The sequence below is a fragment of the Pantherophis guttatus genome, chromosome 2, assembly GCF_059756535.1.
Source record: "Pantherophis guttatus breed Tessera chromosome 2, ASM5975653v1, whole genome shotgun sequence".
Classification (NCBI taxonomy): Eukaryota; Metazoa; Chordata; class Lepidosauria; order Squamata; family Colubridae; genus Pantherophis; species Pantherophis guttatus.
In genome coordinates, this window is record NC_142064.1 from 230,395,158 (window position 1) to 231,548,590 (window position 1,153,433).

Sequence of the window (1,153,433 nt, forward strand, 5' to 3'; positions counted from 1 at the left end):
GAGGAAGAACAAGGCTACATGTACGCATTCATTACAACTGTTGCAGACTTCTACTGTGTCCGGCTCAGCTGGATTGTCATGGAATGGAGTGAAGAGATTGAGGCATGCTGACAGATGTAAGCTTTGGGGACTGAGCTGATTGATTGAGACAGGCCATAGAGAAAATAAATGGCACAGAAAAAGTGACATTTGCTGCTTTAGTCCACAGCCTTAAAACTAGTAAATGTTTATTGTGACAATTCACTCAGTGCTGACAAATGGAAATCTGTGCAGACAGGTTTGACGCAAGACTGCATAATGATCAGCTTTTAGCCTACATTCAGAATACGGAAGGCTGACCTAAACTGCTATTTACTGTATCTTAGTCTGACCAAACAAAAATTGAAGCTAAGTCTAGTGACAAAAAGACAAGCAGAGAGGGGTGAGTTGTTTAAAGCCTTCACACACCAGTGTTACGTTTGCTATCTCCGAATAGTAGACTTGCTTTTTAAATATTTACTAGACGACCATCATCATTGGGTTATTCTTTGAGATACATTCATGAGGACTGAGACACTGCCAGAAATTGCTCAGGTATGGGAGACTTACCTGAGCAACGTGTGACGTTCTCTGCAAAGTTCTCCCTTGCAGGACTTTCTCCCTGTATGCTTCCCAGGAAAGAAGTTGAAAATCCAAATCTGCTGTTTCTGAAGTAGGAGGTGAACTCAGAGAGGATAGAGTGCTGAGATACCCCTTTTCTGCAAAAACATTTTCTGTATGAAAACAGAAGCACATCTCTCTCTCTCTCTCTCTCTCTCTCTCTCTCTCTCTCTCTCTCTCTCTCTCTCTCTCTCACACACACACACACACACACACACACACACACACCAGTCTATCATCTATCATCAATCATCATCAATCATCATCATTATCTATAATCTATCATCTATCATCATTTTTTATTTATTTATTTATTTATTTACTTATTTATTTACAAATATTTATATGCCGCCCTTCTCCCAAAGGACTCAGGGCGGCAAACAAAAGTTAAAAACATACAATAATGGAGAAAAATCCTAATTAAAACCAATTAAAACAAGGAACAAATAAAATAAAACCCAATCATCATTGTCTGTCTGTCTGTCTGTCTATCTATCTATCTATCTATCTATCTATCTATCTATCTATCTACCTACCTACCTACCTACCTACCTACCTACCTACCTACCTATCATCATCTATCTATCTATCTATCTATCTATCTATCTATCTATCTATCTATCATCTATCTATCATCATCATAAATCATCATAAATCATCATCATCATAAATCATCATTATCTATCATAATTATCTATCTATCTATCTATCTATCTATCTATCTATCTATCTATCTATCTATCCATCTATCTATCATCTATCATCATGTATCTATCTATCTATCTATCTATCTATCTATCTATCTATCTATCATCATCATAAATCATCATAAATCATCATCATAAATCATCATCATTATCTATCATCATTATCTATCTATCATCTATCAATCATCTCATCAACCATTATCTATCTATCTATCATCTATCTATCATCTATCATCATCATCATCAATCATCATTATCTATGATCATTATCCATCTATCATCTCTATCTCTCTATCATCAATCATCATCATTATCTATCTATTATCTATCATCTATCTATCTATCTATCTATCTATCTATCTATCTATCTATCTATCATCTATCTATCATTTATCTATCATCAAATTTAGAGACTGCCTCTCTCACAGAGCAATTATCCTCCCCCAAGCATTCTGGTAGACTGGGTTTTGGGAGGCTTATTAAACATATATTTGTATCAACTTTTTCCCCCAAAACTGAAAAGTCCATCACACTACTCGGTCCTTCACTCAGCTTGGTCCATACATGGAAGCAGAGTTGCAAATTTTCTCATGAGTCTGACAAAGCCAGAAATACAAGAAATGTCCACTGAATTGCAAGGACGTCAAAAGTCTCTTTGTGAATTCATTGGATGATTTAATTTGATGGAGTGTTTTGAAGTAACTGAAGTTCTTGAATTATTTCCAAAGAAAGCTTCAAGTAGAGTGCATCAATTGTAGATTATTCTAAATTAACCTGTAGGTTCATTGATCACTGAAAATGGAATATCTCTATACACATAAAATTATAGCTGATGCATGATTTTAAGTTCATAAAAACAACTGTGCTATGGAATTAATCTATTTGTATAACAAGAACAAAGATGAATAAAATGAACATAGACAAAATATGAATATATTAATTTAGAAAGAATGCAAAATATTTTTTCCTTTACTTTTTGACAACAAAGCATTCTTACCCAGTATCTTATGAGATGAACATCATTTTATTGACCTTTGTTCAGTCCATTTTCACTGGTAGACAATAATTTAGGACTTGCATGCATTCAACTCAGTTTGATTAAAAAAAAGTAGAAATTGATGTCATTCACAAACTGATAACATTTCATTTCAAGACACTGATTTACTTTAATCAGCCCTTTCTCTGGCTGTTGAAAAACATTAGAGATACAGCTAAACTCTGAAGTTGTGCAATATATGTGTAATTAACATAATGCACTAAGTGCTACCTTCTGGAATAAAGTGTCCACATTGGAATGGAGCATGTGTTTCCACTTTCCAACCTTTGATAGCATCTCCAGAAGAAGGCTGGCCCCCAGTGCAGTGCAGTGCAGTCTCAATGGCAAAACCAAACTTGAATCTCCATTGAAATTAATATAGATGCTCATATTAAAAATGTCTTTATTAGTTTATCATACAGCTTTTCAATAAAGCTTCTAGAAGTCAATAATCAAGGTTTCTGGATCCATGGTAGGTTTCTTGATGAGCTGCTTCCCAAATACTTCTTCCAAATAGTTGGATCCGTTCCTTCTCTCAAGTTTGCATTTCCAACTTCCTGAACCCATTAAGTTAATATCATCCTGCTTACTGTAATGAAGCAAGAAGATTAATAAAGACTAAATCTTCCAAGCCAAAATGAAACAACTTTTGTCAGCTCAGAGAGGAGGAGTTCTAGCCATGGTGTGCAGTGAGGGAGTATTTCAATAGGTACTGCAATTCCTATATATCTAGAGCAGGGATGGGAAAATATGGCCCCTTTATGACCTGTGGACTTCAACTCCAGAATTCCTGAGCCAGCTTGGCTGTCTCAGGAATTCTGGGAGTTGAAGTCCACAGGTTGTAAAAGGGCCACAGTTGCCCACCCTTGATCTAGAGGGCACCAGGTTCCAGAAAGTTGTTGTGGTATTTTCATCGTTTTTTTTCCCTTCAATTAAACATTCTGAGACATGACCAGTGGTGGTGATGGTGGGGGGTTTAAATATGTCAATGTCACTCCAGGCAAAGAGGAATTCACTTTATATATCACTCTGTTCTATCTACGGGACCGCCTACTACCACCAATAGCCTCCCACCGGCCAGTACGCTCTCATAGAGAGGGACTCCTCCGGGTGCTGTCAGCCAAACAGTGTCAGCTGGTGACCCCTAGGGGGAAAGCCTTCTCTGTGAGGGCATCTACCATCTGGAATGAGCTCCCCCCAGAGATACGGAGGATCCCGGATCTGCGCACCTTCTGCCACGCTGTGAAGACCTTTTTATTCCATCAAGCGGGCTTGGCCTAATCTCCTCCCTCTTTTAATATGTAAATTTTAATCTGTTTTTAAATTATTGGGGTGTTTTAATTTGTCCGAGCCAAAATGATTTAATTTGATTTTATCTGGTTTTTAAATTTTTTGTATTGTTTGGCTGTTCACCACCCTGAGTCCTTCGGGAGTAGGGCGGTATACAAATCAAATAAATTAAACTAAACTAAACTTTCTATTATATTCTTAGTGACATGAACTCCTTGATGGTTAAGATGCTTAGGCTGAGTGATCACATTTTTGACCAAGGTAATGATAAAATAAAATATACCAGTGCAAAAGATTACAGCTGTAATTACCCCAGTAGAACAATCACATCCAGAACCACCATGCTGTGATTATTTTCTGTTTTCTCTTTCTTGTAAGATTGCCTTTACTAATGGAAACCATTTCCTTAGAGCCAGTACCAAAAAAAAAAAAAAAAGGAAAAATAAAATACAGTACCCATGCCTCATTTCCACAACGTATTACATGTCAGCTCGTGATGGCAAAAATTGAGACACTGTCTGTCTTGTAGGGCTCCGAAAAAAGGATTTTAGTCAGAGGTTCAGCAAAGTAATTGCAGGAAAATGTATCTCAAGACACTGAAAAGAAAACACAACAAAATAAGTTTTGCTTGAAGAAAACGACCCAAGAAAATGATATGTTATCAGACCTGTATTAAACCAGGAAACAGAATGACATGGTAGGAGAGATAGTAGAATAGGACAAAAAAATACACATTTTTGTTATCATGTTCATTTTCATTCCTAACTCAATACTATGTTTTTCCCTCCTTAATCTATGCATTTTTAAAAGCAGTAAAAAGGTATATATCATTATGAATTTGTATCATCATGAATCATCATGAATAAGTATCATGTCTCAAGAAAGCCATTTAAAGCCTATTTTTCACACACACACACACACACACACACACACACACACACACAGACACACACACACACACACACACACACACACAATCTATTCCTATAAAATGTTAGGACTTTTGTGTGTTCCATCCCCAATTCTGAGCTCCTTCCAAAGCTGGTTCTTTATTATTACTTTTAATATACAAACTAGTCATATGAATTGCATTTAATAAGAATGCCTTATGGACAGAAAATTTCAGCTTTACATTGAAAGTATAAATATAGATAAAATAAAGGACAAGCAAGTTTTTTATTCTCACCACACTCAATTTTTGAGGGAAGGTACATACCTTCTCTGCCCAACATAATCCTGAGAGCTCAATTGTTGTCCTTAACATTTAAGGACAACATTTAATGTTGAAATCATACAACATTTTCCCTTCACTCAATATAGACAATGAGATTTCTTTTGCTTTCTTCCATAAACATGAACATTTGTTTTTTTTTTATTGGGGGGTAACTTAAAAATGTCAAGTTGGGGACTACCAACTTGAGGGTTTTTTTACCCTATTTGTCAGCCTTACCAGGTAGACTAGACAGGAAACATGACCAGATAAGCCAATTCTACTTTATTGTGTAGTTACATTAGCAGAAACAGAAGTACAATTATCCAACCATTATCTTTTCAGCACAAGATACTATGAAGGAGCACTTCTGAACCTCTTGCACTGCCCACTATCAAGCTATGGACTATGCTGTCTCTTATCTGACCACTCCCTAGGCCAGAGGTCTGCAACCTTAAGCACTCAAAGAGCCATTTGGACCCATTTCCCACAGAAAAGAAAACACTGGGAGCCACAAAACCTGTGTCTATGTCTCTCTCTCCCCCTCCCCTTTCTCTGTATTTCTCTTTCTCTGCCCTGGCTGCTTCTCCATCCCCTGCCGTCACCTTTACCTTCTCAGGCCAGGCAAGGAATGACTGGGAGGGGAAGGTGAGGGGTGGGGCCAGTCAGTGGTGGGATCACCCGACAGGGAGCCACAGCAGAGGTCCTAAAGAGCCGCATGTGGCTCCGGAGCTGCAGGTTGCTGACCCCTGCCCTAGGCAGAATCTGAATGCTAATATTAATATTCTGATATTTAAGGAAACCTGAAAAGACCAGCAGCTATTTCTGTTTGTAGAAACACTCGTATCCTTAGAAGCAAATGTAAATAGGTACTAATATTATAATGGAACATTAGACAAATGTTTGTCTGTTTAATAAGAGAAATGGGAGGAAAAGCACAACTTCCAGTATATTGATCTAGACCATGTGTCAGTTTTGGAAGACAATTTTCTTTTTGCTTCTAAACTGCCACATATTTTAGCTGGGGAAGTTGGGAGGGGGTTGTTATTGGAGCGGTAGAAAGTCACAACAACATTCCGTACTCAAGGACTTTTTCTCACATCTGATGCAGGCTGCATGAAGATTGTATCCGGTGGAGTGTGAAGAGTTGATTGGACAATATGATGAACTTGTGGGTGAGGGGCAGGGCTGTGAACTCTTAGCTGGGTGGGGAAAACCTGGAAGCTTTCAGATTCAGGTTTTCCCAGATGTGCCAACATGACATCTCTAATAAATTGGAACTTTGAGGAACCTCAGGACTCAGAACTTTATGTTGTTGGGGGTGTTCCTTGGAACGCTGACATTCACGGGTGTCAAATTCAATCACGTCACCTGATGTCACATTACGTATTGTGACTTTTGCCTTTGCGGAGCCGGGGTGGGTGTGGCCTGCATGTGATGCATCCAGCCCGTGAGCTGCCAGTTTGACACCCCTGATCTAGACAGATAAGGTTATAGCCTGAGTCAATAGTTTATTAAAAGTTGAACACTGTAAGTTAATAAAGGAAAGTAAAACTAAGCAGCTGTCAAACATTAAACTGATTTCTCAATCTGGCTCTGTGGCAGTCAGCTCCAAATGTACAAAATATACATAGTTTATCTGGGATTCACAACTTTTGAAACAAGTTTTTATGAACTTCAGTACAGGTAGTAATTACTTACTTTGCCATGAATAATATTCAGCGAAACAAATCAAAACTTTTAAGAGTTGCTAGCCTGCTCTAGTAGATTTTAATTATTTAAATTTCAGCTATGAATACATAGAATTTCTGAAGCAGAAGGGGGGTGATTTATTTCTCCCAAAGGCTCAATATTTCCCATAAGCAAAATGTGTCCATTTTGATTGTGGCTTTTAAAAATAGCATTCAATTACTTTTCATTATTACAAATGTTTTATCTGCTTTTGTCAATATTTTGTCTCCATCTTGCTATGGCTGCTTATCTCCAGAGTACAGAGATAAGCCTATGGATTCTAATCATAAGCAAACTTATTCATTTATCAGAAAGCCACAAATGACTTACAAATGGAACATCATGTGCCTTAATAAGATTTCAGATCTAAAATATAGAGAATCAGTGGGAGCTTCCTAGTTCAAGTGTTTTATTAGAAGTTGATTGCTTAGAGGCTAAAATATGTAGATGTATTACAAGTTGATGTAAACATGAAATATCACTATGTTTCATCATACCAGATCTGTTGTTATCAAATGTATCATTTAAAAAAAAAAGATAACTGGCAGCTACCATTTTAAGATTGGTAATTCTTATTCTGCTTTGCAGTATCTCCTTAGCCAGGAGAAACATGCATGGAATTTATGATTTTTTCCCCCTAAGTTTTAATGCTGTACAAAGTGCCAAAGGGGTATTTAGTTTCAATAATACTTCAAATGCAGCCCCTCTTTGAAAATGCTTTGAGAAGCTTCTAAAGAACAAAATCTATCTTGCTATGGCTGCTTATCTCTAGGGTACAGATATAAGATTATGGATCCCATGGCTCTATGTTCTAAGTGAGGTCTTTGCTTCCTCTAGCATGGCCACTGGGCAGAAGAGATTCTAGGGCAGGGTCAGATGTTTTTATCATTACTTCCAAGAACTGTTGCATGTAACAGAAGAGATAGTGAATGCAATGCAAAGTTCTCTGTCAAGGCAAATATCAAAAACAAAGAGCACCATTCTTATCAAGGTGGGAGCAAATGGGAAGGCTACTTCATTGCCATTAGGCAATGAAGCTTCTTGTATGTTCTGGGTAGCAGAGTGCAGACTCTGTTTACCATCTAAGATAGGTACACATACAATGATTTAACTCCACTGCTGAACATTTTTTCCTCATTTGGGAAATCTTTCTGGTTGTAAGGAGGAGCGTTTATAGTCAGGGAAGTTGACCCATGTTGCCAATCTATATTGTGAAGACTTATCCAGTTGTTCAGGGTTCTAGCTAAATGTGAGCAGTGTTGAAGAATTGTCTCTCTATGATTGATTTATATTGGATGTATAACACAGTCAACTGGTTTCGTTTGATTTAACCTAAATCAGAACCAAGCGTCTTTGGGACTCAAACTATCCTTCACAAGCACTAACTTTGACTGTACTTACACTCCTCATTAATCCTCTCATCTCCTACTCAAATATGCCAGGTGAACACAGCCATTAACTAAAATATTCCGAGTTTGCAATGCTGCAAGTTTGAAACAGGCATTCTGAGTGGCTCACCTTGGTACATACACACTATTGTCCTGGGATGACATGATTTTATAGTTTTGTCAAGAACTTTGCAAGCAATTGGTTGTATTAATCCATGTTGTTTCAAATGTATTGATATCTCAGATTAGTTCTGTAGTCCTCTAATCTAATGATTCTTGAGCTGTATTGATGCCAGTTGATAATAGGTGTTAAGACAAATGTTTACACTACATCCGTCTGGTGGGCTCTACTCAGTTGATAGCAAATAAACTTTTTTAAATGATATAATAATAGAAAATTGATTGATTGATGATGTGCCATCTGGTGGGTAACAGCTCATAGCAACCACATGAACTATTTTAAGAATGATCAACCTGAACTTTTAGATCTTCCAGTGGTACTACAATGATCACCTGAGTATCTCCCCTTTGCTGGTGGCTGTCATATTTTTCTCTTTTCAATAAAAAGAAGAATGCCATTTATCATGAATAAATAAAATTAGAATGATTTAAATACACACTAAAAGAAAAAAATGGACTGATTGAAGTGTTACCAAAAAGGGTTCAAATCCAGTATGTACCCTGTTTCCCCGAAAATAAAACACCCCCTGATAATAAGCCCAATTAGGCATATAAGCGCATGAACTAAAATAAGCCCCCCCCAAAAAATAAGGCCTCCCTGAAAATATTTAAACACATGCACAGCCGGTCCCCGCCATTTCCTCTGGTTAGGGTGACAAAGCGGGAAATCAGGTAAGATGGCAAGAGGAGTCCCGTCTTGCTCCACACGCCCCAAAATAATAAGACCTCCCCAAAAATAAGGCCAAGTGCTTATTTTGGGGTTCAAAAATATATAAGACAGGGTCTTATTTTCAGGGAAACACGGTAGATTCAATCATGAATATTGATTCTCCTACAGGATCACTGCTTTTGGTGACAAGAGTTCAGCTCCATTTGAAAGCTTTCTCATAATCAGTTTCATATGAAGGCTACCTCCTTGTAAATGTCACTGGTAAAAGAGTTGGTGCCTTTAAAATTTTATTTTCACCCATGTAACTTAGGAAAAACAGTTTTTATTGTGAAATTTTAACCCTTTCTCTAGATCTTAATAAGGCCCTTATACAACCCAACAGGATTTTAACCCTGGTTGCTAGGAAACACTTTACATTTAATAATTTAAACTTTACTTGTGGATAGGTCATTGCTCTTTTAAAAAATTGTATGCATAGGCTATCTTGTTAACCACTATATTTTGAAATTTCAAGAGGATGGAAGAATCTAAGCTACATGAAACATGGCTGTATTTTTGTGAACAAATTAGGTATTTACATGAAGTCAAGCTGGTAGTGTAATGGCCTGGGTCCCCAAACTATTCCCTACCATCCTAGGTTTTTGTTTTCTTTTGTTTTGAGGACACAAGCAGATTTCCAAGCAAAACAGTTGGCAATAGCCAACCACCATTTTTTTGCTTCCTAAGAATGCTTATTAAGCCTGTTCTAGGCAAAAAAAAAAAAATATCCTTAAGATTTTGTTGTAATTCACCACTTTCAGTGCTGAGTTGTTTCTTTTTAAAAAGGTAATATTAAACAAAAAAGAAGTGGGGTGGATTTCATAGAAAATGAAATTTCTAGGAAGTACCATATTTTTCAGAGTATAAGATGCACTGGAGTATAAGATGCAGCTTAGTTTTTGGGGAGGAAAATAGGGGGAAAAAATCTGCTTACCAGGTATTCATCTGGCTAGTGTCCTTAGCAAACATTAGTTTGCTGGTTTTTATCCCCTGCTTGGGGATAAAAAACAGCTTCTAAAGCACAATTGATCTTTGGAGAGAGAAGCAATGAGAAAAGCAGGCAAACCACAGAGATTTCTTCACTCGCTAGCACCTTGTTAGGGCTGAAAAAATGCTTCGAAAAAGCTACATTTGGAGTATAAGACACATCCAAATTTTCAGCCTCTTTTAGGAGGGAAAAAGTATGTCTTATACTCCAAAAAATATGGTATGTATGCCCATATTAGTAACCATAATATCATATTTTGCTCATTAGGCCTGACCTCTTTTACAGTTAGAAAAACTGTAAAAGGGGTCAGGCCTAATGAGCAAAATATGATATTATGGTTAATATCATATTTTGATATTAACTTTCTGAATTCTTGTTAACCCTTGGAAATATATGCTTTTTGTCCATCAAACACCCATTTTTGTAACAACTTATAGACTGACATAGTTGGGTTGCAAGTGTGGGAAGTTTGTCATGATGTTCCGTAAAAAAAAAGAAGAAGAAGAAGAAGAAGAACAATGAAGCAAGTTGAACAGTGTAGGATTCTCATGGATATTGCATGGTTTCAGAAGGCAGTTCATGAAAAAATGGTCACGATACTCTACTATCTATTGTAGTGATGGTGGATCTATGACACATATATCAAAAGTTATGTATTGCTGTTTTGACACAGCAAAGTTCACCAACATCTAGCAATAATTATTTTTGAAATCATGATTTCTGGAGGCCACGTGAGAATGGAGTGTACTCTTGTGTGGCCTCCAAATCCTCTGGAAGTTGTGCAAGAGGGTTGTGCTCTTGCACAGTCTCTGAAAACTGCACGAGCAATGGGGCATGCTTTTATGCAGTTTTCGGAAGCTGTGGAAGCTTTATGAGGAGGGTATATGCTCTCATGCAGCCCTTGAAGCCTCTGAATAAAGTCCAAGAATGGGACATGCTTTTGTGCAGTTTTTGGAGGCTGCAGAAACCATGGAAGAACATTCTGAAAGCCACTTCAAGAATGAAGGGCTCATGTGACCCTCCGCTCCCTTGGTTGGCTACAGGGCCCTATCAACAGAAAAAGGACATTGCTTGAAGGTAAGGAGGGCACAGCAGATACTGAGGATCACAAATATGATTAAGCTGTACTTTTTTAAAAAAATAAATGAATATCTAAAGAATATCTCTTTTGTTCAAGGTGTGTGTGTGTGAGAGAGAGAGAGGGAGAGAGAAAAGAGAGAGAGAGAGAGAGAGAGAGAGGGAGGGAGGGAGTGGGAGTGGAAGAGGGAGAAGGAGAGGGAGAGGGAGATATGAAAGAACAGTAGAGTGAAGTTAGGCATTTTCCAAATTTTTGAAACATTGAGCCCAAATAGTTTGCCATCACTAATCTATCAGGTGGAATGTTTTTCACCATTTCATTTTTTTCCCCACTTTTAAAAAAATGTTCAATAGAATTAAACTTGACAAATATGCAATAATGGATAGATACTTTTGCTGTAGGCGGCATATCAGCAGATTGAGGCAGGATAATTTTATGCATGTAAAGAAAGAATTACTCCCACTTTAAAAATGGAAATGAAGGGTCGTATCAGAGAATCTTATTATTGTACAAGTAAAGAAAATGACTTTGTTAGTCACAGATGCACCAATTACTTTAAATATGATCTATATTTGCACATGCAAACATACCTACTGAAAAGTTCTTGTAATATTTCAGGTGTATAAACTTTCCATATTAATAATTCTGTATAGAGCCATGCAGAATGGGGGGAAGGGTTGTATTGTTAATAATGTTAGTAAGCCTTTGACAGCACAAACATACTTACACTGCATAGACTGCCACACTAACTATGCTCACAAAATCATATTAACAGTTTGAAAGGACTGATGTATCAGGGAGATAATTACCAGAATGTGACAGGTGTCCTAGAATGAAAATGTTCTCTGTCGCATAAACACACAGACACAAATATATAAAAATGTTCAGAAATAACATATGCATCAAAATGTAAGAACATTCACCTAAACTAGAATTTTAATTAGTTTAAAATTAGTTTTAGATCAAATTCTCTATTTTATCAAGAAATAGATTAATCTCTATAATCTTGGGAGATATGGGCTTATGTGTATTAGATTTATAGCCAGAACACTGAGAATGTCTCCTACCAACAGACACGTTTATTTCCCTGTTTAGAACCATAAATCCATGTTCCTGTTTTCAGCAGCTGATTACATGCCACATCTTGGGGGGGGAAATATTGAATGAGCAGAGTACCTAAACAAGGGACATTTTATGGATCTGCTCTTTACTATGCAGTTTTCCAGCCCACCCCATAATTCTCTACCCCCTCCTAATACTTCACAACTTGGCAATTGAACTGTCTTTGATTCCTAGAGATAATTGCTGAGTCCTTGAGGTCTGGCAGGGCCAATAGGAGCCATGGAAGATGTTAAAATTCCGAACCTTTAGACCAGAGGTGTCAAAGGTAATTTCATTGAGGGCCGGATCAGGGTTTTGTTTGATCTCGGGGGGGGGGGGGCAGGAGGGCATGGTCTGGGTGGGCACGACCAGCTTGATGTCACTCATGTTGGGGGTGCCTGTGGTGGCCCGAGCATTCTGCCAGTGAGAATGGGCTCCCAAGCTCTGTTTTCAGTCATGACAGCCTTCTGCCACCCTCTGCCAGCAAAAATGGGCGGGGCAAAAACCTCCATTTTTGCTGGCAGAGGGTGGCAGGAGGCATGTACGGCCTTCCCAAGCTCTATTTTTGCTGGCAGAGGCACCATGGGCTGGTCCTTTGCTGTTTCTATGGCAGCCCCACCGGCTAGATCTAAGCATCCTGTGGGCCAGATCTGGCCCCCGGGCCTTGAGTTTGACACCCCTGCTTTAGAACCTCTTTCCTTCTACGATCATCTATTCTTGTTTCTTCAGTCTTTTTTCCTAGAAAGTGGAGATTTTGTTGTGCAAGAGCATTGATACAGTTTTGATCAATAGCACCTGTGATGGGAAGATTTTCCTAAACTGGGTATTTGATTGTTCGGTTATGACAGAAGTCATAAAACAAATAGACTTGTTGGCTCTGTCATTTTTGCCATCGTTCACATGGCCATGCAGTGGTATTGCAACCCAGACTAAGAGTCCAATCAATATTTTCAATAAATTCAGGAAAGTAGTATAGACTGTTACCACTGTTCTTTACAAACCTCTTTTATAATGCTGCCCCTCTGACACTGAATAAGCAAGTATTTGTTTTCGGTGATGCCTTAGAAAAATCTCTTGGGGTATAATAAAAATAATGACTCCTTTGGTTTTTTTATTTTCTTTTTAAGACATCCAAGAAAAAAACAGAAACAATATGGGATGTGTATTTAAATGAACATATTATTATTCTACATATTTTCTAGGAAAGACAGTTTGATGTTAGGCACAAGACTTGAAACCAGGAGACCCCGTGTTCTAGCCCGCCTTAGATAAAGCCAGCAGGATGATCTTGAGCTGGCTTTATCATCCTCCCTGAACCCTAGGAAAGAGGCAAGAGCAAACCACTCCTGAATTTCTTACCAGGCAATGAAGTAAGTTGTTTACCATTCAGCTGTAGCTGACTCTTGGCGACTTTATAGGCAAGTACTCTCCTTGCTACCCTGTCAAGAACAATTTCTTTCAGTTGTTGGATGTTCATCTTTGTATCAAGCCAATGTGTTCTCTGTTTAACCCCTTTTCTTGTTCCTTTAACCATTCCTAGCATCATTGACTTCTCCAATGAATTTGCATGCATGACATGGCCAAAGTAAATCAGTATATATTAAGAGCACCCTGATTTTAAGGTGATGTTGAAATGCAATTTATTGGACAAGTAAGGCATAAAGGGAGGAACTAAATATCTGCAGCTGCTTTGTTTTTAGTCAGAAGAGGATGAGACTATCAGGTAAGGTATGCTTTCTAGAGGCTATGAACCTGGCCTAATTTCAGCCGTGTAGCTTCAACAGCGTTACACTTCCATAAAGGATATCTTGCAATATGTTTTTAAAACATAATTACTTTTTTGGGGGGGTGATGGATTTGAGGTGGGATTCACTTACCTTCCCTACCGGTTCACAAATATGAGCGTGCATCAGTGGTGGGTTGCCCCTGGTTTGGACGGGTTCACAAGAAAACCAGCAGGAAGCTCTGTCATCAGGAAGCTTCTGTGCATGTGCGCGCGGTCCCATTGCGAACCGGTAGTAAAGGTAAGTAGAACCCACCCCTGGCATGCATGCCACCTTCCACGCATGCTCAGTAGTGGTAGGTTTCACTTACCTTTACTACCGGTTTGCTCGTGCTGAATACAATAGGCTAACTGACATGAGGACCCTATTTCATACCTACTTATCCAATGATCAGGGCTATTACATTCAATATCAGAGTCGCAGGTAAGTAACAAAGAAAATAGAGTTTCATTTTATTTGGAAAAATGAATGTAAATGAAATAGGAGAGTGAAAGAATTAAACAGCTAAAGATAGATTGGACATAGACATTAACAGGAATTATACTATCAGATAAATAGAAAATTTTGAAAAGGATAAGAATAAAAGAATACAACTTGGAGAAGGCCATATCGATCAAAAACAAGCATCAAAATAAATCGAAATCTCTCCCTTTCCCACCAACCAAACTGTTCTAAATTAATTATAACATAAGAATGAGACATGAACAGCAAAAAAAAAAAAGATAAAACTCATTATCCAACTACTTGTATCAATATCCAATAGCCCATCACTTCAGTGCTCTCTCAGTTTTGTAGATACGGGGAAGGAAAGATTCAACAACATTTAGGTCTCTGGAGTACAAAGATCGTATATATATTTTGGAATCATCACTGAATCTTTCCAAAGCAGTTCAGATCAAAGCCTGATTTGATTTGATGCCTCAAATCAATTTGAAGATTCAAAGATTTGATTAAAAATGAATGATTCCCTTTAATCTTCTTTGAATGAAATGACTGCTTTGAAGGTTCACATCATCCTAATGTATTTGGATTTTTTATCCCTATCTACAATTCTATGAAAAATATTTGTTTCCCCACTTTAGATTTTCTGAATTTTCCTGTATCTTTTCTACTGAATGATGTCAGATGTTGAACTTAATGATATACAAGCCTGAGATTTGTGTCTGCTTCATTTGTGTCATAGAGAAATCATTCAATGTGCAATGTACCTATGTGAAAAAGAAAATAACCCCTTAGTTCAAATTCAATTCAGTGAAAGGGGTAACTAAGGCTAGTTCTGTAATACTTTCTTAAAACATTGGTTTTCCCTTCCTTTCCGTCTCCTTCCTGCCCCACCTTTCCCTGTCCTGCCCTTCCCTTCCCCTTCCTCTCTGAAACACACACAAACACAACCGATTTTAAAGTTCCAACCTGAGTTTTCCCCAAAACACAGAAATTCAGACATCCATTCCCTCTATATCTGTGATGGCAAACCTATGGCATGCATGCCACCTGTGGCACGTGTAGCCATATTGAAGGGCACGCGAACTCAACTCCGGTACACATGTGCACAATGACCAACTGATTTTCGGGCTTTCTGGGCCCACCGGAAGTAGGGAAACAAGTTGTTTCCTGCCTCAGGAGGGACTCGGTGGTGGTGGTGGTGGGAAGGTTCATTTTTCTCTCTCCCCAGGCTCCAGAGTCTTTCTAGGAGCCTGGGGACGGCGAAAAGGGCCTTCCCCACCCCACCCCCGAGGCCCTCCGGAGGTTGGAAACGGCCTGTTTACCAAGTTCCAGTGGGACTGGAAGGCCCGTTTTTTGCTCTCCCCAGGCTCCAGAGCCCTTCCAGGGACTTCTATCTGTATAAGCTGTATCATTGTGGGTCTGGAAGATAGCAAACGGGGCATTTTTGGCCTCCGGAGGACCTCCCAGGGGGGTGGGAAAGGCCGCTTTTGCCCTCCCCAGGCTCCTAGAAAGGCTCTGAAGCTGAGAAGAGAGAAAAATGGGTCTACCAGGCCCACCATGCCATCGCATCCCAGGAGCATGTGAGCATGGGGGTGGGGCGCATAGAATTATGGATCTGGGCATGACGTGGGTGACCTCCCCACACTCCCCCACTTTTGGCATGCGATGGCAAAAAGGTTACCCATCACTGCTCTATACTATTATCAGCACTTGCCAGATAGCATTCGTTCATCAGTCCATGTATCTCATCCTTCTGAAACAATAGCTTTTTAATTGGTCCATTCATCTTTTTAAAAAAAATTATCTACACTCCATCCTATAAATACAGCAACCTCTTGGATGCCACACATTTTTTCCCTAATGAAGATGGGAGGAGAGGCAACCTGTGAAAATGTATTGCCTTCAGATCTTCTGCCATGTTTTGATGTCAGCAAATTGTAGAGTCTTAACATTTGCAAGGACCTCCTCTGTTAGCATTGGTCCTTGTTGCCATTTTTCCTGCTTTTTTTTTTTAGGACCCTGTTATTCCTGGAGTTGGAGTGACTGAATGGGGTTAAGAGTTTATTGTCCAGATGCCCTTCCTGATGCCCATGCGGAGTTTGCAGCAGATATTTTCTCTTTTGTGTGCTGATAGAGAAACATCTGATGCTGTCTAGGATTGAACTCTCAACCTTCCGAATGGGAGACAAGGGTCTTCACCTTTAGGCCACTGTGCCACTTCTGCATTTTCCTCCCCTGCTTTTATTTAATGGGATCTTAAAGCATAAATGTGTTGTTTAGTGGTTGGGTCAATGTTTAAAATTAACAAAGAAACCACGAAAAGAGGATATTTCTCATTTTCTGTATTCTTTGTAGTTTGGATATCTGCAGTTTGTCAAAAGAGCTGAGTACCAAATCTTTATACAATGAAGAACCACAAGGGCAAAAACAACACAGCTATTAACCACAGCCTACATCCATTGCTACCAATGATGTAATTTTTCAGGACAGATTTTGAAAGATTGGTAGCATACACTATAATACTCTCTGGGTTGCAAGGTGGTTTCTTCCACTTAGGGATACAAGATAACAAAATAAAAAAGAATGACATAGACAATTGGAAAGGAAGACAAAGGAGGGAAAGAAGGATATATTATTTTACTTCTTCTAGCATCAGAAGACTGGTTTTTCAATCACAGGTTGTTCAAAAGCCTTCAACCCATAACTGATTAAGGTCTTGTCAGTTTCACATAGCAGGTAGAGGATACTAATCCACTAATGAAGGTCACAGAGCTGCGTTTATTAACTTGTGCTTTGCATTTGTTAGGGTAATAATGTACCACAGAAAAATATGCTCAGGAAGAGATCATTTAAGATACTCAAAAAGACAATGTTTGATTTTAAGGCCTGCCAGATGGGGGACATGTCCTCCTTTCCCTGGACATCTGGTAACTCTATTTCCACATCAATCTGTTATCTTCCTCACACTTTACAAGGGAATCTATCTGACAACTGATCCCTGAGAGATCCCTGAATATATTCTTCATCTTAAATCAAAATTGATTTCCCATCTTTTCATTATTTCCTTTCTTCAGGATATTCCCACTCGAACTAAACCAATTTGCCTTGATTTACACATGTCAAAGAGTGATCAAGTAGAACTGACTGTACAATTTCAGACAGCAAGTTAAAAGGGCAGCAACATCCATAGAAGGAATAAAAACAGGCAAGATGGCAGTCACAGTGTCACAACTGAAACTTTGCACTTTTTGTGTCCATGTCGTTATATAAGCAGGCAGCATTTTTACTGTGAGGTTGTGACCACCTATTTTGATCACTCCCCCTTATAACATTGCTGAAAGAAGGCTCCTGTGCCAGCCCCACTTTTTCCCCCTTTATTTGTAGTTACCAGAACTGGAATAATGAGGCCAGCTGATTTAATTAATTAATTAAAATAATTAATTAATATATAAATCTAATTTTAAAAGGGACAACCCTGGGAAATGAGGCCAATAATATGCCTGCCTACAAATACTAAAGATTAGTCAAGTAGAATATAAAGTATTGGATAAGATCACAAAGTATCAAGATCTGAAAATTGAAATTGAAAAATTATGGCCAACTGTGATAGCTGAACTGGTTACCAGAACACTGGATGCTGGAGCAAAAAATCTTGGATAGCACTTTAGAAAATATGTACTTTGACAAAAATTTCCACTTATCAATTACAAAAGGATAGACACACTGCTCGAATCTGCATATATACTAAGCTAATTATGACATCCTAAAACTTGATATGAACAATGAGCCAACACCAGCTAATGAATTAGCAGCCATATCTTCACATTATTGTGAACAGATAATAATATAACAATTCTCTTTAGTCTAGCAGTTGTTAGTGACTATCTTTATAGCACCTGAAAGAGCTTTCTGATGGCTGTGCCTCCTGCAGGAACATCAGCTAAGAACAAAATCTACCATATTTGTATTCAGCTGAAAATTGTGATTAAGAAATGTGAAACTGTAGTCACGAAAGTTCACTAAACAATGAAGTAAATAATTCAATCAATGCCCAACCAGAATTCAAGATCCATTGAGGGATGGAAAATCCAGGATAATAGCTAGGCTTGCTGTCAGCAAAGTGAGGACCAAATCCAAACCTTGTTTCAGTTTTAACTACTGCTATCGGAGTTATTAAGGCAGAATCTTTGGGACTACACTGAGGTTTCAGCTACGTGCCATCCAAACCATCTGGACAGAAATCTTTCTTAGAAGTAACTTTCTTCCCTACTTTACTCACCAGTACTGTCATGAAAAGGCTTGTTTCTTCTAGCAGAAATTGAGCTGGTGCCATCCTCTGGAGCCGAGAAGAGTTTTCATCTTGTTCTCCAAATCAGGTGCAGAAGAGTTCACCCTAAACCCTCTGCCTCCTGTTTGAGGCTTCTTTTTGAAATATTCAGCATAGAGATTTTGATGAATCTTCTGATAATATTTCCGCATTGAAGCATTTCAGATTGGTGCTTCCAGAGAGCTACTGCTTAAGAGAGGTCAAAGCCATCAATGTGAAATGAATGGTTTGGGGTAGAAGGCTCATTCACTTGGGTTCGTGGGACTGTGAATAGTGTTAATACACGAAAGCCATTCTGCCGGCATAAAAAGCTATCAGGCTACCCAGCCACTTCATCCAAGTGGGTCTTGGAGCCTGAGTTACAAGAGGCAGCATTGCTAGAATAGCTTTCCCGAACCCAATATTATTTCCACTTTAAGAAGAAAAAAAAAGCTTTGAAAGCAAATGTTTCAGTAAAATAAGCGATGACACAAAGAATCATCATTCTCACAACAAAAATATATTGTAACATGTATAGTGCAGTGTATAGTGTATCTATATCCTGCAGCGTCTAGAGTTTCTTTCCAGATACTCTACCTATAGGCTGAAGTGGCACAAACTCTTATTATTATTAAAAAGCAAAAAAAAAAAAAAAAAAAAGGTCATCCAGGTTCCTGTTAGATATTTATAAAAAAGCTATCTCTGCCTTACATCTCTCTAACTGTATTTTTCCTGCTATAGAAAGACAGCCTGACACATATAAATTTGTTGGCAGCCCTGGCTGACATGCTTTTATAAGAGCCAAACATTTTGCTTTCAAGCTTCCTGAGCAATCTGCTGCTTTCAGATCCAAATTGAGCAAAATGATTCCATGTATTTGTTGCTCCCTTTGAGACCCGTCTAACTTTAAAGGCAAGCAACATGGCAGGGAAAAGAGAGGAGGGAAAAGGGGAGAGAAGCCCTGCTCATCTATCTATGTTCATTCTTTAAAAAATCATTAGTTTCATATCTATAGCAGAATCATTATTCTTCCATACGATTTACAGCACTATACTCTTCTGTGGCTTCCAATGATCTTCCTTCTTTATTGTCTCTATCCATCCAAGACCTCCTGTGACTGCATGGTTTCTCCCACTGCCATTAGTGGTTCCACTTTCTTCCTTGGCTGTGCTCCAACAAGAAAAAAAAAAACATTATTGTAACTATGTTTTGGAATTGGCACAGCATTTCTATTTAGGGCTGGGTTAGCCTTTGGAAAATAGAATTTTTATTTTCCAAAACTTTTTGATTTAAGTCTTCAGCAGGCCATGGAATGAAGAAACATCTCTCTTGACCATTTGAACAGAAGGAATTAGTAACCAAAGAAGTAGGAGTGTTGTCTGAATCTGTATGTAGACATAACAGAAGGACACCTTCAATTGTGTCCTTTCTCTCTAGTGGACTATCTTTGGAGTTTTGCTTAATTCATGATTGTGGAACTGTTTGAGAACCACACGTTCCTTGGAATTTATTACAGACACATACAAGGGAAAAGGTGCATGTGTCAAGCAGAGTGTCAGATTCCAAGTAATAAATCCATAGCAAGCAAGACTCCGAAGCAGGTCAATTCCTCAAAGAATACTTTTATTGGAATTACAACATTGGCACATATCTGGTGAAAACCTACTTTGAAGTCTCCCATGGTTTTCACCTAATTAAAAGTAAAAGTTTTTCTACTTTCTCAAAACAATCAGTCACATGATCCAATCACAGTGCAGGCTGGCAGCCAGGTGGCATCAATCTGCCTTCCTTCGACCAGGTGTGAGAATGTCCTTGGTTCCCAAGAAAAAAATATGTTGCTTTGGCTGCAGACACTCCTGTATCTCAGTTCCTCCCTCCCTATCTTTCAGCTCCAGTGTGGCAACACTGAAGCAGTCAAAATGGCTTCAGTCAGGTCAGCTTCAGGGTTGACACACACACACACACACAGAGGGAATTCAGACTAAAATATGGATTCTTAAGAAAATATTTTTCTTAAACCCAACCTATTCATTTCAGAAATTTATTTCACCCAGATAAGTTTCCTAACTTTATCAAATCTGAACAATTCTAAGTAGTTCCTTAATTGCTGAAAAAAAAATGGCAGCTAAGGAGTACAGTATATTCAGGCCGGACAGAAAACATAGGTCAATGAACACATGATTGATATCAGTTTAGCGCTATGGTGTAAGCAATAAATGGCCATAAGCAAACTTATAAATATCATTCAGATGCTTTCCAAGGTACACAACCAGGAAATATAGACCAGTTTTACACCCACTCATTGGTATGGGATATATGATAAAAGAGTTGCTGGGAGTCTATCATCATCATCATCATCATCATCATCATCATCATCATCATCAAACCTTAGGAGAAAAATAGGAATTAACAAGCCATTCAGGAGGACTGTCAGACAAAATTACACAATCCCAAAAAGGAGATTATAAAAAAGAAACTCAAAATAATCCTGCCTTGATTTTGTTTAATATAAAATGAGACAGAGAAAACTTCAGACAAGGTTTCAAGATTCTCTTATCTTACCTTACAAAAATAAAGAGCACAATTTGAACTCCTGCCATGCCTCTTTCTTGGTCTGGCCCACCTGGAAGGGCTGCTAGCCCTGAAAAACCAAGGATAATTGTAAATCAGAGGTCTTCAAACTTGGCAACTTTAAGACTTGTGGACTTCAACTCCCAGAATTCTCCAGGCAGCATAGCATAGAGTTGAAGTCCACAAGTCTTAAAGCTGCCAAGTTTGAAGACCTCTGTTGTAAATGCGGTAAGTCTAAATTATACCATAGCCTTACCCATCATGATGCATGTCCACCAAGGTATCACCTTTAGTTTTTAATTTTCTGCTTTGGGGAGCTTGGTTCAATACTCAGTAGCTCTCCTGATAGCTCAATATTCCTAATTTCCAAGAAAGCAAATACAGTGCAGTACATTGCAAGAGTATTAAGTTCAGCCATGGCTTCAGTCATCATTTAAAAGAAATATATTATTTGCTTTACGGGGTGAAAATGAAGTGGTAAATATGCTAATGATCCATCAGACACTGTGTGCTGCACTTACGGCAATTTTTACTGTCTTGATCTGAAATCTGGCTCATTGTAAAGTGGGTAAAGATTCTTTAACGGATGCTTTGAAGTCCTCCAATAAACTAGAACTCACTACTTCATGTGTTCAACGAGTGTTGCTTTGATAAGCAAAAGAATTTGAGGTTTTTAACAATGCACTTTTTGGGGGTGGGGGGTGGGGGGTTGCATTAAATAAAGTGGCTGTCCTGTGCCTCTATTATAACTGCAGGGTTTCTTCTCAAATTTCTATTCTTAATTTTCTTTGTTTTTCTGCTTTGTGGGTTTTTTTAAATATTTTTTTTTATAGTTACTACCCAAATCAATTTTAACAGAGATGCTTAGACATAAACTCTAATGCTAGGCTATAAAATAAGATACTTTCCACTAACGGCAGCATTTGTCTTCTTAGCAGCTCAGGTAAGTTGTCAGCCTGCTCTGCCTGCTTGATTAAGCTGGCCAACTCAGCTCTCCTGACTTTTTTTTTTTTTCCTCCTGACCCTATGGTAATGAGGTGGGGAAATGCACTCCAAATGCACTCTCTATTGTCTGCACTTTATATATCTCTCACAAGATTACTATATGTTTTCATAAAGATGCCACCAGGTCGTTCAAAAGGATTTCATGAATACATGATGGTTTGAAGCAGGACACATTCTCCTTGCTTGTACTATTGACTCACTAGTTATGTCAGGAGGTGTGTGACTCAGTGGCTTAATGATGCTGGAGATGGTCTCAGCTTTGGTGGTTTGAGCCCTAGCAGTGCATGGCAGGGTGAGCTCCTGTCATTTGCCTCAGTTTCTGTCCACGTAACAGTTCAAAAACATGTTCTGTGCAAATACAGTAGTGGCCAAAATTGTGGAAACCTTTTGGGAAAAGTGTATTTTTGAGGTTTGGTGGCTAATAACACCATTTTGTTGTTGTTGTTGTTGTTGTTGTTGTTAGCCAACAAGACATTCCACTGCTGGAATGGCCTGGGAATAGCACAGACCTTACCCCAATTGAAAATCTATGGAGCCAACTAAAGAAACTTGTTAGTCAGAAGTGATCCAGCAATAAAACCCAGTTAATAGAAACAATCATTCAATCTTGGTTTCACATTATAACAGCAGCAGAACTTAAAGACTTGGTTCACTCCATGGGAAGACTTTGTAGGGCCATAATTCATGCTAAAGATTACCCAACTGACGTGATAATTTTTGTATATCTTGTTTTTTCTATGGTGATAATTTTTGTATATCTCATTTTTTTCTATGAGTTTCACTTTTCTTCTTTATACTGTAACTGCTATTCTAATAGCAAATCCTTCATAAAAGTTATTGCATTACATTCTTGATTAAATTATCTTTCCATTGATATATAATTTTATGATACTACTCCAAAAAAAATGGTGTTATTAGCTAGTTTTAGAAAATATACTTTTCTCAAAAGGTTTCCACAATTTTGGCCACTACTGTAGTAAGATACCACTGTGGTGGGAATACGAGCTGGTGTTCTGTGCAGTCAGTTTCCTGATGGTTCTGAAGCTTCCTGTTTGCAGAGTCCATTTGTGAGCTCCTGGAAGGAAGGGGGCCTTGGATGACACTGCATATTTCTGTCTGGTCCAAAGCCAGCTTACTCTCCTGTGGCGTTCCTTTGGGAAGTGCGCAAGTGTTTTCTATAACAGGGCTGTTACCGTGGCAAGCCAAACTATTACACTGTGATAATATTGTAGTCTCCTGGCTACTGTAACAAAGCCATATGCTAATAATAAAATAATAATAACAATAAACAACAACAACTATCTATGTCTTCTCCTGGGATTGCATAGGAAAGTGCCTGGCTATTTTAAAGAGTCACAGAGAGGTGCTATTCACCCTGTCTTATGTCCTGAAGAATCTTTGCTGAAATATTTTCCAAATACAGATACCACTTCAATAAGATGGTAACAGCGCTCTGTGATATCCTGCTGTCCACATCACAGAAATGTCTTTGGACAGCTCTGGTTCAATGGCCTTGAAACTGAGATGAGCAGCGCCCTCTATGGTCAGCAATAGCATTTAGACTTATATACCGCTTTACAGTGTTTTACAGCCCTCTCTAAATGGTTTTACAGAGTCAGCATATTGCCCCCAACAACCTGGGTCCTCATTTTACCCACCTTGGAAGGATAGAAGGCTGAGTCAACCTTGAGCCTGGTGAGATTTGAACTGCCAAATTGCAGGCAGCCAGCACTCACAGAAGTAGCCTGCTGTAACCACTGCACTCTAACCACTGCACCACCACGTCTCAACTAGTGGAGTAAAATCCACTCCTTTACCTTTTTAAAAATAAATAAATAAATAAAAGCTTTACTTTAATCATGAGCTGTAATATCAATTTTGTAGAATGAATTCTCTCATTTTAAAAAAAAGAAAGAAACAGTGGGCAGGCTGTTTAAAAAGGGTAGTGCTTCTGCCATTCCTGAGCTTTCTTTAAAAAGTGCTACAAGAATATCCTCTCTCATTCCTTCTATGCGTCGGATCAGAGGAGAGTGTCAGTTCACATACTGGAACCTTTGTGTGCTATCGTTTTACAAGACATAGGTCATGCTTGTCATCTTACTATTTTTGCACTGTTTTCAAACAAACTTTTACAGTGACATGTCTGAGTGATTCCTTGTATGCTAGAGCCAAGGGCAATGCCCCAGGCTTACAGAGTCCATGTAGGTTTTTTTTTCCATTTTAAAACATCTATATCAAGTTGAAAGTATACCTGAATGAGGATCTTGAAAATGTGTATTTTTTATTGGACTAAATATAATACCTGAGATTAAAGGAAGCATTCAAAACTTAGATGCAAATTTAAAACAAAACAAAGAGGAATCTTTGGTTTCTTAATCTACTGCACTGGTCTTTCCTAACTTGAAACTAACCTTCAGGTGTGTGGATCTACAAATTCCCTAATTCCCAGTCAAATTGGCTCTGTTACAAACCCACTTCTCAAGAGCATTAGTTCAGAGGAGGTTATACCTACTGCATATGTGTGCTTTTTATTTGCTCAAAATATTTACTGTTGCTGACATTTTCTCCCCTCTGATTATATGCTATGTTTTATTCATATGGTTGTTTTAATTTTCTGTTTGCTGCCCAGAATTGTCTTGCAGTGAAGGGTGATTGTATAAATTGAAATAAACAAAACAAACAAACATGTGACCAGACATATGGGGTGGCCTGATGAATGATAGAGAGATGAAGATGATAGATAGATAGATAGATAGATAGATAGATAGATAGATAGATAGATAGATAGATAGAGACACAGAGAGAGAGAGGGCGAGCTCAATAGCACTTAGACTTATATACCACTTTACAGTGCTTTTACAGCCCTCTTTAAGCAGTTTAGAGAGTCAGCATATTGCCTCCAACAATTTGAGTCTTCATTTTACCCAACTCGGAAGGATGGAAGGCTCAGTCAATAGATAGAGAGATGATAGATGGATGGATGGATGGATGGATGGATGGATGGATGGATGGATGGATGGATGATAGATGATAGACAGACAGAGAGACAGATATGGATGGATGAATGGATGGATGGATGGACAGATAAAAAAATGAGAGGCCCTGTTGTCCTGTAGAGCCTGCCACCGCTTGTGGGGACTGGTGAGGAGAACAGTGAGACTCAGGGAGTAAATCAGGTAGAAGTGGCTGACTGTAGAGGGGGAGATCATGCTGCTTAGAAGCCGCCCCCGTCACTGCCTCCCCCCCACACACACAGAGAGAGAGAGGTTGGAGAGCTGGGAGGGGCAAGGCAAGGCACCCCTCAACGTGAGTGATGTCGAGTTGGCCATGCCCACTCAATCACATGCCCACCCAGTCACATGCCCACACAGCCATGCCTACCCAGTCACATGACCACCAAGCCACGCCCACAGAACCGATTGTTTAAAAATTTGAATTGCACCACTGATTTAGGGATAGTGTTGTAGCTTTGTCCACACTGCAGATCTCTTGTTGATGAAATCATATTGATTAATTCAAATGAAAACTGTTGTTTTTCTGAAGTTTGGTTTGTTGTCTATGTGAAAAAAATGGTGTAGGATGCCATTCAAGAAGAAAATAATACTTCTTTGGAGAATTACCTAGACATTGAAAACTGAGGCATATTGATTTATGTGATCCCAAGGAAATATATTAAAAGTTAGTAATATATGATATAGTGGAGAATAAAGGCCTTTCTACTTAAAGGCCTTTCTACCTCTATTTTTAATTTTTTTTTAAAAAATATTTTTCTTACTATGATGTAAAAAAAGCAGAAAAAACAATGAAATAAACAAACAGTAAAATACAAAAAATAAGAAAAAAGTCCCCGTGTAAAACTATATCTCAGTTTTTAAACACATTATTAAATTCTGATGGCATACAATAATATTGCTTACAAAAAGGAAGATAAGAAAACGGAAATAAATAAGTGTAGAGTGAATACATACCTTTAATCGAAGATGTTAAACTAGGTATTGCAAAGTATTTCCATCAAAGGAGAACAATTTGAGCCTATAGTCCATGGATAATAAAACTGATGTTCTTCATACACTAATAAGTTCTGAATGTTTAATACATAATTTGATATCACATTAGCATCTTTAAATCTTTTTCTTCCAGGCAACATATCAATCAACCCTTTAAATGTTAAACTAAATTAGGACAAGGATGAGACATCTTGTAACTCTAACAAATCAAAGTGGTCATCCAACTTCTACTGAACATCCTTTGTGGCATTGAAAAATAATTGGTTAAATGACATATGCCTTAAAGTCAAAGAATATGTATTTAACCCATATTGAATGCTCAGTAAATCCATAACTTCTTCATATGTTTTAATCAGTTTTAAATTTCTGATATATAATTCAAAATGAAATTCATATATTAGAAGCAGAATACTCTTTTCAATACAATATTTATAATTTTTGGATATTAAAGTGAACCATAGATACTTTGGTAAGGTATATAGTTGTTTATTCCTTCACTGTATAATTCATATTGTGAAGCCAATCACCAAATCTTTTGTATAATATCTGAGGTATCCAATAAACTTGGGAAAATATTTTTCTCTACTTTCTCATCATAAGAACATAAAGAACAACATAACATCCTTTAAAATCTTTAACTATTGATTTGTTGAAATAAAATATTCCAGCTCTTCATTCTGAACCATCTCCCCGCCTGTATGTTTGGCTATGATTTTTACACATAATATTCAATATTTGACAACTGTAGTCTTAGTTAATAAAAAAACATTACTGCTGATCCTGGAAGTTAGCATAGATGGAAACATTAAATATAAACCACACAGGAGTGTTCTCATTTTTGTAAAGACTTCAAGAAGGAAAATGCATAAAAGATACAACACCAAAAAGATCTTTTCCCCTTCCAATTCGTTCTTCAGTTTTTTATGGGAGTAGAAGGGAGGATCAAATAAATTCACCAGAAGTGTTTCAGATATGGATCGGTTTCATTGATTAACTCTCTTCAAGAAATGCCTTCACATGTAGTTTTCATATGTGAGGAACAGTGAACAAGCCTTCCCTTTCTAATTTGCATTGCAACATCATTGATCAAAAGATCCAGGATGATAGCAGTGAGAGTCTTGGGATGCATTCAAACATTTTATGTATTAGTATCCTTAGAATGACCATACCTGGAATAAATCCTTAGTAAGACCACATCTGGAATACTTTATCCAGTTTTGGTCACTACATTACAAAAAGAATGTTGAGGCTTTGGAAAAAGTGGAAAGAAGAGCAATTAAGATGATTAAGGGCCTCAAGACAACAACATATGAGTAACAGTTGCAGGAAATGAGTATTGCCAGTCTGAGAAACGAAGGACTAGAGGTGACATCATAGCAGTATTCTGGTATTTGAGGGGCTTCCACAAAGAAGAGGGGGTCAACTTATTCTCCAAAGCACCATAGGGCAGGACAAAAAACAATGGATGGAAACTAATCAAAAAGAAAAGCAACCTGGAATTAAGGAGAAACTTCCTAACAGTGAGAACAATTAACCAATGGAACAGTTTGCCTTTAGAAGTTGTTGGTGCTTCATCACTGGAGGTTTTTAAGAAAAAACTGGATAACCACGGGTCTGAAATGGTATAGGGTCTTCTGCTTGAGCACGAGGAAGACCTTCAGGGTCTCTTCCAGCTCTACTCTGATTGATTGATCAATTTCCATGTGTACCAGAACTCTAACTAAAGCTTTGAACCAAGTTTTCCTTCTATATTCAGACTATATTTTTGGACTTCAGCAATGTCTCCAGTGTAACTTGGAACAGCGAGAGGCTACTGATAATTCCTTACTCACTGAATCTTATATAGGAATGTATTGCCAGAATATGGTGGTTGAATACGACACCCACGTTCTAATGTTTAAAATATTATCTCATTGTAATAGAATAGATTTTCTTTAAAATATGTGAGAAACATATTAGTTTTCTTTAAATGTCACTCCAGTTATAGGCATAAAGGCATCTAAGTTACTTCTAGAATGAGTTTTCTAGAGTTTCAGATTGGGTTCAGCTAATCGATTGAGGTGTATAATTTTGTAGGGTTTATATTTCTTGTGCTGTAAAATACAGTCTAAACCCTTGATCTATATCTTTGTAGATATGATTATATACAGAAAGTTTATGAATGATATCCAATCGCCACCTTCGTTGCTAATAATACTCTGAAGAAAGCACAGGGGACACCCATTTTTCCTGAATAAAATAGGTTTAGGGAAATCAAAACAACCTCTACAAAAGAATCAATTGACTTTGTCATTCAATTCTTTCCTGAAGTGCTATTTGCAAGCTACTCGGGATTTTCAGGCATTATATATGCCTCCTCTGTGCTTTTAAAGTACATACAATTCTTGTATAGACACTATGCAATGCTGACTGAAACATATTTACCTGAAGTCTTGCTTTCTATTTTTTTTTATTATTTATCTAGTTATATTTGTAAATATGGTAGCTTCTACCATATAACATTTCTAGCTGATTAAAAACACATCCATTCTTTTAGATGAGCTGATATTAGGCATTCAGAAATCTCTAAGTGATTGAAGGTCTTGAAGCATCTAGGAGTCATTGTGGCACAGTGGTTAGAATGCAATATTGCAGGCTGACTCTGCTTACAACCAGGAGTTTGATCAAGACAACTTGAGGTTTCCATCCTTCCGAGATCAGTAAAATGAGGACCCAGACTGTTGGGGCCAATATACTGACTCTGTAAACCACTTTGAAAATGCAGTAAAGCATTATAAAGCAGAATATAGGTCTATTACTATTGCTATATAACTATCTTCCAAAATTCTGCAAGGACATGACTAGCATAATCACTGCTATTTCTTATACAATGTTTCCCTTTAATATATTGGCTTTCCCTCACATCTGAGTTTAACATTTGATTTATATGGGGCTCATTTCAATGTGTTGCGTCTGGGTGGCTAATAACATCTAAAACAGTGGTGAAATCCAAAATTCTTTACTACCAGTTCTGTGGGCATGGCTTGGTGGGCATGACATGGCTTTGTGGGCATGGCAGGGGAAGGATATTGCAAAATCTCCATTCCCACCCAACTCCAGGGGAAGGATACTGCAAAATCCCCATTCCCACCCCACTCCTGGGGGAAGGAGATTGCAAAATCACCATTCCCACCCCACTCTAGGGTGGGAACTTGCTGGATTTCACCCCTGATCTAAAATCATAATACAAATAACTTAAAAGCACAACATGTATAATTACAGCCAAGAAACTGACCTTTTTCAAATCAAGCAATAAACTCAGGGGAAAAGGCTTAATAGATTTTACAGACTTTGACACAGCTCTTGGAAGGTATTGGCTGATGGAGGAAAATGCAGTCCAATTTATGAGATCACAATTGTGAGATCACAACACACTAAAAAAATGTAACTTGTCTTTTCCTTTGGTTTGTTCTATGGTTAGGGGCAAGAAAGGGAAATTCTGTAGATACCCATTCCACAGAAATCTGCTGCCATTAAGCAGACTTCCTGAAAATTTTTTAGACCAGCCTTTTTTGCTCTCAGCCACTTAAAATAATGTCTTAAAATTCAGTCAAATTTGTCACCGTATACAGAAGCCTTCATTTTTAGCCTTTTTCTATGTTCACATATTTTGTTTTGATGTTGATTACCATTCATCACTGTAATTTACCGTGTTGTTTAGATAAAATGGAATGATAAATATTTTAGAATATAATCTTCAAATGAAAAATCAAATATAGCTGCCTTGCCTGAAGTTAGTATGCAAGTTCAGTTTCTCATCTAGAGGCAGAATGAATTACGTTGGTTTCCCTGTAGTGGTTGTCCCATTTTTCCCTTTCATTATATATCGATGACATATCTAGCTTTTTAAGGTCTTTTTGCTTCATGCTGTATTGAATTAAAATTTCCTTTCCTGAAATCATACTGTAGCTATTCAGCATGTTAAGAATGTGATTCACAGCTGACCTGCACATCCTCATAATACTTAGTTGTCATATAGAAAATAAAATCTAATCTCTCTCTCTCTCTCAAAAACACACACACACACACACACACACACACACACTCCTGGATCATTTCCAGAAATTCGCCAAAGGAAAGAGGCAGCCTTTTCATATTGTGATTGGTAACTTATATACTACTAAAACTCTCGTGTCTGATTGTTTGTAACATTAAATTGGATGAAATGAGGCATTACATGACTTTTCTGGGATTTAAATTTGGAAGTTGTTGCCACGTCAGTGCTGCCATGCTAGAGTCAGCCAGTCACATGATTGTTATTTCCAATGTTTTCTGCCAGTCTCTTACAAGGAAAGTCATTGGGGAAGCTGGCAGGCAATCATTCCTGCTCCCGCTGTTTTGTTTTGTTTTTTGTCCATTTGTCCAAACTGATTCTCTGTTTAGAGAAGCAATTTATCTCTGAAATAATGAATCACAAGTTGTCTAGTAGGGTATCATGTCTCTTTACAGGACATTCTATAACATTTGCTACTTAGAAAAAAGCATTGGGCATCAGTAAAATGTACAAAAAATATTATGTAACTCCTGCTGAGTGAGTTTCCTCATTTTCTTACCTATCAAACATTTATTACTACTATTTGAGCCAATTCCCATGGATTCTGATTAGGACTGATTTGAAGATTGAATCATGAATCTACTGTGTTTTGAAGTTATGAAGTTTTGAAGTCAGAATATTATAAATGTTCATCATGATCAGTGTCTATAATCAAGTAGTTCTAAATGATTGCTGACTTTTACCATTGGATGCATAGAAATTTGAAAGTTTCCCAAAACCAGAATAATTTATCTATAGAATTTCCTTTGGGTAAATGATAACTTCCGATTTCATGTTCCATTCTTCCTTTGTGCAGGAAGCTGACCTGCTAGAAAGGCTGAAATTCATGCATCCTTGTGTCTTTCTCATCTTGATAACTCTCAAAATACAGATGTGATGCCAATAAAATAGGCATTGTTACAATACATAAAGAAAATTTAACCAAAATGTTTTATTGATACATTCTTGGACAATATCACAGGATTGAGAATATGGAAAGGGGGGAGTTTTGCAGCAAAGATTTGTTCTCACTAAATTGGCACATAAGCAGCAAGATCAACGAAATTACTTATTACAAACAGTATAAAACATACATGCTTTTTCCTTAAAATTCTTTTTTTTTAATCACACGGGTCAGTCAATTGGGCATCAACAAAGAAGGGAAAAGAAATTCAAGACATGTAAAAGCCATTTTCTTTCTCCCAAACAGCATAAGAATTATTGAAATTATTGCAAAATTATATACTTAATGAAAAACAAAAATAAAAAAAAAATCAGAAAAGTAGAAATACAAATACTTAACATAAAATATGAACAAATTACACTACTGGCATGCATTCCAAATACTGAGACGACCTCTATCAAAGCTCAGCAAACCGTTCTGCTTTTTCTGTTGCCATCAGAATTGTGAAAGGCAGAGGACGAAGGTGGAGGTGAGGAACAAGGAAGGGGCTCGCTTAATCAGCACAGTTTTTGGTCTGAGACTTTTTTCTCCCTTTTTTAAAATAATAATAAAAAAATAATGTATATGAATTGTAAGTATTCCATAGTGATCATCCATGTCACAAATATAAATGCTTCCCAATCTTTGGGGGCTGGGGGTGTCCTTTATTTATTTTTTTTCTCCCTACTTAATGTGCTGTGAAACGAAGAGAGCTTGCATGAGGCTGTGCATTCCAAACCATTGTTAATCCTCCGAAACAACGTAAATGGCAATATGTGAAAAGAACAAAGAGAAAAAAAAATTTAAAAAAAAGAAGAAAAGAAGAAAATCCTCACAAACTGTACAGAAAGTTGAAAAACTTGCAGTTTGGAAGTACATATAAAGACAAAAAAAAAATAGCCCCTTGAAAGTCACTTTTGCCAATTGCAATCCACCGAGGAGATGCTGGGCCAATGTTGCAGGTTGGAGCTCAAAGATAATATCTCCCAAACAAAGAAAAAAGGTCCAACATCACAGCCTAATGGCAGTGCCAGTGACTTATTAAGCCAAGAATATCGTAAGAATATTTTCATTGAGCAGCTGTTCGGAATACTTGGATCCTCCATGATAATATAAGTGCCTGGCCTTTCAACTCTTCCAGCAGTACATACTCAGCAGCTTCAGGAACAGGCCTACATAAGGTTTGGTGACTGAATGGATGAAAATCTCCATCCTCCCATGATTCCGTCTGATGCAGCGGATTAGATTACCAGGTTGTTATAACTGACATACTTCTTTTTTGCGGCAGGGCCTAAGAGGGAAGAACAGAAGAAAACAGTCACAAATAGAAAAAAAAAAACATGAGAAAAATTCTGTGATGGTATATAGTATACATATTGCCGTTTGGAAAGTTTTATTGCATTGCAACAAAGGTACATTTTTCACAGTGGTATCTAAAAAGGCAGTGAATATAACTTCATTAAAAAATGAGCTATTTTAGAAAATAAAATGATAGATCCTCCTTTGGCGTCCCTAAACATTTTTTTTCCTGATACAGTATGCTTGCAAGATATAATATAATAAGAATGTTAATCTTCTTATATATTTATAATTCATCAAATTCATTTAAATGGTTTTCGATATCACAGTCGTGACTCTGAATGACTAAGAAGTTAAACATTTTTTTAAAAAAAATAGCAAAATGGTCATTAAAGATAAAACCAACAAAACAACTGACAAGAGACCTTTGAATGGGCCATCTCACCTCTCAACCTACAAAACCTGGAAGTCCATGCTCATATTTACATTGTTTTTTTAAAAAAAAAAATTAAAAAGTTTTATTTCAGTGATCAATACATCCTGGACAGTGGTGGGATTCAAATAATTTAACAACCGGTTCTCTGCCCTAATGACCAGCTGGGTAGGCGTGGCTCAGTGGTCATGTGACCGTGTGGGTGTGGCCAACTCAACATCACTCACGTCAATGGGCGCTTTACCTTAGCTGTTACAATGTAATAAGGGTTAACCACAGAGGCAGTTTCTGTAAGCAGGGCAATAAAGATTAGGCTAGAAACAACACCAGAATGTTTCCTTCCTGTCTTCCTTACAGGATTAGCCCTGTAAAGTGGAAAAAAACAAAATAAGGCAACAACTGGTTCTCCGAACTGCTTAGAAAGTTAACAACCGGTTCTCCCGAATAGGTGCGAACTGGCTGAATCCCACCCCTGATCCTGGATGAGCCCTGATACAACATGAAGACCTTCATATGAATTAAGAGTGTTCTTGTCAAAAATGGCCTTTTTCAACTGAAAACTCCTATTCCAATTGTGTAACTGTTTATTTATTCACGATTAGTAGTATCAATAAATTAAGCAATAAGAGAAACAAAGGAAATATAAATATTATTTTAAGAACCCTTGCCCTTCCTCCCCTGAAAGATGGCTGCAACTGCAAAGGGATGACTTCAAGACAACTTTCAAACTAGGGCACAGGATGGAAACTATATTGATCATTCTTATCAATGACATATTGAAGATGGGTAGCACAACTATATCTGTCTTGTTGGATCTCTTGGTGACTTTTGAATCTATTAGCTTTATTATCCTTCTGGACTGTGAAAATTGGGTGGGGTGAGGGTTGAGGGACCACTTTATGGTGAGTCCATTACTTCTTGAGTTGATAGTTTCAGTCTCTATGTAATGGGGAAGAGAGGATAAAACTTGCTGGCCAGGAATGCACAAACCATGACACAGGGGCTCAATATGACCACCATCCAAAATTATCCATCTCTGGTCCCAAAAACAAATATATTCACCCAACTATGAGTGAACTGAAGATAATCCTTACCACCTCCACAAGCTGCCATTTGGTGATGACTTCACCAGTCGCCTCATCATGAGCAACAAGCCCCACACCTGGGACTGGTAAGAATGAGCTATCAGATGGAGAAAAAGTGGCAGGGGCCTCTGGCCCCCATACAGAAGAAAGTTGCTAGCTCCTGCTTTGGGCATCGGGCCCTCCAAGGGTCAACCCTCTCCACCATTTTATTTAGATGAAGTTGTTTAAAGTTATTGATTGGTTTGAAATAAAGTATCATTAATATGCCAATGATACTTAGTTGTACATCTCTACCTCAGAAGCTGAAGAAGCTTCTTGGATGAGAAGTGAAACATCTTCAAAGAAAAACAAGAAAATCCATTTTCCTCTTGAAAAAGCACTTTTGCTTTTTCAGAATGACTATCTCAGAATGAATGGGAGGTACAGAAGAACTCTGGATTCAACGTCTGGAAACTGTCAATATCTGGGTTAGAAGAAACAGTTGGAGATGAAATAAAGATGCTCAGAAAGGAACCTACTAAGTGACCTAAGCAGGAACCCCAATGTGTCCCTACAATCCAACTTCAGATTCTGGTGCTCACTTTCTGAGTCACCATTCAAATCTTGGGGAATCATTACACTCTCTCCTCCCCCACAGACTTTGCAGCTGTGCTGATGAAGATCCAAAGCTTGGAAGAGAACATCTTTGTCCTCCATTGTTATATATGTCCATAAACCCACAAGCATTCACTCATTTTCCCTATCACCATTATCTTTTCCCATCTCTTCCTTCCTATCAAATTTAATTACCATTGTGTGCCTTCCTGCTCTGTATTTTCCAAATGAAAATTGTTGGAGGCATCTGAACTAATGCAGTCTCATTGTTCTCCAGCTCCAATAATTGCTGAAATGCATGCCAATAGATGAACTCTGATGCTTTCTCCATTGTCAATCAACTACCGGTACATAGCAAAAAAGAAAGGTCAAAACTACAGAGACTTAGTAAAGGGTTCACAGGTTACAGGGAAGTCAGCCAAGGACTATATGTGGCATGTGACCTACAATTTGCAGTTATACAGTCTGCCCATATGCCTGGAAATAAAGCCACTGATGTCAATAAAATTTACTTCTGAATATGCTGCATCGTGCTGCTAGTAACTAAGCAGCATGACAAATTCAAGCAAGGTTCATCCAGTGTACTAAACCAAGAACAATGAATCCCTAATTGTCAGTTTGGAGAAGAGATTTTTGTGTCATTGATAAAAGATTACTTTCTATTCTGTTTAGGAAAAAAAAAGTCCTATTGAAAGAGTTTATGTAGATTTTACATTTTGAAGATACTTAATATACCAGCCACATTCACTTCTTTTTATCACTACAGTATATCTCTTGTTTCTATCTCCCCATCATGGCCACCAATAAATTGTATTTGAAACTGTCAATATTCACTCTCTGGCAGACAATAAGATGAAACTCAGATACAAAATTATCACATTTCCACGATTTAGAACATTTTACCCCATTGTGCTATATGCACATATAAATATTCTACAATATTTATTCAGACAAGCTTGAATTCCATCATACACACACAAAAAATGGAATTATATGATCCACTTGGGGGCATCATTTAGGAGTCCCAGTGAAATGAATGGTGATTATATTAAAGGAAAGCTGCCTGGCTGGGCACCAGTTTAATTCCTCTTCTGAATCTGTGTTGGAGCAGCTGCAGGCTGATTATTTCTGTGGCTGGGGTGGGAGGAACGAAATCAGCTGTAACATTTTGGGCATCTGTTGCTGCAAAATGCCATAAATCTAATCTGATACGAACACCTGGTAAACAAGATCCTGAAAGTAATAATAGCAATTGCATTAGATGTCATAAAAGGTATATACAAAATGGTCAGAATGGATTACACACCAAGTTCAGGTTTTGAAGCTTTGCAGTAAGTGATATGAAATGAAAGGTTCAGAATCACAGTTCAGACTCTGCAGTACACATGTTTTGTTGTGATGGTGTCAAGTCACAACAGCCTCACAGTAAATGTCTCTGAAATGGAATGAAAGCTATTAAAATAAAAATTGGGTGTCAAGTATTCCAAGATAAATGGTAAAGCAAAACCAAAAACATAGGTAATAAACAAATTTTTTGTAAGTCACCCAAAGTCTTTGGGAGTGGGCACCATACAAATTTTCTTAAATAAACAGGAATAAAAACTGTTACCATATGTATGATATTAGTATTCTAAATACAATGAGTTTATCATAACAGAGTAAGTAAGGAATCTCTAGTTAAAACTACAGTGAAACAAGATTTCAGAATTTGCAATCTATAAGAACTATTCTTCCAGTTACATTTTATTGGCTGGTATTGCTTTACAGGCAGGTTTTTTTGCTACTTCACATAAATAGCAGGGAATTTTTTTAGTAATTTCACAAATATGACTCAGTGCAACATTGATTTTCTGCAGTTTGATTTGGTGAGTCATAAAATGAGTGTATTTAAGGGTATCCTCTGTTACAATTTGCTCACTCACAACATGTCACACTGTCATAATCTAGAACCTACAATTTGTTCCTGAATTTAGATTTGTTTAGGGGGGAAAAAAGATTTCTCTAGGTCTTCTGGAGAATAGCACAGTATACAGTTCCTAATGAGGAAAGTGTTTATTCAATTGAATATACTTCTTTCTTTGGCTAAAAGCTCATTTCAATCCTAAAGCAAACATAAAAAAGCCTGCTTCCTTTGAAATGTAATTAAATAACATCGTAAGCATGATAATTTGCAGACGTCTAGTGGCTTGGTCTCTTGACTTCAAACTCATTTTCTACTTCCCATCAATTTTGTTTGCTGTGCTTTTAAGAGCATTTCTGTCTTTCCCTATGCGCTTATTGGATTGTGCTTGGGTTGTTTCCTTTTTATATGCAGCTAATTGCAAGATTTGGTAAGGAGGTGTTAGATGATTTTTTTTTTATCTCATTTATCCATGTGAAGAAACGTCTGAACTGCAAGAACATTGGTGACCTATACCATAGCTGACTCTAGTACGTACTCATGGCAGACAATTTCCCTCTCCTAGCAGGTAGATGTTTTTGGAACAGAGTAATAATGGCATTCTTATTAACATCTACAGCAGGAAATAGCCAGTTATCATCAGTTGAATATTGGTCATTCTCATGAAAATGCAGGCTAGTGTTGAATAATAGATAAACAACCCTGCAACATGACCAAATCATCTTCAAACAGAACATCAGTGCTATAATTTTCTTTATTTATTTTTTTCATTTTACATAAGATATATGTTTAATATAATTTAATACAAATTAAGCCTGGAATGTTTAATTTTAATGCAATCCTTTAAGTGCATTTAGTGCAATTTAGTTGCAGCATTTAATAGTTCTGTTTCTCACACAAAGATAAGTGTATGAACCAAAATAGGACTGAAATTGGGAGAGAAATATTTGCTTTTATTTCTACACACTGAACACTGCCCCCAGTTCAAGGAAAACCTAATTTCTACCACAAGATTTAATATTTCACACAGTTGTTCATATAATTTTGAAAAGATTCATTTGTGGTGTGTGTAGAATTGAAGTAAACAGAGAAACAAGAGGTCTTGCTAGGGAACAACAAGAAAATGATTTGTGAGGCTGACAGTTAAAGTAATTTCATTTCTGCAGTATTTGTTTGTTTGCTTGTTCCATTGTATCTATTCAGAAAAATTTAAATAATTTACAACATGAACCTTGCTTAATGCATACTTATTAATTTTCCTGACATGATTGTAAGACTTCTCTTATGAGATTGCTTCTAGCTATACATTAAAGTTCATCTAAGGAATTTCAGGCCAAAAAAGTCATCATAGCAAGATGATATACATTTTGTTTTCTGGTTAAATGACAATCAGAATAGAATTATAATAATGATGTTTTGTAAAGGACAGAAATGAGGCACTAAAGATTAAGAGAATGCACGCTGCAATACAAATAAGTATTCATGAGGAAGTTACTTTCTAGAAAAAATGCAAATGGAAACCAAGTAGTTTTAACAAAGAAAGTACCTGTACTATCCTTGAAAGTACTATCCTTGAAATAAACGTAAGCCAGCATTAAAAACCATTTCTCACAAATGGCTACAATTTGTATGATACTGAAGTTTATTATATATTTGTTGATTTAGAGAAAGGTTACTATAAAATGAATTATGGGATCTTTAGCATGGTTATGGAGCTGAGGTGTGGTACAGTTAAGAGCATGGGTAGAAGAGGTCATGGAATTTTGGAAGAAAAGAAGGCAGGAATGTACATGGAATGCCTACCACTGAGGAGAAAGAAGACAAGAATCTGGGATGTCACTTTGATGCAAGACAAGATACAACAGACACTTCTGGTAGGAATATCTGGTGGGAGTATTGTACATAAATGATGCATTTTGTTGATTGAGAAAGCAATGATTCTCACATAATATAGGTAGCTTGTATGAAACAATATGGATATGAACACTGAGGTATCAAAGAGCAAGATATTTTATTCCAAAGGGAAAATGAAGAGCATGATTGCAAGTTATGCATAAATGACAAAAAGAAAGTGGATGATTTGTGTACTTTAGTAGAAAAGTTATTGAAGATAGGGAAACATAAAATAAGAACACAGCTGAGAGTGAATTGGCAATGATTGATTGTGAATTGTATAACACTGGTAATGGCTGAGTGGGGAGCATATACAAGTAGCACACTCTGATAAGAAATGTTCAAATCAGTCTGTTGGGCTTTTTGCAAGGAGAAGCTACATCCCCCCCCCAATAGTCTTCTCTTGGGACCCTTAACTTCTGCCTTGAGGTCATTTTCAATTAGCAATAATTGCACCTTAGATAAATCTTGTTGGCTACCATGCTAAACTGGTGGGCGTCTTTCCTCACATCGTTACTAACATTTATCAGTTAAACTGGTAATATTCCAAAAGACTTGAGGCTTAGAATAGCCATATCTATTTATTTAAAAGAAGAAGAAGACCACAACAACAACCTTGGTTAATTATAGTTTTATTAGCCTTCTGAGTATGCTTAGGAAATAATATACTAGACACTTACATCACAAACTACAAGACTGGATAGAATCAGAAGTCTAATTGGGAATGTGTAGGCAGTATTTATAAAAGTGAGGTCAACAATGGATCATAATTTCATCCTTCGTCAACACTCAGAAATGTAAACCTCCCTGCATGTGGCTTGTTTAAATGTTAAAGCTGTCTTGATTTAAAATCTAGAGCAGACCTTTGGAGGAAAAATGTAATGATACATCTATTGATAGGCTCCTCCCTTTTCTGCTGCAGAATTTATATTCAGACACTTTTCTAAGACTTCGATTAAAACATGTCAAGGCAAAATCTTGGGCACAAATTCTATATAGCACGAAAGTGGGAATTTATGCCAACATAAATGAATGGGAGCTGGTGCAGATGAAATTCTTGATAGCCATCTTTGCTTCCCTAATGGGACAGCCAGTGCCCATCTTAGACTGGAGATAGGAATACCTAAAATTCAGCTTGGAGTTTGACGGTTAATCCTCAAAAGTACAATTTTTTCATAAGACCTGCCACCTTCAATTGTTGCTTGAACAGGAAATTGGTGAGAGAGCAGAAGGTTGCATAGAAGATTTTTTGGGGCACCATTTTTAATGCCGTAGGAATATGTTCCAACTAAGAAAATGCTAATCCAAGGAATAAAAGATATGAAGCATCAAGTTAAGTAAATAGATTACAAACTTTGGGTTGTTAATGTCCATGAGAATCATCAAATTATTTATATACTATCACTTTTCCCAAGCTGAGAAGAATACTTTTTTAAGTTAGAGAAAATGTTAGGATATTGAATTTAGTAGCTGGAACAGTAAAGTGTACAAAAGGCTAGCACAAAAAAATTGTAGTTGATTAGTTAGAGAGTGCTGACTCATGCATGATGCAATCTACACTATGATTGGTTGCTGTAGGTATAAAAGGGGTGTTTCCCTTTTCCCCCTCCTTTTTCTTCTCTGTGTTCTGTATAGTGTTCAATTTACCGCATGGTGTTATTGTGTTCCTGACTATCTTTTTGTGTGTTCTTTTTTTAATGGATGATGACAATAAAGACTATAAGTTTGTGTTTGTGTCTCCGACTTCATCTGGACAGCTGCTGCGCAATTCCATGACAGAAAGCATAATTCCTTCTATCTTACTGCAATACAGATATGCTAATGTCCCATTAATTGAACATACCTGCCCATGTATGCTAATGAGAAACTATTACAGTGTATATTTTACAGGATCATTTGGACCAATCTCCTGGTGCCCCTATTGCACAAAGTAGCTAGAAGATTGGTCAAGCACTTCAAAAGAAAGCTGTGTAATTCCTTTTAGAAGAGTTGAAGCCTCCTAGCACTTGCTTAGTAACTTCAGCAAGTTTTATGTTGCTGCAATGGAAATAATGCAAAAGTTGGTACAGGGATGATTTTATTGCCTTTTTGTCCAGTTCCACAATGTTGCAATTTTATAAATTATAGATGAACTATTAAAATACTTTCTAGTTTTAGGAAGTATTTTGAAATGGCTGTTGTTTTATTATTCTAGTTATAGATTTAAGTTATAGGTTTAAAGTTTAAGATCGTTTTAAAGTGTCACATTTTTGAGAATTACTATAATCTCTGCTATTTCTCTTTTTTCCTTGAAAGGATCTTGCACCTGAATTGTTGCTTTGTATTTTCTATTTGCCTGTCTCACTTTCATTTTGTGCTGTTCCTTGACTGAATACAGATGACCTGAAATGCTGAGGTTCTGCTAGATCTGTGATGGTGAGCCTATGGCAGGCACATGAGCTGTTGCCGCAGGTCAGCTCTGCCACACATGCATGCACGCCTCCCACAGGCCAGCTAGTTTTCGGGTCCCTGCTGCGCATGCCACGCATGACGGGGTGCATGTAGGAGATGTGTGTGCATGCGTGGGGGTGGGGTGTGTGCCAAGGGCACACAAGCATGTGGGGAGGGCACAAAGGGGGTGTGCATGCGTGGGGGTGGGGTATGTGTGGGTCACACATATGCATTCACGGGGTGAACCACATGCGGGTGAGTCACATGCACATGTGCGAGGGTGGTAGCGCGGAGGGGTTGCATGCACATTGCATTATGGGTGAGTGTGCATGCGTCTGCGTTTTTGCTTACGCATGTGCTTTCAGCACAGTGCCGAAAAGGTTAGCCATCACTGTGCTAGATGGAGTGCTTAGAAAACATGGCAAGTGCCACATGTGTTACAATTGGTCCATGGAAATAATGGCAGGAAATAAGATGAGGAATATGGCCTATCATTAGAAAATAAATACATTGCATCAGAGGACTATCTTGGAGATGTATATTCACTAAAGAAAGCTTCTGGAAGATGTTTCATAATGTGAAAATACAATTTTATTTTAACAGATTTTATAACAAGAAGCAAGACTCATATAGGTAAACTAAGCTTGATCCACTTTGTAGTCAGAATAAGAAGTCAGTCTACATAGAGAACAATCAGTTTATTGAAATGGAATTACTTTTGCAGGAGCAACACTCTAATATTATTTCTATGTATATCAACAAAAATCCTTTAACTCTTGCTATCATAAATTGGGAAAATTAAGAGAAAAGCGTGGACATACAAAATATTTCCTGCATGAAATTACACGCTGAAGCAAATAAATAAGTAAATAAAAATAGTTACCACTTCCAATGCAATTAAAAAGAAGAGAACAGAACACAATAACAGAGTTGGAAGGGACCTTGGAGGTCTTCTAGTCCAATCCCCTGCTCAGGCAGGCGACTCTGTACCATTTCAGACAAAGGATTGTCCAATTTCTTCTTAAAAAACTTCCAGTGTTGGAGAATTCCTGAGGTCCTGAGAGGTTCTGAGGTTTTGATATTTTGACAAGCTATAGTTAGTAAGAATTTACAAACAATTGAATGCTATTTTTTAAAACAATCAACATGCCTATTCTTTGCTTATATGCTGTCTGTTCTCAACAGACAGCATATAATTTGTAGAAAATAGATTATATTTTACATTGTGCCATCTGAACTATGGAAATACCTATCGTGTGTATGTGTGTGTGTGTGTATGTTTATATCTATATCTACAAACAATGCAAAATAGGAAAAAAATAGGAAGTCTTAAACAATTTACAATTGGCTAAGAGCATGAAAAGCCACTAATTTGCAGAAGAAATTACTGAGAACATATCAGTCCATTACTATTGACCTACATATGCTTACAATCATGTAAAAAGGGATGGCTATTAATATAAGGCAAATGCATCTGCAGGCATATCACATCCTTTAGTAAATCTTTTTAAGTAAATCAATGCAGGTATAAGCCTCATTAATGGACAAAGACATTAAACTTTTCTGAGGAAATGAAACTCAGAGGCATAAACTCTCCCTGGGCAATGACCAGAAAAATAAAGCCAACTTCATTTTACCGAAAATGATGCTAAAAATAAATTGCAAATATACTCAAGAAGAGATGAAAAACAAATGAGACAGGAAAGTAATTGCATCAGTGCATTTAATCCTCTGTTTGGGTCATCAAAGCAAAAGTAAAGAAATGCCTGACTAATCTAAAGATTATAGGCTATGGTCTATAGTGGGTATTTTCCTCTCTCCCCATCAGTCTCATCAAAAATTCCTTCTTCAAATGTGTTATTTAAATTCCAAGAGAAGATCCTATTGGTGCCAAGGGATTGGAAGACTTTTAAAAAAAAAAAAACAAACAAACATGAGTTTAACTCAGTAATGCTTCCACAGTTTTGAGAAGCAAACATCTCAGAACCTCAACCAATGATTATTAGGGATGATTCTAATTTTTTTTTTAAAAAAAGAGGGGATTAGGTTTAATTCAGCCAAATTTTACTTATTCTTTATTCTGAAGCAAGAATGTTAAGAGGAAGTGCCATTGAAAGAAAATTGTATATCCTCATACTTTGAGCTAGGAAATGATTGGATTAGATGATTTTGTTATTTTTGAAGATGGTCTGCTCATCCTCATTTTCTACTAATCATTCTACACCCCCCCCCAAAAAAAGCTGTTTTATAGTAGTACATACTAAACTAAAAACTCTGAGTAGCTGTAAAAAACAGTTCTGCAACAAAGCCAGGTCCCTGATTAAAAAGAAAAGCATAAATATCGATTCAATGCATGGATCTCTCGTTCTAGTGTCAACCGTCTTGAAATTCCTAAATGTGTCTAAACTCAATTTTGAGAGCATGTTGTGGATCTGTCACAAATAGGCAACTAAGGCAACTATGAGATTTTCTACTTCAAGGAAGATCAATTAACTAGAAGGTAAATGGATGGGAATGTTCCCCGCTACTCTTCCTGAACCTCTACCATTCCTTAGCTGCCTTCTGTCTTTTTTTGAGGTTCAAGTAGCTCCATTTTCAAAGTATATAGCTATAGAAGCATTTCTCAACTCTGGTGGCTTTGAAGATATGTGGACCTCAACTCCCAGAATTCCCCAGGTAGCATGCTGAGCTATAGTGTCAGCCCTACTAGTAGACCAGATCAAGAAATCAATTCCACTGAAAAGCTAAAGCTACTTTTGTTAAGATTGACTGAGGTAACAGAAACTTGCAAGTCTTCTCCCCCATTCTCTGCTTTGGTAATGGTCTATTCCAGTGATGGCTAACCTTTTTGCCATCGCGTGCCAGGAGAGGGGGCAGGGGGGGTCACACGCACACTTGCCCACACCCATAATTCTATGCGCCCCACCCCCACACATGCACACATGATCCGCCCCGCCCCCCCTGCTCCTGGCACGTGATGGCCTGGTAGGCCCGTTTTTCTCTCTTACCTGGCTCCAGAGCCTCTCTATAAGTCTGGAGAGGGTGAAAACGACCTTCCCCAGCTCCCCGGTGGCTCTCCGGAGCCAGACTCCTAGAGAGGCTCTGGAGGCTGGGCACAGCAAAAAAGTCACTTCCTGTCCAACCGGAATCATTTCTGATCTCCGGAGACCCTCGGGTGGGGAAGGCCATTTTCGCCCTCCCCAGACTCATACAGAGGCTCTGGAACCAGGTGAGAGAGAAAAATGGGCTTTCCCCACCACCCTCCAGGTCCTCCGGAGGCAGGAAACAGCCTGTTTCCCTACTTCTGGTGGGCCCAGAAGGCCCGAAAATCAGCTGGCCGGCACGCACCAGAGCTGAGCTCACATGCCCACTGATATAGCTATGCGTGCCACCTGTTGCACATGTGCCATATGTTCACCAACATGGGTCTATTCTTTCAAAGTTATCTTCCTTTCTCTTTTTTCACAGCCACCTACAGCTTTTATTTTCCAATCATGCCTATGAATCTCAAGGCTTGCTCAATTTTGTTTGAAACAGGTAACACTTCTAATTTTCCCCCTCGTACAGGAACACTTTAAAATTAAAAGAACCAGGTTGAAAAGAAATAAGGAAGGATGCCAAATCAGGTACCTTCAATAACACTCATGCCCATAGGCGGTAAGATAAGCATCAACGTAGTACACAACTGATCTGAAATTTAAATTCCTGATTAGCTATTGACTGCACGTAAAATTATCTCCAAAGCTAACTTGCTCAAGATTCATGTGAGGAAAAAATGGGATAATTTACAACAATATCTGAGCAACTTGGCTTACACTATGTAAATTAAAAAAAAAATAGTCTTTGGTCTAACTATGCAATCTTTCAGTTTCTATAGATAATTCAGAAGATTCCACCTTGTTCTTTTCTGCAGATCATAACCTTATCATCCAAAGATTAGAAGACCAGCATATAAACCTGCCTTGAGTTCCATTCCACCACTAGGCAACCTGGCATGGATGGTACCCCTGAAATTAAACCTTAAAATAAAATACAGTTTTATGGAAAATCAAAGCAAAAATCTTATAAGAAGACTGCCAAATCTTGCAAATCTTGATCTGGGTCCTGTCCATTAAAAAGTATCATCTGATGGTATTTAGAAAGAGAGGCTTTTCAGTCATGTTGCCCACCCTCTGGAAAATCATCCTGTGATGGAATTACAGGTTGAAGAAGAGGGGGCCCATCCAGGAGGAATAAAGGGACATTCCTGTTGGAGTCAGTTTGGGGGAAGAAATGTCTGAAGCTTTTATCTGTAACCCTTAGGTTATAGGAAAGGAAGATAGTCTGGCGAGATTCTTACTATATAGGTGGTCAGCAATAAAGTATCTATTTGGGCCTATTGATTCTGGTTCTGGAATGGTTCTGGTTTCCTGCATCTGACCTATCCCTCCTGAGATTAAACTTGCTCAATCCTTTTGGTCTTTCACAAGGTATTAAGATCTTGGCTTTTCCATCTAGCCTGGGGCCCTGGGACCATGGATGACCTGTTTCATGGTTAATTGAAATGAAATTGAAATTATTAATTCTCTTAGCACCTATTTTATGCTATTTATGTTTTATTGTTTTTAATTTTGGTTGTTTTATTTTCATGGTGTTTTTAATTGTTAGGCACCAATTGTTGGAGTCAAGTATATGAGATAAGCAGCTATATAAATTAAATGAATGTATTAAATGTATTAAATGAATAAATAAATGAACAAATAAATTCTTGTGGACACTGTATGCATACACTGTATGAAATTCAGTGGTATGAATCAGAAACTACCATAATATATTTATAGACCATCAGTCATTAATATGAGACTCCAGATTGGTAACCATTGCTCTAAAATGTTGCACGCTATCCATTGTTATGGAATGGATTTGCCTCCTTCTACTCTTGATGATATTTCCTTCCAATATATTCTATACCTTTCTGTATTTTCCCCCTGATATGAATAAATATGTTTTTCTACTGCATCCTTCCCATTACTTTCAGTAAATTCTTTTAAAGGAGTTTGTTTTCGATAATGCCATTATTCCTTATCTAACTGCAATATTATTCCTGGGCTTTAAATTCAGTAAATATAGCTATTGCAATCCTAGGTCATTTTGTCTATTTAGCTTATTTCTCTTTTAAATGCATTTCAGCTACTTAAAAATAAGAAGACAGAGAAACTGACTGATGTTTCCATCTAAAATCTTAAACTAAAATTTTCTTCTTATACTTTGTTCATGAAATATTGTATCTCACAATGGAGATTTTACATGCTCACCAAGCCATCCCATGCTAACTGCTAACTGAATACTCCATCTCTATGATGGAAGCACATATCTCTGTCTCTATAACCCTACCTGGCATATGGTCTGATTATTTAAGGGATTGCTTGACTCCCAAAGCATCTGCTTGGCTGATTCAATCCTGTAGGGTTGGTACATTCTAGATTCCCTTGATTAAACAATATCATCTATCAGGTCCTCAGAAATCAGAGGTGGGTTTCAGCAGGTTCTGACCAGTTCTGGAGAACCGATAGCGGAAATTTTTAGTAGTTCAGAGAACTGGTAAATACCACCTCTGACTGGCCCTGCCCTCATCTATCCTCTGCCTCCCAAGTCCCAGCTGATCGGGAGAGAATGGAGATTTTACATGCTCACCAAGCCATCCCATGCCTACCAAGTCACGCCCACAGAACCGGTAGTAAAAAATTTTGAAACCCACCACTATCAGAAATACACCAGGTATAAAAAGGTTACCCTGAGGTCTGAATGGCACCCATTCAGTTGTTGTTTAGAAGAGCCATGAAGAACTGGATCTGCATCCAGGCCTTCAGTGAGGGAGAGTGAGGCCCCTTGCTTCATTCCATCTGGTCTATCATGCTTGCCATCTTTTTTTTTAATTGGTTTTATCATAATTTCAATGTTTAATGGCTGTGAGCACCCTAGAATCTTTGAAAGTTGGCAGCATAGAAGTTTAATAAATTGTTGTTATTGTTACTTCTGATTTTCAAACCCAGAGTATCAATCCTTATAAAAATAAAGACTGGAATGCAGTAGTTGTTAAGGTCATGTCAGTGAATATTCTCAGTCATCCAGCTAGAGTTATCTGGAAGTTGAGTCATAGCAACTGTACTTCTTTTCTTTTCTTTTCTTTTCTTTTCTTTTCTTTTCTTTTCTTTTCTTTTCTTTTCTTCTCTTCTCTTCTCTTCTCTTCTCTTCTCTTTTTTCTTTTCTTTCCTTTCCTTTCTTTCTTTTTTTTTTTTTGAAATATTTTCCTGCTTATCTAGGTAGCTTCATTAGTCCCTTACTGTCCCAGACTGAAGAAGCTGCTTAGATAAGCAGCAAAAAGAAAAGAAATCCAGTTGCCATGACTCAGTTTCCAGATAGTTGTTATGGAGCGCTCAAAGCAGTGTGCCTTGGACTCCATGACTGTGCCTGTTCATTAATTAAAAAGTAGAATGTACCCAATTCTAAAGGGATACAAAGAACATTTGCTCCAATCTAGCTAGTCTAGCACAGAAAAATCCGTAGTTTTAAGTGCTAGTTCTATCCACTCTCTTAAATTGAAAAAAACATATGCTAAAGAGATGTTGGAACAATCCTACTGAAGACTGTTTCCAGCTTTCATTTAATGGCCTGCAAATGTTCTTCATAGCAATGTAACAGAACAAGCAGTTTTAGGCCTCACATATGATACATATAATATCAACTAGCAGTAACTATGGCAACAATTCATCTATCTCCTTATTCAAAAGCAAGTGAAAATAGTATATGAACTACTTTCATGTATGATTACACTATGTGCTGAATTTAAATGAGTTTTGGGGGATAATCAAAAGCAAATCTGATCCTTATAACTAGTTTGTATTCCTATGGCAATTATTTCCATACAAGCAACATTTACTAAGATTTGGGCTGTGCAAAATTCAGTCACATTTCTCACCCTCTTACATTTTATTATATTTTCAGACATACTCTTCCTAACACAGCCATAAATTAACTTAGTCTGCTGTGCTTTATCAATCCAACAGACCTGTAGTATATGCATATGGTTCTGCACCTATTTATGTGTGTATGTAGATGCGTATAAATGTTCTTAAAAATCTTAAATATTCAGGGTACTGCATTCTTTTGAGTAGCTAAGTTGTGCTAAATCCACTATTCTGTTTGATCTGCTGATGCAGTTTAAGTTACTTAGCTTAGCAGTGTATAATAGACCTGGTTTATTATTTACTAGCTGGAACTCCGTGCTTCGCTCCGTGCTTCGCTATGATCAAGCTGTGATCGGGCTTGATAAATTGACATTTACAACTTGAAAATTAATGAGTAGTTACACTTGGCCTTCCTCTCCCCTTCTGTCCCTCAGCCTTGCCCCACAGAATCTTCCTCTATCCTATTCCCTTCTGTCCCTCAGCCTTGCCCCACAGAATCCTCCCCTATCCTATCCCCTTCTCTCAGCGTTGCCCCACAGAAATGTCTCCTATCCTATCCCCTTCTCTTCCTCATGATTTCTAGCCCCTTCTCTCCATGAGGCTTGCCCCACAGAAGCCTGTCCTATGCTATCCCATTCTTTCCAGAGTTATTTTCAAGTTGTGAGGGGGAGTATAATGTATAACTAATTACTGGTTACTGGTTCACATCTCTCAAATCCCTTGCTATTGGACCTGAGTCTGAAAGTATCTAAAGTGCCCAAATACCTGTAAAGCATCAGGTTCAGTGGTGGGTTGCTACTGGTTCACCCCGGGTTAGATGAACCGGTAGCAGTGGCAGCGGGAGGCTCCGCCCACCCGCCTGGTCGCAGAAGTGTTGCATGCGGGCCTACAGGCACACGAGCGAACCAGTAGCAAACTAAATTGAAACCCACTGCTGATCAGGTTGTTTACAGATAATGTATGGAATACTTTATAGAATGTATAGCGTGATAAACAAAGAAAATGGTAATTGGATCCTTTCATACAAGTCCCAGCTTTGATTTGGGTTTGGGTTTGAAAAGACCTTCACCCATTGGTTCTCCCCCCAGATCTATGACAAATTCTCAAGTAATCATCTTACTATGATTATATTTATTATATCTTATCAAGGCATATGGATTTAACATGATGCCTTGAATGGTCAAAATTCTGATTTAAGCCCAGGACCATCTCTCAACGATTACAAAATCCATCTCCAGGAGCTTTCAAGGCCTAAAGCCTAACAAGTTTTCCATTAGGCTCTTTGGTATACTTACTTTGGCTTTCAGAAGGTAAAACAAATAGTCTAATGAATGGAAATAAAGATTCTACATCCAGAAGGTTGAAATGTTAATTGACAACTAATTTAATATACTCTCTAATGTGAACTTGATAACAAAGTTGGCCTTTAGGAAACACTTTACAGATGGCAAGGGCTGATGTTGTAATCAATAATTATGTGAATTACTAATGCAGGCAATGAACAGTTTCCTAGCTGTCCAGATGGAGAGGCATTTTGCAGCAATGTATCAGGAAATGAAACAGTTGATCCTGAAAATTCCAGCTGGAACAAAGCTCTAGTCACTCTGATGTAGCTGAATAGTTGGAGGGTCATGCTACTCACTTCCATCTCTCCAAAGACATATGCACCAGTTTAGCTTTCTGAACTGTTATCAGTCTCATTTAAATGCAGTGACTCATGTAATGCGCCCCAGATCAAATCTCCATGTAAGTCTTATATCTTAGCTGGATTCAGAGAGCTGGACTTCATCAAATGAATGAGCTATATGGAAAACAAGATTACTAAGGCGAATGGCCAGAAATAGCCGAAATCAGATAGTAGCCAATTTGGAGACTCCAATTATAAGGAAATGTGTATTTTTATTTCCCCATGTAACATTTTCTGTGTAGTATAGTAGCTTGTAACTGTATCTGGCAGAAATGGATATATGTGGAAAAACTGCTGCTTGCATCCTCTAAGGTATTTTGGATCAAGAGAGGATGATTGGCAGTGATAACCAGGAATGTACAGGGTCTCAGGAACAGTGCTTCACCTCCATATAGTGTTAACAGCTCTTAAAACAAGGGTGATATATAGTGACAGGAAATAAGATGCATGACTGCCCAATATAGCACGAAGCGTGGTTAACCAGTGCAGGAACACAGAGGCATGTTGCTTCAAAGAGCTGTGGACTGTATTTGGGATCCATTTTCTGTCTCAGCAACAAAGCTGGATGGATAGGGATTTAGGTTGGGCCAAGGAGGGGGGGTTCCCCTCGTTGAAATGTGCCCGCCAGGTTTCCAAGCATTCCATCAGCCGAGGTCACAGGGGAGGGGAGGGAGGGGTAGCGGTTATTATTAAAGAAGGTCTGAGACCGAGGGAGGCCACTGTTCCTCAGACAGCCGGCTGTGAATCCCTCCTTGTGAAATGGGGTCATGGGGTTCAGATGGGTTTGCTGATCATGTACCTGGCTCCCTGCCCGAGCTACTCAACGTCATTGCCACGGTGGCGGTTGATACCCCTAGACTTATGGTCATGGGGGATTTCAACCTGCCATCGGTGGGTGAGATGTCTGAGGTAGCTTGGGAGTTCATGGCTTCCATGACAGCTATGGACCTGACCCAGTTAATTCATGGCCCTACCCACACGGGGGGAAACACGCTGGATCTGGTTTTTGTCTCTGGACAGTTGTCGAGTGATCTTGAGATAGGGGATATCCTGACCGAGCCCTTGTCATGGTCAGATCACTCTCTCCTTCATCTCGACCTTCGAACCGCTGCACCCTGCCGCAGAGGCAGAGCCGGTAAGATGGTTCCGCCCCAGGTGCCTGATGGAACCTGACAGGTTCCAGATGGAGCTTGGGCCATTTCCTGAGGCTCTGGCACACGCCTCGACTGGAGACCTAGTGGCTGCCTAGGATAGGGCAGCTGCTGGAGCTCTGGATCAGGTCGTGCCTTTGTGGCCTCTGACCCGGCGCCTATCTCAATTGGCTCCTTGGTTCACCAAGGAGCTGAGGGAGCGGAAGCTCTGGAAAAGACGCCTAGAGAGTAGTTGGAGGGCCAGTCTTTCGGAATCCAACCAGACACTAGTAAGATCCCATATTAGGAATTACCTAGTGCCGATAAAAGCAGCGAAATGTAGTTATTTTGCTGCTCTTATTGCATTATCAGATAACCGCCTGGCCACCCTCTTTAGGGTGACCTGCTCCCTGCTCCACCAGGAAGCGCGGGAGGACCCCTTGGAGGGTAGAGCCGAGGATTTTGCTCAGTATCTGTATGACAAAATCACTCAGATTCGGGAAGATCTGGACTCCGACTGGGTAGTCTCAGGGGGAGGGACTGGGGCAGGTCTTGAGAATATTATCTGGGATGAGTTTGATCCTGTGACCCCTGAGGACATGGACAGGATTCTGGGCAGACTGAACGCGACCACTTGTTTATTGGACCCGTGTCCTTCCTGGTTAGTGCTGGCTTCCCGGGAAGTGGCATGAGGCTGGCTCCAGGGGATTATAAATGCTTTGTTTATAAGGGTGAGGGTGACTTTCCCACTGCCTTGAAAGAGGTGGTGGTGAGGCCTCTCCTCAAAAAGCCTTCCCTGGACCTGGCAATGTTGGTAAACTATCGTCCGGTCTCCAACCTTTACTTTGTGGCGAAGGTTGTTGAGACCGTGGTTGCGCAACAGTTCCCCCAGCACCTGGATGAAATGACGTATCTGGATCCGTTCCAGTTGGGCTTCAGGCCCGGGCACAGCACGGAAACGGCATTGGTTGTGTTGGTAGATGATCTCTGGAGGGCTCGGGACAGGGGGTGCTCCTCTGTCCTGGTCCTGTTAGATCTCTCAGCAGCTTTTGATACCATCGACCATGGTATCATGCTGCACCGGTTGGAAGAGTTAGGGGTGGGAGGCACTGTGTTGCAGTGGTTCTCCTCCTTTCTCTCTGACCGGTCACAGTCTGTGTTGACAGGGGGGCAGAGGTTGACCCCGAGGCCCCTCATATGTGGGGTGCCACAAGGGTCGGTCCTCTTGCCCCTCCTGTTCAACATTTATGTGAAGCCACTGGGCAAGATCATCTGTGGTTTTGGGGTGAAGTACCACCAGTACGCTGATGAAACCCAGCTGTACATCTCCACCCCAGACCACCGCAACGATGCCCTTGAAGTGATGTCCCGGTGCCTGGAGGCCGTGTGGATCTGGATGGGGAGGAATAAGCTCAGGCTCAACCCATCCAAGACTGAGTGGCTGTGGTTTCCGACGTCCCGATATAGTCAGTTGGTGCCATCACTGACTATTGGGGGCAAATCACTGGCGCACAACTTGGGCATTCTCCTGGATTCACAGTTGTCTTTAGAAGAGCACTTGATGGCCGTGACCTGGAGGATTTTTCATCAGCTTCACCTGATCCGCCAGTTGCGTCCCTTTCTGGATCGGGACTTCTTATGCACGGTCACTCATGCCCTCGTCACCTCCCGCCTGGACTATTGTAACACTCTCTACATGGGGCTCCCCTTGAGGAGCATCCGAAGGCTCCAACTGGCGCAGAGTGCGGCCGTGCAGATGGTAATGGGAGCAACATGGCGTTCCCATGTAACACCCCTCCTGCGCGAGCTGCACTGGCTCCCGGTGGTCTTCCGAGTGCGCTTCAAGGTTCTGGTCACCACCTTTAAAGCGCTCCATGGCTTAGGACCTGGGTACTTGCGGGACCGCCTACTACCCCCAATAGCCTCCCACCGGCCAGTACGGTCTCATAGAGAGAGGCTCCTCCGGGTGCCATCGGCCAAACAATGTCGACTGGCGGCCCCCAGGGGGAGTGCCTTCTCTGTGGGGGCACCTATTATCTGGAATGAGCTCCCCCCGGAGATACAGAGGATCCCGGATCTGCGCACCTTCCGCCATGCTCTTAAGACCTTTTTATTCCATCAGGCGAGCCTGGCCTAACTTTCTCCCTCTTTTTAAATAATTTTTAATATTTTTAACATTTTTAATATTCAAAGTTTAATTCTTTTAAATTGATTGGGGTTTTTAATCTGTCTGGGCCAAACTATTTAATTTGATTTTATTTCTGCTTTTTAAATTCTGTATGTATGTATTTTATTGTTGGCTGTTCACCGCCCTGAGTCCTTCGGGAATAGGGCGGTATATAAATCAAATAAAAGTAAAGTAAAAGTAAAAGTAGTGTACCATGAGAACTTAGAATAAATGAAAGTCCAGGTGAGGTGCCCATTGGAACATCCAACAATTTTCTGGAGTCCCACCCACAGCCTTGGGGGAGAAGGAGTGAGTTCTTTTTTCCTATAGGAATACAGCCTGCAGAACCATGATAACTGGGAAAATTGGCTTGATGGCATCTTCAAGCTCTGCATTGCCGGTCATAATGAAGGAAGGAAAAAGGGAAGAATGACATGCTAAAGAGCTTTCATGCAAGAATTAGGGCAGAAGCATTGTGGTTCAGAAACTGTGATAAGGAAACTCCAGCCTTTATTCATTAAAGTAGAGTTTCTTGGACATTTTGAATTTCTTCCCCCCCCCCCCCCGGTTTTCAGCAATCAAGGCTGAACTGCGGTTTATGAGATAAACTATTAGCAGATACCTCTCCCATCTGTTAGCAGTTTAGGTCTAATGTCCTTCCTGTTGCTTCCACAAATTCTCCTCCCAATCTCTCTCACAAATCTAAAGGACTGCAACCAAAGAGCCAATTCTCATTTAAAAAGTTATCTGCAGCTTTTGCACTGAAATGCCAAAGCAATGAGGAAAGCTTATCCAGAGGGAAAAACCTCTATGGTACGGGAATGGGACAACTTGCCACAGCCAACTTGCTGTGGCCAACTCATCATAGCCAATTCACTGCAGCCAACTCATCATGGCCAACTCGCTGCAGCCAACTCATCATGGCCAACTTTCTGCAGAACAACTCATCATGGCCAATTCACTGCAGGCAACTCATCATGGCCAACTCACTGCAGGCAACTCATCATGGCCAACTCGCTGCAGCCAACTCATCATGGCCAACTCGCTGCAGCCAACTCATCATGGCCAACTCACTGCAGCCAACTCACCATGGCCAACTCTCTGCAGCCAACTCATCATGGCCAACTCACTGCAGCCAACTCACTGCAGCCAACTCATCATGGCCAACTCACTGCAGCCAACTCATCATGGCCAATTCACTGCAGCCAACTCATCATGGCCAACTCACTGCAGCCAACTCACTGCAGCCAACTCATCATGGCCAACTCGCTGCAGCCAACTCATCATGGCCAACTCGCTGCAGCCAACTCATCATGGCCAACTCATTGCAGCCAACTCATCATGGCCAACTCACTGCAGCCAACTCATCATGGCCAACTCACTGTGCCAAGTTATCATGGCCAACTCACTGCAGCCAACTCACTGCAGCCAACTCATCATGGCCAACTCACTGCAGCCAACTCATCATGGCCAACTCACTGCAGCCAACTCATCATGGCCAACTCGCTGCAGGACAACTCACCATGGCCAACTTACCATGGGACAACTTGCTGTGGGACAATTTAACAATTTAATTGTTTAAAATAAATAAAAAAATATTTTAATTTTTGCCATTCACATGTCATTTTGTTCCTCCTGTTCATCTTTCTTTAATGATTCTATTCCACCATTTCTTTGGTATTAGTGTAACTCTTGTCTGGCAGTGAACTATCCTGTGGCAAGATGGCCATGGCAAGTTGTCCTACAGTGAGTTGGCCATGGCAAGTTGGCTGTGGTGAGTTAGCCATGGTGAGTTGGCTGTGGCAAGTTGGCCATGGCAAATTGTCATAGACCTCTACAGTACAGTTCCCAACTGATGTGAACATTTAGCAGCCCAATGCCCTTCTGTGGGTTTGACTACACAGTTTTGAGAGGAGAGTTTCATTTGAAGTATATGTCCAGCATTTTACCGAGGGCTATTGGGATATCAACACAACACATGGATAGAGATGAAATTCCACTGGCTACATATTTAAAATTCAACCTTCCCACCCTATCACTTAACCTAGGTTAAGTGTACCTTTGCTGTAGGGACACGGTGGCTCAGTGGCTAAGATGCTGAGCTTGTTGATCGAAAGGTTGGCAGTTCAGCAGCTCAAATCCCTAGTGCCATGTAATGGGGTGAGCTCCCATTATTTGTCCCAGTTTCTGCCATAGCAGTTCGAAAGCACGTAAAAAATGCAAGTAGAAAAATAGGGACTACCTTTGGTTGGAAGGTAACAGTGTTCTGTGTGCCTCTGGCATTTAGTCATGCTGGTCACATGCTGGAGACGTCTTTGGACAGCACTGGCTCTTTGGCCTTGAAATGGAGATGAGCACTGCTCCCTAGAGTCTGCACATATGTGCTAGTCATAATGACTAGCACATATGTGCGAGGGGAACCTTTACCTTTACCTTGCTGTAGGGAAAGGGAGGAATTATTTTTCCAGGTGGCAAGATAGAAAAATTTTCATGGGGACTAGATTTTTGGGGTGCCAGAAGAAGAAGCACCCAAAATACCTATTATCTCTATTATCTCTGTCACTTATGGATAGCAGGACAAGATAACAGGAGAAAAGCATGAGGGAATGGCATCCCACAGGATAAAGAAGCTGATAGCACAAGATTTGTTTCTCATCCCTTCTTCCTTCCTTGAGGAAAATGGGGATGTGTGGTGTCTTGAAAGCTGGCAGCCTTGTATCCTGCATCCTTTTATTCTCTAGCCAATATTCTTGGCAAGAAAAGTGGAAGGGATGAGTTTTTGGCACAGAGGGAGAACCCTGCTTTTCCAGCTGCCAAAAGGGAAATGGTCCTGGAAGTCAGTTATCAGGGGTCAGGCCATAGGTCAATTAAGTGCACAAAGTATATAGAGATTATATAGTGTATAAATGGTAATGAATATAAAAGCATGCATCGTGCTAGAAGAAAACTGCTTAGAAGCATCATACTCTTAGAAAAATATGTTCAAAAATGTAGACATTAGGCAAAATGTGGAACCAAACAAAACTTGCAATTAGAAAAAAAATGAAAACCTGAACAAAATCAGACAGGGAGATTAACATACTCTGGTTTGCCAATTGAGGAATTGAAACACCCATTGATCTCAGTAGTAGGAGCAAAGTCAGATAACTGTGGACAGAACTATTCAAGAACTACCTATGTTTTGAGTAAATAAATAACTACAACTTGGATTACTTGGGTGGGAATATTAGCAAATATTTTTGCTGATGGACTATTGGGCCATAACACCATAATGAAACTCTGTTTCAAATATTTGCCATGGTTTAAAAACAGGACAAGCTGTGTACATGGAGAGTACAAATACTGCTAGCTTGAATTTTGATAAACTGAAATCTTTGTGGTGTAACACTTTAAAAAGAGCCAAAGATATATATATTTTTGACAACAGTCTGAGGTATTCTCTGGTTTTGCTTTTGTTCAAGCCATTTAATAATCTATGTTTGGTGTTTGGAAATCCCTCACCAGGTGAAGTTCTTGCACAAAGATACTGATGTACAGTACATCTTGTGCCAGCAGTTATTGCTAATAGAACACTTCATTTATTTAATGATCTGATTTTCACACTCTTTGTCTTCTTTAGAAATAAAAGTGATAGGAATGCATTCTTTGGGTGCTTTTAGACAAGATTTTTATTGTGCTATTACCTATCATGTTCACAGACTTGTAAGAGAGATCAGGATCTACATATTACTGAGTTCCCTTGCTAATCCTACAATCTTTTCCTGCTGTTTCTTCTGTTTGTTTTTCTCATCACAAAAGATCCATTAAGGAAACATTAATTTGATTCTAAGTACCAGGAGCTGTTTCCACTGGGAGCACCCTCTAAGGCTTCAGAAAAAAAAAAGTTAAAAACTGAAATGAAAATATCTGATTAGATTACTTAGACCCTTATGGGGGTGGGAACCACACATTCTAAGCAAGGATAAGAGCAAATGTCTTTTGGTTTAGTTGAGGCAGATACTTCCAACAATCTTTCTAAGGATAAAAATGGCTGTTTATCAATAACCAATCAAAGCAGGGGTGAAATGCTACCGGTTCAGACCGATTCGGCTGAACTGGTAGGGATGGCAGCGGGTAGTTTGGAGAACCGGTAGCGACAGCAGCGCAAGGCTCCGCCCATCTGCCCAGTCATAGTTACTTCCTTGTTTTAATCAGAAAGTAATCTGTTTTTTACCCTCTGTACATGCACTTCCAAACTGGTAGGGAAGGTAAGTAGATTTCATCCCTGAATCAAAGCCAAAGCCTTTAATTAATATTTTAATAAGGAAGCAATTTTAAATTAACATTTTCATAATATCATAAATACATCAGTTTACTAGAAAAAAAATAATCATCTCAGCCATCAACCAAACAGCAAATAAGAGCTCAGATAACAGTAAATAAGATCTCAGATAAGAGATCTTCACACAACCCCTTTTTCCTTGTGTTCAATGAAAGAATGAGAGAAACAGGATGAATCCTAAATAGCTAAAAAGTTCAGCCTGATGCTCATAACCTAGAAGACTGGTCCACTATCCCAACAAAGACCTGTATTTATCTAGGACCATAAACAGCGAATTGTAACTATTGAGTACAATGATAAAACCTCTGAGGATATGACCAGAGGGTGTGATCTTACTGTTAGGAAATGGTTATTTGTCTAAGTAGTTGGTCAGGCAATATATAAACCAACAATGTATGTTTGCAGTCAGAAAGGTATTATATTGCTTTAAGACTGTATTGCATCATCCTGTACCCTGATTGGCTAAGCTCTGTAGCCAATGTACTTAAGGGAAGTCAGGATTATGGCTTGTGTGGATACTACACCATTTTACCTGCTTATTTGCTGTAACTCTCTACCTGATCTCACTGCATGATCACTGTTTGATCATAGCTACATGTTGCTTTCTACTATTTATTGAATGTTTTAATACTGAACTTGTTCCTGTTTTGAAACTCAAGAACAACTGTTTTATTGTGTAATGACAACAACTGGTAAGAAGACTTTGTACTTGGAATATGAATTGATATTTTAACTATTGTCTTATCTGTGCATGACTTGAATTGTTTTTGGACTTTGCTTTACTTTTCCTAAAAGTAAAAGACTACAACAACTCAGTGTGTTTGTATGTTAACTGTGACTATTCACAACCACTCCCAGTCGCTTTTCATGTGTTTACTTAAAGGGTACTCTGCTCAATAACCCACAACATTGGTTATGAGCCAAGAATATCCTTAACACTTACCATCATTGAATACCAAGAATGGATGTATGAAGACCCCATAGCTTCTCATCATTCAAACTTTTATCAGACATACCATCTTATAGTTCCCAAAACGTGTCTCGTTTAGTCACAGGTGGCATAAACTGGAGGTTGAAGTTGATTTCTTCATTAAGAGAAGGAACTTTTCCTTTCCTTTTCCTTTCCTCCCCCCACCATCAGTTATAAAGTTAACTTTTATCTCATTTAAAGGACAGAACAAAATATTATCTTTATGGGGAGATCAACCATCATACATTCCTCAAAAGCACGCTCTCAACCTAGCCCATATCCAGTCCTCTAGAGGAAGTCAATCTTTGAGATTAGAAATGAAATACTGTATCAGCAATTCATGTACTTTGTGGGGCCAAAAAAAACCCAACAGATCATGGACTGTGGCTTTCCATTAACTGGAAAACATTCTCACAAGCTTTGTATTGACTTTATAATTCATTATTTCAATGAATACAATGCAAACAACTTCAGGTTTCATTAGCAACTTACTTCAGTAAAGTCAATGCATTTTTAACATTTAATGATGCATTTTTTAAAAAACAAAGCAGTAAAAGTGAGATCTTTATCTTACCTTCTAAAAAAGCAGGCAAGAGCTATACTGTAGGTGGAATAGTGTACCAAGTAACAGATTTTTGAACACTTTTTCTTACAGGTGGTATGCAGTCTATAGGAAAAGTAAATATATTTGTATATATAATCCATGGGTTTAAATATATCATATCATTTATTTTTTTATGAGCTAGTGTCACTCATAATATCAAGCTTATAACCTTGTCAAGGTGCAGTATATAGTTTATACCGGCAAGAAACCAAGCAATTCACAAAAAGGTTTGGGTATTTCCAAACACAAAAGAAAGCCTCCTTATATCGGGAACATGATTTGGGACAGTTTATACAAATTAATGATTGTGTCCAGAATCCAATCCCTTTCACCATGCTATCAGTCTTCATTGCTCTTCAAAATTTGAGGTTGGGTTGATTTTCTTATCTCTCCTGTCCCTCAAAAGATGAAGTAGGCAACAACATGCCAAAGATGTCAGAAACTAATACAGATGAACAAGCAAAAGAGATAGCCCAGCATAGCAGCATTTGTACAGCAGACTGTGCGACACATTCACCATTCACGCCTCTTTAAACAGGTGTACACAACCAATGGACACTTTTAAGCCCTGCCTTTTTTTCTTTTCATCTGATTGCATTCTTACACCCTTCTAGTCTGAAAGAGATAGAAAATCACAGGAGAGTTCAACCTTATGTATGTATGCTACACTACTCTAGCTGAATTGTTATTTTGGCAACTCACTTTGGAGTAGCATGGAGAGGAAGGAGAAGAACTCTTAGCTGAATTGAAGTGAGCCTCTCTTAATGCATATTAAACAGGCATCCATTTCATTTTACTACTGAGATATAACTTGTGGTGATCAGAAGGTGACTCCTCCAGTTGATGATAAGAGTCAAGCAATGTGTTATATTTCACACTGCATCTTCTCCCAAATATTTTTTTACCAAGAACATCAATCATACATCACATTGCATGTATATGTGTGAGAGAGGGGGGGAAGGAAGAAAGGAAGGAAGGAAGGAAGGGGAAGGAAGGAAGGAAGGAAGGAAGGAAGGAAGGAAGGAAGGAAGGAAGGAAGGAAGGAAGAAGGAAAGAAAGGAAAGCTCATGATCCTTAGTTGATGAGCAGGTATCAAATCCTGTGTGAACAAAGAAACTTGTCTTCAGATACACTACAGCCTACCTATATTTAAACCAACATCCACTGCTTTATTATTGGCGCTATTCATCTGACTGTAACCTCAACATTTAATTAAGTTATCCTTGGCAGGAGAGAATAGACTGAGTCTAAACTTATTGTTTTTCCTCACTGTGAGAGAAAAAGAAGGAAAAAGTGCAGGGGAAGTCTGGTTGCCTGTCTTCCTCTCTTCTCCAAGCCACTATGCTTCTTTCTGACTATAGAGGCAGCTTACTACTAGTCTTCTTCGTTCACTCCATGTAGCTCATTGAGGTTAAAGAAATCCTGAAAGCTGCTTGTATTTCTGAATTTCTGTCCCTTCTTCAGTTCTAATCTCTGACATCAGCAGCATGTCAGAAGTTCCTCGATCAACAGTTCACTTTATTCCATTCAAAATATGACGACTAGCATGACTAGCTTTTTAAAAGGCCGAGCTGAGGTATGGTTACCAGTAACTTCGTATCTTCCATTTTCCATTACTGAAAAATATGAGTTAGATATCAACAGCACGTCTGCATGTCTTGACCATTAAATGAATACAGAAGGCTGAGACATTTATTTATTCATGATAGCCTTAGAATGTATCAAACTAGCTAGATAGCTATCTGTCATTTTATCTTCTAAATAGGGTTATTAGGAGCATGATTTCTATCATCTGTAAACCAGATCAGTTTCTTAATCTGGCTCCTATAGTATACATATGGCTGGATATAGAGAGTGATTAATGTCTGTTTGAGAGAGAGAGGGAGTGAGAGACTATATTCAGTTGCCTTGGACAATTTTGGTTCAGTTTTTGGCATATAGCCATGCTGGCCACATGACCATGAAAATAGTCTTCAGATAACTCTGGTTCCCTCAGCCAAGAAATTGAGATGAGCACTGTGCCCTATTGTCAGACACAACTGACAGGGAAACCTTTACCTTTTTAAATATTAAGTATTTAATTTAATAAATACATATAACAGAAAATATGATATGGAAGATAGTACTAACATCCCATTGCTTACAGGCCACAAGACACTTTGAAGCTTTTTTTAAAAAAAATTGGTAGATCCTGGAAGCCCAAATAGCTGAAACACAAATATGTAGGTTTTTTGCAGATCTATTCAGGAAATGAAAGGAAAAAAAAAAAGAGGGGAATGTAATGGGCTTTACAGATTCATTAAAGTACAGTAACTTCATTAAATAAACTGGGGGGAAAGTCTCAAACTTTCTGAATCCGATGTCATCAAACTATTCTCACAGCTATCTAAAAATGAATTTTTGAAAGTAATTATCCCTGACAACTACAAATCTTTCACCTTTATACATAACAAACACAGATCACTAAGTTAAAATAATAACAATTTGGCTGAGATGCTTCTATTGGTGCCAGTGTTGTCATAACTAGAAGAACAAACATTCCATTTATTCAAATAAAAGCACAATCAGAGATTTTGTTAAATCCTGTGAGATTTAGCCTGTGAAACTATGAGAAGAATAAATTACTTTGGGGGAAAGCAGCTATATGTACAAGTTTCGCCTTCATTGTAAGATGCTGAAGATACTGAAAAAGGAAGCAATTAAAATACAACAAAAGCAGACAGACTTACAGTCAAACATATAACAGCAAAGCAAAGCTTTTCAATGAAAAAAGCATGCATGCATCAGATGCAAGTTGTGATTATGATTAGTAGGTTGGCAGGCATTGGACAGCTGACTTTTAAGGCTTTTCAAAGATCCTTCAAAATCCCATACTGGGATCCCCATTTTTGTGGGGAGGAGGATAAAAGTCCAATTGGAAGTCAAAGATCATTTCACGGAGGTCTCACACATTGGCTTTTTACCTACTCACAAAATACCCTCAACAGCACCCATGTCACCTTCTTTTTTTCTAACCAGGTAAGAAAAGTAGACTGCAGACCCATTTTATTTTGCAAGATCACTTATTCCTTATGTGTAAAATGTAAGGACCGTCTTGGAAATAAAGATGATTCTGCAGCCTAACATTTTGCTTTGTGGTATACTGGCTTCCTGTTTAAAATATTTAAAAATTCCATTTAAAAATTCAGGCAAACATTTGTTTGATAGGTACGACTAGGGGGTGAGGTGTCCACAGGGAAATGAGTGTTTGTGAATACCACACTAGGAACTCCAGACCTAGTGTGGACATTTTTGTGTAGAAAAACAAAACAAAAGTTCAATTCATACCTGATAATCAAAACAGAGAAACCTATAGTCCATGAAACAATGTTAGCGTATAAGTTGCACCCTCCTTGGCTACCAATCATGGTTATATAAGATGGTAGGATAATGCCAAGATCCAGCAACAACTAAACGGCTGAAAGTATCCCACTTCTGCCACACAGGAAAACTTTCATAGTATAAAGCGAAGATAACAATCATTCTCCATTGTAATTTATTATCCATTATAAAACATTCAGCACAATATTTTATTTAGTTTACCACTGCTGTAAATGTTTAGGAGAGTGGCTAATCTTCACCAATATCTCCATAAGCATCAACCTGGGTGCATCACAGAAAACAAACTAACTCAAAGTTCAGAAGAGATACTTTAAAGATTGGAGCATTTACAAGATGGACTGAAATATTGGGTCTTTTCTCTGCTACCAACCAATTTAAAAGTGAACCCATTGGCCCTTTCTGGCAATACCAATGCTGTACATTTCAGAAAATGGAACCAATAATGCCCTGGAAGATCATAGACTCCATGATGACGTACATCATTATTAGGACATTGTATGGATGAGAAAAAGATGGCTGGTACTATACCACCTTCCTAGGACCATTCCTTTTCAAAGCACAGAATAAATGGCCTGTAAGCACTCCAATGAGCCACAGTCTCACTTTTAAACTGAACAAAGGAGAACGGAGAAAGCCCTTTGACTGTCTGATAATCCAGTTTGTAACTACAAATACCACGAGAAAATAATTTCTCTTTCTCCACTCAATGAAAGTTCCTGAATTTGCCTCTCCTACCATATGTATATTTATCTTCTCCTTCTATTTATTGCCAGTTTAATGGAGAATAACTGAGATAACAATATTGTAGTTTAAAGAACAATGACTGCTAGAATAAACAAGTGCTGAGACCATGAACAGAAAAAATGTCTGAAGACCGAGTAATAAAAAAACTGATGATTTTGCATATATTTGATTGAAATGTCAGATGCCCTATTAATGATGCTTCATCTGCAGCCTATGATTCATTAACGCATGCTATGATAGCCTTTTTCTGAATGCAATGGGGCAATAATCTGCATACAACAGCAATGACTTTTTTTCCCCCAAAGCCTTTCATTAAGGAAAAAGGAGAGAAAGTCAATAGCTAACATTTTTTTAAATTTTTGGAACAAGAAATATCTTGGTGTTTGGAGGTACACAAATCTGTAGCATTCATTTAGGGAAAATAATATGATTGTATAATTTAAAAAAGAAGAAGGAACACATTATTAACCACTATCATCCCACAGAACATCTGACAGCAAATCTTATACTGAATATCAAACATGGCTCTTGCAGAACAGTTAGTATCTAAAATAAGGATAAGAGTACTCAGTCACTGCTTGGGAGGTGTTGAAATGACTTGGGGTTATGCCAGAAACTGTCCTTGGTACTCTTCATCTCAGGACATTTTCAGAAGCTGCAACAAGCTGATGTTGTTGACTCAAATTTCTCAACACTCAAAACAGTTTTCTGATTTAACCATTAGATTAGAACATCCACCCAGCTTTCTCCAACCTGATACTCTTTAGCAACTTCCATGATCCACAACCTATGAGGTGGATGAGTGGCAATTCTGGAAATGCTATTTCCAACTCATACAGAGTATCATGGGTTACGATAGTCTAGATTAGATCTTGTTTCACAAAGAATCTTCGCAAAAGTGAAAAGATCATACATGGGACATTGCAAGTCTTCTGATCGTACCCCAATCTAATCTAATTGGTTTAATAGCCAATTTTAATTTTACTTTTCCTCCTCATTAAATATCAGTTTCACAGAGTTGCAGAGGTGTTTTGACTCAACAACAATATTTAGAAAGTCAAAAATTAAAGCCTTTAAGTAACTGGTAGCAATTGTATCTAAGCATGAGATCATACTGCTGTCTGATGTTTGATCATTTCTTTTAAAATGATTGTTACAATGGCTTTTTGAACTTCTTAGGCAGGAAGACAGCTCAGGGGGAGGCTCAACTAACCACCTTTCAAAGGCATAATATCCACACAGCATTTAAAGTTGTTCTGTTAAGGAGTCCTAGTGGTACAGTGATTAAGTGCAATATCGCAGGCAAATTCTGCCCAAAGTCTAGAGTTCGATCCTGACAGGGCCCAAGGTTGATTCAGCCTTCCATCCTTCCAAGGTTAGTAAAATGAGGACCCAGATTGGTGGGACAGTATGCAAATAATGCTTACATTTGCAAACTGCTCAGAGAGTGCAATGGGGTGGTATATAACTCTAAATGCTATTGCTATTCTGAGACCTGGAAGCTACTTTTTGCCAGTTGTTGATAAATATGAGAAAGCCACTCAGAGAACTTTTCAAATGAGGACAATCATGTATTAAAATTCCTTTGTTCTTTACATAATTTGCATCTAATTTCCCTTTATATATTGTGTTCAAGTTAACCAGAATCCTCTGCCTGTGATTAGGGCTGTCAATTAAAATGGTTAATCTATCACCTGTCTTTTAATTGAACTATTTAAATAAATATTCATATTACCAAATATTCTCTCTAACTATAATAGTCCTTTAATGTTATGGAGATGAATTGGCAAACAATATTTTGTTGGTATTAAAATAATAGGGTTTTTTTGGGGGGGGGAGGGAGGGTTGTTGGAAAACCATGACACTCATTATTTGAGCAAAATGTCTTTTTGGGGGTGGAGATAAAAAATAAATTGCAACCATAATCTTGGGAACTATTTAGAAACCAGCAAAACCCTGAAGTGCTGCTCCGGATGAATGTTCATCAAATAATAATACTCATAAAGGAGGATGGAGCTTAACAAGGAAATTTGCATGGTAAATGCTTCAAATTCCTAAACATCTGAACAGTGTTCACACTGAATCTAAACACCATCATCAAAGTAAACACCACAACCACTACCATCCTATTTTAACTAGGCACGGTTGTTTTATGTTCACTGCGGTTGAAGGAAACCTACCACCGTTTCATATTGGAACATGAAACAGCAACTGACTTAGGATATAAATTAACACAAGAGTTTTTTAAAGTTGAGTTTTTCCTTCACATTTAAAGCAGATAACTCCAAGATTTTTATTTATTTATTTATTTATTTTGGGTTGTTATTGGAAGCATTTTAAGACATTTCCTTTAAAGCTGTAGTGAAAACCTCAGACCAGAAGGCATCCTCTGTATTGTTGGACTTCAATTCTGGTCACCCTCAAAAGAATATGGCGGTGGTCGTAACGATGCCATGAGGAGTGAAGGCATATATTGCATATACTTTTTGGTATGAGTAAGCTACATAAAATAGGCAAAAAAAGACACCCCAACCTATTTCTTGCTTCTCTATTTAACAGCATCAGAAATAGGTGACCTGAATGAGTATTCAGTCTGAGATCAATTATCAAAGAAAACCGTCATGCTCAAAAGGCTACCCCCTAAAAGGAAAGGGGAGATATCTAGAAGAATTGCCTGTGGTACATTCTAAAGCAACTCAGAGAGTTATTCTCAGCATGGAGAATCAAAAAGCTCTGGGCAAAAGATTAACATTATAAAAGCAGCATCTCATGGGAATAGAACAGCTTCAGGTAGACTTCTGTATAATCTTCGGGATAAGAACAAAGTAGGGATGAGTTCTCAAAGATAAGGCTCCTCTCAACACAGTCTCTACAACACTCTGGCAAAAAAAAAAGTTTCAAACTACTTACTGTTTGGATCTACATTTTCACAAAGTTCTGTTTTTGCTTCCCCATTGGGCCTGTCGCTAGTTTTGTGTGATAGTCGTGATGACATGGTGGCTGCTGTCACTACTGCTTTGAAGCTGCGTTTCCGCTTTTGGACGTTTAGTTCAGGATGAAAGATGATGATATAAACTTTCGGCATGTAAAGCATCCCCAGGGCCACTGAAGCACTTAAGTTCATAGATATTGTAAGGGTGGTGGTTTGTACATAGACCTAGAAGACAGAATAGGAAAAGACACACCATTGAAAAACAAGGAGTGGGTGAGTGCAATAAGTTCAACAACGGAGGTGCCTTTTATGCGATTCCAAACAGATCTTCGGTATTCCAAATTCCTCATCAATAACCATTTGTCAGACGCTCATGTTATTTAGGTTATGTGTGGACTTTTGGTCTACACAATCTATCTGAGGCCATAGTGACAGGGGGAAAAAATGACAGAAATACTTCTTAAGCTTGGTACAAAATTAACTTGATATTGTAAGTGAATTTACTCAGTAAGTTTTCATAGGTGAAAAAATGTTGTTGTTTTTTTGTTGCTGTCAATTATAAAATTAACACATTTGTTTCCATTTTGGCTTAGACACTGTCCAAATATACCTGTGTTTTTCTAATGAATATGTTTTCAACTGAGATTGAAACATTTAAATAGTTGGTATCGAGAATTTTTTTTAAAAAGAGAAGTATAAAAAACTTAACCAACAGAATTTGATTGGAGTGATTGACAAGGCTCTAATGGACTGAAATGGAGAGTTCCCTTCTTCCCTAAAAGCTTTTTCCCAATCAATGCCCGTAGTTAAACCCAGCCCTCATTATAAAACAATATGGATTCCATTAATGATTATTTGAGGAATATTTCCCATATATCCTCTTAGAGGGCATTTGCAAATGACAAGAACGTGTGCATGTGTGTGAGAGAGAGAGAGATTGAAAACCTAAATTCTGGGGGAAAAGATCTTATGGACATTTTCAAAACATAGCTGCTATTGTATGCAAAAACCACGAGTTTCTAAGAACCATATAATTCAAGAAAAGGGCCATTTAAGTCATTGAGTTCAAACCCCTTCTCAGTGAAGATATACAAATAAAGGCATTCTTTTTTTTTTTTTACATTATAGCTTAGCAATTGGTTCCACTGTAGAACTAAAGTTTTCTCTAACATTTAATTGAGTTCTTCTTCTTCTTTTTTTTTTGTAATTTAAGAATACTATTCTGTTTCTTATACTCTGAGACAAAAAAGAATAATTTGGCTGTACATAGCATCCCTTCACATTTTAAAAGCACTAACATATTCCCTTCAGAAATCTATTGCCAAGTTTAAATTTTCTCAATTTTCTATTTCTCACTATAAAATTTAGTTTCTTGTCCTCTGGTCATCCTCACTGCCCTTCTCTCAACTTATTCTAGTCTCTCTGATTTTTTCTTAAAACGTAATGCCCCAAATGAACACTGTTCCTATAGTGAGTGCTGCAGAATTAACTTTTCATAATTTGGAAATTATGCTATGATTGATGCAATCTAAAATTGTTTTTCCATTTTTAGCAGCTATGTCACACTAACTTCTTTTGCTAAACCATATATGTATATTGTGCGCCAATGTATTTGATTTCTTTAACTTAAATGAATAATTTTATGTTTGTTTCATCCTTTTATTTTCAGTTCAAATTTGCTAAAGCAATTTTTAGATTTGTTTTTATCTTTCACTATCCCACTCGATTTTGAGCCATCTACAATCTCATCAGCATTTTTCATCTTTTTGTCCAAGTTATTACAGTAAATATTTCAGATTTGCAGCTTTAGGACCAAATCTGATGGAATTAAGTCAATACTTCCCCCAATTTGATGAGAAAACATTGATCAATAACTTTTTAAGTACAGTTTCCAAGCTAACTGGATTTACTTAATGGTATCCACCTATTTTAGTTTCTAAGTGGTTTCTAAGCATACAATTTGCCTTTTTACAACAGTTAATCTCTGGTTTGACATTTGTTTGCAGTGTTTGCTTGTCTGTTTTTAATTTAATATATACATGGATATATATTACACAGGATACAGGATATCATGTTAAGCAATGTAAGCAATTTGAGAGAAATCAATATTAAACAACATGAAACCAAGTATCCAAAGACTCTAATCAACCAGTCATCACACAAAGAATTCAATGTGTCATTTCATACAGGCTTGGAGAAAGACCCAGGACTCATTTAAATAAGGCTATTGTGTGTGTATGGGGTGGAGCTGTACAAATCTCTGGGTGGGCAGTTCCCAGAGAATGCCAAATCTGCCCAATCATATGAGATGTTTAATTATAGGAGACAGATACCCACCCACCCACCCCAATAATTGACCTATGCCATGTGGGCCTTTATAGGTGATAACCAGCATCCTGAATTATATCCGAAAGTCTATTTGTAAGTAATAGACTCAAAAAGAAGCAACATTATGACATGGCCATAGGTGCCTGTTAAAGCTGCTTTTTAGGACAGCTGCAGCTTCTAAATTGTTTTCAAGGCCAGCATATTGCAGTAATTTGCACTGTGGTTGTCTTAGGGTCTCATAGTCTAGCTATGGACTCTACTGCTGCAAAAAATAAATTTGTGTGAAGGCCTACCTGCTCCTTGACCAAGACCTATACATCTAAGGAAACCCACACGTTGTGTACCAGTCCCAAAGACCTAATCATGCTTGAAAATGAAACATCCTCACACTCATGTGATCCATAGGATCACAACCACTCCATTTTAGGGGTCAGCTTGAGTCCATTCCTCGCCATCTAGCTTTTTAGTACCTTCTTAGTTCAAATTCATGTATTGTACTTTTTGTCAAGATTTTGTTGTTCCAAAAGGATGTTCCAGAATTTCAGAACTCTAACCACCTACTCCTCTCAATAACATCTCTTCTGCACATTGAGTCTGTCCAATGCATTATTTTGACTGCAGCCAAAATAATGAGTCTTAATTTTTGAAAAATCAAGGAAAGCAAGGTGGACATCCTACAATTCTTTGCCAGACACTTTTTAAGCCCTCTTGTTATCCTCTTGGATCTCCTTCTAACCATACTTCCAAATTTCAGTGTCATAAAGGAAGAAAATTAGAAGCCTGAGTCACCCTATGTAGAGATGATAAACCCATATTAGAATAAGCACTAAACTAAATTATCCCAGATAATATTTTTAAATTGATTCTCCAATCTCTCTCACTCCTCAAAATGAAAGACCAAATAACAACGATCATCCTAGCCTTATCTATAGGCATGAAGTATTAGATACATTTCTCACCACCATATCTTAAGAAGGAATTATTGAATTGGAAAGGGTTCAAACAAGAGTAATCAGGAGCATTTAGGGGTGGGGGTTATCAAAACAGTCAAGATGGCGGCCAGAAGCCCACAATTTAAACTGCCTTCCTTTTTGACATGATTAAAGTGCAAAAGCAGCTGTCCTAAATGAAAGATTACAGCAAGTAGCTCCTCAGTTTGCAGTGACATCAGGCTAGCAAACTTCTCAAATGCATTTAGTTGGTCATTGCATAACTCAAGGGATAGACTAAATGGGACTCTTGTTATATCCATCAAGGTTAATTTTATTCTTATTTTATGCATAGCTGAAGGACAATAGGAACTCATTCTATCAATGTGACAATGGTCATAGTGTAGGTCAGTGGCTGCTATTAGATGGCTTCAAAATTTCCTTCCTACAGTGTTCTGCATTTGGAGAGCTTGTGATAGAATAGTGCTTTACAAAATGGCTATGGGAAGATTGAAGCAGCACATGGAAAAAACAGTATTTTTTTTAAAAAAAATGTCAAAACCACACACGTTATAATTCTTTCCTGGTACAGAAATGTGAGTCAAGAATAAATTCCAGCTCATTCATTCTTTTCCTTTCATTTCTAAAAGAGAATGAACATTCTAAGGGACCAAACCAACGAAGCACTAAAACATGATTTTAACTTCCATCAAGTTGAATAAATCCTATTCTAAATCTTCTTATAGGCTAAGAATTAAGTGCCTGAATGGGTCACCAACCTGTACAAGCATATAGGACTAAGGATGAAAAATTAGTAAATCATGTTGCAGATCACAGAGGCTTTATGATATTTTGCAAGCTTCATCAACTTATTTAATAGTTTAATCAATTAATGCTTTAATTGCAGATTAAAATTTGTCCCTCATTTATTATTTCATCTGGTTTATAGAAGTATGTTAATTCATTCTTGCATGTTCCAAATATAAATGAACACGAAACTCAGACATAACTGTCCTTGAAATTTGAAGAGCAGGCTAGCAACTATTTTGCATTTGAGGACAGCTTTGTTCAAATATTACCTCAAATTATACATTAACATAAAAAGAATAAATTCCTATGAGTTGTAAGCTTGTAATTTTACTTTTTCCCCCTTCTCTGGAACAGCTACACTGAGATGAGAATAGCCTCCATACTCATTTTAAGATGATTTCAGTGCCTGAAATGGAAATTAATATCAAAGAAGAGTCAGTAGCCAAAGTGCTACATGCCAAGAAAATGATAAGGATATGACTGTAATTTTTAGACTTTGGGATGACGGATGATAAAATCCCTCAATCCAGGAGTATGATTGTAGTTAGTGGAGAAGAACCTTGAAATTCATGAATTGATTTGGAAATGATAACATAATGAGGCCAAAGCCTCAAGGGAATTACTAATAGCACCAGATTTTTAAAAAGGATCCTTTGTTTGACTAAGACACCCACTGTTGGAACAGGAACTATGGGAAGTCCCTGTTTGGTATGAACCAAAGAAAACTTGAAATGGTCACTGTTACGTATTGAATACATATAGTTTTGCTAAAGTAAAACTAACCTTTAGATGACCCTAACTGTTAACTTCGACTGTTTTGGAGGGAAACTTAGAACATTCATATTTGGGCGGGCTTTTTCAAGTATTATGATTGGTTGAGGCCCTGTGGACCCGGAGTATAAATTACAGGGATTTGCTTGTTGTTGAGAGTTCCAGTTGAGTCAATAAATGCTGTTGTATCTATGCTATCTGTTCTTGCCTACCACATCCCACAACATAATAGTCACTCCCGAGACGAAGTGCATTAAATTCTTCAGGCTGCTTCAGGAATTTGTGAATGTAGGTAGATTGGAATGGGCTACTTTATATCAGATAATTATATGATATTCAAGACATGAGATCATAGGAAGGAATGGACTGGCAATGATACTCAAAGAGACATTGTTACAAATGTGCTAATTTGTAACTAAATAAATGACAGGACTGTATCAGAATTGATGGTTGTCTAATGAACATCAAATGTTACACAAGGGTATGGTTCTGCAACAGACAAAATCCTGCAAAAGCAGCGAGGAATTCAATGGCTAATTGCAAAACCTGGGAAATGAAATGGCTAGCAAAAACATAATCTTTTTGGACCCAATCTGAGGACCCAGATTGTTGGGGGAAATATGCTATTTAGTATACTGTCTTTGGTGTAAGACGCCCAGAGTCCTCGGAGAGTAGGCATCATAGAAATATTATTATTATTATTATTATTATTATTATTATTATTATTATTATTATTATTATTATTATTAATAATAATAATAATAATAATAATAATAATAATAATAATAATCTTTCTAATTAGCATTGCAGTGCAAAATATTCTGTAAGCTGCATTGAGTCGCCATGGGCGAATAAGGTGGCAATATAAATTCAATAAATAAAAAAATAAAAGTTTAAGAAATGGAGCAACCTAACATTAAAGAAAGATTTGGATTAAATAAAAACAATAATGCCAATTACATATTGATAGGCTTTTAAGAGACCTCTTTGTTCATTGCCAGTATGTGGTTTAAATAACAAACCATCTACTCAGAAACTCAGCATCTTTAGAAGAGCAACACTGCAATAAAATCATAGGACACAAAATGAAAAAGTTCATTTGGTGTAATCAGCCAGGAGACTTCCATATGCAGCTTGTTGTCAAATGTACAAAATAGGTATGTCAGCAAGATTTGGTCTGGTTTACAATTGGCCTTGTGAAAAGGTTAGTTTTGTTTTTACCTTTGGTTTTATTGATTCGTTTGAGCTGGCTAGGATTATTATCTGAGATAAGTGGTCATATAACTTCTATTAATCAATAAATAAATCACATGCAGTCAAAATATATCGGTTCTATAAGAAATGGAGTTGATATGCTTATCTTAGGTAATAAAATACCCCAGGATTTATGGAAAGCAATAGGGAACTCTCTTAAAGCTGAACTGGAGAGCAACGCAAGTAGGTTTCAAGTGCAAGGAAAAATGGATAATGAAAGTTTGGGTCTACTAAGATATTATAAGAAAGACATGACTGGAAAGTATGGAATCAAATGAGAGTGCCAAAAGTTTGAGATACGTGGATGGCACCCTTTTGTTATTCAAAATAAAAGATGGAAAAGACCCTATTATAAAAATAAAACTGAAACACTTCTACATACATACCAAGGGTGGGTTCTAATTTTTTTTTACTATTGGTTCTGTGGGCGTGGCTTATTTTGTGGGTGTGGCTTGGTGGTCAGTGACAGTGGGTGTGGCTTGATGGTCAGGTGACTGAGTGGGTGTGGCCAACTCAATGTCACTCATGTCAAGGAGTGCCTCACCTGGCCCCTCCCCTCCCAGCCATTCCTTGTCACACTCAGCCTCAACGTATCTATAGTTCTGTAAACGTATGTATAGTTCTGTTCATCTTTTTTTCAGCTTTATTATCTATATACTATAGATGCGCTTTCATGGACCACTGAAAGGAGGAAATGGCTCACATGCTTTGCCCAAGAGTGTGATAGGCAACAGGCTTTTAAGGGGCTGCCAGAAAGAAGGGGGGGGCAATGTATTTTCTAAAGCACCAGAAGGCAAAACAAGAAGCAATGGATAGAAATTGAACAAGGAGAGAAGCAACCTAAAACTAAGGAGAAACTTCCTGACAGTGTGAATTAATAAAGGTACAGAAATATTTCAGTCATAATTTCACATATAAAATATCCATTCGTGTAATACAACCTGCATATTGTTCAAAACACTCATTAGTATTATGGCTGATGTTTGACAGCAAGCCTAAAAGTCAAAGATTACAAGAGTGCTCCTTTCCCTGTATGTACACAAAACACCACATACCAGGAATAGCATATTAAGATGGACTTACATACCAATTATACTGTTCCCTTTCAGGATAAACAACATTATACAGAATGCAGAAGCTGGGGAAAATACCCATGTTTGGAAAAATTGAGCTGTGTAGAAGATGGGAAAGATCATGTATAGATTGGATTTTTGAGAACAAGGTCATTTTCAGAATATTATAGAAATTGCTACAGTATAGATTAGCAATTGAGGGCAGGTCAAAATTGAAGGTATTTTTCCTACAACATTAGGGGCTCAGCTTTACTCAGAGATCATTCTAATCCTAACAAACTCTGAGTCAATGAAGAACAAAAAAATATAATTGTTGAAGATCATCTAGTCAGCTTAATAGTAGAATAGCTATTTAATGTGGATCTCCTTACCTCTAATTCAATGTTCTTCCCCTACTATACAATGTCTTAGAATCAGAAAGATTTGCCTTCACATACCCAGGGCTCAAGTCATACAGGATATAATTAAAGAAAGAAAGTTTCTCTAACTTTAGAGAACTTTAACAGTACCCAAAATAAGCAATTAATTGCTATAGAGCACAGTCCCCAACCTTTCCAGTTTGGCAACCCAGTGGTGTGTGTGTGTATGTGTGTGTATCAGGCATGTGCATGTGCCCATGTGTGCACAGCTCCATTTGTGCAAGTGGTAGTACATGTACCCATTGCGCCCATGAATGGAGCATCATGAGTGAGCACAAGTGCTATCCACTCACGTGAATGGAGCTTCACACATGCACTCATGCAGCCCAGTTTCTAAAAGGCCGTGGGCTGGTAGTGGCCTGGGGGTTGTAGAGGAATGCTTTCTAGAGAATGTGGCAGCTTCTTAGCTTAAACCTCCAGAAACAGGGGAGAGACTATTAGAATCTGCCCCAGGAGCATATTCTCATTCCTGCCACTTCCATTGGACTGAACATTTGAGTTTTTACTGATTTTTTTTTCTTCACACATACAAACACCAGGGATGTCTCCAGTATGTCATATCCTATTCAGATGCTGGCACTATTTCAGCATAAACATTTCTATGCAGAAGGGATTTTAAAGCTGTAAATACTATTCCAAGGTCACATTTTACTATTGTCTCCATCAAAGAACAACTGACTTTTTGTACTAACACTTTTTTAAAAAAAATTTTATTATATTTTATTAATATAATAAAAGAATAAAGATTTTTTTTTCCTTTTTGTACTAACACTTTGAAAAGAAATATAAAGGAATGCTTACTTTTTGTTCTTAATGATTTCCATCAGTTAAGGTCTTTTGATAGAAATTAATAGCAGAAACAGCTGCCTATTCATGGGCTCTACGAAAACATTGGATTTTTGTATTTGTTTATTATTTAAAGACTCAGGTATCCTGCTTTTAAAAACCTAATTCTTACCTAATTCCTTTATGGCAAATTTATTGCCATAAAGGAATACTGATAAAGCAGTAATAAAATACAGTGGTTTTACTAAGGATTTATAAAACGGTACTAATATTTTACTTGATTTTGATTCTATGCCTCTGTTTATACAACTAAGGATTGTATTAGCTTTTTTGTCTGCTACTGCACACTGCTGGCTCATGTTTAAGAGATTGTCCACTAGGATTCCAAGGTCCCTCTGATAATTACCATTTTTGAGCCAGGTTTTGCCTAATCTGTACTTGTACCTTTGATTTTTCCTGCCTACGTATAAAACCTTACAATTCATGTTGTTGGATAGGGCCCATTGTTCAAATCTGTCAAGACCTTTTTGGATCCTGAGCTTGTCTTCTGGGGTGATGGCTATTCCTATCATCTTAGTGTCATCTGCAAATTTGATGAGTTCCCCTTCTATTCCCACATCTAAGATGAAGATATTGAATAGTACTGGACCTATGACAGAACCTTGTGGTACCCACTGCTTACTTCCCTCCATGTAGATGTAGTACTATTAAGGACTACTCATTGAGTATGGTTTGTGAGCCAGTTACAAATCCATCTGGTGGTGATGCTGTCTGTCCCACATTTTACCAAGAAGTAGGTTGTGATCTACTTTGCTGAATGCCTTGCTGATGTCTAAGTATACTATGTCCACAGCATTTTGTTTATCTACTAATTTAGCCACTTTTGAAAGAATGAAATAAGATTGGTTTAGCATGATCTAGAACTCATGCTGGCTTCTAGTTATAATTTTATTTGTTTCTAGATGTTCACAGGTCTATTGTTGTTGTTGTTGTTGTTGTTGTTGTTGTTGTTGTTGTTATTATTATTATTATTATTATTATTATTATTATTATTATTATTATTTTTCTCCAGTATCTTCCCAGGTATTGATGTTAGACTAATTGCTCTGTAGTTTCGTGGGTCTCAGGTTTTTGTTTTTGTTTTTGTTTTGAAGATGGGAACCACATCAGCTTTTTTCCAATCCTCTGGTAGTTCCCTGGTGCTCCAGAATTTTTTAAAGATATGGTACAATGGTTCTGAGATAACATCTGCCAGCTCTTTCAGAACTCTGGGATGTAATTCATCAGATCCTGGTGGTTTATATTCCTCAAGTTCATATTTGCATTATTTTTATCTTTCTAACTCTGGTTTGTTTGTTGCATTGTTAACTCTTAGACTGCATAGCTCCTTAAATATAGAGCTTTCAATATAGGACTGCCTCTGAATAAGAGGCGCATAGAGAATTCTATATTCAATAGAGGGATTTCAGAATTAATGAAATTATTTCCATTTTTCAGGCTCCATTTTTCATCTATGCTGTCATATTATCTTTAGTAAGTAGGGACATTTTATCTTTAGTAAGTGGGGATATTTTATCTATACTTCCATCTTTATAAATTACTTTTGGAAACATATATTAAATATAGATAAAATAAACTGTAGGAATATATAAATAATATCTCTCTTGTGCCCCTTTTCTCTCCCTCTCTCCCTCTGCCTCTCTTTTTCTTTGTGGATGTTTTAATTTTTTCCTTAATTACACTATATTTAAGGCTTTTGTTTTGCTTTTGTTCTGGAATTCCTTGGCTTATATTTTCAAAAGTGCAGTGCAGCTTTTAAAACAGAAGTGGTAAATGAGCACTCTTAACTACCTGCACTGTTGCATTCTGCAGCAATTCTGCAGCAATTACAGCTTCTGAATACCTTCAAGGGCATTGCAAAGAGGAAACTTTGCAGTAATCCAAATAAAGAAGACCAAGGTACAATTGTGCTGCCCCACTCACTCACACATACATGTCAGTGTGGTTTATGGAGAGTCTGGTATTCCCCAGCAGTTCTCTTCTCCCGACTTTTGAATTGTTCCAAACAAAGCCAGTCACAAGCAAGCCCAGATTAATCCCCCAGGCAATGGACAATTAGTCCATAAAACAAAACTGCTCAAACAAGTAAGTCCAATAAATAAACATAAAGCCCCCAGGCAAAACCTGAAAGCACATCCACATTAGCTCACTGGTTATCGAAGTTCAGACTCTCAAAATTCAAGTAGAAAACACAAACAAACACACAGCCACGACCTGCACATGATGTTCCCAGCAACATCTCTGTCTGCCATGCTAAATAGCTTCTTGGTACAGTCCATAAAGAGGAGCAGGGCCTTCTCCCAAGCAATCTGGCAGACCTCCATTTCTCTGCCCTGCATGCTCTGAGATCCACCATGGCAGGCAGCTCCTCCCCCTCCTCTTCACTGTCCTGCAAGCCTGTAATTCTCTTTCTGCTGGCCATTCAGGGTCAACAATTAACTCCATTCCTGATGTGCCAGGAATGAGCTCGTTCTCCCTCAAGCTGGCCTCCAAGGAAGAGTTGGAGGAGTTGTCCAAGGGAGACGACAAGTGACTGAGCAGGACCTCATGATCCATTAATAGGTTTGATTTATAGGCCTTCAGAGATTTCTTTCAATTTGCAAGTCTTTTATGGTTTTCAACCACTTTTACATTTCTTAACATAATGGGGGATAGGGGAAGAAAACCGATTCACAAATAAACATTAGAATAGCTTCCTATGCTGTTTGGCTGCCGCTATTTTATTTTATTTTATTTTTTTGATTCAGAGGCAATAAGCAGTCCAGTATGGATAATCAAGGCTTTACTCCAAGACAGTATGAGAAACAAAGAAGAAACAATAAAATATAGCTTACAAAAATACAACACTATGCCTAAAGAAGCAATGACATCTTACTAACATCTCCCATTCAAAACAAAAACCCAACCAATGATGGACCCCTTTTCCAAGCCAGTAGGTGTGCAGGTTAGTTCGGCTCTGATATTTGTTTTATAGGGATTTGTGATTGGTTTATATAGAACACAGTCAATAATGAATCCACCTGTACATGACTGATCATTTTTGCCAAGGACAAGGAGGCTGGGTATATCCCATAAACATGTCCATCTACTCATCCCATCCCATCTCATCTCATCTCATCTCATCTCATCTCATCTCATCTCATCTCATCATCTCATCTCATTCTTGACAGTGTTCATCTACCTATGCCAAGAGAAAGGCTACGCCAAGAGCAAAAAGTATCTAGTTTATATAAAAGGTACTTTTTCAAAAGGCAACTGGACTTCCTTTGTTTTTCCTTGAAGATGTTTTGCTTCTCATCCAAGAAGTTTCTTCAGTTCTGACATTCTTGGATGAGAAGCAAAACATCTTCAAGTAAAAACAAAAAAAGTCCAATTGCCACTTGTAAAAGCATCTTTGGGACAATCATGACTTGGATGACTGAGAATCTCTATCAACATTTTTATATCGGAGAGTTATAGCCAAGAACGGAGAAGATCATACCACCCTATCAAGATGTTTTATGCCAAGACTGAACAGGTCAGATCAATAAAGTAGCTGCTTGAGGTTAACTGATATAGTGTGCTAAATACTCAAATATATTTCACTGTATAGTTATTATATAGAAGTATAGAATTATATCAATGTAAGGGGAAGAGTGCACACCACTGTCCATTTCCTCTTTGCCAGTTTTCCAGAAATTCCACCATTACTACACTTCCCAATATATTTTGTTTGAGTACCACTAGGAGCCATATATCTGGAAGCAGTAGGTAGATCATCTACCCACATGATCTTGCATTAAAAACACTGAACTACAGGAAGAAAAGTTGTGTTTTGTTTTTTAGGATATTTCTTTTTCAAAATAAATACATAAATCCTAACTAAATAATAAAAACATTTTGTGCATATTTTTTTTTTAATGAGATATCTGAAGGTACAAGAGGTAGAATGTAGGGGAAATAATACTCTGCTTAAGTATAAGCTAATAGAGAGTGCAACAACACCATTTTATGAACATTGTTTGTCTTTTTAAATGCACATCTGTAACACTTAATTCTGAAAAGTTAAAACCCCTTTTGCCATATTTATCACCACAATTATGACTTTTTCCATTTTATTTATGCATTTAATTCTACATTTCTCTCTCTCTCTCTCTCTCTCTCTCTCTCTCTCTCTCTCTCTCTCTCTCTCTCTCTCTCTGAAATAACCATTCTTTGGATAATCAAGAATACAAAGAAAATCAGTTATAGTAGGAAGGTAGAACTATGTAAACTAAAGGCAATATAGACCACTAGGTCCCAAAAGTAGATTTCAGAAACATTCCCAAACTGAGATTGCCACCTGAAAGATCTTACTCTAGCCCTCAACATCTGATGAAGACAAGCAGAAAGTGCCTTTCTTGAAATGTTCTGAAGGTCCAAGTATATCAATAGTTTAGGTAACCAAGGCTCAAGTAATATTCTTGCATTCCAAACGTTATTGTATTCACATCTATGTGCAAAGGGGTTAGTGATTAATAATCCTGATATTTGAATAATATATTTCAAATAATATATTATTCATGATTTCCATGTATGACTTTTTAAAAATTTTACAGTCACGTGACATCAATACTAGCCTACTGAGATTTGTAGTTGCTATAGTTTAAAGTGGCAATTGAGTTACAGAGTTATGCTAAGTTGATTGCTAGCCTGCAATGAAGTTCAGTGAGTTTTACCAATGACTAATGATGGTTCCCCAGGGGACATTTGATAAACAAATGACAGTAGTTATGATGATTGAAGCTATTACTATACAGAATAACAAGGCATGCAAATAGCCTCTATAGGTTTCCATGGGAATGTCAAGGAAGCATGTTGCACCACCTGATTTTCAATTCAATACTGTGTAATTAAAGAAAAAGCAATCTTCTTTTTTAGGTAAAAGAAAATGACAGCAAGCTATTTTCCCCACACTTACTTCTTTAATACTTGGTAAGGCTGTGGGTCCATGCTGAATGTACTAATTTACTATTAAGCTAAAGAAGCCTTGTACTGAAACTGTATTAACAAGCTGTTTCGTGATGAAGAAAAGATTTGGCCAAACACAGACTAAAGAAGTGTAGACCATAAAAATATTTCAAACTCTGATCCTATATATGAATATTGTATATGAAGCTCCATTAATAATGGAATTCATAATAGCTGGTCTTACTTCTCAGCTCCATTGGTGTCAGCTTTACCCACCTTTATTCTTCACTCTTGAAAGAATGACTTGAAAGCTTTGTATTAACTAAAATGGGATTAGAGTTCCCACTGATTATCTTTTAGTTTAAAAAGATGGAGTCTGCAGCCTTGAGAGATTAAAGATTTTGAAAAACAATAAACAAAAACATGCAGTCTCATAATTCAGCTCTTTATGTCTCATATTCAGCTCTTTAAGTCTATGTAGATACTCAGTCATTCAGGTCATGGTTGTCCCAAAGGTGCCTTTTCAAGAGGCAACTGGACTTTCTGGTTTTTCTTTGAAGACATTTCGCTTCTCATCCAAGAAGCTTCTTCAGCTCTGACTGGATGGTAGGGAATGGAAGGATTTATACTCTTTGCAGACAGATGGTCATTTGCATTTTTTTAGTGGGTCGTTAAGGTCACTTGGAGGTTTATCTGTGTCATCAGGGTCACCTGAGTGGTGCAAATAGGTGTGGAGCCTTCTTGGAACTGTTGAAATGACTATGTTATAGATTGGAGATAGATGATGCTGTATCCCTTCCCCCTCTGTTGAGAGAGAGCTGTTCAATTTTGACATAGATGGCCTCTTTAACCCCTCTTCCAAACCAGAGGTCTTCTCTGTCCAAAATGTGGACTTTGCTGTCTTCAAAAGAGTGGCCTGTATCTTTTAAATGCAGATGTACTGCTGAATATAGTCCTGATGTGTTTGTTCTTCTATGTTGTGCCATGCGCTGGATTGAAAGAGGGGTTAAAGAGGCCATCTATGGCAAAATTGAACAGCCCTCTCTCAACAGAGGGGGAAGGATACATCATCATCTATCTCCAGTCTACAACACAGTCCTTTCAACAGTTCCAAGAAGGCTCCATACCCATTTGCACCACTCAGGTGACCCTGATGAAACATAAACCTCCAGGTGACCTTAATGACCCACTAAAAGAATGCAAATGACCAGCTGTCTGCAAGGAATATAAATCCTTCCATTCCCCACCATGCAGTCAGAGCTGAAGAAGCTTCTTGGATGAGAAGTGAAATGTCTTCAAAGAAAAACCAGAAAGTCCAGTTGCCTCTTGAAAAAGCACCTTTGGGACATTCAGCTCTTTACTTTACATTACTTTCTTTTCTTTTTTTCTTTTCCAGAAACTACTGCAACTATTTCAAGAGCAGATGTACCCAACCGTAGGTGTCATATAGACATCATTTTTCTCCTATGGCAGAGCTAACCCATTTTGATGCAAAAATAGAGCAGAAGTACATTGTGAAAACAGGAGGATTGAAGGATGTAGTTGGAGAAATTCTGCTGAGCTAAGCTGCATAACAGTAACTCAAAGATGAAATGAATATTAAATCTGACTGCATAGAACCCAGAATCTAATTTGATGCAAAATAAGCAAAGAGTTTGCGACATCTCTGAAATGTACTACCTTTTTATAGCTCAATGTAAGTTACCTGCCAAGGTAACGTGGGAAAAATTAATCAACCTGGAAAGATACCAGCTTCTTGGAAACAGTAGCAGTGACCTGTTCTGCCTTACAGAACAGTGAAGAATGGGGATAGCTTAATACATAATTAGTACACAGAGCTGAGCTGCATTTGGTGAATTGAATTAAGAAAGGAAAGGCAGGGAATTAGGAAGGCAATATGAGTAATTATCTTCATCTCAAGCACTTATCTGAAGACTGCAGATAATTATTCCATAGAAATCCACACAGAGGGTTCCTCATTCAAATCTGTGCTTTTATCTTTCACGTGACATACACCACCATCACCACATCTCTAAAATGTTATTTTTAATAGTGTAAGCCATTATTACTCTTGATTGAATTTCTTTATACTTTCCTGGAATAGGGAAAAGAAGATCTGATCTTTATCTGAAAAGAAGCCTTGTGGAAGGTTCCTTTGTGCTTATATGAAAACTGCCTGAAGTAATAATTCGTAAGATCAGAGGATACCCTCCTCTTCCTGGGCTAGTCTTACCAAGAAGAGAGCTTGTAATCTGTAGACTCTTGTGACATGGAATTTACTTTTATCAATTACAGGCTTCATCTTGCAACGTATTAATTGTCATGTTGAATAAATTTCATTGAGCAATGCGGAAATCTTGGATACATTTATGGCAGAGGAAAATTAATTAGCTGTCAAATAGACCTAAGCAGGTGATGAATGCAGGCAACATTCAAAAACAAAACAGTAAAACTGAAAATCCCTTTTTCATGAATATGTATAATTTCTCATTCCGGCAAAGTATCTGTCATAAGACTCTTCATAAAGTATTTTAACAGGGAGTCGTTTGCCTAGGGCAAATGTGGTAAACACCTGTTTTTCTACTTCTGACAGTCTGAAAAGGGACAGATGAGCTTTATAAATGAATTAGTATTTTATTACTTCCATTAACTAATTATATTGTTATCTGTGATGGGAAATCTTTGCCATGCCAGCAATCCAACAGAAAGGTAAAAAGGTAAAGATAAAGATTTCCCCTGTCTGGTTGTGTCTGACTCTAGGGCGCAAAACGTGCATGTGATTCTGTGACCCCACATTCTATCAATCTAGGCCATGCTTGATAAAAGCTTGTAGAATTGTTATGACATGTACAAACATCAGTTTGTACATGTCACAACTGATGTTGGGCTGGTTTTTTTTTTTTTTTTTGTCGGACACTTTTTTTAAAAAAAATGACTCTTAGGTGAGAATGGAAACAAGGCAAAAGGCAATCTGCAGATTGCTTTAATAATCTAATGTGAAGGTTGAGTGGCCACAGATGACCAATATGTAAGCAGAAAACAATCATTTAGGTGCCACAAATTTAAACCTTTGAGAGTATACAAATATTTTGTGTCTTCTGATTCATAATTGTCAGCAACTGTTGTATGTAGCTTCATTCATGCCTGCAGTAAAGATGCTATCAAGTTGTGGTCAAAAAGCTTGATAAACCTTCTTTTTTCCTCTGATTTTAATGTTTTTATATTAAATCTATACAAATTTTATATTAAATATAAAATCTCCATGCTTGTCTATTTATTTCTCCATCCATCAACTTCTGCAACCATTGATCCATCCCTTCCTATTTAGACTATGCTTGCTTACTCCTGCCCCCACTATATTTTGGGGTTTTCTCTGCCTCATTTCTTCCTGACTCTGATGCTCATGCAGTCATGACCTCTGAGTGAGCTAAGCTCAAATTGGTTTGAGACAATTATAGCTCCTCTCCAGATCTCTTTACTGAGCACAAAGAGTCTGGGAAAAGTAAGAGGTTGATGGGCATAGGGATGTAGTCATTATATGTTCCTTCAGCCTTTACTCTATGTCTAGCATTCATATTTCAATAGATTTCTGATTTACATTATTAATGAAATATTGTCATGTAGCTAAGAGAAAAAATGCCCTATATTTTTTCTTAAAACAGCAACATGCCTCCAAGCAGGAATGTAAAAGCTTTTCAGAAGACATTGGACATACTTTTTAAAACTATGTGAAGGTAAGCATCTTACTGGTCTCTCAGAGGAATATAACAATGTCAAAATTAACATCAATATTTGCCTTTGAAACCGCATGGTTCTTCTCTCCTATAAGAAATGTCATGGTCTCTGTTAAATATTAGTATGCTTTTTAAGATTGGAGCTAATAAAGACTGGCCCAATGTAATTTGCGGTGGGATTTTCAACAGTGGAATTTAAGGGAACATAACTAATAGGACAATCATGAGATACCATTTGGTGCAAATATGGCTCTTCATTTCAGCAAAAAAACAAACAAAAAAACACTTACACTAGGCATACTATATAAGCCTGGCGGGCAACAGTAATAAACTGAAGATGCAAAGAACACCAAGAAGTACAATAATTCTGATCAGTGCCTAAAGTTGCTTGGCACAAATGCTTCTCAAATTAAAGCTCTTGCTTGTAAGTCTTGAGCAATAGCAAACTTGCATGTTATACAGTAGTTGTGCAGGTTATGGGCTTCATGAAATTTCAGTATGTCCAGTTGCAGCAGGAAACACTGGGTCCCAAAAGAGAACATTGGGGTCACAATAGGAAAAATTACTACTTGCAGAAGACAAACTCAAGGGGAGATAAGGCCACCATAAACAGGTCCTCTAGGACTAATTTTCAATATCCCTTAAGTGTGAAAATATTTATCAATCCTAAAAGCATAATACGGGAACATGACCTTGACAGAGAAGTTTTCATGTTAAAAGTCTTTAAAAAATCTTAAGAGGACAAAATGACAAATAGGAGTGTTTGTAAAAACTATCTGAAATTAAATATTTATAGCATCAATAATCAGAGAAGCCTTTTTATTCCTCCATACTGGTTCACCTCCCCATTAGTCAAACAACCCCCCGTCCCATCACTACCACCACCACATGCAACCACACACAAAGAATTTTTTTTCCTTTTATGTTACATAATGATACTTGGATCTCTGAAGCACAGAGCAAAGCAGTGCTCTCTTTTTTTCTAACTAATATTCCAACAACAGTCCCTAGTTTTAGCCAAATCACTTCACATAATATTTTGTCCTTTAATGTAGTATATTGCATTAATGTTTTTTTAACTAAAATAACAGAATATAAAAAGTTAACAGACCAGTTAAAACTAATGTTGCATTTTCAGGGTATGAGGCTTTGAGAGTAGCTATAGTTATTTGTTAGTTATGCAGGACTGCATAGCAACATCCAACTGACCTGAGATAGACAGAGTAACAGACAGATCGCAGAAGAAGCAAACGACACCTATATTGTCCACTTGAAAACTGAATGGTCCTGTCTGTGACATCAGTAGAAGTGCACAAAATGATCTGCTTTGAAAAATGTCATTTTGACCGTTCTGACCTTCCTTAAAAAGTATACAGCACAAACTTATTTCCGGCAAATCTCTTTAATTCAGATGTCTGTGAATTATTGTCATTCCCAGTCCAAAGGCTTATCAAACAGTCTTGCAGGGGAGTGTTTACAAACACCCACCTTATCTCCCTTGGAATGCTGCCAGAGAACTAATTGCCACATGCAGGGCAAGGCCAAACTTAGCACAGAGTGAAACAGAACTTTTCCACAGCTTTTACGGACCAGATGAACTAATTGCTTCCTGCAAAAGCTCATGTCCCATTCACTTCTCTTTTATGTCTTATGGGAGGGCCAATCATATCCAAGCCTTACTCTCAAGTCGACCCTGTTTTCTTAATTGTTCCTGTCTTCTGGCAGCTCTGTGCATGCGCACACTGGGGACAGGCTCACGCTGTTCTTCTGCCTTGCTGATGTCAGATTCCGGAGACTCCGGAGGCAGCAAAGAATTACCAGATGGCCTTGGCCCCCTCTCTGTCTCCAACTGAGAGCCATCGTTCAAGCCTTCCCCAGACTCCAGGACTGGCCGACGTTCCTCCCCAACCTCCTCACAGTCGAAATCTGCTGCCAGCTCTGCTGGCCACTGGCAGGCCACAACATTGACTCAATGTTGAGTCCGATCTGAAGTGACCATTTGAAGTTACAACAGCAATGAAAAATGTGACTTATGACTGTTTTTCACACTTATGACCATTGTAGCATCCCCAGGGTCATGTGATCAAAATTCAACCCCTTGACATCTGGCTCATATTTGTGACAGTTGCAGTGTCCTGAAATTTTTTTGATCATCTTTTGCGACCCTCTGACATACAAAATCAATAGAGAAGCCAGATTCATTTAACAATTGTATTACCAACTTAATAACTGTCTGATTCACTTAGCAACTTTGGTAAGAAAGGTTGTTAAATGGGGCAAAACTCACTTAACACATGTCTCATTTAGCAACAGAAATTTAGATCTCAATTGTGGTCATAAGTTGAGGACTATTTGTAGTGCTTTAGTCCAATAAGGCAAGTAGCTTTGCTTCAGTCTGTCAAATTGAAGTGTGTCAGTTTTCTCCTCTTTGCCATTTCAGTGCAGGGGGAAAAAAGGATTTTTTAATGGAAAAACAGATCAAAATCAAGGTGGTATCGCTGATCTGATTTGCGCCATCAATTCAGGGTATGTTTTGACTCAGCTTGTTCAGATGTAATATGGAAAAGCAGAGAAGCATATGAAGCTTCATGAACCCCGGGATCACTAGCATGCTTCCCGTTCTTGCTTTCCTGTAAATTAAAAGACTTCAAACCATACTCATATAAGTCATAATAAATTGGTTTGCCTTTCAGTTCCTACAAGACTCTGGTTACTCATTATTGTAAAAGGGAGATACATGTTTCTCTAAGAACATTTAATAATTGATTAAGTTGCACACATAGATTTTATTCCTGTCTTTATTATGTTAGGATGGAAATGTATAGTCTGGGATTCCAAGAAAAGCAGCAGTTTTCCAATGGTGTGGTACTTTGGCACAAATACATCCCAAAGATCTCACTCAGCTGTAAAACTTCATGTGATATAAGGAAAAGGCAAGGGGGAAGTTATCAAAGAAACTGTAATTAATTAACGGGATGAAATACTGACAGAATTATTCTTAAATTAAATCTAAACATTCAAAGGCCTCCTAGCGTCACTTGTATTTTAGAAATTTAGCTCCCAACATGACATTCAAAGGCTAAGTGTAGCTCAAAGAAGAAGGAAAAATGTTTTGAAGCCCTGTGGGAAGACTGGGTGATTCCAGTTTCGGTAGGAGGTTTAATTGGAGGAATGCTCCTGATGGACATATGAGATGTGCTTTTACAGAAGAGGTTCAAAGGTCAGTTTCACCAAGGAGACAACAACAAGGGAAAGCTATTAATTATGTTGAACAAGCAGGAGATCAGCTGAATCTGTGGGGAAGGATTCAAAATGAACAAGACGTGGCCGACAGTGTTGCAGTGTAAATCTTTAAATGTGTGTTTGGTGCTGGATTAGATTGTGATATTCCATTTGCCCTACTTTTGGAGAGGGGGAATGGAACAATTTATGAACTACAGGACAGCTGCTTGTGTTTCCTGCACATAATTGAAGGATAGCAATAGCACTTAGACATATATACTGCTTCATGGTGCTTTACAGCCCTCTCTAAGCAGTTCACAGAATCAGCCTATTGCCCCCAACAATCTGGGTCCTCATTTTACCCGACCTTGGAAGGATGGCAGGCTGAGTCAAACTTGAGCCAGTGAGAATCGAACTGATGAACTGCTGGCAGCCAGCAGTCAGCAGAAGTAGCCTGCAGTACTACATTCTAACCACTGCACCACCACGGTTCCTATGTATGAAGATGTATGAGGGTGAATACCAAACTATATATTTTGGAGTCTTTGAATGTTAAGCCTATTAGGATTTTGTGTGTTTCTTCAAGCAAATGAATAGGGAACCCTTTGTTTCATTTTTCATGCCTGCAAATATGCCATTAAAGTGACTGACACATAATCTTGGCATTTTGTGGTATTCAATATCAAATTTGAATTACTGCTATAAATCGTATTTCTTTGCTACTTGCACTTCATTCATGCTAGCCGTGGTAAGAGATTAGAGTTCAAATGAAAGAGATTTTTCTTCTTCAAGTGCACATATAAACGTGCACAAAGCACAGATGCACACACAAACTTCTGTGTACAGCAATCTTCAAAGGTAACTTTGATTCATGAGACTTAGAAAAGAATTATTTAAATGTATATAAAAAGGGGATGGGGTGGCTCAGTGGTTAAGATGCTGAGCTTGTCGATCGAAAGGTCGGCAGTTCAGCGGTTTAAATCCCTAGTGCTGTGTAACGGGGTGACCTCCCGTTACTTGTCCCAGCTTCTGCCAACCTAGCAGTTCGAAAGCACCTAAAAAATGCAAGTAGAAAAATAGGGACCACTTTTGGTGGGAAGGTAACAGCATTCCGTGTGCCTTTGGTGTTTAGTCATGCCGGCCACATGACCACAGAACCGTCTTTGGACAGCACTGGCTCTTCGGCTTTGAAATGGAGAAGAGCACCGCCCCCTAGAGTTGGGAACGACTAGCAGATATAGGTAAAGGAGAACCTTTACCTTTACTTATATACAACTATAAGTTGTTTAATTCTGGCTTGGCAAAACCAGCATGAAACTCTAGATAAATCCTTGAATAACTAAAAATCATCTGATCTAAGAGAATAAGCAGGATCAGATCTGATTAGTACTTAGAGTAGAGCCTGGTCCAATATATCTGGTAGGGGGAAAAAAGAAAAAAAAATGGAGCTTCAATCTCTCGATCAACTATCAATTCCATTCCCTGCAGGGGTGGGATCTACTTATCTTTACTACTGGTTTGGAATGGGGCCGTGCGCACACGCTCGCTTTGCTCGCTCACATGCTCTTCTGCGCAAGCACAAAAGTGTTTTGATGATGTCAGGGTCAGTGGGCGGAGTCTCCCTCCAGTTTTACTGCCAGTTCTATAGAACCGGTGAGAACCGGGGGCAACCCAGCACTGGTAATATATGGTAAGGTAAGGTAAACTAATTCTATCTGTACAATAATAAGTGGATTTCTGCTTAAATTATTGGATTATTTCTGCCCTGCATCATTGAAACCCGTCCCTCCAAAGAAGATTTGGGGAGCTCATTCCAACCTGAAAGGCCAATGTTATTTATAGGCATTACCCATACTAAGTATCAACTCTTTCATAAAATCTTCTTCATACCACATGAACGTATTATATTTTGAATGCAGCATCTGGCAGGCATCAACTGGACACTAACTACTGTATACCAGTATACATAACCTTGAGATATCATCTTGCCACACTGGACTAACAAATGTCAAATGTGCATAAATTATCTTTATGAACTTTAGAGGGAGGCAAGCAAATGTGTCTCAGTTGATAATTGTATTTAAAATGTAATATCTCTTCAGAATTATCCCTGCTCTCCATCAACTGGATCTGGAAGAACATAATCATGCTCTTTGGAAACCTTGATCTATGCTTGCAATTCAATCTATATGTTCTTTTGGAGGTACAGCTCTGACTTGCTAGGCTCCCTCAGTTGCAAGAAGGCTGCAATGTCTGTGTGAAAGCACTGGACAAGGAAGGAATTAGAAATGTTATCCAAATCCATGACAGATATGGAGATAAGTTTGCTTCTGGGATTCCCTGTCTCACTTGCTCTTTCTTTCCCCTCATTACATTTCATCAGTATAGACAAATACGATAACAGCTCACAACAGGGCATGTGTAGTGCAGGTGTATTTGGTCAAATGGCAAGTTACAACTGACAGCTTAGCTTGACAATCGACAGCAACTCAGAAATTCACAAACACTGTTGGCATGGCAATGAAAAGTCTGGGAATAAAGCAAATACCTGCAGCTATTTCAAGCTGTCAGAAATGAGTAATATTGCCTACATTGTTTCATACCCTGACAAAATACAGTGCGGGCCAGGAAGTTCTCTCTCTCTCTCTCTCTCTGTGACAGAGCACACTGGTTAATCCCTCTGGAAACTTTTTATGATTTTGATAAGAATGCGGGGGGGGGGAGATGATGAAGAATGTGTTGAAAAAAATATAGTGTTGTAGTGAAGCACAGAAGATACAACCAAGAATAAGACACTGAATTATGGAGAGGTAGAGTAAAATGAAATAATCAAAATGATGCTATAGAGCACTGCACATCAGAACAACTAAACACAAGAACAGTTTTTCCCCAAATGCCATCACTCTGCTAAACAAATAATTCCCTCAACATTGTCAAACTATTTACTAAGTCTGCACTACTATTATTATTCTCATCGTTCCCACCACTCATCTCCTTCCACTTATGACTGTATGGCTGTAATTTTCTTGCTTGTATCCTTACAATTTATATTGATATTGTTTCCTGATTGTTTATTTGTACCCCATGACTATCATTAAGTGTTGTATCTTATGATTGTCGATGAACGTATCTTTTCTTTTATGTACACTGAGAGCATATGCACCAAGACAAATTCCTTGTGGGTCCAATCACACTTGGCCAATAAAAAATTCTATTCTATTCTATTCTATTCTATTCTATTCTATTCTATTCTATTCTATTCTATTCTATTCTATTCTATTCTATTCTATTCTATCCTATCCTATCCTATCCTATCCTATCCTATCCTATCTGAGTGGAAGTTTTGTTCACATGATTGATCTTTGCCTTCCTCTCTCCTGTCCTCTCCTCGCAATGGTGCTCCTTCTCCAAAATCTGGAGCGCAATTTGAGGAGATTTGGAAAGTTGGGCAAGAAAATAGAATAAAGCCCAATCCTTAACATGGAAGGTCCCACAACAAAACAAGTTTTTTATTTTTTTTTCTTTGTCGCAGTAGTTGGCAGCACCTGACTGTCTTTGAGTTTGGAAGCTAGAGTTGGGCCTAGTTGGCAGTTGGCTGGAGAATAAGGGAACTGAAAGTTCAAGTGGGGAATTCAAGAAATGCTAGAAGGTGGCAATGGCAAATCACTTCCATATTATGTCTCAAAAACTGCTTGGATGTGTCCATAGAAGTCACTAGAAATCTCCTTAATTTGAAGAAGGCCTTTCTTACATTTTATTTAATTTTATAAGGAAATCCATCCCAACATATGTTTTTCACATGGAGACTGACTTTTATATTCTGTGCATTTTGTACCAGTCTACATTCATTCAAAAACAATTCATCCTGACCCTTTCTCTTCATGTTTTAACACACAAACACTTAAGTACTGCATTCCCACTGCATTCAATTTAATTTTATGTTTCTCCTCACATGCTGAACTCATTTCCATATAACAAAGTGGATAGAAACATGCTCTTATACCCAACCAGTTTTCCTTTGTTTTCAATAAACATTTATTCCTTACAACAAACTACATACCACCTATTATCTTTTGACTGGCATTTGTAAATCTTAAAAAAATTTCCATCCCTTTTCCTACCCTTGGCAAATTTTCTACTGTGGTATACACATTCATCTACTTGCTCTGATTTTTTTTTTTTACTTTTACTGTATAACTTATAGTTTATAATTTTATTTTCCCTGTCAACACAGCTATCCTGGTCCTGAGCACATTAATTTCAGACTCATATAAACTATCTAACATTCATTAAAAATAATTTGTGTTCTTAGCCAACAGCGAATACCATCTGCATAAAAATATACACATATTTATATTCCACATTAACACATCTGTAACATCAACAAAATTTCTTATATAGTTTTTCCATAAATATATTACACCATGAAGAGGATACTGCACATTCTTGCCTTAATCTCTATCGCACAATACTAACCCAATACTAATTTTTAAATGTTTTTTATAATGATTTTAAATGCATTGTGAGCTGCCCTGAGTCTTCGGAGAGGGGCGGCATACAAATTGAATTAATAAAATAAATAATAATAATAAAAATAATAAACCCATTCCCAAGATTTTCACTTAGTCTCCTATAAGCATTATTTCCACCATATATTATTCTTATTTCATTCCGCACCCATTCTCTAACTCTAGTAAATTATGCTTTTTTAAATTTACATTTGTTTCTTTGCCACATATACATGAAAACAAACTCAAACTACCTATTTTCAAAAGAAATAGTCCTTTTTCTTAGCAGGTACTCATTTATTTTTTGGATCTCTGAATTGCCCCTTTCTTCTTCAATACTTTCTTAGCTTGTTTAAATCCATCTATTCATTTCATCAAACAGAACATTTTTCTCCTGGATTGCATTTATTCAAAATGTTGCACACTTTCCCCCCATTATACACAGTTCTTCCATTATCACAATTCATTTGAGCGTAATATTTATCACCAACATACAGATTTCTGATTTTCCTGTGCACCAAGACAACCCAGATGGCAATAATTCACATTTTCTTATATACATTTTAATCCTTTTGGTCATAATTAATTGCTTACTGGTATGTATTCATTAACTAGTCTAAAAGACAGCCTGATTTAAATGTGATTAGAATTAATATCTCTCTCTCTCTCTCTCTCTCTTTCTCTCTCTCTCTCTCTCTCTCTCTCTCTCTCTCCCTCTCTTTCTCCCCTCCCCCACTCCCACATCTCTTCCCCCTTTCAATCAGTGTTGATTCCTGGTGACTTCCCAGTACTTTTCTTGGCAAGATTTCAGATGTGACTTACCACTTCCTTCTTCCTAGGACTGACAGAGGGTCACTGGTCCAACATCACTTCAACTGGTCTCCTGGTTTGGGGTGGTTAAGCTTGGTGCCTTAATCATTACATCAAAGTGCCACTCTTCACAAACATACAACATACATCTTTAATTCATTGTATATATTAATTCGTGTTGTTTTCAATTTACTCCTCTTGAATTACCAGTTGCAATTTTTCATGTGATATGGTCCTCAGCAAATGATGGGCCCATAGATATTGATCTTTAGGGCCCATCATGACTTTAGTGAACTAGAGCTTGAACATTATAAAGTCAGATAAAGTGTGGACCAGGTGACAACCTGAGTTATCCTATTGCTATAAGCTTTGCTTATTGTAAGGAAAGTACCAGTGAGTTTTGGTACACTTTGCCCAATGAGCCAGAAGCCTAACCACAGCCAATCTAATTCTAAGTACATGAATTCTATTCTATACAAATTTGGGTCTATAATCTGGAACCAATTTAGCAGGCAACATATTATGGTCAGATGTAATAGGAAGAAGGAATAACCTTAAGGAACTGGAGAAAGAGCTACTTTCAAGACAATTATAAAAGACTGAGATAAAAGAAATCTCAGTCCAGGACAGAACTGTAACCTGAGAAAATATCTCAGCGAAGAGAATAGAGAATAGACCTTTATTTCTCACAAAGATAAGGGAGGGAGTAGGAAGCATATTCAGAACTTCAAAATTCTGTTACTATAATGGAATAAAAAAAATATTATTAGCTTGTCTGACTTTGATTTCTTATCTATCTTGAAGGGCTGATCCCAGTTTGGAAATATTTGCACTGTCCTGAAACACACAGGATATATTTTACTAGTTAAATAAACTAAATGATTGCAACCAATTGGGTAATCTTATATTTAAAAAGTTATAAATAATAAATAGGAAATCATAATAGCTTCAGTTGACTTTTCAGCCTGATCTTAGTCAAATTTTCTTAGAAGGGAGTTCTACTGATTTAACTGAACTTGACTTTCTCACCTTAAGTGAGATTGAAATGAAAAACCATTTCTACAGTTATTGACTTGTCCATACCACTGTGACGTGTCTATTTTGTTTTGCATCCTATGTGTTTATATCCCACAGTATTTTAGAGTTATTGCTTTACGCATGCATCAAACTACATGATTTTATTAAATAATGTCGATTCTATATGTATTTTTACTTGCAGAGTGGGTACTACATCAGTTATGGTAATCTGGCCTAGAAGCAAGAGGGTTTATTGCTAGGTGGATGACTTTTAAAAGAATTAGAGCTGAAAGTTCTGAAATCACCTATCAGATTCCATATGTGGAAGAAAATTGCTTTGCATATTTTCACAGCACAAACCCTCAGATGGGTTTCATGATGTGCCTTAACAGGTCCGATTTAATGTAATGACTTCTCAGTATTTCAGATACTGAAATTCTGCTCACCAGGTTTACCCTTCTGGAAAATGGTAAAACGGTAAAAAAAAGAAAAAAGTTTTGGTTCTAGCCTACTCTTATTTAACTCACAAGGATCCTCAAAGGGATCCTTAAAAGATCCCTCTGATGTGTGCTGGTATACTGAAGCAGTCCTCATTCTATAATACTAGACCTGTGAGTAGAAAGCAGCCACAATTTTTTAAGGAATGGCAGATAATGCCCAGTCAGTGCCCACATGTTGTTGTTAGTTGTGAAGTCATGTCTGACCCATCGTGACCCCATGGACAATGTTCCTCTAGGCCTTCCTGTCCTCTACCATCCTCTGGAGTCCATTTAAGCTCACGCCGACTGCTTCAGTGACTCCATCCAGCCACCTCGTTCTCTGTCGTCCCGTTCTTCTTTTGCCCTCAGTCTTTCCCAGCATTAGGCTCTTCTCCAGTGAGTCCAGTGAAAACACTTTTTGTTTTCCAAATCCATTGTCTTCATAGCCTGCTTTTGTTTGCTTTTAAATTCTGAGTCCTTCTTCAAAATTGTCTAATGACTTTGCTTGGCTTGTGGTGTATCTTATTCTATCTTGCCCAGTGTCTGCTAGTGAAGCCAGTGGAAATATATTGCTGTCAAATCTTCTATTGATAGGTCAAAAACAATATTGATTACAAGGTTAGGAAATTTAGTGTACAATGACCTTTCTGCTTTAAAGCATAATCCCATAGATCCTGTAACTGCTACTTGTGATCCTCAAAGAACACATTGCTTTGCAGACTTAAAACTATTGTACATCTAGGGAGGAATTTTATCTCTTGCAATCATATTACTTCTAAGCATCCTTAAGGTAATTTCATGTTGTCTTGGGCCTAAGTTCAAACTACTGTGAAATGTATAGGTTGAGAAAAGATGAAAAGCATGTCAAGAAAAGCAAAAGTGAGGTCATGCACTCTTTCAATCCATTTGCTGGCTCCAGCCCCACAGATCATGAACCCTGAAAGTATGTGCTGCTGAACAGAAAGAAAAAAAAAAAAGCTTTCAGCAAAAATAAAGAATAAGGATGTGGCAAAGCAAAACATTGAAAATAATGAAATTATTCCCAAGGTCACGTGTGCACACAATTGGGTTGATTTTTAGAGAGACATGAAAATATTATAATCATATTTTGTGGTAACAAGTTTTTCTGACCAAGTTTCAGAGATGGGTTATTTTTACTGACATCAACAAGATGAGGACGCTTTGCATAATAACTTTTTACTCTTACTGTATAAACAAAAATTTGCAAATAGACCTAAATTCGAATAACTGAAGGCATCAATATCTTTTTTAATAGAAGAGCAAGTAATGAACAGCTAGCTATTTTAAAAATAAACTTTGGGCAATAGAAAGCTATTAAACTTTTATTAAGTAATTGCTTGTTTCATAGGAGGGCTTGGAAGTCTCCTACAGTGAGCTGGGACACTAAGGCATTAGAAGATTTAAACTTACCTGAAATAAATCTAATTAAATCAAAAGGTTTCACTTCTGTGGAGGATTACATGGCATGAATGTATAATAGTAGATTTATTACCTGGAATAATGACTGTAGGCTCCATCTCTTTCTAAAGAAGTCTAGCATATTTCATTGGTTTAAGACAGTGGTCCCTAACCTTTCCAGCTCTGAGGAGCAGCAGCAGTGATGATGGGTAGAGGCAGTGATGGAGGGGGAAGGGAATGGTTTTGTGCACACAACCTAAATTAGTCCATGCACAAATGGAGCTTTGTGCACTTGTCTGCCGCTTGCGCGGTCCGGTTTCCAATGGATCACGGTCCCATAGCGGTCCATGGACCGGGAATTGGGGACCCCTGGTTTAAGAAATGTGTTCATTTTGAGTGGAATTTTTTCCTACTATCAGTATCATATTTCAAACATATTTAATATATTAAAAAAAAATAGACCTGGAGGTTATAGATCCATATTTGATTTCATTACGGTTACAGTCTTGTGAGATATACTCATAAATACTTCTCTAGATTGATGCTTGGAGGAAACACAATGAGTCTTAGCTTTTGGAGCCTGACATGCCCCTTTAATCTCTATATTAAACTTCTATTGGCCAAAATAACTGAATTAGAATATTTTTAGAAATTAGCCTGTAGGCATATTGCAATTCCTACTTTATGGAAATGATCTATTAGTCTCAACTCCAGATATTACATTTAGCCTTTTAAGAGTATGCTTTATTTTTCTACATTATGGATCTCAAGATGGATTGTTTACAGCTGCAGTGTCCTATGATAGTTATAGCCTGCATTGATTGTTATAGGATAGTCATACAATTATTGTAAACTTATTGAAAACTATTTTAAGTTTATTATTTCATCTCTGTCTCTCTGTGTCTCTGTCTCTGTCTCTGTCTCTGTCTCTGGTCTCCCCCCATTTGTCTCATGAATGCTGTACTGAGTGGAAAAAAAATACCTGTAACTTCCAAACCCGAAGAGCAAGCACCCAATAGGGAGCTACAAATTTCAGTCTTTATTTGTAGGGATAAAACATTTGGTGATGTTTTTATTAGGTTATTTAATGCAAATGCTGTCTGTGAATAATTGCAAATTCTGCTAAGTTTGATTTTTAAAGAAGAACACTTTACAAAATTCTAACATTATCTATTTTAGCCAACCTTTAAGAAAACAGGTAGATGGAACAGGGTAGTATGACTGAGCAATATTTGCTCACCTACTTTTTATCTTGAGTAACTGTACATCAATATTATCCCCCTTTGATTTGACATGCAGCCTAGGCTCTTGTTTTCTTCCAAATGAATCTTCCTTGCTCACTTTTGAATCAGATTAAATGTGTTCCTTAAAACTCCACATGCTAGTTTGCACATTCTCTTCTACCCAGCCTCTATTGACAATGTGGTTCATTTGCCGAAGGAGTTGAGGCTGATGCATCATTGATTGCAAAGAATGAATTTTTAAAGGGCCAGGCCTCCTCATCCTTATCCCTAGTCATTATCAGTTTTCATTTTCCATGAGTGAAGGGAACTAATGAATCATATTGATTTAACAAGTACGTGTGTAGCAAAACATTTGATCCATTCACGTCAATCTGCCACAGTCCTATCAGGTTGGCTAATGCTAGCAATATATTATTTAAAAGCCTCCGTTCTTGGGATTGTGCACAAACTCTCTCTCTCTCAGTGCATGCATGTGCACGTCTGAGCACAGTTGCCTCTGGATCTGCATTTTTATTTCAAGGTACAGTATTTCATTTTTTAGCTAAAAGCAAAATATTGTATGCGTTTGTTGGGGGAGCTTAACTTTCCCCCCCTCACAATTCATTCTGAGCAACGTCATTGCCTTATTTTTGAATGAGACCCATTCTAAACTTCAGATTTTGCTTCTGGGGTAAAATATGCCATTTTATTATTATTCCTTCTTTTAAAAAAGACAAAATAAAATGGTGGGGAACTTTGATGCTTTCTATATTTCACTGAGAAAAACAATAGTTTGGACAGGAAGTATACTTAGATGATTTAAGTCATTGCAATCTAGAATGTCATATCCATGGACATATAATGTGACTCATGTCAGGAATAGTGCTTTTACATTGGTCCATGTCCTCTGTCCAAATCTCTTGCTTCCTAAGACTCCATGGGAGTTCCTTGAAATTCTGTTCCCATGACAGTAATCCATAGTTATTTCAAGGAATCATTTTTTCTGGATCTGAATCAGGGGTGGGCTTCAAAAATTTTAGCAAGGAGTTCTCTGCCTGGTTGCTGGGTGGGCGTGGCCATGGTGGGTATGGTCTAGTCAGCCTCTTCCACCATTGCAGGGAGGGTGTTTTTACCATCCCTGGGCTCTGGAGGCTTTCTTTGAATCTCCAGGAGAGCAAAAATGGCTTCCACAGGTTCCTGAGGCCCTCTGAAGGCTGGAAACGGGCCCGAACTTCCAGTAGACCCATTTTTCGCCCTCCCTGAGCATTCAGCGTGTGCCCTGCAGTTACCTGCATCCAAAACGGGCCGCATGGGGACACCTGGGAGGGGAAGGGCAGGGTGGGAGGGGCCAGCCAGGAGTGGGATTTGGGGGTTCTCCGAACTGCACAAAATCTTAGCTAGAGGTTCTCCCAAACCCCTGCAAACCCCCAGCAGCCCACCCCTGATATGAAATACATACTGCATAATGAACAAACTCCACATATACTATTTGAACAGTGCATGATGCTACATTATGATATGTTTTGTGATTCAATTGTTTATGCAAGCAAAGCCTTAATAAGGAACACCTTTCCAAGAAAACTCCCTAGGATCCACTATAGATAGTGAGGGCTATCTATAAAAACAGGTCTATACTTTTCATAATCTTTGCTGCTATTCCTCAAGATTTATATTCTAGTAAAAACTGTAAGAGTAAGAAAGTATGAAAAACCCTGAAAAGCATAGATTTGGTTTCCTAGCCATTTGGAACTTTAAAGCTGAGTAAACCAAAGTACATATTGAATTGTGAAAATGGATTTGTTTTAGGGTTGACTTAATTAACTCATTACTACATGGTATATAATAGTCATTCTTTTCTTCTGTTTATAAGATCAATAGAGAAATAAATCTTTCTAATTATAAAATAAGATAAGATGTCTCAGGCCTATTAAAAGTTCATACACATTAAGCTCTAGGCCTCCTACATAAATATACAAAACCTGGCCAATTAATCTTTGCCAAACTATAGCACTTTTAGCATGTGGGGATTAATCCATTATTGTCAGCAACTGAAAACAAATGCATTTTATTGTTATTGTTATTATATTATTGTAATCCATATCCACTTCTTGAAGTTAGTTCAGAAACTTGAGTTAATATTGGGTAAGCCAGGACTGACTGGAGTTGTGTGATATGAGGCAGGAAAAAAAGTTATGATCTTTTCTGACTCTATTCATTTCTGGATTTATTTCAGGCTACTACTTTGATTTATAAGGTGCTTAAATCACTGTATCTGATAGAAGATATCTTCCTATTTAAACACAGAGCTGATCCTAAGATTCTCTTTGAGAAACTGTTCTGAGTATTATACAAAACTGTGATACAGTGGATGATTATGCAGATAGAAGCCTTTTTAGTTTACTTTATTTTGTTTGACCCCAAATTGTAATGCTTTCTTTAGTAAAGTAAAATATGACTGGAATTTACAAACATCTTTGTGGCACAAGGATATTTTCCCTATACCTAATAAAAATAATAAATAGGAACTTTGTATATAATCCCAAAACAACTGTCAGCATTGGCAAAATCACCAGCAGTCAATTACAAAAGGCAGCTTTACTTGGAACAGCTTACATCCTGCAACGATACCTTAACACCATCAAACAATATCTGCTTAGCTCAAGTCCTTCAGAAGAATTCAATAGATAGATAAAAATGTCAAATCCAGTTCAAATATCTGGCCTACTGGATGACCAAACAACAATTGTATTAACCAACCATGGAAAAGCAGGCTGCGTAGAGAAATTGCAAGCCTTCCTCCCCTCTTATTTCGGCCTTCTGCCTAGCAATCGTTTGGCAATGTGAGCCAATAAAAACAGCAACTTTGAAATGGGTATGAAAGGAGATGGGAGAAGATGTATGTTTTAGAAGTTTTGCAGCCATCTGCAAAGTTAAGCTGCCAGACAAAAGTAGGTGTTTTTCCTTCAGAAGGAATGAACAGTCCAAAAGAAGTACCGATGCCCAGCAAGACAAAACACAATATAAAAAGTTCAAGAGCTTTATATGCTGGTCATTAATAGAAAAAGAAGAAATCTCAGAGGGGACTTAAGATCGAACAGGTTTAAGAAACATTGATGCATCTTAGTAATAGTATAGAACAAAGGATATTGATAATTGTAATTAAATAGTAATCATGAAATCTCCAGAACGGTACAGCCTACAAACTTGAAATTTGGCATGTATGTTCCTCTTGGCTTCTAGGTGCTTGCTAAGAAAGGATTTTTCAAAACGACCATCAGATCATTAGTATTTTATATACAGTATTATATTCACACACTCTGATGCTAAGGAGTTAGATATTCTACTCCCTCTCCCCACCTGAAAAGAACTCTGTCCCAAATGCCAGTTGCCTTATATTAACACACTCTTATGCTAAGGAGCTAGACATTCTACTCCCACTCCCCACCTGAAAAGAACTCTGTTCTAAATGCCAGTTGCCTTATATTAATAAGCTCTGATGCACCCCCTTCACAAAAATGGGTGTGGGGGTGGCGCGTGACTGATCCGGCCTGCGGGTTGGGACATTCTACTCCCCCTCCCCTCTGTTCCAACTGCCAGTTGCCTTATATTAACACGCTCTGATGCTGCGGAGTTACACATTCTATATTAAGTTTCAGGCTTTAAGTGTCAATTTATCAAGTCCGAGCACATAGTTTCATAGCAAAGCATGGGCGTCCAGCTAGTAGTATATAATAATCAACATAGTAATAGTAATTATCATCATAATAGTATATAGATAGCAATGGAACAGAATATAGGAAACACATATCACTTTTATACATTTGTTTTATAACATAAAACACCTCCACAAATCTATACAGAGATAAAAAGAAACCACCTTTCCAGAGTCCAGGACTTTTGAGTTTTAGCTAGTTCAGTTGGGTTGGGTTTTAAAAAAAAGAACCCATGAAAAAACTATTGCTGATTTTATTAAGTTACTGTTTTGTTGGACTTTTAAAATATATCTTAATGTAGAGTTTTATTCTCATCTGACCTAAGCATAGTACATAAAATTATCTGCCACAATGCCCTTCCTGTCAATGACTACTTCAGCTTCAACCACAACAATACATGAGCAAATAATAGATACAAACTCAAGGTAAACCACTCCAAACTCGATTGCAGAAAATATGACTTCAGTAACAAAGTGGTCAATGCCTGGAATGCACTACCTGACTCTGTAGTTTCTTCCCCAAACCCCCAAAACTTTAACCTTAAACTGTCTACTGTTTACCTCATCCCATTCCTAAGAAGTCTGTAAGGGATGTGCATAAGTGCACCAGCGTGCCTATCATCCCTGTCCTAATATCCCTTTTTACTTATTCTTTTCATGTATTCAAATTATGTTTATACTTTTACCGGTTATCTTATATATGCTTGACAAATAAACTTATGATTATGATTAATTGGTTTTTTGGCACACTAATTTGTGATTCTTCTAAAACTGGGACACCACACACAAATATTCTGAATAAATAGATACAGGGGAAAAGCAAAACAAAAACATCTGTTTGGATGAATCTGTTGTTGACTTCTTAACATTAAGATGGTTTCTTAGATTCAATTGTGTCCTTATGTGAAGATAATCAATTTAATTATTTTTCTGAGTAGTTCTCTCTATTTCTGACAAGTCAGAGATCAGTATGATTATTCAGTAAAGTTTTTATACTTGTTCTTTGCTGTATGATGTTATAAGATATATCAAAGGGAAGCTTGGTGAAGCCTGGGACATTCATTCTTTGCTTAACATTAAATCAAAACAATATTACTAACTTGACATTTTATGCTCTTATGTATTTCCCGAGGACTGTTTAATCTAAAAGACAGCTTATGTATTTTTAAACAAAATCTTTCATACCAAACATTTCAATATTTTTTTAAATGGTATCTTACTATTAAAAAAACAAAAGCAAAATAATCCTTAAAGTCAACATCTTAGAGAAATGTACAAAAACTCGAGGCAAAAAAGGTAGCTCAATCACTTCCAACAGAAAACTCAAGTATTAAATATAGATGCTTATATTTTAAAGCATAATAAAGGCAAAGAAGATAAGAATTTTGCCTGGCAAAGAGGAGACCTCAGTATCATGATGAAGTGAGCTTTTCTGGGAAAGAAAAGCTTTTCTGTGAAGAAATACTGTGAGGTTATTGACTGGATCACCTTTACGTCTTAAATCAAATGAACAGAAATGTAATCTTAAAATTAGGTAGATAAACTTTATTAAAGTCCTTGAACAGTTAGTTAAAATTAAAAGTGATAGCCATGAATTACAATATGTTCCAATATCTGAAAAAAAAGTGTAAATAGAGCCATACCACAAATATTGTGTTTTATTTTTCTGCACTGAAAAACCTTTTATTGAGGTTTATTTCAAAGAGGAGTCTCTAGTCCAGTGGTTCTCAACCTGTGGGTCGCGACCCCTTTGGGGGTCGAATGACCCTTTCACAGGGGTCGCCTAAGACCATCAGAAAACACATATTTTCAATGGTTTTAGGAATAATTTTATGGTTGGGGGTCACCACAACATGAGGAACTGTATTAAAGGGTCGCGGCATTAGGAAGGTTGAGAACCACTGGTCTAGTCCTTCCAAGGGGCCATCTACATCATTTTATCTGATGTATGGATTTAATGAATCCATAACCTGGTAATCAACCCCAATCTTTCTATAGTATCCATAGATGTCCCCAGAAAAGAGGACAATAGACTTATAGTTATCAAAGATGGGCTTATAGAAGAAACAGAAATAAAAGATGTTCTTCCCCTATATATAGCAAGGAGGTAAGCATAATTATCTTTGCAGAGATAATTTCTGGTTTCAAAATGGTGGTTGAAATTCAGTGATCAAAGCTCTGACCTTTTTTACCTGTGGAAATCGCATGTAAAACTCCATTAAACTAGAGACTTTCACTATTGTTACACCCACCATTTTGAAGTTAATACACAAGCAAACACTGCAATTAAAGATGAGAAGAGCAGGAGCAAAATGGGAGGTAAGTGGGATCTGTTATTAATTGATCAACCACCTCCACTGTGATGCTTCCCCATTGTAGCCCAAGCCAACTGGCAGACCCAGGCCTTGAGGCTCTTATGGAAGCTTGGGAGTGTTGGAGCCAATCTTATTCCATAAGGCAAGATATTCCAGAGGGCAGCTGCAACGGCTGAGAAGGCCCTTCTCTTGGAACTGGAATACTTGCACAGACTTGCAACATGCCTCATATATAGTTATGTTTGAACCTTGCAAACAGAAACCCCTAGCCCTTCAATTAAAAAGTCTGGTTTATTTCTAGAGTTTAAATCAAGTACAAACTCCTATATCAGGGAGGCAATTAACAATTGTATAGATTGTTCCACTTTTCAAAAATCTAGAAAACTGGCAACAAATCTCTGTAGAGATTCTCAGTCATGCAGGTCACGGTTGTCTCAAAGGTGCTTTGTCAGAGCTGAAGAAGCTTCTTGGATGAGAAGCGAAACATTTTCAAAAGAAAAACAAGAAAGTCCAGTTGCCTCCTGAAAAAGCACCTTTGGGACAACCATGATTTGGATGGCTGAGAATCTCTACAGACTTTTAGCAATACAATTTGGGATGAACATCCTTTGAAAGGTGTGGAAGTAGGAATGGATTTCCAGAGGAAAAATTGCAGACTACAGGAACCAGGAGCACTATTCAGGTGACCCTGAGGACACAGATAAAGCTCCAAGTGAGGTTGCTGAGCACATTGTAAGCCGCCCTGAGTCTCCGGAGAAGGGCGGCATATAAATCAAATTAAAAAAAAAAAAAGTGCTTCAACGGCCCTCTAAAAGAGTGCAAATGATCAACTGTCTGCAAGGAATATAAATCCTTCCATTCTCCACTATCCTGTCAGAGCTGAAGAAGCTTCTTGGATGAGAAGCAAAACGTTTTCAAAAGAAAAACAAGAAAGTCCAGTTGCCTCCTGGAAAAGCACCTTTGTGGCAACAAATAATTTCATCAATATCCATGGGAAAAAACAATCCAGGTTTGCATTTCTGGTATCAATCAGATTTTTAAACAAAGTCAGAGTTTATCAAAATCTCATGTTTTTTTTTCCTGAATTTTTGCTGTTTGCCACTGCTACTTTTACCTTTTTTATGTGATTTCTCTGTTAAAGAATCCCATCTTAATTATCTAAAGCTGAGAAGTAAATCATATTTCTTTTATTAATCACCGTAACAACAATGGTTTGAACAATCAAATTTTTTTAGTATTACATTACATTACATCTTCTGTAATGATGTATTTTCTTCTGTAAACTGTTTTTTACTCTGTCTCTCCCTCTCTCTGTGACACATCAGAGGAAAAGATATGAAATACAAAGCAGCGGGGCTGATCATTCCAAGCATAAAATGGCTTCAGAGTTAAGAAGTAATCCCTCCATCCTGGTTGTTACAAAATTACATTCACACCTAGCTCACTAATTTACCGTATTTTTCGGAGGATAAGACGCACCGGAGTATAAGATGTAGCTTAGTTTTTGGGGAGGAAAATATTGGGGGGGGGAATCTGCCTACCAGGTATTCATCTGGCTAGCGTCCTTAGTCTGGTCAGCTTCAGCACATTAGTTTGCTGGTTTTTTATCTCCTCTTGGGGATAAAAACAGCTTCTAAGGCATAGCTGAGAGGAAGCAGCAATGAGAAAAGCAGGCAAAGCAGGGGGGGAGATCGCTGCACTTGGCTATCACCTAGTTAGGGCTGAAAAAAAGCTTCTAAAAAACAGCTGAGAGTCAGAGCAAAGCATGGAGATCACTTCACTCTTTAGCGCTTCATTAAAGCACAGCGGAGAGTCAAGAGAGCAGGCAAAGCTGGAAAGATCACTCGCTAGTGCCTTGTTAGCACCACGTTAGGTCTGAAAAAAAGCTTCGAAAAAGCTACATTTGGAGTATAAGACGCACCCAAATTTTCAGCCTCTTTTAGGGGGAAAAAGGTGTGTCTTATACTCTGAAAAATACGGTAAACTTTTTTTTTTTAAAGGAGCCAAAATACTTTCATGTATCACATCTTTCTTTAGTATCAATAGCTCAATTATCCTCACAGGGGCTGAGAAAGATAATGCATCTACATGCCTTGACTAGTGATCAAAATACTACAAATACATTTTCTCTAGAATGGGCAAAAAAAAAAAAAGAAAAAAGAAAAGAGAAACATCATTCGTGGGTTGATATTTAACCAAGTGTGAATCAGACCTTCAAAGGAAAAGAAGCAGGAGATGCAAACAGTACATTATGCATCAGCCCTATTGATAAATGATCAAATTATAAAAAGTCTCTTCAGAGAAAGGTTCATTGAGAAAAAAAAAAAAATAAAATCCACCTTCTCTAGCATGGAATGTTAGTTTTCTTTTTGGGGTTTCCAGGCAAATCCACCAGATATCTGATATATACTGAGCTGAGGTGGCACAGTGGTTAGAGTGCAGTACTGCAGCTACTTCAGCTGACTGCTAGTTCAGCAGGTCAATAGATCAAATCTCACCGGCTCAAGGTTGACTCAGCCTTCCATCCTTCCGAGGTGGGTAAAATGAGCACCCAGATTGTTGGGGGCAATATGCTAATGCAATATGCTAATATGCAATATGCTATATGCTAACTTTGTAAAGTTTGTAAACCGCTTAGAGAGGGCTGTAAAGCACTATGAAGCGGTATAGAAGTCTAAACAATAATAATATTATTATTGTCTCCATTTAGGAGGAAAACTAAAGACCTTATAATTACCTCCTTCCCTTTCACTTGCAGAGAATCCAAAAGTCTTTTCGGCACCCAGGTTTTTATTTTTCATTTACCACTCTCTCCATTCTCAGATTCCAAAAATCTTAAAAAAAATCTGAAATCCAAATCTCACTTCATCTTCCAAAGCTCTATGTTTCTCCTTGATTATCACTGAAAATTAACATACCATGTTTTCCCGAAAATAAGACAGGGTCATATTTTTTTCTGACCCCTGAAATATGGCTTTGGCCTTATTATCGGCTTGGGGGGTCATATCCCTAAACCTTGGCCCCGGAGTGCTGACTGGCTGCTTCGCCAGTGCCGCTCAGGCCACTGCTTCCAGCAATTATGGCAGCTTTTTTGTTACTGCCCGTGCAAACAGCACAAATCCAAAGGCAGAGTGAAGCCTCCTCCCTATCTCTTGGGTTCGGTTCACTCTGCTGTTGTGTTCGGGACTGGGGGGGGGCAGCGCTTTAAGGTCATTTGTGCAGCTGAAGCAAGAAATGCCTCATTCCACACCCTCCCCTCCCGGTTAAGGAATGAAGTTGGTGGTGGGGAGAGAAAAGTGAGGGAAAAAAATAGTTACCTCCCAAATCTCCAAAGGATGTGGAGTTGAGATCTGGATAAATAAATAATTACCAAATAAAAACAGACAGGAGGATATTCACTCCTGTTGCTTCTCTCCCTGTCTGTCTCTCTGCCTGTCTTCTCTGCCATGTCTTACCTGACTTCTAGCTCCTGCCATGCTGGGTGAGGGGACGGCAGATTCAGGAAGCTGAATGCACTACCGCCGCCCGGGAAGAGAAGAACATCAGAAATGGACTCTCTCGCAGTGCCTACTTTCTCTCTTCTTCTCCTGAGTGGCAGCAGTGCATCTGGCTCGCTATTAAGAGAAAGGGCGCATGAGCTAGGGTTTGCGGGAGCGGCCTCCATGAGGCTGTTCTGCGTGGATAGCGCCCAATTGGGCTTATTATCGGGACATGTCTTAGTTTCAGGAAAACATGGTATAAGCATGGCTGTTGCCTCCATTGGATTTATTTTAAAGTCTTCCATAGCTGCTCATTTTGTAACTACTGTAGCACCCACCCCTCTCCTAGAAGAATGAAATATTCTAGGAAATATTAAAAAGGCAGAATATTATACCTCCCTGGATGAGAAATGGAGAAACATGTTTTTAAGGCAGGAAGCAGACTCACTCTTAATAGCCCCCACACTCTCAATAGCCCACAGCATATGTCAGCACTTAAGAGATAAATAGATAGTTAGGTCTATTCATAAGCAAATGCCCTCATCCAAGATCCATCAAAGATAGGATTAGGCCTCTACCCATCTAGCAACAGAACTCACCACATGGCACCTGGGGAGATTACATCACCCAGCAAGATTCAACCAAGGTTGGGACTCAAAAGACAACCTACAAAATTACCCTGCATGGCCCCATGGGAGTCAGAATACAGAAACAGAAAGCTTCAAGGCGGGGCCCAAGAGAGGATATAAATCTCTCTCTCTCTCTCTCTCTCTCTCTCTCTCTCTCTCTCTCTCTCTCTCTCTCTCTCTCTCTCTCTCTCTCCCTCCCTGTGCTTTTTTGCCCAGGACCTCAAAACCATATGGTCCTTTCAAGCATGTCTCCATGTTTCCAGTGTCTTTCTCCCCACTTGGAACTGAACCCAGGTGGACAACAAAAACAAAAAGTCACAATTAAAAAAAAAAAAACACCTCATGGCACCCTTGAGAAACTCTCCTACACATCAGTGTTCCAGCCTCATCCTGCCCCAGTGTTTGTGAGGAGAACCAGCTCTTCAAGGCCTTCCAGAAGCAAGGAGGACGGGGCCTGTCAGATTATTGGGGAAGGATATTCCAGAGAGTAGAAAGCTACAAAGAAGGTAGCTGAATATCCTGCAAATTTCAACTGATAGTATTAAATAAACACAGAAAATGAAACATGCTAAATTTCTGAGAAAGAGATCCATGAGTGATAGATTAAGAACTTTTAGCAAAACTGGAGGAAGTCTGCAATGCTTGTTCTCCCTTCAGATGAGATCAAACCTACCTGGTTTGATATCATCTGAAGGGATGAGAAAATCTAGTTTTTTTTTTTTTTAATATAATAGAATAGAATTTTATTGGCCAAGTGTGATTGGATGCACAAGGAATTTGTCTTGGTGCATATGCACCAAGTGTACATAAAAGAAAAGATACGTTTGTCAAGAATCATAAGGTACAACAAAGTTATAGTCATACAGTCATAAGTGGGAGGAGATGAGTGATAGGAACAAGGAGAAAATTAATAGTAATGCAGACTTAGTAATTAGTTTGACAGTGTTGAGTGAATTATTTGTTTAGCAGAGTGATGGCATTTGGGAAAAAAACTGTTCTTGTGTCTAGTTGTTCTGGTGTGCAGTGCTCTATAGCATCATTTTGAGGGTAGGAGTTGAAACAGTTTATGTCCAGGATGTGAGGGGTCTGTAAATATTTCACAGCCCTGTTTTTGACTCGTGCAGTATACAGGTCCTCAATGGAAGGCAGGTTGGTAGTAATTGTTTTTTCTGCAGTTCTAATTATCCTCTGAAGTCTGTGTCTGTCTTGTTGGGTTGCAGAGCCAAACCAGACTGTTATAGAGGTGCAGATGACAGACTCAATAATTCCTGTGTAGAACTAAAAATAGAGATTCTTACCAAATACTCTGTATTCTATTCTCTTTTTGTTTCGGCAGTTATGAAAATGATAGACTCCACACAGATTGTTCTGAACATTTCAGGAAAAAAAAAAAGCAATATGTTTGTAAAATGAAAATTTCTCCCGCCCTTTTTTTCTTCTTTTTTTGCAGAATAAATTATTATTATTATTCTCCCTTCCCTCTCCCAACCCATTCGTTATGAAATGGAAATTGGAAACATATCTACTTGTCCTTAGATATGGAAACATTTCAGAAAAGTAGCATATAAATAAGGAAAGCCAGTACTGAAGTACTGGTCTCGTATTTTCTAACCTGAGCTCTCATCAGTGCAGGTGTAAAAATAACATTCCCTTAAACTGATCTTAATTCCAGTGACTTTATGAATATATTCATATTGTTTTCTTGGCCACAGTACTGAAGTGGTTTGCCATTGTTTTTCTCTCAGTTGTTTTCAATTTTCCTGACTAGCTTTGAGATGTGGCATTATGGTGACCTATCCTGGGGTGAAATTCAACCGGTTCTATCCAGTTCGGGCAAACTGGTAGCAGTGGCTGCAGGAGGCTCCGCCCACCCACGCGGACATCATGATGTCACTTTTTGTGACAATTTTAAGCCTCTGCGCGTGCACAGAAGGCTTTGCACATGCATGGATGCTGCCATGCATGAGCAAAATGATCATGCGCATGGCGCACACAGTAGGGAAGGTAAGTGAATTTCACCCGTGGCATCGATCCAAGTTCTAAGCAGGCTGGCCTACCTTATTTCTAAGCTCACTCAGGGTAAAACCGGTGCTTCCACCAGATGAGGTTACAGGGGAAAGGTGAGATAAGCATTAAAAATCAAAGACTTTTTTAAAAAATGTACAGAAACATTTCAGAAAATGTAGAGATGATAGCACGTTTAGCACTAGCACTAGCACTTAGACTTATATACCGCTTCATAGTGCTTTGCAGACGTCCCTAAGTGGTTTACAGAGTCAGCATATTGCCCCCAACAATCTGGGTCCTCATTTTACCCACCTCGGAAGGATGGAAGGCTGAGTCAACCTTGAGCCTGGTGAGATTCAATCTGCCAAACTGCTGTCAGTCGGTGATCAGTAGAAGTAGCCTTCTAGTACTGCATTCTAACCACCTGCCCACCTTGGCTCATTTAGCTTCCAATCAAGCCTAATAGATCCCAGAGATTCCACAAACCTCATCTCATCCTTGTTCCTAAATTTTTTTGCTGAACCTTGTGTTAATTGCTTCAAGATCTTTGTCTCAAATAGTTAAAACATGGCTCTGCAAGCTCTCATGAGGAGCCCAAAGGAGCAAGCAGCATGTGGGGCTCCTTGGTGCCCAGAGAGCTTTCGTCTTTTCAACTGATTTTTTAAACAGGGTTTAATTATTCTTGCCTCCCTCTAAAAGAATATTTTTTGAAATTTTAATTCTAACATTTTAATTTTTATATACTGTTTTTATATTTTGACATTTTATGGTACATCACCCCGAGTCCCTCTTTCAGTGAGATGGGTGGTTCAGAAATACAAAAAGAAAATAAAGCATATATGTATGTCTGTATGTGTGTGTGTGCATACACACACACACACACATGTACATATACAATACAGTACATACAGGTAGTTCTCATGTAATAAATGCCTCATACAGTGACAGTTCACAATGACGAAAAATAACCAATCCTTACATTAGCAATTTTTGCAAGTCTATAAAGCAAAAGAAAGCTGAAGTAAAATCATAAACTATGTTGAAGATTCATTTAGCAATTGCTTCTCTTAACAACTGACTTGATGGTCCCAATTGTGGTCACTGAATGAGGACTGCCTGTTTGTGTGTGTCTTCTCTGTGTGTGTGAGAGAATGTGCTTTGTTGCTGATTTTCTTTTTTATTATTATTATGGGGAGATTTTGATTAACAGCATAATAAATCAAGCTAACAGGGATAAACATTAAAAATGTGCAAATGCAGTTCTGAAGCACTTCACTTTGATGAATATTCATAGAAGACACTTTTCAATCTGGCCTTCCTTCCCCTAAAAAGGAAGTAGTGGTTTTGCTTTGCAGTGCCTCATTTGTGAGGACTAAGCACATGCTTTTAGCTACTGGAACTAAATACTGCCAGATGAAGCCCCAGAAGCACAGTGAAATTCCTCATTGTGGCAAATCACCTCACCTCCATGCCTGATTGAGGCAAAACATGGCTGCCTCACATGGGCCTAATATCTCTATATATTAAATATAACATTTTGCATGAGAGTGAGTGGAAAATATTTCCTTTGAATTATTTATAATCACGTTTTGAAAATAAAAAAGAAACATCAAAGAAGAAACAGGGTTGTTTTCCTGTTGCTCAAAACACAGAAAATGGAATGGCAATTGTTTTCGAGTAAGCTGTGGTTATTTTAGCTAGCAGTTGTATGACTATGCAATGTCACATAAGGGATATTCAAACTGTGCTCGCAGGCTTTATGATTTCTAAATTTAAGGGAGAGAAAGAGAGGGAGGGAGGGAGAAGCTGAGTGTGAGCCTGGTGCATTTAATGCCTTACAAAATAATTTAGCTAGAGCCTGATAAATATGCATCACAAAAACCTGGTGCCAATAGATACAAATCCCAAGATTCCATTCCATTCTAGTATTGTCATGAAAAAAAGAACCAAAAATAGATGAAGGCAGAATGACTGTAGCTTCTAGCTACTGCAGTATTGAAGATCCTATACTTAAAGCAAAATAAAGAAGCAGAATTTTAAGCTGACCAAAATAAATAAATAAATATAGGTTCCAATAGAAGAAAATATATGTAAGTCAGGGTTGAACTGTGGAATTTTTTTATGCTCTCTGAGCTTGGTTGTTTGCTTCCAGATATTTCATTACCCAGCTAGATAACATCATTAACTGCCAGTTGAGTGTGGGGTTTGTTTTCTGTTTATATACAGTAGCTTGCCCTGTCAGTGTTAGGGGTGGGTGGGTTGTTTTTTCCTTGGTAGTTGATTAGGGTATTATTTTCTGTTTGATTGTTTGTCTGATGTTAATTCCTGCTTATCTGGGTGTTAATTGCTGAAGAGGACATGCTCTGGTCTTTTTCTTTTCATCTAGCTTTTTGTTGACTCTTTTATAAATATGGTTTATTTCTATGGCTGTTGGTGGCTGATTTGTCTGAATGCCAAGCTTCCAGGAATTCCCTGGTGTTTTTGGATTTAGTTTGGTCCAGGATGTTCACAGTTGAAACTACAGTTGAATATGCCATGTGAATCTGACCATGAAGAAATTTTCATAACGTCTTCTGACTGTGTTCATGATTGTACCCTGCTAGTCTTCTGCCTGTCTGTCCTACATAGTGGCCCTTATAGTCCTTACATTGTATATTGTACACTCCTATTTCTTGGACTACTACATCTCTTGGTTTACTTAAGATCTTTTGGATGACTTTAATTGGTTTGTATGCTATGGTGATTCTGTACGCTTGTAATAGTCTGTTGGTTGTTTCTTAGATGCTTTTGATGTATAGTAGTGTTACCCTTTTCATAGTTTGTATTGGTTATCCTGCAGTGGATCGAATGATCAAGCACTTTTTGATAAAGTTACACGGGTATACAATTTGTTGGAAGATGTTGTATAGGCATCTATACAAACGTTTCCTTTTTTTGGAAAGTTTTTTCTGAAGAACTATCAAGGAGAAAATTCCCACAATCCACAATCACTGCCAGGACAAACTACTGCATATAATCAGGAAGCAAACCTCACACTCATTAGCTCTGATAATGTTATTTAGTTGGGTAATGAAACATCTGCAAGCAAACAAGCAAGTTCAGATAGCACCAAGGACTCCACAGTAAACATATGTCCTATGTGTCTTCCATATCTGTAGCAAGAAATTGGTTAGAGGCTTTATCAAGCCACAGTTAACCTTACTATTGAACTGCATATAGTAAAACAGTGATCTCTGTTTATAATTAAGATATTTACACAATGATGCAATAGCTATTTTCCCCCTAGAATTAACAATTAATAACAAGTACTCTTTTTCAGTTTCAAGGAATAACTAATATCTCTTCCCCTCAGATCTCCCCACCAGTGGTGGGTTCCTCCCGGTTCGGCCCATTTGGCCGAGCCGGTAGCGGTGACAATATGATGTCACCAAACCGGTTCTCTTTGTTCGGGAGCTGGACCCTCCCGCCTGCCCCCGTGTTATTCTTATCTTTTATTTCTTCTTTTTTAGCCCAGCTGATAGTGGATTGCCGCACCTCAGCTGGGCAGATTTGTAACATGCTTGCATGAAGCGCATGCACGAAGAGGTGATTGCGTGCAAAGCGCGTGCACAAAGAGAACCGGTAGTAAAGCCGGTTAGAACCCACCACTGCTCCACACCCTTCTGTAATTTCCAGCAGCTCCAATATTTCTTGTATATTGGGGATCTGTGATTTGAAAACTGCATATGAACTTTTGTACTTTAAAATTAGTTAAATCATAGCACTATCTACTCTGCAAAAATAGAAATAGAGCTTACTTTGGCCATATTCTTTTATTGCTCAAAAAGATGATATGTGAACAGAATAAAATAAGCATCTGTAATATTGTGTATATCTAGCTGGCTGCATCATGTTTTTAAAGCAAGAAGAAATAATGACAGAGACTGCAATTTTGATCTGTTTGCTAGTCATTCAGATGCCCCAATCAGGCTTATTGCTATTCCCCAAATGTAGTGCCTTAGAGTTTGGCTCTGAGATTCAGTCTTAATTATCCCATTGGTTCTTCTTTTATTTACTAAACCCCCAAATTTAAGTGCAGTTTGGTAATGTTGGGGCTGAAGTTGGCAGAATCATAAATATGGGACAGAGTCTCCAACTCCCAACATTGAACAAAGAGCAACCAAATATTTATTGACTAGAAATGGGAGATGTAAAGGCCAGAAACCATGTAGCACATACACATATATACATTCTTGTGTTCTAGGGTAACTAGATCTTCATGGACATGATCTAGTCATGCCAAATCTAAGAAGCTTCTTTTTTTTATGAACATGCAATTAAGTATTCTGGAGCAGCATTCTCCAACCTTTTCAGATTGGCAGCCTGGTGCGGGGGGTGGGGTGGGAGAGGCAATGGTTTTGTCCAAGGAGCAAGTGGGGCTGTGTACACTGGTTCCTGCAGCTCACTGTGAGTGAGGCTGTGAGAACCGACACCAGCAGTTCATATGAGTCAGGCTGTGTACGCAATGGCCTGGTTGCAAATAGACCATGGCCCAGTAGTGGGCTGTGGCCCACAGGTTGGGCACCCTTGTTCTGAAGAGTCCAGAATGATTGTTGTGCCTGAGGTGTGGTCTGATAGACCTTTAGAAGCAATATTTTTATTTATATATTTAATTTAAACTCACTATCCAAATCTTAAACAAATAGGCAAATTGGGCCATGAAGAATGAATAAAGAGTACCATGGGTCTTTTATCCATTAAATGTTCCACAAATAATGTGATATTTATGCTTTGTGTCATTCCATTCCACTTTTCTTCTTCTTCATTTGGGTCAATAACACAAATAAAATATGATATTATATGTATTACATGCACGGAACATCTTTCTCTGCCTCTCTACCAAATTCAAGTTCATTATTTTTTCATTTGCCTTCCTGCTAAACCAAGGGATTTGTAAATTTAACTTCATGTTTAATGTACATTATTTACTTGAGTTTTCATTTCTTCATATTCAGAAAGAAATCAGAATAATTCCACCAAAGTGAAGGCAAAGAAAAAAAATCTTTACTTTCTACATGAAATAACAAAGTGACAAAACTTTCTGGTTTCAAAGAATTCCTCACTGACTGCAGACCTATCTCTGGAGGTGCCATTTTTTTAAAAAAAAAAAGAATTTTCAACTAAATGAATATATCAGCATTATTAAGTAGTTTTATATAGAATTAACTTTTAATATTATTGTTTCATTGTGAAGATACTAATCATTTCACAAAGGGATTATTATTAGTAATACCTTGGCATTCATCTGTATATTCCTATTAGAAATACAGAATGTTACAGCATCATGCATATACTTTTTATGCCATCCAAATGGCTGGTGGCATGTTTGTCATTGAAAATTAATATCCAGCTCTCTAAATTATTTATAAAGAGCAGGATTATGGCCTTGAGCTCTTCCTGTTCAAGATTTCAAAGTAGATGCACAATTCTCAACTGACAACAAATCCTATGAGTATTTTTATATTTTATGGAAATTTGCAGTGCAACAAGTGTGATAGGAAAAATTAACACCAAACTTTCAAGGAACAGAATCTATTGATTTATGACCTCCTAAGCAAGAGTTAATTATTAGGATTAGCCTTAAATTTCAACCACAGATTCTGAGACATTTGAATATTCAATATATCATTTATGTACCTTTCAGTTTCACTGCTATGTTTTAACATCCTACATAATCATTTGTAAGCTAAACCTAGAGGAAGAAAAAAGAATGAGGATATGTTTGGGAAACAAATACTTACATAGACAAGGGTTTGTTTGTTTGTTTTTAGTGGTTTTGAGTCAGTTGATTCTTGGTGATTGGCTGGACAAATTTTCTAAGAAACATTTTCAGAAGTGATGTGTCCTATCCTGTTTACTCTAAAATAAGACATCCCCTGATAATAAGCCCAATTGGGCTTTTGAGCACATGGCAATAAAGCCAACCACTTATTTCAGGGTTCAAAATAATGTGAGACAGGGTCTTATTTTCAGGAAAACATGGTAGTCACCTTCTTCCTAGTGCTGAGAAAGAATGACTGGCCCAAAGTCACTGGGTTTGTGCTTAAGGTGGTGTACAACTCATGGTCTTCCAGTATTTAGCCTAACGCCTTAACCACTACATCAGACTGGCTCATTTATCCATGATTTTGTTTGTTATTAACTCAAGGGAAATTCTTACCATGGGGAAGAAATGTATTTACCACAAAGAGACAGCCATCCAAAATCATTAAAAATGTTATTGCAGCAATCTAATCATTTAAAAGCTTAAAATACAGGGTCTTTATCAGGAACTATGACACTTTTGAAAAGTAATCCTTCAAGTTGAGGTTGATCCAGGGAACCTAGAAAGACATATCCATGTGGTTTTCTTGGAATTACTGTTTGTTTATTTCATTTATTATTTAAATTTGTAAAGTCACCTCAGAGTACCGGATACTGAGTACCATCCAAAGTGGATTGTCATTGTAGAAATGGTTTGTCCTTGCTATCTGTGAAGATGCTTTGAGAACTTCCCAGTTTACCTCTCATTCCTGAAATTCTCCAGTCATCTCTGGTCTACATACTAAATTTTGCTTAGCTACCAAGCACAAACAAGCCAAGTGCTTAGGTATTTTATACAATATGATTAAAAAAACAAAGAACTGTATAGCCTATAATAGTTACAAAAAGTTTTTTTTAAAAAATAAAGGTTATTAAGATCTAGTCCTGAAATGCTGGCAAACACATGATTAAATAAAATTGCATTTATGGTAAGCATTTTTATTTAAATACAATATAAAAAGAATTATCGTACTCTGTTACCCCAAATAAATGTGCCACATCTGCGATGTGCTCCTTCAACCTTCTGCAGATGCCAATTATGTGCTACATAGATATATTGTCAATTTATTTCCAATATTTACCCATTTTGATGGCTTAAGAGTAAATAAAAAGGGACCTGAATTTCTAAATCATAGGGCTTACTCAAATATGCTACCCAATGTAGTAAAAGAAAAACCCTTTAATGCTTAATATCCCAGGAATAAGGGGACTGAAGAGTTGTGCCTTGCATAAAGAATGAAGTTAATACCTTTCATTATATAGTTGTTTGAGATAAAGAATTTTTAGGGAGAAAGAAATAGTAATTGTAATTCAGCATGAAAAACATTTATGCAAATATAAAATTCAGGTGTAGAATTTTAAGCTTTCAGTAGTTTGCCTGAATGATGAATTAATCAATCTTTCTTTCTTTGGTACCAGATTTTTTTAAAAAATCTTGTCACATCTTTTTCCTTCTTTCTGTGAACTTGTGGATCACATCCATATTTAAAGCATCTATTCCTATATCATTCCTTGATAAGATAGCAAAAATTAATCTGCAACATGAATAATAAATGGTTATTATTTAAAAAAACTGAAAATTCTTCCATTGAATTTGTTCATACATTAAATTATTAACTAAAAATTTCCTGTACATCAATGTTGAGATTGCATATTCATTAGTAAATAGACGCATATACTTAACTACTATAAAAATTGTCCCAAAATACCATAGTCTCTTCCTTAAATTGTTCTACCTGTATTTAAAAAGCTGATAAAATTGCTGATTTCCATTATGAAGATATGTTTCCAATACCATTTAAATATTTTCTGTTGTATTTGCTGATCTTCTATCAGGGTTCTTGCATGTTCTTTTAAATAAATGCTTATTCTGTTGTTTCTGTAAGGCACAGAATGCTTTATGATTTCAGAGTTTCAGGGCATGTTAAATAAATATCATTCAAAGCATTACTCACTCTGGAATGAAAAAGAAAAGCAAACTACATTTTTACCTCTATTTTCTTAGAATAAGTCTACAACAGTATTGATTTCTTCAAGAAAATTGCTCTGAAAACATTGTTTTGTTTGTTCATTGGAAGAAGCAAAGCTCTTTTATGTAGCAAAGCTACTTTGCATGGTTTCAAGGTTTAGTTTCTATATTTGCTCCAACAAATATTTGCTTCAACATTCCCTTTTATTTTGGAATAGATCCCTTAAGGTAGCTTTCTGGTTTTAAGTTTCTTTAAAAAAAAACAAAAAAAAAACCTGGAAATAATTATTTGAAGGATTTTTTTTTCATTTGTACATATAAATATATCATATTTGTTTATCTCACAATAAACATCAATGTGAATATAGAGCTAAGAATTATTTAAATAAATATTAATATATTTACTAAGATGTATTTCTATTAAAAAAATCATCACAGAATTCAAGAATTCACTCATACACATATAGATAGATATGTAGATATAGAAATAGATGATAAAGATTATATAGATAGATATAGATATAGATAGATCCACATTCACTATTAGACTCTTTTCTAAGATAGTTTTAAAATTAATAGTTGGAAATTTTCTGTTGTTGAATTAAAACTAAATATTGGGCATATGAATTGTTGAATCAAGAGAATTTCATGAATGTCTCAGAACTTCACTATGGATGACAGGCTCAACTATGATAAAAATAAATATTATATTGTCATCTCTAAATCTCAATGATCAAAGCATGAAAAATGTTGAAATTATCTTCCTTGCTTGACTTCAGCAGATTAATGTTGCTGTGAAGCTGAAGATCACATAAGGGACATGTGTTGATGCCAACACAGAATTCCCCCCCCACCCCGCCATACAATAGGTAACTGAAATCATTTTGTCAAACTAACCTCTTAATTTAAAGTGGTTTTTTTTTTTAAGATAGGTTAACAAAGTTTTAATGTTTTTCATTTTAAAGAATTAAGAATGCCATTTCATTCTAACAAATTGTAGAGAAAATCTACAGTAAGGGAAACAATAATGCCATCTGTTTAATTTATTGACATAATATATGGAAGGGAAAATAATTATTTATGCTGGCCATATCACTGATTTTGAACTAAAGAAGACAGTGATAGCCACAAGCAGCCAGGCAGCCATTTCATTGTCAGCCTAATATAGATATCCAAAAAAAGAGGACAGGACAGGAAATAGAAAATTAAAACAAATAACCAAATAGAGTTAAGGCATCAATTTAGAAAAAGGAGTTCTGCCTTAGCCACAAAGCCAGGTGGTACAAGCCTTGGACCAGTCACTCATTCTTAACCCTAGGAAGGAAACATTGTCAAACCACTTCTGAAGTCTTGGTGAGAAAACTGCAGGGACTTGTCCAGGCAGTCACTAGAAGTCATCGCTAACTTGATAAGATGACGACAAGAAGAAAAAAGATTAAAAATTACAGTTGATTTACATGTTTCCTTTTATCATAGTTATGGGAATGATGAGTTGCATAACTCAAGGTTCGGTAGAATGGAGTATCATAAGTAGGAGTGCTAAGAGCTATGTTTTTAGTTCCACAATGTATACATTGACAAATGGTTTCATGGTACCCTTTTGACAGGCACATTCTTGAATTTATTGTTGCTATAGCAACTGCTACTTTATGCAGTTTCTCAGAGGTGTACAGCACTTTCCTGGTGAAATACACATTAGCCTTGTTAATCAAGCAATGCTATACATGGCAGGAAAAGGAAGATAATCCTTTTGTTTTAAGAAACACTCAGTAGGCAGAGTGCTCACTTGCTAATGTGGCTTTATTTAAATGGTACTTTATGCAACAAGAAACTACCCCATTTATATTTCCTCTCAGTGCCTTAAAATGGAATGTGTACATACATGCAATGACACAAAATGGATATAGCAACAAATGGACTTAAACATTTTCCATTTCCCAAAGGAAAAGGTGGCAGAGTCAAAGATCCATAATACGTTCATAAAAACAAAGTTTTGTTTAGGGACAAATGTTTTACATTTACATTTTTCCATAAAACTATATTTCCATAAAATTATACCAAAAAATGATGATGTGCCTCGGTGGCACAGTGGTTAGAGTGCAGTATTGCAGGCTACTTCTGCTGACTGTCAGCAGTTCAAATCCCACCAGGCTCAGGATTGACTCAGCCTTCCATTCTTCCGAGTTGGGTAAAATGAGGACCCAAATTATTGGGGGCAATATGCTGACTCTGTAAACCGCTTAGAGATGGCTGTAAAGCACTGTAAAATGGTATATAAGTCTAAGTGCTATTGCTATTGCTATACTTATTTATAATGTAAATGATAAGATATGAATAATACTGTTCATGTGACAATGAGAGTTTAATAGTCTATAAACCAGAAGATGCTTAATAGACTTCACAGTTAGCTATATTGACAGCTTCTTCAATTAGTTATTAAGGAGTTGAACAATCCGACAATGATCCATGAAAGTTTATGAATTTATTTAAGGTGCCAAAGAAGAATTTGAATGCACATGGCAGAATCATAGTCTGCTCTAATAATTTCTCATTGATTGCATACAAAGAAAGCCTAGAGGGGAAATAAGACTCAGTAGCCATACATTAGTCAATGCTCAGTTCTTAAATCTTGCTACTCTTTGTAGCACATAGACAGCAAACTATGATCTTGCAGATATAGAATAGCAGGCAGAACTGGGGATATGCATCTTTAGCTTAGAGTTGTTATGTTTCCACAAATGGTCCAACTTCTGCTGAATTCTGTCGATCCTTATCTGGCACCAATTTAATGTTGAACTTTAATTGACTAGATTCTTTCTATAAGCTTCAATAAATCTTCTGTGCTGCAATTTAACAGATGAGCCTGTTCCTTTGCACCTGACAGTATGGATTATTTCTACTCAAACTATTTCTTTCAAGATGCCCACTTTTTAAATTACAAAATCTTTTTATTTTTATTTTTTGCTTGCAGATGTATTTGCTTCCTTGTCTATATATTTACATATTCTGATATTATTTTTCACAATTAAAAATAAATATAAATAGCACTATAAAATAAACACTAAGTAAGATTTCAGCAAATATTTTTCAGTGCTTTTTATAAATTAATTACCACTAATATGGCATTCCCCCCCCCCAAAAAAAAACCCTATGAAAAGGGATAACTTGAATGTATCTGCCCCCTCCCTAGGGAATATGTGATGATAATATTACTTCTCCCACTCCCTTAATTATGAATTCCTGCTTTAATTGAAAATACAAAGAATCATAAAAATAGTATGCTTCATAAGGCAGACAAAATTTTCTTATTATCCCATAGGTTGACATTGCACTTAATAAACATTTATTTCAGTTTTGGTTTTTCCTACATAATAGGAGGTATATATGGTCCAATCATGATAAAGGTCATGATTACAGCAGTTCTTTAAACAGGAGAAATCTACCAAAAAAACACCACCTTTTTACAGAGTATTGAAGCATGCACCTTGGTGTGATTTCATCCTAAAACTGAGTTCTTTTTCATTGTTGACATTCAGAAAACATCTTCAGAAATAACTTGCAAAGATACATTTGTCAAAGAGCTGCAGAAGATTAAAAAGAAAATCCTAGGAAACCCATTCCAATGGTTTTCTAAGTAATTCTCAATCTCTCCAGGCTTTCTCTCTGGCTATTGTGAAATGACAATATGGTCTAGAAGCACATTCTGTGTTCTGGTCTGTTTCCACCAGGGTATCATATATTAAGACTTAAGTCCCATGGTATTCGATAAGAGATTTAAGGTCACACTTAAGGTAATTCCCAGACAGTGTTAAAAGGATACGGATAGGAAGATTGATCTGAAAGAGTACCAGCCTCTTTTCAGATTCTGAACCAGATTTTCAGTGAATTAACCTTCCCTAAAAAAAAATAAAAATAAAAAAAAAAATAAAAAAAAAATCAGTAGAACAAAACATTATTGGCAGAAGTTTAGAAGCAGTTTCCATGATACCTTGGAGCCAGGGTGGCACAGTGGTTAGAGTGCAGTACTGCAGGCTGCTTCTGCTGACTGCTGGCTGCCTGCAATTTGGCAGTTCAAATCTCACCAGGCTCAAGGTTGACTCAGCCTTCCCTCCTTCCGAGGTGGGTAAATATAATAATAATTATTTATTATTAATAAATAATAAAATAAATAATAATAATAAATAAATGAGGACCCAAATTGTTGGGGACAATATGCTGACTCTGTAAACCACTTAGACAGGGCCATAAAGCACTGTAAGTACTATTGCTATACCTTGTGTTTATCTGAATATATTTTGACACATGCTATTTTATATACTGGAAATTTAAAAATAATAAAATCTGTCTTGAAAAGACTAATGTTTCAATGTAGATTGGTCAGATGTTAAGGCCACTATAAGGAGTTTAGATTTAGTACTAGACAATCTCAGAAAAGTATGAAGAAAAAAAAAGAAAAGAAAAAAAGAAATAGGCACCTTTCATTGCAAACCGCATCCCCAAATATTTCACTGTATAATTAATATATCCATTTTGTAGTATATTATTAATTTTCATGCTGTAACTGAGACCTGTTTCAGATTTATTCATTTGACTTATCAAGATAGCTAACTATTAATCTATGCCTCTACAGAAATGTGTTTGTGTCTTTGTGTCTTTTTGTATATACATGTACGTATACATGATATTCATTGAGAAATATAGCCCATCTACCTAGGGTTGTAGTTAGTACCTGCCTGTAGAATATATAAAATGTGTGCATGACAAGATATATATTTTCTGCATAAAAGTATTCTAGGTAAAATTGCTTTCAGTCTTCTACTACTTTTCATATTTCATGACAAATATACATATTCCAGAAGCCTCCAAAGAACAGAAATAAATAAAAATGAAAAGAAATTTCCAAGAAAAGATGATTCCAGAAAATAATTTCAATAATTTTGTGCTAATTGCTTAAATAATTTGCTGCAGGGCTTGAGGGCTTGGTGAATTCACTTACCTACTCCCTTTCTCATTTTACAATTCTAATATTTTGTTTCAATTTGGTTTATTGATTTCATTCTGCTCTGTTTGACCTTACAGGGGCCATTTGTGCTCTTTTCAAGTGCCACTTGGTATTGATTCTGCATCAGCCTATAGTTTCTATAATTGGTCTAACACTTGTTGGGAGTTGACTTTGTTTCTGAACGAGACATTCACAAATATGGGGAGAATTTAAAATAGGTTTGTAGTCGAGACCAATTATATTGGTAACATTATTATGAGCATTTTGTTTGTATAACATTTTTCTAGACAGGTGAGTTAACAAGCTGTGATACACTATGGTGCTTAGCTGGGAAGCAAATGGCACACAAGGAATGTCAGTTGTCCTGACAACAGAACATATTATAATATCTCTGAATAGTTGAGATTGTTATTAAAATATTGTGATGCACTCATTACAGAACAGCTAGCATTATACTTAGATCTATGAGATATGATTAATCTTTAATTCTCCTTAAATCATTGGCTGGTGCTTTTTAATGAATGAATGTTATTAATGAATAACAATGGACCATAATTGAAATTTTCCCATTATCCTTATGAACCACTTCATAAGTAGACACTGAACAAACACCATCTAGCCATGATAGCATTGTCTTTTCATCCAGAGTATCATTTTTCATTTGTGTCTCTCCTCCTCCTCCTCCTCCTCCTCTTGCTTCAATGAATCCTTAGTTGTTCATGTGATGATAAAATATGTAATTCATACTCACATTTTTAAACCATATTATTCTTGAAATCATATCTACTACCTTGATATACAATTCATATCATATGCTTAAAACTACATAATTGCTTTTCATTTTTCAGCTTAAATGTGATGAAACTGATAGCCAATTCTTCTACAACATTCTTTGTAGTATACAACAAATATGAGAAATAATCTCATCTTAAAATTCTTTACATTTTTTAACTATTATAATGTTAATAAGTGACATTAGACTTTTTTTACTCCAGGTTCCATCCTAAAAATACTGATTAATTATCTACAAAAATATTGCAGATTTGGATTTGTCCAAAACTAATTTCATTGCTGGCAGAAATTGAGAAATTTCATCTTGGCCAAAAAAATGAAATCAAATATTTTACTTCATTATACTGCCATTGTGACTGGCATATAGCTGATCTAAAGCATTAGAATCATGCTTTATCATGACTTTTATGAATTCAAAACTGGACACCAGAGGATGGATGGATGGATGGATGGATGGATGGATGGATGGATGGATGGATAAATAAATAAATAAATAAATAAATAAATAAATAAATAAATAAGCAAGCAAGCAAGCAAGCAAGCAAGCAAGCAAGCAAGCAAGACCTTTGTTTTTGGTTAGTATTAGAATTTACAAAGTAAAATAAAATGTTATAACATTTGAAATGCTCCAGAAATTTTTTTGAATAATGGGATCAGATATTAGTTGCTACAATGTCAACAATGATATCTGTTTCTATGGCTAGACTATGTCCAAAAGATGTTAATGAAGGAATGATAGATGTGAATGAATATTCTGAAAGATTTACAACATAAAGAACTGAAACAAAATTAAATGACATAGAAATATTAGAATCAGAAATAGTGGAAAATAAAAAAAGCATGGAATATAATATAATTAAATTAGAAACAAGCAAAAGAATCATTTGGATAAGCATTATCCAATGGACATACAAAAGAAGCTAGTTAAAGCCTTGAAAGTTAAATGGGAAATACAAATGATAAATTAAGGGAATGACCCAGATAATGACTCTTTATTAGATTTACAAAGGTGGTTTACTAAATCATTGAAAAAAGCATTTGGGATGGGAAAAATTGAAGTGAGATCAGAGCCTGCAAGAACATTTGAGTGAATTAAGTTCAAGATTATTAGAAGTAAAAGGAAGGAATATAAAGTTGGTTGGTTTGACCAAAGTTTAAAAAAAAAGATGTGTTTTTATAAAGCTCTGGTAACCTTTTACGAACTTTTTGCTGATACCAAATCTTTATTATTTCTTTCTATTTCTCTTAGTTTAGTTTGTACTTGTTTTTATTATTATAATCAACATTGTAAATTATTTTAAAAATAAATTATATTAAATTAAAACTAAGCTGCTATACTATATTTAAGTGTAGTTATAGAACAATCATCATTGCCAATGAGACATAATATACCACCACAAAGGATTTGTGTTCAACTGCTTTATGCCCCAAGGGTCCTACAGTTTTCTGATAAGGGATGTCAGTGGTTTCAAGCTCAAATTAAATATAACAGAACATAAAGGACAATCCTAGCAAGTTCCACAAAATGTCTTGAAAGTGAGGGAATAATTCCAGTTACAATCATGTTGTCTGAGAGTTTCCACATATCTGCTGTCTTCAATGAATAGGTAACTCTCTACGGATTCATACACACACACAAACATACAAGCAAACAAATACAGAGAGTATGTATTTACTTATGCCTGTATTAATGGTGTGTTGTATTTTTAAAATTCTGTGACTTGGTCTTGGATCATAAATAAACAAACAGTTAAGTTCAACAAATTCAACAAAACCACCCTGCCAAATCCAGTAATAATTTAATATTGTCTGAAGCTTGTTGCACTTTTATTAAACTAAATAGCCCAGAATGGACAATTAAAAGGCCATTTTGGCTGTGGTCCACATACTGAGGTTGCTATCAAAATTTTGGAATCAAATATTAACAAGAAAATTGGCCAAAAGGAATCCACAACCTCCAAAACCATTGTTTTAGAAGCCTCATTAAAGTTACAAAAATGTGACTCAAAAATGAACCGTTATAAACTTCCAATAGTATAGAATTCAAAAATTCTTGTATGTTTCATGCCAATTAATAGGGTAATGATCATACTAGCAGCTTTTTCTCTTTTCATAAATAGTATCTATTCTAACCCAAAGTGACAAAGATGCAGTTAAATAAAAGGCTTAGCCTTGTATAATCTTCAAAAGAGCTACTTTGTTAAAAAAATATCAATTTCTTCCCGAGTAACCTTTGATTCAACATTAAATAGTTATACTTGACAGAAAAATAGTCTGTATTTGGAATTATTTTATACTTTGTTCTAACTATCGTTAAGATTAAAAATATTCTTCATTGTTACCGTTTCAGTTTAGGGGCAAATAATTTATCATTCTTTACCCCTGTTCCCAATATCTTTGTTCTATGCAATTCAATGAATATTCAGTATATCATACACATAGAAGAGATTAAGTTCTAATTTAGGAGACAGAAAAGATTTATGTAGATCTGGTGTAGGTTTCATTGCATACATAATTGCTTAATTTTATTTTCCAAATATCCTTGTTTAGTTTTTTTTTCCCATGAAGCATATGAAAAAAATACAACCTTTAATAATAATGCATTAAAAGCAGCCCAGACTGTTATTTTTTTTTAAAAAAAAAAACTATTTGAATATTGCTTTTACCTACTCTATCAAAAAAAAAAAGGAAGAAAAAGAAAAAAGGAAGAAAGGAAAAGAAAAGAAGAAAGGAAGGGAAGAGAAGAGAAGAGAAAAGAAAAAAGAGAAGAAAAGAGAAGAAAAGAAAAGAAAAAAAAAAGAAAAAAAAGAAAAGAACCACAATTCTTTTTAAGCAACATCTTAGGGAAAAAGAACATTTTTTTCTTTATAATAATTGATAGTGTTATTGAAGCGTGACCAGAAAATGCATTTTGAAGTCAAAAAGATATGCACTCAAGTAAACTGCAGAAGTGCAGATTAAGAGAGATAATTATATTGCTTTTGAAGCAGGAAAGATCAGTGCATTTAAGAAGAGGGTCATTTGTGTTCCCGTGACATGGGTTAATTTGAACAACATATGCTTTGCTTCTGTTGGTACCTTTCTGCAAGATGCTCAGCACACAATCCATGGAATTAGAGCTGCTGGGATAAGAGAATATTCAATGAACTGACTGCAAAATAGATTTTGGTTAGCTATCCAAAGATACTTTATAATTCTGTGCACAAAATGAACAATATCAATGTTGTGCAAGGCAGTTGCTGAGTTTTTCTTGCTGAGATAGAACAAACTCATTGCATAGTAGATACCCTCCCCAACATTTCTAATTGGATCTGGAGGCTGACAGAGAAACAAAATTAGCAAGTTAATCTTATATAAAAGAAGAGAAGAAGAAGATTAACATTAACTAGGGACATTAAGCAAGGTAGTAATTATCTAAATGCACAGTAACAGACATGGAGTTGTATTTAATGCTGCTTGTCAAGAGTGGAAATCATTAGGAGAATAGCTTTTTCTTTTAAAACGTGCTCCAGAGTATTGGAATGACCTCCAGAAGTAATTTGGAAGACCTCTAGGAAATATAAGGCACAATAGATTAAGTGATATTGGATGAGGTTCACTGTACTTTTTTAAAGGAGGCTATCTCATTTCCTAATTTTGGCCCCAATAGATATTGGTGGGATCTTGAATTGTTTCATGGTCCTCACTGAACAGACTCCAATTCTATTTAATTTAAATTAGGAAATGTAGGAAACAGTATGATTTTCATTACCTGCATTTTGTTATTTAATATTAGTAGTGAATCAGTGAGAGACTCAGATAGATAGATAGATAGATAGATAGATAGATAGATAGATAGATAGATAGATAGATAGATAGATAAAGATAGCTAGATAGCTAGACGATAGATAGATAGATAGATAGATAGATAGATAGATAGATAGACAGACAGATAGACGGATGGATGGTAGATAGATGGATGGATGATAGGTAGGTAGGTAGATAAATAGATATAGATATGCATGCATGCATACATACATACATACATACATACATACATACATATACATACACATATATATGTGTCTATATGTATATGTGTGTATACTGCATATATTCTGTATATATACATACATATGTATATGTGTATACACACACACCCCTCTGAATGTAAAGCACAGGGAGAAAGCCTTCACATATATGTGTATGGTATAAGGTGAATGGTACCCTTCATATTTATAGCTGTACTTAGAAGATGGCATTTTCCTTGTACATGTTAGTGTTGTACTTGTAGATATACTCATAGAAGGTATTACAACGAACATATAACATCTAATGGGAGCTACATCATGCCCAATTCTTAGTTTCAGATTTGGGGATATAAACTACCTTAATACAATCCTTGGTTTTATTGCTTGAATTGCATCACAAAATAAGGGGTGAGAAGAATAACAGAAACCCATATTCAGATATATCATGTGCAGATTTTGCAGAGAAAAACTGTTAGACAATTGAATTCAACAATGACATATGGTTGGTAATGGTTCTATTTGGTCTCTGCCTATCTGGTTTTCCATATCTTTTGATTACCTGGACATTTATTTATTGTTAACCATTTATTAATTCATTTAATACCGTTCTAATGAAAACATTTGTTTGAAATTGCCATACTATGCTTGGCTATACTTTTTCACTGGATCCAAGTATTATTACTGTTTTTATCTGAGTAAAATCCCAAGAATATCTAAATAGCCTTGGAATACCATTGGCATAACCTGAAATTATCGTAAATGGACCTTCTTCTTTTTATTAAATGCAACACAATATTTTTTGCAACGAAGAGATGGCTGGATGTTGATAGTTATTGTTAGGTATACTTGGTACATATTAATACGTTTGATTCAGTATGTACGATTTCAGGAATGGCCGTTAATATTTACTTCATATTTGAGGAATTGATACCATAGCAATAAACAATCTTTTGCTCTCACTTTGTCTGAACTGAAAAACATGGGCCCAAGCAAAATATTTTTTGACAGACTTTAAGAATAAAAAAGCTGATTAAGCTATACACTGCATTTCATACTGAAACAATTACTACTTTCCAGTTGTGGCTGAAACAGTTACAGCCATGGAATTAATGGATTAAGTGATTCTTGTGCTTTATTTACCACTTTATCAATCACTACCATCATCATAATCTTCACCTAACTACAGGAAAAACAACATCAGCAACTTTATGTATAGCTGAAGCACTTACCAATCATTTTTGTCCAAACATTTTTCCCCCATATCCAGAAGGTGGTTTCAACACTCCTTTGTATTTTAAAATGTAATGGTTTTATAAATTACTTGATTTTCACCTACCTTTTCAGCTGCTTGGGAAGTGCAAAAAAATATTGGAATGAAGGCAAGCCATACTATACATGTAGTGTACATAGTGAATCCAATGGGTTTGGCTTCATTAAAATTCTCTGGGACACCCCGAGTCTTGATGGCATAAACAGTGCATGTAACCATTAGGAGAATGCTATACCCCAAAGAGCATATTATTTGTAGATCCGTAATGTCACATTTGAGAACGCCTCTGGCTTGATCTGGTTCCATAGATTTATGTTCATCATAATCTATAATACTGTTTGGTGGATCAACAGCAAACCAAATGAAAACTCCAAGAAGTTGTACTGATATCAAACTTGATGTGATTGCTAATTGTGATGTTGGGCTAATAAGCCTGGGTGCTGTCACTGATTTTTTGCCCTGTTCAAATATGCGATAGATACGGTTTGTTTTAGTCAACAGAGCAGCATAACTTATGCACATTCCCAATCCCAGGAAGATACGCCGGAAAGAACACACGGCAACATCTGGCTTGGCAATCATCAAGAAAGTGATGATATAACACAGAAATATTCCTGTCAATAAAACATAGCTAAGTTCCCTTCCAGAAGCCCTCACAATGGGAGTATCATTGTACCGAATGAAGGTTGCCATGACGAATATGGTGGCAATAATTCCAAGCATGGCCAGAAAGACTGGGATGACCGCCCAGGGTGAATGCCACTCCAACTTTACAATAGGGATAGGGCTACATCCGGTGCGATTCTCATTTGGTCGTTGATTGTAGGAGCACAGCTTGCAGCTCACTTCGTCAAACTGGTATTGGTAACCATCACACAGTTCACACTGCCAGCAGCAGCTCATCCCTTTCATAATCCTTTTTCGTTCTCCTGGTTTACAGGGAAGACTGCAGACTGAAGAAGGGGTTTTCTTCACTCCTTTGCCCCACTGCATTTCATCCATCTAAGAGTAAAAGAACATAGAATAAATGAGACTGCTTATCCGGAAGTGACTATCAAGTAGGCCTAGTGCCATGATGGTGAACCTATGGCACGCGTGCCAGAGGGGACACACAGAGCCCTCTCTGCTTGCACGTGTGCCGTCGCCCCAGGTCAGACCACCATGGCGTTTCTTTCATGAGTTTCTGTTTCCCTGCAAATGACGAAACAGAAGCTCACGAAAGAAAAAGATCTTACCTCTTGCCGCGCTGCCAATGTTGGGATGTCCCGCCTCCCACCAGACAGCTGGTCTTCGGATCTTTCCTGAGCATGCACGCATGTCTGCACATGTGCATGTTCGTGCATGTCTGTGCATGTGTGTGTTCATGCATGTCCACACATGCCCACATCTGTACGTGCATACACCTTTCAGTTTGGACATGCGCACACACACACAGTTTGAGCACTCGGTGTCTAAAAGGTTCCGCCATCATTGGCTTAGTGGATTGATGAGTTGATTAACAAAGACATGAATATATTGGAGTAAAAAAGAGATGGTAGCAGCGAGGAAGAAAATGAGAACTGTTGCTGAGGGAATAAGAAATAGAAATAAAAACTCAATGAAGAAGCAAATACTAAAGGAAATAAAGGTTATTACCGTAGGGAAATAGCATGAAAATAGTTTCGATGGAAACCCACATAATTGGAACAATGCATTTTCTCCTATTAGCATAGCATTCTTTGCATTATTATAGTATTCTTCCCTTGTGACCACGGAGCAAACACTCAAATAGCCGGCATAATCTTTTAGAACAGGAAAAGTTCATTTTGTAGAATTTGCTTGAAGTGTGGCTATAGTTTAATGAACAGTGAAGCCTGAATAACCATGGCTCTTAAAGCTTTCTTGAAAAAGGCCTTTATCATTTCTTTCCAAATCCTGAATTAATTCTTTTCTGACACTGATGTGTCTACTCCCCATCCCTTTTCTAAGCAGCCTCAAGTCACCTACGTGTGAGGTGGATCATTTGTTTAATAAATAATTAAAATTGGAAGCATGTTTTGATGTATGCATGTACAGTGATCTAAGTTCACATTGACTTTCAGGAATCCTGACCCACGTTGTGTCCCCCCTACCACCACACACACACACACACACACACACTGGAAAGATGTGAATGATAGAAACATGGCTGAATCTCCCTATCCCTTATCTATATTAAACATACTATTTCAACATGGCTATTTCAAGCAAGCCTGTCAAGGATTTTGATTTTATTTTTAAACAAAGATCTCCAATTAGAATAGCTGCTACCTGTACTAGTCCCAGGCAGAGTGGAAACTGATCCAAATCTTTAATCTTTTTTTTTTCCTGAAGTGCCCTACTATATGTTAAATAATGAGTTCCACTGAGTTCCATTTACCAATGCTACAAATTTACATTGAGTGACATTGAAAAGATGATTGATAGACATCCAAATTTCCTTGGAACTCACAATGGACTGAACATTCTGTTTCAGAATAAGGATTTATTTGTCTTTGTACGTGCAGACTTTTTTTTCTAAGTCACATTATAATACAGTCTGGCTGTACTAACAGAGACAATGACTAGAACAAAAATTGCTTTGTTCTTTTCTACATAAATTGGCCGTGTATAAGTTTCAAAAGAACAAGATATTATTCACTGTGGGCAAAATGAAACCTAGTGAATTGAAGTTGTATGTCACATTCCAAGGCAATAGTGGAAAAATACTCAGAGGGATACCTCTAAAAGTTATTTTTAAAGATTCTTGCACTATATGCTACGTACTGTGAATAGACTAGAGTGGAAGGGACCTTGGAGGTCTTCTAGTCCAACCACCTGCTCAAGCAGGAGATTCTATACCATTTCAGAAAAGTGGATGTCCAGTCTCTTCTTAAAACCTCCAGTGATGAAGCACCCACAACTTCTGAAGGCAAGTTGTTTCACTGGTTAATTGTTCTCACTGTTAGGAAGTTTCTCCTTGGTTCTAGGTTGCTTCTCTCCTTAATTACTTTCAATCCATCATTTCTTGTCTTGCCTTCTGGTGCTTTGTAAAATAAGTTGACTCTCTCTTCTTCATGGAAGCTCCTCCAATACTGGATTGCTGCTATTTTATTAATTGTGTCTGCCTTATTAATACTGCTATTTATTAGGTCTGGCACAAGAGGCATACTCTGGGTTCCATGTACTAAAGAATGTGACTTCACATTTCTGTCACAGGTGAATATTGTATTGTGACCTACTGATACCTGTTTCATAATTCTTCAAATTTTGGAGTTCTAAATAAATAGATGAGTGAGATCTCTCAAACATATCTTGTCACTAGAAGATACATTCTAGAATTAATTTTGTTACTATATATTCATAGTTGAAGAATTTGGGTTTACCTTTGCTACCAATAGGCCCTGGTGCTCTATTCAATCAGATTATGTGAAGCAGCAACAAGGAGATGGATGGATGGATGACTGGATAGATAGCCTCACTACTACATACATTACAGTCTATATAGGTTGCAAATCAGTGGTGGGTTGCTACCGGTTCTCCCCGGTTCGGGCAAGCCAGTAGTAGCGATGGTGAGCTGAGAGCCAACCGGTTCACTCCAACTCTCAACTGGGCCCCTCCCACCAGCCCCTGCGCTAATCCTACCTATATTGGTTCGTTTTTAGCCCAGCTGATAGACGCAGCAGAGCAAATTGCCGTGCCTCAGCTGTTCTGAAATGGAATGTGTTTGTGCAAGGCGCAAATTCAGCGTGTAAGTGAGCAAAGCAAGCATGCGCGCACAACTAGCGTGCAAAGTGTGTGCACAAAGTGAACCAGTGGTAACACAGGTTGAAACCCACCACTGTTGCAAATAAAGAAATCTGGCTTTCAGTATAGACAGATTTAATATTTAGTACTTTTTCTTCCAATATTTTCTGAGTAAAATCTTTGTGGAACATATCATTTCTGGCAGGCCCATCCCCACCCCCCTATTTTTAATGCGGTATATCTTCAAAAGATGAACTATTGAGTATGGAGAAGAGAAAGAACCTGACATGTGAGTGGCACAATTTTATTTACAATCTCATGTAATATTAGATGACTGCACAATCTCGAAAAAGTTGGCAACAGTCATGTCATTTTATTTTTCTTGGATACATGTGAGCAGGAGGTTAGAATAAATTAGCATGTAAATTCGCTAAAAAGAAAACTAGCAGATTCTTCCAATTCTTTAGCTGTTTAATACGTGAAAATAAAAGCCATTTCTTTTGTACTGAACATAGTCAAGGTGGCTTGTTGTTTTGACACTGACAATGGTCATTCCAATCATGAGGTCTGTTATGTGAGATTGGCAGCATTACCTGCCAATAAGCAGGCTGCTGCAATCTGCATCATTTGCAGTGTCTGTATGGTCTTCCAAGGCAGCCCCATGTAAAGATAATTGCAGCATACAAGCGTTTCTTAAAGTGTGCTCCTAGGAACTCAAGACCCACTCAAGGGGCCTGGTGGCTCAGCAGACTAAAAGCATTGTGATTAACACCAGCTGTCTGCAATTACTATAAGTTTGAATCTCACCAGGCTCAAGGTTGACTCAGCCTTCCATCCTTTCTAAGGTAGATAAAATGAGGACCCGGATTGTGGGGGCAATAAGCTGACTTTGTATAAATATACAAAAGTATGAAGGCTATTGCTTAACGCATTGTAAGCTGCCCTTCTCTCCGGAGAAGGGCGGCATATAAATCAAATTTTAAAAAAAAAGGGTCCTCAAAATAAAAATTACTTGCCAACCTGTTGAAAAGTAATACAATATTAATAATCTCATCAAATAATCATGAGAAGTGGGAGCAGCGAATGCATCAATTTTAATTTTTAATATAGTAACTATCGATAAATATAACCCATACAAATAATAACTCTTTTGGGAACATTTAAATGTGGGAAGGGGTTCTAAGAGAAAAAAAAGTTTGAGAAAGGCTGCAATCAGCACTTGCAACCATCAGTCAGAATAGAACAGAACAGAACCACAGAATGGGAAAGGACCTTAGAGGTCTTCTAGTCGAACCCCCTGACTCAGGCAGGAAATCCTATAACATTTCAGACAAATGGTTGTCCAATCTCTCCTTAGGTCCAGTCCAGGATACATTTTCTTCTGACAGTCTAGAATTTTCTTTTTAAAATAAGGTAATGAAAATCCATGTCATCTCTATAATACGAATGTGTGATATTTTCCTTAGGTAAAAGCTCTAAGGAACATCATATACAGGTGGTCCTCGACTTACAACTGTAATTGACCCCTAAATTTCTGCTGTTAAGTGAGCCATTTGTTAATGCACCATTTTATGACCTTTTTTGCCACAGTTGTTAAGTGAATCACTGCAGCTGATAAGTTAGTAACCTGGTTGTTAAGTGAATCTGGCTTCCTCCGCTGACCTTGCTTGTCAGAAGGTTGCAAAAGGGTCATCATATGACCTTGGGACATAGCAACGGTCATAACTATGGACCAGTTGCCAAGCATCAGAATTTTGATCACATGATTCTGGGGATGCTTCAAAGGTCATAACTGTGAAAAATGGTCATAAGTCATTTCTTTCAGTGCTGTTGTAACTTTGAACCGTCTCTAAATGACCTGTTGTAAGTCGAGGATTAGTTGTAGTATATCTCATCTTATACAAAGTCATTCCTGCAAAGCTTCGTTAAGATAACATTAAGATAAAAATCAGTAAAACGTTTATTATATATTAATTAACACACTATGGCCGAAACATTTCTCCTCATGCAGCTCCAGTTGTTCTCTTTAGTTATTTAGTTATTTATTAGCAACTAATCTGAGTTTAACACAGTGGTGAAATTAAATTTTTTTACTACTGGTTCTGTGGGTGTGGCTTGGTGGGCAAGGCAAGGGAAGGCTATTGCAAAATCTCCATTCCCACCCCAGTCCAGGGGAAGGATATTGCAAAATCTCCATTCCCTCCCCATTTCTGCGGGAAGGATATTGCAAAATCTCCATTCCCACCCCACTCTGGGGCCAGCCAGAGGTGGTATTTGCCAGTTCTCCAAACTGATCAAAATTTCCACTACCGGTTCTCCAGAATCTGTCAGAACCTGCTGGATTTCACCCCTGGTTCAACAGAAATAATAGGAATGTCCATTGAGGATTGTCCTCATATTTATTGTTACTTTGGCATTTTTTTCCAGTTACAAAGACAGTAGGCCTGAGACCTTTGATATATTGACTTTGATAGACAAGAATATTTTCATGACTTTGATCCCTAAGCTTATGCATTAAATAATGTAATTATTTTAAAAATAGGCTTCAAATTGATAATGAAATTAAGAATATGTCAATGAGGTTTTGTGAATGCAAACCACATCACTATATCAAAAATTGCTATGATGAATAAAAAAGATTAGATCTTTTCTCCCAAACTTAAATTCTTGTCTGCAGGGAATAAAAATACAGTAAACCAGTGTGTGGAGTGTCTTCTCCCAGGCAAGACTCCTTCTATTGCTTTTCATGCTTTGTCTGGAATGAAGTTCATAAGAAAGAGCTATGTAGTTGAACTTGGCAATCAAGAAAGCATGACAGAAGACCAGCTCTTCCTCCCTAGAACAGTTTTCCTGCCTGAAAGGAAGGTTGAAGAAGTTGACAATCCGGGAACCACTGATTACAGTAAAAAATCAACTCCATCCCTACCTAAATATTTTGGCAGCTCAGAGCTGCAGGACAATTCTAACCTTTCTGAAAATGCATATAACAGATCATTTGCCATCCCACAATCATCCATTATCATAAGAAGTGGTACCCTTCTTGGCCATGTCTTGCAAATAGCAATGGAGGGAAATTATATTGCAATGCAGTTTTCCCCCCGCATCTTTATACCTTGCTACAGATTCTGTGAGAGATTGTGATTGAAAACAAAAACAAAACCACAACGTTTTTTGAACATCATGCACAGCACAATGCTAGCACTGGCCGTGGTGGGATTTTTGATGAGCCATGATTCGGGCTGTTTGCTGTTGTTGTACATTATATGGTGCACATGAGTCTCTGGACTCAAATAGTCCTTGAAAATCTTAAAATTCATCTGCTGAGAGACCAGTGGGCTTTCTTATGCAGCTACTTGGCCGCTATTGGACTACATGGACCAGGGTCTGATCCAGTAGTTGTATATGTTCTTATGTTTTTATATATTTTTCATGGTTGGTTTATCTAGCCAGAAGATTGTTGGGCAAAGAAATAGCAATTATGTGAGGCAGCAACTTGAGAAGTCGTTTTAAGCAATCATATTTTTCTTAGTGTGTTTTAAAAGTCAATGTATTTCATGCTGTTCTCTTGCATGACTTTGTTTGAAATCATAAATATAAATCTGATTCTCATCGGAACTGCAGCATTTAAAGGAGTAGAATACTAGAACTTTTTAAACAAATTGTCCATGAATCAAAGAAATTAGGCACCATATTTGAACTATTCCTGTTGTTTTCTGTCAGAATGTTTCTATATTGAGAAGAAACGGCTTTTAAAACTCCTCTGAGACCACAATTACATTGCAAAATATTGATTATATTACAAAAACCTGACCATGAATTCTGCAGTAGTCTTCTGTCACAACAGTTTTATCTATTTTGAATATGATTCTGAAGAACATTTTATCTCCCTTATTTTTTCAAATCATTTTAATGCAGCTGCTACTTCTTAAGCCTGCACATCACTCCCTCAGTACAGAACTACAAAGGTTTTATCCTCTTTCCTTCATGCTACTTCATGCTATTTGATTATTATTTCTCATATTATTGCTTGCTACTGACTGGGTGAACATAAAAAATTAAAAATTAATGTGAATCTTATTTACAAAACATAAGGGCCACAGAAATACATAAACCACAACAATTCTAATTTGATTGCTGATTCAACCAGTAACTTAGCCCAAAATGTATTGGCTTATTTAAATAATGGAAAATAATGCTCAAATGTTTCTGTACTGATTGGTTTCAATGTAAACAAAATTTATAATGACAAAAAGTAGCTTCAGTGCATCTAGCTCAGAATTATCTAGATAATATGTTCAGAGTAGAAACCACTTTATTTCCTAAGACCTACCATAAATGGCTTCATTTCTACTATCACATCTTCAGGATACCAAACACTACAATTTTATTTTCATTTTGCATCAAAGGAGAAGCAAATGTTCCCCTGGCTCCAGATCTTGCATCCATGGTTGATTCCAAAAGAGCAGCAGGTCTTCATTCTTTTGTACTCTTTTGTTGAATAGAATCATGGACTTTCAGCATGCAAAGCACTTGCTCTATCATTTTACTACATTTGTAGACCAATGCTGTGATCTTTTGGTGGCTCAGCTTCTTTTCTTCTTGTTGGAAGAAAGATATGCCTTAAAAAAAGCCATTTTCATCTGTGCTTTGGATCTCTCTCTCTTTTTCAGAAGACTGCTTGCCAAACAACCAAAATAATGGAATTTATTTCCGTATTATGTACATTTGCCTGGCATAGAATAATTATTTCCTCCTCCTTCCTGTTCTCCTTCTCCTCCTCCCCCTCCTCTTCCTCTTCCTTCTCCTTCTCCTCAGCCTCCTGTTCCAAGTAACTGCATATCTGTATTTTTGTCATCCAATGTCCCTTATTTCAAGGGACCATCCATAGTCATTGGATGACTATGAATATTCATGCACTGGAATAGATCAGCCAATGAATAGGCATGGTAATAGGTCAGCCAATGGGGCTTGTTTTGGAAACAGAAACTTAAGCTAGAAGTCTGGGCGTGGCTAAACTCTGTGCTCAGATCTAAAATGAAACTAGTCTGCTGCTGGAAGTGAAAGCAATCTCTTCTCTACCATGTTGGAAGAACTCTGCTATTGGTATTGTAAAATTTACTTCATCTGTCATTATGTATATAAAGAGAAGTTAATGAATCCAGCTGAATCGGTTATCTGTGTGTGCTTCTGGGTTTGATTTTTGTAAGAAATTCTTGACACCTTGTGCTATAATTATTTTGATTCTGAATAGGACAACTGTGACATATTTCACTGAGAAACGATTCTACATGAACATCAGTCAGAAAACTAGTCACCAGCTTTGAACATGAACCCAAGAGTCAGAATTTTATGAATGAACAATACACTCTGTTTAGACCAGAAAGCCATCTTTGAAGTTATTACTAGATTATTCAGCTATCCCTTTGACAGGTCAAAATTGTTGGGTTTTCAATTCAATAGACGAGCAGGCATGTTGCCTTCACAGAATCAGAACCAGCACAGGTCCATCCAAAAGCCTGAGAACTTCATCTTGCCCATGCCCATGTCAGCCAGACCAAAACCCACTATTTCTCTTAATTATAAAAAACTTAATTAATTAGCAAATAGAGATTCCAAAGCAAACTTAATTTTCCAAGAGCAGATCTCTACTTACTGTTTAAACTGCTTGTATCCTGCGTGTTTATGCATGACTCTAAATGAGTTTAAGAAAATTCTGCTCAGATTAAGACTCTTTGACAAGAGTTAGGATACTCAGATTGAACAACAGGCTACCACCTCTCTCACTGGCCAATATCCTTGCTTCTGTGCCTTCCCAATTTTCTGTTCAATAAAGCAATGACTAATCACTTTTCTTTCCATAGATGAGCTTTTATGGACAAACATATGAGTTTCAGAATCACCTCAAACCATAAAATGGGTAATGTAAAAAATTAATAAATAAATACACTTATATGTATAAGTATGTATTTATAACTATATCATTTGTAGGTCTTTGGTTATTCGGGTCTTCTCCCACGTAAAATTGGAAGTGTCTTGGCGACGTTTCGACGAAGTCTCATTCGTCATCTTCAGGCTGGTGTTCTCGGCTTCGTGCTTCCAGGAGCAATGTGAGATCGCAGCTGTCTCTTCCTTTTAACTGCTAGTGGGGGTGTGAGCTGATTGGATGGAAACTTGGCTGTGTTCTGATTGGGTGGAGGTGTGTTCTGATTGGTAGGGGCTTGGCTGTGCTCTGATTGGATGGGGGGTTGGTTGTGCTCTGATTGGCTGGGGGTGTGTTCTGTTTGGGTGGGGGCTTGGTTGTGCTCAGCTTAGTCTGAGTTGCAGGGGGATTTGAGCTGGTGAGCTGCATTGTTGTTGTTTGGCTTCGTGTTTGTGGCCGTGCGAGCTCTTCATGGTGGGTGTCAGTCTGCTTCATGTATGGATTGAAGGGGTTTAAAGTGGCTAATAGAAGCCGAGGACACCAGCCTGAAGATGACGAATGAGACTTCATCGAAACGTCGCCAAGACACTTCCAATTTTACGTGGGAGAAGACCCAAATAACCAAAGACCTACATACAAACACCCGCGAAAACCTGAGAAAACAACTATATCATTTATATCTACATATAAATCTAGTAAACAATCAAGTCATTGTTGACACTTAGTAATCATACGGATATACAAATATATGTTGTTAAATTAAAAATTTATAAATGTATAAATTTATACAAGTTGAAATGTCCATATAAGCAGGCATAAAGATATAACAAAAAGGGCCTTACTTTTTGCTGCCCTATTGTTTTCTCATGACTCTCTGAATTATAAGAGCACAATAGGTATAAGTGTTGCCCAGTGGTGAAATTTAAAAAATTCCCCTACCGGTTCTGTGGGCATGACTTGTTGGGGGGAAGATCATGTGACTGGGTGGGTGTGACCAACTTGACATCACTCAAATTGAGGGATTCCTCACCGGCCCCTCCCCTTGCAGCCACTTCTTGTCACAAATGGCAGGAAAATGGGGAGGGGAATATTCCTGCCTACCATCCTTCCCTCAGTCTGTACTGAGATTGAGGAATGGATAACAGGCAGGAAAATCCCCTTCCATTTTCCTGCCTTTCATGAAAACAGCTCCATTCCAGCTCCTCCCCCATCCCCCTCCCTCCTCAGGACTACTTTAAAAGGGACAGGCTGCAGCAGCTCCGTTGTGAATGGAGGGAGAAAAGTTAGCATTCTCTGTGCTGCATTTCACTTTGAATTCTGTGGCAGAGAGAATGCTAACTTTTCTCCCTCCATTCACAATGGAGCTGCTGCTCCCTTTATAGTTCCCCCCTGGCCCCCTCCCTCCTGGGGACTACCTTAAAGGGACAGGCTGCAGCAGCTCCGTTCTGAATGGAGGGAGAAAAGTTAGCATTCTCTCTGCTGCATTTAACATTGAATTCTGTGGAATATCGAGAGATGAGCGGCGACCGGCCAGGCGTGGGTGGGGTCAAGGAGAGGTAATTATTACCGGTTTGGCAAACTGATGCCCATAATCCCTAGCGGTTCACCCGAACTGGTCTGAACCGGTCGGATTTCACCCGATATTGCCTTGTAAAAGAAAAGGTTGATACTTCAGAAAATAATGTTTTGGTGTTTTTTTTTTAAAAAAAGCCCTTTTCCCAAGCTTCCAAATTTCCTTATCTTTCCTTTAAATATACAAATTCAGTAGTGCAATGTTTTACTCTTTTCCCAGGAACTGAAGATAATACAATTTCATCCTCAGATTCCAAATAACCTATAGGCTATTCAGAAACTAACCCTTCTGCAACCAACCAGCAAACATTTATTTACCAGGTGTGATAAACCTTGTACAGCAGTCATGGTAAAATGCACTGTAGAAGGCATAAGTGAACATGGTAAGTATTGGTTTAGTTGAAAGAGTGCCCCTTGTTCTGTAAAATAGCCAAAGAACTGCTGAGGTCTGCAACAAACTGAAGCTTTCTATCTGAAACAGGCAGGTGACATAACATAAAAAAGCATACTTTAGAGGTAGAGCAGAAAAAATATAGCCTGAGATTGCTTTGATGGTGAATGGAAGATTAATAACAGATACAGTTATCTAGTTTTATTCTCCAGAAATGGCTGCAGAACTGATCAGGGCTCATAAACATATTAAATGGTAACCAGATAAAAGAGAAACACTTTCAACACTCTTCCAATATAAGTCTTTCTCTCCCTTTCTGTGCCCAGAAATATACAAATCACATTGTGTTGCTTTGTGAAATGTCACAAAGCAACACACATATCCAACAATATAAGTACACATAATCTAATATCTATTTTTATCAGAACTACCTGCCAAAATAATGATGTCCTGATCATTACATTGGACTTTCAACACAGGCTCACTAGCCACAGCTCAGTGAATGACACCACCTTTTTGTTTTCAGCCCATCTCCTCGAGATATAGTGACTATACCAGTGATGGCTAACCTTTTTGCCATTGTGTGCCAAAAGTTGGGGGAGGGTCACTCACATGCATGCCCACACCCATTACTATTATTATTATTATTATTATTATTATTATTATTATTATTATTATTATTATTAAATGTATTTATTTTGTATACCACCCTTCTCCCGAAGGACTCGGGGCAGTGAACAGCCAGCAGATAAAATACAGAAAATACAAAAATTAAAACAATATTAAAAACCAATTAAATTAATTTGGCCCACAGTTAAAACACCCCCCATATTAAAAAATCCCATAATTTAGCAATTTAAAATTAAAGCAACTTAAAAAATATGGTCAGGTCAAAAACGTCTTTAAGGCACGGCGGAAAGTGCGCAGATACGGGATCCGCCGTATCTCCGGGGGCAACTCGTTCCAGAGGGTCGGTGCCCCCACAGAGAAGGCTCTCCCCCTGGGGGCCACCAGCTGACATTGTTTGGCCAACGGAACCCTGAGGAGCCCCTCTCTGTGGGAGCGTACTGGTCGGTGGGTGGCTACTGGCGACAGAAGGCAGTCTCGTAAATACCCGGGCCCTAAGCCAATTCTATGCACCCCGTCTCCCGCACATGTATATGTGACCCCCCCGCTCCACTTTTGGCATGCGATGGCAAGGTAGGCCTGTTTTTCACTCTCCCCAAGCTCCAGAGCCTTTCTAGGAGGCTGGGGAGGATAAAACTGGCCTTCCCCACTCCCCAGGAGGCCCTCTGGAGGCCAGAAACAGCCTTTCCACTTCTGGTGGGCCCAAAAATCAGCTGGCCAGCATGTGCATGCATCCTGGAGCCGAGCTCGCGTGCCCACTGATACGGCTCTGTGTGCGACCTGTGGTACACGTGCCATTGGGTTCACCATCACGGGACTATACACTACCTTTCATTCAGTGCTGGAGGAGTGAGATCAAGCTACAAATATCTTAAAGCACAATGTGAAGCACATTTGACCTTTCCATATGCAGATGAAACATTAAATATAATTTTAGTATAGGCATCTCATCAAATGAAGCCAGCCACAAGGAAGGCATGCCAAAAAGCCTGACTGAATTTTCCACTCATTCTGCCTTTAGAAAATGAGGCAGTTGAATAAATCTACAGTTTCATTGTGTACCATCAATGCAAATTTCAAATAATAAGCATTTTCGGAGAAAAAGCCGGCTAAGCAATTTCCTGACAGCATGGTACATGAAAATATACTGGACTTGAATGAAGAATGAAAGTTCTCCAAGCTCATCTGAGGTTTTAAAGGAAGACTTTATGATAGCTGGGTCAGATCTTAGTCCATGGAAAAGTAGGGTGCATTTGAAATAAATGTATAAATATCAGATCAGCAAAAAACAAAGAAATTATAAAAAAGTTATTTAACAGATTTCCTTTAAACATGTATTTGTTTGTATGTTTGCTTGCTTGCTTGTTTACAGTATTGGTGAGTCATCAAAGTGACTGCCTGCTCATTTGCTTTCAGGTCAGTTTTTATTTAAGAATATGTGGCATAGATAGTAAAAACTATCCCAGAAACAAATCTATGATTAATCAATTATACAAGTGCCCAACCCAAGGTGGAAACAAACCCTGGAAATAGCCATGATGAATATTGGATAGTGGATGGCCAGCATATAAATGTAATAAATAAATATAATAAATAAAAAAATCTAGACCTCAGCAAAAATTCTAATTACATATAGATACAACTTTTTTTCCATAAATTATGATACATCACGAGTGTCAATCTCAAGGCCCAGAGGCCAGACCTGGCCCATGGGGTGCTTAGATCTGGCCCATGGGGCCACCCTGGAAACAGCAAAACAAACAGCCAGGGGTGCCTTTGCCAGCAAAAATGGAACTTGGGAGGGTTGCAGGAGGACGTCGCAGCCAGAAACGGAGCTCGCAAGGGCCACGTGCAATCCTCCCAAACTCCGTTTTCGCTGACAGAGGGTTGCAGGAGGCTGTCACAGCCGGAAACAGAGCTCAGGAACCTGTTTTCATTGGCAGTGCGCTTGGGCCACCACAAGTGCCCCTGACACGAGTGGCATTGAGCTGGCCACATCCACCCTGGCCATGCCCACGCCAGCCCCCTGAAGTCAAACACAACCCTGATGCAGCCTTCAATGAAGGCTGCGGTACATCATCCAACTGTTTATGAGAAGCTGCAGACTAACAGCATACCTGCCAATATAGAAGGATCAGAAAAGCTGTATGATTATGACAATGAACTACATGTAACAGCATAGGTTAATTAATTGATTAATGTATTCCTCTGCTCCTCCAGCATTCTCTTTCTCTTGCCCTAAAGAGATAAATCCAACAAAAAGACATTAATAAGTGGTGCTGAAATATGTAGTGTTCACCATTGCAGGCAATCTTTTTAAAACACAAACCAAAAAATATTATTGACCAAGAAGAGACAAGCATCTGTGCACACTCTTTTGTGTGACATTTGAATCACACTAGCAGAGAAGATGCTTGCCCACATGATGGAAAAGCCATGTCCCCTTCTTTTTAATAGAAATATGAGATTTAATCCAACTTGTCTCGTGAAACTAAGCAAAAAAACACAAAAAAAACACCAGATACCTATCAGTCCTAGGAAATATGGATTTATAACTTATTACACCTTTTGACACTCCCGTGCTTAAGATGATTGCCAAGTGCTCCTTTGAAATGATGAATTCAGCAAGTCCAGATTATTTAAGATAAATCATACTTGAAAAAGGGCTGTCCTAAATTAATGTCGTTTCGGTGCCTACGCTTCATTCCTAAAACCCCTGTTCTTGTACAGTAATTAAAAGGCAGTGGGGGAGAGGAAACCAGAACAAGACAAAGAACCCCCATAGTTCTATAAAAAAGTAAGGAAAAGTATTCACTTCAATCTCAGGCTGCTGCAGTATTGCACATTCAAGAGCCTGCTATTTTACATCATTATTGTTCAAGAAGAACTACTGCAGAAAACCTGATGTGCTCAAGCAACTTGCCTAGGACTTACCTTCTTATTAATTCTAGGAGGGCAGCTATAGCCTAGAAATGAGAAAAACAGGGGAGTAAATTTTCTCTGGTGACTAGGTTTTATGAGTTTAGAGTTTCTTCATGGATTCTCTTTTCTCTTCTCTTTGTAGCTATCTAGGACTGATTAGTTGCTAAAAATTTTAAGAATTGCATTTTAATTTTTAAAAACCAAGGGAAGCTTTGTAAGGAGAATTGTGAAAGCAAGGATGATTTAAGAATGACATAATGAAGGAAAGTGCAATGTATTTAATATATGGTAGACTCTTATTTCATGTAGTTCAAACAAATTTAAAAAAAAAACCAAGGTGAAATCCAGATATACAATTAATCCCCACCCAATTATCCCTTCTGAAAATAGAAAAAAAATTAAAATTTCTCAACAGATATTAAAAATAAAAAATGCATATATTAAATTTCTATTTGATCATCATATCATTGCTCTTAAAATGTGCCTTAAAGGAGGCTTTTTTTTCTTTTGATGAATGAAATGGAATCAAAGTAGTAAGTCCAGAATTATCATAATTTATGGGGCATAATACATGGTTTGAACTACTCCTTAATGTTTCTGACATGGCAAATCTTGTTCTTGTGAAATACAGCTGGTCAAATGGAAGCTGGCATCTTTGATGGATGGGTACATTCTTCCCACATAAAAATTCATTCCATCATCAAGACATATGGGTCACCATGCCTGGCATTTACTGACCACTATATTACAATTAAGAATGTGGGAGTTTTTTTATTTACACAACAGATATTAGTTGTTACTAAAGAAGAACAAGAAAAGAATAGGTTTTGTCAAAAAACAAACAAACAAACAAAAAACCCTGCCATGTGCATCAGAAACAAAAGAGAGAACTTTGGGATTAATCCCAAGAAATATACAGTATGCAGTTTTGAAAATAAGGAGAACAATTCTGTTGGAAATAGCTATTTATGACTGCTGCTTTACAATATTCAACAGTCAAACATTTTCACTACAATTTTAAATGTTTTTCAACATTTTTACTATCCTCTACTCCTACATGTTTGGTAAAATTGCCTAGCTTAATGGGAATGTATAAATGAGACTTATATTGCCATCAACTCGTTGAGACAGATTTGCACATCCCTCACTTCTCATTCAATTATTTTATTAGCTACATATACACTTCTTTTATGCTTTCTTAATCTTTGCTAATATTTTGTTCTATTCTTAAATTTAATTTTGTTGACATTCACCAAGACTGAGGATCAGGGGTGAAATCCAGCAGTTCTGATAGGTTCTAGAGAACCGGTAGTGGAAATTTGAACTGTTCAGAGAATCGGTGGCAGAAATTTTGATTAGTTCAGAGAACCGGCAAATACCACCTCTGGCTGGCCCCAGAGTGGGGTGGGAATGGAGATTTTGCAATATCCTTGCCCCAGGAGTGGGGAGGGAATGGGCATTTTGCAATATCCTACCCCTGGAGTTGGGTGGGAATGGAGATTTTGCAGTATCCTTCCCCTGCCATGCCCACCAAACCAAGCTCACCAAGCCACACCACACCCATCAAGCCACACACACAGAACCGGTAGTAAAAAAAAATTGGATTTTACCACTGCTGAGGATAGACACTTTTAAGGTCGGAATTTACTAAGCTGCTAGTAAATTCAAATTTCTCTATGTCTGCTGAAAAGTTCTTAGAGACATTCTATTCAAATCTCTGCCTTCCCCTTGGAACAATTTTCTTCTTTTCCAGTTGGACTCATGCTTCAATTTCCCTGTCCATTTCCTTTCCAGAGCCATTTCATTTACAGAATCATATAATTAGCTAATAACTAGTTGCCGTTAATACATGTTTTTCCAGTAATTTCATTTATATTTCATAAGATTCTTAGTATCTACATTGATTTTTCAGCTCTGATTATTAACACATGTTTCTGTTTCACATTCCTTAATTATACAATATGAAAAGATTACAGTTATTTTTGGAAACACATATCTCTGGATATTTTATTCTTCTAAAATGAGAGTATATAACTGTAGCTGGAACTGGGCAAACATTAGAATCAATAAAAACGAGTCCCAAACTTTTGACCACTACAGTATTGAAGTTTTGCCCCCAGATATTATCCAGCAGACTCTGATTTTAGAGTGCAGAAGCTCAAATAATGCAGGGGCCAAAAATGTAATGTTTTACATTTGGTTTTACACAGTGGTGGGATTCAAATAATTTAACAACTGGTTCTCTGCCCTAATGATTTCTTCTAACAACCAGCTCACCAAACTGCTCAGAAAGTTAACAACCGGTTCTTCCGAAGTGGTGCGAACTGGCTGAATCCCACCACTGGTTTTACACCATCTGTGATCATTTATATACTGTATAGAATTTTCTTCTTTAATGAAGAAATAGCAATAGCGATAGGACTTAGCCTTATATACCGCTTCATGGAGCCCACTCTAAGCAGTTTACCGTCAGCCTATTGCCCCCAATGATATGGGTCCTCATTTTACTGACCTCAGAAGGATGGAAGGCTGAGTCAACCTTGAGCCAGTGAGAATCGAGTCCCTACCAGTCAGCAGAATTAGCCTGCAATGCAATATGCATTCTAACCACTGCACCACCACAACTCATAAAATAGGAAATGTAAGCTGATTTTTTTTTTTTAAATTATGCATCGGAATCAGGGATCATGGCAGGAATCATTCAACCCCATTTCCATGCATTCAAAAGTAGCATATCTGCAATGAGGAACGAAGGCACATCATTTAGTTCCACAGTTAAACTGCTTATTTCCAAACGGTCAGCTCGAGCATTAACTTGAGAACTAGAACATATTTAATATGTTTCCTATATGCCTTCTCATTTCTCTTATATTTAAATTCTACAGATGTGTTAAAAAAGCGTGTCACATTTTATTTTTACAATAGTTTCTAGCATGGGGGCTTTATCCATACTGATTCCTCCCTAAAATATGTAAATGTAAATACCTCAAGAGATGTTTCATATGGATATTATCTTGCTTTTAGCATTTGAAAAAGAAAAAAAAACCTCAGGGAAAGTTGTTTATTTAATTGTAGCTGAAGAAGCTTCTCGGATAAGAAGTGAAATGTCTTCAAAGAAAAACCAGAAAGTCAAATTGCCCCTTGAAAAGGCACTTTGGGACAACCATGACCTGGATGACTGAGAATCTCCATAGACATTTATTTAACTGTAGTTTCACCACTATCTCTTTCACCAGTGTGTCTTCACTGGGAATATAGATTATTATTGATTTCTTGAGTCATCCTTAATCCTCCACTGACTCCATAAACTGATACATGGAAAAATTAGGTTTTGTTTATTGAACATTAATTATATTTCACATTGCCACATTAAGAGTCACTGTAGTCATGCCTGGCTGATCAAGCACCAATAAAGGGTTGGGGTGGGAAGAAACTGACAGCAGATCATTACACACAATAACTGGAACTTGTCATGAGATGTAAAATGCTTACATCTGGGTCTGGCAAGAGAGAAGGGCCATTGTAAAAAAATAATAATAACCCATTCACTTATCTGTGAAATGTACTAATATAAGAGAGAGAGAGGAATTTGTTTTAAAACTTCACACAGTTTTCTAACTTTAATTTAAATTAATTTCTATGACTCTAACATTTTGAAGGATTTCAGTACAGTTATGTCTAAGTATACTGTATTTACTTATATCTAAATATATTTACTTATATCTAAGTAACATTACTTATACATTATTTATTTATTTATTTATTTATTTATTTATTTATTTATTTATTTATTTATTTATTTAATTTATATACCGCCCTACTCCCAAAGGACTCAGGGCGGTGCACAGCCGTGAGATAAAACACATAGATATACAAAATTTAAAATCGAATAAAATGAATTAAATAAATTTGGCTGAATTAATACCAATAATTTAAGATACCCATATTTTAAAATACATTAAAAATTTAGAATTTACACTTAAAAGGGAGAAGATTTAGGCGAGGCCAGCTTGATGAAATAAAAGCGTCTTCAACTCGCGGCGGAAGGTGCGCAGATCCGGAATCCTCCGTATCTCTGGGGGGAGCTCATTCCAGATCGTCGGTGCCCCCACAGAGAAGGCTCTCCCCCTAGGGGCCGACAGCCGACATTGTTTGGCCGACGGCACCTGGAGGAGCCCCTCTCTGTGGGAGCGTACTGGTCGGTGGGAGGCTGTTGATGGTAGTAGGCGGTCCCGTAAGTAACCAGGTCCCAAGCCATGGAGCGCTTTAAAGGTGGTAACCAGAACCTTGAAGCGCACCCGGAAGACCACCGGGAGCCAGTGCAGCTCGCGCAGGAGAGGTGTTACATGGGAGCTCCATGTTGCTCCCATAACCACCCGCGCGGCCACACTCTGCGCCAGTTGGAGCCTCCGGGTGCACCTCAAGGGGAGCCCCATGTAGAGAGCATTACAATAGTCCAGACGAGAGGTGACGAGGGCATGAGTGACTGTGCGTAACGAGTCCCGATCTAGAAAGGGACGCAACTGGCGAATCAGGCGAACCTGATGAAAAATCCTCCCGGTCACGGCCGTCAAGTGCTCTTCTAAAGACAGCCGTGAGTCCAGGAGGACGCCCAAGTTACGAGCCCTTTCCGTGGGGGCCAATGCTTCGCCCCCAATAGCCAGCGATGGCACCAGCTGACTATATCGGGACGTTGGAAACCACAGCCACTCAGTCTTGGATGGGTTGAGCCTGAGCCCGTTTCTCCCCATCCAGATCCGTACGGCCTCCAGGCACTGGGACATCACTTCAAGGGCATCGTTGGGGTGGTCCAGGGTGGAGATGTACAGCTGGGTGTCGTCAGCGTACAGATGGTACTTCACCCCGAAACCACGGATGATCTCGCCCAGCGGCTTTACATAAATGTTGAACAGAAGGGGCAAGAGAACCGATCCCTGCGGCACCCCACATATAAGGGGCCTCGGGGTCGATCTCTGCCCCCCTGTCAACACAGACTGCGACCGGTCAGAGAGAAAGGAGGAGAACCACCTCCCACCCCCAACCCTTCCAGCCGGTGCAGCATGATACCATGGTCGATGGTATCAAAAGCCGCTGAGAGGTCTAACAGGACCAGGACAGAGGAACAACCCCTGTCCCGAGCCCTCCAGAGATCATCAACCAACGTGACCAATGCCGTTTCCGTGCTGTACCCAGGCCTGAAGCCCGACTGGAACGGATCTAGATACGACGCTTCCTCCAGGTACTGGGGTAGCTGTCGCGCAACCACACTCTCAACAACCTTCGCAACGAAGCAAAGGTTGGAGACTGGACGATAATTAGCCAATACTGCCGGGTCCAGGGAAGGCTTCTTGAGGAGAGGCCTTACCACCGCCTCTTTCAAGGCGGCGGGAAAGACACCCTCACCCAACGAAGCATTTATAATCCCCTGGAGCCAGCCTCGCGTCACCTCCCGGGAAGCCAGCACTAACCAGGAGGGACACAGGTCCAACAAACATGTGGTTGCGTTCAATCTACCCAGAATCCTGTCCACGTCATCTGGGGTCACAGGATCAAACACATCCCAGATAACAGTCTCAAGACCTGTCTCCGTCACCCTCGCTGGATCTATCCCGTCAGAGTCCAGACCTGCCCGAATCTGAGTGATTTTGTCATACAGATACTGAACAAAATCCTCGGCTCTTCCCTCCAAGGGGTCCTCCCGCACTTCCTGGTGGAGCAGGGAGCGGGTCACCCTAAACAGGGTGGCCGGGCGATTATCTGATGACACAATAAGAGCAGTAAAATGAGTACATTTTGCTGCTTTTATCGCCACTAGGTAACTCCTAATATGAGATCTTACCAGTGTTCGGTCAGATTCAGAAAGACTAGCCCTCCAACAGCTCTCTAGGCATCTTTTCCGGCGCTTCATCTCCCTCAGCTCCTTGGTGAACCAAGGAGCCAGGCGAGATCGGCGCCGGGTCAGAGGCTGCGAAGGCACGACTCGATCCAGGGCTCCAGCAGCCGCCCTATCCCAGGCGGCCACTAGGTCCCCAGATGAGGCGTGAGCCAGAACCTCCGGGATTGGCCCAAGCTCCATCTGGAACCTATCAGGTTCCATCAGGCGCCTGGGGCAGTACCATCTTACCGGTTCCGCCTCCCTGCGGCGGGGTGCTGCGGTTCAAAGGTCAAGGCGAAGGAGCGAGTGATCTGACCATGACAAGGGCTCGATGACTATATCCCCTATCTCGAGATCCCTCAACCACTGTCCAGAGACAAAAACTAAGTCCAGTGTGTTTCCCCCAGTGTGCGTAGGGCCATGAATTAGTTGGGTCAGGTCCATGGCCATCATGGAAGCCATGAACTCCCGAGCCACCTCAGACGCCTCACCCACGGATGGCAGGTTGAAATCCCCCATGACCATAAGTCTGGTGGTATCAACCGCCACCGCGGCAATAACGTTGAGTAGCTCGGGCAGGGCTGCCGCCACGTGGCAGGGAGCCAGGTACGTGATCAGCAAACCCATCTGAACCCCGTGGCCCCACTTCACAAGGAGGGACTCACAACCAGCTGTCTGAGGTACAGTGGTCTCCCTCGGCTTAAGGCCTTCTCTAATAATAACCGCTACTCCCCCGCCCCTCCCCTGTGACCTTGGCTGATGGAATGCGTGGAAACCTGGTGGGCACATTTCTACCAGAGGGACCCCTCCCTCTGGGCCCAACCAGGTCTCCGTAATACCCGCCAGGTCCGCTCCCCCCTCGTAAACAAGATCACAGATGAGGGGGGCTTTATTTACTACAGACCTGGCGTTGCACAACATCAGATGAAGGCCCGGGCCCTGAAGGTCTGTACTACCTGGAGAACGGGTGGAGCCTTGGGGGCCGGAGCACTCTACCGCTTGAAGACAGCGGGTGCGTGCTCCCTTAACATGATATGGCCCCCTGCTCCCGCCATATCTACCCCTCCCACACACAGTACCGATGGTAAAAGCATAGTCTGGACCAGCTCGACCCCCTCCGGATCCACCACCCCCGCCGAACGTCCTGGCCAAGCCCGACTCTCCCCCTAGTGGGTTATCCCCCAAACCCACAATCCTAATTCCAACCCCACCCCCCTCCCCCCTCCCAGAACCCCTTAAAAGTTTAAACAAGGACAATTTTAAAAAACCCCGCAGCCCCCTCTTTGCGGCATGCCACCTCTCGGGACTCCAGAGCCCGTCATCGAGGTAGGCCCTCGATAGAATGGAGGGCCAAGCCTGCGAGAGGGGGGAGTCTCGCAGACCAAGAAGCTCCGCTGCTGAGTACATTAATCATAATGGGTAACACGACCATATCCTGAGGGTGTATGTAAAGGACCGAGGAGAAGACAAAGGAATGGGGGATTTCAGAGACATATTTGCAGGACCGAGTCCCCTGTCCCCTCACAACAGAGGACATAGTCCAAAGCCAGGATGACCACAGTTCCAAGGGGGAAATAGATCTAACCACCCTCTCACGGTGGTTAGGTCAGCTGGACAGCCCCCTCTTGTGGTGGGGTGGCAGCAATGAACCGATGCATATAGACAGTGTCCGGGGGTCAGGTCCAAAAATCGCCCTCTCACGGCGTTTTGTCCGGTGGTAAAGACCGATGGTAAAGTCCCCTCGCTGGTAAAGTCCCCTCGCTGGTAAAGTGCATATGTGTAGAAAGCGTTCCGGTTCAGCCCCCAGGGGTCTGACACCTGGCCACCCTCTCACGGTGGTCAGGCAAATGTCTAGCTCCCTCAGCCGACGGGATGCAGCCATGTACCGGTCTCCCGTTCAGATGGAAATAGCCCTCTCCAGAGTCAGGGGGATTCAGAATAGTAATAATAATAGGGCATAGCGCCCATGAGTCCCGCAGGCTGACAGTTGGTCCAGGTGGGCCCAGTTCTAAAAGGGAACGCTGGAGGAGAGTGAAATGGGGCAGAAATTGGGCGGCTTCCTCAAGCCCCCCCGCCCCCTGCACAACCACAAATTGAGGCCTCCCGAGGCCCAGAAAATCACTCCGGGTCTTTTCCGCCCAACCGTGGTTGCAGGTCTCCCAGACCTGTTGGTTTGTTGCCCCCCCAGCTCCTACTTCAAAGGGGGGGTCCCCAGCGCCATCTGACCACCAGCTAGCCTCCACAGCAACCGCCATCGCCGCCACCACCGCGCCATCGTTGCCAGCCCCCAAAGAGCCTGGCGACGTCCCAGAGGTCTTCAGGGGGTGCCCGACACATCATGTAGCACTTCGGGCAACCCCCCTGGGCTTCGAAACTTGCCGCGCGGCGGGCACCCCCCGGCACAGCACCGCTCCAACTAATTGATGGCTCCGGCTGTGAAAAAACGCTGCCGACGCTGCCGACACCCAGCTGATCAGCCTGGCGTTCCACGCTTCGCCCCTTCCCCTCGGCTCAGTCACGGAGGGAAAGAAAACCCTCTCCGTGCTGGCCGGGAGCTCCCCTGACAGGTCCTGGGGTCGAGGATCTTCAAAACGACCCCCAAAGGACCCAAAGGGTAGGTCGGCGCCCCATCCTCAGATCGTGATCCCAGCGGGCGCCGCCATCTTGGACATGCGCAAATTGACCTCTGCCCCCCTCTGCCCCCGTCAACTGCGACCGATCAGAGAGAAAGGAGGAGAACCACCGCAACACGGTGCCCCCCACCCCTAACTCTAACCCCTAACTACCACTGCTGGGTCCAGGGAAGGCTTCTTGAGGAGAGGCTTTACCACAGCCTCTTTCAGGGTGTATATATCCTAAGTATATTCAATACTTAGATATATATTCAAGGTGTATATATCTAAGTATATCCCTTGGATGGCAAGGCAATCAAATCAGTCAATCCTAGAGGAGATCAACCCTGACTGCTCTTTAGAAGGCCAGATTCTGAAGATGAAACTCAAATATTTTGGCCACCTAATGAGAAGGAAGGACTCATTGGAGAAGAACCTAATGCTGGGAACGATTGATAATGAAAATGAGGGCAAAAGAAGAAGGGGACGACAGAGATTGAGGTGGCTGGATGGAGTCACTGAAGCAGTAGGCGTGAGCTTAAATGGACTCCAGAGGATGGTGGAGGATAGGAAGGCCTGAAGGAAAGTTGTCCATGGAGTTGTGATGGGTCAGACACGACTTCACAACTAACAACAACAACAACAACAAGTATATTTACCCATGTAGTATGCTTGTATTATCATTATCCTTCTCATCTTCTCTACAATCACCTTTTATTGGTATCATTGTTACAATTATTATTACTCTGTTGTTTTGCATGTATACCAAGAGCTTCTGCACTGGAGACAAATTCCTTGTGTGTCTAATCACACTTGGCCAAATAAAGTATTCCAATTCAGAATAATAGAATAACAGAATTAGAAGGGACTTTGGAGGTCTTCTAGTTCTAACTGCTTCTGATTCCTGCTTCCCTGCCTCTAGCTACAGTCTCTTTTCTTTCCTCCTTAACTGGTATAAGTCTATTCCAATCCCTGGGACACAGCCCAATACCAGGCCTTGAGCCCTTCAGAACCAGGCTGCGGAAGTGGCGGGCAAGTGCATGCATTCATGCACACTCCATTTGTGTGAGAGTTAGGTGAGCATGCATAGAACAGCTGATTCTATGCAATCAGCTTGCCCGATGATTGCATAGAACCATCGCCTCTCTTCCCCCACCTCCCGGCCAGTCTTCAAAGCCAGAAAGGTTCCATGAGACCTAATAGCACTCACATTTTTTTCAGGCAACTATTCAGTTGATTTTTGTCTTCTTCTATACTTTGGCAGACCCCAAATCCCCATGAATAAACAGAAGCCGCAAGTTGTTAATGAAGATTCTCAGTCACCCAGGTAGAGTCTGAGCAAGTTGTCTAGTTGCCGTGACTATTTCTATACAGAAGCTACAAGTCCATTTCACTGCAGAATGATAGGCACTCAACCATCTACTGGTAGTTTTATGATTAAATAATATTAAAAGCTGGTAATTTAGTCAACTAACTTTATCCCAAAGATGTTTTTTTCAAGAGGCAACTTTCAACCAGAAAGTCCTGTTGCCTCTTGAAAAAAGCACCTTTGGAACAACCATGACCTGAATGACTGAGAATCTCCATAGATATTAAAGTGACTTTTGATTGCAACTTAAGATGCTGAAATGGATTTATATTTGGATAATCATGCATACACTTTCATTTTTTATTTTTATTTTTATATATATATTTATTTTTAATATATTATATATATATATAATTTATAAGTATAAACTAAACAGAACAATGAAATGTATAAAACATAAAAACATATAAACATTCATTTCAATACATGTCCAGTTTGTCGCAACTATAATATACATTTCTCTTTGTATTTTGACTCTTCCTTATTTGGTCATTCCCTTTTGTCTATCTAATATTGATCTTTGTTGACCTATGTCTGTTCTTTGTTTCCATCATATTATATTTGGTCATTTTATTTACTTCCTATTGCTTCATCTCTTTCCTATCTTTCAACCAACTATACCACTTTTCCCATACTAAGTAAAAGTCATGTTCTTCCTTATTTTGTAATTCCTTTGTGAGTCTATCTAATTCCGCACATTCCATAATTTTATTGATTACTTTATCTGGTGTTGGTATATCACTACTCTTCCAGTGTTGCGTGTATAGTATTCGTGCTGCTGTTATCATATGTATAATTAAATAGGTTATTTCTTTTTCATAGTATCCATTCACTATGCCTAATAAGAAGCTTTCTGGTCTTAGTTCTATCTTTTGGTGTGTTATTTCCTCTATTTGTATTTTGATCCTTTGCCAATATTGTTTTGCCATTGGGCAGGTCCACCACATAGGGTAATAGGTGCCTTTGTGGTGGTTGCATTTCCAACATGTTGATGGCATGCCGGGGAACATTCTTGCCAATCCAAGTGATAATCCAAACTTTACATGAAGAATACATTAAAAATAAAGACTCCTGAATATTGGGAGTTGTTCATAAATTAAAAAAAAAATGGACTGCTTGGACTAATTCATCTATATTGTTTAGGAAAAAACAAAATAATTATCATATTTTACCTTAATACAGTTAAATCCAAAGCTATAATCCAAGGCATAGTTATTGAGATCAATCCTTATTAATGGATATATGATTGTGCATTGTCTACTCCTTGCTCTAATCATTTTCTTAAACAAGAAAGCAGTCAAGACCTTATTTCTTAAAAGACGTTACTACTTGTTTCCTTTTGAAACAATCTAGAAAACATGCTATTAAACCAATATATTTATCAGCAAGCTAAATTACTCTGATAACCATTCCCCTAAACAAGGCCATGTCCTGTTTTGAATAACTGGTCTCCAGAATGCACATGTTATTAAATCATCCTTATTGCTTGGAATTAATTTGGCTTGTTTAATTAAATCCCATATATTATTGTTGGACTATGTTATTACAATGCCAGCTCACCCTTGTGAGTAATTTGCATACTGGGCAGGTGGAAATTGACATAGGGCCTTGGATATTCTGTGCCTTTGCATCGCTGCTATACAGATACATTTTCTGTTCTCCATTTATGACACATAAATGGACTACATTAAATCTTATTTAGTCTTCTGGGAGAATTCCATTAAACTAGGCAAGAAACCCACACCGAACAATAAATAGCTATTCTTCCAAGTGTGAAATCTTTAGCTCTTGAAAGCTGGAAAACATTTTTCAACAATAACCCGTTGTCTTTTTAAACAGATGTATATTTCCTAAATTAGTGGGATTCTCTGAATAAGTTACGTCCACTGCAGCTTCTTATTTTTATCTTTGTACCTTTGCTTCAAAAAATTTATTTGCTCAAGGCAACTTTTTTACTTGTTTGGTGATGCTGTTTAAGAGGCATTGGGTTGGAAGATTTGGAATGCAAGATGGACTTAAAAGCTCTCAAATGAAAATCATTGATGTTGGTCGCTTAGACAAACTTAAGAGCTGCTGATGTGATGGAAAATCTCAAACATGTTGGCATATTGTATTGAGCTTCAGAAGCACAAGGGTGCTGAAGGGCAACCTGGGATTAATTGGATTAGTTCAGTTGAAATATTGTTTTCATAGGTTCATTTCCCTGATTGTTAGCTGTTCAGAGTTATCACAGAGTTGTGGAAGCAGGAAATCTCTAAATGATGCACAAATGAATTGTATTGAGTGTTAATTGGTCCACAAGCAAAAAAAAAAAAAAAAAAAGCTTCAGGTAGCATAGTGCAGGTCGGATACTAATTTTGCACTCAACATTGTTTTTGTTTGCTTCTTTTTTAAAGAAACAATGACAATCCAAAGGAGAGAAAAAGGAGGAAAAGTGTTTTTTTTAAATATTTCATTTCAAATCCCAACATGTACCTGACACAGATATTAATAACATAACTGACTATGAAGGAGTGAGGACAATTAACCAGTGGAACAGCTTGCCTTTAGAAATTGTGAGCGCTCCACTACTGGAGTTTTTAAGAAGACACTAGACAGTCACTTGTCTGAAAGGTTCTCCTGCTTGAGCAGGGGGCTGGACTAGAAGACCTCTAAGGTCCCTTTCAGCTCTATTCTATTCTTCTTATAATATTCTTGCATCTGGAAAGTTTCAGCATAGTTTTAGTGGCTCAGTTGGAATCATTTTTAGAGTACAGTCACCTCTGTCAAATTCATTAACTCTGCCTCTTGATTATGATAATTAGAGACAAGGACTTCTCTCTGCAGTTATTTCATACATGTGGTCTAATATTTCCTGTTCCCATATCTGCATTGTTCATCCTCAAATTATTTTACAGTACGAACACAGCTCTCATTCTGACAAAGGTATTCAAGGGACTGCAAATTGTATTGGATCTCTCTGTGTCTATTCCTTTATGCTTATCAAGTGGAATTTCCATGTGGCTAGTACATTTTATGATTGAAAAATGTATTTCAACTATTAAGAAAAGTGACCAAAGAAGATCCTCTGAACATTTCCAATAAAGACAAAAGGGGGACTTTTCCAGAAAATGAAAGAAAATAAACAGGACTGAAGCAATATTGAGTTCATGCCAGTAGAAATTTTTAGCACTTATTCCTTCTCACTCTCCCAAGAATGGCATTAAGGGCCCTCGAAATCCAGAATGGCTTGATCTGGCTTTGGATGAAGAATATGAGACCCTTTGAATGACCCTTCTGCTCTTTGACTCATGGCATTTATTTTTCCTGCTTGGAGGCTCAGATTTTGAAACAGTCAATGCTATGCTAGAGAAAAGTGTGGAAAGCTTAGACAGAGATAGAGAGATGGAGCTATGAATAACAAGAGCAAACCTCCACCTCTTAGTCTGAGGTAAGTTTGAATCCATCACCAAAAGAAAATTGGCAACATCTTGAGCATCATAGATCAGATTTCTCCAAACCCTGGGCTGTGACCTGTTCAGAACTAGACTATACAAGCAGGAGTGAACATGTATGTGCACCTCCACTTGTGCAAATGGAGCTGCATGTGTTTATGTGCATGCCTACCACTCACACAGAACCTTCCCCTCTCCCCCTTCACTGGGCATCAAGCTGGAAAGATTGGGGGCTGCTGCATATATGATAGTACAACAGTGAAATTCTTTGCCTACATTCTTTTTTTTTTTTATTGAAAAAGTTTTACAATTACATTTTCCCCCAATTTCCCCCCCCCAACCCTCCCTGACCTCCCTAACCCTCTCTAACCCCCCTAACCCTCCCCTCCCCCCCAGACTTCCTCAGAATATAATCCAAATCAAAATCCCCTTTTTATAAAACTTGAACCCGTCCACCCCCTGTATATTTTTCACATCTTCACAAAATTCTATTATTCTATCCCTATATAATACTTTCAGTTAAAAGCTATCTGATATTTCCTAGTTTGATATTTATTCTGCACATAATCTATCCACTTTTTTCCACTCCCATACATAAGTCTCTTGTGAGCGATCTTTTAAATATGCTGAAATCTTTGCCATCTCTGCAAAACTGGCCCTCTTCAATATCCATTCTTCAATAGTAGGCATAGCTTCATTTTTCCAATATTGACCTATCAGTAATCTCGCTGCTGTTATCATGTACAATATCAACTTTGTTTCACCCAATGTAAAACCCTTAACTATACCCAATAAAAACAATTGTGGAGAAAACTGAATTTTTTTCTTCAAAACATTCTGCATAACCCACCAGATTTTTATCCAAAAAGCCTTCATTTTCTTAAAGTCCACCACACATGATAATATGTGGCATCTAGGCAGTCATATCTCTAGCATTTTGGTTGAACATTAGGGTACATGCACGACAATTTCTTAGGATCTAAGTGCCATCTATAAAACATTTTATAAAAATTTTCCCTCAAATTCTGCGACTGTGTAAATTTAACATTCTGAACCCATATTTTTTCCCATGTTTCCAACATCACTGGTTCTGCATAATTTTGTGCCCACTTTATCATGCAATCTTTAACCAATTCAGTTTCTGAATCCCTTTCTAACAAAACATTATAAACCCTTTTAATATGCATTGGACCTTTCTCTTTTATATGTCTAACCAATTCTTCCTCATGCATCATTATACCAGTTTTTTGGTCCTCTTTCCATCTCAATTGAAGTTGATTATACTGTAATCAAGTTAAATTAATCCCTTCTTCCAACAGCGTTTCTAAAGTCTTCAGTTGCCATCCGCCCGCATCTGCAAAAAGAACTTCTTTATATAACCCCCCCCAAGTGACATTATATTTGTATTCCACATGATATGACCAAGATCCAGCCATAACGGTATTTTATAATCCCATTTGAGTCGGTGCTTCTTCCAAACTCTCATCAAAGAGTCTCTAAGTATGTGGCTTTTAAATACTTTATCCAGTTTGTTCTCATAAAATAAGTAAGCATGCCAACCAAATTCAAGATCAAAACTTTCTATATTCAATATTCCAGTCTTTTTCCTTCCAAACCAATCACTTGCTTGCGTCAAAGCTGCTGCTTCATAATATAATTGTAGGTTTGGAAGTTTAAGGCCCCCCCTTTCTGGAACATCTTGCATAATTTTCAGTTTAATTCTCAGCTTTTTCTCATTCCAGACAAACTTATTCAGTCCTCTTTGCCATTCTCTCAGTTGTTTATCACTTTTAAGCACCGGAATCATTTGAAACAAAAAAAGAAATATTGGCAAAATGTTCATCTTAACTGCTGCTATTCTTCCAAGTAGAGACAGCTGCAGTTTTTTCCAGGTCTCCATATCTTTCTGTACCTCTCGCCACAACACCTCATAATTATTTTGAAACAGTTTCATATTTGATTCTGCAACCTGAACTCCTAGATATTTAACCTTTGGTACTATCTCGAAACCTGCCTTGCATTCAAGTTCCTGTTTTCGATCTTGTGTCATATTTTTAGCTATCATCTTAGTTTTTTTCTGGTTCAATCTAAATCCTGATACTATACCATATTGTTCTATAATATCTTTCATCTGGATTATAGATTCCATCGGCTGTGTTAGGGTAACAACCAGATCATCTGCAAATGCCCTTATTCTGTAATCCTCTTGCCTTATCACTATTCCTTTCAAAGTGCTCGAGTCCCGTATTGAATTCAACAAGACTTCTAATGTTAAAATAAATAACAATGGGGATAGCGGACAACCTTGTCTTGTTCCTTTTTCAATATTAAAGTCTGTTGTCAAACTTCCATTAATAATAATCTGTGCCTTTTGTTCTTGATAAATTGCTGAAACCGCCTGTATAAATTGATCCCCAAAGTCCATCTTTTTTAAAGTCTTTAATAGAAAGTTCCAATCCACTCTATCAAAGGTGTTCTCCGCATCCAAAAAGACCAGCACTGCAGGGATCTGTTTATTCTTCTCGAGATATTCCAATAAATCTATAACTTGCCTTACATTGTCCTTCGTGTATCTGCCTTCTATAAATCCCGCTTGATCACAATGAATCACCTCTTGAATAACTGGTATCAACCTGTTGGCTAATACTTTTGCAAATATTTTATAGTCATTATTCAGAAGAGATATTGGTCTAAAATTCTCAGGTTTTTTAGGACCTATTTGCTCTTTCGGTATCAATTAAATATAAACTGTTTTCCATGATGGGGGTATTTTACCCCCTTGTTGTATACTACAAAATAGATCTTTAAAATGTTCAATCATTTCTACTGTAAGGTTTTATAGTACACCGCAGTTAAACCATCCGTCCCAGGAGCTTTAGCTGTTTTCAATTGTTTAATTGCAGCAATAATCTCCTCAGCTGTTATAAGATGGTTCATTCTCTCCTTTTGTTGACTAGTAATTTTTGTGACTCTTTTATTTTTAGATATTTCTCTATAAGTCCATTCTGTGTATCATCTTTGGCATATAATTTGGTATAATAATAATACAAAATCTTCTTTAATTAATTTTTGTTGAGAAATTTCCTTCCCTCCAGTATCAATGCTATCAATGATCCGTGTACTCTGCTTCTTCCTTAGTGTATAAGCCAACCATCTGCCCGGTTTATTAGCGTTGCAAAATGTGTTATGTTTCGCAAATTGTAAATTTGTTGCTGTTTGTTCCGCAATAAGCATTTGAAATTGATCTTTCAGAAGTTTTATAGCTCCTCGTATTCTTTCATCTGTTGGGTTTTTTATAAGTAACTGTTCTTTGTTCTTTATTTCTGCTTCCATTTCAGATCTTTTCTTTTGTCGATTCAATTTGCGTTTAGAGTTCATATGAATGAGTACCCCTCTCATATACGCTTTACTTGCATCCCACACAATTTCAATAGGGGTACCCTTATTCAAATTCATTTCAAAAAATTCTTTCATCTGCTTTTTAAGTTCTGTTATATTCTTTTCATATCTAAACAGATTTTCATTTAATCTCCAAGATCTTCTCTCACTCTTTCCCATCTCAATTTCTATCCATACCGGACTATGGTCAGTTAAAGTCCTTGGAAAAATCTTTGTTCTTTTAGTTTTTACAAGTAGATCAGCTGATAGTAAAATAAAATCAATCCTAGAAAAGGGTCTGTGTCTATCTGAAAAAAAAGTAAAGTCCAATTCTTTTGGGTTATGTATTCTCCAAATATCTTTTAATTCCAAATCTTCTTTCATATCAAAAAAAGTCTGTGGTAGTCTAATCCTTGACTTCGCCGAACTCTTTTTATCTATTTTAGAATCAATTACTCCATTCCAATCTCCCATAATTAAAATAGATCTATAGTCCCATTGCAGTATTTTAGAATGCAAAGTTTTGTAAAAATTGTCCTGTTGTTGGTTAGGAGCATAAATTCCAATCACTAGAATTGGGCCACTTGCTGTGTACAGTTCAATTGCTATAAACGTACCACATTCATCTGCTTCTATAATTTTAGCTGACAGTCTTTTATTTATGTAAATAACCACACCATTCTTTTTTTCCAAATTTGAAGCTATAAAATGTGTTCCTAATCTTGAATTTATCAGATATTTTTGGTCTTGTATTCTAACATGAGTTTCTTGTAAACAAATTATATCATTGTTAAATTGTCTCAAGTATGTAAATAATTTCTTCCTTTTCTGTGGTGAATTTAATCCATTCACATTCCAAGATAAAAGCTTAATCGTCATGTACACTTTTTTGAAGCGACAAGCACATTTGCCGAAGATTTTCCGAGTCGGTAGTCTTCGGCTTTGCTCCCCCCATGGCTTCACATTCTTGTATATTACCCTTGACTCCTTTCTTATATTGCTGTGGCTTGGGCCTTTCCTGTTGTTGTTTTTCTTTGAGTTGCTTAGAAATTGCTCGAGTTATACGCTGATCTTTAGCTTCACACATCCTAGCTAGGTCCAAAGCCACTTCTCTTGTGGTTCAGTCACAATTTAGGAAGATCTAGCAGGGGCTCATCCAGAAAACCTCCTGTAGCTCCCTGCATTTCCATTGCCTCTAATTCCAGCTGCTTAGGCTGCTCTTCCATCTCTCTCTGGGATTGCTTCTCCTTATCACTCTCCTTTATCTCCAACACAGAAGATGTACGTGGGAATGGTGAGCTCTCTTTAAAAACATTAGAATAAAATTCTTCCGCCTTCTCAACAGTATTTAATCGGTATCTTTCTCCCTTATACCTCAAGATTATACCGGTTGGAGCATCCCACCTAAATGGGATTTATTGTTTTTTTAATTCATTCACTAGAAATCCAAAATCCTTTCTATCTTTTAACATTTTAGGTGGTAGCTCTTTATAAACTCCAATCTCCTTCCCCTCCACTTGCACAGCAGAGAGAAAAGACTTTTGCAAAATATCATTTCTCATTTTTCTATCTGTAAAATATATCACCACATCTCTGGGCAATTGTCTTTGTCTGGCCACCCACGAATTCACTCTGTACACTTTATCCATTTTGCAAAAAATCTCTTCAGGGCTAATCTTTAACAGCACAGCTAGGGCATCAGCACAAGTCTGTCTCAGGTCTTGTCTATCATTCTCTTTTAAGCCTCTCAGCCTTATGGCAAATTCCATTGACCTGAACTGCATCATTGTAATCTCATTTTCAAGTCTCTGCATTTTATTGTCAGCATCAAAGATTTTATAATCAGTCTCCTTCATTTTAACATCCATTTCTGATCTAAATTCTTCCACCTTAGCATCAGTTTTAATAATTGCTTCTGACAATCCAGTCACCACTGTCATTAATTTTTGGGTCACCTTGTCATATTTTTCTTGCACCACCTCTTTGATTTCTTTAATCTCCTGCTTAATTTCCTGTTGTGACTTTTTAAATTTCTCATCCAAATTTTCATCTTGCCTCATCAAAGCCTGAGCAATAAAATCCTTTAAACTTTCAAGATCAATCTCTTTTTTCTGGCTTTGCTGGCTGGGAGGCTACTGTTCAAGTTTGTGTGTGGGGGATCCCCCCCTGCCGCCTTCACATCCTGTTTAGTCTGCTTAGAAGCCATCCTGCCACGTAGCCTAGCTTTTCCAAAAAAGGAAATCCTTTTTCCCTTTCCTCCACCACAAAGTCCTCTGAAAAAATCCCCCAGGTTTAGTCAAATTAAAGGTGAAATAGGAGCAAAATCAGGCTTGTTTTAAAAAGGATTTTCTTTTCCTCCACTTGTTGCAGTCAGTGCTTCTTTGTAACTTGTTAAAATAACTTTGCTAATCCACTCTCGCTTTCAGCTCATTAACACTGAAGCCGGGCGCCAGCTTTAAGAGACTTTCACTCGTTCACTCTTCTGTTTTAAAATTAATCACAGGGCTAGTAATACTTGCAGTTTCGTGGTTCAAGTTGTTGTTCCACCCTGTTTATTTGAATTTGCTTTGTTTTCAGTAGGCAGGTTGCTCCTGCCACCTTGTTCTACGCTGGGTAGACTCGTCCCACGCTGTCCGGAGTCTCGGCGAGCTAAAAGGGAGCCACGCCTGTTTCCTCCCCAGAAGCGAAGAATAGCTATCTGGGGGCTCACAGGGGCTCAACCTGCTTCTCACCTACTCTATTCCACTAATCCTTAAGGATTCGGGAACTTCCAAGCCGCTTCTCTTGATCGAAGCGGCTCTGACAGGCAGCAGGGCTGGCGGTCCAAAAATGGGACTGTCTTTCGGGAGCAGGAAGCAAACCGGAAGTCCTTGCCTGCATTCGTATTTGGCAAATAAGACAAGGAAAGGGTCAGTCAACTTGATCCCAACCTCAGCAGCCATTCCAACATCTTGCCTTGCAACCTGAGGACATGTTTGGGGTCGCTGTTCGATCTTCTAGTCTTTTAGTCTTTGACAGAGATACCTACTTAAATTGAGTTGCTTTCTATGAATTTAACTAAATTGTCTTTTCCTATTAGTAGTTTATCTTATCAAACTGAGCCATAATTTATCAGAAAATATTTTTAAACTCTTTTGTTGCTGTTTAAAGTTCTGTTGTAAAAGATCCAGCACATAATTATTCCAAAGTCAGCTCAAATCTTTCTAACTAACAGTCAGTGTGCACACATTCCTGTGATGAATCTTCAAAGAGTCTTACTAAATATTTACAAAAGGCTACAAATCCAGCCTATAGGTGTTGTAGGGCTGTGGAGTAATTTGATGAAGCTTTAACTGGACCAGCTGATCAAAGCAGAATCACTAATGGAAGGAGGAACCAGCTCTAAAGCAATGAATCAAACTGGATGATTTTGAAGCATTTTATAGCCAAGCATTTGACTGATGCAATGGCTTTTTTTATGGCTTCTAGGATTGTTACAGATGAGTTACTATGCAGCAACTTCAACTTTATGGAGAAGGGAAGGGGCTGAGTGATTGACGGACCCTCTGACAGTTACATGAGCAGCTGATCAACAAGATTTATCTCCTCCTTAAACTCTCTGCCAATCAGAGCACCTTTGGTGAGGTAAGACCCAAATCCAAAAGTGCTTTAATCACTTTTTCAGCTCTTAGCTTCTTTGAACTGGATAATCACAAACTAACTTGGATCTCTCATATGCTAATAATGTGTTATATTTCTGTTAGTTCTACTAATGGAAGGATTAAGGGCACTGACTCAGCTCTCAGCATCCTGAATGTGGGTTCAATTTGTACCTGCTTCTGCTCAACTAACTCAATGAGCCACAATTCTGACTTGCAGTGAGCAGATGCTCACCATGAGGGGCTTTGCTTGCTAACCAGACACAACAATTAAATTCAGCTTCTTGTCACTTCCAAAATCCCAAGGTCAAAGATACAAACCTATGCAGGGGTGAAATCTACTTACCTTCCTTACCAGTTCGAAAGCACACGTGCGTAATGTAAAAAACACATTACTTCCTGGTTAAAACCAGGAAGTAATGACACCCGGGCGGGTGAGCGGAGCCTTTCTCTGCCATTGCTACCGGATTGCCAAACCACTAGCCAAGATCGCTACAGGACAAGGTGATCCGGTCCAATCCAGGAACATTTCACCCCTGAATTTATGCCATCTCACTGAGGTGAGTCAGTGAATCATATTTCGGAATCCAAAACCACATTGGCTTATTTAAAAAATAAAAATAAACTCTTGTATTTTAAAATTGGAACAGAATATTTTATGCATTGGTATGGCAACATCTTATAGGCATTTTACTGGACAATATCTTGTATCCTCATCTAATGCTATCACAAGAGTGATGTGTGTGTGTGTGTGTGTGTGTTTGTGTGTGGAGAGAGAGAGAGAGAGAGACAGAGAGAAAGAAAGAGAAAGAGGAAGGGAAGGCTTGGACGTCAGGAGACAATTGACCTGGTGAGATATGTGTATGACTTTATGATGGGTTTAGACACAGTTACATTATTTTTTACTCTTCTGTTTTTATGTTCTTTATTATTTTTGTTATTTATGAATACTTTTTTTACTGTGTGAAATTGTGGAGGAGGTGTTGATGTTCTGCAAAATGTTTATCATCTTTCTTTTCATCTCATTCTAGGAAAACAAAGCCATTTCATTTTGGTTGGAATTTCACCATTACAACTTAAAAGACATACATGCACCACACCCCAAATTTATTCTTGAATTGGTTTTAATGAAATCAGGGCCCCTCTGAATTACAAACATCCAGTTTAGATTTAATCAATGTTGATTCACAAAGGCCTGGTATATATTTTACAATATAATATAATATAATATAATATAGTATAGTATAGTATAGTATAGTATAGTATAGTATAGTATAGTATAGTATAGTTTGGTATAGTATAATTAATATAATATAATATAATATAATATAATTAATATAATTAATATAATATATAAAGAATGGTTGCTGAAATTAGTTACGTCTACTTTAATGAAAAGAAGGACTAGGGGTGACATGATAGTGTTCCAGTATCTCAGGGGCTGCCACAAAGAAGGAGTCAAGCTATTGTCCAAAGCACCTGAGGGTAGGGCAAGAAGCAATGGGTGGAAACTAATCAAGGAGAGAAGCAACTTAGAACTAAGGAGAAATTTCCAGACAAAACAATTAATCAGTTGAACAACTTGCCTCCAGAAATTGTGAATGCTCCAACACTGGAAGTTTTTAAGAAGAGATTGGACAACCATTTGTCTTGAAATGATATAGGGCTTCCTGCCTGAGCAGGGGCTTGGCCTAGAAGACCTCCAAAGTCCCTTCCAACTCTGTTATTCTGTTATTTATTTGTGGTATGCAATAATTTGCGGGTATGTATTTTATACTATATATAGTTTGTATCTGTGTGTGCATGTGAATACAGGTGAAACTAGAAAAATTAGAATATCGTGCAAAAGTTCATTTATTTCAGTAATGCAATTTAAAAGGTGAAACTAATATATGAGATAGACTCATTACATGCAAAGCGAGATAGTTCAAGCTTTGATTTGTCATACTTTTGATGATTATGGCTTACAGCTCATGAAAACCCCAAATTCACAATCTCAGAAAATTACAATATTGTGAAAAGGTTCAATATTCTAGGCTCTAATCAGCTAATTAAGCCATAACACCTGCAAAGGGTTCCTGAGCCTTTAAATGGTCTCTCAGTCTGGTTCAGTAGGAATCACAATCATGGGAAAGACTGCTGACCTGACAGTTGTGCAGAAAACCATCATTGACACGCTCCATAAGGAGGGAAAGCCTCAAAAGGTAATTGCAAAAGAAAGTTGGATGTTCCCAAAGTGCTGTATCAAAGCACATTAATAGAAAGTTATGTGGAAGGGAAAAGTGTGGAAGAAAAAGGTGCACAAGCAGCAGGGATGACTGCAGCCTGGAGAGGATTGTCAGGAAAAGGCCATTCAAAAGTGTTGGGGACTTTCACAAGGAGTGGACTGAGGCTGGAGTCAGTGAATCAAGAGCCACCATACACAGACGGATCCTGGATATGGACTTCAAATGTCATATTCCTCTTGTCAAGCCGCTCCTGAACAACAAACAACATCAGAAGCGTCTTACCTGGGCTAAAGACAAAAAGAACTGGTCTGTTGCTCAGTGGTCCAAAGTCCTCTTTTCTGATGAGAGCAACTTTTGCATCTCATTTGGAAACCAAGGACCCAGAGTCTGGAGGAAGAATGGAGAGGCACACACTGCAAGATGCCTGAAGTCCAGTGTGAAGTTTCCACAGTCTGTGTTGATTTGGGGAGCCATGTCATCTGCTGGTGTTGGTCTACTGTGCTTCATTAAGTCCAGGGTCAATGCAGCCGTCTACTAGGAGATTTTGGAACACTTCATGCTTCCTTACACAGACAAGCTTTATGGGGATGCTGACTTCATTTTCCAGCAGGACTTGGCACTGCCCACACTGCCAAAAGTACCAAAACCTGGTTCAATGACCATGGGATTACTGTGCTTAATTGGCCAGCAAACTAACCTGACCTGAACCCCATACAGAATCTATGGGGCTTTGCCAAGAGAAAGATGAGAAACATGAGACCGAACAATGCAGAAGAACTAAAGGCCGCTATTGAAGCATCCTGGTCTTCCATAACACCTCAGCAGTGCCACAGGCTGATAGCATCCATGCCACGCCACATTGAGGCAGTAATTCATGCAATATGGGCCCAGACCAAGTACTGAGTACATATGCATGCTTATACTTTTCAGAGGTCCGATATTGTTCTCTGTACAATCCTTGTTTTATTGATTTCATGTAATCTAATTCTCTGAGATTGTGAATTTGGGGTTTTCATGAGCTACAAGCCATAATCATCAAAAGTATGACAAATCAAGGTTTGAACTATCTCGCTTTGCATGTAATGAGTCTATCTCATATATTAGTTTCACCTTTTAAGTTGCATTACTGAAATAAATGAACTTTTGCATGATATTCTAATTTTTCGAGTTTCACCTGTACTCAAATTTTCAATATATTTTTTTTAAATTTGATTTATATGCCGCCCTTCTCCGGAGACTCAGGGCGGCTTACAATGCATTAAGCAATAGCCTTCATCCTTTTGTATATTTATACAAAGTCAGCTTATTGCCCCCACAAACTGGGTCCTCAATTTACCTACCTTAGAAAGGATGGAAGCCTGAGTCAACCCTTGAGCCTGGTGAGATTCGAACTTACAGTAATTGCAGACAGCTGGTGTTAATCACAATGCTATCAGTCTGCTGAGCCACGAGGCCCAGCAAAGAATACAACAAAATATACTTTTGTTGTATTCTGAGTGGGAGTCACCTTAATTCTGCTTTTGTAAACTTTTCATTTCCCCGTTTCTGAAAACCCTAGGAATAATTGGGATTTACCATATTAACATAGTTCAGCCTCATAGAAAGCAAACTATGTAATCATCTTACATTTATTGTATAGGTTTTGATTTTCCTCTTGCTGGAATGATCGACAGCCATCTAGCACTGTTAGCACTGAACTGTTCAGTGTTCAACACAACAGTGTTTTTGAATAAGGGTACGAAATGCTCTGGAAAAAGGGCCTATCAGTGTTCATGTTGTTGCAATAAGTTCAATTGCAGTAAACAGTGAAAAGTTAATTACATTATTAGCATTATTGCAAAGGGGAAGCTAAATATGAACATTTTTTATATTTTGGAATAGCATTGCAATGTGACTTCTGAATATGTATTTATTTTCATAAAACATACTTCTAATGCAACTTCTAACTGTAGCACAAGCTATAATTTTTCTTCCATTATTTCATATTAGGAATCAGCAGTTTCTCTTCCTTCTCCTCCCCCTTGTTTCTCTTCTGAGATGCTTCCTCTTCTTCCTGAAGGCTAAGCTAACTACAATAATTACTAGCATTTATTCTAGACTACAGAGGGAAGATTCAAGTCATTAAATTCCATGAAGCTGTGGAATTTATCTAAAGAGAAAATTTGTGGCAGTATGTGGAATATACAACAGCGAATATGAGCCTAAGGAGTATTCAGATAAAGTGGTGGCTTTAATAGCTAGCAAATAACAACAGCAAACCATGATATGTCATTAAACAGGGTTTCAACATAACATCATTACCTCCAGGTTATGCATTTTGATTATGCAATTCATATTATCACATAACAAGTCACAGTATAAGAGAGATGATCGTACTCAGGTATTCATATTTCACTATCATACTTTATGGAAAGCATTTAAACCAGTCTTTAAGCCAATCATGAATTCATGTGTCCAAGGTTTGATCAACATTGCCTTTTTTTCATTCTTTAAAAAAATTCCTAGTTAGAACATGACTAAAAGCTTGCCTTCGTTTTAAAAAAAGAAAAATCAATTCCCATACAATCCACAGTTAGAGACCATGTCATCGGTGTAATCAGCTAAAAGCAGATTAGACTGAGTATAAATATAGAAGAGAAAGTTAAAATATGCCTAAAATATATATATATATTGCTTTTATTAATGGTTTTTCAGTTAGTTTTTCATTTGTTTTGGCCCTAGGCCATAGGACTATATCGTAACAAAGAATATTCAAAAAGAGATTTTAAAAAACCAAGGGTTTAAGATTAAAATGAACATAAAGCTGAGTAACAAAATTTACAAGGTTTAGTATATAGTTTCTCAAAAATTGCTGATGGTTTTTAGCAGCTGCCATGATAAGAGGAACTACTTTCACTTAGCTTGTTGTATTGAAGCTGTTTCTTTAGTACATATTTTGAATCCTCATAATTAATTCTTTAAATTATTTGAGGAGGAAAAATCTTCAAAAACAGGACAGCCCTTTTAAAAATTTGAGTGAAAGTGATGCCCTATGGACTGCATCCAAGGGTATGTTCATGTTAGGAAAGACATATCCTCTCATACAAGAAATATCTATAAGAGGATTTTTTAAAAAGAAGGTTCAGAGTCTGCAGTAGGAAAATAAAGGACGGTATTTCCACTTACTGAACTACTGTTTGATCAAGATTGCAAATCAATGCAAAGTTAGGTATATAGAGACTCCCTTAAAGTCAGTATAAAAAAGTTAGTAATAAAGACTAATTGAAATCTCTTTCATGTCAGTGACTGACATGAAACTCACATAATGTCTGTGCATTATCCAACATATTAGTATTTTATAATAAATGCAACAGAACCTTTAAAACATAGAGTTGCTTCATTGCTTCATTACTCTCCCCTTCTCTCCCTCAGGCTCACCCCATAGATCCTCTCCTCTCCCTTTCTGTTCCTCAGGCTAGCCCCGCAGAAGCCTCTCCTGTCCTCTCCTATCCCCTTCTCTCCCTCAGGCTGGCCCCACAGAAACATCTCCTATCCTACCCGCTTCTCTTCCTCAGGCTTTCTAGCCCCTTCTCTCCATGAGGCTTGCCTCACAGAAGCCTGTCCTATGCTATCCCGTTCTCTCCAGAGTTATTTTCAAGTTGGGAGGGGGAGTAGAATATCTAACTAATTAACATCAGAGTGTGTTATAATAATATAGGAAATACTAATGCTCTGATGGTCATTTCAAAAAATCCTTTCTTAGTGATCACCTAGAAGCCAAGAGGAACATATGTGGCAAATATCAGTTCTGGAGAATTTGTGATTAATGTGTGAGTGGTTTTCACTTATATATATATATAGATTATAGTAGTTGTTATACTTTAGAATAGACTGCTGCTTTAACATTTCAGCTGTGCTGTTTCATTAGAAAGAATTGCCTTATGAAGATGATAAATTCAAAAATATTGGGAATGCAATAAGGTTTCCATTTCTTTGAACATGCATGACACTCTCATCCATTTCAGCTACCTGCCTTGCATCCTCGCTTTACCTGGGAAACTACTGCTATAGCTGGGGTAACAAATATGTCAGAAAAAGAAAAAAAATATTGGGCTTTGGGTTTTGGTATCAAGAAGCAGGCCTCAACATAATGCTCAGCTCTGTATTTCAATCTGATACCTAAAGCAACTTATTGGCTGGAATAATTCTGCACAGCTCTGCCAAGACATTTTTTTTTTTACTGCATTCACAGACAAAGAAATTATTACAGAAGGCAGATTTTCTTTTACATTTCACCATCATTATTTCTTTCTCCCAAATTACCTTAACTCATATCCAAATACTTTTTTTTTTCAGAATTATCTCTGTAAATTTGGACAATAACATTACTGCTTTAAAAAGCTTTCCCCCTTAAATTAATGCAATTTAGATCATTTGGCATTTTTGTAAAGCATGACATGGCCTGCATGAGCAGCTGGACAGGTTTTAGGCATTGAAATCCAGTGTTTGGAAGGGAGAGAGAATGACAGAAGTATTCTTACCCTGATAAATGGGATACTAGGCAAGGCTGTTAAGTGATCATCACAAATTCAAAAGCAGATACGTGTTCTTTCGGCAGATCATGAAAAAGTTTTCTCCATATCATTCTAAAGGAGTAATATTTAATCCCAACATATTGTCAGCTGAATAGCAGCCAATATATATCAAATCAGGCATCTGTTCGTTTATGATATTCAGAGAATACAGCCACATTTTTTATTTAACCAAATGTAAATCCATGGGAGCTCAGACTTCAGTGCCAAGCCAGTCATGAAAAGGTTTATAGAGCAGCCTACATCAATGATTTTTTTTTCAAAGTTTGTCTTATTGCCTTCATAGGGTTTCCCTATGTTCATATTTCTGCAGATTCTGCTTACAAAAATATCACGTCTTCATATTTTGGAATAGTAGCAACATGTGGTTATATAGTCTTTTACACACACACACACACACACACACACACACACACACACACACCCCTTTTTATTTATCTTTATTTTCAAGGCTTTTGGGCAAACATCAGATTGTCTTAGGCGATCCTTTTTCTCTTTGATACTTCCTTTCTATTTTTTGAAATATGAGTAGGATCTGAAGTACTAATGATTTACTAAGTCAATCCTTTTTTCACTTGACTCAACTTACTTTCATACGTTTAGCATATTATGTCTAGGATAAGATAATATTGAGGAAATTATGGCAATTGAGATGTCTATGTTAATAGAAGATTTCAGATATTTTTCAGCTAATGCAGTTGCCACCAAATTTCACTATCAACTCTGGGCATTAGGTCTATTTCATGAAGAGATTTATGTGTGTATGTGTGTGTCCCCAAGCAAAGTTTCCTATCATGCCATGCAATTAATGGGCCTTCCAAAATGAGATATCAACCATATTGTTTCAAATACACTTGGAAAAATAATAAACCCATTGTAATATTACTATTACATATTACTAGCCTGACAGACTGTTCTGCCCCAGCTTCAGATTCCCAGAGAATGTGACACACACCAAGCTTCGCAAACACTGTTTAATTCCAAACAAACCCCTTTCAACAATGCAGGCTTCCCAGGCAAAGGGTTGTTATCAAAGTTATTAAGAACAAAGTCCGACAAAGGTTGGCAACCAGCCCAGAAAACCAGATATGAGAAGTCGCTCGATCTCCAAGATGCTCTGTAGTAATGAGACATTGTTTCTAGCAAGAAAGCACTAGCTGCGTGCAATTTAAATAGGCTAAGGGAGTGGCCAATTATCCTCAAGCCCTACTCTCAAGTAGACCTCCTCCTCCTGAGTAGCCACTCCTCCCTTTTGGCAGCCCTGCATACCCAAGCATTGAGGAGAGGCTCCTTCACTTCGCTCTCTCCACTGGAAGGAGCCTCTGGAAGTTCTGAAGGCCCTGGCTGAGTCTCTGCCTCTGGCATCACATTCTCTTTGGCCTCCTCACTGTCCGACGTGAGCGCCAGCTGCGCAGGCTGCTGGCATGACATGACACCAGCCTCCTCATTGTTGGGATCAGCCACGATCCGCGCAGGCCGCTGGTGGGCTACAACACAGACAGACTTGGGAGTTACCAGCAAGGGAATCCTTTGTAGGGGGAAATTATATAATGGAATCTATAGTACAGACTGCATTTTGACTGAATGGAACATTCTGATTTAATTCTATAGAAAAATGAAAATCCAGACAATTATATTGTTTACTTAGTCCCCTAGTATGATTTATGTTGACTGCTTATTTGGTATCCATGACTATCACTCAGTGTTGTATCTAATGTTTTATAATGAATGTATTTTTACAATGACTATGATAATGATCTATCACTATTGTTGTATGTACACTGAGAGCTTATGCACCAGAGACAAATTCCTTGTGTCTAATCACACTCAGCCAATAAAAAATTCTATTCTATAAAGAATTCTATTGGTAAACTTATACTATGTAAATCTACTTGCTGGAACCATTTTGGATTCTTCCCAATCCCAAAATTGCAGCACTTCACAAGACATTTAGACATTTAGAATCATCATAAGTTCGAAGCATATAATGGGAACAAGGAACATACAAGGCTTTCATTCATGTGAGATTCCTCTCATTATCCAAAGAGAAACTTATATAAAATAATAGAGACATACTCAACATGTGTTTGGCAAAAAATAGCATACTTCTTACTGCAACATCCATGAAAGAAAAAAATAAAGGGGACATACATTGAGCTGTAGGTCATCTGTCCACTGGCCTATCAGATGGTAGCCTGGTGTGGAGGTATTTGTGGTTTGATATTGAAAGATGTCATAACGTCCTGGTGCATCACCATTCTTATTAAACATCACTGGAGTGCCAGCACTACCTAAGAAAAGATGTGAAGCAGAAGAAAAGAGAAACCAGGCAAAACTTTTTTTATATAAAAAACAAAACCTTGCTTTGTTTTATTTGCATGAGCATGACTGACAAGCATTAATTAATTTCCTCATTTGTTTCAATTTCAAGCTATCCAATAACAAGATTCTCTTGACAATAGATAGAGAAATTAAACATAAAAGACTAAATGAAGCAATAATGAAAAAAAGGACATTAAAAGAACATATTTAAGAAAAAAAATAATAAAAATGGGAGACATAATTTTAACCTGGTAAAAAGAAATATCAACATAAACCAATCCAAACACTGGAAAAATGATCAATCGTGCCAGTTTAAAGTTTTTGAAAGCTGAAATTAAACTTTCCCAGCAATTCCTATCAGCAGTATTATATGGTCATTTTTAAAATGCTCTTCCTCTATATCCCTTTTTGATTAATAACCATAGCCATGTGCTTTTTGCTGAATAAAGAAATTAAAAAATATCAGTAACTGTCCTGTTTCTGTTTTAAGTTATATGTAGGACAGGTTATGTGACATTTCTCCCTTCTATTACAGAAAAGGATTTTTTTAAAGTAAAAATCAGAACTTCAGATTTTTGGGGTTTCCTATCAAAAATATATATATATTTGCTTCACAGAGATACAGCCAGCAGAAGATAGCCTTGGTGTGACAAATCTTGACCAGAATCCAGAAATAGCTTAATTTTCCAAAATTTGTTCTTATTCTATCAACCCCCACACTTATGGAAGAAAAAATGCCCACATAGAAAATAATCCATGTGTTTGGCTTATTTTAAACTCACAAATTTATTATTTTGGCAGACAGTTTCTAAAACATTGCTAATTATTCATAGATACTGTTGGAATATAATAATTCGATTAAGAAATGTAATTACAACAATAGAAAGCAGTACAAATTTAAAAAGTATAAAAAGAAAAAGAAAAATGTGCAGAATAGAAAGAAAATGATAAAGAAAGAAAGAAAATAAGAAGATACAGTCGCAAAGAAAAAGAAATATATAAAGAAATTATATTCCACATTCATCACAAGTATAAACAATTTTAGTAAGTTACAACTTTATCTTAAGTTACAACAAATTATCTCCTCCTCCCATACCTCAACTCTTATCTATAATCAAATCCTTGAAACTTAGCTATTTCACTTCTGATGTCAGCAAAAAAAATCAGCAAAAATTGGTTAAACTTAACCAATATAATAACAACTATTTTAGCCTCGATCAAATTCTATGTTGCTCCCTTTACTCCTAACAATCCTAATCCTTAGATCCTTCAAGTAATGTCATTGAACATGATTTCTTTCGTTTTTTTATTTGTTCCACCTCACAATATTCATCAAAACTTTAACAAGCCTCTTTTGGAAATCTAGTATAGGAAAATTATCCAAGTCAACTTCTTAGTTTGTTGTTTTTTTAAATTATAAAGGTATCAAGAGTCCTCCACTCCTCTGATCGCAATAGAATGCCTTATGCCACCAGGCTTTAAATTTTGGACCTGGACAACCTAGAACTACGCCCCCTATGGTCTGACCTAAGTTTAGTACACAAAATTGTCTACTGCAACGTCCTACCTGTCAATGACTACTTCAGCTTCAACCACAATAATACATGGGCAAACAATAGATACAAACTCAAAGTAAACCGCTCCAAACTCGATTGCAGAAAATACAACTTCAGCAACAGAGTGGTCAATGCCTGAAATGCACTACCTGACTCTGTTGTTACATCATCAAACTCCCATAACTTTAACCTTAGACTGTCTACTGTTGACGTCACCCCATTCCTTAGAGGTGCATAAGCACACCAGCGTGCCTACCGTCCCTGACCTACTGTTCCCACTTATTTGTACTCATTAAATATGTATATACTTATACCTGTTTATACTTATATGTTTATATGTTATGTTCATACTTATACTTGTTTTCTCATGCATGCTTGACAAACTAAAAAAATAAAAAAATAAAAAAATAAAAAAATAAATAAATAAATAAATAAATAAATAAATAAATAAATAAAATCAACCAGTTTCTTTTGAATGTCCAGTGTCGCATCTTTTTCCATGTCATTCTTGCAGTCCATCATTTTTAAATCCACTTTCAAATCATTCCAATTCTTGTCAAATATTGGTCCTCTTTCATAAAATCTTTCAGATTTTACGAAAGATTGGTCTGTTTATAGAGGCAGACACTATTAAAATTAACTTCTGGGTGCATTCTTCAAAAATATTCTTCAATATATCCAATATTAAAACATTTTTTAATTCTGTAATTATAAATTGAGCTTGAGTATTCTTCTCCTTTAACTGAAAATTTTAATTCCTTTTAGCTCCTTTTAGTATCCAATGTTTTATGTTTAGTCTTATCTTATGTTTTTATTTTAAAAAATAGAAACAAAAGCATTTTCCACAGGAAGGCTTCTTTATAACTAATTCCAAAATCTTATTTCAAATTTATCTGGAGTCTTAGTCCATTTGTAACATTTTAAAATCAAAATTTTAATCATCCCTTTTTTGTTTATTCCAAATTACTCACCTGGTGCTGTGAAACCTGTCAATGTAAATGTTCCTAATAAATGAAAAACATTTAACAAACAATTTCGGAAATTCATTAGAAAGGAAGTATGCAAACTTATTGTCTGTTCAGAGGTGTCACCCACAGTTTGAGCAAGATTCCTATTTTCTCATTTCTGAGAGCTTTAAATCTACCATTGCTTTTCAGTCACCTCACAAGGAGCAGCTGTCTGGAGCACTTATGCACTATCTCAGATCCTCTTCTTGTCTAGAGAGGAAATTATTATTCCACCATAGTATTTAGCTCCACATTTGAGGAGCCATCTTCAGTTCACCATTTCTTCCCTGGATAACTCTTTCTCCAAGAATATTATATATATATAATAATATATAATATATAATACACACACACACACACACACATATAAGACCCTGTCTTATATTTTTTTGAATCCTGAAATAAGCGCTTGACCTTATTGCCATGTGCTCAAAAGCCCAATTCAGCTTATTATTAGGGGATGTCTTATTTTGGGGAAAAGAGGATATACAGTGTGTATGTGTGTGTGTGTGTGTGTGTGTGTGTGTGTATATATATATATATATATATATATATATATATATATATATATATATATATATGATGATAAAAGTTTGTAAAGGCAGTAGTAATGTCATTTTATAAAAGGAAAAAACTGACACCTGCCATTATAAATAAATGAGTGCATCCTGTAGCAAAATCTATGCAAACGAAGACATAATATGTTATTTATTAGAAGACCAATGTTTAGATAACATAAAATTCTTATTTATATAGACATTGTGGTGAACTAAAACAATGACACATTTTTAACAGAATATGAAAGGAAGAAAGGAAAGATTGCACAGGAGATAGATGTTCATGCTGAGAGCAGGAACTATTGTAGTAAGCTAACACATCCCATTCTATTGTTAGAGCTTGACTAAATCTTTAAACTAAACCTCTGTCAGAAGGGAGCCAGAGGAGCAGTCCATCACAACAGCTACTCAATGTTACTTGACAAATTTGGGTTGAATAAATATATTTTATTTGACCTCCACTGATCATCTAGAGTGCTATATTCCTGAGTTGGGTATAAACTGTGGGAAAAGAAGGTGCAGATGCAGCTTTTGAAATTCATACTAAAAGTGACTTCTATTACTCTTTGACCTTAATTTACTTCTAGAATTTAATAAATTATGTTACACTTAAATAAATTCAAAAAGCCAACAATTCTGGCCTTAATTCCTCCCTTTTACATAATTAACAAATGTTGACATTAAAAACTTCCTTCCTTAGGTTTGTCCATACAACCTCCCGGCTCTGAAGTCAAGATGACTATTAATAATTTGCTGAGGATGTGTCTTCATAGCAGAGACACCATCAATCATTATCACAATCATCATCATCATCATCTCTAAGCAGAAATGTTAAGAACCTCCAAAGTATAGTGCAAAAATATTCAAACAGCAATTAGCAGGTATTGGGGGGGAGGGAAGGAGGAGAATGGAGGAGCTCTCAAAATGCTTTTTAAAAATAATGTTTTGTTATTTATTGTTGTTTCTTCTACTTTTTAAATAGTTGTTTCCATTTTATAACCTTCAAGCCTTTGTATATTGACATATATTATTTTTCTTTGTTTTCTTTGTTTGTAAATTTTACTTAAGTAATAGAAAAAGATGTTAAAAATTCAAAAACTTCAATAGCAATAGCACTCAGATGAATTTTTTATATAATTGTATTGGCTTCTGAAATATTTCCATTTTATTTTATTCATATGTTTAATTATTTATAGATTCATATACAGTATACTGCTGCACAGCCCTCTCTAAGAGGTTTACAGAGCCAATATATTGCCCCCAACAATTGGGGTCCTCATTTTACCAACCTTGGAAGGATGGAAGGCTGAGTCAACCTTGAGCCGGTGAGAATTGAACCCCTGGCAGTCAGCAGGATTAGCTTGCAATACTGCATTCCAACCACTGCGCCACCACGGCTCCTTAATACGTTTTAGATTACATCATTTTCAATAAGAAATAATTTTTCAGAAATGACTTCATTTAATTTATGTAGAATAAATGGTGAGATTGCTGGGATGAAGTAGAATTAATGCTTCATTTAAATACATGTTTTTATAACACCCAATAATTGTTCCATTTGGGAAAGAAGTTATTGCATACATTAACTTAATTTTGAGATTCAGTATTTTTAGATGTTTGTATTCTTTTGAAGTGTATTCCTATCACATGGGAATTGACTTCTGAATAAGAAAGAAGATTTTCTGTACCTTACTTATAACTAATTGATGTATTGTTCAGCATTGGAAAGAGAAATATATGGCTCCAACTATTCAATGGTCTGCAGAATTCATCAGCATACGTAGATTATCTATGAATGACTACTATGAATTATAGCCTCCATTTATTGAAATATTTATTGTACAACTTTACATACATAGGTTTGTCTGTGCATATAAACCCTATATGTTTGGTATTTTTTTCTTTCTCTTCCCTCTCCCCTTCTTTTATAATTACATGTATACATCCATGCCTGTTTCTGCCTTAGCTGGCAGAAAGAATGGAACCTTTCTGGCAATCAGTTTCTTTCCTTTTTTGATCTCAAGTACAAATAATGACTCATGCAAGCTAATCCACAACGGTGTTATTCCTGCCATTTCCCATCACTTGTCTTCCAACCTTTTTTTTCTTAACGTGATGATCGTTCACCCTTTTTTCCCCTCCAACCTTCTCTTATCAAAACCAAGAAATCAATTCTACAAAAAGATTAAACAATTTATTCATTATTTATATTAGCTATAGTAATAGAATCCTGCAAGTCTCCCACAATGCTTTATTCCCTCAATCCTCGGTAACTACTCATATGATTTAGGGTAGTGTCTGTCTGAGTCTCTTGTGTATACCCACTTCTTCTTTTGGACTTAAATCACATCTTTCCCATTGCTGCTTTTCCAAAGGATCTGGCCTATTCCTGCAAGTCCTTTTCCTTACTCTCTGAAACAGACTAACTGCATCCATTTTATACATATAGGATTGTAAATGTATATATTATGACAATAAAAATACCACAACAGTGAAGACGAACAACAAGCAACATGGTTTTGAAAGTACAATCATTACCAACAGGTTGTAAATACATAATAATATTCATTCACAAATCTAATAAAATAGTGTTGAGTCCCATTTCTTTTGGTGTTTTAAAACTGAGGATGCATAATATAATTAATAATAAAAGAATGGTATAGAATAGAATGGAGTGGAGTGGAGTAGGGTGGGGTTGGGTGGGGTGGAGGAGAGTGGAGTGGAGTAGAGTAGAGTAGAACGGAACAGGAGAATAGAGTAGAGTAGAGTAGAGTAGAGTAGAGTAGAGTAGAGTAGAGTAGAATAGAATAGAATAGAATAGAATAGAATAGAATAGAATAGAATAGAATAGAATAAATATAAATAATTTTTATCCCATCTTACTTTATTCTCTTCTTCAACCTAATGTCCCCACAACAACTCTCTTATGAGGTGGATTGGGCTGAGAGAGATTGACAGGTCCAAAGTCATCCAGCCCACTTTCACACCTAAGGTGGGACTAGAACTCATAGTCTTCTGGTTTCTGGCATGGTGCCTTAATCACTAGACAAAATTGGCTATCTATCTCCTATTACATTTTTAATTAGCCATATGATAATAAGAAAGTTGTTAGACAAAAATAAATTCCAGAAAGTTACAAAATAATAATAATAATAATAATAATAATAATAATAATAATAATAATAATAATAATAATAATAATAATAATAATAATAATTTTATTTCTATACCGCCCTTCTCCCGAAGGACTCAGGGCGGTGTACAGCCTATTTAAAAACAGAATCAACATCAATTTAAAATAATTTAAAAATATTAAATAAATTCCCATGGTAAACCTGAACAAAATAACTCTTCAGCAAGCAACACATTTTGCACTACATCCCATCATTATTATTAGGTTAATAAAGTATTGGTTAACCAGTTATTTAGGATTATTAAGGTGAAATAAGAGGGCAATATAAGAACACAGACTCACCATTGAAGTTAACAGTGCGTATATATCTCAGTAGCTTCTTGCCCCCTGCATGTTCCATCTCTGGGCAGATCCCAGAATAATCGCTGCACAGATCCTTGTTCATCTGATGCAGGGCATGAGCCATGGCATAAACAGCATCGATCACAAACTGCACTCTACCCTCCTGTTCATAGTGGGAATCTTTTCCGATCCTTTCCTGTCCTACACATTTAAGGATACAGACAGAGATAGGGGAGATTTTGATGAACATCAGATAAAAGCATTAAGTCTATATCAAAAATAATGGATGTGAATGAGAAAAAATAGTAGTTATTTGAAAAGGACAGTCTTTAAAAAATTCTAAAATGAAATCCATAATGAGACATATCATTTCAGGAAATACTGAAGAAATGATTTTGAAGCCAAATAAGCAATACTTGGGGGATCTCTCTCTCTCTCTCTCTCTCTCTCTCTCTCTCTCTCTCTCTCTCTCTCTCTCTCTCTCTTTCTCTCTCTCTCTCTCTCTCATCTAGTACAAAGCTTTATCAGAAAGATGAGCAGCATATTAATTTAATAAATAAAAATAAATAAAAATAAACAAAGGAATCCATCTGCCCATGGAGGCTATCAGTCACATGGAGTTAGTGCTTATGAAGAGTTTATGAACATTTGCGTCTGATATTCAAAAACTAAATTTAGTTTTTCTAATCTAAAGGTAAAAATCCATAATAACACCCAAACTGATAGTTCTTTGTGGGATCATTGTTAAACAAATAAAATAATAAAATAAAATAAAATGTATACCTCCTCCCTGTGCACTTTGCTTTTCTCACCATCCTGCTTAGTTTTACTTTAGTTGAATGTTTAAATTTAAGATCTTTATTTATTGTTTTAATGTTTTACACTGTATTTTATTCATTGTCTGCAAGCTGCCTAGAGTTGCCTTTGGCAAGATGGGTGGATAGGTAGATAGGTAGGTAGGTAGGTAGGTAGGTAAGTAGGTAGACAGACAGACAGACAGACAGACACCTAATCATAACAGAAAGTATTTGTCTGAAAAGAAAGATTTTTTTCATTCATTCATTTAGCAAAGTACACATTATTCCAAAATTGTACACTTTGCATGCTCTTCAATCAAAGCCACTAAATGAAGATCTTGCCAAAATGCAAAATTATTTCTGTGTCTATGTCTTTCCTTTCTTAATCCAGAATAAATAAAATAGCTTTGGGATATACAGAATGCCAATGAAATATTCATTTGCAAGGCAGTCCATGTTTCTCCATTTTTTTGCAGAGGAAATTGTAACAATCATTTCTTGGATACCACAAGTGCTGATTCTAAAACTAATTATATTTTTTAAAAAAAATACAAAAATGGAGAAAACACTGTAACCTTTCCATGTTCACAGATTCTTCTGTTAAATGGCTTTTCAGGACAGACAACGGTCTTGTCTGCTTTGGTGGACAATTCACACTGAACTTTCTTTTTCTAGGCTGCACTCCTTAAATAGAGAATCTCATGAGGAAAATCAAACGCCATTTGTTACGGCGAAATAATTTGCAGAAGATCGAAATCGGGATCCCTCTGTGGCTAGAAATATTCACTTCATCAACTTTTCTTTACAAAAGTCACTCATTCTCCATTCATCTGTAAAATATACTATCCATCATCATGGACAATGAGCTAAATATAGTACATGTTCTCCAAAAGCATTGCTGCATGGTTAATAATTAAATCACATTCTAACATAGAATAATAAACTTGGGGGGAGAGGGGAGAAAGAATATTATACCGTATTTTCCGGCGTATAAGACGACTTTTTAACACATGAAAATCTTCTCAAAAGTCGGGTGTCATCTTATACGCCGAGTGTCGTTCTCCTGTAACCAGGCAGACCAGCCCGAAAGGCTCTGACGAGCCTTAAATGGCTCTGGTGATCCCAGCTCTGACAATCCCAGCTGAGTTCCCTGCAACTCAGCTGGGATCGCCAGAAACCATGTAAAAGGAAAAAAGTTTTTTCCCTTTTACTATGAGGATCCAAGCTCTGACGATCCCAGCTGAGTTCCCTGCAACTCAGCTGGGATCGCCAGAAACCATGTAAAAGGAAAAAAGTTTTCCCCCTCTAGCTTGCTTACCTCAGCTGCTAATCGCAATGCTTGCCTTGCTTCGCTTGCCTGAATCTATTCCATCAGCAAGCAACTCCGTGCCTGCAATCAAGCAAGCAGGGAGTTGTAGACTTCAACTCCCAGAATTCCTCAGCCAGCAAAGCAAAGCTGGCTGAGGAATTCTGGGAGTTGAAGTCTACAAGTCTTAAAGTTGCCAAGGTTGGAGACCCCTGTTCTATTGGGTAAGTTTTTTCCCCCTTTGGGAGCTTTAAAAAAAATAGCCAATTGGGGTTTTTTTAGTTGTTCTTTTTTAGACCTAGCCATTTAAAGTTCAGGAAGTTTTAAATTTAGCTTTCATATAAAAATAAAAATAAAATAAAATAAAATAATATTTGTGCAGCTTTCTGAGATTTAGTGTGTTTCTGTAGTGTTTCACTCTAACTACACAAACACACAAAATCTCCCAAAGCTGTATGTGGAATTTTGTGTGTGTAAAGTGTGAAAGTTGGTTTTTTGGACTTTTTGTGGCTGTGTGAGGTTCTTGCTTGTTGCAGGGGCCATTTTGGGTCTAGCACAGCTGCTTTTACATTGTGGGTGAGCCAGTTGTGTTGTGTGTGTGTAGAGTGTGAAAGTTTTTTGGGGGGCTTTTTGTGGCTGTGTGAGGTTCTTGCTTGTTGCAGGGGCCATTTTGGGACTAGCACAGCTGCTTTTACATTGTAGGTAAGCCAGTTGATGTTTTTTAATTTTTATTTGGTGTGCATTGGAAGAGGGGTAGTCTTATATGGCGAGTATAGCCCAAACCCTATATTTTAACAGGAAAAGTTGGGGGTCGTCTTATACGCCCAGTCGTCTTATACGCCGGAAAATACGGTATTCTTAAACTGTTTTGGGGAGCTTCTTTTTCTGAAATACATGTTCTACACATTAAAACATTTTGCCAGCAGACTGAATAGAGAACCAGCTCTGACCCCAGGACTGGGATGATAGAATGGCTATTCTTGTTTTTCAAGACTTTCAGTGGCCATCTGAGGTATTGCTTTAGAGAAAGCTCCACTCTGTCTGTGAGGCTGGACTTAGGAGATCAGATAACAATGTAGTTTCAGAGAACCAAGCGGGGAAAAAAAGAACTTTAGGGATTTTAAAAATAATTTCTACATTAAAATACTTTCTACACTGCGGTTTTCTCATGATTGTCAATGAATCTTATTTTGAACATGAGCTCCGAGTAGAGCCAGGTGGCTTCAAAAACTAATCCCAATTGAATCAGATACTTTAAAAATCATACGATTACATCTGACAACTTACAACCACAATTGGGACCAGAAATTTGGTCATTAATTGAGTCAGAACTGATTATGACCTTTTTTTGCTGTGATTATTAAGCAAATCATGTAGCTATTAAATGAATTTGGCTTTCCCATTGACTTTGCTTGATGGAAGCCAGCTGGGAAGCTTGTAAATAGTGATCATGTGATCTATCATGCTGTAATCCCCGGAATGCTGTAATCATTGTAAATATACGCCAGTTGCCAAGTCCCAAATTTTGATCACATGACCATGAGGATACTGAGACATTGTAAGTTCAAGGACTGCAATAAGTATGATGACTAGACTTTTTTCAGAACCATCTTAATTTTGGCCATTAAATGAAAGGTTGTAGGTTGAGGACTACTTATATGCATTTTTAAAATATAGTTCTTTTTGCAGATATCATATCTCTATTTCTTTATTCCTTTGAATCTTTGTATCAACATTGGAATAGTTCCTATTTAAAGTAGGTCATATTAAAGGCTAATGACTCTCCTATTTTGCTTGTTCTTTCCAAATGATGATGGGGAGCACTCCTCTTTGTCCTCTCCAGAATATGTCAAATTAGACATAGACATAGGGTTGGAAGGGACCTTGGAGGTCTTCTAGTCCAACCCCCTGCTTGAGCAGGTGACCCAATACCATTTCAGATAACTGGTTGTCCAGAATCTTTTTGAAAGCCATCCAAAAATGGAGCACAGACAACCTTTGAAGTCAGGCGATTCCATTGGTTGATTTAGGAAATTTCTCCTTAGTTCTAGGTTGCTTGTCTCCCTGGTTAGTTTCCAATCATTGTTTCTTGTCTCACCTTTGGGTGTTTTGGAAATTAGTTTGACCCCCCTCATCTTTGTAGGAGCCTCTCAAATATTGGAACAGTTCTATCATGTCACCCCAGTCTTTTCATTAGATTAGATATATCCAATTCCTGTAACCGTTCTTCATATGTTTTAGACTCCAGCCTCCTAATCATTCTTTTTGCTCTTCTCTGCACTTTTTCCAGAGTCTCAACATCTTTTTTATACTGTGGTAACCAGAACTGGATACAGTATTGCAAGTGCAACTAAGATTTTGTAAAGCAGTACTAGAACTTCACATGATCTTGATTCTAACCCTCTATTAATGCAGCCTAGAATTGCATTGGCTGTTTTTGGCTGTTGCCACTAGGAGTCTAAGATCCCACTCATGTATTATTATTTGTACTTAACATGTTTAATAAAACTAAAGGTTTATGTTTGTCTTGTTATCAGAGGTAAATCATGTTGCCTGAATCAATCTCTTCAGTATAAACCTCTTGCTACACTTATTGTGGTGAATCCAAATTATCTCGCACAGAGCAAGATTAGGCCATCAGCAAGTTTCTTCAGTACTTTGAATGTAAGTGAACTAGTTTTAAGGTTGCCTGGTGGATACATAATCCATTTTCTCTGGATAACATCTAGTTTGTCAAAGTCCTTTGAATACAAAATGTTTTGTTGTGATCTCACTAGTATAGTGTTAAATAGAATTATTACCTCTCATAAATGAAACTCCCTTAAGTTTTTCTTCCAGCAGATGCATGGTATTATTTTCTTATGTTCAGTTTAGAATGATTTAAGACATATGTATTGCTAGCAAGCTAAAATTCTGCATCATTTAATGTTGATACCTAGATGTCCTTTCATATTTTTCTTGGGTTTGGTTCAATGTATCAAACTATCAAAATCACACTGGAGATCCAAGAATCAAGATTCCATCTAAAAAAGGATCTTCTCAATTCTATCCAGTCTTAACAGTCCAATTCTGTTACATCAACAATCCATCCGTTTCTTTGTCACTAAAATGCTGATTGAGTTCAGGGATATTCTTAGAAATCTTTTTTTAATGAAGGCCTGGGTGGGTAAGGCTTAGATATCTCATGCAGAATTGTCATATATTTTGTCAACAGTTCTCTAAATGTTAGTCACAAAGGCCATCAGCAATTTACCTTGCATTAATCAAACCATTAACATCGCTCAAAGCAAGTCTGAATATAAACCTACAAAGGACAAAATATTATTTGTGAGGTTAGTTTCAAGTTCCTCAGGGAATTAGATGATTGAAATTGCCAACTTTTCTTCTTCCAGTAATGTTTTTCATATCAAGAAAAAATATGTTTTGATCTTTTTACTTGACCTTCATTTACATGATTTTCTTTTTAATTCATGGAAATTATATTTCCCCTCCTAATAATTTTTGCTTTCAATCTACTATATTGTACATTAAAGGGATATTTTTGTACAGTTCCAACTTCTAATACCACCTGGGGTATCTATGATAAATTTGTGATATCTTGGAGACTACAAAGGCTAATTGCTCATCAAGAAGCTCTTTCTGCAATCAGGAAGATAGTGCCTATTCTGAAACCAGCACATACCACATTCCATTTCTTTTTTTAAAAAAACACATTATCAGTAAAGTAAAAACACATCTGAGTTCACGGTATCAAATTGGTGGCCCACAGACTGGATTTGTCATGCACTGGCCACACCCACCCCAGCTCCACAAAGGGAAAAAATGTCACGATATGTCACATGGCGGCAATGTGATGCCGCGAGTTTGACACCTGTGTGCTAGACAATAAGTAAAATGTAAATAAGATTATTGTAGCCACAGACATAACATACATAATATACAATAAAATAATAGTAGCATAGTAAGAGTGCAAAATGAAATAATTAAAAAAAATGATATTAGAATGTAAAAACTAGATAAAGCTGTAGGTACAACTAAGAACTCCTGTGTTTATTTTTAAGTTTGAATGACAACAGAGCATCAGAGACAACCTGGTTGCTAACACTTGGAAGCATGTTTGCAAGAAGATAGATCAATTGTTTGAGGTCCATCAATAAGAAAAGTCTGCATGGATCTGAACCATAGTATTTGCTTTCAAATTATAAAGACAAATTCTAACTCAATTTGACCAAGAACTTTGGTATTTCCCAAAATTAAGGGAATTTAATAAAGAATTTGTCTTTATAATAAGTTTTACACTATCTGATACAAAGGCTGTAGAAAAGTTTATTTATTTATTTGTATCTTGCCTTTATCATTTTTATAAATAACTCAAGACAATGAGCATATCCAACACAACTTTCTGCTCCTATTTTCTCGTGCAACAACAACCCTGTGAGAGATGAGTTTAGCTGAGAGAGAATGAATCACCCAGCTGGCTTTCACAGCTAAAGCAGAACTTGAACTCACAGCCTCCTGCATTCCATCCTGATGCCTTAACCACTAGACCAAACTGTCTCTCTGTGTAGATGGATGGGAAAATGTGCATCAGCATGTTTGCCCTTAAAGAAAATGTAGTTATTTTGAATAATATGAGGATTTAGATCTCAGCTCAGATGTTTGCATACTGGAGAAAATTTTTTAGGAGTTAGGAACTATCTGCAAATTAGGATGTACATGTCAATTTCCAAACATTAGGGGTGCTCAAAACTTGTGACGTGTCTTGGGGATTGTAAAAATATTTTGGTTACTTTAATATAGCTTAGATGTGCTTAATAAGTAACTACATAACTATCATAACTTTTTAACATTTTGTTTGTTTCATTCTGCATTGCTCAGATAATGTGTCATAGCCAGCAACAATTTTTGGAGGGCAGGAATTCTGCCCCCACCCATCCTATGCAGAGGTGAGTTTCAGCTGGTTCTGATCAGTTCTGGAGAACCGGTAGCAGAAAGTTTGAGTAGTTCGGCGAACCGGTAGTAAAAATTCTGACTGGCCCCACCCCCATCTTTTCTCTGCTTCCCGAGTCCCAGCTGATCGGGAGGAAATGGGGATTTTACAGTAACCTTCCCCTGCCAGGCCCACCAAGCCACGTCCACCAAACCACGCCCACAGAACCGGTAGTAAAAAAATTTGAAACCCACCACTGATCCTATGTACTCTCTCACCACTATCCAAAGTTGAAAAGTGATATCTGGGGTCTGGGTGGATTTTCCTACTGCAGTTTTAAATTAATCTTTCCTTCCTTATGTCATTTTAAATATTCTTGTCCATTTTGACTGGTGTATTTTATTTGACTAATCCTAGCATTTCTTCTATTTCACAGAGGCAAGAATGACCTCTCAAATGAGTCAATGGCTACCATCGTCTCTTAGAGCAGTTTTTCTTAATCTTTGCAAGTTTAAGATGTGTGGACTTCAATTCCCTGAATCCCCCAACCAGAATGTCAGGAATTCTATTATAGAGACAGGCTCTAACAATAATTTTCTAAAGAGTTTGGTTTAAAACTTGGCAGCATTTTGTATTATTATTATTATTATCATTATTTACTTCAAGACCTCAGTGCCTTCTGCCGTGCCCTTAAAACCCAATTTTTCCAGCAAGCTGGGCTGGCTTAAGAAGAAATTTTTAAATGTTTTAATTGGTTTATGATTTTTAATTTTTGGGCCAAATTTATATATATTTTAATTGTTTTTTAATATTTGTATTTCATGTTCTTAATTCTGGCTGTGAGTCCTCAGGGACAAGGGCGGTATATAAATTGGAAATAAAATAAATAAAATAAATAAATAAATTTATTAATGGCATGAATATGGGACAGAATCATCTTAAGGATACAGCAAGGATATGTCCATAGATTAAGCAATTACATTAAGCAATGCTTACTTTATATACTTAAGAAATGACAATGTATTTAGATGTTTTACTGCTACAAAGGAGATCAGATAGCAATAGCAATAGCACTTAGACTTATATACCGCTTCATAGTGTGCTTTATAGCCTCCTCTAAGCAGTTAAGAGAGTCAGCATATTGCCCCCAACAGTCTGGGTCCTCATTTGACGAACCTCGAAAAGATAGAAGGCTGAGTCAACCTTGAGTCCTTCATAATCAAACTCCTGAAGTGAGCAGTGAGTCAGCCTGCAATACTGCATTCTAACCACTGCAGCACCATGGCTGAGATGCCTGCATACTCATTACTTAATTGATTTAATCAAGCATATAGAACTCATGACGCATATGTGCAAAGGCCCATTCTTTCTGAATCCTCCCAGCCTCTCGCACTTAATTAAATGTCAAGAGAAGGTATCATGAGGAATCAGTTCCTATGAAGCATTTTAGATAGGAATAGCTGAGAGTGATGAATAAAATAAGAAACAAATAAGCATTTTAAACCAAAATAAAATGTGCAAGCCCCCCACATAAGTATTTCATTGCTTGAGATATACTAAAAGAGGACAGATATTTACTTTGAGCCTTCATGTGGGTAAGATGTATTCTGATGGGCAAGCTTAGAGTGCAAATAAGCTCAAAAGTCTGCATCTGAAATATTTCCTTTAAGGTCAGTAGAAAAGTTCAGTCATGACATGACCACAAGCGCTGCCTTTAAAGTTATCACTCACAGTGTACATAATGAGGCAAAACTTGCCCTCAAGCATGAAAGCACAACTCGTGTTATGTTTAAGAGGACATCAACATATTTGTCAAATGAGACAAGCCACAGGGTTGCATAAGAGAACTCTGAGGTTCATTTTTATTTGCTTCAGGGATTTGGCATTGCTGTTTCTTTTTGGACATATTTTTTCATTAATAAGTCTAATAAACATAAATACTTGTTGTATTTAGCATGCAGATTTTTTTTTTAAAAAAAGAAGAATGAAGGGAAAATATGATAGCATTCTATAAAATCTGCCCTGTGAAAGAAAATAAGAATGAGAAAAGGACAAGGACCAATGCAATGAAAGTAAAGTAAAGAGATTGAGGCTGAATTTCTGGAAGAATTCATGATAGTAAGAATTGCTAAATAGAGGAAGACTCTGTCTAGTACAGGGTTTGGCTTCACCCTGCTGAGGTTAAATTGAGCAGGACTACATAACTAAGAATATTCCTTCCAAGTCATATTATCTTATGATTCCCTGGGTAGATTAATAACTCATTCAGCCTCTGTCTGCATCACAGAATTTGTAAAATAGAGAAGAATTATAGCTTTACTTGCCTATAGTTCTTCAATCTATTGCTCCATAGCTGTCTAATATAGTTGAAAGAGGAATACAGAGGCTTAATGTTATGTGTCTGCAACAACTGGCCCATTCTGAATGAAGAAGTTAGTTTCTCAGTTTGCTCCTTGCTCAGAATGGTGGCAATAAAATTTGTGCAAAGTAGCCTAGAGAAAGTAATCAAGGGGAAGAAAAAGAGGAAAATGAAGATTCAGATGATCCCAAGGGACGGTGTTTCAATATTAGCCATACATTAAAATAACTGATTTGAAAAGGTGTAAATGAATGGGAAAATGTGCATTAGCATATTTGTCCTTAAAAAAATGTCACTGAATTGAATAATATGAGAATTTAGATTTCACCTAAGATGTTAGCCCGCTGGAGAAAGTTTATAGGAAGATTTTTAAAATAATTTATTTCCTTTAGCTATCTATATATTGACCATAGTAAGATCTTTCTACTTGACCCAAAGAAAGAAAAAAAAAAGCTTCTGACTTAAGAGGTAGGATTAATATATTTACTTATTTTGGGGAAAAACGTATCTCAACAATAGCTAAAAGTCTTTGGAGATTCTCAGTCACCCAGGTCATGGTTGTCCCAAAGGTGCTTTTTCAGGAGGCAACTGAACTTTCTTGTTTGTTTGTTTGTTTTTTGGTTGAAGATGTTTCACTTCTCATCCAAGAAGTTTCTTCATCTCAGACTGGATGGTGGGAAATGGAAGGATTTATATTCCTTGACTGAATGGTGGGGAATGACCAACTATCTGCAAGGAATATAAATCCTTCCGTTCCCCACCATCCAGTCAGAGCTGAAGAAGCTTCTTGGATAAGAAGTGTAACATCTTCAAAGAAAAAAAGGAAAAGGGAAAGGAAAAAATCAAGGAAGTCCAGTTGCCTCCTGAAAAAGCACCTTTGGGTTCCTCAGCAAATCCACTTTCAAACTAAATCATTCAAAATAGCATGCATGCAGAAACTGACTTAACCCCATTCCCTCAATAAATAATAAAAGTCAACACTTTAAGATAAATATCAATAAGCAAAGACTAAGATTAACAAAAAAACATCTCTAAAAGTAAACAGTAATGTCAGAATCCTGAGGCACATAGAAATGAACCTCTTAGAATAGTCAGATCCATATTTTTAGGACTACAATAGAGATTTATCTCATGCATCCCTGTGGTTTGCTAAAGGTAAAGACATAATATTGTCAGGTTATAATTGTAACTATAATTCATTATGTTGCATCTTTTAAAGAATTATTTTGAAGTCTCTATGTATGGGGATATGGAAGTTATTCAGAGTCCTTTGGGACTGGAGTAGCACACACACACAAAAAAATCCAGTCAGTCAGTCAACTGTGAAGCCTTTCAAAAATTCAGAATTTATTTTACATTTTTTAAACTGATATTTCCCTACAGATCAAACAATGTTAGATAAATTAAGTAGGAATTCTCATTTATTGGTAAAATGGGGGAGGGAAACTGTGAAGGAATAAGTTATTTAGTATAACATATCTATAAAATAAATTAGAAGAGCTAGTTTGGTTTAGTCAATTAAGGCTAGCCAGAAACTGAGAAACCGTAAGTTCTCGTCCCATCTTAGGCCCAAGCCAACTGAATGACTTTGAGTCAATTATTCTCTATCAGCCCTAAGAAGAGGACAATCTAAACTTCTAAAGTTCTAAAAACTTGCCAAGAAACCTGCAGGGACTTGTCCAGTCCCTTGCCAGACACTGAGTCAAAGGCACTAAAATAGACAAATGAATAAAGATGCATGAGATGAATACATACTGTACAGTTAAAAACAATGGTCATTTTCACTTAACAAACAAAAGTAAAAATGTATTTGGGTCACAGAGAACTTAGAACACATCTGCACACTTTTATATTGCATCTGTTTGTAGAAGCAGTGAAATCCGCTTACCTTCACTACTGGTTCAGGAACGAGAGTGTGAGCCTCTTCTGCACATGCACAGAGCCTGTGCATGTGCAGAGGGTAAAAAATGGAATGTAATGACGTCCTGGCGGGTGCGCAGAGTCTCCTGCTGCCGGCACTACCGGTTCGCGCAAGCCGGATAGGTCCGGCTGGATTTCACCACTGGTATGTAGGTATTTATAAGTAAAAGAATGCAATAAGTTCCCCTTTTAAGTGTGGTGGAGCTGCTTTGGAGGAAAAAAGTTCATAGATAAAAGAAGATTGCTGGTGTAGGAGATTGGATCTTTTGTGACTAGAATGGACAAGGGTGGTTTTTTTTGCGGTGGGGGGGAGAGTGACAGCAAAAAGAGAAGAAATGAGGGAAGACAGTTTAGAGACATGGAAGTAAAGATCTGTCAGCTTGAAATGAAGGGTGATGATGTGGAAACTGCAATGCATGCAAATTGTTCTATATTCTATTTTCTCACTAATCAGTCCTTAAAGTAGGAGAGCTCTGTCTTCAGGGACTGCTAATTGCAAGTAAAAAAATAAGTTTATTCATAAAAAAAATATCCCTCGTGATCTTTAGTTACAACTTCTGTTGACAAACTACATCAAAGGGAAGTATTACAAAGAGGTGTTGAGAAGCTTAGGAGAAAATTGGCAGAAGAAGCATATTGTTATAGTAAATCTTCTAGGGATGGCAACAGGAATCAATGGATATGGCAAAAATGAGCCTACACCAATTGTTCTACATCAACTGAGAGGAGGCAGGTAGTGTGAGGTGTGCCTCTGGCTGTTTTCTTTAGAACAAACAAACAAAAATAAACAAATAGGGCCTTGCTTGCATATGCATTTGTTCCCATCCCTGTATCAACATAACAAACTCATTTGAAGTGTTAAGATTGACTTCTACATTTTAAAAAGTTAAAAAGCTACAATATTGACTCTAAAGCATTATTTTTTTTGTCAGGTACAAGGATCTGTTCAGTTTACAATGAAGCGCAGGTGGCATTCATCATTCATACGATATATTACCTAGTTAGTTAATAGGTTACTGTTATATAATACCAAATACTAAAAATGAACTGATGTCTAAAGAAGATCAAAAATGGATTATTTGTATAATGGTATATTAAGAGTATTTTGTTTCCCTGACAAATTTTTTTTTCCATTTCAGGCTGGGGGATGGAAGATGAGTCGATATGCATTGCTTATCCTCCTGCCAAATAGCTACCTTTGACAATTTCTGCCCAAACATGAGCTCATTGTCTGCCCCTTTGACCGAGTTATACCTCCAAGTCAACTGCACATTTCAGATAATTGGAAAAGCTCTAGGAATCGTCTTTCATTTCCACATGCTGACACTTAGGATGATGTTATCCTGACCTCACTTCATTCTGTCCTACTATACACAAGGCAGACAACGTTTAAGATAGAGAGTAAGCTATCCCTCTTGGGACTTCCTTTATATCCATGCCAGATCAAAGGGGGTACAGTTCATTGAACATAATTTATCTACCGGCATTGTAAAATAAATAGATTCACTCAAAGCATCAAGAACATTTGTCTGTAATAAAATAGAAACAACCAATGGATTCTATAAAATAACTCTTTATTGGCTCATTTATACACAGGAGAGGCAGTGAATTAATTTATCATTGTTTCAATTTATATCTGCCTGCTCTTCTTGTATGGTAGTAAAAGGCTGAAGAATACTGTATTTTTGTAACATTCTTCTTGTTTGCACAGAACTTCAAAAACTGCAAAATTTCAACGTCAGGGAGTTTTGGAATTTCTTTCAAATTCCTTTCTGGTACCATTTTTGAGCCTTATTTTCTGTTGTATACCAGAGGTTTATTTTTGGTTTTCCGTTACACTTATTGCTGTCACTTTGTAGTTTTTCTGCTTATCCATGTGTTCCTGAATTAAAGGAAAACTTCTCTAAATGTGAAGAGAATTCTTTCATGATATCTTTCTTTGGATTAACTGAACTGTAGGAAGCTAGAGAAGCTGAAGGCATCCATAAGGGGTATCCATGGGGGTGGGAAAGCAATGGTCAAGAAGACAAATGATAAACCATATAACTGGTACACCACATGATGCAAATACAAAAAATTAATACCGTATAGCTTTGATGGCATGTTTTAACATTGTGACAGCATTGTATACCCATAAGAGAGGCTCCATTGAATCCATACAAATTAACTGATATCCTATCTTCTAAGAACAAGAATTCCTTCAGCCCCAGTTACTATGTTCTGTTTTATGGCATGCGTCTTTCCAGGAATTGACAGAAGGTATATTAAGCTGGAGAAAAGAACTTAGTTAAATAAGACTGCTATTTTTCACAAATATCCCCTGTTTTGATGAGGAAGAACTTTTATAATTGGAAACAGTACAGGCATGTCAGTGTTTTTAATGATGTTTCATAGTCGACTTTTAAAAAAAGTGTTTTTTTGGTTTGATTTTACTAATTGCTAGAAACCTTTGGATTATTTATTAGCAGACAGAGAAGCTCTTAAATGGTCAGCTACCTGTCCATGACAATGGAAGAATAAACATAAAAATAGTAAAACAACAACAACAATAATGATAATAGTAGAATATCTCTATACTAGATTGCACTGAAGAGAAAAGCATATCAAATGTGCCTTGAAGTGTTAAGCCATTACAGATAGGGCTATCTCTGAATGCTATTGAAGTTCTCCAGAATAGGTTGATCAGATAGGGTTCCTATAATACTGTCCCCATATTTCTAGAAAGAGTTCAGAGAAGAGTGCAGAGAAGAGCAACAAAGATGATTAGGGGATTGGAGGCTAAAACATATGAAGAACGGTTGCAAGAACTGGGTATGTCTAGTTTGGTGAAGAGAAGGACTAGGGGAGACATGATAGCAGTGTTCCAGTATCTCAGGGGTTCCCACAAAGAAGAGGGAGTCAAACTATTCTTCAAAGCACCTGAGGGTAGAACAAGAAGTAATGGGTGGAAACTAATCAAGGAGAGAAGCAATTTATGTTTACTTGCGACTTTCCTCGGCTAGACTATATTGCTGACGAGCAATGATTGGCGCAGCCACTAGCAACCAGAAGTAGCGGGAATTGCTGGCCCCGGATTGGTTGTGCTATCTGACAGCTCGTTATTTAAGCGACTGTCAGAGGGGTTTTTGTTCGTTCTCTGTTCTGCCTCACTCTTGTTTGTTATATGTTTCGGTTCCATTGTGTTGCATTAAAAACAGATGTTATTAGCCTCCTGCCTCAGTGTGCTCCCTCTTAATACACAACTAAGAACTAAGGAGAAATTTCCTGACAGTTAGAACAATTAATAAGTGGAACAACTTGCCTGCAGAAGTTGGGAATGTGCCAACACTGGAAATTTTTAAGAAGATGTTGGATAACTATTTGTCTGAAGTGGTGTAGGGTTTCCTGCCTGGGCTAGAAAACCTCCAAGGTCCCTTCCAACTCTGCTATTCTATTCTATTCTATTCTATTCTATTCTATTCTATTCTATTCTATTCTATTCTATTCTATTCTATTCTATTCTATTCTTTTCTTTTCTTTTCTTTTCGAGTAACCTACCAGGAATTCAAGAATGCATGAATAGGAAAGACTCATTCCAACTGTTGTTGAGTGTAAAACATACAGTATCTGTCTGGCAGTGGCCATTCACCCTCTGTTTGAAAATTTCCAATGGTTGCTATATGCAGCCTATTCCACTACTAAATAGTTTTTCTGCTTAGGAAATTTCTCTTAACATTATCTTGAAGCTTTCTTTCAACCAACTGGTCGTTAGCCTGCACTTGGGGTTTCAACTGAGAAGAGTTTGGCTTCTCTTGCAGCTTATTGCAGTCTTCAGGATATTTGTATATTTTTTTTCTCCTTAGTTTTCTCATTTGGAAATAAAACAGTCCCAGCACCTTCACACGTTTCCCATTGTTCTTGGTTTCCATACCACTCATGCTCATAGTTGTTCATCTCCCCAAAGCCTACTCTATTTTCTCCATATTCCTTTTAAAGTTTGGTGCTCAGAACTGAACACAGTTTTCTAAATACAATCTAGCCAATCCTGATATAAGAGGACTATGATATGTTCCTAACACAATGCCTCTGCAATGGAAACCAAGACTGTACTGATCATTTTAACAATTGAACATCACCTTGTGGTGGGTTTGGCCACATTTTCAAAACTTTTCTTACTCAGAATTTTCCTTCTGCTAATTTATATGAGCTTAACAATAGGACGATCTGATTCATTATTTCAGCTGAGATACCTATTTGAATTTGTTTATAATACTGGAAGAATGGTGGTTCATAGTTTGTAGGGTCTAGACTTTACTCTTATAGGGCATATAAACAACATCTAGCAATGTAATGTAGCTTATGAATTCTTACTATAACATTCCTAAGATTTTATGCCATTAATTTAAAATGAACATTCAGACTAATAAAACTAAATCCATAATAATATCCATATCTTTTGGATATTATCTTTTTATCTAGGGAGTTTACTTGTCATAATTGTATATGTATAGATTTCATTTGCCAGTAATGCCAAGTTGCATATAACTTGTTTATTTTCTGTTTATCTAGAAATAAATTCAACAGTCCCCTGAAGCTGCACTTAAACTCATTTGAATAGACTTTTTAGGGTGATTTACTTATTTGACCTATAAATATAGTACAGCTTCATTTTGAGCTCCAAAGCAATAAGATTGTTGTTGTTGTGTTGTTGTTGCTGGAGAATCTCATAGAAATGTATCTTAAAGTGGATGTCAGGATAATATGGATGAAGCTATAAGTGCAACACACTATGCAGCAAAACTCCATTAAATTTTTACTGATAACCTTTTCAAAAGAGAAAAAGATAGAAGCTCATAAAGCTAGAAATATCCACCTTAAGTAATATAGACAATCACCATCAGAGAAAGGAGTGGTCTAAGGGAAAAAGAAAGGTCTGAGTAAATACATTTTAGGCATCTTCAGTACATAACTTCTCAAATGAGCTTGCCACAAACAGAATACCTTTGGAGTTGATGTTTTAGTCTGGTAAAATGCAATGCAGTCATACTAGGGGTGAATGGATTTTAAAAAATTCAATTCAAACCCATGGCCTGTTTTTCCTTTCTTACAGAATATTTATCATTCACTTTAAAATCAGCACAACCATTTGTTCTTTTGCTTTTTAATCCAGTTCTTTGCCAATGATCTTTTTTTTTTAACCAGTGGGGAAAATGGTGTTTAGCGTTCTTCCCAAAGGCTTACATAAAATGAAGCTCTGCTTTGTTTGATCAATGTTTAGGGGGAAATACAACTGGTTGGATTTATACAACACTGATACATTATATGCCATCAATTTGTGTCAACCATTCGCAACCACATATTTTTTTTTTGTAGGATGATCTGTCCCCAAGGCTTCCACTTGATATCTCCCAACCATGCAGCCATTATCAATGAAACTACCATATTTTCAGTGTATAAGACACACCTTTCTCCCTCCCCCCTAAAAGAGGGTGAAAATTTGGGTGCGTCTTATACACTGAATGTAGCCCTGCCCAGCCTCTGAAACAGAAGTTTCAGAAGCTGAAAAAAGCCTCTTAAAGGGAGGTTTCAGAAGCTGAAAAAAGCCTCTTAAAGGGAGGTTTCAGAAGCTGAAAAAAAAGCAAGGCGCAGAGCTCACAACCAACAAACCTGCTGCTAAAGTTCACCTCTGAGAACAGCTGATTGGGGGTATTCCAGGAGGCTGATCTACCTGCCAATCAGCTTTTTTCTTATTTTCCTCCCCAAAAACTAAGGTGCGTCTTATACTCAGGTGCATCTTATAGTCTGAAAAATATGGTAAGTTCATCTGTCTTTCTGCTGTTTGTCCTTTTCTTCTCTTAACTGCCATCATTCCTATCATTATATAATTATCGAGGGATCCTGATAATTTATGCCTCAAGTAACAACTCTGGATTGATTTGAATCCATTTGTTTCCTATATGGTGGTGCAGTATTAGAATGCAGTATTGCAGGCTACTTCTGCTGACTACCAACTGCCTGCAATTTCGCAGTTCGAATCTCACTCGACTCAAAGTTGAGTCAGCCTTCCATCCTTCCGAGGTCGGTAAAATGAGGACCTAGATTGTTGGGGGCAATATGCAGACTCTGTAAACCACTTAGAGAGGGCTATAAAGCACCATGAAGTAGTATATAAGTCTAAATGCTATTGCTATATCTTAGCAAGGTGGAAATCTAAAAAGTTCTTCTCCATCTGGAACAGAGTTTCATTAAAAAAAAATAACAATAAGAAGATGATTTAAGCCAGAAGCACACAAAATATAAGCATTTGGTAATATTTTTCATGTTTCTTCATTGCTCTTTTTTATTTCCTTTTAATTTGTCATTTTAAGTTGCAGAGTAAAGTTTGTAATTAAATGTGGGCATGAATCACATTTTCTGTCAAAACAATAATTTAAATTGCAGTTTACAATCAGAAGCATTTCAACATCTATCAAAGGGTCAAAATAGAGGAAAGCCTTAAGGAAGATGAAACATATATAAGACCATTTGCACCTGGTACAGAGTTTTAAGTTATCTGATTAAAATAACAAACAAACAAACAAACAAACGAACAAACAAACAATACTGCACTGTCTCATTCAATTGGTCAAAAACCAACTCCATGAAAATTTCCTTAAAATAGAATTCCATGAAAATTTAAATTCTGTGAATTTTTTCTGAATGGAAGATAATATTCTTAGACATACTTAATTTTTTTTGAAACCCAAAGATAAACTCCCAAGAAAATGTATTCTGTTATATTTCCTAGTCATGATCCTCCTATCACTCTTAAGGCTCGTGAGAAATGGTTGGAGGATTTTGAAAAACCTGTGTTTTTATCCATCAGTCCAATGTGACTGGTGGTTAATTGTTATAACTGATTTCAAACCCACTAGTAGAACTCTCAGTGGCTTGCCAGATCCACACAGAATAGTATATAGTATATATACTATTAATAGTATATAGTAGTATTCAAGTGTTTGAAATCCTTATTATTTTTGGCTTTATACTTTGGCTTGTTGTGAAAGAAACTCTCCAAAATTTCTGCTTCATGACAAATACCTGATAGGAAAGTTGCTTGGTTTACTGCTTGAGACACAAGGAGAGCAGGACTGATCAGAGTGATTAATGATAGGTAAATTGGAATTCTTCAAAACCTTTTATCGTTTTATCATTCAGTATGAAAGGATCCTATGTCTATGCCATGAAATAGCAAATTAATGATTAGTGACAACAAATAAATGTCCTGAAATACATCAGGATTAATCCTGGATAGTTTTTTTTTTTTTTTTTTTGTCATAGCTCAAAAATTAACCAGTATTCCTGTAATCTATCTTCTAAAAGCAAAGTTCATATTCGAAAGCTTCCAAAATACAAGTACAGTTCCAAAACTCTGTTTGTACTCTGTGACTGTCTCCTATTTTCCACTGGATTAATCTTTAATGTGGCATAAAGGGAAAATGATTGAACACATGTGGAGTAATTATAGCATTATCCATAATTAATTTAATAAAATAATTTATTTTAATTGTTGTCCTCACTCTATCCATCTTTTGGAGAGTGGCTCTTCCATGCCATGCAAAAAAGAAACCTTTTTATTTCTTCTTTTCACCACTTGCCTCAAAATGTCAACTTCTAATATTTATGAATTCTCCAAAATCAAGTATAATGGAATGTGGGAGTGGCCTTGGGGAAAGTGGGGAAGAGATGCTGCCTAGGAAATAATCAGACAAGTGAGGCAGAAGCCCCCAGTGGCTTCACAGTCGGAACAAAAAAAAATGGTAAGAACCTTCCAGCAGGAAGTTTTGTATTTTCAGGCTTTCAAGATTCTGTTAATGTAGTTTTATAATAATGTAGATTTACCTCATCTAATCATGTTTCCCATCTGGTTTGTCCGCAAGTGCTGACATCAATCTTGCCTCCTACTTTCTTCTAAAAAGAAGAATTTCAAGAACAGCCTTCCCATCCTCAAGGAACCCCACTAACCACTGAGCATCTGGCAGCTGTACTGTTACAGAACCAACAGCAAGTAGATGGGCAGATGACCAATTTACAGAATGCCATGATACAACTAACACAGCAATTGGGGCAGAATTTGTCTTACCCCATGGCCTCAGAACAGATAGCAGCTCAACCAATGCACTTATCTTCCCATGGAAGCTTTTTAGAGAAATTTGGAGGGAGTCAAGATCAATTCCATCAATTTCATTTGTCACTTGGTATGGAATGTTTATGGCTGGAAGACTGGTGGAATTTGCCACTGATTGTACCAAAATGACCTTTGTACCGAGCCTCTGGAAGGAAGTAGCTGCTAAGCAGGCAATACTATTCATTGAGGGGAATTTGAATGCAGGAATCCAAATCGCAGCAAAGAAACAGTACCCCATGTCTATATGGGAGTTAGCAATCCTTGAAGAATGTCTAGATACCAATCTTACAAAGAGATTTGTTATCTCTTTCAGTTCACTAGCATTGTGCAAACTAATGCATCAGGTGAGGTGATAGAAGTAGTCCTACTCCATGCAGAGAAAAAGGGAGAGGGGTATTTATTTCATATATCACATAAATGGGAATCCTGATCACATGACTACTGTTCACCACTGTGGTAACTTTGAACAATTGCTGAATAAGTGGTCATAACCCCAAGACTACTGGTATATTTTGGGCATTTTTTTTTATAAAAAAATAGTAGTAGTAGTTGTTTACTAAATAATAATATAAATATTGTTGATGTCACTGTCAGCTAGATATCTAGACTATATTATTATTATTCAGCAATCATGATGACATCTAAAAAGAATCTAGCTGTATTTTTATTTTTTTTATTTTTTTTTTGCTTTCCTTAATTTCATGCAACTACTTTTATTCTGTTTTTCCAGTTTGAGTAATCACAAGCCATTCCACTAATTATTTTATAAAAATACAGCAATTACCTTAACTTTACAGGATTATCACCCTTTTTGATATCTTGCCGGATTGTGTGATCCTTAAGTCTTCCAGATTTCTGAACAATTAATTTTTTGTTTGTTTTTTACATTGAAATGATCATGCCCTTGGCAGAATAATCTTGCAGAAAAAAATCTGCATATTTAGACTACATTTTTTTTTTTACCTCCTGGAAGTGCTGCTGAATTAAACATTATAGTAATTGAGTACTCATACACTTTAAGTACCCATCTGGCATTTTTAGTATAGAGTAAAGTCTTAAAGCTCTCATTCCCTTTATGCAATGAAGATGAATCTGATCTCTCCTTTCCCATCTCATTCTTTGACTGTGTCATTTTTACTCTCCCTTTCATTTTGCCTGATCTTTAAACAATTTTTAAGGAAGCAAAAATTACAACCCAGTATTACCTGGCTGATCTCAACAGGCTAAGAAGAATTGCATTAATTATGTTGCTATTAATTAGGTTGGTATCTAAGATTAATACTTGACATGGTAGATCCCAGTTCCATAAATTAGACTAATGGGAGAAGATATTGGTCCTGTTGTGAAGAAAGCCATGTGGCCAGCAAAAGAAATTTAAATATTATCAAATAATTGATAACCCTTTCCAACCTGATATCCACCAAGAATGGCGTATTCTGAGCTAGGATAAAGGTTCCCCTCACACATATGTGCTCTAGGGGGAGCTCTTCCGGCTCTAGGGGGCGGTGCTCATCTCCATTACAAAGCCAAAAAGCCAGCGCTGTCCAAAGATGTCTCTGTGATCATGTGGCCGGCATGACTCAACGCCAAAGGCACACAGAACGCTGTTACCTTCCCATCAAAGGTGGTCCCTATTTTTCTACTTGCATTTTTTACATGCTTTCGAACTGCTAGGTTAGCAAAAGCTGGGACAAGGAACAGGAGCTCACCCTGTTATATGGCACTAGGAATTCGAACCGCTGAACTGCCGAACTTTCGATCGACAAGCTCAGTGTCTTAGCCACTGAGCCACCGTGTCCCTAAAAATGAGCTCAGAAAGGTTCAGTTGTGATATTGCTTTCTGTAAAGAAACAAGTCATGGCCACCAGCCAAGATACTTACAAACAGAAGATCAGACAAATGCATAGAAGAAAAGGTTACTCATAACTATTCATTGAACACCTTTACCCCATCCTCACTATGGAAAACAAAAAGTGTAGATTTGCTGACACAGGAGAATATTTGTAGCTCAGAGTTGAAATGATGAGTGCTTGATGCTCTCTAAGCTTGGTTGTTTTGTTGTAGACATTTCATTACCCAAACTAGGTAATATCATCAGTGCTGGTAGGGAGGGGTTTGCTCTTATTTTAATTTGCTCTCAACTTACCTATCCTGGCATTCATTTATTGTATAGACCTATGTCTTTGAAACACTTTCTGTTAAAAAAGAGGACAATCTAAGGCAGTAAGTTTCTTAGATCACAACTCCCAGACACCCTCTGAAGCTTGGCAGAAATTCTTGATGTGGTTGAAAATATTCAAATAGATGCTTGGAGAATAGGCCTATTCAACTCAATTAAAGATGCACCTTTAATGAACTGAAATCTCAGTGAATTGAAACAAATTTAATGTATGAGGTCTTGGTTTCATCCACCCTCGTATATCATTGAAAGATCAGAAATGGCCTTTAATCAAGAGAAGTTGCACACCTGTTTTGTAGGATCATTATCACAATTACAATAAGAAGCATAAAGGATGCTTCAGTTTTAGGATAAGAAGATGAATCCAACAAGACAGACTTCAGAGGATAATTAGCAGAAAAACTGCAGAACTGCAGAAAAAACAATTACTACCAACTTGCCTTCCATTGAGGACCTGTATACTGCACGAATCAAAAAGAGGGTTGAGAAAATATTTACAGACCCCTCGCATCCCGGACATAAATTGTTTCAACTCCTGCCCTCAAAATGACACTATAGAGCACTACACACCAAAACAACTAGACACAAGAACAGTTTTTTCCCAAATGTCATCATTCTGCTAAACAAATAATTCCCTCAACACTGTCAAACTATTCACTAAGTCTGCATTACTATTACTATTAGTCTTCTCATCATTCCTATCACCCATCTCCTCCCACTTATGACTGCATGACTGTAACTTTGTTGCTTCTACCCTTATGATTTATATTTATATTGATTGTTTCCTAGTATTTATTTATTTATTTATTTATTTATTATTTAATTTGTATACCACCCTTCTCCAACAGGACTCCGGGCGGTGAACAGCCATGGTAAAAACACAACATATAAAATTTAAAAACAATTTAAAAAACATTAAATAATTTTGGCCATCAATTTAAAATAACCCAATTAAAGCCAATTATGGTTTGATTGCTTATTTGTACCCTATGACTATCATTAAGTGTTGTACCTATGATTCTTGATGAATATATCTTGTCTTTTTATGTCCAATCACACTTGGCCAATAAAGGATTCTGTTCTGTTCTGTTCTGTTCATAAAGAATACACCATCCATAAGATAACTGTATAAATAAATCTTTCAAAATATACCCCCTTTTCTTGATAAAAAACCCCTTTGAAAAATATCAATTATCACAAGATAAAGAGAACAAATATATTTTAGTTAATTCTTCTTCCTGTTCTTGCACGTTATATCCTTGCTTCATTTTTATTTTTTAAATTAATTTTTCACTTTTTAATTCTTTTTTCCACTTTCTATTCTCACTTTTCAGTCTAAATGAGTTTCCTTGTAACAGACACACAGAAATTCCCATAAAAGTCAAGTAATTTTTTTTAAAAAAGCATACTGAGAATGAAATTACCAGTGCATTTACGATCTGTGTCTTCCTTTTTTGACCCACTAATTGTTAACTTGCAGTTGAAGTTTTCTTCCCAATATTCTGCAAACCATACATTTCTTCTGTTGTTTTCCAATGTGCGGGATGTAAAATAGGTATCAAATCCTAAAATGACAGAGAACAAAAGTTGCTTTTTAATAAAAAAAAGTAGAATACAAGAAGAATATTTTAAGTCTGCAAGTAGGAATAAGGCACAAATAGAAACTGAGCATTAGTAATTAGCAAGGAAGACAGAGAGGGAGGCTTCCGCCAAATGAACTCTTTAATACCTCACATTATCTATATAGTAATGTTGAGATTAATAGGAACATCCCGGGTTTTACTTTGATGGGAGAAAAAGGAGAAATTTTCTGTACTACCTGAGTTTTCCCAAAAATGAGACCCTGTCTTATATTTTTTGTCACCAAAAAGGGCACCAGGTTTTATTTTTGGGGAGGGGGAGATGTTGTCCACTGACTCACCTCACTTGTGCGCATCGCCCCTGGCCTCCTTTTTGATATCAGAGGCCTTCAAGAACTTCTTCTGCAGCTGGCAAGGCTTTCCTGAAGGCCTCTGCAGCCGATAACAGAGCTCCGGATTGATTCTGTTATCGGCTGCAGAGGCCTTCAGGAAAGCCTTGCCAGCTGCAGAGAAATGGGCCAGCAAGACAGGTGTTGGGGTGAGTGAGGCATCGCTGTAACTGTCCAAAGGTAAGTAGTACTGCAGTTACACAGACACACCCCATCCCCATCCTAGCTTAATTTTTACCTGTGCACCTGGTGTGGGAGGGCGTCTTAATTAGGCCTTATTTTGGAGGGTAGGGCTTATATTGTAAAATTTTTACACATGTAAAAATAAAAAAAACCTACCTACTTTCAAGGTAGGTCATATTTTTGGGGAAACACCGTATAGCCATACAGTAATTCTATGTACAGTACTTCCGACATGTGCCTTTCCTTAAAACAACAAGGCTGAATGTTATAATAAAATAGTTATGTGTGCTGAGGGTACTGAGCTGGCTCACTCTAATTAATAAAATTTGTAGATCTATATTAGTCGATTCATAAATTCAGCTATATTTGACCCCTTGTGTGTTGCTTCAATTCTTCCCACTAAAACATAACACAAATGTTGTAATGTTGCTTCTGTATATAGCTCAATTTATGCTTCTGTATATAGCTCAATTGAGCTATATATATAGCTCAATTTATGCATATGGGACAAAACTATATTAATGAAAAACGTATGAGTCATTACACTGAAAGCCATTTTTTCCCCGTAATGTTAAGGCATAAACAGAATGAAATAACTTTAAAAAAAAAAATCACAATTTTAGAAAATTACCTTCAACTGCCAATTCACAAATCAGCATTACAGATTTTAAAAGTCTAAGACTGTATCACCCAAATTACTGATTTTCACCAGTTTTTATTCTACAGGATCCAATTTGGGTCATTCCTGACCCAACCAGAGGTTTAGTCTTTTAAGCTTTTGGACTCATGCTGGAGCCCATTCTGAGGGAATTTCTCTCTACTGGAATGTGTCCAGTTTTTATTCTCTTGGCATTGCCTTATGAGTAGATGATATGTATGTTGACCTGATAAATCATATCATTTGTATCCCTTTAGCTTCTGCTGTTTGGTTTACAGAACAGGAGCAGAAGAAGCTTCAGAGCAATGCAGAGAACCATTGTAATAAATCAATGGACACAGCAGCTAAATTCCAGCCTTACAATCTGAATGCTGACCTTTGTACCCGAGGCATATAAAATTCACAGGAGAAGAAGGATCGGGGGGAGGAGGGAGTGGCACAGGGATGGGAGTGTCAAATTGCAACTTTCAGTTTGGGCAATGAGGCGCTGACAGCTATTAATGGGACTTCATGCAGCATGAAAGAGCAATGACTAGCTGTGATAACTGAGCTGTCAGCACAACTCATGCATTACAGGATTATAAATCTTTTGCAAAGCTCGGCGGTATCAGGTATCTGTATGACTGAGCTCTAAATGGAATTCTGCTTTTGTTTTATCTCACTCTGTCTCTGAGTGTGTGCAGCACCCACACATGTGTGTGTGTTCCTTACTTCTCACATTAACAAAATAACGTATGCACCTGCTTGATTATGCCGCTTGGAGAAGTGCACTTGGATCACAGAGCACTGACTACATAAGTTCATCAACGTTTTGGGAAGTCATTGGTACAAAAAAACAAATCCTAAATAACGAACAGAAAAAAATGATTGGGATAGGTAAAAAAAAAAAAGATGATCAGGGGACTGGAGGCTAAAACATATAAAGAACGGTTGCAGGAACTGGGTATGTCTAGTTTAATGAAAAGAAGGACTAGGGGAGACATGATAGCAGTGTTCCAATATCTCAGAGGCTGCCACAGAGAGGAGGGAATCAAGCTATTCTCCAAAGCATCTGAGGGTGGGACAAGAAGCAATGGGTGGAAACTAATCAAGGAGAGAAGCAACTTAGAACTAAGGAGAAATTTCCTGACAGTTAGAACAATTAATCAGTGGAACAACTTGCCTCCAGAAGTTGTGAATGCTCCAACACTGGAGCATTCCAGTGGAGCAATTTTTAAGAAGATGTTGGATAATCACTTGCCTAAAGTGGTGTAGGGTTTCCTGCCTAAGCAGAGGTTGGACTCGAAGACCTCCAAGGTCCGTTTCAACTCTCCTATTCTATTCTAAATGAGGACCCAGATTTTTGGGGACAATATGCTGACTCTTGTAAACAGCTTAGAAAATGCTGTAAGACGCTATTGAAGCTGTATATAAGTCCAAGTGCCATTGCTATTATGTGACCACAGTTTTTATTTTCTTTAGGAAATATAGTACTGTTCAGGTAGAAATAGAAAAAGGAAACTACCTTTTTAATTACAAGAGGTAGTCTTGACCTGGAATATAAACTATTTTAGGCTTCATTGTGTATTTTGATGATTCAATCCTAAATACAGTATTTACAAAAAGGCAAATTAATTGGTAAAAAGGAAATGTGGTCAGGTCCACTAAAACTGTACATTGGGTGACAGCAATGCATATTTCGATGTCCAGAACTCATTATGCCAGTCTTACTAGAAATCAGGCACACATAAGGAAGCAATGGTTAAATTCTGTGTAATTTTCCTCTCTTGTTCCTCTACAACTTCCCAGACAGAGAAGTAAGAAACCATGTCAAGGAATAAAAAGAGAGAAGGAGAACACAGAATGGGAGGAATAGAAGAACACAGCTATACAAATGAAAATGTACTCCTTTTTGGATTCAGCCAAATAGTAACATTTTCTTCTACATGGAAAACCAAAAAAAAAAAAAACCCAAACCAAAAAAAAAAAAAAAAAAACCCATGATATTAGTTGTAACAGCCAAAAGGTTTATCCTGTCTACCTCCAAAGGGAAATTAAATACATTTTTTTAAAGGTTCTTGTCTCTCTAGTCTTTAAACTGATTTGATGATTCAATAACTTTGAGATCATTTGCTAAATGCCTCCTTGTTGTTCCAAAAATATTGAAATTAAGCAAGAGGGTTTTCAACAACAATGCACTTGGATTAGAATGACTATTTAGAACCATGATAAATGTTTACTTCAGTTTCTGTCACTGTTACATAAAAAGCATTGTAATCAGCTTAATATTTGCTTAATCAGCCAAACCAGCAATAATGTTAACAGTCAAAAGCTTCTTTTATTGACAATATAAATACCCTACTTATTCTCATTCATGAAATAGTGGCTTCGTTTCGCATAGCACGTTTAATATTTTCTTCTTTAGCCACAAATGAAATAGCTTTTGAATTAAAGTCGTGCAAGCCATTTTATGTTCATTGTTATAAAAGAAAAGAAAAAGAAAGGTTTCTTTCAGGTCATGAAAACTGAGATTTAGATTGGTTATTCCATACAGGTACTCCTTAATTTAGAAGAATTCATTTAATGACTGTTCAAAGTTACGACACTGGACAAAAAGTGATTTATGACCTTTTTTCACAGTTACAACCTTTGACCTTTGAAGCATCCCCATGATCATGTGATCAAAATTCACTTGCTTGGCAATATTTATGATGGTTACTGTGTCCCAAGATCATGTGATCCCCTTTTGCGACCTTCTGACAAGAAAAGTCAATGAGAAAGCCCGATTCACTTAACAACCGGGTTACTCACTTATCAACTGCAGTGATTCACTTAACAACTGAGGCAAAGAAGGTCATAAAATGGGGAAAAACTCATTTTAAAATGTCTCACTTAAAAACAGAAATTTTGGTCTCAATTTTGGTCGTAAAATGAGGAATACCTGTATTCCAAAAGGTTTTCTTAATTTTGGGCCACAAACATATAATATATGTCATGTAAAAAGCCACCAATGAGTATATAAAATGAATTCATAGTGATATGTTTCTGGTTTGTTTTATTTCAAGTGTAGGTATACTAGTGTTAATATGATTGTCTGATTACATATGGATAACTTTCTGTCTACCATAATCTTTCTGTTTCAACATGTATGTTTAAAGGGAGTATTTGAAGAATCTGATCCTTTCAAGTACAAGCTGTTTTGAAACACATCTCTTCAACCAAAGCATAAATCAGAATGGATTTTGTAATTCTAAAAATGTTTTTCTGCCCAAAACCATACTAAAATGCATTTGATTTCAATATGAATTTTAATATGGATTATATAATTCTCATATTATATGCAAGCAGCGTTTATTCCTCTAAAACTATTATAAACTGCCTGCCGGGAATCTTAAACTTTTAGTCATAAAATAGTTATATTAAAACAAACATTTTACTTCAAATGTTATGAAAGAGGGTGAAGACAAATTATTATTTTTAGTCAGTGTTACCTTAGAGAATAGATATGTAACACACCGATGATATAATGATCTATCTTTCTGGACCTTTCATGACTCAACTTTCTTATATTGACAATATTGCAAAATATAATTTATGGTATTTGCAGTATGTATCACTATATGGAAAGACATTAACTATGATATTTCTTTCCAAAGTGTATTGCCATGTATTGTAAATGCAGTTGTCAAAATTGTCTTGAAACCAAAATTAAACTTTAGATGGACAAGATAAGATCTTACAGTATGTCTTAAAGAACCTGTAAATTCCTACTGTAAATCTAATGTCCAAATCATTTTAAACATCATTGGAAGTGTCCAATAAACACATTTAATATTTACAGATGTGTTTTAAAATCATAAGAAGTTATATGTTACATTTTTGTAACATCTAGAGCCACAGATTCTCAAAATTGGATATTCCAGTTCTTGATTCCACTATTCAGATATATAACTAATTTTTATTTTATGTTTAATTCCTTATAAAATTTGATTGTTGATTTTTTTTCAAACAATGCATCTTAAAATTAGATGTACCTCAAGAGCTACCCTGTTTCCCCCAAAATAAGACATCCCCTGATAATAAGCCCAATGGGCTTTCGAGTGCATGGAAAGCACTTATTTCAGGGTTCAAAAAAAATATAAGACAGGGTCTTATTTTCGTGGAAACACGGTATTTAAAATAAGGAAGAAAACATTGACAGAAATAGGCCAGATATGCTATCAAAGAGAGAAATTAAAAATATTGCTTAAGTCCAAAACAAAAAGGCCACATGTATGAAAAAATTAGAGAGACACCTTCAAATTCATATTAATATAAGTGGGGTGGAGAGAAGAAAACAGAGTCAGGCTTGCAGTATTCTGTTACTATTGCTAACATTAATAAGCATAACTTGAGCCTTTGCATGAAGATGATTTCTTGATTTGGCCTACATAGAGGGATTCATGACAGCTTCTGTATATATATTTATTTATTGTTAAATGAATTCTCCAAGTATCCCAATTTTTTTAAAAAAAATAAACTTTGCTCATTATTTTCAGTTTCAGTTATTCTACACTAACAATTATTCATGTGATTTGGGAAAAAACATAACATCTTCTCTATTAATGACAAACTATTCCTAGCATTTTCTAAGGCTGAAAGTGAAAAATCCTGTTCAATATACCTGACTCCAAAACCTCCTAACATTTCACAAGAGTTATATACACTACTTTCCAAGTAGTAAGAACAAAATGTTAATTAAGTCTTGCTGCAAAATAATACCTATGTTAAATCAAAGGCCAGTGGTACAACTGAAAATCTATATCATGAAGTAATCTCAATTTGGCCAAGAACAGTTGAGGGTTTTTAGTCTGCTGTAATTCACTTCAATATATTTGTCTGTTAAAGTATCTAATAGGGATTAAGATTGGAATCCCTTTTACAATACACATTAATCTTGATGTAATATTCATTTCAATAGCATTAATCTTGCCCCAGAGACTTAATGGAAATGTTAACCATTGAGCTATGTTTATTGAAATTGCATCTACTTATTTAGACACTTAATACAACTTATTATGATATATTTTGAGAAAGATTTGAGCAAGACCTAAGTATTTTATATAGTCTGTACATTGTTTTTGAGTTTTAAACATTTTATTAGGTTATAAGATACTGTAAGATCCAAAATTCAAAAGAAAATAGGAAAGCAGTGGGGGAAAAGGAGGAAAAGTGAGCAAAGGTTGGGAAAAAGAAAAAAACAACATTGATTTCTGACTCCCTCTGTTGCAGTAAAATAAGGCATTAACATCAAGAGTCTGTACAAATTTTAATCCTGTAATTAAGCAGCAATCTACAGATATAGTGGATCTCAGAAGCAACAAGTTAAACTTCTTCAAATTAATAGCATAACTAGAGCATAAACCACAATATGTTTTGGTGTGATATTGTATCACTCACGTGAAAAAATATAGAGATAACCTTGAAGAAGAAATGCAATAATTTTCTAAGGAAATGTTAGTTTACCCCAGGAATAAAAAAGGGGTGAGAAAGAAACTAAGTATAATCCAACCTTGATTCTGTTTGGTTAACAGGGGACAGACGAAAACTCTCACAGATTTCAAGATTCTATTATCCAATAACAATAATAGTAGTACGGTTATTAAAGAAGAACATCAGGAATTGCTATGAAACAGTGAACTTCATAGCAGCACCAAAATAAAAAAAGTTGATATGGATGAATATTAAATTAGTATGCTCAAACTTCAAGAAACAGGAACTATCAAACTATATGTCAGAACAAATGAAAAAAAGGGAAGAAAAAAAACAAGAAAGATAAAGAACTCAGGAAGGAAATTAACAAAGAATTAAAAGAAGGAAATTAACAAAGAAGGAAATTAACAAAGCACTGTTGGAAGAGAAAAAAGCTTTACTGTGGTATGATAAAGCTGTTAAAGATGGAAATAGACATGGAAAAAGAAAGAAAAGTTTTCCTGAAGAGCACCAAATTCTGAAAAAGTCTCCAACTTCAAATTGGTAGGTGAATGGATGCCAATGGACAAATAATAATTGATTCAAAGAAACTCAAACCAAGCTGAAAGGAGCATACTGAAATTCTCTACAGCAAGTATATCAGCATCCAAAATACCTTTGAAGATATTGCCTATATACAAGAGCCTCTAGTACTAGGTGAAGTTAGAGTAACACTCCAGTCATTACCAATTCAGAAGGCACTGAAAAATGTCTACAGAAAAATGCAACCAACAGAAGAATAATCAGTAAAGGTATTAACATAGCTTTGCCAGCCAAGCTGAAGAACAACATAGTGGTCATTTTAGGAGAGCCCTGAATGTTGGTCTTGAGGGAATTAAGCTGTTAACAAAACAGAGCAGGACCTTGGACAAGAAAGCAATATTAGAAGTCTGGCTTCTCCTTGACTCATTGGAGTATAAGAAATGAAAACAGATCAGACTTGCAAGATTCTGCTAAGGTATCTCAATAAAGTATAATTCTAGTCTTCTTGTGAAGTCTTGTTTCCTGATTTAGACAACTTCAAAGGGCTGATATCAACTGACTGGAAGATGTTGGTCTACATACCAATACAAAAGAAAGTGTGTACAATATAACACAATATCCAAACAATATTTTTTATTGTTGCTTTGATTGTTTTTAAATAATGAGCTGTTAACTTTCCAGCTTTCTCTCTTGATTTTCAGCTCTACCATAATATATTTCAAGGTATGGTATATTCAACTTAACCTTTGCTGCTATCATTTGTTGTTAGGTTTCTAGGATATAGCAGATATTAATCTCTAGCCACCTATTGGAGCTGCAGAACTAGCTCTGAGGTTTATTTTTCCTGTGTTGAGGGCAATAAAAGAATAGATCTCCAAACTTATTAATTTAATTGCATTCCAAAGAATTAAAGTACTGGTAGTTCCCTAATCTATTTCTTAAAATTACACTATTTATGCTAATATAGTGCCCAAAAGAGAATTGTTTGTTTTGGATTTTAAAAATGCCAAATAACTATTACTTATTTGCTTATATATGCTTGGAACACTTTTTAATTTAGAAAAAAAATGATGTATTAATATTCTTCTTTGTAACTGGAAAACTAATTAAGTTAATGAAAAGTTAATGAAAATCTCTGTGTGTGTCTGTCTGTCAGTCTGTCTCTCTTTCTCTCTCTCTCAAACACACACAGATTTTTATATAGTTCTGCAAACTTTCTCACACACACATATAGAGAGAAAAAGAGAGGGGGGAGGAAGGAAGGAAGGAAGGAAGGAAGGAAGGAAGGAAGGAAGGAAGGAAGGGAATTTGCAGAACTTTATATGTTGTAGTGGAATGTGTGGATAACATTGTGAACTAGGGGAAGAGATACTGCAATCAGAGAAAGGAGGCAGGAATCCCCAGAGGTTTAATAGGGAGAGAAATGTAGGATTGACCTTAATTAATCAAGCAGTTAAAAGTGATGGGGGAAAGTTGGTACAGTACTTCCAAATTTGCAAGATTCTGTTAATACAAAGCCTTCTAATAAAGTAATAATTCGTTCATTTAGTCCTATTTCCTGCCAGGGAAGACTGACAGCTGCCTATTTCATAAGAAGTGGCTCTGGGCAGCATATGCAAAAAAAAAAAAGTATAAAATAATAGATAGTCATGTATAAAACATACACACATAAACACACAAGATTTTATTACTAACAGAATCACCTCAGGCTCTCACTAATTCCCTGAGACTCCCAGACCTGTTGATAAAGCTGGGTCTTGAAGGAATACAACAGCAACAATCCCAGTTTATATATTAAAGCTAAGGAGCTCACATCTGGTCACTTATGGATTGGCACCCCTAAAAAGCCTAAGAGATTCATAAAGGATACATGCCTGCTGGTATCTCAGTGGGCCCAACTCCAAAAGGGCCACCATCCCTCCTTCTGGGCCCAGCCAGATCAGGTTGTAAAGGAGGGAACACTTTTTACAGACTGATCATTCTTTTAAAAGCAGCAGCCAGAAACTGGAGCCTCTGAAGTTCTACTGACTGGGTACAGAAACATCTGTGAAATATTTCAGAAGTGTTCTTAATAGGGTGATAAAAATTAATCAGAGCAATAATCAAAGTAACTATCTTTACTATTAAAATAAAATAAAATACCTTTCACTATTGCAATGTTCATACTTTAAATCAACTTTAAGATGGTTGTTAGACATATTAGCTACCTCACATATTTTATGGAGTATCCACTAATATTTAATATTAATATTTAATATTTGTTTCCATTTATATACCGCCCTTCTCCAATAGGACTCAGGGCGGTGAACAGCCGAAATAAAATATAAGTTTACCCATCCAATTCCTACCCCTTAAAAAGAGCTGCTTATTAAGTAAATTGTATGTTTCTTGTAACCTATAAATACCTGTTTTTCCAGTTACAAATTTGTCCTTTCAAAAAAAAAAAAATCTGAGCCCATTTATGTTTCAACTGGCTACTTTATCATGTCACTTTGTAGATGAAGGTAGGTTTCACCTTGTTCTCAAGGTAGGTTTCCCAGCATCAGACTCATATAACAATATAATCAGGTTACTTAATGACAAATGGATAAAGAGAAAACACTAATTTTAATATAGGTTGAAATAAATTACATGTAATGCAAAAAACAAAAATAAAAGTACCCATTCCAACTACACGAGGGAGGGAGAAAGGGAGGAAGGACTCCTCTTTCGGTCCCACTCTCCCATTCATCCCCTCCTGATCCCATGACTAAAAACATAGAAAGTCTATGTAAATTAAAACATACAGTAAAAACATCAATTAAAGAACATAATAATGGATATTATTTTAAAAAAGTATATGCTAAAAACAAAGTTGTTACTCATCAGGTTATAAAAATTTCACAGTGGCAGAAGGACTTTGTAATTTTTAAAATCTTATTTCCAATAGAAAGGCAAAAGCTTGTTGGATAGAAGATAAAGATGTTTAATTTTCTTGCTAGGGTACATTCTGAACTGAAGTTTTTCCTTTGGTAAAGGAACTTGAACAGAAAGATGTGGATAACTCACTATTTTATGTGCGCTATTTTATTTAATATTTCAATTCAGTAGCTTCTTTTGAAGGTTATAAAGAGTTGCCTCTGGTACTCAGTTTCGGAAAGTTAACTATTAAAGAACATATTTTCATGAATGATTAATTCTTGGTATTAATCACTAAGCATCTATTATCTCAAGTTTAAAATCAGCTAGCAATGTGAAAAGTACATGAATATTGTATATTATTTTAAGTAATGTGACAAAGACTTCTGCTGTTCAGGATCCAACTGTAGACTACCCTATTTCCCCCAAAATAAGACATCCCCTGATAATAAGCCCAGTCAGGTTTTTGAGCACATGGCAATAAGGTCAAGCACTTATTTCAGGGTTCAAAAAATATAAGACAGGGTCTTATTTTTGGGGAAACATGGCAATTATTTTAAAAATATTTTTGCAGAATTGTCCATGTATTTTAAGTAGTTTAGCTTGTAGATTTGTATTGAACTGGTAATGAGATTAATTTTCTTCTAAGGTCTTTATTCTGGTTTCTTGAAAAATAATAATTATCTCCAATATTTCCAAAACCTTGGTTAAACTGAAGAGCTTGAGCTTCCATAATTTTAAAGAATATCAAAAAAAGGCAACTTTGTTGATTATAGAAAGTCCTTTGAAACAAATCCAGCTGTGAAATGTGATTAGTAAAATTAATAAAATCTCAGAACATCTAATTGTTCTTATGTGAAGCCTATATATGATTCATAACAATTTTTCATTTTATAAGGCACATTGTTAAAATTAATATCATATTAAGTAAGTTAAGGCAAACTGAAAGAGTTACAGCATACTCACCATTCAGTTGTCTTATTTATAATATATAATTTATATTATGTACTTATAATTATTTCCCATTTTGTCTTAACTAGGCACCCAACACCTGCTGGACATAGGTTGGTTGGTTATCACCTTTAAAGCGCTCCATGGCATAGGGCCTAGCTATCTTTGAGACCGCCTGCTGCCACCGACGATCACCCATCGACCCGTGCGCTCCCACAGAGAGGGCCTCCTCGGGGTGCCATCAGCCAAACAGTGCAGGCTGGTGACCCCCAGGGGGAGGGCCTTCTCTGTGGGGGCACCTACCCTCTGGAATCAATTGCCTCCAGAGATAAGGAGAATCCAAGACCTCGGTGTCTTCCGCCGTGCCCTTAAAACCTTCCTTTTCCAGCAAGCCGGGCTGGCCTAATTTTTAAAGTGTTTTTAAGTGTTTTGTTTATTGTTTTTAATTAATGGGGCCAAATTTATATATGTATATTTTAACTGTATTTTAATATTTGTATTTGATGTTTTTACTTGGCTGTTCACCGCCCTGAGTCCTCAGGGAGAAGGGCGGTATACAAATTCAAAAATAAAATAAAATAAAATAAATATAATAATATTCTGTAACTAATATACAAATAGTCCTCGATTTACAACAGTTCGCTGCTTGAATGACTGTTCAAAGTCACTGAAAAAAGTGACATTTTCACACTTACGACCCATGGTATCCCCATGGTCATGTTATTTACATTCAGATGCTTGCAACTGGTTCATATTTATGACGGTTGCAGTGTTCCAAGGTCATGTGATCATCTTTAGCAATCTTCTGACAAGCCAAGCCCATGGGGGAAGACAGATTCATTTAACAACCATGTTACTAACTTAACTACTGCAGTGATCTACTTAACAAATGTGGCAAGAAAAGTCATTTGATGGGGCAAAACTGACTTAACAAATTTATCACTTAGCAACATAAATTTGGGACTTAATTGTGGTCGTACATTGAGGACTACCTGTATAACTCCTTTTTTTGTTAACTAAAGTACACAACTTCATAATTATGGGGGAGAGGATCTTGAAAAACTATAAAACTTGCCATTTTTTAAAAAAAAAAACTTTATTAGTCAATACCACAAAATTCCTTTCTCACCACTACCTGGGATTATCACAGCTGATTAGAGTATGATCTCTCTGACAGTATGCTTGAGACTGTATTAATACATTTTTAAGTAATTGTAATCAATCTGACACTTTGTATTCATTTTCTTTGGTATCCAACTCCAAAATATTAAAATCAGTAACAAAAGCCAGTATTGTTATAGATAGTCCTTTTTAGTGAATGGTTTTCCCAGTTGCAGTGTATGGTTGGGAAAGCTGGACCATAAGGAAGGCTGAGCATCAAAGAATTGAGGCCTTTGAACTATGGTGCTGGAGAAGACTCCTGCGAGTCCCTTGGACTGCAAGGTGATCAAACCAGTCAGTCCTAGAGGAGATCAACCCTGATTGCTCTTTAGAAGGCCAGATCCTGAAGATGAAACTCAAATACTTTGGCCACCTAATGAGAAGGAAGGAGTCACTGGAGAAGAGCCTAATGCTGGGAATGATTGAGGGCAAAAGAAAAAAGGGACGACAGAGAATGAGGTGGCTGGATGGAGTCACTGAAGCAGTAGGCATGAGCTTAAATGATCTCTGGAGGATGGTAGAGGACAGGACGGCCCGGAGGAAAGTTCTCCATGGAGTCGCAATGGGTTGGACACGACTTCACAACTAACAACAATAACATTTAGTGAATGCCTCTTACAGTGACCATTCATAGTTACAACAAGGATTTAGCAACCAATTCTCATATTTACACCTTTACAGGATTGTAAAGCAAAGGAGATCTGAAATAAGATCATAATCACAATCAGTTTCACTTAGAGCCCCCCCTCTGCTTAATGACAATTTTTTTGTTCCAGTTATGATTGCTTATATGAGGACTATCTATATGACAATATATTGGAAGGAAGGGGGTGATCCATTGCTTTCATATAGTAGGCATTCTGGATTCATAATGGACGGGGTTATAATATAATGGGATACTCTAGACCCATGATGGCGAACCTATGGCATGAGTGCCACAGGTGGTACGCTTAGCCATATCAGTGGGCACGCGAGCTCAACTCCGGCGTGCATATGCTTGCCGGCCAGCTAATTTTCGGGCCTTCTGGGCCCACCAGAAGTAGGAAAACAGGTTGTTTCCTGCCTCCGGAGGGCCTTGGAAGGTGGTGAGGAAGATCTGTTTTTCTCTCTGACCTGGCTCCAGAGCCTTTTTAGGAGTCTGGGGAGGGTGAAAATGGCCTTCCCCACAACCCCGGAGGCCCTCCAGAGGCCAGAAATGGCCCATTTGCCAACTTACGGTGGGACTGGAGAGCCGTTTTTTGCTGTCCCCAGCCTCCATAGCCTCTCTAGGAGTCTGGTGAAAATGGCCTTCCCCACCCTCCCAGAGGTCCTCCAGAGGCCGAACAAGCGGTTTCTGGCCTCTGGAGGGTCTCCGGGCAGATGGGGAAGGCCGTTTTTGCCCTCCCCAGACTCCTAGAGAGGCTCTGGAGCCACGTGAGAGAGAAAAACTCACTTGGCTCCATGTGTGGGGGTGGGGTGCATAGAATTATCGGTGTGCGCACGCATGCACGTGTGGCCCCACCTCCCCACCTCCTGGCACACGATGGCGAAAAGCTTAGCCATCACTGCTCTAGACATTTTGATAGCCATGAATGCTGATTTCAGCAAAACTGAAGTAAAAAAAAAGATATAAATACGTTCCTTCTGGTTTTGGGGCAGAATAAGCCTGAACATTGACAGTATCTTGAATTCTAATTTAGATAAAAATCTGAAATGACTCTCTGCTAACTTATTGCAGGAATAGACAAGATTTTGTTTTATCTACTTTTCAAACCTATATAGAAAGCAATTTTAGTTATAAATTTATACGTGCAGCGTTCTGAAGTTTAAAATAAAATCACTTGCAATAATGCATACATTACAAAAATGAATATAAAAATATGTATGGTAGGAGAAGTGCATATAAAATTTAAATATTGAGGAAAATATACCATGCATATACACAGAGAAACACACCACACAAATCTTTGTGCAAACTTGAAGGAAACTGGCACAGGGATGCCCTAATTGAATAGAATTCATTTAATGTTGGAAAGATTAGACTTGGGCGACATCAAATTTGATGAATGGGCTATTTCAATTAGCCATCACACAATAACACTCATTTCCACCATTTTATTGCAACATTTAATGAGCTGCAGGATGGGAGAGAGCAGACAATAAAAAGACGCAGTTTGTATGGATGTATGGCAGAAAAGAAGAAAAATAGGCAGGGATATGCTGTCCAGCTTGAATTCCAGTAACTTCAGACTCAAGTCATCTACTCTGAGTAGTTTGTGGATGAAATGAAACCCAGCTTGGATGTTTTCATTTCAGTATCAAACCAAATGATTCCATATTGTGTGGAGCATTAACACTGGAATTCTCCTAGCTGAGTTTGCTCATATCCCTGATGCTTTTGGGCTTAATCTGGGTGAGAGATGATCTGGGGTGGACATTTAAAGTAGGTTTTTAAGGCATGCAAGATGTAGAGGAGACATTCTGGATCTAATTGTGGTTAGGAAAAAAGCAGGAGAATGTGCTATAGAAGGAAACCCTGCCCTGTTGGCCTGCCTGATGGATTTGTGCCTTGACTACTACAATAGCTGGTGGTATTTATAAATATACCTGTCTGCCTGGCTCTAAGATGAGCTCCACAGCCCAGTCTATGCTCACTTTAGTTTAATTTCAGTTAAGATTGCCAACTAGCAGAAAAAGCATTCTTTGAAGCAGAGTAAGATACCTATAGAGTGGTAGAAGCAGAGTGGAAGGAAGTTATTGTGTGTGCTAGTGCATAGATGAAGACATTAGATGACCAGCCATTCAATACAGTGGACAACATTTCAAATTCTCACTGGAAATTGATCAACTGCTAACCTCTGTAGCTGGTTGCCATTGTCTACTTGGTCACATTCTGGAAGAAGATAGTGCTCCCCAGCCAAACTAAATCAAACTAACAGTCTTCATATTTTTGGTTTTTTAAAAAAGTAACTGGAATATCTGTGCAAGCTTTTGGTTGAGTTTCAGAATGGTTTTCTATATGCATCCTCAAAGGTACTCTGAAAACTGAAACCAACAGGACAAAATAAAGCTGACCCAGAGTGCACCCACACAACTAAGCTCAGCAACTCATCAATACAATTATTCCGACCACCCACTCATCCATCCCCCTAAAGCCACATTCCCCAACCTTTCCAGCTCAATGGATAGAGGTGGAAGAGGTGGCAACAGCAACAGGGTGGGGAAGAAGTGATGGTCTTATGTGTGTGCACATAAGCTTCATTTTGAAGCTTCATTTTGCATGTGCAACTCACCCACTTCTGTGGCTTGTTTCTGAATGGGCCACAGCCTGCCACCAGGCTGCGGACCAGGGGTCCCCAACCTCTGCCCTAAAGAACCAAGCGATGGCTTGCTTTGGTTTGGTTGGGCTGTTTTTGGAGTGTTTGAGCATATTTATAAAGCAAAGAATTGTTGCAGTTAGTCAGCCTGCTTCCTGTTGCGGCGTTCATTCTTCATTCCCCTCTGCATTATGTTAGTCCCTGTTGTTTATGAGAGGCTTGGATGTGGCGTGAAAAATACAAAGAACTCTGGTTGGTTGGTGAAGTTCAGGAATGCATATATTTTCTGCAGGTGCACAATTTCTGCAGAAGTCATCGACAATACTTTCTGGTACAAAAGACATGTTGAAATTGTTGGTTTGGCCTCTTTTCTGCAGCTCTTCTATTTTTACCCCCCCTTCAGCACTTCAAGTTTTAAAAGATGAATTGTTTTGCTGAGTAAGGACAGGTACATGACTCATGATTACTATTTTGTTTTGCTAAATATACTTTACACTGAAAATGTAAATGCTGGCAACCACGCAGGGAAGGATTTATTTGTTTCCCAGGGTCGGGATTCTCTCCTGGGAAGCAGCAGTGATTTTCTTTCATTGTTCCTTTCCTTTTCTTTTCCTCTAATCTTCTCATTCCACCAGGCAGAAAGTGCAATACTTTATTTTTGTTTCTTTTTGGCAGGCAGGTAGATAATAAAAACATGATAAATGGCAGCTAAACCTTTAAATACTGGAGAGGGGAGAGGAAAGACATGTTTCTAACTATCTGCAAGGTTGAATTTAGGAGCAGACAAAATATACATGTAGAAGATGTTTACTTTGAAACATTTCTTAGTGCAATGATTGGAATTTATTTGCTCTCAATTCAATACGATGTGTTTTATTTGAGACTTGAGAAGCACAGAGTGAAATACCAATAATCTTCTCGTGTATTCCTTCCAATTAGCCTATCCCCATGGCAAAAAAGAATATAGAACATAGAATAATAGAGTTCATTGGTCTTCTAGTCCAACTCCCTGCTCAAGCTGGTACAGTAGTAGTGCAAATTGTGACAGGTGTGGTGGTGCCAGGCGACAGGCCTGTCCATAGCAGCAGGTAGGCAATGGTCAAAAAAATGGTTGTAAATGCAGGTGGACCCAAGTGGGCCTAAATTCTGTTCGTGTCCACTTAGGGCACTGCAATGGCCAGAACCTTGAGAACCAGTCTTAAGTCCTAACTTCAAACAGTCACTGAATGAATGGACTTTAAGCAAAAAAACAAAAAAGCAACAACACCCAACTGTACAATTCTCTATGTGCCTTTGTGTGTTTGTGTATATGTTCAGACAGGTAGACATAGCACAGAAGAGAAGAAAATAAACTTCGTCCAATATATATTTTATGGTTGCAGTGGGGCAATATTATTGGGCTTTATCTATATTCTACAGCACGCTGTGCTATATTTGCTTCATTGCCAAAACTCCAACAAAACAAATGACTCTCCTATAATTAAAAGGTATTAATAATATAGCCATAGATTAAATTAAACCATTGGATGGTATCCTGGTATAAAAATAGTCAGGTAATGAATGCATCCAGGGCTAACATAAATATTTGTTTTTATTAGTGGGAGGTTATATTTATTTATTTATTTATTTATTTATTTATTTATTTATTTATTTATTTATTTATTTATTTATTTATTTGTTCGATTTATATGCCGCCCTTCTCCAGAGACTCAGGGCGGCTTACAATGTGTTAAGCAATAGCCTTTGTATATACCTGCTTAGTAGGGCTTTCGGCCCCCCCAAGCGATGTTCTTTTTTATACAAAGTCAGCTTATTGCCCCCACAATCCGGGTCCTCAATTTACCTCCCTCGAAAGGATGGAAGGCTGAGTCAACCTTGAGCCTGATGAGATTTGAACTTGCAGTAATTGCAGGCAGCTGGTGCTACTTTAACAGCACTTGGTCTGCTGCGCCACCAAGGCTCTTTATAAACTTTATAAGTTTATAAACCCAGTTTATATTTTTAAACTTAGGAGAAAGAGGTATATTATTGTGCTTCTCTACAACCAAAACAAACTTGAGTTGCTGCTAGTCCAGTGATGGCAAACCTTTTAGACACCAAGTGGTCAAACTGTGCGCACGCGCATGCCCAAACTGAAAGGTGTGTGCGCGCGGACATGCACATGTGCGGACATGCATGAATTTGCACATGCACAGACATGTGCAAACATGCACATGCACAGACATGCACACATTTGCAGCAGAGACCCAAAGACCATCTGGCCAGCGGGAGGCAGGGCATCCCAACACAGGCAGCACAGCAAGAGATAAGATCTTTTTCTTTTGTGAGCTTCTGTTTTGTCATTTGCAGGGAAACAGAAGCTCATGAAAGAAACGCCATGGAAATCTGACCTTGAGCAACGACATGTGTGCCAGCAGAGAGGGCTCTGCGTGCCATAGGTTTGCCATCATGGAGCTAGGACTTTCTTTCACACCACCTTCTTTTGCACTGGTGCACTCAGGGTTTTTCTTGCACCCCAACCAGGGCATCCTTTCATGGACCAGCCAGCTCTGGGAAAATTATATTTCCAATGTTGCTAGTCCCAGAAATTGCCCTTTTGGAGTATGGCACATTTAAGGAAGGAGAAGAAAAAGAATAGGAATTCTGCAAAACAGGAAGTGGGAGTGAGACCTGTTTTTTATATTCCTTGGGGAGGTTTATAGTAGGAAAAGAGAATTATATCTTCTATTCCACAATCATATTTTTAAATATATATATTTTAATTTTCAATGTAGTAAAATACACAGAACAGTAATAGCAAAGACAGAAAATAAGAAATGGACAAAAAAAAGAATTTTTTTTAAAAAAAATATACAATTATGCATTCTTCTGTCCTTCTTTCTGCCAAGCAATTATTATTTTAAACTTTTCCCTAGCCTCTTCGTCCCTTTTAATCCCCAAATCGTTCACTTTTTTCTTCTTTCAACAAAAAGTCTATGTTAAGTCTTCCAGTCTTTCAAAAAACAGTCCAATCTTAACAGCAGACTTAAAGACCACACATAAAGTACTGTATTAAGAACAGGTTTTTTTTTAAAGAATAGAAGCCTACTTAAAGGATTGAAGCAACTCATTAAAATATTTTTATCAGACGAATGGGCTCTTTGTTGCTTTAAAAAGGCAATATAAAAACTTAAGAAATGATGCAAAAAAGAGAAAAGAATTAATAAAGGAAAGGAAGAAATAAAAAAGAAAAAGAACACATTGCTATTGTGTATAAATATGGATGATCATAAAAATACAGAACTAAATAGAGCTTTAATTGCACTATCACAACTACTATTACTTTTTTACCAAGCCCTACAGACACCCCTATGTTCTTCAACTGAAATGAAATTATGTTGTCTTAGGTTTTGAGATGGTCAATATCAGCTAGTTGCTTTCATACTGTGTCCTCATATGTGCTACCTGGTCACATCTGCCCAGGTACGAGTGCTTTTGTTGTAGTTGCAACATCACATATTCTGTCATTGTTTTTACATTTACATTTTTACATGGTTTTCTGGATCTAAGTACAGGTACTTAGCAAATGCCTCATTTAGCAACTGTTCACAGTTACAGTGGTGATGAATACCAATTCTTGCATTTAGGACTCTTGCAGATTTGTAAAGCAAAGTAAAACTGAAGTAAGCTCATAAACATAGTTTCCATTTCCTTTAATGGCTGCTTAACGACTGAGTTGCTGGTCCCAATTGTGGTTACTAAATGAGGACTACTTGTATATGAGCATGACCAGTCTGGAACAAGCAGTCTCAGCCCATCCGAAGTACAACTGGCTAAGAAAGGCTGAGTTCAATATTTGAAAAATTGTGTGGAATCCTTTCCCATCCATCCATCCCTCCCTCCCTCCCCAAGGCTTTGTTTTCTTCTGGGCTAAGAGTGTTACGCAAAGGCATTATAAATAGTAAGCCAAGACAGGAACAAAGAAAAAGGAAAATAATATGTAGCTAACACTAGTGTTCATGAATATCATCTACTATCCTTTCATTAATTCCACCACATCCATGCATTGTTTCGTCTTTAAATTTCTCAATTTTCTGTTTTTGAAGGCTTTATGATCCAATCATGACTATCAATTTTTCCCTTTTCCTTTAAGCAATTCATTCTTCCTCCACATATTTGTTGTGCAATTCCATCCTCATTCATTCTCTTTACATAACAGAACCATTTCAGGGTATTTCTTTCCCACTGGTCATATTCGTATATTAAGTTCCCATTCGTTCAGCTCCCATAATTCATAGCTCCATCTCTTGTTTTACAGCACACACTTTGTAAGTGTTCCATTCCCACTTCATTCAACTTATTTTTATGTTTCTTCCAATATATCAAATCTCACTCCCATATTTCAAAATAAACAGAAGCATGTTCTTATATGTAGCAATTTTTATTTGTTTAGACAAATATGCATTTTTTGCAGTAGACCTCAACCTGCCCACTAGCTTTTTACTAACAATTGAAACAGTAAATTATTTGTTCTATTTTCCCACATTTGATAATAGTTGTTTACTGTTTTCCAAAATAAATAAATTTATCTACCTGGTCTAATTATAACAGATTAACAGAGTTGGAAGGGACCTTGAAGTTCTTCTAGTCCAACTCCCTACTCAAGCAGGAAACTCTATACCATTTCAGATAAATGGTTGTCCAATCTCTTATTATTTATACATAAGTTGCCAACTCAATTTACTTGATCTTTGATATAAATATATTGATTTTCAACTCTGTACTCCTTATTGCACCATCCAATCTAACATTTTTAAAAAATAATTTTTATTTTTTTTTAAAAAAAGAAACTCAGAAAGAAAGTGGAAAAAAAGAGGAAAAATGGAGAAAAATTAAAAAGTTACTTTTAATCTTCATCACAAATAAAAACAAATCTAATGATTCTTGGCCCCCCTCTATAAGGTAATATGCAAATATCTCTTCTTTCCATAACCTATCTAGTATCCATAAAAAAAAATCCATAAATCAATAACATTTCAGCCTTGTGTCACCAAAAAGTCCACTAAGAGTTTATAGAAGCATGTCTTAATCTTAATCTTAATCTTAATCTTAATCTTAATCTTAATCTTAATCTTAATCTTAATCTTCTAGTCTCTATTCAGGTCATTCATTTAGTTTATTATTTGTATTTCCATTTTAACTGTCATCTCTGTTTTATAATCCACATTTTTTTGTTGAAATTGTAGCTGCTAGTTTCTTGTCCCATTCTTCAATAATCTTCAGGTTTTAGAAAAGACCTGTCCTAATGATCAAGAAGTTAAAAGTGGCAAATGGAAGTTTTGTACCTTAATACATATCTGGAATGTGTGTACTTAGATGGGTACTACTGATTTTTTAAAAAACCCGTTTCTCAAAGACATTAAATGAGTTAGTTCTTCAATGATCACAATTAGAGTATGTTTTCTGGAAGTTTTCAATATATAATGATTTAATCTTGCTAGAAACACAGACTGATGCTACTGAATCATACAATTATTTCTGAAATGTAAGACTACCAGTTCAAAGTGTATATAACTACATTGTGAACTAAATATGTAGAGTCTGCAAGGAGCTGTCTGTTCCTGCTATAGTATAATGCCTATTCTTAGACTAAGCCACAAGGGGTTTTGACAGGAAAATCTTTTAAGAACATGTTGAACATTACCGCTCATCAGGCATTCTGTGTCCAAGTCTATAGAACAGAGAGGAATGTATGATTTGGCCCTTCAGATGTCATACAGTATTTGACCTTTTGTAAATGTGGAAGACCTGAAACAAAACTACTATTTGTGTTTTGTAAGCAAGACAGGTATTGCTACATGTGTTTATCATAGGGTTGGTGATTATTTTATTTATTTATTTATTTATTTATTTACTTGTTTATTTATTTATTTATTTATTTATTTATTTATTTATTTATTTATTTATTTATTTATTTATTTATTTATTTCCAATTTCTATACCGCCCTTTTCCATGAGGACTCAGGGCGGTATACAGCCATAATTAAAAATATGCAATACAAATATTAAAAAACAATTAAAATATATATAAATTTGGCCCAAAATTAAAAATCACTACCAATTAAAACATTTAAAAAATTTCTTCTTAAGCCATCCCGGCTTGCTGGAAAAAATGGGTTTTAAGGGCACGGCGGAAGGCACTGAGGTCTTGGATTCTCCTTATCTCTGGGGGCAACTGATTCCAGAGGGTAGGTGCCCCCACAGAGAAGGCCCTCCCCCTGGGGGTCACCAGCCTGCACTGTTTGGCTGATGGCACCCCGAGGAGGCCCTCTCTGTGGGAGCGCACAGGTTGATGGGAGGTCGTCGGTAGCAGCAGGCGGTCTCGAAGATAGCTAGGCCCTATGCCATGGAGTGCTTTAAAGGTGATGACCAACACCTTTAATCATAGCTGTGTTGATGTTACTGAAACAACCTTCAGCCAAGGTTGAAACAGCCTCCCAGAATTCTGGGAGTTGAAATCCACAAGTCATAAAGGGGCCATCGTTCCCCATCTCTGCTCTAGAGCATGATTGTCAAACCTTTTGGCTAGCCTGGACCATTTTGAGTGAAGGGGGATTGTCTTGGACCATTTTAAAAATATATAATATAGTTAATGCATATAAATCCCAAAATAATGTTAAAAGTTTATGATTTTATGGGGCCACAATACTAGCTGTTCAGGGCCAAATACAGCCTATGGGATGTGGGTTGGACATGCTTGCTCTAGAGTTTCCTTATCAACACAAAGAGATCTGAGCAAAAGGGATAGGTATGGGGGGAAATCCATCTTTTTTCTACATATTTTGAAAAGAAAATCTGAAGCTGTAAAAAGCAATTGACAATAAACATTGTAGCTGTCAATTAAAATGTTGAAATGTTCCCCAGGTACTGTAAAACAATCTTTTGGGGCCCAGATACGGTTGATAAACTGACTTCACAGTGAACTGAAAGGTTCTAAGGAGACGCTAATATGTTTTATTTGAAAGTTCAGGATAATTGGACAAGCTATCAGAATTAAGAAGAAATTTCCTGGCAGTTAGAACAATTAATCAGTGGTACAACTTGGCTCCAGAAGTTGTGTATGCTCAATCACTGGAGGTTTTTAAGAAGAGATTGGACAATGATTTGTCTGAAAAGGGTCAGGGTTTACTGCCTGAGAGGGGGTTGGATTAGAAGACCTCCAAGGTCCCTTCCAACTTCTATTCTATTCTATTCTATTCTATTCTATTCTATTCTATTCTATTCTATTCTATTCTATTCTATTCTATTCCTATTCCTATTCCTATTCCTATTCCTATACCTATACCTATACCTATTCCTATTCCTATTTGTACATTCATACACTGCAGAATGAAGGCCTCCTCAGCTTTTTCCCAAATGCTTTCACATAATACATAGATGCACACAACTGAACTATAAAATATATGTACTGACCTATTACCTCACACTTGCATGTATTTATTTCAGGCAAGGTGGTTTGTGACTGTTGTGTGCTGGCCTACTTCATTTAGAGCTTTTGCTACCAATTATTTTGTTTCACCTCTGCTCTTAGAATGAAAGACGGCATTAAAGCAATGGACAATAATCAAAGTACAAGCTTTTCTTCTGTGGCTAAGATTATCGATGTCATAAGCAACCATGACTGACCTCTGATTAATGTAACTGAAGGTTCTTTGATAGTTTTTCTCCATTTATTTGTTCAGCACTCAAACCAAAGTAGATGTATTGTTTGATCTCAGGTCTGAAAGGAAAACATTAATAGGAGGATAACTAAAAAAAAAATCCATTTTTAGTATTTTAACCCAGAACATCCTGCCTGTTTTTATTACCTTATTTAAACAATAGACTCCACACTTTTTATGGAATTGTTAAGGTATTTTACAGAAGCCCTCTAGACCTCCATGGCTAATAAAGAAAACAAAAAAAGAAAAATACTGTTACTGAATATTTTAATACCGTAACTAATTGCCATGTCATAATTAGAGATTACCATAGTTAGAAATGGGCATAAAAGGTACTTTATGGGGCATGTATATGTGAGACATACACACAGTGCCATAACACTTTGTATTACTCTGACTACTAGCTTTTATATTAATGCTCTGTGGTTAGGTTACTGTGTTTAAGAAGTTTTATGTCAAGGGTGTTCCATATTTTTTTCTCTGCAGGATCGCTTTTTTTTTTTTTTAGATTCATTGGTACAATGGACTGCATATGAATTGATGGGAGCAACTAAAGTCAAAAGTGATGAATCCATTTTTTTTAAAAAATCATTTATAAAAATTCCTTTCCCTTTCAAACATCCTTTTTTCTTTCTTTCTCTCCCCTGCTCATGCAAGCTTCTGTTAGGTAGGAATCCAAGGGTGCTTGTCAGAAAAATGAATTGAACACTTGCAACGGGCTTTTGAAATTAAAGGTCAGATGCAGTTCATATAAGACAGCCCATACTTTGTGCAAGCACAAATATGCACAGTCATACATTTAGAATACATGCATATCAGACATTTTTTTCCCTTTGTCTCAGAGATAGTCCAAAATAAATTATTAAATTCATGAAAAGAAGGACAGAGCAACCTTATGTAATGCAGATGTTGACAGCAGTAGGGCGTGCAAGAGATTTAATGAATAAACAATAATAATACTGTTATTGTTATTAAATTGTACTTTTTAACACAAAACCATTACCTATCATGTGTTTCCAACATACCGAAAACAAACAAAAGAGCACTGCACTGTAGAATGCAGAATATATTATTAAAATCCTTTTTTTAAAAAAGCCTAATGAATAGCTGCAAAGCTATTCTTTAGCCCCCCTATATAAATTGAATAAAATAAGATAAAAATGCTTCACTCTAGAAATAGATCACAGTCATATAATATATCATTCATTTGGAATTGTTCTAGGAATAAGAAACCTAAACATTCAGGGATTTATATTATCACTTTTCAGAGGCTAGATAATATGAAGGGATTGTTTATTTCTATTGATTCTGACACATGAGCACAGTATATGATTATTCTGTCAAATGCCCCAATTGGGGGGAGGGAGATCCAATTTTTACCCTATTTCCCAAGTATTTTAAAATTCCCTGTACTTGTATTTTGATCTTTTGAATAAAGACAAATTAAGCAAAAATAACAAAAAGGAAAATGAGAAAACAACAGAAGCATATTTTATTGCATATCATGAAAATTGCTTAGCCCAGTTTCATTAAATCCCATATCGTTAAACCATGACCATTCCAAACAATATTGGTCATTCTTTCCATTTTACCAGTTAGGAGGTAGTTCATCTACAGAAGGTATCAGAGGGACCTTTGTGAAGTATGGAGTTGGAAGGTGTAGAACAATGAAAGTAGTGTTTCAATGCAAGTTCCCTTTACTTGTGAATGTGCCTAATGACATCTATCACACCAGAGGTGGGTTTCAGCAGGTTCTGACCAGTTGTGGAGAACCGGTAGCAGAAATTTTGAGTAGTTCGGAGAATCGGTAGTAAAAATTCTGACTGCCCCATCTCCATCTATTATCTGCCTCCCAAGTCCCAGCTGATCTGGAGGAAATGGGGATTTTGCCGTATTCTTCCCCTGCCATGCCCACCCAGCCACACCCACCAAACCATGCCATGCCCACCAAGCCACACCCACAGAACTGGTAGTAAAAAATTTTGAAACCTACCATTGTATCACACATAGAAAAACACACACAAAAGAGGTTGATTTTGTGTTGTGATGGTGCAATGCTGCTTTTTCATTTTTATGTTCTGGTCAACTACTGTATTTTTCAGAGTATAAGATGCATCTTTCCTCCCCCCTAAAAGAGGCTAAAAATTTGGATGTGTCTTATATTCCAAATGTAGCTTTTTTGAAGCTTTTTTTCAGCCCTCACGAGGCGCTAATGAGGCTCTAGCAAGTGAAATGATCTTCCCAGTTTTGCCTGCTCTGACTCTCTGCTGTGCTTTAACAAGGCGCTAGTGAGCGAAGCAATCTCCATGCTTTGCTCTGACTTTCAGCTGTTATTTTTTTCAGCCCTAACTAGGCGATAGCTGAGTGAAGCAATCTCCTCCGTGCTTTGCCTGCTTTTCTCATTGCTGCTTCCTCTCAGCTGTGCCTTAGAAGCTGTTTTTTATCCCCAAGCAGGGGATAAAAAACCAGCAAACTAATGTGCTGAAGCTGATCAGACTAAGGACCCTAGCCAGATGAATACCTGGTAGGCAGATTTTCTCCCCACTATTTTCCTCCCTAAAACTAAGCTGGATCTTATACTCCGGTGCGTCTTATACTTTGAAAAATATGGTATACACCCAATTTTTTAATGTATAACTGTATAAAGAATAATAGATTTACCAAGCATGAGTGGCTCTGCAAAAAACACTGTTCTGCAAGGATTCATAAGACTACAGTTAAGTTTAATTAAGATAGACTATCAACAATCTTGCAAGTTTCTTTTGCTTTGCTCCCCCAATAATATTAACAATATCTACAATGGGACCAGCCCATATTGTATTCTTTGTGATGACTTTCTTAATCTCATGTTAAAATAATAATAGATTCTTGCTGTTCTTTAAATTTCAGCCATTAATTTCTTAATATTGTAACATTGATTTATTCCAGGTAAAGACAAGTCTTCTACCAGAGTCTTCTCCCAAGAAACTGAACTATGAAAGTGGCATGGCCCCATCAGAGCTTGAGTCTGAGGAGGAGGATGAGACAGAGCCAGGTCCGATGGAAGAAGATGGTGTGGCCTCTCTAGCTCCAGAGGAACGACCCAAGGAGCAGGTCCCTCAGGCCTTGGAAGGATTTCCAGTGATGGAGAGTGAGGGGGGTGAGAGAGAAAGAGTAGGCAGTGGTACAGAGGAACAACAGAGCTCAAAAGAACAATTGAGGAGGTGGGATCAGCACAGGGTGAACTGGAGAACTCAGGAGGAGGGCGCCCCACCCCTCGTCCCAAGGCTTATCTGGGGAATAAGATTTAAAGAGACGCTGTGGGAAAGGGTGCTTGTCAAGAACAAGCATTGGTTTTTTCCAGCCACGCTTGCGGTTGCTGGCGTCTTGGCACTTTGCCTAGCCTTGTTTTGCCTGGGTTCGACTTGCCTTGCTTTATCTAGCCTGGTTGTGGGCAAGTACTCAGCTCTTCTGCGGGTTGTGCTGCAACCCCGGTGACTCCTTCGTGCGACAAAGACTCCCTGGAACCAAGTTTCCTGAACTCTGTCTGCTCTTGGAGCTGTTCCTCTGGATTCACAGCAGGCAGGAACTAGTGGAGGTGCGTGAGTGTGTTTGGTGCATTGCTCTTGGACTTACAGGGAACTGTGGGAACTTGGGGGCGGGGAAGTTGGAGCAAATAAAGGGAGTTAAACCTTCACTCCGGCTGTGTTGCTTTCGTGCCCAGCCCCGAGTCATCACAGAAAATGAAGATATGCTTTAACATATTTTATAACTTATACAATTTAACAATTTGGGGCAGTCTGAACAATCCAAAATATTAATACCTCTGCCTGCCCATGATTTATTTCCCCACAAATATTTATCTGCAGTTTTCAAACTCTGGTGGAAGCTTATCATGGGCCAAAGTTATTGTTTGCAAACAAACATCGTCCAAAAATGTCTTTCAGCCTTTAATGCAAAAAGACAACAAAATGCTACTTAACAATGGAGTCAATCCCAGACTTCTTTTCATGGTGTTATAAGCCTTAGCATCTCACTGAATTAGAACAGTTGGGAAAATAAATGTGAAATAAAGTTTGGGCTCAGTATGGCTCTTGCCTACCATACTGATTTCAATTGTTTCCAGAGGAAACTAGGAAGCCACAGGCACATTCTTCTCTTTATTCACTCTGTATTGAGTAACAAGGTTATTTGTGTTAAGCAAGCTGCACACGCAATGTACACACAATACAGTGTGCCTGTGAAAATGAAACACCTTTCATTTGACACAGGAACATTTAAGCTAAATTAAAGAAAGAAAATAACAACTTGAAGGAAAATCATTACTTTAATACAGTGTTTCTCCCCCTCCCTTTTTTTTTCTGTTGGAATGCCAATTAAATAGTAGTTGCTGAAGATCTTGTGCCAGTAGGTATTATGAACTGCATCCATGTACAGCTAATGCATAAGCAGGAACAATGAAGGCCACTTGTGCAGTAACTGTACTGGATTTGATTTAATTGGTTGTGGCTGTACAGACAAGTATTTTCTGCCTCTTCTTTAGAGGCAGCCACATCTCTTTTCAATCTTATTTTCCTCCTCTCAGCAGATAATATCCAACAGCTTTTCCTAAGCTCTTTTGCTTATGTTGTATATTTAAAAAATAAAAAAAACATTTTTTTTCAAGAACACTACGGTATATAATACAGCTATTCTCTTCATGATTATATGCATGCATTTGGTTTTCTACTAATGTAGATAGAATAAAATAGAATTCTTTATTGGCCAAGTGTGACTGGACACACAAGGAATTTGTCTTGGTGCATATGCTCTCAGTGTACATAAAAGAAAAGATACATTCATCAAAAATCATAAGGTACAATACTTAATGATAGACATAGGGAACAAATAAGCAATCAAATCATATTAGGAAACAGTCAATATAAATCTTAAGGATGCCAGCAACAAGGTTACAGTCATACAGTCATAAGTTAGCCTTGTTAAAGTCTCTAAAGCAGGGATGTCAAACTCACGGCATCACATTGCTGTCACGTGATGTTTTGTGACTTTTTTCCCATTTATGGAGCTGGGGTGGGTGTGGCCTGCACGTGACACATCCAGCCCAAGGGCCGCCAGTTTGACACCCGTGCTCTAAAGCAACTGAAAGCTATCAGAAAGGACAGTACATCATCATACATCATGGGTGGGGTCTCTACTTCTTGCTGCCCTATTTACCAACACCATGTTAGACAGATATTTTGAACCCTTGAATATCAATTTTTATGCTAAGGTTTCTAGATTAATGATAGATGGGCAACCTCTTAAAAGCCTTGGTGGCGCAGCGGACTAAAGTGCTGTTAAGTAGCACTTAGCTGCCAGCTGCCTGCAATTACTGCAAGTTCAAACCTCACCAGGCTCAAGGTTGACTCAGCCTTCCATCTTTCCGAGGTAGGTAAAATGAGGACCCAGATTGTGGGGGCAATAAGCTGACTTTGTATAAAAAGAACACCGCTTAGGTGGGGTCGAAAGCCCTAAGCAGGTATATACAAAAGTATAAAGGCTATTGCTTAACGCTTGTAAGCCACCCTGAGTCTCCAGAGAAGGGCGGCATATAAATTGAACCAATAAATAAATAAATAAATAAATAAATAAATAAATAAATAAATAAATAAATAAATAAATATCAGATTATCTACCACCTGTTTATGTGACTCTCAATGGAATACAAAGTTAAAATTTACAAAATTCAAAAAAAAGGTTATAAAATTCTATGCAATTCACTTAACAACTGTGTTGCTTAGGAAAAGAAGTTCTGGTCCCAACTGCAGTCAAAAGTTGAGGACTATCTGCACTCAGTACCACCTTCCAGTTATTGGGAAAGATTGGTAGAATAAAACAGATTAGGCTCTATCCTAGTTGATTGAGAGATCTGCCACATTAGGTGATGATAGAGCTAGCCAACCATATGTTGTACATCTGCAGTATGTCTATATGGTTACCATATTTACATTCTGAGAGTTCACTCACTACTCTTGATAAGAAACCTGGTTTAATGTCATTCAAAAAAAAACATCCATGGTCAAGTTAGCTTTGCATGTTGGGGTGAACATCCTTTGAATGGTGCAGGAGTATAAATTGATTTCCAGAAAAATTGCAAACTCCAGGAACCATTTGCACTTTGGTTTGAGATGCAGATGACACAGACTCATCCCCAACAACCTGTGTCTGTGTCCAACAGTGAAGAGACGCAGGGCATAAAATATCCTGCAGAAAGCACAGTCCAACTTCTCAATGAAAGAATAAAACAGATTAATTTTCCATTTGAGATTTTGAAACATCCTTCCATTCCCCACCATTCAGTCAGAGCTGAATAAACTTCTTGGATGAGAAGCAAAATGTCTTCAAAGAAAAACAAGAAAGTCCAGTTGCCTCTGGAAAAAGCAGCTGTGGGACAATCATGACCTGGATGACTGAGAATCTCCACAGATATCTACCATCCGATTTCAGTATAGGTATTCAACACTACAATGTCTATACCATACTGGCATCTGAAATAGATGCCACACCAAGGATAGATTTAAGTTAAAGGTAGCCAGAACAGTCCTGTAATTCATTCAAAGGTTGTTTCAAGATGCTTTAAATGAATGAGCTTTTTGCTTTAAATGAATGAGCATTCAAGAATTCCAGAGGCACATAGTCTAAAGATAAATAAAAACAAAGCTCAAATACCTTAATCAAGTAAAAATATTGCCTCTGAATTATGTTATTATTTGAACTCTCTTTTGAAATTGGAAGGATTCTTACTGTAGATTGATGTCACCTTGTTAACACCTTTCCAAAATTTTCAGCCCAATTATCAATAGGAGAAGAGTAGTGTTATTGGTACTGGAGTAATGAAGGGAAAGTGCACTGATTGCAATGTTCCTTCCAGCTCTTTTTATCAAATTAATTGATGGCAGGTGTGTTTTTCCATGGGAAATGTGAGTTATTGTCCCGTGTTATTTGTATGAGTCTGTGAATTGATTCATAAATAAAGATTCAGGTCATTTAAGAATGATTGTGTCTGTGGAACACATCAGTGAGAGGAAGGCTTAGAATCTAGCCATTTCAGGATGAGCAAACTTCCTTTATTCAGAGACATTTTAGAATGATGACATTTGCAAACATTCATAGATCCTGAGTCACAGAAGTCACAGTCACCAGAGGATACTGCCAAACGTTCTCTACAAATATTTAAATTGGTTCCTCAGCTTTGATCCTATGAATTGTAATAAAAAAAATTGCTTGTCCTTAGGCCCTGAAGTCATATTTGAACAAAAAGTGGTGGAACTCTTTTTAGAAATGCATTTTCAAGCTAACATGACAACAAGGGGAAGAAAAAAACAGATTCTGCACAAATCTCAAAAAGAACAATGTCAATTTTCTGTTTAATCAATACAGAGAACAATATCAGCTAAAGCTAAAGTCTTCTTTTTCTCCCCTTCAAAGTATAGAGTAAATAGGAAGCCCTGCTGGTTATTTGTATCTTTCTACAAGTACAAAGGGAGTTTAAACAAGACTTGTGATTCTAAAAAAAACATAATGGTAAGAAAAAAAAAAGGATTGAATAAATGCAAAACACAGCATGATGATTCTTACAGAAACAAACTGAACTCCAGGGACTTTCAGATACACAATAACACCATTTTCCTTATGGTTGAACATTACTAGGGTTGTTAAGTGATGATTCGGTCTAAAAAATACGGTCTGTTTCCCACTATAATGAAATTAGATTAGATGGTATTTACATCAAATGTAGGTGATATGCATTTATTTGATTTAGTGAAAGCCAAGGATCTACTCATTGAGCCCTCTGAATTTTAATTAATTTACTTTTTATATGAGAACCCCTTTATGGAAATGCTAATGGAAATCTGTCCCTTCCCTTCGTTGCTTGTTTTATTGATTTCTTTAAAAAAAGAAATCAATGTCTTAGTATAAGTTGCTTTTGTTTGTTGTTGGAAATATTTATGAAGAACAGGCTACAAATGGGAAAAAAATCCAGTATTAAATAAATACAGTGGCTCAATGGGAGCAATGTTACATTACAACAAAGTAAAACTCCTACTGGGCTGTTCTAATAGATAGAATAACAATGAGCAACACCACAGAAAGCTCTCAGCATAATTTAGCATAACTGCAAAACCTTTACTCCTCTGCAGTAAATAAAATTTATCTTTTTCCTTTTCAAATATGTGTGCAAATGTTACCGTTTGGGATTTTAGACAAATGGGAGTGGGTTTCAACTTCAACACCTCTCAACTTCACTTTTGCTACTGTCTTTTTTTTTTCCTGGTCAATATTGGAAAACACATCTCTCTTCCTCAACTTTCTTGAGACCCAACTGTAGATCTGCTATTGTTGTGGCCCACCAGCGGCCTGCGCGGATTGTGGCTGATCCCGACGACGAGGAGGCTGATGTGGTGTCGCGTCAGCAGCCTGTGCAGCCGGCGCTCGAGTTGGACAGCGAGGAGGCTGAAGAGGATGTGGTGCCAGAGGCAGAGACTCAGCCAGGGCCTTCAGAACCTCCAGAGGCTCCTTCAAGTGAAGAGAGTGAAGTGGAGGAGCCTCTTCTCAATGCTCGAGCACGCAGGGCTGCCAAAAGGCAGGAGTGGCTACTCAGAAGGAGGTCTCCTTGAGTGTAAAGCTTGGGGTTAATTGGCCACTCCCTTAGCCTATTTAAGTTTGCACACAGATAGCAAACATTGCTGGAAACAACATTTGGTCCTACGCAGAGCATTTTGAGAATGAGTTTTTTGTTACAACTTGGTTTCTGGGCTGATTGCCAACCCTTGTCTGACTTTGTTTAATCTCTGTAATTCATGGCTGATAAGAACATTTGTGGTTAAAGCCTGCATTTTGAAAGGGGTCTGTTTGTATTAAACAGAGTTTTTGGAGCTGTGTGTGTGTGCTACACTTCTTGGGGCCAGTAGCTGGTGCAGAACAGCTATAGGTTACCTTGAATAGGAAGAAAAATGTGGATCTAGTTCAGTGGTGGGTTGCTCCTGGTTCGCACCGGTTCGCAAGAACCGATAGTAAAAATTTGTAGTAGTTCGGAGAACTGGTAATAACATTGGTTGGCCATGCCCCTGAACCGGTCCCTGGCCCGGTCGCCACTCGCTTACTCCACCCACCTCATCAGAGGCTTTTTTTTTCTTACTTTTAAAAGTATTTTTTCTACAACCTCTTTGGCCGAAAAAATGTTTTTAAAAGTTAAAAAAGAAAGCCTCTGATGATCGCGCGGCTTAGCTGGGATCGTCAGAGCCTTTTAAAAGCATTTTTTTTCTACAACCTCTTCAGCCGAAGAGGTTGTAGAAAAAAAAATGCCTTTAAAGACCTCTGGCGATCTCAGCTGAGTTGCCTGATCGTCAGAGGCTTCTAAAAGCATTTTTTTCTGCAACCTCTTTGGCCAAAGAGGTTGTAGGAAAAAAAAATGCCTTTAAAAGCCTCTGGCGATCCCAGCTGAGTTGTCTGATCCTTAGAGGCTTCTAAAAGTATTTTTTTTCTGCAAGCTCTTAAGGTTGTAGAAAAAATGCTTTTAAAAGTAAAAAAAAAATAAAAAGAAAGTTGGCCATGCCCACCCAGTCACATTACCCCCCACCAAGCCATGCCCACAAAATAAGCCACACCCACAGAACTGGTAATTAAAAAAAAAAATTAGAACCCACCCCTGATCTAGCTCATCTTTACCTGATACTTTCAGAACTATTACTATACAATGGAATGCTGCCCTTTAACCAATTTATTATGTTGGTGGAAGATACACTAAATGGGTTCAGTTAATGGACATACCACTGGAAATCCTGAAAGGCCAGATAAGCAATAAGACTTAGCAATAGCACTTAGACTTATATACCACTTCACAGTGCTTTACACCCCTCTCTAAACAGCATATTTCCCCCCAACAATCTGGCTCCTCATTTTACCAACCTCAGAAGGCTGGAAGGCTGAATCAACCTTGAGCTGATCAGAATTGAACTCAAGTGAGCAGTGAGTTAGCCCTGCAGTACTGCATTCTCACCACTGCACCAGCACGGGCAGATCTTCATGGAGGAAATGTATTTATGTGATCACTAAGAATCAACACTGACTTGAAAACACACAATCAAGTATGTCGATAATATTTCCAAGGTCAAAGATCATCTTTCAGTAAATATCTTTTTACTTATTGAGCAAAATAAGAGCTCTCTCAAAAGTACTGGAAGTGATTATTACAGCTCAAAATAAATATTTGAAATAAGTCACTTGGTTGAGTTTAGAAACTATAGAAATTGAATTAATTAATTAATTAAATTCATTTCCATTGAAAACAACTTTCCACCCTTATAACTGCCCCCTGAGATACGAAATATCCCTGATCTCCGTGCTTTCCACCGTGCCCTCAAAACCCTGATGTTCCAACAGGCGGGGCTAAACATATGAACATGTGAATGTTTTTAAAATGTTATCTAATTTTAGGTTCTATTTAATTGGGCCAAACTATGTTATAATAATAATTTTAATTAGCAATTTTATGATGTTTGTGTATCTATATTTTTCTTGACTGTACACCGAGAAAGGCGGTATAGAAATATAATAAATAAATAAATAAATAAATAAATAAATAAATAAATAAATAAATAAATAAATAAATAAATAAATAAATAAGTCCATGAGATGCTGAAAGTAAAATTACCCATCCTCATTTATCTCATAGGTCCTGCCTTTCATCCATCTACTGTATATAGGTGAGCACCAGATGGACCTGATTCTGTTTCAAAACTGTGCATTATTATTCTATTTGAATCCAACTTTTTTCTTTAATCATCAAGAATTAGCCTGTCTGTGTGAAAGTCCCAAATACCATCATATGATAAGCATGCTTGTTATGAAATAACAGTAAATATAGTACTGACAATTTGCAACTTGTCTATAACTGTCTCCTTTTTACAGATGCACATTTTTGTCAACCTGGAAATTAAATGATTATGCAAATAAAATAAATGGGTGGGTTTTTTTGCCTGATTTTATCAGCCTATTCAGCCTGACATCTGTTGTTGTTGTTTTTTATCAGATATATACAGTACATACCAGTAGTTTATTAGTTTAAAAACTGCTGAGGCAAATTTGCAAAGTAAATTCTCATTCCCTTTGGTTGCTAACGTGTTTGGGAGTGAGTGGGTAGAGGGGATATTGAAAAGGAAATAAACCCCTTTATTTTGAGTTTGGATTTTTAACATTAATTTTACCCTTTGTAACACATACTGATGTGCTTCTCTTAATACAATTCCCAAGCTATTGTAACCAATTAACTACCAGAAGATACACCCCTGGCTCCTACTAGAAAGTAAGATGAATTCTGTGGTCTGGGATCTTCACCAGATTTGATTGGTATGAGGGCTGCAGTGTTAACTGAAGTAAAAAATCTTAGTAAGGACAGTGACTAAAGCTCTCTATGTACTCTCATGAGGCTATCTTTCAAGGTAGTCCTTGACTTACAACCGTTCATTTAATGACCATTTGAAGCTACGTCGCTGAAAAAAGTGACTTATGATCATTTTTCACACTTACAGCCTTTGCAGTATCTCCATGTCATGTGATCAAAATTCACATAACATGGTAACTGACTTATATTTATGACTGTTGCAGTGTCCCAGGATCACATGATTGTACCTTCTGACAAGCAAAGTCAATGGAGGAAGCCAGATTCACTTAACAACCAAGTTACTAACTTAACAAGTACAGTGGTTCGCTTAAGAACTGTGGCAAGAAAGGTGGTAAAGTGGGCCAAAATTCACTTAACAAATGTCTCGCTTAGCAACAAAAAAAATTGGGCTCTATTGCGGTCGTAAGTTGAGGACTATCTATACACAGAAGCTGCAACTGGGGCAGAAGTATGAGCCATTCAAATTCCATGGAGGACCTGTATACTGCACGAGTCAAAAAGAGGGCTGTAAAAATATCTACAGACCCCTCACATCCTGGACATAAATTGTTTCAACTTCTATCCTCAAAACGACATTATAAGGCATTGCACACCAGAACAACTAGACACAAGGACATTTTTTCCCAAATGCCATCACTCTGCTAAACAACTAATTCCCACAACACTGTCAAACTATTTACTAAGACTCTATTGCTATTCTTCTTCTCATTCTTCCTATTACCTATCTCCTCCCACTTATGACTCTAACCATGTTGCTTGTATCTTTATGATTTATATTGTTTTATTTGTTTCCTAGTATGATTTGATTGCTTATTAGTAACCTATGACTATCACTAAGTTGATAGTCAACTGATTCTTGATGAATCTTTTTTTCTTTTTTTCTTTTTCTTTTTGTTTGTATGTACACTGAGAGCATATGCACCAAAGACAAATTCCTTGTGTGTCCAATCACACTTGACCAATAAAGAATTCTATCTACCTCTCTTCTCTCCCTCTCCCTCCCTCCCTCCCTCCCTCCCTCTCTCTCCCCCCCTCTCTCTATTGATAAAATAACAATCTTGAAACCTTATCAGAGTTAATTTATCTCACCCTCTTACACTGAAGAGAATCAAGGTGGGATAATCTTGAGTTTCTTTTTCACCCCTCCTCTTTTTTCATAAATTGATATTAATGTAGCTGCGTTCACTTTCCTTCTTAGGGTTATGTCTGTACTCTTTACAAGAAGGCAATTGCTTGCATGTTGGGAGTTAAGAGCATTTACAGCTATAACTTGTGGTCATTGCACCAGCTTCCAGGGGTTTCCAAGTACATTTCAAAGTATTGATTTTTATGTTTATAGCCTTAAATGCCCTGGCTCCTAGCTACTTGCAGAACCCACCTCCTGCAGATATAATTTACCTCTTCAGCTCACTCATTTTGGTTGGGAAGGTTGAAGATACTTGAGCTGTGAAAAATCAGCGGAGAGAAAGGGAAAGGCTTTATTCTGTGGTGGCAACTTTTCTACAAAATAATGTCCTATTGGAGGATAGAGAAGCCATACAGTACGTCTTGCATCCTCTTCAAATATCCTCCAAGACAGAGTAATTCCACAGGGCCCAATATCAGTTTGGTGCCATCAGATGTGTGTTAGGATTGTTGTTTTTTTGCTTTTAGATTAAGCAGATGTTTTTAAAATTTGTTTTAATGAATGTAAATAAAGTAGCATGAGTAGTTTGATTTGGAAAATACTGTATATAAATGAAATACAGACATATGCACAATTTTGATCCATTTCCTGCACTTAGGACTATTTCTTTAAACACACAGGGGATGATCTGAATCAGTGGCTTTAATGTGCCTGGTGCTTTATAGTATACAAGAAGCCACTTCAATATGACAGCATGGAAAAACAAAGAAGCTGAGAAAATGAAGACAAAGGAGCTAATAAACAAGGAGCTAATATGTAAATGTTTTAACTGTGTATGGGGACTTCCACAGAAGGAGGCATGCCAGCTCCAGAATTATGGAGCTTGGGATCTGATGGTATCAGCACTGTTTGACAGCTGGGCCAGTTTATTTCTGGCTCAGCTGCAGTGTACTTAAAACTGCAGTAAAACCAGCATTTTCTTCAGAACACTGCAGTCCAGTTGCAGAAGTTCCTGCCTCATGCTACCTTCTGGGTTTCAGTTGTCCTTGTAGGTGTTTTGAATCAAAAAATGGGTTAATCTCTCTGCCCCCCCCTCTCTCTCTCATAAAACTTACTCAGATATTTTTTAAAAAAAGACATGGATGTATATATGACCAGACAAATGTGCATAATGGGAAGTAAGGTTATAAGAAAGAATTGGAAGTCAAGCAATCTTACTTCTCTTTTATATGAAATAGAGACAGGAGAATACACACACACACACACACACACACACACACACACACACACACACATCTTTAAATAGCTTGTGAGGAGCTGTGAAGTAGAAATAGTGGCCTCTGTAAATTAAACGCTATGACTTCCCCCGGAAGAAAGCCCACTGAAAACATGAATTTAATTGAATACATTCCATCAAAATCTACATGTTAGAATACCCTCTTTATCCAGATAAATAATTGACAGCAGAAAATCCAAGGGAACAACGTGATCCTCATTCAACGTGATCCTACATAATCTAACAAGTTTTAGCGTTCTCCAATTTAATAGTGCTAAAAGATACAAGGTTGGAACATTATTTCATTGCTGACAGATGAAAGAAGGACTCTTTGAAAATAACCCCATGCTATTTAAGAACAGAGAATGGCCATTTGTGTTTGTTCATATTTTTGCAGATCAAACATTGTAGTGATTTTTGGGTTGCAAAGCTGGCGGAAGTCTCTTTACCTCAGTTAACTAGGTGAATGTACTGCTTTTCTTTGTATAATCTTCACACTAGCAATTTCCCCTTCCCACATTTCAATCTCAAGAGAACAGATTAAATGTGGGGGGGGTTCTTCCCATGTTATTTTCTCCCCAGCCAGGAATGGGAGAGAGTTGGGAAGCTATGGAATGACAGAGAGATGGCTAAGCGAAAACAAGAGAAGAGCATCCTCTGATGCTCTACAATAGTACAGTATGAACCAGTTCAACCAGATATCTGAAATAATATAAAAATATACCAACTCAGAGTGGGTAAAATAAAATCCTTTTTCCAAGGGAAGAAAAATTTTGGAAAATCAGTACAATAGATTTAGAATAGAAAAATAACATGGAAACATTCTAGCTATTTCCTTGAGATTGGGGGCAAGGAGGGTCTTGAAATGAAAAAAAAAAAAGAACCAGAATGAGAACCAAGGATACTCATAAAGAAGACTGAATCACAAGGTAAAAAAAAAAAAAGGTTTTAGAAGAGGTCAACTATAGAGTTCATTCATAAGCATCTGAGTTATTCTTAATAGGTTTAATGTTTCTCTCTTGCAGGATAAACTCATTTGCCTAGTAGAAGCTTGGCACAGATGTTTTCCATCAATTCCCCTAATAAAAAAAAAATAGAGATGCCACCCACAGTGTCATTTTTGCCTCCAATCATTGTGATGTAAGAAATCTAGCAATGTGGTGGGTAATTGCCCAAGGCAACAATACATACATTAATTAAGAGACCACGTGAGTCCATCTTATCAGCTCCACTCAAGCAATTCAAAAGCATGCTTTTTCTTCTTAGTAAAGTGGTTCCTTAGACTGTTCAGTCTACATTTCAAGGATAGACCTAAAAATGTGGAAAGAACAATTGTAAGTGTATGTGATTATTGTGCTAATTAGTTTATTATGCTATGCCACAGCTCCAAAGGGCTTCAGCCTTAGGGCAGTACACGCCTTTGAGGGAAAACAGAGGTAACAATAAAATCAATTACCCTGTTCTCCCCAAAATAAGACATCCCCTGATAATAAGCCCAATCGGGCTTTTGAGCGCATGGCAATAAGGCCAAGTGCTTATTTCAGGTTTCAAAAAATATATATAAGACAGGCTCTTATTTTTGGGGAACCACGGGTATCTATCCAAATAGTGGTAGAAAGCAAGTAAAAATAAGACGGCCACATTCATTCATAGTGCCTGCAGACTATTTAAATTATAATGGCTATTTCACCAATATTTGATGCTCCACAATGTAAAGAACAATCAGTCAAATCAGAAAGAGGACAGAATGCATTTATGGCAGGGCCCAGTAGAAGAATGAAGGGGTTTTTTTCTCCATGAAAGAGAATGGGCAAAGAAGTCTTTTTCATGAAATTAATGGGCAAAGCAAAGACTCTTTGTAGGAAAAAAAAAATTAAGTAAATAAAATAGGATGGAATGGAATGGATGAGACAAAGTAGAAATAAGGAAGATGAATTTCAGGCATATATAACAATAAATAAATAATACAGATTGGGCAGCTAATGAAAAAGAAGCAAAGGGGATTCTCAAGAAAGATATGGGATTGCAGACAAAATGAATGAATTAGCTGCATCTGTCTTTAGTACAAGAAATATTGGATAGATAATCAGAGCCTGCATTGACTTTTTCAGGGAAGAAATCAAATAAGAAAATCAGGTTGAAGTAGCAAGAGAAGTTATTCTAGGGCATCTCAAGAGACAGAACTATAACAAATCAGCGGTTCCTAATGACATTCAACCAAGAGTTCTTTAAAAACTCAGATGTGAGATTGTTAAACCCCAAATATAAATATGTACACTTTCCTTTGTCTCTGGCTCACTGCCAGAGGATGGGAGGATAACTTATGTAAGCACATGTTTTAAAAGGGGATCCAGAAGAGATCTGGGAAATTATAGGTAATCAGTTTAACATCTGTTTTAAACCAACTGGAGGAAACCATCTATAGACTACTTAACCTGTTTGTTCTTATAACTTTTAAATGGGAAAAACAGTGCATCATAGGGCAACATTTTTTCAACCAATTAAACCTCAAATGGGCTAATTTACAAAATGTGTCCAAAATCTGTGACCAATGACTTGCATGGAATTGAAATTGAGCAAATTTTGTAAAACAATTTATGATATAAACAGTTTATGACATAATACAAAGTGCCATAAAACATTTCCTGTGCTGATGTTTGACTGTACTATGCAGTTCAACATGGGCTATTTTCAAGGCAGATACATCTCTAAGTGTAACTCAACTTTTTCTAGTGAAGGCAGTACAATAGGTCTGTCGTTGTTTTTTTTTAATCACATTTTATTGGCTTTCCCCCCCAACACACACCCACATATTTTATGAAACAGAGTATTGACCATATCATATTATATCATACACAACTTGTCATATCCAAATATATTTTACTTAGTTACAATTTCTGCCAAAATGTTCTTTTTCCATATTTTTTAATCAAACCTTAATATTTCTATTTTTGTTTCTATAAACAGTATCTTCTTTCGCCCTCAAATTCTATTTTCTCCATTTTTAATCAGATATATTCTCTTTTAATTTTTAATAATTCATTCTTTATCCTAATATATTTAAACATATTTCGGGATGCCTTTCTTCCACTTCATCTTTTTTATTTTACAGCAATCTTGTTTCTCTTTCTCTTCCTCTACCTCCCTTCTTTTATCCTTCCTATCTTCTTCTTCCCTCCTCTCCTACTCCTTCTCTACTTCCCCTTCCTTTCTCCCTCTCCTCCTTTCTTCAGTCTAATCTTCTCTCCTACTCTTATTTCCCCTTCCTTTCTTCCTCTCCTCTTCCCTTTCTTCTATTCCTCTCTTTCCTTCTCCCTTCCTTCGATCTCCCTACTCCTTCTTCCATCTCTCTCTATTGCTGTATTTATTTTCAGTTCAGTGTTGTTGTTTTTTCCTTTGGTATCCAGGCATCCTTGATTTTCTCTCCATTTATTCAATATATTCTTTAATAGGTCTGTCATTGTTGAAGACATTGAGGAATTTGATAAGGAAATGTCTGGTAAGGAAATGATGACCCAATGGACCCAAAGGTTGTCTAGTAGTCAAATACAAATAGCTAGATACCAGTGGCATGATATTAAATGATGACACACAATGCAGCCATTAGATTCATCTCAGACAATGTCTGAGGCAAATGCATAAATCATTACACTTCAATGATGATAATCTCATACTTGTGACCTTTGTTCCCCATGTTCTGCAGAAGAGATGTCTGTGCAAAGCAGCATCAGAAGAGGGAAGAGTGTCAAAAAACAAAAACAAAAAACAACTAATTGGCAGTTGCAACAGCATAATCAAAACTGTAGCCTTTTCCAAATAGGCCACCATTTCATGCATGCATTAAGGGGGCAGCGGTTCTGTTGTGCTCTCAATTTGAGTTTTTTGATACGCCTCAATTAGGTATGTTTTCATTTCATAGGAACTCAGTGCTATACACTATGGAAGAATGGTTGGCGAAGCTGGCAGATTTTAAATTGACTTATTTGATTAAGGGAAAGGAATTATCTACCATTATTGATGACTGGAAGCCTCTTCTGATGCTTTCATTTTGTGTAAAAATGAAAGAAAATGAACTTGGGAATTATGGTTTTGGGAAAAGAAGAATAACATGATATAACTTTAGAGAGAGAGGTTAAAATTGTATTTAGAAGTGCTCTGAAGAAAACACTATCTTTTTTCTTTTTATTTTCTTCAACTTTTTTATTTTCTTGCACTTCTTTCTTTTCCTTTTTTCTTCCTGACTTTATATTACTTTGTATTAGTTTTCATCATCCTTGTTCGCAAGTTTTAATTAAATATATATATATATACAAGAAAAAAAAAGGTTTTAAAGTTGTACAGAAATTTTAGAGTACAATAACACACAGTTGTAATTTAAAGAAGCCAGTTTCCTCACGATTCATCAGTAAACACCTGCTAATGGTCTCCCAGCCCCCACCCCGCCCTCAGCAAGCAAGAACTAGGTAGAATGTAATCCATGAGTGTGAGGAAGAATATTAACATTTGGCTGATCCACTTCAGTTTAAACTACTTAGGATTTCTACCTTCAGATTTCTTCTGGTAATAATTGCTTTATAGGTGAAAGGGACAGCATGTAAATGAACAAAATAAAAATAGATTTCTATATGAGCTTGCATTTTTAACTTACTAGAACATACCAAAGGGGAAACATGTTAATATTGTTTCCATTTGTAAAAAGGTGAGGGAGAATGTATAGCGGAGTAGCAATGGCACAATGCTAGTTTAAGATTGCATTCCTCAATCTGTAAACTCCATAAGTGTTGAACTCAAATGCCAATATCTCTAACGTTCCACATTTCTGGAAGGCACCAGCTAGGAAAGTTTGATATAAAATTAAAAGATCGATAGATTAGTTGGTATTATTTTATCTCCAGCAGGAGGTAAAATAATATTATACCCCCAGTATAGATAGTATTTTTATCTATACTTTTACATGCCATTGTGTTGCTGCTATGAATTTGTATCTAACAGAAGAGTAATACTGTGATACACATTGCAGTCCAATTAACTTATCACTTAAGCAGCACATGGTGCTGTTTCCCAGATGCAGCCAAGCCACTAGTAGAAAGGTACATGTTAATATTTTCCTAATTTTATTGTTAACACCCTGTTCAGCCTCCTTTGAGTTTCCTGCACAGATTGAACAGTTCTAATTTAGAATCTCTAGAGACATTCAATTAATTACCTACCACTGTGAAATGCTGCAGGATGCCCCGGTATGGCGAAGACAGTTTTTCACTATCTTTATCCTACTAAAATGTGTAACCTGAAAGCTTCAATTAACCAAGGAATGATGGGTAGCAGATGTCAATATTGAAAACCTGGTGATGACCATGACATATGGAATGTTCTGACTGGGAATGTAAGAGGAATAAATGGTAGGAGTATGAATCAAATGAACAAAAGGAAAATAGATATAATATGTGTCTTAAAATTACCAACCAAAGAAGACAAAATTATAAGAATGGAACATAAATAAATGAAGATGGGTTGATTGGCTGGAATGGAAATGAATAATACATGCAAGGAAGTGCATGTGGAGTGCAGGAAAAGTATAGGTTTAATAATGAAGGAAAGTGTTAAAATATATCTCAAAAGCATGAGTTAGTCTAATTTAAGCAATTGTAGATGAATAACAAAGTAGTAATCCATAGCATGGTGATAGTTGTATTCTACACTAAACTGGATAATAGAAAAATATGATGTTGAATGTCTATGGAGATTCTCAGTCATCCAAGTCATGGTTGTTCCAAAGGTGTTTTTTTCAACAGGCAATTGGACTTGCCAGACGTCTTCAAAGAAAAACAAGGAAGTCCAGTTGCCTCTTGAAAAAGCACCTTTGGGACATCTGATGTGAATGAATTTGGACTCAAATAAAAGTTGGTGACCAAAATGAGAGAAATGTGTTTTTAAAAGTATAGTTATATAGAGACAACAATGAGGATCATATTGCAAAGTAAATATATAAAGGAAGAACGAGTCAGTCAAAAGGAAAGGAAGATCAAAAAAAAGCTATAGCTGGATGAAGTTGAGGAGATGCTAAAGAAAAAGAGTAAGAACAGAATATAAGGTGATAGGTGAAGGGTCATTGACAATTTGCCATGGCCAACTCACCACAGCAAAATTGCCATGGCCAACTCACTGCAGGACAACTTTCCATGGCCATTGCCTCACAGGACAACTCACTGTGGGACAAGAGTTACACTAATATCAAAGAAATAGTGGAACAGAATCATTAAAGAAAGGATGCAAAAGGAGAGACAGAATGAAATGTGAATGGCAAAAATTAAAATATTTTTTATTTATTTAAAATAATTAAATAGAATTGTTAAATTATCCCACCGCGAGTTGTCCCATGGCAAGTTGGCCATGACGAGTTGTCCCGCAGTGAGTTGGCCATGATGAGTTGGCTGTGGTAAGTTGGCCATGGTTAGTAGGCTGTGGCAAGTTGACCCATTCCTCTCTGTGGATTATGAATTGGGCAGAAGTAAGGATGATATGCTAAGACAGAAATCTATGGAAATATATATTGAATAGCATTTGTGTAAAATGAAATTAGCTACTTTCTCTTCCTTTCTGATTTCCTTTAATTCTTTAATTTGTTATTTCTTTCTAACTTTCCAGGCTTTGTGCAATGTTGTATAGCTTGAAAAAGAATCATATGATGGCTGTGGACAGTTTGCATGGAGGTTGCACATATTTACACATAGAGTTTGAGTAGCCTGCACTTCTGAGGCTCAGCAGATAGAGAATGCATTTTTTTTCATGAAAATATAGTCTGAAAGCTAAATTATTCTTTTGGTACCTGCCTACATTCCACTGTTTTCTTATAATGATATATCTATCAGCTCAGATGGTTAACATCTGAGCTGGAAGAAAAGAATCCCAAATAAACAAAACAAAACTGCTATTGTTTAGCTTGAGTCACCATGGTATGACTTAAGATCAGAAAAAGTTATTTTCCTTTATTTTCTGAGCGTCATTGTGGTGGCCTTTTTATTGAAATCAGAGATTATTCAGTACCAAATAAGATACACTCAACCCTTCTGTCAATTCTACCAAAGTCTTTTGTATCACAAGAAAAGCTCCAAAAATATATACACAGGGTAGGAATTTATTTAAAGGATGGTAATCTTCCCTCTAGGCTCATTGTGGGAGTTTTGCACTGTATGAAACTCTTGTTATATGATTAACAAAACCCATAGTAATCTCTGCTGATATTGTTGCATCTAAATATTTCACTGCTTTAGGCTGTCCCATGAATATTTGTTTTTTAACAACCAATTTCAGGGAATGTAAAAGGGCATGAATGTTGATTTATTCAAGCAAATATCTTCAGCCCATGTTCCTGGAAGCTTTATATGAACATTCAGGTTTCACTCTTAATACCTGCATCCTTCACTAAAGAATGATCTCGCCAATCATATTAAAGAGAAGATAAGAACAGAAAGTTTGCAGTTTATTTGTCAGTTTAGGTGGGGTCAAATATAAGACCATTTGCTAGGGACAACATTTTATCATTATTATCACTGCTACCACCACACTGTTTCTCCTGAAGAAGCCCAGAGTAACAGAGAGAGAGACAGAGCAGAGACAGAGAGACAGAGAGAAACAGAGAGAAAGCGAAAGATACAGAGACACAGAGAGAGACAGAGACAGAGAACAGGATAAGATTAGATAGATAGATAGATAGATAGATAGATAGATAGATAGATAGATAGATATAGAGATATAGGTATATTAAAGCAATTATTTAATTACACAATGGACAACAAAGCACTATCACTCCCCCATAAAAAAGAAACCCTTCCTATCAAATATAGAAAAGAAATTAAAGTACAGCAATTAATAGTTGAAGGTAGTCTGGTCCTAAAACAGTTCTTATCCTGCAAATATATGACTGAAGAAGCAAAACTTTAGCTGCTATTTAAAACCAGATTGGTCAAGTCTCTTTCCTTCTCCTAGAAGAGGCTTTATAATCATCATCTGCAATATTTTCAGAGGAGAAGCATCTGTCAGGGCTGATAGATCTGCACCTCCCGATGTATTTCTGAGAACATGTGAAGTGTGGAAGTGGTCAGTTTAAAGTGAAATAATGTATGGTCTGAGGAAGGCAGAATAAGGATCTTTCTCATCTCTGCCTGTTGGTAAGTAGGAAATACATCTCCTTTTGCTTCCTGTGTCAAAACATTAGATTTGAAATATTTAGGAACAGAAAAGCCCAGAACAAGGGAGATATTACAATATTTATCAATGTATGCTTGACAGTTGTAAGATTCCAAGTGATTAGTGAATAGACCAGTGTTTTTCAACCTTGGCAAATTTAAGATGAGTGGACTCAAACCAAGACTTCCGGAGGGTAAGAAACACTAGGTAATTGTTGACTACCCAAGTGGACCAAAACGTTCCTTCCAGTCAGTTATCAAGGACTGGAAGGAGAAGAAGCTGATACAGAGGTTCCAAGAAAATGGGGGTTGGTTGTAAGAGTAATATTTGAAGCAAGTAGTAGAGAATGGTGCATAAGAAAGCAGAATTCCTCTGGGTGATGAACAAGTTCTGATCTGTAAATATCACATGGGCAAAGCCCAAAAGCAATTGGGATGAACCTTGATTACAATCATGTACCACTGTGCAGTTGAGTGGTTCGTTTAAAAAACCTACAACTTCACTAGTTGCTATGTAAATATGTACCATTCCAGCCCAGAAAACACCTGCATATATGTTTGGCTTTCTGCCAGATGTGCCATGGAAACAGAGTGCTAGAGGCAAAGCAGCCTTACAATACTTCAGAAACTAAAATTAATTCAAGAAATGGATCTTTTTTTATCCATTTGGGTGAGGAATCACAAATAAAGCACTCTTGAACCGCCTGCTGCAAATATAATTCTAGGAACCTGTAAAGTCAAAGCATAATTCAAAAATATAATTTTCACCGTAATCATGTATAATGAGAAACACCTTTATAATTATTGTTTTGTGAACATTGTAATAAGATAACATTACATTCTTGCAGAACTTAGCTCCTGGTGACCATATGAAGACATTCATGTAGTTTTCTTGACAATAATAAGGAAATAATTCTAGCATCTTCTTCCAATATTTTTTCTAAAACTTCCAGGTCTAGCGTACAATCCTGGCATTTACTGATGCTATTTCATCCCTATTATAACATTTCAAAATCAACCAAAGTTGAGCAGTTGCTCCCACAATACATGGACAATTAGTAAAAAACTTCAGTTCAGTCATTGCCCAAGTGACTGAGGGAGAACCAGGGGTGAAATGCTCCTGGTTCGGATCGGATCGCCCGATCCGGTAGCGATGGAGGCGGGTGGTTCAGAGAACCGGTAGCAAAAATCCCTGCCCCCCCTTCACATGCCCAGCTGAGCCGCACAATCATCAGAGGCGTTTTTTTTTTACTTTTAAAAGCATTTTTTCTACAATCTCTTCGGCCAAAAAAATGCTTTTAAAAGTAAAAAAAAAAGCCTCTGATGATCACGCGGCTCAGCTGGGATCATCAAAGGCTTTTAAAAGAAAAAAACCCTTTTTTTCTTTTAAATGCCTCTGACGATCAGGCAATTCAGCTTGGATTGTCAGAGGCATTTAAAAGAAAAAAAGGGTTTTTTTTTCTTTTAAATTCCATTTTTAAAAAAGCCTCTGCTGATCAGGCAACTCAGCTTAGATCGTCAGAGGCAGTTAAAAGAAAAATAGTCTCTGCCAATTAGGCAACTCAGCTGGGATCGTCAGAGCCTTTTGAAAGCATTTTTTTACAACCTCTTCACTGAAGAGGTTGTAGAAAAAATGGTTTTAAAAGTAAAAAAAAAAATTGGCCACACCCACCCAGTCACATTACTCCCACCACCACCAAGCCATGCCCACAGAACCGGTAGTAACAAATTCTCCTCACTGGGAAGAACATTCTGCTTTCCCCCCCATCAGCATATAGCAAACCAAAAATAAAGTCACGCATTGCATTTTTGTGATTTTAAAAGATTATATTGGAACAGGCTGTGGTTAGAAAAGCTAGAATGGTCCCATAACGAATTAAAATGAAGAAAGGAACTACTTTAATTTGGTAACATGAACTTGCTGCAATAAAATTACATTTCTTAGTCTCCCAAGATCTGCATATTAAGCAGTAATGCTTCCTGTGTTTATAGAAATTCTCCCAAAATTTTGCTTTCAGTTTATAAATTAAGCACTGAGTCACTCTGAGCAGGAAATTTAAGAATGCTATCCAGGTTGTCAGAGGTTTGCCATGCTTATGTAGTTGTCCAAAGGCAGTTGGATGGGACCTAATCCAATACTGGACTATTCTCTTTTACAAATACAGTATACCGTAACAAATAGCAAAATGTTAAAAAGCAATAAAAATGGCATACTGCCTGGATGGAAATACTACCTTGTTTCTTTAAAAGAAGTTCAAGTTTTTCTAACATTTAGATTCAGTTTCCATCTGGGGTTTTTTTTTTTTTTTTTGCTAACACAGACACAGACAAATAAATGACATTTAGAGGCTTGCAGACAACATCAGCGCAATAATAATCATTTCCAGGGCCAGCAAGTGAATATAAGGGCCTGTGTTAAGGGAAAAGGTGCTGAAAGAGATCGTCACTCCTCACAGTCAATTTGCAAGACAGTAAATTCTCCCATCATTGGAAGGACTTTTAAGTCTCTCCAATGCTTAGATATCTGCAGAATAATTAAAAATCAATTAACATGCCACAGCATGAAAAAATATTTACTCCAATTGCCTTTGCAAGCCCAGCCATATTAAACAGCATGATTATTGAAATCTGCAAGTAGCTTGTTAATATTCAACATGTACCTGCTTGTACTGAACATTTTTGCAGACAAAGAGCCATATGGTATTAAAAATATGACCTCAGCATTTGACATGTTCAGAAATTTTAAATTAGAGAAATTAGTTATCAATTCTATGAAAAACTAGCTTAGATCAGCAGCCATGTAAGTTGTATAAATAAATAAGAAAGATTAATATAGGATAAAGGACTCTGCAAAGACTTTATTTTATATACTGATTTACCTTTTCTCTCCATCAGTTAACTATTATTAATGTACTGTATTTTATCCAGTTCACTTTATTTTATTGCTGATTGATCATCATCATCACCATCATCATCATGAATCAAACCACTGCAAGATAAATATCTCTTCTTTAAATATTGTGCACCAAGAACCACGATGATCCCGCAAGGGATGGTAAATACATTTTTTTGCTTAATATTATAAATAATTGATTTCCACTGAAGAAGAGTATATATAGACATCCTAACAAATATGTTTTAATTGCTTCTATTAAACATTTTAAGTATTTCAAAGCTCCCATACTGTATTTCTTGGACAACTCAATCAGGCAAGTTCTGTTGAAAATCTGAGAATAATCCTTAAGAAAGAAAAAGCTGGTCTAAAATATACAATAGCAAGAGCACTTAGGCTTATATACTGCTTCATAGTGCTTTACAGCCCACTCTAAGCAATTTACAGAATTAGCGTTTTGCCCGTAACAATCTGGCTCCTCATTTTACCAACCTTGGAAGGATGGAAGGCTGAGTCAACCTTGAGCTGGTGAGAATCAAACTGCTGGCAGTTGGCAGAATTAGCCTGCAACATCGCATTCTAACCACAGCACCACCAACACTGCATCATAACTTTGAGCTGAGTATACACTTAGGACATGGTAGTAAAATATATATAAAATATATACATACTAGCCAAATTTGGTATAAAGTGACTCTATCTGCTGGACACAACTGCATTTTTCCAAACTAATATCCTGACTGATTTCAGAGCATGCTAAGGTAGTCAAAGACATCATGTTCAAATCAAAACAGAAGTGCCAAATCCTTTCTCTTTAAGATAGGTTTGGGTACTACATACGAAACCACTCTGGCTGTTGTTAATGTAAGTGTGTATAGTATGTCTTTCCGTCACCCTCTCCCAGGTGCTGCTGAACTCAGTGGGACTTATGTCTGAGTAAATCTGAATCATACTGTATAATGCTCTATTAGCTTGTGATTTCCTCACCTTTAATTCTGCAATGAAAATCAGTTGAGGAGCTGAAACTTTTTCCCTATTGTTTGACAGAAGAATAATTTCTAATTATAGTTATTATCCTGCTTTGTGGCTGTATTTGCCTTTTTTTGTCAGAGGACAAGCTGAGAAAAAGGTGTTCATGAGAGAAAGAGAGAGAGATGAGACGAGATGCACACTGCATTGCTGAAAGAGAAAACGACAATGAGATTACCACACTCATATGCCTGTGTAATTAACATTTGAATGCTCTTAGCTAAGGCATAAAAGTAGTCGTTAAAAAATATAATCAACTTCAAGCAGCAATGACATCTGTGCAAAAAAGCTGGTGGGATCCATTTATCAACTGCCACATCAGGAAGCAAATAGTTCAGCTCCTGGAGCTGTGCATTTCTTGTCTTCATCTGGTTTTTAACTCACAAATATCTTTTAGAAGCACAATGTAGAAAAGAGAGAGAAGTATGATCAGAACATTAGGAAAGATGGGGTGAACCTCAATGCTCCTGTTATATGGTCTCCAAGGATAAAGAAAGACTTGAAGAAAATTGTACCATGAAGGCTTGTAGAAAAGTAATAATTCACATTTAGATCTACCTAAAGTTAGGGCAATAGTGAAATTGTGTCCCTTTGGAAGCTTGCTAAGCCAAAGAATAAATACAACACAACCAATAAACGTTGTTATCTGGCCAAATGTGATGGCATATTATACCTTTACCTCTTTTAAAAATATAATAATATCTTATATTTAGTGATGGAGATATAATGCATCAATCTTTTTACATGCTTTTCATTTTGTTATAGAATACAACCCTAGTACAATAGCCAAGTATAATAGAAACTGGAAGCTATTTACACCAGAATGTTATATTATTTTATGTTATGAAAAAGTTTGGCTCTTTGGGCTTAATGCTTAATATTATTTGTTGTCATTTATGAAAAGTAAAATTTTCATTTTTTAAAAAAACTTTCCACTTCTCTGTACTCTGTTCAATATGACACATTTATGTTGAATAAATCTGATTTCAGTGGTTAAGATGTAAGAAAATTTCTCAGGGGGATAGGGATAAGTATTCTTTAAGGAGATATTTGTTTGTTCTTTCAGTTTACACAACTAACCCAATTTAAAGTTCACACTGGGTGGCATACAATTAAACCTAAGTAAAACAACAACAAAGGACTAGAAATATTACTGCATAACCCAACTAGTAAAATGCCTGAATAGGCACATGATCAATCTATTTTAGATCTTAGTGGAAAAGTCATAGAAAGAAAGAAAGAAAGAAGGAAGGAAGGAAGGAAGGAAGGAAGGAAGGAAGGAAGGAAGGAAGGAAGGAAGGAAGGAAGGAAGGAAGGTCCAAACATTAAGTGTTGTACCTTATGATTCTTGATGAGTGTATCTTTTCTTTTATGTACACTGAGAGCGTATGCACCAAGACAAATTCCTTGTGTATCCTATCACACTTGGCCAATAAAGAATTCTATTCTATTCTATTCTATTCTATTCTATTCTATTCTATTCTATTCTATTCTATTCTATTCTATTCTATTCTATAGGGTGTTACTATTTCAGAGGACAGTTGCTACAATAGAGAAAGTGTACTTCCTTTCAAATGACATTGCTTAATTAATGAGACATAAAGCATATTCACTCTGTCAGATTTTACAAGATGTAATGTCAGTCCCTCATATAGCCAGGTTTTATAGTTAGGGTTGAGTAGTAGCCAGTCTGTGTTAGCCAGCACCTTGAATCCACCAGAAATTGATTAGTAAAATACTATTGGCAAGTAATGCTGCTTACATAGCGGTGGTGTCACAGGACTGTAGCGTAACTGCTCATAATGCTGCATTTCGATACAGCTATAGATTCCCAATGCCATTAACGACTGTCCTATGTAGAATATGCTGCAGTAGTGTAGATGGGAGGTAACTAAGATGTGAATAACAACAAATAAATCACTGGATAGGCAGAAACTGATAAAATGTTCTTCTGCTTTATTTTATTTTTTATTTATTAAACAAATTTGCATAGCCACTACCATCCACCACCTTATGTGTGGTTTTATAAATTGGATAAAAACCACTCATATAAAACATTTATTTTTGTTTCTCAGACCATATGGTCTAGAAAACTGCATTTTTTCCCCTTAATATTTACAACTTTTGGTATTCGTCCCCAAACACAAGCAGTGCATCCTTCTTTCATGTTATGTCAATTTCATATTGAATTTGACCCAAAATATGTCAACCTTCTCTCCTTTTGGGTCAGTGTTTGGAGCATAAGCTTGGATAAAGGTTTTCACAAAGGCTAATCAATATTATTCAGTCACTGAATGAACATACAGAAGTATTTTCTTTACTATAACCTTTTTGTCTATGAAAGCCATGCTGTTCCTTCGTTTTTCATGTCCTGAATAGTAAATATTATGATCCTCAGGTCTATTTCCAATCTTTCTTGGTGACCTCAATCTACCTCGTATTAATTGGATCCTTAATGAATGTACAATAGAACCAATACATATAACCATGTACAATGCCGTTACTAATCTGGGATTGGATCAATTTGTAACAAACAACACTAAACAACTGCCTTGACCTCATCTTCTGCAATAATTTAAACTCAATCTATGGTCTACAAATAAACAAACCTTTTTCAAACAGCGACTACAGCCCAATTGACTTTTGCCTCAATTTATGTCCTTACAAAGATGATCATAATGACAGTGTCCCAAAGTATAACTTTAGAAAAGCCAATTATGATCTCGTAACTGACAACCTCTCATCTCTTGACCGGCAAACTCTGCTCACTGGCTGCATCACTGCCGATGACATCTTTTTACACAAAGTCAAAAGAATCATCAAACTACATGTACCACTAATAATCCCCAAGTTACCCATAACAATAAGAAAGCTTCAGTCCAAAAAAAATCCCTTTTTGGCTCAAAAACAAAAGTGGCTAAATAGCTAACTTCAAAAGTTGCTACAAATACTTATGCCAACAGATAAAGGCAGAATGCATCAATTATCATAGCACACAAGAGGAAAACCTACTATGCATAAAATCCACCCGGGCCTTCTATAATTTTGTAAACAACAAACTTAAAGACTCAAGATCCATCCCACCACTAAAAGGGCCAAACGGGAAAGACTGTAATGATGAAACCGTTAAAGCCAACCTCTTCAACACATTCTTCGGTTCAGTCTTTGTAAACAGCAATGGATCATGCCCCACATTTCCCAATTGTACCACAACTAATCACAATGATTTACTACATGTCAATTTCACAGAAGAAATGGCCCTGATGAATTATATGCCTACTTCTTTAAAAAGCTTTCACCCACCATAGCAGAAACTCTTAGCATAATCTATGAAATATCTTTCAGAACCAGCTCCTTGCCTAGCTTATGGTCACTAGCCATGGTAATCCCTATCTTCAAAAAGGGTAACCCCAGCCTAGTTGAAAATTACAGACCAATCTCATTATGTTGCATCACATGCAAAGTCATGGAATCAATCATAAACCAATCCATTACCCTCTACTTAGAGACAAACAACCTACTCTCTAACAAGCAGTTTGGCTTCAGAAAAAAATTGTCCTGCAATCTGCCACTCCTACCCTGCAAAAACATACTTCTAAAACTAAAATCTTATGGCATTTCCGGATCCCTGCATAAGTGGATAGCTGTGTTCCTATCAAACAGGCAACAAGTATTCAAAATAGGGAACACCCTATCAAACCCTGCACCTGTTAACAGTGGTGTCCCCCAAGGAAGCATTTTAGGACCCACACTCTTTATACTTTACAGAAACGACCTTTGCGATCATATTATAAGCAACAGCGTTCTCTTTACTGATGATGTAAAACTATTCAACACCACTGACAATACTGCTACCCTACAAAAAGACCTTGACTATCTGTTAGAATGATCAAACAATTGGCAACTCCAAATCTCAGCCAACAAATGCTTTGTCTTACACATTGGCAAAAAAAAAAAAAAAATTGAAACTCAAAATACAAGCTGGGGAGATACAACCTTGTAGACAACCCTCCCTCTGCCAAGGACCTTGGGGTATTCATCTCAAATGATCTAAGTGCCAGAGCTCACTGTAACAACATTGCCAAAAAGGCATTAAAAGTTGTTAATCTTGCGTAGCTTCTTCTCTGGTAATATTGTACTACTAACTAGAGCATACAAAACATTTACTAGATCAATTCTCTAATACAGCTCATCTGTCTGGAACCTGCACTGCATATTGGACATTAATACAATTGAGAGTGTCCAGAGATATTTCACGAAGAGTCCTCCACTCCTCTACCCACAATAGAATATCTTATGCCACCAGACTTGAAATTTTGGGCTTAGACAATTTAGAACTATGCTGCCTTCGTTCTGACCTAAATATAGTACATAAAATTATCTGCTACAATGTCCTACCTGTCAATAACTACTTCAGTTTCAACCACAACAATACACAAGCACACAATAGATACAAACTTGTGGTAAACCGTGCTAAACTTGATTGTAGAAAATACAACTTCAGTAACAGTCATTAATGCCTGGAATGCACTACCTGACTGTGGTTTCTCCCCCAAATCCCCAAAACTTTAACCTTAGACTGTCTACTGTCGACCTCACCCCATTCCTAAGAGGTCTTTAAGGGGCGTGCAGAAGCGCACCAGCTGTCCTAATATTCCCTTTTATTTGTATCCATCTCATGTATTCATAATTATGTCTATACTTATATCTGTTATTTAATACATGCTTGATGAAATAAATAAGTAAATAAATAAATAAATAAATAAATAAATAAATAAATAAAGTGTAATCAGTTCATTTCATCTTTCACTGGGTTGAGCTTTCTCGTGTGCATGCTTGCTACATTCCATGTTTCCAATGTAATTTTGCTTTTACATCTTCTGATTTTCTTTCCTTGCATGCCAACATTGGCGATTAGATGCCTCCAAATTTTAATGTCACCACATCATAAGCACTATGTCTAGTTTCTAAGGGGACTTCAAGGGACTTCCTTAATATTTTTCTAGAAGACAAATAAAGAGAGTATTCTTCCAGAAGGTATTGGCTAGTTAATCTTAATAATTAGTTATTATTACAATGTTGTTTTTGGATTGAATAATAGTATTTTTGAGGGATCATGCTTATTTTTTGCTTTTGCTTTTTTAAAAAGAAAATGGCAAGATGTTTTCATTATTCTTTTTGTAGCATAAATGTTTTAATTTTAAATTTTAAACTACTAAGAACGCTTGGCAGATTTAGCAGTATATAAATAAAATATTTCGGAATCAATATTTTATAGAGATGTATTCCTTCATCAGGTTGAGTTAAAGTGAGAGGCTGAGATTGCTCTTAAATTATTTAGTAAATGTCATGGTTGAGGGTAGACTTGAACTTGGATCTCTTAAGTCATAATCCTCCATGTTCTTAGCAACTACTCAGGCTATCAGAGATGCCACTTTGACTGCTTTCTTCACAGCGTTTCTCCCTCCCTCACTCCCCCCCCTCTCTCTCCCTCCCTCCCTCCCACTCCCTTTCTTTCTCTCCTATAACACAGTATCTCTTTATCATGGCTCTGTTTCATTTTCAAAGCTTCAGTTTAAATTTATTATCTACATCTAAGTAAAAACCACACATGTGCAAATATGTACCTCTGTTACATTTCATCAGTTTCTATCTGCACATATTCTCCTTTATTCCTCTGTTGAGACATTTCATAACTAGATAATACAATTTTCTTGTGTGTACAGCATTTGAGTTCAGTGAGGTTTGCTATTAGTTATCACTGATATATTCCCTATCCTAGGGTGTAATTCTTCTTGGTTTTAAGCGGTTTGACCTTTTAGCTTTTTTTTTCCCCTCAAAAAGCATTGGAGCTCAAGTGTCACTCTCTGAATGTGACATAAAGACCAATAATCCTATAGCAGTTGGTAAAAGAAAAGGAAGATTTTGCTTCTCTTACATTTTTGCTCACAATAACAATCAGCTAAGAGCTGGGCATTCAGTTTGGTTAATTGATGGTGCTGTATCTCATGGGACCAGCCAAAGGGAAGAACATAGTTGGTTTTTCAATCCTCTCTCTCCCTCTCTCTCTCCCTCTCTTTCTCTCTCTCTCCTTCCCTCCCTCTCTCTCCCCCTCTCCCCCTCCCCCTCTCCCTCTCCCTCCCCACTCTGTGTATGTCTGTATTTGTCTTCTAGAAGAATATTAAGAAAGTTCCTTAAAGTCCCCTTAGAAACTAGACTCCTTTGTTAATATTTTTTTCCAAATAATGATAACATTCCAAAGAAACAGAAACAGAATTGGAAAAAAAAATCTCCTGTCCTTGGCCTCCCTCATATCACAAAAGTATCCCCTGTTGTATAACTTATTCATAAAATGATTTTTACAATTTTGTTCTTGTCCCTAAATAAGGTTTGGTAAAGCCATCTGGAGAAAATGCAGACAGTTTTATTGATTTTTGCTGGTTAAATATGGGTACAGTTTATTGCTTATCAATACTAAGTAGCTCTGATTAAACAGAGCTTTTAAACAGAATGCCATATAAACTGATTATTATATAAGAGCAGTCTCCTTCTTTCTTACAAATAATTACATCAGACAAGACCAGGCTATGTTAAGACTCAAATAAAGTCATAGGAGGCCTATACTGATAATCAGTCTTTTGGACAATGACAAATACGTTTCACCAGCATGTCACTTGGCATATGCTAATGGAATTCTTTCAAAATAACTAATACAACATTATTGGACCACAACATTTCTTTACTATTATTTGAATGCATGGGAACTATGGATACTTCAATAATGTGAGATTTTAATTGCCCAAAATGTTAACTTTTAAATCTACTCTAGGTCAGCCACTGGGATCAGAGGTTTAGTCTTCTGCGCTTTCAGTCTCATGTTGAAGCCCATCATCAGGGAATTTCTCTGATTATGTCTGAGGGTGGGTTCCAGCATAAGTCCAAAAGCTCTGAAGACTAAACTTCTGGTCCCGGTGACTGATCCAGATTGGATCCTGCAACATTATCTGGGATAGATCTATTTGCCTTCATTCATAATGTTACTTTCCATCAAAATTTTGAAGTATCAGTCTCAGCTGGATGATTTATTTATTTCTATAGCCACCTAACTCAACCAAGTGATTCTGGGTGGCTTACAGTGATACAACCTAATCCGATTTAACTCATCTCAAAAAACTAAGCAGTGCAAGATGATTACCACTTAGATGAGAAAACTCTAAAAGAGGCTAGGATTGTAAACTAGACTGGATAGGTCAAGGGAAAAAATGGAAGAAAGCAATGACATGCCACTTCCATATTCTTGGAAAGATGACTATCTGGACTATCCATAAAGTTACCAAGATTTGAGCCTAATTTGTAGGAAACATAATCTTTCATATCCATCAGTCTCAAGACAATTTCATTCCCACCTTGGTGGCTTTTAAGATGTATTATGCTTTTAAGTTCTCAAGTATAATAGTCATTCTATATAGCAGATTGAAGAAATTTCAGTAGAAACCAGAATAACCAGTGGTGGGCTGCTGCCGGTTCGGATCAGTTCAGGCAAATCGGTAGTTCCGATGATCAGATGGCCCCGCCCACCTGCCCCCACCCTATCCTGTCCTATATTTCCTTTTTTCTGGCTCAGCTGATTCATGTGGCACAGCTGATTTCCACGCCTCCACTGTTCTACTTACCAGGGATGCCTTAGAAGGTAAGCAGCTGAGCTTCAAATTGCTGTATTTTGAATGCTGCGCACATGCGCAAAGGGCACATGCACGCGCAAAGGGCACACTCACCAAACCGGTTGCAGCCCATCACTGAGAATAACTTTAAAACTCTTTGGAGATATCACTTTTAATGCAAGTGAGATACTAAGACTTCTCAACTCTCAGATTTTTCTCTTTTCAAGTATGAACAGAAGAGGCTTGGAAAAAATCCCACATTTAACAATAAGGCATGCTGATCTTACATTTTAAATAATAAACACCTTGAAAAATTATATTTATTTTCATTGGAAATCATTATTTTTTGTTCTAACTGCTTATTTATTTTTTATTTACTGATACTAAATAGTTTTTTTTTTGAGGGGAAAAAGGATCAATCTCTATGGTATGCATGCCACTTATTTTTTTTTAGTCACTTATTATAGCACTCTTTGTCTTGTAAAACCACTGGAAAGCTCATTATCAAGAAAAATGATGAAATAAACCTTAAAGTATAAAACAAGTTGTCATATAAACACAAAAGCCATAATAGTTTTTTAAAATATTCAATATGCAGCATTGCAATAAGAATAAAAAAAGATTTTCATCATTTGGTTTAACACTCATCATTTGACTAAAACACATGGAGACTCACTGTTATTAACTACTGGTTTATCTGCCTTTCAATATAGATATACACTGTCTTGGGAATAGCTGGATATACAAATATGGTATTAAAAAGTCCCTTCCCATTTCAATTTGATGTACAGTTTAATAATAAAACAGAAACTATGGCAGCTTCATTCATGATTCTGGAAACCTTCCTTCAATAAGGTTGAGATAGGTAAAAAGAGCAGTATGACTTAATAAACACTTCTACAGAAATGTGACTGAAACCTTCTAAATAACATTAACATATGAATCCTGAGGTTCTTATGACAAGTATCAAATAACTATCAATAACTATCACTATATGAGCTGTGGTGGCGCAGTGGTTAGAATGTAGTACTGCAGGCTACTTCTGCTGCCTGCCAGCTGCCTGCAATTTGGCAGATCGAATCTCACCAGGCTCAAGGTCGACTCAGCTTTCCATTCTTCCAAGGTCAGTAAAATGAGGACCCAGATTGTTGGGGGCAATATGCTGACTCTGTAAACCACTTAGAGAGGTCTGTAAAGCACTGTGAAGCGGTATATAAGTCTAAGTGCTATTCCTATTGCTATTGCACTGATACTGGATATATGATATCCAAACAGTTATAAAAGAGGTAGGCACCAAGAAATGAGCAGTGATCATTCATGAAACATAAAGATCCCCATGGTCCACATTTGGAACCTATAGCTTCCCTCCACATTTAAGCAAATCCTGCTTCCTGAACTCTGTCTGTAGATAAAACAAGGAAAAGTCATTATCAAGAAAATGTATCTGATCTTGTTTCAGATGGTTGGCTGGCTGGTTGGCTGGCTGGCTGGCTGGCTAGATGGATGGATGGATGTACAGACACTATAGGTTTTAATGGATGCAATAGACAGACCAAAAAGTTGAGCTACAAGAAAAACTGAATTAATTGACTAATTACATTTCTAAAGTTTTCTAAAAACAAAAATCTTCTCATATCCTTTGAGATTCACAAGTCAGCCCAAGCCCATTAAAGCAGATTCCATACCATCATATTTGGATCTGAAAAGAACCATTCTTCACCCATCATTTTCCCTAAATGCTTAGGAGTGGAATGATGTATGTTAGTTAACAACAATAACAAAACTGAGAACTTGTTGAGAATAGTTGCTGGAAACTTTAACACATGCTAATGCCGACTAACACAAGAAAACCAAGCCATCAAAGAATGAGTATGATAGCCTGTTTCTCTAGTTTTGAAAGGAGGAGAGGATGGGAGTGTAGCAATATTTTGAAGGAAAACATGGAAAGGATGTTACATGATAATTTAGCATCAGATTACTCCTAGCCTATTATACTTCAATTAGAGATAGAAAACAAGGGAAAGAAAATAACGGGAAACAGCCTAATTGCCAGGGACAAAACTTAATATTAATATTCTTTGGGTAAGAATTTAGAGTCCTTCAATTGTACCCACATTGTTGTGTCATAATGTGGATTCATTTTCTTTATTGTCCAGCTCTGTCTGCAGTTGATTTTAATTGTTCTGTGCTTTCTTTAGATATTATGGTAATTATTTATTCCCTTCTTATCACCAAGTATATTTGAGGGTGAGCGATATTTGCATTTCTAACCAGCTGTGAGGTTGTCGTAGAGCACTAGAGCTCTTTAGGGACCTGGCTTTTACATAAAGGATTATCCACTGACTGTATAACAAGTCAGAAGAAAATTTCATGTAAACAACTACATTTTAACAAACATTTTCTGGAAAAGCTCTTAATTATCTGGTAATCCTAATAATATTGAGAAGAACATACCTCGGTTCCTTCCGCCGTGCCCTTAAAACCTTCTTTTTCCAGCAAGCCGGGCTGGCCTAACACTTTTTAAAATGTTTTTTATTGTTTGTTATTGTTTTTAATCATGGGGCCAAATTTATATATATCCTTTTAATTGTATTTTAATGTTTGTAGTTTATGTTTTTCTTTGGCTGTTCACCGCCCTGAGTCCTCAGGGAGAAGGGCGGTATACAAATTTAAAAATAAATAAATAAATATCAATTTCTAATAAACTATAGCATCTTTAAATACTTTGTCCTTAGTCCTTTAAATACTTTGTCCTTAGTCCTTTAAATACTTTGCCCTTAGTCCTATCTTCTTTACAAGACCCCAAATGTTACTAGTAGTTTACCTGGGAATGAAGATCTTGCAAATATAGAGATTATAATGAATGGGGAAAGTTCACCTCTATTAAAACCTTGTAGTAGCAATGAACCTCTGGAATTAAGATGCTGTGAGATTAACAATCCTTATGTTCAAACAAGTCTTAAAAAGTAATTATTAGGGAAAAGAAGAACTAGTTGATTTCATGATTTATGCCATTCTGAACATATGGAGGAGGAAATGGAATAATGATTTTGTAGTTTGGCACACCTGAGCCTTTCTATTATAGAGCCTCTAATGATTAAATAATAAAACCTCAATGACTTATTTCCAGAAGGCGATGATTCTCTTATATACTACTTCCTGTTCTGACAGGGCTAGAAATACAGAATGGTTTTCTTTCATGCAATTGTTTTTGAGTTCCAACAGAATGTTTAAAAAGATGACAAGCTACATTTCCTATACTGCTTGTTCCAATAAGTGAACAAGGAGTTTGGTGAAGCCATGTGAGTGGGAAACTGTTCAAATGTGTTCAAATATGCATCAGATCAATTGCAAAGGCAACAATAGTAATTGATTGATTATTTGCCATCAAGTTTCTTAGCAATTTATTCTTTAATTTAGTTTGGTTTTATACTTTTTGATGTATTTATTATTTGTTTTTAGCTCCCATGTATGCTGCTCAGAGTCACTTGCTTATGAGACAGATGTTTATGTAAATAAATAAGCCACGTAGACATTTTCCAGGATGATCTTTTCACAAGCTAGCCCTTCAGATGTACTCCACACTACTGCAATCAAGTCCATTCATCTTCCTGTTGATCATTTGCTTCTTCTACTGCCTTCCATCTTTTCAGAGTCTACAGACTTCTCAAGTGAGCTAGGAGTTTATACAATGATCTATTTGTTTGCTGTCCTAGCTGTCTATTGGTATTCTCAGGAATCTTCTCCAACACCAGAGTTCAAAAGTATCAATACTCTTTCCATCCTGCTACAGACGTCCAATTTTTCTTTCCATAGTGAATCAAAGGCACAATAATTTCCTGCGTTCTAATTCTTGTAGGTGTAATCACATCAAGTTACCCAAAATACACTTTCTAAAGACTTCATAACTATCCTACCAAGTGCATCTTTTCTGCTTATTTCTTGTCAACTCTAAAGATGATTGATGCACTGGTTATCATTAGCATGGTCTTTTTAATATTTAATCTTAGCCTCATTTTTTTCCACCATGCTCCTTCAGTTTCATTACTGAAGCTAGCGGATCATCTGCATTTTCATCTGACAGAATAGTGGCATCAGGATAATACAGGTTTCTGATGTTTCTTATCCAGTTTTAAAACTGTCACCTTCTTCCAATCCATCCTTCTTCGATATATATTCAGCATATAGATTGGATAAATATGGAATATAGCTTTATCTCAATCCTTTGCTGACTTGCAACTGACTGTGACTTCTCCTTTCTTGTGTAGAGGTTTCTCATGAGTACATTTTTCTAAGGGCATTGCTGTGGCCAAAACCTGTCCACCTAAAACAATCAAATCACTGTGAAGGTACAAAATAATGTTATTAAAACTGCAAACAACAACGTTGTACACCAAGCTCCCAGCAAAGCATTGGTAGCTTGCTAAAGTCCCCTAAGCAAAAGCAGAACCAAAGTTTATATGTGTTTGACCTATTAGACAAAGACCATTACAGCATGGAGGATTGTGGATAAAGCCATCTGGGTGACCTTATTATTAACACCTTCCTTCTAGTTTAGTATGCTAGCTATGCCATTTTTAACATCATGATAAGTGAATATAAAAAATTGGTTTACTGGGCCACTGGCTACAGGAACTATGTATATTTAGCCTAATGAAGAGAAGGCTTAGGAGAGACATAATAGCAGTCTCCTGATATTTGACGGACAGTCACAGGGAAGAGGGTGTCAATTTAATAGCTGAATGCTGAATAAGAAGCGATCGGTGGAAGCATGTCAGAGGGAAACCCAACCTGAAAATAAGGAGGAATTACCTGACAGTGACAACAATTAAGCAATGGAACAACTTGTCTCCCAGAGTTGTGGCTGCACCATCACTGGAGGTTTTCAAGAAAAGATTGGACAATCATTTGTTTGGAATGGTATAAGGACTCCTGCCTTGGGCAGAGGGTTGAACTAGAATAGGGGTCTCCAACTTTGGCAACTTTAAGCCTGGTGGACTTGGGGGCTTCCGGTTGATGTCATGGCGAGACAGTCGGGGAAATAGCGGGCTCTGATGAGTCCCGCGAAAACCCCGACTGCCGAACTGCCGCCGATGGATCTGCGGACTGAACCTGTCCTGCAGGGACAGGGGAAGAAGAGGGGCACCTCGGAAGACTGAGAGGAACAGGCAAGTTCCTCAGAGATCAGAGGGAAGCCTCTGTGAGTTGGCGGCGGGGGGCGGCAGCCATGGCGGCTGCCATGAAGCTGTGACAACCAGGCAAGAAAAGTGCTGGAGGAAAGTGAAGTAAAATGGAGCCTTTTGAAGCCGGGTGAGTGACAACAGCCCAGGCTTGTAACAACGTTTGGAGTTATATTAGTAACTAGAAGACCCCTAGCCTAAAACAGCGGCTAAGTAACAAAGGGGCTTTGGAAATTTTTTAAACTGTAACTTTAAAGAAAAAAGACCCAAGAAACAACTAATTTTGGAACAGAACTAAGAGATTTAATTTAGAGATATGGTAAAAGGACTAAACACTTTAAAAATTTGAATTGGACCAAGGTGTGGGGGGAAAGAAGATTTGATACTTTTTTTAACTAAAAGAAGAAAATAAAGTTGATGGTTATATAATAAGAAATAAAATGGCATCTGGCATGACTAATGGGAAACGTGGATTATATAGAGACATCATCTGGCATAAAGAGGAACTTTGTAACCTCCCTTTGTTATGAGAACTTTGAGCTCTACAGAAAAAAAAAATTTCTGAACTGTGGAGGAGGATTTTTCTTTCCTGACTGCAAGCAGCTGGACTTTGGTGAAAAGAAAAGGAATCTACAATGGAACTCCTACAGTTGAACAAATAATAATTTGAATGTTGGCGCAGGAATAGAAGAAGGATTAAGCGCGGCCTTAAAAGAAAGAGATTTGATACATTATATTTATTTATTTATTTATTTATTTATTTATTTATTTATTTATTAAATTTCTATACTGCCCTTCTCCCTGAGGACTCAGGGCGGTGTACAGCCAAAATTAAAAAACATGCAGTACAAATATTTAAAAAAAACTATTAAAAGATATATAAAACTAGTAAAAGATATATATCCAGAATAAAAATATGAAAAGAGATTTAATTGGACTTATGGAGAATAAAATTAAAAATTTGGAAAATGGAAGGAAATTTATGTTTGCAGATGAGGAAATGAAGATAATGTGATTAAAAATAAAATAAAGTAAAGATGATTGTAATAAATTAAAGGGAAGCTTTTATAGAAATTAAGAATGTTAAATGAAACTAATTAATTTATGTAAAAATATGTTTAATGCAAGAACTATGTTTTAATGGTAAAATGTTAAGGTACTGTAGATAGATTTGAGGGAAATATTTGTTTAAAATATTGAGTTGTATTAATTGAAAATAAGATTTGTTAATGATTTGTTTTAATTTGTGATTGGAGCAAAAGCTTCATTTTGAAAAGATGTTTTATGTTTGTTTTAAAAAAATTAAAAATTAATAATAATTTTTAAAAAAGCCTGGCGGACTTCAACTCCCAGAAGGGCCTCTTTGAGCAATTTGCATGTATCGTGCAGAGGAGGGGGCATCTCATATGTTTGCAGGGAATACAGCTCACATGTGAATGGGGAGATACCTTTTACCATTGCATCCCCCATTTCTTTTCCATGTCTTTTTCATGGGCACGATGATGGAAGGGTTGCCCCAAAGGGATAATGAGTATTGTTACAGCATTTATATTGAGTAGAACAGAAAAAAACCCAATACATTTTGCACCAGCATTATACTTACTGTAAACCTAAACAGAAGCGCAAGAAAAATTAAATACATGGCGACAACAATTTATGTTCTAAATTAACTTTTATACTTTATGCAACAACAACTTGAGGATCAGCTTTTGATTGTGTGTGTACAATAGCAATAGCAATTTGTATGGGAGGGATACCTTTTACCACCATAACATTCCATAGCTTTACATGGTTAACACAATCAAATGCATTTCTTTAATAAATGAAGTATTTGACTTCTGTTTTTGTATTCTCTGGCTTTTTCAATTACCTATAATGCATCATGATTAATGACCCTGATTCCTTGGCCTTTTCTAAAATCAGTTTGAACATCTGGCATTTTTCTTTCTATGCAGGGCTCTAATCCCTCATGGATGATCCTAAGTATTATTTTTCTAGCATGTGAAATTAAGGATTTTGCACAATAGTCTGCATACTTTTAAGTCTTCTTTCTTTGATATTGGAATGTAGATTGACCTCTTCCAATCTGTTGAATATTGTGTCATTCTCCATATTTGCTGGAATTATTAGAATCTTTACTGAGTACTCTTCTGTTTCTTCCCTTACATATTATTCTGTAAATAATACATTAGTTCCTGTAACTTTCTGACCGGGTAATGACTAGGCTGATATTCTACTCATCTTCTAGAAGTACATGTTCTTTATAAGAACATGTTCTTCCAAATAACTTGAGTATTGACATACCTATTGTACAGAATCCCAATACAGTCCTTCCATCTTTGACCTTCTTTGAATCTAATATTATGTATCCTTTAGCATATCAATTTGAGGCTGGAACAGCCTTCTTAGTTCAGAGACTTTTGGAAAACCATATTTTTCCATGTCTGTTTCCAGGTATAATGTATTTACAGCTATCATTGCAACATAGTGCTTCTTGTCTGATCTATCAGCTTTGTGAAATTCTTTATGAAATTCCTTCTTGAGATCTTTGTCTTTTCTGGTTTGGGCTTGTTCTTCTCTGCAATTTCCATCATCTGTTCTTACATCCAGTTTGCTCTCTTCTGTTCTTTGTTCTCTGGCAGTATCTTTTCGCATTCATCTTTAAGAACATTTTGATATCACTCTACAATTCCTCTGGGTCTCTATTCAATGGTGTTCAGGACTTCAAAGTGATTTGTTATGTTCTACTTAAAAATGACGGATATACACTCATCATGGAAACAGGTTATACTTTTTTTTAACCTTCCATTTTAGCCTAACTTGGAATTTGCATATGAACAATCCATGATCTGTTCCACAATTATCCTTGGATATGTTAACATTTTAATTGAGCGCTTCTATCGCTTTGTATCAGTAATGTAGACAACTACACTTCTGTGTTATTTTTATAGTGATGTCCATGTGTGTAGGCATTGCTTCAGTTGCTTGAAGACTGTATTAGTTAGAAAGAAGTTTTGGATGAGCAGAAACTGGTAAGTCATCATATTTCATTTCTCTTTCTTGGGCCTCAGAATCCAACTTCATTTTCAGAATTACTATTTTGAACTTTGGCATTTCAGTTTTCATACACAAAGAACATATCTTGCTTGCACATTCTGTACCTTTCAAATTGGACTTGAGCACAAAACTCATCAAGCTGCTGTTCTTCTGGATCAGTGGTTGGAGCATAAGCTTGGATAACCATCATATTAAAGGGTTGTATGCAAAGGCTAATTGATATTATTCGGTCATTGACTACATTGTACTCTAATGCCATCTTTGCTATATCTTCCCTATGAAAGCAAAGCCATCCTTCTTTTTCGTTTGGTTTTTTATATCCTCAGTAGTGAATAGTATGATCTTCTGACTGAAAGGGTCCAACTTCACTCTATTTCAATTCGCTGATGCCTAAAATGTCAATGTGTAGCCAGTTCATTTCATCTTTCATTTTATTGACCTTTCCCATGCACGTGCTTCCTGTGTTACATGTTCCCCCTGTATTTTTGTTTTTGTATCTTCTCATCCCGCATGGCAATAGCAGCAACTAGATTTTCCAAAGTCTTTAATCTAGCTCTAATAATACTAATAAACACCATTAGTACTGTGAAAGTTCCACAGTTGTTCTTTAGTAACATATTGAGTATCTTTTGACCTCAGGGGTTCATCATCAAGCATTAAGTCATTAATCACTTTAGATTATCTATCCTTGTCATTTTTGGTAAAGTACAGAAATGATTTACCACTGTCTTCTCCTAACCAATATGAGTTCACTGCTACTGTCATTACCTCCAACATCTTCCCATATTACTGCTGCCTAACAGAGATGCCTGTTTGCTTTAGTTAGGCAATTGAAGTGATCCCCATGCTGGAAGCATATACTGTTGGTGTACAATTTCATAAGCATCCTTTGCTCATTGTCCTTACCCACATCTACCACCATCAATGAAGCAGCAAAGGTGGTGTTGAGGTAGGAGCTGTGGTCCTAAAAGTAATAGAATCATCTACTTGGAAACAAACAGAGTCACCTTATAGGAGAGATGGGTGGCAGAAAAATTCAACAAACAAACAGAGAACAGGCTACAAAATACAAGAGGAGTTGAAGTCCAACTACTCTAGATGACTAAGACTTATTTCATACCAGACTTGGGAGGCACCCAAGAACAAAAAGGAAAACTTCCAACAAACAGGCAGACATCTGCATACAGAATCCTGGATACTGCTAGAGAATCTGCTGTGAGTTGCTATATATATGACTCTGCATTCATCAAGAGTCTACATCAGCACTCCAGACTTTACTAGTGTCTTAGGTGAAATATAACTATAGCATTGCCAGCAAAGCATCTATGCTTCAAATATCTACTGTGCTGTCTATTTCTTACCATCAGAAATGATTCAAAGCATCAACTGCAAACCTCTCAAGTCTTTTTTTTTTTAAAAAAAACAATGCTATTTCTATTACTTGTAGAAATAGCAGAATTTGGAAGGGAGGCAGATTATCAGCAGCCTAATGGCTCCTCTTCAACTAGGTTGCATTGATGTTCATTTTCTGAAGATTGTTATGTATGAAAAATAACTTTGTACAGATTCAGTTTGCACAGATTGCCTTTATGTAAAGCATCAGTAAGAAAAATAAATAAATTATACAGGGAGGCCAACAGAATAGGTAGGGCTTACCTTCAATGGTTGCCCGCTTAGGCAGGATGGTGATTGCTCCCTCTGCAACATCTTCTTGTTGAATTACTGGAGTCATTTTGGAACCCCAGGTGTCTGAAGCCACCCACAGAAAATGACCAACTTGATCAGCCCTTTTTGCTGCTGCAAGGATTTGTCTGTAAAGAGGAAACAGTTATCATTCTCAGGGGGGATAAAGAAAAAGAGTATATTCATATGGTGGAACATTCACCAGCAGAAAATAATTACCTAACGAGCCAAAACAATGAATCCTCCAGACTGGAAAATCAGAAATGTAAAAAAAAAAAAAAAAACCTATCATTGAAGAACTGCTTGTCATTGTCTTGTGGCTTGTACCATCAGCTAAGAAATTTAATATAGTTGAAAATGCAGAAATGTAATTTAGAAATTAAGCATTATTTCTTAAATAACGCCATATTCCATAAATCAAGTCATATTGCAGATGCACATAATGTTCATTAGTGCTACTGATGCTTGCTAAAAACATATAATATATATTTCCATCCTCATCTCTGGGTCTCGTGGAAAAGTACCAGTTTTGATGGAAGGATTTCTAGCATAAGAAGAGATAGAAATGTCCTTAGCTGACACTTTAGTTGAAACCTAACTAATTCATACTCTGTAAAATTTCAATACATTTGTTCATGCCATGCTTTTGCAAACTCTGCAACTCAATAGCATACTATAAGTAGCATTTTCTAAAAAAAAAAAAAAGACTATTAAGAGGAAGTGTGCATAGTAAAATATTATATTAGGAAAATACATACAAAAAGCACACTTTTTTTCATTGTATAGCCCAGTTTGAATTTTGTTCTGAGATTCTACTGAAGAAATTTGTGGAAAATAATACTATTAATGGTTATTGGTCTTGAAAACTAGTCATCTTTCTTGTAAGTTACAATGTCAATTGCAAAGAAGACAAGTAGATGCTCAGTTGTGAGCAGTTTAATTAAAGGTGTGTGTCTCTGTGTGTGTGTGTCTGATTGCATATCCCAAAGGATCAGAGTCTTATTTTAAGAGATGATGGTGACAGATCTTATGCTATGGTGAAGGTACCAGGAGAACTTGGGGCATGAACAATTTTTTTTCTAGATAGCTGTGAGTCCATATGAACTTGTGACATAATCCTAGGCAAGACATGGTCAACCTGAGGGAGTTATTGAAAGCTCCTCATATTTCTGTAGGATTCTTTCTTTTTGAGTTATTATATGGTTAAAAAGTCATAGGAACCTTTCAGATGGTTAGGGAAAAAATTCTTTCAAGCAATATTAATTATATTCTGCAAGTGAGAGACAAGCTAGATGAGATCGGGGAATGGGCTTCAGAGAATCTTCAGCAATCTCAAATGTACCAAAAATCACCCTATGACCATCATGTAATGTTGCCAAAATTTTAACCAGGACAGAAAGGATTACTATCTCCTCCTTCCATTGCAAGCAAATTACTAGCTTAGTGACAAGGAGCTTTTTCAGTGCAACAATATCTATGACCATGGGAAGAAAATGCTGGACAAGATGGACTTTTGAGATGACCAAGAATGAAATTAGGATAGATCAGAACCTACCAGAGAAATTTACCAGGATAGATCAGGACCTACTAGAAAAAGTAATTTGCAATAAATTACCAAGTATTTTTAATGCACAAATAATGATAACTTTTAATAAGCATCAAATGAGCTTTCTCAACTAATTCAGGTTGCATATATGAAGAAATCTTGTGATTTGTGTGAAACAACTCGAGTTGTGCAAACAACTCAAGGTCTGCATTTAATATAATAAAACAAATTCTGCAAATTTGTTGTCTGTTGAGCTTGGATAGCTCAACAGACAGAAGCACTGTAATTTAACACCAGCTGTCTACAATTAAAGTAAGATCAAATCTCGCCAGGCTCAAGGTTGACTCAGCCTTCCATCCTCTCTAAGGTAGGTAAATTGAGGATCCAGTTTGTGGGGGCAATAAGCTGACTTTGTATAAATATACAAAAGTATGAAGGCTATTGCTTAACGCACTGTAAGCCGCCCTGAGTTTCCGGAGAAGGGCGGCATATAAATCAAATTAAAAAAAAAATTCAAAGCAGCTTGAATGTAATTTTGGATTTCTAGCTATTAGTAAAATTACATTCACTCTCATAGACTCAGCTGAAGAAATAAGAACCAATTATAATTTTGAGTTGTAAAATGGCTGCCATGAAAGAAGATCATTCATAAAATGGCTGCTTGATTGGGTATCATCACAATATATGTACAGGTAGCCCTCAACTTGCAACTTTTCATTTTGTGACTGTTCAAAGTTATAAAAGCACTGAAAAAAGTTGTCTTATGACTGTTTTTCACACTTACGATTATTGCAGTATCCCTATGATCACATGTTCAAAATTTGGATGCTTGGCAACTGGCTTGTATTTATAACGGTTGCAGTGTCTTGGGGTCATGTGACCATTTTTTACGACTTTATGACAAGCAAAGTTAATACAGAAGCCAGATTCACTTAACAACCCTGTTACTAACTTAACAACTGCAGTGATCGACTTAACAAGTTTGGCAAGAAAAGTCATAAAATGGAGAAAACTTATTTAACAACTGTTTGACCTAGCAACAGAAATGTTGAGTTCAATTATGGTCGAAAGTCAAGGACTACTTCTACCTATTTTTGTGAAGGCAGACTGGTGAAGACCCTTATTGATCACTGTTACCTCAAGCTTTACACAAAACCACTAATTTTATTTTCTAAAGATGCTTATATATTCTGTGTTGGACCCAGAAGTACTCCGAAAATAAAGAGAGAAATGTTTGCTTCATAGCAAGTCACCTTTTTATATGTTTTAAATTAAATGATTCTTTTAAAATACAGTGAAGTAACCATGTAGCTAAGGATAACAGTTATGTCTCTGAGTTAGAATATGAGTCACTAGGTATATCATCCGTTAATTTAATCAAGTTAGAGACACCTGAGGTAGATTGATCACATTGGATTTTGTTCAGGATAATGGAGATAGAAATCATTGTTCCACTTGGGAAAAATAAATGTGTAACACTGAATGCAATTATTTATAGCCACAACCAGACAAAAAAATGGACAGAGTATTCTCAGTCAGAAATTTGTTCAAAGATCTACTTTTAGATACAACTAATTGATGACATTAATATGAAGTTGAAATCTATTATGTGTAATCCAGAGCCACATAAATGCTTGTTTTCATATCTTGCTACTCTTGAACAAGCTCACCAGCAGTTTACTTCAACTGAAAGCTCTCCAAATGTAACCTTAGCTATCTCCATTTGTTTTTGTAATGCTTTATAATAATTAATCAAACAGGAACACAGACCCTGTTTGAAAAGATGGTATAGCTGTTATCTGTTAATGAGATAGCTCAAAATAAGGTCAGTTTCCATTTCATAAAGCAAAGACAAAATATTTGCTGTTTCAGATAAGTATCTAGCTGTGGCAGCAACTTTTCAAATACTTGTCACTGATCAGCAAGAGGAAAACAAAAATTGAAACAGAAATGGTGTCATTATACCGTATGTTGTAGATTCAAACTCATTTCCTAAGACAGGAAGCCCTGACCTATGTAGTTTTAAGCCTCAAAGAAATAAAAATCATGATCAGCAATAGACTGCTTAATGTCAAATTAGTTTTTTTAAAAAAAAGAAACCCATAAAATGTTTTTAAGGGAACAATCTGAATATTTTTTATTTATTTACTATATATAAAGGATCTTAGTTTCTCTGTCTTGAATGGAAAATGAATGTCAGATTGAAATAGTACATGAACTAAAAATACAGAAGTCTCTTCGCTCACAAAAATTATATGCTCACTTTTTGTAAATAAGTCACTTATTTCTATTCTATTCTGTTACAAAAGATTTTTTTTAAATGATGTGAATTATTTAACTCCCAAATACAGTTGCATTCATTCTCGTTCTTAAAACACTTAAATTTTTAAAACTTTTGCCTGAGAACTGAAATGTAGAGATTTTCACTGTCCAAGAAAGAAAAATATGGTTTAATTTGTTTTGGAAAAAATAAAATAATGCAGCAAGAAGATGCCATTCAACCAAGTTATTGCAAAAGTCTAATGAAGTTCCTCACCCATACAAAATTACACTTGAATAATTCTCACTTGTTCATCACAAACTGCCTGGAAGATTACTCAATCAACCCAAACATTGGTTCTAAACCTGGAAGAATACCATTTTCCTCCATACTACTTTCTTATGAAATTACTGTTCATTGATCCAGCTAAAATTATTTTGAGGAGTACTATTGATTCTTTCAAAGAGAATCAAGCATAATAGCAAGCCTTGTTTCATGTCTGAGTTGCAATTCAGAAATGAGAACACAAGAAGCATTGCTTGAGCATATAGGAAGAATATACTGAATGAGTAAATTTGGGAATAACTTCCAGGCGTTCGTGCTATTTGAAGCAATATACCATTCAGTTCTACCCCGGCGTTAACAAAGAGGCAATGAATGAAAATATTTGAATGCATTATATTTCCTTCCTCCCCACCCCCTGATACTATGCAGAAATGTCAGGTGAATGATACCACATAATTCATCAAAACAAAATCATCAGTAGTTTGTGGTATAGTCTAACAGACTGGGGTACTTGTGGATTCAATGGAGAAAAGATCATGTTCCCTAACTCCCTGCCTATTTTCCTGTATGCTACTCTGAAACAAAGCAGTGAAAATTCATTGGTTACAAAGAAAACAGAATATAAATGAGTGTACCAAGAAAAAGCTATCCACCAGTTCAATATTTTCATTGTTAGTTTTAAAACTGTTGTCATTATCTGTGGTAATTAACCTGATATTCTTCATATTTAATTTTAGTCCTATTTTTTCACTGTGTTCCTTCACTTTCTTACTAGAGCTTTCAGTTCTTTGCAGGATCTGGGTAATGACATCAGCGTAATACGGCTTACTGATGTTTCTTTCTCCAATTTTAATACCACACTCATTTTTTTCCAAACCACATAATATTGTTTCTGTGATCCAAAAAACAGTTTTTTTAAAAAAAAAATAGTCCAGGACCTGAAGATTTACACACAAAAACGCACCAATATGGTATGGTTGTAGACCAAATATTCTTTATGGCAATACTTATTTTTGTTGTTATTGTTTTTGGAAATATTTTTGATTTTCCCTTTATAGAATAGAATAGAATAGAATAGAATAGAATAGAATAGAATAGAATAGAATAGAATAGAATAGAACAGAACAGAACAGAACAGAACAGAACAGAATAGAATTCTTTATTGGCCAAGTGTGATTGGACACACAAGGAATTTGTCTTTGGTGCATATGCTCTCATTATCCCAGTATATCAAGACGACATACAAATGGAATCCATACAATAAAATAACAACATATCACAATAGCAACAGGTCCAAGCTATACACAACAAAACCAACATTATGAAACTCTTCTTTTATGTGAGGGCAACATGTGACCGTGCAATACATTAGAGATGAAACCATGAAAAAAAAAAAAAAAAAAACCAACCCTGAAATTTTGCATTAAACAGGGAATTTATTTCCCAGTGATAACCAACATAAAAATTCTCTCTTAACCTGGTTGAATCAAGGGACCGGGGGGGGGGGGGGGAGTAACTTTATAAGGCCTGCCTAGCATGTATTCTTAGAATCATGGAATTTGGGGAAGAGAAAACAGGGACAAGTATCTTAGGGCATATCTCATTTATAAGAGAGCCAAGAAAAGGTATTGTAATAGTCCTGGCTGTGCTATCACTCTATATCAGGGGTGTCAAACTCGATTTCTCTGAGGGCCGCATCAGGGTTGTATTTGACTTTGGGGGCCATGGTGGGCATGCCAAGGGAAGCGTGGCCAACTTGGTGTCACTCATGCTGGGGGCATCTGTGGTGGCCCAAGTGCTCTGCCAGAGAAAACAGGCTCCAGAGCTCCATTTTCAGTTGCAATGGCCTCCTGCCACCCTGTGCCAGCTTGGGGGAACTGCACACAGCCTCCCTGAGCTCTGTTTTCACTGGCAGAGGGCAGCAGGAGGCCATCACAGCTGAAAATGGAGCCTGGGATGACTGCACATGGCCCTCCCAAGCTCTGTTTTCATTGGCAGAGGGCAGCAGGAGGCCGTCACAGCTGAAAACAGCTCTGTTTTTGCTGGCAGAGGCACCGTGGGACAGTCCTTTGCTGTTTCTAGGGTGGCTCTGTGGGCCAGATGTAAGCACCCAGTGAGCTGGATCTGGCCCCTGGGCCTTGAGTTTGACACCCCTGCTCTATATCTCTCTTTTGCCTTTTGGGTTACCTGCTTTTCCAACTCAGCTGCTTTTTATCGAAGAATAACAAACTAAAGAAATCTTGGAAATCACCTACTCTAAGTCTCTGTCCAGGCAGGCATCTACTACTAAAGCATCTCTGACAGATTACCATCTAGCTTCAGAATAATTCCCCTGCCAGTACATAAGGCAATCCATTATAGTACAATTGTTGTTGTTAGGATTTTTTTAAAAAGATATAGTATCCTATCAAATCTACCTCCTTGTAATGTAAAACACTTCTTGTCTTGTTTTTTGAAAAAAAAAAAACTGTGGAATTCTTGATAGTATTTCAGTTGCTTGACTATATACATTGGGGGAAAATAGTTATGCCTTGCTATAAGAGTCACTCTGTGAGGAAGATGGGTGATTTCTAAACATATCATATGAATGAATGATCTTTTCCAGAGTTCTTCCAACCATTCCTTGCAAGTTTTTTAATTATTATTTTAGCCCCCTTATCATTTTAACTGTTCTTTTCTAGATATGTTCCTGTGTGCTTATCTTCTTCCCTAAAATGCAGAGCCCTGAATCCAACTGAAGATTTTAAGTTCTCTCTGAGCAATGCAAAATAGAATGAAATCATAATTTATCTTTACAGTATCTTGACATTGTACTTCTCTGATGCAGCCAAGCATTTGCCTGTTCCTTGCAACTATATGGTATAGTAGGCTCACATTCAGCTGCTGATCAATCAAGGTTACTAGTTTTTATTTGTGTTACTGCTGTCTGATAACATTTCTGTCTCCATTTCCTACTCACAACTTTGATTCCTCCCAAACAAATGTAGGACTTTGCATACATGTCCTTGTTGAAATTCTTCCTGCTGGTTTCGGCCCATTTTTCCAGTCTATCAAGATCCTTTAGAATTTTAATTCTCTCTTCCAAGTGCTTGCAATCCCTATTTCATTTGCAAATTTGATAGTCATATTTTCTGATTTATCATCCAAGTCATCTATAAATATTTAAATAACACAAGGCTGAGAATTGATATCTGTAATATTAAATGGTAATTATGTATCTGTCTACTGGTATAATTGACCAGCTCAGATATTGCAATCTTCTTTACTAGACTACTTTTACTGAATATGCACTTTTAATCCTTAGAATTCTCATCAATATCCATGCTGGCTGGGGAAGGATACCTGGTTTGGGAAAGGATGGAGCAAATTTTAGTCATAAGCTGTAAGTCTTGTACATAAATATTCTTTCTTCCCTTTTTCCTCCAAGTCCCCTTATTTCAAATAAACCTTATTATATTGGAACAGAGATCTGTAGTTGTCCTTCCAGTCAAAACTGGAAATTGAATTCCAGTATTCTAACTCAATGGTTAACACTTTGAGGAAATAATGTCAAAACTGGATTTTGCCTGAGGAAAGAACTCAGGGGGGAAAAAAAAACATAAAAGAAAATTCAGATCATGGACAATCTTTGTTTTGGCATGATATGAAAACTACATGCAGCGGATTAAACCCAAATATTAATATTCAACTTCAAGTTGAACTTGTTGCTTTAGCTGTTTTCCTTTTTTAGATTTATGGAAAATCAATAGTTAGGGTTATGGAAGCAAAACCTAATTTATTGTGTGATAACTAACATATCCATCCCAGACTATAAAAGCAGGATTGGCTGCTGTGAACCTTGTAAGGTCAGCAGGTTTTTTTTTTATAGCCAGCATACTTTAATAGCCTTTCTAATCAATAGGCTTCAGTAGCTCTGATGGTTTCAAATCTTCCAACTGCTTGTCTTTTTTTTTCCGCTGCATCGAAAAGCAAAATCTAAAAGAGGATAACCAAAACTTATTAGGGGAATCACAGCACTTTAATTCAATCCTTTATATTGGCCAGTGTCATGGAAAAAAAGAGTCAGTGGTTTTTAATCAGATTTCCCGATTAAAATGGCTATATTGACAAGTATTTCATTTTTATTAGCATGGACATCTCTTTTACTGTTTCTTCCCCTTTCATGAATTCATTTTGTATCTGGGAAGTTTTGAAAGTTAACAATTCTTTGATGCTTCTGGTATTTCGGATTCCTGTCTCTGAAGCCAATGGAAAATACATAGACATAATTCTAAGCCTGTTGGGCTTAGAGCTGCAACTAGAATCGTGAAAGGAACCCCATAGAGTAAACAAGCTGAAAGACAGAACTGAGGTGACTGTCTATCAACTGCAGAGCGTTCTGCTATCTCTTTGACTCAGAAGAGGAACGGAAACCATAGAGAAAATATGTTACGAGTTTCTGCTTAGTTTATGAAAGAATAATAGGAAGATTGCTTTGGAAACTACTACTTGCTAATTCTCTTCTAAGCTTAGTCTCACCGGCTGATCCCTCCAGACCATAATTTATACTTCAGAAATAAAGGTGATGACTAAAAGAAAATGACTAAAAAGAAACTAACTAAAACATTAGTTTCTCATGAGAACCAAAGTAGCTACGTATCAACCTCTTGAGGTAGCCCAGGTCAGAAAACAACGTCCACAGGAACACTAGATCTATATTTTTATTGAGAGAGTTTGTAATAGCAGAAGCTTGCAAATGTGACTGTGTTTCTTCTCCCTTCCCTTTTCTACCTGGTGAGTCAGGGATGAGTCAGCCTGAGTGTCTTCTTTATAGTATCTCTCTTCACAGGACTTAAGAAACACTCCTCTCAGTGGATCTCTACACGGTGTCAGTTCATGGGTGATTTAGATCAGGGTTGTCAAATTCGCGGCCCACAGGCCAGATGCATCACGTACTGACCACGCCCATGCCCGGTTTAGTAAAGGGGGAGGAAAGTCCCCATATGTCACATAATGCGGTGACCCCGTGAGTTTGACAGCCCTGATTTAGATAAAAGAAGTACAAATTCTTACTGGGTTTGATATTTTTTTCCTCATTAGTCACATAGAAAGCAACACTTCTCTGTGTCCCAAGCACTGCACTCTTGCAGGCTCTTCTAGACCGCTGTCATCAATATGTGATTCAACTTTCTTCAACTGAGCACCCTCCAGATGTGCAACCAATATAACTGAAGGATAATAGATATAATCCACTCTGTCTGGAGATACATGGTGGTAATAAATTATATAGTTCCCAATTTCTCTCTTTCTCTCCTTTAAATTACCAAGCATGCCACTTTAGAAATGGGTAATAATTTGAAGCAGGGTTGCTTGATTATGCATACACTTCTGCTTCAGAGTTATATAAATTATTGCAAGTTAATATTAAGGCACACACAGCCACCTCATGCAATTTCCCTCACATATTTTGCTCATGCTCTGAGCATGAGACCAGAGGCAGTCTATTAAACTGAAAATCCTATGGATGCTGAGGCAACATGGTCAGCAGTCCCATAATTGGCTATTTTTATGAGGTCAGTTGTCGCTTAACAGGTGCTACTAGTCTAATTTGTTATACTATTAGATGACCAATACTATTCAATTTCTTCCCTTTAGTCAAAGGTACCACTTTTGTCACCTTCACTATAGCATGCTGGCAGCTGCAGTAACTCCCTCCTCCCATTTACTGAGTTTTCAGCTATCCACTCTGAACAAGAAGGTGTGGCTCAGTGGTGGGTTTCAAAATATTTTACTACCGGTTCTGTGGGTGTGGCTTGGTGGGCGTGGATTGGTGGACGTGACAGGGGAAGGATACTGCAAAATCCCCATTCCCTCCCCACCCCACTAACCTGCTCTGGGAAGGAATCAAACTCCCCCCCCCTTCATTTCCCCAAATAAAATATTACTCATAAGAAAAGGCTCCCAGAAAAGCAAGGAAAAATCAAGCTGCTAACAAAGGAACCTGCCTGAGGCCCATTCCACATTCTTGCCAGCTGCATAAAGGAAACTTTGTAAGAAGAAAACAGGTACCGGTGCTTAGAGATAATAGAAAGTGGAAACCAGAAGTTTGGCTCCATTTTCAAGAAGGCAGAAAACTTACTCAAGACAGGATATTTCACAATGGAAATCACCCAAAACCTTTTTAGAAACACAAAGCCCATTGTTGCACAAACCCCAAAACTTCAAAAACATAGAACCATATAAGAATCCCTCCTCTTATCCAGTTTGTTGTTCAGCTGACCCAGAAATGAACTGCTGAATGTCACTTCACTTCTGCAAGTAAAAACCTCCTTCCAGCAGCTGCTTCTTGGTGTGTCAATTTAAAGTGAGGGTGTCTTGGTTTTTTTTTTTTTCCTTCTTCTTCTTCTTCTTTGCCAAGCGATCTCCTGGCTGAAAAGCGAGCCCTGATTTTTTCTTCTAGCCGATCAGCTGGGAGACTGGGAGGCAGAATAGATTGGGGGTGGGGCCAGGCAGAGGTGGTATTTACCGGTTCTCTGAATTACTCAAAATTTCCACTGAAAGATCTCCCGGCTGAAACCCACCTCTGGTGTGGCTGGAATTTACAGTTATTTCTAAATGTGTACTGAAAACGAAACTGCTAAAGTTCTTCATATCATAATACTTTACAACAGAATGATAGATTACATATTTCCTTTCTATTATGTGCAGTTTTAGTTCCATATCTCTTCCAAAGTCTGCTACATTATTACACCAGTTTAGTGTATAAACTTTAGTTTATAAAGTCTCTATTTATGAATCTGCTTAGGTGAACTTTCAGAGAATTCTTTAAATGCTTTGCCTGTTCGGTCCTTCAAAACTTAAATGTCCATTAATTAGCATACCTAATCAAAACATTTTGCCTTGTAGCTTAGCCTTGTTGCAAATTTATCTTCTCCCAAACTGATGGTTCCTGAGGCTTGCTCTAGTGCTATGGTGGAGGAGACAGAATCACAAGGCCAGTGACCTCATCATCCATCTACCCAATTTAGCTTTCCAAGCTTCTGATTGTCCTTCTTGATTTAATAGACGAGAGGAGGCAGACTTCAAAGTGCAGACTAATGAGCTTAAGAAAAGTCAGTGTCAGACTGTCTAGAATGTAAGCAATTGATTGGAGGTATAGGTTGTGTTTGTTTTTTTTTTACACTGGCATTTGAGGCATGCAAAACATATTGTAACCAAGCTCACATAGAAGATGTTCGGAAACGGTTTCTAGATTTTACTACTACTACAGCAGCTGAGGTTTTATGTAACCAAACATATTGTGCTTGCTGTCATGAGAAAGTTTTTTCCTGATATTCTCTGCCAGCTTGCTAAAATGTTATTCAGGGAGTTTTTCTTGTACAGGGGGAAAAAAATCCACTCATAAATCCTTCTCCTTTAATCTGAAATTATACTACCCAAGAACATGCTTATAACCTCATTTATTGCTCAGATGATGACTTAAACCTAAGAATGTGGATACCATAAAATATGTATTCAGGCAACGCAAGCCACAAATCGTGTTATAGCTATTTCAGTTCAGGCTCCCTGCCCTATGTAAACAGGTTAACATGTAAACAAGTTAATTTCTCCAGGCATCCTTACTTTATATCCTCATCGTAGGCAAAGACAATGATAGCCCTGGCTCTGGGTGTATCTAGAAGCAGCTTGATAATTTTATCAAATTCGTAGGTCTTGTTTTTGCGATCCTGTGGGATTTTCAATGACTGGGCAATGCAGAGATCACCTGTTAACAGAAAAAAAAGAAGACAATATGCTAAAATCTGTAAATCAGAAAAAAAGAAAAGAAAGAAAATTGGAAGAGAAAAGTAGTTAGAGGGAAGATAGACTTAAAAAGAAAAGAATGAAAAGTGGATTTTGGCCTAGTTTGGTACATTGGATGTGGCTCTAAACTTTCTACGTGCTCTACATTAAGATTTCTGGACTTCCATAATTCAATCAATTGAGTGTGTCTGATTATCCCTCAGCTTAGAATTCATCAAAAACAAAAATAAAACACAGGAAATGAACAAAAAAAATAATCAGTACAAATAATTGGACCCAGAATTAAGTTTTTATTATATTTCTCATATTTTATCCCATCTGAGTCCTCACAAAATCTGAAAAAAAACCTTCTAAGTATCTGACTGGATTTTATGTCTTCTATCTTTGGTTTTTTACCTACTGCTTGGATGCTCTCCTGGAAAGTCCACAATATGGATTTGGTCCATTACATCCACTGCCACAAAATAATAGAGGGGAGTCCAGGATCCCTCAACCAAACCTGATCTCTTCCATGTCATCTAGAGGCTCAGATCTCAAATCTAGGTGGTTTGTTTTCAAGTCCCCTCTTGTGACAGATTGTATATAGGCTACTTTCCATCACACAGAAAGCAGTTGTCTACTCTACCTGGGAGGGAGCTCCATGCTGAATGATAATGCTTGAACTATATCTCTTTACAAACTTTTCCTGACATGAAATTGCAAAATGAGAAAGTACTGTGCTTTCAAAGAAGAAAACATGAATTTTCATGAAAATCAAACTGATGGACAGTGCAAAGGAAACACTCTCAATATAAAATTCTGCTCCATGATGACTGCCTCCAGGAAATTTAACTCTTTGCATGCAATAGATAACATCCTTTGGAATGATATATCTATACCATACTTCCATATGACAATTCTACATCTTCCCAGCAAAGAGAGTGAGAGGGAATAAATTTTAAAAAGAAAGGATATAGATTTTCATACATCCATAGATGTAGATATAGAAAAGATTACACATATTTTCTTAGAATGTAACATGCTTTAACTGAGTGAAAAATATTGTATTCTGTCAGTATGCTCAACAAAAAAATGTGGAACTTTAGCTCCTTGTTCTGCTTTGCTTCTGTTTCATCTAGATTTAGATTGAGAAGTCTTTGAAACAGCTGGCTATTCCCTGAATACCCTGCAAATAAAGAAGCCAGTCTCTTGATAAGAAATATACCTACTGTATTCCCCACCTTTGAAAATTGTTTTGAAGAAAAAATAGCATGCTAGTGGAATACTGCAATTGTAAAAAAAAACAAAAAAACAAAAAAAAACATAGAATCTAACTACAGTACTTTATTTAGTACAAGGGAGACGTGCTCAGAAAATCATACCACATAGTATTTATAATCTTAGGGCTATTACTTTAAACCACACACTAGTATGCATTCTTATTAATTTCATGTGTTCAACTAGTACAATCCAGCTTCCAGACCCAACTCATTGGTCTGTATTGGGGCAATCACAATCCTCAGGCTAACTAACTCAAGACATTTCAACAGAAGAACACTTTCCTCTGAAAAAGAGCCTTCATCAGGTTGTCCACAGGCAGTCCAGTTGATTTTCTTCTGAGCTAGAAACCCACAATCTCAAATCACAAACTTTCCTTTTTTTTTTTTTTACTTGGAGACACTTGAAGAGTCCCAATGAAGGTTCAGGGTCAATTGCCTTTCCACTGATGGGCCCTAACTACAATGCTTAATTCCAGAGGTGGGCTTCACATAATTTAACAACTGGTTCGCCTAGTGCAGAACCAAAAATGTGAGCGTGCGCGCCTTCTGCGCTTCCGCGTGGCTTCAAACACTGCAATTTCATGTGTGCGGCTTCCAGCACACTTTCTCAGGCAGTCCCGACAAGTAGTGTGGGCCAGGTACAGAAATCAGCTGTGCTGCGTGGGTGGGGTGAGCGAGCCAGAGAGTAAGATATATAGGATGGGATAGCACCAGGGTGCCTGGGTGAGCCCAGCCGGTGGTTAGAACTACCGGTATGGGCGAACTGGTCCGAACCAGCAACAGCCCACCTCTGCTTACTTCCCATTTCCAAGAGTTTCCCTACTTCAGTTGTTTGTACTGTTTCTAGCTTTTTAAATTAAGATTGCTTTCTTTGTTTTTCTTGCTACAAACATAGGCAGAAACAGAGATTATGAGAGTGCAGACTGGAGGATGATTTCTGTGCTGATTTATGACTTAGGTGGTGGAAAGCAGGTTAACTCAGGCTGTCTGCATAGTGGCTATAATATACTGCTCAAAAAAATAAAGGGAACACAAGCAGAAGACATCCAAGATCTGAATGAATGAAATAGCCTTCTTAAATACTTTGTTCTTTACATACAGTAGTTTATACACTGCTCAAACAACTAAAGGGAACACAAAACTACTGTATGTAACAAACAAAGTATCTAATAAGGCTATTTCATTCATTCAGATCTCATATGTCTTCTGCTTGTGTTCCCTTTATTTTTTTGAGTAGTGTATATTAAATTGGGGGCTATTCTGAGAATGCCTCTAGGAGTATATCACAGAGGGATAGCAATAGGAATAGCACTTAGACTTATATACTTATATACAGCCCTTTCTAAGTGGTTTACAGAGTCAGGATATTGCCCCCAACAATTTGGGACCTCATTTTACCCACCTCAGAAGGATGGAAGGCTGAGTCAACCTTGAGCCTGGTGAGATTCGAACTGCCAAATTGCAGGCAGCTGGCATTCAGCAGAAGTAGCCTGCAGAACTGCACTCTAACCACTGTGCCACTGTGGCTCATTTATAGAGAATATAGAGAGATATAGAGAAGCTCTAAAAAATGGGTGGGACAAAATCATAATCACCCCTGCACCTACTTTTACAAAACTTCAACATATTAATCTAATATTGGATGGGTACTTGAACTGTCTGTGTACACTGTACAGACAACATTCTGCAAGTTACATATTTTTCTTTCACGATCCTGTAATTCATTCTGAGAGAAGTCACCGTTTGATGAATTTTGCAAATGTTTTCATTTTTACCTAGAAATACACTGGATTTTATTCTAATGACTTGACCGTCGCAACCAGGAAATATTTGGATTGTAACATAAGGCATATTAATAACACAGCAAAGATCAAAGATGACTGTGACACTTTCCTGTTGAGACTCTGCTCAACGGGTACGGTGTTAAAGCATCAGAGTGATCCATAAAAAAAGGGGAGGGAGTATAAGAAAAATCCATTTCCCCAAACAATATTGTGAAAATTGCCTGACTTTATAGTTACTACTTTCCCCTGTGGCTCAAGTCTCTTTGGCAGATAGATCCAATTGCTTCTGAATTGGTCTAGTCATTTATATTCCCAGCACTCTCTCTCCCTGGCTATATTTACAGGTAGCAGTGACACAAAAACATTTAACCTGAAATGTCCCAGAACAGGCAACCAAAGCATAAAAATGCAGCAAGACTTTCTTCACATGGTTATGCTGGAAAGACAAAGTTGTATTCTTGAGGGCTTTACAGGAGGATAATGCCATTATCAAGCAGTAACTATACAACACCATCACTGTGGAGCAGACAACACAAAATGTCAGATAGCTTATAAAAAGTAGTGATACAAGAAAAGAATGGGAAGAACAAGAGGTGGAAGACAAGGAGGGTGGGGAAGAAGAAAACATGTATCAGCTGGTGATTGCATTTTATTCAAATAAATTAGATACAGGGTCAAAAAGGGGACAGAACTCTATTGAATAGGGGAAAATGCAAAGGGAGAAACAGAAAACCATAGTCTTATGCAGGGGTGAAATCTAAAATTTATTACTACTGGTTCTGTGGGCATGACTTGGTGGTGGGGTAATGTGACTGGGTGGGCATGGCCAACTTTTTTTTTTTTTAACTTTCAAAAGCATTTTTTCTACAACCTCTTCGGCTGAGGAGGTTGTAGAAAAAATGCTTTTAAAAGCCTCTGACGACCCCAGCTGAGCCGCACGATCATCAGAGGCTTTTTTTTTTTTTACTTTTAAAAGCATTTTTTCAGCCAAAGAGGTTGTAGAAAAAATGCTTTTAAAAGTAAAAAAAAAAAAGCCTCTGATGATCGTGCGGCTCAGCTGGGCATGGGGTGTGTGTGTGCAAGGATTTTTGCTACCGGTTCTCCAAACCACCCGCCGCCATCGCTACTGGTTCGGGCGATCTGGTCCGAACTGGGAGCATTTCACCCCTGGTCTTATGCCTGGGCATGAAATATCTGGCTAAGGAAGAGTACATGTGAAAATAATTTTGGATGTTTATTTAAAAATGAACCCACAGAATCGTACAACTACTCCTCCCCCCCAAAAAAAGCAAATGTGATATTTGGTTGCCTGAAAAAGCAGAGTTTCTCATTTAAAGAAAGTAATAAATTCAGATGTAATCTGCATTGGTCAGAATTCACCTGAAGAACACAGCCACAGTTTGGGGCACTGCATTTTTAAAAGATTCAGAGAAACTAGAACAGGTATAAAGCAAGCTGATGAGAATAACGAGGAGATTAGGAATTGAGTGGGAATGTTTGAGGAAATTGGTGTGTTCCACCTTGAGATTAACTGACTGTGGGATGGAGATATTAGAGCTCCTCGGGAAGGAGTCACTGAATAAATCCTCTAACATAAGAGTACATGACATGGACTAAGGGGAGTCAAATTCCAATTAAATGTTACAGGAGCACTTCCAATAGTAGAAGCAGTTTGGCAGGGTACCAATCACCAAGTGAGATGATAAATTCTCCTTCAAGCTTAGGCTGGACAACCATTTGTCAAGGAAGCTTTAATCTGGATTCCTACAATAAATCTCCACAGAAACTACTGAATTTTTCCTTCCATTTTTATATTTTTCATGCCCACACCATCACACAAAATTGTGCCCATTGTCTGACTCTAATTTACACTATAATGAAACTGTCAAGTTAGTTACTATATGGTCAAGAGTACCTGACTTAAGCTATATAGACCAAAGAAATAACATAGGATGGAGACATGTTTACCATGACTTTCTTTTCTAGGCATTTTTAAGTGCATTGCTGATGCACAATTAATTTATCCTCCTCAAATCTTTTGTCATCCGCTGAAGTAAACTTAATGTGCTATAGCATTCTAAGAGGTCCACTATGTATTTTCTATGTTCTGTATTAAGTTAGTAACATAGGCAGTTGTATTCACTGGTATATGATTGATAGAAGAAGGGGGGGAAAAACTGCCTTCTTTTCTCATAAAATGATGAACTCAATTTATAGTATTTGTTTTGAGAAAATTGCTTCTTTTAAATTAGGAATCAAAAAGATTGGAGATTAAGGCAACCAAGTATATTTTGCTGAAATGCACAGAGGACAGTGAACACTGGGGTATATCCACCAAACAACTGTAGAAAAGCCCCAAGGTTACAGATTATATATGGTTTGTTACATTACATAGGAAAGATTTTAAAAATTGTAAATCATAGTATGACCTCTACATGGAAACATCTTTAATATATATATATAAAAATGGGATGACCTTACAATGACAACCCTGCATTCCTTCATACTATCAAGATTCTATACTGCTAGATATTATAATTTAATTCAATAAATATTAGAGTTTATTGTATCCATATACTGCCTCCTTTCATACAATTCTTTTCACACTCTAAAAAAAAGACAGCAATCTGGTTTCTCTTATCTGTATCCATTAAGGATCACATCTCTTGCCTTTTCCTTCTATATATGATTTTATTACAGTTAAATGGTATAACTGGTTTGATTCATATACAAACTTCTTCTAAGTAATGAATAACATTTTACTGCAGTCAATAAAGTACACACAAATGAAACCTCCACATATTGTATACCATCCAGAATCATATAGTTTAAGTTGGGCAGTCATATAAATATGCACATACAATGATTTTCTAACTACCATCCAAGATTTTTTTAATATGGCACCTAGTGCGCCAACTATCATTGGGGCACTGAATTACCTAGAGACAGCAGAATAAAAAAGAAAGGGCTGGAGAAAAATCACAAAATATAAAGACCTGCAAAGAGAAGTAGAATGACAGGGCAGGGGGGTGGGGGGAAAGCAAAGATGACATCAATAATAATTCCGAAACTTCTGCAGCATCACTTGAACACCAATGGCATTGAAAACCATCTTCAGTCAATTGTAAAAGCAGCTTTACTTGGGATGGCTTACATCTGATACTGTTTAAAGCATCAGACAACATAATCTGCCTATCCCAAGTCCTTATGAAAGACTCAGCAGGTAGACAAATATACCAAATCCAATCTAAGCATCTGATTGATTCTGTGATCAACCTAAGAAAATTTTATATGCTTCCGATCTCTCAGCAACTTTTTCATTTTCCATACTCAAAACCTTTGAGCCAATTTCTGTGGTCCCAGACATTCTTAGGAACTGAAAATCTTGCCCCTCTCCTTCCATTGACCTATTTTTCTTCTGTATCAGAACCTTCTATTAATGGAAGATACAACCTATAAAATATACCTGATATATATTATTCCATCCTCCCATGCAATCCTTTCTCCTAAACAAGGCAATTTGCTTTCTATGTCAAGTTAAATATTATGTAGGATCAAACATCATCACTTTTTAATCCTTACTTAGAATGAAGGCGCATTTGCTTTATTTGGAAACTTTTTCTTGCAAGGCTACATTTGACTGTAAATGGAACCCTAGCCCATTCATGTATAGGGATACCTGAAAGGGGTCATTTAGATTATTGAGTCCAACTCCTCTACACAGTGCAAGGAAGAGTTTTGTAGCTATTTTTCTGGCTAGCGAATTTTATGTTTTTTAATTTAAAAAAAATGCTACTTGTAAAAATTCCATGTAGCACTTTATGTGAGTGAAAGTTGGACTTTGAAGAAGCAAAATAGAAAGAATACTGATATTTTAGAACTTTGGTGTTGAAGAAAATGCCTAAGAATACCATAGACATCCAAGAGGACAAAAAAAATGGATCATCAAAAAAATCAACCAAAAGTTCTCACTCAAAGCACAAATGATCAGGCTTAAATTATCCTACTTTGAACACATTATGTGAAAATGTAGCTCTCTGGAGAATATCTAATGCAGGGAAAGATGTAAGGAAAAAGAAGAGGATGACTAGATGGATGGACTCAGTTACAGTGGCAACAAGTGCATTATTAGAAGATCTGAAGGATTAAGATTGTCATAAACAATACCTATGTAGTTGTTAGGAGTTGACACCAACTTGATTGTATATAATCACTCAATCAATCAGAAAAGATGCTATCAGACACCTTTTTGATACGGTATATATTTTTTGCTACCATGGACTAACTTGGCTCTTCTCCAACATTGTCTACTCGGCATAAGAAACCAAATTAAAGAATCTACAACTGAAAGCCTTTCAGACTTTGTTCCAATTTATCCAATGAGGTGCTCGCCTCTCTGGGGAATTGATTTTATGGTTGAACTACCTTTTAGGCTTTCTGAAACTTAATCTATTATTCCATGCCCTGAACAAAAGATAAATGGCCTTGACTTCTCTGTGGTGTGCTTTTAAGTATTTAAAAAGGGCTACCATATCCTTTCTCAGTTGTTTTTCTCAAAGGCAAATATACCCATTGTTCTTTAGAGAACCCAGATTCTAATTCTCTAATGAACTTTTGATGTTCTTTTCTGCATCTATTCCAGTTTCTACTAATTCTTCCCAAAGTCTGATTTAGTCAAAGTGAAGTCTGACCAAAACAAAATAAAGTGAAAATGATTATTTTCCAGCATTTAGAAATTAAGACTTCTCTTGATGCAAATTAATTTCTAGTTGCCTTTTTTTGCATCTACATTCCCTTCAGATTAATATTCAGTTCATATCAACTACTATTCTATATACTGTAAAAAAAAAAAAAAAGCAAGTATTATTACTACATCAGGTAGCTTCACTTATTATCTCCCAAATCATTTAGGCTAATTACTCCTAATTGAAGAATTTAGAAAGATTGAAACATAGGACAGGGGAGAAAAAACCATATTGAACAATGAAATGAAAGAGGGAGAGAAAAAACTGTTTATTCTTAATTTGCCATAACAGTGCTATATTTCTAGCATGGGAAGATGTATGAGATAAAATTGCATTGCAATGACTGTAGCAAAATATGGGTTTTTATTACAGTTTCATAATAAATATGAGCATAATGTGTATTTCAAGCATAATTTATTTTCATATAAAATTTCTATGCATAATGAGAATTAAGATTCCTTTGGAATTTGTTCATATGGGTTACTTTATTTTAAATGTGCCTCTGTCTATTGATTGTCTGGTTTGTCTGTGTTTATTCCCCCAGCTCTAAAACAAAATTAAACAGAAGCATAGTGTGTAAATTGGCAGAGAAACTAAAAATGTCTAGCACAGATGAGTTAATTAAGAACTTTATTCTATTAAAGTTGTCACTGTAATTCTGGTGCATTTTTAATGTGGTTCCCTAGTGCATTTTATCACCTCAAAGACTTGCTTTTATTATGACAGTTAAATCAAGCTTCCTTAATATACCAAAATCAAGGCAGCCACTGGAAGACTAAATTGAATGCTAAGAATGGTGTAAATGATAATTATCGAAGTGATGAAAAAGACAGAATAGCTTTTCTTGATGTGTTGATTCTGATCTAAAAATAGACTTTACCAAACCTCTTAACTTGTCAACTATGATCATGAATGTTCCATCTTGTTGCAGAATGTCTCCTACAGAGGAAAGGAGTTCTAAAGGACTGGCATAAACATAGTAAGGTAAAGGTACACATGTGTGCTAGTCGTTCCCGACTCTAGAGGACAGTGCTCGTCTCCATTTCAAAGCTGAAGAGCCAGCACTGTCCAAAGACATCTCCGTGGTCATATGGCCAGCATGACTAAATGCCAAATGTGCACCGAACGCTGTTACCTTCCCACCAAAGGTGGTCCCTATTTTTTTACTTGCCTTTTTAATGTGCTTTCGAACTGCTAGGTTGGCAGAAGCTGGGACAAGTAACGGGAGCTCACCCCATTACGCGGCACTAGGGAGTCGAACCGCTGTACTGCCGACTTTTCGATTGACAAGCTCAGTGTCTTAGCCACTGAGCCACCATGTCCCTTTAATAAGCATAGTAAGACTCTCTAAAAAGCTATGAAACTGAGATTTTGGTTGCATTAGGATTCCTTTGTAGTAAAGGACTATCTGAACTTCCTAGTGATTACTTTGGAGCAAGTTCTACAGTAGAAACAGTGGAAATTAATTAAATGTTATTTGCTTTCCTCTCTTGCTCCCTGGTGTATTACAGCTCTGTTTTTTCCTGCCTGAGTAGGCTCATAAGGTGGGCACATCCCCTGGTAGTTTGGCACCATTTGTGCATGTTTTCCCTGAACTCCACTGGAGCTTTGTCCTGTCCAATCCATTTTCCCAGTCTATAATATTATCCTTATGCATAGCACCCAGGAAAACATCTGATTCTTTATGTTTGTGCAGTTTCCCTTTCCCTTCAAAGAACTGCATGTCTTCACATTCTAGTGTAAGTTAGAAGATAACATTGAGACGAAGATAACCTTAGAAACTACAGTAAGTAGTTGAAAGCTTATGTATACTCTAATACAATGATTCTCAACCTGTGGTCAGCAGAACGGGGGGAGGGGGAACGGGGGGACAATGTCATTACAGGGGGTCTATAAAGGATTTATATGATTTAAATATTGAATTACATCTCTGGGGTCGATGGCCATGGTCTGTGGCCACAGAAGGTATTTAAAGAAGTCCATGGTGAAGAAAAGGTTGTGGACCACTGTTCTAATGCATTATTGTGTTGTTGTTGTTGTTGTTGTTGTTGTTGTTGTTGTTGTTGTTGTTATTATTATTATTATTATTATTATTATTATTATTATTATTATTATTAATTCAATTTATATACCGCCCTTCTCCTATTGGACTCAGGGCGGTGCACAGCCAAGGATAAAAACATACCAATACAAAATTTAAAATCAATTAAAAGAATTATACAGCTTTGGCCCACAATTTAAAACAATCCAATTAAAACCCAATTTACACTTAAAAAGCTAAAAAGAGCTAAAGAGGGGGGGGTTCACGCCAGCCCTGCTTGATGGAAAAGAAAAGTTTTTAGGGCACGGCGAAAGGCCTGGAGATCTAGTATCCTTCGTATCTCCGGGGGCAAATCGTTCCAGAGGGCAGGTGCTGCCACAGAGAAGGCCCTCCCCCTGGGGGTCGTCAGCCAACACTGCCTGGCCGATGGCACCCTGAGGAGTCACCTCCACCACCGGTCGGTGGGAGGCACCACCGACCGGTGGGAAGTAATAGGGATGTAGCACCATCCCTATTACTTCCCAATCATCACTTCACTAAACATGAATTATGTTGCTGTATCCAATGAAATTAGGTGACTGGAGGCTAAAACATATAAAAAAGGGTTGCAGTAATTGGATATGTCTAGCTAAATGAAAAGAAGGACTAGAGGTGGGATGATAGCTGTGTTCCAATAACTAAGGGGCTGCCACAAAGAAGAAGGGGTCAACTTATTCTCCAAAGTACCTGAAGGCAGAACAAGAAGCAATGGATGGAACCTAATCAAGGAGAGAAGCAACTTAGAACTAAGGAAGAATTTCCTGACAGTTAGCACAATTAATCAGTGGAATGACTTGCCTCCAGAAGTTGTGAATGTCCAACACTGGGTTTTTAAAGAAGAGATCATAGACAGCCATTTGTCTGAAATGGCATAGGGTTTTCTGCTTGAGCAGGGAATGGACTAGAAGACTCCAAGGTCCCTTCCATCTATGTTATTTTGTTATTCTGAAATGTTTGTTCACATATTCAATCATATACTTATTCTAATTTGCCCAACTCTATATAGAGGATTGTCATTTTTACTGTAGATTTGCCTTTGCTGTTCTATTTCTATGATAAACCATCTGTACTTCAGCAGAAGAATGTGTCTGATTCCCATTACTAAAGGGCTCTGTGGGGAAAAGCCACAGATGGGAATGTGATTATTTTGCAAATAGCTAATCAGGAAGTGACTCCCATGGGTGGAGAATGAACACTTACAGGTATAGGGCATGGGTTATATGATTAAAAGGGTGTGATTAAACCATAGCAAGCAAAATAAAGCAGTATATAGTCGTAAAAGATTTATTACGGAAAACATTAAAAAAGAGAATAAGAAGAAAGAATCAGTTGCCTTTAAGACCAATTCACTGTTTAATCAAGGGAGTAGGCAGAGGTCACCTCATTCTTCCTATGTTTGATTAGCAATCATTACTTGGAATTATTGGTTGCGACTGACTCCTGAACAATACCTTCCCATGCTGATTTGGTCTGTTGCCCAAAGCAATTTCTGGTGATCTCTGCATGCTAGGAGAATGTTATACTCCGTGACATTATTTTATTTTTCCGAACTGTTTCTTGGAATGCCACACTGTAATTATGGGATTGTTCAGAGCTTTCCCTTTCAGTCAAATATTTTTCCTCAGTCCTAATGCTAGCCTTTTTCAAGTTGGATCAATCGATCGATAGATCGATCCATCCATCCATCCATCCATCCATCCATCCATCCATCCATCCATCCAATCTTTATTATGGTCATAAAGCAGCATAAAGAGAGTGGAATACAGTTAATTACAAAGTAGCAAAGTATATAAAAGTATATATCAAAAATTATAAAATGCTAGAAGATGTATTAAATAGAATATATGCCAAAGTGTCTAAAAGAATCTCAAAGGGGGGATAGGAGCATTAGATCAATGCAGGAGGAACATGAAGGTTATTATGTGGAAGGCTTTTATCTATCAAATCACAGAACATTTTAATTTGGCAAACTAGATGCTTATTAAGTCTATTTTATAGCACAGGTCATCATCTGATGAATTTTAAGTGCTGCAGCACAGGACCTGACAACACTGTATGTTGTATCAGGGTTGATATCTGAAAGCAGCAGGGAGGTGTAGAATTGCTCTGTGCGCCCTAGGTATTTGTGCAGTAATAGTGAAATGAGACTAGAACAGATGTTTCTGTAATACAGGCACTGGAGAAGCACATGCTCTGTTGTTTCTATGTGTCCAGAGTTGCAGGGGCATTGTCTCCCTGGGTAATTTTTGCTCTGTGTTGGCCTTCAAGGATTGCTGAAGGGAGGGCATGCCATCATGTCAGAATAAAGACCCTCTGGTGTTTAGGTACTTCAAATTTAATTAAGTATGCCATGTGGGAGGCAGAGTATCAGTTGGATTAACTAGCATGAAGGTTGGGGTCCTGGCTAGATCCAAATGGCTCTCTGTGCCTGCTACACACTATTTAATAAGTGATTTGGTCTCATCTACTCTATGCCCAGTAGAAGACCTAGACTCCAGTGGTAGGATTCAGCCGGTTTGGGCCAGTTCGGGCGAACTGGTAGTTAAATTGCTAGCTGGCCTCTCCCCACCCCACCCCTTCCAGGACTCCCCACGTGCTCCATTTTGGCTCCCAGGTAAGTGCAGGGAGGCCTACTAGGCCCAAAACAGGGTTCAGGGACAGTGCATCCCCCCATGGCCCGTTTTTGCTCCCAGGAGGCCGAGTGCTGCCTGTCACACCATGGCCATGCCCACTTAGCCGGTCATTAGGGCAGAGAACCAATTGTTAAATTATTTGAATCCCACCACCTCTAGACTCCTAGAGTCCAAGAATGAGATTTTGGTTGCCACCACCTTTTTCCATGTGGATTATAAATCATTGCTCAAAATTGATTAGGCATGACCAAGGGGGGGAAAATGATAGTCTGAACCAGTAATTGGAGATAGTCACCCACGCTCTAGCCGCTACTTTCATAAGACCTGTTTCTATTCTCAGGGAAGCATTGGAAATATATTTTGGGGCTTAAAGGGGTGATCTTAGATCAGTGGTTCTCAACCTTCCTAATGCCGCAACCCTTTAATACAGTTCCTCATGTTGTGGTGACCCCCAACCAGGGGTGGGTTCTAAATTTTTTTACTACCGGTTCTGTGGGCATGGCTTATTTTGTGGGCGTGGCTTGGAGGTTATGTGACCGGGTGGGCATGGCTAGCTGGTCATGTGACCAGGTGGCCATGGCTATGTGTATAGGGACTACTCAGAGGGCTGAAAAAAGTCATTTCTGACAGGTCCTCACACTTTTGACTGGTCCTCACACTTATGACCATCCTCACATTTATGCCTGTGCAGCATTCTTAACAACCATGTCACTCATTTCACAACTGCTTCTCTTCAACATGGTATAAGATAGGGCAAAAAACGTAAAATGTGAGGACAGTCGTAAATTCGAGGACTGGTCAAAAGTGCGAGGACCAGTCAAAAATAACTTTTTCAGCCCTCTGAGTAGTCCATATGCATAAAAGGATACAGCAATAGAGAGGGATGAAGGAAGGGAGGGGAAATTAGAGTAGGAGTGAAGGTAAGAGAGGGAGGAAGAGAGGAGGAGAAAGAGAAAGAAAGAGGAATTAGGGAGAAGAAGAAGAGGGGGGAAGAGAAAGTAAGTAAGAAAGAAAAGACAGAGGTGGTAGGTTTGAGGAGAAAGATTGCTGTACAATAAAAAAGATGAAAGGGAAGAAAGCCAACCCCAAACAAATATTAAGATATTAAGATAAAGAATGAATTGTTAAACTTTAAAGAATAAAAGAGAACAAATAGCAATAAATAGCAATAATTAGAAACACACATACAAACATACAACGTATTTTCTTTGAACAGAGTATTTGTCTGGTTCACAAATTTAAACAGTTGTAGGAGGTTAGCACCCACCCCTTTCCTAGAAGAATGAAATATTTTGGGAAATATTAAAAAGGCAGAATATTATATTTCCCTACCTGGATGAGAAATGGAGAAGCATATTTTACAGACAAAGCAGCTCCCACCTTCCTGCCCCCCACCCTTTGTTAATGGGCCAGAGGCAGAAAGTCCATCCTTTGTCAAAGGACATTTGCAACACAATAGCAACAGAAACTAACACAATGGGCCCCATCAAGCCATGTGATCCTGTCCACCATTAAACCATCTTTCCAAGCAGTCTCCATGTTTCCAGTGTCTTTTTCCCCACTTGAAGCAGAACCCAGAAGGATATTTCTTCCAACACAGTATTTAGTCATTTCAATTAAATTTACAATTTCTATATTTCCTTTTTACCATATTTATTCCTCATCTATTTTTAAAAAAAAAACAATGTTACCCTTTATCCTCATCTCTAATCTTAATCAAATTCAATTTTTCCCTTCTATTCTATATTATACCCCTTCGCATTGTCATCTATTTTTATATCCATCCTCACATTGGTTAATTATGTAATACAGTTGTTTAATACAAATTCAACATTTTAATATAAATCAATTAGTTATATAACTATCTTTTTTGTATATTAATCAATATGAACATGAATATTCCAATTATTTCCATGCAATCCAATTTCTTACAAAGCAATTAATTATATTTACCAATAATAATAAACTAAATAATTTCCCCCATATATTCCTCCTAACCACAACTTAACCATTTCTGCTTTCAACACAATATACAATTAATAGTATCTCAATTATTACAATTCCCTAGTTAAATAGAGTTTTTTTTCTTTTGTGTTTTAAAATCTTGAACTCTCCTCTTTTTCCCTAAATTTCCCATTGTTTGTAGTTTTGCACCTACCTTTTTTGGTGTGGAAAAAGAAAAAGAAATCTCTCTGCCTCATTTTGTCACGTTGCAGCCTGCTTACTTTCAATTTCGCTTTTTCAGCATAGCTAGGGGGAAAAAAATCTGCTCCAGGAATTTACCTCTTTGCAGCTAGCTCTTTGAAGCCCCGCGGCAAGTTTTTTTCCCCTCTAGCCATCAGCTGGGACTCCGGAGGCAGCAATAGATTGGGAATGGGCGGGGTAAGCGAACGGCGACTGGGCGATCCAACAGAGGCAGAGGGTGAGGGTGAGTGAAGGCGTGGGGGGGGGGGCGAGAGAGGGCTTTGGCGACCCCTGTGAAATGGCCGTTCGACCCCCAAAGGGGTCGCGACCCCCAGGTTGAGAACCGCTGTCTTAGATAATTTAGAAAGTGCTGCAGGTATATAGTGGCCACTTCTTATCTTAAAGGTTTAAGGATGACAGGTGAGCTCCTTTGGGCATTTTCAGCAATGTAGTCCCCATGGGTTTTCCTATTGTTGCAGAATGGAGGGCAACCTCCAGGTATTTGAGACAAGAGGCAAGCTTATTCTTGTGGCCATCTATCCTCCAGGTGTGGTTCTTGGGCATCTTGTCAAATGCTGTGATTTTTTTAAAAAAAATAATAATAATTGAATTTTATCTGTTCTTCCTTGCAGTACTGTATTAGTGCTTTTCAAGTTGAAAGCACATTTATTGTTAATGGCGAGGTTTGATTTTTTTTATTGATTATTTGCAATAATCATATGCAATAAAAATAAATAAAGTTTTTATCTTTTATCTTAAGAGTTTGCACTCAACAATGAACTAAAGGGCCACAATCAGTGAGCTGTTGGACAGCATTACTTGGTCTGCTATGTGGATGCTTGGGTGGTTTAGGGGTGGGAAATTTTTGGTGGGTGGGTGGGGGGTGTTTGGGGATTGTCATGTGTGTTGGGCTTGGTCTCTGGATGTTATGTGAATTTCATTGTATGGGTATACTGTGTATATACATACAATGACAATAATCTTTATATTTAAAAAATGACAAATAATAAATACTGTAAGTAGCCAATGAGTTTGCATCCCTTAAAGCAAGCAAAATTCAATCAGCCAAAAAAAAAGAGGGAGGGGGTGAGAAGAGGAGAGAGAAGGGAGACAGAGAGAGGGGGAAAAAGGGAGAGGGAGGGAAGGAGAGAACATAATGACAAAGCAGTAGGCTGCCTCTCTACATTGTACAGAAAACCAGCTGCAATGTTTTCTAAAGACTTTAGAGCACAGCATGGATTTGAATGTATAAAACAGCAGATAGAACCAGGGAAGGAAAGGATTTTATTGCCTAGGAAGGTTGTTGACCCCTAATTTACACTGTAATGAAAGTGTCAAAGTAGTTATGTTCAAGAGTGCCTGACTTAACCAAAGTCCTTCAGCGTGAATTGTTCCTGTTGAGAATTTGGTATAATACCTCTTAGCTACATGTTTTATTCTAATTTCTGTAATTGCAGGTATTTATTGATCATTATTACTATTCTATCTATGTTGATGGATGTTATTTGCATTGATTATTCCTATTAAATGCATAGAAGATTCTTGAGCATGAATGAAGATTTATTGGAAAATAATAGGAGGGAAAAAAGAAAAAATGGATGTCAATAAAGTTTCATACAAAGCAGCTGTAGAGAAATGAGGTCAACCAGAAACACAAAACTCAAACAGCTAGAAAGGCTGGCAGTAAAGAGTAAAGAGAAAAATCTACAATGTAAATAAGCCATGATGTAAAAAAGATGTTGAGATTCTAAAAAGAATGCAGAGAAGAGCAAGAAAGATGATTAGGAGACTGGAGGCTAAAACATATGAAGAACAGTTGCAGGAACTGGGTATGTCTAGTTTAATGAAAAGAAAGACTAGGGGAGACATGATAGCAGTGTTCCAGTATCTCAGGGGCTGCCACTAAGAAGAAGGAGTCAAGCTATTCTCCAAAGCACCTGAGGGTAGAACAAGAAGCAATGGGTGGAAACTGATCAAGGAGAGAAGCAACTTAGAACTAAGGAGAAATTTCCTGACAGTTAGAACAATTAATCAGTGGAACAACTTGCCTCCAAAAGTTGTGAATGCTCCAATACTGGAAATTTTTAAGATGTTGGATAGCCATTTGTCTGAAGTGGTGTAGGGTTTCCTGCCTGGGCAGGGGGTTGGACTAGAAGACCTCCAAGGTCCCTTCCAACTCTGTTATTCTATTCTATTCTATTCTATTCTATTCTATTCTATTCTATTCTATTCTATTCTATTCTATCCAAAAGAATGGAGATTAGAAGCTAAAGAATTTGCTGAAAACCATAACAGGTTAACAGTATAAGTAGCAGCCGGATGAGTCCTAGGAAGGATTTATGCTGACCAAGATGCGAAACAGTTTTGACTTATATAGAAATCCACCAGGCTCAAAGGGAAAGGCTTTATCTATTCAAGTAGGAAACTTTTTAAACATATTAATATTTTTAATAATAAAACTGAATTACGCTGAAGTTAGATGCATACTTCATTCTTTGTTCATTCAATATCTCCAATTAACAATTCTGAAGGACAGGACAGATCACTTTGCCTGATACAAGGAATAAATTCAAATAAACAGATTTCGGCCTTAATGTTGTGCATATTAATTGTGAATAGATTATGCTTTCCAAAATATCCCATTCTCTACTCCACCTTTCTTCTATTATCCCCTTTTTACCTTTCTCCTACCAACTTAGCCTCATACTTAGTTCCTACAATATTTTGTGGCTTTAGATTTTTTTAATAGATCCCCAATAACTGATATTATCAATGCATTGCTTTTACTGTTCATGGTTGCTGCCAAAGGTTTGCTACAGGTAATCCTCAAATTATAACTATAATGGAGCCTGCTCATTACGGTTGTAAGTCACAATGGTCATAAATTGGGTCACCCATGTGATCGCCTGATTTTATGACCTTTATTGTGCTAGTGGTTAAGTGAATACTATGGTCATTAAACCAACAATGGTTCTCTAAGGGCCAGCTTTGCCGAAAACTGGACATAAATGCTGGTTTTCAGCGAAACCATTACAAAAGCTGGTCACATGACTGGGGTCATGTGACTCACTGAAAACCAGCATTTACCTCCAGTTTTCAGCAAATCGGCCCATAGCTGCAAAAGGCTATAATGGCAAGCCAGTTATAGAGTACCTGAAGAACAATCACATGACTGTTGGGGAGGCAGATCTCTGAACATCAAATATGGATCAAGAACACCTCCCAGGGAAGTTCATTGTAGCTTTGAATGGTTGCTAAGCTCCAGTCATAAGTCGAGACTTATGTCTTATATTTTTTTGAACCCTGAAATAAGCGCTTGGCCTTATTTTCGGGGAGGTCTTATTATTTTGGGTGCGTGGAGGAAACCAGAAGAAATGGTGCAGACCGGCTGCACATGCGTTTAAATATTTTTGGGGACGGCTTATTTTCAAGGGGGGCTTATTTCAGTGCATGCGCTCAAAAGCCCGATTGGGCTTATTATCAGGGGATGTCTTATTTTTGGGGAAACAAGGTAGTTACTCACAGAGATTCTTGCAGCAAGCAGAAGTTCCATCAAAATGATATTTGTGGAGTTACTATAATTCAAACTTCATCGTTCATAGGTAGTTATGTCCTGATATCTGACACAAGTCTGTTAGTTATGGCTTTTGCATCATAACAGCATCAAAAATCCATGGTCACTTGTCTCCGTCCTCTAAAGCCAACAGCAATTCAGAGAAATCAGCTCAGTGGTGGGTTGCTACCAGTTTGCATCAGATCGGGTTAACCGGTAGCTGCGGGAGGTTCCGCCCACCCACCTGGACACACACATGCCCGAGTGCGTGCAGGCCTACAAGCGAACTGGTAGTGATGGGTTTTGAAACCCGCCCCTGAATCAGCTGGTTTACAAAAAGTGTGAATTAAATAGAGCGTGAATAGTACTTTATCCATCTTCATCCTGATCAATCAAAGAAATCAGAGCAAAAGAGGGAAGAGACAATGAAACAACAACTTTTCATACTACCTAAAAAGACACATGTACATGAAAGAGTTTTTGTCTGGATAAGCCATTAAGAGAAATACAGGTGTGTTTATTTTTAACATACTGTCTCCCAGCACATTTTCCAGTCCTGTTCAAACTATCAAACAGGAGAATGAAATAAATACCAGGTAGCAGCTGATCATGAGTCATTCGTCACTTTTCCAGATTTAAAAGGTAATATGCAAATAAGATTATATTAAGTTCAGGAAGCAGAAGATTTTAACACACATAAATAAATAAATAAATAAATAAATAAATAAATAAATAAATAATGGTACTCATAGCCCATATTTTTTCCAGATGCAGATGCATCTGACCCAGATGCAGCATCAGAATGATACTAAACTTTTCTGTGTGTTCTGAATGCATGGCGGCTTCTGCTGAATATGGCAGCACTCACATATACAGACAGCCATTTATTGCTAATATTTCCCCATAAAAATGGAAAGAAAGAATAAGATACCCATTTAAGATGAATTAACTATGAATATGCATTGTCTGTGGTCCTTCTAGAATAGGGGTGTCAAACTGGATTTCTTCGAGGGCTGGATCAGCATTGTAGTTCTCCTCCATGGGCCATCTGGGGGGGAGGAAGAGATGGGACGGACACCCCCCACACCCTGTTTTGGCTGACAAAGTGCTGTAGGAGGCTCTCCAGGCTGAAAATGGGGTGTGGGAGGGGCCACACGAGTCCCCCCCCACTCCATGCCCTGTTTTGGTTGGCAGAGGCCACGCAGGCCAGTCCTTTGCTATTTCCAGGCCGAGTCCCATGGGACAGATTAAGCACCCTGCTGGCCGGATCTGGCACGCAAGCCTTGAGTTTGACATCCCTGCTCTAAAACATTTACAAAGGCAGCTTTCTTCTTTCAGTGTTGAGAAGTCTGATTTAAAGCACACAAAAACTAAATGGTACAATGTAGCAAACTAATATACCTAGAAAAATAGCAGTCATGTAACAGCAGAAATGTTAACATTTATTTATTTTTATTTATTTAGTTTGTCAAACATGTACAAGATAACAGGTACAAGTATAAACATGGACATGAACATGGGAAAGTTTAAAGTCAACAGAAAGAAGCAGAAGGTGGCTTGAAGGTCTCATAGAATATAGTGACAACTATAAAAGAGCAGTCCAGTAGGGTTGTAGTAGCATGGGTCAGGTAATTTTAATACATGCTTGATTATTAGAACATATGATAATAGGGATGGAAGGGACCTTGGACGTCTTCTAGTCCAACCCCTGTTCAATCAAGAAACCCTATATCATATAATTCAGGACAAATGGCTGTCCAGTCTCTTCTTGAAAACCTCCAGAGATGGAGCACCCACACCTTCAGAAGGCAAGTTATACCATTGATTAATTGTTCTCACTGTCAAGAAATTTCTTGGTTGAGCATGGTTCTAGATCAGTGATGGCTAACTTTTTTGCCGTCGCGTGCCAAAAGCAGGGGGGAGTGTGGGGGGTCGCGGGTGCCCACATCCATAATTCAATGTGCCCCACCCTCCCACGCACATGCACGTGACCCCCCCACACTTCCCCCTGCTTTTGCCACGCGATGGCACAGTGGGCCCGGTAGGCTTATTCTTCCACCTCCCCAGGCTCCAGAGGCTTTCTGGGAGCCTGGAGAGGGCAAAAACAGCCTTCCCCATCCCTCCGGAGGCCTTCCGGAGGCCGGAAACAGCTAGTTTCCTGACTTCCGGTGGGATCAGAAGGCCTGAAAATCAGTTGGCCAGTGCATGCATTCGCATTGGAGCTGAGCTAGGGCAACACTCGCATGCTCACAATATGGGTCCATATGCCACCTGTGGCACCCATTCCATAGGTTCGCCATCATGGTTCTAGGTTGAATCTCTCTTTAATAACCTTCCAGCCATTACTTCTTGACCTGCCTTCAGGTGCTTTGGGGAATAGGTAGATGCCCCCCTTCTGTGTGACAGCCCCTCAAATAATGTAAAAAGTAAAGTAAAATGTACATTTTACATTTCCAACTGTTCCCCAAAGAATCTGGCACTATATAACTGAAACAACAATGGATCAGTATGAATGGTTTGGAGACCATTCTGATTAAAATAACAGGGTGTACTGACTGTGCAGATTAATCAGGAAAGTTGTATTTCTACCAAGACAAATTGATGATATTAAAGCAATAGAACAGAAATAAGATTTTTCCCCCTCCTGAGAATTATGTGCTGCATTAAATCTCCTCCATTTCTTGCTTCTTTTATCATTATGATGTGATATTTTTTTCTCTTAGAAGAGGAAATAAAAAGAATGGCCAATGGATTTTATTTGTATCATAATGCTATGAAGGTTATTAAAAAACCATGCAATGACCAGTTCATATTGGTCATATAAATTCTAAATTCATTTGTTGTGCTAAATTCTGCACTATTATTCCAAAAATTATGTACCCCAAAATGTTTTTTTCCTTGTCATTTTACCTAGCGATGGATTATCTGTCAGGACTGCCAGAGTTAAATTTACAGCATACAGTACCTCCTTCAAAAGAAGTTTAAAGTAGTTTTTTTATACTTTAACAGCACTACAGGAGTAGCCTTTGGTGTAGTGATAAAGCTGTTCTTTTACAGTGGCTCAGATTAATGGAAAACTACTTTAGTTTTTAAAATCTCTGCTTTAAACTCGTGTGTGGAAGATGAAGGGAATTGCTGACAATCACAGAGCAGTAACCAGAGTAACAACAAAATAGCATTTTCTTTAAAATTAAATAATCAGACATGACATATTGCATGTTAGACCTTGACTTCCACAAATGAAACTTGGAATTTAATCCGCTGTCTGCTTTCATGACCATCACAGTGTTACTCACTGTGTACCACTAAATGTGAAGCCTTCATGGTGGAGGTTGCAACTAGCCAGCTTCCAGCTCAGGGTTTGTCATTTGCATGGATCAAATCATATAAGTTCCCCCATTATCAGTGTTACTTGGTTGGCAGAAGTAATAAATTAGCTTCACCTTCATCTTCAATGTCACAGAAAAGTAATGCCCTCTAAAACATGGCTTGGCAGATTACATATTCATTTGCCATTTTTTTCAGCCTTGCATAATCTAATGAAGTTAACTGTTTATAAAACTTCAAACAACTTGCAGATAAAGATATGCATTATTTTACAACATAGAGAGGAATTATGTCTTGCTTTTATAACAGGGCAATGTAAATCCTGCATACTAGCAAGATGAATTTTAATCCAATTTGGGGATTGCTTTTGAATAAAATAAATATAATATGTATATAAGATTTCAGTTATACTAAATTTCCGTGAATTTCTGTGCTAGTATTCTATCTCCCTTTTCTCATTCCAATTCCTTCCTGGCAATATTGTTCCAAGAAGTAAAAGCAAACATTTGACAGGACTTCTACATTTCAACTGAAGGAAATTCATAGTGAGATGCAAGTCAAAATGTTTACAAATATGAAAAATCTACCAGGAACCAAAGACTAACCATGAAGTATGCTCAGGAGCCAAAGCCTACACATAGCAAATACGAAAATAATTAATCAATAATGTATGAATTATTTCCAACCACATTATTGGCCTATTCAACCTGAGATAATATTTTTGCTACTTTTGCCAGATTATGTAGAGAGCAGAGGAAACGGCCTTGAATGACAAGAGAAAGTGATTGTATTGTTTGTGTCTGTGGCACTCTGTTTATCAGGATTTTCAAGCAGAGTAAGCCTTGCTTCAGATAAATAGATTACTATGGGGTTGGTACTTTGCAATGTCCAAATCTAATGTATCAAATCTCCGATTAATCTCTTTGAAGTTCCATTTCACATCATACAAAGAGGAAGAGTTGCTACCAAGACAATGGACAGAGAAGAGAGTCTGAGCCAGGTATGTTATATGAGTAAAGGTCTCAGATACAGATTAACGGAGTTGGAAGGGACCTTGTTGGTCATCTATTCCAACCCCCCGCCCAAGCAGACCCTACACCATTTTTGACAGATGGCAGTCCAGTCTTTTCTTGAAAGCTTCCAGTGATGAAGCTCCCACAACTTCTGAAGGCAACCTCTGTTCCACTGGTTGATTGCTCTCACTGTCAGAAAATTTCTTATTTTCAGGTTGAATCTCTCCTTGTTCAGTTTTCATCCATTATTCCTTGCCTGGCCTTTAGATGCTTTGGGAAATACCCTGACCCCTTCCTTTCTGTGGTAGGCCCTCAAATATTGGAACACTGCTATCATGTCTCCCCTGATCCTTCTCTTCACCAGACTAGCCCTGCCCTGTTCCTGCAACTGTGTATCATATGTTTTAGCCTCCAGTCCAGGCGTAGGTTCTACTTATCTTTACTACCGGTTCACAATGGGAGCACGTGTGCGCACACTTCTGCGCATGTACAGATTACCATTGATGATGTTGGGGTGGATGGGCGGAGCCTCCCACTGGTTTTACCAACAGTTCTATAGAACCAGACAGACCTGGGAACAACCCACCACTGCTCCAGTCCCCTAATCATCTTGGTTGCTCTTCTCTGCACTCTTTCTAGAGTCTTAACATCTTTTTTATAGTGTGATGATCAAAACTGGATGCAGTACTCTAGGTGTGGTCTTGCTAAGGCTTTATAGAGTGGTATTAGTGCCCCACTTGATCTTGGTCTCAGACAAGCTCTTCCCTAGTTTTTATGAAAATAAAGGTAGGGAAGCGACATGTGTCTTTTGCACAATTCTATTATTATAATTGTACAACAGAAATAGTACTAACTTATATGACATTGAATTCCTAGTCTCTAACCTAAAGCTCTGACAGGTTGTAAATATTGTTTTTTTTTTTTAAAAAAAAAGTATACTTGTATTGCTTTACTATGTAAGAAGAAAAAAATTAAGAAAAAATAAACAAAATGTAAACATAAAATTAGCTGTCTTCTAAAATGTTAAAATTTATACAGGAAAAAATAAGCCCTGCCTTGTATCATGTGAAACTGAACTTCAAAGAGATAAATCAGAGATTTCGTACAATAGATTAGAACATTACAGAGTACCAACACCATAGTAATCTAGTTATGTGAAGCAAAGCTTACTCTGCTTGAACATCCTGATAAACAGTGTGCTGCAGACACAAGCAACACAGGTATGGTTTTGAAAGTAAATAAAGACACTCAAGATGAAAGGACTTATCAATTGGGTCTACTTCATAGAAATTCTTTAATTCTTTTTAAAACATTCCTCATAACCCTGAACTAATTCACTCGCTCTTTAGTTTTGTATTTATTGATCTGTTTGCTCTCAGGGATATGCAGAAGCAGGTAAAACATAGTAAAGCCCAAAGGTTTATTAGTAAAGCCCAAAGGCCAACTTAGCTCATAGACACTTTTAAAATAATAAAAATATTGTGTCTATTATGTAAAACATAATTTTAAAATAATCCAATCTAAAATCAAAACAACATAGAGGAAAAAATTCACAAGTTGGCATCTACTTAGCTAAATTTCCAAAAACAAGAAAAGAAAAGAGAAAAGAGAAAAGAGAAAAGAGAAAAGAGAAAAGAGAAAAGAGAAAAGAGAAAAGAGAAAAGAAAAGAAAAGAAAAGAAATGAAAAGAAAAGAAAAGAAAAAACTTTCAGAAAAAAACAATTGTCCTTTTGGAAAGTTATGAGACCAGCCAAATTTTCAAAGAAGGTTGCTTTGTTAGGCAGGTTGAGAAGGTTTCACCCAGCCTTCCATCCTCCTGAGGTGGGTAAAATGAGGACCCAGATTGTTGGGGGCAATATGCTGACTTTGTAAATCACTTAGAGAGGGCTGTAAAGTACTGTAAAGCGGTATATAAGTCTAAGTGCTATTGCTGTTACTTAAATCTGTGACCGAGAAGTATCTGGGTCTTGAGTTCCTGAGAAGTTAGGATTTTCAAGCAACTTTTCCTGGAGTATACATATCAGATGAATTTGATTCTAGCTGAGGAAGAAATTTATAGGGAAATACATAGACTCCCCCTCCCCCCCGCATCCTGAATACCAATATGAGAGATATACTGTGTTTTAATTTCCATTAGTACAAAAGCCCATATCCTGTAATTACAGGTGAAACTTTTATTTATTTATGTGATATTTCAGGGTTTCTACTTGCTAAGATACAGGCGAAACTCGAAAAATTAGAATATTGTGCAAAAGCTCATTTATTTCAGTAATGCAACTTAAAAGGTGAAACTAATATATGAGATAGACTCATTACGTGCAAAGCGAGATAGTTCAAGCCTTGATTTGTCATAATTTTGATGATTATGGCTTACAGCTCATGAAAACCCCAAATTCACAATCTCAGAAAATTACAACATTGTGAAAAGGTTCAATATTCTAGGCTCAAAGTGTCCCACTCTAATCAGCTAATTAAGCCATAACACCTGCAAAGGGTTCCTGAGTCTTTAAATGGTCTCTCAGTCTGGTTCAGTAGGAATCACAATCATGGGAAAGACTGCTGACCTGACAGTTGTGCAGAAAACCATCATTGACACCCTCCATAAGGAGGGAAAGGCTCAAAAGGTAATTGCAAAAGAAGCTGGATGTTCCCAAAGTGCTGTATCAAAGCACATTAATAGAAAGTTATGTGGAAGGGGAAAGTGTGGAAGAAAAAGGTGCACAAGCAACAGGATAACTGCCGCCACACACAGACGGATCCTGGACATGGGCTTCAAATGTCGTATTCCTCTTGTCAAGCCGCTCCTGAATAACAAACAACGTCAGAAGCGTCTTACCTGGGCTAAAGACAAAAAGAACTGGTCTGTTGCTCAGTGGTCCAAAGTCCTCTTTTCTGATGAGAGCAACTTTTGCATCTCATTTGAAACCAAGGACCCAGAGTCTGGAGGAAGAATGGAGAGGCACACACTGCAAGATGCTTGAAGTCCAGTGTGAAGTTTCCACAGTCTGTGCTGATTTGGGGAGCCATGTCATCTGCTGGTGTTGGTCCACTGTGCTTCATTAAGTCCAGGATCAACACAGTTGTCTACCAGGAGATTTTGGAGCACTTCATGCTTCCTTCCGCAGATGAGCTTTATGGGGATGCTGACTTCATTTTCCAGCAGGACTTGGCACCTGCCCACACTGCCAAAAATACCAAAACCTGGTTCAATGACCATGGGATTACTGTGCTTGATTGGCCAGCAAACTAACCTGACCTGAACCCCATAGAGAATCTATGGGGCATTGCCAAGAGAAAGATGAGAGACATGAGACCGAACAATGCAGAAGAGCTGAAGGCCACTATTGAAGCATCCTGGTCTTCCATAACACCTCAGCAGTGCCACAGGCTGATAGCATCCATGCCACGCCGCATTGAGGCAGTAATTGATGCAAAAGGGAATTTGTGAATTTGGGGTTTTCATGAGCTGTAAGCCATAATCATCAAAATTATGACAAATCAAGGCTTGAAATATCTCTCTTTGCATGTAATGAGTCTATCTCATATATTAGTTTCACCTTTTAAGTTGCATTACTGAAATAAATGAACTTTTGCACAATATTCTAATTTTTCGAGTTTCGCCTGTATCTTAGCAAGTAGAAACTCTGAAATACCACATAAATATAATATTTTTTTTGCCAAATATGACTGCACAAATGGTGCAGAAACATAAGACATTAAATTAATAACATTAAAGAATAAAATGAAAAGGATGGCTTTTCTCTTTTTCAAGCATTTAAAAAAATCATATTTTTTCAACTTGAATGAGCTTTTTGTCAGACAATCATATCTTTCAACAAGAAAAAAGGTCTTCACAAAAGAAAGAGATGGATTGGACAAGTATATATTAATGTAAAATCAAAAGCTGCTAAGACATAGTAATGCTAATAAACAAGTCTTCAAAATGTATAATGGAACAAAAATAAGTAATTTACAGGATATTTTTTAATACTAGTGAGTAAACACTGTTCCATATATTACTTATTATGGCCATGCAAAGGATCATGCATGGATGTTTTTTATAAATGTTTTGAAAGGCACAGCATACAATGAACAGCACAACCAAGTACTTCCCCGAAAATAAGACCCTGTTTTATATTTTTTTGAACCCTGAAATAAGCGCTTGGCCTTATTGCCATGTGCTCAAAAGCCCGATTGGGCTTATTATCAAGGGATGTCTTCTTTTGGGGAAAACAGGTAGCTAACATTGTGTGATCCAGACAGACAAGCAGATAAGCGATAGAAGGCCTAGTGATAGTAGACAGATAGTAGACAAGGACTAGAAGACAACAGTGGTGATAGATGTAGTGGTGTCAAGTGACAGCAACATCAGGACAAAGGAATATGAGAAGCTGGAGATGTATGAGAGCCTGAAGGAGGAACTATAGAAGATGAAGAAAATAAAGGCCAAAGTGGTCTCACTGATGGTAGGAGCTGTGACTCCTAAAATGCAAGAATAGTTGCAATAAATCCCAGGAACAATATCAGAGTTCTCTGTCCAGAAGAGTGAAGTGCTAGGAACAGCTAAGATCCTACACAGAACTCTCAAACTCCTAGGCCTCTGGATGGATGGAAGACTGAATCAACCTTGAGCCAGTCAGGTTTGAACTAGCCTGCAGTACTGCATTCTAACCACTGTGCCACCACAGGTCTTTAACAGCATATCTAAAAGGTTCTTATAATGAGTAAGAATTAGATTTATTTATTTTTACAACCATATCTACAATACAATCCATAATTCCTTCACCAAGCTGGGTAGAACTTGTTCTATTTACCCATATTCAAAATGTTTCTTATCTGTTTTTTTTTTTTTTTTGGTAAAAAAAAAAAGGATAAGATACAGAAGTATGAAGAACAATATTGATAGGATGCTATAAGATATTCTCAAATTTTCAAAATGGACAAGACCCCTATTTTTCTTAGCAACAGAAGTGTCCTATTCTGGTGTGGCAATACTATCCTTAAAAATATTGTAATAGAATACAATTTCAACAATAAATAACCTGAACAGAAAATGCAACTAGTTTAGGAAGAAGAAAAAAAACAAAACAGACAAAACATAAAACCAACAGAACACACACAATCACCCCTGAAATATCTCTGTTCCTCTCCTTTTCCAGTTTTTCACTGATATAATCAGCTAGAAGAGTGAGATTAGGTGCTAAATGTTTTCAAGAGCTCACAACACAACAGAAGATAGCTTGCCATCATAGTAAGGGATGGTGATAGTAATGGCATTTTGATAGAGGAGGGGACTATGCCACATTTTTTTTTAAAGATTTTCCTGGTTGTCTTAAAGTAGTTTTAAATAATTAAATTAGCCCTTGCTTTGAAATAGGCTTTATTACCTATTAAGGGTTGCCAATTCCAATCAATTCACGAATACCTGACAAAGTCATTACACTACATTACAATTCAAAGTTCTTATTTGGCTACATTGAGGAATATACAGCATAATAATTGTGTGACTGGGAATCAACATAAAGAAATAGCACTTTCTTCTCTTTTTCCCTTTATAAAGGGAAAGCACCAAAATTGAAATATCCTTGTATAAAGAGCCGTGGTGGTGCAGTGATTAAAATGCCATTTTGTAGGCTGATTCTGTCACCTGCCAGCAGTTTGATCCTGACCGGCTCAAAGTGGACTCATCCTTCCATTGGTAAAATGAGGACCCAAATTGTAGAGGGAGAGGGAATATGCTGACTCTTTGACCACTTAGAGAGGGCTGCAAAACACTGTGAAGCAGTATAGAAGTCTGAGTGCTATTACTAAGTGCTATACCACCTTCTATGCATCCTGAATTTATTAAACTAGCACCTCTAGCAATTTCCAGCTGTTAGAAATCTCAAATATGTCAATTAGATGCCACTGATGAGAAGTTATTTTTAATTTGAGACATCAGGGCACAAATCTATTCATCTAGCACACCCTTTATTACCGATCCTGATCTATGAAAGTTTCTTTTATTGAACTTTATTATTGTGTTAATAGTAATGTTACTATTTATTATGTTAACTTATTGATTCATCAACTCTAGAAGATATGCCCCCGGAGATACGTAGGATATCAGATCTCCGGGCTTTTCGCCGTGCCCTAAAAACTTTTTTCTTCCATCAAGCAGGGCTGGCGTGACACCCCCCCCCCCCCCGTTTTTGAGATATTAGATTTTTTTAATTGTTTAATGGGTTTTAGTCGTAAGGTTCTTAATTTTCGGCCAAAGGGTATAATTCTTTTAAATTTTTAAATTTTGTATTGGATGTTTTTTACTTGGCTGTGCACCGCCCTGAGTCCACTAGGAGAAGGGCGATATACAAATTTAAATAAAATAAATAAATAAATAAATATTCTCGAGACATTAAAATGGTTTATAGAATTGCTACCAAAAAAAGTCAATATGCATACAATATGAATAGCAAGAATACACTCTGGTGTATATTTCTCCCAACTGTGGTAGGAAATAATGATACAAAATGAGAAATAAATGTGGGGCTTCATTACTAAGACAGGCCTAAATATATTTTCTACTATATTATGAAAGTATGTATGGTACATTATGCTTAATGGTAAGAGTTATTTGAAAACTTCGTTTATCCAAGTATGATTAGACACACAAGGAATTTGTTGCTGATTGTATAGAAAAAATAATGAAACAATATATTACAGCTTTTGGAGGCATCCAAATACCAAATGCAAGATCTAGTTAATCCTTAGGTTCTTATAAATGTGTTTTTTAACTTTGAGACTTGGACAATCATATCCAACTGAAAGAGCCTGACAAATTTTAATTGTCTCAATCCCAAAGATTTTGACTATAAAGTTGAACATTAAAATATATTTGGAATTTACCTAACATTATTAAAGAGATAAGTCAAGCAACAGAAGGAATAAATGTATAATTACTATAATCTTTTCTCTTTATTTAGTGATACATAAATTCAGCTCTTTATGAAGGTTATTTTCATGTTTTGTTTATGTAGATTTCTTTTATCCCAAAAACTCACAAGGACTGTAAAAGAAGAGACAGGAGCCACTGCATCATGAAATTTATTAAAGATAGGTAAGGAATAAATTATATATGATATTAATGATAAGCAATATGCATATAATTATAATTTTAATTATCTATTATGGAGACAGAAAATAAGATCAGTATCATAGTGTGTAGGACAGATTTCTCCATAGGATTAAGGAGTTAACTTCCCCCTCCCACCATCTCATTACTGAATTGATTAGATAGACTAATTTTTTATTTTATTTTTAAAAAATCCCCTCTTTATTATTTTTATAAATAACTAAAAGTGTCAAACATATCTAATACTCTTTCCTCCTCATATTTCCCTACATAAATTCTGTAAGGTAAAGTGGGCTGAGAGCTTTCATGTCTAAGGTAGGACTATAATTCACAGTCTCCTAGTTTTTATCCTGTGTTCAGTACTCATGTAGTTTATATGTTACATTTTTATTAACATCAACTTCACACTTTGGCTAAATAATCAGCTATGTTATACAAAGTTTGGCATGGCTGTCTACAAAGGAGTCAATTTCTCCTTATCTATGTGCTTCCTCCATTCCTTCCTCCAGCCTTTCCTAACTCTGCCCCTAAATCTCTGGAGGACTCGGGACAGGGGTTGTTCCTCTGTCCTGGTCCTATTAGATCTCTCAGCAGCTGTTGATACCATCGACCATGGTATCATGCTGCGCCGATTGGAGGGGCTGGAGGTAGGGGGCACCGTGCTGTGGTGGTTCTCCTCCTTCCTCTCTGACCGGTCGCAGTTCGTGTTGACGGAGGGACAGAGATCAACCTCGAGGTGCCTTGTGTGTGGGGTGCCGCAAGGGTCGGTTCTCTTGCCCCTTTTGTTCAATATTTACGTGAAGCCGTTGGGTGAAATCATCCGTGGTTTCGGGGTGAAGTGGCATCTGTACGCTGATGACACTCAGCTGTACATCTCCACCCCGGACCACCCCAATGATGCCCTGAATGTGATGTCCCTGTGCCTGGAGGGGTGCGGATCTGGATGGGGAGGAAGAAGCTCAGGCTCAACCCGTCCAAGACCGAGTGGCTGTGGCTTCTGGCATCCCGATATAGTCAGTTGGCGCCATCGCTGACTATTGGGGGCGAATCGTTGGCCCCCACAATGAGGCCTCGCAACTTGGGCGTCCTCCTGGATGCACGGCTGTCTTTAGAAGAGCATATGACAGCTGTGGCCAGGGGGGCTTTTTATCAGGTTCACCTGATCCGCCAGTTGCGTCCCTTTCTGGATCGGGATGCCTTACACATGGTCACTCATGCTCTCATCACATCCCGCCTGGACTACTGTAATGCTCTCTACATGGGGCTCCCCTTGAGGAGCACCCAGAGGCTCCAGCTGGTCCAGAATGCGGCCGCACGGGTGGTTATGGGTGCGACTCGGCGCTCCCATGTAACACCTCTCCTGCGTGAGCTGCACTGGCTCCCGGTGGTCTTCTGGGTGCGCTTCAAGGTATTGATTACCACCTTTAGAGCGCTCCATAGCTTAGGACCCGGGTATTTACAAGACCGCCTTCTGCCACCGATAGCCTCCCACCGACCAGTATGCTCCCACAGAGAGGGGCTCCTCAGGGTGCTGTCGGTCAAACAATGTCGACTGGCGGCCCCCAGGGGGAGAGCCTTCTCTGTGGGGGCACCTACCCTCTGGAATGAGCTGCCCCTGGAGATACGGCGGGTCCTGGATCTTCGCACCTTTCATCGTTCCCTAAAGACATTTTTATTCCAGCAAGCTGGGCTGGCCTAACTCTTTTAAATTGTTTTAATTCTTAAATTGTTAATTATCGGTTTTAATATAGGGATGTTTTAATTGTGGGCCAAATTAATTTAATTGGATTTTAATATTGTTTTTAAATTTTGTATTTCCTGTGTTTTATTTGTTGGCTGTTCACCACCCCGAGTCCTTTGGGAGGAGGGCGGTATATAAATATAAGCAAATTAATAAATAAATTCTGCATTTTCACAAATATCATTTTTTCACATAGGCATAGAGCTTCCTCAAGCTCTTGCTTTGTTTATTGACTGATCAATTGATTTATCAAATTTCTATGGCTGTTCATAACAACTCTGTTATCTCTATAGAGCCATATTTTGTTTAATATCACAAATCAACAACATTCCTCTTGCTATGCATCACTTCCAATGCTTCTAGCCAGCTTCTGGAGGAGGTTTCTGACATATGCGATGATAAGACAGAAATATTGCATCTATAGAACTGGACAAGAGCTGAAGGTAACCAAAATACATAATGTGCTACCCTACTCACTCACACATACCCATCAGTGTGGTTTATGGAGATTCTGGTATTCCCCAGCAGTTCTCTTTACCTGGCTTTAGAACTGTTCCAAATTAAGACAGCCATAAACAAGCCCAGATTAATCCCCCAGGCAATGGCCAATTAGTCCATAAAACAAATAGCAAGCTGTAAATCCAAACAAGTAAGTCCAATAAACAAACATAAGGCCCCCAGGCAAAAACTGAAAGTATATCCCAGAGGTGGGTTTCAGCAGGTTCTGACCAGTTCTGGAGAACCGGTAGCGGAAATTTTGAGTAGTTCAGAGACCCGGTAAATACCACCTCTGACTGGTCCAGCCCCCATCTATTCTCTGCCTCCCGAGTTCCAGCTGATTGGGAGGAAATGGGGATTTTGCAGTAACCTTCCCCTGGAGTGGGGAGGGAATGGAGATTTTACAGTATCCTTCCCCTGGAGTGGGGAGAGAATGGAGATTTTACAGTATCCTTCCCCTGCCACGCCCACCAAGCCACACCGATCAAGCCATGCCACGCCCACCAAGCCACACCCACAGAACCGGTAGTAAAAAAAATTGAAACCCACCACTGGTACATCCTCATTAGCTTACTGGTTATAGAATCTCAAAAGTCAAGCAGAAAATATGAACAAACACATGGCCATGACCCACACACATTGTTCCCAGCAGCACCTCCCTCTCCCTGCCATGCTAAATAGCTTCCCGGTGCAGCCCATCAAGATGGGTGGGGCCTTCTCCTGAGCAATTTGGCAGACCTCTGTTTCTCTGTTCCGCATGCTCTGAGATCCACCACGGCAGGCAGTTCCTCCCGCTCCTCTTCACTGGGCTGCAAGCTGTCCCCAGTCGAAGCCTGTAATTCTCTTTCTGCTGGCCATTCTGGGTCACTAATTAACTCCATTCCTGATGTGCCAGGAATGAACTCATTCTCCTTCAAGCCAGCCTCCAAGGAAGAGTAAGAGGAATCGTCCAAGGGAGACATTCAAGGACAATTCTTTCATCACTTTATTATAATGAGAATTACACTATTCTACCTGAACTGCTTTATCAAAGTAAGACTAAGCTGATCCTGCCACAATTAAAAAATACAAAAATTAATAAACAAAGGCCTATGGTAGTTTCAGTCCAGTTGAGGGTCTCTGCAAAGGTGATTTATATGTTAAAAAATACACTGATATTAACTGTTGTTCATATCATGGCTGATTTGGCCTCCTACCACCCAACTCAGTAATAATCTGAACAGCAGCAGCATTATCATCAACAACAACAACAACAACAAATCCTAGGTATCCCATCTTAACCTTATTCATGAAACAAAGTACTGGAAGTTATTGTGGATGTACCTGGTTCTGGGCATGTGTATTGAAAGTAAATATCTATTATTTATTTATCTATTAAATATCTATCATCACATAGTCAGCCAGATGTTCAGACTCGGTTTAGCAATTTTCTCTACCTATCGAGTCTTTACCAAGGACCTGAGATAGGTAAATCTGGATGTTGGACTGTGTTACAGATATCGCCGCAGGATGGAAGCTGTTCCAAGTGAAGACGCCTTCTGCAATTGACTCATGGCAAATTTGTCAATGCCTATGGTGTTCAAGTGGTGGTATTGTTGTTGTTGTTGTTGTTGTTGTTGTTGTATTTTTATAATAAAAATGAAGCATAATATGTAGGAAAATTAATCATGAGAAGTGAACCTGAAACTCCATTTTGTTTCATATATGAGAAAACGTTTTATACTGCTTCATGAACGTCATTGGAAATTATTCTGCAGTGGAAAAATGAACATTTCCAGTTTCCAAATGATATTCCATTGTTGTTATTAACAAAATTTTACTGGTTATAACCTGGCTGGTAAATTTATTACAACACTGTCAAAAATACAACAAAAATCACTGAAAAATGCAGGTCTCAATAAACAATCTTGATAAACTGTGTTATTGTCCCCATCATTAGAGGACTATAAAATTGGTGCATTAGTTGTCCCGTTCTTTAACTCATTCATAAGCATTGTAGCTATTGTCTACTGCTTGATAGTGGCAATAGGAAAGAAACTCTACATCATTGTTTGTGGCAGTATTTTCCCACAATCATACAATAGCCTGTTCAAGAAAAAGGTCTGCAAGGCATCTACATATTGTTGCTAATTCTTTCTTAGTTGTTCTTTTACATGTTTCATAAACAGGCCCTCTGAACTTGTGCATTTTCATGTTGCTGCCTTGTTTCCGTGCTTGTTCATTGAACAGTAACAAACATAAAGAAATAATTTAAAATGGTTATCTGAAAGAAAAGATGTTAAATGCATAAATATATGATGCATAAATATAGTATAAGGCCGTCATTACTATTAATGGGGCTTACTTTTGGAATTGATGTAGCAAATTAACTGGCACACAACATTAAAAAAACAACAACCCAGAAATTGATTAAGAAAGAGGTATTCTAGTTTAACATCCTATTTCCAAAAGCATGAGTGGAACTGAAAGCCAATCACTCCAAAATGCTTCAATCATTGGATTCACAGATTATATTTACCATGGTTCATAGCAGCTGATAGATCCTTCATTTCATCCAAACATTTTCTTAAATTCTGTAAGTTAGTAGACATTGATGCTTTCTTTTTGACAACCAGAGTCTTAGCAACTTCAAGAAAATGATTTATTTCTCAATTAGAAATTGAGAAAGACTTTTGAGAATATTCTCAATCCAGATTATATCTTCTAAATCCATTAACACAGCCCCCATGACCCTACCTGAAAAATGCTGCTTTTTTTAAAAAAAGAACCCCTCTCTGACATGATGGATAACAGTTTACATATTTCAATGATTGTCCAATATAAGCTTTTATAGGTAGTTTGCTCCGCATATGAATCCAAACTCTTGCCTACAGTTTAGAATCTAAAGATTCAAGATCCTGGATCAGTATTTAACCAGTGACATGTTTAAAAAAGACTGAACCAAAATTGAAAAAGGAACAAGACAGGGATGTCCGCTGTCCCCACTTTTATTTATTTTAACATTAGAAGTCTTGCTAAATACAATACGGGACTCTAATATCTTGAGAGGTATAAAGATTAGGCGAGAGGATTATAGAATAAAGGCATTTGCAGATGATCTGGTTGTTACCCTATCACAACCAATGGAATCAATAATCTTGATGAAGGACATTATACAAGACTATGGTAAAGTTTCAGGTTTTAGATTGAATCCAAAAAAGACTAAAATGATAGCTAAAAATATGACATAAGATCGTAAACATGAGCTTGAAAGGAGGGCAGGTTTTGAGACTGTACCTAAGGTAAAATATCTAGGAGTTCAGGTTGCAGAATCAAATATGAAATTGTTTCAAAATAACTATGAGGTGTTGTGGCAAGAGGTGCAGAAAGATATGGAGACTTGGAAAAAACTGCAGCTGTCTCTACTTGGAAGAATAGCAGCAGTTAAGATGAATATTTTGCCAAGATTTCTTTTTTTGTTTCAAATGATTCCGGTGCTTAAAAGTGATAAACAATTGAAAGTTTGGCAATCTGGAGTGAATAAGTTTGTCTGGAACGAGAAGAAGCCGAGAGTGAAATTGAAAATTATGCAAGATGTTCCAGAAAGAGGAGGTCTTAAACTTCCAAACCTACAGCTATATTATGATGCAGCAGCTTTAACCTTAACAAGTGATTGGTTTGGAAGGAAAAAGACTGGAATATTGAACGCAGAAAGTTTTGATCTTGAATTTGGATGGCATGCTTACTTATTTTACGACGACAAAGTAGATAAAGTATTTAAAAGTCATATACTTAGAGACTCTTTGATGAGAGTCTGGAAGAAGCACCGACTCAAATGGGATTATAAAATACCGCTATGGCTGGATCTTGGTCATACTTTGTGGAATACAAATATAATGTCACTCGGGGGGTTTTTATATAAAGAGGTTCTTTTTACAGATGCGGGCAGATGGCAGTTGAAGACATTGCAGACACTGTTGGACGAAGGGATTAATTTAACTTGGTTACAGTATAATCAATTACAATTGAGATGGAAAGTGGACCAAAAAACTGGTATTATGTTGCATGAGGAAGAATTGGTTAGACATATAAGAGAGAAAGGTCCAATGCATATCAAAAGGCTTTATAATGTTTTGCTAGAAAGAGATTCAGAAACTGAACTAGTTAAAGACTGTATGATTAAGTGGGCACAGAATTTTGAAGAACCAGTGATGCTGGAAACATGGGGAAAAATTTGGGTTCAGAATGTTAAATTTACACAGTTGCAGAATCTGAGGGAAAATTTCTACAAAATGTTTTATAGATGGCATTTAGATCCCAAAAAGTTGTCATGTATGTACCCTAATGTTCAGCCAAAATGTTGGAGATGTGAATGTTTGGATGCTACGTATTATCATGTTTGGTGGACCTGTAGGAAAGTTAAAGCTTTTTGGATAAAAATTTGGTGGGTCATGCAGAATGTTTTGAAGAAAAAAATTCAATTTTCTCCACAACTGTTTTTATTGGGTATAGTTAAGGGTTTTACATTGGGTGAAACAAAATTGATATTGTATATGATAACAGCAGCAAGATTGTTGATAGGTAAATATTGGAAGAATGAAGCTTTGCCCACTATTGAGGAATGGACTTTGAAGATGGCCAGTTTTGCAGAGATGGCGAAGATTTCAGCATATTTAAAAGACTGTTCACAAGAGACTTATGAGTGGGAATGGAAAAGGTGGATAGAATATGTTCAGAACAAATATCAAACTAGAAAGTATCAAATAGCTTTTATTTGAAAATAATGTAATGTAGTGGAAATATTTTAATGTAATGAGGTAAAGAGAAAAATTACACAGGGGAGGGAGGGGTTCAAGTTTACATATAAGTGTTATATTAAGGGTTTTTTATGAATATGAATATATTACAGGGAAGTCTGGGGGGAGGGGAGGGTTAGGGAGGGTTAGGGAGGTTGGGAAGTTTGGGGGGGAGGCGGGGGGGGAAGGGGTGAAAATGTAATTGTAAAACTTTTGCAATAAAAAAAAATAATAAAAATAAAAAAGACTGAACCAAGGGTGAAATCTAAAAAAATTCCCTACTGGTTCTGTGGGCGTGGTTTAATTGATGGGCGTGGCTTGGTGGTCAGGTGACTGGATGGGTGTGGCCAATAATAATAAATAATAAAAATAATAAACAAAGTACACAAAACAATAAGAGGCACCAAAAACCAACTTTCACACTTTACACACACACAACACAACACAACACAACTGACTCACACACAATGTAAAAGCAGCTGCACTTCACCCAAAATGGCCCCCGCAACAAGCAGGAACCTCACACAGCCACAAAAAGCTCAAAAACCAACTTTCACGCTTTACACACACACAACACAACACAACACAACTAACTCACACACAATGTAAAAGCAGCTGCACTTCACCCAAAATGGCCCCTGCAACAAGCAGGAACCTCACACAGCCACAAAAAGCTCAAAAACCAACTTTCACATTTTTTTCACACAAAATGCCACATACAACTTTGTGAGATTTTGTGTGTTTGTGTAGTTAGAGTGAAACACTACAGAAACACACTAAATCTCAGAAAGCTGCACAAATAATTTATTTTATTATTTTATTTTATTCATATTTTTAGATAAAAGCAGCTAAATTTAAAACTTCCTTAACTTTAAATTACTATGTCTAAAAAAAAATAAAACTCCTAAAAAAACCCCAATTAACTATTTTTTAAAAAAATTCCCTCCCCCCCCAAAAAAAACCCACCCCAGTTACTTACCAAATTGAAGGCACAAGGCAGGCAGATTGAGTTGCTAGCTGATGCAATTGATTGCAGTAGCCAAAGCAAGGCAGGAAAAGCGAGCTAGCCCAAAAGATGCAGCAAGCTGCCAAGTGGGCAAGTGAGGACCAGGCAATTGGGTGGGCCTGGGCAGGGGGGGGGCAGGGATTTTTGCTACCAGTCCTCCGAACCACCTGCCGCCATTGCTAACGGATCGGCCGATCTGGTCCAAACCTGGAGCATTTCACCCCTGAACTGAACTAGCACATAGTCCTCCATTTTACTTTTCCTTATAGCTTTGAATATCATTTAAGGTCAGAATCTTGACTATTACCATAAATTACTGCCACAGATTTCATAAAAGCTAAACGTTGATTAAGACCAAAGCTATTAGGACTGGACCAGCCACAAAACAGACAAAGTCAGAACTTATGTTTCAATACCATAAGATTGTTTGAAGTATTCACCCAGCAGGGAGAGAATTTTATTTGGATTCTGTTTCAGGAAGCAAAAATGTTTTTGTTTTTTTTTAAATTTAACTCTGCGTGTGACTTGTTGCAAAACCACAGTAATGAAACAATGTCATTAAGAAACCCATTTTCAAAGCAACCAAACTAAACACCAAATTATGATTTTATTTTTGTCTGTTTTCTTTTCATATAAGCTGCTACAGGGAGACAAAAATGAAATTTCAGTATTTTTTTCCTTCCTCTAAAGAACTAGTCAAGGAAAATGCTTAGTTAAAAATTATTATTCTTTTTTTTTCCCTTCTAAAGACTTTTTTCTAAAAAAGAGCTTGCCTTTAAAAATGCTACTCTCTTTTCATAAGGTCAACATGGCACTGGTTAGATAAGTCCCAGTAGAAAAAAAATATGATCATAAAAGCTAAATTTTTAGATTACTGTATGGGAGAAAATAAGATCTTAGCAGTTTATGCTTTCCAAAATGAACAGTCAAATTCATTTTTCCTCCTTTTTCTTTCTTTAAGAAGCTTTTTTTTTCCTTTCAGCATAATTTTTCAAAGCAGTGAACTCTTTTTATATATGAAAAATAAAAGTATCTGAATACAAACCTGAAGATGGCCTGCTGATGCCTGTGGAACATTTCAAAATTGTGCACTGATCCAGAACCTATTGATACATTCCAACTACGTCCCTGCAGTTATGTTCCACATGACTGAAAGTATATTATGTGTAAGCAAAGAAATCCTGCAGCATTTTCCTGGTGTATTTGCAATTCGGTATATAAAATGATCAGAGGGGCACTAAAACGCCTTATGGAGCTTTGCGTTGGTACAGCTTTGGAAATGATTAAGAGATTTTCCAAACTAAAAATTATCTTTGAATGAGTTATAGAAAATTGACTTCCACCCTAGAGAAGGAAGATCACCTGGAGCTTAAATCTTATGGTTACACACTACCTGTGAGCTCAAGTTCAATATCTGGTATTGCAATCATTTTAACTGCTTGCATGGATATAGCTTCATGTAATGAAATACATAGCGGGGGGTGGGGGAGGATTGAGCTAGGAGATCTCCAATGTCCCTTCCAAACACTGATCAATGAAAAAACAAGAACAACCAAATATAAGATTTAGTGTCATAATACAGATGCGCAGAATATTTTGCTAGGCTGCTTTAAATGCCAGACCAGTTGTGAGATCAAATCAAGGAAGCTTCAAACATGAAGTTATTTAGTAGTCACCTGAAGAAAACAGGGATATCCCAAAAGGAAATTACTTGTTTGAAGGCCAGTACCAAAAAGACCTTATTTCTTGTGCTGAAGACTTCAGAAACATATTCTGAGATAGAGATCTGATAGACAACTTAATGTAAAGGAAGCACTATAGCCATGATGGCGAACCTATGGCACATGTGCCACAGGTGGCACATGGAGCCATATCTGAGTGCACGTGAGCGTTGCCCTAACACAGCTCTGGCGCGCATGCACGTGCCGGCCAGCTGATTTTCGGGCCTTCCGGGCTCACCAGAAGTCAGGAAACAGGCTATTTCCGGCCTCCAGAAGGACTCCAGCGGGGTGGGGAAGCCCGTTTTTCACCCTCCCCAGGCTCCAAGAAAGCCTCTGAAGCTTGGGGACGGTGAAAAACAGACCTACCGGGCCCAAATGTGCCACCGCATGCCAAAAACGTGGGGAGCATGGGGGGGTCGCATGCATGGGGCCGGGGCACATTGAATTATGGATGTGGGCACACACACGCACAACCCCGCCATTCTCCCCATGCTTTTGGCACAGAACGGCAAAAAGGTTAGCCATCATTGCACTATAGCAATAGCAATAGTACTTAGACTTATGTACCACTCCATAGTGCTTTACAGCACTCTCTGAGTGTCTTACAAAGTCAGCATATTGCCCCCAATAATCTGAGTCCTCATTTACTGACCTCGGAAGGATAGAAGGCTGAGCTGATCCTTGAGCAGGTCAGGATTGAACTCCTGCCTGTGGGCAGTGTTAGCCTGCAATACTGCATTCTAACCACTGTGCCACTATAGCTCTTTACCTATAAAGGTAAAATGCCTTAATCCTAAAAGTTTTAAAGCTTTGTAGGTTAAGAGTGGGATTTTGAATGTAGACCAGATCTTTAATTTTGAGTGCTGAGTAGAACTGTTAAGAATAATCTTTCTAAATATGATAATTAACATATTATAGTAATTATAATTACTATAGTAAAGAGGACATCCCTTTCATGCTTTTCTATTCTAAATATCTGTTCCCATTTCACTATATTGTATTAGTTCCTTTCTTCTTCTTCTTTTTTTTGTATACCTCTCCGCAAGAAAACCAAAGAACTGTAGTATTGGTCTTTGAGCCTCTTTAAATTACATTTTTCTTTTGTGTCTGGAAAAAACATCTGGTTACTCAATGAAGACTATACTTGAAATGTCAATAATGAAGCTGTTTATATAGTAAACCAGGATATTCAAAACTAAGTTAATACTGTATCCAGGTGAAAGTATACAGTACATCCCTATAATCAAGCTAAACAATTCATAACATAAAAATCTCTGCTTGAAACAATTGACTCCATAATTCAATGGGGAGGATGAGAAATTATACAAAATGCCAAACAAGATGATTTCCAAGTGATTCTTTGAAAATTCAGTTAAAAATTCATACATTTATGTATTCAGAAGCCGTTTTGGAGGGTACAATAACACTGCAGAAAACATTGTGGCTAATTTAATCTGTATAGAAAGTTTTGTAGCAAAACATAGACTCCGTTCATTAGGTTTCTTGACCTTGTTAACATTGAAAAATAGTAACAAATGGAATGGACATAGTTTATATTAGCAATAACTATACATAACAGAATCAAATTCTATTCAGATCCATACAACTTTTAAAAAGCTTCCTGTAATAAATCTTAAATCTAATAAATAAACAAATGTTCACTATACAATGAAGAAAGATTTGGATATTATTTATTTTAAAGCACTTTTCAAAGGATATGGCTAATATGTGTGTGTGAGTGTGTGTGTGTGTGTGTTAACCAAGATAACAGTTGAGAGATGATGGTTGATAACCTGGCATTTACTTAAAGAGATTTCCAAGGGAAATTAATACGTACTGTTGTTTCTCTAGATAATGGAACTATTCTAAAATTCTTAAACCTAGGGAACTGTCCTAATCACTGGGCTGTTGAAATGGTGCTGTAATGCCAAGGGACATTGACACTGAATTCATAGTTTCATATGCTATTCTAGCTACATACCATTCATCTGATAAATTCAGAAATATGGAGATGTTTATTTTATTTTATTTATTTATTTGATTTGATTTCTATACCGCCCTACTCCCAAAGGACTCAGGATGGTGCACAGCCAAACGATAAAAACACATGTTTGGACTGGATAAGTTATCCTAGGAAGCTGATTCTCAGTCATAGCTTTTAAAAGTTGGTGATTTATAGCAACGACAATTTTTCATCCGCAACTATGGATGAAAGGACTAAAGACAATAATCTGTCGTATTATTGTACTAATGGTATCAGGGCTGAATTGATCCCCTTGATCATATAGGCTTTTCCCAAGAGAAAGACATGCTAGAGAAAATGCTAGGAGAATATGGGAACAAATACAAATTACAACATATAAATGCCATCAGAGCACCTCACAACTTCCTGCAGAATTGTGCTATGCCACTCTACAACAATGAGAGATCAGTGAATGCTTCTGCTGCTCTTCACATCCATCTCTGAGAGTGGATTATTTTTCTGCTTCTGCATCTTTGACCATTTCCTTTCAATTTCAGAGAAAAGAAATGGCTTTGAGTTGCTTTTCTTTACTCCTTTTTTGAAGGAAAAGAAAGGGTAGGTGAAATTATTGTACATTACATAAGGACCAAGGAATTATGTCTTCTCTTTTTCTATAATAATTTTATTCATTTTATTACAATTTAGGACAATAAACACTAATAGAAACTAAAAGACAAAATAAAAACATTAAAAAAATAGAAAGTGCTGAAAAAAAGAAAAAAGAAAGAAAAAGAGAAAAGGAACAAAGAGTTAAAAAAAATAAATTTGCAAAGAAGTAACTCTCATCTTCATTACAAGTTGTAACAATTTTAGTAACTTACTATTTTCTCTTAGAAAGTCTTCTTCCCATATCCCATTTTCCATGTATAAGCAAATACATAAAACTTCATCATTTCAATCCTGATATCAGAAAAAGTCCATTAAGGGTTACAAGAGATAACAACACTTCTATTTTAACCTTGATAAAATAAACTTTCTATTCCTTCATTTTACTTTTAATAATCCTCTTCATATCATGTCCTAGAACTTGCCTTTTTTTTTCATTGTTTCTTTCTCTCTACTCACAAAATTCTTTAAAGTTTTAACAAGCTTATTTTCTATATCCAATATAGGAAAATCATCCAAGTCACTCTCTTGGTTTGTTATTGTATATCCCTTTTCATTATTAAGACATCCACCAGTTTCTTTTGTACTGTATGACCAGCGTAACATCTTTTTCCATATAATTCTTGTAGCCCACCATTGTTAAATCCACTTTCAGATCAGCCTCAGTCACATCAAGTAATATTTGTTCCTTTGCATCTTTTATACACAATCTTTCTAAATAGGTAGACCCTCTTAAAATTATCTTCAGAGTCCATCATTCAAAAACATCCTTTAATATGTTCAGTGTTAAGATAGTTTTCTTCACTCTATATTTAGTAAATGAAGTTGAACTTTCCATTTCCCTCTAGTGTCCAAACTTCAACATCTCATCCTACCATATTTTTTTTCCCTTTTGAAAAGAAATCAAAACAAAAGTATTTTCCCAGGGGAAGCATTCTTATTATTAATTGAAAAATATTGTTTCGAATTCAGTTGGACTTTTGATCCATTTGTAAGTGTTAAGCAACAGAGAAATCAGAAGATCCAGGCAGTTCAAATGGGTATAAATAGTTATTGAAGCTTAGAATCTCAACTACTAACAGTCAAATCAATCTGGCAGCAGATAAGAATCAGAGGAATTCAAGGTGGGCTGGATTTAGATCTCTTGTGGGCACGAACGGACTCATGACTGATGATGTTTTTGACCCCTCCTTTGGATTCATCTTGGTCATCTCCTACAATAAGTTCTCTGTTCACTAGCTCTTCATTCTGCTTCTTTTTGTGGAGCTGTTTTCAGTTCACCACTTCTTCCCCAGAAATGGAAATGTGCCTTTTCAGTAGTGGCACCTGAGAATGACATTTCCCCCCACCCCCAGAAATCTGTATTTCTCCCAACTTAATGACTTTCTGAAAATTATCAACATCTTGTTTTTTTTCCCCCCAAACAGGGGATAGGGTGGTTGAGGAGCCGCTATAATTTTTGTTTTTCTGTGATATTAGTTAGCTTCTGATCAGCTGTTTATCTTTATGTATGTGTTTTGTTTTGTTTTTAATTGCAAGCCACCAAGAGTCATTGAGGAGTTGGGCAGCCTTGAAACTGAACGGATGATTGAACAAACAAACTGCTAAAGATAACAGAATTTAATAGGAATCATCCCATTTTTTAATTTATTTTTTTCAAGGCAGCTGGGAAGGCTACAGATTTCGGGGGGGGGAGGAGAGATGAATTTCCGTAACAAATTGTTATAAAGTAAAACAAACAGGTCTTTCACAGATAAGACTGCTCTTGGCAAAGAAATTTGGGGACAATATTAATTCCACATACAGACTTAATTCATGCATTCAGAGATGGTTTCCAAGAAAATGAACATGACATAACTGCAGCTGATAATGAGCTGAGAAGTAATTCCAGGAGGTTTTGTTTGTTTACTCAGCTGGAAAGGGGCACACAATGGCACATACCAGCAGCATTGTCGATATTGTTTGGCTTGATATGAAGAGCAGATTGTCGTAACACCTGTAACGCGGTATTTTTCTACAGCATTTTTTTTCTGCTGTTGATCAATGATAAACGCGGTAATTTAGCATGATTGATATCACGAATGCAAAATGAATTCCTAAGAAAAATAAGTCATCTTGTGAGTTGCTATATAATCCTAATTTGGACAAAATAGGCCCAAATTCAATTAAAATAAATCACATTTAAAAACCACATATTGTGATTATTTTAAATGAAGCAGAGGGAGGGGACCAATTGGCAAAAGAAAGCTCAGGACCGTATTGGCTGGAAACATGTGGAAGAGGCTGCAGGGGATAGACAATGGCTAAAATGATGATGATGATGATGATGATGATGATGATGATGATGATGATGATGATGATGATGACGATGATGATGATGATGATAGGGAAGGGAGAGTGAATGTAGGGCTTATATAGAACTCTAATATGGTTTCAGTTTGTCTTATTATTACTAGAATTTGATCTAATTGTTAACTTGATTTTAGACTAATTGTTCTATGTCTTCGGCCGAAGAGGTTGTAGGGAAAAAAATGCCTTTAAAAGCCTCTGACGATCCCAGCTAAGTTGCCTGATTGTCAGAGGCTTTTAAAAGCATTTTTTTCAGCAATCTCTTAAGATTGTAGAAAAAATGCTTTTAAAAGAAAAAAAATAAGTTGGCCACACCCACTCAGTCACATTACCACCACCGCCACCAAGCCACGCCCATAGAACTGGTAGTAACAAATTTTACATTTCACCACTGGTCTATGGGATGCCGCAAATGGCCATAATTGGGGACTGGTTGCTTAATGCTCAATATGCAGTCATGTGACTGTAAGAGGGCAGCCATCAGACCCTTGGAACTGGGTTATATCTACAGGGAGGTCCATTGTAACTTTGAATGCTTACTAAACAGTCAATTGTAAGTCAAGGATTATCTGTAGCCAAGAAACCCAATCTATAACTCAGATGTAACTATTATTTAGCAGAGGTTCACCACCAGTTGGAATACTGATCTGATTCAAAGGAGGTCCATGATGCTTTGAAAGAAAAACTATGTCTGTGGTACTTTGGTGAAAACCCCATGTAGCTATAATTGCAATGATATCAGTCCTGCTTGCTACTGGTCCTTGCTCAGAGTGCAAACCAGAGAATAGGAGCTAAATGTCAGGGTAATATATGTGCTGATATTCTTCTCCTTTTTATCTTAACTTGGCCTTATCTGTCATCTCTCTTTCCTACCCCTAGAATGAATCATTTCTCTATCATTAACTCTGCTAAAACCTGGGGAGAAAAAAGTTAACATAAATACTTTCTCCACCAAACTTGACAAAAAGTCATAACATAGTTCTACTTTCTCTACTTAGCTTCAGGGACATATTTTATGGTCAGTATCGTACTAATAAAATAATCCTCACTATCATTACCAACATCACAGCTGGCCAAATCTCTAACTTTATAACAGAAGGATTCCAAAATCAAAATCAAGATTAAGCAAAGCTACATACTGTAATATTTTCCTTTAGTGTAAACAGAATAAACCTTAATAATGTGTTTCAAATAGTGAATCTAGTGCAACCATCTGCATTTGTGCATGGACAGCATTAGTGAAATACATGTGTCCCTGTATTTAGTATTTGTCATGATTTTGTTCCAATGTTCAACTTTTTATTTCCTGCTTTCTTTGAAGGAAGTAAACTTTAATTATAGGTAGATGGTGAATTAAAAGCTTGCTGTTGTTTTGATGCAAAATATAACTGTGCATATTTTCTTCATTTCTAGTTTCAGTAGTCTATATACTGTAGGATATTGTGATGAAAATCCAAGCACACAAAATATTTCCATTGCATAATAACTGTTCTCTTTTTCCTGCTAAAATCATGTACCATATTTCAGCAAACACCTGTTCACTTAAAATATAAACATGGGCCTTCAAAAATGCAGGGGAGAGACAATACAAATGGTTAAGGGCACTTTTTGTATGAGTAAATAGTAGCATTCCTGCAATCCACCATATTTTAAGGACTTTAAAAAAAAAACCCAAATGTGTGCTTTTTCCCCCAAACCATCCCCCTGACACCATAAGAAAAAAAAAACACTACAAAAAAATAAAGTATTAACTTAATCTCAGATCTACAATCTTTATCCATCAACCTAAGAACTTCAGTCTCTCTCTGTGATGAGCATGAGAACCTGAATATAATTCAGATTTGGGTTTTCTTTTCTTTACCGAAATAATATATGGCTTACTACAGCAGAGTACTGGAGAAAGTAATCTTGCAACACTTCAGATTCAAATCCTTAATGCTATGTGACAACATCCATTTTTAATGCTCCATCAAATCCATCAAATTTTCAAAAGTCTCTTAAATGCCACATTTCTAAAATTATGAAGATTGCACATTCATGTTTTAGAGCAAGCACAAGCTGCTCAGGCTTCCTCCTTACTGCTACATGAGTGCTTGCAAATTTAGTTCAAGAACATGGACTATTTTGTTCGTTCACAATCCACAAAGCTGTCATTCCTATTTGTCTTGCTTCAGGCAGAATTAAGTCAAACACTTCATGTGGCTCTCTTAGTACTCTTATGGCTGACTGCACAGTCCACCATATGTTTAGACTGGATTTGGCACTTTTAGCTACCTTCTGGGACCTTCCCAAGGACCTATAGGACAGGCAGATGTTATTGTTTGGTGGTGTTAAAGGAATACTGCAAGATGTAAGCTATTCTGAATAAAGCTGCCTTTTGCAACTGACTGCTGGCAATTTTGTCAATGCTGACGGTGTTTAAGTGGTGCTTCAGATGTCTTGGGATTGTACTCAACACACTTATTACTATTGGTTTTCAGGTATCCACTTCTTGATGACTTCATTTGTAATAACAGATCATTATTTCTTTGCTTTCTATCTATGTATATTTGGTACGGGTAAACAGCATCTCTCCCAATAGTCCTGTAACTGCTGGCCCTTGTTACTCTGCTAACAGTTCTGAGTCCCCTAGGCTATTTCTCACCAAATGCCTTAGAACTCTAACACCTAGTATGGTCCTTGTTGACTTGGGTGATGACCAATCCTGTAGGGGTTTCTGTAAATTATGTCTCACCACATTGTTTATGGGAGAGACTCTGTTTGGCTGGCTCTCTAAGGAGACCATCATGATTGAACCTCAGGCACAACTCTCATCTTTGTCAGAGCACACAAGCAACACAATCATGTCATGAGGTTACCCATTATTGTATTAATTATAATCCATTTTCTGGCCTGAAAATAATTACTTTTTCGTTTGTTTGCTGCAGTATTGCTGCTTTTGCCTGAGCTTAGAGGACAAAAATAGGCTCCATATTAAATGTTCACAATGAGTGCTTTTGTTTCCTAAGCATGATAAAAATCCTTCTTCTCCTGAGATTGGACTTTGGGATATGGAATTATCTCTGCACTTTACACAGTGCAGTCCAAACCTACTAAACGTGCTTCCAGTGAATTTCTTGGAGTGAATCTGAATTGGATTTGTCTAGTCTAGTGAAAAGAAGGACTAGGGATGACATGATAGCAGTGTTCCAATATTTGGATGACTGCTGCAAAGAAGAGGGGTTCAACCTACTCTCCAAAGCATCAGCAGAACAAGAAGCAATGGATAGAAACTAAGAGGAGCCCTGGTAGCGCAGCAGACTAAAGCACTGTTATTAACATCAGCTGCCTGCAATTACTGCAAGTTCAAATCTCACCAGGCTCAAGGTTGACTCAGCCTTCCATCCTTTCTAAGGTAGGTAAAATGAGGACCCAGATTGTGGGGACAATAAGATGACTTTGTATAAATATACAAAAGTATGAAGGCTATTGCTTAACGCATTGTAAGCCACCCTGAGTCTTCGGAGAAGGGTGGCATATAAATCAAATTAAGAAAAAAAAAAAAAGGAAAGAACCAACCTAGAAATATGAAGAATTTTCCTAACAGTGAGAACAATTAACCAATGGAATGGCTTGCCTTCAGAAGTCCATCTCTGCAGTCTTTTAAGAAGAAACCAGACAGCTACTTGTTTGGAATGTTGTAGGGCAGGGGTGAAATCCAGCAGGTTCTTACAGGTTCTGGAGAACCGGTAGTGGAAATTTTGAGTAGTTCAGAGAACTGGCAAATACCACCTCTGGATGGCCCCAGAGTGGAGTGGGAATGGAGATTTTGCAATATCCTTCCTCCAGGAGTGGGGTAGGAATGGAGATTTTGCAGTATCCTTCCCCTCCCATGCCCACCAAGCCACGACCACCAAGCCACGCCCACAGAACCGGTAGTAAAAAAAAAACTGGATTTCACCACTGGTGTAGGGTCTCCTACTCAAGCAGGAGGTTGGACTAGAAGACTTCCAAGGTCCCTTCCATTTCTGTTTTTCTCTTCTGTTCTGAGCTGTGCAACCCCATTTCAACCTCAGTAGCTAGACTTTGAATTGGGAGTAAGGACAAGAGAGAGGAAGCAGAGAAACATTGAGGAGGTCTCCTAAAAAAGGCAAGAAAAGCAAATATTTTAATGGAAGCAGACAACATTCTGGAAAAATGACACTGAAGAACTCTCTAATGAGAGAAGCCATGTGAGGAAGTTGGTATTTACTAACAGCCACAACAACCAAATCATGAAAAGTAACGGTGTATTCATCACTTGCTCCTTTTTTGACTGGCACTTGTCCAAAGGGGATTTTTCAGCCATGGACACAGTGAATTGGCGTAATATCCTTGCTGTAACTGAACAACCCAGTCTGGGCTCATATAAGACATTTACTGGTTCCGGTAAATTGGGCATAGAAGCTCCATGAGCTGCTTACATAAATCCTCTCAGGATAGAATCCCTTTTTAAGACAAGCTGCAGATGAAAACTTTGCTCTGCTGGGCAAGTGTAGAAGAATTATGAGGGTTAAACAGCTAATGAGATAATTCAAGCAGATTATAAAAAGTATATATAGCTGCGTTCTAAGCAGAAGGGGAATCAGGTCTCTGAGTTTAAGCTTCAAACTCGAATTTACCAGCTGTCATTATCTTGTTATATTCAACCCCAAGAGCTAGTTAATCATATGGTTGAAAACAAAATCTTTGGACAAAGGATGCTTTAAATTTGAACTAGGTCAATTAATTTAGATTATACATATTTAATTTCATGTTTGGTAACTTGCTACAGTATGTGGCTTTAAATAAAAATGTTTTGAAAATCAAATATTGTAAGATTATAGTCTGGTCCTAGGGGACCGACACTAGGCAGACACTGCATAGAAACTAAGGCCACTGAATTAGTTCCTTCAATTAACCACTGGTTAAATATTCTATGAATATACTGTAGGACTTCACTTGAAACAGGAAACAAAAGCAAAAGAGAGAACCCTCTTGCAAGTTATCCAGAGTGCTCAAACTCTGCCAAACACCAAGGCCTAAAGCTAACTCGAATCCAGTTGTGAAATCCAATTTTTTTTACTACTGGTTCTGTAGGTGTGGCTTGGTGGGCGTGGCTTGGTGGGCATGGCAGGGGAAGGATACTGCAAAATCTCCATTCCCACCCCGCTCTGGGGCCAGCCAGAGGTGGTATTTGCTGGTTCTCCGAACTACTCAAAATTTCAGCTACCAGTTCTCCAGAACCTGTCAGAACCTGCTGGATTTCACCCCTGGTCGAATCCCAGAAATGTTCAACTAGAGACAAGTTTGCAAAATTAACCTACCAAAGGATCTCCTGATCCAATTCTACACCCAGATCTTCAGCGAGAGAGTGAGATCATTTGCTTCATCATGCTTGCCATATTTTATCTTTATGTTTTATTGAATTTATTGTAATTTATTGTGAGTTGTCCAGAGTCATTGAGAGTCAGATGGCATACAGTTTAATAAATTATGGTTCATCCACAGTCAGCCAGATGATGAGGTTTGATTTTTATCCATCTATTGAATCCTTCCGAAGGCCTGGAATAAAGAGATGTTGTTGTCTGATGATATTTAAGGTGTTGTCACAAAATATAAGCTGTTCCAAGTAAAGCTGCCTTTCGCAATTGACTGATGGTGATTTTGTCAATGCCAATGGTGTCAAGTAGTACTCCAAATGTTTTGGGATTGCACTCACAGTGCCTATCTATCTATTTGTACTGTATGTGTTTTCTTTTGCCAGAGTCATTGTACTTCTATTTGCAGGTCCTTATATTTTGTGATTTTTTCCCCCTCCAGTTCTTTCTCTTCTATTCTGCTGTCTCTAGGTATTGCCACATCCACTATTTGACTTTTTGTCTTTCTTATCAACAACTGCTAAGTCTGGGGTGTTTTGTGGCAGAGCATTTTAGCTACTTCATTTTCCACGACTTTGTCCATTTGTGGTCCCACCAGTTTTTGCTTGCAGGAAAATGGTATTTCTTGCAGATATCCCAATGCATTGTTGTCATATTGTTGTTTGCAGTCATCTTACAGTAGCTAACTGGATATTAGTAACTAACTGTTTCTTCAGCTTCTTTTCAGAGGCAACATTTGCTGACAGTGTTACTATTCTTTGGTGTAATTTAAGTGGTCACTTATCCTTAGAAGTTTAAAATATAGCAGAGGTTGTTTAGTTTAAGCTGCTCTGCATAGCTATTGCCTAGCAACCAGATGGAATTAAAGAAATAAATCTTCCCTGATTTTTACTTAAGACTTGTTTCTTGTTGTTACTGTTGAGTTCCATCATTTATATTGTTTTACTATTTTTGAACAGATTGGATTTAATCTCAATCTCTCTTCTTTTTTAAATTGCTTATACATCTGAATGTTCCTCTAATTTTTCCTATTTCTATTAAATGTATCTTAGTCCATGCTATTTATAGTTGTATATATTGCTGCATGGAATAAGCACAATGAAAGGAACAAGATGATTATTTGTGTGTTGCGACTATGCATTCAGTCAAAAACAAGGCTTTGTTTATGAGCCAAGTGAGTTGAGAAGGACAGCAACAAAGTTATGAGAAAGGATGCATCAGGCAGAATGTGACAAAGAGACTAAAGCGATAATTAAAAAGATATAAGAAATGTATCACACTTAGTCAAAAATTTGCTAAAGTCAGCATAAGAAACTCTTGACTTTTGATTGGTTACTTTTGGATTCTGTACGACAGGGATGTCAAACTCAAGGCCCATAGGCCGGATCTGACCTGTGGAGTGCTTAAATCTGGCCTGCTGGGCAGTCTGGAAATAGCAAAGGATTAGCCTGTGGTGCCTCTGGCAGCCAAAATGTGCATCCCCCTAACCCTAACCCTGCCTTGCGTACCCACCCACACACTGTTTTGGCCGGCAAAGTGCTGCAGGAGGCCATCGAGGCTGAAAATGAGGCCTGGGGGAATCATGTGCACTCCCCCTCACACAGTGGTGGGTTTCTCCTGGTTCGGTCCGGTTCAGCCGAGCCAGTAGCGGTGACGATATGACGTCACCGAACTGGTTCTCCCCCCCGCGCCCCTGCCCCCCTAGCCCCCCCAATGTTATTCTTACCTTTTATTTGGTCCAACCCCAATCTATTGCTGCCTCCTGAGTCCCAGCTGATGACTAGAGGGAAAAAAACTGTTTAAACTTTTGCCGCGGGGCTTCAAAGGGCCGTCCTACAGCTGATCAGTGTTAAAAGCAAACAAATGAGTCGGGTCATAAATGCGAGGACTGGTCGTAAGTGTGAGGACCTTCCAGAAATGACTCTGACCAGCTAGCCACGCCCACCTAGTCACATGACCTCCAAGCCACACCCACAAAATAAGCCATGCCCACAGACTCAGTAGTAAAAAAAATTAGAACCCACCCCTGCCCTCACATGCCCTGTTTTGGCCGGCAGAGTGCTGCAGGAGGGGTCTATCCCCTCTCCCCACCAGCCGCCCTGATCTGACCCTCAAAGAAATCCAGTTGGCATGTACGACATACATGCAATATATGTTCCTTTTTTCTCTATCTTCCTTTTTCTTTTACATAATCAAGAATAAACTTTGTTGTACCCATTTTGTTTTGCTTTATTGACTATCTAGGTCAAGTGATCCCAACTGACAGACCCAAACTAATGCAAGGGGTATAATCGTCTTTCATTTTGCATTTGCCCTCAACACTGCTCATGACTACCTACCACCTCCTTCTGAGCACTGACACTTTGTCTCTCTCATAAACTCCTGCTCCCAACATCCTGGATTTCGTTTTTCTTTTCTTTTCTTTTCTTTTCTTTTCTTTTCTTTGTCTTTGGTTTTTTTTCCTTTTTCCTTTTGTCTTTAAGAGGCCAATCCAATCACTCTTCTTCTAGGAAGAAGGCAAGGACAAACCACTTCTGATATCTTGCTAAAAACACTGCAAGGGCTTACTCAGCCAGTTACTACTAGTGAGTACTATAACAAAAATTATAAGAAAAAACACACGCATACATCCACCCCAAAAAATCCCACCCTATCTCTAACCCTATATCCAGATCTGTCTTGATCCTAATTAGCTATTGGTCTTTCTGGTATTCTTATATTTTCCAGAGGTCTCTTTTTGGTATTCAGTATTGCTTAGATATTTGGCTCAGGCCCTAAGAAAAGTCCTGCAGCAGTAATTTTGCACAGGATTCATATTTTCTGAATGGATAGACATCTCATAAAAGAGATGTCTATCCATTGCCAAATGTAGATGGATAGTACTGACTCAATAATTTGACTCAAGTTTAAATAATATTATGTAAGCTGAATTAATGAAGCCACCATAAATTATTTTGATAATAATAAAAAAAATTTCATAGCTCAGCAGGAATATTGGTAAGACTCTGCAATATATGACCATAATGTATATATGGTCTGCAATATATGACCATAATGTATATATGCACATATGCATATATGTTTGTGTATGTGCATTTATATAAGTATGTATGTTTGTGTGTGTGTATACAAAAAAAAACCACACACACACAAACGCACCTTATCCCACTTTAGAAAGAAAAAGTCCTTGTAGTGTTATTGTTTTAGATATTTATTTAAATATATCCAAGTCATTTCAGCAAAAATGTTTCTCTATTCCCCATTAATACTACAGGATATCCTATATCATAATTTTGTTGTTTGTGATAGTTATACAAGTAACATTTCAAAGCACAGACACAGGAAATCACACAGGGTCAAATCTAGTCACTGTTCCTTTGTTGCTATTATTTAGATAGTATTAACAGCTAAGAACAGAGGAAATATTTTCCTAAAACAAGATTGCTTCCTATTCACTTTTTGATCTTGCTTTGGCACCACACTCTCCCCAGAAACACTTCCATTTATGAAAACATTTTTTTTTCTACATTGTGCTATTGAAATCTAACATTGTTTTACTGAGAACACTGATAAACCATTTACGTACAGTATAGCATTGGGGAAAGAAATCATCTGGAGATAAGGAAAGGTATATATAGTATGCTTAAGAGTCAGGAATCAAACAAATAATTACATGTAATAGTAGAAGAAACTTGATTTTGCTGTAGAGAACAACAAAAATCTAGAATGAAGAGCTGAAAATAAACGAAAGCATTTGGCTTACATTGAAAATTTCTGAAAATTGGAAGCCCCCTAAAATATTTTAATTTTGCTTTAGTTTATGCTGCTGTCCTCAGCTATATCATGCTAATTTTATCAAGCAGAAAATGTGTCAGTCTGCTTCATACACGTTCGTGGCATACAGTGTCCATTTTATGCCCAATTTCTTAAAAACTTCATATAATTTAGTATTACTACCTGAATAGAAGACTAGTTCTCTTCCTACACCAATAATCTACTCTGAAGAAATTGGAGAATCATCTTCAATTCGCTGAAAGGCTACTAATAATGAGATGTTGTTTTTGTCTTCAGTCTAAGATTTCTTTCAATGCAGGCTCAACTTCTTTTCTAGTAAATACAACAGTAAATATCAAATTGTGTCCTTGCATCTCTGACACCTCTTATTTTTCCGAGGTTACTATGAACAAAAGCAGAAAAGCAGTATTCATTTCCTCTTTTTCCTGCAAGTCCCAAGCACATCTCATATTGTTCTAATCTAAAGTAACATTCTGAAGATCAATTACAAAGAAATAATATGGTATGTGCTTGAGAGGGGGAACAACCTTTCTTATTACATTTATGAACTTATGTGAATGTCCCATAACTAGAAAGATAATGTTGTGCTATAACTCAAACAACAACAATAAATATTTAATATCATCATCATCATCATCATCATCAATTATTTGTAATAATTGATTACAAAGCTAGACATGACCGAGTTGCTAAATTAATCCACTGGTCATTATGTAAAAAATACGGCTTTCCTGTATCCAAAAAGTCATGGGAACATAAAGTGGAAAAAGTTATAGAAAATGAGAAGGTGAAGATCTTGTGGGACTTTCAAATACAGATGGATCGTCACTTGGAACACAACACACCAGATATCACAGTTGTTGAAAACCGAAACGTACAATTTATTGACGTTGAGGTACCAGGAGATGCCAGAGTCGAAGAAAAAGAACTGGAAAAAATCATGAAATATCGCGACCTAGCCATCGAAACTACATGGCTATGGATGAAACATGTAACAGTGATACCCATTGTCATAGGGGCACTTGGTACCATGTCCAAGAATTTTATAAGATACATCAACAAATTGCAGCTTCCTGAAATAACACCAGTGGAACTGCAAAAAACTGTGCTACTTGGAACATGTACATCTTAAGAAGGTACTTGGTTGATACCTAGGACAGCAACCCGTATCAACTGTTAGCACCAGTCAGTGGTATTTATGATTCATTTTTGAATGTTCAGTTGACTGAGTTTCATGTATAATGAATAAAATAAATAATAATAATAATAAAAATAAAAAATATTTAATGTTTAATGAATTTAATGTTTAATGAACAAAAGAAATAAATATTTAAAGAGAGTGGAAATAGGAAAATAAACAATAAAATATCCCTAGTTCCTATGATACCATAGTAAAGACCACTATACAATTAGTGGTCTTTAATTAGTAATTAGTTTGTGAGCCAGTTTTCCATTACTGCGTAAAACAAAATGAGAAAATCTTTCTCCCACACCACCTAATTCAGCAATATAGCATAACAAAGTTGGAAGGAACCTTGGAGGTCTTCTAGTACAACCCCCTGACCAAGCAGGACACCTTATACTGTTCTGACCAAACGGCTGGCCAAACTTTTCTTGAAAAGCTCCAGTGATGGAGCAACCACAACTTCTGAAGGTAAATGTTCCAGTAATTAATTGTTCTCACTGTCAGGAAATTTCTCCTTATTTCTAGGTTGGATCTCTCCTTGATAAGTTTTCATCAATTACTTCCTTCTTTATGAAGGCAAAATCAGAAAAAAATCATTGGATTGCATCACTGAATGATAAGGGCAGTAATGGACCTAAATAATTTCATACCACAAGCGGCCTTGACTACAACTTCAGTGATGAAGTAGATAACATCTATGTTCCCTCATTCCACACCATCTTCCCTTCCATTATAATAAACTCTGTGCTCTTAATATGGGAAAAACATCTTAGTTTTTTTAAAAAATAGGCATGTAAACTTTCATATTTCAGACACCCAAAGCTCAGAATGATAAATCCAATTACTTCCACTGACCTGTTTCTAAATATACTTACATAAAAATGTTATAAAGGTGCAGGATCTAATCCTAGTCAGTCACCACAACCAAAGGTTTATTCTTCCAAGCTTTCAAGCTTCTGTTAGGGCCTATCCTAAGGGAACCATCCTCGGGGAACTTCTCTCCCTCCATAATGTGTGCAGTACACTGTTCCACATGTTGTATTTATGTGGTTCCTGGTTGCATTTAGCTATGGTAAGTCAGCACTCTTATTGACAGCCAATGTTATAAAAGTTTGTATTTTTCAAGTCGAAATAAAACATGACCACCTGCTTAGACCAGATGGACCTATAGTCTATACAAATGATTCTGGGATGAATCATGTCAGCCTGGTGTGTCCATGCATGCCAGATGCCAATAGTGCTCCTGGTTGCTTTCTATGAGTCACCTGGGAGTCTCTAGGTTTTAGACTTCTGGATTTCTTCCCTGAGTGCCATTCTGAACTGCGTCACACTGCATAAAGGCAACTAGCAAGCCTGGAGAGATGTAAAACATGCAGTCAACATGGGAGTGACACAAGCAACAGAAATGCTTGATTGCCTATGGTAAGTTCCCTGTAGTCCCTGTGGACCACCAGAAGCCAAATCCTCTTCTCAAGCAGCCACCTCAGTGTTAATGCTCACACCACCTAGTGAGGTGCCAACTGGCATGAACAATTGTTTACTGGCATCCTCATCAGGAAATCCATTGCAAGGCAAACAAGTGAAACAAAAGAGCTGAAAATGTCAGGGCAAGCTATTATGAAAATACATAACAAGGCTGATTAATATCCTGTATTTAATTAATTTATTTCATGAGGAAAAAGTTCAGCTGAAAGCCAAATCAGGTGCCTTGGCAGTTTTCTTATATGCCCAGCTGTATATTGAGCAAGACTGGTTATTTCTCAGACAATTTTTTTTGAGGGATCCTTGGTGCTTTCAACCCTGAGCTACAAATGTTCTCCTTTATGGGTACAACTTTTTTTGTGAACTGTGTCACCAAAGAGATGTCTTCTTTCTTTCTTTCTTTCTTTCTTTCTTTCTTTCTTTCTTTCTTTCTTTCTTTCTTTCTTTCTTTCTTTCTTTCTTTCTTTCTCTTTCTCTCTCTCTCTCTCTCTCTCTCTCTTTCTTTCTTTCTTTCTTTCTTTCTTTCTTTCTTTCTTTCTTTCTTTCTTTCTTTCTTTCTTTCTATTTAGAAATCACCCAGCTCATACATCTGGATGCAACACACTTGACATACTTAGAAATGTATTGTGGGTTAATAAGCCCAAGTCAAATTTGCCACTTTTAATGGGTGGCTGACCAACCAGTTCTTAGGTGGATTATTGGGAAAATAAATCCCAGAATAAGATTGTTCTAATGTGCCTGAATATATAGACTCTTTAAAAAAAATTCTAAAGAAATGAAAATTATATTAAATACTTTGATTAAACTAAGCTGGTACTGCCTAGTGACAGATATTCTCCAAATCAATTAGAAAACGGAAACTGAAACAAAAGAACCATAATGGAGACATAAGGTCAGGTTGTTCCTGATGAAATGCCTCAAACTTTCTATGCAAACTTTCTATGAAGACAAAAACACACCTTTGTGTGTGTGTGGAGTGATTGTGATTGTGTTTAAGAGTCTGACAGCCGATGGGTAGAAGCTGTTTTTAAACCCGTTTGTCTGGCTGGCTATATTTTGGTGTCTTCTGCTCGATGGTAAAAGTGAAAAGAGACTGGCCAGGGTGTGACTCATCCCTAAATATCTTCCTTACTCTGCTGAAACAGCGAGACCTGGCAATGTCATCCAGTGGTGTTAGAGGGCAACCAATGGTTTCTTGTGCCAAATTGATCACTCTCTGTAGCGCCTTCCTGTCTGCAGCTGTTAAACCAGCGTACCATACTGTTATACAGTATGTGAGGACACTTTCTATTGTGGACTGATAGACAGTTTCTATTGCAAGCAGACTGGGAGGAACTGTAATTTATTTCTTCAAGAAGAAGAAATACAGTAAGAGCCTTCAATTTTTCAGGCCCTTATTCTATTTTTACTAACCCTCAGATCACGTTCAGACTTCTGTACAGGAGTCTGCCCAGATGTTGTTGTTTTTTTATTTCAGGCAATTAAAAAACAAAACATCATCACATGATGCAGTGGTGCGTGCTTTTAACTCCAATTGAGTCAACATAAGAGAATTATAAGCATCTTCTTAAATTGAAATCAAGGAGACTTCTTGAAGCAGAAACTCAGACAACTATGCTTTTCAAGAGGATTTCAAAGAATTCCTAAATTACTTTGTCCACCAAACAATTCAAAGCTTTACTGGCAGAAATTCTAAAATAAAATAGTTTTAACTTTTTTTTTAGGATTAACTAGTGACTGTGGTTAATGGACAACATGTAAACATTAATGGCATGCCACAGATGATAATCATTTCCAAAGGCTACATGGCATAGATATTGAAGCTTGGCATGGAAGCCCAATGCTTTAGTCATAGAACAGATATTTCCCATATTGACTGCAGGTGGTGACCAATTTTTTTTTAATGTTCTCATATATGAATTTCTTAATCCCCAAAACTGGTACAGAAGAGAGAGGACCAGGTTTAAGGTTATCTTATCAACAATACTTGTTGGGGGTATATATCACCTATTGTATTCTAAGCAGCATAGTTCAGATAATGTTCTTACAGTGAAGAATTACTACAAGTAATGGATTGTGATATATTATTCATAACTGAAAATGTTGGATTTAATGCACTGTTAACGATATCAACTTATTATATTGGAACAAGAAAGGAAAAGAATACCACATCAAAGAGATTCTCAATGCAACTGCATTATAGGAAAGAACCAACCTCAAGAGCTTCAGAACTAATAAAAAATTTGCAAAGTACTCAGAAGTGTTAATTGCTTTTTAGTACATCTTACAGAACACTGGTACAATAGACTATCCAATTGTAAGGAACAATAATTAGTCTCTTTTAAAAGGTTATTGCCGAGATCTTGCCAGCTCCCCAAAAGTTGTATTTAAAATGCTTCCATGATTACTATTCATATATTACCTACCCTGAAACATTTCAACATTAAGGATCAATCTCTGCAGGTTTGCAGCTCTATACACACATATCTGGGAGAAAGAATCACTCAGAACAGTGGTACTTACTTCTGATGAATTATGCTATAAAGGTTTTAAAAAGCAATAACCTATCTGATTACAAGTAAAGAGGATTTGATGAACATAATCTCTATCATTACCAGGACTATAAACAAAATGAGACAGGTTACCAACTGTTCAGATTTTTGACAAATCTCATTGATTGAAGCCTAACTATCCAAGTGCAAATACGAAGGTTATTCTTCAACTTAATTTCACGATTCTGCTGAACAATATCAACACAGAAATTCAAGCCCTTAATTTGTGGCTTCAACTACATATCCATTCACCAAATATAAAATATTCTTTATTTTAACTATGGGGACCTAGTGTACCATGTTTATATTGTTTAGAATTGTATTTTACTATGAATTTTGTAGTTCTAAAGCTTCACAATTCCCATATGATTATATATAGGGATAAGGAAACCATTTGTTCAATTTGTATTTTAATGCAAATGTGGTTAATATTGAGTTTTCAAACTCGGAAGAAAAATAAAATTATTCTTCAGCTTTCTGGAAGCCACAAAAAAGCATACATGACCTCATTTTATGTTTTGTTCTAACAGAACATTTCAGAGGTTTTTGTTTAAAACAACATTTTGACTAATGTTGATGTGCTTTCTGATAATATCCTACTGCTCGTGCCCTAGAGGAGCAATTGGGTTTTAATTTTATAATTAAACATAATTAAATCTATACATTTTGTATAGATTTGCACATACACCAGTTTGGGAGGGAATAACTGTGGAGCGTAGAGAGAATGGCCTTGCCAGAGAAAAGGAAGTTCTAATACCAAAGCTACAAATACATAAATATGGCTTAAACCCATATGAAGATATTATGAAAACACGTAAGACAAGTCTCTCTCTAAGGTAAGAGGAGAAACACATGCAGGCTTGGAAAATTCTATTAATGAAGTTTTAATATATTCAGCATCTTTTTCTTGAAATGGTCTACCTTGTAGGATTGACAATGATGATAATATTATTACAAAACAATGTTCCAATGAATCACTGTTATAATAATTTATTCAAACTGAATCAATAAAATAAGTACCTTCCATGGTGAATCAGAATTACCAGCCATATCCTGCATCCTGGCTGAACTTTTTACTCAGCAACTACAACTTCCTCATCCTGTTAATTAGTGCATTTGCTACAGAGGTGGTATTCAGCAGGTTCTGACCAGTTCTGGAGAACTGGTAGTGGAAATTTAGAATAGTTCGGAGAACCAGTAAATACCACTCTGACTGGCCCCACCCCCATCTATTCTCTGCCTCCCGAGTCCCAGCTGATCAAGAGGAAATGGGGATTTTGCAGTAACCTTTCCCTGGAGTGGGGTGGGAATGAAGATTTTACAGTATCCTTCCCCTGCCATGCCCACCAAGCTGCGCCCATCAAACCATGCCATGTTACACCCACCAAGCCACGCCCACAGAACTGGTGGTAAAAAAAAATTGAATCCCACCACTGACTTGCTACTATTACAGACATACTTCAGTGGAGCTTCCATTAAACTAATCAGGTGCTGCTGCTTTCATTTCCCAAACCAGTAGTCTGCAGGCATTCTGTGGCCTACAGTGATACTGGACATACCTCTCAGCTGCTAAGGATTTTCTGAAAAGAAAGCAATATTGTTCCATATTCCTGTCACTAGACACAATAAGTAAAGTATGAGAAAACTAAAATGACAGACTGATGGAAACTAGGAGGAAGGGAAAAAGAGGATGGCAGTTTGTAGCACCCCACAGCAATAAACATACTTCACTTACTATGCACCCAGCAGGAGAATGCCTAGTAAAATTAGGAAAGTAGTTTACTGATCTTGCCAGGATCTACGGAGCCTAGGCTGAAAAGAAATGTGTCGAAGGGTAGCTGCACTTTTGTCAGTCCTCTAAAGTAGGCCAGGTCAGGAATAGACACCATATGGATTTCAGGAATGGTACTTTATTGTAGGTTATAGCAACAGAACAGTGGTGGGTTTCAAAAATTTTTACTACCAGTTTTGTGGATGTGGCATGACTTGGTGGGCCTGGCTTGGTGGGCATGGCAGGGGAAGGATACTGTAAAATCTCCATTCCCACCCCACTCCAGGGGAAAAATACTGTAAAATCTCCATTCCCTCTCCAATCCAGGGGAAGGTTAGTACAAAATCACCATTTCCTCCCGATCAGCTGGGATTTGGGAGGCAGAGAATAGATGGGGGCGGGGCCAGTCAGAATTTTTACTACCGGTTCTCCGAACTTCTCAAAATTTCCACTACCGGTTGTCCAGAACTGGTCAGAACCTGCTGAAACCCACCTCTGCAACAGAAGCCGAAATTTCTCTTTATCCCATCTTACACCAAACAGAATCAAGGCAGGATTGTTTTGATGTTTTTTTGTTCTCTCTCACAATTTCAATTTTCCCAGGATTGAGTTGTGATTTTTCCTTTCTTAACAGTTCATCCATTCCTTCATCATGTAAAGAATCTCCACATTTGTTTATATCTCCCATCCCTACTTTATAATGCTGCCACAATCAGGACCAAAAGCAAGGACAATGGCACTTCAACGCAAAGGACTGAACCAAATTTTGGTGTTAATAAGGAACGCTGCCAGATATGGCTAAAGTAAAATAGGGAAAAAGTACTCTTGCTTGATAGTAAATATATTTATATTCGGTGCTATAAAATGACATTATTCCTTTCCTTTCAATTTTGACCAAATCAAACATTTTGTATCAATATTTAAAAGATGCAGTTTCAGACTAATGAACTAACTCTCATATGACAACTGCATAAAATTGAGTTTATAAAGGCAACACAACAAATACAACAATAGGATTCTTTGAAATAATGGAAAATGTGTTGTCTCATAGGTGCTTTTTTCAAAAGGCTGGATTAAGTTGGGGGGTTTTTTGTTTTTGTTTTTTGCTTGGGGAAGAAGATATTTCACTTCTCATCCAAGAAGCTTCATCAAGTGTGTTGTATTTAATAGCCTGTGTATAGATTTAAATTGAAAATATTCAAGACTAACCTTCAGGTTAACCTGTTTTTCACACTATCCTAAACATGGATGGATCTCACTGCATGAGTTCTGTACACAAATACATCTAAAGGCTGGATCTTGGCCATGGGTTGCTTAGACCTGGCCCATGGGGGCTGCCCTGGAAACAGTGAAGGACTGGCCTCTGCCAGCAAAAAGGAAGCTCGGGAGGGCTGTGTGCAGCCCTCCTGAGCTCCATTTTCACTGGCAGAGGGTTACAGGAGGCCATCCCAGCTGAAAATGGAGATTGAGAGCCCTTTTTCACTGGCACAGCACTGAGGCCCTCAATGAAATCAAGCTTGACACCCCTGATCTAAAAGTAATAACACCATAATACTAAGAAATTAAATACAGCTCCTTCTCTACTCGAAAATTGACTGAACTCATGGGTAGTCTGCCTGAAGAGAACATGTCTAATGTAAGCAAGATGGAATGAAGTGGAGGAGTTCATTTTGAAGTGAGGCACCACTTGCTCCATTGTTTAAGTGCAACATTCATTAATTGCCTAAGTAAAACCTGCAGCAGCAAAACCTAAGGCTTAATTTATTCATAAAGGTAGACTAAGAGTAGCAGAATAGAAACATTACTGCCAACATTAAGATCCACAAGCAAAGAAGAAAAATGGGGATATATTATAAAAGTAATGAATTGGAAATGCTATGAGGATTGTCGAGGTTATGGGGACAAACAAAACTTACTTAAGGAATTAAACATGAAACTGATGCTAAGTTACACTGCTAGGAAATCCTTTTTTGTAGGTGTGAAAGTGCAGTTTCTGGTTGGAGAGCAGATAATCATAGATTGCAGTTCAGTAAATGCAAAACTTAAACTTTTGCTTAGCTTTTATAAATGTACCCTTTTAAATAGGTATTTCTACTAAATTAAATCTCATCATCACAAGAAGAAGCCTCCCGGGGGATCTGTCTCTTTATTAGCATCTAGCGTAAAATCCAGTTAAAGTTTTCTTCTTGATTTTAATCTGAATACTCTGTGGTAGTGGCTGAGCCCCATCAAAATAAGCCACTTTAGATGGAGCGTCAGAGTCCAACTTTCTCCACTGCCTTTTCTATTTAGTCTTCACAGCATGATTTGTATGATTACCATAATAAAAAACTCTTGCAATGTGCCTCAAACATTGTGTTGCTTTTCTGTTTACTGTACACAATAGTAGAAAAATGAAAGGCAATATTGCTTCTTGAATCTGTCAACAAGTATTCATCTATTCCAAGAGTCAGATTTGGAAATCTTCTACCATGTCTTGAAATTCTTATTCGAGTTGTATGTATTATCTGGCATAAAACAGGGGTGTCAAACTCAAGGCCCACAGGCCGGATCCAGCCCATGGGGTACTTAAATCCAGCCCGTGGGGCCGGCCTGGAAATATCAAAGGACCAGTCCATGGTCCTTTGATATTTCCAGGCCAGCCTCACGGGCCTCAGGAGACCCCTGCACAGCTCATTTTTGGCCGACAATCTGCTGCAGGAGGCCATGGACAGTGAAAACAAGGTGTGCCCCCCCCCACACAGTCCCATGTGCCCTGTTTTGACTGGCAGGGTGCCATAGGAGGTCTCTGTCCCGTCGTCATCATCCCCCAATTCCCCTGCAGGCCCACAGAGAAAAACTACAATGTTTATCTGGCCCTTGAAGAAATCCAGTTTGACACCCCTGGCATACAGGATTGGTTGGTTGGTCCTTTTATTCTAGGACCAGGGAAGGTAACTTGGCATTTTGCAGGCTTCCTAAAATCTGTTCCAGAAAATGGTATAAAGCCATTGAGTTGACTGAAGCTGAAGTCGAAAATAACTGGAGGCATTAGACTGCTTGCTCATTTTAGAATAAAGAGATTATATCATAACACAATGCCTTTTTTGGTCAAAGCATTCAAATTTTGCTTTCCCCTTTGATTGTATCCTTTTTTTAAATGCAAACCATCTTCATCATCATCATCATGAAAAGTTGGTTTTGGATAAAATAATGTTGCTTTCAGGAGCTTTAATTCATAAATTGATTTTGTTTCCTTTCAATAATAATTTGAATTACTTCAATACTGTTCAAAAATGCACCCGAATATAATCTTGTACAACATTTTATGTTAGAAAAAAAAAAAGATTACTTGATAAAAGTTCTTTTGAGCTAAGACAAAACTCAGACAAAATATTGAGTTAATATAAAAGCAGACTGGTAATTAAACTCCAATTTACACATTAGTCCAGGAAGTGAAAGTCAGGTCAGATACAAGTCACTGTTATATCAAAATTCACAATGACCAAATATCCCAAGAATCTTTATGTGAGATACCTCTTCTTCTCCCTTAAGGTGCATTAAATTCAAAATGAAGTTTACACTCCTGTGGCCTATACTTCAAGTTGTCTTCTGAGACCTGCTTCTCTTCTCATGCCAACAAAAGTGCCTAAAAATTCTTCTTCTTCTTTTAGCTATAATTGCCACAAACATTGTAAATGTCTATAGAGAGTCTCAGTCATCCAGGTCATGGTTGTCCCAAAGGTGCTTTTTCAAGAGGCATCTGACTTTTCTGGTTTTTGTTTCAATTCTCATCCAAGAAGTGATTGGATGGTGGAGGATGGAAGGATTTATACTCCTTATAGCCAGTTGGTCATTTGCATTCTTTTATAGAGTCATTGAGGCCGCTTGGAGGTTTATATGTGTCCTCAGAGTTACCTAAGTAGTGCAAATGGGTGTGGAGCCTTCTTGGACCTGCTGAAAGAACTGTAGACTGGAGATAGATGAAATTGTACCCCGCTCCCTTTGTTGAAAGAGGGCTGTTCCATTTTGACATAGATGGCCTCTTTGACCCCTTTTTCAAACTAGCGGTCCTCTCTCTCCAAAATGTGGGCTTTGCCATCTTCAAAAGAGTGGCCTTGATCTTTTAAATGCAGATGGACTGCTGAATCTTGTCCCAATGGGTTTGTTCTACTATGTTTTGACATGCGTTTATGAAGTGGTTGTTTTGTTTCTACAATGTACAGAACTGCCCTCACTGCATTGTACTGCATTCTGAGCAATGTGGTATATGCGGTACAATGCAGTGAGACATGAGATATAGGAACAGTGTCTCATCATAATATCATGGGTAAACAATATGATGATTTGTAATTAAGTTCCTGCTTAACTGTGGATCAAAAAAAAAAAGTATACTACACGGGAAAGAATAAAACAGCTCATTATACAGTAAGAAAGGGAGTCTGTGTACCAATTATGTTTTTGTTTATTCTATCCAATGTAGTACAGGGCTATTCTATTATTTTATTGCCAATAAATTTTTATTTTATTGTTAATAAATTATTTTACCCTTTCTATTCTGCTGTTGAGAATAAATCAACTGAATTTCAAAATTGAGGTTGTAATTTGCAATAGATTCGTAGTCACATCACTCATTATCTTTCTCCCCTATGACTTACCAACATGCACAAGTATATAAAGGCATATTAATTCAGATACACAATTGCATCATTTTTTTAAAACTTTGATTTAATCAACATAGGTATGTATAATTATATTGCCCAAATCGTAGTACAAACTAAAATGCAAATAGAATGGAATCGGGACATGGCTTTGTGCTAATTTCCTAAAAAATTAATTCCTAAAATAAGGAATTAATATTCCTTATTAATAAATAACAGGAAGGAGAATGTTAATCAAAATTCAGGATACAGCAGTGAAAACAAAGATTTTTATTCTTGGTTTTCAGCATTTCTGAATCTGCAGATGTCAAAACCATCTGTCTTTATCTATGTGGATGTGCCTATGTGTGTAACTAGAAACAGATCAATTCAAATACTATCCCATTTAATATCCAGTGCCAAACCTGAAAGGCAATTCAGAAACTGAAGGTTGTTTACATTGTGTAATGCAGAAAATAGTACTATTCTGTACAATTTTTCTGTACTACACAATTCAGCTATAAAGTTTTGATCTGTTAGCAGAATTGGGTGGATTTACAACTATACAACAGATGAACTGATAATGTTACCTAGTCAGGTAATGAATAAAAGAATAACAGATTTGGAAAGGACTTTGTATGTCTTTTAGTCCAAACCCCTGCTCAAGCAGGAGTCCCCATACTATTTCAGACAAAATGTCAGCAGTGGTGGGTTCCTCCCTGTTCGGTCCGGTTCTGCCGAGCCGGTAGTGGTGACGATATGATGTCACCGAACCAGTTCTGCCCCACCATCCCCCGCCCCCATCCCCCCACCTCCCATGTTATTCTTACCTTTTATTTGGCCCCACCCACAATGTATTGCTGCCTCCTGAGTCCCAGCTGATGGCTAGAGGGAAAAAAACTGTTTAACTCACTTGAACAATTGACTTTAGTCACATATACTGTATCTACCACCTTCTATAAATGGTTGAGTGAAATTCAAATCTTCATCTCTTATTAGAAAGTAATTTAAAATACCCATAATAAAAACCAATACAGGCTTCTGGTTTGGCATCATGGTGAGACAGTCAGGGAATTAGCGGGCTCTGATGAGTTCCGTGAAAACCCCAGCTGACGAACCACCGCCGATGGGTCTGCGGACCAGGGACAGGGAAGAAAGAGAGGCACCTCGGATGACCAAGAAGAACAGGCAAGTTCCTTGAAGGTCGGAGGGAACTCTCTGTGACTCGGCGGCAGGGGATGGCAGCCATGGCGGCTGCCACAAAGCTGGGACAACCGGACTAAGTATAGAGCTGGAGAGAAGAAAGGAACGGAACGGAGTCTTTTTGAAACCATGTGAGTGACAGCCAACCCAGGCTTGAAATAACAACAGGGAAACATCTTTCAATTATAAGACCCCTAATGAGGTAATAGCGGCTAAGGAGCACGGGGGCAAAGAAGATTTTGAAATGTAACTTTAAAGAGATAAAAACCCGATAGAAAAGTGAAATACTTTTTTTCCCCTTTCCTTTTTAAATTTCAAAAAAAACAAAGAGAATGGACAATAAGCTTTAAAAAAAGAAGTGGTTTATAAATAAAGAAAAAAAGGGGAAAAGAAGTGAGAAGAGCTATTTAAATTTGGACAGGACTTTAAATATGATTTGATACTTTTAAAACTAAAAAGAAAAAGAAAAGCTAAGTAAGAACGTTATGTATTTGAAATGTATTGTTAAACAATTGGAAATTGTGGATTACAGAGAGACACCTTCTGGAGTAAAAAGGAATATTGCAACTTAGTTTTTCTTTTGGAAAATTGTGAACGTCACAGATAACAAAAGTGAGAATTTGTGGGGGATGATTTTCTTGTCTGCAAGCGGTTCGAGTTTTGGAGGAAAAAGAAGAAAAAGAAAAAATTAGAAAGGAGGGAACACAATGGAACTCTTATAATTGGAATAATATTAACTTAAAAAGAAAAATGGTGCAGGCATTAGAGAAGGAACAAATTGACTTATTTGACTTGGAAAACAGAAATAAGAGAAATAATTATAAATATTGCACAGAGGGCAAACATTTGAGGATACAGAAGTTAAAATGGAGTATATGCAAGCGGACAAGAAAATGAAGATGGAGAAACAAGACACAGAGATGGAAAATAAAGAAAATAAAAACAATGTGATTAAAATATGAATAAGTAACTGAATATGTGAATAGTAATAATAAGAAGGGGTTTTTTAGAGATTCTATTGAGATTAACAATAATATAATGATGATTAAACTGGGATTAACATTGAATGTTAAAAGAATAAAGGTTGGAAAATATTAAGGAAAATAAAAAAGTCCAGGACTTAGATTTATAAAATGACTATATTGAGATTAACAATGGTAACAGAAATGTGAGAAGAAATATGTTACAGATACTTAGAAATGAAATATGGAGTGAAGCTAATAACATATGAGAAATAGACTAGGTTAAATGAAAATATATCAATGGACATCATGAATCAATTTTTATTAAGATGTTAGATGGTATCATTTAGGAAAATTAATGGTTATAATAACTGGGATATTGTTTAAATACTAACAATTGTAATAATTTGAACATTTTCTACTTAAGCAAAAAAGAAAAGAAAATTGAAATAATATATGATTATGATCTAGAAATAAGAATTATTTAATTGGTGTTTATATAAATGGTATGATTAAATAGATAAAATTTAGGGAAATAATTGGCAAATTGTATTATGTAGCATTATTTGAATTAAGAACTATGTTTAAATGATAAATTGCTATATTTTTTAAGATTAGAGATAAGATTTAAATTTGATAAAGTAATAATGGAATAAAGATTGAATGAGCATTATATAAAGTAATAAATAAGTGTAAGGAATTTTTTAGAAATGGAAATAATTTTGAAATATAAACATGTTTGAACTGTATTGTTAATAATGAGGATTTAGGGTAAGAATTGTGAAATGTATTATGAGGTATTAACTGAATTAAGATTTAAGGTGGGTTAATAGAAGGGTAATCGTTTTGATTAGGTAAATATGAGTAAACTTTTTCTAAAATGGTATTAGTTGAGATATGTGATTTAAGATTAATAAATAAGTGTTATGGCAAAATAGAATGTATAAAATTTTGTTAAAGATGACAAAAAATTGAACGAATTGATGACCGGATCAAAGCTCTGTTCTGAAAAAATGTATTTGTGTGTTTGAAGAAAAAAAAAAAACTTTTTGCAAAAAAAATAAATCAATACAGGTAATCTTCAATTTATGACCACAATTGGGGCTGGGGCTTCCATAATTAATCTATTTGAATCATTTGATTAAGAGAATCCAGGTTCCCTCACTGACTTTGCTTGTCAGAAGACCTCTGGAAAGGTCACAAATGGTGATCATATGACCACAAGGTAGCCATAAATAATACATACCAATTGCCAACTGACTGAATTTTGATCAATTGACCATGGGGACACTGTTTTGATCGTAAGTGCAAGGACTAATCATAAGTCACTTTTTTTAGTGCCATCATAACTTTAAACAGTTTTTAAAACAATAGTCATAAATTGAGAGTTTCGTATATGAAGAATAGCAAGAAAAGTTAAGTCTGGAAGTGTGTTTAAAAAGCTAACAAATAATAATACTCTTAATATTTTGGCAAATATTTCCCTCTGGGAAATAAGTCAGAATTTAAATAATTTGGCACAGTTATCAGAATGATGATATAAACATTTTATATAATCTGTGAGAATTCTGTGTATTTGTCAAGAAAAGTGTAGCTTTGAAAAAGAAGACAGGACAGTCAGATACTACAATATGCCTTCACATTCTAGAAAATACTTCAAATAGTATCAGTTCTGATAAAATATCAGAATAACATAAGTCATTGCTTAAAAATCATTATAAGACATACACAGATATGCAGTGGCTCTTGAGACATCTCATGTGTTGGACTTCTACATATATGTTCAGTATACATATAAAGGTTCCATATGTCGTGCTCAAAAATTATATGACCAGTTTGCTTCATGATCACTATCTTCATCAACATGGATGAAACTTTTTAAAGTTTAAAAGCTAAGATATTCCTATACCACTGTCACTATGAAGCCTATATAGTTACCAGCAGGAGTGATATATTCCCGGTTCGAACCGGATCGCCCAATCTGGTAGTGATGGTGGCGGGTGGTTTGGAGAACCGGTAGCAAAAATCCCTGTGCGCCCCCCTCCCCATGCCTAGCTGAGTAGCACAATCATCAGAGGCTTTTTTTTTACTTTTAAAAGCATTTTTTCTACAACCTCTTCAGCCGAAAAAATGCTTTTAAAAATAATTTTTAAAAAGCCTCTGATGATCGCGCGGCTCAAAAGGGATCATCTGAGGCTTTTAACAGCATGTTTTCTACAACCTCTTCGCTGAAGAGGTTGTAGAAAAAAAAATGTCTTTAAAGGCCTCTGGCGATCCCAGCTGAGTTGCCTGATCGTCAGAGGCTTTTAAAAGCATTTTTTTCTGCAGCCTCTTCAGCTGAAGAGGTTGTAGAAAAAATGCTTTTAAAAGAAAAGAAAAAAAAAGTTGGCTATGCCCACCCAGTCACATTACCCCCTCCCCATCAAGCCATGCCCACAGAACCAGTAGTATCAAATTTTTGATTTCACCCCGGTTCCCAGAGCCAGAATGCTATATTAATTGTAATTTTTAATGGCCCATAACAGGTTATATATTCACAAATAAATAAATGAAAACAGCGGTTCTTTCTCAAATATTCCATTTTGAGTAATTTTAGGAAAGCAAAATCAACCAGGAAAAATAGTCATAATGCAAAATATATATCTAGCATTCATTCTTTACACTATTTTATAACTGTATCTGCTTTTTAAAAAATCTATATTCAAATATGAAGATGCATGCTTCATCCCCACAACATCTCTTCTTTCTCTTTCTCTGTCTCTTTCTCCTTGCCTTCACCTCCATTTCTATTATTCTTATGCATGAAGCAGGGGAAGTCAGAATGAAATTTGTTCTTGAGAAAATAGCCACTTTCAAGAGAATCTATAATTGGCCAATTGCAACCAAATTGCACTCCAGACATTGGAAAGAAAATAGAGACTGAATGACTGAATTTATGCAACTCTTTTCTAGGACTATATTTTCTAAAATTCGGCATTGGTGACTGCGAGAATGTTGTATAGTTTAGTCCTGGAGAAAGTATTTCACAGCATTTGATAAAATGTGAATAGCTGGATTTTCCATGTCAGTCTGCACATATAATGGCAGATTAAATAGTTGTATATGAAAATTACTACATAATTAGAGTTTGCCTGTAAGTGCACGCAGGAGCAGAAAATGTTGGCACATACAGTAAGAATTATAGCATCCAGGGGTGAAATGCTCTCAGTTTGGTCTCGTTTGGCTGAACCAGTAGCGATGGCGGCTGATGGTTCGGAGAACCAGTAGCAATGACGGCACGAGGCTCCGCCCACTCATCCTGTCATCATTACTTCCTGGTTTTAACCAGGAAGTAACCTGTTTTTTACCCTCTGCACATAGGAAGAAGGGTTTGCGCATACACAGTGGGTCTGCGCGCACATATGCCTTCTGAACCAGTTGGGAAGGTAAGTAGATTTCACCCCTGGCTATATCCATGCAGATGACACATTCAGAGAACAAAATGATGGTGTCATGGATCCTTTTCAGTTGCAAAAGTTGTATTAAAAATAAGTTTCAACTGCAATCATCATCTAATCTAATCCCTTTGCACATTTTGCAAAATGTGATCTAGATTCGCAACCACTTCAATTTTTTGAAGTTTGAAATCCACATCACTTGGCATTTCTAAATAGTTGAATTTGGCACACTTTTTATTTCTTTGCCCAAGTTTTAAATGGTATCTTCTTGATTGCTTGGGGAATCCTCCTATATTCATAGTTCCTGCTGGAAGAACAGGTGGCAGTTATTGCTCTGTACAAATCTTGTCTGCCGATTGCACCCATTTCTGAAATGTGGGGGGTGGGAGGATTTGCTCATGGTCACACATACATTAGTCTTTTCCTGACTTGATTACTGCAATACATTCTACAAAGGGCTCATCTTAAAGACTATCCAGAAGTTGCAGCTGGGCCAGAATGCAGTGACATACACGGTCCCTGAAGTTCACTAAAATTACACTACTGCTTTGTGAGTTGCACTGGTTTCCAATTGCTTTCTGAATACAATTCAGAAAGCAAGGTGATCACCTTGAAAGCCCTGCATGGCTCAAGAAATGTTATTTGCAGGGCCACTTCTCTCTGAGGCATATACCCATCCCACTAGGTCAGATAGAGTGGGAGTGCTCCTTTACATGCTGTCATCTGATGGAACCTTGAAAGTGTGCTTTCTCTGTAGCTGTCCCAGCCTTTTGGAATAATCTGCCAACTGAGATTCAAGTTGTCCTTACCTCTTTAACGTTCCAGAAGGCTGGAAAGATCTAGTTGTTCCTCTAAGTGTTGGGCTAGAATGAAGATTTAGTCAGAAGAATAATAGTATGGTTGGTTTGGTGTAGTAGCAAGGATATTGTGGTTGTTATTTACTGTTGTTTTTAAAATAATAATTGTGTGTGTGTGTATGAGAGAGAGAGAGAGATGGGTATGTAAATGATAGATGATAGATGATAGATGATAGCTAGATAGATAGATAGATAGATAGATAGATAGATAGATAGATAGATGATAGATAGATAGAAAGATAGATAGATAGATAGATAGATAGATAGATAGATAGATAGATAGATGATAATAACAGCAGCTATGTGATAAATTTGGCTGTGATTCAGCAGTATCACCTTGGAAAATTAGTGCACATTCAAGAAAGTTGTGTTTTAAAAATATGCCAGGTCTATCTTGCATCTAAAGAAAGGGGGATTTGCAAAGGAATAAGCATTTATCAGAATAATTATATAAGAAAAAGGATATCCTGGGCTAAAAAATAAAACTGCATTAGACTGGATTTTTAAAGTTTTTAACCATTTGCAATGGCTTTGCACATTGCTTGAGATGCGTGAAGATATCTGGCCTCTCTCAAGTCTGGATCAACTCTCAAAAAATAGAACAGTGTATCTTACATTGCTTTTGGGACAGTGCAATCAACTAAACTTTACAGCACAAATAATGGGAAAACTCATTTTATAAATACATAGTTACAAATGGCTGTAAATTGGATTTTTCTCTTATTAAGATGTAATGAAATTTGCAGAAAAGTTAGCATATTGTAAGTGGAGGAAGAATGCCATATTGCACTGAAAATTATGTTTTACACGTGACTGATTTAGATAGGTAAACAGGCAGATGATAGTTAAACAAAACAGTTTCCACCTGCTCAAAATCCTATTTTGAGATGTTTCTGTAGCTATTTTCAAACAAATAGATGGAGGAAGGGGGAGTACAAAAGGACAAAAAGAAAATGTTGTGGCAAGAAATAAATCTATAGATAAGGCCTCTGAGGAAAACATCTAAGACTGTGATGGTGAACCTATGGCACACGTGCCCAAAGTGGTACGCAGAGCCATGTCGGCTGGTATGCGCAGTGTTGCCCGTTCCACTTCCAGGTTTCTGGTGCACATGTACGCGTGATGATCAGCTGTTTTTTGTGTGTGCGGCAGTGCTGGAAACTGGAAGAACTGGTCTTCCGGTTTCCGTTGTGCACATGCGTACTGGCTAGCTAATCGTCGCATGCGCATGCATGCCAATAACCAGAAGACAAGCTGGCCAGTGCACATGTGCGCTCCAGAAACCAGAAGTTCATTTCCCAGTGCGCGCGTGCCCACTTGACAGCTTTTCTTCCGGGGCACGTCCCCGATGAGCATGCACACATGTGTGCGATCCCTTTTCGACACTCGATGCCGAAAAGGTTCGCCATCACTGATCTAAGAGAACAGACAATGCCAATCAAGCAGTGGTGGGGTTCAGCTAGTTTGCACCGGTATGGGCAAACCGCTTGTTAAATTACCTGCGCTGCAATGGAGAAATGGACAATGGAGCAGCCAGCACGAGGGAAGGAGAAGGCCGCTTTCCTTCTTTCTTCTCCCTACTCCTCCTCCTTCCCTCTGCCAGATGTTCCATTTCCCATTTCTTCAATGCAGCGCAGCACCCAGGATCCACTTTGATAGCCGGGGGGGGGGGTAATTTAACAACTGGTTCATCCAGGGTCAATTTGGCCATCACTGGAGGCTCATTATGCATGTGCGATGGAGCTGGAGGATGGGGATGGGCCACGCCTCCCACGACAGCCGACCTGGTCCTGTGCAAGCAGGTTGTTAAATTATTTTAATTTCACCACTGCAATCAAGTAGATAAATAAGCCAAATGTTTGCATACTTGTGCATTTACTCACATGCTTATTTTAAAAGACTTTGTATGGCTACCCGTCTTGTAAAACACACTTCTGGGTGTCTTGCAACAATATAACGCACAACAATATTAGAAAACCAATGGTAATAAAGCAATAAGTAATTGTCTAAATCTAAAAGAGTGAGGTGAGCAAAGCGTTAAGTTCTTTCAAGTTTTTGCCACTGCTGTCCCCAGGGTGCTATGATCAGAGCAGCTGATGGCAGTCTGATTGCAATGATCACTGAAATTTCAAAGCGGTCCTGTCAGATACTGAACCCAACACTCCCATAAAAGTGTCTCAGAAAACCAGGAAGCCAGAAAGCAAAACAAAATATAAACTGGTCCATTTATCTGGTTGGATGGGGATGCTTCCTTTTCATTCAGCATATTCCCAACTGCTATAAAATGGCAGGACAGTTTTGTGGAGGATCTTGAAGGAGTCATGAGGCAATTTAGAGACAGATTTCTATGTCAACTTCTATTTTCAAAAATCCCAAATTGCTCCACTCCGCTCTGAATTCTTGTTATCATCCACAGCATACTGAATACAACAATAAATAGGCCAGATTCAGACAGATAAAAGCATTCCCTGAGAAACATTCCTCCTAATCATTGAAATAGATGGAATTTCTCAGAAATTTCAGCAGAAGCTACTTCTTATTTTGTATCCATTCCTATCCGTTTCATTTTGCTTCCTAGTAGATCAGTTCCAGTTCCACTCCTAAAGCTCACATACAACATGCTTATCCATGGTTAATCTAATTTTTAAGTTTCCAAAAAGTAGGCTAAATTCTTGTTAAGGATATTGTACAAAAGCACTGTCTCAACATTTGTAATCCAGCCCTGACCTCACATACTAAATACTATTTATTGCAATGTTAGATTAGAAAGAAAATTGCAATAGCTTATCCCTTTAAATAATTGGTTTTTCCTATAGCAGCTTGCTGTTACCATACAACATCACAATATTTCACAAGTAGATATTTTGGTGTTATGCCTTTGTGTGTGTGTTTGTGCACCATTACTTGCATGGGACTGTCAGAGGAAACTGATTCTATACTGCTTGGAACCATTTTTTTTTTCAAAATAGGCCTGAAGCCAGCATGGAGATCAGTTTAATTTTCCTCCCAATAAGTCCCTTGACAGAAAACAGAGGTTTTTTTTTATCCTATTCATGGCATAAGGACTCTTGATGTAGATTGCCTTTTAATTCACTAGAAAACAGAATGTGCAGATATTAGATTTCTACTGGTATCTATTATCTGATATATGAAGATAATATACTGTACACTGCTCAAAAAAATAAAGAGAACACAAGCATAAGACATCCAAGATCTGAATGAATGAAATAGCCTTATTTGTTCAATACTTTGTTCATTACATATAGTAGTTTTGTGTTCCCTTTAGGTGTTTGACCAGTGTATAAACTACTGTATGTAAAGAACAAAGTATTTATTAAGGCTATTTCATTCATTCAGATCTCAGATGTCTTCTGCTTTGTTCCCTTTATTTTTCTGAGCAATAGATAGATAGATAGATAGATAGATAGATAGATAGATAGATAGATAGATAGATAGACAATATATATCAAGATAATTTTTTATATATATATATATATATATATATATATATATATATATATATATATATAATGTATTATCTTGATATATATTGTCTATCTATCTATCTATCTATCTATCTATCTATCTATCTATCTATATATATATATATATATATATATATATAAAGATAATATATGTGCAAGAAATCTGTTAACTTTTGCGAATCCAAGTTTTCCCAATCCAAATGAGAATTTCTGAGCCAAGGATACCTTTCTGAAAATAATCCCCCAAGGAAATTTCAGAGGGGAAAAAACTTAGAAGAAGTAAATGTGACAAAGAAAACACCATCATAAAAGTCCTTCATCACCATGGAAGATGGCAGTATAGCTACAAATGATCTACAGATTCAGAGTTCACTGCTTAAGTATCAGCTTTTGCATTTTTCACATATGACCTTTTCAGTGGTGGGTTGCTACTGGTTTGCCCCGGTTCAGGTAAACCGGTAGCGGCAGTGGTGGGAGGCCCCGCCCACCCGCCCACCCACCTGGACGCTTCTGCAGAAGCACCATGAATGTGCACGCGCCCACAAGCAAACTGGTAGCAGAGGGGAACCCGACCATGGATATTTTCCTTTCTACTTTGTGTGATTCCCAAAGTATGCCATTCTATCCAACCCAGAGGAAACATTGGACAATACGAATCTGAACTGGAAGTAGTGCAAGATTGGAAGATGTGGAGAGAACTGCCCCATAGAATAGTCAAGAACTGGACACCACTGAATGGATAACATCGAGATATAATCAATCTAAACTGGATAAAGTCTCTAATTAGAAATAAATCTGGAATGAGCTTTCATAGCATGATGTACAACAATCGTATTTCTATATATCATAATTTTCATTGTAAAAACTATTGGAAGAGAAGGAATTGGTGGAATAACGTTTCATGGATGGGAAGCAAGATATCCATGTATAATAAATGAGGAGAAACTGTGCCCTATTCCCCCAATATATATCTAATCTCCAAGCCATTAAGTGTGGTAAAATAAATAGAAAAGAAGAACAGTACCCATTTTCGCATATCACACTAAACCAGCATATTTAATTGTGCTTTGTTGGACAAATTATAGGGGTCTGTTTTAAGCCACAATTGGAAAGATCACAAGTGGCATGAAACAAAAACAGATGACATAAGTGGTGTGTGTGAGCCCAGGCAATATAATGGAACAATGAATCCATCATGGAATGGATTTTTTTTTTAAAAAAAATCAAAGCTGGAACTTGGAATATTAATTAGAGGTCAATGGATGTCAGGAAATTGGAATATTAGTTAGAGGCCAGTAATATTTTTAAATATCATTTAGAAAAATTAAGATCCAAATATTCTACAACTCTGAAGCATTGTAAGTGTATGATTAATTATTTTAAGAAGGAAGATTATGTTTTTAAAACGGAATTGTTTTTTAACAATTATCAACTTTGTTTCAATCTAAATAAATTAATGTGCATCTTGACAATATGGCTGAGTCATTTCTATTAGCACCTATTGGATATGTTGATAATTTTACATAGATATCTTAATCAGTAGACAATTGCTACACATGTGCACAATTCAGCAATGCAAAAGCTATAATTTTAGCTTTAGAAATGAATAAACTTGTATTTCCATTATTAACCCACACGTGAGTTTCATCCATTCCTGTGACACTGAATCTCAGAAATTTTCCCTATATGATATTACATAAATATGCATCCAGACAAATGGGAAAATGCAAGCAAATACCAATATTTTCTTCAATACCAGCATGGAGAATCTTTCTCATAAAGAATTCTGTTTTAAACTGCAGCACTACCACTAAAGCAAATTCCTACATGAATGAAGAATAGAATACCTTTAATTACTCAGTGACAATTTATTGCATTAGTAATTATGGAGGTGCTCTTTAATATATGAATAATATAGGCAGACCAAACATCTAAATTCTGATGCTATCTGACTGATTATTTAATATAAATAATCAATCAGATAGAGTGATCTTGTATTCACATTCTTCACATGAACTGTTTTAGATTAAAAAATCTCATTGGATAGCAAATCTATCTGATAAATATTTAATAGGAATTTGTAATCTAATACTATGTATTTGCTTAATCTAGTTCATTTTAGCACAAAATCTTTAGCCAAAGAAATTAGTTAACATCATTTATTTCAAAGACTTTCAGTTAGGAATAGAAAACCTGTGGCCTTCTGAATGTTTCAGAACAACTAATCCAGTGATGAGCAATGCTGAATATTGCATTTTGGTGACATTAGGAAGGCTACAAGTTCCCTGTCTCTGGTCTGGAGAATAATGCATTTAATAAAGTAAGATATGTTTCAGTCACAAATCATATGTATAGCAATGGTTCTCAATCGTTCATATCTTAAGTTCCATCAATCATTTTCAAAGAACCTGGGTTTCACTAAATTGGGCATGCCTGATTTAGGCAGGTGAATGGCTTCCCACCTGCCCAGTTTAGGCAGATGAATGGCTTCCCACCTAGACTACTATTGAATAAATACCATAAATACCGTATTGTATTAAACACAATACTATATGATGTTTCTTGCACTTGATGTAATTCTGTTTGTTCTCCTTGTAATCAAGGAACAAGGAAAAAACCCTCAACAACACAATGAATGTGCTTTGTATATATTTCCCCATTATTATGATATTTTAGTGAACAATGTTAACTTCGGGTTATTTTCTGTGAATGTTCTCTTTTTATTTCAACTGTTATCATTATTATTGTTCCAATATGATTGGTACACAATGGATACAATGAATGCTTTAATCTAAATATATCATATTGTTTTCTCAAGGCAATAATAAACAACCACAGCAAATGCTTTTTATTTAATTAACTCTTTTTCATGTATTCTTATTTGTTAATCTATCAAATATTTTAGTTCAAAGAATTTGAACTAACAAAAGATTAGCTTTCCTGTACCTTGGGATGTTCCAGAATGGTGAGAAACCATTTCTTTCACAAACATTAAATAGCTGACATATTCTATTGTAGAGAAACAGACTGTATATTTTTATGTTAGTGGCTTTCAAACTATGTCCCCAAGTATTCTGGGATTGTTTGGAAATTTGTCAGGGACTTAGCAGTGAGATTCTTCACAACACCAGATAAACCTAGATAGAATAGAGTTTTCCCACAGTTACTGATTTGGATTATATTATGCATCAGCAAAAGCTTCTATTCTAATGCCAGAATGTGCTACAGAATCTTGTTTGAGCATTTTAATTAAATGTAGGAGAAGTTGCTTAGCATACTCCTTAAGGAGCAAAAGATGGCCAACACATAAACATTTAAAAATCATTGATTTATTTAAAATTGTTGGAGTAGTAGTGCATAAACCTCTATGCAGTCCTTGAATACAAATCTCATGGTTATTTCAATACTATTTCAGAAGTAATAACATTTGATCCCTCTATCAGAAAACAAGAGATTTCCTTCTTAAGGCAGCCCATACAATTTAAAAAGTGTGAAGCTACCTGAAAAAATTTACAAGAATTATCTGACACAGAGTGTGTATCTAAGAAATTATCAGCTTCAGAAGTACTCCTGACTTGAAGAGATAAAGACTCAATATTGTTGCTCCAAAATATAAGATTTCTAACAGTGGGGAATCAAAAATTCAATATAATTTCACTGTTTTTTCTTTTCCTAACAAAGTATTAATGCCATTTATTCCTCTGACCCCTAAATGCTTATATCTGAAAATTCCTACAAAAGTCAAGAATAGCTTGAAGGACCTTTGAAAGAAAATGATAAAATGCAGAACTGTTTTTTAAAAAAATATTCTGTAACACGCATACATACACATTCACATATACCACTTTGGTCCTGAGGTATTTATTTATTTATAAAATATTATAATTATAATTTACACAATATTATATTACATGCAGGGTGATTCCTCACCTACCTGACTCTCTGGAAATTTGTATAAAAGATTCCATGCCTTTTTCACCATAGCTGCCTTCAGAAGCCAAGGTGGAAACATAGTTCCATCCCAAAGCTCTCACAATGTCCACCATTGCCTGGGCTTGGAAGGAATCCGGAGGAACAACCCGTGAGAAGAAATCATAGCGCCGGTCATCACTTAACTCTGGTGCAGTTGAAGCATAACTGATTTGGGGTATCTATAGGGAAAAAGAACAGTTAATGGGACTTATGAATTGATAAACTCAACACATGTACAACACAATTAGTTTCAGCTGTAATACAATTAGCCTTCCAGATGCTCATCTGTTACTTTTTATCTTCATCAGCCCTTAAGTGAAAGTCAATGAAGCTATCTTTCAAATAATTTTCATCACAGGAATACTAATTGGTAGGTATTATTTCTATCAGCCTTGAACCCCAAACTTTCATTAACTTGCTTTTGATCAAGGATAGGTTTATGTATATGCCTAGATTTAATTGCAGATAAACTTGAAGTAAATGCAGCTGCTGAATCAGTTTGGTGCTGGGTGAATTGCCCCTAACGTTTAAACATCTGTAGTGATTTGATATTTCAACTTCCTCAGGTTACTATATGCTACCATCATTTTGCACTGGTTATCATCCATTTCATTAACAACCGTTGTCTACAAATAATAAATCCAGTTAATCAGATACTACCATCTCCAGCATGATGCCTCCCCAAACTCCAGTCATTTAGTGAGGTAGGACAACTTCAAGGAGCAGTTTGATTCTTAAATAAGAAAAATGGGTTTCTTACTGAATACATTTCTTTTGGCTCAAGAGGGAAAGTGACACCGAGAAGTATAAGCAAAATTCTGAGGTGTTTTAAATACAATAAATGGGGCTCTTTTCTCTGCCTGAAAAAAGGAGGCCTTCATCCAATAATATTTTTCCCCAAAATAACCCTTCTTCTTTCTAGCGTATTCCCACAGGTGCAGGTCTGCTTTTCGGATCACTGAACGCCACTTTGCACAGTCAGCTGCATCTCCAGGGTGCAGGCCCATGGCTTGCCTAACTTGTTCCCAACAATAATCCTATGCCACAAATTTCTGAAAGATTCCCTGAATAGTTGAGATATGAACAAAAAACCCTATGAAATGGAGTGGGAAGATCACTGCCATACTTCTACTATTAATGTATTTTTAGTTATTTAAAACATTTATATAGCTGCTGGTCTTCTAACCAACTCTGAGTGTCTCCCAATGTATGTATGTATATATGTATGTATGTATGTATGTATGTATGTATGTATGTATACATGCTAACTAATAAATCCCATTGGATTAATTGGTCCTGATTCCAAGTAACAAATACACTGTTTTTCAAATTTATCAAAAAAAACACCCCCATCTAGATTAACAGAATATTTTCACTGTTTACCAAGGGGCTAGATAAACATATTAAAAATGTACATGATTAAATTGTTACAGAATCACATTCAGAGCTTTAGATCTTTTCCTTTTTACTCTAGTTGGAAAAAAAGTGAATATAAGTACAGATAGCATCGAAGACTCTGCAAAAACATATTATTGTACTTTTAATTTTTTCTCTCCCTCTTCTCATTTTTTTTTTTTATTTCTCATAAACATGTCTTAAATGTACAGTCTCTTATCCATTGTTAACTATACATATTCTCTTTTAACTTTCTTATTAGTTCATTCTTCATCCTAAAAAAATTAAGTATACCTGGGGTTGCTCTTCTACCATTCTATCTCCCTTATTTTACAACAATCCTTCTTCTCCTTCTCCTCTCTTTCCCTTCCCTCCCTTCTTTTATCCTCTTTTTCTTTCTTCTTTCCTCCTCTCCTTCCCTCCTCTCCTTCCCCTTCCTTTCCCCCACTCCTCCCTTCTTCCTCCCTTTCTAACCTTCTCTCCTACTCTTATTTCCCCTCCCTTTCTTCCTCTCCTTTTCTCTTTCTTCTGTTTCTCTCTCTCCTTCCTCTCTTCTCCCCTCCTCACTCTTCTCATTTTTGTTCCAATACAACTTGCAGCTTTGTAGTCCATTTTTTATTATCTCTATTCCCTGAAGGAGCATTGCCATTCCTAGGTATATAGTCATCAACTTAGATATACAAAGCAAACAACATCTGCTCAAGTCAGTCTTTTTTAAAAACTATTTTTTACTATAAGTCTGGTTCATTCACTAAATTCAGTTCCTGAATAGTCAGGTCACTGATGAATTATAAGCTGCGAATTTGTTCCCAAGGGAATGCTACATACCTGTAAATAAGCAGGTATTTGTATAAATAAGCAGTATATTTGTAATAAATATAAATCTGAAAGAGAGTCTTAGGGAATCTGAAAATTTACATCTTGCTGGGATGTAAGTAATGGATTACTTAATTACCATGGACAGTGCATGGTCAGATCTCAAGGGCCTTTTGACATAGAAATGACACCCTTGTTGTGTATATAAACTTGCACATTTATTGAAATATCTATCCATCTTTCCAATGCTGAATTCAGATGATCTCTGTATCTCAGGCAAAAAATGCATACTCATGAAGGTAAACCAGAGATAACCCGAAGTGGTAAAAGAGGAGGAGATGGAGGAGGAGGAGGAGGAGGAAGAAGAAGAAGAGGAGGAGGAAAATACAGGTTTTGTCAAACTCTCAAGTAGGCACAAATTAGGGTTTGAACAATACAATTAGAAGTAATATTTGTTTTATTTCAGAAATGGTCAACATTGCAAACTGTTGAAAACCGTTGATTAATTTGATAGTTTGATGGTGAAACAGAACTTACATACATTTCTAGTTGACATCTAGCACTCTCTGTTTCCATGCCCACCTTTCCACACACGTGCATGTAATGTAATATTTATTTATTTAATTTATTTATTAGATTTGTTTGTTGCCCATCTTGCCATGGCAAATAAATTTAATAAATAAATTTGTATTTATTTGATAAATATTTGACATCCATTTCTCAAAATCATTCATTTTAATTCTCAATTTTTTTTCTCTCAATTATCCCTTCTTTATCTTAAATAATGTCAAAACCATCACACACAAAAAAAGAACCCAGAATCTGGTGTCTCTATAATGATGGCCCCAAACTGAATCCTTGACTTACAAACAAGCAATTACACATTGTTCATTACCTCCATTACCTGCCCAAACATCCCCACTTTAAAAGGCCCTGCATTAATGGCTTTTGCATGTTTCTGAATTCCTTGCCACTTAACGGAATCTGGACTGCAAAGAGGCAGAATTAGTTTGGTAAATGTGTATGTTGTAATATTGTGCTGACTTAAGGATGGATACGTAGAAGCAGGAAAAGGCCTAACCTGGATTTGTTGCCCTTGCAAAAAGAACAACATAAACATCTACTCTGTTTTCCATTTCAAGAAATTTCATCACTAAGTTTTTTTTTTCTTTAAGTGGCCTTTCTAAGGTCAGATTACCAAACAGGGGTGGGAAAAACTGAAACCTGAAGGAACCACAAAGTACAAGGTATTTGGGGAGGAAAGTCAGGTTGAGACAAAAGGGTTGCGGGGAGTCTGAAAAATTTAAAAAATTGAATGTAGCATACAAAACACTTATGGTCACTATCTTTATTCCACATGCATTGCTGCTGGCAAGTCCACTAACTATTGTTGCTATAATATTTCCCTAAACTTCCCTAAACTCTGGCTGAAGTTGTCAACTGTGAAGCCATATATTATCACATCAAATTTACATGGAACAAATTATGGATATCAAGTCTAGTACAGCACGTAGGACCACAATTGAGCCCAAAATATATGTTGCTAAGTGAGACATTTTTGTAAAGTGAGCTTTGCCCCATTTTACGACCTTTATTGCCACAGTTGTTAAGTGAATCATTGGAGGTGTTAAATTAGTAAGTTAAGTGAATCTGGGTTTCCCATTGATTTTGCTTGTCAGAAAGTCGCAAAAGGGGATCACATGGCCCCGGGACATTGCAACTGTCATAAACATGAATCAATTGCCCAATGTATGAATTCTGATCAGGGATGCCACAATGGTTATAAGTGTGAAAAATGGTCATAAGTCACTTTTTTTTCAGTGTCGTTATAACTTTGAACAGCCACTAAATTGAGGACTACCTATACAGATTTGCAACATATTCACCATGTTAAATGGAGAGAATCTCCATTGCGATCAATTATCGTGATCCTCACAAAGTTGGCTGGTAGGTTTAAAAAAAAACACCACCTTATCCTCAGTCGATTCTGGTTAGTAGAAGAATGCCTTATTAGTGAGATCAATCCATTCAACCTTTCCTTTTTCACATAGATGAGTAAAACAGAGCAGCTTTTAATCTGGGAGTGCTGAAATTCAGTTTAATTAAGGTGTGGTGCTTTTGAAACATACACATACCTTTTTGGCATTATATCTTATATCTTGGGTCTCCATTGAAAAACAAAATTTGGGTCAGGTGGGTGAAGGGTAGGGATGATAGAAAAATGATATAGACATGAGAAGAGGATGAGAAGGAACATTGTAAACCAAGATAAACTTGATAGGGGATTTAGCTTAACCAGGGGTGGGTTCTACTTACTTTTACTACCGGTTTGCAATGGGAGCACGCGTGCATGCGAGCACTTCTGCGCATGCACAGATCGTCAATTATGATGTCTGGGTGGGTGGGCGGAGCCTCCCGCCACTTTACTACCGGTTCTAAAGAACCGGACAGAACCAGGAGCAACCTACCACTGAGCTTAACATATAATAATTCAAAGAGAAAGACTTTGCTTCCAAATTGATATTATAACACAATCTGGCACCATCATATTTTACTGAAAATAAGGGAGAAGGCAGCTTACCTTTGAAAGTTATAGTTTTTACAAGAAGAGAAAGCCATATCAGTTTATTTGCTTAATGGAAAATAGGCAGCATCTCCATACAAACACAAAAGAAGTAGACTGAAGTGTCCTTACACCCACTGCTTCCCCTCCCCCCACCCCATGAGTGAGTTAGTCTGAATTCAATTTATTCTTCCTGGGTTCTGAGTTTGTCAATAGGTGTAAATCAAGAATTTTGGCTTTAAAACAAACTACTTTTTTCAAGAAAAATACAGTTCCATGGATGGCTTGTATAATAATTTTTTAAATCAATTCTCATGCCTGAGAAATCCATAATTTTTGATATCTTGAGAGAACCACAGAAAATTTGTAGCTGGCTGATTTATCACTTTCTTTTGAAATGCAGCTTCTAGCTTATATATAAAAGCTAGTTGGGTGTTTGTTAAAGTAGAAATGAATTTGTAGGGATGAGAGGAAATAAAATCTCAGCATTTGGGTGGGATTATTATTTATGCCTGCAGGTATTTAATTTTATTTTTTTTTATTGTCACATAACCGGCATGGATTCTTTTTAATCAGGAGGGAATAGGCTATATATGGTTTAACATTATAACAAACCAAGAAGCAAACATGGTGACATTCTAATGGAAAGCTTCAATAAAATGAATTTCATTTCCACTCTAAAAGTCTGCTAAATGCTCTGTCTTCTTTCTGAATGCTTCTGCTTCGTACACCTGCTTGTCTGTTCTATCTGTGAAGGAAAAAGGGTAAGGTGCATTTTCCTGCAAAAAAATGTTGTTTAAAATATTACAGAAATATATGAAAAGATTCAGAGGTGGCTTTCAGCAGGTTCTGACCAGTTCTGGAGAACTGGTATCAGAAATTTGGAGTAGTTCAGAGAACCGGTAGTAAAAATTCTGACTGGCCCCACCCCCATCTATTCTCTGCCTCCCAAGTCCCAGCTGATTGGGAGGAAATGGGGACTTTACAGTATCCTTCCCCCGGCGTGGGGTGGGAATGGAGATTTTACAGTATCCTTCACCTGCCACACCCATCAAGCCAGGCCTACCAAGCCATGCCACGCCCACCAAGCCACCCCCACAGAAACAGTAGTAAAAATTTTTGAAACCCACCACTGATAGGATTCCTTTTTTCTAAAAAAAAAAAAAAAAAAAAAAAGTGCAACGATTCAGGGGTTTCTTAGTTCTTAAATCTAAGAAAATTAATCTTTGTTTCAGCAAGTTCACAAATCATTTCCTTCTTTAAAAACATCATTTTTGATCATATTATAATACTTTTTCCAACTGTGCATGATGCTGCAGTTGTTTTGTAAGAGATGATTCCCTGCGGCCATGGAAATAAGGATGTCAACAGAACCATTTCCAAATTGAAGTTGAATAAAAAGAGATTGACGAGGAAATGGAATTTGCTGAAGCAGAGTAACAAAGGAGATCATGGGTAATTCACACATTTTCATAAAGAAAAATTTTCGTAAAGGAAAATTTAAGAAGCTATGAGCAGTAAATTTATTGGACAGTCTCTAGGATTGCCAGGAAATACTACCTCAATTTAAGTAATTAGAGCCACTTTGGACTAGTGCAGGGATATCAAACTCAAGACTTGCAGGCCAGATCCAGCTCACGGGTGCTTAGATCTGGCCTGCGGGGCTACCATGGAAACAGTGAAGGACCAGCCCGCGGTGCCACTGCCAGCAAAAATGGAGCTCGAGAGGGCCGTGTGCAGCCCTCCGTAGATTCATTTATGCTGGCAGAAGGCAGCTGGATGACTTATGGCCAGACACTCTCTCTCAGTCCAACCCATCTTACAGGTTTGTTGTTGTAGGGAAAATAGAAGGAGTAAGGTGTATTAGATGTGTTTGAGTTATTGTAAAAATAATAAATATCCTTAAAATGAGGGATGGAAGATAAGTAGCCAATTAAGCATGATGACTTGTTCATGAAGATGCTGCAGCATATGTGTCAGACCTTGAGATACAAGATCCAAGAGAAGCATTTGTTTGATGGCCTCACATCAGTGGTGGGTTGCCCCCGGTTTGGACCAGTTCACAAGAACCGGTAGTAAAACCGGCAGGAGGCTCCGCCCACCAACCCCGACATCATCAGGGAGCTTCTGCGCGCGTGCAGCCCTGTTGTGAACTGGTAGTAAAGGTAAGTACAACCCACTCCGCCTCACATCATCATGCAATCTCATCCCAAGCTCTGATTCTTTGGGACATTTATGTGAAATTATAATACAACACAAGGGGAGGAGCTTGCATCATGATAGCACAAGATAGCTTTTGTCAGACTGACTGTTTTGATATCCCACAAGGATTCCACTGGTTTAGGAAGAGGTTGTTTATAAATGAGGGATGGGATAATAGGATAGAATAGGACATGGTATGAATTTAAAAAATGTGAAAGGCATAGACTCAATTAGGGACAAATTATGTGGATCAGGATATAATCAAAGAAATTATAATTTCAAAAGCTGTGAAGTAGTGTCTAGCACTCTAATATATGCAAGCAATTAAATAGAAGTTAGAATATCTATTATTTGCATTTTGTTCTGGCTAAACTGACCCCATTAGAACTTGGAATCCAGGTATTAAATTCAGTCAATATTTTTTTCTGAACTTGCAGGAATGCTGTAGAGCATTTTTTCCCCTTTATTTCCCAAGCAAAAAAGAGAAGAGAACATTGACCATTGTGGAAGACATAATGCAGAAAACTGCTATACAGGGATGGCTATTTTGAAAGATGTGTGACTTTTTAAGAAATGCACCACTGCTTGTATTACTGTTACCATCCTTCATGCAACAACTTACTGGTTTGTGATGAAAATCTTGGCAACAACTGTGGAAATGGCACTCAATCATTTCTTTATGAGAAATGATTATTGCAAGGCTGTCATTAGTGGGACCCAAAAACAGTATAGTATGATGGTAAAGATGTCACATTTGAATCAAATTGAGTCACATTAGGACCAGTCATGACCATTGAGTCACATTAGGACTAATCATGATCTCTCTCGGCCTCAAAAAGTTGCAGAAATAAAATTAGGAGATACTTCTCCATTAAGCTACCTTAATTATTATCCAAGGATAGAGTTTAAATCCTGCAACAACATATAATAGAAGGCCGCACCAGGGCTGTGTTTGACCTCGGTGTGTGTGTGTGTGTGTGTGTGTGTGTGTGTGTGTGTGTGTGTGTGTAGCCAGCTCAACATCACTTGTCGTGGCCTGGGCAGGGCTGAGGGGAATGCAATGACCTTCTACAGCCTCTGCCAGTGAAAACGGAGCTCAGAAGGGGTGCGTGCGGCCGTCCCGAGTTTATTTTCTCTGGCAGAGGCACAGCGGACTGGTTCTTCACTGTTTCCAGGGCAACCCTGTGGGTCAGTTCTAAGCAACCCATGGGCTGGATCTGGCCCACAGGCCTTAAGTGTGACACCCCTGGCATATAATATCAATGATATCTGCCTATTCTAGGTCCTTGGAAACCTCAATAGGTAGATAAAATGTCAAATCCAATCCAAATATATGGCTGATTGTTTGACCAATAAAAAGCCTAAACATCTGGCTGGCTATACAACCAACCATAATAATAATAATAATAATAATAATAATAATAATAATAATAATAATAATAATAATAATAATAAATACACTTGAGACATTAGAAAGTCCATCTCCAGCCATATGACTCCAAAAGTCTCTTATTTAATTCCAGCCTGATGAAGCTGGAACATGCTATACATATGAAGAAGCCAGATAAGACATACCAATTAATTTTTAAAAATCCAACATATGGATTTTTAAGAACAGGACAAACAATGACATAATAAGAATCCTTATTTTGGAAGGCAAATTAAGGGATATACAACAATGTCACATCTCACTTCCAAACATATTCCAACGCCACCACTATATTCCTTATGTAAATAGGGAATGATTATTAGACTGAATAAGAGCTATAAAGGCAAACCTGTTTTGTCCCATATCTAGAGTTATTAGAGTCCACTAAAAGGGGGAAAGTCCTCCTGTTTTTTTTTTCTTCATATCCTCCACTTGCGAGACATCAAATATTGTCCAGCTTTTTGAGTCTCTCTCTTCCTCCCTCCCTCTCTCTCTCTCTCTCTCCCTCCCTCCCCCCCTCTCTCTCCCTCCCTCCCTCCCTCCCTCTCTCTCTCTCTCTCTTTTTGGACTCTTTTCAAAAACCAGTCATTCAAACTTCTGTGTATTGTGACCTTGTAAATTGTCTGCTTCTTTCTTTCCATCATCTATCAACAGACTTGACAGTCTAGATTTATGTTATTTATTTCATGATACCAGCAATCAGCTTCAATCTTGCCCCTTCAAATCTATGATCACTGTAGCCTGAACATCACGTGACTTGTTCTACATTTCTATGGTGAAATCTGAAATGAATGTCATTAATTCTATGTTATCAAGAGTATATTTTCTCAAAAAGATTCGTTGGGAAAATACTACAATTGCAAAAGAGTCTTTCTGATGCTGTAAAAAATACAGGTAGTCCCCAATTTACAACAATTCACTTGAAAATGTGACTTATGACCATATTTCACACCTATGACCCTTGCGGCATTCCCATGATCATGTGATCAAAATTCAGATGCTTGGCAATTGACTCATATTCATGACACATGCAGTGTCCCAGGGTCATGTGATTATCTTTTGCTACCTTCTGATAAGCAAAGTCAATGGGAAAGCCCAATTCCCTTAAGAACCATTTATTTATTAAAGACCTGCGGTGATTCACTTAACATCTGTGCCAAGGCAAGTTGTAAAATGGAACAAAGCTCACTTAACAAATGTCTCGCTTAGCAACAGAAATGTTGGGCTCAATTGTGGTTGTAGGTTGAGGACTACCTATAATTTCATGGACATGGAGGCTGAAATATATTTTCCCAGTAACTGTCTTTTCCTCTTCCTCTTCCCTCCAGCTCCTTTCCAATTGTCCATTTCCACCTTTGCTTGTTCAAGTGAACTGGTAGTTAAATTGCTGGCTGGCTCCGCCCCACCCCGCCCCTTCCAGGAATCCCCACACACTGCCCCATTTTGGCTCCCGGGTAAGTGCAGGGAGGCCTCTTAGGTCCAAAACGGGGCATGACAGGATGCGGCATGCCTCCCATGACCCATTTTTGCTCCCAGGGTGTGACAGGCTGAGTGCTACCTGTCACACTTCCTGGCCACGCCTACCAAAGCCACACCCACTCAGTTGGTCATTAGGGCATAGAACCAGTTGTTAAATTATTTGAATCCCACCACTGTCTGCTATCCATATCATGCTGAAGGTAAGAGACTAAGGCCTGGAAAAAAGTAGCAGAAATATCTTGTCTCAATGCTCTCTAGAAGAGAGGGCCTATGTTTTTTCCCCCCCCCTGATAGTACCTATTAGTTGAGAGCCAGCATAGGTTTTAGTCCTGTCTTAGGTATAAATCTAATTGGTTGACATTGGGTCAGTCACTTTCTCAGAGACTTGTCTGGCCCGTTACCAGGAGTCGAGACTGACCCAAAGGCACCAAAAAAACCCAAACAATTCCCTCGTTAGTTAGCAAATCAAACTCAAACAATCCCCAAAAACAAAGACAAAGATTTAAGACACAACATGAATGTTCTAAAAGAAAGTAGAAATTATTAGTGATGCTCTGTCTTCATATAAGTCCTATCCATGTAATGTACTTCCAAGTTTGCTTTTTAAAGGAATTTATTTTCAATATACATGCTTTCCAAAATCAAACAGCATAAAATATATAGTCGGTATTGCCAGAAATACAAAAAAATATGTTTGCAATAAGCAGGTGAGCTATGAGTAATCTTTTCATATATATTATTATTATTCATAAACATTTTGTTGTAATTTTTGTGCAATAATCTACAGAATTGATTGAGGTGGTCCCCTTGGTTTTCTTGGATTTTCTAAACAGTGTGAGCAACATAACAGATGCAGTGAAAAGTAACTTTGGCAGATGAATACAACTCGAACTCAAAATAAAAGAAATCAAAAGGTTTCGCATAGTTGACTCTGATATTTGTCCTAGTAATTACTGACGTGCTTTGCCCTGTTCTTGTTCTGATTCTTCATACCTTGCAAAGAACTATAGATATTCATGACAACATAAATGCAGCATCTCATATATCAGAAATTAGTAGTAAATTTTCCTATTCATCTTTTGTTTTTGTTACACAGGTGGAATTTAATAAATTGAGACCATCTTAAACTTAAAACAGAAGAGTTGTCAAAAACATATATATATAAAATAAAAAAGCAATTTCTTGAAGAATTACATTGGATTAAGATCATGCATATGTGTATTTGTTGACATATTAATGAGTTCCCACTGGGGTATTATTAAGTGCACTGTTTCTCTAATTTCACTTTCAGTTTTCTATTAAATTTTATTGACATAGTTTCCAGACAACGGGGAGAAATGTACAAAAACAAATTTCTAACTTTTTGATCTGTAACTTAGCATTAATTTCCTCAAATGAAAACAATGTCTGGTTTTTCAATAGCGCAAGTGGAGAAGTTTGAGTTGGGCACCAAAAGTACTAGAATACTGGACTTGATGGGTGATTAACACCATCCATTCTGAGTTAACTGGAATCTTTATTCACAGTGATGTAGAAATGTTCTTCTGACAGAGCTTAAATATCAGGTTTCAAAGATGCCATTTGTTTTCCAATTTCTTCATTCATCACATAATAATAAGCTTTGACATTTTATCTGCAATAAATACTTCTTTAAAAGAAACTTCTGAATTAAGATTATTTTAAAACTTCTATTTCTAGTACACTAATAGCTAGCAAAAATAAAAATGTATAACTTATGTTCCTAAATACCCACTAACATGATGTGGGTTGTAGGTTCCAGTGACATGCACTGCTTTATTACTGAAAGAGGACAATATTTGTAGCTTGAGGTTGTAATGAGGGATTTCACCAGGCACATAGACATAAGCAACATCTGCAAAACATTCAAAGCAAATCAACAAGCAAAAAAAAAAAAAAAGATGTTAGTAACTGCAAGTGTGGCTGGAAAAAGACAGCACCTGACAAGTGCACCTCCCCATGGCATCTCTTTAAATCTTATTCCCCAGGTGAGGCTTGTGATGAGGAATGGGGTGCCCTCCCCTGAGCCATCAGTTCATCATGCACTGATCCCGCCTCCTCTCCACCCTCTGTGTTTGAGAATCAGGTGGGGGTGGCAATTGCTCCTCTCCGGAGCTTCGGAGCTCCTCTGCTCCGCTGCCTATCTTTCCCTCTCCTCCTCTCTTGCTAAGGCATCCTTCACCCTCTCTCCATTGCCAGCCCCCTTCCAAGGCCCAAGGGACCCAGGACTGCCTCATCCTGCTGCCCTGGTCACTCCTCTCTGTTGGCCCCAGTTCCGTCTCATCCTCCTCCTTGTACCTATGCTCCAATGTGGCCATGACAAAAGGGAACAAAAAGACCAAAACACCACTTCACCAGTAATCAACACCCAGATGAGCAGGGATTAATGCCAGTGGTGGGTTTCAAGATTTTTTACTACCAGTTCTGTGGGTGTGGCTTGGTGGGTGTGGCGTGGCTTGGTGGGCATGGCATTGGAAGGTTACTGCAAAATCCCCATTTCCTCCTAATTAGCTGGGACTCGGGAGGCAGAGAATAGATCGGGGCGGGGCCAGTCAGAAATTTTACTACCGGTTCTCTGAACTACTCAAAATTTCTGCTACTGGTTCTCCAGAACTGGTCAGAATCTGCTGAAACCCATCTCTGATTAATGCCAAGATTAACATTTGACTAACAATCATGAAGCAAACAATGCTCCAATCAATTAACTGCCAAAGAAACTAACAGTAAACAGCCCAACCAAAAAACTACCAAAACCACTTCCAACAGTACTGACAGACAAACCACTAATATATAAAATGAGATATAAAATGAGAGCAAATTCCACTCCATAATAGTACTGATGATGTTACCTAGTTTGGGTAATGAAACATCTGCAAGAAAGCAACCAAGCTCAGAAAGCACCAAGGATCCCTCACTGCATTATTAGCACACCATTTTCCCTTTACATTGTTATATTTGAAAGTCTTAGTCAGAATTGAGAAATTCCAGAATGGTGGCATTCAAAGCATGTGCGTGATTCAACAGTATAAAAAGGTTTGTTGTCTAGTGTGATATTTAACCTGTGCATTTCGTTCTAGTCCCAAAGGAATTTTATTTCTCAGAGAAAAAAGGTGGAAAACAAATGCCTGACCAGCTCCTGAAATCAGCTTTATATAGTTGGGATATTCCCCAAGATCAGAAATCTTCTTTGGAGCATGTCATAAAAAGGGAGAAAGGGAAAGTCCCATTGATTCATGCATTGTTCAAAATTTCTTAAATTTGTCCACTAAAAAGAGATATTTTAAAAATATTAACTATTGTACATTATATCCCTTACCTGTACACCAGGGGTGAAATGCTCCCAGTTCGGACCAGATCTCCCAATTGGTAGCGATTGCGGCAGGTGGTTCGGAGAACAGTAGCAAAAATCTCTGCCCTCCCTCCATGCCCAGCTGAGCCACACAATCATCAGAGGCTTTCTTTTTTATTTTAACTTTTAAAAGCATTTTTTCTGCAACCTCTTTGGCCAAAGAGGTTGTAGAAAAAATGCTTTTAAAAGTTAAAAAAAAAAAGTTGGCCATGCCCACCCAGTCACTTTACCCCCCCCCCCCACCAAGCCACGCCCACAGAACTGGTAGTAACAAATTTTACATTTCACCACTGCTGCAACTGGTGGGCTGCAACTGGCTTAACAAGCAGTTCGGTGAGCACACCCTTTGCGTGTGCATGCTTTGTGCACATGTGCCTAACACGCTTGCATGCAAGCGTTCAAAATACAGCAATTTGAAGCTCAGTTGCTTACCTTCTAAGGCAACCCCGATAAGTAGAACAGCGGAGGCATGGAAATCAGCTGTGTCACGTGAATCACCTGAGCCAGAAAGAAGGAAATATAGGACAGGATAGCGCGGGGGTGGGTGGGTGGGACCAGCTGGTCGTCAGAACTACCAGTTCACCTGAACCAGTCCAAACCGGCAGCAGTTCACCACTGCCTGTACAATATCTGCACTGCAGAAGGCATATTGTCTATGCAGAATAAAAGCATTGTGTAGATATTAAAGTTATTGTTTCAAAAGAAATTCATGTCAGTCCTGTGATATCCTCTTTATAATCATTCTTCTAAATTCTTAACAATTCCCAGTTTACAAATTTTGTCTCCAGTATACCTGCCCTGGTGGAAACCTACTAACATTATTTATATTCAAGCAGAATTCTATGTGCTCACATCACAGGTTTCCGGCTTTGCTATCTCCGCTGTATATTATAACACAAAAAAAGTTCTTTATGATTGCCAGAGTAGGAAATTTAGAGTATTTTTTACAGAAGGAAACAACTAAATACAAATAACATCAAACTGGGAAATATGAGTTACCAAATGACAAAAACACAAACTGTTTTCAGCGGCAAAATATGTAAAAATTGTAAGGCAAACGGTTCATGCTAACGCTGAAATCCGATATCCTTTCTGTTCAAAATATGTTCACAAGAATTTTTGTGAGAAAGGCCAATAGGTGACAAAGCCATTTTTATTTGTGCCTTTGACCTTTTCAGTCCCCTATTTCTGTGATTCACATTCACATTCATTATGAATAAAGTCCATAGTTTTCACTGTTTTCATTCCACTCAATTAGAAACAAACACTCCTCTAACTAAGAGCCTTCTGGTATAAAATAATCAAATACTGTGGAGGGTAGAGCACTTAAATGTACTTTAAAACATGAAGGAGTCAGGTGATGTAGTTATAGTGCCTTTAAAACCCATTATTGCATAAACAGTTGAGATAATCTAACATAATTATCTACAATATACTACGCAACTGTTTTGCTCATCTGCAAAGCTATTAGGGAAAAACTCCTGCTCTTGAGAGTCAAATAATATGGGATGTTATATGTGAAAAATGCAGCTCCTGATGTGCAGGAGGGGGGTTAGTTTGAGGGGCCATCTTCCTTCCATTCAACCAAGGCCATGGTGCATTGATTATGATGTGCTTGCTAAATGTAATAATCTTTCATTGGTACTAATGGAATGTTTATCCAACTGGCATGCAAAAGGTCAGTTTTTGTGACATTGTAGTTGAAGATCACATACTACCATTGTGGCATAGACTGTGTGTGAGTCTCTTCTGGGAACATGCCCACAGAACTGAAGGTTATAGATTTAATGAAGCATGCAAACTGGCAATGCAAGGCCAGTTATTTTTTGTTTTTAACCTGGAGCTCCAAGAATACAAACTGATGACATTTTGACTTAACATTAAGGTCCAAAGTTGGAGAATGACATTTTTTTTAAAAAAAAAAAACCTTCCTTTAATTGAACTCTGGTTGGTTGATTGGTTGGTTGGTCTGCTTGGTCATCATTATAACTGTACAGATGATGACTTGAATCAGCAACTTAAATTGCCTCCTGTACACACATACACACACATCAAATTTATATTTCACTGATAAAGAAATAAAGGGAGACTAGTATAGATCTATTTCAAGCTATTTAGCTCTCATCATTTAGCTATTTAGCTCTCATAAGCCATTCTCTTACTTGGATTCAAACTTGGTCTGCCTGCCTGTAAGGCAGTTGTATTAACCTCTGAGCCACAAGTTCTCCTCCCTTCATATATTTGGTATTATATTTAGTATTATATATTATATTTGGTATAAAATGGTTTGTCGTGAATGCGACTGCTTGAGGGCTCCTAGATTGGAACTGAAAGGCAAAATATATATATATGAAATATATTAAAACATACAGTCAGGTCCAGAAATATTGGGACATCAACACAATTCTAGCATCTTTGGCTCTATACACCACCACAATGGAGTTGGAATGAAAAAAACACAATGTGCATTAACTGCAGACTGTCAGCTTTAATTTGAGGGTATGTACATCGAACTCAGGTGAACGGTGTAGGATTTACAGCAGTTTATATATGTGCCTCCCACTTGTTAAGGGACCAAAAGTAATGGGACAATTGGCTTCTCAGCTGTTCCATGGTCAGGTGTGTGATATTCCCTCATTACCCCAATTACAATGTGCAGATAAAAGGCCCAGAGTTCATTTCAAGTGTGCTATTTGCATTTGGAATCTGTTGCTGTCAACTCTCAAGATGAGATCCAAAGAGCTGTCACTATCAGTGAAGCAAGCCATCATTAGGCTGAAGAAACAAAACAAACCCATCAGAGAGATAGCAAGAACATTAGGCATGGCCAAAACAACTGTTTGAAACATTCTCAAAAAGAAGGAATGCACCGGTGAGCTCAGCAACACCAAAAGACCTGGGAGACCACGGAAAACAAGTGTGGTGGATGACCAAATAATTCTTTCCCTGGTGAAGAAAACACCCTTCACAACAGTTGGCCAGATCAAGAACACTCTCCAGGAGGTAGGTGTAAGTGTGTCAAAGTCAACAATCAAGAGAAGACTTCACCAGAATAAATACAGAGGATTTACACAAGATGGCTCATTGGTGAGCCTCAAAAACAGGAAGGCCAGATTAGAGTTTGCCAAACAACATCTAACAAAGCCTTCACAGTTCTGGAACAAGATCCTATGGACAGATGAGACCAAGATCAACTTGTACCAGAATGATGGGAAGAGAAGAGTATGGAGAAGGAAAGGAATTGCTCATGATCCTAAGCATACCACCTCATCAGTGAAGCATGGTGGTGGTAGTGTCATGGTGTGGGCATGTATGGCTGCCAATGGAACTGGTTCTCTTGTATTTATTGATGATGTGACTGCTGACAAAAGCAGCAGGATGAATTCTGAAGTGTTTCGGGCAATATTATCTGCTCACATTCAGCCAAATGCTGCAGAACTCATTGGACGGCGCTTCACAGTGCAGATGGACAATGACCCAAAGCATACTGCAAAAGCAACCAAAGAGTTTTTGAAGGGACAGAAGTGGAATGTTATGCAATGGCCAAGTCAATCACCTGACCTGAATCCCATTGAGCATGCATTTCACTTGCTGAAGACAAAACTGAAGGGAAAATGCCCCAAGAACAAGCAGGAACTGAAGACAGTTGCAGTAGAGGCCTGGCAGAGCATCACCAGGGATGAAACCCAGCGTTTGGTGATGTCTATGCGTTCCAGACTTCAGGCTGTGATTGACTGCAAAGGATTTGCAACCAAGTATTAAGAAGGGAAAGTTTGATTTATGATTATTATTCTGTCCCATTACTTTTGGTCCCTTAACAAGTGGGAGGCACATATGCAAACTGCTGTAAGTCCTACACAGTTCATCTGAGTTGGATGTACATACCCTCAAATTAAAGCTGACAGTCTGTAGTTAACTCACACTGTGTTTGTTTCATTCCAACTCCATTGTGGTGGTGTATAGAGCCAAAGATGTTAGAATTGTGTCGATGTCCCAATATTTCTGGACCTGACTGTGTGTGTATATATATATATATATATATATATATGTGTGTGTGTGTGTGTGTGTGTGTGTGTGTGTGTGTGTGTGTGTTTTCTGAGGTTTTCACGGTGTTTGTATGTAGGTCTTTGGTTATTCGGGTTTTCTCCCGTGTAAAATTGGAGGTGTCTTGGCAACGTTTCGACAAAGTCTCATTCGTCATTCTCCTAGAAGCACGAAGCCGAGAACACCAGCCTGAAGATGACGAATGAGACTTCGTCGAAACGTTGCCAAGACACCTCCAATTTTACGCGGGAGAAAACCCGAATAACCAAAGACATATATATATATATATATATATATATATATATATGTGTGTGTGTGTGTGTGTGTGTGTGTGTGTGTGTGTGTGTGTGTGTACAGTTAATATCTCAGGTTTCTTCCTGAGTAAATTTACAATTACACAGGAAGAAACCTGAGATATTAACTGTACACACATATATACCCGTGAAAACTTACATAGACAAATACATGTGTGTGTATATATTATTATTATTATTATTATTATTATTATTATTATTATTATTATTATTATTATTATTGTGTGTGTGTATATATATATATATATATATATATATATATATATATATATATATATATATACACATATATATATATAACTGTTACGATCACACAGTTTGCCCATAAGCACCAAACCGAGAACTTCAGCCAGAAGATGACGAATGCAATTTCGTCGAAACGTCGCTACTACCCTTTTAAGGATATGTTTACAGTTACACGGGAAGAAACCCGATATATATATATATTTGCACTGCTGGTATTTAAATTGACCTTATCATTCAACATGGCATTCCTGGAAACAAATTGATATATGCTGCAAGTGTAACTGTATATACTGCAAATGGCTATCAATATACTGTAAATGAAAAAATAAAAACCCATTTTGCATTCAATATACATTGAAATAAATAAATGCATATATATTTATGTAAAATGACATTCAGATATCACTGAGAGAAAATATAACTTAGAAAAAAAATCTCTAAGCACTCTCAAAGCCCATAGGAACTAGAATGAAACATCCTAATCATTCAGCTTCCTCTGAAAAAATCAAGAATGCCAACCAACCACATGTTGATCTGATATTGATATGTCTGCGGTAAAGGGATGATCACAGTGTCCTTTATATTCAGATTTCATTGCATCTGCGCAGACATAAAGAGGTGTAGCAGTTGATTCCCTGGTGGTGCAGTGGTTAGAATGCAATATTGCCGGATATATACTCCAATATACGGGACCGCCTACTACCACAAACAGCCTCCCACCGGCCGGTACGCTCTCATAGAGAGGGGCTCCTCCAGGTGCCGTCAGCCAAACAATGTCAACTGGCAGCCCCTAGGGGGAGGGCCTTCTCTGTGGGGGCACCTACTATCTGGAACGAGCTCCCCCTGGAGATACGGAGGATCCCGGATCTGCGCACTTTCCGCCGTGCTTTGAAGACACTCCTATTCCAGCAGGCCGGCCTGTTCCTAATTTTTCCCCTTCTTTTAAAGTTTTAAACTCAAATTTTAATTTGTTTTAAATTATTGGGAGTTTTAAATTGTCTCGGGCAAAAATTATTTAATTAGATTTTAATCATGTTTTAACTTTCGTATTTATGTGTTTTATTTCGTGCCTGTTCACCGCCCTGAGTCCTTCGGGAGTAGGGCGGTATACAAATTTAATAAAATGAAATAAAATGAATGAATTGCAAGCAAATTCTGTCCACAGCCTGGAGTTCAATCCTGATGGGCTCAAGGTTGATTCAGCCTTCCATCCTTCCCAGGTTGGTAAAACAAGAAACTGTTGGTAAAACAACAGACTGTTGGGGGCAATAGGCTGACATTGTAAACTACTTAGAGAATGCTGTAAAGCAGCATGAGGAGGTATATAAGCCTAAGTGCTATTGCTATTGCTATATGAAGTCCATTGTTGCCATGAAATACTGAAGCCCATTTAGAATGCACTCCAAGCACATGGATAATCTGAGGGATTCCAAGACCACTCTTACTATGGACCTTGGAACAAAAAAACAAGTTATTGAATCTGTTAATTATTGCCATGCTCCTGAAAACATTGGAGACTGATCACAACTCTATAGGAGATCCACAATCCAGTAGCAACACCAAAGAATGCCCTTTTGCAGATTCTTGAAAATGAGACTGTGCAAAGGGTGATATCTTCAAAGCTTCACCTCCAAATCATAACTTATAGCCAGGCTGCTACCAAGATGGATATTCCTTCAGATAGATATCCTCCAAATTTTATAGTGTAAAGTAGATAAGTTATAGTAAATGAGTCCAATTTTTGTGCATCCCCCCCTCCCCGAGAGTGCCTTATGCAAGTGCAGAAAACTGGTGATGTTTTATGATTCTTCAAGATAGGAAGCACTACAAAACTATAGAATACGTCCCAAAAATAGACTCAACATAACTTTAAAAAAACATCAAAACTCATCTCAAGGACCCAGGAATATAAAACAAAAAATCTGGGCATTGTGCCCAGAAAACAATTGGCAACCAAAGAAAATCTTTCGTTATTGGTGCGATATATTCCTAGTACTGCATACCAGTTAACTGCCTAGCTGCTACATTTAACACCAATTTTTGGATGCTGTACAGTGGTAGATCCACATATAGCATGTAGCAGTTGCTTAATTAAGATATAAACAAGGTAAGAGTAACTGTTCCCAGGTCAAACTAGCTCCAGAAGTTAAAGTTGAGACCTAAGATATGAGATTGAAACAGCCTGGAAATGACTTGTACTATTCATGCAGAAGGTTTAAAAAGTTTACATACAGGGTACAGAATAATAGATGTAATTTGAGAGAGACAAATTCCACATGAATGTAACAGAGAACACTACCATCTAACAGTCAAAGCAAATCAACAGTGGAAACAATGCCCCTGAGGTGGTGGAATCTTCAAACAGATGCGTTCAAAGTATTATTGTGGGCACTATTGTGGATCCCTACATCAAAGGGCCCTAAATGACTTTTAAATGTTATATTGTCATTCACATCATCATTATTGCTGTTTGCATATTCATGAAGCTCAAGGCAGTTTTCACAGGAGTCTTTCCTAACTGTATCTCCCTAACAACAATCCTGCAAGAAAGATTGAGTTGAGGTAGAGACAACCATTCAAGTCACCAAGTTAGTGATAAGGGGAATTGAGTTTGGGCTTCACAGGCTTAAATCACTAAATCATGCTACAGGTCTCACTAATAATTATCAAGCTTAACATTGCAATAATGGTTTCCTAGGAAGAAACGGGGCAGTCTTATTTTCAGTTTTGTTACTGACATGATTTCCAGCCCAAATCAGCAAGTTGTACGGAGGACCAAGACAATAATAGGGGTGGCAGGTTATAGTACTAGGAGGATTAATTTATTTCCCAAATCCTCTTAAACTATTTTAAGAAGCCAGTTTTCTACATTATGTCATCTATCACCCATTTCTTCCATTATATTCTCTGCTTACAAATGGGAGCATTTCTCCATATTTTGACTTGACCTTAAGACATATTTAGGACTTCTCAGTTTGTTCTATTGTCATCATTTCTATGCCCCACCCTGCATAGAATAGAATAGAATTCTCTATTCCTTAGACACACAAGGAATTTGTCTTGGTGCAATTTGTCTGAGAGCGTTCTCAGTGTACATAAAAGAAAAGATATATTAGTCAAGAATCACAAGGTACAACACTTAATGATGGTCATAGGGAACAAATAAGCAATCAAATCATATTAGGAAACAGTCTATATAAATCTTAAGGATACCAGCAATAAGGTTACAGTCATATAGTCATAAGTGGGAGGAGATGGGTGATAGGAACGATGAGAAGATTAATAGTAATGCAGACTTAGTAAATAGTTTGATAGTGTTGAGGGACTTATTTGTTCAGCAGAGTGATGACATTGGGGAAAAAACTGTTCTTGTGTCTAGTTGTTCTGGTGTGCAGTGCTCTATAGCATTGTTTTGAGGGTAGGAGTTGAAACAGTTTATGTCCAGGATGTGAGGGGTCTGTCAATATTTTCACAGACTAAGATTCTTCTGCCTGTCTGAGACTGGTATCAGATCACAATCATTTTTGATCTTGGCCCTGAACATGATTTAAATAAAAAGGAGAAAACTGTGAAAGGTTCTGCCAGTAGATGACTGGCTAACAAGGATTAAAATAATCAAACAGAAAGGAAAATGTTACAAAGAATAATGCTAGTGCCCTAGGGATTAGACACATAATTCATATAATTACAGCACGCCCATTCACCATCCTGGTTAGGCACCTGGTTGGGGGGAATCCAAGCCTTCAGGGACTTCTTAAAGGCTAGCAGCCCTTAACTACATTCTGGTCACTTATTGCAATGACAACCCTGATCATGTACTCCTTTTTGACCAATTAACTTGCTGTGACCTTTGCATGCTGCTATAAAACCTGGTACAATAAATTCCAAATTTTGTTCAAGGCATCAGTAAATGACATCAGGTTATTCATTGGCCTATCATATTTTACCACAGCAAAGTATGGAGCTCAACTCCGTGAATGGTATGAATTACAGGTCTCACTTCAGAATCTGCAAATGGGCATCCAATAAATGTGTGGGTTTCACACAAAGAGCTGACTGGGCGGAAACAAACAAACAAACAAATTCTGCTGAAATACAGAATTGACAGAAATCCATCTCTCTTTGGATCAACTAACTATGCTCTCCTCCCTCCCCCCACCCACATACCATGCATATACTGACCCTTCAGTATGGCGAAACTGACAATAAACTACACAATAGAGTTGTATGTATGCCTGTGGAAATTATCAGTCATCCATGAAAAAAGCTTGGGTCAGTTGTACGTATGTATCACAACATTCTCCTCCATCCAGTCAGAGCTGAAGAAGCTTCTTGGATGAGAAGCAAAATGTCAGAAAGTCCAGTTGCCTTGTGAAAATGCACTTTTGGGACAACCATGACTTGGATGATGGAGAATCTCCATAGACATTCTCCTCTTAACATACTCAAATAATGTGTATGTATGAATTAAGCCATACAGTAATTTTGGTTACTGGTTTTGGTTAGTGTGCTTACATAGTTGCAAACAACTATGGTTTGCAAACCGTTGCTTATAGCTTAACTTTGGGATACATTACAAACAGGAGTGAAATGCTCCCGGTTCAGACCGGATCGCCCGATCCGGTAGCGATGGCGGCTGGTGGTTCGGAGAACTGGTAGCAAAAATCCTTGCACCCCCCCACCATGCTCAGATGAGTCACACAATCATCAGAGGCTTTTTTTTTTTTACTTCTTCTGACAAAAAAATGCTTTTAAAAGTAAAAAAAAAAAGCTTCTGATGATCGCGCAGCTCAGCTGGGATCCTCAGAGGCTTTTCAAAGCATTTTTTTCTGCAACCTCTTGGCCGAAGAGGTGGTTAAAAAAATGCTTTGAAAAGTCTCTGACGATCCCAGCTGAGTTGCCTGATCGTCAGAGAGGCTTTTCAAAGCATTTTTTAAAATGCATCTCTGACGATCCCAGATGAGTTGCCTGATCATCAGAGAGGCTTTTCAAAGCATTTTTTAAAAAGCCTTTCTGACGATCCCAGCTGAGTTGCCTGATCACTAGAGGCTTTTCAAAGCATTAGAAAAAATGCTTTTAAAAGTTTTAAAAAAAGAAGTTGGCCATGCCCACCCAGTCACATTACCCCCCCCACCAAGCCACACCCACAGAACCGGTAGTAACACATTTTACATTTCACCCCTGATTACAAGTAATCCTTGACGTATATCTGGTTGTTTAATGACTGTTCCAACTTACAATGAACCACCCATTTTTAAAGTCACAATAGTCGTACACACACCCCTCCATGGTCATGTGATCATATTTAAGAGACTTGGCAACCTGTTCACCTTTACGGTCATTTACAGCATCCCTCAGTCACGTAATTGCAACTTTTTTGCCAGCTTTCAGTATTTACATTTGGTTACTGATAAAAGCCACCGACTGAGAAAAATTGATTTGCTTAACAATTTGTGTGTTCACTTAAATTCTGTAACATTCGCTTAGTGATGGCAATATTTGTCTTAAAATTTGTGACATTCAATTAACAATGTTCACAAAAGATATCAAAAAAATAGATCTGGTCACCTGATGCCTTATGATGATAACCTGAAGATTATAATTCTGAACTCAATTGCATTCATAAGTCGAGAACTACTTGTACTTTCTTTCCCTTGAGTATTGTTTATTGGTTACAAACCAAATTACAAATGAAACAAATACAGTAATAAATGAAAAAAAAAATGGTACTAGGTGTCTTGATGGGGTAAACAAGAAAGATGTGGTTAGATAGAACTGAGAGGGGCCTGAAAAAGAGAAGAGAACTTTAATAAATAAAATAATGAAATGGATGTGGCTGAAGCATGGATGGTTTGCAAGAATAGATGATGCAGAAAAGTATAGTAAACGATGTTGCTGCAAACTAACTTATCCATATTTCTTCTTCCTGTCCTCTTTTCATACTTCTGTTTTTCCTTATCATTTGTTACTTTTCTGCACTCTGGATATAATTGCTTACTCCAAAAGGGAATTGTGTTTTAGATAAGTATGGATATTTTTAAAAGAAATCTTGAAGGGATCGTTATATTACTCCAAACCTTAGAGTAGAAACAGTGAAGCACTTTATTTATTATTCAAGGTACTGTATCTGTTCTAGACTTTAAGATTAGATTTAAACTAGGATTTAAGGCTGCCTGTAAACACATTGAATCAAAGTGAAAACTAACAGGACAAAAGCAGTGTAGAAAGTTAGCACCCACCCTTCTCCTAGAAGAATGGAATATTTTGAGAAATATTAAAAAGACAGAATAGTATATTCCCTGGATGAGAAATGGAGAAACATATTTTTTAGAGGGAGAAAGCAGCCCCCACCTTTCTTAATAGCCCTCAGCAGATGTCAGCACTTAAGAGATAAAGAGATAGATAGCTCTATTCATAAGCAAATACCTTCACCCAACATCCAATAGCCATAATGGAAAAAGCCATTAAGCCACAATAGGAATTACCCAATACCCTTTCAGAACACAAGCCCCTTCATTGCATTACCCTCACAAAGTTCAACCAAACCTGGGAGCTCAGACAAACTTCTAGGATTTTTATTTTGCCTATAGAGCCAGCTATGACCCATACATAACACCTACATGGCCCCACTGGAGTCTGACAACAGCCCATAGAATACATGTTCTTGCACAGGAACAAGAAGCTCAAGCAAAGCCCAAGAGAAGGTATAACCCCCCCACAAACACTCTCAACTCCATGTGGTCAGCTGCCTAGAACCCATGTGGTTCTGCTTCATCATTAAACCATCTTTCCAAGCAGCCTCCATGTTTCCAATGTCTTTCTCCCAGATTGGAACTGAACCAGATGGATATTTCTTCCAACAGCAGATTGCACTGAAGACTGCAGGGTGCAGATACAACCTGGATGTGTGAGTGAGACATCACTGAACAACAATTCCTTTCAATAGCATCATCCTAATGCCTTTAATCTCCAAGCTCAAGAGGAGAAATTTTAGAACAAAACGTTCCTGTCCATAACTTCTATTTTTATTCTTTTGAAGTGCCTGCCTCTCACGTCTATACAATAATGCTAGACATTTGGTTATTTCCTGTTTTCCTTTGTTTTCCTGGATTTTATTGAAGTTGTTAAATAGGGCAAAAAGTTCTTGTCATCGGTGCTTGATGCAAGCAGCTTTATCTTGTATTTAAAAAGGAAGGAAAAAAAATATACAGGTAGTTCTCATTTAGTGACTGCCTCATTTAGCAGCTGTTTACAGTTCTGATAATGAAACAATTAAGTTTACAACATGCTTTTAAAAAGTCCTTGTATTTATGACCTCCACAGATCTATTAAAGCAATGGGAAGCTGAAGTAAGGTCATAAACATTGTCATGGTTTTACTTAGTGATCATTTTGCTTAGCAAAGAAGAGGTTGCTCTCAGTTGTAGTTACTGAATGAGGACTATCTGTAAATAATGCATATAAAAATGGGCCTCCAGATGGCTAGAGTGCAACTTTTCTTGCATAATTTAGGCCATTCAAGAGATCACTGGATGAGGAAATGAAGTTAGCTGCAGCATTCTGGGATCTTGACTTGAGAGCCTTTAACCAAAACACCATCAAACTAAGCCTAAGAACCCTTTGCATACCAAACATAGATAGCAACAGGGGTGGGCTTCAAAAATTTTAGCAAGGGGTTCTCTGCCTGGTTGCTGGGTGGGTGTGGCCATGATGGGCGTGGCCTAGTCGGGCTCCTGAACTACGGCGGCCTCCAAGAAGGCGAAAATGGTCTCCCCAGGCTCCGAAGGCCCTCTGGAGGCCAGAAACCCTGAGTTTCTGGTAGGCCCATTTTTCACCCTCCCCAAGCCTCCGCGCATGCCCTGCACTTACCTACATCCAAAACAGGCCGCATGTGGACTCCTTGGAGGGGAGGGGCAGGGTAGGCAGAGCCAGCCAGGAGTGGGATTTGGGGGTTCTCCGAACTGCACATAATCTTAGCTAGAGGTTCTTCCGAACCCCTGCGAACCCCCAGCAGCCGACCTCTGGATAGAACCCCAATTTGTGACACAATTTTAAACAGGAGGAAATGTGAAAAAAGTAATTTTGGCACAATTTTCCTTCAGTTCAGATGCCTTGATTTAATTCATACCGGTGAGTCAATATATTTAAATATCTCCAGCCTTCTGAAAAGTTTTTTTTTTCTGTTTTAGGTAATTTTCACTTACTTCTGCACAACATCAGTCTTTCAAAATTATTCATACTTCTCTTTTAAAAATCAGCATACGCTAATACAATGGCAGCCTTTACAAACCCTAAAAAAAGACTCGGCTATTCAACTTGCAACATAATAGGTTTCATGCATAAGACATTTTTTTTGGGGGGGGGGAGAAATGAGCTGCAGAGTTGCACATGCATGAATAATTCTGATTTATAAATGTACAAGGATTTAAAGTGAAAGAAACTAACAAGACATGGCCCTTAGACTTGTCACGAATCTATGAAAGAAATGACAAACAAGATACAAGCAAACCTAGTTCATACAACACCCACTCACACACAAATACCAATAATAAGCTGCTGTCCTAGTTTGGAAGCAGCTATATTGTATCATTATTTATTAAAGTTGTATCCAGTGGTGGGATTCAAGTAATTTAACAACCGGTTCTCTGCCCTAATGATTTGTTCCAACAACCAGTTTGCCAAACTGCTCAGAAAGTTAACAACCGGTTCTCCCGAAGTGGTTTGAACTGGCTGAATCCCACCACTGGTTGTATCCCACCTTTCCTGTATTAGCTCGAAGCAGCATATACAGCACTCTCGATGAGGTTCCTGAGGCTCTTTGAACTTGGTTGCTTTCTTGCAGAGATTTCATTACCTGACTAGGTTACATCATCAGAGCAAGGGAGGTTTCGGTTTGCTAGAGGTTTATATATATAGTAGCTTGCCCTGCCAACTTTTGGTAGATATATGGATTCCTCCTTAATGGTACCTTGATTGGGGTATTTAATTAATTAATTAATTTATTTATTTATTCATTCATTCATTTATTTATTATTAATTTTTATTTTATTAATTATTTTATTAATTAATTAATCAATTTATTAATTAATTTATACGGCTGCCCAACTCACACACTGTAAAGCCAGGCAGCATACAACATTAAAAATGAAGAATATAAGAACCCCCAAACCACACTACCCCATGGCAGTGATAAACACAGTCGTGCAAGGTACTTGATATACTCCGAATCAATTTGGGGTCCGAGGCCTGCTGATGAGACCATGTCTTCAGGGCCTTCTTGAAAAGTAACAAGGAGGAGGCCAACCTTATTTCTGAGGGAGTGACGCTTCAAAGAAATGAAGCCACTATAGAGAAGGCCCCTCTTCTAAGTCCTGTCAGGTGTATCTCCTTTGTAGAGGAGCATACTCTGGCAGGCTAGGTCTATGTAATTGGTGAGAGATAGTCCTTTGAATACTCTGACTCCAGTCCAAGCCATGTCGTATTGTTTTTCTCTGGTTATTTCTCTGGTATTTGGGTGTTAGCTGCTGTACACAGCCACAAATATTTTCTTCTATGACTGTTGTCTCTTACCCTTCCTGCAGCATAAGATAGGACTGGCAGAGCTGCTACTGATAATATACCATCAAGTCAATTTTAATTCCTAGCAATCACATAGTTAGATTTCTCCATGTCTGAATCCCTCACCCACCCCGTCCCATAATCCTGCTATGCTGCCCTACAGTCCTGCTGTCATCATGGGAGGTGGGGGAGAGGGTGCACAGTTATTCCTGGGAGAGAGAGGAATGCAGAGACTGCATGCCAAGATTGTGTACTCCCAGTAGGGTCACCCAAGGCATGAAGGTCATCCCAGCTGCTAAAGCAAGCTGACACGTCTATTGGGCAGCTGCAATATAAGAAGGTACTGGTAGCTGATGATCACTTTATTGGCAATGGCAAAGTCATCAATTCTTACTGTACAGGACAGGGGTCAGCAACTTTAAGCACTCAAAGAGCCATTTGGACCTATTTCCCCCAGAAAAGGAAACACCAGGAGCCACAAAGGTCCTAACCGGAAGCCCCCCGTTCAATTCTGGAGCTGACCGGAAGTCCGGTTTCCCCACCATAGAGTCTCCTCCTAGCACGGCATACTTTTTCCTCTATCTGTCCTAACTGACCTATCCTATCTGATACCTGTCCTATCAATTGTGGAGCCGACCAGAAAACCATAGAGTCTCCTGGTGTGCCATGCTTTCCTCCCCCCAACCGGAAGGTTCTCTCAAAATTGTGGCGTAGACTGGCGACAAGAAGCCACAACAGAGGGATGAAAGAGCCACATGTGGCTCCAGAGCCACGAGTTGCTGACTCCTGGTACAGGAGAAGACAATGGGAAACCACATCTGTATTTTTTTACCAAGAGTAGCAGAATGATGGGAGCAAATGACCAAAATCTCCCTATAGGCTTTCACAGCTTTCCTTGCTCCGAGTCCAACAGCTTAATTTTTACACCAGACTGATTACTTCAGGCATACTTCCCCTTCCGTAAGGAGAAGGATAATCATCATCAATTGAATAAATGGAGAAAAGGGGTGATTATTTATATTCATCCACTGTAAGAATTGTGTAGGCTTTTTGTTAAAATTTACCTATAATTGTGTTTATCTTTGCTGTAAACGAACAAAAATCCACAATAGGAGATTCAGTGTTTGTTGTCATAGTGGAGAAAGGAAATGATTATTATGTCATTATATTATTTGAAATTTAAAATAAGATTATGACACGACTGGAATTTGGTTCTTATTGTATTTTATCTGAGCTCAAAATATGAACTGAGATGTTGTGAATTTCTTTGTAGAAATTTTTTTGTTTTATTATACCAAGCTCATAATATTAGTCATTTTTCTACGTTATTGTTTTCATAAGGCCTTTCAGTACAATTCAATAAATTTAACATCGAGGGGTTTTTTTTTTTTTTTGTTTTGTTTTTTGTTAATTGCACTAAGAGCCACTTTAATGCAGTGGTTAAAGACAGAAACTGGGAGGCCATAATATATGTATGTATATTCTTGGACCGTGTACTGCAAACATTGCAAACTTGCTTCAGTGTAACTTTTATTTGCCTTAGAAGTTGCCTGTAAAAATAATTTTAAAAACAACAAACAAATACAAAAGTGCTAAATGCAAAATGTGTGCTAACAGAAAAATAAGGAAGAAGTCTTAAGAAGAAAGTGGTTTCTGAAACTAATCTACATGGGGTATATAATTTCATGTCGTGGTTATGAAATCTATTGTTTGTATATGTATATGAATGCCTGTAGTGTATGTCTAGGTATATCTTGAAACCCCCTGACCATTAATGCCATCTAGTGGTCATTTTAAACTGTTGTTCTAAATCCAAATTTCAGTTTTCAAATGCCTTAAGAAAATTGAATTTCTTCCAGGTTGGCTATTCATTTTGGAATCCTTACTTTGCAGCTCTCCATTAGTCACAAGCACTTTTATTACTCATCTTCCTCCTGCATTCTGCCTAATATGCCTTCTAGTTCCTATAGAAAGTTAGCACACACACCCCTCCTAGAAGAATGAAATATTTTGAGGAGTATTAAAAGAGGCAGAATGTTATATTTTCCTAAATGAGAAGTGGAGAAACATGTTTTTCTTAAAAGACAGAAAACAGACTCAATGTCTCAATGTCTCTTCCCCCAGCAGATTTTTGTGCCCATTGAGAAAGATTGGGCCAGCTTGTTTGCAAAACAAAAGACCTTTAGCTCCAGGGTGAAGGGATTAAGACATGACCCTCCAGGACATAATAGGATTAACCCACTAACAGCAGAGCTCACTACATTGCACAATCTCCTAAAAACATTGCAACAGAGTCCAAACTTCAACCAAACTTCTCAGACAACATACAGAGCTACGTAGCTATGACCTCTACAACAGCGAATAGAATACATGCTTTTGCACAGGAACAGGAAGTTCAAGTGCAAAGCCCAAGAGAAGGTAAAAATACCCTCCACTCTCAACTCAACTATTCTCCAAAGCACCTGAGGGTAGGACAAGAAGCAATGGGTGGAAACTAATCAAGGAGAGAATCAACTTAGAACTAAGGAGAAATTTCCTGACAGTTAGAAAAATTAATCAGTGGAACAACTTGCCTCCAGAAATTGTGATTGCTCCAACACTGGAAGTTTTTAAGAAGATGTTGGATAACCATTTGTCTGAAGTGGTGGCAGGAAAGTGGTTTCCTGCCTAAGCAGGGGGTTGGACTAGAAGATCTCCAAGGTCCCTTCCAAATTCTATTCTATTCTATTCTATTCTATTCTATTCTATTCTATTCTATTCTATTCTATTCTATTCTATTCTATTCTATTCTATTCTAACTCCATGTAGTCAGCTGCCCAGAACCACCCATGTGCTTCTTTTTCATCAGTAAATGGACTCTCTTTCCAATCAGCCTCCAGCCTCCATTTTGTCTCCAGTGCCTTTCTCCCAGCTTGGAATTGAACCAGATGGATATTTCTTCCAATATACATGAATAATGTTTCAGGAATTGGAAAGAATAGCTTTCCAATAAGAATAGCCAAATTTGAAGCTTCAACAACTTGCTTCTCTAGAAAATCTGTACACAGTATTCAAGTGGAATTCTTTTGCTATGCTTTTGTAGCTAAACCAACAGTCCACACATGAAAACATCCTCATCTTTCTTGATTCTTGACAAATATATTTTATATTTTCTTTATGTTCACTGAGAGTATATGCACCAAAGACAAATTCCTTGTGTGTCCAATCACACATGGCCAATAAAGAATTCTATTCTATTCTATTTCACAATTGTATTACTCAGGAATTATGAAACATTATCAACAGAAGTACTGTATAGAGTAGAGTAGAGTAGAGTAGAGTAGAGTAGAGTAGAATAGAATAGAATAGAATAGAATAGAATAGAATAGAATAGAATAGAATAGAATAGAATAGAATAGAATAGAATATTTGGCCAAGTCTGATTGGACACACAAGGAATTTTCTGTAGTGCAAAAGCTCTCAGTGTATTTACTGAATTTGTACAGAAAATCAAGATGCAATTCTGTGGGTTTTTTTCTTCTAATTCAATTCTGTACAGTTAAATAAGATTATAAAAAAACCCAGAACCTTTTTAATTGTTTTTGTTTAGTATGGACTATTAGTGATTTCTAATTCTTATATGTATTTCTTTTGCCCATGGAAAGAGATTTTAAATAACAACATTTTTTTCATAGAAAAATAATGTTCAACAAAACAAAGGACAAAATAATGAGAAGCCGGGTACTTAAAATGACACTTGGCCATTTACAAATAATGGATCACTAGGGTACTAAACAGGAAACAATGAAATACAAAAACTGCTAGGAAATATCTTCTAATTAAAGCTGTACAGTGTAACTGCACATGTAGCCTGATTTGACTAGTGTTTAGATACGATTTAGAAAAATGGAGCTCCATTCTCCTACAGTTTAGTATGAAAAAAAAAACCCCATAAGTACAGCTATAAGTAGCTGTAACTGGCAGATAAGTTATCGCTTTATGAAGAGATAACTGTGCATAATTTCGTTTTTAAAAACCCGATGCTGAGATTTTGAATTAAGCTTTATTAAAATCAGATGTGATCATTTTGCAGCTACCATAGCCATTCTTTCAACTTTCAGACACTTATAGCAAATCCCACTGAGTGGGATTTTAATCAAAAATGATGATTAAATTAGGCAATAGCAAATTTACAAATGCTTTCCTTGATCTTCCTACTGTCACCCCACTTATGCCACCAATATTACTGCCAAATCGCACTCCTCTAATCTTTCCAGTTTCTTCTAACTGACCATTCACTCTGATCTTTCCAGCATCCACCTGCCATCCAGCTCATTTTCCAAAATTTTCAATGGTTTTCATTGATATTGTCGTTAACCAAATCCCAAAATCTTTCCAGTGTATTCTTATTATTGCTACTGATTTTTCTGCTGCTTGATCACTATTCTATCTTCCACAGTTGAAGCTGCTTCAACTATGTTGAAGCCTACTGCAGAACAACAAAAGGTAAGATATAATTTAGAGGGGGAAAAAACTAGTTCACATGAAAGGAACCCAAGTAGCTAGTTGACACCCTTGGATTTGTGCCTAAAGAAAGAGGTGTGCATATAAGCAATATTGAGACTCCTTCCCAAATGTGCTGTACAAATTATCAGGAATTGAAGTAGAAGTATATAGAATTAAATTGCTGTTTTGTTTTTTCCCATAACATAAACCACTGAGTAGATCAGAACTACTAACTAATGGTCACTAGATGTGACTAAAGATGGCACTAAATCCTGTCAAAATTAAAGGCCAAACAGTTCCACTGGGGAAATTATTAGAATTAAGGATCTTTCCTTTTTTTCAAATCAGGCTCTCTAAACTGTGATTGTGCTGCAATCTGGAGACAGACTTGTCTGCCTCTGAATTTATTTCCCTCTTTTCTCCATCATGGTGTTTTATCATACAAAACTAAATCATATCTGTTTTAAAGGTTATTTAAAAAAAAAAAAACAACCCTCATAACTGTGGTGGTGCTATCTTTTGCAGTACCACAGAATGGGCAAATGGATTAAGCAAAGAATTAATTTTATAATGGCATGTTTGTTTCATTCCAAGTCAATAAATGTCCCTTCCAAATTGCTCTGTCCTACTTCAGAATATGTTTATAAATGACTAAAATAAGGGAAAATAAAACAACTCTAGTATCTGGCTATCATTAAAACATCCATAGTAGGTTTAAAAATAAATTGTTCCAAATATTGAAGATAAGAAACAACAACAATAACAACAAATAAGCTAAGTTAAGGGGAAAATCTTATGGAAGAGAGGATTCCATAAGAGTACCATTAAAGGCCACTGACAACCCCTACCCCAAAAGCATTTTACAAACTCCTGGATCCTATCAGTCTCACACACTCACACCCTGGAATCATGAAAGAACAAGGGAGGGCATGGATCATGGCCACAGGTGATGGAGGTCATACTAGATGACACTATATACACTTCCTTGCAACGAACAGATCACGAAATGGATATTAGAGTCCTGTCATTACATTACATTTTGCCCATGAAGAGTCAACATATGCATAACAAAATGCTGTGTAAATTTATCATTACAGGCAGGCTGAGGAAATTTTGTTTTCTTTTGTTTCCAATATTTTTTTTAATTAAGGATTATATTAAACAGACACAACAGATACAAAAACCTAATACAAAAATACCTAAAAAGGAGAAAAAATATTTAGAAAGTACATAAAGCACCCCCCGCCAAAAAGGAGAAAAAGAAAACATAAGAAAAGGAATTGTCCCCCCTTTATCAGGGGTGGGTTTCGAAACCTGACGCTACCGGTTCACTCGTGGGCATGCACGTGACGCTTCTGTGCATGCGCAGAAGCATCTGGGTGGGTGGGCGGAGCCTCCTGCCACTACCAATTCACCCAATCCGGGGCAAACCGATAGCAACCCACCACTGCCCCTTTATCCCCAACAAATATATTCAACATTGACAATTTATCATTGTCTCTTAAACTACAAGCAAATACATCTGCATTGTATGCCTCAGCCCATTTTCTATAAATTCATCTCTAAATTCTCAGCTCACCTGATTAATCAGCATGGATCCAATAACAAAATACTTAACAATGTTGATATATAGTCTCACTTCTATTTGTAACCTAATCTCCCTAATCCTTTCTCTATAATAATTAAAATCTAATTTCAATTAACTGGCTGTGGCCAGGGGGTTTTTTCATCAGGTTCGCCTGATTCACCAGTTGCGTCCCTTTCTGGACTGGGACTCCTTGCGCACGGTCACTCATGCCCTCGTCACCGCCCGTCTGGACTACTGTAATGCTCTCTACATGGGGCTCCCCTTGAAGAGCACTCGGAGGCTCCAACTGGTCCAGAATGTGGCCGCGCGGGTGATTATGGGAGCGACACGGTGCACCCATGTAACACCTCTCCTGCGTGAGCTGCACTGGCTCCCAGTGGTCTTCCGGGTGCGATTCAAGGTGTTGGTTACCATCTTTAAAGCGCTCCATCGCTTAGGACCTGGGTACTTACAAGATCGCCTTCTGCTATCGATAGCCTCCCACCGGCCAATACGCTCCCACAGAGAGGGACTCCTCAGGGTGCCATCGGTCAAACAATGTCAACTGGTGACCCCCAGGGGGAAAGGCTTCTCTGTGAAAGCACCTGCCCTCTGGAATGAATTGCCCCCAGAGATACGGATGATCCCTGACCTAGGCGCCTTTCGCCATGCCCTCAATACATTATTGTTCCAACAAGCTGGGCTGGCCTAAACATGAATTTTAATGGTTGTTTTAGTTTTTTAATAATACCGGGGCCAAATTATTTAATATATTTTTAAATTGCTTTTAAATTTTTTGCATATGTGTGTTTTAGTGTTGGCTGTGCACCGCCCTTCGGGAGAAGGGCAGTATAAAAATTTAAATAATAAATTAAATAATAAACTAATTGTGACAAAAATTAAAAATTATTCAACATTACCAGAAATAATAATCCTTCACTTATATATCAAAAGTATTAACATACGTATTACAAACCAACCCATTAAACCCAATAAAACATTTTCAAAGCAAAAACTATTCAATCAAATATCACTAAATAACACCAGAAATAGTAATCCTTGATTATAATAATCCCTTGTTTATATACCAGAATAACATAGATATTACAGACTAACGGTGATCAGTCAAAGTATCCTTTAAACAACTGAAGTAACAACCCATTATTTAATCATAATTGAATAAACCAATCTTGCATTTGTTTTTTCTTCCAGAAATCTTTAAATTATGCACATCAAGTTATAACATCTGCTTTCTTCCACTTCTCTCAAAGTCCTTGTCATTTTATCAAAGTCCATTTGTAGTTTCAGTGTTGCCCGTCCAGCAAATCTTTCAAAGGTGATCCACATTAATTGTTTATAACTTGTGTATCTCTGTTGTTTTTTAAATAGTCCTCCTGCTCAATTTGTAAATCTAATATTTCAACCTTTTTCTTGTAAGTTATAGTTTTAGGGTCTTCTATAAGATCCTTATCAATTATTCAAAAACATTTGATTCATTTCAGCATTTTTTTGGGGGGAGGGGTGTTGAAATATAGGATTAGGTAACTCACACAGTTCTTGAGTCTGCAGATCATAAATTTCTTTTAACATATCCATCTGGTGCTTTCTAGTAGTTAGCCTTAAAAGTCTTCTTATCAGCAACTTGTAAATACAGAAACTCTTTCCCACAGGCAGAGATATTTTTAGTGAACCTCCATACTTTTCTTTAAAATAATTTCATTATTTTATTTAAAATAATTTCCAAATTCTAAAACAACACTATAGTCACCCTTTTGATATATATTACAAAAAATAATAATAAAATGCTACAAAACTGGAAATTTTGATTTAAAAAAAAATGATTAAAGAGAGATTCACCCAGAGAGTCTGGGTGAGTTTTCAATTTAAGGAGGTAACAACAACAAAAATAAACAAACTCCAAGGTGATTAAAAAAAATGAGTTTGGGTTGAATTTTGAATCCTTAAAAAGGCTACATTAATGGCTCAGAGCATGATGAAATCCATGATTCCCACTTGATCACAAGTGGTTGCATAACATCCATTTCTGCTGTTAACTCACCAAACAAACAGGAGGGAAAAAACCCTCAGTTGTCCAAAATAAAGGTGAGATCTCAAGATCTCTCTTATTCTAGAGAAAATTATCAGCAGCCTGGATCTTGTATCCAGTTGCTTTTGGGCTGCAATGTCCCCTGACAGTACAGAGTATCTATTTGCTCACTTCTCCAGAAGTGTTCCAGAGAAGATTGTGTTTTCAACACAATCCCTAAAAGAAAGCCTGATATTCTAAATAGAAGCTGAGAACTTGTTGATGCAAGAAAGAGACGTGGAGATGTTTTACCTGCCTTATCACCATTGTGTAGACCCAGACATGAGCACATACCCATTCTCACCTAGATTCATCTCTCATCTTCCAAAATTGATATTCCAGGTATCTATTCTGCTCTTTCATCTCTTGCATTAAAAGGAGCCAAATAGAATTGGCCTGCTACAACCTTGTGGTGAACTATCAACCAGCCCCTTGACAGAATTTATTTGTCAAATTTAGATGCTGCCCATCTCACTTACAGAATGATTTTGGGTGGTGGACAGTTAAAAAGAAACAAAGTAAAAATGTAAAATACCGTACATTAATAAAAGAATCAGATAAATACAAGAAAAAAGTAAGTTAAAAGATAAAAGGTGGGGGGGAGGGCCATCAAGGTAACAATCACCCCAATGTTGTATGCAACATGCAAGTTGGCAGATTTCTTCAAAGGCCAGGAAAATTAGGTTTCACCTTGCCTCTGGAAGGCAGGGGCAACAGAAGAGAAAACCGTCTTCCTGGACCTTGCCAGTCAAAATTCTTCAGCTGGTGGGGTCATATACTTTCCCTACCTGACCACGTGGGATGGGCTGATATGATGGGGGATGAGATAATTCTACAGGTAACCTGATACCATTCCATGTAGGGTTTTAAAGGTATTAGCCAACACCTTGAATTGGACCAAGTAGCAAACCAGTATCCAATGTAGTTCCCACAGCAAAGGGGCAACCGAAAGTGCTCTCACAGTCACATTTTGTACCAGCTAAAAAGTTGCCTGCCAGAATCAGTGGGAAACTCCCCAAGTACCCAGCAGGATCCAGATGGATCATAAAGTACCTATAGCCGACCATCTGAACCAGTCCATTTGCCTATGTGGCCAATGTGTGGTAGTCTATAGCCTTCCATCCTTCTGAGATCAGTAAAATGAGGACCCAGATTGTTGGGGGCAATATGTTGACTCTGTAAGCCACTTAGAGAGGTCTGTAAAGCATTGTGAGGTGGTATATAAGTCTAAGTGCTATTGCTATTGCTATCTACTTCATCTGAACAAGGAAATAATCTATCCACGACAATCTTCTTATTTGGATCAATTCTTCATTGCTGTGAACTTTTAAACAAAGTCTAATATGTGTCCGCCTGTATGGATCAGGCCTAAGATTATTTGAGGTAAATCTATGGTTGTCCCAGAGGCCATGAAACTCTGCATTCTTCATAAATTTAGTTTAATCAAATATGATGGAACTCATTCTGTCACATTCGTTGTGAGTTGTAGAAGTGACACGGTTAAAAGGAAACCAGAATGAGAGACCTGAAGAAATTTTCTCAGGGGAGCCAGCCTAGTTATGGGCTCAGTTTCATCTACATGCATAGTCTCCCTGATTTCCCCATAGTGTAGGCCTGCCTTCATATAAGCAAATGCTGCACAGATGGCTGTGCTAATGAGAACCTTATAGCATTTTGAATTTATGGATTTAAATTGCTAGGGCGGGCCACATCTAAAAAGGAGCAAACCCATTTTAATCCCATTTTACCTTCCTTTAAATAAATAATTGGAAAAGAGAAGGAAAAATAAAGGGGAATATTTGTAGTTTAGGGTTGAAATGAGGGGTCCTTGGTGCTCTCTGAGCACCAAGCTGTTTTCTTGAAAATGGTTCATTATCCAATGAGGTAATATTACCTAGTTTAGGTAATGAAACATCTGCAAGAAAACAACCACGTTCAGACAGCACCAAGGACCCACTCAGAGAGAAAACATTCCCCTTATGCTTGTTTTTCCCTTTACATTCACCATTCATTTGCACAGATGATATAATGGCTTGGGACCAAGTTATCTGAGGGACTGTCTCTTGCCAGTCACTTCTACCTGACCCACTAGGGTGGGGGAGGTAAGGAATATTGTGGGTTCCATCCCTAAGGAGATACATCTGGCAGGAGATACATTTGGCAGGGCCTTCACTGTGGTGGCTCCCTCTCTCTGGAACATTATCTGAAAATTAGACTGGCCCCACTCTAACATTCTTTTGGAAGGCCCTGAAAATGTGGTTCTGCCAATAGGTGTGGGGAACCTCTGGGAACCCAGAGCGGGATGGAGCCCATTAAATGGCTGGTATGAATGTGTGTTGTCGCTGAGGTGGGGGTGGATGAGGTCATTGTTTTATTATTTTTATTATTATTTTTATATTGTGTTTTTATGTCCTAGTAAGTTACCTTGAGTTGCCATGTGCGAGTAGGCAGAAATATAGATTTTCTAAATAATAATAGCAAAGAACCCCATAAATCCCACAGTAAAACATGGCCTGTTTTACTGTGGGATTTACTGTGACACCCCCCAAAATAGGGAGACATGACAATTGGCATTACAGAATTACACAAGTCTCAAGATCTGAAATATGCAATACAAAATTGGGGAAGAGTCCTTCTTTTTCCGTTTGTCTTCAGATCTTCATAACTTCAGAAGTTATGAAGTTATAACATCTCACTTCAGAATTTGAATTTGAGCTGACCTCTAGCTGGCTTTTGTCCCCTTTCCCCACCCACGCCAGACATTGAATCAAGATGTTACTTTTATCCTTCTTGTGTATTCTGAGGTTCATGTAATGTCTTTCATCGTAAGTAAAAGCTTTCTACCAAATCAGGAGAATGGAAAATCAAAATACTCATTCATCTGGAGATTCTCTATAAACAGAGGAAATATTTTGATTAAAGATAGCACTTAGACTTATATACTGCTTTACAGTGCTTTACAGCCCTCTCTAAGCAGTATACAGAGTCAGCATATTGCTCCCAGATTGGGGGCAATATGCCCCCAATCTGGGGCATATTGGGGCACCTCAGAAGGAGGGAAGGCTGAGTCAATCTTGAGCCTGGTGAGATTTGAACTGCCCAAATTGGAGGCATCCGGCAGTACTGCACTCTAGCCTGCACCACCATGGCTCTTATCATAAGATGGTTGCCCTTCGTGTGTGAGAATGCCATTTGAAAAAAAGAGGGGCTAGTGTGCTCCTTTCTGCTTTCTTGAATGGTACCTCACAATTTTTTCTGAATACCCGAGAAAAGCTTAAGGGTTTGCATAGTTCTCATCTTTGGCTGTAAACTCTCATAATAGAATTTGTTTTGAACAGGGGTCTCCAAATGATATAAACAAATAAATAAAACCAAGATGGTTCCAGCACTGGCTAAATAAAAAATGCTTCTCTATTCTCCTTCTGAAAAAGACTTGTTTTGGTTTTTTCAGTCCCATAACTACTAATTAAACATTCCTCCCCCCCCCCTGGAGGCTGCAGTTAACAATGCCATGGAAAAAGCCCCACGCGCCTGTGTTATCAAAAACTGCAGGCTAGCTATTAATTACTCGGTTCACAGTGATCAAGGACCTTACAAAACACTTCAGAATAGGAATTCAACTGGTTTCTTCTCACAGAAACACAACAAATATTAGGCCTGGTCTCCCTGCACCCTCCCATCTGCATCTCAGAAGTCCTGCAAATAAAGGACTTTCCAAAATGCTAGACTCTTCTATTATAAGCAGCCTAGGAACAAAAGGGAAACGAAAAAGGGGAAAAAAATTTTTTTTTGAAATGATAGCCCCCTTTATGTAAGTGCTGTGAAATGTCTTTTCCCTTGCAAGCCTGACTAGGTGGCTCAGTGGCTAAGACACTGAGCTTGTTGATTAGAAAGGTCGGCAGTTCGGTAGTTTGAATCCCTAGTACAGGTCTACTGCGTGAGCAGGAGGTTGGACTAAATGACCTCCAAGGTTCCTTCCAACTCTGTTACTGTTACCATTTGGTCTCAAGTGAAGCAAATCATTTTTCTCCCTACCCGCTCACATCTGATATTATTATGACAGAAATATATTTTGCTAGTTCTGCATGATGTTTGAGGCCTAAGACTGACAATCCACTGGCAGGTCTACTTAGTGCAGGGACATTTTTAGTAATTATCCAACATAGCTGTCAGCCTGAAGGAAGGAGTGGAGAGAAGAGGCAGACACTGCCACGGAGTTAGAAGGAAGAAAATTATGGCCACCAAGAAGTATTCCATCTCTGCTCACAGAATGTGAAAAGCTTTGCCCTTTTTGAAAGGAATGGATCAGATTTTTTTTGAGAAAAAGCAGCTAGACATAGATCTGTCACATGTAATGACTTAAACTTTCTGATAAACAAGGATTACAAGTCATTTTTATTACATTTTTTGGCTCACGTGAGCACCTTATGATAAATGAACTGTACATCTCAAGAATGTATTCTGATTAAATATGAACTTCTCCAGGTTTGATTTGGAGCATGCCTTAATAATTAGCTTTAAATATCTTTCGAAGCAGAAGAAATTACAACCTGTCCTAGGAAAAGAAAAGACTACTCAGGAGAACTATATTCTTTCAGACTACATGAATATTACTCTAACAATCCAAACTAATGTTACCAATTATGACTGCTACCATACCTTTATTGTGTTATTCAAACTGTATCCACTTAACTGAGCAGCAGTGAGATAATGGTTATTACTATTATTATTATTTTTGAAATAATTAGCAAGAAGTGTTCCCAGTTATTGCACAAGCAGCAGTAATTTTTCAGAATTGCTAAAAATGATCGTTGTTTTTTTTTTCTGGAGCAAAAAAAGAGGTGTGAATGACATCAAATTAGGGCAGAGACATATAAATTGTAACTTTGAAGTTTCTATCAAAGATGGTTCTTCAGGCCATATCCAAGGGCTGGCAAAAGGCATGAAAGAAGAAAGAATGCCTGCCCTAGATTCACGTATCATCTAAACTAGTTACTGTTCAGTAATGTAAATCCAAAAATGTATTGTAATCATTTTTTCCTTGTCTCAATATTAACTTTTCATAGAACAGAATTCCCTGGGTTAAGTGCTCTAGTATTTCATGATAGGCTCCAGCCCACATAATTTTGGTGACCCTCCTTTTTAAATCTTCTTTAGTTCTGTAGATGCCATATAGGAATTTGGATATAAAGCAGGAGAGATGTGTTGGATCCAATGTGGGCACATTGCCCTGTAGCTATATGGCAAAAAGAAAATGCTTGTTTGAGTTAAGGAGAAGTATGACTATTTGAATGATGATGTCCTGAAGCAAAGGGCATTTTTGTGGTTTTCAATGGATACTTATACTGTACTGGAGCATGGTGCACAATATATAGCTCCCTAGATATTGCTGAACATTGCTTAAGTATTCCTACCTGTTGGCCATATTGTTGAGTCTACTGGAGTTACAGTTCAGAACGTCTGAAGAACTACATAGAGAGAAAGCCATATTGAACTTACGCAATAGGCTATGCCAATCTTTGTTTAATGGTTATTCAAAACTGTTTGTCTAACATATTCTGCAGTTTTTATCGACGGAACAACAGCACAGAGAACTTTGGACCATGAGTGAGAACTTCAAGAATTGTAGTCCAGACAGAGAAAAATTCTAAACAATGACGTTGGAAAGAAATGAAATGCTGAAGATACAACCAATGCTAAATAGCCCAGTAGACTTCCACAAGACCATTAGCACACACATTACAGCCTTTTTGTAGGGTGAGCTGGCTAATAAGTCAATATTACATATATGTAATCATAGAAAATATGGGTGGGAGATAGGCAGTGGAGAGAGAAGTGGCAGCCTAATGCATTTTGCTGTTCTTGTGTCTACTCTTGCCTACATTTGTGCAATTGGATTTTATTTTATTTTTTTGAAAGTGTGCCTTTTTCATAAATTCACATGGCTTGTTAGAAAAAAGCACTTCATGTTCTAGAACAGAAAATGAAGAGTTGTCCTCAGAACAGATCCTGGTCAACCTAGATGACTATTGTGTACATGGCAACAGTTGAGTAAGGTTTCATATGGCAATTTAATAGGCAATAGAATGAAATATCTATAAAGAAATACATTAGCCCCTGCTAAACCTAAAAGGCAAATTATTATTGGGAGTTCATTGTAATTGATTCTGAATGATTTGTGAAAATATTTGGTTAAAGGTGTGTTGCTATCATGACAAATTCTAAAGAGATTAAAGCATATGTTCATAAGCACATATTGTAGCATTAAGCCAGTTCGGGCAAACCGGTAGTGGCGACCTATGGGGTTGGCTCCCCCACCCGCTCGGGCGCAATCACATCCTATATCACTGTGTTTTTGATGCTGCACACATATGTGGATGGCGCGCACAAGCAAATTGCTGTGTTTGATGTCGCACGCATGTGTGGATGGCACGAGCGAGCAAATTGCCTTGTTTTGTGACATTGCACGCATTCGTGTGCACACGCTCACATTTCTGGTGCTGGGCGAACCGGTGGTAACAGTATGTAAAACCCACCTCTGTGTAGCACTGTGTTTAGATAGAAAGTTAGAAAGCAGGATGGGAGGGGAATTGTCATTAAAAAAAAAAAAACCAGAATGATTTTTTTTCAAGAAAAGACTTATAAAATCTGGCTGTAATATTCTCAGAAGGCTTGCATGAACTCATGTCCATTTTATGAATATCAACACTTTATAGACAAAGTCCAGAGATGGGTTTCAGCCGGTTCTGACCAGTTCTGGAGAACCGGTAGTGGAAATTTTGACTAGTTCAGAAAACCAGTAGTAAAAATTCTGACTGGCCCCACTCCCATCTATTCTCTGTCTCCCAAGTCACAAGCTGATTGGGGGATTTTGCATTAACCTTCCCCTGGATTGGGGAGGGAATTGAGATCTTACAGTATCCTTCCCCTGCCACGCCCACCAAGTCACGCCCACCAAGCCACACCCACAGAACCGGTAGTAAAAAAATTTGAAACTCACCACTGACAAAGTCAATAGCTTACCAGTAGTGGTTGATGACAATGGGCTAGAAAACAAGAGACCATGACTTCCAATCCTACCTTAGACGCAAAATCATATGTGTGACTTTAGGCCAATCACTCTCTCTCTCAATCCTAGGAAGAAGCCATGACAACCGATTTTCAAATATTAGTGCCCAAACCAATTGCCTTGACTTATTCATGCAGTTCCAGACTCAGGACTGACTTAAAGACCCGTCCCAATCCATACTCTTTAATGTTAGGAAATGGCAGGAAGCCTTTTATACAGGGGTGGGCTTCAAAAATTTTAGCAAGGGGTTCTCTGCCCGGTTGCTGGGTGGGCGTGGCCATGGTGGGCATGGCCTATTTGGCCTCCTGTATCATGGCAGCGGGGTGTTTTTGCCCTCCCTGGGCTGTGGAGGCTTTCCTTAAGCTCCGGAGGACAAAAACGGCCTCCCCAGGCTCCGGAGGCCCTCTGGAGGCTGGAAATGGACCCATTTCCAGCCCTTCCCAAACTTCCAGTAGGCCCATTTTTCACCTTCCCTGAGCCTCCGCGCGCGCCCTGCACTTATCTGCATCCAAAACAGGCCATGTGGGGACTCCTGGGAGGGGAGGGGTGGGTGGAGGAGAAGGATTTGGGGGTTCTCCAAAGTGCAGAAAATCTCCAGAACCCCTGCAAAGCCCCAGCAGCCCACTCCTGCTTTTATATGTTCACCCACTAATTGTAATTCAGACTGGAGTACCACAGAAATCTCTCATCTATGAACGATAAGCCAGATGATTACAATCTTATATCCTATCTTTCTGCTCATACAAGCAGTACATGCTCAAAACGTCTTATAACAATAAAATGCAAAATATGAAACCCATGCAATTAAAATCCAAATTAAAGGCAAGGGAATTGAAATTAATTTAATCATGACAGGTTTAGTGAAAAGACACCTTTTTGCCATTTTTCTAAATGCTGGAAGGCTGAGGAGGAGACAGTTAGGTTGCCACAAGGGAGAAAGCATTCTCCAGCATATTCAATAGATGATCTTCTGTCAGAGAGGGAATCTGTCCTACTTCGCTTCTTTGCCAGGAAGCTCACAAAATGTGCACCATTTAAGGCAAGCTATTTTTATACATTCCCTCTAGAATTTCAGGATGAGATAATGCACAAATTAAAAACGCAAGGACTTCAGTGACAATTTTGAAAACATTCATGAAGTCAAAAACAGCAATGCATCCCACTTGGCTAAAAGAAAAAAAATCAGACCCTTTTAAATTCTTGAAAATGTTATTTGTTTTCACCCTTCCATTAGCGACCTAGAGCCAAAAAAGCAGGATGCTCAGAAATTCCACTAGAACTCTGGAATGCATAGGACCAGCCCCATTGATTGCCAAAATAAAGGAGAATTGCTTGTTAGCACCATATTTTGCAGAATTCAGAAACTCATAAGTACAATGCTTCAATGAGATGGATGATCTTAAGGATTCTTTTAAACCTACTTAGAGTAATTAATTAGGTACATTTCAACTATCTGGCTTCCACAATCACTAGCTACTGATTTCTACATTTGCATTAAATTTTTGTATTTATTTCAAATGATTTCCCCATTTATTTGCTCACCGTATTTTCCCCTACCCCCTTTCTCCAGCTTTATGATTATTTCACTTTATGCCTATTACAATTTCCATTCAATAAGCCTTCACATCCATAATTCAGAACAAAGTTCCTTTTTTTATTACAAAGTGCTACCAGCCAAGCATCTGTTCCTACAGTAATAAATGTATCACCAGCCAGCCCAGTTTACTTAAAATGGAGTGTTTGCAGTTTTTCTTCTGAATAGCGAAATAAATCTCCTCCCCCCTTTTCCCCTCCTACCCAGGAACACAGTGGAAAGCTTAACTTCAATAGTGTTGCTTTCAGAATGTCAAGTGACTTTTGAAAAGGGTGGAATCACACATACTTCCTTCAGAAATATATGTATAAGACAGTTACAATGGTTTAAGCGAATTAAGGAATTAGGATCAAGTCTGAGGTAGAGTAGATTTCATAAACAATTAAAATCATCACAAACTTTCTTCAGAAAAATTAATCACTCTGTGTGGATCTCTAAAACAAACGCCTCTTACAAAGAATTGCTCAAACTCTGGGATGTCAAACTCAAGGCCCAGGGGCCGGATCCGGCCCAAGGAGTGCTTAGATCTGACCCTTGGGGCCGCCCTGGAAATAGCAAAGGACTGGCCCAAGGTGCTTCTGCCACTGAAAATGGACTTCCAAGCTCCGTTTTCAGCTGCCATGGCCTCCTGAAACCTTATGCCAGTGAAAACGGAGCTTGGGGGTAGGCCTTCCTGAGCTCCATTTTCACTGGCAGAGACTTGCAGGAGGCCATGGCAGCTGAAAACGGAGCTCGGGAGCCCAGTTTTGTTGGCAGAGCGCTCAGGCCACCACAGGCACCCCGACATGAGTGATGTCCAGCTGGCCACATCCATCCTGGCCACGTCCACCCTAGCTCCCCCCCCCCCGAGGTCAAACACAACCCTGATGCAGCTCTCAATGAAATCAAGTTTGACACCCCTGCTCAAACTGCTAGGCAACATAGGGGTTGCAACAGGGGTGTTTCTTAATTTTCCAAATGTCCATATATTCATTTTGTTGAAGAAGAAACAAAACCCATATAGGATCAAAGACGGGACTGGATAAGAAACCAATTTGGTGGGAACATAAGTTTCAATACTTATTTCTGCATTGACCTTTAAATATTTAATGGAAGTTTTGGAATGGGCTTTTGATTCAGAGAATATTTGGGTATTGTTATGAAAGATATTTCCTTATACAACCCCTTCATTTTTTTGCAAATGTAAAGACTATGTATCAGAAAATGAACTGTAATCATTCTGAGTTCTTTCATTCCACACACTGTCCTATATAAGGAAACAATCAATATCATGCACATTAAATCAATCTTCTCTGTTTGACAGTAACTGTTTGATCATTTCTTCTTCTTCTACATTTGTAATTCTTTTATAAGATGTTCTCAAATGTTTTACAACCCCCTATTTCCCTATGGAACATTCCCTAGAAAATTAAAAATATAAATATTCATGTTTGGCTATATCCAAAATTTAGTGGCCAGATTAAGGATTTTTTTTTTATACTCTGTCTACCAAAAAGATTATAGCATTACTCACACCATAGCTGGCATCCAATATATCAGATTAGACATTCATAATGAGGCATTAGTTTAGGTCAAATCAACAGTATTAGTTCCTCTCAAACGGATTGCTAATCTGGTTATCAGACAAATTAGTTGGGAATGCTAAGGAAATACTTATTCTCAGCTGATCTAGTCTGTAACGGCTTGGGAGCCTCATCAATGGCACATTTTTACCTGTGCACCAAGGAAAATAAAGACTTCAAAACATAGGATACAAGACAGCAATAATTCAGTATGCCAATAAAGAAAAAAATAATAATTGAGAAGTTGTGCATTCTGCAAAAGGACATACTGTATACAGAGTCCATTTCAAGGCCATTTCTGGTTCATAAAAAATTAATTGGTTGAAGGTAGCATCTGCCCAGCTAAAAGTAATATCACCTACTATAATTTAACATTATTAGAGTGATCTAGTACAGTTACACAATAAGGATGTATAGGATTTGCAGCTGAGCCAAGTATGGCTTCTAATTCTGATGCAGAAGTGAAAATGTAAATGAGATGACACGTATCATAAATTGTAATCCTGGGTATATTAAAAAAAAGTTATCATGAGTTTAAGTATGAATATAATTCAAGGTATAATCAAATCAAATCCATTCCAAGTGACTAAAATTACAACAAATCAGCATAGAGAACATTATATAAAAATATTTTCTTTCTTTTTTTGTTCGTTCTTTTCCCCTGTGCATGGAGAAACCAGTTTTGCCCATCTACATATCATATAAGGACTGGTATAATGCACACTATACACAAATTCAAGTATAGTCTTTCTCTCTTCCATACTAAATCTCTTATTTGAATTTGGTCTTGGCTGCAAACCAAGATAAAATTATTTTTTTCCCCCTATAACAAATGTTAAAATAAGCATAATTATCATCAAGTTAATTATTTAAATGTAAAAATATTTATGACTGCCCATCAGTTACTGCAGTTTTAAAGAAGTGCACACTTATCTAGATAATTTATTTCCACTAGAAACTCCTATTAATTATTAATCAACCCGCCTTAATTTGTTTTCTTTTCCCCTTCCTCACTAATGTAAATTAGTAATATTGGGGTGCTCTTAAATAGTTAGCCCAGTTTTGCAAAGTTATATTGTCAGAATAATAAATGTCCAGAATACCTTTACTTTCATAATAAGGATGCTCCCATGTAACACCTCTCCTGCGTGAGCTGCACTGGCTCCCGGTGGTCCTCAGGGTGCGATTCAAGATGTTGGTGACCACCTTTAGAGTGCTCCATAGCTTAGGGCCGGGATATTTACGGGACCGCCTTCTGCCACCGAGAGCCTCCCACTGGCCAGTATGCTCCCACAGAGAGGGGCTCCTCTGGATGCCGTCAGCCAAACAATGCCGACTGGTGGCCCCCAGGGGGAGAGCTTTCTCTGTGGGAGCACCTGCCCTCTGGAACGAGCTCCCCCTGGAGATACAGACAATTCCGGACTTACGTACTTTCCATCAGGCCCTCAAAACCTTTTTATTTCATCAAGTCGGGCTGGCCTAATCTCTCCAATTGTGTATTTTAATTTGAATTTTAATGGGGGATTTTAACTGTCAGGCCAAATTGTTTAATTCATTTTTAAATTGTTTTTATATTTTGTATTTGATGTTTTTTACTTCTGGCTGTTCACCGTCCTGAGTCCTTTGGGAGAAGGGCGGTATATAAATTTAAATATTATTAAATTAAATAATAGTCTTGTCATGATGTTTTGACATTTTCATGTTAGTGTATAAAATAAACCCACATAAGTCACTCTCCTGATTTATCTACATCTCATTAAATAAAGATTCCAGTTACCTCTGCAGGGCTTCTGGAGAAAAGACAATGTACAGAAAGGTTTAGTCTAATACAATGTTTCATAAATAGAATGTTTCAGCTAAATTGTTATCACCTGTACTATACAAAAATATATTTTTTCTTTTAAAATCACAAATTAAGCTAACTCACTTTATGAGCATAATTTACAGATTCAAGAATCATTTTACAAGCCACTGCACTACACTCAACTCCCAAAGATTATTCATTCATTGTATTTTTTAGGCACTTAGCAGGTTATCAGAATATTAATGCAAAGTTATGCTGCTCTGTACTTTCCTGAAATATTTATACAAGATTGCATAATTACTATCTAAATTTAGTCATATCTCATTTCAAAAGTTAAGGCTATTCAACAAGGTTCTAACACTCCTTGCTGGCAGACTAAAAAAGATACAACAAAAATATCTCTTTTGGAGGTTATTGCATAGACAAGTCTGATTTCTAGAAGCTCTGCTGATTGCATGTCTTATTCAGTGCTTATTTTAACATAAGGAAACATAAAGAGAAAATACCTTTGAGCTTGACAAGGTCCTTTAAAAAGTATATCTCTTTTGTCTCTGCATTATTCTAATTTTGTAGATATTTCATCATCACATGCCCAGACTCAGTAAAACCATATGATAAGAACACTTTAGAAGATGCACCTGCCATGTGGATGCCATCTTGGAGACAATAATTACATAATTCTGCCATTTTTAAAATCAGATCAAAGGACTGTGATGGGCTCTTCAATCATGTGCCCATCCTGCACATTTTCCTATCATGAAATTCCAGTCAACATAAAGAACTTGCAGTGAGGAATAGTCTGAACACAGCTCCGTGAAATATTCATTAGCATAGCAAATATTTATTCAAATGGACTGTGAATCACATAGCAAGAATGTTTTAAAATTTCACACATCAATAACATTAGGAAGCTCCTATAATGCCCAATCTCAGTAGACATTTCTAACTCACTGCACCCATCTCTCTCAGCTGCAGGCATATAAGAGGATGGGGCAACATCTGGACAACAGCAGAACTATCTGCTGATACACAAGCAGAGGAATGGATACCCTTAGTGATATGTCCATGAAGACTCAATCATCCAGGCCAAAGGCAAGAATTGGTACATTCCAACAATTCTCTGACTTTCTGCCTACCTTTTCTTTTTTTTTTTTTTTGACTGATTAAGTTTCCTGGATGGGAAGTGAAACATCTCAGTTGAACAAATTTTGGACCCACCTTTTAATTACCACCAGTGAATTCTGAAGAATTCAAAGTGCTGGTGCCTGTATTCAGCCAAACCAAAGACACAAAGAATTTGGATGCAAAACAATGTAGAGGAGTATAAACTTCTGAAAAAAGCAGACAACAAAGACAGGAACAAAGAGCAAACCAATAGTATTCGCTAAAATGTAGGGACAAAATAAAGATGAATTTTGTCATTGTTTCCTATTCACTCAGTTTGTAATGAGCTTATGTTCTACAGTCTGCTACTTAAAGTTCTTACTAGCTTGTCTATTTTATCTTCTACTTTCCTAGCATACACAGATCTCAGTTACTCTGAAAGCAAAATGGCTGAAACAGATAGAAAATATGGGTGCAGTTGGGAACAAAATCAACAGTCTTCTGCCAAAAGCAGAAAAATTTAGAAATCATAGGCAGTGAAACAGATTATTATCCAAGTTGGGAAGGTACAAATGAATATTGAGCCCAAAATTTCTGTTGTTAAGTGAGACATGTGTTAAGTGAATTTTGCCCCATTTTATGACTTTTCTTGCCACAGTTGTTAAATGAATTACTGTAGTGGTTAGGTTAGTAACACAGTTGTTAAGTGAATCTGGCTTGCCCCTTGACTTTGCTTATCAGAATGCAAGAGGTGATCCTGGAACAATGCAATTGTTATAAATATGAGTCAGTTGGCAAGCAACTGAATTTTGATCATGTGACCATAGGAATGCTGTAACAATCGTGTCGAACCCCAGTCTGGGATTCACCATACCTGGGGGGCGGTGGACAGACATCAGAGCAGAGCAAGTGGCAAGTGCAGAGCAGAGAACAAAGCGAGAGCAAGCAAGGTTATAGTGGTGGTGGCTACTTCTGGCCTTGCCAACCACCTCTTTGTCAGGTGGCCAGGAGGCCATGTCCCACCTGCTCACCAGCTGAGCTTGCCAGTGATCAGCAGGGAGCACCGCCGCAGCCGACGAAGAATCCGGGTGCTATGCGCGGATGCTGCCCAGTGCTTCCAGGGACCTAGGACATTCACCAGATGGTGGCTACAAGGTGGGGACATGTCCAGCCAGCCGGATGGTGTGGACCCTTGCTGATAAAGGACGCTGGGAGGCGGGCGCTCCCACCGCTGACTTTGCAACAGACTCTGTTCATACGAATCACACTCATTGAATACCAGCCTGATTAAAGTTTTGATGGCTTGATGGTTCCTGAGTGTGCTTGCTTCAGTTCTACCCAGGTCCGGTCTTGGAGAGGTCATAAGTGTGACAGTCACAAGTCAATTTTTCAGTGCTGTTGTAACTTTGAACAGTTGCTAAATGAACAGCTGTAAGTCAAAGACTACCTGTAACAGGCCAACTGTCATTCTGAAGAAATATTTATGACTGTTCATCAGTTACTGCAGTTTTAAGGAGGTGCACACTTATTTAGATAATTTATTTTCACTAGAAGCTCCTATTAATTATTAACCAACTAGCCTTATTTTGTTTTCTTTTTCCCTTCCTCACTAATGCAAATTAGTAATATTGGGGTGCTCTTAAAAAGTTAGCCCAGTTTTGCAAAATTATGTTTTTAGAATAATAAATAAAGAGATCCTTTGGGTCATCTTTATCACAAGTCATACTTCGTCAGTCAAATACATAGGCTCATTCATGCAAGGAGGTGACAGTGAATATGTGGATGGATAAGTAGCTGTCCTGATTGAAATAAGAATCAATGGGGAGTTGCTAGGAAATTGAAACTAAAGATGAATATTAAAAATGAAATAATGAATTAAAGAATGCATTGAGATATTGAACCTGTTGGAGACTTAAGATTATTAACTGCTAATAAAGTGAAGTTTTAGGACGGTTGGGAAAGATACATAAGATGTCAATACAACCTTAAAGTAGACAAGACACATGCAATACGATGCTATAGTGTGGCTTGTTCAAGTAGCTAATATGTTCACCATGTCCCTTTTAGTGCTTATTCCTTATTATTACTTTGCTTTCTCTCCTGCCTCCTGCACACAATAGCCATTCAGCTACCTCATTTCTTCTTGAGATTTTTAGAATGGTTCATAGGCATACATCCATAAGCTTCAAAACTTATTTCCAAAGCTGGGGTTTGGTTTGTGCTTGCTGGTGTTCTCTTCTACATAGATGGTGCTAATCTGTATACATAAGAACTGACATTCAGAGAATGAATTTCCAATTGGAAAATAGGGGTAATGGGTGCCAAATTTTCCATTTGATTGTCATTTGTTCCTTTTATAAAGATTTGAGGGAGAATGAATTAAAACAGAACAAACAAAAAAGGAATAGGATGGGGAAAATGTATTATATTCTTCTATTTAAATCCCTACTCCATCTACAATATGTAATTGCTTACAGCAAAGGCTCATTTGTTTCTAAAGAATGATCTCCTGACCATGAAGTGTTGAATGAACAAGTGATTTTTTTAAAAAACTTTTTTTTTAAAATTTTTTGGTAGAAGAAGCTGAAATACAAAGGCATTGTTTGTATTGCTAGGTTGTAAGGTTATTATTTTGGAAGGCTTCAGTTAAAGGTGTTAAGGTTAAGGCAATTTCTTACCCCTCATGTGATTTAGTTTTTTTTCCTCCAGAAATTATTTCAGTATCTGTAAATTCCACTTTGCAGGGTGATCCCTGAAAATATATGGCACTTGATTTCGTGCAGCCCTTGTATATATGATAATAATTCAGGGCAAAGGAATCACAGCGAAATGATGCAATTCCAGAGCAAGAGGAATGAGAGAGAGTGAAATCTTCTGCCATTCTTCAAAAGAGATGAAAAGGCTGGCCACTTGAAGAAATGGACAGAGCGGTATTTGAGAAGAGGGTCTCTAAAAATATGATTAGAGAGCTGCTATGAACTGATACTGAGAAACAGAGGATGAAGTGCGACCTAGAAGCTGCATATCATACTCAGAAGGAGCTTATGTGAGATTGTAATCATAGCTCAATAGCAGATTAAACTACAAATCTAACAGACCAGAACATAAACTACAAATCTCTGACACTGCCAAAGCGTGCTAGATTTATTCATCCAAAGGCTCTTCAGTGTACTCATGGCTCAGCATACTTTCTGAACTATGAGACCAGTCACTGCTAAGTAGAGAAGGGGAGAAGTGATCACTATACTATATCCTGGTCATTTAGCATTAATCTAGGTGAATTTATCATAATGATGTGATTAATGCTGACCATCCCTTGTACTGGGGAAATTTAAGTTATAACATAGACCTTTCAAAGTCGTATGGAAAATGTCAACCAGTGGGAAGGGAAGCTTATATATTGGTTTCAACTCTGTGTCGTAAATCCTTGAGCATCTGTCCCCATGGCCCCCTCTACAATTTCTCCTTTCTCCTCCATCTTCACTGAGTCTTCGCACCACCAGAGGTTTAGGTAGATGCTGGGGTTCAGCATCCTCGACAGTCCCCTTTCAGAGTGCCGTTAGGCTTTAAGAGGTATTCGGGTTAATGTCAACATTCCAGAAAACCCCTACTCCGAGTAAACACATGGAAGCAAGCATTTTCCAAAGTTCTCTTTACTAGAATAGGTAAACTGGCACATCTGGGAAAACCCAAATCTGAAAGGTCCAGGTTTCAGTAAATCAAAAAACCCCAAACCATCCCCTCACTCCTCAGTCGATCACATGCTCCAATCAATGTCTGTCCCATCTCGACTCAGCACTCCAACCACTCCTTCTCCAGATACCAGACCCTGACCATGACCAACAGGAAGAATACTATTATGTCTACAAACAATCCCTCTACTAAATCCCCCCTCCTACTTTCCCACACATGAGAAGGTGGCAGCATGGAAGCTTCCGGCCTAATATGACTTCCAACGCTGACACTCTGACTACAGAGTGTACAATACTACATCTGTATTATAAAAAGTACAATGGATGGCTATTTCCTTTAATATGATTCTTGGACAATGTCTACGTTGACAATGTGTCAACGGTGTCTCCCTTCATATAGAATCGTACAAGAGTTAACTGTTTAACACGTATGGTCTATTTATACATCTACTTTACCTGTTTAACAGAAGCAAATATTCTTCTCAACCTCTCTAAAAAGCCCCTTTCCTTATTGCCTGCTTCACAGATATAACAATAAATATATCCACCATTTAGCCTTTTTCAAAAAGGGTTGATTTTTTTTATTTTCTTCAAAATGCCCTGTGTTTTCAATGTGCCCTACTGAAAACTTAAAGGGAAAAATGAAGGATGTTCTCTCTTCCTTATTGGGCATGACTGTGAGACACAGCAAATCAAAAATACCTTTCTTCCAAGAATTGAATCACTCCTACAGAGCAGAAGTGCACAATCCAGGATGTTCTGGTCAAATGCTCTAGAAATCATATTTTTAATCACTCTGAATTGCAGATAAGAGGCTGGAAAATTATTGGTTATTAGTATTTCCTCAGCCCTCCTGCCCACCCCCCCAAAAAAGTGAAAATAGAACTTCTGCAGTAATCTATTGTGAATGATTCTACAAAGGAAAAAAATTCCCATTTTTTTCTTTCTCTTTATTCTATTTGGCAGTGGAGGACATTATAACTAAGAAGCTGACAAAAGACAAAATGCCTAGAAACCCCACCTGTCTAGGATATTAACTCTGACAACTCTGAGAAAGGAACCATATAGGTGACTGGGGAATTACTTTAGATCCAAATAAATCCAGGGATATTTGAGGCTAAAAGTAACCTCCTCAATTCTTCAAAACGAATTCTACAACCAAGTGCTCCTCTGACAAAGTAACAACCCAATTTCCCACAAGAGGAGCTGTGTAAAAATATTATTCAGATGACCACAAACTTCAGCAACCCAGAACACCAGAAATAGGAAACTGACTACCAATATAACATTTTTCAACAAAATGAATTCCCACAAAACTTTATCCAAAAAAAAAAAAAGCCTGACCACTCAACCTACTATAATCCAACCTACACATGCTATGTAAAAGACAATACTGTCATATATCAAAAATATCTCAGAAACAGCCTGTAGACTATTACAACCATTTGGCATCTCTGTATAACAGAAACCAATTAAAGCCCCAAAAACATCTTTAAAAAAAAACCCAAAAGAGCCCAGTGATCCAAGAATTAAAAACAAGAGTCATGAGATGGATAAATTAACGAAAGAAATAAAAGAAAAAGAAGATACAGAATATTATCAAGTATGGAATAAGTGGTATGATTGGCTAAAGACTAGGGAAGGTAAAAGGGAATAAATGATGTGATAAATGTGTAAAATATTGTAAATGAATAAAACTGGAAATAAAGGGATGATAAAGTTAAAGACAATAAAGAATGAGAAAAATGGGTAATGTAGAAAGTAGAAAGTAAGAGGAACGAATGATATGTAAAAAGATACACACATTGTGTGTTGATGTTTTGTATGTTGTGTTGTGTTGTATTGTTGTAAAATTAATAAAAATATTTTTTTAAAAAATAAATAAAAACAAGAGTCATCTACAACATACAATTCAAGGATTATAATAGCTACTGTGTAGGGCAGAAAGGCAGAAGACCAGCAGAGTGCATCCATATTTACTAAGCAGCCAGAAGACATAATGAAAATACCTTAATTTCATAACACATGGGTAGACTTAACCAGAGGTTCAGCTGGGAAACTGAGAGCACCACAGACCAAGCTAAATCCAAAAAATGCTAAGGAACTCTTAGAAGTTTGGCATTCAGACAAATCAGCCATCAACAGACACAAATGTAAACAACATTTACATACTATTAAAAAGAGACAATAAAAAGCTTTTTTAAAAAAAAGGATACAAAAAGACCAGGACACCTCCTGGCCAGCAATCAAAACCCAGACAAGCAGAGATTAATATCAAGCTTAATACTAGACAAACAATCAAGCAGTAAACAACACCCTAATCAAGGAGCTACCAACACAGACAAAAAATTAAGCAGTAACAACAGCCCAATCAAAGAACTACTATGGAAAAAAACATCGCCCCAGAAACATTGACAAAGAAAACTACTGCATATAAACATTAGGTAATATAAAAAGTCACTCTGGTCTAGCATTGAAGACGTTACCTACCTGGGTAATGAAATATCTGCATGAAAATAAGCTCAGACAACACCAAGGAGTCTACAATTCTATCTTTCATTCAGAAATTCAAGGTAGCTTATCTCAAGTTCTGCCCCACCCCCCACCCCCATGAAAACAAGATATGCTGCATGTGGCTAATTTGCCCAAAAGAGTAAATGTTCATGGTTAGAGGTGACTGTTATCTGGGTCTCTCCCCCTCCTACTCCAACACCTTAAGCATTGCATTACATTGTTCTTGCATAAGATTAACCTAGGGCAAAGCTCAACATGTGGAGTTTTTGGTTCTTTCTGAGCTTGGTTCTTTGCTTAGAGACGTTTCATTACAATCATTCATTACATGGATAAGGTCATTTGTTACATGGGTAATGAAACATCTGCAAGCAAACAACCAAGCTTAGAGAGTACCCAGAACTCTACAGTTCATCCTGAGTTGCAGATATTCTCTTCTATTGAAATCTCAGCATGATTGTTCAGGAACAGAAATGTCTACTGCAATAGGAAACAGTAGGTGAGGTACAAATATCTAATGTGATGGAACTTGAAAGAGAAAGCATAAGAACTTTTGTTTATTCATTTAGATTTAGTTGGCTACCCAACTCCTTAATGACTTTGAGTAGATTAAAATTTAAAGAATAAATAGCATATATCAGGAAACACCATCACCCCCCATCAATTCAAAAGAACTAAAACCCCAGGGCTCCACAACCACCCAAAATTAAGAGCTGGAAAAACCATATTTTAACAATGTTTCTTTTTTTAAATGTCCAGGGAGCTCTATGAAGCTTGAAGCAGATGGTTCTGGATGACAGAGTGAGTGAGAAAAAATAATACCCCATGGGCAATATATTTCATACATGATATTATATGTATACCAACCAGAACTGTAAATATAACTGGGTTTTTATTAAGTAGAGAATAATAGTCAACTAAATAGTTAATATTAATCTGGGCGCATGTAGCACAGCTTCTCCTCATTTGTATGCCATTACGATCTCCATGCATACCATATTTAGAATTGATTCCTAATGTATATGTTTCTATACCAACTTTTCCAGAGTTAAAAATTAGTCCAGCTGAACATTAAGTACAAAGACATGTAGTCCCCACCACCAGAACATCAATTTTCCATCCAGAAATTGCTTCCCAAAAGCCGGCATCTCCTGCTCTGTCTGTAATTCTCACATTTATTTTGACATTTTTCCCTGACATAGCACCCGTTGTTTTTCTTGTTAGAAAAGAATTGTACATTCTGCTTTCTTTTCTCATCCACTGAGCTTTTGATTACATTCGTATGAAGAAAGGTTATTGTAAGAACAGAGTACCCACCACTTCAGAATAAATATATATATAAAAAAAATAGAATACTGCTCTTCTGGTTGCTACTCTTTCCCTGTCCCTTGCTTTTGCTAATTTTGAAGCCATTTGCTTCCTTTTCTTCTTTTGTTTAAAAACCTTGTAGCATAGTTGATAGAGATACTCTTCTGGATGTGATCTAATAGGACTTGATGTTATACCAAAAAATGAAGAGAGGAGATGAAAGCCAAGCAAGCACTTTCCACCTTCAAATTTCTTTCATCCATTTCTCCTCCCTTTATTATTTACCTCAGAAGACTGAAAGGTCTCAAACCGGGTAATTTGCATTTAATATAGAAGGTTTAAGGAGAGCAGCACAGCAAAGTGATGAAACAAATGTGGGTATTATGTATTTTTAAATGTATTTTGTCCTAATTCCATTGTTTCATTCATATGATATAAATTTCAGCAGCTTTTCATTTTCCAGTTTTCAGTCATTCCATATTTTCATTATTGGTTGGCTTTTATGTTGATTGAGAATTTATGACAGCTGACGGTCAACAAATCTGAAAAACATTAGTCTTCAAAAAGGGAATTTACAGCTTATATTCAGCAATTATAACTTTAACACTAGAGTTTTTTTTAAAAAAAGGTTTTCACTTAACATACACAAAACAAACATTTTTGTCTTTATTTCATTTCTTTTCTTTTACAAATTATGTTGCGTCTTTCTTGTAGCTCTGTAACATAATTTTAGTTGGAAATAGATTGAAACACAGTCCTTTTTTTCTAATATGAAACATAATTTTGTTTTCAGAAGGTAACTTGATAAGATTCAAGCTGTTTCAATAAAAAATTGATACATATGTACCACAATTCTAGGATATTAGTTAATATTTTCAGATTTTTAAAAACTCACTTAAATTCTTCAAGCAAAACACACTAAGAAAGCATAGATGCATCATTGTAAAATATGTTGAAATTCTGTGAACTGAAACAAATATTCCATCTTTGGTATTTATTGCTTATAATTGTGATCCAATAGCTATGTGGAATTCCATAGGACTTCTTCTCCAGTAAAAATGTATAAAGTTTAGCAGCATGACTCTCTAATGTGAATTTGCAAAAATGAGATAATGTGCCATCAAGTTAGTATAAACTCTTAGCAACCACATAAATTGTTCTTGATGATAATCTGTCCCTACTTTGGTCCTTCAATATTGCATGCATTGGCACCGTAACTGAATCTATCCACCTTGCCACTGTTTATCTTCTCTCTCCTTCTTTTTCCAGTATCAGAGTCTTCTCCAGAGCCTCGGTCTTTGCACAATGTGAATTCGAGCCAGGTCATTTCTATCTTGACTGAGAACTTTGGATTGCTTTGTTCAATGCTCTATTTATTTTTTCCTGCCAATCCACTATATTCTCAGAGGTACTTTCCAAATCAAAGTTCAAAAATGACATTTTTCTTTCTATCCTGCTTCTTGGCAATTAACTATCTAGTACAGTCTGGATGAATTGAGTTCCAACTCATGGTAGTGTATAAACTGATAAATCCTGAGATTTAGTGAGGGGGTGTGAAGTTAAATTTGGGAAAAGGAAATGGATTTTTACATTTTTTTTTTTTTACTATTTCAATTTCTAATAACTCTCAAACTCTTTGTGGCCTGATGTAACTGTCGAAATAAGAATCTGACCATTTGAATCTCTCCCAATAACTTACTCGGTGGTTTTGCAATTTCTAATCCTTTCCTAGCAAATTTATGTTTTGAACATTTAGCCCAACTTGTGCTTTCAAGAAGCTAACAGAAGCAACCCTAATATTAGTTTTCTATTAAGAGGGGAAAAAAGTAGTTGAAGGAGAGGACATGCTTGGCGACTATGAGTAGGAATAGGAGTAAGAAGAGTATGAGTAAGAAGAAAGAGGAGGGAGTTTTGTCTTGCAAAGATGAGCACATCTTTAAGAATATTTGTAAAAGAAAAGAATAAAAACAAATGGACTCTGCCATCTAGAATTCTCTCGATTCCTTCTGTCATATTTGCAAGAAAGGAGCAGCAACCATTCTGCTTTTGTCTATAGAGAGAAAGCGGGTATCTCATTTGCCCCTGGCACGTGCATTAAAAATTAATTCGCATAAATACCTTTCACAGCTAAGAGAGTTAATTATATTGCATCCATTTAGTTTCCAAGCCATTAAATAAAGATTTTTTTCCATTGATTTACAGATTACAGGTTGGTGCCCTGTAGCAGCAGCATTTCTCCCTGTTTCCATTTTCGGCTCCAAGCATGGCTTCTTTTTCTAAATCGCTACTGATCTTGTAAAGCAAGCAAGAAAGGTAAAGGGTTTGAAACATCAAGCTTTCAATTGTTGACGTTTTTTTAAATACTTGTGGTAAATCCTACTTTAAAAAGCATCAGAAAACTAGATTTCTCAGAGTGCCTGCAAAAATATAAGTGGCCGATATATCTGGTATTTAAATTACAAAGTGTTATGTGACCTAGGTGTCTAGGCTTTTGACATGGAATGCATTGAATAATTGGATCCATTCCTTACAAAGACAATGAGATTTGATAGTAGTGGCTATTTTGCTCAGTTGGAACAATTGGAGATCAAGATGAGATTTAATCAATTTACTGGTAGTATAGGCATTCCACAAATGTGAGGACAAACCATGCATAGCAAAGATTGCTTGAAAGAGGGAGATACTTCTAATGTAATCTATTGGATCACCTTCATAGATTGCCCATGTGACTATGTAGGACAGATGGGGTGGAAGCTAACTGCTAAAGTGCAAGAACACAAGCAAGCGGTCAGATGAGAAGACCAAACTCATTGGTAGCTTCACAGTGCAAATGAGCAAGGACATACATTCAATTTCACAGCTGCTAAGAGTGTTGGATGAGCAGGTACAAAGATAGCCAGGAAAATTTATTTATTTATTTATTTATTTATTTATTTATTTATTTATTTATTTATTTATTTAATTTATTTATTTATATACCGCCCATCTCCCGAAGGACTCAGGGCAGTGAACAGCCATAATAAAACAATGTACAAAATAGAATTTAAAAGCAGATTAAAATAATTAAATCATAGGCCGAATTTAAAACTCTCATTTTAAAACCAATTTTAAAACCCCATTAAAACCAAATTAAAGTCATTTATCCCATCAGAGCGGCTTGCGGGAATAACAGGGTTTTCACTGCATGATGGAAGGTGTGGAGGTCGGGGATCCTTCGTATATCCGGGGGTAATTCATTCCAGAGGGCAGGGGCCCCCACAGAGAAGGCTCTCCCCCTGGGGGTCGCCAGTCTACATTGTTTGGCTGATGGCACCCTGAGGAGGCCCTCTCTGTGTGAGCGTACCGGTCGGTGGGAGGCAATCGGTGGCAGAATGCGGTCTTGTAGATAACCAGGTCCTAAGCCATGGAGCGCTTTAAAGGTGGTAACCAACACCTTGAAGCGCACCCGGAAGACCACCGCAAGCCAGTGCAGCTCGTGCAAGAGGGGTGTTACATGGGAGCGATGGGTCACCCCCATTATTACTCCTGCAGCCGCATTCTGGACCAGTTAGAGCCTCCGGGTGCTCCTCAAGGGGAGCCCCATGTAGAGAGCATTACAATAGTCCAGACGGGAAGTGATGAGGGCATGAGTGACTGTGCGCAAGGCGTCCCTATCCAGAAAGGGGCGCAACTGGGAAATCAGGCAAACCTGATAAAAATGTTTGAAGCCTGAGAAATGGGCCCTTCATCAGTCAACAGGAGTGCTGATATATCATCAGCTTATCATGACCTTAGGACCCAAGGATTTAGCAGCACAAGGAAGCATCAGCCAATGACTTAATAACCAGCCATCAACACCCCAATCAACCAATAAGAAGCCACACCCAACCACACATAGAATAGCACAAAGCCCACATTCCAGTTGACAGAAGTTTCCTGAGGATGGGCTTCAGCACGAGTCCAAATGCTCAGAAGACTAAACCTCTGCTCCTGGTGACTGATCCAGATTGGATCCTGCAGTATATTTAATTTTAAAATATACTTACATGTGAAAATAAAAAACTGCTAGCTCAAACCATGGATCTTTCTAGATCAGTATTCACTGGCTGGCAGAAACTCAGCAGTTTTTAGTCTTTTCCAATCCTATTTGGAAATTCCATCCCTTAGCTACTAAATTCTTCAGAGAGTAACATCCATCACATAATTAAATGCTAAAGCAGCTTCTGAAAACTACCGACATTTGCGGATATTCAAGTCTGTTTTGATTCCTGATGACTACAAGTTTTTGCCGTTTTATTGGCAAATGTTCAGAAGTGGTTTGACATTGTCTCCTTCGTAGAACTGAGAAGGTGTGACTGACCAATGTCATTTAGCTGGCTTCATGTCTAAGGCAGAACTGGAATTCACAGTCACCCAATTTCTAGCCTAATGCCTTTATCATTACACCAAACTGACTCTCTACTTCCCTATACATTAATTCAGATACTACATCTATTCTAACCAGAATCCTAGGAAGAGAGGAGAATAATTTTGCTTGAACTTTGCAAGATGACAGTCACTGTAAATAAACTGTCAAGTTTGGTGGAACTATTCTGAAGCAATTTATGTTATGCCATTTGTAGGACTGGGTTTATGAAACATCATAAATAAGCAATTAATATACAGAACTTCCAAAACTGTGGACACATTTAAGCTATCTCATCAATAGGCATCTTCTTCATCAGCTGATAGGAGGACATCTCTAGTTTATACATTATTAAACAGTGTTTTGGGGCAGCAGCAACAACAACAACCAGAAAAATGATGGTTTAGGATACAGAATTCATTCCAGAAGTTCATAGAATAGGGTAAGAGAAATTCCAACAAGTTGCAGAATAGACTATGGAAGTCAACAAAAGAAACATTGACATGCCTGATGATAAAGGAAAGTTGTTGCTATTCCAAATACAAAGGAGAAAGGGTAAAAATTTGCCCTTCATATTTTGTATTTTGTAAAGTTTTAGTACAAAGATTTGATTAGAAGGTGATGCAATAAAATCACAACTTTTAAATAATTGAAGTTTGTCTTCAAATCAACCTGGCAATTCAATGGATTTTATTACAGGTACACATACCACTTTTGGGTTGTCTGATTTACTGACTTAATTCAGAATCAAGCTGACTTTTCAACTGACCCGACTAATCAAATTAGTGATTAAGAATGGGTGATTTGTACACTCCTACATCTTACCATCCTGTCTACCAATGGACTTCTGGGAATGTTCTCTAAACATCCATTACCACTGCTGAGTTTCTGTGTTATTTCCAGTTTCTGCACTCCAGGTTCCTCCTGGCAACTCTACTCAAAACATCTTCGAGTTTTCCTGATGACTGTAGAGTTTTCCATGCAAGATTAATCAGAACCTTCTTAAATTCTGGGTATGGCAAGTTGCTCTTTCTTGCTTAGTCAACTTTATTACCTGTCTCATTCTCTTCCTCTGAGAGAATTTAAGCTTTTGAAGTTTTCTCTACCATCTCGTATGCTAATATATTAGGAGATCATGCACTGTGATCTGCAGTTCTTGCAATAAATAATAGAGCTTCAGCATGAATGGGAAAAGGCTCCGCTTCAGTTCAAAAGGAGCATAGCTTGGTTTGATGAAAGGAAAGAAGAATTTCTAATTCTTCCATTAATAAAAAGCTTTAAATTCTACTAACATATGAAACCATAAATTGTGCCTTTCGTTCCAATACCCTTTTGAGAGAAAGAAAGTATGAATGAAAATCCTTATAGAAACTGTTCACTTAGAACTAAATCAATTTACTTCCAACATTCTCCTAGAGGCACTCATTCCTTACGAATGGCATCCAGCATGAAATATGTATTGGTGCCCTAAACTGATTTTCCTGGGCCTATATTTTATTTAAGAGACAGTCATGTTTGTGTCTCTGTGTGTGTCTGTCTGTGTGTGTGTGTGCGCTCACAAATAGGTGCAGAGGGACAAAATCAGAGTCGGGGTGGGTGGGCGGAGCCTCCCTCCGGTTCTTTAGAATCGGTCCGAACCAGGGGCAATCCACCACTGGTATGGACCTTATCTGGTTGTCACTCTGTTTTAATTTTGATCAGTTGGAACTTGTTGGTTTGGATTCTAATAGACTTGTACCAGAATTGCTGAGCAGGATTCAGGCTAAGCCCAGCAGTCAAACTACTGGCTTCTGGGTGGCTGATTGAGTCACTGCTGCCTAAGAATAAGGAAGGACAGTGGGTGAAAGCCTGCCAACATTCTTTCAGAAGAAACCCAGTAGACCTTTTCCCCCCAGGAAATGTCCATTCCATTACTCATTTCATGGGACCTCAGGAAATTTTGAGAAACTGAATTATTCCAGAGGACATTTTCTTAAGCTTATATTACATGCAAACTTGCTTTCTTGGTATTTGTGTTTTCTCTTATTTTCTCTTAGTGTTGTGGTTTTACTGGGATTATGAATGGGTTTTAACCTGATAGTGCAAGATTTAATTCTTGTTTTATATGTCTCTTAAGCCACCAAAAGTCACTTTGGTTGTGATGGGTAGAAATTTATTCAATAAATAAGTGAAATTGGCAAGATGACACAAGTATCACAATGCAAGCCCTGTCTAAGCATTCATAACATCTGAGGTTTCTATCATGATACTTGCCTTCAGTCACCACTGAACTTGGTATAAGCAAGCTTATATTTACACTATGTGAACTTCCACTTTTGTCTTTTTATCTCTCCAGCTCTGATTGGCCAGGCCTCTAGTATAGATGCATCCAATAGCCGCTGCCTGATGACTAAACTGTAAGGATTTGAATATGTGGATGCAACTGGTATCATAACTAGGCTGTTCCCTTTCTTCCTCTCATCGATAATGCTTTTCATCAAACTGTCAGTAACTGCAGTTCAAGGGTAAGGAAATTCACATTGTCAATTTGAACAAGGATCAAAATAAATCTTCAGAGCTTGAACCAAGATGAAAAATATTCAATGTTGGCTTGTCATAGAGTGTTTTCCAAGCATCATACTGTGTTTGGGTGAGTTCCTAAATATAGGAAACTCCCAGCTTTGAGCAAAGACCAACTGGCATTGATTCCCAAGGCTAGATTACTCAATAAACTTGTCTACTTCCAAATAAATGTGTAACACATATTTCCACACACAACCTACAAAATAATAGAGTTGAACTTGGTGGTCTTCTAGTCCAGCCCCCTGCTCAAGTAGGAGACTTTGTATTATTTCAGACAAGTGGCTGTCCAGTCATTCTTAAAATACCCCCGTGAAAAAGCACCCACAATTTCTGAAGCAAGCCATTCCACTTTATTGTTATTTGTTCTCAAAGTTAGGAAGATTTTCCTCAGTTTTATGTTGAGTCTCTCCTTGATTAGTTTCCATCCTTTGTTACTCTGGCTCTTTTATCTCTATGCCAAAGTGTAGAGACAATGATATTCGTAAAAGAGTGATAGTGGTTGGAACTTCGGTTCAAAGTCTTTGTCTTCAGAGATACTTAAACTGGGATGTTATTCTATCCCACCAATAATGCTCGATGTGAAGTTTCCGAAAGATACTCTAATTTGCTTCTGCTTTTTGTTTTAGCTCTGGGAAGTGCCTCACCTCATTCTTCTCAAATGAAGGTGACTTCTAAGCCAGGTGATAAAACTGTCTTTTTATGTATCTTTCAATGTACTCAGCCAACAGATTATTATCTGAATAGCAAAGGCCATTTCAGTCTGCCTTTACAAAGCAATTTCATAACAAATCAATATGTCAGCTATTTTCACTGAAGAGATGCAGAATGGTGGAGATATAATGGAGACCACCGTAGCAATCTCAGCAACTAACTAACCAGCGATATTACAACTAGTCAGTGGGTATTGCCTTGGGCAACTCTTGTTAAACATTTTCTCTGACATTCCACTCAACTATAATCCAGCCCTCTAAGCAGTTTTCAAGGTTTTGGATTTTAGATGGGGAGAAAGCTGCCCTACCCTGACTTATTTTTCACTTATTATCAACTAGGCTTATCAACAAAACAAAACAAAATCTGTTTCTTAATGCCCTGTTCCCACTTCTAATTAATCTCTGTGAAGGAAGACCTCTGAGGAAATACTCAACAGTCATCAGCATTTGAACTATATCTCTAATAGCACCTCCTCCTCCTCCTCCTCCTCCTCCTCCTCCTCCTTCTTCTTTTGCTTAAAAGTCTCAAATTGTACAAATTGTGCAAAACAACTCAGTTGTAATGGGAAATTATACATTCACTGACCAGGGAGAGAGAGAGAGAGAGAGAGAGAGAGAAAGAAAGAAAGAAAGAAAGAAAGAAAGAAAGAAAGAAAGAAAGAAAGAAAGAAAGAAAGAAAGAAAGAAAGAAAGAAAGAAAGAAAAGCAAAACAGCTTATTGGGGCTAGTTGTGTTATTGAGTAGAATGATCATTTTGGCCATAGATGCTGCATATTAAGTGGGGAGAGCAGACCTATCCATTTGTGCTTTATTACAATCTGGTTAGAGGTCTCTACAGGGTTGGATGTGAAAAGTCCAGATGATGACCATGAGCAGATCACTTAGATTCTATCACTTTTTTTGTTCATTACACATGGAGAGAGGGCTTCAGGTGTGAGATCAAGGCCATCATCTTGACTTTCTTTTAACTACCCTGGCTGGGTTTAAATCAGATATTGTGGAAGACCAAGTCTCTTTTCCAGTGCTGACTCAGGATTCAAAGATAGTTGTGTGACTTCCATATATGGAAATATGTACTGGGTGAGATGGAGTGTGGAACCTGTTGGGGTTTTTCCCCCCTAACCATGAATCAAATTCATAGTTCAGCCTCATCTTTCATCTACAAGTCTACAATAAGTTAGACACATTTTCTTAGAGAAGAAATGCCATGACATAGAGAATATTATGTCAAAAGTCTGACCCTGTGCTTTCAGACATTGTTCTTGAGATATATCTGAGCAAGAATTTTATTCACAGTTAGATTTATATGGTAATAGGTAGTCAGCTCTGCTTCCTATTAGTACATAGAGATATTACAAAAATTGGTTACTGTGTACTCAGATGTACAATTTCCAACATATCACCACAATGTAAAACTGTAAGGAGTAAATATGAAAATAATCTAGAGGCTAACTGTTGTGCAGCGAAGTGTTTAAGACAATAAACTGCTTCACTTGGTTCATTAAACAGATTTCATAAGAACTAAAATCAAAAATAAGGTGAGGACTAGAAGTAAAAGCAATATAGTTATTACAGTACAAAAGTTCCATGGACTGATGTACTGGTCAATGGATTTAGTTTGTATGGGGGAAGAAATCAATAAATTATAACACCAGACCATATTCTGTTTTGAATTATTAAAATATACTAGAATGTGCAGAAATATTTTTCAATTTCACATTGCTATGCTCTGTTCTCCATGCTACATTGCACTCTACATAGGGCTGTCCTTGAAGAGTATTTGAAACTACAGTTAATGCCAAATGTAATACCTTACTTATTAGCTAATGACACCTGCTACTCATATAGAACACTCTTGCTATGCATTTTACATAGATTATCAATAAGATTCTGAGTATACTTCAGTGCTGGTGAAGTTCTATAATTCTTGGTACCTGAGTATATGCAAGACTGCCTGCTCCAATAGACTCTACCCATCCAATAGACCAATATTTTCCAACCGTGTCCATTTCCAAGAGTATGGGCTACAACAGCCAGAATTCTTACCAATGGCCATGCTGGTATGGCCAACGTAGGGAAACATAGCAATAGATGCATGTTGGGTAGGAATGCTGACAGTTCCTTCCTGAGTGATGTAATAGAAGGAGCAACTGGTGTTTTTCAGGCAAGGCACCAACATCTGGAAACTTTCTTCCTGGTGATACTCTTGTTCCTGCTGTTTAGGAAGAAGTTAAAACTAGGCTCTTCAGAAGAGCCTTTGAGAGTGATGATCTCTAAGTTTTGGAATGCCCTGAAACAATATATTGAATGCTATAATTTATGAAATACAGAAAATATGTTACCCTGTTTTATTGTTCTTGCATGATACTTCATTTTCCTTATAAAACATGGGGGAGACTGAAGAAGAGTTAAGGAGAAAGATGGATATACAGAGCAAGACAACCATTTCAGTTCTTGAAAAAGAAAGCCAATATCCATCTACCAAGAAATCGGGGTAGTTCCAGTAAGTGGTCAGAAGACTAGAAATGCACTGAAATGCACTGAGGGAAAACGAAACCAGCTGGGCATTTTTTTTTCCTTCCTGAGAATTCCTTCCTGAATTCCTGAGAATTATAGACTGATCAAATTCTCAGCCTCTTTTTCTACTTGCCCTGAATTACAGATATTAATCAAAACTGCAAAAAGAAGGTTAATTATTAATTGGAATGACTTTGAATTGATTTTCAATTACAGGATATTATTTTTGTTGACATTTCAAAAAGGCTGCAGGAATCCCATTAAATCTTAAGTGGTCACCATTAATTACCCCTAATACACATGCACACCGAAGCAGTCTCCGTTGGTTGGCAACAGTGAATTCCATTATCCATTCCCATTAAATTTCATTCATTTCAGGCAGTTCCATTTCAGTCCCACTATAACAGCTACCCAGCATGTCAATGCACTGAGGGTTTCAGTTTGACAGGGGCACAACCTACCTGCCAACACGAGTTCTGGCATTATTTTTCAGTTTAAAATATCAGTATATCTTCCATACAGTTGAAGGAAGTAGCCGATTCATTTAAACAGTGGTTTTTAGAGACAAGTAATTTCCAGGCATATATTAAAGTTCCTGACACTTCAGAATTCTGACACTTGGAAATGTAATGCATTCAAGAAATAAAAATAACTCCCATCCTGCATGTACCTTTCTAAAAATAAGCTTGCAGCAGCCTCTTCCCTCCCCTCCCCCCACAATGATTTATTCCATATTCAACTTCTTTCACATTTTTTTCCCTACAATATGTGCATATATAAATGAAAGGATTATAAGTAGCACCCAGGAAAGCATGCTCCCTATTTCTAGGTAATAAACCCAAATAACTGCCATTGTAGAGTTTGTCATTTCATTTTATGAATAGGAATTAAAATAACAATCATTGTATACATGTATTAAAAAACAGAGGGAGGGGCAATAGACTGTCATTACTCAGACATTTGAGAATGCATAGGAAAACTCCTGTTGAATGTTTAACTAATAGTAGGTAGAAACAAGAAGTTTATAAAAGTTCTATCTCCTAGGACTTTCTCCCACTTACTTATAAGTAAGTGGGAGAAAGTCCTAGGAAAGTCCTCTGGCTACAAACAAGTAAAGGTCATTCCAATAGAACAGAATAATTGTAGTTCTGGGTTGAACTGAAGGCTTACTGGTGCTTGCTGTTTTCTTGCAGACATTTCATTACCCAGCTAGGTAACATTATCATGATGTTCTTATCTAGCTGGGAAATTAAATGCTTGCAAGGAAACAACCAAGCTAATAGAACAGTAAGGACCCCAATGTTTCTTTAACATAGATAATCAAACAGATACTGGTAATACCACTCAGCTTCCCATGGCAGATAGTCTAAAATGCACTCTGGAATCAGCAACGTATCTCAACTGCTTAACATCCCATATCAGAGAAGGGTCTTCATCTTAGCTTGATGTAGTGCTTTTCCTTCAGCACTTCTGGATGGAAATAGATAATATTCCTTATAAATATGTCTCTAAAACTCAGGAGAGGTCAAACTATTGAACATGTTCTCCTATATTGCCAGTTTTATATAGAAACTCACCTATACCACTCCTGACCAGCAATAGCACTTAGACATCTATACCGCTTTACAGTGCTTTACAGCTCTCTCCAAGCAGTTTACAAAGTCAGCATGTTGCCCCCAACAATCTGGGTCCTTATTTTACCAACCTCGGAAGGATAGAAGGCTGAGTCAAGCTTGAGCCTGGTGACATTTAAACTGCCAAATTGCAGGCAGCTGACAGCAGAAGTAGCCTGCAGTACTGCACTCTAACCACTGCACCACTGTGGCAAAATGGGATTCACCACTCAACAGTAGGGAAAAAAGCTAATGCAATCCTGGGTTGTATAAACAGAGGCATAGAATCAAGATCATGTGAAACATTAGTGCCACTTTATAAAACCTTAATAAGATCACATCTGGAATACTGCAACCAATTTTGGTCACTATACTACAAAAAAGATGTTGAGACTTTGGAAAAAGTTCAAAGAGCAACTAAGATAATCAGAGATAATCAGAGATCTGATAAACCATGTGAACAACAGCTGCATGTTTTGAGTTTGGCTAGTCTAAAGAAATGAAGAATTAGGGGTGATATGATAGCATATTCCAGTATTTTTTATTTATTTATATGCCGCCCTTCTCCGGAGACTCAGGGCGGCTTACAATGCATTAAGCAATAGCCTTCATACTTTTGTATATTTTATACAAAGTCAGCTTATTGCCCCCACAAACTGGTCCTCATTTTACCTACCTTAGAAAGGATGGAAGGCTGAGTCAACCTTGAGCCTGGTGAGGTTTGAACTCGCAGTAATTGCAGGCAGCTGGAAGCTAAATACTACCTTTAACAGTAGCATTAGTCTGCTGCGCCACTCAGGCTCCTTTGAGGGGCTGCCACAAAGAAGAGGGAGTCAAAATATTCTCCAAAGCACCGGAGAGCAGGACAAGAAACAATGGTTGGAAACTAATCAAAGAGAGAAGCAATATGGAATTAAGGAGAAACTTCCTAACAGTGAGGACAATTAACCAGTGGAACAGCTGGTGTGGGTTCTCCATCACTGGAGGTCTTACAGGTACCTTTCCTAATGATCCTGATATTGTCAATTATAGTGTTAGATATTTTAGTATCAAGTCTATAGTGCTGGTTAGTGACCACAATAAAGTTATTTTGGTTTAACTAATAGCCTAAAACAATCAGGCACTTTATCATACAATCAAAGAATCCTATGAATGAAAGAGAATTTAGAGATCATCTAGTCTAACCACAGGCCAGATGCAGGAATTTACTATTATAGGATTTATAACAGATAGTCATTCAGCTTTGAAACTTTTCATTTCCATGAGTGCATATGGCACTCAAATCAAATACACATATTTGATGCCTATTTGTGAAGCTCCAAATAACATAGATTTTTTTTTTTTGCAATTTGCTTTCAGATATGTGGATTTTGTCCCCGTCCCCCCCTTTTTAATGGTCCACACAAATTAGTTTTGCTGCTATTAATATCTTGAAACATGATTTATCTTGCCAGCTGTAAATATATCCCTTTTACAATGCTGGTGTCCCTTGAATTTTGAAAATGATCTCCTAATATATGGGAGCTAATTAACTGCTTCTTTGTAGAGATAATGGCATTTGCAATGAGAACACTGGTATTCTTTTTTCCAATACTCCTCTAAATTGAAAAGCTCCAATAATTCACACTGTGATATGTTTTCCTATTATACTAGGAATTACAATAGAGAATTCTTTTCAAAATTACCATTTTCATTTTTTACAAGTTAGTGATCAAACTGAGATGGATAGGATATGCCCAGTTCCATCTTGTGCAGAACAGACAATTACTGCCAAACAGATGGAAAAGATTTCTAAGAGATATTTGTGCAAAGAAAGATCCCTGGGGTTCGATCTGGTAACTTGGATATAGAGATCCTGATCATAGGCAGATCAATTCATGGGGAGACCCTCTGGAGTCTGAAATAATTACCTCTGTAGACCTCCAATGAACAAATCTAGACACTACCAAAATGTGTTAAAAAAATAAACACTCCAATGTAAGATCAAACTGAATTTACCCCTCCCTGAATTTACCGCTCCAATGTAAGATCAAATTGAATTTACCCCTCCCTAAAAATTTACTCTATTGACTGGCCAACTGTGAAATTCCAACTTCCACCATCTTACTTCCTGACCAAATGGTAAATGAACACCTTCTAAAAACAAATTAGTAAAACTTGTGTCTCCTAAATTTTTAAACTCATGATCTCAACTTTACACAATGATTCAAAAAGTGTGTGATAAAAAAATATATGGATTTTTATATAAATAAAAACATATGGAAAATCCACAAATGTCCAGATTTTAAAATAAAAAGAAATAATATTCTAAAGAATGGGGACTTCAGACTTTCTATTCTTTACATTCTGCTGTTTTTAGAAAACATTACATGTGATTGTTTTTGTTTCATAGAAATAAAATAAATAGAGTTAAATAGTATGAATAGTTATAGATGTTCCCCATGTGGGAACCAGCCTGCTCAATTTCTGAATAATAGAGGTGAATATTTTGCCTGTGGAAGAGGAGATCTTTGCATTTTGTGAAAAATATTTAAAAGATTCAGTATTTTTTTTTTCATTCCTTCTTTGATGAGAAATATCATAGTAATCAAAACCTGGGTACTGGGTCCAGGATCTTAGATAAGCTCATCCAGGAAGATAGAGTATGTGTTGGTGTGCCTGACTATGTCTTATTTGGTTCTGGCTATCAAAGACAGGAAGATTATTTAAACTTTTGTCTTAAATGGTTTGTTTGCCCTTGAAGAATTTCAGCTTTCAGATACTTTTACCCAGAAATCTATCCTTGTTAAGATAAAAGATGGATGTTGGCCAAACTGGGTGGAATTTCTTGCATATCTCTCACTCTCTCTCTCTCTCTCTCTCTCTCTCTCTCTCTCTCTCTCTCTCTCTCTCTCTCTCTCTCTCTCTCTCCCCCTCCCTCCCTCCCTCTCCTAGTCAGAACTTGTATTATCAGATTAATCTGAGAATCTCATTTCTTTTTATTCCACTTCATCTTTTAAACGGGTTTTTTTTTAAAGATAAAGTTGTTTCCTCAAAGGACATTCGTGCACATTAATTTATCTAAACAATTCCTTATCCATAATATTTTTAAAAAGTTGATGCAAAGTTGTTTTCTTTCTCTTCCAAATGAGAGACATTTCAAAAGATGATTTTCAGTTAAAGTGCAGTTCCACTAATTAAAATTAATCACTCTTTACAAAGGTACTGAGCAAATATCTAAAAGTAAAGGCGTCTTGAGGGAAATGTCTCTTTATCAAGAAATTTACTTTTTAATATACCAGCTTAGCTACAAATACTTTTAACAGCGTAAAGTGATCCTGAATCCCAAATATATAAACACATCTGAAATCTTTACTCAAGGATTCTAAAGCAGGTGGGAATGTGTGAAGATAGAAAGATATTTTTTTCTGTAATTTCTACTTTAGTTACATATCTACATCTATAGAGACCCAGTTTAGTCTAGAGATTAAGGCACCAGGAGTGAATGAGTTTTGCTCCTGCCTTAGGCATGAAAGCCGGTTGGATGACTTTGGGCTACTTACTCTTTCTCAGCCTAGAATATCAGGCTCAATTGACAAACTGGTCAGTCAATTCCTATCCAACCAAACTGGCCAGTTGGTTGATTTAAAAAAACAACAACCCTGCACTTGCAAGAAAACGCTATGGTTCTAAACTCTAAAGACTAATTTTTTCAGTGACACAGAAGCATCTATGCAAGCATGCCTCAAACCATAAGGAATATTCTTTATTGGCAAAGTGTGATTGGAGACATAAAGAGTTTGTCTCCAGCTCTCTCTGTACATACAAATAACAAAGTAGTAAGTCATAAATCATCAGATACAATCATAAATCATCAGATACAAACAACAAATGATAAATCATAAGATAACCACAGGGGAAGGTAGCAAGAAAGATGATAAAGATGTGAAGATGAAAAGGATAATAACAATACCGCCTACTACATGGGTCTTTAGGTATAAGATAGTGCTGTGGGAATTAGGTGTTTAGCAGAATGATGGCATGGAGGGAAATCTATCTTTGTGTCTAGTTGTTTTGGCAGTTTTAGTTTTTTAAAAAATACGTTTTCAGGCCAATTTTGGTCTTTTTCATATTTTTATTAAGCAGGTTTTTTTCCATTTTATATCAGTTTTCATCATCTTTACAACACTTCAGTATCAGTATATATCCAGTATAAATACATTTTTCCCTTTATCTGTGTAATTACATACATGTGGTTCCCTTATGTATACTAATATATTCATTTATGTACATTTATATACTGTACATAGTTGTTACTCTAAGTTTTTTTCTTATTTTTTAACAATATACATTTTATACCACATCTTATCCTACTATACTACTGAATCCACTTTCTTCGTTGATTTTCCTAATCTTTACATCTATTGTCTAACTAGTCATACCATAAATTCCATATCAGATAATATTCATTATTCAGTTTTCAGGCCAATCTTGAAGGGATCAGATCAGAGGTGGGTTTCAGCAGGTTCTGACCAGTTCTGGAGAACCGGTAGCGGAAATTCTGAGTAGTTTGGAGAACCGGTAATAAAAATTCTGACTGGCCCTTCTCCCATCTATTCTCTGCCTCCCAAGTCCCAGCTGATCGGGAGGAAATGGGGATTTTGCAGTAACCTTTTCCTGGATTGGGGAGGGAATGGGGATTTTGCAGTAACCTTCCCCTGGAGTGGGGTGGGAATGGGGATTTTACAGTATCCTTTCCCTGCCACGCCCACCAAGCCATGCCACACCCACAGAACCAGTAAAAAAAATTGAAACCCATCACTGGATCAGATGTTAACCTGTTGTGATTGAGGGTTATATGTGAATGAGAGAGACAGAGACAGAGACAGAGACACAGAGAGACAGAGACAACAGGGGAAGGAAGGGGAAAGGAAAGAAATGGTGGTCATGTTCTCTTGCAAAGAATAGTAACTCAAGGCAACCAAGGTAGGAAATGTAGAAAGAGAAGAAAAATACTGCAAAGAATTGTCACAAAAACCCTGTCCTTGTGCACATACTGTATGTAAAAAAAAAAAAAAAAGCTGAGCTTCAATTGGGCTGCTCTGCCTGCTTTCTTCAAAATTTTGCCCTCTCCTCTGTAGAGGTTGATATGGGAATGCAAGGAGATAGTAAGCTAGAAGACAAAGAATTGGAAAAGATCACACAGCATCAAGTTCTGAAAGCTGAAATTGAAACGTTATGGAGTAAACTGGGCATGGTGGTCCCAGTGGAAAGACATCGAACAGCACTTAGAAAATTTGCATATTGACAAAATTTTCCATCTGTCAATTACAACAGGCTGCACTGCTTGGATCTGCACGTATACCACACTGATACATTACATCATCCTAGTTTCTTATGAAGAATTTGACGCATATGAAATCCAACACTAATTAAAGAATTGGTAGCTGTGATGGCAGATAATAATTAATTTGTTATTGTTTTTTATATTACCTCCTGCACATCCATAGCAAATTGTTTTAATATTTTCCTAAACATTTGGTTTGCTGCTATGTTTACAGCCCTGCTACTTGTGGGACTCTCACTCAGGGGTTGGTTATCTTAGGGATCACCTTTCCCAGGTAGATTTTTAACCTTCCAACCCAGCTAACTAGAGAGTGCCTTCCTATCTTTCCATACCTATCATGAGGTATGGTAAGAGGAGTCCCAGTGAAGGGTATTCTCTGTTGCAGCTTTCCTGCAGTGAACTTTCTACCTTTGGCAACAATGATGTTCCCTCTCATGACCTTCCAGAGGCTGGTTTTAAAAAATGGTTTTCTGGAAGATTTTAAGTCATTCTCTCAGGGTTCCCAGGCAAAACGCAGCAAAACACAGAAACAACCAAGTTCAGCTCTTTGGTAATGCTGGTTTAATGCGCGCTGGCTCTAGGTACACGCTGCAATCAAAAGTGATTTGAATTCGGCGCTACATGCATCCAGTGTGTGACGCTTATATAGCCCTCCCCCTATTCGTCACACCCAATAGCGTAGGCTAGGCTACCCGGTCTCAATAATTATCATTCATCAGCGGAACGCTGGCCACGAGTTGCCGGTTCCTCCCTTCAGCCGCCGGTCTCCACAGCCGATAGCAAATCCAGACTACTATTCCTAGCTCCGTCATACATGCCCCCTCGCACCCCGCACACGGCTGCCTAGCACCCAGTGCCACCATCATCCCTATAGGTATGCAGGTTTGTCCCCGTCTTCCTTTTCATTTCGCATCAGCGTTGTCGAGCGTGAGGCTGGGCTCAACAGGCGGCTCCCCTTTCACCACAGGTCTTTCTGTAACATAGAAAGTAGAGACATTAGTATCAGGTTGTGGTTGTGGTTTTAAGGGGTATTTTTTATGAAATTGTCTGAGCAGCCGCTTTGCGTTAACATCACTTGTGGGTACCCATGACACTTCTTCATATGGATAACCCTTCCACCTAACAAGATATCGGAGCTTCCCCCTACTCAGTTTGGAATCCAGGATTTCATCGATCTCGTAATGGTCCTCCATTATCGGGCCAGGACATATTGGGTTATCTCGGGTCACAGTTACAGGTTTAAGGAGACTACTGTGGAATACGGGGTGGATTTTTCCTAGTAAAGGGGGAAGTTTTAGAGCGACTGTGATGGGGTTTATAACTTTTATGACAGGAAAGGGGCCTAAATATTTTGGTCCCAAATTTTGATTGGGCACCCGAAGCTTAATATATTTTGTGGAGAGATATACCAGGTCTCCCACTTGCAAAGGCTGAAGCGGCGCCCTCTTTTTGTCTATCTGGCTTTTGTACTCCATCGCTGCCTTGTCCAATGCATCTCTAACCTGAGGCATGGGGGTCCGAATTCGATCAGCCCACTCCTGGGGTAGTGTCGTGGCATTTGGCAACTGTTCCAATTCCAGTATCTCCATAAACTCTCGCCCCATCACTACTCGAAATGGGGTGAACCCCGTACTGCTATGAACTGTGTTATTGTAAGCTACCTCTGCGAATGGTAACAACGACGACCAATCATTCTGTTGATACGAGACATAACAGCGGAGGTAGCGTTCTACCATGGTGTTTGCCCGTTCAGCTGCCCCGTTAGTACTGGGATGGAAGGCTGAACTGAGTCCCTGGGTCGACCCAATGGCATGTAAAAAGTTTCTTCAAAAGCATGCCGTGAACTGCACCCTCCCTATCTGAAATAATGCGACGGGGAACTCCATGCAACCTGTATATATGTGTTGGATAAATAGCTTGGCCAGCCTCCGGGCCGATGGTAACCCACTACAAGGAATGAAGTGAGCCTACTTAGAAAACAGGTCTATAACAGTCCAGATGACTGTGTTTCCGTTACTGTCTGGGAGGTCTACTACGAAGTCCATTGTGATCTCGTCCCATAGTTGATTAGGAGTAGCCACCAGTTGCAATAAACCAAGGGGTTTCCCAGGTTGTGGTTTGGCTTTTGCACACATGGAACAGCTATTTACATATACTTCTATGTCACGTCGCATGTGTGGCCACCAAAATTGTCACCACGTTAAATGAAATGTTTTGAGAAACCCAAAGTGACCCGCAGCTTTGTTGTCATGACATCGATGTAACACTGCATGGCGTACATCTTTTGGAACGTACAACATTTCTCCTTTCCAGGCTACTCCATCCCTATGTGTGAGTAGCTGTTTGTTGTGCTATAACCAGTCATCATGGACCAACCCCTGCCGTAACAACTCTTCCCAATCCATCTTCTTATCAGTCATGGTTGCCGCTACCTTCCCATTCCCCCCCCCTCCGGTACCATGGCCTGCACAATGTCATCGCGTTTACTGTGGAATTGTGGCATCCGGGATAAGGCATCTCTTAGAAAGTTCTTCCCCCCTGGCACATACTTCAGCACAAACTTAAACCACTGGAAATATTGAGCCCAGCGTACCTGTTTAGGTGATAGCTTTCTGGGGGTTTGCAGGGCTATTAGGTTCCGGTGCTTGGTCCAGACCTCGAATGGTACTTTCGCCCCTTCCAATAAATGCCTCCAACTAAGGAGGGCCCAGGGGACAGCAAAGGCCTCCTTCTCCCAGATAGCCCAGCCTCGTCCTGTGGGAGTGAACTTCTTGGAAGTGTAAGCACATGGGTGTAAGTGGCCATCAGCGTTGGCTTGCAATAACACGGCCCCTACCACCACATCACTCACATCCGCTTGTACCATGAACGGTTTCATCTGATCGGGATGCTGGAGTATAGAAGCCTCGCCAAAACGGCATTTCAAGTCCTCAAAGGCTCTGTGACAGTCTGTCGTCCACTCTAAATGTTGTTCAGGCCGTGTATTCCTGGCTCCTTTTGTCCGTAATAAATTTGTAAGTGGCAAAGTGATGTGAGCAAAGGTTGGAATAAACTGCCTATAAAAATTGGCAAAGCCCAGGCAGCTCTGTAGTTGCCGCCTAGTCCCCGGGGCTTGCCATTCTACGACAGTGGCCACCTTTTTAAGGTCCATGCCTAACCCGTCTTTGGAGATTTTATAACCAAGGTAGTCTAGGTCTGTGTGGTGGAACTCACATTTAGAAATCTTAACATACAACCTAGCCTTTAATAGTCTCTCTAGCACCTGGCGTACAAGGCTTATTTGTTCCTCCATTGTTTTGGTGTAAATTAAAATATCACCAAGGTATACCAGGACACCCCCTTGATATAAAAAATCATGGAGGACCTCATTAATTAACTGCACAAAAAGCGCTGGAGCGCCTTGTAGTCCAAACGGCATAACAGGGAATTTATAACTACCCAATGGGCAGTTAAAGGTGGTTTTCCACTCATCCTCCTGTCTTACACGAACTCGGTAATATGCTTCCCGGAGGTCAAGCTTAGTGAAGTAGGTACCTGTGGCCAAGACAGCCAACAGATCCTTCATCAAGGGTAGGGGATATAGGGGCTCCACACTGACAGCATTTAATCCACAATAGTCGACACAGAGGCGAAGGCCACCGTCTTTTTTCTCTCGGAAGAGCACGGGGGCGGCCATATGCGAGCGACTAGGTTGTATAAACCCTCTAGCCAGGTTCTTGTCAATATACTTGTGCAGTTCCTCCATCTCCCTTGGGGTCATTGCGTACATCCATGGCTTTGGCAATTTAACACCAGGGATGAATTCGATAGCACAATCTGTCACCCAGTGGGGTGGTAGAGTGTCACACTCCACTTCATCAAACACGGCCGCCAGATCCGCACATACCTCAGGCACTCCAGGAAAGTCACACCCTCGAGTCCCAAAGACAACCCTCCCTGGGCTTGTAATGGCTCCGCTGTGCTTGGTTCCGGTCCCAGCTCGAGGCGGAGTTTTTGGAAGCCCCCCTCCCACCAAATGGTTGGCTTCCATTTATCCAGCCAAGCCAGGCCCAGGATAATGGGTTCAATCATCATGTCCACCACCACGAAATGTAAGTACTGCCAGTGACCCCTATCTCCATTTTGACTAGCTCGGTCATTTGAGTAGTTGGAGCTCCCCCCAGGGTAGACCCGTCCATCTGCTCGAACGCTATGGTTTCCCTCAATCGGATTAACCAGAGACCCAGACGTGTGGCTAATGGCCACCTCATCAAACACCGGGTACACCCTGAGTCAATAAGCGCCTCCTGTTGTACAACCAAACCGTGGTGGGATTTCATAGTTATTGGGATAAGGAAAGGATGAATGGGGACACTTACCATCAGGTCGCTATTCCCTTCGTCCTCGTCACTGTCCTCCAGTACCACAAGAACGACACCAGGATGTGAGGTAAGGCCCAGGTCCGTTTTCTGTGTGCCGGTGTCCACCGGCGTCGGCTGTAACACCCCTCTGGTCCTTTCAGGAGTTGTTCGTTGCCGACTCTTCCCACCTGACATTAGTGTGGTGGAGACTAGTGGTTTGGCTGGCGGTAGTGTGCAATCCAAAGCCCGTTGTCCCACCTGATTGCACCAGAAACAGCATAGCGGTCATCAAGTGGAGTCCGTGGGTCGGGACTCTGGCTCTCCTCTACCCGTATCCTTAAGGGCAGGAGGTCTTTCTGGCATCTGCCGTGGCTGGGATGGACCCACGATGCCCCTGACACGGAATTCACGTAATCCCACATCCAGGTCTATTGCTGCCTTACACCATTCTGATAGGCGTGGTGGTAGGCCCCTGTACACGCACGCTTGATGCAACTTGTGATCTAAACCAAGGTGGAATTGGTGGACAAGCATGCGTTCGGGACAAGCCCGCACTCTCCCTGCCAACTTCCGGAAGTCCTTAATGTACTCCTTTGCTGGACGCCCTCATTGTTTCAGGGCTACCAATTCCCCCTCGGCTATTTGTGTCCTGGTGTCATCCTCAAACTGTGCCCAGAGACCCTCCAAGAACAACCCAACATCAGTTAATTCCCGGGCATAGTCACTATGGAGGTCCGCCACCCAGTCTGCAGCTTCCCCCGTAAGTGTCGTCATAATGGCCACCACCATGGACCATTGGGATGGGTACAAGCGACCATACAGATCGATGTAACTTAGCACCTGGCTCAGGAAGAGAGCCACCAAGTCAGGATCACCATCAAATGTGGCCTGCAATGGAGGGGGACCCCACACTGGTTGAGGGCCCCACATCCCTGGGGTCCCAGGTGGTCCATGTCCAGGGAACCCGAGGGCCGTAGCTGGGCGACCCGTACCAACCTGTGGCCTGTCCCGCACACCCTGTACCGGAGCATGACAGGCACCTCTGAACCCATTCCCATACGTTCTCCTGCAGCTACACCAGGGGTTGGATTCAGGGTTGATTGTAGACCCATCGTCCTGGGTTTTCCTGCTGGGCCTTCCAACCACAGTTTGGGGCTGGTCAAGCAAAACCGGGTTTCCATCCCAGAAGCTCCCGACACCCCTGCCAGGTAGTGCTAGGGTCCGGTCCCATCAGCCATGCCATGCCATGACTGTGCATCTCTGAAGCTAGCTTCATCAAACCGTTCTTGAAGAATGTCCATGGTGGTCTGGCCTGGGCCCGTTGAATAGCTCCACTCCCCGTCGTCATCCTCCACCCAACGCCTCTCCCTCCACCTATTTAAGTGTTCACTATAGGGAGGGGATGACAGGTCTCTCATTCTACCTCCGGGGCCAGCTAACGCAGGACTGTGCCACCACTCTCCTGACGCCGTCTGAACAGCCTCCCCTTTCGCCTCTCTAGTGTCAGCCATGCCCCCGCCCTGGCTACGACTTCGCTCCTTCGGCCTCACTACCGGCGGCTGAATTGCAGCTGGGCTTTCCACTGGCTTGTCCTCCTGGAGCTCTTACTCCTCGGCGGGCGCCACGAGAATGGCATCCACACCCTCTGCCATCCCGCAGCAAAGAGTACCAACAGCAATACAGGAGTCTGGAAGGGGCTAAAGCCGAATTCCTCTCAGGGTTCCCAGGCAAAACACAGCAAAACACAGAAACAACCAAGTTCAGCTCTTTGGTAATGCTGGTTTAATGCGCGCTGGCTCTAGGTACACGCTGCAATCAAAAGTGATTTGAATTTGGCGCTACATCCGTCCGGTGTGTGATGCTTATATAGCCCTCCCCCTATTCATCATGCCCAATAGCATAGGCTAGGCTATCCGGTCCCAATAATTATCATTCATCAGCGGAACGCTGGCCACGAGTTGCCAGTTCCTCCCTTCGGCCGCCGGTCTCCACAGCTGATAGCAAATCCAGACTACTATTCCTAGCTCTGTCGTACACACACCCCCGCACCCCACACACGGCTGCCTAGCACCCAGTGCCACCACCATCCCTATAGGTATGCAGGTTTGTCCCCGTCTTCCTTTTCATTTTGCGTCAGCATTGTCGAGCGCGAGGCTGGGCTCGACACATTCTTTTATTCATTTTAATGAATTTATAAAATATTATGATCTAGTTTTGTTATTTTATATGCTAGTAATAACTGAAAACTGCCCAAAGTCCACTAGGAATAAGGCAGTGGAGATATTGCATGCCTGCCTGAATAAACAAACAAATAAACAACTATGTAACATTTATATAATAGGGTCACAGGATCAGTATGGATATCTGTTTCCTTCTCTTCAAGCCTCCAGCAATTTAGATAGGAAAGACATATTGGCATTGAACCAGGGCCTTTTTGAGACTGACAGGTCTGGGAGCAAATTCTTCATTTGCCACCTATAAATATGTATGCATGCACTCATGCACATACTTTCTCTCATCCTGTGTCGTTGCAATTGCTTTTCCTTCCATTACAGATCCAATGCAGTCAATGTCCCAGGAAATACCAAATATTGATTTTTTTTGTATTCTATTTTAATTTATTTAATTAGTTTTACAAATGTCACAAGGAACTAATCCAATGGTCATTTCAAATTTGGAAGCATCTTGGGGGGATACTTCCCATCACTGCCCCCATCCTGCTAGGCTGTAAGAAGAACAAATGAAGGAAGCAATAGGCAATGTTTAGAGAAGAAACAAGAACACCCTTTAGCTCTCTGCCATTTTTCTTCCAGGAGGAGAAAGAAGTCATGGAAAGCATGTCTTGGCTGGATTGCTTAGGCACTATTGTGATGGAGAGGTTCAGGTAAATCCATCTTCTCCTTCCATCCATAGCTGTTCTGTCTCCCGTCCTCACACAGACAAATGCAATATCAAACACGCCTGCCAATAATTTATGGTATAAACAGACCAGAATTCCTGGCAGACGAGAGTTCTGGCAGCTAACTGTAAAACGCCTGCCCAGTCCAATTAGTACTCCCAAAAAGCAGGAGAGGCCTTATCTGCAGTCCATTTCCAGAGCGACAAATTATCCACAAGAGTTTAGTCCAAAATATATCTGAGCCGAAGTGCAGGATTCACGATGTCACTCTTTAGAGTTTAAACTTTTGTCCGTCACAAAGCCTGCTGAGCAATCACACCCCCTTTTATCCCTTGTGGGGCATGGCTCAGTGACTCAGCTCAATCGCTGGCCTTCCCATGCCTCTTCCTTTGCTACGCATGCTTCTCCCTCCGACGCTGCCTGGGATCAAGCCAGGATTCATCATTATCACTCTCTATCAATGGGTGCTCCGAAATGCCTTCCTCCTGGCCCATCCCAGGCTGTTCCTCTTGGCCTTTGGATGGAACCTGAGGCATTGCCAGAGAGGAGGGTCCTGGAGAGGGAGGCCTTGTCAGTTCCTCCCCCACACTTTCTGAGTCCTCTTCCTCTATGAGGACAGGCCTGGGAGTCAGAGTCACAACACTAGCAAACTGAATGAATAGAAAGGCCAAGTTGTCCTTGAATGTAATTGTAAAAACAAAAGAGTCTAATGCCTAAACAATTTCTCCCATTAGGGTAGTATTTCATGGACTTCAATTCCCAGAATTCCTCAGCCAGACCACATATGTATGCTGACTGAGGAAGGCCCTATGAAGAGAAAGGCCCTGCTGGCCTTTTGCAAGGTTTTAAAAACTTGGCTCACTGAAGCAGTTGGCGTGAGCTTAAATAGACTTTGGGGGATGGTAGAGGACAGAAAGGCCGGGAGGAATGTTGTCTATGGGGTCGCGATGGGTCGGACATGACTTCGCAACTAACAACAAAAAAAATCTTGGCTATACACCCAAGGTTGGTGGTCAGATTGTGTTAAGGGTCCCATTAGTTGGCTTTACTGCTATTGACTAATCATCATGGTGATTGCTTTGCTTATTTATTTTATGTTTTTATTGTTTTAATGTTTTTAATTGTTTTATAACTTTAGAACTGTAAGCCACCCAGAGTCACTTGGTTGAATTGGACATCTATACAAATTGATTGAATGAATGAATGAATGAATGGAGGAAAGAAAGCAGAAGCAGATGAGGCAGACTGAGGAGGTCATAATCTAGGAAAAGAAACATTAAGTCCAATAGAAGGGTACAAATACAAATAATCCCCAACAGTCATTCATTGAGCGAAAGTTTGAAGTTACAAAAACACTGAAAAAAATGACATAATCTGTCCTTGCACTTACGATCGTCATAGCATCCCTATGGTCATATGATCAAAATTCAGACATTTGGCAAGCAGCATGGATTTATGAATCATGGGGTCATGTGATTGTCATATGCGACCTTCCCAATCAGCTTCTGACAAGCAAATTCAATAGAGGAAGCTAAGTTTTCTTAATGACCTCATGATTCACTTAACTGGAGTGGTTCACTTATCATGCATGGCAAAAAAAGGTTGTAAAATCAGGCAAGATTCACTTAACAATCGCCTTGCTTATTCTGGTTCCATTGTTGGTCGTAGGTTGAGGATTACCTATAGCTGTTTGTTACAAACAAGACTTGAGGACATATCTAGGAATTCAGTCTTAAAACCACTTCTTAAAACATGATAACCTACCCAAACTTATTAGGATTCATTTGAATTAAGAGGTCAAAATAAAGTAGTGCAAAATTGCTATAAACCTGAATTATATCAACTGAAAAATTGCCAGTGGTTTAAACAGAGCTGAAAAAAAGAGCTAATATTATAATAAGCTTCATTAATTAAATGGCGGTTTGTAAGTTACAATAAGCCATTATTCTACTTTATTTTGTACTTTATCTCAGTAAAACCTCACACAGAAGGCAGGGTGACCTCTGTGTTAGGCATATTAGGAACACCGAAAGCTTAACAATGATGGCTAGTTAATTATGGTGCCAGACAGAAATGTATCTAACAATGACAGAATGCAAATTGTATGCTTCTTACATATAAAATAGAAAAAATAGCTGTAAGGCAATCCAATGTTCTCCAGCTGAGAACTCGCCCAAACAATATTATTACAAAAGTTTATTTCTTAGCAATGGGAACTCAGAAATTCCCAGGAGCCCACAAAGTCATTTTAAATACAGTATAACCAATGCAGGAGATCCAAAACTATATATTAGTTGATATAATATGGAGAACCCTGTTGCAACTAATATGAGGTTCTATTATTGCTCTTCAAGATATCTGCAAATCATTTCCTTGCCATATAATTCATTTAAAAACCATGCCCTGTTCCATAGAACCACAACCAATTACATTTTTTTCCCTAAGTGAAGAAGGATCAACATATTTGTGCAAGTTGAAAATTATACTTTGGTTGCAAACAAGACAGAGAAGAGGAGAAGTATGAACAGTAGAACCATCACAAATTAGATGACCTTATCTCAGGGATGGTCAAAGGGACTTGCTGCTTCAAATAAAAAGTCCCTACTTGTGGTGATCATTATATTATGGGCCTCTCCTACATACTTTCCCAGAGGCTGATGCATTGGTACTCAACCTTGGTGACCTACAGGGACCACTCTGAAGGACAAGGGATCCACTCACTCTTTAAGGCAGCCTTGTTAAATGACCATCTCAATCTGTACTGAAATCCCTATGTAGGATGTGTACTGGATGGGTTGCTTAACTGGGAAAGTGCTCTGAAGAGCTATTCACTTCAGCAGTGGTTATTCCCATCAGTCCACAGAAGAGAAGTAAGTAAAAAAGACAAACTGTCAAGAGATATAGCTGAGTCTAGGGAGATGTAAGCAGATGGGGAGAAAGTGCAGCATGACAGGGTGTTCAGAAGATTAGGTAGTGTCTATATAAGAGTGAAGATTCATTCTCCAAGCTTGTGGGTTGGTTTCCGAATGTTTCTTTACCAGGCTAGGTAACATCTTCAGCAGTGTTTAGGGAATGTCTGCCTATAAGGGCTTTGTGTGGGCAGGAGGTCTTGTGATGAGTCAGGTGTGTTAAAAGAGGGTCTTATAATGGGTTTTGTGATGGGTTAGGTATGAGTGATCAGTGGGAGTCCATGATGGGTCTTGTGATGAGGAAGTTTCTATATATTAACTGGAGAGAGTCACATTGGTCCTTCAACAGGGGTGCCAGTGGCCATATTAAAAAAAGGATGAAAATGTTTGATATAATTTAATGTATTTTAATTAGAATAGAATAGAATAGAATAGAGTAGAGTAGAGTAGAGTAGAGTAGAGTAGAGTAGAGTAGAGTAGAATAGAATAGAATAGAATAGAATAGAATAGAATAGAATAGAATAGAATAGAATAGAATAGAATAGAATTCTTTATTGGCCAAGTGTGATTGGTCACACAAGGAATTTGTTTTGGTGCATACGTTCTTGGAGTACATAAAAGAAAAGATACGTTCATCAACACTTAATGATAGTCATAGAGAAAGAGTCAATATTACTCTTAATGATACCAGCAACAAGGTTACAGTCATACAGTCGTAAGTGGGAGGAGATGGGTGATAGGAACGATGAGAAGATTAATAGTAATGCAGACTTAGTAACTAGTTTGACAGTGTTGAGGGAATTATTTGTTTAACAGAGTGATGGCATTCAGGAAAAAACTGTTCTTGTGTCTAGTTGTTCTGATGTGCAGCGCTCTATAGTGTTGTTTTGAGGGTAGGAGTTGAAACACTTTATGTCCAGGATGCGATTAAATTAATTAAAATTAAGCTAAGGTTAAAAAAAAATACTAGTGGTTAAGGTACCTCACTAGAAAGCAAGATACTATGAGTTCTAGTCCTATCTTAGCCATGAAAGCTAATTGGGTGACTTTGGGCCAGTCACTCGCTCTTTGCCCAACCCACCTCACAGGATTGTTGCTGTGAGGAAAATAGGAGGAGGGAGGATTATTAGATATCTTCATCATCTTAAATTGTTTATAAAAAAATAATAAAGATGGGGTATAAATTATATAAATAAAAATATACAAATAGGTTTCTTTTTTATTGACAGTAACAAGTTCATTTTGGCAGCAGTGTGAAATTTTGTATGCTATGTGGCAGGAAAAGACAAACCAAGCAAATTCTATAGGTGCTGCAGATTTGCTGAATTCTGTTAAACTTTGTTAAATGTCTTTCACTGCTTTTAAAAATACAAGATCTGATTCATATAACACTTGGCTACCTCTCCCAACTGAAAAAAAAAATTGTGAAAGAAGGGAAAGGAAAGATTGGTTAATAAAAGTTTTTATATGACTTAGAAACTATAAAGTTTTTAATCAACTTCCTTTTCAATGAAACCCCTTTCGTTCAGATACCTATTTCCCAATATAGTAAACGTCTGCATTAAATCCATCCTCCAGACAGCTCAACAGCTATTAATTCCTGCATCTGATAAATTATCCATACCATTTCAGGTATTATGCTTTTCATTTTAGTCCCTTATTGATTATCATTTTATTACTGTGGCCTTAATTTTTCTTGGATCATTAATATAGAGAGATTTTTGTCCCTTGCTGCTGTGTTTGGAAATCAAATCTTTGAAAAATGGCTCTGTGTAAAACGAAAATGAGGATTGAGCTGTCTTTCTTTTCCTTGACTGAACTACGCTTACTCTGCTCCCATCAGCATATTTTTAAAAATAAATATTAAATATATAGCCTCCCCTCTTCATGAATTCTATAAACGTGAAAAAATTCTAGAACCTGAAATCAAGATGTAAAATTATAATCTGTTTTTAGATTAATTTTAACGATATAACTGATCTTGGGATCAATATGTACTGATGGGAGGGGTGTCAGTTCTTGGGTTGCAATGGGACTTAATGGGACAGATTTTGCTTGCTAAAGCTTCTTTTCCTTATTATTATAGAAGTGCCATTTAGTCAGAGTGTAACTGATGAGACAGTTATATAATTACATATGTCCATTTTATTGTCAGATTATTCATGAACTGGCAGAGACATGGTAACAAAGTCAGCCAATGAATAGACATAGCAACTAAGTCAGCCAATGGGAGCTGAAACAATTTGGAAGCTGGGCATGGCTCAGCTCTGTCCTGTGCTGAGAATTGAAACTGAAACCAGTGTGTGAACTTGTCTGCTCTGCTGAAATGAAACTAACTGCTCTCTCCTGCTTTGTGTTCTGTCTGTAACTTCTACTACATTGAAAGAATCAACTATTGCTATTGTAAAATGTACTTCATCTATTATTATGTATATAAAGACCTTTATGAAGACCTCAAAAGTTTAACTGATCCCAATTCACCTGACCCCCACAGAGGGGGCTCGCAACTTGGGTGTCCTCCTGGACACACGGCTGTCTTTAGAAGAGCATATGACGGCCGTGCCCAGGGGGGCTTTTTATCAGGTTCGCCTGATATGCCAGTTGCGCCCCTTTCTGGATCGGGACTCCTTGTGCACAGTCACTCATGCCTTGGTCACGTCATGCCTGGACTACTGCAACACTTTCTACATGGGGCTCCCCCTGAGGAGCACCCGGAGGCTCCAGCTGGTGCAGAATGCGGCCGCGCGGGTGATTATGGGAGCGACGTGGCGCTCCCACGTAACACCTCTCCTGCGCGAGCTGCATTGGCTCCCGGTGGTCTTCTGGGTGTGCTTTAAGGTGTTGGTTCTCATCTTTAAAGCGCTCCATGGCTTAGGGCCAGGGTATTTGCGAGACCGCCTGCTGCTTCCACCGGCCAATACGCTCTCACAGAGAGGGCCTCCTCAGGGTGCCGTCGGTCAGGCAATGTCGGCTGGCGGCCCCCAGGGGGAGAGCCTTCTCTGTGGGGGCACCCGCCCTGTGGAATGAGCTGCCTCCTGGAATACGATTGATCCCGGACCTCCGGACCTTCCGTAAAGCCCTGAAGACGTTTTTATTCCACCAAGCCGGCCTAGCCTAAATGGTTTTTAAATTGGGATTTTAAATTTTATGGATTTGGGGTTTTAAATTGGGAAGCTAGTGATTTAATTCTTTTTAATCATCTTAACTCTTGTATTTGTATGTTTTTTAATTTTGGCTGTTCACCACCACTGAGTCCCTTCTGGGAGAAGGGTGGTATACAAATTAAATTAATAAATAAATAATAAAGAAAGAAAGAAAGAAAGAAGTCGATGAATCCTGCTGAATCAGTTTATCTGTGTGTGCTTATGGGTTTGATTTTTGCAAGAAACTCTGATATTTATGAATATTTATTTTAAAATATATTAGAGCTATTACAACAAATTGAATAGGCCTGTGGACACCAAGGTTCTTCGCTCTCATGAAGTTTTAGATTCTGAAACATTTAGTATATGAAAATAATTTAATAGAAGAAGAAGAAAGAGAAGAGACACAACTCACAGTTGCTCTTGCTGGCAGCTGATCATCCAACCCTGGGTAACACTACTACTAATCACCTCCCTTTAAGGACTAGGGACTGGCATGGACCTTTATGAAGACCTCAAAAGTTTAACTGATCCCAATTCACCTTCCATCATTTAACAACCACTTATTGAACCTCAAGCATTTACTGACCCCCTTTTCACTCCCAGCCATTTCTCAACCTGTTGGAAAGGTCCATCATCAATTGGGTGTTGATACTAATCCCTTTGGAAATCCTGATCTGAATCAATTCTGTATTTTCAAGCAAGAACACATTCTTGAAGCTTCCTATAAACTGTTACTTGATCCTTGCAAAGACGCTTGGACTTTCCATGTTTATCTTACAAAATAAGGTGCTGTACTATTAAGAACAGATCCAGTTCACCATTCATTAACTCCTTCTCAAAAGAAAAGGCCTTACTTCCTCAGAATTACTGTCTGCACATTCACACATTTCACAGTCACAACATCATCAAATAAAATGAACACTGAAAGTGCTGGTAGTTTAGGCTAGTAATAATTGACCTTTACCCAGAATGAATTAAGAACATAGGCTTCCCTGTTTCAGAAGATGAGGCATAGACTGAGAGAACTTTGGGGGGGGGAATGTCTCAAAAGCAATTTGTACCCTGTCCTGACAATTAAAACAAGGTATGCAATCAAAATACTTCTATTACAGTGCTGTTCATCAGCAGAAGCAAGTGATCTTATGCCATTCCAAGTCTGGCTCCATTTTGGGGAGAGGCGAAGAGAACTTATATATTTAGAACGAACCTTAGTTTCACCGTTCATTCTCTCACTAACCATGAGCAATTATGTGACAGTTTTGTAAGCCTGGTTAACTGGCAATCAATCCATTTGAGTGGTTAGAAACATTTTCAGGTACAATGTGGTCTATTGCAATATGGGAAACAAAATAATAGCAGTAATCACGTTGAGGATATTTCCTCCTTAAAGTCCAAACTCAATAGAGAAAATTTGACCAAAGCAATCAACACCTGGACAATACCAGTCATTAGATACACAGCTGGAATAGTGGACTCAAGCAGAACTAAAAGCCCTGGATGAGAAAACCAGAAAAATAATGAAAATGAATCATGATCATCATCCATTCAGCAATATTGGCAGACTCTACTTATCAAGGAAAATAGGTAGGCATGGAATGTTGCAAGTTCACTAGAGAGTTAAAGAATAAAAAAGGCCATTGGAAGAAACCTCAAGGACAGCGAAGAAGATGTATTAAAGCTGGTATACCGTGAAGGCTTACTGAATGCTTGAGAGACCAAACTGGTCTACAACAAGATGAACAAAATAAAAGAGACCTGGCAAGTATTATGTACATGCCCAGTACATTTTTTTTTAAAAAAAAGGTAAAATGGTTAACAACAAAACCTGGCAATCTCTTAACAACAGGAAAATTGAAGAAAGAGACAGAGGAGCTAATTCTGGCTGCACAATACAAGAACAGATGCATATAAAGCCAAAATTGAAAAGACAACAACTGGCAGCACATGCTGTCTCTGCAAAGAAACTGAAGTAACAGTGGACTACCTAGTTAGCTTTTAATCACACAAACTGACTACAAGCAATTGCATGACAAAGTAGTAATAATAATGCACTGGAATACCTGCAAAAAATACCTGAAAGCCTGCAAGCAACAAGTGGAACCACAAAACAGACCCCCCTCTCCCCTACCCCAAGAAAAACCATAAAAAGAAGAAGCTAAAGTGATACCAGGACATTAGAATCCAGATAGAGAAGCACCTGCCACATAACAGCCCAGACTTAACTATTGCCAATAAGAAAGAAAAAAAAAGTTTGGATAGTAGAGATTGCAGTACCTGGAGATAACGGAAGAGATAAAGAAGAGAAGAGAAAGAACCTGGAGATAACCTGGAGATAACGGAAGAGAAGAGAAAGAACTGAAGAAAATCACAAAATGCAGAGACCTCCAAACAGAAGAACAAAGGTGGCAAAAGAAAGCAAAGGTAATACCAATAGAAATTGATGCCTTGGGTCCAATCCCAAAATATCTGGGCTGATGTTTAAACACCATTTACATTGACAACATCACCATCAGACAATTGCAGCTTACATCCTGCAATAAGGTAAAGTAAAAGTTCCCCTCGCATATATGTACTAGTCGTTCCCGGCTCTAGGGGTTGGTGCTCTTCTCCATTTCAAAGCCGAAAAGCCAGTGCTGACTGAAGATGTCTCCATGGTCATGTGGCCTGCATGACTAAATGCCAAAGGCACACGGAATGCTGTTACCTTCCCACCAAAGGTGGTCCCTATTTTTCTACTTGCAGTTTTTATGTGCTTTTGAACTGCTAGGTTGGCAGAAGCTGGAACCAGTAATGGGAGCTCACCCTGTTACACGGCACCTTTCGATTGGCAGGCTCAGCGTCTTTGCCACTGAGCCACCGCGTCCCTGTTAACATCCTGCAATAATACCTTTAAAATCACTAAACAATAATATCAGGTTCTTAGATGGTGGTATAGGTGGGTAAAAATATCAAGTCCACTCTAAACATCTGGCTGACTGTGCAAATAATAATAACAACAACAGCAACAACAACCAGTCAATTGCAGAAGAAGGGTTTACTTGGAACAGCTTCCATCAATAATGGGTTTCAAATCCTGGTGCTACCGTTTGGCTATTGGTAGAACGCAGACGTGCGCAGTCACTTTGTGAGCGTGCAGCACTTCTGCACATGTGCAGAGCATTTTTGATGATGTCTGGGTGGGTGGGTGGAGCCTCCCACCACCGCCACTACTGGTTTGCCCGAAACAGAGTGAACCGGGAACAACCCACCACTGGCTTCCATCCTGTGACAATATCTGTAACACTGTCAAACATCCAGATCTGCCTATCCCAGGTCCTTGGTGAGGACTCAATAGGTAGACAAAAATGCCAAACCCAGTCTGAACCTCTGGCTGACTGTGCGAAGATTAATAGCAACAACAACAACAGCAATAATAATAAAGTGTCATGAGACTTCAACAACCTTTTGCTTAACGCATTGTAAGCCGCCCTGAGTCTTCGGAGAAGGGCGGCATATAAATCAAATTAAAAAAAAAAAAACCTCCTTGAATTTATTTCTCTACTAATAAGCCCCAGTTGACATAGATGGAATGTTTTTGCAAGTTACTTGCAGGAAGATCCAAACCTAACTTGCATTTCCACAGCCTTCTATGTATGTGGGTGAACCAGCTTCCTGGCTAGGAATCTGTTTAACAAGTAAAATGCTTGATGCTGTTTTTCTGTGACATACGTAAATTCATATACTTTATGTCTGAATAACTGTAGTATCACATTCATGGTACAGTAGCTCACTTGCTGGCTCCAATTTTTCCCCAATGTTGATCGCTTTATCTATCTTTAGCTTCAACTGCTCATCAGCTTGGCAATGCGCTGGCAATATCAGAAGAGCTCTGAAGGCCCTCCAGGAGCCAAGCCAAGTCTTTGAGCAGCTGGTACTGTTGTATAGTTTTGAGAAGCAAAGCTGGGGGTCTTATACAAAGCATAATTCGAAGGCCTAGTTTTTACAGCTTTTATGGGATCAACAGAGAAACAGACCACATAGCATGGACTTGAGAACTGGAGGCAAAAAGGAAAAATTCTTCCTGCTCGGGGGAAGTGTCCATTCTAAGCAAGTTTGGATTTAATTTTGGCCTTCGTTGGCAGGTGACGTGTTGTACAGCACAGATATGATGCTTCCACCCTGTTGAGAGGATAAATGATGTTCTTGTTATTCCATATGGGCCCCCTGTTGGATTATAATAATACAATCTTGAAAAAAAGGAGTTCTTTATTGTAGTCACTGAATGAATGTCTTTTATTATTATAAGCAGTTTATTATAAAACTAGAAGAGAATGAAATCTGAAATCAACCCAGCTGGAATATTGGAGCCCTCAGCACGATAGTCAATAGCCGCCTATTTGTGGAAATTATTTCCAGAAGGTATGACAAGAGACTTTTATGTCTTCCTCCCTTCTTAACTGAATTTAGTCTATTACTAATTCTTTTCCCTCTAATGTCTATGGTAGGGGGGTTACTCTCATATACTTTGTAGCCCTCAAAATCATTCATGCAGTCCTCCTAAATGAGACCATTGTTGTATTTAGTGTGCTTGATATATTACTTTTCATTTCCCCAAAAGCAATTCTCAAGGAGTTTCTGATTGTGTTCCAATTATTCTGATCAAAGGCAACAATAGTGGCCTGACAGATTATTTCTGAGCCACTAGCACATTTCTTAATGAAGCCAAATGAACCGTCAAATTATAGAAAATGTGGAGTTACCTGCATTGGTGTCTCTCTTTTCTAACTATACAAGATATCAGGGAAAAAAATGTCTATAAAATGAGCTTTTCTGATTAATTTCAGTTATTCTTGTGGAATAAGGCTAGCAAAAACAATCGTGAAGGGTACCAAGAGATGGTTTCTTTTGTCTGATCTATAGATTTGGGTTTTTGTATCAGCAAAGACAAAAAGTTTCCTCTTCTTGTTTCCCCAGACCATCAAGCATGGCTCACTTATTTCCTGTGTTAGCACAGATCCTGTCTTTCGATATGTCTGACTTAGTTATAATGTTTGTAAAATGGACATCTATAGAAAAGAAGTTAAATGTTTAGAAATCCTATAAAAGGAGGCAGCACATCAACATAAGAAGAACATCAAAAGTAGAACTGAGTAGTAAACTCATAAGAGGTAATTCTGCTTGAGCTGGAAAAATCAATGTTATTTATTTATTGTAAGAGTATATCATATCCTATAGTTGTCTGCAGGGGATGCGGTGTCTCAGTGGCTAAGATGCTGAGCTTGCCAATCAAAAGGTCGGCAGTTCAGTGGTTCAAATCCCTAGTGCCGTGTAATGGGGTGAGCTCCCGTTACTTGTCCCAGCTTCTGCCAACCTAGCAGTTCAAAAGCACGTAAAAAGTGCAAGTAGAAAAATAGGGAGCACCTTTGGTGGGAAGGTAACAGTGTTCCGTGCGCCTTTAGCATTGAGTCATGCCGGCCACATGACCATGGAGACATCTTCAGACAATGCTGGCTCTTTGATTTTGAAATGGAGATGAGCACTGCCCCCTAGAGTCGGGAATGACTAGCACATATATGTGAGGGGAACCTTTACCTTTATAGTTGTCTGTAGAATCCAGTTGCAAGATGGGAATCCTGATTCATTTACATGATGAAACTTGGTTTCCTGGTCAGCTTTCTAGAAACAGATTATGTTTCTAGATTATGAAAGTATAGATGATGAAAGAAAAAACAACAACTATGGCTAGGTTTATTTATTTTCTTTGAAGTAGTTTAGGGAAAGGTATTTTAATCCTTTCATATTTATTCAGAGGTGAACCTCATTATACTCAATGAGATCTTTTTTCTGAGTTTATATGCATAGATTGCAGTGTTCAGCAATGTTCTCTGTACTTCTGCCAAGATAAACACTGAAATAAGTTATATGGGGGTGGGTTGCTTTTATTTATATAGCGAATTTAAAAACTTGACCAGATTGCCCAAATGGTTTTTCCCCTAAAATACAATTGTGCGAAGTAAAAAGTAAAGTAATAAAAGAAAGGAAGCCGCAAGAATATATGAGTGTTGAGGAAGAAAAATGAGGGTAGAAAAGAAGAAAAATAATTTTCTTCCAAAACATAGGGAGAAGATGGTTCCTCTGAACAGGCAGGAAGTGGGAAGAAAAGTGATTAAGATAAAAACAACATTCGTAGAAAGGACATTCCCAATATTTAGTAAGTTTCTTCAGTAAACTAGTGGCGGTAAGTGTATCTCCTGTTCCTATAAATTTTCATAACCATGGTTCATGCAGCAAGTCAATAGTAGTGGCAGCATGTTGGGTAAACCCATGAACCCATACAGTGTTGTGGCAGAAGAGAAGCATTTTTTCAATTAAAACTCTATGAAGCAGCTCCCTAAACATTCACCCATGTTTTGTGAATCCCCAAGGCCAGTGAATTGTAGAATGGTATTCAAATCCTGACTTCAAGGAAACAAAACTTACAATAAATAAAACCGAAAGTTCCCATGAACAGATCCACGTGGAGTGCATAGCGATAATTTATAATTAATATTATTGAAATATGGGCAGCATCTCCAGAATGTGACTTTGGGTAGCTCACTATACCTTAAAACAATAAAAAAATAATTAGCAATAATTAATATTAATTTAAAAAATGGTCACCAAGGACAAATCCAAACAAAATGATTAATAGAGATCCTATGATTTTATGACTCTAATTCTCAATGAGCCATCTAATCTCCTGATCCCGAGTCCTAGAATGCATCCACATCTTCAACATATCCCAAAAGACCAGTAGAGTCAGGGTCAATTTGATCTTGGGAACATATGCTGTTCCAAAGGGCAAATGCTATGACAGAAACAGTATATTTCTGGATGACATTCCCACAGGATGACATTTTTTACTTGTAGAGACCAAGAGCATTCCCTTCTTGTTAGACATAGTAGGTCAGGTAGCAAAGAAATATTGAAGTAGGATTCACATCTTAATACAGAAGATTCGCAACGTGAATATAAAGATAAAATCAGAAACTTTTTAAAAAATCTTTTGGATTTAATGGAAAAAGACTTTAATGATATATATATATATATATATATATATATATATATATATATATATATATATATATATGCAGATAGATGATATTTAGATATTTAGATGATATTTAGATGATATTTAGATATTTAGATTTAAACTTTTTTTGATGGCAGCAATATTACTTTCTGCACAAAAATGAAAAGACACTTTGATTCCCACAATGGATGAATGGTTGCAAAAGTTGATGGAGTTGGCAGAGATGGCTAAATTGACTGCTTTGATTAAAGCAGAGACAATACCAAGAAATGACATACCTGCCCATGCTGCCAATGCATTTCACTCTAACTGCAGCTTCTGGATAGTTTTCAAGGATAAGATAAATGACCTGCCAATCAGGGGTGAAATGTAAAAATGTTTGCTACCAGTTCTGTGGGTGTGGCTTGATGGGCGTGGCTTGGTGATCATGTGACCAGGTGGGTGTGGCCAACTTGACGTCACTCACTGTTGGAGCGAGGAGCTGCACATGTTGAAGCTCATTCTGCCCTTCTGAAGCCCCCAACGCTTTGAGTTTCCCTCCACCACCCAAGCGAACATCGGAGCCTTCCCTTGCAGAAGCAGAATCCAGGCACAGAAATGGAAAAACGAGGGGGGGAACAGGGAGGAGAAGGTGTAAGAAGACGTTTCCTTAGATCACTGATGCTCCCAACAATGAGTTTGGCGACGATCTAAGGAAATGTCTTCCAGCTCTTCAAGATTGACTTTAAGCCGACAGCAAAGTAGTGTGTGGGGGGAGCAACAGGGACATGTGTGTTCGTGTGTGTGTGTATGTCCCTCCTCCGCAAGGACTTGGAGGCAGATGCTGCCCCTCTGAGGAAAGCTGCTAGCTCCCTTCCCCGCAGCCCTGCGAAGCTTGTCTGCCTTTCACGTGGCCTTCCGCTTGCCTGCCTTCACAAGCTGGTCATGGAAAGGCTGCATGGGAAAGCAAGGAAGCATGGCAGGACTGCGGGCCATGGCCCAGTTTGGGGGCATGGCCAGCCACCAATTGCTACTGGTACAGCGAACTAGCCTCAACCTCCGCTACCTACTCACCCAAGCCGGTCCGAACCGGTAGCATTTCACCTCTGCTGTCAATGGTCTACCAAGCCAATGGTCATATAAAAGAAACCTGAGTCTCGAATAGAACTGTAATCTGAGAAAGCATCTCAGACAAAGCCCACCCTAGTTCTCGCAAAGATAAAGAGAGGGAGGGAGGAGCACATTCAGATTTGCAAGATTCTGTAACTATAATCTTATAATAAAAGTAACATTATTCTGCATGACTTTTGATTTTGATCACCAGTGGTACTTCCTGATTCAGAAAAGAACACATTTTTTTTTTGCACAAAATGAATATGTACAAGAGCTGACTGACCACATTTGTTCTTTGAATAGAAGCTATGAGTCCAAAAAGACACCTAAATACAACCCTCTCAGGAAGTACAAAATTTTTAGTAGTTCGGAGAACCGGCAAATACCTCTGGCTGACTCCAGAGTGAGGAGGAATGGAGATTTTGCAATATCCTTCCCCCAGGAGTGTGGTGGGGGAATGGGGATTTTGCAGTATCCTTCCCCTGAAGTGGGGTGGGAATGGAGATTTTGCAGTATCCTTCCCTGCCATGCCCACCAAGCCATGCCACATCCTCCAGGCCAAGCCCACAGAACCAGTAGTAAAAAAAAATAAATTTCACCACTGGGCCAGTTCACTCTCTCTCTGCTTAACCCACCTGACAGGATTGATGTTGTGAGGAAAATAGAAGAAGGAAGGTGCATTAGATATGTTTGCCACTTGGGTTGTTTATAATATAATAAATATCTTCAGTCAATCAAAAATAAATTCAGATCAGAACGGCACCCCACCTTCTTTTTTTCTCCACAGAAATATACACTGAGAATCATAATTGATCAGAAAGCAGTATTCGTTATTCATGTGGGTTGCCATAAATTCTCTGATTTATTCATCATCATCATCACCACCATCATCTGTCACAATAAACAAATCTGGGTCAGTTCACAGGAAAATTTCTCTTGCTCAAGATCACATAATGTGGAGCATTTTTTTGCTGAATTCTGGCACTTCATTCTTCTCATTTCTAAGCAACAAATCAGATGCCTCCCACATAACACACATATATTTTCACCCAACTTCAAGGCAGAGCTAGCCTCGTATCATGGATGCCAAGTATCATGTTGTTATTTCGACAGTGTCATTTTAACTAGCATAGAAATGTGCTGCCTGTAAGAATGTATTTTTATCATAACCTAACTAAAAGACACTATTTTACTCCCTATTTTGTTCCCTTTCATATGACCATCAAACCTTAAAATAACAAAAAAATGCAAAGCAGAGGGAGGAACAATCTCCGTACTCAGATAATATAACATACCAATTATAGCCACCAAACATAATAGCAAAATAAATAAACGGGGAGGAAAAATCAGTGATATTTGTTTGAAAGCTCATCATCTACAGTTACAAAACTATAACCTTTGTTTCCACTTTGGCCACAATTCTGCTGGCTGCCATAACCTTGTAGTTTTCACGGAATGGAACATGGGTTGATATTGCTTAAAATGCCACTAGGCAAGGAAATGTGCAACTCTTTTTCATCAATACGGATGTCTCCTACGTTAAATCCTGAGGAAAATAAGCCTTTCATTAATCAGCTTCTATTTCCAGAATCAGTGACAGCAAAAATTCTACATTCATTTTTGCTCTCAACTGTGCACATACTCATAACTATAACTACAGTATGTATAAGGAAGGAAAGCAATGCATTTAATTTTTTTTCTTCAGTTTAGAATCTGTACTTTGACACCCTTCTTAAAAAAATTTATCCTGTCAAGTTTTAAGAATTAACAGAAAATGTGTTAATTTCTCTGCCAACTCCTTACCAAGTCAGATAAGATAGAATTCATCCAGGGAAGCTACTCCAATATAAAAATAACAATTTAAATAACTAGCACTTTGATGAACTTTGATGGAATCCAAAACTGGCTGTCTGAAGTCACCACTTCACTTCTGATATAAAGGCTGGCAATGAATTCTCATTACCTTTTGAGATCCTTTTGTATTTCTATTCAAAATTGTTCTATACACAATTGTTCATACACCTAACTTTGCATGCAGTACCTGAAATGCTATGATGAACACAATGAATTTAATCTTGCAGGTACCAGAAAGCACACAAGGTAAAGGTAAAGGTTCCCCTGGCACATATGTGCTAGTTGTTCCTGACTCTAGGGGGCGGTGCTCATCTCCGTTTCAAAGCCAAAGAGCCAGTACTGTCCAAAGATGTCTCCGTGGTCATGTGGCCAGCATGACTAAATGCCGAAGGTGCACGGAACGCTATTACCTTCCCACCAAAGGTGCTCCCTATTTTTCTACTTGCATTTTTTACATGCTTTATGTGCTAGGTTGGCAGAAGCTGGGACAAGTAACGGGAGCTTACCCCATTACACGACACTAGGGATTTGAACCGCTGAACTGCCGATCTTTCGATCGACAAGCTCAGCCTCTTAGCCACTGAGCCACCATGTACACATACACACATACACCACATGCACATATAAATTCCAAATATACAGGGCCACTCAAAAGGCTGTACACCTAGCAGGTTTAATATATGACCATCCCTTATTTCTTCTTGCTCCTTTCTCAGGCTCCTCATTACTCAACACACAGTGCAGTAATTTAGAAGGAAAAATGATTCTAGAGTAATCTCTTTGGCAAAATCGTATTTGTGTTTCTTGTTTCTTGTCAGTGAATTCACATCTAGTATTTGGTTGACTTATAATTCTCCTATAGCCACTGCTAACTCAGCCAGAAGCAGTCACTCCATCACTTACACCCTTTGCCAGCAGTAGCTATTCAAGAGATGACCTATTAACTCCTTGATGCTAATCTGATTGTAGAATTCCTCAGAATATATAATTTGTCTCATCAGTCTTCCCTCTTCCGTGATTCTTCTTCCTGTGGAACTCCACTGTGACAGCCATCTGTCTGCTCTCCACTCACCCAGTGACTTTGAAGCACTACAAATAATTATTTAATGAAATAATATAATCTCCTGGGAATTCATCTTCATCCCAATCAGATCATATTTATTAATTAACATTTCTATTTAAACGACCTGGAAAAGAGAAATGTTGTACGTTGTCTAAAGAACAGCCGCAAATAAATGATAATGCATCAACTACCCACAGCAGCAGAGAGATATTTTCCAAATGAAATGCAGTTCAACTCACAGCATATTCAGAATAATTTTAATGCAAATCTGACTTCAGACATTTTGGCTGCCTAAGGCAGAAACCAATGCTCTCATTTCATTATAATCATCAACCCAGAAACTCTCAGAAGAATCTCACACAGTGCATCCCAAATCTGCACTAGAACCCAGACAGATATTGGTACCCAGGCCCTAAATTGAGAGAGAAGTTGAATCTCTCGGTCTGTTTAAAAGTCTCCCTGTGCCTTTAAAAAAACTTTATGTTCCATTTTCAAACACATCCCAATTCTACAATTCAGCTTGCTCTGAAATAGCCTCTATAATCTTCTAGGAAGTGGAGCAGAACCGACAGGATCTATTCTGCTTGCTAGTAAAGAAATGAATGACAACCTCATAATATTGGACTGTTGGTGCTGAGGGGGGTTATCCTTCCTATTCTCCCAAAGAGTTAGGAGGAAGAGGAGAAGGCTTCCTTATCTTGCGAAGATACCAACATTCTTCACACATACAATTTATCCCAGTTTTGCTACGTGTAAAAGCCAAGCTTTCTTTCGATCAACCCAGAACATTAAGAGCCTTTTACCCACATATAGTGAATGTGTGTGAACTGTGACTTCATTGTATTTGTTTGCCTCATAATGGGGGCAATACTTTGTATATGGCAAGCTTGGTCTCACAAGACATAACAACAATATATAACCACAGAGGAATTGCAGATAAAATATTCCTCCACTGCAGTCAAGATATCTCTGAATATAACCTCTGAATAACAATTGTCAAGAGATTCAGTGCATAAGAAAGCTATAGAGATAACCTCAAACTAGGAGGAAGTGGAATGATGCTACAGTTTTTCTGCTGCTGAAAATACTACATAAGGGGATAAAATTCAATATAGGATTTACAACATAAGAGTTGCAAATGGCCAAGACTCAAAAAGAAGGAGAAGGAGGAGGAGGAGGAGGAGGAGGAGGAGGAGGAGGGGAGAAAATCAAAGCAAAAGTACACATTTGCACAATCTTTGCATATATTTACATATATGGAGGAAGATACACATTTCAAAATCTTTAATGCAAAAGAGGAAAAACATGTCATCTCCCCTCATAGTGGAGGTAATGACCAGGTAAGCTGAGTGCCTGCTTAAGTCTTCTGTCCATGTGCTAGCTGCTGATGGACACTTCTGAGGCTCCACAGGGTTCTTCATCTTTAAAGTGCCTGAGGATTGGACAGAACCAATCAATCAATCTGGAATGAAATAGATTGTTCTCTTGATGCAATGGTCAGCAAGCAGAAAATCACAGACTTGGGCACGTGATGACAACAGATGATGACCTAGAAAGCTGATTATGCTTGACAGGATTGAGGAAAGTTAGAAGGGAAGGTAATGGACGAGGAAGATGGATGAGATTAAAAAGATTACATGAATATCCTTGGAAGAGTTACAGGTTATTACCAAATACTATATTGTCTATATAGTCTCAAGAAATTTAACCTGTTTCAGTGGCTCATAATTAACGAACTAGGGGTGGAAAGCTATTCAAATAAGGCTTATTTGTCTTTAAGAAAATAAGTCACACGATCTACATGAAGACCTTTTTCTCGTTATGTTAGAAAAGAAGCTAATGACAGAACTATATTGGGATGCACTATTTTTTTGACTAGAATGACATTTTAAAACCCTACAAATGAGTGTATATCTTCTTACAATAAGCACATAAATATGGAAATTTTATTAGGTTCTTTACTTAGGAGCAAAAAGGATTTTTTTTAAAAAAAATTCTCCCAATATTTGCCTGCATTAAAGAATAAAAATATACAGTAGAATTCTACCATATAATATCATAGTAGCTTTGTCCTGCATTGCATTGCATTGCATTGCATTGCATTGCATTGCATTGCATTGCATTGCATTGCATTGCATTGCATTGCATTGCATTGCATTGCATTGCATTATAAGGTTAGTATGGTATTCCTTATGGTGTAGGCCAGACCAGGGGTGGGTTCTACTTAGCTTTACTACCAGTTCACAACAGGGCCGGACGTGCGCTTCTGCGCATGCGCAGAAGCTTCTTGATGATGTCGGGGTTGGTGGGGGAGCTTCCCACTGGTTTTACTACTGGTTCTTGCAAACTGGTCCGAATTGGGGGCAACCCACCACTGGGACAGACCATTCGAAAGGGATAAATGTATTAACTCAGACCATTCCTTACCTCCTTCATGTAAATAACTGCTTTTCCATTAACTATAGGGGGAATTGTGACTTTGAGCAAAAATTCTAGTTGGGACTGAAAATCTTCTTCCCCTTTAAGATAGCTGGGACAGAGAAGAATGTGATTATCCTACTCTGTGTTCCCAATCAGTCATGGAATCATAAAGCTGGATGGCCATTTAAATCATAGAATCCAATTCCCGTTTGGTGCAGGAATCCAAATTAAAGCATCCTAGACAGATAGTTTGGCCACCTAATGAGAAGGAAGGACTCACTGGAGAAGAGCCTAACGCTCAACCCTAAAGACTGAGGGCAAAAGAAGAAGGGGACGACAGAGAATGAGGTGGCTGGTTGGAGTCACTGAAGCAGTAGATGTGAGCTTAAATGGACTCCAGGGGATGGTAGAGAACAGGAAGGCCTGGAGGAACATTGTCTATGGGGTCGCGATGGGTTGGACATGACTTTGCAACTAACAACAACAAGAAGACAGATAGTTAACTAATCTCTTCTTAAAACTTCTGTACTTGAAACCAGTACCACAATGTGCTAGAAAGCCTTTTCTAACATTCTGTCAGGATCTACTTTCCTATAACTTAAATCCATTTTCCATGTGAAAAAAAAGAAAAGAAAAAAGAACAAGTCAGTACCACATCCCTCCAGGAGAACTATCATAACCATGTATATATATATTTAAAATAATTGTCACCATAGGTTTTCACTTTCAAATACAAGATCTAGAATATTACCATGCAACATTAGATTAGCTTTATAACATCAACCAGCATAGAGTCACAGAGAAGAAGCGATTTGACCTTAATCAAAGCTATAGTATACTCAAGGAGAATTTTGAATACATCATCTCCATCCACCAAACTCTTTTTAATAGTGCAGAATAGAGGAAAGATTACCTGGTGTACTACTTTCAATCTCTATACTGCTGCCATTATGTACATAAAAGTTTTAAAGCTGGAATGACCAAAGGCTACTTCCTGTGACACTGTCTATGCCAATTACTGCAGTAGAATTTCAAGTGCCTCTGGAAATCTCTATGTCTTTTTGATATATAGCTATGTGTTTATAAATAATTTAAATTCTTGCCTGTTGCTTATGTCTGACTCTTTCCCTGCTTTTGCCTCCTTTTTATCCTGTTTTAGCAAGTTAATTCTTTTGCTGCTTGCACTTGTTTAATAAATAAACATCAAACTAGCTGTATTGAGCATATTTGTGTTTGAACATAGGGACTGACTGCACATATATTCTTGGTGCAAACTAAACTGGATAGTACCTATACTAACTGATTGCTTACATGTTTACAAAATTAAACCTATATACCTAGACATCACTAGATGGAATCACTGTGAATCACTACACAGAATCAAAATTGTATTGGTCTAAGGATATGAAAGAGATCAGTTATAACTGTGGCCAGGAATAGATTAAAAATTGCTCATGAAGAAGTTGCAAGCTAAATTAAAGCATAAGTACAAGCCAATTGATTTCCATGATATTATCTTCATCATATACACACCATGATCAAGAGGAACATCAGGAATAATTTTGAAGTATTGAACCTCATTAGATTAGGAATTAGGAATCAGGGGAACTAATGAATGAAATCAAAGTAATTTGCAAAACTAAATGTGAAAAAAAAAAAAGACTGCCAAAGATCAAGAAACAGAAGAAAGCAAACTGGGTGTCAGAATAAACAATGTAAATTACTAAAAAGGAAAGGGAAGTCAAAGAAAAGAAAAAGAAAGCTTTCAGGAAGAACTTAACAAAGAAAGAATTTCAGAGAACTATTAGAAAAGAGAAGAAGCAGTATTATAATGACATCTGTAAAGACATTGAAGATGGAAACAAGCATGGAAAAATAAGGAAAAACTTTGAAAACATTTTCGAACCCAGCAGGTGATTGCAATTTTGAACTGGTATGCTAAAGAAAACTAATTGACAGACAGCAACTGATTGAAAGATCAAAGAAAGAATGAAAAAGTATACTGAAATTTTTAAGATAAAATTTGTGATGCCAACATCCAAGCTTCTTTAGAAAAGAAATGAACCAGAAAAACTGGAGAATGATACAATGGCCAGCAAATTGGATGAGGTTAGTCTACGTATCAATACAAATAAAGTAGATTTAACAGAGTGTGGAAACTATTGTAGAATATACTTAATTTCAATTGCTGGCAAAATAATGCTTAATATCATCCAAAACAGATTGGAACCCTACATGTAACCGTAGGTGTCAGATGTACAAGATGGCTTTTGAAAAGGCCAAGGAACAAGAGATATTACTGCTGATATATACTGGATAATTGAGAAAACCAAAGAATGCCAAAAGAAGTCAATGTATGCTTCATTGATTTTTAAAAGGCTGTCAGCTATGTTAATCAACTCAAGTTGTGCTATATATTTAGAAAAAATGGAAATCCCAGAACTTCTCCTGTCCTCATGCAAAAGCTACACACAAGTCAGGAAGCCAAAGTCTATATGGAACATGGCAAATCAGACTGGCTCCAGATTGGCAAAAGACAAGACTCTATACGCTCCCTTTACTTGTTTAATCTATATGCTGAATATATACTGAGGGAAACTGGATTGGTGTCAACCCTGAATCTGGAAGGTGAATATGATTTTAAAGAAGGAAGAAGAAACATCAATAAGCTGCATTATGCTAATGACATTACTCCAATAGCTGAAAATGCAAATAATCTGTAAGCCCTTGTAATGAAAGTCAAGAACAGTGAAAAAATAGAACCAAAATTAAATAATGCCAAATTAATGAAAATAGATGCAGCAACTAACCTTAGAATTGCTAATATTGAAGAGATAGGTAATTTTTGCCCTCTATGATCAACTATTAACAAGAAATGAACCAGGAGTCAAAAATATATTATTCACTGGCACTGGGTAGAGTAGCAATGAAGGCTTTGGAAAAGTTATGTCAAGTTGTGTCTATACCTACAAAGACCAGAATTGTGCAGTTTCTCTGTGACACTCAGTAGAAAGCAAAGTTGGACATTGAAGAAGCAGGATAGAACAAGGGTGAGCAATGACCATGCTGGTTCAGGGATTCTGGGACTTGAGGTTCACAGGTCCTAAAGTTGCCATAGTTGTCCACTCTTGAGATAGAAAGAATATTGGTATTTTTGAACATTGGTGTTGAAGAAGATTGCTGAGAATACCATGGCAAGGCAAGGCAAGGCAAGAAACAAATGGATCATCAAAGAAATCAACCAAAGTTCTCATCTCAGACACAAATGATGAGACTCACATTATCATATACGAATGCAAACAAATTCATAGACATATTCAGAAAGCATGAACTGGCTATGTGTGCATGAAAATAGAACCACCGCCACCCCCAAAATTGCCCTATCCCTGCATTTTTTTTTCTATCTCTCTAACACAGGCCCATAATCTTCAGCCCTTAGAGAAATCTGCTGCAGCCTCCAGTTCAGCTGCTCTATATTTCCTCAGAGAAATCCAACTATTTTTTTGCACTTCAGTAAATTTTGTCTGACTGTCAACACCTTCTGAAGTTCAGTTGCAGCCAAGATTGTCAGTTAAGTTGGCTCTCTCTTTTTTTTTTTAACATTAAAAATGGCCTTTGGGTAAAAATGTCAAATACAGAAATTAGGGTGTTCTAAAATGATTGTTCTTTAGGAATGAGCAATACTGAAATTCTTTTGATAAATAGGTACAATTTATGGTAATGCTTTTGAAAGTGCGGCAAACCATGATGACACATATAGTTTGATTGTGAATACTGTTTTCTGGTCACTGATCTTGACTTTTCTATTATACGCTTCTCTAGAGATGATAAGAAGAGAAAACTGCAGTTAGAAATGTCCAAAATAGCAAAATCTTTATAGAGTTGATTTTTTACATAATTGGGTGAAATAAACCAGAATCTAATCAATGCATGTGTGTAGAGGCCAATGTCTTGTGTTGACAGATTCATTTCAGATTTTGAAAACATGTGATAAGCGCTTACAAAATAATTACTACAAGGATTTTTGCATTTATAAAGGAATTGCCCATGAGCGTAAAAAGTTACAAATAATTTAGTAAAAAGAAAAATGATGAGCTCTCCTTCCTGGCTTTCCCATTCTTGCATTCTCCCACCCCAGTAGTTCTTTGTCTGTTTTTATTTTTTTCCAGGGAAGGTGGTCCCATTTTCAAACAAAAGGAACACACCATTTTTATTTTCCAAAAAATCTGACAGATTTATGAGAGACTCAAAGGCATTCTGATAAATAAAGAAGGTGCTAAAGATTGGCATTTTGATTTACAACATGCCACTTTCATGTTTAACATTTAAACCAAGACACAAAATGCAAAGAGTACAGCAGATAGCATGAGAGAGGTATACAGTACTGGCCAAAATTGTGGAAACCTTTTGAGGAAAGTGTATTTTTGAGGTTTGATGGCTAATAACACCACTTTTTTTTTTTTTTTTTTTTTTGAGTTTCAAGATAATCATATTCCACTGCTGGAATGGCCTGGGAATAGCCCAGACCTTAACCCAATTGAAAATCTATGGAGCCGACTAAAGAAACTTGTTAGTCAGAAGCGATCCAGCAATAAAACCCAGTTAATAGAAACAATCATTCAATCTTGGTTTGATATTATAACAGCTGCAGAACTAAAAGACTTGGTTCACTCCATGGGAAGACATTGTAAGGCCGTAATTCATGCTAAAGGTTATCCAACAAGTATTAACTGACATGATAATTTTTTTATATCTCATTTTTTCTACGTGTTTCACTTTTCTTCTTTATACTGTAACTGCTATTCTAATAGCAAATCTTTCATAAAACTTATTGCACTACATTCTTGATTAAATTATCTTTCCATTGATATATAATTTTATGGTACTACTCCCAAAAAAAGTGGTGTTATTAGCTAGTTTTAGAAAATACACTTTTCCCAAAAGGTTCCCACAATTTTGGCCACTACTGTAAGTAAATGCTGGTCCCCTTGGGTAGCACCTTGTCTATTCCTGATTTAATCTCCTGGAAATAGACTGTATCATCCTGCTACATGGACATTAAAATCCAAACTAGACTTTACCAAGAAAGCAAAGCACAGCTATTTTAATTATTTACAGTATGGTAGTCAGGTTTCACAAGAAGATTATGGGAAATTAAGAGGATATCAGCCAGAAGGTCCACTCTAGCCATTGCAAGGCAGAAAAATGGTATAGTCTTGCCATTTCTTCCATATCTTAAGGAAGAATTCCTAGTTTAGAATTTTAAAATTCATTCCAGATTAATAAAAAATGCAGTTGCTTTCTTTCTTTTTGCTTTGAGGCAGAGTGCAAAAAGAAGCTTTAATCTGTTGTCTAAATAAATTACTTGAAGTTGTATTATTATACAGCTCTACTCTGCTTTTTTAAAGCTGTATTTCATTCCCCCCCCTGTTTTCATCAGATAAAATTAAGTTCCTAGAAAACTCTATTGAAATCAATGTTAGTCATCACAACTAATTTAACTATTATTGATTTCAGTGACAATCAATCACATTACATTTAGAAAGGCAAAATGTATTTTTATAAATGCACTATATATTATGATAAAAGTGTTATTCATGCTCAGATACATGTAAATAAGCCATTTTACTGAAGTCTTGCAAAATGTTGTTCTTCAGGTGACAAATCTAGGAAGCCTACTTTCCCAGAAACACTAATCCTCCATGCATCCCTAATTCATATTTTCCATTTTTTCACCATTACCATCAGAGATACTGAATACCGTAGAAGGAAGCCCCCAAAACCTTGTGAGAAGAGAGCACAATCAAACATATCCTAGAATACAGAAAAAGTCACAGCAGAGCATTGTTGATAGAAAGAATTCTTTTTTCCCCTTTAAAGAACCTACATGTTGCAGCATTAAAATTGTTTATGTCAAATCCTTCTTTTTATGAGCATATCCGTCTCTGGATCGCTCTGTAGTCCGCACATCGCTCCCAGATGGCCCTGGCCCCATCTCTGCCTCCGACACAGAGCCCTCATCTGGGCCTTCCCCTGACTCCAGGACTGGCCCATTGTCCTCCCCAGCCTCCTCACTGTCCGACTCTGCTGCCAAGACCACAGGCTGCTGGTGGGCCACAACAGCTTCTACCACTACTGGGACCACTTTGGCCTTTATTTTCCATGTCTTCTCTTGTTCTTCCTTCAGGTCCTGATATTTCTCCAGCTTCTCATACTCCTTCCTCCTGATGTTGATGTCACTTGGCACCACTACATCAATCACCACTATTGGCTTTTGGTCCTTGTCTACTACCATGATATCTGACTGTAGTACCCGCCTGTCTCTCTGGACCTGGAAGTCTCACAGGCTCTTAGCTTTTTTATTTGCCATGATCTTCTATGGAATTTCCCATAGGACTTAGGATAAACTAGCCCAGGGGTCCACAACCCCCAGGCTGTAGCCCACTACTCAGTAGTGGGTTCCACTTACCTTCGCTACAGTTCAGAATTGGGAGTGCACGTGCACATGACACTTCTGTGCATGTACAGAACCTTTTGCGCATGCACAGAGCATCCATGATGATGTCCGGGCAGGTGGGTAGAGCCTTGCGCCATGGCAACTACCAGTTCGCCTGAACCGGGGCAAACCGGTAGAAACCCACCACTGCCGCTACTGGACTGCGGCCTGTTCTAAACTGTGCAAACAATGGGACCTTGCACTTGTGTGTGATGCTCCACTCCTGTGAGCAAAGGGTGCTCACACATGAATGTAGATGTGAACCTGCCACTCACATGCCCACCCCCCACCCCCCGCACTGGGCCAGGCCTTCAAGGGGACAGCTAGACTGCTGGTCTAGCCCATATTACTACAGGGGCTAGACTATCCTAAGTCCACAAGGGAGATCCCACAGAAGGTAATAGAGAATAAGAAATATATCAGGGGTGAAATTCAGCAGGTTCTAACAGGTTCTGGAGAACCAGTAGCAGAAATTTTGAGTAGTTCGGAGAACTGGCAAATACCACCTCTGGCTGACCCCAGAGTGGGGTAGGAATGGAGATTTTGCAGTATCCTTCCCCTGCCATGGCCACCAAGCCACTCCCACAGAACCAATAGTAAAAAAAAAATTGAATTCCACCACACACACACACACACACACACATATCGCTACCAAGCACAAGGGTAATCTGAAAGTCAGCATTCCAAAGTATATTAACTGTTTACATTTACTTACTGTTCAATTCCTTAAATATTACATGAAGATTATGATGGTGATGATGCCATATTCAAGTCAGTTGGACTTCCCTCCTGGGACTATTCTGGCAAATCCATGCAGATTTCTTGGCTATAATTTTGGAGGCGGGTTGCCATTGCCTCTTTCCTACAGCTGAGAGATAAGGACTGGCTTCCTCACCAAGCTCACTTCAGGCCTAAAGCAGGACTAGAACTCATAGTTTCCCATTTTTTAGTCTAACATCTTTACCCAATACATCAACTGGCTCTGTTTACTAGAATACTACTTGTTTATTTATGTACTTATTGGACAAACAAACAAAAACCCCAGCCATTCTCCTCTGATGCAGCCAACATCACCATCTTCAGGTTCTAACCTTACCCTACCCCACATTTAGGAGAAAAGATTGTTATTTATGGCTTTCCAAAAGACTAAGAAGGTAAAGGCCTCCTGGATCTCAGTGGGAATTATGTTCCACAAGGCAGAGGCTGTTATAGGGAAAGGCTTCCAAGGTCCCACTAGGCCCTAGAGGTTCCCAACTGGGGGTTAGGTTCCGGGGTTCCCAGTTGGGGGTGCGAGACAATATTCCAGGGGGTGCAAAAACTTTGGGTTTAGAAGTTTCAAAATTATAGTGTATATGCACAATTATATGCATATATATTTTTTTACTTTTGTAAGAAGTGTGAGAATATATCAGAAGTGTTCCATGGGTGTGGGGTATAGAAAAGGTTGAGAACCTCTGCACTAGGGCATCACCATGTAGAGCAAATTGCAATAATACATCAGGAAGTGACCAGAGCAGAAGTAACCATGAGCAAGGTGAGAATTTATATAATTATAAGCATGAATTGAATACATAAAATAGATACAAGTAGAAGAAACAATAGGACAGGGACGGTAGGCATGCTGGTACTCTTATGCATGCCCCTTACAGACCTCTTAGGAATGGGGTGAGGTCAACAGTAGATAACCTTAGGTTAAAATTTGGGGGGTTGGGGGATGAAACCACAGAGTCAAGCAGTGGTGGGTTGCCACCGGTTCACACCGGTTCTATGGAACCGGTAGTAAAACCGGCGGGAAGCTCCGCCCACCGACTCCAACATCATCAAAATGCTTCTGCGCATGTGCAGAAGCTTCTGGGCTTGCTCAGAAGAACATGCACGGCTCCATTGCAAATAGGTAGTAAAGGTAAATAGAACCCACCCAGGAATCAGGTAGTGCATTCCAGGCATTGATTACTCTGTTGCTGAAGTCATATTTTCTGCAATCGAGTTTGGAGCGGCTCACTTTAAGTTTGTATCTATTGTGTGCTCGTGTATTGTTGTGGTTGAAGCTGAAGTAGTCATTGACAAGTAGAACGTTGTAGCAGATAATTTTATGAGCTACGCTTAGGTCATACCAAAGACGGTGTAGTTCTAAGTTTTCTAGGCCCAGAATTTAAGTCTGGTGGCATAAGGTATTTTGTTGCGAGCAGAGGAGTGGAGGACTCTTCTTGTGAAATATTTCTGGACACGTTCGATTGTATTAATGTCTGATATGCAGTGCAGGTTCCAGACAGATGAGCTGTAAATATCTCTTTACTTAACAGCAGTCAAATGTTAAGTGGCACCATGATGAAAATGTCTTAGAAACCACCTAAGAATGATGCAGCTAAAATGAATCAAATCTTCTGTATATCTTGATTTTAAGGATTCCTTCTAAAAGTGTCATCAGTTTCTCCTGTACACTGACTCTAAATGGGAAATGGATAAAAGTCCTTTTAAATTCACTCATGTACAGTATAATTACTTCCATATTGTGCTTCCAATTTAACATCTCGTTATTTTGAAAAGGAATTTTGCTGTTGATGCAGTATTGAGTGATTGATGTATTTGATTTTAATAAGATGCTAATTATTGTACTTTGGTTATTATGGGGGTTTTTTACATATAAAATAAGCATGTTAACATTTTTACTTGAGACAGAATATCAGGATGCAGTTGCATTGCAATCTATTTTATCTGGGGCTTTATGCTGTGGCTTGGCTGTTTAGTCAAGATAAATAAATTTTAAAAACACAGCGTATAGTACTTAGCTAAAATATTACATGCCAGCTGCTGTCAACCTGATTTCCTCCAGGCCAGCCAAGCTAAGTAGGCAGTGGTTCCTCTTGGGCAAAATGTATTCAGCAAAATGAGCAGAAAAGCTACCAACTGCAGCACAACCAGCTTGTCAGCTGGTGAAGTGAAGAAATACATGTGATGATCAGCTAAAAAAAAAAAAAAAAAGGAGTTTCCCACAGGAAAACCATTCAATCTGGAGTTTAAATTTAGTAACTGCATTGCAAATCTGAGAAGGCCGCTACAAACCTCCTGCCGAGATAACCAAAAGAAGCCATAGAAAGGCTTCTGAGCATAGCAGAGTGATTCTTGTCAGACATATTTTGTCTCATAGTGATATAATCTCTTTCTTTCCAGCTCTTCATGACAATGTGTATCCACAGATATGGCTATTATCCTAAGCAAAAATTCAATAAAATTCAATAAAATAACTAAATAATTTCAGTAAAATTCAATAACAATAGAAGCAGTCCATGTGCTTCATGATCAACTGTGAAAGATAGGAGCGTTTACATCTCTGGACAATCTGATAATTGAAAAGTGAAAAATGTTTCTGACAATAAATATTCACTTCAGACTCTAGAAAGTGTTGTTAGTAGGAATGTAAAATGCCTTATACCCCATTTTATTGAGCTGGCTGCCAGAGAAGATAGAGCACGGGTGGGGAACAATGGCCGTTTTATGACTTGTGGACTTGAACTCCCAAAATTCCTGAGCCAGCATTCTCAGGAATTCTGGGAGTTGAAGTCCACAAATCATAAAAGGACCATCATTCCCCACCCCTGAGAAAGAGGGAAAAAAACCAGAAGCCAATGCCATGTGGTGGTAGCAAGTGGAACACATAACTCCACAATTTGTAGAGAAGCACCTTCATTGTCTTCAGGCTGAGTGTTCTACTTAATCCTCTACATCCCTATTCTGATCACATCATCAAGCAGAATATCTGCGAAGGAAACTTAATAAAATTGAATGGATTACAATATTTTTGGTAAATTTTCTCTTGTATGTCACCCAAAGAATTGTATTTATTAAATGGGCTGAAAGTAAACCCCAACGATGCCCTTGAAGTGATGTCCCGGTGCCTGGAGGCCGTACGGATCTGGATGGGGAGGAACAGGCTCAGGCTCAACCCATCCAAGACCGAGTGGCTGTGGTTTCCGACGTCCCGATATAGCCAGTTGACGCCATCACTGACTATTGGGGGAGAATCATTGACCCCCACGGAGAGGGCTTGCAACTTGGGCATCCTCCTGGATTCACAGCTGTCTTTAGAAGAGCACTTGACGGCCGTGACCGAGAGGATTTTTTATCAGGTCTGCCTGATTCGCCAGTTGCATCCCTTTCTGGATCGGGACTCGTTACGCACGGTCACTCATAGCCCCGTCACCTCCCGCCTGGACTATTGTAATGCTCTCTACATGGGACTCCCCTTGAGGAGCACCCGGAGGCTCCAACTGGCGCAGAGTGCGGCCGCGCGGGTGTTAATGTGAGCGACATGGCGCTCCCATGTAACACCTCTCCTGCGTGAGCTGCACTGGCTCCCGGTGGTCTTCCGGGTGCGCTTCAAGGTTTTGATTACCACCTTTAAAGCGCTCCATGGTTTAGGGCCTGGTTATTTACGGGACCGCCTACTACCACCAATAGCCTCCCACCGGCCAGTACGCTCTCATAGAGAGGGACTCCTCCGGGTGCTGTCAGCCAAACAGTGTCAACTGGCGGCCCCTAGGGGGAGAGCCTTCTCTGTGGGGGTAGCATCTGGAATGAGCTCCCCCCGGAGATACGGAGGATCCCGGATCTGCGCTCCTTCCGCCGTGCTGTGAAGACCTTTTTATTCCATCAAGCGGGCTTGGCCTGATCTCTTCCCTTTTTAAATACGTAAATTTTAATCTGTTTTTAAATTATTGGGGTATTTTAATTTGTCTGGGCCAAATAATTTAATTTGATTTTATCAGGTTTTTAAATTTTGTGTATTTATGTATTTTATTGTTGGCTGTTCACCGCCCTGAGTCCTTTGGGAGTAGGGCGGTATACAAATCAAATAAACTAAAATAAAATAAAATAAAATAAACAAGCAGACAATGACAGGCATGCTATGAATTCTTGGCCACCCAGAGTTATAATGGAGTTGGGCTGATTATAAATATAATGAAATAATATATTTAATAAATTAATATTTTTCACATGGTGCTTATGGCCTGATGAAATGTCAAGAGGATATTCTCGAAAATAAATAAGGCAACATGTAAGTCAACACCTGGATATTTAATGTTGTGTATATAATTAAAACATGAAAAATTGCTCTAGAAAGTTTCTAAAAGAAATGCCTACTTGCCCCATTGCCACAACTGGCCAGCAATTGTTTCTGGAGAACAGAAATTAATCCCCCATTGTGCCTTTGGAGTACTTTTTTCTATTTCATGTCACCTCAAGTGGTCCAGTTAATTTCAGACAGTATATTTCAACTTGTAGAGGAGTGGTGCAGAGGCCTAGAGGTGGAGCTCTCACCTCAAAATCAGGAGGCTGTGAGTTCAATCCTAGATAGAGGCAGATATTTCTCTCTCTGGGCACAATGAGAATATATCTGCTGAATAAAACTCCATATTGGTGACAGAAAAGGCATCCAGCCATTAAACACTCTGCTAGCTCCATTCAGTTGCCCAGACTCCATCCCTCAAGGGATTATGGGGTTGTTAAATGATGATGATTTCAATTTTTTATTTTCAATTTTCAATATTTTTTAGTATAATAATTCCATCTATGAGCCAAGGTGGTGCAGTGGTTAGAGTGCAGTACTGCAGCTACTTCAGCTGACCAGCAGATCAAATCTCACCGGTTCAAGGTTGACTCAGCCTTTCATCCTTCCGAGGTGGATAAAATGAGGACCCAGATTGTTAGGGAGCAATATGCTATTTAGTATACTGTCTTTGGTGTAAGCCACTCAGAGTCCTCGGAGAGTGGGCAGCATAGAAATATGACTAATAAATTTGTTGCAGACCAACTCTGAGACTTTCTGACTATTTCAATTGACTATACTAAAGTTTTGGCTTTGCAGTCTTTCAGCCTGTATAGGAGGTAGACCAGGGGTGAAATCCAACAGGTTCTGACAGGTTCTGGAGAACCAGTAGCAGAGATTTTGAGCAGTTCGGAGAACCGGTAGCGGAAATTTTGAGTAGTTTGGAGAACTGGCAAATACCACCTCTGGCTGGCCACAGAGTGGGGTGGGAATGGCGATCTTGCAGTATCCTTCCCCTAGAGTGGGATGGGAATGGAGTTTTTGCAGTATCCTTCTTCTGCCATGCCCACCAAGCCACACCCACCAAGCCACGCCCACAGAACCGGTAGTAAAAAAAATTGGATTTCACCACTGCTGTAGACTCTCAATATCTCTACTGGAATCTATTTGGCTCTGTCTCTCCTTTGAGCTCACCTGCAGTTGGTCTGCTGAAGACCAACCCTGTTCTTCCTTCATCAGCAGTCCCTCTTAAGATGATAATTGTTTCATTCCTTCAGTTACATTTTTTTTTTGCCCTCCTACATAAGATGAATCTTCCTCTACTGCTTACCAACATTTAGATCAGTGGTTCTCAACCTTCCTAATGCTGCGACCCTTTAATACAGTTCCTCATGTTGTGGTGACCCCCAACAATAAAATTATTCATAAAACCATTGAAAATATTTGTTTTCCGATGGTCTTAGGTGACCCCTGTGAAAGGGTCATTCGACCCCCAAAGGGGTCCGGACCCACAGGTTGAGAACCACTGATTTAGATGCTATGAGCATTTTCCTTTTATAATTGGAGCCAGGTATGGTCCAGTGCTCTTCAAGCTACCTTAAAGTCCAGGGGGTGTGGGGAAGGGAAACAGGAAAGGAAGAGTTCATGCTGGCCAATGCAAGGTTTACCTGACTTCTACATACATCAAGTATGTATTTCTAAGTAATTAGCAGTTGCTTTTCTGAATTAGAAAGTGGGAGAACACTGCATTAAGGGAGTTGACCAATGGGAGAATATGGTAGCCTTCAGTTCTAATTAACTATCTTAAAAGCTGTTGCCAAAATATCTCAGTCCAAAGATGGTGTGTTTAAGGGCATTTTAGTTTAAGCTTACAAGAAAGGAGAAATTTAAATTTGTGCATATGCCCTTAGTGCAGCTTTGTATGGGTTGTGTAGATTAATCAGCATTCTGTGGTGTCAGTTTCTTCTCTTTCCAACTGGCTGTCTTTCAGAATGTTATAGTCGTGTTGCACCTCCACTTTGCTCAACCTATATATAAATACATTGAAATGTTATATAATGGCATAAATCCCCAGAAACCTCTTCCCACGGGTACTAAATTTGGAATCATTAAAGCCTGCTTTTTGGAGACATAGAATGCAGATAACAAATAATGGACTGCAAAGAAACAGGTAGAGAAATCTGTACAGAAGACAAAACAGATCATTCATTATTTTTTTAAAAAATGGAGGAAAATATTGTGGCAGTCAAGTCTTCCCCTTGAAAAGAAATCAAATTAAAAATTGCCAAGAATTAGGCAGGAACCAATTTTGCAGAAACCGTTTGTGTGAAAGCATGGGGGCTGTGAGACTGACCATCACTAAAGAGATTGTTGGGAATTAATATTTATCTGAAAATGTTTAAAATTCCGCACCAGTGTTGTACTTGCTTGCAAATTCAACATTAGTTAACTTAATTTGCATACCTAGCCTTTGACAGTTGCTATGATGAAAAGTGCTAGTTTTGCTTTTCAAACAATCTCCCTTTTTTTCTAAATTAGTTCCAAGGAGTGACTTATATACTTTGCAATGAATTTAACCACTGAAAAATCCAATGAATTCATACCACACAGTAGTTACAAAGTGTTTAGATTTTCAGAAATCATTCGACTTTTAGACAGAGGTTGGGGATCCAAAATATACAGATATTGTTTCTAGATCTCTCAGAATTTGCATAGAATCTAGCAGAATTTGCCAGAAATTTTCAAAACAAGAAGCAGCAAAAACAATCCCTCTGATATGAATCAATATTTTCCAAAAATTATTTCCTTTAGAATTTTAATAATTCAAATATTATCTTCTTCCAGTGAACTAGACTTTGTTCGTTAATTTGTAAATGCTTAGATGGTTTGCCAATTCAAAGGAAGTTAGGTTTCTTATCTGCATAATCTACTTTAATGAAATCAGCTTCCCCCCCACATTCATCAAGCTTGTTACCACTTGTGAAATATAGCCTTAAACGTGTTAAACCTTTTATAATCTTGTCTTTGTCTTGCATAAGGCTCAGTTACATAACAAGCATTTTCATCAATACTGGTAATTCCCTAGTCCTTTTAATTTATTAAAGTAATGGACTGTTGGCCCTTGGATTGATCCCATGGATTATCCAAATCTTTCAAATAACTAACTCAAGTGGTGAGTGCTACCAATACTGAAGTGGCCAAGATATCTGCTTAGAAACCAAACAAAGTGTCTGAAAGCAACAATTTAAAGAAGGCTCAATATTATCAAACAGACATGGAATGCTAAGGTCATTTAACAAAGGAACAAATTTCTTTAAAGTTTCCTGGATAAATATAAGAATAGAATCCTGAAAGTAGAATAAGATAAGAAAGTAGATAACAGATTAACAGAGTTGGAAGGGACCTTATAGCTCATCTAGTCCAACCCCCGCTCAAGCAGGAGACCCTACACCATTTCTGACAAATGGCAGTCCAATCTTTTCTTGAAAGTCTCAAGTGATGAAGCTCCCACAACCTCCGAAGGCAAGCTATTCCATTGGTTGATTGTTCTCACTGTCAGAAAGTTCCTCCTCATTTCTAGGTTGAATCTCTCCTTGGTCAGTTTCCATCCATTATTATTTGTCTGGCCTTCAGGTGCTTTGGAAAATAGCTTGACCCTCTCCTCTCTGTGGCAGCCCCTCAAATATTGGAACACTGCTATCATGTCTCCCCTGGTCCTTCTCTTCACTAGACTAGCCATGCCCAGTTCATGTAACCATTCATCATATATTTTAGTCTCCAGTCCCCTAATCATCCTGGTTGCTCTCCTCTGTACTTTTTCTAGAGTCTCGACATCTCTTTTATAGTGTGGTGACCAAAACTGGACCAAAACTAGGACTTAGAATACTCCGAATTTTGGTATATCCCACATCTATCTTCTAATAGTAAAGTGGATAGTCCTGTGCTAATAGGTACACAATGGGATCATCCACCTATGCAGCACAAGAGAAGGGTACATTTGCAGAAAAATATATATGTATACATGTGTATATAATGTATAGATAGATAGATAGATAGATAGATAGATAGATAGATAGAGTAGATAGATAGATAGATAGATAGATAGATAGATAGATAGATAGATAGATAAATAGATAGATAGATAGATAGATAGATAGATAGACAGACAGACAGACAGACAGACAGACAGACAGACAGACAGAAGGACAGACAGACAGACAGGCTGGCTTAGTAAGATCACATTTAGAATGCTGCATCCAGTTTTGGTCACCATATTATTAAAAAAAAGTTGAGACTATGGAAAGAGTGCAGAAAGAACAACAAAGATGATTAGGAGGCTGGAGATTAAAAATATAAAAAATGGTTGCAGGAATTGGATTTATCTAGTCTAGGGAAAAGGGGTGACATGATAGCAATGTCCCAATATTTGAGGGACTGCCACAAAGGAGAGGGGTCAACCGATTTTCCAAAGCACCAGAAGGCAAGACAAAAAAGAAATGGATGGAAACTAATCAAGGAGCGAAGCAACCTAGAACTAAAGAGAGATTTCTTAACAATGAGAACAATTAACCAGTGGAATGGTTTGCCTTCATAAGTTGTGGATGCTCCATCAATGGGAGCTTTTAAGAAGAGACTAGACAGCCACTTGTCTGGAATGGTATAGGGTTTTCTGCTTATGCAGTGTGTTATACTAGAAGACCTCCAAGGTTCCTTCCAACTTTGTTATTCTAAGTGTGAACCACTCTCAGATAAGGTAAATTATGCACCTAAGCCAAAGCTCCATTTTTACTGAGAGAGAGAGAGAGAGAGAGAGAGAGAGACAGAGACAGAGACAGAGACAGAGACAGAGACACAGACAGACAGACAGACATGGTCCCTCTCCACCAAAACTTCATTTTCAGAAAAGCATTTCATTCTTAAATTGCCATAGAGCCAGGAGGGCAGGACATAGCTAGCAGTTGCCTAATCGGAATTGTAATTAAACTGAAAGAAATAGATTGCTTGGGATCAACAGGTGGATAGAATTGATGCTGCCTCTTTCTAACTAAATTTAAATCTTAGTTTGACTGCTTATTTTAAAAGTAAAGTGATCTCTTTAAATCAAATGGCAGGCAAAAGCAATCTCTTAAGGGCTAGGAGTCACAAATATATCACTTACGCAAAAGGAAGATTATTTAGAATTTAAGATAACCATCCCCCAAGGAGCGAATTAAATGAAAAAGACTCTTTACAATGACCTTCCATTTAAATGGGGAATATGCCTCTTAAATACTCTTTCCGTAAGAGTAAAAAAATGCTGCATTTGGGTATTATTGGAAATTTTAAAAAGAAATCAAAGGATGCACGAGCTTGGTTACTTTTGCATAATTCATGAAGTTTGGGTTTCATTTTCAAGGCAGCCTTTCTCATCGTACATATATTTGTCATCAATATTTATCCTACATTGAAACCAATGTGGAAAATCCTGAATCAGAGAAGTAAGTTGATGAGGTGGAATCAGTATGCTTGCAGCCTTCTTGCTTAAGTTTTGTACTTTTTTGCATGTTAATTAAAATTCAGGGACAGCTTGTAGAATGTGTTGCTGACATCTGTAGTTTAAGTGAACCAGCTCTGAACTTAGCATTGAACATGCTTACTAAGTTTATTATGTTCACTTCCACAGACACTGCAAAAATAATGGCTATATCGCTACACAGCACACCAGTAGAGATTCTGGAGACAATCCAGAAATATTTATGAGAGAATCCAAGCCAGCTAGTGTCAATGGATCATCAATATCTAGTAATACCTTATGACGTGATCAATAGGTGTCAATTGTATATACTCTGCAAAAAGGAAAATTTTGCCCACTTGAATTATATTTACTCATCTAAAATATTTATTCCCATCTCACTCACTCATGAGTCTGTGAGCTGTTATGTTAAAAACCAAAATCCCCAAATCAATGCAATTAGAAAATGGCAACACATTTTAAAACTTAACTTGAGATTTTTAACAGACAAACCTTAATCGTTCTGCAAACCAGATATGCAAGGGTTTTTTTTTTTAGTTCATTTCAAAATAGTATTCCATAACAGAATTTTCCAGCACATAGTTCATAGGTCCTTAGAAAATGTATAAATGATTGCTTTTTTCTTCTTCTCCAATATAGCACTTGAAATCTGAATATTATCTGTTCAAAGAGGAAACCCCACATCTTTAAAGTCTTACTTTAAACCTGTAAAAAGCCATCTCCATTTTGTGCAAATGTAAAGTAGCAAAACCAGAAAGGCCAATGCCACAGAGATGCAAAAAATGTAGTTAGTGACCATATGCAAATCTTTTCAGGTTGATTATTTAAAGACTGTTTCTTCTTCTTCTTTTAATTAAAAATCATTTTATTTTTGTTTTGTACAAAGAGACATAGTTGAGCTGGAAATACAATAAATATTCAAATTATGTGTAGCCTAATCCAGCCTAGGGAAAGAAGACAAAAATAACTTGAACCTTCAAGTATTCTGTTGAATATTTGTAGAGAGTTTATATATCCAGAAAGCAATACTTATATCTCATTATATGTAATTTCAATATAGAACAATATAATTAGTGTATTAATCCTCAAAGCTGGACAATCTTTCATGAAAATATGCAGAATTCGCAAATAAACACATAGATGCTTTTTCATGAAAAATAAAAAAAAATGTTCTAATAAAAAACAATGAAGACTGTACAGTATGTTGTAAGTTTTCTTCCATTGACAACTTTATGTTGTTTCATATGATGTTTCCAAATGAATTACATTCTGGATTTTTGAAAGAAAACAATGAAATGAGTTGAGTTCACTATCTTTATTTAACTATCAGTGAACCACAGAACTGAAAACATGACAAAAAATATCAAGAAAACTCTCATCCATTGAATAACCCACTTTTTGTGATATGAGTTGATGAAAGCACTGATTAAGAAGATGCTTCCAATTTGATATTTTTTGTTGGACTTGTTTATGAAAGCCGCAGATCTTATGTTTATTATACCATCATCAACAAGAATAACACCTGATGAAATATTTAAGTTTATTGATGATTTTATGAATCAAAATGATATTTACTGGGGGGGAAAACAGGTCACCTGGATTCGTGATAGAGCTTGGGCAATGTCTGGATCCACAGTAGGTTAGTCCATGGTTTCAAACTGTAGCAGTTTGTATACTGTCAATGTGTAGTACTGCCAGACTATGTGCAGTTCAACCCCACATTTGAATTCTACTCTTCAAGAATACATAATAGCAATAGCAACAGCACTTAGATTTCTATATCGCTTCACAGTGTCTTTTACCCACTCTAAGTGGTTTACAGAGTCAGCATATTGCCCCCAACAATCTGGGTCCTCATTTTACCGACCTCAGAAGGATGGAAGACTGAGTCGACCTTGAGCCTAGTGAGATTCGATCTGCCAAATTGCAGGCAGCCGGCAGGCAGCAGAAGTAGCCTGCAGTATTGCACTCTAACCACTGTGCTACCGCGGCTCTATAGCTAAAGTTTATAGAGTCCATAAAATTTATTTCCTTTAAATTCTAGCATTGTGCAGTTAATTAGGAAATGAACATAAGGAGCAACAGATAGCTATTTAAGTGAATTATTTTAATATGAGTCTCTAAAATGAAAAATCAATTCTATTTTTTTGGGGGGGTAGGCATGACATCACTCATAGATTGTGAAAGTAATTTCTCATCTTTAATTATTATCAAACATAAAATATATGAATGGATTGAATATTGACCTAGATCTCCAGATACAACTTTTTGCATTCATGAAATAATTTTCCATGGGATTCATATCATCACCTCATTATTTTTATAAATAATTATTTTAAAGCTTTAAAATACAGACATAATGAATGAGTTAAACTTGTACTTCAAATGAAAAGTAAAACATTTGGTTTCTTAATATTTTTAAAAATGCATTCTGAGATTGAAAAAGAGATATTAAAAAAACCTGATTGCCAACTATATGAAGTTGGAAAAACACTGCTCTAGAATATACACATTCATTTTAAAGTATACACAGTGGCTTTTCACATAACATCTGTTCCTCTTAGAAAAGGAAGCAGGTGGAAAATTGATTTGTAAATTTAGTAATACTCAAAAGACTAAGATTGATTATTGTGCCTGAGGCAAAACAATGTGCTTTCTACAAAATTGCTGGAAACCCCGTACAAGTCTCAATCCAGGAAGGTTGAGAACTCCTTCCTTAAGCTGCATTGGCCACCTGAAATGTCCACATATTTGTATTGTCTGCAGTAGAGGGGAAAAAATTCCTCTCCTGCCTTTCTTTGAGGAGCCAAGAAAATTAGAGTGTCCCTCTACCAATAGATCACAGGCAGGGGTGGGTTCCACTTACCTTTACTACTGGTTTGCAATGGGAGCGCGAATGGGCTCACGGTTCGCTCACACATGCATGTGCACTTCTGCGCATGCGCAGATTGTCAGTGATGACGTTGGGGGGGGGTGGACCCTCCCGCCACCATTACCACTGGTTCGCAAGAACCGGACTGAACCGGGAGCAACCCACCACTGATCACAGGTCTCTGACTGTCTAGTTCAGTGAAACCAGACATTGAATGGAATCTAAAGAGACACTCAGGATTGCAACACAAGTAATTAAGCAGGTAAAGATTGTATTAAATTTCAGTGATGAATAAGGCAAAAGGTGTTCTGATTGTGGCTCTCATTTATGTGTATGTGTGTGTGAAAAATGGTAGTAGGTCACTCTTTTCAGTGTCATTGTAACTTTGAACGGTCACTAAATGAACTGTCAAAGTCAAAAGTCAAAGACTACACTGCAATAAATCAAATGAAATTCAATTTTAAGCTGATCTGCCCAGGATTGGATTACTTTAACCTGCAGCAAAATGAGATGGGAATGAAACAGACATATTCTACTCAAATAGAATGGAGCACCATTTCTTTAAAACAGAAACACTCCTCTCACCATCCATGAAAAATAAGGCAACAATTCTGTCTTAAAGGCGTCCTTTCCTCAGACACTACTCTTGATATATTTGTATAACATCTGTTAGAAAGCTCAAGACTATTAAATCATTGAATATCCTAAATAACTCAGTATATCTTAGGAGATCGCCTTCTGCTACCGATAGCCTCCCACCGGCCAGTGCGCTCCCACAGAGAGGGACTCCTCAGGGTACTGTCGATCAAACAATGTCAACTGGCGACACCCAGGGGGAGAGCCTTCACTGTGGGGGCACTCGCCCTCTGGAATGAATTGCCCCCGGAGATACAGATGATCCCTGACCTGCGCACCTTTCGCCGTGCCCTCAAGACGTTATTGTTCCAACAAGCTGAGCTGGCCTAAACATTAATTTTAATGGGTTGTTTTTGTTTTAATGACGTTGGGGCCAAATTATTTAATGTGTTTTAAATTGTTTTTAAATTTTATATGGGTATTTGTTTTTATCTTTGGCTGTGCACCACCCTGAATCCTTCGGGAGAAGGGCGGTATAAAAATTAGATTAAATAAATAAATAAATAAATAAATAAATAAATAAATAAGTAAATAAATAAATATCATTTGCATTATTCCAAAACTTTCTTTGAAGTTCTGGAGTTATTTTCCCAAATTTTCCTTTCTAATATCAATTTATAAAGCAATTGCTCTAAAGGACAATAAATTATGTGCTTTTTAATTTTATTTTTGTGAAAAAATGATTTGTTTTCAGGTTTTCTTTCAAAAACAAAAGAGTTGCTTCTGGTGAGATAGGTGACCATATAAGTGTCTGTGTGTGTGTGTGTGTGTGTGTGTGTGTGTGTGTGTGTGTGAGAGAGAGAGAGAGAGAGAGAGAGAGAGAGAGAGAGAGAGACAGAGACAGAGACAGAGACAGAGACAGAGACAGAGAAAGAGAGGGGGGAGGGAGGGAGGGAAAGGGAGAGGGAGGGAGAGAGAGAAGAAATAAACCCACAATTTATGTTGTATACTATTTTAAAAAGAATAGACAGATAGACAGACAGACAAAAATTCTAGGGATATCTTTAGGGATGAAATGAAATAGTTTTGCATTTATGTAATTGATCTTGGGGTGTGTGTGTGTGATCTTTCCCTCTAAAGCCTCTCTTATTTATTTAGACTTATCCTGGTTTCTCATTCTTCAATTAAATCCCAAGCATGAGGGAACTCCTTCCAATGGGCTTTTTCAGAATGTAAAGCATGGGAAGATCAGAAGATTTTACAGCAATGGAAAGATATGATTGACTGAAAGAGTAGCATCTTCTCCAGACCCAACAATAATGGATGTTCAATGTACTATCAAAACAAAAGTAAGGTAAAGATAAAGGTAAAGATTCCCCTCACACATATGTGTTAGTCGTTCCTGACTCTAGGAGGCGGTGCTCATCTCCGTTTCAAAGCTGAAGAGCCAGCGTTGTCCGAAGACGTCTCCATGGTCATGGGCCGGCATGATTAAATGCCAAAGGCGCACGGAACACTGTTACCTTCCCACCAAAGGTGGTCCTTATTTTTCTACTTGCATTTTTTACATGCTTTCGAACTGCTAGGTTGGCAGAAAACAAAGGTAGACAGAAATTATAGACCATGAGAATCAGACTACAAAACTTTCATAGAAGGCAACTTTTGGGAAATTGCAAGGCAGATTTAAGGCAAAGTGTTAAAAAAAGCTTTCCCAGATTGAACAGACCAATTCTGAGCTCTTTTTTCCTTGGGCAGGAAGAACTTCATGTATTTGTGTTCCTATTACAGTAAAATTCTAAGCCATGAGGGCACATGAAGGCTAGAGAAGGCTCTACTTTCCACTGCTTTGTTAACTTCCAATAAAGCTGCTTATAGCAAGAACACTATGAATTTTTTAAACACTAAGTTCTTATTAAAACAGCTGCATTGATTAAACAAACAAACAAAAAAAACCCCATACATTTAGTCTTTTATTGCCAAGACTTTCGCTTCTAATTGAGCTCCAGATTTTTTTTTTCCTGGGCCTATTATTACAGATGAAAAGTCATTCTGATACACAGCCTTGGGCAAGTTTTTCAACACAATGGCTGCACTGGCAAAACATGTTTAACTTTTCCATGTCAGAATCCCTGTAGCTGCATTTGTCCAACAAGGCTGTTAAGTTAGTTTTAAGTTAATTCAGTTAGACCTTGATTAGTTTTGTTTTGTTTCTGCAAGACTATGTCTATGACTGAAGATATTGTGTGAACCCAGACCATTTGATGAAATTATACTTCAATCTACTTGAAAACGCAGAATATGGATTAATTTGGTACACAAATGAGCAGATAAATTCTCTGTAAGAGAAGAGTAGGCAAAGCTGGAGGTGGAGTTAAGCACACCATCAGCTTAGAATTATTACATTCCCACAAATGGTCTAAATCTAACCCTTCTTGAATTCCATTGACCCTTATATATTGCCAATTTAATATTGAAATATAGTTGACTCTTCTGTATAGGGGTGAGCAATACATTCTTTTTTCAATGACAAAGAAACACAACCTGACAATTCCATCACCAACTATTATTACCTGTCCTTTAGGGAAAATTTACTAAAAGCTCAACTCTGAACACTGAATACCAAAATTTTCTATAAACCAAGTTTGCATTAGGGAGATTTTTCACTGGGCAGGGGAATAATATTTCCTCATTACTTTGCTGGAATCTGTGAATAATTAAACATATGTATGAAATAAAATGGAAACATTTCAGAATTTAATACAATTAACATGCATAATAGCTATAGCAATAGCACTTAGACTTATATACTGCTTCACATTGCTTTTATAGCCCTCTCTAAGTGATTTACAGAGTCAGCATATTGGCCCCAACAATCTGGATCCTCATTTTGCCCACCTTGGAAGGATAGAAGGCTGAGTCAACCATGAGCCTGGTGAGATTTGAACTGCCAAATTGCAGGCAACTGGCAGTCAGCAGAAGTAGCCTGCAGTACTGCACTCTAACCACTGCACCACCGTGGCTCATATATATTTTCTTAGTAATACTTGAAATTCAGTTTTGCACAGTATTTTCATAATAGTTATTGAGGCTACTCCAGGACAAACTTCCAAATTCTGCTTATTTTAAAACAGCAAGTCCAGAGCTCATAATCCATACATTTATACTTCCCCAATGTCCTGATAGGTAAGGTCTGAGGTTCTTGATTGACCACTGCTATCCTAAATGGATATCTATGGAGATTCTCAATCATCCAGGTCAGAGGTGACAAACTTGATTTCATTGAGGGCTTCATCAGGGCTTCATCAGGGTTGTATTTGACCTTGGGGGACCGGGGTGGGTGTGACTAGGGTGGGCATGGCCAGCATGACATCACTCATGTTGGGGATGCCTGTGGCGGCCCAAATGCTCTGCCAGTGAAAACGGGATCTCGAGCTCCATTTTCGGCTGGGACGGCCTCCTGCAACCCTCTGACAGTGAAAACGGAGCTCAGGAGGGCCGCTTGCGTCCCTTGCAAGCTCCATTTTTGGTGGCAGAGGTACCATGGGCCAGTCCTTCACTGTTTCTAGGTGGCTCTGCAGGCCAGATCTAAACACCCCATGGGCTGGATCCGGCCCCTGGCCCTTGAGTTTGACACCCTGTTCTAGGTCATGGTTGTCCCAAAGGTATTTTTTTCAAAAAGGCAACTGGACTTTCTTGGTTTTTTTAAAAAACATTTTGCTTCTCATCCAAGACAAAACAGAACAACACAGTTGGAAGGAACATTGGAGGTCTTCTAGTCCAACCCCCCCCCCACTCAATCAGAAGACCCTATATCAGTGATGGCTACCCTTTTTGCCATCGCGTGCCAAAAGTGGGGAGAGGGGGGGTCACACGTGTGTGTGCCCACATCCATAATTCTATGTGCCCCGCTCCCACACATGTGCATGTGACCCCCCTGCACTCCTTTTGGCACGCGATGGCACAGTGGGCCCAGTAGGCCCATTTTTCACCCTCCCCAGGCTCCAGAGCCTGTCAAACTCCTAGAGAGTGAGGGGAGGGTGAAAATGGCCTTCCCCACCCCCCGGAGGCCCTCTGGAGGCTGGAAATGGCCCGTTTGCCGACTTCCGGTCCCCCAGAGGGCCTCCATGGGGGGGAGGCCGTTTTCACCTTTCTCAGGTTCCTAGAAAGGCTCTGGAGCCTGGGGAGAGAAAAAAACAGGCCTTCCTCACCCCACCCCACCCAGGCCCTCCAGAGGCAGGAAACAGTTTGTGTCCCTACTTCCGGTGGGCCCACAGGGCCCGAAGATCAGCTGGCCAGCGCACACATGCACGCCGGAGCTGAGCTCGCATGCCCACCAATATGGCTCCATGTGCCATCTGTGGCACACGTGTCATAGGTTCGCCATCACAACCCTATATCATTTCAAATAAATGGCTCTCCAGCCTCCACAACGTCTGAAAGCAGTTGAGCTGAACTGAAGAACTGAACTGAATTGAAGAAATGATGAAGCTTCTTCAATGAGAAGCAAAATGTTTAAACATACATACACACACACACACACAAGAAAGTCCAGTTGCCTTTTGCAAAAACACCATTGGGACCACTCCTATTGTAGCTCTTCATTAGATAAGTGCAATGAGTGAAAATGTGAATTGGCATCTAACAATATCTGCAAGGCTACTCCTGCTGAAGGATGTAACTAAAAAGGATTTTGTAGGAAGACAATCTGTGAAATCCATGCAGCAGCTTTGAAGAGGCATTTTTAATGAGACTTAGAGGGAGAAAGAGTTATTTCTCTGTCCTGCCACTGTGCCCAATGTCTAAGTTTCTAATAAAGAATGGTTGACTTTCCTAGCCCAGCCTATATTGTAGATTTATTGTTATGAGGATAAACTGAATGAAATGTACCATCTTCTGCTCTAAATATAATAGATAATACAGATGTATAACAGATAACAGAGACAGATGGAGGGTATATTTCTCCCCCTCTGGTCCCTAACTTCAGTCAGAAAAATTAACACAACATTTTGTAGTTAGCTCAGGATTAGAATTAGGAATAGATCAATATAAAGTAAGTTAAGACGATGGCTAGGAAGGGACTAGTTAGAAAAGCAAGGGCTGTGGAACATTTAACATCAAGGTATCAAAGTAGAATTGCATGAGACCCAAAGTTATTGTTCTACAGAACCAAGAAAAACAAATCAACAATGATCAATCATATAGCATAACATAATTAACTTTTTCGTGAGTAGATAGGGATGGTCAAGTAACTTGGCCAGTGAATTACGAACGCAACTCCCAAAATACTCCTATTGTATTCCTTCTACTGGAAAACCTATCCCCCCAGAAAAATGAAAAACAGTGTCAATCCAAGGCATTCATCAATTCTAGATCCAGAAGTTGAAACAGCTTTTCTATCTAGTAACAATTTCATTTGTGGATGAGAACTCAATACAAAAATAAATGGAGCTGGATAAAAACTATAAGTGTGTGTCAAATAGCTCATGCTCAAAAAGATAGCTGAGCAAAGTTGCATGTTTATTTTTTAAAAAGAATAAAGCCAGGCTGAGCTGTGCTATGAAATTTGTCAACCTCTGTGGAAAAAACAACAACAACCCAGATCCCATTTTAGCTATCTTCTAGAGTACGTGCCAATCAGGACTTAAAAAGAAATCAAAGAAGTCCATTGAGAACTGAACTTAGTGACGTAGCTTTTGGTGTCAGAAAAAGTCAGATCAACAGCCAAGTCTCCATGCATGCCTTTTCATAATTACAAATCTGCCTGATTGCTAATATGTAGAAGAAACAATCTCTCTTTTACTAATTCCTCAGCTGCACAAATTCTCTTCCTCTCATGTTAATCACCCAAGCGCTAAACAACTGGAGCCTAAATGGAAGAAAGAAATACCATACCATTGAAGATTTGCCACTGTATTTGTCTTTAAAGGTTTGCTTAAGATATATGATAAAGAAATTTTGTAAAAAAAAAAAAATAGAATGCCACTGTGAATGGTTTTGGAGAGTCAGAATTTGTACATCATTCTCTTTCCTCAATTTTGGCAAAGAGGTTAAACCTTCCCAACATTTCTACAGAAAATAAACCCTCATCAGCAGCTTGGCAGATTGTTACTTCCAAGTGTCTTTATTATTCAGTCAAAGGAATGCCATCAAAAATAACCACTCTGCTTTATTTGTGTATAAAATATCAATTCCACTTTTCTACAGTGGTAAACTTGTGATGGCATATGATAGAAAAGCAACTATTTACAGAACAGCAGAAACAAGAAAATATTGGAACAGAAAATTAAGAAACCGATTATTAAGAAACCAATCAAAATATAGGATACACATATATGCCAATAAATAAATAAACACCGAGGAATTCTCACTGGAGAAAAGCCTAATACTGGGAAAGATTGAGGGCAAAAGAAGAAAGGAATGACAGAGATTGAGTGGCTGTGTGGAATCACTGAAGCAGTAGGTGTGAGCTTAAATGGACTCCAGAGGATGGTAGAGGACAGGAAGGCCTGGAGGAACATTGTCCATGGGGTCGCGATGGGTCAGACACAACTTCGCAATTAACAACAACAAGATAGTAAAGCATGACTGGCTAGGGAAATCTGGGTGTTGAAGTCCAGATATCTTAAGGTTGGGAAAGACTGGTCTAGAGGAATAGAATCTCAATGTAAGTTATTTTTAAAAAATTTGTTTTGGAGATATCTTGGTTCCTGAATTCCGATTGATCGAATGAAGGGAAGCCAAACCCCTGAATATGTGAACTTCACTCTCAGAATAAGAGACCTTTCAGGAAAGCCTTAGGCCTTCTACCATTCCATGCAAATAACTGAACAAATCTACTAGGATTGTTGTTTTCCTTGTTTGTTTACAAAATATATAGGCCACTCCATCCATGACAACTTTGTAAGATAGAATATAAGTACAGAAAAAGGTCAGGAAAAGAAAACGGCAATTATTTAGAAAACTCAAAACATCAGACAAGGGGCCCAGTGCTCCCTCTAATCTGGGGTCTGGGGACAGAGTCAGATTTTAAGGCTTTTAAAAATAGAGTCAAAGTAAGCATTTTTCCTATTAAGTAAACTTGTTGAAAAGCTTCTGTCCAAATAGGACCACTGCATTTCCACATTTTCCAAAGCATGGTGTTTTTTAAACATTCTGCCAGATGTGGTAAGAGAGCTTTGTCTCCATCTTGCCATACTTGAAAGGGTGAAGTGAAGCCATTGAGATAATGGGATCATAAATTTCACGTTCATTTTTCACCCTGGAAAGCTTCCGTACACCATTCAAATGCCTTCTGTGTACAAAACAGAGATGAATGCACACCAGCCAACCCAAATGATCTGGTTTGCAAGCTAATGTAATACAAGAGCCTGTAGTACAGTGGACTAAAGCACTGTTATTAACAACTGCTGCTTGCAATTACTGCAAGTTCAAATCTCACCAGGCTCAAGGTTGACTCAGCTTTCCATCCTTTCAAAGGTAGGTGAAATGAGGACCCAGTTTGTGGGGGCAATAAGCTGACTTTGTATAAATATACAAAAGTATGAAGGCTATTGCTTAACGCACTGTAAGCCGCCCTGAGTCTCGGGAGAAGGGCGGCATATAAATTAAAGCAAAATTTTAAAAAAATTAAAAATTAATATATCTCTCCATTGTCATTGAACTTGGAGTCCCAGATTACATAACACAGTATGAGAAAACAAATCTTGACATCAAATATGCCGTGGTGGTAACATAATTGAGCTGCACTTCTTAGCATTCATTCTCAGGAGAAAACTTAATCTGTGTCAGTATGACTTTTAGTCAGTAAATTCCATCAGGATCAAGCTTTTCAAAAGAGTCACAATGTTCAGACTATTAAATATAACAGCTGATTTTTCAAAGCTTTCTAAATGAATAATATTAGATTGTGTTACAAAGCTATTTGCCTGATTGAGGCATCTGGAGATAGGTATGCATGAATAAACGCCCATCCCTAGCATTAAATTAGTCTCAATCCTGCTTTAGGCAAGAATAAGGCTGAGCTAAAAGGCCGACTTGTGGATTTACAACTTAATTCTTTCCTTGTCCATCACATCCAACTCAACTGTTTCCAGGGGGCTTCCTCCCAAATGAATACAGGTAGTCCTAGACTTTCAACCATAATTGAGCCCAGAATTACTACTGTAAGACATTGGAGTTGTAAAAGGAGGCATCATGTAACTGAATCCAATTTTTTGACATGTTTTTGTGGTAGTCGTTAAGCAAATACTTCAGTCATTAAGCAAATGCCACATTAATTAAATGAATCAATTTGCTCCAATGGGAGTCTTTTGTAAAGTAAACATTGGAAACTAGCAAAAAACATCACGAATCATGGTCGTGTGACTGCTGGACACTGTAAATTGCCAAAAAGGTGAGCTGATTGCCAAGCACTGAAAATGCAATCATATGACCATAGGTTTCTGTGTATGTGCAACCGTCATAATCTTAAAAGTGGTTTAGAAGTAGCTATGAGGAGATCCAGCATAACTTTGAACAATTCTTAAGCAACTGGTCATCAGTCAATATAGAGTCAGATATACTCATACAAATTATTATTACACAAGGGTAGAATCGTACCAAAGGTGCTTTTTTCAAGAGGCAACTGGATTTTCTGGTAGACTTCCTGGACCGGAAAGTCCAGTTGCCTCTTGAAAAAAGCACCTTTGGGGCAACCATGACCTGGATGACTGAGATTCTCCATAGACACAAGGCAGAATCGACAACTTAATGTCCTTGTCATGTTTTCAGTTCAGTTCAAGTCCCATTAACCTAGCCAATATATCAAAATCAAAACTAAATTCCACAGCACCTCAATCATGGGTGTTGCCTACTCAGAGCATGCAATTTTTCACTGATGGTTGAAAACCAGTTTTGCCTTTTTCCTGTAACCTTCACGTAGATCTGAGAGATTTGCTTAAACTGTTTACAAGCATATCACGTTGCTTGCACATTGATAAACGTGCAAGGTATGTCCTGTTAAAAATGGGGGACTTATCTGAATCCTATTTGTGAGTACCAGAATTTATATAGAAATAAATTAATCACTTGAAAAACTGCAAGAAATTGTAACCTAAATATTTACAGTTCAGAAGCTGTTGCTAATCAACAGAACCTCTACTGACTTTTCATACTGGACTTTACCTTTGAGCATATTCAGATAAGACTTTCTTCTACAAAGTAGGCCATATGACATTTAAACCAAGTTAATTTCATTAGAATGACTCAAATCACTGAACACATCCTTGTCTAATCCATATGCATGCACACCCACCTCCCATTAATGAAGCAAGACAGAATGTATTGTATTCTCTCCATCTTTTCCTTTCTACTCTTTTACTGCTCAATCTTTTTCTCTCACACACATTAAAAATATCAGACCAGGATAGAACATGCATGGATTCTTCTCATTCAATCCCCTAGCCCAATGATGGCTAACCTTTTCCGGACTGAATGTCCAAAGCATATGTGCATGCAAACCCCCAAAATGCAATGCAGTCCCGTACATGTGCATGCGCCCAGTGGTGGGTTTCAAACATTTTTACTACCGGTTCTGTGGGTGTTATCTTGATGGGCATGGCATGGCTTAGTGAATGTGGCTTGGTGGGTGTGACAAGGGAAGGATACTGTAAAATCTCCATTCCCACCCCACTCCAGGGGAAGGATACTGCAAAATCCCCGTTTCCTCCCAATCAACTGGGACTTGGGAGGCAGAGAATAGATGGGGGTGGGGCCAGTCAGAATTTTTACTACTCAAAATTTCCACTACTGGTTCTCCAGAACTGGTCAGAACCTGCTGAAACCCACTTCGGCATGTGCCTCCCTGCACACACACACACCTGTGCATGCATGGCAGAGACCCGAAGACCAGCTGGCCAGCGGAAAGCATGCCCACATGCGCAGCAGAGCTGAACTGGGGCGATGGCTCATATGCCCACAGAGAGGGCACTACGTGCCACCTCTGGCATGCGTGCCATAGGTTCGTCATCACGGCCTTAGCCAATATCATTAAATGGGAAGGGAAGATCCTTTTGGAAGAGAGCTGAGGATAACTTTTAGTTATGATATAGCCAAAATATAGGCATGAAAGACAGAGTGTTTTCTGTGCTGCAATTCAGCCCTGTGGGATTAAGACAAGGATAGGAAGTATTTTTCCAGTCGAGAAAAGATTTTAAAAAACTTGAGTGAAAGCAGGACAAATAAGTAAGGTCAAGGAGAAAACCTCCCCTGGAGTTAAATGTTAGTTAATTAAAATGTCATTAATTCAATAATGTTAATGTTTAAATATGATATTCAGGGTTCTAGAAGTCAAGTTCAAACCTGCAGGGGCCATATTCAGTAATCCTCATTTAAGGGAAGATTTCATCAAATATATAGATTTTCAAATCAAGTTGTCTTGGCTGCTAGGAAAGTTGCATAATAATAGATGCATACAGTGAAAAAAAAACTATGTCAACTTATTAGTATCAAATAGTACAAAAAACCAATTATAGAGCTCTCTAACTGGTGTGGGAAGAAATATCCATCTGGTTCAGTTCCAAGCTGGGAGAAAGACACTGGAAACATGGATGCTGATTGGAAAGATGGTTTAATGATGAAGTAGAACCACATGGGTTCTGGGCAGCTGACAAAATGAGTGTGGGGTTTTTTTATAGCTTCTCTTGGGCTTTGCACTTGAGCTTCCTGTTCCTGTGCAAAAACATGTATTCTATTGACTGTTGTCAGACTCCCATGAGGCCATGTAGGGGTTATGTAGGGGTCATAATGGCTCTGTAGGCAAAGTACAAATCCTAGATGTTTGTCTGAGCTAAGTTTGGTTGAAGTTTGGTCTACTCTGAAGGTGATGCAATGAAGGGGCTTGTGTTCTGAAAAGATGTTGGGTAATTCCTATTGAGGCTTAATGGCTTTCATCCTGTTTTGGCTCTTGGGTGAGGATATTTGCTCATGAATAGAGCTATCTTGCTCCTTGTCTTCTTTCAATAAGCTCTGAATCTCTTAAGTGCTGACATCTGCTGTGGGCTATTAAGGAAAGTGGGGGTTGCTTTCTGGCTCCAAAAACAAAACAAAACATGTTTTTCCATTTCTCCCTTTGGGAAATATAATCTGCCTTTTTTAATATTCCACAAAATATTTCATTCTTCTAGGAAGGGGAAGTGCTTCCCTCAACAATAAAATACTGACATCTGCAGAAAAAAAGGAAGCATTCAGAAAGCTGGACTCTCTCTTAAAATGCATACAATGCATATGCTCAGAGGAGCAAAAATAGGGCTCTCTTTCTATTTTGATTGCCAAAGTAACTCTGCCTTTGCTTCTTTTTAACTTTTGTATCACCCATATGGATCTTTCTCCACTGATGGTGGGGGAAGAGACAGAACAGGACTAGACATTTGTTTCTGATCTCCATCACAGCCTTGTTTTGACAACTACACAAGGCAATGCAGCCTCCCTTGTCATCAGCAGCTGATCTTTCCCTTTCAAGCAGAATATTTGTGGTATTAGTCTAATATCAATTCTGCCACCTGAAATACATATACCAAGTCCTCTCTGTCTTTTAAGAATTCTTTACACAGAGTCCAGATGAATCACATGAGATAAGTTTGAATCCTTCAATCAGGCCTGCTTATCCTTGCTTGCTGAATGTTTGAGCGTTTATGACAAATCAGGCCCAATTCATTTTTCCTGGATTCAGTAAATGCCGAATTGAATTACTGTTCCATTTGCTGAAAGCAGAGACGCGACAGAAGGCTATCTTAAAACAAGAGATGTTTTGTGCGTGCACAGAGCAGTTAAAAGTCATGATTTGATAGCAGACTCATTTCAATGGCAAATAGACTTGCTTGAAAAGCAAAGGCGCTGCATCGTTTTGACTGACAGCAAGCTTAACCCTTTTAATCTTCTTTATGGACTATTGTCCTCCTGGCACTTGAGCTAGCATAACACTTTATGTTTTCGTAATCACTCAACTGGAATATTTCATCATAAACAACTTCTCTCTCTCCTCTTCAAATAAAGTTCCCCACTACAAATGTGAAAATATAGTTAAAAGCACTTCCGCTTGGATTATATACACGGCAAATTCAAAGCAGGTACATCGATTTAGCAAATAGTAGCAAAGAAATCTGTGTCCTGTTCTTGAAATTCGCCATTTTATTTTGTTTCTTGATTGGAATTTGACAGGATAAAAACCTATTTCCTATCCTTGGACAATTGTATACACGAACACAGTAAATTATGAATTCAGATTCCAGTTCGCTCATAAACTCTTGCCTTTAACGAATCTCAATAGCTTATTAGGATAGGATGGAAAAATTCCATGCAAATTAATATGGAGAGCCAACTGCATCAGGCCAAAGACCTAATTATAGGGTCTTTGGTCTGATGCTATTCAGGCAAATAGCTTCATAACACAGTCTCATATAATTGAATTAATTATAATTGAATTACAATAATTAAATCAATTAAAGTTCTTGATTTACAACCATTTGTTTAGTGACCATTCAAAGTTACAACAGCACTGAAAAGAAGTTTCTTATGGCTGGTCCTCACATTTATGGCCCCTGTAGCATCCCCATGGTCATGTAATCAAAATCCAGGCATTTGGCAACCAGCATGTATTTAGGAAGATCTATGTGTGATTGCCATTTACAATCTGTCCAGTCAGTTTCCAACAAGCAATGTCGATGGTGGAAGTCATTTTGTGTGACTCACTTAACATCTGCAATTATTCACTTAACAACCATGGCAGAAAAGGTCATAACATTGGGCATGACTCATTTAATATTGGAAATGTTAACATTGGAACATTTAACATTGGAAATTTCCAATGCTTAGCATTGAAAATACTGATCCCAATTGTGATCACTAATCAAAGGACTACCTGTAACCAAGCATTGTTCTTAATGCATCCAACAAGACACTGACAAGAAATCCACAACCAGCATAGGAATGCTATAATGTGCTTCTGCTTATGTTCTTCACAATGACTATAATGATGCTTAGTTTCATCTTCCATGTTTGTGGACATCATTACTTCTGGAACAAGTGCCCTTATTTACAGTAACCATACTAAGAATTTTGTGTCATTGGTCCTGAACTGTCTATTGTTTCATATCATTAGATATTATCTACCATAAACAACTTATCTGGAATATCTTCCAATTTGGAGATACTCTTTTTGCACACAATTCCATTTTGAATCACTTCAAATAATTGCTGTAATCTGGCAAATATGGCCATCTCCAGATCATTCATAATCAGTTTATAAAACAGTAGTCCAGACCAGATGTTCAGCTTTGTCACTATTTACATCCATCTACTATAATAATTTCTCATTTATTTGTACTGTCTGTTTTCTCAATTAGTAATCCAATAACCTAAATATTATCAGCTAAATTGGAGCTCCATAATCCATAGCTGGGCAATACCAAAAAAATAATACAAAATGGTATGAAAGCTTTTGAATTTTCCTAAACTCTTCATACAGGGAATAGAGAAGAAAGTTATGAGTTCTGTGATGATGCCAGCCTGACATATTCTATGTTTTTTCTAGGCTTCTGTTACTGTGGTTTGAGCAACCTCTCTACATGCAGTAGTCTGCAGGAAATTGATCATTGTGGTTTCCCTTCAATTTCTTTTTAATCCTTCATTTTTAAAGAAAATGTATTGGGGGAAAATTCCCTTTTTTTTCTTAGTGCACTGAGTTGGCTCAGTAAAATGCTACCTGTAGATAATTAGACAAAGGAAAGACAACTGCCGTGTTTCCCCAAAAATAAGACCCTGTTTTATATTTTTTTGAACCCTGAAATAAGTGCTTGGCCTTATTGCCATGCGCTCAAAAGCCCGATTGGGCTTATTATCAGGGGAAGTCTTATTTTGGGGGAAACAGGTTATCAAGGGGGAAAGTTCTTTAGCCACACCAGAACTTTCATTAGTTCTGCACTTAAAGGAAGTATTCAAAGCCCAGGCATTGGTCTATAATGCACAGCAAGTACTATAATTATGTAGTATGTACAGCAAGGATCACAAAAATAATATAGTTGTAAAGAGTGAGTTGAGTAGTCAAGGGTGGGGTAGAGAAGGGGAAGTTTCATGATGAATGTATTTTATTCTCCTTATGTACACTGAGAGCATATACACCAAAGACAAATTCCTTGTGTCCAATCACACTTGGCCAATAAAAAATTCTATTCTATTCTATTCTATTCTATTCTATTCTATTCTATTCTATTCTATTCTATTCTATTCTATTCTATTCTATTCAGGAAGTAAGAAAGCTAGAACTATTCCATAGAGGGGGAGGGCTTGCCCAAGGAGGGAGGGAGACCGAAATTCCTCTGGCTGAGAACAATGCTTTGTCCATTTCTGTGGGAAGGAATGCAGAAATTCTAGGAGTATCTGACAGATTATAGCAATAGCACTTAGACTTATATACCACTTCATAATGCTTTACAGCCCTCTCTAAGCAGTTTACAGAGTGAGCATATTTCTCCCAACAATCTGGGTGTTCATTTTACTGACCTTGCAAGGATGGAAGGCTTGAGTCAACCTTGAGCCCCATCAGGACTGAACTGACAGTGGGCAGTTAGCCTGCAATGTTGCATTCTAACCATTGCACCATCATGGCTCATTATAATTTTGTTGATATTGGTTGGATGATCAACTTTCACGAGAGCCCAAAAATTATGTTACTGTATGAAACTGCTTTAAATGAACCAGATGCCACCGGATTACATCTCTTGACTTTTACAACTACAGATGATTTTCTTGCAAGTGTGTCAGTGACTTGTAATCTGCTCCAAACTGAACGTGTTCTTATTTCATAACTCAGAGGCAGCGACATTTATATCCAGGTGAAAAACCTTTATTAGCTGGAATCATCTTGGGAGCTTTCACCCTCTCATTCAAGGAGATTGAGGACATGATTCCTGATTATTTGCTTTTCACCTCCTGAAACTCCTTTGAAAGTAACAGCCTTTCAGCTTCACATGTTCAGCTTCATCTTCCCTTTTATAGCAGGAGAAATTATCATGCCTCCTAATGCATTTTTGATCACCTAATAATAAGTGTACACTTCATAAGCTGTAATGTTTCATTTATCTTTCCTGATTTGTCATTCTTCAGCTACCTCTCCATCTGTTTTACTTGCCACTCCTTTCTCTATTGCTCCAGTACAGGATTCTTTTCAAATGTTCTAGACAGTGGTGGATTGTCCCCGGTTTGGACCGGTTCGCAAGAACCGTTAGTAAAACTGGTGGTAGGCCCCACCTACCACCCCGGATGTTGTCATCAGCAATCTGCACATGTGCAGAAGCTTCCCGTTGCAAACCGGTAGTAAAGGTAAGTAGAACCCACCCCTGGTTCTAGATCTCTTTTTAATACAGTATCTCTCCATTCATGTATATTTTGTTCATTTTCTAGGCATTCTTCTGTACTGTAGGACAAAGAGAAACTTTGGGTGTATACATATATTTGAAAAAAAAACTTTGTATAATTTTATTTAATCCCTAGGGTCACTTTGGGAAAAGAAAACCACTAGAGCATTTTGCAAAAGCACTTTTGAAAAGCTTCTCAGTTCCAAAGTGATTTCCAGGTTGGATGGAAAGATGTTCTAAGAAACCCAAAATATCCCTGGATATCCAACACTAATTATATGAGTGCCTAACTCATATGATAAATAAATCTTGTACAAAAATAAATACCGTAGCTCCATTCTTAAAGTAAACCCATCTAAATCCATGGGAATGCCTATGAGTTTTCAACATGACTGAATATGAATACACCCATTTCAACCTTTTATACAATATTAGTACCTGGCCCAAATTAGGACTCAAAATTATTATCATTATGTAATAAGCATTAAGGAAAGTGATCTTCAAAGATACAATTCTTGAACTGTACTTTATGCCAGAGCTTCTTCTATTGTGAAAGTTAGCATCATTAATCAATGTGTCATACCAAATTAATGGAATGACAGCAAGGTATTTCCATGGTACTTTGTTTTAACCTGACTGAAAACTGGAGTTCACATATTTTATAGGTTTAGACAGTTCACATCAGCTTGAATGTCACTCTGTGCAATGTGTATCTGTAGGGACAAAGAGCTCAGGTATAGAATGTGTATTAAGTCTGTTCTCTAGTACGTCAAGCAAAAATAGGTTTTCCAATGCCATCCTTCTTATATATCTATTTAGAAACGACTATCACTGAATTCAGTAAGGCTAGCTTTCAATAAATGCCTAAGTATACAGCCTGAATCTTCTTAAAACATGGTTCACATTGCTTTCAATTGAATTTAATTTCAAGCTTGCATGCTCAGGATTTGCATCGGGGTGTGTTGAAATCATTTAACTTTTTATTCCATTCACTTACACATATTTATAAAGTGTGAAGATTGGAATAAAATCAGCCTGAAACTAAATATATTAATATTTATCCTGCTTTTATATTGTGTACATGATAAAAATGTAATTTTCCCCTGGAGTTCTTAGCAGGGTGCTTCCTTCTCTTCCCCAATCTTTTTGGAAAGTTCTAATCTGAAATTCATTTGTATGTATTTTTATACCTTTAGACCAAGCTGATACAAGCATTTAAGTAGCCACTAATAAATTGTAAGACATCAGGGTATACATATGCTGACTTCTGTAGAATTTGCATTAGCACTGATTTATAAATTCAATAGTGAGGTTCATTGGAATGGAGAAAGTCAAAGGACCTTTGTTAAACTAGGACATTTGGATGATGGCTGGTTGAGCAAGTGTGCATTGAGCAAAGTCTTTTCTATTTTAATGCCAGGAAATTAAAGATATTTTAATGAATTACACTTGCAAACATCTCTCAAAGCTTTGGAAAAAGGTCAATACTTAAAAGATGATATTTCAATGTGCCAGTGCCATTTGCCTTGTCACTTTGTAATTACAAGGAAAGATTCTTCATATCACAAAAGCAAAATAATCACAGGGCTTTTAATATCACCACCATAATTGTCAATAAATTTTATGTTCAGGGGAAATTATCATGATGTTTAAATGGTATAATAACCACAGTGTCCAGAGAAAATTGCCTAGACTGCTGGCGTCAGCAGAGTTTTCGTATCATAAGTAACATGTCTCAGATATATCTCTAGAGTACCAATACTCACCTGAATTTCATTGCCAGTTAATGATCCAGTATGAACTGGTTCACTACCTGAAAAGCTGGGGGTTCCCCCTCAATGTTATTTCATGCTCTAAAACTGGGAACCTGTTCAGACTTCCTCTGAATTGAGTGTTGTTGAATGACTCATCTGAAATCATTCCAAATATTTGTTAATCTCTCCATGGGGCATCTGCAGTAGTAGCTTTTGAACAGCACAGTACCAAGTCTTTTAAGGAGTCATGTCAGGCACAAATTACTAGGTCCATATGTGAAAGTTCAATTAAACTGATTTATTGCTACAACTATGCACAAGAATCTTTTCAACTAATGGTCAGTACTTGCTTACAGTTAGATAAAGGTCAATGGCACTCAAGGATGATTGGATTTAGTTTACTTGTGGCTACATAGGGATTCTAGGCTGAGTCCTCTTTTTATTCCACCTCCAAGTTCTGCCACTTCTCCCACAAGTCATCTTTTTCCACATAAGCTTATCTGATCCAGGAAAACCTGGAGAGAATGTTCTAGTTCCCATATTATGGCTTGTTGATCACTATCAACAATTAATTAGGCTTTGTGCCTAAGACAGAACTAGAACTCATGGTCTCCTAGTTTCTAGCTTGATGCTTTAACCAATACACCAAACTGGATCTCTTGATTGGTTCTATGCTCTAGCACCGTGATGGCGAACCTATGGAATGCATGCCACATGTGTAACCATATCGGTGGGCACATGAGCTCAGCTCTGGCATGCATGCGTGGACTGGCCAGCTGATTTTCGGGCCTTCTGGGCCCACCAGAAGTAGGGAAACAGGCTGTTTCCTGTCTCTGGAGGACCTCGAGGATTGGTAGGGAAGGCCCGTTTTTCTCTTTCCCCAGCCTCCAGAGCCTTTCTAGGAGTCTGGGGAGGGCGAAAATGGCCTGTTTGCCAACTTTCGGTCCCACAAACACTTTAAACCCCTCCAATCCATACATGAAGCAAACTGACACACACCATGAAGATATAGCACGACAACGAACGTGGAGCCAAACAAAAGCAATGCAGGCCACGAGTTCAAATCCCCCTGTAACTCAGACCAACCTGAGCACAGCCAAGCCCCCACCCTATCAGAACACACCTCCACCCAATCAGAACACAGCCATGCTCCCACCCAATCAGTTCATACCCCCACTGGCAGTTAAAAAGAAGAAACAACCACGATCACACATTGCTCCTAGTAGCACAAGGCTGAAGACACCAGCCTGAAGATGACGAATGAGACTTCATCGAAACGTTGCCAAGGTACTTCCAATTTTAGGAGAAATTGGAGAAAACCCGAATAACCAAAGATCTACATACAAATACCCTCAAAAACCCCAGAAAAAAAAACACACACACACACACACACACATACAGTATATGGAATAGGATAGTTTTCTATTTATGAAACTAGAGTCACACTTACACACTTATGCAAACAAAGATAAAGAAGTGTGCTTTTAATTATAGCAATCTAATTTATTTCCTTCAAATTCTTACTATTAATGCCAAGAACAGTCTTGATGCATACATTGCAGTCAAAAAAGTTTGGATATTGTATAAACATTTTAGAGTACCATTCCTCTTTGTTGCATTTCATAAAATGCACAACTGTAGCCAGGTGTCTTTTATATGCTTGAAGCTTTTTCTGATACAGTGCCAACAATATGCCCATTGAAATTGTAATGTTTTTGGAAAGCTACACAGGTGTTTTGCTATTATAGTTCCACAGAATTTAGTACAAAGCTTGGGGGAAAGGTATATGGTAAAAGATTAGATATATTTTATTACATGGGCCGGCTAGGTGAATGGAAAGGAAGGTAATCTCTAAAACACTTAAATAGTCAATAGAAATCAGGAAAAAATAGGGGAGGATAATTGCTAAATTCATTGTCTAACTGTTTAAAAAACTTTAGATAGAATAGTTTGATTAAGTTCAGCCAACTGAGGAAATACTTTTGTCGCTTTTTTCTTGATGTACACAAACAATGTCTCCCTACTGTTAGGCCAATGCTGAATATTCAGTGTTCCTTTAGTATGGTCTCCAAGGAAATACTTAATTTTAAAAGATACCACGTCTACGATACATGCATAGTATCTGGAATACATAATAGAAAATTTTCACAAAACTGAAAAATTGTTTTGACTCAACTGATAAAAAAAATGTGAAGGTCATGCTGCCATTGCATAGAAAGAAGACAAGAATTTCCCCCAAATTTTCTGCATGGCAGGCATTCAATTAGCTGTTTTACCTACTACATCTTGCATTCAATCTACAATATTGTTATCTTTCAGGATTAAGAAAATACGTCTTCTCTGTCTCAGTTCTTGCTTTCCGGAATAGTACCTCCCCAGACATATTATTGTCTCCCATCCTTTACACTTTCTAGAAGTTTTCCAGAAGTTTTCTTAAGGCCTGGCTTAAGGCCTGGCTTACTTCCTAGGCCTGGAATTAAGATGTTTATGGAGTTCCTTAGAATTTTCCCCCAAGTGCTATCTATGTGTTCTTGCCTGGGCAAACCTGTTTTATATATGACCCAATGTCTTTTTGGAGTCATGCAGCGTCAAACAAACAAACAAACAAACAAACAAACAAACAAACAAACAAAGGTTTATTTAGATTTAGCTTAGTGTGTCATGTGAACCAGCCGTTAATAAATTTAAATAACTTAAAATAAGTGATTATTACTTTGAACAATTAATAATTAAAAAAGGTAACTTATCTAAATCTATCGTAGAGAATTTTAAATAATTTTATTCTTGTTTACAAATGTAAGAATAAAAAAATTAATCTACATTAAAAATATAAAAAGCAAAAAAAAAAGTGCAGAGAAAAAAAAAGACAAAACAATTATTTACCCCTCCCCTCCAGACAAGTCCAAACAACTTCAGTAACTCACCACTCTCTCTGATATTTTAGTAAAATATATCTTCTTCCCACATCTCATTTTTTAATCAATAGACAAAATATAAAATCCCATCATTCAGTCCTAATCAGCAAAAGTCTGAGGGCTCAGGGTAGGGGTGGAGGAGTGGCGGTTATTGTGAAGGAAGGTCTCAATCCTAGGGAGGCCACTGTACCTCAGATTGCTGGATGTGAGTCTCTCCTTGTGAAGTGGGGCCATGGAATGCAGGTGGGCTTGCTGATTGCGTACCTGGTTCCCTGCTGCGTGGCAGCGGCCTTGCCCGAGCTCCTCAGCGTCATAGCCAGGGTGACGGTTGAGACCCCCAGGCTTATGGTCATGGGGGATGTCAACCTGCCGTCCATCGGTGAGACGTCTGAGGCGGCTCGGGAGTTCATGGCTTCATGACAGCCATGGACCTGACTCAGTTAATTCATGGCCCTACTCATATAGGAGGACACATTCTGGACTTGGTTTTTATCTCTGGTCAGTGGTCGAATGGTCTAGATGTAGGGGATATAATCATTGAACCCCTGTCATGGTCAGACCATTCTCTCCTTAGACTTGACTTTCTGACCCCCACACCCTGCCGCAGGGAGGTGGAACCGACTAGGTGGTTCCGTCCCAGGCACTTGATGGATCCTGATAGGTTCCAAATAGAGCTTGGGCCATTTCCTGAGACTCTGGCTCACGACTCGACGGAAGACCTGGTGGCCGCCTGGGATAGGGCGGCCACTGGTGCTTAGATCGGGTCATGCCTTTGTGGCCTCTGACCTGGTGCCGAATCGGCCCAGCTCCGAGGAGCTGAGGGAGAGGAAGCACCGGAAAAGACGCCTAGAGAGTAGTTGGAGGGCTAGTCGTTCTGGATCTGACCGAGCACTAGTGAGGTCTTATATCAAGACCTACTTAGTGGCGATAAAAGCGGCGAAGTGTAATTACTTCTCCGCTCTTATCGCATCGGCAGATAATCGCCTAGCCGCCTTGTTTAGGGTGACCCGCTCCCTTCTCCATCTGGGAGCGCGGGAAGATCCCTTGCAAGGGCGTGCTGAGGATTTTGCATGTTATCTGCATGATAAAATCGCTCAGATTCGGGACGGCTTGGACTCTGACTGGATGGGTTCAGGCGATGTGTCTGAGGCGGGTCTTGAGAATGTCATCTGGGAGGAGTTTGATCCTGTGACTCCCGATGACGTGGACAGGATGCTGGGGAGATTGAACGCAACCACATGTTTATTGGACCCGTGTTCCTCCTGCCTGGTGCTGGCTACCCAGGAGGCTGGCTCCAGAGGATTATTAATGCTTCTCTGAGTGAGTGTGTCTTACTTCCCGCCTTGAAAGAGGCGGTGGTGAGGCCCCTCCTCAAGAAGCCCTCTCTGGATTCGGCTGTTTTGGCAAACTACTGTCCTGTCTCCAATCTTCGCTTTGTGGCGAAGGTTGTCGAGAGTGTGGTTGCGCGACAGCTCCCACAGTACCTGGATGAAGCTGTCTATCTGGATCCGTTCCAGTCCGGCTTCAGGCCTGGGTACAGCATGGAAATGTCATTGGTCATGTTGGTCGATGATCTCTGGAGGGCTCGGGACAGGGGATGTTCCTCTGTCCTGGTCCTATTAGATCTCTCAGCGGCTTTTGATACCATCGACCATGGTATCATGCTGCGCCGGCTGGAGGGGTTGGGAGAGGGAGGCACCGTTTTATGGTGGTTCTCCTCTTATCTCTCCGACCAGTCGCAGTCCATGTTGGCTGGGGGGCAGAGGTCGACCTCGAGGCACCTTGTTTGTGGGGTGCTGCAAGGGTCGGTCTTCTCGCCTCTCCTGTTCAACATTTATGTGAAGCTGCTGGGCAAGATCATCCATGGATTTGGGGTGCGATGCCATCTGTATGCTGATGATACTCAGCTGTACATCTCCACCCCAGACCACCCCAACGATGCCCTTGAAGTGATGTCCTGGTACCTGGAGGCCGTGCGGGTCTGGATGGGGAGGAACAGGCTTCGACTCAACCCTTCCAAGACCGAGTGGCTGTGGATGCCGGTGTCCCAATATAGCCAGCTGGTGCCATCTCTGGCTATTGGGGGCGAGTCATTGGCCCCCACGGAGAGGGCTCGCAACTTGGGCATCCTCCTGGATGCACGGCTGTCTTTAGAAGAGCATATGACGGCCGTGGCCAGGGGGGCTTTTTATCAGGTTCGCCTGATATGCCAGTTGCGTCCCTTTCTGGATCGGGACTCCCTATGCACGGTCACTCATGCCCTCGTCACCTCTTGCATGGACTACTGCAATGCTCTCTACATGGGGCTCCCCTTGAGGAGCACTCGGAAGCTCCAACTGGTCCAGAACGCGGCCGCGCGGGTAATTATGGGAGCGACATGGCGCTCCCATGTGACACCTTGCCTGCACGAGCTGCACTGGCTTCTGGTGGTCTTCCGGGTGCGCTTCAAGGTATTGGTTCTCATCTTTAAAGCGCTCCATGGCTTAGGGCCCGGTTATTTACGAGACCACTTTCTGCCACCGATAACCTCCCACCGGCCAACTCAGTCCCACAGAGAGGGCCTCCTTAGGGTGCTGTCGGTCAAGCAATGTCGACTGATGATGATCCCCAGGGGGAGAGCCTTCTCTGTGGGGGCATCCACCCTCTGGAACGAGCTACCCCCAGGAATACGACTAATCCTGGACCTCCGGACCTTCTGTCGAGCTTTGAAGACCTTCCTATTTCAGCAAGCTGGGCTGGCTTAAAATTTTAATGGGTTATTTTAAGGGTAATGGGTTTTAATGTTTTGGGAAGCCAATTCGATTTAATTCTGGTTTTAAATTATTTTAAATTTTGTATTGTATGTATTTTAATTTTGGCTGTGCACTGCCCTGAGTCCTTCGGGAGAAGGGCGGTATACAAATTTAAATAATAAATAAATAAATAAATATTAGGAGCTATCAGAAATAATAACATATTTTATTACAAATAAAATCAATTTTATATTCCTTTCTTTTCCTGTTAACATAATAACTTACTACTTTCTCTAAAAATGCAACAAAAGAAATATCTATCCAGATCTTATCTGTAATCTCTTAAACAAAACTTTAAATCTCATCACTCAGTCCTAATTGAAAAAGGAGTGTCCATTAAGAGCTATCACACATATATACATATGTATTTGAACCTTGATCAAATAAATCCACTTTAAATTCTTCCTGTTTACTTTTTAAAAACCTGACGCTTAATCACTTCAAATAATGTTCCATGAGTTGATTTCTTATCATTTTTTGCCTCCTTGTAGAAACTCCTTTACTATTGTAATATTTCTCTTTTATAAATCCAGGATAAAAAACTATCTTCTTATTTATTATATATATATATGTCCACTTTAATTATGAAAACAACATCCAGTTTCATTCCAGTGTGGCATTTATTTCCACATGATTCTTATGGTCTGGCATTTTAAAATCTATTTGAGTCAACCTCAGTCTCTGTTTCATTCAGTAAAATCTGTTTCTCTTTTGTAGCTTCTTTTAAATCCATTTTTATGGTAGCAAACAATATTAAGAATAATTTCTGAGTCTTGTTCCTTGTGTTGCTTCATTGTATGAATGAGTCTCTTCTATAATTGTAAACTTTGTTCTCTTTAGTCAAACTTCCAATTTCCCACTTATCAAGTTTTTTTTTTCCTCCGGGAAGGATTTCTTACAAAATTCTTTTAAAATTTATATATAACGATTTTACATTATGTTCATGTGTATGTAAAATTTTAAACAACCTGCAGAAAATAGTCTTTCAAGTCCATCTGGTTTTTAAATCTGTTTATAACTTTCCAAAATCAACATTCTAGTAACTCTTTTGCTGCTTATTCAAAAATAAAATATTTTCTTTTTCAAGTCCTTAGAGTTACATTAAAAAAAAAATCATCAAGAATAGAAGAAAACTTGTAAGATATAATGAAACTTGCCCTTCTGAAGGTTCTTAATGCCCAAAAAGCCAATAACAAGAAATTTCCTACGGTGATTAAAGAGAGGAAAGATCTGTTTGAAGGTGTCAAACTGATGCTTAGACAAGATGACTTTTTCCTGGCTCCCAGAGATCTAAAACTCTCCAGAAATCACTGTTTTATGATGTCCTCATGGAAAGCTTCTTTGTTGAGCACTTGTGGGCAATCCTGGTTCCCTTCTTACTCTGGAGAGGAAATCTGTAGAGCAGATTAATTCACTGGCTCCCCTTCCTGCTGTGGCCATCAGCTCTACTCTCTGTGGAACCATTTGGTCTGATATTGCTTCCCATATCTCATATTCCCATATATTGCAGTTCAGTGTTATTGAACTGCATTTGTAATGTAACTGAAAGAGAAAAGTATTACTGTAAATGTATAGCCAGACAGTTATTTTTATACTAGCATGATACAGCAACTCATAACATCCTACTTGTTTAATAAACTAGATTTAAAATAAAATTAATATACAGCCCAATTGATTAACCAGTCATTATTGAGAACTGTAGGAAGTTAGCACCCACCCCTTTCCTGGAAGAGTGAAATATTTTAGGAAATATGAAAAAGGCAGAATATTATATTTCCCTGGGATAAGCATGTTTTGAAGCAGCTCCCATCTTCCTGCCCCCACCCTTTGTCAATGGGCCATTAAGGCTTGGGCCAGTCTATTCTACATAACAAAGATCTACCTCCTTCAGGCAGAGCCAAAGTAGGAATTGCCAAAGATCCAACAAAAATAGGATTATCCCTCTACACAATAGCAGCAGAAACTCACCACATGTGACCTGGGAAGCACATGTGACCATCAGACAGCAAGGCTAGCTAAGACTCCAACCCCTGGGAGTCTGACAACCAATCAGGATACTCTTTTGGGGCCCCAAGAAATGCAGAGCCAGAGACAGCATAAAAACCCAAGGATTTACTGTATCTGCCCCTTTTCTGTTCAGGAACTCAAGCCATGTGATCCTGTCCACTATTAAACCATCTTTCCAAGCAGTCTCCATGTCTCCAGTGTCTTTTTCCCCACTTGGAGCAGAACCTAGAAGGATGTTTCTTCCAACAGAACCCTATTAAACTTGCTATAATTTTTATGATTATGATTAACTACAGTTAAGTTAATAAATGCATGGATGAAACAAACCTCACATGATCAAAAAAATCATATTCCTTCACATTATATAAATAGCAATATAGTTCAGCTGAACTGGTTCGCACATAGAAACAGTGGCTCAGTTCCCACACTGAACAAAGTTCAGCTTAATGTATGTGAAGAGCTTACATGAATAAACCCAGCCTTGTTGGTTAATTAGTTATAATGATAGTTACAGATATAAAAGAAGCCAATCAGAGCCAAATTCAGCAAACAACCATCTGTTCTGAAAGGAAAGAAAACAATGCATTTTGTTTGTGAGTTGTAGCAACTATAAAACTGACATTTAGAGCATCAAGGGATAAACTAAAATTGTAATGCACACAGAAAGAAATATCAGACAAAAGATGATTAAAAGGCAACTTTTATATTGCCTCATTTCCATTTATAAAGTTAGCAGTGTACCTGATGAATAAAAACAGCTGTTCCTGGTGGATTACAAAACAAATCTTCTAAGTATCCATTATCAACACAACCTATTGTTTCTTTCAAAACAACATCACATTCTTTCTGCTGACAGTCCACAAACCTTTGTTTCATGCCTCAAAATTCCCAAAATAGCTCTCTCTTTTACAAGTCTAGCTTAATAGTCTAAACCTACTGTCTGCCTGTTCCACTCATTCAAACATTTGAGGTTAACCAAGTATACCAAATTAGCATCTCAATACTCACTTCATACATTATGGTTGCTTTCAAATTCTTTCTATTGAAGTAATTTGGTGTATGCAAATTCCATTCAGCCATGCAGTTTAGTTTACAAATCATAGAGGCTGAGTTTGTACCTCATTCTTAAACCAAAACCAAATTAAATAAATAAATAAATAAATAAAAAATCCACCCATAATGTATAAGATTCACTGGCATCCATAACAAATCATGATTGTGTCAAAAGGTCACACAGCGGCATCATTAAACTAAGGCTATGATCACATTCATAATCATGATGGTTGATGCAAGAATGTAAATCAGTATCGATTTCCCTTGCCCCGTGTCTGGCAGAGGTCCATGGGTTCACCCTATATGCAAAATGAGTGGAATCTGAAGCTGATTAGAACATCAGATTAGAGGTTGAAGAACATCGGATTAGAAGTTATATTAAGTTCTTCCTTGAATCTTTTCCCACTCATCACCTCAGGCCAACAGGTGAGAATGTGACATTCATATAGGAGCAAATGACTGTAGAATTAGGTCAGGTGCAATGCCACGTTAAAATAAAAAAAAGTACTGAAGAGGAAGTAGATGCTTGGTGTAATTTCCTCATTACCTGCTTTGTGAAATTGGTGTCAATAACTGGGGCTTTCAAACTTAGTTAAAAGAAAAATCCCATAATCTCTCATCAACAAGCAAAGCTCTAATGCTAAGGAATTGGCAATGCAATGGAATTCGTTCCTATTGTAATTTATTTATGCACATTTATAGACTAAAGTTTGAATTTCACAAAAATAGATGTGAATATTTAGTGCGAATGAAAATGTCAAGATTGAAACCGCTTTGCTTCTTTCAGAGCTAATGCTTTTCAACTTGCCAATGAACTGGCAGGAGGGAGATGGAATGTGGAGGATGTATGAAGAGATCGTGAGAGCTTGGAGCCAGCAAGTCACCGCTGCAGGTGCTTGAGAAAGAGATGGGCTGTTGTCAAAACAAAAGACAATCTCATAATTGGACAAAGTGATTGACCAGGGGTGGGGAGAAAGAGAAAAGATTGTTTAACTGGGCAAACATTTGTGCAGGAAACCAGAGCTGGTTTCATTTCCTCAGTACCAAAATGTATATCCAATAAAATTTTACTTTTGGGAATTCAATTCTCCCGAGAATGTTTCCTTGTTTTGGGTTCACTAATTGGACAGTTGACAGCAAAAATGATGCCTGAGATGTACAAAAATTAAAGTTTTCATTTCACAATTACTTGGATATTAATGTTTTTACCAAATAGATTAAAGGAAGTGATTAACGCCTGGGAAATGTCCCCTTGTCAGTCAGTAGGAATGCTCATTTACCGCCAGCTTATCAAGTACTTTAGGAAGCAAGGGCTTGGCAGCATAAAGAAGCAACAGCCAACAACTTAATAGCCAGTCATCAACACCCCAATCAATATCGAAAAAGCTACATACAACAGGCACCATATAAACATCACACACAGTGTAGCCCAAAGCATACACTATGCTAGAGAGAAGTTTCCTAAGTGTTGTAGTCCACCGGCAGCCTGCGGAGTTGGCAGCAGAATCGGACAGTGAGGAGGCTGGAGAAGAACATGGGCCAGTCCTGGAGTCTTGGGAAGGCCCGGACGAGGGCTCTGTGTCAGTGGCAGAGATGGGATCAGGGCCATCTGGGAGTTATGTGCTGACTCCAGAGCCTCCAGAGTCTGACATCAGTGAGGCAGAGGAACAGGGGGACCCTGTTTCCAGTGGGCGCATGCGCACAGCTGCCAGAAGGCAAGAAGAGTTAAGACAAAAGGAGTGATTCGGGAATAAGGTTTAGAGATGATTGGTCCCTCCCATAAGACATAAAGGGACATGAGCCTTTGCAGGAAGCAACTTTGTTTGTTCTGGTTGGTTTAAATTCTGAAGCTCCGTTTTGACTTTGCGCTCCGTGACCTTGCAAAGCTAATTTATCAAGGGAGATAAAGGTGGGTGCTTATCAGCCTTATCCCAAAAGACTGTGGTAGACGTCTGTCAGACTATTCACAAACTGCTTGGGACTCATTACGGGCTGTGAATGAACATAATTCATAGCTGTTGAAATAAAAAGAGGGCTTTTGGGACTAAGCATGTGATTGTCTCAGGAAACCTTGGTCAGAACACTAAGAATGGGTTCCAGCATGAGTCCAAAAAGCTCAGAATACTAAGCCTCTGGTCCTGGTGATTAACCCAGATGCGCAATTAACCTGGGACAGATATATTTGCTTTCATTTGTGAAATAAATTAATATTCAACCATTGGGATGTGAAAACCTTTCCTTGAAACAATTGCTATGGATGTCCTTGGCTGCATTTGAGAGAACTTTTTTTTTAATCCTTTAGGGTCTTGTGGAAAGTTCTTCTAGAATCCTAGAGTTCTGTGGAAGACAACCCTGCTCTATGCTTCTAGAGATGTCAGAAAACATGACACAAGGGAAGACAAGTTCATGAAGATATATAGTCAGAAGTTGTTCTCCTTCCAGCATTCATATGCCTCAATGGTCTGCACAAAAAGGCTTCAAGCCAGTTGAAATATATTGTGCACCTCTTCTGTCCTTTCAATGTATTTAATTTCTTTTCGAGAAAAGGGAAAAAAAGAAGAATGGAAGGAAAAGACAAAAGTGCTACAAACATTAATCTGGCCTTCTTAAAAACAAAAACCTTCATCTCTCTTATGTGACAAAAGACTTGGGTGGAAACAACCATAACATATGCTCCTTTGTTTGCTTGCTTTATTTTCTTCCTTCTGCAAGATCTCTTCACAAAGAAATAAAGATCTCAAATCAGATGTCTATGTTCGGTTTACCAGTGTAATCTCATGAGAAGAGGGAGGAAAATGTAATGTGATTTGCAGTTTTACCTTATGATTCATTTAAAGAGTCTTTTTAGCTTGAAAACTATGGGGAGTGGGGGACAAAATCTGTCTTATCTTTCTTGCTTCAAAATGACAACTTTTCTAGCCATCACTTCACCTGGGGAGCAAGCTTTTTTTTTTTTTTTTGGTTTTAAGAACATAAATTTACTACAGGCCTCAAAGACTTACAAACAAATTGGTGGGATTGAAGCTAATATGTAGGCAGGCCCAGCAGAAATATACTTCTCTCAAACCAGGGGTGAAATCCAGCAGATTCTGACAGGTTCTGGAAAACCAGTAGCGGAAATTTTGAGCAGTTCAGAGAACCAGCAAATACCACCTCTGGCTGGCCCCAGAGTGGGGTGGGAAGGGAGATTTTCAATATCCTTCCCCCAGGAGTGGGAAGGGAATGGGGATTTTGCAGTATCCTTCCCCTGCCATGCCCACCAAGCCACACCCACAGAACCGATAGTAAAAAAAATTGGATTTCACCACTGTCTCAAACATATTATGCAGCATGTCTTTCAACATCAAGCAACAACAGAATGAGACTTTAGCACAGAGTTTTGGGTACCACATGACAACACACTATGCACCTTTCCATTTGACATCCCTTTAAGTCTTAGAGCTTAAGTAACCAACGTTATACATTATTCATTTTCTAATTCAGCTAAATTATTCATCTCTGCTTGGGTCCTTCTTTGTGGTAGAATTTTAACTGAGTTCATAATGAGTATAAATGTGCAAAAAAATAAATAAATAAATAAAAGACACTTAATTCCCCCTGGTGCTGATAACTAGGAAGACATTTTGACCCTTGTCAGGGACTTTTTTTGTCTATTAGCATACTTGTTTTTTTCATTTCTTCCCCTGCAATGCACTTTTGGATATCCAGGTCAATTAAAGAATAAATATAACTTATTAATCTTGTGTGACAGATATTAAAAGCCGTGATTTCACTTCAGGGTTTGAGTGGGGAAAAGAAATACCTCAAGAAAATAGAAGTTAATTTTATCTTGCCATTTATCAACATAATTCATTTTTCAGTAATTAGCAAGCTGGTGCCCTAGACAATATCCTGCCAGACACAAGGTTATACTTCAAAGTTGTGTTGTCCATATTGTTTTACATAGAAAATATTGTTTTGCAATGCCCACCTTTGCAATTAGTGGTTTCAGCATTAATCAGAATTTCTTATGTTTTCTTGTAGGACAAAAAGCAATGGGTGGAAACTAATCAAGGAGAGAAGCAACTTAGAACTAAGGAGAAATTTCCTGACAGTTAGAACAATTGATCAGTGGAACAACTTGCCTCCAGAAGTTGTGAATGTTCCAACACTGGAAGTTTTTAAGAAGATGTTGGATAACCATTTGTCTGAAGTGGTGTAGGGTTTCCTGCCTAAGCAGGGGGTTGGACTAGAAGACCTCCAAGGTCCCTTCCAACTCTGTTATTCTATTCTTATTCTTCTCCTGTGAACAGACTATCCCATTCATAGTCCTAGATCAATGCCACAATTACAGAAATTCCAGTGGGAATACATTCATTAATGATCATCTGTACAAGGCATATTTCAATGCCGTCCAAGAATAAGCAGATAAGGTTGCCATTTCCTTTTAAGATTGTCCCAATTCCTACATGGCCCAAAGATAAAGAGATTTTTCCTGGCATAAAAATATAATGGAGGTGGGGGAAGCAAGAGCAATTGCATGTGGATGGTAGCAGACTGCCACAAACATTACAAGAACAAGATTAAAATACAAATAAAGCAAAACTCAATACAAAGGGAAGTGGGTTTTTCTCCATGATTTCACCACAGCTTGATCTTCAGTCCTTGTTGCCTACTGAGAGAGTTCAGTGGTTCACATTCCCACAGAGAGTGGGCCAGCTTTAAGCAGAGATGGGGTGGGCAGTTTACATTCTCAGTGTTACTTGCAGAGGCAAGATACATATGAAAATAGAAATATATGCCTTAAAGCTGTTTAATACAGCTAAAGCCAAGAAAATAAATCCTCCAACACCCTTTAACAATATCAAGAATATTAAAAATAGAGAAAAACAGAATCACAGCTCTGCCCACTGAGTCTGTATCACCATTCCTCACAATGTAACCCTTGCATCACCCCCAAAATGTTCTGCTAAAAATGTGTCTATTTTCTTTATACTAAATTTCCCGAAACTGACCCAGTCCTTGGGGATTATAATAGACAAGTACTTTTCTCTGGTTGATGTGGTTTGTCATTTCTTCTGGGATATAAAATTTGAGATCCAGATTAATATGACCATATTCCTATTCCAATATTAATCAGATTCAATGCTTGGGGGGGGGGAGGAGGGTTGTTGAGATCAGCCAAGATAAATGAAGTGCTATGCCTTATTAAGTACAAGAGGGCTCAGGGTAGATTGGATGACAGGGAATAAATAATATTAAAAATAATTGAGGGATATCATGTCTGTATGATCATGTCCATCATCTTGATATTTTTACCTACCCTTGTGAACACTGTTGCTAATAAATTTATATACATAGAATATCTGTTTCTTTTTGAGTTTTGTTGCATCGGCAGTACATGTAAAATGATTTTTTTCTATAGGCAGAGGAGACACATGTATGAAAACCGAAAAGTTGCTTCCAGTAGTACTCTATTGAAGTTGAGGAACTATCAGACTGATTTGATGGGGCTAACTTCTTGGGTTTGATGGTGCTAACTTAGAATGACAGTAAAATCTAAAGATCCTCATAAGAAAAGACACAATATCTTCCTTTTTATGGGACTCTCTAAAGGTTCATTATTTTTATAGCAATTTTAATATTCAAAATGTTTGAAGCCACATTTAATTAGGAAATATTGTACATTGTGAAAAGACGAGTAGGTTGGCCATTACTATGACCTTGTAAGAATTTAGGACAACATCATTAAATGTAATTAAGAATTTAGGGCCACCTGGGTACAATTCAGACACTTGACTTTAAATTCCAGATTTCAAATCAGTGTGATTATTTCTGAGGCCTCTAGGTGTTTTTTTATATCTGTAGAGCACTGAATCTGAAGAAGTCTTCCTCAAGCTTATTTTAAAGATTCCTTTACATCAGATAAGAATGATGCCCTATTGCAACGGTCCCCAACCTTTGGGGCACCAGGGACTGGTTCCACGGAGAGAGGGTTTTTTCTGCAGACTGGAGGGGGTGTGATTTCGTGTATTGCCTGCATCAGGGGTGAAATGGTACTGGTTGGACCGATTCACCTGAACCAGTAGTAATAAATGCTACCGGTTCGAGTGAACCGGTATTTCCAACGATCAGCTATGCCTCATGATTTATATTCGCTAGAAAGCAGGAAATCCTGCTTTCTACCAAATCTAAATCACATGACACAGCTGTTCCCCCCCTCGCTGTTCTACTTACCTTTGCAGACTCAGAAAAGGCTTCTTAATCCTTTCTTTTCAGTGCTGTGCAGTAGTGCTTGCGGTGCGCATGCACACGCAATGTGTGTGTTTGACATGCAATGAGCATGCAAATGTGACGCAAACCAGTAGCAAAGCGAACCGGTAGCAAACTTCAAAGCATTTCACCCCGGCCTCCATCCCATGGATGGGGCTTCGCTTGTTTGCACGATCCAGTTTCTGGCACGCTGCGAACCAGTGCCGGTCCATGGATTGGAAGTTGGGGACCCCTACCCTATTGCAAAGGCCTTGATATTTTCATAAATTAAGAACTTACAACCATTTGCTTAGTGACAGTTTGAAGCTACAACGGCACTGAGGAAAGTGTTTTACCATCAGTTCTTGCATTTGCAATTGTCACCATCACCCCACAGTCACATGATCAAAATTTGGATGCCTGGCAACCAGCATGCATTTATGATGGTTGCAGCATCCCAGGGTCAAATGATGGCTATTTGCAACCTGCTCAGCTGTCTTCTGGCAAGCAAAATCAATGGGGGAAGCTGGATTCACTTAATTGCCTGATTTGTTTAACAGCTGAAGTGATTTGCTTAATCATGTCAAAAAAAAAAAAGGTAACAATTGAGTGTGAGTCACTTAACTACCCTGTTTAACAAGATAAAATCTGGTCTCAATTGAGGTTGTATGTTAAGGACTTCCTATAAAGCATACAGATTTAAGTTATCATTTCATCACTCTTCCAAGTATTTAATGCTCAGATATTCACAACCAACCCTGGACTTTTATAAAGCCCTGAAAGATATAACTTGTGACTTTATCCTTGTGACTGCTAAGCCATTCTTGGAGGTACATTCAATGTCCACAGAATGATGGAGTCTAAAACAAGTGTATTTCATAGATGCCAGTCAAGTATGTGCCTCTATAACTTTACAGTTCCAGATCCTTCAAGGTATATTGCACATGATATATTTGCTAGTTCATTGTTACTGTACATTTTGTTTGTTCTGCTGATTTCATTCTAGCAGAACAATGCATTAAAGAGGCAAAAAGGGTTGCATTTCTTGAACTGGAAATACTCTTTGCACAGAAAAAGAATTTTTTTCTGGCACTTGAGATATTCTTCTTTCTTACTATGAATAGAAATTACATTTGCTTCCTATTTTTGCCTGTGGGACTTCTATAAATTTATCAATTTGAATGCAGATAGAAATTCAACAGATGTAGCATTTCCTATAAAAGAGATGCAATGCTAAACACATGGAGTTGTGGAAATTATATAATAGTCCAAAGACAAGGAAGGCTGTAATTGTAACCCCATTACAATTAAGAGGTATGAATTGTATGGGATATATATAGGCCTCTTCTGCATTGTTTCCAATAATACTATTCTGAGTATGTATGGATAGATCAGGGGTCTGCAACCTTAAATGCTCAAAGAGCCATTTGGACCAATTTCCCACAGGGAAAAAAAAAAAACACTGGGAGCCACAAAACCCTTCCTGTGCCTGACTATTTCTTGAGCGGCCACAAAACTAGCATATGTAGTTGAATTAAACGTTCTGTTTTCTTCAGAAATTTTTCTTTTATTGGATTTATCTATGGTTGGCCTACCAGGGGCTAAAAAGCTCAATAAATCATGTGCCGGCAGGTTTCGCACATTGGCGGTTGTGACACATATTTTGAGTGACAGGGAGCCACAGCAGAGGGATGAAAGAGCCACATGCAGCTCCCTCCCTGGGATAGATAGATAGATAGATAGATAGATAGATAGATAGATAGATAGATAGATAGATGATTGATTGATAGAGTGAGTGAGTGAGTGAGAATGTGTATATGTATATTTATATGTGTATTTGTATATGTATATGTATATATGTATTCCTCTGTTTTCCTTATAGTATTTATTTTGTGGTGTGTCGTATCAACCAATCAGCTTCCTATCTGCTCACAGAACAAATAAATAGGAATAAAAGTCATCCCCAAATGCAACAAAACAAAACAGGGAATGGTTTTTATACCGTAGAGAATTTTGAGAATTAGAAACTCCGAAAATGCATATGTCCTAGTTTTTTTAGCCATGACAAATAATTCAAACTCCTCCAATTTGCCCATTCACACTGCAGGGAAACAGATGCTAATGAAGTCAAAAATACTTTTCACAGCCTTTTTCACTTACTAAATTAGTATCACAGACTTTACTTGCCTCATTGAATTTCCTGGAACTCCAGGCATCCGTTGAAAAAATGCCAAAAGGAATGGAAAAAGGGAAGGTCCCTCCCCACCCCCATTTTGGGATAATTTATTCAGCAGCATATTCACCAATTAATATAAACGTTGTCATCAAGCAAGTGCTACCTTTATAGCAATAAGTAGCTATAGAACTTAGATTTATAATATACCGCTTGTAATATACCACTTCACAGTTCTTTACAGCCCACTCTAAGCAGTTTACAGAGCATATTTCCTCCAAAAATCTGGGTCCTCATTTTACTGATCTCAGGATGGAAGGCTGAGTCAACCTTGAGCCTATCAGGATCAAACTGCTGGCAGTAGGAAGAGTTAGCCTGCAATATTCCATTTTAACCACTGTACCACCATGGTTCTTTATTCAGAAGTCTTGACCCTTAATTGCCATTTCATTGGAAAACTGACAAAAAAAGTAAAGGCTTAGAAATTAGAACAAGATATAATTCTGAGCTGCAGCACATTTTCTAGGATGTACCAAATTAGTATAATGATAAGAAACTCAAAAGACGACTCAATCAAAAATAGCTGCAAACCAGAGGTGGGCTTCAGTAGGTTCTGACCAGTTCTGGAGAATCGGTAGCAGAAATTTTGAATAGTTCAGAGAACCAGTAAATGGCTGGCCCCACCCCCACCTATTCTCTGCCTCCTGAGTCCCAGCTGATAAATAAAATAAATAAATAAATAAATAATTTTATTTCTATACCGCCCTTCTCCCGAAGGACTCAGGGCGGTGTACAGCCAATTTAAAAACACAACACACAACAATAATTAAAAATTAAAATAATTACATAGATTTGGCCGATTTAAAACCCCAAACATTTAAAATACCCCAATTAAAATTATTAAGTTGATAGCCCTGCCTGGCGGAACAACAGGGTCTTCAGTGCGCAACGAAACACTCGGAGGTCGGAGATCTTGCGTATTTCCGGGGGCAGTTCATTCCACAGGGCTGGGGCTCCCACAGAAAAGGCCCTCCCCCTGGGTGTCGCCAGCCGACATAACTTGGCTGATGGCACCCTGAGGAGACCCTCTCTGTGGGAGCGGACTGGTCGGTGGGAGGCTATTGGTGGCAGAAGACGGTCTCGAAGGTACCCGGGTCCTATGCCATGGAGCGCTTTAAAGGTGGTAACCAACACCTTGAATCGCACCCGGAAGACCACTGGGAGCCAGTGCAGCTCGCGCAGGAGGGGTGTCACGCGGGCACAACGAGTTGCGCCCATAACCACCCGCGCGGCCGCATTCTGGACCAGTTGGAGCCTCCGAGTGCTCTTCAAGGGGAGCCCCATGTAGAGAGCATTACAATAGTCCAGCCGGGAGGTGACAAGGGCATGAGTGACTGTGCGCAAGGCGTCCCGGTCCAGAAAGGGCTGCAACTGGCGGATCAGGCGAACCTGATAAAAGGCCCCCCTGGCCACGGCCGTCATATGCTCTTCTAAAGACAGCCGTGCGTCCAGGAGGACACCCAGATTGCGAGCCCTCTCTGTGGGGGGCAAAGATTCACCCCCAATAGTCAGCGATGGCACCTGCTGACTATATCGGGACGCCGGCAGCCACAGCCACTCGGTCTTGGACGGGTTGAGTCTGAGCCTGTTCCTCCCCATCCAGACCCGCACGGCCTCCAGGCAGCGAGACATCACATCAAGGGCATTGTTGGGGTGGTCTGGGGTGGAGATGTACAGCTGAGTATCATCAGCGTACAGATGACACTTCACCCCAAAACCACGGATGATCTCACCCAGTGGCTGATTGGGAGGAAATTGGAATTTCGCAGTAACCTTCCTCTGGAATGGGGAGGGAATGGAGATTTTACAGTATCCTTCCCCTGCCACGCCCACCAAGCCATGCCACGCCCACCAAGCCACACCCACAGAATCGGTAGTAAAAAAAATTGAAACCCACTCCTGCTGCAAATCCATTCAAAAGCTACAAGATACTGTATTATAAATACTTTCAAAACATGTCAGAGCAATGTTTTTCAACTTTAGCATCTTTCAGATGTGTAGATCCTAATTCTAGCTTGTGAATTCTGGGAATTAGAGTCCACATATCTGAAAGCTGCCAAGGTTAAGAAAAACTGTGTTACAGGAAACAATTTCAATGTAAAATGAAGGCAACATGCAGGTTACCATTCGTATATCCGTGAAGGACATAACAACAGAAAGCACATGAAAGCAACTTTTTTAATGAAAACTTGGATTAAGGAAATTTTTATATTTTAAAAGCAGATGATCAAGACTAAGTAAGTAGGAATATTTTTAGGAGGAAAGGGAGGATTCCCTACCTTTCATAAAATGATGGCAAACTTGGAAATAAATCACATGAATTCTTTTATTATGAAATGTGTTTGCTTTAAGCAATCATTCCCAGAAAGTCAATCCGTCTTGGACATTTATGGCCCTGATTCTCAAAAGAAACGCAGTTTGAGAGCTGTGGTAAGAGACATGGTGGTGCAGTGGTTAGAATGCAGTACTGCAGGCTACTTCTGCTGACTGCCGGATGCCAGCAATTTGGCAGTTCGAATCTCACCAGGTTCAAGGTTGACTCAGCCTTTCATCCTTCCAAGGTGGCTAAAAGAAGGACCCAAATTGTTGAGAGCAATAGGCTGACTCTGTAAACCACTTAGAGAGGGCTGTAAAGCACTGTGAAGCAATATATAAGTCTAAGTGCTATTGCTATTGCAACTACAAACATTTGCAGCTTAAAGAGTGGTTTTGATTGAGGATTTTGACATATAGTCAAGCGTAGTGAATAAGTGCAACTGAAAAACATAAACTGTTTGTAATCTGTGGTTTCTCACATGCTGGTGTGTTTCAGTCTAAAATGAAGTGCGGTCAACATAGGTTTGTAGCACAATATAAAAGAATGACTATTATTGTGAACTTTCACGCTAATTGGTACTTTCTTTCTTTAATAGTTTGTCTGTTGTAGTAGCCTAAGAGATGTAGACTGCTGGATGTTTGCTAAATGTCAACATAACATGCTACAAAGAAAAACAAACATTTCCTTTCTACCCCAGAGGTCACATAAAGGTTTTGGTTTCTAATAAGTTCTGTCTGAAGTACATAGCTACCTGACATTTCCATTCTACCTAATCTTGCATTGAATTCTATCCTCCCACTGTCCGAAACTATTTCTTGTGCAAGAGGCTTTTGACTTTTGACCTAATTTCTAGAATGTTTTAGAATATTTTTTCCCAAAATATTTTTAACAAAATGGCCAAAGCTACAATTGTTGATTTTGCTACATAGCCTATCACTCTATAACCTCACAGGAGTTTCCTTATGCCTTACTTTGGGATTAAAGTATGGGTTAGTTTACTGGCAAACTAAAAGGAGATTATTCCACTCAAAGATGGAAAGATTCAACAGTACCCAGGGTGGAGGAATAATTGGTGAAGATGATGGAACTTGCTGAGATAACTAAACTGACTTCTTTAATCAAGGAATGGGCAATATCTACATTTATTGGTGACTGGAAATCTATTATAGGCATGAAACAGGAAAAAAATATGATTTATAGATTTGATGATTAGACAAGATAAATTATAGAAAGAAGAGAACTGTATTGTAACCAAATAACAAGAGGAAATTTATGACTACACTTATAACTGCTGTAAACATCAGAAACTACTTTTCTGTATCTTTTTTTTCTCTTTCCTATTTTTCTTTTACTCTTTTCCTTCTATTGCTCTTTTAGATTTCTTGTTTTTTTTACTTTATGTTTGCATTATTATTATTAATTTATATAACAGATGATAGATAGATGGATGGATGGATGGATGGATGGACGGATGATAGGCAGGCAGGCAGGCAGACATAAGCATTTGCTGCAAGGACAGCTATACTTCAATTTGCTGAAGAAACAACATTGTATTATGGATCACAAGGAATCAAAGAATGATTGTATAGCATTATTTGTATTGCTTAGCAATTAAAAGTATAAGTGTTCAGATGAAAAAAAAATAGAACTTCAAACTACTGAGAATACAGTACAAGTAAGTTCCACATCCACATCTTATCTATTTCACAATAATAAAGGTATGCATAGAGAGCCACAATGCACAAAAGTTTGGCAAAACATGCAGAAAAAAATTGCCTAGTATTATTTATTTATTAGGATATTTATTACAATAGTTATATATATCAGCTCCAAAAGAACAGCATCAGTTCTGTCATACAGACACTCCATCCAGGGGTGGGTTCTACTTACCTCCGCTATCGGTTCGCAACAGAAGCAACATGCGTGCACGCATGCACAGATTATTCATGATGACATCTGGGGAGGTGGGCAGAGCCTCCTGCAGCCGTTACTACCGGTTCGCAAGAACCAGACCAAACCAGGAGCAACCCACCACTGACTCCATCCATCATTTAACCTATGATGTAATCTAATGGCATGTTCAAATTTCAACTGATTTGTTTTCCATGTCCCATGTTATCTGTCTATCTATCTATCTATCTATCTATCTATCTATCTATCTATCTATCATCTATCATATCTATCATCCATCATCTATCTATCTATCTATCTATCTATCTATCTATCTATCATCTATCTATCTATCTATCTATCTATCTATCTATCTATCTATCTATCTATTTTTCTATCATCATTATACAGCTGCCCATCTCACAACATATGACTCTGGGCAGCATATAATAAAAAATATAAAATAACAATATTAAAAACCATTCTACAATTAAAAACATTAATATTATTATTTAAAGACTAGTGGAAAATATTAGGTGTTACACTGTAACCACCTCATCAAATCACCATTTCTGTGAGACATACAACCCTGTTGACACAGCCAAGCTTTGAATTTTGGAAGGTTGGCAGAGATTGCGCCAATCTCCTTGAGGGAGGGGAACTCACTCTCATCCACAGAGTGGGTGCCATAGATGCTACTTATAATTCATGTCTCTAGATCAGACTACCTCGAACTTGGATATAAAGATGCCATATCCTCTTGGGCATACTGAATGGATGATGGAGGATCACCTAACATTTAAAAACCCAGTACTAAGTTATGCTTCTAAGTCTAAGATTTTGACTACAAAGCTGTCTTCACTTAGCTTTTTGTATAGTACCTGAAAATAGAACCTAATACTTGGCTTAATGAGAAAGCATCCTTCTCATCTCACACTTACATTTCTAAATTATGTATTGTAACACACCCACTTTCCTTATGTCACATTTGTATTATATACAGTTCTATCTACAGTGCATTGATTATCACATATTCTGCTCCTCAAGTAGCTATAATTGTAGACTTTGCATGTCTCTTAATTTAATAAAAAGAGACTCGTATTCTTACTCCCCACCAAAAAATCCCTCTGCAATCATTTAGTGTAATCAATTTTCTAAATAGAAACAAATACATTTTATGGCTTAATGTGTCCAAGCAAAACTGATTTTCACAGAAATGTGATACCTGAAGACTATTCATATTACTAATGTCATCCCTACTGTAATCCGTATTTTTTCCTTCTTTTTTTTCATAACTGTACAAAGGTAAGAAAACAAAACAGATGCAAGAAAAGGTTTGAGCTAGGAAAATCAATTCTGTAAATGAAAAATTGGAGACACAGTTGAGGAAATCTGGAATAGCAATATGGTCTGAGACAACAGCTACAGGTAACAGATATATTTGGACTGGCTATAACTGCTTATAAATCAAATATTCCACTGCCATAATGGAAGGGGTTTTTATGTAGATCTATACTGAGATATCATCATTCCCATATCCAGTAAAAAATAAATACAAGGCACAGATTTCCGGAAAGATCATAGATAGATAGATAGATAGATAGATAGATAGATAGATAGATAGATAGATAGATAGACAGATATAGATATAGATATAGATATAGATATAGATATAGATATAGATATAGATATAGATATAGATATAGATATCAGCTGTGTTGTTTTTAGTTGTCATGCTGGACGATGGAGGCATGACGACAGCAAAAACAACACAGCTGATTACAAGGGGGAGATGGCTGGAAGGGCCTATTACACGTGCAAGGGCTAAATTGATTAATGGCATATAAAGGCAGAGATCTCTGTAATGGTTGTTTAATAGTCTGACGATGTCAGCAGATGGTTCACAAAAGCTTAGTAAAATAAAATTTTAATTCTTTTAAAATTTTAATATCTTAAGTTCCAGAGTTCACAGTATGTCTGCCTCTTTTTCTAGTAATATACCTGGAACTCGTATTTTTAGAATAATTTGTAATATATATATATATATATATATATATATATATATATATATATATATATATATATATATATATATATATATATATATAAAACAATACTAGACAACACAACACAGTATGTCACAATACTAGGTTCTACCATATCTCAAGACCTAAAATGGACACCTAACATCAAAAACATCATCAAAAAAGCACAACAAAGAATGTTCTTTCCGCACCAACTCAAAAAGCTCAAATTGCCCAAGGAGCTGCTGATACAGTTCTACAGAGGAATTATTGAGTCTGTTATCTGCACCTCTATAACTGTCTGGTTTGGTTCTGCAACCCAACAAAACAGACACAAACTTCAGAGGATAATTAGAACTGCAGAAAAAACAATTACTACCAACCTGCCTGCCATTGAGGATCTGTATACTGCACGAGTCAAAAGGAGGGCTGTGAAAATATTGACAGACCCCTCGCATCCTGGACATAAACTGTTTCAACTCCTACCCTCAAAACGATGCTATAGAGCACTGCACACCAGAATAACTAGACAGAAGGATAGTTTTTTCCTTAAAGGCCATCACTCTGCTAAACAACTAATTTCCACAACACTGTCAAACTATTTACTAAGACTGTATTACTATTATTCTTCTCATCCTTCCTATTACCTATCTCCTCCCACTTATGACTATAAACATGTTACTTGTATTTTTACGATTTATATTGTTCTGTTTGTTTCTTAGTATGATCTGATTGTGTGTTGTATCTTATGATTCTTTTTTCTTTTTCTTTTTTTCTTTTTATGTACACTGAGAGCATATGCACCAAAGACAAATTCCTTGTGTGTCCAATCACACTTGGCCAATAAAGAATTCTATTCTATTCTATTGGACTTTTCAATTCCAGGTTAGTGTCTGAGAAAGTTTCATGCTCTCAAAAAGATCACTTGATGATTCCACACCGTATGACTTGTGGCAGAATGAATGAACACTTCTTTGGAAAGTACATGGAAGCTTTCACTACAATGTTTGTTCTAGTCCAACTCATTTACTTATAAATGTGTATGTGTATCTCCAAGAATAACTGATAGGTATGTTTTATGTTACACTCAGCAATGTTAATCCCTGTTCAATATCAGATCTCACAATTGTCGATTTGGGTTAATGTCAGGGTTCCAAGTAACACCCCCAACGAAAGAAGACTCCGAGGCTAGAAGTTCATCAAAGTTTGATTTTATTAGAGATGTTATATTGGCACATCTGGAAAAATCCGAGTCTGAAAGTTTCCAGGTTTTTCACACCCAAAAGAAAGTCCAAGTCCCTTCCCCCAGCACCCACATGTCCGTCACATGGTCCAATCAATGCACAGTCCCAACTGGAAATGCCTCCCAGTCACACCAGTCCAGGTGCAGGACAGGATGACTCTCAGAGAAAAGAATGTTATTATGGCTAGATATCTCTCCAACTCCATACAATCCTCCCTCCCAGTTTATTTATTTATTTATTTATTGGTTCAATTTATATGCCGCCCTTTTCCGGAAACTCAGGGCGGCTTACAATGCGTTAAGCAACACTAAATGCACTAAATGCACTAAATGTGGCAGCCCTGAAGATCCAAAGTAAAAGATGGCTTCCAGGACTGACAACAATTATTACACAGGCCTACAAATAGTATCATTATATCTGAGCCAGGGAGATTAGGTGAGAGTTCCTTGCTTACATAACGTGGTGAGAAAGGCACCAAAGTTTTGTTTGGGATTTCCTTTGTGCCTTTCTTCAGCTAAACTCCAAACTATGACATAACATATGGCAATACTCTTATTAAAAAATATTGTCTTCCTTCCCGACTTATCTGCTTGTCCTGTATCCAACACAACATTCAGCTACTCCAAGGGTGGTGCTACATATCACCTTTTTCCTTCTGGCAATTTCTTTTCATTTCTCTCTGAAATATGAAGACACAGCAGGAAGAAAAGCATGAAGGCTCCAGAGCACAGTGTGATGAGTACTGACAGTACAGTAACCCCTGGTGGGGGGGGGGTCAGTGTGTTGTGTTGTGATTCTCTTAAAAGTTCTGCATCAGTTTTTGGATGTCCAATTGAATTTGTATGCTTGAATTATCCAGAAACAAAACTGAATCACAAATTATTGATGATGCATATCCTTACATTATACCCAAACTGCAGAGATCCTGTAACTGATATTTAATCTGAGTAGTTGCTCAAGTCTAGTTAGAAAGTTATAGCAATAGCTGTCAAGAGTTTGTTGCAGCACAATCACACAATTCAGCAGGATTCAAAACTTCTTTATATACACTACTCAAAAAAATAATGGGAACAGTAGTTTTGTGTTCCCTTTAGTTGTTTGAGCAGTGTATAAACTACTGTATGTAAAGAACAAAGTATTTAATAAGACCATTTCATTCATTCAGATCTTGGATATCTTCTGCTTGTGTTCCCTTTATTTTTTTTGAGCAGTATACTGTATATAATAACACATAAGGCAAATATACAATACCCATGCTGGTTTTTCCAACATGGTAGAGAGAAGATATTGTAAGTAGGTACAAACACAGGCCAGGGCAACATAGACAAAGTAAGTCTCCTATATACAGAACTGTTTAGCTAAATCACGCCCAGGCTCCTAGCTGTCTCTTGTGGCTCACACAGCAACTACCATGTTTCAGTTACCAAACAGTTCTCATTGGCTGATCTTGTTGCCATGTCTACTCAATTGGCTGACCTTGTTGCCATGCCTATTCCAGTTCATGAATATGTCTACACTGACAATAGCAATAGCACTTAGACTTATATACCACTTCATAGTGCTTTACAGCTCTTTCTAAGCGGTTTACAGAGTCAGCCTATTGCTCCCAACAATCTGAGTCCTCATTTTACCCGACCTCAGAAGAATGGAAGGCTGAGTCAACATTGAGCCTGGTGAGGTTTGAACTGCCAAATTGCAGGCAGCTGGCAGTCAGCAGAAGTAGCCTGCAATACTGCACTCTAACCACTGTGCCACTGCGGCTGTTAAAGTTATGGCTTCAAGGAAAAATTACATTTGAGAAGTTTTCTTTAACTGTTTTCATATTTAAAAATATGAAACTATTGATTCCAAAATCTAGCAAAGCCTATAGAAACATTAAGTCCATTTAAAGATCTTTCCTTTCTCTTCCATATCTGTTTGTCCCATCCAGTAAAAAACTCAGCTGTCCTCTAGTACCTGTGCTCCATTTCATCGTTTGCTTCCTGTCAATTATTTCTCATTGTTCTTTCAAATGTGACAACATGGTAGGGAAGGGAGCATAGAGTTTCAAGTGCAGAGTGTGAAGAATAATGACATCAACCTCCAATTACACTAATGGGCACCTTATTTCTAAAATATTCATAATCTGTCAGAGCAATCCAGACGGCATTTTCTGTTCCTTCATGTCATTGCTCTACCAAAGTTACCTGGGACTCAAAGAGAACAGAGCTCATTCTCAGCATCTTTTGCACAAAAATTTCCTAGGAACAGGAAATTGAACTGCTTGACCTGAAGCTACATTATGTAATATCCAGAATGCTGGGGCCATTGTGAAACTGTTTCATTTTTACATGGGAAGAGCAGGAGACTGGAGGAAGAGCTGTCTTTGCTTTTGTTTCAGTATGAGATTATCTGGTTGCATCTGAACCCAACAGGTTTTCGTCAGACATGAAGGGTTATGGTATCTGCAACATTGTATAAATGTGTCCCTTTTGAAGGTGCATGCAACATCAATGCACAAAGAGAAAGGATTGGGTTTAGTTCACACAGCTGCAATTGCCACCTTGGTTGTTTTCTCTCTCTCTCTCTCTCTCTCTCTCTCTCTCTCTCTCTCTCTCTCACACACACACACACACACACACACACACACACACACAGAGAGAGAGAGAGAGAGAGAGAGAGAGAGAGAGAGAGAGAGAGAGAGAGAAAGAGAGGGGGGAGGGAGGGAGGGAGAGGGAGAGGGAGAGAGAGGGAGAGTGTGTTCTAAGATCCTTTGCTTATTCCATACTAGAAATTTGCAGGGCTAATTAATATGTATGTGTTTGTAGTTCAGTAAGTAGTGTAGGAGAGATCTTTTAGAATATTTATGATTGCACTTGAGACTGAATGCTCACTTTGGTCTTGAGAGGATGTAAGCTTCTCAACACCAGAAAGAGTGGCCAGAGTCTAGGAACAGATCTGGCTGTGTCCCAAGGCATCTGGCCAGGTGACTCTGACTCGTGGAAGGATTATAGAACTCCTCAAACACCAGTAACCAGTATGTCATTATTAATAAATTTGTGGCTTTGTTTTAAATCCCTATTGTTGTTCTGGTCAGATATTAGTTAAGCAATTAATATTTGTGAGACCCTCCTGAGACCCATAATCAATCCATCAATCATTGGGTGAGATCAACCACACAGTCTCTAGCCCTGTTTTGCAGGCCTAGCCTAAACAACCTGGCCAAGGCTGTTGGCTTAAGGAAGATAACTTCTGCTAGGATCAATGCAAAATCCCCAAATTATTTTTTTCCCAATTATTGCTTGTGTAATAGCAGGAGGCCAGCCAAGATATTTTCCAGAGAAAACATGCACAAACAGATCAACAGATCCTGAAGCCCTGAGACCAAGTAGTAAAAAGAAGCACTTTCAAGCTCTTCCCTCTGTTGCTTTAGGGAAGGGGGTCTCCAAACTTGGCAGCTTGACTTGTGGACTTTAACTCCCAAATTCCCCAGAATTTGACTGGGGAACTCTGGGAATTGAAGTCCACAAGTCTTAAAGTTGCCAACTTTGGAATCCCCTACTTTAAGGCAGCAAGGAGAGGGCAAAGATCCTAGGGCTGGCAATGCTTCCCTCTCTCCTCTTGTAGAGCCAAGACGCCTCTCCTACGCAATGGGAGGTCTCTCCAGGTCGCTTCCCTGGCCAGAACAGGTGTTCAAAAGCAAGATGAGGAAGGGAAGGTGACGAGAAAGCAAGGGAGACTTAGCGGAGGAGGCAGAAGGATTCAGAACCACGGAGCTGGACAGCGCTTCACTGCCGGAGCTCAGCTACACCGCGCAGGTTACAAGTGGCTGCTTTTCCTCGCCCGCCCACAGCGCTCTCTTTTTTCTGCTCCTCAAAGGACTCGAAGCCAGACTCTCGCTCTCCGCCTAGCGTGGAGCAATTTCGGCGCACACTGGCAATCTTTCCTTTTAAAAACCCAGTCTCAGTTCCGATGCCGGGCTCTGTGAGTCTCAGAAAGCTTCTGGGGCGGGGCGAGGCGGGGCGTGAGGTTGCAATTCAAAATGAAAAGTCGCCTCACTTAAAACACAGGCTCAACAGCAGCTGATTTGGAAGAATCGGTACCGAGTCCAGTTGGACCAACTGTTCGAACCGCTTATTGTTTCCAAGTATGGGACAGCGCACTTTTCATCTCAGACCGCGACGCAGACTTGAGTCTCCGAGGAAAAGCACCCCTTCCTTTGGCAACTGCTTTGATGCAATTGCAGAATCTTTTAGCACCCGAGAGAGAAATTCGGTTTGGGAAGCGAGGCACGGGCTCTCGGCGGCGATAATAAGACAAGCCACGTGGAATAAAGGTTTTGTAGCCCCACCTAAATCCCACGCCCTGCAACCCACGCCCTGCTCCTCCCAGTTCGCTCCTTTTCGAAGGAGGAGTTACAGGCAGCGCCAGAACGCTTCTTCCCGGACTCCAGCGTTTTATTGAAGCAGCAACTTGCTACGTTGCCAGAGAAACAGATCAAGCTCGGGAAAGCATTGAAGTGAAGAGGTTTGGATTTTCACTAGAAGACCCACCGCTTAGAAAGTGTCTTATTAGACAAGACACTTTGAATGGGCTAATTGCTCTCCTGGTCGCTCTAGCCATCGTTTTATCTGTGCATTGGAGTGTGCACTGAGCGCTCTGCTGGTTAACCCATTTGCGCGCCCCTTGAGGAAGTGTCCCAGCACGCGTCGCTGACGACAATTTCTGAAGTTCACTTAATTCCCTCCCCACTCCTTCAAATGCTGACAGGGAAGTTAAAGAGACTAAGCAACGCCATTAACTTAAAAGAACGGCCGAATTCGGTTCTCCCGAAGCCCTTGGAGCAATTGAGCATGGTAACCCCCTAGAAGGCGGCCTGTTCCCTAGAAACTGCGGTAAGAAACCACGGCAGTTGCTTGCCTGCTCGGTGGTGAGAAGGAAAAATCTATGGTAGAACCACTGTCGTATTCTTTGCCAAGTGGTTATTCTAGCCGAACGCGAACCCACATTGCGATCATTCCCTTCGTATCTTTTCACCGGTCTCCATCCCCAGCAACTCCTATACGCGCGAACGCCACGATTCACATGGCTTTTTGAACCTGGAACCATAAGCCTGGGAAATGCCAGTCCAGTTTCGAAAAATGCTCGCCTTTTCGCAGGGATCCCGAAAGGGAAAGGCAGCAAAAGAGAAATCAGGAAGGCAGGTCGACGAGCAAAAACTACCTGGAGATAGGAGCGTGGGCTCCGAAAGCAAACGGGGGACGGGCACTGCAGGCGGGTAGCCTGGGGATCCACTGCATTCCCTGCCCCCTGAAGGAGTTGGCGCTTTCGCTTCAGAGAACGGCAGGGCCAGAGAGGGAGGGGGCTTAGACAACCTTTCCCAAACACTCTGTCAGTAAAATGCGAGCTGAGAGCGCTCCCGCGCACGCTCGATTTATCTTGCAATCCATCAAAGCCACGGGTCTAAAGCTCGGCGCTCGGCTCTGGCCAACCACCTGCTGCTGGAGCTGCCGCCCGAGCACGCGTCGTCCTACCTGGAAGAGCCTGAGGATGTTGGCCACCATAATGGAGACGGAGCTGGCCGAGGCGCCGATGACTCCCAGCACCTTCTCGGGTTTGACGAAGACGGGCGGCTCGCCGTTGGTGCAGCGCACGTCGGAGGTGTCCTTCTGGATGAGCGCCTGGACGAAGGTGAGCGACTGCTCCAGCGCGTAGGTGTCCCGGGAGCAGGTGTCCAAGATGCGGGCGCCCAGGGTGACGTTGGGCAGCAGCTCGGGGTCGCTGTTGATCTGGTCCAGGGCGAAAAGCATGGCCTCCAGGCGGTGGACGCCGTCCTGCTGCTGGATGTCCCCGCAAGGCGCGCCGCTGGGGCCCCGGGCGTGGACCGGGAAGAGGCCGCCCAGGGTGATGTCCCCCTCCAGGCGGATGGAGTGCGGCGCGTACATCTCCTGGCCCCGCGCCCCTGCCCAGCACAGCCACTCCAGCAGCAGGCACCAGCAGGGCAACTTCGGCAAAGTCAGCGGCTGCACCCCGCGGAGCCCCGGCCCGAGCATGGTGCACGGCGAGAGCGGAGAAGGCGGCTGAGCCGGCGGAGGAGGGCGCCAAGGAGCGGGCTGGGCTGGGCAGGGCGGAGCTGGGCTGGGTGGAGAGAAGCGCCCGATCCGGCGGGGTCCCTCCGCGCGCGCCCCCTGCGATAGGCGAGGATTCCCCCGGGGGCGGAGAAGCACCAGGCGAGGAAGAGAGTCGAGTCCAGCCCGGCGCCTGCTGCCGTCGGCGCTCTGCTCGCCCGCGCTGCCTTTCCTGCCGCAGCTCAGCACTGGGCGAAGGGGAGGCTCGGCTGTCGCTTTAAAAGCTTGCTCGGCTCCTCTCCGCCTCCTGCTCTCGTGCTTTGCCCACCTCCTTCGCGCTCGCCCTCCTCGCCTCGCCTCGCCTCTCCCCAGCCTTGCCTGCCTGCCTCCCGCGCGTCATTACGCAGAGATGCGAGCCGAGGTAACCGCCGCTCGGCGAGGGAAGCCAAGGCGAGGCTCGGCGGTGGCGGAGGGGAAGCTTCAGGAGCTCCTGGCAGCAGGGGATGGACGGCACGCCGGAGGCAGACAGGCAGACAGCAAACCTCTGTCCCCGGGCGGATTTGGATCGGTGTTTTGCTGCTACGCTTACCCACCTGTTACCCTTCTGAATGTATTTATAGTTTATATCGTATAATCGTCTTCAAAGAGGATCATCTCTCCGTTGTGTCCCAAATTCTAATTTCCTTGGAAGGGACAGCCTAAGTTATCATCGAGCCACTGGGATCTTAAATTCTGTACAGTTAGGTCACCTCTGAATCAATTCCTTTTTATTATTATTATTAAAAATTGATTGTTTCAGTCTCCTGTAATCATCATTTTGTAATTCCCAACCATAAGATCATCTTGTTAATTCTGGGTAATATTGTTTCATCCAGCTACGTGGGATATAACTGGAAGGGCTCTAAGAATTAGGAGGAGTTACAGTAATGCAGAAACGGAATTATGTCATTTCTGAGTTGCCTCTCAAAAGAAACTGTCCTTCAGTCGGGATGAAGAAACTAAATACCTGACCCACAGTCATATTTCAGCAGGTTTCCTTCTGTGAATGGGTCTAATATCTTTCTCTAGCTTGATCTTTTTATTTCGTTTAACATTTTAATCTTGTTTTATCTTTTTAATGATATGTTGGATTGTGCGGATTTCTAATGCACAGTTTGAGACATCCAATTGGAAAATGAGGCTTTCCAGGTTTATAAATCCAGTTATCTATTTTAAGAACAGGAAGGATATGATTTGTTTGCCATGATATTATGAACTGTTTGTTAAAGTAGCTTACAAAGCAAACTATGTGTGGATTATAGGATAGCAAACTATATTAGGAAAGGCTGGAATGAGGAATGTGGAAGATTGCTGGCAACCAGCGCTTTCAGTAATAAAATGAGATATGCAATACCTGACTTGGGATATGGGAAGGTACTTTGTATGAGATGGGTCCAGAACCTGGGACTGGATGGAACACTGGGTGTACATTTAGCATGCAATAAGCCCAGTCTAATTTTCAGTCAGTTTCCAAGGTCTTTGAAAACTATTTCACCATGGACACTCTGGCATGGTTGGGCACATTTCCTCATCAACTGTTACCTTATTTACCTACCAGAAATTAAATTTAAAATCTTCTACTGGTCTTTTCTGGATGATAAAGCTGTGGTGGCACAGTGGTCAGAATGCAGTACTGCAGGCTACTTCTGCTAACTACCAGCTGCCAGCAGTTTGGCAGTTCAATTCTCACTGGCTCAAGGTTGACTCAGCCGTCCATCCTTCCAAGGTTGGGTAAAATGAGGACCCAGATTGTTGGGGGGCAATATGCTGACTCTATAAACTGCTTAGAGAGGAGTGTAAAGCACTGTGAAGCGGTATATAAGCGTAAATGCTATTGCTGTAAGCAGGTAGTCTGACTATATTCATGGATTCCATATTCAATTGTTTTCAATATCTTAGTTGCAACTGATTGGTATGATTTTTTTTTCTCCACTGTGAGTTGAGCAGGCAACTAACAACCATTTGGATATTATGATTTCTATGTTGTAGCTGGTTGTAGTTTATATGATGCAGTTAAGTTTATTCAGAGTTTTTACACTTTACATTTTCTTGAATTATCCTCTCCATTCGTTAAACCAAAATCCTAGATATGGAAGGCTTTTGAGCTTTTTAAAAATCATGATTATAGTTCATCACATAGTCAGCCAACCGTTTAGAATTTGGCACTTTGTCTGCCTATCCAGTCTTTGCCAAGGATCTGGTATGGGCAGATATTGTTTGATGGTCTTGTTACAGGATGTAAGCTGTTCCAAGTAAAGCTGCCTTTTGCAATTGACTGATGGTGATTTTGTCAATGTTGATGGTATTCAAGTGGGACTTCAGTTGTTTTGGGATTGCACCCAAAGTGCCTGTTACTACAGTATTAGTGGTATAATATCAGGGCTGAGAGTGGAGTCAAACTTGGTTTTCCTCCATTGTGGGTGAGAGCACCTTATTCTGTACTCCACATCCTCACTGGCTATCAAATCTTTAAACGAGGACTTATCTATGATTCTTCATTACTGAAGTAAAAAAGCATTACGCAGAGAGACACTCATTCTCCTATGTTTCCACATCACAATTAAGTGGTTTGCATGGAACACTTAAAACTAGGATTGAGACTTGGCAGTTGCTTTTCTTCTCCTAGCCCTCGTGTTCTCTCATTACTCAACGGATTCCTGAGAGCAATTCCTCACTGCAAATTGAGCAGACAACCCAAAAATAGATCTCACACCAATTTTCTGCCCACTGCTCTCACTCATCATTTGCTGACATGGAGGAGGAGAGAGAAAGAGAGAGGCAGTGGACAGCAGGCGAAGAATTTACTCAGTAAGGGATGAACTCATTTGGGATCTGGGAGAGAAGCCAATCTCAGAGGAATCTTTATGTAGGTAGTTGGGTGGGATAACACACCCATATATCTTGATCTATTGCCATAACTGAAAGCGCTAGAGGCTTCAGTGACAGAAGTGGAAATTCAGATAGAAGACCACACACACACACACACACACACACACACACACACATATATATCAAATTTATATTTTGCTGATAAAGAATATTCTTTATATACACACAAGATGACCATTGCTCCCATGTTTGCCTGTCCTTAAAGGACTGACAATGGTTCTTTTCATCCTTTTATTTGCAATTCAGCAATAGCTCAGCCCTCAAAGACAGTACACAATACAGCAAATCCTCAGAATTATTCCCAGCTGTCAGAGAGTAAATGTTGGCAAAGTTTCTGAGATCTTCTCTGACATTTGGATTAAGACTTTGGAAGTGCCCAATTCTATTAAAAAGAGAAACAGAAAAGGCCAGGAAACCACCTTACAGAATCAGAGCAAGAAAGAAATGTCTCTTTACGGTGCGCCTTAGATTCTTCTCAGGTATCGGTGTCAAACTGCATGGTCTAAAGTTGCTTGAATATCTCCCACCCCGCTTCTATTTTTATTTTTTTAAGATAAGAGCAACAGTTACCCTTTTTCAATTAACTGGCACTACCCATTGTCCCAAAATAAGAAAAGGTTCAACAAGGCCGTCATCAATTTTCTTCAGTAGCTAAAAAGCAATTCACTTAGTAAATAGTGTAGCTATGCCTTGACTATATTTTTATCAATGTCAAGCTTCCATCGTATTTATGTTATGTTATTTTATTTATTTATTTATTTGTTTTGTCAAGCATGTATAAGATAACAGACACAAGTGTAAACATGATTATGAATACATGAAATGGATACGAATAAATGGGGACAGTGGGACAGGGACGGTAAGCACGCTGATGCGCTTATGCATGCCCCTTACAGACCTCTTAGGAATGGGGTCAGATCAACAGTACACAGTCTAAAGTTAAAGTTTAATTTCCTCTTCTCAGCTGCCTGGTAGAATATGTGCCCTCTTGTTGGGGAAAGACTGTGTCAAAATAGGAGTGAAGTAGCTCTCCCTTTTCTTTTACTATCAGCATTTTGTTATCTTCATTCAGAAGCTAGTGATTTTTTTTTAAAAAAAATCTTCCTTGTAGTTGAAAGATATCAGAAGAAGCCCTTTCTGTTGTTCTGAATCTGAATTTGCACTGAGTTTTATCTTCTCTGACATCATCACTATAAATCCAGGCTTTCTCTATGTATTCTTTCTTGATGACATGGCTTTCCTCCCACCTTCTATAGGTGTCCCTGGGGTTCTGTGCAATCTTCACTAAGCCTTTTCTGTGCCCACATTAGTATCTTCTGTCATCTTCTATTTCTGTTGAAATTCTATGCAGTTGCGCTTTCATTATCTACTCTTTAAAGCCATTCTGCCCAGTAGTGGGTTCCACTTACCTTCGCTATCGGTTCGGAACTGGGAGCATGCATGCTTCGCTCACACGGCACACTTCTGCACATGTGCAGAACCTTCTGCACATGCACAGAGCGTCCGTGATGACATCTGGGTGGGTGGGCAGAGCCTTCCACTGCCACCACTACCAGTTTGCCCAAACCGGGGCAAACCGGTAGAAACCCACCACTGATTCTGCCATATCTCAAGCTCTTTTTGCCATGAGTGTTCCCCATTCACAGAATCCTGTTTCTCAGTGCTCTGAGGTTGTCCTTTTAGGAAGTTCAAGATAAAGTAATTTGCCCACATTCCGTATTATTTCCCACCCCACAAGAACTTTGCATTTCCAGTTCTTCAACTAAATCATTCTGCTTGGTTAGTATCAAGTCAAGGATAATTGATCTTCCTGTGCAAATCTCCCCTTCCCTGAAAGTAAAAGTTGTCAGCTAGACAAGCCAGGAATTTCTGGGGAGGACATGACTGATAGATCTTGAAGTAATTAAAGTGGCCCGTCACCATTGCTTCCTGCCTCTTTGAAAGATCTGCAGCTTCTTTTTGGAAGACATCATCCACATCTTGTCCTTGGTTGGTTAGATAATGCAAGCTGCTAATTATAGTATTGCTTATAGTTATTCCTCCACTTATTTTAATCCATCTGCTCCCTTCAGTATTAGTATTACCATATGGAGGGAGAAAAGAATGGGCTGATGGTCAGCTCAGGGGTGGGTTCTAAATGTTTTTACTACTAGTTCTATGGGCATGGCTTATTTTGTGGGTGTGGTTTGATGGTCATGTGACAATTCTTTAGGATTTAGCAGAGGTACTGGTCTACCAGGCTTTTAACTGCTTGCAGAGCTGTACCGGTCTACCCATTTGTTTTTGGAGTGCACCAGTCTACCCATTTGTTTTTGGAACACACTGGTCTACCACCACACTGCCTTTTATCGATGATCAGTTGTAGGGTGGCCCTCTGAAGTGCGGGGCAAGAATTTAAACAGGTTTTTTTTCCTTCTAGCCGATCAGCTGGGACTCGGGAGGCAGCAAATAGATTGGGGGAGGGGCCAGGCAGAGGTGGTATTTACTGGTTCTCCGAACTACTCAAAATTTCCACTACCAGTTCGCAAGAACCGGGGAGAACCAGTAGAAACCCATCACTGGGTTAGCTCCTGTACTTCTGCATTCCTTTTTCTTTTGCAGTTTCCCCAAGTGGCAGGAGGGCAACAGCCTTCCAGCAAAATTGGGAGAAGAAGAAAAGGAGGAGCAGCAGCTGAAGCCATTGTTCAACAGAGAGGAGGCAAGCAAGCAAACTCACTGAAAGGAGCTCTTAGAAAAGGCACATCCAGGAAAAAAAAAAACCCAGAAACAGCTTAATAGTCTGGATAACTCTTAAAGATAATGCATTTTATAGAGTCTTCTAAAGTGAAATGATCCATGATTTCAATTTCAATTTCTGATAGAAGGTTTGAACCTCATAGCATACAATGTAGCTACTGTAAGTGCATCTGATGCTTCACAATAAAGTTGAAACCAGTCACATACTGCCTTTGGTGATCATTGTAACTTCAGTTCTGGAGGACTGAGAAACAGCTTTGAAGTTAACTAAAGAGGAAGGAGACCAGCTGAGATCTGAAGCTACACTGAGAAGAAAAGAACATAACTTGAACCTAGGGGGAAAAAATGGGGATCTTCCCATCAGAAAGAAGACGCCCACCAGAACAGATGCCAAATGGGCACCAACGTGTGCAATAACACAATATTAATAACACCAAGAACTGATGCCACATCTGATTCCAGGAACCCTGTAGCACAGAAGTTGAAGATGGAAGGAAAGATGGTTCAGAAAGCCTGAAATGTATAGATTTACAACTTTTGAGACACAAGGAAGGAGCAGTCATGGATACCAGCCTCCACTCAGGATCTGGTCTCCTGAGGCCAGTGGTGAAATGTAAAATTTGTTACTACCGGTTCTGTGGTCGTGGCTTGGGGGGGTTAATGTGACTGGTGGGTGTGGCCAACTTTTTTTTTTTTTACTTTTAATACCATTTTTTCTACAGTCTCTTCGGCCGAAGAGGTTGTAAAAAAAATGCTTTTAAAAGCCTCTGATGATCCCAGCTGAGTTGCCTGATCAGCAGAGGCTTTTTTTTCTTTTAAAAACATTTTTTTCTACAACCTCTTCAGCCAAAGAGGTTGTTTAAAAAATGCTTTTAAAAGCCTCTGATGATCAGGCAACTCAGCTGGGATCGTCAGAGGCTTTTATAAGCATTTTTTTTACAACCTCTTTGGCCGAAGCGGTTGTAAAAAAAATGCTTTCAAAAGCCTCTGACAATCCCAGCTGAGTTGCCTAATCATCAGAGGCTTTTAAAAGCATTTTTAAGCATTTTTTTGGCCAAAGAGGTTGTAGAAAAAAATGCTTTTAAAAATTAAAAAAAGCCTCTAATGATCGTGCAGCTCAGCTGGGCATGTGAGGGGGCAGGGATGTTTGCTACCGGTTCTCTGAACCACCTGCCGCCATTGCTACTGGACTGGGTGATCCGGTCCGAACAGAGAGTTTTTCACCCCTGCCTGAGGCCATATGGATGAGTGTGAGGTTGGTGAGTAGAAAGGACTAGAGAGATATAGAAAAGCTTAAGAAAAGTGGTCCAGGCAGAATTCAAAGGGAAAATAGACTGGGACGGTTTAAATAAACCAATATAGTAAGAAAGAAGATTAGATTGTAGAGATAAATGGATAGAAAGTAGGAAGATAAATAAAGTAGTATAGGATAAGTAGTAAAGTAGAATAACAAAGGGTAAAACTAAGAAAATAAAACAATCTTTGTATTGTATAGAGGTTTTTTAAAAAAAACGTAATAAAAAAATTAAAAGTCCTTGTTTTTGTCTGCTTCTCCTAAAAAGAATCCATGATACCCTATTTTATTCAATTATATTTCGGAGCAGGGCTTTTGCTTCTGCTCCTTTGAGAAAAGCTACACCATTCAGTGCTGTATATGAATTATGGGAATAGAATGCAACCATAGCCAATGCTATTCAACCAGGGCATCTGAGATCTAGACTCATTCTTGAACCTTTTACCAGATTGGAGAGATATACTTGTTATATTGGCTAAAAAGTCAAATACAGTATGACTTACAAGCTTAATACACTTATTTGTAGGAATTCTACTCTATACAAAAGACTGGTGGAGGTTTCAAATAAATACAGTATGATGGATACAAATAGGACACTATGGAAAATTCAGAGAGTTCTAATAGTGTATCTGTACAAAGATTCTACATTCATTCATTGACTCTCTGTAGCATTCATGTTTGGCAACTTTAAGAAGTATGAACTGCAATTCCCAAAATTCCCAGCCAGCCATGTTAAGGTTGAGAAACACTACTTGGAGCATGAAACAAAAGAAACATCCCTCAGTTGCAACTTCCATGGATTGAGAGAAAAGAAGGGCCAAAGTAAATGACAATTTACCAAGCCTATTAAGAAGTTGCATATAACTTCTCTTGCCCCAATATTGCTGTTTTTCCCTCTTTTCCCTCTGGCTTTCAAAGTATATTGTGCAGTTCTCTTTTCCAGCTAACTTAATAGCAGTTGCAGAATTGCAAGGCCTGAATTCCACTGAGCTCTTAGGGTGCTTATGTTCAAAAATAACCCATTTACAATCATGGTTTCATTACAATTGGACTTCAGGGTGGAGGTGGGCAAATTACCATCTTGGAAGAAACAGTTGATTAATACTTCAAATGAAATAAGTCTGCTCACCATAGGCATGCTGAGGTAGGCATGCTCCAACAGAGTTGCAGTTGGGGTATTAGCATTCTCATTTATTATTATACTTTACAGATATATTATTCTTCTCTGTAAAAAACCAGCTTAAATCTTGGTTCCAAAATTACATGGTTGGACTGCTGTTGATAAGTAATAGTTTTGTTGGGAACACTGAGCCACCATCAGTCACAAATTCTAAACATCTAAACTTTAATAAGACCATAATATTCTTCTCTGTGGGGGCACCTACTATCTAGAACGAGCTCCCCCCGGAGATACGGAGGATCCCGGATCTACGCACCTTCCGCCGCACTCTCAAGACCTTTTTATTTCACCAGGCTGGTCTGGCCTAACCTCTCCCATTCTCTTTTTAATGTAAATTTTAATTTGTTCTTAACCTGGGGTTTTAAATTTGTCTTGGGCTAAATTGATTTAATCCGATTTTACTTCTGCTCTTAAATGTTTGTATTCTATGTGTTTTATCTTGTGCCTGTTCACCACCCTGAGTCCTTCAGGAGTAGGGCGGTATATAAATCAAATGAAATGAAAAAATGAAATGAAATGAAAAATATTGCAACCAAAAAGAAACCTGGCTCACTCAAGCCATCTTAGAGTCTATCCAACCTAGAGTCTGCTCGTGTTCGCTATTTGGGTCATGTCAAGTTTCAATCAAGTTTAATGAAGTATCTTCTCAAAATGTTTAACAAGTGGTCCCCTTTCTTCCTCCTAAGACTAAAGTTATGTGATCAGGTTGCTCCTTTTAGATATACTTCACAGTATCATTCAGCCTCACCCAACAGGAAAAACATAAGAGGAATCATTTTGAATGAGCTCTATAAAAGGAAGCAAAGAAGACCCTTTCTCCTGCAGCATTGACTAAAAGGTCATTTAGTCATGGACTGTGCATGTGCACTACAATGCAGGCCAGGGGTATTCACTTACCTTCACTACCGGTTCGCAAATGGGAGCACATGTGCCACCTTTGCGCATGTGTAGGACCTTCTGTGCATGCGCAGCATCAAAAACGGGATGTGATGGTGTCTTGGTGGATGAGTGAAGCCTCCCGCAGCCGCCGCTACCAGTTTGCCTGAACCAGATAGAACCAGCTAAATAGCACCACTGATACAGGCTCTTGGAAATCCCACAGAATGTGCAGGAAGCAGACATCTGAAATCCCTCTGAGGATGGGCAGTTTCAGCATCACTGAACAACCCATACAGAGAACCAGTTCAGAGAGACTTTGGCCTGAACTGAGGGCTCTCAAAGCCTATGTATCACAAGCATAGATTGTAGACAATCCTCTTGGACCACTTTTCTGGTTGAAAGGGACCATAAAATATAGAAAAGTTCCTTTTTTCTGTCGTTGGGATCTCCCAACTGTTTCCTGGAGGATAATAAGTTAAGAGAGACCAGAAGTAGGAAAGGATCCATACTTTAGCTTGCCTTTTCCTCTTAAATGTCAATAATTGAGACAAACCAGTGCTGAAGAAAAGCTGGTTTCATGCCTCAGAAGTCTCCTTATCTGACCAGCAGTTGAGAGACATCCTGTTGTGACCCAGGCCCAAGTAAGTAGTAGGAAAATCAATAAGTGAAATAACAAACTTTATTCGAACAGCTGAGAATTACTTCATTCCCAGCGTCGTTCAACTAAATTAAAGCAAATTCCTACCAACACAAATTCCTCAGTCCTATCACAAATCTTGGTCCAATTAGGCAAACTAAGCCAAAGGCCTTTCTTGGCAAACATTCAGAAGTCACAGATACAAAAATAAATACAAGACGTAGACGAAGAAGAAGAAGACGAAGCTACCAACGTTGTTTTCCAGCAAAGCCCAAACGCCATTGCTGGTCTGTTTTAAGCCTTATGGGAGGGGCCAATCATCTCTTGGCCCTACTCCTGAGTTGTCCTCTTTGCTTGAGTTGCTCTCGCCTTCTGGCAGCTCTTCTCATGCGTGCATTAGGAACAGGCTCCTCCTGTTCCTCTGCCTCACTCCTATCAGTCTCTGGAGGCTCTGGAGTCCACACATCACTCACCGATGGCCCTGGCCCCATCTCTGCCTCTGATGCAGAGCCCTCATTTGGGCCTTCCCCAGCCTCCAGAACTGGCCCATGTTCTTCCTCAGCTTCATTGCTGTCCAACTCTGCTGCCAGCTCCACAGGCTGCTGGCAGACCACAACACATCCCAGATAGGAAAGGATGTCTTCTTTCACCCCATTGTCCTCTTGTCTCCAGGAGAAAGCCAGACCAAAAGACGCTCAGAGACCACTGTTAGGAAAAAATGGAGAAAAATTTTCCTCATGTTGATGATCAAAGTACTTCCAGCACTTGATAATGACCATTTTATAGCTCGTCACCATTATTCCAGAGCCAAGAGAGCAATGATTTGTGTACATCCAGAAGAACTATATTTGTATACTTTAGTATTAACTCAGAGATGGTTAATGCTAAGCTGGGATACATCGGTTTTTTTTTTTTTTTTTTTTATTGAAAAGGTTTTCAAATACAAATTTTTCCCCCTTTTTCCCCCCCCTCCCCCCCCTCCCTAACCCCCCCTCCCCACCCTTCCCCCCCTGTGACTTCTTCGTAACAAAAAAAAACCCTAATTCATAACAGATTACTTACTCCCTCCTCAAAATACTGACCTTTACTTACTAAAAGTATTATAAATCCCCCTTTATCCATACATTTCAGAAAAGAAGAAGAGAAAAAAAACAAAAAAAAACAAACACATTATGCTATAACTATTATAAAATAACTTCTAATTTAGCATAATAGTGTTTTATATCTATACATTATTGCAACAATTCAAAACCACCTTCCACTTTAAAACTATACGATAAGTCCTACTTTAATAACATTTCAAAGCGGGCTCCCCATAAAATCTAATTTAACATTTATTCCACTCTATCCATTTCCTCCACTCCCCTAAATGTATCACTTAAAAATCCCTTTTCTTAAACTAATCAGTCTGTAGCTAGCTTATTCACCCACTGTCTTACAAATTTACCATACACAACAATTCTTGATATCTTTAATTCACTGCCCACACTACTTAAAAATATATATATATATATATTCCATTATATCTAAATAAAAAAAGAAAAGACAATAACTTTAAATTTATAGTCCATATAATATCTTCTTGAAGTCTTTCCACTGGATTGTTAAAACCAACATCCATAATAGGGTAACATAGCTTGCTGATGCAACAGTTTATTCAAGATCTCCAATCATATCTGCCCCCATCAGTAGTAAACATCTTCTTATATATATAAAAGTAAAAACAACCACCCGAGTGACATTATAATTATATTCCATATAATAATAATTGTGGGTTTCATCAGGATTATTAATTTCCATCATCGTATTGGGTAACAACCCGATCTTCTGCATGTCCCAATGTGATTCTCTTGCCTTATAATTCAAGATAATTGTAATATATTTATCAACACAAAAAGAAGTTTCAAAGTAGATAATTCAAAACCATCAATTTGAGGCTCTTTCCATGTCCCAAAATTACGGCAATGCAGAGATCTGCCACTATCCTCAGGATGATATTGACCAATATGTCGCCTCCTCTATGTTTTCACATAATCATTCATATTTTAAAATCACTGGCTTCACTGTTGCTTGGGTTAGAAATTTCTATTTTTGTACAACCTATTTCTTTTTTTGTTTTCTTTTTGTGGGTTTGACTTCCATCCTAATTTTTTGTGTCTCGCGTTTCTTTTTTATCCCTTGTATATCCTCTAATTGGTTTCCATGCTTGTCCTTGCCTTGATAAGTCATCACGTTAAAATCAGATGGCACTTCTCTCAAATTTGTAGATAATCCAGCTGGGGTATCCGATAAATCCAAAGGCAATTTATCTGGTACAGTCTCTGTCTTTAATTCCAGCTCCTTCTGCTTATCCTGTATTATATCTGAAGACGTTAAATTCATTTTCAACCTATTTTGATAAAATTCTTCCGCTCTTTCAACAGTATTTAACTGGTATCTTTCTCCTTGATATCTCAATATAATACCAACTGGGACGTCCCACCGGAATTGAATATTTCTCCTTTTTAACTCAGACACCAGAAAGCCAAATTTCTTCCTTTCCATTAATATCTTAGGTGGGAGTTCCTTGTAAATCCAAATCTTTCTTCCATACAATTGCAAATTAGAATTGAAGGAATTTTGCACAATTTTATTCCTAATTTCTTTATCTGAAAAATAGATTACCACATCTCTAGGCAATTGCCTTTGCTTGGCAGTCCAGGAGTTTATTCGATAAGCTCTGTCAATCCTACAAAACACTTCCTCAGGTTGAATCTTTAAAATCCCAGCTAGAAATTCAGAAGATATTTTCCTTAAGTCATCTCTGTTATTTTCCTGCAAACCTCTAAGTCTTATTGCATATTCTGTGAAATTATATTGTATCTTTAGAACCTCTTTATCAATCCTCTGTTGCAGATTTTCTACATTACCAGACTTTTGGTCAGCATCCATTTTAAATTTTTCTTCTGAACTATAATCCTGAATATTTAACAAATCATTTTCAATTTTTTGAATTCTATTGTCCAATTTATCTTGAATTTCATCCATTTTTGACTCTAGTAAATTAGTATTTGTATCCAACCGAATCATGAATTCTGACACTTTTAAAATTTTTTGCTGCAAAAAGTCAAACTTGGATTTCACCAATTCCTTAGTTTCCTGCTTAAGTTTTTCAAGTTGCTGATTCACAATCTCATCCCTTCTTTCAATCTCCTCTAAGAGAAATTCTATTATATTAAAATCAGGTTTCTGGGACTGAAGAGTTAAAACTTGTTCCTTTAAATTCTTAGTGGGGGAATCCCCCCCACCTATTTGCTTGTCTGACTTCACAAGCCTCAGTGCCATGTTTCCGCCTAAGCAGGCTTTGTTAGAAGAAAAAAAAAAAAACAAGACAAAAGACTTCGAGCCAGCAACAAGGGAAAAAGAGAAAAACAAAAACAGGAGCGGAGTTTTATCTACAAATGTAGCCAGTGGTATTTATTCCGCTACATTGTAATAATAAAAAACGGAAGAACTTTCCCTCTCAAACTCTTCTCCAGCCGCGGCAGACGCCATTTTAAAAAGAAACTTTTTTCCTCTTTCTCTTCCTCTATTCTCTTAAGTAATTTTTAAAAGATAAGTAAAATACTTGCGCTTCAGTATTACAGGTCCAGCTCACATTTTCTTTGAGTAATCTGTCAAATTCGCAGGCTTGCTTTTGACGCCTGGCTCTGCATTAGCAGAGGTCTCCCAAAGCCCAGAGCAGCGGCTGGGGATATGGGGCATCTCATCCGCTCCATCCCAAAAGTAAAAGAAAAACTTTTGGGACTCTGCAGAGAGTTCTACCCACCCCTGCCGGCTCTATCTCCGTTTCCTCATGGGAACGGAGTTTTTTCGAGCCGCCGTTCCGTTGTGAAGGCGGCTCTGACAGGCAGTGGAAGCTGACGATCCCAAAGGAACGTCTGGCGGCGGCCAGCAGCAAACAGGAAGTCGGGATACATCGGTTTTGACTAGATTCTCTGATGCCTGAAAATTGGTTAAACGGATTAGGGCAGGTTTTACAGTGCTTTCCTGGACTCAAAATGGTGAAGATAATTTTCTAAGACCAATGGATCCAGGGACAGCCACATAAAGAAAATCCATATGCTGCAGAATCTACCAAAGAGATGGAAACTGAAAATTAACATACTGTGACTAACAGGATGTGACTTTGCTTGTCCATTTCCTTTTCAGTGACAAATGTCACTGACATGATGATGTCAACTTGGATTGATGTCCCCAAAGGAAAGAAGATTTTGTGTACACACACAGACACACAGACAGACACACACACACACACACAGACAATATTATATTTAAGAATTAAAGCACCTTAATTAACATTACTAGGCCAATTCAATCAGTGCAGTATGAAGAGCAAGAGACAAGCCTACCAATGTTCCAATTTTAACATTTATTTATTTATTTTGAGAATTATTTAACTCATAATAGGCAATAATAATTAAAATCAAGTATACAGTAGAATAATATTTCAACTAGGTAAAAACAGAAATCAACCCAGGATATCAAACATTGACAGCAGATTTTTTTAAAAAAACTTCTCCAATAAAACTATTTTTTCTACTGCTTTTACTGTACAGGTCTTTTTCACAAGACAAAGAATTTCATAGTTAACTATAGATATCCATGGGACTGGCAGGAGTAAGGATGGCAATTGATATTACACACATTTATGATGTAAATTCACAAATGACATAGATTATGATCTCATGACAAGTGTAGCATGAAACATAGCTTGCTTCAGATGCCTCACAAAGCACCATTACTCTCAATCTTGGAGGCTAAACTCCATCAAAGTTAAGCCATAAGGAAGGTTTAATGCAGTGTTTTTCAAACATGGCAACTTTAAGATATGTAGATTTCTTGAAAACACTTATTGAATGTACAATATTTTAGGTTTTAAGATATCTTGGTCTTAAGCCATTTACACATGTTCCCCTCCAATTCTTCTTTACGGAGATGATATGACCATTCTATCCACAATTAAAGTGGCCTTCATAAATGCCACTACTAAAAAACTGAAATTTTAATCTTTTCAAGAAAGTGTTTCCAGAAATGACCCAGCCTAATGGAAAATTAATAAAAGACTACTTGACCAGGTTAAGGACTATCTAGGCATCTACTTCCCACCTTCAGCCTTCTGGAATAATCAACTGAGTGCCTTCTATAAGAGCCCAACATTGTCTTTAAATACGTGACCCATTAAAGCAAACTCTACATCTTTGCAGCAATTAAATTCCAAAAAAATCAGAGTGCTCAGCTAAGTGTCTATAAAGATGTTTTGGAAGCTATTCAATCTAAATTTCTTATAGCTATATTCAGTGTCCCTCGCTCATCATCTCAATTGCCTCTACTTAGATAGAGCTTGGTGTAATCTCACTTGGAGGCTGTGTGAGACTTGCGCATTTCAGATTTTGGTTGAAATATATTTGAGGGATGTGTCTCTGGTTCTTATTCTGATAGGTTTACCTAAAGAGGCAAATTGACTCTTATTTGATTAACTCTGGCTTTTTACGCCTGGCTGTATCATCCTTTAGCCTAGATCAGGGATCAGCAACCTGCAGCTCTGGAGCCACATGTGGCTCTTTCATCCCTCTGCTGTGGCCCCTGTCACCAGTCAGCTCCACAATTGATAGGGCTTTTAGTTAGGATAGGTAGAGGAGAAAGGATGCCATGCTAGGAGGAGACACTATGGTGAGAGGAACCAGAGTTCTGGTTGGCTCCAGAATAGAACGGGGAGCTTCTGGTTAGGGCCTTTGTGGCTCTTTGAGTGTTTAAGGTTGCCAACCCCTGGCCTAGATAAAGTCTTTGTCCAATAAACCAAGAATTTGGGATTTAGATCTTCAAATTGATTTCTTTCCATTATGATACAATCGCTGTTCCCTGCCCTCTTGATCTCTAGATACCTTTATAACATTTTACATATTCCTCTAGAAAGTGTTCTACCTTAGCCCATTTGGCTTGTTGCTTCTTATAATAGCAACAACAGACAAATATACAAGTCTCCCATATGATAATCACATTTTTAGGTGTTCAGACACAGAGTAAACTATGCATTATTAATTTGTACATCATATCACTCATGACATTTAGCATTTATGAATCCATTTGTCCGAAACCTTAGTTGTCTCTCTGGGCAAAGGGTTATAGACTTTCTCCTATAAAACCAAAATAGGTAACTACTAAGATATTGCCAAGTTTTTAGCAATATTTACAGGGCCGGATTTTCCTATAGGCTAACTAGGCTTCAGCCTAGGGCCTCAAGATCAAGAGGGGCCTACACAGTGTGGGATTCTGGGGGTTCTAGGGGGTTCGGCCGAACCCTTTGTTAAATTGCTGGCCCGCCCGCCCCTCGCCTCCCACCCGCGCGGCGCCAGCCTACCGTAGCCAGGGATAGGCAATTATGGCTCTTTTACAACCTGTGGACTTCAACTTCCAAATTCCTGATGCAGCTTGGCTGTCTCAGGAATTCTGGGAGTTGAAGGCCACAGGTTGTAAAAGAGCCACAATTGCCCACCCCTTCCCTAGCCTGAGTTCCGCTGGGATCCACGTGGGCTCCGGATACAAGAGAGCAGGATGGAGAAAGCAGCTTCCACGCCTTCACTCACCCTCACTCTCTGCTCTGTTGGATCGCCGGCCGTTCGCTTACCCTGCCCACTCCCAATCTATTGCTGCCTCTGATGGCTAGAGGAAAAAAAAACTTCAAATTCTTGCCGCGGGGCTTCAAAGGGCCGCCCTAGAGCCAGTGGTGCAGCCGAACCCTTTTTTAAATTGCTGGCTTGCCCCGCCCCTCCGCACCACTATTTATTGCCAATAAATAGTGGTGGGCGAGGGGCGGGGGAGCCAGCAATTTAACAAAGGGTTCGTGTTATTTTTGTAATTTTATTGGCCCACGGAGCTTCAGCATAGGCTAATTGGCCTCCCGGCTCTCAGCTGATTTGTCTCAGCTGTTTTGCTCAGAGCTCTTCTGCTTCCTTGCAAAGAGTGCTGATTTTTTTCCCCTAGCTATACTGAGAAACGAAAGTGAAACTGCTTTGCTGTTGCTGCAAGGTTGGAAAATTAGGCAGGCAGAATTCTTTTCTTTTTCCTCACCAAAAAAGGTAGGTGCAAACAATGGGAAATTTAGGGAAAGATTTTAAAACACAAAAGAAAAAAAGCTCTATTTAACTAGGGAATTGTAATAATTGAGATACTATTAATTGTATATTTCTGAAAGCAGAAATGGTTAAGTTGTGGTTTGGAGGAATATATGGGGGAAATTATTTGGTTTATTATTATTGGTAAATATAATTAATGGATTTGTAAGAAATTGGATTGCATGGAAATAATTGGAATATTCATGTTCATATTGATTAATATACAAAAAAGGTAGTTATATAACTAATTGATTTATATTAAAATGTTGAATTTATATTAAACAATTAATATTACATAATTAACCAATGTGAGGATGGATATAAAAATAGATGACAATGGGAAGGGGTATAATATAGAATAGAAGGGAAAAATTGAATTTGATTAAGATTAAAGATGAGGATGAAGGGTAATATTGGTTTTTTACAAAAATAGATGAGGAATAAATATGGCAAAAAGGAAATATAGAAATTGTAAATTTAATTGAAATGACTAAACACTGTTTAAATTTGTGAACCGGCCAAATACTCTGTTCAAAGAAAATACATTGTATGTTTGTATGTGTGTTTCTAATTATTGTTATTTATTCATATTTGTTCTCTTTTATTCTTTAAAGTTTAACAATTCATTCTTTATCTTAATATCTTTATATTTGTTTGGGGTTGGCTTTCTTCCCTTTCATCTTTTTTATTGTACAGCAATCTTTCTCCTCAAACCTACCACCTCTCTCTTTTCTTTCCTTCTTACTTTCTCTTCCTCCCCCTCTTCTTCTCCTTCCTACTTCCTCTTCCTTTCTCCTTCTCCTCCTCTCTTCCTCCCTCTCTTACCCTCCCTCCTACTCTAATTTCCCTTCCCTTCCTTCATCCCTCTCTATTACTGTATCCTTTTATGCATATGGACTACTCAGAGGGCTGAAAAAGTTATTTCTGACTGATCCTCGCACTTTTGACCAGTCCTCGAACTTACGACTGTCCTCACATTTTATGTTTTTGCCCTATCTTGTCACCATGGTGAAGAGAAGCAGTTGTGAAATGAGTGACATGGTTGTTAAGAAAGCTGCACGGGCATAAATGTGAGGATGGTCATAAGTGTGAGGCCCAGTCAGAAATGACTTTTTTCAGCCCTCTGAAAAAAGTCTATGCACATAGCCATGCCCACCCAGTCACATGACGAGCTACCCACGCCTACACAGTCACGTGACCAGCTAGCCACGCCCACCCAGTCACATGATTGCCAGGCCACACCCCCAACTAAGCCACGCCCACAGAACCTGTTGTTAAAAAAATTGAATCCCACCACTGGTGAAAGGGCCTCATAAGTGGAATAGCCTAGGGCCTCTTTTCATCTAAATCCGGCCCTGAATATTTATGGCTTGCAGAAGTTGGTTGGTATCGTCTTTTTATTATTAATTGTTTCACGCCTGGCTTACTAAGTACTTTTAAGCTTTGTATTGGTTTCTATTTTTATTAGTCTAAGACCGTAGATAAATTTCCACCTATGCTATCATCAATATCTGATTTACGTCTAGAAACAAACTAATAATTAGTTCAGTCTAGAAACTAGAAACTTATGACCCTTTAAAAAACAGCACCACAGAATCCTTGTTGCAACATTCTTCACCAATGGCAGTTTACGAACATTCTTCAATAGCAGAGGGTCGTGTAATGGCAGCTAGGTTTGTTGGCTGGAAAGCGGCAGCCTAGGTTCAAGACCCAAGCGCCATGCAACGGGTGAGCATCCTGTTCTCACTCCAGCTCCTGCCAACCTAGCAGTTCAAAAGCATGCAAATGCCAGTAGATAAATAGTTACCACTTTGATGGGAAACTAATAGCACTCTGTGAGGTCAGGTTGGCCACATGACTGTGGAAATGTCTTCAGACAATGCTGGCTCAATGGCCTTGAAATGAAGATGAGAACTACCCCATATAGTTGGCAACAGCTAGCGGAGTAAAATGAGCAATTCCACCCAATGAGTTGATGCCAAACTGGAAAGTATGGAGTGGCACACCACAAGATCCCCTCTACTGTTCAACTTATTTATAAATTAATTTGATGACCAGGCAAACAACAAACACAACATCAGGATGGAGGAGAATATTGCCAAGCCTGAACAAGTACAAATCAGCAAGATCAATTTTAATTTGTCCATCAATTTCAAGGTATGTAAATTGAAATTCCTTCATTTCAACAGAAAATAAATCAAAGGCTTGGCTACAAGATCAGGGAGACAATACTGGGTGACAGTACTACAAATAAGATCTGGGTATCTTAGTTGAATATGGGCCCAAAATGTGATGCTCTATTATATGAAATCCTAGCTAGCATAATCAGAATTGAAGAGTCAAGATTCCATGTCATCATCATCATTCTTGTCTTCTTTGAATTAGTCAGACTATATCTAAAATAATGCATCTGGCTCTGGGTACAAACATTTTAGGAAGGACTCTAACAAGCTGGAATATGTCCAGAGAGAATCAAGATGGTAAAGAGCCTGGAAAAAAAAATAATTTAGGAGAATAATTGGCGTATGCTTCACTTGGAGAAAAGAAATCTACAGGAATACATTTTAGTTGTTTTAAGTATTTGAAGAATTGTCATGGAGGAGATGGAAAAGACGCATTCAGGGTTGTTTCAGAAACAGTGGAGTTATTTACTTGTTTGTTCGCTTAAAACATTTATATAGCTGCCCATTTTATAACCAAATCTGGGTGGCTCCCTATCAAAAGTTAATTTAAAGTATCAATCATCTCCAAATACAGGGGTTACACAGACCAATGTTATGTTTATTAGAGGCTAACTCCACACTCATGTATCAGGCGCCCAGATATATTCATCCAAGTTGTACAACTACACAAAACTTTTAATTAAATATGTTGTTTTATTGTCCTATTTTTTTTCTCTTCCCCAATAGCAAGGTTGATCCTGACAGGGCTCAAGGTTGACTCAGCCTTTTATTTTTTCTGAGGTAGGTAAAAGAGGACCCTGATTATTGGAGACAATATGCACAAGGTTGTAAATCACCCAGAGACTTCTGTAAAACCCTATGGGGGTGATATAAGCATAAATCCAGTGGTGGGATTCAGCCAGTTTGCACCACTTTGGGAGAACCAGTTGTTAACTTTCTGAACAGTTTGGTGAACTGGTTGTTGGAAGAAATCATTAGGGCAGAAAACCGGTTGTTAAATTATTTGAATCCCACCACTGCGTAAATCCTATTGCTATTGTTAAATGGTTGTGTCAAACTATTTCTTTTTTTACTGCACTCTTTTTATTGTAAAACGATAATAAAGATATTCGATGTTGATTTGATTTAAAGTACAAAGATTGTTAGTGCCTATCAGGAAGAATGTCCTAATGGTAAGAAGTATTGAATAGAGTAACAGACTGCCTTGCGAGGGGTGATCTTTTTTTCCCCTTTCACTGGAGGTGCTTCAAGAAAGATTCGATGGCCATCTGTCAGAGATTCTGTAATAGTGTATTCCAGCACTGGGCCCCAACCAAAGATGATTTTCAAGGTCCTTTCCAGCCTTTACACTTGATTATTGTATGAAATAATGGTGGATAAAATCTGCTGTTGTGAATTTCGGACAACTTCTGTATGCTTGAGGAAGATTCCACAGGAGGCTTGTTGTTCTTGTTAGAATGACAAAAGCAGCTTTATGGCATCACAAGCTCCACTCCTTTCAACCATGCCTGTACAGTCATGTCATAACAGACATGCAAAAAGGGGGGGCTTGTGCTGCAATGTCATCTTGATCATTCTGATTCTCTTGCCCCCACCCCCACCACAGAAGCTATTGGGAAAAGGATGCTAGCAGAAAAACTAAAATAGCAAGAAGAGCCATTATTAGAGACCATTAGATTAGTTACGTTTTGGAAAAATAGGATAGAGAAGTGTTTGGTTATTGCACAGTTCATTCAATATCCTAACAAAGAGGTGTCTTTTTTAAAGGCCCGGGGGCCAGATTTGGCCCACAGGGTGCTTAGATCTGGCCTGCGGGCCTGCCTTGGAAACAGTGAAGGACTGGTCCGCAATGCCTCTGCCAGTGAAAACGGAGCTTGGGAGGCCGTGCATGGCCCTCCTAGGCTCCGTTTTCAGCTGGGAGGCCTTCTGCAGCCCTCTGCCAGCGAAAACAGATTCTTTTTATCTCATTTTCATTGGCAGAGGGCTTCAGGAAGCTGCCCCAGCCGAAAACGGGGCTGGCGGGACATGCATGGCCCCCAAGCTCCATTTTTGCTGGCAGAGGGTCATGCCCGTCCTGCCCCCCCACCCCACCCCCACCCCGAGGTCAAACACAATCCTGATGTAGCCCTCAATGAAATCAAGTTTGACATCCCTGTCCTAGCATAACATTCCTGTTGTGTCAGTGTGTATAAGGTGTCCATGTCCCTATGTATGGTTCTGAACTAGAGCTAGGATATTATTATTTTAATTTGATGGCCCATGAGGGAGAGAAATCACAGCTCTGAGTTCCCCGTGGGTGGAAAAGTTGATAACTGGCTCCAGGGTTAAAGAAAAAACAACACATAAATAAAAATAATATCTAAATAAAAAAAAAACATTTGCAAGCTGATCAATAGCAAGAAAACCATCTCCCTGAGGCAGCCAAATAACAGTTGCCTTTTTCTCCAGAAGACATTTTGGATATATACATATATGTGAGTATGGACAAGAAACATCAATAATGTCTTAAATAGTAGATCCATCTTATAACAAGAACATCAATATTGCATTTCTACCGAATGACCTTTTATATGAAGCAATTTTCTATATCATAACATAAAATAAATGTTTCATCATATATAATGTTTGTCTCATACATAGTCTGTTGTAATGTCACTATTAAAATATTATTCTGGTTTGCTTAGGGAATATAAAAAATTAAAGTTGCATCTCTCTTCCTTAGTCCATGTTACTATTCTTCCTTTTTTGTAGTTATCCCTAAAACCTAATATAACAAATCACAAGAAAGAGCTATCTTCACTTCCCTTTCAGTTCTATATCCTAAATATCAAAAAGCAGAATTTTAAATATTTTTTAAGTATATATGCATCTTAACAAGATAGCCAAACTGTAGGTCCCCCTTCAAAAACAGACATATAAACAATTTGTTTTTTATATTAGATACAGAATGGGTCTAATAATAGCTAAGTGACTCCTAACCCAATCCTCTAATAAAACTCCTTTTTTACGATCCTGTAACTCTACAGAAAACATTTTTCCTGTCCCAGCTCAGGAAATATGTCAGCGGGCAGGACCAGAGGACAAAGTATTGCTGAGGCACGCAACCTATTCATCTCCTTCCCACTTTTCTCCATGGTCAGAAAGAAGAAGATGGTATTTCTACCAATGCTGAGCATGGGAAAGTCACAGTCAAAATTAAACCCACAGGTTGGAGGTTCCTCATCTCTGCTATCCATGCCTAGAATATTTAAAAATTAGTCTCCCTTTTGGGAGAATTACTTTTTGAACCAAGCTCCTTACTGGTTATAAAAGAATTCAGCCTCAGTCTTGATGTCTATCTGTACAGAGATCCCTTCTCAATTAATGCAAACATGTAGTAGATCTAGCCCTTAACCCATAAAATCAGTGAAGCAAGATTACAATTAATAACTACACAACAACAGCTGCATATTAACAACCAGAAATTGTTATCTCTGATCAAAATTGCCTGGAGCTGATGCCTAAACACAGTGAGGAAACTAATCAGTCTGGTCTCTTGGAGCAAAAAAAAAAAAAGATTGTAGTTAGGCATTTTCTTCATTTATGAAAACTTGAGAAAGCCTTTTCATGGATCGCCACACATTGCATATTACAAAAAAGAGTGACACAGATCCAAATTCTTCTTGAGTCAACAAGTATTTATGCATGCTACTTTCAACCGGCCAGATTTTAATATGCCAAATTCTACCCGCGCATCTTTCTGTGCTGATCTCAGTGAAATAACATCTGCCCTATTTATCCAAGGAGCGTCACTGATAAATGGCTGATAGACCAAGGTATGTCACCTATGTGTTGTGTGTTGAAGTCAGTCAAAACATATGGCTAACTGCATAGGTGAAGAGTCCCAACGCAGAAGCAGGACTTGCAAGGCATTATTTTGGTGGGGAGGGGTGAATCTATCTTCTCAAGAAGCAGAAATTGTTGCCCAGTTGTTGTTGTTTTTTTTAAAAAAGATCATTGTTGGGAAAATAATCCTGGCATCACTAGATAAAAATGATCAAATAACTCTGGATGAAAAAAATATTTGAAATTCTCTGCCCGTCATACAAGATTAGATTGAAAGGATAAATAGGATGGTTGATTATAAAGTAGCTTCTTCTGAAGCCATGTAATTGTTTTGATGGCTTGGGTGGATCCTGCTTGTAATATGGATGTCCTCTGTCACTCACAGTTCATTCCTCTGGAAGTCTGTCATTGAGAGTCCATTAGAATTCTTACACTAGAAAGAAGACTTGAGATGTGAAATGACACTTGAATTTCCCTCCTTTCCAACCAAACTAATTCTGTATCTTCTCTAGGCAGCTGTTAGAACAATTCATAAGGATATCTTTTTCTAGATTTCCTAACAAATAATGAGAAGTGAGGATGTGCTTCCTGGTTGCTTCAAAATGGACTGATGTTCCCCACATATGTATGTTGTGTTGGCATTATTGGGAAGATGGCAGAAATAACTATTATTGCTATCTCACTTCACATTTGAAGTGAGATAGCAATAGTCCGGCTGGACTATTGTAATGCTCTCTACATGGGGCTCCCCTTGAAGAGCACTCGGAGGCTCCAACTGGTCCAGAATGCGGCCGCGCAGGTGGTTATGGGCACAACTCGTGCCTGTGTAACACCCCTCCTGCGCAAGCTGCACTGGCTCCCAGTGGTCTTCTGGGTGCGATTCAAGGTGTTGGTCACCACCTTTAAAGCGTTCCATGGCACAGGACCCGGGTACCTTCGAGACCGACTTCTGACACCAATAGCCTCCCACCGGCCAGTTTGCTCCCACAGAGAGGGTCTCCTCAGGGTGCCATCAGCCAAGTTATGTCGGCTGGCGACACCCAGGGGGAGGGCCTTCTCTGTGGGAGCCCCAGCCCTGTGGAATGAACTGCCCCCGGAAATACATAAGATCTCCAACCTCTGGGTGTTTTGCTGTGCACTGAAGACCCTGTTGTTCCGCCAGGCTGGGCTATCAACATAATAATTTTAAATTGGGGTATTTTAAATTTGTGGGGTTTTAAATTGATCCAAATTTATTTAATTATTTTAAATTTTTAATCAATGTTTTGTCTTGTGTTTTTAAATAGGTTGTACACCGCCCTGAGTCCTTCGGGAGAAGGGCGGTATAGAAATAAAATAATAATAATAATAATAATAATAATAATAATAATAATAATAATTATTATTATTATTATTATTATTATTATTATTATTATTATTATTTAATCTTTAGTGAGATTCACAGCCTTTGAGGCTGGTTAATAGCTCAGCAGCTCGAGTCCTAACCAAGGACCTAGGAACTGTTAAGGTATCGTCGGAGGATGTAAGCTGTTCCGAGTAAGGTGGTTTTTTGTAGTCAAAATGTTCAAGTCCGGCAAATTTAGAATTTCTAAATAGCGGGGTAGCCCTTTGGGTATTGCTCCAAGGGCTCCAATTACAATCGGGACAACACACGATTTCTTTTTCCACAGTCGCTCAACTTCAATTTGCAAATCTCGGTACTTTGTGATTTTTTCTTGCTGCTTATCTTCAATCCGTGCATCACCAGGTATTACAATGTCAATGAACCATACCTTTTTCTTTTCAACTATTGTTATGTCAGGTGTGTTGTGGACCAAGTGCCTGTCAGTCTGAATCCTAAAGTCCCACAAGATCTTGAGTTTCTCATTCTCTAAAACTTTCTCAACCTGATGTTCCCAGTGGTTTTTGCTGTACTCAAATCCAAACTTCTGGCACAATTTCCAGTGAATGATCTTAGCAACACGGTCATGGCGTTGTAGGTAGTCAGTTTGTGAAATTTTGCTGCACCCACTGATCAGGTGGTCGACTGTCTCATCTTTCTCATTGCAGAGGCGGCATTTGCTGTTGGTGGTAACATGTTGAATTTTTGCCTTCATGCAGTTTGTGGCTAGGGCTTGTTCTTGAGCTGCCAAAATAAAGCTTTCTGTTTCTTTTTTCAGTACTCCTGATCTTATCCAGTTCCAAGTTAGTTTCTGGTCAGCTTTGCCTTCAATACTTTTCAAGTATTGGCCATGCAGAGCTTTGTGTTTCCAATTTTCAGCTCGCTGCTCAGTTACTTCTTTCTTATATTCTGCTTTTGTTTTAATTGTCTTTAAAAGGCCTCCTTTATTTACTTCCTTAATCATTGGTTCTTCACTTTTCTGGATGTAATCATTCAAGCTGCATTTTTCTTCTTCCACAGTCTGCTTTACTTGTAGGAGTCCTCGACCACCCTCTGCTCTTGATAAATTATTATTATTATTATTATTATTATTATTATTATTATTATTATTATTATTATTATTTCCCCCTTCTGGTACAATGAATAAAATTTATCCAAGGTTACATTAGCTCCTCAGCAGACTAGTCAAAAAGGGAATGCATTTTCCACTTCCTCTTAAGCAAATAAGATTGAAATCAGAATTCATGTCCAAAACTGCATATTGGCCATCTTGACTTGTATCTTTTGCAATGTTTGGAAACATAGTTTACTTATGGATAAGCAGTGTGACACTCACATTTTCAAAAATTAAATTAGTACTTTAAAAAAAGACATTTGTTTGGTATCCAATTTGGTGCAGAACGTTCTTTACGTGTCCATTATGATGACTGTCTCAAATATGCTCCTTAAGTGACTTTATCATAGAACATGTCTCTCAATATTATCATATTCCTATCCACTTGGTCTTGAGACTAATTACATATTGCTAAAAATAGAAATAGCATCTGATACTATGATTCAGCACATTTTGTTGCATGGATCAATGATTCCAAGCACAGAGGATTTTCTTGGCACAAAACACAAAATATGGCATCTGTAATTGTGTGCCAACCTTAGCATAATCAATGCTGCTTTTATTAAAAATGTAGCCTGTTTTTAAAGGGTCCTTTCATCACAATGGCCGTACTTTGATTTCATCAGTCTTTCTATTTTTACGCAAGTTGTTCACAAAATGATTTGTTGTTATTATCATAGAAGTCCATTGTTAAGAGTTTGTTTCTAAATTTAATAAAAATGACTGTTTTTAATCTTTGGATTTCGTTCGATTTCTCAATTATCTGCAGGCCACAACAGTTAATAGTGCAAGTCAATTTGTCTTTTCAAAAATCATCAAGTGCAATGAGACATTCCAGTTAATGCTTTGGCATAAAGATTGGGTGATGCTTCAGAAATAATTTGGAAAAATGCTTTTTGAATATGCAAGAATGCAAATATCATACTGTCCACAATTCTTTAAAGCAGCTATATCGGAACAGGATGAGTGGTTATATAAGTTTCCTCTTGTGATCCAGGGGGAAAAAAATGGAAAAGAGTTGTTAATGACATTTTTTTCATAATGATTTGCAAAGCATTTATTAGCCATGATGAATACATATACCTGCAAGTTAAGGCTTCCTTTCTAGTTACTTGCTAATGAGGATAGTTAACTTGCATGGCCACCAGGCTACTTCCACTATATTTTCAAAGTCCAGATAGTCTTTTTCTTTTGCAATTGTAATATACTTCTGTTTGGTGGTGGAATTCTTTTTTTTTTTACTATTGGTTCTGTGGGCATGGCAGGGGAAAGATACTGCAAAATCTCCATTCCCACCCCACTCCAGGGGAAGGATACTGCAAAATCCCCACTCCTGGGGGAAGGATATTGCAAAATATCCATTCCCACCCCACTCTGGGGCCAGCCAGAGGTGGTATTTGCCGGTTCTCTGAACTACTCAAAATTTCCACTACCAGTTCTCCAGAACCTGCTAAATAGCACCCCTGCTTCTGTTGCTTTTTAGTTATCTATTTTCATCTGCTGATTTGCTGTATTGCTGGTCATATTCTACCTCCAGGATTAAAGGCAGTATTATATTCCAATATAAGATACTTAGAAACTGGGGCTATCACCCACATTCAAAACTTCTTATAAACATTGACTTGTCTAATATGGGAAACAAGAGGTCTTCTGATTCAATCATGTAAATCTCTTTTTAGATTCCTTATTAACTGAATTTCCAGAAGAACATAATGTATAAGAAAAAAAAATAGATGTCAAAGTTTAGGCTTTTCCGGCTTTAGACACAAAAGTAACAACAAAAGTATCAAATAAGCAATAACTCCAAAGGATGCTGGAGCAATAACCTTGAACATTTTGAAGACATTTGTATGGTGACAAGGTAAGATTATAACTTGTGTGCATCTTTCTACTAAGGCCCATACCAAATAACCAATCTAAAAGAATTAGAACTCCAGGATGTCAAAGACAACAAGGAAACACATTTTTTTTCACCCTGAATTATTTTCAAAGTGCTGTGCAGCACAAATGGTTATATTTCAGTATGCAGCCCAAAGATAGGAACTTAATGTTTTTATTACACCAAAAAAGAGATTTTTAAAACAAAAACAAAACAAAACTCTTGAATTTATACAATATCTCTCCTAATCAACAGTCCCTATCCAGCAGGTTTTAAGTGACAGGAGAAGCCAAGCGCTTCGTGTCTGCAAGCCCAGGGAAAGGGGAAAGAAGGCTGATATTTGGATTGTTGGGTTTAGGATGGTGGTTGGTTCCTATTTCTACTATAAGGTATTGGTGATGATGCTTGAAGGATAATCTCTTAATTCCTTTATAGCAATAGCACTTAGATTTATATACCACTTCACGGTGCTTTACAGCCCTCTCTAAGTGGTTTACAGAGTCAGCATATTGCCCCAGTGGTGAAATCCAAGTTCTTTTACTACCGGTTCTGTGGGTATGGCTTGGTGGGTGTGGTGCAGCTTGGTGGGCATGGCAGGGGAAGGATACTGCAAAATCTCCATTCCCACCCCACTCCAGGGGAAGGATACTGCAAAATCTCCATTCCCACCCCACTCCAGGGAAAGGATATTGCAAAATCCCCATTCCCACCCCACTCTGGGGCCAGCCAGAGGTGGTATTTACCGATTCTCTGAACTACTCAAAATTTCTGCTGCCAATTCTCTGAACTGCTTAAAATTTCCGCTACCGGTTCTCCAAACTGCTCAAAATTTCCGCTACCGGTTCTCCGAACTGTTCAAAATTTCCACTACCAGTTCTCCAGAACCTGTCAGAACCTGCTGGATTTCACCCCTGTATTGCCCCCAACAATCTGGATCCTCATTTTACCAACCTCAGAAGGATGGAAGGCTGAGTCAACCTTGAGCCAGTGATAATTGAACTGCCGAACTGCTGAACTGCTGAACTGCAGCCAGCAGTCAGCAGAATTAGCCTGCAGTACCATACTGGATTCTAACCACAGTGCCACCATGGCTCATATGTCTCTATCATCAGCTGCTCAAGACACTGGAAGCTCACTTGTGTAGCCTGAGTTTGTATTTTCCATCAGACTCTGCAAGATAGTTGAAAGACTTGAACTTTTAAAAAATAAAAGGTATTGTTAACTTGTCTGAACAATGTCTATACCACTGTAAAGGAAGGAATGCAATCACTTGCACTTCACTACATAGAAAAAAGCACAAATGTATCATCTTCAGCAGAGAGGCAGGCTATTCCAAACACTTTAAAAATTCTCATAGGCAGTTGTTCAGTATTAAACATGGTTGTTTTTTTTTCAAAAGAAGAAACTTTTATTTGGTTTTGTGTTATCTAAATCATTTTGGGGGAAATGTTCAAGTTTCCTTCCATCTCACTACTGTCTTAACGTCCTGCTGTATACTGAGTAAGAATCAAGTACATGGGCCTATAGCAGGGGTGAAATCCAGCAGGTTCTGACAGGTTCTGGAGAACCAGTAAGCGGAAATTTTGAGTAGTTCCGAGAACTGGCAAATACCACCTCTGGCTGGCCCCAGGAGTGGGGTAGGAATGGAGATTTTGCAATATCCTTTCCCCAGGAGTGGGGAGGGAATGGGGATTTTGCAGTATCCTTCCCCTGGAGTAGGGTGGGAATGGAGATTTTGCAGTATCCTTCCCCTGCCATGGCCACCAAGCTTTGCCCACCAAGCCACACCATGCCCACCAAGCCACACTCCCAGAACCAGTAGTAAAAAAAAAATGAATTTCACCACTGGCCTATAGTATCATCATAGTGATTGAAATCTATTAATTGGAGGAGATTTGTCCCTTCAGCATATTTCTGGATAAATAAATAGTGATTATATTTTGAAGTAGTTGTAGAAAGGCTATCCAACAGAGTTTACCCATAACTCTTTTGGAGAGATGCAAGACTTTTATTTCAGCCTAAGTTTCACGACTCAAAAACAATCTTCACACACTTTCACTCAGACAATCTGTGACTTAGAAGTGTTTTGAAGAAAGCCCTACATCGGAAAATGTGGTGTTGTATCTCTGAGGGTCTTTCTGTACTCAAGGTTGCAATATATATGAGGTCATTCAAAATACCACATGCCTTGAAGGGATTTCTCTTGCACTGAGCTGGGTGTTTGGACAAAGCTTTGAGTACAAATATGCCATCCAGATGACAGCATCAATGCTTGTTAAATATGTGTCCATTTAGCCTGAAAGATAACTTTTATTTGCGCTGATGACATGAATAATTATTATGTCAGTTTTCTCCAGGTTGTACTTACTGATAAGTATTCAAACACACTTCAATATGCAATTGTTTTTGACACAGCCACAAACTTTGTGTTACTGTGTTTGTTTGTTTTTTTGTTCGTTTGTTTTGAGAAGTACAATACAGACTCCTCTGATAATTTGGTTGAACGAGATAACAACTATTATCTGTCCAGTAATAATAATGGTCCTGTCATTCATATGCTTTCATTTGGCACTGCTGCTTACGCATTTCCCCTCTGTTTGTCTTCTGGAGATGATTGAATATACTCATCGTAGGTCTCACTTCAGGTTAACAATTTTAAAAATAAACAAGGCTTGCTTCATCATGTTTCATAAAATACATTCCAAATTTTGCATGTCATTCCACTGAATGCAGAATAACTTTTGAGAAATAGCAGGAGAGCAGTTATATTGGATATTTCATTCATTCCGGTTATCCAAAGTTTCTATTCAGTGATAGTTGAGGTGCTGAACCTAGGTAGGGAAACACAGATCTGTCCAAGAGAAGCTATGCAAATAATCCAGACTAGGATATGCAGACTAGCTACTCTAGAAAAATGTAGATTATCTACTGCACAACTGAAGAAGCTTCTTGGATGAGAAGCAAAACATCTTCAAAGAAAAACCAGAAAGTCCAGTTGCCCCTTGAAAAAAGCACCTTTGGGACAAACATGACCTGGATATCTGAAAATCTCCATAGACATTTAGTGATTAACTGTATATAAACAGAGATCAAACCTCACTCCCTTCTAGTGCTGAAGATATTACCTAGCTGGCAAAGAAATATCTGCAGGAAAACAACCAAGCTCAGAGAATACCAAGGAATACTGCAATTCAACCCTGAGCTATTCTCTTCTATTGATAGGGTCTGCATATGACTCTCCAATGTCATTTTTAGACTTAATACCCCCAAAGTGGGTGTGGCTCAAATTTCCAAACCTATTTGTTCTCTTTTATTGCAATGAAGAGTTGATGAGCAAAATGGCAAAACTACTCCCTCCCTCCCCTCCCCTCCCCTCCCCTCCCTCTCTCTCCTCACTTTCCTGCTAAAAGTTATGCTGGATAAAAGTTTTTCTTTATGTTATAAGAAGACTACAATATTTTGTTGTTGTTAGTTGCAAAGTCGTGTTCGACCCATTGCGATCCCATGGACAATTTTCCTCCAGGCCTTCCTGTCCTCTACCATCCTCTGGAGTCCATTTAAGCTCACGCCTACTGCTTCAGTGACTCCATCCATCCACCTCATTCTCTGTTGTCTCCTTCTTCTTTTGCTCTCAATCGTTCCCAGCATTAGGCTCTTCTCCAGGGAGTCCTTCTCTCTCATTAGGTGGCCAAAGTATTTGAGTTTCATCTTCAGGATCTGGCCTTCTAAAGAGCAGTCAGGGTTGATCTCCTCTAGGACTGACCGGTTTGATCGTCTTGCAGTTCAAGGGACTCGCAGGAGTCTTCTCCAGCACCATAGTTCAAAGGCCTCAATTCTTTGATGCTCAGCCTTCCTTATGGTCCAACTTTCACAGCCATACATTGCAACTGGGAAAACCATAGCCTTGACTATACACACTTTTGTTGGCAGGGTGATGTCTTTGCTTTTTAGTATGCTGTCTAACTTTGCCATAGCAGTTTAAATCTGCGAACTTTTCATGTTTGGATTATTGCAATGAGCCTTTATCTCCATGTCACTTGCACTCTCTTTCAGGAAAATATTAATATTTCAGTGTTAACATTTCATACATATTAAACGGTATAATAGGCCCACTTGTTAACAAATGATTTATAAGGCCAAACCTTTGGGTTTTTTTTATTACTCTAAAAATAACATCTCTTGCACAAAAAGAATAACAAATAAGCATGCTAACATTACAAGGTGGAAATACCTGAGATATTGGTATTCCTGATAGGCTTTTAGCTATTCTTCATCTATGATGCCCTGAACTTAGTCAGGAAAAAAATGTCCATTAAAGTAGCTCAGCATCATTATGTGTATTTGGTCTGGCTGCAACCCAAGTTGAACTGAAATAGTTTGTAAGATTTTGTGGCTTCCAGAGGTGAAGAAAACTTTCCTTTCAAGTAATCAGAACTGAATCTGAATTGTCTCAATGCATTAGGAGTGTTTTGATGCTTCAATGGACTAAAAGCAGGAAGACAGTATGTCTGCAGAGAAATTACTATGTGCCTTTTGCTTTCTGATATATGGAAAATATTGAAGGATTGTAACAAGAGGAGTTTAGTAATGGATAAGTTTACGTATAATTGAAAAGCAATGGTTTACCAGGAATTTCAGGGCTTTCTCTAGTGTGTGTCATTAATTTATTATCGTAATTTTGGAGACATAGTAATTTCCCAGAAATCTCCATCTTTATTTGCAGTCAGGTTTGGACTGGTTTGTGTTTCCTTTTTCATCTTTACATCTCATAACTCACCATATGAAAATGTTTGGTCATGAACTGAAAATTGTCTTCATGAATCTCCAAACTCAGCTAGATAGGAATCCTTGCTTTGCAAAATCCTCCCAGTTCATGATCTAGTTTTCAAGACCTTTGCAAATTTCTTCCTTTCACATTCAATAGTTATTTCAACAAAACATAGGTAACATTTCCTTGAATGCCTATAAAAATGCTAGGTAGCTTAAAGAAATTAATTACCGTATTTTCTGGCGTATAAGACGACTTTTTAACACATGAAAATCTTCTCAAAAGTCGGGGGTCGTCTTATACGCCGGGTGTCGTTCTCCTGTAACCAGGCAGACCAGCCCGAAAGGCTCTGACGAGCCTTAAATGGCTCTAGCGATCCCAGCTCTGGCGATCCCAGCTCTGGCGATCCCAGCTCTGACGATCCCAGCTGAGTTCCCTGCAACTCAGCTGGGATTGCCAGAACCATGGCTCTGATGGTCCCAGCTCTGACGGTCGATCCCAGCTCTGACGATCCCAGCTGAGTTCCCTGCAACTCAGCTGGGATCGCCAGAAACCATGTAAAAGGAAAAAAGTTTTTTCCCTTTTACTCTGACGATCCCAGCTCTGACGATCCCAGCTGAGTTCCCTGCAACTCAGCTGGGATCGCCAGAACCATGGCTCTGACGGTCCCAGCTCTGACGGTCGATCCCATCCCAGCTGAGTTCCCTGCAACTCAGCTGGGATGGCCAGAGCCATGTAAAAGATAAAAAGTTTTCCCCCTCCAGCTTGCTTACCTCAGCTGCTAGTCCCAACGCTTGCCTTGCTTCGCTTGCCTGAATCTATTCCATCAGCAATCAGCAATCAAGCAAGCAGGGAGTTGTGGACTTCAACTCCCAGAATTCCTCAGCCAGCAAAGCAAAGCTGGCTGAGGAATTCTGGGAGTTGAAGTCTACAAGTCTTAAAGTTGCCAAGGTTGGAGACCCCTGTTCTATTGGGTAAGTTTTTTTCCCCTTTGGGAGCTTTAAAAAAATAGTCAATTGGGTTTTTTTTAGTTGTTCTTTTTTAGACCTAGCCATTTAAAGTTTAGGAAGTTTTAAATTTAGCTTTCATATAAAAATAAAAATAAAATAAAATAAAATAATATTTGTGCAGCTTTCTGAGATTTAGTGTGTTTCTGTAGTGTTTCACTCTAACTACACAAACACACAAAATCTCACAAAGCTGTATGTGGAATTTTGTGTGTGTAAAGTGTGAAAGTTGGTTTTTTGGACTTTTTGTGTGAGGTTCCTGCTTGTTGCAGGGGCCATTTTGGGTCTAGCACAGCTGCTTTTACATTGTGGGTGAGCCAGTTGTGTTGTGTTGTGTGTGTTTAGAGTGTGAAAGTTTTTTGGGGGGCTTTTTGTGGCTGTGTGAGGTTCCTGCTTGTTGCAGGGGCCATTTTGGGACTTGCACAGCTGCTTTTACATTGTGGGTGAGCCAGTTGTGTTGTGTTGTGTGTGTTTAGAGTGTGAAAGTTTTTTGGGGGGGCTTTTTGTGGCTGTGTGAGGTTCCTGCTTGTTGCAGGGGCCATTTTGGGTCTAGCACAGCTGCTTTTACATTGTAGGTGAGCCAGTTGATGTTTTTTAATTTTTATTTGGTGTGCATTGGAAGAGGGGTAGTCTTATATGGCGAGTATAGCCCAAACCCTATATTTTAACAGGAAAAGTTGGGGGTCGTCTTATACGCCCAGTCGTCTTATACGCCGGAAAATACGGTATCTATAGTATTCAGGTGTGGGCTTCAAAAATTTTATCAAGGGGTTCTCTGCCCGGTTGCTGGGTGGGAGTCGCTTAATCAGCCTCCTGCACCGGGGGTGGGGCTGTTTTTGCCCTACCCGGGCTCTGGAGGCTTTCCTCGAGCCTCCAGAAGGGCGAAAACGGCCTCCCCAGGCTCCAGAGGCCCTCTGGAGGCTCGAAACAGGCCCATTTCTGGCCTTCCCGAACTTCCAGTAGGCCTGTTTTTTGCCCTCCCCGAGCCTCCACATACACCCTGCACTTACCTGCATCTAAAATGGGCCACGTGGGGACTCCTGGGAAGAGTGGGGTGGTGTGGACAGGGCCAGGCAGGAGTGGGATTTGAAGGTTCTCCAAACTGCACAAAATCTTAGCTAGAGATTCTCCCTAACCCCTGCAAACCCCCAGCAGCCCAACCCTGATAGTATTACATACCTACTCCTGCAGCTCCAAAATCAAATTTCAAGGCATTACACAGTGACTCTTAAGAACACTGAGTCTTAAGAACTCACCCCCAAATCTCAACCTCTACCCTTTTGTTATCTGGAAAATTATTTTAAGTCTATAATATATGTTGTTCAGTAAAATTTGTTCACCAAACAATAAAATATATTAGAATATTTTCAATGCAATACTGTAGCACCTTAAAACAGCAAGGAACTGAAGAAGCTTCTTGAATGAGAAGTGAAAAGTCTTTAAGGAAAAACAAAGTCCAAAGTCTTGAAAAAACACCTTTGGTGCAAAATTTCCTCTTTCACGCCCCCAAAAGGGAACATCTATTGGTCTGAAGTGCAACATGCTTTATTTCTACAGATTTCTATAGACTTTATTTCTAACACTGTAAATGTAATTTAATTTGGTCAAAAATGAGCTATTTTTTTAAAAGATCAAAATATAAATGGACATGGCATAAAAAAATTATAGTACTTCTTTGTATGAATGTTAGTTAATCAACATTGAACACTGCCTACAAATACTTTAATCTCAGTTTTATTAAATTGTTTCAAATCCCCAACTACTTTCAGATGACTATTGAGGTAGGCAAGCCATAAATCATTCTGAGAGAAATCTAGATCGCATGGAAACATTTCTATTAAATTGTGCTGGTTGTCCGTATCAATACTTCCTATCCAAAGTGCAGATGGATAACTGCTAATTAGTCAGATAAGTTGTCCACCTGGTAATTGGTATAACTGAAGAGAGAACTTCAACTGGGGACTTCTTAGCCAATTCATATTTACCCGAAACTTTATATTGTAAAATGTTGAAATGGCAATGGCAATATTAAAACATATAGGCTGAAGCCTTTTTAGAAACAATTATATTTTCTGTACGAGCTATCTTTTCATAAAGGACAGCGCGGTACTCAGGGGTTAAGACCAGTGGTGAAATCCAAATTTCTTTACTACCGGTTCTGTGGGCCTGGCTTGGTGGCCGTGATGTGGCTTGATGGGCGTGGCTTGGTGGCCGTGGCAGGGGAAGGATACTGCAAAATCCTCATTCCCTCCCCACTCCTGGGGGAAGGATATTGCAAAATCTCCATTACCACTCCACTCTAGGGACAGCCAGAGGTGGTATTTGCCGGTTCTCTGAACTGCTCAAAATTTCCGCTCCAGAACCTGTCAGAATCTGCTGGATTTCACCCTGGGTTAAGACGCCAGGATGGAAAGCTGACAGCTCAGGTTTGAGACTTGAGCACCACGTGACTGGATGAGCTCCTGCCCTTGCTTCAGCTCCTGCCAACCTAGCAGTTCAAATAGATGCAAAAGTGAATAGATAAATAGGAACCACTTCAGTGGGAAGGTAACAGCACTCCATGACTTCATGATGGGCCCATGACTGCGGAAATGTCTTTGAACAGTGATGGTTCAATGGCCTTGAAATAGAAATGAGAACTGCCCTCTATAGTCGACAATGACTAGCAGAGTAAAATCTGCAGGATTTCTTTACCTTTTACCTTATCCTTTCTTAAAAGCTGTACTTGCATCCCAAACCATTCTTAAGTCAGTGCCTATATTTAGATTATTCTCAAAAAAAATTGTGTTAATTTCTTCTTTCTGTAACAATGCATTTAACCTCCATCTAAAAGTACAATAGCTTTCCCTTTATAAACCAAACTCATAGGGTTGAGATCAGAAAAAGTCTTTGGTAAAATCTCTACTTTAGCAATCTTAGTAGTTAGACTTTTTTGAGATGCAAATCATATCTATTTTTGAAAAAAGATATGTCTTTCTGAACAAGTATATTCTTTAGAGTTAATATTACTCTGTCTACCATGTTTCTGTTAGCTCTAAATTGTTCATCAGATCAGAAAGGGATTTGATTTACCTCGAGTAGTTTTAATATTTTTTTCAGATGTTCTATCCAACCATGGGGAAAATATTTCATTCCAATCCCCCATTAAATACCCATTTTATAAGAAAAACTTATTAATTTGTAAAAAGTTGATTTATCTATATTTGGTTCATAAATTCCCAATACTATAGTGTTAGGCTCATGTAATTCAACTTCAAGTGTCAGTTCTGATTTTATTTGAGGATTAATATGCAAATAAACAGTATAATAGTAAAAAAAAAAATGCCAAGAGAAAACACTGGCTCTTATGAGTGAAATAAAAAGAAAAAAAGAATTAAAGAAATCTCCAATATCCCTCATCAAATTAACTTTTTACAAGTTATTCATATTAACAGTTAAAGAGATTGAAATAAAATTGAACAAGCAAAAAATTAAAAAAAAAAAGAATTTCCAAACAAACCAGGAAAATTGTTAGTATATAAATTTTAAAAAGAAAATGATATTGGAATTTCAAGAGGCACACACTGTACTAATAGATAATCTGGCAATACACAAAGCATTTCATCAGTATTATCTGTATAAAGGACATGATACTTCCTTGGATAAAACAGACATTTTTTAAAAAAAAAATACAAAGAAAGATATATGATGAATTATAACAATTAGAGTTTTTTAGAGTTATTTAAAAAAAAGTTTAAACCAGAAAAAGTGCCTAGAACAAATGTTCATAATATAAATGCTTTGAGAATGAACATTTACAGTCTTTGAAATACATAATGAATTTGAAAGATCTGTGATATTTAGAAAGTTGCAAATATAACATTAATACTTAAAGGACATGATTTAACAAGAAATTATTGATTAATAACACTACTTAATAATAATTATGATTTGTTCACAATGATCTTAGCTGATAGAGATTTTTTTCATAAAGATCAATATGGTTTTTTATCTAAAAGACAAAAGGTAACTTTAGAACTATAGTGGATACTGTAGAATATTTTGAACAGCATAATGAAAAACAAGTTTCAACGATTCTTTAAGATGTATAGAAAGCTTTTGACAATTTGAATTGGACTTTTTAATTTAAAAATTTGGAAAATATGAACTTTGGGTAGAATTTTATAAACTGGATAAAATCGGTACATACTTCACAAAAGACACAAATAAATTGTTTAAATAAATAAACAATCAAATAATGGCTTTTGGAGATTATCTAGTGCTGTTTTTAGAAGATCCTTTAAATAAATTTGAAATATTAATGGGAAAATTAAAAGAAATTGGTGAATTAGCAGGTTTTAAGATCAATGAACAGAAGACATAGATATTGACTAAAACTATGAAGATACAAGAACAAACAAATTTGATGAATAATATGGGTTTTAAGGTTGAGAAGAAGATAAATATGAATTGTATGTTATTTCAAAAGAAAGATGTTAAAACTTCAAATGAATTTTTTTTAAAAAAAAGATATGTTAAATGGAAGAAAAAACCATTGATATTGCTGAGGGAATTTCTGTGATTAAAATTAATATTTTGCCTAGAATGTTATTTTTATTTCAGATAATATCCATTTTGAACTGAAGTTCCAATTAAACAATGGCACAATGATAAATTTAAATTTGTGTATCAGGGAGAAAAAAGCCTATAAGGTGTAACAAATATAAGAAAAGATTTGCAATAATACTTTCCAAGTTGTTGTTTCATTTGGATGAAAGAAGGAACATTGCTTCTTTCATCCAAACTAAACTAAAGACAAAAAACATTTGGAGTTAGAAGAACAAGACCTGAAATTCGGTAGCATGGATATTTATGGTATGACAAAACTAAGATTAATGTAGACTTTAAAAACTATTTGTTAGATGTGCCATACTGAGAGTATAGAGCAGATATAAATCTAAATTGTATCTGAAAATACCTTTTCTGTCTGTCATCTAAGGAAGCATTTTATAGAATAGAAATTATAACCAAACATAAACTGGTTAACTCATTCTGGTATACTAGAATTTTGTGAAGGAGAATGTACAGTTGAAAAAAAAATTGTTTTTGTATATGATAACTGCAGCAAAATTATTTGCACAATAATTGGATGTAAAAATATTGTCTAATATTGACTGGAAACAACTTGACTTTTTGCATGATAGGGGAAAAATGAAATTATGACATATGGTTTTGATGATTTAAAAAAAATAAATTAGAAGGAAAAAATGCTAAAGCATTACTATAACCATAGAATAATAGGTCAATTTATATTTATACTGATAACTATTGTGAAAGAACTTCAGAAATCATTTCTTTGGGTTTATTTCCCTTTTTCCTTTCTGTTTATCTTTGTTATTTTCTTGTTTCTTTTTCTTTCCCCCTTATTCTAAATATTACTTCTTTATCTTTCTTTTTAAAAATTTAATTAAGTTTTAGTTTTTTAAAAAATATCAGAATATTATTTTTTTCCTCTACCTATACCATTTATCCCACAGTTCAATATAACATTCAACTTTCAAATAATGGTGCTTCATTTCATATTTTTCATCTAGTGGTGTCAATTTTCTTTAAAATGAAGACACTGGAGAACGACAGGCGACAGAATAATAAGAGGACATCAAACTCCAGTGAAAGTAATGCATACCCAATTTGTAAAATATGCATAGCTCGTCAGAGCAAACACATTTTTTGTTTTGTTTGGTTAGACACAGTAGTGCTGAATTCACATAAAACAGAGCCCATTTTAAGCCTCTGTAAGTTTACTGTATTTAGACTTCCCATGGAGGAATCTCATGATGCCTAATACCAAAGCACAGTTGTGTAAGACACAGAATGACATTGCAAACCTATTTCATAGTTACAAGAGTGGAATAGGAGAAGGGAGCGCCACAGGAATAAGAGTTCTCCACAAAAGTAAATTATGCTTTTCTTTAAGTAAAAGGTTTTTTAAAAGCTTGAAGAACGTTTCCCTCTCAATTTAATAATAAAATGTGGAGAAGGGAGCATTATTTCTGCCTCTCTTGAAGTCCAGACTTACTGTTATTTAAGAGAAAAGTTAATATTGAATTCAAAGACTCAATAATCCTTTGAAAGTATTAAAAAAAAATACAAGAGAGGTGAAACAGAGACTTTAGGGAGGACCTTGGTCTTTTCTTGCATTCTCTTTCCTGTGGATGGTCTAAAGCAGTAGTCTCCAACCTCTGCGACTTGGTGGCCTGGAAGGGGGAAGGGGAACCAGCCTAGCAAATGGTGGGCTGGTGCATACCTACATAAGCAGCAGGTCAGTGTGCAAGCACACACAGTTCAACTCGAGCAAGTTGAGCTGTGCGAACAGGTGCACCTGCACCAGCTCACCACTTGCACAAATTGAGCTATGTGTGTGCAGGTCCACAGCTTGCGAGGCCCGGTTCCGAATAGGCCATGGCATATTAGTGGGCTGCCTCCTGGGCAGTGGTGGGTTGCTCCCGGTTCACCCCAGTTTGGATGAACTGGTAGTGGCGGTTCCTGGAAGCTCTGCTCACCCACCAAAATGTCATCAAAAATGAACTGCGCATGTGCAGAAGCACTGCATGCTCGCAAAGTGAGTGAGCCTGTCCCCGCGCTATCAGTGGCGAGCCGGTAGGGCCGGGATTTGAAACCCACTACTGCTCCTGGGGGTTGGGGACCCCTGGTCTAAAGAGAAATGGTACTCATACTGACTAGACTACATGGTCACTCCTTTCTCCAACACATATATAGAACACAAAAAGGAAAGAAGAAACCTCTCTGCCATTATAGAACTGTTCTATTTAATATCACCTTTAATTGTGACCAGCTAAGCATTCCAAAATTCCAACCTGCAGATTATAGTAACACCACAATGCCCTGACAATCCGAATCTTTCTGTTTGATCTCATCTCTTCTCCAGCACATTATCTAAGCAGTGTTATGCTGCCCCTTCATATACTAGAAAAATTCAATATTGTCTCCTTAATCCAACACTTTCCTTCATGTAGTAGAAGAATTCAACACTGCATCCTTAATACGTAACTGCAGTTTTAAGATGCAGATAACTTTTCCTTTCTGTAAGCAAAATTATGTAGCCTGATCAAATGTAACCCACCTAGAACTAAGGAGAAATTTTGTGACAGTGAGAACAATTAACCAGAGAAATGGCTTACCTTCAGAAGTTGTGGGAGCTCCACCACTGGAAGTTTTTAAGAAAAGATTGGACAGCCATTTGTCTGGAATAGTATAGGGTTTCCTGCTTGAGCAGGGGATTGGACTAGAACAGGGGTCGGCAACCTTAAACTCACCAGGCTCAAGGTTGACTCAGCCTTCCATCCTTTCAAAGGTATGTAAAATGAGAACCCAGATTGTGGGGGCAATAGGATGACTTTGTATAAATATACAAGAGTATGAAGGCTATTGCTTAATGCATTGTAAGCTGCCCTGAGTCTCTGGAGAAGGGCGGCATATAAATTAAAGCAAAAAAAAAAAAACCCACTCAAAGAGCCATAAAGGTCCTAACTGGAAGCCCCCATTCAATTCTAGAGCTGACCTGAAGTGCGGTTCCCCCATCATAGTCTCCTCCTAGCGCGGCGTCCTTTTTCCTCTGCTGACCGAAAGTCGGTTCCCCCACCATAGAGTCTCCTCCTAGCACAGCATCCTTTTTCCTCTACCTGTCCTAACCGAAAGCCCTATCAATTGTGGAGCTGACCAGCAACAGGGAGCCGCAGCAGAGGGATGAAAGAGCCACATGCGGCTCCAGAGCCACAGGTTGCTGACCCCAGGACTAGAAGATCTCCAAGGGCCCTTCTAACTCTGTTATTCTGACCAGATACATGTTGTGGATACACTGGGAGGCCTGGGTATGTGTCAGCCCTTCAAAGAAGCTAGATTAGGAAACCACAACCAGAAATACAAATACTATATTGTAAGAATCATGCAAGTCTAAAAGCACTTCCCTCCCACCCTACCTTTACATTTCAAAGAACTAGGGAGGGTCAATTCTGAGGTGCTTTCTCTATCTCCATTCCTGCTATGGACTCAGATTTCTCTTATCAGGCCAGCCTAGGGCTGTTTCTCAAGGTTATACAGCCCATTATAGCATGGTTACACTGCTCTGGTCACCAGCCAACTTGTGCCACAGCCATTTCTCTCCCAATATTTTCCCACTCCCTTAACATATTTTCCTGAGTTCTTTTCATGCCCATCACTTCCCTGCTGTCCACAGGCTTCCAATTAAGGTTAAGAACAGGAAAACAGAGAGCTTCACTCTTTATTCAGAGAATAAGGGAATGCTGTATATGTATTTCAGTAATTCCAAAATGGCCAACATTGGAGACCTTTACATTTAGATCTTTTATCCCTGTTGATCCACTTTGCACTGTACTGAAAATAATAACAAGTGCCACTAGGACTCTGTGGATTATTTTTCTGTATTTGTCACTTTCAACCATTCTCCTATTCTTCAAGAATAGCAGCTTGTTGCACAATCAAGGCAGGGTTTATTCCCCCCCTCTCCCTCCCTCCCCACCCTCCCTCCTTCCCCCCTCCCCCTCTCTCCCCCCCCTCTCCCTCTCTGCTTCTCTCCCTCCTCCCTCCTCATTTTCCAGTCTGGGACCATTTCTGATCTGGGTCCCATTGGGTGAATGCTGTCCAAATTGTATATTGCTTGCTTGATTTATTTGACAGACATATGGTTATGATTGGAGCATTTTCCCACAAGGTTCTTCATTTTACGTTACTTTTAGTTTGCAAAAGGGATTTCTCTTCTTTATTGGAAAAAAGTAACTTATTTCAAGGAGGGATGTCAGCAAAACCAGAGGAGAAAAACCAATCAGTGCCTATACAACAAGTGATGTACGTACAGATCAAAATAACAAAAAATGTCTGGGAACTGCAACAGATACAAAGGAATCCTTATATTATCTATGCATAGCTATTTTTGCACAAACTGATAATCAGTTGAGAAATATTTATGGGACAAATGAGTCTATGAGTTTTCTTTATCAAACTTGAAACTTTTTTATGAAGAAAGAACTTTACTTTCAACTATATCACTGTATCAACTGTATATTATGACTTCTTATATTTCTTTATGAATTCAAAAAATATTTTTTGTTCAAAAGTATTATAGATACCAATGGAAAGTTACTATTTGCACCCCTTAATAATTTGACATGGATTTGATGTAGTCAATATTTAGGTTTTTCCAAGATTAAAGACTGCTGTTTATATATTTAATATGTTTACATATTTAATATTATTAAAAAGAGGATTGCAGCAGACACAACAGAGAAAAGATACAAATCAGCAATAAGCAATATGGACATCAGATGTTACAATGCTATTATTTTATGCCAAGAAGAGGGAAGAAGGATTCTAATTCAGTAGTGGGAAATGGCCATTATGTCAATCACACTTTTCTGACAGAGAGCTAAACTCAGCTCAAGTTTCTACTTCACTGTTCATCCCTTCCCAAACTGTCGGTTGTTGTTTTGTTGTTGTTGTTGTTTTCTTCTAAAATATGCCATAGTTTAATTTAGGAGTACATTAAGCAATGTAAGATGCGTCTGGAGCATTTTTTTTTCTGCCATCTATTCTTTTTTTTAAATATATTTTTATTGTTTACATATAAATATATTGAATACAGTGTAAAGAGCCTGGCTAGCTCTGCAGACAAAGGCACTGTAATTTAATACCAGCTGTCTGCAATTAAAGTAAGTTCGAATCTTGCCAGGCTCAAGGTTGACTCAGCCTTCCATCCTTTCTAAGGTAGGTAAATTGAGGACCCAGTTTGTGGGGGCAATAAGCTGACTTTGTATAAAATATACAAAAGTATGAAGGCTATTGCTTAACGCACTGTAAGCCGCCCTGAGTCTCTGGAGAAGGATGGCATATAAATCAAATTAAAAAAAAAAACCTGTCCTGGCATTCCACTTGCTGTGAAACAAAGCTAAAAGCAAAATAGCATATATACTATTAAACAGTGCTAGTGTTGTACAGTTATTTCTGACCATCATATTCTAGAATGTCAACTTATCTATCATTCTAATACCTACATTCTAATACATACTTAGTATCTCTTTCCATGTCCACCTAGCCTGATTCTTTCACATTCCAACTTCTACCTCGTGTTTCTAACCATTGATAGAATCTATTCCATAGTAGCATAGTATTCTGTATCTCCTTTATCTTTTATTTTTAGCATTAGTCTGCCCATTTCCGCACAGACTAATATCTGTTGGTTGTTAAGTCTGGCTGTTTTAACAATTGGGTTTCCTGTTCTGAATCCAGTGATTAGCCTGAACAAGACTTGATGGGTGTATGGCAGGGTCACGTTGTGAAGGTGGAAATAGTTTTTTTCTTAATTCACCTCAAAATGTTCCAATGCCACCATTGCTGTCCAGCTGATAGTCCAGATATCATTCTCTAAACTGAGGAATAGCTCAGAGAATAGGCAATCAAAAAGATGCATTTGAAAAATCTGAACTCTCTTTGGTGTCCAAAGAAGAATGGCCCTTGAGGGCAGCATGTAAGAGGTGTGTCCATCCCATACAGGTACTTCATGACTACCTGGGCTATTGAGTGTCAAATGAGGGGGAGGAGCCTGCAGACAGTGTGAGGCTGGTGGTGGCCCCCAGCGCGCAGAGACCGGCCTCACACCGTCTGTGGGCTTCTCTGCCCACCTCCGCTCGGTCTCCTTCAGCTTTCTGATAGTATCAGACTCCAGAAAGATGCAGAGGGCATCTTACACCTATGCATACACCTCCAGGAAGCTGACAGAGATCAAGTGGAGGTGGGCAGAGAAGCCCGCAGATGGTGTGAGGCTAGTCCTGGTGCACCGGGGCCACCACCAGCTTCAAACCATCCATGGCTTCTCCCCCCAGGATGTACTTCAGTTCAAAATCGCTTGAAGTATTGCACCTTTTGAATTCTCTCTTCAAAGTTCAACACCTGACCTGTTTTGGGGGGTTCGGCGCACCATAGGCCTTTGTCCCATAGTCACTGCAGCCACAGCAGGAATGCTGTTTGACTGAAGGCTCCATTCCCCCCTTCAGCTCCAAACTGAGTAAAGCTGAATGCATGTCAGAATGCCCAATGATACAAACAATTCCACACCCCAACCAAATTCAGGCTTGACAAGTGGGGGCTCGTCCGAAATATAAGTGGTGTGTCCATGCCTAAAACAGTTAATAGGTTCAGAATGAATCACGCTTCTCAGAGATTCTTGATTGCACAACGACAATCAAATGTTCAGAGTAGCATGTCAGACTGCACCCAGAGTACAACTGCTGAATCTTGTTCCCTCCTGAAGGGAGAAATCACAACTTTAAGACTGGATACTTTAGGATAACTTTCAAATGTCAGAGATCAAATTAAGGCATAGCCATTATAGACATGAAAGAAAAATGAAATTGCTGGTCATAATCATAGAAAACTGTCCCTGTATTTTGTATCTTATTATATCCTTCCATATGAACATGAAAGGAGATGAAAGTATGAACTTTCAGGTTCTGTCCGCCTACCCTAGATGGATTATAATGCCAATTTATTTCTTATTACAATTCCAGCCTTTCCCTCATTAACCCACACAAGGCACCTGTTGCTGTGAAAAAGAAAATGAATGCCATAATGCACTTAAATTATAAGTCATTATTTTGAATCAAAGTTTGACATCTCTTTCAGTGACATCAAAATGGATCTCTGAACAAAGGAGGTGGAATTTCCATGTCCTTTTTATAACACAGGAACATATCGATATATATCCTGAACTATTCAATGGTCTTGAGTAGTTATTTTAAAAATTTATGGAAGTATCCATGAAGATTAGTTATGGACCATTACAATGAAAAGTGGCTACCACTTATCGAAGTCTCTTTTAGCACGAGCCCCCTTCTAGCACAGATGATGTTATCTAGTTTGGTAATGAAATGTTTGCAAGGAAACCACCAAGTTCAGAGAGCACCCCAGAGTTCAACCTTGAGCTACAAATAGAGTAGAACTCTCCTCAACTTATTGAAATGCTTATGTAGAACTATCTGTGAACACATGCCTTAAAAGCTTTTACCTCTCTTTTTTTAGTTTTACATCCCATTTTCTTTTTTTTTTGATAATGTCATATATTTTGATGTATCTGTATGTTTTGTATTTAATTAATAAAACAAAATTGAATAATTACCTTGTCTAGCTGCAATGACAAAAGGGGGCAGAATAGCCATAATAGCCAATGAGGAGTGAGTGTTATATCCAAATGCTGTTTGGCCCAAAATGTGTAATGAACCCACCCCTGATGTACATATACATACACATGCATATGTATGTATATATTTTATTTAGTTCTATATAAAATTTATTTATTAAATTTGTTTGCCGTCCATCTTGCCACAAATCTCATATAAATATAAGTTATGAGATTTGTGGCAAGATGGACGGCAAACAAATTTAATAAATAAATTTTATATAGAACTAAATAAAATATATACATACATATGCATGCGTATGTATATGTACATCAGGGGTGGGTTCTACTTACATTTACTACCGGTTCGCAACAGGAGCGCATGCACAGAAGGTTCTGCACATGCTCAGATCATACCTGATACGTCTGGGCGGGTGGGTGGAGCCTCCCGCCATTTTTAATGGTTCTCAAGAACCAGACAGAACCAGACAGAACCTGGAGCAACCCACCACTGATGTACATGTATATGTATATATAATCTGTATATGTATATATTAGTAACACACACACACGTGTGTGTGTGAGTGTGTGTATGATTGTTCTGATTACTAATTCAGAAACCAGGAAATCCCAAACAAAAGATATGAAAACACAGATATCAGTCTATTGCAGTGTTTCTCAACCTCAGCATACTAGCTAGTTGGGGAATTCTGGGAGTTGAAGTCCACACATCTTAAAGTTGATAATGCCACTCTTTCCAGTGTTAGTAGTTCCCAGATATCTGGATTTTTAATTCCCAAAATTCCCAGCAATAGTCATGGGGATATATCTAAAACTCGAAATCCACATGTCTGGAAGTTACTGGGGTTGGGGAACTACCTAGACCAGGGGTCTGTAACCTTAAACACTCAAAGAGCCATTTGGACCCTTTTCCCACAGAAAAGAAAACACCGGGAGCCACAAAACCCTTCCCATGCCTGACTATTTCTTGAGTGGCCACAAAACTAGCATATGTAGTTGAATTAAACTTTGTTTTCTCCTGAAACTTTTCTTTTCTTGGATTTATCCATGGTTGGCCTACCGGAGGTAGGGGGGGTGGGGGTTTTAATAAATTGCGTGCTGGCAGGTGTTGCACATTGGCGGTTGTGATACATATTTTGAGTGACAGGGAGCCACAGCAGAGGGGTGAAAGAGCCACATGCGGCTCCAGAGCTGCAGGTTGCTGACCCCTGACCTAGACCATAATCCAAACCGGTGCAATGCATTACAAGCTTGTCCCAAAGGTGCTTTTTCTGGAGGCAACTGAACTTCTTTGTTTTTTTCTTTGAAGACATTTCACTTTTCATCCAAGAAGCTTCTTCAGCTCTGACAGGATAGTGGGGAATGGAAAGATTTATACTCCTTGCAGGCAGCTGGTCATTTGCATCTTTTCACAGGGTCTTTGAAGCACTTGGAGGTTTATCTGTGTCCTCAGGGTCACCTGAGTAGTGCTCCTGGTTCCTGTAGTCTGCAATTCCCGCCCCCCCTTTGGAAATCCATTCCTACTCCCACACCATTCAAAGGATGTTCATCCCAAATTGTATAGCTAAACGTCTGTAGAATAAGACAAGAAAGTCCAATTCCCTCCAGAAAAAGCACCTTTGGGACAACTATAACCATGGATGACTGAGAATCTCTACAGACTATTACAAGCTTGATACAGAGAGAGAGAGAGAGAGAGAGAGAGAGAGAGAGAGAGAGAGAGAGAGAGAGAGAGAGAGAGAGAGAGAGAGAACTGGAAATGTGCACTTTTGTAAAAGGAGCCATTTTTCTACCCTTCTCAGAATGAAATTTCATCACCCCCCTAGTACAAATAATGCCTACCTAACCCAACACAAGTAAGCTCCATAAAAACGAGATGGGAGTGTGGAAAAATATGATTGGCTGTGCCTGTCCTTTAATGTTTTCCTCTTTCAGTCCCAAGATAATAAATAAGGATGAGGTGCCCTTCCACTCCGAAAGAATTTCTTACAAGACTTTACCTAGCCGCGCACCTATCTAGCTCTTGGGGACAAACAATCCCAACAATCGATTAAGAAGCTCCGTTCAGATTGCATCGCGGTAGAGTGAGAGTAATCTCGGCCCAGGGGGAGAGAAAGGGGGAAGCCGGAATGCCAGGAGAAAGCTCTGAAGCCCCGGCCATAGATGCGACGCCTGCTTTTACTTCTTTGTAGTGCAGACCTTATTGGACCTTATCTTATTGGGGCAGACGCCCACCAAGTGCCTCCCCGTCAAGGAGAAGGGTTCGGGATCGAAGCCTTGGGAAGAGAAAGCTGGCCCGGAGGAGACCTGGCGGAGGAGGGAAGCGGATAAAAGTCTTGTGGACCAGACGGCGCCCTACGGACGCAGCCCAGCTCTTCGCTCCGTCTTCATCCGCTCTAAACGCTCCTCCTCTTCGCAAGCACCGGGCAGCCTCTCGTTGCCGCATTGGCTTCTGAAGACTGCTGAAGACAACTTTTTTTTTTTCGAAAAGCCAACCCCACCGCCACACTCCCCGGACGGTGTCAGTACGAAGAACCAAGGATCAGCCCCTGGTTTCTTTTTTCCCCCCTTTAATTTCCGGACAAATACTACTCTGTATGTAGATTTGCCTTCTTGCTTGTAGAGAGCTAACGAAGCTGTATTTGGACTTACTCCAAGGTAGGTGGGTAGGTAGGTAGGTAGGTAGGTAGGTAGGAAGGAAGGAAGGAAGGAAGGAAGGAAGGAAGGAAGGAAGGAAGGAAGGAAGGAAGGAAAACGATAGCCACAATATATTCCGTTGTTGAAAAAACACTAACTTCAAGTTAATCACGTCTGTATTCCCTCTTTCTTATATGAAAAGGTATTTGACTTTCAGACAGTCAGGTTTACATCTCGCTCATCGGAAGTTGTTTCATCCAAGGAAACAGAAGGGAAGGGGGGCTGTTGTAGGTCCTGCTCTGATTAGAATATTAGCTCTTAGCAGTAATATTAATACTGATAATAAATAAGAAGTTGGCTATGGAGAAATGTTTCCGTAGACGAGAGGAGAAAAGGAGGCCACGCTGATACACACACCCCACAATCTGCATATTTGTGCTGCATATTTAGCACACTGCGTGTGTGTGTGTGGTTTTGTGTGTGTGTGTGTGGTTTTTTTAAAAAATCCCATTTTCTCCACCCATCCCTCATCACAAGGAATGCGTTTAGCCTTCAGGGAGTTTAAATGGCATTTTGATGGTTGCGACTGACTAGAAATAGTAAGAAAACCACTGTTGTTCATGAGTCTTATGGCGTCCGGTTGAGATTTTTCTGCTCAATACAGTTTTGATTTGTGGAGAATACACTTGGGTAGGCCTGCCTTCGGATCAGTATGTGCCTTCACGCAGCAAACATACCGCTCATGCTACAGATTGCGCCTTCTGCTTTAGGCTCGGAATTTAAACGAGAACAGCCACGAAGTAAATTAAAAGGGCACGCTATGGCCCCCTATTCCCTAGTTCCGAAGGGTTACAAACTCCAATTCCAAACACAATTAATAGGCAGCCGGGAAAAGGCTGAATCCTGGAAACTGCCTAGGAAAACATTACCAAAACATTTTGTACGCTCCAGAATTTTAAAAAAAAATAAATAAAAAATCAAAGCCTGCCATTGGTAGCCAGATTGCTGTCTCCGACCAAACAGTAATTTCCTTGATGTAAATTCCAGTGAAACCAGTGCTCTTGCATCTCCCGCGCGTCTGCGCTCCATTCCATCCGCACACTCCTACAGACACCAAGGGACAATCTGTGCTCTTGATTCACAGACTGCTTGTAACTGGATTCGTACATCCAGGAGGCAGCTTCGCGGGGTGGGGGGTGGGGGACAAGGATCCTTGCAGTGTGATTGCACTCGAGAGAAGGGAAAGCCAGCAAAAGAGAAACCTGGGACCAAATCGATAAGCAAAACTTATCCGGAGGTGGGAGTGCGCGCTCGGGGATCGTGGCACCGCTTGCAAACAAGTCAATGATCATCCGCCTGCGTTCCTCCACCCTCTCTCCCCCAGAAATAAGTGCCAGCGCCTCAGAAGTGAGGTCGTGACGGCAGGGACAGATACTCAGTCTGACTTCCAGGCCCCTCTACAGATCAGCTCTAAGGCTGCCCAACAGCCCAGTGCAGTTGCAGAAATGTGAACTGAAACGCCGTGGCCCACGCTCGATTGATCTCTTCCGTGCAATCGCGCCTCCATCAAAGCCACGGGTCTAAAGCCCGGCGCTCGGCTCTGGCCAACCACCTGCTGCTGGAGCTGCCGCCCGAGCACGCGTCGTCCTACCTGGAAGAGCCTGAGGATGTTGGCCACCATAATGGAGACGGAGCTGGCCGAGGCGCCGATGACTCCCAGCACCTTCTCGGGTTTGACGAAGACGGGCGGCTCGCCGTTGGTGCAGCGCACGTCGGAGGTGTCCTTCTGGATGAGCGCCTGGACGAAGGTGAGCGACTGCTCCAGCGCGTAGGTGTCCCGGGAGCAGGTGTCCAAGATGCGGGCGCCCAGGGTGACGTTGGGCAGCAGCTCGGGGTCGCTGTTGATCTGGTCCAGGGCGAAAAGCATGGCCTCCAGGCGGTGGACGCCGTCCTGCTGCTGGATGTCCCCGCAAGGCGCGCCGCTGGGGCCCCGGGCGTGGACCGGGAAGAGGCCGCCCAGGGTGATGTCCCCCTCCAGGCGGATGGAGTGCGGCGCGTACATCTCCTGGCCCCGCGCCCCTGCCCAGCACAGCCACTCCAGCAGCAGGCACCAGCAGGGCAACTTCGGCAAAGTCAGCGGCTGCACCCCGCGGAGCCCCGGCCCGAGCATGGTGCACGGCGAGAGCGGAGAAGGCGGCTGAGCCGGCGGAGGAGGGCGCCAAGGAGCGGGCTGGGCTGGGCAGGGCGGAGCTGGGCTGGGTGGAGAGAAGCGCCCGATCCGGCGGGGTCCCTCCGCGCGCGCCCCCTGCGATAGGCGAGGATTCCCCCGGGGGCGGAGAGCGGCCAGGCGAGGAAGAGAGTCGAGTCCAGTCCGGCGCCTGCTGCCGTCGGCGCTCTGCTCGCCCGCGCTGCCTTTCCTGCCGCAGCTCAGCACTGGGCGAAGGGGAGGCTCGGCTGTCGCTTTAAAAGCTTGCTCGGCTCCTCTCCGCCTCCTGCTCTCGTGCTTTGCCCACCTCCTTCGCGCTCGCCCTCCTCTCCTCGCCTCGCCTCTCCCCAGCCTTGCCTGCCTGCCTCCCGCGCGTCATTACGCAGAGATGCGAGCCGAGTTAACCGCCACTCGGCGGGGGAAGCCAAGGCGAGGCTCGGCGGCGGCGGAGGGGAAGCTTCAGGAGCGCCTGGCAGTAGGGGATGGAGGTGGCACGCTCGCCGGAGGCAGGCAGGCAGGGAGGGACTCTCCCCCGTCCCCATTCCCGAACAGTCGCGCGATTTTCCCTCTCACCCACCTGTTATGGGTGAGATGTATCTGGGCCTGAAAATTACGTTTGTGACATAATATATCATGCGTTTTTAAAAAGTCGAGCCAAGAAATCAGGTATCTTTGACAGGCAATCTGGACAACATCGTCTGAAAAAGGAATATCCCCTCCAGGTGGTTCTAGAGAGCCCCCCACCAACCAATTTTTCTCCAAATTCACAACATGCAAGGGTGCACAATCCCAAAATACAAGTCACCTGAGACCGGCGTTTATCCGGACTACCAATGTGCATTTCAGGTATTACATTTTTATGTTATACACGTTTGGCTGTCAAAGAATTAGGATTTCACAGTGCCCGCCGTCGCAAAATCGAACGACCTGTTAAACTATTAAAAGAATCTTATTTCAATTTGGATCATGAATCTTAAACCACCTTTCATGAAAGCAACGGCCTTGTGAGAGTAAAAGTGAAATGCCACGAAACAAATCACAAAGCACAAAACGCTAAAAATTAACGTTGCCTTATACTTGAGGGATAGTCGCAAGGGATCCTGGGACTCCCGTGGCATGCCTTAATTATTAGGAAGTGCTGTTGGAAGAATACCTCTGGTGCAGAATTATTTTTGAAAATGTGTTGAGCTAGAATATTGATGACAGACATATTGAATCTGTCATCTGCATCTCTCTAACTGTCTGGTTTGGCTCTGCAACCCAACAAGACAGACACAAACTTCAGAGGATAATTAGAGCAGCAGAAAAAACAATTGCTACCAACTTGCCTTCCATTGAAGATCTGTATACTGCAGGAGTCAAAAAGAAGGCTGTGAAAATATTTACAGACCCCTCGCATCCTGGACATAAACTGTCAACTCCTACCCTCAAAACGACACTATAGAGCACTGCACACCAGAACAACTAGACACAGGAACAGTTTTTTCCCCGAATGCCATCACTCTGCAAAACAAATAATTTCTTCAACACTGTCAAACTATTTACTAAGTCTGCACTACTATTAATTTTCTCATTGTTCCCACCACCCATCTCCTTCAACTTATGACTGTATGACTGTAATTTTGTTGCTTGTATCCTTACGATTTATATTAATATTGTTTCCTGATTGCTTATTTGTTCCCTATGACTATCATTAAGTGTTGTACCTTATGATTCTTGATGAACGTATCTTTTCTTTTATGTACACTGAGAGCATACGCACCAAGACAAATTCCTTGTGTGTCCAATCACACTTGGCCAATAAAAATTTCTATTCTATTCTATTCTATTCTATTCTATTCTATTCTATTCTATTCTCAAGTTCCCTTTCTGGATCAGAACTGCCCCTCTTTTTTGTCTGCAAGAAGATAAATTCTGGGCAACAAGTTGTTTTCCAGATGCTGCTCAGGAAGTCAGCGTGGCCAAATCTTTTAACAACATCAGACTGGTTGCAGACATGTTTACAGAAAATTAGTACCGTAATTTTCATCCACATCATATCATCATATACTGAATTAAAAATAGTTTACTTCTGAGTAGGAGTATCTAGGTTTTTATGTTATAGTATGTTAGAGAAGCTCTTAAGATGTTATTCAAATCCAGTATGGCTCTTCTGAATGTAGATGGTATAATTGAAATTTAGGATTCTCGGGGAATGGACCATCCAGTCAGACCTGAAGAAGCTTCTTGGATGAGAAGTGAAACGTCTTCAAAGAAAAACCAGAAAGTTCAGTTGCCTCTTGAAAAAGCACTTTGGGACCTTTGGGACCATGACCTGGATGACTGAGAATCTCCATAGACATTCAAGCACAAAGCTATTTGGAACAACATTTGGAGAGAAACAATTAGCAAATTATTTCTGTTCTAGGCAGAAATCTCAATCATATAATGGGGTTCAGGTCAGAATTTCTGTTTTTCATATGTACAGTAGTTACCATCCTTTCACTATTTTAGGAAGAAAGAAAAAAAAAACCCTGCCAAGAGCAGAATTCTTGCAATTGTGATGTCGCCAGTCCTAAATAGAAAGTTTTCAGGAGCTTATCTCATCTTCTGCATGCTTAGGATGGTGCTATAAAAGTGCAATTTCATACAAAGATGGGAATTCTATGTTTCTAAATTCTAAATTTTAAAAAGTTTGAATTTAAAATTTTACTTATATTTGTCCTTAACAATTGCATGATAAAACTTAAAATGTTCTACAAATAAATAAATTTGAAAATGAAAAATATCACGTTTCCCAACTTTATATTGTCTAGGTCCTCAAACTCAACTAGGAGAAATTAGCAATAGCAATAGCCCTCTCTAAGTAGTTTACAGAGTCAGCATATTGCCCTCAACAATCTGGGTCCTCATTTTACCCACGTTGGAAGGATGGAAGGCTGAGTCAACCTTGAGCCTGATGAGATTCAATATGGCAAATTGCAAGCAGCCGGGAGTCAGCAGAAATACCCTGCAGTACTGCATTCTAACCACTGTGCCACTGTGGCTCTTCAGAAATTAGATTTATCTATGTACAGATTGGGGCATCTTGATATGGAAAAGAACTGAGCTTCTTGTTCCCTATTTTAAAGCCTGGCATCTAGATATCCGAGGTATGATGCAGATTAAAAATGCTGATGTCAAGGAAAGAAAAGCCATTATCCATATATGCTGAAGGGAATGGGATCCGCCATGTACATGTCTCCCAGTTGAGTGAACTTTGTATGATTAGCATGTAAGTGCATGTAAAAGCTAAAAGCTTTCCACTTCAAGAAACAAATATTTGGGGAACTTCATTAAAAACACACAAGGTGAGAGGCTTTTGTGTAAGTTGCAAAGTCCAGAAAGAACTAAGAACTTAAGTCTTAGACAACTGTGGTAGCCTTAAACCCTAGGGATGTGCATGATCCTCAATCTATTTTCAGAAATCCACCCAAGTTATGGTAGTGTAGGAAGTTAGCACCCACCCTCTCCTAGGAAAATGAAATATTCTAGGAAATATTAAAAAGGCAGAATATTTTATTTCCCTAGATGAGAAATGGAGAAACATGTTTTTAGGCAGGAAATAGACTCACTCTTAATAGCCCCCACACTCTTAATAGCCCGCAGCAGATGTCAGCACTTAAGAGATAAAGAGATAGCTAGGTCTATTCATAGGCAAATGCCCTCACCCAAGATCCAACAAAGGTAGGATTAGCCCTCTACTCATCTAGCAACAGAACTCACCCAGCAAGATTCAACCAAGCTTGGGACTCAAAAGACAACCTACAAAGTTACCCCTGCACGGCCCAATGGGAGTCTGACAACCAATCAGAATACAAGCTCAAATTCAAAAGCCCAGAGTGGGTATAAAACTCAGGCACTCTCAGCACCTCTTCCCTTTTTTTTCCTCCTTCACCCAACATTACCAAGGCATGTGATCCTGTCCACTATTAAAACCATCTTTCCAAGCGGTCTCCATGTTTCCAGTGTCTTTTTCCCACTTGGAAATGAATCCAGAAGGATATTTCTTCCGACACTAGGCTTCTAAGAAACACATGTTTTTTTTTGTTTTTGTTTTTTTGTTTTTTGTGGGCATGGAGAAAGAAGAAGTCATCCTTTTCACTCCCCAAAACACTAGAAAGAGTTTCAAGCTGACTCACGATCATCCTCACTGGTGATGTTGGCCTTGCGGGGCAAACCAGGTAGGAATTGAAAATGGGGGAAATTACTCTAAAGCAACATTGACAGAAACTTGCAAGTGTGACAGCATAATTCTTCCATCCACCCCTGTCTCCTTTACAGCTCAATAAACTAGAGAGAGTCTCTCCTGAATCTCTTGCCCCTCCCATTATCCAGGCATATCTAGGCATACTCTTATCTGACTGTTCCCTTGGAAGCATCTTTTTGCCAGGTTTCTCAAGGTCTTTCCCATATCCCATTACAGCTGATGATCTAGGCCACTGTCTCCCAATAATTTAAAGTGGCAATACCTATCCCAAATCCAGCTTTATGTCACGGTTTAATTCTCCTGTCCGAGTATATTTTCCACTATTATAGAAAGACTTAAATAAATGCCTGATGATAATCCCGGAAGAGTGTTGTATTTTTGTACCAGAAATCTTTTGTTTGTTTCATAATGGCCCAAGAATAGCATTAACAACTCTTTGATAATTATGCTCTTTTCTTGTCACCCAAATTTTTCAGAGCTCTGCTGTGCTAGACGCATTATTTTTTTCAGAGAGGTGTTCAAATCTTTTTTTTTTTTAAGTGAGATACAAAAAGTTATACCAAATGTTAGCACTTATTAGGGGAAAAAAACAAAAACAAAACAGGAACACCAACCAGAAATCCAGCTAAAGGAAAACAAAATACGGCTGCAGAAATGGCCCTTGAATGGACCACAGCAGTGGTCTTTGCTGCCCACTTTGCTTCCAGCCTCTTTGAAAAAGATGATATAAATAATTTAGGAAGTAAGGTGCTTCAGCAGTTCCAGCCAAAAACAAATCCATTTTCAAACAGATCAAGGCAGAATTCTCACTGGAGGCACAAAGAAACAGGCCTACTTCAGACACAGGGTGAGAAGACTTAATTCTAATTAGGCTCTAATGTTGGAAAAGTAGAAGAAATGAGAAGAGGATGACCAGCAGCAAGATCAATGGACTCAGTTACAATAACAATGTGGGAAGACCTAAAAGACCAGACCATCATGGAGAAAATCTATTTGTATTTGCTAGGAGTCAACACAGATTTGATGATATGCTAGTGAAATAGCAGTGCAGTCCCATGATCATCTGAAAAGTGAAGATAAGGATTTTGGAATTTGTTTTTTTTCCCCACCAAATTCCTTTTATTTGCCCCAAATAAATCTATTTTATTGCCCCAGAGTCCATTTTAAAGGCAGAACGGGACAAAAATAAATAATGAAAAGGGAAATATCTAAGCATTAAAAGAACAACAACAAGAGTGCTGTTAAGCATGTTTGTTAGCTGGAAATTTGTGATTAGCATCATATCCAAAGTTATACATTCACCCTGCTTCTCCTTCTCCTGTTCTCTCTCTCTCTCTCTCTCTCTCTCTCTCTCTCTCTCTCTCTCTCTCTCTCTCTCTCTCACACACACACACACCAAGAGTCTGCTTCTAGTGTCCTCTCATAATTATTTCAAGCAACTTAAACAAGGGAGCCTTTTAGTTGTGGGCTATTGTTAAACAACTGAAGAGTGTATGTGCTGCTGATTTACCACAAAATGCCAATAGATCTGTCCCAGTCTGTCCAATACTGCTGTATAAGGTTATTTGTGTATTCAGAGATATCAAGACTAAAAGCCTGTGACTCATCCGTGCAATGTCTTGCATTTAGAGCATGTTTTCCTAAGCCCATATCCTCCAAACATATTGAAATTACAGCACAACATTTTCTAGACAGAATAAATGGAAATTATCATGACACCATGAAAACTACTGTATTGATGAAAATTCTTTACTTCCAATAAAATTCAAAGCAAATCTAGTACATCTCAGAACTGAGGGGGGGGGAAAAAGAACAACAATTCAATGTCAACAACAATCCCCCTATAACGGGAGAAGGATTTTATCCATTAGCAATTGTTACTTGATGGAAGCCTCAACCAAAAAAATACATAGAAGTTTCTCCTCAGAAGAACTATTCTAGAGAAAAGCAAAAGATATCTGATAATCCTATTAAAATTGTCAGGTAAGATGTGTGCAGGTGAGATGCAGACATGTTAAGATTACTGTTAAAAAGATCTCATCATTCAGTTAAGAATAACTTGCAATTGTGATATGCATGTCTTACAGATAGTGTCATACTTATATAAATTCAATGGATGGGAAGTGAACAAGGAGAGATTCAACCTGGAAATAGGGAGGAACTTTCTGACAGTGAGAACAATCAACCAATGGAACAGAGGTTGCCTTCGGAAGTTGTGGGAGTTTCATCACTTGAGACTTTCAAGAAGAGATTGGACTGCCACTTGTCAAAAATGCAGTAGGGTCTCCTGCTTGAGTGGCAGGGTGTGTGTTGGACTAGATGACCTACAAGGTCCCTTCCAACTCTGTTAATCTGTAAAGAAATGATATGTTTAACACCTGGTCCATATCAAATGCCATGAATATTCTGCATGTAAATTTGTATATAAAATGTAATGATCATATTTGCTCTGTTCTCATGTTCTCTTAAGTACATGTTCTTTTAGTACAGTACTTTTAGTCCAATCTGCTCACCTCCAAATGTGTATGGCTACAAGCAACATCACTTCATTGGTTCATACTGGTTAAGGATGAGTGGCTCAACACTTCTGAAGATAATTAAACAGAAGTTGAGATAAATGATCACATTTATCAAAATATTTTAAAAGTATTTTGGGACTATTTGGAACTGTTCTGTTCTTCATCAACAATGTCTGTGTTTTATTCATCATGTAGAAGAAGGATTAAGTGGTGTATTAGATTAGCAACATGCAATAAACTAGATTTATATCAAGACAGAATCGCTGAAATCAGACATCTTGATCTATCCAAATTCAGCCAAATTTTACCCCACAACATTAAGATTTCATAGTAGAAGTAGGCTAGCAGATGTGGCTTATCAAATTATAAGTGGTTCTAGCTGATTAATTCATGACTGCATTTTTAAAACTGCCCAAAGGGATTTTGATATGTCTCCCATTAATTTGAAACAGATATTCGGTGGAAAATTTGCATCCAAATATGCTTACAGAGTTTTGGAAACCTTGCTGGAGACAAAGAGTGGGCAGCAGGTGGTTTTAATTAAGTATAATATACTCAGTCAGCTTACTTCAACTTGGTGCCCTCCAGATGTGTTTGACACTGTCCTCTACAAATATGTAGTCAAAATGTTGTCTGAGGATGATGGGGTTGGGAATCCAATATCTTTGGAAGGCACAATGTTGAACAAATTATCCAAAGTTATTGCCAATCGTCGTAACCAGATGGTTTAAGAATAGAAGGATACAGAATGCACACTAAATACAGGATTATGATTTAGACAGTGTAAAGACTCTTTGAAGAGTCTGATTTTCTCTCCCCATAAGCAATGTCATCCCACCATGCCTATATATTCGTGATGGTGAACCTACGGCACGCATGACTAAAGTGGCACGCAAAGCCATGTTGCCCAGCACATGTGGCCTTGCCTGTTTGTCTTCTGGGTTTCTGGTGCACATGTGCATGCGATGATCCTTCTGGGATTGTCACACACCATTCTGGTCCTTCGTGCATGCAGCAGTGCCGAAAACCAGTGTATGCATGTGCACCGGCCAGCTGGTTGTTGGGTGCGCATGCGCGCTAGAACCCGGAAGTTTGGCTTTTCCAGAGTGCGGCCCCAACAAGAGGGTGTGCGTGCATGCAATGTTTACACATGACCTTTTCAACACTCGGTGCTGAAAAGGTTCACCATCACTGCTATATATTAATTCCATCCTTCTCAGATGTCTATTACAGCTGGTACTATGCACACATGAATTGGATAAATTTGGTGATTTCATGCAGCAAATCTATTCAGTGATCTTCACTGAACAGTCAAATCTGATTAAAATGCTGAATACATTTTCTGAGGTTGTGCAGAAGGCTTTCTTCTCTGAAATCAGATTTTCTAATTAAATTAAGTCATACCTTTAAATTACCTATTTGTGTAAGTTATCTACTACATTTGATATGGGAGTTCCAGTCCATTTTTGGTTGAATCAACTCAATGAATTAGAATAAATCTGATCTTCCCAGGCCTAATAGTTGTTTCTTTCATAATTTCACTTTTCTGCAGTTCATTTTTCTTCCTTCCTTCCTTCCTTCCTTCCTTCCTTCCTTCCTTCCTTCCTTCTTTCTTTCTTTCTTCCTTTCCTTCCTTCCTTCCTTTCCTCCCTCTCTCCCTCTCTCCCTCCCTCTCTCTCTCTCTCTCTTTCTTTTCTTTCTTTCTTTCTTTCTTCCTTTCCTTCCTTCCTTCCTTCCTTTCCTCCCTCTCTCCCTCTCTTTTTCTCTCCCTCTTTCTTTTCTTTTCTTTCTTTCTTTCTTTCTTTCTTTCTTTCTTTCTTTCTTTCTTTTCTTCCTTCCTTCCTTCCTTCCTTCCTTTCCTCCCTCCCTCCCTCCCTCCCTCTCTCCCCCCCTCTCTCTCCTTCCTTCCTTCCTTCCTTCCTTCCTTCCTTCCTTCCTTCCTTCCTTCCTTCTTCTTTCATATCCTTTAATTAGTACAACATTATTCAGTCTGGTGTTTTCTAGAAGAACTAGAGTATAAGTCCCACAATCTCTTGTCACTTGTTTATTGACCAAGATTGTTGGGACTTCAAATAAAAAACAACTGGAGGATACCCAGTTGTTTATACCTATTCTAGGCCAAAATGTACTTCATTAAAATGAACATGAGTTTATAATTCAGAAAGCATTCTGGAAAGAATAGTTGCTTTGCCTTTTGGACTTGAGGATCATACTTTAGTATCAGTCAGTGGGATTTGACAAAATGGGGAGGATTAGCTCCAATATGGAAACCTTATTACTGTCCTTACTCCACTGCTAAGTCAAATTGGGCTGAAGCCAAGGAGGAAACAAGATCATCATCATCTTCTTTTAATGACCCCAGAATGCCTTGCAGAGTAGAGTATGGCCAACTGAATGGAACTGACTGTTTACTGGCCGGATGCACTTCCTGTTGCCAAAGCGGAGTTATATTCAGCAAATATATTTCTCAAGATGCCCAGAGAGAGAAATATCTGCCTCTACCTAGGGTTGAACTCACAGCCTCCTGATTGTGAGGCAAGAGCTCCACTTCTAGGCCACCACACCATTCAGGGAGGAAACAAGATGACTAAGAGTAATTGGATTGATCCTAGTAAATGGCAATAGAGATGGATAGGCAGGGCAAAATATCTGCAGACATATCAAATGGGTTTCTTAGAGAATAAAGTCATTCATATCTACTCAGGGTTGGACAGCAGCTGGACAGTGATATTCAGGGCAGAGTATTGTATTAAAATCTGGATTGTTTTGATGTGGAATTCAGTGAAGGGATATGAAATCTAAATTCTGCCACCTGTGGATTTGATTCATTTTTCTCCTGACTTTTACAGATGACTAAGTGGGATGTGAACACTTGCCTCAGGCAATTTTAAACACCTTTCTGTGAGAGGGCATAATGTCATCTGCTTTGAAGGAGATCCTGGTTTATCCTTCTCTGAAGATGCCCTCTACAGACTTGTATCTTTTTGACAACCTCTTGTTTCTAGCAAAGGTGGTTGAGAAGATGGTAGTGAGTCAGTGCAAAAGATCCTAGATGAAATGGATTATCTGCATCCTTTTCAATAAGATGTCAGCCCTGGTTATGGAATAGAAATAACATTGTTCAGTTTAGTTGATGACTTTCTTTAGGACTTACATAGGGGAATGTACCATTCTTGATCCTAGTAGAGCTCTTGGTACTATTCTATTAACTATTGTATTATTTTTTGCAGTGTTGAAAGTGCAGACACATTCTGCTGTGAGTCTAACATGCTGTTCCTATCACAGTGTGAATTCTAGCCAGTATACGTAGTTGTTCTGATATGCAGTGCCCCATAGCATCGTTTTGAGGGTAGAAGTTGAAACAATTTATGTCCAGGATGTGAGGGATCTGTAGATACTTTCACAGCCCTCTTTTTGACTCGTGCAGGCTGGAAGGCAGGTTGGTAGCAATTGTTTTTTTCTGCAGTTCTAATTATCCGTTGAAGTCTGTGTCTGTCTTGTTTGGTTGCAGAGCCAGTTATGGAGGTGCAGATGACAGATTCAATAATTCTTCTGTAGAACTGAATCAGCAGCTCCTTGGCCAGTTTGAGCTTTCTGAGTATGGTGATAAGTCTTCTCAGTGATGGCCTCCATTTTATAAAACACTCTTCCCTTGGAGGTGCAAGTGGCCTTGACTATGCTGTATTTTGTAAACTGACCAAAGCAATTTTAATACCAGTGCATTCATCCCTTAGTTCAGTTATTTAGTTTCATGGTTTCCCATGATACCCATTGCTTGTTTAATATTGTTTTAAAGCTACATACTTTGTATTTTTTGCTTTAACCGTGTTGCAACTAACCAGAATCCACTAGAATTGGAGTAGACCATAAATACCATAAAATAAAATAAAAAATAAGCCTAGGTCTAAATTTAGAAGATCCTACTCTTGGTTCTATCTGGGCTGAATTTAATTTTCAAGCTGGAACAGCTTCTGCTCTTAATCATTCCAGTTACAATTCCATACTATTCTTCTCAATACACTGGAGATGCTTTCAGTTTGTGTTTCATTTCTTTTATATATTTTCTTCAAAACTAGTCAATTTAAAAACAGAAAAAGATTCCAAAATGTGGAATAATGAACATGGTGACAGCTGAATATCATACCGAAAAATGGTGATTTAAGATCATAAATAGCAACTGTAATGTAGCTCTAATTAATATCAGTGTCTAATGGCAATACAATATATTGAAAATGTTGCTAATATGCCAAGGATAGAAAAAAGAAAGGAAGCAACAACATTCTCAGAAGAGTTTGACATTTGTAGCTCTGTACCACTATTGATATTATTTTTTATCTAATGCTATTTTTGTATAGCTATTATCCTCTGAGTTTACTAAAGCAAAACAGGAAGGAAGGAAGGAAGGAAGGAAGGAAGGAAGGAAGGAAGGAAGGAAGGAAGGAAAGAAGGAAGGAAGGAAAGAAAGAAGGAAAGAAGGGAAAGGAATATAAGAGATTATCTGAAATTCTATTTTGATATGTTTCTGATTAAAATAGTAACATTACTTATCAGGTCTCTCTATACTTCAAAAATAATTGGAAAGAAATATTGTGGACTTTGCTTGTGTCCAAATATGGCACCACTCTTCTGTTCATTAAAAGAGCCTGACCTTTTTGTGTAAACCTTAAATTAAAGATATTACTATTTTATGGAATCCTCTCATGATAATTAAGTTTTTAAGAGACCACCTTAGCATTTGTGCAAGCAAAGAATCTCTGATCAAGAACAAGCTTCTTAGAATGGTGTAAACTATAGAGAAAAAAACCTGCAGAGATAAAGATCAGAACCTTGAAAAAACCAAACATTAGTGGGTTTAGGGGAATCTTAGCAACTGGATGTTGGGGCTTTATGAACTTAGTCTGTATGAACTTATCTTATACATGTCTTACCCAGTTGCAAGAATATGCTTGGGTATGCCTGCTCACGGGTCACCCATTCACACAGATGAACTAGGCAGCCATTGTTCTGCCCCAGTTTCGGATTCCCAAAGAACGTGACACACACCAAGCTTCGCAAACACTGTTTAATTCCAAACAAACCCCTTTCAAGAATGCAGGCTTCCCGTGCATTCCCGTGCAAGTTATTAAGAACAAAGTCCGACAAAGGTTGGCAACCAGCCCAGAAAACCAAATATGAGAAGTCTCTCGCTCTCCAAGATGCTCTGTAGTAATGAGACATTGTTTCTAGCAAGAAAGCACTAGCTGTGTGCGACTTAAATAGGCTAAGGGAGTGGCCAATTATCCTCAAGCCCTACTCTCAAGTAGACCTCCTCCTCCTCCTGAGTAGCCACTCCTGCCTTTTGGTAGCCCTGCGTGCCCGAGCATTGAGGAGAGGCTCCTCCACTTTGCTCTCTCCACTGGAAGGAGCCTCTGGAGGTTCTGAAGGCCCTGGCTGAGTCTCTGCCTCTGGCATCACATCCTCTTCGGCCTCCTCACTGTCCGACATGAGCGCCGGCTGCGCAGGCTGCTGGTGCGACACCATACCAGCCTCCTCATCATTGGGATCAGCCACGATCCGTGCAGGCCGCTGGCGGGCCACAACAGCCATCTAGTATTCTAAATGTTGAAAAAATATATATACCTACAGTATATCTATGTTTATCTATTTCTCTTATATTCATATTCTTTTATCCATGGTTCATATATATGAATATATGAGTACACAATTGCATACGAGAAATAGTCTAGCGCAGCCACTGTATTTACTCAGAACTGCCAGAAATCTTTCACCAGAAGCTAAACAATGGGAAAGAGTGGGAAAGAAATCATGACTATTATAGAGTGGCTAAATAAATATTATGAAAGAATGATAAAAGGAATCTGTCTGACTCTCAGGGAGAAACAACCATTTCCTTTATTATTCTATGTTCTATGTAAGGGACGAGGTGGCGCTGTGGCTAAGCTTGTTGATTGAAAGGTCAGCAGTTCAGAGGTTCAAATCCCTAGTGCTGCATAACAGGGTGAGCTCCCGTTACTTGTCCCAGCTTCTGCCAACCTAGCAGTTTGAAAGCATGTAAAAAATGCAAGTAGAAAAATAGAGACCACGTTTGGTGAGAAGGTAACAGCGTTCCGTGACCCTTTGGCGTTTAGTCATGCCAGCCACATGACCATGGAGATGTCTTCGGACAGCACTGGCTCTTTGGCTTTGTAACGGAGATGAGCACCGCCCCCTAGAGTCAGGAATGACTAGCACATATGTGCGAGGGGAACCTTTACCTTTATCTTTATGTTCTTTACCATTAATAAAAAGCTTTCAAAAGTTGAAGAGTTTAAGAAAATGAGTAGAAATGCCTGCTATTTTAGCACCGTCCTCAAATATACAAAAAATGGGGATTTCAGGTGGATAGACAGAGAGATCATGAGAAAGTCAGGATTAGAAATAGACTTCCATTTTTCAAAATGTTGGCCAAGTGGCATCCAGGAGAAGAAAGGATCATATTTAAAGTCTGTAGTCTGCTGTGATGATGTAAATCAAGGTTTTAATGCCCAACGTAAGTCTGATACCTATAACATCTATTAGGAAGACAACTCCCAGCATTCTCAGGCACCAAATCCAATTTACACTGCCGTATCCTTGTGTGTACACACATGGTTTAGTTAACATAGCACCACTGTCCAGAACTTAGATCAGCCTTTCCCAATTCTATGCCTTCCAGATACGTTAGATTTTAACTTCTATAATTCCATCCAAAGATCATGCTTTCTGGGTTTTACATGAACTGTATTTCATCACATTCAGGCCTTTTCCAATTGGAGAAGCTGATCTGGATGCTTTGAGTTACAGATAAGTAAAGGAAGGTAAAGGAGTCCCTGTGGATTTTACTCCTCTATCTATAGCTGACTCTAGGAGGGTAATGCTCATCTCCGTTTCAAGGCCTTTGAGCCAGTGATGTCCAAAGAAATTCCTATGGTCATGTGGTCAGCCTGATGTCACAGAGCACTGTTAGCTTCCTACCGAAGTGGGAACTTTGAGCTATACAGAATTTAAAAAAAAAAAAAGTCAGACTATTTTTCCTACACTAATAGCTGAAGTATAAACAATTAATTTATTGGATGAAGCTAGTAGTAGGTCTTTTGTCAGGACTTATATTTATTTCTCATCAAATAAATAATGAAATATTATCTGAAGAAAATAGTGTGTTTGTGATTCTTAAACCATTAAGTTCTGCAGTTCTAGCCAAAAGGGAAGAAAAATTTAGCGACCTCTAGTGGTAAAACAATTAGTAAAGTGTCTTCAAAGGAGTCCTGGACTAAGCAGATGTTTTATTTGTGGCTCAAAGTAACATTATACAATACCAGTGCTAAACACTGAATTAACTTGTTCTGAATTAATACAGAACAAGAACGTTTGTGGTTTGTATTTTTTTTTTTGTGTATTTAAAGTTTTACAATTAGTTCAGAATAGCCTGAAACCTATGGTTATATCTTGATATGTGATACAGTTCTTGTGAACAGGACGACTTGCCAAATTTTGCTTTCCCAGGCAAGAAATTATAAAACTCAGCAGGCTTATAGTCTATCCATCTAGAATGATAGAATAAGGGATTCATGGGTGTTAGTGGAGAAATATACGCAGAGCAGCATGAGAACAAGAATGTTCAAAAAGCCTGGAGACTTTCAAATGGAGAATCGCTGTTGTATGAGGGGGGAAAAAATCTGTTCACATGCATCCTATTAAGTAAAAGCAATGCGGAATCTTATTTTTCCTTGTCTTTCAGAAATGTGCCATGCATTAAAAGTTTCTCTTGTTACCCTTCTTCACTTAACAGATCTAAGCAGGATAATTGATCCTTTTTAAAGAGGTGCCACTTTTTCTCAGTGTTGATCTCATCCCATCACCACCACTCATCTTAGAACAATTAATCAGTGGAACAACTTGCCTCCAGAACTTGTGAATGTTCCGACACTGGAAGTTTTTAAGAAGATGTTGGATAACCATTTGTCTGAAGTGGTGTAGGGTTTCCTGCTAAGTAGGGGGTTGGACTAGAAGACCTCCAAGGTCCCTTCCAACTATTCTATTCTATTCTATTCTATTCTATTCTATTCTATTCTATTCTATTCTATTCTATTCCATTCCATTCCATTCCATTCCATTCCATTCCATTCCACTCCACTCCACCCCACCCCACCCCACCCCACCCCACCCCACCCCATCCCATCCTATCCTATTCATTTGTAGAAAAAAGAAGGAATGGCCTTGAAGCAAGAGTTGCTACCAAAACATTGGTAAGATTAAAAAAAAAAGGACTGAGTTGGGAGCAAGAATGCAATTTGAGAAAATATCTCAAACAAGCCCCTTCTTAATTTTCTGAAACAAAAAGAGCGGGATCAACGAAGGGCATTCTGACTTTAAATATTCTCTTGCTACAGCTTTATAGTAAACATAGTACTGATCTGGGGGACACACGGTGGTTCAGTGGCTAAGATGCCGAGCTTGTCAATCGAAAAGTTGGCAGTTCAGCAGTTCGAATCCCTAGTGCCACGTAACGGGGTGAGCTCCTGTTAATTGTCCCAGCTTCTGCCAACCTAGCAGTTTGAAAGCACATAAAAAATGCAAGTAGAAAAATAGGGACCACCTTTGGTGGGAAGGTAACAGCATTCTATGTGCCTTTGGTGTTTAGTCATGCCAGCCACATGACCACGGAGACGTTTTTGGACAGCGCTGGCTCTTCAGTTTTGAAATGAAGATGAGCACTGCCCCCTAGAGTCAGGAACAACTAGCACATATGTGTGAGGGGAACCTTTACCTTTTAATACTGATCTATATGACACTGGGTTTTCAAACTGACGTACCTTGAAGGCAGGGGTGAAATCTACTTACCTTCCCAACCAGTTCAGAAGTGCATGCACCACGCGCGCGGACCCTTCTGCGCATGCACAGAGGGTAAAGAACAGGTTACTTCCTGGTTAAAACCAGGAAGTAATGACCGAACAGGTGGGCGGAGCCTCGCACCGCCATCACTACTGGTTCTCCGAACCACCGGCCACCATCGCTACTGGTTCTGCCAAACTGGTCCGAACTGGGAGCACCCCTGCTTGAAGGGATGTTACCCCTTTACACAAAGGCTCTTTTTTCTGGGAATGATGATGTGTTAACTTGTAGTTGAACTTCCAGATCCAGAGATTTATATGTTTTTTTAAAAAATGCAACACTTACAAGTTTATCTATTAAATTTATATGCTGAGCAGTTCACTATCAAAGCTTACTAGAGGAAGGCTTGAATAAACGCGAAGAGATTCTGTTACTATTTTTTTAGTGGCCTCCAAGGGGTATGGAGGTAGCAAATTAAATTTGTTAGCCCTACTCTATTATCCAACCCTAACATGGATAATAACTGAGGATTGCACAGGAGTGGCATCTGGGAAGGGAAGCAAGGTGACTTCAAACATGGAAACTCCACCTTTTTTAAAAAATATAAATGCAAATGAATTGATATAAAAAGAGTAGAGTACAGTTTTGGTCATCAAATTGACTTTTTGACTCTTGTGCCAGATGTCTCTAGTGATAGGGACTACGTGAAACTTGATTGCCTGGATGGCCCTTTTGTATGGATTTATGGTTGGTGATCATTATGGTCTTAATTTAATAGAGCCTGTATAAAAGGATTACTGTGTGAAATTTGATAGAAAAAATATGGATACTTTACAATTAATTTGTATTCCTGAAAACAATTTTCAACAGCCCAGTTTAAATATGTCATGTTTTTTCAGGAACAGCTTGTGCAGACTACACAATGCATATTCATTTTTCAAAATACATTTACAGCCTTCTGTCACACCCTTGTAATTCATATGACTTTCAAAAAATCACATCAATACATGTGCAATCACCTTGAATGCTATCCAGGCCTTTCGAAGAGAAGGATCAATCAATTATGAAAAAAATACGTGAGGCTACTAGACAGTTCCTTTGAGAGTTCAGATATATCAAACAAGGTGAGGTATTAGATGAGTACTTGAACAAAATCATCAAGCGCGTTGCAATCCAAAATGGGTGATTTTCTTCTCTAAACCAGAAATATTTTATTTTGTTGTGTACAGCTGAATAAAAACTTAAAGACGTAAAGACTTGTGGGGTGCAACTTTCTACTCTTTTTATTTGAATTGCCATTTCTTTTCTCCAATTCACCGTTTCTATCTACTCAGTAAGAGTACTCCAATTAAACATAGTAGGGAAGCCAACCTTTGACTCCTATCTTTGAGAGACTGCCATCTTCCACACAATGTGTTTTTCTATCGAGACACCTGGTCTACCCCAGCATGTGGGAGGGAGCATACTGCATCCCTTTCGCCTTTCAGCTCCAATCCAGGAGCCCTCAAGCAGTCGTATGTACAATGTACAAGAAAACAAGTAACAGTATAGACATAGACATGGACACATGAAAAAAGAATTGGCACAAATAAAAGGATATAAATAAGCAAAACATAGACATAAACACATAGAATGATTACATATAAATGGGGACAGTAGGACAGGGACGGTAGGCACGCTGGTGCACTTATGCACGCCCCCTTAGGGACCTCTTAAGAAACATGAAAGGTCCACGGTAGTTTAAGGTATGGGGTTTAAAGAGACTAACAACAGGATCAGGTAGAGTATTCCAGACATTTACTACTCTATTGCAGAAGTCATGTTTCCTACAATCAAGATTAGAGTGAATTACATTGAGTTTGAATCTATGGCTAGCCCTTGTGTTATTACGGTTGAAGTAATATGGGTCTTTTGTGTAGTTCCAGCTTTTCTTTTGGAACAGTGCTTCACCAAGGTCAGGTGAGCACCAACCCTCTGAGCCTTTAGGAAACCTTATGGGATTGATGGCACTGATAGACACATAGGGGAGAAGAGAAAGAGGCAAAAGTTAGCCTGGAAGCATTTGATTTGATTTGATTTATTAGATTTCTATACCGCCCTTCTCCCAAAGGACTCAGGGTGGTGTACAGCCATATTAAAACACATATAAATATACAAAATTTAAAACAATTTAAAATTGAGTATATAAAAATTTGGCCCATAGATTAAAACACACATACACCCATTCTAAAATTCGTATTAGGCCAGGCCGGCTTGCTGGAACAGGAGGGTCTTCAAGGTGCGGTGAAAGGTACGCAGGTCGGGGATGAGATGAATCTCAAGAGGCAGCTCATTCCAGAGGGCTGGTGTCCCCACAGAGAAGGCTCTCCCCCTGGTGTTGCCAGTCAGCATTGTCTGGCCAACGGCACCCTGACGAGCCCCTCTCTGTGGGAGCGTATTGGCTGGTGGGAGGCTGTTGCTGGCAGCAGGCCAGGTACTTTAAATCGTCATACTTTTTTTAAAAAAACCCTCTGGATTACATTTTCAAAGCCAAAGTGGATTATTCAATAAGTACTTGAAATGCTGCAAGAGTTTGAAGGACTGCAAACCTCCCGAACTAGCTTCTGAATCATCTTCAAGATCTGTCTAAAAATTAAGGCATACATCCAGGTTTATGTGACTAATGCTTCTTCATACAAGAGGCAAATAAGGCAACTGCATCAACAAGAGAGACCATTCAGTAGAAACAGAACGGTCTCCATCAACAATTTATTTTAGAATGCAGAGTTTGAGGAGGGCCACAATGGCCATGCCAAAACATCCTTGCCAGATGACCCTTGAAGCTTTATTTAGCAGTCAAGGCATCTGTTAGAAATGAATCATAATCATCTCTGCTTTTTTAAAAAATCTACAACACGGTTAGTCATTTCGGATGTGTCACAAATACCTGAAAATAAATATCATCGTGGTGTGTTTCATGCAAAAACACAAAGCAAAGCGCTCCATATGCAGATGAAATTAGTAGATGATACCAAAAGCCCTTTCTTGTCAACCAAAGCTGTGCCTCACTTTCTGAAGTACTTGTTCATCAGATGAACTTGTCTGAAACTTGACAGCAACTTGACATGCTTGGCATACTCTTAGGTAGATATTGCTTCTCAAGAATTGGGAAAAAGAAGAATTATATGCCACCTGCTGTCTTACTGCATCCATATTGCCCATTTTCTCAATATTGTATACTTTTATTAACGGGACACAGTGGCTCAGTGGCTAAGATGCTGAGCTTGTCGATCGAAAGGTTGGCAGTTCAGTAGTTTGAATCCCTAGTGCCACGTAACGGGGTGAGCTCCCGTTACTTGTCCCAGCTTCTGCCAACCTAGCAGTTCGAAAGTATGTAAAAAATGCAAGTAGAAAAACAGGGACCCTTTGGTGGGAAGGTAACAGTGTTCCGTGCGCCTTTGGCATTTAGTCATGCTGGCCACATGACCACGGAGACATTTTTGGACAGTGCTGGCTCTTCGGCTTTGAAACATAGATGAGCACTGCCCCCTAGAGTCGGGAACGACTAGCACATATGTGCAACAGGGACCTTTACCTTTACCTTATACTTTTATTTCAGAGATGGCATTCACATAATTTACCTACCGGTTCGGCCAGCATGGAAAATGTGAGCTGGCGCCCACCTCTGTGCATGCACCTGGCCTTCCACACATGTGGTTTGCTGCATGTGCACCTTCTGCACATGCGCCCGGCCTCAAAAACATGCCTAAATAGGACAGCATAGAGACAGGGTGGGTGAGTGAGCCCACCAGTGATTTCTGCTACTGGTTCGCACAAACTAATCTGAACCGGCTGAATACCACCTCTGTTTTATTTACAGTTATTCCTTCATATTCTGTGATGGAAGGCTCTTAAAAGCACTATAGGGCAGGTTGAAAAGCCAAGGCAAAGCAAGACTCCTAAGAAGCCTTGGTAGTACAGTGGTCTAAAGCACCCTGTTATTAAGACCTGCTGCCTGCAATTACTGCAGGTTTGAATCTCGCCAGGCTCAAGGTTGACTCAGCCTTCCATCCTTTCTAAGGTAGGTAAATTGAGGACCCAGTTGTGGGGGCAATAAGCTGACTTTGTATAAATATACAAAAGGATGAAGGCTATTGCCTAGCGCATTGTAAGCTGCCCTGAGTCTCCGGAGAAGGGTGGCATATAAATCAAATTAAAAAAAAGAAAGAAAGAAAGTTGGCTCTGTTCACTCTCCTCCATTCCCCCTGTGAAGAGTGCCCTGAGATATCAGAAACCATCATGTTTGGTTGATCCAGCATTTTTGGTTTACAGCTCCTAATGGAAAGTTGCTCAATATGCCTCTGGGCTTTCTTGACACACTTATTTTATGAAATGGAACCATAGCTTATCTTCATTGGACTGACCTGGCCTTTGGGGTGGATATTCCTGATTGCTGAAATAAGTTTTGGGATGCTCCACCTAGGTTCTTGTTATGATCGATATGGAAGGACTATGATGTTTAGATCTGGTCATTTACCTTTTAAAAAGGAATAGACGTGGAATACATTGGAAATAAAAATAACATCAAATGCCACAGTTATTACCAAACCAGATGCTGAGACATACTAATCTTTATTAATTATGTATTATATATCCGCTACACTTGCATATCCTGTACAATTATTTTTTTTAAGCAGCTTGTGGTGATCTGTGTTTCAGGCACAGTTCTGACTCATAAACCAACGATAACTATAAAACAGAGAAAATAACATCTAAAAGTCAATAGTACGGTACAAACAATTGGGTCGTCTATCACTTATCTACCAATATTGTTAAGAACCTTGTTTTAGGACATTATGGTGAATCTTGCCATTTTCAGGCTTTAAAATCAACATATTCCTTTATATGCAACCTTTGTTCTGCCTGTACAAAAATGAAAGGAATTATCTATTCCATTAATGTCTAGAGGACACAGGGAGAAAAAAGCTTCATTAAAATGTTTGAGATAGATTTCCAATGGAAATTAATTATTTTTATAATGGATATATATAATTGGGCAGAGATTACATCAGGAATGAATGAGCCTTGATAATTGAAGGTCTAAAAAGTTTCACTTGTAAGCCATTATATTTGAGTCTTCTAAGCCTCTAACCCAGGCAATTCATCTAAATAAAAGATTGGGAACGCAGATTCATAACCTTATGTATTCATAATATATATTATACATCATTATGTATGTATATGTATTATATATACATAGACATAGACACATACACATACACAACAATATTTGGTTCCTCCTTAAAAAAATAATCAATGTGGCGATATAATGTAGGCATTTTTGAAAATGTGTTTACAATGGCTGAATAAAATCTTAAATTTAAAATAGCTCTGTCTGTCTGCATTGGAAATTCTGGCTGAGAAATAATGCCTTAGATCTCTGACTCTACTTCAAACATGTTTCATTCCAAAATCATAATGTTCTATTCCATAAACAATTGACACATTTCCCCATAGCACAAGTGCCTACAGTAGGAAATATTTGTTATGACAAATTATTCACTATTTGAGGGATCAAAAACTTGGCTTTCTAACCCAGGAGACATCCCAGACTTGCAGTTTACTGTTGTTGGATTCTTGGCAAAAAATAAGTGGGAAATTGAACAAGATGGAAAAACCATCAGGGCCACCTCAATCAATAAGTGGAGACAAGTGTCTAACTCAGATTTGTTAATTAAGAGAAATGATGATATCCTGACTGTTTCTTCCACTGAATTGCACATGTTTTCTGTCCTGGAGATACTGCATTGCATGTCAGTCAACTTAATCCATGCCTTCTAAACCAAAGATATTGCAAACGTTGTTAGAAAACTATACTAAAACACAGAAGCTAATTAAATACATAAAAGAGATTAATACTTTTTAAATTTTAATTACACTTAATGTAAATGAGATTAATATTAAATTTGTCCTGAATCTCCTTTGGAAGAGGTTTTCGGGAGGGCAGCCTCAGGATACTAGAAAAGGTCAAATATGGCCATTGGCCCAGAAAATATTGCATTCCATCCTTTAACATCCTGGAATTTAGTTTCCCAAACTCCAAATTGTGAAATGAAGCATAATGTTAGCTTAGGCAGCTAGTGGGCATTAGAATGCATTATGTTCTCATTTTGATATTTTCCTGGGGGAAGAAAAACAGATGGCTGAACAACATATTGATAAATTGGGACTATAAAGAATTGGAGTCACCAGCCTCATGGTGGGAAGCCAAAGCTTCTTTAATATAATGGGTTATTCCATTTTCAAGCAACAAAGCTTGTATTTTCAGGGAGTGATTGCTGGAGATTACTTTAATATTGTGAGCTCATGTGCATAAATGCAAGAGACCTTTAACATATCTTGATATATATATATTTTACAAAGTCTTAATAAGATCAGATACCAATTTCAAAAATAGATTTGCCTTTCTGCATCAGCTTAAAAATAGCTTTACTTCTTTTTGGTCTCCTCCTTGAAGGAAAATGTTTTTGAAAAGTGTTACCAAGCAGTACATGTTACGCCTGGTCTTAATGGAAATATTTGCTAACAATTACCCTGTATTGTGGTTGTTCTGCTATATAATTCATTCAGAGAGGATTTCCCCTCTTGAGATTCTCTTCATACTACTTGGACTTGAAGAACCTCGGAGTTGCCTTTTTTGATCTTTCATCACATATAGTTTAATATATACAACATACTCTGTTGATGGAAGTCATTAAAGAATACATTTTCTTCATTTAATTCTTTTCACTGACTTAATGAAGTATTGGAAAGTGAGGAGAATTGCAGTGTCAAAATTGAAGGTCCATTTATAAGGTTTATTGAAGAAAAAGAAAGGAAGGCACCAGATGGAAAACCTCAAGTACTGACAGGATGTGGATTATGATCTTTAAAAAACAAAAACAAAACTAATTTATCACCTAAAATTCAAAAAAACTTCAATATTTGAAGGATGACTCTAGGTTTTATCTGTAAGCAGCCTTTTATTTTGAAAAAGTGCTTTCCAATAAATCATGTCAGAGATTTTAAAATGGAATAGAAATGAAGTAGAAAAGAGAGAGAGATCTGGAGGTTTTTCTTTGCCAAGGCTCCCTGAAAATGGTGGAATCAAAATTATTTCCACAGAAGACGATGTTATCTTTAAAAAGGAGCCTCTCTGCATTCTCCCATCAACTTCAATTGTTTTCTTATTGACTTCCAAAAGGAAGGCTGAGGAGGCATGGAAAAATCTCAGGCAATTCCCATTGGCACTACAGCTTTTAACAAGCAGCTATTATCAAGGCAGATTCAGTTGACAAGAGGAAGCTGATCAAATCACATCTGGTCTCTCTCCTCTGTTCTACAGATATCATCCTGATTTGATCTCCTGCAACTAATGTTGAGTAAGTGAGGAAAAGGCAGTGCTATTCTATTCTCTACAGTTCTAAAATAATGGAAAATACCCAGCCACTGCATGAAGGTGGGAGGTTAAAGATTGGGTTACTGTGGTATATATTCATCAAAAATGGATATGGCACGCATACTATACTACAGATGCTTTGAGTAGTTTTGTGTAACACAAGAAAAACCCTTATGTTAGGTTGATGCTCTTAAGCTTGGTTTTTGCAGACAACAAGGTAACAGCGCTAGTTGGATAACAAAATATCTGCAAGCAAATATTGAAGCTTAGAGAGCAGAGAGAAGTCCATTCTTCAACACTGAGGTGTAGGTATTCTTCTATAGATAAGTTGTCTCCTTCACTTTCCTCTGCAGTTTTTTTTTACCCGTATCTTCCCTTGTTGTTGTTGTTAGTTGTGAAGTCGTGTCCGACCCATCATGACAATGTTCTTCCAGGCCTTCCTGGCCTCTAACCATCCCCAGAGTCCATTTAAGCTCACACCGACTGCTTCAGTGTCTTCATCCAGCCACCTCATTCTCTGTTGTTCTGTTCTTCTTTTGCCCTCAATCTTTCCCAGCATTAGGCTCTTCTCCAGTGAATTCTTCCTTCTCATTAGGTGGCCAAAATATTTGAGTTTCATCTTCAGGATCTGGCCTTCTAAAGAACAGTCAGGGTTGATCTCCTTTAGGACTGACTGGTTTGATCACCTTGCAGTCCAAGGGCCTCGCAGGAATCTTCTCCAGCACCATAGTTCAAAGGCCTCAATTCTTTGGTGCTCAGCCTTTCTTATGGTCCAACTTTCACAGCCATACATTGCAACTGGGAAAACCATAGTCTTGACTATACGCACTTTTGTTGGCAGGGTGATGTCTCTGCTTTTTAGTATGCTGTCTAGATTTCTAGTATCTTCCCTAACTACTACTAATGTCTGTACGTGCACACCTTATTTGACAGGCCAATGCTCTGAACCTGGAGAAGGTTCATTTGGTTGTCCTCCCTCTAAAAGGGAGGTCACCATTGGTAGGCCAGAGGTCCTGATCAGACTAGGAAGTATATGTCTTACTTGCAATTTTTAAATTGGATCTGAAGCCAAGCTGCTTGCTCAGCTCATTTCTGTAGGAAAGGGCAGTGACCCAGAATCAGAATATTTGCCCAGACTATTTTCTTTTGTTTCTAACAAACCGAATCTTCTGCAGAATTGAGGGCAGGGCTCGAAGGGCTGAGCATGTCAGTTTGGTTGCCTTCTTCCTGCCAAAGGAAGCCATTAAATACTTAATCTAGCTATCTAACTTTGATTGTCCTCCTGAGTGAAACAAGCTTCTAAGAGAGATATTTGGCAGTGCATAGTTGCTAGGGAAATCTTTATCATCTAATCAATCTTGACTTCTAGCATCAATATGGTCATAGTACAAATGCTGTATATTAAATGTTTCCTTCTTTACAGCAGAATTGCTTGAAAGTTCAGCCAAATTCACTTCCTCAAGCTTAATAGAAGATTAAGCCTACAATCAGGTTCCTGTTGAAACAACTCCTTGGTTGTAGGAGTCAAATAAGACAGACGTTTGCTTCTCCACTACCTCTATAGGAGGGTGTTGAACATCTTGCTAAAGGCATTGCATATTGGCAGGATTTAGAATAGAATAGAATAGAATAGATTTTTTTTTATTGGCCAAGTGTGATTGGACACACAAGGAATTTGTCTTGGTGTATATGCGCTCAGTGTACATAAAAGAAAAGATACGTTCATCAAGAATCATAAGGTACAACACTTAATGATAGTCATAGGGAACAAATAATGAATAACAAATAATCAAATCATATTAGGAAACAGTCAATATAAATTGTAAGGATATAAGCAACAAAGTTACAGTCATACAGTCATAAGTGAGAGGAAATGGGTGGTGGGAACGATGAGAAGATTAATAGTAGTGCAGACTTAGTAAATAGTTTGACAGTGTTGAGGGAATTATTTGTTTAGCAGAGTGATGGCATTTGGGAAAAAAATGTTCTTGTGTCTAGTTGTTCTGGTGTGCAGTGCTCTATAGCGTCGCTTTGAGGGTAGGAGTTGAAACAATTTATGTCCAGAATGTGAGGGGTCTGTAAATATTTTCACAGCTCTCTTTTTGACTCATGCAGTATACAGGTCCTCAATGGAAGGCAGGTTGGTAGCAACTGGTAGCAATTTAATGAGGAAATGCAAGTTCCATAGCACAACTGAGTCTGAATCAACAACTCTTAATCTTTGCTTGTCAAAGGTCAACATCTTATTAGTGTTGATGATTTGCACTGGTATTGAAACTGCCATTTAGGTAGATCATAGATATAGTTTGCAAGCAGAATGATGATTCCATAGTAGAATAGAATTAGAATAGAATAGAATAGAATAGAATAGAATAGAATAGAATAGAATAGAATAGAATTTTTTTTATTGACCAAGTGTGATTGGACACAAGGAATTTGTCTTGGTGCATATGCTCTCAATGTACATAAAAGAAAATATATGTTCATCAAGAGTCATAAGGTACAACACTTAATGATAGTCATAGGGTACAAATAAGCAATCAGGAAACAATATCAATATAAATTGTAAGGATCCAAGCAACAAAGTTACAGTCATACAGTCATAAGTGGAAGGAGATGGGTGGTGGGAACGATGAGAACGATGAGTTGACCAAAAAGTACTTAAATAACTGTGCTTGTAAATAGTACAACACAGGGTCTATTGCATACAGCAGAATAAGTAAATTTCCATTCAACACCCACATGGAAACATTAAAACAGAACAATGAATTTTCCAATTATAATTCTAAACTCATAACATGGTGCGTGCATTTAATTTTTATTTTTTTTTTAAAGTGCCACCTAAAGTCAAGATAAAATGGGGTCAGATTGCCATCTCCTTTTTCATTTCCCACCTTTCCCACTCGTCTGACAAGATTGATCTCCTTCTCCCACAAAGCATTTTCAGATAAGGAATTGTCCCTCGAGGTAAAGCCTACCAAGGACACAGAGCTCTCCACATAGGAGATGGAATGTAGGATGGAATATTCATAAAGGTTAAACCTGCTCTTCCGGTCTTATTAGCAATGAGAGGGTTGACAATTAAGGCAACTTCCCTGAAGAAAATGGAACCCCATTCTGAATGATCAATATTTCACTCACATCCTTCATTTATTTTAGAACTACATATGTATATCTAGCAAATGAAATACTTTTGTTGCTGTAGACAAAAAACCCAGAGAGGATTAATTCACAGATGGTGAATGGAAAAAAGAATTGTTAAAAAAAAATAAAAGCAAAAAGTGCAAATACTGTCTCCAGTGGAAATCAGGAGATCAGATAACAAGAACCTGCTTCTAAAACAGATCATGGGGGGAAAAAAACTTACTTACAGGCATAACTATTTTCTTAACTACAGTACTTTTTCTGGTAAACATTCTTTGGTATTTTTTTGCCAGTTCTCATTCACTTTACTTGTCTTCTCTCCCCCCCCTCCCTCTCCCCCCCCTCTCTCTCTCTCTTTCTTTCTTTCTTTCTTTCTTTCTTTCTTTCTTTCTTTCTTTTTTTCGTTTCAGAATTTTTTTCATAAATGAAACTTCAACTTGCTTCAACTTGCAAGACTGTGTGGATCAGAGGTGGGTTTCAGCAGGTTCTAACCAGTTCTGGAGAACCGGTAGTGGAAATTGTGAGTAGTTCAGAAAACCGGTAAATACCACCTCTGACTGGCCCCTCCCCCATCTATTCTCTGCCTCCTGAGTCCCAGCTGATTGGGAGGAAATGGGGATTTTACAGTAACCTTGCCCTGGAGGGGGGTAAGAATGGAGAGTTTACAGTATCCTTTTGCTGCCACGCTCACCAAGCCACGCCCACCAAGCGATGCCACCAAGCCATACCCACAGAACCGCTAGTAAAAAATTTTGAAACCCACCACTGGTGTGGATGTCCTTTTTCACTCTCTGTCTCTCATTATACAATCATCTCTTCGATGGGATGTAGGCCACCTGGATTCAATGAAATCCCAGATAAAGGTCTACCTTTTTTTGCCCCAGATTTGAAGTCCACAGATCTTTTAAGTTGTCATGGTTGAGAAACACTGAATTATACTACTCCTGAAACTTGCAAACACTGGATAGCAATGATAGGAACCACCAGTGCCAAAAGTTCCATTTGCCACTTTCCAAGCTCTTTATGGAAAAAACAAACAAACAACAACCTTAATAATAGGGTAAATCACTGCCTAATATACAGGAAAAATATTTCAGTTCCGGATCTTTGATTTTATTTACAGGTAAATGACTGCAGCCATCCTGAAAGTTAATGGATAGCAGCAAATGTTTAGGTTTTAATGTAAGTCTCTTGGGATATAGTGGACATCTAACAAAGAATTCGTAAGAAAAATCTTCCGTTTGGACTGGAAGATGTTCCTTTTTAATAAGAGGTCCTATTGCAAATCCTGAAATTTTATTTCTGTTTAAGGAATTCATATTTTACAAATATGATTGTTATTTATAGCTCCTGATCTTGAAACAAAATTCCTTCGGATCCATTAACTCCATTTTCAATTTGGCATTTTAGGATTTTTATGTTTGTTTATTTGTTTGTTTGTTTGTTTGTTTGTTTATTTATTTATTTATTTATTTATTTATTTATTTATTTATTTATTTATTATTAAATTTCTATACCGCCCTTCTCCCAAAGGACTCAGGGCGGTGTACAGCCAGAAATAAAACCATGACAATAGAAAAATTAAAAACAAGTTAAAACAATTAAATCAATTGGCTGAAAATTCTAATAAAACAACCCATTAAAAATAGTAAAAATATTATTATTATTTAGGCCAGCCCTGCTTGTTGGAATAGTAATGTTTTTAGGGCACGGTGAAAGGTACGCAGGTCGGTAATCCTACGAATCTCCGGGGGCAGCTCTAGGGGCCCCCACAGAGAATGCTCTCCCCCTGGGGGTCATCAGTCGGCATTGTCTAGCTGACGGCACCCGGAGGAGCCTCTCTCTGTGGGAGCGTACCGGTCGATGGGAGGCTATCGGTGGCAGAAGGCGGTCTCGTAGATACCCAAGGCCCATGCCACGGAGCGCTTTAAAAGTGGCAACCAACACCTTGAATCGAACCCGGAAGACCACCAGGAGCCAATGCAGCTCGCGCAGGAGCGGTGTTACATGGGAGCATCGGGTCGCTCCCATAATTACCTGTGCAGCCGCATTCTGGACCAGTTGGAGCCTCCAAGTGCTCTTCAAGGGGAGCCCCATGTAGAGAGTGTTACAATAGTCCAGACAGGAAGTGACGAGGGCGTGAGTGACTGTGTGTAAGGAGTCCCGATCCAGAAAGGGATGCAACTGGTAAATCAGACGAACCTGATAAAAAGCCCCCCTGGCCACAGCCATCAGATGGTCTTCTAAGGACAGCTGCGAGTCCAGGAGGACACCCAAGTTGCGAGCCCTCTCTGAGGGGGTCAAGATCTCACCCCCAATAGTCAGTTCCTTTCTTGTTTAACAAACCTAACCAAAAATAAATAAATAAAAATAAAAAACATACAAACCGTCTTGACTTTTTATTGAGAATGACCAAATCCACAAGCCAATTTCTCCCTTTGCTGGAGAAAATTTCATTATGGTTGTTCAAATAACAAATTAACACCCCTGTCTTAGAGATAAGTAACTTATACATATGTTCTGTTGATATTACCCTGACTCTTTGGTCATTTATCCTTCCAGTGAATAAGAATAACAGAAATAGTACTCCCTTCTCTAATCTAGAGCTATGATGGCGCCGTGGTTAGAATGCATTACTGCAAGCTACTTCTGCCAGCTGCCAGCAGTTTGGCAGTTTGAATCTCACCAGGTTGAAGGTTGACTCAGCCTTTCATCCTTACGAGGTCAGTAAATTGAGGACCCAAATTGTTGGGGGCAATAGGATGACTCTGTAAACCGCTTAGAGAGAGGTGTAAAGCACTGTGAAGCGGTATATAAGTCTAAATGCTATTATCATTATCTGAGCATCACTCCTAGGATAACCTGATAGAAAGTGGTGAGCTTAAAGATTAAGTATAGTATAGTACAGTGATGGCTAACCTTTTCCGGACTGAGTGCCCAAAGTGCTCATGCAAACTCCCAAAATGCAATGTGTGCGTGGACCCCCGTGCATGAGCCCCGCCCCCCCTCGCATGCACGGCAGAGACCCAAAGACCAGCTGGCTGGCAGAAGGCACGCATATTGTACATGCTCAATGGAGCTGAGCTGGGGCGATGGCTCACTTGTCCATAGAGGGGGCTCTGGGTGCCTTAGGTATGCCACCACTGGTATAGTATCTGTAGCTGCATATGGACTCCTCATCCTAACTCCTTTAAGCTAAAATAAAGGATAATGACTCTTCCTCTTATTCCAGGTATGAAAGCTACTCAAATTGACAGCTGATATATATGGATAATGGGATACTACCCGTTAATGCCCATCATTACCTTTCCCTAAATACATTCTGCAAACTCATTCTACCTAACAGTAGGGCAAGTTCTATCTTCATATACAAAGCATTCCCAAGCCAAAGAAGAAAATCCATATCCAACTAAAAGTGCAGATAGTATTAGGAAATACAGCCTCACTTCTTCTGCGTGTGTATAATGTATATCCACACAATTCTATTACCGTTCAATTGTTACTAGCTGCTGAATACAACATCTATTTATTTATAATAACAGATTATTTGCGAGTGTAAAAAAACAGAGCTTGAATCGTCTTACCTATCGTTTATCATCTTTTTAATTATATTAAAACCTCAAACTTTGCTTAGTAAGCAATATATAATAGCTTTCATGGGCTTAATGAAAAAGATTAACAGAAACAACAGCAGAAGCCAGCACACACAAACACACACCCCAAGCATCTATTCGGGATAAGTTATAGTTTTCTAACAGCAGATTTCAGCAGTTTCATGTTAATATTTCATTTAGGGTGGCCAATTCTGTTTCTCACACACACAAAAAAATATTGTTTCTCTGCAGCCACCCAGGGCCTAAGTGGGGGGGAGTGTTGTCTCAGGCTGTGATGGGGAAGGGGAGGGAAAAGGAGATGCATGAGTATTGTACTGTGGTACAAGGAAGGTCCAAATGGAGGGCCATCAAGTGATGGTTGCAACCAGAGGTGGATTTCAGCAGGTTCTGACCAGTTCTGGAGAACCGGTAGTGGAAATTTTGAGTAGTTCGGAGAACTGGTAGTAAAAAATCTGACTGGCCCCGCCCCCATCTATTTTCTGCCTCCCAAGTCCCAGCTGATCAGGAGGAAATGAGGATTTTGCAGTAACCTTCCCCTGGAGTGGGGAGGGAATGGAGATTTTATAGTATCTTTCCCCTGCCATGCCCACCAAGCCATGCCCACCAAGCTATGCCATGCCCACCAAGCCACATCCACAGAACCGGTAGTAATTTTTTTTGAAACCCACCACTGGTTGCAACCATGATGAGGTGTGGTAAGAATATCTGCCCAATTGGATGGCTTTGCACAGGGGTGAGATCCACTTACCTTCGCTACCAGTTCACAAATGTGAGTGTGCAAGAGCCTTCCGCGCATGCGCAGAGCGTCAAAAATGGGATGTGATGATGTCCGGGCGGATGGGTGGAGTCTCCCACAGCCGTGGCTACCGGTTTGCCTGAACCGGATAGAACCAGCTGAATACCACCACTGGCTTTGCATGAACTCAAAGGCACTTGGCAACTCACGTTGCTTAGCAGGATATGTTGTCTTCTAGATCATGTCTACATCACATTGAACTTGATCTCAGCGATAGGTTTAGCAGAATATGAAATAACGTGAAGCTCTTTTTTTGGGGGGGGGGGTTGTTTTTTTTAACAACCAAGCTAATTGGTCCAAATCCTATAAGAGGCCACTAACTAATTAATGTGCTTAATGCTCAAAACTCAATAATAGATCCAATTGTGAAGGTTTGAGGAAGGCAAAGGTATCTAAACTTTGAACCTAGGGTGAAAGCGAGCTTTCCTTGAAGTATAGCACTCCAGATGGGCATCATGAAAATTTATAATTAATTAAAATATCTTCTTTAGATGGACTCAACTCCTGGTGACTATATGAACATGGAAATGATTTCCTAGTGCTTTCTTCTGGGATTCTGTTTTTAATTTCAATGTGTACAGCATATTCCTGGGATTTCCTACAGGTCTCCTATCCAAGCACTAATGCTACTTAGCTTTTCTGAGATGAGCCAAGCTTAGCTGGGTGCGACTTCCTCCTGGGACAAAGTTATTACAATCTTTCAGGATAAGAATCTTCCCAAAGCAGCATTCAAGCTATATAATTGTAAATATAAATATTGCATTGTAGGAAGTTAGCACTCACCCTTCTCCTAGAAGAATGAAATATTCTAGGAAATATTAAAAAGGCAGAATATTATACTTTTCTGGATGAGAAATGGAGAAACATGTTTTTTAGGCAGGAAGCAGACTCACTCTTAATAGCCCCCACACTCTCAATATGTCTCAATATGAGAGATGTCAGCATCTCTCTTTAAGAGATAAAGAGATAGCTAGGTCTATTCATAAGCAAATGCCATTATCCAAGATCCAACAAAGATAGTATTAGCCCTCTACTCATCCAGCAACAGAACTCACCACATGGCACCTAGGGAGATTGCATCACCCAGCAACGCTCAACCAAGCCTGGGACTCAAAAGACAACCTACAAAGTTAGCCCTGCACTGCCCAATGGGAGTCTGACAACCAATTAGAATACAAACTCAAATTCAAAGCCCAACAGAGGGTATAAATCTCTCTCCCCCACCCCTCATGTGGTCCTATCCACCATTAAAACCATATTTCCAAGCAGCCTCCATGTTTCCAGTGTCTTTCTCCCCACTTGGAACTGAACCCAGATGGACATTTCTTCCAACAGCATATTATTAAAAACGAAAAAAATGTCTAGCATATTTTGTATAAGAAAGCTGCAGTTCTCAGCTGCAGCTGAGGAAGCTTCTGTAACGCTTGTTGCCGGCTTCTGAGGCTCATTACTTGTTTCCTCTCTTCTTCTAAATGCTCTCTCACACCATCTCTGTGCTTCCTGTTAATTCCCAAAGCCAATTCACTGTTACTGATTCACTTGAGTGACAATAATCTGAGGTGTCTGAAACGAAAAGCCATACAAATGCAGACAAGAGAAACATCTGAAATAAATCTGACACTGTCATATACCTCTTGGCCTGCCTTCTGATGCAGGTAGATGTAATTGAGTGTAATGACCACAGGACAAAATCAGGAAGAAAATAAGGGCAGGTGACATGTCCAGAGGCTTAAGAGGAACTGGTGGATGAGAAGGGGAGAGGGAGAGAGAGGGAGGGGGAGAGAGAGGCAGAGAGAGGAGAGGAGAGGAGAGGAGGGGAGGGGAGAGGAGAGGAGAGGAGAGGAGAGGAGAGGGAGAGGGAGAGGGAGGGAGAGAGAGATTACTTCAAGGAAATCATCCCAAAGGTGCTTTTTCCAAAAGACAACTGGATTGTCTTGGTTTTATTTTTCTTTGAAAACATGTGGCTTCTCATCCATGAGAAGTAATATGTTTTCAAAGAATTAAAAAAACCAAACTAATAAAGACGTTGCCTTTTGGATAAAAAGCACTTTTGGGACCACAATGACCTGGATGATTGAGAATCTCCATAGACATTCAAGGGAATCAGTATTTACTGGAAAGACAGAAATACATGTTGGCGAGGGAAAAGAAATAGTTTGAGATCCTCTATTAAATAAGGAAAGCATGTTAAAAGCCAGCCCATACACTGGAGAAATATGAAGCCAGCCTGGGCTACATATTTAGAGTCAGCAAGAGAGCTAAATGTGTCTAAGTGGATTTAAACTGCTTACCTTTGGGTTAGGCTTGTCTGATTCAGTGAGCAAGTAAGAGTAACAGAGTTGGAAGGGACCTTGGAGATCATCTAGTCCAACCCCCTGCTTACGCAGGAGACCTGTACTAGGGATTCAAACCGCCGAACTGCAGACTTTTCTGATCAACAAGCTCAGTGTCTTAGCCACTGAGCCACCTAGTCAGGCTTTATACAGCATTGTTGCTCTTGCCCAAGATCATTTATAAAGTTTATAGAGCTGTTGCCTTTGTTCACTCAGTAACCCATGCTTCCCTCTAGACTCCGAATGAGTCTCCTGTGGTGGGTAAAAACTTAGTTTTGTTTAAACGGATTATTCTTTGGCTTTAAAAAATATGTCAAACATCCTGCCGTGCTTCCTATTATTGAGGTTTACATTTGGTAAGAACTAGTATCTATGAACAGATTCTTTATTAATTGAAAATTGGACACTAATTTTATAGTTAGAGCAGCAAAATAAGATCACTAATGACTTTAATTAAATTATATGCTATTATGTATTTAGTATATCCAAGTGACTATTCAACAATTTGTGAGCAATTGTCCAAATACATACATTTCTTGTCATTTTATTTTACTTATTTGTATCCCGCCTGGACTATTTTTTACAAATAACTCCAAGACGATAAACCATTTTCAGGTAGTTATGGCTATTGGTATTATAACTCAGATTGTGTTGATTTATGATATGTTGTTGTTTTTTTTCCTTATGGAGAATCAGATTCATTCTTCCTCATTTTATTAAGGAAAAATATCTACAAACAATTTACAGTGATAATTACTACCATTGATGCACAGATATTCTACCAAGATCTCTGCAAGGGCATTACAATAGAGCTACACACAGTACATACAATCTATTGGCAATAAAATAATGTAAATTTTCAGTTTTATGAATTTGCATGCCTGTATAAATAAAAGAAAATATTTGTAGCTCAAGGTTGAACTGTGGAGTCTTTGGTGGTCTCCGAGCTCGGTCATTTCCTTGCAGACATTTCATTATCCAATTAGGTAACATCATCATTGCACTGATGATGTTACCTAGTCAGGTAAGGAAATGTCTACAAAGAAACAACCAAGCTCAAAGACCACCAAATACTCCACATGTTTATATCTCAGTCTGTCTTCCTAGGTAGATCAGACAGGAAACAAGATCAAACAAGCTAATTCTACTTTACTGTAAAGGTACATTAATAGAATCTTGCAAGTCTGATAGTACAGGTAGTCCTTGACTTATGACCATAATTGAGCCCCAAAATTTATTTTGCTACGTGAGACATATGATAAGTGAGTTTTGCCTCATTTTATGATCTTTCTTACCACAATTGTTAAGTGAATCACTGCAATTGTTCAGTTAGTAACATGGTTGTTAAGTGAATCCGGTTTCCCCATTGACTTTGCTTGTGGGAAGGTCACAGAACCTGATTGTATGAGTCCGGGGCACTGCAGTCATCATAAATATGAACCAGTTGCCAAGCATCTGAATTTTGATCACATGACCAAGTGGATGCTGCAATGGTTGGATGTGTGAAAAACAGTCATTTTTCCCCCCAGTGTCTTTACTAAATGAACTGCTGTAAGTCGAGGACTACCTGTACAAACATTTCACTGTCTTTTTTACAGCCTGAGGAATTAGGTTTCTTTCTGAGTTTAACATTTAGTTGATCTGAAAAAGCAGGCCCTGCATGAGGAGGAGGAGGAGAAGGAGGAGAAGGAAGGAAGGAAGGAAGGAAGGAAGGAAGGAAGGAAGGAAGGAAGGAAGGAGAGAGAAAGAGAAAAAAGAAAGAAAGAAAGAAAGAAAGAGAAAGAAAAAAGAAAGAAAGAAAGAAAGAAAGAAAGAAAGAAAGAAAGAAAGAAAGAAAGAAATTGTAATAAAGATGACATATATTTCAAAACCAGCTGCTCAGTGATATTGTATTCAGTAAATAATTCAAAGCACTTATAGGCAGCTCTACAAAGGTGAAGCTGGCTTGAAGCTGTGGAGCAGAATTTTAGATGCCAAGATCTTCATTCGGTGCTCATTCAAGCGACTATAGACACACACTCAGACAGCCCATCTTTCTCACAGTAGTCTTCTAAAGGTTTCTCTGGAAAGAGGAGAATAAGGCTTTTTCGTCTCCCATTGTTCCAACTTAAAATCCTGTCTTCTTCACTGCTAGTAGTAGAGGGTAAACATTGACCCAGGCCTGGTTACTGGATGGAAAGAGAAGAATTGCCTCCTTTTCTCTGAGGAATCCCACATAAGATCACTGATTTCCATGTAATTTATAGTAGTAGGGAACTGGCGGTCTAGAAGCTGGGTTGCTAAGTATAAGGCAAAACAAAAAGGTTGCCTTCTTCTTGAACCCAATTATAGTGAGGCATGAACTAGTACATGACATGATTAGACATGTTGTGGGCTGCTTCCTGAGTGCTCACCAATCAGTGGGGCAGCTAGAGCTACACAATGAGGAAGCTTCCTTGCTCACCATGGCAGTACTTCCTGACAACCCACTATGAGCCGTGGTGGCGCAGTGGTTAGAGTCAAGGGTGGGTTATACTTACCTTTACTACCAGTTCACAAGGGGATTGTGGCTGCAGATCGCCGATGATGACATCCAGGGTGGTGGGTGGGACCTCCCACCGGTTTTACTACCAGTTTTTGTGAACCGGTACGAACCAGGGGCAACCCACCACTGGTTAGAGTGCAGTACTGCATGATACTTCTGCTGATCACCAGCTGCCAGCCGTTTGGCAGCTCGAATCTCACCAGGCTCAAGGTTGACTCAGCCTTCCATCCTTCCGAAGTGGGTAAAATGAGGACCCAGACTGTTGGGAGCAACATGCTGACTCTGTAAACCGCTTAGAGAGGGCTGTAAAGCACTATGAAGTGGTATAAGTCTAAGTGCTAGCACTAGTGCTATTGCTATTCAAAAGATTGGCAGCCTGGCAGGGATGGGTGCCACTGTTCTCTTAGCAGGCTGTACATGTCATCAGAGACCAAATGCATGTTCAGAGTGATGCACATTGGGACAGCAATATTAAAGCACTTAGAAACTGATGAGATCTGAGTTAATAAGGAAGAGATCTTGGTTGTTTAATAGTTTGATGAAAACATTGGCTCAGAGAGAAGCAGCAGTGAAAAGCTGTTTTGCCATGCCAGAGATATGGTGACAGACAGCTCCAATCTTAGTGTTGACTTGTCAAACCAGAAATAGCTCATAGGACCACAAAAGGGTAGATAGGTTCAGGCCTAGGGTATCAAAGGATTACAGATAAGTATTTTTATAGGAACAAATGCTACTTTTTTTTTAGTTGAAGGAAACAAATAGGCACTTCTAAATTTACTGAATTATACATGTCAGGTATCTCTCTGTAGGATAACAGAGAGATCTCTTTCTGTCCTTTCTGAGGGTTTTACAGAAGGGTAATATCAGAGCAGGTCAGGCTGCAATTTTCAGATTTTGGATTGTACAAAAATAGCAACAAAAAAGGAGTCTGAAATGTTTGCACACTGACTGTTCTTATGGCCTCTAGAGTCTCTGGAAATGAATTGCCAGAGAGCTGAACTATAGCTTTATCCACCTCTGCTCCATAACTCAACGCACAGACTATTTTCGAATTTGTTCAGATTGTGTTGTACCCATGAATTATTCTTAAGTACTCCATGGTACTTTCCTCTCTCCTCCCCAATTTTGTGGCACAAGGCTTTGGCTCAAAAAATGGATTAAAATTAATTTTTTATGGAGAACTTTAAACAACAACAACAACAACAACAACAACAAGAAAAAACCCAGTTCATGGAGAACTCATATCCAAATAATACCAAATAATACAAATGAAAAAAGGCTACTTTAGAAGAATTAAGGTAATTGGTTAAGACGAATAGCTCAGTATTAGATGTTGCGTGCTGAACTAAGTTGCATGCTGAACTTCCCTGGCACTTCTAGAGTGAGTTAGAGAGAGACCTGCTTTAAAAGCTGACAAACTGCTACCAATCTGTATGATATTTTAGTTAGGTGAACTGATGGTATGTCTCAGGGGTTAGGGTTACTGTTAGGGTTAGTCAAGTGGTGAAATCCAAATTTCTTTACTACCGGTTCTGTGGGCATGGCTTGGTGGGCGTGATGTGGCTTGGTGGGCATGGCAGGGGAAGGATACTGCAAAATCTCCATTCCCACCCCACTCCAGGGGAAGGATACTGCAAAATCCCCATTCCCTCCCCACTCCTGGGGGAAGGATATTGCAAAATCTTCATTCCCACCCCACTCTGGGGCCAGCCAGAGGTGGTACTTTCTGGTTCTCCGAACTACTCAAAATTTCTGCTACTGGTTCTCTGAACTGCTCAAAACTTCCGCTACCAGCTCTCCAGAACCTGTCAGAACCTGCTGGATTTCACCCCTGGGTTAGTCTCAGCTCCCTCTCCTTGTCACAGGTCACATTGTTTAATTAGGTGTTCTGGTGTCTCCTTGGTAACCTCTTCCAGTGTCTGGCCAGCACCTTGGTTCCCATGAGATAGTAAACAACATGATACAATAATCTCATAAAAACTGAAGGTGTATAAAAATCCAGCTCTTTATTCAGTATCTACATTTATTATATATCGCTGGAGAGACTGAAATTTATGAACTTCATCAAAACGGTTCCTTTCTTCCCTTCAGTGGTCTAATGTAATCTTTCAAAATGAAAACATTTAAACTAAAATGGAACCTATTTTATGAATATATAAAGTATCTTGACCTGTTGACTTTGAGCATCTTATTCTTAGAATTTAAAAGATACCTAATGTAATTAATCATGTAATCCTATTCAGATCTACACAGAACAAAATCCAAATTAGTTCAATGAATCTTACTCCAACTTGAAAAGACAGGACTGCAGGCTTGAATTTCAAATACATTTATGAAGGACCTTGTGGTTTTGAAAGTTCCAAATGTTTGATCTTTGAGGGTCTGACCAAGGTCAGTGTTCCTTTCAAGTGGAGTGGGTCAAGAGAAAGAAATGGGTAAGTCAGGAGAATATGGAAGTGTAATTATTTTCAAATACTGTCTCTTCTGCTATGTTAGAAATTGCAAATTGCATAATCTTTGGGAGTTTAGGACTTGTTTCCTAGGATTTTGGGAGTCACCTGTGGCACGGAAATCGTAAAGGTGTATGTTGTGACTGCCCTACATGTTTCCTTGAATAAGCATACAAAATCTATGGATCTGCTTTTGCCTGAGGACCCAGCTCATAGCATGGAACCTGGCAAGAATTCAGTTCCCTTCTACTCGATAACTCCAACCCTCATCCTGACTTCTTATTGAAGATGTAGCATCTTGAGCCTAAGACATTGTCATCTCTGCTGTGTTCAGGAGTACAAAAATTACAAGATCTGCTAAATTTAACTTACATGCAGAGCACATCATGAGAAAGACGGGGCTAGATGAATCACAAGTTGGAATTAAGATTGCCGGGAGAAATATCAACAACCTCAGATATGCAGTTTGATACCACTGTTCTAGGCACAAGAAGACAGATAAAAGAGGATTTCAGGGGGGAAAAAAATTCTAGTAATCTGGCCAGCTGCTTTAGCAACAGCTTAAACCTCGGATCCCAAAGCTGTTCCCAGATTCAGCCAGAATCCATGCAGCTCATCTAAACCAGGAAAACTTCAGTTGTTGACCTTCTTTGCTTGTGTTTGCACCATTTGTTTTGTTATGTGAACATCTTCCATTCTAGTTTTATAGCACGTTATAGCACGTTCAATCTGTTTGATCCACTTTGCTTGTTTGTTGTTTGATCATTGTGCTTCCTGTTGTTTTCCCACAAGTTCTTCCAAAATTTCAGGGTATTTTCTTTGTTAGGTTTTTCACTTGTGGTAGCACCATGTTCACTTTCAAGGGTCTTATAGAAATGATGCAGGTTTGCTTGAAATTGTGAATTTTGCTGAAACTATATTATTCAGTTATCATAATGCTTTATTTTTCTTTGCAATAGCTACAACTCTTTGTTTCAGCTCTTCAACCACAACTGCAATTTCCTTGTTTACCAGGTCATATATTTTCGTCAGGCTAAGTCTGATTTGTTTATTCTTCATGTTTCCTTGCCTCAAATTCTTCAAATTACTTAAATCCAATCAAATTCTCTTTATTTTTTAACTCCAGATGGATTTTTCCCTTTGGTTTTTCATTCTTAATTGCTTTATTCTTTCCAATTTTCAAACCTAATTCTTCAGTAGTAACATAAGCTGCTGCATAGATTAGCTGGCTTGTTTGATCTAATGTTTCTGTTGGAAAAGTCTGGGCAGCTTCGTTCACTTTCTTTAATAATTTAGCCAAACTTTTCTCACTAACTTGATTCAGTTTTAGCAATCAAATACTTTCCATGTTTTCCATCTGAGTTTTAATTTTCTCAGCTACTTCATCTCTGACTGTTGGTTCTTCAGGATCTAATGCAGCTCTTGCTTCTTGTTCCTCATCCACTTCTCTGATTTCCTTCCTTTTCTCCACTACTTGTTGCTCCACTTCTAAATTTTCTCTATTGTCAGTTACACTACTTGTAGCCTTGATCTTGCGCGGATCTACTTGCAATCTCTTGTAATTCTGCATTACTGAAGAGCTTGTGCTTCAAAATATCCATAAGTCTTTGTTGATTGATTTCCATATCCGGGGGATTCTCTTTCCAAATCTTGAACACGCAGTTTTTGAAATCCACATTTTGTTGGCTCAGATCTATAATAAACTTGAGGGCAAAAACGCCCCCCTGCCATGGTGCAGGAGGCCGACTAGGCAATGCCCACCATGGCCACGCCCATCCAGAAACCGGGCAAAGAACCCCTTGCTCAAATTTTTGAAGCCCACCACTACCTGAGGCATATTTTTTGCTCAGCATCCAGTAACTATAGCATTCAGAGTGAGTCTTATTGAGCCAAGTGACATACCATCTGGCATAGAATTCACTTGATGTGTTTTCATCATAGTTAAATGGGTTTGGAGCAAGTTTAGTCTGGCTCTTCTACAGAGCACACAAGCCCCCCTACCATGACAAGGTAAAGCTTCTTGGGGTGCTGTTATTATTATTGTTGTTGTTGTTGTTTTGTTATTTCCTTCTACTCTTTAAAAAATCAAATCATTATAAAAAAATAAATGAAACTCAGAAGGAACCCACCCAAAGTGATAAGACATGTGTTTACTTAAAAGTTTCCTTACTTTTTGTCACACAATGAATGCCAAATGTCCCAAAGGTTTTTTTTAAAAAAAAAAACATCTTCCAATTATGCTATTCCATTTCAAGACAAGCAATATTATGTGAGCACAGAAAAAACTGTAAAAAGTAGTAAGAAAGGAAATTAAAGACCAAAAAGGGAAGCCTAATTAAACTTAGTTTACATCGACACCAACATCTCTCTCCTTATTTCTCTGTCCTTAACAATCTTCTGTACTTTGAAAAGTAACCAGTTTGATTAAGGAAAATAAACCAATAAAGACATTTCTTAAAGACTAGAAACCTTATATGGATTTTTGACTGAAAGAAGAAATTGATGATATATGGATTTGGGGATTAAAAAGGGTTAAAGACAGAGAGGAAAGAATAAGATGGCAACTACCTGACAGAAAGAAGGATGAACGTTATAATCCCACATTTCCTTTCTTTTTGTCTTTCACGTCTTTCTCCCCTTTATTTTCTACCTTCTATTTTTTCTTAATTTTCCTTTAAATGTTTATATTTTTGTTGTATTCAAACATTCTAATACACACACATGTATGTATGTATGTATGTATGTATGTATGTATGTATGTATGAACAATCTGTACTTCCATCACATCCACCTACACTTCACAACCTGCCTGCTGTTCTTAAAACTTCTCTATCTGGGAATTGCCTTAATTTCATACAACTACTTGCTTAGTCTTCCCCTTTCTCCCATCCTACTCACTTATCCATCATAGATTTGTTTTGCTATTCAATAATCATTCATTCTCTTTATGTAATTAAACCACCACAATGTACAAATGATATTAGCAAAGCCTTAAACAAGGAACACGTAAAGTACAAGATACATAAGGAACTTTTTAAAAAATCAAATCCTCTATATTTTACTGCCTCTAGTGGTCAGTTGGCTGAAAGGTACTGAAAACAAGTGCAAACGGAATCAAATATTATACACAAAATACATTTTTGCATCTTTTGTTGAACATTCATTCCTAACAACCAAACCGTACTGCCTTATAGTTTTCTGTCAGAATTTTCACATCTTATTTTTTCCCATCAATTTCCTAATCTTTATCGTATACTGGTTCTCAATCAAACATATACAAAACGTTCTCAGCACCATTTCAAAATCTGATCTACATATCTATTGCCTGGTGTGAAGCCATTGTGCATTTAAAAATTTTTTTTGCCCATTATTACTTATATGCTTTCAATCAGAATTAAGGCCAATGTCTTCCCAAGTACACTTAACAAATTAATTACTTACTGTTTTTTGCATTCATTTATTCAACTTATTCATTTATTCATTAGCAGATCTTTCCCCTTGTATATTTGGGAATAATAATAGCATTCTTCAATCATCAAAATTGCTGCATTTTCTCTTTTTATTTCTTTCTTATTGTGAAAGTCTTTGCTAGAACCATAAGTTCTCAGCTGGAAAAAAAATTGAAGGCCTTTTGAAAACAGCAGGAAACAAAAACTCTAACCATTTGCTGCTACCTGGTGGATGTCTGGATTAATGCAGCCTGATAAGATTAGCTATATTTTTTATTTTATTTTATTTTTTTTGCATCTGTGATAGAGGTTCACAGTCCAAGAGATGCTCTTTTGAGGAAGCAGTTTTGGGCATAATTATGATTTTAATCCAAAGCAAGTCTTTAAAATACTGTACATCTTCTGCCCTCCATTCACTGAAATACCTGTTTTACTAATTGTTTCTTACCTTTTGCCATATTGCTAAATTTTGCTGAATCAAAGGATCCTGTCTTTCTTGCAATGATATACTACGAAGATGTATACGTTAACGGTGAACTGAAATAATGAAGGTAACAAATCATGTAGTTACTAGTGAAATGTCTGTGAGCTTTTGATTCAATCCTGACAGAAAATGGCTCCCCATTAGCTCTAGTAGACGTGGCCAACTTAAATATGCATCTGTTGTTTGAAAAAGGATTATGTTAAATTAAATCTAGGCCAAATGATGCATAAAATACAATTAGATCAGTAAATGAGAACAATTAAAACACATGTTGTTGGTTACAACTGCATAACTGCAATCAGACTTCATCTGCTATTCAGGATATTATATATTCTCAGTGTTCTTCTCCCTATAATATCTATCTATACTATCCTCAACACAGACTTTGGATGTTAGGCATAATTTTCATTGCTTACTTTTCAAAGAAATATAATTTTCATCACATTTTTTTTTGGAAGAAGTATCTAAAACACATCCTCTTGGAATTAATAGAAAATAACAGGGAATAATTCTCTGGCTGACATTTCCGTGGATTTCACAAAACACTGTGGAGACAATACAGGTTACATACCCATTCTGAAGACAGTAGGCTTGATCATAGGCTCCCTGATGGTTAACTCAGATTTATTTCTTTACTCTGGGAATTCTGATAACTCCTATTTCATGGTCCTTCTGCATTAATTTAGGATTGTTATATTATCAAACTGCCCACTTGGGACATTAACACAGTGGTATCCTATTCCACTTATTTTAGATGCAACTAGAGCTCAGACTCAACCCTTCCAAGACAGAGTGGCTGTGGATACCGGCATCCCATGATCTAGCTCCCCCATCACTGTTGATGGGAGGGGAGTGTCTTGCTCCCTCGGATAGGGTTCGTAATCTTGGCATCCTCCTTGATTCACGACTGTCTTTAGTGGACCATCTAACGGCCATGACAAGGGGGGCATTTGCACAGGTTCGCCTGGTGCGCCAGTTACGCCCTTTTCTAGACAGGGATGCCCTCCGTACGGTCACTCATGCTCTCATTATCTCTCGGTTGGATTACTGCAATTCCCTCTACATGGGGCTGCCCTTGGGGTGTACCCGGAGGCTCCAACTGGCACAGAATGCGGCCATGCAAGTAGTTATGGGTGCATTCCACTACTCCCATATAACACCACTATTGCGTGAGCTGCACTGGTTGCCGGTGGTCCTCCGGATCCGCTTCAAGGTGCTGGTACTCACCTATAAAGCCCTTCATGGCATGGGCCCGGGGTATTTGCAGGATCACCTCCTACCGGCCTCCCACCGCCTGTGCGCTCACATAGGGCTGCCCTCCTCCAGGTCCCCTCAGCTAGACAGTGTCATCTGTCAGGATGAGGGCATTCTCTGTGGTTGCACCGACCCTCTGGAATGGGTTGCCCACTGAGCTCCAGACGGCCCCCGACCTCCGCACCTTCTGCGCTGACCTAAAGACATGGCTTTTTCACCAACTTCCCTGATCTGCCACGGATTTTAACTGGGGATTTGGGGATTTTAAATTGGTTTTAATATTATTTTAATTCTTACTTATTGTCGGGTTGTTTTATTGTTGTGAGCCGCCCCGAGTCCTACAGGAGAAGGGCGGCATATAAATATGACAAATAAATAAATAAATAAATAAATAAATAAATAAATAAATAAATAAATAAATAAATAAATAAAATAACTGGAGCAATGAACCATGGAAGCTTGAAAGAACAAAAACCAGAAACTTGAAAGAACAGAAACAAGTATTTCATTTAGGAAATATAGGATCTACCCTATATTTGATGGTTCCATTTATTGCTGTATCCTGGAGCTGAAGTAATCCAACAGATTAAATATCTGATGATCAAATTGATTGAATTGATGTAAATGACATTCAATCTCTTTCTCTAAAGTAGTCAATGGTAATGACTGTATGTGACCCACTTCTGAAACCAGTGCTTTTAGACCATCATGAAAACTGAAGCCAACTGTGCTGCATGTTACCAGTTTAGCTTTCCAGCCAAATCCTCCTAGACCAGGGTCAGCAACTGGTGGCTCTGGAGCCACATGTGACTCTTTCATCCCTCTGCTGCGGCTCCCTGTCACCAGTCGGCTCCACAATTGTTAGGGCTTTCAGTCAGGACAGATAGAGGAAAAAGGATGCCATGCTAGGAGGAGACTCTATGGTGGACTTCCGGTTGGCTCTAGAATTGAACAGGGGGCTTCCAGTTAGGACTTTTGTGGCTCTTTGAGTGTTTAAGGTTGCCGACCCCTGTCCTAGATGCTTTTAAATGGATTTGGGAAATGTTTGTTTGTTTGTTTGTTTGTTTTATTAGATTTATATACCGCCCTACTCCTGAAGGACTCAGGGCGGTGAACAGGCACAAAATAAAATACATAAATACAAAATTTAAAAGCAGAAATAAACCCAGATTAAACAATTTAGCCCGAGACAAATTTAAAACATCCCAATAATTTAAAAACAGATTTAAAATTTTCAATTTAAAAGAAAAGGGGGAAAAGGTTAGGCCAGGCCAGCTTGCTGGAATAGGAAAGTCTTAAGAGCGCGGTGGAAAGTGTGCAGATCCAGGATCCCCTGTATCTCCGGGGGGAGCTCGTTCCAGATAGTGGGTGCCCCCACAGAGAAGGCCCTCCCCCTGGGGGCCGCCAGTCAACACTGTTTGGCCGACGGCACCCGGAGGAGCCCCTCTCTATGAGAGCATACCGGCCGGTGGGAGGCTATTTGTGGTAGTAGGTGGTCCTGTAAGAAGCCAGGTCCTAAGCCATGGAACGCTCTAAAGGTGGTAACCAAAACCTTGAAGTGCATCCAGAAGACCACTGGGAGCCAGTGCAGCTTGCGCAGGAGAGGTATTACATGGGAGCACCATGTCGCTCCCATAACCACTTGCGTGGCTGCACTCTGCGCCAGTTGGAGCCTCCGGGTGTTCCTCAAGGGGAGCCCCATGTAGAGAGCGTTGCAATAGTCCACGCGAGGGCATGAGTGACTGTGTGTAAGGAGTCCCGATCCAGAAAGGGACGCAACTGGCGAATCAGGCGAAGCTGATGAAAAACCCTCCCGGTCACAGCTGTCAAATGCTCTTCTAAAGACAGCCGTGAATCCAGGAGGACGCCCAAGTTGCGAGCCCTCTCCGTGGGGGCCAGCGATTTGCCCCCAATAGTCAGCGATGGCGTCAACTGACTATATCAGGATGTCGGAAACCACAGCCACTCGGTCTTGGATGGGTTGAGCCTGAGCCTGTTTCACCCCATCCAAATCCTCATCGCCTCCAGACACCAGGACATCACTTCAAGGGCATCGTGGGGTGGTCCGGGGTGGAGATGTACAGCTGAGTGTCATCAGCTGTACATCTCCACCCATGTTCATGATAGTGAACATGTTATGTTCACTATCATGGAAAAAGTTTAATTTCTTTTCCAGGAAGTCTTTTGGGAGAAGATATTTAGCTTTCTAATTTGACCACTTTAACTCACTTTATTCAATGAAAAGATGTTTGCATTACAAGGGTCTCCCCCTCACCCAAGTAAGCAACATCTGTAATGTAGCACCATGATGGGGAAGAGTGTAGTAATATAAACTTTGTTAGTTTTAATTTATTTAAATAATGCAGCTCAGTGGAGGAAAAGCTGCCTAAGCGATAATCAAAAAATAAGAATTGCTACATTCTAACTAAATGCTCTGAATTCTAACCCTTAAATAATCTATTATTCCCCAACTAATTTCCCAGATGTCTGATGGATTTTGAATCCAGTTAACCTGGATTTTGAATTGGATCTTTCACACTGAATGTGTGATGGATATGAAGGAAATATTTGATTGGTAACATTAATTAATGCCAACCAGCTGTCTAGATGAAGAGTTATGCCAACAAAATTTCAGTTAAGAGAGTTCTAATAGCCTAAAATTGCAACCTCAAAATGTTTTGTTGAGTGGGATTCACTTTGAAAAACTCATGCCATCTGCCACAGACTTTGCTAAGTCAAAATGTCCACAATCAAGTGAAGATCCTAAGGTCATCACTGTCTGTTCCACCCTCAATATCCTGTCCTTGTAAGGTAGCCAGACCTACATTTGCAGCTGCCAAATATAAATGGAACATGTTTTACCCACAGGAGGTGTTATCTCCTAAAATGTAGCAAAAGAACTAGTAAATTAATCAGCTCTCAGAAATAATTCATGGTCCTTTGAATTAATGTTATTGTTTGGATGCCTTGTGTCCTGCTGTAAATAACAATACCTTTAATTACAAAAACAAATCTGCTGGGTAGCATTTGAGAGTGATGGAAAAGTTTAATATAGAAATGCAGACTATGAACATAAGTAACGTTTGACCAACATTTGCTTTATTTTGTGATTCATAAGCCTGGAGGGCTTGGGAAGTATTTTATAAGGAAACCAAAAGGCATGCAGAGTCATCACACCTTTTTATATAAAGAAACTTATTTCTTCCTGATTCATTTATTAATGGTCTCAGGTGAGACTCTTTATTGCTTTTGGAGAAGGGTGTGTCATATATTTTATACATTGTGGATTTAGATGGTTGCATTTTGAGAAAAAGTAACTTTTATGAATCTTATTCCCTTTGGTCAGGTTCTTTTGTTATATTTTCCTGATATCACAGATCTATAAAACCGAGAAATGAAAACATAGCTCAAAATTACAATTAGTTTGATTTGAAAGTCTAATAAAAAAAGCTATGGTTTTATTTGGCTTTGAATTTAAAGTGCATCTCTTTTTTGTAGGGCCCAAATGTCTCTTGATTGTTCCAGCAACATTACTAGGGTTCATGAATATTTATTCTTGCTGACAATGTGGGCCTATGCACATTCTCCTTATAAAGGGATAACACAAAATCTATTACAGAATAAGAATAACAGAATAACAGAGTTCGAAGGAACCTTGGAGGTCTTCTAGTCCAACCATCTGCTCAAACAGGAAACCCTATAACATTTCAGACAAATGGTTGTCCAATCTCTTCTTAAAAGCCTGAAGTGTTAAATAGCAATAGCACTTAGACTTATATACTGCTTCACAGTGCTTTTACAGCCCTCTCTAAGCAGTTTACAGAGTCAGCATATTGCCCCCAACAATCTGGGTCCTCATTTTACCCACCTCGGAAGGATGGAAGGCTGAGTCAACCTTGAGCTGTTGAGATTTGAACTGCAGCTAACAGCCAGCTGAAGTAGCCTGCGGTACTGCACTCAAACTACTGCGCCACCTTGACACCCACAATCTCTGGAAAGATTCACCAATGAAAATAATTATCAAGGGAGAAGATGGATTTCTTGAATGTATCCAAACAGAAGGTGATTGATACTCAGTTTGGGTTCTAGCTTTGAGTAAGGGCAAGGACTGGGCTTGGTGTCCTATATGGCTCCTTCCATTTAAACGATTCTTTGCAATTTTGGCAATACAGAAGCTACAATGTGGATTTCTATAATTACTTTCTTCTCTTTGTAGCCCACAACCGTTAGTTTTTCCGAATGCAAATATGAAAATAAACAAATCTTCCATATGTTCTAGCTTTCTATTATAATTACCCTGTTAACAGAGCACATATCAGTTAAGTAGTTAAGCTACTACTTGTGAGATTGGTTGGGATGAGGGATAGTGCCTGGTCCAAAGTCACCCAGCAGGCTTTCTCAGCTAAGGTGTGATTTGAACTTATGGTCTCCCCTCTCTAGCCTGATGCCTTAACCACTGGGCCAAACTGGCTCTCATCAAGAAGATACCACCAGACAAGACATTATGAGCCATGGTGGTTCAGTGATTAGAATGCTGACTGCCAGAAGTTCGATTCTCACTGGCTCAAGTTTGACTCAGCCTTCCATCCTTCCAAGGTGGGTAAAATGAGGACCTAGATTATTGGGGGCAATATGCTGACTCTATAAACTGCTCAGAGAGGGCTGTAAGCACTGTGAAATGGTATATAAGTTTAAATGCTATTGCTCTTCATGTTTAGTGAGTATGTGAATGTAATCAGGAAGTCTTATTAGCCACATTACAGAATGGCTTGCCACTGCTTTCTTCCAAGCCTATATTTTTGATGTTTTTTGTTTGCCATCCATCTGTCCCTGATTAGTTTCTGAGCTCAGTTATGGTTGATCAGGGTTGCCTATTGCTAAAATAATAATAATTATAATAATTTTATTTCTATACCGCCCTTCTCCTGAAGGACTCAGGGCAGTGTACAGCCTATTTAAAAACACAGAACAAAACACCGATTAAAATTTAAAATCATTAAATAATTAGGCTCCAATTAAAATCCCAAAAATTTAAAATACCCCAATTTAAAATCGTTGTGTTGATAGCCCGGCCTGGCGGAATAACAGGGTCTTCAGTGCACAGCGAAACACCCGGAGGTCGGAGATCTTACGTATTTCCGGGGGCAGTTCATTCCACAGGGCTGGGGCTCCCACAGAGAAGGCCCTCCCCCTGGGTGTCGCCAGCCGACATAACTTGGCCGATGGCACCCTGAGGAGACCCTCTCTGTGGGAGCGGACTGGTCGGTGGGAGGCTATTGGTGGCAGAAGTCGGTCTCGAAGGTACCTGGGTCCTATGCCATGGAGCACTTTAAAGGTGGTAACCAACACCTTGAATCGCACCCGGAAGACCACTGGGAGCCAGTGCAGCTCGCGCAGGAGGGGTGTCACGTGGGCGCAATGAGTTGCACCCATAATCACCCGCGCGGCCGCATTCTGGACCAGTTGGAGCCTCTGAGTGCTCTTCAAGGGGAGCCCCATGTAGAGAGCATTACAATAGTCCAGCCGGGAGGTGACAAGGGCGTGAGTGACCGTGCGCAGGGTGTCCCGATCCAGAAAGGGCTGCAACTGGCGAATCAGGTGGACCTGATAAAAGGCCCCCCTGGCCACGGCCATCATATGCTCTTCTAAAGACAGCCGTGCGTCCAGGAGGACACCCAGATTGCGAGCCCTCTCTGTGGGGGGCAAAGATTCACTAAAACACTAGAAGACCAACAGCAAGTTCTTCCAGTTCTACTCTCAAGTTACAAACATCTATAAGAATTCATTTGCTCCCAGGTTTATTTCATTGCACATTTCTGGACCAAAGCTTCAGTCGATCGTAACTATTAAAGCTACTTCTGAATTTGGATTAGCATGCTGAATGTGAAAGCAATTAAAAAGCTTTAATATATTTTAAGCCTTTACTTGAACTGTCGGATAATGGTTAATTATTTTATTTAGAATGCAAATGGTAGGATTGGAAACAAACATTCAAATTATTTTAAATGAAAAGTTTTGAAATTTCAAACTGCACATTGCATTTAATATTCAACATGCAATTATATCTCCAGGGTTACATTAACAAACTTCAAATGTTTGAAGGATCGCCATTCCTGGATCCCAATACTTATAATGTCTACTGATAGTCTTATGTCTCCCCAGTACAGTTGGAAGAGATTTCCTACCCCTGCATGTCACTAAAACATTTGGGAGGGGGAAAATCATGTATCAGTTAATAACCTATTTTCCAAAAGTCTACATGAGAAGAATGGGGTTGACTTTTACTTCTACTGCATTGAGAAGAGTACCGTTCCTGTATGGTATAAGGCTATCACAGTTCTCATCATTAACTAAAGAATTTTAAAAGCCACTTAAAACTCTCAAGGTCGTAACATTAGAATCGCAGTAAGCATTTGCTCTGCAGAACTGTCCAGCAGTTCATATCAATATATTTGGGTGCTGCTTAAATCATTACGAACAGGATGAGCATGCAAGATGAGTGGCAAGAATTCTGTCCTAAAAGCTTCTGCTTGTTTCACGAAAATGAAAGGATAGACAAGGTTTTTTTACATGCTCTTCGGTCTGATCAGAATGCACCCATGTAGGGCAAAGAAAAAAAAAGGAGGGGGGGGCAAAATTCTATCAGTGGCCATTTATTTACATACTATAAATTATGCAATTCTTCACAAAGGCAGCCCCATATGTTCAAAAGTGTTGCTGTTGACTCACTGAGCCACTGTGTTCCTTCTATTCCATCAACAGCTTCTCTCTCAATTAATACGTTTGATTTTAGCATGTCAAAAGAAAGCAAGCCTGTGCTGTAAACACCCTTGATTAAGAGATGCTTCTCGAGCATTAGTGTTACTTCAGAATTTGTTTCCCCTTTTTTTTCTTTTTAAACAGTTGCTTAGTTTCTGCTACAGCATTTTGATAGGCTGATCAAATGAAGAACAGCTACAGTCATGCTGGCCTCCAGCAAGACATTAATTATCAACTGCGTTCAGCATGAAATTTTCCAGAAGTAGCGATCTTAATATTTATGTAGCGTTATCTGCTTATGTGGTATTTTGAAAAATTAAATGCAACAGATCAATGCTTTGAAAGGATAGTTTCAACTGGTGGAAACAGCAGTGAATAGGAAGGAGAGAAAAATACAAGAAAAACCTGGTGATAAAACATCCACACCAAAAAAATGAAGCTAGATATCACAGGTGGTGATCATCTTAATGCCATAGCATGATAATAAAGAGTCAACATTGGAGCCAGTAAACCAAGTATCTGATGCTCTATTTGTCACTACCGTATTTTTCGGAATATAAGACGCACTGGACTGTAAGATGCACCTACCTTATTTGGTGAGGAAAACAAGAAAAAGAAATCTGCCTCTGCCTCTGCCTCCCAGCAATTTTGCCTCATTGCAGCAAACAGAAAACAGCCTGCTTTACTTTCATTTTCATTTTCAGCATAGCTTGATTAGCACAAGAAAAATAAAATCTGCTCCAGCAATTTACCTCCTTGCAGCAAGCAGCAGAGGCCCACGCAAAACAGCTGAGAGCAAAACAGCTGAGAGTCGGGAGGCCGATCCAATTAACTTGTGCTAATTAGGCTGTGTTGAAGCTGAAAGGAGCTGTTTCTTCTTGCTGCTTGCTGCAAGGAGGTAACTGCTGGGAGGCAGAGGCCAAAGGGTGGGGGCCAGTGGGTGGGTGGGGCTAGATTCGGTGTATAAGGCCATCTAAATTTTCACCCCCTTTTGGGGGGGAAGGTTTATCTTATACTCTGAAAAATACGGTACTTTTGTTTAGTCGCCCTGGGTTGTCCTCAGTGACCTAAACCAGGGGTGTCAAACTCAAGGCCTGTGGGCTGGATCTGGCCCACGGGGTGCTTAGATCTAGTCTGTGGGGCCGTCCTGGAAACAGCAAAGGATCGCCCCGTGGTGCTTCTGCCAGCAAAAATGGAGTTTGGGAGGGATTTTCACTGGCAGATGGTTGCAGGAAGCTGTCGCAGCCAAAAATGGAACTCGGGAGCCCATTTTCACTGGTAGAACACTCGGGTTGCCACAGGTGCCCCCAACACAAGTAATGATGAGCTGGCCATGCCCCCTGGCCATGCCCCCAGGACCCCCGAGATCAACCCTGATGTGGCCCTCAATGAAATCGAGTTTGACACCCTTGACCTAAACTATCTTGATTTTGCCTAAGCCTCTCTAGTGGCATAACTATGTACTTGACATATAGTGGTATAATGTATTTCTCTCTGTATATCTTGACTGAATAACAGCTAACTTTCATTATTTTTTAAAAAGAAAATATAGGAAAATGCTGCAGAATTATTGCTTCTTGTTAATCCTCTGAGATGCTCTTAGTTTTTCTGTTCAATTCTTTCTATTAAGAATTACATAATTATTCTGCCTTTACCATAGTCCAGTATTTCTCAGCCTCAGCAATTTAAAGATGTATGGGTTTCAACTCCCAAAATTCCCCAGCCAGCATAAAGTTGCTGAGGTTGAGAAACACTGCCATAGTCTGTACTCAAGAATTACAGAAGATGTATAAACCTCTCCAGTTTTTGTTATGAATCGGGCTGTTAAATTTCATAGTGCTATGACACAGATGTCTCAAGACCAAGCATACTGTGGATATTTCTATGTGAGAACATGTCATATCTTCTGTAGTTTTGTAGTTTTGAGATCATCAAATAGGTTTTCTGACCTAGGCTTCCTGATACAGTAAGAAACACACAATTAGTCCCAAAAACTTTCTTTTTATTTCAACGGCTGTGAATTCTGTTTATTCACAGCCCGTGCTGAATCACCAAGAATTTGTAAAGAATCTGACAGAAGTCTTCCACAGTCCTTCAGAATAAGGCTGATAAGCACCCACCTTTATTTCCCTTGAAACGCTGCCAAAGACCTAATTGCCAATTAGCTTTGCATGGCCACATGGAGCACAGAGTCAAAATGGAGCTTCAGAATACAAACCGACCAGCATCAACAACGTTGCTTCCTGCAAAGGCTCATGTGCTCCCCTTTTAAACCTTATGGGAGGGGCCAATCATCTCCAAGCCTTACTCCTGAATTGCTCCTTTTGTCTTAACTGTTCTTACACGCACTGGGAACAGGCTCCCACTGTTCCTCTACCTCTGTGATGTCAGACTCTGGAGGCTCTGGAGTCAGCACATAACTCCCAGATGGCCCTGACCCCATCTTTGCCTCCGACGCAGAGCCCTCGTCCAAGCCTTTCCCAGACTCCAGGATGTTCTGTCCCCGTCTCCACACACACACAAACACAGCCAGCCAAGGGTTAAGAAAGCACTTGGCACGCACACAGGTTGTTATCTAAAACTTGGCAGCTATATGAGCATCGACTGCCAAGGGCTTTACTTCATCAGATAAACAGAAAATACATACAAATTGCAAATAGTCCAGTTCAAAACAAGAAACCTTCGGCAGATTTAGGCGTTGTTCAAGTGACTAGCCAGAGTTAGTTTTTGTTCGTCACAGAGTCTTAAATGGCCACCACACTCTCTTATATAGTCTCTGGGGTGTGGTCCAGTGACTCAGTTATAATCCCTGGCACGCCTCCTTAACTGCTGCAACCGTTTATCATGCCTTCGTTGGCGTGGATCCAGGAATGACAGATCACCTCCCTCGCTCTCATCGGAGACACCTGGCTCCTGGCTAATCTCCTCTTCCTTGGCCGGCACTTGAGGCAGTGCCAGAGGGGAGGGGCCTGGAGAGGGAGGCCTGGCCAACTCCTCTTCTTCATGTTCGGAGCCTTCTTCCTCCGATGAGATAGGCTCGGAGGGCGGGGCCATAACACAGGACTGGTCCATGTTCCTCCCCAGCCTCCTTACTGTCCGACTTTGTTGCCAGCTCCGCAGGCTGCCAGCAGACCACAACACTAGGAAACAAAAAAACCCAAATACAACCAAGCTCAGAGAGCACCAGGGACCCCACAAAATAATCTTGTCGGAAAGTTCTGCATTCTGAACACTTTAGGTAGCATGTTGCTCATGTTAGAACATGCATGAACACTCTCAAAAAACAGTGTTTCTCAACATTGGTAACTTTGAGACAGTCGTTGAATGTCCACACATCTTAAACTCACCTAGATTAAGAAATTCTTAATAAATTATATAAATAAGTGGTGATACCTGAGTTATTGACTCACCACCAATTTCAGGGATCAATAAAATGAGATTTCATCCAAATAATATGAAAATGCAAACTCCACCCCTTGTGTACTCAGAACATATAGAAACAAACGCAGATGTAAGATCATCTTTTCATCTAAAGGCTTTAATGCCTAACTGACTACCGTATTTTTTGGAGTATAAGACGTACTTTCCCCCCCCCCCCAGAAGAGGGTGAAAATCTGGGTGCGTCTTATACTCCGAATGTAGCACAGCCCAGCCTCGCAAACAGAGATTTCAGAGGCTGAAATCAGAAAAAAAGCCTCCAAACAGAGTTTCAGAAAAATGCTCGTTTTTCTGAAGCTCTGTTTTGGAGGCTTTCAGAGGCAGAAAAAAAAGTTTTTTCTGAAACAGAGTTTCAGAAGTTTCAGAGGCAGAAAAAAAAGCAAGGCACAGAGCTCACAACCAACAAACCTCTTGCTAAAATTCACCTCTGGGAACAGCTGATTGGGAGTATTCTGGAAGGCCGATGTACCCACCAATCAGCTTTTTTCTTATTTTCCTCCCCAAAAACTAAGGTGCATCTTATACTTCGGTGCATCTTATACTCCAAAAAATATGGTAGTTTGAATTCCGAAAAAATAGATATGAATGTCCGGCATGGATAGTATCCAGTTCTATATGATTATTATAAAATATTACATTTCACATTCTCTTGGATAACTCCCAGTAATATTTGGCCATTTCCACCTGGCGTTTGATTGCCAGCATGTCAACTCATTCACATGGGAGATATCTGTGACAATTTTGAGAATCAATCCTTGTTTTGAATAATAGTCCTTGTTGAACTTTCATTTTTAAAAGATATTACTGTTTTTTAATCTACTGTATAACAAAATAAAGGAAGAACTAGATGCAATAATATGCAGAAATCACATGAGGATGCAGCATATAAAAATGAATAAATAAACTAATGCAAAAAAGAAGAACCAGAAAATAATTAGAGAAAATAATATCTATCTATCTATCTATCTATCTATCTATCTATCTATCTATCTATCTATCTAATCTTTGTTAAATAGTTAACATTTCAATGATATATACTCTTAAAAAACAAATTAAGCAGTAGGCACCAAAAATCATATCATGTTCATAAAGAATAAATGCATAGCTTCTATACAGTTGGTATATAAGAAGTTCAAAGTCTTCTTAATTGCTAGTCATGGATGATGATCCAAAGTCCTTCAGTACATTCCAGATTTTCAAAAGATATTTAAACATGTTAACATATTTGACCCTTATTACTTTTCTGAGCATCCTACTCACTACCTTGTAATTATAAAATCCAATAAATGTCAATGAAGAGTAACCCCCAAATCAGTGGTGAAATCCACTTACCTTCGCTATTGGCTTGGGAACGGGAGTGCGTAGGAGCCTCTCCTGCACATGCGCAGATGGTAAAAAAACCAGGATGTAATGACGTTCCGGTGGGTGGGCAGAGCCTCCCATCGCCGGCACTACCGGTTCGGCGAACTGGATAGAACTGGGGGGATTTCACAGCTGCCCCAATATAAGTCCTTTGCTTATTTGTCAAAAGATATTTCAATTGCCTGCATTACCATTAAGCAATTTTAGCTATTGTAAAATTTAAAAAAGCAAATGTTTTAAAAACAAATTAACAATAAGCTGATTAGTACTAATTACTTTATTCCTGTGCCAGTAAGCATCAGCAAAATGGTTAACCAGACATTTTAAGGGTTGGATAATCACATAATGTCAACTTCTTATGACTATTTGGATCTTATGATAATTTGGATCAAATTTAAGTCTACTCAACATATTACAACTCCTAACATAGGAAAATTAACTAAATTGTATCTAAAATCAGAAGCAAGACTTTGCCAAGATATTAAAGGGGGTGCTTTCTAGTTGTTCCTTTATAATTTCTGAAATAAATCACTTAAATCCGAGCAAGCAACAGGAATTTTGATGAAGAAAATCTAAAGGAAAAATTTGATCTTCCCATTTAAATATTCTCAGTAATTAATCAATAGCTTAAAATATTTTCTAGGTGTGAATATCAGAATCCATATAATAACATATATCAGCTTCAGAATAACATTCAGTTTTGCAAGATTTCTTCTCATAAATCAATATGACTTTAATAATCTACCTACATCAATATTAATCTAAAATAAATAATTGGAAATATTAATCTCCACTAACAAAAAAGTCTTTCTCGGTATAATAATTCCAACATAGTTAAACGAATTCATACAAACCGTAAGGACCTATTTTTTTACAAATGTTGATATAAACTTAGAAGCAATAGGAAGAATATTATAGATTTCTTTCAATTCCTGGAACAACTTTTATAATTTAGAATAACTTATAATATAGTTATCAATGATACTCATCATTGTACAATCTCCATACACTTCGATAAAGTATATTGGTACTTATCAATAATATTGATATTGACATAAAGTATATTTCACCAGCATATAACATTTGCATTCATTCCAACACTCCTGATATTCAAAATATTGTGATATTGTCTAATAAACAGGCCAATAGTTCTATTTAAATAGCGAAGGACATCCCTTATATGTTCCAAGTAGCATCCTAGTAAGTAAGGAATTAATTTCATTGGTGATAACCCTTTTTAGGCAAAAATTGCATGTTTAATCCAATTAACAAAATTAAAAATACATTTTTAAATTTAAAAAATGTTACAAAAAATTGATCTGTATTTATTCAAAAGCTTCCTTAGCATCCAATAGGAAACCACTACCAAATCCAATTTATTAGGGTTTGTACAATATTGTCCAATGTTTCTCATCCTTTAATAATTGTAGAGGGTAAATTACTGAAGGTAGTTTCTTTTGAACCAGAGTCAGTGTAAAAATATTTACAGTTATTTTAACAACAATCAAATAAAAATTTGAAATAAAAATTGCAATTGAGTTTATATTGCAGATGTCTATCTAGTAAAGTTAATGTTCAAATATTTTTTAAAAAATAATCCAATTGGTATAAGGAATTATGTGAAATAAAAAGAAGCATATTCATGTTGGGTATATTCAGAAGTTTTCATAAATCTACCAATTTGATTCCCAACAGATAGCTTGTAGCACATTCAATGAAATAGCTCTTAATGTATTTAAAAGTATACTATGATCCATTGAAGGATCTGAAATGTAATTAAAATTCTCGGCTACAACAATGATAAAAACCTTGTGTGAAAAGATGCACAAAACATCTATATAAGATACCTGGGATATCATCAGTGAGACAGTAGTAATTAATAAGCACCATATTTTTATTGGAACATTTAATCACTGATTTTTTTAAAAAAACCTTCTGAATCATATTCCATCAACATTTAGAAAACTTATTATTTAGCGTTACTACCCAGTGGTGAAATCCAAATTTTTTTACTACCGGTTCTGTGGGCGTGGCTTGGTGGGTGTGGTGTGGCTCGGTGGGCCTGGCTTGGTGGGTGTGGCAGGGGAAGAATAGTGCAAAATGCCCATTCCCTCCCCACTCCAGGGGGAGGATATTGCAAAATCTCCATTCCCACCCCACTCTGGGGCCAGCCAGAGGTGGAATTTGCCGATTCTCTGAACTACTCAAAAATTCCACTACCGGTTCTCTAGAACCTGTCAGAACCTGCTGGATTTCATCCCTGTTACTACCCCATATCATTTTTAGATTTATTGCATATATGTCTTTGACAGGTCCCTGTCTTTGATAAGAAATCCTTCTTCTGTGGAGAAAAATGGCTTTCTTATTTAAAAAAAATACAGAACAAATTACTTTAGTTTTTAATGCCACTAATTTGGCATAAATAAAAAGGTTCTGTTCAAAGAGGTTTTTCCATGGACCTGAGGGGGCATGGTTTTGTATGCTACCTGCATCCCACAGATGGGGCTTTGCTTGTTTGTGCAGCTCGGTTTCTGGCACACTGCAGCCATGTGTTGGTTCATGAATCGGGGGCTGGCGAAAGGAAAAGGAAAGACATCTCAATCCATTAACATTTAAAGAAAGTGTTAGAGATGATGTAAATGTAGAAACCATAGATAAAATCCATAACATTTCCATAGGCCAAGGATTAAAACCAAATCTGTGCGGGATCCTTGGTGCTCTCTGAGCTTGTTCGTTTTCTTGCAGATGATTCATTACCCTAGCTATGACTAGCACTGATGATGTTACCTAGTTCGGGTAATGAAACATCTGCAAGAAGACAAACAAGCTCAGGATCCATCATGTCAACCCTGAGCTACAAATATTCTCCTTTATTAGAACCAAATTATGTATATCACTAAGATTACACTTCGTATATTTTTAAAAATGAAAAATACAAAGGAGATCAAATATTATTTAGTATAAAATAGTGTATATACTGTATGTAATCAATAAGGTAAAAGCAAAGGTTCCCCTGCACATATGTGCTAGTCATTTCCGGCTCTAGGGGCGGTGCTCATCTCCATTTCTAAGCCGAAGAGCCAGCTCTGTCCAAAGATGTCTCCATGGTCATGTGGCCAGCATGACTCAACGCCAAAAGTGCATGGAGTGCACTTTTCCACCTTCCCACCAAAGGTGGTCCCTATTTTTTTACTTGCATTTTTTACATGCTTTTGAACTGCTAGGTTGGCAGAAGCTGGGATAAGTAACGAGAGCTCACTCCATTACGCGGCACCAGGGATTCGAACCTAATCAATATATGGAGTTTTAAAAGAAGGAATGCCAGACAATACAGTACAATAACACCCCCTGAGTTAAAAAGCTTATGTCTCATTGCAGAAAATGTGTGTGTATGCGTGCATCACCCATTCTTGCACATGCCACCAAATCAGGGATTCTTCTGATCCTAACCAAATAATTTTTTTTGCAGAGGTTTCCAGTTAAGAGAATTTCTTGATATAATGCTTGAATCCAGGGAAAAACCCACGGTCTCCCTCTAAAGGTTTTATCCTCTTTTGTTTTTCTATCAGTTGGGCTCCATTAAACACTGCTTGACTACCTGAAAAAGTAGCTCTTGAAAAATCATTATGTTCTTATCTTTCCATCCTCAAGGCTGAGCTTGCCTTGACCATAATGAAATAATATCTCAAGTAGCGGTTCTGAGAAACTGAACCAACCCTGAGTTACATCCCTGCAGGGAGTGAGAATGAAAGCCTAAATGGGCCATGGCATCTGTTTTAAGCTGATATCCAGACAATAATAATAATAACATCATAATAATATCAATAATAATATTAATAATATTATTATTATTAATAATAGTAGTAGTAGTAGTAAAAAAAAACTTCATGCAGGAATTTTTCATAAACAGAGACTGATCTGATATGGCATTGTAACAAATTTAACAACATATAAATTATTTCTGCCTAAAAGACCCTGTAAATGAATCAGTTCATTCCAGCTATCTTTATTTCTTCTCCACTGCTCATGAAAATCTTTAAAGTATTGCTTATCAACAGATTCCAGTTGATTTAATCTGTCTTCATGAAAAATTGTTACATTTCTTTAACTTCCAGCATGTTCTTATCTAGAGAAGAGAAACCACGTTTGAAAAGACATTTTCTGAGTATCTACAGAATTTTTTAATTGCTTCAAATCACAGGCAAGAGCTTTTTAAAATCATAAGCACTATTGAAGTAGATTCTTTGGGAGCTCGATGTATCAGAGAGATCTGGATTTTTTTTAAAAAAAAACTCTTTGTAGTTACCGAGACACTTATTGTTCTTCTCACTTGAAGGAGAATGAAGAGTAGATAGAGAGTTTGACTTTAGAATTTAGGATTGACATAGCCTTCTCAGACACTTGTTAATTAAAAAAAAAAGCTAATAAACATCTGCTTAATAAACGGTTTGTGCAACTAGGAAAAAAACCATCTGAACATTTGGGGTGAGTTTGAGATTAAAGATTGGTTACCTCTGTACCAAACCAGTCCTCTTCTGGAGCTTTTTTCAAATTCTTCCTTCTATTCCCCCACCCCACCCCACCCTTCCAGACAGCATCTGAGAGAAACAGCAAATTGACAACTACATCCTGCTAACAATCTCTCTGTTCTCTCTTGGAACACAGCTGGGTGGGCCCCAAAACAAGCAGACACATATTTTCTTGAATTTCTGCCCAGTTTTGACATAACTATTTTGCAAGAAACATTGATGTCGAGGGAATTTTCAATTCTGAACTATTTTTCTCTATTAGTCTCTGAACAACCTAGCCTAGGTTGATCGAGGTGGATGATCTAAGGGCAGGAATGGTCTGTTTATAGCTTCCAACTTATGTATTCAAATTGTAAAACTACCACCTTAGTTTAAGAATGCCATATCAGCTTGTTAGCCTTTGATTATATAGAATAGAAATAAATAGAGAATAGAGAATAGAGAATAGAGAATAGAATAGAATAGAATAGAATAGAATAGAATAGAATAGAATAGAATAGAATAGAATAGAATAGAATATAGAATGGAATAGAATAGAATAGAATAGAATAGAATAGAATAGAATAGAATAGAATAGAATAGAATAGAATAGAATAGAATAGAAGTAGTTGGAAGGGACCTTGGAGGTCTTCTAGTCCAATCCCCTGCTCAGGCAGGAAACCCTAAACCATTTCAGACAAATGTTGTCCAATGTCTTCTTAAAATCTCCAGTGATGGATCACCCACAACTTCTTGAGATAAGTTATTTCACTGATTAATTTTTCAAACTGCCAGGAAATTTCTCCTTAGTTCTAAATTGCTTCTCTCCTTGATTAGTTTCCATCCTTTGCTTCTTGTTTTGCCTTCAATTATAGTGGAGAATAGCATTAATTTCTATCTTCCTCCTCTTCAACAGCTCCAATTACTGGTAATCCAAATCTAGAACCAGATTGATACCTTCCTTAAACTTTGCCTGAGTGACTTTCCTAGTGCATATATTTTAGTAGGTGGCGATTTCAATGCAACAGCAGATTGTAATGATGAAGTTCTGTATGGATGCTTCAATGTCTTTCCTCCTGAAGAAGTAATTGAACCACTACTTATGTCTAGATCTTTCAAAGATATAAATTGTAACCTAGCTGGTTTTAGTCTGCTGCATCTCATATTATAAGTTTATCTTACAAATGTTAAATAGCTCTGTCCAAAATGATTATCCTAGGCAATATACATTTTGATCAGCAAAAAAAGTCATCCATCACAGATAATTTAATAATTTTTAGAGAACCGGTCCCTAGCCTTATGCATTTTGCCATAGTTTTCAGGACTGAAAGTGACCAGCTCTCTTCATAATTGCCTTCTTATACAAAAAGGATGCTAGGAATATTTTGATTTAGAATTATAGTTTATTGAACACCATTAGCAAATTATATGCCAGCTACCTATTAATCAAACTCCAAATCTGGAGAATAGAGGAAGGAATAATCAATCCAGGTTTTCATCTGGGATGTTTCTACCATAGAATGTTGTCTAGTGCTTCAACATCTGGCAGATAAATATAGAAGCCACTCTGACAAATCTATATGAAGTCTTTATTGATTTCAAGGCAGCTTTTGATAATAGCCCCAGGGATTTGGGACATTCCAAGCAAATCCTCTATAGCAGGGGTGTTAAACTTGCAGTCCATGGGCCATATGCGTCATGTGCTGGTCCTGCCCCTGCCCAGTTTAGCGAAGGGGAAAAAAAGTCCTGATACATCATGTGACACCGCCGTGATGATGTGAGTTTGACATCCCTGCTCTACAGACCAAAACTCCAGTTCCTACTCCATAAACTATATGACACAACTGTCCTTACAGTAGAGTAAGATGTAACCAAGTAGGGGATCTTTCCAAGTTTATTCTCGTATATGAACACTGTAATTAAAACTCTCCAGAGAGTCGATATCCATGTACCTAAATTAGCCTGTACAGACTCTATTTTACTCTGTGCTGATGATGCTGTTCTTCTCTCTTGGCATGAAGTGGGCATTGAGAACTCTGGCATCCTACTGTAATGAGGAACAATTAATTATCAATTATGTTAAATCTAAACTTGTAGTTTTCACTAACAAAAGCACAACTGGAAAATTGATTCCCATGAATTACAGCAGGTTAAATGTTTTAAATACTCGGTCACATTATTTCAGGCCTCCAATAAATTAACAGTCCAGGTAAATTATGCTACTTCTACTGGCCAAAAGAGCACGCAAGCAATAATTAAATTTCATAGGCAGCAGGGGGCAAATTACATCCCAGCAGCTGTTAAATTGTTTATGGCTGAAACAGCTGCCCAAATATTATATGGAGTACAAGCGGGCCCATACAAAACCTAGGAACTTATTCAAATGTCCTTAGGACTTTGTTCGGTGCCCCCAAATGCTCCCACAATGCAGTTTTGAGACTTGAAGTAACATGCTAAATATTAAGGTTCAGGCTTGGACCAAGATTCTAATCTCATGATTTCAAATCATGTTTGACCATACAAGGATGATGTTCCTGCTGTTGTCAGATTATTACCATTCTCATTGGCACTGTAACTGTATGGGAGACATTTGCTGTCTTGGCCTTTCTCCTAAATATTTAGGCCAGTTAACCATGAAGAAGGCCAAATCAATAATAAAAGAGAGAATCAGGGAGACTGATTATCAAAATGATATCACCAACGTCCCTGAATTTTATCACCAAATGTTAGACAGTTTCAAACCCTCTACTCTGGGGTACAGACTAACCCTAAGCAAATATTGATGGGCCTTTTCCAGAGTCTGCTTTAAAGTTCTGCCATCAGTTCTACTGATGGTGGGAAGATTTTATGGTACTCCTTATTTGCAGAGGTTTTGATCCAGGGAGATAGAAACGCTCACTCATATCCTTATAGGGTGCCCTATTTATGATGTCCTAAGATGAGCTCTGATCACCCCAATCATTTCCAAATACAAAGATCACACTGATAAATTTTATGATTATTATTTGTAAGGGATGTTAATTCCACACTCATGTATCAGGTAGCAAAATATCTTCACCAAGTTATACAATTGTGGAAAATTTTTAATTAGACTTGCCATTTTATTTTCTTGTTGGGCTTTCCCCCACCTTTCCCAATAACAAGTTCTTTTGTCAAGCTTTCTCACTTTCTTACCGTAAAGGCTGATCAAAGATTGTAATAAAAATATTTGATTTAATTTGATTTGATTTCCATTTGTTGCATGAGCTAAAAACTTTCAGCTCAAACTGCCTCTACAGTCAGCTTGTGGTTTGTCTACTGTACTCTACTTCTACATGTACTTTCACATAGTACTATGCATTGTGCACAGTATTACTACTAGTCAATATATATAAAATTTCCCCCAAAATAAGACCCTGTCTTATATTTTTTTGAACCCTGAAATAAGCTCTTGGCCTTATTGCCATGCACTCAAAAGGCTTATTATCAAGGGATGTCTTATTTTGGGGAAAACAGGGTAAATAATCATCTTAGTAGCGTGCTGGGTTTTTAACAGTTAAAAATATTATTCAAATGGACTATTGTGTGTACATCTATCCTAGAATATCTGCACCAGATTGACAATAGTTTTCAAACAGTTTTCCATGATTCTACTTTTGCTTTCTAAAGAACCATCTTTCCTTTTCTGAACCTGCTAAAGTCTGCAGAGGCCTGCTTGTTAAATTTACAGAAAAAGGTTTTTTTCTAGTTTTCTCGCAAGCTTAGAATGCACTTTTAAAATGTTTGTTCATTTAGTTACTTATTGTTTTTCATGTGCTCTGCTATCTAAAACAACATCTATCCTTGTTTGAATTAACATTTTAAATGGTTCAGTTTTGGTTTTGTTATGACTGCCATTTCACATCCACAAGTATTATAAAGTAGGATCCATATTTGCAGAGTGAAAGGTGAATCAGAGTATGTAGGGGTGCACATGTAATATCTGTCAATGACTCCTTAACAATGCTTAAAAGGGCTTTTTTGGGGGTGGGAATTCTGCAGGTTCAACATGATTTCAGGGGGAAAAAAGCATTTGACTTATGGAGGTGTTGACAGGTGCCTTTTGGATGCCCCCGCAAGCTATGAATCACCTTTCTTTTTTGGATCACTGAACAATCTTTTTATACTATTTTTTGCTTTTAACTATGGTTGCGACTAATTTGTTCTTTTTAAAATAGCATTCCTTTGTGGTAATAGCAAAAAGATGAGATACATCAAATACAGATAGTCCTTGATTTTGAATAAAATCTCTGATAATGCCCCATCAATGGATTAATGTTCTTAAAATATTAAAAAGTTATCTACGGAAATGAAATTAAATTTGATTCATCAAAAAAGTTGTATTTAGGGTATGTTGGCTTCCCAAAGAATGCATTTGAAAGGATGAACACCAGGTTTTCTATGTTGAAGATGTAAAAAAAAAAAGAGGGGGGGGGATTTCACTGATCCATAATTATATCATCATGTGATCATTTGATATCTTATTGGAATAGTGAATTAATGTATACAAGCAGATTTATGAGAAAAATCTAAAAATTAACATGTTTGTGTGTCATTAAATTACATATCAAAGGTTTGGAATTTGATTGTTTATGATGAATTATGGTTAACTGAGAGATATGGTGGTCTACAGTTGGAGTTCTCGCTTCACAATCAGGAGACTGTGAGTTTGAACCTGTGTAGTGGCAGATATTTCTCTCTCTGGGTGCAAAGAGAAAATATCTACTGTGAACTGCATGTAGGAATATGGAAGGGCATCCAGCCAGTAAATTCTTACTTCCATTCAGTTGCCCTGACTCCACCCTTATGCAAGGGATTAAAGAGTCATTAAAGGGGGAAAAAAAGATGAATTATGGTTAGGACTCAAATGTCTGTGTGTGGGTTCGTGTTTGTATAAGAGTGTGGCCATACATGTGTGGATATTTTGTGATATTTTACAATACTATTTTGTATTTACTATATTATAGTAGTATATTTATTCCGAATCAGTGACTGTTAATAAATATAATATATAAAATAATTTTCCCTTTCTTCCTCTTTCTTTGTTTGATTTTATTTCTTATTTCTTATTCTTTTCTTGGGGCTTTTAGTATTTTTTCTTTAAAATAAAATATTATTTTGTTAATTCTGCATGTTCAAAATGTAAAAAGAAAATGATTAAAAAAATAAAATTACAGTTATCCTATGAATTTTTCAGCCAAAAGCAAAAGACCTTCTGCAGTCATCATTAGCCAGTATAGTCAGAAGAAAAGAGTTGTGAGCTAAGCATTGAAAAAGTACCTATAGTTATGATCTCTTAGTTAGCAATCAGTATTTTGTGACTTTGGACTATTGAACTATATTTTTTTTCTTGTCCCATTTTGTCCTTTTGTATTCTGTCATTCAGACCATAAAGTGAAACTAATGAATGAACAGCAACAAAAAGAAGGTGACAGGTGCAGTCAAAGCAAATTCTATAGAAGACAGAAATCTCAAAAATGTTATTCAGAAGAATTTCAATTTCCTATATCTTTCTCAAAAGAATGACTCATGCTGCACATGAATTGTGCACTCCGCAATAAAAGCTTCTTCCAGCCTCAAAAGTTTCCTACATTGGGCCGTCAGATGTCCAAAGGCACTATATTAATTTAGAAAAAAAATGGGCAAGTAAATTAGCACTACCATATTTCCACTACTCCAAATTTAGAATCATCTGCTGCTGTATGATTACAGAAATATTACTAATTTGGGGCCTGCAAGTCACAGAGCACTTCTATATACAATACTTGATTTAAGAGATTCATTTGGTCAATATCTCAATTGTTCGGGCAGTTTTATGGGACAGGATGAATATAAACTGGAAAGGTTCAGAGTAAACATACTGTATATAATGGAATAACAGTGTTGGAAGGAACCTTGGAGGTCTTCTAGTTCTGCTCAGGCAGGAAACCCTATATCTGTCAAGGTTGAATCAGATGCTGTTTTAGGACCTCTCCCCAGAGCACGATACCATAGTCTTTGGAGACTGAAGGTTGCCAATGATGATGATGATGAACCACTTTTGAACTGCTTAGGTCAGGTCAGGCAGGAGGGTCTGTTAGGGGGTCTCATCTGCTAAGAATCCCAAAGGTGCTTTTTCAAAAGGCAACTGGACTTTCCTTGTTTTTGCTTGAAGATGAAAAGAAATGAAGAAGCTTCTTGCATGACAAGCGAAATGTCTTCAGGTAAAAACAAAGGAAGTCCAATTACCTTTTGGAAAAGCACCTTTGGGACAACCATGATCTGGATGATTGAGAATCTCCATAGACATCTGCTAAGGAGTTCCATTTGATAGGACCCAGGCGAAAGCGTTCTCTGCCATAGCATCCATCTCGTGGAACATCATTTCCCCCCAAGGTTAGACTGGCCTTGTGATTGTCTCTCAAGACATGGTATTTCCAATAGGCATGGGGATCTCTTGGAAACAGAGAGTCCACAAGAAGAGTTTACTATGAATGATTTTTGTACAATCTCCAATGGTCTTTTATATATATATATACTGCTCAAAAAAATAAAGGGAACATAAGCAGAAGACATCCGAGATCTGAATGAATGAAATAGCCTTATTAAATACTTTGTTCGTTACATACATTAGTTTTGTGTTTCCTTTAGTTGTTTGAGCAGTGTATAAACTACTGTATGTAAAGAACAAAGTATTTAATAAGGCTATTTCATTCATTCAGATCTTGGATGTCTTCTGCTTGTGTTCCCTTTATTTTTTTTGAGCAGTATATATATATATGTATATTTTATTGTTTTTAAAGGCTATTTAAGATACGTTTTATTATTTTTTTTTATTGTACACCACCAAGAGAAAGTTTGTGAGATGGATAGCTATATAAATCTAATCGATCTATCAGTAAAACAATTTTGTCCAAAAGAATCTAAAACTAAGACTCTTAAGTACATATCTGAACACTGGAATCAATACTGTTCAATCTATACAGATAGTTGAAAAGATACAGCATTTAGGAAACCAATTCTGTGAATCTCCCACTGAGGGTTTGTTAAGAGCTTCTGTTTGCCAGATTGGCTTTCAATTATATCAACTGATTTAATGAGAATTCTGTCAGCTTTCAAATGGATTAGAGAGGTCCAAATTGAAATAGCAGTAATACAGATTTTTCTTTGTTTCTTTGTTTCTTTATTTATTTTTGGTCAGAGTTGATTATTGGTCCTAATAGGGATGCAGGAACAATTTGGGGAATGAAATGTGTCTACATACAGCATTGCAGTTGCTGGGGATTTTCATTCACTTCTGTTGAATCCCAGCTCATATGGGTACTTTGGAGAATAAAAAGAGGCATCACGCAGTTCAGGAAGATTCATGTAAAGTTGTTGAGGATATTCCTGCACTTTTTTTTTCTCAAATTAGATGAACAACATCAATGACAGATCAAATGGTAAAGACAGTAAAGATAATGCAATAGGATATACTGGAAGGAAAATGTATTTCTTCCATTCTGATTTGAATTATTTTTAAGGTTTTAATTGTCATGGCCAGGTGCACCAAATCATTTTTTTCAGAGCCTGAGAAAACTATACATAAAGGAAGAAGCTCTTCAGAATTGGAAGGTTGTCACAGGAACTTTTTGATGTTTGTAGAATAGAAGAAACAGCCAATCACATCCTTTGTGTTTGCATTATGATAATGACTGTTAATGACTCTCCTGTTGCAGGGACTCTCTGTCCTGAGTATTTGTGTTCTTTCTTCAATAACTAAGCAATTCAAAAGCCTCTTTGCAGCTATTGTGGATACTTTTGCTGGATCATGAGATTTGTGATTTAGTATAAAGATGTACTTTGAAGGTAATGATAATATGCTTATGCTGCTCTTGGTTTGTTCTCTTTGTATCTCTTGGTTTGTTCTCTTTGTATCTCTAAAAATTGGGAGAGGGACAAAGAGGAAGAGGAGGAGGAAGAAGATGAGGAGGAGAGGAAGAGGAGGAGGAGAATTCTTTTATTTTTTTAGATTTTGCCTTTAACTTTTGGTTTTTAGATATTTTAACTTTTATAATAATTATTATTATTTTAGACTTTGATTATTTTTAAAATATTTTTAAGTGACTGTATCCCAGTCTACTTATGCTGGCCCTTGACCATAATGAAAGTTCAATTTGATTTGGTCAAAGTGGAGATGACTAAGAGTCATTTTAAAGCTGTTTCTGTAATATTAGGGAGTGGAGGCAAGGCAAGACATTTTGCTTGCTTTGTCTTTGAGCTTTTCCTCACTGTTAAGTTAAAGTGTTAACATAAAGTGTTGGCATAAAAAGTGCCTGCATAAAATGGGCTGCTCCCATTGCCAGTCCTTCTCCTGCTTCTGCTGAATCTGTTCCGAGTTGCTGCCAAATATTGTTTTCCCGATTTGTGAATGTGCTACTCATTATAGTCAAAGCTACTGATTTTTCCTCAGGTTTTGCTGCCTTCCCACTTCAACAAGTCACTGGTGGAAGAAACATCCACCAATCAAAGCATGGTAGCATGAATGGCTTGGGTTTGATTTCAGGATTCTGCCAGACCTTCTCTGTGTGATTTGCCGATCTCTTCCTTTCATAGTACCATTTAATCATATCCCAGTTTTCTTAAAATGTAAAATAAAAAAAGACACCAGATTAATACAAAAAAACTAGCAAATAGTTGATAGCAATCCAGCTATCCATTCCCCATTATTTTTGGACATTGCAATCAGGAAGATCGGGGCTGCTGTATTTACAAGTAAAGGTCCATCCAATGATGAGATGGGCCTCCACTTTTCTTGCCTTTCAGAAAGGGATGAAAACAGGGCTCTGTGGCCATACACATAGCTGTGGAGGTAGTTTGTGCCCTGAAAAACTCCCCCCCCCCGGTGCCTTTTAATTAACTTTTAATATTGATTTGTAATTCATCCTTGCCTTAAAGTTTGGATGGATGGATGGATGGATGGATGGATGGATGAATAAAAAGATAGATGAAGAGCAGAGCAGAGCAGAGCAGAGCAGAGCAGAGGAGAAGAGAAGAGAAGAGAAGAGAAGAGAAGAGAAGAGAAGAGAAGAGAAGAGAAGAGAAGAGAAGAGAAGAGAAGATACACATTTATGTCATTTCATAACATTAGTGCAACACTAATATATCCCTTCTTTTCCTCAGAGGAAAACAGTGGAGAGCTGATCATTTTCCAGTGCTGTGCAAATACAATTTTCTCTTGCCTATGTCTGATCATTTTATAAAACCATTATAGCAGAATTGTGTAACTTTGCTGGCTTTTCTTCCACAACTAAAATGAAGATCACCTCCTCTTTTCTCTTCATCCTTGTGGGCATCCTGGAGAAGATTAGTCAAGGCATGATTGTGTCATGCTAAGTGAATCTTCTCTAACAAAATATTAATAAGCCAGCTACATTTGAGATGTTGAAGCTCTTATATGCTGCAAGGAGATGACCTCAATCTTTTCCCCATGTGAATAAATTAGAAAAACTCATAGGAAATCCAGGAAACAGATTTGAGAGGAGCATTTTTATTCACAAGTTGGCAAAAGCTGTGCATCAAAAGAATAAAAATGATGTCAGCTAGAATCTGGAGAAGGTTTCTTAAAGGTAATCCATCACAATGCTAACATCCACTTAAATTTCTTCACATTTATAATCATGTTTCTGTAAAATATTATGGAGGAAATAGCAGGGAAGTGGAGGATGCAAATGTTTTTCTCTGTATTTTGTATATTGTGAAAAGCAGGCTCTGGAGGCAAGACTATGATGCAAATAATACAATTGCATAAACACACACACACACACACGCACTTATATACACAATCACCTAACCTCTTGTCCCAAGGGCCTGGTGAAAGAGCAAGGTTATGCCTTGTGAAAGTGTAGCAGTGTCAGGTCTATCTGAAAGCCTGGGAAGATTGTTTCCCATGGGGCTTAATAATAACTTTGGAGAGTCCTCTCCGTGAAACAGTGTGGTGCCAGTCCAATCTATGAATTGATAAGAAAGTAAATAAATAAATGTGCATTCACAACAGTAACATTATAGGATAAGTTCAACGAATAAATGCAATAATGATATTTTACCTATATTGTATGATTTTTCTGAAAAATAATGTGAATTGTAACTGCTAGAATTGTATTTTTGCTAATATTGATTTTACATTTAGTGTAAACATATTAAGTCCAGAATATCCCAACACTGTAGTAAACACAATTAATTGGTTTCTTCCATCTATATTACCACATTGATTTTTTGTAAAATATTTATACATTGTCTGTTCTTTACATTAAAAGAGGTTACAGAAATGTGGGTTTAAAATATTTAAACTGTATGATAATAAATTTAATGTAACTGACTGAATTATGAATGCTGTAGAAGTGTTACTGAATTGGACTGAATCACTAACCATGGGGAGAAGTAGATATGAAGGTTTAGGGAGAAAAGTAGATTAAAACTGTATATAAAGTTTAGGAAATAAGGGCAGAATCATTTTAAAAGATATCATTTTTAAATATAATTCTTGGTGCCTTTTATTAATGTCTGGAATACATAAAAATTATGACATTTGGGAATTACTCAAAAACCCTGGGTTCTTTAAAATTTTACTGATTCAAAAGGGAGAGTGGAGAATATTAGACATTTATTCAGTTCTTTTGAAATGAATGGGAATAACATAAAAGTCCTATTTACCTTTTATTGCTCTAATATTCAAAAGGGAAGTAAATAATGAAAAAGAAAAAGAAAAGGGCAAAAATGTACCTACATGCATATATATTAATTAGAACAGAACAGAACAGAACAGAACAGAACAGAACAGAACAGCTTTATTGGCCGAGTGTTATTAGATACACAAGGAATTTGTGGGCAAAAGCTCTCAGTGTACATGCAAAGCAAGTGAGTAATAATAATCATAATAACAATACTGATAGGAGGGAGTAGTAAAGAAGATGGGAAGGATAGTAATAATACTATAGCCATATAACAAGAATAAGTACACTTCGACATAAAACAGTACTGTGAGAATTATGTGTTCAGCAGAGTGATGATACAAGGGAAAAAATTGTCCCTGTGTCTAGTTGTTTTGGTTTTAGTTGGTTTTAATGTGTCTGTCCATACACACACATACATATATAAAAACACATTATTCATATTTAAATCTTGATGAAAAAGAAATACATCATTCAGTCTTCTTGCTATGTTGATAGAGACCATTTCATAAGCACTAGAGCTGTGTTGGCGAACCTATGGCATGCGTGCCGGAAGTGGCATGCAGAACCATTTCACCTGGCACGCAAGGTGTCGCCCATTCCTCTTCCGGGTTTCTGGCACACGCATGCGCATCGGCCAGCTAGTCTTCTGGTTACTGGTGCACATGTGCGCGTGATGATCAGCTGACCTTCACGTGTGCAGCAGTACCAGAAACCGAAAGTTCAGCCGGCCAGCTGATTGTTGCGCACACATGCGTGCCAGTAAACAGAAGACTAGCTGGCCGGTGCACATGCGTGCCCCAGGACATCCACCCTCTTGCCAGCCAGGAGCACTCCCCCAGTCACTCTCCTGCATCTGCTCGCCTGCCTGCCTACCTTGTCATCGACACCGCAAGGAAAGGCCCCGAAGCTGCACTGTCTGGGATCCACATGGACTGCCGCAGGGAGGAAGGGAAGACCTGGCCAGCCAGTCCTTGCCGCTGCCAACCTCTTGCCCCTGGCAATGAGGGTTCCCTCACTGCCGCTTCCCCAGTGACAGCAGGAATAGTGGCATGGGGCTTCCCTCCCTCACCGCCGGAGGTTTGGGGCCGCTCAGGCAGGAAGATAGGGAAACCCCGGCCTAGCCGGCAGCTCTGCTCCTTTTCCTCTTCTGGGTTCCAGCATGCCCCATCACTCCTCACAGCCAGGAGAAGCAAGCTGCCCCCACAAGGACTGGAGGAGAGTGTGGTAAACGGTAAGAGGCCTGCTGGCTGGGAAACAGTCATACTCCCTTGGAAGAAGTGGCTGAAGAGGGCTGCACCAACCTTTGCCGGTGTGAATGGCCATGCTGGATGCTTCCTGGAGCTCGAGGCTGGCAGGAGGAGGAGGAGCAGTGTTGGCAAACTCTTTCTGCTGACAAAGTTTGGTGCAGGAGCCTTTCCAGGCTCAAAACGGCACTGGGGCACTGGGGCGTGTGTGCGGGTGGTGGCGGCAACATCTTGACTGGCCCTCCAAATGCACGGATTCTGCCACCCTGCCTAGGCTCCTCCGGCTGGGAGCCACTGGAGTAGCAGATGTGGCTGGCGGGGCTTTGGCGGACCAGCAGCTGGTGAAGGTGGGGGTATAGGCTGCCTGCGCAGGTGACCACATGGCCACCATCAAAGCAGGGCTGAGAAACCCCCTTGGCTCACGCCACCAGTCACCCGTGTCCCCTGGATTGTGGGTGTCGCCACCTCCCCCTGTGGCAGCCGGAGAGCCTGGCTTGGTGGCAGGGGTTGGGCAGGGGTGCCATTCCGCCTGTGGTTGGATCCATTGCCTGATCTCCACCATGCCCGCTGCTGCGCTGCTGGCTGAGCCAACACCGGAGAAGGACCAGCGGGTGGGGCAGCTGGCCACCCTTCTGCTCCTTCCCCAGCATTGACTCAAAGACACAACTGCGAAACCCACTCTTGCCTTACTTGCTGATTGAAAACTGTGTTGAGCTGCGGAGAGCGGCAAACTCCAGAGCTGAAAGAGGCTGAGGAGAGGCAGGGCCGGGATTGGAGACAGCCAGGGGGAAAGGGAAGTGTGTGGTGCCACGCCCCCCTACAAGCACAGCATCCATCTGCCCCTCTCTTGGCGAGGAAGCTTCCCAGCCGGTCGCTTCAAAGTAGTCGAGCCATTCCCTTGGAAGTAGGCATCCCTGGGGCTTGTGATTGACTGCCTCCGCATGGAGCTTTCGGCTGCCTTTCCCCAGAGCCCCAAGGCATAGCAGCTGCCTGCTCCTCTCTCTCTGCCTCCTGGCCGCCCTCAGCCCCCACCGAAGTTTGGGAAGCATCGGGGAAAGCTTGTGCACTGCACTCGGGGCATGAAAGCAAGCCACTGCTGTTGCCAGCATCATGGCGAGCAGGCCAGCTGGGTCGGAGGAGGCCACCCAACCAGCTCCCTGCTCCTCTGGCAGCTCACTTCTTCCCTGGAGAAGGGACGGTGGGGTACAGCAGAAGTGCTCTCGTCCCCAACAGGGAAGCTCCAAATGTGTGGTGGCTTGCTTGGGCTCCTCCCTGCTAGGAGCCGCAGGCTGCAGGGGGAAGGGCAAGAGCGACCAGCTGGCTCAGGTGCACAGGGCAGCATTTGCTGGCTGGGCGGCTGGCTGCCCCGCCCCCTGCTCCTTCCCCGGCGTTAGCTCGGCTGGCAGCACAGCAGCAGGTGTGATGGGGGTCGGGTGATGGGCCCAACCACAGGTAGCGCAGTGGTGAGGGTCGGGTGGGGGTGCCGCGCTGAGCCAGGGAATGGTGGCTCCCAGCAGAAAGGAGCCCAGGCAAGCTGCATGTTCAGAGCTTCCCTGGCAGCACACTTGGCTCTGCCATCTTGGCAGCACCATGCGCTGGCTGGGGAACGGCTGTCTCGCCATGGAACAGGCCGGTATCTAGTTGTCCTCCATTAAGAACACCGGCCCTCTTGGAAAAAAGGGGGGCATGATTGGGGATGTGCATGCACAGTGCGGGGCGCATGCGCAGGGGGAGAATGGGGGTGTGTCCTGTGTGCATGCACAAATGGGGGCGAGCATTGCATTATGTGTGCCGGCACGCTGGAGCACAAGAGTGCTCGCGTGCTCAGACTTTTGGCATACAATTCCAAAGTTTCCCCATCACTGCACTAGAGAAACATATCATCAGTCAAATACTGTAAATAAAAATGGCAATATCCTTTCATGCTAACAGAGCAATATTTTTGCTGCACCCCATATCGGCTGTATCCAGTTCTTCATATGCAGATACATTTCACACAGTAATAAATAATTCAGAAATGCACATTTTTAATCCACATTCTTCCCAAAACAATATTAACAAGCTACAGATATTAAACCAATATCTCTACCCATGTCTCTAACCATGACCTGGATGATTGAGAATCTCTACTGACTTTTGGCTATACAATTTAGGATGAACACCCTTTGAATGGTATGGGAGTAGGAATGGCTTTCCAGAGGAAAAATTGCAGACTACAGGAACCAGGAGCACTACTCAGGTGACCCTGAGGACACAGATAAACCTCCAAGTGCTTCAAAGACCCTGTGAAAAGATACAAATGACCAGCTGTCTGCAAGGAATATAAATCCTTCCATTCCCCACTATCCATCTCAGAGCTGAAGAAGCTTCTTGGATGAGAAGCGAAACATCTTCAAAGAAAAAAAACAAGGAAATCCAGTTGCTTCCAGAAAAAGCACCTTTGGGACATTCTCCTGAGTATTGAGTGGCTGGAGTTTAAAAGAAGTGGCTTTTACAAAAGGATTTGGGAATAGATATGGTAGAAATTGTGTTGGTTTTTATAATTTGGGGTCTTATTGAAATGAAGTTCTTGCATTGTTTCTTGGTGGGAAAATGTAAATTGATGTAGGCCAAACAGAGTCTGGAAGAATTGGAACAGTATATGAGTGCAATAAATAAATAATAAATAAATAATGAAGTTGATAGCTTACACAGTCGGCAGAATCTTTACCGGCCTTCAAAAGTGCAATTATATAAGCTTCTGTAAAAGAGGTTTGAAAGAAAAACACCCTTTATTCAGAAAAGCCTTCTTATAAATCTCCAACAATATAGGAACCAAAAACATCAATATATGGTTTATACCACTCAGTAGGATAGCCGTCAAGCCTGGGTGCATTTTCTTTTTAAAAGATTTAATGGTATCTATTATTTTCTGAAGAGATAAATGTGCAGTTAGATTAAACAGCCTGGTCATGTATAATCTTCAGAAGAACTATATTGTTTAAAAATGATTAATTTCTTCCCCAGTAACCTTTGATTTAATGTTATATATTGACAGGTACTATAATTTTTTAAAATAGTAATCTGTTATATCAGAGTCATTATATACTTTGCACTGATTATCTTTAACAATAAAAATCTCACTGACTTGAAGCTGTTTCGGTTGAAAAGCCAGTATCCCAATATTTTTGGTTTATGTGATTCAATGAATATACAATAACAAATGCATAGAGCAAATTGTTCTAATTTAGCCGGCAAATGTGCTTCATAGAATTTTAATAAAGCTCTAAAGTTCTTAAAATCTACTTTCCAAATTTTCTATAGATTTGTTATTACTTTTCCATGAAGCATATACAATTAAATTACTCTCTCTGTGTGTGTCTGTGTCTATGTGTGTACACCCTAATATCAGTGAGGTTAGAGGTATAATTTCTTTGCCTGGGTCTTAGCTAGGCTGAACTCTAGACAGTGACAGAAAAGTCATTAAAGAACACATTGCATAGATAGTGAAATCAGGATTTCACCTATGGAAATCTATATCAACAGATCTACATTGGTACATATGTTTGGCCTGAGAGTGTTGTCTGCAATTCGGGTCTGAGTCTGGTGCCGAGGCCAGTGATGGATGCCAGACACAAGGTGCAAGTTTTTTTATTGCTTTTTTTAAAAAAAATATTTTTTATTAAACATATTTTAAAAACAAAAAAGAATCTTTAACAATTTTTCTTTCCAACAGTTTCGCATTGGTAAAACATTTCTTACTTATCCATTTTTTCTCCCTTATTTCAATGTATTCTTTATACATATAATTCTAATATTAATTTATTTACATATATACATAATATTTACATAAATAACAGTGTACACAATTTCATTTCTACAATCTTCATTTTTTCTCTTTCCTCTTATTTATTATTATTACTTTTTATTGGAGTAGTCCAAGGAAAAGGGCTCCTGGCCAAAATGCCAAAAACCAAGAACAAAGGATTAAAAAAGCTGTATACATTTTCACTAAAGGAGAAGGCAGGACAAGGCAGGATAATAAGAAATATCATCTAATAAACATTTTAGTAATAATTCTACAATTTGTTCTCTTGGTCTCTAGCTGTCCATATTCCTAAGCTTTAGCTAATGAATGCCCAGGAGTTATCTAATACACATTTTATTTGCTCCAAGCCAACTCTAATCCTAATTTCTAGCTGAGGTCTGCAAATTGCCTAACTCTTTGTTACTTTTATCAGCTTTCTAACTACCTAGAATTTTACAAGCTTTACACATGCATATTTCCTGTTAATAAGCATTCTTTGTTCTTGCCAGACAGACTCCACAATTATAAGCTTCCTGATTTAGTTTCAAGTTTGTGTCATGACCTTATTTTAGCAGACAGCCCATCATCGGCATTTTACAAGTTGGGATAAAATATCACATTATCTCAAATTATCTGCTCATAAATATCTATCCAATGTGAGGTATGATTCAGTAATGTTCAGTAAATATTAGATTAGTGAGTATAAAAGAAGTCATTTGAAGCCAGTTCCTGTATATAAAATGAAAACTAAAAGTCTTCATAGGTACATGATCCAGATCACAGAATTCTTTAAAGGAGTCAGAATCCGTAAAATGGCAAATGAGATGTTGCATGTAAGCCTTCCCTCATTTGTGTGTGTGTGTGTGTGTGTGTGTGTGTGTGTGTGTGTGTGTGTGTACCATCAACAAACATGCAAAAGGAGTCAGGCTTGCTTCTTTCCAGTTTTCACCCTCACAGATACTGGTGTGACCTATCAGAACAACTTTCTCGACAAGGCTCAGTGCAGAATGTGTCAATGAATTAATTTTGTTAGTGCTGTGTTCAGTTGACATTTTGATGTCATTTTATTTTTTGCTGTTTTCACTTGTAGAAAGAATTATACTTTGGGTAAAAAAAGAGAAGGGTGCCTCAGAAAACAACTTAAAGGTTAACACTGTGCATTTAAGATCCCAGAGAGACGTATCTCCCAAGGAAAGTTAAATAGTATATTTACAAAAATCTTCAAATATGCACATTACTTATTAATTACACTAATGACTTAACTAAATCATGGATATGTGTGAGATTTTTTAAAAAAATATAAAACAAACTGTGTCTTCTTATTGTTAGTGAATTGGTGAATCAAAATTGTTAAAAAATATATTGTTATACTAGTGCCAGGTGCAAGAAATCAGGAGCCAAGATTGTTCAATTGAGTACAAGTGTATTCCATGCTACCTTTCTACAAGAAACTGAATAAGTTTCTTGTAGAAGAAGGCAAATTGGTGGTATATAAGAATCAATGGAATTCAAGAAGGGCTGGATGTAGATCTCTTGTAGGAATGAAGGGACATCAAACTAATGTTGTGTTTGACCCTTCCTTCAAGCTCAGCCTGGTCATCTTCTACAACTAACTTTTCCATAATATAGAAAATTTCCTCTCTTTAATGTGAGTGATGATGCCTGAGTTCTTAAAACACCCCACCTCAAGTATTATCCTCTTGCATTATGTTGAGCCACATGTGTAAGGCCAATTAGATAAATTGCCTAGTTACCTGAAAGAAAGGCTGTTTCTTTCTCCCCAATGTTTTACCTTTCAAATATATGTATTGGCATAGCTACCATAGTCCCAACAAATAATATAGGCTCATGATACTTTGGTCTCATGATACTTTGATTTTTTTTTTCCAAAATTATTTGCAATTTTCTACATCACAAATATACCAGAGAAGGAATACTTTCACATATGCTATAGGTTCTGGGTTTGATGATAATGTAGAGGATTCAAAAAATACTGCAGCAACTGAAGATGTTGGCAAAGAATTTGAGATTTCAAGTCTTGAAATTATTAGTTCTCCTAAGCAGTTGTTGGGGATACTTTCAGAGTAACGGTCCCACAAATCACTTTGATTATATAAACAATAATGGGAGCAAGTGTACAACATAGAAATGTAAGGTTGGACAAAAATCCATCCACTAACAGATGTTTCTGCACTGGGCAGAAAATCATTCAAGCACTTTTCAATAATAAAGAGATTCAGCACAAACAATTTTCCATCTTTCATGATACAAGTCAGATAATTCAGATTTCTGCTTCCTGTTTGTAACGGTAGGCTCGCAACTGAAGAAATCCAGCTCTTAAATATTGAATGTTCATGTGGTCATTGACATGCAAGAGATATGGTGGCGGATGACTTCACATGATGATGGAGAACCACAATAGTAAAAGGGTTTGCTTCGGTGGTGGGTTGCTAGCGGTTTGGTCCAGATCTTACAAACTGGTAATAACAGTGGTGGGAGGCTCCGCCCACCCGGCCGGACGTCCTCGCAGACCCTCTGCTCATGCCATTGTGAACCGGCAGCAAAGGTAAGTAGGACCCTCCCCTGGCTTGCTTCATAACCCAGAGAATAAATATGGAACTGTATCATCTTTAGTGGATTTTGAAATATCAGTTATGTGATATGTAATCAGTGTAGATACCTATGCCTGTGCTTCTATTCTCACTATTCAAAGCTAGCTGGGTGGGAGGGAAGGAGACTTTTGCACAGATTCATCTAGTCTGCCAGTTACAGCCTTTTTCTTGACTGGGAGGCCTTGCTCACCTCTCATCTGGATTACTGTAATGAACTCTACATGGGGTTGCTTTTGAAGATTATCCACAAACCTTACCTGATCCAGAATGCAGAAGGGCATACAGTAAATGGAACCCATAGGCTTACCCATGTAACATATTTTTTGGTGTGAATTGCACTGACTTTTAGTTTATTTCCATGTGTAATTCAAAGTGCTAGTCATCACTTTTATAGTCCTATATGGCACACAGTCAGGTTATCTGCAGGATCGTCTTTCCATAAGAACATTGACCACTCCTATCAAGTCAGATAGAGTGGGCAGGCATCTAGTCCCTTGCCTGATATATTGCCATCTGATGGGTAAGCATGCCTTATTTGTGGCAGGTCCTGCCTTATGGAACTCCCTGCCTCTGAGGTTTGGTAGGCCTCCTTCCTTGTAACATTTTGTAAAGTTTTAAAGACTCGCTTTTTCTGGCTGTTTTAATCTAGTTAATTTTATAATTTTAATATGATTTTATATGTTGTTTTAACTTTTATTTTGGAGCTGCCCCAGAATTGATTAGAAGATGCACAACTATATAAATGTTACAAACAAACACATACATACCACTGGTGGGTTTCAAATTTTTTTACTACTGATTCTGTGGGTGTGGCTTGGTGGGCGTAGCATGGCATTGCTTGGTGGCTGTGGCTTGGTGGGCATGGCAGGGAAGGATACTGTAAAATCTCCATTTCCTCCCCAATCCAGGGGAAGATTACTGCAAAATCCCCATTTCTTCCCGATCAGCTGGGACTCGGGAGGCAGAGAATAGATGGGGGCAGGGCCAGTCAGAGGTGGTATTTACCGGTTCTTTGAACTACTCAAAATTTCCGCTACCGGTTCTCCAGAACTGGTCAGAACCTGCTGAAACCCACCTCTGATGCACACACACACACACACACACACACACACACACACGTACATACATGCATATATGTTCTATCTGGTGATTCTGAGCTGATGTCTACTATTGATTTTATAGTTGTATACATAGCAGTTACTATTCATGTAATTATAGCAATACCAAGTCGCACTGTTCATGCCACAGGTTTCATGAGATATTTCTTCTGTTATACTTTGGATATAAGTTTCCTCTCTGATACACATACATGTCAAATAATAATTTATAGAATATAATTAATTTAGAATCAGTCTAGATTGCTATATCTTACTGAATTACATTAATACATATTAAAGGTATTAAGGAAAACCAAGAGCAACAAAATTGGAATGACTTGGAAAAGAGCAATACAAACATGAAATTTTCTAAAGTCTAATCTTCTAAAATCTAATCTTGTCATAAAAAATATAAAAGTTTGAATGTTAACTTTGCACATGTTGACTATTCAGTGTATTCCAATTGCAGGATTTTTTTAAAAAAATCTGTAAAACACCACTTACATTGATAAAAGTAAAAAAAAATGTGTGGCTGCTTCTCATACTGATTCAACTTTATTTTAATGTAGATGTATTTACTTGTTTCTATCCACTAGCAAAATTTCATTGTGATTACAGCAAGAAGAGTGCAGCTGATTCACAATTTGTACAAGAATCTATATTTTATTCAGGTACAAAAAAAAACCCCAATAAATCATGATATTCCCAGGCCACTGATGGGCTCCAGTCTAGGGAAGCTAGCAAAAACATCTTTCAGTTGCTTGGCAACCACAATCGGTTCAGTCCTCTCCTTCAGAGTCCTTAAAAAAGGAGAGAGTTTATGAAATGAACCTCTCTTAGGCCCATCAAGAGGCTGTTTCTGGACATGATACTAAAATAATCCAATTTTAAAAAAGAGTCCAAGGGACAGAGTATTTGTCTATGAGTAACACAGAAGAAGGAACTTAGTAGGGTTGGCCTGGAACGGTGAAATAGGGTGACTCATCCTGACTCTTCAACAAAACATGAAGCATATCTTTTTTGACTTACACAAAACATATCCAACAACATACACCAAAGCTCGGTGAAGAAAAATAATTCAGAAAACCTGCTTCCAATATATTTGGAATAGTGATTTAAATGAAATTATGGCAAGCAGCCACTTTTTAATCTCTCTGGAGGTTTGACAAATGTATATTTGTCAACATATGACACAGAAACTCTCTCCTACCTTTTATACACTTTTCCTTTCCTTTTCTTTTACAACTTTCAATTCATCTTTAAAAGATTAATTAAGCTCATTTTTGCCCCCATAAACCATTTAGAATATATTTATATAATAAAACTTGGGAAATTCACTCATATTCTCTGGCCATCTCATAACTGTGCAATTGCAAGTCTTTCAGTCAAATAAAGCTTGTTAGTTTCAGTACGTAGAGAAAGTTATGTTAAAAATAGAAATATAAGGAAAATTATTAAGATACTAGGCAACCTGTGTCCTGTTGTGCCATCATCTCAGAGTATTTCCTTACCTAAACAGAGAATTAGATTGACTGCAAATGGCCAAAAAAGGTAGTGAGAGTTGGAGTGACTTCCAACTTCCTGCCGACCTCCTCATTAAGTTTCCTTGTAGGTACTGTAGCTGGCAAGAAGCATCAGAAATCTTCCTTTGTAACTGCTGAAAAGATTAGATGTAACTTATTTGCCTTGCCTTGCCTTGCCTTGCCTTGCCTTGCCCTGCCCTGCCCTGCCACTCAATCTGAACACATTCTGTATGTTAAACCACCTGAGATACCTTTGTTCAATAATTGGCCTAGATGCATCATTTCACCCTTTTAAAGGTCATGATAAAAAGAGTTGTAGTAGCATATAGATAGATATAATTATGGAAGATGGTATACAAAAGTTTTGCGAATTAATGAAACTTTGCATATTCTAATTTTTTTTAATAATGGAAAAAATAATAATGAATGATGACATACAGATAGAACCTGAAAAGTACGAAAACTTAAACTTTCCCTATAGTAGGGACTGAAATATTTATAAGTTTTATTTATTTCTAAAATTCATATCCTGTTCTCTTTCTCCGAAAAATCCTCGAGGCAGGTTTACCTTAACAAAGTTTAAAATGTATCATAATCAATATCTGAAAATGCAAAATTGTCATCCTTTTTATTTATAGTTAGAATGGTTTAAAAAGTGATGAGATTGTGGTTTTCACTGCTTTTTCATTGCATGCTTATATTGATTTATGTATTGATTTCTTTAAGAATGTATATATACTGCTCATTACTTGATCCTAGGACAAAACACAAAATCATAAACATACAGTTTTAAAGTCCATGAAACACAGCACTTAATTTTAAAGACTGCTGGCTTCACTAAAGGATTTAAGCATTTTCAAAGCATGCTTTAACAAAAATAAAAGACATAGAAATATATATGAAAACATGTAAACATTATTGGCTGAACTCTGAATGAGAAGATGATATGCAAGTCAGCCAGCCATCCACATGCTTGAAAACAGAAATTGTGCATCAGCTTTCATACTGACTTTTTTTTTGATGGTCAATGACTTCATCATATAAATAGAATGACAAAGGGGGAAGCATACCTTAGGTACTGTAATGGTGAGAAAGATCTTGGGAGACAGTTGCAGAAAATGATGCCTAGGGTACGGTTAGATAAGAGATAGCATAGACCACAGCTGCATAATGGCTAGAGGAAGAGGCACAGAAGAGACCCTCCATAGTTCCTCAGGCTGTAAGAAAGATGGTGGGAGGCAGTGGTGGGATTCAGCCAGTTCGCACCACTTCGGGAGAACCGGTTGTTAACTTTCTGAGCAGTTTGGAAACTGGTTGTTGGAAGAAATCATTACGGCAGAGAACCGGTTATTAAATTACTTGAATCCCACCACTGGTGGGAGGTTTATACTTGCAAAATTATGTTAAATTATAGCTCTACAATAAAGTAGAGTTAGCTTATCTGATCATATTTTCTGTCCAATCTACTTGTAAAGGCTGCAAGGTACTTTGATCTTATTTGATGAAAGGTATTTCAGTGAACTGCCAACAATGTGAAATGAGATTGGAAAACAGAATGGGCAGTCTCCAGGCCTACAATTTCCACTAGTTCTAGTTTTATTAGAAGTCCAAGATCTGGTAGATACATATACTTTAAAATACCATAAATAATTTTAATTTCAGGGTGTTATTTTGAGTACCAGAATGGAATAAAATTCAGATTATTCCTATTTCTAATTAGCTAACCCAAGTATTCTTTATTTAGCAGAAGTGTATATACATGCTACATTGTTCCTGCTATTATTAAATAACGGAAGTCAGATCATTCATTATCTGTTACAGGAGTGCAAGTAATCCAAAGATATACTACTTATCTATAAGTACACATTTCTATTGACATTGGAGAACTTTCAAGGTAGGGTGAAAGTCTTGAAATAATTTTAATCCCCATTGGGTAATCAGAAATAGCTATTCTCTAACTTGTTCAAGCACCTAGATATATAGTATCCTATGTTTCCACATCTCAGTGAGATGTGAACCTAATAATAGTCCTTGCAAATGTAATAGTATGTGCAAAAACAACTTCATATTTGTGGATATGGGAATAGATGGTAAAATGTTATAGGTGATGTCAAAACTCAAACAAAACATTGCGAGCTAACCATGAATAGAATGTTTCTATTTCTAAAGTTGTGTCACAGTCTTGATTAGTAAACCCTTATGTTAAATTTGACAGCTATTTGCAGTTGGGACAGTTTATTCATTGATTGGTATGTGATCAAACTGTTACATGTCAGAAAATCTGAATAGATTTCTTGCAGTAGCACAACTACACCCCCTTTTGAAAAAGCTTATCAAAGACATAGCTGTGATGTATTCTTCCTTGGGTGGTTATTATGTGGGTGTCTAAATAGATCCAGCACAAATTAATTATTTACTGGCTGTGTCTCTCCCATCATTCCTAGATTCAATTTTGCACAAGGAAATGGGTGGTCTACTTAATTAGGAAGTGATATTTCTCCCTTCAACTTCATATATGTGGTATATTTTTAGATTATAATGGAGTCACAGAACATTTTGTATTCCTTATTTTGAAAACATACTGTAGATACATTTTAGTACAATCAGAAAGCTTCCAAAATCCCTGTTTCCTTACTGAACTTAAGACAGATAAAATGATAACATTCGGCTAAAAAAAAATTAAAGTATAATACAGAAAGAAAAACAGATCATGGTCTTTTTTAAGGAATTCAGGAATGGAAATTTCTAATTGGTTGCATCATATAATGATAGCTAGCTATCTATCTATCTAGCTATCTAGCTAGGTAGCTACTGTATCTGTCTGTCTGTCTGTCTGTCTGTGTCTGTCTGTCGATAGATAGATAGATAGATAGATAGATAGATAGATAGATAGATAGATAGATAGATTTATTGATTTAGGAACATTTACATAGATAAAAAACAATTGTGAAGTAAAAATGCCCTTAATTTATTTACTTTTTAAAACTTTCATCCAGTTCTTCTCTCAACCTTTTTTTAGATTTTTATTCAAAACTTCAAGAGCCAAAATAAAGAACAATGATGAAAGCAGACATTCTTGTCTTGTCCCTTTTCATATTTCTCAAGGCTTCATCCATTCACCATTAACTTTAATTTGTACCATTTATGAGCCATATATAATCTTACCCATTTAATAAAATTTTCTCCAAAGTTCATATTCATAATGAGGTCTTGAGTTGCACAATAAAGCATCTTTTTGGTCTGAGGCAAATATTCTTTTTCTCTAAAAAAAGGTCCAGATTTCCAATCAGATAATATGATACTGGACACTAATTTGGATAGCTTTAAAAGATTAAATAAGTCCACAGAGAATAGATCTATAAAGTATTATTACCGTTGAAGACCAAGTGTCTTTCTTGTGAACTCCCCAGAGACATCTAGTTAGCAATTATTAGAAAGAAAATACTGGATTAAGATGGGTATTTATTTATTGGTATTCATTCATTCATTCATTCATTCATTCATTCATTCATTCATTCAACCTGTATGCTGTCTATCTGACTTCTGCAGGATTGTTCAACTCTTCTTTAGCCTTGTGGACAGTCTTAAATGAGAAATACCTTCTCTCCTTTCTCTTTCATCCAGAACTACTTCATACCACTTTCATTTCCTTAGACTTTGTTGTTCAGGGCATTCTTTCCTTTCTTTTCCAAAAACATAAATATAGGTTTTTAAACTCTAGTTACAATTGTTTCTGGGCTTTTTCTCACTGACTGGATGGTAAAGAATGGAAAGGTGGCAAACGGGCACCTGAAGACTTGGCTCTTCTCCCACGCCTTGAATTGGAGGGTTTGTTTATTTTTTCATTCCTGTCTGCTTTTTCTCTATTTTTTTGGTCATCTGTTGTTCTTTAAAAATAAGTAATATAGAGTAAATTTTTATTTTAGCATATTTTTAATTTGTGTGTGTGTGTGTGTGTGTGTGTGTGTGTGTGTGAGAGAGAGAGAGAGAGAGAGAGGGAGGGAGAGAGAGAGAGAGAGAGACAGAGACAGAGACAGAGAGACAGAGAGACAGAGAGACAGAGAGACAGAGACAGAGAGAGACACACACAGAGAGAGAGAGGCCTATCCCAAGTCACTGAGAGTCAGGCAGTAATATAATGCTGTAAATTAAACATCAATATGAAGATATCAAACATCCATTTCCTTCAGGCTTCCTGGGAAAATTTGTTATTTAAAAGCTATTGGAAGGCCATCTTAAAGGAGTGCACCCTTGTAGAAGGCAGTCATTCCTTAAAATAGCTAGATTGAAAGAGAAGAAAAACTTTCCAAAACTGGGAAACATCCTAGACCAAGCTAAGTTCAAAAACTCTAGAGAATTCCTGGAAGCCTGGCGCTCAGACAAATCACCCATCAACAGGCACATAGAGATAAATAACATATACACATCATTCAAAAGAGACAATCAAAAAGACAAAAAGGAGATAAAATGACCAAAACATTTCCTCACTAGCAATCAACAACCAGATGAGCAGAGATTAACATTAGACCAACAATCAAGAAGCAAACAATAATCAAGGAACTACCAACTCTGACAAACAAGGCAACTGTAAACAACAGCCCAATCAAAGAACCACCAAGACCATTTCCCCCACAATTGACAGGGCAAACCACTAGAATATAAAATGAGAACAAACTCCACTCCTTTCTAGCACTGATGATGTTGCCTAGTTTGATAAGTCTGCAAGAAAACAACCAAACTTAGAGAGCACCAAGGACCCTCAGAAAAGCAAAACTTTCCAGCTTCGGTCCTCATCTCATGGAAGTAGCATATCACAAACATCTTTTCCTGGAAGATCTCTATGAATGGATCAAATCAGAGGTGGTATTGAGCCGGTTCGGATCAGTTCGGGCAAACCAGTAGTGGCGACCTGCGGGTGGGGTGGGCCTGCCCCCGCCCACCCACCCGAGTGCAATCCCATCCTATATTGCTGTGTTTTTGACACCGCACACATGTGTGGACGGCGCATGAGAGCAAATTGCCATGTTGTTTGAAGTTGCACGCATATGCGGATGGCGCACACAAGCGAATTGCCATGTTTTGTGATGCCACACAGATGTATATCAAATCCAGTAAACGTAGGCAGTTGTGCCTGTACCTTACATGTATTTGTAAAAGAAAAAGAGAAAACAATAACATTATATGTTAATGTTTCCCTTCAAATATGTGTCAATGCAAGAAACTTTTGGAAAAATGAGGAAGAGTGTCTACAGTGGAAAGGACTGCTGTAAAATAGCTCTTTTCTTGGATTGTCAGATCTAAGAATTTCTCTTCCTTTTTTCTTCCCAGTTTGAAACTATCATTTTTCTCTTCTGTTGTTGTGGATATTGGTAAATACTTTTTGTATCCTTCCCTTCTCAAATGGACTTCTCACCAGAAAATCTGCTTAAGGTGGAATAGAGCACAAATGGATCAAAGGCTTCCTGTGAATTGCCCCATATTAGAAGACCTTGTTGTCTTAGTTCCCCCTCCCAAAACGACCGTTCCATCTGGCTTGCTTAGCTGCTTGTCCTGTGAATGACTTCCTAATCATTCTAAGGAACTGTATCTTATTTCTACAAACGATGCTGCCAACAGCAGAATTGCACATAAAGAGCTGAAATGCTTCCCTCTTAAAAAGATCTATCTGAGAGTCTAATAATGGCATTGCCTATGTTATCACAGCGCATAGCCAAAAATAAAGACACAATTCATCTATGGAAAAAAGAGAGAGAGAAAGCTTTCTGCAAAATTATCACATCCCAGTCAGCCCTGGATAACTGTTATGTAAATGAGTGTGATGACCTTTATGCTTCTACCATTGATTTCAGTGAAACACTGAACAAATAATTCTTTTTAATGGCTGCTTGCTGAACAGCCGCCTGAAGGGGCAGAAACAATTGTTTCTCTATCCTGAAAAGGATTCTAAAGGTGTTGTTCATAATATCCCCCATATTCCTTAGGTATTTTCTACTGGTAGTTGGTTTGAAAAGCTGTTATACAGATGGCACTGCCAGCTGTATTTATAGATCAAAGCCAGTTCACTTGCAAAAATCTGTGTCAATTCCTGTTTCCATTCTCTCTCCCCCCCCTTTTTTTTTTCTCATTACGAAGAAGGTCTTTTAGCTCATTTTTGCCCCCGTAAACCATTTAGAATACATTTATATAATAAAACTTGGGAAATTCACTCCTATTCTCTGGCCATCTCATAACTCTGCAATTGCAAGAATACTACATTCCATCTCTGAGAGTGTCACAGAAATTATCTTCTCCTTTGGGGGAGAAAAAAATAAAAGTAAATTCTGTTTCATCAAATAGAATGGGAAATGATGGAAGAAAAAAAAATGCAGAATTTCTCTGCTCAGCACTAATTCCAGGAAACCAAAGTGAGTGTCCTTCATGTTCCAGCATCCATAGAGGTCTTATCTTAATCACACAGGTTGATGAGATACTTCTTTAGTGCTTCAGATGAGAAGTTTTACTTGCATAGGAGATCTTTGCTAGGATCATAGATTTATGCATTATTTATTACTACCAATGATTCAGACACATTAATATATACAACAAAATAAAAAAAAATATTTTATTTTCTTTCCTTCAATCACGTTCAATTCTTGGAGACTGCCTGCACAATTCCTTGCAGTTATACATTAGTTGATGACATGTTTTGATTGCTGCCACAGAAAATTTGCTCACAATGTTAGTGATGTTTGAATTAGAATTAGCTTAGAATTAGAAACTTTGTATGGTAAAGATTTGCCTGTCTTGTTGCAAGATAGAGGTAAAATAAGTAAGTTCTTTGGGTCCTTTTAAAAATTACAATACAACAGTATATGCTTGATGCATTCAATTTCTCCTAAACTGCATGGAAAGTCAATATTGATTCCTGGTATCTGTCTATACTAGTCTCTGATGTTTAGAGAGAAAATGAGTGTTCCAAAAACACCTGTCTTCCTTTGTTCCAAAGGTGGAACTAGAACTCAAGTCTCTTGGTTTCTAGTCTTGTGCCTTAACCACTACATCAAATTGATATGTGCATATATGTACGTATGATTTTGTGTGTGTGTGTGTGAGTCCAAAAGACACATAAACACACACACACACATACATTAGACAACCTGTGTCCTGTTGGGTCATCATTTCAGAGATATTTCCTTACTTAAAGATAGAAACAGAATTACCAACTGCGAATAAAAAAGTAGTGGAAGCAGAAGTGATTTCTGACTTCCTGCTGGCTTCCCCATTGAGTTTCCTTGTGTGAAGATGGAAGAAACATTGGAAATCTGCCTTCCCTCCTTCCTTCCTTCCTTCCTTCCTTCCTTCCTTCCTTCCTTCCTTCCTTCCTTCCTTCCTTCCTCCTTCTTTTCTTCCTTTCTCCATCCCTCCTTCCCTCTTTCTCTTCCCTCTTTCTCTTCCCTTCCCTTTGTTACTGTTAACCACACTTCTGTTTCCTTGGCCAGACCCCAATGGGAGTGACTGTTCACAATCCTATCAAAACCACAATCCTATCTTGTGGTCTATGAAGTGTGGACATCCCTGAATTTTGAACTGTTAAAAAGAAATTTAGTTTAGTTTAAAAAAAAGCAAGACTTACTACAATTTTTGCAAAGTAAACTATTCATCTCTCAATCCTTAATATGTCTGACCAATTCACTTAGTCAACAATACAGCAATGAACGGAAACAAATGCAGAAAAAATAAAATAGAATAGAAGCTGGTCATAAAATGAATTGGGCAACAACAAAAAATATGGACATTTAATATTTACTAATAGTGTAGACATTTATTAGAATTTCCCAGCCAACATAAAATCCCAGAAGTTCAAATTCTCTTACAGTGTTTTGAGCATTATAAATTACTCAGATGAAACACTGTTGGGAATATGTAGTAACTGGCATTTAAATAGAAAACTCTTGATGAACAACTCATTTATCTGCTATCTCTGTTATATTTTGTTAAGGATGTTGCCTCTTTCAGGATTGTTTTTTTGATTTTTATCTTTAATTGGGGACATTTAGCAGTTTCCATTAAACAGTTAAGCTTCAGTTAACATTGTTAGTACAGAGACATCTGTGTTCAGTCTCTCTATCCCCCTCCTCTTTAAGTTTCTGTTGTTACATTTTTTCTTCCTGAATTGAAACCAACAAGAATAACCTGCCATGTTCTAATCATGTAACAGTTGGAGATTTAATCTAGTACATCAGAAAAGGGAACACCGAGTGCTTGGAATGGAAAGATGCTAAGTATTTGCAGAAAGAAAGACACAATACTATGTTCCTATATTTCTACATTATTTGGACATATTCCTGGGGGTTAAGGAGGCAAGAAAAATATCGAATGAGCAATTGAATTTTATGGTTTTTGAAACTTTTTTATTCCAAGACTAGATTAGCAAATATCCTAAAATATTATTAAAAACAGTACCTATAAATATAAACAAACAAATAATAAAACTAGTTATATTAGAAAATGACCTTGTAACATAAATATTTAAAATAAGCAAAGAGCTTTAGAAAATAAATGGACGTCTAAAATGTTTAATTGATTAAAAGAACTTTGCTTATGTCATTTTGTTCGGCTGTGGAATGTAGAATAGAAAAATGGAAATCCCACGTCATCTCACTTTCCTCATGAAAAATCTATTGTTTACAGCAGGGGTCTCCAACCCTCAGGCTATGGCCTGTTCAAAACCAGGCTGCATGAGTGGTGGGCAAGCGTACGGGTGAAGCTCCACTCACACGAGCAGTGGGCCCTTCAGCTCAAGTGCAAAATTCCATTCACACAAGCAGTGGGCCCCTCAGGTCGAGTGCAAAACTCCACTTGCATGATGTGTCCCTTCAGTTCGTGTGTGAAACTCCACTCACACGAGTAGAGGGCACTTGAATGGAGGGCGCTTGTGCTTGCGTGCAAATCTCCACTCATGTGAACAGAGGCCGCTCACACTTGAAGCTCCATTTGCATGAATGGAGGGCATGCACACCTGCACTTGCACCAATAGAGCTATGCACATGGACCTGCTACTCACACGCACACCTGTGCTGGGCTGGGCCAGGCTGCCAAGGTGGAAAGGTTGGTGACTGCTGGTTTACAATATGGACAAAACAGATTGGCTTCAGGTTAGCAAAGGAATGAGACAAAGATGGATACTCTCTCCTTATTTATTCAGCTTCTATGCCGAATATATATTATGGGAAGCTGGAATAGAAAATGTGTGTGGTTTTAAAACTGGTGGAAGAGACATCAATAATCTATGCTAGGATTTGACACTAGTCTCATGGTGGAAAAAAAATGTTCTGCAAACTGTAGTTAGGAAAGTCATGGTGCATAGTGAATAAAACGGGGCTTAAAATTAAATCTGTAAAAGATCAAACTAGTGCCACCTGTGGTACAACAAATAACCTTAGTAATAACAATGAAGAAATCTAATTTAGTCTGAATTCTCATTTGAGGCACAAATAATCAGGCTCAAATTATACTATACAGATAGTTCTCAATTTACAGCATTCTGAATTTACAGCATTCATTTAGTGACCATTCAAAGTTACAACGACACTGAAAAAGTGAACAATAGCAAACTCATGTACATAGTCTCAAAACAACTTTTTAATGGCTAGAAATAATGTCAGCTCAAGGTTTTGGTGGGACCCATAAGCAGGATATTTTTAGCCTCCTTCTCAATAATATCTTCCAACTTTTTAAACATTTCTCATTTCTCTTCGAGCTCTGGCAAATGAGCAGAGGGAGAAATGTCCCTTCCTACTGCTTTCACTTCCTCTTAACATGGTGTTATAATTCAATAGGTATCAAAGAGAACATAATAAAGTAACTTTTGTATCCATCTAAGGGAAGCTGCTGGATCCATAGAAGATCTGTACTTTGCTGGAAGAAGCTCAACAAGAATAAATGACATGTTTGTTCCCGCTGCAGACTGGCAGTAAAGGTAAGTAGAACCCACCCTGGTTTCGGTGTTGTTTATTCATTAACTGAAGACACCTCAACATTTATTGAGGATGATTGTACCTCCTAATGCAATATAAAGCAATGAAAGAAGACTGGGAAAATATTTCCAGGCAAGGAATTACAAAAAGTATATTAAAAAATCTATTAAACTCTTGCATCTATGGTTCACCCAAAGGAATGCAACCATTTCGATTAGCGTGCTTTCTATGGCTTTAACTACAATAATTATGCAATTTAATTTTGTTTGTAAATAGAGAAAAGCCATGTAATACTATGCAAATATGGGCTTCAAATTATTATTTTAGAAAAGGTTGAACATAAATTCCCTGATTCATTTTTAGTGACACAAAGCTGCAGGCATTTTTATTTCTTTCCCTCATTCCACAATAGAGGAAAAAAAAAATCTCAGAGGTTATAAAATTGAAATAAAGAAGCAGAAACTAAACAAGGCACTCCAAATGGCAATATTTAAATAATAATAATAATAATAAAAAAAAAAAACTTCTAAGAATGTTATCTCATAGCTTGAATTAAGATGAATATAGAAGTTAGAGTCATTACTACCTTCTTAAGCTTTTTTGTGAAATAAACTGTGAAATAAATAAAAGTAAATAAATAAAATTTGTTTCACTTCTTTGTGAAATAAAGAATGTATTGAAATACATTCAATACATGAGTTAACAGTTAACAGTTTGGTGAGTTAACAGTTCAAACAATGATATCCATGTTTGGAAAAGTTCAATAGTGATTGTATGCAGTCTCAAGGGATGACTTCAATATATACAAAATCTATAACAACTGCAAAAAATTTTCCTTTCTTTCAGGCAATAATAACTTGTTACTTTTAGAGTCAAGCATTCTAATGTTGGATTGTCAAATATGAAAACAAGAATAGATTCAAACTATATGGAATAACCATCTGTCAGTTTTGGAGTTGTGTCTTCTGATTTCAGTATTGCTCTGAAAGAGGCATTACGAGTGAACAAATTGAAAAGTCTAAGCTTTCTGCAGGTAGCTTACACCTTTCTATATTGGCACATATTCCAATTTGCTGTCAATTTGGCATGTATTTAGCATATATTCCAATTGGCCACCTGTGCCAAACATCTGCAGTGCTGCAAAAAAGCATTTATACATGCCAAACTATTGGAATATGATTTCGGCAAAATGTTGTAAAATCAAGAACATTTCTGATAGCATTGAACACTTCTTCAAAAGGAATCTGTGATAGAGTATCTCAAACTCTTTTTAATTGCTTAATTTTAATTTGCTTTTAAAAAAGGGGTGTTTTAATTAGTATGGGCCAAATTTGTTTAATATGTTTTAAATTGTTTTTAAACTTTATATTGTATGTGTTTTATCTTTGGCTGTTCACCGCCCTGAGTCCTTCGGGAGAAGGGCGGTATATAAATCCAAATAAACCTAAACCTAAACCTAAACCAAATATGTGTGAACCAAGGTTTATCAGTATTTAATCTGTAAACTGGAGACCCTCCCCCCCAATTGCATCTGATCAATTAAAGTAGAATATAATCACATACAGGGAAGACATAATATATGCTAAATCAGATTATTTAAAGGGCTGCCTTTGAAACTTTTTAATATTTTGTCTTGAAGCATTCTTCAATTTATATCCTGAATTTAAGAGAAGATCTTAGTGTGTTTTCACTTGATTATGACAATCAGATTTTAGCCTTTTATAGAAGTATTGTTTCATTAACTGCAATCTAAGACTAGTTAATGGAATACTACAGATTTAACATTAATAAAATCAAAGAATAAATTAAGCATCAAATTCATTTTTTCCTCCTGACCTGACTTTCTTTTGGAGTGCAGCTCAACAAGAAAACAAACTTGGGAACTCCTAATAGCATTCACCCATTCAGACAATCTTCACTGATCCTATATCCATAGGAATCTGTTGGGAGTTGCAGCATGGATGAATTAGACTCTTACTTTTTGTTAGTATTTCTATGGCACAGCACAAACATTTCTCTGTATTTGCCATAAAACATGATCTCTGGTACCTACACTGTTTCTTGACAGATGGCTGCTGGAGTTGACTACAGTCAAATTATATTTTGTGGCTATGCCATCATTCCCTCCATAATGGGTTTTTGGTGTTAAAAAGAAAGGAGGAAGAGGGGAAGGGATGATAGGGCTTACAAAGAGAAGTACGTGATTTTTAAATCTTCCTTTTGCCCCTCTAAAATTCTACAAAAGGGACAACGTGGCAATACAACAAGATTCAAGTACTGTACATTATTAATGAAACCAAGATTGGTTTGACTTTAAGTCACTTTTGTGTAAGTTTAAAAGCCAGGCAGTTTATTATTCTGACATACAGAAGCAAAGGCTATAGTATTTTACGTCCTGTACTTTACACCTAGGCAGATATAATAGTACTGAAACAACTAAGGATTTTTGGTTCAGACAGAAAAGTTCAAGATTCAGAGCCAAGAATGTTCTTTGTTTAACATTTAAAAAAAAAGTGAAAATTTACAGTGAATTTAGGGCTATTAAAATACAGATCAAACAGTTCTTTGGATTGCTGTAGAAATACTATAAAATTAAAATTATTAATGCTAATGTGGCTATATTCTACTCAAGTCAGGGACTGTCATTTTGGGCAGAAGCATTTTCATAGGAAATTTTATTTTTCTCCTCTTGGGCTAGCTACTTTTCCATGTTTCTTTTTAATGAGTCCAGCTGTGGGGGATTTGATTGTTTTCCAGTCACTTGAGGTAAAAAGAAATAAAGACATAGTGAAGCACTGGACATTACAAAGTGTGGGTGACCTCTTAGACATAGTTACAATGGATGTAATAAAAATAATAGGGCTTAAATAGCTGGGATTCAATTAAATCCTAGAAATTTAAATGAGCCCATAATTTCCTAGAATTCACAAGAATACATTAACTTGCAGTCCTACACCTAATAGCAATAGTAATAGCACTTAGACTTATATATCACTCCACACTGCTTTACAGTTTACAGAGTCAGTATATTGCCCCCAACTATGTAGGTCTTCATTTTACCAACCTCAGAAGGATGGAAGGCTAGTCAACCATGAGCTGGTCAGAATCAAACTGCAGAACTGCAGAATTAGCTTGCAATACTGGATTCTAACCACTGTACCACCACAGCTCTTAATCCTTTCTCTCCCAGCAAATAGTCTTCCAAAATCCATCCAGTTGGCTAGTACCCTGTTTCCCTGAAAATAAGACATCCCCTGATAATAAGCCCAATCGTGCTCTTGAGCACATGCGCTAAAATAAGCCTCCCCCAAAAAATAAGCCCTCCCCGAAAATATTAAAATGCAGAGCTGGAAATGAGGTAAGATGGCAAGAAGAGCCCCATCTTGCTCCATGCACCCCAAAATAATAAGACCTCCCCGAAAATAAGGCCAAGCACTTATTTCCGGGTTAAAAAAAAATATAAGACAGGGTCTTATTTTTGGGGAAACACGGTATGTATGACAAAATGCTGGATCAGGTGATTGTTCAGAATGACAAGATTGAAAGGGACCTTGGAGGTATCCTAGTCAAATTCTCTGTTCAAGCAGGAAACCTTACATCATTTCAGACAAATGGTTGGTCTATGACAGTGATGGCTAACCTTTTTGCCATTGCATGTGCAGGGCGTTGTGCACATGTGTGCCCATGTGCAATGCCCCCCCATGCATGTGCACACAGCCCCCCGTGCTTCCCCTGCTTTTGGCATATGATGGCACGGTAGGCCCGGAGGCCTGTTTTCACCCTCCCCAGGCTCCAGAGGCTTTCTTAGAGCTTGGGGAGGGTGAAAATGGCCTTCCTCACTGCCCCGGAGGCCCTCTGGAGGCTGGAAACGGCTCATTTCCCAACTTCTGGTGGGGCCAAAAGGCCCGAAAATCAGCTGGCTGGCACGCGCATGCGTGCTGGAGCTGAGCTAGGGGAAGGCTTGTCTGCCCACAGATATGGCTCCGCGTGCCACCTGTGGCACACATGCCATAGGTTCACCATCATGGGTCTATGACCTAAATGAGCAAAGTGCTTTTATATTCTTAGATCTTGAAAACGTCTGAGGGTGATGTCTTGCATTTGCAATGCTTCCACTGTTTCAGCCACCTTGACTCTATTAATTCAGAACACTAAGTAAAAGGAGCTAAGGATGTACTACTATCACTGCTCTGCCTCGCTACAAATCCTGTAGAAATAAAAATATTTTTTAAAAGGCCTGTTCACCATTAAAAGAACCAAAAAAACACCCTCACAGTATAAACAACCTGACTCTTTGCAAAAAACTGGTTGCTGCTGAATGAAGAGAAGGTAGAAATCAACAGCATATTCTTAATTGTATCACAACTCTCCCCCCCACATCTATCTCTCATCTATTTATCTAATTTGTATGTCACTATCTCCCCAATTGGTCAAAAATTTCTTAGGCTACTGAATGGAAGATAGAAAGCTGTCAAGTTAATATTTCTCTTAAAGCACCTATTACAATCAGTAAAGGAGAATATTTGTCACTCAGGATTGAAATGAAGGGTCCTTGGTGCTCTATGAGCTTGGTTGTTTTCTTGAAATGTCTGAAACAACCAAACTCATCAAGAGGCAACCTTTCAGATTATTTCAAAAGGAAATATTAGCTTCACTGCAGTTTCAGCTACATGGTAGCTGAGCCAAAAATAAATTGACTCAGTTCTCCAGCACTGCTGACATCATGGAACCAGGGAGACCCAGAGCAGCTTTCAAATCTGTGAAGCATCCCCAGGGGAATTGTCTCTGACAGACCTGATGCAGAAAAAAAGACCCTAGCGGCTAAACCTCTCAGATTGTAAAAACAACATGTGCTTAAAAAACAAGAGTTACTGATTTTAGTATATTTTTCTTCCAGGTGAGGACATACAGAGCTGCTGCTGACACATTGGAGAAAAACGACCCCACGAGTTTCATGAAACTAAATACATAATACATTGCAGGTTATGTATAAATCATGGACACAGAAAGATTTCAGCTTGCAGAGTCCATTATTTTTATATGCTGCATTGTGCAAAGTATATAGAATCCTCTGTAGAATCCTCCAGCTGCTTTGAAGCTATGGCCTCAATAAGTATTACTGGCCAGAATGTCTATTTTGATAATTTTTGCAGTCTTATGCTTTCTGGAGTATTAAGAAGGACTGAGACATTTCCAACTGCTACTCAGAAATTTCCTTTCATTCACAAATAAATTCATTAGCTAGTTTAGAAAAAACATACACCATAGAACAGGAACTAGCGTAGACCATGTAAACATGGAGGTTCAGATTTGTCTTTTACTTTGGATAATTTTACAAGTGTAGGATTTGGTTTTTCATTTTTTTATCAGCTCTGAATCAATCCAATGGTCCTCATTAAGCTCATCCTTGATAACTAGATGTTGTTTGCAGAATAAAAAGTAAAAGATTCAAATGCAATCATAAAGATGGACATTATACTTAAGAATTGGCCAAACTGACTTACAATTAAAAGCATTACAATTATTGCATAATTGCATCAATGTATCGTCTATTTTGGTGCTCACCTACTATTGTAAGCTGCCCAAAGTCACTTGGTTGACTGCTATAAAAATTGAATGTATGAATGAATGAATGAATGAATGAATGAATGAATGAATGAATGAACAAATGAATGAACAAATGAATGAATAAATGAATAAACAAATGAATAAACAAACAAACGAATAAATGAATGAATGTACAAATGAGTGAACAAAATAATGAATGAACGAATGAATGAATGACATGAAATGAAATGAAATGACAAGGAATTGTGTCAATGATGACCTACTGGCCCCATCCTTATTTGCCTTTTAAACATCTTCCAGATGGCACCTAAACATACCTTTTGAAATTTCATAAAAGAAAGTGTCAGACATTATCCTCAAATGTCTTTAAAAGCGTAATCCTGTCCCTTATTCTTCTTTATGGCCTTGCCTCTTAGTTGCCTCACTTGGAAACACAAGATGGAGCCACACAAACACTGTTTGGAAAGCCACAAACCACACAACCACCTCTCATTTTCTCAGAATGTACAAAAGCGAAAGCTAACAATAGGCAGCAATTCAGTCAGGTGGCTGAAGGAGTGATCTCAGCAAAGAGGACAGAAAAAATATCTCTAAGGAGACATTTAGTAACGTGATATCAGTGTTGCACACACAGACACGTACACACTTGTCAGGAACACTTTTCATGCATTCTGGTAGAGGTGGAACAAAAATTATTGGCGCTGATCTCTCATATTTACCCTTATGCTACGGTATTCGCTGGCAACTCTGGTTAAAACTATGCTCTACCCACAAGAAGAAAGGGCAAACATCATTTTTTATATCTCATAATTGTAGCTAAACATATATGTATGTTTTATTCAGCCTCTTCTAATGATCTAAAGCATAATGTGATCACTGTACACAATTTCATCTTCATCTCTCTAGCAACTGGCATGCTTGGGGAGAAAGACTAATGATATTCAGCATAGCATTTCAAAGCTCTTTACCCTATTAGCACACATAAAATTGGGAATGATCAGGAGGAAACTTTTTATCTAATTTCCCCAGGGAAATTAGAAATTCATATTCCTTTCTTCTGCCTCTAGGAGACTCACTTTCTCCAGAGTAAAGCTCAACATCACGTGTCAATCATACAGTAGTTTCACTTTGCCTAAGGTCTTTCCTTCTGCTCAATTGTTGCTCGGACATTGTTTTGTGTCTTTGTGCCCTGGCTGTTCTTATGGAACGGTCATGACTGTTGAGTGAGAATTTTGTAATGAATTCTCCAATTGATCAGAAATCCTCCTCTTTTCAACTTGTCTTCACATAGTTTCCCAGTATTGCACAATTTTAGACTTATGGTAGATGGAAAAACCTTCCTAGTAAGGAGTTACTATAAGGCTATGCTCCTGTTACTTCCTCCTGCCTCCGTGCCTCTTTATAGTTGTAATATTTTGCTCAGGCTTAATGTAAATACTGCCTAAGGACATTATACTCTCCCTGAGAAAGCATATAAGACATCCCACAAAGAATTGATTGAATATTTTTTCTTTGCCTTTAGAATGTATATGGTTGCCTATATCATAATAATGATTCTGGGAAGCATACAGAGAATACTCACCACTCACCCACTTCTCCACCCCCACCCCCAAACACACATCAATAGAATTAAAGCAACCAAGCATCATTTGCAATTAACAGACAGAAAAAATAACCCATCAATAGAGCCAATTAAGCTACATTGCTCACTTAACTACCTGGCTCAAATGTCTGAGGGAACAGCGTGACTTGCAAAAGACCAATAGGATTGGTGTCATCAGGATTTTCAGAGGGATACTCTTCCACTGAATCTATAACAGAGAAGGTTGTTGTTGCTGTTATAATATGGCATTGTTACATTAGCCCAGAGACTACAATGCTATTGTAGAGTAGTAGTTTGGCTGCCTGTTTACTAGCTTTGTCAGGTACAGGCTTGCGTGCTTCCCATAGTGTGCCACAAGAGGGCAAGCTACATTTGCCCCAGAAAGAAAGAGGAGTAGCTCTTTCCTGCAGTGTCATCCAAGGGCCTATTCCAGTGGTGGGTTGCTACCTGTTCGTCCCCAGATTGAGCGAAATGGTAGCGGCAGCAGCAGGAAGCTCCGCCCACCCACCGGACGTCTCTGCGCATGCACAGAAGCATCACACATGCGCACTGACAAGTGAACTGGCAGCGAACAAAATTGAAACCCACTACTGGCCTACTCATTCCCCTGGAGCTGCCTCACAACTGGGCATCACAATGGGGAAAGGTTTAGAGAGCTGGAAGGAATCTAAACAGCTCTTCTGTATATTGTTCTCATATTCCTCCCTTCAGAAGCACAGCCTTTCTCGTCCTGTTGAGAAATTGAGTGCATTTCACAGCCTCGAAGAGCCAACCAGCTTTGCCTAAACAGTTGGGCCCAAATCAAAGAAAGGAATAGTATTAGATTACTTATCATTTGAACCAGTCTGAATTTCCAGTTCCAAGTGAATCTTAGCTTCAGGAAACATGCTGAACTGAAGTGACTCTGAAATCCCTCATGGCAAGACACAAACAAGGCACCAACCATTACAGATTTTTAAAGTGTTTTCCATGCCATGACTGAGGATAAGGTACACAATCTTGTAAGCTGCAATAAGAACTTCCAATACTTGTTCCAGATACTCCACTTAAATTAACTTTTTAATTTTAAAATTAAATTCTTACTTATTAGATCTACTGTTCCTTTCACTGCTTTCCCAACCAGCCCACAGTCTTTTAATATCACTGCCCCCAATATCAATAAACAGCTATTGATACCGATCCACTTCTTTCTCTACCAATTTTCTAAGAATTTTTCTCTCTGTCAGGTGTGCCTCCTTTCAACACTCAAGAAAGAAAAACCCCGACTCCATTTTCATAGAGAAAGATACTTTTACTGAGTATGAACTGAATGCAACCAAAGAAAAGCAAGGTCTGAGGCAATAGGCACGAAAATTACATATAGAAAGCATCCCCAAAACCCTTCCCCCAACCGTCCAGCCTGGATTATCCAATCCACATTCCCCCCAGGGGTCATGTGGGGGTGCAGCGTCCGATGGTGCCATCCTCCTGCTATGCCGCGACGGTTGATCTTGAGTACTTATCAGCTTCAAAGAAAACACTGAAAAAAACTTTCTCTTCTCTTCTCCACCAGCTCACTTCCCCCCTCCCAGACATTCCAATAGCTCCCCCCTCCCCCCGTTACAATGGCAGCCAAGCAAGCAAGCAATGAAAAAGCGGAGGCTGACACACACTCTCTCTCTCACTCATCTGTGAGAAGTAAGAGTGGAGGTTAGTGGCACGGTGGTCCTTTGCCTCCTCCTCTACCAATCTATTTCTTCTTCCTCTGGTTGAAAAGCAAACTCTTAGTGCTAAGGATGAGGGCCAATACATCTTTTCCCCTGATTATCACAGACTCTCATACAAACACACTCTAAAGAAAGAAAATATCACATATTAAGCTGTCTCTCTTCCCTGAACATTTCTCTGTATTCATTGTACGTCCTGTCAACTAGCAAGCAGGAATTGTTCATTGTTATTCTCCCAATAGTGTTTCAAATGGGATTTCCCCAGTGATTACTTTCCTCTTCATTGCCATATCCTATTGACTGTAACTTCCCCATTCAGTACTTTGTGAATGTTTGTCATGAGTTCGTTCTGATTTCCTTAGCAAGGTTTATTGTTTCAAAGGCTGTTTCCACATTGAATGCTATTTACCCAAGATTTGCTATTTTCTACTTCATTGCCATTTTCCATTGACCAAGCTTCATTGGATTGTTCCTTGGTAAAATCTACCTTCTTTTTTGGAATATTATGGGTGCCATTTTAGAGGTCCTCTGGAATGCATTATTTTAAAAACTTCTTTAGTGGAAAGAATTTGTCTACACACCTGTCCCTGCATCAATATTCTGTAGAGTGGCCTTCTTACTACATATCAGACATGCAATAAAGCAACTATTTCAGAAACCTTAAGAAAATGCCTTCTGAAAAGTATTTGCTCCAGTGAAGACTTACAGTACATTCCAAAGGAGTAGCAGAGTAGAGTAAGAAGAATATAACTTATAATATGACTTATAGTATAACTTATAATATAAGTAAGAAGTTCTATAATATTGGCACTGATGTATGTAAGAGACAAAAAATACTACATTATGTATTTCCAATATGAAATAGTATATGGTATATTCCCAAAATAGTTGAATTAGTACAATAGGTATTGCATTGATTCCACTATTGGGAGGGAGGGTGGAGGGGGAGGCGGGAGGGAGGGAGAGAGAGAAAGAGAGAAGGAGCTAAAGAGTTCTGTATTCAGTTTCTGTTTTTTCATCTCCTCTGATGGGAAGACTATTTATATATATATTTGACTACAGATGACAAATCATAATACCACTAAGAATATGCTGGAGTACAGGTTAATGAGGTGGTATCTCCAGTTATTTATAGCTAAGTACTCTGGTTCTCTTAATCTACATTTGGAGTATTTAAAATGTCATTAGTAAGGTGAAATAACTTTGTTGAGCATAGTTAAAATCAATTTTCAAATCACTGGTAATAAAAACTTTCTTGCAGTAAGTTCAATGGAGCTTTTGTAGCATGATATTTGAGTTATTAGGTTCTATGGTGAAACATGGGATTGCTTACTGACTGCCATATTATGAGAGAACATATACCACAGTGGTGAAATTCATTTTTTTTTACTACCGGTTCTGTGGGCGTGGCTTGGTGGGTGTGGTCTGGCTTGGTGGGCATGGCTTGGTGGGCATGGCAGGGGAAGGATACTGCAAAATCTCCATTCCCACCCCACTTCAGGGGAAGGTTACTGCAAAATCCCCATTCCCATCCCACTCTGGGCCCAGCCAGAGGTGGTATTTGCAAGTTCTCCGAACTACTCAAAATTTCCACTACCGGTTCTCTAGAACCTGTCAGAACCTGCTGAATTTCACCCCTGATATACTGCATATACATGGTAGAGCCTCCCCCTCGGACACAGAAGATACTGTGCATTTTCTGCTTGACTGCTGACTATATGCTTCAGTAAAAAGACTATATGTAGAGTTATTATTTGACAGAACAGCCTCTTGGGCAAATAAGTCTATCTTATTTTCTCCAAGGAATAAACTCATTTGTTACTAGTAGGATTGTCAAATTTATAGTCAAAGCCATTCAATTGAGAACTTGTTTTACAGAACACAATGGGGTAATGTGCAAAGATTATGAATTTATCTGAATACACGTCATGTTACAACTTCATCTTACAATTTTGTGTCGTCTTGAGGTATTTCTTGATGCCCATATACTAGCTGTGCACCTACAACTCACCTTCACAACTAGCTGGCTCTGCACTTCTGTATTCATGATTACGACTATTGTACGTCCTCAACTACTGTTTTTTCAAGGTAGTTAGTCACAATAAAAGTATCAAATAGGATTATTACAAATATTACTTTAAAATAGAATAGAATAACAGAGTTGGAAGGGACCTTGTAGGTCTTTAAGTCCAACCCCTGCTTAGGCTTTAATAATTCAAAATAATAATAATAATAATAATAATAATAATAATAATAATAATAATAACAACAACAATAACAACAACAACAACAACAACAACAACAACAACAACAGTCGACCACCTGATCAGTGGGTGCAGCAAAATTTCACAAACTGACTACCTACAACGCCATGACCGTGTTGCTAAGATCATTCACTGGAAATTGTGCCAGAAGTTTGGATTTGAGTACAGCAAAAACCACTGGGAACATCAGGTTGAGAAAGTTTTAGAGAATGAGAAACTCAAGATCGTGTGGGACTTTAGGATTCAGACTGACAGGCACTTGGTCCACAACACACCTGACATAACAATAGTTGAAAAGAAAAAAGTATGGTTCATTGACATTGCAATACCTGGTGATGCACGGATTGAAGGTAAACAGCAAGAAAAAATCACAAATTATCGGGACTTGCAAATTGAACTTGAGCGACTGTGGAAAAAGAAATTGTGTGTTGTCCCGATTGTAATTGGAGCCCTTGGAGCAATACCCAAAGGGCTACCTCACTAAATTCTAAATTCTAAATTTACCGGACTTGAACATTTTGACTCTACAAAAAACCAACTTACTTGGAACAGCTTACATCCTCTGACGATACCTTAACAGTTCCTAGGTCCTTGTTAGGACTCGAGCTGCTAAGCTATTAACTAGCCTCAAAGGCTGTGAATCTCACTAAAGATTAAATAATAAGAATAAGAATAAGAATAAGAATAACAATAATAATATTGTTGTCCCGATTGTAATTGGAGCCCTTGGAGCAATACCCAAAGGGCTACCTCACTATTTAGAAATTCTAAATTTACCGGACTTGAATATTTTGACTCTACAAAAAACCACCCTACTCGGAACAGCTTACTTCCTCCGACGATACCTTAACAGTTCCTAGGTCCTTGGTTAGGACTCGAGCTGCTAAGCTATTAACAAGCCTCAAAGGCTGTGAATCTCACCAAAGATTAACCATAATAATAATAATAGTGATTTGAGATTAATAATAATTATTATTATTTTAACCATTGGCAATTAAGCCTATTTCATGGACCATTTTAAAGACTAGGAAGGAGGTCAGTTCTCACAATTCAGCAGCAAAGAAGTTTATTCCTAAAATCAGCTGTGATTATAGAAAATGTTGACCCTGAGTTACCATCATACAGGTCCACAAGGGATACCTCTCCAGATGACCTACATGGGCAAATTGTATAATATAAATCATTTTTCTGTAAAACCTAGCACTTTATAATTTGCCCCAAAATGAAATGCAGCTTGTTGTTGTTGTTAGTTGTGAAGTCGTGTCTGACCCATTACGACCCCATGGACAACGTTCCTCCAGGCCTTCCTGTCCTCTACCATCCTCTGGAGTCCATTTAAGTACCATCCTCTGGAGTACCATCCTCTGGAGTCCATTTAAGGTCACGCCTCCTGCTTCAGTGACTCCATCCAGCCACCTTCTTCTCTGTCGTCCCCTTCTTCTTTTGCCTTCAATCTTTCCCAGCATTAGGCTCTTCTCCAGTGAGTCCTTCCTTCTGATTAGGTGGCCAAAGTATTTGAGAAATGCAGCTAGCGTAAGGCTTTTGACATAAATTGAATCTGACCTCTTTGAGTATCCTAGAGAACAGATTGCCAGCAAATTTCTGTTCTGACTGACTTATAAAGCCAGTTCCATGTTCAGCACATTACAGTAATCAAGGTTGGAACTCACTAGTGTGTGCATCACTGTTTTAAGGTCATTTCTTTCCAAGAAAGAGTACAGTTGCTACATCAGCCAAAGCTAGTAGAACACCACCCTAGCTATTGTTTTAGTCTGGAAAGCCAGAGAGCTATACTAATGTGGAAAGCAATCCAAAGGAATGTTATTTGAATTGAATTGAATGAGCTGAGTTGAATTAAATTGAATGGAACACTTTATTTGTCCATGTGTGATTGGACATACAAGGAATCTGTCTCTGGTACTGAAGCTCTCACTGTACATGCAAAGCAACATAATAAATAATAACAATAACAACAGCAATAATAATACCACTAATAAAATGAGGGACTAAAGAAGGTAATAAGGATTAAATAATAATACTATAGCCATACTACATGGGTAAGTATACATAGACATTAGGCAGCAGTGTGAGAATTAGGTGTTCAGCAGAGTGAAAAACCTGTCCCTGGCTCTAGCTGTTTTGGTATGCAATGTCCTATAGCAGTGATGGTTAACCACCTGGGAGATTATAGAATCCAAAAACCTGAAGGACTCTACTGCTTATACTGTGCTGTCGAATGGAGTGGGGGAGAGGTTTGAGAATAGGAGGGCTCCTCTTAAAATCAACTCTCTTTTAAGCAAGTTCATCTCCAGATTGTTATGACTGCACCACAGGGCCAGTTGTTCAACCTCTCATCTGTATGTAGACTCATCACTGTCTTGAATGAGGCTGATGACCATGTTGTCTTCAATTTTCAGAAATTTCAGAAATTAAATTTCAGAAATTTAATTTAATTTCTTATCCCCTACCGCAGTGGTGGGTTGCCCCCGGTTCGGACTGGTTCACAAGAACTGGTAGTAAAACCAGTGGGAGGTTCTGCTCACTGACCCGGACGTCATCATAGGTGATTTGCGTATGCTCAGAAGCTTCTGTGCATGCACAGAAGAGTGTGCAGGCACGCGAGCCAAGTGAGTGCTCGTGCATGGGCGCAATGCAAACTGGTAGTAAAGGTAAGTAGAACCCATCCCTGCCCTCCCCCCCAAATTCTAGGGAATCTGGAAGAATATCATGGTACCAAGGGCCACTGGGACCTGAAGAAGAATAACAAATAATAGCAACAAAACATTATATTTTGTCTGTTGATCATCAAACAATGATCTTTCATTTGGCCAACAAATGAATAATCTGTTCAGAAGCCTGATTGAAATAGACCAAAATTATATACTGCATCTTAATCGCTTTTTCTGACTTTGCCATAATAAGTGCCTGACCTATAACTGTCCATCTCCAAAAGATAAAAACAAGCTTCTTGTTATCTCTCAGAAAGGCATTAATGATTGACTGAGACATCTCTAATCATTTTCCTGGTAGAGTGTACAAGCCATGTTGGCAGGGATCAAGATGACAAGTGATTGTACAAACATGTCCACATCCTTGGATGTCACCAATTGAAACTTCAAAAGGAATTGCTAAACACACTTATAATTATCTCAGCATCGGTGGTGGTAATCCAGACTGCCTCAATTTCAGAAAAAACAACTGATGATTTTACAGGGGAGGAAGCTCACAGCTCAAAACAATTTAGTAGACTTTCAGCAATACACACTCTGGTGGTGCAGTGGGAACTACTTCATATGATTATAGAATAATGTCAATGTCCATGACTTGTTGTCACCATCTATCCATCTCCACTACATAAATATGCAAATAATATAATAGTAATATCCTCATACTTGCTCTTTCACCTACTGTAGAACCTCTCAGTCAAGGAATGGGGTCAGATTAACAGAGTTGGAAGGGACCTTATGGGTCATCTAGTCCAACCCCCTGCTCAGCAGGAGACCCTACACCATTTCTGACAAATGGCAGTCCAATCTCTTCTTGAAAATCTCAAGTGATGAAGCTCCCACAACTTCCGAAGGCAACTTCTGTTCCATTGGTTGATTGTTCTCACTGTCAGAAAGTTCCTCCTTATTTCTAGGTTGAATCTCTCCTTGTTCAGTTTCCATCCATTATTCCTTGTCTGGCCTTCTGGTGCTTTGGAAAATAGCTTGACCACCTCCTCTCTGTGGCAGCCCCTCAAATGCTATCATTGTGATTAGGCCCAGAGAGTGAGAGAAAGGGACATTGATTTTAATCATAGTAATGAAGAGGAATTTTGCTCCACTGAGAACTTTTTTTTTTCTAAAGGTTCTCCAAGACTTAGAGCCAGCACTAAAAAAATAATAATGCAAAGAGCATATGCTAGAACATCAGATTAAAACACTGGAATAATTTATTACAGATTGTATTGTTTTATAAATTAAAAATAATATGCACTTTGCATCAAACCAATAGAGCTTAATTTGGACTTGCTTTGTATCATTGAGCATCATGGCTGAAATAAAAGGGTTTTCATTGAAATGTTCTATATAATGCTTCGTCGGCAATTATAGAATATGTTAGGCAGATGGTGTGAGAGTTTGGCTGGAAGCAAACACTAAAGTAGTAACTGGCAGGAGAAACTACAATTGCACATTGCAACCTGACCAATGCAGTAGAAGGTGGATAATCTGTTGGCTGTCCCCCCTCTCTTTCAGGTTGCTGTCTAGCCAAAGAAATTTAGGAAACAGGAACATAGATTGTTCAAGCTAATGTCTTTTATTTTTTTATGCCAAAGTGGTTGCAGGTAAAAATATTAATTATCCAGGATTTAATCTTGAATGATGGCACTAAGCTAGAGTATTCCACCATTCTATCATGCAGCAATTTAGATTTGGAGGGTAGGAAAATAATGTATCTATAGGAACTTCATCACACTGAGCAGAATCTCCATTCAACAATCTGCTGATTTTGATGCTTGTGTGTCATCTAGGCCAGGGGTCTGCAACCTTAAACACTCAAAGAGCCATTTGGACCCATTTCCCACAGAAAAGAAAACACCGGGAGCCACAAAACCCTTCCCATGCCTGACTATTTCTTGAGCGGCCACAAAACTAGCATATGCAGTTGAATTAAATGTTTTATTTTCTTCTGAAACTTTTCTTTTCTTGGATTTATCATGGTTGGCCTACCGGGTGTCGAAAAGCTCAATAAATCGTGTGCCAGTGGGTGTTGCACATTGGCAGTTGCGACGCATATTTTGCAGGGAGCTGCAGCAGAGGGGTGAAAGAGCCACATGTGGCTCCAGAACCGCAGGTTGCTGAATCTGATCTAGGCACACAGATTTGTACATTCAGTGTATTGTTCACTTTATTATCAATAGTCTTTCCTTCAGAATTAGCCAGAGTGATCTCTAGCAGGCCACTCAATTATCTTAAGTCTCTTGGCTTGAGGGATTTTAACATTTATGCTGCAGGTGCTGAATCAGGAATGGCTCGGATTTCCACAAGGGATTCTGACCTATCCCAGTTGAGGATTATAGATCTATCTCAATTGATATTTGGCTGTGCTAGTACTGGTGACCTCAAAGTGGATGATTTTTTAAAAACTTGCAGCTACTATAAAGTCAAGTAGAAGTTTCCTGCAGTTCTAGGTTGAAGATTTATGCCAGAAACACAACTGGGGGCATGTGGGGTGATAAATCTTGGAAGTGTTTTTATTATCATTAGCCATAGCATTCGTCTGGTATATCTGCATGATCTGGGTCTTGGATTCAGTGATTCTAGTCTGGTGTTGCTCAATCTTCCCAGGTTTAAGATGAGTGAATTTCAACTCTCAGAATTTCGAGCCACCATTCCTGAGGAAACTAGTATTTGACACCTTGGTTGTTATAATATGATGTTCCATGAGGTTTTATCTTGTCTCCTACATTGTTGAACATTTATATGATGCTTCTGAGAGAAAACTTTCAGAGTTTTGGACTGGGATGCCAAGAATGTTGATGTGACCGAGCTCCACTAATCCTTCAACTCTAAATCCACTACCTTTAACAGAGTAACAGAGTTGGAAGGGATTTTGTAGGTCATCTAGTCCAACCTTCTGCCCTAGCAGGAGACCCTACACCATTTCTGACAGATGGCAATCCAGTCTCTCCTTGAAAACCTCCAGTGATGAAGCTCCCACAACTTTTTTTTTTGGAATCAAGTTTTATTAGTCCCCCCCAACACCCCCCCACATATTTTATGAAGCAGAGTATTGACTATATCATAGCATATCATATACAACTTGTCATATCCAAATATATTTTACTTAGTTACAATTTCTGCCAAAGTGTTCTTTTTCCATATTTTTTAATCAAATCTTAATATTTCTATTCTTGTTTCTATAAATAGTATCTTCTTTCGCCCTCAATTTCTATTTTCTCCATTTTTAATCAGATATATTCTCTTTTAATTTTTAGTAATTCATTCTTTATCCTAATATATTTAAACATGTTCGGGGATGCCTTTCTTCCATTTCATCTTTTTTTTTAACAGCAATCTTTCTTCTCTTTCTCTTCTTCTCCCTCCCTTCTTTTATCCTTCCTACCTTCTTCTTCCCTCCTTTCCAGTGGTGGGTTGCTACCGGTTCTCCCCAGTTCTTGTGAACCAGTAGTGGAAATTTTGAGTAGTTCCGAGAACCGGTAAATACCACCTCTGCCTGGCCCCACCCCCAATCTATTCACTGCCTCCCAGTCTTTCAGCTGATCGGCTAGAAGGAAAAAATCAGGGCTCACTTGACAAAGAAGAGGAAAAAAAAACACAAGACACTATCACTTTAAATCGAGAAGCCAAGATGCCTTCCAACTGATTGGCTAGAAGGAAAAAATCAGGGCTTGTTTTTCAGCCAGGAGATCACTTGGCAAAGAAGAAGAAGTGGGGGAGACGCCATCGCTTTAAACTGACAAGCCAAGAAGCAGCTGGTGGAAAGAGGTTTTTACTTGCAGAAACAAAGTGACATTCAACAGTTCGTTTCTGGGTCAGCTGAACAACAAACTGGATAAGAGGAGGGATTCTTATATGGTTCTATGTTTTTGAAGTTTTGGGGTTTGTGCAACAATGGGCTTTGTGTTTCTAAAAAGATTTGGGTGATTTCCATTGTGAAATATCCTGTCTTGAATGAGTTTTCTGCCTGCTTGAAAATGGAGCCGAACTTCCGGCTTCCACTTTCTATTATCTCTAAGAACCGGTAGCTGTTTTCTTCTTACAAAGTTTCCTTTATGCAACTGGCAGGAATGTGGAATGAGTATCAGGCAAGTTCCTTGTTATCAGCTTGATATTTCCTTGCTTTTCTGGGAGCCTTTTCTTATGAGTAATATTTTATTTGGGGACATGAAGAGGGGAGAGTTTGATTCCTTCCCAGAGCAGGTTAGCGGGGTGGGGAGGGATTGGGGATTTTGCAGTATCCTTCCCCTGTCACGCCCACCAAGCGACACCCACAGAACCAGTAGTAAAAAATTTTGAAACCCACCACCGCTCCTCTCCTACTCCTTCTCTACTTCCCCTTCCTTTTTCCCTCTCCTCCTTTCTCCCCCCCGTCTAACCTTCTCTCCTACTCTTATTTCCCCTTCCTTCCTACCTTCCTCTCCTCTTCCCTTTCTTTTATTCCTCTCTCTCCTTTTCCCTTCCTTCGATCTCCCAATTCCTTCTTCCATCTCTCTCTATTGCTGTATTCATTTTTAATTCAATGTTTTTTTTTCTATGGTGTCCAGGCATCTCCGATTTTCTCTCCATTTATTGAATATATTCCTCAAAATTCCCATCATGTTTTTTTAATTCTTAACAATGTATTTCAACTCATTCCATTTTTACCTTAAAATCTTTCAACTTAATTAACCTTCCACTTCTTATTTTCTTTAATTTCTAATTTCTTATTCCCACTTCAATAATTATTTTTCTCTTTTCCTAATATTTCAATCACTTTCAGTTATTTTTACATATAAACCATTCTGTATTTTTACACTGAACAATATACTCCTTTTTTAAAAATCCTTACATATATTTCATTTCATCTTTACTTACATCATTTACTTACATCATTTACTAACATTTCAATTTTATTTCTTAATTTAAATTAATTCCTTTGTTTTTTTCAATCTTTGGCACACATTTCTTTACCCTCAGCAGGTATTTCTCTCCAATCCATAGATCCCCAGACAACAAAATATAAACCTTTCTATCTTCACATTTCATCTACTGATCTGTTTTACATTATAAAATATTTTTTTCTTCAGTGATTTATTTTTCTTTACTTTCAATTGTATGAAAGCAGCTTCCATGAAAGAATCCCATGCATATAATATATGTTTGTTGATATTGTACATGGATTCCATATATACTGTCAAGACGTATATGGTTTATTAAAATGAACTCAATTAAAAACAAACCAATGGTAAGAACAGCACCAGAACCAACCATGAAAGGAATGGTAATGTAAACTTGTGAAATATAATTGTGCTTTCATATAATTTAAAACTATTTATCCTAAGTTTGATAATTTTGAGGTCAAGGTGAATATATTACAAGGTAAAACTGAGTGTTAATTTGAGTTCTGCTTTGTTGTGTTTTTGAAAAACACTTTACCTTGGAGGGTATTGTTTCTCACATTGCTATTTTACAAATTCTTGATTTCATCCCATGGTTGAATAACAATGATAATTGTAACAGAAAACACTGGTGATCAGGAACTAGTTTCAAAATATAACTTGAAATGAAGCAAAATAGATGCAGTTCTGAACATATCCATTCAAAGATTTGAACCCACTAGGGCAAATAAATACATTTAGCAGCATTTTGGTGCCCTCTGGATTATATGACGCTGTCATTCCCAAAATATTTCCTCTTGCAAATTATTGCACTCTCTTCCCTCTATGTTTCTTCAAGTGGGAAACATTAGCCTGAGAACAATACTTAAGAATGAATAAGAAAAATTCTACATCACACACACACACACAAAAAAAAATTAAACAGAAGGAGAGATCCCATATGATATAAAATATCTGTGGGGCAAAAAACTGAGCTTGCAATTAAATGTGAGACTAATGTTTAAGGCCACATATAGGAACAAGCAAGAAATGTTCAATAGCGCCTCATATGGAAAGATGCAGCTTCCAATTAACACTGCAAAGGATGTGTCTGTGTCAATGAGGCAGAGACAGAGTTGAAGAGGATAAAGTTTAATAAACATCAATCCACCTTCAAGTCAAACTTGACTCCTGATCACTTCATGGGAATATTGATGTAATGGTCTTTTGCAACCGAATACAAGGGAATTCCCACTGCCTCTGTCCAGAATGTTTTTCCTTTTAGCCCTACCAAAATCAGCTGATATTGCATAGCTACTGCTACTTACTGCCAAAGAGTCCTTCTATATGAGCTCCATTCTTTATCCATGTTATTAATTTGACAACACTACAGAAGCAATGTGATATTGTTCATGTACTCAGACTAGCTGACAACCCTGGAATTGCTTGATCTAGGGTATTACCAGATCTAATAATTTTAGGTCAAGATAGGTAACATCCTACCACTGCTAATTACTAGAGCTGGACAGCAAGTCAAGTGTGAAAGAAAAAAGGTGATTCAGGTGTGCATATTCACCTGGATTCCTTCAAACCAAACATATCCCCCCCCTCCTGCAGCAGCTGCAGGATTCTGCAGCTGCTGCCATTTGAATTTATTTACTGATAAGTATGCTACATGTGCCCAGGAGTGCACTGAGTCATGTTTGCTCCTTCAAATTCAGACGTAAAATAGTTAATTTACATCAGATAACTTGGAAGTTATCTTTGGATAGAATAATCTTCAACCTGATTGTTACTAAATAGAATTTAGAAAAAACTTATGGAACATGATGACAGCTAGTTATGCAAATCATACATCATTCTGTGTGGGGAACTTATATAATAAGCAATGTTACCACTTGCCTTAGAAAACAGAAACACATGAGTGTATGGCCTTCAAGAGCTTCTGGTGTTGGAGTATCCAAGAGGTATTTCTTAGCTTCTTGAAATAGGATAGGCCAGAAGACATGCTGATGCATTTTTTGTTATATGGTATAATAAAAAAATCTTGAAAGCCTGACAGAGATTTGTTTTCCTTTTCTTTTATATCCAGAAGAATCAAGGTAGGTTATACTTGAGTTTCTTTCTCACTTGCTTCCTACTTTTCAGGGCTAAACTCATGTTTTGGTAATGGATGCCATTTTACTTTGTTCAAAGCTATTTCTATTTCTTCTGAGGAAAAGGATGTTTAATTTAGTAGGCTCTGGCCTCATCCAGCAAATATCTTCTGTAGTTCTCACATTTCTAGCAATGTATATATTGTACTGGAATCAAACTGCAGGATTTAAAAAAAAGGCAAAGAAATATTCAGAATCATTGTCACCGAGGTTGTTAGAATAACTTAATTCATAGGGTCTGTGGAAGGGGTTAAAAAGTCAAAATCTCCATTACAATATGATGAGTGAAGCCCTACCCTTTTTGCACATGTGAACAAAAGGGAGAAACTTCAATGTGCAAATACTATTTTGATTTTTTGGCCTGTTCCTGTCAATTAGTAGGAAATAAAATGCAGATGAGCTCCTTATTTATGCATCTGGTTTTTTTTTCTCCATTTGAAATATATTTTTATACTATGATATTAATTTCAGGCATTTGTTCAAACAAGAATGCATCTAGAATTCTTTTGATATGTTGTTCAATATTTCTGTATGTGGAAATATGAATATCTGTTTTAGGGTGAATGTGAAAGATTTAATCTCTCTCTCTCTCTCTCTCTCTCTCTCTCTCTCTCTCTCTCTCTCTCTCTCTCTCTCTCTCACACACACACACACACACACACACACACACACACACACACACTCACTCTCACTCATACCTACATACAAGAAGTCCAGCTGAGGCAGGACTAAAGTAGGCTTCCTATAGCCATAACCAGTGAGGATAAATGATAGGGCTTCAGAGTTAGAACTGAAAAAAATTTCTGTTTCCAGAAAATTTCCGGAAAAAGAAAGATACTTGTGCACTGCAGTAATTTAATGTTTATGATTGGACAGAGAGCACAAGTGCTTCCTAAATCATCTTTAATTGGGTATAGATTATGGGTCCAATTTACCACCAATTTGTGACCTTAATTGTGACTTATTAATGGAGACAAGGTAGTAGAAAATATCTTTTCTCAGAGTACCTTGAATTGGACCTTAAAGTCAGTAGTGGAAGCTTTAATTAATCATGCAGTTGCTTTTTTATATTTAACCTGTCTTTAGTAAAACATCTACTGTAAGGAACTGAATGCAGAAGGAGAGAACCTGGCTCAGATGTAACCAATGAGTTATGCACAATGTATGACTACTTATACCTGTGTAATAATAAGTAGAATGTACATCACACTTTTTTGTATCTCAAAAATGTCAGGACTGAAAGCTGCTATGAATTTAGGGATATTCAAGTCCAGTTATTGAACTCAGCTGTTTATTTTAATGCATACAATTATCTAAAGCATGTTTTACTTCCCCCCCAAAAAAAGTTTATAATAATCAAAACAACACATCAAATGTTTTTTTTTTTTTTGCTAAGCCCTGCCTTATTCTATACATAAATTTAAATTTCCCAAAGGGTTCTAGAAAGGCATCGAATCAGGAGGCCAGTGAAAAACATCAAATTGTTGATTGCCACTCCAATTCAGTGGGGATATTTAAACCTACTGAAATGCAAAAGATTTACTGGAGGATGTATTGCCAAGGTCCCTTTAGTTCTAGTCAGTGACGTCTTGAAGGGTAAAAAATGTCGCAATACTTCATTGCTACTTCTTTGTGTGGGGTGGAATCTCCAGCTAAAGGGGAGGTGAGGCATGAAGAGATTGGGGAGCTTGGAGTCATTGCAGGAAAGGAAGTGAAAAATCTCTGAAGTCTTTATCCAGCTATTCTCAAGTGATTACAGTCTCCGGCTGATGTTGTGTAATGCCAGGTCCTTAGTAAATAAAGCCCCCCTCATTTGTGATCTTATTCAGGAGGGGGGAGCAGACCTGGCAGGTATTACAGAGACCTGGTTGGGCCATGAGGTGGGGGGTTCCCCTCGTGGAGATGTGCCCATCAGGCTTCCGTGCATTTCATCAGCCAAGAGCTCAGGGCAGAGGCGGGGGTGGTGGTGGCAGTCATTCTAAGAGAAGGTCTTGATCCGAGGGAGACCACTGTACCTCAGATAGCCGGATGTGAGTCCCTTTTTGTGAAGTGGGGTCGTGGGGTGCAGATGAGTTTGTTGATCACGTACCTGGCTCCCTGCCACATGGCAACGACCCTGCCCGAACTCCTCAATGTTATAGCCGAGGTGGCGGCTGATACCCCCAGACTTGTGGTCATGGGGGATTTCAACCTGCCATCCATCAGTGAAACATCTGAGGTAGCTCAGGAGTTCCTGGCTTCCATGACAGCCATGGACCTGACCCAAGTAATTCACGGCCCTACTCACATAGGGGGACACACTCTGGACTTAATTTTTATCTCTGGTCAGTGGTTGAGTGGCCTTGATACAGGGGATATAGATATTGAACCCTTGTCATGGTCTGACCACTCGCTCCTTTGACTTGACTTTCTGACCGCTGCACCCCGTCACAGGGAGGCGGAGCCGACCAGGTGGTTCCGCCCCAGGCGCCTGATGGATCCTGATAGGTTCCAGATGGAGCTTGGGCCATTTCCTGAGACTCTAGCTCATGACTCGGCTGATGATCTGGTGGCCGCCTGGGATAGCGCGGCTGCCGGGGCTTTGGACCAGGTTATGCCTTTGCGGCCTCCGACCCGGCACCGAGCTCACTTAGCTCCTTGGTTCTCCGAGGAGCTGAGAGAGATGAAGCGCCGGAAAAGACGCCTAGAGAGCGGTTGGAGGGCCAGTCGTTCCAAATCTGACTTGACACTGGTAAGGTCTCATATTAAGACCTACCTAGTGGCGATAAAAGTGGCAAAATCTAGCTATTTTGCCACTCTTATCGCATCATCAGATAACCGCCCTGTTCAGAGTGACCTGCTCCCTTCTCCATCTGGGAGCGCAGGATGACCCCTTGCAGGGCCGAGCTGAGGATTTTGTACAGTATCTGTATGATAACTCAGATTCGGGAAGACTTGGCCACTGCCTGGGTTAGTTCAGACGAGATGACTGAGGAAGGCCTTGAGAGGTTATCTGGGAAGAGTTCGATCCTGTGGCTCCTGAGGACGTGGACAGGATCTTGGGATGGCTGAATGCGACCACATGTTTATTGGACCCGTGTCCCTCCTGGTTGGTGCTGGCTTCCCGGGAGGTTACACGAGGCTGGCTCCAGGGGATTATCAACGCTTCTTTGAGTGAGGGTGTCCTGCTGGCCGCCTTGAAAGAGGCAGTGATGAGGCCCCTCCTCAAGAAGCCATCCCTGGATCCGGCTGTTTTGGCTAACTATCGTCCAGTCTCCAACCTTCGTTTTATTGTGAAGGTTGTTGAGAGTGTGGTGGTGCGACAGCTTCCCCAGTACCTGGATGAAGCTGTCTATTTGGATCCGCTCCAGTCTGGCTTCAGTCCTTGGTACAGCACGGAAACGGCATTGGTTGTGTTGGTGGATGATCTCTGGAGGGCTCGGGATAGGGGTTATTCCTCTATCCTGGTCCTGTTAGATCTCTCAGCGGCTTTTGATACCATCGACCATGGTATCATGTTGCGCCGGCTGGAGGGACTGGGAGTGGGGGGCACCGTTTTGCAGTGGTTCTCCTCCTATCTCTCCGACCGGTCGCAATCTGTGTTGACAGGGGGGCAGCAGTCGACCCCAAGGTGCCTTGGGGTCGGTTCTCTCGCCCCTCCTGTTCAACATTTATGTGAAGCCGCTGGGTGAGATCATCTGTGATTTTCGGGTGGAGTTCCATCAGTACGCTGATGATACTCAGCTGTACATCTCCACCCAGACCATCCCAACGATGCCTTGGAAGTGATGTCCCAGTGTCTGGAGGCCGTGCGGGTCTGGATGGGGAGAAACAGGCTTCGACTCAACCCTTCCAGACCGAGTGGCTGTGGCTGCCGGCATCCCGGTATAGCCAGCTGACGCCATCGCTGGTTATTGGGGGCTAATCATTGGCCCCCATGGAAGGGGCCCGCAACTTGGGTGTCCTCCTGGATGCACGGCTGTCTTTAGAAGGGCATATGACAGCCGTGGCCAGGGGGGCTTTCTATCAGGTTCGCCTGATATGCCAGTTGCCCCCCTTTCTGGATCAGGACTCCCTATGCACGGTCACTCAAGCACTCATCATTTCTCGTCTGGACTATTGTAACGCTCTCTACATGGAGCTCCCCTTGGGGTACACCCGGAGGCTCCAACTGATGCAGAATGCGGCCGCACGAGGGATTATGGGAGCGACGGAGAGCTCCCATGTGACTCCTCTCCTGCGCGAACTGCATTGGCTTCCGGTGGACTTCCGGGTGTGCTTCAAGGTGTTGGTGATCACCTTTAAAGTGCTCCATGGCTTAGGGCCGGGGTACTTACGGGACCGCCTTCTGCTACCAATAGCCTCCCACTGGCCAGTTCGCTCCCACAGAGAGGGCCTCCTCAGGGTGCCGTCGGCCAGACAATGTTGGCTGGTGACCCCCAGGAGGAGAGCCTTCTCTGTGGTGGCACCTACCCTTTGGAACAATCTACCCCCAGAGATACGAGTGATCTCCGACCTCCAGACTTTTCGTCGGGCCCTAAAAACTTATTTTTTTTCAGTTAGCCGGTCTGTTCTGATTTTATGGTTGGTTTTAAAATTTGATACGGATTTTTAAATTGATAAGTTTTAAATTACGGGCCAAATTTATTTAATTATTTTAAATCTATTTTTAACTTTATGTATAAATGTTTTTTTATCTTGGCTGTTCACCGCCCTGAGTCTGAAAGGAGAAGGGCGGTATAGAAGTTTGAATGAATGAATGAATGAATGAATGAATGAATGAATGAATGAATGAATAAATAAATAAATAAATAAATAAATAAATAAATTTGACAACATTCTTATAAATAGGTTAGCAACAATAAAGAAACAACTCACAGTTCAGCTCACAGTGTCATTTTTTGATGCTTGTGTCTAACATTCACATATAAGTGAATTTTTATTGTGCTGCCATGAAATCCGTCCCCATGGATGCTAATTGTACTGCTTTTAAGCTACTGTGAAGATATAGAGCAGGGGTGTCAAATTTGATTTCACTGAGGGCCACATCAGGGTTGTGTTTGACCTCAGGAGGCTGGGTAGGCTTGGCCAGGGTGGGCGTGACCAGCTCGACATCACTCATGTCAGGGGTGCCTGTGGTGGCCCGAGCCCTCTGCCAGTAAAAATGGAGCTCAGGAGGGTTGCAAGAGGCCATCACAGCTGAAAATGGAGCTCAGAAGGGCCTTTCCAAGCTCTATTTTCGCTGTCAGAGGCACTGTGGTCTGGTCCTTCCCTATTTCCAGGGCAGCGCAATGACCAGATATAAGCACCCTGCAGGCCGGATGCAGCCCGCAGGCCTTGAGTTTGATATCCCTGATATAGAGTATGGTTTAGTTTTAAAAAGAACTTAAATGCACTGAATGGAAACCTGAAGTAGACAAGATAGGGCTGAAATATGATTTATTTTGACACAAAGACTCATTATAAAATATGATTTATAATGAGTCTTTGTGTCAGTACACAGCATGGTCAAGCAAATATTATTGGCCTAATTGCTACTAGCATTTTTCTGGCATTCATTCAATCACTCACCTACTCTATTTGTACTTGATAAAGTAGAGTACTTGATAAAGTAGAGTACTTGATAAAGTAGAGTATTCAATAAAGTAGAACTAAGCCAAGCAACTGTCTCTGCCCTATCTTCAATGCTCCTAATTCAGCTGGTCCCATCTTCAATGTATTATCCCTCTGTGATTCAATTGGAAAACTGAAACAAAGGAAACAGGCCCAGACCTATTGTTAATGAGATAGGTGACTCACATGGCCGATCTTGCTAGATAAGGCACGTTAGCAAGATATGTTGGTTCTTAATATATCAGGATACCAAAGAGATATTTGTTTCATGCTAAATAGACAGCAACATTAGGTCCCAAAATGCTTGATTGCAAGCCCTAAATGTTATGAGCACATGTATGTAAATTAAATCAGCTAAATAAAGGTAAGCCTGCCATTTCAATAGTATGTGCTCTCAACCATGCCTGCCACTTCCAGCTCAGTATCCTACCATTTATGATCCCTTGGATCTCCTGGCAGTTTCCACATCTCAGGCACCCTCTCCTCTTGAAAATGTTGGTCATGTATAGCAGTGTTACAATAATTTGGAAAGTAACATGGATTCATAATAGATAGTGAAGATGTTGTGTGCATCCTTCAAGTACAATAATGCCAAAACATATGTTGTGGTATAGTCATGTCTTATTGTCTTATCTTACTTTGTTTTATTCTACTTAGATCATGATATTGCATATACATTGATAAGAAACCTAGTTTTCATTGGGCCAACCATTTGCCTTCTTTCTTTCCCTATATGTGCCTATGGATTACCACAATTTGAAAAGTACAATAAAGCATCTGGATTACTTTGTTTGACCTCACTTCTTAGTCCTCTTCCAGCAGAAGGCTCTTTTCTTTTAACTTCCAGAAGAACAAATTCTACCCTGAAATCAGCAATGGGAAAATCATGAAAGAGAACTTCGAAGTTATTTAGCTTCCTAAATTGGCAATGAGTTTGGAACCCTCATTGATTGCCTAGTGAGAAAATCTCAGCTGTGAAGCAAGTATAATACTATTGATATATTCTGAAGATAAAATATTTAGTATCCTCTTTCTTATGTACTCTGTTTGACCAGCATAGCTAATGATCTCAGAATCACTACTCATAACAATCAAGAGTCATATTCAATGTCTCCAGAATTCATAAATATCAGTCTTTACTGGCAAACAGATTCTAAAAAACACATTTTTAATCTGTCAGAAAAGAGAAATATTCATTCAACTTTTGAAACATGCCAACAGCAAAAATTCATCAAGAATACTTTCCTAAGAAGCAACAAAAGAATTTTCTAGTAGAAATAATTCAGTGTCTCATCATTATAATTCACAGTATACTGGCTCCTAGTGAGAATTAATTTGAAACAGAAGATGAATTGAGCATTTAGCAATTGTAAAACAATTGTTTATTCCCATCATTTTTTTGCTTCTTTTCATTAAGCATTATCATCTCTCTCCCTCTCTCCCTCTCCCTCCCTCCCTCCCCCCCACTCTCTCTCTCTTTTCCTTTCATCAATCCAACTTGGCTTATTTTACCTATTTGGATGTTTATCTTTAGGTCAGGCCGCTTCGTGTAAAGGATCCTGAACCAAAAACTGGATAAGGGATTTCTGAAGGTACTGCCAAGTTACTGATGCATGCCTACATTCAAACTTTTTTTTTAATTTCCAAGGAAACACAGCTGTTTTAAAAGAGCCTAGAGATTTAATGGTGCTCATGTGTAAAATGAAGCTTGCTACCTGTAAACTGAGTTCTTTTTAAATGCTTCTGTTCACTCATATTGAAAAACCTAAGCAGATGCAGACTAAATCAGTATAATAAGACTTTTATTTTCTGCTTATTGCTCCTACAATAGAACCTATGACACATGCAGAGATATACATATGCATCCTGATCATATATAATCATTTACTATTTCTCCACTAAAAATAGATATATCTATATTCTAGATGTAGCCAGATTCAGTGAGTAGTGGTAGAACCGAGACAATCCACAGTAGCAGAATAATGTCAAAACTAAGGCAATGTGCCATGGACTCATGGAACTGGAAGGGTAGTTTAATCTTCAGGGTCCAAGATCTTGCTCATTGCAGGAATTCAAATGAAAGGCAGCTATCCAGTCTCTATTTCGAACATATTCAGTGAAGGGGATCTTCATTCTTTGCATTTAGATTTAACAGGAATAATGTAGAATAGGTTATTATTTGGAAGTAAGCTCACCAGAGGCCTTCAAAAGAAGGTTGGCTCAAAATATATTTTATATTATTCTAATTGTTGAGACATTGTTGAGACTCTAGAAAGAGTGCAGAGAAAGCAATAAAGATGATTAGGAGACTGGAGGCTAAAACATATGAAGAACAGTTGCAGGAACTGGGTATATCTAGTTTAATGAAAAGAAGGACTAGGGGAGACATGATAGCAGTGTTCCAATATCTCAGGGGTTGCCACAAAGAAGAGGGAGTCAAACTATTTTCCAAACACCTGAGTGTAGAACAAGAAGCAATGGGTGGAAACTAATCAAGGAGAGAAGCAACTTAGAACTAAGGAGAAATTTCCTGACAGTCAGAACAATAAATCAGTGAAACAACTTGCCTGCAGAAGTTGTGAATGCCCCAACATTGGAAACTTTTAAGAAGATGTTGGATAACCATTTGTCTGAAGTGGTGTAGGGTTTCCTGCCTGGGAGGGGGTTGGACTAGAAGACCTCCAAGCTCCCTTCCAACTCTGTTATTCTATTCTATTCTATTCTATTCTATTCTATTCTATTCTATTCTATTCTATTCTATTCTATTCTATTTCTCTATAAGCTGTCATTAGCCCATGCTTACCATTAGAGAGTAGGAAAAAAAAACATAAAGAACAAAAAACCAAAATTTGACTTCTGCAATGATGTGAAATAGAACATTGGTGGCTGGGAATTCTGCAGGATTTTCCTCCACTTCTGAAATAAGCCTTATCCATATCAGTCAAAAAGAAATACAATCTATGAGACTCGGGTTCCAGTTATTAACAATTATAGTTAATCATTGACGTCAACAAGTCTAGGAATGCCTTCCAATGTGTTTGGGAATTCCAGAATAGTAAATTAACTTTTATCACAAGGATGAACATTAATTGTTTCTATAATCCATATTTCTCTCAAGGATACTACATATGTAGTATCGCTTGCTAACTTTTACGTTTGGTGAGCAACAACCTCTGACGAGAAAATGATGCTAATGCTTCCCTTGAGTACATACTCTTTGTCTCATGTATTGCTGTTTTGTCTTGATTGGTTTTGCTTTGGGGACTACTCTTATCAAGATCAAACCTATGCTAGAGCTAGTGTTGCCGGTTTAATTTAGAGATGCCAAATTGTTCCTTAATGTAACAACCATGATTATCATCTCTATACAAGTGCCATCTACCTCTTTGTTGTTTCACCAAGCAGAAATTGTAACGTTTAATCATTGGAAGACTTACATGTCCTTAAATATGTTTCTCTTTCTTTTTCAGTCCCAGATTATTTGATGGAGTGCCACCTCAACCTATTTGCAAAGGAGGTAGCTTTCAATAGAAAAAAAAATATTTGTAGCTCAGGATAGCTTTTAATAAATGGAACTGTTGCTCTTCCATTTTTAATATGATGGGATTTGCAGGAACTGGTTTATAGTAGTAGTCTTGTAAAATATTCTGACCTTTTTTTGGCTACTACCAGATGTTTGTTGGGCCACAGACCTTACTAGGAAACCAAACCCCATGTTTCTTTCTTTATCTTGCTGTGAAATCTTAGGCTTTTTGCTCATTTTTTTTCCTTATTAACTATATCAACCACTTGCACAGAGTGGTTAATGAATGTTTATAATGGATTCACAGCAATAAATATTATTACTATGCCATTGGCCTTATTTAAACCCTAAGAAAGCAAAATAATTTTTTTTTTTAGTTTTCTAGGAACCCTATTCTCTTACTATAATTGGTCTCATGTCCCCATCTTGCGATTTTCCTCCCTTCCTAATTGCTTTATGTTAAATACTTTCTGACTTGCATTGCCTTCCCATCCTCCCTCTTGCTGGAGGAGGTATGCAATTTGTTTTTTTTTTTAAAAAAAAAACAAAACACAATGGATTTTTAAAACGTACAGGCAATGGCAAAGAGATTTGCAAATTGCAGCACTGCCGTTACAATTTCTTTGCCAAAATATAAAGCTTTATTTTGCATTAGCATAAATAGAGTGGGTACATTTCAGAATAAAAACCCAATTGTTCTTTGATGGAGCAGCTAATAATTTCTTCCAAACATTGTTGCTGACATTTCAAACATTTTCATTCCCAAACAAATTAGAGAAACGTGGAGCCCTGCCTATGGAAAAACTCTCTTCAGGAAAGAGGATTTTGAGAAGAGATGGAAAAGCATACTTTAATCGCATTCTTCATTGATCTTTCCATGTTGGCAGGAAAGCTTGTAGGTAGAGGGGTTCCATGTTTTTTTCTGAATGGAATTGAGAATTTGATACCCTGAGTGCAGACCATCTGCATTAGCCCAAGAAATCTGTAGATGGGGCTCCCCTTGAGGAGCACCAGGAGGCTCCAGCTGGTGCAGAACGCAGCAGCGCGGGTAGTGACGGGAGCAGCATGGCGCTCCCATGTAACACCGCTCCTGCGCGAGCTGCACTGGCTCCCGGTGGTCTTCCAGGTGCGCTTCAACGTGCTGGTTATCACCTTTAAAGCGCTCCATGGCATAGGGCCTAGCTATTCAAGACCGCCTGCTGCTACCGACGACCTCCCATCGACCCGTGCGCTCCCACAGAGAAGGCCTCCTCAGGGTGCCATCAGCCAAACAGTGCAGGCTGGTGACCCCCAGGGGGAGGGCCTTCTCTGTGGGGGCACCTACCTTCTGGAATCAGCTGCCCCCAGAGATAAGGAGAATCCAAGACCTCAGTGCCTTCCGTCGTCCCCTTAAAACCCATTTTTTCAAGCAAGCCGGGCTGGCTTAAGAAGAAATTTTTAAATGTTTTAATTGGTAGTGAGTTTTAATTGGGCCAAATTTATATATCTTTTAATTGTTTTTTAATATTTGTACTGCATACTTTTTAATTCTGGCTGTATACCGCCCTGAGTCCTCAGGGAGAAGGGCGGTATAGAAATTCAATAATAAATAAATAAATAAATAAATAAATAAATAAATAAATAAATAAATAAATAAATAAATAAGATACAGTAGTCTCCAAAATTGTGGAAACCTTTTGGGAAAAGTATATTTTCTAAAACTAGCTAATAGCACAACTTTTTTTTTTGAATAGTACCATAAAATTATATATCAATGGTAAGGTAATTTAATCAAGAATGTAATGCAATAACTTTTATGAAGGATTTGCTATTAGAATAGCAGTTACAGTATAAAGAAGAAAAGTGAAACACGTAGAAAAACAAGATATACAAACCTTTAGCATAAATTAAGGCCTTACAACATCTTCCCATGGAGTGAACCAAGTCTTTTAGTTTTCTGCAGCTGTTATAATGTGAAACCAAGATTGAATGATTGCTTCTATTAACTGGGTTTTATTGCTGGGTCGCTTCTGACTAACAAGTTTCCTTAGTTGGCTCCATAGATTTTCAATTGGCCTATTCCCAGGCCATTCCAGCAGTGGAATATGATTATCTTGAAACTCAAAAAAAAAAAAAAAAAAAGTGGTGTTATTAGCCATCAAACCTCAAAAATACACTTTTCCAAAAAGGTTCCCACAATTTTGGCCACTACTGTATGTTTCTTCTTCTCGTTGTTAGATACATTATCAGCATCCACCAAATTGTTTCTTTAAAAGTACTGAATAGAGGAGGGATCACAGGAAGGTTCTGTATTCCATCTCTATTCTATTGTCATTATGTAAATAAAAAGAGTATTTACCCACAGTATTGGCTCTGAAATGTTCTCTGTCTTTTGATATATACATCTAGAGCTATATAGATAATATGCATTCTTGGCTCTTGTTCATGTCTCTTTTTTGTCCTTTGCTTTCATCTATCTCTTATCCTTGTTTTGCCAGTTAACTGGATTATTCATATATACTGAGTGGCTTGAGTGTTTGAATACAGGGACTGACTTTGAGTATGCTGGGTTTCGACTAAACTGGATATAACCCACAGTATAACCCATCCCTCTTCTTGCTTCCTTTTTTGCAACATCCTGAAAAGGATTAAAAAGGCCTTGAATTTGCAAGCACCAGATATTAATACAGAGCGAAGCAAAGAACAAAAATGGTATGAAATCCAATAAGATCACTGAACTGAGCGTACGTTTTCATAAGTAGCTGTCAGAGGCAATGTTGATTGGTTTCAGGGATGTGTAGTGCTGCAGCTCTTTGGGGGAACCTCATATGCATGCCACTGGAATTCAACAGCAATCATAAATATTTGGTGGCAAGAGGCTTTGCTTGCATGTTTGTTTCTATTCACATTCCCAGGTTTTAAATTTGGGAGCTGGCAGAAAATATGAGGTTGGCTAGACCTTAAATAGTGCTATTACTAAAAGATGGGTATTCTTGTTGAATTTATATAATGAAGGTGGTTGAAGCTGTTTTTCAGTGAAAGTATTATGAGTATACTGTTGTTTGCCTTGGAAATGATTGTCTTTGGCATCTGGCTAAGCTAATATACTACAGTGACAACATGCCCAGATGGAAGTTGCTTGGTAATGTGGTGGCTGAAAGGTAATAACTAGATCTAAAGGGATAATGCCCAGCTTGCTGGCAAGCATCTAGATCTCTGACAGATCTTTAAAGCTGAGGAGGGCCAGACTTATTAGTAATTGGACAGGCAACAAAAACATCCCAGGATGTCAACTTGACTGAAACATCAGGGGAAAATGTGCCAAAGAATATACTGGCACACCACTTCCTTGCTGTGGCCAAGAAAACTATACTATTGGTACTTGTCCATTAAGTCACAGATGCCAACTGTAGCTCAAAAGGGACCCTCCCTTTTAATAAAGGGTTTGCCTTCATGATTTTGAAGGTCATGCCCTGTATCTTGTTGGGAGAAAAAGTGTGAATAATAGTAGAAAGTTCAGATTGTTTCAGCGTGGAGCTCAAATGTAGTGATTGTGATCGTTTCATCATGCGTTACTCTTTTGTTTGTTTCTTTATCCATGCCTACTTGTACTTGCGTATTATGGAGGACTGATTTTTAAATAAAACTGTGAGCGATTGATAGAAACTTTAATTTGAAAGGGATTTTGAAGTGACAATGATCATACTTTTTCTAAGCAGCAGCTTATTTGAAGTGTACATACCTACAGAAAAAATCTTCTCATACAGTTAGTGCCTTTGGCTCGGGCCCATTTCTTTCTTTCCAATGCTCAAAATTTTCTAACATAGCCCAAAAAAGTAATTTTCAGTTCTTAGTTCTCTAATCATGACCTGGATGACTGAGAATCTCCATAGACATGATTTAAATTTTAATATGGTAAAATCCTATTGAGGTTGCCAAAGACCAACCAACCACAATAGCTTTTTAGCTATTGTGTAACCCAGGGATTCTCAACCTGTGGTCCGTGGGCTCCTGGGGATCCACAATGTCATAACAGGGGATCTGCATAGGCTTGAAGAAATGTTATAATTTAAATCTTGAGTTAAGTTTTGGTGGTCCATGGCCATGGTCTGTGGCAGGGAAATTAAAAAAATTCCCATATCGGTTCTGTGGGCATGGCTTATTGGGGGTAGGTCATGTGACTGGGTGGGCATGGATAACTCAACATCACTCACATTGAGGGGCCCTCCCCTCCCCGCCACTCCTTGTCATGAATGGCAGGAAAATGGGGAGGGGAATACTCCTGCCTACCATCCTTCCCTCAGTCTGTGCTGAGATTAAGGAATGGATGACAGGCAGGAAAATCCCCTTCCCCATTTTCTTGCCTTTCACGAAAATGGTTCCATTCCAGCTGCTCCCCTCCATCCCCATCCCTCCTTGGGACTACCTTAAAAGGGACACGCTGCAGCAGTTCCGTTCTGAATGGAGGGAGAAAAGTTAGCATCCTCTCTGATGCATTTAACATTGAATTCTGTGGCAAAGAGAATGCTAACTTTTCTCCCTCCATTCAGAACGGAGCTGCTGCTCCCTTTATGGTTCCCTCCTGGCCCCCTTTCTCATGGGGACTACCTTAAAAGGACAGGCTGCAGCAGCTCCATTCTGAATGGAGAGAGAAAAGTTAGCATTCTCTCTGCTGCATTTAACATTGAACTCTGTGGAATATCGAGTGGCCGGAAGAGGTGAGCAGTGACCGGCCGGGCATGGGTGGGGCCAAGGAGGGGTAATTACTACCTGTTTGGTGAACTGATGCCCATAATCTCTAGCAGTTCACCCGAACTGGTCCAAACCGGTAGGATTTCATCCCTGGTCTGTTGCCACAAAAGGTATTTAAATGGGGCTGGTGGTAAAGAAAAGGTCGAGAACCACTGATATAGCCCACATCCCTGACTGCTCAAAGTACATCCATAAAGTCAAGTAGATTTTAGAAAGATAATTGTAAAGTCATAGAAGGAGGAAACCCAGATTAGGGCCATTGTGCTTTAAAAATGATTTGGAAGTATTACTTTGGAACTTACATAGGCATTTTTTTCTTTGTGAACTGAAAAAGGTTGTGGCTTCTTTAAGAATCAAGCTCCTTAAAGCAAGCATTTTAAGGCTCATATAGGAATTGGAGAAAAGAGCAAGTGTTAATGCATAACAGAGAGATTCTGTGTTATATACAACTTCTTCCTTATCATTTCTGAAAAATTCACAGCCATGGTCCATCCAGGAGATTGAACCTATTTGTTATTTATTCATTTAATAAATGTATAGCTTGACCATTTCATGTATAGTACATGACTCTGGGTGGCTAACAGTTAACAGAATAACAGAGTTTGAAGGGACCTTGGAGGTCTTCTAGTCCAATCCCCTGCTCAGGCAAGAAACCCTCTACCAATTCAGACAAATGGTTATCCAAAATATAAGTGACAGGACAAGCACAACTGGCACAAACCAGGAATATGCACAACTGGCACACCCCATGAAGATATGCAAAAGCCTTCCTGATCACTCCTGCCACCTTCTATTTGAACAGGAGCCATAATCCAGTAGGAGCCTCAAATTGTGCATATGATCTGTCTGGGGCATACTTACCTATTACAGAACAAGAGATAAAAGGTCCCCAAGACCCAGAGAACCTAAAACCTAGATCCTGTCAATCTTACTAGGGTTGAGTCAAAGCCTGTTGTTCTCCATCTAGACCCCTTCAGATGCCTCTAGACACTGGCGTCACTCTGCCTAAAACGGAGACATATAACTGAGTGGAGGCATACTATTGATACCTCATATCAGAAGTATTGAAAGACTCCATCAAGAAACTTCAAGTAGATATTAAACAAGAAAGGATTCCTGCAGTCTGGACCTCTCTCCCCCTATCAATACTGACTGGAACTTAGCCCCCCAGAAGTAAGAGATCCAACACAATACTGTACATGGTCCCAAAGTGCAATCTACTTAGCGCAGAGTTCCAAAATAAAGATCTCTTAATAATGACTAGTCAGCTATTGCGTAAAGACTGCCAATGAAGAGAAACCCGCCCAGTCACCAAGATATTGGTTCCATTTCCACACGGCTTGTACCTTCAAATATTTTCCTTAATACTCATTCCCCCTCCTGCAATTTATGACTATCACTCTGTGACCAGCACTCTGGAATGATAGAGGAGAGAACATAGCTTTCTTCAGGTACTTGAAAATGCTACCATACCTCTATGGTTCTCTCTTAAGATTAAATGAGATTCTTCGCTGCTCCCTTGATGAGCTCCCTAAAGAAGCTCATCAAGAACTGTATTAAGCCTTTTAAGGCCAGGCAAAGGACAGTAGAAAAGAAAACCTTCCTTGCAGCTATTTATAGAGACATACTGTAGGTCAAATGCAGACAAATTCTATCTGCTGTTAAAGGTTCTTCCCATCCCAAGCCCGGTTAACACGTTCAGTCTCATTCTTCATTAGCTATTCAGTTCTATTTTCATTCAGTGTCCTTGCTTTTTTCATAAAACATTCCTTTGTTCTCATCATTTTATTCACAGCCTGTCAAGACCTGCCTCATCTCTTTTTTTTTTCTCTGAACTCTTCTCCTGTCAAAAATTTCCTCTCTGGAAAAAAAAAAGAACAAAACAATAACAATGGTATGCTTTATTGCCAAGTGAGACAGAAAATAAATAACAAAGCCACTTTGATGTAGTGGGTTTTGTGTGTGTGTGTGTGTGTGTACATGCACATATACTTTGACCTTTGATTTTTAAATAGGAAAACATGCCTCAGACCTCTTTTCTTAGAATTCGTTAGTTCTGCTGCCCTACCTGACATCATGATGAGGTCTAGAAAGGGGAAGAGGAGAAAGGGTTTTACTCACTGAATAACCAAATAAAATGAATGACGTGTTTGATTGAAAATGTTTGAAAATTCAAGTTCAAGGTAGGACACTAGGTATTATTGAGGTAACATTTTAAGATAAGCATGTCCAGCAAGATGGGGTTCTTAAAGGTCCAAGGTCCAGACCGACACCAGTAGGAAAAAATGCCACACACTTGAATTCAAACTGGGTTTATTCAGCCACACTCTGGCACACAGTGAGTTCATTCAGCAGCAAAATAGAAGTTTGTAAAGTCTGTTTGAAGCAAGTCTGTTAGATGCAAAGTCAGTGCTGGGAGCGTCCTCCTCCCAGTGCCCTTAAATAGGCGAGCCATGCCTCTCCTCTGTGCTGGCCTCACCCTGGTGGTTATCATGCCCTGAAACTCTGGCCCAGCTGTTTGTCGGGCCGGAACAACTGCTTGGCGCGTTCCTCTTCTGTCCATGCCTCCGCGCCTCTCAGCTGAGCTCGCTGCAGCCTCCACCATTGCTGGGGCCGCCAAGTTGACCCTATCATGATAAGGCCTCCTCTGTTGCTGCTGCATCTGTCCCGGCAGCCCCCCCATCACTGGTGCTCTGTGGTTGCCGCTATGGTGTTCCTGACAGGCCCCTTCACCCATGCACCATCCTTCTCCGATGTGGCAAGCCCCGGGCTTGACAGGGGTTTTCTTGTAAATCCACAGTCACTTTATTTATTTTGTTTAAAAGTTTTAATATATTGTAAATTATATTAGAAAAAGAACAGAGATACAACTTGAAACAGCAAAATGATTTCTGGAACTTAGAAGCTAGAACTCAGAAGATCAAATGATTATGCAGAGGAAGGGATGACAAGAGAGTAAACAGGCACACAATGGGGAATATGTAACAATATCTAATTGTGACAGCAGTCCCATTAAATCCCCTATTTATGAATGAATCTGTTTCAGTTGTAAAAATGAGTTGTAAGTGTATTTTCCACTATCCTAATCAAAACTCAGCAGTAGCTGTAAATAATGGAAATATAATCAAGAGTAATGTGAACTTTGGCATGAACTGCAATGTTTTGCTTATATGTTTCTCATGACATGATTTATTAATTATGTACCATTTTAGCACTTACACGTTCTTCATTTGTACATAGTCCAGTTTCAAATTCTGTTTTGTGCATGCTTGAGCTACCAAGTATCCTGTTATCTACCTTAAATTTTTCTCTTAACTGTGTATTTGGAAACTATTGGGAAATAAACCCTTCTGCAGTCAGTTGATCTTTTGATTTCATTTTATATTTTCATGCCCTTGTTGTAACCATTCTAAATAGGTTAACCCATTGCTCTTTGCCTGCTGTTCCTTTTCTGCTCCTTAATGTTCTGAAGAAAATGAAACCTCTTGCTTAGTGGTCATTGTAATTTATGGTGATCAGATTCTTTCTCCAGCGTCTAACATTACATGCTTATTTTGCTTATATGTATTAATCTGATTAATACATAGTAATCAGTGGTGGGATTCAAATAAATTAGCAACCGGTTCTCTGCCCTATTGACCAGCTGAGTGGGCATGGCCATGATGGGCATGGCCAGGGGGTGTGACAGGCAGCACTCTGCCTCCTGCACTGCCCCCCTGGGAGCAAAAACGGGCCGCTGGGGGCCACTGGGCTTATTTTCCACCTCCCTGGGCTCTGGAGGTCTTTGGAGACAGGAAATAGGCCCATTTTTGCCCTCATGAGTCTCTGGGAAGCCGTTTTCCACTTTCCTGGGCTCCACATACCCCCTGTACTTACCTGGGATCCAAAATAGGCCATGTGGGGACTCCTGGGAAGGGCAGGGCAGGGGAGGGCCAGCCGGTCATTGGAACTACCTGTTTGCTGAACTAGATGTAAAATTAACATCCGGTTCACCCAAACCAGTCTGAACCGGCTAAATCCTACCTCTGATATTAATTAGATATTTCCTGATATTTCTTAAAAATATTTTTGTTCTTACAATCGCTGCTTCATTTGAAAGGTTTCCAATTATCTCTTGCTAGTTCCTAGCACAGAATGAACAGTGGAATATTTCAGGAGATTCTGCCAATATTTTCATCATAGAAGTCAAGATGTCATAATTAATGACAAAATATATATTGAAGAAGATTCCTGAGAATACTATGGATAGTATGGATAGCTAAGAATAAATCAATCCAGAGTTCTCACTTGAGACCCAAATGACCAGGCTTAAATGGTCATATTTTGGACATATTATGGAAAGACTTAACTCTCTTGAAAAATCTGCAATGTTTTGAAGGGTGGAAGGAAAGAGAATAAGAGGATAAGTAGCAGGTGACCTCAATTATAGCAGCAATGAATGCTATAATGGATAGATTATATCCATTATATCCGCAAGTTTTTTAGACTGACTTTATAAGAAGTTTACATCTAGTTCACTCACACACATGCACACCATATCTAGTACTGACTAACTTGGATTTAGAGCCACTTTTATTACAGCTGGATGTGAGGACTGGAGTGGGGGGCGGGGAATCTAGATTTGGAACTACAGCAGACGGAAAACCTCTAAGCAAAATTTTCTGCTTGGCTAGAGTTTTTCTGTCTGCTGTATTTCCAAAGTTGTGTGATGTTTGCAATTTGCTTGTCATTCAGTCAGCAGGGGATGCAAAATACATTGTTCTGAAAGGAACCAACTCTTGGTAAGAAGGAGAGAATCCAAATCTAGAAAAAAAAGAGTGAATTCTCAGGACGGACAGGTGCTTTTAATAAATTGACTGATCTTTCTTCCTCCTTCAGATCATGCCAGAACCTAATGAATGTCCAGTTCTTATTCAACAACTGGGGTACAGTTTCGGAATCAGAGCTTGATACGGTATATAGTGAAGCCTTCCAGAGCAGGTATTTACTACCTGTCAAGCAGTTCAAAGAATAGTTTTACCTTTCAGCTGCCATTGCAACTTTTTTTTCCCCACAGAAAATAGAAGATGACAAACAATATGCTGCATTCAGTCATGATGACTACATGATGGAGATGTTTTTCCTGTATATTAGCTTGTGCTTCCCTGCTAAGACAAATGTAATTCCTTACTGTAATGTACAGCTAGTGAGAGGATTGCTGATGAATGAGCACTGAGGATCCCTTAGACAATGAGCTTTGCTACAGCAACACTCATGTTGTTTGTATAGCATTCCCAAAGCATGAGAAGTACAATGTACTTTCCTATCAGGATGACCTCATTACCAGTCGATTTGAGATGCATTCTGAATTGAAGTGAGTTTTATAGAGAGCACCTTCAGAAACTTCTGTCTACCTGAGTTCAGTCTGCCTGTATTGCAACTACTGAGTACAGGTAGTCCTTGAGTTATGACCACAATTGAGTCGAAAGTTTATGTTGCTAAGTGAAATGTTTGTTAAGTGAGTTTGCTCCATTTTACGACTTTTCTTGCCATAGTTTTTCTTGCCATAGCAGTGTTCCAATATTTGAGGGGCTGCCACAGAGAGGAAAGGGTCAAGCTATTTTCTAAAGCACCTGAAGGCCATACAAGGAATAATGGATGGAAACCAAACAAGGAGAGATTCAAACTGGAAATAAGGAGAAATTTTCCGACAGTGAGAACAATCAACCAGTGGAACAGCTTGCCTTTGGAAGTTGTGGGAGCTTCATTACTTGAGGCTTTCAAGAAAAGATTGGACTGCTATTTGTCAGAAATGGTGTAGGGTCTCCTGCTTGGGCAGGGGGTTAGATTAGATAACCTACAAGGTCCCTTCCAATTCTTAAACCAATAAACAAGTTGTTAAAAGAATCATTGCATTTGTTAAATTAGTAACATGGTTCTTAAGTGAATCTGGATTCCCTATTGACTTTGCTTGTCAGAAGATCACAAAAGCTGATCACACGATCCCGGGACGCTGCAACGGTCATAAAAATGAACCACTTGCCAAGCATCTGAATGTTGTCCATGTGACCACAGGGATGCTGCAAAGGTTGTAAGTGTGAAAAACGATCATAAGTCACTTTTTTCAGTGCCGTTGTAACTTTGAATGGTCACTAAATTAACTATTGTAAGTCCAGGACTATCTGTAACTGTTTGTCCCCAGCAATCCAGGAACTTCTGATGTCTTTTAAATATACAGATTTCCAAAGAGACTGGGGGTCAGGGCAGGGGTGAAATCTATTTACCTTCCCTACCAGTTCGGAAGTGCACACGTCTCATGCACGGACCCTCTGCACATGCGCAAACCCTTCTGCACATGTGCAGAGGGTAAAAAACAATTACTTCCTGGTTAAAACCAGGAAGTAATGACAACCGGGCGGGTGGGTGGAGCCTCGCACTGCCATCGCTACCAGTTCTCCAAACCACCTGCCGCCATCGCTACCAGTTCAGCTGAACTGGTCTGAACTGGTAGCATTTCACCCCTGGGTGGGGGGAATATCTCTTTTCCGCTGAAATAACATATAACAGATAGATTTGTGTGATGTTCCCCTGGCATACTCCAGGAGATTAGCAATCCTCCTTTTTTATCCAGTATGCTCAAATTACTTTCCAAGATTGTGAAACAGAGCTGGGAGGTGGGCAGGCGGTCGATCAAACATCCATAATAGTATGGCTTTCTTCCACTGCTGACATAAATGAAAAGGAAAATCTGTCTAGAACGAGAAATCAAGGAAGTGTTTGGATTCTGTCTGTGGCACATGATAGGACATTTGCTACTGACCATATGCCAGCATTGGATGGCATCTCCAAGCAGCAGGTATGGGATTTTCCCTGCATGCAGTAAGATTTAATGTAAGAATCTGCAGTGGGTCATGACATCTATGCATTATCATAACTGTTTTCGGGAAAAGGCACGAAGCATCCATTTAATGAAGAGAAATGCAATAATATAAATGAATACTAAGCAAACAGTTATATCCTTTAGAGTTGCTATGCATTTGTTTCACTTCTATACTTTGACATATTATTCTTAGTTTCATAATGATCTCTAACAACTCCTTTTAAGTTTCCATTACTTTGATTTCATCCCATATTATTTCTATACTACATTTTTTTTAAAAAAAAAAAATCCTATTGACATTGTTGGTGGCTTCTAGTTTAGCACTCTTCATTCGCTCCCAACTCATTTCTAAAATTCACTTCAAAATCATTCTGCATTTCTTTGCCACTTTTAATGTTGAACATTCCTTGCTTTTTTTAATTATATCCTTTGTCATTGTCTTTTTTTTCCTCTATATATTATACAGTCTAATTTCTTGAAGCAATATTTCTTTATATACGACTATGAAACTAAGGAAACGAGTGAATGCAGTAGCATTAACATTTAAAAAGGTGGATTGATCTTGCTTAGTAGATCATATGAATACATGGAGAGAAATGAAGAATTTGATGTAACCACAAACAGCAGGCTAAAATGTATGTCAGAAAGAAAAAATTAAAGCAATCTATGTTGTTGTGTGTATATTTTAAAGTAGGAGTCCATACCTTTAATGCTCCATTATAAATATATTATTATGATGAAAGAAGTAGGGATGAAATTGAGGGGGAAATTTTATTTATTTATTTATTTTTCATTCATTCATTCATTCATTCATTCAATTTATTTAAATTTACATGCTGCCCATCTCACTGGTAAAGCAATTCTGGGCAGCGTGTAGCAACTTAATGAAAGAATGTAATCCAGATGATTTAAATGTACAAATGAGAAGAAGATAAAATATATTTGAGAATTCAATGCTAGTGGGGTTTATTTGATGTATACTAGCTTGGAAAAAGATTAGAGGTTGAGGACATGAATGTATGTGAACTTTGGTAGGCAGATGATACCATGTTGCGAGAACCTAAATGATTTATAGGGAATGTTAGATAAACGTGGAATAGGGTGCATGGATATGAAAATTAATGCATCAAAGGCCATGCATTTGAGAGAGAATGCTCATGTGAATGTATACATACATGGTGAAAAACTAAAGGAAGCAGATGAATGTGTGAACCTTGGTGGGATATTTACTAAAGATGGAAAAATGGAAAGATGGAAGGGAAATATTTTTAAATGTTAATAGTTAATAGGCAAAATGTAGTCTGTTGTTAGAAAAGAATGTTGAAAGAAGTAAAAATATCTCTCCATAAGAATGTGTTTCTCAATGCCAATATGTATGGTATTGTAGTAGGGTTGTCAGGAGGTACATAAATGTAGGTAAGTAGAATGCAGTAGGAATGAGAAATTCCCTCTCTCGCATCTTTAATTTCTTTGTCCTGCCATTTATTATTTCTTTTTTTTATTTTGCATAATATTGTTTGTTCCAAAAGGGAATAACATGACGAGTATGTATGTAAATTGTTCTCCATTTATGCATAACTTGTGTGTTTTTTACATACAGTATATGTATGCAATCTCAAACAAAAGAAAATCAGATCCAAATAGGAGTCACCTGACCAATTTAAAGGACTCACTCAATCTAGTCCCAAAAATATGTAACAAAACAAATGGTAAGTAAACTAGTACCAATAAGTCACTGCCATTGGAAAATAAAAGAAAGTCACTCTCCTTTTTACTAAGCAGCTAGATTTCCTTCCTTCCTTCCTTCCTTCCTTCCTTCCTTCCTTCCTTCCTTCCTTCCTTCCTTCTTTCCTTCCGTAATTAACTCAGTAGTCTATAATCCTTGAACATTCTCCTTTTTTAAACATTTATATTCCAGCTAAATTTGGGTTTACAAGGTTCAGAACAACAAAATAGCAAGTTATTAATAGAATGTATTGGAAAAAATGCAGCAGCCAACTGTTTCAAGAAGTAAGGAATGCTTCAGTTAAACAAATGTACTATCCTAATCAAACATGATGATGATGATGATGATGATGATGATGATGATGATGATGATGATGATTCTTCAGTTTCTGGTTTATGACAAATTAGCAGATTAGACTTCCATATCCATATAATGAAGTTCTCTTCTGTTCCACTTTTTATTATTGTTTTGTTTTGTTTTTGTTTGGTAGATTATAAACTATACTATTCTATTCCACATTGGAATATAAATTAAATATAAATTTTCTTTAAGGAGTTATACATTTTAATTGGCTTCTATGCATATCCTAAAGTAAGGAAGATATGTAGCTGAATACTAAAAGCACATGGCCATCAAGTATGTTTCATGATGCATGCTAGCAGGAAACTTGAGAAAGACAATATATTTTGACAGTTTGCACAGATTTATACCCTAAGGAATTCACTGTCTATGTCTTTACAACTGAAACAATTTATCTTTGTAAAAAGTGGTATGTGCTGAAATCCCAACGGGTTGCAATTCATGGATTTCTTAGGTGGCAACAGTAAATTTTCCATTTAATTGTTTCCATATTATGTTTTATTAATGTGATTTCTTTCTCTCTTTTGAAATATTTCCAGTGCTGAGTATGATTAAAAAAAAATCTACTTGCTTAATCTAATATTTGTGAATAAAATATTTGGTACAAAGAAAAATGTCATTATCACTGTGGATTATTTAATAAAAATGGGGTATTTCATAATAACATCTATCTTTGTATGAATCAGCCTGGAGTTGTGTTGCATTTTTTTAAAAAAATGATAGTGTGTTGTGATTTCTTTCTTTACCCAAGCATTCCCTATATGGAATTGTCACATATATTTTGGGTTCAGAGTTATAACTAATAACCTCACCACACATACTAAACCTTGGCTAAAGATTTTCTTTATACTAGATAATAAAACTAAGAACAAAGAACTAATAATCAGCAAATCTAGATAAGCAGATTCTCTTTGTAATAGTGGAAAGTGGCTTGGATGTATAACTAAGTAAATTACTATACTATTGAGAAAATAAATCCTAAACTTCTAGCTTGTAAGTATATACACCAGTCCCCTTCTTAGAGTTAAGCAGCCGCATTCATTAGACTTAGCAGATAACTCCTCAGACTGGAGGTGAAGGTTTTTTTGGTAAATCTTCTCCTCCGGAATATGATCCCGTGTTGAATGATCTCTTTGCATTCTGGATAAGTTCCCACAACGTAAGGATCTTCCGTCTTTCTTCAGTGGCCTTCTTTGGATCCAGGAGTCTTGATTAAGGGTGGCCTTAGTACTAAATGGTTTAATTAAAAAAGAAAGGGGGGAATCCGCCGGGGATTGGCCAAATCCACTGGCGGGAAATTCAAATAGCTGTCTAGGGGGCGGTGCGACTGCCAGAGTGAATATAAGGAGAGCTCCGGCAGCACAGCGCCAGTCTATTCTTACCCAATAAAAGGTACTGAATGGACCTGAGCTGGTCACGTCTTCTTTTCCTGCGCCTGATCTAACATTTAGAATAGTATTAAGTAACAGCATTAGGAAGACACTAGAAACAATGTGTAGAAAATATCCATAGTTGTTGGGACAAATGCTTTCTTTTCTGACATTTCCAAGCTAAAATAACAGAATAACAGAGTTGGGAGGGATCTTAGAGGTCTTCTAGTCCAACCCCCTTGCTCAAGTAGGAAACCCTATATCATTTTAGACAGATATACCATTTCAGACAAATGAAATCTGACACACAATTAAACAGGATGCTAAAATCAGATCAAGCAAATAAACGTTGCACCTGTACAGATAACTAATCTGAGGAATTACCTGCATATTTCAATTGGTCCAGCACAAAATGCACTTCTAACCATTTCTTGAGGACAGAAACATATAATGCCATCTTCAATCTGTCACTGGTCCACCAGAAAGTCAGTTGCCACCCATCTTTCCTTACTCAACCTCATAAGTGTTGTTTCTTTCAAAATAAGACTGTATTAAATTTTGAAAAAAGATAGCAGTAATCATCTAAAGGGAGAAAATTTAATGTACCTCTCTAAAAGCAATCTATCCTTTCAACTATCAGAAGAAATCTGGAAGCACCTTTCTGCCTAATAATTTTATTAAAGGCATAAACTTTTGTGAGCTGCATCTCACTTTATCAGATGCACAGTATGGCTAGACTGATGTATGAATTAATACGGGTGAGGTGGAGGGGGAAAGGGAGGAGAAGACAGGGAGGTTTTACAAGTGTGAATGACATGTGAGATAGATGTGGCTTATCGATTAACAATTGTAATGTGCTGAAGCCCACTCTGCTTTTTGAGACCTTTTGAAATTGTCTGAAACCTATTGATGTATCTGAGTCAGAGGTGGTTTCAGCAGGTTCTGACCAGTTCTGGAGAACCGGTAGCAGAAATTTTGAGTAGTTTGGAAACCGGTAGTAAAAATTCTGACTGGCCCCGCCCCCATCTATCCTCTGCCTCCCAAGTCCCAGCTGATTGGGAGGAAGTGGGGATTTTGCAGTAACCTTCCCCTGGATTGGGGAGGGAATGGAGATTTTACAGTATCCTTCCCCTGCCATGCCCACCAAGCCACGCCCACCAAGCCATGCCATGCCACGCCCACCAAGCCACACCCACAGAACCGGTAGTAAAAAATTTTGAAACCCACCACTGATCTGAGTTCAGCAATTTCCTGCTAAATAGGACAAGGGCCCTATTTTTCAAGATGGCCACTTTGAGGTCTTTCATACTGCCCTGAGAATTTAAAATGTTGTGATATTATTTTGTTTCGACAAGATAAAGTTTGCCTGGAAGAATTAATCAACACAGGTTGGACATCAGGACTCAGAAAAAGTTTATGCCTTTTAATAAAACTTGTTAGAAAAACTATGGGGTTGTGTCATTATAGACAATTCTCATCTTAGAATTCTATTATGTGCAAAAACATGTTAAACAATAATCCACAGATACCAGATCAAATGGCAGTGAAGGTTTTTGGGCTTATATCACAGAACGTCACAGTCACAACCAATACCCTGCTCAGCACAATGCTAATTCAGTAAAAGTGAGCCTCAACTCAAGTTCTGAAGAATGATTGTTGTGAATTGTTTGTTCATTCACACACTCTTACTTCATGAATATGAACATTGAGCTCAAGCTAGAATAAGATACCTGAATATAATACCCATTTAATAGGATTGCAGTAAGACTTATATTCAATTTAAAATCCTCTTGCTTTTTATTACATTACCTGACAAGAATGTGGAATATGACTTTAAAAAAAAGTATTTACAAATACATTAAAGCAAATAGGACCTAGGACAGAGCTTTATGTCACACCACTTGTTTAATTATGTGTACAGTTTAACCTCGTCTAAGAGACTGGGTTTGTTGACCAGGAGGTTAGAATAGAATAGAATAGAATAGAATAGAATAGAATAGAATAGAATAGAATAGAATAGAATAGAATAGAATAGTTGGAAGGAACCTTGGAGGTCTTCTAGTCCAACCCCCTGCTTAGGCAGGAAACCCTACACCACTTCATACAAATTGTTATCCAACATATTCTTAAAAACCTCCAGTATTGGAATACCCACAATTTCTTGAGGCAAGTCATTCCACTGATTAATTGTTCTGTCAGGAAATTTCTCCTTAGTTCTAAATTGCTTCTCTCCTTGATTAGTTTCCACCCATTGCTTCTTATCCTACCCTCAGGTGCTTTGGAGAATAGTTTGACTCCCTCTTCTTTGTGGCAACCCCTGAGATATTGGAACACTGCTATTTATTTATTTATTTATTTATTTTATTTCTATACTGCCCTACTCCCGAAGGACTCAGGGCGGTGCACAGCCAAACAATAAAACACATACATACAAAATTTAAAAGCAGAATTAAAATCAAATTAAATAGTTTTGGCCCAGACAAATTAAAACCCCAAACTATTTAAAACCCAATTTTAAAATCTGAATATATAAAATACTAAAAGATATTTAAAATTAAAAATCTTTTATAAAAGAGGGAGAAAAATTAGGCCAGGCCCGCCTGGTGAAATAATAAGGTCTTTAGAGCGCGGCGGAAGGTGCGCAGATCCGGGATCCTCCATATCTCCCGGGGGAGCTCGTTCCAGATAGTAGGTGCCCCCACAGAGAAGGCTCTCCCCCTGGGGGCCGCCAGTCCGCATTGTTTGGCCGACGGCACCCGGAGGAGCCCCTCTCTATGGGAGCTATCATGTCTCCCAGTTCAAAACCCAAGTATCACATGACAGGATGAGCTCCTGTTACTCCCCAGCTCCTGTATACCTTGCAGTTTGAAAGCAGGCAAATACAAGTAGATAAATAGATATTACCTCAGTGGGAAAGTAACAATGTTCTGTGCCTTTGACACATAGCCCTGCTGGCCACATGACCATGGAAGTGTCTTTAGCTGGCTCCCTCAGCTAAAAAGTGGAGATGAGCACTGCCTCCTAGAATCGGAAATGAATGGATAAGGGAAACCTTTACTTTTCCCTTTTTATTCTAGTATTAATGTTTCTTGGCTTTTCTTCTAATATTAATGCTTCTTGGCTTGTTCATATTGGAATATTTTCAGTATTCGATAACTGGACAGGGGAACTGACTCCAAGGACTTCAACAAAGTTGTTAATTGAAATTCAGCTAGCTTCTTTTCTCTTGAGGTTAGGATAGAATAGATGCTGCTGGGTTTTTCAGGTATACTTTCACAGAAGTGGCAAACTGTAAGTTTTAACTTCAACTTTAAAAGGAAAGCATATAATGAGGTTTTTCAGCGCATTCAAGGCTCAGAGTATGTTGCTGAGTTCTTCCTTTGGGTGTGGGGGAGAGTAAATGAGCAATTGCATTGTATGCTAACAGCCAACTATATCAGAAAAATGTCCTTTTTATTTTCTCATAAAATAATTATACTGAGAAAAGCAAATTAGTTTTTCCCCCCATTGCATCTATAGTATTTACTAACTTTGACCCCATGGCTTTGAAATTCTATTCATTAAAAAAATTCAAGCTATGTAAATCTATACTACTGGTAACTGGTAAATTCTCATTCCTTATTAAGATAAACAGATAAATAATCCAGATTTTCACATTTTGTCATGTTCTGTTTGCTTGGTTTTTGTCATCCCCATGATTCTACCTGAGTTGTCATCCCTAGAGATCTAAGTAATATTTATCAAAAGGCTTCAAGGAAAAAAGGAAGTAAAGAAAAACAGGGCCAATCAAAAAAGTATACATCTTCTAAACCTGATTTAGAACAAAAGAGATCAAAAAGGAGAGAAATAAATCTTTTTTTAAAAAAACAAACAAACAAACCAGTTCCCCTTGTAAACTAATAAAGAAAGTGGCTAATAGACTGTTAATAAATGCTTAATATAAATTAAAATAAGAGACTTCTACAGATATGTTCCAACTGAAGATACTGCAGAGAAGATTTTTTTTTATGCAATGCATGTCCTTCCATTACATGCGCTGGTACAGTTATATTATCACATTTAGGAAATATATAAAGGTTCATGATAGAGATTAGAATCGAGCAGCTGAATTACAACAGCCAATACTGTCACCAATTAACACTTAAATGAACATTTCAACTATATTGAGAAAGGCCAGGTTTAATTCATTACCCAGTTGGAGACATTGTCCTCCCAACCTCTGAATTTTCTGTTAGTTCTTTTGCCAGCAACATGTACCTACATTCACATTTTCTCTTGAATATGATGTTTCATGGCATTTACTGTAGTTCTGTGTCAAAATCTGCTTTGCAACTTTTCAAAAAGTGTCCTTTCCCTTTGAAAGAGGCTTCTCGGGGAATTTCTTTTTAATTTCACTTATATTTGATATTCACTTCTATTTCACTTCCATTATTGTTGGAAGTGACAGAGGATGCTATTGCTGGTATATTATATTATTCTGAAACATCTCTGATATAAAGCCTCTGTTATACTGCATTGAACTATTCACATTTGAAAAATCCCCATAGGAAGTGCTCCTTCATGTTCTGTGTTGGCATTGCATTAAAGTGCAGGAAGCCAGGGAGGCTGGATATTACTCAGGACACATAATGAAAGAATGTAAGAGAGTTTTTGATAATCTCCAAAACTGCACATCAACAGGTGGAGAGAGCTACAGAACCCATCTCATTGGGCCCTGTAATCATAGGGAGTTCTCATTCAAGAGATAAAGAAATGACAAGCAAGCAAGAATTGTTGTCATATTGGCTACCTTATACCTCATCAGAAACAATGATTGTCACACAGCCTGGGACTCAACTAAAATGGCACCTTGATGCATCTTAAGTATTATTTCTCTCCTTCCCAATACATTGTTTATTCAGTTTATCCTCATTCTACAATAACTGCTGGTAAACTTTATAATAAACCACTTTATAATGTCTTGGTTAAGCCACACTTAGAATACTGCATCCAGTTTTGGTTGCCACAATGTAAAAAAAGATGTTGAGACTCTAGAAAGAATGCAGAGAAGAGCAACAAAGGTGATTAGGAGACTGGAGGCTAAAACATATGAAGAACGGTTGCAGGAACTGGGTATGTCTAGTTTAATGAAAAGAAGGACTAGGGGAAACATGATAGCAGTCTTCCAATATCTCAGGGGCTGCCACAAAGAAGAGGGAGTCAAGCTATTCTCCAAAGCACCTGAGGGCAGAATGGGTGGAAACTAATCAAGGAGAGAAGCAATCTAGAACTAAGGAGAAATTTCCTGACAGTTAGAACAATTAATCAGTGGAACAACTTGCCTCCAGAAGTTGAGAATCTTCCAACACTGGAAGTTTTTAAAGAGATGTTGGATAACCATTTGTCTGAAGTGGTGTAGGGTTTCCTGCCTAAGCTGGGGGTTGGACTAGAAAACCTCCAAGGTCCCTTCTAACTCTGTTATTCTAAATTCTAAAAGCTTGCCTTTGAAAGTTGTAATGTAAATATACTCTAAAATGGTGCCATTTTACTGGACATGCCCACAGCTATCCTTCTTGACCCTTTTGTATATAAATAAGTGCAGGAGCTTTGCAGTCTGCCTCTGAGAATGTCACTGAAATGCTATTGTCTTTTAAAATGTACCTTCAGGGCAAATTCTCCTTGATGAAACTGAATGAGAAGGGTAGAAACAAAGACAGGGAAAAAATTGAGCATGGCTCTAATTAATGATGATGGCATTTGGGGAAGTTTCAAGGAATGGCGATACAATCCAAAATGCTTTTTATGTAAATAGTAAATCAACTGAAGATGTCAGTGCTTAATAGGTCATTAATTTCTCACCAATGTCATCCTTCTCATCTGTTTTTCTATTTCTCTATTACCTACCCAGTAGAGAAAGTCAAGGCTGTTTAGCAAGGGCAGACAGATGTTTCTACTGAAATCAAAGTTTCATTACTCGATGCTTCTATTACTGAGATTTTGGCTGTGGCATGTTAAACTGAATAATTGCAGTGGATGGTTCAAAAATACTTTTTTAAAACATTATTGCAAAAGTGCCTCTTTTGTCACTGCCTCTTTGATGAAAATGCTATCTATTTTCACTCAGCTAGGCCTTCCTTAGAAAAAGGTGGCTTTGCTGTTTATGGATACCTTGTTATACCTGTGTGTTTCAATTTTAAAAGAATAGAACAGTCCGGTCTTCTTCAAGGTAAACCTGACTTTCAGAAATATTACAGATACAGGATGTCCTCAACTTACAACCACTTGTCTAGTGACCCTTTGCAGTTACAATGACACTAAAAAGTGACGTATGACATGTTTTCACACTTATGAGTGTTACTGCATCCCTATGGTCACATGATCAAAATTTGACCATTGACAACAAGCATGTATTTATGACAGTTGCACTATCCTGGTTTATGCAGTGTAATGCAGTGAGTCATGTGGAGATCTGTACATTGGGGAAACAAAACAACCACTTCATAAACCCATGACACAACATAGAAAAACAAACCTATCAGGACAAGATTCAGCAATTGATCTGCATTTAAAAGACAAAGGCCACTTTTTAGAAGACAGCAAAATCATTATTTATACATAATGTTGAGTTGAAGCTAGTCTCTGTTGCATAGGCATTGGAGAAGTACCATGTTGTATAATGGTAACACAGCAGTAATTCTAACTATTCCCTAAAGCTGTTCCCTTCAATCTAGTTATCTGTAGAGCAGACACTGTGAAAACCTATAGTGATTCATGGAAAACAATAACTATCCCACCTCCCTCCCCTAAGCCCTCAACTGATGCTAAACCTGACACCTCAGTAAGCTCATTTCTAAGAGGAGATCAACTCCTCCAGGACCACCCAAATCTTGGCTATACATGTTAGATCACTACCTCATCCACTGTAAGGAGAGTTTTATTGTACATAGAGGTGACATTCAGAACCTAGAGCTTCCAAGTATCTGGCTGCCTGATATAGAGATTGGATAGCAGGACCACATTTAAAGAGGACCTCCATATTCCCAGGTGTGGCCTGTCCCAAATTCTTTTTCCCATCACAGTCTCAATATTCTTACCCTGTTCCCTCTCACTCCTAGCTCCTGAGGCCAAGATATTCATACTGTCATTCATTCATGCATCCCCCCTCACAATTTATGTATCAAACACCCACATAGCCACAGTCATCTAAGCCTGCTCATAGGCTCTGCCAAGCCTTCTTCATGCAGTTGCTTCTGCCTAGGCTCTCATGGTTTAACATGGTTACTATGGTAGCTGCACATAGATTACATTTTTCTTTAGATTTGAGCTCTGCATTTTCAATGCTGCATGTAGTTCCCAAATTCCATTTTTCATCTCCGGCCATGTCTGCTAAAAACTAACAACTGAATTTCAAACTGCTGTGAGATGATAATCCTTAACTTAATCACAATTTGGTGGCAAGGGAATGGCTCCAATTTCTAAGAAAAGGTAAACAATCCCAGACTAATTTATGTGTATGGCAGGGGTGGGCAAATATGGCCCCTTTATGACCTGTGGACTTCAACTCCCAGAATTCCTGAACCAGCTTGGCTGTCTCACGAATTCTGGGAGTTGAAGTCCACAGGTTGTAAAAGGGCCACAGTTGCCCACCCCTGGTGTATGGTATTGTCCTCTCAAATTTGCATATCACAGAGTTATTATGTCTCTTGTTGTTCCTTGAAATGGGAGTGGGCTGGAAAAGCCAGGACAAAAGCATCACCATGCCTGATCTTTTTCAAAATTTTTGTTGTTTTGCTTTAAAAATTATTTGAATATTATTGCATTTATTTAATAATATTAATAATAATTTATCCAAAGTTAGCTTTAAAGGTACGCTATTCCATCTTCTACTGTGGTCAAAAGCAATCTGATGGATGAAAATAAATATTCCATTTAAACTGTTTTTAAATTTTCTTCATTACTTGCCCCTGCTGTTATCTCCCAGAAGGTATAAAGAAGGAGACAATATAATAGGAAGATGGAAAAGATCACTGATGTTGCTTGAGTTAACAAAAAAGTCTTTTTTCTCTTTTTCTTACTTATTTTAATTCTGACTTGTATTAATAACTTTTATTTGGTTAGAAATTATTTGCTAATGAAGAGAAGGAGAGTTTAATCAAGTAACTTATTAATTATATCTTTCATATTGTTATTACTCACTCTGACCACCAAAGTAATTGGGCTGTAAATCTAGGCAAATGAATAAAGCCTAAGCAACTAACAAAATGAAGATGCAAATACTCAAAAACAAAGACATGTACTTTCTGTGCAAAGAAACCATTGTTTAAATAGTTCATTAACATAGTGATAGTCCAAGCCTTAGCTTGATTCATAATTGATTTGGTACTATCAATCTTTCTTATCAAACCTTTAGAAAACAGCACAACTGTACTCTGGGATCTCTTCCATGTTCACCTTGTCAATAATCTAGTTTTTCTTTCCTTTATCAATTATAAAAATGAAATGAACTAACAATCAAATCATTTATGTTGTCTGTCTATGTAAGCCACCAAGAGTCTTCAGGATAGAAATATGTAAAACAAAGACATCTCCCTAGAATTCAACAGGACTCCAAGGAGTCTGTTAATCAGAACACAAGAAAATATATATTCAGATGTGCAGATATTTGAATCCAAAGAGAAAATATCCTTTGTGTCCTTGAAGGAACTAGACTAGAGTCACATTGAACCTAGTCTGATTAACAGATTAATAGAGTTGGAAGGGACCTTGTAGGTCATCTAGTCCAATCCCCCACCCAAGCAGGAGACCCTACACCATTTTGGACAAATGGCAGTCCAATCTCTTCTTGAAGGTCTCAAGTGATGAGACCTTCAACTTCTGAAGGCAAGCTGTTCCATTGGTTGATTGTTCTCACTGTCAGAAAATTTATCTTTATTTCCAGGTTGAATCTCTCCTTGTTCAGTTTCCATCCATTATTCAGTTTCCATCCATTATTCCTTGTTTGGCCTACAGGTGCTTTGGAAAATAGCTTGACCCCCTCCTCTCTGTGGCAGCCCCTCAAATATTGGAAGACTGCTATCATGTCCCCCCAGTCCTTCTCTTCACTAAACTAGCCATGCCCAGTTCATGTAACCATTCATCATATATTTTAGTCTCCAGTCCCCTAATCATCCTGATTGCTCTCCTCTGTACTTTTTCTAGAGTCTCAACATCTCTTTTATAGTGTGATGACCAAAACTGGATGCAGTACTCTAGATGTGGTCTTACTAGGGCTTTATAGAGTGGTATTAGTACCTCACTTGATCTTGATTGTATCCTTCTGTTAATGCAATTTAGGATTGCATTGGCTCTTTTGGCTGCTGCTGCCCATTGCTGGCTCATATTTAACTGGTTGTCCACTAAGACTCCAAGATCCAAGACAATTATTGCTATTAAGCCTGGTTTCACCCAGTCTGTATGTGTACTTTTGGCTTTTCCTGCCTAAGTGTAGGACTTAACTTGGTCTTCCTGTAGCCATAAAGAAAATACTTTCTGAATGAAGGAGGCTCTGCCAGGAAACAACAAATGGTCCTATCCTGTTGCAACCTTCTTAGTAACTTCTTAACCCATGCTAACTAGTTGAACCAAGGGGAAAAATCATGTTTTTTTTTAAATGTGCAGTGAGCATATCCACTATCCTTGGCACCCATCTTTTCTGTTTTGAATCTTCATAGGTGGACACCCTTACGAAAACACTTTAGAGCATATATTGAACAATTATATCTAATATATACTCAAATATCTGGTATTTTAAACTACAGAACCTATAGAAATGAAGAAACTGGAATAAAATTGCCTTTATTGTAGTTGGAAACAAAACCTCAGAATACACCTAATATTGCTAAAGCATTTCAGACACATAGCTATATAGTTCCTGTTTCAAGAATTCCAGGAAGAGGAAGATACAACTTTTGAAGCAATCCATCCCATTGATTGACTGCCAATAAATTCCTCCTAATTACTAATCTGCAAATTACTTCCTGTAATTTCAGCCTTTTGGTTTTGCCCTCCAGGGCAGTGAAGAACAGTCCATTCTCTTCTTTGTAGGACAATTAGATAATTGAAATCTTATATTCTACTTTCCTTCAGTCTTTTTTCCACTCAAGTTTAAATATACTCAATTCTTGTAAGTGTACTTAGTTTGCACGTCACTCATCACCTTAATAGCCTTCTTTGGAAGACCTTCCAATTTGTTGATGTCCTTTTTGGATTCTGTTACCCAGGTAAAGATAAAGGAAAAGGTTCCCCTTGCACATATGTTCTAGTCTTTTCCGACTCTAGGGGGAGGTGCTCATTTCTATTTCAAAGCCAAAGAGCCAGCACTGTTGAAGACGTCTCTGTGGTCATGTGGCCGGCATGACTAAACGCCAAAGGTGCATGGAGCGCTGTTACCTTCCCACCAAAAGTGGTCCCTATTTTTCTACTTGCATTTTCTATGGGCTTTCGAACTGCTAGGTTGGCAGAAGCTGGGACAAGTAATAGGAGCTCACCCTGTTACGCGGCACTAGGGATTCAAATCGCTGAACTGCTGACCTTTCGATCGACTAGCTCAGCGTCTTAGCCACTGAGCCACCACATCTGTTAACCAGGACAGCACATATTACAAACAGGGCCTGACAATGGGTTTATCCACATTTTTGGTTTGCCCCAGCACAAGGACAGATCACCAACCACGTTGGATGGGCAATCTTAATCTATTTTTACCCTACTGAAAAAGCAAGAGTTTTCTGCTCTGCATCAAAAATTCTTTTGTTGTTTTTCCTTTCCTCATAGCTACAAGCAAGACAGCCAATCCAAAAGCTGCATTTCCTTCTGATCCACACAACACCTCCATTACAATTGGTAACATTGGTAAGTGCTTTGGTGGGCATGAGATATAATTAAAGCAATGAAAAATCAGAGTCAGGAACTACAATTCTATCAAATTTGGATGGACTTTATAGTTAATCTCAAAAGTAATGCAGTATAATCTGGTAATATTTTAAATATATCAGAAAATGTGTTTAATACTTGTCTTTTTATTTGTATTTCAATAGATTTTTGTCTGTGTGCAGGATCCAATCTGGTTCGGTCACTGGGACCAGAGGTTTTGCCCTCTGAATTTTTGGACTCGTGCTGGAGCCCATCCTCAGGGAACTTTTCTCTAGCAGATTTTTTTTTTTTTGTATTTTCTATATCTTACTTCTCTATGATTTGTATTTTATATAGTTATTTGATAATATTTGCTATAATGTTTGATGTAGTTCAATAACAAATGTGTGTGTGTGTTGTTTTGTTTTGTTTTACCACCCAGCACCAACATGTGTCAAAAACAGCAATAGAAGCAATATTTGGAAACACCCCATGCATCTTTTTGTATTTATTTTATTTATTTATTTTATTATTCATATTTCTATGCTGCCCACTCTCCGGGGACTCTGGGCGGCTTACATCAAAGAAGGTAAACTAAATAGCATATTGCCCCCAACAATCTGGGTCCTCATTTTACCCACCTCAGAAGGATGGAAGGCTGAGTCACCCTTGAGCCAGTGAGATTTGATCCGCTGATCTGCTGAACTAGCAGTCAGCTGAAGTAGCTGTAGTACTGCACCCTAACCACTGCGCCACCTCGGCTCTTGTAGCCTGCAAGCATAGCTGTTCACAAAACAGCTATGCTTCCTAAAATTTCACAAAATTTTAGGAAGTTTTAGATTGATTATTTTGAAGGAATATTGCCATCCCACAGAGAGACAGCTCAGAATCAGATCAAGGTCCAGGCAAATCCAATGCATCTCCCTAGTATTAGAAATCAACACTATGAATATTCTACAGAAGAATAAAAAATGATATCTCAAATATAATCCATAGTAGACGTATCAGCATACCCGCAGAGAAAAGAAAGCAAAGTTTAATATCAGAAGAAAAGTACATATAAATGCTAATTTTTTAAAAAAAGGATATCTCATAAAATATCTGTTTCTTCAGTTTTGCACCTTAAATGATATTGTTTCTTTTTCCAAAGATGAAGCGGAAGTTCTTCTTCATTGGATCATTCAAGGCTATAAGGAAGCTGTCCATTGGTTTAACTGCAAATGACAGATAGTGAACATTTTACCAAAAGATAAGATGAAATGTCAGTTGTTACAAAAAGTTAAGCTGGGGCATCAATGCCCTGCCTTCCAGTGGCATATTGTTTTTAAGTCTAGAATTTTAAGATTTATTTTTTTAGGTGGGAGAGGAAGCATTCTGAAAGGATGTATCCCAGGGGAAAAAAGGTTTCTATATTAGAAACAATATCTTGAAGAATGTGAACAGGAAAGGGTTGAAAGCTGGCTGCTATCCCCCAGAGAGAAATATTTCTGGGATCAGAAAAAATGGCTTGTACAGGGAACATTTGAATGCCTTCAGTTTTTTCACATGCATTGTATCTCCATTGACAGGAGCTGGAGCAAGTAACAGGAGCTCACCCCATCATGTGGTGCTTGGGTCTCAAACTCAGTGTATTTAACTGCTGAACCATCCCATCCCATCTAGCAGTTTGAAAGCATGCAAATGCGAATAGATGAATAGGTAATGGGAAGGTAACAGCATTTCATGTGCCTCAATATATAGTTATGCTGGCCATATGACCACAGAAATGTCTTTGGATAACACTGGCTCCTTCGGATAAGAAATGGAGATGACTACCACCCTCTAGAGTCTGATATGACTGGGCAAGGGAATCCTTTACTTTATATTACCTATACCATTACCCCACATTGGCAGAAAACGAGAATTACACCAAAGCTTATTGTATTTGCATTGATGCAACATGACTGCCAGGGTTATTCCTATACTAGTAAAACTTCTCCAGCTCCAAAGAACTGCTTGTGTGAGTGTAGGAATTGCTTGCAGTTGGCATTCCATGTCATTCTAAAGTCAATCTTCTATCAAAAGCCCAGGTAATAATATGCTGACTTCAAAGAAAGCAGCAGGATTAAAAGACTCCCTCTAGAGCAGGCCTGTCAAACTGGCAGCCTGTGGGCAGGATGCGTCACTGTCATAAGTAAATGCCTTATTCTATAACAAGAGATATGTATATATGTACAGGATATTAAGAGTTAATTTATTCCTCCTCCTTTAATGTATTCATATGTAATCACCCCCATCCTTGACTCCTCCCCTTTGATATAAATAGAGAATGCTTTTACCTCATGCTTGCTTCTCACTGTAAAATCTGACAGAACAAGTAGAATGCCTGTTATGAATAAACTCTTCTTTAACTGAAGAAAAATACTTCTGAATTTATTATTGAGTCTGATCCTCAAAATATTGTAACAAACTGGTAGCAGTCGATGGTTGAACTGACTCAATAAAATCCAACATGCCTAAGAAAGAAAACCTCAAGAACAAAAAAGAAAGACCCAACACCAGGGCAAATGATAAAGAAACAAAAACAGATCACGAAATGATCGACGAACCAATAAATATAACAATCAAAGAATCTGAAGATAACACCACAGACATCGAAGAAACAGCAGATGAAACCGACAACCAAGAAGAGAACGAAATAAAAGACAAAGACCTCAGATCGGAGATACTGAGGCTAATAAAAAGTCAAAAAGATGACCACAAACTCATCGCGGAACTCCGAGGCTTCTTGGAAGAAAACGGAGCAGCGAGAGAAAAAGACATTGAAAAAGCCAAACCCGAAAATACAAAAATGGTGAGCGAACCTACAACGAAAGAAAAAATGACCAGAAGCAAGACCAGAGGTCCCGCTCAAAATTTTGAAAGGCAGCCATCTTTTCTTCAACCGGCCACAGAAATGAACACGGCTGAACCAATCAGAATGCAACATTCAAAAACTCTGGCGCGAAAAAACACAAAAAATAACAAAAAATATATTTATTCTTCTGAAGAGTCAGAAACAGATACAGAAGAATCACCCACCGAACAAGAAATCGAAACACCCATGAGAAAACTATTTAAAACATTTGGCACAAGTCTAACAATTTCAAAAGAATCGATAAAAGCCGATAATGCAAAAATACAAAAGAGACGAAGAAATAAACAGACACCTCAAAGCCTGCACGACTCGATCCGGACAACGATGATGACGACGCCTGAACCCAGAGGGCCCTGCGAACTTTCCCCCACACCGCAAACGATCCAAAGAACAAAATACCCCAAGCAAGAAAGCTCCAAAGAGAAGAGACGAACCACAGCTGCCAGCAGAACACCCAAGATCGAGCCGGAGACCGAATTATCAGAAGGAGAGCACTACGAGGGAGCTACAGCAAAGAGAACCTCTCCCAGCGGCTTCAGCAGAGAAATGACCAACGCGCATGCGCAGATGAACACAGAGAACTACAATGAACTTTATGAAGAAGGAGAACCTCTCAAGCTCATCAGCAGAATACCCACACCATTCTGCAATTTTCAACATCTACAGGACCATGGACTACCCACAGTTGTAAGTAGTGGGAATAATAATATTGGGAATCTACCCAGTGATTTCCCAAAACTTAGAATTGATGGCATCAACTTACAGGAATGGTGTCAACAAATTCAGGTTGTCTTTATGAAAGAAAATTTATTATTTTTTATAACCAATCCTCCCAAAAGACCTTGGACTCTAAAAATGGACTGCCTGCATCACAGAGCATTCTATTTAATAATTTCTAGCATATCACCTGCCATGTACTACAGTATTAAGCATAATCTTACTGTTTCAGAAATAATTCAATGCATGTTTAAATTGTTTCACAGTGAAAGTGTAGCAACAACCACTAGGATGTCTAAAGATTTCTTTTCAGCCAAATTAAGATCTGGAACCACCATAAGTGAACATTTAATATCCTTAAACAAAATCAGAGCAGAATTACATCTAAGAGGAGAAATAATATCAGAACAGACAATGAAAAGCGTTATCCTTAACTCATTAGATTCATCATGGGATAACTACATATCACACTTAGACTCAATCAATCTAGGATACTTATCCATAGAAAGTCTGTCAAACAAGTTAATAGCTGAAGATAATTTGAGGAAAAGTAGATACAATGCATACACAGAACACAGACAGGCAAAAAGAGTAGCCTTCCAAGAGAATCACCAAAAAACAATTGAATGTTACAATTGTGGATCCAGAAAACACTCTAAGGGAGATTGCCCCATGTTTCATAGGGAAAGACAAAACCGTGACTATAGGGGTAGATATCAAGACAGGCAATCATCTATTGATAGATACAGATATAGGGACTCCCCAAACTACAGAGAACGCAGAAAGGATAGAGATAATTCAAGGGATAGGAAATCAGGATCATTAAATGGATTAGATAAACATAACGATGTCATCACACAAAAATCAAAAAATAATGCTTGGCTCATAGATTCAGGGGCGACTAATCATACAACAAATAACAAGAAAATACTGTCTTCATTCACAAATGATAAATTTATGATAAGAGTAGCCAATCAAGAAAATGTTCAAGTCATAGGGAAAGGAAATGTAAATATACCTGGTTTGGGTAAAATAGAGGGGGTATTGTTGATACCAGAAATATCACATAACATACTTAGTGCAGTGAAATTAAGCCAAGATTTCAACATAAATATAATCTTCTCTGGAGGAAAAGCAATACTAGAAAAGAATGGGACTAAATTGAATAGTGTAATTATCGAAGGGGGTCTACCCTTTCTTGTAACAGAAGATAAATGGTTGCATAACATTAATGCAAACACTGATGACGACATTAACATAGACAGTGAACATAGTAACAACAATGACAATGAAGAACCCAAAACACACTATAATCACAAAGACACACCCACTAGTGATACACACAATAACAAAAGGCCCAATATAGGCAAACCAATTCATGATGAATGTGCACACATGTTGCATAGAAAATTGGGACATGCAAGTTTCCCTGTAATACAAAAAATGATTGAACATGCTGATGGCGTCAAAATAAAGGATTGTAAAAACTATTTAGAATGCTCAGTATGTAAATCATCAAAACTCAGAACTAACCCAAAACCAAAAAGGGCAACAAGAACCTCTAACCAAATTTTTGATCTGGTACATATGGATCTGGTTGGTCCATTAACACCATCCATCACATACAAAAAAAGATATTTCCTAACTATTGTAGACGACTATAGCCGTTATGGATTTGTTTATACTTTAAAACACAAAGATGAAACTTTCCAAAAATTCAAAGAATTTTACAAACGTGTAGAAACACAACACAATATCAAAATAAAACGAATCATGACAGATAGGGGATCCGAATTCATGTCTAAAGAATTCTCACAATGGATAAAAGACAAAGGAATGCTACACTTCACGACTAGCCCATTTTCTGCGTTTCAAAATGGTACAGCAGAACGAAAAAACTCGACACTGCAAACCATGATTAGATGTACATTAGAAGATGCTGGTTTAGGAAAACAATTCTGGTCAGAAGCATTACTATATTCAAACTATACCCAAAATAGGACCTGGTCTAGCATACTAAATAAAACACCATACGAAGTGATGTACAATAGGAAACCTAAAATTTCACACATGCACATATTTGGGGTTACAGCAGACGTACACATACCAAAACAATTAAGACGTAAGGGAGATAACGTATCCAGAAGGCTTAGATTCATGGGATACGAAACAGGCACAAAAGGATATAGATTCATTGACAGTAATAACAAATTCATAGTCTCAAGAACAGCAGTGTTTCATGAACAGGCCAACTGGTCTAAGATACATCTTAACGAGATAATCCAAAATACTAAACCAAACATTAAACAACAAGACAGAATAGAAAGAGAGAAACATGAACATAACACACATGATGACAAAAACAAAACATGGACAGGTAACCACACCAGGATAAAAACAGATTCATTAACCAAAAAGGAAGCAAGATATCTACACGATAATGAGAGCACTCCAATAAGAACAATCAGGTGTAACAGAAGACAATTACCTAATAAGTATAAGGATTATATAATGTGTGTGAATGACGAGATACCAACACCTAACACATATGAGGAAGTGTTAAAACTTCCCATGGAAGAAAAAGAAAAATGGGAATTAGCCATAACAAAAGAAATGAACAGCTTGCGTGAATTAGGTGTATTTACACCAGTCCCTGCACCTAAGAACAAGACAATTATAGGCACCAGATGGATATTCAAAATCAAAGATTTAGAAAGGGTAATAAATTATATAAAGCTAGATTAGTCGCACAAGGTTACGCTCAAAAATATCCTGAGGATTACACTGACACATACTCTCCCACTGTAAGAACTGAAAGTGTTAAGACAGCTTTAGTCATAGCGGCTATACTCAATCTTGATGTCTTTCAATATGATGTGCAGACTGCATACTTACATGCAAAACTCGACAAAGAGATATATGTAAGGGCACCTCATAGCCAATGTACAAACAGAGATGAGATCTGGTTACTTAACAAAAGCTTGTACGGATTAAAACAATCCGGCAAGCGTTGGTATGAATGTCTTGTCAGCGTGCTTAAAAATATGGATTTCAAAGCCACAACTGCAGACAATTGCTTTTTTGTTAGAAAGGAAGGTGAATCATTAGAATTTGTGTTAATCTATGTGGATGATATTTTGTATATAGGCAAACATAAAGAAAAGAAAGACTTATTTGTATCCAGACTAAGTGAACATTTCTCTTTAAAGTCGCTAGGAAGGGTAAACAAATACCTTGGAGTTCAAATCAATAAGACAAGAAAGGGATTCAAATTATCTCAGAGAGATAAAATTATAGAACTTCTGGAAAAATGCAATTTAAGAGATGCCAAACCTTGCGATACTCCTATGCAGACTGATTTTTTAAGGAATATGGATGAATCTTCGCCTGAATTCGAGAACAATACATTGTATAGATCAATTATTGGTTCTCTCTTGTATATATCTAATTGGACCAGGCCTGATATAGCTCTGCCACTTAATTTATTATCTAGACATGTAAGTAAGCCACTTATGTATCATTGGGAAGCAGTCAAACGAATACTAAGATATCTAAAGCACAGCATAGATTTCTGCCTACTCTTAGAACCCAATAATATTAAAGAACCTATTATCACCAGTTACGCTGATGCAGACTGGGCAGGTGACATCAAATGTAGAAAGAGCACCTCAGGTTATGTATTATTTTTAAATGGTTGCCCAATATTCTGGTACACTGGGAAACAAGATTTAGTAGCGACTTCCACTACAGAGGCAGAATACGTCTGTTTATCTAAAGCCTCAAATAATTTAGTATGGTTTAATGATTTATTATCTGATATTTGGAAAAATCCAATACTACCATTTGTCATACATGAAGATAATAAGGCAGCTATAGAAATATCAAGATCTGACGCCATTGGTCAAAGATCCAGACATATAGATATCAAATTTAAACACGTCAGACATTTATCTCAGGATGGATTCATTAAAGCAATCCACTGCGAAACCTCAGAACAAATAGCTGATATATTAACTAAACCTTTACCTTCTAAACAACACAAATACTTGACATCAAAATTACAAGTACTATATAGCTCTGAATCCGAATGCAATCATTGTTATATATTGAATCGGCATTTAGAGGGGGATTTGTCATAAGTAAATGCCTTATTCTATAACAAGAGATATGTATATATGTACAGGATATTAAGAGTTAATTTATTCCTCCTCCTTTAATGTATTCATATGTAATCACCCCCATCCTTGACTCCTCCCCTTTGATATAAATAGAGAATGCTTTTACCTCAAGCTTGCTTCTCACTGTAAAATCTGACAGAACAAGTAGAATGCCTGTTATGAATAAACTCTTCTTTAACTGAAGAAAAATACTTCTGAATTTATTATTGAGTCTGATCCTCAAAATATTGTAACAGTCACATGCAGGCCACACCCACCCCGGCTTTGCAAAGGCAAAAAATGTCATGATACGTTGTGATATGTCACATGACATGATCGAGTTTGACACCCATGCTCTAGAGTGACCATGTAAACCAAAGTCCAAGAACATAGATTAGAAATATGCTGAAACACAGGATAAGCTACATTTCTGGAATTTTAGTTTTAGCTAGTTGGATGCCCACAAGTCATCTTCAAATGCTGAGAGTAAGTCGAATTAGCATTAGTAGGTAACTGGTGGATTGAGAACACACAGAATATTTTTTTGCAAAGTACTTCACACATCAAGTTGTTCAATTAGTTTAAAAACATATTCTGTTTTTGTTAATGATGAGAAAAATGTAAAACAAGGAACAGACATTGTAGAAGATGCTATTTATTAATAGAACAAAGGGATTTATGCAAAAAATGAGCAGTGAGCATAGGAGCAAAAATGAGAGAATGTCACTAAGAGATCCTAGAAAAAAACAGGAGGACGTGAGCATCAAATGAAAAGAGAAGTCAGAAATGGGGATGTGGAAACTTTGAATGGAGCGTGGAATGTGGAAATATTATCTTGTTAAATAAAACATTTTAAATAAGAACAGAAGAAAGCATTTTAACATTTGTCCTTATATGAGGCTATTGGCTACTGATCACATGCCAGGGAATACTGAAAAAAATAAAATATGATAGATTCCATTTCTGTTCTGCACGTTGAATATATACATAAAAGTATGTGTGTTGTAACCATACAGATATCAAATAGTCAGAACTTTGGACTGTTTCCTTGTTGAAGAATAAATGACAAGTAACTTGGCATTAAACCAAAACAATGGAAAAGCCAACACATTTTCCTGGACTCAGGTCTCATATTTTGCAGATCAAGAAAAATGTTAAGATCCAATGATCTGACTATATGCCTCTATAGTTTCAAAGCAATCAAACTTAAACATGTTTCCCATATATTTGTTTCAATCTCTCCAAATTTAAAAAGCCTGCCGCTTTATATTCTTGTCTTGCAACAAGATACAGTCTGCAATCCTGTTTATCCAAAAGATGATTGACTCGAAGAGAAACAGAGAGAAATGCTAGCAATGTCTTTCCCAACACACAGCGAAGAGCATTTTCTAAGTTCAGGTGTTATTGCACAAACAATTGTCACAGTTATCTTTTTGTGTGAAATGCCATACAGGTCAATCCAAGAAACGTACTGATTTCATATCAGACACTACATGACAAGAATATCTGCTGTGCCCAAGCAGAAACAAGGGTCCAGTTCTTTTCAACAAGAGAGGACAGTCTGGAGACACTGAAATTTTGTTTAGTAAATCTCATTTCCATGTGAATTGCCAAGGGACTTTCAGCGAGCTAAAATGGAACATATTTGAATTTGTCTTCCTTCTTTCAATGTGGTATGATGAAGAATATATGAAGAGGCCCAAGGGTCTATTTAATCCATCATTTGGATCCCCTAGGCTCAAACTAGATCACCATGAGAAATCCTGCATCTGATTTTGGAACATTTAGCCATTATAAAAATAGTTGATGTTTGTCCATTCCTCAATTATTTTGTTGAATTCCTCTTTAAAATCATCCTCTGTGCTAATATACCCCATGATTTAGTTTTATATCCCTCCTGACTCTAAGCCACAGGTTTAGAGATTAATACATCTGCCTAACATGCAGGCAAGCCCAGGTTAGAATCCCAGAAGGGTATGGCTGGCTGATGAGAGCTAAATAGCTTGAAATAGATCTTTACTAGTCTCCCTTTATTTCTTTATCAGTAAATATAAATTATATAAATTATTATAAATTATATAAATTGTCAGTAAGTATAAATTATATTTATACTTAAATATAAGTATATATATATATATATATATATAAATTATGTAGGTCTTTGGTTATTCGGGTCTTCTCCCACGTAAAATTGGAAGTGTCTTGGCGACGTTTCGACGAAGTCTCATTCTTCAGGCTGGTGTTCTCGGCTTCGTGCTTCCAGGAGCATGCAAAGACCAAAGACCTACATACAAACACCCGCGAAAACCTGAGAAAACATATATATATATATATATATATATATATATATATATATATATATATATATATATATATATGTGTGTGTGTGTGTGTGTGTGTGTGTGTGTGTGTGTGTGTGTGTGTGTGTACCATGTTTTCCCCAAAGTAAGACCCTGACTTATATTTTTTGAACCCCAAAATAAGCGCTTGGCCTTATTTTTGGGGAGGTCTTATTATTTTGGGGCACTTGGAACAAGATGGGGCTCCTCTTGCCGTCTTACCTGATTTCCAGCTCTGCATTTAAATATTTCCGGGGAGGGTTTATTTTTGGAGGGAGGCTTATTTTAGCACATGCACTCAAAAGCCCGATTGGGCTTATTATCAGGGGATGTCTTCTTTTTGAAGAAACAGGATCACATAGTATCTGTATATATTTCTTTTCACATGCAGAGAGAATCATTCCATGAAACTATCACAATACCTCAAGTAACCCATGAAAGTGTTTTGCCTGGTAAACTGGATAACCATCTGCTCTTTGTGTAGTTGTAGTGTGTCAGCTTCATATTTAGAGATACAGAGCTCTGAGACTGGTGAATTATGTATGTATTCAGGGAACATAAAACAAAAAAAAAAAGACATTTGTATGCTTAGAACAAAGTTTATATCCTTGTGTTTCTTGAAAAAGATGGATAATATCATTTATTTAGGTTAGTTAGGTAGCACTAGGAATAATGGGGTGGGGAGAAAGGTTAAGCATATCCATCTTGCTCTAGGAAACTTGAGTAAGTGACAGGAATTAAAGCCAGAGAAAGGAAAAGCCAAACAGCACATGCCAGGTAACAACCAATTCCAGCATATTTTAAATTCAAGTTGATCTGTTATGGCTACCATGTGGAGATCACTTTTAAAATTGCTTAGTGTGGCAGATGCTATCACATAGTAAGCTCAGTGTGAGCACTGTTTTCTATTGAAATGAATTCCACAGCCTCTGCCGTAACATGGAGAAACTCTAGCATCGTCTCTCAACTACATTGTTCAGCTGCTGAGTACCATTGTGTGTGTGAGAGAGAAGGGGGAGAGAGAGAAAGAAAGTGGGGGGGAAGAGAAGGAAGGAGGGAGAGAGAGGGGGGAGGGAGGGAGGAGAGGGAGGGAGAGGGGAGGGAGAGAGAGGGAGGGAGGGAGAGGGGAGAGAGAGAGAGAGAGAGAGAGAGAGAGAGAGAGAGAGAGAGAGAGAGAGAGAGAGAGAGAGAGAGATGATGAAAAGAAGCAAAAAAAAAAAGTGATGGGATTTCTTATATTTCTAGGCCAACAAAACTATCACCTAAACTGATCATGTCAGGCAGCAGTTAAAAACAGAAGAACTGGGTCATTCAAAAAGATGCCTATCTGAGCCCAAATTAGAAATATTTGAGAGACAAAGAGTCACAAATATGAAAATTATAAAAAGATGCTTAGCAATCTGCATGCCTCTATGTGGGCTGAGGAAGATAATATAAAAAATGTCATTTCACAAAGACTAACCAAATAGGAAGAAAATAAAGATCAGATTGTCCCAGTAAATGACTGGTCATTTAGTGGAGACAGAATGAGAGAGTGAGAATGATGCAGTCATAAACATTATAAAACTCAATCTTAAATTACTGTATTTCGAATGAGTTTTGGCATTACTTACTACTCCTTAGTGTTGGATTCCCAATGTTTTTGAGAAGAAACATTGAGAAGAGTCTTTTGTCAGCCTTCATGATTCAGCTGGTATCTGCAAGATGCAATCTGGGTCAGTCACCAGGACCAGAGGCTTAGTCTTCCAAGCTTCTGGACTTGTGTTGAAGCCCATTATGGGAAGAAATGTCCAACTGGTTCAGTTCCAAGCCAGGAGAAAGACACTGGAAACATGGAGGCTGATTGGAAAGATGGTTTAATGATGAAGCAGAACCACATGGATTGAGAGCAGGTGGCTTTTATACCTTCTCTTGGGTTTTGCACTTGAACTTCCTGTTCCTGTGCAAGAACATGTATTCTATTGGCTGTTGTAGGGGTCATAGCTGGCTCTATAGGTTGCCTGAGCTCCCAGGTTTGGTTGAAGTTTGGACTGCTGAGATGATGCAATGAAGAGGCTTGTGTTCTGAAAGTGTTTTGGGAAATTCCTGTTATGGCTTAATGGTTTTGTCCTGGTTTGGATCTTGAGTGAGGGCTAATCCTATCACTATGCCTTTGCTGCAGGGCATTTCAAAATATCCTGTCTTGAATGGATTTCTGCCGCCAGTATTTGCTTTGCCTATGGATACAGCTATCTATCTCTTTATCTCTTAAGTGCTGATATCCGCTGTGGGCTATTAAGAAATGGTGGGGGCTGCTTTCTCCCTCTAAAAACCTTCTCATCCAGGAAAATATAATATTCTGCCTTTTTAATATTTCTCAAAATATTTCATTCTTCTAGGAGAGTGGTAGTGGCTTCCCACACCATCTTCAGGGAACATATCTCTCACCAGATTGTGTATTTGTCTCTACCAAGTGGTATCTGTCATTCATAAAACATGTGTGCATCAGTGGTGGGTTGCTCCCGGTTCGGTCCAGTTCTATAGAACCAGTAGTAAAACCGGCAGGAGGCTCTGCCCACCCACCATGACGTCATCATGGGTGATTTGTGCATGTGCAGAAGCTTTGCGTTCCCATTGCGAACCGGTAGTAAAGGTAAGTAGAACCCATCCCTGGTGTGCATGTCCATGCAGAGTCATTTAACAGATTAACAGAGTTGGAAGGGACCTTGCAGGTCATCGAGTCCAACCCCCTGCCCAAGCAGGGGACCCTACATCTGCCTCTACCTAGGATCAAACTCACAACCTCCTGATTGTGAGGCAAGAGCTCCACCTCTATCATGCTCACCTATCATACCAAGCTTGACTTTTAAAATATTTTTTAACCAGACTATATTATAAACCGATTAGTAAGTGAGACAATGTTAAGTTGAATCTAAACAAATCATTTTATGACTTAATGGGCTGTTTGAACCCAGAACTTCCTTTTCAGATTTTATATCATTGGTGAGCTATAGTTGATGAACTTGAAAGAGCTAATTAGCTCTTTTCTCTAGCCAGATGCATTTTTTTCCCCATTTCAAATAACACCTCTGTTGAGAAACTGGATACCTAAACTCTGCAAAGAATCAGATATTTACATTTTTAAAGCAATAAATATACTTCATTTCAGAGACATCAGTTCCTTCTTCTGAGAGGCTGAAATGCCTTCTGATACAAGTGATTACCTTAATTCAGGGGTGTCAAATCCGCGGTGTCACAATGTTTTCCCCTCCGCTAAACCGGGGGTGGGTGTGGCCAGCGTGTGACACATCCGGGCCGCAGGCCGTAAGTTTGACACCCCTGCCTTAATTTCATGCCTCAATTACAGATCTTTTGGCAAGAAGCAATTAAGTGTCTTCCCATCCTAATAATAGAAGCCTGCTAAAGTCTAGCACTTTTGCCCTGGAATGTCACCCACATGTAGCTTGTTCCTAACATGCCTGACATAACAGTCATTGGGGGCGGGGGAGGGGGCGGGAGAAAGCCTGGTTCATTGATGTTACTATTCTAGATAAGGCTAAGATTGAAAAAGCAATCAGGAAAAAAAATCCAAAATAGTGAGACTTGCAATTCAAAACTGAATGCTTATATATAATCATGATTGGACCAGGGTGAAATGCTACCGGTTCAGACCCGTTCGCCCAAACTGGTAGTAATAAATGCTACCAGTTCGGACGAACTGGTATTTCTGACGATCAGCTGTGCCGCGATTTATATTCACTAGAAAGCAAGAAATCCTGCTTTCTAGTGAATCTAAATCATGTGACACAGCTGTTCCCCCCCTCGCTGTTCTCCTTACCTTTGCAGACTCAGAAAAGGCTTCTTAATCCTCCTTTTTCAGCACTGTGTGGTAGTGCCTGTGGTGCACATGCGCGCAAAGCGAACTGGTAGTGAAGTGAACCGGTAGCAGACTTCAGAGCATTTCACCCCTGGATTGGACCCTTTCAAGCAATATCTAAAACTGTCCCTCAATATTAGGAAATTGTGAATTTATCAGACCTGAACACCCTAAATTTACAAATTAAATACTCTGTTTGGGACTGCCTATATTCTCAGACACTGTCTTAATCCTTAGTTAGAATTTGAATTCAACGTCAATATCAAACAACATCTGCCTATCCCAGGTTTTTGGGAAGGGCTTTAGGAGTGAATAAAATATCCCAAATCCAGTATAAACTTCTGACTGATTGTGTGTGTAACCATAATACTTTATTAAATGTATATGCTACCCAATTCCCAGTGACACTTGTCTTTTTCCAAATCCTTAAAAACAAGAAAAATACACATACAAACCCCCCTCCCCCCAGAAAACAACACAAAACAAAGATGACAGAGATCACAAATCCAGATAGAATCAGTGAGGGTTTCAATCGCCTCTATCAAAGGCCTAAGCGAAGAGCCATCTCTTTAAGAGCCGTGGTGACACAGTGGTTAGAATGCAGTATTGCAGGCTGACCCTGCTCACTGCCAGGAGTTCGATCCTGACTGGCTTGAGATTGTCTCAGCCTTCCATTCTTCTGAGGTTGGTAAAATGAGGACCCAAATTGATGGGGCCAATATGCTGAGATTGTAAACCACTCAGAGAGTGCTGCAAATCATTATGGGGTGGTATATAAGTCTAAGTGCTATTGCTATAATGGCTGTTTGAAACACCAGCAGTAGGCACTGCTCCTGGGAAGGAGTGGATTCAATAAGGGTAGGAAATATTGATGTTTCACCATCCTTAATGTCATGCGATAATCCTTAATATCAGTCCTTACCCATGTCCAGTCAGATTTAGTTTGAGTCTTTCTCCAACAAAGTTTTAGGTGTCTCTTCTGGTGCTTCATCTCCCAGAGATGATATTATGCTTTCCCACTTTTTTACAAAGATAGTTCTATAATTTATATCCATGCCTATTTTATATCTATATTGTTGCTAGTTTGGTTATCCTGGTTAGGCCCAATATAAGAGACTGTAGACTTTCTTGTAATAATAATAATATTTATTTCTTTTCTTCCTCAGGAACACATTTAGACAGCCATCAATCTGAGAGGAGCGAAAGCTTATATACAGAGGAGGCGGGGCTAATGGTAAGTAGTAACCAATGGTAAGGGACACAATGACATCACACAATGATATATACACAAGCATACATATTTACAGATAGCAGGTTAGGTATTTTCAACTGTAACAAATCCCCCTCTAAAATACCTAACTAATGGTGGATTATTAAGATTATATATGTACATTAAGTTTGGAAGTCAAATATACATGTTGTTTGGTTGCTAATGGCTTAGTGAGGATATCAGCAATTTGTTCATTAGTATCGCAATGAACAGCTTTAATGAATCCTATACTTGACAGTTGCCTTACATGTTTATATTTGATATCGATATGTCGAGATCGTTGACCTATCGCTTCGGAAGCTGATATATCTATCGCTGCCTTATTATCCTCATTGATGATAATTGGATAAATAGGTTCATCCCACACATTAGATAATAAATCATCGAACCAAGTTAGATTATTGACCGCTTTGGATAAGCAAACGTATTCGGCTTCTGCTGTAGAGGTGGCAATTAAGTTCTGTTTGCCAGTGTACCAGTGCACCGCACAACCATTTATAAGAAAGACATATCCAGAAGTACTTTTTCTGCTTTTTGAATCAGTAGCCCAATCTGCATCGGCGTAGCAGGTCAAAGTTGGTTTTTCAGAAATGAATGGTTCTAGGTATAGGCATACATTAATGCTAGATTTCAGATATCTCAAAATTCTCTTGATTCCTTCCCAATGGTATAAGTTAGGATTGCTTACATGTCTCGACAACAAATTTACGGCAAGGGTGATATCAGGCCTAGTCCAATTAGATATGTATAATAAGGACCCAATAATTGATCGATATAAAGTGTTATCCTTGAATGGCTCGTATTCATTGTACACATTCCTATAAAAATCAGTTGACATGGGAGTTTCACAAATTTTTGAGTTAACCATATTACATTTTTCTATGAGTTCTATAATTTTGTCTTTCTGGGATAATTTGAAACCCTTATCTGTTTTGTCAATTTGGACTCCTAAATACTTATTTACCTTTCCTAATATTTTTAAGTTGAAATTTTTGCCTAATTGTTCAGCGAAATTATCACATTTAACCTTGTCACTTCCAAAATACAATATATCATCAACATAAATCAAAACATATTCAATAGAATCATTATTTCTTTTTGTGAAAAAACAAAAATAAGATGAAGTAGCCACAAAGCCTATATCGTTAAGTATCTTTGATAAACACTCATACCACCGTTTGCCGGACTGTTTTAGTCCATAAAGGCTCTTATTCAATAGCCAAATTTCTCCCTTTTTTGTATCTTTTCCTGGGGGTGCTTTTACATAAATTTCTTTATCGAGATCAGCATGCAGATAGGCTGTCTGTACATCAAATTGATATACTTCGAGATTTAAAACGGAAGCTAATACTAATGCTGTTTTCACACTTTCTGATCTAACGGTTGGGGAGTATGTGTCTTCATAGTCATCTGGAAACCTTTGGGCGAATCCTTGAGCCACTAATCTGGCTTTGTATAAGAATTTACCATCCTCTAGCTCTTTGATTTTATAGATCCATCTAATGCCAATGGGGGACTTCTCAGTGGGTAGATCTGTTGGTGTATATACATTTAGTTCTTTTAAACTGTCCATCTCTTTTTTCATTGCTTCCTCCCACTTACTTTTTTCTTCTGGAGGTAACTTAAGTATGTCATCATACGTGTTGGGAGTCAGGTGTTTAGCTTGAATAGACAGTACATAATCACCTAATCCTTTAGGAATTGTGCCCCTATTGGATCTAATGGGCCTATTCTGGGGATGTTCATCGCTATGCATATATTTAGCTTCTTTTTCAGTCAATTGGTCTACCTTCAAAGTGGGGTGTCCTTTCTTCCATTCATCATTAATTGTTTTTGGGCGTTTAATTCTGTTCGTGGTTGTGGTTTTGGGATTGGTATCTGAAGTATGATGTTCTGTGTGCGTGTGTGTAATATTTTTTGATTCTGGATATATTTCGTTGAGATGTAATTTTGACCAGTTCATGTGTTCATGAAACACAGCAGATCTGGATACAATGAAATGGTTATTTTTATCAATGAAGCGGTATCCCTTGGTTCCTGATTCGTACCCCATAAATATTAGTCTTTTGGATACTTTCTCTCCTTTGCGCCTTAATTGTGTGGGGACATATACATCAGCAGTTACACCAAATACGTGTAAGTGTCCAATTTTTGGTTTCCTTCCATACATGAGTTCGTATGGAGTCTTGTTGATTGTACTTGACCATAAGCGATTTATAGTGTAATTGGAATAAGTAAGGGCTTCAGCCCAGAATGATTGGCTTAAGCCATCATCGTCTAACACACATTTAACCATGGTTTGTAGCAAACCATTCTTTCTTTCAGAAATTCCATTTTGAAATGGGGAAAATGGACAAGATTTAAAGTGCAATATTCCTTGTGATTTTAGCCAATTTGAAAATTCATTGGATAGGAATTCTGACCCCCTGTCAGTCATTATTTGTTTAATTTTAATATTGTGCTGTGTTTCTACCATTTTAAAGAACTCCTTAAATTTTTTGAAAACCTCACTTTTGTGGCTAAGGGTATATACAAAACCGAATCTACTGTAGTCATCGACTATGGTTAGAAAGTATCTTTTTTATATTTAATTGAAGGTTTTAATGGGCCTACTACATCCATATGGATTAATTGAAAAATTGATTGTGTGGTGCGAGTGGCTTTTTTGGGTTTAGGTTTGTTCTTAAGTTTGGATGAATTGCACACAGAGCATTCTAAATATTTTTTACAGTTCTTTATTTTTAAATCTTCAGAACATTCTAACATCTTTCATATGACAGGAAAGCTTGTGTGTCCTAGCTTTCTGTGGAGTAAGTGACTACAATTATCGTGTATAGGCTTTCCATTGTTTAAGTTTTCAGACATATTATTGTCAGTGTTCGATGCATTATCATTGTTACTTTCATCATGACTATCTGAATTTGCCTTTTTGTTTCTTAATTGATAGTTTGCGTAGATTAATTCGCTATCTTGTGGCAGTAGGTATGTTAGTCTGTCATTTGTGAATAGTTTACCTATGTTTCTGCTGTTTTTTGTCATAAATACCTTTCCACCTCTGAAAGTGGTCTCTACTTCATTCTCTATACTTAATTTTAGAGTTGCCAATATATTATTTGGGATTTCGGGTACAAATAGTACCCCCTCTATTTTTCCTATATCCTTTATATGCGTGTCTCCCATTCCTCTCACTAGGACTTTATTTTGGTTTGCTGCTTTAATGTAATATTTCTTTTCAGTGAAGTTGCTTAATATTTCTCTATTGTGCGTTGTATGACATGTGGCTCCAGAATCGATGAGCCAAGTGTTGAGTGAATCAGATATTAAAGTGTCATTGTTTCTTATTCCATATAGTGATCCTTTTTTATTATCTCTAGGGTTATTTCTGTACATTTGTCTTTCTCTAGAATGTGGTGATTCTCTCCGTTTATACCTGTAGTCTGGGGAAGTTCTGTCTAAGAAGTGTATTCTCCTATCCTTGTGTTGGTATGAGTCACTGTATCCTGCGTTCTTGGGGCAGTCTCTTCTTTGATGTCTTTCAGATCCACATATGGAACATTCATGTGGGTACCTATCTCTGACCCTAAAATCAGTTCTTCTTTGATTTCTACCTTCCCTTAGTTGTGTATATCGCTCTCTTCTAAGTCTATCTTCAGTAATAAGCTTATTGGTAAGATTTTCTAAGGTAATTTGCTCTATACTTAGGTTATCTATTAAGGTAATGTAGTTATCCCAGCTGTGATCCAATGAATTAATTATAATGCTTTTCATGGTGTTGTCAGAAATGGTTTCCCCCCTTTGGATAAGGTCTGCTCTTACTGCGTTTAGATTCAAGATATGTTCACTCATGGAGGTATCATGTTTTAGTTTGGCAGAATAGAATTCCCTAGAAATTTTTGTGGTGGTGGCTACACTTTTACTATAGAACAAATTGAATAATTTTTGGTATGTTTCAAATACAGTTAAATTATGCTCTATACTGGGAAGTATACTTGGGGAAATAGAGGCAATTAATATATAATATGCTTTGTGATGGAGGCAGTCTATTTCATAGGTCCAAGGCTTATCTGGTGGGTTATCAATAAAAAATAAAACATTCTCTTTCAAATATGTAATCTGTAAACACTGGTTCCATTCCATTAAGTTGCTTCCATCTAATCTTAACTTTATAAAGTCTGAAGGTATTGTCCCTGAGTGTTGTGAAGTGTTATTCATGTTTAGTAGCTGTCCATGATTTAAGACCTTAGCATACTCACAATAAGGCCCGGGTATGGTAGATGTATGTCTGTATTTACTTATCTCTATGTTGTGCTGACTTGTATTTATGTTTTCTTCTTCTTTCTTTGCAGGCTCGTTCTGGGCATGCTCAGTCCTCATTTTTCTCCAGCAGTCGGCGAGGGAGGTTCTTGTGTCTGCAGCTCCTGGGGTGAAGTTCCAGACGGCCTTCTGTTGCTCTGCTTTGTTTCCAGAGGGCCTCTGGTGACTGAAGAATGCCTGGGGTGCTGCTCTGCTCGTCGGGGAGTCTTCTCTGAGGTCGTCAGTAAGTGGAGCTTGAGGCGGGCCGCCATTGCCAATGGAGCCGGGATGTTCAGGGAGCTGCTCTTCGGTAGGTAAGTATGATTGCCAGCTTGTCTTTCTTCGGGTGGTTAGGCCTTTCTTTAGACAGTCTATTTCTTTTTGGCTTTTGGTAGATGGTAGTTTAGAATTTTCTATTTCATTTTCTGGTTGTTTGTTTGGTATTGTTAGTTTAGTCCCGAGTGCTGCAGTTAGCACCTGTATAGCATTGTCTATTTCTACTTCAGTAGGTTGAGCTTTGTTTTGTTTAAATAATTGTTTTTTATTTGTTTTTGGACTCGGGTAGTCATCTTCTTGGTAGGTTTTGTTTTTTATTTCGTAGTTTGAGGTTTGGAATACTTTTAGTAATTGGTCAGGCATTTTAAAGGTATTAGGTGGGTAAGATGGCTGCCATGAAAAAGGCGAGAAGCTGTCACCATCTTCGGTGTCATTTTTGAAGTCAGGGGTTGAATTTCTTACCTTGCAGTTTCCTTGTTTGTTATTTTCGTTATCTGCTGCTGTTCCGTGGTCGTTTATCATGCTGCGGATTTTCACAAGCAGATTTGATTCAGCTGTAGTTGTTTCTATTAATTCTAGTATTTTTCTTTTTACCTCATCTTCTTTGTTTGGTGTTGAGAAAGTTTGTTCTGCTCCAGCTAGTGGTTGTTTTGTGTTAGCAGTTCATTTTCTTGTAATTGCGTTTGTTTCTTAATATTTTCAAGTGGTGTATATTTGTCAGGAGTTAGTTGAGCTGCCATTCTTTTTGTTATGTATCTGGTGGCAGGTCTTCTTTTGTCATTATGTGAGTCTTGCATCTTTATGTTCGGTTGGGCCTACCAAACCATCCTCTTGCTACCAATTTGTTGCTAGTTTGGTTATCCTGGTTAGGCCCAATATAAGAGACTGTAGACTTTCTTGTAATAATAATAATATTTATTTCTTTTCTTCCTCAGGAACACATTTAGACAGCCATCAATCTGAGAGGAGCGAAAGCTTATATACAGAGGAGGCGGGGCTAATGGTAAGTAGTAACCAATGGTAAGGGACACAATGACATCACACAATGATATATACACAAGCACACATATTTACAGATAACAGGTTAGGTATTTTCAACTGTAACATATATAAAAGAGGAGATAGAGACAGAGAGATACATGGGTAGGTCTACATGGGACACTAAGCTTGATTTAGCATTAGCAGTGAGTAAAATACTTACTCAAAAATTCATGTCATATTTCCTTCCTTCCTTCCTTCCTTTTCTGTGTCTATTTTAGTCTATATATTTTTGGGAGAGGGACATGGGTCATATCCTACTCATAAAGCAACATGAAGGCAGTGGAATCTAGAGAAAAGTGGTGAGAGTAGTGAGCTATCTGTACTTCTCATTATCATTGGGATTAATTTTAATGCAATTCTTTTTGTTTTCATTGAATATTAGTTTTTTTTTCTAACAGGACTTATTATAATCATATGGCTTTCCTGGGAGTTGTGGAGATCCTGCTGTAATCTTAACAGTTCCTAAAAGAAGTAAGCAAAGAGCTGTTTCAATTCTTCCTCCTCTTTACTATTCTCTTTTGGAGATTCATGAAGGAGAATTATTTTTAAAAAAATGAGTGGAAAAGAGTGTAATTTCCCATAATTACATAAACAACACACACAGAAGGAGCTTTCGGAAAAAGCAGAAGGAGTAATAATGTTAAGACACATAGGAATGTGCACCCAACACCCAGACAATTTTAAAATACTCTCTTGCACACCCACAGACATGAATACCCACACTCACAGATGAGAGGGGGGGCATACAGTGTCTCTCTATACATAAACACTACATACATACATTCGGTCTCTCATATAGATAGAAGATAGATAGATAGATAGATAGATAGATAGATAGATAGATAGATAGATAGATATAGTTAGATAGAGAGATAGAGAGATAGAGAGATAGAGAGATAGAGAGATAGAGAGATAGAAGATAGAAAGATAGATAGAAAGATAGATAGATAGATAGAGATAGATAGATAGACAGAGATAGATAGATGATAGATAGATAGATAGATAGATAGATAGATAGATAGATAGATATAGATAGATAGATGATAGGCAGATGATTGATAACATACACACACACTACACAGCACATACTATACACATACAGAACAGACATGCCTATACACATATGTAATATAACTGAATTTTCAATGACCAAAAAATACAATCAAACATGGAAATCACATTTCTAAGTTTCAGACTTAGTTTATATGTCCCCTCCTGTATGGGTAATTTTATAGGTTAAGACATCATTATAACTCTTCATGGAAACTCATTGATGATTATTGACATCTCAGTGCAAGAGGGACATAGCCATTAAAAAAAATACAGTGTACTCCTTCTGTTCTTGCCACCATTTGATTGCTCCATTAACTTTGCTATTTCTTCAGTGAAAGATGTAATCTCAATCTTTTATTGGCCCCTCTCAAAAACTATTTAATAACACAATTGGAGAGAACATACCATGTTGGAATGGAAATTGATTCCAGTAAATGTGGTAATAAAAATTACATCGGATAAACTAGACGATCTGGGTTTTGTTCCCACAAGACTAGGAAATGAGATATCAGAATCCTTAGTGGAAGCCTCTTTTGTGTGTGGGGGTGGATGGGCAGGGAAAATATGGCAAGAAGCAGAACATATATTATGAATTGGTGGATTTGTGTTTCTTACTTTTCTCTTTCCATTTTTTGTCTAAAATGCCTTAATCAAAGGTTATTTGCAGAAAAACTTGCATCTTTGAGAATACAAACAGGAACAGAGAAAAGTCATTCCGTCATCGGTATCTGTAACTGCTTTTTCTTGGGTTGTTACTAATAATATATTAGAATATCAAAGACATTTTAACATAGAATCAGGTTCGTATGATATCAAGAGATTTTTTTGTATCTTCCCAACCAATGACCTTTACCAAGTGCAATCCTGAAATTAGAGTTATGGTTTGAATTGTATTTATCTGACCATTCTTGAAATCTTATGTAATTCTAATTACACAGGATTCCCAGCATCACAAAGAATACAAGTATAGTCATATAAATGTGCTTACACCCTCACTTTAGACCTTCCCTGTTAACCTGGGAGGTTGGGATGAAGAGAGTTCAGTTTCATGTTTTCTTTTTCTCAATGCCTGAAAAGGCCCAACATAAAAACTTTCACCTGACTTCTTTAAGATTCACATCCTGGCTTTGACTGTGGAATTAAATCATGTCAAGAAGCCAACAACAAAATAATTGAGCAATTCTTTTGATATTCTTGGATTCCCACAGGGCAGCTTTCTGCAACTTTAGCATTTGCTAATGGTATAGTGAATAAAACTGCCAAAATATCTAGTTAAGAAGATCAAATTATGAACCTTCTGACAAATATGTTCCCATTTTTTCTAGTGGTTACTATGCCTGGAAAGGCTGTTAGAAAATCACCCAGATCACATAGGAAATTAACCCAAAGTTGGTATGGTTGAGAAGGAAGGAAGGAAGGAAGGAAGGAAGGAAGGAAGGAAGGAAGGAAGGAAGGAAGGAAGGAAGGAAGGAAGGAAGGAAGGAAGGAAGGAAGGAAAGGAAGGGTTTTTCCCAAAGTGTCATGTGTATTTATTTTTCAGTATGTTTGTTTGTTATTTATTTATTTAAATTTAAAGGCCACACAAGTCCAAACAACTCTTGGTAACATGCTTTTTTTTTTTTAAAGTAAAGATTTGGTGGGTAGGGAGGGAGGAGAACATGAAAGCATGTCTGTATTTCTGCTATGGGATTTTGCCAATGGAGAGACAATGGCATGAAAATATGTTTCATTACTTGGAATGCACTAATACGCACACACACAAAGAGAGACCAGAGGTGGATTTCAGCAGGTTCTGACCAGTTCTGGAGAACCAGTACAGAAATTTTGAGTAGTTCGGAGAACCAGTAGTAAAAATTCTGACTGGCCCCGTCCCCATCCATTCTCTGCCTCCCAAGTCCCAACTGATTTGGAGGAAATGGGGATTTTGCAGTATCCTTCCTCTGGATTGGGGAGGGAATGGAGATTTTACAGTATCCTTCCCCTGCCACGCCCACCAAGCCATGCCCACCAAGCAAAGCCACACCCACCAAGCCACACCCACAGAACTGGTAGTAAAAAATTTTGAAACCCACCACTGACAGAGACTAATAAATTAAGAAATTAGATATGATATTTCATTGTTGAAAGATGTTGGTGCTAGTTATTTTATGTGTGTGCAACAAAGAATATTCAGTGCTATCACAATTTCTGAAAACAAACTCAGATAACCTGCCTGAGGACTAAACATACCTCTTTGCTCCAGAAATAGCACAGTACACATTGTTTTACATATATCATTAAAATTGTTAGAACAAAAATATATGTTGCCTTAATAAATTGAGAATGACATAAATCTCCTGGAGCAGGATTCCACTTAGATAATAAATTTGAGGCCTGGCAACAAACTTAATACATTAGTCAAGTGCATTTAAAAAACTACAGAAAAGATTCACCTGCCCTAATAATTTCCCCTAAAATTCATCATCAAATTTTGGAAAGGCCAGGCAGGGACAAAGGAGCTAGCCTACAGATCTGTGGCATCTATTTGAGGTGCAAGAGCCAGTAGTGGGTTCCACATACCTTCACCACGTGTTCAGAACACGTGGTGTTTCCGCACATGCACAGAACCTTCTGCATATGCGCAGAGCAACCATGATGGCAGGTGAGCGGAGCCTCCCGCCGCCGCAACTACCAGTTTGCCTGAACCGGGGTGAACTGGTAGAAACCCACAACTGGCAAGGCCCAGTAACAAATAAATAAATATTTGTCTATTAAATATTTGTCTTATTAAGTCATAAGATGATTTGCATGTGGTCTCAAAACAGAACTTTCTACCTGCAATGACACATTTCTGGAACTTTTGTCACAAATATATTCAGTTGGTTTATTCATATCTGTCCTTTAGGTAGCTGATAAAGTGTATATTTATGCTTAATGATCACTGATCAGAGAGTTTCCCTATTTTGTGCAATGTACCATTTTATCATTTTTTTTAAATTATATTTTTTTTACTGTTTTGAGTAAAGCAGTTGTCAAATAAAAAGAAAGATAAAAATACAATAAAAAAATTAAAATAACATTCCATACTCTTTTGGATAGTGGTATAGAGATTTGCCTCCCAGAAGTAGAGTTTGCCAATTAAAATTTGGGGAGTTACCTCTCAAATGAACGCATCCTACAAATTCAAAGTCATGCTGAAATAATCATTTGTATAATGTAAATAATCTTACAGAAATTGCAGGCAACCTAAGAAAGAAAATAATAAAATCATAAAGACCTTAGCCTTAAGCCAAACTAGAAATAGTCAGTGGCTAGATGCATACATTAAAAGAAAAAAATGTTTTTCAAGATATTACTCAAAATAAATATTTTATGTTTTGTAAATTGTCATAAAGAGCTGATAGAAAACCTCATCCCACTTTCTTTTAACAAACATTGGCCTTCTACATTAGAACAACATCAATAAGCAGTCTGGCTTGATTAGGAATGAAAACATTATGTGTTGTAGAATTTTATAATCAGATAAAGAACAGTTTGATTTTCCTATTCTGAAAATAGATAGTATAAAATACGAGCCAATGACTATAGAGTACTTTCTTAACCTGAGGTCCTCTGTGACTCAATCATGCTGGATAGTCAAGGAAATATAATCTTGGTGCATTACTTCAGAATGCAGAAGGGTGCTTTACGGTATAAAGAAAATCACATCCAAAAGTCATACAACAGCAAAATGTAACAATGTTCGCCGTACTTAACAGAAGGGGCCAGATCTTGAGTGTTGGATGAAGCACTGATGATGATCTGGTGATGGAATGGGAAAGGAATGCCAATAGCTCTTTTAGCCCCAAGCATTACCATGGCAAATACAAATGGTTCAGCTGCCTGCCTTTTATGAGAATCTGCAGCAAATGACATTATCAAAGCTTCAAAAAGAAATCAATGTATGATTTACCACCCAAGGTTTTCCTTCACGTTTGCATTATTACACAAACAATGCTGTTAAATGGATAAGGAACTGAACGTTTGGACTACTCCCTTGTCCGGCTGACAAATTATATTCTGATAAGTAATTACTGGGAAGAGTCACCTTGAAGAGATTCAGCGAGGATGGGTGGGTGGGGGGAGGAATCTGCTAGACTGTTCAGTAAAGTGTCTCTAGAAACAGAAGGAAAAAAAAGAATTTGGTTTGTCACAGAGAAATGAAACTTGACTTCTGCACACAGCTCTGGAATTATCCCTTCAACAAAATCCAATTCTAAAAAGCAGCAGAATCCCAATGAATTCCGTTCTACATTGAGCTTGGTTTGCTCAAAATTGACTCAAAATCTATTACGGGGTTAAGTCTATGTCTCAGTCAGGGCTTGTTAGGACGAGCTGAATTCCCCTGTTTCCTCCTTCCCCCAAAAGCATTAATTCTCCATAAAAGCAAGCATCTATTTTCTGCTGAAATGTCTATAAAATCCAGCAAATACTTGAAGCATACATTTTTCAAAGTATTGTAGTTTCTTCATCCTTTATGTCTCCCTTTTAGACAGGTGACTCTATCTGTCTGGGATGGGGGAACAGAACTCTGGGTAGAGGAGCAGTGAAAGGCAGATTCTTAGAACGAGGGCATGGGTGATTGGCAAGTGGAAGCAACCACAACAATACTCAAGCACACAATAGATACAAACTTAAGGTAAACTGCTCCAAACTCAACTCCAGAAAATACAACTTCAGCAACAGAGTAGTCAATGCCTGGAATGCACTACCTGATTCTGAGGTTTCTTCCCCAAACCCCCAAACCTCTTAGACTGTCTATTGTTGACCTCGTTCCGTTCCTAAGTGATCTGTAAGGGGCGTGCATAAGCGCACCAATGTGCCTACCGTCCCTGTCCTACTGTCCCAATTTATTCGTATCCATTTCCTGTATTCATAATTATGTTTATACTTATATCTGTTATCTAATACATGCTTGAGGAAATAAGTAAATAAAAATAAAATAAAATTGTATGCTGCAAAATTTTGTAGTGGGAGCCCCTCACACCAAGGAAAAGCACAGAGATTCTATTGATTGATGGGCCAATGAAGAATTCTGAGCACCTGGAAAATATAAGCTAGGGACAGATAGTCTTGGAGATAATCTGTGTAGTGGTCATTGAGAATGAACAACTGACCTGATGATTATTTCAGAGAAATAGCCTTAACATGACCTATTAACCCAACTTCCCACAATTTCTGTATTTCAGAATTACTGGAAAGACCACGTGACTTTTGGATGAGCTTATTGATTAATGCAGATGGTGCACTTATGGTGGATCTGACTAGTTTTTCAACAATTATACTCCCCCAACTAGATTGACATAAAGAGATTGTTTGGTTTTGGAAGCTACTTTGCAACATCAATAGAACTGTAATCCAATACCTCGTCTCCATTCTCCCTAAGCAATACCATGCAGTGCTGAAAGATAGTTGTGAGCTGCCCTGAATCCTTTTGGAGATAGGGCGACATATAAGTGCTAATAACAATAATAATAACAATAACAATAGTAGTAGTAGTTGTAGTAGCAGCAGCAGCAGCAGTAGTAGTAGTAGTAGTAGTAGTAGTAGTAGCAGTAGTAGTAGTAGCTAGCGAGGGAATGACTACCTGAGCTCACTAAAAGATGGAGCTGAGGGGTAATTTTTTTCCCCTATGTTTTTTTCTAGGTTTCCCAGTTGGCAACCTCATTTGTCTTAATGTCTTCCTTCTGTTACATAGATGATATTTTAGCAGAACACAAAAGGAAGCAGGAGTCACAACATTTTCGCTATATGCTAATGATTCAGCCCTAGGATGCTTTGTAACTAAGCTTCAGAGGAAATGGAATACAAGGGATTGCCTTTGGTTTTGTGTTATTAGATAATTTGTCAATTCTGGCATTGAAAGAGCACCTACTAGAAATAAAAGCGAAAGACAAAAGGCAGAATCTGATATATTGCTCTTTTTAAAAAATCTTTATTGCCCTTTATGCCGAAGCTATGTATAAATGAAATTTGTAAGCATCACATGTGCACTGCGCGCGCGCGCGCGCACACACACACACACACACACACACACACACACACACGGCAGAAGATGATTTTAGTGTATCAAGATTTTGCATACCTGCAAAGGATACTACACGTAGCCCTTGACTTATGATAATATTTCAGCCCAAAACCTCTGTTGCTAAGCAAGGCAGCTGTTAAGGGAGATTTGCCCCATTCTACAACCTTTTTTTGCCACACTTTTTAAGCAACTCACTGCAGTTGTTAAAGAGAATCATGCGATTGTTAAGTGAATCTGGCTTCCCCTATTGACTTAGCTTGTTGGAAGCTGGCTGAGAAGCTTACAAGTGGTGATCAAATGGCCCCTGTACAATGCAACCATCATTAATGCAAGACAATTACCAAGCACCCAAATTTTGCCTCATAGGGATACTGCAATGGTTATAAGTGTGAAATCCGGTCATAAGTCATTTTTTCAGTGCTGTTGTAACTTTGAATGATCAGTAGACCTAGGGTTGTAGATTAAGGACTATCTGTATTGGGCATTTTAGACAATGACGCCATCTTTGCACTGAAAGAGTATTTCCTAAATCCCTTCCATTCTTCCCTTACTACAACTACATTAGTGGGAGGTTTACCTCTAGATGCACTTTGTACAAAATTAAATATTAATTTTAAATATTAAATATTAGGAAGAGGCACCATATTAAATATGACATCATGAACATTTCAAAGTTGGCATCTTCAGTTATTTTTGAAAAAGTGAAAAAAGTTGGATGATTGGGATTGACTGAATGTGTAAGAAAGAAAGGTGTATGATCTTTTGATCTTTACAAGAGGGAGCAGCAGACCAATCAATTCAATATAAATGTTGGATTAAAATCTTTTCAAGAGAAAACTGCTCATAAAATAGCAGATATAATTCTAAGGGAAAATTTATTCTACTGAGTAAGTTAAAACATCTAGGTTTTGTTGAAGCAATATATCCATTCCTTGCTCCTACCTCAGCCTGGCAAAAGTGAATTGTACATTTATTTATGGAAGTAGCCCAAATAAATAAGAAGTCTAATGCAAAACATGAGGAAGTGGGCATCTTTAAGAAAAAAAACTCATAAATACATGTTTTCCATGGATGAACCTGATTGTTTCTATACTGCATTAGAAGTGGAAGCTTTCAAAAGGAGAGCACAAAAATAATGAAAGAAACCAATAAAACAACAGAAACCAATAAAAAAGTAGTACTTTTGAAAATGAAATATAGTGTAAACATTCCATTGACAGTAAAAAGGATCTCCAAACTTTTCCTGAAAGCCTGAAAAAAGTCAAGTGATAAGAATTCATTCCAAAACTACTAGGCCTCTGCTGAAAAAGTCCCCCTCTTTCCCCCAAATAATCACTTTGAAGCCTCACTGATCTCCATTAAATTAAGCTATCTCTCATTTAAAGATATATACAATACACACACACAGAGACACACACACATACAGAGATAGGCCACAGTCAGTAAGGATGGGATCTCACCATTCCTCTACTCTGATACTAAGCACAGGAGCCCCCCAGGGTTGTGTGCTAAGCCCTTTCCTTTATTCCTTGTACACACACATGACTGCACCCCATTGTATAACACCAATGCAATTATTAAATTTGCGAATGACACAACAGTGATGGGGCTCATTAATAAGAACAATGAGTCTGCTTACAAAAAGGAAGTACAAGGGCGGACATTGTGGTGTAAAGGAAACAATCTTACACTTAACACGCACACCAAAAAAAAAACCTAAAGAACTTATAATTGACTTCAGGAGGAAGAGAGATGTACATTTACCATTGTACATAAATGGAGGTGAGAGGGTGGGTAGTTTTAAATTTCTGGGCATTTATATCTCAAAGGACCTCTCATGGACTATGAGTGTTAACATGCTTGTGAAGAAGGCACAGAAGAGGTTGTACTTCCTGAGAATGCTCAGGAAGATAAATCTATCTCAGCTATTTACTTCTGTCCTACTATCGCAGCACCATTGAGAGTGTCCTGACATACGGCATTCTTGCATGGTATCGGAGCATCTCTGTAGCAGACAAAAAAGCTTTACAGACAATCATTAAAAACGCCCAGAATATCATCGGACTCCAACTACCAGCCCTGGATGACATCTTCGAATCTCGCTGTTTCAGAAAGTTGCATAACATTCTCAGAGACTCTTCCCATCCTGCTTACAATCTTTTTGGACTGTTGCCTTCTGGCAGAAGATACAGAACAATTAAAACTCAGACCACACGTTTTCTGAATAGTTTTTATCCCAGAGCTATAATTGCACTCAATGAACTAAAGGGCCACCATCAGTGAGCTGTTGGACAGCATTACTCGGTCTGTTGTGTGAATGTTTGGGTTGTTTAGGGGTGGGGAATTGTGGTGGGTGGGAGTGTGTTTGGGGATTGTTATGTGTGTTGGACCTGGTCTTTGGGTGTTAACTGAATTTCGTTGAATAGGTATACTGTGTATACACGTATAATGACAATAAAGTTATTATTATTATTATTATCTTCCACAGTCATCAACAGAATTTCCATTTTCTGGGTCAGATCATAGCACATTTTACACTGATAGCATAATGTTAGATTTTCCAAAATATCAAAATATTATGCATGTTAGCTGGCCCTGTATCAGTAGATAGGCAGAAAGAGAATAAATTGGTAATGCCAAATCAGGGTGTTTTTCAGGGAAAATCTTTTTTTTACAAGCAGGCTTTTCATTGATAAAATTCTAAAAAAAATATCAAATGGAGTGCAATGTTCCAGAAATAGGAGAAACTAAATAAAGAATGGTAATAATAAAACAAAACAGGTGGTAGGTTGTTTTCCAATCATTAAACAACTAGTCTAGAGAGCAGACTAAAAATGAAGCACTGGAGATTTGGAAGCCAATCACACACATACTGTACATTGTTAGAAAATGATATTCTACGGTTTGGCATCCATATCTGCTGAGCCATCTCTTCAACTACAATGACCAAAGCTGTCAGGAACTTCACTGATCCATGTGGAGGTGGAAATAGAATTGAATCAAAGCTGACAGAAAATATGATGATGTCCTGACAATGCATTAATAGAATTATATGAGAGTGACGAGCCAATCTTTCATTTTTGGTCCAATTACTTTGTTAAAAAAAAAGAGAAAGTAGCATGAGTATGGGAAAGCTCATTTAAGACCAAAAAAAGGTTTTGTGAAGCCGAGACTTTATTCTCTGAGACCACATCCCATATAATGTGGTAATAAAGCTACCCCATTGGAGGTTTTAAATGATATTTTAAAAGCAGCTTTGTTGATATGAAGTGATCTAGTTTCTTGTTATTTTGTGAACTAGTTCTATTTCAGGTGGATGTTTTCTAGGTCACTTGAAGTCCCTGAGGAAATATCAGAACTTCTTTGCCATATATGATGTTACATGATTTCCTAAGAGAAGTGGGCTGGGGACAGTATTGGCCTCATTTATACCTCTGACCTGTTACATAGATTAGATGAAGAAGCCTCCTATGATAACAGCTTTGCTTTGGCAAAGAGTAGATGCTTTGGAGTACAGAGATATATTGTTCATCTTTGCATGAGGAAAAATAATTTTATGAGAGAGGGAGTGAACAATGGATATTACAAAAACAGTTTTTGCTTTGTTGAAGGTTTGGAGACAATGCTTAATTTAAAAAAAAAAAGTTTGATCCAAGGAATAGTGGGCAAGGAAAGTTGTCATCTTGTATTTTATGGCGGTATATGTATCTGTTTATATGACGTTAGTAGGCTTTCTGGATATGGTGACTTTGTAGCTCAGATACAACTGAAAGATATTGATTTTCCAGATTCATTGATTTGGTCCTTTGGCACATGATACATACCAGATATTGAATAGTTTGATGGATAACTTCACTTGGATAGTGAAATGGACAGCATCTCAATTTTATAAATAAATAAAATAAATAGTGAGAGCGCAGCCCTGCTAATTCTCCTGCATCTCACTTTTAATTTTATTGCCCATGATAATCTTCTGAATACATGTTGGGATTTAGGAGATTTATTTGTACTGGTTTTAATCCTTCCTTTTAGCTGAATCTAGAAGGTAATTCTGAGGGAATATTCTTTGACACCTAAATTCTTGTTCTATGTTGTCCCAGCTACCAGGTTTACTAGATATATCTTGTTTCTTCCCTTTGTAAACTAGCATACTGTAGATTACAGTAATAGAATCCAAAGCCTTCTTGATCATAATTTCTGTAGCCACTTGTTGATTTCCAGAACCCTGATTTTTTTCTTGTGCTCTAATCCTCACGAGGAAAAAAAAAACACACTAGTATGCATTCCCAATTCCTGCCCTTTCCTACCCAAGAAGACTTCATCCAGAGAGTTTTTCTTTTTCCCAAAGTCCCTTTTCACTATATCATTTGTCCCCATATGGATCAACAGGAAAGGATAACTGTTCATGGGTTGAATAGTTCTTGGTGTAGTGTGACATAGTTACTGAGATGGCTGTTGCTTGCCCATTAGAGGGAGCCTTGTAGCCATCTAAATTCCATTGGTGCTGACTGTCTACAGATATTTTTGCTCTTTGGAGTCATATTCTTCCAATTCATTTGCCTTTTCCAAAAAGGGATTTCTCCTTGTTCTTTGGCTTATGTATTCTTAGAAGAGGATGGAGTCAAGATCAGATTTAATTGGCCACACTACCTTCTCTCTAACAGAGAAGCTATGCTGAATAAGGAACTACTATTTTCCATGGGAATTTCTATTCTACTTTTCAAAGAATTTACTAGGGCGGGTAACAATCAATATTTTTAGCAAACATGTTATTTAGGGTAAAGCCTGTTAAATTTTCATGCATTCTTGTTTTTGTTTAAATCTCAACTTGATAAAAATCAAATTTAAGATTTTAAAAAATGGAAAACAAAGGAAAAATATTGGCCAGTCCACTTTTGTTTGTTACTGATTAGAATGGCAATCGCTGTCATAAAAATCACATGCATTAGAAAATAAAGTAGGCACTCATGAATCTCTGACTCAGAATAAGACATTTGTCAGATTCTCTGTCGAAACTGGCAAAATTTATGGAATAAAAATCCCAAGGTTGTTTTTTTTATTTATTTTATTTTATTTTGAATTTGTATACTGCCCTTCTCCCTGAGGACTCAGGGCGGTGAACAGCCAAGTAAAAACATCAAGTACAAATATTAAAATACAGTTAAAATATACATATATAAATTTGGCCCCATTAATTAAAAACAATAAACAAAACACTTAAAAACACTTTTAAAAATTAGGCCAGCCCGGCTTGCTGGAAAAGGAAGGTTTTAAGGGCACGGCGGAAGGCACTGAGGTCTTGGATTCTCCTTATCTCTGGAGGCAATTGATTCCAGAGGGTAGGTGCCCCCACAGAGAAGGCCCTCCCCCTGGGGGTCACCAGCCTGCACTGTTTGGCTGATGGCACCCCGAGGAGGCCCTCTCTGTGGGAGCGCACGGGTCGATGGGCAATCGTCGGTGGCAGCAGGCGGTCTCGAAGATAGCTAGGCCCTATGCCATGGAGCGCTTTAAAGGTGATAACCAACACCTTGAAGCGCACCCGGAAGACCACTGGGAGTTTGTTCCCTCATTGGTATTATCTGAGTAAGAAAGTTGGAGCTTTCAAATCCTCTTATCTCCAATCTTATTAAGGTTATTCAGAAACATTACACCATCAAAAATAATAATAATAATAATAGCATGTCATCATAAGAGTCAACACAGAGATTCCACTTCCACTTTGAACCATTGTGCTCAGATTCCATATATTTCAGTAAACAAGGAGTTATTTGTGAACACCGATTTAGTAAAACTGAAGTATATGCAGCTTTGCCAAGTGAAGGTCAAATATGAGTGTTTATGTTCTTTGTGAACTATTGAAGTCCGTATTGTAGTAATATGCTAAATTTGATATATGCTGGAGATTAATCTTTCAGGCACATTCAATTCCTCAATGAAAGGTTTGTTTATTTCCTCCTTCTGAAGAATCAAGCTTTCATCTTGAAGAAATAAAATAATTTAAATAAGAGTTAGATATGTCATGCTGTTAAGTATCTCTTCATTTATTACTCTTTTATCTGAGAGTTCATGATCTTGACCTCTTTTCTGCAGAGAAATGAATAAACAATATGTTCAATATTGCAGAAGGTTTCAGGAAAAGTTTCCAATGGCACTAAGTGCAACTGGGTTCTTGACTCTTAGTGGAGGTCAGAACCAACAAAACACCCAATTTCCATACATTATGAATGTTAATAATAGGAATGTTCATTTCCTGACTACAATGACAAAAATTGTGTCTAGACACTTTCTATTTCTCAGGAACTAAATTCTATTTCATTGTTACAATAAATCAGTCTTTATTCTATGTTTTATGGCTTTTAATGTCCATTAGAAATGAAGAAACTGAATTTTCCTAGATCGTGTGTCAATTGTTTGCTCTTTTATTAACCAAAGAGCCACTCATACTTACAAAATGGTGCCAAAGACCGATGACCAAGAAAAAAAAATTAATAGTTCTCTAGATATCTATGTAGAAATAAGCCCTATTGGGGTTTATTCTCATATAGTTGTGTGTAGGATCTCAGCTTTAATCCTACTACCTTAAAAATAATTATAAAATCTGTATCTGGGAAAACAACAGGAAATGATTACAGATTCTCTTTTACAGTGAAAGCAAGCAAGAAGATTGTGAATCTGAACACTGCAAAACAATGGCATATGTGAATGGGTTATCCCACTTTACATTATCCCAGTCATGTATTCATTGATGGAAATGCCCTCTTGGAACTAAACTTTTATCTGGCTGAGATTCCATGTTAAATGAACGTTATAACTTAAGTCTTAATCCTTCATCAGTTTACATGAAACTCAAAATACTATTCGGGAATTAGAAGATACTGTATATATAATCACACACACACACACCACTATGTCTTCGGGGAAATAGCATCAACAAAACCATTCTGCTTGCATGATTATATAACTTAGAAGGAAAAGTGATGAGAAAGAATGACCTATAAGCATATACATAATACTGTATGTTTTCTAGACTCTTCAGCAGCAACATCATTCATACTCATATGGATGGGATCTTGAACAAGGCCTTTCACTTATCTAAAATAATTAGTGGAATAATATCTTGTACTATTAAGAAAGAGGAAGGAAAGAAAAATCTGCCCATCAGTACCCATATCATGATTGCTGCACAATCTATATTCCGGCTAGCGTCTTTGCATTGAGGAGGGGTAGATTCAAGTGCTGGTGAATGAGTATCTGGAACACTAATCTCCAAATCAATCTAAGCCTGATTTCCAATCTCACATCTTGTGAAAATGGTATGGATCAGTTTCTTGCCTTTCCTCCATTATCTTGTCAGGGCTTTACTTCAGCCAAGTTGGGCAAAACACCCTCTGTCCATCAAGGTATATGTCTTTGTGGGAACAGCTCAGTAAAGTCCCTGAACCATATACTCTTTTCCCACTCTCTGTACAGTGAATTCCAGATCACTTTTATGTATGTATCCTGAATAAATAAATAAATAAATAACTTTATTATCATTGTACATGTATACACAGTATACCCATACAACAAAATTCACTTAACACCCAAAGACCAGGTCCAACACACGTAACAATTCCCAAACACACTCCCACCCACCACAGTTCTCCACCCCTAAATCACCCAAACATCCTCACAAAAGATCAAGTAATACTGTCCAACAGCTCACTGATGGTGGCCCTTTAGTTCATTGTTGAGTGCAATTATAGCTCTGGGATAAAAACTATTCAGAAAACATGTGGTCTGAGTTTTAATTGTTCTGTATCTTCTGCCAGAAAGCAACAGTCCCAAAAATTTGTAAGCAGGATGGGAAGAGTCAGGATGCAAGAATGCCGTATGTCAGGACACTCTCAATGGTGCTGTGATAGTAGGACAGAAGTAAATGCTGAGATAGATTTATCTTCCTGAGCATTCTCAGGAAGTACAGCCTCTTCTGTGCCTTCATCACAAGTATGTTAGCATTCATAGTCCATAAGAGGTCCTCTGAGATATAAATGCCCAGAAATTTAAAACTACCCACCCTCTCCACCTCCTCACCATTTATGTACAATGGTAAATGTACATCTCTCTTCCTCCTGAAGTCAACTTTAAATTCTCTGGTAGAGAGCACAACTTCTGTTTGTTTGTTTTTTCCCCTTACAAATCCAAATATATCCTCCCAGTTGCTCAGTTTTTATCCTTATATGTACCATTCAATTTGCCTTGTGATTGAAAAATTGTGGGTTTTTTTCTTTAATTTTTAATTTTATCTTGTTATACTTAGATATGTGTATATGTGTGTATATTTATATTTTATCTATATTTGACTTCTGGCCTTATGGTTATTAATAAAGACTGTTTTGATGAGGGTTTGTTTTAAGAGAGAGTCTTGAAAGAGGAATGATGATTGAAGAAGCCATCTGTTTATTCAATCTTGTTGATAACTATCACTATATCTCTAATTTCTACTTCTTGAAGTAATTTCAGTATACAGGATCCTAGAAGACATAAATTATCTGAATCTTTTTTTTTTTCATTCAGAATTCAGCTCAGGATGTGGGGTGAAAACAGCAAAAGTCACTGTGATGGATGACTCAAACCAGGGCATAAAGGGTAATACTTTCATGGTCCTATTTAAACTTCATAGTGAGTTTTGATGGCATTCTACAGATCTGCTTGTATGACAGAGGTGGTATTTAGATAGTTCGGACCAGTTCAGGCGAAACGGTAGCTTCGAGGATCAGTTGGCCCCGCCCACGCCGTCCCCGCTCTATCCTGTCCTTTATTTCCTGTTTTGTAGCTCCTCTCAATCATGTGGCACAGCTGAATTCCTCCCTCTGTTCTACTTCCCATTGCTGACTTGGAAAGTAAGCAGCCGAGCTTCTAAATGCTGCATTTTTGCCTTAGGCACATGCACATGCTCACCAAACTGGTTGTTAAACTGGCAGCATCCCACCACTATTGCATGGGATGTAATAAATAAACAGAGAAATTGTGAATTTGCATTCTCTTTGATGAGAAATGGAGAAAGATGAAGATGGGATAGAATCCCAGCTAAGGTTATGTTGGGATGTGTTAGGACTTTCTTACTTTGAAAAAACTCTAATTATTGAAGTGATTTAAGAGTATGATCAAAATAAAATAGCATATATGCAAATAGTTTTGTCATGCTTTGAGATGTTGATAAAGATGGGGAAGAATTCTAAACGTAATTAATCTATACACAAGTGAAGATAATTAAATCCCCACAGCGAATGTAAAGGCTTCATGTTCGGGACTCACTTCCAATATCTGATGTCTGATATTGACATGAATTATAATTGTAATCCAAATCAATCAGGAGTTGGTTGAATAGACAATGAAATGAAGTGAGTTGCCTTGCAATGATAACTTTTGAGCTTATGGTTGCAATGCAGATAGGGAGGGGTGAGACTTTCCCAGAGTATGGGCCTGAAGCAATTCATTAGGGCAAATCTTCCCCTTCCTTTTTATGAAGAGAATTATATTGTTTCTAGAGAAAATCTTTTCCTTGAAGTCTGAATAACTTGGAATCAGAGAAAATGCTTATTTTGGAGCAGTAGCTTCAATAACTGATGCAATGTCCATCATGAGCTTTTATAAGTGCAGAGGTAACTATGTCTCATACCTGATTTTAAATTATATTTAAGTGCTGAAGTTGCTTGAGGCAAACAATGAAATCAAGGGAAAGATAAAGCTAATGAAAATGTGGTGAATGAATGTTGATGTTTTCCTACATCGAGTGTGTAGAGTTCCTCCTCATTGCAAGCTCTTGAATTATGTTATGGAGGTGGATGTCCAATTCTGTGTCCCCCCCCCCCTCCACAGCAGACTTTGGTGCTTTTATAGAAAGCAGCCTCAAGATATGGAAATATCCTGAAGATGATGTCTTAATGATAAATCCAGTATGCCTTTTGCAGTGCAATACTTACAAAATGAATCTTGTACATTCCCTGGCAAATAGTGAGGCATATAATAATAGATGAGCTAGTTCTTTTGAACCTCAATCTGATTTTAACAGATTTCCCTATTGAAAGTAGTCAGACCAGGCTCCTTTTTCTGTCATATTTTATCCTGCATTTCCAGAGGGGGGGAGAGGGGGGGAGACAGAGGGGGAGAGAGGGAGAGGGTAGGTGGTTTGGGTTATTTTGCAAGTTAAATGCAAAAGAAAGAAAATGTGAAATGGGGGGATATTCTAAGTATTTATTGGTGGTAAAGTGGTAAGGAGATAGAGACAGCGACTATAAATCATTTTGTGTTTCAGAAACAATGAGTTTCTACATCTGGAAGGACTGAGACTCTGAAAGTGAAAAACTAAGCTATTTTCTGATTTCTTGATATATGTTTTGTAAATTCACCCATCACTGGCTGTGAAGTGTAAAAACAGCAGTTGCTAAATTATAGAGCAGAGACAGCAATGATCTTCCCTTTTGTAACCTTGTACTGTTTCATATTCTTTTACAGTAATCATTCGCTCTCAGACTGTTAAGAAAATATAATATCTAAAATCACCAGTATTTTCCCTGGAAAGATTACAACAATATGGTGGATGTGTGAATCCCAGGATTTCATTCACTTTAATTACTACATTTTCAGGGGTTCATTTTTTTCAGCAAGTTGAAGGACTAAATCATGGATAAGTTCTATTAAGCAGTAATGGGATTTGTTTCTGAAGTTTCTTCTTACTGTCTTGATTTCCATATTTCTGCATTCTCAGCTCAGCTGGTTTACTTCTTCAATTTCTAATTTGGAAATGAAATAGATCTAATCAAATAGATCTAATCTAAGATTCCAATAAATAAACACCTTTTTGTGGGGGACAAGTCACACTTAGAAACAATATGTGAGACAAAGAGCTTTCAATATAATTTCATGTTTAAAAATGTTTAAATATTTAAATAAACAGCAAGCATTCACTCACAGGAGCAAATAAATGCTCTTTTAAATTGTGAATAGCAGATGCAATTTGCAGTATTATAATCTGGGCAGGAATAATAACCATCCCCTTGCCAATAATTCAGGGAAGAATAGAATTTGAACAACTGTTCAGAAATCTTGGCTAATACATATATTATCCCCCCAAATATGACTGTTTTTTATTCCAATTAAATAAATTATTTTCCCTTGCACTTTTGATAATTTCCCAATTGAAGAGGTATATTTAGCTATGAGACACAATTGCAGTGGTGTGGATTTGACTAGCTTTGCTTCTTTCTTTTTTTAAAATAAATTTTATTAAGTATACAGTTTAAAAACATTAGACTTGGTGCGACTTGTCTGATACATACTTTTCTAACACTTTTTATTTTGCGTATATTACAATATAATATCATGCATATTCCATATATACTTTTTGTACATTCAATCTCACTTCAATTACATACATATTCCCTTCATCTCTATTCAAATCCAATTTATTCCTATCTAATATTTCTTAATTTTTTAAATTTATTTTTCTCCCCTTTTCTTCACTCTGTTTCTAATTCTCTATCCCTACATTCCTCCTTTTCTCTAGCCATTTATAAAATGTATTCCAGGTTACACAGAATTCCGATTCATCTTTATCTTTAAGCTTCATTGTTAACCTGTCCATTTCTGCACAGGTCAATATTTTATTAATTATTTCTACCTCTTGTGGGTTCTCTTTGCATTTCCAATTTTGTGCGAATATCAATCTCGTTGACTAGCTTTGCTTCTTCATTGCCAGGCTGATGGTGGCAATGCCAACACCTGGTTTTTAGAAGGTATGGACAAACTGGAGATGGTGCTAAGGCAGTCAGAGTAAAGCAGTGGATTTCTGAGGGGCTAGCCTGTGTTTTGCACTTGCCACAAGACATATCACATTGGTGGCAGCAGCCATTTTATCTTTTCAATACTTAAGTTTAGCAAATATTCAAGAAAAGGGGTTGCGTCTATCAGCAGTTTCCAGTTCTGGTTGAGGGACAGAAAATGTCAGTATATTGCTATGAGGAGCTGGTATTGATTAGGGTGAAGGTTTCCATCCCTTTCTGGGTGAGATAGAGACAAAGTGGTACTGCCTTTTTCATTGTGCCATCTTAGTAAGGTTTGTAGATGCAGCTTACTGAGTGGAAGAGTAAGGGGAGCAAAGAAGATGATGTGTGTGTGCATAGATGGCTTGAGTGGGGCAGACTGAGTGTCCAAGTCTAGGGCCCTGAGTGCTAAGTTAAAAGCATCTTGAATAACTGGTTGGCTAATAATTGGATGATTATGGCATCTGGATATGAGACTACCTTCCCTAGATAGAGATGATTTGGGAGTTCATGGTCACTAAGGTAACCAAGGACTTGATCCAGATTATTGAAGGCCCAATTTACTCTCACAAGATTACTTTTAATGTTGTTATTGTCTATCAGCCCAGGGTTAAATGTATTGATGATAAACAATTACACACCTCTATTCTTGACCAAACATATTATATGACCAAGGTTCTTTCATAGTATCTGGAAATTATGGGGGTCTTCAGGGGATTAACAGGCTTTGACTCAATCTAAATTGTGGGGTTTAGCCCCATTCTTCCAATATCCATAGACCGCTTACATTAATTTTGTATGTGGTTTCACTCCCCAGACAGAACTGCTGAACAATTTGTGGGTTCTCTTTGACCCCCTGCTTGAAGAGCTGATGCTAGCTGGGTACAAGTTATCTTTGTATAACTTTGTCCTGGATCAGGAATATCTGCTCATGATCACTCATGTCTTGTTCTCCTCACATTTCTCTTCAATACCATCTGGCAGTTACAATTAGTAACAAATCACAAAGATTTGGAAAATCTTCCATAAGGCTTTAATTTTTTTTTTCCCCCTCTGAGCACTGTGGTTAACTGTGCCTGTCTGGTAAAAGGATTGGATAGTTGATCATGTTGGGTTAGGCTTCAGTTTGCACTGTTTTATGTTTTGCTGTACAGTTTTTATATTTACAGTTTAGCGTGTTCTTGTTTTTAATCCTACCTTAGCTACCCACGGTTGCAATTTGTGTGTTGGGCAGCCAAATAAATAACAAAACAAATGCCATAAGTTTTTTTTCAAACTCCTTTTGTGTATGCTTTGCTCCATTTTAAATTCTTTCTCCATCAGGTCTTATCCATTTTTTTATCTGTATCCAATCTCCTCAAATCAATGGCTGAGAAGCTATTTGTGAGTTTATCAGGGTTAAATGTTTCATTCCATTCCATCCAGGAAGGATTGCTTGGGTGCTTCAGTCACTAAAGTACATCCTTTTCTGTTATTTTAATATATTTTTTAAACTCGTAAGATTGATGCTTCTGTTCTGATTCCCTGCAAACCCCTCCCTCTCCCAAAAAAAGAAGCAGGACTGCTGTTTCTGTCCACTTACTGTACCTCTAAGAAGTAAGGTCCAGGAAGTGGTACTACAAAGTTTCATTTTGTACCTAGAATTAAGGAGAAGCTTCCTAACAGTGAGAACAATTAACCAGTGGAACAACTTGCCTTCAGAAGTTGTGAAGTTAAAAGCTTCATCAGTGGAAGCTTTTAAGAAGAGACTGGACAGGCCAGTCACTTGTTTAAACGGCATAGCTTGTCCTGCTTGAACAGAGCATTGAACTACAAGACCTCCCAGACTCATGTTTTGGTCTCCTTCCACTTCTCTTCAAGATCCCTTCCAGCTCTGTTCTGTATTGTAGTACTGTTTTAACTTTTCTTGTTTATTATAATTATTGTTGCTGTTGATACTAGCATCACTGTAATATCTGTCAAATTATACCTCCTCTCCAATCATTCTTCACAGAACGAAAGGGATAAATTACCATTTGATTTACTTAGATTGGGATACAATTCATTCTAATAGTGACAGGAAACAAAGAGGGAGAGAATGAACTGCCTACCTGAGCTCCTGAAGAACCAGCAAAAACCTTAAATAACTGTCAGAGTAATTTGGCAATATGCAAACTCTTCTGAAAAAGCAACTTCTGTTTGAGGCTACTGAACATGCAGTACAATAAAAAAAAATGTGCTTAACCATTTGGAGAAAGGGCAAAAGCCACAGTGACCAGCAATCCCATGACTTTGTCTAATGATCAATAATTCTCACTTGCAGATTTTTTTGAGTGCTTCAGTAATCATCAAACAATGGCCTCTCTTATCTTCACCTGTATGTGCCTTTTCATATGCAATCATTGAAATTTGTCATGTACCATCAATCATATATTAAACAACCTAAACACACAGTGTGCGTTGCATGCAAATAAAGAAACAATCAAACAAGGAAAAAATATGAAAGCAACCTACAGCCACATATTAACTTAGGGGTGGACACTTGAGGAATTAGGATCACATAATTTTACATGGTGTTGATGACTGGCTGGGGTGTACCGATATAGGTACAGGGCAGTGGTGGGTTGCCCCCGGTTCAGACCGGTTCTATAGAACTGGTAGTAAAACCAGCGGGAGGCTCCGCCTGACATCATCAGGAAACTTCTGTGCATGCAAAGCGAGTGTGTGCGCATGGCCCCCTTGTGAACCGGTAGTAAAAGTAAGTAGAACCCACCCCGGTACAAGGTGGGTCAATGGAGAAGGAGGTGGGGCTTCCATAGTTCCTTTTAGTCTTTTCAAAACAACAGAAAGGAAAGATTGTCCTTATTACTGACTGTTAGGTGCCTATTTCTGCATGCATGTAATCCCTAGTTAGTTCGATTAAGACTAGTGATAATTCCTTCTGCTTTGTATGATTGGATCTGAACTTTTCACGATCAAGTCAAGAATTCATGTGAACAAGCCAGATAATTCTTTAACGCTTTCAAAAGTTACTTTATAGAAAGAAAACCTTGATAGCCAGTGCTTGCAGACAGCATCTGAAAGAAACTACCTCCAAAAATCTATTGCAGACTATTAAACATGCTCGTTATGATTTTCTTAGTGGCCGAGATGGATGCTTGTAAACCAGGAAACATACTATGTGTAATTGACAAAAATGAATGCTGACCCACTACCTATCTTTACCATCTAATTATAGCAAATAATTCTATTGAACAGAATATAGTTATTATCTCAGAGTTCATTGCAGCCCAGTAAGATTAAAGAACACTGGGTTGTCACTTTTTGTCCCAGGGGTAAAATAATCCTAGCAATTACTCTATATTATCTAAGCACTGTTGCTCATATGTACCATCTCTAATGATTACTGAGTTCTTCTGCAGGTCATTTGAATACATAAAATAAGCAGTTGCCAATACTTGTTTCCCTATTGTATAACATGTAGTAATTCTTTTGCCGGATAAAAAGTTGTAAAGTAGCAGGATATTGTGTGACTGACTGACTGACTGACTGACTGACTGACTGACTGATTACGTGCCATCAAGTTGTCAAATCTTAGGAAACACATAGATAGATTTTTGTCTATGACAAGCTGGCCTTAACCTGAATTGATATCATTGTCACTGTCACTTAAGTAATAGCTGCCTTCAGCATTTTCTTATATCATTGCTGTCTAATACAGGTGTCCGCATGCTTTACCTGGGCAGCTGGGATGACTTTCATACCTTTGGTGACCCTGCTAGAAATATGCATACTCGGCTTACATTCCCAGTGTTTGTTAGCCATTCCTCCCAGGAACATACGTTCCCCACACTACCACTGCCATGATGTGGCAGCACAGCAGGACTTGAGGAAGGAGGGAATATTCTGTGTATTATGATGGTTCCTTCCTTCCTGCCTTCCTGCCTTCCTGCCTGCCTGCCTGCCTGCCTGTCTTCCTTCTTTCCCCTTCCCCTCCCTCTCCTTCTGCCCTCTCCTCTCCTCTCTATCTCTTCCTTCTCCCTTTCCTTCCTTTCCTCCCTCCTTCCCTCCCTGAAAGGGAAGGGAATCTACCCATAAGCATCCGTCCAGGAGGCCCTTTCCAGTTTGTATCATCTGTGCAATGAAATATATTAAAGGTTTTAAAGGTCACTTGATTTTGGATATTATGTTATGTTGCTATTACTGATGGTTTAAAAAGAAAACCTGCACCGTGCAGTGAGCTTATTCTTAGTTATTTACAAATCTGGCAAACCAATAAACAAACAAAACTAATTGCTATATTAACTTTTATTCTGTCCAGTTCTCATTCTATGTATTTTATCTTTATTTAAAATTAACCAAAAGATATGGGCTAACCATGTATTATTTCCTCTATTATTTATACTCCAGCTTTTTTCCCCTCAAAGGAAGTGTTCTGCTTATTTAATGACTTTCCTCCCATTAACACATCACTGCCTAATTAATACTAATTTGTATTTTTCTATACAGCACAGCAGAGTGATTGATTCTGGAATACAAAGCTTTGAGATAAGTTGCCTTATACTTGTTTCTCCAGATCTTTTGTAAGGCTTTGCCCAGGGTCAGTCCAAAGGGGTCAAAGTCACACAGAAGCTGCGTCCCAATAGAAATGGAAAGTATGAACACCTCCATTTGAAATGCAAACCTCAAAGAGAACACTTTGATGAAAAAGCAGATTACTGGTAGCAAAGCTGAAACAAAGAACAATGCAATTAGTTCAGCATGCCCTTAGCTGGCTAAAGTGTAAATTCCTAGAATATATTGGGTGATAGATCTAGAAGGGGGTATGAATTTCAAAAGCTATAGGCAATATTTCTGAAGAAACCTGTGGGTTCATTTCTTTTTAATTTTAGATTTTTTTTAACACCTTTGTTATTTTATAAATAACTCAACACCACAATCCTCCTACTTCCTTCTCTTTTTCCCACATTAGCAACCCGTGAGATGAATTGAGCTGAGTGAGTGAGTGAGTGAGTGAGTGACTGGCCCAAAGTCACCCAGCTAGCTTTTATATGTAAGACAGAATTAGAACTCCTAGAATAAGAACAGTCTCCTAGCCTGGTGCCTTAATTACTAGGCCAAACTGGTTTATAATCTACAAAGCTCCACCCTGAATTACTGAACCAATTTGGGGGGTGGGGTAAGAGGAGATTCAATTCTCTTGCAATCTTATGTTATGCTTAATGGTATTAGAAAACTATCATCAATGCTTGATGATAATAAATTATTTATATTTATTATCATCTTATAATTTCTAAATAGGCTTCTGGTGTTAATGTTATTATAAAGAAAATAGTTTTCAGGAGACATTGAAGTACATTGGCAAGGAAAGTCTTCAAGAAATCATCTAAAGATGAAGACCTCCCTCCCCTATAATTTGCTTGTATGGAACCATTGTTGAGGCCTCAATAGTTTATCTGCTTTAGTCAATTTATCAGTCCCTAAACTCTTCCCCATTCTGTCTTTTTTGGCATATCCATGAGGAGTAATTCTGAGCAGTCTGAGGCCTTGCAGTCTGAGGGGCCTCCAGATAGCAACATTCATAGTAGGCTAAGCACCATGGTATAAACATAGTGGCCCCAGTAGAAAGTATGGTATCATCACCTATTTGACTCAATTGCTTCTAGCCTTTCATATGACAAGCAGCTTAACCTCCAATTCACTGGCCTGCACAGGATTTCCTTTCCCATGCAGATGTGCCCATAGGCAAGCTATCAGGCAGTAAGGGAGGAAATGTTTGACTCACTTCAAAGAGAACCCCTGCCTCCCCAAAAACAAGGCAGCAGTGATAAAAGCATGGCCTGTACACTGCCTCACAATGTTCCTGGTAAAGTTGATGGCAGGACTTGAGAGAACAAAATAGCTTTTCCCCTTTTTGCTGTCAGCTGTTCTTTCCTCTCATCTGTGACTAAAATTAAACCAAACCACTATAGATTTTAGAGTCAATCTTAATTGTTTCTGTGCAAAGAATAGGGCCTTCCCTGCAGCTTCCCAATGTCACTAGCCATGATATCCCTGTAAAAAAATGTAAAAAATGGGCATATCTGATGCAGATGGACTTCAGCAGCCACTTGGAGATGGCCCAATTTTTACCCCTGACTACTGTACATTACGACCAACATAAACATCAAGGATTGAGTTGGGAGAAGAGGGAAAGGACCATTTTAACAGCAGAAGAAATACAACTTCAGATTGTTTAGACAGTGTTAGAGAGAAGTAATGTCAGAGACCTAGCCCTTAATTGCAGTTAGAAAGCTATTATTATGCTATGGTGAGGAGAATGTAGGTATGTGTCCAAAGCTGAGAATATGGCTTCTCAGAACTTCTGACCACACTTCACCACACTCTTTTGTGGGTTTCTGACCTCTAGATTTTCCATTCATAGAGAATCAGCTTGGGGGATGAATGATAAACCTAAGGGACAGATATCAGAAAACAATCCCTTCCTACTGCAACTCCCACAACTTGACAAGATTTTGGAATACAAAGAAATGTAAGAAGTTTTCCGTTGTTGGCTATAACAATTTAAACTTTAAATGTATATTTGTGTATCAGACCGTGAACAACTGGCTTAGTCTTTTGTATCTGCCAGATTGTGGGGGAATGAAAATACAAAACCTAGTACAAAACACACAAGGAGAGATCATTGTGGTATTGAACATGTGCACAGTGATTTATTGTTCTATCCATCTCTGACCGAACCTTTTCTAGTTAGTAATTAATCCTACTTTATATTTAACTATCCTGTATATCTGCCAACAAGGTGGTTGGTGTTTATTAGTAAGATAATTGTGCTTATTACTTAAGCCTAGTGCTTCCCTGGCTTACAGCCCAGATGTGGAGTTCATTGTATCTATCTTCATTGTATCGGGGGAATAAAAATTTGGATTAATTTCAAGGGAAGCAGATGTTTTCACAATTAGGAGAAACTTCATAAAATTTTACTACCATAAAAAAAATAAATTTGTTCCCTGCATGCAGTCTAAGAGTGAATATTAACAGAACAAAAAAAGGTTGGGGATGGAGCATCAGATCAGTGACCCATGCCAACCTCCCCCAACCATACCTCTCCAGCCCACAGCCTGATTGAAATTAGACCTGAAGCAGAGGTCTTCTAAGTGTCTGGTGGGAGGGAGGGAATGCCCTGCTTTCTGAAAAGCTGAAGTAGAATCTGAATTGAATTTACAGTAGCTATCAGTGTACTGTATTGAGTATTTCTCAGATTTATGGAACAGGTATTTTGGAGACAGTTGAATTGGAAGAAAAGCCATTTTGTACAACCTATTACTCTGCAAGAATTCCATCAGACAGGGCACTGAGTAATTCTGTGTAAGAAACCGGAATGGGCAGAAAGAACAACTGAAATGCATTTTGTCTCTAAATAAATTAACATACCACATCCACAACACTCTCATTTCAAACTTTCAAAAAAATTAATGCTTCAAAACAAATTATACGTTCTGATCTGAAATTAATTCAACAATTACTCATATGTCCATAAGACCTCATGCACTGGCCAACAGGCAGCATCCTTGAGTGGCTTTGCTATATTTATTAAAAAGATAGAAGAAGGAGGATTTAACAAAAGGGAAGGCATTGGTTAACTTCATATCTTAGATTGGATTATTTTGCATTTTAGAGGCATATATATATTTGATAAACTCATTTGAGAAGCCTCATACAGCTATAAAGCCCTTGAATAATGTGATGGAGCTTCCTTGGAGTAGACATGCTTATTTGCATTGCCCCATACTCATTTTTCCCCATCTGTCAATTAATGTACCTGAATGGAGAATCCTTTAAGACTGAGTCTTTTAAGAGACTTTTAGCTGAGAGTCTTTTAATTCTGTCTGATTTCAAAAATGATTATTAAAACAAATAACATGTTTTTTCCATTCTCCTACTGTTGGTATCTGTAGATAATAAGTCTTAAGCTCCTTAAGAGCTCCATTTTGCTGTGGCAATGAAAAGGTTTTATTATTTTTAGATTGCAGAATCATTTTTTTCCCCATGGAATCATCCTGAAAATAAATGCCAACAATCATACTAGTCTTCTGTGCAATGATCCTTCCATATAACATGTAAGCATTATAGGTCCTTATTGCGGCAGGAAACAACTTGGAGAATTTGTTATGCACTAATGTTGCTGTATTCTGTATAAAATAGACACTTTGGTTTCTTTATCATTTTTTTATATAATATAATCCATTCCTGTCAAGAATAGAAAAGAGTGGTAAAACACTGTTTATGTTTTGGTTTTTCTTCCTTAGTAAAACAATAACAGTGCAATAAATAGGGCTCTTTCTGGAAGGATAACAGAATAACAGAACCTTGGAGATCTCTCTCTCTTTTTTTTTTATTAAAAAGTTTTACAACAATTTTTCCCATTCCTCCTCCCCACCTTCCCTCCTCCACATGCAATAAAGCATTCCTTAATATGTGACTTTTAAAAGCCTTATCCACTTTTTTATCATATAATAAATAAGCATGCCAACCGTAAACCAAATCATATCCCTCAATATTCAATATTCTTTCTTCTGTTAAATTCATCCAGTCACTAATTGCTGACAGAGCACCTGCCTCATAATATAGTCTTAAGTTAGGCATTTTGAGACCTCCTCTTTCACGTATATCCTGCATTAATTTTTGTTTTATTCTCGGTCTTTTTCCTGCCCAGACAAAATTATGAATACCCTTCTGCCATATCTTCAAATTCTCATCTTTTTTAAGTATTGGTATCATTTGAAAAAGAAACAAAAACTTAGGCAAAACATTTATTTTTACTGCTGCTATTCTTCCTAACAAGGATAATTGTAATTTTTTTCACTTTTCTATCTCTCTCTGTATTTTTTGCCACAACGGATCATAATTATGCTTAAATAATTTCACATTTGATGTCATAATATAGACCTCTAAATAACTTTTTTTACAATTACAAATCCTGTTAGTCTTTCTAATTCATCTTTTTGATTTATAGTCATATTTTTAGTTATTATCTTTGTTTTCCCTGCATTTATTTTAAATCCAGATACTTGTCCATATTGATTAATTATGTCCATTAAATCTACAACCGACTGTAATGGTTGGGTTAAAGTAACAACCAAGTCATCTGTGAATGCTCATAATCTGTAGTCATACTGCCTAATTTTAATTCCATTTATTTTGTCCGATCCAAGTATCTTACTTAACAGAAATTCCAAGGTCAAGATAAACAATAATGGAGGCAAAGGACATCCTTGTCTTGTTCCTTTTTCTGTTAAAAGTATCTGTTAAACTACCATTAATTATTATTTGTGCTGTTTGTTTCTGATATATTGCATTAATAGATTGTGTAAAATATTCTCCAAACTGCATCTTTTCTATTATTTTCAATAAGAATTGACAGTTCAATCGATCAAATGCTTTCTCTGCATCAAGAAATATCAGCACCGCAGGGATTTGGTTGTTCTTCCCCAAATACTCCAATAAGTTAACAACTTGCCTTACATTACTCTTCATTTGTCTGCCATTTACAAAACCAGTTTGATCATTATGAATCATTTGTTACATGACTGTCATTAACCTATTTGCTAGTATTTTAGCAAAAATCTTGTAATCTGTATTTAAAAGTGATATAGGCCTATAATTTTTTGGCTGAGTGTGGTCTTGCTCCTCCTTTGGAATCAGAGAAATATAAGCTGTCCTCCAGGATGGGGGTACATCTCCTCCAGATTGTATGTTAGTAAATAATTCTTTGAGTGGTCTCACCATTTCTAACTGCAAGTGTTTATAATAAGCAGCTGTCAAACCATCCATCCCAGGAGCTTTACCCACTTTCAACTGCTTAATTGCAAACATAATCTCCTCAGAAGTTATTGGTTGATTTAGACCCTCCCTTTGCTCTTTTGTAATTGTAGGAATATTCTCTTTCTGTAAGTATCTATCTATATCTATACTTTGAATTTTATCACTAGCATACAACTTCGCATAGAATTCTAAAAATGCTTTTTTAATCATATTTTGCTGATAAACCTCTTTACCTTTATATTCTATTTTCTCTATGGTCCATGACTTTTGTTTTTTCCTTAACAAATATGCTAACCATCTCCCTGGTTTATTAGCATTGCAAAAAGTATTATGTTTAGCATATTGCAAATTAGTTGCGACCTGATCTGCCATTAACATATTAAATTGCCCTCCCAATAAGTTAATTGCCTCTTTTATTTTTTTGTCTACTGGGTTCAATATCAAAGCTTGTTCTTTTTTTTTTTATATCTCCTCTTCTAAGTCTTTCCTATTTTTTCCTGTTTATGTCTATGTTTATTATTCAAATATATCAAAATACCTCTCATATACGCTTTACTTGCATCCCAAACCATTTCCATAGATGTACCCTTATGCATATTTATAATGAAAAATTCTCTCATAAATTTTTTACATTCTGTTACATTTTCCTCATATCTAAACAGATTTTCATTTAACCTCCAAGACTTCTTAGATTCCATTCCATACTCTAATTCCATCCAAACTGGTCTATGATCTGTTAAAACTCTTGGGCAGATCTTCATCTTCTTCACCCTAAAAAAAAGATCATTAGTAATTAATATAAAATCAATCCTAGAGAAAGATTGATGTCTATCAGAAAAAAAGGTAAAGTCTTTTTCTTCGGGGTTCCTCTCTCGCCAGATATTTCTCAACTCCATATCATCCATCATTTCAAAAAATGATTTTGGCAATCTGGAACACATTGAGATATTCTGCAAGAGCCCTTCTTGTCTTTTTTAGTGTCCAAAACTCCATTCCAATCGCCCAGTAAAATACATGATTTATAATCCCATTGTAATAACTTGGAATGTAAAAGCTTATAAAATTTTTCCTGTTGTTGGTTTGGTGCATAGACTCCAATTAAAAGTAATTGTTCTCCTTTTATTAAAAGTTCAATTGCTATAAATCTTCCTTGATCATCTGCTTCAATTAATTTGGCAATTAAATCTTTTTTTAGGTATATAACTATACCATTCTTCTTCTCGGGAGCAGATGCAACAAAATGTATACCTAACCTTGCATTTATTAAGTATTTTTGATCTTTACTTCTAATATGAGTCTCTTGTAAACAAATTACATCATTTTTAAACTGTTTCAAATAATGAAATATTTTTCTCCTCTTTTGTTGTGAATTTAGGCCATTAACATTCCAAGTCAAAAATCTAGTTGCCATTCTTGGCCCTCTGAAGCTTTTGGAGCATCTGTCAGAAATCTCCATGCATTTTACTTTTTGGCCTTGCTCCTCCCACTGCTTCTGTTTTTGTCTTGAATCATCTGAAGTTGCTGCACTCTTAATTCTTCTTGATGCTTGGCTGCCGCTCGGGTCTGTCTTTGATCCTTAGGTTCTTCTATCTCCAAGGCTTGAACAGTAGTCAAAAGTTGTATTAATTATTCTTGAGTAATCAAAGCTCCCTTTTGGGCCTGTGCCAACAATTCTTCCTTCTCCCCCTTTCTTGCCCCCTCTGCTTCCATCTTCCTTCTAGCTTCTGGGGGCTGTGGGCATCCAGCCTTTAGTACATTGGTGTAAAAATCTCTTGCCTTCCATACTGAGTTAAGACGGTATCTTTCTCCTGAATAGTTCACTACTAGTCCAGCTGGAACTTCCCATCTGTACTGTATCTGACGGTTTCTCAGTTCTTCCACCAGAAAGGCATAATCCCTTCTGCCTCTCAACATTTTGGGGGGGATTTCTTTCAGTATTAAAACCTCCTGCCACTGCACAAGTTTATTTTTAAAAGTGATTTGTAGGATTTCATTGCGTATTTTCCTTGTTGTAAAATAGACTACAATGTCTCTTGGTAAATGTTTCCGTCTGGCAACCCATGAATTGACATGATAAATTTTGTCAATTTGCCATTCAAGATTTGCTTTTTGATCTCCCATTATCTGTGCAAATGCTTCTGAAAAGATCTCTCTCAAATTCTCTTGCTTATTTTCTTTGAGGCCTCTTATTCTCAAAGCAAATTCCATATCTCTATATTGTATCATTATCACATCAGCCTCAGCTCTCTCCATTTTATCCTGGACCTCCACCATTTTATTTTCCATGTTCTCATTAGACTGCTTAATTTCTTCCACTTTTTCATCTACTGCTTCAATATGGCTTGCCAGACCTTGAACTGCCATGATAATATCTTCTCTAATTTCTTGATTTCGCTTTTGAATAATCTCTTTAATTTGAACTATCTCCTCAGTAATATCTCAAATTTTATCCTCAAACACTGAAGCAATTTTTTTTCCATAACAGAGGCTTGTATTTTAAGAGCTTCCTGCAACATTTCAAGTGTTAATATTGTTGGTTCCATTGGAACAGAGAGCGATTGCAATTTGAACCGTTGAGCTGGCGAGCTCCTAGCACTTTTGGATACAATAGTCTTTATTTGTTTTGAAGCCATTTTAATTCCAATTTAAATTTATTCAGCAGCCAGAACAATAAATTCACCAAATCCAAAAATTCCCAGTCTTTAAATAATATCAATCCTTTTTTTTAAAGATCACTGCTGCAGTCTTTTTAGCCTTTAATCTTCTTTTTTTAAAAGCAGAAATCTCTAATTTTAAACAGGGGCTGCCAGCGCTAAACAAAACTTTCCTTTTTAACTTTTGCTTTCACGCCCCATTAAAGCTCAATCGCCATCTTGGTTTCACTTTCTCCCCTTAATGAGTCAGAAGGAAGTAATACACATTTGGAGTTAAAGTTCAGTACTTGCAAATCTGATCTCTCCTGAGTTTGCTCAGCCTGCTTCTGAATGATGTTTATTCCAAGCGTTGTTTGCAGGGGTGGTCACGGCGTCTTCTTCTGCTTAAAGCAGAAATGTTCCGGATCTGGAGCTCTGTCGGGTTTCCAGGGAGCTCTCACCCTTCGAGCCCCAGAATTGTTCCTGGGGCTCCTTGGGGAGCTCTATCTACGCCCGTCTGCTCTCTTCCTCCCCTTTTCCCAGGGAGAAAGTTTTCAAGCCGCTAGACAGCTGATTTGTGCTGTTCTAGCGGCTTTATGAGATCGCAGGGCTGGCATTCACAAAAGGAGCGTCTTCGGTGCCTGCGGTGCCATCGGAAGTCGACCTTGGAGATCTCTTAGTCCAGTCCCCTGCTCAATCTCCTCTTTAAAACCTCCCAACACTGGAAGGAAAGAAGGAAAGAGGTGTAAATACTGTGTGATGTCTGTCTTCTTATCAAGGTTGCTCTCCTTTTGACTTACTAAATTTATCAATGTTCTCCCTAACATGGCAGTGCCCAATGCTTTAGATATGATCTGTTATGCAAAACAAATGCTTTTCAACAGAGCAGAATTTTTTTTAATTTTTTTTAAATTTGATTTGATTTATATGCTACCCTTCTCCGGAGACTCAGGGCAGCTTACAATGAGTTAAGCAATAGCCTTCATACTTTTGTATATTTATACAGAGTCAGCTTATTGCCCCCACAAACTGGGTCCTCATTTTACCTACCTTAGAAAGGATGGAAGGCTGAGTCAACCTTGCAAGTAATTGAGAACAATTACTTGCATCTGTGTATATGTATATAGAGGTAATTCTCACTTACTGACTGCAATTGGGATGTCCACTCTTGTCAGTAAGTGACATGTTGTCAAGTGAAACATCACAGGACAGTGCTGGAATTACAACTTCAGTTCCCCTGCAGTCATTAATGACCCCACTGTGAGTTGTTAAGCACAATCTCACATGACCACAATCCTGCTCTTTGGAACATCTCATTCTCTAAACTGAATTTGGCTCCCAGCTTTTTAACTTTCCACAGGAGCCTGAAGACCGGTTCTACCTGATGGCTTGAGGCCCTAACAGAGGAGCATCACACTGGAGGTGGATGTTGAAGTAAGGAGCAGTCCCATCTTCCTATTGCACATCCTTGTCCCTTCCTTCCCATCTCTTATGTATATTTTTTTCTTGATTGGGATTACTATTTTTATTGTTTTAGAGATATTTATTTGTTAGGATTTTAATGTTGGGAACTACCAGAGACATTTTGTTATGAGTTGGGTAGCAAATAAATTCTATAAATAAATAATCAGAAAGATGAAATCTGAATTTACCTGGGTATGGTGTTCCAAAGTGATGAAATGTATACTAAATAATAATATTAATATAATTATTATTAATAATAGTACCAGGAAGGCTTACTGACCACTGAAAAGACCAAATTGGCCTATAAGAAAGAATGAATAAATGAAGAACAGAATAGAAGCATGGGAAGACAAAGTACTATGTGACCAATAATTAAAAAAAAAAAAGCTTAGAAAGTAGATAACAAGACCTGGTAAAGAACAAAAAAGTTGAAGAAAGAGATAGAAGGGCTAATTTTGGCTGCATAACACCAAGCCTTAAGAACAAATGCATACAAAGCCAGAATTGTGAAGACAGCAACAGACAGTAAGTACTGCCTATGCAAAGAAGCTGAAGAAACACTGGACCACATGGTAAACTGCTTCAAGAAGATCGCACACACTGACTATGAGCAATCACAAAGTAGCAACAATGCATTGGAAGATCTTCAAGAAATATCTTTTGCCTGCAAGCAAGACCATAAAACAGAAAAAGTCATAGAAAATGAAGAAGCTAAATTGCTCTGGGACTTTAGAATTCAAATATACAGGTACCTGATTTAATAATTTGTCAATAAAAAAGGCAAAAAAAAAAAGTCTGGATAGTGGATGTGGCAGTACATGGAGACAGCAGAATAGAAGAGGAAGAACTGGAGAAGATAACAAAATACAAAGACCTGCAAATAGAAATATGGCAAAAGCAAGCAAAGGTAGTATCAATAGTAATAGGTGCCTTGGATGCAATTCCAAAACAACTGGAGCACCACTTGAACACCATTGGCATTGATAAATTCACCATCAGTCAATTGCAAAAGGCAGCTTTACTTGAAACACCTTCCATCCTGCAATGATATCAGTAACACCATCAAACATTCAGATCTGTCGCTTCCGGTTTCCCTGTCTTCGGCGACGGCAGCGCCCTTTGAAGCTCCGCCAGCCCCGCCGCCCGTAGAGCCGCTCCGAGACGAGGAAGCGGCTCGAAAACTTCTAAATCCGTAGGATTGAAGAAGGAGAGATCGCAGGGCACAAGTCGAGCCCCTGTAACCCCCCAGGGAAGCTTCTGGGGAGAGAACAGGCGTGGCTCCCTCCCAACCTGCTGAAACTCCGGGCGACGTGGGACGATTCTGCCTTTGCAGAACAAGCTGGCTGCAGGAAACTTAAAGCGAAAGAACCAGCTTTAATCAACAGTGAAACTATCTGAATCCTGAATCTTGGAAACGCAAGTATCAGCGCTTTGTTGACTTTTCAACCTGAGAAAACGTGAATGAGTGAAAGTGCTTAGAAAAAACATGGCATTTAGCCTCAGAGTTAACGAGCCAGCGAGTGTGGATTGGTGAAGTTATTTTGCTTTGTTACAAAGTTTCCAAGTTGCTACAAAGTTGCTTTGCTTGTTATAAGAGAAACAATTGGAAAATTTCTCCCTTTCAAAATTTGACTTTGCTTTACTTCAACCTTTATTTGATCAAATCTGGGGGACTTTTTTAGAAGTCTTTGTGCAGGAGGGAAAGGAAAAGGAACTTCCCTCTTTAGAAAAACTAGATCACGTGGCAGGATGGCTTCAAAGAAGCAGGAAGGGAAGGCAACAGGGGGGGGGGATCCCCCACACATAAACATGAAACGCAACTTCCCCCTGCTCAGCAGTTACAGACCCAGAAAAAAGAATTTGATGTGGGAGATTTAAAAGAATTTATTTCTAAAACTTTGGATGATAAATTTCAAAAATCTCAACAGGAGATAGATGATAAACTTCAAAAATCACATCAGGGGATAGATGACAAACTTCAAAAATCACACCAGGAATTTATGCAGGAAATTAATGAAGTTAAAGATATGGTGAAACAGAATCAAAACAAGGTGACCAAAAAAATATCAGAAGTGGCATCTGGCCTGGCAGAATTTATTGGGAAAGTTGATTTTAAAGTTGAAGAATTTAAATCAGAAGTTAATGTTAAGATGAAAGACAATGATTATAAAATTGCTGATGTTGACAATAAAATGCAGAGAGTTGAAGACGAGATTGTCATGATACAATTCAGGGCAATGGAGTTTGCTATACGGATTCGAGGAATTCGAGAGGAGGAAAGACAGGATTTGAGACAAGTCTGTTCTGAGGCCCTGGCTAAGATTTTACAAGTTAATCCAGATGTGGTTTTTCACAAAATAGACAAAATTTACAGAGTGAACTCTTGGGTGGCCAGACAAAGACAATTACCTAGAGATGTAGTCATATATTTTACAGATAGAGAAATAAGAAATGATATCCTGCAAAAATCCTTTTACACTTCAGTACAAGTGGGGGGCTCACAAATTGGAATTTATAAAGAATTACCTCCTAAAATGCTGAAAGCTAGAAAAGAATTTGGTTTTCTCGTTAAGGAATTGCAAAATTTACAGATACCTTTCCGGTGGGACGCACCAGTTGGCATAATTTTCAGATACAAGGGACAAAGATACCGTTTGAATACCATGGAGAAGGCACAGCACTTCTACACTACTATTCTCAAGGAAAGAACACCATCCCCACGTACATCTACAGTTTTGGAGATTAAAGAGAGTGAAGAGAAGCAACCTCAACGAGAACTGCAAGAACAGTCTAAGCAGGAATTAGAAGAAGTGCAAGGTGCAGAAGGAGGTTTTCTGGATGAGCCCTTGCTGGAATCTTCTCCAATCTTGGACCCGGCTCGGATGATTGAAGTTAAGGATCAACGTATAACTCGAGCTCAAGCTAAGTTACTTAAACAAAAGCAACAACAACAACAGGAAAGACAAGACAAGGAGGCAGATAAGAGTACTGCACAAGAGATTGGAGCTATGGGAGGAGCGAGATCGAAGCTTTCGGATGATCTTCAATTATTTTGCTCTTTGCTCCAGAAAGAGGCTGATGATGCTTAAGTGTTTATCCTGGAATGTTAATGGGTTGAATTCAGCACAGAAAAGGAAGAAATTATTTACATATTTGAAACAATTTAATAATGATATAATTTGTTTACAAGAAACGCATATCACAACTCAAGATCAAAAATATTTGATAAACTCCAAACTAGGAACACATTTTATATCTTCAACTTCGCAAAAAAAGAATGGTGTGGTTATTTATGTAAATAAAAAGTTAACAGCTAAAGTTATAGAAACAGATGAAGATGGTAGGTTTGTAGCAATTGAATTGTCTATATCGAATGGCCAAATTCTTCTGATTGGGATTTATGCTCCCAATCAACAACAGGACTATTTTTATAAGATGTTACATACTAAAATATTGCAATGGGATTACAGATCTATTTTAATTATGGGAGACTGGAATGGAGTAATTGATTCTAAATTAGATAAAAAGAGTTTGGCAAAGTCTAGAATCAGATTACCACAGACCTTTTTTGACATGAAAGAAGATATGGAACTAAAAGATGTTTGGAGAATACATAATCCAAAAGAATTGGACTATACTTTTTTTTCTGACAGACACAGATCCTTCTCTAGGATTGACTTTATTTTGTTGACAGATGATTTACTTGTTAAGACAAAAAGAACAAAGATTTTTCCAAGAACTTTGACTGACCATAGCCCAGTATGGATAGAAATTGAGATGGACAAGGTTGAGAGACGTTCTTGGAGATTAAATGAGAATTTGTTTAGATATGAAAAAAATATAACAGAACTTAAAAAGCTTTTGAAAGAATTTTTTGAAATAAATTTGAATAAAGGTACCCCAATTGAAATTGTGTGGGATGCAAGTAAAGCTTATATGAGAGGGATACTTATCTACATGAACTCTAAACATAGACTGTTCCGACAAAAGAAAAGATCTGAACTGGAAATAGAAATAAAGAATAAAGAACAGTTACTTATTAAAAATCCAACAGATGAAAGAATATGTAGTGCTATAAAACTTTTGAAAGACCAATTTCAAATGCTTATGGCGGAACAAGTTGCAACAAATTTACAATATGCGAAGCATAACACATTTTGTAACGCTAATAAACCGGGCAGATGGCTGGCTTACACACTGAGGAAAAAACAAAGTATACGGACTATTGATAGTATTGATATTGGAGGGAAAGAAATCTTTCAACAAAAATTAATTAAAGAAGCTTTTGTGGATTATTATACTAAATTATATGCTAAAGAGGAGGTGCAGAATGGACTTATAGAAAAATATTTAAACGATAAAAGAGTTACAAAAATTACTGATCAACAAAAGGAAAGAATGAATTATCCTATAACAGAGGAGGAGATAATAGTAGCAATTAAACAGTTAAAAACAGCCAAAGCTCCTGGCACAGATGGCTTGACTGCAGTGTATTATAAAACTTTGCAAGCTGAAATGGTGGAACAACTTAGAGATTTATTTTGCAATATTCAGCAAGGGGGTAAAATACCCCCATCATGGACAACAGCTTACATATCTTTGATACCAAAAGAACAAACCGGTCCTAAAAAACCAGAGAACTATAGACCAATATCTCTTTTGAATACAGATTATAAAATTTTTGCGAAAGTACTAGCCAACAGGTTGATGCCAGTAATTCAGAAGGTGATTCATGATGATCAAGTGGGATTTATCGAGGGCAGATATATGAAGGACAATGTAAGGCAAGTAATAGATTTATTGGAATATCTTGAGAAGAATAAACAGATCCCTGCAGTGCTGGTCTTCTTGGATGCAGAGAAGGCCTTTGACAGAGTGGATTGGAATTTTCTATTAAAGACTTTGAAAAAGATGGACTTTGGGGATCAATTTATACAGGCGATTTCGGCAATTTATCAAGAGCAAAAGGCACAGATCATTATTAATGGAAGTCTGACAACAGAGTTTAAAATTGAAAAAGGAACAAGACAGGGATGTCCGTTGTCCCCACTTTTATTTATTTTAACACTAGAAGTCTTGCTAAATACAATACGGGACTCTAATATCTTGAGAGGTATAAAGATTAGGCAAGAGGATTACAGAATAAAGGCATTTGCAGATGATCTGGTTGTTACCCTATCACAACCAATGGAATCAATAATCTTGATGAAGGACATTATACAAGACTATGGTAAAGTTTCAGGTTTTAGATTGAATCCAAAAAAGACTAAAATGATAGCTAAAAACATGACACAAGATCGTAAACATGAGCTTGAAAGGAGGGCAGGTTTTGAGACTGTACCTAAGGTAAAATATCTAGGAGTTCAGGTTGCAGAATTAAATATGAAATTGTTTCAAAATAACTATGAGGTGTTGTGGCGAGAGGTGCAGAAAGATATGGAGACTTGGAAAAAACTGCAGCTGTCTCTACTTGGAAGAATAGCAGCAGTTAAGATGAACATTTTGCCAAGATTTCTTTTTTTGTTTCAAATGATTCCGGTGCTTAAAAGTGATAAACAATTGAAAGTTTGGCAATCTGGAGTGAATAAGTTTGTCTGGAACGAGAAGAAGCCGAGAGTGAAATTGAAAATTATGCAAGATGTTCCAGAAAGAGGAGGTCTTAAACTTCCAAACCTACAGCTATATTATGATGCAGCAGCTTTAACTTTAACAAGTGATTGGTTTGGAAGGAAAAAGACTGGAATATTGAATGCAGAAAGTTTTGATCTTGAATTTGGATGGCATGCTTACTTATTTTACGACGACAAAGTAGATAAAGTATTTAAAAGTCATATACTTAGAGATTCTTTGATGAGAGTTTGGAAGAAGCACCGACTCAAATGGGATTATAAAATACCGCTATGGTTGGATCTTGGTCATACTTTGTGGAATACAAATATAATGTCACTCGGGGGGTTTTTATATAAAGAGGTTCTTTTTACAGATGCGGGCAGATGGCAGCTGAAGACATTGCAGACACTGTTGGACGAAGGGATTAATTTAACTTGGCTACAATATAATCAATTACAATTGAGATGGAAAGAGGACCAAAAAACTGGTATTATGTTGCATGAGGAAGAATTGGTTAGACATATAAGAGAGAAAGGTCCAATGCATATCAAAAGGCTTTATAATGTTTTGCTAGAAAGAGATTCAGAAACCGAATTAGTTAAAGACTGTATGATTAAGTGGGCACAGAATTTTGAAGAACCAGTGATGCTGGAAACATGGGAAAAAATTTGGGTTCAGAATGTTAAATTTACACAGTCGCAGAATTTGAGGGAAAATTTCTACAAAATGTTTTATAGATGGCATTTAGATCCCAAAAAGTTGTCATGTATGTACCCTAATGTTCAGCCAAAATGTTGGAGATGTGAATGTTTGGATGCTACGTATTATCATGTTTGGTGGACCTGTAGGAAAGTTAAGGCTTTTTGGATAAAAATTTGGTGGGTCGTGCAGAATGTTTTGAAGAAAAAAATTCAATTTTCTCCACAACTGTTTTTATTGGGTATAGTTAAGGGTTTTACATTGGGTGAAACAAAATTGATATTGTATATGATAACAGCAGCAAGATTGTTGATAGGTAAATACTGGAAGAATGAAGCTTTGCCCACTATCGAGGAATGGACTTTGAAGATGGCCAGTTTTGCAGAGATGGCGAAGATTTCAGCATATTTAAAAGATTGTTCACAAGAGACTTATGAATGGGAATGGAAAAAGTGGATAGAATATGTTCAGAACAAATATCAAACTAGAAAGTATCAAATAGCTTTTATTTGAAAATAATGTATTGGAAATTTTTTAATGTAATGAGGTAAAGAGAAAAATTATACAGGGGAGGGAGGGGTTCAAGTTTATATATAAGTGTGATATTAGGGTTCTTTATGAGTATGAGTATATTATAGGGAAGTCTGGGGGGAGGGGAGGGTTAGGGAGGGTTAGGGAGGTTGGGAAGTTTGGGGGGGGTGGGGGAGAAAAGGGGTGAAAATGTAATAGTAAAACTTTTGCAATAAAAAAAAAAACATTCAGATCTGTCTATCCCAGGTCCTTAGAAAGGACTTGATAGGTAGACAAAAATGCCAAATCCAGTCTGAACATCTGGCTGACTGTGTGACAAACCATAATAATGTTGTTTTCTTGAATCCAGAATCCCTGAATTGCCGAGGGGCAAAATTTCAACATCCCTAGTAGGAAGCATATGGTGGATGGATGACTCAGAGTAATGGTCCTGCAGGACCTAGTTGTCAAACCATGTACAGTTTTGTAAGTAATAACTAATATTTTGAATTATAACCCAAAGTTTATGGGAAACCAAAACATTGCTCATGAAACTATGTCATATGAGTCCTATTTTTTATCTGACAGGAAATGGCTGCTGCATTCTATATTTTCCTAAGGCAGCGCAACAAATGACATTGATGTAAGTCCATCTTAAACATAAATAGGGACATTGCCAGGGCATTCTGTAATAAATAGGGACACAATTAGCACACCAACCGTAGGTAAACAAAGACTCTCCAGCTATAACTATTGCCAGCCTATCTGGAAGTATGCATGAGTTTAGGACAACCTCACAGTTTTGTTCATTCAGGTGTAACTCCAAGAGTTACACCTGAACAAGTTACAGTTGTTACTTGTGTAACAAGCAGAGCGAAGAATCAGATAATTTCTGGACAAACAGCACTTCCGTCTTGCCAGTTTTAATTTCAACTTGTCCCTTCCCATCCAATTTCCCACAGCCTCCAAACAAATGAGTGAATTGGCAATCCTACAGAGAGCATCTGGAATGGAATAAGTGGTGGAATAAATAAAATCAATACTGTTGTTGGCATCTACTGTCACCATCTGGACTAAGGAAGAGATGTAGATGATGTTCATCAAAGCAAACTGCAGATATTTCAAAGCAGTATCAGAACATAGTGGTGAGAGATTGTAATTACACAAAGATCTGTTGGGAGACAAAAATCTGCCAAACTTGATCTTGACTTTACTTGATGGCAATTACCTTCTTTGGATGGTGGAGGAATGTAAAAAAGGGTCAGTTGTCACTGAATTGATACAAGGCTTAGTTGAGGAACTAGAAGATGCATAAACATTGAATAAAGTGACCAAATAATACTGTGGGTTGGTTTTTTTTATATATTTATTTTAAAGGAAATTGAGCTCAAACTATATCCTGGTGAAGATCTGAAAATGGGAAAAAAAAGTCACATACAGAAAGCTTAAGAGGGCCAGGTCGGCATGGAACTGTAGAGGTGTTGTCAGGAAAGTAAAAATCTAGAGTGAATTGAGGTTAGCAAAGAAGGTTAAGAATGAAAAAATAGGCTTTCATTAAATATGTTCAAAATAAATGGACAATCAAGGCATCTTCCATGAAACTAGTGTAATATTTTAAAGGAAAGGATCAGGGTAGCAGTTGTTCGATGAAGGAGGCAAAATGTTAACAAATAGCAAAGAAAATCCAGGAAAACCAAGTTAAACTATGTGTAATACAGGGGTGAAATCCAGCAGGTTCTGGAGAACCAGAAGCGGAAATTTTGAGCAGTTCAGAGAACCAGTAGTGAAAATTTTGAGTTGTTCAGAGAACTGGCAAATACCACCTCTGGCTGGCCCCAGAGTGGGGTGGGAATGGAGATTTTGCAATAACCTTCCCCCAGGAGTAGGAGGGAATGGGAATTTTGCAGTATCCTTCCCCTGCCACGCCCACCAAGCCACACCCACAGAACTGGTAGTAAAAAAATTTGGATTTCACCACTGGTGTAATACCAAGAAATTGTGAAGAGTGGGATGAAAGAGTAAGATGGAAGTCTGATTGATATAAACATGATTAGCAAATACCTTTTTTTTTTTACTTTAAATTTCCAGAGCTAGCAAGAAACAGGAGGAAACTGTTCTTCCTGCTCCAAAAGGAGTAACTTCTAACTTCATTGTATAAGCAAGAGAAAAAGGCCCAAGAATTTAACCTTGATTTCACTATAAATAGAGCTTGCATTTGATAAACAGCAGTTGCTGGGATTCTTTTGTAATGACTGCATTAGCTTTTCAACAATAAATCTTCTTCTAAGAACTTGTGTCCTTGGAAGTCTATTCACAGCAGTTTCTAGTCTAGCTCATTGTGAGATCCCTGACAAGCTGCTTCTAAAAGTCATGAATTACTATTGAAATGTGTTTTGATAATTTTAAATCCATCTAACACACACACACACACACACACAGGGTGAAGGTATATGACTATATGGTTTTGCTAAATCCCTTATTTAGTAAAATGCAGCTAAATTTATTTACTTAAAAGAATATTTGGAATATTTCATATGTAACCAGTCAGTTGCTAACAATCTTAAATAAATTTCTTAAAAGCTTTTTCATAATTATTGGATACCTCAAAGAATGTTGAACAAGTGTTGGTAAAAAAATTATTCTATTGTTGGGTTACAATGGATGAAAGTTCATACACTCTCTGTGTGTATGTACCATTATTACATCATTGATTTGATACTCATAAAATTGTTAATGTTACAAAATAAATCCATTTTAAACTTGTAAATGTGTTTTTGAATGATATAATAAAAATATGGAACATGTTACAGGAAGAATTAAAGATTTATTGATTATGGGGAGTGGTCAACAACAATATTTATTTTTATTACATGATTCCAGTGTATAGTTTGTTTTGAACTCTCCCAAATGTTAGATTCCCCTCTCCCAGTTAGAAGAAAAACTCTCACCAGAAAATTCCCTAAGAAGTGAGAAGAAATACCATGGGAAAATATACTTATCTCTCCCTTTTCTTTTAAAACTGTTTATTGTTGCTTGTTAAAAAGTGAATGGAAGGAAAAATCAAATGAGGAACACAACTGGATTGAGATACAATAAAGGTAAGATATTTTTATTTATTTGTCAAGCGTGTATAAGATAACAGATATAAGTATAAACATGATTATGAATACAGGATATGGATGCGAATAAATGGGGACAGTAAGACAGGGATGGTAGGCATGTTGTGCGTTTATGCACGCCCCTTACAGACCTCTTAGGAATGGGGTAAGTAGACAGTCTAAGGTTGAAGTTGTGGGGGTTTGGGGAAGAAACCACAGAGTCAGGTAGCGCATTCCAGGCATTGACCACTCTGTTGCTGTGAAATCATATTTTCTGCAATCGAGTTTGGAGCGGTTTACCTTGAGTTTGTAACTATTATTTGCTCGTGTATTGTTGTGGTTGAAGCTGAAGTAATCATTGACAGGTAGGACATTGTAGCAGATAATTTTATGTACTACGCTTAGGTCAGAACGAAGGCAGCATAGTTCTAAGTTGTCTAAGCCCAAAATTTCAAGCCTAGAGAATATAGCTAGAGAAAGAGAAAGAGAAAGAAAATGCATATTTAGAAAGTTCAAAAGAAGTAATTTACCAGAGAAATAACCCCTCCCAAGAGACTGCTAATCTTCAGGTTATTCTTCAAAAGCATCTGTGCTTTGCAGCTGGGATTTCTGTAGCCATATGTATTTCAGCTGATTCCTTTGTTTTCAACAGCTTCTATTATCAGTAACCACCCCCCACCTTCAAAGTCACAGTAAATTATTTTGTGGATGGGTGGGTGGGAGAACTGTCATCTTCCTATCAACTGAATAGGATTTAGTCCTACTTCCATATAAGGATGAATGAAGTGTTTACTGCATGATAATATTGCTAATTGGCCACGTCTGACAGACAAAATGGAGCACATATACTCTGAAGCAAATTATAAGGCAGTGAGGATGACATTTATTTATTGATTGATTGATTGATTGATTGAATTTATATCCCGCCCTTCTCCCCGAAGGGACTCAGGGTGGTGAACAGCCAAAAATTAAAATAACATACAATGTAAAAGTTAAGATAACTAAAAATAAATTAAATTAATCGGCCTCTCAATTTAAAACCCCAAGCTATACAATTAAAAACTAACCCATAAAACCTATTCAGGCCAGGCCGGCTTGCTGAAATAAAAACATCTTCAGGGCCTTACGGAAAGTGCAGAGATCCGGAATCAGCTGTATTCCGGGAGGTAGCTCGTTCCAGAGGGCAGGTGCTCCCACAGAGAAGGCTCTCCCCCTGGGGGCCGCATGCATATATACATGCACACATACACAAACACATGTGGCAGCAGGGAGGAATGGAAATAATTAAATATATCGGCAGAGGTAAACAATTCTCATTCCCCACCCCTTGTTCTTACTACAAATCGTCACTTTTTCAAAGCCTGATAAATTGTATAGGATTCCTACTATAGTCCTGCACACACTCAAATTTAGAGGCAAAATGCAGGGATGAAGAGTGTCTGAAGATATACTGAGTTAACGGGAAGAGTTCTTGACAATTGAATAAAGGTTGTGGACAGTGATGTTCTTTCCTTCATGCAAGACTCTTCAAAAAAAGTCCAGATGTACCTAGACCTAATTGAGGGCACAAAAGAAACCAGCTAGGAATCATAAAGAGATCACGCAAAAGTTATAGCAATAGCACTTAGACTTCTATACCACTCCATTGTGCTTTACAGCCCTCTCTAAGCGATTTACAGAGTCAGCATATTGTCTCCAACAATCCGGGTCCTCATTTTACTGACCTTAGAAGAATGGAAGTCTGAGTCAACCTTGAGTCGGTCAGGATCAAACTGCTGTTAGTGAGCAGAGTCAGCCTGCAATACTGCATTCTAACCATTGTGCCTCCACGGCTCATTATAGACAAGATTTGGTCTCTGACCAAAACAAAAACTGCCAGGATCCTGAAAGGTTCAATGTAGAGATTAAATACTAGATTAACTCTAACCAAGAGATCTATTGGATTGGCATGTTTCTGTGGTTTTGCAGGATGATAGAACTCTTGGTTGTCTACTTGCTGCAAGTTGACTCTAATCTCGAAAAAGTGTCCCTTTTTGAAATTCCAGAATTTTCAGTTATATGTATAATATCTGTCTCAAACGTCTGGATGAACACTAATTGCATCAATGTCATTGATGTCATTAGTGGTCAAATGTTCAGAAAATACAGCGTCAACTAGTAATTATCTGCAATACAGGCAAGATTGCCCAACTTGAAGATTAATTGTCTTCAGAGGCTGAAATTTGTAGTCAACAAACAGAATTTGTTGGTAAATAGCTAGACTATCTCATGTATTAATTGAATGTAAATAAATGCCAATAGACATAAATCAGGAAATAAAGCCCAAATGGTTTAGGAAGGCAAGGAATTCAGATAACAGAATGGCAAGAATAATTATTGACTGTTGTTTCTGGCACTTGACTGAAGAATTGGTCAGCATAGGGTGAAAATGAACTGTGCGGTTTTGCATGAAGTGTTCAGGAAGTTCTGGTGGCCAAGGATGAAAGCCTATGTCAAAGACTTTATTGTTCAACACTGTTCCTGAAAGGTCAGCTGGTTAATTTCACTTCTTCCTTTCCCTTGTTGGGACCATTGCATGCTGTTTTAATGGATTTTACTATTCATCTTCCCTCTGTACAAGATTATACAACAATTTTATTCCTTGCAATGGGTTTCTGTCACCTCAAGAAATTGCATATTTTCTTGAACAGTTTTAGTCAATCATATGATCTTGAATCCTGGCTCTCAATTTACATCCACGTTTTTAAAGGCCATTTCAGCTATTAGGCATTCAGATTAATTTGTCATCCTCAAATCATATGGCTTCTAATAGCAAAACAGAGAGAGCAAAGCAATTATTAGGATGTTATTTGAGTATATCCTGCTGATTTCTCATCAGCATGACAATTGGACTGAACTGATGTCTCTTGTAAAATTTGTGAATATCAACCTAATACATTCATCCATAGGCATGTCTCCCTTTCAGGCAGTCAATTCCTATCACCCCAGCATCTTGCCCTTTGGGACCCCAGCATCTGATGTTTCTGGTACCTCAGATTTTTTTTGCAAGAAAGCCTCTTCTTAAAGGAACAGACAGATTTGACAAAGGCTGCCCATAGATGGGCCACGCACCCACTTATGCAAGAAGGCACCAACATCTTAGTGGCAGGCTTGGTGTATCTTTTCACCAAGTTATTTTATCCAGCATGACTCCATGTTTATTGGCTCTTTCTTTCCCAGACACACAGCAAATTAACCCTGCAGCCTTTTCTTTGCAATTGGCTGCTTCACTGAAGATTCAATTGATCTTCCTCCTGATTACTGTTTGTCTGGGAGGATCCCTCCTGTTCTTGCATTCTAACGCTGTTGTTGTTGTTTTTTCTTCTCTCCTATACTGGAGAATAGACAAGAAGAATATGAAATGGTATATATTCTTGATTCTGGATTCAGATGTTGTTTGGAATATTTTGATTTACTTAAAGACCCTACCCTGAGTGGTTGTGTGAGAACACAATAGATGTTCCTATCTCACACTTTTTATATCAATTTCATCTGAAATCCCTACACAAACCCTGCCCATGAGATCTGCCATTGCTATCGATAAACAGTGAAATCCAGGGTGAGGAAGAGTGTGTTTCCTACTATGTGAAACTCTCCAATACAGGTTGTCATGTACAAAAAGAGGACTTTCCAGCTCCATGACACTAGCTAGTAAGCAAAGGTATGGGGAGTGTAGCTGGTCCCCATAGCAATTTACTAATACCGTTTTTGCATGCAGGAGAGGAAATTAAATCTGATGAGGGAGATGTTATAGAGGAGTAATCATGGAATGATTCTAGGAAAAGGAAATGGAATAAATATTCTAGAAGAAGACATGGATAGAAACTTGTAGTTCTGGACCACTTCACATTGTATTATTTTGGAGTATGTCCCATTTGTCCAGAATGCAACTTTCTGGTATATATAGTCTTACTTACTGACTTACTGACTGACTGACTGACTGACTGACTGACTGACTGACTGACTGACTTACTTACTTACTTACTTACTTACTTACTTACTTACTTACTTACTTAGAATAACAGAGTTGGGAGGGACCTTGGAGGTCTTCTAGTCCAGGGGTGTCAAGCTCATGCCATTATGGCGGTGTCATGTGATGTATCAGGACCTTTTTCCCCTTTGCTAAATCCAGCCCGTGGGCTGTGAGTTTGACACCCATGTTCTAGTCCAACCACCTACTTAGGCAGAAAACCATTTCAGACAAATGGTTGTCCAATCTCTTCTTAAAAACTTCCAGTGTTGGAGCAATCACAACATCTGGAGTATAAATATAAACATGGAGAAGCTTAGAATAATAAGCAAGAATTTGGAGATTGATTAACATCTGGCAAAACCTAACTAATAATGAAAGATCCAGAGAAAACTTAGGGGAGTTAGCAGTAGAGGAAGCAAGCATAACTATTGAATAGTTTTCATTCTTAAACCAAAGACTCTTTTACTGAAAAGAACAAAGTCCATCCACTAAAAAAAAAAAGAGAGAGAAAGTGAAGTATTGTACACCTAGAATAGCATAAAAACAAACAGAATCAAGTTGCTTGTATTGCAGTTTATTCCAAGAAAACAACTAGCACAAGCATTAAAATATGTCTATACTATTATATAGTATATATAATAGTATTATAGTATTATATAGGCACAAGTTCACTGCAAGAAATTAATAGCATGGCTACAGTTATATCTGAAAACCTTGGATGTAAAATCAACAAACAAGGGGAAAAAAGCCAAACAGTGCACCACCAAAATATAAGATCAGCATGCTAGGATCAGATATATCCAAGCAATTTAGCACAGATGAAAGAAAGAAAAAAAAAGGCTGAAGACCAAAAAATAGTTGATCAAGAAATGCCACCTAGAAACAAGAAAGATCAATCAGCTTTGAAGCTCAAATTGGTCACTAAGGCAGAATCTATAATTTCAGTTGAATTAGAAACATTTCTACCAATTTATCAATGGAAAGACTGCAATGAACCAGGCAACACATGACAAATAAAACAATAGTGCAGTTCTGGATACAGATATAGGGCAAACCCAAAGAAATGAAAAATTAAAAAAAAAAAACCTGTAACTTGGATAAAGGAGGTGGAGAAGAAAAAAAATACAAGCTGAAATATAAAGAACTGCCAACAACAGCAGAAATGGTGGAGAAAGGGGTAAGGAAGATCAAGGATTGGTCAGGACCAAGTGAAGATGAACAGCGTGATTTTTTATTGAAACATCCAACTGGTCTAATTCCCACTCATTGCCAAGCAGTTTAACAACATACTGCAATTGAGGACTACTTTTACATGTGACAAAACCTACCAAATAATGAAAACAGACTACCGTATTTTTCAGAGTATAAGATGCACCTTTCCCCCCCCAAAAAAGAGGGTGAAAATCTGGGTGCATCTTATAGTCCGAATGTAGCCCCACCCAGCTTCTCAAACGGAGGTTTCAGAGGCTGAAAAAAGTATCAGAAAAGAAGTTTCAGAAAAGACGCCCCCAAACAGAGCTTCCTTTTTAAAAAAGGAATTTTTATTATAAATTAAAAACAAAAAACAGAAAAAAAAACTATAACAAGACAAAATCACATACATACAACTGAGGTTGATTCAACCTTCATATATATACAGTTTCTAAATAATATTACATATCATCATACTACAGATTTGATTAGGTTTATCATATTGCATCTTGCACTTGTTAATCTTCTTAAAAAAGAAGGCACAGAGCTCACAACCAAGAAACCTGTTGCTAAAATTCACCTATGGGAACAACTGATTGGGGGAATTCTGGGAGGCCGATCCACCAGCCAATCAGCTTTTTTCTTATTTTCCTCCCCAAAAATTAAGGTGAGTCTTATACTCCAGTGCATCTTATACTCTGAAAAATACGGTAAGTAATAGAAAATGAAGAATCTACAGTGCTCTGGGACTTTAAAATTCACACAGACAGATACCTGCCACACAACACCCCAGATTTAACAATTGCTGATAAGAAAGACAAAAAAAAATAAGTCTGCTTAGTGGATGAGGCAGTATCTGGAGACAACAGAATAGAAGAGGAAGAACTGAAGAAATCACAAAAAATGCAAAGAACAGCAAATAGAAATAGACAACTATGCCAAAAGAAAACAAAGACACTAACAATAGTGATAGGTGCTTTGAATGCAATCTCAAAACATCTGGAGCACGACTTGGACACCATCAGCATTGACAAATTCACCATCAGTCAATTGCAAAAGGCAGCTTTATTTGGAACAGCTTACATTTTATGATGATACCTTTAACATTATTTGAAAAAAACAAAAACCCAATATCTGCCAACGCACAGGACTAGGACTCAATAAGTGAACAAAAATGTCAAATCCAGTCTAAACATCTGGAGACAGTGTGACCAACATCAATAGTAAAGGCAGATCATCAAATATTCTTATCCTAATTTGCATAAATATCTAAAAATATCATCTAACACTTTTTTCCATGCATAATTTCTACCAAACATTTCTATAACGGGATGAGCCTGAATATGATATAGTGCAAAATTTTGCTTTTCTCACAAGGTAGAGGTTACAGAGAATAAATAAGCATATGCCTAGAGATCAATTTCAATGACACAACAGTAAAAACAGTGAGATTTCCAAGTGCTCAGTTAAAGAGCACATTTTAGATAGAATTAATAATAAAATGTAACATTGAAGGGTACAAACACTGAGACTTCCTGACAGAATGCAATTTAAATAGAATGTTGTGGTCTACAATATCTTACACATATAGTATAAAATGTGAATATCTAATACATGAAATCATTTCAATTTTATTCTGCCTTGATGACCTACTGACTGATTTCAGATGAGTGCTTCATGGACTATTTCTAATCTACTCTACTCTTCTCTAATCTAATCAGATCACAGAATGAGAAGGGTAAAATAAACTGTCTAGCTAAATTAGCTTGATAGAGAACATACAAATCTAAACCATTGCCAGCAGATAGCTATCCAAATTGTGCACAAAAATGTCCAGCACGAGAGAGCCCTTCTGCCATGTATAATTTATTTTATTGCAAAACTAGATAAAAAGTTTATCCTGTTGTTCATATACCATCTAGCTTCTATAACATAAGAAATTAAATCTGGTCCTGTTCCCTGGGGAGAGACGTGTGAATTGCCCTCCTTTGTGTGACAGCCCCTTGGTTATGTACTGTACAGCATGTCTGATCTGTTTAGAGCATGCATAAAGTAAAGCAAAAGGCATTAAAATAGTAAAAGAAGTAACAGTTCAGCTGGCTTAAAGCCTATTATGGGGTCAGTCTGAAACTCAGCACAGGATGGATGATGATGATGATGATGATGATGATGATGATGATGATGATGATGATGATCTGTATTATTTTTTGTGGCATCCATTTCATCTAAACTACTCTGGGCAGTTCATAGCAGGTAAAAACAGTTCACTAAAAACAAGTTAAAAACCAATTTACAAACATAAAAACTACTCGTAATCAATTTAATAACATAAATTCAAATCAGCAGCAATATTCACTGTACATCACCCACTGTAAGAAATCACCAACATTGCTGGATCCCAAGCATGGAAGCAGAGTCATGTTTGTATGGCCTTCCAAAAGGCTGGAAGAATCAGAGCCAATCTAACGCCTGGGGGAGGATGTTCTACAGCAGGGGTGTCAAACTCGATTTCATTGAGGGCCGCATCAGGGTTGCATTTGACCTGGGGGAGGGCAGGGGAGGCATGGCCAGGTTGGGTGTGGCCAGCTTAACATCACTTGTACTGGGGGCACCTGTGGCCCGAACACTCTGCCAGCGAAGACGGGCTCCTGAGCTCCATTTTTGGCTGGGATGACCTCCTGCAACCCTCTGCCAGTGAAAACAGCAGTGTGTTTTCACACTGCGTCCTCTTGATCTCTGTTTTCACTGGCAGAGGCACCACAGACTTGTCATTCGCTGTTTCCAGGGTGGCCCCATGGACCAGATCTAAGCACCCCATGGGCCAGATGGGGTCCGCGAGCCTTGAGTTTGACACCCCTGTTCTATAGGATGGGTGCCACAGCAGAAAGGATGTTCATAAATGGGACTTGTAACATTCCTCTCTTTCTGGTTCTGATAGGAAGGATAGAGAGGCAGTCCCTCAAAAAATTGGGTCATTACCAGAACTGAATTGAACCTGAACACAAATTGGTAACCAAAGTAGCTCATGGAGCACAGATGTAATGTGTGCCATTCTGGGACCACATATAACTGCCCATATCATTGCATTTTGCACCTGTTGAAGCTATCAAATAGTCTTCAAGGGCAGCTCCAGGTAGAGCAGGTGAAATTCTTACAGTATATTTAATCACTGTACATTATAAGAAATCTGAAGACTTTTAGCCTGCATTTGTTAAAGTTCTTATGAATACAGTTTCAACTATCATAAAGTTAATAGTGTAATTGTGTTACCTATTAAATCTTCAAGAAATTATCTGAAATCGTGCTATGAAATCCTGATGTGATATTACAGTTTTTGTGCAGTTCTGATATTTTGATTTGACTAATGCTTAAAGATATGGTATTAAACAATATAACAGCTATTCTATGGAAAGGATAAAACATGAAAGAAACATTACCATCATCATGATTGTGATAAGGACAACATTATCAGAATTTGAGTTTTATTCTAGGTATTAATAGGAAAAATGAGAATTTAAACAAAGTGCCAAGAATATATAATATGCTGAGCAGACTACTAAAAATCAGATGCATTGAGCTCCTTGATAAGTATATACAATGTTTTTTCCCTCACTTCCAAATGTATTGGAACTGCAAATCTGAGGATTTTCATTAAACCATGTTGAGGAAGACAAGTGCTTAAAATTGAAAACTAAGTATTTTTCTGCTTGATACCCTTAAGCTTTTTTTCCTCCTGTATTGAAATTGTCTGCAAGTGACAAAGAAAATGTTGTCCAGTTTTCAATCTGGTCTTCAGCTTTGGCTGAATGGTGTTCTGTATGGGAGCAGTTAACACTGTCCCAATTGGTAGATTAACCTGCTTCTTTACTCTTTCCACTCATGCCAGGAAACCAAAAACCAATGTTTTTCTGTCAGTGGGCAGGTGTTTGAGACAGATGGTTTCCATTGATAAGTTGGGCCCACTTTATACTGATTTCTTGCCTTTGATGCCTTTCATCTGGCACATCCACCTGTGGACCAATGAGAAAGAAAGAGGGGGGAAGGCAGGAAGGAAGGAAGGAAGGAAGGAAGGAAGGAAGGAAGGAAGGAAGGAAGGTCCATGGTTTTCTTCTTTTCTATCACTCCTGTTCTGACCTAGGCTTCCTTAGAAAGCATGAAGCAAAGTCTTAATTCTGGTCAAACCTCTTTTATTTACATGACTGTGAATTACTATCATTCACAGTTAACAAGGCTTTCAGAAGAATGTTTATCAACACCCACCATATCTCACTTGGAATGCTGCCAGAGAACCAATTTCCAAACGCAGGGCAAGGCCAAACTTGGCACAGATTCTATTAGAGTCACGAACAGAACTTTCCAATCTTGAAACTACCAAATGAACTAACTGCTTCCTGCAAAAGGCCACATCCGGTTTGCTCCTCTTTTATGTTCTATGGGAGGGGCAAATTATCTCCAAGCTGTGGCCTTACTCCCAAGTTGACCCTGCTTTCTTAATTGTTCTTGTCTTCTGGCAGCTCTGCACATGCACACACTGGGAACGGGCTCCAGCTGTTCCTCTGCCTTGCTGCTGTCTATCTACCATTCTGCATCCAATGCAGAGCTCTTGTCCAAGCTTTCCCCAGCTCCCAGGACTGGCCTATGTTCCTTCCCAACCTCCTCACTGTCTGACTCTTCTGCCAGCTCCACTGGCCAGCGGCGGGCCACAACAACACCACCTGGAAGGGGAAAATGTCAGAATTCTTCTCCATTTCATCTGAAAGGAAGAAAGGTCTATCTTTTCACAGCTGAATTTATAAAGAACTTGATAAGCTTATAATGCAAATAACTTTGAAAGTTCAGGGTTTTGCTAATGCATTGGTGCAGCTGTTAACATAGATAAAAGGAAATGTCCTGCCTTTCACCTGCCCACTGTAGAAGGTAGGATGGTCTCTTCAGAAGAGGGCAAACAACCCAGGATGGAGAGACCTTGGAGGACTACAATCAGTAATTGGAGGGGAAGAGGCATCAGAGCCACAATGAACTATCTGTTGAGCTGCATCCGCGGCCTAACACACGAGCCGCAAATGAGAAGGAAATGCAGGAAGCCGGGTGGGTGCAAGGGCTCGCAATGAGAAAATGCACGGGGGCGGGGGGGGAGCTGCAACAAAGACAGGAACACAAATGGTGGTGGTGGCACAAGGTAATCGAGCGAGTGAGCTGGATTTACGGCGCTATCAGATGACAGATGTCTCTGGATCAAATGAGCAAGCAGCTTGTTTCATCCAGACTGCAAAACAGCTAAGAGAGCCACCGCCACTCACCTAGGCAATTGGAGGGGTGGGGCATTGCCTTGAAAACTGGCAATGAGACTATCCTTAATTGAAACAGAAGCAATTGTCTACTACAAAATGAAGTTCAGCACTAAACAGCACCACTTGTGCTGGCAAAAAAAATAATCAGAAAAACACTACTGGCAAAACAAAAATACAGGCAGAAGTTGCCATCATAGTGAACTGAGGACACGTTGAGGGGCCATTCATTCTTGACAAATGGTGGATCATCTTTGCTCTGGACTAATGGATGACCCTTAAAGTTTCTTAAGCAAAACATCTATTTTTCTGAAGCATTGAGCAGTGAGAGACTCTGTTTGTGACAAAGTTGGTGACTTTTTTTCAGATATCATTTGCAAATCCTGTGGCAAATTCAATGAAACTTGCCAAGTGTGAACTACAATGCTGAATATGTTTTTTTAAAGGGGAGCATTCTATATATTTTGTGAATAGTCGAAACACCTACTAAGTAAAGTAAATAACTCTTAGCAATAACACTTAGACTTATATACTGTTTCACTGTTTCACTGTTTACAGACCTCTTTAAGTGGTTTACAGAGTCAGCATATTGACCCCAAAAATCTGGGTCCTCATTTTACCCACCTCGGAAGGATGGAAGGCTGAGTCAACCTTGAGCCTGGTGAGATTTGAATTGCCAAATTGTAGGCAGACGGCAGTCAGCAGAAGTAGCCTGTAGTACTGAATTCTAACCACTGTGCCACCATGGCTCTTGCCAGTAGAAATTTGTTTTATGTTAGTTGGACAAAGAATGGGACCTTAGAAGCCAAAGACACGCATATAACCCAAACCAACCATTGTTGTTATAATGTCTGTTCCATTCCTTCACTTAATTCCCAGGAAACTCTTTTATTATGAAACATTTTGATCCTAATTAATAGGATAGCTCATACGTGAACGCGGCTGGTTATTCAGTTAGGTAGAATACATTCAGTGATGCCTTTTATCTTAATAATAGGGTATTTAAAGCTACAATTGTAACAAGTGCCACTGCTTAATTGTGTTATACCAAAATAATGTTGAGATGTTATTCTTCAAAGAAAACAAACAAAAAATCAGATTTTACCAAGTGGTTGGATCTGTGATGGGCAGAGAATGGGAGAACGTCAGTGAAATCTTTGTTTTACAATAACTTTAGGAGGTACCAGCTGTTGCCGAGCTCAAATCTCTGTGGAAGATAGTTGATTTCTAGCCAATTCTGTAGGATTTTTAGCATAATGTCTCAGTAACAGTGAAGAGTGATTGTTGACAGGTTTCTATGCCAAAAAAAATGCAATCTGTTTTTTATTTTTTTTACCAGTTTCATTTGTATGAAAGGGATTATATTGGAGAAACTCTTCTGAGAATCAAAATTGTGCTTTTCAAGCCTTTTAGGTCTCAGAGCATGTGTTAGGTATTCCTGGGGACATGATTCTGTCATTTCAGATTGAAGAGTTTGTCACAGAGATCCTTAAGAATAATAGCAATAGCAATAGCACTTAGCTGTATATACCGTTCCATAGTACAGCATTCTCTGAGCAGTTTACAGTATCAGCATATTTCCACCAACAATCTGGGTTCTCATTTTACCGACGTCAAAAGGACAGAAAGCTAAGTCAACTTTGAACCCCATCAGGATCAAACTCCAGGCTGAGAGCAAAGTTAGCCTACAATACTGAAATTTAACTACTTTGCACCCAAGGGTTCATCACATTGTGCCCTCAAAATCTCCTTCCTGAGCTGTGCTCTTCTCGTGAAATGGCAATTCCCTCATAAATCTTGTTGTGAAAGAGCTGGACTTGTAAAAATATAATTATATCTAATGTAAATGTTAATGTGCTTTGGAAACAAGTGTTGCCAGCCATTTTTTATGTTATTGTTGGTGCTGATTTGCAGAGTTTGGAAGAATCTTGAGAATTTACTGCTTGAGTTTACTATATAGTGTTCTTATACATAGTAAATTGTGTGGCATCAGCTCAAATAAGTTCTGATTTAATGAAGCTTGAATATAAAGCTTTGGGCCTAAATGCTAGCTATTTTTGTGAGTCTCTTTTATTCCTGTCAGGCTTGTGATATAGACAGCTGATCTGGTGCCGAAAACATCCTGCACTGTTTTGTTATAAAAACAAGGTTGAATTCATGAATAAGCAAAACCCCCATGATATTGTGGTGCGAGGGAGTGCCAGCTGATAGGATATTGCACACATATCACTCCTGACAGGGCCAAGCTATAGGTGATGGAGATAAGTAGGTTGGCATAAAATATGATTAATCCAGCCATTTCTATTCTGTTTTGATTTTAAAATAGACAGAGCCAGCTATTCATCTTCAGTCTGGAAGGAGTATATCAGTTGATAAGTAAAACTGAAATATAAATGGGATGCTGAGGAAGTCAAATGGCTACGAGTTCATAATCTCTTTATGCAAAGCAGGAAAAAGGTATCAAGGCCACAATCCTCTAGATTCTAGAGAGTGAATTTTATAGAATTGGTTTTTAGAGGTCTTGCTGAGGAAAGCTGGCTTCCACAGCAGAGAGAAGTAAAATAACATAAATGCAAAGAAGAAACATAGAAAGGGAGGAGAGCTAAGAAAGAGAGCAAAAAAAAAATATAATAATAAGCAAATAAGAGGTTATTTCAGGATCTAGTGTAGGTTGGGAATTTATTTTTCCTTTCGGAAAACCTTTGTTTCCAGGGATAAGAATAGGGGTATTGACAAATTCTGAGAGGAATTCCATGAAGCTCAATACTTTTTTTATCACACTGGTAATCTTAAAGATAATGTATCCACAAGATATCAAGGGAAGAATATAGTTTCTGAATGTAAAACATTTAAGCATGTCAAATTCCTGAAGCACTACGTTTCAAACAAAAAGAGCATTTACACATGTGGATCAATCACACTGTATCAGCAGTCCTAAAGGATACCTCATAGCCACCTGGTGCCATTTGTTAGAAATGAATGCATCGATCAATTCTGTTTCGCACAAAATTTGTCACTAAGCAATGTTTAGCCTCCCCCTCTGAGATAGGTTTTAAAACAAAAGAATGCTAGGCATAATTTTCAATTGATTTTTTTGAAATCATCAGTGCTGATTACTATAGGAATGATTTAAAACTAAAGTATCTGCAACAGGCAAGGAGAGCAATTGGTTAAGGACCCAGACTGGAAATCAAAGCTGCAGGGACTACTAGGTGTCCGTAGTGACTCAAGGGGTATATATACAAAGAGAAGGGGAGGGGCAAGGAGGACAAATATAAATTTTGTAGTGTCTTGGAATCAAGCATGGCTAGATTCATCCCCCCCCTTTTTTTTTCATTTTAGAAAATTGGGGTCACTAAAGTAGGTGATAAAATGTTTAGCCAGAGATCAGCATATTTCATTTTGGACAGCCAAAAATGAAATAAGCTTGATAAGCTTTTTTAAAAAAAAAAAAAAAAAAAAGATTGTTGCTGAATTTCATCAAGGGATTCTGGACTGGATACGGGTGGAATAACTGAGATTTAGGTCATGGTGGGATTATTTAACTCTTGTATTAAATATTTTTTTTAAAAAAACGTGCCACTGCCTAGTATGCAACAGGTTTCAAGTGGCTAGTAATGGATTTCCATTTGCTGCAACATTGCTTGGAGATGGTTAAGAAGTGTGGTATGTTTTTTTTTTTAAGATGTTGGAAGAAAGAGCGCTAATGTTCCAAATGAAGTCATTATTTAGGGATTCAAATGTGCTCAATGAGCCGATTTCTAGAATCTAGGGACAGCTAAGGGCCTCAGGAGGGAAGGGGAATACGGCACACAGGGGTTGATAGTGTCTAGGAGAGCTTCTTTCTTGGAGCGTCAGCACAGTAAAATGAGCTTGAAGAAAATCTGTAGAAACGGGAGGTGAAAGAAGCTACATTTACATTATTTTCTGAGACCTTTCAAGAGGAGAGCATTAGTTATATTCTTCCAGGCTTAGCGTAGTGCAAATTAATAATACATCTACTTTTCAAATGCAAATGCTAACACTCTTCTTTCCTTTTCTTTAGTACTATCCGTTCTGTGTAGAGCAACATACACCGCTCTAAAACCATATTGAGCTTTGGTTAAATTAAACTGTTTTGCTCATCGTTTGTCAGTGTTCAAGGAGACCCCATTGTTATAAAAACAATTCTGAATCCAAAAACCCCTTTGTCTTCGTTTACATTTAGGGGGAAAGCGTTGCAAAAACAGAGACTTCCTTTGTGTTCAAATCAGCAGGCTCAACAGCATCCCATCGTTCCTTTCGATGTGTTTGCTCACAAGCAGTGGATGCCACTGCTGGATGCAATAGATGTATGAACGCAATTGGAACCGCCACTTGGTAATTGCATTTTTAAAACAAATCTGTGAGTCGCGGAATGAAGTCACAGGTCAGAGTGAAAGGAGAGGTGGTGGTGGTTGGGGTTTCTTTTCCCCTTCTTAATTGTGAAGAAATTAGATTGTTCTTGCTAACAGATGCTTTCACATATTGTGCTATAATGTGAGGAAGTGTGACGCTTCTGTTCCTTGAAGAATGTTAATTACAGTTACTCCAGGGTGGTGTGTAAGCCCATGCAGTCTGCTTATTATTGCAAAGATGGAAAAAAGGGATGGGTGGGTAGTAATGATAGACCCTTTCAGCACCTTTGTGAAATTCTGAGGCATGGCTTGCACAACATCCTCTATTTCATTTATAATTCCCAGTTAGATAAATTCAGCCTTGTTTCTGTTGAAGCATCTTAGTCAACCTAATCATGGCTAATATACACTATGCATATGCATACACATACACATATACACATACACAGTCTGACCTACAATCACAATTGCCAACAATTGTGACCTACAATCACAATGAGCCCAACATTTCTGTTGCTAAGCGAGACAGTTGTTAAGTGAGTTTTGCCCCATTTTATGACTGTTCTTGCCACACTTGTTAAGTGAAGTCCTGCAGTTGTTAAGTTAGCAAGACGGTTGTTAAGGGAATCTGGATTCCCTGTTGACTTTACTTGTCAGAAAGTCACAACAAGTGATCACATGCCCCATGATACTGCAACAATCATAAATATATGCCAATTGCCCAAATTTTGATCACATGACTCTGGGGATGCCACAACGGTCATAAGTGTGAAAAATGGTCGTAAGTCATTTTAAATGCCATTTTAACTTTGAACCATCGCTAAATAAATTGTTGTAAGTTAAGGATTTACCTGTATATATAATGCTCTGTCTGGTCATTAATTATAGTGAAATCCTGAGCATACAGATGAATGTCCTTTACCAAGTGAAAATCTATGAATGGATGCTAGGTGGATAAAGTGTTTGCACAGCAAAGAAAGTTAACTATTTTAATGTGGATAAACGGTGTATGTCTGTGATCATGAATTAAAGAACTACCATATTTTTGGAGTATAAGACGGAACGGAGTATAAGACGCAACTTAGTTATTGGGGAGGAAAATAAGAAAAAAGCTGATTGGCGGGTGGATCAGCCTACTGGAATACCCCCAATCAGCTGTTCCCAGAGGTGAATTTTAGCAACAGGTTCCTTGGTTGTGAGCTCTGTGCCTTGCTTTTTTTTGCTGTTTTTTTTTTTCTGCCTCTGAAACTTCTGAAACTCTGTTTCAGAAAAAAACTTTTTTCCTGCCTCTGAAAGCCTCTGAAACGGAGCTTCAGAAACAAAGCCTCTGAAGCTCTGTTTGGGGGCTTCTTTTCTGAAGCTCTGTTCTGGGCTTCTTTTCTGAAGCTTTGTTTCTGATGCTTTTTTCAGCCTCTGAAACCTCTGTTTGAGAAGCTGGGCGGGGCTACATTCAGAGTATAAGACGTCCCCAGATTTTCACTCTCTTTTTTGGGGAAAAAAGGTTCGTCTTATAGTCCAAAAAATACGATATTTAAAAAGACTATATTGTCATTTAGCATACTTCAGTTTGCCAAATCCTGTTCTAAAATATAGTATGCACAGAGCTTGGCATCAATTTTGCAGGCAATGCTGCCATGAGTATTAAGTCATACTGTTCAATTACTTTGTAACTGAATGCTGACACCTACTGACATACAGAATCATCAGACTATAATAACACCATTGAATGATGATTGATGCGCATCTTGCATATTATTTTATTCTCTCCCTCCCTCTCCCCCTCCGTTTTACTCAGCTGTATTTAGTTATAAAAGAGCTGTGGATCCTGTCAAATCAAAGCAATTGCACAGTAAAAGAAAAGCAACTGTTGCCAATGTAGCTATTAAAACATCGGGGATTTTCTGAATCTGAGTTACTTGACAGTTAGTCCCACTAAATATAAATGGGACTATCTCCAGCAGTGAATCTTCAAACAGCTTAAAATGACACAGCACGGAACAGACAAGAAAGCAGTATTTATTTCCATATCGTTGTTATCAAGTTTCTAAGGCAAGTTATAATATCCTTAGTAGTGCTTCTTCCCACGCTTACAAATAGTCCAACGTCATTTAAATGAGGTTGTCCCAGATTCAGATGTCACTTTGATTGATTTATTGTGTGTCATTAAGTCAGTGTTGATTTTTAGCAACCACCCAAAGGCTTAATTCTTCAGAAGGATCTATACCCAGTCTGGTGTTTCAGGTCTTCTAATGACATGCTCATTGCTACTTGAATCCATCCACTTTCTTGTTGGTTATCTTCCTTTTCCCTTCCACTTTTCCCAGCATTATAAAATTCTAAAAACTGAGAGAGCTAGTTTTTTACATACTATGAAATGTGATAATTTGAGAGCCTGGGTTGACTGAAAGTTCAAATTACCATATTTCAAACACATTATGGTTTGATTCGTTCAATGATCCATGTATGTTTTCTTGGCTATCCATGATATTCTCAGAGGTCTTTTCCAATACCAAAGTTCAAAGACATCAATAATCTTCCTCCTCCTCCTCCTCTTCCTCCTCCTCCTCTTCTTCTTCTTCATTCAACTTTTGGATTTTCAACTTCAACTTTTGCTTCATAGAGTGTCACAGGAAACAATATCCTTAGTATTCTGACCTTTGTAGATATAGATACATAATAGCAACAAAATATTTTTTTCCAAGATTTCATTTCCAATAAGTTTAATTAATATAACTCAAACATTGATTGCATTGTAGTTAAGTACTGTGCCTGTTATTCCCTTCCTATCAATGAAAGCACTGTGGTTCTTTTTGGGTTTTTTTTTTTTGTCTGTGTTCTGGGTAGTAAATAGTACTGTGGTATGCAATTGGAGTCCATTTCAGGTCACTAATGTCTAAGATGACAATGTGTAATCAATTCATTTAATCTTTTATCAAGTCCACTATGTTTGCTACAATCATATTCAGAGGAAGATAGGAAGTTAGGCTGCTAATCTAATGTCTATTGGATTTGAATTAGAATCAATATATATATATATATATATATATATATATATATATATATATATATATATATATATATATATATATATATTCTTTCTAGCCAGGTTTTACCTACGTAAACTAAGTTGTTCTGCAGCTCTGGTTGTGTGAAATCTCATTCACAAGCTTCAGGGCTTTTTTTCTGTTGACAAACTGCAACTCTGTGTTGCTCTCTGGGAGACTCAGATAGCTATTTCTGCCTTTTAAGGCGTCGTCAGTGAGCCACACCCACTTCTCAGATATTCCCCCTGTAAAGGTACAATGTGTCAACAGAAAAAAAGCCCTGAAGCTTGTGAATGAGATCCCAGCTTAAAATCTTCTAAAAATCCTTACAGAGCACTCTGCAAGGTCCTTTAAAACCTAAGCTAAAATCCTACCAGTGACTTTAAAAGTTTTTCTTAAAGCAACGTTTCGACAGGCTCACAACCCTGTCATCTTCAGGCTCTGTTTCATGTAGAAGCTATGGGTTCTCTGTTGCGAGGTCGGAGCTGTCGCTTATCTATATTTGCTGCTGCTGACGTATGCTGGCTAGCCTGCAACTCTGTGTTTCAGTTGGAGGACAACAGTTTTTCTTCCTGCTTCCTCATCCTAGCTGCTTGGCTTCGTGTTACAGGCCCAGCTTTCTCTATTATTATCTGTCTGCTGTAGAGGGGAAAGGATTCTGGTAGGCATCACAGCACCCTTGATTGTTAGTTGAGATCTCAGCCTGTCTTCTGGCTTGATCCTCTCTCTCTTCTTATTGCTAGCCACCCTCTGCAGAGCGGGAAGAATTCTGGCAGGCCTTGCAACACCACTGGTTGTTTGTTGGAATCTCTGCCTCTCTTCTGATGTTAACACTCGAGTTTCTCTCAGTGCAGGTCCCCAAATACTTGATAACCTAGAGGCGTCATCTCGTCTGTTCATATTCTGCAGCCTCTTTTCAATTTCGATAGCCTCCCTGATTATTCTTTTGTTGAGATGTTCCTCTTTCACCACTGTTCTGGTTTTATTAAAATCAATATTGTGTCACGTGGCTTTCATGTGTTGTACCAAAGAAGAAGTTTGCTCTCACTGCATTTTTATATTCTTCTAAACGCACACTTATTCGTCTATTTGTCTGTCCAATATAAGATGACTGACAGGAGGCACATGGCACTTCGTATATCCCCTAGTTTTCCAACTGGTTTTCCTAAGGATAAAATTGAGTCTTAAGTCTTAAGTCTCACAGCAGACAACACAAAATGTCTGATAAAGCCTGAAAGTGGTGATTTGAGATGTCACCCAACTATGGCAATACAAACATCTTGATTTACGTAGGAAAAACCCTGACTAGAAAAGTATTGTTTTCGCGGGTGTTTGTATGTAGGTCTTTGGTTATTCGGGTCTTCTCCCACGTAAAATTGGAAGTGTCTTGGCGACGTTTTGACGAAGTCTCATTCGTCATCTTCAGGCTGGTGTTCTCGGCTTCGTGCTTCCAGGAGCAATGTGAGGTCGCAGCTGTCTCTTCCTTTTAACTGCTAGTGGGGGTGTGAGCTGATTGGGTGGGAACTTGGCTGTGTTCTGATTGGGTGGAGGTGTGTTCTGATTGGTTAGGGGCTTGGCTGTGCTCTGATTGGATGGGGGGTTGGTTGTGCTCTGATTGGCTGGGGGTGTGTTCTGTTTGGGTGGGGGCTTGGTTGTGCTCAGCTTAGTCTGAGTTGCTCTGGAACTTAAAATTTTAAAATAATTAAAATTTTATTTAACTAAGCTTTCGTCAGCCATCTGCTGACACCGTCGTATGTATGTATGTATGTATGTATGTATGTATGTATGTATGTATATGCATATACATACACAAACACACATATACACACATATTCTCATTCACATTCTAATTCTGTCTTTTCAGCTTCAGATTTTCTTTTCCTGCATGGCAACATTAGCAATTATATGTCCCATATGCTTTAATCTAGCCAAGTTATAAACACCATTAATACTCTGAAAAATCCACAGCTCCTTCTCAGTAGCATGTTGAGTGCCATCTGACCTGAGGGGGCTTGCCATCCGGCACTATATCATCAATCATTTTATATTTTCTATCCGTATGATTTTCTTGGTAGAAATACAGGAGTGGTTTCCCATTGCTTTCTTCCATGCCAAATAAATTGTTGTCTTTGCCATTGTTACTAAACTGATCATCTGCTTCTGCCAGCTTCCTATATCCACTTTTGCCCTATATAGGTGCCTGTTGCTTTAGCTGGACAGCTGGGATGACCTTCATTCCTTGGGTGACTCTACTGGAGTATATACTCTTGACATTCACTCTCTGCCTTCTTCACATGTCCCTCCCTGGAACTATCCCATGTTACAATGAGAGGAAATAGCAGTACTTACTGGCTGTGTCTATATGTGTATGTGTGCAAGTACAAATTCCTTACAAGTATGCAAAGTAAAACAGTGTTATTCCATTCATTTATTTTTGTCTCCATTAAATTGTTATTTTGTGATGGGCCAGTAAAAGCTTGTTATTTAGTTCCTAAAGATCACAAACAATCTCCCTCCTTTTACCTTTCTCCCTCTGTAGTAGGGTGCCTATACCATCCTAAAAAACTACCAGTTCTACATATTTAAAGCCTTACCATTTTTTCATCTTCATACAAGGCTTATCTAATATTAAAGGTTACTTGCCAATTATACCTAGTTTTTGCCTTGCTTAGGAACTGGATTTCTCAGTTTTGCTTGAACTAAGGAAGTGAAATATTGATGAATTTTATCAAGCTTTCTGGTACACTGTACCCTCTAGATATGTTGGATTTCAAGTTCCATCTAGGCTGGAAGATTAATGGGAATTGAACTCCAAAATATCTGAAAGGCACAAACGGAGAAGGCAAATTTATGACACCAGCAAAGTTGTTGCAAAATACAACATTTGTACAAAATATGCATTTTGAAGTAAAGGCTTTTAAAAATCCTAGTGAAGCATAAGCTACTTTGCTGTGAGATTTGACTTGAAAGACTTGTTGTGTGGACTTACTGTGATAATTGTCAGTTGCACCGAGTACATGTAGGATGGGAAGCCTGTACAGCTCTCCAGTTGTTGCTGAAATACCGTACTCTCCAGTGCCTCAAGTAGCATAGTCACTATTTTTATTACATCACATCTGGAAATGCAGAATTTCTATATCCTAGCACAACAAATAAAAATAAGCATTAATTTATAGCTATAACCAAATAGAAAGGTTCATTCATATATTAGTTAATGAACTGATGACCAATAATCACATATCTCCAAAACAGAATTATAGGATTGATACCAAAACCAAATTATTTACTGATACACACTTTGCATGTTATGGGAAAATTAGGAGGAGATAGAAAATTATCATCGGAACATTTAGTGCAGTCAAGATTCTTGCATAACCATTATTTTATAATCTAAAGAATATACTTTGAAAATGCTATGATACGAATCTGTGTAAAACCTATATATTAAGTAAAATTTTCTAATGTTGTGTTTCTAAACACAGCCTATAAACAATGTCTCATAGTCTTTGTGTAGATGGAGGTTTCATTTTACTGCTGGATATGAAATCCACATTTATTTTTAAATAAGGTCCACTAGTTTTGAGTATATGAACTTACACTGAATCTTATAGATCCAATAACAAAATGACTGAATATTTAAAGAAAACAAATATTCAAGATTACACACACACACACAGACACACAATATAATATAATTATAATATAATTTTCTATTCCACCATTTACCAGAAACTCAGTCATCTACCTACCAGATCACATTGTACTTTTTTGGCTGAAGTAATGATAACTCTACCATTTTTGACTTTTCTCATATTTATATATTCAAACAAATCTCAAGTCCTGTTTGTCCCTTTTATAAAGCCATGTATAAATTTCTCTGAAGTGAAAATGAAAGTGGTTTTCCGGACAAGGAGATGCAGAGACATGACTAAAAAAAGTCAATGAAAAACTATGAAAGCATTAAAATCTATTTCAATGTGCCTTTTTATGACCTATTTTTTCTAAACATGGGGCTTTGTAGTCCTCAATTCAAACCTTTATTGTCAGAGTGCAACATGTGTACAATGAGATTGGCTGAGCCTCCCTTCATGCAACCCCTCCAACACAATACAATATTGCCTTTTAATATTGTCTATTATGAATATTGTACTGTCTTTTTATATACTGTATATGAAATACTTTTCTGTATGTGCAACAGCCTCCCTATAATGCAGCTTTAGTTTTTTTTCCAGTTGCTTGAAACTGGTAAAAGGGAATATGAAATAAAGAGCCCTTCCAGGCATCATTTTTAGTTAACCACACAATGCCTCATCTGCTATCCAATTATGGTGTTTCTTCATGTATTTCTTCTCTGGTTTTCTTTCATTTTTACCTTCTACCACTTGACTCAGAGAAGGCGTTACTGCTTATCATAATGGATATCACCATCTCTTCATCTTTAAGTAGCAATTTACTTTCTAAATCATTAAGAATATAGATTAAAATAAATGTAGACAGGTGATAATTATGAAAATGTGGGTTAGAAATCATTTGGAGTGGGGGCTGGACAAATATTTATTAATTTACAATCTGAGTGTTGAGGGTAAAACTGCCCTCTGCAAAGTGGTGCAATGGACCAGACAGTGAATAGATACGTTGCTTAGCAAAACACACAGATACTCACAGACTTTGAATGTTTAAAGAAAAATAAACAGTCTTTACTTGTAGTAAAACAAAACAAACTTGGCTTCTCAAAACAAAGATAACACTTCTTCAAATAATCACGGTTCAACACAAAAACATAGTTTGCTTACAATTCCAGTTCTCTTCAGTAACACAGACACAGTTCCTTTCAGCAGTTCAACCTTCTAATAGCAGGAGCAGAAGTGAATGAACTTCCTGCCTTCTTTTATGTCTGCTTAGCACAGCCAATTAGTCATTTTGTAGCAGTTAAAGGTACAGAACATAGTTTTCTATATATTATCTACCCAACTGTAGGATAAGCATCCAACATTCTCCCCTTTGAGTAGACTAATATATTTACAATCTTAAACCATACTGTTCACATGTATCTATATGTTTCCTACTTCCCTATGCTTTTGTGAAATGATCAGCCACATTGTCTTCTGATGCACAATATACAAGTTCTATCATCTTGTTCATTATACATTCTCTTACATTGAGATACTGAAGATCTGTATTTTTTGTTCTAGTCTTTACAGCTATATTTGTCACCATTTTTATCGCTGCCTGATTATCTTTGTATACTATTACAGGATCTTGTATATCTATTCCTAAATCTAGCATCAGCTGCTTAATACTGATCAAATCTGTACATAACAAAGATAAACAAGAAAACTCTGCTTCCATTGTAGACATGCTTAAATGCTGCTGTCTTATTGAACGCCACCATAGCAAAGATTTTCCCAGAAATACAGCGATTCCTGAGGTTGATTTTCTTGTATTCACAACTGTTGCGAAACTAGCATCTGCATAAGCGGTTACATGCAATTCTTCTGATGGTTGTATATATAATGCATGATGCATGGTATATTTCAGATATCCAAGAATACGTTTTGCTCCTTGCCAGTGTCTTTCTGTAGATTCCGTGTTGAATCTAGCTAATTGGTTCACACTATAAGAAATATCGGGTCTAGACCAATTGCTAATGTATGATAAACTGCCAATCAACGATTGGTATATCCTTTTATCAAACAACGGACTTTTCACATCAGTGTTGCAATAATCTTGAACCATAGGTGTCTTTGATGGTTTACACAATTCCATTCTAAACTGTTTTAATAGATTATTAATTTTATCAGTTTGGGATAATTTAAATCCTCCCCTAGTTTTTTCGATCCTTACACCTAGATATTGTTGTATCTCCCCTAGATTTTTAATCCTGACATGAGCTTTTAATTCATCAACAATCCTGTTGGCTTCTTGCTCATTCTTTGTAATCAGAGCTATATCGTCCGTAAAAAGAAGTAATAATGATATTATACTATCCCTTTCCATTTTAAATAAAGATGGATCTGCTAATCCTGCTTTAAATCCGATATTCTTCAATGTTTTTACAATGCACTGGTTCCATTCATAACCTGACTGTTGTAACCCATACAGAGTTTTCTTTAATAATCCACAGTCAGCCTTCCCATTTTCCTCAAATCCTGAGGGTTTCTTTAAATAAATTTCATGCTGTAATGGTGCATACAGATATGTAGTCTCTACATCTAAATGGTTAACTATATATTTATTTCTAACTGCCCATACCAACGCTGCTCTTAATGTAATGGCTTTTAAGTTTGGAGCGAATACTTCATCATAATCATTAGGAGACTGATTAAATCCTTGAGCTATTAGCCTAGCTTTATATATTGGTATCCCATCTATCCCAGTCTTTAATTTATATACCCACTTACTACCAAGTATAGTTTTCCCTTTTGGAATTGTTACAGACTCATACACTTTCAAATTCTGCAAAGATTGTAGTTCTTTAGTTATTGCACCTCTCCACACTTTCTGGTCTTCAGGTGGAAACGTGGTCAACTCATTAAATGTAGTAGGGACTTTATTTACTTGATAGACTGTAGTTGCCTGATACCTATCAGGTGGTCTTGTTACTCTATTCGAACTTCTTGGGAGTTCAGGACTTACAGATTGCCTCTCCACCTTTACCTCTTCCTGTACTACGTCTTTCTCTACCTCTTCGCTCTGGATCTCTGGCATTTCATTGGTAGCTTCAGTCTGAGTTTCAATGATAACCTCATTTTCGGTACCTAATTTATTCCACCCTACATGCTCCATAAACCTGGCATTTGCACTGTTAACTACTGTTGCTGTTCCTTTTACCCAAAATCTGTAGGACCTGTGGTTTGAATTATAACCAACAAATATTAATTGTTGTGCCCTACTCTGGCCCTTACACCTTAACTGTACTGGAATATGTACCCATGCAGGTGATCCAAATGTGTGTATGTATTTCAAATCCGGCTTCCTTCCATGCCATACGGTATATGGAATTTTGTTAGTGGTTGTATTTATGGTGTTGTTTAAGAGTGTATTTGCACACATAATTGCTTCTCCCCATAAATTAGCCGGTAAACTTGCATCAGCTAACATTGATCTCATCATTGCTTGTAGGGTTTGTCCTCTCCTTTCAACATATGAGTTAAGTTGTGGTCTATATGGAGCTGAACATTTGTGCTTTATACCAGCATTATCTAACATTGAATTAAACCTTGTGTTTACAAACTCAGTACCATTGTCAGTTACAATGGTAACTATTTTTTGATTTGTTTTTCTCTCCACAAACTTAATCCATTGAACAAAATACTGAAAAGTATCTATCTTAGTCTTCAATAGGTAGCAAAAAACATACCTGGAATAATGGTCAACTATACTGAGAACATAGCAAGCACCCCCTAAACTAGCCTTCATCGGCCCTATTAAATCAGCAAATACCACTTCCAGTGGTCTCTTCGTTTTAAACCCATCAAACCTATTAGCAGGGATTGTTCTACTTTTCTGCTGATTACAAATATTGCAATTTAAATACTGGTTACATGGTTTCAGCTTCAACCCATCAACTAATTTTACAGTTTTCTGTAATATCTTAAAACTGATATGCCCCATACGTCTGTGAAGCAAGTGAACACATTCATCATGTGGTTTGACACTTGAGTATGCAACATTTGTAACATGGTTACTAGATAATACATATAAACCATCTTTCAGTTTTCCAATAATCTTGGTTTCACCTTTTTCAATTAAACAATAATTGGTTCTAAACGTTACTGTATATCCTAGCTTAACCAATACTCTAACCGAAATCAAATTAAAGTTTAGATTTGGAACATATGCATTTTTTCTTTTACATATGGACATATTGCCTTTCCCTCACCACATGCCTTTAGCTAAAGCACCCATTTGCTAAAGAAACCTTATTATTACTAGGCAACATTTTCACAAAATAGTTTTGTGTTCTGACAATGCATAGTGATGCCCCGCTATCAATAACCCACGAATCGTGGTTAACCGGTTTCTTATCAGACATAGCTACATTACATTGTTTTTATCTTTAACCATGGTTTTTTGTTTTAGCCTTCTGCAAAACCTGGCTATATGACCCTTCTTGCCACAATTAAAACAATGTTTTACAGCATATACATGGTTATTTGCCTTTACATTTACATTTATCAACTCAGGTTCTTCCCTTAATTGTTTTCTTTCTTCTTTCCTTCTGGCTCTTCTAGTAGTCTCAAGGTTACATTGGCCAAAGTTAGTTCCTGCTGTGCGAGAACTTCAAATGATGTTACTACATTGTCGTAGCTCTCATCTAGCAATGATAACAGTATATAAACCTGTTGCTGCTTGGAAAAAAACACCTCCTTTTGATTTAGCTCTCGAAAAATGCTTTTTATACAATTCAGGTGTGTTAATATGTCACCACCCTTAAGGAGTCGTATGCGAAACAACCTTCGTGTAATGTTAATTTGTGCCCCCACAGTGTCACGAACATAAAGACGTTTCAAATTGCCCCAGCATCTTGCAGCATCTTGTTCACCCTCGATGTGAACAAGTTGGGTATCGTCTAGAGACAAACCAATAATACACAATGCACTCTCATTCTTCCTCTGGAACTCGGCTATCTTCCTGGCATCCTTGGCATCATCAGCATTCCAGGAGGTCACATCTGGTGGATTCTGCACTACATCCCAGAGCCCTTCTTTGCGCAACAGAAGACTGCACTTGGTGATATGAAAAAAATATAATAGAACTTAAAAAGCATTTGAAAGAATTTTTTGAAATAAATTTGAATAAAGGTACCCCAGTTGAAATTGTTTGGGATGCAAGTAAAGCTTATATGAGAGGGGTACTTATCTACATGAATTCTAAACATAGACTGTTCCGACAAAAGAAAAGATCTGAGTTGGAAATGGAAATAAAGAATAAAGAACAGTTACTTATTAAAAACCCAACAGATGAAAGAATACAAAGTGCTATAAAACTTTTGAAAGACCAATTCCAAATGCTTATGGCGGAACAAGTTGCAACAAGTTTACAATACGCGAAGCATAATACATTTTGCAATGCTAATAAACCGGGCAGATGGTTGGCTTACACATTGAGGAAAAAACAAAGTATACGGACTATTGATAGTATTGATATTGGAGGGAAAGAAATCTTTCAACAAAAACTAATTAAAGAAGCTTTTGTGGATTATTATACTAAACTATACGCCAAAGATGAGGTGCAGAATGGACTTATAGAAAAATATTTAAAGGATAAGAGAGTTACAAAAATTACTGATCAACAAAAGGAAAGAATGAATTATCCTATAACAGAGGAGGAGATAACAGCAGCAATTAAACAGCTAAAAACAGCCAAAGCTCCTGGCACGGATGGTTTGACTGCAGTGTATTACAAAACTTTACAAGCTGAAATGGTGGGACAACTTAGAGATTTATTTTGCAATATTCAACAAGGGGGTAAAATACCCCCATCCTGGACAACTGCTTATATATCTTTGATACCAAAAGAACAAGTTGGTCCTAAAAAACCAGAGAACTACAGACCAATATCTCTTTTGAACACAGACTATAAAATTTACGCGAAGGTATTAGCCAACAGGTTGATGCCAGTAATCCAAAAGGTGATTCATGAGGACCAAGCGGGATTTATTGAGGGTAGATACATGAAGGACAATGTAAGGCAAGTAATAGACTTATTGGAATATCTTGATAAGAATAAACAGATTTCTGCAGTGCTGGTCTTTTTGGATGCGGAGAAGGCCTTTGATAGAGTGGATTGGAATTTTCTACTAAAGACTTTAAAAAAGATGGGCTTTGGGGACCAGTTTACACAGGCAATTTCAGCAATTTATCAAGAGCAAAAAGCACAGATTATTATTAATGGAAGTTTGACGACAGAGTTTAAAATTGAAAAAGGAACAAGACAGGGATGTCCGTTGTCCCCACTTTTATTTATTTTAACATTGGAAGTCTTGCTAAATACAATACGGGACTCAAAAATTTTGAAAGGCATAATGATAAGGCAAGAGGATTATAGAGTAAAGGCATTTGCAGATGATCTGGTGGTTACCCTATCACAACCAATGGAATCAATAATCTTGATGAACGACATTATACAAGACTATGGTAGAGTTTCAGGTTTCAGAGTGAACTCAAAAAAGACTAAAATGATAGTCAAAAATATGACACAAGATCGTAAACATGAGTTTGAAAGGAGGGCAGGTTTTGAAATTGTACCTAAGGTAAAATATCTTGGAGTTCAGGTTGCAGAATCAAACATGAAATTGTTTCAAAATAACTATGAGGTGTTGTGGCGAGAGGTTCAGAAAGACATGGGGACTTGGAAAAAGCTGCAACTGTCTTTACTTGGAAGAATAGCAGCAGTTAAGATGAACATTTTGCCAAGATTTCTGTTTTTGTTTCAAATGATTCCGGTGCTTAAAAGTGATAAACAACTGAAAGTTTGGCAAACTGGACTTAATAAGTTTGTCTGGAACGAGAAAAAGCCGAGAGTGAAATTGAAAATTATGCAAGATGTTCCAGAAAGAGGAGGCCTTAAACTTCCAAACCTACAGTTATACTATGATGCAGCAGCTTTAACTTTAACAAGTGATTGGTTTGGAAGTAAAAAGGCTGGAATATTGAATGCAGAAAGTTTTGATCTTGAATTTGGATGGCATGCTTACCTATTTTATGATGACAAAGTTGATAAAGTATTTAAAAGTCATATACTTAGAGACTCTTTGATGAGAGTTTGGAAGAAGCACCGACTCAAATGGGATTATAAAATACCGCTATGGCTGGATCTTGGTCATACCTTGTGGAATACAAATATAATGTCACTCGGGGGGTTTTTATACAAAGAGGTTCTTTTTACAGATGCGGGCAGATGGCAGTTGAAGACATTGCAGACACTGTTGGACGAAGGGATTAATTTAACCTGGTTACAATATAATCAATTACAATTGAGATGGAAAGAGGACCAAAAAACTGGTATTATGTTGTATGAGGAAGAATTGGTTAGACATATAAGAGAGAAAGGTCCAATGCATATTAAAAGGCTTTACAATGTTTTGCTAGAAAGGGATTCAGAAACGGAATTAGTTAAAGATTGTATGATTAAGTGGGCACAAAATTTTGAAGAACCAGTGATGTTGGAAACATGGGAAAAAATTTGGGTTCAGAATGTTAAATTTACACAGTCGCAGAATTTGAGGGAAAATTTTTATAAAATGTTTTATAGATGGCATCTAGATCCTAAAAAGTTGTCATGTATGTACCCTAATGTTCAGCCAAAATGTTGGAGATGTGAATGTTTGGATGCTACGTATTATCATGTTTGGTGGACCTGTAGGAAAGTTAAGGCTTTTTGGATAAAAATATGGTGGGTCATGCAGAATGTTTTGAAGAAAAAAATTCAATTTTCTCCACAATTGTTTTTATTGGGCATAGTTAAGGGTTTTACACGGGATGAAACAAAATTAATATTGTATATGATAACAGCAGCAAGATTGTTGATAGGTAAATATTGGAAGAATGAAGCTTTGCCTACTATCGAGGAATGGACTTCGAAGATGGCTAGTTTTGCAGAGATGGCGAAGATCTCAGCATATTTAAAAGATTGTTCACAAGAGACTTATGAATGGGAATGGAAAAGGTGGATAGAATATGTTCAGAACAAATACCAAATTAGAAAGTATCAAATAGCTTTTATTTGAAAACAATGTATTAGAAATATTTTAATATAAAGAGACAAAGAGGGAAAATTATGTAGGGGGAGGGATGGGTTCAGGTATATATATCAGTGTTATTAGTTATGAGTACATAATAGGGAAGTCTGGGGGGGGAGGGTTAGGGAGGGTTAGGGAGGACGGGAAGTTTGGGGAGGGAGGTGGGGGGGTGAAAAAAAGGGGTGAAAATGTAATTGTAAAACTTTTGCAATAAAAAAAAAAAAAAAAAAGACTGCACTTGGTGGACCATGATTTGTAGTTGGTGCCATCCAGCCGAGTAACCAGCGATAAGTTGAGAGCTTGACCTTGTGCCATCCTCACCAGGATATTAAATACGTATCAGAACATCTGGAGCAATAATGTGTGTCGCAACTCTCTTATTGCTGTAACTGGTACACACACGCTGGTACTGGGCCCATAACCAGTGTTGAGGGTAAAACTGCCCTCTGCAAAATGGTGCAACGGACCAGACATACGTTGCTTAGCAAAACACACAGATACTCACAGACTTTGAATGTTTAAAGAAAAATAAACAGTCTTTACTTGTAGTAAAACAAAACAAACTTGGCTTCTCAAAACAAAGATAACACTTCTTCAAATAATCACGGTTCAACACAAAAACATAGTTTGCTTACAATTCCAGTTCTCTTCAGTAACACAGACACAGTTCCTTTCAGCAGTTCAACCTTCTAATAGCAGGAGCAGAAGTGAATGAACTTCCTGCCTTCTTTTATGTCTGCTTAGCACAGCCAATTAATCATTTTGTAGCAGTTAAAGGTACAGAACATAGTTTTCTATATATTATCTACCCAACCGTAGGATAAGCATCCAACAGGGAGCCAGTTAGATACTGCAGAAAAGCTTAAAGGACACTCAGATATTGGCTACTTTTGGAGGTCAAAAGTATCAGAGTTTGTAGTAATCCAACCAACACACAAGTAAGTAATTCAGCGGGATTCATTTATAGAAGAAATATCTTTATATACAATAATATAAAGCATGTTGCAGGTATACAATACCCATGCAGCAGAAGCCAGAAGCAGAACAACCAGAACTCAGAATCACAGAAGCATAGAATCAATAGAATCCAAGGAAAAACCCACTCTTACAGTAGTGGCCAAAATTGTGGAAACCTTTTGGAAAAAGTGTATTTTCTAAAACTAACTAATAGCACCACTTCTTTTGGAGCAATACCATAAAATTATATATCAATGGAAAGATGATTTAATCAAGAATATAAAGCAATAACTTTTATGAAGGATTTGCTATTAGAATAGCAGTTCTATATAGTTACAGTATAAGGAAGAAAAGTAAAAGACATAGAAAAAATGAGATATATAAAAATTATCATCATAGAAAAAACAAGATATACAAAAATTATCACCATGTCAGTTAATAGTTGGGTAACCTTTAGCATGAATTACGGCCTTACAACGTCTTCCCATGGAGTGAACCAAGTCTTTTAGTTGTGCAGCTGTTATAATGTGAAACCAAGATTGAATGATTGTTTCTATTAACTGGGTTTTATTGCTGGGTCACTTCTGACTAACAAGTTTCTTTAGTCAGCTCCATAGATATTCAATTGGGTTAAGATCTGGGCCTATTTCCAGGCCATTCTAGCAGTGGAATATGATTATCTTGAAACTCCAAAAAAGTGGTGTTATTAGTCATCAAACCTCAAAAATACATTTTTCCCAAAATATTTCCACAATTTCAGCCACTACTGTATATACAGACCAGTTAAGCTAAGCCACGGCCAGGCTTCAATCCATCTCATATGGCTCACAACAGATCCTGTTTCTTGTCACCAAACAGTTCCCATTAGCTGACTTGTTGTTATGGCTATCCCAGTTCATAATTTCTTACACACTGACAAAAAAGAAGGCCAGTGATTCTGCATGTTCTACAGGGGACTGATCCTAATTATAGTGAAGAGCAGCTATTGTCAATATTCTGAGTTCATAAGCATTCTGAATTCTTTTCGGTGTACATTGTAAACTCTTGTGAGGCAGATTGGTGGCCTGAAAAGCCTCACAGCAGAATAAATACATCATTATCTACTTTGATAAAATCAAAGTGATTTCACTAAACATGAAAAACTGAAGAATAAAATGTGAAAGAGAGTTTTGGGAATACCCAGAATATAACTATAGAATAATTATGATGGAGTGTTCCTTTATATCCACACTAAATTAGTTACCAATAAACAAGCAAATACCCATTATTCCTCATAAGGTTATATACAATTTTCTATTTATTTATTTGCATTTTAATGAGCCATTAAAGTCCCATAACACTCCTGGAGATTCCAATTAACACTGCAGTGCCATCGTTCATCTGTAATATTTTTATACACCTCAGTAATGGGATAATTAATAATACATGTGGTTATTTTATATACGGTATAGATAACAGAGTGGGTTGATAATGTAATTATAAATATTCTATAAATAGTTCTGGCAGATTAGAGGCCTGTATTGTAATCGTGTCGGCCATGTAGAAGTGATTATAAGCAAATGTAAATAGCTATTGGCCAATTAAACCCTGATAAGGTTTGGTTTTGTTGTTTAATATGCTTGACATTAAACTCCATATGGGCATGCATATACCACAATGTATGTAGCAATGGCAAGAACCACTTTGAAAAAGCTAGTTTAAAATGGTAAATCTATTGTTCTCTCTGCTGAGATATGAAGTTTATAGAGCTGTGCAGGGTTTCTACAGGATGCTTCTCTACAGTCCTTTGAGCAAAATAGCCTCTTGACGTTGCTTTACAGACTAATGAAGCCTTGGGTTCCTAAAAACACAGCCAAGGTGTTTTACTTCTGAGTTTCTTCTGACAGTTCTGGTGAGTGTCTAGAGGTATGAAAGAGCAGGAGAAACCCAAGTATAGCATCCTCCTCTGACTATTAATAATGCTGAAAGATCCCCCAGAAGGTATGAACAGGGTCTCACTGAGATGAATCATGCCAAGCTACATAAATAGTACGATAACCGAGCAGGTGAAATATTATACAATTGTTATATATTCTGATTACGTCATGCTAATCAGGAATACATGAAAGGCTAGTACAATATCGAATTTTGAGTATACTGCATCAAAAAAGGAGCTGGAAATAGAAGGTCCTAGTGGTTTGAATCCCTAGTGCCGAGTAACCGGATGAGTTCCCGTTACTTATCCCAGCTTCTGCCAACCTAGCAGTTTGAAAGCACATAAAAAATGAAAGTAGAAAAATAGGGACCACCTTTGGTGGGAAGGTAACAATGTTCCGTTTGCTTTTGGCATTGAACCATGCCAGCCACATGACCACAGAGTTATCTTCAGACAGCGCTGGCTCTTCTGCTTTGAAACAGAGATGAGCACCGCCCCCTAGAGTCAGGAATGCCTAGCACATATGTGTGAGGGGAACCTTTACCTTTAAGTTTAAAACACTGATAGTTAACAAATATGCATTTGCTTTTCAGCTTTCTGCTCTTCAATTCTGTTGGGCCTACAAAGATTTTCAACTTCCTTTTGGCTTCCCCATTAATTTTGCTTGTGAGAAGCCAGTAAGGAACATTGAAAATGGCAATCATGTGATTAAAGGGATGCTGCGATGGCTCTAAGCATGAATTTATTCCTGCCCCTTATTATGAGAACAGAGCAGTGGTGAGTTGCCCCGGTTCGGACCGGTTCGCAAGAACCAGTAGTAAAACCAGCGGGAGGCTCTGCCCACTGACCCAGATGTCATCATAGGCGATCTGTGCATATGAACCGGTAGTAAAGGTAAGTAGAACCCACCCCTGGAACAGAGGAGTGTGGTTTCAAATCATTTGCTCCTGACTTGGTGAGAACTGCCTCTGATAGCTTAACACCTTCCTCATTTTAGTTAATGGGGAGCCAAGATATAAAACCAAACCAAAATAACACATGCCATATTGCATCACATAAGGTTTCTTAAAATAGGAAGGCAAGAACAAGCAAGCCTTAGAAAAAATTCTTCACAGTTTTCACACATGCACCTCCATCCTTCCAGAAAGGTTCAGGGGGAAGTAAGGTTAACTATATGCATTAACATAGTATTATTTGTTCCCACCCTTACTTTGAAATTTCCGGAATTGATCTTGGGATCAGTGTGGTTTTGGCACTTGCTTTTGTAATAATTTCTAGTTTTCACATCTATCCGCACATAGACACATGAATACGCAAATATTGTTTTCGTCACCTATCTCTTCCAGCATCGATAGAAGTGAAATCTGAACTGACAATCTCACTTGTTTTCACCTCCATCAAAGTACAGCTCTGGACTTATCACTTCTGAGTCATAAATAAGAATTCTTCCAATTCCATGGTCTGTTTAGTTTTAATTTCCAATTAGTGAGGTTTTTCATGGATCTGGATTGTTGCAGCATTAAATATCATCTAATGGTGTCAAATGATTCTTTTTCTCTGCTAAGATAAAATTGTGGGTGGAATACAAATTGTTATTAGTGTCTCTTTCCTAACTCAGGGTATAAAGCATACATTTATTAAGCCCAAATATCCAGATTTGTTCTAATGTACCTGCACATGTCTTGAATTGTGTTAGAGAAATGATGAAGACTATTTTGTAACTTTGTGTTATCACAAGTATCACAGGTGCTAGAAATTCTGGATTGTTTTACTTTTTATTGCATTGTACTTACAACAACAAAAGAAAGATGAACAATTCAACATTTATTATACACTACATGGACTGCAACAGCTTTATGTAAATGTTAACCATTTAATTAAAAAAGAATAGAGATACAGGACAGTAAGGAAACTAACCGTGGAATAGCTGAGTTCTATAAAGTAAACCTAGTTTAAACAAACTTCTGCATAGATATAAATCCATACCATAACAGCACACCTGATCTTTTAAGAAGGGACTGAGACATTGATACCCCCAGATGTTGTTAATAATCCCCAGTCAATGTATTTATTCATCCATTCATCCATCCATTCATTTTTAGTTACATAGTTTATAGTTTTTGTAATCCAGCTCAATTCTTAGACTTTGGCTGGCATATAATAGGTCTGAAATATAGTATGAAAACAAAAATTGATTAATAATTAATTATTACACAATTAATAACAAATAAAACTCCCTCAGGTGGTCACAGAAATATTAACAACACAGACAACAGTGGTTTTTTTTTTTTTAAATAGCTCTATAAATGCAGGTGGTAATGAGCTGCTTGAACATCTGACAGCAAGGACTCTCAAAATGTAGGGGCAGCTATCAAGAAATCCTTCTATTTGGTCTCTGCCTTGTCCCCTCCCCCTTTTCTCACTTAACAATAGCAAACAATAACACTTAGACCTATACACTGCTTCACAGGGCTTTACAGCCCTCTCTGAGCAGTTTACAGAGTCAGTGTATTGCCCCCAACAATCTGGGTCCTCATTTTACCAACCTTGGAAGGACGGAAGGCTGAGTCAACCTTGAGACGATCAGGATCGAACTGCTGTTAGTGAGCAGAGTCAGCCTGCAGTACTGCATTTTAACAACTGCACCACCATGGCTCAATTAGAATGGGAACTCTAGCTGCCTTTCTCACAATGTTCTTACTGGTGTGGCAGATTCAACCTTGAGAAGCACTGCCTGAAATAACACACTGCTATCCCATAGCGTGCTTTGCAGGTCATCATCAGCACTTTTAATTAGGCATAGAGAACCTACAGAAAAACAGTGCAGTAATTTTAGCGGTCATGTTATTCTATTATGATTGTCACAGTAAGAATAAATTAAAATGCATTGTAAAGTAAAGGTAAAGGTTCCCCTCGCACATATATGCTAGTCGTTCCTGACTCTAGGAGACGGTGCTCATCCCCATTTCAAAGCCGAAGAGCCAGCGCTGTCCAAAAATGTCTCTATGGTCATGTGACCGGAATAACTAAATGCCAAAGGCACATGATACACTGTTACCTTCCCACCAAAGGTGGTCCCTATTTTTCTACTTGCATTTTTTATGTGCTTTCGAACTGCTAGGTTGGCAGAAGTTGGGACAAGTAACTAGAGCTCACCCCTTTACGCGGCACTAGACATTCGAACCACTGAACTGCCGACCTTTTGATCGAAAATCTCAGTGTCTTAGCCACTGAGCCACCACATCCCTTGTCTGTAAAGTAGATACCCTTTTACAGAGTCCTCCATCTTCACATTCAATGCATTTTTATTGCAAATCATTCCTTGCTTATATGTACACCTTGTTTGGAGCTCCAAGAGATTTGCATGGTTAATATTTTGATGAGAGGCCCATCACTGGAAGCTTTTTAGAAAGAAGGAGTGGGAGGTAGGCAGAGCAGGTCTTGAAAGAAGTCAGAAGCAGACAATGTCCATGTTGTTGCCACACACAAAAAAATGTATGGATAATACATGTGTCTATGTATTATCCACAATCAACTTCAAGGATAATGCATAAACTATGTCATCGATTATCGATAATAATAGCTCTTTCATTTATAATCCAGCCTTGGCTCTTAGCCATTACATAGTATGAGAGAGAAATTCTTCATCATATCACTTAAATCACTGGAATCTACATCTATTAAGGACAAAGAGAGACAAAGGATCATGGGATTTAGCATTTTTGTCATTGATGCTTGATTTGGCTAGGGAATTTGGGTTTTATATTACAGTCTCCAAGCAAAAATTAATTCTATGAATGAACGGTACTTGTAAGGTCAGCTAAATTCAACATAAGCCTACGGTAATAGATAGATAGATGTTTAAATCCATGAATATACCCAGACTTGATGAGAATTAGCCATTACACTATTTGGATTTATCTTGAAACAAGAAAAAATCTTTTCAAACATTAAATATCCCCAATAAATATCTTCATTCCAAAGCCATCTGCTCAGTTTCACATTTAGTTTGAAACCAAAATATTGCTATTGATAAAAAAAAATCTAATGCACATTTTAAATGTATTATAAAATTGTCTTTATTAATAAGCTGCCACAGATATTTAATTTTCATTTTGGAACAGCCAATTATGCGATTCTCAGCCTATTTTTGATCTAATCTAATTATCTCCATCTAATGATGATTATAGTAAAGAAAAATCTATTTTCTCACAATCAAGACTTTTTAAAAATCTCAAATAGTTATTAATAAGTTTTTAATATTTATTTTCTTTTCCAAATATTTATGAATCTAACAGCTGCTTCACACCATCATTGGAATTGTGGCAGTTCCAAGATAAGTCTGCACATAAGGGTCCTACTATTGCAATTAAGTAATTGATACAATTGCCTTATATTGAACCAAAATTTAATTTAAAATTGAGTAAGTATTCTCTGCAAATAAAACAGCTTTGACTGAAGCTGAGGGAACTTAAATAAATATCCCTTAAAGAAATAGACAATTCTTAGCCTCATCTCAGCTGTTCAGTTCTTGGTCCAGTCATCATCATGTCCATGATTTCATAATCACATCATCAGATTTCAATCATGCCATTCTTCCAAGATCCAAGATCCATGCCATTCTTCCAAGATTATAATACTCTCTTTCCTAATTTTGTTTTAACAAAGTGCTTTGGAGCAGGGGTGAAACTCGAAATGCCAAGTTCCTGGAGTGGCGCCGGTGGTCAAAAAGAACAGGCAGATGGCTGGGTGGGAATCCAAGGAGTTGCTTCGGAGCCCCAAGCCCCAAGGAGGCAGCACGGGAGGTATGAGTGGAAGGCGGCCTTTTCTGCAGCATCCCCCTCCCCTCTTTGGATCTCCCTGCTGGGGGGAGGGGTGCTCTGCCTTTGCAGAAACGAGGTGGGCAGTTTGTATGGAGGATTGATGGGAGGGATGCGTGGCCCTCCAGGATGGAGAGCAGGGCAAGAGAAGGTTCCGAGGTTCTCTTGGGCAGTCAAGCCAGATGGCAGAGGGAAACTCAAAGCATTGGGGGCTTCAGTAGGGCAGAATGGGCTTTAGAATGTGCAGCTTTGTGGGTGTGGCTTGGTGGGCATGGCAGGGGAAGGATACTGCAAAATTGCCATTCCCACCCCACTCTGGAGCCAGCCAGAGGTGGTATTTGCTGGTTCTCCAAACTACTCAAAATTTCCGCTACCAGTTCTCCAGAACCTGTCAGAACCTGCTGAATAGCACCCCTGCAACACTCTCTAAGTGGTTTACAGAGTCAGCATATTGCCCCCAACAATCTGGGTCCTCATTTTACTGACCTCGGAAGGATAGAAGGCTGAGTCAACTTTGAGCCTCTCAGATCAAACTCCTGGCTGTGGACAGCACAAGCCAGCAATAGAGCATTCTAACCACTGTACCACCGGGACTCAGTGGTTATCTTGGGCTTGGACTTTGCTCTGCCACCTTCCAGAGTCCAGGGCTGTACTTTCCTTTCTGCTGGCTTTATTTGTAAATTCCTTCTTTAGTTTCATTGCTTTAGACCTCTTCCTGGTTCTTCTCCCTGGCATTGATGTATCTGATCAGCCAGTCAAATACAGAAAAACCAGAAGTGCAGGTAGTTCAAATGAATATAAAGGTTTATTGCAAGTTTATGCTCTCTACAAGAATCTGAACTACTAACAGTGAAAGCAAATTTGCGGCAGATACAAGTCAGTGGAATTTAAGATGGGCTGGACTGAAGTCTCTTGTGGGCACTGAGAGACTTGAAACTGATGACGCATTTAACCATGCCTTTGTGTTCAGCCTGGTCATCTCCTACACAGCCCCTGCCTGTTCAGTTTCATATCCCATCCGGTTACCTCTCATTCCAGCAGGATTTTCTGCCTAACGTAGAAGATTCTCCATCTCTTTCTATCTATCTGCTCTGGCTTCTTATATATTTTTCTTTTTTTTTCTTTCAAAACCTACTTGTTAGTTTGTTAGATGTGATTCTAACAGTTTTATGGTGTGTGTTTTTTTCCTTTTCTCTGCTATTGCCTATATGCCTAAGCTGCGTATCTAACATTCAGATCATTACAGAGAAAAAAACTTTGACCTTGACAGTCACTCACAACATTTTCTTATTTCAGAGCAGTTTATCCTTCCACAACCTTTTGTTACATGAGATTTGGCATCAACCGCCAATATCATTATCAAGGGAAATTATAAGAGGACTAAAAGTAATTGAAAAGAGATAGCAAAAGTTCACAGACTCCTTGGAATCAATCATTTCTCCATTAAAAGTAGTCGGCATTCTTCTGTTGTAAACCGTATACATTAGATTAATCCTGAGTGAGTGGTGAAATCCTGATGCTCCCAAGTCTTGTTTTATGTTATGTCTTAATTAACTATAGGTTATAAGTATTGCATTTTTGAAGCTTATGTTAATTTGCAAGACTCTGTTTTTTTTTTAGTTTTGCAACTTTAATTCTTGCCTAATGCAAATTTAATTCTTGACTTAGAAATTTCCTTGTTTTTTTTTTTAATTGCCCAGAAAGATGCATTTGCAGGAAATGATGACTAGATCACAACCTGAATCAGTTAGTTAAACATAAAAATAAATAAAGAGGCAAACATGTATTTCCTTTTTATGGTAATGTGCATAAGAGTCACTTTAATTGTGTGTGTATTGGGGGGGGTGGAGAATAGATAATCATGGTTGAAGGTCTGAAAAGACTGTTGAAAGTTTTAAAATGCTGTGCTTCAAAGTCATGTTCAAGGGATAGATAATGAAAGCTGTCATCTTGAGACTGGCATTAACATATGTGTCTTTCACCAAACATCCTGAAAAGTCTCCTGGATGTCAAGCCGCAAGGTTAGATTTTTTTTTCTTCTGTCTCCCAGTATGATGAATGAATTAAAGTGCATCATGCATATCAACACGTTATACGTAGTGAAACAAGCCAAGAACAGCAGCCATCAAAATATGTAAGCAACTAAATATCTGTCATTTAGAATGCATGACCTATGTCACACCAACAGAATCTGAGGTGATAAAATTACGGCCAGACTGTCTTTCCAGACCACAGACATGGATTTGCGTCACTGAATTATTTCCCTTGGAAGGAAACAAATAGCTCTGCAACTCCCAAAGCTAATATATCAGAAAGAAATCTAATATCAGATCCTTTTCCGTGACATCCAATTTTAATATTTCTCAGTTTTAACTGGTGTGGGGATGTTTGTTTGCTTGAAAGAACATTTGGCATTGACCATTGCTCTGTTGCTAAAACAACAAAGACTTCTACCACTTTGAAGACTAATAAATTTCGTCCTTAAGGTATCAGAAGATGGTTGTTTTTCTTGTTGCAGCTTAATATAACTATGTGTCTTTGCTTTTTTTTAAAGCTGTGGTTAGTCTGCAGATTTTATTTACAAAGATAAGAAACAAACCTCTGATATAAGTGCACCAGTCTGTTCTCACAAGACTCCACACAACATCTTTTACTACTTCACTGTATGTTTAAATTAAAAAGTTGCTCTTTGGGCTTTGTGTTTATGTGTGTGTAAGTCAATCTTAGCTAAGAAGCAACACATTATTAGCCATTCTTTTCTAGACAAGGAGGAGAAGAGAAGAGGACAGAAATATACAAGGTTTGCAATGAAATAAGCTAAATGCATGAAGGAGTAAAATGGGATAAGAGACTCAGGGTGCTCTTTTTTCTCTCCGTGATTTCAATGCATTCAACAAGAGTAGGTAAATCCATCTATCTGTACAATCTGCCTAGTTAGATCCAGCCCTGAATTAACCACCAACAACCACCAAAATGACACCAACCAAGACTTGATATATACAGTAGTGTCCAAAATTGTGGAAACTTTTTGGGAAAAGTGTATTTTCTAAAACTAGCTAATAACACCCTCTTTTTTTTTTTTTTGGAGTAGTACCATAAAATTATATATCAACGGAAAGATAATTTAATCAAGAATGTAATGCAATAACTTTTATGAAGGATTTGCTATTAGAATAGCAGTTACAGTATAAAGAAGAAAAGTGAAACACATAGAAAAAACAAGATATACAAAAAATTATCACCATGTCAGTTAATAGTTGGGTAACCTTTAGCATGAATTACAGCCTTACAACATCTTCCCATGGAGTGAACCAAGTCTTTTAGTTCTGCAGCTGTTATAATGTGAAACCAAGATTGAATGATTACTTCTATTAACTGGGTTTTATTGCTGGGTCTGACTAATAAATTTTTTTAGTCGGCTCCATAGATTTTCAATTGGGTTAAGGTCTGAGCTATTCCCAGGCCATTCCAGCAGTGGAATATGATAATCTTAAAACTCAAAAAAAGAGTGGTGTTATTAGCCATCAAACCTCAAAAATACACTTTTCCCAAAATGTTTCCACAATTTTGGCCACTACTGTATATTTACCCTTTCATTTCTAATCAAATTTCACTTCTCTTCAAGTGTTTATCTATCCTACTCTATGCAAGTCATCTTCATTCATACACATTGCACCCCTGAATTAAGCATTAAGTCACCCGTTTCTGACTCTACAGTGTGATGCTCATCTCTATTTCTTAGCCAAGGGAGCCAGAGTTGTTTGAAATTGTCTGTGGTCTTGTGAATGACAGTATGCCAAAGCACACAGAATGCTGATACTTTCCCACCAAAGTGGTGCCTTTTTAACTACTCACATTTACAGGCAAGGCTGGTAGGAGCTGGAGTGAGTAATAGAAACTCATCCCATTATGCAACACCCTCATCCCACACTTCCCTAAGAAATATTAGCTTCATGACCAGAAACATGATGGTGATGGTGAAACTAGGTTTTGTCTCACTTATTAATTCTTTCTTTTCTATAACAGATAGAAGAGAATAGTTAGAAGTGAATCATGATTACTGTGAAATCCTTAACCATTTTAACTGATGGCCTCATGTGGAATTTTCATAACATTTAACAGATCCTGCAACAGAGGTGGGCTTCAAAAATTTTAGCAAGTGGTTCTTTGCCCAGTTGCAGGGTGGCTGTGGCTGTGGTTGGCGTGGCCTAGTCAGCCTCCGGCATCATGTGGAGGAGTGTTTAGCCCTCCCCAAGCTCCGGAAGCTTTCCTCGAGCCTCCGGGAGGGTGAAAACGTCCTCCTCAGGGTCTGGAGGCCCTCTGGACGCCAGAAATGGGCTCATTTCAAGCCTTCCTGAACTTCCGGTAGGCCCGTTTTTCCCCTCCCTGAACCTCCATGTGCGCCCTGCACTTAACAGGCTGCGTGGGGACTCCTGGGAGAGACGGGGCAGGGTGGGTGGGTCCAGCCAGGAGTGGGATTTGGGGGTTCTCCAAACTGCACAGAATCTTAGCTAGAGGTTCTTCCGAACCCCCAGCAGTCCACCCCTGTCCTCCAATCATGCTCATTCAATATATGGTTACCTTAAGTTAAGTGCTTGGTTGAAAAATGAAAAAGATTGAGCATGGAGGGAGGTATTCTTTTCAAGAATTTGTAGGTTATGGTCATTTCTTTGAGGATCACAGACATTCCTTTGAAAGAGCATTCTATTCCAACATTTTTTTCTCTTTTTCCTGTCTGCAGTTATCCTAATGATATCCTAAATATGAGGAAACCATGCTAGATCCAGACTTTACTTGGCACAATTACCTCAAACCTGTCTGGGAACTAATACAATCGTATTAGTGATAGTAGTCCAACAAAAGTCTCATTTAACATCTGCAGGTGCACATGGAGCATGCAGAGAAACAAAATGGAAACCCACAGTGCCTCCACTAGGGAGATTTTTTTTGTAATTAACTTCTAGATCTTTCCTGTCACATTTCTTTGTGCCTGCAAATCAGAGCATGTCTTTTTCTCCATTGTCTGCTTATAGTTCATTGTTGGCAGACTTTCATTTATTTATTTTTTATAATTTTCTTAAGGGGCTCCTCATTTATAAGCATGCCTCATACAATTTCCTATGTAGCCTTTCATTCTGAATTTCATTGTTAATGAAGTTGCTAATAACTACAATAAAATGAAAGAAAAATATCAAGAACTTTTCTTGTGTCTTCATTATAATAGTCTGAGCTACTTTGAACTGATGTCCTTTATTCCAGCAGCCTTCTAGTTTTATTCTTTTTTAAAAAAATCCTAACACAAAGAACAAAATACAACCTCTAAGAGTTCCTGGAAGAAAGTTCCTTGAAGAAGTGCTATTTGAAGGGTTTTATTTTGAATTCTTTCATAAAGGCCATCATATGATATAAGAAAATTTATCATTCAGCATCCAATATAATTCTTAAAAGGGACTTTTAAATGAATATGGAACGCGCAAAAGATGAAATGAAGATAAAGATCCTATGAAGACATATATTAATATATCCATTCTCCTACATATAACTGTGAAAAAAATCCTACAACGATAGCACATTGTAAAAAGTACATTTTAGGGGCATGGTCTAAACTTTTAAATCTTTGTTATTTATATTTATAAATTAATATAAAATATTAATATTTATAATCTAAATCTACATGGCAATTAGAAGTCTTCTAGGAAGAGGACCCAGTCAGGAATGAGCTTTCACTGGACACTGGAGATAAAATGGAGGCTGGAGGCTGATTGGAAAGAAAGGTTCTCTTTATTGATGAAGCAGAACCACCAACCACATGTGATGAAAAAATGGAGTTTAGAGTGGGTAAGTTTCTTCTGGCTTCCTATGGGGTCATGTAAGGATCATGGCTGGCTCTATAGGCAAAAGGGGAAATGCAAATCCTGGGTGTATGTCTGAGCTAATTTTGTAAACCTTTGATTGTGTTGCTTATTGTGTTGCTTATCTGAACTTTCTGCCTGACCCAGTCTTTCTGAATGGATTACCAAAACTGTATTTCTATAAACTGGCCTCCTCGGTTTCTGCTTGGGGCAGGGAAACTGAGGGAGGTTTTGCCTCCCTTAAGAGTCCCCCCCCTTCATTTCTCCTTTATTTTCTGCCTTTTTAATATTCCCCAAAATATTTCATTCTTTGAGGGGGGGGGCTTCCCACAAGGTATAACAGATTTGGAAGGGACCAAATCATAACTAGAGGCTTTCAAAAAGAGACTGGACAGCCACTTGTCAGAAATGGTCTAGGGACTCCTGCTTGAGCAGAGGGTTGGACTAGATAGGATAAATAAAAATAAAAATAAAGTAAGTCCCAAACTTTGGTGAGATATATACATTTCTCTACATTCCACTGCAATGGCAGTTTCTACAAACTCCAGTGTTACTTTTCACAGGCTGGAAGAGCCAGTTCGATCTAGTGGTTAAGGCACCAGGCTGGAAATCAGGAGACAGTGAGTTCTAGTCCCAATTTAGGCATGAGAACCAGCTGAGTGAGTTTGGGGCAGCCTGTCTCTCTCAGCCCAACTGACCTCACAGAATGGTTGTGGTGGAGAAAATAGAATGAAGAAGTATTAGGCATGTTTGTCACCTTGAGTTATTTATAAAAATAATAAAGATGGGATAAAAACAAAAAACAAATGCTTATCAGTGTTTTCAAGATAAGAAAAAGGGATGTCGTTCAGGAGTAGGGCTTCTGATTTGCAAGCAGAAAATTCCCAGCATCATTGCTCAATCCCCTAGATAGATGTAGGAAATACACTGGCTTGAAACCACAGAGATTGGCATTAGTATAAACAGATAATGTAGTTAATTCTGAAAGTAGTGCACCATTGCTATGGCATAAGTTTGTATATTCCAATACCGAAATAAGGATATATTTTTTTTTTGACAACTCATGGGAAGTTATCAAACTTAGATGAAAGGCAGCTTTGCTTAAAGAAAACAAAACAGAAACTATATGTCCTTAGATCTTCAATATTGAATTTCTATCATGGAACAGGACACTAAACAACACAGCATGTACGTATGAAAGATAGAAGGGTATATTATAGTAGGCTCATTATGTGAGCCAATTACAATCACTTTCTGCATGGCAAATTTGTCATATAACCCAGCTACTCCTCCCAAAAAGAATAAATATATTGTGAGTACTTGATCTATACTGAATAAATGCAGTATAGATAAGGCCTACATAATTTAGAAGTAATCATTGAAGGATCAAGAACTGCTTTTGTCTTTTTTATGTATAACCTCTAATATTTTAGGCTACAACTGATATATATTATGCACCTACATGAAACCATTGTTTTTAGGGCTGTATTTTCTGTATTTTCTATGATTAAGAAGAGCACTGTCTATGATTAGATTGGAGACTGAATGTAACATTATAGCTGACCTACTCATAGCCATTAAATGTTCTGTGGTAAGAGGTAATTTGGTTAAATTGTAAAATCTATACTGTTCAGGATGATTTACTACAACACAAACCAAAACACAGATAAAGCACTCATGCTACACAATGTATGAGCATTTTATCTATTAAGCTTCAGGTCCTTAGGCTAAATTAATTTAATGGGATCCACTAACTGCACCTAAACAGATTCCTTCCTTTTCCTTTTCAGCCAGAAGGAAACTTTCATACTTTTATGATGATGATGATGATGATGATGATGATGATGATGATGAAGAAGAAGAAGAAGAAGAAGAAGAAGAAGAAGAAGAAGAAGAAGAAGAAGAGGAGGAGGAGGAGGAGGAGGAGGAGGAGGAGGAGGAGGAGGAGGAAGAAGAAGAAGAAGAAGAAGAAGAAGAAGAAGAAGAAGAAGAAGAAGAAGAAGAAGAAGAAGAAGAAGAAGAAGAAGAATCTGCTTTTGATAGGGAAAAAACAGATACAACTGAAGAGTTTGCATCTTCAAACTTTTTTTAAAAAAGTGTTTTTAAAAAGCATATTATTAATGTGATTTGGTGATCAAATATACTCCAATTAAATTTCATATTTATAGTTAACTGTATAACTAAGCTGCTGCAAATCTCAAGACTGACATAGTAAACAACAGATTGGAAAAAGTCACACACGGCTACCAAAGGAAAAAGATTTAACAGAATGTTCAAACTATCACACAATAGCCTTAATTTCACAGACTAACAAAATAATGTTTGGGATTATCCAATGGAGATTAGACTCTAAAATTAAAAGAGAATTGCCAGATGTTCCAGCTGGTTTTTAAAAAGTCTGAGGACCAAAAGACATTGCTGATCCATACTGTATAAATAAAAAAGCCAGAGTACCAAAGAAAAATCATATGTGCTTCATTTTTCTAAGTTTAGTCAGCTATATCAAGGTGTGGAATGTGTTTGGAAACCAGAATATTTCACTGTCCTACTTGTAAATAGGACAGGAAGCCACAGTCCAGACGGAACATGGTAATACCTACTAGTTCAAAGTCCACCAAGAAGTGAGCCAGGGCTGTATACTTTTCTATATGCTGAATATACAGTATATTGAGAGAAGCTGGATTGGAAGAAGATAAAATAGTTTTAAATTGGAAGGTGAAACATTAGAAGCCTGTTTTATGCTGGTGACACTATTTGATAGCTGAAAAGGCAAATGAGCTGCAAGTTCTAGTACTGAAAGTTAAGTAGCAGAGTGAAAAAAGTGAGTCGAAGATTAAATATAAAGACACCATATTAATGAAAGCAGATATAGCAAGTAGTCTTAGAACTGACAATTAAGATATTAAAATGGCAGATAGCTTCTGCTTATTAGGTTTGATTATCAATAGTACCAGAACCAGCTGTCAAGAAATATGTTTCAGGCTAACACTTGCTAGGATAGCAATAAAATTCACTTAGCTGCAGAAATCATACAGTGACTTATTGGGTTATTGGATTTTAGTAAATCCAGCTTGATATGAATTAGTCATTTAGAATGTCAACAGATTTGTATGTATGAAAAGGTGTGCTCTTGACATGTTTTGTCTGGTTAAACTGTCTAAAATATGTAAGTCTATGTTTCTCAGTATAATGTTAATAATGTTTACTTAACCATGGTTTTTGGAATAAGCCATAACTTCTGGGTTTATAAAATCCATAAAGCAAAGTCAAACCTCATTATGGGTTAGCATAATATGTGATCTTCAGCAGCCTCATGGATTTTAAGGTTAAAATCACAAAATCTGATGTCAGTCACATTTACGTTAAAATGATAATTCACTGTTGATAACTAAAGTTTACTGAATATAACTTCAATTGAATATAAAGATAAGAGTTCCTTGACTCAAAGTGTCTACATCAACATATCAATCCATTCTTTGCTTCAGTACAGAAATGTCCTTTTGTCGCCTTCTTTTAGGAATTTTTTAAAAAGACCTCTTTATCCTGCTGGTATCTTATCTGAGTACAAACCAGTCCCAAAACTACTTAGCTTGTTTTGGCATCATCCAAATTCAGCTAGATGCCATGGCATGATGGGATTTACTTCAATTCATGCACTAAATTGTGACATTAGAGATGTTATAATATTCAACAGATACTTGAGATTCTAGATGAGTGACGTCCTAGCTAAGACTCTGGAAAAGACTGTGAAATGAAGCTTAGTAACAATTGAACACAGAAGAAGAACTGAATAGAGGAAACTTTCCAAATGCAAAAAAATAGAATGAAAATATCCATTAGACTAGAATAGGATAGAATTGAATTGAATTCTTTATTGGCCAAGTGTGATTGGACACACAAGGAATTTGTCTTTGGTGTATATCAGGGGTGGGTTCTACTTTACTACCGGTTCACAATGGGAGTGCGCACGCAGATTGTCAATTATGACGTCTGGGCAGGTGGGCGAAACCTTCCGCCACTTTTACTACCAGTTCTAAAGAACCGGAGAGAACAGGGAGCAACCCATCACTGATGTATATGCTCTCAGTGTACATAAGGAGAATAAAATACATTCATCAAGAATAAAAAGATACAACACTTAGTGATAGTCAAGGTTACTAATCAGCTATCAAATCATACTAGGAAACAAGTAGAAACAATATAAATTGAAAGCTACAAGCACATGTTTATAGTAATAAGTGGGAAGAGATAGATACTAGTAAGGAAGAGAAGAATAATAGTAATACAGTCTTAGTAAATTATTTGACAGTGTTGTGGGAATTAGTTGTTAAGCAGAGTGATGGCATTCGAGAAAAAACTGTCCTTGTGTCTAGTTGTTCTGGTGTGCAGTGCTCTATAGCATCATTTTGAGGGTAGAAGTTGAAACAATTTATGTCCAGGATGTGATTTTCATATTTGAAATACATTGATACGATTAAGACTGGCATGCCAGTAAGTTTAAGGGTCAGAAGCCAAAATCACCACCTATGAAACATCCAAACTTTGTTGAATAAATGCAAGATGATAAAAAAACAAAAGCCATGTCATATATTAGAACTGACTTGCCAATGATTGCTTTATGGAGCAAAGCTTCACTGAGTATTGATCGAGAATCAACAGAATCAGAGAAGTCAACTCTGCTGCTAATAAGTGTCACACACCCTGACCTGAACTGCTGACTGAAGACTTTGACAAGCTCCAAACCAGATCTCAAAGATGGAATTAGACCTTCCTATAGATTCATCTGACAGCAAAACTGCTGAAGTGACAAGTAATTCATAGAGCACGAGCCGTGTTTCATAGAGTGCAACCAAATTCCCACCTTTTTTTCCAAATAAAATATGCATCAAGCTACTGTGACTCAGTCTGTTGAATTTGAGGAAGCTATTAATACAACCCAGTTTAAACAGAAATATATCACAAGAGGCAAATACGAATCAGAGGTTGTTGCAATTATAAAATGTTTTTTTTTGTTATTGTTCAGAGGAGCCAAAGTGACATTTTCATTTCTGACAGACAAGTCCTGATCAGCTAGCAGAGTGTTTCTTTTTCCCCTGCTCATTTCTATTTAACCTCATGCTCGTTCTATTTCTCATACACCCACCCAGATTTTGCAATAAATTCTCTGTGTTAATCACAGGTCATAACTATATTTTTCAATAATAGGTATGCATCATGTATGGGCATTCATATCTGTGTGTGTACTTCAAGAGAGAAAAGAGGCTATGCAGAGATGTATTATACATAATAAAATTATTCTAATCAACTTTAATTGGAAGTATGCATTCAATTTTCAATTAATTATTTAAAAGCTAATATGTGGGTATATCTCTACAGATGCAGTGCACGCTCTCTCTCTTTTTAAAGGAAATTAGATTTTTTCGTTGTTGTTGTTGCCTGCAATCTGAAAACTCCTCTTACCACACCATTAATACCAACTGCATATGAGACCTCACAGTATCCTGAGGAGATCAGACAGCCCGGAATTATATTGAATTTCTTTAAATGGGGAATGACAAAATAACCTGGTTGCATCCCTGGTGATTGATGGACCTGACAAGGTTCCAGAGGGAACTGGGTCAGTGGTGGGTTTCAAATTTTTTTACTGGTTCTCTGGCTGTGGCTTGGTGGGCGTGGCATGGCTTGGTGGGCGTGGCATGGTGGGCGTGGCAGGGAAAGGATACTGTAAAATATCCATTCCCACCCCACTCCAGGGGAAGGATCCTACAAAATCCCCATTTCCTCCCGATCAGGAGGCAGAGAATAGATGGGGTGGGGCCAGTATTTACCGGTTCTCTGAACTACTCAAAATTTCTGCTACCGGTTCTCCGGAACTGGTCAGAACCTGCTGAATACCACTTCTGAACTGGGGGTTATACCTGATCCTCAGCTGCATGGTCCTACTGAGACCCTGATTGCTGTCTGAAAGAAAGCGGTGGCTGAGGTCTTGGATGGGTCTCTCCCTGAACAACCTCTACTGGCCCATCATTCCTGGCACTTCCTGTACTGTAGTTTATGGAGAAATTAAAAAGTTGAAAAGGATCATGAGGCACTTAGAGTGCTGCTGAGGGAAGAAAGAATGAATCTGACCAAACTTACCCTGGATGATTCATGCTAGGAGATAATTGCAGGCAAACTGATGGTAGGGAAGGTGCATTTTAAAATTCTTTTTATAATTATGTTTAAATCAGAAAATGGCACTTGTTTAATCTATATTTAAGGTTTGTTTGAAGTAATGGTTGAGGCACCAGGCTAAAAACCAGGGGACCATGAGATGTAGTCCTGCCTTAACCACAAAGCCAGGGTGACCTCGGACTAGTCCCTGTCTCTCAACCCTCAGAGGAAGACAAGGCAAACTACTTCTGAAATTTTGCCGATTTCACACACACACATACACAATCTAGATCAATACAGCTCTCACACCTCGACTACCACATCCCTGATGAAATCAATGAGGCTGTGAAAACATGGCTGTTTGATGGAACACTTGAGGGTGTTAAATTTGGGACTATCCTGGTAGATAAAACCAGTGTTGTGACACTGTTGTTGTCTTTGATCTTTTCAATTTTTTCTGTGTTCTTGTTATATTCTGCCGAGAGCTGATTAGAACATAGCAGCATATAAATCGCTTGGATTAATTTTTTTAAAAAACTGTTGAATTTAAATGATCAAAAATAGAAAAGCTCTGGAATATATTGCTCAGCATGGTCTCGAAAACAAATCATTATTATGGACAATGATGATCTGAAAACTCCAAGGACTTCAAGCAAAATTATATTGAAAGTGGGGAGCTTGATAGTAACGTGTCAGCTGCAAGAGACAAATCATTCCAAGCTTAAAAATTGCATTTTCTACAAAAACAAATGCACTCTTCTTTTTTTTGGGGGGGAGGGGGAGGTTGATCAAAAATTCATGTTTCCGCCAGGTGTTTTTCTGTTCACCTTGAAACTATTGTTTTTTGGCACCTTTCCCTTTTCTCTCATGTGTCTTCAGAATAGTTGGCCTCAACTGTCAGTTCTGCTATTTGTTTCTGGCTGGTGAAAAACAAATAATTTTGTTAGTAATCATGTGTGTCATCATCATGTCAGGAGAGTGTTGTGAATGTCACTGATGAATTGACAGACAAGGGAACAAGACACATGAATCTCAATTCGAGCCCTGGAGTGTGGAGAGAGTCAGAACATGGGATGAGGTTGCTCCTGGGAGGTCTCCACTCAGCTGCCAATCTAAAGGGATTCCTTGAAAAATGAAGCAGTTGAAAAGACAATAGTGTCTACAGGAATGGTGGTAAAAACAATGAGAAATGGGCTAAGAGATTACTATCTGTTCTTCTAACCTAATTGTATACCAATCAGTTTCATAGATGGGGGAAATCAACAGAGATTACAGATAAATCAAATTGATCAAATGAATGCTTTTCAGCACACCTGAAACAATAAATAAACTTAGGCTTGTGGCCATCCAATTGGCAAAAATCCAAATTAAAACAGAGAAAGGATAACAAGTAGCTGGCGTAATAAATATGTTAGCAATAAAAGTTTCTGCACTTTGAAATGAAGTCGTGTTATAACACTATCTCTGTTTATCATCTGATGTTGCATTTAATTTACGCATGCATATCATAAAATCATTTCAATATTTCTGTAATAAACTGACAATTGACTGAATTTTATAAAATTATATCACAAACACTATAAAGCACACAATTAAACTTTCATAACGTATTCATGAGTTGTTAATAAACTGTTCTTGAACCTAGTAGAAAAAGAAACAATTTCGCTGATATACATTTTTAATGAGAAATATTTATCTCTGTATTTGAATACTCTTTCAATAACTACAAACAAAAACTACAATATTCTTCATACCCTGAACATAAACTGTTTCAATTTTTCCCCTCAGGACGCTATAGAGCACTGCATGCCAAAACAACTAGACACGGGGACAATATCTTTCCCTCACGCCATCAATCTACTGTATACCTAATCCTCACAGTACTGTCTTATATCTAAATATATATTTACCCTTGTTGTACATCTGTAGTATTATTACTACCCTTCTCATCATATCTACTAGCTCCTGTTATTTTTATGATTATGATTATGATTATTATGATTATTATGATTATTATGATTATTATGATTATTATGATTATTATAATTATTATTATTATTCTGTTGCTTTGCATGTATACTGAAAGCTACTGCCCTGGAGATAAATTCTTTGTATATCTAACTACACTTGGCCAAATAAAGTATTCTATTCTATTCTATTCTATTCTATTCTATTCTATTCTATTCTATTCTATTCTATTCTATTCTATTCTATTCTATTCTACTCTACTCTACTCTACTCTACTCCATTTTACTCTACTCTACTCTACTCCACTCCACTCCACTCCACTCCACTCCACTCCATTCCAGAGTTGCCTGGATCACAAATCTCAATTTGTTGGCTTTATCTAAAACTTTGGAAATTTTCTAAATAATTACCTAACATGCACAAGTACAAATATTGTTGATGTTGCTGCTGCTGCTGCTGCTGCTGTTTGTATCTCAGTAGAAAAGTATGAAATTGTAGACAAATTAGATAGATATGACAGTGTCAAAGCTGTCAAATTTCATCAATATTAGTTCTTTAATTTTCTTTCTTTCTTTCTTTCTTTCTTTCTTTCTTTCTTCCTTTCTTTCTTTCTTTCTTTCTTTCTTTCTTTCTTTCTTTCTTTCTTTTTTCTCTGGTAATAAATTATTTCAACAGTATGGGTAACTTAGTTGCCTGAGGATAGAATTTGATAAAGTCGGATTGATAGCATTAAAATGGGGTTGAAAGATTTTTGTCTGAAGCAAGCAGGTTTCATAAGAATGGTAGCATCTTCGCTTTATGTGACAGAACTAATTTTCAGCAGTTAGACACTATATATTCAGCAAGAATTTTTCAAAATATTTGATGTTGCATCTATAGTATATCAGGCTTTTGGAATGTGTCCTTTTAAAAAATGGACAATTGGAATTGTAGCTTGTCAGCTAAATCTTTTAAAATGGCATTAAAGAGCACCACAAATAATTATAGAACTTAGAATGCTGCATAATGCATGTACACTACGTTGGAGAAAGACAAAGACCAAATACTACCAAATACAATTGAGTGCCCGTATTTGGGCCTATAATGGGGGTGATGAAATGTTGCAATTTTTCCATCCTTATTGCATCTGCTGATAGCTGCCCAGCAGTCCTCTCTAGGGTAATCCATATCCTACTGGAGTGTGTCTTGGACTACAGTATCAACTCCTGGGCCTTGGCAAAGAATGTTCATGCTATCTGGCACACACACACACACACACACACACACACACACACACACACACACAAAATAGCTTAAATTTTCTTGAAGTTGGACTCTGATTGGAGTAAATTGATTATGTTACAGTTGAGGAAGTGGTTTATCCAGCCACCTTTTTGTTAGAGTTGACTCCTTCTGGGTTTTTAAAGCAGTTCAGCAACCACAGGATGGTATGCCACTCATCAAGAAGTCAACTCTGGACCCTTCCCTGTTAGATAATTATCAGCCAGTTTTCTCTTTCTGGTAAAAGTCTGGCTTCAGGCCAGGATACAATACAAATATCAAGTGTTGGTCACATTTATTGATGTGAGCCAGGATAGGAATGGTACATCCATCCAAGTGCTCTTTGATCTCTCAGCGGCTTTTGATACTGCCAACCATCAAGGAGCACTAGGATGGATGCACTACCCCTATCCTGGCTCACATCAACAAATGTGACCAACACTTGGTCTTTGAATTGTATCCTGGCCTGAAGAAAAACTGAAACGGGTCCAGATAATCCACTTTCTCCAAGGTTGTCTTTAGCTGTTGTCCAACCACCATTTCCAACTTTTGCCAGTAAGAGAAGATTGAAAACTGGCTGATAATTATCTAAGAAGAAAGGGTCCAGAGTCAACTTCTTGATGAACTGACAAACTCCATCATAATTTGAATTGGGAACCTATTTGCATCCTAAATCAAACTAAATAAAAAAAAATGCTAGGGAATTCCTTAAAGCTTGGCATTTGGACAAAGCAGCCATCAATAAACACACAGAGATAAATCACACTTACATGCAATTAAAAAAAAATACTAAGAAGAAAACAAAAAAGACCAGAACATGTCCCCTCTAGTAGCCAACACCCAGATAAACAGACAAACAAGCCAAACATCAGGTGAACAATCGAGCAGAAAACTATACCCTAATCAAGGACTTACCAAGGATAAAACTACACCTACCCCCCACCAAAGCTTGTAGGGCAAACTATTGTATGTAAACTGTGAAAAAATCCCATGCTAACTTGCCTTGGTGATGTTATCTAGTCAGGTAATAAAATGTCTGCAAGCACACGCTAAGTTCAGAGGAAATCAACAGCTCCACACTTTAGAACACATAGAACAGAAAAAGGCTGTTCTATGTGTGCTGTGAAAGATCAGATCTGAACAGAACAATTATAAAGAATCTATTATTCTCCATATTTGTATGTTTAAAAGACAGAGATGCTTCAACAATGAGCCCTATATTAAGCACATCTATTCTCCTGATTCTAAAAGAATTTCTACCGCCATGTTTTCAAATATGATTTATGATATGCTGGACTCTTCATTATTCTGCCCGCTGCCTCCAGTCTTTGGTTTTCTCATAGTACCAGAAATTGAACAATTCAAGGATCCAACAGTGAGGGCACATTTCATCCCTAGGTGGCTTGTGTTATTGGGAGGAGAGTCCAAATAGTCTGTTCAGCATCTCTTTTCCCGCAGAGTTCCGTGTCTGATATTGATCTGCCTCTTTGTACAATCACTTATTACCTGCTGGAAATTCTTTTCTCCTAATGATTTCTTTTTCTTTCATGGCATGCTGTGGTTTACCTCTTCTTTCCCCTGTCTGTTCTGTACCAAATTTCTCTGTTGCTTTGTTTACTTGTTCTGGTCTCCTCCACTGTGATAAGTAGCTTTTGATTCTGGAATGATAAACTAAATATTGTGGTACTATTCTTAGCATTTGAGATAAAATCAATCTTTCAGTATGATTTACACATGTGACTTTTACTCTCCCTTTGGTTTCAAGACTGAACACTTAGTACCAGATCCTTGAAAAAGACTACTTTTCATGACTGGATTAAGAATCTTAATTTCCCTGTAATTACACCCAGCAGGAAAATGTAGAGAAAGGCAAGTTAACTCTAACACCAAAATGTGATAAGACTGTCCTGACAAAATGATTGGATCACAAAGAGACAGAAACATCTGAATGACTGAACAACCACAAATGTAGGAGGATTCAATTGTAGGCCTGTGCAGTGCTGTGGATTCATCCCCCTCCCATTGCTTCCCATCAGTGCATGAAGCAAATATAAAGGAAGCATTTGTTGCTTAAGTAAAAAAAAATAAAAAGAAAAGAAAGGGGAGAGTAATCTTAAATAAAAGGGTTCCTTGTGACTCAACTCTTTTCATGACTCTGAACTATGCTTGTTTTTTAACATTATTCAATTTGGTGTGAACAGTAGAATAGAATGAAGGAGAAAAAGCATAGGAGGGAAGGAGATTACAGGCGATCCACAGTCTTTTAGACAGCCCCACTTATTCTAGCTGCATATCTGTGGCAGATATTTTCCTACTAACTAGTAAAATGTTGAAAAGGAAAGACAACAAAACCAGAGGAATCAAACCAATGGTTGGGCGTATCGTATTCAAATTCAATTTGGCATCATTCGGCAGTGAGTCACAACCAATGCAATACACAAAAGATAATGATTACCAGTGGAGACAGAAAATTTCATACCAGTATAGGTTATTTTTCACAGAACAGCTAGATAGCATTATAATTCATAACTGGGGAAATCCCCAGAGAAATGACATCCTGCTTTGAATTAATTTCATTCAGTCACTTTGCTAAATCCAACAGAGATTTTTTTTTTTTTAAGCTGCAAGCAGGACAGACTATTGTTCAGACTCTGTATCCATCTCAACATCTCACTCTTTTAAAGGACATGCAGCCTTAACCACGAGATTTTGAAATAGCTCTTGTGAACTATCTACCCTGTCCCAATAACTAAACACAAAACCCTTGTAAAGGACTGAATGACATCAACCCTACTACCAGGGGTGAAATGCTCTGAAGTCTGCTACTGGTTCATGTCACTACCAGTTTGCTTCGCGCACACATGCACAGTGTGCACCAAACACATGCTTCACACGCATGTGCACCACAGGCGCTACTGCGCAGCACTGAAAAAGAAGATTAAGAAGCCTAGACAAAAAAAAAATAGAATTCCAGATGACACCTGAGTAAATGAAAAAGGGGGAAGGAGGGGGAAAATGAAAAAAGAGGTACTATATAAATGTACGTTAAGGATGATATATGTGTAACCAGCAAAATAGAAAAGAAATTGAAAGGAAAATGTGGATAAATATAAGATCGGGGTTGCTCGAATACCATCTTGATAAAATATTGAATTGAAAATGGACACAACAATGGTGAGGGAAGGGAGAGAGGAGTAGAGGGACAAGTAGGAAAGAGAGGGGAGAAGGGAGGAAAAGAGAGAGAGGAAGAAGAAAGGGAAAAGGAGAGGAAGAAAGGAAGGGGAAATAAAAGTAGGAGAGAGGGTTAGAAAGAGAGGAAGAGGGGAGGAGTGGGGAAAAAGAAGGGGAGAGAAAAAGGGAAGGAGAAGAGGAAAGAAGAAAGTTGAAAAGAATAGAAGAAGGGAGGGAAGGGTAAGAGGGAAGAAGGAGAGGAATGGTTGCTGTGGAAAAAGGGAGATATGGAATGGTAGAAAAACAACTCCGAATGTATTTTAGAGTTTTAGGATGAATAATGAACCAATATGGAAACCAAAAAATAATATGTGTAATAAGAATGGTGAAAGAGATTGTACATCTATATATGTTTTATGAGAAATAAAAATAAAAAACTTTTTTTAAAAAAAGAAGCCTTTTCTGACTCTGCAAAGATAAGTAGAACAGCGAGGGGGGGGAACAGCTGGGCCACATGATTTAGATTCACTAGAAAGCAGGATTTCCTGCTTTCTAGTGAATATAAATCGGGCAGCACAGCTGATCATCGGAAATACCGATTCGCCCGAACCGTTAGCATTTTTTACTACTAAATACTACAAACTGTGCACAAGTTCTTTTTCCATTCACACAGCTCAAACATGTCAATCTCCTAAGCGAAGAATAAATAAAGACATTTTTTGATCTTTTAAAAATGGCAATTCACATGAAACAATGAGTAAACATGCATAAATTCCTAGGCCACCAGGATGCAGCAGCTATACATGTGGCAATGAATCTATGCATACATATGCACATATCAAACTTAGATAGATATGCAATCAAATAACCTCTAATTCAAGAATGGGGAGCTTGTAAACATGGGTTTCCTTGTGTTTCTGAACTGTGACTTTAAGCAGTTCCAACTGATATAGGCATAGGTTAGATACCTGGAACAGTATCTGCAGAACTGACATCTACTCTAACCAATAAATTTAATAGCAATAAAGGAAGACATTCACTTCATGGAAGACTTCTTAAAAATCAAGCATGAATTGATACAAGAGATTCTTCAGAACCAATTAATGACTGCAATAAATTTATATCATATTCTTCATAATTAATCCTCCTCCTTTTCCCTGAATTGGCATAATTAATAGCTAGCTAATACTTTTATTGTGCCAATTGCAATGTTGGAATTTAATTACTCATCCCTGAACAAAGGTCTGAAAGCTCTATTCAATTCATTCCACTACAGTATAATGCTTTTAAAATCAAATGGTCTCAAGTAGAAATTTGAATACATAAAAACACAATTTTGAAATTACATTAATTTTAATAGTCATAAGTTGACTTGGTGAGCCTTCTTATGGCATTTTTTTGAGATAATAATAATAATAATAATAATAATAATAATAATAATAATAATAATAATAATAATAATTTTATTTCTATACCGCCCTTCTCCCGAAGGACTCAGGGCGGTGTACAGCTAATTTAAAAACACAAGACACAACAATGATTAAAAATTAAAATAATTAAATAGATTTGGCCGGTTTAAAACCCCAAAAATTTAAAATACCCCAATTTAAAATCATTATGTTGATAGCCCGGCCTGGCGGAACAACAGGGTCTTCAGTGCGCAACGAAACACCCGGAGGTCGGAGATCTTACGTATTTCCGGGGGCAGTTCATTCCACAGGGCTGGGGCTCCCACAGAGAAGGCCCTCCCCCTGGGTGTCGCCAGCCGACATAACTTGGCCGATGGCACCCTGAGGAGACCCTCTCTGTGAGAGCGGACTGGCCGGTGGGAGGCTACTGGTGGCAGAAGTCGGTCTTGAAGGTACCCGGGTCCTATGCCATGGAGCGCTTTAAAGGTGGTAACCAGCACCTTGAATCGCACCCGGAAGACCACTGGGAGCCAGTCCAGCTTGCGCAGGAGGGGTGTCACACGGGCACAACGAGTTGCACCCATAACCACCCGCGCGGCCACATTCTGGACCAGTTGGAGCCTCCGAGTGCTCTTCAAGGGGAGCCCCATGTAGAGAGCATTACAATAGTCCAGCCGGGAGGTGACAAGGGCATGAGTGACTGTGCGCAAGGCGTCCCAGTCCAGAAAGGGCTGCAACTGGCGGATCAGGCGAACCTGATAAAAGGCCCCCCTGGCCATGGCCGTCATATGCTCTTCTAAAGACAGCCGTGCGTCCAGGAGGACACCCAAATTGCGAGCCCTCTCTGTGGGGGGCAAAGATTCACCCCCAATAGTCAGCGATGGCCGGATAAAGGTGCATTCAAAATAATTAAATAATGCCTAGGACTATTCCTAAATAAAGTAACTCAAGTTCTTGTTAACTGCAAACAATTCTTATTTTAAGGTTATATGAATCATTAAAAAAATAAGTATCTAAAAAAAATGAGTCAATATATATTACTATCTTCATCAGGGACCTAACAGTAGTATCTCAACAATACATTAGAGAAGTTATTGATAGGTCTGTTTCATTTAAGTGTGCTGGTGTGCTATTTTGGTGTGCTGCCCTGCTCCCCACACACACATGCATGTACAGCAAGAGTTCTACAGGTGTTTATTCAAACTTCCCAAACAGGTCCTCAGAAAGCATCCCCATTGCACAGATTTGGATTTTGAACTCAGCACAGTGAGAGTCACTGGGTAACCGAGTCCATCGCACACACACCAAGTCCAGAAAAGCATTCTATGAGTTGAATAGGCCAGTATACATAGCATGAGCACACAAGGCACAGAACTGAGCACATTGCTCCAGCCATGCTCAAGTCATCAGGGTGGGATTAAGTAGGATAGTGTAACCCTTCACGAGAGGCAAGGTTGCCTCCTCATGAGTAGTCTCGCTGACCGGTGTTGTGGTGCCTGCCTCCTCTCTGCCCTATGTGTTCTTGGATCAGGAGGAGGTGTGGACTCCACCTCCTCCTCATTGCTAACTGGTGGCAGCTGCTCCTGGTCCTCACCTGGAGCCTCCTGATCAACTTTCTGCAACTATGGCTCACCTCACTTAGCCTCAGCCTGTCGCTCATCCGATCAGCCCAGCTGAGCCTGCTCCGTCAGGCAAGCACTCTCTGAGCCCCGATCCAGGCCATCAGTCAGCTCTGTTCTTTCTTCTGCTGACTCAAATTCATCCTCATCTTCCTCTGAACTCGTGTCTAGAGAGGGACCCGAGGGCAGATCCATGACATCTGGGGAGTTTCTGAATTGAAATTTTTCATACTGATCTTTAATTAAAATTGAATTTACTAAAGTCAAAACTTAGGCAAAAAGGTGTTCTGGGCTGAGAACACCTTTTTGTTATCAGCAAGATCATCATTGCTTTAAAAATGTTAAGGTTCTTAAAATTTAAAGATAGATGGGACCCCATCATTTGCCTTGGACATTTCAAAAACACTTGGAACTCACATCTCAGCCTTACCATTATTTTTTTCATCATTTTTTAAAATCCCTTCTCCTTTCCTTCTGTACCATTGAAATATTTGGGAGAAAAGCATTAAGATATATTTTTCCCTAGACATTATTCCTTTTTTCTAGTGTATTTTCAGTTTTTCTTGTAATTCATATGAAGAGTTGTCATAATATAACCAGATTATGATGAAGAAAAAAACCCCATAAAATAGATGTGAAATCCTGCTAAATATTCCTTGTGAAATATAACACATTGCATTAAATGGATATAAACTTATTTAAGAGAGGAAAATCAAACAGCAACAAGTTGATTTTATTTATAAATTTGGAATAATTGTAAATTAGACCTAATTAAATAAGAATCTTGAGCAGTAGGATTAATTACACTTCACAATAAAAGCTGTAAATCATAGAATATGAAATAACCACAGACTGGTTTAAATCATAGGAAAATATGAAAATAGCTCCTATACATCTCAAAATATTTCCAACATCTTATAACAATCAAGTACAGCCAGCTTCAAGTTATGAAGCTTTCATCGCTGTAATTTTGAAGGCTGGAAAGGATTGTATCCACTCTACAGGTTATTACTTGATATCTCTGTTAAATGTTGATTCTAAGATTTTTTTTAACAGCTATATTGCTGGGAAGATTACAGAAGATATTACTGGCAATAATTCATCCCACACAATATGATTTCATGAAAGAATGTCAGGCTTCAGATAATATAAGATCCTTGGTTGATATAATAGTCTTATATGCTGATAGACAAGAATCTATAGTTAACTTTGTTGGATGCAGAAATGGCTTTTGACATAGTTCAAATCAAGTTTTTAGTATTGAAGAAGTTTAGATTTCCATTAAAAGTGTTTTTGGATTATAAAAAAATATCTAAATCCTTCTTCTTGTACACGGTAGTTACCACTGAGATTATTTCACCAGTAATTAAAATGCAATGTGGATTGCACTTTATCTATCATGTACATAATGCAACATATCTATCAAGAATACCCATTATCTCCTTTAATTTGGTATCAGAACTACTGCCATGCCTCATTCAACAAAATCATGAAATCAAAGGGATTTTAGCTGAATTTTAATATGATATTGCTATACACAGATAGTATTTGGTTTTTTTCTTATAATTATCATTTATTTTATACTTAGTTTCTCACAAATCATCAATCTTTACCAAAATAAATTTCCAAAGGTTGTAATGGATTTATTTTTATTGTCCCAAAATTATTAAATACTTGGAATACTATTGTGAAGAAAACAAAGATTTCAAAATATATCATCAAGATTAAAAGATGCAAAGCAATGGATGAAAATATTCTTATATTTGTGTGTAAATGAATTTTACATAAATATTAATGTATATTTTTAGAGTAGAAAAAGTATCTTTATTATGATGGTGATGGTTTTAATTTTCTGGATTTTAAACAATAACACTGGGCTTATTTTTTAAACTTCAGTCATGTGATGGAATGGAAAAATATTGTCTATGTACCATTATAGGTGGAACTTTAGAGTTATCATTCAGCTTTACACTCTTAGCAAGATCTTGATTCCAATTAGACAAGGCATTCTAATTATAGAAGGCACACCACTGAGTTCAGCGGGGCTTACTGTCATAGCTAAGGTGTCTATAAATACCATTCATTACATCTGCTTTGTTATTACAAATCTTTTAGATGTCAGTAGAAAGAAAAAGAAAGCACCCAAACATGTGCATTGTAAAAAAAATTTTAAAAAATGAAATAAATTTAATTAACTCAATATGACATCAATACCTATAAAAACAAAAGGTACTGTCGAGCCTCGGTTGGGTCTCGCCATCACTGGGGAGGACGAGGAGGAGGGGGCAAGCTGCTGGACTCTCCGGGGGCGTGTCATCAGCTGTTTGAGAAGTCTTTACCACTCGCGCACAAAACGAAGCAAACTCTTTCATCGGAGATAGGGGGGGCATGGAGTTTGCAGATGACGCTGCCTTGTGGTGTAACAGAGGCGCACTCCTCCTACAGGCCAGCTAGGGGAAGGAGGGATGATGTTGACTGTTTGATTGCCAATTGATTTATTGTGCTCCTCCTACAGGCCAGCTAGGGGAAGGAGGGGTGATGTTAACTGTTTAATTGCCACTTGATTTATTGCTGCGTATATAAAAGGTGCTGCACTGCGATTGCGTGTAGCGCTAACTTTAAACCTTGTTTCTGGCTTGTGCCTTTCTCCTGCCTGTGTTTGCTGTACTGAACCTAATTAAAGGATTGCAACTGCTTTATTCCGTTCTGGTGGTGGCTTGTTTCCAGTGCAGTTGGGTGGACTGGCCGAGAGGTACACTGAAATGAAAACAAAATCCTGCAGATTCCTAATGAGGGTCTGTGAACTGATAGGAAATACATTGAATAAATAAATTAATAAATAAAGCAAGCGCACATGTGAAAAATTTCCAAAAATATGTGGGATGGTAGTAGGTGTTTTTTTTTAAATAAAAAATATAAAGACTTCCTTGAGTCAGGGTTAACTCCAGATGTTCTTAGAAGCTGCATAGAGGCAGTTTTCCATTGACCTTTTCTAGATTGCTCAGTTTAGTGTAAAGCTGGGTTTTCCTGGTGGAATCCTTTCCAATTAACAACCAGTTCTAGGCCCACTTAGCTTTTTCAAAATCAGCCCAAGTCTGCTCAATGCTGCCAGCTACCCTGGTTATTTTTCAGAAAAATACAAATCAATATGTAACTTGCCTTCATTAATATTCAGGCTTGTAAATTCTGAGAATGACTGTCAGTTAGATAATTGTAGCTTATTACTTACCTTCAGAAACACAGATTCAGTATGTCCACGGTTGAAGAAAGGTCAAAGCCTAATGTGAAGCAAAGTATTTCTGCTATAATTCATATGTAACTCCATATGTAATTCTGCAAATACCTTATATCATTTTCTCCTCTTTACTTCTGACAACCTTTGGTCTTGCTACCACTTTTTCATTTCCACCGCACTGTAAATTTAGTCTCTCTGGTTTATTTTTCATTCTGGTGGAGTTAGCTTATCGGTGGCATCATGTTAGCATTTTTGTCCTCTTTCACCTTGAAGTCTGCCTATTCACTTAAATTTGATTGCTTCTTATCTATATCAATCAGGATGAGACTTTAGTCTTCATAACTCCTTTTTCATTTAAGAAGGATTGGAGTGAGGACCAATTTGGAAGGTAAGGCAAGGGAGAAAAATATCAGGAGAATGAGACATATGAAAAGTTCTACTGTAGTTATATATATATATATTTAATATAAACCTCTTTCCCATATACAATCACGAATCCTAATATGTAAGCTGAAATTCCACTTTTAAAAAAGCTTCAATTTATTCATTTTTCTAATAAATAAGAGACCAAGTATGAATGTAAAATAATATAATTAAAACAAAACAAAGCAAAACACAGTAAAACTGGATAAATCAGTAGACATTTGAAATGAAAAACAAACAAGGAAAAGCAAGGGCCAGTTTGGTCTACTAGTGAAGGCACTAGGCTAGAAACCAGGAGAGTGTGAGTTCTAGTTCTGCTTTAGGATGAAAGTCAGCTGGGTAACTTTGGGAGGAGAAATGAGTATTAGATATGCCTTGAGCAATTTATAAAAATAATAAAGGCAGGGGTGAAGTTAAAAAAAATTCCTCTACTGGCTCTGTGGGCGTGGCTTGTAGAGGGAGGTCATGTGACTGGGTGGGTGTGGCCAACTTGACATCACTCACATCAGGGGGCTCCTCACTGGCAGCCACTCCTTGTCACGAATGGCAGGAAAATGGGGAGGGGAATATTCCTGCCTACCATCCTTCTCTCAGTCTGTGCTGAGATTAAGGAATGGATGACAGGCAGGAAAATCCCCTTCCCCATTTTCCTGCCTTTCACAAAAATGGCTCCATTCCAGCTGCTCCCCCCCCCCATCCTCTCCCTTCTAGGGACTACCTTAAAAGGGACAGACTTCAGCAGCTCCGCTCTGAATGGAGGGAGAAAAGTTAGGATTTTCTCTGCTGCATTTAACATTAAATTCTGTGGCAGAGAGAATGCTAACTTTTCTCTCTCCATTCAGAATGGACCTGCTGCTCTCTTTATGGTTCCCTCCTGGCCCCCTCCCTCCTGGGGACTATCTTAAAGGGACAGGTTGCAGCAACTCCATTCTGAATGGAGGGAGAAAAGTTAGCATTCTCTCTGCTTCATTTAACATTGAATTCTGTGGAATATCTAGCAGCCAGAAGAGGTGAGCGATGACTGGCCGGACATGGGTGGGGCCAAGGAGGGGTAATTACTGCCGGTTTGGCAAACTGATGCCCATAATCCCCAGCAGTTTGCCCGAACCAGTCTGAACCAGTAAAATTTCATCCCTGCCGGGGGTGGGGGCAAGAAAACTTAGATGATAGGAATCCTGGTATCAAGGAATGTAAAGGGAAGGTGCCAAATATTACATGGTAAATAGGAAGGAATAAAGGTAAATCATTCACAAGGAAGAGATAAGGGACTTCTTAGTAGCATATGTGCGAGGGGAACTTTTACCTTTACTTAGTAGCATGCAAGGAAAACAGAATTGCCTTCCCAATTGGTAGGCGAAATTTTCTTCCCAAGAGTTTAAGAGAAACAAAACTTTTAGTTGAGAAAGGGTATAAAAATGATGGGTCCCAGGCACATGGCTAGACACATGGGGGAGAAAGAAGAAAGCAAAAATTAGCACTGAAGCAATGTCTAGAAAAAGGAGAACAAAGGAAAATGGCTTCCTAAAAGAGGCATCTTAAGGAGAAGAGGTACACAGAATCAAAACTTTCAAGTGAAAAAGGCAAAATTATTACTTCAGAATAAAGAGGGAAATAGAAAAGACCACCTATAAGAGCAGGAATTTCCAGGCAGTGGAGAGGTATCAAAAAGTAAAAGATGACAGTCATGAATGTTTGATTAAGAGCCAGCCCTTTTAATATGTGTGTCAACACCAATGTTCTACTTAACCTTCAATTGTGTGGCCACAACCATAATATTGACTTTTTTTTATACCCCACAGATGTAATGTTGATGATGATGATGGTGATGATGATGATGGTGATGGTGATGATGATGATGGTGGTGATGATACACATTCAGTTGTGTCTAACTCTTGGTGATTCTGTGGGCCAAGTCTCTCTACATCTTCTGATCTTGCACTACTTCTTTGAGTTTTTCTATGTTCTGGCTGGTGTCAGCTTTGATGGTGTCCAGCCATCATGTTCTTTGACACCCTGGTTTCCTTTTACCACTAACTCTTTCAATCATAATTTCTCCGGTGAATTTCCCCACATGACATGGCCAAAGTAAGTGAGACACATTTTGCCTTCTTGTGACATGTCTAGTGTTATGCACTCCAGTAATTGTTAGTCATCTTTGTTGTCCATGGAATATTCAGGAGCCTTCTTCAACATCATAGTTCAAATGAATCAATTTCCTTCCTGTCTTGCTTTCTTAAATTCCAACTTTCAAAATCATAGGTAACTACCCCAAAGACATCGAAAAGAGAGTAAGCATAAAGGTTTTCTCCCCACTCTCCTTCCTTCTTGTACCTCTAAGGAAGCAAGCAACTTGAAGAGTGCCAGGGATTTAGATTAAGGCTGGAGGAAGAAGTGTGTCTGACACATGTTGTCTAAGTGATGACCAAGACTTAGAGAAAGAAGAGAACCCTATGTGTCAGGTAGAAGCAGATTTTGGCTGATTGAGCCAGGGAGGAAGAGAAACAGAGTGGAGTTTCAGAGGGGCAGCTAGAGGAAGAAATATCCAGCAGAACCAGGAGGAGAAAAAGGATAAGAAACTGCTCAACAACATGTCTACAGGGCTTTGATGTCTTGCCAATGTTTGGGGGCACTGGGAGGGGGAAGGACATGTACAGCAGAGGTGGGTTTCAGCAGGTTCTGACCAGTTCTGGAGAACCGGTAGCGGAAATTTTGAATAGTTCAGAGAACCGGTAGTAAAAGTTCTGACTGGCCTCGCCCCCAAATATTCTCTGCCTCCCAAGTCCCAGCTGATCAGGAGGAAATTGAAATTTTACAGTATCCTTCTCCTGCCATGCCCTTTGTGGTCATTAAGGGGGTCGCCATATGACTGATTGGACTTAATTTTATGACATTTTTTTCAGTGAAGTGAACTCATTTTACCAAATAGGTATTTTTTGGCAGAAACCAGAAATAAATGCCTGAAACCATCAGAAATCATGGACGTGTGACTGTTGGACATTACAAAGAGGTGAGCCAAGCACCCAAAATGCAATCACATGATTGCAGGGGTGTGTGTGTGTAGCCATTATAAATTTAAAATTGGGTCTTAGGTAACTTTGGGGGTTAATTCATAATTTTGAATGGTCACTAAGCAACCATTCATATATCAAGGATTACCTGTATCATATTTTATTGTTTCATTCTCCTATCTTGTTATTTTTAAATTCATATCCAAAACAACCTGCTTCTCTGTTGTATCCTCTTATATCTCATCTTTTAAACCCATTTATTGTAGCACACAATCTTATGAATTTTTTTTCTGAATGCATTGTTGCAAAATATCCTTGAATTCTTCCAAAGCTAAAATACTTTGCTCCACTCTACATAAGTGGATCTCTTTTCCTGCAATTATAATTTTAGTTCTTTCTGGTTGCTTCTAGTGTCCAGCCTTCAAAGTCTCTTCTTACCATGCTTTTCTCTAATCTATAACATTTTCCCATGAGAAGATTTCATACACTTAGATTCAAAATTTTCATATATTTTTAAACAACCCACAGGAAGGATTCTTATAATTAGTTCTGAAATCTTATTTCCCATCCATCTGGCCCCTTAGTCCATTTGAAACTTTTAAAATTACCATTCTAATCACCCTTTTGCAGTTTATTTCAGAGTAAAAAATAAGTTCTTAAAATTACATGGAGCTTCTTTCACCAAGGATCAAAGGAGAATCACCCAGTGTAATGAAATTTATTATTATGAAGGTTCTTAATTTCCAAAAAGCAGTTAACAAGACATTTCCAGAAGTAATTAAGAAAGGAAGTGAGCAAGTGCCTGTTTGATGGCTCTGAACTGCGACTTAGGCATAGTTGACTTTCACTTGACTCCCGGAGCTATAAAACCCATCAAAGACAGCTGTTTTACAGTCTCCTTATGGGGATCATTTGTATGGAGCCTTTATGGGTGAATCTAGGTCCTCCCCTTTATCCAGGGAGGAATTTTGAGGCATCAATCTGTTTGTGAGCTCCTTGTTCCACCACTGTGGTCAGTTCTGTAAAAACCAAAGCCATCTTCAGTTTGCCATTGCTTCCTTGGAAGTCACTTGGAAATATAACATTTGGTTAAATATAGTGAATAACTGGCAGAGTATCTAGGTTTAGCACGCAACATAATTTCATAAAATCTCTGCTGGATAAAAAAATGATAGTGGAGCTATGCCAATGTTATATCACCCAAAACAGCCCACAGCCCTTCTGAAATTATTTTCAGTCATTGGTATTGAAAGTATTGCTGCTTCCAATCCTGAAAGTGTGTATAGTTATCATCACTAACTTTAGCCTCCAAACATTTATCTACACTGTTTTCCCCAAAATAAGACATCCCCTGATAATAAGCCAATTGGGCTTTTGAGCACATGGCAATAAGGCCAAGCACTTATTTCAGGATTCAAAAAAATATGACACGGTCTTATTTTCGGGAAAACACGGTAGCAACTTTTAGACCCAAGTAAAATTAACAGCCATTAGCAGGAGTGGGTGTGTGGGGGGAAGTTTATGCATTCAAGTCAGTTTTTTGTATTCTTTGTGATTGCTTGGGCTAATCTCTGCAGTTTAGTGAGTTTTTTCATACATGGTTGCTATTGCCTCCTTCCTAGGACTGAGAGACAGTGTGAGCCCAAGATCACCCAGCTGACTTTGTACCTAGGGTAAGACTAGAATTCACAGACTCCCTGTTTCTAACTTGATATCTTAGCCACTATACCAAGCTAGTTCTCATAGCAGTCTTATAGTAGCATATTCAACTCTGGCCCAAACTGACAAACTATCTGCTTTCATATTGTGGGGATTTCAAATAGAGAAGCACAAATTCCTCTCATGGACTATTAATATTTATTAGGAACGATGCTTTAAACTGTTTCTAGATTGCCTAGGTAGGAATACATAGCCCTTGTTATTTCTCCTGAGAAACAACTTCCCAATTTTGCTTCAGAATTTATTATACTCTAAAATAGCTTCAAGGGTTGAGTGACAGCTTGATGCTTTGTTCATTCAGAGATATTGAGCTTATAGATCTGCACAAAGCAGAAAGCATGCTTCAAGTTCAGGACAAAAGAATCCAACTTAAAACATCCCACAAAAACATGTGAGGTTGGCTGTTTTCCAAAGGAATAACATTTACAACTTTGCAGAAATATTAACCAATGAGATGTTTTCCAGACAAAGAAATCTCTATAGTAGTTCTCACGTACTGAAGAATAACTTAGTTTATATTAGCATCTGTTATTGGAACTGCCAATTTTTTATGGCAGTAGGAACGTCATTTTTGCTCTTTAAATACATCCTGCATTGCTAAACCACATTGTTAAAAGAGCAAATAATAATAATAATAATAAAAAAAAACATTTAACATTTTTTTCCCCAACAGCCCCTCTCCTCATCTAAAGATAAATAAACAAGGTAGGCAGGCAGGCACAAACAGTAATTAATTCCACTCCTATGAGATTTTTCTTAACGTTCTCAAAAAGAAAAATTAAAACATAATTCTCATGGCCAATTTTATTCTAGGCATTGCCACTCCACCTACTTAGAAAGATCAGGCGACAGATTTGGCTTAATTTCCTGAAGCTGGCAAAAACCACTGTGCTGATTTTCACTGATAGTTCTGCTTACCCAAAAGGGTGGTTGCCAGCTGCCAAAATGAGAGGGAAGAGCTTTTTAATGGAATGATACTAACGTTACAACAAGGCAAGCGTGGCCAGCATGTATACAAATGCACCAACGTTCCTCTGACAAGTTCAGGCCATTTTTAAATGCACTCTGAAAGCAGCACAAAAGAATAGGAGTAGAGTACATTAGAATCAGTGATGGGATTCAAATTTTTTTACTATTGGGTTCTGTGGGTGTGGCTTGGTGGGTGTGGCTTGGTGGGCATGGCAAGGGAAGGATACTATAGAATCTCCATTCCCATCCCACTCCAGGGGAAGGTTAAATCAAACCTGCAAAATCCCTATTTCCTCCTGATCAGCTGGGATTTAGGAGGCAAAGAATAGATGGGGGCAGAGCCAGTCAGAGGTAGTATTTACCAGTTCTCTGTACTACTCAAAATTTCCACTACTAGTTATCCAGAACTGGTCAGAACCTGCTGAATACCACCTCTGGTTAGAATGTGAGAATAATCTGTTGGATTAGGCTAAATCCTCTTTTAGTTCAACAATTGGTTCCTCATATTGTCTTACAGAAGCAAATAACCACTCACCCATTACATATCCGTGCCATGACTGTGGGCATGTAAAATGATAGTGTAATCGTGGTTAAAAATTACAATTTCATATTCTCACAGCAGCCAACCATATGTCTCTATGATGCTCGCAAGTAGTAAATACCTTCTAATGCAGGGGTGTCAAACTCAAGGCCCGGGGCCCAGATCTGGCCTGCAAGGTGCTTAGATTTGGCCTGTGATGCCTCTGCCAGGGAAAACGGAGCTCGGGAGGGCCACAGGTGGCCGTTCTGAACTCCGTTTACATTGGCAGATGGTTGCAGGAAGCCGTTGCAGCTGAAAATGGAGCTTGGGAGCCCATTTTCACTGGCAGTGCACTCAGGCCACCACAGGCACTTCCAACACAAGTGACATCGAGCTGGCCATGCCCACCCTGGCTCCCTGAAGTCAAGCACAACCCTGATGTGGCCTTCAATGAAATTGAGTTTGACACCCCTGTTCTAATGTTTTTATGCCCCTGCAGATAGTGTTTGGACACACGCTGCCTCAAACTTGAAGTAGCACTGAAATAATTCTTGTTAGACTTGTTACCCTTTAATAAACTCAATTTCCTTTGAAGGTTATCCAAGTAAGTAGTCATTTACAGACCCCTCGCATCCTGGACATAAACTGTTTCAACTTCTACCCTCAAAACGACACTATAGAGCACTGCACACCAGAACAACTAGACACAAGAACAGTTTTTTCCTGAATGCCATCACTCTGCTAAACAAATAATTTCCTCAACACTGTCAAACTACTTACTAAGTCTGCACTACTATTAATCTTCTCATCGTTCCCACCACCCATTTCCTCCCACTTATGACTGTATGACTGTAACATGGTTGCTGGTATCCTTACGATTTATATTGACTATTTCCTAATATGATTTGATTGCTTATTTGTTCCCTATGACTATCATTAAGTGTTGTACCTTATGATTCTTGATGAATGTATCTTCTCTTTTATCTACACTGAGAGCATATGCACCAAGACAAATTCCTTGTGTGTCCAATCACACTTGGCCAATAAAGAATTCTATTCTATTACCCGACATTGTATAAAGGGGAGAAAACCTTGACGTATGAAGGTTTCTTGGATGTTCAGGGTAATCCGAAGTCACGAGAAGTATTAACTCTTCAAGGATATAAGATAGACTGGTGGTCTTATTCGCAAGTGCACTCCAGGTATAAAAAAGATTTACATAGTGAAGGAATCTACCGTAAAAGACAAGAATTGGATAAGATCTTATTAGAAGGAGGGAAAGGGATATTATCTAAATGTTATGCATATTTATTGTCTCTGCAGATAGGACAGGATGTAGTGAAGAATTGTATGATAGCATGGGGGCGAAATTTTGGATACCCCCTTGACTTCCAGCAATGGGAACAGATTTGGTTGAAAAATATGAAATTAACCATGGCCTCCTCATATAAAGAAAACATATATAAAATGGTCTACCGGTGGCATCTCCCCCCGGCGAGATTAGCTAAAATGTTTCCCGGGACATCTGCCTGCTGTTGGAAGTGTGGTTACAGCAATGGAACCTATTTTCACCAATGGTGGACCTGCCCGCAGGTGGTTAAATATTGGAAAAAAATACGGCAATGGATTTTGGAAATTACACAGATTAATTTGGAATTAAGACCAGAGATTTTCCTATTGGGGGCAAAACCTTTGAATGTTAAGTCAGATATATGGTTCTTGTTGATTCACATTATCACTGCAGCAAGATTAGCGTATGCGCAGGAGTGGAAAAATCAATACTTACCGATAGATTTGAAAATAATATATAAAATTAATGAGTGTGCGGAATCAGATAGACTAACTAGATTGATCAATGGTAAAAAAGATTCAGAATTTTATAACAGTTGGAAAGTATGGTACGATTGGATCCAGAAAAGGTGGGATAGAATAGACATATGATGATGTATATATATGATGGCAAATATGTATGTATAAAGGAATGATTTTATACTTATGGACAATGTAATCATATTATACCATGGTGGCAGGATTGTATATTTTATTTGTGTATTAGTGTATAGAATATATTAATAAAAATTATATATTTAAAAAAGAATTCTATTCTATTCTATTCTATTCTGTTCTGTTCTGTTCTGTTTTGAAAGGTCTCTTTTAAAAGTTGACATCATATTAGCTGGCTTCTGTTTTCCTGGCACACAGTCCACATTATACAAAAATATGTACATCTGTCTAGAAAATCAGCCTGTGTTTGAGGTCTTTAAGAACTCTTGGATGAGTGCCATCAGGACTTAGAAATTTGTTACTGAGCACTGTCTCAAAATAGCTTAGAATATCTTGTTTTGTTATCTCAATTTGCTTTGGTTGTTCTAATTCTCTCCTGGGGGAAAAAAAAGATCAATAAAGTCTCAGGTATATGTCCTATTATCTTCTGTAGTAAAGATAGATGTGAAGAATATATTCAAGTTTTCAATAATCTTCATATCTGCCTTGGGCCTACAATTTAGGGCACATGGAATCTATTGAGCACATCCTTCTCTGTTGTCAATTTTATAGGTGCTTCACAGAGCCCTAATTTTTCCATCACTGAATAATATTGTAAGATTTACAATCCAATAATATGCATAGGCTGGTTGACACCCAGCCTGGGATAAGAACAGAATATAGACAGTCCCTATGGTTGTAAGTAAAATAAGGTACTTCATAACTGAAAGGAACTGAATCTGCTTGCTTATGGTTTGCTAGATATCATTTACACCTAGTCGTAAGTTTAGGACTGACTTGTCTATTTATATCCAATATTTCTTGTATTTTAAGTCAAGCTTTTACTTTTAAATTTGCTTTTAGTTAACATTACAATTTTATACTTACCTTCTGTTATTTATTTTAATCTTGTTAGTTTCACTTTTAGCTTTACTGCTATAAAGGTAGTCCTTGGGTTAGAAATAGAAATAGAATAACAGAGTTGGAAGGGACCTTAGCGGTCTTCTAGTCCAACCCCCTCCTTGGCAGAAAACTCTATACCATTTCAGACAAATGGTTATCCAATCTCTGCTTAAAAACTTCCAGCATTGGAGCATTTACAACTTCTGGAGGCAAGTTGTTCCACTGATTAATTGTTCTAACTGTCAGGAAATTTCTCCTTAGTTCTAAGTTGCTTCTCTCCTTGATGGCATTTGGGGCAGGACTGCTGTTACTAAGTGATGTGACCATAAAATATGATGTCATGGGATTGCATCACTTAGTGACCGCAATCCCAGCAGTGCCCTTTGTTGTTGTAAGCCAAGACACATAGGTTTTTAAGTGAGAAGTGATGGGAGTTCCAGTTAGAGTACAGGGGGGAGTGAGGGGTGATAGGAGAGGTTGAGAGCCTTGGCAAGAATGCACCCAGTCTATTACTATGGTCTTCTAATACACCATTATTACAAGAACTTCTCCTTTCTATACTTCATTGATAATCATCTCAAGATCACATTCAGATTTTGATCAGAAGGAAGAATACATCCTTAGATCTAGTAATTCCATGGAGACTTCTGGACTTTTAATATAGTCTAGTAATGTTTGTTGTGATACTCTCCTAGATACAATGAGCAAAATCTCATCCTTTGTGCTTTTCCTTGTCCAGTTGTATGCTCGTACAACAATATCCCAAAGGGTCTATTGTAGCACATTTTTGACCTCATTTTGGAATATCATTTTGTTCTGAGCTCAGAATACTCAAATCAGCCTTTTTGTAATCAGAACAGTATCACAGAAATCATAAAGCAAGTCTCCAGCTCCTACTTAAGAAGTAGGGTAGGGTAGGGCAGGGCAGGGCAGGGCAGGATAGGGTGGATAGGGTAGGGTCTGGTGGAAGGAAGGAAGGAAGGAAGGAAGGAAGGAAGGAAGGAAGGAAGGAAGGAAGGAAGGAAGGAAGGAAGGAAGGAAGGAATTATCTGATGCACACCACAACAGCATAATTGTTTATTACAATAGCATAATATTCCAGGAATTCTGTTCTGGAATTCTAGGTATTTGATAGAGCAATATTCCTTATAGGTGGCATGTATGCAAATTTCATTTATAAGTCTGGTGTTTTTTGTGATTGGTATTTTTTTCTACGTGAAACTCACCACATAAAAGAAATTATGTCATCATCATGGAAAAACAGAATCATAACATTTAACTTTGAAAATATTTAAATTAACAAGATAACAATGATGCTCATCATATATAATTTAATAGTTTTTTTAAAAAATACAGAAAGACCTGAAAAAAAAATTTCATTGCCAATATAATCCAATTATTCTGAAGTCTTAAGAATGTATTTGCTGCCAAAGTTAAGTCTTAAGAGCCTGCATATAAGTCTCTTAATTGACTTGACATATTTCTTCTGTTAGGTATACAGCAACAATATCTTGTCAGATGTTATAAATCCTCAAAGGTAATAGATAAAGAGTTATCTCATCAGTTATTTCTGCAGACATTTTTTTTTTTTAAAAAAAGAACATGCATGTAAATGACTAATTGGCTCTATCTTTCTTTTCTTCCTTGGACAGATTGAAGGAAAAATATATATTGCCTTCTCTTTTGTAACTTATATATTGATTAATGCCATTCCAATCTATACTTTGCTCTTTAAGAGTGGAGACTGATTAACATGCATTTCATTATTGAGGGCTTTAAACAACAGTTGGTATGCATCCAACATACAGTCAAGGTAGTTCTTGTTTAGGAATCAAAATTGGGACAAGCCACTCTGTTATTACAGGAACTGCTTGTTAAATGAAACCATGACTATCCTTATGATCTTACTTTGCTTCACAGATATGCCAAAATTACAAATGATTCTAAAATTATTGTTTCATCATTGTCGTACCTTCAAATGGACACTGTGCAAGGCAGTTGCTAAATGAAGATTATCTGTGTTATGACGGTTGCAACAGTCATTTCATATGGCAAAAGACAAATAACATTGTGGTGAGCTAAACTTAACGTTTTGAAATAACAATTTTAAATGAACCCATTTGCTCTTTGAGAACTTATTGTGAGAATAATGGGCTGCCTATCTGAATATCTATGAAAGTAAACTCCATTCTTTTTAAACCAGTAAAGTGCCTTCTATTTTTAGGAGAACGTGTCAGATGCTCTGTCATAATAATGTTAATATAGGAATTTGGATTCTATTCTGAATCCGTAATGCTCTGTAATACTCTGTACCAGGCAAAAGGATAATAGCAATAGCATTTAGATATATACTGCTTTACAGTGCTATAGTCCTCTCTAAGCCGTTTACACAGTCAGCATATTGCCCCCAACAATTTGGGTCCTCATTTTACCCACCTCAGAAGGATGGAAGGCTGAGTCAACCTTGAGCCTAGTGAGATTTGAACTGCCAAATTGCAGACAGCCAGCAGTCAGCAGAAGTAGTCTGCAGTACTGCACTCTAACCACTGTGCTACTGCAGCTCATGATATGAAAGGGTTCAGACTGGCAAAAGGGTTCTGACCATTGCCTTTTCTCAGTAATATCAGGGAGAGGGGTCTTTGGGTTCTCAACCATGAACTACAAATATTCTCTACATATTATGTAATTTTGAATATGCGACTTGCCCATGTACAGATGCATCCATGTTGACCATCAATCCAGAGGTGGTATTCAACTAGTTCACACTGGTTCAGGTGAATCAGTAAAGGAAATTTGGCTTGGGTTGCCAAACCAGTAGCGACCTCTGGCTGGCCCCTCCCCCTGCCCAGTCTCCAAGTCGCCACTTACTCGCCTCATCCGCCCAGTCACTGGTCACTCACCCTGCCCACCCGCTTGACATTCACTCACTCCACCTGCCCACTTGATGCTCACTCTCCCACTCAATGCTCGCTCACCCCGCCCGCCTGACACTCACCCCATCCATCCCAGCCCTATATATGTTGCCTTCGCTTCGCCACGTGGCCCAGCTACTCACCTTGCGTCATCAGTCACTCCTCATGTGACCTGACCTCTCCAGGGCTATCGCTTGCACATGCACAGTCTGCTTTGTGGCTTGCCTGCCTAAGCTGACTTCACCTTCTGTGGTGCCTGCGCCCCAACGGAGCTGCCTCCTCTTGCCTACAGGTAAGCACTTGCTAGCCCCCTCTAGCCCCCTGGGCTCGCGTAACCTGCAAAGCCATCAGTGCTGCAGCCACATGGCTGCAACCTTGCTTGCCTGGAGCTGCCACCTGCTTGCCATCTGCCTCGACCAAGTTGGGGAATGCCCCATTCCCTGGCTCTGGCATTGCTCTGTAGCCGCTGCCCGCTCACCATCCACCTTGATCAGGTTGTGGAATACACCATTCCCTGATTCTGGTCTTGTCCCAGAGCTGCCACCTGCCTGCCCGCCCACTGCCTGCCTAAGCCAGGTCAGGGAATGCGCCATTCCCTGGCTCTGCCTTGCCCCAGAGCCTCCGCTTGCTTGCCACCCACCTTGATTGGGTTGGGGAATGCGCCATTCCCCAGCTCTGGCCTTGCCCCGGTCTGTCCTCCTGCTCGCTGCCCGCTCTCCCTTAAGCGTAACGTGTCATCCCGTTTCTCCTCCTTCAGAGACCCCGGCCCTTAATCTTGTCAGAGTATGAATATTCATAAACTGGAATAGATCAGTCAATGAATAGGCATAGCAACTAAGTCAGCCAATGAGGACTGTAAGAGAGCTGAGACAGACTGGAGCCAGGGTGTGTCTTAGTCTGCAGCTTCTGAGTCTGTGCAGAGAAACTGGGTCTAGTCTGCTCTGCTGAAATGAAACTAACTGTTCTCTCCTGTCTTGTGTTTTGCTTGTAACTGTTGAAGAAGAATCTATATTGGTATTGTATATTTATCTTCAAATGTTATTATGTATATAAAGAAGTTAATGAATCCTATTGCATCAGTCTGTGATGCTTTCTGGATTTGATTTTTGCAATAAACTCTGTGTGCTTTCTGGATTTGATTTTTGCAATAAACTATGATAAATCTCCCTGCTTTCTCCCCCATGACCGCCTCTGGCAAGTCCCTTCAGCAGCAAGCAATGGGGTGCGCCTGTGAAGGCGCATAGAAGAGGGTGGCAGCAGTGCATTCAAGAAGCAGAGTGGAGCTGGAGGTCAGTAATTTTCACTGCAAGAAGCCTGCAGCCACCACGCCTTTTTTTCAGTGCGCCTGGAGTCCAGCCACACACACAAAAAAAAAGACGCAGCAGCTGCAGGCATCTCACAACAAGGGGGTGAGATGCAGGCTGGCTGGGAGCTCAGCGGCAATGGCTCTGCCCTGGCTTGCCTTCCCTGGCAGCCAGCTGCAGGAGGAAAGTAACATCACAGCTGCAGGATGCCAAAAGAGACAGTCGTGGGGGAGGACATGGGGCCAGGGCCAGGGCCTCTGAAGGAGGGGAAACAGGGTGATGTGTGTAACTGGCAAAGGGAGAGCGGGTGGCATGCAGGATTAGGCCAGGCCTTTGACAGATTAGGCTAGGCCTGGGCAGAAAATAGGTAGAAAGAATAGCTGTAAGTTCAATTTTTTTTCCTACCGGGTTCTGCTTTGTGGGGGTTCATGTGACTGAGTGGCCGTGGCCATTAGTGACATCAAGTTGGACACACCCACTCAGTCACATGACCCCCTCCCACCAAGCCATGCCCACAGAACCGGTAGGGAAAAAATTTGAATACCACCACTGCGTCAGTCTCTTGTATTCTTTATACTATGCCGACTTATTTTAGCCACAACCTCACCTAATACTAATAACACAAAAATCAGCATGTTGCAATGTGACACAAATCAGTAGACCTATGTGCAATGTCCAAAGCATGCATTCATGAATGAAAAGGGACTTGGTGTGACTGGCACAACTGCAGTGAAGATAAAAGTCTGTGGAAGAGTGCTGCTTAGAAAATGAATTTGGAAACTGATATATAGAAAGCCAGAAAATTGGTTCACCTTGTCTACTGTTGTTAAAAGATTGGCAATCTTTCCTTGTGTTTCAGGCAAACCAAAGGTTTTTTTCCCCCAATTATAAGCCTATATATGAATGCTCAGAAGGGAAGCTTCTTCCAGCAGGTAGAAAATTCCCTGAATCATTGAGCAAGACGAAACCAGACTCAGCACCAATGAGTTAATTGAGGACGGAAAAGCTGACAGAGTTAGATAAATCTACATATACTAAATTCTAATTGAGGTTTTTTTTCTCCTATAATTTTTATTTTTGGTAATTGAGCCCATTTTGGGCTTACTTCAAAGCTTTTTGGCAGGCGGGGTAGCTTCCCTTTCTCTTATTCAACAAACCCTGTGCTAATTAGGACTTATACCAAAAAAAATTAAAATGGAAGAATTTGATTTGCTTCTTAATTGGTAACAGGTTTTTTTCCACTTTTCTTATTTGCAAAGGGAAATAATTTTTACAGGGTATAAGAGCTTTAAAAAGATTTCTGAATGAAAAGTATCAGCATACATATGGATTCAGGCAATAATGGCATCCTATCCCATCAAGAGCAATCTCTGAGAAGTCCCTACAAACATAATGAATCCCTCCCTTTGTTTTCACTTGCCAATTAATGGAAAATGACTGAACTATTGATGGGTAAATAGTTGATACCATTAATACAAAACTTAGAATGTTGTTCTTTTGTCTAGCTATGTATTTTGCCATTTAAAATCTTTTCATATGTTAATTATCTGATAATAAATTATTTGGGGATGAATTATTTTATTGTGAGCTTCAGTAGAGAGAAGAAACACAAATGAAAGAAAAACTAAATTAAAATGTAAATTAAGAAGTTATAAAACCCTTCGCTGATAGAAATCAATATTCATGCCCAGTGTATAGTGTATTATTTTTAATATGTCTCTAATTGTGGAAAACTATTGTGAGTTTCATTAGAGTTAAATGGCAAGATTAAAAGTTATTGTCAGTTATGGTATTTTACTTGAAAATGAATATTTGGGATGTTTCAAATTAATTCCATTGATGATTAAATTTATATAATATGATTAAAGTTCATATATTGTTGTAATTGGGAAATATTTATATTTACCTCACCTTTATTATATTTTTAGAAATAACTCAATAGAATAGAATAGAATAGAATTTTTTGTTGGCCAAGTGTGATTGGACATACAAGGAATTTGTCTTGGTGCATACGATCTCAGTGTACATAAAAGAAAAGATACATTCATCAAGAATCATAAGGTACAGCACTTAATATCAAGGTGGTGAACATACCTAATATCCATTCCTCCTATTTTCCATTCAGTAACAATCCTCTGAGGTGAGTTGGGTGAGAGAGAGAGTGACTGAGCTGAGGTAACTAAGCTTAAGGGAGGCTTCAGCTCCGATTCTCCTTGATAGCACCTTAACCACTGCACCAAACTGGCTCCCTTGAAACTTGAATTTCTAAATGTTTTTTCTTTGACCATGATCAATTTTGAGATGTTCAGATTAAAGAATACTTTCTTCTATTCTTGTAAATTAGGAATCAGCACAATCATATTTAGCCGAAGCTCGAGAAGATAGATTAACTTTCAAATGTTAGATCTTCTATTACTCTTTATTACATTCTTTAGCCAGAATACTTAAATAAATATCCCTGACAGAAAACAGATTTTATAGTCTTCTTTGGGTTTATTTCTAGCAATGCATTTCAAAGCACCATGTTAATTTAAGCATTTAAAATATTATGTTAACTAAACATTTACATCTCTGAGTGAAGGCCGATCTTATATTGATTTCTTCCTCAAATGTGTTCCACGCTTTGCTATGAAAATAAAAGTATTTTTTTCTCTAAACATTGACAAGCTGCTAAAATCTAGAACCTTAAAGGAAGGATCCAGTCCCTGCCCAAACTATAGATCAACCTCAGCTCAATGCATGAATTTCAGTTATTTTTTTCCCCAATGTGGGGATACTTCAATACAGATGTTATACCCTTGTAAGTGTGTTTTCTTATGCTGTATACATTTACCCACCTGTGGTTTAAACAATAAACAAACAATACAGAAACAAAAAACAAAAAAACCCCACACAATTGAAAGGCAGTTTTGTACCACTGGGCTTCCCTCAGACAAAATGATTCTCCTTCTTTTCTCTCACACAGACATCTTGGTCTTTTGTTTTGCTCTAATCCAAACTGTGGCAGTAATTCAAGATAGCACCTCAGCTTGGAAAATTGCTCTGTTTCAACACCTTGAACAGAACTGAAGCTTGATTTGATTCCAACAGCTACTGTGGTGAACAGAAGCCCTCTCCTGCATTCTGATTGAAGGGAAGTCATGTTTTGATTCACAATGCTACTTTGAAGGTGGCTTTCAATCAATCCTTTAACAAATCAGGGCCCCTTTGAAGGCCTGCACTGCCTTCAATGCCATCTACTAGCAAACATATTAAAAACACTGTGAGTGATTGTAGCAACTGCATTAGGTTAATTTAGTTGTAATTAATATTTAAAGTCACTGTGTGTGTGAGTTGGGAGGCTATATAAATTAGTCGGATAAATAAATAATAAAATAAAGTAAGCCAACTTTAATTTGGCAATCAGACAAACTCAGGCATGCAGAGATCTTTTTATTAACCAAATGTTTTATCCATGTAACTCAAAGATTTTTTTTTTTTTAAAAAAAAGAAAGAAATCATTGTTTCTCCAGGAGCCACACAAATAAACAGACCCTGGTTCTCCCTCTGCCTTCTGGATTTGACTTTTAAAAAGCTGGCTTTGCAATTCAGTAGCAAAGTTTTAATTTGTTTCTATCATCCGGTGATTAATTAGTTCCCTGCCCACGAAATAAAGTTTCTGCTATAATGTTCATGTGTGCCTAACTTAATCTATATCTCAGAATATATAGCAATTACCAATTATCCCCCTCTATTAGTTAAGCAAAGGCTTTAATTATACTTAACTTGCAATATTTTGTGGCTAACACAATATTGATCATCTTCCCGGGTTTCTTCAGGACTTCTCTTCCCTCTCTGGTCAAGCAGACAGCACTTCTTGAAGATAAACTTCCTATATTTTCAACAAATGTAACTTTCCATCCTTCTACAAGTCTTAGGTGCTCTTCAGTCTATCCTGGAACCTGATGAACTTCAGTTAGCCAAACTTCCTAAATCTGTCAGTTTGCCAGCCACAATCTTTTTCCAATGTCCAACAACTCCAATTCTTTTGCTGTCAGTTCATCAGTCTATTTTCACTTCCTTTCTCCTGTTTGTCAAAACTCTGTGTGAAAAGTTTTTATTTGCTACAATTTCAAGCTTTTTCAGTTGAGTCCATAATCTTCCACATATATAGTTGGGAGGTCATGTTTGTTGTTGTTGTTAGTTGCAAAGTCGTGTTTGACCCATCGCAACCCCATGGACAACATTCCTCCAGGCCTTCCTGTCTTCTACCATCCCCCAGAGACCATTTAAGCTCACGCCGACTGCTTCAGTGAGTCCATCCAGCTACCTCGTTCTCTGTCGTCCCCTTCTTCTTTTGCCCTCAATCTTTCCCAGCATTAGGCTCTTCTCCAGTGAGTCCTTCCTTCTCATTAGGTGGTCAAAGAATTTGAGCTTCATTTTCAGGACTTGGCCTTCTAAAGAGCAGTCAGGATTGATCTCCTCTAGGACTACAGGATAGCAGATCATGTTTACTTGCTACTTTCTGTTACTTGGATTCCTAACTATTCAGTCATATCTATGATGCTTAATGAAAGCTGCTACTAGTTTTGACTGACACCTAATCTGCAATAGATACAGGTAATCCTCAAGTTATGACCACAATGGAGCCTGAAATTTATGTTCCTAAGTGACAGATTCGTTAAGTGAGTTTTGCCCCATTATACAGCCTTTCTTGACACATTTGTTAAGTGAATCATTGAAGTTCTTAAATTAGTAACACGGTTATTAAGTGAATTGTGTTTCCCCATTGATTTTGCTTGTCAGAAGGTTGCAAATGTGGATCATGACTCCATAAATAGGATCATAAATATATGCCAGTTGCCAAGCGCGGAAAAATTGATCATGTGACCATGCTGCAATGGTCATAAGTGTGAAAAAATGGTTCTAAGTCACTTTTTTTCAGTGCCGTTGTAACTTTGAATGGTCACTAAATGAACTGTTGTAAGTTGAGGACTACCTGTACAAGGCAGTGATGTATGAAATGTTCCTCTCCATGCTGAAGACACCCATGCCTGTTATACTCAGTCTGTATGAAAGAATAACAGTTCTACGCCCTTTAAAAAAAGATTAAGAAATTACACATTTCTCCATAAACAATAAAACATGAGATTTGAAATCATGTGAATAGTGGTGAAAAAGGAAAATAATTATCCATTCCTCTGATCACCCTACCACAGGATATGGTAAACAGCTAAAATCTTATTTGCAATGTGCTTGACTCTGAACGACTTCATGTTGTTTTCCTGGCAGCAACAAGAAATAACCTACTTCTAGGATGGGGTTTTTCCCCCCAACTAAACTAGCCTACAGTCTTGTTACACCCTAGTGATCTTCTAAGTACAAAATCTATCCAACTGGGCTTAGCTTTTTCAAGCTCAGCAAAGGTTGGATAGGTGCTGCCAGCTAGATATTGATGCCTCTACAGGGGAGGTCATTGAGAATAACTAAAATTGTGGTTCCCAACTTTTCTGAAGTTTCATAAAAACTACCCAGATCAGAATTGGAAAATCAATGGTCCATTCACTGGATGCAAATGATAGCACATTCCCAGGACAAAAGGAAAATAAGCTGACTATGCAGAGTTAGAAAATCTGTTCGTGCTCTGATAAATGGCATAGATAGGATTGTCAGCAGAGTATTTCTATGGGGGAAAAAACTGTGTGAATGAAGGAGCAAAAAAATTACATAGATGGCTAGGGACCTATATGTGAGAGGAAGTAAATAAAAGAGTAGAGTAATGATTAAATAAGAAAGGAAGGAAGATAGAATATTTGGGATCCCTAGACATGTCTATAACTAGTGTATGAACCCCAAAATGTAGCCTAGGAGGAAGACAGAACTATTCTTTATCATGGACTGGAGGCTTGTAAAGAACCAATTCCTTCATAGTAGGGATAGTAAGGATCATAGTAAAGTTTGTATCATCCATCCCAAAGGATTTGCAGTTATGGACCATACAGGTAATCCTCATTTAGTGAATGCCTCATTTAGCAACCATGTGCAGATAAAATAGGCTGACAGTTTCTTCCTAGGTGCGTGCATAGCCAGCTTTTTTGGCCATTCCCTTTCAGCCTTTTAACGATATGCTGACATCCAGCTACCTTAGCCTGCTTTGCCCCATTCTTATCCTCAATATAAAAAGGGACAAATTAACTCAGAGGTTGTCCCAAAGGTGCTTTTTTCAAGAGGCAACTGGACTTTCTGGTTTTGTCTTTGAAGAAGCTTTGCTTCTCCTCCAAGAAGCTTTGTCAGCTCTGACAACCACTTCAAAAACACATGGAGAACAACTTAGGAGAACAAACACATCAGGACTAGATTCAGTAGTCCATCTGCATTTAAAAGACAAAGGCCACTCTTTTGAAGACAATAAAGTCCATATTTTGGGCAGAGAGGATCACTGGCTTGAAAGAGGGGTTAAAGAGGCCATCTACAGTATGTCAAAATTGAACAACCATCTCTCAACAAAGGTGGAAGGATACAACATCATTTATCTCCAATCTACAACACAGTCCTTTCAACAGTTCCAAGAAGGCTCCACACCTATTTGCACCACTCAGGTGACCCTGATGACACAGATAAACCTCCAGGTGACCTTAATGATCAGCTAAAAGAATGCAAATGTCCAGCTGTCTGCAAGGAGTATAAATCTTTCCATTTCCCATCATCCAGTCAGAGCTGAAGAAGCTTCTTGGATGAGAAGTGAAACATCTTCAAAGAAAAAGTAGAAAGTCCAATTGCCTCTTGAAAAAGCATATTTGGGACAACCATGACCTGGATGACTGAGAATTTCCATAGACATTTAACCCAGAGGTTATGTGAGGGATTGGGAAGATAAGAAAAGAAGGAAAAACTGCAATGGAATGAGGGACTGGGAAACAATGACTAAGTATCATTAACAGTGAAAGGAAGCCAGAAAGATGCTGTTGAAGTAGCAAGTATTGTTAAGAGCCAGTAAAAGGTAATAACCATGGCTCTGACATCCGGCTGCTAGGATCAGCCACAATTCTGTTAGCCTCTTCCTTGGAGTTCAGCTTGTTAGTTCAGATTAATATTCACAGCAACTCTTACTCAAAGCTCGGCAGCACCTCTGCCCTGCAGTTGCATATACATAAGGAGCAACCAAGTTGAGGCTTCACAAAATTCCCAATGTGGCCAAACTACTATCAGGGTTACAATATATGCTGCTTTAAGCTATAAGAAACAGGTAGAAAAGGCTTGAGCTCTAACCCCAAGGGATCCCTAGGTGACTAGGCCAGCTCATTAGAACAGGAAGGGTAAAGCTAACCATCTAGCCTTAGCAAAGGTCTTGTTTGGGGGAAAGAGTGAAATAAAGCCGTAGTCCATTCAGTCACAGCCAAAAGAACCTTTTCCCCCAAAATTCATCAAAGGTGTCTTGAGATGGGAGAAGTTATCCTTTGAAGACTCTCTTCTATTGGAAGATTGCACTTACTTTCTGAACATGTTGTGGCACTTAAATTGTTACATAGTGAGATGTCAGAAAGAAGCCTCCTTGAAAGAGTTCAGTTCTACTGTAAATACTCCAGGATTTTAAAAAAGTAAAAGTAAAAAAAAAAAAGATAGATGATTTTGAACCATTAGAACTTTTAGAAAGTAAAAATAACCCTTCACTGGCCTTGATCAAGGAGTTCTTGCCCCAGGGAAGGGTAGTCACTAAGCAGCCTGTATTCTGGTTACTGTTCATTTCACCAGTGAACAGTACAATGAAATGCAGCACAATGAAATGCTCAAATCTGGTCTCGGTAGGATTCACTATATAATTTTCTTAACAATCATAGGTCAGTCTCATTGTTGTCAGCCTCTTGGTCAGTTTGGTGAAACTAAAATACTCATTTCAGGGTTTCTTTGAGGAGCTGTGGTGCTGCTTTGTCACAGAAATAAATGAATCATCAAAGCTTCTCTTTCAAAGAACAGAAGATATGCTTCATCATTATCTGACAAGATGCCAGTCTGCCTGCTTGATGGCAACATTAAGGGAAGAATCCACGGCAAGAAATAAATCCATCATTTATGCAAATAGGGTTGTAGATGTTTGTCAGAGCTTTCTTCATTAAGCTGGTTTATGCTGAGCTGATATATTAGATGAAGTGGCATAGGCAGGCCTTTCCGCTGTGACCATTTTCTTGCTTTCAAACCTTAGCAGGTGCTTAATGAATGTAAAATGAGGATCAGAAAATGTACTAAGAATGAACATGAGCTGAATGGTAGCTTCTATTCGTAGGCCAAAGGATGAGAACATAATGGGATGAGATCAGATTGAGGAAGCTGTCAGATAAAACCCAGTTATCTGGATAATAGCTGTAGCTAGTATTTAAGTAGCGGTAGCTGGTGGAATAAACTATGACAAGTCACAAAGCGGGTCATTTTAATTCATGGCTCAATGAAGTAAGCAATGTATCAGGCTTCTATTCATAGTTTGTAATATGTACATCCAAAATAGCATGGTACTGTATTTTATTCAAAGACTCACTGATGCACACCATCTCTCTCTCACGCTTTGTATTATACATATACACACCTGTAGAAGGAATAAGTAGGTCAATGGCACCCGTCTTGATGTGGTTCTTTGATTTGTGAAAACAGGAAAGCATATTTGGGATAATACAATTGAAAGAACCATTATATATTTATAAATGCAGGAGGAGTCTTGAAGCAGTCTGTCTGTCTGTCTGTCTGTCTGTCTGTCTGTCTGTCTGTCTACTGTATCTATCTATCTATCATCAAAAGATATACACTTTTGTGAACTATTTCATAAAATGCTATAGAGCAGGGTGTCAAACCCGTGTCATCATACCAGTGTCACATGACATATCGGGACTTTTTCTCCCTTTGCTAAAGCGGGTGAGCGTGGGGCCAGCACATGACGCATCTGGCCCGCAGGTCACGAGTTTGACACTAGACTTTGAGTCTAGATTAACTAGACTGATATCAGATTGAAACTGGGATTGGCAGAGGATGGTGGGTGGTTGGATATAAACTATAATCTTATTAAGGGGGTTACAAAATAAAATCAGGAGAACTGGTGTCAGAGGGACAGCTGTCAATGGTTTTCCTATTATACATTTCCTACGAATGTATAATAAAATGGATTAGATATGTGGTTTCGAAGACTGAAATTTACCCAAAGTTCTTTTAAAAGAACATTTTAATAAAATTATATATTGTTAGTATATAACGCACAGAAACGTATCTATAACATGTATAGGTACTTAAAATCTATACTGGAAATGTAAACAACAAGAAGGATCATTTTATCATGTTTGGTAGACATGCAAAAAAGCTACAGGTTTTTGTGTTCAGATACATACATTGATTCAGAGGATTTTAAAGATTAATATACAAGTGAAACCAGGATTTTTTCTCTTGAGACTAATGGATAAATAGCTGGAACAAGTCATGGAACTTTATATATGATACCTGCAGTTAGATTATTGTTTGCACAAAAATGGAAAGATACAGCAATATTTATAATGGAGAAATGGTTGGGTTAGGATCAGGGGTGGGCTGATGTTCATTTTTGTTGTTGTTGTTTTTTCTTTTGACAGTCAAGTTGTGAAAGTGGTAGAGAAGAAAGTGGAGGGGAACTTGCAGTTTAACCCTTAAAATAAAGGAAAGGAAGAAGAGACAGTTCAAGTCTCTTGTTGTCTGTAAGGTTAAATTTAGGCATAGACAATTTAGATTAAGGCAGCTTTATTTTATTTTTTTTATTTTTTTTTATTTTAAAAACAGACTTTATTAAACTTAAAAAGATAAAATACAATATATACAAAATACATTTATATTAATCCGAACGTTACTTACTCACAGCAAAATATAGAAAAAGAAAACAAAACAAAATTAAAAGGAAAAAGAAAAGAAAAGAAGAGAGAAAAAGAAGAAAAAGAAAAAACAAAAACAAAATATAGAAAGTGACTTTGTCACTTTATCACATCCTTTATCTTGTTGAAGGTGCCTGTTTGTTAACTTTGTTGTCTTACCTAATTTTACATTTACTCTCCTTTCTTTTGATTTATTCAATCGTACCATCTATTCCATACATGTAGTATTTTGAGTCTACCTTGTCTTTTAACTCAAATGTTAATTTATCCATTTCAGCACAATTGTAAATTTTTTGGATTATTAGGTGATCTGTTGGCAATTGATCCGTTTTCCAATATTGAGCTAATGCCAATCTAGCTGCCGTAATTATATGTAATATTAAATATTTTATTTCTTTAGGCAGCTCTATTTTAAAATGTTTTTTTGAAAGAATTAACTTTGTAAATAGACTGGCTGGAATTTTTTTCCTCTCCTCCTTGGAGAGTGTGTCAGAGATTAAAGTATCTGATTCTTTGAAAGGTAGGAAAAGTGTGTTTAGTAATCCCTCTTTGCATTCCTTTCAACCAACCTACCCCCAAGGCAAAGGTAGAACAATACATCAGTACTTGACTTCAGGTGCAAGGCAGCTTAGGAAGACAGCGCAACAAATGCCTCCATAATGGGTGGTTTTAAAAGTATTTTAATTTACTTTTTTCTGCCAGGTTTCCCCCCCCCCCAAAAAAAAAAAACTGACTCATTTAGCATGAAACAAAACTCCATCTACATTAGAGAACTGAGAGTACAACGAAGGCAGCAAAAAAGTTTCTTTAGTCTTTCCATTGTTCCCTGTGGCCAAAAATGCTCAGAACATTTCGAGTCTTGGTTCAGCAACACACAGAAGATTGAAATGTATTTGGTCAGAATGCAGCCATCTGCAAATGTTTCAGTGGAATAAACCAGATGGGATGATTCGTTGCAAGTACAGATCCTGACTGAGTGCTAAAACCAGTCTGCAGCTTCCAGCAATGAGCTCTCCAAGGTGCTAACAAGAATTTATTCTTCCAGGGGCAGAACTTGCCTCAGCCAGGTTGACTTCCTAAAAATCGTCAGCCGGCAAGATTATATTAAAATTCTTGGCAGGATATTGAAACAAAGCAAAAAGGCTATTTTAACCATTGCAAACAAACAAACCTTCATGAGATCAAAACTGAAATTGCAAGTAAATGCTACAGGGCAAGATTGCTAATTATATATTCAGTTGATGAAGTTGAAATATTCGTGGGATTATTACTAGTATTATTTTATCCAAAATTTAGAATTACACTTCAGTTGTAGCTGCCTGGAGCATATCTTGTGAACACTGAGATAAATATGTTTATACAAACAAGGGGAAAATGTATAATCCTATAGCAGAAATAAAGACAAAGACAAAGGAACCACATATAAATTCCAGATAATTAAGCTGTGGCCCTTCCAACTCTTATTACTAATTTATAATTGTTAATTACACTTTCTTAGATCATATGCCTGAATGGGTAGGTAGCTATACACATTCTGTTTCTTTGTTTCCAACACAGTTCTTTTTCCTAATATTTTTACTGCAAGTGTCAGGTCCATGGGGGGGTGGGGGTGTAGTAGTGGTGGAAAGAGGTCAACAGAGTGTTAGTCCATTGGTTTAGAAAGGTATTGGTTGCTCAAGCCTGATACTGTGGGATGAGAGAGACTGACTGACCCAAAATTACCTGGATGGCTTTCATGCCAAAGGCATGACTAGATCTCACAATCTCCTGGTTTTTAATTCAAAGCCTTAACCACTAGGCTAAATTGACTCTTGATTTTCTTTCCAACCCAAATAACCTGAATAAAATTAGTTTACAGACTTTGCCTGATGGGATGTTACAAAAAAGGCAGACCTACAAATTGATTGATTGATTGAAGAAACATTATCAAAAGAATGAATAGATAGACTACTCCTGCCCTGCTTATTTTCATGTAATTTATGTTTCTCTGTATTCCTCTGTATTCTTTGTATTCTTCAAAGAGCCTGAGTAGTTAATAGGAATCATACAAACTATATATTAGTAAAATACTGAGGATGATATGATAGAACAGTTTTATAAATGCCTAAAATTGTTTATCCGTATATTAAAGAAAGGAATTTTGCTTGGTTTCCAAACACAACTTTTCTAGATATTGCTGATTATCTAAGCCAGCTCCATATTTTATTGCAAAAATATTTCAGCTACCTAGAAGTAATACTTAATTCCCAGAGTTCAATCTGCCTGATTTTCTGGATAGTGAGTGATGCAGGTAGTAAGTTCTTCAAATGGGTTATTCAACATATACTAGATGTATACATAATGCTCAAGTAGCATGAAATATTTCATGTTCCCATTTTTTTTCTTCAAGTAAATACAAGTAAACTAAAGCTGAGCTTTTCACCCCTTAGGAATGTCAGAGTATAAAACTGTAACTGATTACTTCTAGTGTTCCGCCTTCAAAGTCTTCTCTTATCATGTTTTTGTCAGGTACAAATAACCAGACACACACATGAAGAATTCAATTTGCTGTTTTATTGTTCAAACTTATCACAGGAACCTTCTCAGACTGAGGTTTACACCTGGGTAAGACTAGATAAGGTTTAATAGCATTCAAGGGGGGAGGGGGAAGACTTTGCCCTCTTGTGCCCATGTAGGGATTCCAGACTAATTTCCCATTTGAGTCTTCCCCCTGGTTCAGTAAATCTTCAACAGTTTTTCTCTAATCCATAACATTTTCCAATGAGAAAATTTCTTATACTTAGATTTAAAATCTTTACATTTTAGTAGGATTTTAAATAATCCACAGAAATTATTCTGATAACTAATTTTAAAATCTTATTTCCACCTTTAGTCCATTCATATCTTTTCAAAATGAATGTTCTAATTATCTTTTTGCTGTTTATTCTAGAATTTAAAAAATAAGGTCTTAAACTTACATCTAACTTCTTTTGCTACTGGGTGATAGAGAATCACCCAGTATAATTAAACTTGTCATCCTGATAGTTCTTCATTTCCAAAAAAAGGAATTCATAAGCTATTTCCAGAAGTGATTAAACAAAACCAGTGTTTTTATGAAGGTTCCAAACTTTGTCTTGGGCAAAGATGACTCCCTTGGCTCCCAGAGTTCTTAAACCTGCCAAAGACCGCTATTTTATGGTCAGTTAAATAGCCTTTGTGTGGAATACTCGTGGATAATCCCAGGTCCTCTCCTTTATCCAGAAAGGGACTTCTTGGCATCTATTCATTTGCCAGGCCCTTGTTCCACTGTAGTCACTGTTAGGATTTACAAAGTTCAAAAGCAGTCTGGCTTTTCAAACTGAGAACATTTCCATGCTATTACTAGAGCGAAGAACACTCAAATCTCAAAGATGTATCCAAGCTTCATGCAGATTTTGAACTCTGTGGAAATGGGGGCACAGCTAGTCAGAAGAGAACTGAGCTCCTTAAAACGTTAGTCCCACTTGAGTTATTTTGTTCTTTTGTTCTAAAAAGCATGTCTCATTAATAAACTGTCTGTTGTGCAAATGAAGGTCTTGCAGTTAATTTCTGTATTACATGCTGCTCAGTTAAATTCTGCCTTACTTAAAATCCAGTGATCAATTCTCCTTTCAGAATAAACGAAGTAATTACCTATGTCATCAGCGTCAATCACGATAATTTTGACAGAAAAGGTATGACCAAATATTGTCTATCCATGACTGAAAAAGATCTTATAGAATATGTCAAATTTTGTTTTGGCATGCAAGCCTTTTTTTGGGGCGGGGGATAGTGTTGCATAACAGCACACACACTTTGTTAGTAAATTTATGTGCATGGATTTCCTCTAAGTTCAATAGCACATATTCCTAGGAAAGATTGTACTATTAAGTAATGTGTTGAGCACTTGTAGCATTTCTACTACAAAATGCACTGAGTCAGATCTGTGTGGAATTGTATTCTTCAAATACTGTCCTTTATGTTTCAAGCAGTCTTGATTATTTTCCAATTAGAAGATACCTAGAAATAGATCACCTAATACTTTTACTTACTTTTATGTATCACCACTGTTAAAAGTAGAGAGGGGGGGGCAATGGCTCAGTGGTTAAAAATGCTGAGCTTGTCAGTTATAAAGCTGAGAGACCGGGTTTGAGACCAGAGTGCAACAGGATGAGCTTCAGCTACTTGCCCCATCCCCTGGCAACCTTGCAGTGAGAAGGTAATAGCATTCTGTGTGCCTTGGCATTCCAGCCACATGATCATGGCAGTGTCTTTGGACACCTCAGCTAAGAAACTGAGATGAGCACTGCCTCCTAGATTCAGATGTTACTGGACAGGGGAAACCTTTGCAATTCCCTCTTTTAAAGCTAGAACTGTTCTGAGTTTAGTGCAACAACTCCCTTAAAGATCTCCCATGAATATTTCAGTCAAAACTTCAACTACCTAGGAGACTTGGGAGGGACTCCCCCCTTTTTCATAGGGTAATAAGAAAGTCTAATGTCCAGTTTCACATTTTTATTAGTTTACCAAAATATGAAATACAAACAGAAATTCAAAAAAGTAATAGAAAATTAGGAGGAAGGTGAGGGAAAATATAATTCCACACAGATCCTCCTAGATTCAGATCCTTCTTCTTCATCATCATCATCATCTATCATGTATCTCATGATAGATGATGATGAAGGATAGATAGATAGATAGATAGATAGATAGATAGATAGATAGATAGATAGATAGATAATACATCTAGAACTCCATGATGTAGAAAAATCTGATTTTTCCATTTATAGTTTTATATATAAAGAGTATTATTTTCAGTAGGTCTTCTCTTCAGGGTTACTCTAATCTTTATCTCTGTATCATCCATCTATCTATCTATCTATCTATCTATCTATCTATCTATCTATCTATCTATCTATCTATCTATCATCTACCTACCTACCTACCTACCTACCATTGGTGGGTTTCAAATTTTTTTACTACCGGTTCTGTGGGCGTGGCTTGGTGGGCATGGCATGGCGTGGTGCGTGTGGCAGGGGAAGGATACTGTAAAATCTCCATTTCCTCCCAATCAGCTGGGACTTGGGAGGCAAAGAATAAATTGGGGCGGGTCCAGTCAGAATTTTTACCACTGGTTCTCCGAACTACTCAAAATTTCCGCTACTGGTTCTCCAGAACTGGTCAGAACCTGCTGAAACCCACCTCTGCTACCTACCTACCTACCTACCTACCTACCTACCTACCTACCTATTATCTATCAATTTATACAGCTGCCTATCTCAACAAAAGCAACTCTGGACAGCATACAACAAAGCTAAAACTGTGAATACATAAAACTACATTATTAATTACAAAAATATTTTAAAAACTAATAGAACAAACAAAGAAATAACAGATGAAGGGATGTTAATAATAACAGAGCAGCCTCATAAGTTCACCTATCCCCTAGTGTATTCAGGCTTGCTGACCTAACCAAGTCTTAAGGGACCATCAGAAGCTTAGAAGTGATTAAACCAATTGTACCGTGTGTGTGTGTGTGTGTGTGTGTGTGTGTGTGTGTGAGAGAGAGAGAGAGAGAGAGAGAGAGAGAGAGAGAGAGAGAGAGAGAGAGAGAGAGAGAGAGAGAGAGAGAGAGAGAGAAGGGGGTAGAATATTCCATAATGTGTGTGAATATTAGGCCCTGCCACATATAGCTCCTTAGCCAATAGGACAATAGCATGCCCTTTCTGCTAGATCTGATGCAGGGGTGGGTTCTACTTACCTTTACTACCGGTTCACAATGGGATTGTGTGTGCACACTTGCTCCCCTCGCGCATAAGCCAAGCTTCTGCGCATGTCAGATCGGCTATGATGACATCCGGGATGGTGGGCAGTTTTACCTCCCGCTGCTTTTACTATAAGTTCTTGCGAACTGGTCCGAACAGGGGGCAACCCACCACTGCTCTGATGGGATGGGCAGATGAAATGTGAGCGAGGCAGTCCCTCAAGTAACCCAGCCCCATGCCATGAAGGGGTTTAAAGTGAAGCTCCAGCACCTTGAATTGGACCCAGAAAGAGGCTGGCAACCAGTCAATTTCACAAAACAAAAGTGTAATGTGTATTCTACAACAAACAATACTGCTTATGCCACCACATTTTTAACCAGGTGAAGTTTCTGGATACTCTTCAAGGGCATATCCTACTAGATCTCATTGCAGTAGTCCACATAGAAGGTGAGCAGGGCATAAGTAACCATGAGTGAGGCCTCTTGAACTTGGAATGGCATAATTGATGCATTGTAAGAAGTTGTACATAGCCCTTGCTAGTCACAACTGCCACCTGCGCCTACATTTAATAAAAGTATTATATTTAGCTTCTTTATTTTAAGCATACTAAAACAAATGGCATTGCTTGGAAACACAATTTCCTAAAAAACCCATGTTTTTCATTGTTGTTTCCCCCTTTTCAGCATGCTGTTTTCGTATTCAAACATGCTTCCATTATACTTATTAATAAAATGCTGCTTTTCTTATACTTTAATTATAATAAATATCTTGCTGTCTTGAAAGACCACAAAGCACCCTGCCATTTTTGTAGCAAAATAACGGATGGGATATAATTTATACTTTTTAATAATACTTAAAATATATATTCTACTTTCAGAACGGCAAAGAAGCAGAAGCCCACTGAACACACTGCCCAATGGCTGTGCTGCTCTTTGAAGATTTTGCTTTAGATCTCTTTTTGAAGTTGTTTCTTGACCCCGTACCAAATTGGGGGGGGGTGTAGTTTGCTGTTTCTCAGTTGTTGCTTTGCAGTTTTTAATACTCATTTTAGCCAATGCATGTTTTTTACTGATTTGTTTTTTTTTTTAAGTCTGATCTTGGCAATTTATGAAAGGCTGGCATATGCACCCTAACTAAATAAGCAAACATCATCATATTAAAAAGGTAACATTACTCCAATGCACGTATTGAACTTCTAATCACCCAGTTACTGAACTTCTCTTGTTTCAAAAATTATACAGAATCAGATATTCTTAGACCATAAAAGTGCCTGTAATTATGTTGTTTACCTGCTTCCCATTCCTAGCATCCCAGCTGCCCTGTCTCAATGTCAGAAGGATAATTAATTCAACAGCAGCAGTTATGGGGGGACCATCCACTGAAACCACAATATGAAAACCAAAACCAAAACATAAAACACATTGAGTCCTATTAGAAAATGGTTCGTAGAGTCTTGTATGGATGCACTTTAGAATGTGTGTAGTAGATATTTGATGGTCTGCATAACTGGACTTCTGCTTTTCTGTGTCTCTTTCTACAATATTTCTTATTAAATAGCTATCTTCACAAACTATACTTTTTTTCCTATAAAGTATACAAATTAAATAAAATGAAAATGAAAAATGAAAGCTTGGCTTCTTTATAATAAAGCAGTGAGAAATAGTGATACAGTAGCACTAGAAAAATAATGTCATTCATTCTAAGCTCCAAAGCAGAGGACAAATGCTTTAACATCATTATTCTTCCAGGGCTGAACGTTTGAAATCCAAGGTTCTTTAATGACTATTTCACATTCGAGGATTCATCACAGATCCGATGGGATAAAGCTCTTACCAACACGTTTCTCCTGTTTATGTAGAAGTTGTCATACTAAACGAGAAAGTGCCAAATCTACTTAAGCGCAAGCTCTTTCTTCCAAACTTATAAGGCACACTTGCACATACTTGCATGTGGACTTTGCCTGACATTATAAATCTTCTTCAATATCTTTTTCTTGAAAAGAACGGGAAAATCTCTCTGCTTTCATTTCTTCCACTGACAGATTTGAAGCATTTGCCTTGTTGTTTGTTAAGTCATAGGATTCTTTCTTTGTCTGCCGGAAAGATTCATGAATTTGCATTTGCAAATTTTGACTCTCTGTGATTCGCGGATGGGTAAATGCCATGAATAGGAATCCTCTGGAAGCTGATGCGGCAAAATAAGCTCAGGCTAAATTCCATGAAAAGGTAGCACCAATTTCCTGTAATTTTATGGGATTTCTATAAAAGGTATTTAAAGCAATGGGCATCTCTTTGGTGGCCTCTGGCTTTCATTCTGTTTTGTTGTCTTCAAAAGTCACATTGCTTTTCCAATTCCATATAAACTGATTTTGATCTGAGATGGACAATAGACAGTATATCAAAAGGTCCTGAAAGTAAAGCTCCCTAAAAGATAACCAGGTTAAGGACCAGCTTTTTTCAGCTCCATTATAACTTCAAACAGTTACTAAATTAATGATGATAACTACCTGTATTGTGCATACCAGGGGATGCCACTAGAGGAATGGGCCAACTCACCATGGCTATCTCACTTTGACCATTTTGCCATGGCTTTCTTGCTTTGGCCATCTTGTGGCCAACTCACTGCAGCCATCTCATGGCATGGCCATCTCACCACTGGACAATCCATAAATAGTTCTCCTAGACCCTGCCACTATAGCAGGGGTGTCAAACTCATGGTGTCACGGCATCATCATGTGATGTATTGTGACTTTTTTCCCCTTTGCTAAACTGGGTGTGGGTGTGGGCATGGCCAGTGTATGATGCATATGGCCCACAGGTCACGAGTTTGACACCCCGGCACTAAAAGCATTAGAAGAAGCTTGCAAAGGAGTCTTAACAAAATGTCAATAAATCTGTATAAAGTCATAAACACTGTTTGATTAGTTTGTTATTTCCTTGTTGAGTTAAAGAAGAAAGTTGCCATTTAGTATGGGATTCCATAGCTTATATAGTAATTAGAAAAATCAATTAAAATGTCTAAATTTTAGTGATATTGCAAAACATTCTCTCACTCCATAGCATAGAACCGTGATGGCAAACCTATGGCACGCGTGCCACAGGTGGCACACAAAGCCGTCTCTGCAGGCACACCAGCTGTCACCCCAGCCCAGCTCCACCGCACATGCGTGTAGGCCTTCCACCAGCCAGCTGGTCTTTGGGTCTCTGCTGCAGGGTGCATGCGCGGGGGATGCAGACTCCTGCACCAACATGGAGGTCAAAACGGTGCACATGGGGGCAGGGAGCATGTGGGCGGAGAACCTGCATGGGGATGCACACACATGCATGGGGGCAGGGCGCATGCGTGGGGGCACTTGCATTGCATTTTGGGGGTTTGGGCACACACCTGCGTGCATTCGCATGTGTGCACACGCGCTTTGACACTTGGCACCAAAAAGGGTAACCATTACTGGCAGAGAAAGTATATGCAGAATAACTGGAAGGACCTCTAGACAGACAAAGATGGATAAAAGCAAGTGTAGTGATTCTGTGATTTAATTTAGGTAAGGGATACCTATGTTCAGGTCTGCTTGAGCTCAGGGGCTGACTTTAAGCTGGTTGTTCTTAGTCCACCACCACCCTGCTCCTTGCAAGATTGCTGTAGGAATAAAATTAGGAGAGATGTATACTCCTTGATTAGCAATCCTAATTGGGACTAGCAACTCTGCTGCTCAGCAAAGCATCATTAAGTGGTAGGTCACATGATTGTGACTGTGATTTACAGCTGGAAAGAGACAAGACTACTAAGATGCACCTTTTGTTTGCCTCCTAACCAGTCTCCCCTGTTCTGGTATGTTCAAGTGCCTGCTTATTTTCTTGTATACATTGAAAGCAATAAGACCATGCTGGCAGCCTGGGGCTGGGGCTGTGAGCATATAAATAAGATACTCTCTTTAAATCCTTTCCTCTCCAATCTCTTTGTTCTGTGAGTGGGGAGAGAGAAAGTGCAATATCTGTAGGCAATCTATATATAGGACCCAGGACATGAATCTGAACTATAATAAGGAGCCTTCTCACCCTGCTGGAACTATCCCACAACACTCATTCAAGCAAAAGAGGCCTTCAGATCCTGTCTCCCAAAGAATTTCAGCTGGCAGGGCCCAGGAGAAGATCCTTTCTGCTATGGCCCTTGTCTCTGGAATATTCTCCTGTGGAGGTGAACCTACTTCCTCATTCCTGGCCTTGCAAAATAGCCTGAAAATTTGGCTCTGCCATCTGGCCTGGGGATCTGACAGGCATGCTATGTTGGAGTGGCTGATGGGGTACAGATGATCCCTACCCCCCCAGGCCACCTGTCATCTTGGTTTTCAGCTTTCCTTTTTAACTCTCCTAATTTTAACTACTTTGTATTATCTTTTTTTATTTTTTATTATATTGTAAGGCACCCAGAGTCACTGCATGAGTCAGATGAGCAGCATAAAAATTTAATAACTAAATAAATAAATAAAATAAATTTCTCCTTTGCCTGATCCCTTCCTGCTGCTGGTGCATTACTGTACATTGCTCTCAATGTGGATAAAAGCAAACACCTTCCTTTCTTGGTGGTGGTGGTGTTGATTGGTGGTGTTAGTTGCTTTCAGATGCAATACCCTTCATCACTCATTGCCTGTATTGCCATATTTTTGTATCACTGGTACAGTTTGCTTGTCATGGTTGTCTTTTCTATTTTTAGAAACTGTTACGGTTCCTTCATTCAACCTGAGAAGATTTATTCTCAGCCTCAGGATTAGGTTAGCAGTCTTTTCAAACTCTCAGCATTATTGTCTGACTTCCTTTGAACATGTGAAAATCCCAAAATAATGTCTTCTTGGAGATTTTGGGTCAGAACATCAACTTCACATGGTATCTATCAAGAGTTTAGTGGCCACTTCCGGGTTGCTGTTTGCCGCTGCCAGACGTTCCTTTGGGATCGTCAGCTTCCATCGCCTGTTAGAGCCGCCTTCACAACGGAATGGCGGCTCGAAAAAACTCCGTTTCCATGAGGAAACGGAGATAGAGCCGGCAGGGGTGGGTAGAACTCTCTGTGGAGTCCCAAAAGTTTTTTTTTTACTTTTGGGACGGAGCGGATGAGATGCCCCGTATCCCCAGCCGCCGCTCCGGGCTTTGGGAGACCTCTGCTGATGCAGAGCCAGGCGTCAAAAGCAAGCCTGCAAATTTAACAGACTACTCAAAGAAAATGTGAGCTGGACCTGTAATATTGAACTGCAAGTATTTTACTGATTTTTTAAAAAAAAAAATTACTTAAGAGAGAGGAGGAAAAGAAAGAGGAAAAAAAGAAAGAAGCCTTTTAAAATGGCGTTGGCTGGAGGAGAGGCTGAAAGGGAAGTCTTTCTGTTTTTTATTACTACAATGTAGTGGAATAAATACCACTGGCTACATTTGTAGACAAAACTTTGCTCCTGTGTCTTTTTCTCTTTTTTTTTCCCTTGGAGACCTGATATTGTTGTTGATTGGAAAGAAGTCCCTTTTTTTTTTTCTTTCTTGCTTTTTTTTTTAACAAAGCCTGCCTGGGCGGAAACATGGCACTGAGACTCATAAAGTCAGATAAACAAGAAGGGGGGGATCCCCCCACAAACAACTTAAAGGAACAAATCTTAATTCTTCAGTCTCAGAAACCTGACTGTAATATAATAGAATTTTTTATAGAGGAGATTGAAAGAAGGGAGGAGATTGTGAATCAGCAATTTGAAAAATTTAAGCAGGAAATTAAAGAATTGGTGAAATCTAAGTTTGATTTTTTGGAGAAAAAACTCTCAAAAGTGGTTAATGGTTTTACAGGATTTATGAAACAGTTGGACGCAAATACTAATGTACTAGAGTCTAAAATGGAAGAAATTCAAGATAAATTGGACAATAGAATTCAAAAAATTGAAAATGATTTGACAAACACTCAGGATAATAGCTTAGAAGAAAAACCTAAAATGGATGCTGATCAAAAGTATGGTAATGCAGAAAATCTGCAACAGAAGATTGAAAAAGAGATTTTAATGGTACAATATAATTTTACAGAATATGCGATAAGATTAAGAGGTTTGCAGGAAAATAATAGAGATGATTTAAGGAAAATATCTTCTGAATTTCTAGCTGGGATTCTAAAGGTTCAACCTGACGAAGTGTTTTGTAGGATCGACAGAGTTTATCGAATCAACTCCTGGATTGCTAAGCAAAGGCAATGGCCTAGAGATGTGGTGATTTATTTTACAGATAAGGAGATTAGGAATAATATCGTTCAAAACTCCTTCAATTCTAATTTGCAATTGTATGGAAGAAAGATTTAGATTTACAAGGAACTTCCACCTAAGATATTGATGGAAAGGAAGAAATTTGGTTTTCTGGTGAATGAGTTAAAAAAGAGAAATATCTCCTACAGGTGGGACGCCCCAGTGGGTATTATATTCAGATACCAGGGAGAAAGATATCAGCTAAATACTGTTGAAAGAGCGGAAGAATTTTATCAAAATAGGTTGAAAATGCACTTAACATCTCCAGGTATAATACAGGATAAGCAGAAGGAGCCGGAAATAAAGGTAAAATATCGAATTACAGAGACTGTACCAGATGAATTGCCATTGGATTTATTAGATATCCCAGCTGGACTATCTACAAATTTGAGAGAAGAGGCATCTAATCCTAATGTGATGACTTATCAAGGCAAGGATAAACATGGAAACCAATTAGGGGATATACAAGGGATAAAAAAGAAATATGAGATACAAAAGCAAAACCAACAAGACCAATCTACAAAGCAGAATAAAAACCGACCAGATGATATACACTTTATAGAAAGGGAACCAGGATGGAAACCAAACCCACAAAAAGAAAAGAAAAAAAGAAATAGGTGGCATAAAAACAGAAATTTTTAACCAGGCAACAGTGAAGCCAGTGATTTTAAAATATGAATGATTATGTGTAAACACAGAAGAGGCGATGTATTGGTTAATATCATCCTGAGGTTTGTGGCAGATCTCTGCATGGCCGTAATCTGGGGACGTGAAACGAGCCTTAAACTGATGGATTTGAATTATCCATTTTGGAATTTCTTTTTGTGTTGATAAACATATTATATTATCTTGAATCACAAGGCAAGAGAATGATGCTGGGGCATGCAGAAGATCGGGTTGTTACCCACTACGATGATGGGAATTAATAATCCTGATGAAACCCACAATTATTACTATATGGAATATAATTATAATGTCACTCGGGTGGTTGTTTTTACTTTTATACATATAAGAAGATATTTACTACTGATGGGGGCAGATATGATTGAAGATCCTGAACAAACTGTTGCACCAGTAAGCTATGTTACCCGATTATGGATGTTGGTTCTACCAATCCAGTGGAAAGACCTCAAAGAAGATACTATATGGATTATAAATTTAAAGTCATTGTCTTTTCTTTTTTTTTTATTTAGATATAATGGAAAATATAGACGTATATTTTTAAGTAGTGTGGGCAGTGAATCAAAGATATTAAGAAATGTTGTGTATGGTAATTTTGTATGATAGTGGGTGAATAAGCTAGTTAGTAGATTGATTAGTCTAAGAAAGGGGATTTTTAAGTGATATATTTAGGGGAGTGGAGGAAATGGATAGAGTGGAATAAATGTTAAACTAGATTTTATGGGGAAGGCCGCTTTGAAATGTTATAGTAATATATATAGAAGATTAAATGTTAAAGTAGGACTTATCGTATAGTTTTAAAGTGGAGAAGTTATTCTATAATGTTATAGTATAATGTCTTTTTTTTTCCCTTTCTTTTCTCTTTTCTGAAATGTATGGATAAAGGGGGATGTTATAATATTAATAATATTTTTAGTAAGTAAAGGTCAATATCTAGAGGAGGGAATAAGTAATCTGTTATGAATTAGGTTTTTTTTTTTTGTTATGAAGAAGTCACAGGGGGGGACGGGTGGGGAGGGGGGGTTAGGGAGGGGGAGGGAGAGGGGGGGAAAAAGGGGGGGAAATTTGTATTTGAAAACTTTTTCAATAAAAAAAAAAGAGTTTAGTGTCCTCCTCCATAATCTCACAAGAGAAGGACCAGCGATAGCAGCGTTCCAATATTTGAGGGGCTGCCACAGAGAGGAGGGAATCAAGCTATTTTCCAAGGCACCTGATGGATGGAAACTGATCAAGGAGAGATTCAACCTGGAAATAAGGAGAAATTTTCTGAGAGTGAGAATAATCAACCAATGGAACAGCTTGCCTTTGGAAGTTGTGGGAGCTTCATCATGGAGGCTTTCAAGAGGAGATTGGATTGCCATTTGTCAGTAGTGTAGGATCTCCTGCTTGGGTGGGAGGTTGGACTAGCTGACCTACCAGGTCCCTTCCAACTCTGTTAATCTGTTTAGTCTAGCAGCAATGAGTTTGTCAAGTCAGGAAGGCCAGAATCAAGAAAATTTGACAGCTTCTGTGCACAGAGAATGCATTCGTGCCAACAGCAAAAATGTCTCACATGGAAGAAGAGGCTCAGGACACTAGTGGAATCAGCAGAAGCCTCAGTGGAATGCAAAAAAAAAAAAAAAAAAAAAAACCACCCAAGCCAAGAGCAAGAAAGGGGGCCAGCCCAAGCCAGTGGCTACCAGTTCAGTTCAGCAATCTAGAGCTGATAAGAAAGAAGGGAAAGCAAGAGAAAGGACAAAATATCCCAAGGGGCAGAAGGTCCTTAACCCAAGCAGATGGAGAAAACTGGGTCACCATCTAAATGAGGCACTTCAGTCCAACCAGTGGTGAAAAAAAAATCAGGTAGAAGGATCTTGGTTTAAAGGATTAGGAGCATGATAAAATGGCAGCCTAGTTTATTTACTGCAACTAATACTGTACCTAGAGGGAAAGCTATCTGCAAGGGATGGTGGAACTGGAGGAAGGCAACATTTTGGGAGGGACCAAAAGATTGAAGAAGTAGCCTGATGGGGTTAGGCTACTCCTTATTGAGGAACCAACTTTTTGAATGAGTGTGAGGCATAGCTTCTTAACGCAAGCGGCAGTTTGGGACATTAGCCATTGCTAAACCCATCAGCAGGAGATAAGCAGGTCAGAGTTGGAAACGTCCCAGAAAGTTGCTCAAAATAATCATCGGAATAATTAAAAAAAAAAAAAACAACAACCCTAAAACTGGTTGTTTCATGCCTGAGTTTTTGAAACATTCTGAATCTACAACATGGTTGATGAAGCAATGTTGTCAGGAAAATAAGGATTTTGCAGTAGTTCTTGTAGTTCTCCTAGCATCTAGCTTTAGTAGGTGGCTTGGAATTATTAAAATATGTTCTCCTTATTGTAGTGGACTTTCACTTCTTCTGTGCATACCACAGATACATTACAGGTAGCCCAGGGGTGAAATGCTCCCAGTTCGGACCGGATCGCCTGATCCGGTAGCAATGGAGGCGGGTGGTTCGGAGAACCAGTAGCAAAAATTCCTGCCTTCCCCCATGCCCAGCTGAGCTGCGCGATCATCAGAGGCTTTTTTTCTTTTAAAAGCCTCTGATGATCCAAGCTGAGTTGCCTGATCGTCAGAGGCATTTAAAAGAAAAAAAGCCTCTGCTGATCAGGCAACTCAGCTGGGATCGTCAGAGCGTTTTGAATGCATTTTTTTACAACCTCTTCGCTGAAGAGGTTGTAGAAAAAATGGTTTTAAAAGTAAAAAAAAAAAAATTGGCCACGCCCACCCAGTCACATTACCACCCCCCACCGAGCCATGCCCACAGAACCAGTAGTAACAAATTTTAGATTTCACCACTGAGATTTCACCACTTTCGACCATTTGTTGAATAGTGGTTCAAATTACAACAGCTTCAGAAAAATGATTTACAACCTAGCCTCAAAGTAATGATTGTCGCACCACCATTCCTGTGGTCATGTGATTCCAATTTGGGTGCTTGGCCACTAGCTTGTGTTTATGAGCAGTTGCAGTATCCTTTGATCATGTCATTGGGATTTGCAGCTTTCCCAGTGGGTTTCCAACAAGCAACATCGATTGGGAAAGCTGGATTGGTTTAATGATCATTGTGATTCACTTAATGACCATAGTAAAATGGTCATAAAAGTGGATCCAGTCAAATGATGACTCACTTAGTGACCATATCAGTTAGCAACTGAAATATTAGTTGTACAATTGTCATTGTAAGTCAAGGACTTACAGTTGTCCTTGACTACAGACTGCACTTTTTTAACCAGAACGTATCTAATTCATACTTGCTGTACTTGCATATTGCATGTATAAATAATATGTTCTGGGTTTTGTGGTACAATTCACAAAATTGAACCAAATGCAGTCAAAAACATAATGTACTAAAGGAAACTGCTTGCAAAAATATTGTTTGCTAAGGAGTGCATAAAACGGGCTGTTCAGATCAATTGTGATTTGATTCAAACTAGAAAGTTGAGATTTGAAGAGAGCAAGATTCAATTTGAGTTTTGATCCATGGTCAAACAGATTTGATTTGAGACCCTTTGAGATTCAATTTAAAGCAAACTTGTCCATTACCTGTAATGGTGAAGCACCAGATTACCTGCTGCTACTTCAGTTTTTGGAGCCAAATGGGATAAAATCAGTAGGGATTGTAGTTTCTTTTAGAGGGCATTGGCCCTGTATCAAGTTGCAGCTGAATCTCTTTATTTCTCCACAATAAAACTACTAAGCAAATTTGGCAAGAAGAGGTTTTTCAAATATTTGAGTAAGAAGGCTAAAGTGAGTGAGCTAAACCAATGCAGAGTATCTTGTCCCAACTTAAAATTAAAAACATTTACAAACTATATTAAAAAGAAAGCTCTTACTTTCCAAATGACTTTTCTAAGATACCAGCCTTCGTGTGATGCTAAAGAAATACTGCTGTTACTCATCAAAGTAGCAGAAGCAAGCTGAGACAATGTGATGCAGTGCCACAGAGTTAGTGGGATGTAGGAGAATGAAATTGGCATGGAATAAATACTGCCAAATATTGCCATCCTTGATTCTTGAAAACAATATCTGTTTAGGTCAGGACCTGTGGGTTTTAGCCAGGTATTGATTAAATAAACAATAAATGTGGTAAATCTGCCCCAATCATGCAAAATGTAAAAGCTTTCACCCTAGAATGTATACCAGACTGTTCTACTTGAAGCCTAAATTCAGAATTCAGAGAAATGATTAAATCTCTTAGGTCAGTTTTTTTCAAATTTGGCAACTTTGAGATGTGTGAATTTGAACTTGATGGCCCGGGAATTCTGAGAGTTGAGGTACACACATGTTAAAGTTGCCAAGGTTAGAAACTCCTTAGCTGCACTGTCAGAACCCACATAGACATGGATCTTGCCATGAGCACAAAAAAGAACAAACTTTGTTAGTAAAAAATAAGTCAAAATCTATGTTAAAAGGGATGTTTATAAATGAAAAAATAATTCTGTAATGGTAGTTTGGAGGGAGGGAGCTAAATGCAATGCTGAAGTTCAAAGCTTGTATGTTAAGAAGTTAAAGAAAAAGATGTATTAGAAAGTGGTGTCTTTTTTAAAAAAAAAAGTTTAGTACTTTGAAGGGAAAAAAAGGGTGAGAAAAAGAGCTGCCCCCTTTTTTTCTCAGAAAGATCAAAGAATTTGAAAGATACAATAAATTTTGTAAATAAAAATGGTGACAGTTCACAAAGATTAAGCAAGGAATTATCTTCCATAGCAAGGAAGATAAAGCAGGAATGGTTAATTGACTACTTTATTTAATGAGGAAAATATGCCCTTATCTGAATATCACTTCTGGAATTTGTGCTTGTGGGGAAAAAAATGAAACTTTGACCTTGATTTCGTTGCTTAGAAGATTTGGTGTTATAGGAATATATATATTGGAAGTGTCTTGGTGCGTTTCGACGAAGTCTCATTCGTCATCTTCAGGCTGGTATTCTCGGCTTCGTGCTTCCAGGAGCGATGTGAGATCGCAGCTGTCTCTTCCTTTTAACTGCTAGTGGGGGTGTGAGCTGATTGGGTGGGAACTTGGCTGTGTTCTGATTGGGTGGAGCCCCTAACCAATCAGAACACACCTCCACCCAATATATATACATATGTGTGTGTGTGTGTGTGTGTGTGTGTGTGTGTGTGTGTGTGTAGTTATAAATGTGTAAAAGCAAAAAGGTGAGGTTGGAGTATGTTTATCTTGGACTGTGCCAGGAAGAGTTGGAAGTCAATGCCCCCTTTTCTCTCTTTTTCTCTTCCCCCTTGTATTTCACACCCCCTTTTTCCCACTCTCCTTCCTTCCCTTAATTTCCTATTTTCTTTTCTTTCTTGTATTTTATATAATAAAATAAAAATGATAAACATTAAAAAAGAAAAAAGTAAGTCAAACAGAAATCAGTGTTAGTTTTGCCACCCAAAAGAGCTCTGCTAGGCACAGATTTTAAGGAGGTGATAAAACACATTGCCTGACTGCTCATCTTAGTGTCAAACAGCTGTCACATCACTCAGATCACCATATCACATCACCTCACATCACCCGCCATTCTTTCTGTATATAAGTTACATCACTATATACAGTAGATTGTGTCCAATAGTTTAAATGGCGAAAAAACAATTCAGAGCCTCGCTACTTTTCCTGCATGTCCTTCCATCAGTTCATGAAATTGCTACAATATTTTAATGTCGGTAAACAGTAAGTATTTAGAGCAATAAACAGTATCCTAGTCAAGGAAATACCAGCTCAGACAAATGATCAAACAATAAACAACAGCCTAATCAAGAAATTATCAGGAAGGGAAAAAAAAAAACCCACTCCCACCAACACTGACAAAGCAAACCACTGTATTAAAACAGAGAACAAACCTCATTCCCTTCTAAATCTGAAGATGTTACCTAGTTGCAGGGGTGAAATCTGCAGGGGTGATTCTGACAGGTTCTGGAGAACCGGTAGTGGAAATTTTGAGTAGTTCAGAAAACCAGCAAATACCACCTCTGGCTGGTCCCAGAGTGGGGTGGGAATGGAGATTTTGCAGTATCCGTCCTCTGCCACACCCACCAAGCCATACCATGCCCACCAAGCCACGCCCACAGTAGTAAAAAAAATTGAATTTCACCACTGCCTAGTTGGATAATGAAACATATCAGGGGTGAAATGCTCCCGGTTCGGACCGGCTCGGGCGAGTAGGTAGTGATGGCAGCGGGCAGTTCGGAGAACTGGTAGCAAAAATCCCCGTCCCCGCCCCCCAGGCCCAGCTGAGCTGCGTGATCATCAGAGCCTTTTTTTCCTTTTAAATGGCTCTGACGATCCAAGCTCTGACGATCCCAGCTGAGTTGCCTGCTAATCAGGCAACTCAGCTTGGATTGCTTACCTTAGCTGCTGGTCGCAACGCCTGCCTTACTTTTCTTGCTGTAATACCTGCAATCCATTGCATCAGCAATTGAATCTCCCTGCCTGCAATCAAGCTCATCGGTGAGCAGCTCTATCTGCAACTTTAATACTTGTGGACTTCAACTCCCAGCAAAGCTGACTGAGGAGTTCTGGAAGTTGAAGTCCACAAGTCTTAAAGTTGCCAAGGTTCGAGACCCCTGTTCTATTGGGTAAGTTTTTTTTACCCTTTGGGAGCTTTAAAAAAAATAGTTAATTGGGGTTTTTTTTAGTTGTTCTTTTTTTAGACATAGCCATTTAAAGTTTAGGAAGTTTTAAATTTAGCTGCTTTTATATAAAAATAAAATAAAATAAAATAGTATACTATACTATACTATATGGTGTGGGAAAGGTGGTACAAGTGGTTGCATGATAAAATGGAAGAAAGATCAAAGGTGTGTTAAATATTGGTTAAAAGTGAGTCAAAATATCAAGTATTATTTATGTAAATAGTTAAAACACTGAATATCCGATACAAATTGAAAATGCTTATTATATTTATGTGCTCTACGTTATGGTTTGAATGATTGTTTTGTTTGTTTGTTTGTTTGTTTGTTTGTTTGTTTTTTCTCATTTATTTCCTTTTTGTTCTGTAAAAAATCTCAATAAAGTCTATTAAAAAAAAATAATATTTGTGCAGCTTTCTGAGATTTAGTGTGTTTCTATAGTGTTTCACTCTAACTACACAAACACACAAAATCTCACAAAGCTATATGTGGAATTTTGTGTGTGTAAAGTGTGAAAGTTGTTTTTTTGGGCTTTTTGTGGTAGTGTGAGGTTCCTGCTTGTTGCAGGGGCCATTTTGGGTCTAGCACAGCTGCTTTTACATTGTGGGTGAGCCAGTTGTGTTGTGTTGTGTTGTGTGTGTGTAAAGTGTGAAAGTTGTTTTTTTGTGGGGGGCTTTTTGTGGCTGTGTGAGGTTCCTACTTGTTGCGGGGCCATTTTGCGTCTAGCACAGCTGCTTTGAGCCAGTTGTGTGTGAGCCAGTTGTGTTGTGTTGTGTTTTGTAGGTTAAAAAAGGGCAAAGAAGTGACATTGACTTGGCCACGCCCACCCAGTCACCTGCCCACCAAGCCCCGCCCACTAATTAAGCCACTCCCACAGAACTGGTAGCAAAAAAATTTAGATTTCACCCCTGAAACATATGCAAGAAGAAAGCCAAGCTCAGATAGCATCAAGGATCCCACCATTTAATTTCATTCAAACTTTGTTGAATCAAAATCATTTCAAGTTTTGCAAATAATTGCAGGTAACTGGAAATGTGTACAAACTTATGTAAATTAGAAGGAAGAAGTTTGTACAAAAATGCATATATTAAGAGAACAGGGTACACATTATTTCAGGAAACATTTAAATGACATGGAGGTAGGGTAGTAGGCGTTCAGTTTAAACCCCAAACCACATAAAATAGAAGTTGATCATCTCATATCTCCATAAGATACTACTTTAGTTTGAATAATACATTCTAGGCCTGAAACAAAATGACCTTACATATTTAGCCACCTCCAATTCTCAGGTGGCAAATTTAAGGGAAGAAAAAAGAAGAATTGTTTTACAGGCAGTTGCCATGGTAAATACTAGAATAGCTTTCTCTTTTTCAAAGGGCTTAAAAAACTGTATGTTGCTTCCAATGTGAATATGATCTTCTCTTAAGAGACCTGACTTCTCCTATGCACCCTATCCTGATGAGTCTTAAAATATTTCATGGCTTAAAAAGGCTTTAATTTTTTTAAAAAATAAAACCTGCACCCACTAACAAAGTAACATCTCCCAAAATAAATATATTTCCGTACATATTCATATGCTCAATTAAGAATGAGGATAATTTGATTGATCATGTGCCATCAAGTCATTGTTGACTCATAGTGATCACACACACACACACACACACACACACACACACACACACCCCAAAGCCTGCCTCAAACCTGGTCTTTTAGGTCTTCCAATATTTTACTTATTGGTTATGTAACAAAGTCTGTCAACCTTGCTGTAGGTTACCCTTTTCCTGTTTCCTTCCACTTTTCCCAGCCTTAAGGCCTCCTCCAGTGAGCTGGGTCTTCACATATATGCCCAAAGAAGGATAACTTGATTTTGGTCATTTATGTCCTGAGTGAGTGTTCTGCGTTGATTTGTTGAATGATCCATTAGTATAATTTATTGGCTATAAAAAATTATTTTTATTTCTATAATTAAGTTTTAGTTGCAACTCCTCCTAGAAGCCTATTATTTCCTTTCTCTGCCCACATTCTAGGAATTCTCCTTCTTATTTAGCAAGATTCTTTTTCCTTCTCTGTCTTCCTCTAATCACTTTCTACTTGTTCAGCATTTCTCCTTCCAAGTGGGTTGATTTATACCAATTTATCTTAGCTTCCCTGTAAAATTTGTCATGATTTTCTCTAGGATAGTGACTGCTCATCCTCCCCTTTGGGAAACAATGTCATTTCTTCTTAGCTTGCAAACATTTCCAAAGACCATTGAGGAATGTCTCCTCTTGTGCCCTGAGTAGATTCTTGATCAATTCCAGGAAATTTGAGCAAAACTAATAAACTTCCATTCATTCAATACAACTTTTCAATAAGCCCATCTTCTGTTACCACAGAGTCATTCCACTCGTGGGGCAGAGTGTGCAAAGAACTAGTAGTGGGAAGATGAATCACTCCTTTCCTTTTTGACTGACAGAATCCCTTTCTGAAGGGATAATTAAATATTATTATGAAGCTTTAATATAATTTTCACAGGATATACTTTTGTGTTTCATTTTCTTCTCATCTCATTGTTTGCAGTTTTGCTCTTTGGTAATCTCTCTCTCTCTTTCTCTCTCTCTCTCTCTCACATACACACCACTTTGTACACTTCTCAGCTGAAACCTAGTTCATAAATGCTTACATTATAATGAAGCATAGCATTCTTTATAATTTAAATTATATGTTTATAATTTATATTTAAATTAATGTTCGTTCTATAACAGGAATGTTAAATATGTATGATAATTAGATAAGGCATCAAAGAATATGTCTGGATTTAGTCATTCTTTTTCTAAATATGTAACTTTTAATAATTATCTCACTACGTAACAAAATTAAGTACCATTACACCATCATAATGTGTCAAAGGAAAGACTTTTGCATTCTTCTTCAAAGACTAATTTTTCAAACAACACTTTATGAAAACTAGCAGTGTGACATATGGGATACAAGAGAATGACAAAATTAATTTTTCTCCCCTCCAGATGCTCAGAACAAGATCCCAGAGCATTTTTATTAGAGACATACGTGGAAGGAAAGCACACAAATAGTGTCCACAATTTTAAATGGTGGCAATGTATTTAGTGTCCTGTCTCAGAGGTGTTTCAAATTGGTGTCTGCCACCATGTTAACTCTGTTGAGATCTTTATATTATAGGTTATTAAGCAAGCTTAGAATTCCAAGCTGGATTTCTTTAAAGGTTTTTATAGCATTTCTATTTTGTCTATCTGTTCTTGGTGAAAATGTAGAACAGAATTTTAAGGGAAAGAAATTATCAGTCACTTCTATGACTAGGTTTTCACTTCCTGAATGCACATTGTAGATCAGTGCTGTACCTATTTAACTATAAGTAAGCACTACTGGGAGTGAAAATGTATGTAAGATTATGCTTTTAGCAAGCAGAACCTGATTGTAGCTGTCATAATGCAAGACATATGATAGACTCTGGTGGATGGTTAAGGGCTGTAGTGGTTCAGTGGTTAGAATTCAGTATTGCAGACTAACAGGAGTTTGACCTGACTGGCTTAAGGTTGACTCAGCCTTCCATCCTTCCAATATTATAAAATGAGGACCTAGATTTTTGGGTGCAATATGCTGACTCTGTAAACTGCTTAGAGAGTGTTGGAAAGCATAATGGAGCAATATATAAACCTAAGTGCTATTGGTAGTGTTATTAAGGCTGTGGAAATGTAGGTAGGTACAAAGGAGGTGGATGGATGGATGGATGGTTGGATGGATGGATGGAGAATGTATGCTTCAACACTGATTTAGAAGAAATACTAGAGTGAGCACAATATTCTTATTTATTAAATAGTATTTGATAAAAATGACTGTCTTTGATGAATAAAAATAATGCTTTGGCACCTGCATTTTTCAGATGCATCTGGAATGGGATACAGTATGTGATGTGACTCTTATAGAAACCTTTAGCATTTCATTTTTGTTGAAAATGAGTGATATCAGATATTATTCTCCAAGCTCATCTCAGTTTGAACTTCCGTTTTGGAGGAAATAGCTAAACATGAAGCTTACATTATTAACTCTTTAGAAAATGATAGCCGAATCACTATGAGAAATGGAGATATTGAGGAAAGCCAGCATAATTGTTCAGTTTTGGTTGCTATTAGCAACACAAATGAAGTCATTTCTAATCTATTTAGTAAAAGGGGGAAGATAAGACTTAGGGTTTGTGGTCTCTTCCAATAAAAGAGTTTAGCTTTCTGGATTTCTTCCCCATTTCTCCTCCTCCTCCTCCTCCTCCTCCTCCTCCTCCTCCTCCTCCTCCTCCTCCTCCTCCTCCTCCTCCTCCTCCTCCTCCTCCTCCTCTTTCCTAACTGATCCTATCTCAGGGCAGTTCAGAGAATCATTCTGCCAGCCTGCCAGCTAGCTAAAGTCCATTATTTTAAACCAGAGGGTTTTTTTTTTTCCCAAGCAGTTGATGTGCTCAGTTCATGGCTCAACTGGGAAATACATTCCAATATATCTTAAAATGTTGCCTAAATAATTAATGTATTTGAGGAAGGGGAGAGGTGAAGAGTCTGAGGCCATGCTGACAGGCTTTAGGAACTCTGGAACAGTGAAAGAAACTCATGCTGGATATCTTTGCCTCCCTAAAAGAACATATGACTCCATGTTGCATATGTCTTATCTCTGCCCCAGGTCAGTTCAGGTAGAAATTTTACTTCAGATTCGCTGCAGGTGGTAAGTTGTAATAGCAGAAACTATGATGGAGTCAGTTGGCCAAATGATATCTCGTCTCCTGCCATCAACCTGTGCAGATGTTCAGCCATTGTTGTGTCTTTGGGCCAGCTAGGACTCCAAGGAGCTTGCCTTGCTTAACAGGGAGATAACAAATATCTATGGAGATTCTCAGTCATCCAGGTCATGGTTATTCCAAAGATGCTTTTTCAAGAGGAAACTGGACTTTCTGGTTTTTCTTTGAAGACTGGTTTGACAGAGGGGTCAAAGAGGCTGTCTATGTCAAAATTGAACAACCCTCTATCAAGGGGGGGGGGGTGATATGACATCATCTATCTTCAGTCTGCAACACAGTCCTTTCAACAGTTCCAAGAAGGCTCCACACCCATTTGCACCAGTCAGGTGACCCTGAGGACACAGATAAAACTCCAGGTGGTGCTAACAACTCACTAAAAGACTGCAAATGTCCAGCTGTCTGCAAGGAGTATAATTCCCACCAATTGACACCATCCCATCAGAGCTGAAGAAGCTTCTTGGATGAGAAGTGAAACATCTTCAAAGAAAAACCAGAAAGTCCAAATTACCTCTTGAAAAAAGCACCTTTAGGACAGGAAGATAATAGGTGGTATGGAAATAACAGAAGAGGAGGGTAGTGTGGATCACCTGTGCCAACTTCCTACATCTTTTTAGGCCAACTGGTCCTAGTATTAAAAAATTGTTAACCATCACTAACATAGGGAATGAAAAGCAGAGGAAGATGGGTGGTTAAGAAGTGTGAACAATGAATACAAATCAATACATTAAATGGTTCATATCTCTGAAATTAATGTTCATAATAATATGCTTGTAAACTATGCAACTGAGGAAAAAGTCTGTTTCAAACTCCTTTTCTTTCTTTTTTATGGTCTCCAAACAGAAAATCTATACTGTCTGTTTTCAACCTTGTTTGGATAAGACAGCCACTTTCTAAAAGGCTTTATGCCATGAGCTATAGGGGCACCCAAGATGTTTAATGTAGCTTGAATTAAAGTTTGGAAAAGAGCTGCAACTCCACATCTTTTTTAATTAGATTAAAGAAGATTTTAAACAGGCTTGTTATGCCAGCTGAACCTGGCCTTTTCTTTAATTGATCATTTAATCAATTATTTTTCTATTATGCCTTTTCTCCAAAGCACTGAAGGTAGTAGCTTCATTGGTTCTTTACCCCTTATTTCATCTCTCTAGCCTTTTAAATGCATTCAAACATTTGAGGGCAAAAATAATTAAAGTTCAAATGAAGGAAATTAATTGTGAAGCTTTGGGGGTTTCTTTTTGTCCCGACGTGGCTCGGAGGTGAATGTTTGTTCCTCATTTATGCCTATAAAATATGAAAGCCTTCAGAAGAAAAAGCTGAATGTTTTTGCTCCCTTTTCAAACAAATAAATGTCTTTTGTTGTTGTGTCATCCACCGGTGAAGGCTCAAAAGAATCTCAACAAAATCGGATTGTTACTGGGGATAAGACATTTGCATAACTCATTTGACTCACAGCCATTATTATCTCTAAGCCATTATTTCCTCCCTGCCAGTTATAATTTTATTTGGTTGGATAATCAATACAAGACTCATATTTCAGAGGAATATGTTTCACTTTGCATTGCTAAGTACAGGAAAAGGAATAAATTTTGAAATGTTGAAATAGGGTAGAAAAAGGAGATTTCTCTTTGTAAATTCATTCTTGTTATTTTAAGAGCTTTGGTTCATTGCTAGTAGCTACAAAAATGTGCCCAATTATTTTGTTATTATATGTGCCATTATGTTTAAAGGTGTTACGAAATGGAATAGTTGACTAAGTGATGCTTACATATCTATTACTGAATAAGGCATAACAATATAAACGGGGGGGGGGGAGAGAAAGTAGATGTTCTTGTTACACTATAGCTTGCTCTTCATGACTTCTTGACTGAAATTTTCAGCCTGCTATTAAGTTGATCTGGGAAATTTTCTGTGTTACTATTTCTAAGTTGTTATAGTTGCGAATGGAAAATATTATTAGGGATGTATTTTTTTTTTAGGCTCACCCTTGGGAGGTTGTATGTCACTATGTCACAGAATTGTTCTTTCTCACCTTCTGCAAAGTTTGGTGTGTGTGTGTACAGTTCGCTCTTTAGTGGCATCTTTAATAAAGGTACAAAATATTGTAATTATTGTTTTCTGCTTTATTTATTTGTTTGTTTTTGGCCTGGTGCTGATCCCTCCTTATTTGAGTGTTGTCTGCTGGAAGGGATGCATTCTAGTATTTTTGTTTTCTTCTCAGGTTTTTTTAATGTCTCCTTTAAATGGTATGAAAATATGGTTTATCTCGATGTGCCTATTGGTGGCTGATTTGTCTGAATGAGAAGTTTCCAGGAATTCCCTAGTATTTTTTGATTTAACTTAGTCTCAGATATTAATACTTCCCAATAGAAATTGTGGTTGAGTTTGTCCATGTGTTGTGAGGTTAAGGAGTTTTCATCATACTTTCTGACAGCTACAGTTGGTGTTCATAGATTTACTCCTCTATCTTCTGCCTGTCCGTCTTCCGTACTGATTGTTGCAGTCCTTGTGTCTTATGTTGTAGATGATTTCTGGTTTTTCTTCTTGGGCTTCTGGTTTTTCTCTCTGGGTCTTTTGATTTGCTTAATATGTTTTGGAAGGATTCTGTTGGCTTTTGTATTACTGTGATGCCATGTGGTTGTTGCAGTCTGTTGGTTTTTTTTTCTGAGATATTTTTAGGCATGGGAGTATTATCCTTTACATAGGTTGAACTGAGTGCTGCAGCAGGTTGCATGGTCACAGATTTTTTTTTAATAAAGCAGGTACCAAACCCACACTTACATTGATGCTGTTACCTAGTAATGAAATGTTTAAAAAACTAAGCTCAGAGATCACCAAGAATGGCACAGGTCAACCCTGAGCTACACATATTCTCTTGTATTAGAAGAAATACATATTCTTTCCGATGAGAAAGATTTTATAATGTGAACATAGAAAGTCAAAGACATATTTATGTTATTTGAAAATCAACTGTAGAGGTAAATAATTCTTATATGTATCTTTTTCAATTTAATTGGGGAACAAAACTAGCTGTCACTAAAGCCCTGGAATTAGAGAGGGAGGGAGGGAGGGAATGGGAGGGGAAGAGGGAGAACAAGAAGAGAGAGAGGGAGAGCAAGAGAGATACAAATCTATCCATTCCTTCACATCCTTGATTATAGCTAGAAATATTCAGATAGTTCTTATTAATTGTAATAATCCAACTAAGGATAATCCAGAAATTTTCCATAGATGTTGTGCCTTTGTTTTTATGTTAAGCATGAGTCATGCAATTATGATCATTGATTTTAATCAATCTTTCCGTCCTTTTTATAAAGATTAGTATTAATTCAAACAAATTCTGGTCACATACTGTATATGGAATGTGCTTTTAGAACTTAATTTATTAGATATATGAAGGTATTTGAATTCATTGCAATAAAACCATTGGGTTTTGGTTTGTTTGTTTTCAACTCCCACCATACCTGTTGCAGTTTAACCATTATTTCATTCTTTAGATGATTAGGTAGATAATTGTAACAGTAACATTATGAATCAAATAACATTTCACTAACATTATCAGTTGTTTGAGGAAAACTCATTTTTCTAGTTCAAGATAGTATTTAAAAACATCCGATGAAACAAGACTGTGAGATATATTTTGATATTAATAGATAATCTGAAAATTTCACAACCACATGATATATTTTAAGATATACTGTATGCTCGGGGTCAAATTATTTCATATTATTCATGGAAATATTTTTATTGTACTATAAAAATAATGTTATTACGTTTTTATATGACTCGCCCAAGGAGTTGGAATATTTACTTCCCAATGACTCTTTGCCTGCTCACCTAGGGAGCCTATTCAGATTAAATGTTAAATGAAACCACTGTGAAGGACATATATGGAGTCCCCTTAACAAACTTTCTCAGATTGAAAAAAGTTGTTAAAATAAGCAGCCAAACACTTCAAACCAAAAAGAAAAAGAAGTCCGGTTGCAGTGACTCATCTTTCATGTGAAGAAAATAAAAATAAAAAGGTAGGCAGACAACCATATCCAAAGCATTGCAAGTGCAGACCCCTGTCCATTCGTCTTCACCTTGGCCTCCTAAGATGTTTCCCGCAGAATGGCTTCTATTACCTTCTGTTACCTGCTCCAGCAATCAGAAATCAATCCAAATACAAAATCTGACCTAAAAAGTGGGGGGGGGGGAATCTCCCTTTTAAAAATTACCTTGGGAAACTCCTGTTAACTGTGCCCAATTTTTCCCCTCATTCAGAAGCAAAATGTCTATACAACACACCTTATTTACTGCTGTAAGAATATTATGCAAGGATCAACACCTTTTGCTCTTTTGATTTACTCATTGAAGCAATATAAATATCACTTTTACTCTTTTGGCATATGGAAGACAAAGAAGATAATTATGGGTCCCAGAGCACTTTTCACCTGCTATGCACTGGCTGCACCAATGGATTTGCATCATTCCTCATCCCTGAATATATTTAGTTGCCTTCAGCAACCTAACAGTTATGAAAGTGGCTGCTGTCTAACTCTTTTCTTGAGTGGCAGAAAAAAAAGAGAGAGAGAGAGAGAGAGAGAGAGAGAGAGAGAGAGAGAGAGAGAGAGAGAGAGAGAGAGAGAGGGAGAGAGAGCGAGCTCATTTGTACATGGGTGGTTCCTAGTTCGGAGCCGCTTTTGTTCTCTGTGGAATATACCTGGTAAGGTGATGCTCGCTAATAACCCGACTATTATTCTGCAAGATTGGCTCGTGCTATTCAGAAGTCAGCTAAGATTGCACAGTGTTATTATTTTCAGCCCCGGTATTTTTAAGGTGAACTTATGCAACCCCCCCTTCTCCTCCTTTGCTCATTTTGGAGTCAATTAAATGTAGCCCCATGATTAGTAATTCTCTCCAAAATTTCAAGTTGTCAAGTTCATTCATTGCTCCTTAAGCTTTGAAGCGTCTCTCTTTGACATCCCTGAAGCAAGTGCAAGAGATAATACAATAAAGTCTTTCAGATAGCCTGCATTTACATAAAAATTCATATCCTTTTCTCCTCCAATGTTTCATCTAAATGTCAGATACCTTCTGGAAATGTGTAAGACTTTGGCTGCTATACACAAAAACTCATTCCCAAAGTTAGTATCCCCTTGACAACTCTTGGGTTCCCTCCCTCTTTAATAGGACATATACTTTTTGCTTCACACGATTGGAAAGAACATGCAATTAATTGAACAATATCACATTTAAATCTGTAAATGGTTCCTTCTGTTAAAAATTAAACTCACCGCTATATTATTATTTATAATACATAGAATTGTTGCTCAGGGATGCCCGACGTTCCTGGTGCTATAAAAACACTTTTAAACTGAACAAAACAAAGTAAGGCTTCTCTCCAAGTTATTATTCTTGGTATTCAATCCCTTTGGCAGCCAAGATAAAACAAGTAAAACGGAAATGTTAGCTTCTTTTACAATCAGATAAGTCAGAAATTGTTCACAGAGGTATTCCCAACATTATTATTATTCATTTTTTAAAAACATACTCAGGGTTTTATGTATGGTAGGGTGGAAAACAATCCAGTTCAGGCATTTGGCTACACTCGTGAAAGTTGTAAATTGGGTAGAACAATACCCTAGGACTACTATGACTGCCTATTAGATTTTCCATCCAAGGACTATACGCCTCTATTAACTCAGCTGACATCACAATGATATTCTTGATTTTTTTCCTCCTTGGTTCTGCCTTCTTGCTTGCAGAGCCTATTTTCTTGTCACTAAAGGCTCAAAGATTCAGCGCTGCTGAGGCTGCTGCTACTCTGCTGATGGACATTTTCCTGATCCCATTCATCCTTAGAGATGCATAATTTCTGTGCTGTATAAATCCTAGCATTGCCTGTTTCCTTTTCCCCACAAATATCTTCTTTCTGCATCTTCTGAGAATTCCCCCTGGGACTTCAGAATTTCTTTCTTTTTTTTTGGCTGGATTTACGAAATAGTGATCTAAAGTTTCTGAAGATGGGCCTTTTTGCTTAGGCAGCATAAAAGACAGAAATGGAATAAAATACTTGTAACTTCATGTAACCTAATCCTTATACAGGACTCAAATGAGAAACACAAGGGACGGTTTATACAATTTGTACAATGAAATGTCCCCGTTGGCCAAGGGGCAAACTGAAAATACATAACACTATACACCAGGGGTGAAATTCAGCAGGTTCTGACAGGTTCTGGAGAACCGGTAGCAGAAATTTTGAGTAGTTCAGAGAACCGGCAAATACCACCTCTGGCTGGCCCCAGAGTGGGGTGGGAATGGAGATTTTGCAATATCCTTCCCCCAGGAGTGGGGAGGGAATGGAGGTTTTGCAGTATCCTTCCCCTGCCACGCCCACCAAGCCACACCCACAGAACCGGTAGTAAAAAAAATTGAATTTCACCACTGCTATACACCTTTCAAATCAAACTCTCTTAATCAAATTGGGTAAGAAAACATAAGAAAATACTTTTTTTTCCTCATGATGTTAACTGCAACATGTATTATGTACATGGTACATGCAATATTTATCATATTAAATTCATTTCAAATGCAAATCTTAGGATGCAAACATATCAGTGTGTATTTTGAAAATAATATGTTAAAATAATGCACATGCCCAGCTTTGTTTATTTATTTAGTGTACAGCATACAATGTCAGGCTAGACACCATGCAGTCCTGACAGCCTAAATTGCTAGTTCATTCTATTTAGCACTTGAGTACCTATACTGAATGCACTGCAGGGGGTGAATTAGCTTATATCAGCTGACTAATGGCACTCAGGTTGCTGACTCTTCCAGGCTCCTCTGCCAGTTGCACCTTGCCCCACCTCTCATCAGCCGGTCCAGTGTGTCTTCCTTCCTCTACACACATGAACATGTCTAGGTTTTCCCCAGTGATGTGGTATCTATTTATCTACTCACAATATTGCATGCTTTCGAACTGCTGGCTGAGCAGAAACCGATGATCGAGCGACAGGAGCTCACTCTATCTTATACAGTCAGGCTCAAACTGTTAGAGTGCAGACCATTTCTGGTTGGCAGTTCCAGCCTTATTAAGCTCCTGCACCACCATGTCTCCTTCCAGGCAAATTAATGCAGAAATGGAAGATGTCAAAGATACAATAACCATTTATCATTTATCATTACTTAACTCCTTCTCCCTGGTCAATGCATGATTCAGAATAGCCCAGTAAGGTTGCCTTCAGGATCTCATAGCGTTTTGGAAAAGATACCTAGAGAATTTAATACCCATCATTTATTTATATGCCTCTAGTGTTTGTTGCATAGCTTTGAATTGTTCAACTATCAAAATGGCTAATGTGATACAGTATAATGCACCCATCTTCATCGAAAATAAAATAATAAACAATTAAAATATATTTGCCATAACTCTTTGGTTAGTGTAATTCATTTATCATGGGCTGAATATGAGTTTCAAATATTCTCATTTTGTTTTGTAACATTTGCTGCTAAGGAAGAGTTTTTTCCTAGACCAATAATTGATATAAGCTACAACTTAATAAATTATGAAATTTACTATAACTTTAGGAACTATATTACAATGAGAAAATCACTTTGAATTAACATGCTGATGGATTTTTAAATACAGTTTACCGCATAAAAGGCACATTTTTATTAGATTTTAGAGATTTTAGAGAAATCTATCTTATTTTATATGATATTCTTTAAATATCATCATCATCATCATCATCCAAGATTCTGTTGGCATTTAAAAGAACATGTAGCAAGGAACATGGTAATAAGGTGCTTTTTTGGCAGAGCACTTCAGTAATTAATGAATAATGCAACAAATGATATAATGAGTCATGGTAAAAAAGAGCGACACTTCTGCCACATTGATGTTATATTTGTCAAACAAAGCTGTCCATATAATTATATTTTCTCTTTCTCAGTTTGCTTTGCCCATTCTATTATTTATAACTGATGTTACATTAGCAATGCAAACATTTCAAAGTGAAAGGTTATTATCTATTTATTAATTAATCAAATTTAGACACTGCCCATCTCAGTGACAGAATGACTCTGCACAGTTGACAGATAAAAGCATAAAAGCCATATAAAATTGAACCATCTCACCTCTAGAGAGAGAGTATTCCAAAGGATGGAGGCAATAGGGAAGAAGGGTATTATGTGTAACTGATGGGGTCTGCAACATGTCTTTCCTGACTGACCTGATTGGACAGGTCTGGTGGGACAGGACATGGGATGGGGGCAGAGGTGAAATGCTACCGGTTTGCACTGATTCAGGCAAACCGGTAGCGGCAGCGAGTGGTGGTTCGGAGAACTGCTAGCGGCAGCAGCTCAAAGCTCTGACCATCCACCTGAATGTTGTTACTTCCTGGTTTTAACCAGAAAGTAACCTGTTTTTGACACTCTGAGTATGTGCAGAAGGCTTTACGCATGTGCAGAGGGTCCAAAATCGCACAAGATGCATGAGCACACTTCCAAACCGCTAGAGAAGGTAAGGAGATTTCATCCCTGGATGGGGGTGACATGGTTCCTAGAGTAATGTGTCCCCATGCCAGTAATGTGACTGGGTGGGTGTGGCCAACTTTTTTTTTTTTAATCTTTAAAAGCATTTTTTTCTACAACCTTAAGAGGTTGCAGAAAAAAATGCTTTCAAAAGCCTCTGACGATCAGGCAACTCAGCTGGGATCGCCAGAGGCTTTTAAAGGCATTTTTTTTTTCCTACAACCTCTTCAGCTGAAGAGGTTGTAGAAAAAATGCTTTTAAAAGCCTCTGATGATCCCAGCTGAGCCGCACGATCATCAGAGCCTTTTTTTTTTACTTTTAAAAGCATTTTTTTGGCCGAAGAGGTTGTAAAAAAAAAAATGCTTTTTAAAGTTTTTTTTTAAAAAAGCCTCTAATGGGGTGGGCGGGGTAAGCGAGCGGCGACTGGGCTGGGGACCGGTTCGGGGATGTGGCCAGCCAATGTTATTACCGGTTCTCCGAACTACTACAAATTTTTACTACTGGTTCTTGCGAACTGGTGCAAACCGGGAGCAACCCACCACTGTTTTCATGTCATGCTTTTAAATTTGTTTGCTTGGAGTAATAATAAAGCTTAAAATTTCTTTGTTCACTGGTGTGTTCATTGTTTCTGGATGCAAAAGAACCATTTGCCAGCCACCTAAATAGTGCCCTGATACTTCGCAAAATATATGTGCAGGCAGAGACAACTAAGATGAAAGAGCTAGTCTAGAAAAGATTTGCTTTAAATATTCAAAAACAGGTTGCATGTTTCAAAACACAACTTTTCTGAAAGATATGCACAGTATTCATACATACAACTTTAAAATCTCACAGTGCCTTGATTAAGCCTTTTTCCCCCTGTTTATTAATTGCTCTAGCCTTTGATGGTAGATGAACATATATGATCACAGCCTTTCTGTTCATCAGTAACTTTATGAGACATCAGAGTTAGATTACTGACCAGTTTTGTTGGGTATATATTAGTATGCTAGGTGATAGTTCTTTTTTGCCTCAAGACTGTAGAACTCAGTTCAGTATGGTGTTTATTAATGGAGGCAACTGGAAAACTGTCAAAAGTGATTTAGCAAGGATGGTTATAAGTATCTGAACCCATTTGAAAACAGGTCTTGCATTACACACTTAATCTTTCAACTAACCCAGTGTGGAGTCAAACTAATAAGGCAAGAATAAGAAATCATTCTCTTTCACTTGGATTCTGTAGCTACTTTTCATATTAGTCTAAAAAAAAAAAAAACTAGAGATAGGGAGAGTCAAAAAATAGAAATAAAGGATATATTCCCAGTCAGGGGCAGCGGGACCAAGAAATTTAGCAAGTTACCAAATTACAATAAATCCATGGCATTTTTAGGTGTGTTTAACAAAAGGATAACACAGTTCTGTTGCAAGGTTGACTCAGCCTTCCATCCTTTCTAAGGTAGGTAAAATGAGGACCCAGTTTGTGGGGGCAATAAGCTGACTTTGTATAAATATACAAAAGTATTAAAGCTATTGCTTAACGCATTGTAAGCTGCCCTGAGTCTCCGGAGAAGGGCGGCATATAAATCAATTTTTTTAAAAAAAAATTAAAAATGTGTGTGCGCTTATTTTTCATTTGCTTTGCAACAAATAAGAAAAGTGTTCAGATTCCAAGCTATATCTGATTTTATTATTTAAAAATGAAGTACTATGGTTTATTAGACCTATAAAAAGGGAGGAACATTTTCCAATATGTTGAAGAAAAGGAGGGGAGGACATGTCAAGCATCAGGCGAAATCAGGAAATCCAGGCAGTTCAAATGAGTATAAAGATTTATTTCAAGCTTAAGCTCTCTACAAGAATCTGAACTACTAATGGTCAAAGAAAATTAGCGGGCATTAAGAATAGAAAGGAATTCTAGGTGGGATGGACTTAGATTTCTTGTGGGAGCACAGGGACTCATGATTAATGATACATTTGATTGCTCTCTTGGGCTCATCCTGGTCATCTCCTACAGGACATAACTCAAGATTTACTACCTTCAATGCATTCAAATCTCAAGGGCCAGCCAAGTTATTTCACATGATGCTCAAGAAGCTGGTTGAAGTGATCCCAGAATTACTGGATCTAACCTTCAAAAATTGCAAAACTCACAAAGAGGCAGAAGATTGGGAAAGAGCAAATTTTGCGCCAAAATTCAAAAGAAAGATGATCTGAGAAAGTACAGATCACTTTGTTTATGTGTGCACTGGTCAAGGTTCTATATTAACTTATGAGGCAGTAAGCTTGCCCACATTTGGAAAGAAATGCTACTATTTTTGCATCTCTCCAAAACATGTTAATCCTTTTTTGTGACAGGAAGCTATAAATATAGTGTGGCTTGATCTCACAAAGCATTTAACAGCATCTCTCATGATACTCTTGTAGCCAAGATAAATGGTACTGCTGTTCAGTACACTTGCAATTGGTTGGACAACTGAACAATAGAGGCATCGTACACAAAATACAACAAATTAGTGACTGGGCCCTTTGTAACATTACAATTTAACAAAGTATGAAGAAATGGAGTGGATTCAAACAGAAAATATTAAGGAACCTGAAGATCAGTCGAAGAAGCCAGGTACCTTTTGAATTCAAAACAGAAAATTAAAGAGAGATGTGACACAAGTTTAAAATTACCTAGAAAGCTGTCATGTGCAAAAAAAAAGTGCAAAAAATCAATTTCTGTGGCAATTAGGAGATGGACAGGGACCAATAGTAAGAAATCTATCAAACATGTTTATATCACCATCCATCTCACTAAAGGTGACTCTTGGCAGTGCACAACAGTTGAATTGTGCAAATATACAGCAGATATAAAAACAATAGATACAAAGAAATATAAAAATCCATATTAAAAAATTACAAACTGGAGGCAAAACTACAATAGGAATGGGTACTTCAACAATGGAGCCATCTAAGCATCTGTTCCCTGGGAGCCCGAGGCCTGATAATATAACCATGTCTTCAGGGCCTTTTAGAATATAAAAAATGACGGAACTAATGTAATTTAAGGGGGAAAGAACGTTCCATAAGGCAGGTGCCATGGCAGAGATAGCACATCTCCTGCATTTCATCTCCATGAAATGTAGGTCCCCAGTTAATGGTATCCACAGTATGCCCACTATGCCAGATATAAAGGAGCAGACTGATGTAACCAGAAAGAGATTTTACAAGAAGTTAAGAGATCCAGAAAGAAAATAAAGCAGTTAAGCACTGTTAATCAGTGAAATAGTTTGTGTATAATAATAATGACTTCATCTAAATGCCAGTTTTCCAATAGTGACTGTTAGGGATGCTTTAATTGATTTTTGCATTGAGTAGAAGGATGGACTAGATGATTGTAAGATTCAACTCAATTGTATGTCTCTATGAATTATTTAAAATAAATGTCAAGTCCCGACTGGCTTGCCGTACCTGGGGGGAGGGGGGAAGGCAGGAACAGCAGCTGTGGCAGGAACAGCTGTGCGGCACAGCAGTGACCCGGGCGGTGATGAGGTGCCTGGCTGGGACGGCATCAGCTCCAGCTGCAGCGGACGTTGCAGGGAGGGAAGTAATGGTGGCATTCTCACCTGCACAGCTGACTGGTGGCCTTCTGGGACCCAGCTGGCTGATGCCAGATGAAGCGGTGTGTGGGGCAGAAGTGGTCGGAGGCTAGACGAAAGCTGGTGGCCTAAGCACTAGATGGTGGACTGCTAACATGGAACTGGATGCTGACTCCAGATGCTGGTTGTGTGGGTGGGACTGAGGGGCATGGCCCCGCCTATATAGAACGCTGGGAAGTGATAGTTCCCTGTCCCGACTTTGCAACCGACTGCCATGTACTCCTTTGTGCCAGGCCTCAGGCTTGAATAAACCCAGTGGTGGGATTCAAGTAATTTAACAACCGGTTCTCTACCCTAATAATTTCTCCCAACAACCAGTTTGCCAAACTGCTTAGAAAGTTAACAACCGGTTCTCCCGAAGTGGTGCGAACTGGCTGAATCCCACCACCTGTATCCAATGGTTCCAGAGTAAGTTTGTTTCTGTGTTTGCAAGGCCTGGGGATTTGGACAAGTGAGAATAAATTGCAAATCCAATCCCTTAGCCTTTCCCTCCTTAATAACCTTCCATTTTATTTTTTTTTATTATGTAATTTTTGCTATTTGTTATTTACTTTTTTATTTTCTAGGTTTTTATTTTTATCTTTTCATATTTTATTGCATTTACCATAAATGTATAAATATAGTTCATTTGATATTTTTAATTTTTTAAAAAAGAAAATACTGTAAATAAACAAAAACATATATACAATTTCTAAATATGCTGGAAATTACATATTTCTGGTATTATTATTATTATTATTTTATTATTTATCGAATTTCTATACCGCCCTACTCCCGAAGGACTCAGGGCGGTGTACAGCCATGAAATAAAACACATAAATATACAAAATTTAAAATCGAATAAAAATGAATTAAATAAATTTGGCTGAATTAATACCCGTAATTTAAAATACCCCTAATTTTAAAATACATTAAAAATTTTAAATTTACATTTAAAAGGGAGAAGATTTAGGCGAGGCCCGCTTGATGAAATAAAAGCGTCTTCAACTCGCGGCGGAAGGTGCGCAGATCCGGGATCCTCCGTATCTCTGGGGGGAGCTCATTCCAGATCGTCGGTGCCCCCACAGAGAAGGCTCTCCCCCTAGGGGCCGACAGCCAACATTGTTTGGCCGATGGCACCTGGAGGAGCCCTTCTCTGTGGGAGCGTACTGGTCGGTGGGAGGCTGTTGGTGGTAGTAGGCGGTCCCGTAGATAACCAGGTCCTAAGCCATGGAGTGCTTTAAAGGTGGTAACCAGAACCTTGAAGCGCACCCGGAAGACCACCGGGAGCCAGTGCAGCTCGTGCAGGAGAGGTGTTACGTGGGAGCTCCATGTTGCTCCCATAACCACCCGCGCGGCCGCACTCTGCGCCAGTTGGAGCCTCCGGGTGCACCTCAAGGGGAGCCCCATGTAGAGAGCATTACAATAGTCCAGATGAGAGGTGACGAGGGCATGAGTGACTGTGCGTAACGAGTCCCGATCCAGAAAGGAACGCAACTGGCGAATCAGGCGAACCTGATGAAAAATCCTCCCGGTCACGGCCGTCAAGTGCTCTTCTAAAGACAGCCGTGAATCCAGGAGGACGCCCAAGTTACGAGCCCCTTCCGTGGGGGTCAATGATTCGCCCCCAATAGCCAGCGATGGCACCAGCTGACTATATCGGGACGTCGGAAACCACAGCCACTCGGTCTTGGATGGGTTGAGCCTGAGCCCGTTTCTCCCCATCCAGATCCGTATGGCCTCCAGGCACTGGGACATCACTTCAAGGGCATCGTTGGGGTGATCCGGGGTGGAGATGTACAGCTGAGTGTCGTCAGCGTACAGATGGTACTTCACCCCGAAACCACAGATGATCTCGCCCAGTGGCTTTACATAAATGTTGAACAGGAGGGGCGAGAGAACCGATCCCTGCGGCACCCCACATATAAGGGGCCTCGGGGTCGATCTCTGCCCCCCTGTCAACACAGACTGCGACCGGTCAGAGAGAAAGGAGGAGAACCACCGTAAAACGGTGCCTCCCACCCCCAACCCTTCCAACCGGTGCAGCATGATACCATGGTCGATGGTATCAAAAGCCGCTGAGAGATCTAACAGGACCAGGACAGAGGAACAACCCCTGTCCCGAGCCCTCCAGAGATCATCAACCAACGCGACCAATGCCGTTTCCGTGCTGTACCCAGGTCTGAAGCCCGACTGGAATGGATCTAGATACGACGCTTCATCCAGGTACTGGGGTAGCTGTCGCGCAACCACACTCTCAACAACCTTCGCAACGAAGCAAAGGTTGGAGACTGGACGATAGTTAGCCAATACTGCCGGGTCCAGGGAAGGCTTCTTGAGGAGAGGCCTTACCACCGCCTCTTTCAGGGCGGCGGGGAAGACACCCTCACCCAACGAAGCATTTATAATCCCCTGGAGCCAGCCTCGCGTCACCTCCCGGGAAGCCAGCACTAACCAGGAGGGACACGGGTCCAACAAACATGTGGTCACGTTCAATCTACCCAGAATCCTGTCCATGTCATCTGGGGTCACAGGATCAAACTCATCCCAGATAACAGTCTCAAGACCTGTCTCCATCACCCTCTCCGGATCTATCACGTCAGAGTCCAGACCTGCCCGAATCTGAGTGATTTTGTCATACAGATACTGAACAAAATCCTCGGCTCTTCCCTCCAAGGGGTCCTCCCGCGCTTCCTGGTGGAGCAGGGAGCGGGTCACCCTAAACAGGGCGGCCGGGCGATTATCTGATGACGCAATAAGAGCAGCAAAATGAGAACACTTTTTTACTGCTGATTATTTCTTTCTTTCTTTTTTTTTAGAAATAATTTTTATTACAATTTTCCTTTACACAACTCTAGTACATAATCAACAGACTCTCATTTTTGTATTCTTCGGATCAACATTCCATACAATATATACATTTTATACAGTCAATATCTAATCCTCAATAGCCTTGTGTATATTTCCAATTTTTATTTCTATTTTCTATCCAAGTGTACATTTTTCCCAAACTGCATAAAATTCCAAATCATCTTTTTCATTTACTTCTAGGCAGTGGATTTGTTACTACCGGTTCTGTGGGGTGATTTGGTGGGGGTGGGGTGGTAATGTGACTGGGTGGGCATGGCCAACTTTTTTTTTTTTTTACTTTTAAAAGCATTTTTTCGGCTGAAAAAGTTGCAGGAAAAATTGCTTTTAAAAGTAAAAAAAACAGCCTCTGATGATCACGCGGCTCAGCTGGGCATGGGGAGGAGGGGTGCAGGGATTTTTGCTACTGGTTCTCCGAACCACCCGCCACCATTGCTACCGGATCGGGTGATCCGGTCCAAACCAGGAGTATTTCACCCCTGGTTCTACGGTAAGTTTATCCATTTCGGCACATTCATATATCTTCTGAATGATCAATCCCTCTCGTGGTATATTGTGTTCCTTCCAAGATTGCACGAATGCAATTCTTGCTGCTGTTAATATGTGTAGAATCAAATATTTTATCTTTCTGTCAAATTTTGTTTTAAGTATTCCCAGGAGAAATGTTTCCGGGCTTAGTTCTATTTGACATTTTATTATCTCTTGTAGCCATCCTTGTATCTTAGTCCAGTACTTTTTCACTTCAGGACATAGCCACCAAGCATGAAAGAAGGTACCTTGATGTTGGTTACATTTCCAACATTTTGGGCTTAAATTCAAGTACATTTTAGCCAACCTTGCTACTGCTGATTATTTCTTATGCCATAGCTGACCTATGCCTGAGCCTAGAGAATTCTGTTGCAAAAAGATCCAGAGAAAATAAAGAAGCAAGCAATTCAGAGAGCCCAGAGAAGGCTGAGTTCCTTCTGTAACATTAAAAATGATCAGAATGGCATATAAACCAAGGCAGGAAGGAAGAAAGTCAGCAGTTGTTAAAATAGTGATCAAACAAAAACAAGGGAAAAGCTATAGTTGAGCTGTGCCAAAGTTCCTTAAGGCCTCAGAAGTGGTATGCTATATGTACCAAACACATGAAAGGATTGTATTTTAACAAAAAAAGAAGAAGAAAGCAACATTAATTATTGAATGAAAATACTGTGGATCCATATGCTCATTTTTTGTGAGCTAGGTAATAAATTAAAAGTTTGACCTGAGATTTGATTCATTTAGCATTCCAGTAAATGCTGATCCCACTCACTGTATGCTTTCATAAAGCAAAAGTTTCTTCTTAAATAGCAAAAATAGTCATCTACCTTAATAAAAGCTAGCATTTTTTTCTACAATTCTTGATTGTTGTAGAACAAATTGTTCATTGGGGCACAGTTTCAAGTTTTAGGGTTTAAAACCTAGTAAAAAAAAAACTAAGGGAAATATAGAAAAGTTTAGCCTAATCTTATAATACATCAAATATTGAATGGCAAAATACTGCATATAAACAACTCACCATATTGATACATATATGTACAAATACATGTAAAAACATAATCAGCCAGTCAAGTTGAATGCACTTATTTAAATAAATGTTCCCACCAGCCTGTGCCATACACATTTCTTAAGTTATTTACAATAACTATGAAACAATCTGAAGAATAAGATACATACATGCTTCTGAGATATCATCTCTTTTGACCTGAAATATGGTCTTCCAAAAATCATCAATATGCTTTGAAACAGAAAGGAAATTTCATTCAAGAGTTCTAGTTATGAAAGGAATAAATATTCCCAACCCATTTTATTAACTTACTGAGAACTACATTGTACACTTGTAACAAACCAAAATAAAAGAGATTTCTCAATTGCTTGTGAAATAAATGTTTCAAATCTGCCTGCACAAGAGGTTTTCATGAAATGAAACTCTAATGGAGTTTAATGGACCTGTTGCCCTGGGGCTTTCTATTCCCTTGCTTTTGCTGATTATCTACAAACTGCCTTGAGCTTACACCTAAAACAAAGTAGAACATGCAGACACCTGCAAAGCATTTCTCACACAGCGGAAAGAAATACAGTCAGACACAAGCAAAGAAAGATGTTAGTGGGAAAATGCTATAAGAATGGGTCTTATAGCTGAACAATTCAATTATCGCTGTAACACAGTACGAGTTGCTATGATTGGCTATAGCTTCCTAACATTTCAATTAGGGGTCTGTCTCCACCAAATATTATCTGGAGTTTATAAAATTAAAAATCCCAAGGATTAGTCATGAAATCTTCTCCATAGGAAGCATATACTTAACTGGAGTCCTACCAACATGTTCTCTATATTTTAGATCCATGCACTGCAGAAGAATAATTTCAATCTTGCTGTTTGCATAGTTCTAGAAGCAAGAAGGGAAGATAAATATTTGATTCAAACTTTCCTTTCCCCTAGGAGTATTCCGGATAGCACTCTTTCCTCCAGTTTTGTTCATAATCAGAAACTGTGAGATAAATTGAGTTGAAAGGCAGTGGTTAGCCAAAGTCAATTCCTGGGCTTCCATAATAAAGAATGGAACAGGATGGAAGTTGTGCCCTTAATTATGAATCTCCCAAGATGTAACCATCATCCATCCAAACCAAGTAGGTTCTGAAACTTATTCTAATTTTAAGAGAATGTATGGGCTGTGCAAATACACAGTCTTAGACTAAGACTGCAAATGGATTCCTGCAAGAGAGATGTTGAATACCCAGTCTCCCCTTATCTCTCTTTTGCTTCCTTAAAACATGACAGATGACAAATGGAATAAAAGGAAAGGAAAGAAAGACTCTCTTGATGCTTCTGGGCTCACCTAAAACAAGCATGATCCTCTCTACCAGAAAGTGTGAGAGATCCTAGGGCAAGAGGCTTCTCATTCTCCCCCTGCACTGCCTCCTCAGTCTAACAGGTAGGAAGGAAAGATCTTACGGAAGTGGAGAACTGGTATTGGATAAGCAATGGCCAAGCAGTGGCAAACACAGGGCTGCAGGTGTGTGTGTTTGTGTGTGTGTGTGTGTTAAAATACCATTGGAAAGGAGGACATGATGAAAGAAAGGCAGGTAGTGATTTTTAAGGCACCTCTACCTTAAAAAAAGACCCTCTAATAAAAACAGTATTTTTCATCAAACTTATAGAGATGAGTGATGATATTTATGTCTTTTTCTGACACTGCCTAGCAGTTTTCTTTTGCCCAGAATATTTTGAAAAGTGTCATTTCTTTTGTTTCTAATATCCACATCAGAACACACAGGGTGAAAAACACAGGCAGATTCTTTCTTTCTTTCTTTCTTTCTTTCTTTCTTTCTTTCTTTCTTTCTTTCTTTCTTTTTTCTTTCTTTCCTTCCTTCCTTCCTTCCTTCCTTCCTTCTCTCTCTCTCTTCCTCCTCCTCCTCCTTTTTTTTCTTCTTCTTTTTCCTCTTCCTTTTCCTCCCCCCTCTTTCTCTCCTCCTCTCTTCTTTCAATCATTCTGAATTAAATGAAGTCTTTTGTTTTGGCCTTCTAGGGAAGCTAGCTAATCAATGCAATTTCTAGCAAAAAATTGCCCTTAGTTCTCTAAGCAAAATACTATAATATATTTTTCCTCTTTAGATTCATTGGCAGGGTAAAGAGGTGTATTTTCCTTGATGGGGTAGTTTTGCAGAGAAATTCCTGATGTGGCAGAGTTGTTGAAGATGACTGATCATGACAGACCTTTTTGTTTAGAGCACCAAAACTGAACTAAATCAAAAAAGGACAGCACAGAAGGACAGCAACCAGAACTGAGGATTTCTCTCTTCCTTACACTCAGCCCAGCCTTGCTTAGCAATAATCACCATCACTATTACTGTGCATTCATGCCCTACTCTGCTTTTTCTCTATTGCTTGGTTTACCAATGGCACTCAGGGAAGGTGGCAAGGACATGCACAGTTGCTAGTTCTGTTACTCCACCCCTCTCAAAGTTCCTATTGTAAAACAACAGCAACAACCTTTTCCCACCTCTTACTCGACACAGAAAGGGAAACAAATGCTACCCTTCCCTGCATGCGTTCAGTATACAGGTAGTCCTTGGCTTACGACCACAACTGAGCCCCAAATTTGTGTTGTTAAGCGAGACATTTGCCAAGTGAATTGCCCCCCCCCACGTTTTACGACCTTTCTTGCCATGCTTGCTAAGTGAATCACTACAGTTGTTAAATTAGTAACATGGTTGTTAAGTGAATCTGGCTTCCTCACTGACTTTGCTTGTCAGAAGGTTGCAAAAAGCTCTTGGGGCAGAACAACCGTCATAAGTATGAACCAGTTGTCAAGGAACTGAATTTTGATCACATGACCATGGGGAAGGCTACAAAGGTCCTAAGTGTGAAAAATGGTCCTAAGTTACTTTTTTCCAGTGCTGTTGTAACTTTGAACGGTCACTAAACAAACTGTTGGAAGTCAAGGACTACCTGTAGATTGGATGAATTTCTCTGACTTATAAAACATCTGAGCAGTTGATAAAAGGAGGATGCTGCCTGCCTTTCAAGAAAAACTACTTTCAGCATATAAATTCCCATGAAATGTTAGAATCATCACATGGCATTTTAGATTTACAGTTTCCCCTACAGCTGCAACTAGATTGGTAAACTGTAGAGCTCCTATGTTTGCGGGGCTGAAGAAGTGATGGTTCACTTTAGCCTGGATCAAGGAGCTTGGGAAAAAGAAGCAATAGTTTCATACCAGTGATGAAATCCAATTTTTTTTACTACCGGTTCTGTGGGCGTGGCTTGGTGGGTATGGCTTAGGCATGGCAGGGGAAAAATACTACAAAATCTCCAGGGGAAGGATACTGCAAAATCCCCATTCCCTCCCCATTCCTAGAGGAAGGATAGTGCAAAATCTCTATTCCCACCCCACTCTGGGGCTAGTCAGAGGTGGTGTTTACCTGTTCTCCGAACTGCTCAAAATTTCTGCTACCGGTTCTCCAGAACTTGTCAGAACCTGCTGGATTTCACCCCTGTTTCATATTCCATGTTTCTGTTAGGAAGGAAACAAAGGGGAAGCTGCCAGTATTGCTGTATTTTATTTATTTCATTGTTTTTTTAAAGAAACCACCTTGTGAAGGTTAACTGTGAAATTTACAAGAAAGATTTTTATTCCGGCAATGGAGGGTGGGATGAGGCATGGATTTCCATGCACGGGAAAATAGTCCACTGCGTAGAGATCTTTGGAGATCATAGAGACTTTGATCACAGATCATAAGAGACTTTGGAAAAAGTGCTGAGAAGAGCAACTAAGATGATTAAAGAGTAAAAGCCATACCCAATTCCCGCAACCATTCTTCATGTGTTTTAGTCTAAGAGAACGGTTGGGGGAATTGGGTATGGCTTGTCTACAGAAAAGAAGGACTGGGGTGACATCACAGCAGTATTCCAGTATTTGAGGGGCTGCCACAAAGAAGTGGGGGTCAACTTATTTTCCAAAGCACCCAAATGCAGGACAAGAAACAATGGATGGAAATTGAAACAATAAAATTGAAAATTGAAATTGAAAAAATAGCAACCTGGAATTAATGAAAATGGACCTGGCGTTAACATACACCAACTGGAGTCCCGGGTTCCGCACTCCAACCCCCCCCCCAGGGGCACAGGCAGAACCACGAGGGCCGGAGCACTGAACTCGCTGCAAGCAGTGGGGACGCGCCCCTCTGATGTCCTTACACCCTCTGTTCCCTCCACCACCGTATCTCCCAACCACCAGGGTGATAGGATGACCCTCACCCCACCATATCCCATCCGGTTGGACTAGAAGCCCTCCAAGGTCCCTTCCAGTCTATTCTGATTATTAGAATTTCTGAAAATCGGGTTCTATGTCACAGAACAGAAGCTGGCCATTTGAGAACCAAGCTGAAAGATAATAATCTCAGTTGTCCCAAAAAGATAATACATCATGGGAACACACTGATGCTGCCATAATGATTGACCTGTGTAATGGAGAGAGACATTCTAGAAGATACCAATTCCTTACTAAAAGGAAGAAACCTGATGAAAACTAAAGAGATTTGTGGAATCTTTAACCCATGTACAAAACCTTCTCAGGTCAAAGAATGTTCTGATAATCTAAAATTGTTCCTACAGGCTTCAGAACTTTGTCATTTCTAATGTTAAATTTCTGCCACTTTTAAGTCAAAAATGGCTAACTGAGCCAATGTGAACGGTATATACCACATTGGGAAATGTTTCTTTGTTAACATGTCGATTTGCTACAAGGTTTGGTTTCTGGGTATTTATCACTGTGTCCGTCTATTATTTGGGATATTTGACCATTTTAGGTAGTCTATTGCAGGCTCACTCTGCCATGAGGTGCTAGGTTTCGAACCACCTGAACAGACACCATCTCCAGCATCTTTAAGCCACTGAGCCACCATCCCTCTTCCATTTGAGTAGGGGGGTTACATTAATGCAAAGCTCAATTCAAATCAAAAGTCATTACAACCAGTCTGGAGCATTTGATGGGGTTGCTTTTGTTCACATTATAATTTGAACTTCATAAATGAAAGTTCTTCTTATAATAGGTACAGCAAAACCAATCTTACATAAATGCCCTACATCATCCAAGTAGTCGCTCTCTGATCTTCAAATTCCAACAGAATTATTTATAGTTTTTTAATGAAATATTCATAAAGAAGTGTCCATGGCTTGCAATTTCTGCTAAAAAGTGTTTTAACTTTTCAATTTCTTTTTCTCCCCACACCATCTTCTATCTTATTAATTTTGGCCAGCCAGGGTACTCAAAAGCATTAGTTAAAAATGGGGGGAAAGTCTTCCTTTTTTATTATCTTTAATAAATGCATGTTGTCTCTTTTTAAGGGCAACTAGGTGACTATTTGGATATGAAACAAATATGGCTTAATGGGCTTTCAAAATATTGATATTAGGTCAATATTTAGAAAACTGAATGACAAAAGAGCCTGGTTTAGCTCTGCAGACTAAAGCACCATAATTAACATCCAGCTGTCTGCAATTACACCAGTTCGAATCTCCCCAGGCTCAAGGTTGACTCAGCCTTCCATCCTTTCTAAAGTAGGTAAATTGAGGACCCAGTTTGTGGGGGCAATAAGCTGACTTTGTATAAATATACGAAAGTATGAAGGCTATTGCTTAACACATTGTAAGCCGCCCTGAGTCTTCGGAGAAGGGCGGTATATAAATCAAATTTTAAAAAAAAATAGAGAAATATATCATTCCTAATAATAATTTCTGTCCGAGGCCTATAAAAGACTAACAGCCAGCCTTAAAACCTTGGTCATCAATAAATACCATGCATTGTATTTACTCACAGAGTAAATTCTGCTGAGTATGTGGGGTTTCTCTTTCTCCCAAATAAATTTGAGTAGTGTAGGATTATTCTGCAAATAGAAGATGGAGTAATTAGGATTGCTTTTTATTGTTTATGTACCATTGACTTCCATTGGTTCACAGCAACCAAGTAGATATATAATAGAACAAAGCATAGAACAGATTTCAATGTGATGTGTGTGTGTGTGTGTGTGTGTGTGTGTGTGTGTGTGTGTGAGAGAGAGAGAGAGAGAGAGAGAGAGAGAGAGAGAGAGAGAGAGAGAGAGAGAGAGAGAGAGAGAGAGAGATGGTTGTGATTGTTTCTACTCTAGAGAACTGCTGATGAAATATTGCTCTCCCTGAATGCAAAATGTAAATGTAGCACTTAATATACTGCTTTTTTCACAGTTGCAATCTGCCAAAGTCTATCCCCAGGGTAAACATAAAAGTATGTCAGCATTACTGAACCAGGATTACAACCATTTTGTTAGTAGGTCGTTCACCCAGAAAGAATGAAAAGGAAAATGATTGGAGATGGTGAATATATATATATATATATATATATATATATATATATATATATATATATATATATATATATATATATATAAAATAGCTGATTTTGCATATAAGGGGCCATTAAAATCAAAATAGCATAATGATGGAATAGGAATGTATGTATGTATGTATGTATGTATGTATGTATGTATGTATGTATGTATATGTATATATATAAAGTGTTTTTCTATCGAGACACCTGGTCTACCCCAGCATGTGGGAGGGAGTGTACTGCATCCCTTTCACCTTTCAGCTTCAATCCAGGAGCCCTCAAGCAGTCGCATTCACGACAAACCATTTTATACCAAATTTATATTTCGCTGATAAAGAAATAAAAGGAGCTAAATAGCTTGAAATAGATACCAGTCTCATAATTATACACACACACACACATATTATACCACTTCACAATGCTTTACAGCCCTCCTAAGCAGTTTACACAGTCAGGATGGAAGGCTTATTCAACCTTGAGCCAGTGAGAATCAAACTGCTAAATTGCAGGCAGCTGGCAATCAGTAGAAGTAGCCTGCAGTACTGCATTCTAACCACTGCACCATCACAGCTCTCTCCATACACACACACACACACACACACACACACACACACACACACACACACACACACATTATTTCCTTGCTATAAGTTGCTGGCCTTCCGTTCCATTGAAAACCAAGTATATTGGGATATAATGTTTGTTGCCCTGTTCAGTTGCAGCTCTATTCTGAAGAGTAGCAAAATACAAGGACATATAGTCTCACACAGCTTTCCCCAGATCTAAGTCCACCAAAATTTAATGTATTTTATTTGGTTATTGGAGAAACAGAAGGAGAGAAAAACCTTTGAGACATTGTAGCAAAGAAATGGCATCATGAATATTCTGCACGCAAAAAAAAAAAAATGTATTTGCTGGTAGGTTCACTTTATCAAAGTTGTCCACAAACCTAGACTTTAGAAAGAGAGTTGAAAAAGCATGAGACTTAGCAGCAAGAGCAAAATTAACAGCATACATCCAAAACAGATGTTTAACTAAATTTAAGCAAGAATGTCTCCCATACATACAATAGATCACGCAGCAAGGCAAATGCAAACACTTATACTATGGTTGCTAGAGAGTCTAAATGTTTATAAATACTGTAAATCAATTGGCATGTAATGAAGGAGAAAGTTGATTAATTTTTTCAGCAGGATTTTCTTTTTTTTTTTCCTTTTGGTTTTTCTCTTTTTAACTTTAATAAAATAACATTACCTTAGTATTAAATATCAGGCTCAATAGAGAAAGCCTTATTACATTACCAGATAATTCAATGCATTTTGCAATAATCTATCAATGCCACACTTAGTTTTAATTGTACAATTCAAGCAAATCCGTTAATTAAAGTCTCAGAATCATAGTTAACATTGATATAAATCTTTTCCTCACCTTTAAAAGTTTAACTTATCTAAATTATCATAGTGTTAACTATTTCTATAATATATTGTACAAATGCCATCGTATCCAGCTGCAACACATTGCAATGTTAACTATGCAAGTGCTTGGCAGTTACATTGGAATGGGAAAGTGTTATTTGGTTATGTGCAGTTCTTTTCCAGTTAAATGTTAAGATCCAGTTTTAAGAGTTAAAATATTAAGAGCCAGTTTGGTGTCATGATTAAGGTACCAGGCACCAGATTAGAAACCAGGAAACTGTGAGTTCTAGTCCTGCTTTAGGCATAAAAGTTGACTGGATGACCTTGGGCCATTCATGCTCTCTCAGCCCAGTTCACATCACAGGGTTATTGTTGTGGGAAAATAGGAGGAAGGAGTATTAGGTATCTTTGCTGTCTTGAGTTATTTATAAAAATAATAAAGGCGGAATAAAAAAAATCTTTAAAAATACCAATTAAGGAAAAGTAATTATAGCAAAAAAAGAAAGAGAAAGATTAAGAGAGGATCCTAGCAAATGATAAATTTTAATTTTCAGCAAAAGGCTTCAGAATGAGACCCTGCCTAATTTTAGGCTAACAAATTTGAACTACTTAAAAAAATCATTCTGGAGAGAAATGTGCCTGCATGTTTAATCTGCCTGCATGTTTTCCTGGGCGAAAAAATATGTGCCTTCTTTTAATCTTACCTAGCCGCCTGTTTCTCGTGCCTTCAATCAGTGTTTTTCAACCTTGGCAACTTTAAGATGTTGGATTTCAACTCCCAGAATTCCTCAGGCAGCAGGAAGTGGGGCTTGAGCTTGAGCTCATCGCTGGGGGATAGAAAGATCCAAGAAAAGGTAAAAAATGAGACAACAATGGGGAGAAATTAAAAGGGGAAAAAACCCATGGAGATGAGCAGAAAGACAAGAGAAAAGGAACACAGACATGAAAAGGGGATGAAGGTGAAGGTTTTTTTGGGTTGCAGTAGAGTGGAGTGGAAGCAGTGGTGAAATCCAAATTTTTTTACTACCAGTTCTGTGGCCATGGCTTGGTGGGCGTGGTGTGGCTTGGTGGGGGTGGCTTGGTGCGCATGGCAGGGGAAGGATGCTGCAAAATCTCCATTCTCACCCCACTCCTGGGGAAAGGATATTGCAAAATCTCCATTCCCACCCCACTCTGGGGCCAGCCAAAGGTGGTATTTGCCGGTTCTTAGAACTGTTCAACATTCCACTACCGGTTCTCCAGAACCTGTCAGAACCTGCTGGATTTCACCCCTGAGTGAAGGTCATACATTTTGCATTTCTGGATGAGAATGGCTTCCATTTTTATGCTAGGAAGGTCAAACCTGGCCCAACATTATGCATTCTGCTCCAGCAAATAAAAAACAGTATTTTTGACAAGAAGTACAAAGAATTCAAACTTCACTAAAAAGCCTGAGGGACAACACTGTGCTAGTAATCTAGAATTAGAATTAAACAGACAGGAACTGTGGGGGTTGAACTACCTCATTCAGGTTATAAAAGAGTGATATTTTTGTCCTTTTTTTTTTTTTTTTGCTGGCCCTTTCTCATGTAATTTCTTATTTATGTTATTTTCATTGCAGCCTGTCTCTAAGGAGCACAAAAAGGACTATAAATTCTTTTTTATCTTATTGTATCTGATCAATGCAACTGTTGCTAGTTTGGTTATCCTGGTTAGGCCCATATATAAGAGACTGTAGGCTTTCTTGTAATAGTAATATTTATTTCTTTTCTTCCTCAGGAACACAATTAGACAGGCACTAATCTGGGAGGAGCAAGAACTTATATACAGAGAAGGCGGGGCTAATGGTAAGTACTAACCAATGGTAAGTGACACAATGACATCACACAATGACATATAAACAAGCACACATATTTACAGATATCAGGTTAGGTATTTTCATCTGTAACAAATCCCCCTCTAAAATACCTAACTAATGGTGGGTTATTAAGATTATATATGCACATCAAGTTTGGAAGTCAAATACATATGTTGTTTGGTTGGCAATGGCTTAGTGAGGATATCAGCAATTTGTTCACTAGTATTGCAATGGATAGCTTTAATAAATCCTATACTTGACAGTTGTCTTACATGTTTATATTTTATATCGATATGTCGAGATCGTTGACCTATTGCTTCGGAAGCTGATATATAAATTGCTGCCTTATTGTCCTCATTGATAATAATTGGATAAACAGGTTCATCCCACACATTGGTTAACAAGTCATCGAACCAAGTTAGATTGTTGACCGCTTTGGATAAACAAACATATTCGGCTTCCGCTGTGGAAGTGGCAATTAAATTCTGTTTGCCTGTGTACCAGTGCACCGCACAGCCATTTATAAGAAAAACATATCCAGAAGTACTTTTTCTGGTTTTTGAATCAGTAGCCCAATCAGCATCAGCGTAGCAGGTCAAAGTTGGTTTTTCAGAAATGAATGGTTCTAAGAATAAGCACATATCAATGCTAGACTTTAGATATTTTAGAATCCTCTTAATTCCTTCCCAGTGGTATGAGTTAGGATTGCTTACATGTCTTGACAACAAATTTACAGCAAGGGTGATATCAGGCCTGGTCCAATTAGATATGTATAATAAGGACCCAATAATTGATCGATATAACGTGTTATCCTTGAATGGTTCGTACTCATTATACACATTCCTATAAAAATCAGTTGACATAGGAGTATCACAAATTTTTGAATTAATTAAATTACATTTTTGTATGAGTTCCATAATCTTGTCTTTCTGAGATAATTTGAACCCCTTATCTGTTTTGTCAATTTGGACTCCTAGATACTTATTTACCTTTCCTAATATTTTTAAGTTGAAATTTTTGCCTAGTTGTTCAGCGAAATTATCACATTTAATTTTGTCGTGTCCAAAATACAATATATCATCAACATAAATCAAAACATATTCAATAGAATCATTATTTTTTTTTGTGAAAAAACAAAAATCAGATGAAGTAGCTACAAAACCCATATTTTTAAGTATCTTTGATAAGCACTCATACCACCGCTTACCGGACTGTTTTAGTCCATAAAGGCTCTTGTTTAATAGCCAAATTTCTCCCTTTTTTGTATCCTTTCCTGGGGGTGCTTTCACATAAATTTCTTTATCTAGATCAGCGTGCAGATAGGCTGTCTGCACGTCAAATTGATATACTTCCAGATTTAAGATAGAAGCTAACACTAGTGCTGTTTTCACGCTTTCTGATCTAACGGTTGGGGAGTAAGTGTCTTCATAGTCATCCGGAAATCTTTGGGCAAAGCCTTGAGCCACCAACCTGGCTTTGTATAGGAATTTACCATCCTCTAGCTCCTTGATTTTATAGATCCACCTAGTGCCAATAGGGGATTTCTCAGTGGGCAGGTCTGTTGGTGTATATACATTTAGTTCTCTCAAACTGTCCATCTCTTTTTTCATTGCTTCCTCCCACTTACTTTTTTCTTCTAGGGGTAGCTTAAGTATGTCATCATATGTGTTAGGAGTCAGGTGTTTAGCTTGGATAGACAGTACGTAATCATCTAATCTTTTAGGAATTATGCCCCTATTGGATCTAATGGGCCTATTCTGGGGATGTTCATCGCTATGCATATACTTAGCTTCTTTTTCGGTTAATTGATCTACTTTCAAAGTGGGGTGTCCTTTTTTCCATTCATCATTAACTATTACTGGGCATTTGATTCTGTTAGTAGATGTGGATTTGGGGTTCGTATCTGATGTGTGATGTTTTGCGTGCGTGTGTGTAATATTTTTTGATTCTGGGTAAATTTCATTGAGATGTAATTTTGACCAGTTCATGTGTTCATGAAACACGGCAGATCTGGATACAATGAAGTGATTATTTTTATCAATGAAGCGATATCCCTTGGTTCCTGATTCGTACCCCATAAATATCAGTCTTTTGGATACTTTCTCTCCTTTGCGTCTTAACTGTGAGGGCACATATACATCAGCAGATACACCAAATACGTGTAAATGCCCAATTTTTGGTTTCCTTCCATACATGAGTTCGTATGGGGTCTTATTGATTGTACTGGACCATAAGCGATTTATAGTGTAATTGGAATAATTAAGGGCTTCAGCCCAGAATGACTGGTTTAAACCAGCATCATCTAACACACATTTAACCATGGTTTGTAGCAAACCATTCTTCCTTTCAGAGACTCCATTTTGGAATGGGGAAAATGGACAAGATTTAAAGTGCAATATTCCTTGTGATTTTAGCCAAATTGAAAATTCGTTGGATAGGAATTCCGACCCCCTGTCAGTCATTATTTGTTTGATTTTGGTATTGTATTGTGTTTCTACCATTTTAAAGAACTCCTTAAATTTTTTGAAAACCTCACTTTTGTGGTTAAGGGTGTATACAAAACCAAATCTACTATAGTCATCGACTATGGTCAGGAAGTATCTTTTTTTATATTTAATTGAAGGTTTTAATGGGCCTACTACATCCATATGAATTAGTTGAAAGGTTGATTGTGTGGTGCGGGTGGCTTTTTTGGGTTTTGGCTTGTTTTTAATTTTGGAAGAATTGCATACAGAGCATTCTAAGTAATTTTTACAGTTCTTTATTTTTAAATCTTCGGAACACTCTAACATTTTTCGTATGACTGGAAAGCTCGCGTGTCCTAGCTTTCTGTGGAGTAAGTGACTACAATTATCGTGAATAGGTTTTCCATTGTTTAAATTTTCAGACATATTAGTATCAGTGTTTGATGCATTCTTATCATTATTTTCATCATGGCTATCTGAATTTGGTTTTTTGTTTCTTAATTGATAGTTTGCATAGACTAGTTCGTTATCTTGTGGCAGTAGGTATGTTAGTCCATCATTTGTAAATAGTTTACCTATGTTTCTGTTGTTCTTAGTCATGAATACCTTTCCACCTCTGAAAGTGGTTTCTATTGCATTGTCTATGCTTAACTTTAGGGTTGCCAATATGTTATTTGGAATTTCGGGCACAAATAGTACCCCCTCTATTTTTCCTATACCTTTTATATGCGTGTCTCCTATTCCTCTCACTAGGACTCTATTTTGGTTTGCTACTTTAATATAATATTTCTTTTCAGTGAAGTTACTTAATATTTCTCTATTATGAGTTGTATGGCATGTGGCTCCTGAATCTATGAGCCAGGTGTTGAGTGAATCAGATATCAAAGTGTTATTATTTCTTATTCCATATAGTGATCCTTTCTTATTTTCTCTAGGGTTATTTCTGTATGTTTGTCTTTCTCTAGAGTGTGGTGATTCTCTTCTCTTATACCTGTAATCTGGGGAGGTTCTGTCTAAAAAGTGTATTCTTCTATCCTTGTGTTTATATGAGTCACTGTATCCTATATTCTTGGGACAGTCTCTACTCTGATGTCTTTCAGATCCACATGTGAGACATTCATGTGGGTATCTGTCTCTGGCCCTGAAATCAGTCCTTCTTTGATTTCTACCTTCTCTTTGTTGTGTATATCGCTCTCTTTTAAGTCTATCTTCAGTAATAAGCTTATTGGTAAGGTTTTCTAAAGTAATTTGCTCTATACTTAGGTTATCTATTAGTGTAATGTAGTTATCCCAGCTGTGATCTAGTGAGTTAATTATAATGCTTTTCATGGTGTTGTCAGAAATGGTTTCTCCCCTTTGAATAAGGTCTGCTCTTACAGCGTTTAAATTCAAGATATGCTCACTCATGGATGTATCATGTTTTAGTTTGGCAGAATAGAATTCCCTAGAGATTTTTGTGGTAGTGGCTACATTTTTGCTATAGAACAGTCTGAATAATTTTTGATATACTTCAAATACAGTTAAATTATGCTCTATACTGGGGAGTATACTTGGGGAAATAGAAACAATTAACATATAGTATGCTTTGTGGTGGAGGCAGTCTATTTCATAGGTCCAAGGCTTATTTGGTGGGTTATCAATAAAAAATAAAACATTTTCTTTCATATATACAATCTGTAAACACTGATCCCATTCCATTAAGTTGCTTCCATCTAATTTCAATTTTATAAAGTCTGGAGGTATTGTCCCTGAGTGTAGTGAGGTGTTATTCATGTTTAGTAGCTGTCCATGATTTAAGACCTTAGCATACTCACAATAAGGCCTGGGTATGGTAGATGTATGTCTGTATTTACTTATCTCTATGTTGCGCTGACTTGTATTTATGTTTCCTTCTTCTTTCTTTGCAGGCTCGTTCTGGGCATGCTCAGTCCTCATTTTTCTCCAGCAGTCGATGAGGGAGGTTCCTGTGTCTGCAGCTCCTGGGGTGAAGTCCCAGACGGCCTTCTGTTGCTCTGCTTTGTTTCCGGAGGGCCTCTGGTGACTGAAGAATGCCTGGGGTGCTGCTCTGCTCATCGGGGAGTCTTCTCTGAGGTCGTCAGTAAGTGGAGCTTGAGGCGGGCCGCCATTGCCAATGGAGCCGGGTTGTTCAGGGAGCTGCTCTTCAGTAGGTAAGTATGATTGCCAGCTTGTCTTTCTTCGGGTGGCTAGGCCTTTCTTTAGACAGTCTATTTCTTTTTGGCCTTTGGTAGATGGTAGTTTAGAATTTTCTATTTCATTTTCTGGTTGTTTGTTTGGTATTGTTAGTTTAGTCCCGAGTGCTGCAGTTAGCACCTGTATAGCATTGTCTATTTCTACTTCAGTAGGTTGAGCTTTGTTTTGTTTAAATAATTGTTTTTTATTTGTTTTTGGACTCGGGTAATCATCTTCTTGGTAGGTTTTGTTTTTTATTTCGTAGTTTGAGGTTTGGAATTCTTTTAGTAATTGGTCAGGCATTTTAGAGGTATTAGGTGGGTAAGATGGCTGCCATGAAAAAGGCGGGAAGCTGTCGCCATCTTTGGTGTCATTTTTGAAGTCAGGGGTTGAATTTCTTACCTTGCAGTTTTCTTGTTTGTTATTTTCGTTATCTGCTGCTGTTCCGTGGTCGTTTATTATGCTGCGGATTTTCACAAGCAGATTTGATTCAGCTGTAGTTGTTTCTATTAATTCTAGTATTTTTCTTTTTACCTCATCTTCTTTGTTTGGTGTTAGCAGTTCATTTTCTTGTAATTGCGTTTGTTTCTTAATATTTTCAAGTGGTGTATATTTGTCAGGAGTTAGTTGAGCTGCCATTCTTTTCGTTATGTATCTGGTGGCAGGTCTTCTTTTGTCGTTATGTGAGTCTTGCATCTTTATGTTCGGTTGGGCCTACCAAACCATCCTCTTGCTACCAATTTGTTGCTAGTTTGGTTATCCTGGTTAGGCCCATATATAAGAGACTGTAGGCTTTCTTGTAATAGTAATATTTATTTCTTTTCTTCCTCAGGAACACAATTAGACAGGCACTAATCTGGGAGGAGCAAGAACTTATATACAGAGAAGGCGGGGCTAATGGTAAGTACTAACCAATGGTAAGTGACACAATGACATCACACAATGACATATAAACAAGCACACATATTTACAGATATCAGGTTAGGTATTTTCATCTGTAACAGCAACAACCTTGCAAGGTAGGTTAAACATTTTGCCTAATCGGTGTTTATGGTGTGTTTAAAATGCACACACATTTCATATATGATCTTGTTACCCTGGGGAAGAGGTATGCATCCATTCCTGTCCCAGCCATCATTCACAAATATAGGAGCTGCTAAGCAACAGAGAATGGGATAAAATGAAAAGTAAGGGAGGTGTGGAATAATCCTGTAAGACCCTAAGGCAGCATGTCAGAGAAAGGTGGATTTATTCTTTGATCATGTTGCTATAACTCAGATGGAAGGGTTGTTCGAGAGGAAATTACAATTTAAGTAAAACATTTGCCTTGTTTCAGGTAGTACCCCAAAGCTTTGTTCCATGGTCACGCTGTTTACAGAGATGTTGCTTCTGAGCTTTAATATTAATGTGACCAATTTTAAATAGCAAATTAAGCAGGTTAAACTTTTTGCCATCATTTTGTTTTCATACCAGGGATGCTTCAGCTACTAATATCTTTTGTCACTGAATTATTCTTAAAAGATTTATGGCATTGTTAAAACAGGCTCAACAATAACATTTCTAAGGTACAGACTAAATATGGAAGAGCTTCAGAAAAACTGTTTCACGGGATATTAGTGTAATATATGTGAGAGGCTGTATCTGTCAATACATTTCAGCAGTTGGTTATTAGATTATGGAAGAATCAAAGAAGGAATTTCTCTTTCCTGAGCCATGGCTTTTGTACAACACCTGAGGAAGAAATTGCAGAAGTGAATTTTTGATGTATGTTGTTTAACAACATTTTTCATTATTAGTTGTTTTAACAAAGGGGGAAAGTTTTTCATGTATTTGTAATAGTATTTTAGAGTTGCTCCTTAGCTATGCTTTTCTTCTATTAAGTAGTGTAGAACAGTAGCGTTTGTATAAAAAAAAAAAGTGGGGGGTGAAAACAAGTCAATTACAGATCTTGAAGGCATATCCTGATCTGAGAGACAGGAAGTTAACATTTATCCCTCTGCACCTGCAGTTGAAAAAGAAATGTCCCATTGGCAGAAGGACTGGATTTCAAAACTGAAGAAATGAAAAGATTTTGAACTACATACTTCTACTGGAAAAAATCTAAATAAATGATCAGTAGAAGACAGGAGAGGGATCAAGGAATGAGCCACGGCGGCACAGTGGTTAGAGTGCAATACTGCAGGCTACTTCTGCTGATCACCAGCTGCCAGCAGTTTGGCAGATCGAATCTCACCAGGCTCAAGGTTGACTCAACCTTCCATCCTTCCGAGATGGGTAAAATGAGGACCCAAATTGTTGGGGAGAATATACTGAACTCTGTAAACCGCATAAAGAGGGTTGTAAAACACTGTGAATCGGTATGTAAGTCTAAGTGCTATTGCTATTATCATCATCATTGGTTCCTTTTTGTGTGAAGTACATAGGGCAGCAAGGTTTTTTCCCCAATGAATCCTATCCATGGCTCTGATGGACACTGGGTAAATTGAGTAGCTCAGCAGTCGCCATTGCCGTTCCAAGCCCGACTAAAGGAGGATGGTTAGGCATAGGGCTAGCAACCCTATCCTGTAAAAACCTGATCCCTTCAGAAACAGCAGATAAAGCATGTCTTAAGAAAATCATTAATCTTGACATCATGGACAAAGCAATTTTATTTATCTTGGAAGGTGTTGTGGAATGTAATCAGTGGAGAAATCCAGCAGGTTCTGACAGATTCTGGAGAACCGGTAGCGGAAATTTTGAGTAGTTCGGAGAACTGGCAAATACCACCTCTGGCTGGCCCCGAGTGGAGTGGGAATGGAGATTTTGCAATATCCTTCCCCTGGAGTGGGGTGGAAATGGGGATTTTGCAGTATCCTTCCCCAGGAGTGGGGTGGTAATGGAGATTTTGCAGTATCCTTCCCCTGGAGTAGGTTGGAAATGGAGATTTTGCAGTATCCTTCCCCTGCCACACCCACCAAGCCATGCCCACCAAGCCACACCACACCACACCACGCCCACCACATCACACCCACAGAACTGGTAGTAAAAAAAAATTGGATTTCACCATTGAATGTAGTCCAGAATCACAAAAGAGAGGGACCCTTTTCCAGGAAGCAAAGAGATAAAGAAGCTTGGAATCTTTGGTATGCAGGAAAAGGATGGAAGCAAATCAGACCCCTCATAGCAGTTCACAGGGTAAATCTAATAGCTAAGTGCTTTAGTTTGATAAAATCTCTCTCACTCTCTCTCTCACTCTCTCTTCCTCCCCCTCTCTCCCCACCCTCTTTCTCTCAACTCCAGGACTGCATAACCTTGAACCAGTGATGGGTTGCCCCTGGTTCGCACTGGTTCTATAGAACTGGTAGTAAAACCGGTGGGAGGCTCTGCCCACTGACCCTGACATCATCAAAATACTTCTGCGCGAGCAAAGTGAGCATGCTCGTGCGGCCCCATTGTGAACCAGTAGTAAAGGTAAGTAGAACCCACCCCTTGAACCATGTCTGGAGAAACAGAAGGACTTTCAATCTTACAAAGCCAACATTTTCCATGAACTACAGATTGAAAGCTATCCTTGAATGGCACCAGTTATCACCCTTAAGCAGCAGTACTCATCAGTTAAAAAACAAAAGACTAAATTTTCAGCATAAAATGCTAAATGTTACATTTTTATGTATTTATGGAGACTCTTTGCTTCACCACCCTTGCCATCTTTTACGTTTACTTTTTACCTTTTATTTTATCATTATTTTTTGTTTGATTGGTGTGAGCCACCCAGAGTCATTAGGACAGTTGGGCAGCATACAAGTTTAATAACTTAAATTATATGAAGTAGTAAAAATTAAAAAGCAATAATAATAAAAAGTAATAATAATTACATTTGCTTGCTGTGTAGTACTTTCTCTATAGTTGGCTAGTCTTTCTAGGATATCCTTTTTTTTCCATTTTGGGCTAATGAAGTTCTATCCAGTTCATTCCCCCCCTCCCAAAGAATTGGAATTTAACAGACTTAGAATATTAACCAAACCAAACCAAGCATTCAGGGTTTGGTTAATAGTGGGACCAATATGATCATCAAACTGTAGGAGAGAAAATATAACCATATTTCCTATATTTCTGACATATCTTTATTAATTTGTATTATGCACAGAGTGCATTCCTATAAAAAGGTAACTGGCTATCACTAAACACTTGGCTAGAACCTGAATTTAAAATCTTAACAAAACTCCATTTTCACGTTGTGGGAATAACATTAGAATAAATATACATGATCAATGCTGTATTTGCTAGTGGAAATTGCAACTGAAAGGTGAATGTTTTAAGGTGATGAAGAAAAAAGGGTCCTATACTTGTACTTAAGGAGATAAATTATTCACCACTTGTCCCTTTAAGCAAAATCAGGCAGTTAATAAGACATAAGTTATAAACAAGAAGAAGACCAAATGCTTTTTGAAGTTATATTTTTGCTTCAGTATTCATGTTACATTAAGGTTTTCTTTTCTTACACTTATACAGCATAACTTAATCACATTGACTAGGAATCAGGCTGCTGTAGGATTCTCACACACTAAGTAGAAAGGAGATTCAGTTGTTAAAAAAAAAAGAGTGAACAGAACAAGTAAAATACACATTTAATTAAAATTCATGAAAAAATGATTTTTCTGCCACTTACATGCTCTGTCAAACTCTATTAATCACAGATAAGTTCTTAGAGGTTATGGATATTTATCCTGCACATTTCAAAGCCTCTTTTTCATTTGCCTGATAAGTGAAGAACAATGTAATAATTTTCAAAACTACAACTTCCAGAATTCCAGAGTATTTTCTGCTGAATTCCCTGTTGCGTTGAAAAATTAAGGTACCATTTGCATCATGAGAGTAAAATGTAACGGCTTTCTATGAACCATTTGGTCTATTGCACTGAATGTATTCATTTTTACAATAGTTTATACTATTCATATAGTATAGTTTATATCAGGGGTCCTCAGACTTGGCAGCTTTAAGAACTCCCAGAAGCTATGCTGGCTGGAGAATTCTGGGAGTTGAAGTCCACAAGTCTTAAAGGTGCCAAGTTTGAAGTTGTCATACCATTTTAAAAGAAGATACCTGGAGCTATGAAATCTGAGCTGCAAACATCTCGATGACCACAAGATTGAGATTTCAGTATTTCTTTGTTGTTACCTAGTGTCCATTCAGATTATTGCAACCCAGCTGTGGTGATCCTTGAATTTATTGTCAACTATTCAAACTTAAGTAACATTCTGTTGTGTTTACCAATAATCCTGAAGCTCTGTGAAGACTGCTTCAAAATTAAGGATTCTTGGCTTTAGGTAAACAGCATCTCTGGACACTTGGACAAATGAGAAATAAAGTTCTCCCAAAGCTCTTTCTTAGGTTCAGAGAAAACAGCCAATGTAATTAAAAATGAAGAAATTTCCCTGCAATTTCTACAAGATGTTTACTATGGGACTCTTTTCATTGTGCAGAGTAAGGGAAAAGTTGGCGCCCAGTGGCTTTGTATATGTAGTTAATGTTCCACAAAAATATTTTTAGGCTAATATCTTCCTAAACTGTTTATAGCAGCAGGAGAATATAATACTCTCTGCAGTTAAAACAAACACAGCATAATACTAAATATTTAATTCCTGATTTTTGTCCTCTATTTCTATGTGGGCTGTTGAAAGGTGATGCCAATGGCTTCATTTTGGAAGCAGTATAGACACAGAGCTCCTCATTCAATTTTTTTTCTCCTCTAGACAATCTATGAAAATACCTGACTTGCAATTCTACACTACCATCACTGAGAATAAGTCCTGGATCATGTAGAATTCACGCATGATCGTTCTTCAGAGTAGAATAGAATAGAATAGAATAGAATAGAATAGAATAGAATAGAATAGAATAGAATAGAATAGAATAGAATAGAATACTTTATTGGCCAAATGTGATTAGACACACTAGGAATTTGTCTTCAGTGCATAAGCTCTCAGTGAACATAAAAGCTGTGTGATAAATCATGATCATAGTCATCATAAAAATACATTCATCATCATAATAAGATACAATGCTTAGTAATAGTCATAGGATACTAAATAAAAGACTGCATTGCTAATTATTCTGATCATTTTGACAGAGAAATAGTAGAGACAAATAGATTTGATTGTTGGGTAATAAATGAAGCACTTGTTTCTTGTCTTACTTTTGTAACAACTTAATGCCACATTATTGAAACATGTTCTGGTTTGTTCATTCATTCATGGTTTTCTCAATGAGCAGATTCTTTTGCTATGACAGATGTAAAGTTTGACACCATGGCAATTGACTGTAAGGGGAATTTTCTGATTTAATACACTAAATTTACTGAATTTATTTGGTGAAAAGTAACTTGGCTTTTTCACATTTTCTTCTATATACATTTGTGCCAGGTGCTACACCTTCAAATCGGACAAACTGATTTGGATGTGGACATTATTAAAATATGAAACTACATGTTGGACATTACTGGACATAGTAAAAAGGTAGAGTCATTGATTGATTGATTGATTGATCGATCGATCGATTCATTCATTCATTCATTCATTCATTTTTAGAGTACTCAAATCTTCTGCTCGAAATAAAATTCCCTATACCACCAGGCTTGAAATTTTAGATCTGGATAGCCTCGAACTACGTCGTCTTCATTCCGACCTATGCTTAGTTCATAAGATTATTTACCAAAAAGTCCTTACCTGTAAATGAGTACTTTAATTTCAACTGTAATAGCACAAGGCCTATCTATAGATTCAAACTCAATGTAATTCGCTCTAATCTTGATTGTGACTTCTGCAATAGAGTAGTAAATGTCTGGATCCTGTTGTTAGTCTCACTAATCCCCATACCTTTTACCTTAAACTGTCTACATTGGACCTTTCATGTTTCTTAAGAGGTCCCTAAGGAAGCATTCATAAGTGCACCAACATGCCTACCATCCCTGTCCTACTGTCCCCATTAATATGTAATTATTCTATGTGTTTATGGCTATGTTTTGCCTATTTATATCCTTTTATTTGTGCCAATTTTTTTCATGTGTCCATCTCTATGTCTATACTGTTACTTGTTTCCTTGTACTTGTTGATAAATAAATAAATAAATAAATAAATAAATAAATAAATAAATAAATAAATTTTCAGGTCATGTGGAATTTGAAGACTTCTTGACAAGTCCCTGCAGTTTTCTTGGCAAGATTTTAAAAGTAGTTTGCTATTGCCTTCTTGCTGAGAGACGTGAACTGGCCCAAAGTCACCAAGCTGGCTTTATGACTAAGACACAGTCTTCCGCCCTCTTTTTTTTTTTAATGTATTTGATTTTTTTTAAAGCTGTAATTAATTTAAGTGATCTGAGAAGCTAGCATTATAAAAATATAAGCTGCAGGAGAATGCAGCTGTGGAAATACATTTTAAAAAAATATCTGAGAGATAGATTTAATCAATTTTCTTTTTATATGTTGCTTGATTTATTTTTCCATGCATAACACCTTGGGGTAGTAGTACATGTCCTGAAGATGCATTGGAACCACATTTTCCCCCAAAATGTGATTAGCTAAGAGCTCAAGAAGGTCAATAGGTTGGGCAAAGCTGTTAAAAGAAAATTGGAAAGCGAAGTGTGAAATTGTAACCTTCCCAGCCAGTTTCCGACAAGAAAAGTCAATAGGAGAAGCCTAATTCTCTTAACGACCATGGCAAAAGGGTCATAAAATGGAGCAAAACTTACTTGCTAACAATGGAAAGGTTGGGCTCAGTTGTGGTTGCAAGTTGTGTTGTGCTTCTCTTCTTATTCTACTGCTTTTACATTGTTGCTGTTGTTTCATTTTCTAAACTACCATAAGATTTTTTTTTGAGAGGGGGAAAATTGCAATATGGGAAACTTAGTGAGATTTGTGTGGTCTGTGGATACTTCATCCACAAGAGTTTAATGTTTAGGCCTACAGGTGAATTGGTCACTGCCCTAAGGTGACTTATGAAGGGAAGGGCTTTATTCCAGTAAACAGTATCAGTGGGATTGATCTGCTTTCATCAGCTTTGGCTTGCGAACAATGCTAAATAGAATCAGCATGCCAAATTTGTTCCCAGCATTGCTTCAAAGGACTACTTTGTTCAGATCTTTGATGAACAAAGTATCCTTCAAAGGGATTCTGACTTGAGGCTAGCTTCTAAAATGTTGTTAATATGAGTCCATGTTTTATTCCAAAAGTGCTTTTTCCAAAAGGGATCTGGATTTTCTTGGGTTTTTTTTTTCTTTGAAAATGTTTCACTTCTCATCCAAGAAGCTTCTTCAATGAACTGTGAGGTCCTTCAGATGTACACACCCATGTTTGGTTACTACTGTATCATCTGGGGTATGTCACATGATATCCCAGGTTCTCTAGAGAGATTCCTTAGTGATCAGTCATCTTCCCAATCTCTAGTCTTTTCAGGGAGGTGGGCATTTTCTAAATTAGGTATAGAATAGATATAGATATAGATATAGATATAGATATAGATATAGATATAGATATAGATATAGATATAGATATAGATATAGATATAGATATAGATATAGATATAGATAGATATAGACATAGACATAGACATAGACATATATGAGAGAGAGAGCAGGAGGAGAGAGGGAGAGAGGGAGAGAGAGAGAGAAAGAAAGAGGAAGGAAGGAAGGAAGGAAGGAAGGAAGGAAGGAAGGAAGGAAGGAAGGAAGGAAGGAAGGACAGACATAATGAATGGATGGACAGACAGATTGGATGGATGGATGGATGGATGGATAAATGGATGGATGGATGGATGGATGGATGGATAGAGAAGAGAAGAGAAGAGAAGAGAAGAGAAGAGAAGAGAAGAGAAGAGAGCAGAGCAGAGCAGAGCAGAGCAGAGCAGAGCAGAGCAGAGCAGAGCAGAGCAGAGCAGAGCAGAGCAGAACAGAATAATAGAGTTGGAAGGGACCTTGGAAGTCTTCTAGTCCAACCCCCTGCTTAGGCAGGAAACCCTATACCATTTCAGACAAATGGTTATCTAATCTCTTCTTAAAAACTTCCTGTGTTAGAGCATTTACAACTTCTAGAGGCAAGTTGTTCCACTGATTAATTGTTCTAACTGTCAGGAAATTTCTCTTTAGTTCTAGGTTGCTTCTCTCCTTGATTAGTTTCCACCCATTGTTTCTTGTCCTGCCCTCAGGTGCTTTGGATAATAGTTTGAAATTGACTCCCTCTTCTTTGTGGCAGCCCCTGAGATATTGGAACACTGCTATCATGTCACCCCTAGTCCTCCTTTTCATCAAACTAGACATACCCACTTTCAGTAACCGCTCTTTATATGTTTTAACCTCTAGTCCCCTAACCACCTTTTTTGTAGTCAATTTTCTTTATTTATTATTTACTTTTGTTGGGTTACATTCTGAAGAACAAATATATCTATCTGGTTCTAATATATCCCTATTTAAAGGTATTATAACATATTAATAGGTATTAATAAATATATCAAGTTAAAAGTCACTACAATGGGTGTACATTGTGTACATACAAACATTTTAATGTAAAGTAATTCATCTTGAATTTCTCTTTTGCCTTTGAAGTTGCCATTATACATTAGAATTTAATTTCCTGATTTATTCAGGATAAGTCCTATTTATTGGTTTATTATTCATAGTTTCTCTGCAGCACAAGTATGATTGTAATATAATCTGCTTCTTAGTTCCTTTACATGTCATTTTCTAACAACCATTGCTTTGATTCCAAAACATGAAGGTAAATAGTGATGTATTAAGATTATTTGTACATTTTTTTCATTAATTAAAAAGACTCTTTTTTTCTATAAAACAAGAAGGCATTGGCAAAATTCTCAAGGACATGAGCTTCATGTTCTAAGCTGAGTTGCAAGTCAACTAAAACATGTCAGTGAGACATGAGCCTCATTTTTCATTATGGAATCACCATGCCAGTAAACTGTTCAATTAAATTCTGCAAGAAGAATGATTTCTGTATGGCTTTTTAAGAGCAAGGAATAAGTTCAGCCAAAGTGGTCACAATAATGGGAAGTGTTTAATGGTAAACAAGAACATCCAATTTCACAACAATAAATCTCAAAAATAATAGCAAAAGAAATTCCAAACTCTAAACCATTTTGAGAAAGGGATGAAAAAATAAAAAGGAGGGAGCAGGGGAAAAAAATTATAGAAGAAGGAGAGATTGAGAATCAGCACTAGTTTTAATTGTTTTCATCCACCATTTCAAGATAAATAGATGATAGATACTGTAAACAGACAGATAGACAGACTCTAACAGCTCATTGAGAGTTGGGCTTGATAAATATAGCAATCTCTCTATTGCGAATTACAGGCTACAGTAGAAGCTAAAATTCACCCAGCTAGTTGATCTGTCAGATGGGCCCAGACAGAAGCAATATCTTTATGAGCAAGAAATGCTGTTTATCACATATGTGTTGAAAGATACTTCAGTCCCTCCCACTTCAACATACATCGCGTTTCCCCAAAAATAAGACTCTGTCTTATATTTTTTTAAACCCTGAAATTAACGCTTGGCCTTATTGCCATGCACTCAAAAGCCCGATTGGGCTTATTATCAGGGGATGTCTTATTTTTGGGAAAACAGGGTAGTAGTGTTGATAGAAAGAAGGAAGTACAGGTCAAAATAGACAAGGAGAGGAAAATTTCAATAAATTCAGGTTTCCAGGGCCAGACTTATTACATTCAAAGATACTGAAGAATCTAGCAGAGACAAGTGAAGAATTATTAACCGTTATCTCTGAGAATTCCCAAGAAACTGGTGAGGGCCTAGGAGATTGGAGAACAAATATTGTCAACATTATATTTATATTGTGCATGGTTTTGAACAGTCCAGGTATATTTAATCTGCAGAAGAGAAATCTGTGGAAATATACAATAGTGGTGCTAAATTATTTAAAGTGTTGTTTACAGAAGAGAGTGAATTGTTCTTGTGTCAGAAGGCAGAATTCGAATGAAGGGTAAAAATGTAGGAAACTAGATTCAAATTAGCTTTGTGGAGAAATTTTTTGATGTTATAAACCAGTGGGGTAGTTTGGCTAATGAAATGGCAATTTCCCCTTCACTGAAAGTCAAACAGAAGTTAGAGAATCATCAGTACAAAACAGTTTGGTATATTTTGTTGTGCTAGATGATCTCTGGGTCCCTTCCAATTTGATGGTTCTTTGAGGAATTCAAGGTTGTTCAGTGAACATTATGGCTGTTCATGAGGATCTGAACCAAGTACAATAACTACTTCTGGTTTAACACTCTTACTACTCTGGGTTTCACTAGTATAAATCTTTTAGCTGATAATACTTGCCCATTTTTATGTATTATGGCATACTAACATTACTTCTACTAACAATCTTTTTTTTTAATTAAAGAGTTTTACAAAAAAGTTTACAAATATTTCCCCATTCCCCCCCTCCCTTCCTTACCCACCCCCCCAACCCACCCCCACATACACACCCCGGACTTCCCGGAACAAAATACAGGGTATAACAATTAAAAATCATATACTAAACTAAGCTAACTATCTATGGACTCCTATCCCCCCCTTCACACTTTAACTCCCCTTTTACTTAGCTAAATATGAATACTCTTAATTTTTCTATTCATTCATAAGCTATTTGATACTTTTTAGTCCGATATTTGTTTTGAATATAATCAATCCATCTTCTCCATTCTGATATATATCTTTCTTGTGAATAATCTTTCAAATATGCTGAAATTTTTGCCATTTCTGCTAAATTTGCTACTTTTAATGTCCATTCTTCAATAGTAGGCAGATCTTCCTTCTTCCAATATTGTGCCACCAAAAGTCTAGCTGCAGTTATTAAATTTAAAATCAATTTAGTCTCTATAACCGTACAATCTGTGATTATACCCAACAAAAATAACTGTGGAGTAAACTTTATCTTCTTTTTAAGAATATTTTGGATAATCCACCACATTTTAATCCAAAATGCTTTAACTTTTTTACAAGTCCACCATATATGATAATAGGTAGCATCATCACAATTGCATCTCCAACACTTAGATTGCAAATTCGGATACATACAGGCTAACTTTTTAGGATCTAAATGCCATCTATAAATGCAACAAAATGTGTTCCCAATCTTGAATTTATCAAATATTTTTGATCTGTCACTCTAATATGTGTTTCTTGTAGACAAATTACTTCATTTTTAAACTGTTTCAAATAGTGAAATATTTTCTTCCTCTTTTGCGGTGAGTTTAAACCATTAACATTCCAGGTCAAAAATTTAATTGCCATTCTTGGCACCTTGAAGCTTCTGGAGCGCCAGCTGGGGATCCTCCTGCACCTTTCTCTTCGGCCTTGTTCCTACCACTGCTTCTGTTTTTGTAGTTTCTTGAGCTTTCATTTGGGCTTGCTGTATCTTTAGGTCTTGTTCTCTTCGTTTGGCTGCAGCTCAGATCTGTCTTTGATCTTTTGGTTCTTCTCTTTTTTCTGCTAATTCCAAAGGTTGAACAGTACCAAAAAATTGCAATACATCTTCTTCAATAAGCGAACTCTCTCCTTCAGCTTGTGGCTGTTTACTTTCCTTCTGTCCCTGTATTGCCAGCTCTTCTTTTCTTCTGCTCATTTCCGGAGATGATGGGCATCCAGCCTTTAATACATTAGTATAAAAATCTTTTGCCTTCCAAATTGTGTTAAGACGATACCTTTCTCCCAAGTAATTCACCACTAGTCCAGATGGAACATCCCATCTAAAACTGGATCTGTCGATTTCTAAGTTCATCCACCAAAAAAGCAAACTCTTTTCTGCTTCTCAACATTTTTGGTGGGATTTCTTTCAGTACTAAAACCTCTTGTCCTGCCAATTGGAGTTTATTTTTATAGAAGGCTTGTAAAATTTCATTTCGGATCCTCCTCATTGTAAAATAAATCACAATATCTCTTGGCAATTGTTTCTGTCTGGCAAACCAGGAATTAATATGATACATTTTGTCAATTTGCAATGAAAGATCTGCTTGTTGCTTGCCAGTTATCTTTGCAAAGGCCTCTGCAAAGATCTCTCTCAAATTCTCTCAATTGTGCTCTCTCAAACCTGTTACTCTCAGGGCAAATTCCATCGCTCTATATTGTAACATCACCACTTCATAGTCTACCCTATCCATCTTGATTTGAACTTCATCCATTTTATTTTCCAAATTCACATTAGACTGATTAATTTCTTCTACCCTTTCATCCAACAATTCATTGTGTTTTGCCAGACCCTGAAATGCCATTACAATATCTTCTCTTATTTCCTTATTCCGAGTTTGGATAACCTCCTTAATTTCAGCCATCTCATCAGACACTCTCTTAATTTTTCCCTCTAAAACAGAGGTTTGCTGCTTAAAAGCCTCCTGCGAAGACTCTTGTAAAACTTCCAAAGTCAATATTTATGGATTTGAAGTAGACAAAGATTGTAGTTTTGATGATTGTGCTGGCGATCCTCCAGCACTTTTAAAAGAGCCGGGTTTTATTTACTTAGAAGCCATTTTTAACTTTCAATTTATACTTCTTGCAGCAACCAAATCAATAAGTCCAATTGTTTTTAAATCTTTTGTAAATATTGTAGTTTATTTAAAGTCCATACTGTAATCTTTCCACTTTAAATCTTTCTTTCTTTAGTATAGAATCCAATAATCTTGAACAGCCTTAAAAGCGCTAACGATGTTAACAATCACTTTCACTATAACTTTCACTTTTCCACGCCTTGTTACAGTTCAGGCGCCATTTTTTGTTTCCTTTTTTAAGATGATCTTAGAAGGAAGAAATATGGATACAGAGTTAAAGTTCAGTACTTGCAGTTACTAGGACTCCTGTTTTTGTTCTGCCTACTTTGGGATTAATTTGAAGCTGAATGTTGATTGCAGGGGTGGTCACGGCATCTTGTTCTGCTTAAAGCAGAAAAGTCCCGGATCCAGAGCTCTGTCGAGCTACCAGGGAGCTCTTGCCCTTCAAGCCCCAGAATTATTCCTAGGGCTTTTGGGGAGCTCTACCTTCGTCCAGCTGCTCACCTTCCCCTCTTCTCCCAAGGGGAAGGTTTCCAAACCACTAGACAGCTGATTTGCACTGTCTTGGCAGTTTTTACGAGATTGCGGGGCTGACGATCTGAAAGGAATGTCTGCCAGGGCCTGAGGTGCCACCGGAAGTCACTTCTACTAACAATCTTTTGTAGTTCAGAATGATATGTAAGAAAGACACCATCTGGGTTTTTTACTTCCTTTCCTAAATGTGCCATGATTTTCAAACAATGCATTAAAAGCAAATCTTCCACATTCTGTCCAGATGTGCATAGGACAAACATTCTGTCCCATTAGCTTCTGAATAATTGTACAGGTGCTAATGTCAGTTTTGTTTTGAGGAATTTTACAGGGGATGGCTCTTTCTTCCCCTTCTCTGTCCTTCCATCCCCAAAAGTATAATTGTAACTTCCTGATAAAATAGGGTTGTTTTTGAGGTTTGAAAAAAAAATGTAATTTCTTGTCATTGAAACCCTGAGAACTAGGCTTTCTTTTTCTCCTTATTTTTCTAATCAGGTATTTTTCTAACCAGTTCAACTTTCAGGAATAGTTTTATTTTCCTTCCCCTAATTGAAATCTCATATACTTTCTGGTTTAAGATGAGGCAACATCTTGGCAGCATTGGGTCATCTTGGACCTAACTTGGTATTGGGTAAAGTTAATAAAACTCAGACCTAATTAAAGTAATCAGTCTAAAAAGAAATAACATTTAAAAGAAGTCTCTGTGAAGACAGCAGAGGTAGCAAGCCAAGCATTAGATAAAGTTTGCTAAGTCATGCACCAAAATATGCTATTATGGAGCTCATGGGATGAGTTTTAATGTTAAAGATAGTCCTCAGTGTAAAGTGAAAAAAATCCAGCATCACAAATGCATGTAGTGTTGCTAATATGCAAGCACAATATTTTGTGAGTTCCATGAAAATGAACTGAAAATCTCTAGGCTCTTTTCCACTACTGAGCTGAAGTGTTATCTATCTTTGAAATGGCAGAAATCTATATAGGTCAGGCATGTCCAAAGTCAAGCCCGGGGGCCAATTGCGGCCCATGTTCAAATTTTGAGCAACCTGCAGGCTCTTCTCCCCACTGGTTCAGCCTGTCACTCCTCTCCACCGGCCGGCGTTTTTCCCTTCACCGCACAGCAGTTCCCGCAGCTGTCCCCTGCTGCCTCCTGCTCCACAACCACCCTGCTCTGCAGAGCATCTCAGGCATATTTTTCATCAGAAGATGGCAGTAGACCTGAGTCAGCACTCTCATGGTGTGACCCTTGTGAGCTTGTGTGCCCATTTCTAAAATGGCGACTGTAACTCAAAAAAGGAAACTTGACAGTGAGGGCCACCGCTTCCAGGACAAGTGAAAATTGGAGTATTTTTTCACTGAAATACGAAACAACTGGGTCTGCCTAATTTGCCAAGAGACTGTGGCTGTTTTCAAGGAATTCAATATCAAGAGGCACTACCAGACGAAACATGCTAACTACAACAAGCTAACTGGGAACGAACGCAGCGAAAAATGGAAGGAACTGGAAGCTGCTTTAATGGCACAGCAGCGCTTTTTCACAAGAGTCCATGAGTCAAATGAAAATGCCACAATGGCGAGCTACGAGGTGGCAAAGCTGATTGCCAAGCACTGCAAACCTTTTACTGAGGGTGAATTTATTAAAGACTGCATGATAAAAATGGTGGAGAAAATTTATCCTGAGAAGAAGCAAGAGTTTGCGAACATTTGCTAAGAAAATACTGAGCTTGTTTGGTTCAACATACTGTACTTGTGTGAGAAGACATTCTCAGTTATGAATATTAACAAGAACTTTGTGAGGACGAGACTAAGTGACTTTCACCTGTGTGACATCTTGCGCATGAAAACCACTGTTTTTGAGCCAGACCTGGCCTATATAATGCAGTCAAGATCTCAGTATCACCCTTCAGATTAGTACAGTTAAGTTATTTGTTTAGTCTTTCATAAAATAGTTGATTTGCATTTAATGTGAATGGTTCAAAAAATGTCAGGCTGAATGGTCAGCCCCCACCTCACCAAATGTGGCTCTCCTTGCAAAAAGTACCTGATATAGGGGGAAAAAATTGCTCTTCCCATTGTCTGTCTTTATGAATACAAAGAGAAAACATAGAAATGGATTTCTGTAACCCAGAAACAGCACAGAACTGCTTCAAGCAAATTACAACCAAATCAAAAATAAATCAGTTTGGCTTTCAAACATAGCCAATTTGCGGATTCCTTGAAGATCAGAGATAATCCAGAATAATACAAAGACTAAACTACTTTATGCGGAATGAAAAATCCAGTGGGCACCAAAGTGATTGAAAATCCTCTAATACTCAAGTACATTTTTGCAATCCTAATTTGAAATGTCTTTGGTTAATCACAGGCTTATTTGATTGCAATGCATCAAATTCTAGATGAGCCTGGGTAAAACATTTGACTGTCTTTTTCTCTCCCCTGAAATGCTGCAGAGATGTTATTAAGTCAGGTATATGGTGATACATCTGAATTAATAGGAATATTTCAGCTATTGTATGGAATTAACTAACCAGGATTCTGAAGTGTATGAAATAGCATGTCACTTTTGTTCTGAACTCTTGTGGTTGAGCTGAAACAATGCTTTAAAACTGATACTCAGTAAATCTCCTGCATTTTTTTCTCTTAGTGCTCACATAATTTGATGAAAAAAGGTTTTCTTAAAAAAGAAGAAAAATACAGAGAAATCCTGACGATAGGAGGGGTGTATATTTTAGCATTTGTCTAGTTATAAAAGAGAACATTACTTTCTTGTGATGTCACCTCTTTGTTTGTAGAATTGTATTTCTTTCAGGCTGCATTCTCCTCAACTTTCCACTAATTTAAACTCTGAACACATTAGGTCCATGATATCCGAAGAATCACCTTTGCTATTTTAGACTGATGACTGAAATTCTTGGGAGAGGGAAAGAATGTATCATTTTGTGATAACCCATAGACAAGCTCTTTATACTGTTTTTCTTGTTATTAGTATTATATACACAAAATGTGAAATCCACAGCTGTTATTTCTTTAGTTGGTGTTGGCTTTCATATGTGCTGAATTCTTTCCAAGAATTTAGGATGTCATAATGTATTGGAATAATAAATGCACAGATTCAAGCAGTGTGGCCTTTTGTGATGGACAGATGAAAATTTTGTCGATACACTTATTTTCCTTAGAAAATATGCACTTATGCCATCCAAGATTTTCTGGTATAATTCATAACCACTGGGGCCACCACAGCCAATTGATGCTATAATCTTTCCATTTTTATTTTCAGATCTTTATATTTTGTGATCTTCTCCAGTTTTCAACTTCTTTTTCAACTCCAATTCTTCATTATTTATTTATTTTATTTATTTATTAAATTTATATCCTGCCCTTCTCCCTGAAGGGACTCAGGGCGGTGAACAGCCGAGAATTAAAATAACATGCAATATAAAAGTTAAAATAATTAAAAATAAATTAAATTAAACCCCTAGCAATACAATTAAAAACCCCTAAAACCTATTCAGGCCACAACGGCTTGCTGAAATAAAAACGTCTTCAGGACCTTACAGAAAGTACGGAGATCCGGAATCAGCCGTATTCCGGGAGGTAGCTCGTTCCAGAGGGCGGGTGCTCCCACAGAGAAGGCCCTTCCCCTGGGGGCTGCCAGCCGACATTGCTTGACCAATGGCACCCTGAGGAGGCCCTCTCTGTGAGAACGTATTGGCCGGTGGGAGGTTATCGGTAGCAGCAGGTGGTCTCGTAAATACCCTGGCCCTAAGCCATGGAGCGCTTTAAAGGTGAGAACCAACACCTTGAAGCGCACCCGGAAGACCACCGGGAGCCAGTGCAGCTCGCGCAGGAGAGGTGTTATATGGGAACGCCATGTCGCTCCCGTGATCACCTGCGCAGCTGCATTCTGGACCAGTTGGAGCCTCCGGGTGCTCCTCAAGGGGAGCCCCATGTAGAGAGCATTAGCGTAGTCCAGGTGAGAAGTGACGAGAGCATGAGTGACTGTGCATAAGGAATCCCGACTCAGAAAGGGGCGCAACTGGCATATCAGGCGAACCTGATAAAAAGCCCCCCCTGGCCATGGCCATCATATGCTCTTCTAAAGACAGCCGTGTGTCCAGGAGGCACTCAAGTTGCGAGCTCCCTCTGTGGGGGTCAATGACTCGCCCCCAATAGCCAGCGATGGCGCCAGCTGGCTATATCGGGATGCCGGCATCCACAGCCACTCGGTCTTGGAAGGGTTGAGTCGAAGCCTGTTCCTCCCATCCAGACCCGCACAGCCTCCAGACACTGGGACATCACTTCAAGGGCATCATTGGGGTGGTTTGGGGTGGAGATGTACAGCTGAGTGTCATCAGCGTACAGATGGCATTGCACCCCAAATCCATGGATGATCTCACCCAGCGGCTTCACATAAATGTTGAACAGGAGTGGCGAGAGGACCAACCCTTGTAGCACCCATTACTGACCCATGAAAATGTTTACAGATGTTCCAATGAATGCTGTTGGTAATTGTGTTATATCATTATTTATAATCAGTTTGTAAATCTTCTTGCACAAGCTGAATATGTGGTCTACTGATTCTTCTATCTCTTTGCACTATATGTACTTTGAATAAGTTGATACATACATACATACATACATACATACATACATACATACATACACACACACACACACACACACACACATATATATATATATTAAATCTGACCTTGATTAACTACAGTTTCTTTGTTTAATGTTCCAGATATAATCCATTGCCATGTTGTTTAATGTTCCACTTGTCAGTCATTGCTAGGTCTTCTGAACTAGAAGATCCCCTCCATCTTTTGTAGAAACTGACCAGGTGATGCTTTTCCTTGTTAGTATTTTATCCATGTTTTATTATTTTATTTCAATATTCATATTTTATTTCCTGTACATTCACTAAGTTCCAATTTTTAACTTGCATCAATGCGTGTTCTTGGCTGTCTTCTACATAATGAACCAAGGTACCTTTTCTCCTTCGACAGCTTGTTTGACCTGAAGTAAACCTCTGCCTCCATTTCTGCAGAACAGGTATAATCTATCAATATCACTACGGATGCATGTTCCGTAATGAATAGTCATCCTTTTGGAGATGTTTTTGTAGTAAAAGGTGTAAAATCTATTAAATAACAGCAACAATAACAATAAAAGGAAAGACACTATAGGAAAGTTCCTTTCATTAAGATTTTTCAGATCTAGAGTCTGAAGGGTCAAGGAGGCTTCAGAAGGATGGAAAGATATGCAGCAACAACAAAACAGGAAAAGCAGCACTAGGAGCAGTCCTGCCACTTCCAAAGGGGAATTTGATGAAGTCCGTGAGAAACTGCAAGAAGGATATTCCAACAAATTATTCACGTGAGAAAGAAATGATAGGTGCAATCCAGTATTAGAAGGATTTTCACATATTATTATTTTATACCGGCATCCAAAACATAAACATGGGATTTGCATATTTACTGTCATATAAGCTTAGCCTACTCATGCTTTGCAACCCTGCCTTTGTTCAGCTCTGCATGCAGCGTCAGAAAGAGGCCATGCAAGTCACCAGTTCAGATGTCAACTAGTTTAACTAATGACATTTTACAGAATCGTGCCGTCATAAAGTGTCACGTACAGCATGCCGCAGAACTGTAAAACCCAAGTAACAAAGTTGCAGTGGTCAGAGCTTCCTTTTTTAAAAAAATCGTAGATTTATTTGATTGTTCCACCCACCCCCCCACCCCCATCTCCTTCGGTTTTAAAGAAGTTACCGGCTGCTTTGCACATCTAGGATCAAGTGTAAATTTAATATAACTTGGAACATTTCAATTTGGGATTGATATATAATTGTCAAATGTCAGCATCTGGCATCTGCTGCAGATCGAGCCCACCCTCCTTGCGTGTTTGCTTGGCAGCAGCAAACCATCTCGTGCCGTTCTAGAACGGCTCAAACAATAAACCCTGCTGAGATTAGAAATACCCTGCTGTGTTTGCTAGGGGCTACTAATGAAAGAGGACTGGGAAAACTGTAATTTTTTTTTTCTATGTCGGCTATATATTGCATGTTTTTTATTTTGTTCTCTCATACTGTGAGTCGCCCAAATTCAGTCTTGAGTTAGGAGGCACCTAAATCAAATGAATGAACGAATAAAATAAAACTATCAAGTTTATAAATAAAACTACAGCCATGGGTGTTCTGTGCCCTTTTATGCTGCGGAGAAACCCATCAAAGTGTGCTTTCACAGATTATAAATTGTGCTATTTTATAACACCGTTAACAGTAGTATAGGTAATAGTGGTGATGGTATCATAAAATAACCTTTGTGAATTTATTCACATTTCTTATTGGTTTGGTAACCAATTTGATTATAAAGACCTGAACAAAGTCCAAGGGTTATACTTTTGCAATTGAGGTATCTGTTATCATTAAAGATGTGCAAAGCTCTTTAATTTCTCTTTCTTTACCTCTTAATTCTGAATTTAGTTGAATATCATGGCAAGCACATGATGAGCTGTCTTTTTTTTTATTTTTAGTAAATGAATTTTAGTAAGTGAATTTGTTAGTAAATGCATGCTGGGATGTAATCAGTCACAGGCATCACAGCAGGCAAGCAGGGATGATTTATTTTGTATTTATTTATTAAATTTATTGGCTGCCCATCTTACCACAGGGTAACTCTGAGTGGCTCACAATATTAAAATTTAATCCTCCCATTCTTGTCCATGATCTACAAAATTATCCCATCCCTTCCACAGTATTTTCTGTAATATTAGAGAAAAATCACACTGGTGCCAACGGGGCATTTCTCCTAATGGCAATTGCGATTTGCAGTGACAGGGATTTTTAAAGATGGGAACTGGAAAAATTAACCTTCCTTTCATACTGATTGCATTTCCTTCAACTGAATTTCTCTCCTCTCTTTTATATAGTATTTAATTCACCTCTGAAAATCTTCAAAAGCTGCTTGGCAAAAGGCACATTTGGCACACTGCTAAAGAATGAGGTTAAGCCACTACGCCGCCTCTCTTTGAATTGCTCCAAAACTTTCTTCAACTACTGGAACTTTGAGAAGAAACCATCAGAGCAATGAAAAATATCTGAATGAAGAAAATTCCATCAACTACAATGAGGCTGAGATGAAATTATTTATTTAAGTTAAAGGACAAATGTCTCCAGATTATAAATCAAAAAAAGAGAAAGAAAGAAAGAAAGAAAGAAAGAAAGAAAGAAAGAAAGAAAGAAAGAAAGAAAGAAAGAGGGAGGGAGGGAGGAAAGAAGGAAGGAAGGAAGGAAGGAAGGAATTATTCTTCCATTTTTAATCTAACATGAGATTGAGTTTTTGGTATCACTTATGACAACTAAAGCCACTTTGTGGCAATATAAGAATGTAACTTGTACTTTGTACTTTGTATTGTATTTGTTTTAAGTTCACCAGCATTATTGTTTCCTTTGTTCTACCTGACTACCTAGCACCCTTTTTTTCACCATAGACCCCAGAAAATTCCTGCTAGAGTAGATATTGCTGAAGCAACAGGAGAAAAAAAAATAACCTATGGGGCATGTAGGTTAAAAAAAAAAGGTATGGAAACAGGTGTCCCAATATTCTTAAATAGTGGAATGAGTCAGTCAGTAACTATTCCTGAAACATCCTCTTCCCCTTTTGCAACTGAAGTTGTACCTCAGCAGTTAATGTCTAGCCATCCAGCTCTACCCTTTTGAAAACCTTACCATTATCTCCTTTTAGAATTCCCATTACATGTCTGAGATCTTATTCTATAGGCCATTCTAGGGAGGAGAAAGACAATTCTGTGGTGTCTGGGAGACACTTGGAATTGCAGCCCAGGCAAGATAGATAAAGCAGTAAAATAGGGAGATCGCTTGCCTGGAGCTACTGTGGCAACTGCAGCTCTAAATCTGTCCTGGATGAACATGATTTTGAAGACACCCATTCCTTTCATGTTTCCGAATGAAGTGTTGAAAGAGAAACCCCTGGAGCTAGTACTTAGGTGACTTTAGGCCTGTGAAAGGAAAACAACCAGAAGGCCACACAGATTACTTTGATTAGTAGAACTCCAACTGAACAGATATAAACCTGAATTTGGAGCTCTAGAAATTTGTTCTGAGGTGACTTTTTTTATTATTGGAGAGAGACCCTGTAGAGAATTTATCTCTGTGTGTCTTTCTTTGAAATATTTGAATTGAGAGAGTCAGATTAGGATGGAGAGACCCAATGATAATTCCCTTGATAACATGGAATTCACCGGGTCAGTCACTTCAATATGTTTGTGTGTGTGTAACTAATGTGGTATTTCAGATTAAAACAGTATAGGGTACAACTAGCACAATTTTCAGGGATCTAAGGATGCATTGTAAATAGACATGGAGATTTAGAGTGGAATGTTGAATAACTTTGTTGTCAGTTGCAAAGACATGTCCAACCCATCGCGACCCCATGGACAACATTCCTCCAGGCTTCCTGTCCTGGAAGCTCTTCTCCAGTAAGTTCTTCCTTCTCATTAGGTGGCCAAAGTATTTGAGTTTCATCTTCAGGATCTGGCCTTCTAAAGAGCAGTCAGGGTTGATCTCCTCTGGGACTGACCGGTTTGATTGCCTTGCAGTCCAAGGGACTTGCAGGAGTCTTCTCCAGCATCATAGTTCAAGGGCCTCAATTCTTTGGCGCTCAGCCTTTGAATAACTAGGCATTACTAATAATGATAATGAAAGCACTAACAATAACTGATTTGAAAATGGATATGAAATAACTTACGATATCGCAGGCTTCCAATGATGCATTGAAATATATTAGCTTTATTATATTTTAGCTTTGTTATCCATCCATATTTCACTACCTTTATCAGATTCTTCTTTTTGTATCATCTATTTCTTTATTTTTCTCCTTAAAAACAACTACTACTGCAGCAGCAACAAGCAGATCATGATTGTGTACACACTCAGCAGGGCAGCAATTTCTACTTTAAAAGTCTTGCACTAGGTTTTCTAACTTTCAAGCTGTTCACATTCTTAATCAGGAAAGTTTTTCCTCAGTCTGTTTGATATAAATGTCATACAGACTTAAAGAGGAGATGCTTTGATGGTGAAATGGGTGGCACATAAATCAAATAATTAAATAAAATTACCATAATCAAAATCTGAGTGAGTGCCATGGCTAATGTAGCCACTAGTGGCCCCACACAGGCTTATTAATCCTCTCTTCCTGGAGATCTTGGTTCCCTACCCTCCTTCATATCTTCACTTATTCTATAAACTAGCCTGTGTTCCAGTGTAAAAGTACAGGAGGAAGGAGCAACAAAAATTGGCTAGTTCTTGAGGGAAAATGGCAATTAATTTCTAGCCCACTAGAGCAGTGTTTCTCAACCTTGATAGCTTGAAGATGGGTGGACTTCAACTCCCAGAATCTGGGAGTTGAAGTCCACCCATCTTCAAGCTTCCAAGGTTGAGAAACACTGCACTAGAGTATCCATGATTATTTTGTTATGCTATTTTATTTTTTATCCTGTCTTTATTATCTTTATAAATAACTCAAACCAGCAATCACACTTAATTATCCTTCCTCCTTCTATTTTCCCCACAACAACACCCCTGTGAGGTGGGTTGGACTGAACCAGAGAGTGACTGATCCAAATTCACCCAACCAGCTTTTATGCTTAAGGCAAGACCAGAACTTCCGGTTTCTAGTCTGATGCTTCTTCTTGATACTAAGAGAGGTCAAGCATAAAACAAGATATTTCTTCAGGTCTGGATGTACTGAGGTTTAGCCCCCTCTCTTCTTGCACTGTTGCTCAACGCTCCACTCCATTTTAAAAACAGACATTACATTACCCCACCATTTTTTCTTCCCTTCTGATCTCTTCTGTATGGCATTAGCAAGCTACTCTGACTTTTAAACCAGTGGTGGGTTTCAAAAATTTTTACTACCTGTTCTGTGGTGGGTGTGGCATGGCTTGGTGGGCATGGCAGGGGTAGGTTACTGCAAAATCCCCATTTCCTCCCAATTAGCTGGGACTTGGGAGGCAGAGAATAGATGGGGGCGGGGCCAGTCAGAATTTTTACTACCGGTTCTCTGAACTACTCAAAATTTCCACTACTGGATCTCCAGAACTGGTCAGAACCTGCTGAAACCCACCTCTGTTTTAAACAGTTGCTATTTTAAACATTTGCCCTCTATTAACAATAGGAAATGCTCTATATGGGGAACCTTATTTGAATTACAGGAAAAGGTGGCTTATCTGATTGTTTTAAATGTACCATGTTTGGAGTTACAAAAATGGGGGCAACAACTCACTTGCATCGAAGAGATAGAAGTGATTCTAGTAGGTTCCTGGATGTTTGCAGCACATAAGAGATAAGCTCAAATTTGACGGCTTCCTTTTCTCTTAATTAGCGCTCTTAAGAACACTTATCGTGTTCTCATTTATGCCTCGTTATACCTTGTTACATTACCGTGTTTCATTTTTCACCACAGAATTTCAAGGGCAAAAATCTTATTTATGTTCATGGTTAAGTAGATTACCTAATTGTTTTAAGGTTCTTCCACAAAAAGAGAAAATTAAAAGGTAAGGACAGTAAGACCTAATTTTATAGAAAATTAGATGGCTTGCTCTGCACAAGTCACTTGATAATGTCCCTGTATCAGCCATAGAGGGAAAGGCTGAGAACCTTTCTTTGGCAGTATTGATCCTTTGTGAAACCCAGCCATTGCTGCAGTGATAGAAGGAGCATAGTAATGAATTGTCCAGAGTTTCTTTGCTTCCCTCTGAATTTTGCTGCTGACTTGTTTTATAGTAGAGAAAAGAGCAGGATAAGGGTGCTTGGCTTGGCCTCCTGAAAATAGTAGAAAAATCCAAATACCAACAAAGAAAAACTCTTGGGCGGCTTGTGAAGGTAATAAGTGAATCTTAAAGGAAAGCATAACATCATATTCTCTTTTTTTCCTCGCATCCAAGCACAATCTTCACCTGTTCTCACCACTTAGGGCTCATCATCACATCCTTGACCCAGTAATTTGTCAGTGGTAGTGCTCTCATTTTCTATCAAGTCCATAGATGAGTCAGTTTAAAGTCCTCTTCTGCTGTTTAAAATAACATTACTCTTCCTCTCCCAACACACACTATGGATATGGATATGATCTAGGATGTTTAATCAACAATGTAGTTGATGACAAGGCAAATATCTAGGATCTCCCCAGCTTCATTGGACACTTTAGACAGCTGTTGAGCACACTCTGTCTCTTCCAGTCATGGAGCATTTTGACTTCAATCTGGCTTTTGCAGAAAGATCTGACTGCCTAGTGCCTGATGAGAGCTTCCCAAATCCCTTGTCAGTTGATGCCCAGGCACTTAATGTACACAAGTTTAATGCTGCTTTGAAAGTGTGCTAGCTTTGTTGTTTTAAACATGGATTTAATACTCTTAAAAGTGTGCTTGCCTTGGGCTACACAGAAGGTCAATTTAAAATAGGAAAGAGAGGCAGGTTCTGTTAGTTGTGCACGATTTCAGTGCAGGTTTCCTGCTATTACTGCTGATGATAAGAGATTTCATGTGACTCTTTACTTTTTTATAATGCCATTTTGCCAACAGCCGTGGGTTGATAATGGGTGCTGCTAGCAGGGCCTTCTCTGTCAGGTATTTCCTTGCAGCTCTAGTCAAAGCTGGAGCTTGATCATTATCCATCACTTTCTCCTGTTTCACCCTCCATGTCCTTCCTTCCTTCCTTCCTTTCTTCCTTCCTTCCTTCCTTCCTTCCTTCCTTCCTTCCTTCCTTCCTTCCTGTGATCTGTCCACCAGGCTATTTCTGAGCACAGGTTTAAGATGCTTTTAAAAGAGCAGCTTGACTTTTTTGCCTGACAGCTCACAGGCTCAAAGGAGAACTTAGCTAGAAGGGCAGACTGAACTGGCTCTTCTGTTCTACCAGCTAGACAGTTTTAGGACTCTTTCAGAAGAATATTTGACCCCTGTTCATAAATAGCCCAGCTGACAGATAATAGGCACAGAGCACTTCCTATGGTGGAATCTCCAATCAGAGTAGAAAAACTGGAGAGTTTGGAGTCTTTTCTGGAAAGGAAGCATCAGAGGCTGGTCACCCACTAGAATTCCTGAAGTCTTTACATGGCTGCTCCCAAGAGAATGTAATGTCTGGCAAGATTCAGAACAATAAAAAAGCAACTATGATCAGCTCACCATGTTGTTCTGGTTCATTGTGTTCCACACCCTAAGTTCTCTTTGTTGGGCAACTGTCAACTTTGCGAGTTGACAGAACCAACTGTCAACTCGCAAAGCATCCCTGGCCTGCTCTCGAGTTGCCATAGGCAAGGTGGATGGGAAACCAATGAAGCAGCATGGCAGCCAAAGACAGGAGCACATTCCAGACATATCTTTCTCAAGGCTGTCTCCCAGGGTTATCCACAGAGGCTGTAGGGGAGTGATCTCTACAACCCGCGAAATTGCTCCATTGGCGAATGTGATTGATGACACACCTTGGGGGGAGGGTGGAAACAAGGTCATGATTAGGGCTGTAAATTACGTGGGGTCAGAGTTGGCTTCATTTGGGAACGTGCCAACATGAAGCTCCTAATAAATAACTGGATTTCTTTTGGAGCTTGGCTCGAGGCTCATGATTTAATTAGGGCATCCGTCAGAACCCTGATACCAACCACTGTAACACATGTCCTCCATACTTTGAAATGAGACAATTGTTAGCTGCTTTTCCCATTGGCACATGGTGATATTTGGGACAAAAGATGAAGCTGGGGTATTCACCAATCACTTTCCCTTCCTTGCCATTCATTAAAATGGTAAGGAAGCATCACTCACTGGTCTTGTTACTGTGGCAGAATAAAGATTGGCAATAAGAGTAAAACAGATTATTCCAGCATCCTATTTTGCCAGTTCCCAGACTGGAGGATAGCATTTAAATGTGGTTGTCTGTGCCATTAGGCAGGCAATTAGTAGCTTGAAGCAGCATCTCTCAGCTATTCTTCTGTCTCTCATTCCTGATCCCTGTGCTGTGTCTGATGAAGGCTGACTGCCAGATGTGCAATACAATAGAAGATACTGGAGACGGGCTGTCTGGTTTATAAATATGCAGAGATGTAAAAGAATTACATTACACACAAACGTAATTAGAAACATGTGAATTGAATAGGATGTCTCTAACATTCGTGGTTTTCCTATTCAGAATGTGCTACAAGCTACAACTTGCTAATGTAGCTCACATTTAAAGCTATTTCTCATTGCTACATTGTGGTCATCATGTTAATTTCAGAAAATTGGGAGAAGTCCAACACTTCATATAGAAATAAAGATCTGAACATCTACAAAAATGTGTTCTTTTAATTTAATTTATTGCAATTATATACTTTTTGAGAATTGAAGAAAGAATACATTGAGCCATGGTGACGCAGTGGTTAGAGTGCAGTACTGCAGGCTACTTCTGCTGACCTCCGTCTGTCTGCAATTTGGCAGTTCGAATCTCACCAGGCTCAAGGTTGACTCAGCCTTCCATCCTTCTGAGGTGGGTAAAATGAGGACCCAGATTGTTGGGGGCAATATCCTGACTCTGTAAACCACTTAGAGAGGGCTGTAAAGCAGTATGAAGCAGTATATAAGTCTAAGTGCTATTGCTATTGCATATGTGAAAAATGTGACTGTCCTCCTCCTTCAACATACTGTATGTTTCTCTGAATTAGAAGAACAGATTTGGATTGTTTCCAGAATAACTGGAATAAAGTAACTGTAAAATGAGGACTGTTCTGCCCCAGCTACGGACCCCAAAGAACACAGCACACACAAACTCTATATAAAGCTTATTTTACTCAAATAACTTAGTCTTTATCATTCAAAGGCTGTTAATGAACTGTCTTAACAGCCTACCAGAATGCTAAGATAAGGTAATCACAGTCTTACTAGAGTTGGCAGAAAGCCCAAAAGCAATTTTGAAGACCCGAAAGAGAGTGAACTAAAGTTGTTCCCTACAAAATTGCTTCAGTCGGTGTTCCTCCTTAAATAGGCTAAGGGAGTGGCCAATTAGCCCCAAGCCTTACTCTCGAGGAGACCTCCTCCTGAGGAGCCACTCCTGCCTTTCAGCATCTCTGCGCGCCCGTGCATTGAGAAGAGGCTCGTCCTCTTCATCCTCTTCACTTAAAGGAGCTTCTGGAGATTCTGAAGGCCCTGGCTGAATCCCTGCCTCTGGCACCACATCTTCTCCAGCCTCCTCACTGTCCGACTCAAGCGCCAGCTGCACAGGTTGCTGGTGCAGCACCACACCAGCCTCCTCATTGTCGGAATCAGCTACAATCTGCACAGGCCGCTGACGGGCCACAAGGATCCAGGTTGTTGGGGGCAATATGCTGACTCTGTAAACCACTTAGAGAGGGCTGTAAAGCACTGTGAAGTGGTATATAAGTGTTATTGCTATTGCTATAAGAATTTTTGGTGTAGCACAACAGTTGCCCTTAAACCATTTGATAATTTCACCCTAGGCTGATTGATAAGAATAAATAAACAATTTTTGTTTTCCCAACAAGCCTCTTCTATGAAATTCTACTTATATAATACGTTGAAAACTAAACTTCATGTTTACCATTCCACCCGAACATTAGAGGTGGAACATTTCCTTCAATATTAAAGCAACTCGGTCTCTCCAAAGAAGTTGACTTTCTATTTTTCCCAGGAATTTTTTTTTTAAATTGAGGTTGTTTTTATAGAAGGGGAGAGAAAAAGGAAAGATGATAAAGGAAGAAAGAGGAAAAAAGGAAGATCTGTGAGTAATATCTAAATAGGAACTCTTGACAATCTCTCTCCATTCTGCCTAAAGTCTGAATAGGAATTGAAACATGAGTGTTAATTTAAAGCAGTGAGCAACCAAAAGGTCAGAGGTGGGCGGCACATAAATTAACAACCGGTTCACCCAGCACCAAAAATGTGAGCACGCACGCATGCTTGCTTCACTCTCTATCGCACCTTCTGCGCACGCATGCGGCTTTCCGCGCATGCTCTTTGCTCGTGTGTGGCTTGCACGCATGCACACGGCTTAAAAAATGTGGCTAAATAGGACTGCATAGCGCCAAGGAGGATGGGCACCACCCGCAAGTTGCAACTACCAGTTCGCCTGAACTGGTCTGAACCGGCAGCAGCCCACCACTGCAAAAGGTACAGTTGTATAGACTTGCTCAGTTTAACTTTAGTTGCACTTAGGGCACAGTGGCCAAAATGTGTCATAACTAACCAAAATGGCAACTGATAGTGCCCTTTTGGTTAGCACAAAATGTTATAAATAGTACAGATGTTCGGACTTTATTTCTATATGAAGTGTTGGACTTCTCCCAGTTTTCTGAAATTAGCGTGAATTGGATGTGTCTAGTCAACTGAAAAGAAAGACTAGGTTGACATGATACAGTAGAAGTCTTCCAATATTTGAGGGGATGCCACAAAGGAGAGGGGGTCAACCTATTCTCCAAAGCACTGGAAGGCAAGACAAGAAGCAATAGCTGGAAACTAACCAACCAGAAGCAACTTAGAATTAAGGAGAAAGTTCTTGACAGTGAGAACAATAAACCAGTGGCATTGCTTGCTTACAGAAGTTGTGGGTGCTCCATCACTGGAAGCTTTTAAAAACAGACCGGAGAGTCATGACTGGAGAGTCATTTGTCTGAAATAGTGTAGGTGGTTAGACTAGGAGACCTCCAAGGTCTCTTCCAACTCTATTATTCGATTATTCACACACAAAAACACATGGCAGAAGCCTCCCAATTTGTTCTCAGACATCAGGAAAGAACATCTTATATAAGATGTACAACTCATATAAGAAAAAAGAAGGAAAGTTATGTATGTATGTATGTATGTATGTATGTATGTATGTATGTATACTGATTATATTGATATTGTTTCCTGATTGCTTATTTGTACCTTATGACCATCATTAAGTGTTGTATCTTATGATTCTTGATGAACGTATCTTTTCTTTTATGTACACTGAGACCATATGCACCAAGACAAATTCCTTGTGTGCCCAATCACACTTGGCCAATAAAGAATTCTATTCTATTCTATTCTATTCTATTCTATTCTATTCTATTCTATTCTATTCTATTCTATTCTATTCTATTCTATTCTATTCTATGTATGTATTTACTTATTTACTTGCTTTATCTTTTTTTAATAAATGGAATTCACACCAATTTATTAAAGCAAATAAACTACACAAAAAAAAAAAGAAGAAGAAGAAGAGAGGAAACATATTTCATGGCACAAGCTAGAAAAATCAGGGAATAAACATACTGCCATTTATTTCGAGAAGATGAATATAAAATCACACCCATGTGGCCAATTTGTTTATTCTCAGACTAGAAAACAAACACCTTATGTCACCTTGCCAAGCAAAAAAGAAAAACAAGATCATGCCAGTGAATTAAAAGCAGGTCAGGGTGTTTTTCTCTTTAATCCTGCATTTGCTGGTGGCATCTTTTTTTTTTTTATTTCAGTGTGGGCTCATACTTCTGAATAAGCTTGTACATTCTCCAGAGCAGATTATGATATGAAATTCTGGTTTTGTCAGGCATGAACAATCAGATTAGTGTCTTGAATAAGACACAATTGGTAGTATTCAACCAACAGGTTAGGTGGATTTTTTTCTCCCTAGAACAGGATTTTTATCCTGTTTTGCTGGAAAGGATTTTGATGAGCTAGAGTAACAGAGCAGGATTAAATATTAGGACTCTGGAGCACCTTGGAAATAATTTAGAAAAGGTGCTTCGGGACATGCAGGCACCAATGTACTGTAGCAGGAGTGTCAAACTCGTATTGTCACAGCATTGTCACGTGATGTATCAGGACTTTTTCCCCCTTCACTAAACTGGATGTGGGCATGGTCAGAGTGTGACGCATCCGGCCTTGGACCACAAGTTTGACAGCTCTGTATTGCAGCATCTATTTCCTGCTCATTAAAGCAGCTATACCTTTTCCTGGGGGTAATAAAGCTATTGTCTTGGGATAGGTTTCTGGGAAAAGTTACTGTTCCTCTTAAAAGGTGCAGATAGATGCTGTATATTGCACTCCACGTACTTCAGGGCACCTTCCTGGAATCAATTTGTGAAACATTGCATAGCCATGATTATCTAGTGATGGAGGATGTCAGGAGGGCGTTTCTTTCCTGCCTTTTCTCCCCTATGCCAGGTGCCTGCAGCCTAGAAGGCAGTGATCTAATTCACCTCAAATTAGTAAGTGAGACTTAGACTTCAGCAGGACTGCCATCTAATTCTCCGAAAACAATCCTGATCTATCAATCATTCATAAAGGAGCAAAAGACCACAGGCATTCCCTGATTGTTACTTATTTTAGTTTAGTTTATTTTCATCTCTGCATTTCACCTTCCCTTTCTTTCATTCCCATCTTGGTTTCTGAATGACGGCTGAAATTTCAGCACCACGGTGCTAAAATCCATTATTAACTATGCTTGACTAACTGAGGTTAAGTGCTCAGAAGCAGAAGATGGGAGGAAAAAAACAAAAAGGAAAACAAAAAGCAAATATACACCTCCTTAGCTCGATAGAAACTGGTGAGGCATAACAGTAAATGAATAAATCCAAAACCTTTTTGACAACCAAGAAGAAAGTACTGTTAATGCAAAAGGTATGCATTTATTTCTTTTTTTCCCCTTTTCCTCTTTTTTTTTTTTTAACCATAGGGTCTCTGCATTGCAGTTCAGATACTAAGGAAAAATAAATAGGTATAATTGTGGATATAAAGACCCTATTTTTCAGCCTTCCTCCACTATGCTTCATTCTTGCAAGTTGACTTTTCAGAAGGGGCAACTGATAGCTGTAAATACACTGAAAGAATAATGGAAATAAAGCAAGTAAACATGATTTATGTCTATATTATTATGATTATAGCTACCTCCCCTCTATTTCTTTGTAGAAATTTGGATTTTATAAGATTAGGCTGCATAAAGGGTTTTTTTGTTTTTTTGTTTTGTGGACTCCTACCTTTTTATGTCACTTATTTTGAACCAAATAGAAGTGAATTTGACTTTTTGTAGAATTCAGTTCAACTTATATGAATACAGTATAAGAATGTCAGCCACTATTATGCTGATGGCCATGATTGATACCTTTTCACTCAGTCAGGATAAAGATAAATTTAGATCATAATCTCAAGAATGTTTTAGTAAGATTTCCCCATATTTTAGTGCTTTTTTACATGGACATTTCCTTCTATGTATATCATACTTTCAGTTCGGTGGATATGATATAAATGGAAGCAGAGTTTTTTCCCCAAGGATTGAGACACTGAACATTGTTATTGATGTACTGTGTACTGTTTACTAATTTGATACATCGGGGAGGGTGGAGAGGTGTTTGAAAGAGAGTTGGTGGATGAAAATACTGAGGAAAATCATTCAGGAATTCCCATATGGATCACACACATAATTGGGGTTTATTTTAAAAAAATAACTGAAATTAAAGAATTGTTCCTCTTTTGTTTGGATTGATTGGGGGTGGAGATGACATCCCAGCAGAGTTAAGTTAGACATTTTCTGAATTTTTGAAATGGTGAGCCTGAATGATTTGTTATCACTGGTATAGATGATAACTGTATACAATGCTTCGTTGTAGCATACACCTTCCCCTCTTATTCTCAGTTGTTTGTTTGTTTGTTTAATTTATATTGCTGCCTATTCACCCATGACGACTCAAGGCAGCTTACACAATATAAAACAACAGTAAAAACAGTAAAAACTAGTAAAAAAAAATCAAATAAATTAATATAGTAAAATCACCCTCCCCGGCCCCCCGACCTCCTGCCCCAGCAACAGCAGATCACACAAGCCATTTAATGGGCTCCATCCAGCTTTGGGTTCCCCAGGCCCACTGGCAGAACCAGATCTTCAGTGCCTTCCGGAAGAGTATTAGAGTAGGGGCTGTTCTAATCTCTGGGGGAATGATGCTCCAGAGAGAGGGAGCCACCACGGATAAGGTCCTTTTTCTAGGTCCCACCAAATGTATCTCCCTCGGGGATGGGACCTGCAGCATTCCCTGCCTCCCCACTCTGATGGGTCGGGTAGATGTGATCGGCAAGAGATGGTCTCTCAGATAACTTGGTGCCAAGCCATGAAGGGCTTTAAAAATGACAACCAGCACCTTGAATTGCCCTTGGAAGCAATCGGCAACCAATGCAGCTCCAGCAGGAGAGGTAATACATGTGCACTCTGGGGTCTGCACAAAACCATGCTGCGTTTTGCACCAATTGGAGCTTTTGGATGCTCTTCAAGGGCAGCCCCATGTAGAGTGTGTTGCAATAGTCAAGATGGGAAATGACTAATTCCATCCATCTACGCTTTTCAAGCTGATGTAGCCAAATAAATAAGTCACTGATGCTTAACCCTTACAACAAATAAGTCTCAAGATGTCATGCGGCCTTTACTTCCCTCCAAAAATTCTTGCATGTGTTGGAATGAGGTGCTGTGTCTGTAGGGCTGCTGTTGAGCTCCAGGCCGAGATCCAAGCTGTGCTCTTCAGCATGTTGTTGTTGAGCACTCCAACTGAGTCCCGAAGCCAAACTCTAGGTAAAAATCCCACCAAAATGTGCTGCTTATCATAGCGTGTGATTTTGATAGCTGACTGACAGCTTTATTTTCTCACTTTTCCCCACAACAACAACAACAACAACAACAGTCCTATGAGGTGGGTTGGCTTGAGTGACAGTGACTGGCCCATAATCACCCAGTCAGCTTTCATGACGAAGGGGGGCCTAGTGTTCATAGTCTTTGGTTCCTAGGCCAACATCTTTACCACTACTCCAAACTGCTGCTTGAATCACAACTGTGTAGCAGGCAGGAACTCTTAACAGGGCCCTGTTGAAATCAAAATTGATCTTCCTCCTCCAACCCTCTAAACATCTCCTCTGTCACATCATCTCCCTGAGCAACTCAATAAATGAAGCAACCCAGTGGACTTGCAACTGATCAAGTGCTTCACTGCCCCTTTGAAAGTCTTTGACGAGAGTTTCAACCTCGATATCCTTGGGATACACTCCAAATGCCCTCTTATAACCCAGGGGATATATTAGGCACTGGGATAGATTGCTTTTCTTTCCACTTGTGAAGGAGGAAATTCCACAAAACTCCACAACAATCAGATAGGAATCTGTCCATTGCAAGGAGTGAATTCCAACCTCCTCTCCCTCCACAATTTTCATATCATGTGTCACTTAAACTACAATTGACCCATTAGCATCTGACATCATGCCTCAATTTCACTCTCTTTTTATGCAAGGAGTTTATTATTACAAACCATTTCTTTTCTCTCTCTCCTTTTTTTATTTAATTAAAACCCTTTCAGCTTGTCTATTTGGCTGGAATAAAAACTGAACAAACCAAACACCCAGGAGATCCTCTCCCAAAGCCCCCCAAGCTAGCAAGCTCCCAAGTTTCTTTAAATAGCAGAAGTTCTACAGTTTGCTGCTGGGACGCACATATGTGTGAAGCGTAACACCCCCACACACAGCCTGTGCAATTTGGCTGCATTCAGAGCATTCTGTCAGCATTTTAAAGTTCTCAGAATCCACCTTCAGCATTTCCTGGGCTGCCCACACATGGTGCTTCACAAACAACTTCCAAATCGTCTCAGCCTAAATAGGGAACATCCATCATTTTAATTGTCTATGAAAACTGGTCATCTTCTGCCTCCTAAACCAGAAAACGGACATCATTCTTGGTTTGTTCCTAATACCATGCTTGTTCCTTTCAAGGCAACTAAGTATTACCTAACTAGGAATAAACTTTAGGGTAGGGAGTAGTCATTAATCATCACACAGATATAACTATAATTAAATAAAAGAAAATAAATGCTTTCCTTCTTAAGGAGGGCGCTAGGAGCACAATTTTAGCTTGACTCTGTAGCTTTACAATTTACCTCTAATGAATGATAATAATAATCTTGATCTGTGTAACTTTTACACGTTATTTCTGAGGATTGAAAATGAGATGTTGAAAAACTTCCTACAAAGGACAGGTAGTTTGTACCTGTCAGGTCTGGATGAATCACTAACCCTGTATCAGATCTCTCTGAGATTCAGGAACTATAAAGCATCAAAGTGGGGATTCTCCCAAAGCATAATCACTTGGGTTTTGGAAGTACAGAGCCATGCACTTATAAAAATTGAAATGGTTCTCAAGCTCTCCAAAAGAGAAAGAGGAATGGGGAGGAGAGAGAGGATATAATTTTTCTAATTTTCAGCACTACCTTTTAATCAGGGGTGGGTTGCTGGGGGTTCACAGGGGTTTGGGAGAACCTCTGGCTAAGATTCTGTGCAGTTCGGACAACCCACAAATCCCACTCCTGGCTGGCCGCACCCACAAAATTTTTTACTACGAGTTCTGTGGGCGTGGCTTATTTTGTGGATGTTGTTTGATGGTCATGTGACAATTCTTTAGGATTTAGCAGAGGTACTGGTCTACCAGGCTTTTAACTGCTTGTAGAGCCGTACCGGTCTATCCATTTGTTTTTGGAGTGCACTGGTCTACACTGCCTTTTACCGCTGATCAGCTGTAGGGCAGCCCTTTGAAGCACCGTGGCAAGAGTTTAAACAGTTTTTTTCCTTCTAGATGATCAGCTGGGACTTGGGAGGCAGCAAATAGATTGGGGGCAGGGCCAGGCAAAGGTGGTATTTACCGGTTCTCTGAACTACTCAAAATTTCCACTACCAGTTCGCAAGAACCGGGGAGAACCGGTAGCAACTCATCACTGCACCCCACCCTGCCCCTCCCAGGAGTCCCCACACAGCCCATTTTGGATGCAGGTAAGTGCAGGGCACATGGGGAGGCTTGGGTAGGGCAAAAAATGGCCTACCAGAAGTTCGGGAAGATGGCCTCCAGAGCCTGGGGAGGCTGTTTTCGCCCTCCCGGAAGCTCAAGGAAAGCCTCCAGAACCCAGGGAGGACAAAAATGCCCCCCACCATGGTGCAGGACGCCGACTAGACCACTCCCACCATGGCCATGCCCACCCAGCAACAGGGCAGAGAACCCCTTGCTAAAATTTTTGAAGCCCACCCTTGCTTTTAATCCCACTTAAAAAGCTGTCTAATCACAACACTGTTGTGGAGAATAAATTGAAGTTACATATCAAAAATGTTATTTTAGTAATCAGTGTTCTCTGCTTGTTCTCCCTTCCAGATAGAAAATAAGATTTTAATGAAGTTGGTGAAAAACGAAAGGAGTAGGGTCATCACTTGTTTGCAAAGCTCTGAATGTTTAGCAACTCTTATTTCTGCTGGTTTTGTTTATTACATGCACTGTCCATTTTTGTCTTTTGCATTTTCTATAACACTGATACAATCTATTCTTATTCATCCCAAACAGATAGCTTCTATATCTTTCTGTCTTCTTATGTTTTACAGTTAGGCTAGGAGAGGAAGAAGTGAACCCAAATTAAAAGCATTTTGAAGACATTCTTCTTCAAATACAAGACAAATCTAAAAAAAAGGTGGGCATAATAGTTCTCCACTGACCTTGATGGTCCACACAGTACTTAGAGGGCCAGAGGTAGAATAGCAAATAGATCCCTTACTTCAGCCCTCATTCTTTAAAAGAAACATATTCAGGGATTGAATAAAAGACATCTGTTTGAGAGTCTAATATTTTTATGTTTTTACTACTGTAGCTGCCTTAGAGAATATAAGCTCTTTTGACACTTCTCTTTCCTCAGTTTCAAAGAAATAAATTCTAAGTTAACACAACCTTCAGAATAATAATTCTTTATTTGGAAATTGAATTCTTCAAAGATAGCTATATTTGTACTATAAACATTTGATTTGCTTTTTTGGCCATTTGTATGGGAATATTGCATTGAATAGGTGTGGAATTAGAAGCACACAAATTAGTTTGCAAGCATCTTCAAATCTCCCCCCCCCTCAAAAAAAAAAAAAAAAAACCAAGCTAACAACTGTATATTAAGAAGTAAACTGACAGCTTATTTTTCCATGCATTCCTCTATGTTTAGTTCAAAGTTAGCTTTATGTTCAGGAGTGCTATCAATTTAACAATAATGTTGTATACCCGTGATGGCGAACCTATGGCACACGTGCCACAGGTGGCATGTGGAGCCATATCAGTGGGCACATGAGCTCAGCTCAACCAGCTGATTTTCGGGCCTTCTGGGCCCACCGGAAGTTGGCAACCGGAGGGCTGCTGGGGCAGTGGGGAAGGCTGTTTTCACTTTCCCCAGGCTCCTAGAAAGGCTCTGGAGCCTGGGGAGAGTGAAAAACGGGCCTACTGGGCCCACCGTGCCAAAAGCGGGTGGAGTGTGGGAGGGGAGGTCATGCGTGCATGTGTTCATGCATGGGGGGGGCAGGGCACATAGAATTATGGGTGTGGGCAAGCAAGCGCAACCCCCCCCCCCGCACTCCCCCTGCTTTTGGCACGTGATGGCAAAAAGGTTAGCCATCACTGTTGTATACCTAGCCAGTCAAGTGATGTTTAATTGCATTAGCCTATGAGACCATTATAGAACTCCAAACAATGTAGACTAGTGGAAAATAGAGATCAAACAACTCCCAGGCTTTGGCTTCAAGTAATGTTTGAGAAAATTTTCATTTGCAGGATGGTTGGAAGCATAAAGCTTGGCAGGATTGTTCCAAGCATTAGGTAAGGAGTAAGGACCCCAAAATAATGTATAAAAATATTTCAATTTTTACAGTAGTTGTGTGTAAGACCTGAATGTAACAGAAATAACTGGATAGTTGGTAATAAACTATAATCCCTAACATTTATAATCATTAAATGAGATACAAGACATTTTTTACAGAATTGGTATTAAAATGTTATCAGATGTTTCTGCTCTATGCAAATATAAAGATCCTGTCCAGGTTATGAAAGGCAATGGTGTAGGCACTTGGAAAGTTTCATAGATGGGAATCACAAAGTTTGTGATTGGCATCCATATTGCAGCTTTCTACCATGTGGTCAAGCTTCAGTATTGTCCATAGATTCCATATATTGACTCACTCTGATATGGTGGATCTCTAGCAAAGAGAATATTCTGCATAATGGCACCCCAACTTTGATATGCCATCCCAAAGAAGATGTCATTTGTGGTAACCTTTTCTTTTTTGGTATGCATTAGAATCTTCTTCTTCTTTTGTTTGCTATACAATAAAAAATTTCTAATTTTTCATTTCTTCGGAATGAAAAGCAGATTAAGAAATGAGGAGGATGGATGTATATATTTATCTTTATTGAAGGTTGGGTGTATGTTACATTTTAATCTAAATGTGTTGGTTGTAGTACATAGTTAGAATGTCACATACCATAGTTTCTTTGTTGTATGTTCTAATATGCTTTTTTGCTACTATATCTGTCAGAAATCCTAAAGCATAATTGGACTTGGTATAAATTCATAACGCACAGGTTCTAATTCAGGAGATGCTTGGCTGACTTATCCTATTGTGTTCTGAGGGAGGCAAGAAATCAAGGAGACTAGGATAACTAATCCTGCATTCACACAAGAAATAAATCAAAACCTGAAGAAAACTAAGAGTCAACAAAACCTAGTTACAGCACAGAACCATAAGTACTACTGGATTCAATCTTTACTGAATCTTTCCTCTCATTTAGCAGGAAAACTGCTAAATCACCTGTGATCATGAACTGGCAAGCTATCCTACTTTGTAACTTGCACAACAATGACAATGAATTGGGGGCTGAGGGGAAGAATGTTGGTAGGCTCTGAGGGCTCCAAATTAACTCTTATGTTTTTAAGCAAATTATTCACATACACACCTTATTTTCCAAGATTTTGAATTAGTCCATTGTAAACTTCAATGTTCTTTGTTAATGTTGGACACAGATCTCTTATATAAATTACATATTTAACATCTGAACTGATAGAGAGTAGTTGCAGTAACTAGCAAGTGAAGGAGTAACTAGTGGAGAAGTGAGGAGGTTCGTGGGATGTACTAACCTACAAGAAAAGATAAACAGCAATCTAAATCATGATTGCCCAAAGATATAATTCTGTGTGAGCCTGAAGGAAGAACATCAGACATGTTATGTTGATTTTTTTCTGGCTCTTTTAGGAACAACTCAATTCTCTTGCACCCAATTCTCTGGTACCTCTCCTCCTCATCTCTCCACACTCATGTTTGGTAATCTGCTCCCTTTTTTACACATTGCTCAGATCAAGACCCATTATTTGTTTGTTTTTTCCATTAGTGGCCATGCTAGCCACTTTCACATAAGCTTAATTGGTCATTCTCTTCCAATCCATACCTTCTCTCTCTCTCTCTCTCTCTCTCTCTCTCTCTCTCTCTCTCTCTCTCTCTCTCTTAAATCCACTTCTCTTCTTTTGGTTCTCTCTGTCCAGGAGATTCTTTCTTTGTTGAAAAACTTCTGAATATCTCCACTCTTTCCCTTGAATAGCTTCTGCTGTTTGGTTTCCTTTTCTATCTCCTTTTCTTTCCTCTCCAGTTTTACTTCTCTCCAGACTGGTTCCATTCCTGAAAATAAGTCTTCCTACTTTACTAAAAAAAAATGTCTTGTCTACCGTACTCTCTCCAAATTTTAATTCTACCTGCAATATTCACATTTTAATTGCAATCATAAAATATAGTGAGATACAGTTTTCTTGGAGTTCATTTTTTTAACCAGGTACTTTTTATTAATCCATTTTCAAACATGCAATCATAAAATAATGTAAAATAAAAAAGAACCATTTACCATGCACAAAAATAAAAGGAAAGAAACAATAAAGGGAAAGAAAATATTGCAGAAAAAAATCATATAAAGCAAGCACGTACAAAGAAGCTGTAATGACAATTATCTCCTGAGTTCACATTGATCTTGCAATTTAAAAAAAAAATTAAAGATAAAAAACATTAATAAAAATGAAAAATAAAATAATAATAAAGGAAGGATAAATATATATGTTAAGAAATGATGATAAACTTTGAAGATGATGGCACAAAAGTTATACCCAGATGATACATGGATTGATTGATAATGTACAGGAATATTAGAAGAGGAATAATTGTAAAGCAAAAAATGAAGATGTATGTAAATAGAAATCGGGTCTGCTCGAATACCATCCTAGATTGAATTAAAAAAGGAAACAACAAGGGAATGGGAAAGAGAGGAGGAGTAGAGAGGGAAAAGTAGGGGAGTTGGAAGGTGAGAAGAGAAGAGAAGAAAAGAAGAATGGGAAAAGGAGAGGAAGAAGGAAGGGAAAAGAAGAGTAGGAGAGAGGGTTAGAAGGGGAGGAAGAAGAGAGGGGAAAGAGGAGAGGAAGTAGAAAAGGAAAGGAGAGGAGGAATGAGGAAAGTAGAAAGAAAAGAGGAGAAAGAAGGAAAGAGAAAAAGGAAAGATTGTGTAAAACCAAGGAAGGAAATGGCAAAAGAGCAGACTCAAACAATTTATTAATTAGCTAATAGAAGTTAAAGAATAAGACAAATGGACCATGTATAAGGATGGATAAAAGACTGTACATTTAAATATGTTGATAAAAAATAAAAATATTTTTTTTCAAAAAAAGTAATGTTTTAATAAATATTAAAAAATATTTCAATATTGATACAACCTGTCCAATATTTTTCCCCAAAAGGAAAGATGCGACATTTTCCAGTTAACTGAATAATTGTTTTCTCAAAAATTTCTAAATCACAAATCTCTAAAATCCAAGCCTTTATATCTGGAATTATAGTATTTTCCATCTCCTAAGGATTATTCTTTTTGCTACTGTTAGAGCACAAACACAAATAAACTTAGTTCTATATATTTAATTGTTTAAACTCATGTTAATTGTTTAATTTGAAGTACTTGGTACATGGGATTTGCCCCCACCCTCTGCAACATCTTGCAGCCTGAGGTGAGGCTGGCCCCCCATTCTCTGGTGTTCTGGAACAGCATTTTAAGACCTGGCTCTATCAATTAACATGGGAATCCAAGAGTGGTACACAACCTAGGATGGCTGATACCTTGAGGGCACTCAATCCATTTTTTAAACTTGTGTCTATTTCTGTAAAGATTTCATGGTATTTTTACTTGTAAACTGCTCAGAGTCACTTAGCTTTATTTATTCAATTCATAGATAAAATTCAGGGCAATATATGTCTTTAAAAACCAGAGTCCTCTCAATAATTCTCACAGAATAACACAGTTGAAAGGGACCTTGGAGGTATTTCAGTCCTACCCCTTGCTCAAGCAAGACACCTATACAATTCCAAACAAATGGCTGTCCAGTCTCTCCTTAAAAGCCTCCAGCGATGGAGCACCCACAACTTCTAAAGGCAAGACATTCCACTGGTTAATTGTTCTCACTGTTAGGGTATTTCTCCTTATTTCCAGGTTGCTTCTCTCCTTGATTAGTTTCCATCCATTGTTTCTTGTCTTGCTTCTGTTGCTTTGGAAAATAGGTTGACCCCTCTTCTTTGTGGCAGCACCTCTAATATTGGAACACTGCTATCATGTCTTTCCTAGACCTTCTTTTCACTAGACTAGACATAGCCAATTACTATAATCATCCTTCATATGTTTTAGCCTCCAGCTCCAAAACCAATCTTTGTTGCACTTTTCTGTACTCTTTCCACAATCTACTTCTTTTTGATCAAAACTGGATGCAGTATTCTAAGTGTGGTCTTACCAAGGCTTTATGTGTTTTCTGTCAACGTAATGTATAGCATTACTCCAAAAAGGATATGATGAAAAGTAGGATGATAACATATCAGTTGTCATGCCCTCAAATTTCTTGCAACACCAGCATAAATAATCATTAATCAACTCTTTACAAAATGTTCTAAATTACATCCAGTGGAAAGACAAAAAATCTTTTGATGTATTACTTTTAACTTAAACTCAATATATATATTAAGTTGTCAAGATATGATTCAACTTTATATGCTTCCATTTTTGTGTTGATGGTACAGAAAATTCTGTTTGCAGTTGCTGAAAAGATTCTAAGTAATCATTACATAATAATTGATCTAGTGTAATTTTGCCCCTTTGCACTCATTCTTCTCAATAAAAGGTTTTACTCCCAATTCTGAGTACAAATAGCCAAATAGTTAAGTTCTGGTATGTCTAAGGTCCTGACATTTTTTGACAACCTTTTTCCCTTTTCTCTGTTTTGAAACAAATAAGTAAAAACTCAGTCTTGTTAGGTTTCCAAACATTAATTTAATAGATGTCCTAATAGTATGAATCCAGTCAGAAAGCACACAACTAAACTGATTTAGCACCATTAGGATTCTTTTACCTATAAATAATATATAATTCCACACATTTTGGAAAGACAAGCTGTTTAAATCTGCATGTTTACTGATTCAGCTTCTGCTCCAGAGTAAATGTTGCAAGGGCAATTGTATGGCAATTTCTTTGGAGCTGCAATAGAATTTCCCATAGTCAGGAACACTCATCTCATTGTGCCTTCCAGAAAATGGTGTTCCGTGTTGCCTCAGCTTCTCCCACCCAGCCTATCCTACAAAATAGACAACAAAGTTTTATGCACTCCCAAAATGGTCAATTTATTCCTTTGTATTCTTCCTTCAGTACAAAAACTATAATCAGCTGAACATGAGATGGAGTGGCAGTGGGACAGATTAACGGAGGCTCTAGTTTAGGTAACTCCATTACTCAGTTGTGTCCAACCTGGCAAGTTTAAGACTTGTGAACTTCAACTTCCAGAATTCCTATGATCTAGATCAGGGGCCTCCAAACTTGGCAACTTTAAGACTTATGGACTTCAACCCCCAGAATTCCCCAGCCAACATAACTAGCTGAGGAATTCTGGGAGTTGAAGTCCACAAGTCTTAAAGATAACAAGTTTGCATTTGCCTGCTCTAGATCAGAGAATGCTGGAGAATTCAAGGAAAGGATAGGCTACCATCAGTACCACAGTATGAAAATAATGATGATGATAATGATGATGATGATGATGATGATGATGATGATGATGATGATGAAGGGCAAAAATGACATGAAAAGGTTTCCAATTACTTGGCTTGGGAAGTCTCAAGATTCCCTGAAAATGATTTTTAAGCTGTTTTGAATATGTTAAATAAGATTATTCTATATGAAAGATAAATCCAGCCAAAAGCCAAAAACAGTTCCCTTTTTCATTAAAACTTATTTTAAAATGGTCCGGTCTGGCCCTATTTCAGAAAATGCAGGAATTTTAGTATCATCATATTAAGTCCTTGTCATTGCCAACCTTAATTAAAATTCATAAAATATCACATTCACAGTAATACAGTATTTAGGACAACAGCTTCTGCTTTCTCTTAAAATATTCAATATTTTTTTCCTAAAAATAATAACCAGTGACTGTAGAGTTGACTTGGCTACATAAAAAGCTCAGACTCCTTCAGTCTAGATATGTACTTAAAAATTTTCATCACTGCTTGTGACAGGATTGGATAATTGGATGTTCAGAAATTAATTGTGTAGGATAGTTGTGTGTCATGCTTTTAAATAGGCAATTAATAATTCAGAACATGTGCACTGTATCTTATCAGCTGTGCAAACCATAGGCACTTGCTTATAGAAGTATCTTAGTTTGAAAAATTAATTTAAACTTGCTGATTTTTATTTTTAATCAGTTGCACATATGGAATATGAAGGCAATATGCATTCATGCAGAGTGTTTGCCAAGATGATTATGTTTCCAAATCAGATTTTGTCCAAATAAGCAATACTTTTTAAAAGTTGACTTATTTCTTAACCAGCCTACGTAGTACATCTTTCTGTTTTTCTCTGTTCTTCCAGAGCAAGCTTCTCTACCCTGAAATCCTCCAGGTAAAGTTAATTTTGCAGTATTTTTAACAAGCAAACTTCCCAGTTTTCCATATTCCACTTAGCCTTAGACATTCTGCAAGTTGAAGTTTTAACTCGCCTGTTAAACCTGCATGTACTAGGTTGGTTTGTATATTTATTTAGAATATTGTGTGCTGCCCATCTTCTTAACAGTTCAGAACAGGTTGCAGAAATAGAATTAAAACATAAGTTAAAACACTATTAAAAGAAATAACCCCTTTATATTTTAAAGCAATTAAAATGTTAACCAATTAAGTAAAACAATTGAAATGGTTAATAAGTCGGAGTAAACATGCTTATTTTAAGCTCCCTCCTAAACCTAAAATAAAAGAAGGGACATGCATCATGCATGTGTAGGATTTATGTGGCCACTCATCTCAGTGTAGTGAATCTGGGAGACTAAAAATACAGAAAGCATAAAATAACATAGTACAAATAAACAATAAACCATTCAGGGCTTAATAAGTGATAATCAGTACCTTGATTTGCACCCAAAAAGCTACTATTACATTCTGCAGTTCATGAAACAGAGGTGTTATATGGATGCCCCAACTACACATATTATAGCATTCTGGATTAGTTACAGGTTCCCAAATGCTCTTCAAGGATAGCTCCATGTAGAGTGTGTTGCAATAGTCCAAATGTGGTGCTAGTAAAGCATGAATGACTAAGCAAGTTTTCTGCTCCAGTCTATACCCAGGTTGCATTTTTTTTCCACAATGTGAAAAAAATGTAGAATGTAGAAATCAGAGTTAACTGATTTGCCAAGTATACACATTGCAGAACACACAACAGTTACGTTAGTAATATAAGTAATGTGCAGTCTGTGCTGAAACAGGGAGTCTTGTAAGTAGCTGGGTCCTATGTCATGCAAGGATATGTACAACTTTAAGCCAGTTGAATTGGTCTCTGAAGGCAATCCAGAACCAGTGAAGTTATTGAATATTGGGGAATTATATGAGACTTGCTTCATTCTGGGTCAGCTGCAGTTTCTGAACCATTTTCAGGATCCAATGCACAAAAAATGAATTATTAGTCACCCAGTTTGAGGATTGAAGTGCAGATATGTCTTCTTCAGATAGGATGTAGTTGGATATCCAATGTTAAAACTGGAGCCAGGAAATCATCACAGCTGGGAACACAGTTCTTAAGGAGAACTGTAACTTCATACAGAGTAGGCATTTCATCAAAATCCTGAGACCAGCCCTCAGAATCCCTTTTCTCTGCTTTAAGTTGTAGTTGTTTTTCCACAATTGGAGACATTCAGAGACCTGTTTGTGGCAGCTAGTTCAAAATTAGAGAATAATCTTTCCCAATGGTTTCAAGTAGAGTTCAAGCAACATGAGCAACAAGATAGAAACTTGTAGGGCCCTACATGATAATTCCAGGAGAATCAAGAGAAGTCAGAGAGATAGAAAGATAATGGCTAAAAATGGATAGTTCCAGTTCCCAATTCCATCAACTACTTCAACAAGATATGTTGCACAATATCAAACACTACTAAGATCTCCATATATAGAGCAGTGGTGAACTCCAAATATTTTTACTACCGTTTCTGTGGGCGTGGCTTAGTGGGCATGGCAGGGAAAGGATACTGCAAAATCTCCATTCCCACCCTACTCCAGGGGAAGGATAATGCAAAATCCCCATTCCCTCACTACTCCTGGGGGAAGAATATGTCAAAATCTCCATTCCCACCCCACTCTGGGGCCAGCCAGAGGTGGTATTTGCCAGTTCTCTGAATTACTCAAAATTTCCACTACCGGTTCTCCAGAACCTGTCAGAACCTGCTGGATTTCACCCCTGATACAGAGGCTAACTGTAAAGACCCCTCCTCCCTCCCTCCAAGAGAGGATCAAGATAATATTTTTCATTTAAAACTCTAGAACCATGATGATGAACCTATGGCACGTGTGTCGCAGGTGATACGCTGAGCCATCTCTGTGGGCACGCGAGCCAACACCTAGGTCAGCTCTACCGCGCATGCTTGTGCGTCTCCTGCTGGCCAGCTGATTTTCGGGTCTCTGCCGGGAGATGCATGCACATACACAGGGTGTGTGTGCAGCGCCCCACCGCACCCCATTTTTGGTTCCAGGAGACTTCAGGGAGGCCTGCTAGCACCAAAACAGGGGTCACGTGCACATGTGTTGGGGGTGAGGGAAGCGTGGGGGAGTCACGCGAGCATGCATTGGGGGGCCTATGGGGGACATTACATTATGGGTGTTGGCACACGTGCGCGTGCTTTTGCACATACTCTTTTGGCACCCGAGGAAAAAAAGGTTCGCCATCACTGCTCTAGAAGCTGCAGCACCACTGTCTTCTCAACCAGTCGGCCAAATATGAAATAACCAGACTCTTGCCCACTGTTGTTAAAATCAGACCAGTTCAAAAATGTTTCTTCAACAAAACTTTCACTCCCACCTCCCTTAAAGGAGCAATGAACTATACCTGTACAAAAGAAATATCAATTATCTCAGTGAACACTGGTTAGATGAAGTCTTTTGAGGTCCCTATAAGTCAAACTACAAACATTTCCAAGAATCTAACCTTACTAGAAAGCTGTTCAAAGCATTAGCAATAGTAACATGGAAGGCCAATTTTGATTCATATGGAATTTCAGGTCCACAGTGAAGTTCCAGGAATATTAACCAGTGGTGAAATGTAAATTTTGTTACTACCGGTTCTGTGGGCATGGCTTGGGGGGGGAGGTAATATGACTGAGTGGCCAACTTTTTTTTTTTTTACTTTTAAAACCATTTTTCTACAACCTCCCTTGCTGAAGAACTTGTTAAAAAATGCTTTTAAAGCCTCTGACGATCCCAGCTTACTTGCCTGATCGGCAGAGGCTTTGTTTTTACTTTTAAAAGCATTTTTTCTATAATCTCTTCAGCCAAAGAGGTTGTAGAAAAAATGCTTTTAAAAATAATTAAAAAAAAGCCTCTGATGATTGCACGGCTCAGCTGGGCAATGGGGGGTGGGGCAGGGATTTTTGCTACCGGTTCTCTGAACCACCCGCCTCCATCACTACTGGATCGGGCGATCCGGTCCAAACCGGGAGCATTTCACCCCTGAATGCAACCCTTATGCTTTAATGTTTTCAAGAGTAATATTGAATCTAATCTTCTGTGATTTACTGGTAATCCTAGAGAAATAAATGGAAGTCTTTGTGAGAGCCTACTGTGGCCTTACATGTGGCCTAAAATTAGTATTCTCTGCAAATGCTAGTAAGAAAGCAGTCCACTAGTTAACACTGTAAAACTTCACAAAGCAGTCTCTTGTCCTTGGGCAATTATTTTAAAAGATTAACTGCAGCTGAAGTTCCTGAAACATTGACTGATTGATTATTTGTGAGTTGAGGAGGTAATGAACTTGACAAATTTGTATGCACCAGGCAAGCATGCCAGAAACAGTGTCGGGACTCATTTATTGACCTGGACTCTTTAACTCTGTTTGGCTAGGCAGAGAATCTGACATACCACTTGAACACACAGCACAGCACAAGAAGAAAAGCAATTGGAACATATTTTATTAAAAAAAAAAAGTGTAGCATGTTTGAAATGAAAGCTGCAGCTCCCATTTCAGGCAGTGGAAATGTGTTTCGTTAGATAAAATTACTCTATCCAAGATGGGCAATGCATCAGATTCCTTCCGATGTTAAAACAAAGTTTTATTACACTAGTCGAATTTGAGTATTTCTATTGTTGTGCAGCCACCCCCAATTTAAGATGGTGGGTAATGAATTACATATCTCTGTGTTTTTTTAAAGGAAAAAAAATGATGAAGCACTTACGAGTAATATTGATCAAAGTCTATACAAGGAGATGCTATCCTGCATAGTACAGTAATATCTCTTTTTCTTGGCATCCCACATTCACTTAAATTTAAGGGAACGTATTACCCTTACCTTAGGATTCTTTAAAAAGAAAATGAAATTGTAGGATATAAACAAGGAAAATAAATCCATTCAAGAACTGCCCTCCCCAAAGTTTTCCTGATTAGAAATGGTGGGCAGCCAGGAATGCTGCAGAAGGACCAAGAAATGTACAACTGAGAGAGAGAGAGAGAGAGAGAGGGAGGGAGAGAAAGGGGGGAGAGAGAGAGGGAGGGAGGGAGAGAGAGAGAGGGAGGGAGGGAGAGAAAGGGGGGAGAGAGGGAGGGAGGGAGAGAGGGGGAGAGAGAGAGGGGAAAGGAGGGAGGGAGAGAGAAAGGGAGGGAGGGAGGGAGAGAGGGGGAGAGAGAGAGAGGGAAGGAGGGAGGGAGAGAAAGGGGGGATAGAGGGAGGGAGGGAGGGAGAGAAAGGGGGGAGGGAGAGAGAGAGAGGGGGAGAGAGAGAGAGGGAGGGAGGGAAAGAAAGGGGGGAGAGAGAGAGGGGAGAGAGAGAGGGAGGGAGGGAGAGAGAGGGGGGGAGAGAGAGAGAGAGAAGAGAGAGAGAGAGAAAGAAAATATAAAGCATTCTGAAAAAGTAGTAATAAATTTATAAAATAACCTTTTTCTCCAGCGAGAAACCATTTTCGGAAGGAGAAAATTGGAAAACCGGAAGACAGATTTCAGTATGCTATGACTACTAAATGTCATTGTCATTAGTACCAAAATATACCTCCTGGGACAAAAGAAATATTGCAAACAAGAACAAGAAAGAGAGAAAAGAGAGAAAAGGACCCATGCTGCAGTATTAGAAGAAGAATAACAACCAATAATTGTATTGTGAATGAACACAAGGATGGAAGAATCCTGCCAGCCACAGAGCTAACTGGAAACAGTGAATCAAATTTTTGACTTATCCCAGGCTACACAACCCTGGACTAAATGTATTATTTCTCATCTTGAACTTTCATCTCCCAGCCCTTATTCTGTCCCACACCAAGCAGATTTTCATTTTTTTCTCCCCCTTTAGGCTCTCGGTTTGTTTTTGTACTCCCATCATCAAGAATCAGAAAGCTGAAATTGCTACAGAAATGATACATGGTTCTATCTCGACTCCATCCAGAAAAGCAAATAAAGTTTGTCCACAGGGGAGAAGGCAGTGGGATTGTCAGGATAACTCCCTTAGTCAGCTTTACAGCGATAAATACGCCTCCCCGCCCCACACAAAGAAAGAAAGAACGGGATGCTGTTTCTAACATGATGCCACATCCATGAATCTTAAACAATGGGCAAAACCGCAAAAAAGCAAAAATGGAATTGAAAATGATCTGCTTTGGTCGGCTGCCTTGAAAATGGTTTCCTTGATGAAACTCACAAGTCCACTAGAGAACGGAGACACAGATGGATGAGCGAGGGATACGATAAACCTGCTGCATGAGTTTATAGTTAATTGCCCATCATCCCTTTTTTGTCTTCCCATAAAACATTTCACGCCCACCTTGCAAAGTAAAGGTAACACAGGTGTCATAAACCATTTGTCTCCTATGCTTGCTTTCCTCATTGTTCAATTGGTCTTTGTCTTAAGGTGCCAGGAAGGCAAGATGAATTACTCAGCTGCCTTGGAGATGAGGCTTTTTTTTTTTTTTTTGCATCTTCCTTCCAACCACAGGCCTAGCCCCCTAATGAGGGAAAGCATCCTTCACAGTCGTTTGCATACTAATCTCATCTCTCTCTCTTTTTTTAAAAAAAAACCCTTCCTCTCCCATTTTGCACCTGAGAAATAAAGTGAGTTTCTGCTGGCTGTGAGATAAATAGATACAGTACTTAATTTGCACATAATGCTAAACCATAATTCACTGTTTAGATGCATGTGCCTTGGGTTTATAGGCTTCCTCTCCCCTCCTCCCTCATGATTGTACATAAAACCTTGGCTTCCATGTTCAGTACCCAGCAAATATTCACAATGTCTTCTCTGGCTTCCCACACTCCCATTAAAGCCCACGAGAAAATAACAGAAGGGAATTCTTCCTATGGAATTACTATCACAACCCTGTCTTTGGAAAAATTTCTTCTTCTCCTGGCAACACTCAAATAAATCATCCTTCCCATTTCTCATTGGGTGCCTTTCTTCAATGGGGAATTTTAAAACACACTATGTATTAAATTCTATTCTTTATAGCCTCACTTGGCATGAATGGAGATTATTTATTTATTTATTTATTTATTTATTTATTTATTTATTTATTTATTTATTTGTCAACAAGTACAAGGAAACAAGTAACAGTATAGACATAGACATGGATACATGAAAAAATTGGCACAAATAAAAGGATATAAATAGGCAAAACATAGCCATAAACACATAGAATGATTACCTATAAATTATCTTCATGTCCTCCTAAAATTGTTGCCTGAACATACATGCCCAGTAAATGATTGCCTCTGTGGCATTGCCTTTAAGCCAATAGCATAATCAGATTATAAAATGGTAAATATGATTTTAAAGTAGGATTACTAAGAATACTTATGGTTAATTACATGCTCGGTGATACATCTGGTGGCCATTTGGGGCTGCTAATATTACATCCTTCTGGTTTCTGACCAGAAATAGGCAGCACAAGAAAGACTGGATCAGAGCATCTCTTCCATATATTTTTGTCTTGAGCTTGATATAAACAAGACCTAAACTATACCTCTTGATATTATCTCAGCATTGGCAGCTATGTTATGGACTACTCCTCTCATTTAGCCAAGAATCTTTTCATTCCCCATAGAGAAAGTGTTTTTGATTATGTGGGTCAAACTGGATAAATGTTTCAGCAAGGTATCTTTGCTCTTCTCTGAAGAGGAACAATATCCTATAACTGCAATTCAAGACCCATGTAAGGCATCTTAATTTCACATTTCCAAGTCCATTTACCAAATGTTTAGTTCTGTATATCCCAACCCAAATTTTATATCACACCAAAGAGCTGAATAGAACCACAGAAACCCTAAACTCTTAAAAGCAAAATAACCTAATAGGAAAATAAGATATAAAGGGGGAAATACTTATATTATAAAAGTTAAAAGAGAAATTCCAGTTCTTTCTTAAAGAGGAAGCAGTTGCAAACAACAAACTGGTTTTAATTATAACATATCTGCCACTGGAGCATGGTCTGAACTTCATCAAAATTAACTATAGCACTTGGCAATCGGTCCATGTTTCCTTCTGAGATGGATATAATACATTCTGAATGTGCAGATATAGACTTAGATCCAGTGGTGGGATTCAAGTAATTTAACAACCGGTTCTCTGCCCTAATGATTTGTTCCAACAACCAGTTTGCCAAACTGCTCAGAAAGTTAACAACCGGTTCTCCCAAAGTGGTGCGAACTGGCTGAATCCCACCACTGCTTAGATCCCTAATTCAAAAATCAATGAAAGCAGTGAATTCTAAATATGAATTACATAATTTTGAAAAGATTTTTTTTTTATTACATAAGGAAAGTAGCTAATGGCCTTAATTCTTAGTGCTTCTTATTCATATGGCATAGCAAAACTGAAAATGAATTTTGTGCTACTTTAGAAATGCTATTAGCAAAGAGACCCCTTCCCCTTAACTGACTCAAAAAGAAAAATATACTCAGCGTACACTGCTGAGAACTGGAAGTTAAAAATTGTTGATCTGTCTGAGGGGGGACAGCGTAATTCAATATTTTCCAAAAATAGAATGCATTTTAATGTACCTTCCCAGATTAAACAAAACATCATTGATTTAAATTATTATTTAATAGTTCCTTTTACCAAGCCTGTATATTGTATATTGCACACTGTTTTCTAGATGTAGTCCCTATTCTTAATTTTATGGATTTGGAAATATTTTTGCAATAGCCTCCTAAATTCATTTCCCTTCATCCTGTGCCACTGCTGGGTTAAAGTATTTAGAAAAAGCAATTCCATTTTAGAATGGAAGAAATAGAACTACATTTGAGCAAAGTGAGAGGACTGCATAGACTTGAACGATGTAAGATAAGGAAGCAAGCAGTCAGCTAGAAAGTAGACAATGAAATTCCTATGCATATACACGTCTGTTGCTGTGCGTGTGCTAGAAATGATAAGCAGGTGGTATGTGGCAATGATCTTGCATGTTCATTAGCCAATCCTACTTACTTGTTGTGCTTTGGCTCTTTTAATAATAAGAATAGCAATAATAGAAATGGCTAAGAGCAGGAAAGGTAAAGAAGGAGACATAGGAGCTAATTCTGGATGCAAACGACCAAGCCTTAGGAATATACGCTTACAAAATCAGAATTGAAAAGACAAACAACTAAAGGTGCCTCTGCAAAGAATCTAAAGAACACTGGACCACCTAGCTACTGCAAGAAGATCACCCAGACTGACTACAAGCAACAGCATAACAAAGTAGCAACAATGGTGCATTGGAATATCTGCAAGAAATACTACTTCCCCACAAGCGGTGGGATCATAAATAGGTAAAGTAATAGAAAATGAATAAGGTAAAGTTTTCTGGAATTTTAGAATTCAAGCACAAAAGCACCTGCCACAGAACACCCCAGCTTTAATAATTGTTGATAAGAAATGCAACAACAACAACAAAATTCTGGATAGTGGATGTTGCAGTACCTAGAGACAGCAAAATAGAAAAGAGAGAACTGGAGAAAATTACAAAATACAAAAACCTGCATAGTTAAGTAGAATGACTGTGGCAAAAGAAAGCTAAAATAGAACAAAAGTATTAGGTACTTTGGGTGTAATCTCAAGCATCTGGAACAGTTGAACACCATTTGGCATTGATAAAATCACCATCGGTCAGTTGCAAATAGCAGCTTCACTTGCAGCAACTTACATCCCGCAAGATACCTTTACCACCACCAAACAACAGTATCTGCCTATCTCTCAAAAGGTGGATAAAAATGCTAAATCCAGTCTTCTAAATATCTGGCTGACTGTGCAAACAACTATAATAATAATAAACTCTGATTCTCCATAGATGTCATCCAGAATCTTTTGGATCTGAACTGAACACAAGGAAGGGGTTATTTAAATTCTCCTAAATAATAATTATTAGAAAACTGAACTAATGTCATTTTACAAGGAAACTTAGTGTTTCACTATGATAAAGAAGTGAGTGGGTCAAGTAGATGGATACAGAAAGAATGAGGAATGCTTCTAGGAATGGAATTAAAGCATACCAACTAGAACATGAGAAATCTAACTATACTTTATTTGGGTAGTTACACTTGAGAATTTTAGAATTAGGTTTGTGCAAACTCATTGCCTATTTCTAGGGTGTTGAGCCCCTTGTATGGAGCTGGCTGCATTCAATGTTTTTGCTTTGAATGCCTGTATTTTTTTTAACTTTTAACTATGGCATCTGGTATCTGACTTGAGTAAAGAACAAACCATAAGGAAGAAATCCTCCCAACAATTCCTTATGTTTGTGGGATAAAGATCAATATCTTGGTCAGAAAAATCTGCTATGTATTATATGTGAAACCTCCACCCTCAAGGTTCCTTCCATGAAAAGAAGTGTTCATCCCTATTGGGTGCCTTCTAACTCAGGGGTCCCCACCCCCAATCTGTGGACTGGCACCAGGCTGCGGCATGCCAGAAACCAGGCAGCACAAACAAGTGAAGTCCCACCTGTGGGATGCAGGTATCCCTCCAGTCTGCAGAAAAACCTCTCTCCTTGGAACCAGTCCCTGGTGCCCAAAAGGTTGGGGGCCACTGTTCTAACTCATAGGAAGAAACTTTTTTTTCCCTCTGCTTGTTACCATGAATCAATTCTTCCACTTTTACCTACTTCCAAATAGCAGCAGAAGTGTAGATGCACCAAACTGTAACTTTTCCTTTAAAATGCTAGTGCTCATTCAAAAAAATATAGCTTGGTTTTACATCATTTTGGGATATTGAAAAGAGAAAGTTTCTTTGTTATATTTCTTTCTACTCACTCCAAATACAGGATCTCCTTCCCATTGTAGATCTGAGCCTTTTGTTGTGACAAAGCTCAAGGCATTGCAAGAATAAACACCCCCCCCTTTTTTTAGTGCAGCCAGGTATGCACTAAAAAGCAACCTGCCCAACAGCTGGTTTGCTTTATGAGACAATGGCATTGTTTGATAAGGGGCAATCTTCTTTGGGCCCAGAGGCAGCGCCATCCCATGAGTAACTGCTACCTTGTATTGTCATCAGCTTGCAAACAAGCCACTTGGCCTGGTAAATCCAGATACCATTTTGAAGCAATTGGAAAGAAAGGTGGCTCAAAAGATGGCAATTTGGGAAACTGCTTGTTCCTGACTGAGCAGTCGTTTGTGAAAGGAGAGTGATTTCAGAGGCAGAAGGTTTTGTTTCTTTTGTGCTCCCTTAAAATATTTTCTCTCTTTATCGGTCTTTGTCACCTTTTATACAATTAGCATTGATTCTCTTTTATCGTTTTATCCTTTAAGAAACACTAAACAGCTGTTAAGATCTCCTTTCCCATAGAAGCGGCTGCTCTGTTTATTAGCTGACCCTTTAAAGGGACAAGAATATACGTTTAAAGCAATTCATGGGGTTTTTTTTTTCCCCAGCTTGAAGCCCTCCAGATGTGGATAACTCAGGAAATTATAGCCTCATTACATCTGGAGAATACTAGGTTTGGGGGAAGCTGCTGTTTAGCAATGTCAGGATTTCATTTCTAGTCAAGTGTTCAACTGAAGCAATCAGGCACACTTGCTGAAGATGAACAAAGTGAACCTAATGGAGGGATAAAAGAGTTAGATGGTATTTCCCAAGTGTGCCTTATAGAACATGGTCTTGATTTTCAGCATTTAGATCTTGAGAAGAAGTGGGGGGAAGGTGCTTGCTACATGCTTTAGTACATCAGTACATTTGTCACTCCAGGGCATCCTTTGAAAGGAGGAAGAGGAGGAAAGGAATATAAGAGGTTGATTTATATGCTGTCAAACCAATGTTCCAGCTAGAATAATATTGAATGATGGCAGTTCTCCACAATTGCTTATGGAATTCATTCAACTCCATCCAGACATGCCAAGGAGTGACCCTCATCTCTGTTATGCTGTTAACAATTCCCTGAAGTGTCCCAAAGGTGCTTTTTAATATTTATTTATTTATTTATTTATTTATTTATTTATTTATTTATTTATTTATTTATTTATTTATTATTATTATTATTCAATTTATATTGCCGCCTATTCGCCTATGGCGACTGAAGGTGGCTTACAGAATATAAAAACCACATTTAAACACAATGAAAATCAAATAAATTAATATAGTAATAAAATCATAATAAAATCACTCCCCACCCGCCATCCTATCCCATCCTGGCGACAGCAGATCACATGAGCCATTTAATGGGCTTTATCCCACTCTGGGTCCCTCAGGCCTGCTGGCAGAACCAGATCTTCAAAAGGCTTTTCAAAAGGCAACTGGACTTCCTTGACTTTTTCCTTAAAAATGTTTCACTTTTCGTCTAAGCACCAAGAAAGTTCGGTTGCCTGTTGAAAAGTAACTTTGGGACAACCATGACCTGGATGACTGAAAATCTGTATAGACAATTCCCAGAAATTCTTATTAAAAATTCTAAGCTTTTGACAGGTATAGGCAGGGAAAATATTATTTACTTGTTTTTCCATAATGCCACTATAATGACAATATACAGTTGTCTTCTGCATGTGGCTTTAACTGTACATATTTTAATGCTTGGGGGAGAAAATAAAAGTGGCTATTTCTTTCCTATGATATCTGCAAGTGTAATAGTATATATTTAAGAGGGTGTGTTTATCCAATTGTCTCTGCCTCTCCTTTCAGTGCTTCTAGTTTCCCCAATGTGTTCTTTTCTCTCATTGATCATTTTCTTTCCTGCTTCCCTCAGAATAGAGTTGAAAGGGACCTTGGAGATATTCCAGTCCAGCCCCCTGCTCAAGCAGGAAATCCTATCCATTTCAGACAAGTGACTGTCCAGTCTCTTAAAAATCGCCAGTGATGAAGCACCCACAATCTCTGAAGCAAGCTGTTCCACTGGTTAATTGTCCTCACTGTTCTCCTCAATTCCATGTTGCTTCTCTCCTTGATTAGTTTCCATTCATTGTTTCTTGTCCTGCCTCTGGTGCTTTGGAAAATAAATTGACTCCCCCCTCTTTGTGGCAGCCTCTCAAATACTGGAATACTGCTACAGTGTCCCCCCACTAGTCTTTTTTTTCTCTAGACTAGCCAAACCCAAATCCTGCAACTGTTTTTCATATGTTTTAGTCTCCAGGTCTTTAATCGTCTTAGTTGCTCTTCTTTGCACTTTTTCCAAAGTCTCAACATCTTTTTTGTAACTTAGTGACTGAAACTGGATGCAGTATTCCAGGTGTGGCCTTACTAAGGCTTTATAAAACGGTACTAATACTTCATGTGATTTTGATTCTATGCCTCTGTTTATACAATCAAGGATTGCATTAGCTTTTTTGGCTTACATTTTGTATGTTGTCTAGATTTTCTAAAGTAATTAAGGCAGCTGATAAATTAACTAAGCAATAAATAAGTATCCCCCAATTTTTCCCCAGTTGCACCTAACTGATATGCAAACATGTCCTGATAATATTTTTTTTCTTTTTGCAATGTCCCTATGATGTCTATCTGATGCTCAGCCCATGAGGAAAAGACACTTAAATCGACCTCAGCTGTACAAGTATTAGCAGACATTTCCTCCCCTATTCTAACACCATCCCAGGGCAGCTTCAAGAGGTTAAAATTTGTTACTCTTTTCTCCTATTCTCTTGGAAGGAAGTTGGGTGCCTGGGAATGGAAGCAATACAGACAGGGCAATGATTAGAAATGGAGATACCTTAGGGTGGTACATATTCTGCCAATTCAAGGATGGATACCAAATGCTTCAGCTCAGGGCTGAAAAAATGTTTGCTGTTCAACTGTTTTCTGAAAAGATTCATGCTCATCTATCAGGAGGCTAAGTGACTGTATATTTAACAAATCTCTGAATAAAGGTAAAGGTAAAGGTTCCCCTCACACATATGTGCTAGTCGTTCCTGATCCTAGGGGGCAGGGCTCATCTCCGTTTCAAAGCCGAAGAACCAGCACTATCTGAAGATGTTTCCATGGTCATGTGGCTGGCATGACTAAATGCCAAAGGCACACAGAACACTGTTACCTTCCCACCAAAGATATTTTTCTACTTGCATTTTTACATGCTTTCGGATTGATAGGTTGGCAGAAGCTGGGACAAGTAATGGGCGCTCACCCTCTTATGCAGCACTAAGGATTCGAACTGCTGAACTGGTGACCTTTCGATTGACAAGCTTAGCATCTTAGCCACTGAGCCACCCCATCCCAATCTCTGAAAAGAGTACCATTATTTATATCTGTAGATACCACAGCTCTTTTGTTTAAGCCTGAAGTTAAGGTATGTACATGGAGCACCTTGATTTGATTTTACATTCAAATAAACAAAAACAAAATTGCATGTTTGCCTTACCAAATACCAACTTGCCCTTTATGGCAATAGCATCCGTAAAGGAATGTCAAACTGTAACCTTCCAGATGTTACTGAAATGCAGCTGCCAGCAACACACATCACTGATTATCCTACCTATATAGCAGTACTATCTGAAGGGGCACAAGTATCACAGTTCCGGGTAATGCACCCAACAAGTCAGGACTCTGATACTGTAGCCAGAAATCAACCTTCCTTTATTGAGTACATCAACCTCGGCACGTAGTAAGGTAAACCTAGCTCTGCGGGACTTCCGCAAGCAGTGACATAAACCTTGGGATTACCCATCACCCTTCAGGTGTCCCGGGTCACTCAGGTTGATCATTTGGAACAGGCACTTCATCAGGAGCTTCTTCCTCAGTCTGAATTTTAGCAGATATCTGACGTTTTCCCCTTGCTTCTGATGCTGTGTCTGTTTGCTGCTATTACCAGCGAAGTAATACATTCCAGTCCTCACTCCCTCAGCGGTTCCTTATCAATCTCCTCCATCAGTGGTAGGTTTCAAAAAATTTTATTACCGGTTCTGTGGGTGTGGGTTGGTGGGCGTGGCATGGCATGGCTTGGTGGGCATTGCTTGGTGGGCATGGCAGGGGAAAGATACTGTAAAATCTCCATTCCCTCCCCAATCCAGGGGAAGCTTACTGCAAAATCCCTATTTCCTCCCAATCAGCTGGGACTTGGGAGGCAGAGAATAGATAGGGATGGGGCCAGTCAGAATTTTTACTACTGGTTCTCTGAACTACTCAAAATTTCCACTACAGGTTCTCCAGAACTGGTCAGAACCCACTAAAACCCACCTCTGTCCTCCGTGCTGCCCATTCCCCCCCCCTCCCCACATGTGGCAACTAAGAAACATAGTGCAGTCAGCTTGGCTTCAGCCAACACCGTTTCGAAAGTTGATGACAAGTTCCCTACCTTTATATAAGGGAAAATCTGCCAGTTTATTAAAGTCTGATTGAGATGTATTTAGTCTTTGTTCTGCATCCTGAATGGAAGCAATAGTTGCTTCAAAATGGAAGGGTATGGGAGATTTCTATACTACTTCTTTTAAATAAGTACTTGTCTTTCTCCCATTTTAATAATAAAAGAGAAATAAAAATGATGTAGATACATTTATTGGAATTGATCTAAGTGCCAATTAACAGAGTTCATTTTTGTGGAAGTGAGGAGGGAGGAAAAAATTATATCCTAATCAACCTATCCTTTCAGTGTTATTCACATTTTAAGATTAAAGATTAGAATTAATCTTTTGGTTTAAAGATTGTTAAGATTAAAAAAAACTGTAGGGGTGTGTGTGGCATACTGAAAAGAGGTCCTTTACACATATTCTCTTTATTTGTAGATCTTTATGTGTCCAGCTAGATCCCCTCTTTTAATCAGGCAGAATATTTGCCTGGTTTATAAGAATTCTGCAGAGTTTGAGTTCAAAATCATATGGTAAACTTCAAGAAATAGGGAGTAACTCCCTACTTCAGAGGTTTTTCTTATATGTATATAAAGTTGTTAGGTAGGAGATATCAACTGATAGGTTTGGATTCAGAATCATTATTCAGATTATTCAGATTAACAGAGTTGGGGGGGACCTTGTAGGTCATCTAGCTCAACCCTCTGCCCAAGCAGACCGTTTTTGACAAATGGCAGTCCAGTCTCTTCTTGAAAGCTTCCAGTGATGAAGCTCCCACAACTTCTGAAGGCAAGCTATTCCATTGGTTGATTGCTCTCACTGTCAGAAAATTTATCCTTATTTCCAGGTTGAATCTCTCCTTGTTCAGTTTCCATCCATTATTCCTTGTCTGGCCTTCAGGTGCTTTGGAAAATAGCTTGAGCCCCTCCTTTCTGTGGAAGCCTCTCAAATATTGTGGAACACGGTTATCATGTCTCCCCTGGTCCCTTCTCTTCACTAGACTAGCCATGCCCAATTGGTGGGCTGTCCAGGCACTCCTTCCTTGACCTATCCTTTGCCAGTAGAGATTACCTTGGTTCTCACGAGAAAACTCTCTGTTGTGTCTAGTAAGGCATTCCAACCCCTTCCTCTCTTCCCCCTTTGTGTGGCAACTGAGGAACAGAAAAATGGCTGTTGCCAGGTTCGGTTCGAAGTTGACACAATCTATGTTATGTCATTTCTGTTGCATCCAAGAAAAGATCTCTCCATTTTTTCCAGACATTTTAACAACCATTTAGTATTTTAAAAGTTTAGTAACTTGTAATTTTAGGCTGGTATATAGTTCTTGTAATTACTGTTGTCTCTGATTTTTGTTTTGACAACAGTGCCTTCTTTGTTTTTATATGGTTTTTTTTAATATGCCTTTACTTTTAATAATAGGTTTAATTGAGTTTCTATTCATATCCCCAAAACTATTATTTGTAGGCAATATAGAAATACAATACACAAATACAATACCAAAGCCTTGCTATTATTAACAATGAATAGCAATGCCATTCATTCTCCCTTTGCAATTACTTAGAGTCATAGAAGAATAGAATAGAAGGGAAGGGAAGGGAAGGGAAGGGAAGGGAAGGGAAGGGAAGGGAAGGGAAGGGAAGGGAAGAGAAGAGAAGAGAAGAGAAGAGAAGAGAAGAGAAGAGAAGAGAAGAGAAGAGAAGAGAAGAGAAGAGAAGAGAAGAGAAGAGAAGAGAAGAGAAGAGAATTCTTTATTGGCCAAGTGTGACTGCCTTGTTCTGAATGCCACTACAATGGCTTTTCCATCAAATGGCCATCTAGCTTTCTTTAACCCCTCTTGTGTTGGGTCCACAGGTGGGACCACAAATGGGTCCACAGGTCCTCCTACTAGAGCAATTCATTCCATTCTTCAATATCTCTCACTGTTTTGTCCTCGCTGCATGCTATTCTATGTGCAGCTTGACATGCAGCTAAACCCACCTATTCTCCAATAAAACAGACCATATGCATAGATCTGGATCAGAAGTGGGTTCTACTTACCTTTACTACCAGTTCACATTGTGCCTGCGTGCATGTGCAAAAACTTCTGCGCATGGGCAGACCGCTTCTCATGACGTCAGAGTCAGTGGGCGGAGCTTCCCGCTGGTTTTATTACCGGTTCTATAGAACCAGTCCAAACCGGGGGCAACCCACCAATGATCTGGATGCTTTTTTAAAGGAACAGGATGGGGGGGAGGAGAAATACATACAACAAGAACCCAAATACAAAATAAGCAGTGTTGAGTTGCTGGTGAGCATAACAATTAACACATATAGATAAATTTAAATCTCATCAGCAATGCTGTGTGCATGGGATGTGGATTTTTGTCCTCAGATGAACATGTGCCATGGATTAGGCTGGATTCTTCCTGGTGCTTCTGTTTCCTTCCAAATGCTAAAGGAAGTGGAGTCTGGCTTCCTAGGATGCACTTGTTTTGGGAGTGAGGGTTGCTGGGAAGATGACTCTTAAAGGGGCAGGTCAGCTTCAAACAATACACATATATATTTGGCCCCTGCCACTAAATGGGTCTAGAGAACAACAACAGTATATGCACAAATTATATGCTGGGGCCTGACATTTATCATTAGGAAACTTTTTAAGATGCTCAACTGAAATTTTCCTCTGTGTAATGTAAACTTATTGTTTCTTATCCTGCCTTTTAGAACAAGATGAAATACTTTTGCACAGTAGTAGCTTCCTCTTACCTTTGCTACTGGTTTGCATCCAGGAGCTTGTGCGCGGCATGTCTGAGCATGTGCCTTCTGCGCATGCACAGAGTGTCCGTGATGACGTCCGGGCGTGTGGGAGGAGCCTCCCGCCGCTGCCACTACTGGTTCACCTGAACTGGGGTGAACTGGTAGAAACCCACCACTGCTTATGCACCTTGACAGCCCTTCAGATACATGAAGACAATTATCATGTATCCCTACAATCTTCCGTAATGCCTCCAATCTTTTCTCATATGTTCATCTTCCAGGTTCCCAATCTCCTGTTCATCTTTGTTAGTCACCTTTGAAAGTGTTACAGTTATTCAACATCCATCCTAAACTGCAGAACTGGTGTGGACAGACTGGTGCAAAATGGAAAGAAACAATAACCATTCTTGATCTTTACATTATACTTCTACTGATTGCTCTTTCTTTGCAGCATATGATTGCTCTTTCTTTGTTTTGTTGTTTCTTTCCAGTTTCTTTTCAACAGCATTATATAGTGGTCTCTTGTTCTCTTTGTGTTGCACTCAAATCCTTCTTGCCCATTGTGGTCATTCCCATCATGCATTGTGTGTGTGTGTGTGTGTATCAGAAATAGTTTGCCATTGCTTGCTTCTTAGGGCTGTAGGAGAGTGAGTGGCCCAAGGTCACATCAAAAGTATGGCTATTGTTCATAAAACCTGTGGACTGTTTTACATACAGATATTATTCTAAGAGGGAGATCCATGCACAGAAATCCAACTCCGTATTTTGGATTAGGGTTTTTAATGACTGACTGGAATATAGTGCAATTTAAAGAATTAACAATTTTATAAAGTCTTTAAAAAAATTAATTGCAAATGTGGCAGGTGCTTTGGGAGCAAATTATTCATTCATTGGAGTCCCAGTTCAGGCTGGATACAATGCAGAGGTAAACTGTGGAACTTGCTAACATTATATATGATGATGGCCACCATATTAGTTCTAAAATGGATTCAACAAATTCATGGAGAACCAGGCTCTCACAGACAACATATTTTAAATATCAGCTGCTGGAAAGCAATTCTGGAAGATTATCAATCTCTTGATATTTGTGAGCTGTTTGTCGGTCAATCTGTGACACAGGTTAAGGTAAAGGTAAAAGTTCCCCTCACACGTATATTTACTTCAATTTCATGAATTGATCTTAACATTCATGCATTGATTGTTCAATGGGCTAAAATCTTCTTTTCTTACACTTTTTCTCATTTCTATTCAACTTATGCTGGTGGAAGCAATTAGGTATCTTTCTATGAAAAATAGGTTAGTGCTACAGCTGCCTGACATAAATCCCTGAATATTGCTAAAATTAAAGCCACTTAGGTTAGATTACTATAGAAGTTCTGTTTTGTTTTTTAACACCTTCTGATTGCAATTGCCATGCAGTAGACTGATGATCTGTCATGTCTACCGTCTCCATTATCACAGGTTTAGGACAAGATATCGATAGAGAAGTTGCTAAACTTAATATGAAATTATAACAGTGGAAATAACTGATGCATCAGAAAAATACCACGAGATCCCCAGAGACCAATAGTATTTAATTACAATTGCTGAAAATCCATGATACAGCTTCCCTAAAGCAAAACCCGTATTGTAAATTTTAAAATAAACTGGAGATGTTTATCAAAACAAAGACAGCCTCCCACCAGCCAGTACGCTGTCATAGAGAGGGGCTCCTCCGGGTGCCGTCAGCCGAGCAGTGTCGACTGGCGGCCCCCAGGGGGAGGGCCTTCTCTGTGGGGGTACCCACTATCTGGAATGAGCTCCCCCCGGAGATACAGAGGATCCCGGATCTGCACACTTTCCGCCATGCTCTTAAGACCCTCCTATTCCAGCAAGCCGGCCTGGCCTAATTTTCTCCTGTTTCTTTTAAATTTTTAAACTGAAATTTTAATTTGTTTTAAATTATTGGGATTTTTAATTGTCTTGGGCTAAATTATTTAATTTGGTTTTAAATTGTTTCTAACTTTTGTATTTCTGTATTTTATCCTGTGCCTGTTCACCACCCTGAGTCCTTCGGGAGTAGGGCGGTATACAAATTTAATAAAACAAGCAAACAATAAAACAAACAAAGCACTTTGTATTATTGTAAATAATCATTCATTTGTATGTATTCCTCCATATTAAATGTTAGGCTACAATCACCAAAAGATTACTCAACCTGACACACGACTTTTAGAAAAAGAAGGTTTTTACATTTTTAGTTACTATATTTATAAGCTTTGATTATAATCTCCCCTTTTGCTGATGGAAGAAGATGGATAGAAAGAGATAAAATGTTCAATTACTTGGCATTGTTGATTGCTACAAGTCCAAGGACTCCCCCAAACATTCTGCTTGCCCCAGAACAAAAACAGCCTCCTAACCACTTATTGGTTAGAAGAGATTGTACAACCATTTGTCTGAAATGGTATAGGGTTTCCTGCCTAAGCAAGGGGTTGGATTAGAAGACCTCCAAGGTCCCTTCCAACTCTGTTATTCTATCCTAACTTTCTAATGTGTTCAAACATAAGGTGGACAACTTCCAAGATATTTTTTTTATTAATACTCCTGAAATCCTGCTGGTTCCGGGAAAACCATCATTTGCCCTTGATAGGCTCTGTTGACTTAGTCAATTCCAATGATTCTGTGCATTTCACCAATGTCACTGGCGTCATTGGCTTCAGCAGTGAAGATGAGTCATCAATGAAGAGTTGCCTTATGGCAAGATGGGCAGCCAATACATTTAATAAATAAATAAAAATGTAATCTGGCAGTCAGGGTGCAAGTTCAATCCATTCATCTACTGCATAGGTAAGGCTTTCTGAGGAGTTGGAGTCAAGCACACATTGGCAATGTACCTGGGTTGCCTAGAGGCAGCAAGGAGAGACAGAGGAAGATGTGAGGAGGGTGTGAGAGGCAAGTATACAAGATGGAGATGAAAGAAATTGGAACTGGCCCTGAGAATGAAGAAGGAATGAGTGAACTTCTCCAGTTCACTTTGGAGTGAACCCTCTAAAGAGGGCCAGAGAGAAAACTCTGGCAGGATTTTAAGATTCTGCTATTCTATTCTACTCTACTACAATAAAGATAATTCCTGGCCTTGCCTACCCTCAAAGGGCTGACACAGAGTTACTGGAAAGGAGAGTGTGGAATATGTGTCTGCATGCTGAGTTGTGAAGAGCCAAAAGAGAGACATAAAGTTGAGCAATCTGAAGCCAGAAAGCACTGTGGTAGCCTAGAAATGCTGAGGGATGAGCTGGAGTCAAAGTCAGGAACCATCTGAGCTTAAGAGAGTAATAGAAATCAGAGCAGGGAACCGGGTGCCAAAGTTGCTTCAAGCAACTGAGGTGCAAGGGAAGCATTGTTCAATCCATCCCAATTTGTACTCAAAGCTGCAGATCCTTTTGCATAGCCAGCACCAATAAGGAGGAAGCCAACCTGCTGGGATGCTGCTTGCTAATGAATCTCTCATTTCTGTGGGTCCCAGGGATATTGCGTCAAGGTCAGTGTAGTCTGTCACATTGCCTAGCATCTATTTTGGTTGAGGGGGCTTTGTGTTGGCAGAGAAATAACCTGGCCATGTCACATCCAGGGAAGCTGAAGCCTCCCCACTGTACTATGTACCCAGATTTGTGGGTATTGCTGAACCTACTTTTTGGCCCATCAAAATTATTGATTTGCTTCAACAGGATCTTCTGAAACCCACATCTCTCAGGTCAATAGCTGTACTATCTATCTTCACTGTGTTTGATATTAAATATATTGAAGTCTTTCTTTTTTTTATTATTTATTTCTTCCTCTGCTGATTTCCTTCAGAAGAAAAAACAGCTCTTAACAGAATTGGAAGGGACCTTCTAATCCAACCTCCCGCTCAAGCAGAAACACTATAACATTTCAGACAAAGGGTTGTCCAGTCTGTTCTTAAAAACTTCCAGTGTTGGAGCATTTACAACTTCTGGAGGCAAGTTGTTTCAGTGATCAATTGTTCTATCTGTCAGAAAATTTCTCCTTAGTTCTAGGTTTTTTATTTTTTTATTTATTTATAATTGAATTTATATATCGCCCTACTCCCAAAGGACTCAGGGCTGTGAACAGCCAAAAGATAAAATACACATAATACAAACTTTAAAAACAATTTTAAAATACATTAAATAATTTGGCCCACAATTTAAAACACCCCTATTTTAAAACAAATTTAAAATTGCCAGTTAAAAGGGAAGTTAGGCCAGACCAGCCTGCTGAAATAAAAATGTCTTGAGTGCACGGTGGAAAGTGCGCAAATCCGGATCCCCCGTATCTCCGGAGGGAGGGGGGGAGATACGGGGATTGGGTCTCTCCTTAATTAGTTTCCATTCATTGCTTCTTATCCTATCTTCTGGTGCTTTGGAGGATAGGCTGACCCCCTCTTTGTAGCAGCCCCTCAAATATTGGAACACTGTTATCATGTCACCCCTAGTCCTTTTTTTCATTAAATGGGGCATACCTAATTCCTGCAACCAGTCTTCATATGTTTAACCTCCAGTTCCCTAATCCTCTTCGTGGCTCTTCTCTGCACTCTTTTTAGAGTCTCAACATCTTTTTTTATATCATGGCAACCAAAACTGGATGCAATATTCCAAGTTGGTCTTACCATGGCATTATAAAGTGGTACTGGACATTATAAAGTTACTGTCTTAAGATCTGTTCTGCCTATTTCTTGCTAGTCATGAGTCAAACTGATGCTTTAATTGTGTTATTGATTTTTGCCATTAGCTGAAACACTGATAAGTTTGTTGAGATGGGGAAGAGATGCTTAAGTGGAATAAGACAGCTTTCTAGAATATTAAATGATGCCAAGCATGATTTAATATGATTTTTATTGAAATGTAAGAAAGCCACAAAGTGGCACAGCAAAGAATATATATTTCAACTCTGAGAAAGCACAATATTGCTTATGACTCAATATGGAAACATTTTCTATAACAGTAGCAAGTTGAAAAAGGTTACATGTAGAATTCACATGCCATGTGTTTGTTGAAGTGATAACTTTTCTGTGGCATTTTCTCATCGTGCGGTAAAAGATGAGTAAAGTCTAATTTTGGATCATACAATGCACACGCAAAAAAGCAATCTAAATCCTTTAGATTGCTGCCATCTGGAGACAATTGAAATCATTTTTTTAAAGAAACATACTAATACAGAATTTCTCAAATATAACAATTTTGAAGAAACACCATAATTCTGAACGAATGCAATCCTACTTTAAAAACAATATTTATTTTAAAAAAACTTCATAAAAGTTGCGTTTTCCAAAATAATTGGATATTTTGAAAGGGTTTCTCCCCACCCCCCAATTCTGTCAAAATAATTTCCCATGCCAATCTGCAACCAATTATCTAAAGATGTTTTAATTCTACTTCCATGATGGAAAAAAGAGGAATGATAACTGATGACAATCAAGAATCTCTTGCCAGTAGACCAGTATCCAGTATGCCTTATAGTTAACTTAAATCTAGATACATTCCTCTTCAGTGTCCTTCAAAATGTTGAGACGTGCTACCGAGAAATAGCAGAGTATGAGACTAGCAGATAATTGCAGAGGGAAAAGAGAACGGGGAGTCCCATTGCATGAGTAAAGCCAGCTTGTGTTTTGGGTGTAACCCATTGTGTATTTTTATGGTATCTCAGTCAAAGGTTCTGGTTGTCTTAATAAAAACCCAAAGAGCTCTTTTTAATGTGTATTATCATGTACCTTGATAGATGAAGATGCTTGATAAAACACAGCTTCTTGAACTGCTACTTAAAGAGCTATTAAAGCAGTGACTTTTGTAGCTAAGCAGCAGAAATCTCATGTTCTTAGAACCTTTTCTCATTTGCACCTAAGTAAAGCACAAGCAGGTATAGGACTTTTTGGCTCGAACCCTTCTCCTTGCCTGTTTTGTCTCGAGGTTTTCACCTCTGGGTTATTAGCCACAAACTTTTCTCCTCGGCTGCCCCTCCCCCAGTCTTTCGCCCCAGCACAAAGGCCACAGCCACTCCCTCTCAGGTGCTTTGCCGCAGCCCATACACAGGAGGAGGTTTTATCCTAGGTTTTTCGACACCTGGGATAGTTAGGCCCCAACAAATCAGCTAGAGGGGGAAGGAAAGAAGGAACAGCCTTGGTAAAATGGGAGGGAGAAGGAGGGAGAAGGAGGAGGGAACTTCCATCTCTGGCTTTTTTTTTTTTTTTTTTCCGAGAGAAGGAAGAACCCTTTTCAGGTCAGATATCCAAATAAAAAACTAATGACAATGAATAATTTACGGCATTGATTCCCACTCCCAAAAAAGGGGGGAGATGTTGGCAAACATCCCAGTCAAGATTTAGAAAGGAAGAAAAGGAAATTCCCACCCCTGCCCATTCCCCCAGTTTCAAAGGGAAGCATCCCTGGTTTTTGCTTTTGTTTTTATTTTTTTGCAAGGGGAAGAGTTAATTGCAATTAATTTCTTATGAATGGGCTGTGGTGAAGCACCTGGGAGGGAGTGGCCATGGCCATTGTGCCGGGGCAAAAGACTAGGGGAGGGCCAGCCAAGAAGAAAAGTTTGTGGCTAATAACCCAGAGGCAAAAACCTTGAGACAAAACAGGCAAGGAGAAGGGTTTGAGCCAAAAAGTCCCATTCCAAGCACAAGCATACTCTAGAAACCTCTTTTTGTCTCTTTCAAACATTAATCTGCATCTCAACTCCAGTTCATATCTGAGACAATTTAGTCACCTTTAGCTGTCCTCTAGTTGGAGCAAGGCTTTCTTCTTCAAGCAGGTTACAATTCATGGATTCAATACGAAGCGCTTCCCTTTTGGCCAGGGTTACAGTCAAGATGGGATCAACTTGGTAACAGGGAGAGGGAGAGTGTTTTTGGCAAATTGCTGAGTCCCACACAGCTGGTAAATCAAAGATGCAGAAAATAATACAGATCTCAGGAAGGTATCTATAATGTCATTCTGGGATAAAACAAACTTTTGGAAATAGTAAGAGTAAATTCCCACCCACAGTTTATTGACTCAATGAAGGGAAAGTTCTTTAAAGTGTCTTCTTCTCACATTTCACACATCTGGTCTGTGTGGCCTGCAGGTTGTGAGATATCCCAAATACCTTTTCCCCTGCTTTCTTCTCACAATCTCTTCAGACATTGTGATCCTGGTTGAATTTGCTTTCTGCTTGTGGGAGAGTCCAATTGTTCAAACAACACTCTTCTTTTGTACCCACTGAGCCATCCCCATCTTGAAGAGACAAAGAGAGTGGGTTGCTTCATAGGTGCAACTTGTTAGAATATTCATGATATCGTTACCAGGTCAGCCAATGAATAGACATAGCAACTAAGTCAGCCTATTGGGAGCTGAGACAGACTGGAGCCAGGGCATGTCTTAGTCTGCAGCTTCTGATTCTGTATAGAGAAATGAAACTGAAACCAGCACAGTGTGTGTGTTAAGTTCTCTGCTGTACTGTGTGTGTGAACATGTCTGCTGAACTGAGCTGAAGAATCAATATTTTATGTGTTATTATGAATATGAAGAAGTTAATGAATCCAGCTGATTCAGGTAACTGTGTGTGCTTCTGTATTTGATTTTTGCAAGAAACTCTGACACAGCTCTCCCCATTCCTGATATTAACCAATGAATAGGCTGCCTTTAAATGCACTTGCATTAAAAAAAAAAAAAACACAGCCTGAGCTTTGACAGGTTACTAGCCATCTTCAGAACTTGCTTCTTTTCCCATCCAAATACTAATCCCAGCCCATGTTAAACTGAGCAATTGTGGATGTACTTCCCCAGTTTCCTGACATGCAATGCAAGAGGAGAGTAATAAAGTTTGGGAAATCTTTCAATGGTTTTCTTAAACATGTCCAATACACACAAAGTAAGGACCACACCATTTACTGGCAGTAGGTCTATGGCAAGCTAGGGATTGCCCATGGTAAAACAATTGTTTTGGCAGCTCAGGGACTGATGGATTGCACTTTAGCTCAGCCATGAGGAAGAGACCTAAGTTTCAATCAAATATAATTTGTAGAACTGCAAGAAGTTTTGAAATGGTACTTCACTTTGACAAAGGTATAAATGATTCAGTCCTCTAAAGCTGCATTATCAAGCTTTGTGGTCCCCTCACTTCAATTTACTTTTGAATTCTTCCCTAAGAGTCCTCTTCCCTTATAAAATGTTATTGCTATAGGGGGAAGGAGAAGAGGAGCAAAAGCACCTGAGCACTGTCTAAAAGGGCTTGAGAAAAAAACAATTGCAATTTTCACTAAGGCAGTCATTCTTGAGCACTCTCAGTGAGCACAAAATTGTTTCCCAAAGCTGCACAGTATGGAGTCGCTTCAATATTTGCTGAAAATCTTTCAGTCTGGGTGGTAATGGCAAACCTATGGCATATTATACATGTCAAAAGTGACTGTCAGATGTAAATGCCTTATTCTCCAATGTGTAAATAATGTATATATGGAACATCAGAGGTTAACTTATTCTTTGGACTTTAATGTATTCATAACTTACCACTCCCATTCCTAGCTCCACCCCTTGTATATATAAGGAGCCACCCTCACCATTCTCGTTGCTTCTACCTTGAATATTCAGTGAATATAGAATGCCTATCATAATTAAAAAGAAATATATTTAAAGCTTTAACTTCTATTATCTTTATTGAGTCTGATCCTGGAAATATTGCAACAAGTTGGTAGCAGAGGATGGTTAATTGACTCAATAAGTAATTAAAAATGTCCAAGAAAGATAGGCCCAACACCAGGGCCTACAGCAAAGAAATAGAAACTGATCAAGAGATGATCAACGAATCCACCAATGCGATTTCGAGAGAATCCGAAGAATACACCACTGAAGAAGAAGAACTAATGAGTGAAAATAATGACCAGAAAGAAATCGAAATAGAAAATAACGAACTCAGGTCAGAGATATTAAAGATACTAAAAAGCCAAAAGAATGATGAAAGTCTCATCGCGGACCTCCAGGAGATGCTAAAGGACAGCGGAGCAGCGAGAGAGAAAAACGTCATTAAAGAAAAACCCAAAGATCAAAAAATCGTAAGTGAGATGACTACTGAGAAAATAGTTGTTAAAAAGAAAAGATGTGATCCCGCGCGAAATTTTGAATGGCAGCCATCTTGGTTTCAACGAACTTCAAAAGAGAATGGAGCAGAGCCAATCAAAACGCTCAGTTCAAAATTTCTGGCGCGAAAAACACTATCAGACGAAGAAAGTGAGAAAGAAGTCTCAAACTCTTCAGATGATCCAAAATCAGAAAGTGAAGACGATTTAACAAAATCTCAAGTAAAATCAGCAATGAAAACGCTTTTTGCTGCTTTTGGGCCAAGACTGAAAATTACCAAGACATCTACGAAGAAGCAAGAAATCAAACCGGCGACTCAAGACCTGCACGCTCCCATCCTGACTTCGAAAGCGACGACGCCCGAGCCCAGAGAGCCATGCCGATTTCGCCCTACACCACAGACAAAATCGAATACCAACGCACACAAAAAGAAGAAAAGAACCGTCACCACCACCAGAACCCCAAAAACCGAGCCAGAGACCGACTCATCTGAGGAGGAGCGGATCGAGAGAGCTGAAAGGGAGAGAACCTTCCACGACGCCACCAAAGAAGAAATGAACAACGCGCATGTGCGAAACTACGTAGACGACCCAGAAGGACTTGAACTGGCCAGAGAACCGCGCAGACTCATTGCAAGCATCCCAATGCCGTTCTGTAATTTCCTGCACTTGAGAGATCACGGACTGCCCCAGGTTGTAAGTAATGGACAGAATAATGTAGGTAACTTACCCAGTGACTTCCCAAAACTTAGAATTGATGGCATTAATTTACAAGAGTGGTATCAACAGCTTCAGGTTATTTTCATGAAAGAAAATTTACTATTCTTTATAACTAGCCCTCCAAGAAGACCTTGGACTTTAAAAATAGATTGTTTACATCATAGAGCATTTTTCATAATAATATCTAGCGTGTCTCCTGCAATGTATCATAGCATCAAACCAAACCTAACTGTATCAGAAATAATTCAATGCATGTTTAATCTATTTCACAGCGATAGCGTAGCTACAACCACAAGAATGTCTAAGGATTTCTTTTCCTCTAGAGTAAAACCAGGGGTTTCTATAAGTGAGCATTTGATAAATCTAAACAAAATAAGAGCTGAGCTACAATTGAGGGGGGAAGTGATTTCAGATCAAACAATGAAAAGTGTTATTATCAATTCACTTGATCCATCATGGGATAGCTTTATGTCACACTTAGATACCATTAATTTGGGATATTTATCCATAGAAAGTCTATCTAACAAATTGATAGCAGAAGACAATTCAAGAAAAAATCGATCCAGTAACCAAACAGACCACAAACCTTTTAGGAAAGTAGTCTTTCAAGATAAACATAATGAGGCCTTTAGATGCTACAATTGTGGATCCAGGGAACATAGTAGAAGAGACTGCCCCAAAGTCTCAAGAGAGAGACATAGACCAGAATATAGGAGCAAATATAATTACAGACAATCTTCCACAGATAGACACAAATATAGAAGCCCACCAAATTACAAAGAAGGTAGAGGGGGTAGAGAAAATTCAAAAGAGAGGAAATCTGGGTCACTGAATGGGCTAAATAAGCAAGACAGCACCAGAACACAGCAGGATGAGAATAACAATTGGCTTATTGATTCTGGTGCAACAAATCACACCACCAACAACAAAAGTATATTATCTTCATTTATAGAAGATAAGTTTGTGATAAAGGTAGCTAATCAAGAAAAGGTTCAAGTACTAGGCAAAGGAAATGTGACCTTGCCTGGTCTAGGGAAAATAGAGGGGGTATTATTAATCCCAGAAATACCTCACAACATACTAAGTGCCATAAAATTAAGCAGAGAATCTGATATCAATATAGTTTTCTCAAAGGGGAAAGCAACTATAGAAAAGAACAAAACAAATGTAGGTACTGTAATGATAAAAGGAGGTCTACCCTATCTGATAACTAAAGAAAGATGTTTACATAACATTGATTCAAATATGGAAGATTGTATTGAAGCAGATGATGAAAATGTCAGTAACAGTGACAATGATGAGTGTAGAATAACTCATGATCACAAAAACACATACAAGGAAAAGAAACCAAAAATAGGTAAACCAATTCATGATGAGTGTGCTCACATCTTACACAGGAAGTTAGGACATGCAAGCTTTCCTGTAGTACAAAAAATGACTGAACACGCAGAAGGTGTCAAAATAAAAAATTGTGAAAATTATTTGGAATGCTCAGTATGTAAGTCCACCAAACTAAAAACCAGTCCCAGACCAAAAAAATCTAACAGATCAACTAACAATATTTTTGATTTGGTACATATGGACTTAGTTGGTCCATTAAGTCCCTCGATTACCTATAGAAAACGTTACTTCCTAACAATAGTGGATGACTACAGCCGATATGGTTTTGTTTACACATTAAAGCACAAGGATGAAACATTTCAGAAATTTAAGGAATTCTACAAACGTATAGAAACACAACATAATATCAGAATAAAGCAAATTATGACAGATAGGGGATGTGAGTTCATGTCTAAAGAATTCTCCCAATGGTTAAAGGATAGAGGAATGTTACATTTCACGTCCAATCCTTTTTCTGCATTTCAAAATGGAGTTGCAGAGAGGAAAAATTCCACACTACAAACCATGATTAGGTGCACATTAGAGGATGCTGGTTTAGGCAAACAATTTTGGTCAGAGGCATTACATTATTCGAATTACACTCAAAATAGAACCTGGTCCAGTATTGTGAATAAGACACCATATGAGGTGATGTACAATAGAAAACCCAAATTATCACACATGCACATATTTGGAGTCACTGCAGACGTACACATACCTAAACAATTGAGGAGAAAGGGAGAAAACGTATCCAGGAGATTAAGATTCATGGGATACGAAACTGGAACCAAAGGGTACAGATTTATTGATAGTAATAACAAATTTATAGTATCCAGAACAGCTGTGTTCCATGAACAGGCCAATTGGTCAAAATTGCACCTTAATGAAATATTTCCTAATAAATGTAAAGATACGATATCTTGCGAGGAAGGAACAACAGAAAATCAAAATATTAACAAAAGTAAGAACAAAACCAAAACTTGGACTAATAGTCAGCATAAAATAAAGACAGACACATTAACAAAAAAGGAAGCTAGATATTTGCATGATAACCATAGCAAGCCTGAAAGAACTATTAGAAACAATAGAAACCAAATACCAAATAAATACAAAGATTACATAATGCATATGAATGGAGAACAAATAACACCTAATACATATGAAGAAGTATTGAAACTTCCACATGAAGAAAGAGAAAAATGGGAACTAGCTATGGAAAAAGAGATGGAAAGTTTACAAGGATTAAATGTATTCACACCTGCGATCGCACCTAAGGATAAAACAATTATAGGTACCAGGTGGATTTATAAAATTAAGAACTTAGAAGGAGGCAATACCTTATACAAGGCTAGACTAGTTGCACAAGGCTATGCACAAAAATATCCAGAAGACTATACTGATACATATTCACCCACAGTGAGAACAGAGAGTGTCAAAACAGCCCTTGTAGTAGCATCTGCACTCAATCTGGACGTATTCCAATATGACATACAGACCGCATACTTACATGCAAAATTAGATAAGGAAATATATGTAAGAGCACCACACAGTCAATACACTAATAAGAACGAAATTTGGTTATTAAATAAGAGTCTGTACGGATTAAAGCAATCCGGCAAAAGATGGTACGATTGCTAGGTAAAAGTACTTAAGACCATGGATTTCAACGCCACCACTGCTGATAACTGTTTCTTTGTAAAAAAGAGTAATGATCATATTGAATTTGTATTAATTTACGTGGACGATATTTTATACATTGGAAAGCATAAAGAGAGCAGGGAAATCTTTGTAAATAAGTTAAATGAACACTTCTCACTGAAATCTCTGGGTAAAGTGAATAAATACCTTGGTGTGCAAATTAACAAAACTAAAAGGGGATTCAAACTTACACAGAAAGATAAAATCATCGAACTCCTAAACAAATGTAACTTAAATAATGCTAAAACCTGTGACACCCCTATGCAAACTGATTTTCTTAGAAACACTGATGAATCTTCCCCTGAGTTTAAAGACAACACATTTTACAGATCAGTTATAGGTTCACTCCTTTATATATCTAATTGGACTAGGCCAGATATTGCATTACCTCTCAATCTATTGTCAAGATATGTTAGTAAACCAACCTTGTATCATTGGGAAGCTGTCAAAAGAATTCTAAGATATCTGAAGGGTACATTAGATTTTTGTTTAATGTTGGAACCCAATAATGACAGAGAACCAAAAATTACTTGTTATGCTGATGCAGATTGGGCTGGTGATACATCATGCAGAAAGAGCACTTCTGGTTATGTTTTTCTATTGAATGATTGTCCAGTTTACTGGTATACTGGTAAACAAGAACTAGTAGCCACTTCTACTACAGAAGCGGAATATGTTTGTTTGTCCAAAGCTGCAAATAACCTTGTATGGTTCAATGATCTGATCACTGATGTTTGGAAGAAACCCACCTTACCATTTATTATGCATGAAGACAATAAAGCGGCCATTGAAATATCCAGATCCGATGCAATTGGACAAAGGTCCAGGCATATTGATATAAAGTTTAAGCATGTGAGACAACTGTCTCAAGACGGATTCATTAAAGCAATACATTGCGATACTTCTGAACAATTAGCTGACATATTAACAAAACCCTTACCTTCTAAACAACACAAATATTTAACTTCTAAATTATATGTATTATATTGTCCTGAATCAGAATGTAATTGGTGTTGTGTAACGAACCAGCATTTAGAGGGGGATTTGTCAGATGTAAATGCCTTATTCTCCAATGTGTAAATAATGTATATATGGAACATCAGAGGTTAACTTATTCTTTGGACTTTAATGTATTCATAACTTACCACTCCCATTCCTAGCTCCACCCCTTGTATATATAAGGAGCCACCCTCACCATTCTCGTTGCTTCTACCTTGAATATTCAGTGAATATAGAATGCCTATCATAATTAAAAAGAAATATATTTAAAGCTTTAACTTCTATTATCTTTATTGAGTCTGATCCTGGAAATATTGCAACAGTGACACTTGGCGTCATTTTTGCCAACATGTTTAAAGCTGCATGAGAATGGGGTGTACTCTCTGAACCCTTTGAAAATCACGAAAGAGGATCCTGCTTCCACTAGAACAGGGGTCAGCAACCTGCGGCTATGGAGCCGCATGTGGCTCTTTCACCCTTCTGCTGTGGCTCCCTGTAACTCAAAATATGTGTCACAGCCACCAATGTGCGACACCCACTGGCATGAGATTTATTGAGCTTTTCAACCTCCGGTAGGCCAACCATGAATAAATCCAAGAAAAGAAAGGTTTCAGAAGAAAACAGAACGTTTAATTCAACTACATATGCTAATTTTGTAGCCATTCTAGAAATAGTCAGGAACGGGAAGAGTTTTGTGACTCCCGGTGTTTTCTTTTCTGTGGGAAATGGGTCCAAATGGCTCTTTGAGTGTTTAAGGTTGCAGACCCCTGCACTAAAACTTCCAAAAAGCAAGAACAGGGCATGCTTTCTTATCGGAAAAGTATGCAAGAACAGGACATCCTCTTATCAGAGGCTGAAAGGCCATGTGGGAACATTCTTCAAAGTTTCCAGACTTTATGTAACCCAGAGCTCCCTTGGATAGGAGTTTTTTTTTCCTGTGAGACAAAGAAAAATAAATAAAAAATTTCAATTAGTTAAGATTTATTCATTAATTCATTTATTTTATGTACCATCCATCTCACTATCCAAAGTGGTTTTTTCTTACGAATTGCTTCGCTTTTGTCAGGGGGAAGTTGGGTGTGAAATGCCAGAAGAATCAAGTTAGGTATTTTCAGAATTTTTGCCACACTAAGCCCAAAAGGTTTGCCAGCACTGGTTTGGGCAGCTCTGGCACCCCATGCAAGTAATACCAATGCCTTTCACCCTGAAAGCCCTTTGACCAGCACTGAGAGAAAACACATTCTCCAGCATGGGTCATCTGGATAGCTTTTGCCTGAGGCAGAATGAATTATTGATAAAATTTTAAACAGGGGCCAAATTAATATATATTCTTTTAATTGTTTTTACTGTTTGTATTGTATGTTTTTATCTGGCTGTACACCGCCCTGAGTCCCTTGGGAGAAGGTGCGGTATATAAATTCGAAATAAAATAAAATAAAATAAAAAATAAAATAGCACCATGTTGAAGAATGTGAGAGGGGTCTTTTCATCTTGAGCTCTATATAATAATAATGTTAAAGCAATTTGCCCAAGGTTTATTTATTTACACCTATAAGGTAAAGGTAAAGGTTCCCCTCGCATATATGTGCTAGTTGTTCCCAACTCTAGGGGGCGGTGCTCATCTCTGTTTCAAAGCCGAAGAGCCAGCACTGTCCGAAGACGTCTCCGTGGTCATGTGGCCGGCATGACTAAATGCCAAAGGCGCACGGAATGCTGTTACCTTCCCACCAAAGGTGGTCCCTATTTTTCTACTTGCATTTTTTACATGCTTTCGAACTGCTAGGTTGGCAGAAGCTGGGACAAGTAATGAGAACTCACCCTGTTATGTGGCACTAGGGATTCGAACCACTGAACTGCCGACCTTTCGATCAACAAGCTCAGCATCTTAGCCACTGAGCCACCGCATCCCTTACTTACATATATAATTCCACCTTTATTACTTTATAATAGCCTCCTCCTATTTAACCCCATGACAACAACCCTTTGAGGTAAGTTGGGCTGAAATAGAGAGTGACTGAGCCAAACTCCGGCTTTCATGCCTAAGGCAGGACTATAACTCACAGTCTCCTGGTTTCTAGGTCATCACCTTCCCTACTACACCAAGCTCATTGGGATGCTTTCATCCTTTACAGTATAGATCTCTCATACACTGTTTGAATGGAGTTTGTTTTCCTGTAATAAGGAATGAACGAAGTAATTCATACGTGTGAAGAATAATCGGGGTTAATCAAAAACAAGACATGTGAGAAACTCTATTACAAGATTCCATTTAGCTTGATAAATTATCAAGTTTATGGAGACCTGAATGATGCACAACTTGCTACTGTATTCTTTATCGAACATTTTAATTAACTAATTATTTTTAATATTTCAGAAAACCTCACTACATTTCAGTGCTCTTGCTTAATGGGAGAAAAAAAGTCTAGAAAGTCCATAAGTAATAAAAATAATTTCAGAACAATTTGTGAAATGAGACAAAGGAGGATTGTTGGACTTGACACCAAAGTGCTCTTTTAATATTTGAAATGATTGTTTTAAAAGGCAAAAACTGTCCATGTAGAAAATGATGTCTTAATAGTCTCCTAAAAATAATCTGTTTCCACAACTTTTTGAAGTAGGTATAAAATTTACTATTTTAACTTATGTCTAAAGTTTTGTGGGGGTTTTGTAAAGGCTGCATGCCTTAAAATTTTGTATTTGCTAAAATGTCTTATTAGCAAAGTAATCTGAACAAGCTGTTATGAGAGTAATGATTTTCTTGTTTTTTATTGTCTATAGTTTCTAAAAACACTGAATATTGTACTTCACAATTTGCAAAGTATTGCCATTTCTTTCAAAAAGCAACATTTGCAGATAAATCATTTAAGCCTCAAGTATTCTGATCAAGCATATCATCACCATCAAAGCATAGCATCTGTTACATGTAAAAATCAACAACTATTAGGACAATACTTGGAATGATCTATCCTCAATAACTTTAGATCTTTGCATGTAATTACATGTGGAAGTTCTTTGATATCTGCAATAATGTATTACTTTTAAATTACAATCATATACATTTAAATAAGTTTCAGAGATTTTTAACATGAGTTTCCTATGTTCTAAGTGTAGGAAATCATTTTGTATTGCAAACAAAGTATGTTCATTTTGAAGATATTTCTGGATTATGTTCAGTTATTCTACTTCTAACCCTAACTGTAAGTTATTATTCCAGATGCAATCACTATATAAAATTATATAGACTATTAAATTACACTGTATAATAGTATATGCTATAATAAGAATCATATAAAATATAATTCAGTTTACAATTCTTCACCCTCTTTGTGAAGTCTAGTCATATATACATATCATAGTAAACAAATGAAACTTCTAGCTATATTATTAGGAATCTTGGCGTTCTAGTGGACAATCACTTAAATATGACCCAACAGTGTGCTGCAACTGCTAAAAAGCCAATACAGTTTTTGGCTGCATTAACAGAGGGATAGAATCAAGATCACATGAAATGTTGATACCACTTTATAATACCTTGGTAAAACCACACTTGGAATACTGCATCCAGTTTTGATCTCCAAAATATAGATGTTGAGATGCTAGAAAGAATGCAGAGAAGAGCAACAAAGAAGATTAGGGGACCGGAGGCTAACACATATAAAGAACAGTTGCTGGAATTGGGTATGTCTAATTTAATGAAAAGAAGGACTGGGGGAGTCACATGATAGCATGATATCTCAGGGATTGCCACAAAGAAGTAGAAGTCAAGGTATTGTCCAAAGCACCTGAAGGCAGGACAAGAAGCAATGGATGGAAACTAATTAAGGAGAGAAGCAACCTAGAACTAAGGAGAAATTTCTGACCTGATGGTTAAAACAATCAATCAGTGGAACAACTTGCCTCGAGAAGTTGTGAATGCTCCAATACTGGAGGTTTTAAAGAAGAGATTGGACAACCAAATGGTATAGGGTTTTCTGGTTGGACTAGAAGATCTCCAAGGTCCCTTCCAACTCTGTGATTCTTGTTATTGTTTATGCATTAAAGAAATCAATGACAAAATTAGCTATTTGGATCTATCTCTATTAGGATCAGTTTTATAGAAGATTTTTCTAGAGCTCTTCACTAGCAAGAGGAGGAGGAGGAAGAGAAAAAGAAGAAGAAGAAGAAGAAGAAGAAGAAGAAGAAGAAGAAGAAGAAGAAGAAGAAGAAGAAGAAGAAGAAGAAGAAGAAGAAGAAGATCCAAAAGTAGGCCATATTGGTACTTAATTTGTTAAATACAGGTAGTTCTTAACTTACAACCATTCATTTAACATCCATTCAAAGTTATAACAACACTGAAAAAGTGACTTATGTTCAGTCCTCACACTTATGACCATCACAGCATCCCCATGGACCCTTGATCAAAATGTAGGCACTTGGTACATGTAATATATGTAACTGGCATTATTTATGACCATTGAAGTATCCCAGGTCATGTGATAACCATCTCCTGTCTTCTCAGTCAGGTTCTGACAAGCAAAGTGAATAGAGGAAGATGGATTAATTTAATGACCTCATGATTCACTTATTTATTTATTTATTATTTATTTATTCCATTTCTATACCGCCCTTCTCCAAATAGGACTCAGGGTGGTAAATAGCCAAAGTAAAAAACAGAGCATACAAAATTTAAAAAACAGTATTAAAATAATTAAATATTTTGGCCGTAAATTAAAACAACTCAATTTAAAATCAATTTAAAATTTAACTCAAGCCAGCCCAGCTAGTTGAAATAAATAGGTTTTCAGGGCCCGATGAAAAATCCGGAGGTCTGTTATTGTACGTAACTCTGGGGGGAGGTTGTTCCAGAGGGTGGGCGCCATCACAGAGAAGGCTCTCCCCCTGGGGGTCGCCAGCCGACATTGTCTGGCGGACGGCACCCTGAGGAGGCCCACTCTGTGCGAGCGTACTGGCCGGTGGGAGGCTATTGGTGGCAGAAGGCGGTCTCGTAAGTACCCCGGCCCTAAGCCATGGAGTGCTTTAAAGGTGGTCACCAACACCTTGAAGCGCACCCGGAAGACCACTGGGAGCCAGTGCAGCTCGCACAGGAGAGGTATCACATGGGAGCGCCTCGTCGCCCCCATAATCCCCCGCACGGCCGCGTTCTGGACCAGCTGGAGCCTCCGGGTGCACTCCAGGGGGAGCCCCATTTAGAGAGCGTTGCAGTAGTCCAGGCGGGAAGTGACTAGTGCTTGAGTGACTGTGCGTAGAGAATCCCGATCTAGAAAGGGGCGCAACTGGTGTATCAGGCGAACCTGATAAAAAGCCCCCCTGGCCACGGTCGTCAAATGATCTTCTAAAAACTGACTTCCGGTTTGCTGCTTGTCCCCGCTGGACGCTCCTCCGGGATCGTCGAACCCACTGCCTGTAAGAGCCGCCTTTTTCAGCGGAATGGCGGCTCGAAAAAACTCCGTTTCCATTAGGAAACGGAGATAGAGCCGGCTGGGGTGGGTAGAGTCCTCTGCCTAATCCCAAAAGTTTTTTATTTACTTTTGGGAGGGAGCGGAAGAGACTCCCCGTATCCCCAGCCGATGCTCCGGGCTCTGGGAAATCTCTGCTACACGCAGAGCTAGGGGGCAAAAGCAAGCCTGTAAATCTGTCAAATAAATTAATTAAAGAAGATATGAGCTGGACCTTTGATCCTGAAGCGCAATAAATTTTGTCTGCGTGGAAAAATGGCACTGAGACTTATAAAACTAGACAAACAGGCAGTGGGGGGGGATTCCCCCATTAATAAATTACATCAACAAGTTTTAACTCTCCAGTCACAGAAACCTGACTTTAATATAATAGAATTTCTTCTTGAGGAGATTGTAAGAAGGGATGAGATTGTGAATCAGCAACTTGAACAATTTAAGTTGGAAATCAAAGAAATTGGTGAATTGGTGAAATCTAAGTTTGGCTTTTTGGATCGAAAGATTTTAAAAGTAGCTAATGGCTTAGCAGAATTTATGACTCAGTTGGAAGCAAATACTAACTCTAAAATGAAAGAAACTGAGGAGAATTTGGATGACAAGATCCAAAAAATTAAAAAGGATTTGGCAAACATTCAGGATAATAGTTCAGAAGACAAACTTAAAATGGAGGCTGATCAAAAGACTGTTATTGAAGAAAATGTACAACAGAGGATTGAAAGAGAAGTTTTAATGATCCAATACAATTTTACAGAATATGCAATTAGACTGAGAGGTTTGCAGGAAGATGACAGAGATGATTTAAGGAAGATATCTTCTGAAATTCTGGCTGGGATTTTAAAGGTTCAACCTGATGAAGTGTTTTGCAGGATTGACAGAATTTATAGAATAAACTCCTGGTTGGCAAAACAAAGGCAATTGCCTAGAGATGTGGTGATTTATTTTACAGACAAAGAAATTAGAAATAATATTGTCCAGAATTCTTATGATTCTGCTTTGCAATTTCGTGGAAGAAAGATTTGGATTTTTAAGGAACTCCCGCCCAAGATGTTAATGGAGAGGAAGAAATTTGGTTTTCTAGTGAATGAGTTAAAAAAAAGGAATATTCTATTTAGGTGGGACGTCCCAGTTGGTTTAATATTGAGACACCAAGGAGTAAGATACCAACTGGATACTGTCGAAAAAGCGGAAGAATTTTATCAAAAAAATTTAAAAATAAATTTAACATCTTTAGGCATAACACAGGACAAGCAAAAGGAGTTGGAAATAAAGGGAAAACATCAAATTACAGAGGCTGTGGTAGATAAACTGTCTTTGGACTCCTTGGATACCCCAGCTGGACTGTCTATAAATTTGAGAGCAGTGTCATCTGATTCTAATGTGATTAACTATCAACTTACAAACAAGTGCGTAAATCAATCAGTTGATATACAAGTGAAGGAAAAGACATATGGGATAATAAAACAAAACCAACAAGATCAATTTACAAAGCAGAATGACAACCGATCAGCTGATACACAACTTGTAGGAAGGAAATCTGGATGGAAATGCAACCCGCAAAAGAAAAAGAAAAGAAACAGATTTTGTAGAAATAGTAGTTTCTAAATCAAGCAACAGTGAAGCCAGGGATTTTAAAAAAATAAATGAACATGTGAAAAGATATTGGAGGCGAATTATCGTTTAATACTATCTTGAGGAAAGTGGCAGATCTCTGCAATGCCGTGATTTTGGGATGTGGAAAGAGCCTTACATTGTTGGATTTGAACTATCTATTTTGGATTTCTTTTACCGATAAATATATTATATCTATTTTGAGTTACAAGGCAAGAGAGTCATGCTGGGGCATGCAGAAGATCTGGCTGTTACCCACAAAGATGATGGGGATTTATAATCCTGATGAAAACCACAATTACAACTATATGGAATATAATTATAATGTCACTCGGGTGGTTGTTTTTATTTTTATATATACATGAGGATATTTATTATTGATGGGGGCAGAAGATGACTGAAGATTTTGAATAAACTGTTGCACCAGGATGCTATGTTACCCTATTATGGATGATGGATTTAACAATCTAGTGGAAAGACATCAAAGAAGATACTAAATGAATTATAAATTTAAAGTTATTGTCTTTTTTTATAAAATGGAATGTATATATAGACATATGTATATTTTAGCAGAGTGGGCAGTGGATTATATTTAGAATTGTAGTGTATGGTAATCTTGCAGGAAACTGGGTTGAAATAGGTTAGTTTAGTGATTGATTAGTTTAAGAAAAAGGATTTTTAAGACATATATTTTGGGGAGTGGAAGAATCGGATAGAACTGAACAAATGTTAAATTTGGAGAAGGCTGCTTTGAAATGTTAAATTAATATATATAATATATATATAAGTAAAGGTTATGTTGTTGTAATAATAATAATATTTTATAAGTTTGGGGGAGGAGAAAAAGGGTAGATTGTGAAAAGCGGAGAAAAGCGGAGTTATAAGAATACTTTGCTAAGGGTCAGTACTTTGAGGAGTGAGTAAGGGCATGGTAAAATATTATGTAATTAATTATGAATTAGCTTATTGTTGTGAAGAAGAAGTCACAGGGGGGGATGGGTGGTGAGGGGGGGTTAGGGAAGAAGGGAGGAAAAGGGGGAAAAACTTGTATTTGAAAAACTTTTTCAATAAAAAAAATGATCTTCTAAAAACAGCCGTGCTTCCAGGAGGATGCCCAAGTTACGAGCCCTCTCCGTGGGGGCGAGTGATTCGCCCCCAATAGCCAGCGATGGCGTCAGCTGGCTATATAGGGATGCTGGAAGCCACAGCCACTCGGTCTTGGAGCGGTTGAGTCAGAGCCTGTTTCTCCCCATCCAGGCCCGCACGGCCTCCAGGCACTGGGACATCACTTCAAGGGCATCGTTGGGGTGGCCTGGGGTGGAGATGTACAGCTGGGTGTCATCAGCGTACTGATGGAACTCCACCCTGAAGCCACGGATGATCTCACCCAGCGGCTTTACATAAATGTTGAACAGAAGGGGCGAGAGGACCGACCCTTGTGGCATCCCACAAGCAAGGTGCCTCGGGGTCCACCGCTGCCCCCCTGTCAACACAGATTGCAACCCGTCAGAGAGGTAGGAGGAGAACCACCGCAGAACGGTGCCCCCCACCCCCAACCCCGCCAACCGGTGCAACATGATACCATGGTCAATGGTATCAAAAGCCGCTGAGAGGTCTAACAGGACCAGGATAGAGGAGCAACCCCTATCCTGAGTCCTCCAGAGATCATCCACCAACGCGACCAATGCCGTTTCCGTGCTGTGCCCAGGCCGGAAGCCGGACTGGAGCGGGTCTAGATAGACAGCTTCATCCAGATACCAGGGAAGCTGTTGCGCTACCACACTCTCAACAACCTTCGCAACGAAGCGAAGGTTGGAGACTGGACGATAGTTAGCCAAAACAGCCAGATCCAGAGAGGGCTTCTTGAGGAGGGGCCTCACAACCGCTTCTTTCAAAGCAGCCGGCAGGACCCCCTCACTCAAAGAAGCGTTAACAATCTTCTGGAGCCAGCCTCGTGTCACCTCCCGGGAAGCCAGTACCAACCAGGAGGGACACGGGTCCAATAAACATGTGGTCGCATTCAGCCATCCCAGGACCCTGTCCATGTCCTTGGGAGCCACAGGATCGAACTCCCCCCAGATAACACTCTCAAGACCTGCCTCAGTCATCCCGTCCGGACATACCCAGTCAGAGGCCAGCCCTTCCCGAATCTGAGCGATTTTGTCATACAGATACTGCACAAAGTCCTCAGCTCGGCCCTGCAAGGGGTCATCCCGCACCTCCAGATGGAGGAGGGAGCAGGTCACCTTAAACAGGACGGCCGGGCGATTATCTGATGACGCGATAAGAGCGGCAAAATAGCTAGATTTCGCCGCTTTTATCGCCACTAGGTAGGTCTTAATATGAGACCTCACCAGTGTTCGGTCGGATTCGGAGCGGCTGGTCCTCCAGCTACTCTCCAGGCGTCTTTTCTGGTGCTTCATCTCCCTAAGCTCCTCAGAGAACCAAGGAGCTAGGTGAGTTCGGTGCCGGGTCAGAGGCCGCAAAGGCACGACACGGTCCAAGGCCCCGGCAGCCGCACTATCCCAGGCGGCCACCAGGTCCTCAGCCTGCACTTTACAAGTGCAGTGATTTGTCTGGCAAAAATTTGATTACAACTTATTTAACTGCCTTGCATATAGTAACAGAAATTCTAGTCCCAAATGGGATCATAAGTTGAGGACTACACATATTGAATTTGCAGTCTTGAAGGTTGAAATTGCAGTTATGAATCAGTTTCAAGGTGGAAACTGTGACTGTCAACTCAAACCAACACTTATCATTAATATGTTTAGAATGACTTAGTACTTGTCTAAAGATCCACAAAGAAATATAAGGCTTTGCCCTTTAAGGATTTTAGTTAAATCTATCTCAGTCTTCTGGCTTTCAAAACCTCATCCTACTATTCTTCCTCCAGGAGTTCTAGGACACGGGTGTCAAACTCGTGGCATCACATTGCCATCATGTGACATACCGTGATGTTTTTTCCCTTCTCTGAGCTGGGGTGGGTGTGGCCTGCATGTGACACTTCTGGCCTGCGGGCCGCCAGTTTGACACCCGTGTTCTAGGTGATCCAACACTGGAGGTTTTTAAGAAGAGATTGGACAGCCATTTGTCTGAAATGGTATAGGTTTTCCTGACTGAGTGAGGGGTTGGACTAGAAGACCTCTAAGGTCCTTTCCAACTCTGTAATTCTGTTATTCTTTCCCTATTGACTTCTGCTTTTTTACTTCCCCAAAATATCTCTAATTTCATAACCACATTACTTATCAAATGATTCCACTCTTAGTATTATCTTTTCTATCTGCACTGCACTGTCACATCACCAATCTACCCTTCCTTCTGTTTCCTTCCCTACTAAATTCAAACTGTGCACCCTATTCTTTTTTCTTAATAGCATCTTTCCGTTAGCCACTTTCTCCTCCTAATTACAAAATGATCCTGCTTCTTTCTTTTTCCTACAAATTCTTGCTGCCTTGGCTTTTTTTTGCCTTCAACCACATTTTTTTATTGAACACAATCTAATTCTGGTTTTCTGTCTCCTGAAACTGCCCTTGGTTTTTTTTAAAAAAATTGCAGGTGATCTTCTCAGTTTCAAATCTAATCATTTCTATTCTGTCCCTATCTGATCCCACTAATAGAGAAAATCATTGTCTATTCCTTGGCTCTTTTCGTGCTTTAAGATTTCAAGCTGTGATCATCCTGGTTGTATCTCCTGCTGTCTGTTATATAACATGGTTGATGTTGTTGTTTTTTTTTCCTGAGGAAAGCTTTTTTCCCCCCTAAGCTTTCCCTATGTCAGCAAGATGTTTGGTATGCATAAAGACTAAAGTAATGGGATGAAGCCATTCTAAATCATCCCTTTGAAGATTGGAGTCTACAAAAAGTTCCATAGAGAAACAAATCTTACAAATTTTGTCTTTGCAATTGTACTGTCCCCCCCCATCGGTGACAGTTTGTAGAAATGATGGAAAACTACAAAGACAGCCTGTGGAGAATAAAAAAAAAATACAAATTAGTTTTCATTCATACATTGGATGATAAATGAAACCTTCTCCGTGATAAAGTCTACCTTATAATTTTTACTAAATGAATCCTAATAGCAATGGCACATCTGCATTTCTATGGCAGATTTAATTATAAGTAGTAAGGAAACAGAGGGATGGTTTTTATAGACAGCTATTATTTGAAGCTTGACTGCTCTTCAAGCTACTAAAGGAAGAATTTTATTGTGTTGTATTCAGAGAGAGGCAACAATGGTGATGGGCAATCAAATGAAATGCGCTTGTGTTAATATGGAGAGATAATATCATGCCATGGAAGTTCAGCAGGCTTTGTGCTTGGAATTAATTGTAACAAACTAAAAATTAAGATGACATGGGGTCAACACTGACTTTCTGGAAATATCTGAATACCTTTTGGTGTTCTGCTCTCCTAAGACATATTTATGTGTGTGTATGTAAACATGCAGATACAAGCATAGATTGAATACACACTACTTAAATGTATACACGCATATATGAACTTATACAAACATTCAAGTAGTGTGTATTCAAGCTATGTGTATACGCTCTCTTAAAATCAGTTGATTTAAAAACCTTTTCCAGATTTAAGAGTGAGCAGTGCTCTCTAGAGGAAAACAACTGTATATATCATGGTCCATCACTACTCAATTCTCCAGCATTCTTCATCATCATTATGGCAGCTGCAAATATTAATTTATCATGGGTAGTGCTCACAGTCTCTAATTACTGCCCTTTAATTATTAAAGAAATCACCCATTTATCAAAGAGATAATCAATTATCCTGCTGCAGGGAAGGTGCGATGTAATATGAGCAAGGAGCAAGCAGAACAGGCTTATAATGGAAAGTGAACCGTAACTTTTTTCTTTTTGCTAGGAAGTATTGATATTTAACAGGGCTTTATACTGTACATCTACATCAGGGGTGTCAAACTCACATCGCCACAGCAGTGTCACGTGACCTATTGGGACTTTTTTCCCCTTCACTAAACTGGGCGAAGGGGGAGGCAGCATGTGACGCATCTGGCCCACGGGCCAGGAGTTTGACAGCCCTGATCTACATTATGGGCATGCATCATGCATCAAGAGCCTCAGTGGCGCAGTGGTTAGAGTGCAGTACTGCAGGCTACTTCTGCTGCCTGCCAGCTGTCTGAAATTTAGCAGTTCAAATTCCATCAGGCTCAAGGTTGACTCATCCTTCCATCCTTCCAAGGTGGGTAAAATGAGGACCCTAATTGTTGGGGAAAATATGCTGACTCTGTAAACTGCTTAGAGAGGGCTGTAAAGCACTGTGAAGTGGTATATAAATCTAAGTGCTATTGCTAGTGCTATCATTAACAAAAAAAAAAAAAAACAGCCAAAAAAAAGTGATCATGTGGAACAAGATTTGAGCTCATCTTACCATTTGGTTGACTTAGCTTCCTGCTTCTGGCAGCTGATGGTGGGGAATAGCAGAACTTTCTTCAATCATTCCTACCTCTTTGAACTTTTCCTCCAGCTCCAGTTCCTTCTTATTAGTCTGGGCACATGACTGACCCTGACCAATGAGCAAACAAGGAGGTAGGAGTTCAAGCCATGCATCCCAGCAGCTTCATTAATGCCCAGCATCAGTAATACTTTTGTGAATCATGTTAGCACCATCCATGCAGCTGAAGAAGGGCATGAATAAGTCAGAGGTGGGTTTCAGCAGGTTCTGACCAGTTCTGGAGAACCGGTAGCGGAAATTTTGAGTAGTTCGGAGAACTGGTAAACACCACCTCAGACTGGCCCGGCCCCCATCTATTCTCTGACTCCCGAGTCCCAGCTGATCGGGAGGAAATGGGGATTTTGCAGTAACCATCCCCTGGAGTGGGGAGGGAATGGACATTCTACAGTATCCTTCCCCTGCCATGCCCAACAAGCCACGCCCAACAAGCCACACCGACAGAACCAGTAGTAAAAAAATTTTTGAATCCCACCACTGGAATAAGTGTCAGGCAGATCAGTGAGTGTGCAAGGGATGGCAAGACTTTGCAAAAGGCTGATTGCTGATGCCCTCTGGCCAGCCCTGAGTCACTTAACCTTAACCTGCTGACCTTAATAGGTGTCAATGCTAGTATTGAAATAAGGTGTAATTGTTCCTCAGAGTCAACTTCTGGATCCAGAATGGTAGCAAGGAATTTCTGTGTCATTTTTCTTTTCATTTTGGGCAGCAAATGTCCTGAGCTGGTTTGGTGTATACGTTAGAAAGTTACAAATTAGAATGAGCAAGTGGCAGGGGAGAGAAAGGAAAAAGACATTTTGGTTCCATCATTTTAAAGTAGCCTCCAGAGTCAATTGCCCTTCCATCTGCCTGCCATGCTAGTTTTCTTTGGGGATTTGCTTCTCTGCTGAAGAAAATAGAAAAAGCGAAAGAAATATTGTATTCAGTTTGCTGGGATATCTTCAGATACTTCATAAATAATCTATAGCGTGTTAGCTCATTTTCTTATTTACCAAGATTCTAAGCAGGCAAGCGATTATGTTACTAAAAGATGTCAGATTCAATAATTCTCCTTTTACTCTAAAATGAATTTTAGGTGCTTCACCCAAATACTCCAACTCCTATCCTCACTTTGTTCTGTTTAAACTAATGATCTGCCACATCCACCTGGCTCCTTAATACAGGTAGTCCTTGACTTACGGTTCCAACTGAGCCCAACATTTTTGTTGCTAAGCGAAAAATTTGTTAAAAATGAATCTTACCCCGATTTAACACCGTTCCTGCTATAGTTGTTAAGTGAACCACTGCAGTTGTTAAGTTACACAATTGTTGACTGAATCTGGCTTTCTCATTGATGCAAAAGGTGATCGCAAAACCCCAGGACGCTGCAACTGTCATAAAAACGAGTCACTTGCCCAGCATCTGAATTTTGATCACGTGACCATGGGGTTGCTGCAACGGTCATAAGTGTGAAAAAAACGGTCATAGGTCACTTTTTTCAGTGCTGTTGTAACTTCGAACAGTTACTAAATGAACTGTTGTTAAGTTGAAGATTACCTGTAGTTTTAACGGAATAGGAAAATCAAGCCCCCCCCCCTGTTAAATACCTCAACAAGAAGTCTATACTCAACCACAAAATGATCAGCGACATCTTGGCCAAGGGGAAAGACTGGAGCAGACGGATAGTAAATAATGTGGATAAATCTGGTTTAACATTTGGAAATGGTGATGTACTTTTCCTTAGAGTATTGTGGCCTGGGTAGAAGCAGATTGAAATAATAATAGGTTCTGTTGCCTAACTAACTTGGGAATTTGATCCGTAAGGCATCCTTAAATCTTAACTGCAATATGAATAAATAACAGGAAGCTGCTGTTGATCCAGCAGGCTCTGGTTATTGTCTCAGCTTTTTTTCTTTATATTTTACTGTTTTTTTCTGGCCCTGGACCATTCCAGTATAGAAAAATTCACTAGGCTGACCACTGATACCAGTGGAAAAGATAATGAGTGAAGGATAGCAGGTCCTCTTAATTCATTGCATAGCCTCATGTCCCTTTTTATACTGTACAATTGATCTCTCGCATCCAAAGACTGGGAAAGATACGAAACTGCCACTGAAGAATGAGAGTCCAATTAGCTCCTTAACTTACAGTGAAATCTAACTTGAGTTGATTCCTCATTTACAATGAAACATAAGCCTTGCTGCAGTGGTGGTATTCAGCCAGGTTCTATCCAGTTCGGGCAAACCAATAGCGGCGGCTGCAGGAAGCTCCACCCACCTGCCCAGATGTCATCACGTCCCATTTTTTACACTCTGCGCATGCGTGGAAGGCCCTCACATTTGCGAAGATAAGTAGCGAAGGTAAGTGAATACCGCCCCTGCCTTGCTGTCTATGTAACTTTTTTTTGCAAGTGGGTTTCTTGGAAAAGGGGAAATAACTTCCCTGCAAACAACAACAAAGACATTTGATAACTAGGAATTTTGTGGGGATACTTGAGAGAGCCATAGATACAATATTGCAAAGAGAATGATAAGTAAAGGCAAATATAAGATGATAAGTTTCAACGCTGTGGTGGTGCCATGGTTAGAATGCAGTACTGCAGGGTACTTCTGCTGACTGCCAGCTACCAGACGTTCGGCAGTTCAATTCTCACAGACTCAAGGTTGACTCAGCAGTTTATCCTTCTGAGGTTGGTAAAATGAGGAGCCAGATTGTTGGGTGGCAATATGGTGACTCTGTAAACCGCATAGAGAGGGCTGTAAAGCACTGTGAAGTGGTATATAAGCCTATGTGCTATTTTAAGCATTCATAATGCTCAAAGTAATTGCACTCACTCAGCAAAAAAAAAAAAAGTTAATTTACTTTAAAAAATTATCTGGCTAAGGCCTGCCTCCTATAACCTATAACCACCACATTATATAATAGCTTATTCTGTGACCATAATTCATTTAAATGGAAAATATGGAATCAACATTGATAAATAAAGCTTGCAAAAATTGGTACAGATACCCAATGCTTTTCGAGATTTTTCACAGAGACAATTTTATTTAGTTCATTTACATGCTGTCAGTTTAATCATTGCCACATTTTTGCTAATTTTTTCATATTAGATTTGTCAGATAATTTCCAGTATTTAGCATAAATGAATCTAATAGCAATTATCATCAAACAAGCCATTTCTCTCCGATCTTTTCTTATCAAATAATTCACACAGGCTAAAACAAAGAACACTGGGTCAAATGTAATATCATGATCCAATACACTCTCTATTACATTTGTCAATGGACATGGACATGGTTGGAGCAACTTTGACTTTTGAACATTTCAATATAGAATAGAATAGAATAGAATAGAATAGAATAGAATAGAATAGAATAGAATAGAATAGAATAGAATAGAATAGAATTTTTCATTGGCCAAGTGTGAATGGACACACAAGGAATTTGTATTGTTGCATATGGTCTCAGTGTACATAAAAGAAAAAAATATGTTAATCAAGAATCATAAGATACAACACTTAATGATAGTCATAGGGTACAATAGGCAATCAGGAAACAATATCAATATAAATTGTAAGGATACAAGCAACAAAATTACAGTCATACAGTCATAAATGGAAAGAGATGGGTGGTGGGAACGATGAGAAGATTAATAGTAGTGCAGACTTAGTAAATAGTTTAACAGTGTTGAGGGAATTATTTGTTTAGCAGAGTGATGGCATTCAGGGGAAAACTGTTCTTGTGTCTAGTTGTTCTGGTGTGCAGTGCTCTATAGCATCGTTTTGCGGGTAGGAGTTGAAACAGTTTATATCCAGGATGTGAAGGGTCTGTAAATATTTTCATAGTATACAATATACAGGTCCACAATGGAAGGCAGGTTGGTAGCAATTGTTTTTTCTGTAGTTCTAATTATTCTCTGAAGTCTGTGTCTGTCTTGTTGGGTTGCAGAACCAAACCAGACAGTTATAGAGGTGCAGATGACAGACTCAATAATTCCTCTGTAGAACTGTATCAGCAGCTCCTTGGGCAGTTTGAGCTTTCTGAGTCAGCGCAGAAAGAACATTCTTTGTTGTGCTTTTTTGATGATGTTTTTGATGTTAGCTGTCCATTTTAGATCTTGCGATATGGTAGAATCTAGAAATTTGAAGGTCTCTACTGTTGATACTGTGTTGTCTAGTATTGTGAGAGATGGAAGTATGGAAGGGTTTCTCCTAAAGTCTACCACCATTTCTACGGTTTTGAGTGTGTTCAGTTCCAGATTGTTCCGGTCACACTACGAGGCTAGTTGTTCAATCTCCTATCTGTATTCATCATTGTCTCAGACTGATCACTGTTGTGTCATCTGCAAACTTCAGTAGTTTGTATAGAATAGTAGATAAATCTACTTAATTTATATTATTGTTTAATGTTTTTGCTGGTATTTATAAATAATAAAATTGTCTCCCATATTCATAAATACTCTCAGAATTGCCTTTGAAGACCATCCATTTATATTCCACTGGAATATCATCATCTGGGTGATTATATAACCATCTTATCTAAACATTCATTTGTTCTGTTTGCTCCGCTTAGTTTTTGCAGAGCATTGATATCACATGAGAAAGTATTAGAGAAGAGATTTGTCCAAAACATTATCTAAATGATTTTTGGAAGGGGGCAAAAGAATATATGTTTGGTGAATGCTAGCTTTTATGAAATTATTCTACCAACGAGAAATCATCCCTGCATTATTAGAGAAGCAAGGTGATTGAATTCCATAGATTAGTTGACTTTTCCCAAAACCTGAAGCCAACTTTTGCCCATGCTTCTTTACAACCTGGAATGGAATGTGTGAAACTCTTGCAATTGCTTGTAATCTATTTGTATATAGATCTATATGGTGAGATGTAATAAACCCTCTTGCTTGTAATGGTGAGATCTGGGTCCAGAATCATAATACTGTTAGTGCACACTGACATCTGCAGGCTGGTGGCCAGGCTGCAGGCTATATATTGCTAAATGAGACTGCCTGCTCTCCAGAAGTGCTCTGTGATGCTGGATCTTATCTCCAGAACACACAAAATTGCTGACATTATTCTAACCCCCATCCCCCCAAAAAACTTCCAGAAAGACAGACAAAGGTGGGCAAGACCATATTCCTGCAATAAATAAGTTCCAAAATGTGGATACAGTTGGTGAAAACAATAGTTTTAGAAATCGTTTTCTTATTGATTTTACTCTAGGAATTTTAATCTGAAAGCAATCAGTGTAAGTACAGTATTTACAAATGATCAATTTTTGTTCAGCTTCTCATGAGGTCTTTGTTTGTTCTACTTTGTGTTTCCAAATACTTCTGCTCCCCCACCCCAAAAAAACCTCAAGAACAACAAATCTATGACTGAAGAAAAAATATTTAGGCCAAATGGTCGATATCAAGAATCTAAAATAAATATTTTCAGATTTTTTCATATATAATTACAATAAAGAACATTTGTTTTTAAGTACTCTGTCTTTCTTTTCGTCATACTCTTCCACAAATCACATACCCAATTGAAAAATATGTACAAAAAGTGTAGTACTTCATTCTTCCACAATGCATTACATTTTTTATTATGGTACAAAGAATGTCTCTCAGGGAAATAACAAAGAAATTTAAATAATTTTAAAATGCCAAATATGAATTGAGAGTTCAAAAACAATGCTTTACAAATTATTATCTGAGATATTTCTTCTTTTCTTGAAGATGCATATTTCAATACTTTTTTTTTTCCTTTGGAAAGCAACTATAATGAATGGATTTGGTATTTCTATTTCATTTCCTTTATTTCAAATTAAATATTCCATTTATTAAATATCCCAGTTAAATTAAACATCCCATTTATCATATCAAATTATTATAAAATACAATGATCAAAATTTCACTAAAATTATAAATATATAATTACAAAGTTAATAATATAGATAAAGAGAGACATCACACACAATGGAAGCTTTGATCAGAAAGAAAGATTTAGGCAAGGTTTTCACTGTATATAAAGAAATGAGCAGAGATGTGCATTCACTGCATTTTAATTGTGAATCTCTATGAAGGTAAAACCCAATGAGATCTTCCCAACTTCATGCTGCTAATGATGACATTTTGACTAATTTTCTCAATTCTCTACATCCATTATCAGATAGATGATAGATAGATAGATATAGATAGATAGATAGATAGATAGATAGATAGATAGATAGATAGATAGATGGTAGATAGATGGTAGATAGATGGTAGATAGAAAGATAAATGATAGATAGATGGTAGATAGATAGATAGATAGATAGATAGTAGATAGATAGATAGATAGATAGATAGATAGATAGATAGATAGATGATAGATGATAGATAGAGTTTTTCAGCAGTTTTTGTTGTTAAGGAATTCAGTAGCTTCAGGGGAAAGTTTGACTACCTCCCTACCAAATTCATTTTTTATTATAACATGTATTTAGTATATACTTGAGGCTTTTCTATTGTTGCACTCTGTATTGCTTTAGATGATGACAAAAAAAGCACATTTCTATTTCTGATTCAATTTTTAGCAGTTATGAATGAAAGATAATACATCAGAAGAAGATTGGGGCCATGCAAATTTGGCAACTATTTCTGAGTCTCTGGAAATGGGTTTTTAGGGCTGTAGTATGCTGAAGTTATTACACTGAATATATAATAGACGTAAGAAAAGTAGACTATTATGAACTTATAGACCTCTAATCTAAGGTTATTAAATGAAACTGGAAGGGACATTCATTTCCACATATTAATAAATATCATTTTATAGTGAATTATACCTTCCTAATATACTCTAATGGCTGCTTTCCATTTTCTTCTTTCTGAAATGCTTTAATGGTGAAACAAGGGTTAATTTTTATATGAATGGGAAGGGGAGGCTGCTATAAATCAAATCAGCAAATTATCAGGTAATTTTCTCTGTCTTCTGAGGTCCACTATACTGAGAACAAACTAAATTATTTCAATATGGCTCATAACATTTTTAATTTTAGTCCCATCCATGCCCAAAAAGGAGGAATCGGCCTGCTTGACAAGATAGATGTAGATGCATTTTACAAAAATAATGATGTTCTACAGAAGTACCAAATATTTTTGGAAGGAAAAGAGGAAAGGAAACTTAGCATGCTTGGAGAGCCTGTAATGTCAGATAATTCTTACAAAAATAAATAAGGAAGTGGAGGAGATAGGGGAAGATGACAAAAAGGAAAGGGGAATTTTGAAAAATTCTGAAATTTGAAGGAATCTGAACAGAGCATCCATATTGTAACATTTTGTTAAAGGCCTCACCTTTATATATTTTATTGCTCAGGTTATCATAATGGTACACATTGAGGTTACTCTCCATTTTATCCCCATAAACACCCTGGGCTGTAAACTCACTAATGAACTCCATATCAAATAGAAAGCCAGATCAACACTTTAGACATGATCAGTGGTGGGTTGCTACCAGTTTGCCCTGGATCAGACGAACCGGTAGTGGGGGCAGTGGGAGGCTCCACCCATCTGCCCGGATGCTTCTGTGCTTGCGCAGAAGCTTATGAACATGCACCGAAGCATCACACATGCACAGAAATGTCACACATGCACGCAAACCGGTAGCAAACTAAATTGAAACCAGTGGTGGGTTGCCCCTGGTTTGGACCAGTTCTATAGAACCGGTAGTAAAACTGGTGGGAGGCTCCGCCCACTGACTCAGACATCATCAGAAGCGATCTGTGCATGCGCAGAAGCCTCTGCACATGCGCGCAGGCACAATACAAACCAGTAGTAAAGGTAAGTAGAACCCACCACTGATTGAAACCCACTACTGGACATGATGCTATAGCATCATGTCTAAGGTGTTGATCTGGTTATCCTATTCCTGGAGTTTATTAGCGAGTTTCACTTTTCAGGAAATCCAGATAGTAAACTGAGGAGTCCTTAGCGGTCCCTGATCTTAATTGTTTTCTTGCAGATGCTTCATTACCAAACTTAGTAACATTATGAGTCCGTGTCTGCAAGAAAACAACCAAGCTCAAAGAGCATCAAGGACTCCACATTTTAACCTTGAGCTACAAATATTATCCTCTATAGCTGTGATGGCGAACCTATGGCACGTGTGCTAGAGGTGGCACACAGAGCCCTCTCTGTGGGCATGCGCACCAGCCTGCTGCTCTTTTCCAGGTTCCGGTGTGCGAAGACCAGCTGGCCAGTGTGCATGCGCATTCTGGAACCCGGAAGAAAGCAGCTAGCCGGTGCCACATGCGTGCAGGAACCCAGAAGAGCAGCTGGCTGCCACGTGCATGTGCGTTGGCCAGCTGATCTCTTCCAGGTTCCAGCGCTCCAGCGCACACGCACACCCTCCAGTTTTGGCACTCGATGCCAAAAAGGTTAACCATCACTGCTCTATAGAGAGCAAACTGTTAAAATTCTTTCCTAGTCAGAATCCTTATCTTCCTATCCTCTGGTTGGTAGAAAAAGAAAGAAATAATAGCTGAGGTTATGCTTCTTCCAGTTAGGCTGTGGTTCCGTTCTACAAATTTACTTACTATATGTAATAGCCTATCTGAGGAGCCTTTAGAATTCCCATCACTTGAAATCTTTAAGTTACAGTTGACAAAAGATTGGAAGAACATCCTGGAAGTGGGGGGGAAACTCTATAAATTGTCAAAAAGCTAGATAGAAAGGCCTATTAGGGCTCCTTTCCCTGACATTCTTGTTATGGAGTTGTAGAACTATTCTTCTAACATAAAGTGTCGCAGATCTTTCTCAAAGGATAAAGTCATATTAGCTTGAAGTAGTTTGGCCTTTTTCTATATTTCACAGAAAAGTAGTTAACTGAAGATAAATCAAATTGCCAACATTTGCCCACTTCAAATCATCCTTGCTATTCTCAAATATATTTTAAAAATACTGCTAATCACATTCATTTTATCACCCTACTTCCCACACAATTATAACTGCATGAGGAGGAGGAGGAGGAGGAGGAGGAGGAGGATGGGCTTGCTGGCGGGGTCACACTTTGGTCACTAAATGTCTGTGAAGATTTGAAAGCACCTTTGGGAATTTGGCCACTATTTCTTTCCTGCTCTGTCCCTTTCACAGTAACTGTACAAGGGACAGGCCAGGAAGTAAGTAAATAAGCTTTCATTTACAGAAAGTAATTGAACTTTCATAGCATCAGAGGAAAGCTATGAAAAAGGAACCATCTCTATGCATGGCGACCCTCTTCTATAATGAACAAGTCTCATTGGGCATTGTATTTGTCTTTATTTAGTTTCATTCTTCTATGTTCAGTTTTAGTCATTTCTCTAACATATTCTCAGATACTTTTCATGAGTCCCCCATCATTTGGTAGATGACGTATATGCTCCTACTATGTTAACAATAGTGGAATTGCTTTGTTGTTGCTGTTTTTAACTTGCTTGTAAATAATGGTAGTGTAAAGCCATTCAGATTCATCAGCAATTGAAGCTGCACATATATATGTATAGATGTGGTCATTTAAAACCCTTGTGCCCCAAGGGTTTTAGAGGAATGGATTTATGTGAAATATGGACTACATGAGAAAGTAAAACTGATGTGTAAATATTGTGATGGTTATATAATCAATACTATAATGGAAGATAGTATACTTTTCAATAACAATTGATATTATCACATATATGTTTATGTATATGTGATTATAATGATTATGATGACGATGTTTATATGTTAACACTTTGGACACCTAAAAAACACACTGTTCAACATAGAAATGGAATATGTGATATAAAATGATAAAAAATATTTAATATCAATAAAACCCTTGTGCTCTACTTCCTTCATATTACTGCCCATTGTTTCATAGTGTCTTCCAGATTCTGCTTTGTTGCTTCATTGGTTTCTATCTGCATCAATAGGGCTTAAAGACTGTGGGGATTCATTCTTCCCCTTTATTCTGAATGTGTATATCCAAGGAAAACATCAAACATCTAGAAACATTTTCAACAGGGAGGCTCCAGAATCTGTAACTCAAACTTTGCTTCACAGCCTTTATGTCACATTCCTTTATCTTTTCGTCCTTTTCTGCCTGGCTGAATTCTATCTTCTGGAAGGTTTTCTGTCTACGGGTGCTTCTTTGCTCATGTATCCTTTGTCTGACCAAGAATTCTTCATCTTCCTTGATGAGCTGGAGGGCAGACAGGTTAGTCTCAAGCAGCTTGTATAATTCTTACCGTATTCAGGGAAGAAGAAAAAACAAGGTATATCCCCCACAGATAATAAGAGCAGTGTTCTCAAAGAATAAGGAGCAAAAAAGGTCTTATCTTCTCCTGCCAAATTCCTGTTTGATGTCCCTGTTTACTGGCTGAGAAATTTTGTTATTTAGGATTAGGAACGCCTGTCCATCTCAAACTCTTTTTCCCACTAGATTCTCCTATCATAAAATTCTGTTGTTGTTTTTTGTTTGTTTGTTTTTGTACTTCTGACTTTATTTCAATATGTTTTTTGAAAGACAAGATATATGAATCAAGATCATGTGAAGTGTTAATACCACTTTATAATGCCTTGGTAACGCCACACTTGAAATACTGCATTCAGTTTTGGTCGCCACGATGTAAAAAAGATGCTGAGACTCTAGAAAGAGTGCAGAGAAGAGTAACAAAGACAATTAGGGGACTGGAGGCTAAAACATATGAAGAACGGTTGCAGGAACTGGGTATGTCTAGTTTAATGAAAAGAAGGACTAGGGGAGACATTATAGCAGTGTTCCAATATCTCAGGGGCTGCCACAAAGAAGAGGGAGTCAAGCTATTCTCCAAAGTACCTGAGAGTAGGACAAGAAGCAATGGGTGGAAACTAATCAAGGAGAGAAGCAACTTAGAACTAAGGAGAAATTTCCAGACAGTTAGAACAATTAATCAGTGGAACAACTTGCCTCCAGAAGTTGTGAATGCTCCAACACTGGAAGTTTTTAAGAAGATATTGGATAACCATTTGTCTGAAGTGGTGTAGGGTTTCCTGCCTAAACAGGGGGTTGGATTAGAAGACCTCCAAGGTCCCTTCCAACTATTCTATGTTCAATTATAGCCACTTTAGTTGCTTTAAAATCAATAATTCTAGCACTGGATGGTTATTTGTTCCTGAGGTTCCTCCTGCCTCTACAGCCTCAAGGAAGTTTTCATTTGGTATGATGTCCAGGATCGGCATAGACCTTACTCTATTCTTTTCAGTATACAAATATTCCTTTGCCATTTTCTTCAATGGTCTGAGAATTGAAAGATTATCTCAGTCCCCAAATCCCTCATCACAAAACCCTGGTGATACAATATAGCCATTGTTTGCAGAATAATCTCTCATCCACTGTAGAGAACCTTAGAGAAAGAATGTTACAATTAGCAAAACATTTCTTTCGCCAGTGAAGATAGCATAACATTAAGGAAAATAATTAAACTGGATGTTCATTCTAAGCTGTCCAACTTTTCCCTCTTAGTTACATGACCCAGAGCAAATTACATATAGCTAGATCTGTGCTTCCGTAAAGACAAATAGATGTAATATGAAGGTAAGGAAGAAATGCACATATACGCTTGATTCAACATGTGATTTTACAGTTTTTAAAAAAGCTACAGATGCTTCCTATGGTCACTACTCATAAAGGGGCTTGTCAGATCTAGCTCATGAATGATGTAATGACACTATATAGACAGAATCTTGCCAGACTAAACCTACATAACCCTAACCCTAATGGACATACCTTGGGAGTTTCTAAGGAGTGGCTATCCTAAATCTCTCCCTCTTTCTCTAATCCAGCTCTGGAATGCATGATCTCTTGTCTCAACTTCCTCTTTGGAATATGCTCTGTCTTCCTGAGAACCTGCTGTGTTACTGCAGTCCACTATAGAGCTAGAAAGAATTCCAGAAGTGTTGCTGGCAATGCTTTCCTTGTTTTGGATTCTGCATGATTTCTGTGCATATAGTAAAACGTGTGACATAAAAAATTCAGTCATACATAGATTTTATCTATCTATCATCTATCTATCTATCTATCTATCTATCTATCTATCTATCTATCTATCAATCATCTCTATCTATCTATCTCTATCTATCTCTATCTATCATCTATCTATCTATCTGTCTATCATCTCTATCTCTATCTATCTATCTATCTATCTATCTATCTATCTATCTATCATCTCTATCTATTTATCTATCTATCATCTCTATCTCTATCTATCTATCTATCTATCTATCTATCTATCTATCTATCTATCTATCTATCTATCTAATCTATCATCTATATCTATCTATCATCTATCTATCTATCTATCTATCTATCTATCTATCTATCTATCTATCTATCACATTTCTATACCACTCATCTCACCTATGTGCTTTTGGATGTTTTACAAATTAAAATAATACAAAGTTTAAAAACAGAATAAAAACATTGTTTTTTTAAAAAAATTAAAAAGGTTAAGAGAGCACCCTCAAGGCCACCAACCACCCCCAGGTTTGCATGCCACTCTTGGACTCCCATGCTGGTTGACAGAGCCAGATCTTGATGTCTTCCAGAAAGCCAGAAGAGTGGGTTCCATCTCATCTCTGGGGGCAACAAGTACTATAGGGTGGGGGAAATGGCAGAGAAGGCTCCCTATTTCCCTGCCAGTTAAAATATATGTAGTGTGTATCCAATACACACTACAAAAGGCATAGAATTGAGTATATGTGATCTGTCCCCGTCCACACACACACACAAACACAGCCAGCCAAGGGTTAAGAAAGTACTTGGCACGCACACAGGTCGTTATCTCAAACTTGGCAGCAATATAATCACCGTCTGCCAAGAGCTTTTACTGCAACAGATAACAGAAAATTACATACGCATTGCAAATAGTCCAGCAAAAACAATATCCCTTTCGGCAGCTTCAGACGTTGTTCAAGTGACTAGCCAAAGTTCATTTTTGTTCGTCACGGGGTTTTACCAGCCACCACCCTCTCTTATATAGTCTCTGGGGTGTGGGCCAGTGACTCAGTTCTAATCCCTAGCACGCCTCCTTAACTGCTGCAACCGTTTATCATGCCTTCGTTGGTGTGCATCCAGGAATGACGGCTCTCCTTCGCTCTCATCCGAGACACCTGGGTCCTGGCTAATCTCCTCTCCCTCGGCCGGCACCTGAGACAGTGCCAGAGGGGAGGGGCCTGGAGAGGGAGGCCTGGCTGACTCCTCTTCCTCATGTTCGGAGCTTTCTTCCTCCGATGAGATAGGCTCAGAGGGCGGGGCCACAACAATATGGATCAGCTGAAAAGTGATCTAGGTTACTAGGCAGGCACTCCATTCTATCATGACCTATATCTAAAAAGAAAAGTACCCTACTTTGTTGTGTATCACTATTTTCCCCAATAATACTTAATTTACAGATCTTTCCTTCATGTATACAGTTTTGTTTGTAATTATTTCTAATATTTTCCCCAAACCAATTTTCTCCAAGGCATGCTTTTTATTTGCATTTCTGAACTTTAAAGGTAGATATCAGACACTGTCAGGTGTGGCTCATTTTGATGGGTTGTGCCATTTCAGTAGAACAGAAATCCATGACAACCTTTTCTCATATATGAAGGTAAACTAAAGAAATAGAGAATATATTTTTTTTCTGACACAAGTTTTAAGCAAAGAGGCTATAATTGATACAGAATATATATTTTTATAAGAGATTCATTAGGAGGGATTTGTTTCTGTCCCATTCTTCCTGTGGTTAGAAAAAACAATCTCAACATTAGTTCTTCCAATGTAGGTCTATTAATTATTTAGATCAATGGCATCTCTAAATATAAAAAGCCAGAAGGCATATAAAAATGGCAAAAAGTAGAGATAGCCTTCCAATGCTAATAAAACATTTAACTCTAAAACTAATGCTTTTCTCATTCCTACTACCATCTTCACAGTCATATAAGACAAACAGATACAGAGAGAAATATACTTTTTCAGAAGGTCCATCTAAAACACTCCATTCCAATAATTTTAGGTAACCCTGTTTCAAATAATTCTATAGCACAGAAGGCATTTTTCTGAATGAAAAATGTATTTAGATTAAACAAAACATTTTGGAACTTTATCTCCCTTTTCTGGAGACTATGGCAACATCAGCTCCTAATTTAAATAATCTCATGTGGGTCCCCCCCCCACCAGATTCCAGATTATGCAAGACTGTAACTTTGTTGCCTGCATCCTTATGATTTATATTGATATTGATTGTTTCCTGATTGCTTATTTGTACCCTATGACTATCATTAAGTGTTGTACCTTATGATTCTTGATGAATGTATCTTGTCTTTTTATGTACACTGAGAGCATATGCACCAAAGATAAATTCCTTGTGTGTCCAATCACATTTGGTCAATAAAGAATTCTATAGTTCTATAGTTCTATAGATTGAATCTTAAATTTCTTTTGTCCCTGATCTTGATTGTTTTGCAAAACAAAGCCATACTGAGCTTGCAAACAGAAGCCGAAAATTAGGAGAAGGGGGAGGGGGGTTAAGGGAAACAAAGAATAACACAATAAGAGAGTTGGGAGGGACCTTGATGATCTTCTAGTCCAACCCCCTGCTCAAACAGGAAACCCTATACCATTTCAAACAAATAGTTGTCCAATCTCTTTTTAAAAATGTTCAGTGATGGAGCATCCACAACTTCTAAAGACTCATTATTTATCACATGTATAGATCTTTCCATGTCACAATCCAAAGAGGTAGTTTAGAGCCAATGATAATTAGTGGCCCAAAGTTATCCACTGAGCTTCATGACTGAATAGACATTTTAGTATGGGTCTTCCCAGTCTTTGACTAACCTACAATTGGGGCTCTACAACCCAAAATCTAAGCACCTGCAATATAGTCCCTTAGACAATCTGAAGCTTGGAATGCCATCACAGAATCACTCTAAAAATAATAGGAAAACCACTAAAGATATGAAGAATAGTTTTATTAAATGAAATTAGTTTGATTTTTTTTTAAAAAAAAATAATGTTGAAATTAGATTAAGTCAAAAGTCATTTTTACTCTGGTCTGGAAAAAAAGTTCTGCATTTCTGCAATAACCATTATACGTTACTCAATGTTTCCATTAAATATTTCCACAGGTGTTGTTGTTTTTATGGTACCAGAAGGTAAAAGAGATACATACCTAAAAGAACACAAAAATAGCAAGGGTGGGCCAATTATTATCAGCCAAAGGGGACAAGGAGAAGGCTAACTCTTCACAAGGAGTTTTCCATTCTAATCTGAAATAGACATAAATATGCATGTGGACACACATCCAGCACATACAGAGGGAATAAATTACCTAGGAATAAGCATCAGTTATGCTTTGACCTTGAATTTACATGATGGATTAATTAAACAAATTGGTGTAATAGAGTTGCTATGGTCTTGTTAACAGCTGAGACCCTCTTAAATGCTTGTTTCAGATGGTAGGTTTCGAACTTCAGCTGGACCTTTATCTTGGCATGTGGCACTTCTGAATTACTGAGTGAATCATTTTGGATACAATTCTAATTAGCTAATCAAGTCAATAATAGCTCTCAAGAATTTATGAATTCAGCACAGAGCAGAGCCTAACTTTAGCAAAACAAATTATGCCAAGGGGATGGATGATGAAGAATCTTTGAATGTTGTTTGCAGCAATGCAAGCCACAGCTAATCAAAGTTGGTAATTAAGTGGAAAACCCACATTATTTAAGTCTAGGGGTAGTCTTGTGCATCTGAAGCAAATAGGTTTGTGTGAAATGCTGTCATTATTTCTCCATACAGAACAATTAAGGAACCATTCAATGACAAACCAAGAATTATTAGACCATATTTTCCACTGACCTTTAAGTGACTTCAGCTGTTTTGTCTAGACCTTAAATATGTTTTTTTCTAAGTTTCCACTTGCTTCCATTGAAATAATATTTGCTTCTGTCTGAATTCTATTTTACATAAACCCAGTGTTAAAATGGAAGAAAATGAAATCCTCTTATTCTTTTTTTTAAAATCCTATTATGCCAAGAAACCTGAGCTGAGAGACAATAGCTAGCACTGCTGCCTAATGAGATTCATGGCTGATTGGCAAAATGAAAACGGATTCCTGCAATTCTGACCAACATTCTGAAATACAATGGTAGCCATGGACAGTGCTACCCTGTAGTAGTGCAACCCAGTGAGGAGAGTTGCCTGTAATATGTTTTGATTGTCTTCTCAATTCTGTGAAATACCAGGACAATGTTGAAAGTCATAATGTCTTCATTTCCATCATCTTCTCTAGTTTACTAGTCCTAGATAACAGCATGAAGTAGAGTATACCACTATTTCAAGGTAGAACTTGAATAGAAATGTTTATACTCATAGGGGCTAACTTTTCAAGCAAAATTTATTTATTTGTTTATCATATTTATATTTTTATACCACATGCTCCTGACTAAGTTAGTGTGTGGGTTTTTACAAGGCAGCATATCCTCCTTTTGATGGCATATGTGTATGCATTTGGAATCACAGAAGGAACACTGAAATACTCAGACCAGCAGAAGTCAGATTCAAACCAATAGAGTATAACGAATGAATGTGTTCATTCGTTAATTAGTGTATTTGTATACCACTTCACATGCCAAAGTTGTTTTCAGTAAAATAAATTAAGAACCTTCTAAAATAATACTGACAGGCCTGGAAGCCATCTTTTGCATGGGGCCTTCAGGCCTGCCACATCTACTATTGTGGGAAACTGGGAGGGGGGATTGTATGGAGCCAGGATGATATATAGTCATAATAACATTTTTTTCTCAGAGAGTCAAGGACATCTTGCCCTGCACCTGGAGGGCTGGAACTGGGAGGCATCTCCAGATGGGACGGTGCTTTGATTGGGCCATGTGATTGACTTGTGGGTGCTGGACAGGGACCTGGACTTTCCTTTGGGTAGGGAAAACCTGGAAACTTTCAGATTCATGTGCCAATATGAATCTCTAATAAAAAGGAACTTTGAGGAACTTCAAGCCTCAGAATCTTCTTTTGTTGGGTGTGTTACTTGGAACCCTGACATTTACAATAAAACAATGAAGAACAGCATTCGATGCGATATATTCAATATAAAGTTAGGAGGGAAAGAGAAATATCCCAACTTTCCTACTGGGAAGGAGTGGTGGAGATGCAAGATTTCAGTAGGCAACTAAAAAAAATTCTGGGGACAATGCATTCCAAACTGTGGTTACTATCAGAGCTATTCATTGGCCACCAGATGGCATAAGCATTTCTTGGTACATGGAATTGGATGTCCCCTGATGATCTCAGAACTCAAGAGATCAATAATAGCAAAGATGATTGGATAGGCATGCTAGTCCAGAGTTCTTGAAAATTTGAACCAAACCTTAAACCTATCTTAGTAAGCTAATTGGCAGTCAAAGCAGTTGCTTAAAGAAATATGTGACATGGAAGTAGACACTTTTGGCACAAAGGTGACTCTCATCTCCAAAGATAATGAGAACACTAAAACTTTTGTTCTTTCTGAAGTTGTTTAATCATGAAGTTAAACATGTTCAGCATTACAAGACAAGATAGAAAGACCTGCACATGAATTAGAGAACAAACAAAAGTATACAGTATTATCAAGAGAGTAACGAGCTGGAAACGAGCTGGTCACATAGCAAGAAGAACTGATGGCAGGTGGACCAAGGCAATCAAGAGACCTGAAACAAGATAGATTGATCACATCAACAAGTATTGTGTGTCCAATTGGCAAAAGAAAGTTCAGGATTGTATTGGTTGGAAACATGTGGAAGAGGTCTTCATTGTGCAGTGGATAGACAATGGCTATGATGATGATGATGATGATGTATCTCTTTAGTTGTTCTAAATTGTTTCAAATATACAAAGAAAGAGGGGAGAGAGGAGAGAGAGAGGGAGGGAGAGGGAGAGAGATTATTCTACCGGTGTGGTTTCAGATTTAGACTACTTTAGGGAGCAGGAAAAGTTACATCAATTAGCTCTACTTTAAATATTTTGCTGCTCTCCTGGTTTACTTTTTCCTAAATAACACACCCACAAATCTCCAAGAGGGACTTATAAACAAAGGACCAAAACAAAAACAGATTGCACAGAACTCATTGTGCAAGTTCAACATCTCTCTGGAAAACATGTAGAAGAAATAAATTCTACCTTTGGCCAGTTTGTTGTGTCCATGATTAGTTTATTTCACCCATGGGAATCCTGCATTCTGAAGATGCCATTACCATTCTTTTTCCAAATTTAGAACTGTTTTTTTAAAGTAAACATCTGACTGCTGTCTATATAAAGAATGTGCAAGGGGTTTAACACATTTTAACCATTGTGATTGTGGCAGGGGAGAGAGAAACACATAAAAAAAGAGAGAAATAGCCCCTTTGGAGTCATTTGCTCTGAAGCGCACAACATGCTACATTAGAATGTTACAACCTTTTCCCATTACAGGATGTCTATAAAGGTCAAGATTAAGGTTTCCCTTGTCCAGTCACATCTGACTCTAGGGGATGGTGCTCATCTGAGTTTCTTAGCCAAGTGAACCAACATTGTCAGAAGATGCTTCCATGGTCGTATGGCTGGCATGACTATACACCAAAGTCTTTCTTGCTTGAGCCTCCCTCATTTTCCTGTGTAACAGGGCCACAAAAGTTCCTCTGTAACAGGGCCACAAAAGTTCTACTCACATTGCTGATGATAAAGTACAAAGGGATACCAAATTGCTTGCGTACATCTCCTCAACCCTGCATTACACCAGTGTGAACATGTTCACACTGGTGTAATAGGACTGGGTGTTTGTTAATATGATTTATTGGGTTAGGGATTTTCTGTTTCCACTGTGAGTTGTATTGTGTTGGGAGGGTGCACTGAGGGAGCTCCACCAATCTCATTGTACATATGTTGTGCAGTGATAATAAAGGTGGTTATTATTATTATTATTATTATTATTATTATTATTATTATTATTATCATCATCATCATCATCATCATCATCATCATCATCATCATCTATCCTAAGTCCCCTGTACTTGTGCTGCACTGTGCTGACATCTCTTGTACCCTGCAGCAGGCATCCCAAGCCCTGTTGTGTTTGCCCAATTTGACTCAAGCATCCTTGTGCACATTGGAGATGCCATCCCAAAAACTCCACCACACTAATGCCACACTAGCCCTTCATGCTCCATACTCTGCCACATCCAGTAATAGGCAATCCTGCTGCACTTTTGCCATGTTGCAGCAGCCTCTCATGCATACCCTTGCACCTGTTAGCTGTCACTTACCTGCCCTTCCACCTGTTTCTTAGCCACCTGGGACTTGCAATATCCTGCCCGTTGATCCACTGACTTTGTTTGTTGGATGCTGCCAGGAAGTTCTGAGGAGGTCCTTGCTTAATGATTTGTGATCTTCACTTAATTATGGCAACGGGGAGTGCCAGAATTTCTTCCACTAAGGAAAGAACTCATGTGACATCACACTTTATGAGCATCTCATTTTGCAATGTAAATTCTGTTCCCAATTACTGACAAAAAACATATACGTATACAGAGTTAACTCCAGTATTATGTGTCTTGCTGCTTTGAGTATCTATACTATAGAAGTTAGCCCTTAGCAATTAGACTTATATACCACTTCATAGTGTTTTACAGCTGTCTCTAAGCGGTTTACAGAGTCAGCATATTTCCCCCAACAATTGGGTCCTCATTTTTCCAACCCCAGAAGGATGGAAAGCTGAGTCAACCTTGAGCCGGTAAGAATCAAATTCCTGGCAGTCATCAGATTAGCCTGCAATACTGCATTCTAACCCACTGCACCACTACGGCTCTTAAGAACACTTATTGGTTCAACTGAATCAGTTCATGACTTTGATGCCAGGGTTATATACTGTACATAGTAGAATGTTTCTATAAGTTATGAAAACATATCCTCTTTGAGTTATGAAGTTCTTTGGATGACCTTGAATTCTTCTCTAGATTAATCTATTTGAGAGTATAATATGCAAGGAGAAGCTCTTTCTGAGCTCCTTAGTGGAAAACATATATTATAAGTATGTGGTTGTTACACGTAATATGTCTCCAAGTGTTTAACAGATGTACTTTCAAGAAGATACTAGCGCAATTCATATCTAAATTGTTGGCATAATTCAAGGCCAGGAAATGATGGAATTTATAGACCTTGATAATTATAGCTTCACACAACCCCCAGCAATACGTTCAATAATGAGAAATGTTGGGAGTTGTAATCCAGTAATAGAGTCAGAGGGTCTCCATTCCTGATGTAACAAGTCACGAACTAGACTAAATTTTGTTCCATGTGAAATACAATTTAAATTTAGGGGGAAGAGCAAAATATTTTTGAAAGTATTAAGAGCCATAAAAAAAATGGATAAATACAATTCTTGAGAGGAAAATGTTTCCATCAGATATCACTAAACAAATTATTTGATCAATTTCTGTTCAGATGTCTTCTGAAATGAAACTTGGTAGTAATGCACAGGATGACTAGAAAGACTTCTGTTAGTTTTTCCAATAATATTTTGAGTCCTTTCAAAATTCCTGCAAATGTATTCCAAAGCACAGATTTCACAGATTTTACTTTGACAAAACAATGCAATTACTACAAAGCACTACTTATTCAAATAAAAGATAAAAGCTTATATATGTATAATTAGCAAGGATACTCCAGAAATTCCACAAATTTTCCATTTGTAAAATTATGCCATTCTTATAAATATAATGCAACTAACTATACATATTAAATATCCATAAAAAGTGTGTTTAAGTCTGGTAATAATTTCAGAGCTATTTTTTTCATAATAGCATTTATGTCTTGTTGACTAGCAATATAATATCAATAGCTTTAATTAACTTTAGAAGAAAATAAATTCCTGGAAATCATTTATATGAAAATATAATGTGACAGAGAGAATGGTTCTATAATGATCTTAAGAAAACTAAAATATATTTACGTTTTCCAGTTAATAAAAACATATTGTGCTTGCAACATACAGCAAACAGAAAACAGAAATTAGAATTTGGATCTTTTAATAATATAGTCATTTATTGTTCAATATAAAATACATGACAAAACAAAAAAGTAATCCATCAATTTTATTCATTGTCTCTTAATGCCAAAACTTTTGACAAAAAGACAAATGCAGCATGACATAATACAGTCAGATTTGTCCTATTTCTTCCTAATCATTTTCAAACCGACCTTGACATTTTAATAAGAAAAAAAGAAATCAAAATGTAGGATGCAGGAAAAGCCAAACAAAATGCATTTAAAGAGGTATTGTCAGCAAGTGAAGCTAAAGCAATATACATCCAGAACTATTTAAAAACACACAATGCAATTTGATGTTCAAATTATAACATAGTCCCATTCATGTTTCAAATATAGTTTTGATTAACGACAGAATATGGCTATTCTTATTAAGATTTACAGAAAAATGATAAATAACTAGACTTTGTGTAATGCAATTCCACCTATGCTTGAGCTGAGAAAAATGTTTTGTTGCAACAAAAGCAAATACAAACCATCACATATGGGATTTAGAGGGCCTGAAATTTCCTGCAACATTACCTGCAACTTCAACATCAATTTCTGTTCTAGAATTAGCTTCCAGCTTAAAAACAAGACATTGCCAGTAGCTATTTCTAATCTGATTCTTGGCAGTATGAAAAAGACAAATGCCTATACAGGAGGGAAATCTGATTGACTATAACTGCATCACTGTTTCTAAGACAAAGCTTGTCAAACTGAGACCAGATTCATCCTGTACATCCTGGTAGGTTTATCTGAATGTGAAAACAGGAATGCAGAGAATGTAAACAAATACCTGTCATTAATGGACACTATAAGGATCAAAAATAAGAGACATCTATACGTGATAGGGTGGTATTGCAAGAAACCAGGAAGAGAGCAAGATCCGATGGGATCTAAATTCTGAACTATCATTTGTGTTTGCTCAGAAACTTAAATGTTTCCCTTTTTGGATCATGATATTGCTCTCATAGTCATCTTGTCTCTGTGTAAGTCTGGTAGTTCTGTTCTCTGAATCCAGCCATGAGCACTTAGCAATAGCACTTAGACTTATATACTGCTTCATAGTCCTTTACAGCCCTCTCTAAGTGGTTTACAGAGTCAGCATATCCAACCTTGGAAGGACGGAAGGCTAAGTCAACCTTGAGCCAGCCAGGATTGAATTCCTGTCAGTTGGCAGAATTAGCCTAGAGAAGACTCCTGCGAGTCCCTTGAACTGCAAGGCGATCAAACCGGTCAGTCCTAGAGGAGATCAACCCTGACTGCTCTTTAGAAGGCCAGATCCTGAAGATGAAACTCAAATACTTTGGCCACCTAATGAGAAGGAAGGACTCACTGGAGAAGAGCCTAATGCTGGGAAAGATTGAGGGCAAAAGAAGAAGGGGACGACAGAGAATGAGGTGGCTGGGTGGAGTCACTGAAGCAGTAGGCATGATCTTAAATGGACTCCAGAGGATGGTAGAGGACAGGAAGGCCTGGAGGAACGTTGTCCATGTGGAAAGTGATGTGTCGGACATGACTTCGCAACTAACAACAACAAAAACTGCATTCTAACCACTGCGCCACCACAGCCCATGATGGTTTGTGTATCATAGTTAATAGTTTGTGTAAATCACACCAGTTTCTATTTTATTCAATAATTAAAAAAAACAACAACCCATGGCTTGTCACAATGTGTGAATGCAGTCTAAGGATGGATATCAGGCCACAAAAAGTTCTGAACTTGCAACTGATCAGAACTGCAAAAACAGTGTTAACACATCATACTTCCTACTCTTAAAAGCTTGGTTTAAAAAAAAGACCAAGGAATAGGTGTTGGTGTTATACCCATGAAATATAATATCTTCACTCTGTGATTTGCCTTTGTAATAACATTGCTTATATGGTATTCAGCAATAACTTTACATGTGGTTACATGTATTCTGCAAATGACAACCATTCCATAAATAACATCCACCACCACAAACCTAAAATATACACTTAGTTCTGTTTTGTACAAACTTATTGTAAATGGCTTGATTTGTGTTATATAATCATCTTTCAAATGCAGATGTGGGTTTCTAAAATCACAGCTGCATTTATTCCATTGCAACTGGAATAGTGAAAAGAAATTGATTCAATTTCACGTTGATTTCATTTCCTTCCTTTTCTATCCCATTCGTACACATTTTAAAGTAAACAATTTCCTAACTTTGCTTTAAAAATTGAGTTCTTCCAATTGACCTATGAGGGACTTTCATCAGAATAGAATCTTTTCTATTCATATCTTTTAACCATCCTGATTGATTATATGCCATCAAGTCTGTGTCAACTCTTAGAATAATTTTCTACAAGATGATCTGTCCCTAACCTGCTCTTGTTAGGGTCACCAATACCATTATTAAGTGTGTTTGTCCATCTTCCTTCTAGTTCTCTTATTCTCTTTTGTTCCATCTTTACTGCCTTCTCAAGACAGCTAGTCAAATCAAATCCACTACAAAGACATATCATGCAAACAAAAGAATGGAGAACATCAATTTTTCAAACTGTAGCTCAAAAATATATATTTTTGGTACTTGGAATGAATATGTATAAGCTTATAAAAGTTGTAGAAGCCCACAAAATATGTAGCATGTCTAATCTAGTGAAAAGAAGGATTAAGGGTGACATGATCGCAGTGTTCCAATATTTGAGGGGCTACCACAAAAAAGAGGGAGTCAAGCTATTCTCCAAAGCACCTGAGAGCAAGACAAGAAACAATGGATAGAAACTAATGAAAGAGACAACCAACCTAGAACTAAGAAGTAATTTCCTAACAGTGAGAACAATTAACTAGTGGAATGGCTTGTCTTCAGAAGTTGTGGGTGCTCCACCACTGGAGGCTTTTAAGAAGAAATTGGACAGCCACTTGTCTGGATGGTATATGGTCTCCTGCTTGAGCAGGAGGTTGGGCTAGAAGACCTCCAAAGTCCCTTCCAATTCTATTATTCTGTTCTGTTGATGTTTTTTTTAATAGTTCTCCCTGTGCTTAAGTGTCCCCCTCTTACTTAATGAACACAGTCAGCTTCACAACAATGAAGTACAGCTCTAGAATAACCTCCTCCACCTGGTGTCAGCAAGATAACTTATGACTACACTTCCTAGAATTCCCAGCTAGCATTCTGCATTTTTATAAGGCAGCCGCCATCTTACAGCTTCTATACCATAAAGCAGTGATGGCTAACCTTTTTGTTGTTACATGCCAAAAACGAGCGTGCACGCCTGCACCCACAATGTAATGTGCACACAACACCCTGACGCTCCCCCTGTGCACCGTTTTGGGCTTAGTAGGCCTCCCTGCAGCCTCCAGGGAGCAAAAATGTGCCGGGGGGGGGGCGTGCCACACACACCCATACCCCATTTTGGGCCTAGTAGGCCTCCCTGCACTTATAACCCATAATACAATGTGCATCCCCCCATGTGCAACCCCCCACCCATGCATGCACGCATGACTCCCCCACCCCCCATGCATGCACGTTTGTCTCCTGCATGCACCCCACCCCCCACGCATGCATGGCAGAGACTCGAAAATTAGCTGGTTGATGGGAGGCATGCACACATGCGCAGTGGAACTGACCTGGGGTGATGGCTTGCGTGCCCGCAGAGAGGGCTCTGTGTGCCACCTGTGGCACGCGTGCCATAGGTTTGCCATCACAGCTTTAAAGTAATGTTTCATCATCAACCTTGGTGACTAAAAGATGTGTGGACTTCAACTTTAAAACTTCCCCAGCCCAACATGCTGGCAGGAGTCATGAAGAAGTCCACACATCTTCAAGTTCCAAAGGCTGAGAAACTCTGCCTTTAGTAGATGAATGTAAGCCAAAAACAGTGATGAATTAAGGTCTGTAAGTGTTGCTTTAACAACTTAAGAGTTATAAATATAAATCCAGAGACCCCCTTCAACATTTCTTCCAAATTTCATAAACTCTTTGCATTAAAACTTCCCTCAAATGGTGTTGCTGAAGTTCAGGCAGGAAATATATAAAATAAGAGAATATATGTGCAGACATATGTTTATCTAGATTTACAACAGATAATTAGTACCTAATTAAATATTTTCTCCTTTGAACTTACTCAGTGTTGTATTTCATTATTTCTTACTCAGTTTTATCACCCTCTTTTCTGTCATTTTTCAATTTTTTTTTCTTTAGTCAAAGACAAATGAGCTGTACTGTAATGAAATCAGTCTCCAGAAACTTGCTCTGAGGTGGGGGAGAAGTAGATAAGGTCTTGTTCACTCCAGATCTGAATTAAATAACCTATTACTACCAGTTTTTCATAGAAAATATATTGCTTTGTAATGTCCATAAAATACAACAGTTTAAGCAAGGCCTATGTGGATCACTGGTGCGTGCTATCAATCACTAGCTATAAATCCTTATGCTGTGAAAATCATATTATGATTATAAGTCTGTTAGTTTTCCCACCTCTTCAAAACTGCCAATAAAGCAAACCTCACCGGATGGTTTCTCAACGCTTTCAGACAGATTGGTGTATTCCAGTTTCTTCAGACCTTTGTTTGAAACAGCAGACATATAAGAAAATATATGTCTGTTGACTCAGTGGTGGGTTTCACTTACCTTTGATATCAGTTCGCTCGCATGCACAGAGCGTATTTGATGACGTCTGAACGGGTGGGCGGAGCCCCCCGCTACTGCTGCTACAGGTTCGTCCAAACCGGGGCAAACCAGTAGCAACCCACCACTGTGTTGACTGCTTTTTAAATTTAATTGACACTTTTTTCTCCTTTTTTGTACACTTTTGTACACATCTTTTCTTTTTTGTTGTTGTTAGGGTTGAATATATGTTTTTGTCTTGTTCCATTTTGTTTTGTTTGTTTATTTTCTATGATAACCCATAAATTTAAATATTAAAGAAAAGAAGATATAAATTTCTTAACATCTGCTTGGTTTTAGATATGTCAGGTGATGGAAAAACCATAAAGCCTTTCTGTTGGCCTGTGAGAAAATAATAATGCTGTGGGGGAAAAAATACCCAATAGAAATAGAATATGTTAGATTCCAACTGCTGCTATACAGAATGCAGAGAATGAATGCAAGGTATCAAAGTTTCTTATTGTTGCATCACTGGATGTACTTCCATAATGTGTCACAAGAATATGGGAACAAAATAGTTCCTCTGATGGATGCTGCCAGGGGTGGGCTTCAAAAATTTTAGCAAGGGATTCTCTGCCTGGTTGCTGGGTGGGCATGGCCATGGTCGACCTCCTGCACCATGATGGAGGGGGGGCTTTTTGCCCTCCCTGGGCTTCGGAGACTTTCCTTGAGCCTCCGGGGGAGCGAAAACAGCCTCCCCAGGCTCCAGAGGCCCTCTGGAGGCCAGAAATGGGCCCATTTCCAGCCTTCCTGAACTTCCGGTAGGCCTGTTTTTTGCCCTCCCCGATCCTCCACTTGCGCCCTGCACTTCCTACATCCAAAATAGGCCATGTGGGACTCCTGGGAGCGGTGGGGTGGGTGGGGTCAGCCAGGAGTGGGATTTGGGGGTTCTCCAAACTGCACAGAATCTTAGCTAGAGGTTCTCCCAAACCCCTGTGAACCCCCAGCAGCCCACCCCTGGATGCAGCCAGCATCAAACTCCTATTTCAATAGAAAGATCATTGAATAACCAATGTTATTCAAAGATGAATAGCATACCCCAGAATCTAAATAAGTGGGAAAGGTATCTCAGACCCCATACACAGACTATCCTCCATTAAATGTTTAGTGATCTTTCTTTAGCATTATGCAATGGGTAAAGATGAGCTTCATGTTCTATCCTACTCCATACCCTGCCTTATCTTATGTGGAGGGGGGCTTTCTTCTTTCCCAAAAAGAACCCCATTTTTAAAATATGTCTGAAAGTCTCTCTGTCCTTCTTAATTTGGGGCATTTTCATTTCCATTAAGTTTCCCAGTCTTTCCCATTTCTTCTTTTATGTTTTTCAACCCAATTCAGTGGTGGGATTCAAATTTTTTTACTACCGATTCTGTGGGCGTGGCTTGGTGGGCATGGCATGGCATGGCTTGGTGGGCGTGGCTTGGCTTGGCGGGTGTGGCAGGGCAAGGATACTGCAAAATTTCCATTCCCTCCCCACTCCAGGGGAAGGTTACTGCAAAATCCCCATTTCCTCTCGATCAGCTGGGACTCGGGAGGCAGAGAATGGATGGGGGCGGAGCCAGTCAGAGGTGGTATTTACCAGTTCTGATTTTGAACTACTACTCAAAATTTCCACTTCCGGTTTTCCAGAACTAGTCAGAACCTGCTGAATACGACCTCTGACACAATTGTGGTGTTTGTGTAGAATCCAGCTGTCATGTTGACCTACTATTTGCTTTATGAAGAATGTCCTAGGTTTTTGAGGGGTCCAGAGGCAAGCTAGCACAAGTAATGAAAGAATCTGGAACAGCTAAAATCTGGAGTTATGTGCCTTTTGTCCCCATAAAGTATTATCTTTTTTTTAAAAAAAACCTGAGGATGTGATCGTCCTTGTTAGGCCCTGGGTTGCAAGACTCCAGGCTTGTGGAAAATAGAGTAAATCTACTACTATGAAAAAAGAAAGAGGAGTCACTTTGGAGTAAGTCCTTTCCTACAAATCATTGACCTAGAATTTACAGTCCCTTTAGTCAGGAAATATTACCAAATTCCCAGTTTCCTCTTTATTAAAAAAGAAAAGAAAAGAAATTATTCAAAGATTGATATATATATATAATGGAGTTTTTTAAAAGTATAAATTAAAAAACCATAGAGATACTTTATTGTGATCTTTCTCCTTTTCCCTTTGTTTCCCCAATCATTAACCTAAATGTACTTTACAATGAACATTTCAGTTATTGATAGTATTCATTTAAGACATTTTAAATAAATTTATCTGCTATTTTTACTTGTCTCATAACCTTTTCATAGACCATTTTCCAAAAGTGTACATTTGCTTTGCTGTGTAATGTGTCATATATAAAGGAGCCATTCCTGCTTGAATTTGGTTAGGCTTCTAATTAATATATATGTGCAGTTTTGCCATTGCTGCATATTCTCCACTTTTGGTCTCCCAATCTGATATCATCGACAGTTTCATTTTGCCAAAAGTCATTCCACTGGTTAATTGTTTTCACTGGTAGGAAATTTCTCCTTAATTCTAGTTTGTTTCTCTCCTTGGTTAGTTTCCATTCATTGTTTCTTGTCTTGTCTTCTGGCGCTTTGGAAAACAGGTTGATCCCCTTTTTTTTGTAGCAGCCTCTCAAATATTGGAACACTGCTATTATGTCACCCCTAGTCCTTCTTTTCACTAGACCAGACAAACCCAATTCTTGCAACCACTCTTTATATGTTTTAGCCACTTGCCCCCTAACAAATAACAAGAATAAACAAAATACATAGAAAAATACAATGAAATATTAGAGACAATTAATATTGGTGGTGGCGCAGTGGTTAGAGTGCAGTACTGCAGGCTACTTCTGCTGACTGCTGGCTGCCAGCAGTTTGGCAGTTCGATTCTCACCAGCTCAAGGCTGACTCAGCTTTCCAGGTAAGTAAAATAAGGATCCAGATTGTTGGGGGCAATATGCTGGCTCTATAAACCACTTAGAGAGGGCTGTAAAGCACTGTGAAGCAGTATATAAGTCTAAGTGGTATTGCTAATACATGTTCCTCCTCCTGCAAGAAAGAAAACCTCAACAGAATCAAGAAACAGAAGTTAATATAATATTTGAACTTATTATAATAGCTAAAGGTTCCAGAATTACAGTATATAAAAAGCAAAGCCAAAAAAATGAGCAACTGTATCAAGTGCCTTACACTGTATCGGAAAGGATTCTGAAATCATTTGATTTGTTTTCACTCTTCCACTAGGTTATAAATGATAGATTTTAATTCAATGAACGAAATGCATTAGGAAACCATATCTAATCATCATTTGGTTTAAGAATCTAATCTGACCCAAATCAAAATCTTTTCCTGCATCATTCTTATGCAGAATCTGTGAAGTTAACTCATCTCACAAAAGATACCATTTATGATCTTGTTTGAATACTGAAATAGACAAAAATATAAGGTGTAATGTCTATAATGAATACAATAAGTATAAATCAAGGTCTTTTTTTTCTTTCTGCTTTGGTTCTGTTTGTGCGAAGAAAGAAAAGAGCCTTGATAATACAATGGTTTAGTGCACCCTGTCATTAACACAGCTACCTGCAATTTCTGCTGGTTCGAATCTCTCCAAGGCTCAAGGTTGGTGAAATGAGGACCCGGTTTGTGGGGACAATAAGCTGACTTTGTATAAAATATACAAAAGAATGAAGGCTATTGCTTAACACATTGTAAGCCGCCCTGAGTCTCCGGAGAAGGGCGGCATATAAATCAAATTTAAAAAAAAAAAGAAAACTCTGTTTTTTTGGCAGTACTGTAAGTTTCCAGGGTAAAATCAGCAACTGGCACCATTGATTGGCTGAGAATTCATGGAAGTTTCAGCCAATCATAGGGTATCAGGGGCAGAAAAATGATGGGCTGAAAATGACTGGTATGAGTTCATTGCAATAATAGACATACAGGAAGTCCTTGACTTACAGCATTTCATTTAGTGAAAATTCAGACTCTTGGCAACTGACTCATATTTACGACAGTTGCAGTAGGGTCATATGATTACTTTTTGCGATCTTCTCACAAGCAAAGTCAATTGGGAATTTAACAACCATATTACTAATTTAACAACTGCAGTGGATTCACTTAACAACTGGGGCACAAAATGGGGAAAACCTCACTTAACATCTGTCTCACATAGCAACAGAAATTTTGGGTTCAATTGTGATAAGTCGAGGACTACCTGTATAAGATTTACCACCAATTTTCCATCAATAAAGGTTATGTGGTATGTAACTATATGCACTGAATTTCAATTCTTTGAAATAACTTCCAAATGGAATGGATAGAGCTCATTGGATTTTGAAAGATAAGTAGGTTTCAGTTTGCATATTGGTTCAGAAAGTGTGCCTTAATTAGCTTCACATTAACAATTGAACACATTTCTCTTGGCACCATTTCTCTATAGGAAGTAATATCTTCCTTGTCTTGTTAAAGTGTAGAGAGATACAGATTGCAGGTGATAAAATGTAGACAGGGGTGAGAAATAAACTGGGTTGCAGATAATATTGAAGCCAACAGATGTCGACTTTAATGAAAAGAAGGACTAGGGGTGACATGATAGCAGTCTTCCGATATCTCAGGGGTTGCCACAAAGGAGAGGGAGTCAAGGTATTGTCCAAAGCCCCTGAAGGCAGGACAAGAAGCAATGGGTGGAAACTAATCAAGGAGAGAAGCAACCTAGAACTAAGGAGAAATTTCCTAACAGTTAGAACAATTAATAAGTGGAACAACTTGCCTCCAGAAGTTGTGAATGCTCCTAATAAATACTTGCAGCCAGACCGATACAGACTGAGGCGGCATCAAACGGCAACTGGGAACTTTATTAACTAACTGCAACAAGCATAGCAACAACAACTCCCATGCTTGACAGCTCCTTTTATACCGAGCTGTCAACGTCTCAACCAATCAGAACTGTTGGAGCTACCGGCCCTTCCACTAGGGGGATGCTTTGGAGGCTTGGCTTGGTATGCAACAGCTCCAACACTGGAAGTTTTTAAGAAGAGATGGGACAACCTTTTGTCTGAAATGGTACAGGGTTTCCTGCCTGAGCAGAGGGTTGGATTGGAAGATCTCCAAGGTCCCTTCCAACTCTGTTATTCTATTCTATACTGTCATATCCAGTCTGTTCTTTGTGGCATATCTTTATTCACAGACACAGAAGCCATGGAAATAAAATCCTTGACAGTCTCAAGGATTTTGTTTTCCTAAACAATTTCTGTTCTGTTAAGAAACCAGAACAGCCATACAAATTATATATTCTCAGTAAATTCAAGGTTTAAGAGCTTTGTGGAACACTGTAGTGAAGCATGAAAATATATAGAATATAGAGGTTGTAGGAAGTTGATTTATAGGACAATCCTTTTGTATTGACTAAGGAGTAGGCTTCTCAGTGTTACCAAGTAAATGGGTTTAAGACTGCACATTACAGCCTCAAGTATTAGTTTAAGCTAAGAGGGTTTCCAGTGCAATTCTTTATGCATGTTTAGTCACAGGCAAATGTTGTATAATATTTCAGCTCACAAATAGGCAGCAGGTATTACAGTATATAATTTTCTTCATTCAATGCCTCTAGGTTATGAGTGGGTAAGCATCTGGCAAAGACTATGGAATTAGGCTTAGCATTCGATGCTGCCACTTCTAACACTTTTGACTGATTTGAAAATAATAATCTCCAGGAACCATTTTTATTGCAATTTTTTTTAAAGAGGACAATCTTCTCTTGCACAGCAGTAGTTAAAATGTCTATGGTTATCCTATAAGCCTCTATTTCGAGAAGCTTATCTCTGCACCATATAGCATTGCAGAAGTAAGGCAGGCTCAAAGTAATCTCTCCTCCCTGGAGAATTTGGTGAATCTTGCTGTTGGCTACCATAAGAAAGTAAGATAAATACTGAAAGCGGATTACTTTTTATTAGAAGCCATTGCCTTTTCTAAATGTTGAAAATGTTCACTAATCTCATGTAATGAAATTTTAGAGTAGACGTTTAGCAAAACTTAAACATTAAGAAGTTACACATGCTCAGAAGTAACACATCATGTTGCCAGTTCTATTACCCATCCAGACTGAGAGAATGATGCTGGTACCATCAGCATTCTGAGGAGAACATCGATTTATATAAAGAATCCATAAATCATCAGCAGTAACACATGGAATAAAACTTCATACCAGACTAGTCTGTGGCCCATAACTAATTTAGAATTCATCTCGCATCAGGTCAGGTAACTTTGATCTGGATGGACAAATGAGTTTAGAATTTTTAGCTGCGGATAGTCCTCAACTTCTGATCACAATTAAACCCAAAATTTATCTTATACTAAGTGAGAAATTGGTTAAGTGAGTTTTGCCTCATTTTACAACCTTTCTTGCCACATTTGTTAATTGAATCATTGCAGTTGTTAAATTAGTAGCACCATTGTTAACCGAATCTGGGTTTCCCATTGACCTTGCTTGTCAGAAGGTCACAAAAGGGCATCACATAACCCCAGGACAAGGCAACTGTCACAAAGATGAACCACTTGTCAAACATCCGAATGTAAATCACATGACCATGGGGATTCTGCAATGGTCATAAAGGTGAAAAATGGTCATAAGTCACTTTTTTCAGTGCCGTTGTAACTTTGAACCAGAGGTGAAATCCAGCAGGTTCTGACAGGTTCTGGAGAACCAGTAGCGGAAATTTTGAGTAGTTCGGAGAACCGGCAAATACCACCTCTGGCTGGCCTCAGAGTGGGGTGGGAATGGAGGTTTTGCAATATCCTTCCGCCAGGACTGGGGAGGGAATGGGGATTTTGCAGTATCCTTCCCCTGCCATGCCCACCAAGCCACGCCCACAGAACCGGTAGTAAAAAAAAATGGATTTCACCACTGCTTTGAACTGTCACTAAACGAACTGTTGTAAGTCAAGGACTACCTTTATTACTTTAATGTTGATGGGTTTTTTTTTTCCATTTTTGCTTGAAGGAGTCACCTTTGTGTACATGTCCTGTGTTTAAATTTTGCCTAGAGACTTCATGTTATAAAAACACACTAAGTGATTAGCCAGAAATAAGGGTGAATGCAATTTACTAAGCTATGCCTTGAGGTCTAGGGAAAAGAAGGCAAATATGGTCATCAGTTTAGATTTTTAGCATTTTCAAGATAATATAAGATACAAAGTAAATAGGAAAACAATGGGGGAAAGTAGGGGGAAGAGAAGTGAGGAAGGATTGGGAAAAAGAAAAAGAAATGTTGACTCCCTCTGTTGCAGTAAAATAAAGCATTAACAACAAACCACAACTTTTTGTTTTTTCATAGTAATATAAACTAGCCATTTCTATAAGGATCTGTCAATCTAATCAATAAAACCCAAAATCAAAGTTTCATTCTTTTCCACTTCAAGCACAAAGTTCAGAAGTGGTTTCCATGTGGAAACAAAAGTACTTTTATTCTTTTCTTTAATTAAAATAGTCAATTTTGCCATTTCAGCCAGCTCCACCAGCTTCTGCTGCCATTCGTCCATGGTGGGAATCAAAGTGCCCTTCCATTTTTGTGCGTATATATGGTCATCAATTTAGAAGAAATTTTGTATTTCTTCAGGTTGCTAATGCCTACACATGTAATAGCAATAGCACTTAGACTTATATACTGCTTCACAGTGCTTTTACAGTCCTCGCTAAGCAGTTTACAGAGTTAGCTTATTGCCCCCAACAATCTGGGTCCTCATTTTACCCACCTCGGAAGGATGGAAGGCTGAATCAACCTTGAGCCTGGTGAGATGCTACACATGTGAGTACTTCTATTAAATAGAATAGAATAACAGAATTGGAAGGGACCTTGGAGGTCTTTTAGTCCAACCCCCTGCCCAGGCAGGAAACCCTACACCACTTCAGACAAGTGGTTATCCAACATCTTTGTAAAAATTTCTAGTGTTGGAGCATTAACAACTTCTGCAGGCAAGTTGTTCCATTTATTAATTGTTCTAACTGTCAGGAAATTTCTCATTAGTTCTAAATTGCTTCTCTCCTTGATTAGTTTCCACCCATTGCTTCTTGTTCTACCCTTAGGTGCTTTGAAGAATAGTTTGACTCAGTGGTGGGATTCAAATAATTTAACAACCGGTTCTCTGCCCTAATGACCAGCTGGGTAGGCATGGCTTGGTGGTCATGTGACCATATTTGCCTTCTTTTCCCTAGACCTCAAGGCATAGCTTAGTAAATTGCATTCACCCTTATTTCTGGCTAATCACTTAGTGTGTTTTTATAACATGAAGTCTCTAGGCAAAATTTAAACACAGGACATGTACACAAAGGTGACTCCTTCAAGCAAAAATGGAAAAAAAAACCCATCAACATTAAAGTAATAAAGGTAGTCCTTGACTTACAACAGTTCGTTATATACAAAAGTATGAAGGCTATTGCTTAACGCATTGTAAGCCGCCCTGAGTCTCTGGAGAAGGGCGGCATATAAACCGAACCAATAAATAAATAAATAAATAAATAAATAAATAAATAAATAAATAAATAAATAAATAAATATGTTTTAGCCTCCAGTCCCCTAATCATCTTTGTTGCTCTTCTCTGCATTCTTTCTAGAGTCTCAATATCTTTTTTACATTGTGACGACCAAAACTGAATGCAATATTCCATGAGTGTAAATGCATGAGTATAAATTTATTGATGTGTACTCCTGTTTGCAGTAAGAAGACTGGTGCTTGATTAATCTCTTTTACCATCCATTGGAAGTCAGTTTTTTAAGAAGTGGTTTCCTCATAATGCTGGTACAAATAGAACAGCAAAGAAACAACAGAATTTCAGCTAGATCTCTTTCTTTAATTGAGTAAAATTGAATATGATCCAGAAGGCTTTTCATCAAATGAATTCCACTGGCATGAATGGAAGTTGATCAAGATAGGGGTCTGTTATTCCTCTATAAAATACAATTCATTACCAAATGCTCAAATCCGTGCTGTTCTACACAAAGCTAAAACTTAATCTAGCTATACAGAGAACACCTGCCCTGGTTTAACTGCAATTTACAATTCAATGATACATATGCAAATTAAATCAGAGTTTGCAAAAACATAATTATAGATTCTCTGGGGAGAATTAATAGCTACCGCCTGCCCTGTTTATGTTGAAGTTTAATTTAATTCTGTTGCATGAGTTAAAATGAGAAAATAATTCAGCTGTTAATGTGCACCATTTTTTTAGACTGCTTAGTCAGTTTGTATTCATTATCTAAAATGGGACCTTTTAAAAAACATAATCATGTGAAATTTGCCACATAATCATGGCCAGCAATCAAATACACCTAAAACAAAGACGCATAATATTTGGAAGAAAAGAAAATTTGAGTCAATTTCACATACTTGAGCCATCTTTGCACAAGTGGGAGATGAGGGTGAAGGTATCTCTACACACTGCGTGTACTAGTTAATGTGTGCTTGTTATGTACACATCCAGTAAGCTGTCTATGCATACTCAAAAAACCCATGGAGGATGTAGCTTCCTTTTTATAACATCTATTCTAGATTGCAGGTAAGATCTGTAGAAATCCAGTTCTCTCAAAATGTCTGTGCTTACCTACCTTTAGGTAACAGCAAATATGTCAGGCTTATTCCAAACTCATAAATTTGGTTTAAGTTCATACAACATTAAACAGGAATCATTAATTATTAATTCAGTGCAGTCAGTGTATATTTAGAGAGGCAATGGGAGAGAAAGAGAGAGAGAGAGAGAGAAAGAATGAAGAAAGAATGAAACAAAGAAACACACTTCTAGAAGAAGGGTCTTAGCAACTAGGAGTTCCAGGGACTTGTAAGAGTTTCTTAGGCTGGCATTGCTGTTTTTTAACCCCAGGCTGGTCTCCAAATGTCTGCAGTCTCTTTTTCCTGGATTTTGACCTATGTTTTTTTTTCAAACACAATACTCCTTTGAAAGATAAATCCTGCATTAAGCCAGATGGTCCTACTCACCCTATGGACTTACTCATCAACCTGGGGAACTAATAGAGATGGGCTACAACATATGTTCCTTTGATGTTTTTTAAAAACCGCATGAAAAGCAGCACATGAAACTACAATTTCAAATACCAGTTAACAGTGATGCTAAGGAAGCACAACCTCAACTATCACAATAAAAGATCTGGGCCTTGAAACAATGAGTTGATTATTATTGTTCCCATGTTACCTAGGGACCTATAAGGCTTTTTCTTACGGGGTTTGGTTATATAGGTAATGCTCAATATACAACTAAAATGGAACCTTCCCTCTACTAATGAGCTGCAGTGGCACAGTGGTTAGAGTGAAGTACTGCAGGCTACTTCTGCTGATCACCGGCTGCCAGCAGTTTGGCAGATCGAATCTCACCAGGCTCAAGGTTGACTCAGCCTTTCATCCTTCTGAGGTGGATAAAATGAGGACCCAGATTGTTGGGGGCAATAGGCTGACTCTGTAAACCGCTTAGAGAAGGCTGTAAAGCACTATGAAGCGGTATATAAGTCTAAGTGCTATTGCTCCCAGTTTGGACCGGATCGCCCGATACCGTAACGATGGCAGCAGGTGGTTCGGAGAATCGGTAGCAAAAATCCCTGCGCCACCCCCTCACCATGCCCAGCTGAGCCCCACGAATATCAGAGGGTTTTTTTTTTTTACTTTTTTACTTTACATAACCTCTTGGGATGAAAAAATGCTTTTAAAAGTAAAAAAAAAAAGCCTCTGATGATCACGCGGCTCAGCTGGGATAGCATTTTTTTCTGCAACTCTTGGCCGAAGAGGTGGTAAAAAAAATGCTTTGAAAAGTCTCTGACAATCCCAGCGGAGTTCCCTGATCGGCAGAGAGGCATTTCAAAGCATTAGAAAAAATGCTTTGAAAAGTTTTTTTTAAAAAAAGTTGGCCATGCCCACCAAGTCACATTACCACCCCCCTCCACCAAGCCACCAAGCCCACAGAACCGGTAGTAACAGATTTTACATTTCACCCTTGGCTATTGCTATTGTATATGTGAAAAATGTGACTTTCCTCCTCCTTCAACATACGTTTCTCTGAATTAGAAGAACAGATTTGGATTGTTTCCAGAATAACTGGAATAAAGTAACTGCAAGCCATTGTTTCTTTAGAATGGGAGAGCACACTTCGATGTGACTTTTCATATGTGCACGTCCTAACACTGACATATGAAAACTTAGATGTTCTTTTGACATAAAGACAATGTCCTCCTCTTCAAAAAACTTTAAAACAACTTCTACCCAGGCTTTCATGGTGGGAGGGGGAAAGGGAGACAGAGAATGACACATTAGGGAAGATGCCATTGCACAAATGCCACAATTTCCATTCTTATGTCAGGCATTGTGACCCAGGTTTGCAACTGTGGCATTTCCACAATGATGTAATGGCATCATTTTGAGATCATTGCAGGTATTATGCTTGCTCTCCCACCTTCTCCTTCTACCCTACCCTGTCTCCCTGTTTCAAAGAAGCAAATCCATCCGGGGGGGGGACCCTGAAGAATATTCAAATACTGTTTCCAAAGAGAGGGTCTCTTGATGATAAAAAAAAGAAAAGAATAAATGCCAACAGCCTTAGAGATATGTGGGAGCAAGTGATGAAAGGAATTTTCCTCCAGACATGGCATATAATAACATACCATGCAAAATGACCTTTTACAAATTTAGACAATTGAAACAGAAATACATGCTGCTGAACTGTCAAGAAGTAACTGGGGAGCCATGAAACATCTGTCCCTGCTCTTTAAAGAGTTGGTAGTCCCGTGGTGGTACTTAGAAAAAAAATATCAAAGAATGCCATCAAATCTTATTTGGGGGGAACTTAGACAGGAAATGTCCTTCAAAAATAAAGTTTATAAATATCAAAAAAAGCAAGAAAGCAGAAAGCCCCAAATGCTTGGCCAACAGCATTAGAAATTTAGGGAGGATACATTATATGGGAATATGTGAGTCTTTTAGAAAGATCGATAAAATAGTGCTTCAGGGTGTGTCAGTAAAAAGTCAACAGATGATGTAAAGAACTTAATGGGAAAACAATTATGCAATAGAGTACGGATGTCAAACTCAGGATGTCACGTTGCCATCACGTGAGGTTTTGTGAGGTTTTTCCCCTTTGCGGAACTGGGGTGGGCATGGCCTGCACATAACGCATTCAGGCTACGGGGCACCAGTTTGACACCCCTGCAATAGTGTGTCTTTTCTCACCAATCTGATGCCTTAGATTTTACATGTGACATGACATTCTTATGCTATCAAAATCTATTGATTTTACATAGGAGTGTGATGGCCCAGGTAGTTAGGACACTGGATTGGAGGTTGGTAAGCATTTACATAGGAGCATGGTGGCCCAGGTGGTTAGGACACTGGGTTGGAGGTTAGCAAGCATCTGAGACCTTAGTGCTACCATGGGCGAGATGTGCTCCCATCCTTTGCTCCAGTTCCTGATGGGGACAGGAAAGAAGCCCCCAACTGGGCATCCTTCAGGCAATGGAGCTATCAACCTTTCAAGCCAGAAGTGCCCCAGTACTTCTGACATAAGCGTGATGCGATTTATGTGCATAGAAAGTAAGACTGTAATCTAAAGCTATGCTACCTTTGCATGGAAGTAGGGTTAGAGAATCAATCTCCGCAGGCCATGAACTTTCATTTGGACAAATGTATAAGTGAACTCTTTTGTTTCTCCTGACAAGTGACAAACTTCTTTAATCATTACAAGAAAATAGAAAGAAAGCCAACACTCGTCACAAAAAGCTTTTAGCTAGGCTAGTGTTGCTTTAATTCTTGTCACCAGTATTTGATCAGGCATACATGCATTTGCTGTTTGAAAAATCCCCACATCCTTAAATGGAATAGCTTTGATCCCAAACTTAGAAAAGCTCCAACAATTCTATACCAATATATCAGACCTCTGGATTCTGAAAAGTAGTTTCTGCTAGGCAGGAATTGCTGTGTTTCTTGCAATTTTATATTAGCGTAATCCTATATCCCAGTTCCAAAACCATAGCTATTGACATGGGGAAATATGTAAAGGACATTGACTGGTAAGAAAGCTATGAAACTACTCTTAAGGCATATTGTATATTTCTCCAGGTTTTGGTATTTGGTAATATAAGCATTCTGGCTGGGGAATTCTGGAAGTTGAAGTCCACACATGTTAAAGTTGCTAACTTTGAAAAACAATTATGTAGGAAGATAAAGGCATTGGGTATCTGGAGAGAAAACGTGCCTAATATGAAATGTAATGAAAGAGAGAATATTTACTTACATGAAAGAGGTGTATGCTTTTAAAAGCCAAACTTGCACCATAACTTCAGAAAAGAAAGTGCCATGCTGCAGGGACCCAGCAATTAATCACTGGCTATGCCAGTCTAATAGATGGTGACCTGAGAAAAGAATGGTCAAGGAGCTGGTGTCTGCAAGTATTGCCCTCAAAAAGACTACCTGCTGTCACATGGATGCTAATTAAAATTAAGCTAGACCAGATAAGCATGAGCTTTCATTTTTGTATCAAACTCACAGCGAGCCAGACTATATCCTCAATTGGACTGATGACCTACATGGAAAAATTAGCTTTGGTTAGGGGTTTTTTTCTTTCTTGGCAGGTAAGCCCAAAGTTTTGCACTACAAAGTCTCTAAGAATCCAGCTTTTGGAAGCTGAGAATGAGCACTGAGCAGTACCTGAGATATTAGTTCTTGAAGAAGCTTTTCAATTCAGCTCAACCTGTTTCTATCTACCCTAAATTTTTCTCTCAATTTTTATGAATTTCTGCGAATCTGAGAGTATGGAGACTGGCATTCACATATTACTTACCTCAACTGGTACAGAGACACAGCATACGCTGGATAATGTACATGATTAATTGGAATACTTTTGCAATACGTTGATTGTACATTTTTGCCCATGAAGTAGCAGATTGAATAACATCTTTAGTCCTGCTTTCAAAGTAGTACAGCAATTTAATACCCTTGAGTGATACTAGCCAACTTCTGTAGTAGGGAGCTTTCCGTATTTGTAGAGGCTCCCCAAGCAATGAAGTATCCAAGAATATCTGAGAACCAGTGATTGTACTAAAAAAACCAATGCAAGTGTCCACCAGATAATTGCTTGATTTGTTCCATAGGTAAAGAATTAAGAATCATGAAAATTATTTGCAGCTTCTTTTTGTGTCAATGGTTCCTGTGACCTGTTACGGTTTTTTTAAAAGACCAAAAGAAGATTAGATAGATAGATAGATAGATAGATAATGTGTGTGTCAGGGGTGGGTTCTACTTACCTTTACTACCGGTTCGCAATGGGGCATGCGCAGAAGCTTCTTGATGACGTCGGGGTCAGTGGGCGGAGCCTCCCACCGGTTTTACTACCGGTTCTATAGAACCAGTCCGAACTGGGGGCAACCCACCTCAGGTGTGTGTGTGTGTGTGTGTGTGTGTGTGTGTGTGTGTGTGTGTATTCAGCAGGGTCCAGTGCTAGAGCTGATGATGTTACCTAGTTTGGGTAATGAATCATCTGCAAGAAAACAAGCAAGTTCAGAGAGTACCAAGGACCATTTATTTCAACCCTGAGTTACAAATATTCTCCTTTATTAATATATACAGAATGCAAACAACTGAAAATGGAAAGGAACAAACATATAATGGTAATGAAGTATTAAAAATGAAGAAAAATAGTTATAGAAGAATCAAATGCATTAAAATGCAGACTGGAATGGAAAATACATTTAAAATATGAAACTGAATAAAAATCAAATTTATCAAACTCTCTATATCAAAGAGAGAGTATGAAATTGCTATATTGGGATTGACAGTATTATAAATATACATCCTGAGGTATAAGGAAATTGGGTAAGCAGAAAGAAATGAAAAGTCCAAGAATCAGAAAAGTAAAATGGGAAGGTATAATAGGAAAAAAAGGATTGCTGCAGAATTATAGAGATACAGCTTGCAAGATTGGGCGCGAGAGACAGGAAAGGGTCAGTTTTTAGAAAATATAAGAAAGCCACATCAATGTTCAACACAACATATTCTTAGTAGAGAAATTAGCATGTTTAGAAGTAATAGTCGTGTGATGTTGGCTTCTGTAAATTGTTCGTGTGATAACTTGTTGTTTGCTGCAATAAATAAGTCATGTAATATATATAGTATTCTAATAATAATAGTATACAGTTTTTTCCCGAATGCCATCACTCTGCTTAACAACTAATTCCCACAACGCTGGGTAATTTACTAAGACTGTATTACTATTCCTTTTCTCTTCCTTACTAGTATCTATCCTTCCCACTTATTACTATAACCATGTTGCTTGTATCTTTCAATTTATATTGTTTTTATTTGTTTCCTAGTACAATTTGATAGCTGATTAGTAACCTTGACTATCACTAAGTGTTGTATCTTTTCATTCTTGATGAATGTATTTTATTTTCCTTATGTACACTGAGAGCATATACACCAAAGACAAATTCCTTGTGTGTCCAATCACACTTGGACAATAAAGAATTCTATTCTATTCTATTCTATTCTATTCTATTCTATTCTATTCTATTCTATTCTATTCTTAGTGACTACAAGGCCTTTACTTGCACTAAACAATTTTTTTTCTAATTAATTATAGTTTCTTATTTCGCTAAATAGAGGATTTATCGTTATCATTTTCAGATCTAACCAGGACTTTAAACCATAGTTTGATATGATTTTAATCAGTGGTGGGATTCGAGTAATTTAACAACTGGTTCTCTGTCCTAATGATTTCTTCCAACAACCAGTTTGCCAAACTGCTCAGAAAGTTAACAACCGGTTCTCCCGAAGTGGTGCGAACTGGCTGAATCCCCACTGATTTTAATGTCTTGGCTTGTTCTAAAACTGATCCTTTCCATACAATAGCAGTAAACTGATTTAATTTATTTATCCAATTTGTATGGCTGTTTATCTATCTAAAAAACTCTGGGCTGCAAACACAGTAAAAAGAAAACATTCCATTAAAACCACAAAACCAAACTGAAGTTCAAAAAATCACAAAATTAATAATCACATGCACCCACACCAGAGCTCCCATAACTAACATAAGCAGCTGGGGGAAGAGCTAGGTCTTCATAGATTTGCAGAATTTATAGGGCCGCCCATCTTGCAGTTTGAGACAATCTTGTGGCCATCATAATCATGAGATACAAATGAGTATCATCAGCATCAAGTTTAGTATTAAATGCCAATAAAGTCAATTAGCTAAAGACTTAAAGACAGTTTTCTTGAGGGAAGTAGCTCTGTGAGGTAAATTGTCTTTGATAATGCCTTTATCTCAATGGTGTAATTGGGAATACACCTTTGTCAGGCATCAAATGCATAATGGGCATAGTCCCTACCTGCAAATCTTTTTTTTTCTTAAAGGGTTAAAGGTAAATCTTAACAAAACATGTTTTTAAAGGAGTTATTTTTATAAACCTGTGGAAAAGAGAAAGAAGACACAAACCATAGCTTGCTAACCATCCCTCCTAATTTTTTTCTGTTTTTGCTTTAAGGGTAGAACTAAAAGAGCATGAAAATATCACCAAAATAAACTTGAACGAAGGGCAACCACACAGAATATATTTCAGTTTTCAGCCTTTTATCTTTTCTTATTACATATAAGGTAACAGAATAAAAAAAAAACACATAGGTATATTTTTTCTTCTGTTGACCAGGATGCTTTTGATAACCAGAAGAAAGAAAATTTATTGCTTCCAGATATTTTCCATCTTGTACTGTACCAGCCTTTGAAATAAAAAGAAAAACCTCTTAAGAAAACAATGCAACATCTGAATTTGGACAATCTGGTCCCTGATTTTACTTTAAACTGTGTAATAGATATCACACCTTTGCGCTTGTTTGAAAATGTTAACAAATCCAATTAGCAAAATGAAGTTGAGCACAGTTTAAGAGTAGATGGTGGGATAAATTTCTTTTGTCTGCATGTGGCAATCAATATAATCCCCTCACCCCAGATTCCAACAATTTATTTCAAAGAAATAGCTACATACCAACCTCTGTGTGTGGGTGTGGGTGTGTTTGTGCTTTGGTCCTTGGCCTCCAGAGGAAACTTTAAACTTAGCCTTGTAATACAGCCTGTATTTTTCTACTGAAGGCACTGATTACCTCTTGCTTTCATTTAAAGTTGAAATTTAGTTGAGTTTCTGATAAAGGAGAATATTTGAAGCTCCTGGGCTAAAATGAGGGGTTCTTGGTGCTCTCTGAGCTTGGTTGTTTTCTGGCAGACATTTTATTACCCAAACTAGATACCATCAACACTGATGTGGATGTAAGTGTTGATGTTATCTATTTTGGATAATGAAATGTCTGCCAGAAAACAACCAAGCTCAGAAAGCACCAAGGACCCCTCATTAGCTGAGCTTTAAATCAGTAGACTAATTGCTCCAATATTACATCCAGTATGATAGAAACAATTATCTTTGTACAGAATGTGCCTGTCTAGATAATGCTGTTGTGATCCTAGACATGTAAACAGTATGTGGCACCAATTAGCATTTTTTTAATACTAACAAAGCCTGTAAAAAAAAGAAAAGAAACTAAAAGGGTGGGGGATGGGAAAGAAAAGGAAAAGGAAAAACAAATAACATGTCATTGAGTGGTGTAGAAATAATGGTTAGGGAATTCAGCATTTTGGCTCTGTGCTTGACATTTAAATAGGAGTCTGTGAGGAATGATTTTTGTATACCTAGTTAGTACCCTTGAGCAAAGGTGATTTTTTTGCTTTCTGGAAATAATCTTGTTTGCTTGTTTAAGCAAACTCTGTATTGTTTTTCAAAGCAGAATACTGTCTCAAGGTGGTTCAGAGTAAAAGCATTACTTCGCTGATGTAAATGTAAAAATACAAATCTTAATAGTAACAACAGTATATCATGGAAATAGTTTAAGCATCGGACAAAATATTCAACTTATTTTTCAGCTTGGCCTATAGGCAATCATGGTTAGAACATGGGAGTTTCATTCTAGCATAGTTGGAAGGCACCAGGAGGGCTGCTTCAAAAGTTCCTTATCTGGAGAACCAAATTAAACCAACTCATTTGGTTTCAGGAATACTCAAAAGTCAGTTTATCAGACTTGCTGAATACCTTAGTTATATTTTAAATCACAGTGCTGACAACAGGATATTACCAACACCAAGAACAATTGTCTGCCATACAGGAGCTGAGGAAAGTGTGCTATCTAATCTTTCACTAAACAAAGGGCGCAAAGATCTGTCATAAGTAAATTATTAATTGGTTGATATAAGATGAAAGTAAATAGCAAATAGAGATCCAGTTTGGTGTAATAATTAAGGCATCAGGCTAGAAATCAGGAAATGGTCTTGTAGTCTGTCTTATCCACAGAGCCAGCTGGATGATCTTGGGCCAGTCATTGTCTCTCAGTCCTAGAAAAATGGCAATGGGAAACTACTCCTGAAAAACATGACCAAAAAAACTGCAGGGACATGTCAAGCCAGACTTTAAGGATCATCCATGATTAAATGGGGAGGGGGAGTCATGAATATATATATACAGTATATATATATTTAATACCTTGATATGTATATTTGTTTGCTTCTGGTTTCAAGGGGCTAACAAGAACATTAGAACACTTCCTCCATAATTTGTTGAGTATGATAAAAACTAAGTCCATAATTTATTAGGTCTACATATGCTACTATTACTTGCTTTATAAGAACAGTGTGGGATTAGAAGTTCCTCTAGAAAATAGAAAAGCTGATATAGGAGCCTGAGGGAGGAGTCAAATGTGACATCAGTCTCAAATCTCTTTGTGCCCACAAGAGATCTAAATCCAGCCCACCTTGAATTCCATGACTCTTAACTACCTCCAATTTGCTTTGACCATTAGTAGTTCAGATTATTCTAAAGAGTTTAAACCCTTATATTCATCTGAACTGCCTAGATTCCTGACTTCCCACATTTAACATCTGATTTATTTTAAATCTCTAGTTCTTATAGATACTCCATCTATTCTAAGATCATTCAATCACAATTCATGGGAAATGCAAGTTTTCCTTTACTCATATAATTCAGTCAGAGGTAATTTGTTTTAAACAATCAATTTTTTATTTTACTTTTAGCATCATTGTAATAGACAACGTCCTTCCATCTGAATTTAATGAGTCCTTCCCCTCAGCCCTTTTTTCTACGCATATGGCTGAAAATAATACTTCACCAGATGAAAAAGACTCCCTTGTTTACCATATCAGTGCCATAATAAATATCTGAGATTTTTTTTTCTCTTCCAAAACAGATGAGAGTAACTTGGACTGAAAGGGTTTTAAAGGGGATTTTAATGGTTTTTATAGTTTTATTGGGTATTTTTTTTAAAAAAAAATTGAACTTTGTGTGTTTTATTGTTGTGAGCTGCCCTGAGTCCTTTCGGAGATAGAGCGGCATATAAGTCTAAATAATAAATAAATAATAAATAAATCTTCTGGAAAAGATAAAAGATTTCTGATGTTCAAGTAGCAGGAGAAGTCCTCCTACATGTGTCACTTTGACCCTCCAGCTTGTTCTGTTTCTAAATTGATCCAAGTCCTGAACTGATTGCCTACCATCCTCAGAATAAAAAAATACTTGACATAGGCTTTAATATACTGGTTTCTTGTTACAATTTGCTTCTGTTTCTCCTGCTTTTGAGCTTTTGTGAGCCAGAACCAAACTGCAACAACTTTTCATCCTCAGTTTCATGCTTTGTTGGTGGTGGCTCCTTTTATTTCCTACCTCTGCTCTCAATTTTGAAGTCGAGGATAGAGAAATTCTGCTGGAACTAAGACATAGCATGAGTTAATGAGCAAGAAGTGGATTACATTGGAGTATTTGGGGTCTTGCTCAAGCCGCTGAACATCATTTTGTTTGTTTGTTTGTTTTTAATCCAGTTAACCGAATTTACAAATCCCTCCATAAACTGGGTGAAAAGTAATGGGGTTAGTGCCTGTCATATGAAAACAAGAGAGCAAAACTAATAGATGTATCTATCTAGGGAGGTATTGGAAGACTTGAATCGAGAATTTGATGCTATATTGGAGTTATCACTTTTTTTCTCCACCCTGTAACCAGTATAGTATTTTGTTTATGAGCCACTGTGGCACAGTGGTTAGAGTGCAGTACTGCAGGCTACTTCTGCTGCCTGCCGGCTGCCTGCAATTTGGCTGTTAAAATCTCACCAGGCTCAAACTTGAATCAGCCTTTCATCCTTCTGAGGTGGGTAAAATGAGGACCCAAATTTTGGGGGACAATATGCTGACTCTGTAAACTGTTTAGAGAGAGCTGTAAAGCAGGGGTGAAATTCAAATTTTTTACCCTACCGGTTCTGTGGGCATGGCAGGGGAAGGATATTGCAAAATCTCCATTCCCACCCCACTCTGGGGCCAGCCAGAGGTGGTATTTGCCGGTTCTCTGAATTACTCAAAATTTCCGCTACTAGTTCTCCAGAACCTGTTAGAACCTGCTGGATTTCACCCCTGCTGTAAAGCACTGTAAAGTGGTATATAAGTCTAAGTACTATTCTATTGTTTAGAGATCACTACAGCCAGTGGTGGGTTCCTCCCGGTTCGGTCCGGTTCGGCTGAGCCGGTAGCGGTGATGATATGATGTCACCGAACCGGTTCCCCCCCTCCCTCCCACCCCCCACCCACCCACATTATTCTTACCTTTTATTTGGTCCCACCCCCAATCTATTGCTGCCTCCTGAGTCCCAGCTGATGACTAGAGGGAAAAAAACTGTTTAAACTCTTGCTGCGGGGCTTCAAAGGGGCGTCCTACAGCTGATCAGTGTTAAAAGCAAACAAATGAGTCAGGTCGTAAGTGCGAGGACCTTCCAGAAATGACTGACCAGCTAGCCACGCCCACCTAGTCACATGACCTCTAAGCCACACCCACAAAATAAGCCACGCCCACAGAACCGGTAGTAAAAAAATTTAGAACCCACCCCTGACTACTGCTATGCCAAAAAAAAAAAAAAAGGTAAGCTATGGTGGGAGACAGGATATCAGGGACTGCGTTCTGATAAAGGATAGTCATTTTGTAAAACTGCTGGTTACAGATTCTCAAAATTCCAGATATGCCCATAGGAATGAAAATCCTTCTTTTTAATTTTTCAACAATATGCATGAAGAAATTAGAGCAATCTTCTCTAATCTGAGGGGGGCGGGTTGCATGCAAAGCATATGTATTAGTTGGTCTATCATCCCTCTCTACTATGGCACTAGTGAAGAAGAAGGCTTGAAATTATTCCTTTTGTTTTATTGGAGTTGGATCATGTCCCTTTGGTTTGATTTGTCTTCTTGATTGTTCCATAGAAATTAATGCCAAAATACTATTTACAAAGTAGTTGTAAAGGACCTGTAACATTGTTAGGGTCAATCATACAAGCAATACACTAATTTCAAATTTCAGAAAATCTGAATATCATTAAGCCTGATATGAAACAAAATTGGTGAGAGGGATTTTCTATAGAGATTATTTTATTTATATTTATTTATGTATTACATTTATATGGCTTCCCAACTTACACATGAAGACTTGGGGTTGTTTATATCTTTAAAGAAGTAGGTGCATTTTTATTTATTTTTTTGCATTGCTTCCCCCCACCCCCACCCCTCCTTCCTTTCTTCTTTTTGTTTGCTTTCTCTTTGATTGCTTGTTTTGCTTAACATTAATCCTGTGGTACAGTTCTTTGAGACTTGAAAGCTAGCTAATTGCTTTGTGATTTCTAACAGGTCTCTGTTTGGATTAGTTTACTGATGTTTCTGTATTAGTTTGGGACTGCAAATAGCCTCCTGGAAATGTAAGCAAGAACTTTACTTAAACAGAGTACCTCCCCAAAAAAGAGTGTTCTGGAGAACCTAAAGGAGTCACCCCATCCCTTTACCAGACACAGTGGGACAATTTGATTGCCTACATTTTTTTTGTCCTTTTGAAGTATCCTGGGAGGAATTTTCATCTTTTGTTGTTGTTGTTCATATGTTTTGGAAATGTGTCCTCTATTTCCCTGTGACAAAATCTGCTGGTAAATCTGTGTGAATATTTTGCATATCTAAAGGGAAAATCCATGAATTATCAGACCTTTATATCAGAGGTGGGTTTCAGCAGGTTCTGACCAGTTCTGGAGAACTGGTAGCGGAAATTTTGAGTAGTTCGGAGAACCAGTAAATACCACCTCTGACTGGCCCCACCCCCATCTAATCTCTGCCTCCCAAGTCCCGGCTGATCGGGCGGAAATGAGGATTTTGCAGTAACCTTCCCCTGGATTGGAGAGGGAATGGAAATTTTACAGTATCCTTCCCCTGGAGTGGGGTGGGAATGGAGATTTTACAGTATCCTTCCCCTGCCACGCCCACCAAGCCGCACCGACCAAGCCATGCCATGCCACACTCCCCAAGCCACACCCACAGAACCAGTAGTAAAAATATTTGAAACCCACCACTGTTTTATATCATAGATTTCACATCAAATGAAACATGTCATTTTGCACCCTGGTGGTATATACTAATGGCATAGCTTGGAATTGGTGCCCAGCTGCAAATGGTATGACCTCACCCAAGAGCCATGAAGCCTTAATAATGGTTGTTCCCAGTGGAGGACAAGCAGTCTGGTGCGACTCTTGTAATGTGTATTAAACAACAGTTATTGACGTCAGCTATTCACAGGTGACTATGGTTGCTTGCACCCGACAATGTCTGCTAATATTCAATGCATCTCTTTTACTCCTTGATTTAAGGAGACTGACCCATCACAGAAGGATGCTCATGAAAGAATGGATCCAGCACTCAGAAACTTTATTTTCATGTTTTGCAATCTTATTCTTAGCAAGCCCAACAGCTGAACTCCTTTGTGCTGAACTGTATGGAAATCTTATGTATGTGCATTTCTCTTGCGCTTTTTCTATAAGAAATAGATGACATTTGTCTATTCAAAAACCTTCAGTGTGAAATGGATTAAGGTCAGGCCAGTTTCAAGCAGCAACTACAGATAGCTGGAAGGTTCTAATCAATTGATCAAGAGCATGGAGCTGAAGTTGTTAACTTGCTGGCTAGTACTTTTTAGGGAAGCTCTGCACTGTGAAGAAATGTAGTTCAGGTGGAAGTAGCTAGTTTGAGCAATCTCTTCACCCTGCAAGGAGACAAAAGAGAGGGGGAAAAGGGATCAGGCACCAGATACTGTACAGAAAGAACTTTACCTAAATAAGATAGCAGCGAACAGGGTTTTTGTTTTGTTTTGTTTTGTTTTGTTTTGTTTTGTTTTGTTTTGTTTTGTTTTGTTTTGTTTTGTTTTGTTTTTGCAATGTCTCTTTCTCCCTTTTTCTCAGTCATGTGTTCACTTGGTGACCATTTCTCTTAATGATAGAATTGTCAGAACCAATTGCAGTCACTAAACGACTACTATTCTTGCTACGAAATTGAGAACGATGTAAAGGTAAAGCACAGGTGTCAAACTCAATCACGTCATGTATCAGGATGTTTTTTGCCTTTGCGGAGCTGGGGTGATCATGGCCTATGCATGACGCATCCAGCCCATGGGCCACCAGGTTGATAGACCTGAGGTAAAGGTTTCCCTTGTCCAGTTGTGTCCAATTCTAGGTGTTGGTGCTTATCTGCATTTCTTATCTGAGGGAACCATCATTGTCCAAAAACATTTCCATGATCATGTGGCCAGCATGTGTATATGCTGAGATGCATGAAATGTTGTTACCTTCCCAATGAAGTGGTACCTATTTATCTACTCACATTTTCATGCTTTCAAACTGCTAGGTGAACAGGAACTGGGTCTCACTCTGACACATGGACCCTCAGTTCTTGAACCCAGGCTGTCAGCTTTCCAGCTGACAAGCTCAGCGTCTCTAACCCCTGAGCCATCATGTCTCAGAGACCACTATAACCAAAGACTTTACAGATAGAAAAGACTGTAAAATTTGTCACAGGTTGCCATGTATCAAGGCCAAGTGTAGTTCCTCTGCATGAAATGGCAAATCAAAAGTATACCTAAAACAGAACCTCATTAAGCAAACTAGAGATACACATAAAATAGTACACATATATATATATTTACATAAAATAGTATACACATAAAAAGTAAATTGGGCAATCTTTATAAATAATCTTTCAAAATTAATTTTCTTGAACATATAAAGATTGGAGGCAACGAAGGTAACCCCCCGTAAAAAAAACCCAACCTTTTTCTTCATCAAAGACTGCACGCATCGCCCAAGAGTAAGGTTATGACTGACTCCCTGAGTTTTAATTTCACCACTTTATTGTTCCTTATCAGATTGCTCTATATTAATGAACATAAAGAGCGATAATGTTCCCACTGTCACTCATTTCATTTAAAGTTGTTTTAGCATTATCAAGTTTCTAGCACAACTCAACTATAGTCTCATGTTTGTCTAGTGGTCAATGTATGCTCATCTATTGATTGTTCTGGATAAGAGTCACCTTGTATGGAGATGGGCAGCATAAAAATGTAATAAAAATAAATAAAATAAATATTTTACTAACTGGACATTTAGAATATATATATATATATATATATATATATATATATATATATATATATGTATGTATGTATGTATGTATGTATATATATATATATATATATATATCTTTTTTCTTTTTCGTAGGCTTTTATGTGCATATTCTTTCTAGCCAGGTTTTACCTACGTAAACTTAGTTGTTCTACAACCCTAGGTTCTGTGAAATCTCATTCACAAGTTTCTGGGCTTTTTTTTTTTTTTTTTGCTGACAGAGTTGCAGTTTGTCAGCAAAAAAAAAAAAAAAAAAAGCCCAGAAACTTGTGAATGAGATTTCACAGAACCTAGGGTTGTAGAACAACTAAGTTTACGTAGGTAAAACTTGGCTAGAAAGAATATGCATATATATATATAAGAATATATATATATTCTTACTTCTTCGTAGGATTTATGTGTGAGGTTTTTCCTATGTAACCAAGGTTTTTCTGCAGCCCTAGCTCAGTGGAATCACATCCACTCGATTCTGGGCTTTTTTTTTTTTTTTTCCTTGCTGGCAGCGCTTCTGGTAGTTTTGTGTTCCCTTTAGTTGTTTGAGCAGTATATAAACTACTGTATGTAAAGAACAAAGTATTTAATAAGGCTATTTCAGTCATTCAGATCTCGGATGTCTTCTGCTTGTGTTCCCTTTATTTTTTTGAGCAGTATATATTATATATTGTTATATTGTATAGTAAATATTATATTACATTATTATATTACATAATTATGAATATATAATGATAATATAACATTATATTAATATAGTATAATAATATAATGTAAAATAAACAAAAATATCTGTACTGGGCCTTTATCATATATCTTTCATACTATCCTCTCTGAATACTTTGCTTTTCTTGCAATATCTAAAATAAACTACTTTCTTATCTTGCAAGTAAAACCTCAAATAACTTTTCAATATTTTAGATCAGGTTAAAATTATTTCCTATACATTTGTATGTGACATTGCTGGTAAATTCTTTCATATTTCCTATTAAAACCAAAATTTCATTTCATGTAAGCAGCAGACAAATTCCATTGCAAAGCCATATGAGTAAAATTCTTTGCACTGTGACAAATAGAAGTGGAAAACACCACAGCAATTGATTGGTTTAAAAGATAATGCAAATTGAATGATGTACTGTTGAAAGATAATGGCCTATTGCTGAACAATAATGGCTGGGTAAAGGAGATGCTTTGATGGGAAATCACATTCAGGACATACCTAATCATTATGTTCAAAAGTAGAAAAGATTGAGCCCATAATGTACTCTATTACATTGCATCCCCACACTCTGCAAATAACCAATGAGGGAAAGTGGTATTTACTTCTACCTTCAATCTGAATAGATTGCAAGTTCTTGCTGCTTAGCTTTTGAATGGCTTCTTTTTTTGCTCATAAAGTTTATTATTAGTACTGAAATGAAAAGAATGAACTCCCCATTTATTTATTGATTTTATCAGGTTTATATGAACACAAAAAGTGACTCTTGGGTGGCATACAACAAAGCTAAAAACAATGAAAATATACAAAACAATTATTATTTTTTAAAAAAAATCTATTTAAAAACCACAGGGCTAAAAAAGAACAAATATTAGGTAAAGAACACCATGTTAATAACAATAATGGAGCCAGCTCAGAATCTTGCCAGGATCCTCAGGCCTGGCACAATCAAGTTTTCAGGGACTCTGAGAACTCAATAGGGATTGAGATAGCCTCACTTCGGGGTGGGTGGGTGGAGGATGTTCTATAAAAGAGGGACTACAACAGTAAAGGCCCACCACCTAGCACCAGCCAAATGGAGCTCCCTAGCTGGTGGGACCCATAACATCCTTGTAACATGCTTCTTCTGCTGGATCTGGTGGGATGGCTAGGCATAATTGGGCAGTAGCACTTCCTCGATAAGCCAGCCGCATGCCATGTAGGACTTTAAATGTCAAAACCAATATATTGAATTTATTCTGTTTCAGGTTGCAGACACAGTTACTAAAGAGTTAAGCTATCATAATAGTAGACATCCACAAGATTGCTTAATTCACCAGGGCAGAGATGTATATTTGGGTATTATCAGCATACTATTGATATCTCACCCATGGCATGGGATGAGGTCACTCAGGGGTCGCATGTAGATGTTGAATAGAAAAAGAAAGGGCATTGACTCCTGTAACATTGTAACATGGCAATGTAACATTGCCAGACCAATTCTTGAATACAGCTCATCTGTCTGGAACCCGCACTGCATATCGGACATTAATACAATCGAAAGAGTCCAGAGATATTTCACAAGAAGAGTCGTCCACTCCTTGCTCACAACAAAATACCTTATGCCACCAGACTCAAAATGTTGGGCTTAGACAACTTAGAACTTCACCGTCTTTGGTCTGACCTAAGCATAGTACATAAAATCATCTGCTACAATGTCTTACCAGCCAATGAATACTTCAGCTTCAACCAAAACAATACAAGAGCACACAATAGTTACAAACTCATGGTAAACCGATCCAAACTAGACTGCAGAAAATACGACTTCAGTAACAGAGTTGTCAATGCTTGGAGTGCACTACCTGACTCTATTGTTTCTTCCCCAAATCCCCATAACTTTAACTTTATACTGTCTATTGTAGACCTCACCTCATTCCTAAGTGGTCTGTAAGGGGCGTGCATAAGTGCACCAGCGTGCCTACCGTCCCTGTCCTAATGTTTTCTTTTATTTGCATCCTTTTCATGTATTTATAATTATGTTTACACTTGTATCTGTCATAAACTACATGCTTGACGAAATAAATAAAATAAAATAAAATAAAATAAATAAAACATCCAACATAGTAGAAGATGAGAGCAGGATCTTCCCTCTCACCCCATTGACCGGAATCAACTCCAGAAGAAAGGATGTAATAATGATGATAATAATAACACTTAGACTTATACCACTTCACAGTGCTTTACAGCCTCTCTAAGTGTCAGAGTCAGCATATTGCCCCCAACAATCTGAATCCTCATATGAACCAGCAGAACACCTTGCCATCTACCCCCAATGCTTTGAATTGATCCAGAAGGATATCATGGCCAATGGTATTGAAGCCTGTCAAGAGGTAAGATAGGTCAAGGATTGATGCACAACCCCATCCTACTCAAGCCAAAAATGCATCCAATGCCATTTCCATGCCATACCCAAGTTTAAAACCTGATTGACAGGATCCAGATAATCTGCTTCAATTATTAAATCATTAATAATTTTAATGATTTCACAGGTGGAATCAAAAATTCTTACCCATTCAAGTATTCTTAAATTAATTTCATTACCTTGACACAGAAATCAACCTAAAGGAAGACTTTTGATGCTACAAACAGCTGTTGATTTGAAATGAAATAGGTGGACAAAATATGGGGACAAATTCTCATACAGTGTACATTTCTCAATCTCTTCTTCATATACATTCATTATATGCATCTCAAAAGTGCAGAGCATAGCATCACAGGGCTGCATGCACTGTCCAAAAGTGCTGAAACCCATAAGATTCCCAAAAATTGCTACTAAATTGTAGTTTTGATGTTATAAAAGTTGGAGAAAATTAAATAATAAGAGTCAGGATACTACATTATTAAGAATGTCTTCGTCTATTTTTCAGGCATACATCAGAGGTGGGTTTCAGCAGGTTCTGACCAGTTCTGGAGAACCGGTAGCGGAAATTTTGAGTAGTTTGGAGAACCAGTAGTACAAATGCTGACTGGCCCCACCCCCATCTATTCTATGCCTCCCAAGTCCCAGCTGATTGGGAGGGAATGGAGATTTTACAGTATCCTTCCTCTGGAGTGGGATGGGAATGGAGATTTTACAATATTCTTCCCCTGTCACCAAGCCACATCCACCAAGCCATGCCATGCCCATCAAGCCACACCCACAGAACCGGTAGTAAAATATTTTGAAACCTACCACTGGCATACATGATAAATGCCTGTGAAACTTCTCTCCTACAGTTACCATTAGTATGAAGTCAATGAGTGGTAGATTATCAGAATGATCCAGATTTATAACTATTGAACAGAACTCTGGCCAATCATTCAAAAATATATTGAACTGACTTGGGAAAATTCAGGAAGTGCCTAATACCAAAACAGTGTTCCTCCAAAGCCGAATGGAGCCTTCTGATTGTTTGTTATACATATTTTAGTGATACAGATGTTATGCAAACATAAATTGATATACTGTCCTTCTTTGCAAATATTCCAGACAAGATACATGCTGTCAGTCCAAGTGGAATTTGCTTTTTTCTTAAATTTCTGAGTTTTGCAGTTGATGTACATTTACAGTCACCAGAAATTTCTTTTTAAAGGCAAGAAACAAACAGAAAATAAAATAAGCCTTTATCATACAATAGGAACTTTTTTTTTTTGAAAGATGTATGATTTGGTAAACAATGGACAATTGACTTTCCTAAGGATACTTTACCAACAGTGTAAGCTAAAGCAGTTACATGTATTTTGAGAATTTACATAGTAAGTACAATGAAACACAACTGTAAATATTTCATTTTACATATTTAATTCTTTTCATTTGGAGTCCCTATAGCTTCTATTTCCCCTAGTCAAGTACTAATGGTATTTCCTTTTTACTATTCACAGTTGTTTACAAAAGGAGATTGTTAGAGTCTTTTCTGCATTTTTATGTGTAGGGTTTTTCTTTATTCCCTTTATTTAGTGATTGTGGGAATAATAACTCAAATCTTGAAAGGGATCATTTCTTAAATGTGATTTTTGTACAGTTAAAATATGCATATTCATGGCCATTTTGTGGGAGTGTGGGAGACAAACATAAAGGTATAATTTCCATGCCTTTCAAGTCAATAGGTGGTTTTTTTTTTTTTAGAGAAGGAACTTAGGCAAACCATTAAAAAGAAGCAAATAAAGCTGGGACACAAATATGCATAAATGACTGGATTCAAAGTTGTATTCCTTCAATAGATGAATTCCTTTTGAATCCCATCCAATGGCGATTCAATAGTCTCTTATTATTTATAAAGGTAAAAAGAATACAGATACTAGGAAAGACTAAAAGGGGAAAGAGGAAAACAAATGTTTGCAAATCTAAATCACCAATCTTATGACAGATAGATAATAATAGATGAGAGGGGGAGGGGGAGAGAGATGAGAGATGAAAGATAGATGATAGATAGAGATAGATGGATGGATGGACAGACGGACGGACAGAGAGACAGACAGACAGACAGACAGACAGAGAGACAGACAGACAGACAGACAGACAGACAGACAGACAGACAGACAGACAGACAGATAGATAGATAGATAGATAGATAGATGATAGATTGATGATAGGCAGACTATATCTAGTTCAGAATATAATTTAGAATTCTGATTATATGTTTTCAGACTATTTTAACATTTGTATTTAGCTGTGCCCATAATTTCTTTGTGAAAACAAAATTACACCTCTCCATTATCCAGCATTTTCTTAGTTTAAGCTTACAGGTCATCTGATTTGTTCAGATATCCAGCCCTTCAAGTGCACTTGATCAATATTACCACTTACTCATATTGTAAAGCTACCTTTATTGATTTCTTATTGGCGGCTTTTCATAAAATGGGTTGCTAGAGATAAGGATCCCTTTTCACCCACCTGTCCTATATTGCAGGTCCTTATCTCTACTAAAGTACAATATATAGCATGCAGTCTCAAGTGGAATCAAAGCAAGTGGGTCAAAAGAAGGGGAAAGTCATCTTGCTTATCTGGAAAATTTCTGCCATGATTAGAAAATCTAATCCAAAGAGCTATAATGGATGTATGAAGAGCACTAAAGGTTATTTTTTTTAACTTTCACTAATTAGCTCACTAATTGTAAGTTGACCATTCTTCTCTTTTCACTTCTAATTTACTTGATTCCATCACTGAATGCCATTACAAAGTGATTTAAATAACTGTTCCTTATATGCATTTATAAAATGGAGAAACATTGTCTTTTAGAGCAGGGGTCTCCAATCTTGGCAACTTTAAGACTTGTGGATTTCAACTTTGCTGGCTGAAGAATTCTGGGAGTTGAAATCCACAAGTCTTAAAGTTGCCAAGGTTGGAGACCCCTGTTTTAGAGTCAGTGTTCCCTCTCCCTCCCTCCCTCCTTCCCTCTCCCCATTCACTGACACTTAGACATATTAATTGAATGGTTCCAGATGTATACAAGAATATGTATTGATAAACCAGATCAGAACCAGGCACAGGGGTCAAAAAATCAAGATGGCAATTTTAATTCAGTCTATACATTATTTTTACTTTCCTCTGGTTTGTTATTCATTGCTAGTGCCATGATTTTAAAAACAAAACAAAACATAAGAACAGTTCATCAATACTATAAATAAATAACATTCTGAAATAGATTATAGACCAAAAGGCAGGGAATGGGTAAGAACAACTTGTAGAGAATCTGGAAAAGTTAGTACTGGAGAGGAGAAAAAGATAAAAGACACCCTTGCAAAGTATTGGTATTCATTAGTAGCTATCTATAAAGAAAAGAAATGATTCTGTGATGTGATGTTATCAGCCTGGAAGAGACAGGAAGGAAAGTTTCTTCATGACACAGAGCTCCTTAAAAATCAGCAAGTTTTATTTTTACAGATTAGAACAACAAATTTCTGAACTGTTATCTTACAATGCTGATACGGCGGTGGGGGTGGGGAGAGACCCTTTAAAAATCTTATAAAAAAGAAATAAACACTACTTGGAGTTTGGATTTAGCCAAATATTACTTACTTTTTTGTGCACCCACAAACACCTTCTGTGGCAAAGCACACCGACAACCTACAATGACAAGTTGCAAAGCATTTAAGGATAAAAAAAGCTTATGAACATGTCATGCCTCGGCTGACGCAGGTTTGATTGAGACATCTAAATGATATCTGGTCACACTTTGTGAGATTAATTTCAACTTTCAAGTCTTGAAGCTATCCTTCAAGATTGATTTGATCTACCTAGAAAAATTGATTGATGGAGTCCAGGGGATGATAAATGCATCTCTGCAGAGGGGTCAGGCATCACATGGATTGAAAGAAGCAGAAGTATGCCTCTTCTTTATTCAACAACTTTTTGGTTTTGAACAATTCCTCCCAGTCACCAAGGAAGTGATTCACATGGCTCAAGACTGTGGAGTTACAAATAATTTGGAGGAAATATATTTCTGCATTGAGACCAATTAGGGTTCAGACATATTTATCACTTTGCTGTTTATGGAATCTCATAATTTTGAAAATAGGAAAATTGCCTTTTCTGAATGACATTTTCTCTCTCTCTCTCTCAACTGGAGAATACAGGCAGTCCTCAATTTAGGACTGTAATTGAGCCCACGATTATGGCCATGAATTGTTGCAATCTAAGTCAAAGTATCACATGATCAGACTCAATTTTGATCAGTGGTCATTAAGAGATTCTGCCTCCCCAGTTGAAATCAGAAAGCAACTGAGAAGGTTGCATATTGCAAGCATGTGACTTCAGGCTGCAACAAATTGTAAATTCAAGCCAGTGGCCAAGCATTTGACTTATGTTCTTGTGACTGCAGAGGTGGTGTGAGTTTATGAGTTAAAGTCATAGTTTAATGAGCAGATCATAAATCACTTTTTCTGAGGCCATCATAACTGTGAATCATCGTTAAACAAGTGGTCACAAGCTGAGGACTGCCTATACAAAAATTTAATTGATTAATTAAAATCCTGTCATTTTTTTAAATTACTGATTATAATTCATACTCTCTCTCTCTCTCTCTCTCTCTCTCTCTCTCTCTCTCTCTCTCTCTCTCTCTCTCTGTGTGTGTGTGTGTGTGTGTGTGTGTGTGTGTGTGTGTAAGAGCCCTGGTGTTGCAGTGGTTAGAATTCAATATTGCAGGCTGACTCTGCCCACAGCCTGGACTTCGATCTTGATAGGACTCAGCCTTCCATCCTTCTGAGGCCAGTAAACACACATGGGGATAAAAAGATTTTATTAAATGCTATATATTTATATAATGTTTTGAAAATATTAAAAAAAAATAAAATGCTAGATAGTTTAATGGTTTCTCCAAGCATTTATTTTGATTGATAAATAAATACATGGGTAAATAAAATATCCATTTATTTTGGTTCGCTTAGAACAGAGGTCTCCTGGACCTTGGCCTTGGCGCATTCAGAACTGGTCCATAGAAGTGGTGGGTAAGCGCAATCATGCACAGCTTGACTTATATGGGAAGTGCGCGCCTGTGCAACTCCGTTTGTTCAACCAGCGGGCGCATCTCCCCATTGCTTGCACAAATGGAGCTCTGTGTGTGCATGTTCTCGCTTACTGCTTGTGCAAAACCATTCTCTCTCCCTCCCCCCACCCCCACCCCCCGGTATGCAGAGCTGGAAAGCTTGGGGATCACTGACTTAGAATGTTATTGACTTTTGAAGCATCTTGAATTATTGGGGGTAGCGAATTTACCACAAGTAATGCTAGTAAATTTTGTGTTAGAAAAGAAAGTGGGAAGGCTAATATTAAATTGAAAATAAATAAATCTTGGTACAGTGAAATCTGTTATAATGATGCATGGTATCCCAAACCCAGCAGATAGGATTAGGAAGTTGCTTCTTCCAGTATGAATACTAATCAAGTATTATCATTATCCAGAAACTCAAAGAAATTTGGTATCCTCTGTGTCAGGCTCAAGGAACCAGATATTGTGAGCTAATCAGAGAGGTATATTTATTTCTTTTGTTGTTAGTTGCAAAGTCATGTCCAACCCATCGCGACCCCATGGACAATGATTCTTTAGGCCTTCCTGTCCTCCATCATCCTCTGGAGTCCATTTAAGCTCACACCTACCGCTTCAATTACTCCATCCAGCCACTTTCTTCTCTGTCGTCCCGTTCTTCTTTTGCCCTCAATCGTTCCCAGCATTAGGCTCTTCTACAGTGAGCCCTTCCTTCCCATTAGGTGGCCAAAGTATTTGAGTTTTATCTTCAGGATCTGGCCTTCTAAAGAGCAGTCAAAGTTGATCTCCTCTAGGACTGACCGGTTTGATCGCCTTGCAATCCAAGGGACTTGCAGGAGTCTTCTCCAGCACCATAGTTCAAAGGCCTCAATTCTTTGGTGCTCAGCCTTACTCACCTATTTACAAGAATATCATCAGACTAACTGCATTCTCTTGAGAACAATCACGTAAGCACTCCAAGGAAATAGGGTCATGGAGGTCATGTTTCCATTTCTTCCTCTCCTTCAGGGACTCCAGGCTAGTGAGTCTCTTAATTCTACACTTTAATTCCCCCACTTTAGTGGCAAATTCTACAGCATTTGTTTGTTACTTTTTTTTCTTTAAAAAGAAACACCCTTTGCATCCTTATCCTGCAAAGAAAATGTCTGCCTAACATTTTATTATTCTTTCTTTACTACCTACCCCCACCTATGCTAAGAGATCCCAAAGGTGCTTTTTCACAAGGCAACTGGAATTTCTTTGTTTTTTGCTTGAAGATGTTTTGCTTCTTTACTTCTTTGCTTGTTTAGAACTGAAGAAGCTTCTTGGATGAGAAGCAAAACATCTTCAAGTAAAAACAAGGAAAGTCCAGTTGCCTTTTTGAAAAAGCACCTTTGGGACAACCATGACCTGGATGACTGAGAATCTCCATAGACATTTAGCAATGCACTTTGGGATGAACCCCACTTTGAATGGTGTGGAAGTATGGATGGATTTCCCCCAAAAATGCAGACTTCAGGAACCATTTGCTCTTCAGTTTGAGATGCAGATAGTACAGACTCATCCCCAACAGCCTGCACCTATGCTCAACAGTGGAGGGACGCAGGGCAGAAAACATTCTGCAAAAAGCACAGCTCCAACAGAGTTGAAGAAGCTTCTTGGATGAGAAGCGAAACATCTTCAAACAAAAAAAAAAAGAAAATCCAGTTGCCTTTTGAAAATGCACCTTTGGAAAAACCATGACGTGGATGACTGAGAATCTCCATAGACATGCTAGATGTCCCAGATGTAGCTCAAGCAGTATAAGGGGAACCTAGTTTGAATGTCTGGTTTCATATTCCATGATGTCAACTGTAAACCAGGTTTTTTTTTCTGCATCCTTACCTGGTGTTTTTTGTGTGTGTGTGTGTGTTTTTTGGCATGGCACACATATGTTTAAATTATAAGTGTCTATTTGAGCTATGCAAAAATTTTGGAAGCATGCTTTACTTTGACAATGCTTTCAACAAAGTATCCCTTTGAAGGAGCATCATGAAAACTTTGAAGCCCTTACTTCTAAGAGCAAAGAAAGAATACCCAGAATATACAGTAGTTTCACTTTATATCCCTTTTCTGACACATCCAGTAGCCAAAGGTGATTTAGAAGTGATGCACAGTGTCTCAGTGTTGTGAATTGCATCATCGCTGTGCTTCAGCAAAGCAAATGGTATTGTCTCTGAGGCACAAAATATTTTACAGAGAACAAAGCCCAAATGTCTCATAAACGTTTAGTATGCTGTATGTGAACAAGTAGACAGATAAAGAGATGTGGAGGGAGTAAGGCTCCTTGCCTTAGAAGAATGAAAAACAGTTGGCTGAGTAGATGGAATAATTTTTGAGCAAGCATGTATGTTCAAAGCCCTTCATAACTTCAAAGTTCAAAAGAATATTCAAATTAAAAATATACTCTAAGTGCTTTTTATTTTGCTTTCAATACCATACAATTGGAAGAGGAAGTCTGTCTTTCATAATGACCAAATATAAACACGAGAGAGAGAGAGAGAGAGAGAGAGAGAAAGAGAGAGAGAGAGAGAGAGAGAGAGAGAGAGAGAGAAATGTCGTTCTGCAGTTACTTAACGCCAAAAGCTCCTATATATACATGGCTAATTGTGTGGGAATTTGTAAAGCGAGACAAGAATGAGAATTTTCTTTCACTGAGGAAGACTTCATGAATTGCATTGCACCAAGCAATAGCAGCAATAGCACTTAGACTTATATACTGCTTTACAGTGCTTTACAGCCCTCTCTAAGCGTTTTACAGAGTCAGGATATTGCCCCCAACAATCTGGGTCCTCATTTTACCCACCTCATTTTACCCACAGGATGGAAGGCTGGGTCAACCTTGAGCCTGGTGGGATTCGAACTGCCAAACTGCAGGCAGCAGGCAGCCAATAGAAGTAGCCTGCAGTATGGCACTCTAACCATTGCGCCACTATGGCTCAGAACAAAGAACAGATACATTTATTTCTAACTTTACGCCAAACATATTTTGCAAATATAGTTAAATCCTAAAAACATGAGAGTAAAGGGCAGAAAGCTTTAGTTTTACTCTAGATTTGATGTTGAGAGTTCTGTCTCCAGACATTACCTGGCATGTAAATTGTTTACATTACTGACTTAGAGTGCAATTAATTTCTTACACACACACACACACACACACACACACACACACACACACCACTTAAAAGTAAATCTTCCCATACAAACATATCATTGACAGGTTGTGCAAAGTAGAACTCATCAATTGGAGCTGAAATGGCATCTTGACATTTGTTTTATAAATTATTTGGAAATCAATAGTATAGTAGTATTGCATAATAGTATTGCATAATAGTATTGAAAGCATTAAGGAAGGTAAAACTTAAAAAACGTATTAAGAAATCTTAAAATAGATCTCTCCAGATCAGTGAACAGATCTTAAAATAACAGTTTAATGTAATAAATTACAAAGTACGAAAAAAAAAACAAAACCCTACCTCTCTACACCGGGGTGGGCAATTGTGGCCCTTTTACAACCTGTGGACTTCAACTCCCAGAATTCCTGAGACAGCTTGGCTGGGTTCAACCAAGTTTGTGGTGCTGTTTTTTTTTTTTTTTTTAATTTATTATTCTTAGGCTCTTTTATTAGCTTGTTATATCTACACAAGGGTGATTACAAGAGTCTCATTCTTTGTCAGATAAAGTTCTTAGGTGAAAGCCAATTAGTTTTTCAGTAAGCCTGTGCAAATTCTTCAAGAAAGGTGCTTTACAACATAGCTGGAAGCACTTCGAAAGCAAGCATACAAGCCTGATAAAGACTGGGATTGCTTTAACGGTCAAAAAAGAGGGATTTCAAGATTTGCACAGCTCTCATTTTCCAGGTTAGATTATTGAATTTTTACCTGTGATAACCTGCACTGTATGACAGATGCTGACAGTTCAGTCTGCCTAAAGATGGTGAACGTAGCTGAAACATGGATAAGAAAGAATATTTAAATATAATTTAATGGAGAATATAATCTTGGTAAATATCTGTGGAGATTCTCGGTGATCCAGGTCATGGTTGTCTCAAAGGTGTTTTGTTTTTTTTCAAAAGGCAAATGGACTGTTTTTCCAAAGAAGAAGAAGAGGAAGAGGAAGAAGAAGAAGAAGAAGAAGAAGAAGAAGAAGAAGAAGAAGAAGGAGAAGGAGAAGGAGAAGGAGAAGGAGAAGGAGAAGGACAAGGACAAGGACAAGGACAAGGACAAGGACAAGGACAAGGACAAGGACAAGGACAAGGACAAGGACAAGGACAAGGACAAGGACAAGGAGAAGAAGACACTTTCACTTCTAATCCAAGAAGCTTCATCATTTAGATCAGGAATGAAATTCAATTTTTTTTCCCTACCAGTTCTGTGGGTGTAGCTTGGTGAGCGTGGCTTGGTGTGCATGGAAGGGGAAGAATACTGCAAAATCTCCATTCCCATCCCACTCCAGGGGAAGAATACTGCAAAATCCTCATTCCCTCCCCACTCCTGGGGGAAGGATATTGCAAAATCTTCATTCCCACCCCACTCTGGGGCCAGATAGAGGTGGTATTTGCCAGTTCCCCAAACTATTCAAAATTTCTGCTGCCAGTTCTCCGAACTGCTCAAAATTTCCACCACCGGTTCTCCAGAACCTGTCAGAACCTGCTGGATTTTATCCCTGATGAGAAGTGAAACATTTTCTTCTTCTTCCTCCAGGAAACACAGTCTAGTTGCCTTTTGAAGAATAAGCACCTTTGAGATAATCTTGGTAAGGAAACTAGTGAAAGGAATGAAAGAGCTCTTCTGTTTATCTGAAATGGGTATAAGGAGTTACATTTTCAAGTGAACAATCTGGCTCTGTCACTTGCAATGCATTCTTAAACTTTGAAATTAAACCCCAAAATTAGAAAACAACTTCACTTTTAACATCTGTTAATTAGGATGTTGCCGAGTCACATTGTCAACCACAATAACATGAAAAATCATTTTCCTATTTTCTATTCGTATTGATGTTTCACTTTCTTTCTTTCATTCCATTCTACCTTATTGATGCATTTTGCTTTGCAGCACAATTGGACATGGAGATTGTCAGTCAGCCAGGTCATGGTTGTCCCAAAGGTGTTTTTTCAAAAGGCAATTGGAGGTTTCTTTTTATTTCCTTGAAGAAGTTTCTCTTTCATCCAGAAAGCTTCTTCAGTTCTGAACAGAAGAAGCTTCTTGGATGAGAAGCAGAACGTCTTCAAGCAAAAAGAAAGAAAGAAAGTCCAGTTGTCTTTTCAAAACACACCTTCGGGATAGCACTATTGTACTGGCTTTTTTATATAAAAAATAATAAATATAATTCAAAGACAATAGCAAATAAATGGATGTAGTAGCACTCGGGAAATATTAAATATGTTGGGCTTGGATAAAAATTGGACTGTAGGCTAAACTGGAAAATTGCCTTCTTTCCTGATCTTTTTTAAAATGTACAATGACTTCCATCTTTGAAGTATTATACATGTGTCCATAAAGCCATGAAGAGTTCAAGTCTACCTCAAATGAGATATAACATAGTATTTGGGAAGGGCATATAGTAAGCACCAGTGCTGAAATCCAATTTTTTTTACTACTGGTTCTGTGGGCGTGGCTTGCTGGGCATGGTGTGGCTTGCTGGGCGTGGCCTGGTGGGCATGGCAGGAGAAGGATACTGCAAAACCCCATTCCCTCCCCACCCCAGGGGAAGGATACTGCAAAATCCCCATTCCCTCTGCATTCTGGGGCCAGGCAGAGGTGGTATTTGCCGGTTCTCTGAACTACTCAAAATTTCCGCTATGGCTTCTCCAGAACCTGTCAGAACCTGCTGGATTTCATCCCTGGTAAACACTGCCTAGCCTAGGACAACTTAATTCCTACAACACTATGCAAGCAATGAATACTCTGTGCAAGTAATTCACATTATACGAATACTATAAACTGCTATAATATTTTAATTCTTCTTATATATGTATCAATTCAAGTTTGCTTTGATAAAAGTTATGAAAAAAATAACCTGAGCATTTTCCAGTATATGCGAATATATGGACAAAGCAGCCATTCCTAAATGCCTATTGCTGTTGTCATAATTTATCATACATTTAAGGGTGCACACTTTGGCAATTGCATTAAAATTTGTCCTCTTTCCTGGAAAGGAATGAGCAAATCTATCTACTTCCAATTCTATATATTCCATTTTACCTGATTCTGATTTAGTCTACAATAATTATTGGGGAAACTATTTATTTTTATATGAAATTTCCCCTAATGCATAATTTTCCATGCAATTTGGGAGCTGAGAAATGCATCGTAAAATGTGAAGAAATTCATCATCTGCAATGGGTACTCCAGGACGTGCCAACGAGGTAGGTTATCTTAAAAATGTAGATCCAGATGAAAACATCCAGAGGAACTGAAATAGGCCTAAGAAGCCAGGATTCCTTGAGAGGTTTCTTTTGCTCACTGCCTGCATTCATGAATATTAGAAATGAAATCATGCAGTTTCTCACTTATCACTCAGATAAGGCAATGAAGGCAGAAGCAAAAATTGGATAGGTTTAGATTGTTAGTTTGTTAAGTACCAATCCACAAATAATTCAGAATCCTCTCATATAATTCTAAGACAATTTTTTAGCTCCACTGAACTGTGTGATTTCCTTATTTAATCCTGAGATTAATAGTCCATTCATAAAGCTTTTAACTCATATTGAAAAGCCAAGGAAATATTGTATGGCAAGATTCTGGCTTGATCTTCTCAGTGTCAACATAAGACTTATATACAGTTAAACATAATTGAAAGTTGAGATATTACCGATGTATTAACCCAGACTGGAGTCTGTCCTTAATGCAAGTAACTGAGGGCACTTTTTATAAATGTTTGAGTCCTGGAATAGATTTTTTTTAAGTGTAAGGACCTTGTATATTCTACTGTATCTGGGTATATTCCTGCAAAAATTTAATTGCTAATACAACAACGTGGTATACTGCTAGCATATTAGGAAAGCACATTTAGTCAATCTTTCTCTTAAAACTTTTTGGAAGATGTTGCTTTCTGTCTGGTGGTCTCTTGTGAAATAAAATACAAATTTTAATCAATGGAATTTAAAAAAAAAAACAGCACGAAAAAAACCCACAAGGAATAAACTTGGCTATAAACTTCAAGTATTTCTTTAGCTCCAAAAACATTATTTGTCCAGGGAGTTGTACTTTGATTTAGTTTCAGAATTATAAATAAATAATGCCATGTTATTTACCCTAAGTATTAGTATTAGTAGTAGTAGTAGTAGTAGTAGTAGTAGTAGTAATAATAATAATAATAATAATAATAATAACCCCTCCGAGGAGCTCTACCTTGTCGTGGTGGAGGGGCTTGCGTGCTCTAGTGATCCTAAGGGCTATGCTGAACAGGTGCAACCATATCAGACAGACCTTAGGTGAAGGGCCAGACAAAATCTGCTCCACAACCCATTCAAATATGGTGAATACAGAAAAAATGAAATTTATGCCGGCTGAACCGTCGCCCGGATTAACAAGGGTTCCGTTGGATGCTATGGCTCCTGGGCATTCTACGCAAAATGAGTTACAGGGCTCAACTCCCTCTGCTTGGCAACCAGGGCATGGAGCTGACAAGCTACTGGAAGAAAAACCCAAAAAGCGAAAAATCTGGACCAGGGAAGAAAACACCTCTATTATGAAAGCTTACTATCAGTCTGAACCAGCAAAACATGGATTTCAAAAAAGAATGTATCAGATTTGGAAGATGAACCATACGGACTGTGACACCAGTGAACAAAGGTTAATGGACCAACGACGTGTAATCCTAAACCACAAATTTTTCACTACAGAAGAATTAATAGCAATAGAAGAGAAAGCAATTAATGGTCTGAGTACAACAACAAAGAGGAGTAACATCAAGAATGATTTCCAGACTCAAAAGCAAATTGAGGAAGAAAGGGAAGAAGAGGATACTGAAATGGATGAAGATAAAGAACAAGGAAGCACTAAAGAACAAACACCAACAGATAGTGCTCACTTAGCTGGAAAAATAAAGCACCAAATGGAAGATGCTGAAAGAACACGTTTGCCAAAACTGAACCAAGTGAACCGGAAAGAATTGAGAAATGTACTAAAAAAGGTCAATGAGGCTGTGCAAACTATTCGAACCACTACATTAGCCGAAACTAACCAACTGATGTATGCAGCAGCTGTCATAACCACCAAAGAACTAGGGTTGAAAATACAAAAGAACCAAAGAGGCAAGAAGGGGAAGCCTAAGTGGAAAATTCGGTTAGAATTGAAGAGGAAAAAAGTACGTGGAGATTTGAGCAACTTGAAAAACCTAAGGCAAGGTCAGCTAAAGAACAAGCAGGTCAAAAGCAGCCTGGAAGCAAGATACGATCTGAGGAATAAGGAGATTGCAGTAGTAATTGAAGAGCTGAAGCAGAGGGTTGTTGCCATCGCTGAAAAGATTAAAAGGTATGAAAACCGAGTAACTCAGTTCAAGGAAAACTCACAGTTCAGAGCAAATCAGCACCAGTTTTATAAGAATTTAGAAAATGGAAACGGAGTAACAACAAATGAAAAGCCTGATAAAGAGAAAGCTCTGAAATTCTGGAAGAATTTGTGGGAAAACAACAAGAAGCACAACAGAAATGCAAAATGGATCAAACAGGTTGAGGACTCTATTAAAGTGCATAAAATGGAAGACGTGAAAATAACAAAAGCAATGGTGCAAAGACAGTCAAGAAAAGTGAAGAACTGGAGTGCACCTGGACCGGATGAGCTGCATGGCTTCTGGTTAAAGGCACTTACAAGTCTGCACAAAAGATTGGCAACCCAGATGAACCAGATCCTAAAAACACCTGAAAATGATGGATGGATGACAACTGGAAGGACATTTTTGATCCAAAAAGATAAAGAAAAAGGAAAGGACCCTGGAAACTATAGGCCAATCACCTGCTTGCCAACAACATACAAGCTTCTTACTGGTATCATTGCAAACCAAATCTATGGATACCTGGAAAGAAATAACTTGCTTCCTGTAGAACAGAAAGGATGCTGCAAAAACTCAAGAGGAACAAAAGATCAATTGCTGATCGACAAGCTAATCCTAAAGAACTCAAAGAAAAGACGAACCAACCTTTCATGGCTTGGATGGATCAAAGCATTTGATTCAGTTCCCCATAGCTGGATCAAGAAATGCCTGGAAATATTAGGCATCAGCAGCAACATACAAAAATTCATGGAATCTTCAATGAACCTCTGGAAAACAAAACTTATGGCTAATGAAGAAGAACTGGGTGAAGTTGAAATTAAACGAGGCATTTTCCAGGGCGATTCCCTTTCACCCCTACTTTTTATACTCTCAATGCTACCACTGACAATCATTTTGAAGAAGATGAACTGTGGATACGAACTTGCAAAGAAAGGACTGAAAATCTCGCACTTGATGTACATGGATGATTTGAAGCTGTTTGGTAAAACAAAAGCTGAACTGAATTTATTAATTGAAAACACAAAAGAATTCAGCCAAGACATTGGTATGCAGTTTGGAATTGACAAATGTGCAACAATAGCAACCAAAGCAGGCAAGATCATAGAAGAGGATGGAATAGAACTAGAGAATGAAGAAATGATAAAGGCAGTAAAATCAGAAGAAGGCTACAAGTACTTGGGAATTTTAGAAACCTCTGACTTAATGCATAATAAAGTCAAGGAATTAACTTCAGCCAAGTACATTCGACGAATTCGTAAGATATTAATGTCCAAATTGAGTGGAGGAAACATCATAAAAGCCATAAATACCTGGGCTATACCTGTGATTCGATACTCTGCAGGAATAATTGACTGGACCCAGATGGAGTTAGACAATTTGGACAGAAAAACAAGGAAGCTTATGACAATGAATCATGACTTGCACCCTAAAAGTGATGTTGACCGATTATATTTACCAAGAGCAGAGGGTGGTCGAGGACTCCTACAAGTAAAGCAGACTGTGGAAGAAGAAAAACGCAGCTTGAATGGTTACATCCAGAAAAGTGAAGAACCAATGATTAAGGAAGTAAATAAAGGAGGCCTTTTAAAGACAACTAAAACAAAAGCAGAATATAAGAAAGAAGTAATTGAGCAGCGAGCTGAAAATTGGAAACACAAAGCTCTGCATGGCCAATACTTGAAAAGTATTGAAGGCAAAGCTGACCAGAAACTAACTTGGAACTGGTTAAGATCAGGAGTACTGAAAAAAGAAACAGAAAGCTTTATTTTGGCAGCTCAAGAACAAGCCCTAGCCACAAACTGTATGAAGGCAAAAATTCAACATGTTACCACCAACAGCAAATGCCGCCTCTGCAATGAAAAAGAAGAGACAGTTGACCACCTGATCAGTGGGTGCAGCAAAATTTCACAAACTGACTGCCTACAACGCCATGACCGTGTTGCTAAAATCATTCACTGGAAATTGTGCCAGAAGTTTGGATTTGAGTATAGCAAAAACCACTGGGAACATCAGGTTGAGAAAGTTTTAGAGAATGAGAAACTCAAGATCTTGTGGGACTTTAGGATTCAGACTGACAGGCACTTGGTCCACAACACACCTGACATAACAATAGTTGAAAAGAAAAAAGTATGGTTCATTGACATTGCAATACCTGGTGATGCACGAATTGAAGATAAGTAGCAAGAAAAAATCACAAAGTACCAGGACTTACAAATTGAAGTTGAGCGACTGTGGAAAAAGAAATTGTGTGTTGTCCCAATTGTAATTGGAGCCCTCGGAGCAATACCCAAAGGGCTAAAGATTAACCAATTAATAATAATAATAATAATAATAATAATAATAATAATAATAATAATAATAATAATAATAATATCTTGTGGGACTTTAGGATTCAGACTGACAGGCACTTGGTCCACAACACACCTGACATAACAATAGTTGAAAAGAAAAAAGTATGGTTCATTGACATTGCAATACCTGGTGATGCACGAATTGAAGATAAGCAGCAAGAAAAAATCACCAAGTACCGGGACTTACAAATTGAAGTTGAGCGACTGTGGAAAAAGAAATCGTGTGTTGTCCCGATTGTAATTGGAGCCCTTGGAGCAATACCCAAAGGGCTACCCCGCTATTTAGAAATTCTAAAATTGCCGGACTTGAACATTTTGACTCTACAAAAAAACACCTTACTCGGAACAGCTTACATCCTCCGACGATACCTTAACAGTTCCTAGGTCCTTGGTTAGGACTCGAGCTGCTGAGCTATTAACCAGCCTCAAAGGCTGTGAATCTCACTAAAGATTAACCAATAATAATAATACCTTAACAGTTCCTAGGTCCTTGGTTAGGACTCAAGCTGCTGAGCTATTAACCAGCCTCAAAGGCTGTGAATCTCACCAAAGATTAACAACAACAACAATAACAACAACAACAATAATAATAATATAAAGCCAGTTTGATGTAGTGGTTAAAAGCATTGATCTCAATCTAATCTTGCCTTGCCAACTGGATGGTTTTGGACCAATCACTCCCTTTCAGCCCTAACAAGAAAACAATGGCAAACCACTTCCAAAAATGTTGTCAAGAAAACTGCAGGGACTAAGTAATTGCCAGGAGTGTTGAAGGCACAGATACACAGACAGAAATAGTAATAACAAAGTAAGAATAAGAAATGGAGGATAGGAATGCAACAAGTATAGGCCAGTGTAGAAAGTTATATATATATTATATTTATTTTTTTATTTATTTTATTTATTTGTCAAGTATATATAAGATAACAGGTAAAAGTATAAACATAATTTGAATACATGAAAAGAGTAAGAGTAAAAAGGAATATTAGGACAGGGACAGTAGGCACGCTGGTGCACTTATCCACGCCCCTTACAGACCTCTTAGGAATGGGGTGAGGTCAACAGTAGACAATTTAAGGTTAAAGTTTTGGGGGTTTGGGGAAGAAACCACAGAGTCAGGTAGTGCATTCCAGGCATTGACCGCTCTATTGCTGAAGTCATAATTTCTTGAATCGAAAATATGACACACACACCTCTCCTAAAAGAATGAAATATTTTGAGGAATATTAAAAAGGTAGATTATTATATTTCCCAAAGGGAGAAATGGAGAAACATGTTTTTTTAGCTTCAGAAACAATCCCCACATCTGCCCACAGCAGATGTCAGCACTTAAGAGATAAAGAGCTTATTGAAAACTAGATAGCACTATTCATAGGCAAAGCAAATACTGCAGACAGAAATCCATTCAGGACAGGATATTTGAAACTCCCTGCAGCAAAGTCTGAACAAAGGCAGAATAATAGGATTAGCCTTCACTCAAGATCCAACACAGGGCAAAGCCATTAAGCCACAATAGAATTGCATCACCCTCAGAGCAGACCAAACTTCAACCAAACTTAGTTCAGACAAAAATCTAGGATTTGTACTTTGCCTATAGAGCCAGCTATGACCCCTACATGGCCCCATGGGAGTCTGACAACAGCCAATATAATACATGTTCTTGCACAGAAACAGGAAGCTCAAGTGCAAAGCACAAGAGAAGGTATAAAAAAACCCCTCCATTTTATCAGCTGCCCAGAATCACATGTGGTTCTGCTTCATCATTAAATCCAGTCAGCCTCCATGTTTCCAGTGTCTTTCTCCCAGCTTGGAACTCAACCAGAGAGATCTTTCTTTCCACACTAGCATCTTCCAGTTGCATACACTAGGGGATGGAGAATCTTTTGGGGAAGGTTCATGGGGCGTTAAGGAAAAGTAGGCAAGACTGCTATATTTTGATACAACTCCTAGCTCTTATTCAAAAGATATCACTTCAAAATCCTGTTCATTTCTATTTATTAATTATTTTAAAATTTTTAAACATTTTCATTATTGATATCATGGTTTCAGAGTCAGGCTCCAAGATGTGGGCAGATAATTCAGTGCAGCCACTGAATCTAACACTGAGGTTCTGTCATGTCCCTCCTCGACCACCACTGGTCCTTCTTGAGCCAATACAGATGCCAGGAAGCAAGCCTGGGAAACCTTCACTCTGCAAAGTAAGGGCCTTTATGAGCAAGTCCTCTGTAAGCAGGCCCAGTGGTTCATTATTGGCAACTACTGAGCAAGGAAGCCTCAGCTGTGCACACTTGGCAGAAAAAGGATTTAAGCTGTGCAGCGATTGCCTTCCATTGCTGGAAGCAAATTTGGAATCTGGCTTTGTGTATTCTTGCTCTTGCCTCCTGCTACTATATATAAAGAATTCTTTATTGGCCAAGTGTGATTGGACACACAAGGAATTTGTCTTTGGTGTATATGCTCTCAGTGTACGTAAGGAGAATAAAATACATTCATCAAGAATAAAAATATACAACACTTAGTGATAGTCAAGGTTACTAATAAGCTATCAAATCATACTAGGAAACAAATAAAAACAATATAAATTGAAAGATACAAGCAACATGGTTATAGTAATAAGTGGGAAGAGATAGATACTAGTAAGGAAGAGAAGAATAATAGTAGTACAGTCTTAGTAAATTATTTGACAGTGTTATGGGAATTAATTAAAATACTTGATAATTTTTAAAATGTAAGGAAGGAAAAGGGGAAAGGAAAAGGGGTAATATAAATGGGTAAAGAAATGTAGAAATGAAAGAAAAAAAGTGGCTTCTGATATTTTTCACAGCAGTTGTGAGTGCAATTATATTTCACTCTTTCTCTAAAATTACATCATGATCTTTTTCCCCCTATAATTTATCCATCAGAGCCATAAACTACAAGTTCATTTTTCCCCCATTTTTGTACAGAGAAGTTTCCAGTTGCCCCCAAGTGTCTGCATCATGACCAGATTGTGCCTGCCATTTTCATGAGTGTTTTCTCCCTTTGCAGAATCTAGGACACAAAAATTACTTATTTTTAAGATTTTTTTTTTATTTTGATTTATATGCCGCCCTTCTCCGGAGACTCAGGGCGGCTTACAATGTGTTAAGCAATAGCCTTCATACTTTTGTATATTTATACAAAGTCAGCTTATTGCCCCCACAAACTGGGTCCTCGTTTAACCTACCTTAGAAAGGATGGAAGGCTGAGTCAACCTTGAGCCTGGTAAGATTCGAACCTGCAGAAATTGCAGGCAGCTGTGTTAATTACAGGGTGCATTAAACCACTGTACTACCAAGGCTCCTTTTATTTATTTATTTTATTTATATGGTTAGCTGCCTTGAGGTCTGATCACATCAGAAAGCTGTAGGACGTAAGTCTAATAAATATCTGTGACAGATCATTCCAAGTCAGAGCCCAGCCATAAAAACAGGTATATTCATGTAAAAAAAAAAATCTGTAAGATAAACACAAGAAATTCAAAGGCATACTAGTAGTAATACTATGATGATTTCTGTGCATATATCGATACTATTTTTTTATTTATTATATTGTTTATTTGTTTATTTACTCACATTTACCAATATATGTAGTTCAGGGTTGAAATGAAGGGTCCTTGGTGCTCTCTGAGCTTAATTTTTTTCTTGAAGACATTTCATTACCAAACTAGATAACATAATGAATGTTAGATGTTATCTAGTTTGGGTAATGAAACATCTGCAAGAAAACAACTGAGCTCAGAGAGCACCAAGGACCCCTTAATTACATTTATATAGTCACCCATCTCGGATATTGACTCTAAATTACAGGTCAGTGAAAATCCATCTTGATTTGCTTCAAAGATTAAGGATTTGAATAGTTTAAGTCAATATAACCAAACTTGAGCAATTCAGAGATCTAAGATTCAGTTCTAGAGGGAAAAAAAGTACCATGTTTCCCCAAAAATAAGACATCCCCTGAAAATAAGCCCTCCCCCCAAAATAACCCCTTCCCGAAAATTTCCTCTGGTTAGGGTTAGGGACACGGAGCTGGAAATCAGGTAAGATGGCAAGAAGAGCCGTGTCGTGCTCTACATGCCCCAAAATAATAAGACCTCCCCGAAAATAAGGCCAAGCACTTATTTCGGGGTTCAAAAAAATATAAGGCAGGGTCTTATTTTCGGGAAAACACGGTATTAGCTGACAAATTCTAATGGGGAAATTTTAAAAAATTTCTAAAGCTCTAGTCTATTTGTTTCTTCTATTGGCAGAAGAAAATGAAAGTAACTGAAATAGTAGACCCTTTAGAGAACCTTGATTTTGCCAAGTTTCAGTTGGATATACTGAAAGATTTTACTGCAGTAAAATTTAAAATACCCCCCAGCAACTCATTGAAAGCAGCGATTATAGGGATAAGGGAAGGAAAATACAAGAGCAAACTGTCTAGGGTAACAACATACATTTGATAGAACCAGTGGAGAAAATCTCCTACTTTAAGAATAAAAATGCTAAGAAATAAATGCTTACATCTCTATTTACTGTTCTAGGGTACCAGGCATGGCATGACATTGAAGTATGACAATTGTGCCATGGTGCACTTTCATTGTCTGATTGACTTTCAGAATAGTATAGCATTGATTTTTTTTTTAATGACAAACTTGAGTCCTAATCATTGTAGTTGTCTCCAAGTTATGCTTTGTGGGGAATGTTCTATGTCAGTAAAAGCAGCAGGAACAGGATGTCTGAATGAGATACAATGTCATAAAGATAAAAAAACCCTAGAGGAAGAATATGGCACAGAATAAACTGGTATTCAAACCATTTAAAGGAGGAACAGATTGCAGGGTGCCTGTGAGTGTTAGCCTACGGTTCTTCCACCTGTCTCCCAAGGTCATTCCTACCTATCATTACAACAAGGGTGTAGTGGTGAATGTGTTGGTTTAGAAACCAGGAGACTTGAGTTCTAGGTCTCCCCAAGCTGCACTTGGGGAGACCTAGAACAGTTTATATTCTGCAATGATACCTTTAACACCATCAAACAAGAATATCTCCCTATTCAAGTCCTTGGGAAGGACTTGATAGGTAAATAAAATGCCAAATCCACTCTAAACATTTGGCTGATTGTACAACCAACCATAATATTTAGGAAGATACTTGATGGAGATTCTGTGGACTGGTTTAGTCTATCTGAAAACAAATACATTAACAACATTTGTGTCTGGAGGCCTGAACAAATTCCTTTGTCATTTATAGATTTCTTATTCCCAGTTTTGCAAATTCTTAGGAAAGTTTATCTTTACTTAAGCAAGAATGCTCTGGATAGTCCAGGTTTTGCCTCAGAGTTATTTGAGTTTTGTCTCACAGCTATTTGAGATCCTGTCATGGTAGAGTGGTCTGAAATCTTGGAAAAAGTCCTCCAGCTGACGACATGCATTGCTATTATTATGCTAACTTTTCATGATTCGTCTCCTCTATGGAGGAGTAGAAGTCAGCCTTACACCTTTATCATACACTGCATGATTGGCTGACTAATCCTAACAAAGGCCAGCTATGGCTGAATAAGCAATGAATTATCCCCACAAATAGTGATCAATAAGATCCAAGACTTTGCACTCCTTGAACTGCGAAGATGCCGCCATCTTTTTTAGTATCTCTCAGAATGCTGATGTGATCTTTTTATAGGTACTCTAGCTACTTTATTAAGGATTTGGTCAAAGGAAAGGGATGCCATTTACTCAGCATCAGTTTTTGGTAGGGTAAATGCACACCCTCCATTACTGTTTGAGCTTAACGTCATCCCACCAAATTGAGCCCTTCCTGAGAACTGTGGTGACATGCTAGTGCCAGAGACAGGTGCCTATCAGCTTCTGTTCACAAGGCTAGAAAGCAGTCCAAGTTAGTTACAGTCATAGTTAAACATTTTAAAGATCTCTTTCAGCAACAAATCACTGAATGGGTAGAGATCATTATGTCAGAGTTCCAAGTAACACCCCCAACAAAAGAAAACTCAAAGGCTTGAGTTTCCTCAAAGTTCCATTTTATTAGAGATAAACATATTGGCACATCTGGGAAAACCCGACTCTGAAAGCTTCCAGGTTTTCACCCCCAAAGGAAAGTTCAAGTCCCTGCCCAACACCCACATGTCTGTCACATGGTCCAATCAAAGCACCGTTCCAACTGGAGATGCCTCCCAGTTCCAGCCATCCAGGTGCAGGGCAAGATGTCCTTGACTTTCTGAGAAAGGAATGTTATTATGACTATATATCACCCTGGCTCCATACAATCCAACGAAAAAGATGACTTCCAGGCCTGGCACATTAAATGAGAAAATTTTGAAGCTAAATCGATAATGTATATTTTTTTGATAGTCCTCACCCAGTCTCACCCATGTGGGCAGCATGTTTGCACATTCCATGTACAGAAGCTAGAACTTCATACTTCCTTGTCCCTGCTGGCTTTTGACAATGCTACAGAAGCTAACCTGAGGATGCCCATTATATTCAATGTACCACCAGGGCAAGTGGCACCAGTATCATTAAAGCCTGGAGTACAAATGTCCCCAGGAATTTAAGGGCAAATATTGTACATCCCTGAAGAATTTTTGATGGGGTCATGAGGGTGGTATAATTAACAATTGAATAACAGAAGTAAATAATCTTTTTTTCTTTTCTAAATGGAAAGGTCTTTAGAGCCAAGTGTTGTCTTTTTCTGTTCTGGAATTGAGTAACATGGGAACATCCCATATCAAGAGACGGTAATGAACTCACTAACAGATCCTTAATTGCTGTTTTGCAGCCCATTGTACACAATCAGCACTGAAACTCTTTGGAAATGCCTTGTTTAAAATACATTTAGCCATTCAAAGCCAATATATATATATTCCCCCGAGAAGCAGAAGTGCCTTGAAGGCATCTCTGAGCGAGAAGAACTATTTCTACAGCTTGTGATGCTCAGCAACAGCAGGTGGGATGAAACTGTGATGGAAGACAGCGCTTATTAAGTATTTAAGAATCTATTTGGCTGCTTGTTTTGTTGTTTCTCATAAAGCAGCTCCAATAGTATAAAACCAGCATCAGCACCAGAGGAGTCTCCCACACAACAATTTTCGGGAAGCTGGGGTCACAGCAACACCTCCCCTCGGCTCTCCAGATATCACTTTTGATAGGAAATAATAAAAATACCTTCAGGTCAATCACATGATTTTGCAGCTGCAGTAAATCCAAATGAATGACCGAAGAGATGAATGGCTGACCCTTCAACTGTATTTCATTGTAGAAAGGTCATGCACTACGGTAAAAGGAGTTTCCCTGGGGCTCAGCTAACACACTTCTTAGCTTGATCGGCAAAGTTTCTGGTTGCTTGTATTACACATATACTTTGAATTAAAATATATCTTATTTCTTTTACATGTTGTCCATATTGTAGGGCAATACAATGGTGTTTCTCTATATCTTAAACTGTTAACCTATACCCATTTATCTACATTTTAAACCCCATTACAGTTGTTTGGATTTATCTGTAAGTCACAAGAGTAGGCAACTAGAGGGGAGGGAAGAATTGGGGGCATATTGGAATTTGAGAGCTGTATGCTACAAAATGACTGTTCAGATAGGTGCAATCAATCACAAAATGTTCATTTACCAGAAGGCAAAATAGTGAGATTGTTCCCCATTTTTCCGTATATTTTTGCTTTTCATATTTTTGAAATGTCCGTCTCCTCTGGAAAGGACCCTGGAACCCTGTTCTGTTCTACATCTTTGGGAGGTGAGAGGAGGAGGAGGAGGAGGAGGAGGAGGAGGAGGAGGAGGAGGAGGAGGAGGAGGAGGAGGAGGAGGAGGAGGAGGAGAAGGAGAAGAAGAAGAAGAAGAAGAAGAAGAAGAAGAAGAAGAAGAAGAAGAAGAAGAAGAAGAAGAAGAAGAAGAAGAAGAAGAAGAAGAAGAAGAAACCATCTGATGCCTATTCTTGCATTAAAGGAATTATTTTTCATACATTTCTCCATGAGGACTTTCCACCAGAAAAGATGGAAAGAATAACATAAACACTATTTTCTGGGAAGAACAATAACTCAAGAGAAAAATCCATCAAGAGCAGATGGTGTGGAAAAATGAAACTGCCAAAACTCAGCAGTTTCAGCACTGAAATATAGGCTATCTTCAATGCCATAAATGAATGGAATTGTGGAGATTTTGACTCATTTGACTAATTGTATTATATTTTTTAGGAGGGCATGGAGATAATTTCCTTGCTTCAGGGAGAAAATATGACTTCTGCATGAAATTTACTCTATTTCTGAATTCACAAGAGAGGATGAAATGAAAAATTGCCCCTGGCATTCTAAGATTTTTTTCTCTCTCTTTTCGGGCAAAACCAAAAAAAAACCCAAACCTCGTAGACAAATGATTTCTAAGAATGTAATGACAGGTGAGAAATCACTTTCTCTAGGTCTGCTTTTCAGTAGACAATAATGATAGGACAATAGTGAGGATGTTCAAGGGGTCAACCCACTTACTTAGGGCTTATTTAGACCACTTACATTTGAGAACAGTGTAGAATTCCAGTATTGCCCTGATTCAGAATGAGATTCAGAATCATTCAGATTTATTCCATAACTTGGCAGAAGCCAAAAGATATTATAAGAATGGGGGAGGAGTGGCAGTGTAAGTGGATGTATTTTGAAGGGATATTAGATATTTATGAATAAAGGAAACATATCGAGTTTCATTAAAATTTATGCAAGATATTTCAAACCATAATCTTCTGAATGTGTATTCTTTTTTAAAAAGACTGTAACTTCATTATTTTGGTATTACATATAGTAATAGTTACCCCTATGATGAGGGAAATATACTGCTATTTTTCAGACAAATAATTGGAGGTCATGTAAATGTTTGCATAGCTACATTTACAGCTATAGCAATATATAGATTTATATTACCACTTTACAGCACTCTCTGGGTAGTTTGTAATGTCAGCATATTGTCCCCAACTATCACTTTACTGACCTTGGAAGGATGGAAGGCTGAGTCAACTTTGAGCCGGTCAAGATCAAACTCCAGTGGAATGCAGAGTTAGCCTGCAAAACTGCATTCTAACCACTTCACCATCACGGCAAATGAATATGTTGGAAAAAATAGAAAGATGGATCGCTAGTATATGTAATATGCAAAATGAGCATTATGGACATGACCAGTGGTGGGTTGCTACCGGTTCGCACCGGATTGGGTGAACTAGTAGCGGCGGTGGTGGGAGGTGGTGGCTCCGCCCACCCACCCAGACGCTTCTGTGCATGCACAAATGCACACGCGCACACGAGCGAACCAGTAGTGACAGGATTTGGACATGACCGCCAAATGGACATGACCTAGTATATGAATGTGCTACTATGGGCAATTAAAAGGAATTTGCACTGATGCACTTGGGATGATCGTCTCAAAATAAAACATTTTTTTTTTCTAATCATTCAAATCAGTCCTAGTATCATGTATCTGCCAAAAAGCTTTGTATTTAATTAAAATCATGTGCCTTCTAAACCTAAATATATCAAAGAGCAGAAACATTAAGTAATGGAGGATAATTATTTTGGCATCCCCAGAATTGCTTTTGTAAAGTGTGGACCGGCCATGCTGTGTGTACCAAGGAGGAGGATTCTTCAGATGGAGACTCAAAACTATAGAGACTATAGTTTTTGGAGAACAAATCAGAAGACAGCCTGAAAGATGTCATGGAATCCAAATGAAAGCACAGAAAGAAGCTGTAGGAGGGAGGGACAGAGAGAATCAGGCACAAAACTGGAAAAAAACTTAGTCTGAAGTTGTCAGGTTTGAACTCTACATGTATGTTTCCTAATCTAAGGTCAGTGTACATATTAAATATATTGATAAACTGGAATAAATTGTATGCGCAGCTCTGGAAAGTTCCTGTCTTTTTTCTCCAGCATCAGACAAGTTTTGTTAGAAAGCCTTGTGATGGAGAAATTGGTATTGATGTCAACAGAATTACTCTAACTGAGGTCTCTGATCCTGTTGCACAACCACACAAGGGAAAATTTCCTGATTCTTTCGTTTATCCATTCATTTAGTTAAAGTACTGTGTCTGTTTCCATATTAGGCTAGAAGACCTCTGAGGTCACTTCCAACCACTTTATTTACAAGAATGAATGTACAGTATTCAATTTTGGTGATAGAGAGTCAAGATACTAATGGTGCTATTTTTTTCTTTACTGTCTTAAAGAAAAATTAATGTATTGTTTCCAGACAATAATGCTTATCCACAGTGGTGGGATTCTTTTTTCTTTACTACTGGTTTTGTGGGCGTGGCTTGGTGGGTGTGGCAGGGGAAGGATACTATAAAATCTCCATTCCCTCCCCACTCCAGGGGAAGGCTACTGCAAAATCCCCATTTCCTCCCGATCAGCTGGGACTTGTGAGGCAGAGAATAGATGAGGGCGGGGCCAGTCAGAGGTGGTATTTATTGGTTCTCCGAACTACTCAAAATTTCCGCTACCGGTTCTCCAGAACCGGCCAGATCCTGCTGAATACCACCTCTGCTTATACATTACAAATAAGGATATTTACAATTTATATAGCGCTTTTCCTGAAATGTTGGAACTACAGCCATATTGTTCTAGGAAAGTATTCAATAACCCTCTAAATCCACATATAACAAATTGTGGCCTGAAACAAAAAGGATATAACTTTTTTTGCCAAAGAATTGCTGATATGACATTTAAGAAGGTGATGGCTTCTTAAACCAAGGCAATATGTTTGCTTTTATCTCAACCGAATAGGAGTGACCCAACCCACTCACTCTGGCAGAAAGGTTATGCTGTAGGACCAATGACCCAGGAATTGCAGCTGTCAGAGTCTAGAGAGAGACTTTTCAGCCTTGTCTCCTCCCCTCTGGAACATTCTGCCCCTCAGGTGAGATCTTTCCCAACCCACTTGGCCTTCTGGAGGGGTTTGAAAACTGACTTGGAGTCCCAATGGGGACTGATCTTTCATTTTTATTTCTTTAGAGTTTTTGGGACTGTGACCACCAAGCCTAGAAAAAGGACCAGAGCACCCAAGATTTCCCATCTTCTGTTCTTATTCTTTTGTATAGATTGTGATGTTCTTGGATATGAGAAAGGCTTTTTTTATTATTATTCCTGCATCTGAGAGAAGATTATTTTAAGGATTACGAATGTATCTGCAGTGCCTTCCCTAGAAGCCAATGCATAATTCCATTAGGTTACTCATCCACAGTCTGATTAGATTATTCTGATTAGTCATGCCTCACCTTGACAGCTCTCCCTCCAGCCCACCTAGCATTTACCATCACAAAGTGACCTTTGAAATGATCTTTTGTCTCAGATTATTTTAACCAAATTAGGAGAAATAAACCCCAATGTTGCAAATTTCCCCTGAAGATTTTTTTTTTACAAAAAAGGCAATTCATTCAATCAGACTGTACAAACCTGAATAAATAAACTCAGCTGTGATTAGTATCTGCTACAGGTTCCTCAGTCCTATCTTGCAAGTAATTAAGCAACTCCCTTCCAAGCCATTACTTGATTGCTTGGCACATTTCATCTCCGGCCACGCAGGGCAGTAGTTAAGCATCTGTGTGTCATCTATTATCCTGGTGTCCAAGTTTGTTTCCTGGAAGGGCTGCAGAGGAGATGGAGAGACCTGTCACCATTCAAGATAAATGGCTTTTGGTATTTAGTAAATAAAAAAAGGTTGGCTGTCATGCCTTGGCTGAATAGGAATCCATTAGAGACTGAATTAGGTAATCCAGGCTTAAATGGGTAGAAGTCTGAAGCAAGACAGTCTGGAGATTTGCAGTCCGACACCTTAAGAAACTGGTATTATGGGTTCTTGTCCCCACACATTTGAAGAACTTAGACCAGAGACTGAAAATGAAGGCTCACATTGCCCCAGAAGATGCTGACAGATAAAGGGACACTCCATCAGAAGAGGACCTGGCTGACGAAGAAGTTTTGAAAGAAAAAAGGGCAATTTAGAAAAAGGACTCTTCTGATATCTTTCTAAAGGTCCATCTGTGCTTAAATTTGGAACCTGTGTGTTCTGGCATTAAAGAAACCTTTCTTTTTCTAGCAGGCATGGCCAGAAAGAATATCTGAACAGTAACTTAACTAACTGATGGTTTACTTTTAGGCTGCTTTTACCACCTTCTTGAGGCTCATCTTTAAACAAATGTATTTATTTAGTTACTTGCATACTTAATTTCTATGGCACCCATTTGTGAAGAATTCTTCAGATTGATCTCAGAGGTTTTCCAGGTCATATTTTTTTTAATCCTTTAAATTTAAATCCTTTAAATTTTCTTAGTGCTTCTCTAATATCCCTTTAGCAGCAGCACTTTAGAAGATTTTAAGAAACAAAACTATAAATAAGATATTTTGTACTTAAAAAGGAAAAGTGATTGAACTCAAGAAGGATTTATGGGAGTTAAGTTCCAGCTCAACATCCACAGAAAATGACACTATCAACAGCAACATCATGAAAAAGATACATTATGGATGTACAAAAGTCTGTCCATCAGTTTGTAAATATTTAAAATGCACCCAAAAAAACCCTCCAAGACATGTATATGTGAAACTCTTTACTGCAATTAATAAGGCGTGACGTCTACTTGCCAAGTGCAAATAAACAAAACCTCACTTAGTGACACTACAGATAATGAGGACCACCTGCAAATATTTTAATTATTTTCTAGAGTATTATTCTTTCCTTTCAGAAATATTCAATATCTAGTTGATAAATTAATTCTTCCACATACATATTCTATAATTGAAATAAAATCAATAAAGAATGTCTGAACAATGATAAAACTTTTAAAAGATAAAGCATAAGCCCAATAAAGGTTTTGCATCACTGATATATTTTGACAAGCCAATTATTTAGAGTGTTGACATAAATATCAATTTAATGCAAGTAATCCATCTTATAAAACCAATTTCTGAGAGCTTATCAGTCATCCCTGTAATATCCATAGGACGCAGTCAAATGTTCAGCTGTCATTATCAGTTCGTGGCACACAGCCAATATGAATTCACAACTGCAATAACAATAAAATTAAGAATGAGATTTAAATCTCAAAGAGATTAAACCTTTACCACAATTTCTCCCATTATTTTCATATGCCAGAGAGGATCAAGATATACATGGAAAAAGTGTGCAAGCGATTGCAATTTGGCATTCAGGCACATTCTTTAAAATACTTTTAATTTTTTTTACCTCCACTACTAATTGATCAGAAAGGATTCCCCCCAGCACCGACCACCCCCCCAAATAAACATATGATGATTTGGAGAAGCATTACTAGCCCTTGCAACACCTAATTTCTCATTTTCTATTCCTTTATCTTTCTTTCCTATTTAGTATAGCCACAAATTAATATGCTGCGAAAACTCTTCACTGAAATCATTTTTCCTGATAGCTATCCATCTTTATATCAACTCTATTAGGGCCGTCTAATGTTATCTGTAGTATATCTACGTATACACATTTTAAAAAGCCTTTTTCATCAGCCAAACAGGCTAAGTTATTCTTTTTTCTCTACTCTAATATTAGGTCTTTAATGTTTGCTTTTTTCACTTAATGTGTTTGTGTTCCACTTTTTATGGTAAAATCCTTCTAAGGCTGTTTAGAAAATAGGTAAAACCCTAAAGCAAATTTAAACTACCTATAAATGTTTTAATCCTAGAAATTAACAGCAGGCATTATCTTTAGTTTTAGGAACCCAGCCCCCTTAGCTTCTTTTTTCTTATGAGATATTGGCCAACAGAAGAAGGCATAGTATCTTTCCCAATATCCCTAAAGACACCAGTACAGAATGGGCGTTGATTTACCTGAACGCCTCTTCTGGTTGTTCTGGCTCCAGTGGTCAGGATTGGGTAATGCCATGATCCAGTTATTGATTGATTGAGTCTGCATAGCTGAGAAGCTCCTCCCCTTTGTCCTGCTTCCCAGCTTTCTGATGAAAGACGACAACGCAGACAGGCACTTTGAGCTGCAAAACAAGGAGAGAGAGAGATCCACAGAACTGTCCCCCCTGCGAGGGCTCAGACAGGGAGGGGCTGACCACTGGAGCCAGAACAACCAGAAGAGGCGTTCAGGTAAGTCAACGCCCATTCTCGTTGATCCTGGCTCCAGTGGTCAGGATTGGGACATGCCCAAGCAAAACCCTATAGGGAGGGACCAGCCCTAGCCGGAGGGGACGTTCCCAGATGAACCTGTTGGAGCACCATACGCCCGAAGGCTGCCTCAGCAGAGGTGAACCGATTGAGACGATAGTGTCGTATAAAGGGAGTAGGGGAAGCCCAGGCGGCGGCCCTGCAGACTTCCTCTAAGGACGCCTGAGTGGCCCAAGCCGCTGATGTGGCAGCACTACGTGTGGAGTGAGCCGTGATGTGGCGAGGCACCGGAAGGGAGAGGGCTTCGTACGCCTTGGCGATGGTAGCCCGAATCCAATGACCCAGAGTGGCCGACGAAACCTTCCTGCCGAGAGAAGATGGTTGAAATGAGACCAGGAGGGATTCTGACTGGCGCAGGGAGGAGGTCCGTCGCAGGTAGATGCGAAGGGCCCGCCTGACGTCCAGGGTGTGCCACACCCTTTCGCGGGCGTGGACGGGATTTGGGCAGAAGTCAGGAAGGACTATTTCCAAGGACCTATGGTAAGGAGAATTGATCTTGGGAAGGAAGGTAGGGTCCAATCTGAGGACCACCCTGTCGGGATGGAAGATACAGAGGTCATCCCGAGCCGAGAGGGCCACCAAATCAGAGATCCTCCTGGCCGATGTAATGGCCAAGAGGAAGGCCACCTTATAAGAGAGGAAACGCAACCCAACTTCCCTCAGGGCTCAAACGGGGCTCTGGTAAGGGTCTCTAGAACCCGGGGCAGATCCCAAGTGAGATATCTATGAAGGGGGGCCGGGCGAATGTTGGAGGCCCCTCTGAGAAATTGTCTAATAAGAGGACGGGAGGAGAGGGAAGCCCGTGATCCACAGCAAAGGATAGAGGAGAGAGCGGCTACTTGCCTGCGGAGTGTGTTGGGTGCCAAACCTGAGTCGAGACGATCCTGAAGATAGATGAGCACCTGCTCCGTAGAGGCTGCCGTAGAGACGATGGAATGTCTGTCGCACCAAGATGAAAACGTCCTCCACGTGGAGTCGTATATGTGAGTGGTTGAGGGTCTACGCGCTGCCTGGATGGTCGCGACGACTCTGGGAGGCAGACGATGAGAGCTCAGCAGACGCCGCTCAATCGCCAGGCGGTTAGTTGCAGCCATGCGGCGTCTGGATGAAGAAGAGACCCCTGGCGAAGGATGACACTGTCTGGAGGAAGACGCCATGGGGGCCGAACCGAGAGAGCCTTCAGGTCCGCGAACCAAGGCCTGCGAGGCCAATGGGGGGCGATGAGCAGTAGTTCCGCTCCCTCCTGTAGCATCTTCCTGATGACCTTGGCCACGATGGGGAGGGGAGGGAAGGCGTATAGAAGGCTGGGAGGCCAGTCGTTGTGCAGAGTGTCCACGGCCTCCGCTCCTGGTTCCAGGAACCGCGAGAAGAACCTCTGGGTCTGCCGATTGCTCCGCGTGGCGAAGAGGTCCAGGACTGGAACTCCCATCCGAGATGTGATCTCCCCAAATAGTGCAGGTTCCAGGGCCCACTCCCCGGGGTCCACCCTGGTCCAACCAATCCGCCTGAGAGTTCTCCCCCCCGAGATGTGAACTGCCCTCAATGACCTTAGGTGTATCTCCGCCCAGGCGCCCAATCTCTCGGCCTCCTCCATGAGGTGCCGAGAGCGGGCAGTTCACGTGGGCCTTGGCGGCCACGTTGTCCGTCCTGACCAGGACATGCCTGTCCTGTACTTCGTGGGCAAAGACTTGAAGGGCCAGGTGGATGGCCCGGAGTTTCAACCAGTTTATGTTGTGCTCTAAATCCGCTCGGGTCCAGCGACCTTGGGCGAGGGAGGAGGATAGGTGGGCTCCCCAGCCCTGGAGGCTGGCATCTGTAGTCAGGATCAGACACTGGGGTTCTCTGAACTCCCGTCCCTCCCTGCCTTCACTGCCCTGACCAGAGACCGCAGACTGGACAGGCGATCCTGGGAAAGATAGACTCTGCACAGGCTCGTGTCGATGACCGCCCCCAGGTGCTGGAGATGCGTGGTCGGAACTAGATGGCTCTTGGTCCGATTTTTTTTTTTAATTTGATTTATATGTCGCCCTTCTCCGAAGACTCAGGGCGGCTTACAATGTGCTCAGCAATAGCCTTCATCCTTTTGTATATTTATACAAAGTCAGCTTATTGCCCCCACAAACTGGGTCCTCATTTCACCTACCTTAGAAAGGATGGAAGGCTGAGTCAACCTTGAGCCTTGGCGAGATTCGAACCCTGCAGTAATTGCAGGCAGCTGGTCTTAATAAGCTTAATAACAGGGTGCCTTAAACCCCTGTACTACCAAGGCTCTTAATTGATAGAGAATCCATGGTTCTCCAGGACCCTGATAGTCGTTGAGAGATCTTGAAGAGCCAGACTCTCCGAGGCCGACTGGACCAGAAGGTCATCCAGGTAGAACTGCATCCGGATGGGGATGGCCCTGAGGTGGCCCGCGATGGCGGCCATCAATTTCGTGAATACCCTGGGGGCTGATGAGAGGCCGAATGGGAGAGCCTTGTACTGATAATGCTGGTTCGAGAAGCAGAAGCAGAGAAACCTGCGGTGGACAGGTAGGATGGGAAGTGGAGATACGCCTCCATCAGGTCGATTGACGAGAGGTAATCCCCGATTCTGATGCCCTCCAAGATGGTCTGGAGGGACTGCATCTTGAACCACCGGTAGACAATCCGGCGGTTCAGGGATTTGAGATCTAGAATCGCTCTCCATCCCCCCGAAGACTTTCGGATAACGAACAAGCGTGAATAGAAGCCTTGTTCGAGCTGCTCCTGGGGCACCGGCTCGATGGCCCGTATGTCCAGCAGATGACGAATGGCCGATGCCACCAGGAGCCGGGAGGCCCTGTTCCGCGAGAGGGGACAGCGAAGAAATCTCTCTGGAGGGGTGGAGAGGAATTCGAGCGAGAGGCCAGAGCTGATAGTCTCCCTGACCCAGGCGTCCGACGAGGTAGCTGCCCACTGGCTGGCGAAGGAAGCCAGGTGGCCTCCAATGGGAAGCTGGGCCAAGCCGTCAGCGTGATCTACGGAACCCCCGCCCTCTGCTCCCTCGAAAGGGCCATCTGGACTGACCTCTAGGAGGAGGACCTTGATGGTCCTGGGTTCGAAACTGCCTAGGTGGGGGAAACCGTTGGTGGCGGCTCCAGAGAAACCCCCGTCTGAAGGCCTGAATGGACGGAAATTAGATTGAGACCTGAAGTCGGAACGCCGGGACAAGCTGGGTAGGATATGGCATTTGTCCTTGGACTCTACAAGGAGAGGTTCCAGAGGAGCTCCAAAGAGTTTGGGCCCTTCAAATGGGGAAGAGGCTAGACGCCATTTAGATTTGGCGTCAGCTTGCCATTGGCGAAGCCAGAGCAAGCGTCGGGCAGCTATGGAGGAGCCAATGGCCTTAGCAGCGAAGCGAAAAGAATTTAAAGTTGCATCCGCTGAGAAGTCTAGGGCCACAATAATTTTGCTTATGTCCTGCTGGGCCCTCAAGTCGGAGACAGGGAGCCTGGCCTGGAGTTGGCGGAGCCATAAAATTGAGGCCTGGTTAAAAAAAGAGGCGGCCAATGAAGCCTTGACCGACAGGCAGTAGCCTGGTGAGATCTAACAAGGGAATGTTCCAGGCGCCTATCTTCCGGGCGTAGACCTTCCTCAGGGGGCCCTGCCAAATTGGTGGGGGCTGACAATTCTGCCACAGGCTGATCTACAGTAGGGACCTGCAGGAGAGAAGACAGTTCAGGAGCCAAATTATATAGATATCTGTCTATGACATTGGGGCTGGGGCCAGACGCCGAAGCCGCCCATTGACGTTGTAAAACGTCCCGAAATATCTTGGGGCCCGGGATTTCTTCGGATTCAATGGTAGGTACTTCAAAGAGAGGAAGGTGTCGACAGGTGAGGTATGAGCAGAGCCCAAACCAGTAATGGCCTTGGCCTTGTGGAGCAGGGAACGAAACAGTTGGGGCTTAAAGAGCCCCACAAATGCAGGTTGGTCAGGGCCCAAGTCTTCGTCATCAGACAAATCCTGATCCAGAGGATCAGGAGCGGCTAAGGATTCCCTATCAGAATGCTCAGGGGACTCGGCATGGGTCAGGGAACCAGGACCCTGAGGGGCTGCTTCTGCCACCGAGAGAATAGAACCCTCGACATCCACCTGCGAGAAAGAATGGCTGGACACCCACGAAGAGGTCCTTTGCATTTCTTCCCTAACCCCCATCTTAATGGCCTCTCGGATAAAGGAGGCGAGATTTGAAGATATCTGAGGCTCCGGAGCCAGAGGGGGAGGGGCAAGGGTGTGGAAACTTGTACAGGAATAACCTGTGTTTGTAATGGGGCAGTGGAAGCCTCAGGTTGGGGCCCAAATAAAGCCGCATTAACCTCCTTCAGCCCTTCAGCCAGAGGAGAGTCCCTATCCGGTGATAAGGTAGGGAAGGGAACTTGACCTGGCATATCCACCACCTCTAGCCGGGCAGGGGAAGCAGCAGTTGCTGGGCCTGAAGGAGGAGGTACATTGGCAGATACAGTGCTAGAAGATGGAGCCACCACAGTAGAAGGATGGGGGCTAAGGGAGATATTCTCCTGCAAGGAAGCTGCTTGAATGGCCTTCTGGATGGCCTTTTCAATTGCCTTGTGGCGCTTGAGCTCTTCTTTTGACAGAGCCGCTGATTGGGAGGGCTTGGACCCCTTGGTGGTATGGTGAGTCTTTTTGGTTTTCTTGGCAGGCACAGAGTCAGAGGATTTTAATTCCTCCTGCTGTAGGGGGTGCTTGGATGTTCTGGCAGGCCTTTGAGAAGCCATCTGAAGGGACTGTAATTCTTCTAGGGAAGAATAGGACTCCAATGGAGCTGTAATAAAGGGCAAGGCAGAAAGTTAAAGCAGGCCTGAAGCCCTTACAAGGCCTCTAATGCCACGAGGCTGTCCCAAAATGGCTGCTGGAAGTCTAAAATGGCCGCCGGGGGTTAGAAATGGCAGCCGGAGAAACGGCAGCCATTTTAAAAGGTGAACAGTCTCCCCCCCTCACTTACAAGCGATTCCAGGAGCCTGGGAGAAGATCAGACAAGCTGATCCACCCTCGGAGCAGCGGCTGTAATTTCAAGCCGCTCCACCGCTGCGCTGTCCCAAATGGCCGCTCGTAATGCTCCGATGCCAATCAAGCACTTAACCACCTTGTGGGCTGCTTCTGAAGCGACTCCGACATTTCCAGCTGCAGCGGCAGCTAGGCTATCGGATCCCCGATAGCTAGCTATAATACCTCTGCCTAGCCAGGCAAGAGGTTTCAGCCACGAAGGCTGCAGCGGTTGAGGGGTTTAGCCCTCCACGCAGAAGTGAGGACCAGGCTCAACCAGCCGGGAACCAACAGTCCTCACCAGCCAAATTAATTTTTGGCCTCCAGCGGTCTCGGGTACGAACCCTTTCATGCTGGGAGCTCAACCAAGGAGAATGGGAGCTATAAATGAATCTGGAGGCAAAAGGGAAATTTTTGCCAGAGCAAAGCTCAAACGTGCCTTTCTCAACCGGATTGAGTCAGAAAGCTGGGAAGCAGGACAAAGGGGAGGAGCTTCTCAGCTATGCAGACTCAATCAATCAATAACTGGATCATGGCATTACCCAATCCTGACCACTGGAGCCAGGATCAACGAGAAGTACCGGCTTTTTTCTAGGCACCCAGTTGACTGAAAGAAGCATTGACATTGACTAGCACTGATGATGTTACCTAGTTTGTGTAATGAAAGATCTGCAAGGAAACAATTCAGCTCACAGAACACCAAGTTTTGACACAGAATATACAAAAGCACAGTACAAACTCCCCTACATTCTGTTCTCCTGGGTTCTCTCTACTTAACAGGAAAGTCTGGTGGGCAGTTAAATTTGTGGAACTTGAATATTGCAGGATCCAATCTGGGTCGGTCACCAGGACCAGAGCTTTCGAAGTCATGCTGGAGCCCATTCTCAGGGAATGTCTCTCTAGCAGAGTGTGTGCTTTAGGCTATTCTGGTATTTATATGGTGCCTGTTGTGTATGGCTTTTTAATTGTCGATTGGGGTGTTGATGGCTGGCTATTAACTTGAATGTGGCCCAAGATTTCAATAGAGTAGCAGTTTGGAAAAATAAGAAAGTGGTCTTTGCATTGAAGCCAATGCAAGCTTGGGTATCTTAAAAAGAAATCACAGAGAATGGGAGATATTTATTATGAAATTTATTCATTATTTATTTATTATGAAATTTATTTGCCCCCCATCTTCTATCCAGTGACTCTGGATACAGCTAAAAAGCATTAGATAGAACATTTAGCATGGCCCCTTTATTTTCCAGTTTCAAATCCTCATTTATTTAAACAAATGTGAGCTTGAAGGAGGCTTCAACTGCACGTAAATCAGAGAGCAATGTTTCTCAATCTTGTCTACTTTAAGATGTATGGATCTCAACTCCTGGAATTTACCAGCTGGTATATAAATGGCAGTATTTGCTGCAATTCTGCCAACATTTCTTGTTCAGAATCTATGAAGAAAAAACAATGCAAACAGTGGGGTCTACACAGAGGTTATGGAGTAAAAAGCTATGATTGGCCAAAGCTTTGTGGTCTATTTCTGCTCCATATTTGAGATATTTATACAATATCTATCATTCTATTTTCATTTTTATTAATTCGTTTTATTTAAAAACAGTAACTGTGAGAGGGACCGTGGAGTCCTAATGGACGATCATTTAAACATGAGCCTGTATGTCTGGCGGCAATCAAAAAAGCTAATGCAATCCTTGGTTGTACAAACAGAGGCGTAGAATCAAAATCATGTGAGGTATTAGTACCGCTTTATAAAGCCTTAGTAAGACCACAACTGGAATACTGAATCCAGTTTTGGTCACCACATTACAAAAAGAGATGTTGATACTTTGGAAAAAGAAGAGCAATTAAGATGATTAAAGTCCTGGAGACAAATCATATGAAGAAAGGTTGAAGGAATTGGGTGTGGCTAGTCTAGAGAAATGAAGGACTAGGGCTGACATAATAGCATAATAGCTGACATAGTATTCCAGTATTTGAGGGGCCACAACAAAGAAGAGGGGATCAACTTATTTTCCAAAGCACCAGAAGGAAGACAAGAAACTATGAATGGAAACTAATCAAGGAGAAAAGCAATCTGGAATTAAGGAGAAACTTCCTAACAGCAAGAACAATTAACCAGCTTGCCTTCAGAAGTTGTAGGTGCTTCATCACTGAAGGCTTTTAAGAAAAGACTGGACAGCTACCAGTTTGAATTGGTAGTATAGGGTTTCCTGCTTGAGCAGGGGGTTGGACTAGAAGACCTGCAGGGTCCCTTTCAACTGTATTCCAATTCTGATTTATTTATTTTAAAAAATTACATAGTCACCACCTCTGGGTGGCTCCCAATCAAAAGTTAAAACTTATAAAATGACATTAAAACTATAAAACTAAACACATTAAAACACATTAATGTTTTATTTTGTTATTTTTGTTCTAATGTTTTATTTTGTTACTTCACACCCTTTCCTCAGAAATGTTCAGGGTAAACAGCAGTGCATCAGTGGTGAAATCCAAATTTTTTTACTATCAGTTCTGTGGGCGTGGCTTGGTGTGTGTGGTGTGGCTTGGTGGGCATGGCAGGGGAAAGATACTGCAAAATCTCCATTCCCACCCCACTCCAGGGGAAGGATACTGTAAAATCTCCATTCCCACCCCACTCCAGAGGAAGGATACTGCAAAATCCCCATTCTGTCCCCACTCCTGGGGGAAGGATATTGCAAAATCTCTATTCTCACCTCACTCTGGGGCCAGCCAGAGGTTGTATTTGCCAGTTCTCTGAACTACTCAAAATTTCCGCTACCGGTTCTCCAGAACCTGTCAGAATCTGCTGGATTTCACCCCTGGACTGCATCTATTTTTCTTTAAAGGATACATCAACCTTATTTGGAAGATAATGTATATTAGACTAAGATTTTGGAACATAATGTTCCAGCTCAATTATTATTTATTAGATACTTAGGAATAATATATTTGAAATGTAATATATAGTACACAAGATTTAGTGAACTCCATACCCCAAAATTTCTTTTCTTTGTATTATTTATTTAAGGCTATTAAAAAAAGTCTATACTTGACAGGTATTCAAAATGTACATATTGTTACATGAAAATGTTTTTCACGACAGATACATAAAATATAGCTGAAAATCCCAGCTCACTTCAGAGATAGATTGTCTGTCAGACTGAAATATAACATTATGTATTCAGCTTTAGTTTACTGTTGCCATTCCAGATTGGGGAGCTATCTCATCAGGAGCCTATTCTTTTGGGAATATTTATCTACTGATTATGAGCATATTAAACCATAATATCCCCTTTGGAAGCATAGAACATCAGATGCATAAAGCATAAGTCTGTACATTTTTAACACTATCAGAGGGCGAACTATATTGTTTTGAAAATAATTAACTTTTGCTCTTTCTAGGAGCTCAGCATATCAGTTACAATAGTAATATATAAGATAAGATTTCCAACTTCTCATTAAGCCCTGGGAAGGTCTTACAAAAATAATAAAAATAAAAATAAAATAAAGTAAAGGTTAATAAGATAGAGTCTCCCTTGATTTTAAATAAGGTCATTTGTGAGATTATTTTGCAGGGAAATCAGCAGTTGTACATATTGCTGATTCTGGTAAGTGTCCATAGTTTTGAGGAATATGCAAGTAAGAATTGAAAAAAAATCTAAAATGGATTATATAAAGGGAGTTTTGTGAAAACAAATTACTGTGAAATTAGATTTGTTAATGTCTGTATTTCTCTGGCCAAAATTCATCTAACAAAACTTAATAGCCTATTTGTTGGTGAAAATGTGTGGTTATTTTGTGAAAAATATTTTGTGTTGGATAAATTTATACAACAAAGAACATCACAAAAAAACTTAGGAGAAATTGCATACGGTTTATATGCTAGGGGCACTACCCATTCAGAGACATTCTTGTTTTAAACAAACAACAACAAAAAAAGCCTCTGACAAAAGCCATAAAGGACTAGAATACTGTTGGTCATTACAAAAGTACACTAGCAATAGCACTTAGACTTATATACTGCTTTACAGTGCTTTGCAGCCCTCTCTAAGTGGTTTACAGAGTCAGTATAACAATCTGGGTCCTCATTTTACCCACCTCGGAAAGATGGAAAGTTGAGTCAACTTTGAGCCTGGTGAGATTTGAACTGCCAGATTGCAGGCAGCCAGCAGTCAGCAGAAGTAGCCTGCAGTACTGCACTCTAACCACTGCATCACCATGGCAGTAAAGCTCCAAGGCTGCAAAACAGAAGGAGGAAACACAAAATGGTTGGAGACCTGTATGGGTTATCTTTAATTGCCTCAGGTTTCCTGCATCTTAGTAGATGATTTGATGGGAGGAACTTTCGCTGCCAAATATGAAGCAGCTACATTAGTTTGTGTGGGTCTAAGAACACATAATTTAGATCTAGCAAAGAGTAAGTTGGGAGGGGGAGTAATGAAAGAGGCCAGGTTCATGGCTTTACACTTAAGTTACTTGGGGTCTGAAGATTAATTAGATTAATCAATTGTTTGGATAGACTTTCTTCTAGCAATAGCATAGCATTTAGGATTATATGCTGGCCCACAGCATTATACAGCACTCTCTGGGCAGTTGACCATGTAGAAACATTATTTGCATATTGCCCCCAACAATTGGGGTCCTCATTTTACAGACTTTGGAAGAATGAAAGGTTGAAGCCACATCGAGTTCAAACTCCAGGCTGTGGGCAGAGTTTGCCTGCAATACTGCACTTTAACCACTGCACAAACAGGGCTGTTGTAAATTCCTTTAGTTGTTGCTATGCACTGTGGCACATCACTCTTGAGGCAGTTTATTTATTTATTTATTTATTTATTTATTTATTTATTTGTCAAACACGTATAAGATAACAGATATAAGTATAAACATGATTATGAATACATGAAATGAATATGAATAAATGGGGACAGTAGGACAGGGACGGTAGGCACGTTGGTGTGCTTATGCATACACCTTAGAGACCTCTTAGGAATGGGGTGAGGTCAAACAGTAGACAATTTAAGGTTAAAGTTATGGGGGTTTGGGGATGAAACCACAGAGTCAGGTAGTGCATTCCAGGCACTGACCACTCTGTTGCTGAAGTCGTATTTTTTGCAATCGAGTTTGGAGCGGTTTACCTTAAATTTGTATCTATTGTGTGCTCGTGTATTATTGCAATTGAAGCTGAAGTAGTCTTTGAAAGGTAGGATGTTGTAGCAGATAATTTTGTGTACTACACTTGGGTCAGACTGAAGGCGGTGTAGTTCTAAATTGTCTAATCCCAAAATTTCAAGCCTGGTGGCATAAGGTATTCTGTTGTGAGCAGAGGAGTGGAGTACTATTCTCATGAAATACCTCTGGACTCGCTCAATTGTATTAATGTCCAATATACAGTGCAGGTTCAAGGTAGATGAGCTGTATATGAGGTTTTTGTATGCCCTAGTTTGCAGTACAATATTACCGGAGAAGAAGCTTCGCAAGATTAGGTTAACAACTCTTAATAATAACTCTTATTATCTTTTTGGCAATGTTGTTGCAGTGAGCTCTGGCACTTAGATCATTTGAGATGAGTACTCCAAGGTCCTTGACAGAATGAGGGTCATCTATAAGGTCATTTCTGTTGGTGGGTTGGGACAAGAAGGTATAGGTAGAATTCAACTTACAACCAGTCATTTTAGGATCATTTGGAGTAATGACAGCCTCAGAATGGGTGCTGAACAGCTCATAAAGCACTTCCAGACATCATAAAATGTCACATGACTGCATTTTGGCACTTGGCAACCAGCTTGCATTGAAGACATAACTGCAGTTTGCAATGTTTTTTTGCAAGCTTATGGAAAAAAACCATCCATTCAGAAGAATGAGTTTACTTAATTACTATGTGATTTGCCTAACAACTGGCATTAAAACCCAAGTCTGATCACATAGATGATCTGTGATGCAACAATTTACAACAGGATTTCCAGTCTCAATTGTGGTAGTAAATCAAGGATTACCTATACATATCTTTCTAAACCACCAGTGAATCCCAGAAGGTTCTGATATAGAGCAAGGAAACAGATGAGCAAAGGGGTGGGGAGCTCACTGGATGGTTATTAGAGGAACATGATTGGATTATCTAGGGAATGGGACTGCATTATCAAGAAGGGCAATTTTGCAAGAATGAGAAGAAACCCTGGTAACAAAGCTGTCAAAACAGTTGTCCAAAAATCAAGGAGATTCTTTTTGAAAGAATAGTCTCTTAGATTTCCAAATAAACTCTCTTCATAAAGCCAGGAAGAAAACCAGCAGGACTGTAGGGCTTTCTAGTGAAATGAATGAATATTTGATGTAATTATCTCCTTGGTCTCAGAGGATGTTAGATCCCTTGAAGACAGGGTAATTAAGCTACAGAATATGAAGAGGATAAGAGAGTGGTGCTAAAGTTATAGATGCCACCTAATATCCAGGTAGCCTAATGGTGCTACTGAAATTACATCCCATTTTTTTCTCTAGGAAGTTTAAGTGACATCCATGAGGGTCTTCATGAATGGTATCCCCGCAAGAACACTCCAGTGAGTACTGGAGTGCTCCAGTGAGTACTAATACTTCCATATCAGAAGCCCCAGAGAACTTCCATGGTGAGAGGATTTGTGGGTGACATTATCATTTCTCGAGGAATGCTCAGTTGGGGGCTCTTTATTGTAAAAGTGTTCACCAAAATGGTATCCATTTATCTACTTGTGGTTGCCTGCTTTCAAACTGGCAAATTCAAGCTGGAACTGCTGGATTAGGAGGAGCTGGAGCTCATCCCACCCCACGACAGTAGCGGATCTCAAACGTGAGCCTGCTGATCATCAGCCTAGCATTCTAACATGTAAGGCAACATGCTCCATCCAGTGAGGTTAGATAAGAGGAAATAAGTGTCACCCAATAAATTTTGTAGTAAAATGGTTACCTGAAACTGGTTCACTCTTGATATATTAATCAACTGTCCAGGCACTTGCTTTAACAGTTGCCCAGCCCTACTCAATGTATCCTAATGAGAGCAATTGGTGATTGCTTTTCCTTTGACAGTATCATGTCAAAGGTATCATGAGAGGGGACATGAAGCTAAGGGATCCACCAATTGCTTTTCTTAATATATCCCTTGTAAGAATTGTAAGGACAATTCTACTTGCCATCTTATCTACTGAAGCAAAAGAGGTCTCAACTCCGACAATACTATAATTTATGGTGGTTTTGTTTTTGTTTTGTTTTTTTGCCTACTCAAGGGCTGAATAAATTAACTTAAATGCAACTATGAGCAAGAATCCAAAGAGTCCATTTTATATTTTTGAGGGAAAATATTGCAACCAATATTCCTAAATGGCAAATTTACTATAAATGTAACAAGGTTGGCACCGTGACTTGATAACAAGATTTGTCAAACAGGGTCGGTCATGAATCCAATTCCAGTTCTTATTTTTTTAACCCACTCCTATAATCATTATTGAATCATAAGAGATTGCTTCAGGGCAGGAGGAGAAAGGCCAGCAAATCTGCTGCCAGGCTTCTCTGAGCTGCTAGATATACTCTGAGCAGCAATATACTTCTAGGGATGCCAAAGCTCTGAGAAGTAAATTTATCACAAATGTTATTGAAGTTGATGAAGCCATGCCAAAGAATGCAATATATCAAATATGGGTTCTATTTATGGTAGGCTAAAGATTCAAATACTTACATCTCTTTCTTCTGCCTGCATGATGTAATAGGCTAGAAGCTGCTCTCTTTTGAGTGAAAAGGATTATTTCCTCCTCCCCCTTATTTTGTAAAGGATTGATTTGGTATCAGGTTGCCTACTTGTGACCCTATCAGAACCCGCTCCCATAGTCGCAACACGTAGGAATATTTTTTTTATTACTTGTATTTAAATCTGTAATGGTATGTGAGAAAAACCTTGGGAGCCAGAACAAAGAGAGTTCAGCAGCAACATCAAAATGAACTTTGGACTTGAAAAATGTGCTATATTATCCATGTAGCAAGGAAAAATGGAAAAAATAGAAGGAATAGAACTGGGAAACATAGTAAAAGCATTAGCAAAGGATGATGGTTACAAATACCTAGGCATATTGGAAGCAGATAACATCTTGAATGGAAAAGTCAAAGAGTCAATGCAAAAGGAATACATCAGGAGGGTCCGCAAAATATTAAAATCAAAGCTGAATGCTGGAAACATAATTAAAGCCATTAATACATGGGCAGTTCCAGTGATACCTTACTCAGCTGGAATCACCAACTGGACTTTGGCTGAACTGGAAAACTTGGACCGGAAAACATGCAAACTTTTGAATATGTACCATGCTTTAAATCCACAAAGTGACATCGACAGGTTGTACCTGCCAAGAAAAATAGGGGGCAGGGGACTATTGCAAATCCATCAAACTGTAGAAGAAGAAAAGCGAAGTTTGAATGATTAGGTGAACCAAAGTACAAAGTACATAGCTGCAGGCTATGAAAATGGAGAACATTATAAAAACAACAGAAACAAAGGCAGAATATAAGGAAAAACAGCTGGATGACAGATTAAATAGATAGAAAACCAAAGCTTTGCATGGACAACACTTGAAAAACATTGAAGGAAAATGTGATGACAACTTTACATGGGCATGGCTTAAGATGGGAACCATCAAGAAAGAAACGGAAGGTTTAATACTCGCTGCTCAAGAACAAGCACTACAAACTAATGCCATGGAAGCAAAGATACAAAAATCCACCAACAATCCAAACTACTGACTTTGCAACAACAAAGTCGAAACTGTTTCACATTTAATAAGTGAATGCAGCAAAATCGCACAAACTGATTACAAAGTTAGACATGACTGAGTTGCTAAATTAATCCACTGGTCATTATATTAAGAATACGACTTACCTATATCTTACCTATGGGAACATAAAGTGGAAAAAGTTATAGAAAATGAGAAGGTGAAGATCTTGTGGGACTTTCGAATACAGATGGATCGTCACTTGGAACACAACACACCAGATATCACAGTTGTCAAAAACTGAAACGTACATTTTATTGACATTGCTGTACCAGGAGATGTCAGAATTGAAGAAAAAGAACTGGAAAAAATCATGAAATACCACGACCTGGCCATCGAAACTACACGGCTATGGATGAAACATGTAACAGTGATACCCATTGTCATCTTGTCCAAATGTCCAAGAATTTTATAAGATACATCAACAAATTGCAGTTTCCTGCAGTAATACCAATGGGACTGCAAAAAACTGTGCTACTTGGAACATCATACATTTTAAGAAGATACTTGGTTGATATCTAGGATGCTGGCAGCAACCCATATTAACCATCGGTGCCAGTCAGTGTGAACATTTTTAAATGTTCAATTGACTGAGTTTCATGTTTAATGAATAAAAGAAATAACAACAACAACAACAATTAATCTGCCATCATTCTCTACTCTCAAAGGCCAAAATGTACTGAGTTACCCTATGGGCTGATACACTCAATGTTGCATCTCCCATCTGACTTTTCATAGCAGATATGCATAGATCTGGTATTTATCTGAATACATTGAGACAATGACATTTTTAAAGGTTTAAAAACTCAGAAAAATTATCCAGAATAAGTCCTGAATCAGAAATATTACAAAGTCACTCTTTGTTCTTTTCTTTCTTTTTATTTTGCATAGGCGTAACCACTGAGCAATTGCAGCTATATCAAAAATTTAGATTTAAGTTATTTCATTTATTCATCCATCCACTCATTCATACAAAGCAGAAACCACTTTTCATTTAAAAAAAAAAAAACCAAGAAATGTCCTTCTCCAGACAACAGGCAGATCAGTCACTGCTAACAGTGCTCATTAATAATTTGCTAAAAACATTAAAAAGCAGGAATAGGCTTATAAAGTAAGCAGAAAAAAAGACTATAGTTGTTGTCTCGCATCAATTTATTAAGATCTTGAGACAAGCTTTTTTTTTTAATGAAAATTGAAAATATGGAGATGTGTCATTCAGAAGTGTACAGATATCTTCTCCTATGTTGTGACCTATAGATGAGAAAGTTGTCAGATGAGAAAGTTGCCATTTTAATTTCTCACAGTGCTCTTAATGTACTACTAAATTAGAAGCAATATTTGACCTTTTGAAAATGGCAACAACATCTCCTTCTAATATCTTGTGGACTAGAGGTTACACTTTTCAAATTATACTGAAGTTACTTCTGCTCCTTGATCTTTTTCCTGTCTTTACAATCTTTATCAGTCTTGTTCTTTCCAATTTTTGAAGAGGATCACAAAAACCAAACTATGATTCTGCTTTTCTTCAGAAATCACCAGTGTTCAACAGTCACGGTAGTCTCTAAAAAATAAGTCAATAGTTTTTCTTTTTCTTTTTCTAGAGATCTCTGTGCCTGAACAACAACAAGCATTCTATTTTGATATAGATTTTTCTGGTCATTGTCTGAATAAACAGTATTGCTTTCTTTGATATAAAATGCATATTACATTTTTACCAGGACAATTTCATTACCATCAGGTGTGGGATTCAGCCAGTTCAGCCGGTTTGGGTGAACAGGATCCTAATTTTACTCTGGTTTGCCGAACTGGTAGTTGCAAGGAGTGGCTGGCCCCGCGCCACCCTGCCCCTCCCCTCCCAGGAGTCTCCACGCGGCCCATTTTGGATGCCAGCTAAGTGCAGGGCCTGCACAGAGGCTCTGGGAGGGTGACAAATGGGCCTCCCAGAAGTCTGGGAACGGGGCCATTTCTGGCATCCGGAGCCCAGGGGAGGCTGTTTTCTCCCTCCCAGAGGTTCGAGGAAGCCTCTAGAGCCTGGGGAGGGAGAAAACATCCTCTCTGCCATGGTGCAGGAAGCCGAGTAGGCCATCCCCACCATGGCCATCCCCACCCAGCAACCAGGCAGAGAACCGGTTGCTAAAATTTTTGAATCCCACCCCTGATTACCATGCACATGTTATCTTTTCCCAGATTATTAAAATATGGATTTTCTTGACAGTCCCTTCTTTAGTTTTACATTCTTGGAGTTGCTTAGACAACTGAAAACAAACCATATATTGCATTCAGGTATGATCCAAAGCTACCTAATTTGAAGACTACTAAGATAAGCGGTGAAAATTAAATACGGTAATATTTCTGCTTTTTAAACACTTTGCAACTTTAACAAAGAAAACAAAACAAAACCAGGTATTATGTAAGACATTAATAAAGCTGGTAAATTTATTTCTTTAAGGGCAATAAAAAGGAAGTAGGGCTTCCTTCCAGATAGGATAGGTCCAAATAGTTTACTTGACAGCAATACAGAAGTGGTTTATTTCTTTTTTTCCCTCAGATTTATATTACTATCTATCTCACAAAATGTTTGCCATTGCTTTTTTCTGGATTGCATTTTATCTAGGAAATGGCTCTGGCATTCCCTGGAAGTCCTCATCCAAGTACTAACCATTCGCAGCCTTGTTTGTTGCATAGCCCAAACAAGGTGTTGCGTCATACAAATGCAGTAGGATAAAAATAATTCTACTGCAGAAAGGAATACAGTAACAGTAACAGAGTTGAAAGGGACCTTGGAGGTCATCTAGTCCAACCCCCCTGGTCACGCAGGAGACCTATATGAGGGATTCAAACTGCCGACCTTTCCGATCGACAAGCTCAGCATCTTAGCCACTGAGCCACTTAGGGAGCCGCCATATATAGAATACCCTCCTATATATAGGAGCGGAAGAAAAGGGAGGGGAAAGAGGAGCAGAGGTAGAAGGTTAGAAGGGGGAAAGAAGAGAGGAGTGGGGGAAGAGAAGGGGAAGTAGGAAAGAGAAGGAGAGGAAAAGCGAAGGAAGTAGGAGGAGAAAGAGGAAGGAAGAGAAGGGGAGGAGAAGAAGAAAAGTTGGAGTAAAGGTAAAGGGTAAAAGAGCAGCCCTGAAAAAGTAAAAAGTAAAAATGAAAGTTAAAAGAAAAGATGAATGAAAAATGATGGAAATGACTGTACAAGTAAATGTGTTTATGAGAAATAAAAATAAAAAACTTTTTTGAAAAATATATAGAATACCCTTCCTACATAACTCTTATCTTCTACACAATGGCCAGGAAGAGGAGAAGATGTTCATAGGAACAGCACAAACACTGCAATATTTGTAAAATGATAAATGTCAGAAATGGAAAAGGTCCATTTGGCCATCAAACTTTTTCTCCTGCTGTCAGAATAGAATTGTTCCTTTGTGTGCATTCATAGCAGCGTTGCCTTATTTTACAGCGAGCATTTCATTCTGTAATAAAACTTCCTACAGTTTAATGAACTAGTCAGCTTTCCAGATGATACGTTTCTCAAGTGAAAGACCAAATTTCTGCCTCGCACAGAACTCAGCAGCAGGTTTTTATAGGTCAACAAGTCCCCTCCCCCCACATTTGTAGCCTGAATACAGTTCAACAGTGTGGGCAAAGCAACAACATGAAAACCCTAAAACAATTTTTATGGTGTCGCTAAGTACAAAAAAATCAAGATAATTAAGAGGCAGGGCTACATTCCACCTTCTGTGGCAGGAATAGAAGAGAAGAGAATAATAGATTTGGAAGGGACCTTGGAGGTCTTCTAGTCCAACCCCTGCTTAGCCAGGAAACCCTATACCATTTCAGACAAATGGTTACCCAATCTCTTCTTGAAAACTTCCAGCGTTGGAGCATTTACAACTTCTGGAGGCAAGTTGTTCCACTGCTTACTTCAATATTTATTGTTGCCACATTCTAGTCAAAGTATTGAAATGTTAGGTGGGGCAAAGCAGGCCCAGAAAAATAACTGCATTTTCCTCCCTGATTTTCATCTGCCACAACTTTCTAACGTGTTTGTTCAAAAACCCAACAAAAAAGATTATTAACCTTCTTGAATTCAGACAGTGTTTCCCTTCTGACTCTTAGCTCATGAATTAGGGTTAGACTAAGATATATTAACTTTCCTTTAGTGAGCATCCTTAGCTGCTGAAATATTTGGACCTGAATTAATTATACGATGACAAACAGTATTGACCATATTATTTATTTCGGGGTGTCATGCAGTTTACTATGCCATAATCTAAACAAACTCCGAATGAATACACAATGTGTTAAATATAAATATAATTTACAACATGGCTGAGTTTATGCAAGTTGCCAAGCCACACACACCCCAACATGTAATATTTTAGCATGATGTAGAAATCCAGTCATCCACTTTTTAAAAAAAATAGAACATAATATCTCCCAATATTTTAAGTTTGTTTCTGGCAAGAAGAACCTGATTTTAAGAAGGGAACATATTTGAATAAGTTTATATAATGATTGATAATATGAATCAATGGATTTAGACATCAGCCTTACAAAGGAAACACTTCAGAATTATACCGATGAATATGCAAGATAAACATTTTATAAATGAAGTAAATAACATAAAATCACATGCACAGTATGTGCCAACATTCTAATTGCTGGGATTGCAGGCAACAATATGTTGGCTTCCAAGTCAGTCTCTAGTTTAGAGATCCTAGCTTGTATAAACAGTATAAATATTTGTGATTAAATTCATCATTGGCTGTAGTTGTAGCATACTGGCCAATATGTGCCTAAATTGACCAACACAGTCTATGCTAATAGTAAATATAAAGGGCATGCTATATGTGGCACGAGTACTAATAAGACTTATAATTAGCCTACACTTTCCTCTCTTACTAAAACACCGTAAAAAACTTGCTTGGCCAAACACTGACAGATGGTAGAAGTCAGTATCTGTGGATGTTTTGGTGTTGACAATGGCAGCTGGAATGTGTGAAGAGAATATGCTAAAGACCATGAGTTAATGAATGAAAATGAAGGAAAAGGCAAATAGGTGTAATGTGTGTGAGAGACAAGCCAAGAGAAGGGAAAAGAGATAATAGATCTGAATGCTCTGTTCTTGTGGACAAGTGATGAATACATTCAGGGAAATAAAATGGATCCTCTTGCAAGGAATGAATATTTGCTGAAACAAGCAAAAATGACAGTATAAGAGAATGTGCTTCTACTTTTTGTTGTGTTGTTATGTTATGTTATTGTAGCGCTAAACCTCGTAAGGGCCGCTGGAGTCCAGGTTCTCCTGGCCCTCTTCGTATGGCAGCCAGTCCACACTGGTTCCTCTCTGATGCATCTCTACTTGCCAGGATCACGTGATGGGGTGATGGTCAGCCTCCTCTTCAGCAGGCGGGTCACATGATGGGGTGTTATTCAGGTGGCTGGTTGGACCTTCTTCCTCCTTCTCTCTCTTCACTCTCTCTTGAACTGCCTGCTGGGCTCCCTTTCCAAAGCCTCTGCTCTTTTGCTGATTCCTCTGCTTGCCTCCTTTCACTCAAACGCTTCTCTTCCTCAGGTTTGCCTCACCAAAGCCTCTCCTATCCTATTCCCTTATTTCCCTCAGCCTTGCCCCACAGAAACCTCTACTATCCTATCCTCTTATTTCCTTTCCTATCCTTACCTTCCTGCTTTCCCCCCTTTTTTCCAGCCAAGCCCCCCCTTCCTCCTCTTGCACTCCCTCTGTCTCCTCCCCTTCCTGCCAAAATCTCCTTTTATTCCTTTCTTCCCCCTGCTACATTATGTTACGTTATGTTACATTACGTTACATTGCGTTATGTTGTTATGTTATGTTTGTTACATTATGTTATGAGATATGATATGATATTGTATTATAAAAATATAAGTTATATTACATCTAAATTACATTAGATTACAACTAAATATAACGTAACATATTATCTACTATGAAACGTAAAAGTAACTGCATTAGAAAGTGTCTGAGTGGTAAAACAAGAAGAAATAAGATGAAAAATGAATGTGAGCTGAATGATTGTAAATACATTTCATCAATATAAAAGCTGCACACTGCAGTGAATCATTAAAAAAAAGAGAGGGTGTAATCTAAAAAAAAAGAATACGAAAAAAAAGTGAATTGGTAGAAATGAAGGGGAAACATAGAAAGTTTTTATTTAATGAGATCCTCAAAAAGAGCAAGGTGAAAAGTTAAAAGGGCGGGAACACTATACAAATTGGTATGTTGGTGCAATTGCAGAAAAGATAATCTGCATGAACAGGAAAGCAGTGAAGAGTTAAAATACATGATATTTGCATAAATTAGATTTATTAAGATTTCTTTTCTTTTCTTTTCATTTCTTTTCCCGTTTCCCCTGTATCCCACCCCACACTTTTTTTTTGGCTTGGTACTTCTTACTCTTTAGTGTGATCAGTATATGTATATGCACACTGGTGGGATTCAATATTTTTAACAACTGGTTCTGTGTGCGTGGCTTATTTGGGGGCATAGCTTGATGGTCATGTGACCAGGTGGGCATGGCTATGTGCATAGGGACTACTCAGAGGGCTGAAAAAAGTCATTTCTGACAGGTCCTCGCACTTTTAACCAGTCCTCATACTTATGACCATCCTCACATTTATGCCCATTGCAGCATTCTTAACAACCATATCACTCATTTCACAACTGCTTCTTTTCACCATGGTGACAAGATAGGGCGCAAAATGTAAAATGTGAGGACAGTCGTAAGTGCGAGGACCGGTCAAAAGTGTGAGGACCAGTCAAAATAAGTTTTTCAGCCTTCTGAGTAGTCCCTATGCACATAGGGTCTATCCAGAGGGCTGAAAAAGTGATTTCTGACAGGTCCTTGCACTTTTGACCGGTCCTCACACTTAGAACCGGTCATCATTTATGCCCATTGCTGCATTCTTAACAATTGTGTCACTCATTTCAAAACTGTGGTGCTTCATGCGACTGGGTGGATGTGGCCAGGTGGTCATGTGACTTTGCTTCTTCACCCTAATGATAGTTTGCTGCAATGGTCATAAGTGTGAAAAACGGTCATAAGTCACTTTTTTCAGTGCCATTGTAACTGTTTTAAGTCAAGGATTATCTGTACAAAAATACAAAAAGCTTCTTTGCTTGCAAAAAGCTGCCCTAAATACCAATCATTAGATTAGAAATACCTGCAAACTGGAGTTACAAATCAGGCAGGGTGCCAGAGCACCTTGAGGAATTAAAATAGTTAAAATGCAATGATAACTATCAGCATCCAACTCTTGCTCATAAAGTGAAACCCTTTAGCAGAGAGGTCATTTAAGCTCTCCAGAATGAAGCAAAGGAGCAAACAGAGTATCCGTTGCTTGTTAAACCAATTACCAGAACAAATAGACACAGGAACTAGTCAGATTTCCGAAGCTGCTTCTTTTCAGGAACAGAGATTAACATTTTTCCTTCCAAACAAAGCTGAATAGGGAAAATTATCTCATCACTAAACACAGGATTAAACATTACCAAACAGAGAATTAAACTTCACCAAAAACCAGTTTTAGACCAAAAGTCAGAAAGGGTATGTAAACTCATGTTTGAATGTCAATCTTTCTAGCTAGCCAAAAAGCCTTGCTGAATGTCACTCACCTTGGTTCCTTGTCATTAAAAGCTTCTGCTTCGTTATTCAATTATTTTTTCAAAGTGCTGATCATTGCACCCTGGCTGGAAGAACTCCAATAGGGGAGTATTTCCTCCCAACAGCGGTGTAAAAAGCTTAAAACAACCCTTCCCCTTTAAGAAAGTCAAGCCAAAAAAAAAAAAAGAAAGAAAGAAAACCCTCCGAGAAGCTCCGGAACCGGAAGCGACAGTAAGTCTAGGCATACTGCCAAGAATATAATAAGGGTTAATGGGGAGGCAGTTTCTGTAAGCAGGGCAATAAAGATTAGGCTAGGGAACAACAATTCCTTACAGGATTAACCCTGTAAAGTGGAAAAAAACAAAAGGAGATTTCTTCTAACAACCTGTTCTCCGAACTTCTTAATTACTTAACAACCGGTCCTACCGAACCGGTGCGAACCAGTAGAATCACTGTATATGCATGAATATAAAATAAAATAAAATGCTTAACATCAATGGTGAAAAGTAATCATTGCATTCCCTCAGCTGTTACTGTTTTTCAGTTAGATGAGTGAGGTAATTCTTCAGAAGGTGGCCCAGTTCAAATATGGTTCTTAGATGGACTTTTAAATGTCCTTAACACCAAAGGACAGCTCAACTAGAATTAAAAAGGAGCAGGTAGAAGTTGGTTTGCCAGTATCTTGTCTTGCTGTAATGTAGTTCTATTTACTATGGCTTCTACAATATTTTAGTCAGTTCTCTATGGTTCAAGAACTATTAAAAACTTTTTAAAAAATAATTTAAAAAACACTTCTACTAGTACTAGCTTTTTTCTTTAACTCCCTAGAATAAATAAAGTATCTGTATTCTCTTTGCGTTTTTACTATTTACAATAAAATAGCTATTCAGCAAAACAGATAATAAGTTATTGGTTCTATTGTAGTCCCAAATGTTAACTTAGTTATAACTGGCAAAATAAATACCATAATACCACATTCAGGGGCAGGGTGGAGCAGGAAGGTAAAGAGGTTTTTAAAAACCCTCAAGCTGGCAGTTATAACTTGCAGATGTTCCTAACCTCCTTTGAGCAGTTCCCAGACTGACCCTTTTTTATTTGAAAGCAAAAATGGCTCTTTGGCCTTTTGATAACTTCAATTCCTCAACCAACCGTGCATAATAATATTTAAAAACCATTTCTTTGTTTAAAAGTTTGTCCAACGTGACATTCAAGTGGGAATAAATTTCCGAAAAACCCACATTAACAACAAGCTTCCCAAGGATACAGGTTGCTAAATGTCGGGTGTTATCATCATATTGGTATAATTTTACAATCTATTTGTCAATTTGTATATAAAACTATTTAATGCAAAGGAAATGTCCAGAAACTTTGTGTGCACCATATTCTATTTGTGGAATTTTTAGAAAAAAATTCTTTTGATTGTCTTACACATTTAAAATACATCCATGTTTTCCTTGTGCCAGGAATTAGCTCCTAACAATAATGACAGCAAAACGACAACATCCCACTTTGCACACAAATATATGAAAACAGAATTTGTGTCATGACATCATAACAACTGTTTTATCACTTGTCCCCTGTGGACACCTACACTCTTGTCTTTTACGTATCTATTTTCATTTCATAATAATCAACACAGAAATATGCTATGTCCAAAGAATTGGCAGTGCATTGATTTATGGAACAAGCCAGACAATAAGAATTTCTATGGACTTAATCTCACTTACTCTCTCAGCAACAGCAAACAACACAAAATGGATAAATACCTACAAGCTCAGTAACTAGTATTTGTATATGCCTGAATGGTCATTTTCATCACACAGAGATTTGAAAATTGGTATTTGTGTTCACAAAGAAAAAAAGGAAAGGACAAAGATGGGTACTGAGAACTAGAAATAAGTGGTCTGTTGAATGGATGAAACAATTTTTTCATTTCCCCTTAATGGGTGAGCAATGTGTGCTGAGATAGAGTGTTCTTTATCATTCCCTTTTTATGGAGGGAAGGGTATTCCCTCCCTAAAAATTTTTAAGCTCAGACAATTGGATATAGACAGTGGTGGGATTCAAGCAGTGTACCAACCAGTTAGCTTAGCACGCACCTTGCACATGTGCCAAATGGGCGATCCATGTGCACGCAGTACATTTGAAAACAGCACCTTCTACTGCAGCTCCAGTGAATAAAACAGCTGAGGCACGGCAATCCACGCTGCAGTGCCGATCAACTGGGCTTCAAACAAAGGAAATAAAGGTAGGTATAGCGCAGGGGTGGGTTGGCGGGCCCAGCTGATTGTCGGAGTGAACCCATTCACTCTCAGCTGACCGTCGGAGCTACCGGTATGCCTGAACTGGTCTGAACCGGCAGAATCCCACTCCTGGATATAGATCCATGATGTTCATCTGCTTACAGATCTTCCGAGATGTAACTCCAGTGAAGGTAAGAGGAGCTTAGTCTCTCAAGTTGTCCTAATATTTTTATTTTCAATTCATGCAGTAATTGACATGCTGGAGAGGAAAGAAGGAGGAGGAGACGTTTTTGTGTGACTATATTGAATCATCAACATCATGGACCCCTAGGAAGAACAATCAGTATAGCGGTAGGTAGATCCTGATAGCAAATTGAATGGGCCACAAATTGTATAAATTGAGAAAAGGAAAACATTAATTTAAAGGGAAGACCACAGGAAATAGGAGGTAATATGCCAACTTTTGTTTGTTTGATAATGGGCAAGTGTAGACAAGAAAGTGTAATGACACTAAAGAAATACATTGTAATTTAAGCTGCAATCCTAAACCCATTTAACAAGAGAATATACCCTATGGAATATAGTGTAAGTTGCTTTTGAGCGAACAGGCAGGGGCATCAAGCTGTTAAGTGTGATGAGATATCTAATTTCATCTGATTAAAATTATTTTTATCATACATCCTAAAATGTTTTTTTCCCCAAAATACAGGGAAAGGAGATGGAGAGATTCCTTTTGAAATCCAACAAAGAAAGTCATCTCAGAAACAGAAAAATGAATTTCAATAAATATGTCAGATTTCCCCACAAATATGTTCTGATACCTAAAGTATTGCAAGGTGTCAAACAGACTGTGATATGCACTGTGGTACCCTAGTGAAAGTGATAACAACAACAGCTGCTCATGTTTGTCAAAATGACTGCAACAAACTTAACGTGTAACCATGTTTGCTGCTTAGAGGCTTAGATTTCAGACAAATTTTTCAAAACAAAACTGATGTTCACCAGTTATTGTTTTTGAAAAAAATGCTACTATTCTTCTGCTGTTAACATTTAATTGTGCCTTCTTTTGTCTGTAATGCATGAGCTGAATTTTAACAAAGCTGATCCTTATGCAATAGCAAAAGCCAGTTTTTGAGATGGTCTGCAATGCTGATTGCAGCATGATGGGAGAGTAGATGTCTTATAAAAGAGCTGCTCACTAGGAAGACACTGAAAAAAAAATCAGTTGTAAGAGATTTGCCAAATTGATATTCACTGCAGTGTGAAATTCACATTTGAGCCAGTTCTGTGATTTTTATGCTGAATTCTTGAATCTATATGTGCCAGTATTTCCATATCAGATTACTAACTGGTTTAGCCTAAAAGATACTGTAAAGTGTCCATCCTGATAACAGTCACTGAGATCATTAATATATATCAAAAATGAATCCAAGGATGGGTTTCCTAAGAAGAGAACAGGAAGATTGTGTTGGGATTGCTTAGGAAACTCACCTTGAATCCATTTTTTAAAACAGATTTTGGGCAATGTGCAATATTCCATATGGAACCAATCGTGGTGGGTTTCAAATTTTTATACTACCGGTTCTGTGGGCATGGCTTGGTGGGCGTGGCATGGCTTGGTGGGCATGGCAGGGGAAGGATACTGTAAAATCTCCATTCCCAGCCCACTCCAGGGGAAGGATACTATAAAATCTCCATTCTCTCCTCAATCCAGGGAAAGGTTACTGCAAAATCCCCATTTCCTCCCAATCAGCTGGGACTCAGGAGGCAGAGAATATATGGGGGCAGGGCCAGTCAGAATTTTTACTACTGGTTCTCCAAACTACTCAAAATTTCCACTGCCGGTTCTCCAGAACAGGTCAGAACCTGCTGAAACCCACCTCTGGAATCAATATGGTGGAAAACACAGTGCTGCTAAAATTCTGGAAGTCTCTGATGAAATACAGTAGATGATCTTGACATTTGGCAATATAGGTCTAAAATTAAATTTGGTTTCTGACAGTTCGATATACACCTGTTTCTCCACCTTGTAGTAGACCAACAACTTAAATTTCCCAAGGTTGAGAAACACTGGTATAGATGATCACCCTAATGATGATCACCATACTGGAAAGAGAAAAATATTGGTACTACAAACTCCCAGCAGGGTTTGATATTGTTGGGCATGATATGTTCTGGGAGTGCTTGAGGGAGTCAGGAGTTGAAGGTGATGCTCTGAGGTAGTTCTGCTTTTGCCTCTCTGGAAAAGTAGTGGTGGTGAAATGGTTAGAATGCAAGATGACTCTGCTCACATTACCATGAGTTTGATTCCTTCAATCCTGACTGGCTCAAGGCTGATCCAGCCTTTCATCCTTCTGAAGCCAGTAAAATGAGGACCCAGATTGTTGGGGGCAATATGCTGACCCTGTAAACCGCTTAAAGAGGGCTGTAAAACACTGCAAAGCAATATATAAGTTTCACTGCTATTGCTATTGCAGTTGCTACTACCAGAAAACTAATACTGAAAGACCTATTAGACATTTTGTTCAGGATTAGAGAACTACAGAGCCTTTGAATGTCTCCAGGCTTTAAGAGAACGAGATAAAATTAAAACTTAATACAGGCAAAATAGAATTGTTACTGATTCTGTGGGTCAGATTTAAGATTTGGGAGAAATTCTATTCTGGATAGGATTTTCTTAAGGTTCAGATTTGCAGTCCAGAAGGTCCCCCAGAATTCAGCACTGACACTGGATAACCAGCTGTATAATCCATCTAAAGGAGAGAGATTTGATTGTTGTGGTATCAGAGTTGGTGGTGGTCAAAGTTGAACTATTGTGATACAGTCTTCACAAGGAAGTTCCAGAAGATGATGCCGAAATTCCAGGTGGTGTGGAAAAGCAGCATGGAATGCTAATCATCTTTTTTTAAAGACCCCGTAATCTCTTGATGGATGGTAGAGTCTTGGGCAACTGAATGGAGCTGAGTGTTTACCTAGCCAGACGCCCTTCCTGTTGCCAATGTGGAGATTGTTTCAGCAGATAGATTTTCATTGTGCCCAGAGAGAAAAATATCTGCCTCTACCTAGGATTGAACTCCTGACTGTGAGGCAAGAGCTCCACCTCTAGGCCACCACGCCACTCATAGAATGGGATGCTAATGCCTGCTCCAAATTCAACATTGATATCATCAACAATGACATAACTTTATCGACTGCTAGCTAATTGCCTTCCCAATCAATTCAAGGTATTTATAAAGTTATAACGTCTTTCAAGACTTAGAACAAAGTGCCTACAGAAACACCTATTTCCATACAATTTGCCCAACATCCTTAGGTCAGTGAGGCATCTTTATGGGTACATCTTACCTTCAAGTTTAATTCTGTTTTTTCCATGGCAGAGCGCATGTTGTGGACTCTGCTGCCATTGGAGCTGAAGCCAGCCTCTTCAGGAGGGATATTAAAACACTTGCTTACCTAGGCCTTTTAAAAATTTTACTATTTCAATTATTTTAAAATGTATTGCTTTAATAAAGTTCTAACATTTGCTCTAATTGTGTGTCTGTGGTTTTAAACTGCCTTGAGCGGTTAAGAGAGTGATCAACATACAAATACTGAAATAAATACATGTTGACTTTTTCTAGTTTCCATCTAAAAAAAAAAGTAGCTCTCTAAAGACCATATTAAATCAGCAAGTTTTTCTACTTAATTTCTCCAGTAAATTTAGCCGCTATTTATTATCGGCCTAGAGTCCAATAATGAGATTGGCCTTAAAATCTAAAGGCTCATCTAAATCTGTATACATTTGCTCTGCATTGTTAATCTCCTGAAATAAATTGGACTTGTCTTTTCTAACTGTAGCTTTCCAAATATATTAGACTACAACTCCAATGATTCCCCAGTGTAGCTATATTGACTGGGAAAGAGTCTTTCAAAGTATCTTGAAAGCACCAGGTTGAGAAAGTAGATTTAAACCATACCTCTTTGTCTCTTATTGGATTATTTAATAATTTGTCTCTTATTGGATATACAGGAAAAAAGTCAAACAAACCCATCAACCCACATGCATGTGATAAACTTCTGCATTGGTTAAATGATATCTTATCATAAACTTCCTAGACAATGTGTCAAATGGATATGTTTGGAGAGATTCATTTGCAACATCTCATTGGTTTGTTGAACTTCTAATATAGATGAATATGCCGTATTTTTCAGAGTATAAGACGCACCGTTTTCCCCCCTAAAAGGGGGTGAAAATTTAGGTGTGTCTTATACACCGAGTATAGACCCGTCCATCCCCTTTGGCCTCTTAAGAAAACTAAGATCATGGCATCTGGCCTTCTCAGTTCCTGGCAAATAGATGGGGAAGAAATGGAGGTAGTGACAGATTTAATTTTCCTGGGCTCCAAGATCACCGCAGATGGGGACTGCAGCCATGAAATTAAAAGACGCTTGCTCCTGGGGAGGAAAGCTATGGCAAATCTAGACAGCATTCTAAAAAGCAGAGACATCACCCTGCCAACAAAAGTGCATATAGTCAAGGTTATGGTTTTGCCAGTTGCAATGCATGGCTGTGAAAGTTGGACCATAAGAAAGGCTGACGCCAAAAAATTGAGGCCTTTGAACTATGGTGTTGGAGAAGACTCCTGAGTCCCTGGGACTGCAAAGCGATCAAACCGGTCAGTCCTAGAAGAGATCAACCCTTACTGTTCTTTAGAAGACCAAATCCTGAAGATGAAACTCAAATACTTTGGCCACCTAATGAGAAGGAAGGACTCACTGGAGACGAGCCTAATGCTGAGAAAGATTGAGGGCAAAAGAAGAAGGGGACGACAGAGAATGAGGTGGCTGGATGGAGTCACTGAAGCAGTAGGCGTGAGTTTAAATGGAATCCAGAGGATGGTAGAGGACAGGAAGGCCTGTAGGAACGTTGTCCATGGGGTCACAATGGGTCGAACATGACTTCGCAACTAACAATGACAACAATTAATGCTCTTTCCAAAAAGCACTAGAAACATGTTCAGAAATACTGAACTGAAATACTGACTGACAGGGGCATGAAACGTCTCTGATCAGGACCTATAATTTATTAATAGAGACATGAAATAAGCAAGGGCTTTTCGCTACTACCAGAGCAAATTTATGATTAGTAAAGAATTTTATATAAAGGACTTCACAGATTCCCCCCAGCACCCCTGAAAATGGATTTGATGGAATTCTAGAGAGAAAAGATCTCTTCTTGTCAAAATTTGTGATATGTCCTGATTTTGACCTTCCGAATTCAAAAGCCTTTTATGTCTTCAAACCTCAATCTCTTATTCAAATAATACAATCTGGGGTGGGTAGAGTGGTTTGGTTTTTTTGTTTTTTTGTATAAATCTCTATTAAATAATAGGCATCCATGGTGTTGAAAGCAATAGCTAAGTAGCTGTCATGGAAATATGGTTGTGTCACTAAAAGCAGAATGCACCATTATTAGTCTGTCAAGCGTCTTTAATTTAAAGGCTACAATAAATGATATTTCATCCTGGTCATTGCAAACCAAGACTTATTTTTTTTAGCATGCTGTTCTTTCAAACACAGTTCTGTGTCTCCAGACAATATTCAATGATTTGCCTACTTTACTGCTCTGCATGGAAGTAGAAATGCAATATATAAGGATAAAAATAAGCATTAGAGTGAACGCCCAAACACTTTTTCCACAATATCTTCATTCAGAATTGTTTCTCATCTGTAGAATGCATTTTTCCTGAAACTGCTGAAAATAAATTGGATAAAAATTAACCCCTCTGCCTAAATATAAAGAAACAGACAAACCTACCTTTGATTTCTCTGAGATGAATGCTCAGGTTCTTTTATGTTATCTTGACCTCTCTACCTTTCCAGACCTTTCTGGGCAATGGCATATAAAACAGAAAATAACTCTTTATCTGCGGTGGTGCAGTGGTTAGAATGCAGTACTGTAGGTTACTGCTGACTGCTGGCTGACTGCAATTTGGCAGTTCAAATCTCACCAGGCTCAAGGTTGGCTCAGTCTTCCATCCATCTGAGGTGGGTAAAATGAAGATCCAGATTGTTACGGGCAATATGCTGACTCTGTAAACTGCTTAAAGCGGGTTGTGAAGCAGTATATAAGTCTAAGTGCTATTGCTATCCTCTTCTGTATGAGAATGCTTCTGATATTTGGAAAAAAATGTCCCTTCTCAATTTGAATCTATGTATGAATCTATGTATTCTTTCGATTCTCACTATGTCAACATAAGACTAAATATTTACATGGGAAACAGCTTACTGAAGGATCAGTATCTGTATAAATCTGTGTCTATATCTCTGTTCTCATTCTTTCATTCTCAAGGCATATATGTGTGCATTGCATATATATATATATATAGGAAGAGAGAGTTTTCTCAAGCATGACTTCCATGCCCCACAATCATATTATAAGGAGCAAATAAAAATATAAATCCCTCATGAAAATTGGAACTATATCACTTGGAGTATTTTCTGCTAGTTGTTTTTATTTATTGCTTTGGTACAAAATGTACTTTCTTTGTGTGAGGAACAGCTTTTTGGCAGCCCGTATTTCTGACAGAAATATGGCCCTGTGTGTGTGTGTGTGTGTATCTGTGTGCGTGTTTAACCGCCAGCCAATAAAAGTTATAATGTAGATCGAGAAGTAGGCTCCTCAATATAAATAAAGCTCCAAAGGTTTATCATGTGGAACTGCAAGCTTCAGATGCACAGTGAGTCTTAAGCATCCCATTGCAGCCAGTCTGCACAGGGTGTGGATGCTCATGGACTGTGCACCTATCAAATTGATGCAGTGAATTCTAATGACACCACCCCCCCACCCCCACCCCCATTTGTCTTACACACAGCCTAATCCCCCCAAAGTGACTGCACCAAGAACTGTGTTCCCCTTCAAGCAGTAGAAATCTGATCTGGCTTCTCTCAGCTGGAAGGCATCTTTTGCATATCACACAAAAAATGATAGGCTGCCTTTTCTTTAATGTCTCGTAATGATTTCCCTGAAAGCAATGAGCCACAACCTTCCCTTTGCCATACACTTAAACATGCACACCCCATCCCTTCTGCAGTGGCTGGGAATGTCATCAAGAACATAGCTACAATGCACTCTGCTGGAGAGGGGTGGGTGGGAAAAATACATCAGCCAACCGGCGACACTTGCATTTAGTTAGACCACGAGACGCTGGTGAGGAGGAAAAAATGATCGTTCCGCGGCCGTTAGCTTATAGTGCTGTAATTTAACTGACATCATAAATATTTGGTTATTCTTGCTGAGGAGACATGCATGGTTGTTTTATCATTCTTGCAGAGTGGAGGGGATAAATGGACCAAGTAAGGCTCTTGAAACTGCTATAAATCAGACATCTATCTTATAAATCAAAAATATTAAAATGCAAAAAAACCCCGGGCATATTTGTGAGCATGGCATTTGTAAATTGGAAAATGGTAAATTAAATTTAAAGCCTGTACAGTAAATAGTAGCTATTAATGGAGAGGCAAGGAGATGCAGAGGTTAGATTGAGCCCAAACTACTGATAGTTTTTCATGAACGTTTTTGTTGTTCTCTAAACAAAGATTCCCCACCACCACCACCTTGTACAAAAGGTTTTGAGAATTTCTCACGGAAACGATTGATGGCCTGGACTCAGTTCATACACTTTGTCTGAACCTTAGGCAAGCCTGCCCCACAATATTCCTGCACATCTATCTGCTTCTGGAAATGTTTGCCTGTTTAAAGCTGTATAGTGCAAGAGAGTTTAGCATCCTGCAATGCAGGGTGTAATTGTCAAGGTTTATTAACAAAGACATTTAAACTGCAAAGATTGCAGTTTTCTGCCATTGTACAACATAACTGTTTGAATGATCCTTCTGTTCTCACTTCAAGTGCAATATGGAGAAAATATGCTCAGTGTCAGCCCTGAAGCCATTTTGGGAACATCTTCAGGACTGCCACAGCAAGCCCAGTTGGAGCTGTGGGAATGTAAGGGGGGAGATAGAGATAGCTGGGGGATGTGTAGCCAAAATAACTTTCTTTCCCGTGGGAGCCAAGGACGCTCTACCAGGTATTAGAAAAGCGTGGACAGAAGCCAGCCGGAGTTGGGACTGTGACCTGATTGGACTATGTGATGGACATGTGACCTGGGGGCAAGAACTTTGGGTTTTGATTTGGGTGGGGAAACCTTGGGTCCTTCAGAGTCAGGTTTTTACCAGCTGTGCCAATATGACATTCCTTATAAATTCTTACTTTGAGGAAACTCCAGGCCTCAGAGTTTGGATTGCTTTGGGTTTGTTATTTGGAACCCCAACACTAAGGTTCTCTATATACATTTTTAGAAATTCCTCATTTCTCTCAATTTAGTACCAAACATCCATGAATGTATATTCCACTGAGGATATGTGTACATCAGGGACAGGTTTCAAAACCCATCGCTAACAGTTTGCTCGTGGATGTGCACGTGTGATGCTTCTGCGCAGAAGTGTCCGAGCAGGTGGGCGGAGCTTCCTGCCTCTGCCGCTACCAGTTCGCCCGATTTGGGGTGAACCAATATCAACCCACTACTGGTGTACATCTGCCTCATAGCAGCTTTTCTGCTATGCCATTCTTAAAGCGGGCATAATATTCTAAGCCCAAGGTCCTCTTCAAAGCATAGGATAATCTTGATTAGTAAAATGCTGTGTTGGCAAAAAAAAAAAAAAATCTTTTTAAAAAGATCTAAATCAAACAAAGTGGGATTTGAAACCAAGACAGTTCACCTGGGAAATCTTGTGGAGAAATACTAAATTAAATTGATTCTTCCCCATTTATTCCACAAATTGATGCACATTGTTTTTCTGGATTTGCAGGTGGTACGCTTCACTAATAGCTGAATATACATGCTTACCAGAACATAACCTGCTCTCTGTGTAAACAAATTTCCCCATTTTGGAGAGAACTAAATATTTTCATATTCACATCTAAACTATAACTGAAAATCAGCTCTGGAAATAATTTCTAATAAGGAATCTTCTACTTAGAACTGTTCAATGACATTTATTTTGTTTTGTTGCAAGTTAATGTGTATAATATATATGTATGTGTGTGTGTGTATGAATATATATATTCATTTTTGAATATATATATGCGATATTTTTGCAATCAGGGTTTTTTCCTATGTTGAAAGATGTTAAAATGGCCATGGTGGGATGAAATCTCTATTCATCGCTTTCAGGCCTGTCAGACATTTTATGTTGTTTCTTCTGAGACTTATGGGAGACTGGGATAGCACTATTTCGGCCTTCTTGGACCTCTTCAGCCAGACACACCCATATTTTATGACTCCTCCCTGTAGAGGTCAAATATTTATTTCTTTTAATTCATAGGTATAAATGTGCGATATTTTTGCAATCAGGGTTTTTTCTTACTTCTTTGTAGGGTTTATGTGTGTTTTTCTTCTAGCCAGGTTTTCCCTACGTAGCCAAGGTTTTTTTGTAGCTCCAGCTCAGTAGAATCTCATCTACTCGGTTCTGGGCTTTTTTCTTTTCTTTTTTTCTTTTCTTTTTTTCTTTTCTTTTCTTTTCTTTTCTTTTCTTTTCTTTTCTTTTCTTTTCTTTTCTTTTCTTTTCTTTTCTTTTCTTTTCTTTTCTTTTCTTTTCTTCTTTTCTTTTCTTTTCTTCTTTTCTTTTCTTTTCTTTTCTTTTCTTTTCTTTTCTTTGCTACGTAGGGAAAACCTGGCTAGAAGAAAAACACACATAAACCCTACGAAGAAGTAAGAAAATTGATACTATGCCTTTACAGGGAGGATATGGGTGTGGCCTACTGATGACAGCTAACGAGCTAGAAATGGATCTATTTAGGTCTCCCACCTAGCAGTGAGAGCTTGCTAGGTGTTAGAAAAGAAAAAAAGCCCAGAACCGAGTAGATGAGATTCTACTGAGCTGGAGCTACAAAAAAAAACCTTGGCTACGTAGGGAAAACCTGGCTAGAAGAAAAACATATATATATATATATATATATATATATGTAGATTTTCATGGGTACAGGTATGCAAGTCTTGGCGTATTCGGGTCTTTTCCCATGTAAGGTTGAGAGTATCTTGGTGACGTTTCAACGAGGTCCCACTCGTCATCTTCAGGCTGGTGTCTTCAGCTTCGTGCTTGTGCGAGCAAAGCGTGATCGGAGATGCCGTCTCTCTATAAATACTGGTGGAGAGGTGTGGAGTGCTGGCTTTGTTGTTGTAAGCGGGTTGGTTGCCTGTGTTGTTACATCTTGATTAGTAGATGGAGTTGATGTTTGCAGATTAGTCGGCTGAACAGGACTCAGGATGTCACAACACTAGAGCTCAGGATGCTACCACACAACCCATTACCCAGGTCGTTACAACACAAAAGGTTAATGGGCACACAGTAAACACGTAAAATGCTCCATTGCTTTCCTATACATGGAAATGATCATTTTGTTGAAGAGGATAGATAGATCTAGACCACAGGTGTCAAACTCGCTGTGTCACGTTGCTGTCACGTGACGTTTCAGGACGTTTTTCCCATTTGCAGAGTTTGGGTGGCATGGCCTGCGCGTGATGCTTCCAGCCTGCAGGCTGCCAGTTTGACACTCCTGATCTAGATGGATGGGAAGTATTTAATTCTTTAATCGAAGCCAAGACATTTTATTTCACTATCCATCCAAGGAAGATGTAAAATAATGGGAAAAAAGATTTTCTTTTGTGCAAAGCCTACCTATAATATTGCTGGTGTTGATGTTGGTGACAGATATGTTGCTTGGCTATCAGAACTTATTCTCCATGACCACACTTATATGCAGCAGAGAGGAAATGACTTCAATTTCCCACTCTACAAAAATGGATCGAGCAATTTGACCAGCCCCTATCCTGCTTTGTCAAGCATTGCATTTGTTCCAACAGTTCTGTAGAAAAGGACACCTCATCAGCATCACTGCACAATTGTAGTAGCAACTCTTTATATTTGAAAATAATTTTTCTTCTAGATAGATAAATTCATTTATCAACACATTAGTAGTCCAACTCTTGCCAAAGTGCAGAAGCCCTTCAACTGAAAAAGGGCAGTGCAACGAAGGAAAAGGTGTGGCAGAAGAGGGGACAGAATTGGCTACTAACCCAATTTTTCAATCTCAGTAATTTTAAGTTGGGTGGACTTCAACTCCCAGAATTCCCTAGCCAGCCAATTCTGGAAGATGAAGCCAACCCATCTTAAAGTTGTTAAGATTGAGAAACTCTGAACTAGACCATTTGCCTTCCGCCCACTTTCCAAAAGTTGTTTTGTCATTCTACCATTTATACAGCTTTGGGAATTTCACTCTATGTGGCATAATTTAGGTGATGGGTAGGGAGTCTGTTCTTTGCAGATTAAGTACTGTGGTCAGTGAATCTGAAAAAGCATAAATGTTTAACTCATTTACATCCCTGCTTTTCATTTGGCTCAGAGTGTTTTCCCATTTAATTATTAGATAGCCCACAGTAAGCTAGTTATCAATTAATTGCTAAAAAAAATGGCAGCCTGCATACGCATTAGTTCTTAGATCTCTAATTGGTTACATGCTGCTTTCTTGTTCAAAGCTAATTAAAATTTCAAAACAACCGAATATTTGCTAGCTTTTAAAATCCTTTGACAACACATGTGGAGGTCAAAACACATGTTTGATGCTTGTTTGAATAATATTTTATTTATTTCCACTGAACATAAACATAACTACTGGAAGTTGTTAGTTCATTTCTAATGAAAAATATTGATGCTTTGAGCCAAAATCCAAATTCCCAGGTTCTTACTAGACACTCAAGAAAATGCAACGATTCTGTAAATCAGGGGTGTCAAACTCAATTTCATTCAGAGCCGCATCAGGGTTGTGTTTGACCTCAGGGGCTGGGGTGGGCATAGCCAGGGTGGGTGTGGCAGCTTGATGTCATTCATGTTGGGGGCGCCTGTGGTGGCCCTAGCACTCTGCCAGCGAAAACAGGCTCCTGAGCTCCATTTTTGTGATGGCTTCCTGCAACCTTCTGCCAGCAAAAATGGAGTTGTGGGGGGGGGACATGCAGCCCTTCCAAGTTCTGTTTTTGCTGGAAGAGGCACCACGGGCTGGTCCTTCACTATTTCCAGGTGGCCCCATGGACCAGATCTAAGCACCTTGCAGGCCAGATTTGGCCCACAGGCCTTGTGTTTGACACCCCTGCTCTAAGCGGAGACTCTGAAAAACTCTAAGGAGTTAAGAGGACCGAAAATATGTGGCAAAGTCTTAATCTCAGAAAACTACAGTACAGAAGATTTTTGAACACACACACACTCAGATGCATGTAAATTCATTTATTTATTCCAATATATAATTTTACATCCAACAAAATCAGATTTCCTATATGGCTTTCCAAAATAATAACAATAACAGCAACAAATGTTCCTTGAAGACGGGCACTTATTTAAGGTAAGTTGTATTTCATAATTTCCTATTTTAATTTTCTAAGTTTGCATATTTGATAAAATAACTTTTTATTGAAGAGTCCATTTTTTAAAAATGCATGAAGATGCTCGCTGTTTTATGTAGTAACTCCTCCTCCTATCCTACACTGGAGTACTATTTCTTATACACTTTAGTCTGTGTGCAGCTCGACGTGCAGCTAAATCCAACTCACCTCCAATAATTGCTTATTTGTACCCTATGATTATCATTAAGTGTTGTACCTTATGATTCTTGATGAACATATCTTCTCTTTTATGTACATTGAGAGCATATACACCTAGACAAATTTCTTGTGTGTCCAATAAAGAATTCCTTGGCCAATAAAGAATTCTGTTCTATTCTATTCTAAAACAGACCGTGTGTGTAGATCTGAATGCTTTATTGAAAGAACAGGATATGGTGAAACTGGGGAAAATAGGGATACATACAATGAGAACCAAATACAAGATAGACAGTATTAAGTTACTGCTGAACATAACAATTAATAAATGCATGCAATTTAAATCTCACCAGTGGTGCTCTGTGTGTGGGATGTAGGATGACCATGTGCCACAGATTAAGATGGAATCTTCTTTGTGCTTCTGCCTTCTCCAAATGCTAAAGGAAATGGAGTCTGGCTTCCCAGCGTGCACTTGTTTTGAGAGTGTGAGCTGATGGGTAATGGGGTGGGGTCAGCTTCAAACAATATACTTGGTATTTGTCCCTCTGGCCTCTAGATGGAGCTAGAGAGCAACAAGCATATAAAAGTTATATTCTGGGGCATGACATCAAAAGAATTCAGTCTCCTAGCTAGGAAGAAAGAGGGGTGGACTTCTGCTTGAAGAGGAGATTCCTTTACTTTTGAGAGTATACATAGAAATTGGCTTTCAAAAAGGTAGGTTACAGAGTTTTAGTGCTGAAATCTAAAATTTTTATAGGGAAGTGTGTGTGTGTGTGTGTTAGCATGGTGATCATGCAGTTTCAGATGAAGTCCACTTTAATACCTATTAGAGTATATAAAACTTTACTTTTTTTTACTTTTTACTTTTATTTGATTTATATACCGCCCTACTCCCGAAGGACTCAGGGCGGTGAACAGCCAACAATAAAATACATACATACAAAATTTAAAAAGCAGAGATAAAATCGAATTAAATAGTTTGGCCCAGACAAATTTAAAACCCCAATCAATTTAAAACAAATTTAAACTTTAAATATTAAAAATACTAAAAAATATTAAAGAATATTAAAAATGTTTAAAAAGAGGGAGAAAGTTAGGCCAGGTCTGCCTGGTGAAATAAAAAGGTCTTTAGAGCGCGGCAGAAGGTGCGCAGATCTGGGATCCTCCGTATCTCCGGGGGGAGCTCGTTCCAGGCAGTAGCTGCCCCCACAGAGAAGGCCTTCCCCCTGGGTGCCACCAGTTGACATTGTTTGGCCGACGGCACCTGGAGGAGCCCCTCTCTATGAGAGCATACCAGCCGGTGGGAGGCTATTGGTGGTAGTAGGCGGTCCCGCAAGTACCCAGGTCCTGAGCCATGGAGCGCTTTCAAGGTGGTAACCAAAACCTTGAAGCGCACCCAGAAGACCACCCGGAGCCAGTGCAACTCACGCAGGAGGGGTGTTACATGGGAACGCCATGTCACTCCCATTACCACCCGCGCGGCCGCACTCTGCGCCAGTTGGAGCCCCATGTAGAGAGTGTTACAATAGTCCAGGCGGGAGGTGACGAGGGCATGAGTGACCATGCGTAAGGAGTCCCAATCCAGAAAGGGACGCAACTGGCAAATCAGGCGAACCTGATGAAAAATCCTCCCGGTCACGGCCATCAAGTGCTCTTCTAAAGACAGCCGTGAATCCAGGAGGATGCCCAAGTTGCGCACCCTCTCCGTGAGGGCCAATGATTCGCCCCCAATAGTCAGTGATGGCACCAACTGACTATATCGGGTCGTCGGAAACCACAGCCACTCGGTCTTGGATGGATTGAGCCTGAGCCTATTCCTCCCCATCCATTTCCGCACAGCCTCCAGGCACTGGGACATCACTTCAAGGGCATCGTTGGGGTGGTCTGTTTTTTAAAATAAAAAAACATTTATTTTATTCCTTTTCTATGCCTGTCTGGGTGTGAGATGTTGAGTGTTAGGTTTTTGTGTATATATGGAATTGAATCTTTGGGATTTAATTTGTTAGTGTACACCTCACGTCTCCAGCATTGCTGCTTATTATGGCTTCAGTGATTAATCTTGCAACATTGCATTTGCCTTGCATAGTTTTTACAACAATATTCTGGGGTTACCAACAGGCCAGGTTTTAGTGATCAAGGAGGCTTTTATGGGAGGGGGGGGTTGTTTTATAAAAAATCATACCACATGTAGGATAGTCCACTCTAGCATGTTCCCCTTAGCTACCTATGACTGTGAAAGTTGGACCTTAAAAAGCAAAATAGGAAGAAAATTGACTCATTTGAAATATGGTAATGGAGAAGACTCTTGGGTATTTCTTGGACAGCGAAGATGATTAATAAGCAAATACTGGAGCACATAACACCAGACAGGACACTGGAAGGGAAAATCTCAGAACTGTGATTTACTTATTTTGGCCATATCATGCTGCGGAATTCACTGGAGGAAGTAGTTATGCTTGGAAGAGTTAGTGGTAAAAGGAAAGCTCTCAAAGAACACAGTGGCTGGACACCATCAAAGCTGACACCAGCCAGAGCCTAGAACAACTCAAAGAAGTAGTCCAAGATTGGAAGATATGGAGAGACCTCCTGGCCCATAGAATCGCCAAGAGTCAGACACAAGTAGAGAGATAATGTTATCATAATATAAAAACAAAAATTAAACTAACAAGAAAAATACAGAAAAAAATAAAAGTAAAAGTAAAGGAGAAAAAATAGCAGGTACACATTACCTTGAAGGGTTTCAACTATCCTGTCCAAAAACCTTGGTGAAGCGCCAGTTGGGACCCCATTGAGTGAAGAGCTTTTTTGAATGGGGAATTGTTTCTTCCTTGATTGTTCCTACTTATCTATCTAGAAAGGGTTAATAAAGAAAGATGTACTTGAAGCATTTCATGGATGTACTTGGGCATGACTAAACTAGTGAAGAGAAGGACTAGGGGAGACATGATAGCAGTGTTCCAATATTTGAGGGGCTGCCACAGAGAGGAGGGGGTCAAGCTATTTTCCAAGGCTCCCAAAGGCCAGACAAGGAATAATGGATGGAAACTGACCAAGGAGCGATTCAACCTAGAAATAAGAAGACATTTTCTGACAGTGAGAACAATCAACCAATGGAACAGCTTTCCTTCAGAGGTTGTGGGTGCTTCATGAGTGGAAGCTTTCAAGAAGAGACTGGACTGCCATCTGTCATAAATGTTGTAAGGTCTCCTGCTTGGGCAGGGAGTTGGACTAGGTGACCTACAAAGTCCCTTCCAACTCTGTTAATCTAGTCTAATAATTTTTCTGACTTTTGATTTCTTCCTTTTTGAATACTTTATAGATGGAGCTTGTCTCAAAGTCTCTGCTATTAGCTAAAAAGAGTTAATAGCTGGAAAAGGGGGACAAAGAGCCCTAAGTACTTCCTTATCACACACCTATTATCCACATTCAGATAAACAGGAACCAGCACCAGATAAACAAAAACAATCAAGGAAAAATCAATACCCCAGTCAAGGCTGGTAAAGAGAAGCTATAAACAGACAGCAAACTTCACTTCCCCATGCTTGTTTCCTCTTGTTACTCTTACTCAAAGAACAATAGTGGCGTTCTTTCAGTTGTCAATTGCAGATGAAGCCTTTAACAAACTGTAAAGAATAAATTACATCTGTATTTTAATGTTTCTCTAGTTATACTGTCTACACCCGCAGCCTTAGATCCATATCAGCAAGCTAGAGTTAAAACACTGCCAATTCCAATCACAGATTTAACTTCAAGAAAGTTTTTTTTAAAAAAGATACTGAGATAAGAATATATGTGAGTTAAAAAGTGTCTGAAAATAAAGACATATGGGAGACATGGATGTCAACAGTGGGCAAGAAAAGCCAATGATGACGCATACGTAATATAAATGCACAAATACCACAGCTTACATATTTCTATTAGAGGGAATGGCATGTATAACTCTTGCTTCTGAGTTAATGACTTCACTTTGATATTATTGAAATACTACGGGTTGGAGACAAAATTTCAGCAGGATTTTGTAATGGCACTATCGTTGAAGTTAGATATTCTTGGAATAATTGTAGATTTGGCCAGGGGCTGGATTCAACGTTTATAGTATTTATAGTGCAATATAATTTTACATTATGAATTTGTTATAATGTTTTTATAAAGTGTATATCTATCATCTATCGATCGATCGATCGATGGATGGATGGATAGATAGATAGATAGATAGATAGATAGATAGATAGATTGATTACATATGTGCTTCAAAAACAATTCAAAGAAAATGCTTTAGACCTCATTCAATTATGAGAGCACTGGACTTCTTTACTATTCATTAAAACAGTCCTTGATTTTTTACGCTTCTATGCAAACTTTTTAAAAAAAGATGCAGCTGGAGGGTGAAAAAAGATGGACCACTTGAATGAACAGCAGAGTGATGCTAGGCTCAGTTGAAGTTTGAAGCATTCTTTTTTTCAACTCATTGAACGTACCCAGATGGTTCACATAAAGAGAATGATCATTAACAAGACAATTGTTAGGTGTAATGTTATGTTCTTGGACTGATAAGCTCGTTATCCCATGTAGCTATTAAAGAAAACTTGGTCTCCATTTAATCTGTGAGAAAAAGGATTTAATTGAATGAATTTTAGCTCAGCTGTTCTGTGCAGAAATTGGTCTTTCTAATTTCCTTTGCTCAGGCATGGCCATCTGAAAGTCAGCAACAGGAGTCTTTAGGGGTCATCTGTTTCTTCAAAGGGGCTGTTGCAACACAATGACTTCTCTCTTTTTTCTGAAAGCAAAATAATACATCTTGACTCCACTTTGGTCATGGAAGATTTGAAGGAGCACAAAAATGGAGGTGTTTCCAAGGAATGGAACAAAATATAATCAGTACCACCAGTGGTGGGTTGCTACCGGTTCACCCCGGATCGGGTGAACCGGTAGCGGTGGTGGCGGGAGACTCCGCCCAACTGCCTGGGCGCTTTTGCGCATGTGCAGAAGTGTTGTGCACGCCAGAGGTGGGTTTCAGCAGGTTCTGAGCAGTTCTGGAGAACCGGTAGCAGAAATTTTGAGTTGTTTGGAGAGCCAATGAATACCACCTCTGCTGGCCCCATCCCCATCTATTCTCTGCCTCCCGAGTCCCAGCTGATTGGGAGGAAATGGGGATTTTGCAGTATCCTTCCCCTGGAGTGGGGTGGGAATGGAGATTTTACAATATCCTTCCCCTGCCATGCCCACCAAGCAACGCCCACCAAGCCATCCCACATCCACCAAGCCACACCCACAGAATCGGTAGTAAAAATTTTTGAAATCCACCACTGGTGCACGCACATGAGTGTGTGCTTGCCCCCGTAACGACAGGTTTTGAAATCTGCCCTTGAATACCACTAATACATGTGAACAGGAGCAACTAGTAGATGATTATGAGCCATGGTGGCACAGCGCTTAGAATGCAGTACTGCAGTCTACTTCTGCTGACTGCCAGCTGCCAGCAGTTCAGCAATTCAATTCTGACTGGCTCAAAGTTGACTCATCCTTCCGAGGTTGGTAAAATGAGGACCCCGATTGTTGGGGGCAATATGCGGACTCTGTAAACTGCTTAGAGAGGGCTGTGAAGTACTGTAAAGCGGTATATAAGTCTAAGTGCTATTGCTATATGTATGTCTGATTTGATTTGATATTATTTGCTATTAGTCACTGGATCAGAACAATCATTTATTAAATCCAGTATTCTATACTAAAACCCCTGGTCCTGGTAACCAACCGAGCGCATCCTGCAACATTATCCTGGGGCACGTATATTTGCCTTCATTTTTGATTCAGTATGTGATTCAGTGACCAAACTGATGCATCCAGGTGACTTGTACGCATGGTTGAGAATATCATACTATCTTCCAGAGTTACTTCTTACTAATTGATATTTAAGGTGGCTGAAATGTGTTTCCAAAGGACTTAAGCAGCCATCAAGATTTCTATCCATTGAAAGATCTAATCTATCCCTTTTAAAGCTGTTCAAATTAAGACATTCCAAGAAACAGTATTATACAAGGGAACATTTTTATTAGTCTTGAAATTCTCTACACTTAGTTGGAATTGATAATCTTGAGCTCTAACACTGCAAAGAAATAGATCTCTCTGGTTGCCCATACCATTCCTGACTGTCTATATTCTTATCACATCTCCCTTATCTTTCTTCATTTGCCTTTGCCATCATCATGCTTTCTCCTAGGAAAGTGTCATCTTTTCCAGAAACAAAATAAGGCAAGATAATTAGAACAGTATACAATATTCCCAGTACTGCTCATGTTTTAATGTACAGTAATAAATGTGTTAAAAAGAGAGCTAACAATCCTTCAATTAGTTAGCAGCTTATACATCACAGTCTACATACAAGTGGCTACTCCAGCCTGATGAACACACTGACAATTTCAGTTATTTTGTCTCAGCAGATTGGCCTATTTTAGCCACAGGTAGAACAGATGGAAGATAATTGGTTCCACTTCTGGAATTCAGCCTGGTGAAACAGCCAAGACTAACAACCTTCGATATTAACAGTAGTTACTCCCTTAGGAATTGACATTGCCACTGCCACAACCTGACATTGACCACATGCTGGTCCACAGCATGTTTCCCACCCCACCCCTTCAATCAAGCAGCTTTTTGTATCCTCAACCACAACAGTTTTCCTAGCCATCTGTTCTGCTTGGCTGAAGCTAGGAAAAGCACATAGACATCATATTCCAAAGTAGCAGTTAGTTGGCAAAGGCAATCAGACTGAAGGGTTCAAGAAAAAACAAACCATGTGATACACCAATCCCTAGGAAAAGAAAAATTAGTAAATTCAGCAGGATATGGGCATGTGAATTATTGTTATGACCCAAGTGGTCAAGGCAAAGCAGGTCTCTCTAGAGAGTCCCTTATTGTTCTCAATAAATGTTCCAGCAAATGGTCCTCCAATGACTGGTAAGCCTCCAACCCACCCTACCCCAAAGGCAGCCATCCTCAGTCTCCCAAACAACATCCCCTACATTTACAAATAAATCCACAGAATAGGAGCACACTCACAGGGCAAGGTCCGTGGTTTCAAATCCAGTCCGCCCGGCTAAGCGAATCCAAGAGTCCAGGTGCAAGACAAATGGCAGTCCTCAGGGCAAAGATAAGGTACAAGGCAAGAGGCAGCTCTAAAGACAAAGCAAAGCAAAGGTCCAAAATCATCCCACAAGGTCCAAGACAAAAGGCAGAATGCAAGAGGGGGGGGGAGTGCAAAGAAGAGCAACTAAAATGATTAAAGGCCTGGATACTAAAATGTATGAAGAACGGTTGCAGGATTTAGGTTTGGCTAGTCTAGAGAAAAGAAGGACTAGGGAGGACATGATAGCAGTATTCCAGTATTTGACAGGCTGCCACAAAGAGGCAGGGTCAATTTATTTTCCAAAGCACCAGAGGGCAGAACAAGAAACAGTGGATGGAAACTAATCCAGGGGAGAAGCAACCTGGAATTAAGGAGAAACTTCTTAACAGTGAGGACAATTAACCAGTGGTACAGCTTGCCTTCAGAAGTTGTGGGTGCTTCATCACTGGAGGTTTTTAAGAGACTGGACAGTCACTTGTCTGAAATGGTAGGGTTTCCTGCTTGAGCAGAGGACTGGATTAGAAGACCTCCAAGGTTCCTTCCAGCTCTGATTTGATTCAGTCCTCAAGGCTAGGCAAAGCAAAAGGCAAAAATCAGTCTTCACAGCAAGACAAAGCAAAGCAAAAGGCAAAAGGCATGTGTCAAAGTCAGGGGAGTGTAAGCCAAAACAAACAATTGTTTCTGTCAAACTCCCCATAGCTTCTCATTCCAGGTGTTCCTTGTGAGGAGAGGTGAGGTGACTTCCTCCCGAGTAGCCTTGCAGTCCTTCTCTGGGCTTGCCTATGCTCAGCTCTCTGTGCCTTTGGATTGGTGGAGGAGGCAGCCATTCCTCATCAGAGAATATCTTCTGCCCTATCAGCATCACTGCCTGTTAGCAGCCGATCCTCCCCTGTGTCTGTGAAGGCAGGTAGCTCTCCCTCTGATGGGCCAGCTTGCCCAATGTCTAAGGATCCGGGGACAGCATCGTCCTCAGCCCCTGGCCTCTCCAAACATGTCAAGAGAGATGTGCCATCCCTTTCAGATGGTCCCAGTTCCAATTCTTCCTCCTCCTCCTTCTCCAAACTAGGTTCTGATGGGGCCATGACAATTATTTTTGGTAGATTGTAAGTCAGCTAGATATTTAGACCAGATGTGGCATTTTTACAAACTTGTCAAGTCTTCCCAAGGACTTGAGATAGGCAGATGTTGTTGTTTTATTTATTTAGATTAATGAAACTTATGTTGTGGCCCGCCAGCGGCCAGCGGAGCTGGGGGCAGACTCAGACAGTGAGGCAGTTGGGGAGGAACAGTCCTGGAGTCTGGGGAAGGCTCTGATGAGTGCTCTGTGTCGGAGGCAGAGATGGGGCCGGGGCCATCCGATAGTTATCAACTGCCTTCGGAATTTGATATCAGTGGGGCAGAAGAACAGCTGGAGCCTGTTCCTGATGTGTGCATGCGCAGAGCTGCCAGGGGAAGAGAACAACTAAGGAACAAGGGCCGACTCGGGAGTAAAGGCGCAGAAGGGGAGTTTGCAGGAGACAATTAGGTCAATTCATTAGGGTGAAGATCTGTTCCTGACTTCTTGCCAAGTAATTGCTGCTGCTACAGCGTGGCATTTGGAAGATATCAGCCTGGCAAGTCTCCAAGCCTGATAAAGGTATGTAGTTGTGAAATCTCATGAAAAACAGTTTGCCAGGACTTTGCTGGAGAGGAATTTCCCTTTAACCTAAATAAAAGAGGTTTTATCATGAAGAGGAGTCTGCTTCATTCTTTTGGGAAGCCTAGGTCAGAAAAACTTAAAAGAAATGTCTCCCATACTTTTTGATCAGACAGTTAAGGGATGGAATTTCAAAGACTTAAGTAGAAGCTTTAATTTATAATAACCAAAAATATTTTGGAGACGATGTGATTACATATTATGACTACTCATCTTTGTATATATGTTATTGCATGTGTCTTACTCTAAACAGTTTGTTGTTATCATTCAGCAAACTGTTTAGTTAATCAAATGGTTAACTAAACCATTTGAGCCAAACTAAATCTTTTTCAGTCATGGTGGTGCAGAGGTTATAATGCAGTATTTTAGGCTAATTCTGCTGACTGACAGCAGTTCGATTCTCACTAGCTTAAGGTTGACTCATCCTTCCATCCCTCTAAGGTCAGTAAAATGAGGGTCCAAATTGTTGGGGGAAATATACTAACTCTGTAAAGTGCTTAGAGAGGACTGTAAAGCACTATGAAGTGGTATATAAGTCTACATGCTGTTGCTATTGCTATCTTCATGTCTTGGGTAAAGGATGTAATTCTTTTACAGGAAAATCATAGGGCACGAGTCTCCTCTTTTTAACAAGAAAAAGGGCCAGAATGAATGTGGTGATAATGCAAAGCAGGAGGCACATCTGTTCAGAGCTGGGAGTTTTCTTCTCCCATCCTGTCCCAGCCCTCAGGTTTTAGGTCCAGGGTTTCCAAGAGTGGTGAAATTCAAATTTTTTACTACTGGTTCTGTGGGTGTGGCTTGGTGGGTGTGGTGTCGCTTGGTGGGCGTGGCAGGGGAAGGATATTGCAAAATCTCCATTCCCACCCCACTCTGGGGCCAGCCAGAGGTGGTATTTGCCAGTCCTCCGAACTACTCAAAATTTCTGCTACCGGTTCTCCAGAACCTGTCAGAACCTGCTGGATTTCACCCTGGTTTCCAAACATTTTGCCATCACACCTCTGTAATGTAATCCTGATGTACAGTCCTACCCTAAGAACCAAAATGTACACAAATGAACAATGAAAACAGTACATTGAAACTTTGGGAAAGGTGAATTTATTGTATCAATGTAACTAAATGGTTCTTCACACCTATCCTGGACTCTGTCTCAATCTCCCAAGGGAGGTATATTTTACAATTTACAAAAAATCCTGCTTTATATGAAGAAAGGGAGATTTTGCATGAGCAAGCTAAGTTTTGGGGACGACTTACATGATATTTTTCATGTGTTTCTGGCCTCATGCCACTAATTTTTGACAGTCATGCCCTTGAAATGCAATGTTAGTCAGACATGAAGCTATGGGAGAGGTAATGTAATACAAATGAAAAAGTTGTGACATACTATTATAATACCTAGTTAATATTTCAAGAATGTGTGTGCATCGATATATATATATATATATATATATATATATATATATATATATATATATATTCATTCTTCCTCTCCCTTTCGTATACAAATATTTAAAATTAATTAAGTAGAAACAAGCTACTACTGAATTTTAAATTCTGATGGAGTATCCTCCTTTGCTCTTTCATCATACCTTCCACTGTTGTTTGTTTATTAGACTCAATATAATTGTATATATATTTATAATAAAAGCTTCACCCTGAAAAAAAAAATCAATCCAGTAGAGAGAGCGTATTCCTACCTTTTGTGTTTTAAAACTAGTACAGAGAAGAAAATACAGAGCCAAGCAAAATATCTGGCTTCTTGCCATAAATGAAATCTAATTGAATCTAGAGACACAAAAGCACACTGTTGTGGTGCATAGGCTAATAATAGCTACAAAAGTGACAGGGAAACAAAACAAACAAAAATCTGTACATACCCTGCAGAATAGGGGTGAAAACCACTCAGTTTTTATTGAGTGCAATTCCAAGACGACAGCCACCTGAAAACATCATACAGAAAGTGATGGTACTTCACTGATGCTGCTTTTAGCTGTTCTTCTGAAGCTTCAGTTAAAAGGCAAAGCTGTTAGGAGATATAGCAAAGTAAATATATTTCCAATCATGTCCCAACTAGTAAATACATTGATTTGATTTAAATCAACTCTACAGAGAATAGAACTTTGCTTGAATGTGATTTCATCTGACAAACACCAATATTCCAGGTGTAGGAAGCAATTTAGTTAGCAGCTCCCTCTAGCAGCTGCATTGCAAAAAACTGCTGGGAGACAAAGTGGAAAAATAATTTGCAATGATGAAGAGTCCAGAAATAAGCTGCGACAAGTGCCATCTTCAACACCTTCCTCCTTCAACTACAGAGCAAATTCATTGTACTTCAAAGAAGAAGTGACATTAATCAAAATATCTCCTTGCAAAATAGCAAATTCAATTTCTAAAAATAGCATTTTTCAACCAGCTTTCCTCTTTACAAAGGGACCAATCTACACGTGCATATTAAAAATATGAATTGTTTTCTTTCTGAAATATCTAGGAAAAATAACTTTTTTGGTAAAAACATTGTCATATGATGCAATTCTCCTGCAGTTTTTCAGGAACCCATCCAGTTTATTGCATAATACAAACAACTTCCAATAGAAGAGAATATTTGTAGCTCAGGGTTGAACGGTGAGGTCCTTGATGCTGTTGAACTTGGCTGTTTTCTTGCAGACATTTCATTAATCAACTAGGTAGCATCATCACTGGTGCTGTCTGCAAGAAAACTGACATATTGTTTTGAAAAAATGAGAAACTCTTACTTTAAGTGGGGTGGAAAGTGCGGGAACCTTTAGTACTGGCTTTCCACCAGTTCATGCCAGGATGATGTCTCTAAATAAATTTGTTCTTTGAGGAAGTGAAATGCCTCGGAGTTCGATTTGTGATGGGTCCATTAATTGGAACCTGGCAAAAACAACCAAGTTTAGTGACCCCTCAAACAACTTCACTCTGCCAGAAAAGGCTGAGCAAAGTCTTCCTCTGATATTGATTGTTCTTTTCCAGGCTGGACTGTTAACAGCTTTTAGTCAAACAATCAAGAGTTGCATAGCAGCAAGCTTGGAAGAATTTGGAAAGACATAACTCAAGGTGTAGATTTAGCAAAGAAAGAAATCAAGTGATTCAATGAGATCAGTATGATCATTGTAGCCTGAAAACATCATCAATGATCTGGCAGTTAGGAGAGAGAAAACAAAGAATGCATGCAAAGAGAAAGAGAATATCGATATATCCTGGTTCACACCGAAATACTACTTTTATTACTAGTTTTGGAAATGACCAATGTCCATAAAAACCAATAGCGGGGGGGAAACGCAACATATTGGGGGAAAACCAATGTGGGAAAAGAACCAACATAGGAGAGGCAAGAGAAATGGGACAAAGTTCAAAGTTACTAAGTGACTTTGGGCCAGTCACTGTCACTTAATCCAACCTATCTAAATGTTGTGGAGAAAAAAATGGAAGCTTCCACAAGTTCCTAGTAGACTTTAAATCTCGCAAATAAGGGTGAAATAGAAATCAGTTAGAGAAAAACATAAGAGTCAGTGCAGGTGAAGCTGCGTAAGAGAGGAATTGATTGGGGAAATCTTCTGAAGAAAACCAAACCTTAAACTATTCTGAAGGCATAGCTTACTTTTGATGGAAAGAGTATTATGGGAAGAATTTATAAATTTTATAACTGTGATAGAAATATTGTACGGGGAATCATAAGTTAGCTGACTCAAGTTTCCACAAAATTACTGATTTACAGCCTCCAAACTTTTTAAACTTGCAAATATAATTCCGTATTTTTTGGAGTATAAGACGCACCTTTTCCCCCCTAAAAGGGGGTGAAAATTTAGGTGCATCTTATACACCGAATGTAGCCCCGCCCACCCACTGGTCCCCACCCTTTGGCCTCTGCCACCCAGCAGTTACCTCCTTGCAGCAAGCAGCAAGAAGAAACAGCTCATTTCAGCTTCAGCACAGCCTAATTAGTAATTAGGCTAATTAGATCGGGAGGCCGATCCAAGTTGATTGGATCGGCCTCCCGACTCTCAGCTGTTTTGCTCTCAACTGTTTTGCACAGGACTCTGCTGCTTGCTGCAAGGAGGTAAATTGCTGGAGCAGATTTTTTTTTTTCCTTGTGCTAATCAAGCTATGCTGAAAACGAAAATGAAAGTAAAGCAGGCTGTTTGCTGTTTGTGAGGCAAAATTGCTGGGAGGCAGAGGCAGATTTCTTTTTCTTGTTTTCCTCACCAAAAAAGTAGGTGCGTCTTATAGTCCAGTGCGTCTTATACTCCGAAAAATACGGTAATTAATTAAACCCGTATTTCAAATTATAAACCCACACAAGCAAACACATGAAACTCAATTAACCCACTGTAAAGATGATATAACGTTTACAATTCAAACGAAGAAACACAATCCACATCACTTGATTTAATCAACTCCTTCTCTGGCCCACAACCTTCAAGTGTCACCCTAGTGTCAGCATTCTTCCACACCCAGGCTAAGCTCCTCTATAAAGCAATGTCTCTGTAGATGTCATCTGCAGATGTCCCTAGGGGCAAAACTCTTTGCTTTTGGGAAGAAATATTTCTCCTTTCCTCACAGCTGTCTGGATTTCATTTTTATTTATTCTTGAGCAACTCCGGCTCCAGTTAGAACTCCAAATTATTTTTCTGACAGAATCCAGGGGCTTTCTCACTTTTCAAAAGAGGACTTTTCCATCCTGACTCAATATATCACTTTGGTAATATTAACCCTGGGAGTACGCTTCAATATCTTCCTTCAAGATCCATTTCTTTACTTACCTCATACACTGTAGATAGGGCTGCTATTCAGGTTGCAATCTTTTGAGCACTAGATGAATACTCTACCTTCCCAGATAACTTAATGAAGCCATACTTGGTTAGTTCGCCTTAATCTAGCTGCTCTTCAGTTTTATGAAGATGCTATGTATTTGTGAAGGTTGGAATTGTCAAGCAGGAAAACAGGAATCTGAAACCAACACGAGCATTTTGTAAATAAAGTATGTGTTGCTGTCAACATCCCAGCATGAAAAATAAGCTTCAAAAAGTGAAGAAAGATATTCAGGTTACCTTGGGAAATATATACAAGGAGAAACATAATTGGAGATATTCTTAGACTTTTTGCTTTTACTAAAAGTATCTTGCAATGAAGCTATTTCACTATTCCATCAGAGTCCTTGTTTTTTCTATGAGAGCCTTTGCGTGCAGCTAAAGTTCCTACGAAGAGATTTATTGCAATGGCCAATTTGTAACTCCTAACAGTATTGTTCTCTTATTTGTGTCTTATTTTCTTAGAAATTATAAGAAGTTATTTGCCACTGTCTTCTTTTGGGATATTTTTTCAACATTCTAGTCTAAGCCTCTAGTTCTGATGTTCCCAGTTGATTATACTAACTCCACTTAGCTTTTTCCAAAATCAACCCAGACTAGATTGGCTTATCTCAAAAGCTATGAAATATTTCTCAAATATGAAAACCTATCTGCCGAGCCCTTATGTTCAATAGTGAGTAATGCTTGGACAAAAAAAAAAAAAAAAAAGCAAGATCTGAAAAAACTAAAAGCTCCCCATCCCATTTCAGTTTCTGGGGTCACTTTGGGTAGTATTTACTAAGCTATGAGCTCTGCTAGATGCCATCTCCATTTAACTAGACGTACATGGTGATATCCCTGACCATGGATGAAAGCTTAACTATAGTGTCCTTTTCCATCAGCGAAATTCACTGAGGTCTCATATGTAAGAATCAAATCAGAGTAAACATTTAAAAAGGGAAAGAAATTTTCCATTTCTATTATCCAAGTTTATTTTGAATATGGTATTTATCTATAAAGTAATATATGTTATTCCCCCATTGGTCCACATAAAGTCAAATTTGCATACACTGGCTAGCCATTATAGTAATCTTTACCAATAAAGGAGAATATTTGTAGCTCAGGGTTGAAAGGAGGGATCCTTGATGTTCTCTGAGCTTGCTTATTTTCTTGCAGACGTTTCATTACCCTAGCTAAGTAATATCATCAGTGCTAGTAAGGAGTGCTGTTTGCTGTCAGTTTATATTCTGGTGTCTTGCCTGTCTGTGTGGGTGGGGACAATCTTAAGACATTCTTTGGTTGGGCTGTTTACTGATGGCTCTTTGGCAATTTCTTGATTGATTCCCAGTTCTCAATATAATATTAGATGCAAGACATGTGCTTGGCAACTAAGCTATGAAAAATGTTTAATATTTAAATGCGAGCAAAATTTCACTTAGCACTGTAAAGAGATGCACAAGCTAAGGAGCATGATTGACACTTCCATTGAATTTTTGATCAAGTCAGTGACTATTTAATACAAGAAATGAACTGAATTTCCATTGAAAGGCAGCAAATTTGGTACTAAGGAAACATGAAAAATAAAAAATATTTCAAGACTTTAAATTTTCCAAAGATGCAGCTTTTCCTGGGCCTATACAGATTACATCTTTACTCTTTCTACTTTCACCAATTTCAGTGCAAGCAACATAACAATCATATTCTTGCATGTCAACAGAAATATTTAAATAGAATCACATAGACTATTTGTCAGATTTTAGTGTATCCTTTCTAATCTGTTCCATTCCCAATGTATCTACAGTATAATTGTTCTCATTAACGTGGTGTATTTTAGTAATGGGAATATAATTGCTAATGCTTATAAGTCATATAAACTCATTATTTCCAAACATATCGGTATTCCTTAGCTTTAGTCTGCATGCTATGTATTTCATTGTCCATGTCTTTGGAATGTAAAAATATTTCTCTGTTCTTTGGCATACAAACATTAAGACATACTGATAGGTTTTTTTGGGGGGGGTTGGACAGATCCCATGGCACATGAGGGAGACAAGACTGCCAGCTTTGTTTTTAAAACATTTAATTTACCATGTTTGAAACAAAGCCAAAATGTGGAAGGATAATGCCACAGTGTAATTAGCATGTAGTGCTCCCAACTCTCCAGTTAAAAAGAAGAGAAATTACAAGGTCATTAGTTCTCTAGAAATGACACATACACACAAATATTTGTCCAGGAAAATGCAGCTAGTCCCTTATCAGAAGTCAGATTGGGAGGCAGAATGGCATTGTAGTGAACTGGTTAAGATTCTGGATTTGCATAGGAAAACCTAAATTCAAGACACCTTCAGGTATGCAAGGTCACCAATTCTTTTTTGAGCCAATCACTCCTTCATAGCTCAACCACCATACAGTGTTGTGTAGAAAACAAAAAGGAAATACTTTATTCGTTGACACGCTTCTATAACACAAAAACACGCTTCTATAACACGCTTCTATAACACAAAAAAGCAAGTGCAGCACCGTGGTAGTAATAACTGATATTACTTGTTGTTGTTTTTATTCCATTCAGAACAGGGATGAGAAACCTATAGTTTGCAACTATATTTGAATTTGGATTCAAAGGATTTTAAAGATTAATGCACAGTTGAAACCAGAGATCTTTAGACTAATGGACAAGCAGTTGGAAAAAAAAGTCATGGCTCTTTGTTTTTGTATATAATAATTGCAACAAAATTATTGTATGCACAAAGATGGAAAGATTCGACAATACCTACAAGGGAGAAACAGATTGGTGAAGATGATGGACTGACTGAGACAGCCAAATTGATTTCTTTGATTAAAGAAAAGATAACATCTACAGTTATTGATCAGTGCTTATGAGTGTTTTGCACAAAACAGAAAAAAAAATGAACATATGATTTATGGTTCTCCCAAAGGTGCTTTTTCAGGAGGCAACTGGACTTCCTTGTTTTTTTTCTTTGAAGACGTTTCACTTCTCATCCAAGAAGCTTCTTCAGCTCTGACAGGATAGTGGGGAATGGAAGGATTTCTATTCCTTGCAGACAGCTGGTCATTTGCATACTTTTTTAGAGGATCATTGAAACACTTGGAGGCTTATCTGTGTCCTGAGGGTCACCTGAGTAGGTGCTCCTGGTTCCTGTAGCCTGAAATTTTTCCTCTGGAAATCCATTCTTACTCCCACACCATTCAAAGGGTGTTCTCAGTCATCCAGGTCATGGTTGTCCTAGATGACTGAGAATCTCTACAGACTCCCCTATAATTTATGGCTTTGATTATTAGACAGAATAATTATATAGATAAGAGAGACATGTAACTGCTATAAGGAAAATTAGAAATTACTTTATAACTTTTTCCCCCATTTTCTATTACTTTTTTCCTTTCTTGCACTTTTAGCTTTCTCATTCATTTCTTTTTATTTCTTACTTTATTTTAATTTGTATGTTCTTTTTTTTTTTTTTTTGATAAAATAATAGAAACAAAAACCTAAACAGCAAGAATGTCTATGGAGGTTCTCATTCATACAGGTCATGGTTTTCCCAAAGGTGCTTTTATTTTAAAGGCTACTGGACATTTTACTTCTCATCCAAGAAGCTATTTTAGTTCAACTAAAAGCACCCTTAGGACAAACAGCAAGCATATTGCTCAGCCAAGTCCAGGGATAATATCCGGTCATTTTGCTGCCTCCTGTGGCTCTCAGACATTCTGAGAAATATGAAATAAAATAAAAACCTCCTGGCCCCATAGAAAAAATGGCCAGCCCATTGTTTGTCTTTGTAAACAGGTGTTCAAGTAAACATGGCTTCTCTAGGATATCAGATTTCTCTTCATTAAACAGAAAGATTCTGAATTGAACCCAGGTGCTTCCAGATGCAAACATGTTCTCCATATTGAGAAGTTATCCCTGCCTTCTTATCTGCTTGCCTTTATTCCTCCAAAAGTAATGTTTTGAATGGAATAAAGTTCAAAAGTAGATGGCAGCTACCTAACCAATACCACAATGTGGGGCTGTTTTCAAACCGGAAAGAGAGACATTGTGTTTGTTTTGGTTCTGTGTCAGTTTAACATTGAGTCCTCTCAAAAGTAAACAAGAAGCATTTATTTATTTATTTATTTATTTATTTATTTGTTTGTTTGTTTGTTTGTTCCTATTTCTATACCGCCCTTCTCCAAATAGGACTCAGGGCGGTGAACAGCCAAAGTAAAAAACAGAACATCCAAAATTTAAAAACAGTTTAAAATAATTAAATATTTTGGCCGTAAATTAAAACAACCCAATTTAAAATCAATTTAAAATTTAACTCAAGCCAGCCCAGCTAGTTGAAATAAATGGGTTTTCAGGGCCCGATGAAAAATGCCGCCCTGGGGACTCAAGGCAGCTTACAAAATGACAAATTCCAATACAAATCACAATGAAATAAAATTAAAATCAGCGACCCTATTAAAAGCAGTTTAAAATTATGGCAGTGTACTCGCAAACGGATCAGTTGAGTTGACGAAAGAGCCATGTCTTCAGCTCGCGACAGAAGGAAAGAAGGTCGGGGGCTGTCCTGAGCTTGGTGGGCAATCCATTCCAGAGGGTCGGGGCTCCCACAGAGAACGCCCTCCTCCTGGGGGCTGTCAGTTGACATTGTTTGGCTGATGGCACCCTGAGGAGGCCGACTCTGTGAGAGCGCACAGGACGGTGGGAGAGTGGCTGGAGATGGTCCTGCAAGTACCCCAGGCCTAAGCCATGAAGGCTTTATAGGTGAGCACCAGCATCTTGAAATGTATCCGGAGCGCCACCAGCAGCCAGTGCAGCTCACGCAGGAGAGATGTTACACAGGAGTATCTAGATGCCCCCGTAACTACCTGTGCGGCTGTGTTCTGGACTAGCTGGAGCCTCCGGACGCATCCCAACCGCAGCCCCATGTAGAGGGTGTTACAGTAGTCCAACCTAGAGGTATATCCCAAACATTAGCATTAGCAAGTTTTTCTTGTTGAAACAAATTAAATAGATTGTCTTCCCAAGCAGAAGCAACTTTGAAGGATTGATCTGATGCCAAGAAATAGTTTCTGGGGAAAGTTTTAAGCACTAATTCCCCCCTCTTGAGTCTGTCTTCTGAATTGGCCCTTCTCTTTCAGTTGTTATTGCTTAGATATACCAATAACGAATGTTTCATTAATTATACACAATTCTATTTAGCATTTTGTAAGACTCTCAAAGGAGTCTCACTAGTCTTTTTCAGATCAGAAAGCTAAAGAAGATCTGAAATGCACACAGAAACGAATGCCTGAGGCATGATGCAGCAACACATTCCTTAATTCTCCTCACACAAAGGAAGAAGGACTTAAAATGACAGCAAGTAGCCATTACAGATTAAAAAGAAAAAAAGTTATTTTCTCTTCTTGGTGATGATTCCCATACTGAGAAATAATTTCATTCTATCTGCATTTGCTAATCCCATGCAAAAAAGAAAGAAAGAAAGAAAGAAAGA

At 38.4% G+C, this 1,153,433-nt stretch overlaps 1 protein-coding gene across 3 annotated transcripts; it reads right to left on the bottom strand.

Moving 5' to 3' along the window:
- Window positions 1-31,174: 31,174 nt before the first annotated feature.
- On the bottom strand, window positions 31,175-527,411 carry GRM7 (glutamate metabotropic receptor 7). Of its 3 annotated transcripts, XM_034431643.3 has the most exons (11): window positions 526,567-527,411; window positions 358,583-358,799; window positions 279,334-279,475; window positions 267,614-267,768; window positions 200,763-200,903; window positions 177,702-177,902; window positions 170,936-171,075; window positions 126,570-127,505; window positions 65,685-65,931; window positions 58,620-58,712; window positions 31,175-32,480 (listed from the first exon to the last, which is right to left on the bottom strand). In XM_034431643.3, exons 1-10 carry the CDS (start codon window positions 527,083-527,085, stop codon window positions 58,642-58,644), a joined length of 2,769 nt encoding a protein of 922 aa, XP_034287534.1. In that variant the 5' UTR covers window positions 527,086-527,411; the 3' UTR covers window positions 31,175-32,480; window positions 58,620-58,641. The 3 variants fall into 3 exon arrangements, with proteins under 3 accessions (XP_034287534.1, XP_034287535.1, XP_034287536.1); XM_034431644.3 differs by lacking the exon at window positions 58,620-58,712 and having other exon boundaries at window positions 526,567-527,348; XM_034431645.3 differs by lacking the exons at window positions 58,620-58,712; window positions 65,685-65,931 and having other exon boundaries at window positions 31,882-32,480; window positions 526,567-527,346.
- Between the last annotated feature and the right edge of the window lie 626,022 nt (window positions 527,412-1,153,433).

What these genes read in the sequence shown, in the direction of transcription:
- GRM7 (XM_034431643.3), bottom strand. Translation starts at nt 527,085, where the DNA reads ATGCTCGGGCCGGGGCTCCGCGGGGTGCAGCCGCTGACTTTGCCGAAG. An exon ending in ACATCCTCAGGCTCTTCCAG is followed by an intron (nt 358,800 to 526,566) that starts GTAGGACGACGC and finishes TTTTCCCTATAG; the next exon opens with ATACCCCAAATCAGTTATGC. An exon ending in CACAGATCGTAAATGCACTG is followed by an intron (nt 177,903 to 200,762) that starts GTAATTTCATTC and finishes TTAAATGTGTAG; the next exon opens with GACAGGAAAGGATCGGAAAA.